Here is a 1117176-nt window from a genome sequence, read left to right on the forward strand (position 1 = left end):
AGCGTAAAAGTGTTACTACTGCGGGGAGAATCCTCATGATCTGTCGGTGTGCCCTACTGAAAAAAGCCCCTTCTTGCAGCGATTGTATCTTTTGATGTATAATTCACCAATGAGAATCGAAGGTATGATCATTGTGCTTCAGTGGAATTGCAGAAGTATCATCCCAAAACTTGATTCTTTCGTACATCTAATACATACTCGTAACTGCGATGTATTCTCCTTGAGTGAAACTTGGCTACCTTCAATCATCAACCTCAACTTCTATAATTTCAACATAATCCGCCTGGATCGAGAAGACTCTTATGGAGGGGTACTTTTAGGGATCAAACAGTGCTATTCATTCTATTGTATTAACCTCCCCTCGACACCGGGAATTGATATTGTTGCTTGTCAAATTAGTATTAAAGGCAAAGATCTATGTATAGCTTCCATCTACATTCCTCCCAGAGTCTCGATAGGGCATCGTCGCCTTGCAGACATCATAGAACTTCTTCTTTCATCGCGGTTGGTTTTAGGAGACTTTAACTCGCATGGTACAAGATGGGGCTGCCTATATGATGATAACCGTTCTTCGTTAATCCAAGATCTGTATGAAAACTTCAATTTGACGGGAGAAATGACACGGAACCCTAGACCGCCAGCACAGCGAAGTGCGCTGGATTTATAACTTTGCTTGACTTCGCTACAGTTAAATTGCAAGTGGAAAGTAATCTGTGATCCTCACGGTAGCGATCACTAGCCGATCATGGTTTCTATCGCCAATCGTGTAAGACCATAGGAAACAATCAATGTTTCGTACGATTTCATGCTCAGAGTTGAAAATGAAAAAAGCTTCAGAATTCATCTCGTTCAGAAGGTACGGAACCCCAGATAATTATCGGAAATACGCGGCGTTAGAATTTCAAATGAAAAGTCTGATTAAAACTAAGAAACGCGGTTACTGGCGAAGGTTTGTTGACGGATTAACGAGAGAAACAGCAATGAGCACTCTTTGGAATACGGCCCGTCGCATGCGCAATCGAAATCACGCGAACGAAAGCGAGGAATATTCTAACCGCTGGATATTCGATTTCGCTAAAAAAGTGTGTCCTGATTCTGTTCCGGAACAGAAGATATCCCGCGTCGCGACTAACAAACGAAACACCTTTTTCGATGCTAGAGTTCTCACTTGCGCTCTTGTCGTGTAACAATAGAACCCCGGGGTTAGACAGAATTAAATTCAACTTGTTGAAAAATCTACCTGACTCTGCCCAAAGGCGCTTGTTGAATTTATTCAACAAGTTCCTCGAGGGTAATATTGTCCCACACGACTGGAGACAAGTAAGAGTTATCGCCATTCACAAACCAAGGAAACCAGTCTCCGATCACAATTCGTTTCGGCCGATTGCTATGCTTTCCTGTATCCGCAAGTTGTTCGAAAAAATGATTCTTTTCCGTCTAGACAATTGGGTCGAAACTAATGGCTTACTTTTGTGATACACAATTTGGGTTCTGCAGGGGCAAAGGAACGAACGATTGTCTAGCGCTGCTCTCAACAGAAATTCAAATGGCATTTGCTCGTACAGAACGAATGGCATCAGTTTTCCTCGACACCAAGGGGGCATTCGATTCAGTTTTCATTAACGTTCTATCTGAGAAGTTGCATCAGCATGATCTTTGACCAGTTTTGAACAACTTTTTATATAATCTATTGACTGAGAAACACATGTATTTCGCACATGGTGATTTGTCGACAAAACGATTCAGCTACATGAATCTTCCTCAGGCCTCATGCTTAAGCCCCCTTTTATACAATTTTTTTCGTCAACAATATTGATGAATGCATCAACGCACGCTAAGACAACTTGCCGACGACAGTGTTGTGTCTATTATAGGACCCAAAGCTGCCGATCTCCAAGGACCACTGCAAGATACCCTCGACAACTTGTCGACATGGGCTCTTCAAAAGGGTATCGAGTTCTCTACGGAGAAAACTGAGCTGGTTGTATTTTCAAGGAAGCGAGAACCAGCACATCTATAGCTTCAACTAAGGGGTGAAACCATAGCTCAGGCCTTCACATTTAAATATCTCGGAATCTGGTTCGACTCCAAAGGTACCTGGGGATGTCACATTACAGACCACAAAAATATGAATTTTACAGGTGACTTAATCCCTCATACCATGTAATTCATCAAGACCTAATTTGTCAAATGACGGAAAATCTCATTTGTAATGACTTAATGTTAGATGAGCTTGAATTTTACTGGTTTCGTCTGTAACTTGCATTCTGCTAGCTAGTCGATTAACAGACGTACTTGCGATCCAATGATTCTCGGTTCAAGTCGCGACGGTCGCTCTCAGTATTCTTTTTTTTTTATTTCAATGAATTTCATGTATGGAGTTTTAGACACAATATTAAATGTTCTTCCACGTAAATTTGCGTGAGCTGCGACGCTCCATTTATATGCATTTTATAAGATGTAAAATCACAGGGTTCTTTTCAAGTGTGTAGGTATCTGAAACGAAAATGCCTACAGAGAATCAACTTCCTTCGTACAATAACCGGAACTTGGTGGGGCTCTCACCCAGGAGACCTGATCAGGTTGTACAAAACGACGATATTGTCAGTAATGGAATATGGATGTTTCTGTTTCCGCTCCGCTGCGAATATTCATTTCATTAAGCTGGAAAGAATTCAGTATCGTTGTTTGCGTATTGCCTTGGGTTACATGCAATCAACTCATACGATGAGCCTTGAAGTGCTGCCGGGCGTCTTACCGTTGAAAAAAAGATTCTGGGATCTCTCATATCGATTGCTTATCCGATGCGACATTTTGAATCCGATGGTGATTGAAAACTTTGAAAAGCTTGTCGATCTTAATTCACAGACCCGTTTTATGTCCTTGTATTTTGACTACATGGCCCAGAATATAAATCCTTCTTCGTTTGTTACCAACCGTGTTAATTTTGAGAATACTTCTTATTCTACTGTGTTTTTCGACACATCCATGAGAGAAGAAATTCGTGGAATCCCGGATCCTGTACGCCCTCAAGAAATCCCAAAATTTTTTTATAAAAAATTTAAAGAAGTAGACTGTAATAAAATGTTTTACACTGACCGATCATATCTCTACGGGTCCACTGGCTTCGGTATATTCAATGTAAATTTCACCGCTTTCTATAAACTCAGTGATCCAGCTTCAGTTTACGTCGCAGAACTAGCTGCAATTCAGTATACCCTTGAGATCATTGACACTCTGCCCACAGATCACTACTTCATTGTATCGGACAGTCACCGTATTTTCTGGGGAAAATACGGGAACAATTGAGTGCTTTATCTGCAAAATCATACCAGATTACCTTGGCTTGGGTCCCCTCACATTGTTCCATACGGGGCAATGAGAGGGCGGACTCGTTAGCCAAGGTGGGCGCACTAGAAGGTGATATCTATGAAAGACCAATCTGATTCAATGAATTTTTCAGTTGCTGTCGTCAGAAAACTCTAGCCAGCTGGCAAAATACATGCAATAGTGGAACTCTGGGACGATGGTTACACTCAATAATTCCACAGGTATCGACGAAAGCTTGGTTCCGTGGGTTAGACGTGCACCGAGACTTTATTCGTGTAATGTCAAGGCTTATGTCTAATCATTATACGTTCAGCGCGCATCTCCGTCGTGTGGTGCTCGCCGAGAGTGGTGTCTGCGTTTGCGGTGAGAGTTACCATGACATCGAGCATGTTGTTTGGATGTGTGTCGAGTATTGTTATGCCAGGTCTCAACTCTTCCTTATATGACTCTCATCTATAATTTCTTGAAAACTGTCAATGTCCAAATTTTGTGCTCTCCCTATCTCTCTCTCGTCTACAGCTCTATCGCACTCTTCTCTACGCTGCTGAAAGTATGACCTGTATAAACGATGCTTCGGAGCGTGCACCTGCCTTGAACTGACTGAGTTGCTGAAAACTACTCAAAAACGCCACATCAACGTCAGAGCACACCAACAAAGCATCCCAGCCAAAGATAATCTCTCTCGTTACAATCTGAAGAACGTGAAGAACCAGAAAACTCTAAAAAATTTGTGCCACAAACGAATGATTTATTTTAATTCAAAATCAATATTTTGTAAATCCCACCCTCCTCACATTGCTTTACTAACTCTAGGGGAGTATGCCGCCCCCTTAATACGGCGTCCCTTCTTCTCCTATAACAACAAGACAATCGGTCACGTTAAGCTAGTGATAGTTCCCTATTTATTTAAAAAAGTATGAAATTTTTTTCTCCCTATTTATTTATCAAGTATGAAATTTAATTTTTCAAGCGAATATACCAATTATTTGCGTATTTTGAAATGGTTTTTAGGAATATGGTGAAGGCTGAAATGTTTAATTCACAGTGTAAACTCAAATTATGTGCATAACTCGTAATTACAACAAGGCATAAATTCACCAACTTTGAAAAAATACACAAAATTGAGAGTGCATAATACACGCAAAAAGTTACTGTAATTACTATTACTGCATTTGCATATAACGTAATGGTTTTAATTTTTATCTTCGCATAAACATATAACATTTTCGAAGATCGAATGAACGTTTCAGAAGAACTCGTTCTTTCGATAGAACTATCAAGTTCTGAGCGATTCTTTTAAATGAAAGGTTTTGTGCAGTGTGGTTTGAAAGGCTTAGTGTGTAGTTTTCATTGAATACATCCTTCACGACATATTCGAAAACTAAATCTACTAATCATATGAAATGAGTTTTTTTAGCTCATTTAATCTACTACAAATCTACTTCACGTTTGCTCATAATCATCGTCCACTTTTTAGAATATCTCATACCGTAGCGTCAATTCTTTCAACTCCTCTGCATAGAAGCTCACCACCTTAAAACCGGGGTTATATAAAGACGTTTTTAAGTTCCTTATCATTTTCAAAGCGCAGTCCACCGAGGCCAGTTTTTGAAATGCAAATAAGAAAAGTAATCTCTGGGTGCAAGGTCGGGACGGGATGCATACCACATTGCCGGTTTTAAATATCTATGTAGGGTAAGGGCTCCCTATTTCATCTCATTTGTAAGGACGTTACCTTAAAAACCTGATTCAGCCACCAAAATCACTACGATTTTTTCATATTTCTGCTAAATTCGCCTTGCTCAACATTGGGAATTGATTCACATGCCTTGGAAATTAAAAGAATAATTAAAAAATCCGCTAAAAACACTTCTGATATGTTCATCACTCTGCTCCTAATTTCATCTCAAAGGTTTTATATTCATCCTATCGTTGGTCCTTTAGTCATCCCACAAATTAGCAACGGCGACAGCAATCAAAACGAAAATATTGCACTATTACACTCTCAGGTTCAAAATGTCAGAATTTCCGTTAAAAAGGGCCTAATGCCGACTGTGACACAACACACGATATTAAAAAAAACTGTTAGGAATCATTTCGACGTTTAAAATTTTTTGGATCGTTTTCATTACCTTTCGTTTCAAATTTAAAATTTTACTCGGCAGTTAATTTGGAGAACTTAAAAAAAAACAAAAAAAGAATTGTTACTATTTAGGCATTAGCCTTCTTAAAACAAAATGCAGAATCAGAGGTGCCATTCATACAGATTTATCTGTATTGTATAGCTTTTTGCGTTCGCGTTCGTTTAATCAGATTACAGATTTTCTAAATTTAATACAGATTTGTAAAGGTTCATAAAAAGTGAGAAGTAAAACGTTACACTTTTCTCTCTGAGTATCTATTAGTATTTGATTGCAGTACTTCTTTAAAAGTTTATTAATCAACGGACAAATCACATGTTAAAATGGAAATCTTTTGTGCAAATGTTTGATGATGAACACTGATAAACATTTCTATTAAAATTTAAAACCAATTTGAATTTGATTTGAATTTGAGTTCGATTCATTTTATTAGTGAAAACAGATAGAGCAGATACATATTTACTATGAAAATATCTGGCATCTCTGTGCACAGCCGATCCCGGGTAGGTGTAAATAGCAAACAAAGGTCAAAATAATAACAAATTTTACCATCATATCTTGGCTTGATGTCTCTGTGTTGTCAGAGCGATACTTGATATTTTCGTGATATTTCATCAAGGGATCAAGACATTGTACAATATCTATTCAACATCAAAATTAGTTATAATATTTTATTTCGTTATTGATGAGCTATTTCAATTTCATTAAGTAAATTGACCCAGTAGTTTTATTTTCAAATAAAATACCACTGAATAAACTGCATCAGAATCAGATAAGAGAAATACTTAAGATATTACTCTATTCTAAATGCTAGATTATAAAATAATTATCAAATTCATCTTCTATAAATATTTTGTTCTTGGTTTGATATTACAATGACAGAATTTTTTATTTTGTTGCTATTTTCTCATGCAAGCTTTGATATGATTTTTGATATTTTTACTCTTATTTCAAACTTAATAATGTTAATTTCTACCATTGAGATGTTTGACTTTAATGACAGAATTTGGTATTGGTTTGCAAATCACTTCTACCCGGGATGAAACACACACATTTAACAGTGTTATGGTGACGTATAGAGGGAAGAAACCAGTGCTACTAAATTTGCCACAATGGTTATTTGATTAGTATTTAACACGCTCTACAGGGTCCGGCACTCGAAGTGTAACCAACTTCAGACCTTCGAGCCTGGCGTCAAGGTAAATGCGACATATTATCGGGAAAGTATTCTGGAGGTTGCTTTGAAGCCGCGGGCAGACAAACATTTCGGTGGCAGACCATGGACGTTTCAGCAGGACTCGGCACCGTCTCACAAAGCTCGAGTGAACCAAGAATGGCTGAAAAACAACGTTCCGAACTTCATCACGTCCACACAATGGCTCTCGAATTCACCAGATGCGAATCCAATGGATTATTCTCTTTGGGCCATTTTGGAGAGCAAAGTCCGAACTAAAAGATACACCAGTCTCGAGGCGCTGAAAAAAGTTATTGTCCGCGAGTGGGCCAAAATACCTGCAAGTCACATTCGGGCAGCTTGCGATTCGTTTTTTGACCGTCTCAAGGTCATAGTCAAGGCAAAAGGTGGTCATATCGAGCAAAAGTGAATTGATTCTGAATTTTGTATTATTTTTACACATTTTGTACTTTGAATTGAGTAAAAGTAATTTTCCAAACTGAATTTATGGCCTGTTTAATTGGTTACACTTCGAGTGCCGGACCCTGTATTAGAATCCGAAACAGTTTTATTTATATATAAATATCAATGATATAATTGAACTAATGTCACGGATACCAAAAATAATTGTTGATGATAATTTAAAGAAGAAAAAATATTTTTTTTATTTAACATAATGAGAAAACTTGGCAACCTTGCGATACGAAATGAGATGAAAACAAATCGCAATCAAGCGAATTAAGTGCAAATTTTCATCTCATATTTTTCATTGCTTCTATTGCTTATCAGGTAATTTCAGAAGTCTTTAATCGTTAAATAAACAAGTGGAAAGTAAACACTACTAACTATAAAGTCATCCAACATTAAATAGTGGTGTAATTATGTGAAATAGTGATCATGTTTTGAGACGAATCGATTAGTAAATATACAGAAACACGATGAATTGTAAAACTTCAGACGAAAGTGGTTCCTAAATCAAAAAGTGAGTTCAATTTAAAAGAAAAAAGCGAACGTTGAAGGTTATTTAACTATTTTTTCAATTGGAAAGTGTGGCCAAACCTAGAATAAATGCTTTAAAACGTTCTACAGTTTTGTTCAGGTACGTTTAAAAATATGATTAATGTTCAAAGTTATGAGGTGAAGGAATGAGATGGAAATTGAAGCTGAGATGAAATAGGGAGCCCTTACCCTATTTAATTACTTGAAAATGCTTGAGTTATAAAGTCGATTGTCGAAAGTTATTCATTTTATTATAGACCTAAATATGTAAAGTGAAGAGTATTCATAATAATGGGTGATTTTTTGCTGGTATGTTTTTGCAAACCTGTTTTCAACAGATCACGCGTGAATCGTGTCTTGTGTCATTGTCAAACTTGTTCAGTTTGGTGTATAATTTAATCATGAAACAATATTTGGTGAATAGGCACTGACAAAATTGGAGGAAGACACTTTTTTATCGAAAAACTGTGTTCGGTGACGAAGCTCATTTCTGGTTGAGTGGATACGTCAACATGCAAAATTGCCGCATCTTGAGTGAACACCGGTCAGAAGTATTGCAAGAGCTACCAATGCATCCCAAAAATGCATCACTATTTGGTGTGGATTATGGGCCAGTGCAATGTTCGGGCCGTACTTCTTCAAGGGCGACGATAGGCGGGACGTTACTGTGAATGGCGAGCGCTACCGTGTGATGATTGACGATTTTTTTTTGCAAAAAATGTGGATTTAACAAGACGGTGCCACATGCTACACGGCACGCGAAACAATGACAAAATTGAGTGCCGCCTTCGGTGAACAGTTTATCTCACGTTTTGGTCCCGTATTGAAAATGACTTGTTGATCTTGGAATATAAGGAAACGGAATTCACTTTTCAAAAATGTCTCCCAGCAACAAAATACCTACGAACTTTGTAGGTTGTAATATAAATTCTACAGCGATCCAATTCGAAGCCTAATGTACACTTCACCATTAAAAAATAATAAATTTTCTTGATTTACCCACATAAATTGGTCCGATTTTTAGGGCTAATATGCTTTAAATCAGGGGTTTTGAAAGTATTTTGGGTCATGGACCCCTCTACTAAAATTAATTTAGGCCTCATGTCACCATCAACAAATTCCTTTGAAAATTCAATTTCTTGATTTTCTAATATTGATGTAAAATATTTACTAATTTCTGTCAAATAAAGACCGCTTTTTAGCGTAAATATTTCAAATAACATCCCTTCTCATGTTCTACCATCAATATTTTTCTACACAAACTAGTCAAATGAATGATGCAATTGTAGTACAATCATTCTTAATCAGGACCATCAAATGAATCACCACACCACAGCGGTCTCTGCACAATCACATTTGTTTGTTTTTCTTTTTTTTTTTTTTAATTTTGCTCCTCTTTTGAAAACTCACAGTGAGTCCAATGTAGTTTAACGTTATAAAATTCCGAAATATAAGAATAATCTGTATAGTTAATTGAATTGTAAAAAAGTTATTTAGTGAACCACTTAGGGTTTCGGTCTTACCCCCACTTCCCCTAAACAAAGAGAAAAACTGAAATTCCTTTGTGGTTGACGGTAAAAACCCGAGTGCTTCTATTTATGGATGATGTAAGCTAAGCTCAAAGCTCAATATGAGAAACACAACAAATTGAGTTCTTCTTCATTAGAGAGGGCTTGAGCCTTCCTGGTCCAGTCACTAGGCAAATCCGTGCCAGTGGTAGTGAGGTCAAATCAACCTATGTTTGCTCGGATGTTATATGTACTGAAATTTCATGTTGCTGAAAACATGATCCGAACACCGATGCATTCCGTACGAATGAGCAATGCCATTATTTTAAGCCGCAAGTTCGTTGGTTTAGTTCTTTGGAATGGAGTACATTTTTGCTAATGACCTTGTCCATTATACGAGCTTGTTCTATCAAAATGTGATATTTAATCCTCTGAAGCGAAATCAGCTAAACATGTATTATGGCGACTGAGGAATCCAAGAGAAGGTACACAGCATGTAGTTATTTGCATATTGTAGTCAAAATTTTGTAGCTGTGAAACCTCCCCAAAGTAACTAAAAAGAAATACGTTTGGGTCGTATATTTCATGTGTAGAAAAAGTGTGAAAAATTTGAAAAAAAAATGGTGAAATAGTTTTCGAGTTACGATGGAGACGGACTTTCAAAACCTTTCGAGAAAAACGTATTTAAAATTCATTGTCTACAAAATCGAAAGAAACAACATATTTTTCTAAGGAGCACGTTGGGTCTAACACTTTCGAAAAATCATATTTTTTCTTTGTATTTTGTCATAATAAAACATTTAAAGGATGTTTTGACAAGTTTTCAAGTCAATCGAAGCCAAATTCTCTCCTCTTCGCTGTATGATAAAAGAGGAAGTGATCGGAAGCGATCTGTGAGAACGCCCAGGTTGATACAATCTATTAAGATGAAAGTAGAAGTTCGTGCTCGCATCTCATCCCACACAGTCGAAAATTGCCTACGGTCGAGACGACAGAAACAAAGACAATACAGTACAGTAAACAATAGGGCGTACGAAATGGGCAAATACGATTTAACATAGCCTGAAACTTGGCCTACAAGACCAAATTCAATTTGTATATATTTTAATCGTTGCAATGTTGGTCCAAGAGCAAATGAAATTGTTTATTGTTTATCGTCTTCGATTAAAAAAATATCGCACAGACTATATCTAATTCTAAATTAACTCTGCTCCTATTCGTCTTTTGAATCAGTGAATCAGTGGTTATTTATAATTCAGGCCGAAGAGAATTTTGGTTATCGTGTTGATTTTCATGCCTATTCATTCGAACTTGCTCACTATCAACAGCGAAGACAATGAAACAGGTGAACTACTTGGCACTTGAAACTGAGCAAGCACAGCTTCAAATGACTAGGTACGATAATTCAATTGACGGTGAATTCTAGGAGCTTCATTTGAGTATGACAGACAAAGTCAAATGAATGAGAAGGGATATGCTGTCAGTCAATGGCCATAAATTTCATTTCCATATAATAATATTCGAATGAAAATGCTCGGCTGAATCAATTCACGCGACTCGCAGAATAAGGGCCAACGTTTGGCAAATGCCTTTTAATTGGTTTAGCAGTAACTTCTGAATTTTAAAAAGACACTAATCATATTAACGACAAATGTTGGACTTGATGACAAGTTTAAAACGGTAATATGGTAAAAAAGAAGAATCAGAACAAATTGGCTCAAATGGCACGTTCCCCTGTTGTTGTCAATGATTTGCGTTTGCAATTAAAAGTATTCGATCAATTCTTTTCAAACATGTCAGAACATCGTCAAATCAGAAACGGTTTTGTCGCTATGTAGGAAAACAAAAAATAATGTTAAATTCAAAGAATTTAGAGAAGTAGAATTTTAAAAAAGAAAGATTATTGGGATATATCCTTACTGAACCATTCTACCAGAGACGATCATCCAAAGAGTACATAATCAAATTATTATATTGAATTTCATTTTTCAATTTATTGTTTATTGAACAATTCTATGACAAAAAAACAAATGCATTTAATGACATTGATATATGATAAAACTAGACACCAGACACCAAAGTGATTAAGATATATGAAGTTGCTACAATTATTTTTCCATACCCACACACACGCACTCCGACATTATGCTATTATTCATAGCAAGGAAATGGAGTGAAAATTTTGCTCCAGTTCAAGTGGAACTGAATCAAGATAGAAATCGGTACAAATAGCGAACTGAATAAAAATCAATCCAATATCATCAATCACGCGAGACAACAAACGAAAAGTAATTCTATTTTTCTGTGCTGATCTTTCTCGTCTGTAATTATTTATAATGATATCATTGATTTCAGAGCATTTGCGTTTTTTTTCAATGGAACAAATCCGTCTGGTGTTATGACTTCTCTTATTAGGAAAAAGCTAATAAGCCAGAACATCACGCATCCAACTTTGTTGATAAGTTGTGTCCCTGACGCAATCATCCCGGACCACCCACCACCCACGGTATTCGATTCCAAATACGACACAATAAGACGCAGTTGAATCGATTCTCAGTTAAATCAACCAACCGAAAAACGTCAGTCCTAATCCTGCCATAGACGAATAAATAACATGAAAGCTTATCTCTGCATCGGACAATCGCCAGAGCTAGACACTAGAATAAGGAGAAAAAAATGTCCACTACAAATGCACTCCATATATCATTTTAATGGCCTCATTAAAGTTTTTAAACGAGCGATTCAAATAACGATTTTGAACAATGTTAAATCGCTTTCAATAGAAATGGGTTGAAGATGAACTGGTAGATAGTTTCGAAATAATCCTCATCGATGTCAGCGACGGACCAGGGAGCAATGATTCATGTTGAAATATAGTGCCAACATTAGTATCCAACAATTAGAAAATGCTCCTATAGTTTCCGATTGTATGAAGGAGAAAAGTTCGATAAATGAGTGTGGTAAGAACGGAAACCGACATTGTTTCTAGAGTTCTGTACCTGAAATGTCCATTTTCTATCACGACGGCAAGCTAGGTAATTGTCCTGTACTTGTTAAGTAACATTTGTGACAATATTATACTAGTTTTCCATGTATTGCTAATTTTCACATAACAACAATTTTGGCAATAATTCAATAATTCGACTTGTCATAAGAAACTCGAATGAGCAATTGTCATATGCAAACATGCGTGAAGCTCTTGCGGATAGAGCAAACACAGTTCTAAAATTCTTTAAAGAAATCAATCTATATGAAAAAATTTCAAATGTGCATAACAGAAATGAATTGTATCGATACCTTCAACGGACCTGAATGACGAAGTTTAAAAGGGTTCTTAAGTAAAGAAAAAATAATTAAAATGCCTGATTCACTGAGATGGAAAATATTTATGTAGTGGTATATTGGGGTATGTGAGTGAATGTGTCAAATGACAGTACTTTTTATCTCCAACATGGCGTGACCATTTTGCTTTTCTCTCTAGAAAGGATATATAATTGCTGGAAAATCGGAGCCTCTGAGAACTCTAATGTTTTACACTATTCGACTCAGCACGATAAGATCGGAAGTTGTACAAATGGCAGACTCTTCCGGTTCCAGATCGTAAAAATGACGTAACCGACAAACCGTTTGTTTGTTTTATTCATTCAATTTTTTTTATTAGAGATGACTAAACCGAAATGGAATTCTTAGACTCGTTTGAAAGCTATTATAAGGTCAATAATCAAGTTAGGAGTTCCTCGTAGATGGCCCAACCGACTTCGAAATAGTTGAGCTCATTTGAAAGTTGGAATAAGGTAAAGATATATAATTGCTGGTACTCTCGGTTCCGGACATGTTACCGAATAAGCGACGTAAGCGTCAAGGCACCCTTCCATGAGTTATGAAGTTGTTGGATTTATCTAAAGTTGTTTCAAATATTGGGTAAATGAAGAAGTTTTTTTAATGACAAGAAAAGTCATTGTAACATCATTAGGGAGCGGTTTTTGAGATGTTCGAAACATTGTTTAAAAAATCAAACTAAATATTCAAAGAATCGTTCTATTAGACGCATTCGCATTCAAATCGTATTTGGAGAACTTTGCCCCACATTCCCCTATACTACAGGGTGTCCCACGAAAAATTTAAAAATGCAATAATAAAAAGGCGGGTGGGTAATGTCACAGACATAACTGGAGGACGTGAATACGAATAAAACTGGCATGTTTCTTTCTCACTTCTGGATAAAGATCATCATTCATATTAGATTGTGTATATTTTTCAATTTTCATTGCTTCGCTTCCAGAATTTTAACGATGCATCTATACTACAGTACGACTAATTGACGGCAAACTTATTCTACCATACAATTAAATAACACGTAACAGATACCGTTTTGTAGATTTAGATACTAGTAGAAATAAACTTCTTAAAATCCTTTGGAAAAAATTTAGTGGTTCGCTTTGCGTAATTTGTTAAATGGTTATAACTGTTAAAATTAAAGAACTAATACGCACGCTCCGATTTCAGCTGCAAATATTCAAAAACTCAGGTCATAAATTTAGTTCTAGAAGTAAGGAACTGAAGTTATTTTTAGCAATTTTCAATTCAGTTTTTAAATCAAGGTTCTGTGTTCAGACCTAATATTTAGTTTCAGAATCCAGATCTAAAATTCATATCCTGAATTTTGTTCATGAATTCTGAAAAATCCTAAATCATATCTCTGGATTCGAGTCCCTGAATAAGGAACTAAATTTGAAACCATTTTCCAAATCCAGAAATAGGATTCAGTTTTAGAGTAATAGTTTTAAATTCTGAACCTGTAATCTGGAACTAAAATTTTAAATAGAAGTATGAACTTAAAATTAACTTCAGAATTCAGGTGGACCAGAATCTAGTTTCTGAGATTAGTTCTTGAATTTAACTAAAAATTCAGTTCTCTGCAACTGCTGGTTTACTGCAAGCCACGACGTCCGAATGCGAAGAAGAGCTACATTGATTCCCACCTGAGTATTTGAGGTTTTTACCACCTCATTATTACTGATGTTGGTGAAAGAACCTCAGCACGATATCCAGTTCCATCTAACATACTAGAAAAAATGAACAATTCGCGGTTAAGATTAACCTATTACACTCGGCCAGTAGAACGAAACTGATATGGCCTGACTACCTCAAAACCGTCGTCCTGGTGCGAAAAAGGCAAGCAAACGTGATGAGTTTTCCTCGTTGTTTCCAAAAGTTTGAGAAAACATAGATTTTGAGTCATGTATGGTTATTTTACACTGTTGACAATTTAATCACAAATTCCTGATTATATTTCTGATAGCGTGGAGGAAAAATTATGTTGTTGCGTTAAGTATAGCAAGAGATATTCACGATCAAAAACTTATCACTCTCCCAGAGGTTAAATTTTGAAAAGGCGCCCCATAGTAAAGTAAGTCGTATTCACGACAAAAAAACGGTTTGATAGATTTCAATGATTATACATTTATTTGAAAGGTTGATTCATGAATGATTTTTTATGGAAAATAATTTCGTTCAAATGGTCCCCACGGCTGGCTTGGCAGTAACCTGTGCTTGAGGTCTTCAATTGTTTCTGGATGGTTGGCGTAACATTTATCTTTATGCACATTTTTAAATTCGAAATTTGTCGTGGGACACCCTGTACATATACTTTTTGACAAAAATATTGAGAAATATTCAAGTTGTGTTTTACACAAAATGAATTGATTTGCATTGCAGAGTCGGCACTAGTTTTAAAAAAATACCGACCAAAAACTTTATTTTGTCCTAGCTATATTTTTTCGGTCCCTTTTTTCGTCCCTCCTCTAACTGTGATGGTCATAATTTCCTCAATGAAACTCAATTCACAAGAATTATTCAGTAACTAAGTAAACTTTAATGATGGACAATTCCATTTACAAATAACGGGTGTTTTTTAGGAGACTGGTTTTTTAAATAGGGATTACTCTTTTGTCTGAAAGTTGTTTTGAAAGTCTAAAGTGACGTCTCTACTCAGTATTGTTTGGTAAATCATCATGAATAGGTCAACTCCAGAACAACGCTAAACGCCAAATCGTGAAAAATTATTTTCAAAATCAGTGTTCAAATAGAACTGTTTATACAGCACTTCGTCAATTTTAAAGTGCACATAATCGTCCGTCTGAGACCACCATAAAGAACGTAATTACCAAATTTCGGCCTTTATAAATTTTTAAACATCGCGTTATTTTAAATTTTTCGCGTAAAAAAGGGATTTTTCAATTCCATTCGATTTTAGTGTAAATAATACAATAAATCCAAATACGTTTGAATGCAAAAGCATTTAGGATTTGTGCCACAGCAAGAACTACAACAGGTAATATCTATTCTTTGTCACCCAAAGAATATCAGTAGAAACAGATCTTTAGCTCTTCACAGGCAATCAGCAGTTTATGAATAACTTTCCAATGCTGTTCAAAGCCATGGAGCTACATATTGCTTACTTGTTTATTTTGATCTGTTTTTTTACGCGATCATCGGTCACGTGAATTAGGTTCGCGTAAATTAAAGTTTTCGTGTATCATTTTTTATATCGTTTATTCATACCCGGATTTAACCTAATTTTGGTCGTTCGCCGGAGTTTTTGTGATTCATTAAATTGCTTGCTATTTTAATGAATGCAATTATTCAATAATTCCAATCAAGGTGAATATTTTTAAGTCATTTTCTGAATTAGAATATCTATTGGCCTCTACTTTGACACCAAACATCGATTTTTAGACGTCTTTCAATATTTTTTTCAAAAATTGTACTTAAATAATTCTTCGCAGTAATTCAGTCACTCTACAACATTTTTAGGATATGTAACTTTTCGAATACATACGTTTGAATAAAACCGGTTTAAGAAACTCGACTCTTTTTCAAGATACTATCTAGATTAAATTTGAAACAACAAGATAAGTGTTTTTTTTTTACAAAGTCTACATGTACAAAAAGTTTGACCCAAACCAGTAGTATGAAATAAGCACAAATAGCTCAACATTCAAATTCAGCAAAATGTTTGATATCAGATAGCATCATCTAAGAAAACTCAGGAATTAAGGTGAAATGTAGCGGAATGCTAAAATCGCGTTTTTGATCAATTATTCAAAAACTAGACCGATTTTCGAAAAACCAAAAACACTTAAGTTTTCGAAATCAAATTTATCATAACTGCTTTGCCGAGCCGTAATTGGTTTTTGAAATGTATAAACGGTAACTGTTCCGTTCCAGGGGGATGATTTTAGAACTGAAAAGTAGTATTTGTAGCAGAATTTCACAAAATATCTGAAAATGCAACTCAAAATTATAAAACATTAGCTAAAACAACCGAAATATGAAAAAGTTTACATAAACTTTTCCGCATTTTTTTCATTGCTTGCGCGCTGCTGTTTCGCATTGAGGTGGTGTGAGAAATGCACGGTGGGCACGGTGGCATTATATCGTGAACAAAAATTACATATAAAATAATGACGCGAATTTATGCAGCATTGGGTTTTGTGTTGAAATAAAAACGAGTTGAATACAATAAGATGGGTATTGTAAGAAATTGTTTATTTTCTAAGTAACTGTCATTTATAATGCTAATAATGTCCCATTCTGTTAAGTTCAATGCATTGATGTGGCTGAAGCAATAAAGCCTGGCTGTGTGATATCGTATAACAGGTATTATTTTAGATTGTAGCAATTTTTATAGCAAAACTATAACTTCATCATTGACAAGCTACTGAATGAAATACAAACCAAGTATTATCGTGATAAAAAAACAATGTGATAAACAATGAAAAACAACAGGCATATACATGGTTAGTAAGTTGGTTAATACATATACATATAACATCATGTTAGTCATCCATAATTACTCATGATTTATAGCTCTAGTGTAAGAGTAATCACTTATAATAACGATTGAATTAGCATATATTTAAAGTGTGAAGGATTCAAAAATCAATTACGTCCAGTCTTTTTTACAAACCAATATAACGAGAGGTAAGCCCACTGCGCTCAATCATTGAAAAAAGTTCTTGTTTCTATGTGTCCGTTTTTCTTGGTATGCTTTGTGTGACGGTTCGTTCAACTGAAGCGGATAAAATTTTGCGCGTATTTTAAGACGCTACATTTCACCTTAAGAATTCAGTTTTAGATCCTGAATACTAAAATCCAGGTCCATAATCCAGCTCCAGAATATAGAGATGCGCATTAAAGTGGATTTTCACCAATGTTGTAAAAAATCAAAAAGACCTTAATTAATCGGTTCTATTTAAAAAAAAACCTGTTTTAATCCACCTGGTGGTGTAATGATGCCTTTCTCATGTATAATATTGTGGAATTCTATTCAAAAAATTTTTCTTCGATTTTTGAAAGAAACCAAGAGATTGTTTGTACAATAACTAGTATAACAGACAGAATAAAACAGTGCTTTGATTGCGTAGGTCATCCTTAAGAAAGCAAAGTGGGTTCACTATTATATGCACTTTCGGCATCGGAACCCGAGAACCGGTATAATCAAAGTCGGTTTGTACGGCCACCAACTAACATGACATACAAACTCTACTAGTACGTACTCTTAATTACGATTTAAATGTTTGTTGCATCCGAAAATATGCAGTAATTTATGGTAGGACCATAAGTCCTTTCAATTGACCCTAAGATTGGGAATAACGGTTCCGCCAGTTTAAGTGACGGTGTACAATATTGAACATACTTTACCCTATAACTCCGGAACCGGAAGTCGGATCCAGATGAAATTCAGGAATTCCGTATGGGACATTTATACCTTTCATTTGAATCTAAGTTTGTGGAAATCGGTCAAACCATCGCTGAGAAAAGTGAGTGAGATCCATTTTGGTATCTATGCCCACTATTTCCGGTACTTCCGGAACCGGATACCGGGAACCAGGATAGCCGGAATCGGTTTGTTTAGTTGCCTACTGAAAATGACTATCGATTTGTGTAGTTTTGAGACCGGTTTAGAAAATTTTTTACGTATTTTGTTTCGCCGGTTTAAGTGACGATGTACAATATTGAACACACTTTACCCTATAACTCCGGAACCGGAAGTCGGATCCGGATGAAATTCAAGAATTCCGTATGGGACCACGAGACCTTTCATTTGAATCTAAGTCAAAATCGGTTTAGCCATCTCCTAGAAAACTTAGTGAGATTACTTGACACACACACACACACACACACACACACACACACAGACATTGCTCAGCTCGATGAACTGAGTCACTAGTCGGTTTTTCAAGTGATTGCATAACCTTTCTATATGAGAAAGGCAAAAACAAACTAACTGCGATATTTTTAGTACCGTGTTCAGTTACGCAATAGGAAATGTAATTGTATTAACTTGCGCGCCCTCTGAGATGATTAGTTTGAAGATCGAACCAAAGGCATTTCCAGTCTTTTACATAAGAGCGTGGTCACTGTTGTGAGAAAATGAAAAGCCTCAACACGAAAACGCTTTTTGAATATTGTTTTATTAGATCAAAAACTGATATGCAAATACATTAATAGCAAGTCTAATCACCTTCAGCGTTAATAATGGCTTGACACCTTCGAGCCATACTTTGAGCGAGATTCTGCGCGTATTATTCTGAAAACTACCTCCAAATTTTGTAAATTCGACGAACAAGCTGCTTAAAATTGTGCGGTCAGTTCTTTCCAAGCTTCATCTTCATTTGAGCTCAAACGTTCTAAATTGAATTGGCATCGGGCGACTGAGAGGACCAATCCAAGGTCACGACACCATGGCCCATTCAATACTTTTTTGCACATATTTTTCACTCAACATCGGTTTTTGCAAAGTACTTTGAAATTTCAAATTATTTGAAACAAAGGTCTGCGAACAGTTCCGTACAATATATTTAAACCTTTTTTGGTCAACTTTGAGCACAGGTGATGTCGGATTCTTCAAAAACGGATCACAAATCACTTTTTCGTCTTTTTCTAATAATACACCGACAGAACTGCGATTTGGAAAGTCGTCGACATTGTTCACCTTTTTAAAACGATTAACTCACTTACTCACAAACTGTTTCGACTTTTGCATGTATTTCGCCGCGGCAGCTTTGGTGATTTTGAGACCTTTCAGGTGCGAGCACAAAAAAACTGCTTCGAAGAGCGAAGCGTACGCGGTACTCATTTTGGAAAAATGTTGAGTTCGAAATCTAAACAATAGTCAGCTGATTCATCCTCGTATGGCATGAAGGACACTACTGCGCTCTGTGTTAAAAAAAATATTCACACCATTCCACTTTACAGATCGCGAGTAATCGAGACCACGCTATTATGTAACAGACTGTATTTTAAAGAATATTCATCAATAGGAGTTCTGGTTTCAAGGTCAACGCATTCGAATTTGTTGAATAAGATAAAATCCAACAACTCTGTTCTTGTCAGAATTCGATATTCAATCCTAAAGACCTATTTAATACTTTATTTTATTGAAATATCAGTGGTAGTAGATCATTTTGTTTTGTTTCGCCTTATTTAATTTGTGCTGTATGTCGTAAGTAAGCCATACTTTAGTATAGATGAATCGTTGGAAATCTAAAAGTAAATAAGCAAAGATTGCTTAATTCACTCAATCATCAACTAACAAAAACGATAACTGATAGTGACTATTGGTGTGTGTTAGTTGTCAACAAAGAGGTCGAGATCTCAGAGATGCCTGGACCGATTTTGATCGAACTAGTCGCAAATGAACGGTCCCCCGTCATCCTGAACGCTATTGAAAAGGTTTTGAGATCGGATGTTTCATTTTTGAGTTATGCGAAGTTTTTTGTCAATATTTTCAGTTTTTTGACAATATCTGCCACAATTGACCTTGAAAACAGAATATGTTTATAGACTTTGATTCCGCACGTTAATAGCTTTCCAACAAGCCATATATTACTCAAATACCATCCCATCCCATTTTTAACGGAAATATCGATATATTTGCAAAGTGAAACACGATTTTCAGTACTATTTCATGCAATTGTTCCCTAGCACCCAAAAGACTATGCACAGCACCGTTTTTCATGAAGTTTTAATTTTAGCACGGTTCGTTTTTGGCAACATAGTCGTTCGAACATAACATATGTATTAGATGTATCTCCAACCCATTAGGTGAATTTAGCTGTCTACGGCTAAACCAATTTCCGAATTCCGTTTCCGAAAGTATCGAACGAATTTAACAAACAGAAATTCACATTAAAATAAATTTATGCCACTAAATTTCTGTTTGACAATGGTTACCAAGCCAAGTGAGCCCAATAGGTTTATTAAGTTAAGAAAGAAAATTGTGGGATATCGAGAGACATTGCATTTCTGAAAAAATGCAAAAAATTTTGAAATTTGGATTAACTCCCACATGCTGCAAGGTAAAGGGTGGGAGATCTTTTTCTAAAAATATTCAAAATAAAATTCAACACGAAATTCTGAAAGAGAAAACTAAAAAATTGTTTAGCATTCTGAACGTGAAAACTTTGGAATGTTATAATCTTCATTTGAAATTAGCGAAACAATATCCTCAAGGTTTCGAAATTTTCCTAAGCAAAGTTAAATTTGCAGAACATTGCGAATCTGAGCGTAAACGAATTCTTCTTCACAAGAAATTCGAAAATTTACGTTTCAAAAATTCCACACGCCGCCCCCCAAAACCTCCAATACAGTTTTCAGAAGACTTCCTAATAAATCGTTCATCTCAGAATTTTACCAACGAACAAACAAAACTTTTCAATCTTGGATTAAATTATACAATTTCTTCTAAAGTAAACCTCGAACAAGTTATTATAGACGTAGAAACAGGACTTAATAACTGTAATCTTTCTTTTTCTCAAATTAATGATGTCAGAACTATTGTAGCTGATATCATTAAAAATACTTAACTGAAAAATCAACAAAATATGGGTGATAAAGAACTAGTGAAACAATTGCGGGAAAAGCCTTTATTTTATGTTAAGGCTGATAAGGGAAACAAAGTGGTAATTATGGACAAAGAAGATTATGACAATCTGATAACCCAAAAAAATCAATGACGGCCCTTATAGGAAACAAAGAGCCGACCCCCTTCCAGATATTATTAAAAAAATAGATAAAACTCTTCATGAATGCAACCCAAACTTCGATATCAATCTCAGTAGTCTCAAAGTTTCCAACCCCTCTTTATCCAAAATAAAGGGACTACCAAAGGTTCATAAACCTGGTAACGAAATAAGGGAAATCATTTCTTCAGCAGAGGCCCCAACTCAAAAAATCTCCAAATGGCTAGTAAAAGAATTCCAATCTATGCCAAAAAAATTCTTCAGTAAATCAGTTCCTAACACACAGGTATTCGCTACTCAACTTCAGAATTCAGGCGAAATCGAAGATGACGAAATGATGGTATCTTTCGATGTAACCGCCTTATTCCCAAGTGTTCCAGTGAAGGACTCAATCAATCTGTTGGAAGATTGGTTACTTCAACAAAATAGTAGTAGTTTGTGGAAATGCAAAGTACGGTCTTATCTTACTCTAACCCGGCTTTGCATGGATGTAAATTATTTCAAATTCAGAGGGGAAATTTATAAACAATTACAAGGGGCACCAATGGGAAATCCACTCTCCCCGTTTTTATGTGAATTATTTATGGCAAACCTTGAAGAATTTTTAAATAAGCAGAGATTGTTACCTAATCGCTGGTGGAGATACGTAGATGATATATTTTGCATTTATCACACTTCTTAGAAATAATTAATAATTTACATAAAAATATTAAATTCACCCATGAGGAAGAGAAAGACAACAATTTACCTTTCTTGGATATTCTTATTGTCCGGGAGGCAAAATCCTTAACTTTCGAAATATATAGGAAGCCAACCAATATGGACCGTGTCATACCAAATACTTCTAATCATTTCCATCAACACAAAATGGCAGCTTTCCACCATATGATTTGATTCACAGAATGCTATCCTTGCCCCTTAGAAAAGATGCTGCGATAAAAGAGAAAAACTTTATTTTTGAAATTGGAAAGTTCAATGGATATCCAGAGCATACAATTTAAACCATCTTCGATAAAAAATTAAGACTGTTGAAAAAACAATCACTTACAACTTTGACCCCCCCCTTCTAAAAATTTTAAAAGAATATCGGTGGACTTCAATCGAAACATTTCACACCCACTAAAATCAAAACTAAAAAAATTTGGTTTAGATTTAGTGTTCAGCAGTATGAGCTACCAATTGAAAACTCTACTAGGTTCTACAAAAGATCCTACAGAGAATTTGAAAAAGTCTGGGGTATACAAAATCTCCTGTCCTCATTGCGATAAAATACACATCGGACAAACAAAGAGAACACTAGACATTCGTTTCAATAAACATATTTCAGAAATAGCGAAAGCATACAAAGAATTGGAAAAGGGACTACCACATCACTTCAAGTCAAAAGTAGCAAAACATGTCTTTTTGGAAGATCATGAACTCACTACTAATGACATAAAAATCTTAAGACAAATTTCCAATCTATGTTTGTGGTTGTTTGTCAAAAGTCGTTTGTAATCAAATGGTGCTTTTTTAAATGTACAAAGTCATACGGATGGTCACTGTTTGGGTTGAAATGTGCAATCTAACTTTTTTATACGAACTTAAAATTAATTACACTTTGCTGCAAAGTTGTAGGAAATTTTATTTTTAGCAACTTTACTAAGGAAACCACTATCTTAGCTTTTCATTTGGCCGAGTTACTTAAAATTTTAGAAGTAAAAGTAGGGTGTCTCTTTGAAAATAACTTTCTGTTTTCCAACAATTTCAGTAGTAGGTAAAACAAAGCGTCCGACTATTCCGGTTTCCGCGTTCAGAAGCGTCAGTGGATCAACACACTTTTGTAGTTTGACTTTTTTCAAAAGATAATGAAAATTAATTTGAAAAAACAAAGTATGCTAAGTGGTGTTTGGTGGCAAAGTTTACATGTCCAAAAAGTTGCATTTGAAATGGTGCTGCCAACTTTTGCTCGAGTTGGCGAGTAATACATACAAATACAAATAATAATACCCCTAAGTCTCATACAAACGCCATTTGTTTGGTTCACCAAACGAACAAGTTTGGCATGGCTCATACCTCTGTTTCATTGTGACAGTTGTGGATTATTGAAAAAATGACTTTTCTGGCAACGATGCAAGTTGGTTGCCACAACCATGCTTATAATATGATCTGTATCTAACGGGGAAACAGGTTGGAAAACTGACATATGAACACAATGATGTAATGAAAACTGCGAAAATGTTACCGCAGAGGCGGGACTCGAGCCCGTAGCTAACTCCTAACCGGGGAAATTGTTTTACCAATTAAACTACCCTGCATATGAAAACACATGAAGAGAAAGTCCAATTGATTGGACGAAACTAAGCATGCTTCGCTGTACTTAGCCACCGCGGTATTCACTTACAGTCCCGTATCGACGGAAACAAATTCATCAGAAGCACATACAAAGATCACGATTCTATTTCTACCCATCTATTTTTGCCGCACGATACTGATACATATTCGCGGTTTTTCATTACATCATTGTGTTCATATGTCAGTTTTTCAACCAGTTTCTCCGTTAGATACTGATCATATTAAAACTAGCTCAAGACGGCTCTACGTCTTAACAAAAACTAAAACAAATCGTTGAACCTTGCTTATGTTTACCGTTGCTGTTAAACATTTCAATTGCTGTTCGTTTCATAATGACACAGACTTTGGTAAATAAGTTAAATGTGAGATTATCGACTGGAATGATTACTCATCTCCCGATATATTGATCCGTAATCCAATCGGCAATGAATCTAGACATAAAATATGTATTTGATACATCTAACACATGGATCAATAAGTCCCGAGACTAAAGCAGAGATGGCGCTCGTAGTAAACCAGTAACCACGTCTTTCTAGATTACTAACCTTTGCTTGAAACGGGTCAAAATTTTAAGTCGATCCGACCAGAAACAGCTGAGTTATCGAGGTTGGAGTAAATTCGTTTTGTAGTTTGTTTAAAAAATGGAAAAGACCGAATTTCGTGTTTTGATAAAACATTGTTTTTTTAATGGGTAAATACACCGTGCAAGCGAAACAATGGATTGAAAAATGTTATCCGGACTCTTGTCCATCAAAAGCAACGATTTGTCGGTGATTCGCCGAGTTTAAACGTGGTCGTACCGACACAAATGACGCGGAACGCTCGGGTAGACCTGTGGAAGCCGTTTCACCGGAAAATGTGAGTGAAGTGACAAAAATTATAATGACAGATCGTAAACTGAAGCTCCGTGAGATTGCTGAGATGACACAGATATCATATGGAAGTGTATTTACTATCCTTCATGAAAAATTGAGCATGAAAAAGGTTTTTTCCAAGTGGGTGCCGCGATTGCTTTCGATGGAACAAAAACAGCAACGAGTCGATGATTCAGAAAGCAGTTTATCGCTATTTACTCGCAACTTGCGTCGTTACGTGACCATGGACGAAACATGGATACATCACTACACTCCAGAGTCGAAGCGGCAGTCATCTGAGTGGCGCACAGCTGGCGAAAGCCGTCCGAAGCGTCCGAAAACGCAGCAGTCAACTGGCAAAGTCATGGCGTCAGTTTTTTGGGATACGCATGGCGTGATTTTCATAGACTACCTCGAAAAAAGTGAATCGATCAACAGTGATTATTATATTGACTTACTGGTGCGTTTGAAGGAGGAAATCGCAAAAAAACGACCGCACATGCAGAGAAAAAAAAATCCTTTTTCATCAAGACAATGCACCCTGCCACAAGTCGATGAAAACAATAGCGAAATTGAACGAATTGATTTGATCTGCTTCCCCACCCCCCCCATACTCGTCAGATTTAGCCCCCACACGGAAAAGCCAGCGATCGCAAAACAACTAAAATATTAGTTGTTTTTCTGATTTTGATTGGTTAAAATTTGGTATAACTAATTGACTGTTGTTTTAACTAATCTGACATTTTTGATTTATCGTGCTGGCAGCTTAGCAACGACACAATCCCAGCAAAGTAACTTGTATGCATGAAAGCAAAAGAATGTCTCAGTTGTTTCAACCAATTATTCAGTTATTTGAACTTAAAACGCCAATTGCAATAAATATTTTTTACTGTTAGCCTCTTCGGGGGCAGCTAATCGTTCACTGCTTGAACAACGAAATTTCACCTAATTAACTGCTTATATGTTTATCACTAAACTCACAAAGGATATGGAAATGAACCAAAACATTACAATTTTCAAAAGAAACTCACCAAAAAAATGGTCACAGGGAATTAGGAAATTTTTCCGTCACTTGCAGAATGGCTCGCTGGTAAACCTAATGCTACAGATACACTTTCAAGAAAATACAAATAGTACCACTTCACTTTAGCAGCAAATTTTTAAGCGTTAAGCGGTTTTAATAACATTGACATGAACTGTCCTAGAATACATTACTCTCAGATGAAATTAAAACATTTATACTGTAGGAATATCTATTTAACACATGAAAACTTGTTTTACAATTAACTGTTATATTCTTCTGCATACTTTCACTTACATAAAACGACCACTACGTAACTAACATAAATGACGTTCATTTACCATTGAAAATTTTCAATATGAAACGCTTCTGGTGAAATGAAGAGGTTTTTTGTTCTGCGTTTTGCTGTCTTCGTTATCCGCCAAGTGACAGCATTTGAATACAACAATTTCGGTTACCTGAACGGTTATGTCAAAATCAACAGAAATGTTAGTTAAATCAACAACATTTTAGTTGAAACAACCAGGGCGTGAAACAACAATTGCAATATTGTAATTTTGTGATCTGCGGGTTCTCCGTGCAGTGACTACTGGCTCTTTGCTGATCTTAAAAAAATGCTCCAGGGAAAAAGATTTGGCTCAAATGAGGAGGTCATCGCTGAAGCTTATTTTGAAGCGAAAGCTAATTTTTTTATAAACATGGTATTGAAAAATTGGAAAAACTTTGGAACCATTGTATCACCCTAAAAGGTGATTATGTTAATGAAAATATAAAATTTGCAAAAAAAATGTTGTTTCCATTGTTAGTCTCGGGACTTATTGATCCATGTGTTATAGATAGTTTTAGTAGAACTATTCCTAGTGTAATTGATAATTCGTGATTTTTACACGATCTGAACCGAGACGAGCCAAAACTTGTAATAACATTGACATGATCATGAACATGAACATTTATTCCCTTTGTTGATCCGTTGATTTCTGAAGAGAATTTCGGATTCCGTTAGGCTGGTATTGCTTTTTTCAACTCATTATTTTTGAAGTCGAAAACGTTTAACCCCTCTTCATACATTCATCTCTAATTCTAACTATAGAATAATGCGAATATTTACAGCAATGTAAAAATCTTTCACGAACTTTCAGTTAACAATGTCACTAATATTGGACTTATGTGTTAGTTCACTTACTTTCGAATAAACATTTCAAAACATATTCCACAATATCGTATCAAACACATTTATTTAATGAAACATGTAATAAAGTGAATTAGAATTGCACTTGAAGTTTTCATTGAAAAGTGGTTAGTTTTGTTTATTACAAGAAAGTTAGCGTTACTAGCTTGATCATTAATCATTGAACCAATATTAATAAACTACTTCGTATTCGTATAACGTATAAAGTGGATGATAATAAAATAATCATAAATTACTTTGGAACCTTTTTTGTTTGAAACAATCCGTCTTCCAAAATTCGTTTTTAATCAGTCTTTAACTCGAATACATATGACTGCTCTCATAAAGGCATACGAGAATCAAAAGACACTGACTAAACACATTTTGATGCACGACAAAAGAAGTAAATCTTAAGCCCGTTATTTTCAGACAAACTGCATACGATTTCCTAATGTTCGATTTCGACCTCCACCAGGCACGGAAGAGAAATAGACGCAACAAAAGCTAATTAAAATATCTACCTTCATCCGAATGCGTCATTGGAAACATTTTGTCGAAAGTAATCACCACCCGGAGCCGGTGTCATTTCTAGCTCAAGAGTTAAAGAAGCGCAGCGCCCTGATTCATAAATTTTGAACCCTCGTCACGACACATCGTTGCTCTCCTTTGACCAACGTTCGACGGAAAAGTCACTCACCCGTTTAACTGCTTATCCCGTCACCCTCGGCCCGGACACGACACGAAGACACTTTGATGCATTCTGCTTTATTCCGACTGCTGATGCATTGACGCTTAGAGCTTATTCCGGTAGATTGGAACCAAGCTGCAGATCAACGGCGGAACCCATAGATAAAAAGGGGGGTGTGCATCTCGCTGCAACTACACCGAATACGTGTGGCCACTGGAGCTGCGGTGATATATGCTTTGTTATTTTTAAAATTCCGATTTCTGTCATAAAATATCGGTCGTAAATTGGGATGGTGTTTTTGTTTGTTCGCTCATTCTCCTTTCGGTGTCAATGAGCAAGACACGACTGCACGCGGAGATATCTTAATCCGATAGTGCAGTCAAGTGCATCGTCATGATTCATCACCATCACGATGCGATGCGCGTGCCATAATACGAAGGGAGATAAGCGTTGCCATGTCGATTGCAGTTGTTGAACAAATTACAAGCCATTTGAATAAAAAAAATTTTGCACTACGACATTAACTAAGCTTGTTGCAGGGTATTTTTAGGTATTGTAGCAAAGCTTAAGATTACCAAGTATCAATTTACGTTCAATTCTAGCAACACTGATTCTTACGAGGTTGACGAAATTCGTGCATGTTTTAGTGTTCCAACGGATATAGATTCTCTTTTGCTTAAGAGGTTCAGAGATTGTCAATTGATGCATAAACTTGCGTATCCGGATTTTCCATTCCGATGGCTCCCCTTGTCTTCTTTGGCTCTAAGAGTTCCGAGCGTCGGCCGTGTGTCGATTTCATCCGTTCACTCTAATCCGATTTAAAAAAGTGTCAAATTTGATTTATAACATAACCAAGTAAAAGTGATACGAACCGTCTAGTGCTGTCGTTGACGGGATCGTATTTTCTACTATGATTCACGAATTCAAATGATACCTCGCGCAAGTTCCGTTATGCACTGAGGAGAGAGAGAGAGAGATGTAATGAGAATCGAGCGGTAATAAGAATGTTCTCGGCATCGCCTATCCATCTTCCTGTCACTTAAGCGTTAACCTTGGAACCCCAATCAGAGCTATTCTGGACCGAATGCATGAAACTCACCTGTCCAAGAATATTGGGCCACAATCGAGATCTAGCAGATGAAAACTGTTGCTGCCCCGAATGTGTAAATAACCAAAAACTGTCAGCTATTATTCAATGTAGCTCAATCACAAATATACAAACTATTGACAGCATGTAAGCTGCAGAATTAATCCTGCAAGATTACTTATTCCAAGAAGATATTTTTTTTAAACCTAAAGTAAATAAACCCTCTGTGTCATAATTCGTAGTCCCGTGAACTGTAGTTGGGAGGAAAAGCGACCAAATTCAAAAAGGTCAATTATTTTCAATTTGTTTGATCTCTTGATCCCATGGCTTGCTACTGAATTTTATACACAGATAAAAATATTTTGTGAATTTACATTTATTTTCATGCACATATTTGGAGCAGGTAATTGAATGGAAAGTTACATTACAAAACTAAGCGATTTGTAAATATACAGTCTTGTTCAATGAAAAAGTAAATGCATTTCAATGTAATTTTACATCAATCATGGTTTTGAATCAGATTTTCGTTTCAACTGATGTCTGTTTAATAGTACTATTGGTTTACATGTCGTGTAAGTTTCATCTTTTCTTTCTGTGTACGGATCAAAATTTCGGTTCGGGATTAACGGGGTAAATTGAACAAAAACTGATTTTCTTCAACTTTAATTCAAATAAATTCCCATAGCCTGCTATTGAATTTCATCTGGATCTGACTTTTGGTTTTGGAGTTTAGGGCTGAAATGTGCAAAAAAAATTCAAAAAAAAAGTGCACTCGATTTTCTCAGAGACCGCCGTATAATTTTTCATATAGGCAGGTTTTAACTCATATTAAAATAAAGAATACATTTACAAAACGTATTTGGTCATCGACTAACAAAATACGTTTTTCAATGTATTATTTATTTTAATAAATTGATTTAAAACTTTATCCAGATCCGGCTTCCGGTTCCGCAAATACAAGGTAGTGTGTATGAAATTGCAATTTGTTATTTAGAGCTAAAATGCAAAAAACGTAATTCTAGATTTAGCTCAAAATTGTTTCAATTTACAGGTTATGGTAGTTGTTGGCCAAACAAACTGATTTCAGTAAGACCGGTTCCCAGCTCCCGCTTCCGGAAGCTGTGACTAAAAACTCACAAACGGAACTCTCTTCATTTTCTCAGAGAGAAAGAGAGCTGAGTCGATTTTCACAAATTTAGACTCAAATAAAAATATATACGGCTATGAAAATAGACTGCTTTTGACTTTTATTGGGATCTGACTTCCTGTTTCGGAACAACAGGGTGAGAAGTGTTTGAAATTTTAATCCGTCATTTAGAGCGAAAATGAAAGAAATAATAAACGAAGAACTATTTAATAGACTTCAAGACTATTAAAATTACTGCTAGTGTATGCCCAAAAAATTTGTTTGTTCATAAAAAATGTAATTTACACTCGACTAACAAGTGCCGCTGTATGGAATTACATGTATCAATTATTCATCAAGCAGATATGGGCTTCTTTGGTTCAGTCGATTAACTGACGTACACTGTGATCTAATGTTGCTCGGATCAATTCGCGTTGTTGCTAGCAATCTTTTGATTTCAAACCATGTAATTTTGAAATTACACAATTTCACATGTTTTTTGAATATTAATTTGTGTGAAAAACGACACTCCATTTATGTGCATCTTATTAGATGAAAAATCGTAAGATTTCTTCGAAATGCGTTTTCATTCAATATTCCAAGAAAAGGTTTTTCAAGAATCCCATATAAGTCATCATAACACCACTAGATGGATTAAAACAGGTTTTTCTCGGACCTATAAGGTCATTTTTCGTGATTTTTGCATTCAAAAATCTACCAACGCTATGCAATATTTGCTAATGATTGTTTTTTTCTTTTTCAAGATATTCGTTGAAGATTATAGGTTGTATATCCCAAAATGCTGAAGTCAGAAGTTTCCAGCTGATTGTTGTGCATTTGAAAGCAGTTCACCAGCTGCAGTCCACTCTGATGATGATCGTTTTGATTCCGGAATAAAGTGATGGATCCATGTTTCACCCATTGTCACGTATAGACACAAAAATCTGATTTATTACTTGTAAACGTGGCCAAATACCACTCTAAATCATCTACACGTTGTTGTTTTTGAACGGTGAACTGTAGGTAAACGCGGCACCCACTTTGGAAAGAGCTTTCTTATGGTCAAATGTTCTTTCATAATCAGGGTTTTGATGAACGATAATGGAATAAAGCGAGAAATGTTCACCCATACCACTATTTTTACTTCTCTTGGTAACAGACTAGACTGGATAATGCTGAATATTATATATTCAGTTTTTGCCAACAGACTGATGATTGTCACTTAACTGTCGAATGTTTCTCTGTGGTCCGATCGCGCCTCACATTCGTTTATACAGCATTCATTTTATGTGTGCTGTCACCGCTAGCGCATTTATTTGAACAAAGGTTTTGCTGTAATGAGGACCTGGGTTTTTAACAGCTCTCAACAAGTCATAGTAATACACAACTAAAACTCAATGCAGAAATATTCCATGCTGATTATTGATTACATATTTATATTTTATCCAGCTCTCATGCACTATTTCGATTAAACCCAATTAAACGCTATTTAGCAGGAATTTTATTTATACACGGAAAGACCGAAATTAGCATTTTGGCGAAAAAATTAGTTGATTTTCTGATTTTAGTTAGTTATTTTTTGAGACAACTAAAAAAATCTTACTTTTGCTAATTTAGATTTTTTAATTCAAATTTTCTTAATAATAATAAAATATTTGTTGAAATGGCTATTTTTTTAGTTGAATTCACCAATTAAACGTGCTGTCATTTCTTAGCTAAGGCACGCTTCATATCCATTCAACTAATTTTTTAGTTGAGTTAGAGAAATAAAACGTTGTTTTCAACCAACATAAATGGTTGAATTGGTTTCTGCAATTAGCAGCTATATGGCGCTCGTTAACACCGTAATGACTACTAGCCACTAGATGGCACACTACTACCGAAAAAAATTTCAGTCGCGGTTATCTTTTCTATATTTGCAGGTATAAATACGATGTTGTATTGGAGAAAAAGACATAAGCGAAACATAAACTTCTTTTTGAAAATTTTACTTCTAAATCGCTGTTTTCTTCATTCGACTTCGCGAAATCGACTCTCTCACTGAAAACTTTGAGCACTCGGCAAACAAAAACCGAATACAAGTAGTACACCGGACGGCGTAGCCCGGAATGAGAAGATACAAAAAAAACATCATTTGACGTGTACAATTAGAGTGCAACATTCGAAACTCACTTCACTGTTTCGCGTTAAAACATTATTACCCACAATCGCTTTAACTGCGCACAAATTCTGAATAAATACACTTTCCACTAACAGTTTACGTCATTTTTACATATCGGTTTAGAAAATTATATAGGGATATATCGTAACACATCAGTCCGCTCCTCTATAATTTTTACGTGAATGACATTGACAGCTGTCTAGTAACCCCATGTACACTAAGACAATTGGCAGATGATGGCGTGGTTTCAGTTACTGGATCCAAAGCTATTGATCTGCAAAAACCATTGCAAGATACCTTAGATAAATTGTCCGTTTGGGCTGTTCATCTTGGTATCGAATTCTCTGCGGAGAAAACAGAGCTGGTCGTCTTTTCAAAAAAGCATGATCCCGCGCAACTTCAGCTTCATATGATGGGAAGAATAATCGAACAGGTTTTGACTTTCAAATACCTCGGGGTGTGGTTTGATTCCAAATGCACGTGGGGAGGACACATTAGGTATCTGATAACGAAATGCCAACAAAGAGTAAATTTTCTTCGAACAATAACAGGGTCTTGGTGGGGTGCTCATCCGCAAGATCTAATAAAATTGTATCAGACAACGATACTTTCAGTGATGGAATATGGATGCGTTTGTTTTCGTTCCGCTGCAAATTCTCATATTATCAAACTTGAGCGAATTCAGTACCGTTGTTTGCGAATTGCCTTAGGCTGCATGCATTCGACACATACAATGAGTCTTGAAGTTCTGGCGGGAGTTCTTCCATTAAAAGATCGATTTTGGGAGCTTTCATCACGCCTGCTAATAAGATGTGATGTGCTGAATCCCATGGTAATTAATAATTTCGAACGACTAGTCGAGCTTCGATCTCAAACAAAATTCATGACAGTATATTTTAACCATATGTCACAGGAAATCAACCCTTCAAGATATATTCCTATCCGTGTCAGCCTCCTAAATGTACCTGACTCAACTTTATTTTTCGACACATCCATGCAGCGCGAAGTGCATGGAATCCCGGACCACCTACGCTCTATGGAAATCCCAAAAATATTTTCAAGTAAGTTCAGGCATATTAACTCTGAGAAAATGTTTTACATGGACGGATCGCGAATGGAAGAAGCGACAGGGTTTGGTATGTTCAACAATAATGTTTCGGCCTCATTCAAGCTTCAAGAACCTGCATCTGTTTATATAGCAGAGTTAGCAGCAGTTCATTATAGCTTGAATGTAATCGTCACATTATCTCCAAACCATTATTTCCTCTTCACAGATAGTCTAAGTGCAATTGAAGCCATTCGCTCAAACGCTGCTGGCAAAAATGAACCGTTTTTCTTGGGTAAAATAAAACAGTGTCTGAACGACATATTGAATAATAATTATCTAATCACAATAGTTTGGGTTCCGGCTCATTGCTCCATTCCAGGCAATGAAAGAGCCGATATTTTAGCCAAACGTGGTGCTATTGAGGGTGAAATTTATGAGAGACCGATTGCTTTCAACGAATTCTATAGCGCGTCTCGCCAAAGAACACTTGCCAGCTGGCAAGCTTCTTGGGATAAAGATGATCTGGGTCGGTGGATGCACTCAATTATTCCTAAAATATCGACAAAGGCATGGTTCAGGGGACTGGATGTGAGTAGAGATTTCATTCGTGTGATGTCCAGACTCATGTCCAATCACTACACGTTAGATGCACATCTCCTTCGAATTGGACTTTCCGAGACTAATCATTGTGCTTGCGGCGAAGGTTACCGCGATATTGACCATGTTGTTTGGACATGCGTGGAGTTTCGTGATGTCAGATCTCAACTAATAAATTCCTTGCGTACCCAAGGTAGACTATCCAATGTCCCAGTTCGCGACATTCTTGCTTGTCGTGACCTTCCATACATGAAACTTCTTTATCATTTCATTAAATCCATTGGAGTTCCAATTTAAATTTTATTTTATGTTAAACTGTTTTCTCTTCCATGAGTTCAACCAATAGCCAACTATAGGATATTGAATATAAGTGGTGAACTGATACAAACAATCCTGAAATAGTTATAAGATCATGTACAAAATAAATGTATTTTATTTAATGTAATTAAAATAGCAACTCGCTTGATAAAAACAGTGTTTAGATTAACTAATGAGTACCAACATACTAATATGATATTCGAAATGTATTAGGTTTAAACTACTATGTATTGTGGATGCCACGGCGAAGAAAAACTTATGTATATTGCCTATGAAATAAACGTATTTATGAAAAAAAAAAAAATATCGTAACACATGCGAAAAACATCTAAACAATTTGCGAGCAGTTTCAACAAGACGGTCCCTTTTAGCTTTTTAATGGTTTGTTTTGCTTTGACACTGCTGTCCTTCAGTAATGACGGTGATAGATAAATAGAATCAAAGTTTCTGATTTTAATAACGAAATTAGTTGTCAATGAGAATTTCGTGTTGGATTGAAATATTGCTGGTTTGTGTCCAGAATATTCGCCAACTAAACACTTTCTCTAAAAATAAGAGTTTTTTTCAGCACAGTAAATTCTAAATTTTAACTAATTTTATAGTTATTTTGGAAATTTTGTTGTTAAAATCAACTAATTCAAAAACAGTAATACGAATTAGGCGCAGAGCTAATTTCGGTCGTTCCGTGTAGCAATAACGAGAGGAATTAGTTTCTCTAGAGCAGCCAACAAACGAAGCGTTTGTTTGTTCGTAGTTTATGCTGAGATCGCCAGATCGTCATCGCTAATCCTGCGCTCCGGCTATTTATGTTTATAACATTCAAGTGTAGCTAAGAACGCTCACCCTCTATTAACTTGACACGAATTAAATAATCATTACCAGCAGTTCGCGTTCGGAGCCCGCAGAAACTTTCGACATTTAAGACTGGCTCTCAGTCTGTTAGCGAAAACTGAATATATAATCTTCAGCACTATCCTGCCTCGTGAACATAGTTGCTTGCTATGAATTTTGTGAGAGGAACGACGCTCAGACCACGAGAGAGGAGATTATATTCTCGGCTTCTGTGCATCACAAGTACTCAAATACTAGCATACTGCACCATCTGTATATATGTGGACTATAATTGCTTCCACTAGCGTTTTGTTTGTGTGGTTCTTTTTCGCTGGCAAAGCATCCTTTTTGTGAGCGGTGGAATTGTTCACTCAATACGTAATGGAAACTACATGTTAACTCACGGGTCATGAATATTCCAAACCCTGTGTAATATAGTAAATGCCATGCCCTCTGATATATTTACGGACTCAGTTTCTCATGCAATTTCAATTTACGATTAAATATAACCAATTTGTGCACTTTTCTATGTTTTCTCGAACAACCAGCTCATTTAGACGACCAAAACGGTCACCATCATCGGTCCTATATACCTATACGACCACGTTTGAATTCAGAAATCCAATAACAATAAATTCTTTTCGAAGGTGCGGTGTCACTCGGATAGCACTTTTGAAGCAATTGATTGACTTGTACAGCATTGTATTTTTTTTTCATCAAGAAGCGATGGAGGCATGATCTTACTTAGTATTAAGCCCTTAGTATTAAGCAACAATTATATCTGTTTCCGTTTTTATAATTTGTTGAAGAGGTTTTATGCCTGCTGTAGAAAGAGAGATTGTAGATTTCAGCTTCAGCGAGCTTTTCCCTGCTCCAAAATAAATAAATAAACAAATAAATAAATCTGTGTGTCAGTCACACGACTTATTGGGTGATGTTTCGTTGAAGATAATTTTTAAATAAAAACGTGCTTGATCCACCTAGCAGTGAGATGATACCTTTTTTATCAATCCGTATGTGTTTTTGTCGTGAATACGATTTACTTTACTATGGGGTGCCTTTTCAAAATTTACCCTCTGAGAGAGTGATAAGTTTTTGATCGTGAATATATCTTGTTGTATCTAACGAATCAACATAATTTTTGCTACATGCCATCGGAAATATGATCACAATTTTATGATAAAATTTTCAGTTGTGTGACATAATCTCAAATAGTTCAAAATTAAACTTTTCTGAAATGTTTGGTATAAACGAGTATCAAAGAGGATAATTCATAAGGCGCGTTTGCCTTTCTCGTATTTTGAAAGCTCATAGCTCAGTGATCTGTGGAAAGATTTATATAATCTAAATTTTTCAACTTAAACGTGTATAGCAAAAGCATTGAAGTATTTCAATAGTACACTATTGAAAAACCTATCTCATTTGACCCATGTCAACACCAGCCAATCAGAACGCGTTCTGAGGAAGAGAACAAAATATCTGCTGCTGTACAACAAATCGTTCGAGAAAAATGTTCCGAAAAGTGGTGAATATCGTAGTGAGTTCCTCAATTTGGTCCTTCTGAATGCTAGAAACGAATCCCTACAGCATATTGATAGTTTCTTTCAATAAATTATTCAAATCCGAAATGAAATATTCGATATTAAAATTCTGTATGCGGCTATTTATATAGCCGTTACGACCACCCATTAGTGAAAAAGCTACAAACGAAATCACGTAAAAGAAAGCTCCTAACAAAAATTGAATCAGTTTGGATTCTATCGCCAATGCGAGCAGATGTATTTTGTGCCGTTTGCAAAGCTAGTTTCGCTTCCGACAAGAGCGATTACGTCACAGCTGCCAGTCATTTGCATGGATGAAAATACAACGGTGGAGAGCATTATACCAAATCAGCCGTTTTAATGGCTCTAAAAGTTTTCTGAAGAACTATTAGGATTTGTTGTTCGCAAATCTAAAGGAAATATCCCCAGTTTAGTGCAAATCTAGAACAGTTTGGTTAGATTCTTGCACTTTTCGCTGTGTGAAATTCACAGTAATCGAGAACAAGTAAAGCCTTTTTTGTTTTTGCGAAAAATGTCGAAAAGGGGAATGCTTGCATAATTCATACAATTGATCAACTAATTGATATTCGGAAGTGTTAAGGAACATGTCAGTTGTTTTCGTATTTACAACATCCAGTTATGTCTCTGACATTACCCACCCGCCTTTTTTTTTGCATGAATATTCTTCGGTGTGTTATTTCTCATGACATTATTTCAATGACCGTCGTTTCAAGCTGCGGTTTGGGATTTTATTCTCTCATTACCCTGTAATGTCGTAACTGCAAATCGAATCGAGTTTGAATCTAAACGTGTGACAATCGATTTAACATTCCATGCGATGTCGAAGCAAGTTCCACTTTAGAGTTACCGGTAATTTAAGGTACTTCCAGAGCCGGTATTTAGAAACCAGCATAACCGAAAACTTTCGAATCGAAAACTGAATACCACTAAAACTGAAATAAGTTTATTTGGTTATCGACTATCTAAATCTGCAAATCCGTTAAATATGATTAATTTATGTCAAATTGACATTTTTATTCTAATCACGCTGTATCTTCTAAAGTCGGATCTGACTAAAAATCAAGATGTGTTATAGGTTTCTTTCATTTAAATCTTAGCCAACTTCAGCCATCTATGAGAAAAATGAGTTACACAATTTAAATTTCGTTTCACATATCATTTTGTAGTTCCGGAACTAGAAGTCGGATCAAATTGAAATTCAGGAACCTTGTTTGGGAGTATACGACTTTTCATATGAATCTGAGTGTGTAGAAAACGGTTGAGCCATCTTCGAGAAAAAGTATTTGTCACATACGCATTTGCTGATCTCGACGAACTGATTCGAATGGTATATGGGTGTTATATTCTTCCAGCATGTATTGCTGTAAGAAGTTTAAATCGATATAATTATGAAATTGCTTTCAACTGCCATCAGCTAGTTTACATAAGTCATATTTGAACGATCATGTTGCCAAAAATGAACCATGCTAAAATCGGTCCGAGGCATAAGATCATGAGAAAAGATGTTGTACACAGCCTTTTTGGTTCTTAGAAACAATTGTATGTAACAGTATAAAAAAATCCTGTTTCACGTAGCTCCCAAGGATTGCTTTGTCATACAGCGCTCAAAACTTCTACTGCTGGAATAAGGCGGAAAGTCGCTTACACAAAAATATCGATATCTCCATTAAAAATTAACCGGTTTTAAACAATCTATGGATTATTGGATTGCTATTACCGTGCGAAATTCAAGTTCAAAAACAAATTCCGTTTTCAAGGTCAATTATGACAGATATTGACAAAAAACTGAAAATTTTGATATAAAACTTCGTATAACTCAAAAAGTAAACATCCGATCTCAAAACCATTCAATAGCGTTCAGAGTGACTGGTAGACCTTTCATTTGCGACTAGTTTGATCAAAATCGGTCCAGCCATCTCTGAGCTCTCGACCTCACAACACACATCCACACACGGACATTTGCTCAGTTCGTCGAGCTGAATCGATTGGTATATGACACTCGGCTCTCCGGGCCTTGGAAAATTTCTCATATAGAAAGGTTAAGCAATCACTTGAAAAACCGACCAGTGAAAATTGGCCCGGAGGGCCAAGTGTCATATACCATTCGACTCAGTTCATCGAGCTGAGCAATGTCTGTGTATGTATGTATGTGTGTGTGTGTGTATGTGTCAAATAATCTCACTAGGTTTTCTCGGAGATGGCTTAACCGATTTTGACAAACTAGGATTCAAATGAAAGGTCTCGTGGTCACATACGGATCCGACTTCCGGTTCCGGAATTATAGGGTAAAGTGTGTTCAATATTGTACACCGTCACAAAACACGTAAAAAAATTTCTAAACCGGTCTAAAAACTACACAAATCGATAGTCATTATCAGTAGGGAACTAAACAAACCTATTCCGGCTATCCTGGTTCCCGGTATCCGGTTCCGGAAGTACCGGAAATAATGGTCATATATACCAAAATGGATCTCACTCACTTTTCTCAGCGATGGTTTGACCGATTTCCACAAACTTAGATTCAAATGAAAGGTCTTCCGGTCCCATGAAGAATTCCTAAATTTTATCCGGATCCGACTTCCGGTTCCGGAATTATAGGATGCGTACTAGAAGAGTTTGTGTGTCATGTTAGTTGGTGGCCGTACGAACCGACTTCGATTATACCGGTTCTCGGGTTCCGGTGCCGGAAGTGCATATAAGAGTGAATCCATTTCGTTCTCTTGAGGATGGCTTACGCAATCAAAGCACTGTTTTATTCTGTATGTTATGCCTAAACAATCACTTGGTTTCTTTCAAAAATCGAAGAGAAAATTTGAATATTATACCGCACTGTTATATGTACATGAGAAAGGCATCATTACACCACTAGGTGGATTAAAACAGGTTTTTATATTTATAAAAAAGGTAAAAATGGTGGATATATATTACATCCTTCACGACTGGTCTTCAATAAACCGTTTTCCCGTTCACATAATGTTGTCCGAAGCTAAGGACTGATATATCCAAAGAAAACTGATCTGCATACTTTTCTCATGTGCACGAACCTCATATACTATTTATATTTAGCAACAAATAAACATAAAAACACATGCACAAGAAAATCACAGCTTTTTTCGTTCATATTTAAAATAAATTTTTTTTAATCTTTGCGCTCGAATAATATGTTAATAGTTGCTTTCAAATGAACCTAAGTTGAGCGGAGAGAAAAATAGTGCGTTTTGTCGGTTACGTTACTTATACCAATATATCTCCGGAACTCGAAGTGACCGCTTTCAAACGAGCCTTGATTTGTTGAAATCGGTTGAGGCATATCCGAGAAAATTGAGCAGAAAGATAAATCTTTGAAAGGAACACACATACAGACATTTTCTATTTCTGTTGAGCTGAGCCGAATTGTATATAGCACTAGTGAGAGGCTCGGAGGCCCCTATAAAAAGTCGAATTTCCCAGCAATTCCATATCCTTTGAAAAACGAAAGATGAAAATTTTTGACCAACCGAGGACAGTGTTGGTTAAATAGGACGGTGTTCAATTGAACGCTTCGAGGTGTTGCTTCCTTCAATTTCAAGAGCAGTTCCACAATATGAAAAAGCTTATAGGTCAACTAGGTTGACTGAAGCTGAAATAATTATTAAAATTTCAAAAGTCAACTGTTTCTAAGCCCGAAAATTTTCAAGTTTGTAGAAATTACCGACAATTTGGATAAACTTGACCCAAAATTGAAAAATATTTAGCTATCGATTGATTTGTTCTTATCAATTAATCTTCTCGATTAGTGTTGTTAAATTCCAAGTACTGTCAATTGATCGAATAATTTGATTGATCGAGTAAACAATATTGGTACAACTGTTCCTTATCTATTACACTAGAAACAAAAATTAGTTAAACTTATACTCTTTTCACTATACAACATAGTTCATAACAATATATAACATTAAGAAAGAAATATAATTCAAAGTTCAAAATCCAAAAAAGGTCCTTGGTGCAGAGCGAACCCAAAGTTATTAATATAATTACATTAAACAAAGCACACTTGGTAAACTGGATCGGTTTTGACTACTACCAAAGGATCAACATACGGATGCTAGCGCATCCAAAAAATCAAAACAGTAGGAGAATCATTTAGGCAAAGTTTCTGATCTATTGTAATTATCTTCGTGTAACAAATCCACATACGACGTTCAAAAACTACAACTACAGACCTTGTCGCTATCGGGACCATCATCATGTTCTTAGGTTCAGGTTTCGGCACCAAAAAAAAAAAAAGACTCATTCATTAGTCGAATCGAATTTGTCATTTTAGCGAATCAGAACAGTCCGAAATTGATCTGTCATCAAGACTAACGTGTTTTTTCCAGGATTTTTTTTCTGGTCAGTAGCAAATTTTCTTCCATTGCTCGTCACTGCACACAAAAAAAAAGCCGTGGCCCACCTTGAAAGACCTAATCAGAGAAATGTCAGTGCAATTTTTCATTTCGCGTGTTTCCTAGCCAACCATCCAACTGTGCTTCTGGAGGGTTTCGCTTTTTTTCCGGCACTGTTTGTTCTCCGTTTGGAATGTGACGAAGTTTCGTTTCACGGTAGCATCATGGGCACAAATTTTACGCTTCGAACGGTTCGAATGTACCCTTCGCCAGCCGCTCTAATTCAAATGAGCTACCGCGGCGTAAAATTGATGACATTTTTTCTGTGACAGATTCCTTTCCGTCAGGCGGCGTGAAGAAATACTCTCTAAACTTTGATTTCCGGTGGATATTTGAGACCGAACAAAAAGTCATCATCGCTTGTCATAGCTCTCCCGAGACAGCACAAAAAAAGTGTTGTACAGAAAACTTTTCTTTTCCAACAACTGATAGAAAGGTGAATAACAGATAATACCGAGAAAATGACACTCGAACAGGCTGCAGTTCTGTCCGCGCTTGGCGATACAATCTTCGAGGGGGCGAATTACGTTAGGGTGATCAGAATGATCCACCACATGAAAGCAACGTGGTTGAGTTATAAAATTCAAACACGGGAAAATGGTCGTAAAGACGGCTGGAGGCACTGCAATATCTATAAAATAGAATCATAAAACTTATATGGAAATGACTTTCAGCAGTTAATTAAACACACAAAACGACGGCGGATGACAGATGGGCGATCGTATTCTTGGTAATTATTATAGCGTAAGAAACCGCCATCGGAGAAGGTGCTGTGATTAAATCCCAATAATCGGTACTTAGGGAAATTCATTTCATTCCAACAGCGGGTTGGTCTTTTGTTTAGTAATGAATCATAAGCAGTGTGGTTTCGTGGGTAAATTTTTTACGACCATTGCTCTGATTGATGTGCACACACGTGGCTTCATCGTAGGACGGAGCATTCCGTAGGGAGAGAAGTGTGTCAATTTTGAACAACACTCCAAAGCAAAAAGCACCATGCTCGGACTGCTGATCAATAAACCTTTCATCTTTATTTCGGAATCTTTGTCAATCTGGGCTGAAAAGAAACACCATGATCGGAAATCCATCGAATTACTACCGGCTTATGAATTTTTAGAGTTGATCTGATTAATTACGTAATTACGAGTGGTACGGTTTGTGAATGACAATTGTAAAATTATTAGTGTGGACATTTGTCATAAGTATGATAAATTTTTAGGTTAATAACATGGCTGATACACTTGGTAATGGCAGATATACTCAAACCTCCACTTACGGACTGAAGCAGAGGCTCGTAAACTAAATCAGTTCATAAAAATTTTAAGGTATTTGAATATTGCTTTGTGAAACAATTGCTGTACAGTGAATATAGTAAAACTCAATCAAATGGATATTTTTTCGAAGTAGGTGAATATGAGAGTAGGTACCGGAACATGTTGTTTGAAGTCGATCTAAAATCTAGAATTGCGGAAAGGAATTTTCGGAACGAATTTAATGAGTAGATGTCACAAGACACTGTTTGGGGTCATTTAAAAATTTACGCTTTTTAACGCGAATTTACGAAGTTACACGGTTGTCGAGATCTGGTTTTATCACGAAATTTTTGCCTTTCTCATATAGAAAGGCTTTGCAATCACTGTGAAGACCGTCTTTTTAACCGAAGCCAGGAAAGCAGAGTGACATATACCATTCGACTCAGTTCGACGAACTGAACAAATATCTGTGTGTGTGGGCGTGCGTGTGTGTGTGCGTGTATGTATGTAACAAAAATATGCACTAACTTTTCTCGGAGATGACTGAACCATTTTCACAAACTAAGATTCAAATGAAAGGTCTTATGGTCTCATAGTCTGCTATAGAATTTCATCCCGATCCGACTTTCGGTTCCGGAGATATAGGATGATATGCACCAAAAAAATGAAAAAAATATGCACTCACTTTTTTTAGAGATGGCTGAACCGATTTTTATAAACTAAGAATCAAATAAAAGGTATTATAGTCCCCATAGCCTGCTATTGAATTGTATTTGGATCCGACTTCCGGTTCCGGAGTTGTATGGTAATATGTGAAAATTTGAGAAAAAGTTTGCACTCAATTATTTGTGGAACAGCTCAACCGATTTTGGCAAACTAAGATTCAAATAAAAGGTCTTATAGTTTCCTAAAAATGTGTGAAAAATTTTATCTGGATCCGACTTCCGGTTCTGGAACTAAAGCGCGATAAGTGGAAAGTTCGGCACTACTGTTCCTCTTTTTTGCAGTTCCGGAAGCACCGAAAGTGGTGATAAAAAACTTAAAAAATAGAATTCACTTCGATTTCTCTGCGATGCTTGAACCGATTTTCACAAATATTGATTTGAATTAAGGTTCATATTATCTTTAAAGCTATTGTGAAATTTCATCCGGATCCAACTACCGGTTCCGCAGTAACAGGGCGATGAGTGTCGCAGCTTTCAAACTGACATATAGAATGACAATATACTACCGTGTAACGTGGAAGAAGAAAACACAAAACAAACGATACGTGCTTTGTTCCATTTCGTACAAGCTAAAAAAAAGAAACGGCTACGGATGTCTGCTACTCATGATGATTCATGCTGTTTAGCTAGACTTACAAATGCAGAAGTAACAGGAACGTAGGTTCGTTTAAATTGTTAAATTTCGTGTAATTGGTTTAATCGAAATAGAGCATGAGATAGAAATCTAGGTTCAAAATAGTTCCAATTTTTAGGTCATATTGGTTGCTGGCAAACGAATCAACTTCGGCTATTCCGGTCATCTGAATCCGGTTTCGAAAGAATTTGAAAATGTGAATGAAAACTGCAAATCACCAAGCTTACTTCAAGATGGCCAAATCGATGTTATTATTATTATTATTATATCGTTTATTTATCCCCGGTTTTAACCTAATTCTGGTCGTTCACCGGGTTTGTAACAGTTTGGGGTCGGGATTTGGGGGTGGTTGGGAAGTATAAGGTGAGGGATTTATAGGGAAGGAGGAGTTTTTACATCGAGTCAGTAAATTACATGTTATACATTTCATAGATTTGCTAAGCTTAAGGCAAAATATCTATTTTTATCTGTGTTGGTCTGGGTTTGATGTAACAGCTTCGGGCTGCGGGTAACATCCCCGGGGGCAGCACCAAATCGATGTTCACAAACTTATATGTTCAAAGGAAAAATCTTACAGTTTTGTACCGATTTTCAAAATTTGTTGTGGATACTATTTCCGGAGTTTGTTTGTAGAGTTTGTGAGATTAGGTCCGAACAAATTTGCCTTTTTATATTCAATGAACAGTTGTTTTTGCGAATCTCACGGTTATATTTATGATGTAATGAATAATATGAGAAAGGCATCATTACACCACTAGGTGAATTAAAACAGGTTTTTTAAGTTAACTCTAATAGAAAATTTTCGATATTAAAAATATTTTTTTTTGGATTACAACAGATCGACGTTTCATGCGTTTCTACGACATTTAGAATCAAAAAAAAATCCCAGTCGATTTTAAAAAGAAATACTTTTTTTTGAGGTTACACCAGATCTGGATGTTTCATGCATTTCATTTGGAATAAAAAAAATTCTTCAAATTTGTGTTTTTTTTTCTGCGCGGATTTCCGCAGCTACGCGGTCGTTTTTTCAAAAAAAATCTTCGAGATTACAACATATTTCAACGTTTCATGCATTTTTAAGATTGGTATGAAAAAAAATTAGATCTCGAAAATCTCAATTTTTTTTAAAGATCCCAAGTCAATATTTTTCAAATTTTTTTTTATTTTGAGATTACACCAGATCTGGACGCTTCATGCATTTCTAACATATTTGGCATAAAAATATCTTTGGTTTTGCTTTTTTACGCGAATTTCCGAAGTCAGTGTGAAGCAAAAATATTTAAAAAAATTTAGAAGTGTGCTTATTTTTTTTTTGATTAGTTTTCTAATCCTGCAAAAAAGGCATCGTCCATTTAATTTTGCTGTGTCCATTTATTTTGTTTCAGCGTTTATTTATTTTAGATTGTCCAACCAAGTTTCTACAAGTTCTTCTTGGATACTATTTTTACCTTCCTGTATAGAAAGGTAATAGAATTGCTAGAAAACCGGATTTTCGAACGAAGCCTCGGAGTCCCATAGTATTATACCCTTCAACTCAGCTCGACGATTTCGGAAAATGTGTGTGTGTGTGTGTGTGTGTGTGTGTGTGTGTGTGTGTGTGTGTGTGTGTGTGTGTGTTGTGTGTTTGTGTGTTTGTGTGTGTGTGTATGTGTGTGTGTATGTGTGTGTATGCGTGTATGTGTTTGTGCACTTTTCGAAGATATTTATAGGCTACTGTCGGGCCATTAATCAAGTTCAAGGATTAAATGGCTGTGACTTCCGGTTCCGGAGATATGATGGTATAAGTGACGTAACCGACGATGGTGGTTTTTGTGCCCGTTTGAGAATGTAATATATTATGTTCAACTCAAATGGGTTTTTCTCCACCCATATCCATGTAGATTTCGTATCCGATGGATATTACAATAATAAATAAATAAATAAATAAAACGCACTTTATTTTTTACCGCTCAATCTTCTCGTGTTGACGAAACAAGCTTGGACTCGTTTTCTTGCTACTGTGTTCATTGAACAGGTTTGGAGTTCAAATGGTTGTCATTTACGCTCAGGTGATAAAATGGTATAAGTGACACAAACGTTAGAACTCATCACCGCTCAATTTTCTCCGATATGGTTTAACTGATATCAATAGTTTTGGGCTCGTTCGAGACTAAAATTGGGCTGTTGGTCGATTTCGAATGGCATATGTCTTACACGTCAAGTTACGGAGATATAATCGAACAAGTATCGTAATCGTCAAATTAATTTTTTTATCCGCATAATTATTCCAGATAGCAATGTATGATCACGTTGATATGCATTATTACTGATACGATTGGTTTGAAAAATGTTACCGAATATGTGACACAAATGCCTATGCATGCTTTTGTGAACTACCCGCATCAATCCTAATGAATTTGTAACAAAAATGATCCCAAATTAGTATCAGAAATATTAAGATAATTTCAAAAGGTAAAAAATATTTTAATGAGACTGAGTCGTAAGAGAAAGGGGCCATTATCACACGAATAGGCGGATTGAGAATAAGTTTTTTCTAGTTATTTTTTGTTATAGAGTGTCCAATTAATTTGCTAAAACTTCTTCTTGAACACCGTTTTTTGAACAGTTAACTGTTTTCGAATTACATTGTTTTGAAGCAAGTGTCGTCATGTTATTTTGTCGATTACTCGATTTTTGATCAACGAAATCGGATACAATATCTTTAATTTGGCTCTAAAAAGCAATACTGTAGAAAAAATTGTTCGAAAATGTGGAATCACTGCTGTTAGACCATTTTAACCTTACTGTAAAGCTACCGAACAGAGACGGCGAGAGACAGAGAGAGAGAGTCAGATCATCTAATAGTTTTCGCATATGAGATGGCTACTAGAGCTGAGACGAATGGAGGAACCGTTAGCCGGAACGGGTTGGTATTCTCGAAACGGGTTCGATAAGTAGATGTCACTAAACGATATTTAAGATCGTTTCAGTACGAACTAAACGGGGGTAAATCGAGGCAATTCGTAGTATAAGCATAAATAAAATAAACTTTACTTAATTTATGGAATAAGTTTACGTTATTTGGAATATTTTCTCATATATTTAATAAATTTTAATATTGAAAAAACCCTTAATATATAACGAATACTAGCTTTAACTTAGCAATTTATTTACTGCTTCAAGAAAATTTACTTCTATGTCAACAAAATTCAGGGATCATCAAAAATCCTTACAAAAATAAAAATTACCCGAACTCTTTTATTCGAACCGCTGTATCTCGAGAACGGTAGCATATAGCAAAACTTTTTTCACCATCTTTTTTTAAATAAAATTTAGCGTGTGTATGTGTGTTGTCAACTAAGAGGTCGAGATCTCAGAGATAGCTGGACCTATTTTAATCAAACTAGTCGCGAATAAAAGGTTTTATGTCAAATTTTTTTTAATTTTTATGTCAATGTTTTTTACAGTATCTGTCACAATTGACCTTGAAAACAGAATATATTTTCAGACTTCAGAAATTTTATAGATTGTTGAGATCCGTTCAATTTTAACGGAGATATCGAAATTTTTGTGTAAGCGACTTTTTCCCCTATTCCAGCAGTAGAAGTTTTGAGCGCTGTCTGGCAAAGAAATGCTTGGGAGCAACGTAAAACACGATTTTTTATACTGTTACATACATTTGTTTCTAAGTACCCAGAAGACCCTGTAAAGCATGATATTTTGCTTCGGACCGATTTTAGCACGGGTCGTTTATGAAATATAATCGTTCGAATATGACATATGTAAACCAGATGATGACAGAATTTTCGAGTTAAAAGCAATTCCATAATTATATTGATTTAAACTACTTACAGCAATAAATGCAGGAAGAACATCACAGCCATATACCATTCGAATCAGTTCGTCGAGATCAGCAAATGCGTGTGTGACAAATAATTTCACTCAATTTTTTTCGGAGATGACTCAACCGTTTTCTACAAACTCAGATTCATATGAAAAGTCATGTGCTCCCAAACAAGGTTCCTGAATTATGTTTGGTTCCGACCTCTGGTTCCGGAACTACAGGATGATATGTGAAACGAAATTAAAACTGTGTAACTCATTTTTATCGTAGATGGCTGAACCGATCCAAGATTTAAATTAAATCTAAGAATCATCTAAGATTCAAATGAAAAGTTTTAAGATTCTATAAAGCATTTTGTTTTTCAGTCAAATTCAACTTCCGGTTTCGGAGATATAGGGTGATTAGTTTGAAAATTTCTATCGCACATAGGTGAATCAGGTTTATCGGTTTAGCAGATTTGGATAGTCGATTACCAAATAAACTTATTTCATTTATGGTTGTATTTAGTCTTCGTTTCGGAAGGCACCCAAAAAATTAATTCGCACTACGATTCCTCAAAGACATTAATTTTCAAACATTTTGAAACAAATGTAAACTATAAAGCTCCTCAGGTTATTTTAACTGACTTCGGCTACCCGATTTTCGAGTTCTGGTTCTAGTATCGAATCGTTTCTCAAAGCTCAATTATGTTCTCAAAAAGCCAAATCGAATTTCAGAAACAAAAGTTCAAATTAAAATAAATCCAAATTTATCTATTTCTGACTTCCTATTCTGGAATTGTAGGATGATGATTTTTTGAAATTCAAAGCGATATAGAAGATGACAATCCAGAAAAGTTTTAAAGTTGGACTCAAAAATATTGCAATTTATTCATCATATAGCCGTACGAATCGGTTTGGGATATGCTGGTTCCTGAATACCGGCTCTGGAAGTACTTTATATTACTTTAAACTCTAAAGTGAAAATTACTTCGACATATCATGGCATCTTTAATCGATTGTTACACTTTTAGGTTCAAATTCAATCCGATTTGCAGTTTCGACATTACAGAGTAATGAGTGATTAAAATCTCAAATTGCCACTTAAAACGACGGACATTAGAATTATGTCATGAAAAATGAAACAGCGAAGAATATTCATACAAAAAACATATGCGGATTTTTAATTTAAATTCAGCGTTATTTCATAACATTTGGTGAAAAAAAGATTTCATGATTTTAAAAAAAATTACATTATTTTGGAAATATGTTACTGTTCCAAATATTATTTCTCAATTCGAAAAATGTGACATTTTTTTATTTTGGACTTCCACAAAGTGAAGTTCCGTAAGTTAGCTGACATCGTAAAGATATCAAAAGAAAGTGGGTGCCACGTTTGCTCACTGTGGACCCACATCCACCGTAGTCGCCAGATTCGGCCCCCAGCAACTACTGGCTGTTCGCAGACCTGAAATAAATGCTCGCCGGTAAGAAGAAAAGATTATCGCTGAAACTGAGGCCTTTTTTTTGCGATGTTTAAATTTAGAGTGTTATTTTCAAGATAAAAAATTCACAACGAAATTTTTCAACAGCACTAATTTTTTTTTGCAGTTCTTCTAATTACCTTAAACATTGCACAAGATACCTAATCGATCGAACCAACTATATTATGGAAAATGTTCAAGGGATTTTTGCTTCGTACCTTCTCAAAAGTAAGACTAGAGTGAAAATGGCAAATCTATGGTGCTAATTGTCTCTTTTGATCATTAGGAATACATATGTCAATTAAAATATACAAAAAATCGACCTTCGATTTCGTTTTGAATGCTCTATTGCAATTGTTTCCAAAAAATTTCCGTTAATCGGAAACGAACTAGTGGTGTAATGATGGCTTTCTCTTATTAACTATATTTTCGAAAACATCAATAGAAACTTGAATAAAATCGACAATTTCTCTGGTATATTTACCATCACCTTTTCAATTTGAAAACAGTTATGTCAAGTTTTTTTTAAATAACTATTTATTGGAATATGAGTTAAAATTAAATTCTTAAGATTTAAATTGGGTGTTCAGCCACAGCTGGTGACTTTTCAGCCCTATTGTATACATGATTTGATGTTTACCATCCTTTGAAGCGTTATCTTCCTGGTGGAACAACTGTTATGTCAAGTTAATATAGATTAAAGTGTGACAACCCTGCACGTTATACAAAATTGAACTAAGCAAGCTGTGTGCTAAGCGGTGATGTTTTTTTTTTCTTACCAGCACCTACCAATACGTACCGATATTGCATCATTTTGTATGACAGTTTGAAAGTTTCGATACTTATCGCCCTATAATTTCGGAACCGTAAGTTAGATCTGGAAGAAATTGCACAGTATCTTTTAAGAAACTAAGAGCGTTAATTTGAATCATGATTTGTGAAAATCGATCGAACCGATTTGCTGAGAAATCGAAGTGAGTTCCGCTTTTCTTCACTGTTATCGGTGCTTCCGGAAGCGGAAACCGAGAATCAGTAGTCCCAAAGTAGATTTATATATCCACTAACTAACAAATCTGCCAACTAGATGAATTTTGTAGTAAGTTTTATAAAAATGTGCACCTCGTTTCGCCATTGCTTATGAAAAAATATTCATGAAATTGAAAATTTTCACTAATCGCTCTGTAATACCGGAACCGGAAGTCGGATCTGGATCAACTTTTAGAGGATTTTTTAAAGAATTTCAAGACCTTTTATTTACATCTAAGTTTGTAAAAAATCGGTTGAGAAATTTCCGAGAAAATTGAGTGCTGTAAATCAGGAAAGTTTCGAGCCAAATTCAGAATTTTACCCACTTTTGTACCGCCACATCGAAAAAAGGCTTGAAATTTAATATACTTTTCATCCTGTAAATCCTGAAGTGAAAGTCGGATCCGTATTAAATTCCGTATCAGACTCTATCTTTTAAATCTAAGGTAGATACAATCGGTTGAGCTGTCGCGGAGAATAGTGACTTAGTCCCAGTTTGAAGCTTTTGACATCTCTTTTCGGTACATCCGGAACCGGATCCCGGGGACTGGTACAACCGATGTGAGTTTGTGGAATCATCAACTTACAAAGTAGGTTAACAGGAGGAATTTATTACTATTTTTTTGTGATTAGCTCTTTTTGATCTCTTCTTCTATAAAAGCAAACTATTGAATTTGAACATTTTTCCATTCATTTCCTTGTCTCTTAGGAGCCGTAGGTAAGATCCATATGAAATCTATAAACTTCGATGGGTCTATAGTACCTTTCATTTGAGACTAAGTTTGTGAAAATCGTTTCAGCCATCTCGAAGGAAATTGTGGGCATATTCATATACAAATACACCCGTACCTCTGTTTCCGAACACTTTTTTTTTACTTTACCTTTTTACGAACCAAATCAGCGACTCACAGTTTATTGATATTCCTTGAAAACTCTTACAACACGAGTATTTTCAGAACGGATTTTAAGAATAGGTGCCGGAAAATGATGTTTGACGTCGTTTCGAAATCCAAGATGGCGACATCGGGTTCATGGATATGCCTTGAATATGGGTTTTTTCGGAAAGGATTGGATATTTTCGGAACTCATGTAATGAATAGATGTCAGGATAACAATATTTGAGTTCCTGCCAAAATCCAATATCACGACTTCCGGTATGTCGACATTTCTTGAAAACTCTTACTCGTATTGTAAGGGTTCTCAAAGAATATCAATAAACCAGAAGGAACGACTCCAGACATTGTTTTCCGGCACGTATTCATCAAATCTGTTCCAAAAATACTCATATTGTAAGGGTTTTCAAGGAAAATCAATAAACCGGTTATTGCCATCTAGAAATTTGAAATGACATCAAACATCGTTTTCCGAGATCTGTTCATTAAACCCCATCCGACAATACCCATAGTTACAGGAACAAAACAGCACAAATAGTTCGAATCTTAAAACGGCTACATACTAAATAAGTAACATAAAAAAGAAATATTGAGAACGTTGTCAAAACATAATGGCACACCGTTTAATTTTACATGCAAAGCGACTAAATGATTCACCAAACTCGAAGTACTCTTCGACTGCAGGGAACGTTCGACTACAAGCGGCTATCGGGACATTATATTCGAAAAGAGTTCTGTGGAATCTGTTTGAACTATCAGCTTGAAACCACCACCTAAAACGAAACGTCCAATGAAACATCATTAAAAACAATGTGAACAGCAGTGGTTCTAAATTACTACCTTGTGGAGCTCCAGAACTATTCGAAAACAGCGATGACACGCTATTATCGAATTTCACTCGTAAAATCTTACCAGAAAAATACGAGTTTAAGCAGGACACAAGCTGAGCAGAAAACCCGAGATGAGATAATTTACACAACAGTATTTTATGGACAATTTTGTCAAAAGCAGCTTTTAGATCCATGTAGATGACATCCATTTGTGCTTTAGTCTCCATGCAAGTAATGCACTTTGACGTAAACGTTATTAAATTAGTTGTAACTAATCGTCCTGGCATGAAACCATGTTGGTCGAATGAGAAGTAGTTCTTTGCACGATCCATGATAGCCTCACTGACGATAATTTCTAAAAGTTTTGAAGAACCAAATAGACTGGTTATCCCGCGATAATTTACCACATTTCGGTGATCCCCATTCTTGAATACGGGGCTCATAAATGATTGCTTCCATGCAAGTGGAAATTTTGCTAGTTCAAACGATCGTTTGAAAATAGTGCTATTCGGTCCAGTGAGTTAACTTACTACAGTGTCCGGCACTCGAAGTGTAACCAATTAAACAGGCCATAAATTCAGTTTGGAAAATTACTTTTACTTAATTCAAAGTACAAAATGTGTAAAAATAATACAAAATTCAGAATCGATTCACTTTTGCTCGATATGACCACCTTTTGCCTTGACTTGATGACTTGAGAGAGCGAAGGAGTTGCTTCGTTTGGCCGAATGTGACTTGCAGGTATTTTGGCCCACTCGCGGACAATAACTTTTTTCAGCGCCTCGAGACTGGTGTATATTTTAGTTCGGACTTTGCTCTCCAAAATGGCCCAAAGAGAATAATCCATTGGATTCGCATCTGGTGAACTCGAGAGCCATTGTGTGGACGTGATGAAGTTCGGAACGTTGTTTTTCAGCCATTCTTGGTTCACTCGAGCTTTGTGAGACGGTGCCGAGTCCTGCTGAAACGTCCATGGTCTGCCACCGAAATGTTTGTCTGCCCACGGCTTCAAAGCAACCTCCAGAATACTTTCCCGATAATATGTCGCATTTACCTTGACGCCAGGCTCGACTAAAACGATTGGAGAGCGCCCATCTGCGGTTACAGCGGCCCAAACCATTATCTGTTGCGGGTGCTGCCTCCTGGTGGCCAATCGATGACTCAAATTCTCGTATGAACGGTCGGTCAAGTAAACCCTATCGTTTTGAGAGTTTACGAATTGCTCAATTGGAAAAATTTTCTCGTCAGAAAATACAATGTTCGGAAATTGACCGGCCAAACGAAGCAACTCCTTCGCTCTCTCAAGTCATCAAGCCAAGGCAAAAGGTGGTCATATCGAGCAAAAGTGAATTGGTTCTGAATTTTGTATTATTTTTACACATTTTGTACTTTGAATTAAGTAAAAGTAATTTTCCAAACTGAATTTATGGCCTTTTTAATTGGTTACACTTCGAGTGCCGGACCCTGTAAGCCACTTGAGTGTTGAAAACTGCTGGCATCTACTGTCGTGAAATGAATCTGGAGCTATCTCATTTACTAGATGGACACTGTACTATGTTTCAAGTAGATATATACCCGATTCTGTGTGGGGTACAACTGGCACTTCAGCAGAAAATCTGTGGTAAGCGATTATATTTTTGTGCTGATAGTCAGGGTGCAGATAGTCGGCTATGCTGATATTACCGAAAATTATTTAACTGATGAATTGGCTAGAACTGGTGAAACGAATGATATCATTTTCGGCCCTGTGTAAAAATAAAACGAAAACGCTAAAAATTTTATCATCTATTGAACAAGCTGGTTCGCGAGTAGCACTTACTGTCCTCCGTGCTATGTGAACTCATCAATTAAAACTTTCAAAACAGTTTAAACGTCAGCGGCCCTTAATATTGCGATTCCAAAAATAAAAAAAAAGCGAAACAAAGCAATGGGTACTTTTCGATACTGAGGAACGAACCGAACCCCCCAAATCCTGGATTACACATCCAAAGACCGGACTTTGAAAAGAACAATTGAACCAATTGACGTACTAGGCATGTATATGCCATCCGACACAGGGAAAAGTTTTCACTTAGCGTCCTCGCCTTGCGTCAGCACCTTTCCGTGAAGTGCATATGGTGCCAACCTCAGACATAACAAAAAAGTTGCAGCGCATCCGCTGCAGATCTATGAAGGAAAGCAATAGGTTATATTGATTGTCAACGGAAAGTTTGTAATTTATCGACAAAGTTTGTAGGTTGTAGTAGTTTTTTCGAGCAGTGTTCAAACTCGATATTATTACTGTGTCTGTGTGTATGAGAGAGCTATTGCGGCCGCAGTACGACTTCACTGCAAGAGTTATGTTTCGACAAATTGGTGCTCTTTCGAATTGTCTGTGCTGGTTAGGAAATTTTGAGCTCAAATCGATCATCATCAAGACTGATTTTTTTCACTTGAAATTTTATTGCTGTTGGTATTTAATTTCTTTTGTGGAATTTGAATCTTCTGTTTCGCAGCCGGTTCATAGCGTACAGAATCATGGCATGGATTGTGCTACGATCCTACTGACACTAATGGTGTTTTTCTTGTTGAATTTTCATTGAAATAATTAGTCTGCTCGTTTATTCCACACAAAAGTTTTTCAGTCTTTAATTTCGATTGCCACAATGAGGCACGAACGCAGAAAAAAAATTCTGGAAGAGACACTTTTTGGAAATTTATAAAAACAGAGCCGTAGTGAGCAAACTCTAAAACACTCGCCCCCATCATATTTTACCAAACACCAAGAAGACGAACACACATTATTTCTTTTTTTCTGTAAGGCTATCTCAAGAAACATTTTGAATTACAGTAAATACTTGTAGCTCTTTTGAGTGTTACATCATAAATCTCGCATTGAAACTGTAAACTCTGCAAGAGTCTTCTGAAAACCATTATAAGATAATTTTGCAGCCAAGTAAACAGTTCTTCATAAGGTTTATAAATCAAAATGAAGAACTAGTCCGTTGACCCAAACGGACCGAAGAATGCGACCAACATAGATATTTAACAACATCATCTGGAAGATTCTCATGGTATATCCATTTCACCAGCCACTGACGATCGCCAGCTGAAGGTTGGATCTGTCAAAGTAGACCACTGCTACCCCAATACGGCATTACTTAATGATACTATCCTAGTTTTAAGTTAGTCGTTAATAAAAATTAGGAAATACCCTTTTCATCTTAGAGCATAAGCAGTGTGCTTTAAAAATTATATTACTGAATAAAAAAATGAAGAACCAGCATACCAGCTTAAAACCTGCTTCGAAATCATTCAAAATTCAAGAAAGTTTTTAAACCTGCTTCACAATTAACATTACAATTACTCTGATGAATTCCATAGTAAAAATATATTAGATTTAATTAGCGACTTCGAAGTTTTAGCAGAAGTAAAACCTGCGCTTTCATTTTTATAGTGAATGCATAGATAAAAATAAGAATTATAAATAATAAAAAAAAATTTATAACCCGGCAAAGTATAAATAAATGAAAAAATAATAAAAAAAATTTGATATAAATCAGCTACGTTGCGACAAAACTAGTGCAAACGACTCTGAAAGTGAAATACAAAAGTCAATTGTATTTTCTCCTTTTGTTTGTATTCTGAAATTTATTTGATATAAATAAATGAAATGGTTGATCATCAAAATGGCTGATTTCATTAATGCAAATTACCCTTAACCTAAAAAGTAAAAAATCCTACAGATCACTACAAATATATCATAAATATACTTTAAACACACATTGACACGAAAGTAGTTTTGTGAGAGAATTGAATTAACAATGTTAAACTGTTTGATTGAACTGTTTGGCGTTTCGCCTCATTCCGTGATCATTAGATACCAGTACATCTCCATCACAGCAAACGTTTGCGACGTTTGACATCTTCATCACTATCATTATTGGACTCAGTCGAGAAAGAACATTTTCGTGTAGGACTTTCCAGAAATCACACAAATGTTGGAGATTCCAGGAACGCGGAAATCACACAAAAGCTTCAAACGAGGAATTGATTATAGCTGTCATGAAACCATAGGAGGGGATGCATGAAGTTTCCGAAATCGAAATAAAATTAATGCCAAATTTCTTAGAATTGTGCAATCTGAATCTTCTAGATTTGAAATTAAAAAAAAAATTAAATCGACCCTAGAACGTGGAAAAAATTTGTGACATCAGAAAAGGACGTTTTCTTTTTGATACCAAATGTCTTAGAATTCAAAACTACGAGATCTAAAATTAAAAAAAAACTCCGATATCGATATTCAAAATATCATTTTTTTTAAACTCTAGAATGTTTCCTTAAACTAGAATGCCTAACGTAATAGAGTTGCATGAAACATTAATATCTAGTGTCATCTTGGCGATAATTGAAAAAATCGAACTTTCTTTTTTTGATTCCAAATGTCTTAGAATTGCATCAAATATCGAGATCTAGTGTTATCTCAAAGTTTAAGGCAATTTTGAGATATTTGGCATTTTTCATTTTAAGATATTTGACAGTTATTTTTCAAGATCGAGAATTTTCAAACTTTAACCGCCGGGCACATACGATTTAGCTCAAGTTTTGCATAGGGATTTTTTTAGGTGCTTTAACTTTTGAGCACTACCGCTTAACGAAACTAGAAATGACCCCAAAATATTGGCACCCTGATGTACATCGCATGAAACACTACAAGAAATAGTCCTTTGCGTTGTTCGAACTACTCAACTACTGTCAAAATCACTGTAGCTTTCTTTTTTGAAAATTTAGGAAGCAGGTATCTTTTGTGCTTCGATATTTTTTTCAGAATTTTGAATTTCCTGAAAAGTACCGGTAGTTTGTTTATGTTGGTAATGAGAGGTGTTATGTCAATATAATTCAATTAAATACGAAACATTTTTTGTACGAGTCCTTGTACGACAAGGGGTTGACGGTTCTTCGCATAGGGCACTGGTCTTACAAGCCAGTTGTCGTATGTTTGAGCCCCGACCTGGAAGGATTCTTATGGCGTTTTTCATTGAAAAACACTGGTGGCGGGGATTGCACTGGCTTTGCACTTTCGAACAGAAATGGCAATGAAACACCGTCAGAATGTTGAATTTCTGCTCGAAAGTGCAAAACCAGAGCATTCCACGCCACCAGGGTTTTTCAATGAAAAAGAGCGTTAGTGTCAGTAATATCGTAGTACTAGTCATGCAATGGTTCTGAACATGTAAAATTATACATTGTTCGTTATTTATTAAAGTTTCGACCACCAACTATCTCAAGAATATTGCTTTATCTATTCGAATCGATGCAACCTGACCACTGTTTATACGTTTTTTTTTTCGTATTTTGAATTCGCATTCCTATATAGAATTCAAAGAGTAGTCCTACGTACAAATATCCTACGTACAAATAACACTTGTACATTTGAATAAATTTGGATCTCCCAATAACCAATTTTCGGGAATGGTAGTCCGTTTCAGGGAAGAAGGGAAACCGGGCCCTTACTCAGGAATTCATTTCGGGAGGGGCCCAAAAATTAAAAAAAAAATAATGTTACTGACGATTGCTTATGTACCTAATTCTCGGTGTGCCTTTTACGGGCATACACTTCAAACTTTTCCACCTAAACTGGTATTGAATTTCGTTTACTGTCTTGTTATTTCTGTAACACATGTCTGTGGCCTTCTAAATAATTATATGTTTTTGATTTCGGGATGGGCCAGGGCCCCTTGGGCCCCCGCTCTGGGTACCTGGCTAAAGGAAACCTTCCAAATGGCTTTTGGAAAATTTAATTTTTACCTTTTAAGAGATTCGCAGGTTTGCTCTCTGAGAATTAGATCTTTGGTAGGTTCAAGTGTACATCCACAATCGAGAAAAGAACGTCTCTTGCTCATGAAAAATAATTGTTACGGTCGTCGCTGAACCGTCGTATTCAAAATGACTGTAGAATTGCATTTTCATGCATGTCAATAATATGGATTATGACGGCATTTAATCGGATTTTTGTAACAGTATAATACTAATCTGAAACTTATTCTAATTTAAATAGTTTTCCCGGAAAAAAACGCAAGAAATTAATGTTTCCATAAACTGATTGTACAACAAATTTTTACCAATTCCATCATTTTTGGCGCCCCTTAAATGGTGGCGCCCGAGGCGGTCGCCTCACTCGCCTCACGCTCACTACAGCACTGAATAAAAACAACTACGTTTTTACCTAAGCTATCGCTACCGTTGTGTAGATTCAACCTTCGGCTACAATTCCCAATTTGTGGTTTGGAAAAATATACATTACTTTTCGTAACAAGTCGCGCAGAAGTGACCAACCCTAAACCCAATATTTCTGAAACCGAAGAGCTAAACCGGACTCGTTATTTATTTATTCATTAATTTATTTAGGAGTAAGGGAAAAGCCTGAGCTGGAGCTGAGATTTTTGTTCTCCTTCTCCAGTAGGAGTAAAACCTTCTCATCTTTTTTATCAACAGATATAATTTGTCCAAATGATACATAGCCAAATCTTAGATTACCCTTATATAAACTACAAAGCTAACTAACATCTATTCATATCGACTAATTATCTTAAAAAACTAGTGGGAAAAAATTGTCATATGGATATACGGTGTTTGAATTGTGGTAAATCGCATTTGAAAGACGTTTGTCCAATGAATGAAACCACTGATAAATTTTCATGTTCAAATTGCAATGGAAATCATAAATCCAATTATTTGAAATGTCCTGTCAGGGAAAAAATTTTAAACGCTCGTTCGCTTAGACAACAAGTCAAATCAACGACCTTAAATTTACAGAACATACCTGAAAATCAAAAAACCGTTACAAATGCACGCCTAATTCTTCCAAGGCACTGATTTCTTCGAATTTAAAACAAAAAACAGGTACGCCTGCCAATTCGTCTTCTAACGAAAACAATTTATTGACAGGTAGATCGACCTCGTCATCATCTTCTTCTAATGTCAGTTATGCTGGTATAGTAGGTAGAAATTCACCACCTATTTCTTCTAATGTAAATAATTCTAACGAAAACAATTTATTAATAGGTAGACCGGCCAAATCATCTTCTTCTAATGGCAGTCTACCTACAAATATTCCTTCAAAGCCATTCGCTTCTTTAAATGAAGTCGATTTAGGCGATATAACTGAGAATAAAATGATCTACCTACAAGATCAACTTTTTCAAATGATCATCCAAATGAATATGACTTCATCACTTTTTGAAGCATTTCAAATCGGATGGCAATTTGCAAATAATATTATAATGAATTTAAAATTTAACAGTGATGTTAAATAATTGTTTGAATATTTTAAATTGGAATGCTGGATCTTTGAAATCGAGTGAAGATGAATTTTATAATTTTCTTAAAGTTCACAAAATCCATATTGCCATTGTGACAGAAACTTTTCTTAAACCAAATGTCAAATTGAAAAGTAATCTACATTATGTGGTTCATCGATTTGACAGGTTTACTGGAATGGGTGGTGGAGTTGCCATTTTTGTCCAATGGCAAATAAAACATCGAATTTTACCTTCTTTCAATACTAAAGTTATTGAAAGCTTGGGTATTGAAGTTGAAACCATTCATGGAATTTATTTCATCGCTGGAGCATATTTGCCATTCCAATGCACCGGCGAACAATTGAATTTTTTTAAAGGCGATTTGCAAAAACTTACAAGGTATCGATCGAAATTTTTCGTAATAGGGGACTTAAATGCTAAGCATGTCCAGTGGAATTGTAGGCAAAATAACAGTAATGGTAAAATACTTCATAATCAACTCTCAGCTCTTTACTTCACAGTTCTTCATCCCAGTATTCCGACTTGTTTCTCTTCCGTGAAAAACCCGTCTACAATTGATCTGGTTCTAACGAATCAAAGTCACATTTGTAGTGAACCGATTACACATGCTGACTTTGACTCAGATCATCTTCCTGTAACATTCAGACTTTCCAACGAAGCTATAATTAATCCAATTAGTTCTATATTCAACTATCATAGAGCTAATTGGTTGGATTACAGATTTCACATTGAAAGTCATGTGGATCATGAAACTATTTTAGAAAGTTCTGCGGACATCGACACAGCAATTGATAATTTGAATCATTATATTATCGAAGCTAGAAATTTTTCAGTTCCCAAAGCTCAAACTAAATTGGATTCTCCTATCATCGATGACAATCTTCAACTGCTCATTCGGTTGAAGAATGTTCGTCGACGACAATATCAACGTTCTCGTGATCCTGCTATGAAAATCATAGTTAAGGATTTACAAAAAGGAATTAAACATATATTTACTCTTTTGCGAAATTAAAATTTCGCTAAAGAAGTTGAACAAATTAAACCATATTCTAAACCTTTCTGGAAACTTTCTAAGGTTCTTAAGAAACCTCAGAAACCAATTTCTGCTCTCAAGGAAGGAAATCAAATACTTCTTACAAATGGAAATCAAATACTTCTTACAAAAGCTCAAAAACTTGCTCAGCAGTTCGAGAGTGTACACAATTTTAATTTGAACGTTGTGAGTCCTATTGAAAATGAAGTCTCACTGAAATATGAGCATATTTCAACCCAAGTGTTATCACAAGATGACATTATTGAGACGAATTTTGATGAAATTAAATCAATTATTAGGAAACTCAAAAACATGAAGGCTCCTGGTAATGATGGAATTTTTAATATTCTTATTAAAAATCTTCCCGATGTTGCCTTGAGACTCCTGGTTAAAATTTTCAACAAGTGTTTTTCATTAGCTTACTTCCCAAAAAGATGGAAAAACGCTAAAGTAATTCCTATCCTCAAACCTGATAAAAACCCAGCAGAAACATCAAGTTATCGACCAATTAGCTTACTTTCTTCTATCAGTAAACTTTTTGATAAAATTATCTTGTTGAGAATGATGTCTCATATAAATGAGAAATCAATTTTTTTACCAGAACAGTTTGGATTTCGTCATGAACATTCAACTACTCATCAACTTGTCAGAGTAACGAACATGATAAAATCAAATAAATCTTCTGGGTTATCCACTGGAGTTGCTCTTCTAGACATAGAAAAAGCATTCGACAGTGTTTGGCACAAAGGTTTAATAGCAAAAATGTCTGATTTCCAGTTTCCTATTTATTTGATCAAAATGATTCAAAATTATTTAACTGATCGTACTCTTCAGGTTAGCTATCAGAATTGTAAATCTGAATTGCTACCCGTACGAGCCGGTGTTCCGCAGGGTTCGAGTGTAGCTCCAATCTTGTATAATATTTTCACTTCTGATCTTCCAAATCTACCCGTTGGTTGTCAGAAATCGCTATTCTGTGACGACACAAGTCTGTTAGCCACAGTCGCCTACAAAGAAGTTTAAATATTTTCAGTGATTATCTGTCAAAATGGAAAATTAAACCAAATGCAGCAAAAACGCAATTAATTGTCTTTCCTCATAAGCCAAGAGCTTCTTTTCTTAAACCAAACAATAATCACATTCTCAAATTGAATGGCTTGGAATTGACATGGTCTGATCAAGCTAAATACTGAGGTTTAACGTATGACAAAAAACTCACTTTCAAGGATCACATTGAAGGAATCCAGGCAAAGTGTAATAAATATATTAAATGTTTATATCCTCTTATAAACAGAAATTCTAAGCTTTGTCTAAAAAACAAATTGTTAATTTATAAACAAATTTTCAGACCAGCCATGCTTTATGCAGTACCAATTTGGTCAAGTTGTTGTTCCACCAGGAAGAAAACGTTTTAAAGGATTTAGAATGAAATTCTGAAAATGATTTTGAAGCGTCCTCCCTGGTTTAGTACAAATGAGTTACACAGACTCACAAATATAGAACCATTAGATGTAATGTCTCATAATATTATAAGCAAATTCTGACAAAAATCGATGCAATCTTCAATTGAATCGATTCGCTCTCTGTATTAGTTAGTAAGTTAGTATATAAGTTCCTTTTTCCCCATTACACAATACAAGTAGGTTTAGAATTTTCCTTACACAAAAATCTCAGAATTGCGGAAGCAAATAATGTCCTCATGGTAATAACCAAATCATATATATAATAGGGCTGAAAAGTCACCACTTGTGGCTGAACACCCAATTTAAATCTTAATAATTTAATTTTAACTCATGTTCCAATAAATAGTTATTAAAAAAACTAGTGGGAAAAAAATTCGGAGAAAACGGGGTTTAATGGAGTTACGAGATAAATTCATCAGTGCAAGTAATGAATACGAGGCACATACTTGAAAACGGTTCATTAAAGCCATAGTAAGTTCTTTCACGTATTATGGGGCTAATTAGACTATAGATTAGTCTCAAAAAAAATCTCAAGATACATTAATTTCAACCTTTCACGAGACCGACGCCTAACCTCCAGCTAACTGATTTTTATCTATCACCAATGTTGCTCGAATATCCAAAATGCAACGAACGCCAATGATCATCGTTCGTTACTCGCATGAAGATCGATTCCTTACAATTGTTATTCGCATTGAACATACCCCCGACTGACTTAACGCGAATGTGGAACGAATATTCATGCAGCAATCATCGTCAAAACCGAATTCGCGATGATCGCTTGTGCTGTCTTTGAAACAAGCAAATTAAGACGTTTCCCTCTGTATTAGTACCATTGTCTTGTGTGTGTGTGTGTGTGTGTGTGTGTGTGTGTGTGTGTGTGTGTGTGTGTGTGTGTGTGTGTGTGTGTGTGTGTGTGTGTGTGTGTGTGTGTATGTGTGTGTATGTGTATGTGTGGGATGAACCAGATCCCAGCACTCTCGCATTGCTGCTACCTTACGAGATATGATGATTTTATTAGATGAAGAATACTTCGCGAAGAATGGAAAACAACGATCATCGCAGTGACGCTATTCGAAAGAATTCGAGGAGTAAAGTAAATGAACGTATAAAACGAACATGTACGATGTATACCAGCAGTGAAGAATGTATTAGTATATTAGGGGTTTCTACGATTATTGCTTTCTCTCTTTCGTACAGTGAATAGTTCAGCGTTGTTCGAGACTGGCATATTCGGAAACAGTATATTCGCACCTAGGATGCGTGAATCGATTAGTTACGCGAAGAATATGTGCAACGTAGTCTATCACATGAAACCGCTTTTACTCTTTTATTCGCTTTTATTCGTCAAACAAATTTAGTCTACAGACAAAAAATTACAATGGTTTCTTATATGCTATACATTATTTCTACGATTTGCTTATAATTTTTCTTTTATTTGTTTCCTGGACATACATAGTAAAATCGATTTTTTGGCAGTTTTCGTTATAAAAGCGCATCATTTGATTAATAGGATTATTTTTGGCGTAATTTGTTTTATATTATTTTTCCGAGAATATTTGACGACTTCTGAGATGGCGACTAGGAGCATAAAATTTTAGTTTTGAAAGCAATTATTCAGATTGTACTCGTTGAGAAATAATGTCGTTGATAAAATAAAGCATTGTAGCTTTGCGGCCTTTTTCGAGTGTTTGTAAGTTTATGAGCATACAACGCTCTTTATATGATAGAAGAGGAAATGTAGTCCAGTTTAGTCTACGAAGCGCATACAGAAGAAATTGTTTTTGGACAGATTCGATGCGTTCTACGTGTATGAAGGTACATGGGTTCCATACTATGCTGCAGTATTCCAAAATTGGCCTGACGTAAGTTGTATATAATAATTTTATTGTGTAAAGATCCTGAAAATTACGACTGAAACGTTTAATGAAGCCTAACATACTATTTACTTTATTGACAATTGTATTATAATGCTCTACGAAAGTAAGTTTTGAGTCCAAAAATTAAGCCTAGGTTTCTACATTTTTCTACTGGTTGGTTTCCTAAATATATGTTAATAGAAGGAGATATGATTATTCTACTAAACGTTATTGAACTACATTTCTTAACGTTTAGTTTTAGTAAGCTTTTGTTGCACCATTAATTTCATATTGGAATACTTCAGCATCTACATCATTTTTTATTTCCATAAAGAGCTTCATGTCGTCTGCATATACAAGTACTTTTAGATGTTTGAGTATGAAGGAAATGTTGTTTACGTACAAGATAAAAAGAAGAGGGCCTAAATGTGAACCTCGGGGAACACCTGAAGTGACATTTATTGATTTGAGTATGTGTTTTGATAGCGTACAATTTGTTTACGTTTTGTGAGATATGATTCAAGCCATTCCGAAAGTTTTTGTTCAATGCCATATTTTTTAATTTTGAATAGTAATAATGGTATGTCAATTCTTTCAAAAGCTTTGCTGAAGTCAGTATAGAGAGTTTCTACATAATTTCCATCGTCCATAGCTTCCAATGTGAATGTAATGAATTCCAAGAGATTTTCTTCACGTAGAAAAAGCAATATTGTTTTTAAGTTATGTAATTTTTTACTTGTTGAAAATTTTTCCATCGAAAATTTTTTTAAATAATTTTGGAATGGACGAGATAATGGCAATTCCTCGATAATTACATATGTCTGATTTTGAGCCTGATTTAAAGACCGGCACTAAGAAGTAGGATTTCCGTGTTTCTGGAAATATTCCAGTTCTTAGAGATAAGCTGAAGAGATGGTGTAATGGTGTTGTGAGTTCAGTAGCTAATTGTTTCAAAAAATATTGGACGGAAGGCCAAGGCCCCTTTGCTGTATTGAGGTTTTCAAGTGCAGTGAATATTTCTTGCTTTGATAATTGATTGACACTGATGTCATTAGAAAGCTCCGGTATGAAGGAAAAGTAGTCACGTTCACGATCTGTCTCGGCATAAGATGTATATATTTCTTGGAAAAAATTACAAATAAATTGCAAATTCCAGTGCTATTATTTCCAGTAGTTCCGTCTAGGTTTATCTGGGAAGGAAGGTTGGTATTCTTCAGTTATGTTTTAACATAGCTAAAGAAATTTTTAGGATGCTCTTTGATTTCGCTTTCAATGTTCTCATTACATTATTTTAATGATCGTCGTTTTAAGCGGCTATTTGTGATTTCAATCACCCATTACCCTGTAATGTTGTAGCTGAAAATCAGATCGAATTTGAATTTAAACGTGTGACAATCGATTGAACATTCCGTGAGATGTCGAACTAAGTTCCACTTTAGAGTTTACGGTAATTTAAGGTACTTCTAGAGCCGGTATTCAGGAACCAGCATAACCGATTCGTATGGTCATAAGACGAATAAATTGCAATAGTTTTCAGTCCAACTTTGAAGCTTTTTGTAATTGTCATCTTCTATATCGGTTTGAATTTTAAAAATTCCTCATCCTTTAATTCCAGAATCGGAGGTCAGAATTTGATAAAATTAATTAATTTTGTCTTTGTCGATTCAAATTTTTTCGAGAAAACGATTGAGCTATTAGAAACGATTCGATACTGGAACCGGAATCCGAAAATCGTGTAGCCGAAGTCAGACAAATTCACCTGAGTAGCTGTATAGTTTATATATGTTTCAAAATGTTTGAAAATCAGTGTAGACATCTTTTAAAAATCATAGTGCGAATTAAATCCGAATCGAAAACTGAATACCGCTAAAACTGAGATAAGTTTGTTTGGCTATCGACTATCCAAATCTGCAAACCCGATAAACCTGATTAATTTATGTGAAATAGACATTTTTATACTAATCACCCTGTATCTCTTAAACCGGAAGTTGGATCTAACTGAAAAGCAAGATGTTTCATAGCATCTTAAAAAAATTTCATTTGAATCTTAGATCGGTTCAGCCACGAGAAAAATGAGTTATACAATTTTAATTTCGTTTCACATATCATCCTGTAGTTCCGGAACCAGAAGTCGGATCCAAACATAATTCACGGACCTTGTTTGGGAGCATACGACTTTCCATATGAATCTGAGTTTGTAGAAAACGGTTGAGTCATCTCCGATAGAATTGAGTGAAATTATTTATCACACACGTATTTGCTGATCTCGACGAACTGATTCGAATGGTACATGGGTGTAATGTTGTTCCAGCATTTATTGCTGTAAGTAGTTTAAATCAATATAACTATGGAATTGCTTTCAACTCGAAAATTCTGCCATCATCTGGTTTACATATGGCATATTCGAACGATTATGTTGCCAAAAACGAACCGTGATAAATCGGTCCGAGGCAAAACATCATGCTGTACACAATCTTTTGGGTACTTAGAAACAAATGTATGTAACAGTATAAAAAATCGTGTTTTATGTTACTCCCAAGCCTTTCTTTGCCAGACAGCGCTCAAACTTCTACTGCTGGAATAGGGGGAAAAGTCGCTTACACAAAAATTTCAATATCTCTGTTAAAAATGGACGTATTTAACAATCTATGGCTTGTTGGATAGGTACTACCGTGTGGAATCTTAGTCCGAAAATATATACAGATTTCAAGGTCAATTGTGACAGATATAGTCAAAAAACAGAAAATTTTGACATAAAACTTCGAATAACTCATAAAGTGAACATTCGATCTCAAAACCATTCAATAGCGTTCAGGGTGACGGGAAGACCTTTCACTTGCGACTAGTTTGTTCAAAATCGGTCAGCCATCTCTGAGATCTCGACCTTTTAGTTGACAACACACATACAGACACACACATACACACACACACGGACATTTGCTCAGTTCGTCGAGCTGAATCGATTGGTATATGACATTCGGCCTTCCGGGCCTCGGAAAATTTTTCTAAAGTTTGAGCGAATTCTATACCTATTTTATAAAAAAAGGTTAAAATATATGCTCTCAGGCATCACCCAAGAATTCCATACAAATCGCTCGTCACTAACGAGAATCAGCTGACTACAAGTCAATACTGTCACAAATCTGATAACTACGGAAAGCCTTACGAGAAATAACCAAAGACAAAAAAAAAGATATTTATACCAAGAAAAAGGATTTTCTGTTCTCCCAGACCAAAACAACCCCTGACATTATTTACATTTACATTATTTACAAATTAGCGACAGAACTAAACAACATGCTCACTTTGAGGACGGGTATTTCGTGATGGCCAAAAAAACATCCTCACTAACGAATTCATTATTTGCAACCAAGAAACGCCCGCTGCTATTTGATTCTGAAGCATTGTATGTGCATTAACTTTTAATAGTGTACTTTTATGAAATGTTTACCATTGATTCGTGTGGTGAGGCGATGGTTGTGTGCTGTGAAGTCTTTAGTTTTTCTTAAAATCTAAAATTGATAATATTCTCCAAATACCTTACAATTTGATTGATATTTGATGTAATATTAGAATCAAATATGCGGTCTCCAGTTTTTCTATATTTTTTAAATATCTTACCAAATGGAATTCAATTTTCCTCAGTAGTTTTCGAAAACAGATGCGCTAGGTCATTTTAAAGCCAAAGAAGGCGGGTTTAACCCAGACGGGCTGTCACATTTGGATTAGCATTTCAAATCTTCACGTCGTTCGCAGAGTTATTTAAAAATCCTACATGGTAATCATCTGAGCCAATTTGTTTTGATAGGTTTCTACAAAAAACAGTTAATTTGTTATATATCACACCGTTTGTTTGATTAAACCTTTGAACTATTTCCAAATTTTATAGTACAATCTCATTTGTTTGCTATCCACGTCCAATCTTGTAGTAAGTTAATCACAAACAAAATAGAAATCAAAACAAATCCCCAATCCTTCCAGAAAAATAAAAATTAAAAATTCACTGCAATTATTCAAGCCCCCCCCTTGTGTTCTCCGAACGCTAGGGAAATTTCCAACAAAGGTGATCGATGAAAAGTCTGAGCAAAGTTTCCATCATATATCGAAATAGCTAAATTCAACAGCGGCTTCCCGGTTGGTTCGGGAACAGGATCAAAATGATAAATGACAAAATATATATTGCACTACTGCACCGGAACACGGGCATTGAGACAGCATTACTGTGTGACAAGTTCGCCCGGGGAGCTTGAGAAATGAGCCAAACCGAACACGGCTTATAGTGTGTGGCCGGAAAATCCAATCGCCCACCGCGACGACTTTTAGGCAGTTGGACCGTCGGGGTTCAACAGTAAAAATAGTTTCCTCAGCAGGACTACAAACACAGCAGCATCCCAGTAGCTTGGCAACTCTGTTCGAGTGACTAGTGCCGAAAAATTGAGGTCAAATTCGTCCGGCAAAGAATAAATAGAAAACTTTTCCTTCTCAAAGTTCCTTCTTCTTCTTGCTGTGTTTGTTCTTCTTCACTTCCCGAGCCAACTATCGGCCCCTAAAAGTTCCACCTTCACTGGAGCTAATGTTGCTGATCGGCTGCTTCTGATTGCGACTGATGCCAGTTTTGTTCCATTACTGGATGTGAGTGTGTGTGTGTATGGCGAAGCAATTGTAGGTCATCAGTACCGAAAGAAATATAGCGACTGCAGTCCGCACCGCAGTATTCGAAAAATGATTGTTTTCTTTAAATAGAATCCGTAGAAGTAACAATTTTTATTATGGAACAACTATATCCCTCGTTTTGTAAAAGATTCAAGATTTCGTTCAAAATTTGGTCCGGCGTTTTAAAAAATAGTCCTTCGACGTTTTTCTCAGATCATGTAGAACAAACAAACCAGAGAAAAGAAAATATTGAATTCGTTTATTACATTTATTCTTGGAAATTAAAGCTTCTTGAATGATAAGTTTCGTAGGAAAACCACTGCAGTTTCCTCTTGAGAATAAACGTCAATGTTACCAAGGAGAGAAGCTCCGAGCAGCCGTAGAAAAATTCGCAGGAACACTCATCGTTCGATGGATTGCCTTATCCGCACTGTCCTGTCTGGTTCATACCGTCGCCGTTTACACATTTAGGAAAGTAAATGTAGCGAGACGGGAAAAACAAATAAAATGATTTAGCCAAGGTCTGGAATGGTTCATCTGACGTAGTAAGATTCGTGCAGTGGTGGCCGAGGAAGGAGCAACGTATTTGATAGGTTGACTGGATGTATCGATTAGGTGACAAGTTCTGTCCACAGATTTATCACTCATTATATAAACAAACAATGTAACATTTTTATTTTGCAGAAGAAAACACTGTTGTACAATTTCATCTCAGTCCTCACATTTTTTGTTCCGATGAATATAACTTACTTTACTATGGGGCGCCTTTTCAAAATCTAACCTGTACAAGAATGGGTATGACTTAAACATGAATATCTATCGATGTATTTAACACAGTAACAAAATTTGGTATGAACGAGCATATTAAGGTGAAATTCAATACCAAAATAAGTCGCGCAATATTAAATATTATCAGTCATTGAGTGCTGTTGGACTAATATGAGGGAGACACATTTATGCATGTGGCAGAGTTGTTGCTCGCGAAGCAGTTTATGTTTTATACCAAGAAACTAGAACTTGATTGTTTAGAACAACAGTTTTGTTTCAAGAATGCATTGGCTGAATTAAACCTGATTTGTTTTTGTCAATTGTATCATCCAAAAATAGCTTTGGAATTGCCCAGAATTTATGGATTTTTGCAATATTTTTGCTGCTTGTTCTGCTTAGTTTTGACCGGTGTTCACACGGTGCTACCAAACAGGAGTAATTGGAAAAGGTTTAGTTCATAGTTGACGAAAATTGGGGTGCAAAATATTATTGATTTGTTTCATTTCGATTTAATCATGTTTACAAAGTCTTAGTTATAAGTGAATAATATCTTACTATTTCTCATTAGTTTTAATCTATATGTATGAAAATGCAGAGATCATTCTTTGTAATCGCATCACGTAAAAACGGATGGACGGATTGAGATGATTTTTTTTGTTTGATCAGTTTTTACCCCAAACGATTCGATACTGGAGCCGGAATTCGAATATCGGTGTAGCCGAAGTCAGACAACTTCACCTGATTAATTTACATTTGTTTCAATATGTTTAAAAATCAGTATAGACATCTTTGAGAAATCGTAGTACGAGTTAAATTGTTGGGTGCCTTCCGAATCGAAAACTGAATACCACTAAAACTGAAATAAGTTTATTTGGTTGTCGACTATTCAAATCAGCAAATCAGTTCGTGCTCGCATCGCATCCGACGCAGTCCAAAATTTCTTACGGTCGCGACGACAGAAACAAAGACATTACAGTGCAGTGAACAATAGAGTATACGAAATGGGCAAATACGATTTAACAAAGCCTGAAACTTGGCCTACAAGGCCAAATTCAATTTGTATTGATTTCAAGCGCTGCAAAGTTAGACCTGCAGCAACCGAAATCGAAATCTTGCTTAAGGAACGAATGCATCTAAACGTTAATGATGTAAGTGAGATTCAATTCAACAAGGCGTCGAACTGTGTGTACATTATGTTTAAACGTGAAAAAGATGCAATTGCATTTGCTTCGGTTAACAACGAGGTGCACAGCGTTGAGTGTGACAACATTGAATACAAAATCCCTGTGCACATGGTGGACAATGCCATAGAAGTACGCGTGCATGACCTTCCCCCGCAGACCAGCGAGGGGTATGTTCGGGAATGTATGTCGCAGTACGGTGAAGTTCTTTCCATCGAAAAGGAAGTATGGCGGAATTTTTTCCCGGGTATCCGGAATGGCGTGCGAGTGGTACGTATGCAACTACGTAAAGCAATTCCATCTTACATCATTTGTGGTCAAGACGGGATACATCCGTGTAAAACGTTGATTACGTATGAAAATCAATTGGTTACATGTCAGTTTTGTGAACAACCTGCACACTACGGCAAACCTTGCACTGAAACTGCGAAAACAAACAAAACAAACAAAAACAAGGACAACCGCTCAACAACGGAAACTAGTGAATGCAGTGCTTCTGTTTCAAAAACACCTTCACCATCTAACCAACTATCAACTGCAATCAATGTACAAAGCGCATCTACGGCAACTGCAAATGAACCCAAGACGGCGATCAACAACGAAAACAAGGAAACGGAAACCGCTCACAACTCCAACGATATAGCAATGGATGATACGAGCAACGGACAAAATGACCTCCAATCTTCGCTAGAAGGAAATGGAAGCTCCTCTCCCCCTAGAAGAAGGGTGACAACGAGATCCAACAATAAAAAAATAATTTTATGTAACAAAAACATGGGAAAATCGGCCACGTAAAGCTATACGCAAATTGGCCTGAATAAAAATTGTTAAAAAAAAAAATCAGCAAATCTTAGATGATTCTTAGACATCATTTGAATCTTAGATCGGTTCAGCCATCTACGAGGAAAATAAGTTACACAATTTTAATTTCGTTTCACATATCATCCTGTAGTTCCGGAACCAGAAGTCGGATCCAAACATAATTCAGGAACCTTGTTTAGTAGCATACGAATTTTCATATGAATCTGAGTTTTTAGAAAACGGTTGAGTCATCTTCGAAAATAAGGTAAAAAATTGAGTGAAATTATTTGTCACATACGCATTTGCTGATCTCGACGAACTGATTCAAATGGTATATGGGTGTTTTGTTCTTCCAGCATTTATTGCTGTAAGCAGTTTAAATCAATATAATTATGAAATTGTTCAGAATTCGGAAGTACTGCCATCTTTCCAATATGTCATATTCGAACGATTATGTTGCCAAAAACGAACCGTGCTAAAATTGGTCCGAGGCAAAATGTCATGAAAAATAATGCTGTTCAGTCTTTTTGGTACTTAGAAACTATTGTATGTAACAGTATAAAAAATCGTGTTTTACGTTGCTCCCAAGCCTTTCTTTGCCATACAGCGCTCAGAACTTTTACTGCTGGAATATGGAGGAAAAGTCGCTTACACAAAAAATTCGATATCTCCGTTAAAAATGGACGGATTTTAACAATCTATGGCTTGTTGGATAGGTATTACCGAGCGAAATCTAAGTCTGGAAACATATTCTATTTTCAAGGTCAAATGTGACAGATACTGTCAAAAAACTCAAAATTTTGACACAAAACTTTGTATAACTCAAAAAGTAAACATCCGATCTCAAAACCATTCAATAGCGTTCTGGGTGACGGGGAACCTTTCATTTGCGACTAGTTTGATCAAAATCGGTCCAGCCATCTCTGAGATCTCGACCTCTTAGTTGACAACACACATACAGACACACACACATACACACACACAGACATTTGCTCAGTTCGTCGAGCTGAATCGATTGGTATATGACATTCGGCCCTCCGGGCCTCGGAAAAATTTTCTAAAGTTTGAGCGAATTCTATACCTATTTTTACCTTTTTACCTTTTTTTATATATATAAAAAATAGGTATAGAATTCGCTCAAACTTTCGAAAAATTTTCCGAGGCCCGGAGGGCCGAATGTCATATACCAATCGATTCAGCTCGACGAACTGAGCAAATGTCTGTGTGTGTGTGTGTATGTGTGTGTGTCTGTATGTGTGTTGTTAACTAAGAGGTCGAGATCTCAGAGATGGCTTTACCGATTTTGATCAAACTAGTCGCAAATGAAAGGTCTCCCCGTCACCCAGAACGCTATTGAATGGTTTTGAGATCGGATGTTTACTTTTTGAGTTATACGAAGTTTTATGTCAAAATTTTTAGTTTTTTGACAGTATCTGTCACATTTGACCTTGAAAACAGAATATGTTTCCAGGCTTAGATTTCGCTCGGTAATACCTATCCAACAAGCCATAGATTGTTAAAATCCGTCCATTTTTAACGGAGATATCGATATTTTTGTGTAAGCCTTATTCCAGTAGAAGGAATTTTGAGCGCTGTATGAAAAAGCAATGCTTGGGAGCAACATGAAACACGATTTTTTATACTGTTACATATAATTGTTTCTAAGTACCAAAAAGACTGTGTACAGCATCCTTTTTTATGACAATTTGCCTCGGACCAATTTTAGCACGGCTCATTTTTGGCAACATAATCTTTCGAATATGGCATATGTAAACCAGATGATACCAGCATTATCGAGTTGGAAGTAATTCCATAATTATATTGATTTAAACTATTTACAGCAATAAATGCTGGAAGAACATAACTTCCATATACCATACGACTCAGTTCGTCGAGATCAGCAAATGCGTGTGTGACAAATAATTTCACTCAATTTTCTCGGAGATGACTCAACCGTTTTCTACAAACTCAGATTCATATGAAAAGTCGTATACTCCCAAACAAGGTTCCTGAATTACGTTTGGATCCGACTTCTGATTGCGGAACCACTGGATGATATGTGAAACGAAATTGAAATAATGCAATTAATTTTTCTTGTAGATGGCTGAACCGATCTAAGATTCAAATGAAATCTAAAAATCATCTATGATTCAAATGAGAGGTCTTAAAATCCTATAAAACCTCTTACTTTTTAGTCACATCCGACTTCTGGTTTAGAAAATGCAGGGTGATTAGTATAAAAATGTCCATTTCACATAAATTAATCAGGTTTATCGGGTTTGCAGATTTGGATAGTCGATTACCAAATAAATTTATTTCAGTTTGAGCGGTATTCGTTTTTGGATTCGGAATGTACCCCCAAATTTTAATTCGCACTACAATTTCTCAAAGATGTCTAAACACTGCTCAGGTGAATTTAACTGATTTCGGCTACACCGATTTTAGAATTCCGGTTCCAGTATCGAATCGATTCTCAAAGCTCAATCATTTTCTCAAAAAAGACCAAATCGAACTTCAAAAACAAATATTACAGGACTTAAGGTCCCATACAAAATTAGTGAATTTTGTCCGATTCTGGAATTACAGATGATGAGTTTATAAATTTCATGTAAATTGTTTGGCGTATTAATTTATGGCATTCGAATCATTTTGGGTTATGCTAGTTCCTGAATACCAGCTCTGGAAGTACCATAAATAATGAAGAAAAACTCTAAAGTGGAACTTACTTCGACATCTCATGGAATGTTCAATCGATTGTCACACGTTAAAATTTAAATTCGATACGATTTGCAGTTTCGAAATTACAGGGTAATGAGTGATTAAAATCTCAATTTGCCGTTTAAAACGACGATAGTTAAAATAATGTCATGAGAACTAAAACACCTAAGAATATCCATGCAAAAACACATGCGTATTGGTAAAAAAAGGTATCATCTCACTGCTAGGTGGATTAATCACGTTTTTATATATATAAAAAAAGGTAAAAAAATAGAAAAATTCACCGGAAAAGTGGGAAAAATCCATAAAGTTGTTTTGTATGGACAATGGAATTTTCCGTTGAAAAAGTCATCAATGATTTGCTAGATCATCGATAGGTGTTTGGCGCATAACTAGTTGCATAAGTGTTTGACCGTCGAAGAAAGGAATACTAGATTGTTGAAAAAATTGTTTGGCGCGCAACGAGTTGTTTTTTGTGAAGATTTGACATGCATATTTGACCGATGTGATTCGTCATTTCGAACCACGTGCTTAATTGGGTATCAAAATTATTGCTTACTAATATGCCTTTTTCGCTTGAGGAAACTGAAACTGACCCAGGGTAGTTTCACGAAACTGTGTTGATTTAGCACTTAGCAACGGGGGTTTGAGCAAACCTGAGATAAAAACCAGGTTCGAAACTGACTCGATTTTCAGTTCAACAACGTTAAAACTAGGTTCGAAACTAGGTTTGACAGCAGTTAGGGTGAAACTGGGTTAGGTTTGGTATCAAGCAAAAACGATATAAAAGACTCAATGATTGTTCTAGAAAACCGTTGTAGGCAGAAGAAGAAGTTTTGATATCATTTACCAGTTGATGAATTGAGGTCCATGGAGTCAGATGAATAGTATTGGTCATCGCGGGGGCAAGATAAACAAATCAGAAATTTGTTTAATGAATCAATGAAAAGATTGTGCTGTAGAAGCGCTAAGGTCGAACTAAGAGATTTTTCTTGCATTTTTCTTTCTAATGACTTAGATTAGAGTAAGCGCTCATAATAAGTAGCAATTAGATATCAATGTTCAAGATGATTACCATAATGGATTGAGACTGGTATTTTTTGATAACTTGAACGTACAGAACAGATTCTGAGAAAACTTTCTCGCTGCTTAAAAGTTGTACACACCGAATTATTTTTACGGATGTCGGTACAGTTTTACTGATTTTCAAGCAGCTGAACATTCGGTAATCCGTTCAGCAAAAGTTTTATTTGTTGAATGATCGGTGTAGTTCCACTGAACTTCGGTCTTATGACATACTGACTTCTTCATCATTCAATACCGACGTTCGGCGAAATTTACAAAACAATCCTAAAACTGTAAACGTCTTCGCTGTTTTTTGGTAAATTTTATTGGAGATTTGTGAAAGGAAGGAACAATTTTGTTTTCAAAACATATTTCCATCCGAATAATTAATTTATTTACGTGTGATGAATGAATTGAATTACATTTGCTCTCCAGAAATTATTTATACAAATAAAATGATCGAATATCTTTCGGATGCAATTCAGTAGAATATGAGATCACCCATAATATTTTTAGAGTGCTAATATAAAATCTAGAAGTTTCACAAATCTAGAAATTTTCACATTTTCTTTACGTCCGAAAATGATGTTATTTAACAGATCTGTATTTCTGCTGAATGTATAGTGATGATTACCGAAATTCTTCATTATTTTTTATTAATTTTTCGAATATTGGTAAAACTTTCAATGAGTTCGTGAAGAGAAATGACATTTCAGAGTTCACAGACCGTGTCAGTAAATGTATCGTAACTTTTACATAGGATTTTCCGATATTTAGTAGTTCTTTGACAGATGACCGTCAGTTGGATAAATTTTACGTATCTTTCAGTAAAAATAATATTTTACATATCGTTGCCGCAGAAATGACAATTTTTTGTGTATAAGAAACTGCTTCAAAGTTTGTTCAGTCGGGTGAACATTCACGTGTGAGTAATTCCTTAAAACGGACTGTTCAGAATAGAAATCTGTGCATTTGTTCAATTTTCGCTCAACAGAAGTATTTCATATTTTCACATTAACCTTTGGTAATATTTCTTCTTTTTGAGCTCAAGCGAGTGGGTGTCGAACTCCGTTGATTGTAGGTTAAGTAATCAGAAAAGTAATGTAGAGAAACGTTGACCACTTAGTCTTTTGACAACGAGACGAAGTTCGACGGGTCAGCTAGTTAAATTATAAAAACTTTTTGTCAACGTTTGGTGAGTGTATATCAATTATTTATAGATGTATAATCCTTAAAATCTAAGATGGAGATGGAGACTTTCGGTTTGGAGATATTTTTTTTCAAATCGCTATAAAATTTGTATCTTCAAGGTTGGTTTGACAAGTAAGTTATTGAAATTATTGTCATATTCCGAACCCGCGAAAAATAAACAATAAATTTATTCCTAGCATAAATTTAAAAATCCTAGATAGCCACAAACGATTTGATGTGGATTTTTATATTTAAAATTAATTTGAACATTGTATTTTAATTGCATTGTACCTTATACTTAAACCGTTACAATTCCGCAAGTGAAGCATTGAAAGTTTGCAAAATTCACACAATCCACCGACTAGTTCGTGAGATTATCGATATTCGAAAGTGTGGAAAAAGCATGCCAGTTTTATTTGTATTCACGTAACCCAGTTAAGTCTCTGACATCACCCACCCCTTTTTATCTTTTTTATAAATATAAAAAATAGGTATAGAATTCGCTCAAAATTTAGAAAAAATTTCCGAGGCCCAGAGGGCCGAGTATTATATACCAATCGATTCAGCTCGACGAATTGAGCAAATGTCCGTGTGTGTGTGTGTGTTTTTTTTTTACAAGGTGAAATACCTTATGTACTTTCCCAGCTCACGCGCTCAGTAGTTGTCAAGCTACCGCTATTGTGAACCAGCGAGTGGGACTGGCTGAACCTTACCCACTAAAACACCTTGGACATCTTGCCTTGATCCTCCCGGAACTAAGCTAAGCTCAATACTTCGGGGGGGCTGTACTCATGCACTTCTTCGTTTGAGATAAAATGTGCTCCTGCGTTTCTCTCTTTATCCATCTCGATCCACCTTTGGCGCCTCGACGACCCAATGTTTCCCCTTTTACGCCACGCGGGACACCCAAAGGAGTGCCGAGGTCGGCTCCGCGATTCCGGTTTGGAGCATGGCTTCCGGTTCGCTGATGCCCCGACGACTCGAATCGATGTTGTGGCGGCTACTCGACTAGTCCCCGGTGATGGATCTAGTCTACACCGACAGAGAGTTCCCCGACGATGGAAGTTCTCCCGAAACCGACGTTTTCGATACCCGTCCACGGCCCGACCGTAAGGATGCCTGGGTCGATCCAATGATGTCGGTTGGAGGATGGCTTCCGGTTCACTGGTGCCCTGACTATCTTAACGGTGCTACGCCACGATCTACTCGTCTAATCCCCGATGAAAGATCTAGACTACACCGACGGAGAGTTCCCCGCCGAAAAAGGCTCTCCCGACACCGAGTCCCCTGTTACACCACACGGGACACACGAGAGAGTGCCGAGGTCGGTGTGTGTGTGTGTGTGTGTGTGTGTTGTCAACTAAGAGGTCGAGATCTCAGTGATGGCTGGACTGACTTTATTGACATATTTATTAGGAGATATTGCTTTAGCCTTAATATACCAGGAGATGTTCATTTTTTGTAGTATTCATAATCTATTTAGGTACTATTGAAGAGTCAAATACACGCTAATAGCACGAGATTGTGATGCTTTTGACATATTCTAAATACTTTTAAGGTGTTTTGACAAATTTTTCAATTTATTTGAGTTAGATATATGGATAAAACCATTATTCGCTCATTGTTATCAAGCAAACAAGCTTTTTCCCACAATCCGTTTGAGCGACGTTTTCCGTCTACAGGACCCAGAAATTTGATTACAAACTACAGTTACTGGGCATAGGTTAGTTTCGACTTACTTTTGTTATTTTAAATAAATACCACGCAGCTTTCATTCAATATGCTTTTTAAACAGTTCGACTTGCACATAATATGCCAAACACACAAAATATATAATGATATACAAAACAATGCATTAGAAGAAAGATTATCAATACTAATATGTTTATGAAAACCTAAGATGTTATCGATAACTACTTTTAAATAAAAAGTACGGGTGTGTAATGTCAGAGACATAACTGGATGTCGGGAATACGAATAAAACTGACACGATTTCTTTACACTTTCGAATTCGAATTGATAGTTTCAATTGTGTGAAGATATGTGCCTGACTATCTCAAAATCGTCGTCCTTGCGCGAAAAACCCAAGCAAAAGTAAAGAGTTTTCCGCGTTGTTTTAAAATTTTCAGAAAACTTAATTTTTGATTTGTTTATGTTTATCTCACACTGTTCAAAACATTATCCTAAATCCCTGATCATATTTTTGATGAAATAGTGAAAGAATTATGTTGCTGCCATTAATACAAGTCGAGATATTCACGATTAAGTTCTGCCCATTCTTCCATATGGCTAATTTTCAAAAGGCGCCCCATAGTAAAGTAAGTCGTATTCACGACAAAAAGAACTTATTTGGAGAATTCTGGAATTAGGAAGTGGACCTGAGTTCAAGAACGGAATTCAGACTCAGAATTCAGTTGGATTTTAGTTTTAGAACTATAATTTCGAAACTGGAATCAGTTCCGGAATCTTTTTCCAGAATCCAGTTCAGCACACAGGCTCTGAATTCTAAACTCATATTCCAGAACTAAGTTCTGAAACTTGAAGACGATTTTTCGCCACGACCATCCAAAGGGTTGTATAGAGTAACGCAAAATTTCGCATAATTCTTTGAGAGTTTTATTATGGTTCTAAAAAGAACCGAATAGAAGAATTCTAGAATAAGGAACTGGACCTGAGTTCAAGAACTAAATTTAGAACCAAGAACAGACTCAGAGATCAGTTGCAATTCTAAAGCTATAATTTCGAAACTGTAATCAGTTCCGGAATACAGTTCCAGAATCCAGTTTCAGCACGCAGGCTCTGAATTCTAAACCTATATTCCGGAACTAAAATGTAAAACTTGAAGACGACTTCTCGCTACGGATACCGAAAAGCAAATGAGAACTCCACCTGACGACTGAAGTATAAATGAGAGCACGACCTGAGCGTTTGAGGTTTGGCACCACGCAAAAGATCTGCTCTCATTGTTGACGACTATTATGCTCCCGACGGTTGAAGTCCAAATGAATGCACGACCTAAGCGTTTGAGGCTTTATACCACGCAAAAGGACTGCTTTCATTGCCGACTGCTCCACCTGACGACTGAAGTCCAAATGAGTAGCGGTCGTAAACTCCGAAATGAAACACACATCGATTTTTAGATATTTTGGAACAAATAAGCGCAAGGAGATCGGGATAGTTCGAGGAAATTGATGGTGGTAGAGATGGTCTTATGTACCGTCGCATTGTCGATTTTGTCGGTATTCAATCGCTCCAATAATGCACAGTGATACTTACTGTCGATGGTTTAATACTCGGTTTCCAAGGTAGTACATGAAAATGTATAGTAAGGCTGTTCACACGACGTTTCACTTAAATACTTATTCATGTTTCTCCTCCTACTCAATTAATTGCCATTTTTTATCGTTCTCCCCCATCAAAACAATTAACGAACAACGAAATCTAATCTTTGAGTGTATTGTCTGCTTAAGTAAGATGTTTTGATTATTATGATGCCAAACAAGAAAGATCACATCCAATGAATTGAAATTCCTTTCCGTATGTTATTCGTCTCCAAGTGATCCCGCAAATCAATCTTCCGGTTGAGTTCACTTTACCGCATAATTGATGGCATTCATGTACAAACAAAACATGCAGCAAATGTTTCCCCACTTTCAAGTTCTGTGCCGTAGGGAATGTGGGTCAGCAGCATAGTAGCGCGCCACTGACTCCCCCATGACGAAGTCGCCGTCCGTCGCAGGCTGGCTTTTCCGTGGCGACTGATTTGGTATTCATTGCCATTCGCCGTCGTGACGTACGATGTCGCGACGCGGAACAGATGAAGTCGTCATATTTTTCACTCCCCGGTGACGGCCGGGTTGACTCTGGGCCATATGGGATGTGCAGAGAAAATCTGCTTCATTCGACTGGGCGGAAGAGCGGAAGGGCAACGTGTGGGGCACTGGATGACAGAACACTTTTCGGAGGACACATGGCACGCACTATTATTTTTACGCTTATTTGTCTTCTCTAATGTGCTTTATTAGGATTAATTAACTCATCGTAGCGCTTATATTGCCGCCTGTGGCGTTCGAGATTTCGGCTGGTGATTTCTCATCGTCAACGAGGAAGCCAACTGCACTAATGAACGAAGTAGTGATTTTGGCCAGCGCCGCCATAGAAATTATTAATGAGAGTTATAATTTGACGACCAACCACCGACAGAACGAGGGTATGACCGTAGAGTGAACACTGGGATCAATAAACGGTTTGTTAACTGATTACGAGGGACATTAGACTTTTTCGAAGCACCAGGTGTACTCCTGTTTAATATATGGTTTTTCGTCAATAAAACATAGTTTGAACGGGAATCGTTATAGTTATTCATTTCAAAGAATTTTTCATCGTTTCCTACACTATTATTGTCATCTTCCTGGTAATTTTTGAATTCTGATTATTTGCAGAATTGACTGACTGTGGGGTTGAAACGCCATGTGAATCTTTTCCGCAAATTTTCAAAGGAATAGAAACGCTACTCTGAAAATGCATTGCCCAACGAGGCAAAGGGTTGGCAGTCGAATGGGACCCGCCTGTCGTGAACGTCTTTCGCCACTTGAGAAATGTTATATTGTCGCGGAGTAAAACCTCCTTTTTTTAAATTTTATCAGTATGACCAACTCCACGCCAAATCGTCCATAAATTGCAGAATTCTGGCCCGAGCCCCTTGGATATGCATGAGACTTTATATGTGTGATCGGTATAGCAAGTGAAGTATTTTTCACTGGTCTAGAGATTTTTTCACTCAGAACACATTTTTGAAAAGGCGTATGTGTTTTTAGCCACATTATTTCCAAACAATAATAACTAGATATCTATAGCTTCTTCAAAAAATATGTCTAAAAAAAGTTGTAAGTAATTAATTGAGCTAACTGAGAATTTTTGTAAAACAAATTTTATTTTTTATTTCACGAGAAATTGGAAATTGGATTTTTTTTATCAGTGTATATTTTTTAATACACTGATAAAAAAAATCCAATTTCCAATTTCTCGTGAAATAAAAAATAAAATTTGTTTTTAAAAATTCTCAGTTAGCTCAATTTTATTTTAAATTTTATATCACAACAAGAAAATAATGCATGTTTTATAAAGTTGGAGAGATGATAAATAAAAAAGTTTCTCGAGGAAATCTTTTTAACAATTTTCGAAAAATTATGTTTTCATAGTAATAAATGTATCCGAATAATTCAAGCTACGTTCAATCCAAAAGTCCATAGTAAGCTACTTCCTAAATGCAGTCGTTTTCGAGATATACGAGAAACTAAATCGAGAAAAAGGATATTTCATGAGAATACGTCCCCCGTCTTTCTGGGTTCTCCATCGCCAAATTTATTATATTTGTAATACCCATAATATTTTGAATAAATTTTTATTTAAAATCAAGACGATGCAACCCGCTGTTTTCGAGATATTTGGAAAAAAAAATTTCTTTTTTTTTATAAATTGGGTGCGGTTTTCCATAAACCATACAAGGGCGGGCTGTATTCAAGTTGCAAAGTTCAACATTGAGGATATAATTTGCGAAAAATTATAAGATTATGCGTCCGTTGAAAATAATTTCGTAGTACTGGAATGAAGCAATGACTTTTTTGTGTACCTTGAATCATTTTTGTTTGTAGATAAATATCTTTCCATTCTACAGAACCATCGTCATATTCCTCTTGTGACATATAACAAAACGAGATTGCTGTGAAATTATCTTGATTCCTTTGAGAAGCCCAATCGTATAAAGCTTTCGCTATTTGTTATTGGATATTCATGTTCTCTTGCAAGTTAGCTCTTGTTGCCATTCGTTTCAATGTTCCACCGATTGCATCACATGGTCCCTCACCGTGCGAGGTTGCGAAGAAAAGCCACTCCGAATCAACGTTGTATTTTGTTTCAAATTTACGGAGGCTCGCGAATTATTGTCTATTTTTATAGTCAGAAGTTGCCCTGTCCGATACAAACATTGCCTTTTTTATATTCATTCGTTGTTTTAGAAAGTTTATTAAAATGAATTCGTTGTTTTAGAAACTTTATTCAAATTAGAATGAACGCAATGAACACATAAACAAACCACTGATAGCTGTCAAAAGTGATTCATTTCGTTCATTTTTGTGAGGTTATGTTATGTTCGTGCAAAACCTAATTCTAGACTTTTGAAAGTATAACGAAACTCAAACTTTCAATCGTGTCTGATTCTTTATAATACATAACAAATGGATGAATTGTTGCTTGATTATTGTTCCAATGATGACTTTGAACAGCATCTTGAAGAACGAATAAATAATTCTCTGAAATATCATAAATTACAACTACTTCTCGTTCAGGTTATGGAAATTTTGTGTCTTCCAAAAATTGAGATTGTATTTGACTTTCTCATATAGAAAGGTTGAACCGAGGCACGGAGGGCCGAATGTCATATACCATTTGATCCAGCTCGACGAACTGAGAAAATGTCTGTGTGTGTATGTATGCATGTATGTGTGTATGTGATAAATAATGTCACTCGATTTTTTCAGAGATGGCTGAACGCAGATTCAAATGAAAGGTCTTACGGTCCCATAGATCGCTATTGAATTGTATCCCGTTCCGACATCTGGTTCCGGAACAACAGAGAGATATGCATAAAAAAATGAAAAATTGTCACTCACTTTTCTCAGACCGATTTTTACAAACGTAGATTCAAACGGAAGACTGTATGGTCCCATAGATCGATATTGAATTATATCTTTATCCGACCTCCGGTTCCGGAATCAGAAGGCAAAACGTTAAGCCAATTTTGACAAATCATGATTCAAATTAATGCTCTCAGTGTCTTAAAAGATACTGTGCAATTTCATTCAGATCTGACTTCCGATTCCGAAATTATAGGGCAATGAGTATCAAAACTTTCAAACTGTCACAAAAAATGATGCAAAATCGGTACGTGCTGGTAAGGAAAAAGAAAACACCACCATCTAGCACACAGCGTGCTCAGTTCAATTTTGTATAACGTGCAATGTCTTGACAGCATCTTCTAGTGATGTTTTCGAAAATATAGGTAATATTAGAAAGGCATCAATACGCCACTAGGTGGATTAAAAAAGGTTTTTTATATAGTCATGAGTTATAAGTTTTTTCTAGTTTTTCTGTTAAATATACTATAAAATTATCAAGTGGTTTTGTTCAGATTTCTAGATTGCATCTATCAGTAGTTATCCATTGTTCAAAAGAGATCTCATTTACAATCTTCTGCTCAAGTTCCTCTAACAAGCTTTCCTCAAGAATTTAAGAGAATGGGCATTTCTTGCATTCGCGGAGATAACAATCCTATGTTCTTACCGGTGAATTACACAGTAATTTTCCTGAGGCGCTTCACAATCAATTTGAAATGAATATTTTTTGATGTTGTGAAGCATCAAGTCAACATTTTCATGAATTGTACAAACACATACAATATGACAACCTGAAATATTGAGAAGTTTACAATGGTTTGGTCGTAATGCCGCAAAGGTACTGAATGAAATTTGGTGTTTACTGATCTATTCAAATCGTTGAAAAGTTTCTCTTAGGCATGAAAGCAAAAGCCATTCTGAACTGGTTCACGCCCATTATTAGTTCTGATGGAAACGTAATCTCGTTGTCTGGCATGATTCTGCGTATATCATCGTTGTTGAAGAACTGCTGTATTAGAACAGCCAATACTCTTTGCACTTTAAACAATTCTTTTACCAGTGAGACCGTGTATTTATTCACATTAAATTTTTCTATTGTCATTCTAGTTGGGTAAAATTGAGAGTATCTGTATTTTATCATCATCATCTTGAGCAATCTGGTTCGGTAAATTTCGACTTTAATATATCAATGATTTCGTCGATTGTTACAGCCTTAGCTTTCACTGTCTGAAATTCTTCAGATTCATTTTGTGGTGGATGGTCGAATAATTGTTTCCTGATGCCTTTAACGATTTTGGAATACCTTTCTTGGCGATAGTTGTTAGATCTGAGGTTTCCAACTGCTCTAGGAGATACCTTAATTCCAGAAATATCTTAACCTTTTTAATTCCTCAAATCATGGGCTAGATCACTGTGTTGGGAGAGGATGCTGAGATGAGTGAAGCTGCTGATGGTATTTTCTCTAAATCATAACTCAATGTAGCTAGCAGTATTTCTTCTAAATTATTTCCCGATGTTACTGGGGAAGTAGTCGTATAATCTGGCATCTCGTTGTCGCTGGAAGCTAGTTGCTGTGTACAGACCCTATTCGATATAAATACAATCGACATGAGTCGCAAATATGCATTGTAGTATTCACAGTAATTGCGCACTGCTTGAAATCAAACTGTTCAATCATACCATCAGTTACTTTATGACATAGTCAACAACAATTATAATTTCCCATAATTAAATTAAAGACTCACTGAATATTATAGTTTGTTGATGCTACTTTTCTCACTGATGCTTATTCCAAAAAGTAGGTATTTCTTTCAATATGGCGGTTACTCCCTTGTTGTGATTTTTATAAACCAGCGATTTTTCTTCGATTTTGTTTTCAAAATATCTCGAAAACAGCTGCTCGCATCGCGTTGATGTCAAAAAATAATTTATTCCAAATTTTATGAGAATTACAAAACTAATATATTTGGCGACGGAGAAACCCTATTTGAACCCACCTACTGGTGTAATGATGCCTTTCTCATATCAATCATACTATCATATATAATTTCTTAGATTCTTGAAAGAATAACCGAAATCGGTTTGTTTGGCCGTCTACTGACAAAAACTATCAACTGAAGAAGATTTGAGATCGATTTAGATATTTTTTTTACATTATTTTGCCCTTCTCAATGATGGTATAAAATTTTTCACAGACTTTACCCTATATTTCCGGATTTGGAGGTCAGGACGAAATTCAAGAATTTAGTATGGGACCTAAGGACCTTTCTTTTGAATCTAAGTTTGTGAAAATCGATCGCGCCATCTATGAGAAAAGTTAGCACACATATTTTCGTTTTTTGCTCATTACCCCATAACTCCGGAAGCGACAGTCAGATCCAAATATAATTCAGGAATTTAGTATGGGACCTAATTGAGTTTGTGAAAAACGGTATAGCCTTCTGCAAAAAAAGCTTGTGCACTTTTTTTCGCAATTTTTGCACATTTTATCCCATAATTCCGGAACCGGAAGTCGGATCCAAATAATATTCTGGAATTTTGTATGGGACCACAAGACCTTTCATTTCAATCTAAGTTTGAGAAAATCGGTTCAGCCATTTCCGAGAAAAGTAAGTGCAAAAAAAAACGTTACATACACATATACGCACATACACACTATCTCGTCTCTTTCTGCTTCTGATTATGACGTGATTGTACTCACAGAAACTTGGCTTAATGGTAATATACTTGATACAGAACTTACCGACCAGTACATTATTTATCGATGTGATCGTAATAATTTGACTAGCCAGTATCTGCATGGTGGCGGCGTTTTGATTGGAATAAAAAAGGGCATTAAGAGTAGCACAGTGTACGTTCATGGAGCTGACCGTCTTGAGCAGATAGCAGTCCGTGTCACATGCGAGAGCACTACTTTTGTCATTTGTGCTATTTATTTACCGCCGAATACTGATCTTTCTCTATATGAGCAACATGTCTTTTGTGTGAATGAGCTTTACAATAAATTTGGAGACCGTGATAGGGTTGTAGTCTTAGGCGACTATAATTTATCTTTGTTACGCTGGAGCTTGGATGAGGAAGTTGGGTGTTTACTGCCGAACAATGCGTCTTCAGAGCATGAACATTTATTAGTGGCAACTATGATTGCCTCCGGTTTACAACAGATTAACTTTTTAACGAACCTGCATGGAAAACTGCTAGACTTAGCATTTGTTAGCGAAATTCTAGCACCACCATTGCCACTAATGAAACTAGATCACCACCATTTTCCTTTCATTTTAAAAATTGAAGTTCCTCAATGCGTGCACATGATTGACGATGCAGAAATATTCTACGATTTCAATCGGTGCAATTTTCGTGAGTTAAGTGCTGAAATTATACGAATTAACTGGGTTGAGATACTGGCGCTTGGCACTTTGGATGAAGCAATAGAGAAATTCTATTATGAATTAGATGCAATTTTTCGATATCTCGTGCCTAGAAGAAAACGCAGATGTCAATCTAATAACAATCAACCTTGGTGGAATGGAGAGCTGCGTAACCTCAGGAATCGTCTAAGGAAAGCTCGCAAACGATTTTTCCGGACAAAAAATCTAGATGATAAATTGCTCGTTCGTGATTTGGAACACCAATTTGAATTATTGAACGCATCGTGTTTTCGGCTGTACGTTTCACGGATGGAGATCAATTTGAAGGCTGACCCGAAACAATTTTGGTCTCATCCTGTCAGTGTCCACTATCGTCACCAATCTTCGTCGACATTTTCGGATTCAGCCAACCTATTCTCGTCATTCATTCAAAGCGTGCTAAGTAATAACTCACCGCCTTTGTCAGAATCGTACCTGAGTAGTTTGCCGACGTATTCTTTGAGTATACCTGCTACTGCTTTTACTGAACGCGAGGTGTACAACAATCTACGACAAGTCGATGGATAGAAAGCGCCAGGATTTGACGGGTTACCTCCTTCGTTCGTGAAGGAATGTTCTTCTGCTTTGGCTTTACCTGCATCTCTGCTTTTCAACCGCTCGCTTGCTAGTTCCTGTTCACAAAACTGGAAACGTGCACGATGTCACCAATTATAGAGGAATTTCTATCCTAAGCTGTTTACCAAAAGTATTCGAACGCATGGTGTTGGATGTTCTTTACCCTTCAGTAAAGCACATTATCGCCACTGATCAGCATGGGTTTGTCAAAAAGCGGTCTACTACCACCAATTTAATGAGCTACGTTTCTTTATTGATAGACAAACTAGAAAAACGACAACAAATCGATGCGGTGTATTTTGATTTTTCAAAAGCATTCGACCGTGTTCCTCATCAGTTCGCTGTGGAAAAATTGAGGCGTAGTGGATTCCCTGTTTGGTTAACCAATTGGATTCTATCATATCTCACGGATCGTAATGCTTCCGTACGAATCGGATCTGCACTCTCGGATTCGTTTCACGCTACTTCGGGTGTACCGCAAGGGAGCCATCTCGGACCACTTCTTTTCGTGTTATTCGTGAACGATCTTTACAGTGAATTGTCGTCATTTAAAGTAATGTATGCTGACGATCTCAAAATTTATCGCATCATTACAAGCCTTGTGGATTGCTGTGCGCTACAATTGGATATTGACCGAATCCTGGATTGGTGTGACAGAAACGGCATGACAGTAAACGTTAAGAAATGTAATGTGATCACTTTCTCACGGGCACAGTCTCCAATTATTTTCGAATACTCCATGATGATGGCTTCAGTTGAACGAGTTTTGTCGTTTCGAACAGTTTTCATTCGTAACTGCGAAGGCCTACGCAGTTTTGGGACTAATCAAACGAAACACTCAAAACTTCAACGACGTGTACTGCCTCAAGACAGTTTACATCGCACTAGTACGCAGTATTCTGGAGTATGGAGTTACAATTTGGGCTCCGTATCACGGTGTTCACATCGATCGGATCGAAAGGGTGCAGAAGTGCTTCATCCGATTCGCACTCCGAAGACTACCTTGGATAAATCGTCCTCAACTACCACGTTACGAAAATCGTTGTGCTCTCATCAACCTACCTACTTTACAAAACAGACGAATACTCCTTCAACAACTCTTCGTGTTCGACCTACTGAATGACAACATTGATTGCCCCATACTACTGGAAAGAATTAATTTTAACGTTCCGGGAAGATCATTGCGAAGAACGGATTTTCTTCGTCGCTCACTTCACCGCACACAGTATGGCCAAAACAACCCAATGGATGTCTGTTGTCATCGTTTCAATAGCGTGTATCATTTATTTGATTTTAATATGAGCAAAGACACATTCAAATCGAAAATAATATTTTTAAGTTAACATAAGTGTGTAGCTATAAAGTAAAAGTCTGTGCGATAGGTCACCTCTAATCGAAGACAATAAAGAAATAAACACTAAACACTAAACACATGCACACACATACACATATATTTTGCGTACTTGAAGAACTGAATCGAATGGTATATGACTCTCGGCCCCTCTGGGCCTCGGTTCGAAGATCGGTTTTCACAGTGATTGCATAACCTTTCTATATGGGAAAGGCAAAAATGGTGTATTCCTATGAAATATCAATTTTCTCGATTTAGTTCCTCATTTATCTCGAAAATGACTGCATTCAGAAAGTAACTTCTCGTGAACTTTTTCATTGAACGTAGTTCGTAGAATAATGTTTCATTGCTCAGATACATTTATTTCTACACAACATTTTTTTTCAAAAATTGTTAAGAAAATTTTCTCGGGAAAGTTTTTTATTTATCATCTCTTCAACTTTTTAAAACATTCATTAGTTCCCTTGTAACTTTCCCGAAAACCATACATGAAATCGTATTAAGTTTTGTTGGATTTGAAAATTTTTCCAATTTTCCATTACTTTACTAAACACAGATACGGTTGAAATTGGACACTAATTACAATGATCATAAGGATATCCAGTTTTAAATACTGGTGCAAAACGAGCTACATTCATCCATTCATGGAAAGATCCTGAGTTTTATTGACAGCTTGATAAATGATCAATGTCAACAAGCAGACATAGTGTTATTGATAACAAATTAATAACAAATTAACAAATAACTTTTCGTCTTCTTCTTTCCCGTTTCTTCACCATCTTCACAGTCTACTAATAAGATCTTTTCGTCGACTCTAGCATCCTTCACTCTTCTTCTACCTGTTAAATCCATTTTCTCCAACATTTACTTCTCTCCGTTTCTTTCTCTCTCGCCTGCGGAATTACCAACTATGGCTCACCGAGGACTGCCCTTGACGATGACCAGTATGCGGTCCACTTGTCGGACCCCGGGGTGTTTCCTGCGGACACGGACAGAAGGATGCGGCCACCACTGACCCACCAACCATTGCCGACTACCATCTGGTGGCAGGATCCTCAAACGAACATCACCACTATACTACTAGTTTTAAGTAAATAACTATTTAAGATTAGAAAATACCCTCGACATCTTAGAGCTTAAGCAGTGTGCCTTTAAACCTAATTAATAAAAATTAAAAAAACAAGTATCTTCGCCTCTCCAATGAAATGATGAGTTGTTTCACAACCTATCACAACACAACATGATGCAACGGCAATTAAAATTATGAATGAGATGACGGCTCGTGTTTGACGTGCCTGCTTTCGACATTTTCCCATGCGTCGAGCTCGACAAATGCTACTTTTCGGCATTCTTTCCAACTGATTCGAAGAGCATTTGTTGTCTTGTATCTCGTGAAAGAAACATCGCCATATCCAATCGCACAATGCTTCATCCTAATCGGGGTTTTCAACAATTTTTCATTCTAATCAAAACAAATCAGGCCGAAAGTTTTATTCAGTTGACATATCGAACAACTGTGAGATTGAATCTGTCTAAAAAATCTAAATGGATCAGATGCAGTCAGATCATCTTATTTCATATCAGTAGAATGACAGCTCCCTGTAGATAGCCTAGCAATAAGGAACTTCAAATGAATCAAATGATCATGTTAAGAATGGTGGTCGTTTACATACAAATTAAACATTAATATGTTAGAGAAGTGTCAATTATATTGTGTTAATTATTTATGGATGTAAACAAACGGAAAATTGTGAACGAAGAAGAGAACTTTCAGTGAACTCATCGTTTCATGTCCGGTAAGGTGAATTATCAAGTTTTTTTTTTCAAGAAAAAAAGAATATTCATCCGTACTGAGGTGATTCGATACTACGCCACCGCGAGGCTGTCGTTAGTAGTTAGTGAAAGTGAAGTCTATTGGACTTCGAACGCTAATTAGCTGACAATAGTAGTAGTTGTGACATCAACCGGTTGTGCATTCCAAAAAGAAGAAACGAAGAAGAAAAAAAAACAAGATTTAATTAGGGTTTCCACCTTCGGCAGTGTCGGGCAGATTGAGATTATGAGAATTACTTCCAAAATATTTCTTGGCTTGGAATCCTAAGAGCAAATTCAGCAGCTGGAAGTTTTAAATGGGCGATCTATAATAGAACTAACAATTTTATACCCAGCCAGCCGTTATAGTTATAGAACAGTTCTACTGTCAAATTTAAAACCGATATGTGTTGCCGGTCTATTTTTTTTCTATATTTAAAACACGAGTAAAACGTTGCTGGGACTGCTAGTTTCTTTTGTTATAATTTCCGGATTTAAATTTTAAAACTGACATAAATTATGCATCTTGAATTAAAACACTCCTAAACATGTCCTAAGGATGCTCTCAGTCACTTGCCCTCATAGTTATAGCTTCTTATTTGTGAATACCGAATTAGGTTGTGTCATGTCAGTGCGAGATTATTATTATTATTATTATTATTATTATTATTATTATTATTATTATTATTATTATTATTATTATTATTATTATTATTATTATTATTATTATTATTATTATTATTATTATTATTATTATTATTATTATTATTATTATTATTATTATTATTATTATTATTATTATTATTATTATTATTATTATTATTATTATTATTATTATTATTATTATTATTATTATTATTATTATTATTATTATTATTATTATTATTATTATTATTATTATTATTATTATTATTATTATTATTATTATTATTATTATTATTATTATTATTATTATTATTATTATTATTATTATTATTATTATTATTATTATTATTATTATTATTATTATTATTATTATTATTATTATTATTATTATTATTATTATTATTATTATTATTATTATTATTATTATTATTATTATTATTATTATTATTATTATTATTATTATTATTATTATTATTATTATTATTATTATTATTATTATTATTATTATTATTATTATTATTATTATTATTATTATTATTATTATTATTATTATTATTATATTACATAATATTTTGAGTGAATTCTTTCTTATCTGTTTCAAACCTTTTAGGAAACACTGCAAACATTCTTCTTCTTTTATCATATGATTTCTCATCTTTCATCGGTTCCACGTGGTGAACGAGTATTGAAGACGAATTACTAGTCAGTCATGGGTACAAGATGACCCATTAAGGCGGTTAGTGTTTTATCAAAAATGAAGAAGATATAACTTCATCAATTTGCTGACACTTGTAAAACGTCAAGTTCTGGATAAAGCAAAATTTAATCAAACACCAGAATAAGATTTTCCAAATAAATTAGCTCATGGTTGCTTATTATTCATAAAAAAAACACGTCATATTTAGTCAGATATTTAAATCTACACCTAGCAAATATTCTTTTGGAAACAAGCGAAATAAATATCACATCTTGTGAAGCACGAAGATCATAGTATTTTTGCGTGTTGGAATGTCATCGGGATTATCCAATCCGCAGAATAGCCCAGAAGTCAATTCGCACATGATTGAGAGTTACCGGGCATAAATCCAATCCACTAGCGAAGCCATTCGAAGAGCGACATTCCATGGATTCCAGTCAGGAGAGAGTGAGTGACGATTTGTTTTGATTTTGATTCCTCTTTGAAGGCACACATTTTGACTGAGCGCAGCGCTCTCACCATGCTTCTCTCTCTCTCAGATTGACGATGTTTTGGTTAGCGCAATTGCTCAAATCTCACTTTCCGATTTTCGATCCATGCTTTCATGGGCTACAATTGTGCTGCAATTCGGAAGAACACTGGCTTGAAGTAGCAGCAAACTGGCGTCATGAGTCAATTCAGATGTTCGGGAAAATCCGACCAGCTCTTTTTGCTTTCGGTGAAAATTTACCACCACTCTGTGGGATTCCGCGAAACGGGGCCCTCGGAGCTTTTACTTGGATTTTTCAGATCGAACGGCATGGAAATCTCCGTTGCTTGTTTCGTACATCGTTGCCAAAGAAGATCACTGCACCAGAAAGAGCTAAGACGTTGAGTGATTGTCGGGCAAAGGTGTTAATTTGCGATACCTGTGATATTACAGGACATGTATTAAATACTTTCATTTATTAGCATTACTTAGAAATGTTGGATCATTTTTAGAAATTGGGAGTTTATCATACTGATTCATATTTCAGCTGTACTCACCTCATTATTTATAACATATTCTCATATTATCTAATAGCTCACGAAAAATCACGGAAATTTGTTAGGTAACTTTTGAATGCAAATTTCTGAAGGAAGCAAGCGGCACTGAGAACCTTTCTTCGTTTATTCCTCTTACCAATTTCTCTTATTAACAGTTCGTTTCTTTTTCACATACTACTCTTAAAAACTGTTCAGGATAATTTTGCCACAAAACAATTTCACCGACAAGTTGATTTTGCCGAACGCCAATTCACCGAGTTATACAAATGGTGCAGTAATGCATTGAAATTGATTTCAAATGAAGGACAATGAAAGACGGTAGTGTTCACACCGATTTTATTGATTTTAAGTCGAAAAACTAAAACACTGCCTATTTTTTATTACGAATAAAACTGTTTTCTGATCTACAGCTTTTCTAAAACGGATAATGGACTGACCTAAAAGAACATAAAATCCATTTATTTCCACTATATTAAAAATGTCTGTACTAATTCTCAACTGTTGCCACGAAATAGTAATAGAAACAAATACTAGTATTTCGGTATGCTTTTTCAACCTTCATCAGTGCACAGACTGTGTATAGTCTCAGAACTGATATACTAATTAAGGTTGTAAATAGCATACCGAAATACTAGTATTTGAACCTGTTACTATTTCGTGACATTAATGGCGAAATAGAAAAAAAAATAATATAGTGGAATCAAATAAAATTAATTAAGCTAACGCCACCACTACGAAGGAATACAATTATTGTTGAGGCAGTGCAAAATTCGACCTTCGATACGAGAACTTGAAGGTTTATTTCAGGACCAAATGCATTTTGATCCTAAAAAAGTTCATTTACTTCTATGCAACAAGACACATATTATTCTTTACATACAGTTTCATAAAAAGTGAGAAGCAACTCAATTCGCTTAAGATCATAGCAGTACATATGGAAGATAGTGCTATCGAAGTGCGTGTGCATGATCTTCAAGCCTCACCGACCCTTATATTCGCAAAACTATGTGCCAGTACGGACAGATTCCTTCCACCGAAATTTTTCCCCAATATTCTATTTGAATTTCGGCCAAGATACAAGGATTCCTTGCAAATAACTTGTTACCTATGACAATCAGATGGCTACATGTCCATATTGCAAACACCTGTTTATTATGTTAAGCCACGTGATACACTGGACAAAAAGACATCTACACAAATGGAAAACGGCGTTTCCTTCACACCAACCCAGTGGCGTCTCGTGACAAAATTAACTAGTTGTGCACTGCTTATGTGGTATGATAGCAGATGTAACAGTTCGTTGTAAGTGAAAACTAAAGATTGGGGAATGGAGATTCACTTGTGTTTTTCAATACAATGAGATAACGATTTACTTTCGGATGGGATTTATTATCAAACAAACAAATCTCAGATCTGAGTTGAGTAATTCTTTCCCTTCTTGAATCTGTGCAGTAACTCATGTGCACGGAAAAGACACTAACACAGCGACAACAGATACTTGAAATTTTATGTCGGATGTATGTGAGATGCGTGTAATTACATGCAATTTCGGTGCGATCCAACCTGCTTTCATCAAATAATTAAAGATTCCAAAAAATAATTGAATTTAGATGGAGTTGGGGACGCAGTTTATTTCTTCAATTCGACCGGTTGTGCAGTGCACGAGGTGCACATGAGGACGAGACGCCACTGCACCAAACCCAGACTACCCCAGTACATCTGTGGCAGCCATCATCTGCAAAAAACTTCCTCAACGAAACCAAGTGTATCCTATGTAAAAGAAGGTACGCCAAAGACAGCTAATAACACACCTAACGCAGGGGCAAATGAAAGCAATAACGATGATTCCGTCAACAACAGTGACACCAATAGTACATAAAATACATAAAATACATAAAATACATAAAATACATAAAATACATAAAATACATAAAATACATAAAATACATAAAATACATAAAATACATAAAATACATAAAATACATAAAATACATAAAATACATAAAATACATAAAATACATAAAATACATAAAATACATAAAATACATAAAATACATAAAATACATAAAATACATAAAATACATATAATACATAAAATACATAAAATACATAAAATACATAAAATACATAAAATACATAAAATACATAAAATACATAAAATACATAAAATACATAAAATACATAAAATACATAAAATACATAAAATACATAAAATACATAAAATACATAAAATACATAAAATACATAAAATACATAAAATACATAAAATACATAAAATACATAAAATACATAAAATACATAAAATACATAAAATACATAAAATACATAAAATACATAAAATACATAAAATACATAAAATACATAAAATACATAAAATACATAAAATACATAAAATACATAAAATACATAAAATACATAAAATACATAAAATACATAAAATACATAAAATACATAAAATACATAAAATACATAAAATACATAAAATACATAAAATACATAAAATACATAAAATACATAAAATACATAAAATACATAAAATACATAAAATACATAAAATACATAAAATACATAAAATACATAAAATACATAAAATACATAAAATACATAAAATACATAAAATACATATAATAGTAGTTTAGTTTTTGAAGCTATATACTATTTTTTTAGGTCTATCTGAGTCAACGGCTAAGTAAAGGTACTATGAAATTTTTTAATCCGGTTATACAGGTTATTCGCCTCTTTGGGCTAGAAAAACTTACTGACCCTATGTGCGGGCTTGGGAATCGAATCCAGGCGGGTTGCAAGAAACGCATCGACTTGCTCATCACGCTATACCAGCCCCCAATATGGAAAAATGTTCCATTTGACGAAGCGACTATAACGATATTATCGTGAGATGGGAAGCGCTACGTTAAATTGAAGAATCGGCCATCCATGGAAGTTGACCATCAATGTCAATTTCCCTCTCTGAGCAGCCTAGATAGCCGTGTAGTGTCGGTAGCGGTTTCCCAACTGGCTAAGAATAACGCTACGGTCCACCTGTACCGGTGGTATAAGTCCACCAAACAGGTAAGCCGTGTGGCATCCGGCGGAATTATTTTTTACCAAGAATTGATCCACTGGTTTCCTGTTCCATGTCGTAAAAGGCCACAAAAATAGGTGTATTTCCGTGCCGATGGCTGAATGGCTGCAGGAGGTTAAACAATGCAGTCGTGAACGGAATATCTTGGGATTTTCCCTTACTGTGTTAAGCGAAGCTCTGGCACAGTGGACGACTTCTTTCTTCGCAACTCGTGGGATTTAAATGATTAAAACATTTAAAAAAATCCTTACATGGTTCGCTATAGGCGATTATAAGCCAATATATTTGGTTTCTTGTAGTTGTTGTACGGTAAGTGCTGGAGGTGGAGTGTTCGTTACTTTAATTGATAATGGTTAGAGTAGCACAAATCAATCTCCAGCATAAACGTACAGCAACTATGAATCTATCCAGACTTCTGCAAGAAGGTAAAGCTTCTTTAGCTTTGGTTCAAGAACCATATTTCCAAAAGGGAAACTTCTACGTTGGAAAATTGTTAAAACCAGTCTTTGTTGCCTTTAACAAGACCGGAATGACTAATCCACGTGAAATGCCTCGAGCATGCATACTTGCAAATAGTGCTCTCGATGTCTCTCTCATATCGGAGCTCACAACTCGGGATATTTGTGCTGTCACAGTTGGTATGACTACTGATGGCATAGACAGGAAATATGTCTATTGTTCGGCATATTTGCCGCATAACCAACCTTCGCCAAGCGATGACTTCAAAAAGGTTGTATCATACTGCTGCAAAAGTGATTTACCGCTTGTAATCGGCAGTGACATAAATGCTCACCATATCATTTGGGGCAGCACAGATATAAATTCGAGAGGCTCTGATATGATGGAATTTGTGAGCAGTACAAACCTGCACATAGTTAATGCAGGAAACCGTCCAACTTTTGCGAGATCTGGCAGAGAGGAGGTTTTGGACGTAACTCTCTGCTCTGATAGAATTGCGCATGAGTTGGTGAATTGGCTCGTCTCCGATGAGCTCGAACCTTCGTTGTCTGATCATAAGTACATATTCTTTGATCATTCAAACGTTAAATTTGATATTATCACATATCGTAATCCCAAATCTACAAACTGGGACCTCTATGAAGAGGGCTTGGCGACTAGATTTTACGGGTACCAACCAACAATTGAAACCCCAATTGATTTGGAAAATGTTGTCGACGAGACAAACTCACTCATAGTTGCAGCATATGAAGAGGCTTGTCCACTTCGGATTGTGCGAGCTACTAGAGGAACTCCTTGGTGGAATGCTGAACTTGCTAGACTAAGGAAACTATGCAGAAGAGCTTGGAACCACCGTCGCAGAAATGGGTCGGAGGCATTCGTGTTGGCTCGAAGGGCTTACAAAAATGCTCTTCGATCGTCTGAGCGAAGTGGTTGGAAAAGCCTCTGCACAAATGTCTCTAGTCTCAACGAGGCTAGCAGATTAAATAAGTTACTTTCGAAGTCTAAGGACTTTAATGTCAGTTTCTTAAGAACTTCAGATGGTGAACATTTGTCTGATGAAGGTGATGTACTTCACTATCTTTTTAACACTCACTTTCCAGGATGTATGGATCCATCACCGACAGCTCTTCCCGAGACTTTTTCAGGTAGTTACGATTCTTGGGCCCTTGCTCGAAGCGTTGTGACGATTGAATCGGTCAAATGGGCAGTTGAGAGTTTTGCTCCGTACAAGTCTCCTGGAAAGGATGGAGTTTTCCCAGTGTTACTGCAGAAAGGGTATGAACATTTCAAACATGTTTTGAAGAAAATACTTATTTTTAGTCTTGCGACAGGATATATTCCAAGAGCCTGGCAGGAAATAATTGTCAAATTTATTCCCAAAGGCGTTCGCGACACTTATGAGGAAGCGAAGAGTTTCAGGCCTATCAGTCTAAGCTCATTTCTTCTTAAAACAGTGGAACGCATAGTCGATCACTATATCAGAAATGTTAGTTTGGGCCTGCATCCGCTACATGGAATGCAACATGCTTACCAGCGTGGAAAGTCCACTACAACCCTGTTACATGATGTTGTGTACAACATTGAAAAAGCTTTCTCCCAAAAGCAATCTTGCTTGGGAGTTTTCCTAGATATTGAAGGTGCCTTTGATAACGTGTCTTTCAATTCAATTCTGGAAGCAGCCCGTGGTCATGGCATACCTTCAAGTATCACAAATTGGATACACGCAATGCTTAGCAATCGACTTCTTTGTTCATCGCTTCGGCAAGCAGAGATTAGAAAGCTAAGTGTCTGTGGGTGTCCTCAAGGTGGTGTACTATCCCCACTTTTATGGAACCTTGTCGCTGATGGTTTGTTAAGGAAACTTAATAACCTTGGATTTCCGACTTATGGTTTTGCCGACGATTATCATATATTGATGACCGGTATAAGCATTAACACTCTCTTTGATTTAATGCAGCAAGCCCTGCGATCTGTTGAACAATGGTGTTGTCAGGTTGGATTATCTGTAAATCCGGGCAAAACATCAATGGTGCTTTTCACTCATCGTAGGATAATCACAGGAGCTCGTCCGTTGCAGTTCTTTGGTTCAGAGGTCACTGTGGTCGAACAAGTTAAATACGTCGGGGTTATTCTTGACTCAAAACTGAATTGGTCTGCTCACATTGACTTCAGAATTAAAAGAGCTTGCATGGCTTTCGGCCAATGTAGACGAGCTTTTGGAAAATCATGGGGACTCAAACCCAGATATATTCATTGGATCTACACAACTATTGTTGGACCAATTTTAGCATATGGATGTCTTGTATGGTGGCAGAAAGGAGAAGTCGCGACAGTTCAGTCAAAGCTAAATCATCTCCAAAGGATGGTCCTAATGGCGATGACAGGAGCATTCACGACAACTCCTAATGCTGCTCTAGAGGCGCTACTGTGCATTAAACCACTACATGTGTTCCTAAAACAAGAAGCATTATCTTGTGCATATCGTCTTAAGGTTACAGGGCTTTGGAACAGTAACCCATTAGATTATGCTACCAGCCACACTCGCTTGTGGTCTCAAATGGTTACGTGGGATGAGTATTCACTCGCTCCTAGTGACTTAACTCTCACATGCAGTTTTCCTTTCAAAACATTCAATGTGAGCTATCCTCTTCGTGAGGAATGGTTGTCTGGTTGTCTGGAACGACAACTTGATGAACACATAGTTTGTTATACGGACGGTTCTCTGTTGAATGGTCGTGCTGGTGCTGGTGTCTACTGTCGTGAAATGAGGCTGGAGCAGTCTCATTCACTTGGTAGATACTGTACTGTGTTTCAAGCAGAAATCTACGCGATTCTGTGTGGAGTACAATCGGCACTTCAGCAGAGGATCTGTGGTAAGCGAATTTATTTTTGTTCCGACAGTCAGGCAGCCTTAAAAGCACTCAGTTCGAATGACTCACGGTCGAATCTAGTGATCGCATGTCGAACTCAAATTGAAGACCTCAGCATTTCAAATGCTGTTTACTTCTTATGGGTACCCGGCCATTCTGGTATTACTGGAAATGAATGGGCTGATGAGTTGGCTAGAGCTGGTGCAACGAATGATTTCGTTGGTCCTGAACCAGCTTTACCACTTTCAACTAGTTGGATAAAGCACAAGATTCGTTCTTGGGCTGTATCCAAACATGCCAGCTACTGGCGCAGCTTGCAAACTTGCGCTCAGACAAAAGCATTTCTACCAGATTTAAATCTGACAATGTCAAAGTGTCTACTGCATTTCTCCAAGCATCATTGCAGTATTCTGGTCAGAGCTCTGACTGGACATTGCAAACTAAATTATCACATGGCTACTATTCAACGTGCTGAGTATTATTCGTGTGATTTGTGTGAATGCGATTATGGTACTTCATATCATCTGATATGTAACTGTCCCGCATTGACGCAGCTACGTATCCGGGTTTTTGGTTCTCCATACATGGTTGAGTCTGTGTATGCGGAGCTAAAATTGAAGGATATTCTCTCGTTTCTTACCCAATGTGGTAAGGAGCTATAGTCAGAAGGGTTCATCGTTCTTCCTGGAGTGAATGAATCCCTTCTGTATTTACCTTAAATAGGGTTTAGCAGATTGTTTGGCATCTTTTAGGGGGTGCCGAATTTACTTCTGCTCGTACATACTGCGAATCGTTCTGCATTCTTCCGGGAGTGCAGAATGGTGTCGCTTTTGTAAGATCTTCAAATCCTCTCGGGGGTTGGAGGTTTTATTAACAGCGGACTGTTCGGGACCTCGTAGAGGTTCAGAATTTACTTCTGCTTCCACTAAATGTGATCCTCAGCAGATTGTTCGGCATCCCTTAGGGGTGCAGAATTTACTTCTGCTTTTATGTGTTTTTGTGTCGTCAATTTTTCCCATCCTCCTAGTCCAACCCTTACCATTTCCTTTCAATCCTTCCCTCTTATATATCGGGAAAATGATGCTAAAAACAAATTGATGGCAAGGCACAAATCTCCAAATATCAAGGGGAACGTGCCATTTGAGCCAATTTGTTCTGATTCCTGATGTGCGGGCTTGGGAATCGAATCCAGGCGGGTTGCAAGAAACGCATCGACTTGCTCATCACGCTATACCAGCCCCCAATATGGAAAAATGTTCCATTTGACGAAGCGACTATAACGATATTATCGTGAGATGGGAAGCGTTACGTTAAATTGAAGAAGCTAGAAAGCGTTGCATACGATAGTTTTCTTAAGTTGAAGCTTACAAATCATATTAATTATTTTGTAGAATGTTATAAACCGTTATAAGGATTAGATTCTTCCGGTAAACGAGTTACGAAGCGTTACTTTTTAGTGATTTATGACGGTACGAAGCGTTATATGCGTTATTTTTTAGTAACTTATAAGAGTGTCAAATTTCACCGGGGCCTCGAGCTTTTCACTGCCCTTCAAAATAAACAAAACAAAAAGGAGTTACGAAGCGTTACACGCGTTACTTTTCTGTAAGTAAGCGTTACGAAGCGTTACATGCGGTACTTTTTTTTGTAAGCTATAGGCGTTACGAAGCATTACATGCGTTACTTTTTTGTATGCTATAGTCGTTACGAAGCGTTACATGCTTAACTTTTTGTAAGTTATAATCCTTACGAAGCGTTAAATGCGTTACTTATTTGTAAGTTACAGGTGTTACGAAGCGTTATGACGTTACGATCCATTTCATGCCTTTTTTTAAGTTTTAGGAGTTACGGAGCGTTACAAAGCGTTAATTTTTTCTAAGTTAAAGGCATTACGAATCGTTACATTTTTAAGTTTTAGACGTTACAAAGTGTCACATGCGTTACTTTTTTTTTAAATTTTCGGAGTTACGAAACGTTACATGCGTTACTTTTTTGTAAGTTATGAGCTTTACGAAGCGTTACTTTCTTGTGGGTTATGACATTATGAAGCGTTACATGCGATTCATTTTAGTAAATTACATGCGTTACATTTCTGTAAGTTAAAGGCGTTACGAAGCGTTACATGCTTTACTTTTTGAAACCTATAGGCATTATAAAGCGTTAAATTGCGTTCATTTATTAAAGTTATTGACGTTTCGAAAATTTTTTTCCATTAATACGTTTATTACATAGGCAATATAGATAAGCATCCACCATACACACCTAGAAAAAATCGTGTAAATTTACGTCTTCAGGGACCGACATGTATGAGCGTCAAAAATGACTCAATTTTACAGCCAATCTAACTTATATTTAATGCATTCGGACATATTTTTAAGTGCTAAAACATGTTAATTTACACGTTTGCTTGATAAGCGAGGTATGTTTGATGTATATTTATATTATTCTTGTAAAATAAGTCGTTTCACGGATTACGTTCTTATGAATTGTATCATATGTGCATTTGCGTCAACCGTAAATTTAATAATTAATAAGCTAATATATTTCGAATATCATAATGATGGTATTCATTAGTTTATCTAAACACTGTTTTTATCAAGCGATTTACTATTATAAATTACATTAAATAAAATACATTTATTTTGTACGTGATCTTATAACTATTTCAGGTTTGTTTGTATCAGTTCACCACTTTTATTAATATAATATAGGCGGCTTTTGGTTAAACTCATGGAAGAGAAAGGGGTCTAACATAGAATAAAATTTAAATTGGAACTCCAATGGAGTTAATGAAATGATACTTTAGAATTTATTGGTTGAGATCTGACAGACGTTACGAAGTGTTACATGCATTTTTTGTTAGTTATAGGCATTACGAAGCGTTGCAAGCGTTACTTTTTGTAAGTTATAATCGTTACGAAGTGCTACATACGTTCGTTTTCGTGCGTCATAGGCGTTACGAAGCGTTACATGCGTTACTTTTTGAGAGTCATAGACGGCACGAGGCGTTAAATGCGTTATATTTCAGTAAGTTATAGGCGTTACGGCGTACGGATAGATGCCAACTAATTGGAATCGAATTGCCGGAACTTCGCCGCAAAATACAACAGGCAGTAGTTATTGCAAAACTGATCAACGGAGAAAGTGCACCGAAATTGCGATCCGAAATTAATTTTCGAAAACCAAACAGATCTCTGCGGAATGGTAAAGATTTAATAGAATTAGTTTTGGATGTAATGAACCGATAGCCGCCACCATTCAAACATTCACTGCTGAAGAAGATCTTTTTGAATTTGGAGAACCATTCATATTTTTAATAATGTTATGTGACTATTAATTTTAAGATGTATTGTGATAATTTATGTTATATTCTTTTTTATGTCAACATTTTATTGTGATAATTATTTTTCATTTAAAAGATGGTGGTTTTTGCGTCCGTTTGAGATTGACATATACAGTGTTCAACTCAAAGGGGGGTTTCTCCACCCATATCCATCCATATAAAAAGATAATAAATTGTATCAATCTCAATGAATTTGTTAGAAGCAGTCATTTAACGAATAATGGTTAGAATGAGAAACCACGTATGAGTTCGTGATTTTTCCTAACGAAAACGCTCAATATGGCAATTCTCCTACACCCACGTGATGATAGAATCCAGAGCGTCACTACCTAACTACCATTTATTTCGATCGATGTAGGACGAAAAAAACACTAATATTCTGTTGAGATCGTAGAGGGTCCCGTATGCAAAAGTAAGACACTCAGTGCTTCAAGCCTCGATTAAAATGTATTTTTTCATACCATTAATAAATAGTTCAATATGATTCGATCGGTAAAATGTCTTATTAATGATTGAGATATTGAAATTCGTTATACGTTTGTTTCATGCAACTACTTGGTCGCGTAGCACCACGGATTGAATGTTTTCAAAACTATTAAATCACAATTCTCCCGCCCTAACAGTTTTCCACGTTTCGCACGAGAGAGCTGCCAGCATAGTTTTTGTGCTTCAACATATCTGCTGCCTAGCTATGCCGCTATGTTGTAGCTCAGTTCTCCCACGGACTGATGTTGACTGATGTTGTTCGTTTGCTTTAACCCAAAATCTCGCAGCATAACGAACCGCCTCGGCACCGACGGGTTCGTGGTGTCATCGGTCCGGTCCAGTCGGCGCCACGAACCGAAGCTTGCGGAGCTTTTCCAGCTTGGCAGAAGGTATGCTGCGAAGACGGGGATCGTCCTGTTCTTTCGGTGCGCTCGAATGTCATTCGCATGCGGGACTTGGTGCTGTCGGTATCTCGAAGCTTGCGTCCAACGGTTGTCGCGCTCTGCTGCCACTTGCCAGCCTTCAGACCTAGTGCAGACAGTAGATAGATACAGCTATACCGTGAGTGTGAGTGTGCGTGTTGAGAACGGGTTGATGTGGTCCGACGGAGTGGTCCTTTCTGGACAATCTAATTCAATCCAATCATCATCGTCAGCTATCAAGGAAGAAGCATCGGTCGGGTTCGGCAGTGCATAGCGAAAGGGGTGAGCAGCAAAAGTGAGTTGTGGCTTCCCATGCTTTGTTTTTTATTCTGGGAGAGTGTTTCCGACGATATTAGCTTTCTGATGTGATGAAGAGTCGCCAGCGGAATACGTAACATAAATTGATAGTTCTTAATTAAATATTAATCGAAGGATTTGTGTGCTCGGTCTCGAAACGGAGCATAACTTAATTTGTTGGAAGGCTGGAAGAATAGAGTGATTTCTAGGAGCGTTAAGTGGTTCGCAAGCCGGAACAAATCTTCTACTGTAAACGACTGCTGGTTTGGGTGAACCTGAAACCGAGCAGCTCGTTCTCTGGTGATTGTGTAAAACCGTTTAGCCATAAGTGACGTCGTCGGTTCGGTGCTAATTTGATACAATGTTCTGGATGTTCGCGCCGTCCCACGCTGTGCGATAATTATCCCATTGCAGCCGAAAATTTGGAAGTGTAGTTTGCGCTTAATAGCGGATGATTGCTTAGCCATATGAAATAATCTGCTTCGTTGGATTTGTCGCTTGCTCTTTCTGCTACGTTGATTGTTGATTGTGTTACTGGGTTGAGAAACAAGTTAATCGCATTACTTATCCCGACAACGGTGATTAATCGGTGCTGTGCTAACAGAACGGATGAAGTTTGATAATTGAAGTTTGTGATAAGTGATTTTATTAAAGAAACTACAGATTTCATCATCTGCAATAAAAATACTGCGTTAGAGGTGAATACAGTGTTTTTGGAAGTTAAGTGAAATGCAAATGGATTAGTTAAATTTAGTGCTATTATATAAAGTTAAATATCTATCGAACTCTTAATACAGAAAGGATTACATTTTGTACTGAAGCAGAACTCTTACAGAGGCAGAGTACAGTACAGGACTTCACATAAGCCAGTAACGAAAACGCAAAACAACGTTTGTGCAAAACAATTGGAGGGATAACAGCATTAACAACAATCGTGGAAGGCCAAGGCCGTTATCATGTTTCTGTGAGTACATTTTGTTTATTCTGTTGTAAAGAGGGAAACTTTCCTGTACATACAAACAAACACTGAACGTGAACTTAAAATTTGAATTACATGTTTAACTGAGAGTAATAAACTTGAATATTTGATAATTATCATCTGGCATCTTTTACTCACCTGCACGAACCATTTCAGCATATCAGTCCCACATGAAATGTCAGTACAATTTCTTTTATCAAAATTTTGACTTTTTGCCTTTCTCATGTAGAAAGACTATAAAATCACTGTGAAAACCGACTTTTGAACGGAGGCCCAGAGAGCTCGCCGAGATCACAAAATGCCTGTGTGTATGGGTGTATGTATGTGTGTATGTATGCATGTATGTGTGCATGTGAAAAATAATGTCACTCGATTTTCTCAGACATTATTTGTGGCTGATCCGATTTCCAAACAAACAGATTTTTCCAGATTCAAATGAAAGGTCTTATGGTCCCATAAATCGTTATTGAATTTTATTCCGACCCGACTTCCGGTTCCGGAATTACATGGAAATTTGTTCTACTTTAGTAGTAAATGCGCACTCAGTTTTCTTGGAAATTTCTTAACCGATTTTTACAAACTTAGAAGCAGATAAAAGGTCTTGAGATTTTTTCAAAAATCTCTGAAAAGATTATCCAGTTCCGACATCCTGGTCCATATTTTAACAAGCGATGGCGATACGAGGTGCACATTTTTATAAATCTTGCTGCCAAATTCATCTAGTTGGCAGATCTTGTTAGTGAGTGAATATATAAAAATACTTAGGGACTACTAGTGCCCGGTTTCCGCTTCTGAAAACACCGATAATAGTGAAGAAAAGCTCAAAAAGCGGAAATCACTTCAATTTCTCAGCAACGGTTAAACCGTTTTTCACTAATCATGATTCAAATTGAAGCTCTCAGAGTCTTTGAAAACACTGTGAAATTTCATCCAGATCCGACTTCCGGTTCCGAAATTATAGGACGATGAGTGTCAAAACATTCAAATCGTCATTCAAAATGACGATGCAAAACTGGTATGCGTCGGTACATGCGGTACGAAAGACAAAAACACCACCGACTTTGGTCTGTTCGCATCATACTTTTTTCAATTTCGTATAGCGTGCAGAGTTAGCACATTTAGATCTATATTTTTCAGGTTAAAAAGTATGTAAATTTCTAAATTTTTTACTCAATTACCCAAGTAGTATGTACCTGTCCTGTATGTTACTGTCCTGTATATTCTACTGATTGTGAAATTTATCAAGTTAGCTTATATTACTATTATAGTAACTGTGTTGTTATGGAAAAAGCGCAATTTTTCTGTGTTTGTGCACCATATCTTTAAGTTCTTCCGTTATTTACGTTATTACGTTATTCATAACGATTGTGCAACTGATACAAAACTCATGCGTCGATTCCATCTCAAAAGCAGTGACAAAATCAGCGAAAAAACAGTTGTGAAAACTACCACGTAATGTAAACAAAAACATAACACACGTAATTTCTATTGAATAAGTTTTACATTTAATTTTCAATATTTACTGCTCGTAACACAAACATGGCTCTTGTAAAATAATCTGCACATGAAAAATGATAAAGCTACATATTGTAGAATTGATATTTTGTGTTTTTGTAAATGAAAAACCGACAAAAAACGGCATTTTTATGGTGAAACATGTATTCCTACGCCCGAAATTTTCAAGCGCCTATGAATTAATGCGTTTTGATGATTGTGCACCAATATCTGTGAAAATGACAGTCTATTATTTTTAATGATAATCATCGGAATGATGTTTAAAATACGCGTATTCAAACATTCCCAAAAAATTTCAGACGATTTTTATCAAACTAATGTTTTATTAAACCTAAAAAATATCGAAATGAATTTTTCTTGAATATTTCCAATATGGCATCGATGGTAACAGTCAGCTGAACAGAAAATGGTTCACGCAACGTAATAACTTATAAGATCTAATTAACAGGAAATATTAAAATGTTCATATTTCGGATAGAAATGCTCTACGGTTTGTTTATTTTATCTGTTTAAATCTTCTTGTTGAATCAAACAACAATACAGTATGGTCATTCATCTTAGCGGCCCGACTTTTGTGATGCGCACTGTAGTTATTTTTTTGGTAAGCCCATGTGCTGTAGTTGTAAAAACAAGTTGCTCAAGCGGTAATATATAACTATGAGAGTAACTATGATGAACCTAAACTTTCGTTCAATATCTTCAAAAGTTTTTTTTCGCGAGATAAAAACCGAATACAAATTATCTGATTGATTTGAATGCTGTATTTCTGCAACTTTTTTGATAACATTCTCTAGTCTGCAAGTTTTGCGTTTCTTCCAAACAGATAAATCAGTCAGTCAGTCGTCACTCGTTTTCGTTCTAGCCATCAGAAAGGATATAGCATCTCGGTGTAATATCCAAAAAGTCGTTACATAAATAGTGTAAACTTTGCGTCTGCATAGCGGTTCAAATTAGACTGTTAGGCGGAGATGGCAGTTCAATTTGAACTGCTTTAAGCGCTGATGAGCCGAAGGCGAAACGTGAAGAAAGCTGAGATAAATCTTGAACAATTTTTTGCAAGTTTTGAATTTTAAAACAATGTTTTTCTAAAACTGAAGAAAACTAAAAATTCATGAGGCAACCAAAACTGTGCGGATTTAGCAGCAAAATATTTTTTACAGCAAGGTTCTCAATTCGGCTTATCATAAACGAACCGACTTCGGCTATACTGGTTTCAAGTTCCCGGTGCCAGAAGTATCGAAAATAGTGGTCAAAAACTCTAAAACGAGACTCACTCAATTCTCTTAGAGATGATTGGATGGATTTCCACAAACTTAGGCTCAAATAAACGTTCATATAGTCTCATAGGTTGCTGAATCCGATTTTCGGTTACAGAACTATAGGGTAAAATGTGTTTAATCATTTAGTGCGACATTGTAGAATAAAGACAAATTCTTATCAACTTGACATAACTGTTTACAAATTGGAAAAGTTATGTTAGTTCATACCCAAAGAAAGTTTCTTATTTTATTTATGATTGAAAAAAAAAACTTGTTCACAGAATCTTCTAGTGATATTTTTGAATTTAAAAGTGATATGAAAAGGTATCATTACACTACTAGGTGGATTAAAAAGGTTTTTTTTAAATGAAAAACGTTCGTATTAGCTGACTGTGTGAATTTCGCAACTTTTACTACCTCGCTTCCAGAATTGTAACGGTGCATTTATTCTAAAGATTACCTTATTGGTGACATATATTTTCTACCACACAATAAATGAGAGCAATTTACATAATTTTTCTGTCGATTATTTCATTTCGAGTTTGCTTATTTCAGTGAAAAACAAACTATCGAAATACGGGATACGGGATTCATTTTTGACATTCCGAATTGGAAATCTCTACGAAATTAAACACTGGAGCATATTTCTAGAACGCGAAGCAGTCAAATGCTGACATTATTCGCACTCGTTTGGTACGAATTTCGCGAAATGTGCACAAAGTTAATCAAAATGTACTGGGTTTGCACTAAACTGATGATTTTTATCTCCGATTTGTGAAGAATTAATCTTAATTGTATTTGGCACCCCATCGGTGTCCACTTAGCGTTGTATTTTGCTCCAATGCAAACGACCAGCAGCAGGATGAAGCAATCGATCTTCTTTGAAGGGAAGCCGCAAATGTCCCGCAGTTGATTCAATATTGAACTGAATTCATCATACTGGAACTGGTACTAAGCTCTGGACCGACGGGATGATGCACTTGCTTTACTTCTCAGTATAGAATGAACGAAATATAGCATGTGTTAACCAGGTACAAGGAAGGTGTCAAGAGTTTTCTTCGTTGGTATTTGTTGACACCAAACATTTCAGAAAACTTTAACTTTGAATGATTTGTGATTATGTCATACAACTGAATATCTTACCATAAATTGATGATCCGATGGCATGTAGTAAAAATTTTGTTGATACGTTAGATACAACAAGAAAACAAGAAATATTCACTATCAAAAACTTATCATTTTCTCAGAGGGAACATATCAATAATAGCATAATATGATTTGTATCGAATGGGACCGATATGCGAGTACCCTTATATGAGACAAATAAGACATTTTGTTTTTTGTTTCACATTTGGCGGAATAAACTAGCAATTATTAATGCAATTTCTGAAGTTATAGTCAAACGATAGACTTTATTCGTCAAGCTCAACTCAATTCAACTCAAATAAGGTGAAAATTCATATGGAAATGGCAGGAGAGTATAGGCTAGGCTGCACCTAAAAAGTGAATAACAAATTAATATTACGTCTTCTGAGCTCAGCTGAAGTAGACCGGCGTAGCTGCTTTTCGTGATTGACTGAATAAATGTAAATTCACAATGAAATAGCGAAAATATGTATTGAAGAAGCTAAACATTTTCGCTGTGCCTGATGGCTCATTCAAAACTGTTTACCGGTTACGACCAAAAGCCTTGCTACTAAAGAAGTGAAGTGTTCAAAGCATTTCGAAAAGTATTCGGGAGAGAAGTTGCATCAGTTGGAATTGGAGAAAATTTTGATATATCTTGGTAAATAACACGATGATAATAGCATTAGCATTACCATTAGGAACCGCCCCCCTGCATTGCTACTCCGTTATTGATCACAACCAATTGAGGTGACAAAATGCCAACAAACTTGAGAATAGCACGTTGTTCCACATTATGCAAACTGCATTGCTCCCTGCATGCTAATCAATCGCAACGCTGGCCATGTATGAATGCAGATCTACTTGCACGGACAGAATTCCCGATTGTATGAGTGAGTAAAAAAAGTCATGATTTCGGAAAAAGAGTGCATTTTCATGTCAGGATAATGCACCATAATTTCACGCCAATTGATTTGATTTGGCTGAAATTTACGCGTAACGCACCACGCGTACATTAATGGTGTATTGCTGATGTGATGGATTTCTATGTAATATAATTTCAGGCGTTATGTCTTATAAACAGTATAATTTGAGAGTTCAAAATTTGATTAAAATGATATGCCTTTGGATAGTGAAATAGTGCATAGCAAACGGCAAAATTGTTTTAGAATCATTTCAAGCATATTATTCATTTTTTAAGGAAGACGTTTAAAATACCGTGTTCGTTGATTGCTCCGAGTATATTTTCGTACTATTTTTACACAGATATTTGATAATCCACTCAAACGAACTACGCGGAAAAACATGTTAATCGAGCTTCATAAAAACTGTTTTTTTTTTAGTTTTTCAAATATTTTGGTTATATGCCGTCTTTGTTATACATGAATAATGTATAGATTTCATATAATCCATATAATTTGGATGTGTGCATAAAACTGTTCAGTTGAATCAAACAATCGTGTAATGAAACAAATAAAACGACATGGATTCGCAAGGTTTTTTTATATCATTTATACCCGGCTTTAACCTACTAACGACCGTTCACCGGGTACATTAGTTAGTGCACTGAGTAATATTCGAATTCATTCTTCGGTTTTCTTTTGCTCCCTCAGAATGATCTTTTTTTGTTCGGATTACAGAGGCTTTAACTTTAAGGCAGAGTACGTAGTTTTTCAATATTTTTTCTGCTTCAAATCAAATTTTCTTTGAAACGATGATTATCAAAAACTACACCTGACACTGTCATCGAAATTTAGTTGAGAATATTCTTTGAAATTTTCAGAACGTTCTAAATTTTCATGCATTATAAAAATCGCCACACGAAAATATTTCAACTTCTTTATATAGATGTCAAACAAAAACTAATCTTACGATATGCGTCAAAATTTGACAGAATATGTATAAAAGTGTTGCCAACGTTGAGAGAATAAAAGTTTACCAATTGGACAAGCGCGGGAATTTCAAAATGAAAATTCCGGTTCTTTTTTGATCATAAGGTATATCGTTTATTTAGGTCTGGCCTTAACTATTATGGTCGTTCGTAGAGGTAAAGTATTGCCAAAACATCACACCGTCGTTTAGAGCGACGATGCAAAAAAGGAAAATTGTCTTTTAGATTTGGTTCAACTTATTTTAATCTGTAGACTATATTAGTTATTTACTAAACGAACCGAACTTCGGTTATACCAGTTTCGAAAATACCGGGAATTGTGGGCAAAAATTCAAAAGCGAAAATCGGTCTCTTTTTTTTAGAAATGGCTTGATCGAACATCACGAACTTTGGCTCAAATTAAAGGTCTATAGGTTGCTGATGAATTACATTCCAGGTCCGACTTCCAGTTCCGGTACTGTGTGTTTAAAATTTTAAACCGTCGATTTCGCAGCCGATTCATAGCGTACAGAAGCATTGCATGGCTAATGCCACGATTCTATTGACAATAAGAATCCTTTCAGGTCGGGGCTCAAACATTCTACAACTGGCTTGTAAAGCATTGAATCGCCAACCCGGGTGAAAAGTTGCCCAACAATCGAAAAAAATCAACCTTCATGTCTCACTTTTTATAACCTTTCGGGACGAGAGCTGGAACACAAAATTCCACAAAAAAACGTATTTATAATCAACGATTGGGGAACCAAGTTAATGACAGAATACTAACACGTCGGTCAATAAGTCCTCTGCCTGACAGGTAGACACAGTTTTCATATGAAAAAAGTGGGTGGGTAATATCAGAGGCATAACTGGATGAAGCGAATACGCATAAAACTGACATGCTTTTTCCACATTTCTTAATATCGATAATCGTACGTACTAGTTGATTGATTGTGTGAATTTTGTAAACTTTTAATGCTTCACTAGAGGAATTTTAACTGTGCAAATATTAGATAGAATACACGAGAGCAAAATGTTACAGGGGACAAGACCGATTACGATGATATTAAAAATGCAATGTTCAAATTCATTCACATATTCAGTTAAATTTGAAAAATTCACCACAAATTGTCAACATCTTGGATTTCTAATGGCGTTTTCGTTTTTAAATTGCACTATACCGGTGTAGCGGAAATTGCACTGAAATCGTTCGTTTTCGCCAATATATTGATACCACTCATCAAGGATGGCTTTTATTGTACCAAAGAACGTTCACTGGCAACTCTTCAACGATTGAATCAGTGCCATCAAAGAGAGTTGGAAATCATCGCAACAACAAAAACCCGGCATGGCTCATTTAACATAGAATCGACACCAGTACGAGAGCGAATTTCTCTCGATGACATTTCTGAGAATCAAAGGTTAGCACGCTGCTGTGGGGATCCTCTCTAAAGCAACAAACGGTCGCTTATTCTCGTTTCGCGATCCGATTCTATACAGGCAGTTGATAATTGCGATAGAATCATTTTACTATTGCCGCTTATTCTAACTATGTGCATATAACCTTTGTGTAAGTTGTGTCTATGAAAATGTCTGTGAATGCTCCACACAAAGGTTTTGAAATATTGCAACCTAGTATGAGAATCATCGAGTTGAATCATCGATTCGATTTTCTGCGATAATTGTCAACTTGCGATTCTCTCTTGGGAAATTCCACACAGCAACGATTATTATCAGACTTTAAATTTTTTGAAGGGCGTGAAATACTCAGAGTATGAAATGAAGCGATGAAATGTAGGAAAATTCTTTCACGGTTCATGCATTGAGAGACTCGAGTTCTTGTAGCATCTTCTACCGGATTGAAAATGTTGTATACAATATAGATAGCAATATAGCAGCTTCTGTCAAATTTTCGGCAATCACCAACACTGCCACTCATCAAAAGTTTAGTGTAGCTTTGTGCAATGAAATCGTTTATTGTAGTTAAGTGTTACTTTTTATGTATTCATCATTTTCGTTCGTTCATTAATGCCTTGACCTACTGTACTGGTGTAGTGCAATTTGAAAGCGAAAACGCCATAAATTAGAAGTTATGAATTGATATGACATCAATTTCAATAAATTACCTGTTGAATCCGTCTTGAAAATACAAATTAAATAGCGATTCAAAAGAATATCCACAAACCAAAAGCGGCCATCACTGAAAATATTTTACATTTCTATGTGTCGGTTTTGCTTGATATGCTTTGTGCGATGATTCGTTTCATTCAAGCGGTTGAAATTTTGCGCGCTGTTTTTGGCACTACATATCAACTAAATGCTCTTTTAAATCAAGCATTTTAGATAACTTCAATTTTGAGTTATTAGTAGTTATTTCATGCTACTGAAATTTTTATCATAAAATACTGATCAAAGTTACGATAGCATGAAGAAAAAGTTATGTTGTTGGGTATAGTACAAGACGAGATATTCACGATTAAGTTCTACCCATCCAAACCACCCACCGTATCACAGTCGATCGTTACGATAGCTAAATTCTTTGAATAGTAATTCGAATTACTACTGCGTCCATCATATTTGCCAGGAGACTATATTCTGTTCGCAGATTTAAAAACTATTTTCAGCTAATGAGAAGATCATCGCTGGGATAGAAACGTTTCTTGTGGAAAAGAAAAAAATCGCGATAAAAAAGTCGAGTGAGTAATACCACAGTTATAACTGGAAGACGTGAACAAAACTGCCATGCTCCTAATAAAACATGTTTTTTAAACAATTAAATAACGCAGAACAAATAGAAGTACTCAGTGGAGGAAAACTGCATAGTTTTTTTTTTGGGTATGTATTAATGGTTCGAAGAAGAACCGATTTGTGGAATTTATCCGTTGTTTACAACTATTGAGTAAATATTTTCATATTTATTCATCTACACCAGAACCTAAATTGTGAATTGGATTTAGGAACTTGATTCGTAACCTAGAACAAGACCAGAATTCGGTTCTGAATTTAGCCATTTAGTTGTAGAATTCTGGAGCTGAGTTCATTTTCAGAATTTAGATTCGGAATTTAGTTTTAGAAGTGAATTCTAAACTTGAGTTCTGAACCTGAATTAGGTTCCAGCATGCAGATTCTGAAATCTGAACCTAAAGTTGAATGTTGTAATTGAATTTAGCAGTTAAATTCTTAGACTAAGACTAAGTCTTAGACTATGTCCAGGAATTAATTCATTTAACGGAGTTTAGATCTAAAATTTCGTTCCAGAATCCAAATCAAAAATCCATATACTGAAGTTTGTTGCAGAATTTTGAAATTTAATTTCTTATTAAAAAATCTGGACTCTAATAAATTAGGGATTAAATTCAGTTCCAAAATCTGGTTCCAGAATTACAATTTAGTCCCTAAGAATTCCGACACTGAAGTCTAAACCAGAAATGAAGTTATGAGTTCAGGCGAACCAGAATCCAGGCGCTGAATTAAGTTTCCAAATTCAGATTTAGTATTCATAAACCGAATCCGAATCCTGAGAATCTGAAAAGTGCATAAGAGCATGACCTTAACGTTGCTGTTGTTGTCTCACAATGTATTAAAAAAATACTGAGCATGAAGTATTTTTTGTCTCTGATCTCCATACTTTCTCATTGCCGTCACTGTTTGAAATGATTATCTTTGAAGAAAGTGAAAAGAAACTGAATGACTCATAAACCAACGAACGATGTTTGGAAGAGAATATGCTACGTATTTGGAGCTGATGACTAATTCAATGAACTATGCGAATCTTTTCCCTTCATAGAAAAGTTGGAAAATTCGTGAATTCGTTCCCACGCTCCGTACATGTTTGGTAGTGAACCGAAATTCAAAATATGAATTCCACCAACTGAAATCCAATAAATAATCTATCGTATCTATTTTGCTAGAATAGTTTTTTTTTCTTCAAATAATCCGAACATGCTAAATTACACCTTCCATTTCAATTGAGGCAACAACCTCCGCTATCAAAATATCAAGCATGCCAGCAAATGCCAAACAATAACAGTCAGAAATTCCTCCGCCTTCCACCCGAAATCATAAGCCGCATGCTGAAAGGGGTAGCAGGTGCTCCGCTCGCCACAAACAACCTAACAATAGTAACATCGGTTGCACGGGAGCTTCCAGTCCATCCCGGTAAGCAACTCCCTGCTGCACTATGATAAGCTACGAGGGTGAATAAGCCGTTCATAGAAAATTTATGAAATGAGCTGCACTGTTCAAATTGTGCCAGCTGCAGGGTTGCCTCCGTGGAACATGAGCACCGAACATAATAAATATTTGAAAAAAAAGAAAGACTAGTGCAAATAACAAGTTCATACAGTGGAGGAGAGATGTCAGGGCTTCTTCCGAAAAGAATGAATCCTTGGAGAAAACTTCTGATCATTCTCGCCGTCCCGAATGTTGACGTATTTTTTTTTCTGTGGCAGAGGCCTGCTGAACGAGTTTGTGTTCAGTATTAGGACAAGCGGAGAAGTGAATGGTAATTTATCAGTTCATTATGTGCGCCGGCTGGGAACTAACAGAACGAGCAATTACAGGGACTCGCAGAAATGATCGGATACTAGGAAACTTGTTCTAGTAGTTCCAAACACTGAAGCAAATTGTTCTAAATTTTTTGTAAGGTTTCAGTGGGCATCTCAAATTTACGTTGGTTGTTATTCAAAATAATTTTACATTGATACTTTAGCTGAGTAGCCCGGAATACTTAAATTTACGTCAAGCGAAAGCAAATATTTGCGAGTCACTGTATATTCAAATTCATTGCTGCTGCATTATTGAGCACTTCGCTAGTGTATTGTTATTAGTCATGTGCTTATCGGTAGGCGGCGTGTGTGCCAGAGCGGCTGTCAACCTAGTGAAAAATGATTGGAGAGATGGTGTTAGCAAAATTGGTACGTCACACTTCTGAGTTTGAAAGATTTAGTTAGAAACATAAATAACTACTTCCTATGCAGCTATTATAATGAAAGCGTGCAGGGTAGAAAAAATATTATATGTATTTACGCAGAATGTAATCCACATGCACCGAACGTGACGAATGACGACCATTAGAGTGATAATTTGGTTCTTTTGAGTAATTATAAAAATTTTCTGATTGAATATTCCACACTACACTACCGGAGAGATCTTTTCCGTCGATTGTAAAACTGATTGAACTTGTGAAAAAAAATTATGTCCAATCTCTTGCACAAATATGTAAATCGAAATAGGTGCAAAACTACTCAAACCTGGCAATCATCATTCCATTAGTTTATCATCAATAGGTTGAATTCGAATTCTTCGAGTTTCTCCTTCGACTCATCAGTGCTGGAAGCAGCCTAGCAGTTCAATTCAAACCGCACGTTATTGGTTTACACTCGAGATAAGTTATTGCACCTTGGCGCAATAATTTACATATAATGTTACATAAACAGTGTGAGCTTTGCATCGGCTAAGAGGTTTAAATTGAGCTCCTAGGCGAAGATGATAGTTCAATTTGAAATTCTTTAAGTGATGGTGAGCCGAAGACGAAACATAATGAAATCGAAATAGAAAATGTGATTTTTGTACAATCCAAAAATCCCCTAAATGTTCATATTCACTTGTTTAGATGACTATTTTCTATTAAAATATTGAAGCATTGAAAATGCCTGTGAATTAGCTCAGATGTAGCCTTTTCATATTTTCAAAAACACTAGTCGCATTAACGTCAAGTGTTCGTGTATGCTTCAAATTAAAAAAAAGTGAGGAAAAATTTTGTTGTCGATTAAATTTTTTTAATAATTATGTTGTTTGTTAAACCACATTTTTGCGCAATTTTTTTTTAAGTTTCCGAGTAACAACTATATCAGAAAAGGCGATCAAAAATACGATCATTTTGTTTTGAACTGCATGGAACAGCCCTGCGAGGTCGTTTGGACTTTTGACGTAGGACTACACAACTGTTGTCAAAATCACTATGTTTCAAAATTTTCGGGAGCATTTTTTGTATTCTGCAATACTTATTTGTATCACTTTAAAATTTACCTCTCGAATATAAATCTATGATTGCCATGTTTTTGCCTTTCTCATATAGAAATGCTATGCAATCACTTAGAAAACCGACTTTACAACCGAGGTGTGTGTGTGTGTGTGTGTGTGTGTGTGTGTGTGTGTGTGTGTGTGTGTGTGTGTGTGTGTGTGTGTGTGGATGTGTGGATGTGTGGATGTGACAAATAATGTCACTCAATTTTCTCAGAGATATTCCTGAGTTTCATTTTCATTTACAGGGTGATATGCTCCAAAAATAGGAAAAAAATAGTCGCACACGTTTTTCAGAGATGGCTGAACCGGTTTTCACAAACTTAGATTCAAATTAAAAGTGTTTTGGCCTCAAACAATTTTCTTGAATTTCATTTGGATCCAACTTCCGGTTCCGGAATTACAAGGAAATATGTGCAAATGTATTAAAATATGCGCACTCAATTTTCTCGGAAATTTCTCAGCCAATTTTTACTAACTAAGAAACAAATAAAAGGTGTTAAAATTTCTTTAAAAAGTCCCCGAAAAGTTGATCCGACTTTCAGTTCCGGTATTATAGTGAGATTAGTGAAAATTCTTAATTTCATGAGTATTTTTTCACAAGCGATGGCTAAATGAGGTGCACATTTTTATAAAACTTACTGCTCAATTCATCTAGTTGGCAGACCCTGTAAGTTAGAAAATTTATATTTATATATTTTAGGTGAAAAATATGTAAGTTTCTAAATCTTTTATTTAATTTGTACTTACTTGTTAGTGTTATTACAAAATCATGATAACGATGCTTTTCTATAAAAGTACACTTACTGCCTTTTTCATATAGAAAGTTTATGCAATCACTTGAAAAATTGACACAGTTAATCGAGCTGAGCAATGTATGTGTCTGTGAGTGTATGTGTGTGAGTATGTGTCAAATAATGTCACTCATAAAATAAATAATCTCGTAGTGCCATAGCTTGCTATTAAATTTCATCATGCTTTCATAGGGTAAAGTGTGCTTAAAATTGCACACCGTCGTTTAGAGCGATGATACAAAAATAGGGTGAAATTCTTCTAGATTTCTCTTAAAACTGATTCAATTTGTAGGCTTTATTGTATGTATGTATGTAAGTATGTATGTATGTATGTATGTATGTATGTATGTGTGAAGCCACCATCAGTTCAAGGCATTACTACAGACTTACAGTAGATCCGAATTTGATTATCAGATAGCTTTCATATAACTGCTGTTAAGAAGACAGAAATGGGGTTTGAGGACACGGCGCCTTCCAGCAAGAACATCCAGCCATATAACAAAGAATTTCGCTATACCAGCTTATACCCGCCTGATGGTTTGTTTTTTAGAAGGGTACGTCTTACTCATTTCAAACCTTCAGGGAGAAACACAAAGCTTCCCCCACGTGACGCAGGTTGGCAATCCACTCCATCATCCAGTCATTCACTTGTAAGATACCCTGATGCACTCCCTGCCCCTCCCCGTTGTCGATATAATTGAGCATAATACAATATAATACAATATAAAATAATATAATATAATATAATATAATATAATATAATATAATATAATATAATATAATATAATATAATATAATATAATATAATATAATATAATATAATATAATATAATATAATATAATAAAATATAATATAATATAATATAATATAATATAATATAATATAATATAACATAACAAAATATAGTATAAGACAATAATACATGAAATAATATGCTATGATACAATATTAAGCAAATAATGCAACAAACAACAGAACCACATGTTGCAATATACTATGATAAATATTGCACTTTAGGATAGGCTTCAACCTGCAAGCCATTTCGCACCCTCTCATTCTGCTGCTAACGCAGAATAGCGATAGCACTCAATCGACCCCGTTCTATTGACCAAATGTCTTCATAGACGCTCGGGAAGGCATGAGATAGGAACTGGTGAAGACTTAGTTATCTTACCATTTGACGACCTAATTCAATTTGCAGGATATATTAGTAACTTATTGAACAAACCGACTCGGCTATACTGGTTCCAAGTTCCAGGTTCCAGAAGTACCGAAAATATTGGTCAAAAAGTCTAAAACGAGATTCACTCAATTTTCTCAGAGATGAATGGAACGATTTCCACAAACAGGCTCAAATAAAAGTTCCTATAGTCTCATAGGTTGCTGGTTATTTTCATCCGGTTCCGACTTCCGGTTCTAGAACTATAGGATAAAATGTATTTAATCATTCAGTGCGACAATGCAAAATGAAGAAAAAGTCTTATTAACTTGATATAACTGTTTACAAATTGAAAGGCTTAGTTATTTTATTCTAGATTGAAAACAAAATCTTTGCAGAATCTTCTAGTAAGATATTTAAAAATATAAGTAACATGAGAAAGGCATCATCATACCACTAGGTGGATAAAAGGTTTTATAATAAAAATTTAATAACGTCGTATTCATTTGCCGGTTCTTTGTGACTAGTTCACAACAAGAAATTTTAGTGAAGATATCTTTAAGATTTTTTAATGACTTGAAGAGGGCCGTTTAGTTTATTGGTATCCTAAGTAACAATTTTTGCTACGGTAGTTTATTTGTGACTAGTTTGCAACAAGAAATTTGAGTTATTGCTACTAACCTCTAATTACATGCTTGATTAAAAAATGCGCAATTTGTAAAATTTTTTCCTAAGCAACATAGTATTGGTAATTACAAACTTGACACAATGTACAAATTATACAACGACTTTTAAACAGTCAAGATAAATTCAATTTTAATTAGGTGATTTTTGATGCGCCTTCAATCGAAATCTGTTCATGAAGAACAAAACTTTGAAACTACCGTCCGTCTCAAATATACAAAATTATTCAATGTATACTAGATTCTAATTTGTTATTATTTGAAATTCACAAAGAGAATCATAATTTTCTCGGGAACAATGTTCAATCCGCATATTGTTTTCTTTTTTTGTATGGTAGTGCATGAGGACTGCAAAACTCATAGCTTCGAGATACACTGAGGTCTTTTGTTATGCGGTCTTTTTTATGCGGTTTTTTATACGACTTTTTTATACGAATTTTCAGAGTTATGCGGTTTTTTATGCAAAATTTCATAGGTATGCGGTTTTTTTATGCGAATTTCCAGAGTTATGCGGTTTTTTACGCGAAGTTTCAGAGTTATGCGGTTTTTTTATGCGAAGTTTCAGAGTTATGCGAATTTTCAGAGTTATGCGTTTTTCTGCGGTACGTAAACTCGCATAAAAAAATACTTCAGTGTATTTTTGAATTAAAGAACGATAACTAATAAATGAAAGTTATTTTAACATGGCAAAAAGATGTGGTGATTAGTAAACTCATGTTATGAAGAAGCGTAGCTGTCACCGCGTTTCAACTGGTGTAACATAGAAACCCGTATTAATCCACCTATTGGTGCAATGATGCCTGTGGTATTCTCCAACATAATTGCAATTGATTTTTGAACGAACACAAAGATATTTGTGTGTGCATTAACTAGTATAAAGTAGAGAGAGAAACAGTTTTTAGACCGGTTTGGTCAATTTTAATTTGGTTTTGATTCAAATTTGAAAGATTTTCTACGTTTTTGGCATCACATTTTAAATGACGGTGTAAACTTTTGCTGCATTCGAAAAAAATACTTTTTTATCGGAAGACCACAAGATTTTTCATATAAACCTAAGTTTATCAAAATCGGTCAAGCCATCGCTGAGAAAAGAAAGTGAGATCTGTTTTGAAATTTTATTAAAAACCTGTTTTAATCCACCTAGGGGTGTAATGATGCCTTTCTCATATCAATCAAACTATCATATATAATACTGTGGTATTTTTTAAAATTATTTTTCTTCGATTCTTAAAAGAATAATCGAAATAGATTTTTTTGACCGTCTACTGATAAAAACTATCAATTGGAAAAGATTAGAGGTCGATTTAGAAAACTTTTTACGGTTTTTCGCTCTTTTCAGTGATGGTATAAAATTTTTAACACACTTTACCCTATATTTCCGGATCCGGAAGTCGGATCCTGATGAAATTCAGGAATTACGTATGGGACCACAGGACCTTTCATTTGAACCTAAGTTTGTGAAAATCGGTCGCGCCATCTATGAGAAAAGTTAGAACACATATTTTAATTTTTTTGCGCATTTTACCCCATAAAGTTAGTGCAAAAAACGTTACATACACACATACGCACATACACACACAGACATTTTGCGTACTCGACGAACTGAGTCGAATGGTATATGACACTCGGCCCTCCGGGCCTCGGTTCAAACGTCGGTTTTCACAGTGATTGCATAACCTTTCCATAAGAGAAAGGCAAAAAAAAAATTTTTCTTCGATTCTTAAAAGAATAACCGAAATCGGTTTGTTTGACCGTCTACTGATAAAAACCATCAAATTGGAAAAGATTTGAGGTCGATTTAGAATTTTTTTTAAGGTTTTTCCCCATTTTCAGTGATGGTGTACAATTTTTAATACACTTTACCCTATATTTCCGGATCCGGAAGTCGGATCCGTATGAAATTCAGGAATAACGCATGGGACCACAGGACCTTTCATTTGAACTTAAGTTTGTGAAAATCGGTCGCGCCATCTATGAGAAAAGTTAAAACACATATTTTCTTTTTTTTTGCACATTTTACCCCATAGCTCTCGAACCGGAAGTCGGATCCAAATAATATTCAGGAATTTTGTATGGGACCTCAAGACCTTTCATTTGAATCTAAGTTTGTGAAAATCGATTCAGCCATCTCTGAGAAAAGTTAGTGCACTTATTTTCACAATTTTTTGCACATTTTACCCCATAATTCCGGAACCGGAAGTCGGATCCAAATAATATTCAGGAATTTTGTATGGGACCACAAGACCTTTCATTTGAATCTAAGTTTGTGGAAATCGGTTCAGCCATCTCCGAGAAAAGTTAGTGCAAAAAACGTGACATACACACATACGCACATACACACACACACACACACATACACACACACACACACAGACATTTTGCGTACTCGACGAACTGAGTCGAATGGTATATGACACTCGGCTCTCCGGGCCTTGGTTCAAAAGTCGGTTTTCACAGTGATTGCATAACCTTTCTATATGAGAAAGGCAAAAACGCAAAATTTCAATTTTTAATAAATTTGTTTATTATCGCCTTCAAAGTACTCTCCTCCTGCGGCAACACATGCATGCCAACGCTGGATCCAATTTTCCATACAAGTTTTATAGGCCGCCGAAGGTATGGCCTTTAGTTCACGCAGCGAATTCTCTTTTATGGTCTCTATGGTCTCAAAACGCGTTCCCTACAATGGCAATTTGAGTCTGGGGAAGAGGAAAAAGTCACATGGGGCCATATCTGGAGAGTACGGTGCTTGGTTGTTGATATTGGTTGAGGTTTTGGCCAAAAACTCCGACACAACCGACGCTGTTTTTAAACGAAATTCAGCTTTTTTGGCACAAGCCGAGAAGCGACGCGTTTCAAACTCAAAACATCAGTTAAAATGTGTTCGGCTGATCCATAAGAGATGCCCAACAACACAGCAATCTCTCTAATCGGTACAGAACGATTTTGCAACACGATTTGCTTCGTCGATTCAATGTTTTCTTCAGTAACAGATGTTGTTGGGCGGCCTGGGATCTCATCATGATCCAAGCTTGTACGACCACCTTTGAAGCGTTTATACCACTCGTATGCCTGTGTTTTTCCTAGACACGATTCACCGAAGGCCTTTTCTAACATTTTCAACGTTTCGGAACACTTAAATCCATTTGCAACACAAAATTTGATGCACGCACGTTGTTCTAAATTTTCATCCATTATAAAAATCGCCACACGAAAATTTTTCAACTTCTTTGTATAGACGCCAAACAAAAACTAATCGTACGATATGCGTCAAATTTGATAGAATGTGTATAAAAGTGTTGCCAACGTTGAGAGAATAAAAGTTTACCGATTGGACAAGCGCGGGAATTTTAAAATGAAAATTTCGGTTCTTTTTTGATCATAAGGTATTCATTTTAAACTACGCGAAGTCACGGTTATCTGAACATAGAAGCAGGATGATCTTAAACAATGGGTGAACATCCACAGCTCGGTTACCAAGTGCCGCTGTATGGATTTATATTTATCAATTATTCAATGATCTGCCTGATTTACACGGTAGCGATCATTTACCAATCATCATCTCAATTAGCAGTAGCAATTGCATTGCTACTTCCGCTAGTATTCCATATGATTTGACAAAAAATATCGACTGGATTAAATACCAAAGTAGTATCTCTAGTATTTTGAATTCAATGGAAGAGCTCCCTCCACTTGAAGAATATGACTTCCTCATTTGTTCGATTCTGGAGGCAGCAGAACAATCCCAAACTAAACGCTTTCCTGGGCCAACGACTAACAGAAGGCCTCCCAACCCCTGGTGGGACAAAGAGTACTCAGAGGCTAAACTCGCAAAACAAAATGCTTGCAAGACGTTTCTAAAACGGGGAGGAGGAACTCCTCAGAATTTTGAAAAACTTATGGTTTTAGAAACCAAGTGCAAGAGCATACTTCGAGCCAAAAAATGTAGCTATTGGAAACATTTTGTCGAAGGTTTGTCAAGAGATACCTCAATGAGCACTCTTTGGAACACGGCCAGACGAATGAGGAATCGTACCGTGGGCAATGAGAGTGATGAATACTCGAACCGATGGATATTTGACTTTGCTAGGAAAGTTTGCCCAGATTCTGTTCCTACGCAGAGCATTATACGGGAATCTCCTCCAAATAATGGTTTTATTAATAACCCATTTTCAATGATGGAATTTTCTATAGCACTCTTGTCTTGTAACAATAACGCTCCAGGGTTGGACAGAATTAAATTCAACTTGGTGAAGAATCTGCCCAACCTCGCAAAAAGACGTTTGTTGGAATTGTTCAACAAGTTTCTTGAGCAAAATATTGTTCCACCTGACTGGAGACAAGTGAAAGTTATCGCCATTCAAAAACCGGGGAAACCAGCTTCCAATCACAACTCATATAGACCCATTGCGATGTTGTCCTGCATCAGAAAATTGTTCGAAAAAATTATTCTACGACGTCTCGACACTTGGGTCGAGACGAACGGTTTGTTGTCAGATACTCAGTTTGGCTTCCGTAGAAATAAAGGGACGAATGATTGCCTTGCATTACTTTCGTCTGACATCCAAATTGCCTTCGCTCAAAAGCAACAAATGGCATCTGTATTTTTAGACATTAAAGGAGCATTTGATTCAGTTTCCATTGATGTTCTTTCAGACAAGCTTCACCAAAATGGACTCCCAGCGGTTATAAATAATTATTTGCACAACCTTTTGTCAGAGAAACACATGCATTTTTCACATGGCGATTTGGCAACACTCAGAAATAGTTACATGGGTCTCCCGCAAGGCTCATGCCTCAGTCCGCTCCTCTATAATTTTTACGTAAATGACATTGACAGCTGTCTAGTAACCCCATGTACACTAAGACAATTGGCAGATGATGGCGTGGTTTCAGTTACTGGACCCAAAGCTATTGATCTGCATAAACCATTGCAAGATACCTTAGATAACTTGTCCGATTGGGCTGTTCATCTTGGTATCGAATTCTCTGCGGAGAAAACAGAGTTAGTCGTCTTTTCAAGAAAGCATGATCCCGCGCAGCTTCAGCTCCATATGATGGGAAGAATGATCCAACAGGTTTTAACTTTTAAATACCTCGGGGTGTGGTTCGATTCCAAATGCACGTGGGGAGGACACATTAGGTTTCTGATAACAAAATGCCAACAAAGAGTAAATTTTCTTCGAACAATAACAGGATCTTGGTGGGGTGCTCATCCGGAAGATCTAATAAAATTGTATCAGACAACGATACTTTCAGTGATGGAATATGGATGCGTTTGCTTTCGTTCCGCTGCAAACTCTCATATTATCAAACTGGAGCGAATTCAGTATCGTTGTTTGCGAATTGCTTTAGGGTGCATGCATTCGACACATACAATGAGTCTTGAAGTTCTGGCGGGAGTTCTTCCATTAAAAGATCGATTTTGGGAGCTTTCATCACGCCTGCTAATAAGATGTGAGGTGCTGAATCCCATGGTAATTAATAATTTCGAACGACTAGTCGAGCTTCGATCTCAAACAAAATTCATGACAGTATATTTTAACCATATGTCACAGGAAATCAACCCTTCAAGATATATTCCTATCCGTGTCAGCCTCCTAAATGTCCCTGACTCAACTTTATTTTTCGATACATCCATGCAGCGCGAAGTGCGTGGAATCCCGGATCATCTACGTTCGACGGAAATCCCAAAAATATTTTCAAGTAAGTTCAGGCATATTGACTCTGAGAAAATGTTTTACACGGACGGATCGCGAATTGAAGAAGCGACAGGGTTTGGTATGTTCAACAATAATGTTTCGGCCTCATTTAGGCTTCAAGAACCTGCATCTGTTTATATAGCAGAGCTAGCAGCAGTTCATTATAGTTTGAGTGTAATCGTCACATTAATTCCAAACCATTATTTCCTCTTCACAGATAGTCTGAGTGCAATTGAAGCCATTCGCTCAAACATGACTGGCAAGACTGAACCGTTTTTCCTGGGCAAAATAAAACAGTGCCTGAACGACATGTTGAACAATAATTATCTAATCACTATAGTCTGGGTCCCGGCTCATTGCTCCATTCCTGGCAATGAAAGAGCCGATATTTTAGCCAAACGTGGTGCTATTGAGGGTGAAATTTATGAGAGACCAATTGCTTTCAACGAATTCTATAGCTCGTCTCGCCAAAGAACACTTGCCAGCTGGCAAGCTTCTTGGGATAAAGATGATCTGGGTCGGTGGATGCACTCAATTATTCCTAAAATATCGACAAAGGCATGGTTCAGGGGATTGGATGTGAGTAGAGATTTCATTCGTGTGATGTCCAGACTCATGTCCAATCACTACACGTTAGATGCACATCTCCTTCGAATTGGGCTCTCCGAGACTAATCATTGTGCTTGTGGCGAAGGTTATCGAGATATTGATCATGTCGTTTGGACATGCGTGGAGTATCGTGATGTCAGATCTCAACTAATAAATTCTTTGCGTACCCAAGGTAGACTATCCAATATCCCAGTTCGAGACATTCTTGCTTGTCGTGACCTTTCATACATGAAACTTATTTATCATTTCATAAAGAAAACTGGAGTTTCAATTTAATAAAGGCCCCTTTCAAGACTTAGTTCTGATCCCAGCTGCGTCCATGAGTTCAACCAATAGCTAAATTAGAATAAAAATAATGTAATGATACAAACAAACTCGAAACAGTTTATGAAATTATTAACAAAATGTCTGAAAATAACAGCTTATTTTATAATTTATAGAAGTTAATCGTTTGGTTCAAATAATATTTCCGAGTAGATTTCATAATTAATGACGAGTTACCTAAGATGATATTTAAGTAATAAGAGAATATGTTTTAATAAATGCAAAACGTTGTGACTATGTTAGAATTAAATTAGGATAAGAATATTATGTAAAAGTGATGCTACGGCGAAGAAAAACTTATGTAAACTGCCTTAAGAAATAAACGTATTTATGAAAAAAAAAAAATTATTCAATGAACAGATATGAGCCTGTGGTTCAGTCGAGTAATCGATGTGCTTGTGATCTAATGTTTCTCGGTTCAAGTCGCGCTGCTGCTATCGATCTTTTGTTTTTTATTTCAATCGAATTACAGACATGTAATTTTCAAATCACACAATTTTACATGTTCTTGAATATAAATTTGTATGAAATACGACGCTACATTTATGTGCATGTTTTAAGATGTAGAATCACAATATTTTTTCGATCTGTGTTCATCAAAACAACATAACATTACTCATGACAACAACAGAACAAAGGACACCATCATAAAACTTCTTATTTGTATATATAGAAAGTTTTAGCCTTTTCGTGGACGAAAAATTTAAAATATATTATTCATCAAATTGAAACTATAAACATAATTCTTATAGGGGAATTCTTAAACATTTTGCCCCACACAATTCGGGTCATTTTCCCCTAGAAACATGGGACGATAACTTTAAAGATTTTGCCATATAGTTGCAAATTCATCGTCTGTATTAGAACTAGATTTAGAAAAACGAAGCAAAGATGTTTACTGGTTACTTAAATAAAATCATCTTCCTCACTCTAGAAAATTATTGGAACGAACATCAAAAATTGCATATAACAGAGAAATAATTGGGTTTTGGATATTTTTCTAGATATGATTGAACTAACACAACCAAAATTTTTTAGAAAATCTTTTGCCATGACAAAGTTTATTAAAAATTTCAGTGGAAAAACTGGTAACTTCTTAAAAAAGCAAGAGGTACATTTTGCTTTGGTAGTGCGTTCCTTTTTCCCTTCTTCCCCTATATGTCACTTGACTTTCCAGGCCAATTTTTACCAGTCGATTTTTCAAGTGATTGCATAACCTTTCGATATAAGAAAGGCAGAACATGTTCGTGCTCTTGCTGCAACATAGTTTGGACTCAGTCGTATCGGAACTAGTTACGTATTGCTAATTAGGATTGAATCAGCAAAATTTTTATGAAAATCATTGCCTCTTGTGTAGAGTGAACGACGCACAAAACAAACCGCACAGATTATCGTGCGTTCTATGGGATCTAAGGACCTTTCATCGGAATCGAAAATAGCAAAAATCGATTCAGACATCTTCTAGAAAGGCTTTGCAATCACTGTGAAAATTGATTTTTTACTGACACGACCGGAGAACCGAAGAAAAACTTATAAAAAAGTATATTCGAAAACCGATCAAAATGTTCTGTTTGCAAAAAATCCGATATTCGAATATTGGTTGAAACTTCTGAAAGGTAACTCAGTTTAGTTTTGCGATGACTGAGTGGAAACATATATTTTTAGAGTGACTAAAACAAGATTCAGAGTGGCGAAATGGTAGCGCGTATGCACGGAATGCATAAGAACGCAGGTTCGAGTCCTGTCTCTGAGCGTATCTTTTTCCAATAAATCATCTTTTCTGTTAGTTTTTCATTCATTCGGCTTCTCAAATATATGTTTCCGCTCAGTCATTGCAAAACCTGAACTAAGTTATGGCGGCTTTACGTCAAACCAACAAAAATTAATTATTCGTATATTGAAGAAGCCAAATTAATGAGAAACTCACAGAAAAAAAATGATTTTTTGGTTAAAAGAACGCTCAGAGGCAGGACTCCAACCTGCGTGTGTTGTTTTCAGATTAACAGAGCAGATGTTTGGATACAGGGTAGCGGTCGTAAGGCGGCTAGGATTTAGATCATTGTTCGATGCACTCTTACCAACTCGGTACTACTGTAGAACTGTTTTTACCACAGCTCAGCGTAGCGGAAATGGTAAACGCTTATGCACGGATTGCGTAAGAACGCAGGTTCGAGTCCTGCCTCTGAGCGTACTTCTGTTCAAAAAATCATTTTTTCTGTGAGTTTCTCATTAATTTGGCTTCTTAAATAAATGTTTTCACTCAGTCATTGCAAAACTGAACTTAGTTATGACGATATCGATGTGATTATCCATGATATTCACTTATTAAAGATATAATAATCTGCAGTCCATGAGACTATAAGACCTTCTATTAGAATAAATTTTTGAGAAAATCGGTCCAGTCGTTTCCGAGAAAATCAAGTGCACACTTTTGTCATATACACGCAGTTATTTTGCATCAATTATCATACACTTAATTGAAAACTACATTTTCATGTACGGCCGGTTGTTTTCATCAAAATCATTGTTAGGATCAAATGCAATGTTTGTGAATAATCCTTTGATACCACTCTTAAATAAATAAGTGCGTAAATTACATTGAAATCACAGACCTGGTCTTGATCAAAATTTCCACTTGTGCCTTTTAAGGTGAAATGTAGCGGAATGCAAGCGTCGTGTTTATGGTTAATTATTCAATAACTAGACCGATTTTCGAAAAACTAAAAACACTTAAGTTTACGAAACTAAATTTATCACAACTAAGTATTCTTAGAATTTTGAAATGTTTCTTTGCCGAGCCGTAATTAGTTTTTGAAATGTATGAAACGTTACTGTTTCGTTCCACGGGGATGGTTTTAGAACTGAAAAGTAGCGTTTGTAGTAGAATTTCACAAAGAATCTGAAAATGCCATGCAAAATTATAAAACTTTAGCCAAAACATTCAAAATTTGAAAAGGTTAACATAAACTTTTCCGCATATATTTTATTGCTTGTGCGCTGCTGTTTTGTATTAAGATGATGTGAGAAATGCACGGTTAAAATTATATATCAAATAACGACACGAAGTTATGCAGTATTGGGCTTTGTGTTGAAATAAAGACGAGTTAAATACAATAAAATTTGTATTGTAATAATAAACATCGTCAAGCAAAACAAAGTCTTGGTATTACGTTTATTGTGGAATTTGACCGATTCATAGCATAGCTTCGGTTACATAGCTAGTGCTACGATCCTATTGACACAAAAAATAGTATAACCACTTTCTACTTATTCGAAGATGATAATGAAAGTCAATTAGAATGGAATATATTGGCAGTAATTTCAGTTCAGTAATTTATTTTAACAGTGTTTTATTTGACAAGGAAATAAGGACCGCGCTCTATCATGCGTGTCAAGTGAATACTTTTACATAAATTTCATCTAATCGGTGTGAAGGGTTTGGTGAACCTACTGTCAAAGATATCGACAATATTTGAATGTTTTCTTGTCTTCGATCGTTCTTATGAGGGAGAATCCATGCTTGCTACACCCAAACCTCCGTTTACGAACACTTTTTTTACGTTACCTCTTTTTACGTAACTCTTTTTACGAACCAAATCCCAAATAACGTAATCTTTTTTTACGAACCAAATCTCAAATAACGTAATCTTTTTTTACGAACCAAATCCCAAATTACGTAAACTTTTTTTACGAACCAACTTCGTAAAAAGAGGTTTTTGCATCCAATGTAAAAAATTTCCAGCTCCATGGAAATTACTACAATATGGGTATTTTCGGAACGGGATTGATGAGTAGATGACGGAAAACGATGTTTAAAGTGGTTCGGAAATCCAAGATTGCATCTTCCGGTTCTTTGATATTGCTTAAAAGCATTTACAATATGAGTATTTTCGGGACGGGTTTGATGAGTATATACCATGAATTATGTTTGAAAGAGCTTCAAAAATCAAAATGGTAAGTTCAGTTGTATCGATATTCTTTGACGATCATTACGATATGATTATATATCGTTTAAAAAAAGTTATGCTTCTGACAAAGGTGTTTCCTGCTAATCATTATTGTTTGAATATTGCACTATATTTTCGAAATGACCATAACAAGTAGACGTCTAAACAGCTAAAAAAATTTTATATTGTTTTTGTTATATTGTATGCTTTCAATATTTTATTGAACAACTGGAAGTCTCAATCTAATATTTGGAAGCAACCACAAACATTAAAATTTGGTTTCAAATCAATGACCGTGTTCTCCAATTTTTTTTATTTTCAGTGTTACAATTATAATTTCAGTTGTTTTAGTGTACGTGATAAAGTCGAAAAAAGTACTGTTACTCTCATCACGACACTTTTGTTTTTTATATAAACTTGTCAAAATCTCATGTCAACTGGCCCGTCGGAATATGATTTAACATTTTGTAAGCCATTGAGAAAAAGGGATATTATTTGGCTCAAGTGGTAAGAGTCAGTTAGACAACCACATGACACTGAATTTCTAACATTTATGAGTAATTCCAGAAATAAATAGCAGATAAACTAGCATGATCGACTTTCTCCGAATCGCATGAAACAATGTTCACCTCTTCAGTATGGCAATCTCTTCTTCCTGATAAAGGAACCTTTTCGACTCAACATTAATTTTAAGAATGTCGAAAATTACAACCGTAAATAACCATTTCAAACATCGTTTTCCGTTACTCATCAATCCTTTTCCGAAAATACACACATTGTAAGGGTTTTGAAGGGTTATCGACGCACCGAAAGTCGCCATCTTGGATTTCCGAACCATTTCAAACATCGTTTTCCGTCAACTACTCATCAATCCCGTTCCGAAAATGCCCACATTGTAAAGGTTTTCAAGGAATATCGACAAACCGGAAGTCGCCATCTTCGATTTACAAACTACTTCAAACATCGTTTTCCCTCAACTACTCATCAATTCTTATTCGAAAATACCCACATTGTAAGGGTTTTTAGGAATATTGATAAACCGGAAGTCGCCATATTGGATTTCCGAACCACTTCAAACATCGTTTTCCGTCAACTACTCATCAGTCCCGTTCCGAAAATACCCACATTGTAAGGATGTTTAAAGAATATCGATAAACCGGAAGTCGCCATCTTGGATTTTGAACCGACCTCAAACATCATTTTCCTTCACCCACTTATCACATCCGTTCCGAAAATGGCCATGTGATTGGGGGTTTCCACATTCATTACACAAAACTTTTTTTACGAAGTAAATTCCAAATAACGTAAACTTTATTTACGATTCAAATCCCAAATAGCGTAACCTTTTTTTACGAACTACCTCCATTTACGAACCCTCGTTTAGTTCGTAAATGGAGGTTTCGGTGTACTTAACTCAGGCATATACATGGTAAGCACGTTAGTCCACACACATGCATATAACCTCATGTTAGTCAATCATAATTACTCATGATTCATAGTTTTAGTGTAATAGTAATCACTAACAATAACTATTTAATTTTGATATATTCAAAATGTGAAGGATTCAAAAATCCATTTCGAATCAATGAGTCTTTTTTACAAGCCAACAAAACGAGTGGTAAGCCCACTGCGCTCAATCACTGAAAATATTCCTGGTTTCTATGTGTCGGTTTTTCTTGTTATGCTTTGTGCGACGATTCGGTTAACTCAAGCGAATAAATTTTTGAGACTACATTTCACTTTAAGATCTAATTTAGTCGCTTATTTAAAACCATTCAAGTTTAATCAATATATTAATGCTCTTTTAGAGAGTTAGATAGAGAGTGCCATAGAAATAATATATGAAATGTAATGTTATGAACTCCTGAAATCAGTTTCCTCGTATAAAAGCACATTTTTACAGACAGCACAGCTTTCTATTACAGAAAGTTGAAAGAACTTTGTGGTGGTTCGCTAACAACAAAAATAAACAAACGGTGATTGATCACTCCTAGTGCATAAATCGACTTTCCGGTTACTGCAACATACATACTCCTGTGCAAAGCCAATCACCAGCATCGTCAACAGAAGGAACAGGAACTCGCAAACAAGCTTTCCGCAAAAGACCACTGGCTTTTTATTCCGAACCACTTAATTGCACACATACTGTATCAATAACACTCCACACATCTAAATGCTCTCCGGACCAACAATCGGAAACGGTTTCCTGCACAACTCGATTGCATTGATAGCGGACCGAATAAGTGTCGAACCATGTTCGCCTTACCGACGGAGGAGACGACAGTAGAAAGTAGCAATACAGCAGTTCTGTGTTTTCTCTGTTCTCATGTTTCAATCGTTTTTCACCGCATAGTGCATGTCGTTCCTGACGGTCCTACGCTAATCCTGTGCACTTTCATGAAGGTTGGATTTCCACCGAGTTGTTCACAGATCGCACCGGAAAGCTGAAAGATTCTCGGTTCGGTTGCATTTCTAAAGTGCTCCATAATCAGCTGCTGCATTCGAGGTATTCCATTCCGAAGCATTTGTGAAAAGTTTTAGTACATTGATTAATCATTTTATTAACATTTGACAATTGTTCAGATGTATCGGAAACATCCAATCCGTCTACAATCGCAATAATTTTCGAGCCAACCTCAGCTGAATCAAGTAATGTAATTCATTCACAAGTGCAGTTGAGACTGTCAAAGGACATTCATGTTATATCACACAAACATTCCAACATTCAAGCGCCGTGTTGGCCATTGCAACCGAATGAAACTTCACACCTCTTGACGTGGCACGTGAGTCTGATGTACCTAGAGGGTCTCATTGTATTCCATCTGAATGCAACTGGCAAGTCCTGTTTACCTGGGGCTCAGGTTGCACTGGAGAACCTCGATGATACTGAACCGAACAGAGCGAACTTCTTCATTTAATAGCACAGCAGTGGTCGGACGGGTGGGGATTGGTTTGCTTTCTTCTAATTCTCAATGGGCACTGAAGAAGGAAGCACTTGAAGTTAGAAGAACCCGCCCCCGGAGTCCTGCTCGGCATGCAGTGGCACAAAGTGCTGCGTGCAATGAATGCAAACGAAACTCTAGACGAAGCTGTCGAATCAAGGTACAAATTGAATTCGGATAGTTTCTGGCATAGGAACTTTTAATCGAGTACTCTACCACAATAATGTGCTGGCCAATTTATTGCTAGTAATTGATACTTCCTGACCGGCAATTTAGTAGTGCTGCCAGTCGTTCCAGGAACGCAAGCAACGCGCAAATCATTTTGGGGTTTCGCCGGAGTCTGTGAGCGTATCCCATTTCAAAGCTGAACTCATCCGATGGCTATTCTATTTCTTGCCGATAATGGACGGTTGAGAACGAAGCCAGTTGTCCGCAAATGATCATTAACCTAGCCAATCTACCCAGCAGACACGGTGGCGGCGTGTGGTCTGGTACGGCCTTGTCCCGCCCGGAAACCATTACTAGTAATTTAGGAAAATTGATAACCTCGATAATGGAAAATCGAAATCAACAATGCGCCAGATGTGCCACCGGTGAAATATTCAAGACTGGATATGCTAATGAACAATGTGTGAATTGTTTATCATTAGTTTCATGTTTGTTCTCAGTAAATGGGTATCCTGTGGGGTCCCGCAGTGGGAGAAATTATTGTGTTCTTGTCACTATGAATTTTGTATCATAATATTTACATTTGTTTGCATCACAGGCTTTTTTCTGATCAAATCTTTCTTCGATTGGTATGCAACTGTGTACTCTTTGATATGGGAAAGCAAAGCTTTGGTTTTACATTCCTTTTATGAACATTAACCTACTATTTCACAGCTAATTTTCAGTGTAAAAAATTATTACATGGCTACCCGAGTAAAGTCAAACATCAAAACGAGAGCAAACCGAAATCTAATTATGATAGCAACATCACATTGAAATCTTAACTGTAATAAATAGTGTAACGATTCGAATCTTTCCAGATCGAAGCTCAAAAGAACGATAACTGGTTTGTAAGACCTGTATCCTTTCGTATTTTTCACAGGCAGCGTTATCTTAATTCTAGACTTCGTGTTAAAAAAACCTGTTTTAATCCACCTAGTGGTGTCATGATGCATTTCTCATATATAATACTGTGGTATTCTATTCAAAATGTTTCTCTTCAATTTATCAACGAAACCAATAGATTGTTTGTTCATTATCTAGTATAACATACAGAATGAAACCGTGCTTTTCGTTTCGTCTTTGAATCATCAGTGCAAAGCAGTTCAAATTGAACTGACTGATGAGTCAAAGATGAAAGGTAAAAAGGCGGGTGGGTAATGTCAGAGATATAACTGGATGTCGTGAATACGAAAAAACTGGCACGCTCCCATCACTTTTCCGAATATCAGTTAGTTGATTGATTGTGTGAATTGCGCAAGCTTTTCCCTTTTTCACTACTAGAGATTGAAGCAATGCACCTACATTAAAGTACAGATTAGTTACATTAAACAGATACTATTCTACAACTATATATTGCAAACTTGAAACAATTTCTTTTTAATTTGCTAATATAGGAGGCTAGGTGCGACAAATTTGTAGTTTATTTTTATTGAAGCTATGAAGTTCGAAGATATCTGATTCTTCTCAAAATTTCAGTACGAATCAGTTGCAAAGGCCCGGTCTGAAATGTATCGACGATCTTCGGTATGCAAGAGTAATTTTAATAAAAATAATGATAAAAATAATAATAATATTTTCACCCGACCCCATACTAGTATAAAGATGTGTTCAACATCATCACTTCCTCTTTCGCATTGCCGTTCGTAATTGAATGTGTTAGTGACGGTGCAAATTATTTTAGCTTCCATCTTGATGAATCTTTTGGTAGGAAATATTGAAAGTTTAATTAACTTTTAATGATTATCTGTAATTGTAATTGTAATTTATCAGCCCACAACCTGGCAGACCGTGTCCGCCCATCTGCTTGAGTGAGGTTCACTTCAAGCTGGCTGTGAGCCTACTAAAGCCTGACCGTTGATATGCACTAGACCGTATAGCACACCGGCTTCCTCCACCAGCAGGCGCTGCTCTGAGTCCCACTGGTTTCAGATACATTAGGTTAGGGATAGTGGAGATAAATAGGGAAATATAGCATTTAGAAGTTTACTAACTACTACTAACTACTGTCTTTGTGGCTGAAAATAAAACGTACGGAACAATAATAATAATTACAATAATAACAATAATAATAATAATGGTAATAATAATAAAGTGACATTAAAAACAATAGTGCACTTACCCCTCTCTCCCCACCTTACCTCAGCTTAACAAAGGTCAAGTTATCACTCAGTTACCATCTTTTCGTCGTTCTCTGGAGACGCCCCAGGGTTCTTCTTCCTAAAATTTCCTTGCTCTTAGGCCTTCGATGACAGTTCCTTATTTCAACATTCTCGTTTCATTGCGCCCCCACCATGAAATGAAATAAGATAAAATAAAGTCAGGTGTTAGTAAGTCTGTTGGATCATATGATGCAAGGTAAGGATGCGCATTCAACACCAGATTGTCCAGGGAAGCCACAGTATGTACACAATGGCACGATTGCTTAAAATGTCTTCACACCTGCCCTGATCAGTTTCGCCGTCAATGCAACCTGTATAACATCAGTACCGATATCGAACCGGATCGGAAGGTTTGAAACTTCCCCAACGGTTCATAAGATGTCAATCCGCTCCTATTCCTGATCAGAGATGCCAGAACCGCAGATATGTCTGTAAATCTGCAAATTTTACAGACTTTTGAAATTGTCGCGACCTTTTTTCTAAGTTCGTTTAGTAATACATCAGAGAGAAATTTCTGCAATATTTGCTCACAGCAGATTTGTTTTCAGATATACAGACTTTTGCAACGCTGTCTGAAGATATTTGAAATTTTTTTCTGGCATCTCTGATAATAATAAGTCCACTTTTTGAATTTAATTCACCTGTTCCGGACGAATGTGATATATTAATCACCCCCATTCTGCATCCCGATCGAGTCGGACCCCGTCAAACGAATGTAAAAACCTGAACTCGATCGAGCTACAGAACGCAAAACTTCACACCCGATCGAAACAATCCGACTCGAACAGAACACAGAGCCGGGGTGAATAAGCATCCCAATTGCATCAGTAATGCCTGAAACAACCCAATGGCCCATTGTCAATTTCAAGCAGTATCAGTCATGTCAACTCTGTGATAAATACAGATGATATAATAAATTCGTTTTACCGTTTTAAGCGAACGATCGATCTCGGTATGATCCGACTTGGTCAACACGAAGTGTAAATTGACTCCCACCCTCATCCGCCAAGCAGGGTACGCGCCCTGTAGTTTATCATCCTAAGCTCAGGGCAATAGGATAGTTACTATTAATAATATAAAATTTATAATTTTGTTAATAAAAGTTTACATGTTGCACACTTCCCACGTTAAGAATATTAGCAACAGTCACAAAGTGGGTTGATAATCGAGACATCTATAGTAAGATGTTAGTTCCTTATCAACAGTTGCACTCTGTCCCACCGCTTGCTAATACTCCGCACCTCCTCATTCTGCTAAAAACAGGAGTCACCAGTCATCATTTGACACCGTGTAGGCATGAGGTCGGGGCTTGTGACGACCAGAGCTAAGTCAATCAAACTGCCGATACAAACAGTAAGATATGATATTTGTCGCTCCTTCCAGGATGTCGTGCACCTTTGACCCCCAACTTTTAATGATTATCTGTGGCACTAAAAAGTGCCTTGAATTGTCACAATCAACAAGATCTGAGATGGGTCTCGTGTGTGTCTTGTTTCGGCAACAGTTGCTCAGAAAATGGACTTTTCGGCTGCCTTTCTACCGGTTTTCGGTTCCATCGTACTGACGGTGTCTCGTGCGTTCAGAGTAGCTCCTTAAACTCAAATGACGCTATTTCTCACATCACATTTCATTTTATACCTGTTTCTGGCAGCGGTGTACGGACAGCCCCTTTGCCAAAATTCCTTTTCCTGTTCGCAGAACGGGAAACAGTGAGACGACAGGTCCTCGATGTTGCTCTCGTGTGTCTTGTTTCGGGAACAGTTGCTGAGCAAATGGTAGGAAAAATGAACCACTCAACTTTTATATGGATGCTCTTTTATAGATGCAGACATCTCGCGTTCTGATTGGCTGGTGCTGTCATGGGTTAAATCAAACATTTTTACTATCATCAGAAAAGTTTAGTTTTGAACTATTTGAGATTATGTTACACAACTGATAATTTTATCATAAAATTGTGATCATATTTCCGATGGCATGTAGCAAGAATTATGTTGATTAATTAGATACAACAGGAGATATTCACGAGGGTAAAGCTCTCTCAGAGGGTAAATTTCGAAAAGGCGCCTCATAGTAAAGTAAGTCGTATTCACAACAAAATAATATTGAAAATTGCTGTTGTTATGAAGGATTGAAGGTGTCCTTGTGCGAATCACACCTTCTCGTTGTTGGTAGGTTAGGTTTACGTTCGTTTGGGTAATCTTAACCTAGCAACAGCTCACATTTTACTCAGAAGAGAAGCCGTTCTAAGAAGAATTACGCTCATCAATATTTAATCAATCGTTGAAAAATTTCAAGTTTTTTTTTAATTCCTACTTTTACATTTTTTTAATGTAACTCAAACACAAATTCGCTTGTTAAACTTTTCCAAAGCCCCAAGATCCAAGTGTTATGTATCAATCGGTTCAGCTCGACGGTCTGAGAAAATGTGAGAAAGGCGTGAATCTCTGAAACGACTGGGCCGATTTTGACGAAGCTAGTAGTAAATGAAAGGCCTTCCTGAAAGTTTGTACATTTGCTTGACGAAATAAATAAATAAATTTTGATTTTGGATCTGATGATTACTTTCCAAGTTATGCTAACTTTTCAGTCAAGCTGAAGTCCACTAGGAGATTGGCAGTATCTAATGTTTTTCTCCGGACAGGACTAGCCCAGATGCCGTATGGAATTCAACGAAAAAAAAAACGAAACAAGAATAGATCCACTGGGTTCCATGTCGTAAAAGGCGACAAATGCAGAAGTTTCTTTTCCTTCAGTTATAAGATTTTTTCCAACGTTTCTCATCGGATTGCTCTATTTTACAATATACCTTATGATCAAAAAAGAACCGGAATTTTCATTTTAAAATTCCAGCGCTTGTCCAATCGGTAAACTTTTATTCTCTCAACGTTGGCAACACTTTTATACACATTCTGTCAAATTTTGACGCATATCGCACGATTAGTTTTTGTTTGACGTCTATACAAAGAAATTGAAAAATTTTCGTGTGGCGATTTTTATAATGGATGAAAATTTAGAACAACGTGCGTGCATCAAATTTTGTGTTGCAAATGGATTTAAGTGTTCCGAAACGTTGAAAATTCTGTCAAAATTTGACAGAATGTGTATAAAAGTGTTGCCAACGTTGAGAGAATAAAAGTTTACCGATTGGACAAGCGCGGGAATTTTAAAATGAAAATTCCGGTTCTTTTTTGATCATAAGGTAGGACCTTTTGTTTGAAACTAAGTCTATGAAAATCGGTTCACCCATCTCTGATAAAAGTGAGTGACAATTTTTTCGATTTTTTTGTGCATATCGCCCTGTAATTCCAAAACCGGAGGCCGAATTGGCTTAAACTTCGATAGCGATCTATGAGACCATGAGACCTTTCATTTAAATTTGAGTTTGAGTAAATCTGTTCAGCCATCTCAGAGAAAATTGAGTGACATTACTTGTCACATACGTACACACATGTTAAAATACGACTAATTAACATATTCTACGACTAAATATGTAAATAAGCCGTAACAAAAGATAGAAAAAAATTACCGATTGGTTGCAATCTTCAAATCCATTCACAAAATCATTCAAATTTAAAAATCTTATTTATTTCATGCTACTGAAAATTCGATCATAAATTGGTGAATATGTTTCCGTTGATATGTCGCTGCGTTTTTGTACAGAGTGAATGTTAAAAAGGCGCCCCATAGTAAAGTAAGACGCATTCACGTCAAAAACCGAAATGAGTTTAATGTTTCTGTTTTAGACTATTATTTTCTGTACTTCCGGAACCAGTACTCGTAGATTTCGGTTCGTTTTACCGTCAACTAAGAAGACATACAACGCGGAAAAAGTTTGAAGAACAATTTAGAAGATTTTTTAAATTGTTTTGGTTGCCTCAAAGCTATTTCAGTTCGTAGGTCGTTGATGGTATGCAATTTTGATCACTCATTACCCGGTGAAAAGAGATTTTGCATTGCACTATAAGACCTTTCATTTCAATCGAGATTAGTAAAAATCGTTTCACCAATTTCGGGGAATATTGAGTGATACCATTTGTCACGAACCCACAAAGAGAGAGAAAGAGATTGCCCAACTCAACGAACTGAATCAAGCAGTATATCGCACACAAAATTCACTCGTCGAATGCTCAAGTGATTACCTTTGTACATGAGAAAGGCAAAGAGTGTGAAAGCTCTATTTGCCATCCTGTGTTTCCGTGAATTCTCCTCCTGAAATCCAATCTCCGCAAAGACAAATATACAACAGGATAATATTTTCTCCGATTTGACATCCATTGTCGATACAAATTATCGCCATTCAGATAACTCTGCGTGAGCCAAAACCCGGGGAAATTTATTGGGTTTTATGACAAATAGACTCACCTTTCTTCGGCCTGGTTTGTTTACATCTCGGTGTTATTCCTCCCCCTCCTGATGCCAAACCAAGATGGGCGCATTTTGTTCGCTCAATTTATCGGTGCTATTTCGAATGAGTAAATGTTCTTCTAACTGCTGCCGAATGTACGCAAGTTCAATGGTGCGTAGAAAATAAAATCAACCGCGTCGTAAAATAAGCTGAAGTGACCACAAAACAGCTCATAAAAACTTTCAATCCCTCTGCCTTTTTACCTGGTGCAAGAAATAGCTCCGTAACGACCAGCTGCGTCCTCCCGTTAGTATCTCCTAAACCAGTGACAAGTGGGATGATGCTGGAGTCTGGATTCAGCCACCGGTTCAGCTGTTGATGTTGCTATTACTGCTTGAACCATTCTCGCGCGTTACGTATGATTTCTGGGATGGAATGAATGTGGGTCGATGGAAACGGTAGCCGGGAAGCGGTGCCGGTCCCACTCTTTTCCTTCCGCCAGCGACAGTTCAAGCTTAGATGGGTTAGGCGGGACGAGAGAACATGAAAATGCAATTTACACCTCTGTCAACCTTTGTTTACAGCAACACGTTTACGTGCTAATATGGTGAGGGTATAACTGGCCTTCCGGTCCCTTCTCACCATCAACCGAGATACGAGCGGGATAATATCGGACGTAAAATGCGGTACCGAATCCAATCAAGCCGGGAAATTCGAAACATTTATTTGGATTTCGAGAAGAGACAGAATTGTTCGGAAGTCGAAATTAGGTTTCTTGTGTCGGATCTGGCCTGCTAGGATCAGAAGTATATTCATCAATCATATTATTTCGTAACGAGTAGTTACTGGGAAAATTTTACTTCTTGCAGGGTAAACCGTCGTAAATTTAATTATATATGAATGGCTAGTTCTGGCGTATGAAAGTAACAATTGAAGAGACGTTTCACTTCAAGGCTATGAGATTCTGTTCATCATGAACAAAATGTTTATTTAGAAGACTACTTGTATTAATATTTGAGTCCGTATTTATACATAAGGTAACGGCTTCCTATTTCATCGGAGCCTCATCCCATAATTTAATAACTTTGAACATGAATCATATCTTATAAAGTACTGGAACTAAAATTGTGAAATGTTTTAAAATGTTAATTAATGTTTTTGTCACACTTTCCAATTAAAAAAATGTTGTTAATCCTTCAGCAAACGTATTTCCCCTACAAAATGAATTCACTTCTCAACTTTGGAAGTATCTTCGTTCCAAGTTTTACAGTTCGGCAAGTTTCAGAATATTTACTAATTGATTCGTCTTAAAACATGATCACTATTTCACATAATTTCATAATTAGTAATGTTTGCTTTTCACTTGTTTAATCAACGCAAAATTGTCCCAAGGATTTTTTTAAATACACGAAAACTAAACTAAAAAGCAACAATTTTCCATCTTAAATGCATCTCGACGGACGTGTAGGAAAAAATAGTACGGAAATCTTCAAAAAAATGACCGTGAATACTTCTCTTTCATACCTGCATTTTCCAACTCCATCTCTGTAAACTATCTATCAGAACATGACATTTCGACAGCACTGAAAAACTTAGACGCCTCAAAAGGACCTGGACCTGACAGTATACCATCAATATTCTTAAAAAATCTTGCTGAAGAACTCACAATACCACTACAACTACTTTTTAACCTATCACTTAATAAATGTACTTTTCCTAAAGCGTGGAAATCTTCTTTTCTTGTACCAATATTTAAATCTGGTTCAAAATCCAACATTCGGAACTACCGTAGAATAACCGCTATCTCTTGCATTCCAAAACTATTTCAAATAATTGTAAATGAACAACTTTTTCACCAACTGAATAATGTAATACCTTACAAACTATGGCTTTTTCAAAGACCGCTCAACTACAACACATCTCCTTTGAACGCAATGGACGCTGGCAACCACGTAGAAACTCTTCACACCGACTCTAGTAAAGCCTTCGACCGTACTGACACACCATTACTTCTATACAAACTACAAAAATATGACATAGAACATAGCCTTCTGGATTGGCTTGAATCATACTTAACGAATTGTGTACAAGTAGTTAGCTTCCAAAACATAAACTCTAAACCAATTAATGTAACATCTGGCGTACCTTAAGGCTCTCACCTAGGGCCTCTTCTTTTCATTTTACATACGAACGACATTTCCTTCATACTCAAAAATCTAAAAGTGCTTATATATGCAGACGACATGAAACTTTTCTTAGAAATTAAAAATATCAACGACGCTGTAATATTCCAGAACGAAATCATTTGGTGCTGCGAAAGTCTACTTCAACTCAATGTAAAAAATGCAACTTAATAACACAATAACTCCATGAAATTGCCGAAATCGAAAAAAAAATTTAATGCCAAAAGTCTTAGAATAGCACGTCAAGAAAGTCGATTTTTTCAAAAAAAATTTTTTTTGAGATAACACTTAAGATTTTTGGCATCGAAAAAAATTTCCGATTTCGGAAATCTCAATTGATAATTTTTTAAGATTGAAAATTTTCAAACCTTAACCGCTGGGTAGCACCCCTAACCTATGTCCGATTTACCGTAAATTTTGCATGAGGACTTTTTTCGAGGTGCTTAAACTTTTGAACAAAAGCGCTTAACGAAATTAGAGGTGGTCCCAAATTGTTGGCACCCTTATATACATTAGAGCGATGAAAAACAACATGTTTTGTCGGTTACGTCACTTATACCATCATATCTCCGGAACCAAATGTCACAGCCATTTAATTTCAGTCATCTCCTAGAAACTTGCGCGGTAAAAAAAAACAACGCGTTTTGTCGGTTATGTCACTTATAACATCATATTTCCGGAACCAAAAGTCACAGTCATTTGTTAATAATACTTGATCAATGGCCTAACAATAGCTTTCAAACGACTTGTTAAAATCGGTTCAGCCATCTCTGAGAGAATTGAGCGGTAAAAATATCTTCGAAAAGTGCACACACATACACACACAGATACATTTTCCGATCTCGTCTATCTGAGTCGAATGATCTATAAAACTATGGGTCTACGAGGCTCCGTTTAAAAGTCGGTTTCTCCAGCAATTTTAATACCTTTCTATGTAGAAAGGCAAAAAGTTTGAAAACTTCTATAATTGCCCGCTAAGCAATAAAAATCTAAAAATATGAGACGAAAATGTGCACTTGATTCACTTGATTGCGCCTTGTTTTCATTTCATTCCGTATCGCAAGGTTGCCAAATTTTCTCAAAAAATTATGAAAAAAAAAATCTCGTTTAAAATATTATAAACAAGTATTTCTTGGTATCCATGACATTCGTTTAGTTATAGTATATTTATGTTTTGGCTGTTTTGGCTTCGAATATTACTAGAAAGTACGTGTTAATACCAGTGGTGGTAAAGCATCGATTCCGAACACGCAAAACGTGTTCGTTCCGAACCAAAAAGCGAACCACCATCGCGAGTATGAATTTGCCAATACCATCGTTCGAGCGAGCATCGCCGAACCAAGAAGCGATGCTGATGGTGAAAGAACCGATGCTTTAGTTTGTGAGCCTATTGTTACTAGGATGTTCATGAACATCCGATTCGAGTACTATAGGCTGTTGCTTCGGATGAACCGAACTTTGTCAGCTGCGGCTGGACGTTTCAGTTTTTGGGTAGCTTAGCAGAGTATGGTAATTTTGTACATTTCCAGCGAGCGTAGGGTGGCTCAATATGATAAATTGAAAATGTTTTAACATTTGCAAATTCGATATTGAATAAATTGGTGAGTCAATAGCAATTAAAATTGAGTAATTTTGGGCATTTACAATGAGCGTAGGGTGCCTGTAAATGGAAAATAGAAAATATTTTGACTAATCTCATTTCGATGCTCTATTGATTAGTGAATAAATAGCAGTACGAATTGGATAACTTTTTACATTCTCAGCGAGCGGGGGTGGCGCAATATGAAAATTTGTACATTTTTTTATTTTTATCAATTTGATGTTTTATTAAATATTGATTCAAAAGCAATTAAAATTTAACAATTTTGGACATTTTCAGCGACCGTAGGGTGGTTCTATTTGAAAAATCGACAAAAATTGTATCTTAGACTAATTCGATGGTCTGTTGATTCTGGAACAATTTTTTACATTTTGATCGAGCATAGCATGCAATATGAAAATTTGCATATATTTTAATTTTTGCTGATTTCATGTTCCATTTAATAGTGAATCAAGAGCAATGTAAATTTGATAATTTTGGACATTTTCGACGAGCGTAGGGTGGTGCTATTTGGAAAATTTTAAAATTTTTGACTAATGTCGATTCAATGTCCTATTAATTGGTGAATCAATAGCAGTTCCAATAGGATTTCCAATTTACAGCGAGCGTAGTGTGGTCCTATTTGAAAAATGTTAGTATTTAAATTTGCAGATCCTATGCTTTATTGATTGATGAATGAATTACATTCGAATAGAATCATTTTATAGTATATTGTGGGCGTGGAATGGCTTAATATAAAAATTTGGGAATACTTTACCTTTTGCTAATTCAATGTTTAATAGATAGCAATTGGAATATTAGAAATTTAAGCATTTTATTCGGTGGTAAGGCAGCTTTATATGAGAAATTGTGAACTATTTTCCTAAATCGGATGCTGCATTGATTAATATATAAATAGTAGTGGTGGTGAACCATCAGATTTAAACGTGCAAATCGTCGAAGTGCCTGTGATTTTGATTGTAATTTTTTACGCGCTATTGCTTTGCTCATCAACTGAAATAGAATATAGTTTTGATGCTGTAGGTAGGCATTTCATCGAACCATAAATAATAAAACTACGCATCGAATAGAGCTCAATTGACCTTTGCCGATGGTCTGCCAACTGAATGGTTTGGTACATATTGCTCCGCCGAACACCAAGCGAATATTACCATAAACCGAATAAACAGCTTTTGCATATTTTTGCTAGGAAAACATTTCTAAACAAATATGTATTAAGTATTAGTGCTCGGTTCCCGCTTTACCGCTGGCATGAAATTGTAAATAGTTTAAAAATTACAATTTCTACATTAAGCCATCCAGCGCTCGCTGAGAATATTCAAAATTAACAAACGTCGCTCGCTAGAAACGTCCAAAATCATCAAATTCTACCTGCTACTGATTCGCTCATATATTGAACATTAAAATACCAAAAATCAAAATATTTTCAAATTTTTATATTAAACCCTCCTACGATCGCTGAAAATGTTCTTATCATCATCATGAAAATCATCTTATTTGAACTGCTATTAATTCCTCAATCAATAGAGCATCGAATTGACATTAGTCAAAAACATTACCATTATACAGATAGAACCATCCTATGGGCCCTTAAAATCTCAAAAATGAGCAATTTGTAATTGTTATTAATTCACTATTAAATGAAACATTTTATCAGCAAAAGTCAAAATACTTACAAGTTTTCATATTGTGCCATTATACACTCACCGAAAATGTCCAAAATTATTCAATTCGAACTGCTATTGATCCAACAATCAACAAACCATCGAATTGGTATTAGTCAAAAATTTTACAATTTTTCAAATAGAAAAACCCTACGGTGGCAGATTATTTCCAAAGATTTTTTACTATTTAATAAATCATCGAATTAGTAAAAAAACATCTAAATTTTCAAATTTCGCCACTCTACGCTCTCTGAAAATGTCTAAAATTATCCAAGTTGAACTGCTATTGATTCAACAATCAATAGAACATCAAATTTAAATACGCTCGTTGAAAATACCTGAAATTACTTAATTTTCTTTACTATTGGCTCACCAGTTTATTAAACATCGAATTTGCAAGAGTAAAAAAATCCCTTTTCATATTAAGCCACTCTATGATTGCTGAAATGTTTCGAAATATTCAATTCTTATTGTTATAGATTCTATAACCAAAACCATAAAATTTTCAAAAGATCCAAAACTTACTATTTTCCATATCGAGACACCCTACACTGATAATGTCCAAAATAATACCATTTGAATTGCTTTTGATCGATTTATCAATCGAACAAAACAATTTTTTTTATGCTGATCACGTGTGCATTGATAATTTCAAAACCAGGATGAGAGAATTGAAATCAACCATCGTATCGAACGCAGTTTACTCGGCCCTCGTCGATGGTCCGCCGACCGAACGGTTCGAATCAGATTGCTTCGCCAAACACCGAGCACAGAACACCTTCGCATTAACCGAAGGAATAGTTTTCGAACCTATCGCATGCTTACGCTCGGTGAACATTTTTGAGTAAATTTGCAGAAGCATCGGCGTTCGGTTCGCAATTTACCACCACTGAAGTTAATACCAATGAAATAACTATTATGGCAAAACTAGTAGCACTGATTTCATTCCGATATAGCAATTTTAAACTGATTTTTTTAATATTGGTTGAATTGCCAAAAAATGTGAATCAGTTTAAAATGTGGAGCTAGTTGAATTACGCAGAACTATGAAATAATTATAGCGTTTTCGTGGCAAAATCATTCTAAATATTTCAGATATTATTACAAAAGGTATAAACATGATATTACGATTTTTTGGAGGTTGTAGTTGAAGACACTGGCAATCGATTTAGTTTTTAATATGTATGGTTTAGCACATTCAAAGATGATCGTCAAATGGTGAGATAACTAAGTCCTCACAAGTTCCTATCTCATGCCTCCCCGAGCGTCTATGATGCCATTTGGTCAATAGAACGGCGTCGACTGGGTGCTATCGCCTTCTGCGTTAGTAGCAGAATGAGAGGGTGCGAAATGGATTGTAGTTTGAAGCCCATCCTAAAGTGCTATATCATAGTATATTGCAACATGCTGTTAGTTGCATTATTTGTTATACATTGAATTGAATTATATTACATTGTATTATATATTGTTGTTGTTGTTGTTATTATTATTATTATTATTATTATTATTATTATTATTATTATTATTATTATTATTATTATTATTATTATTATTATTATTATTATTATTATTATTATTATTATTATTATTATTATTATTATTATTATTATTATTATTATTATTATTATTATTATTATTATTATTATTATTATTATTATTATTATTATTATTATTATTATTATTATTATTATTATTATTACTATTATTATTATTATTAAAAAAGAAATATTATATTTCCTGCAAAACTGCGACGAAAGAAGAGCATAACTTACACTGCAAAAGCAACTGTTATAGATTGTATCATAGCATATTATTTCATATATTATCTTATTATATTATATTTTGTTATGTTGTATGGTATTATACTGCATTGCATTATATCATATTATATTGTATTATATTATATTATATTATATTATAAGTATAGGTATTGTGTTATATTGTATTATGTTATGTTATATTGTGCTAAATTTTATTTGATTATGCTGTGTTATATCATCTTATATAATATTATAATATTTTTTATTATGTTATATCACAGAGAACAGATATCCAACAGACATTCATACGTGTAAAGTCGTGTGCAACGGTGATTTTTCATGGATTTTCACTTGTATGCTTTTTAAAAAAGTTTGTACTAGCTTGGATGTGATATATTATATTGTATTTCAATATATTATATTATTTTATATTATATTATATTATAATATATTATATTATATTATATTATATTATATTATATTATATTATATTATATTATATTATAATAATATTATATTATATTATATTTATATATTATATTATATTAATTATATTATATTGTATTATGCTCAAGTATATCGACAACGGGGAGGGGCAGGGAGTGCATCAGGGTATCTTACAAGTGAATGACTGGATGATGGAGTGGATTGCCAACCTGAGTCACGTGGGGGAAGATTTATGTTTCTCCCTGAAGGTCTGAAATGAGTAAGACGCACCCTTCTAACAAACAAACCATCAGGTGGGTTTAAGCTGGTACAGCGAAATTCTTTATTATATGGTCGGATGTTCTTGCTGGAAGACGCCGGGTCCTCAAAATCCATTTTGGCCTTCTTAACAGCAAATATAAGAAAGCTATCTGATAATCAAATTCGGATCTACTGTAAGTCTACCCGCGTACATTGGTAATGCCTTGAACGGATGGTGGCTTCACACATACATACATACATACATACATACATGTATGGTTTAGCACATTCAAAGATTTTCCCGAATTTCGAAAATACCTCAAGCAATTATGTTGCCAAAAGGGAACCGTGCTAAAAGTAAATGGAGCAAAAATACTATACTGCAGAGTACTGTATTCAATCATCCAATCACACAGAAACGATAATATTGAAAATTGTGAAAATTTTGAAACGTCATTTTAACACCATAACTCCGGAATCAGAAATCGGACACAGATGAACTTCAATAACAGGCTATGAAACTATAAGGACTTTAATTTGAATCTAGGTTGAAGATAATCGGTTGAGCCGTATCTGAGAAAATCGAGTGCACTTTTTCTCATTTGATTTACACATTTTAAATTCAATAGTAAGCTATGGGGCAAAAAACCTTTCGTTTGAATCTTAGCTGGTGAAAATCGGTCCAGCCATCTCAGAAGGAAATAGAGTGTAAATTTTTGGACGACTCTTCTATAGGTGTTTGGGATTTGGGTGGGTATGAGGTCTAGGAATCGCTCTTAGCTTGGAATACGACCACGGTATAACAGGAAATCTAGAATAAATAGTTGGTTTTGATCATGAGGTCAAGAAAAAAAACTAGAACAATCTCATCGAATACACCACTCTTGTCAAATCAAGAGTCCAATCTCCAAGATCTCTAGTACCATATAATCACAATTTAACACACAGAAAATATGTAATGATGAAGAAACTTCCTGAGCCAGTTTATATTAATTTAACATAGGTTTGGTTATTTTTCCTACGAATCACGTTGATAAAAAAATGTATCATCTCAACGCTAGGTGAATTAAGCATGTTTTTTTTTTTAGACAGTTTCGTTTGTTTAGTACGTTGTACCTCAGAACATACATTTACTTTATAAAACTAGAAAGCTCGAAGGCAATTTATTAAACGATTTTTCAAATCAAAATTTAAAATTGAAAGCTGAATCTGCTCCTTCGATATATGTGTTTTGTTTATCAATAAGTATGAGCCATACTGAACTTAGTTTTACCGTTATTAGCATCCAATAAGAGAACAAACTGGAAAATAGTTTCTGCATGAAATAGTAGAAAGCAAGTGTGCGGATTTTTTTTTTGTTTTTACGGGTTCATCATGTAAAACGTTAATCAATAAGCCCCGGGACTAACTATGGAAACTTCTTCTTTATCCACGTAGTTGTGTAATAATGTCTTTCTCTTGCCATTTATACTATCTCATCAAAACATTAGTAAGATTGTATCCTCATATCTTTAGTATTGTGATTTTATCAAATAACCTAACAGTAGCTTTCAAACAAGTCTACATCTATCGAAATCGATTTTTTCATATCCAAGAAATTGTAGTACATTGAAAACAACTGGAATTGGTCGGTAAGTCACAAATAAGATTATATCTCTCGAACCGGATATGTCTGTCAAAATCCTTCCAAGATTTAAATAACGTTGTTAGCTTTCAATGAAGCCTAAGTTAACCGAAATTCGTTCACACATCTTCGGTTAACTTAGTAACATTAACAGTAACATTAACATTAACCGATTTTACCAATACTCCAGTTTGCATTCAATGTCCTATTTCGAACCAATCTTATCCAAAATTTCAGACTTTTGAACCAACTAATTACACCTTTAGAGCATAGTATTATATTGCACACTTCTGAATATTTTCCCATAGACGCTTCTACATAAAACGCTAACAATAAGAATAGAATGAATGTTTATACCCTAACATTTTCTCTTATTCATTAGATGTATTTAGCTTTATACGTAAAATTCTTGAAGGATGAGATGAAATATGTTAATCTATGAATACTGAAACGAATGTTCAGAATCAGAAATCAGAACTAATTGGCTCAAGTGGCTACTAATTGGCTCAATATTCGAATTTCAAAAGAGTTCTTACATACAAATCAATTTGCACCCTCTCATTCTGCTACTAACGCAGAAGGCGGTAGCACCCACTCGATGTTCTACTGACCAAATATCATCATAGATATACGGGGAGTCATGATATAGAAACTTGTGCCCGATCAGATGGTAATAACAGAATTGTAACAACTGGAATAATTTATTTCAGAAATATTTTGTAGCAAATTTTGAAACATTTTTGGCTGGTAAGCTGTTAAAATAACAAAAATCATAACAAAAACGATTTTGAAACGTTTGTATAACAATTATTATTAAATTTGATATAACTACAGAAGTTCGAAAGCAGAAATTTATGAAAATAGTTGTAATAAATCAGTTAGCAAAATTTAACACCGAAACACAATATCACAATCAACTTTAAGCATCGTTTCAATCCAAAATTGTTGAATGATTTTTTTATTAAATGAATAATTTATTTTGTAATCTGGTTTCTTGCTTTAGTTTTTCTAAATTCTGATCATTATATTTCGATATAAAGCAACAGACGAACTCATTTTTCCAATCAATGAACGTTATGATAAATCTTGCAAACGAAAATAAAACATCATAACTGATTTTGTTATTATATTGTTATCACTTTCAACTGTTTTCATTTGTTAAATATCTCAAAATAATACAAATTGTTATACATACCAACTGTTGATATACTTGTGTTATGATTTTGTTTTGTGCATCTGATCGGGTGAGCACTTAGTTATCTCACCTTTTGACGACCGACCTAGGATTTGGTGTTGAAACAAGAATTGCAATCTGTCAATCACGTTGAATGACCTTGACAGACTGACTAAAATCATCGTCTACTGTAATCTGTACTTCGTAACTGGCTGTCGAGTTAGATACTCGATAGTTCTATGACCAAGTAGGAATATACTCAAAATCAAATACAGCACGGAACGACCGAAATTAGCTCTGCGCCTAATTCGTATTACTGTTTTTGAATTAGTTGATTTTAACAACAAAATTTCCAAAATAACTATAAAATTAGTTAAAATCGAAAATTCACTTTGCTGAAAAAATTCTTATTTTTAGAGAATGTGTTAGTTGGCGAATATCCTGGACACAAACCAGCAATATTTCAATCCAACGCGAAATTCTCATTGACAACTAATTTTGTTATTAAAATCAGAAAATTTGTTTCTATTTATCTACCACCATCATTACTGCAGGGCAGCACAAAGAAACCAAAAATGAAATGGGTTTTATTAACAAGTTTATTAGCCAAAAACTCATGAGAAGTGTCAAAGCAAAACAATCCATTAAAAAGCTAAAAAGGACAGTCTTGTTGAAACTGCTTGCAAATTGTTTAGACGTTTTTCGCATGTGTTACGCTATATCCGTATATAAATTTCTAAACCGATTTGTAAAAATGACGTAAGCTCTTAGTGGAAAGTGTATTTATCCAGAATTTGTGCGCATTTGCGTAATAATGTTTTTACGCAGAACAGTGAAGTGAGTTTCGAATGTTGCACTCTAATTGTATGAGTCAAATGATGTTTTTTTTATCTTCCAACCTTCCGGGCTACGAAATCCTATGTGCTACTTGTATTCGGTTTTTGTTTTCCGAGTGCTCAAAGTTTTCAGTGAGAGAGTCGAAGTCGAATGAAGAAAACAGCGATTTAGGAGAAAAATTTTCAAAAAAAAGTTTATTTTTCGTTTATGTTTTTTTCTTCAATACAACATCATATTTGTACCTGCCAATATAGAAAAGACAACCGCGACTGATATTTTTTCGGTATTAGTGTTAGTGGCTAGTAGTCATTACGGTGTTAACATTTTCTGGGTGACAGAGTGCCATATATCTGCAAATTGCAGAAGCCAATTCAACCATTCTTGTTGGTTGAAAACAACGTTTTATTTCTCTAATTCAACTAAAAAATTAGTTGAATGAAAATGAAGTGTGCCTTAGCTAAGAAATGACAGCAAGTTTAATTGGTGAATTCAACTAAAAAAAAAGCCATTTCAACAAATATTTTATTATTATTAAGAGAATTAGAATTAAAAAATCTGAATTAGCAAACGTAAGATTTTTTTAGTTGTCTCAAAAAATAACTAACTAAAATCAGAAAATCAACTAATTTTTTCGCCAAAATGCTGATTTCGGTCTTTCCGTGAGGTGACTCTTTTTGTTTTCTCTCTCATTTTTCTATTGCCTGTTGAAGTAAAAAAAACAAAACAAAGAAAGTTCTAACGTAAACATGAATCGAGAAAGTTTATTATTACTTCCAAAAAGTCGCCGGACTTTAAGTTCATTGGAGTAAATGAATATATTTCAATATTTTTGCTGTTCGAGCAGTGACACGAGAAATGAAGATAATTGCATCGGCAATCAATGAGCGTCTTCTTCTTCTTCTTTTCTGGTTGGCATCACCTCACTTGATATGACGTCGAATTGATGGCACAGCAACTAAGGCTATATTGCCAGTTAATTTTCGTTTATAGTCCAATGGACTACAAGCGAAAATCTCGCTGTGTGGCTCGTCGAATCGTCAAAGTACGGCTGAAAATCCTTTCTTTCTTGCGAAATACTCGAATTTTCTCCGAACTAACACGATGCAACGTGCTCACCCGTTGAGAGTTTCACCGGAAGTGAATGAGCGTCTTGACGAGTGAAATATCTAGAGGATTTTGAGTTTGACATATCGGTTCTCAGACACTCAATACATGGTTATTTGTAGAGTCTGATTGGCTGCTGTACAGTGACATAATCAATCTACACTGATGAAAATTGACACGTTGGACGAAAGTGTTTTACACTTAATTTTGCCGCATTTGATTTGACACTTAAATTGCATATGTAAATTACTTCAAATCTTATTCAAACATATAGATAATACACATCCATTCCATCTACCAAACAGTAGATTAATTCTAATTGTATGGCACTTAACATTCGATTGACTTGACACTTACTGCATCATTATAAGACAAGTGCATATAAACTGACTGAAATACTTAAATTTTAGCTGAATTTACACTTAATTCTCATGTAGAATACTTTTTCATATAAAATGCATGAAAACTTTTTTAATAAAATATCATCATTCGAATACAAATGTGAAAATAAATTTAAAAAAATTAATTTGACTATCACCATCATTGTCAGACACAAATCAACTGAATGAATTGAGCGATTTTCTCGGGCCATTCACAATTCCGTTACCTTAAAACACAAACATTATTTGAATTATGCAAATTAGAATAAAAAAGTATCTCGCGGTTTTTTCAAAAGACTGATTTGGCAAGTCACAGTTTTTCTATGTTTATTTATAAGATATTTGATGGAAAATTTGATTAAATTAGTTCAGGTAGTTCATGAAGTTTCTTGCAAATATTTTGTTCAAAATTTAGTTTTTATATGTTTGACAGTAATATTGTTTGACAGTAATATTGTCGCAATTGCCGGAGGAAATAAAATTTATTGATATGACATATACATCACTATGGTGACACTTCAAACTAACATGTCATGACAATGACTTATGTCATAAAGTTACACACTTTAGTCATATGTTCGAATCTAATGTCATGACGACACACTTTAAATTGATGCAATAAATTTTTAAAGCACAAATGAAACGTAATTGATTTCTTAGTGCGCCTGGAAACATGGAACGTATTTATAGAAACACATATAAAAAATTGTTGATTTTTAGCAGTGTAATCTTTCTCGTATAAAGTTGCTAGTTGATAGTGACAGATATCAGCTCAGGTTCATGCACTAAAACTCAACAGCTCTTTAATATTCTCAACGTGTTTTTAAAACATTACATAACTACACACACTCAATCAAATATATTCTATCTATTAACTATCTAGCATCTCTAGTGATTTCCAACGACCTACCAACAATAATGCTTTGATTCGATTGTCGAGTCATTTTAAAGCGAAAACAAATTTTTCCTCCTTTTTCTTATACAAAGCCTCAATCCTTCGTAAGCTCTTCCAACCGTCAAGTCTTAAACCGACAAATTAATCTTGCTTGATTGTATCGCTACAAAATTCATCCGGTTTTTTTTTCTCGGGATTTATGTGAACCACGACAAACCGCGAGCTTGGGTGCGATGAAGAAATGCAAATCACTTTGTACATCCTTAAGACGGGTTTGAAAAGAGAAACCCAAACTCCGCTCTGACATCGGCAGTAATTGCAAGATGTCGGTGGAACTGGTAATGACGGCAATGACAAAATAGTAACTCGTGTTTTAGGCCCCGGAAGGCGGTTCCTGGGATGACATTCATGATGAAGATGATGTTGGTATTTTTATACACCGCTAGATCCCCATGATATGTACTACAACCAAAGATTCTTTGCCTAGTGGCTATTTGTCGATCGTCTCAAGTGACTCAAACATGAGGAAGAGAAAACAAAGTGTCTTCTCTCGCATCTTTTTTTTTTCAATCAAACCCGCTCTTGTTCGGTGCCTCCCACATGGCTGAGGATGGGCCGGATTTAATGGCCTGAAATACCCCGAGGGCAGCTCGTTGAACGAGCTTTTCCCAGTGAAAGGGATCATGTAGAGTGTGGTGAAATTTCATCTTTTTCATTTTCCTACCACCTAAGTCTAGACCATTTTTCTACGGCATGAAAAACAGTCCCTCCTGGGTACGGCAATGCATTCGTACAACTCGGAAAGGATGCTGAAGAATGTTCGCATGGTTTTATTCGGCTTTGTGAGCGTCTTGCTGCTGGCTTTTGTGCTCGGTAATGAAAGTGTTTTGTTGGTCCTTGTGAAACAAGCAGAAATAAAACGCACGAAAAACTGCTCTTCCTTCCGCGCATTCCGTTCAGATGTTTTTCCATTCTGTTGCATTTTTCTTCTGCTTGAGTTAGTCTCCTTGTATTCGGAGATTTTTATGCGCTTCTGCTCGGGCCAGAAAACGGCGAGTACTTACCGCAGTAATTCTATGAATGATTCAGCTCGGTTCCGAAAAAAAAAATCGAACGTGATTGGAGCCGAGTCCTAGTTTTTAAAGTGTAACCTTTCAAAATAGCACACTCATTCTATGATTTGAGTTTAGAGTTATTCAGACTTTGATTTTCTTGAAATAATATTATTTCTCTCTATATGAATTTTCATGTTAATCTTTAATCTTGCAATTTTGCTGATGACAGCATTTAAAGATGAAGAGGTACTGGGAGGAAATCCGAGTGCTGTGATAAATGTATTATTTATATTTAAATAGGACCGTGTCGTCTTACAGTTGCACATGAGTCTAAGGCATGGGAAACCACACCAAATCAGAGTGTCTCGAATTGAAACGTTGGGCTTGTAAGGAAACCACCAGCTGACGTCTGACATCTCAATATTTAGTGCATTTCCTAACAACATGATCAGCACTTCGGTACCCATTTCCCCAAGCACAAAGTTTAGCATCTACAGGCCCAATGCTGGATGGATGTGCTCCCAACGGACATTTACCTGGACATCACAAGAAAAACATCCCGATTTACATCGAAACCCTCGAACCATGCTTATGTCGAAACTTTTGAAATTATTGAGTGCAAAAACCGATTCAAAGACCATTGATCCTCTGCGAAAATAACATTTCCCACTTTAAGCAATCATATCTCTGGAATGACTCGAATCCTTTACACAAAATTAACACTGTAGCTGTAGTCTCCAATAAAGAATAATAACTACATTTAGTTTTCCAACAGCGGTTTCTTTGTATCAGAACGCGAAATATCACACCGAAATATCACTGAGACTCATCTAGGCATGATCAAACTTATTAATTTGTAAATCCGTTTGATCGTCAAAAAATAGGAAAAATGTGATAATATAAGGAGCTATCCACAAATTTTTCTTTCAAATTATGATAAAAAACGATATTTTATTCAAACTTAAAATTGATCCTTTATTGTGCAAGGTTAAACTTGAGCATAATGAAAACCGGATAGAATTTATGTTATTCACGAATTCTCGAACTTTTGATCGAATACTCGCATTTTTGGACGCTTGAGCCCAATTTTTTTTGAACTCCTGCATGTTCCCAGCTGTCTTACCAGTCTTCTTGAAGACCCTCTTCACGATTGCCCAGTAACGTTCGATGGGTCGAAGTTGAGGGCAATTTGGTGGACTGATATTTTTCTCAACGAAATTTATACTCTTTTCCGTAAGCCAATTGAGAGTGGTTTTGGCATAGTGAGCCGACGCTAAATCCGGCCAAAACAGTGCAGGTGTACTATGTTTCTTATATAAAGGCAGCAATCTCTTCTGGAGACTCTCAGATCGACAGATTTCTGCATTTATAGTTCCGGGTGTTTAAAAAATGGTTGACTTCAAACCACAGGAACATATTGATTGTCATACCAGTACCTTTCGATCGAGTTTCTCCACTTGAATCGACCTGTTCGCATCGCTCACATCCTCCCCAACGACGACAGTAAAGTATTGTGGACCTGGAAGGGTTTTTGAGTCCTCCTTTACACAAGTCTCATCGTCCATTAAAACGCATGCATCCGGACATTGCAAAATACGCTAATACAATCTCCGGGCCCTTGTTGCTGCTCGCTTCTTCTATTTTACCCTTTTTTCGAGATTTTCTGCTTCTTGTAGGTCTTCAGGTGATTTCACCTCTTAACATGCTGCATCATTCCGACACTCGTTCCTGCTTTTTTGGCCAAATAAGATACCACTTTCTGGGCCAGTTTCGAGTTGGAAGAACCGGGTTTTCTGCCTCTTCCTGTAGCTCATCCAAAGAATAGTGTTCCCCAAACTTATTATTGATGTTTTTAACAATGGCATTATGAATTCTAAACCGATTCGTCAATTTTCGCATAGTAATACCCTTCTCACTTAGCCATGTGTCCAGAACCTTAATTTTCACTTCCTTCTCAATACGCGACATTTTGAAAACGCAGAATTTCAACCGCACAAACAAGGAAACAAACGAAAGCTGACAGTCAAACGCACAGCATGCTGATCTTTTTGAAACGGATGTCTAGAGTTCTCTTTGTTTGTCCAATATATATTTTATCACAATGAGAACACGAGTTTTGAATACCCCAGATTTTTTCAAATTATCCGTAGGATCTTTTGTAGAACCTAGTAAATTTTTCAATTGACAGTTCATGCTGCTAAATACTAAATCTAAACCAAATTTATTTAGTTTTGATTTCAAACGATGTGCAATGTTTGGATTGAAGTCCACTGATATTCTTTTTAAATTTTCCGATGGGGGAGGCAGAGTTGTAAGTGATTGTTTTTTCAACAATCTTAATTTTTTGTCGAGGATTGTTTGGATTGAACGCTCCGGATATCCATTGAGCTTTCCAATTTCGAAAATAAAGTTTTTCTCTTTTATTGCAGCATCTCTCTTAAGGGGTAAGGTCAGCATTCTGTGAATCATATGGTGGAAAGCTGCCATTTTGTGTTGGTGGGAATGATTAGAAGTATTTGGTATGACCCGATCTGTGTTGGTTGGCTTCCTGTATATCTCAAAATTTAAGGTTTTTGCTTCTCTGACAATGAGGATATCTAAGAAAGGTAATCTGTTGTCTTTCTCCTCCTCATAGGTGATTTTAATGTTTTTATGTAAGTTATTAATCATTTGTAAGAAAGTTGATAAATCATTGCGTTTGATGATACAGAATATATCATCAACGTATCTCCACCAGCGATTAGGTAATAACCTCTGGTTTTTCAAAAGTTCTTCAAGATTTGCCATAAACAATTCGCATAAAAACAGGGAGAGCGGATTACCCATTGGTGCCCCTTGTAACTGTTTATAAAATCCGCCTCTGAATTTGAAGTAATTTACATCCATACAAAGCCGAGTTAGGTTCAGATATGACCTTACTTTGCTTTTCCATAAACTGTTAGTATGTTGTTGAAGTAACCAATCTTCCAATAGATTGATTGAGTCCTTCACCGGGACACTTGGGAATAAGGCGGTTACATCGAATGACACCATTATTTCGTCTTCTTCGATTTCACCAGAGTTTTGAAGTTTAGTCGTAAATTCTTGTGTGTTAGGGACTGATCTACTGGAAATTTTTTTTAGCATAGAATGGAATTCTTTTACTAGCCATTTGGCGATTTTTTGGGTAGGGGCTCCCACTGAAGAAACAATTTCCCTTATTTCGTTACCAGGTTTGTGAACCTTTGGTAGTCCTTTGATTTTGGGTAAAGAAGGGATAGGAACTTTGAGGTAATTGAGGTTGATATCGAAGTTTGGATTACATTCAAGAAGAGTTTTATTCACTTTTTTGATAATTTCAGGAAGGGGGTCGGTTCTTTGTTTCCTATAAGGAGCATCGTTAATTTTTTGGGTTATCAAGTTGTCATAATCTTGTTTCTCCATAATAACTACTTTAATTCCCTTGTCAGCCTTTACAAAAAAAACAGGCTTTTCTCGCAATTGTTTCACTAGTTCTTTTTCATCTATGGTTTGCTGATTATTCAAAGAAGTACTTTTAATGACGTCAACTACGATAGTTCTGGCGTCATTAATTTGAGGAAAGGAAAGATCACAGTTATTTAAACCTGTTTCTATGTCTATAATAACTTGTTCGAGATTCACTTTTGAAGAAATTGCATAATTTCAACCAAGATTTAGAAGATTAGTTTGTCCATTGGTAAAATTTTGAGATGAACGATTTACAAGAAAATCTTCCAAAAATTGTACTGGAGGCTTTGGGGGACGGTCTGAAAGATTTTTGGAACGTAAATTTTCGAATTTCTTATGAAGAAGAATTCGTTTGCTTTCGGATTCGCAATGCTCTGCAATTTTTACTTTGTTTAGAAAAGTTTCGAAGCCTTGGGGATATTGTTTCGCTAGTTTCAAGTGAATGTTATAGCATTCCAAAGTTTTTACGCTCTGAATGCTATGCAATTTTTTAACCTTCTCTTTCAAAATTTCGTGTTGAATTTTAATTATAATTTTTCTAGAAAAGATCTCCCACCATTTACCTTACAGAATGTGGGAATTAATTCAAATCTACTGCATTTTTTCAAAAACGCAATATCTTTGGATATTCCCACAATTTTCTTTCTTAACTTAATAAACCTGTTTGGCTCACTTGGCTTGGTAACCATTGTCACTATTTTGCACTTGGAGCTGTTAGCGGAATATATTCTGGGGTATACAAAATCTTGTGTTCTCATTGTGATAAAATATATATTGGACGAATAAAGAGAACTCTAGACATCCGTTTCAAAGAGCACGTCGCTGAAATAGCGAAAGCATCTAAAGAATTAGAGAAAGGACTACCACATCATTTCAAGTCAAAAGTAGCTGAACATGCCTTTTCTGAAGATCATGAACTCACTACCAACGACATAAAAATCATAAGACAAATTTCCAACCCATGGAAATTAGACACAGCCAAAAGTTTAGAAATCTTCAAAAATAACTCCATTTCTTTATTGAATCGCGACCAAGGAAATAAGCTCTTCTGGCTATTCAAGTTATTACCGACACATAAGATACAAATAGATCTAGGAATTACTTCATCTCTTAATATCCCACTTCTTCAGTTTGTTACCCTCCGCTGACAATCAAACTACTGTCCTACCCGTTTGATACTACCTGTTTCTTTCCGTTTTTACCCGTTGACAATAAGACATTTCGTATAAAAGGAGCAGCCTTACAGCATTCTTTCAAACAAACTTATAAAACCGATACTCTGAAGAAGGATGTAAGTAACATTCCGAAATACGCGTATCTGTATTGTAACGTTTGTTATGCTTCATTAAAGTATAGTGACTTTGTGAAAGTGTAATAACGTGACAGTGAAATAGTGGAATTAAATGGCACATAAATAGTGACACTATTGAAAGTCTTACTATTTTTTTGTACACAGTAGTATATATGTGAATCACTGGTAACCTACGAGAATCAGCTAACCATATGACAACTTGCTCAGTCGGGTGTACTGAAACTTCAACAAAGACGTCAATAATCAAACACTTGAATATCCGTTCTGCACCGGTCTAATGTACTAATTGTGAAACAAGACAAAGCCGCTACAATCACCATTGATGCCATCATAGCCAACAGCATTAAATGAATGAAAAAGACACATACGAGAACTTGAAAAATAACAACAATAACAAAAACCATGCCAAAAAAATTGAGTGATAATTGTGAGCCAACGACCTTTCAATCGTAGCTGGATGGCAATGAAAACACTTCTCCCCCAAGAAAAAGGGATTATTTACTTGATTGGTTTCATTCTCAAACCTTTTGTACATAAAATCATGACAAACCGGCTATAATTAGCCTTGTTGAGTTGTGCGATATAAATATGAATGGAAGAATAACATAATAAATTTTAAAAGCCAAATGTTTCTCCGAATTTAAAAAAAATAAATCATGCGTTTATTGAAAGAGTAATTCGAGATTCATTGGTTTCGGTTGCGGTAGCCCGTTATTCCATTGAAAATTTTATGCACTTTTCTGCGAAAAACGTTTTCAATATCTATAGAATTATTTACAAATTATCGAAGCTTTAATATACGGATAAATAAAAAAAACAGCTCATTCAGTCATTCAGGATAACTTTGACGGTCCGGTAGTTAGAAGTCCGTGATTCATGGTTCTAAAAATGCCACTAATGAGTCTATGCAGGCTAAACGTTTCAGGTGCACGTTTCATGGCAATACTTCAAACTCCTGCTAGAAAAGCACCGGCCGGTCAGCGGCAATTAGGGAAGCTTTCCCGTTAACTTTTTCTTTAAATTCCTTCTTAAACTTTACAATTTGTTATCGAATTAAGCGTATTTTTAAATAATGACTGGTACAACTTTATCTTGTCCTCGTTTCGCGGTGCTACGCCAGTTTCGCGCTAGTTCTCCTCGGGCCAGTAGACGAAGATAGGAGGAGAAGATCGGCAAATTAAACCCACCAGCAGCTCTACCTGCACGTGGCTCAACGGAGACCGCAATCCCCAAAGAATGACCTCAACCGCTGGAATAACAGAACTTTGAAGCTATGTGAAAATGGTGACATAGTTGGTTCACAGTTTTTTTTCCCACTCTCAACCTCACTTTTCTCGATTTTCCGCTTGGCAATTTCGTTACGGTCTGTACTGTATATCCACTGCCAGTTAGCTAGCTGCGAAGTGATCGTTCCAGTCACAGGCGAAAAACTTTTGAGCTCAACTCCGCCACTTGGCAACATGATTTTTTTGTTGTCTTACGCCAACCAAGGTCCGGAATGATGTTGTTTTTTTTGTCTCCCTTCAGCATTCCGCACCTCGCTGCTACTTTTCACCCCTCCGATCGATCCGGGTCCGAATTATGGCTGAGCCGAAATCTAGATCCGCTGTCATGCTAGAGCTTTCTTTGGCATGACTCCAATCGAGAGCTTTTTTAATCATCTTTGAATTCTATCAACTTTTGCTCGTTCTCTGCTCCGTAGGGTGGGGGACCGGAATAGCATGAATTGAAAGGGTGAATGTGTACAGTGATGGCTGAATGCTGCAAACAGCACACACACTTTTTGTGATATATTGTTAAACGGTCGAAACAATGTTCGAGCTTTCGGTGGCAATTTATTTGAGTGCTTTAACGCAAACAAATGTGTGAAAAAAAACGAAATACATTTTCTAAGCAAGCGATAGGGTGCAATGAATCGTGTATCATCGATATCAATATAATATAATTCTTTTTTTTTTTCTAAACTCTATAACATCGCCACGAAAACGCTTTTATCTTTTCACCATAAAAGACGGGTTTTCGACTTGATTTTTCCGAGTAAAAAAAACGCTAGATACTGCCAGTTTTTTTTAATGAAATATTTTAATTCGTACATTAAAATTTTTAAATTTACATTTTTTGTACAATTAAAAAGAAATAATTTTATTTCTGAATCTCGTTATTGGCATTTTTCGAAAAAAGACACGCTCATTTCTGTCAACTAATAGGGGAGGGGGGTTAAATGGTCCACTATTCACGTACTCGTCTATTGCTGGCGTTGGGGTTTGTTTATAGCTGAAGCAGACGTACCTTCAAAAGTTACTTTTTCGGAGCGGTTAGGGGAGTAAACTTAACGCTTTTAAAGAAGATAACTTCCAATATAGTGGAATCAAATGGAATTTATTTTCATTAAAAGTGCCTTGTTATATATGATGGTTTCGTCAATGAGAGTGTTTCTTTGTTATTGATACTTGTTTCAGGAGTACTGGAGTTATTTGGGGCCGATATGCCAAAAGTACTGTTGTCTTTGGGTGTAGATGTCCAGTTTCTAGCAGGACTTACCGTATTGAGTAGTATTGACATATTGCCAACAGAAAGTCATAGTTTACAAATGATTTTCATGGAATTTTTGACCGAAAGTCACACAATGAGGTATTGACTTTTCTCAATCTTCTTTTTTTTTAAACATGTCGTCCGCTATTGAGGATACTAAATAAAAGAATCGTCGTTTTGTTCGAACTCTGCATTGTTTTTTGTTGTTACTATCGTCCCCGTGGTCAGCGATTTATTTTATCAACTGATTTGGAAGTGGTAAGAAAGCAAACTGACTTGATGTGTTGATACCTAAAAACGTTCAATCTTTTTATACGACTACCGTTTAAATCAATGGAGTGGAATAAAGCTCCAATTAAATTCTGGCAGGCTGCATAAGAGTATAAATTCGAAGCTCTTTGAAGCCATTGAAATGGTGCGTCGTTGAGAGAAGTATTTTCATTTTTAAACAGAAACATTAATGGAAGACAAAAAGTGATTATAAATGTAGTTTATATTATCAAGTGTATGAATTAGTTTCGAGACATTTGCATCAGTAGTAATTACTGATTTGATCTATCGGACAATCTTTTAACTACATTATGTCTGAGCGTTATCCTTTTCTTACACCGAGCGTGCTGGTCTGCCTGTCGACATCAAATGTTCTATGCGACTAGTTCGGGTTAAGGATTCGTAATTAAAACGAGCACCACAAATTTAATCACTCCATGGCTCTAAAGACGTGTAATTCTGATCCACCTTGTCGTGTTATATTACCCTTTTCTTGTCTCTCAAATAGCATTTTCTTCATCTTGCTAATATTCGAAACAAATTTTCTAGGTTACACCACCGATTTGTCGGTTAAGCCACTTATCGGATCTGCGGTTTGTCGCTTGTCTGCCAGTTGTTATTTAGATTATTATGAGATGCACATTACGGAATTGTTTGGTATTATAGAATCTGAGTAGGATCTTGAGAATCCAAGAATTCGCTGGAAAAAACAAAGCTGTATAAAAACGCGTGACTGGTCACTTTTGCACTACTTATGAGTGCGATTTGTGCTCATACTGCCCATATTCAGCAAATTGACATACACTCTTATTAGCCGCTACCTAATTTTGAGTCGAAACCTACCTAAAATCAACTAAAGTTCATCTCCGCATTTTTAGGCAACGAGTGTTGATCTCAATATTTAGGTAAATGTAAAATCGCCCAAAGTTTTGTTATGGCAACTTTGGCTACCTAATTTTGGGTAACTCATAGAAGAGTTTGACAATGAGCGATTTTATCTAATAAAATAAGTGAACTAGACTTATTGTGTACTGCGAAAATGTCTGTGGAAGTGCTTGTTTATCCAGAACCTTTTTGAAATACACATACATTTATTTGCACTACATCACATTTAAGATAACACATAATCAACAATAGTTCACCAACAATCCCGCCGCTCTCCATTTTCGATCACGCACCATGCTCGTCAGATCCCGTTCTACCTGGTCCACCCATCTTGCCCGCTGCACTCCCCGCCTTCTTATTCCAAAAGGATTTGTGAGAAACACCAGTTTAGCAGGGGTGCTATCCGGCATTCTTGCAAAATACCATGCCTACCGTATTCTTCCGGCTTTGGCCACCTTTTGAATGCTGGGTTCGCCGTAGAGTACAGCGAGCTCGTGGAAATTTCACTCCTGCACACTGCCGAAGATCGTCCTTAGCACGCGTCGCTCGAAAACTCCAAGTGCTTGCAGGTCCTCCTCGAGCATAATCCAGGCTTCGTGTCCGTAGAGGATCACCGGTCTTATAAGCGTTTTGTATTTCGTGCGAGGGTGAAACTTTTTTGACCGCAGATTCTTTTGGAGCCCGTAGTAGGCACGACTTTCACTGATGATGCGTCTTCGTAACTCACAGCTCACATTGTTGTCAGCCGTTAGTAAGGATCCGAGGTAAACAAATTCATCCACATTACTTCCTAGATGAATCCTCCCATGCATTGCTTTATCATGCAACGCTCATAGCTCCTACTGCTGGAATAGAGGGAAAAGCCGCTTACACAAAAATATCAATATCTCCGTTATAAATGGGCGGATTTTAACAATGTATGACTTGTTGAATAGCTATTGTCGTGCGGAACCAGAGTCTCAAAACATATCTTGTTTACAAAGTCAATTGTGACAGATATTGTCAAAAAACTGAAAAGTTTGACATAAAACTTCGTACAACTCGAAAAGTACACATCCGTTAACAAAAAAAAAACATTCAATAGCGATCTAACTGTCGAGGACTGTCATTTGCGACTAGTTTGATCAAAATCAGTTCAGTCATCTCTGAGATCTAGACCTCCCATTACACACATTACACACAGACACACACACACACATGTAGTCATTTGCTCAGTTCGTCGAGCTGAATCGATTGAAGGCTGAACCGATTTTACCAAACAGCAAAATGGAGATCGATGTGGTGTCTTTCGGAATATATACGAACAGTACACATGAACTATACAACAAGTTGTATGGTTGGTACGCTTTGTCACCAACTGTACACAAATTACTCGTGCATGGAGTCGCTATTGTACAATATGCAATTCTTCCAATTGGAATGTTCTCAGAAGAAGCAGCAGAAACGAGAAACAAATGCATTCGAAGATTTAGGGAAAATAATACAAGAAAATTCAACAGGCAGGTCAATTTAGAAGATCTGTTCTTAAGGCTTCTAATGACTTTCGATCCCATCATTTCTCTGAAAAACAAAACAAACAAAAATACTAACAAAGTTTTCCTTCCAGAAAATACACGGCATCTAATATATATGATACTCGTTAATATACATATTGTTCAAATTAATTTTACTAAGTAGTTTTGGAAAATCCCCTTCCTTTCCATGGCCACTTATAAGAAACACTTGGAAATTGATTTCTTTGCGCTTTTCACCATGTAATTGCATATAAATGAAATGAAATTTAGGAGATTTCTCTGAGATCCCCATTGAAACTGAGTGTGACAAACACAAACACTTTTGATTGGTGTATGATATTCGGCTCTATGGACCTCTGTTCAAAAATCAGTTTTCACAGTGATTGTAAAACTTTTCTTTATGAGAAAGATAAAAAGTTTAAAAGTTACATCTTATTATACGTACGACAAATGTCCAAAGACTAGATTGTAAATATTTGTCATGAAATATCATTTTTCTAACACTCCTTAGTATATTACTAAGCTAGATGTTATATGATAAAGTACAAAAATACTTGCACGGAATTTTGATTTAAATGAGATAGAAAAAACACTGTTTTCCAAATTTTCTCATATTATATAAAAATGTATAAGCTATCACATGCAATCAAAAATTTTTTGTTCGGATTGCGCCATTTTTGGAAACCGTTATTTAAAAAAGGCGTATATTTTGTTAAAATCTTTCATAACTATTGAACCAGGTAGTATAAAAAAAATCTTCTTCCACCAAAAGTTGGGCCTTTTTAGGCTCCTGAATTTCTTAGAACATTACTTTATTGAGAAAATTCAAATGAAAAAGATATTGAATAAAAACTGTTTTTTTAAGAAGCACCCTAACTTAGGATATGTAAACCGTTCTAATGTAAAAACGGTTAAAGATACACAACCAATATCTTCGACAAAGTTGCCTTAAAATGATTATTCTAAATTATTGTGGAAGGATGCATTGTTCTATCTCATCCAGATTTTGAAATAATTTCTTAATTCATAGTTTGCTTTAGAACCACCCTAAACCACTATGGCCGAAAAACGCAGTTTATTAATTGCAACTAATGTGCCGAAGACTTCAAATCTCTAAGCCCAATAATAAAAGCGTAAACAAATGTTTCCTGCTACTTTTGCTTCCTGGACCACTGTGCAGTGTCAAAAATATTATCGAGAAGTTCGATAAGACCCTTTCCATGAAGGATTTTCCCCGATCCGGTAGGAAAACGGATCCCAGCCAGCCCAGACTTAAAAGTGGTTGAGTACATCAGGAAAAACCCATCGGCGTCGACGCGGGATTTGGTCAAGCAGTTCAACACCAGCATCGGGATGATTCAACGGATCAAAGTTCGGAACTCCCTGAAAACGTACAAGAAACAGAAGGTGCCGAAAAAGTCATCGGTACAGCAAGTTCAAGCCAAAACAAGATCGCGAAAACTGTATAACCGGATTTTACAAAATAAAAACGGATGCATCCTGATCGACGACAAAATCTACGCAAAGGAAGACTCTCGAGCGCTGCTCGGACCGCAATATTATACGAAATCGGTGTACCAGGACCTGGACGACGCTGACACCACGGTGACGATGGAAATGTTTGGGCAGAAGGTGTTGGTCTGGCAAGCAATTTGTACCTGTGGTTTGCGGTCGTCGATTTTCTTCACGAAGGGCACAATTAACGCCAAGGTGTACGAGGAAGAATGTTTGAAGAAGAGAATGCTGCCACTGTACAGAAAGCATAAGGCTCCTCCTCTCTTCTGGCCGGATTTGGCTTCAGCGCACTACGCCAACTCCGTTCTACAGTGGTTGTCAAAAAACATGGTGCAATTCGTGGAAAAGAACATCAACCCACCGAACTGCCCGGATCGTCGGCCAATTGAAAGGTATTGGGCAATTGTCAAGCGGAACTTTCGGAAGGAAGGTGTAGTGTCCCAAAACATGCAAGAGTTCAATAAAATCTGAACAGCTGCCACCAGGAAAGTCACAAAAGTAACTGTGCAGAATTTAATGAAGAATGTCAAGTCCAAAGTGCGATACACTCCTTATAAGTGATATAACCGACAAAACCCATTTGTTTCTCTTCACTCAGTTTTCTCGGAGATGGCTGAAATAATGTCTACAAGCTTAGGCCCATTTGAAAGTTACTATTGGGTTATGATTCAGTTCGAAGATTAAGTGACTGTCACTTTCGGCTTCGGAAAAATAATGGTTTAAATGACATAACCGACAAAACGCGCTTTTTTCTATCTGAACTTTTTGTTCTCAGAAAGTAACGAATGATTAAGTATTATTGCTGCTGGGTTTGAGAATTCTGTCAAATGTGCGACGTAAACGCTGCGTCACGCTTTTGTGAGCTAACCAAAACAATCTTAATGAATTTCTGTTAAAAATCGGTCAAAAATTTGTGTCAGTAATTTTCCTAACGAACAAAATATGCTCTAATTAGATTGTTTCAATGACAAGACACAGGCATTATCACACCATTAGGTAGATAATGAAGATTTTTCTTCTCCATAAATACGTTTATTTCACAGGCAATATACATAAGTATTTCTTCGTCGTGGCATCCACAATACATAGTACTTTAAACCTAATACATTTCGAATATCATATTAGTATGTTGGTATTCATAAGTTAATCTAAAAACTGTTTTCATTAAGTGATTTGCTGTTATAAATTACATTAAATAAAATACATTTATTTTGTACATGATCTTATAACTATTTAGGTTTGTTTGTATCAGTTCATCTCTTTTATTAATATAGCTAGCTATTGGTTGAACTCATGAAAGAGAAAGGAATCTAACATAATATAAAATTTAAATTAGAACTCCAATGGACCTAATGAAATGATAGAGAAGTTTCATGTAAGGAAGGTCACGACAAGCAAGAATGTCGCGAACTGGGACATTGGACAGTCTACCTTGGGTACGTAAGGAATTTATTAGTTGAGATCTGACATCACGATACTCCACGCATGTCCAAACGACATGATCAATATCGCGATAGCCTGATGATTAGTATCGGAAAGTTCAATTCGAAGGAGATGTGCATCTAACGTGTAGTGATTGGACATGAGTCTGGATATCACACGAATGAAGTCCCTACTCACATCCAATCCCGTGAACCATGCCTTTGTCGATATTTTAGGAATAATTGAGTGCATCCACCGACCCAGATCATCTTTATCCCAAGAAGCTTGTCAGCTGGCAAGTGTTCTTTGGCGAGACGCACTGTAGAATTCGTTAAAAGCAATCGGTCTCTCATAAATTCCTCAATAGCACCACGTCAACGACCATCAAGTTCTCAACAGCACCACGTTTGACTAAAATATCGGCGCTTTCGTTGCCTGGAATGGAGCAATGAGCCGGTACCCAAACTATTGTGATTTGATAATTTTTATTCAATATGTCGTTCAGGCACTGTTTCATTTTGCCCAAGAAAAACGGTTCATTTTCGCCAGCAGCGATTGAGCGAATGGCTTCAATTGCACTCTAGGTTATGAAGATGTTTTTTTTATAAAAAAGGTAACAAAACCCTAGTTGGTCAACCCCCTTTGCGCGTACTTTTAAGCAGCAAGAAAGTGGACGTTTTCAGTAATGATGGAAATTTTGGTTGCTTGGGTCACATCGGATGTACCGGTTCTAATATTTCCTCATAGCAATTATCGAAAATTGTGATCAGAAACTACCAAATGAACTTTGATTCAAAACAAAAGTCTCATGACAAAATCCTACGCAAAATCCAGTTCTAAAATTACCGCGTGTTGAGTGTTAAAAATTTCTACCCGTCGTTGAGAGATGATGCAAAAAAACTTAAAAACGTTTTTGTAAATTGGACTCAAAACTATTCCAATTTGTAGGTCATGTTTTTTTTTTTATTCAATAATATATTATAATATTAAGGCACACTGCTTAAGCTCTAAGATGCCAAGGGTATTTACTAATCTTAATTACGACTAATTTAAAACTAGAATAGTATCATTATGTAATGTAGTATCGGGGTAGCGGATTCTCGACAATTCAGCTTTCAGCAGGCGAGGTGAATTGAATATTGGGTGAGGGTCTTCCAAATGGCGAATATCCATGTTGGCCGCATCCTTCGGTCCGTGTGGGTCCGCTGGAAACACCCCCAGGCTACGAAGGCCCGGCGGGTGGCCCGCATGCTGGTCATTGACTGGAGCGGTCTTCCGGTGATGGTGATGTTACGGAAGAGAATGAAAAAAAAAAGAAGTAAATATTGTGGGAAACGGGGTAAAAAAGGGGTGTGGGAACAAAATGTTTGAAAACGACAGAGATCTAATTAGTTGCCATCGAGATGGTGAAAAAACAGGGAATGGGGAACGAAAAAGTTAGTGACAAAAAAAAGATCTTGTTAGTTCCAATGAAGATGGTGGACAGGGACGGGGATCGAGAGAATCGGGCGGATGTTAGTGTCGAACCTGTAGGTGGAGATTATACTTTCTGAGCGAGGAATAACACATTACACTTGTATATCAATGTGTTTAAGGTACTGGTATATGAGAAGCATATATGAACTATCCCGACTCGCCAACACATCCCGAACCGGCACCTCAGGCGGTCTACCTCGGGCCCTGAGGGATTCCAGTAGCTTCGACCTGGCGTCACGATACTCTACGCACGACCACACGACATGCTCGATGTCCTGATAACCGTCGCCACAGGTGCAGAGCCCGTTCTCCACGATCCCGATACGCCGGAGATGTGCGTTGAATGTATAGTGATTTGACATGAGCCGTGACATAACGCGAATGAAATCACGACTCATGTTCATCCCCTTGAACCAAGGTTTCGTCGATACCTTAGGGATAATGGAGTGTAGCCATCGTCCCAGTTCGTCATTCGCCCATGAAGTTTGCCAACTTTCGAGAGTTTTCTGACGAGAAATACTGAAAAATTCATTGAAGCAGATTGGTCTTTCATAAATATCACCTTCCAGTGCGCCCACTTTAGCCAATAAGTCTGCCTTTTCATTGCCCGAAATGGAACAATGCGAAGGGACCCAGACTAACGATATTAAATAAGACCGTTCAGATAAAGTTCTCAAATGTTCCCGTATTTTCCCCAGGAAATATGGGGGATACTTTCCTGGCTTCATTGCCCGGAGAGCTTCTATTGAACTTAGACTGTCCGTGACAATGAAGTAATGGTCTTTGGGCATGGTTTCAATGATCTCGAGGGTGTACTGAATAGCAGCTAATTCTGCGACGTAAACTGAAGCCGGATCACTGAGTTTGTAAGAAGCGGTGATGTTTTGATTGAAGATGCCGAAGCCTGTGGACTCGTTGATGTTTGATCCGTCAGTGTAAAACACCTTTTCACAGTTGACTGTTCTAAATTTATTATAAAAAATATTTGGGGCCACTTGAGGGCGCACGTGATCCGGAATTCCACGAATTTCTTCTCTCATGGATGTGTCGAAAAACACAGTAGAATCAGAAGTATCCAAGAAATGAGCACGGTTGGAAACAAACGAAGAAGGATTAATATTCTGAGCCATGTAATCAAAATACAAGGACATAAAACGGGTTTGAGAGTTAAGCTCAACTAACCTTTCGAAGTTTTCAATCACCAGAGGATTCAGAATGTCGCATCGAATGAGCAAACGATATGAGAGATCCCAGAACCGGTTTTTCAGTGGAAGAACGCCCGCCAGCACTTCGAGGCTCATCGTATGAGTCGATTGCATGCAACCCAAGGAAATACGCAAACAACGATACTGAATTCTTTCCAGCTTGATGAAATGAGTGTTCGCCACTGATCGGAAGCAGAAGCATCCGTATTCCACCACGGACAATATCGTTGTTTGATACAACCTGATCAGGTCTCCTGGGTGGGCACCCCACCATGATCCGGTTATTGTACGAAGAAAGTTGATTCTCTGCTGGCATTTTTGTTTCAGATACCTAATGTGACATCCCCAGGTGCCTTTGGAGTCGAACCAGACCCCGAGATATTTAAATGTGAAGGCCTGAGCTATGGTTTCACCCCCTAGTTGAAGCTGTAATTGTGCTGGTTCTCGCTTCCTCGAAAATACAACCAGCTCAGTTTTCTCCGTAGAGAACTCGATACCCATTTGAAGAGCCCATGATGATAAGTTGTCGAGAGTATCTTGTAATGGTCCTTGGAGATCGGCAGCTTTGGGTCCTATAATAGACACAACGCTGTCGTCGGCAAGTTGTCTTAGCGTGCAAGATGTGTTGATACATTCATCGATATTACTTACGTAAAAATTGTATAAAAGGGGGCTTAAGCATGAGCCCTGAGGAAGACCCATGTAGCTGAATCGTATTGTCGACAAATCACCATGCGCAAAGTACATGTGTTTCTCAGACAATAGATTATGTAAAAAGTTGTTCAAAACTGGCGAAAGACCATGCTGATGCAACTTCTCAGATAGGATATTTATAGAAACTGAGTCAAAAGCCCCCTTAATGTCTAGGAAAACTGACGCCATTTGTTCTTTACGAGCAAATGCCATTTGAATTTCTGTTGAGAGCAACGCAAGACAATCGTTCGTTCCTTTGCCCCTGCGGAAACCAAATTGTGTATCTGAAAGTAAACCATTAGTTTCGACCCAATTGTCTAGACGAAACAGAATCATTTTTTCGAACAATTTCCGGATACAGGAAAGCATAGCAATCGGCCGATACGAATTGTGATCGGAGGCTGGTTTCCCTGGTTTTTGAATGGCGATAACTCTGACTTGTCTCCAGTCGTGTAGGACAATATTACCCGTGAGGAACTTGTTGAATAAATTCAGCAAGCGCCTTTTGGCGGGGTCAGGCAGATTTTTCAACAAGTTGAATTTTATTCTGTCTAATCCCGGGGCTTTATTGTTACATGACAAAAGTGCAAGTGAGAGCTCTACCATCGAAAACGGTGATTCGTTTGTATTTGGTGTCGCGGCGCGGGTGATCTTCTGTTCCGGAACAGAGTCTGGGCATACTTTTTTAGCGAAATCGAATATCCAGCGGTTGGAGTATTCCTCGCTTTCATTCGTGGTGTTATGATTGCGCATTCGTCGGGCTGTGTTCCAAAGAGTGCTCATAGATGTTTCTTTCGTTAAGCCGTCTATAAACCGACGCCAGTAACCGCGTTTCTTGGCTCTAATCAAGTTCTTAGTTTTAACGTCTAACGCCGCGTAATTCCGGTAATTATCAGGTGTTCCATTTTTTCTGAATTTTTTATACGCGGAGGCTCTCTCCGCGTTTAAATTTGTGCACTCTTTGTCCCACCACGGGTTGGGAGGACGGATGTTAGTTTTTGCGCCGGGTACACGTTTCGTCTGAGCTTGAATCGCAGTATCGAGAATCAAGCCAGCCAAAAACGTGTACTCTTCCTCCGGAGGAAGTTGTTGAGTTCTTTCAAGTTTCTCAGATATCGAGGTCGCATAGCTATTCCAATCAATATTTCGTGTGAGGTCATACGAAACATTGATTGTCTTCGATGGTTTTAAGCCGCTGGTGATTGATATTACGATCGGTAGATGATCACTACCGTGGGGATCAGGAATTACCTCCCACGTGCAATCCAACCGTAGCGATGTCGAGCAAAGGGATAAATCCAGCGCACTTGGTCTTGCTGGTGGTGCAGGAATCCGTGTCATTTCTCCCGTATTCAAGATTGTCATATTGAAGTTGTCGCAAATATCATGGATCATAGCTGATCTGTTATCGTCGTGAAGACAGCCCCATCCCGTACCGTGTGAGTTAAAGTCTCCTAAAACCAACGTCGGTGCGGGAAGGAGCTCTATGATATTACTGAGCCGCCGATGCCCAACCAAGGCTCTAGGGGGAATGTAGATGGAAGCAATACAAAGGTCCTTACCTTTGATTGTAACATGACATGCGACAACTTCAATACCTGGTATCGAGGGGAGGTTAATTCGATAAAAAGAATAGCACTTTTTGATCCCTAAAAGTACTCCTCCATAGGGATCATCTCGATCCAGGCGAATAATGTTAAAATCGTGGAAGTTTAAGGATATTTCAGAAGTTAGCCAAGTTTCGCACAATGCAAATGCGTCACATTTCAGATTATTCACTAGAAATTTAAAAGAATCTATTTTTGGGATGATACTTCTGCAATTCCACTGTAAAACAGTGATTAGATCCGTGACCTCGGTGGATGATTTAGCCATCGAAGGATACAATCGCTGAGAGAAGGGGCCAATTTGCAGTCAACTGCTTCAAATATGTTTTTACTGTTGGCATGAAAGCAATTAAAATGCTTCTAAGAGGGTCTGAAATATTGAAAGTTGTAAAAATCCAGTCCACAACATCAGAGAACTTGATAAGTCCAGCACCTAGTTGGTTCTCTGGTAGATTTTCTGGGACGCTTGGGGATTTTGTAGTCCCGGGAAGTCGTGGGAATTCCATCTCGGAATTGAGTTTTCCGAGACCAGGAGCTTTTTGCTTCGGTGTTGTGTCCCGATTCCCGTTAGCTGTAACTTTTCGAAGCCCTTCGGAAGACACTTTCGAACCCTTACTAGGTAGCTTATGAGAGGATTTATTTATTCTTTTCCTATTGCTATGAGGGACCGCCGAAGATGGACCTTCCAAAGGGTCGTCAGAATCGCTCTCGTCAGTTGACAAGCAGGCATATGGGTTCGTTGTCTGTTTAGGAGGGGTGGCACTTTTAAGCATCTCTGCGAAAGAACGCTTGGAGTGCTCCTTTAGGGAACGCTTCATTCGATCACCTCGCAGTTTGTAAGCGGGACAATCAGAGAGGTCATGCGGACCCTCCTTACAGTAGAGACACTTTTCAGCATCCTTACCGCAAGAGCCGTCCGCATGAGCTTCCCCACAGTTAGCACAACGTGGCTTATTGCTGCAATGGGTAGCTGTATGCCCCAGTTGTTTGCAATTAGTACAGTTCATTGCTCGGGGTACGAATAGGCGAACAGGCAAACGAACCCGGTCCAAGAGGATGTAGTTGGGCAAAGCAGAACCGGCGAAGGTCACACGATAAGAGTCTGATTGGGGATAGGACTTTGTTCCATCCCCGGCGATCGATACTGAATGCAATCGCTTGCAATCCAGTATCTTGACATTCTTAAGTGAGGGGTCTTTAAAACAACCCGCCCCGTACTTAAGAACGTCCTCGCAAGTCAAACTCGAATCGGTGACCGCACCGTCGATTTCTACTTCGCGAGCTGGCACGTAGACGCGGTACTCCCGCGTAAAAGGATCATTTTGAACGAGCTCATTAGCCTGTTTTGAACTGGTAAACAGGACCCTGAGCTTGTCTGGACGTATCTTATCAAAACTTTTTATAGTATTGTATCGCGAGGACAGGTCCCGCGATATTTTTAAAATATTTAATTTTTTTTCTTTCGATTTGGTCCGGAAATAGACCGCATAAGGACCGGCCGGTAGTGCGAGCCCATCCGGATAGCTCTTTATGCGAGACTTTTTACAATCAAGGGAAGTCTCCATTTGATCATCGGGAACGGGGGGGTCAGCATTTAAATTAGGCATAGCGGAACTACTTCCGCGCAGAAATAAATGAATCGGGGAGAAATAGAACAATCGAATGCAGGAAGGAAAAAAACTAAATAATATTACTTAACTTAAATCCAACGGGGGCCACCAAGGCCTAGCCCTCGTCGATCGGCGTATCGCCGCTGCGATGGTGTGCAAAAAACCTCCGAGAGGAAAAAGCACACTCTTTTGTAATCCGCACAGTGATATCACGTACACCGCTGGGCCTGTTTTGATCGATCGAACAATCACCGGCTAACGGTACTGTTTCGATCGTCCGCTCACAACAATACACTGCTTCAGTATATAATGTGCATAAAACCTCTCACAGGAAAAAGCACTATTGTCTATTACACAATAGCGATCTAGTTTTGATCGTCCGGTCACTTTATCACACACGGCACTGGTTTTCAACGCTTTCGCAGTAAACACAAAGCACGTCCGTTCACTCGGAAGGTTGAAACGGCAATGATGTAGGTCATGTTAGATGCTGGTCATGCAAACCGATTTTTGAAATACTGGTCAAAAGATTCCGGTTCCGGAAGTAAATCGATTGTAATTTCGTGCTTCTGTTGCAAATCTCAACTCCAGATATAGCGCATTTAACTTTTAAAACGTGAGAATTCGTAGCCAAAAACAGAAAATTTAAAAAAATGCATATGTACAGTCTAAAGCATAGTTTCTACTAAGCAGAGGAGTTGTTTCCTATAGAGCATTTTTTTCGTTTCAACCAAATTGAGCACGTGGCAAATTTTCTTGGCCCGCACTGCTCAGCTAGGGCAATTGCTACTTGAAAATCGGCATCCAAACAGATACACACGGACAGAAAGAGTGAGAGCACGAGAGAAAGGGAAAGAGATACAGAGGAATCGAGGAAAATCGTGAAACGGAGCCACCCAACCAGTCAAACAGCCCAAAAGCCACCAACCACCGTTTTCTGCCAGCTAGCCGGCCAGCATCAAACCGAGGCGATAGAATCATATAGAAGGGCGCCACGGCGTCCCGGAGACATAAAGTAGATCGTAACAGTCGCTAGTGCGCGCCTCTTCCGGTCCGTGTCCGTGTGAGTGAACCCTGGTGCTCGTCGTCATAGTCGTCGTCGCCAGCGTCTCTGGCCAAAGGCTCTTGGTGGGATGCCGTTTCGGACTGACAACGTAAACGAATCTATTACCGAGAGAACACAGTCGTTTGCTGCGAGAAGGCAGGGCACAGTTAGAAAGTGTACGGAGCAGCAGCCACCGATCCCGTTCTATGCATGTAGCAGCAAAGAACACTTTTCATGACATTCATATACATTGGATCTATGCTAATGAATTGTAGAGAATTCTGCACTCGAAGGGGTTTTACTGCCGGCGATGAAGGCGCATGGTTGCTTGTTAATTGAATTACCTACTCTGATTGTAGCAAACACCAGAAACGACATTTTGATGCAAATATCCTAAGTAATCTTACTGGAGATGATGATTTGCCTCCAATGCCATCCAAATTGCTAGTGTTATTATCTCACCCTCCAAGCTGTCGGTTGCACTGGTTGTATTGGCATATTTTACTAGAACTTTTGCAAACTCCTATGCAGACATCCCCGATGCTAAAATGCAAATATGGTGCGAGCTCAGTGCCAATTCACTGCAGTGTATCGAATTTAGGACTTTAGGCGATTGGAATAGGATAAGGTCAGCAACATCCAGCAATCCAGTCTGACGCCAAGTTCTTTTGATAGCTCGAATCAACAGTCGTTTCTGGCATCATTTTCCAATACCTTAGGCGGGTTTCCCTAAATTGATGCATGCGGCATCCACTTGACGTGTTAGTTGTCTGCGTTTGTAGAAAAAATGGGATATAATGGTTTTAGTAATTATCATATAAAAACGACACCAATAATGTATAGCATTACTGGTTTATGGATCTTTAAAGCAATAAATAAATAATTATTTTACTTGATTCAGACAAAGTTTGTGTTTGAGCATGTTTGCTCTCATGATCAAAAACAGAATACTTTTACCACGTGTTTTAATACTTTAAGTGCTGAGATAGGTGTACAAGAATATTATTTCATGACATTTAGGAGCTAATTATTATGATTCATTTAAACTACGAGCCTAAACATCGATCATCACACAACAACAGATCACCGCATTGCGAAAGCAAAAGCAAAAACGAAAATAAACAAACTAAAGCTTGCTCGCGACAAAATCGGGACAGAATAAACTTGTAATAAAACAATCAATTAGTTAGTTCAATTCAAGATGCATTTTTTATTTATTCAATTGTGAATTCTTACTCATCTTAACACATGGATCAATAAGTCGAGACTAACAATGGAAACAACATTTTTTTGCAAAATTTTTTTTTATTCATCAACATAATCACCTTTTAGGGTGATACAATGGTTCCAACGTTTTTCCAATTTTTCAATACCATGTTTATAAAAAAAATTATCTTTCGCTTCAAAATAAGCTTCAGTTTCAGCGATGACCTCCTCATTTGAGCCAAATCTTTTTCCCTGGAGCATTTTTTAAGATCATCAAAGAGCCAGTAGTCACTGGGGGCTAAATCTGGCGAGTATGGGGGTGGGGAAGCAGATCAAAGCCCAATTCGTTCAATTTCGCCATTGTTTTCATCGACTTGTGGCAGGGTGCATTGTCTTGATGAAAACGCAATCGCGGCACCCACTTGGAAAAAACCTTTTTCATGCTCAATTTTTCATGAAGGGTAGTAAATACACTTCCATATGATATCTGTCTCATCTCAGCAATCTCACGGACGATCTTTCATTATAATTTTTGTCACTTCATTCACATTTTCCGGTGTAACGGCTTCCACATGTCTACCCGAGCGTTCCGCGTCATTTGTGTCGGTACGACCACGTTTAAACTCGGCGAACCACCGACAAATCGTTGCTTTTGATGGACAAGAGTCCGGATAATATTTCTCAATCCATTGTTTCGCTTGCACGGTGCTTTTTCCCATTAAAAACAATGTTTTATCAAAACACGAAACTCGGTTTTTTCCATTTTTTAAACAAACTACAAAACGACTTTACTCCAACCTCGATAACTCAGCTGTTTCTGGTCGGATCGACTTAAAATTTTGACCCGTTTCAAGCAAAGGCTAGTACTCTAGAAAGACGTGATTACTGGTTTAATACGAGCGACATCTCTGCTTCAGTCTCGGGACTTATTGATCCATGTGTTAAATCTAATTACAGTTACTTAATAAACTTGCATAAAGAAACTACGAACTTTTAGCCATTAGGGGCTGTGCCGACTTCTCTGCAACCGATTTAGTAGCTTTTGTCCAAGATTTCCGAAATTTTTATATAGTTGTAGCTTGTTGTTAATATTAAGAAAGTTCTCTCTTCACGAGAGCCCAATACCGCTCGATAGGTTTCAACTCCGGGCGGTTAGGATGATTTGCTCTTCCGGTACGACAAGGGCTCTATGCGATTTACACCATTTCAAAACATCTTTGGCGTAGTGAAAAGTTTCCAAATCAAGCCAGATTAGCTGCATAGGAACGGTAACAATCGCTGCTTCAGGCATTCTTCACGTTATGTTTCCTTGTTTACCGTTCCGGTAGTGATGAATCTTTGGCTTGCTCGACCACAGCTGCATATTGCCTGCCAAACCAAATATTTATTGAGAAAACTAGGCCTTTTTCTTTATCCTGAAATGCACCTTACCTCCGTTCCGTTTTATGGCAGAATTGAAAAAAAAAAACATTCCGGAAAGCCGTCCATTATCACGTAGGAAAACTGCGTCAAATATTTGCGATACAACTTGCAAAGCGTTTTGCAGTTTTACAGCCGGTGTTTGGAAGTATGCATGAAATTTGGAGACATATTAATATTTCTAGACACAGCTCGTACCGAAATATCCGGCCTCTTTTGCAATATTTACTTCACCTTCACATCCTTCTTGAGGTTCCTGGACCGATGAAACATGTTAAGCCCAGGTGGATAATTTTTCATTTTGAAATATTCCTTAATGGAAATGTTATTTATCCCTTAAAGGCGCAAGGTCGATTTTTTATTATATTTTGTTTCAATATAACTTTGCTAGATTTAAATCTACTACTACTTTATTTTAAAACAAAATTGTGCATTCAAAGGTTAAATACTACATGGTGTTGTTGTTGACGTAGGACTACCCAACTAGTGTCCAAATTACTTGTTTTAATATTAAGGCAGCAGAATTTATTTATTCCGTATAACCTTAGTTGTGTCTCCGATTATTCGAAATGGAATCTTTGAGAATTTTGGTTACCCTGATCGTTTAGTTTGTTGGGGTTGTTAATGGAAGGTGTTAAACTCGTTCATCAAGAGCCTCATGATCAAGGTCGTCCTGCATTTCCTCGAATACGAAGAAATAGCCGAATTTCGATCAAAATGTCTCTCGCACAAATTGAACGGGACACAAAACTAATCCATAAATGGTCCAGGGAAACCCGCCTAAGGTATTGTTCAAAAAGTCCCGGGAATGACCCATTGTTCGTAAGTAAGTAACCTTCAGATGACATGTGTCAAATTTTCACTTCCATCGGACCAAAATCTATTACCAAAAATGAAGTAGTCCGTGAAATGTGCTTCCGAAGTGTATGACTGTTTTATTTTTAATTGTAAGCCAAAACACTCAAAATACGCCAGATTCAGGATACAGAAATGAATAATATCATTGGCTTAACCCTAAATTTTAATTCTACAGACACTTTAAGGTTATTTTAGTTGAATGTGGTCTAACTTCGAGGGATGTCGGCATTACCCACAGTGCTTTGGATAGTAGGCTTATCCCCACTTCCCCTACTCATTTATCGTTGTGAAGTTTCAAATGAAAATCAACATCGAATGTTTTCAATAAGTTTCGATGAATCGAAGTTGCACTTTGACCTGTCCAGAACATAAATGCTGAAACAGCATGCGGCAAATCGAGAGTAAGTCCTTGTTTGTTAATTTTTTTCCTCAAGTCGTTAACCTATTTTTACAAGGATAACTAGTACTGCAATCTCCGCTCAAGTCGTGATTGTATTACAATTGCATAATTCATTAGACTAGTTTTTGTAGAAAAATGTTGATGGTAGAACATGTAGTGTCTTCAAAGTCTGGTCCTTTATTGACTTCATATGAAGCCTTGATTTAAAGCAGGGTTTCCCAAAGTGGTCGATTTAGACCCCTTGGGATCGATATTCTTTTTTAGGGGGTCGACGTAAACGAGAACTGACTATGGGGTCGACGAGGTCTAGAAATCGACCCCCTATTGTTTGATATAAGTTGTTATTTGAAATATTTACGCTAAGAAGTTGTGGTTATTTTACCATCCGCAGAAATTGGTAAGTATTTTACATGATGGGGGTCTGAGGCCTAAATCAATTATAGTAAAGAGGTCCATGACCCAAATAGTTTGTAAAACTCTGATTTAAAGCATATTAGCTTTAAAAATCGGACCAATTTATGTGGGTAAATCTAGAAAATTTATTATTTTTTAATGGTGAAGTGTACATTAGGCTTCGAATTGGATCGCAGAAGAATTTATATTACAACCTCTAAAGCTCGTAAGTATTTTGTTGCTAGGAGACATATTTGAAAAGAGAATTCCGTTTCCTTATATTCCAATATCAACAAGTCATTTGCCAATACGTGCTTGTTAAGGGTGATTTTTTAGGAGGTATAGAATTTGATTTTCAACAAAAAAAATTAACACCAAAAATTTGAGAAAATTGATGGAATTGTTATTGGAATCGAAAAAATTGGAATCAATCAACATAATTTAATGTTTGTAGATGATTTTATGCATCGCGGCTCCGCTTTAGATGGCCCATGCGCAAGGTCAAATTTTGGTACACTCTCTCCAACATATCGGCCGGTATTTCACGAATAAATGCTTCAATACTGGCTTCCAGTGCGTTCTTCGTTGCTGGTTTATTCTTGTAGACATGAGCCTTAACATAGCCTCACAGAAAATAGTCACAATTCACGGGGCCAAAACGTGAGATAAACTGTTCTCCGAAGGCGGCACTCAATTTTGTCATTGTTTCGCGTGCCGTGTAGCATGTGGCACCGTCTTGTTGAATCCACATGTTAGTCATGTCCAATTCTTCCATTTTTGGCATAAAATCGTCAATCATCACATGGTAGCGCTCGCCATTCACGTTCCGCCTATCGTCGCTTTTTAAACCCCCCCCCTGCGCACGGGCCTGAATGCGGCGATATTGCATGTTGACTTTTCTCTCAACCAGAAATGAGCTTCGTCACCGAACACAGTTTTCCGATAAAAAAGTGGACCTTACTCCAACTTTGTCAGTGCCCATTCACCAAATATTAATTCATGATTAAATTATACATCAAACTGAACAAGTTTGAAAGTGACACAACACACGATTCACGCGTGATCTTTTAAAAACGGTGTTGACAAAAACATACCAGCAAAAATCACCCTTTATTATGAATACTCTTCACTTTATATATTTAAGTTTAATATATTATATATTTAAGTCGAGTTTATAACTTAAGCATTTTCAAATAACTATATGCATAGACGTAGTAAATCATCCGATGGAATCCTCCTTCATGACAATGCGTCCCGCCCCGATTTTGCACCCAGAGAATACTTCTCTTACTTATATTTGAAAAAAACTGGTTCGGTTGTCAGCGCTTTAAAAATGACAAGTATCGTAAAAACGTTTTTTTTGTCGTGAATACGACTTACTTTACTATGGGGTGCTTTTTCAAAATTTACCCTCTGAGAGAGTGATAAGTTTTTTATCGTGAATATCTCTTGTTTTATCTAAGGAATCAACATATTTTTTGCTACACGCCATCGGAAATATGATCACAATTTTATGATAAAATTATCAGTTGTGTGACATAATTTCAAATAATTCAAAATTAAACTTTTCTGAAATGTTTGGTATAAACGAGTATCAAAGAGGATAATTCATAAGGCGCGTTTGCCTTTCTCGTAATTTTAAAGCTCATAGCTCAGTGATCTGTGAAAGGATTTATATAATCTAACTACCAATAGAATCGAAACTTTTCAAGTTAAACGTGTATAGCAACAGCGTTGAAGTATTTCAATAGTACACTATTGAAAAACCTGTCTCATTTGAGCCATGTCAACACCAGCCAATCAGAACGCGTTCTGAGGGAGAGAACAAAATAACTGCTGCTGTACAACAAATCGTTCGAGAAGAATGTTCCGAAAAGTGTTTAATATCGCAGTGAGTTCCACAATATGGTCCTTCTGAAAGGCAGGAATGAATCCCGTACAGCATCCGGATAGTTTCTTTCAATGAAATGCAAATCCGAAATGAAATATCGAAATTAAAATTCTATATGCTGCTATTTTTATAGCCGATAGGACCGCCAATTAGTGAAAGAGGTACAAACGAAATCAGGTAAAAACAAAGCTCTCAACAAAAATTGGATCAGTTTGGATTCTATCGCCACTGCGAGCAGATGTATTTTGTGTCGTTTGAAAAGCTAGTTCTCGCCGACAAGAGCGATTACGTCGCAGCTGCCAGTCATTTGCATTGGTGAAAAAGCAACGGTGGAGAGCATTACACAAAATCAGCCGTTCTAATGGCTCTAAAAGTTTTCTAAAGACCTATTAGGATTTGTTGTTCGCAAATCCAAAAGAAATATCCTCAGTTTAGTGCAAATCTAGAACTGTTTAGTTAGATTTTTGCACTTTTCGCTGTGTGAAATTCACAGTAATCGAGATCAAGTGAAGCCTTGTTTTGCGAAAAATGTTGAAAAGGGGAATGCTTGCATAATTCATACAATTGATCATCTAATTGATATTCGGAAGTGTTAAGGAACATGTCAGTTGTTTTCGTATTCACGACATCCAGTTATGTCTCTGACATTACTTATTCGCCTTTTTTTCCTGCTTCGGCTATGGCTGAGCTCGGATAGACCTTTAGGCTTAGCCGTTAAAAAAGAAAAGAAGTAAAAAGAGCATTATGGGTTCCTATCAGGTAGCGGACAGTGGATCGCTACTGAACACCGCTTACAACCTAGGCTAAACAGCCAAAAGGCTGTGAGTTTGGACACATAAGAAACAGTTTGAACAAACCTTTCATTCCGATGTTCAAACAGCTAAAGATTGTGAAAAACATTTACATAATGAAGAACATATTGGGTATGACAATGCTGTCGCAAGCAGAGAGTGACAACTTCTGTCAACTTTCCTTGCACTTGTTCGGATCGTAAATTGTAAGAGACCTTTATCGGTGCTTTCCGGCATTCCAAAGACTCGAGTGATTTGCATTGATGAGATTCTTAAACTGGACTCCTCTGGCAGAAGATAAAAGTTAGGTTACTAAAAGATTTCTACTTACTCAAATGACCCTTGTCATAACTTACCTTTCCGTTGTATATCTATACATTCTTGCTCTACGTTGAGTACTAGTTTATAATTTAACTTTTATTTATTATTCCGATTTACAATAAAGATATTCTAATTATTGTAATTACACACTTTTGGAATATTCACCGGCCCTGTCCACATATCCTTTTTGGTTCTGCTTTCAACCTTCCTGGAAAAGATATATGAACATTATGGACAGTACTTGAAGCATTTTGGCAAGTTTACCTATGGGTAGATTTCATTGCGACCGCACACAATTGCTTTTCACACTTGCTCTTCTGTCGATGCCATCTTCGATCTGAAAGCTTGTAGTAGTATTACCGAAAATTAATTTTACACGATTCACAGATATACTTTCATCAGTTTGCAAAATATTTCACGAGTAGAGATGAACCAGTCTCCGGCTGAAAGTCTCCTAAATAAAGAAAACAAGACTAAACTATATTTCACGCGTTGATAAGGTATTTCCATAGATAAACGTATTTAGGGGTGTCCATCTTTTGACGCGAACAAGCCTTAATACCATGCAGGAATTTAAACAATATACCTTATAAATCTTTATAAAGCTATCTAATTAGAGATTATTTATATTCGAATGTCTAAGAATATATAAGCTTGTATAACAAGATGATATTCATTCCGTGAAAGATCCGACTGTTCCAAATACAAACTTAAGGAACAAAGTTTATCGAGTCCCAAGAAAGCGCTCCAAGAATTTATTTTCCTAACCAAATATTTTCAATCTCTCCTGTCTCTGAGCAAACCTACCGCTTCTGGCAAGTTTGTCTTCAGGAGCTCTCCTTGAAATACAAGCAGTGCACTAAACGTCCTGTTAAACAAAATGCAGCATAGCATAAATCTCGGCAGGACGACGCGCACTCAAGTGTTCTCATGTGGCGGATGGATATGGCGACTGTACTTGTTCCTGCAGATTTGTGCTTGTGTTTGTACGTCTAGAATCCCGTGCACACCGAGCACCAGGCAATAACCACAACAATAAAAAGCACCGCGCCAACTGGAATCCTTGCGAGATCTGCGTTAGTGCAGTATTTTTTTTTCGCTTCCAGGAAAAACACTGCACCCATAGCGAGGGAAAACTTTCTGCCCAATCGACAGCGTTGATGTATCAGATAAGGAACTTGAACATCACACCCGTTGATCTGTTTTGGAAAGCGGCGCGTTCCTATAGCTGCAAGCCATGGAAACGGGAAACCATCCGCCAGGAGCAAAGGAAACGTGGCGGTAGATGCACACTTTATTTGGCTCCGTTCCATGCCGCTTCGAAATGTACAATTGTTGTCTGAGGAGAAGAGTAAGTTGTTCGGGGAGATGCAATGATTTTTTGCTCTTCGGTTTTATGGTTGTGTAGAAGGATACTGCATTTTTATAACTCTATTCCGGTAGCTCTTTTTTTTTTGTTTCTACTCGACATCAGCGTTCAAATCGTAAACATAAAATATATATGCGGGATTATCAGGTTTTATTGCACGCTAGTGCGATAAATTCCGTTTTCCGTATACTCTCAAATAGGCGCATCGTATTCGTTAAACATAACGAATTTTAGAAGAAATTTCAGGGAAACTGTAAAGAATTCGATAACTAATTAGTATTGCTTGGCTGGGTGTTTCAACTGCATTCAAAAGGCGAACCACGTCGTTTGTGGATGCAACTGTGCTTTCTCTCCAGTTTGTGGTGCAAACAACAATTGCAGTGAGAGCGAGTTCAAAACTCAAAGTAGTTTTTGTATAGTAAACAAAAGCTAGCGTAATTTCTGAGTATGTCAACCAGCTTGAATTACATGGTGCCGTTGTAAGTGATTACTCAGGTTATTTGGTATTCATAGGGGTTATTTGAAAAAAAAAAAAAAAACATTGATAACATGAAACTTAGGTATTACTTTGGTATATTTTAGCGAAACTAGACATTTTGTTTCAACATATTTCACAGCCGATTCAAAGCATACAGAACCTTTGCTTGGTTAGAGTGCTGCAATTCTACGAACACTTAGAATCCTTCCAATTGTGGGTTCAAACTTACGACATCTGGCTTGTGAGACTAGTGCTCTGTGCATTAGTGCGCCGACCCGGGACATCTACAACATACTAAATTTCTTTGCTATTACAATATTGTTATGCAGAAAACACTGTTGATTATTACTCTAATTAGTGATTAAAATTCAAAGGAAAAATAATAATTAAATTTCTGATTGTTTTTTTTATATAGGGTGTAGTGTTGGTCTTTACACTATGATCGATTACTAGAAATTAACAACAGAAGTCGTAGAAAAAATAAGAACTATTTGCTGTGATTTGGTAGAAGCTGCGCACACATCTTTGGTATAGCAAACCATTTGTTTTGCACCAATTGATACACCTTTTCGAAATAACCGTGTTGAGTCTAATGAGAGTATTTTTGCTTACATTTGATTCAAATCGTTGTAATTTGGGAACTTTTGTTTTAAAATGGTATCTAAGTAGCAATTACAGGATTTGAATCGGGCATAAAAAATATACATTCCATTCAGCTCGACCGACCGAGTACGGATAGGTCTTCAGGTGCAAGTTTTGATGTGTAGAAAGTAGAGTAGAGTTTTGATGTGGGAAATACACAGAGGGTTTATTTTCATGGATAGGGGCCCATAATATTGCAATCCTCTCGGGTCCGTATTTTCTCTCGGTGTTTTGGGTCTAATTTCGGAACCGCAAGTATGTACCATGATATTTTTGTGCTTGATTTATTTTTCACATTATAGTTCTCAAATGATAAAACTATCTAAATCAGTTGAGCTGTGCAATTAAACGATTATTTATTTATTTATTTATTTATTTATTTAAAACGAACCAGTTTTTTTTTATAACAATTTTTATTCAGGCCAATTTGCGTATAGCTTTACGTGGCCGATTTACCCATGTTTTTGTTACATAATATAATTTTTTTTATTGCTGGATCTCGTTGTCACCCTTCTTCTAGGGGAAGAGGAGCTTCCATTTCCTTCTAGCGAAGATTGGAGGTCATTTTGTCCGTTGCTCATATCATCCATTGCTACATCGTTTGAGTTGTGAGTGGTTTCCGTTTTCTTGTTTTCATTGTAGATCGCAGTCTTGGGTTCATGCGCAGTTGCAGTTGATGTAGATTCGGCTTTTGGTGAAGGAGCACTGCATTCGCTAGTTTCCGTTGTTGGGCGGTTGTCCTTGTTTTTGTTTGTTTTCGCAGTTTCAGTGCAAGGTTTGCCGAAGTGTGCAGGTTGTTCACAAAACTGACATGTAACCAATTGATTTTCATACGTAATCAACGTTTTACACGGATGTATCCCGTCTTGACCACAAATGATGTAAGATGGAGTTGCTTTACGTAGTTGCATACGTACCACTCGCACGCCATTCCGGATACCCGGGAAAAAATTCCGCCATACTTCCTTTTCGATGGAAAGAACTTCGCCGTACTGCGACATACATTTCCCAACATACCCCTCGCTGGTCTGCGGGGGAAGGTCATGCACGCGTACTTCTATGGCATTGTCCACCATGTAGGGTAACAGAGGTATTTTGGCCACTTCATATATTTTGGCCCACCTAACAAACTTTATCGATTTTATCGGATTTAATTGATGTGAAGTAACTCATGTCACATAAATTTGAAGGTAATCACATTAAATTACCTATTGCGGAAGGGTTTTTCAAAGATATTACAACATTTGGTGGATATTTATTCAAAGTGGGCCAAAATAAAATCAATCCTAAAGTGGGCCAAAATACCTCTGTTACCCTACACAGGTATTTTATAATTAACATTGTCATGGTCAATACTGTACGCCCCGTTATTAACCGAAGCAAATGCAATTGCATCTTTTTCACGTTTGAACATAATGTACACACAGTTAGACGCCTTGTTGAATTGAATCTCACTTACATGATTAACGTTTAGATGCATTCGTTCCTTGAGCAAAATTTCAATTTCGGTTGCTGCAGGTCTAACATTGCAGCGCTTGAAATCAATACAAATTGAATTTGGCCTTGTAGGGCAAGTTCCAGGCTTTGTTAAATCGTATTTGCCCATTTCGTACACTCTATTGTTCACTGTACTGTATTGTCTTTGATTCTGTCGTCGCGACCGTAAGAAATTTTCGACTGTGTCGTTTGCGATGCGAGCACGAACTGCGAAACGAACCAGTTAAACATAATCTATAGTCATATCATAGCTATAAAACAAGGTCAAATTTGTTGAAATCGGTGAATCATTTCTGATCAAATTTACGAAATTGTTACGTTTATTGGCAAAGTCACAGGGTACGATTATGAAACCAAAATTGAAAGTGTTTACCTTAATTTATTTGATTTTTTTTTTTGTTATTGACAATGGGTAATCGCTGCTATCGAGAATTTATTGTAGGTTATCGACGTTTTTTGGCGAAGAATAAATAAAAAACAAACACTAATGCCAGTTTGTCCGGACGTTTCAAGCTATTTCTGGTTTTCACTCATCTTCTGCGGACACTAAAATTTATACATTTTAATTATTTTATCATCAAATGTTAAAGCTTATTTGCTATTTTACAATCTTCGGTCGACTTCCCCATACACTTACTTCTTTTGTTTATCGTTTGATTCTCTGTCTGTCATTTCAGTTTCCTAATAATTGAGTTGTATGCTGATATAAAGTTTATAGTCACGCTGTATGTTTGTTACATTTTCGTCTCCTCTTGCTTTGCTATTAGTCTCGTGTTACTATTTGCGATTTTTTTTATGATTTTTGTTTTATCGAAATTAAAAATATTACCAATTGCAACACTGTTTTTGGTTAAACCAGTTCCAGCAATATTTTTTGTTCTAATATTATACTTAAGTTGTTCGATTCGTTTATATAAAAGTTGACTGCTCTTTTGTTTTGTTCCGATTATAGAGGTTTTAACCTTAAAATCATTCGCTTCTTTGGGTCAGAAAAATTATCTGACCCTATGGGCGGGGTTGGGAATCGAATCCAGGTGGACTGCGTGGTATCGTCTTACACATCACGCTATATCCGTCCCCCCCTAGACTGGTCTCTCCTACATATGATTTATGGCATTGCCCAAATGGTATCTCATAAACCAAATAAACATTTGTGTTTTTGTCCTTCATGATTTTACCTTTTGTTTTAGTAAAAATATCATCTCTTAATTTGTTTATCGGTCGAAAAGGAACATTTATATCAAAATGTTTCAACTATGTTGCCAGCTTTTCTCCTAAACCAGTAAAGTAAGGGACTTATTCTTTGTCTTATTCTTGTCTCCTTCCAAACCAGAGTACATTTTATGAGTTCTCTCTGTTCTGGTGTTGTCATTAGAATGAATTTTTTTTTCATAAAAATTTCAAGAATCTACCTTTCAAATAAATGTATAATCATTGAAATCTACCGAACAGGTTTGTTTTATTATTACATTTTTAAATTCGAAATTTTTCGTGGTACACCCTGTTTTTCCCTTTTTTGCTGAAAAAACGTTGATTCTAAAATAATCGGCAACATCTCAAAGAAGCTTGTTTCATCTATCTTCCTGTACTCCTTTAGTTTTCCCAAACACAGTTTCACAGATTCTAGAGCATAAACTACTTGTAATTTATTCATTTATTTGAAGGGAATCTGTAACCATAACGAAGCGTGAGAATGAGCCCATGTTTGTGTAAATCGGCTCAGCTATCTCTGAAAACACTGTTAGAAGCTGCACAGAAAAAATCAGTTTGTCGGTTACGTCACTCATAAGATCATATTTTCGGAGTTTGTTCACCATGAGTCAAAAAGAAGGTTTCAGGGCGAGATGTGACAAAGTTGACACTTCGAAGCCAAATGTTCTTCGTGCTAAAGAATCTTTGAGCCTATACCTAAGAAGCAGAAGCTGCCAAAATGCAGCGAAGGAAACAGGAGCAGAGTTCGAAAGTTGCTTGCTGGATATTCCCTATCGGGGCCACAATATTATACGACATATCTAATCAGTTCGTGACATTGCAATCAAATCGAAAATGCTACGGTCTGGCAAGCTATTTGTGACTGCAGTAAGCTTTCACAACTCTTCATCACAACTGCTTCGATGAACAACGAAACTTACATCAGCGAATGATGTTATCAAAATCGACTTCTACCTTTAATTCGAAGCCACGAGGATCGTATCGTCTTCTTGTTAGATCTTTCGTCTTGCCATTACGCGAAATCAATGTTACTTCCGTTCCAAAAGACATGAACCAACTGAATTGCCCATAAATTCGACTAATTGAAGAATGTTAGGCATTGATGAAGGAACATCTTAGGAAACATGTATCGGCTGCCGCAACAGCATTTCAAAATTGTGAAAAAAGCGTCAACACTTGTTTCCACGAAATCTGTACTGAATCTATCGAATAACGTTGGAAAAAGATGTGTCAGTCTGCTAACCTACAATCGCTAAATATAAAATGTTGATTTGCTAGTCTTTGCTATTAACAGTATTTTCAGGGAAATATTAAACATCCAACACTTTTTTCTTTATTTCTTCTGAAAACTAGGTTCGTTCGTACTTTCCGGAACAGTCTTTTGAAATTTGAATGTGTTTAAAAAAATTTAATCGTTGCGTGATCACATATAACAGACATCCAAGCTCATACAAACTTTTTTTAAGAACCTGTAACAGTTCAGCTGAAAAGTTCGTATCGTTTAATAGAAACACAACTTTTTTAACCAAAATTCGTTTTTATTATTCAACATAATTGCCATCAGAGGCGATACAGCGATTATAGCGATCTTCCAACTTTTCGATACCATTTTTGTAGTACGATTTGTCCTTTGCCTCAAAATAGGCCTTAGTTTCAGCGATTACCTCTTCATTGCTTCTAAATTTTTTACCAGCGAGCATTCTCTTGAGGTCTAAGAACAGGAAAAAGTCACTGAGGACCAAATCTGGAGAATACGGTGGATGAGGGAGCAATTCGAAGCCCAATTCGTTTAATTTCAGCATGGTTTTCATCGACTTGTGACACGGTGCATTGTCTTGATGAAACAAAACATTTTCTTCTTCAAATGTCCTTCAAACGTTCTAATAACGCTATATAATAGTCACTGTTGATGGTTTTTCCCTTCTCAAGGTAGTCGATGAAAATTATACCATGCGAATCCCAAAATACAGACGCCATAACCTTACCGGCCGATTGTTGAGTCTTTCCACGCTTTGGGTTCGGTTCATCGCGTGCAGTCCACTCAGCTGACTGTCGATTGGACTCCGGAGTGAAGTGATGGAGCCATGTTTCGTCCATTGTTATATATCGACGAAAAAAATCGGTTTTATTTCGATAAAACAGCTCCAAACACTGCTCAGAATCATCCATTCCTTGTTGTTTTTGATCGATTGTGAGCTCACGCGGCACCCATTTTGCACAAAGCTTTCTCATATTCAAATATTCGTGAATAATATGTCCAACACGTTCCTTTGATATCTTTAGGGTGTCAGCTATCTCGATCAACTTCACTTTACGGTCATTGAAAATCATTTTGTGGATTTTTTCACGTTTTCATCGGTAACAGCCTCTTTTGGACGTCCACTGCGTTCATCGTCTTCGGTGCTCATATGACCAGTACGAAATTTTGCAAACCACTTACGAATTGTTGCTTCGCCCGATGCAGAGTCTGGATAACACTCATAAAGCCATTTTTTGGTATCGGCGGCACTTTTTTTCATCAAAAAGTAGTGTTTCATCAACACACAAAATTCCTTTTTTTCCATTTTTTTCACAATAACAAAAGTAGCTTCACTCAATATTACATTTTGAGTGAAGCTACTTTTGTTATTGTGAAAAAATGGAAAAAAAGTAATTTTGTGTGTTGATGAAACACTACTTTTTGATGAAAAAAAGTGCCGCCGATACCAAAAAATGGCTTTATGAGTGTTATCCAGACTAAACACAAACTAATAATCAGACAGCTGTCAAATTTATACACGTATCTTTTGAAGGTTGGTACTAACTGAAAATGGTATGGATTTAATTCTAGTGGCGCCCTCTCATAGAAACGATACGAACTTTTCAGCCGATCTGTTATAAAACTGGTAAACCCAGGCGAACTGCTACTGGGTCAGGTTCATCTCGCCGAAAGCCATTTCGACGAAAGGGTCATTTTTCCGAATGGGTAATTTCGCCGATTTCTTCAATTGTCTTAATATCATAATTGGAGCTGATTCAAGATAGTGGCAAATGAAAAATGATACTGTTTACGCCCGTTTTGTTGACCTAGAACCGCACTTCTCAAATATATTATATTCAAACTAACGGATAAATTCATCTTCCTGTGTTTAATCCAAAAATTTTTTTTTTAATATTTTAAAAAAATTGGTTCATGGTTCTCAGAATGGATTTCTCAAAAAAACTTATTGATTTTATTGATAACTAAGCATCACCGCATTTTCCTTGCACATTTCAAACTGCGCCACATCGAATGTCCAGGAGATATAAAAACAAATAAATATTTTGGATTGGGTTATTAATTGTGATGTTCTTATTAATAATGTGATGTATTCGAAATTACCCTTTCGGCAAATTCTCCTATTCGACGAAATGACCCTTCCGGTAAACCGACTTTCAGCGAAATGACCCGTTCCCAATTGCTACTTGGTGATCACTGGATTCTTGAGTAATAAACGTATTTCTATGGTAATAGCGTGGACGAACTCAGCCCCCCAACATCGAGCTTCCCAGTCAGCAAATAACCAAATTCATTGAAACAACATACAAACGCATACACGTCAAAATCCGAAGATGTAACACACAACTGAATATGTCATGTGACTGACACACAGATGGTGCTAACATTGTCAAATCTATATGACGTTTATAAAGTACCAACTTTCGAAATATTATGTTTGAAATTACATGACATTTCGATAAGTCAGGAAAAAGTAAAGCCATCTAAGTAAAGCTCCTTTTGTCATTTTCATATCAATAGGTTTAAAACACTGTGACTGTAAAGATATCAGAAGTCATTGTGTTTACAATTATGGATGAACATTCAACCACAAGAAAGCACTTTTCATAGTGCCGCTGTATGGATTAAGGTTCTGTCCATAAAAAACGCCACGCTTTTTTGCAATTTTTAACTTCTCACCCCCCTTTGACACAAATTGTCACAACAGCAAAGACCCCCTATGTCACATATCGCGAATTCAAAATAAATAAAATTCATCTCAATACTCAATATGTATGACAAACCATACAAGAAAATATTGATTTATTACATGCTGTCATTAGATAAAAATATACCTAAAACTAAGAAAGCATCGAAATTATTTTTGAATAAAAATATTGGATCATCTCACGCGTTTTTTTAGAACGGCCAATAAGCCACCTGTCAACTTCCACTTTTGAAAGAAATTGCAAGCAAGCTATGAAAGATAGAGTATTAAATTTAACACCAGACGAAAGAGAAACTTTTCTCTGCCGTATACCTTTATGACTTACTCTCAGCGAGTGCCGAGTCATTCGAAATTACTCTTCAAAGTGAATGTTGATGGATGGCTTATTGGTCGTTCTAAAAAGAAAAAAAAACTCTGTTTCTGATCTGTTTTAATCCTCCTAGGGGTACCCAGATATATAATTCCTTAGCTAAGAAATAATAATTCCTTAGTGTAGCATACAGAGCTGAGAAGCTAAGATCTAAAACTCATCAAATCGAGATCACTGCCGAAGAAGATCGCTAGTGATCTTTTCCAATAAAGATCACTACTGCTCTGATTTTTCTGGAGGAAAATCACATATGATCAAGATCAGACATGAGTGCCGATTGATCTACGTCTGAGATCGTTGATCCCCCTTTGAGGGGTGTGAAAATTAGTGACAACAACAATCCTACAGGAAGTTATAACTGAGGATAACGCGTGTCAATGAGATATTTTAAAAATCATGGAAAATTGTCAATTTTGTATCTTCGGGAAATGCTCCTTTAACACTCCTTATCACCAGAGTTGGGGAAAATATCGGTTTTTTTACGGCACGGTTCACGTAGTTTCAACATAAATTCTCGTTTGATGCATTCCGTGTTCGATTTTTCAACCGGTTGTTTGATTCGCAAGGAAATGAAAACTAGATTAAGAGATATAAATGCTAGATGAAGGTTAGAGCGACAAAAGACTTTGTTTTACTTCCAGCTGGTTGATGCTGATGATGATGTTCATGTACTTTTTTTTATCTTTGACATGAATTTAATTTATAGAAGTCTGTTACTTCACACCGTGTTCGAACACACAACAAGCGCTGCGTTTGAATGGCGCGTTTGAATTGCCGTAGCAAAACCTGCACTCCTGTTACTTCTATGTATGACATTCAAGCTAAACAGGATAAATTAATCAGCTGCATGACATGCTATAAGATTGAATAGTTTCTCTAATCATTATAATTATTGTGAATCACAGCATATATTTTGATATTATTTGCTGGTTTTATTGATATTACTCCGCCTCTATTCATTACCTATCATTAGATTCCCGATAGTTAGGAAATCCATAATTCCTAGCGATTGGTGCACCAAAGCTCGTATAAATTGACTAAAATTATCAGTACATAATTTAAGTTCAACCGTTTGAAGGCATCATCTTTAAATACTCATAGAGGCCAAATTTATTATTTTCTCTAATTTACTCGCCCCTCCGTGCACTTTTGGTGATCACATCAGAAATGATTTCCTACATCAATCATTTCCGATTGAATCAGTAGTGATTTTTTTATGTGCGATATCAGTGATCTTAGATCACCAATAAATGGGTTTAATAAGCTTTTACATTAACAAATACACGTTTAAACGTAAACGTTTATTATTATAGTGATATTTGAATTGGGAAATAGGGCCAAACAGTTATATAATTAGCTATCTCTAAAATGCGCTCTTTGAAAATATTCGACGGCATATTCCAAAAACCATCCCCCTGTCACAAAAAGGTCACATTTTGTGAAAAACCCTACTTCTCCGGTGTGACGTCTTTCATGAACAGTTCCTAATATATATCAATCATTAATCTAGTAGTTTGTTTCTCGGTTGAAGTCTCGCTGTTGTTATCGATCTTTTGTTGTTTTTTTACTTCATTCGGTTTTATGTCATGTAATTTTCAAATTACAAAATTGTACATGTTCTTGAATATAAATTTGTGTACAATACGACGCCTCATTTATGTGCATATTATAAGATGAAAAATCACAAGATTTTTCCGATATGTGTACTGCCAATCTTGAAGATATGTTCTTCGGTAAGAAACTCAACTCAAATGAAAAAACAATAGAAGAATGTGAATCATTCGAATGGTTGTATTTCTTTTGAAGGAGATTTCATTGATGAATAAAATATATTTTTGACAAAATAAAGTGAATTTATCATACAAAACGATTCGTATTTGGGCTACCTAGACCAGGAATATAACTGAAGGGTGATCGTAGACACCATGATTGTATTTAAACGTGTTTTTGTAAGTTATAAATCGTTCAGAAAAAAAATTTAGTTTCACTGAACATTTACTGCTATTTGACTTTTTTGAACATATTTTCTGACAGACTAGGAGAATCGATATAAGTAATTATTGCAATAAAATTTGATTCTAAATAAGTTTCTATTTTTTTCTCAATTCTTTTCAGGTAAGTTTTTGAGATCTCTGGAAAAACGCTAGAAGTAAGTTTTATTTTTCACACTGTGTGGCGTGTAACAAATTTGTTCTTCCTCCAACGTTCGAAGCGCTTCATAAATCCAAATGTTGTTGATCTAGGTAAGTGTAAAAAGTAGACTACGATACTTTTCGATGAAAAATGATAAACATATTTTGGATGCAATCAACATTAATGGTTTCATCATCGAGATAAATTGTGCAGCTATTTTCAATCTCTGTATTTCAAAATTCGCCAGAAAAATGTTTGAACAGTGTGATTTTTTCCGCGATATTATCATAAACAAATTCCAACGAATGTATAGGCCTTCTTTGTTCGCTTATTACTAATTAGGTACAATTGTACATATGAAACGCTATTTCAGCACAGTTTTTACGCGAATCAGTCCAATCAAGCAGAATTTACTTGGTAAACAATCGAGAATTCAAAATAAAGGGTACATGAGTGTTTTGATAGCATCACGACACGCACACGGGATTTCGCAGGAAATACGAAAATCTATCAATTTGAAATAATTGTTTCTGTACACCGAATGGCCAATCATAATGCGAGGGAAACCACTACACATGCGGTCTGATTAATTAATTCACTAATTACCAGTTCTGATTGATGGAATTCAATAAATAAACACTATTCCGGTACACAATGGCAACTGTCTAGTTTCATTTGTTTTTTTTTCCACCGAGCATTGGATATTCAACAGTAGACCAATAAATTTAACACAAACAACGAATATTGATTTTACCACTGCCGTAAATGTATGACCACGCGTTGACCCGGTCCATACCGAAGAAGGTAGGTGGCAGACGCCGGGGTTGTGTTGAGGAATTTATCGGCAAGGATTTTCCGTCTGGTGTGTGATGGTGTGCTACCACTTTCAACAACTGAACAAGGAGTGTGATTACATGAGGTTATGGTAATTTAACTCTGTGTGTAGGAGGGGGGGGGGGCTAAGCTCCACAGCAGAATTACTCCACCAGCCATGCTGCATCGTGCTACCAACTCACTAAGCCTGAGACCTAGTAATAGTCCTCTTACACTCCTTAGCAGTTTAATAATGTAAGGAGCAAGGCAAATGGCAGCTCAAATTTGCTTGATTCGATGTCATTATTGCGGTTTTGCTCGATGCGGTCATTTCGGTCGAGAACAAGAAGAAAAAGCACCCACTATTGGAATAATCAAAACATATCGGAATAATGCGCGGTACGCCAATTGGTTCGGCTATTCGTTGAACCTCCGCTCTAAGCTCAGAGAGTTCTGTGAGGTATAGTCGAGTAATGCACTTCTAGCTTTAAGGGTTTAATTGAAGGCAAACGATGTAATTAAGAACAGCGGTATATGTTGATAGTATACGTGAAATTAGACGGCATTATGAACAATTATAATAATGCAATATTTAATTACAGTTGAATGGAAGACCACCCGCTGTTACCACTCCGTTATTGATTATAGTTATTTGATGCAATATATGTCAAAATGGACAGCAGTACACGGGTTGAGGAATCTGCATTAATCTCTGTCTGGTAAACTAGAATGAGGCTTACCACGTTCCAGTGCTAACATGTTTAGGGATAAGAGTAATATAATACCGATACACTTACTTACCATACATACCCTTGACTTTACCAGTTCTGGAAGTACCGAAAAAAGCGATTTCCGACCTGGAAAGATACTTGCAATGACTATGTACGCTATGAATCGGCTGCGATGTCTATTGAAACAGGAAGTCCAAATTCCACAAAAAGAAAAGTAACGCCAGGACTTTACTTTACAATTCGTGAGGTCATTGAAACCATCTTTTATCTACTTAGTGAACAGCATTCACACTACTTTCGGAATGCAGACAACAATTTAACCAAAGATTATGAAGAGAATTGGGGTAAAAAATGAGCAAAATGGCGTATCGTGCGCTCCTTCTTATTACGTGGAACCAATTATCAATTTCATGCCTTCGAAGTTGTCCCCAAGATGTCTGAAGCAAGTTGATTACTTGAAACTTAGAGTTTTATATCCAGATGAAAGCATCCATATTTGGCATCTAAACTATGTCTTAGCAACCTTTTTTCATGGGAACTAAACGATGAAGACAAAAAAAAAAGATCTGATATCGTTTTATAAAATCACAGGATGCATTTATTCCTGGCTGATCTTTCTCCACTTTAAAAAGAGTCAACTCATCACTTTTTTCCCAAGATATTTGTGTTTTGCGTTTGTTTGATTTCGACATTTGGCAAGAGGTTGGCCAAATCGTGTCCAGAAACTGAAAAACCCGAAGAAGCCTGGAAAATTCCCTTCGGTAGTTGTACGTTTGAGAATAATATATGGAGCATCTCCCGAGACATCCCGTCCACATGATTACATTTCTATCGTGTGATTCAAAGTTTATGTGCTTTAAAGGAATGGCATGGCATGGAGTAAATTGAAGAAATATTGAGTGCCTCCCTTAACTGTCACTAATATAATAGAAGTGTTCTGAGAACGTTTGTCGACAGCCAGGAAGACTGGATTGCAAGAAAATCTTAAACCTCCAATCGTAAAACATCGAAAAGAGTGACCAGCTGTTCCACCTCTCCATCCAAGACGAAGTTTGATTACGTGTCATCCTACATCATCAGACATAGGCAGTTTCCTAGATGGACTGGTTATTAGACGACGTCTAGACACGTTCAAACACATTTGTGCAACAGTGCCTTGAAAAAAACGTCAGTAACCTTCACTCAAGCAACGCAACTATTCATTCTGATATGGCCGAATTTAGCACTTAGTCATTACGAAAAAAGGTTTTGGAGTAGTGAACCACAAATAATTTCCCAACATTCCAAGGAAGCGCCCAATAAATGAATTGATCAAGTAGCCTCTGAAAAACTTGGAAAACAGACCCGGAAATTAGCTATTTTTTTTCTCAATATGTTTGAAATCAGCTTGGATATAAAACGTGATTTGATTTTTGAATAAAACAATTTGAATATAAATTTATCGCATTCTTGTCAGACCAATTTTGATCGTAACATCCTTTACTATACTATGATATTATGAGGTGACTCCTCAGAACCCCTTTTTGATGACTAGTTCTAAGTCGATGCTTAAAATATTTGTTCAAATGTCTGAAAGAGTTTTCGTCGTCAAAATATATGTGTCGACATGTTTTTTGGACGAAATTGAACTAATCCAACAGAAAATTAATCACAAACGACTCTCTCTTTTTCTACCCTTCAAACGATGACCCGAAGAGTTTCAGTGAATACTGTTTACAACATGAAACCAAGTAACAGGCAAGTTCAACGGTTTCGAAACTTATTTTTTTGTAGTTTTTCTTTTGAAAATTATTGTGTATTTTTTGCGTAAAAAGCTGAGCAGTTTGCAATTAAGCTATGACATATCAAATAATATACTGAACAATAAAACTGTCTACAATTAGAAAAGTGAATTATGGTTTTATTTCAAATTTATTACGTTTGTTACTTCAAGTCGTTATACCAATTTTAAACCTTAATATCAATACATTACGTTTCATTTTTATCACTCGGGTTTCTTCTCATCTCCATCCATTTTCTAAGTGTAATTTTCATTACTTTTTTTAGATCATCGTTTGTCCCGACAGAATTTTGCTAGGGCCGGCAGCCCGGCAAGTAGTTCTAGGCTCGTGAAGTTGGTAACCCTATGGTGAATCAATGATTCTTTTTTTGTTGCAAAATGAAACTATTCTCAACATTTGCTACTTAGCCATTGTAGACTAGCTGGCGCACCTTCTTGCGAACGTTCCTCATCAAATTCCGTACAGACTTCTTGGCGACAAGTTTTGACACTTTTTTCCAATCTTTTTCAAACTGTTGAATGGTTTCGGCTGTAGAGACATGTTTCCTAAGATGTGCCTCCGTTAATGCCAAAAATTCCTCAATTGGTCGAAGTTGTGGGCACTTTGGTGGATTCATGTCCTTTGGGACGAAAGTGATATTTTTGGTAGTATACCATTCTACCGTCGAGTAGTGGCAAGAAGCAAGATCTGGCCAGAAGACAACAAAATCCTTGTGGCTTCGTATCATGGGTAGAAGTCATTTTTGTAAACAATTCCTTAATGAAGGGTTTCGAAATCTTACCGCAGCTACAAATTGCTTGCCAGACCATAGCTTTCTTACCAAATTTTTCGACTTCAATCGATGTCTCGGACTGGTTTAACACTTGCCCTTCTCGCACCGTATAATGTTGTGGTCCCGGCAAGGATTTATAATCGAGTTTCACGTAACGATTTCGTCGCCCATGATTATGCAGTTCAAATTTCCAGCAAGAATCGTATTGTACAGCTTTCGAGCCCTCGGTCTGATCGATGCTTCTTGTTTCGGACTACGTTTTGGTTGTTTCTGCTTCTTATAGGTTCGAAGATTCAAACGTTCTTTAGCACGAAGAACATTCGACTTCGAAGTACCCACTTTTTAGGCCACATCCCGAACTGAAACCTCCTTCTTTTGCCCTTCAGTATACGTTTATCCAACTGAGGGTTAGCAGGAACTTTTTTTCGACCCGTTTTCGGTTTATACTCAAAGGTGTTATCCTCACCGATTTTCCTGATTGCATTTCGCACGGCTTTTTCCCTTACTCCTTCCATTTTTGCTATATTTCTCAGTGACAGTTCGCGTTCTGTGCACCATTTGTACACAATTTTTCGACGTTGTTCTGAAAGTCCACGCGTTTCGAAACAAACTAATGAAAACGAATAAACAACTGCACTAGTGGTTAGAGAAGAGTGTAAACAACAGTACGCAGCCATAAAAATTGACAGATTCTGAACCATTGCGAAATGGCAGCGGATTTTATTTGCGTCCATACTTTCTGGAACAGTCTTTATCCTACTAACTCTGTCCATGGTGTTCCTCACATAACACTCAAGGTACGAATACTTCGTAGGTCTCCCTCAATTTGATCGCTACACTCTCCTTCTTCTAGTTCTAATCGAATCAGATTCTAGAATCATTTACACTGAGCTACTGTTCGGCATCATAGGGACATTCCCAGCCTATAGTAATCAAAAAGATCAATCAGTCTTATGAGCGAATGGAGACCGTCAATTTTGTACGGGTGGACTGCAACGAGTCCAAATATTTCATCAACAGCCTCCATATTGTCTTCTTCTGTCAAAATTACTGATGTAAGGTGTTGTATTTATTCACTTAAGCCTCTTTGTCTCGTTCATTTTGTCTTCGAAGCATTTATAGCTAGCCTGATGTGCCAAGCTTTGGCTATCAGTCCGATGCATGTTCCCATCGTCATCTTAAAGTTGCGTGTCATAATACGAACGACATCAGCGAAACAAATCTAAGAGTCACATATGCCCAAACAATATTAAACAAGAAATACGAGAGTCCATCACCATGTCGCAGTGTGACCCGAGACATGAAGAGACTTGACAGTCGTTGCTATGTTATGGTCTCATATAATCTCGTACTCCATCGACCAATTCATACCCAAAAAAAATCTACAAGTATCGGTCCATCCTCCATGGTCTAATATGACGTTGAAACGCTATAAGCGGTCTGTGTTAAGAAAATTAACTAAGCGTCCTCGTCCCTCGATCCAATTACGATCCCGCTCTAAACGACTGAACAAAATATTACATCAAAACCATCTTCTTCGTGTTCAAAATAATCTAAGAATAAACCCAAAACGCTTCTGGAATCACGTGAACAGAGAAAGGAATCAACACTACGAAACTAGATGTTTCTTCGCGATGTAGAATCATCGGCTTTAATTGATATTAGCAACCTATTTCAACGACATTTTAGCAGAGTATTTTTGCATGGAACCTTATCCAATGATCAAATATCCAACCCGGGTAGAGGTGAATAGCAAACAAAGAACAAAATAATGTAAAAATTCACCATCATATCTTGTCCTGATGTTTCTGTGTTGTCAGAGCGATACTAGATATTTTCTTGATATTTCATCAAAGGAATCAAGGAATAGTACAATATATGTTAAGAATCAAAATAAGTTATTATATCTTATTTAGTAATTAATGAGATATTTCAATATCATTAAATGCAATTGATCCCGTAGTTCTATCTTCAAATAAAATACAATAAATAAACTATAATCAGAATCATATTATTGTTTATTTATTGTATTTTATTTGAAGATAGAACTAATAAATAATAAACTGGATCAGAATCAGATAAGACGAAAGTTTATGATATTATTCTTTTCCGAGTACTAGAATATCCGATAACTGAAACATTCGTCCTCTATAAATGTTTTGTTCTGGTTTTGATATTACAATAACAGAATTTGATATTTTGTTACTATTATCTCATAAAGACTTTGTTATGGTTTTTGATATTTTTACTCTTGTTTCAAACTAAATAATGTTAATTTCTACTATTAAAACCGAACATTAATAATAAAATTTGCTATTGGTTTGGTTCTACCCGGGAAAGTTATTCTCAATGTTCTTTGTCGTTCTCCAATTGGTCCACACCCTTTAATTACTCATATTATGATTGCAGAGGCATGTTCTAAATTCAAATCATCCTCTAATACTGGTCCGGATGGAATTCTCTCTATAGTATTAAAAACTACAAGGATCAGCCCCATAGGGTTGTTCGAGCCATTGATGTGGAACAAGGCAACCAACATTTCTAATGATCGACATTTTTAATCAATCGTCATACTTCTGAATCCGCGATTGCACAAGAGTCTGCTTAGATTCCGAACACGTGAACTCAGAATATAGAATCTGTTTGTTTAGATTTGTATTTGTTTTGTAGCCGACGAAATAACTTCAACATCCCAAATGTATGCAATTATGTCTTGGTACATACTTGCGATACGGATTTCGATATTTAAGCTTCTCTTCGCCAAGCTTGTGTTCAAGTTTTTTATGTAAGCTGTTATGTTTATAGCGTTAAGTTTCTCTACCATTCTGTGATTTCGGTTGAAGCGATAAACTTTTTCTCATTATCAATCGACTTCATCTTATAGAACTTAGAAATTAATATTAGGCAATCAAAATTTACCTTGGGGTAGTTGTCAGTTTCTCAGGCGAAACGACATAACATGGAATTTCATCCGAGCTTGCATGAAATAAAATCAGAGCATACTAATTAATTCTTCAAATCGTTTTATGGCACCTTTTGTCTTGCTGTCTAGCAACAACCTACCTCTAGCATGCTACGCGTAGGACTGAAACGTTAGCTATAATTTCGCTTCTATTTATAAATTCGCGTGTTTCCAACAGCTTCGCTTTTGCATCAGTTGACCCTTTGATATATCGCTTTCTCCTTCAAAATCGTCGTCTATGGCAGGGAAGCCGGTATGCCGGAGATATTTAGCAGACAAAATAGGACACTGCTTGCTACTAATCAAAATTTCAATCATTTATAATTGAAAATACGTGGCTTGATACATTCAAATCGAATCTTAGAAATATTTCCAATCAAATAATAAAATAATACTATTAATTGATAGAAAATAAACTGAGCTGTAAGTGTTTGAAACCTGACCACATTTCTACGTGTGTTTTTCCTTGAGTTTCTGATTTGCACCCCTATATAGAATTGAAAGATGTGTTCCACATTAAAAATATCCCATCAAATAACAATTGCAAAACTCAATACACTTGGATTCGGCGGATCACTACTTGAGCTTGAGCTTGAGCGACCACCCCTGGTTGCTATTCCGTTACTGATCGGAATTAGCTGAAATTGCACAGGGAGTTTTTAGATGATCCGACCTGGGACTGCTAAGTCATCCTTCAATGTACATCTTCTGGTAATCCCAGAATTCATTGATCAGTACCGGCGCCGGCAAGGCTCGAACGTAGATCGTCTAAGGAATGGGAAGGGATGTTAGTCCAACACTTGTTGTTACTAGGGGCCGTATATACTACTACGCACTCCACAAGTGTCACGGGAGAAGGATATTTGTTATTAAAAATTTCAGTACTTGTATTATTCGCGCGCGACTCAAGATATTCCGGTTTCAAGATTCTCGGATGCACCACTAAACTCACTGACTTCCCGAGTGAACGTTTCAACAATATCCTATATTGAAGTCCCGGGAAGTCTTGATTCACAGCTCTTATTCGAGGAAACTGAAGAAAAAAATGCAATACTATCGCTAATGAATAAAAACTTCCCTATTTTTATAAATGAAACTAGGCTCAACTGGATATGTTGGTTGATCCGGACTACCGAGAAAAATATTAATTTACTGTTTGAAATTTTAATATCAAGTGTTTTGCCTTTCTCATATAGAAAGGTTATGCAATCACTGTGAAAACCGACTTTTGAACCGAGGCCCGGAGGGCCGAGTGTCATATACCATTCGACTCAGTTCGTCGAGTACCCAAAATGTCTGTGTGTGTGTATGTGTGTGTGTATGTGCGTATGTGTGTATGTAACGTTTTTTTGCACTAACTTTTCTCGGAGATGGCTGAACCGATTTTCCCAAACTTAGATTCAAATGAAAGGTCTTGTGGTCCCATACAAAATTCCTGAAGATTATTTGAATCCGACTTCCGGTTCGGGAATTATGGGGTAAAATGTGCAAAATATTGTGAAAATAAGTGCACTAATTTTTCTCAGAGATGGCTGAACCGATTTTCACAAACTTGGGTTCAAATGAAAGGTCTTGATGTCCCATACAAAATTCCTGAATATTGTTTGGATCCGACTTCCGGTTCCGGAGTTATGGGGTAAAATGTGCAAAAAAATGAAAATATGTTTTCTAGCTTTTCTCATAGATGGCGCGACCGATTTTCATGAACTTAGGTTCAAATGAAAGGTCCTGTGGTCCCATACGTAATTCCTGAATTTCATCTGGATCCGACTTCCGGATCCGGAAATATAGGGTAAAGTGTGTTAAAAATTGTATACCATCATTGAAAAGGACGAAAAACCGTAAAAAGTTTTCTAAATCGACCTCAAATCTTCTCCACTTAATAGTTTTTTATCAGCAGACGGTCAAACAAACCGATTTCGGTTATTGTTTTTAGAAAACGAAAAAAATTAGTTTTGAAGAATATAACAGTATTATATATGATAGTATGATTGATATGAGAAAGGCATCATTACACCACTAGGTGGATTAAAACAGGTTTTTTACTGTGTATTCAATATACCGATATATGTTATCTCTGTTATTAACTTTGTAATATAAACGGATTTGAGCAATTGTTGATTTTTATCATTCATTTTATAATCCTGAAAGGCAATCAGAAACATGGAAGAAGAAATCATTACTAAGAAAACTTTTCTCCGAAGCTAGACGGAAATTGATAGGTTGAATAATGAGATAATTTAGTAAAATAGAGTAATCAGAAGTGAAACATTGGAAATATCTGATAACTGAAAGGAAAAAGAAACTCCTGCAATTGTCACCTTTTTCGACATGGAAGCAGAAACCCAGTGGATCTATTCTTGGTTCATTTTTTTCCGCCGGATTCCACACGGCATCTAGGCTGGTACTGTCCGGAGAGAGCTAATAGGTACTATCAATCTCCTAGTGGACCCCAGCCCCTGGCGGATCACTACTTGAACGGCTAAAGTGAAATGTCAGTAAAAATCGACAGAACTAGATTACAACGTCTTTCGCAGTCTGCTCTGGAGTCCCTCAAGGCAGTAACTTAAGACCGTTTATATTTTTACTCTACCTTAACGAACTCAACTTTTTATTAAAATATCACAAACAATATTTCGCGGATGATTTCAAATTATGTTATCCAGTGAGATAATTGGAAGACATTATATTTTTGCAGTATAAACTGGACTTAATCGCGAACTAATGCCATGCATCAAAGTTTTCCGTCTTTTCGTTTACTCACAAACACTCGCTAATTAAGTACGATTAAAACAGCTCACGTGAACTCCTCAAACGTGAGTCTTCCGTGAAGGATTAGGGATTACACTGATTACACTGGCTTTATATTGTGCTTTAGTCCGCTCGACGCTTGAATATGCAGCTGTTGTTTGGTCACCTCACTATTAAATTGACTTCGAGAGCATCGAAACCATTCAGCACAAATTCATCAGATTCTCTTTGCGTAATCTACCTTGGAGGAATCCAGCTAATCTTAATAGTTACAAAGCTCGCTGTAAACCATTAGACTTGGATCTGCTATCTATTCGCAGGAATGTCTCTAAAGCTGTTTTCATTATATTCACGCATCGACTGTCCCGAGATTCTCAAGATGATTAATCTCGACATTCATCGACAGCTATTTACGCTCTCATCTCTTCTTGAGATTACCTATTACAAGAACAAACTACGGTTATAATTAACCCTTTTCTAGCATGCCGAACATTCAATAACTGCCCCAATGCCTTCGATTTCCATCTATCTCGTAATGCAATTAAACGATTATTTCCAATTTACTTGTTTGAATAGCCTTAGAATTAGTGTTAGCTTGTAAATGAAAATGGATTACTTGATGTTTTATTTAAGTTTATGATATATGTATCATTTGGATGCGAACAATCTGTTGGTACAAAAGATGAGGAAGTTTTGTGCCTTTTAAAGAAAGTGATCAGATGAGTTTTATCTCCAGTGTACAAAATAAAACAATAAATATATGCCAAAAAATAAATATACAAATGTATTCCCAAAAGAAATACTATCAGAGTAAGAACAAAAGTTTACCACCAATGTCACGCAATAATGACTAACTTGTATCTAGCCCGAATTTTCAAAGCTGAAAACAACATAAAACAGTTACGGGTGACCTTTAAGCTCTAATTTCCGTTGAGCTTCTAAGTCTCAAATAATTATTATCATGATCATGACTAAAAACAAGCGCACCATTCTTAGCATTCCAGAAAGGGTGCTCTCATTGCAAAATGACAAAATGTCCCACTGAAGTATCGCTCTGCTGCCCATTTTGTCCCCTCTTCGAAATCAGGCATCTTTCAGACGTCTAATCACCCAACTATGTTGACTCGTTATTATTTCATAACAGTAAAGTGTGGGTTTTCATTTACATACGTTCTGTTTACACACCAAGCAACCGGTTTTGCTACTGGCAATGACGAAGCTCCGACTGGCTCCGATTCGCTCCAGAGCAGTGATGTCACTTTCCCCCGAGGCCAAATCCGTAGATTCGGTTCAAGTGTACTTATACTCGTACATTGACATACAATTAACAGCTTGCATGATTACTTTTCTAACTGGACAGGTCAAAAACATTATGGAACTGATGTAACAATATTCAATTATTTCCCGTTGATATCCAGAGAAATAATGCGGAATCTGTAAATTTCAGTAAAAATAATGCCATATCCGTAGATCCGTGTAAAATACACATATCCGTAGATCTACGGATTAATCCGTAGGGATGGCAACACTGCTCTGAAATCCCTATAGGGATTCAGCAAGCGCAAACATTTGCGACATTCAAATAGAGAAAATTGATTGAAACCAAACGTTAGGGGATGAATCCAACGAAAAGTACATTCAGTTTATCCATGTTAAAACCGAAAGGAATCAAATGAATTAATTTTTTTCTGTATATATTGACACAAGAAATCATCCTTCAAAGTATCAGATTTCGACTATCGTTTCGAAAGGCTTGGTAACTCATGACTCAAACCGATCATATCATTTGTATAATTGTACACATTATTCATTTTCAACTTATCTCTATTTTCCAGAGCTACCGTGTGTGTATTAAACATACATAAAAATGTAAATGCCCTGCCATATTCAGCCTGGCTCAATTTTTATTGTTACATATAGCCTCATATCGCAAATGAGCATCCACAAATCTGATTTACTATCTCCTTACCATAGAGTTATTTAAGTTAATGAGAACTCCTCGTTCTATTTAAACTAATTTATATTCTAATTCATTAGCAGATAAATTGAAACTTGACCAATCTTACAATTTATTGTTGTTAGTTTTACCTCAGCAATGCTGGAGCTGTTTGGGGATGGTTTACCTGAAGAACCATTGTCCTTGGGTGTAGATATTTGCTCTTCGCAGAGTTTACCGTAATAAACCGTTACCGTTAGTATCAGCAGATTTGTTTCAATACAATATTTTAAACCTGAATCCGTGACATATTTCTTTTATCCGAGAATCAAATACTGTCTGTTCCACAAAAAAATCATCGATCGAAAAAAATTTTGTGTTTTTACATCTTATAACAGATCGGCTGAAAAGTTCGTATCGTTTCTATGAGAGGGCGCCACTTGAATTAAATCCATACCATTTCCAGCTAGTACCAACCTTCAAAAGATACGTGTATAAATTTGACAGCTGTCTGATTATTAATTTGTGAGATATTGCATTTTGAGTGAAGCTACTTTTGTTATTGTGAAAAAATTAGAGGGTTGTATTCAAGACACGACCGAGCACAATAACATTTAAAATGGAACGTTTCTACACGGAACCACCCACGATCCCATTTCAACCAGAATATTAGTTGATTTTCTGAATTCGATTGGTTAAAATTTGGTACAACTAATCGATTGTTGTTTCAACTAAACTGTCATTTTTGTTTTTCGATTAGCAGAAAGGATGGTTGAAACAACTAATTTAACTGTTTGGAGAAAAAATGCTGTCAATTAGTGAGGACACATACCTTTCAATTTCAACTAATATTTTAGTTGAAATAACTGGTGTTGTTATTGAAACACAATTCTGTTAGTTGAAAAATAAATCGGTTTTATTTGTTTTAGACGTTGCAAAAAGTTGAATCAATTCGAACAATGTTAATGATTTGCGAAAATTTTAGTCAATTTATATGAGCTTGGGTGCATCAACCGCTGGGAATTGGAATTTTGCGACGGCAATTCAAACGCGCCATTCAATCGCAGCGCGTTCTGTGTGTTTGAAACCCTTCGCTCCTGTTACTTTCATAAATTAAATTCATGTCAAAAAGCGTTTTATTGCTAATGCCTGAACATCATCATCGATATCAAACAGCTGGAAGTAAAACAGTCTGCTGGAAGTAAATCAATGATCGAATTTGAAGTATAAAATTTTTGCGCATACCTGAAAGATTACGAGATGATCATTCATTAACATTTTCTAATTTGTCACAAAATCTTTTTCATCCTTACCAAGGTTAACTTTATCACAATACCGCTGTTAGATAAACACTTGTTATCATAAATTTCTCAAATCGAATGGACACAATTTCACCAAACGCTTTAACCATCGATGTTGTTTTCATTGACATTTTGAAGCGACGCGAACAGATTTCAACTAAAAAAGTTGTTGATTTTGCATTGCAATTATTGTTTTGCTTTCAACTGTCTCCGGCATTTGACAGGATTCAAAACAACATATTTTTCAACTACTTGAATATATGCAAATCAAAAACCGTATTGGTTGAATCAAAAATAAATTAGTTCAATCAACTATCGCAAAAATCAAAAACTGCGATATCGCAATTTTATGATCGAAGGGTTCTCCGTGTAGGGTCTTCATAACATATACAAAAATAAAGAGATGATGATACACTAAACTAAAAACTTTTTCAATTGAGTAATTACAAACTTGCTCTAGTTTAAGCGCTTAGATTGTTGGCGAATGATAAAATTGACAATTAGATTCTTTCTTGATAATTAATTATATTCAATTTTGATCCCTTTCCACAATTTTTTACATTGTTAAGATTTTGAATAACGTCCTTTAACTAGAATGCAAAGTTACTTGAAAGCTCAATTTTAGATACAAACAACCTAAAGATTTAATCCTGAACAAATGGAACTGTTTTATTTTATGACAATAATCTTCGAGAAACGTACAAACTTATTAATTTTATAAACAGTTAATCCATCCAAGAGAAGATTTTATTTATTTTAACGAAAAATGTTGTACCAGTAAGCTCAGTAATAGTGTAATTTTATTAATCCTTCTTCAAAATCGTCGATAATCTTCGGAAAGTGTCGGTAAATAATATGGCAACAATACGAGGAAGAAAAATGTGAAACAGCCCGCATAAAATATTTAGTTACATTGATTTTCGCTTTGGCATATTGGGAATATACGAAATGGATACGCAACAAAATTCAGAAATTTTGTTCATATTGTAACTTGATGTTATTAATACATGAATGAACATTGTCATAGTTACAACACGTGTTTTGAAGCGAATAATAATTGAACTGAAACTGGCGGTTAACCAAATTCTACGAGGGTTGCTATTCAAACGATACATGTAAAATCGCAAGTAAACTTACCTTTAGTTTATCTTTGATACTATATGATATTGCATCTAATTGTACTGTATATGTGAGCCTGTGGAACTCATTTATACTACCAAACCAAGGAGGCCGCTTTTAGATAAGTTTCAGAATTTAATTTTGAATCTTTTGAAGCGTTTAATTCCTGGTGGGACAACAACTTGTTCAGTCACATTGTCACGTTTTGTTCGTATGGGAATGGAGATTTAAGTATGCAAACCGATCCGTTGACAAATTAAAACATTTTTAAGCTTACAATATTGAAGCTTTGGAATCATTTAAATGAGAAAAATCCATTAACAAATTATCGAAGAACAAGCGCTGCAAATTAGATCCGAATTAGATCTATTGCCGATAATACTAAATTAGCCTGATAGTTACCAGAGAACCAACATAAAATACTCAATTCAAATAAATTTTTCAATGGAATGCAATTTAAATATTCAAATGACGTTTTCTCATAAGTTTAAGTTAAATGTTTCCGAATCGATTGGTTGTTGAATTTTATTAATCCATCAACAAATGACTGAGGTATGAGCGTTCTAAATTATGGCAGAAAAATGTTACGCGATCAGTTTTGCATGTTTTAATTTGACACCCAGCCTCGTGAAGCGAAGTGTAAGGCATTTTTAATGGCAAAATCGACCAAAAATTTGCTAAATACATGAGATATTTCAAAAGAACCGATAACCACGCTGATTCGGTTCTTCAATAGCTAGATGATATATAATATCTTCAAGCGAACACGGTGTTGCGCAGACAATAGGATAATTTACCAATACATAATGCAAAAGCGACAATCCAGCAAGTGAACGCATATACAATCCAGTCATCAGCTCACCGGAAGAGCTACTTGTTTCATTCGCAGTCAAACATCAACTAGGCAAAGAAATATTGTGCAGCCTATATTTATAGATTTCTCTTCATACTACGCAGAACGATGCGGTGTTTTTTATGCATGACGCAAAGCCTCCTATGCCGAACAAGAAGTTGACGTCATTTTGTAAAGCAGGGATTGGTGGATGAAAACATAGGTCGATTCCAACAATTTTTTCAATAGTATGCTATTGAAATACTGAAACGACGTCGTCATACATGTTTAAGTTAAAAGTTTCCGAATCGATTGGTTGTTAAATTATAACAATCCATCAACAAATGACCGAGTTATTAACGTTCAAAATTATGACACAAAAAGGTTACGCGGCTATTTTTGAAACTTTTAATTGACACCCGGCCCCGTATAGTGAAGAGTAAGGCATTTTTAATGCCAAAATGGAAAAAAAGGAATTTCGTGTGTTGATGAAACACTACTTTTTGATGAAAAAAAGTGCCGCCGATACCAAAAAATGGCTTGATGATTGTTATCCAGACTCTGCACCGGGCGAAGCAACAACTCCTAAGTGGTTTGCAAAATTTCGTACTGGTCATATGAGCACCAAAGACGATGAACGCAGTGGACGTCCAAAAGAGGCTGTTACCGATGAAAACGCGAAAAAAATCCACAAAATGATTTCAATGACCGTAAAGTGAAGTTGATCGAGATAGCTGACACCCTAAAGATATCAAAGGAACGTGTTGGACATATTGTTCACGAATATTTGGATACGAGAAAGCTTTGTGCTAAATGGGTGCCGCGTGAGCTCACAATCGATCAAAAACAACAACGAATTGATGATTCTGAGCAGTGTTTGGAGCTGTTATATCGAAATAAAACCGATTTTTTTTCGTCGATATATAACAATGGACGAAACATGGCTCCATCACTTCACTCCGGAGTACAATCGACAGTCAGCTGAGTGGACTGCACGCGATAAACCGAACCCAAAGCGTGGAAAGACTCAACAATCGGCCGGTAAGGTTATGGCGTCTGCATTTTGGGATTCGCATGGTATAATTTTCATCGACTACCTTGAAAAGGGAAAAACCATCAACAGTGATTATTATATAGCGTTATTAGAGCGTTTAAAGGACGAAATTTCAGAAAAAACGGCCTCGTTTGAAGAAGATAAAAGTTTTGTTTCATCAAGACAATGCACCGTGTCACAAGTCGATGAAAACCATGCTGAAATTGAACGAATTGGGCTTCGAATTGCTCCCTCATCCACCGTATTCTCCAGATTTGCCCCCCAGTGACTTTTTCCTGTTCTCAGACCTCAAGAGAATGCTCGCTGGTAAAAAATTTAGAAGCAATGAAGAGGTAATCGCTGAAACTGAGGCCTATTTTGAAGCAAAGGACAAATCGTACTACAAAAATGGTATCGAAAAGTTAGAAGATCGCTATAATCGCTATAATTGCCTCTGATGGCAATTATGTTGAATAATAAAAATGTGTGTTTCTATTAAACGATACGAACTTTTCAGCCGAATGTTAAGATGCACATAAATGGAGCTTCGTATCATACTATCATATATAATACTGTGGTATTCTTCAAAATAATTTATTCGACTCTTGAAAGAATAATCGAAATCGGTTTGTTCGACGTTTTCAGTCATGGTTCAAAATTTTTAACACTTTTTACCCCATATTTCCGAATCCGGAAGTCGCATCTGGATGAAACTCAGGAATTTGATTTCAATTTTGAACGCTATCTGTGTATGATATTCAAGTTAAATAGGGTGATATTCATCAACTCCATAGCACACTTTGTGATTGGACATGTTGTTCTTATCGTTATAATTATTATTCATCGCAGCATCTATGTTAATAATATTAGCTGTTTCTATTGATGATATTACTCCACCACGACGGTATTACAGAACAAATTTCAAATACATCACGAAACATGGAATTTCGATGCGACCGACGAAATAAACTTACTTAACTAGGTTAAAGTTATTGATATCTGATAATCCATATCCGAGAAAATTGAGCGGTAATCAGTTTTGACGTTAATGTCACTTATACCATTACATCGCCGGAACTATAAGTGACAGCCATTTGAACTTCAAACCTGTTTGATGAACACATAGTAGCATTAAAACGAACCGAACTTTGTTGAAATATTGATTCCGAATCAGACAGTAATACTGATGACGATGAAGACATTTCATAAATTCTAAGTAAAATCGAAATTTATCTTACCAAAAATCATTCGTTGCAGAATTCAATATAATATCTAGAATAAAGATAGATAATACTAACTATTTTTATTTACTGTGAATCAAAAACTTTGCTTATTTCCACCCCTGGTCCAAATGTATCTGTTGGATCATTGTAATCTGTTGATACAAATGATGAGGAGGTTTTATACTTGCTGGAGAGAGAGATTGCCAAATTTCATCTCCATCGGATTTTTCTTGTAAATAAATAAATAAAAAATAAATAAATAACTAAATAAACAAATAAATAAATAAATAAATAAATAAATAAATAAATAAATAAATAAATAAATAAATAAATAAATAAATAAATAAATGAATAAATAAAGACTGTAGATATTTTGAATTTCACTTATATTTATCTGTAACTATACGAATTATGCTTTCAAGAAAAAATTCTTTAAGAATTTTTGATGCCCTGAAAATAACCATTTAGTTTGATGGTGTTGAGAGATGCTGTTCAAAATCATCCCGATCTTGATTTTTTTTATTTAAAATATATTTTTATTCAGGCCTATTTGCGTACAAGCTTTACGTGGCCGATTGAGCCGATTTTTTAAATAATTTTTTTTTGAGTTGGATCTCGTTGTCACCCTTTTTCTAGGGGGAGAGGAGCTTCCATTTCCCTCCTGCGAGGATTGAGGGGCACTTCGTTCGTGGTTCGTCTCGTCATCCATTGCCGCATCGATGGTATTGTTGTCGATTTCCGTCTTCTTTTCGTTGCTAGTTGCTGTAGATGCACCTTGGTTGTAGGATAAGATGTTAACTGCAGCTAAGGAACTTTGTTCTATAGCGGATACTGATGGATTCGTTGAAGGGGATGCTTCATTGTTGTTGGTTGCTGTCACAGGTGTACTGGGGTTGCTTGGGGTTGGTGTGAAGGAAGTACCGTTGTCCTTTGGTGTAGTTGTCTCCTTATCCAGTTTATCGCATGGCTTTCCGTAGTGATCAACTTTTTGGCAATATTGACATGTGGCCATCTGATTGTCATAGGTAACAAGTGATTTGCACGGAATTCTTGTATCCTGACCGAATGTCACATAAGAAGGTATAGACCTCTTCAAGCGCATTCGTAACAAACGTACGCCATTTAGAATACCGGGGAAAAAGTACTTTCACTTTTCTTTTTCGATAGAGAGAATCTCTCCGTATTGGGACATAGTTTTGCTAATATAAGAATCGTTGACGCTTGAGGGAGGATCATGCACACGCACTTCTATAGCACTATCGTCCATATATACTGGAATGTTGTACTTAATGTTCTCGTGCTCCACAAAGTGCACATTGTTATTGTCTTTTGTGAATTGAATTGCATCCAACTCTTTATAAAACTGAATGTAAACAACATTATTGGTCTTATTGCATTGAAGTAAATGCACACGTTCAATGTTAAGATGCATTTGCTCCTTAAGCAAACCTTCAAGTTCTCGTATCGAAGGTCGAATTTTGCACAACCTGAAATCAACAATTGTATTCCTTCGTGTCGGCGGTAGCTTTTGTTCGTTTCGTTCACTCATTTCTAGGTCGTTCTATTGTTCACTACACAAAACTGTACTTGGTTTCTTCTGTCTCGAACGTAAGCGGTTTTGTTTTATCGACTGACTTGAATGAGATGTGAAAGCGAACTGATCCCGATCTTGATGATGAAGGTCATCCAGAATTTTTATCGAATACGAATAATCCGTAGAATTTCGATGAAAATCAAATGAAAATGCCTTTTGCTCGAGACAAATGGCACACAAAATAAATCCACAGACGGTCAACTTGCTGTTGTACACAGTAGCCACGGCGTTAACGAACAGCACAGAATTAAAAAATCGTTAAACATATTTTTTATCTGCTTGAATCAATACGTAGAAATATTTCCAAGCAGCAGATTTAAAGTAGACTGTGTAAAATTGATCGAGCTGTAGATGCTCAAAATCTGGCCACTGATTTATTTTCCGAATTTTGAATTATCATCCTTATAAAGGAAAAAACGCAGTCCTACGTCAAATACGAACCGAAATGTCCTGAGGGTGAAAGTAGAAATTTAGAATTTTAACCGAATTATTTAAGCGGAAATAAATGCACTCCACTACAGTGAAAATTTCTTTATGAAAACTATACCGAGCTTATAGAATATGTCGCAATAATTATCGACTCACCCTTTTTTTGGTGATTAAAATAATCGTTCGTTTTACGTATAATTAGTCGAAAACAAACGTTCATATGAGAAAAGAATCGTTTGAATCAGTTAAATAACGGATATTTGATCAACAGATCAAACAAAAAAAAAGCGATTAAATTAATCAAGCTCGTAACGCCTGATTTAATTCACAACAAATTGATTTCGATTGCGGCAACAACGTAATGTAGAAGCAAACAAATCAATGCTGTTTTCATGCCTGTATTGATAAACCAATTTATTTATTCTTGTTATTGAACCTCCTTTTGGCACGAGTTTCCTGAACCGAACCCAGTAGCTTCACTGGCAAGGCCATCCTTTTATATATATTTTCTTTTCCCAGGCTCCTTCTTTTGTTCCTGCATGCTCTACTTGTATTCCCGTGTGGGTGGTAACGTGCCTGCCAGGATACGCAGAAAAAGGGTCAACCTGTGCCAATCGAACGACTTTATAAAATACAGTTCGTACAGATTCTGTTGAAGATTTATCCGACTCCGAGGTAGGCGACTTTCGGCCTGCTAGCCGGAAAAAATTATGTTAGCTTTATGGCTGGATCCGTTCGCTGACCAACACGCGCCATCGGAAAATCAAATTTCCTTATGCCAGGTCAGTCCTTGCACTGAGGATTTGCTGGTAGGTCAATCGTTTCAAGAATTTGTTTGGTTAAGCGAAAAATTATTTTCTTCTCATTTCCGAAAATTATCATCAATGTGTAATTCGAAAAGCAAAGCCAGCTTATTGAGATCACCGGGAAATTTGCCTATACCTTTGCCTCTCTGTTTAATCTAGCTATCGAACCGTTTGCTTACTGCTGTATGTGTGTGACTAATGAACCTTCGGTCGTTAACATTTAAATCAGTTTACCGTTCTTATCACCGGGTGGCTTTGTACATGTCCGCCTACCCGAATTCATTGCCAGTCGGGTGTACGATTGCTGTTTACCTCGCAAATAGACGCAAGCAGAGTAAGACCATCCTTGTCAGTTTTTATGCAGCATCCTTCAGTGCAAAGCGAAATCAATTTACCTTCGACTTCGATTAGTATTAGGTACGGTTCGATTTCATGGCTGCTAAACTTGGGTCGAGGGAAATCTTCGAATAATGTTACGAATCAAATGGAAATAGGTATCTGATTTTTCCCCTTACGGTATACACAATCTGCCTGATTTTCATACGCTCCGAGGCAAGCCCGGGTGGACCAGTTCATGGATAATTTATTGCCTGCAAATGATGCCGGTCGGAAACATTCCTCAGTGCAAAATGTATTGGTATCGTAATCAGAAAGCACACTGGAATCGGGCATGTAAACTCTTGACTTCACACCAAGGACCAGAGGTTTGACTAGGGTAAGGCGTCGTTTGTTAAAGGTAGAGAAGTGACATTGGAATAACTAGTAAAGGTTTGCTATAAAATTCAAAGGATGCATAGCAAACTGTAGTATGGTTATCTTCAGGGATAAATTAATAATACAAATGGATTGCTTTTGCAATTCAGTAGTATGATAACAACGAAATGTACAAAAAAACTAACTTGATCTGATTGATAGCCGTATCACAGAATCCAATTTATCATGCGATTCGTAAATTGGTCGAAAAAAAGCTGTTCACAAGCATCGAGTCGAATTTTTCCAATATCCCGTAAAAATATCTGATACAAGCAGATAACAAATCCATTCAAATTGGTACTTTAACGCTACATACACGAGAATCCCATTTACCAGACATGTCATCCTTGAGTATATATCGTACGTAAAAACATAGCAAACTGTGCGGGGAAGCACATAGAACCGAAAGGTACTATCAGTGCACTAACATCAATAAATGAAGAGTTTATGTAGCGAAACGTTCAATACTGGAATCAGCGTTTCTTCATTAGGTTTAATTTTATTTGAAAGAGTAATGATTAACGCCGCTTGACATTTATTTTGCTGAATTGCGAATAAACTTTGCAAACGCACATGGAATATTCAATTCTGTTGAGCTCTCACTGGTTTAAATCGTTTGAAAACTGTTTATTTTGCTATTTGGTCCGATTTTTAACATGACAGGGTATATTTACAAATATTTATAACCAGGGTTATTTCTCTTACAGTTCAACAAAACAGGGCGTCAGTTCGAGGAACGAGGTACTGTTCTCATAAGCTAAATGATGTATGTTCGAGTCCTGATCTGGAATCGTTTAAAAAATCTTGATTGTATTTCGTATCGGGTAATCATTATTGGCAAATATTGACAAAATAAATTTAAAATACCTTTTTTAATCCACCTAGTGGTGAAATGATGCCTTTCTCATATTACTTATGTTTTCAAAAACATCACCAGAAAATTCTGTCAAGTTTCTTTTTTTGAAACTTGAATAAAATCAAAATCATTCCTCGGTATGAACTACCATCACCTTTTCAATGTGTAAACAGTTATGTAATGTTAATAAAGAAGAATTAGAAGTGAGTTTTACTGTTGAAGTTTTTCTTCACTACCTTTGCTGCTTCCGGAATAGGAAATGGGAAACTATTAGTGCCAAATCTAGTTTTTAAGTCCACGAATGAAGAAGTTCTACCAACTAGAAGAATTTATCAGTCAGTTCTATGGGATGTGTACTTGTGTTTGCCATCGTTTATGAGAAAAAAGTACAGGTGTGTAATATCAAAGACATAACTGGATGTCGCGAATACGAATAAAACTGACACCCTTTCTTTATACTCCCGAATATCAATTAGTTGATCGATTGTGTGAATGGTGCAAGTTTTGCCCTTTTACACTACTAGAATTAGAAACGATACACCTGAACTACAGTACAGATTAGTTACATTAAACATTTCGACACACAAATATTACGAAATAACCAGTGAGTTCAAAATCCGATGGATACCATTGACTTCCGAAGGATACTGCTGAATTCCGTCATCTATTTCCAGGCTGACCTGTTGTCCTTGGGTGCGATGCTGATGTGTGTTCTGTTGCAGTCTCCTGCTTCTTCCGCTTGCGGTAACAAGTTTTGCATTTCGCTTGGAGATTCCTCGATCGAACCATAATCAACACGATGACAACAACAGCCAAATTCGAAATGAATGGCTTCTGAGTCGGTGCTATGCATTTTAAATGGCAAATCAGCATTAAGTTCTACAAACTGCAACTGTTTAAAAATAGGCCGTATAGAGTAAAGTGTAGTGAAATTTCGCATAATTTTTGGGAGTGTTATTATGATTCTAAAAAGGACCGATTTGAAGAATTCTGGAATTAGGAACTGGACCTGAGCCCAAGAACTAAATTCAGAGCTTAGAACAGACTCAGAATTCAGTTGGAAGCCGCACTCTCCGTCGCTGCTGGTTGATTAAATCATTCCCACGACGTCTTCTCCCATCCAACGCACAAGAAGAAATGATCGATTTTCGACCACAATTCCCCTTTTATACACATTCAGATGGAGATATGTGCCTGACTACCTCAAAATCGTCGCCCTTGCGCGAAAAAGTCAAGCAAAAGTAGAGTTTTCCGCGTTGTTTTCAAAGTTTTAGAAAACTTAATTTTTGAGTTGTTTGTGGTTATCTCACACTGTTCAAAATATTATCCTAAATTCCTGATCGTATTTTTGATGAAATCGTGAAAGAATTATGTTGCTGCCGTTATTACAAGTCGAGATATTCACGATTAAGTTCTGTCCATTCATCCATATGGCTAATTTTGAAAAGGCACCCCATAGTAAAGTAAGTCGTATTCACGACAAAAAAAAAAAAAAACAACCAAAACGTAGTCCGAAACAAGAAGCATCGATCAGGCCGAGGGTTCGAAAGCTGTATAATACGATTCTTGCTGGAAATTTGAACTGCATAATCATGGACGACGAAACCTACGAGGAACGAGGTACTGTTCTCATAAGCTAAATGCTGTATGTTCGAGTTCTGATCTGAAAACATTTTTAGTGTCATTAGAATCCTATAAAAAATCATATAAAAAATCTTGAGTGTATTTTTTATTGGTTGATAAATATTTGCAAATATTTACAAAACGAATTTAAAAAACCTATTTGAATCCACCTAATGGAGCAATGATGCCATTCTTATATTAGTCATTACTCATATTACCATCATAAATATTACTATAATATTAAAAAAAACTGTTCATTGAATAGAAACAGGAAAGTTTGCTTGAACGTAATCTAGAAAAATCAACGAATCAAAACACCCTGTATTTCCGGAACTAGTATTATCCACAACGAATTCAAGCATTCTGTATGAAAGCGTAGGCCTTTTTCTTTGAATATATAAGTTTGTGAAAATCGATTCGGTTTTCTAGAAGAATAGTATGGCAGATCGTTTTAGCATTTTTTGATCACTATTTCCAATACTTTCGAAACTTAGTTTCGAGGACCAGAATGGCCGAAGGTGGTTCACCAGCAACAAATATGACCTACAAATTGGAACAGTTTTGAACCTTTTTGAAAAGAAATTTTCCCTCTTTTGATTCGTCGCCTTAGGTTAATGCCTAACCCAGTAGTTCTGGAACCGGAAATCAGATCCAGATGAAAATCAGATTTTTTTGGGAATATAACACCTTCTACTTGAACCATTGACAATCGGTCAAACCATCGCTGAGATAATAGTCTGAGTTTCATTTTGGAGTATTTAAACTCTATGCTTCCGAAATCGGGAACCAGGATAACCGAAATTAGTTTGATAGGCCGTCTATTAACAATAACTAACGGTTGGAATAGTTTCAAGCCCAGTTTAGAATTCTTCCACGTTTTTGGCTTCGCTGCTTAAAGTGTCGCTATCCATCTTTTAAAACTCTTTACCCCGTAATTCCGGAACCGAAAGTTTTATTCGGATGAAATTCTAAAGTTTTGTATGGGATCATAAGACCTTTAATTAGAATCTGAGTTTGTGAAAATCGGTCACACTCTATCTGAGGAAAGTGAGTAAGTAATCAGCTTAGATGTGGGTTTTCGTTTTCTTCATAGCGCGTACGAAATTGAGCACAGTTCGCTGAGTGCATTGTTTGTACAGGCGAATTGTGTTTTCTTCTTCCGTTCCAGCTCGTACCGATGCGTGCTGGTTTTGTATCCTCATTTTATATGGCGGTTTAAAAGCTTTGTCACTCATCGCCCTGTAATTGCAAAACCAGAAGTCAGATTCAGATGAAATTTCAGAGTGATTTTTAAAATAATACGAGCTTCAATTTATATTAAGATTAGTGAAAATCGATTCAAGCATCACTGAGCATTAGAAGTGAGTTTTAGTGAGTCGGATCCACATCCAGATTTGAAAATTTTAAGGTCATTCGTTTGAATCGCAATTTGTGAAAATCGGTCAAGGCATTTTCGAAAAAATCGAGTGTTTGTTATATATAAAATTTTTACTTATTACCCTATAACTCCGTAACCGGAAGTCGGATCCAAATGAAATTCAATAGCAGGATATTGGACTATAAGACCTTTTATTTGAATTTAAGGTTGTAAAAATCGGTTTGATAATCTCCGAAAAAAGTGAATGCATATTTTTCCAAATTTTTGGTGCATACCACCTTGTATCTTCGGAACCGGAAGTCAGATCGGGATGAAACTCAATTGCAGGCTATTGGACCACACGACTTTTCAATTGAATCTAATTTTGTGAAAATCGGCTCAGCCATCTCCGAGAAAAGTGTGAACATATATTTGTTACATACATATACATACACTCCAGTTCGCTTTCTCATCTCATCCAAGTCAGTCGACAAAAGAAAACCGCTTACGTTCGGGACAGAAAAAACCAAGTACTGTATTTCGTAGTGAACAATAGAACGACCTCGAAATGAATGAACCAAACGAACAAAAGCTACCGCCGACACGAAAGAATACAATTGTTGTTGACTTCAGACAATACAAAATTCGACCTTCGATACGAGAACTTGAAGGTTTGCTTAAGGAGCAAATGCAGCTTAACATTAAACGTGTTTATTTACTTCAATGCAATAAGACCAATAATGTTGTTTATATCCAGTTCTATAAAGTTCTATAAAGACAATAATAATGTGCACTATGTGGAAAATAAAACATCAAGTACAACATTCCAGTATATATGGAAGATAGTGCTATAGAAGTGCGTCCCTCAAGCGTCATCGATCCTTATATTCGCAAAACTATATCCCAATACGAAGAGATTCTCTCTATCGAAAAAGAAAAGTGGAAGAATTTTTTCCCCGGTATTCTAAATGGCGTACGTTTGTTACGCATGCGCTTGAAGTGGCCTATACCTTCTTATGTGACAGTCGGTCAGAATACAAGAATCTCGTGCAAATCACTTGTTACCTATGACAATCAGATGGCCACATGTCAATATTGCCAAAAAGCTGTTCACTACGGTAAGCCATGTGATAAACTGGACAAGGAGACAACCACACCAAAGGATAACGATGCTTCCTTCACACCAATCCCAAGCAACCCCAGTACACCTGTGACAGTCACCAACAACAGTGAAGTATCCCCTTCAACGAAACCATCCAACGTATCCCCTATAGAATAAAGTACACCAGCTGCAGTTAACAACTTACCATCCAACCAACCAGTTTCAACTAATTTAAAGCCATATAAAATTTTCACTAAGCCATTAAAAAAATATTTTTATACATAGGCAAACATCAAACCTATGTACATTCCGTTTCACATCTATATAACACGCACAACAATTGTGTTTAAAAAATTGAGCGAATTGATAAAATATGCACGAACATGTTATTAGTGGTATCAGTGGAATGTAATCTACCCTGTAAGAAACAATGGCAATTACATTTCATTTAATCTCTTCCGTCGCTAAAAGATCCTCCTCCAGTTTTGAACTGCCACTTTTATATTTAGTAGAGTAAATGTCATCTTTATCGTAAGGGACTGTATAATTACTTTCACTGCTACGAATACAAAGAAGAACAAAAATTGGAATGAATTTTAGGTTCTAGGAATAGCTTGTAAGAAATATTCAGCCCTCAATTTAGACAAAGTAGCTGTTTTGGGCAATCTGCGATCATGCTTTATCGCGGATGCCATTATTTACAGGAATACACAGTTTAAAAAGGCGGGCGGGTAATGTCAGAGACATAACTGGATGTCGTGAATACGAAAACAACTGACATGTTCCTTAACACTTCCGAATATCAATTAGTTGATCAATTGTATGAATTATGCAAGCATTCCCCTTTTCCACATTTTTCTCAAAAACAAAGAAGGCTCCACTTGATCTCGATTACTGTGAATTTCACACAGCGAAAAGTGCACAAATCTAACCAAACTATTCTAGATTTGCACTAAACTGAGGATATTTCCTTTCGATTTGCGAACAACAAATCCTAATAGTTCTTCAGAAAACTTTTAGAGCCATTAGAACGGCTGATTTTTAGTAATGCTCTCCACCGTTGCTTTTTTATCCATGCAAATGACTGGCAGCTGTGACGTAATCGCTCTTGTCGGAAGCGAAACTAGCTTTGCAAACGGCACAAAATACATCTGCTCGCATTGGCGATAGAATCCAAACTGATTCAATTTTTGTTAGGAGCTTTCTTTTATGTGATTTCGTTTGTAGCTTTTTCATTAATGGGCGGTCCTGACGGCTATAAAAATAGCCGCATATAGAATTTTAATGTCGATTATTTCATTTCGGATTTGCATGATTTATTGAAAGAAACTATCAATATGCTATAGGGATTCGCTTCCTAGCATTCAGAAAGACCAAATTGAGGAACTCACTACGATTTTCACCACTTTTTGGAACATTTTTCTCGAACGATTTGTTGTACAGCAGCAGATATTTTGTTCTCTTCCTCAGAACGCGTTCTGATTGGCTGGTGTTGACATGGGTCAAATGAGATAGGTTTTTCAATAGTGTACTATTGAAATACTTCAATGCTTTTGCTATACACGCTTAAGTTGGAAAATTTCGATTCTAATGGTAGTTAGATTATATAAATCCTTCCACAGATCACTGAGCAATGAGCTTTCAAAATACGAGAAAGGCAAACGCGCCTTATGAATTATCCTCTTTGATACTCGTTTATACCAAACATTTCAGAAAAGTTTAATTTTGAATTATTTGAGATTATGTCACACAACTGAAAATTTTATCATAAAATTGTGATCATATTTCCGATGGGGTGTAGCAAAAATTATGTTGATTCGTTAGATACAACAAGAGATATTCACGATCAAAAACTTATCACTCTCTCAGAGGGTAAATTTTGAAAAGGCACCCCATAGTAAAGTAAGTCGTATTCACTACAAAAAGACAAACCAACTTTCAATCTGTAGCGTATAACCATTTAAACATTTCAGGTTTACGTACCCCACGCAAAAACCCGCTTACATGATCACTCACTGATTAAAAAAAAGCGACGCAAGAAGTGTGCGACGATGGAAACCATCTACATTCGGTTTTATTATTAAACACCGCTTATCATGTATTGCTGATATTTCCATCCACTCATATGTAACCTTCACAGTCTCGTGTATTCGAAGTGTGTGTTGGCAATCTTCCCGGTTGAAATCCGGTTCCGATTGTCGGATGCTATTTTTTTATTTCAAGCAAAATCGCCTAAAGGTATGCAATTGTATGGCACATGAAAATCTATTTGTAGAATTGCACGGTGTAATTTTACGCACCATAAAATTGGTAATAATAATTGAAAAACCTACAGAGCTCATAACAAATTTGGATATAATATTTATATTAACATATTAAGTTTTGTTACAATTTAGTTGTCATCTGAGCCAATTTTAGATATAATTTTTGTCATTTTAACAGCTAACCAGCCAAATATAAAAACAATTTTGTTATGTGAAATAAATATCCCAATTTGTTATAAACTTGTTTCGACCATCTGATCGGGGTGGCTGCGCCACATCAATTAAGTTAAATTAAATAATTATGTTATGTATTCAAAATTACCCTTTCGTAAAAAATTATTCTTCGGCGAAATGGCCCTTTCAGTGGAATGACCCTTTCGGCTAAATCACCCTTCCGGCGAAACGACTTTCGGCGAAATGACCCTTTCGGCTAAATAACCCTTCCGGCGAAACGACTTTCGGCGAAATGACCCGCTCCCATCGTATGGAACCTAATCGCGGTTATAGTACAAAAAGTTTATTTACATTTACATTTACAAAATGAAGGATTATCATCTTAAGCATCTGTTTTCAGTGTACATATAACTTTATTATTCTGAAATAAATAACCGGTTTAGTTGAATTATGACTAACATTTTGTTTCTACTATTATTTTGGTGTCCGAAATTTATCGTGGACAGGTACATTTTGAAAAGGAGCCCTTTCAAAAACTAAGACGCATTCCATTAAAACAGGCTAGTAAATGAAAGTAGAGTAACACTAGAACAATAATTGAAAGGAAACATGAAAACATCAATACCATTGGGTTCGGTTGTGACACAGTGGCACATTCACACTAACATTCGAGTATTGCCACCTGATCCGGGTTCATTTACCAAGTGCCGCTCACGTATCACATTCAAGATTTTCTAAATACTACACGAAGCTTCGACCCATTCCATATCTTTTTTTTTGTCGAGGACGAACACGTACTCTCCATCGCGAGAGGTACTCGAACGAAATCATCGCTTTCCCGGTATTTATTTTTCATTTACATAATGGATAATAGCGTCACGTTAAACGGATGTACTTGTACTGTGTCTGCGGCGCCCATCACCATCAAGTTGAGGAAATATTTTATACATTGAGGGGATGGAAAACCTGGCGCCTGACGTATAAGCTTCATTTTCCTCCCATTTGTCGACTCTCACTTTTTTCCTTTTTTTTTCTTCCCATACGTAAGTGTTGTACACGTTTTCCTCCCCTTTCCATGATGGATGTACAATCGACATTTTCCGGGACGAGTTTATCTTGTGGCAGAGTGTGCGTCGGTTGCTGTATCGTTTTTCACTTAAATCCACTGCTTGCCCAATTCCTACAACACCAAAACCGAAGGAACTTTCCCTTCTAGTCAAAACTGTTCAGTTTTCCCACAAGACGCGCAACGGCATCCCGACGAACGGTGTCTCACCCGATCACGGAGCGCACAACCGAAAGCGCAGTGCGTAAGTCAAATTTGTGTTTGTGTAACAAGCGACTATTTTTTTTTTCATGCGGCACCGTTGTTACCAATTGTGGGGCGTTTTTTTCCTTCGTTTCATTTTCTCTTGGTTCAACGGGAACCAGCGGGAAGGTTTTCCAGAGACAAATTTGCATAAAAATAAAATCGATGTGTCACATACACCCCGCAATCAAGGTGATTTTACGCCCTGCAGGCTCCATCGACGGAGGCCGCCATGCGGTGTTTGGTGTGGTTTATTGCGAGGTAATGCTTTTGATTGGAATTTGAATGGAAACCCGTCGGTAATCGACGGTGGGTGGATTGGTGGTGGCAATATAACAACACGGACAGGTGTAATACTTATTGTTTGTGTGTACAGGGGTAGGCTGCAAGCGACTGGGTGTAAAAAGAGAAATTTGTGTGGTATTTGTTTTCGGATCGTAATACTTTTGTACGGTCGATTGGTGGGAATTTCTCGAGTAATCGAGCCTGTTTTTTTTTTTGCTGATATGCTGGATGATGTGCAATGCTGTCATCCGGGAACAGTGAGATGTAATCTCGGGATCAAACTCTACATGTTGTACGGAGATGCTTTTTGCTTTATGCATCGAGTAATGTTAGCTAGCTTACCCACAACGATTATTTCGTACCTTTACTGTTTGATATCTCGGATACTCGGAGGTGACTGAAAATTGAATTCGATTTGGAATCATAACTCAATTCCACCGTGCAGTTTTCTAATCATTTTTTGCTCAATTAACCTGGCTCAGAACAGCTATTCTCAATTGAAATATATTTAGTGGAAACAATTTTTTGTGTATATCTAGATATAGATTGTTCAGACAAACTGTTTTTGCAGCTTGTCAAATCTAGCCAGAATTTCTTTACACCTTTGAAAGTCTTAATAAATGGCTGCATAAATTTATCCAGACTACTTTGTTCATACACAAAACTAAAAATATGAAAGTTACAAAAGGCGTAAATCCACGTTTGATTCAATTTATGAAAACGTAATTTTTTTTTTATTTTTTATGCTCGAATATGTCGAGATTAGTAGGCGTTAATTTACTCGCTTTTTAATAAGTGTGTAAAGTCTATCACTTTTTGGTGGTAGCAAGCTTGGGATTTTGTACGCAACTACTAATTCCTTGTTAGATCATCAGTTTTCAGGAGGATTTCAGGAGGAGGATCGTTGAATATGAATCGCTTGTATGTAAAATAACTTGTTCGCACATCTATCCCGTTTTACGTGTCGGGACGATATCAAACAAAATGCTTTCGTAACTTTCCAAATCGAATCGCTAGAGTAAATAAAGAGATTGGATTTTTTGTACATAAGACTTTTTACACAGAGAAAAAAACTTTGACAGAAACTATCATATGTTAGGTGGCTTCAATCGTATTTCTACGTTGAAATTTGCACAAACATATTTTAGGATCGCCTTATCTGACTGTACTTTGTACTTTGAAATAAACTGAATATTAAATTGTTATTAGTCCTAGTTTGAATATATTTTCCACTAATATATGTTGGGATTAACTAACTAACATTGATTGTTTCAATTTGACGGTCGAAAATTCTTAGGTAAACTAATACCGTTTTCGTTTATTGATCAAAGCAGCCATAGAGCTGGCCCACAGTCGCCCAAACAACTTTTGAGGTGTTCGCTTTAGCAACCTGGAGTCGCTCTAGATCGGACTCCAATCGCGTAGTTTCGGTCTGAAAATTTTCTCGGGTCGCACCACGAGATTTATGCGTGTTTGCTTATATTTTCTTTTTTCTATGAGTTGTTGTTTTGGGCGCGTACCACGTGTTCGTTTTACTCGGAGTCAGAGTCGCTCGCGTTTAGGTTCAAAAACGAAAACAGTACACCCAAACCTCCGTTTACGTAAACTTTTTTTACGTTACCTCTTTTTACGAACAAAATCCCAAATAACGTAAACATTTTTACGAACCTACTTCGTAAAATGAGGTTTTTGCATAGGGGCTGTCCATAAAAGACGTCACTCCGCAAGGGGGAGGGGGGTGTTTCATAAAACGTGACCTTTTGTGACAGGGGAAAGGGGGGGGGAGGTTTTTGGAATGTGACGTCCAATATTTTCAATGTGCGCATTTTTTAAATACCTAATTATATTACTGTTTTGCCCTATTTCCTGTAAAAATCTCCAAAATAAACGTTTACATTCTATAGGAAAACGTGTATTTGTTGATGTAAAAGCTTCTTCTTGTAAATTCGGAAATGAGTGATGCAGGAAATCATTTCTGTTGTGATCAGCAAAAGTGCACGAAGGAGCGAGTAAATTAGCGAAATTAATAAATTTTGCCTAATATGAGTAAAAAAGATGCCTTCAAACGGTTTAACTTAAGTTATGCACTGACAATTTTTTCAGTAATTTGATTTTCTAGCATTGATAATAGTATATCATAAGAATTTCTCTTATCTGATTCTGATGCAGTTTATTCAATTGTACTCCATTTGAAAAAGAGCGGGAGATCAACTATTTCAGACGTAGATCATGTCATGTCTTATCTTGATCATATGTGATTTTCCTCCACCAACATCAAAGCTTATCGAATCATCCAATGATTGATCTTACATAAATCAAGAATCATTTTAGCTCAAAATCACTACCCATTGTGTGACGGAATATCAGTACCGATATTGATCGATGTGATTTAAATTTCGCTGATCAACTGATAATGAAGAGATTCTCCGGCAGTGATCTCGTTTTGACGAGGTTTTGGTCTTTATTTTCTTAGCCCTGTATGCTACACTAAGGAAATATTATTCTCTACCTAAAACAATAATATATCTATGTACCCCTAGGTGGAATAAAACAGATGATTTAAATGTTTCATCAATTCCAACCAAATACTTTTGTTAATTTATATAATTGATATTAATAAAATAATTCCTATGATTTTGTAGTTTTAGGGATATTTTTAATCTAATGACAGCATGTAATAAATCGATTTTCCCTCATATTTGTATGGTTTGTCATACATATTGAGAATGTATTGAGATGAATTTTATTTATTTTGAATTCGTGACATGTGACATAGGGGGGGGTGGGGGTTCTTTGCTTCTGTGACAATTTGTGACAAAGGGGGGATGGGGAGTCAAAAATCGTCAAAAAAAGCGTGACGTCTTTTATGGACAAGCCCATACAATGAAAATCATTTCCCGTTCATTTATATTCCATGGAAATTACTACAACATGGGTATCCTCGGAATGGGTTTGATGAGTAGATGTCGGAAAACGTTGTTCGAGGTGGTTCTGAATTCCAAGATGGCGACTTCCGGTTTTTTGATATTCCTTGAAAACACCTATAATATGGGTGTTTTTGGAATAGATTTGATGAGTATATATCAGAAAACAATGTTTGAGGAAGTTCTGAATTCCAAGATGGCGACCTCCGGATTATTGATATTCCTAGAAAACCCTTACAATATGGGTATTTTTGGAATGGGTTTGATGAGTAGATGTCGGAAAACGATGTTTGAGGTGGTTCTGAATTCCAAAATAGCATAGCCATCTGCTCCAGTTTTCTATCTCCAGAGTTTTACTTTATTATAGTACTTGTTCAGCAGTTTCAATAGTCTTGATAATCTGAAACTGATTTGTCTGGTATTTTAATCTTTTTTCTACTCATTCGGCTATAATTTAGATCTCCTGCAGATATTAGGCTACTGATTCAAAAATGAAAGCTCTTAAAAATGAAAGCCGTTAAGAAAATATGCCCCGGGTTGGCGGTTCAATGCATAGGGCACTGGTCTTATAAACCAGTCGTCATATGTTCGAGCCCCGACCTGGAAGAATTCGTAATGTCAGTAGAATCGTAGCACCAGCCATGCAATGGTTCTGTACACTCTGAATCGGCTGCGAAGTCTGTTGAAACAGAAGGTTAAATTCCACTACAGGAATGTAATACCAAGGCTTTGCTTAAGAAAATATGCATATTGTGAAAGTATTCAAGCAATTCGATAAATATCGACACAAATTGTAAGGGTTATCAAGGAATAACCGGAAGCCGCCATTTTGGATTTCAGAACGACCTCAAACATCGTCTTCCTACATCTACTTATCAAACCCGTCTTTAAAATACCCATATGGTAAGGGTTTTTAAGGAACATCAATAAACCGGAAGTCGCCATCTTGGAATTCAGAACCACCTCAAATATCGTTTGCTGACATGTACTCATAAAACCTATTCCAAAAATACCCATATTCTGATGGTTTGTCACGAATATCGATGAAGCGGAAGTCGCCATCTTGAAAATTTATGCGACCTTTTCCTGCAATTACTAAAAATACTAATAATAGTTATCCATAATATTATACATATCCAATAATATACATACATAAGAAAAACTTTTTTTGCGGTGAAAATTCCAAACAACGTAAATTTTTTTACGTCATAATTCGATTTACGACGCTCCATATATTACGTGAATGGAGGTTTGGGTGTATAAGTCAAAGCATACTTTAAACAAAATTTGGTCAACACCAACTGAGATTGTCTTTAAAAATAGTGAAAGCAGCCATCACTTTTCTTTAATTAAAAAACAAATTTTGAAATGTTAAACGTAAAATCCTTCCATCTGTTTGATACGTTCCGGGGTAATTGACTTGGAATCTGAATGACACCCAATTAAAATTCTGTTTTATTCCATCTAGTGGTGTTATGATGCCTTTCTTATATCAACCATACTCTCATATATAATACTGGGGTATACTTCAAAGTAATTTTCTTCGATTCTTGAAAAAAAAACAAAAAGATTGTCTGTGCATAATTTAATATAACCTGCAGAATGAAACAGCTCTCAAATCGGTTAGGCCATCCGTGCGAAAACGAAATCAGTTGCACTATTACAGCACAGAGAAAAAACTATGAATTTAAGGGGTGACGTAATTCAATACAATTCATAACTACTTAACGTGTCAAATGACGGAAAGTTCCATTCGTACAGAGTTTTACAGGTTTCGAGTGTAATTTGCATTCGGCTACCAATTGCCGCCGTATGGACTTATATCAATTATTTATCAAGCGGATATATGCTTCTGTGACTCAGTCCATTAACTGATGTGCTATGAGATCTAATGTGTCTCGGTTCAAGTCGCACTGTTGCTATACATTTTTGTTTTTTATTTCATTCGATTCCATGTAATTTTCAAATCATACAATTTCACATATTCTTGAATATAAATTTGAATGAAATGTGACGATCCATCTATCTTATAAGATGTAAAATCACAAGATTTTTTCGCACTGTGAGGTACTTCCGAAACCAGAAACGAACTCTACTAGCTTTGATTCTAATTTTTTAACGATTTTATACGTTTTGCCTTTCTCATATAGAAAGGTTATGCAATCAATTGAAAAAGCGACCAGTGAAAATTGGCCCGGAGGGCCAAGTGTCATATACCATTCGACTCAGTTCATCGAGCTGAGCAATGTCTGTGTGTGTATGTGTGTGTGTGTCAAATAATCTCACTAGGTTTTCTCAGTGATGGTTTGACCGATTTCCACAAACCTAGATTCAAATGAAAGGTCTTCCGATTCTATACGAAATTCCTGAATTTCATCCGGATCCGACTTCCCATTCCGGAGTTATAGGGTGCGTACTAGAAAAATCGAAGAGAAAATTTTTGAATAGAATACCACAATATTATATGTACATGAGAAAGGCATCATTACACCACTAGGTGGATTAAAACAGGTTTTTACATCGTATTTTCACCGACTGTGTTCATTATTGTTGAAACTGAAAAAGTACTGTATTGTTTGTAATACCATAATACCTTTTATTTGAACCTAATATTAGGAATGTCGGTTTTGCATCTCTAAGATGAGCGAGATCCATTTCTATGTATATGACTATTATCTCCTGTCATTAATCGAAAACAAATCAGGATAGCCGGAGTCGGTTTGTTCGGCCGTCTAGTGATAATGACTACCGATTGGAGTAGTTATATGGTCGGTCTAGAATTTTATTTTACATTTTTTGTTTCGCCGTACCGGTCAAACGACAAATATGTCGAAAAATAGACATATCTGCTATCTATGTCTTCAATTAGTCAGTCTAACTGCGAACTCCACAAGGGCAAAACCCACAAATGTTCCTTTTTAGGCTCCTGCAGTCATTCAGTCATCGGCACGGAAATACACCTGGACTCGCGAGCTCCCGTTTTAGGGGCCTTTTACGACATGGAACAGAAAACCAGTTGATCAATTCTTGGTTGAAATTTTATCTCCGGATACCACACGGCTTACCTGTTTGGTGGAAACCATCGGGATAGGTGTACCGTAGTGTTATTTTTAGCAAGTCCCAGTCCCAGTCCCAGTCCCAGTCCCAGTCCCAGTCCCAGTCCCAGTCCCAGTCCCAGTCCCAGTCCCAGTCCCAGTCCCAGTCCCAGTCCCAGTCCCAGTCCCAGTCCCAGTCCCAGTCCCAGTCCCAGTCCCAGTCCCAGTCCCAGTCCCAGTCCCAGTCCCAGTCCCAGTCCCAGTCCCAGTCCCAGTCCCAGTCCCAGTCCCAGTCCCAGTCCCAGTCCCAGTCCCAGTCCCAGTCCCAGTCCCAGTCCCAGTCCCAGTCCCAGTCCCAGTCCCAGTCCCAGTCCCAGTCCCAGTCCCAGTCCCAGTCCCAGTCCCAGTCCCAGTCCCAGTCCCAGTCCCAGTCCCAGTCCCAGTCCCAGTCCCAGTCCCAGTCCCAGTCCCAGTCCCAGTCCCAGTCCCAGTCCCAGTCCCAGTCCCAGTCCCAGTCCCAGTCCCAGTCCCAGTCCCAGTCCCAGTCCCAGTCCCAGTCCCAGTCCCAGTCCCAGTCCCAGTCCCAGTCCCAGTCCCAGTCCCAGTCCCAGTCCCAGTCCCAGTCCCAGTCCCAGTCCCAGTCCCAGTCCCAGTCCCAGTCCCAGTCCCAGTCCCAGTCCCAGTCCCAGTCCCAGTCCCAGTCCCAGTCCCAGTCCCAGTCCCAGTCCCAGTCCCAGTCCCAGTCCCAGTCCCAGTCCCAGTCCCAGTCCCAGTCCCAGTCCCAGTCCCAGTCCCAGTCCCAGTCCCAGTCCCAGTCCCAGTCCCAGTCCCAGTCCCAGTCCCAGTCCCAGTCCCAGTCCCAGTCCCAGTCCCAGTCCCAGTCCCAGTCCCAGTCCCAGTCCCAGTCCCAGTCCCAGTCCCAGTCCCAGTCCCAGTCCCAGTCCCAGTCCCAGTCCCAGTCCCAGTCCCAGTCCCAGTCCCAGTCCCAGTCCCAGTCCCAGTCCCAGTCCCAGTCCCAGTCCCAGTCCCAGTCCCAGTCCCAGTCCCAGTCCCAGTCCCAGTCCCAGTCCCAGTCCCAGTCCCAGTCCCAGTCCCAGTCCCAGTCCCAGTCCCAGTCCCAGTCCCAGTCCCAGTCCCAGTCCCAGTCCCAGTCCCAGTCCCAGTCCCAGTCCCAGTCCCAGTCCCAGTCCCAGTCCCAGTCCCAGTCCCAGTCCCAGTCCCAGATAAGTCATATTATTAACTTAGTTAATTTAGCTGAAGTTTAAATCGATACAGACACAAAATTTATTTTTACAGGTTAATAGATGTAATATTATGTCATCATCAAAGAAATTATGGAATGCTTAAATTTACGTCAAGTGTAAATTCCATTTTTTTAGAGTGTATATTTTGAGCCACAGTATCCAAACGATGCCAACTTTCATAAGTAAATACCATCCATCGCATACGGACTCGAAATAAATTTTCAACTGACGGGTCCGAAGTCCAGTCTCGTTAGCTTCACAAACGCAACTCTCATCAATTACTTGAAGATGACGTATGTTCGACTCTCAACTTGGAAGAATTTTTAGTATCAGTAGAACCGCTTACAATTGTCCTGTAAACTGATGAAACAGAGGGCTCAGTTCCGCTTCGGAATGGGGTTTATTTTGATACCTCCAGCTCTTCAAAAATTACCAACAAGAACATCAATCCACCCTAAATTTATATAACAAGCTTCTGTTTCATGTGTACATTTTCCAATTAAAACGAAAAACTACTTAACACATCTGAGCTAACCACAATCCGACGTATCCGGATTAGGAGGGAGAACGGTTGGAAGGTTCTCCCACTGTAACACATTACAAACATCCTTCAACCCGAACTTGATTTCCCATCCCACCATCCTATCCGGTAACCCATCCACGTAAGCCACCATGTCGAGCTGTCAATAGCGAGTGAAAATAGGGAGTGAATGAACTTTTCGGCCCTTTGTCGATGTAAACCGTAAACCGCTTTGCCTGGGTTTACATTTTTCTGCTCCTTGAGAAAGTGGCATTGTTACATCCTTTTCGAGCCCGATTTCCACCACACCTATACGAGAAGAGATAGAGAGCTCCGTTAGAGAGGAGCGAAGCATGAGTTATACGTAAAAATCACTGTCATGATTTGTTATCGAATTTTCCTGTTGTGCCAAGTTTCTCACGTCTTGTCGGTATCCCATTGCGACATGGCAGAGCACAGCAGCTCCAGAAAAAAGAATTGGATGTTTGTCTGATTTGTACGAGGTATGCGCGGATTGGGTAGTGGTAGACAGGCTGCCAGCGGCCAGGGTCAGACGGTTCAAGTGCAGCGAAAGGGGGAAGCGTTCGATTTGTGACGTGAAATTGCCACCAAATTGGTGTAACGGGTAAATTGGGTTTTTGTAGAAGTAGGAAACAGTCATTTCCTATTTGCGTCGTCAAAGTGTACTGGCAGCTACATCTCACTGTCAAGGGACGCGTAATTTTCACCGGAAATGGATGTTCGATTTGTCGGTTTTCCGGTTAGGGAACCAGGTTTGCGTTCTTGTTAGCTGCTGTGGTTACACGCTGGTATGAATTGTAGTATTATAGAACGTTTTGTTCATTTTGTTGAATTACTTCGATTGTTCCGCTTTGGTGTCATATAAAACAATATTTATAGTTCACTTTAATTAAGATTGTACAGTACTATGAATGTTTCATATCATGAACTACATATTAATAATGGTTTTGTTTTCATTTCAGGTGAGTTCGATACAAAATCACTAAACTAAATCATCATTATGGTATGTACTCAATTTAACGAGAACAACATTTACGTTTCCAGAATCTTCATGTATATAGTTCAATTGAGGGATGTATATTAGGTTTTGTTCTACATATCCTTTTTTCTTTTTTTTTCATACAAACCTTATCCTTGTTCACCTCGGTCTCCCTTGTATCGATTTAACAGAACATCATCACAGTCAATTCATGCAGTAATCTTTGTATCTTCTGTACCCTTGCAGTGATGCCTTTGACGGGTTTCCTTCTCCCCCGAAAGCCTTTAGCTTTTGCACTCAAAACGAAATAGAAGTACACTATAGGTGGTGTTCGAAACCTTTTGTGGGCCCTTAAAAAAGGTATCATAGCCTAGAACAAGGCCTACATATTCTACATACCGATGCCGTTGGTTGGTTGGTTGGTCGAATGGCACTCAGTCGCCTATCTTTGTAAGCTTTTTTTTTTCTTTCTTGCCTTCCTTTTCGTAAAACGGTTCAGCTTTATGGCCTGTGTGCTTCAATAAACTCTTGAATAGCCCCAAGAAAATGGAAAGGCTATCCAAACATGGGAAACCATGCCACGAAGGGACGATAAGACTGTGATGGAGCTTTGTTTTCCGATGGCCGACCATGTGCAGGGTTCCATAATAAATTAGAAGAAACGAGATCATAATTTATGCAGGACACTCCGAGCAAGCTTTCGCAGATAGAATTGAGAGTGCGTAGCATTTTGAGTATATTTTCCCGTAACCTAAGGGTGCTAATTTTAAAAAAAATCCTTCTTGGCGAGTACCGATATTGTAACTGGCGGAAAGAATCGCGTCCCATGAAGGAAGTTAAACAAGTTAAAAAAAATTATTGTCCTTCGCAAAACTGAAAAGCAAAAGAGAAAAAAAACGAAAGGTCTAATCTGATGCATTATCTTCGGTACCTTTAATTGAGAGATAATTAGTTTCCGCTTTGTTTGTCCCCCCGCAGAAAGGAGTGACTTTGCCGTGTCCATACAAACAGCAACATAAACCTCAGCGCACGTTCGTATCAAACCGCCAACAATGCAACGAAAGCGACGGAACACCGGATGAGGGAAAATTGTTATGAAACAAACATCATGGCTCCCCACTCTCCCCGTGGTCTTGCTTTCTTGCTGTCCATGGGCGCATAACAAGCATAAACTATGCGATTCTGTTGTTTGCCCTGAGCTACTGCAATGTCGACCCCGGAGCACATTTGTGCACTTTCCTACCGAAGCCACATACCGGGGAAAAAATGGATTTCCGCCAAGTGCAACTTTCAGTTTTTTTTTCTTATTTTGTAGAAAAATAATTCGTATTTTGTTCGATATTTTTCTGGTGTACCCTAAAGAATATGAAGTACACATTTTCAATGCATCGTCATGTAATCAGCAAAAGAATTTTTGATGAAACATTTCCTCTTTGTCAAACGCGTTGATAACGAGTTCCCAGAGTGGATGTCTTATTTAAGTGTCGAAAGTGATGCCGTTGGTTTTCATGTTCAAATGCGGATGGTACACTGGAACCACGCAGAGTCTGGAGCGTAAATTAAATTGCACGTAAATTGAATAAAACATCGCATTATTTCATTTTTTTTGCGTAGAAAAGGGTTTTTCAGTTCCATTGTATTTCAGTATAAATTACATGAAACCCTTAACTAAGTTCAGCATCATCTGAGTATATTCGGAGACTATGGAAATCCGTAAGTGATGTTACAAGATCCAAGAACTACTTGGAATATTGTTTTTAAGGACTCCTTTGTGCTACAGCTTGAACTATAACTGCTTACTTATCTACTTTGATCAGTTCCATGCTGGTAAATCTTTAGACCTAAACTCGAGGTAGTTTTTTAGTGACCTTGAACATTTACAACAAGAATATGAATTATCTATTTATTGATTTGAATCAACAAACATAATTTAGTCCAAGTGAGTGACCTATATACTTTTACACATCATTCGATTGTTAGTGATACCAGCTACAATTTTCATTCATTCCTGCACAATCAAAAGAAAACATTGAAAAATCGAAAAATTTATAAACATGTATGAATTTTTCATTTTTTTTCACATGTTTGTATATAACTAAAAAATTAAAGCGATGACATGTACATTTTTTTAATTAAAAATTTTGGAATCATTACTAGAAACAATGTATTGATGATATTATATATCCGTTCAAAGAATCTCAAGAAATTTGGTACAAATACAGAAAATTTCTATTATTTCGAAAATTTTGCAAACAAAATCAAATCAAAACTTTTAAATTTTATGACATATATTTTTTTAGTTTTATTTTAGTTAGAAATTTATTATGAACAAAATTTACAAAAAAAAACTGAAACTGGATTTCACTGAAAATTTTAAAAATTTTAGTAAATAACCTAAAACTCTAAAAATAGTTATGTTTTTGTACTTAACAAAAAATCTAAACAGTTTTTATGCACAAACCGAACACAATTGATAACTACTAAAATTCTGATTTTGTTTTAGCTTTGCCGTAGATTCTCAAAAAATCGGTAGAAGATCGAAAATTTCAAAATTTATGATATATATTGCGTACCAACGTTTCTGCAAATCATAGTGAAAATATTGGAATCCGTGTTGAATTCATCTGTTTCAAAGAGACGTAGAATTTGTTTTTTATAAAAAAAATAAATTTTGTGACAACACAAAAATTTTAAATTATTTCAATGACTTTCTACAATAAGAAACAGAACGTAAAATTATATGAATTCCATATACTAACCCATGGCAAAAGGAGCCAACTACAATTTAAAAAAAAAATTGCTTGATTTTTGTTTTACAAGGATTTAAAAACAAAAACATATATCTTAAATTTTTCGCTATTCTAAACGACATCAATTATAATCGATAGAATATTAAAATATAAATATCGCAAACTTAGAATTATTTCGGAATGTATAGAATTCGAAAATTATTTGAATTTTCTATTAGTAAACAATTCAGAAAAAGTAGAATTCCGAATTTAGCACAAAAAACTACACGAAATTAAGTAAAACTTGTTTTTATCCACCTAGTTGTGTTATCATGCCTTTCTCATATCTTTCTTTTTCTCATATACACACTGTATTCTTCAAACAGTTTTGTTTGATTTTTGAAAAACATGAAAGCTAGTGCATGAACTAGTGTAAGCTACAAACTGAAACAGTTCTCAAATCGGTTAGGCCATCTTTGTCAGTGAAGTGAGTTCCACTATTTCAGGTACTTATGAAACTGAAATCGCCCCGAATATTGGCTTTGCAGAAACCTTTGCGATTAGCACCAACCAACCAATCTATTTGCAGCTTACAGTTGCCTTCGTCTCGAAAAACAACCTCTTCGTTTCAATGCTTTTTACTGAATGAAACCCTACACCTATGATATCAGAACTAAGTGGCATGTTCCATGAACTCAAGTGGCAGGGAAGGATAAAAGGAACATGGAAGGGAAATGGGAATTGGGTGTGGTGGGAAAACAGCACAAAACATACAGAAATAAATCGTCCTGCATCCCGAAAGGATGCTGAAAGATCGTAGGTGCCAAAATGCACGCTTGATAAAACCTCCAATCACCGAGATGCCTTAGAGATTATACAAAAGCGACACCATTCTGCATTTCCAGAAGAATGCAGAACGAGTTCTTTCCGAATATGCACTTGAATTAATTTAACACTTTAAAAGACACCTTACCTTATTTTCACATATAGCTAATAAATGACTTACATGATACGAATATTTTTCAATGAAAAAACCCAATGTTTGAACATAATTTAAAAAAAAAATAAAAAATATCTCCTCCGACTTTTTTCATGAACATGCTCGATAATATTTTCTGTCAAATACAAAAAACGGATTTTTTTTCGTTTGCCAAAATGTTAGATATAGCAGTTTACAAATAACCTGTTTTTGAACTAGTTTTGCTCATAACTTCGGTTCAGAAAACGCTACCTGAATGCGCCAGTCATTAAAAAATTCGTTTTAACAAACTCTAAAAGATGTTCAAAGATACCTGTTATAAAAGAGAAAAATATAAATGCTATAGCAAAATATAAATGCTAGAGCAAAAAATCTGATTTTTTGAGGAACACCCTAAGTTAAGCTTCTTAAAAATAGTGTTACACACTAAAACCGTTGCAGATACTACTATGGTGTCCTCAGTAAAGCTGCTCGATATAAGATTATCTACAATTTTGCCGAAGAATGCAGTCCTCTATCTCAATACATCCGGAAAATAAGTTTTGGATCACCTTAATAATAAGAGCCACCCTAATACCATGTACATCGACATATGGCTTATCTTTACTGATCATTTGTTTTGAAGACATCATGTTTTCTTTTGATTGTGCAGGAATGGTAGTTGAGCGAAAATTGTAGCTGGTATTACTAGCAATCGAATGATGTGTAAAAATATATAGGTCATCGCTTTGAATTTCGAGATATTTACGATCATTGTAAAAAGTCTCATCTTTTCTTAGGTCATCTATCTACAGTTTTCATTATTACTTTTGGGTAGACAACCCTATTTTTAGTGTTTTTCAGTGCATTTTATTTGTGGAAGTAGTACCTTTCCAATGGTGAACAAATTTTGAAGATCGGTTGACTAACAACAAAGTTATGACTCGGTAAAGTTGAAGTTCTCAATGTCCGATTCGCGATGTAGATGCGGCATGAATGCAGATAGGACACATTTTGAGCTTGAAAAAAAACTTGGAACGGGTAAATCTGATTTTCATTAGTTTTTCCTAAACGATCGTCAATAATGATATACTTAAAATAATCTACAAACTTCACAAAATTCGAGGGTGTAAAATTTATCGAAATTGGTCAAGTAACAACTGAGCTATGATAGCTCAAAGTTACCGTTCCAACTTTTTTTGAGGCTTGGTGCTTCGCGTAACTCTTTTAGGCTTGGTATTAGGAGTGTTAAAGATCCACTGCGGGCCTGTAATATTTGCACCGTTAGTTCCATAATTAGTGCTACGAAATGGCAAGCGGTGATCGAACGTTTAAGTTGATTTCGCTAAGAAGTGTGGGGTAATCGATTTTATCAGTTGAAATATCAGAAATTGTTATTCTCTTTACTTGTGTGTCCTATGCACCGGCAATGGTGCAAAGGGCCAACGAGAAAGATTTCCACCCTGGGCGATTGTTTGCCTTCGCCTTGACCCAGGGCCCAGGTCAAATTCTGATCGACTCGCATAAATTCCTTTTTCAGACTCCGCCGTCATGAGCCCCTAGGTCTACCTCTGCTGCGATGTGCGGCTGGATTCCAGTCCAGCGCTTGCTCTTTCCGCTCTTTCAAAGTTCTTTCCGGGTCGGACACTCCACTTACGTTGGGTCACCTCCACTTATGTTCCCGAATTTCAGTCAATATCGGCTTCTGATGACAACGACGATGAAGCTCGGCATTCGAAATCCAATTGTCAGGTCACCAGACACGAATTATATACCGCAGACATCGGTCGATAAACACCTGCAGCTTTTGCGTGCTTTCAGGTGGTACACTCCAGGTTTCGCTGCCGTACAACAGTACAGATTTCACGTTTGGGTTGAAAACTCGGATCTTAGTGCGTAGACGCATTGCAAAGGCAGACCTTGACTTCTTAATCCGCGCGCCTATGTCGCTCTTGGTCCCACCGTCTGACGCTGTCTGGCTGCCAAGATATTGAAACCTTTCAACTTTATCCTCTACTTGATCAGCTACCGTAAAGTTGGATGGATTGGCCGGATTGACATCCAACGATTTAGTCTTGCTGACGTTGATGTTGAGACCCGCCGCTGAGGAGCGTTCGACGAGATCGCTTACGAGCTTACTCTGCATGTCAGAGCGCCGTTGCGATACTAGAACAGCGTCATCTGCCAAATCGAGGTCGGTGAGATGCTCCATAGTGATAGGCTGCCAAAGCAGCCCACGGTTTGGTACACGGCCAATGGCACCAACCATCATCTCGTCTATCACGATGAGGAACAGTAGCGGTGATAAAATACATCCTTGCCTCACTCCAGCGACTACCCGCATAGGGTCAGACACGGCTCCATTATGCAGTACTTTACACGTGAGAGCCTCATACTACGCTTCGATGAGGTTAACGATTTAATCTAGGACTCTTTTGCGCCTTTGAGCGCCTCACAGGTTTTCGTGATTAAGTCGGTCGAAGGCTTTTTCATAGTCAATGAAGACCAAGTAAAGGGACTCTAGGAATTCATTGACCTGCTCCAGAATAATATGGAGCGTGACAAAACGGTCCACACAGGATTTTCAGGCACGGAATCCTGCCTGCTGTAGTCGGAGAGTCACATCGATCTTCTCCTGTATCGGGTTGGGGATAATTTCACACAGAGCTTTTCAATTGTCGCATACAGTTGAGTCCCCCTTCTTTGGGACCTTCACTAAGACGTCCTGAATCCAATCTACCGGGAATGTCGCGGTGTCCCAGATATTCCGAAATAGTTGATGCTACATTTGAGCAAATAACGTGGGGTCAGCTTTGAGCATCTCCGCTGATATGCGATCGACCCCAGGAGCCTTGTTGGATTTCATGCTATGGATGGCGGCTTTGATCTCCGGTAAAGATGGTGCCTCGGAGCTGACACGAGAGATTGGCGGCTCATGCCGAGATGTTGATGGCTGGTTGACCGTCGAAACTTGAAGAAGTTATTCGAAGTGTTCAAACCAACGATTTAACTGGTCAGTGGGTCGGTTAGTAGCTGACCAGTCGCGTCCTTCACTAGCACCCTTGTATTAATTCTTGCTCCACTAAGGCGTCGTGAAATATCATAGAGGAGACGGATATCGCCCGTTGTTGCGGCTTTCTCACCTTCATCGGTCAGGGAGTCCACCCACGCTCGCTTATCCTACACGAGCGCTTTACTTCCTTTGAGAGGGCCGAATACTGTTGGCGGACTTGGCGCTTCGCTTCTCTGGTTCTCCCTTGCTCTATCGCGGCTTTTGCGTCTCTCCGTTCCTCGATTTTCCACCAGGTATCATTCGTGATCTACTCCTTCCTCCGGGCGCGTAGTTCACCCAGGTTGTTTTGGCAGGGTCTGTAAAGGCATTCTTGAACGCCGTCCACTGTTCCTCCACGCTGCCACATTCAGGAATACCCGCAGCTCTGGTCTCCAGTTCTTCCACGAATGACCTCTTGACTGCTGGGTCTTCTAATCGGCGTGTGTTGAATCGTCGCCCGAGCCTCTCCTCCTGTCGCATGACCCGCGCAATACGTAGGCGAACCTCTTCGATGAGAAGGTGGTGGTCAGACGCTATGTCGGCACTGCGTTTATTTCGGACGTCAAGAAGGCTCCGTCTCCATTTCCGGCTGATGCAGATGTGGTCGATTTGATTTTCAGCATGTCCATCGCGGGAAACCCACGTGACTTTATGCGCTGGAGCCCACGATCACCATGTCGCTATTGCCACAAAACTTTGCAAACAGGTCACCGTTGTCGCTCATATCTCCAAGACCATGGCGCCCCATGACACGCTCATAGTCTACGTTGTCGGAGCCGATCTTCGCATTGAAGTCGCCGGTGTACACAGCTAAAAATAATGAAATCAATAGTACTATGAAGTAGACATCAGTTGAATCAAGAAATCGATGGAACAGCTGTTCCGTGCTAATGACACAAGGAAGTTCTACGAGAAGGTGAACAGTTCGCGCAGAGGCCATGTGCCACAGGCCGATATGTGCAAGGACACCAACGGGGATCTTCTCACGAACGACTGTGAGGTGATCGAGAGGTGGCGGCAGTATTTCAACGAGCACCTCAATGGCGATGTGGCGGAATACGAAAGTGGCGGCGCGGTAACGAACTTGGGAACGCGTGCGGAGGACGATAGACTGCCGGTCCCAGACCTCCAATAAGTCGAGGAGGTGCTAAGCCGGCTGAAAAATAATAAGGCCGCTATCGTTGACCAACTACCAAGCGAGCTACTAAAACACGGTGGTAATGCACTAGTGAAAGCACTGCACTGGGTCGTTACCAAGATCTGGGAGGACGAGATTTTACCGGAGGAATGGATGGAAGGAATCGTGTGTCCCACCTACAAAAAGGGCGATAAGCTGGATTGCTGCAATTACCGCGCGATCACTCTGCTGAACGCCGCCTACAAGGTACTCTCCCAAATGCCGTCGACTTTCACCGATTGCAAACGAATTCGTGGGACAATATCAGGCAGGATTTATGGGCGAACGCGCTACCACGGACCAAGTGTTCGCCATCCGCCAGGTGTTGCAAAAGTGCCGCGAATACAAGGTGCCCACACATCACTTATTCATCGATTTCAAATCAGCCTATGACACAATCGATCGAGAACCGCTATGGAAAATCATGCACGACTACGGATTCCCGGACAAACTGATACGATTGGTCAAGGCTACAATGGATCGAGTGATGTGCGTTGTTCGAGTATCGGGGATAAACTCGAGTCCCTTCGAAACTCAAAAGGGATATTTGAAAAGAACATATCTCGCCTGCAGACGATCGCAGACGAGTAATTCAACCACGGTATGAAAGCTATTTTGAAGTAGTTCAATATGTAAGTAGTCTCATCTGCACCTTTCTGCGCCTTTTGATGATAGGCAAGTTGGAATTTTGTAAAAAAACATGAAAAATGTTTATATTTCATTAAACTGAAATGATAGCAGCATAGTATGTTTGAGAAAGTTGTGTAGTTTTTAATGATAAAAAACTTGATAAAGCATGAGAAACTCATATAAATTGAAAATATATGTGTTTTCGTACAAAAACTGATTTAGGACATCCTTTCCAGAAAATACATTATATCATGAATTACACTTAAGTTACGAGAATAGTACCTTCAGTAAATTTGTTTGAAATAACTTTCTGAACAACTTTGTCGAAGTAACTTAGCCCCTATGTTTGCTCTGAACTAAAATAATATTTTTATCTCACTTTTAGGGGGATTAATCACATAAATAAAATTTGCAAAAGATGACGTCCATCATTCTGAGCAACTTTTTTGAAGATACAGTTCCTCAAAAACCACGTTCCTATGAATTATCAATTAGGAGCGTGAAATTGCGCTTTTGAAAGACTGTGCGATAGGTGAATCGATTTTTCACAAACTAAGGTTTAAATGGAAAGTCGTATGGTCCCATAGACTGTTGTTAAATTGTATCCCGATCCGACTTCTGGTTCCAGAATTACAGGGTGATGTGCACCAAAAATAAGAAAAAAATAGTCACACACGTTTCTCAGAAATGGCTGAACCGATTTTCACAAACTTAGATTCTAATAACAGGTCTTATGGCTTTGTCGAATCGTCATTTAAAATGACGATGCAAAACTGGTAGGCGTTGGTACATGCGGCTTTGCTCCGTTCGCTGCGTTCTTCGTTCAATTTCGTATAGCGTGCAAGGTTGCCACATTTAAATCTATATTTTCAGGTGAAAACTATGTAAATTTATAAATATTTTATTCAATTTGTACTAGTAGGTGGTACAAGTGTTATTACAATTAGGCCCGAAGGGCTAAGTGTTCTATATCATTCGATGGGTGTATGTATGTGTGTGAGTAGAGTAGAGTAGAGTTTCTATTGAATTTCATCATTTCATTCATTGAGTAAAGAGTGTTTAAAATTGCTCACCGTCGTTTAGAGCGACGATGCAAAAAAGGGTATAGTTCTTCTACATTTGGCTCAACACTGTTTTAATTTGTAGGCTATATTAGTTACTTACTAAACAAACCGACTTCGGGTAAACTGGATCCAAGTTCCCGGTTCCAGAAGTACCAGAAATAGTGGTCAAAAACTCTAAAAACGATACTCGCTCAATTTTCTCAGAGATGATTTGATCAGTTTGAACACACTTAGGCACAAATAAAAGTTTCTGTAGTCTCATAGGTTGCTGTTTAATTCCATCCGAGTCTGACTTCCGGTTCCACATCTAAAGGGAAAAGTGTGTTCAATCACTTAGTACGGCGATGCAAAATAAAGAAAAATTCTTATTATTTTGACATAACTGTTAACAAATGGAAAAGGTTATGTTAGTTCATACCCAAAGAAAGTTTCTTATTTTAATCAAGTTCGAAAAAAAATTCTTGACAGAATCTTCTAGTGATATTTTTGGAAATATAAATAATATGAGAAAGGCATCACTACTCCACTAGGTGGATTAAAAACGGTTTTTATGTAGTTTTTATAATTACCTGAAACCTTGCAAAAGATACCAAATTGATCGGACCCACCGTGTCAAGGATACATATAATTGAAAATTTTCAAGGGACTCTCAATTTGGCCATAAATAACGCTTATGCATTATTTGAGCCAAATCAAAAATACAAAAATAAAAAAATACAAAATTAAAAAAAAAAATCTGTTATTTGCGGTGGAATTCTTCTTTGGATAAACCGAACAAAACGAATGGTTGCTCGGTTAACGTAACCTCGACGGATTTTCTCCACAGGGATTTCTTTATACTCGTTATGAAATCAAATTTTCGATACGAATAAAGCAGCATCTCTGCAACGGCTGTTCAGGGTAAATAACGGCAAAAAAAACTAGCTTTGAGCGCGACAAACAAATTAATTGCAGATTAGCTTGCAAGAGGTCACCGCTTCAGACGGAGGCCAACTCAGTCAGAGTCGTCTCAGCTGCCTTGGGCCGTCTAACCTTCTTGGCTTCGCTTATGTGGCTGCGCTAATTAAAATTTTCCTCAAATATCAATATATCGCCCAAATTCGAATCAAATGCTGAACTTTTCAATAGCTGAAATGTAGTTATGAATGTCAAATTTATTTTAAATCAATTTGAATCATGCTGGGATCGTTGGAAATTTAGAATCTAAAAGATTAGTGCGCCTTGAGTTTCAATAGAAGGTATGATTATAAAAGTGGTATAAATTAAATCGAAGAATTTCTCAGCTTCACGATTTATAATTGTTATAACTAAAATTCGTTGCAATTTTTAAGAAATCCACTAATTACAGTCCTTATGTTACAGTCTGCAAATGTTTGACTTCTTCCTTAAATTTTTTTTTTTATTTTTACCGAAACTCTGAATGACGTTCGACTTTACCAAGCAGATCAACCCCATAAAGAAGTAAAAGTGTTTCAAGAAAATGAATTTTGAGAGGGAGACATTGGGAAACACTACCCTGGAATCATCTTGACGAAACTAATTTAACAATTTTGAACAATGCTGCTCCATTTCAATGAAAAAAATATCCCTGAGCGAGATGCTGGCCTAAAATTGTACTTTGAATGTCGAAAAAACAACGATTCTCCTGCTCCAGCGGGTCGTTACGAGCTAATAAATACGTACCCCACCCCCGCACTCAAGCTTCGTGACCTCGGTCCTCATTGTCTAACCGACCACACGGAATTCACCCGAGCATGACCGCTTTTCCAATGTTGGCAGTCTTGTTTTCGAGCTGGCTGGCTGAAACTGTGGCCACCACTTGCGGCGGTGCAACATAGCTCTCTGGTTTTCCACCCCGTGGTTCGCTCTTTGCGTATATCCGCCGTCGATTTGTGAAAGCGAAAAATGGACCCATCAACACTAGATTGGTCAGATGGAGTGTGTTTTTGCCAGAGTTTCATATTGGACCCCATTTTTTTCCACCCCGTCCCTCTGGGTGATTTTTATTTATTTCAACAAAGAAATCCTTCTTCCAGCTCAGTGATTGCAGCGACTGCATTCGGTCCCGATGAAATTGTACAGCTGGTAATATGATAATAAAATTAATTAATTGAATTCATTAGTTTTCTGCGGGGGAGCGGGCGATGCTCGACTAAGCGAGGATTCAGCTCTGCGTGATAATGCGGATGATTCCGTATTGAATTTGCACAACATAAATGATTTCAGTTTGTGTTTGTATTTATTATGGTAATGAATGGGCGTATTACCAGAGTACACTGCTAGTTTCCCGGGAGAAAACGACCATTAAATGCTTACTACGAAGCCGATGCGATCAGTTGATCAGTGAATAATTAACAGGATTGGCAGATGAATCAATAATTTTGAATTTCAATGCAGTTTAATTAAGTCAATGCAGCGAATCTGAGCCTATCAATAGGCCGGGTGAAATTTTAAAATATTTATTCCGTTGTATAAGCAAAGAGGTTACTAATTTTGAAGTTACTTTGTGCATTTGAAAGTGTTGTCACAATTGCATTTTTTCTATAATCAAATCGTTTACTTACACAGAAATGCATCTCAAAAAAAATGTAAGGATTCGCAGTTCTAGTGATAAAAAAACGACGCACCACCAAATGAGATACAGTTGACCGAAAATGCAAAGTTGGCATGAATAATAAATGAAAATATTTTTCTCCGAGTTTCGCGGGTGCACTTCTTTAAGCACTGTTCCTAAATATTTCAAATTGTTTATGTACAGTGCAAAGTGACTTTTGAGTAAAACTTTTGTAAATTGTTTCATCAATTGCTGCGAGCAGTTGAACGTGAATGGCTGTGCAAAAACTTAAAGGAAATGGATATTCCATTACCTTGGTTGTCGTAGACTGTACGGAAGAATGTTCCACACCTCGATGTCAGTACCTCCGAGTAAACCAAACTGCCGTTGACGAAAATCGAAAGTTCACATAATGAATCAATTTTTCATCGCATAGGGGAAGGTGTTCGGTTACCGGCACCCCATCGTAACTTTTGACAGAAAGCAGATAGCGTCATTCCGACAAATGTCATGTGTGTGTGTGTGTAATAGCAGCACGATCTGTTTGTGCCAAATTGCGAAGCAATCAGTCGCTTGTACTTTTTGCTGCTTTCAAAATAAATTTTAATTGCGTGAAAATCAACACAAAAGTTTTTCTGACTTTTTTTATAGTATCATGAATTGAAGAGCATCAATCGGAAAGGTAAGTTAATTGAATATTCATGAGCTGAAATCGATCTATTTCGTGATTTAATACCAAATGCTATCAAAATTTTCGCAACCAAAGATTTTTTTTTGTCATTTTCAAAATGTCTACCGATTTCGGTTACTGGCACCCCATTTTTTTCGACAAATCATGAAAAATTGTCAGTGATATGCAGGCTGCTTTCGAGACAAACATCTAGCTGCTCATACAGCAGATGCTCCGACTAAGAAAACACGTGGAAAACCGGTCAAATTAACACCATCCAAATATTCGACCAAGAGAGCCAAGGCGAAGTCACCATCAGACAATGAAGACTTTTGTCAAAAATGCTCCCAAAACGAATAAATTCTGTTTTGCTTTCTCATATAGAAAGGTTATGCAATCACTGTGAAAACCAACTTTTGAACGGAGGCCCGGAGGGCCGAGTGTCATATACCATTCGACTCAGTTCGTCGAGATCACAAAATGTCTGTGCGTGTATGTGTGTGTGTATGTATGTATTTATGTATGTGTGTGTGTGATAAATAATATCACTCAATATTCTCAGAGATGGCTGAACCGATTTTCACAAACTTAGATTCCGATAAAAGGTTTTCTGATCTTATATAATTTTCCTGAGTTTCATTTGGATCCGACTTCCGGTTCCGGAATTAGAAGGAAATATGTGAAAATTTATGAAAAAATATGTAATCAATTTTCTCGGAAATTTCTTGACCAATTTTCACAAACTAAGAAGCAAATAAAAGGTCTTGAAATTCTTTGAAAAGTCCCCGAAAAGTTGATCCAGATCCGACTTCCGGTTCCGGTATTACAGTGCGATTAGTGAAAATTTTTAATTTCATGAGTATTTTTTCTCTAGCGATGGCGAAACGAGGTGCACATTTTTATAAAACTTACTGCTAAATTGATCTAGTTGACGAATCTTATTAGTTAGTGAATTTATAAAACTATTTTATAAACCGGTTTCCACTTCCGCAAGCACCGATAATAGTGAAGAAAATCTCCAAAAACGGAAAACCCGTCGATTTCTCAGCAATGGTTAAGCCGTTTTTCACAATTCATTATTCAATTTATGGTTCTCATTGTCTTTAAACATCCTGGGCAATTTCATCCTGTCCGTCTTCCGGTTCCGAAGTTATAGAGCGAGAAGTGTCATAACATTCAAATTCAAAATGACGATGCAGGGGATAGTATAGGTATAGCGTTATGGGTAATTCGATGCCTTTCACGCTGCCCACCTGGGTTCGATTCCCAACCCCGCGCACATAGGGTCAGAAAACTTTTCTGGTCCGAAGAGGTAAATGACAACAATGTTAAAACCTCTATAATCGAAAAAATGACGATGCAAAACTGGTACGCGGCGGTACGTGCGGCTTTGCCCCATTCACAGCGTGCTTTGTTCAACTTTGTATAGCGTGCAGGGTTGCCACATTAAAAGTTTTTTTTTACAGGAGAAAAATATGTAAATTCAATTTGTACCTACTTGTTAATGTTATTACAAGATCATGATAACGATGCTTTTCAATCAAAGTGCACTTATTGGCTTTCTCACATCGAAAGTTTATACAATATGTTCTATATAATTTGACACAGTTCATCGAGCTGAGCAATGTATGTGTCTGTTTGTGAGTATGTGTCAAATAATGTCACTCATAAAAAAAATCTCGTAGTCCTGTAGGTTAATATTGAATTTCACACCGTCATTTAGAGCGACGAAGGGTAAAATTGTTCTAGATTTGGCTTAAAACTGATTCAATTCGTAGGCTATATTAGTTACTTACTAAACGAACCGACTTTGGCTATACTGGTTCCAAGTTCCTGGTTCCAAAAGTACCAGAAGTAGTGATGTGATGTGATGTGAAGTGAAGCCACCATCAGTTCAAGGACTTGCCAGTGGATGCGGGTAGACTTACAGTAGCCCCGATATGACTCATCCATTCACCTTCTTACTATAGCTGTTACCGAAAAGCGAACAAAAAGGGTTGGGCGGATACGTAAGTAGAGTCACTTTCTCGTATTCCGCGGGAATAAAAGATGCTCTTCCAACCATAATATCCAGTGCATGGATGAAGCATTTCGCTATACATGCTTGAACCCGCCTGATGGTTTGTTTGAGAAGGGCGCGTCAGACTCATTTCAAACCTTCAGAAGGAAACAAGTTTCCTTCAAGTGACTTGGGCTGGCTATCCACAATCCCTCGTCCAGTCATCAATTCGTCCGATGCCCTGATGCTCCCTCCCCTTTACGCCCCCGTGCAAAATGTTTTATATTGATAAATACAATGAAACATAGTGTAATGAAATTAATATAACATAAAATGATATAATAGATTACAAAATAATATAATATAACATAATATAATATAATATAATATATTTTAATTTAATATAATATAATACAATGATATAAAATAACAGTTAATGTAGTGTCAGTTATGCTCTTCTATCTTCGCAATACTGCACGAAGTAGAATATTTCTCTTCTAATAATAAAAATAATATCCACATCTATAAAAATAATATATGTTAATATTATTGTTGACAAATTAATAATAATAACAATAAATATAATAATGAAAATAATAATAAAAAACAACATAATATAGTACAATGAATTATATAATAAATAATAGAATGAATAAAATGATATGTTGCGATATGCTATGATATTATATTACTTGAATTTATATGTCATTTCTCATCCTCTCATTCTGCCATCAACGCATTCCATCGACCATTTGTCACCACAGACACACGTGTAGGCATGAAACAGGAACCAGTGAGGACCAAGCTCACCTTGTGACTACCTTGATATTTAGTTAAAAGATTACTTTAAAAATGATAACTTACAAGGAAAACAAATTCATATTTTGCGCAGAGGTACGTAGTACTACTCATAATAAACCCTATAATATAATATAATATAATACAACATAATGCAATACAATATAACATAATACAATAGAATACAATATAATATAATATTATATAATATAATACAATATAATACAATATAATATGATATAATGCGGTGCAGTATAATACCATACAACATAGTATATAATAACATAAAATAGTGTAAGACGATAATATATGAAATACTATGATAAACACTGCACTTTAGGATGGGCTTCAACCTACAAGCCATTTCGCACCCTCTCATTCTGCTACTAACGCAGAAGGCGATAGCACCCAGTCGACGCCGTTCTATTGACCAAATGTCATCATAGACGCTCGGGGAGGCATGAGATAGGGACTTGTGAGGACTTAGTTATCTCACCATTTGACGACCTGGTTCCAAAAGTACCAGAAGTAGTGGTCAAAAAGTTGAATACGAGGCTCACTCTATTTTCTTAGATCGATTAGAGATTTGATCGATTTCCACAAAAGAGACTCAAATAAAAGTTCATACAGTCTCAAAGGTTGCTGTTTAATTTCATCCGGGTCCGATTTCCGGTTCCAGAACCATAGGGTAAAGAATGTTTAATCATTTAGTGCGACGATGCAAAATAAAGAAAAATTCTTATCAACTTGACATAACTGCTTACAATTTGAAAAGGTTATGTTAGTTCATACCCAAAGAAAGTTTCTTATTTTATTCAAGATTGAAAAAAAGTTCTTCACAAAATCTTCTGGTGACATTTTTGAAAATATAAGTAATATGAGAAAGGCATCATTACACCACTAGATGGATTAAAACAGGTTTTTTTCTTTGAATAACTGCAGTCTTTAGGGTGCCGGTAACCGAACACCTTTTTTTAAAATAGCCAAAATTTATCGGTTTACTATATTGTTAACATTTTTTTTTTCAATCAGATGAATCAACTTAGTTTCTTAATCAGTTGTTAGGCAGGAACTTTAGCTTTCCATTAATGTATAGATGTCCGCATAATGTGCACTAAGTCAGAAGTTATGAGCTTAAAATAAAAGGGTGCCGGTAACCGAACACTCTCCCTTACTTTTCATCACAGCTTCGATCATACTCCCACCTTTTCTCCTTTTACCATTTTACTTCAATCTTCACACCTGCTCTTTTCTCCCGTTCAGAATTATTACTTAATACACTTAATAAACACAATGCTATTATTCCTAAATTTATGAATGACATTATTATTGCACAGCTATTCATTTTTCATACAAATAAATACCGAATTTCGCTTTTGGTTTTGGCTAAAGGTGGTCGTGGGATCTAAAATGGACCATGGTCACAGTCCTAGTCCCAATGTAGGACAGAGGTAGTGCATGATGTAATACAAATACAATTTTGTGATAGATACAAACTTTTGAAAAATTTACTTGGCAACCTTGCTTTGGAGTAACAGTGTGTTAAGAAAAAAATAAGCCCAAATGAAAATCAGAATTTAATAGAAGACTCTTTAGACACTCCACTCCACTCAGAGCAGAAAGATAGTTAATATTCATATATCAGCAGTAGAGTCTGAAAAATATTGTATAAGTTCGAAACATAAAAACATAGAAAAAATTACAGGTTTGTGCATGAGACACGACCGATCATGATGACATTAAAAATGTAATTTTCAAACTTTCGCATCAACAGATTTAAAAAATAGGCAAATAATTGTGAAATACTATCTAGGATTCTTAAGGTTATGTTAAGTTTTTGGGAAGTCAGTTAGTAACATCATCGTCAAGTGCATGATAGAAGTATTTGTTTTAATATTCATAAATCACAACTAAAACTAATTTAGTTTAGCAATTTGTTTACTGTGTTTGATGCATGTTATTGGGTAACGTTGAATATTGGTCGTACGTGAAATCAACTACAACAGATTGGTATTTCCGATAAGCCTATATGAAAATTTTCATACGCTGACGCATATCTACGGATTTCTGCTTTTTCTACGGATCATAGGATTCATGTTAAATATAACTTTCTTTAGAAAATTAGAAAGAATGCATAAGAACGCAGGTTCGAGTCCTGTCTCTGAGCGTATCTTTTTCCAAAAATTCATCTTTTCTGTTAGTTTTTCATTCATTTGGCTTCTCCAATGTATGTTTCCGCTCAGTCATTGCAAAAATAAACAATATCTAATTTTTGATAAACTACACTTATCCCTTAGAAATAAGTAGTACAAGACGATCCATTTTATTATTCACACGGAACCACCCGCGATCCCATTTCAACCAGAATATTAGTTGATTTTCTGAATTCGATTGGTTAAAATTTGGTACAACTAATCGATTGTTGTTTTAACTAAACTGTCACTTTTGTTTTTCGATTAGCAGAAACGACGGTTGAAACAACTAATTTAAATGCTTGAAAAAAAGCTGTCAATTAGTGAGGACACATACCTTTCAATTTCAACAAATATTTTAGTTGAAATAACTGATGTTGTTATTGAAACAAAATTCGGTTAGTTGACAAATAAATCGGTTTTATTTGTTTTAGTTAAAGTTATGCACTGATAATTATAGTCAATTTATAAGAGCTTGGGTGCATCAACCGCTGGGAATTGAAATTTTGCGACGGCAATTCAAACGCTCCATTCAAACGCAGCGCGTTCTGTGTGTTTGAAATCCTTCGCTCCTGTTACTTTTATAAATTAAATTCATGTCAAAAAGCGTTTTATTGCTAATGCATGAACATCATCATCGGTATCAAACAGCTGGAAGTAAAACAGTCTGCTGGAAGTAAATAATGATCGAATTTGAAGCATAAAATTTTGCGCATACCTGAAAGATTACGAGATGATTATTCATAAACATTTTCTAATTTGTCACCTAATCTTTTTCATCTTAAACAAGGTTAACTTTATCACAACACCGCTGTTAGATAAACACTTGTTATCATAAAATTCTCAAATCGAATGAACACAATTTCACCAAACGCTTTAACCATCGATATTGACATTTTGAAGCGACGCAAACAGAGTTCAACTAAAAAGTTGTTGATTTTGCATTGCGATTATTGTTTTGCTTTCAACTGTCTCCGACATTTGACAGCATTCAAAACAACATATTTTTCAACTACTTGAATATATGCAAATCAAAAACCATATTGGTTGAATCAAAAAGAAATTAGTTAAATCAACTATCGCAAAAATCAAAAACTGCGATATCGCAATTTTATGATCGAAGGGTTCTCCGTGCAGTTTTTTGTGGGTATATTTCGATTCAATACAGATTGTCATCAAGAAAAAATGGAATCACTGATGCTGTAGGATGTTCGAAACACAATAATAATCATTGACTCCACTCCACCCATCAAACTGTTTGACGTGCTTTAATTGACACAATTCAATCCAATTCATTATGATACATTTACTATGCTTGCTTGAGCTACCTACTGTTTGTTAAATCTTAATGATCAAGCACAGAGTTATCATTATTTTAAACATTTCTAACTAGATGATTTGAAGATGGATTCATATTATTTCCCGATGATCATTAGATTAGGTCCTAAGTGCAAATGACAGTTTTTCTTTGTTTACTTTTCCTTTCATTTATTTCGAAATCTTTCCGTATTTTTCGATAGTTTTTTTTAGTGCAGATTAGAGGATGATAGTATAAGTTATTGTTGTCTGCAAACCGTCAGAGGTAGATTACTAGGAGCAGTGTTGGTGATTGCCGGTAATTTGACAGTAGCTGCTCGATATTTCTCTATATTGTATACAACATTTTCAATCTGGTAGAAGATGCTACAAGAACTCGTGTCTCTCAATGCATGAAACATGGGAGAATTAATGTAGAATTATTCGATCCACTTATACTCTGAGTACTTCACGGCCCTTAAAAAAATTACTGTCTGGTAATGATCGGTGCTGTGTGGAATTTACCAAGAGAGATTCGCAAGTTGACAATTATCGCAGAAAATCGAATCGATGATTCGACTTGATGATTCTCATACTAGATTGCAATAATTCAAAACCCTTGTGTGGAGCATACACATACTTTATCATAGACACAACTTATACGAAGGTTATATGCACATAGTTAGAATAAGCGGCAATAGTAAAATGATTCTATCACGATTATCAACTGCCAATATAGAATCGGATCGCGAAACGAGAATAAGCGACCGTTTAACACAAAAGCGAGTATCCAGCGAGCGAATGGACGTAACTCAATTTTGTCATCTACTCACTACAAAAGCTTTCACATGCAACCAGCAGCCACTGAAGTGAAATATATAAAACGGCATATATTTTTAGATTCCTCTTTGTGCCAAACTTTATACTACGTAGAATGGTGCAGTATTATTTATGCATAACGCAAAACCTTCTTTAATTCGAGGTGTAGACAAACGAACGGGTTGGCGGTTCAATGCATACGGCGCTGGTCTTACAAGCCAGTAGTCATAAGTTCAAGCCCCAATCTGGAAGGATTCTTAATGTCAATAGAATCCATAGTACTAGCCATGCAATGATTCTGTACGCTGAGAATTGGCTGCAAAGTCTGTTGGAACAGAAAAGCCAAATTCCACAAAAGGAATGTTATGCCAATTACAAAAGACCAACGATCGAAGCCGTGGACGAGGAATCAGGAAGATGATGTCATTATGGCCTGCTGTGATTGGTTCGTTAACACATAGGTGGATTTCTAACCAATTTTACAATAGTGCATACAATAGTACATCGCATTGAATCGCTTCGCTTCGGACCGCGTTCCGCGCTCACTCTGACATCAACCTAACGCATTTTTGATGCCAATAGGGTCAACGGGTCAAGCACATGCATCGAAGTAGGCATTTTTTGTTCATTCGCTCGAATAACGGACTTTGTAAAGAAATTGAACCAATTAGAGAGAAGGGCATAACGATGAGTTTGGTTCAATAATTTTTGGATGTTAATGGAGAAATGGGATGCAACATGTCTATCAAAATTCGTTGTTTTACATTCTAATCTAGAATTTTGCCCAGGTCAATTCAGCGACGAACAAGGTGAACAATTTCACCAAGAAATGTCAACGATTGAAAAACGGGTTATAGGTAGGAACAGTGTTACAATGATAACTGACTCGTCTTATAAACGCAGATCAAGTAAACATATTCAACTGATATCTGTTTTGAACATACACCGAATCCTCCATTTACAAACTAAATGGCGATTCGTAAATCGAGGTAGTTTAAAACAAAGTTTACGTTATTTGGAATCTACTCCTTAAAAAAGGTTTGTGCACTGAATGTGAAACCTTCCTATCATATGGCTATTTTCGGAACGGATTTTATAAGTAGTAACCGGAACATTACGTTTTGAGTCGTTTCGAAATCCAAGATGGCGACTTCCGATTTAGAGATATTCATTGAAAACTCTTCTAAATTGGATACTTTTATAACGGATTAAATGATTAGACGCAAGAAAACAATGTTTGAGTTTGTTTCGAAATCTAAGTTAACGACTTTCGGTTTATCGATATTTTTTGTAAAACCTTACACAATAGTGGTGTTTTTGGAAGGGGGTGGATGAACAGATGTCGGAAAACGATGTTTGATGTCATTTCAAATTCCAAGATGGCGACATTCAGGTTTATTGATTTCCCTTGAAAACCCCTTACGGCGACCTCCGGGTTATTGATATTCTTTGAAAACCCTCACAATGTGAGTAAGTGTTTTCAAGAATCCTTGATATACCGGAAGTCACCATATTGCATTTCAAAACGAGCTTAAACATCGTTTATTGATATCCAATCTGTTCCGAAAATAACAAACATCAAACATCGTTTTCCGGCATCTGTTCTTTGAACCCCTTCCGAAAATATCCATATTGTGTAGGGTTTTCGAGAAATATCGATAAACCAAAAGTTGCCATACTGGATTTCGGCTAAAATTATCGTTTTCTGATATCTATTCGTTATATACACTTTGAAAATGCCCAATCCGTTCCGAAAATACCCATATTCAAGGAATATTAATAAACCTAAAGTCACCATCTCGAATATTGACACAAACCTAAACATTGTTTTCCGGCACCTATTCTTAAAATCTGTTCCGTAAATACCCATATTGTAAGGGTTTTCAAGAAATATCAATAAACCGGAAGTCACTTTTTTAGATTTCCAAAATACCTCTACAATCATTTTCCTGAATCTATTCTTTAAACGCGTTCCAACAATACCCATATTGTCGTAGTTACTATCAAGAATGGCTTTTATCGTATCAAAGAACGCTCACTAGCAACTCTTCACACGATTCAATCAGTGCCATCAAAGAGAGATGGATATCTTCGCAGCAACCAAAAAAGCGGCATGGTTAATTTAACATAGAATAGACACAAGTGCGAGAACGATTTTCTCTCGATGACCTGTCTGAGAATCAAAGATTAGCTCGCTGCTGTGGGGATTCTCTCTGAAGTAACAAACGGTCGCATATTCTCGTCTCGCGATCCGGTTCTGTATGAGCAGTGGATAATTGCGATTCTACTATTGCCGCCTATTCTGACTATGTGCATATAACCTTTGTATAAGTTGTCTCTACGAAAATATATGTGAATGCTCCACACAAGGGTTTTGAAATATTACAACCTGGTATGAGAATCATCAATTCGATTTCCTGCGATAATTGTCAACTTGCGATTCTCTATTGGTAAATTCCACACAGCACCAATCATTATAAGACTGTAAATTGTTTTTAAGGGCCGTGAAATACTCAAGTTGTGAAGTGGAGCGAAGATATGTAGAAAAATTCTCTCACGGTTCATGCATTGAGAGACACGAGTTCGGGTAGCATCTTCTACCGGAATGAAAATGTTGCACTGGTTACAATGGAAAATAAAAGAGCTGGAAATCGTTTTCATTGTATGAAAAAGGTTCGTGAAAAAAGTTTACGTTATTTGGGATTTTATTCGTAGAAAGAGATACGTAAAAAAGGTATCGTAAAAAAAGTGTTCGTAAGCAGAGGTTTTGGTGTATAGTTTTCTTTCTAAAATTCTCCGTTGATATCCGAATATCCTCCTGCTTTGAAGGCGAATTTTGAAAAGACGAAATTGAAAAGTTAGTAATAAATATACATCCCCCCGTGAAGGACTAAAAGTAGGTTAAAGCTAGGTATAAACAAACGATATAAAAATATATATATACTGCAGAATGCTCCTTTTTCGATTCGATTTTTTTTAAACACTATTATTCCGGAACGGCCTCAATCTTTTTTTTTGTTTTTTTCAGAAAGCGCCGTAACTTTGATAAATCTCATTATTTTTAGGTGAAGTTTCTCTAGTTCAATTTTAATCTAGTTTGATTTTATTAATTCTCTAGTTTTTTAATAACTGATTGAACAGATCTTCGCTCATATCTTTGCTCATATTAAAATATCTCTAAGGAACGATCTCACCAATATCCTGCTTCTCCTATTCGCATTGCTGTAAACAATGACACACCACTACTGAAAAAACAAAATAAAATAAACACTCGCGGAAAAATTTTGGATTTTCAGTGTGAATCACACGATTTACACGTAAATCTAATTTTGATAACATTAATCTGATAACACCGACAATGATATGCAGATGGCGCTTCGATCGGTTGACGTCGTTTAATTTTGGGTGGTAAATTCGCGGTTTCCGTCGCTTGAACATTTTTTTGTTTGTTTCGCGAATCAACAATATTCAAAAAATAATATTTTTCATTTATCAACACACACTTGTCACAGCTGCACTATCACTTAAAATAACAGTTTCGATCAATCACTTCATTATAAGTTGTTTGATACACATTGTAATTAGACTTTTTCGAGGGCAACAGTTAGTCACCGCATCGTACTTCCAGTGATCCGTCGAGCTTTTCACTTCTCTACTATGTCACTTTAGAAGTATATAAACATTGATTTATTCATTCTGTTATAATAGTTGTGTGAAAAAACGAGATCATTATTTTTAACACTGTATATGGTTAGCAAAAAATTAAAGATATTCTGTAATTTCTTACACTTCCGAGAATGATTGAATTGCTGTATTTATTAAAAAAATTTTAAGCAGAGTGTGAATTTATTTCTGCTCGAATATCTATCGTAAATCATTCCGCACCCTTGTAAAGTCTTTTGGGTGCTTAAGGCTTTATTTGAGGTACATTCTGGCAACTGCAAATCATTTAGTATCTTTTCTGTAAAACAATTTGATTTATGCTGTCTTCTTACCTCACCTACTACTCAAGCCCTTTCCATGGCCATTTTATCCTTCTCTTTCCATCAGAAAATGACGAGAAGACATGGCAAGGTACGAATCTTCAAAAAAACAGGGAACGTGACATATGAGAAAATTTATTCTAATACCTGTTTACTAAACAGATATAATTTACAATTATTCACCGATTATTCTGATATTTCCAGACTGAACTCTCGTGACCAAATTCTACCACACTGAATTGTAGTTCCGGAATAGATTTTGCTATAACATTCAAATGTCAAATGTTTCTCTAGATTATGTAATTTGATTTTATCCAACAATTCTCAATTGCCCCCATCACAAGTCAGAACTTTCAAGTCATCTCGCAATATTCTACACACATATCAGCGCTTAAGCTAATTTTCTCTGACAACCGGTAAACCTGTCGGCTTGGGTGAACTTATATCTCGGATAAAATTGTGCAATCTTACACCTGCATCCATTATTCATACCTTTCGGTGCATCATCACACTCATAGCTCCAACGAATTTCCTCCTTTCATCCACTTGCATCTGGGTTCTCTTCGATCGTTAGTCGACTTCTATTCGACAGTCCGCAATTCTAACCAGCAGAACGAAGGGAAGATCCTACCGAAAAAAAAATGTCGCGCGTTGGCCCCACCACGTCATTATTATGTGTGGCGGGAATTGATGATGAACGTTAAATTGTATGCCATTCATGATACGTGCTTGGAATTATACGCGGCTCTTAGTCAGAGTTGCAGCAGGGCGGCCGACAAGTTCACCGCAGTGGAGCATCAAGGATCAACTGGGCCAAACCACGTTTTCCTCACCCTCTCGCTCGTTCCAATAAATGTTACGAGCCTGCGGTGCTGTCGGATGGACATACTGCGGGTGCACTGCGAAAAGGTGTAGTTTGCATTTACAAAGAGATAGAGGGAGAAAGGAAGATGGGAGAAAGAGCCAGTAGCGATGGGCTTTTGCTGCATTTTCCAGCGTGCAAATGCATACACACATACACATTTTCCGCCGACAAGATTCAAGATTGCAGCATAATTGACTGTGAAAGAATGTCAACATGTAATTTTTACACGTGCTTTTCTCGTGGCTTCTGGGATTAGCTGGATTCGGTAATTCTTGAAAATGTTGATCTAATGTTTCTCGGTTCAAGTCGAGCTGTTACTCTCGATCTTTTGTTTATTTCATTCGATTTCAAGCCATGTAATTTTCAAATCACGCAAATTTACATGTACACTTTATGAGCAAACATTTTTACTTTCACTTCAAATTTTCAGACCAAAGTTCTATAAGAACGTTACGAGTGAAATATGGTAGATCTTTGTGTATTAGTGTTTCATAGCGAACCAAACCCAACCGTAAGTTGAACAACGTCTAGTTAGTGTCAAGTTTTGTGATCGTTTGAAATAAACCTTAGAACTGTGGCGATTAGACTAATCGTTCGTAAATTACATTTTAGACAAATTATGACCACTATGCACGTGGTCCCAACCATTTCAAAACACGCGTTTTTTTATTTGTGATTTTGGGGTTGATTTTGGATCTTTCAATTCAGAATTTCTGTTTGATATAGTCCGGTTCTATTAGTATAATCAAAGTTGACGTTAATCCACCTACATGTGAGTTAAAAAAATTATTATGCATACAATACTAGATAGAGAATTGACTCCTTTAAAAAAGTTGTAGATGATGTTTAAACAGGAAAACATGTTCAAGTTTCAATATCTCGAAAATGTGGAAATAGGTGAAACCAATTTAAAAAAAAATGAAAGTTATTGGTCACAACTTAAAATCGCTTAAATTTATATGAAACACACTTTAAATAAAAGCATGTTCTAACATTCTCCAATATATATTTAGCACCCTGACATACAATATTCTTTAACCTTGCACCCTAAATTCAATATTGATCAATGTAAGCGAGAAATAGGAGAAGACGAAAACAAAATAAACATTTTTACACAAAGTACTGAAACAAAAAAAACGGAGAGTTCTCATAATACAGTGATAAACCGAAAACGGGTCGAGAAAAAGGTCCTGCTAACCCTCAGTTGGATAAACGTATACTGAAGGCGTTCGAGCAAAAGGAGATTTCAGTTCGGGATGTGGCCAAAAAAGTGGGCACTTTGAAGTCAAACGTTACTCGTACTAAAGAACGTTTGAATCTTCGAACCTATAAGAAGCAGAAACAACCAAAACGTAGTCCGAAATAAAAAGCATCGATCAGGCCGAGGGTTCGAAAGCTGTACAATACGATTCTTGCTGGAAATTTGAACTGCATAATCATGGACGACGAAACCTACGAGAAACTCGATTACAAATCCTTGCCCGGACCATAATATTATACGGTGCGAGAAGGGCAAGTGTTAAACTAGTCCGAGACATCGATTGATGTCGAAAAATTTGATAAGAAAGCTATGGTCTGGCAAGCAATTTGTAGCTGCGGTATGATTTCGAAGCCCTTCATCACCACTGCTTCAATGAACAGCGAAATATACATCAAGGAATGTTTACAAAAACGACTTCTATCCATGATTCGAAGCCACAAGGATCCTATTGTCTTCTGGCCAGATCTTGCTTCTCGCCACTACTCGAAATCAACGGTAGAATGGTATACTACCAAAAATGTCACTTTCGTCCCAAAAGACATGAATCCACCCAATTGCTCACAACTTCGACCAATTGAGGAATTTCGGGCATTAACGAAGGCACATCTTAGGAAACACGTCTCGGCAGCCGAAACCATTCAACAGTTCGAAAAAGTGTAAAAACTTGTCGCCAAGAAGTCTGTACGGAATTTAATGAGGAACGTTCGCAAGAAGGTGCGCCATCTAGTCTACAATGGCTAAGTAGCAAATGTTGAGAATAATATTCTGTTGTTGTAGTCTAATATTATCAGTATATCGAATAAAATTTGAATATCTAACACTTGTGAATTATTTACAGTGAAATCAAAGTGAGTCCATACTTTCTGGGACAGTCTTTAGAAGAAAAAACGCTGCATTAAAATACATATTTCTTATGAATTAGGTGCGATTTTCCATAAGCAATACCAACTTTATTATTTCCCATTGGCACCAATACTCATCACAGATTTTATGATCTTAATATCTTAATAATAATAGACCTTAACTTTAACTAACCATTAAGCTTTGTTTTTTTGTAGATTTATATATAATATGAAAGCTCATTTCTGTGTGTGTTGAAAAAAAATTTAGCAGCAATCTTATTTTCTGTTAGTGGAGTGAAGCAAAGATATTTTTGTGTACCTTAAATCATTTTTGTTTGTTGATAAATACCATTGCATTCAACAACATCATCGACATATTCTTTTTATAAATAAATTATTTATTGGAATATGACTTAAAATTAAATTACTAAGATTCAAATTGGGTGTTCAGCCACAAGTGATGACTTTTCAGCCCTATTATATACATGATTTGGTTATTACCATGAAGACATCATTTGCTTCCGTAATTCTGTGATTTTTGTGTAGGGAAAATTGTAAACCTACTTGCATTGTGTAATGGGGAGAAGGAACTTATATACTAACTTACTAACTAATACAGAAAGCAAATCGATTCAATTGAAGGTTGCATCAATTTTTGTCGGCATTTGCTTATAATAATATGTGGCATCACATCTAATGGTTATATATTTGTCTGTGTAACTCATTTGTACTAAACCAGAGACGACGCTTCAAAACCATTTACAGAATTTTATTCTGAATCCTTTGAAGCGTTTGAAGCGACATATTCTTCTCGTGGCATATAACAAAACGAGATTGCTGTGGAATTATTTTGATTCCTTTCAAGAAGCCCAATCGTTTATAGCTTTGGGCTGTCCATAAAAGACGTCACGCCGCAAGAGGAAGGGAGGTGTTTCATAAAACGTGACCTTTTGTGACAGGGGGAAGGGGGGGAGGTTTCTGGAATGTTACGTCCAATATTTTCAATGAGCGCATTGTTGAAATACCTAATTAACAGATCGGCTGAAAAGTTCGTATCGTTTCTATGAGAGGGCGCCACTAGAATTAAATCCATACCATTTTCAGTTAGTACCAACCTTGAAAAGATACGTGTATAAATTTGACAGCTGTCTGATTATTAGTTTGTGAGATATTGCATTTTGAGTGAAGCTGAGAATATTTTGTTATTGTGAAAAAAATGGAAAAAAAGGAATTTCGTGTGTTGATGAAACACTACTTTTTGATGAAAAAAAGTGCCGCCGATACCAAAAAATGGCTTGATGAGTGTTATCCAGACTCTGCTCCGGGCGAAGCAACAATTCGTAAGTGGTTTGCAAAATTTCGTACTGGTCATATGAGCACCGAAGACGATGAACGCAGTGGACGTCCAAAAGAGGCTATTACCGATGAAAACGTGAAAAAAAATCCACAATTTGGATATGAGAAAGCTTTGTGCAAAATGGGTGCCGCGTGAGCTCACAATCGATCAAAAACAACAACGAATTGATGATTCTGAGCAGTGTTTGGAGCTGTTATATCGAAATAAAACCGATTTTTTGTCGATATATAACTATGGACGAAACATGGCTCCATCCCCAAGTAACAATTTTTGTTACGCTAGCTTGTTTGTGACTAGTTTGCAACCAGATATTTGAGTGATTGTTACTAACATCTAACCACTTGCATGACTCAAAAAGCGCAGTTTCTACTAGTTGTCAAGTCGGCTAAAAATATGTTGTCCTTACGTTGTAATGCCATACTTAAATAACTTATCTTTTCATAACTTGAAAATAACTTGTTTCCAAGTAAACTAGTTGAAACTTGGTCACCATCGACATTATAAACATTGAATGAATCCAGAATACTTTTCTATCATCAATAAAAAAGCAGAAGAGTACTTTAAGTCACAAACTTGATACAAGGTACAAATTTCACAACGATCCAAAAATTGTCGAGCGGAATTCAATTTTACTTAACTGTTTTTTATGCGCCTTCCATCAAAATCTGTTTATGAAGATATAAAAAACAAACAACAAAATAACCCTATGTTCAGAATGCTTAAATTTATTCCAAGTAGAGTGATTTCTCATCATTTTAAATTCATATATCATGAGAACTATAATATTATCATATTCGATGTTCAATCCCTATATTATTTTCTTTGTGTTTATGACAGTGCATAGAACAAAAATGACTATTCTGCCTTTCACTATTTTCGGCAAAAAGTAGTTTTGAAGAAAGTAATATCCTGGTTTTATTTACGTTTCATACACTTCTTTACACTCCATATTGTGTTCGCCATATTCAAGCCAACAAAGGCTGTTTTGTTTGCATTTTAGTTATCATAACGTTGGGAAAACTTAACGATAACTACCTGAATTAATGAAGAAATTATATGTTATAATCCTCTAATATCTAAGTTATTGCTATATCAATTCACAGTAACGATTCACTTATACGTTAACGTATTAATAATGGTTTCGCAACGGAAAATAAACCTTTTTTCAACTAGTAGCTAAAAACATAGCTGTGATTAAAGATATGTTAGAATCAAGTAACGATAACTTACAAATGATAGTTAGTTTAATGTTTACGTTATAAAGAAACGCTGCTGTCACCTTGTTTTAACCAGTATAACATAAAAAAACATGTTCGTGCTCTTGTTGCAACACAGTTGGGTTAAGTGGTATCAAAACTAGTTATGGGTTGCTACTATTGAAGTCAAATAAACTTATTTTCAACTAGTGGGTAGAAGCATTGTTGTGATTAAAAATATGTTTGGATTAAGTAACGATAGCTTATAAATTATATTTAATTCAATATGACACAAAGATGTTATGATTGGAAACCTAAATAACTATTTCGTAACTAGTTATGTTATGATGAAACATTGCTGTCACCATGTTTTAACCAGTATAACATAAAACACATATTCGTGCTCTTGTTGCAACATAGTTTGGACTTTGTCGTATCAGAACTAGTTGCAGATTGCTACTTGGGTCACTTCACTCCGGAGTCCAATTGACAGTCAGCTGAGTGGACTGCACGCGATGAACCGAACCCAAAGCGTGGAAAGACTCAACAATCGGCCGGTAAGGTTATGGCGTCTGCTTTTGGGATTCGCATGGTATAATTTTCATCGACTACCTTGAAAAGGGAAAACCATCAACAGTGACTATTATATAGCGTTATTAGAGCGTTTGAAGGATGAAATTTCAAAAAAACGGCCTCATTTGAAGAAGAAAAAAGTTTTGTTTCATCAAGACAATGCACCGTGTCACAAGTCGATGAAAACCATGCTGAAATTGAACGAATTGGGCTTCGAATTGCTCCCTCATCCACCAAATTCTCCAGATTTGGCCCCCAGTGACTTTTTTTTGTTCTCAGACCTCAAGAGAATGCTCGCTGGTGAAAAATTTAGAAGCAATGAAGAGGTAATCGCTGAAACTGAGGCCTATTTTGAGGCAAAGGACAAATCGTACTACAAAAATGGTATCGAAAAGTTGGAAGATCGCTATAATCGCTGTATCGCCTCGAATGGCAATTATGTTGAATGATAAAAACGAATTTTGGCAAAAAAATGTGTGTTTCTACTAAACGATACGAACTTTTCAGCCGAACTGTTATATTACTGCTTTGCCCTATTTCCTGAAAAAATCTCCACAATAAACGTTTACATTCTAAAGGAAAACGTGTATTTGTTGATGTAAAAGCTTCTTCTTGTAAATTCGGAAATGAATGATGCAGGAAATCATTTTTGTTGTGATCAGCAAAAGTGCACGGAGGTGTGAGTAAATTAGCGAAATTAATAAATGTTCAATAGTGTCACTATTTATGTACCATTTAATTCCACTATTTCACAGTCACGTTATTACATTTTCACAAAGTCACTATACTTTAATGAAGCATAACAAACGTTACAATACAGATACGCGTATTTTGGAATGTTATTTACATCGTTCTTCAGTGTATCGGTTTTATAAGTTTGTTTGAAAGAATGCTGTAATGCTGCTCCTTTTATACGAAATGTCTTAACACAACGGGTAAAAACGGAAAGAAACAGGTAGTAATAACCGGGTAGAACGGTAATTTGATTGTCAGCGGAGGGTAACAAACTGAAGAAGTGGGATATTAAGAGATTAAGTATTTCCTAAATCTCTTTGTATCTTGTGTCGGTAATAACTTGAATAGCCAGGAGGGCTTATTTCCTTGGTCACGATTCAATACAGAAATGGAGTTATTTTTAAAGATTTCTAAACTTTCGGCTGTATCTAATTTCCATGGGTTGGAAATTTGTCTTATGATTTTTATGTCTTTGGTAGTGAGTTCATGATCTTTAGAAAAGGCATGTTCAGCTACTTTTGACTTGAAATGATGTGGTAGTCCTTTCTCTTATTCTTTAGATGCTTTCGCTATTTCAGCGACGTGCTCTTTGAAACGGATGTCTAGAGTTCTCTTTGTTTGTCCAATATATATTTTATCACAATGAGAACACGAGATTTTGTATACCCCAGATTTTTTCAAATTATCCGTAGGATCTTTTGTAGAACCTAGTAAATTTTTCAATTGACAGTTCATGCTGCTAAATACTAAATCTAAACCAAATTTATTTAGTTTTGATTTCAAAGGATGTAATAAATCGATTTTCCCCTCATATTTGTATGGTTTGTCATACATATTGAGAATGTATTGAGATGAATTTTATTTATTATAAATTCATATATTATAAACATAGGAAGAGTGGGGGGTCTTTGCTTCTGTGACATTTTTTGACAAAGAGGGGATGGGGAATCAAAAATCGTCAAAAAAGCGTGACGTCTTTTATGGACAGCCCCTTTCCTATTTGTTATTGGATGTTCATGTTCTGATGATTGTTGATGAGAGAGTTTGAAAATTGCATTTTAATGGCATGGTATGATCGGTCGTGTCTTGTAAGCAATCCTGTAATTTTATTTTTAGTTTTAAAGAATGTTTCAGTCGAACGATTGGTTCGTCTCTGAAAGCAATATTATTATCAACACTTACGATAACAATGTTTTACAACAGCGAACATGAAAATGGAAATTATGTACTGCGTTCAAATAAAACTTACCATGTTTTAGCAGCCCGTAAATCATATGTTAAAAAAAAAAAGAATTACAATAGAATAAAAAAAGCTAGAATTTTCAATCAACACACACACAAGATAAATGTGTCATTTGAAATCCCCCTGCCAATAAAACAGCCTTCGGCTTGCGCATTTCATGCTTTTTGGAAACTCAATTACAACAGATGTTCAGCTCGTCACCTCTGTGCCATAAACTTGCTACAATTCACTTTCACATGTCGCCCCACTGAACTGAAATTTTGCCACCGAAGGCAGACGCAATCAACACGAACGGAGGGGACAAGCTCGATTCCTTTCGACAAAACATCAGAGAAATCAGCACAGAAACTTTGCACTGCCATTTGAGAGGGAAATCAAATTAATATTTCACCACTTTGATAAAAGCTAAACATCCCCCGAAAGTGCTAGTCTTGTTGGATGCTGCTGTGACCTGTTTTTCCGAGCCAGTGCTGGTTCATAGCCAGTGGTGGAACCCATGCGGACGACTGCAGTATTTTATTTCGATATTTGTACTGAATTACACCCATGATAGTGATAGATTGGTTGGAGTTACTTTTTTCCTCTGTGAAACTCATTGAATCTCCGGTGGTCATGTCCTCCGATGTTGGTGCGTGGCGTGATGAGTTTCTGCCCGGAACTTGGCCAAATATAGTCTCGCAATGTATATTTGATAGTCAGCTGGGACTTGGTACCGGATGACTCCCCGGTCGGATAGCGTCAACCCCCGGCTAGCAGTTAGCAGTCACTGACGATTGGTTGGTGTTTCGACCGGTTGGCTTGTGATTCATTTGCTAAATGGATCTGGGATTGACAGCCGTCATCCCGAGCTCAATCCGAATTGGTTTAACCACTTTCCGCCCCTTCCACTCACCTGGGGTTCTGGGAGTACAGGAAAAACACTGCTAGTCAATGAGCACGATAACGGGTACAAGTAGGTGTTTTCCCTCACCGAGATACGATTGCCGGTTCCAGTCTTGTTTCATGGCTCACCGAAGGTGGAAAATTACGACAGAACAGAAGCCCAATCGGCCGGTAAGAAATCATGAGAGCCATAGACAAAGCGATCTCTTAACCGATTGACCGAATGTTTTCCGTATTCTATCATGTACGAAATTCGAATTTTCTGATGATGTTATTTAAGCTTTGCCTGAAGGTGTCTGGCTTTATCGCTCATTCCCCCCACTATTGGAACAAAGTACCACAGGAACGACGACACGATGTGCGTGGGTTTCTGTAAGCCGGTTTGGTCCCCAGCTACGAACCCAGCTGTGAAATAGGAAAAGAATCGACTTGATCAGGTTGGAAGGATTTCAATTACATTATCTTCTGATATTGATTAGATTTAGTACGAAGTACGGCACGATACGAAGGAAGGCCTACCGAGACTGCTCGCATTATTCACTCTGTGGCTTAGCTTTGACTGTTGGTTAGTCAAAAGCAGATTCTGACTGCAAGCAAAATTGAGTCATGTGTGTAATCAACGTTATTGAATATTCACCGAATTTAAAATAAATTTGCTCAGTGTATGCCCATAGCAAATCAGATGCTATTACGTATGTTTGCAGTTAGTTATAAAAAAAGGCTACATCTGAACAAGAAATATCGATTATGGAAACGGTGATATCAGGAGGTCTTTATCAAATCTGCTCACTCTCAAGTATGAATGGACGAACTCTGGATTTATCATTTGTTTATAACACGGATTTCGTAGCATTGTTTGAGGCTCCGACATTCCTACTGAAAGTCGACCCCCACCATAAATATTTTGTTTTGAGGTATGAAAAGCATCTGAACGAGAAAATGGTTTTCTCCGAAACTTTCGACGATCTTGACTTTGATTTTAATCGTTGCAATATGGATGATATATCAGCGGATATCGAAGCTGACAATTGGCACGCCATGCTTAGTGGTAGTGATTTGGACCATGCGGTTTCATTGTTTTATGTGACTATACATAGAATTTTAGGTCGGGAAAGTCTTTTTTCTGAAGCAAGAATTCCATAGCTGAAAACGCCGTCTTTCAACTTGTTCATTAAATATCTCGCCTTCAAAAGCATGAATCAAAAATATATCCTGACAATATCTAGATAATTTAATTTAGATGCGATTAGTGCATAAAAACATGTATGTTGTCGCGATAAAATTGAAGTGAATGTTATTTTTGTGAAGGTAAGCCGATTACTATAGACGCGCCATTTTTTCTGCTCTTGTTTCCTGGTAACGTAGCGAAACATGAGAGAGAAATAAAATCGGCTCAGCAAGGCTGCCAAACAAGCGATAGCTTTATTGGATTTCATGTGATGTAGTCAAACTTGTAACCGAAAATATCAAAACTTTCTTGGCTACCCGGCCACAGCGAGAGTCATTTTGCACATTTGCGAGAGAGCATGAAGAAAAGGTAATACGCAGAGCGAACCACGTGGTTATATGCGGCCTCACCCCTTAACTGTACCAGTTACGGGAGAGGTATGGTCTAAACTATGAAAAAAATCATCTTTTTTGTGATTTTTTTTTCAGAATTATCGTTCAACAAAATAAATTCAAATGTGTTGCATGATAAATAGCATCATTCGAACAACATTTTGTTATTTTTTCTTGGAAAATAAGCCGGAATTGAGAAATAAGTCGGTGAAGAGGTATTTTTGTGGACGCTTCCTAAAAATTATGATTTGCGGTGTCCACTGTATCTCAGCGCAGACTAATCAGAAGTGAACAAATCGAAGCAGCATAATTAGAGTAGAAGTTTTTGTAGACCCCAAAGTTTCTGTTTTATTTTTTTTTATTTTTTTTTTTTTGGTAGTTGTTCAAAGTGAAAACTACGATTTTTCACCATTAAATCCGCCATTTCATAGCTGTAACACCTTCTCAAAGTAACAAACAACGAAAAGGAAAACGTTGGGGTCTGATTCTTATATGTAGAAAGTGTGTGCAAAATTTTAACAAAATTGGCGCAGTAGTTTTTGAATGACGATGGACACGGACTTTTAAGACATGCTTTCGAGAAAAACGCATTTAAAGTTTTTCTTCTATAAAATCAATGGAAACAATTTATTACTCCAGAGAGCCCGTAGGGTCTAACATTTTCGAAAAATCATATTTTTTTCTTTTACAATTTATTATAATGAAATATTTCAAGAATGTTTTGTCAAGTTTTTAAGTGAATCAAAGCAGAAATCTTAGACCTGTGCGTCGAGCTCTTACTTCTTCGCAGTATGAGATAAATAAAGATAAAGGCCCATAACTTGCTGAGTTTTATTCCCATAGGCTTGAAAATCTCATAGAATATTCTTGAATTTTTTTGCTATAAAAAATACAAAGAAAAAAATGATTTTTAAAAAGTGTCAGACCCTACACGCCCCTTAATATGATTTTCAACCGATCAATAATCGAACATACTTTTTTTAGTGCTTGGAAACTCGCTTCTATAGTTCCAATACATAAGAATGGAAACACTCATAATATTGTAAATTACAGAGAGATGTCGATTTTAACCTACTGGAAATTTTTTTTTACGACGCGATGTCCTCTAAAGCGTCTCAAATCATTGCTGATTGTCAACACGGGTTTGTGAAAAAAAACGACAAACAACGTCGAATTTATTATCATACACAAACAGCTTGATTCTCACCATCGAGAAGCGCCTTCAAATTGATACGATATATTTTGACTTTTCTAAAGCATTCGATAAAGTATCACATAATGTTGTCATCCTAAAGTTGCAACGACTTGGATTCCCCCCATGGTTAACTAGATGGCTGGAATCATATCTTTCTGGTCGATCCGCTTTCGTCAAGATATTGAGCTATACTTTCAAATAAGCTCGAAATGCCTACCGGTGTTCTTCAAGAAAGTCGCTTGGGATCGCTAATATTTATTTTATTCATCAACGATCTTTGTAATCGCATAAAGTCTGGAAAACTGTTTTATGCTGACGATCTGAAGATCTTTCGCCCAATCGCCTCGAATCTCGACTCTGTAGTACTTCAAGCAGACAAAGCAAGTATTGAACAATGGTATTTGTTGAATGGTATGCTACCTAACACTAGTAAATGTAAGATGATAAGCTTCAGGCGTTCGCTAGTTTTGCGCTGCTTCGAATATACTCTTCGAGGGCATATCATCGAAAGAGTAGACTCTATTCGTGATTTAGGCGTAATATTCGACAGCAAACTTAGCTTCACGACCCATATTGCATCAACTACGGCTAAAGCATTCGTGCAACCGCTGAAATACCGCTGATTTTAATGATTTCCACACACTAAAAGTTCTCTACTGCGCCCTAATTCGAAGTATTTTAGAATATACTGTACACGTGTGGGCGCCGTATCACAACGTGCAAAGCTACCGATTGGAACGCGTCCAAAAATGCTTTGTTCGTTTCGCACTGAGAGAACTACAATGGAACGACCCATTCAATTTGCCACCGTACATCGATAGATGCAAACTAGTAGTCCCACCAACATTGGAATCCCGTCGTACTTTTTTTTTACAAAGAATGTTTATCTATGACATGCTATCGGATAATATTGACTGTTCTGATATCTTAGCCAGCATCAATGTATATGTTCCTGCTCGTGTTACAAGAACCCGTCATTTTTTTATGATACCTAGACATCGTACAGTATATGGACATAACAACCCGGTGGATAGATGTTGTAGAGAATTTAACGAGACTTTTCATCTTTTTGATTTTAATTTAACTAAATCTAGTTATAAGTTAGCGATAACACACTTTTAACCAGTTTAGACAAACATTTATACATTACGTTAAAAATATCTGTACGGTACTTTCCGAAGATTCCAAAATGTGGGAATCTTCAAAGACTTGACTCAATTAAAGTTATTTATTGCATGAACTTATTTGCACGACAATGCTACACGGAACGACCGAAACTAGCTCTGCGTCTAATTCGATTTTTTTAACAACAAAATCGTCAAAATAACTAATAAATTAGTTAAAATTCAAAATTCACTTTGCTGAAAAAAGAGCATGTGATTTGTTGGCAAATATTCTAGACACAAACCACCAAACTTTCAATCCAATACGAAATTTTCATTACCAACTTATTTTGTAACTGAAATCATGAAAATTGACGCTGTCTGTCACCATAACTGCTTAAAGACAGAACAAAGAAAGCAAAAATGAAATTTATTCTATTAACAAATTTATTAGTCAAAAACTCATGAGAAGTGTCAAAGTAACACAATCCATTAAAAAGCTAAAAAGGATAGTCTAACATAGTTCAATGTTGCAAATATTCTTCGTGTAACTAATTCATTCACCGATCCTGCATGCGAATATCCTGTCTTCGAATATGCCTGTCTCGAACAACGTTGAACTTACATTACATTCTTCGCTGCTGGTATACATCGTGCATGTTCGTTTTACACATTCGTTTGTTATTCGTTCATTTACTTAACTCTTCGAATTGGTTCACGGAACGACCGAAATTAGCTCTACGCCTAATTAGTATTACTGTTTCTGAATAAGTTGATTTTAACAACAAAATTTCCAAAATAACTATGGAATTAGTTAAAATTTAGAACTTACTTTGTTGAAAAAAACTTTTATTTTTAGAGGATGTGTTTAGTTGCAAATATCCTGGACACAAACCAGCAATATTTCAATCCAAAACGAAATTTTATTGACAACTAATTTTGCTAAATAAACGGACAAGTCCGATTATCAGAGCGATTATCGAACAAAGGCGAAGGAAAGCGAACGATGATCATTGACGTTCGTTGCATTTTTGATATTCTAGCAACATTTTTCTAGTTGAAACTGCTTGCAAAATGTGTTGATGTTTTTGCCTTTCTCATATAGAAAGGTTATGCAATCACTTGAAAAACTGACTAGTAAAAATTATCCAAGTTTATAAAAAAAAATGTATATATATATATATATATATATATATATATATATATATATATATATATATATATATATATATATATATATATATATATATATATATATATATATATATGTGTGTGTGGGTGTTTGTGTGTGTGTCAAATAATCTCACTAGGTGGCTGAACCGATTTTGACAAACTTATGGCGTTTTCGTTTTTAATTTGCACTACACCGGTGCAGTGCTACACTGAGGCATGAATAAACGAACAAAAATGACGAAAACATAAACAGTAACCATTGACTACAATAAACGATTCCATTGCGCAGGGCTACACCAAACTTTTGATGAGTGCTACACCAGTGGTATCGGTGCAGAAAAAGTGTAGCACTGGTGTAGTGCAATTGGTAAAAACGAACGGTTTCAGTGCAGCTTTCGCTACACCAGTGTAGTGCAATTTAAAAACGAAAACGACATTAGATTCAAATGAAAGGTCTCATGGTCCCCCATTCCAGAATTTCATACGGACCCGACTTCCGGTTCCGGAATTATAGGGTAAAGTAAAGTATCAATATTGTACACCGGCACTTAAACCGGCGAAACAAAATACGTAAAAAAAATTCTAAACTGGTCTCAAAACTACACAAATCGATAGCCGTTATCAGTAGACAACTACTAAACAAACCGACTCCGGCTATCCTGGTTCCCGGTATGCGGTTCCGGAATCGGAAATAGAGGTCCTATATACCAAAATGTATCTTCCTTACTTACTTTTCTCAGCGATAATTCGACCACTTTCCACAAACTTAGATTTAAATGAAAGGTCTTCCGGTCCCATATGGAATTCCTGAATTTCATACGGATCCGACTTCCGGTTCCGGAGTTATAGGGTAAAGCTTAAACTGGCGGAACGAACACCGTAAAAAATGTTGTAAAATGGGCTCAAAACCGTTATTCCCAATCTTAGGGTCAAATGAAAGGTCTTATAGTTCTACTAAAAATAGCTGCATATTTTCGCATACAACAAACATTTAAATCGATGTTTAGAGTGCAATGGCAAAATTGTATAAAAACTTCAAAGTTTGAATAAAAACTAGCACAGAGTTTGTACGTCGTGTTAGTTGGTGGCCGTACGAACCGACTTCGATTATACCGGTTCTCAGGTTCCGGTGCTAGAAGTACATATAATAGTGAATCCACTTCGTTTTCTAATAGATGGCCTAACCGATCAGAGAACTGTTTCATTCTTCATGTCGTGTATCGTCGACTATTCTGATATTTAAATATATTATATTTCATTATATTGGCTATGGATAAGAGCGTTCATTTAAAAATAGATTTTATGTATTCGGAAATACATACTAAGAAATTTTTTCAGCATTGTTAGAAATTATAATTGATTTCTAATACCTATTTGAAATAGAGCAAAATTACACGAATTATTAAATGTGGTGTTTCAGATCAATATTTTAATTTAGCTAATACCAGAAGAAATATTATATTTTATACATTATTTTCAACTAAAATTTACTTCACTAACTGTTATTTTTACTAACTGCCGACATAAGTTGAAATAAGAAAAAGTTGCTGATATCGATAACGACTTTAGTTACATTCAACATTTTTAACAACATCCCTAAAACTAATACCTACATCGACAAATATTATTGCTAAAATCAACTAATAATATCAGTTGAAATCAACCTATGGAACACCTTCTGTTGAATTCAACCATTCATATTTGTTGAAATCAATATTTTATTTTGCTAAGTCAATTAAAAAATTAGTTGAATGAAAATGGAGTGCGTCTCAGCTAAGAAATGACAGCACATTGAATTGGTGAATTTAACTATAAAATATGCCATTTCAACTATGGCTCTGACATTTATAAAGGAATAAGAGTTACCAAATACAAATTAGCAATATAAGGAATTTTTCAGTTGTTCTTTCAGTTATTTTTTCGCTAAAATGCTGATTTTGGTCTTTGCGTGTAATGTTCCTTTAGTGTGCACAATATGCAACAACTTTGCGTTAAATTATTTAATCCTTCTGGTGATATTCCACGGCTTCGAACCGCTATGTTTCTCTAAATAAAGTTCCTAACCACAAATTAATATAACCCACAGATATGGGTAACGCTTCTGGTGTTTCGTTTTGTGGTTTTCCTCGAATCTCGCTCAATGCTCCCGAAAACCCCATAGTAAACCCTCGCATCATACGGGAAATAAAAATAAAACGAGTCATCATAGCGCCAGGACAGCCACCCGGCCAAGCAGCAGCGTAATCCATGCCGTCCTTAACGAATAAAATTGTATCACCACATATTTGCCATAAAATTTCGATTTGAGTGCGAACGGACGCAGGTTTCAGCTTCGGGGACAAAAAAGAACGGATTAGCCGGATGTTTGGGATCGATGCCACCTAATCGGATAAAACATCGTCAAGCCGTTGCTTTGGCTAGCATCTTCGTACGTGGCGATTAAGCGATACTATGAAATTTGTCGAATGATTTGGAAGCTACTTATCGATCTACTGATTCCTAAATTCATTTGATTTTCAGCGTTTTCGGACGGTTGAACGAAGTTGGACCTACCACAATCCGGAACGTGAAATCAGACGTTTAAACAAACTGATCAGTACGTAAGCGGATAGTCATGTTCGTGATTGGAAAACAGATTGGAATCATCAACGGTGACGGATGATAAGCTTTTGCTCTGAACGGGATTCCATTCATCAAAGTGCACTGTTTTGTGACCAGTCAATTGAAATATTCATATTCATGCATTGTGTTGTCGCACATTCCAGACACGTTGGTTAGACATGGTGACAAAAATAAATATATCTTCACGATTATTACACGTTCTGTTCTGTTCATAGTATTATTGGTTTTCATACTTTGCATAGCCAATTCTATAAATTATTGATTTGACATTCGAACAACTTGAAATGAGTTTAAAAACTTCGTCAGATTTTTCGTTAATCATTCCGTTTGCTGTTTCGATAAGTACTGATAAAAATTTGAATTCATGATGACTCATACATAAAAACGAACAAATTTTGATTAAATCAGAAAATAATGATATCAGTATATGCAAAAAAAATCGAGCTCATTGATTGGGTCATGGTAGTTGAAATATCAGCTCAATTGTCGCTGATGTAAAATAAGAGTTTCATGCAAAGTTTGTAAACGGTAGCTAATACGTTAATATTGGAACTTATTTCGAAGAAATATCGCAGCAGATCCTGAAGCTACCATCGCGGACGGTGGCAAAAGTCAGGATTGATTGGTTTCGATTTGAATGGAGCTTTGCACACATCTTCAGCATGATAAACCATTTCGGCTAGTTGATTCTATCTTCACCGACCTTTCTGCCGCTTTCGACAAGATTAACCATCAAATTTTGATTTCATAACTTGAAAGACTCAGATTTACTGGCTCTATCCTTGATTGGTTACACTCGTACTTGATTTTTCGTACTTTCACCGTCAGCTCCGATGTCACTCAGGATAGTCATCTAGAACCGTTCTTCTTCCTAATTTATCTCAATGATTTAAATTTTTCGATAAAATGCATAATGAATACGGATGACTTTAAGCTGTTCAACTTTATTCCAAAATATTTTTTATCTTTGTATTAAATAATTCGTGACACTAATTTGGGTTCATTTTTTGACACCAAGTGATTCAGATTGAATCGAGAAGTGTTTATGTCACATAACAGATCGGCTGAAAAGTTCGTATCGTTTCTATGAGAGGGCGCCACTAGAATTAAATCCATACCATTTTCAGTTAGTACCAACCTTCAAAAGATACGTGCATAAATTTGACAGCTGTCTGATTATTAGTTTGTGAGATATTGCATTTTGAGTGAAGCTACTTTTGTTATTGTGAAAAAAATGGAAAAAAAGGAATTTCGTGTGTTGATGAAACACTACTTTTTGATGAAAAAAAGTGCCGCCGATACCAAAAAATGGCTTGGGCTTCGAATTGCTCCCTCATCCACCGTATTCTCCAGATTTGGCCCCCAGTGACTTTTTCCTGTTCTCAGACCTCAAGAGAATGCTCGCTGGTAAAAAATTTAGAAGCAATGAAGAGGTAATCGCTGAAACTGAGGCCTATTTTAAGGCAAAGGACAAATCGTACTACAAAAATGGTATCGAAAAGTTGGAAGATCGCTATAATCGCTGTATCGCCTCTGATGGCAATTATGTTGAATAATAGAAACGAATTTTGGCAAAAAAATGTGTGTTTCTATTAAACGATACGAACTTTTCAGCCGAACTGTTAGTTGGCATCCATTCCAACCAAGCGCTTGATATTTGCGTTGCCTATTTGTATGAGAAGAGTGATCGCAAGAATCGCGTTTACAAAAGATCAGTAGTGATCTTTTCTTCAGTGAGTTTTCTGATCAGTGATTGAGTTGGTTACTCCAAAAAACATAATAAGTTGAATATATATAATCGTAGGTTAAAATTACGTAAGATAGCTGAGGCCGTAAAGATATTAGAAGGCAGTGTGTTCTTAATTAAGCACGAACATTTGTTCACGTGAAAGCACTTTTCTAAGTTGGTACCGCGTTTACTCACATTCGATCAAAACCATCAACGTGTTGATGATTTGGAGGGATCAGGGTCATTTCACCGAAAAACCATTTCGCCGAAAGCCGTTTCGCCGAAAAGATCATTTCGCGAATGACATTTCGCCGAATGTCATTGAATATTATAATTGGAATTGATTTAACATAAACACAAATGAATGATAATAAGTTAACGCCCGTTTTGTTGACCTACAATTGTACTCCTTGAATAAAGATTGATTCTTGTACTTTTGAATAAAGCTTGATTCATGAACCTCAGAACCCAAGGAAACTTGTTGACTATTAGCCACTAAGCATCAAAGCAATCTTCTCTAAATCTTGGCTTCTGTTATGTTATACAGGAAGCATAATGGCACAAAAAAATTATATGATGTATTCGAGATTACCCTTTCGGCAAAAAGTCCCTTTCGGCGAAATGACCCTTTCGGCGAAACGACTTTTGGCGAAATGACCTATTCGGCGAAACGACTTTCGGCGAAATGACCAACTCCCGATTTGGAGCAGTGTTTGGCCATGTTTACAAGTAATAAATCAGATTTTTGCGTCGATATGTGACAATAAATCCATCACATCACTTCCACAATCCACAAGTCGACTTGCTTCCACACAGACATTTTTCAATCTATAGAGGCTGGGTCAAACGGTATAAGTCTCCGGAGCTCAGATCAAAGATTGGTTTTTCTAGCAATTCTGTAGATTCACTTTATAGGTATGTGAAATCTTTTCGGAAGACAAATTGATAGCAAAAGATTACCAATTTTCGAATAACTTTCAAACGTGAACGTACCACAATAAATATTAAGGCGTAAAGCATCAAAAACGTGGTATATGTATATTACAAAAAACTTTCAACTCCAACTAGGGCATAACTAGTCCTATAGTCGATGTCACGTGAGGTGATTGGGAAACTACCGTGTCCGGATTCGACCTAGTTGCGGATTATTTTCGATTGTCCTATTCAAAGACCGTACGATTTTGATCGGCGATTCCCCGTCAATGCAACCGGTCGGAACGAGGATACTTTTGCCGTTCTCTATATTTACTCCTCTGTGCAGATATTCCCATCCGGACGGTTTATCTTTGATGTGAATTTGACCATGATGGAAAATTGGGTACTCGTTCGAAATAGGCTGTATGATAAGGTTAATGATTCGGGATGAATTGAGGGAAATAACGATCGGACCAGGAATTAAAAATGAGGTTGACGGTAGGTGTTAGAATTCGAACGGAAATTTTTTTCAGTGTGTGTTGAGGAAAAAGCTTGCATTAATATAAAACTTCGATCGCAATGAAACTGATTAGGATTCCATACGATTGCTCATGTTATAGGAAACTGCCCCCGCCGTGAAACAAAATCCGATCCAAAATTCATGTGGAATTCTGACAAAAGAAAAATGCCTTCAGTATGAAATCAGATCCCGGCGGTCAGCGGGCTTTCTCTCGGCATAACCGCGCGAACAGCAAACACGGATACACTCCCTCCGTTCGGTCATGATTAAAATAATAAACTCCCCACACGTGATGCGGAAACAGCTGTGGCTTTTCATATCTATCTTCGGTTGCTTTCCACTGCAACCAAGAAGAATGGGGATGATTGAACGTGATGTATGATAATTGGCTTGAATATCCGCCCGAACTAGCCTGCCCGGTGATGGAGTACGGCCGGAAAGAATGGCGTATTCCACAAGAGCCTGATCCTTACGAGTTTTGTTGGTCTCTCCGTTGGCTGGTGTACTCCGGAACCGGTTTGCTTCCTGATTCTTTCTCGCTAATTGTATAATTGTTGCCATGTTGAGCAAGTTAATTATGAATATTTAGTCCGAGCATCCAACGCGACATCAGAAAACGGGTGGAAGAAATGAACAGAATCTTGTGCTGCGAGGCTCTATAATTAAGTAGCTTCGACCTTTTAGACATGATATTATCGTGGATAGTAAATGTTTGACAGCAGTTTGTTATGATGTTACGTGATAATTAGAGTCGCTGCCGTGTCACGATAGCAGCTGTTAGGTGGGATGTGATTTTCTGTTGCTCGTACATCCATTATAAATGCGGTAACAGTGCAAACATACCGCAAAGGAATTTTTGACCGGGATACGGCTCACTTTACTATGGAGTGCCTTTTCAAAATTCGCCCTATGAAAAAATGGTTAGAACATAATTGTGTATATCTCTGGTATGCCATCAGAAATATGATCAGCAATTTATGATTAAATTTTTAAGTTTTTCAGTGTGAGATAACCATAAAAAGCTCAAAAATTAGATTTTCTCAAACTTTCGAATATCACGCTTGGTTTACCTTTTTCAAACTCGGATGACGGTTATAGAAACTTAATTTCAGGACTAGAGTAAAGTTCAAGAATTCAATTTCAGAGCTTATTTCTATAATACAGGTCCAGAAATTAAAGCTAAGACTCTGGAATTGGTTTCTTAAATGTATTTTGGAATTGAATTTAGTTCAGTAATTTATGTTTGGACCTCGAGCCCAGTTTCAGAATTCTGGAACAAAATTCATAATATGACTGTCCGATCTGGATTTTGGTTCTAAATTTAAGATCTGAACTCGGAACCTGAATATTGGAAGTGACTTTTGAACCGGAATTTAATTCCTGAGTTCTGTTTTAGAACCAGCAAACTTACTTACCTTACCGAACAGCTATAGTCCTGGGGTGTCCTTTGCTGTATCAAGCATACATAGCATAGCATCCGGAATGGAACAATGCGAAGGGACCCAGACTAACGATATTGAATAAGACCGTCCAGATAAAGCTATCAAACGTTCCCGTATTTTTCCCTGGAAATAGTACTGGAATGGTTGACGTAGGTATAGCGTTCACACCCGACTATAATAATAGTAGCTTGTGAAGGAGCAGATTTTAAAACCAACTTCATATACTTGCTTATGGAATCAATGAATTTGAATATTGAAATCCCCCACAACCACCATCGGCGTATTTTTAGTAGAATATAAAAAGGGACGCATTTGATTTCTTAATCCGCATAGAAATATGAAATATATTTAGATTAAACAAATGTGGATTTTCAGTCATGTTTAGAAATTTGTTCTTTTCGCTACATTTAAATTTGTTTTTTTCAGGAAAAATAAAATTCAGATTAATCTTTATATGTGGCAACCCTGTTTCGCACGGCATATTTCGAAACGACACCCATACTCGAATAAAACCGTGTCATTACTTTCATTTTCGCATTGCGTGAGTGCGTTGCCCGTCGTAATTGAATGTGTTAGTGACGGCGCAAACTTTTTCCACTTCCGTTTTGATGAATTCGATGCTTTTGGTATGAAATGGAGAAAACCAACAGGATCGGCATTTACACAGAACTGGGATGGCTCTTGGCGTGGACACTCGGTAAACTCGTCCAAAATTTGACTCGGAATTCATTGATTTCCATTTTTATCCCAAAGAAGATAAAACAAACTTTCGGAACTCACAATGAATTCGGGACAACTTAACCCTTTCACAACCATTAGATGTCCAGAACGAAACATGTCAGTACAAAACAATATTTTAGCTATTGTGGGTGTAAAGTAATAGAATATCACCAGAATAACATAGCAAGGTGCATAAGTTTCCTATAATTTCATGGGAAATATTTTTCCCTATGATCCTCAGAAATAAATAAACGAAGAGTTGGGTTTATTACATCGTAATTTAATTTATTGCTTTAATTATCAGAAGAGTAAAATAAATAGTTAGTTATGGTACTCTACGAAACGATTTCGTGTACTTGTTTTGCACAAATGAACGTTGTACATTTATTATGTATTCTATTTAAAAAAGTGGAATGTTCATCTTTTATATCGATGCGACGCGTTCTGATTGGCGGGTGCTGCCATATGTCAAATCAGACAAGTTTTTCAACAGTGTACTATAGAAACTGTGGTTGCAATACACGTTCAAGTTGAAAAATTTAGAATCTATTGGTATTTAGATTATATTAGGCATATTTGGGATTTATTTCGTTAAAAAAAGAGCTACGTAAAAAGAGGTAATGAAAAACAAAAGTTCACATAAACGGAGGAGTGAGTGTATTGCTTCCATAAGTACGCTTATTTATTAAAGCAGTTTACATAAGTTTTTCACCGCAGTAGCATCGCTTTTACTTAGAATTCTTATCCTAATATAATTCTAATACACAACGATTTGAATTTGATAAAACATATTGCTTCTAATTTTTAAATATGATATTAGGTATTTCGTCATTTATTATTGAATTTTCTCAAAAATATTATTTGAACCAAATGATTAACTGCTACAAATTATAAAATAAGCTGTTATTTTTATACATTTTGTTGATAATTTCATAAACTACATCATTTCTATTCAAATTTAGCTATAGGATGAACTAATGGACGCAGTAGGAGTCAGAACTAAGTCTCAAAAAGGTCAATTATCAAATTGAAACTAAAATTGTCTTTATGAAATGATAAAGAAGACATTGGATAGTCTACCCTGGTTACGCAAAGAATTTATTAGTTGAGATCTGACATCACGATATTCCACGCATGTCCCAACGACATGAGCTATATCGCGATAGCCTTCGCCACAAGCACAATGATTAGTCTCGGAAATTTGCATCTAACGTGTAGTGATTAGACATGAATCAGGACATCACACGAATGAAGTCCCTACTCACATCCAGTTCCCTGAGCCATGCCTTTGTCGATATTTTAGGAATAATTGAGTGAATCATCTTTATCCCAAAAAACTTGCCAGTTGGCATGTGTTCTTTGGCGAAACGCGCTATAGAATTAGTTGAAAGCAATCGGTCGCTCATAAATGTTACCCTCAATAGAATCACATTTGGCTAAAATATCAGCGTGTTCACTGCCTGGAATGGAGCAATGAGCCGGGACCCAAACTATTGTGATTTGATAATTATTATTCAATATGTCGTTCAGGCACTGTTTTATTTTGCCCAAGAAAAACGGTTCTTTTTTTGCCAGCAGCGTTAGAGCGAATGGGTTCAATTGCGCTCAGACTATCTGTGAAGAGGAAATAATGGTTTGGAGATAATGTGACGATTACACTCAAGCAGATGCAGGTTCTTGAAGCCTAAGTGAGACCGAAACATTATTGTTGAACATATCAAACCCAGTAGTCTCTTCAATTCGTGATCCGTCCGCGTAAAACATTTTCTCAGAGTCAATATGCCTGAACTTACTTGAAAATATTTTTGGGATTTCCATCGAGCGTATATGATCCGGGAAAGTAATATATCTTGAAGAGTTGATTTCATGTGACATATGGTTAAAATATACTGTAATGAATCTTGTTTGAGATTGGAGCTCGACTAGTAGATTAAGTTATTAATAACGAGAGGATTCAGTACCTCACATCTTATCAGCAGGCGTGATGAAAGCTTCCAAAGCGATCTTTCAATGGAAGAACTCCCGCCAGAACTTCAAGACTCATTGTATGTATTGAATGCATGCAGCCTAAGTCGATTCGCAAACAACGATACTGAATCAGTTCGGTTTCACATCTCATCCAAGTCAGTCGATAAAACAAAACCGCTTACGTTCGGGACAGAATATACCAAGTACAATATTGTGTAGTGAACAATAGAACGACCTCGAAATGAGTGAACCAAACGAACAAAAGCTACCGCCGACACGAAAGAATACAATTGTTGTTGACTTCAGGCAGTGCAAAATTCGACCTTCGATACGAGAACTTGAAGGTTTGTTTAAGGAACAAATGCATCTTGACATTAAACGTGTGCATTTACTTCAATGCAAAAAGACGAATAATGTTGTTTACATCCAGTTTTATAAAGAGTTGAATGCAATTCAATTCGCAAAAGACAATAACAATGTGCACTATGTAGAGCACGAGAACATTAAGTACAACATTCCAGTATATATGGAAGATAGTGCTAGAGAAGTGCGTGTGTATGATCTTCCCTCAAGCGTCACCGATTATTATATTCGCAAATCTATGTCCCAATACGGAGAGATTCTCTCTATCGAAAAAGAAAAGTGGAAGAATTTTTTCCCCGGAATTTATTTATTTATTTAAAAAATTTATTTAAAAAATCGGCTCATTCGGTTTTTGTTGGAAGAAAATTTACTCTTTGTTGGCATTTCGTTATCAGATACCTATACCGTTATAGATACCTTCCCTCGTGCATTTGGAATCAAACCACACTCCGAGGTATTTGAAATTCAAAACCTGCGCGATCATTCTTCCCATCATATGAAGCTAAAGCTGCGCGGGATCATGCTTTCTTGAAAATACGGCCAGCTCTGTTTTCTCCGCAGAGAATTCGATACCCAGATGAACAGCCCAAACGGACAAGTTATCTACGGTATCATGCAATGGATTTCGCAGGTTAATAGCTTTTGGTCCAGTAAATGAAACCAGGCCATCATCTGCCAATTGTTTTAGTGCGCATGGGGTTACTAAACAGCTGTCAATGTCATTCACGTGAAAGATATAGAGGAGAGGAATGTGAATGTATTGGTGAAGACTGTCCCAGAAAGTATGGACGCAACCAAAAACCGCAGCCATTTTGCAATGGTTCAGAATCTGTCAATTTTTATGGCTGCGTCCTGTTGTTTACACTCTTTTTTAACCACTTGTGCAGTTGTTTATTCGTTTTCATTAGTTTGTTCCGAAATGCGTGGACTTTCAGCAGAACAACGTCGAAAAATTGTGTACAAATGGTGCACAGAACGCGGACTGTCACTGAAAAAGATAGCAAAAAAGGAAGGAGTCAGTGAAAAAGCCGTGCGAAATGCAATCAGGAAGTTCGGTGAGGATAATACCTTTGAGGATAAACCGAAAACGGGTCGAAAAAAAAGGTCCTGCTAACCCTTAGTTGGATAAACGTATACTGAAGGCGTTCGAGCAAAAGAAGGAGGTTTCAGTTCGGGATGTGGCTGAAAAAGTGGGCACTTCGAAGTCAAATGTTCTTCGTGCTAAAGAACGTTTGAATCTTCAAAGTTATAAGAAGCAGAAACATCCAAAACGTAGTCCAAAACAAGAAGCATCGATCAGGCAAAGGGTTCGAAATCTGTGCAATACGATTCTTGCTGGAAATTTGAACTGCATAATCATGGACGACGAAACCTACCTGAAACTTGATTACAAATCCTTGCCGGGACCACAATATTATACGGTGCGAGAAGGGCAAGTTTTAAACCAGTGAAGTTGAAAAATTTGGTAAGAAAGCTATGGTCTGGCAAGCAATTTGTAGCTGCGGTAAGATTTCGATACCCTTCATCACCACTGCTTCAATGAACAGCGAAATATACATCAAGAAATGTTTACAAAAACGACTTCTATCCATGATTCGAAGCCACAAGGATCCTGTTGTCTTCTGGCTAGATCTTGCTTCTTGCCACTACTCGAAATCAACGGTAGAATGGTATACTACCAAAAATGTCACTTTCGTCCCAAAAGACATGAATCCACCAAATTGCCCACAACTTCGACCAATTGAGTTATTTTGGGCATTAACGAAGGCACATCTTAGGAAACATGTCTCGGTAGCCGAAACTATTCATCAGTTCGAAAAAGATTGGAAAAAAGTGTCAAAACTTGTCGCCAAGAAGTCTGTACGGAATTTAATGAGGAACGTTCGCAAGAAGGTGCGTCAGCAAGTCGACAATGGCTAAGTAGCAAACGTTGAGAATAATATTCTGTTGCTGTAGTCTAATATTATCAGTATATCGAATAAAATTTGAATATCTAACACTTGTGAATTATTTACAGCGAAATCAAAGTGCGTCCATACAATCTTTACAACTGATATTATGCTGAGGATGCTCAAATTAATCACATTTTCTCGAAGATGAGCCAATGCCGCTCTTATAAAAGTTATAATCGATGGAAACATATAAGAACCAGGAAATGGTATGCAATGTGCTTGAAGCTAGATAAATACTCAAAATAGTAGCCTGACAATATTTCATGTTCAGAATGGTGACAATCCAATAATTTATTTGTTTTCTGGATTTAACAATTGTTTAGACTACGTACATTTCTGGCAATGTTCCTTCTGTAGACGTTGTAACGCAAATGAAATGCTCCGTAAAAAAGACTTACCAAGGGAACTAAGCAGAAAAAATTTGGGACTTTTTAAAATGTTTTCCAATGCTTAACAATTACATAACTCTATGAAAATGTACCTTGAGCTACTAATACTGCTTCTATATTTCAAACTAACTTTAAAATTACAAAATCTATCATAGGAAAAACTCTCACTTTCGAACGCCCAAGGGCATTCCCAGGATCTCTTGACTATCACAAGAATACAACGGTTTATTTTGCTTATTCAAATTCCGACTAAAACAATAATATATAATCTTTTCCCACGGCTCCATGGTATGCCACAATACAAAACAATATATTCTTGAAAGTCTATTCTCAGCCAAACACTCCTACGGCGAAACCGCGGTAATCCCTTCTGCCCCCAGATCAGGTTCCATTACGCGCAACCTTCTCCATCGCGATACGGCAAGGTTAATGGGTTGGTTTTCCACCGAAAAACATCCAATACCTTCCAGTCGTGAAGTTTATCTACCTTTGCGAGATCAGACATTGATTAGCACGGCGGCAGCCTCGACCGACACCGTCGATTTGCCGTTGATTATCCTTCCCTACCAACAACTAGTTGAAACACAATAAATGTAAATAAGATAAGTCTCATAAAATGAAATTAAATTGCTTTATATACGTTATTGTTAAATTGACTTCATTATACCGAAGAACAGTATCGCAGTTTGCCGCGGAAGACTCTTGTTGACTCTGCTGTCTGTTGCATCTCCACCATGTTGAAGGAGGAAACAACTGCCGCTCAAGGATCTTTCGCCAGAATAGATGCTGATGCCGGTTTGCCTCGGGTATTTCCGTGTGCTGTACGGTTTCATCTTTGATGTTTTAGACACGGAAAATCAACTTCTCAGTTGTTTCCATGTCTATCAAAATTGCGCGAATGGAAGCTAGGAAATAAAACTTTCCGAGTACATAGCGAATAACAACAAAATTGTTCCCGTAATAGCAAATTCATCGTTATATTTTCCTAAATGATTGAACGTACAGCATCAGTAATTGTCCAGGTTTCGAAGTCTGACATTTTTCGTAGCTTTTATGATGGCTCTTGAGGGGGCCGGAAGTGTTCTGAAAGGGCAGGAAACCAGTGGAAAGATAATTGAAAGAAGCGGTGATGTAGATAATGAGGGCCAAGTAGCTGGAAGAGATCTATTACCGGTAAAATATAGGTAAGCGACAACGAGATCTAGATTAGGCAGCCTCAGGACACCACCATCCGGTCGTATCGTGTTTTTTTTTGGAGGTTAGATATTTTTATGTCATCCTACGCTTTCTACAGCATGACAGGATTTAAAACCCTGTCAGTGGAAAGTCACGGCACTAACAGCAGAAAAGATCGATCGACTTATGAAATCAACATCCGTCGAAAGAATGCCAAAAAGTAAAGGTTGTTCAGTAATCTCGATTCTTGAAGCTTTATAAATTTCCGTAATGAAGCGAAACATAAATTTCAAACCATGTGAACTAAAAAAATGGAAGCCATTACATCACATTTTTGTTCAATTCCTAGCATTGCCCGTGTCCTTCGGTATATTTCATTGTCCTATTATCCGTGTTTTACCTTGCGAAAACTTTCCAACATTGTTTAAGTTTACTGAAAATAACACCGCATGCTTTCCATTGTCCCACTAACAAATTGCGACACATCGAATTCACATCAAACTGACGGTTCCAGTTCAAGAGCACCACAATGCCAACTTCTACGCATTCATCGAGTGTGGATTGAGGACGAGAGCGAGCAAGTGGCGGTGGGTGTGAGGGGAAACCCACCAAATCCCTGTACAATAGCCATTGCATGAGTGCAAAAACTTTAGCTTTCAGACAAGCAGGAGTGCTTTCTCCACCGTGCCCGAAAAAAATACAAAGGAATTTTCTCCCGCTCCGGTTCCACCGGCCAAACAGCACAGGTGTTCTTTTTCGGGTGTACAATTGTAGAGGCCAAGTGCCGTGTAACTCGAAACCTTTCCACTGACCTGGTTTGTAGTTTGTACCTCAACATATCGTACCGGTTCCACCCACCCACTCAACCGACAACCGACGCGTGGAAGCAACTTCTAGAATCCAGGCGAAATATCAGCTTCGCATGAACGCCTCAGACATCAAGCCTGCGGCAGCAAATAGACTATGGATTGGGGAAATGACTGTCAGTGTGTCGTTCAGGAAAAGTAAAGAGAAATACGTTTCGTTGGGGGTGCTTCATCGATCCGAGACATAACGATAGCAAGTCGATTTATGGCTCGAGGCTTTGGAAACGAATCGGAATGGGGAGGATAAGTTCATTTTTTGATCGGTGTATCCGATGCGGCAATAGTAAACAAACTAAACTGAAACTATCTACTAAGTGTTAAGCTAGAATTTCAAAAATGAAATGACTATTGAGACTATCAAGAGAGTCGGAGCCGAACGCATACTGCTGAAATCAACACGGTAACATTTCTCGTTCAATTTTAAATGATCATTGAAAACCAATAGCTAGGGGAGACCGGGGCTAGTTGACCGAACTTTACTTCTGTAATCATTCTGGTTAGCCTTTTCGATAAACGGTTTGATATATCATGAAGATACAACTTTTGAGCATACAAGTGATTTTATCAGTTTGAAAATTAGGAAAAAAGTTATTAACAATCGAATACGTAGAACAATATTAATCTACCAAACCCCAGGACTGGAGTAGATAAGCCAAGTTTGATAAAAGGCGGGTGGGTAATGTCAGAGACATAACTGGATGTCGTGAATACGAAAACAACTGAAATGTTCCTTAACACTTCCGAATATCAATTAGTTGATCAATTGTATGAGTTATGCAAGCATTCCCCACATTTTTCGCAAAAACAAAGAACAAAAATAAAGGCTTCACTTGATCTCGATTACTGTGAATTTCACACAGCGAAAAGTGCACAAATCTAATCAAACTGTTCTAAATTTTCACTATATTGAGGATTTTTACCTTCGATTAGCGAAGAAGAAATCCTAATAGTTCTTTAGAAAAAATTTTGAGCCATTAGAAAGACTGATTTTGTGTGATGCTCCCCACCGTTGTCCTTTTTTCGTTGGTTTTTTCACCAATGCAAACGACTAGCAGCTGTGACGTAGTCGCTCTTGTTGAAAGCGAACTACACACAATACATCTGCTCGCAGTGGTGATAGAATCCAAACTGATCCAATTTTTGTTAAGAGGTTTTTTTTTTACATGATTTCGTTTGTAGGTTTTTCACGGTCCTAACGACTATAAAAATAGCAACATATAGAATTTTAATGTTGATTATTTCATTTCGAATTTGCATAATTCATTGAAAGAAATTATCAAAACGCTGTAGGAATCCCTTTCTTGCATTCAGAAGGGTCAAATCGACGACACGACCAGGCACTATGAATAAAAATCGGAATAAAAAAGTGTCTGTGAGTGATTTTCCGTCAGTTATCGCAAATATAGCGACCCCTTGATAACAATTAATCTTTTTAGGCAACACTGATCTGGTTGCTATGCGTTATCTGTCACGGAACCGCAATTATAGAAATAAACAAACAAATTGGAAAAGTTTTCCGATCCGTTGTCAGTTGCCACGAAAATGCAAGAAAAACAGAATTAAGTTCGAAAGAAAGCGATATATTCTCTTGTGTGAAGTCATGTATTTCCAAATCTGTTCCAATAAAACGGACACAAGACGAAACTGAATCTATTATGTATTTGATAATAATCAAGTTGAATTACTGTTGAGCTTGAAAAAACGTGGAGCAGGATATTTATTTCGTCTATTATGCATTCAATTGAGACCAAAAACATTATTTCGTAACACTAGAAGAGCCCTCAAAGTAGTTTAAATCAATGGGAAAAGAACGATAATGAAATTGCTGCGTTCTGTGAAAGATCCTTTATACATTGAGTCACTAACAAAAAATGCATTTATTTATGTCATTTCTCTGCTAAATCATGCTAAAAAACTGATGTTACGATCTACTTACAAGAAATTCTTAGTCGCATAATTTGAATTTTTTATGAAAACTATGCAATAGTTTCAATTCATTATTGATTTTTTATTTGATTATCGACATAAACATGCCTTTGAATAACAGTATCTGTTATTCGAAATCAATAATTTAACAAATCAAGTTGCCAGCTTTAACAAATTTTCAATCAATTTCGTTTTGACATTTCGAGTTACTGAGGGGTAGTCAGATTTGCGATACAGTTTTAATAAACGAGTGGCAGGTCGTGTCGTCGGTCAAATTGCTTAATTCTCTACGATATTAAATTCTGAAACATTTTTCGCAAAAACAAAGAAGGCTCCACTTGATCTCGATTACTGTGAATTTCACAGTGAAAAGTGCACAAATCTAATCAAACTGTTCTAGATTTGCACTAAACTCGATTTGCGAGCAAGAAATCCTAATAGTTCTTTAGAAAACTTTTAGAGCATAAGGAATTTTAATGTCGATTTCATTGAAAGAAACTATCAGGATACTGTACGGGTTTCATTCTTGCCTTTCAGAAGGACCAAATTGTGGAACTCACTACGATATTAAGCACTTTAAGTTCGGAACATTTTTCTCGAACGATTTGTTGTACAGCAGCAGATATTTTGTTCTCTTCCTCAGAACGCGTTCTGATTGGCTGGTGTTGACATGACTCAAAGGAGACGGGTTTTTCAATAGCGAACTAATGAAATACATCAATGCTGTTGCTATACACGTTTATGTTGAAAAATTTCGATTCTATTGGTAGTAAGATATATAAATCCTTTCACAGATCACGGAGCTATAAGCTTTCAAAATACGAGAAAGGCAAACGCGCCTTATGAACTATCCTCTTCGATACTCGTTTATACCAAGCATTTCAGAAAAGTTAAATTCGATCAAAAACTTATCACTCTCTCAGAGGGCCGTCTGGGTTCGATTCCCAGCCGCGCACATAAGGTCAGAAAGCTTTTTCTGGCATGAAGAGGCAAATGACATGAAAACTCTATAATCGAAACAAAATAAAAAGGACGTTTTCAGTGAACAAAAAGCTAACGTTCACCATTTTGTATAATGTTCATTCCCAGGGCAAATTATTAGACTAAAAAATAATAGTACTATGATATACTGTTCATACTTCCAACGATGGAAAAGTGTTTTAAAAATCGTGGTGCACCATGCCGGGAGCGGGTCATTTCACCGAAAGGGTCATTTCACCGAATGTCAGTTCACCGAATATCAGTTCACCGAATGTCAGTTCACCGAAAGAGTCATTTCCCCGAAAGGGTCATTTCACCGAATGTCAGTTTACCGAAAGAGTTATTTCCCCGGAAGGGTCATTTCGCCGAAAGGGTACTTTCGTTTACATCGCATGACTAATTAGTTTTTTACTTTTTTTATTTATGACTTCTGGTCAGTCAGTAATTTTTACTGTTTTTTCGGTTTTTAACGATATCAAACTAACTAGAGATTATGAGAGGGTAAAGAATATGAAATTATAGAGCCATAGTACTCAAGGAAGAGCAAAGATGTGAATATAATGTGCGGAAAAGTGAGACGTGACAAGGGTCATTTAAGTAAGCAAAAGGCTCCTCGTATCTAAACTTTTACCTTCCACCAGAGGAGTCAATCTTCACCTCCTTGCTTTTCCGCACTTTATCTTCACATCCTTGCTCTTCCTTAAGTACTATGGCTCTATAATTTCATATTCTTTCTCTTATCATAATCTCTAGTTAGTTTGATATCGTTAAAACCGAAAAAAATAACTACTTAGAACACTGCAAATTTTGGTTATTCATAAAAGTTTTCTATTCGTTTTTATGTCTCCTGGATAATTGATGTGGCGCAGCCACATAACCGAAGCCAAGATGGCTTGGTATCGCAAAGCCGCCGAGGCGACGCCGTCGGAAGCGGCGGCCTCTTGCATACAAACCTGTAGCCGCCTCGTTTGCTCGGTCCATTCAAAGCTAGGTTTCTTTACTTCGGTTAGGTCCTAACGAGCGAGGTCGGACAGCACACGATCAAAACGATGTGGCGAAGTTGCATTCGATTTTTTTTCATTTGCTTTCAGTTCTCGGGTAAATCCGCAAACAATTGCCTGGTAGATACTCCAATAAAGTCAAAGAGTTTTCTTGGGAAATCCGTTCCGAAGATTATGAAATAAGAATAATATAATAAAACCTGTTTTAATCCACCTAGTGGTGTAATGATGCCTTTCTCATTTTCATTTTCACCTTTATATTACAGCAGAAATTCCCCGAAATACTAAATTTTAAAAAAATTAGAAAATAGTTTCGAAAATTTCTGTTGCATAACACTACATTTTATTACAATTATTTAGTATTGTTGGTACTTCCGCAACCAAAAGCTGCATAGTGACATTCGGTTCATTCGATCATACATATTTGAATATTGAAAAAAAAAATTACCGGTAGTCGGACTTGATTAAAATTCAGCAGATCTTTTATGGGATTATCAATGGTTTATTTGGATACAGGCTCTCATGGTCTGCAAACTAGAGAAATTAACTAGCAAATATTAAGTAGCTTAAGAAAAACAAATTCTTGAAACTGACTTTTTTACATCAAGCACCCTACCTCCGGCAGCAGGGGTTTATGCCGAATGAAAATTGAAATATTCTTATGGTGCCTTAAGACCTTTCATTCGAATCTAAAAGAAGTGAGTAACATAATTTCATATTTTTGGTGCATGTCACCCTGTAATTTCGGAACCGGAAGTCGGATTCAATTGAAATTCAGAAACTTTGTATGAGACCGTAAAGCCTTTCATTTGAATTTAAGTTTAAGTTCGAGAAAAGTGAGTGACATTATTTTCACCTATTTGATGCATATCACTCTGTAATTCAGGAACTGGTAGTCGGATCCAAATGGAATGCAGGAACTTTGTATGGGACTAATAGATCTTTCATTTGAATCAAAGTTAGTGAAAATTAGTTCAGCCACCTCCGAGAATAGTGAGTGGTAATATTTGTCACACACACACACACACACACACACACACACACACACACACACACACACACACACACACACACACACACACACAAACACACACACACACACACACAGACATTATCATTTTTCATTTGACTATACTTCAAATCAATTCCAATAACGATATGAAGACTATTGAAGAATTCGGCGAAATTGCGTTCGGAGAATTGACATTCGGCGAAATGACAAGCAAAGTCAAGCAAAGTCTTGGCATTATATTCCTTTTGTGGAATTTGGCCTTTCTGTTTCAACAGACTTCGCAGCCGATTCAGAGTGTACAGAACCATTGCATGGCTAGTGCTACGATTCTACTGACACTAAGAATCCTTCCAGGTCGGGGCTCGAACATACGACAACTGGCTTGTAAGACCATCGTCCTATGCATTGAACCGCCAACCCGGGACGAAATGACATTCGGTGAAATAACCCCTTCGGCGAAACAGCTTTCGGCGAATTGGCTTCTGGCGAAATGACCCTGATCCCACCATGCCACCATCTCGAATGTTTGTCGATGTATTTAGAGAAGAAGTAACCGTTCTTGACTGGATGAGAGATTCTGCAGACATGAATCTTGCTGTACATTGAGGTCTCTTTTTACGCGGAAGGCATGTACCACGTAAAAAACCGCGTAACTTCGGAAATCCGCGTAAAAAAACTTCAAAACTAAAGAAAAAAAATTGTTGATGCCAAATATCTTAGAAATGCATGAAACGTGTAGTCTGTTGTAATATCAAAAAACAATTTTTTTTAAGAAATCGACTTTTTGACCTAAAGAATTTTAATTTGGGGAACTTCGGAAATCCGCGTAGAAAAAAACCGCAAAATGGAAGAAAATTGTTTGATGCCAAACGTTCAGATTTGTAAGATTGTGTAATATAAAAAAAATATTTTTTTGTGAAAATCGACTTTGGAACTTTGAGATTTTCTTTTCTTAGAAATGAATGAAACGTCGAAATCTGATCCCGATCAACAAGGGATAACAAACTTGTATCTGGGGTTGTTTCGTTTTTTCTATCTAAATTAGTCATAATCTTGGCCTCGTTAATAGTTAAAATAACAAAAATTATAACTCAATTTAACCTAGGTGATAACAAAATTGCTACAAATTGTTATCAATATTATATCTAAATTTGTTACAAATTTAGTAGGACTTTTCAGCTGTTATTACCCATTTTTTGGGGGGATAGATTTTACCGTGCGCGATTTCGCGAAACAAGATGAAATTGCATACCTTTAGGCGATTTGATTTGCGATAAAAAAACATGAACAGTTAAGCGACTGGTTTCGAACCGGGAAGTTTTGAGTTGCCAACGTACGCTACGATTGCATCGGAGCATGAGAACCAACTGAGGTTGGGAGGATATATTGGCATCATATAATAACTAGTGTAAATCCATTTTGCTACAAAAATAATCTATCGCTCTCCACCTCTTTCGTCGTTTCCTTTCAACCGGCATAGGAATGACAAAGGGGCTATTTTCGAACTATGAGCAAGCGACTTACTTTACTATGGGGCGCCTTTTCAAAATTTACCCTCTGAGAGAGTGATAAGTTTTTGATCGTGAATATCTCTTGTTATATCTAACGAATCAACATAATTTTTGCTACATGCCATCGGAAATATGATCACAAATTTATGATAAAATGTTCAGTTGTGTGACATAATCTCAAACAATTAAAAATTTAACTTTTCTGAAATGTTTGGTATAAACGAGTATCAAAGAGGATAATTCATAAGGCGCGTTTGCCTTTCTCGTATTTTGAAAGCTCATAGCTCAGTGATCTGTGAAAAGATTTATATAATCTAACAACCAATAGAATCGAAATTTTTCAACCTAAACGTGTATAGCAACATCATTGAAGTATTACAAAAGTACACTATTGAAACCCATGTCAACACCAGCCAATTAGAACGCGTTCTGAGGAAGAGAACTAAATATCTGCTGCTGTACAACAAATCGTTCGAGAAAAATGTTCCGAACAGTGCTTAATATCGTAGTGAGTTCCACAATTTGGTCCTTCTGAAAGGCAGGAATGAATCCCGTACAGCATCCTGATAGTTTCTTTCAATGAAATGCAAATCCAAAATGAAAAAATCGACATTAAAATTCTATATACTGCTATTTTTATAGTCGTTAGGACCGACCATTAGTGAAAAAACTACTATCGAAATTACGTAAAATGAAACCTCTTAACAAAAATTGGATAAGTTTGGATTCGATCGCCACTGCGAGCAGATGTATTGTGTAGCTAGTTTCGCTTACGACAAGAGTGATTACGTCACAACTGCCAGTTGTTTGCATTGGTGAAAAAACATCGAAAAGAGGACAACGGTGGGGAGCATCACACAAAATCAGTCGTTTTAATGGCTCTAAAAGTTTCCTAAAGAATTATTAGGATTTCGTCTTAGCGAATCTAAGGTAAAAAACCTCAGTTTAGTACAAATCTGGAACTGTTTGATTAGATTTGTGCACTTTTCGTTGTGTGAAATTCACAGTAATCGAGATCAAGTGAAGCCTTCTTTGTTTTTGCGAAAAATGCGAAAAAAGGGAATGCTTGCATAATTCATACAATTGATCAACTAATTGTAGTCGGAAGTGTTAAGAAACATGTCAGTTGTTTTCGTATTCACGACATTCAGTTATGTCTCTGATATTACCCACCCTCCTTTTTTGGTTACTGAAGAATAGTTGTAAATGAACGGAAATGATTAAATTCAGTGAAACAAAACTACCATAAAGAATCTGAGGAAATTACCTAATGAATGATATTATTTTTACGTTTCGTCTTTGACTCATCAATGCAGAGCAGTTCAAATTGAACTGCTTAGTGCTAAACTCGGCAGTTCAATTTGAACCGCTAAGCAGACGTAAAGTTTCTGCTACTTACAGAACACTTTTTGTTTTGCAACGAAGTGCAATGTCTTTTCTGACGTGCCGAACGAAAACGTGTTTTCGACTATTTCTGGCCGATACAGGTTTGGTAATTTAGGGGTTAGCCAAATTTTGTGCTAGGGCACATAACCGTTTTTATAATAATAATAAAAACGGCTATGTGCCCTAGCACGAAATTTGGCTAACCCCTAAATTGATGAATGATAGTTTTTCAGTTTTTTCTTCTTTGTGCCCTCTTGCCGACTTTCAATTCGAATCAGATCGCTCGTTCAATTTAAGTAGTGAATTGTCTGTACGTGTACGTATGTCGATTGGCACGTATATTTGATTAAAATGTGCACTTAATTTTCTCGGAGATGGCTGAATCGATTTTCGTAAATTTAGATCAGAATAAAAATTCGTTTGAAAGACAGTGAAAAATCAGAAGAGGTGTATATAATATCGATTCAAATAGCAAGTTTTTATGATTGATGATCAACCATTTGCATATTAGTCACATTACTTTGCGATATTCGCAGCCAGAAGCCCCGCAAGTATTGTTCAAAATCCATCAAAATTGAACTTTCATTCCGGTTTGATTGTTTGATATCTACCTAGATTGGCTCACAGAAAAAATGATTCAAATGGAAAGTCGCATACTGCGGGTCGGTTGCTTTAAACTCAACATTGCAAATTTCGAATTCCAGCTGATGGTTCCGGATTGGAAGTAATCAAAATACTACGAAATGCGACTATCATAAATTTATCAGATATGGATAGATTGAACTTTTCAAATCGAAGGTATTATGGTGCAATAAATCGTTTTTGTCTGATTCATGAATGTAAAAATGTTCATGCAATGATATAGATGAGAACGGGAAAAATTCGATATCTGCAATTCGTAGATCTTATTAATTGATGACCTAACCAACTCATTTCGATTTTACTGATTTTTGATCCAAAAATTGTGAAAGTGAACATTTTTCAATGTAATATTAACAACATTTTTTATTTTGAACTACGTAAAAAATTATCAGATCAACATAATATAAAGTACAGCAAGAACTAAACATAAATCGGTACGAATTTTTTAAGACTTTTTTCTCTCTATTTTCAGTACATCCGGGGTCCGTTAAACTAAAGTCGCTATTTTCAATCTGCAACTAAAAGACATATAAATCGAGAAAGTATTGAGCTGAGTTTAGCTTTTGTTTTTGAGCCCAGCCCAGATTTTATTTTCCGTTTATTGCAGCGTCACTTTTGAAGACGTTTTGAAAGTTTCAACACTTATTACTCTGTGTTTTCGGGAACAAAAATCGGCCACCGATAAAATTGAAGAATTTAAGCATTCATTTTACTCCAAACTTCTGAAAATCATCTCTTAGGAAACATTGCGGATTCAATGAACTGAGTCGAATGCTATATCACTATTTCCAATATTTATTGGTCGAGCTTTAAAGCTTTTACCTTTCTTTGTTCATAAAAGAAAAAGCGCAAAATCATCTTGAAATTTTTTATTTCAATTTGAAATTAATATTTGAATAAAAACTTTACACAATTTAAGTAGGAATTACTTAGGAACGTTCTCAAATTTAAAATTTAGGCTGTCATTTCAAAATCAAATATCAAATTATTGTTTTCAAAAACATCTTCAGGTATGTGGAATTGGAAAAAGTATTTTTACTGCTCTTTATTGAAGCATAGCATTTTTCGGGTTGAAAGTCAAAAACCTGATCGACAAAAGTGAACTCTTTTTTCAATTATCTAGTAAAGCTTTACCTGAAATGTAACGGCCCTTAATATAATATCTGGACTTGCTATAATCTTAATAAAATGTGAATGTTTGATTCTGATTTGGAATCATATATATAACATAATGAGATATAAATATTAAGATCACATATAATTTTGATAGAATCCTGTCATGCTCTGTTGATCGGGATGTAATCTAAACTTTTATTTTTTGAAAAAGTTCGAAAATTTTTAAGTGTCAAAGAGTTGCCTTAAAAAAGTTTCGGGATAATTTTTCGGCATAACAAATCGCGTAAAAAAGACCTCAGTGTAATCTAATTCAGCACGCAAACACTGATCAAGCTCCCAATCAATCCCTATCAGTCGAATCTTTCTTTGATTCTTCGGTTGGGGAATGATGCGAGATTGTTTTTAACCGTTCAGCATAATATACAACCAATCACTAATTGATTCACGTTTTCCCGCTATTTGGAAGCAATGGTCCCCGTTAACAAAAAAGGAGATAAGCGTAATGTGGCAAACTTCATAGGAATTTCTTATTTATCCACTGTTTCAAAATTTTTTGAAATTGTCGTACTCCTCGAAGCCATTAAATGCTATATATCGAAAGATCAACATGGATTCATGCCTAAGCGTTCAGGGACAACGAATCTTTTAAGTTTCACTTCTACTTTTTTTGAAAATTTGGAATTCGGGTCCCAGATCGACACTAACAGATCGGCTGAAAAGTTCGTATCGTTTCTATGAGAGGGCGCCACTAGAATTAAATCCATACCATTTTCAGTTAGTACCAACCTTCAAAAGATACGTGCATAAATTTGACAGCTGTCTGATTATTAGTTTGTGAGATATTGCATTTTGAGTGAAGCTACTTTTGTTATTGTGAAAAAAATGGAAAAAAAGGAATTTCGTGTGTTGATGAAACACTACTTTTTGATGAAAAAAAGTGCCGCCGATACCAAAAAATGGCTTGATGAGTGTTATCCAGACTCTGCACCGGGCGAAGCAACAATTCGTAAGTGGTTTGCAAAATTTCGTACTGGTCATATGAGCACCGAAGACGATGAACGCAGTGGACGCCCAAAAGAGGCTGTTACCGATGAAAACGCGAAAAAAATCCACAAAATTATTTTCAATGACCGTGACGATAGCTGACACCCTAAAGATATCAAAGGAACGTGTTGAACATATTATTCACGAATATTTGGATATGAGAAAGCTTTGTGCAAAATGGGTGCCGCGTGAGCTCACAATCGATCAAAAACAACAACGAATTGATGATTCTGAGCAGTGTTTGGAGCTGTTATATCGAAATAAAACCGATTTTTTTCGTCGATATATAACAATGGACGAAACATGGCTCCATCACTTCACTCCGGAGTCAAATCGACAGTGAGCTGAGTGGACTGCACGCGATGAACCGAACCCAAAGCGTGGAAAGACTCAACAATCGACCGGTAAGGTTATGGCGTCTGTATTTTGGGATTCGCATGGTATAGTTTTCATCGACTACCTTGAAAAGGGAAAAATCATCAACAGTGACTATTGTATAGCGTTATTAGAGCGTTTGAAGGACGAAATTAAAAAAAAACGGCCTCATTTGAAGGAGAAAAAAGTTTTGTTTCATCAAGACAATGCACCGTGTCACAAGTCGATTAAAACCTTGCTGAAATTGAACGAATTGGGCTTTGAATTGCTCCCTCATCCACCGTATTCTCCAGATTTGGCCCCCAGTGACTTTTTCCTGTTCTCAGACCTCAAGAGAATGCTCGCTAGTAAAAAAATTTAGAAGCAATGAAGAGGTAATCGCTGAAACTGATGCCTATTTTAAGGCAAAGGACAAATCGTACTACAAAAATAATATCGAAAAGTTGGAAGATCGCTATAATCGCTGTATCGCCTCTGATGGCAATTATGTTGAATAATAAAAACTAATTCTGGCAAAAAAATGTGTGTTTCTATTAAACGATACGAACTTTTCAGCCGAGCTGTTATATATACTGATCTAAAAACAGCTTTTGATACGATCAACCATGACATTTTCTTAGCCAAGCTATTCAAGCTTGGGGTATCTAGACGATTTACCAATTGGTTGCAATCTCACTTGACGGACCCTCCGTGTTAAGCTCGACTCGACAACGTCTTCGAATTTCACAAATTCATCTGGTGTGGCACAAGGTAGCAACCTAGGCCCATTGTTATTCATCTTGTATTTCAACGATGTGATGCTACTACTTCAGTCTGGTTGTAGGATTGCATACGCCGAAGATTTCATACGTCTTCAGTCTACTTTGGACGTATTTGTCGATTGGTATCATCGGAATAAGCTTTTATTTTTCTTTACTCATTGTTGCTCGATACGATGCTAAGTTAACATTTATTATTATTTATTTTAACATGGTTGGATTGGAAACATAACTACTCCACATTTTAAACTAAAGTCATCTGTAAACATTTTAAACCAATTGACATAGGATTTGAAAAAAAAATAACTTTGTTGGCAGCAGAAAGAATAATATATCCATAATGGGCATTCGACTAAAAAAGTTTGGAAACCAATGATTTAGAGCATCTACAGCGCACTAGAAAACTTCTGCCTATTCAAAGCAAAATTCTATTCATAATTTCAAATAAACATAATCTTTCGGGTTCCATAAACTCAGTCATATAACATATAAGTCTTAGCCTGTCTAAGTATAGGTTAAAACCGTGGCTTTTGTCTTCATTTTATTCCAACTCTGCACCAGTGAAGCCGTATTAGTCTGTAAGAAACCTAAATGATCCGTAGTTTGCAATAAATTGAGGAGAATGTAATTCAAGTAGATTTCTCAAGGGAGCTAGGATTAAACTGCAACTACGATCCCATCTTAGACCATTTTAGCTGTTATACACATTACAATTTATGAATTCAGTTTATTTTCCTAGAGCTCAACCAGCACAATTTCATACAAATTGAAAAATGCGCGCCACCAAAAACCACAACTGTGTTATAATTCTATTTAAAAGCAGCAAAAAAATATCTTGAAACGATCCCAGAGCTGACAGATTGAACGATTCCGAGGAAATAAATTCACGCATAGCACTCTACTCCACCGAATGCATCACCAAACTCCACGAATGTTTCCGCAGGCTCCGTTGGCATTTTCAATTCGCATTCTCACATACTTTACCGAGCTAACTAAATCCGAGGATAAATGTGGTGTTTAGCAATGCATCTTGCGGAAGCTTGGATCGGTTCGAGAGCGGTTCCGGATTCCTTTGCGGATCACTCCAGTGCATTGAGATATCGCAATAGAAGCAAAATTCTTTCCAGAGGGGCTTCCAGCGGGATATTTGCAAAGCTGCACTGGGTAGGGCTGAGTTATTTCTACCGGTGCGGTGCCTCCGGAGTGTCTTTTCTACTCAGTAATGGTAATATCGGTGTGGGATTGAGAAGATTTCCGCGAATAAAGTTAACTGATTCGACCTTCAATCGTTTTGTATACCACTGAAATAGTTGTACGTTCAATTCGTTCTCTAGTTTTTCCATAGAATTTCGGGATCTCAGAAGATGAACCGAACGAGACCGAATAGTAGTATGTAGTCTTAGAACCAATCCGCCAAATCACGCTTCGGAACAAATCCTAACTTCAAAACCGTGAACCCTCAGCTCAACAAATACACACACACACATGCACCTAGCAAAGATAGCTATCCTTCCGTACACGATTCAGTCTACTGATGCTCACAAGTCGATCGGATTGAAGGATATATGTTTCTTCAAATATTTTCCTCTTCTTTTTTCTATTAGAAAGAATAGTTTATCTCGAAGTTTACCGTCTTAACTCCACTTGCTTTTACATATTTTTTTCTATTCAATTTGAATAAGCCGCTGCCTCCCGTTGACTGAGGTTCTAAAGTAGCAAAAGTGTTTTATTTATATTTTAAATTGAGCGAAGATGTCGGAAGAAAATGCCAATTTAGATTGGCATGCACCTTTCGTTGCTCCATAGAAATACGGTTGCATGTACCGTTTGATCTGCGAAACGAAGAAAAATACGAAGCGAAACGCGAAGAAATGCAAAGCATCGAAGGCTTTTAGACGAAGAGCTTTCTCTTGTACCCGGCGGTACGTACTCTGCATTAATTCGGAGATTATTTTTATTCCATTCAGCCGGGTGCGTTCGGAGTGTACCGACCGACCCAGTCCGGAAACTTGCACGATTCTATTTCGGGTCAAGTGCATCGGCGGCAGACGACCGGGGCGGACTTTTGCTGTTGATGCCGGCACGGATTTTGCATTTCGTAATTTATTTTAGTTCGTTCTACTTACAGCTTGAGATGTCGATTCAATGAACATGTTTTTCAATTGATCCAATCTAATAAAGAAAAATCACCGAAAACCATTGAAGTCACGAACGAATTTTTTTTTGTGGTGAAAGGAAAACAGGCCCGCAAGCCTAGTAATAAAAAATGTTTAGAAACTATTAATTCCAAATACACAGCATTGAATTCACAGGTGACCTAATGCCACATATGATGCAACTCATTAAGACCTAATTTATCAAACGACGGAAAATTCCATTTAGAATGACATGCAACATTTAGTTGGATGAGACTGAGTTCTACTGGTTCCGACTGTAATTTTTGTTCCATTGATTCTCTGTTCAAGTTGCTGCTCTCGCTACCAGTAATTTTGATTATTTCAATATAAATTTGCGTGAACTGCGCGGATCAATTAATGTACATCGTTTCAGATTCAGAATCACAGGACTTTTTCGAAGTGTATCCCAAGTAGCAAATGTAACTTATTGAAATTTCAAGAGGTTCTACAATTGTTTTACAATTGTTTTTTTATGTTAGATATGTTCAAAAAGATTTTCAAATACATGTAAGTCGGTTGTGCAACAATTGTGCAGCAAATCACCAACTTGCCCACGTTGCATTAGTAGTTATAGAAGCTCTGCCAAAATTTTCACATCGTCATGTAAAAACGAAGTAACTGAAACAATTGTTCAACTTATCAGAAATTTTCCAAATGGCTGTCAAAATTGTATCGGGCACAATATATGCCGAAATGGCTGTATATCTCTTGCGATAGTGATATTATGCTTTCCGCAAGGCAAAAACTGATAAGCCGAATTGAAAACCTCGCAGTAAAAACTATTTTGCTACCGAGTCCGCATTGTCTTGACTGCCGCATGAAATTTTAGGTCAGTGTGAGCAGTTTTCTTCATTTTTAGAAAAAACAATTCGAAACTTGCAAATAAGTTGTACCAGGTTTATCTGCTTGAAATGGACGTAAAACTTGCCGACATGAGAATATTATCATAAAAGTTTCAGAAATTCATCATTACATACGCAATGAAAACAAAAATCAAATCAGATAATTTGTATTCGGTATTCATCTCGCGAAAAAATGAACAGACCTGATATCATTTTCAAAGATATTGAGCGAAAAGTTAAGTTCATCATAGTTACTCTCATAGTTATACATTACCACTTGAGCAACTTGTTTTTGCAACTAAAGCACATGGGCTCACCAAAATAATACCTACAGTGCATATCAGAAATGTCGGGTTCACTAAGATGAATGACTAAACTGTATTGTTGTTTAAGTCAACTAATTTGATAAAACTAAAAACAAAAATTTCTCTTTTCAATACTTACATGTTTATATTTCTATTTATTTAGGTAAAATAAATTATTACGTTGGGTGAACCATTTTCTTTTCAACACACTGTTACCCTCGATGCCATATTGGAAAATATTGAAGAACAATTCATTTCAAGATTTTTCAGATTAATTGAATCGTCAATATGATTAAAATCGTCTGAAAAAGTGTGTTAATGTTTGATAGCTTTCTTATACATATTTTGAACACAATTCCGATCATATTCATTGAAAAGAATAGATTGTTATTTGCCTAGAAATTGATGTGCAATCTTCAAAACACGTACATTCAAAGGCGGTTGAAAATTTCAGGCGTACGAAGACATGTTTCACCATAAAAATGCAGTTCGTTGTCGATTTTCTATTAACTAAAACATAAAAGATCAATTCTACAATGTGTAGTATTACCATTTATTTATGTGCCGAAATTTTTAAAGTTCCATGTTTGTCTTACGAGCAGTTGTTTTGAAAATCAAATGTGAAACTTATTCATTAGAAATTATGTTTGCTATGTTTTTCTAAACATCAATTCAATTCTTGTTTACATTACGTAGTAGTTTCACAATTGTTTTTTCGCTGATTTAATTGCTGCATTTGCAATGAGGTCGATGCATGAGTTTTTGTATTAGTTGCACAATAATTGTGAATAAATGTTCATGACTACGGAAGAACATAAAGATATGTTGCACAACACAGAAAAAATGCGCTTTTTCCATAACACAACAGTTACTACAATAGTAACATGAACTAATTTGATAAACTGCACAATCTGTAGAAAAATACAGGACAGCAACTTAACGTTCTACTTGGGATATACGCCAATGCACAGAAAAAAATCATGAATTTTACAGTTGACATAATTCCATATACGATATAATTCATAAAATATATCTTGTCAAATGACACAATATTCCATTCGTACAGAATTCAATATGCTCCAACAGGCCCGTACCCAGGTACTTAATCCGTTTTTAAGTGATCTGTGGCTAAACTGTGAGCTTGAAAAAACATAAGTTTATACAAATCGGTTATGACATCTCTAAGAAAATTAGAAAAATAAATAAATGTGCTTAATCCATCTAGCAGTGAGACGATACCTTTTATGGTCAATCCGCATGTGTTTCTTCGGTGTTTTAGTTCTCCTGACAATGTTCAAGGGAGGGGTAGGGTCTAAACGATGAAAAAAATAATCGTTTTTGTGAACTTTTTTCAGAATTGTCGTTCCACAAAATAAATTCAAATGTGTTGCGTGATAAAGAGCATCATTCGAACAACGTTTTGTAATTTTTTCGTGGAAAATTATTGAGAAATAAGTCGATAACTACGATTTTTCACGAAAAAATCCGCCATTTTATAGCTGTAACACCTTCCCAAAGCAACAAACAACGAAAAGGAAAACGTTAGGGTCTGGTTGTTTATATGTAAAAAGTGTGTGCAAAATTTTGAAAAAAAAAATTGGTGCATCAGATTTGGAATGACGATGGACACGGACTTTTAAAACCTGCTTTCGAGAAAAACGCATTTAAAGTTTTTTGTCTATAAAATCAATTGCAACAATTTATTACTCCAGAGAGCCCGTAGGGTCTAACATTTTCGAAAAAACATATTTTTTCTTTTATAATTTATTATAATGAAATATCTCAAGAATGTTTTGTCAAGTTTTTAGGTCAATCAAAGCAGAAATTTTAGGCCTGTGTGCCGAGCTCTTACTTCTTAGTAATATGAGATAAATAAAGATAAAGGCCCATTACTAGCTAAATTTTGTTCCCATAGGCTTGAAAATCTCACAAAATATTCTTGAAATGTTTTGCTATAAAAAATACAAAGAAAAAAAAAATATTTTTCAAAAGTGTCAGACCCTACCCGCCCCTTAATGGCCGTCGTTTTAAGCGGCAGTTTGAGATGTAATGTCGAAACTGCCAATCGGATCGAATTTGAATCTAAGCGTGTGACAATCGATTGAATAATCCACGAGATGTCGAAGTAAGTTCCACTTTAAAGTTTTTTGACATTACTTACGGTACTTCCAGAGCCGGTATTCAAGAACCAGCCTAACCCTAAATGATTTTTTTAGCCATAAATTAATATGACGAATAAATTGCAAAAGTTTTGCTGATTTGTCATTGATATTGTCATCTTCTATATCGGTTTGAATTACAAAAACTCATCACCCTTTAATTCCAGAATTGGAAGTCGAAATTGGATAAAACTCGCCAATTCTGTATGTCTTTAAGTCTTTTAAATTGAATTTTTGTTTATGAAATTCGCCATTCTTGAGAAAACGATTGAGCTTTAAGAAACGATTCGATACCGAAACTGCAATTCGGAAATCGGTGTAGCCGAAGTCAGTTAAATTCACCTTAGGAACTGTATAGGTTACATTTTTGTAACCTATACAGTTACATAGGTTACATATTTGAAAATCCGTGTAAACATCTTTGAGAAATCGTAGTGCGAAATAAATTTTTGGATACCGTCCCGAGTAGCTGTAAACAAGGATCGAAAAAATAACAAATATTACCATCATATCTTGTCTTGATGTTTTTGTGCTGTCATAGCGATACTTGATATTTTCATGATATTTCATCGAAGGAATCAAGAAATTGCACAATAGCAGTTCAGTATCAAAATTAGTTATTATATATTATTTCGTTATTGATGAGTCATTCTAATTTCATTAAGTTAAACTGATCCATTAACTCTAACTCCAAATAAAACACTATTGAATAAACTACATTAGAAAATTTTTGTTATGACTTAAAGACTGTCCCAGAAAGTATGGACGCAACCAAAAACCGCTGCCATTTCGCAATGGTTCAGAATCTATCCATTTTTATGGCTGCGTACTGTTCTTTACACTCTTCTCTAACCACTTGTGTAGTTGTTTATTCGTTTTCATTAGTTTGTTTAAAAATGCGTGTATTTTCAGCCGAACAACGTCGAAAAATTGTGTACAAATGGTGCACAGAACGCGGACTGTCACTGAGAAAGATAGCAAAAATGGAAGGAGTAAGTGAAAAAGCCGTGCGAAATGCAATCTCGAAGTTCGGAGAGGATAACACCTTTGAGGATAAAAAAAGGTCGGAAAAAAAGTCCTGCTAACCCTCAGTTGGTTTCAGTTCGGGATGTGGCCGAAAAAGTGAGTACTTCGAAGTCAAATGTTCTTCGTGCTAAAGAACGTTTGAATCTTCGAACCTAAAAGAAGCAAAACGTAGTCCGAAACAAGAAGCATCGATCACGCCGAGGGATCGAAAGCTGTACAATACGATTCTTGCTGGAAATTTGAACTTCATAATCATGGACGACGAAACCTACGTGAAACTCGATTACAAATCCTTGCCGGGACCACAATATTATACGGTGCAAGAAGGGCAAGTGTTAAACCAGTCCGAGACATCGAATGAAGTCGAAAAATTTGGTAAGAAAGCTATGGTCTGGCAAGCAATTTGTAGCTGCGGTAAGATTTCGAAACCCTTCATCACCACTGCTTCAATGAACAGCGAAATATACATCAAGGAAGGTTTACAAAAACGCACGAAGGCATATCTTAGGAAACATGTCTCGGCAGCCGAAACCATTCAACAGTTCGAAAAAGATAAGAAAAAAGTGTTAACACTTGTCGCCAAGAAGTCTGTACGGAATTTAACGAGGAACGTTCGCAAGAAGGTGCGCCAGCTAGTATACAATAGCTAAGTAGCAAATGTTGAGAATAATATTCTGTTGTTGTAGTCTAATATTATCAGTATATCGAATAAAGTTTGAATATCTAACACATGTGAATTATTTACAGCGAAATCAAAGTGCGTCCATACTTTCTGGGACAGTCTTTAATTTTAGATTAGCATGGATTTTGCTGGTTTCAACTGTAACTTGCATTCCACTAGCAGGAGCGATCATATGCATTTGAATGTTCCTTATACCAACCTATCAGGCGTGTGCGTCTGTAGCTCAGTCAATTAACAGACGTGCTTTGTGATCCAATTCTCAGTTCAAGTCGCGGCGGTCGGTCATTTTTTTTCAATGAATTTCATGTTATGGGATTCAAGACACAATATAAAATGTTCTTCTACGTAAATTTGAGTGAACTGTGACACTCCATTTATGTGCATCTAATAAGATGATAAATCACAGGGTTTTTTCGAAGTGTGTAGTTTTTAAAAAAGATTATCTCAAACTGCTTTCCCTTTTCGGGAGCGAATGCAAAAGAAAAGCGGTTTGTCGGTTATGTCAATTACGTCAGAATAGCTCCGAAAAGTGAAATTATAAGATATTTTTCCGTCAAACTTGAACAATGACTTATTAATAGTTTTCAAACGGGTGTAAGTTTGATCAAATTGGTTTAGTTATTTCCGAGAAAATTGAGTAGATGGAAAGAAGTGTGGTTTGTCGGTTACGTCACTTAAACGGTTATATATCCGGAACCGAATGAGTGTACCATTTGATCTATAGCCTAAGATAGTTGAAATTGGTGAATCCATCTCCGAAAAAAATAGGTGGATAAAAACCAAGTGCAGTTTGTCGGTGTTTCCGGAAGTGTCAGTCATTCAATCTCCGAGCATTACCCGAACTTTATCAATGACTTGAACGAGCCTAAGGATATTGAAAACGGCTTCTTTATCCAACATTCAAAAGCAAATTTTTTGATCGATTCGTCAAAAAACTCAAATCCAATGTTGCATCAATTGGTTTGATTAATTTACGTGTAATTTTTGCTCACCGTTTAATGCGACTATCCCGTACTTTTCACAAGAAGGTTGATGTCAGAGTGAGCGCGGAACGCGGACCAAAGCGAAGCATTCACTCTGACAGGTTTGCTTTGATCAAATGCAAATAGCTCACACATGCTTCCAGACGCTTCGCGTGACGCTTTCACTCTGACACCAACCTAAGGTTCCTGTCAGAGTGAAAGAGTCACGCGAAGCGTTTAGGCGCGCGTGCGAGCTAGTTTCATTTGATCAAAGCAAACCTGTCAGAGTGAATGCGATGCGAAAACAGTACATCGCATTGAATCGCTTCGCTTCGATCCGCGTTCCGCGCTCACTCTGACATCAACCTAAGGCTGCTATCAGAGAGAACGCGATTTGCGAGGCGGTGCGAAACGTGTTGACTTTTGCCGCATCGCATTCACTCTGACAGGTTTGCTTTGATCAAATGTAACTACATAGAAATAAAATATGAATTTGACAAGTGACATATTTCTACAAACGATACAATTCAGAACTACTTAGCTTCTCAAATGACGCAATATTCCATTCGTACAGAGATTTACTGGTTCCGAGAGTAATTTGCACTCGACTAACAAGTGAGACTGTATGAATTTATATGCACGATTTTCCAGCCAAGCAGATATGTGCTTCTGTGGCTCAGTCGACTAAATGGTGTGCTTTGTGATCTAATGTTTTTCGGTTCAAGTCGCGTTGTTGCTGTCGATCTTTAGATTTTTATTCCATTCGTTTTAATGCCATGTAATTTTCAAATCACACAATTTTTCATGTTCTTGAATTTAAATTTGTGTAAAATATGACGATGTAAAACCACAAGAATTTTTCGAACTGTGTAGCTCACACGCGCGTCCGGACACTTCGCGTGACGCTTTCTGACAGCAACCTAAGGTTACTTCCAGAGCGTCACGTGAAGCGTCAAGACGCGCATGCTGAAGATGCTAGGTGAACAGATAATACCGCTATATTCGTGTTTAGCACTCCTCAACTTAACTCAGAAACTTACTGTTAGTGAAATTCGTTTGCGAAATGAGGTGAAACAAAAACTACAAGGATCAGCCCCATGGGGTTGTTCGAGTCATTGATGTGGAACAAGGCAACCAAAATTTCGAATGATCTACAATCAAACAGTTCAATCAATCGTGACACTTTTGAATCCGCAGTCTGCTTAGATTGATCTTGATTAGGGACCAACACCGAACATTGTTTGTTTTATACCGACGAAATTACACCAATATCCCAAATGTATGCAATTATATCTTTTGTACAAATATCAATATTTGAGGCTGTCCATAAAAGATGTCACGCCGCAAGCGGGAGGGGGGTGTTTCATAAAACGTGACCTTTTGTGAAAGGGGGAGGGGGGGAGGTTTTTGGAATGTGACGTCCAATATTTTCAATGAGCGCATTTTTGAAATACTTAATTATATTACTGCTTTGCCCTATTTCCTGAAAAAATCTCCACAATAAACGTTTACATTCTATAGGAAAACGTGTATTTGTTGATGTAAAAGCTTCTTCTTGTAAATTCGGAAATGAGTGATGCAGGAAATCATTTCTGTTGTGATCAGGAAATGTGAACGGAGGAGTGAGTAAATTAGCGAAATTAATAAATTTTTCCTAATATGAGTAAAAAAGAAAAAGATGCCTTCAAACGGTTTATTTTAAGTTATGCACTGACAATTTTTGCAGTAATTTGTAATTACAGCATTGATAATAGTATATCATACGAATTTCTCTTATTTGATTCTGATGCAGTTTATTTAATTGTACTCCATTTGAAAAAGAGCGGGAGATCAACGATTTCAGACGTAGATCATGTCATGTCTTATCTTGATCATATGTGATTTTCCTCCACCAACATCAAAGCTTATCGAATCATCCAATGATTGAACTTACATAAATCAAGAATCATTTTAGCTCAAAATCACTACCCATTGTGTGACGGAAGATCAGTACCGATATTGATCGATGTGATTTAAAATTCACTGATCAACTGATCATGAAAAGATTCTCCGGCAGTGATCTCGTTTTGATGAGGTTTTGGTCTATATTTTCTCAGCCCTGTATGCTACACTAAGGAAATATGATTCTTTACCTAAAACAATAATATATCTGTGTACTCCTAGGAGGAATAAAACAGATGATTTAAATGTTTCATCAATTCCAACCAAATACTTTTGTTAATTTATATAATTGATATTAATAAAATAATTCCGATGATTTTGTAGTTTTAGGGATATTTTTTAATCTAATGACATTATGTAATAAATAGATTTTTCCCTCATATTTGTATGGTTTGTCATACATATTGAGAATGTATTGAATTCGTGACACGTGACATAGAGTGGGTGGGGGGTCTTTGCTTCTGTGACAATTTGTGACAAAGGGGGGATGGGGAGTCAAAAATCGTCAAAAAAAGCGTGACGTCTTTTATGGACAGCCCCTTTAGGCTTCTCTTCGCCATTTCAATATTTGAGCTTCTCTTCGTGAAACTTGTGTTCAAGTTTTGTATGCAAGCAGTTATTTGTATAGCGTTAAGTTTCTCTACCATTCAGCTATTTCGGTTGAAGCGATAAACGTTTTCTCATTATCAATCGAGTTCATCTTATACAAATTAAAAATTAATCTTAAGCACTCAAAATTAGGTAGCTGTCATTTTCTCAGGCGAAACTACATAACATGGAATTTCATCCAAGCTTGCATGACACAAGATTAGAACATACCAATTAAAGCTTTCAATCGTTTTATGGCACTTTTTGTCTTGCTGTCTAGCAACAACCTACCTCTAGCATACTACGCGTAAGACTGAAACGTCAGCTATAATTTCGCTTCTATTTATAGATTCACGTGCATCCAACAGCTTGGCTTTAGCATCGATTGACCAATCAGAGCGATGCTTTCCCATTGATATATCGCTTACTCCTTCAAAATCGTCGTCTAGGGCAGGGAAATCCGATATGCCGGAGATTTTTAGCAGACAAAATAGGACACTGCTCGCTACTAATAAAAATTTCAATCATTTATAATTAAAAATACGTGGCTTGATACACTCGAATCGAATCTTAGAAATATTTCCAATCAAACAATGAAATAATATTAATAATTGATACAAAATATTCTGAGCTGTAAGTGTTTAAAACCTGACCACTTTTCTACGTGTATTTTTCCTTGAGTTTCTGATTTGCACCCCTATATAGAAAATAAAGATGTCTTCCACATCAAAACAAACAAGAGAACGATTCATAACTTTCAAAAGCCATCCACACTAGAGATAATGCAAGTTTTTGATTTCGACAATTTACCATTTGGCCCTACTTGGAGCGAAAAGCTCACGAAAATTATTTATTTCACATGGGATTTACACGCGAATTTTTCACAGACCTATTTTGGCGAAAACCATAGATTGTAGGCAAAATTACCTGGCATCCCTGGCCCGTGCAAACTAGTTAAGTTTGATCAAAGCGAACCAGTCAGAGTGAAGGTGAAACGCTACCAGCACGTCGTATTAAATCGCTCCAAGATTCACGCTCACTCTGGTGGCACTCTGCTGTTTGATTACAAGGTCTGAAAGAATGATGTAAATTTGACCAGACTACATTTTTGAATAGCGTTACATAATTTGAGTTGCATATTCAGTTTCTTTGAGAAAGTTTACTTCAAACACTACTTCTGATTTTTTGATGCCTGACTAAAAGTAAATTGGTACGCATTGGTTTGACAGTAGTTCGTTTATACTTCTATAGAAAACAACTGGTGCAAGTTTGATCAAAGTCAGTGGCGTATTTTAGAGTGTAAGGGGAAATGTTTGATTGGGACCTTTTATTTTATTCGCCGATCCCTCCAGAGATGGAATTAATAAATTTTTCTGCTCAGTGAACGTACGATGGGCATAAATTTTCCTAGGAACACCACCTAAAATCAAAAATGTGTGCACAATAAGTTGGACAATCCGGAGTGGCTCAGCTCCTACATGGCTAAATTACAGTTTCACACGTGTTCTAAACCTACAAGGAAAACCCTTAGTGTGGAAAGCAATCAGCGGGCCTGTGAAAATACTTGAACCAGGATATCGTGAATTGAACAGCAAGGTGTTAAGGTGCGTTCAAGCCAACCCCGATCTTTAAATCCGAGATGCGACAATACACGTACAATGCCTACTCTAAACGACGCGGAACTTTTTCGCAAACGAAGAATACAAGTCGCCCATAGCCAGAAAACATCCGTTCCGGCATATGAAGTAGCATTTCTTAGCTAAAAAGCGTGTAAGAATTCTGTACGATGACGTGTTTTGACGATGCACAAGTGCTGCACTTTGATTAATCGAAACATACGTTAAACTCGATTTTAAACCGATTTCCGATTCAAAGTTTTACACCGCGACTGGACGTGGCAAAAAGGCAATGATTTGGCAAGCGATTTGCAGTTATGGCCAGGAAACTGACCCTTTCATCGCATCCTCGACGATGACTATTTTCCATCGGAGAATGCCTGAAAAAGCATAGGGGAAAAGCCATCGTTTGGCTCATTTTCACCAGCTGCCGATACTCCAAAGTAGTTCTAGAGTGGTATGCTGCCAGCAAGATTGAGTTTGTTCCCAAGCTAATGAATCCTCCAAATTGCCCAGAATTTCGACTTATCGAAAAATAACAAGCAATTTCATAGTAACGACTTCGACGAAGCGACTGAGCAGTCAATGACATCCAGCAAATTCGGACAAAATGAAAGATGCCGAGTCCATTAACAGTGTGCCGGCACTGATGGGCTCTATCAAGAGGAAGGTTTGATATTTCGCTCGAACTGTGGAATTGTAACCATCTAATGCTGTAACTTGGAAGGTTTAACGAAAGAACTACTATGCAACTACTAGTGAACTTTTCGAACGTATTGAATCTCAAATTACTTTTGATGATCCTTCAAAACCATTCCCGTGGAGTATAACGACATATTTTTCAAAAATCGATACCATCAGCCAAAAAAAATCTAAATTCTCTGCGTACTTAGTGGTGATAAATTCAATTACAAAAAGTTCAATGCATGAAATATTTCCGAAAAAGGTATAGTTTTTGAATAATTGAACAAAAACGCGAATTACACCTTGAAATGAAGACTATTGTCAAAACGGCCAACCGAGAAAACAATATCGTCTTGCAAAATAATTGATTTGCACTGAAATACTTACGTTCTGAATGAAAATATAGCATACGCTGAACCGCAAGATGGCATTAGTGGTTTACCATAAACTAATAATGCACTGATGGGTTGAAGATGAAACGTAAAAACAAAGGAAAATAGTCAAACTGGTAACCAATTAAGTACAAAAACTAAGAAAGCATTACAAATTCTCCTAGTTTGCAATGTAATTCATTAACTCTTTTTTATAACTTTCGATTAACTATTAATCAATTGATTCGATTAGTGCTACTAAATGCAATAAAATATGATGAGTTTCTCTAATTCTACCACCGCTCCGGGAACACTTTCCATTTGGTAGTTCGCTTACATCAAGCCACTAATCCCAAGTTATGTCGTACTAACCTAAATTAATCTCGCTTTGTTAGCCCCGGTTGACAATTGTAATTTCATCCGCAACCACACGAACTGAGTTAATGTGGTGGCTGAGGTGACGCAAAAGTCAAATAAAATGAAACTTTCTTACATTACCGCAAAAAAAAAGAATCGTTAATATGATTGCCAGTGGCAGCTCGCGACATGACCGATCCTGCCATTCGCACCAAATGCCGACCATTATTGCGACGACGATGATGACGCGCCCGGCGGTGGCTCTGAAAGCTTGGTAAACAAAATTAATGCGGGCCATAAAGTTGGAAAGACATTCCGAAGAAGATTAATTGATATTTTATTTCCTTTCCGACTGTCTGCTGCCGCCATGCCGAACCATGGCAGCGTTTCGTAGCAGAGGTTTTTCTCCCCTACTGGGAGACGTGCGCACGGTGGACAGGCGGAAATGGATTCGACTTGAATTTCCTCTGATTTTGTTGCAGTGCTCCCGGATACCCAGTTCCCGGTGATTTCCAGCTCCCGGTAATAACGGGAGAATAGGCGAACGGGGAGGCACTTTTGGGACAAAAAAGATAAATAGCGAAAATTGTACAGTCTTCAAATTTTGCAAGAAATGGTCAATTATAAGCAGCTGTTCCGAACTGAGCCCGCACTAACGGTGGCATCAGTCGCTGCAAGTTTGATTTATTGCAACCACCATTAACATTTTGGCTGATTGCCTTATGTACCGTACTTTGCGGAATTGATTGTTTGGAACGGAACACTGATTGCTGGGCATAAATTTTACGCAAACTCTTTTTATTTCCTAACGAAGAAGCACGGCACTCGCGACTGAGTATCCTTCTCCGAAATTTTAGTGCTGTAAAACAAAATCAACTGCTAATCGTTGGTATGACAGAGAGTATCATAAACTTGATTATGTCAGTCTAGCTTTCTCCAAGCCGTGGTCATTATTCATCGATAATTACATGTTTTTTCTCAATATTTGTGTCAAGCTATTATATATAAACCAACTCTCACCCTAGACTGTATTACTAACCAAAATTATAGACAATACCGCGTCATTACATGAAACTAAATAAATTTTTGAAGTAAATTAAGCCATCAATGGCTAATGTTGATGATGGCCCTAACATCTAGAGAATAGAGTAAATCGATCCATATACTCTTTTTATACCAAAGGAATGTTGACATATTTAAACATTGTTTAAATTATTATTGTCAAAAGTTCTTACGTTTATACTTTGCTGAATTACTCGACGTTGTACACTATTGTGCACTATTGATCATCTTAAAACTAAATACGCTCAACTTACTTACTTAATTAGGCTGCATGAAGAAACTGCTTCTAGGTTAACTTCCGCCATTAGGATCTGTGCAGACTTCTCTGCAGCCGATTTTGTTGCATTTATGCAAGATTTTCGAAATTTTTCTGTAGCTTGATGTTTATATTGAGAGAGCTCTTTGGTAACGAGATCCCAATAGCGAAAAACAGGTCGCAACTCCAGACAGTTAAGTGGACTCGCCGCTTTCTGTACAACATGTACTCGATTCGCTTTATACTATTTCAAAACATCTTTGGCATGGTGACAAGATGCTAAATAAAACAAGAAGGAACGCCAAGGCTGTGTAGGAATGGTAAAAATCGCTTCTTTAGGTATTTTCACGTGTTTTCTTGTTTTCCGTTCCGGTAGTGATGAAACTTTGCATATTGCCTGCCAAACCAAATATGTTCTGGGAAAGGGGCTGTCCATAAAAGACGTCACGCAATTTTGACGATTTTTGACTCCCCATCCCCCCTTTGTCACAAATTGTCACAGAAGCAAAGACCCCCCACTCCCCCTATGTCACATGTCATGAATTTAAAATAAATAAAATTCATCTCAATACACTCTCAATATGTATGACAAACCATACAAATATGAGGGGAAAATCGATTTATTACATCCTTTGAAATCAAAACTAAATAAATTTGGTTGAGATTTAGTATTTAGCAGCATGAACTGTCAATTGAAAAATTTACTAGGTTCTACAAAAGATCCTACGGATAATTTGAAAAAATCTGGGGTATACAAAATCTCGTGTTCTCATTGTGATAAAATATATATTGGACAAACAAAGAGAACTCTAGACATCCGTTTCAAAGAGCACGTCGCTGAAATAGCGAAAGCATATTAAGAAATAGAGAAAGGACTACCACATCATTTCAAGTCAAAAGTAGCTGAACATGCCTTTTCTAAAGATCATGAACTCACTACCAAAGACATAAAAATCATAAGACAAATTTCCAACCCATGGAAATTAGACACAGCCGAAAGTTTAGAAATCTTTAAAAATAACTCCATTTCTGTATTGAATCGTGACCAAGGAAATAAGCCCTCCTGGCTATTCAAGTTATTACCGACACAAGATACAAATAGATTTAGGAAATACTTAATCTCTTAATATCCCACTTCTTCAGTTTGTTACCCTCCGCTGACAATCAAATTACCGTTCTAGTCGGTTATTACTACCTGTTTCTTTCCGTTTTTAGCCGTTGTGTTAAGACATTTCGTATAAAAGGAGCAGCATTACAGCATTCTTTCTAACAAACTTATAAAACCGATACACTGAAGAAGGATGTAAATAACATTCCGAAATACGCGTATCTGTATTGTAACGTTTGTTATGCTTCATTAAAGTATAGTGACTTTGTGAAAATGTAATAACGTGACAGTAAAATAGTGGAATTAAATGGTACATAAATAGTGACACTATTGAACATTTATTAATTTCGCTAATTTACTCACACCTCCGTGCACTTTTGCTGATCACAACAAAAATGATTTCCTGCATCATTCATTTCTGAATTTACAAGAAGAAGCTTTTACATCAACAAATACACGTTTTCCTTTAGAATGTAAACGTTTATTGTGGAGATTTTTTCAGGAAATAGGGCAAAGCAGTAATATAACAGTTCGGCTGAAAAGTTCGTATCGTTTAATAGAAACACACATTTTTTTGCCAAAATTCGTTTTTATTATTCAACATAATTGCCATCAGAGGCGATACAGCGATTATAGCGATCTTCAAACTTTTCGATACCATTTTTGTAGTACGATTTGTCCTTTGCCTCAAAATAGGCCTCAGTTACAGCGATTACCTCTTCATTGCTTCTAAATTTTTTACCAGCGAGCATTCTCTTGAGGCCTAAGAACAGGAAAAAGTCACTGGGGGGCAAATCTGGACAATACGGTGGATGAGGGAGCAATTCGAAGCCCAATTCGTTCAATTTCAGCATGGTTTTCATCGACTTGTGACACGGTGCATTGTCTTGATGAAACAAAACTTTTTTCTTCTTCAAATGAGGCCGTTTTTTTTTTTTAAATTTCGTCCTTCAAACGCTCTGATAACGCTATATAATAATCACTGTTGATGGTTTTCCCTTTTCAAGGTAGTCGATGAAAATTATACCATGCGAATCCCAAAAGCAGACGCCATAACCTTACCGGCCGATTGTTGAGTCTTTCCACGCTTTGGGTTCGGTTCATCGCGTGCAGTCCACTCAGCTGACTGTCGATTGGACTCCGGAGTGAAGTGATGGAGCCATGTTTCGTCCATAGTTATATATCGACGAAAAAATCGGTTTTATTTCGATATAACAGCTCCAAACACTGCTCAGAATCATGAATTCGTTGTTGCCATTGCCATTGCCATTTTTTTTATTATAGAGGTTTTAACATTATGGTCATTCACCTCTTCGGGCTAGAAAAGTTTTCTGACCCTATGTGCGGGGTTGGGAATCGAACCCAGGTGGGCAGCGTGAAAGGCATCGACTTACCCATCACGCTATACCCGTTCCCCTACAATTCGTTGTTGTTTTTGATCGATTGTGAGCTCACGCGGCACCTATTTTGCACAAAGCTTTCTCATATCCAAATATTCGTGAATAATATGTCCAACACGTTCCTTTGATATCTTTAGGGTGTCAGCTATCTCGATCAACTTCACTTTACGGTCATTGAAAATCATTTTGTGGATTTTTTTCACGTTTTCATCGGTAACAGCCTCTTTTGGGCGTCCACTGCGTTCATCGTCTTCGGTGCTCATATGACCAGTACGAAATTTTGCAAACCACTTACGAATTGTTGCTTCGCCCGGTGCAGAGTCTGGATATCACTCATCAAGCCATTTTTTGGTATCGGCGGCACTTTTTTTCATCAAAAAGTAGTGTTTCATCAACACACGAAATTCCTTTTTTCCATTTTTTCTCACAATAACAAAAGTAGCTTCACTCAAAATGCAATATCTCACAAACTAATAATCAGACAGCTGTCAAATTTATACACGTATCTTTTAAAGATTGGTACTAACTGAAAATGGTATTGATGTAATTCTAGTGGCGCCCTCTCATAGAAACGATACGAACTTTTCAGCCGATCTGTTAATTCGGTATTTCAACAATGCGCTCATTAAAAATATTGGACGTCACATTCCAAAAACCTCCCCCCCCCTTCTCCCTGTCACAAAAGGTCACGTTTTATGAAACACCCCCCTCCCTCTTGCGGCGTGACGTCTTTTATGGACAGCCCCAAACTTAAATTGTGATAAAATCGAATTCGTACATCAGGCTGTATTATTTTCAAATTGCTTAAAATGTGGACGAGTATTATATCAGACTTTTAAAAAACTTAATCAATCGAAAAACCATGCGTCTCCATCAAATTATCATCAGATGGAGACGCTTGGTATTTAGTTCTGAAATCATACACCACTCACCTTCAGAACTAAATACGATGCGTTTTCATCTACAACTTGAGTTCAGGTCTTGGGTATTGAAGTAATTAATAATGATAAAAAACATTCATTTATAATGTTATTTACACACGCCCGCACGCCTGACACAATTTACCTAGCAATAATGTAGGGAATACACTCGTGAACAAGTGTGCCAGTGGACGGTAGTAATTCATAAAGATGGATCAGTGAGGGAGGACATGAATCAGAACTAATGAACTGACAAATATTTAGTTTTTAGTATACTGAACTGAGTAGTATTATTTTTAAAATATTGTATTCAAATCAATGTAAGTAACTTTATTCACTTAGTTTTGCTAAATTTATATAAGTGTTTTTGCTATATTAAAAGTGTAGTTCTTTTGCAGAAAAAAGTATTCACCAGACCCCATGACCACGTGTAAAGTCAACAAGAATCGTAAACCAAACAAAACCCAAAAAAAAATCTTCAACTAGCAGTTCTGAGGCAAACTGTTCGTCGACGTTATGTATCACATGGTATGAATAGTCAAGTTGCCTGAAATCGCTCTTCAAGACAATTAAAATCAAACGGCTTAAGCCACTAAGCACGCACAGTGAAATATGAGGGAGGAAATTGTATGGTCTGGTGCAGTTCTTCATGAGGTGGTTTAGGAAACCTCGTAAAAATCGGCAGGAAAATTATGAAAATTTCTAACTTCAACATTTTGGGGGATAATCTGAAGGTTTCGTTGATCCAGGCGAGACATTAAGATAAGTTCGGCTTTCAGCAGGACAGTGAGAATTCCGGAACGATTTTAGAACGAACAGGCTTTACCAATGAAGATTAGTAGCTATTAGCAGTCCTGAGAAATACTATAAAACTAAATAGAAATCAAGTCGAAACGCATGCAGCTAGTCACGAAGACCCAAAAAGAACATAGTAATTCTCATCGTCAATTTTTTATGCATCAATATCCTCTTTTAAACATAAAATTTTCAGTTTCTTGCAATTTCCTCAAGAGGACCCTTCTATTAAACATTTTAAGAAAATCGTATTGTTTTATTGCTATAATCGAAGTATGTATTAGGTAAGAATATTATTGGTATGTATAAAAATCGACAACTTCTGAATGCTTTTTCTGGTGTTGCATGGAGTGCTCATGTATCAGCCCAAGCCCGTGTTTTTCTTTGCTGCATCTGGAAATCGTCTTCATACAGCTTAGACTATAGCCATTCAAGACTCGGATACCGCGTGCTTCACCATCCATTCTATCGATCTGCCTTTGAAGATGTTTTTCTCTTTTTCTTGAGCCTACCGGATCACATTCAAGAACCATTTTCACATGGTTGCGCCCGTTATCTTGAAGGCATGCCCAGCCAATCTTGTCTGTTCAATTTCAGCTGTACGTATGATAGGTGGATCTCCAAGCAGCTGTTGAAAACCGTGGTTCATACGCCGTTGGTTAATTTCTTGTGGTGACGTATTACTTTTCTTGTATTCTTATTCGCGGTCATAAGTGAATGAATACACGAATTCATCAAGCACTACGCCACGCGCCATTATTCAAGTAAGTAGGTGTCATATTTATTTACAGTCAGTCCAATCCCAGTTTGATTTATTCGTCTTTATAGGCTCAAGCCATTTGGTTTCGAATTGTTCTTTATTTTGCGCTTGGTGCCTGAGAATACTTTTTTTCTGCAAAAGAACTATATTTTACTGTTCTTTAGAGTTTTACTCAATATATAAAAATTGATTTATTGAATATTTGTCAATTCATGTCCTCACTAAATCCTTATGAATTACAAATATCAGCTGGCACACATGTTCACTAGTTTCCATCATTATTGCTAGGTAAATCGTGTCAGGCGTGCGGGGTTGTGTAAATAACATTAGATATGAATTTGTTTTATCATTATTAATTAATTTAATACCCGAGACCAGAACTCAAGTTATAGATGAAAACGCATGGTATTTAGTTGTAATGGCATGTGATATATGATTTTAGAACTAAATACCATGCGTCTCCATCTGATGATAATTTGATGGAAACGCATGGTTTTTCGGTTGATTATTTTTTTTTAAAGTGCGACATAATACCCATCCGCATAATATTCCTGATTTTTTCATTTTTTTCGCAAAAGAGGTTTTTGTAAAATTTAAATAAAATGAAAATCAGAAGAATCGCCCTAACTTCACAAATATGGCAGTTAAGGGGCGGGTGAGGTCTAACACATTTGAAAAATCATTTACTTTTTTCTTTGCATTTTCTTAAAGTAAAACATTTCAAGAAAATTCTGTGAAATGTTCAAGCCTATCGGAATAAAACTCAGCAAGTTATGGGCCTTTATTTTTGCATATCTCATACTGCGAAGAAGTAAGAGCTCGACTCACAGGCCAAAGATCTCTGATTCGGTCGACTTTAAAACTTGACAAAACAATAACAAATTATAAAAGAAAATATATGATTTTTGAAAAGGTTAGACCCTACGGGAGGCCCGTTTTTCTCGAAAGCAGGTTTGGAAAGTCCGTGTCCATCGTCATTCAAAAACTACCGCACCAATTTTGTTCAAATTTTGCACACATTTTCTACATATGAAAAACCGGACCACAACGTTTTCCTTTTCGTTGTTAGTTACTTTGGGGAGGTTTTACAGCTTCAAAATGGCAAATTTTTTTTGTGAAAAATCGAAGTTTGCACTTTGAACACGCACCAAAAATTCAAAAAAAAATTAAAAAATCAAACAGAAACGTTGGGGTCTAGAAAAACTTTTACTCTAACTATGCTGATTTGATTTGTCCACTTCTGATTAGATTTCAAGAAGCGTCCTCAAAAATTCCGCGAAAAAATTGCAAAATGTTTTTCGAATGATGCTTTTTATCATGCAATACATTCGAATTTAGTTTGTTGAACGATAATTCTGAAAAAATCGCAAAATCTCACCTTAAAATATTAAAATTTTGGCAAAATCACTAATCCTATCAAAAAAAAAATTCTGTTTGAGAGCAGTTTTTATATGAAAGTCTGGTTACACCCTTTGGAGACATGTTTATTTTTCTAGCCACATTGCGTACCGAAAGATTTTTCTTGGTCTTTTCTGCAATATTTGGTTCACTTTCGTGTCCTTCTGGTAGTTCCGGAGATCCGGTTTTGTTCCGCTTCCAGTTTTGCTTTCAGGAAAACCTAGCTTTTTTTGCAAGTTTTCTGACAGATCTGGAATTCATTGCGACCGCACTTGCTTTGCTTTCGACACCATCTTCGAGCTAAAAGCTTGTATTATCACCAAAAATTGATTTTATTCAATGAACAAACAAACGTTCATCAGTCTACGAAATATTTCATGCAAAGATTAAGTATCTCCAAAGATATACGTATTTATGGGTGTCCAAATTTTATCGGTATCGATGTACCTGACAAAACTCTCTTGTTAGACTGATTTAGACAATCTTAGGCACGATGAGGCACTTCCAGTTCAGGAGATATACCATTACTTAATTAGTTACGTAACAACCAATCCGCACAATTCATTTAGGCTTAGCTTCAAAGCTAATCAAATTGATGATGAAGTTATAATGTACGGAGGTGGAAGTATCTCCGGAAACTTGACCGATTAACCCTTAAATGTATGATTTTAATATTTCCATTACAATAAAGAACTGAACACGAGCTTCCAAAATGCCAATTAAAAGACTACATAAAACAAATTGTTTGGATAATAAAATCGCATGTAGGCATAACATGTTTTGTTTCGATATCATTACATTATTTTATTCAATATTCTGACAATCTGGTTTCATCATACGATACAACATTAAACTTGAAACAACATTTGCTCGAACATGCAAACTAATAAACAAGGTTATCCACTGGAGTTGCTCTTCTAGACATAGAAAAAGCATTCGACAGTGTTTGGCACAAAGGTTTAATAGCAAAAATGGCTGATTTCCAGTTTCCTATTTATTTGATCAAAATGATTCAAAACTATTTAATTGATCGTACGCTTCAGGTTAGCTATCAGAATTGTAAATCTGAATTGCTACCCGTACGAGCCGGTGTTCCGCAGGGTTCGAGCGTAGCTTCAATCTTGTATAATATTTTCACTTCTGATCTTCCAAATCTACGCTATTCTGTGACGACACGAGTCTGTTAGTCACAGGTAGAAATCTAAGAGTGATCTGCAGTCGCCTACAAAGAAGTTTAAATATTTTCAGTGATTATCTGTCAAAATGGAAAATTAAATCAAATGCAGCAAAAACGCAATTAATTATCTTTCCTCACAAGCCAAGAGCTTCTTTTCTTAAACCAAACAATAATCACATTCTCAAATTGAATGGCTTGGAATTGAGATGGTCTGATCAAGCTAAATACTTAGGTTTAACGTATGACAAAAAACTCACTTTAAAGGATCACATTGGAGGAATCCAGGCAAAGTGTAATAAATATATTAAATGTTTATATCCTCTTATAAACCAATTTGGTGAAGTTTTTGTTCCACCAGGAAGAAAACGCTTCAAAGGATTCAGAATAAAATTCTGAAAATGATTTTGAAGCAACCTCCCTGGTTTAGTACAAATGAGTTGCACAGACTCACAAATATAGAACCATTAGATGTAATTTCACATAATATTTTAACCAAATTCCGACAAAAATCGATGCAATCTTCAATTGAATCGATTCGCTCTCTGTATTAGTTAGTAAGTTAGTATATAAGTTCCTTCTCCCCATTACACAATACAAGTAGGTTTAGAATTTTCCCTACACAAAAATCTCAGAATTGCGGAAGCAAACGATGTCCTTATGGTATCAACGAAATCATATATATAATAGGGCTGAAAAGTCACCACTTGTGGCTGAACACCCAATTTAAATCTTAATAATTTAATTTTAAACTCATATTCCAATAAATAGTTATATAAAAAAAACTATTAAACAAAAGTCTGTTCTATGACTTAATTATTTATAATCCACACATCGACCAAACTGGTTACAGTACCAAGAAATCAAATGTTGTTAGAATATTTTATCTGGTGAAGTTTATTTTGCGAAAACTGGTATGTTATCGAAATGTATCAGTATACATAACGCTCCTAAACTCAAGAAATTATTTAGGATGGGGCTAAGCCGGACACGGGGTTAAGCTGGACAGCTTGAGTATCTTATGAACTTGCAATTATTTCGATACAAAAAAGCGCTTTCGCAGACGTCAGTTAGCTGAACGTTGAGACGTTAGGATTTGACACCCCATTGTATTCGTTCTTCATTTTTATGCGAAGCTTTATAGTCTGGTTTTGCCCCATAATGAGTCTGATTTAGCTCCGCGGTTCCAGAAATATTGGATTTTGGGTTGGTCTTTTCTGCGCGACTTGCTAAAAGAGACTGGTGCATAGTTTTCCAAATCAAAAATTGGGAGCTGTAGCCGAAGGTTAACTCTCCACAATGGTAAAGGTAACTTGTGTAAAAACCTTGTTGTAATGAATGTTTTTTCAATTTCCAAAAAATGTCCGACTTAGCCTCGGTTTCCCCAACTTAGATTCAGATGATCCCATGAAAACTCACTGATTGTTTATTAGATCCGCCTTCTAACTCCGGAGATACAGAGTGATTGGTGTAAAGATGACAATTTCAAGATGTTTTTATTTTTCATAAGTGGCTCGGCTTCGGCTCCGCAGATTTTGAAAATTGATGACCTAATAATTTTAGTTGTATCGGTATTAGGTTTGCGATTTTGGAAGTGTTATAAAAATTATCAACTTAGAACACCCTTCGATTTCACAACGACAGCTACATTATTTCCTAACATTTCGAAATAAATGAATTGGCTTACAATCCTTTACGTCACTATCCAATTTCTTCCGACCGGCAACACCGGTTTCTGAATTCCGGTTCCAAAAATATTAAAAGTGGAGAGGCTCAATCGTTTTCTCAAAGAAGGAAAAACTGAATTTAATAAACAAGAACTTAAATAAAACAGCTTGTACACTGAGATTCAGCAATTTTGTAATCATACCAAATTGCTGAATTTCATCCGATTCCGACTTCCGAAACCCGTCCAAAACCTTCGATATTAGGCTGAAAACCACTCAATTTTCAATGTTTTTTAATTAATTTGACTGGATTGAAAAAGTAAAATTAATGAAAAACTCACAGAAAAGATGATATTTTGGTCCGGCCTCTGAGCGTATCATTTCCAGAAAGATCATCTTTTTTGTGAGTTTTTTTTTCAGGTCGCCATCTTGAATTTCAGAACCACCTCAAACATTGTTTTCCAACATCTACTCATCAATTCCGTTCCGAAGAAACCCATATTGATAGGGGTTTTAAGCAATCTCAAGAAACCGGAAGCCGCCATCTTGGATTTTGAAACGAGCCCAAACATCGTTTTCTTGCACTTACTCTTCATACCCATTCCGAAAATAGCCATAAGATGCGCGGTTTCCACATTCATTACACAAAACTTTTTTTACGAAATAAATTAAAAATAACGTAAACTTTTCACGAGCCCCCGTTTAGTTCGTAAATGGAGGTTTCGGTGTATATCGGTTATTAAATTCCGATTCCAGAAGTACCGAGAATAGTGGTCAAAAACCTTCGTCTTGCAGAGCGACGAAACAAGAAGAAGAACATTTCTTCTTGATTTGTTTAAAAACTGTTACTATTTGAAAGTTATGTCAAACAACCCCAGTTTCCGGTTACAGAAGCGCTAGTTAAAAAACTTCGAAACGGAGCTCATTCCATGTTTATGTCATGATTAAATGAAATTTAAAATGTTTGGCTCTCTCTATACTACTGTTGAATTTCATTCGGATTCTACTTCCCGTTCCGGAACTATAGGGTGAAGTGTGTTCAAAAACCATCATTTTAGGTGACGACAAAGAAATCTTCTGAATTAGGTAGTTTAAAAGTGTTTTGTTCACAAACAAACTTTCTTGTTTTTATTCATGTTTCAATGGAAAGTTTTTAGAAAAATGCTATGGTAATATTTATGAGAACACTATATGAGTAACATGAGAAAGGCACCAGCACACCACTAGGTGGATTAAAACAGGTTTTTCATAAAGAGCTTAACATGTGGTTGTGGAGAATGAAAGTTTAAAGTTAATCATCATCTGCAGTCTCGGCTATGAAATACTCGTTGCGATTATACAAAAATTTTGACATTTCGACCATTCAAAAGCCGCTATCTTGAATTGAAAAATACTTCAAACAAATAATAATCGTTTGAGTACGTTCCAAGAGAATCCATGTAGTAAACTTGCTAACGTAAAAGTCAGCGAGTAAAAGCCACTTAAGACAAGAACAGAATTATCCCTCTTGATCGAACATTCACCCCATCTCGTAGGATAGAACAAACTCGGTAAAGTTTCAGTATAAATTCAGTTCCTAGAATTATTGCCCATTACGTGCAGGTCATGTCATGTCAAGTGTAAATGCCACAGCTTATAAACCACCCAAATCTTCTTAGGTCAATAAGGTCTGCAACCCCGCCGGACAATCCTATTAGGGAACTTACATCTTCCCGTCCGGAACCGGCGGGAACCGGAGATCGCCGTTCCAGCAAACAGCTTTACTCGTAGTCTGCCATGTCAGACTGCGATTGAATTTCTTCGAACTAAAGTATCCACTGATTGACGTTTCCAGTTAAATGCAAGACAATAATCGTTCGAAAATGTTTGTCTGCAATTACGGAAGCCAGACCTGAGGTGCGATTCTTCCGGGTAGAATGTCCCAGCAGACAGCGAAGAGTGCACTAGACACTCAAACAAGCAGAAAATTGGCACCGGCAAATTGGATTTCTTGACTGCATCGATGGAGAACTGATATTTAACTGACGAATAGGATAATATAACTGTAAAGGAAGCTAAGAAGTATGCAAAAAATTGGATACCCACACTGCACATTCTAGTTTTCTTTGCTCGTACGTATTTGCTGTCGCAGCAAACGGTTTTTTTTCTGTCGCTATTACCAGCTATTGCAGTATTTCCATCGTTGGGTTTCTTTGAACATGCACCTGATGCTTGTTGAACCGGAAGAATAGGATTGACCTTTCAAAACGGACGGCAGAAATGGAAACCAACTCCGACCACCAAAGCAAAACTGTGACTAAATCAATTAAATAAACATCGCTACAATTATAAAGGTGCTTCGGAAAGTTTTCAGACGAAATAATTCTGAACTGGTATTTCTATTCCTATGTTGAAAAAAAAACCAGTCCGACCTAGACCCGGTCGTTCGCTACTGATTCCAATTTTCCATTTTTATTGCAATCCGCGTTGTAAGTGGTTTGATCTGAATTGGAAAACAAAATCTTATTACCCTTCGAAACTATTATAACGAAATGACAATGCTCGAAAGAGCACTGGCTAGAGGATAGTGGAAGGTGAGGTGTGCAGTCACGATAGCTAGCAAGGATTCGCTCGCTCGTTACTGAGACCACTTCGAACCGGGCAATTGGAAGCGAGCGCTCAAATTGATACTGAGTCGGAAAATTGCCAATTATTAGAGCCTGAAGTGCTGTCGCACGGGGTGAAAAGAACGATCCTGACACAGCCAGACGAGACATAATGTGAGAATGACTAAATAGGAAATCTAGCGGGTATTCTCTGGAAATTTAATACCTTCCATTGTTTGGTGATTATACCAGCCATACAATGATGTTTTGGTTCATTTTTAAATAGATGAAGTTGGGAAATATTCTCTATCGCTTGAAACGTCCAGGAACTAGGAGTTTTAAGGTGAATAGATTTAACACTGATTGAACACTCTGAATGCATGAACAGAACTTAATAAATTGTGAAAAACTCATGTTACTTACACTCTTATATATAATATTGTGATATTCTTTAAAATATTTTTTTTTTTTCGATTATTGAAAGAATAGCTGGAATCGGTTTGTTTCTTAGTTTCGAGTTTTTACGTTATTTTTCGCCGCCGGTTTATCATTTTTAACACACTTTACAGTAAAGACTGTCCCAGAAAGTATGGACGCACCTTGATTTCGCTGTAAATAATTCACAAGTGTTAGATATTGAAATTTTATTCGATATACTGATAATATTAGACAACAAACAACAGAATATTATTCTCAACATTTGCTACTTAGCCATTATAGACCAGCTGGCGCACCTTCTTGCGAACGTTCCTCATTAAACTCCGTACAGAGTTCTTGGCGACAAGTTTTGACACTTTTTTCCAATCTTATTCGAACTGTTGAATGGTTTTGGATGCCGAGACATGTTTCCTAAGATGTGCCTTCGTTAATGCCCAAAATAACTCAATTGGTCGAAGTTGTGGGCAATTTGGTGGATTCATGTCTTTTGGGACGAAAGTGACATTTTCGGTAGTAAACCATTCTGCCGTTGATTTCGAGTAGTGGCAAGAAGCAAGAACTGGCCAGAAGACAACAGGATCCTTTTGGCTTCGAATCATGGGTAGAAGTCGTTTTTGTAAACATTCCTTGATGTATATTTCGCTGTTCATTGAAGCAGTGGTGATGAAGGGTTTCGAAATCTTACCGCAGCTACAAATTACTTGCCAGACCATAGCTTTCTTACCAAATTTTTCGACTTCAATCGATGTCTCGGACTGGTTTAACACTTGCCCTTCTCGCACCGTATAATATTGAGGTCCCGGCAAGGATTTGTAATCGAGTTTCACGTAGGTTTCGTCGTCCATGCTTATGCAGTTCAAATTCCTAGCAAGAATCGTATTGAACAGCTTTCGATCCCTCGGCGTGATCGATGCTTCTTGTTTCGGACTACGTTCTGGTTGTTTCTGCTTCTTATAGGTTCAAAGATTCAAACGTTCTTGAGCACGAAGAACATTTGACTTCGAAGTGCTCACTTTTTTGGCCACATCCCGAATTGAAACCTCCTTCTTTTGCTCGAACGCCTTCAGTATACGTTTATCCAACTGAGGGTTAGCAGGACCATGTTTTCGACCCGTTTTCGGTTTATACTCAAAGGTGTTATCCTCACCGATCTTCCTGATTGCATTTTACACGGCTTTTTCACTTTACCCTTCCATTTTTGCTATCTTTCTCAGTGACAGTCCGCGTTCTGTGCACCATTTGTACACAATTTTTCGACGTTGTTCTGCTGAAAGTCCACGCATTTCGAAACAAACTAATGAAAACGAATAAACAACTGCACAAGTGGTTAGAGAAGAGTGTAAACAACAGGACACAGCCATAAAAATTGACAGATTCTGAACCATTGCGAAATGCCAGCGTTTCTTGGTTGCATCCATACTTTCTGGGACAGTCTTTATAATGCCGAAGCCGGAAATCGGATCCGGATGAATTTCAGGCATTCCGTGTGAGAACACAAGACCTTTCAGTTGAACCTAAATTTTTGTGCTCTGCACGGAACTGAACTTCATTTCATGGTTGGAGAAGTGTTAAGTAATATAACAGTATTACCATTTTCTTTTAAGCTTATAACTTCTGACTAAGACTGTTTTAAGCGCAGCAAAAAGTACAAGCGTCTGTTTGCTTTGGTATTCGGCACAAAAAGAACGAACTGTTATTACACACACACATGACATTTGTCGGAATGACGCTATCTGCTTTCTGTCAAAAGTTACGATGGGGTGTCGGAAACCGAACATCTTCACCTAAATTTTACTTTCGTTCACACATTCACTGTTCCATCTATTCAAGTGTTCGCTCAAAATATAAAAAAATCAATTATTTTTTCTTTATATTTTCTTATAGTAAAACATTTCAAGCATATTTTGTCAAATTTTCAAGCCTTTCGGAACAAAACTCTAGAAGTTATGGGCCTCTTTTCTTATCTCATACTGTGAAGAAGCAAGAGCTAGGCGCACAGGTCCAAGAGTTGTGCTTCGATTGACTGGAAAAGTTGGCAAAATATTCTTGAAAAATTTTATTATTTTTTGGAATCGATTTGATGGTCCTGAAAAGGACCAATGATTTGTGTTGAATTCCCAACCGCGCTCATAGGGTCTGAAAGTTTTTTTGTCCGAGTTGTAAATAGCCCTCAAAAGACTCAAAGTCCTGTGAACGAAATAAAAAAAAACTTCCTAGTCCATCTAGTGGTACGATAACGCATTTCTGTTGTCATTCAAACAATCTTATTGTAACATATTTTTAATTAAGGTCTGAGGACAGAGGGCCACGTGTTGAGTTTTAAATCGACCACGTGGCTCGCTCAATTCCCTTTGACCATCGTTTTTCTCTTGTACTCTCTCGTATATGAGCAAACTGTACCGGGTTGCCAGCATACATTTTATTATTTTGATGAGAAGTTTTATCACATAAATCTATCGTATGGGTTGGACATTACATGAATTCCAATGAACAATGAAAAAATATTCAACTTTCATAAAGATTGAATGTCTGTGTGTTTGGCAGCCTTGTCGAGAAAATTTTATTTCTCTCTCCTTTTTCAGAATACTATCAGGAAACCAAAGCGAAAAAAATGGCGGATGCATTGAAACTGACTTTGTTTCACAGAAAAACACAAGAATTTATTTTTATCACGATAACGTATATGTTTTTATGTACTAATCGCATCTAAACTAAATTATCTCGACTTTGTCACGGTAGATTTATGATACAAGCCTTCAAAGCCGAGATATTCGATGAACAAGTAGAGGTATGCATTTCCGAGCGTTCCAATTTTCAGCAGTTCTTCAGTCAGAAAAAAATACAACACGACCGCTAAACTCAATGAATCATTCTGAAAATTTCACAGAATATTCTTAACAAAATATCGAAGACATTGTCAAGTGGGTTTTTCAATATTCTGCACCGTTTCCAAGAAAATTCAATTTGAAACGGGAAAATAGCAAAAAACTTACCACTTTACGGTACTGTCCTCAGCCCTTAAATTAACTTTCCAATCGACTTTGAACTGAAAACTTCTATCAAAAATGATTCAGACTGATTCGATTAGTTAACAAAAAATAGCTTCATCGCTTATGCCGCATATGCGACAACATTCTCGAAACCAAAAGTACAGGGTATATGTTATTTGGTTTTAATTTCCGCATAATGTCTACTATATCGATTTTGATTGGTTCTTTTCGGCAAGCATTAACTGAGAGAGACGAAAGATAGGAAATGAAAAGACGGATAGGTATTCTAGATTGAATCAGTTATAAATTTAGAACGGAAAAGCTAGACTAGGCAGGCTCATATAAGCATGATCAGTAGCATAGTGTGGTGAAGAACTACACTTGTTACACGACCATACTTGGGGACTCGAATTTAGTGTTCGACCCCCTCAAGTAGAAGGTAAAATAGAATTCACTTCTTTCTTCTGATCATGCTTATATGAGCCTGCTAGTCTAGCTTCTTCGTTCTTAATTTATAACTGATTCAATCTAGAATACCTATCCGTCTTTTCATTTTCTATCTTTCGTCTCTCTCAGTTAATGCTTGCCGAAACGAACCAATCAAAATCAATATAGTAAAAGTACAGGGTGTCTCACGAAAAATTTCGAATTTCTAAATGCAATAATAAAAACGTAATTAATCCACCTAGCAGTGAGCAGTGATTTAATCACTCATTACTCTGTAATGTCGAAACTGCAAATCGAATCGAATTTCAATCTTAACGTGTGACAGTCGATTGGACATTCCATAAGATGTCGAAGTAAGTTCCACTTTAGAGTTTTTCGTCATTGTTTATGGTCTAGAGCCAGTATTCAAGAACCAGCAAAATGATTCGGATGGCCATAAATTAATACGCCGAAAAACTTACATCTTCTATATCGGTATGAATTTTAAAAACTCATCATCCTGTAATTCCAGAATCGGATAAAATTCACCAATTTTGTATGGAACCATAAGTCCTTTAGTTTGAATTTTTGTTTGTGATGTTCGATTTGGCCTTTTTGAGAAAATGATTGAGCTTTGAGAAACGATTCGATACTGGAACCGAAATTCTAAAATCGGTGTAGCCGAAATCAGCTAAATTCACCTGAGGAGTGTGTAGACATCTTTGAGAAATTGTAGTGCGAATTAAATTTTTGGGTACCTTCCGAATCGAAAACTGAATACCGCTAAAACTAAAATAAATTTACTTGGTAATCGACTATCCAAATCTGCCAACCCGATAAACCTGATTAATTTATGTGAAATGTACATTTTTATTGTAACCACCTAAACCGAAAGTCGGATCTGACTAAAAAGTAAGATGTTTTATAAGATTTCAAGACCTCTCATTTGAATCATAAATGGTTCTTAGATTTCATTTGAATCTTAGATCGGTTCAGCCATCTACGAGAAAAATGACGAGAAAAATTCACATTTCATCGGTGGTTCCGCAATCAGAAGTCTGATTCAAACGTAATTCAGGAACCTTGTTTCCTGACTTTTCATATTAATTTGAGTTTGTAGAAAACGGTTTAACCATCTCCGAGAAAATTGAGTGAAATTATTTGTCACACACACATTTACTGATCTCGACGAACTGAATCGAATGGTATATGGGAGTTATATTCTTCCAGCATTTATTACTGTAAGTAGTTTAAATCAAAATGATTATGGAATCACTTTCAACTTGATAATGCTGCCATCATCTAGTTTACGTGTCATACTCGAACGATTATGTTGCGAAAAACGAACCGTGCTAAAATAGGTCCGAGGCAAAATGCCATGAAAAAAGATGCTGTACACAGTCTTTTTAGTACTTAGAAACAATTGTATGTAACAGTATAAAAAATCGTTTTTCATTTGGCTCCGAAACAGCGCTTTATCATCAAACGCGAAAGACTTCTACTGCTGGAATAGAAGGAAAAGTCGTTTACACAAAAATGTCGATATCTCCGTTAAAAATAGACGGATTTCGACAATCTATTACTTGTTGGACAGCTATTACCGTACGAAATCTAAGTCTAAAACATATTCTGTTTTCAAGTTCTGTTGTGATATGTTAGATATTGTCAAAAAACTGCAAATTTTGACATAAAACTTTGTATAACTCAAAAAGTAAACATCCGATCTCAAAACCATTCAATAGCGTTCAAGGTGATGGGAACCTTTTATTTGCGACTAGTTTGATCAAAATCGGTCCAGCCATCTCTGAGATCTAGACCTCTTAGTTGACATGAATCGATTGGTATATGACACTCGGCTTTTCTAAAGTTTGAGCGAATTCTATACCTATTTATATATATATATATATATATATATATATATATATATATATATATATATATATATATATATATATATATATATATATATATATATATATATATATATATATATATATATATATATATATATATATATATATATATATATATATATATATATATATATATATATATATATATATATATATATATATATATATATATATATAAGTAAAAACCTTTTCTACTCCACCTAGTGATGTTAAGATGTCTTTCTCATATTACTATCATAAATCATCATAAAATATCATTAGAAGATTCTGTCAAGAAAAATTTTAATTTTCAATCTTGAATGAAAAAGGAAACTTTCTTTAGGTATGAACTAATATAACTTTTTCAGTTTGTAAACAGTTATGTCAAGTTGATAAGAATTTTTCTTTATTTTGCATCGTCGCACTAAATGATTTAACACACTTTACCCTATAGTTCTGGAACCGGAAGTCGGACCCGGATGAAATTGCTCAGCTCGATGAACTGTGTCGAATTATATATGACACTTAGCCTACCGGACCAACTTTCACCAGTCAATTTTTCAAGTGATTGTATAAACTTTCTATATGAGAAAGGCAGTTAGTGGACTTTTATAGAAAAGTATCGTTATCATGATTTTGTAATGACAATAACAAGCAGTAACAAATTGAATAAAAGATTTACAACTTTACATTATTTTTCATATGAAAAATACAGATTTAAATGTGGCAACCCTGCACGTTAGACGAAATTTTGCAAAGCACGCTGCGAACGGAGCAAAGTCGCACGTACCAGCTTTGCATCGTCATTTTGTATGACGATTCGAATGTTTTGACACTCATCGCCCTATAATTTCGGAACCGGAGACAGGATTCATGACAATCGGTTTAACCGATGCTGAGAAATCGAAGTGAGTTCCGGTTTTGAAGCTTTTCTTCACTATTATCGGTGCTTTCGGAAGTGAAAACTGGGGACTAGTGGTACCAAAGTACTGTTATATATTCAATAACTAACAAGATCGGCCAACTAGATGAATTTAGCAATAAGTTTTATAAAAATGTGCACCTCGTTTCGTCACCGTTTGTGAAAAAATAATTATGAAATTGAAAATTTTCACTAATACCGAATACTATAATACCGAAACCGGAAGTAGGATTTGAATCAACTTCTCGGGGACATTTTAAAAGATTTCAATACCTTTTATTTGCTTCTCAGTTTGTGAAAATCGATTAAGAATTTTCCGAGAATATTGCGCATTTTTTTCATAAATTTGCACATATTTCCTTGTAATTCCGAAACCAGGAATCGGATCCATATAAAATTCAAGAAATTTGTATGAGGCCATAAGATCTTTCATTTGAATCTAAGTTTGTGAAAATCGGTTCAGTAATCTCTGAGAAAATTGAGTGATATTATTTGTCAAATGCACATATACACACACAGACATTTTGTGATTTCGACGAAATAAATCATATGCATATTGCACTCGGCCCTCTGGGCCTCGGTTTTAAATTCGGTTTTCACAGCGATTGCATAGCCTTTTCATAAGAGAAAGACAAAAACACTTGAAAAGAGATTTGAGTGTATTTATTCCTATCATGCACAAAATATAATTACTGAGAATATTTCTAGATCTTGTTCTTATTTTCATTATAGCCATTTGCGATCAAGTCCATTACATTCTTGGAGGGTGTGAACCTTGGAAATGTGCTCCATAATAAGATAAGACGTACTCACGTCAAAAATGCAGTTTATCGGTTGCGTCACTCATTCGGTTACAAATACAAAACTAGTAGTATTCGACATAATCTATTCATATCTGATACAGATTGTAGTTTTCTAACTAGCCTAAGATATTCGGTTACTTCGTCCATCATCGAGAAAATTATACAGATTTAGAGAAATGCGCTTCGTCGGTTACGCCACTTACTCGGACATTTTTCTGTAGCGGCAAGTGACCGCAATGAATCATTAGAAGAAGATCATCACCGATAAAAATAAGTGGATAGAAAAAGGTGCAGTCTGTCGGTTACGTAACTTATACCATTATATCTGGGGAACTGAAATTTACCACCATTTTTCCTTTGAAATTGATCAAAAAATCTATGGTGAGTTGAGCTAATATAAAAAGCGTAGCAGGGTGTAGATACACATTCTTCGATCTCGTCGAGTTGAGTCGAATGGTACTACAAATTCATGCAGTTACGTTGAAATATAAGTCCACATTTATCATTTTGAGTCCACATTTATCATTTTGAGATGCACTGAAAGTTGAAAATAAAATCCAAAAATTTAAATTCCATACACACCTAAATTTTATTGCTAAATCTCGAGGAAAAATTACCACGGTAAACGTCTCGTCAAAACTTATAATTATTGAAAATCTCGGCAACTCTTAATTAGACAACTGTAAATTATTACCAAACTTGTCAGCAACAATTTTGCTGTTAGCATGGTGAAAGAGATCGAGATTGAATCATAAATTGCCGAATCATAAGTAATTGAGCGTAGAAAGGGTTTTGCTTAATTGTATCAAACAATAGTCACAAATTATCTAAGATTAAGGAAAAAGCGGTTTTAATAATGCTAATTTTAAATTTCTTAAAAAAATGAAACGCAAACGCAAAAAAAAACTTCTCGACTTCAGTAACATATTAGGAAAAACTTCGGAAAAAATACGTTTTTACTAAATAACAGACTGTTAATTTAACAAAGTTCGGAAAGAGTATGTGGATTACTGATTAATCAATCAAATTTCGTATTGTCGATCTAATTTGACATTTTACTATGCCGATCTCGAGAATGGATTGTAGATGTGTTAAACACATCTGAAGAGCGTTTAAATTTTTATTTGTTAAGAAATTTGATGCATCTAAACATGTTCATTGAACAACGTGGTTGAAATTATGATGTTTAGTTGGATTTTTGAAGCACCTTCGTAAATACATAAAAATATATGAAAAACATACAACAGACAAAAATTATCATCAGAAGTTAATTTTAAGTCGTACATTCTTGAAACTCTCAGGGAATATACTAAACACATATTGACTATGTTTTTACAAAACTTGTTTGTTCAACCTCACCTCCGGGGCTGAATGCCCTAGCTTTGGATTATTTCCTGAAGGCACAATCGGCAACGAAAAAAACCTTGACTTCACTGATTGTCCTCATCAAGTGCATCCAGCACCGAACCACGGAATCAATTAAATTAACTCATTTTCAATTTTCAATTCAACTCCGTCGTATAGCACTGATCCCTCCCATGCCTCCCGTCGATGCTCCGGCAAACAACAGTAATGCCACCCACTTCGGCTTCCACTTGCATCCTCTCGACCAGCGTAACCACCGCCCGTTCCGGGGTTTCATTCATCACAACAAACTACAAATAACCTTTCAGCAATAGCTGAAGTACTTGCTACCATTGACGTTTGTACTCACTCTTCCTTACTTATTCGTCTGATACACTTGTACCCGATTGAGTGCAGTTGCATCGGTTGCATCGGCGTGTTCGGTTCTAGCCAAGTTGAGCTGTGCTGGGATTGAGTTTTCGCTACAGCGGACACAGAACGAGGAAGTATGAAAAAAAAACCATGCCGTAAACCACCGTGCTTTTGTTCCATTCCACACCCGTTCGGTTAGAAGCAACAATCAATTTTATTGATTTTCCAGTCCCCGATACACTTCTGATATCGTGGCTCTCCACTGACAGGTCCGATGTATGCCAGTATTTGGCAGAATATACATTTTTCATTGCACTAGTGCTACACAATCCATACTATGGGTTCGAGAGCCAACGAGATAAATCAGGGTCCTTCAAAGCATGTGAAAATCATTTCCATCGGAGTCGGATCCGGAAAGGTAGAAGTAGGATGAGCTCCCCGAATTTAGCTGGAACTCCCAACGAACAGAATTGTTTTTCCGCTGGCCAGCAGACGGAAGTAACTGTTCCGAAAAGTTTGCAGACAGTGATGAGTTTGTACTTCTTTTGCCGAAAAGCATCCCAAAAGACACGGGGACATGTTTTCGCAGATGGAACATGTCCCGGGAAGTAACGGACAGCTGACCAGGGGAATCAATTTTGTTGGTTTATTTATCAAATTGAATCACGAAACTCAGTCGTGCGACACGGCGCTCCCGGTTTATCGAATCTCGGTAATTTCGATCCGACAGAAAAACATTCGAATTCGAGATGAACTGATTTGATCTCATTAGAGCCCGTAGGAAAGGGTGTTACTTGTATGGTATTGCGAGTTTCAGAATAACTACTATCGGAGAGTTAGCGTGTGTGAGCCTCGAAAACTGGGGAGTTGATCAGAGCATAATACCTTAAAGTCATGATTTTTTTTAGTCTTGTTATGACGTAGATTTAAGATTATTTTTTAATTTGATCGGTATTCCACAAGGAAAACAAATTGAAAAACCCTGTTTTAATCCACCTAGTGGTGTAATGATGCCTTTCTCATATAAATCATACTATCATATATAATACTGTGGTATTCTTCAAAATAATTTGCATTGATTCTTAAAAGAATAATCGAAATCAGTTTGTTTGACCGTCTACTGATAAAAACTATCAATTGGAGAAGATTTGAGGTCGATTTAGAAAACTTTTTACGGGTTTTCGCCCCTTTCGGTGATGGTTAAAATTTTTTAACACACTTCACCCTATATTTCCGGATCCGAAAGTCGAATCCGGATGAAATTCAGGAATTACGGATAGGACCACAGGACCTTTAATTTGAACCTAAGTTTGTGAAAATCGGTCGCGCCAACTATGAGAAAAGTTAGAAAACATATTTTCATTTTTTTTTTGCACATTTTACCCCATAACTTCAGCCATCTCCGAGAAAAATTAGTGCAAAAAAACGTTACATACACACATACGCACACACATACACACACATATATTTTGCGTACTCGACGAACTGAGTCGAATGGTATATGACACTCGGTCTTCCGGGCCTCGGTTCAAAAGTCGGTCTTCACAGTGATTGCATAACCTTTCTATACGAGAAAGGCAAAAATGTCATGCGAATACATTTATGTAATGAAAACCGCGAATAAGCTACCGGAGAGACGGGACTCGAACCCGTACCTCTAGCTCCTATATGGGGAAATTGGGGATACTGATCGAAATTTAAAACTAGGTCAAGGCGGCTCTGCGTCTTGACAAATCATTGAAAGTCAACGGAGATTTTAAATGTCCTCCAATATATTGTGTTCGATATCATAATCGTCACTGCTGCGACCACACATTAGCTGAGATCATCAAATAGATGAACATTCGTAACCGAATGTTCGAAGTGAGCACACGCGTTTTTTTAACAATCGACATCGGTAAGACGAAGGTGCCTATCACAGCAGAGGCTGTAGTATAGGCATTAAATAAAAGTGATAAAAAGTAGTATCCCCGCAAGTGAGTTCTGTCTGTGCACCGGTTTTGTATCGGTATCAACAGTAGACGCTATTGTGCTATCCTCGGGCAGCAGTTATTTCTATTGTTTGCTACCCGCATCGCAGCAGCCAAATCCTGAGTCAAGGTCACGCTGAAGCACAACGAAGGAGTGAAGGAGCAACTCACCTAACAGCTTACCGTGACATACTGTTAAGTATTTTCTCAAACTTTTTCTTTCAACTTTTACTATTCATATATTTTCTTTTCATTTTATTTCTTTCTTTCTCATTTCAAGTGCGGGAGACTTCTTTACTCCCGCACTTTAAATATGAATATTGATGACAGTGGGGGTGTCTCGGAGGAGGGCGAAGCTGAACGAATGAACGAAGAACATTTAGAGGCTGAGTTTGCTTCCGAGATGCCATCTACCCCTCCTATACCATCTCCCCCTCCGATACCATCTCCCTCTCCGATGCCATCTCCCTCTCCGATGCCTCCATCTCCCTCTAAGATATTGCCTGCCCGCCAAAAAGTTTACCAAGACGATGGCTCGGGGGGTCCGTGGGTGGTATACTTCCGGCCCAAATTAAAGTCTCTCAGAGTTTTAAATATTGCTCGGGACCTGGAAAAACATTACTCGGCAATAAAAACAATAGATAAGGTTTCGCCAAACAAGTTACGCGTTGTTGTGTCCGACCTGAAGCAAGCAAACGCGATTGCTACCAGCGAGTTATTCACGAAGGAGTACCGCGTGTACGTCCCGTCTCATGTGGTGGAGATCGACGGTGTGGTCCGTGACGAGAGTCTGACAATCGAAGATCTGATGAAGGACGGGGTAGGCCGTTTCAAAAACCCCGACCTTCATCCAGTGAAAATTTTGGAGTGCAAGCAATTGCACTCCAAATCGATAGATGGTAAATTTTACCAATCGGACTCATTTCGCGTGACTTTTGCCGGATCTGCACTTCCAAATTACTTGGTAGTGAGTGGAGTTCGTCTACCTGTTCGGCTGTATGTACCGCGGGTAATGCATTGTACAAGCTGCAAACAGTTAGGTCATACGGCAACCTATTGTTGCAACAAACTGCGATGCGGCAAATGCGGAGAGGCCCATGAGGACGATCTCTGCAGAAGAGCAGTGGAAAAGTGTTGCTACTGCGGGGAGAATCCTCATGATCTTTCGGTGTGCCCTACGTACATACAGCGTGCGGAGAAATTGAAGCGATCCGTGAAAGAACGTTCCAAACGTTCTTATGCGGAAATCTTAAAAAGAACCACTCCATCGACCCCTGAGAACCCGTTTGCAATCTTGCCAGTTGAAGAGGATACCTCTGACGACCCAGGCGAAGGACCTTCCTACACACAGGTTGAAGGAAGCAGGAAAAGACAAAATCTGGCTTCTCCCAAGCTTCCTCGTAAAGGCCTCAGACTGTCCTCTTCGTCACAAAAGAACCAAACGGAAACAAAAAGTGCTGACTCAAAACCGAAGCAAACACCTCCTGGGTTCAAAAAACTTAGGGATGATAAGGAGTACCCAGCACTTCCTGGGGCATCAAAAAACCCGAATGACCCCAAAGCACAACCAGAAAATCCAACAAACGCTGGATTATTGAAATTTTCTGATATCGTGGACTGGATATTAACCCTTATGCACTCGAATGGGTACCCGGGTACCTTTTCGAATTTCAAAATAAGAAATTTCTGAGTTAGGTTTAAACTAAGATTCTGCAATTCGGTCAATTCCAAGAACTAGTTGGACCATAACTTCTCATGCTTTGACTTTTCATTTTACAGTAAGGGGGGTCGAATGGGGGGGCTCAAATTTTTTTTATTACGTAAACACCCGAATGGGTACCCGGGTACCCACAAATAAAAATGCTTGTAACTAAGGCAAATTCCATCCGATTTGAATTTTTTCAGTACGGGTAAATTCAGAAATTTATCCACTTTTCGATGGCCGTGTATATTGCTGTAGTAGGTTCTTCTGGTTCCCGTTAATCCGGATTTCCGTAGAATGTTCCGACACTTGTGTTTTCCACCATAAATGTCATTTACTAATTTGAAACTTTTCCAAACCAGCTATTTGAGAAAGGCCGTACCAAAATGAACCTTTTGTAGAAAAATGACGTCATCTAAAGGGTAGTTGGCCTATTCTGGACTTACTCTCATAGAACGAAAAAAAGGAAATATAAATGAGAACGAAACTGTTTGGGAAGTAACTTCGTGATGTTTCGAAATGTTTGTTGCCAGAATTAAAAATTTTATGTTACGTACATAACGGATGCCCCCTGAAATATATAAACATAACAACTCAGCATAGCACTTGATTTCATATAGCAATTCTTAGATAAGATTACAAAAATACGTGAAATCCGTGTATAAATGCCTCGATGTCGGAACTCATTTAGGATATCCGGGTTCCTGGGAACCAGGAGCACCATGTCCATCTTTATGGGTACCAATCCCAAAGAGCTTAAGTTCCTGAATCCAACAGTGCTAAAATTACTTCAATCGGTTGAAAAATGCTCAACTTACAGCGATTTAAAAAAATGGGTACCCGGGTACCCATTCGGGTGGTTAAAGGTGTTTTTTTTTTCGAGTGCACAACGGTTAACAGCCTTCAATATTACTGACCCTCTGAAAAGCTTCCTAACTGCTCTACTGCCAACAGTAAGGACATTTTTAAAACAGTTGACTGAACAATGGCCCCTCCTTGCAGCGATCGTATCTTTTGATGGATAATTTACCACTGAGAATCGAAGATATGATCATTGTGCTTCAGTGGAATTGCAGAAGTATCATCCCAAAACTTGATTCTTTCAAACACTTAATACATACTCATAATTGCGATGTATTCTCCTTGAGTGAAACTTGGCTTACTTCTAACATCAACCTCGACTTCCATAATTTTAACATAATCCGCCTGGACCGAGAAGACTCTTATGGAGGGGTACTTTTAGGGATTAAAAAGTGCTATTCATTTTATCGTATTAACCTCCCCTCGACACCGGGAATTGAAGTTGTTGCTTGCCAAATTAATATTAAAGGCAAAGATCTATGTATAGCTTCTATCTACATTCCTCCCAGAGTCTCGATAGGGCATCGTCGGCTTGCAGACATCATAGAACTTCTTCCTTCACCGCGGCTGGTTTTAGGGGACTTTAACTCGCATGGTACAGGATGGGGCTGCTTATATGATGATAATCGTTCTTCGTTAATCCAAGATCTGTGTGACAACTTCAATTTGACAATTCTAAACACGGGAGAAATGACACGGAACCCTAGACCGCCAGCACAACCAAGTGCGCTGGATTTATCCCTTTGCTCGACTTCGCTACAGTTAGATTGCAAGTGGAAGGTAATCTGTGATCCTCACGGTAGCGATCACTTGCCGATCATAGTTTCTATCACCAACCGTGGAAGACCATCGGAAACAATCAATGTTTCGTACGATTTCACACGAAACATTGATTGGAAACGTTACGCGAGCTCGATGTCTGAGAAACTAGAAACATCACAGGAGCTTCCTCCGGAGGAAGAGTATACATTTTTGGCTGGCTTGATTCTTGACACCGCAATTCAAGCTCAGACGAAACGAGTACCTAGCGCGCAAACTAGTATGCGTTCTCCCAACCCATGGTGGGACAAAGAGTGCTCAGAGCTGAAAACGAAAAAAGCTTCAGCCTTCATCTCGTTTAGAAAGAACGGAACTCCAGATAATTATCGGAAATACGCGGCGTTAGAATTTCAAATGAAAAGTCTTATTAAAGCTAAGAAACGCGGTTACTGGCGAAGGTTTGTTGACGGATTAACGAGAGAAACAGCAATGAGCACTCTTTGGAATACGGCCCGTCGCATGCGCAATCGAAATCACGCGAACGAAAGCGAGGAATATTCTAACCGCTGGATATTTGATTTCGCTAAGAAAGTATGTCCTGATTCTGTTCCGGAACAGAAGATATCCCGCGTCGCGACATTGAATACAAACGAAACACCGTTTTCGATGGTAGAGTTCTCACTTGCGCTCTTGTCGTGTAACAATAGAGCCCCGGGGTTAGACAGAATTAAATTCAACTTGTTGAAAAATCTGCCCGACTCTGCCAAAAGGCGCTTGCTGAATTTATTCAACAAGTTCCTCGAGGGTAATATTGTCCCACACGAATGGAGAGAGGTGAGAGTTATTACTATTCAAAAACCTGGAAAACCAGCCCCCGATCACAATTCGTATCGGCCGATTGCTATGCTTTCCTGTATCCGGAAATTGTTGGAGAAAATGATTCTCTTCCGTCTAGACAATTGGGTCGAAACAAATGGATTGCTTTCAGGTACACAATTTGGGTTCCGCAGGGGCAAAGGAACGAACGATTGTCTAGCGTTGCTCTCAACAGAAATTCAAATGGCATTTGCTCGTAAAGAACAAATGGCATCAGTTTTCCTCGACATCAAGGGGGCATTCGATTCAGTTTCCATTAACGTTCTATCTGAGAAGTTGCATCAGCATGGTCTTTCACCAGTTTTGAACAACTTTTTATATAATCTATTGTCCGAGAAACACATGCATTTTGAGCATGGTGATTTGACGACAAAGCGATTCAGTTACATGGGTCTTCCTCAGGGCTCATGCTTAAGCCCCCTTTTATACAACTTTTACGTAAATAACATTGATGAATGTATCAACACATCTTGCACGCTAAGACAACTTGCCGACGACAGTGTTGTGTCTATTATAGGACCCAAAGCTGCCGATCTCCAAGGACCATTGCAAGATACCCTCGACAACTTGTCGACATGGGCTTTTCAAATGGGTATCGAGTTCTCTACGGAGAAAACTGAGCTGGTTGTATTTTCAAGGAAGCGAGAACCTGCGCAATTACAGCTTCAACTAGGGGGTGAAACCATAGCTCAGGTTTTCACATTTAAATATCTCGGGGTCTGGTTCGATTCCAAAGGTACCTGGGGATGTCACATTAGGTATTTGAAACGAAAATGCCTACAGAGAATCAATTTCCTTCGTACAATAACCGGAACTTGGTGGGGCTCTCACCCAGGAGACCTGATCAGGTTGTACAAAACGACGATATTGTCAGTAATGGAATATGGATGTTTCTGTTTCCGCTCCGCTACGAATATTCATTTCATTAAACTGGAAAGAATTCAGTATCGTTGTTTACGTATTGCCTTGGGTTGCATGCAATCAACCCATACGATGAGTCTTGAAGTGCTGGCGGGCGTCTTACCGTTGAAAAACAGGTTCTGGGATCTCTCATATCGACTGCTAATCCGATGCGACATTTTGAATCCGATGGTGATAGAAAACTTTGAAAAGCTCGTCGAGCTTAATTCACAAACCCGTTTTATGTCCTTGTATTTTGACTACATGGCTCAGAATATAAATCCTTCTTCGTTTGTTCCCAATCGTGTTCATTTTGTGGATACTTCTAATTCTACTGTGTTTTTCGACACATCCATGAAAGAGGAAATTCGTGGAATCCCGGATCCTGTACGCCCTCAAGAGATCCCAAAAATTTTTAATAATAAATTTAAAGAAGTCGACTGTAATAAAATGTTTTACACTGACGGATCATATCTAGACGGGTCCACTGGCTTCGGTATATTCAATGTAAATTTCACCGCTTCCTATAAACTCAGTGATCCAGCTTCAGTTTACGTCGCAGAACTAGCTGCAATTCAGTATACCCTTGAGATCATTGACACTCTGCCCACAGATCACTACTTCATTGTATCGGACAGTCTCAGTTCCATTGAGGCTCTCCGTTCAGTGAAGCCTGGAAAGCACTCACCGTATTTCCTGGGGAAAATACGGGAACAATTGAGTGCTTTATCTGCAAAATCATACCAGATTACCTTGGTTTGGGTCCCCTCACATTGTTCCATACGGGGCAATGAGAGGGCGGACTCGTTAGCCAAGGTGGGCGCACTAGAAGGTGATATCTATGAAAGACCAATCTGCTTCAATGAATTTTTCAGTTGCTGTCGTCAGAAAACTCTAGCCAGCTGGCAGAATACATGGAATAGTGGAACTCTGGGACGATGGTTACACTCAATAGTCCCACAGGTATCGACGAAAGCTTGGTTCCGGGGGTTAGACGTGAGCCGAGACTTTATTCGTGTAATGTCAAGGCTCATGTCTAATCATTATATGTTCAGCGCGCATCTCCGTCGTGTGGGGCTCGCTGAGAGTGGTATCTGCGTTTGCGGTGAGGGTTATCATGACATCGAACATGTTGTTTGGACATGTGTCGAGTATTGTGATGCCAGGTCCCAACTCATGGGTTCCCTTCGGGCCCGAGGTATACCACCCTTCGTACCAGTCCGCGACGTCTTGGCAACTCGAAATCTTCCTTATATGACTCTCATCTATAACTTCTTGAAAACTATCAATGCTCAAATTTAGTGCTCTCCCTATCTCTTTCTCGTCTACAGCTCTACCGCACTCTTCTTTACGTTGCTGGAAGTATGGCCTGTGTAAACGATGCTTCGGAGCATGCACCTGCCTTGAACTGACTGAGTTGCTGGAAGCTACCCAAAAACGTCACATCAACGTCAGAACACACCAACGAAGCATCCCAATCCAGAATAATCTCTTCATTGCTACAAGCTGAAAAACATGAAGATTCATCGAACGCAAAATGTGTCTAAAAGATGTATGCCACAAACCAATGATGTATTCAAATTTCAATTCAATACTGTGTAGGTCCCACCCTCCCTATGTCCCCTTACTAACTGGGGAGTATGCCGCCCCGTAATACGGCATCCCTTTCTCTCCCCCTAACAACAAGACAATCGGCCACGTTAAGCTAAAGCAAATGAGCCTAATAAAAATCTTATTTGAAAAAAAAAAAAAAAAAATAGATGATGACGCTTATATACCCCCATAGGCAGCACAAAACAAAATCACTAAATTTCTGTTTCAGCTGTTAGTAGAATATTCTCACCGAAATAATAGTACTGTAGTTGTATCGTTGAATTCCACTATATCACGTCATTACACTCTCACAAAGTCACTATATTCACAGTCACTATTTTTCCGAAAGTGTATCAAACGTTATAATACAGATACGTATTTCGGAATGCTATTTGCATCCTCAAAATCTCAAATCAGCGTATGACAGCAAAGCAGAGTGTGAAGGTAGATATTACAATAGAGATGATTGGATGCTGTTGCGTCCGAGTAAGTATGCTTGTTTTTTTCTAGTCAATTAGGCTGTTTCCTCATGTGTTTCTACATGCAGGATAGTTTAATTGGAAATATGTGATGTGACGTTTATTATACATGATTTATAGTGTTGTGAGAAACATAGTTAATTTGTATAGTGACGTGATATACTTATAACAGAATTAAATGGTAATATTAAAAAAATTATCCTTGAAAAAAATATGAAATTTACTGGTGACGTTGAATTGACACAATTCATAGAACGTAATCCGTGAAACGACTGAATTGTACAAGAATGATTTAAATATATAGCCGCATTTCAAGCAAACGTGTCAATTTACATATTTTAGCACTTAAAAAGTATGTCAGAATAAATTGAATATAAGTTATATTTACTGTAAAATTGATTTTTTTACGCTCATACGTCATACGTCGGTTATATCTGGTCTGTGTCCCAGCTCCAAAAGTACCGGAAATAGTGATCAAAAAATCGAAAACATTATTAAATATCGCTTATCAAGGCTAGATTAGAGGCTAGAGGCACAGTGGGAAAAAATGGCCCAAAAACGCGACGATTTTTTTGTCAGTAAAATCGATTCCATGTATTTAGGACCGCACGAAATGCTATCATGTTCATTTTACTCCAGGTTCTCCTGCATTGTATTCAAGCTTAACTATATAACATAAAACCGAACGAATAGAGTATTTCCGATGTAAAAAAGTTTAACAAATCGATTGCATATAGTTTTATTGACAACAGAAAACTCGTTGTACCGTTTTACCCCATTTCTTTTCCAGTTATAATATTCAGTTGAAATATAATCTACAATCCAGAAGCAGATCCAATACGATCTATCAATACTGGTTCATATTACGTACAAAACAACAGTGATCCTATTAAACACAATGACAATGACAGTACTAGCCTGTTTTACCCGTTTTACCCAAATTTATATCAAAAGTCGTATTTCTGGTAATACTTTCTTTCGCATACCGAAAGCAGGCTGATTACGGTTAATGAAAATCGATTGATATTACGAAGAAAGACCTGAAAATAGGATTACAAATCAATTAGATTTGCATCAACCGCAATCAGCCTACTTTCGGTATGCGAAAGTAAGTTTAACCAGAAATAGGACTTTATTTTATATGTCGCATTGGGGTAAAACGGTATAACAAGATACGTGCGGTCTTTGAATTCATTTGTAATCTTATTTCTAGGTCTTTCTTCGTAATATCAATCGATTTTCATCAACCGATGTCATTCCCATTGTGTTCAATTGAATTACAGATGTTTCCCAAGTAGCACGTTAAGTTGCTGTCCTGTATTTTTCAACTGATTGTGCCATTTATCAAATTAATTTATATTACTATTCTAGTAACTGTTGTGTTATGGAAAAAGCGCAATTTTTTGTTGATGTGTAACCTATCTTTAAGTTCTTCCGTTGTTACGAACATTTATTCACAATTGTTGTGCAACTGATACAAAAACTCATGCGTTGATTCCATTACAAATGCTGCAATTAAATCAGCGAAAAAACGATTGTGAAACTCATGGAAACTACTACGTAATGTAAACAAGAATTGAATTGATGTTTACAAAAAATAGCAAACATAATCTGTAATGAATAAGTTTCACATTTGATTTTCAAAACAACTGCTCGTTACACAAACATGGAACTTTAAAAATATTCTGCACATGAATAAATGGTAATACTACATATTGTAGAATTGATCTTTCATGTTTTAGTAGACAGAAAATCGACAACGAACTGCATTTTAATGGTGAAACATGTCTTCGTACGCCTGAAATTTTCAAGCGCCTTTGAATGTACGTGTTTTGATGATTGCACATCAATTTCTATGAAAATAACAATCTATTCTTTTAAATGAATATGATCGGAATAGTGTTCAAAATATGTATAAGAAAGCTATCAAACATTCATACACCTTTTCAGGCGATTTTAATCATATTGATGTATCAATTAATCTGAATAATCTTGAAATGAATTTTTCTTCAATATTTTTCAATATGGCATCGAGGAACAGTGTGTTGAAAAGAAAATGGTTCACCCAACTTAATGATTTATTTCACCTAAATAAAAGAAAATACAAACGTGTAAGTATTAAAAAGAGAAATTTTTGTTTATATTTTTATCAAAATAGTTGTTTTTATATTTATCAAACTAGTTGACTTAAACAACAATATAATGAAGTCATTCATCTTAGTGAACCCCACTTTTGTGATACGCACTGTAGGTTTGCTTTAGTTGCAAAAACAAGTTGCTCAAGCGGTGATATATAACTAGGAGAGTAACTATGATGAACTTAACTTTTCTTTCAATATCTTTAAAAAGTGATGTCGGGTCTGTTCATTTTTTTCGCGAGATAAAAACCGGATACAAATTACCTCATTGTTTTTTGGTTTTTATTGCATATATAATGCTATATTTCTGGAACTTTTATGATAATATTCTCGTGTCGGCAAGTTTTGCGTTCATTTCAAGCATATAAATCTGGTACAACTTATTTGCAAGTTTCGAATTGTGTTTCAAAAATAGAAGAAATCTGCACACACTGACCTAATATTTCATGAGGCAACCAAGACTATGCGGACTCGGCTGCAAATTTGTTTTTACTGCGAGGTTTTCAATTCGGTTTACCATTCTTTGCCTTGCGGAGAGCATAATTTCACTATTTTTTTCTTCACAAAAGATAAACAGCCATTCGGCATTGAATCTGATACAATTATGACAGTCATTTTAAATTTTTTTGATAAGTTGAACAATTGTTTTAGTTGCTTCGTTTTTACATGACGATGTGAAAATTTTTGCTGAGCTTCTATCTCTGCTAGTGCAACGTGGATAAGTTGGTGATGTACTGCACAATTGTTTCAGATGTACCTTAAATTGTTCTATAGTGATTTTTGGGTAGTATTGTAAAACTTAACAGTGATAAATTGCACAACCGATTTTAATATATTTGAAAATCATTGAAAATATCTAACATAAAAAACAATTGTAGAGCCTCTTGGAATTTCAATAAGGTTCATTTGCTACTTGGGATAACTACTAGTGCAACGTAGGCAAGTTGGTGATTTGCTGCACAATTGTTTTAGATATACTTAAAATTGTTCTATAGTGATTTTTTTTCGGTATTATCGTAAAACTTAACAGGTATAAGTTGCACAACCGATTTTAATATATTTAAAAATTTTTCTGAACTTATCTAACATAAAAAACAATTGTAAGACATTTGTAGAACCTCTTAAAGTTTCAATAAGTTACATTTGCTACTTGGGTTTGTAAGTAATATGAACCAATTTTGGTAGGTCATATTGGATCTGCTTCGGGATTGTAAATCTGAATTCAACATAAAATTATATTTTTGGGAAAATTGGGGTAAAACGATGTAGCACGAAGCATGCGATCATGGAGACTGTCTGTTAATTATTATTTGAGGTTATATGCGAAACATAGAACTGTCGTGTTTAACCAAAGTTGGTCCAAACACCGAACTTTTTTTTCTGTAAATTCATGGAAGAAGATGTCTGGGGGTAAAACAGAATACAGTTATTTGCGGTCAATCTTATTAAAAGCAATCCATTTATTTAACTTAAAAGCATGTCAGGAATATTTTCCGATTGGTCGAATTGAATTTTTTTCCAGAGTTTCACAGTTAGTTTTCGAAGTCAAGTCAGAAAAAAGAGGAATTAGCTCAAAACGGGCATGATAGTTAATTTTGTGGATTTTCTAACTGTCATAAATCAATTATATGGAAAAATTTGCATGAGAAATATTTGCTTAGGTTTTTATAAAATTATTGAATTATTATAATGCCATTAATTTTACCATTACGTTTCGTCTTCGATTCATCAGAGCCTATCAGTACAGATTGAATTTCTGTTGCAACATAGTAACAGTTCAAGTCAAATCCGGTCAAGGCCGGTAAAAATTTTACCAAATTTGAGAACTTCTAGAAGAAAACAGAAGCTTAGTTTCAACTGTTTTTCAGTAACATGAAGCTATTATACTGATTTTAATCAGTAAACTAAAATCAAGCATAATGATGCTGTTGTTTCACAACGTTTGTTAACATATGAATGAAAATTAGGTAGATTCTGTGTAAATTAAATGATCCAATAGCTTCGACAAAACTAAAACTCAGGGTAGTTTAATTAGCAAAAAAAAATTCCCCGGATAGGAACTAGCTACGGGTTCAAGTCCCGTCTCTGCGGAAACCTTTTCTAGACTTTCATTAAACAGTTGTATTCGCGTGCAAAGTTGGTAATTGCCGATAATTTAGCAGAAAGTGGCTCGATATTTCTCTACATTGTATACAACATTTTCAATCTGGTAGAAGATGCTACAAGAGCTCGCTGCCTCTCAATGCATGAACCGTTGCAGAACTTTTCTACATTTCTTCGCTTCACTTCATACTCTGAGTATTTCACGGCCCTTACCAAAATAGATACAGTCTGGCAATGATCGGCGCTGTGTGGAACTTACCAAGAGAGAATCGCAAATTGTCAATTATCGAACTGATGATTCGACTTGATTATTCTCATACTAGGTTACAATATTTCAAAACCCTGGATTTCACAGACAATTTCATAGACACAACTTATACAAAAGTTATATACAAATAGTTGGAATAAGCGGCAATAATAAAATGATCCTTTCACAATTATCCATTGTCCGTATAGAATCGGATCGCGAAACGAGAATAAACGACCGTATGTTGTTAAATAGAGAACCCCCACAGAAAATTCGCTCTCGCACTGGTGTTCATTCTATGTTGAACGAACCTACCGGTACCGGTTTTTCGTTGCTGAAATCATTCTTTGCTGGAACTGATTGAATCGTGTGAAGAGTTGGTAGAGAGCGTCTTTTGATACGATAAATACCATCCTAGTTTACAAGGATAAATTTTTTAAATATTACCATTTAATTCTGTTATAAGTATATCACGTCACTATACAAATTCACTATGTATCTCACGACACTATAAATCTTGTATAATAAACTTCACATCACATATGCACATTTCGAATACAATTTATATTCATCTTCAGTGTGATAGTTTTGTTTAGTTATTGAAAGAATGCTGCAATGTTGTTTCTTTTATATGAAACGGAAGTAGGTAGATTCCTACAACAGGTATAAACACCTCGAAAAAATTATCTAATTTGTTTAGGGTAGGGAGAGATTAAGTGTTTTCTATGTTTGTCTGTCCCCTGTGTGTAGGTAGTAACTTAAAGAGCCAGGAAGACCTATTTCCTTGGTCTCTGTTTAGTAAAGAAGTGGAGAATTATGTTTGAAAATTTCCAGACTTTCTGCCGAATCTAATTTCCATGGGTTGGAAATTTGTCTTAAAATTTTTATGTCATTTGTAGTGAAATCGTGGTTTTCGGAAAAGGCATGCTCAGCTACTTTCGACTTGAAATGGTGTGATAAACCCCGTTCCAGATCCTTGGATGCTTTCCCTATTTCCGCTATGTGTTCCTTGAAACGGATATCTAATGATCTCTTTGTTTGTCCAATGTATAATTTATCACAATGAGAACATGAAATTTTGTATACCCCCGATTTTTTCAATTTGTCAGTAGGATCTTTAGTAGATCCTAGTAAAGTTTTCAACTGGTTGCTAGTACTACTGAACACTAAACCCAAGCCAAAGGGGTTTAATTTTGATTTAAGTGGATATGCCATGTTAGAGTTGAAGTCTACCGATATTCTTTTCAAGGTTTCTGATAGGGGGGTCAAAGTTGTAAGTGATAATTTTTTCAATGATCTTAATTTCTTATCGAGGATTGTTTGGATTGAGCGCTCCGGATATCCATTGAGCTTTCCAATTTCGAAGATAAAATTTTTCTCTTTCACTACCGCATCATCTCTGAGGGGTAATGTTAGCATTCTGTGAAACATATGGTGAAATGCTGCCATTTTGTGTTGGTGAGAATGGTTAGAAATATTAGGTATAACTCGCTCTGTATTGGTTGGCTTCCTATATATTTCGAAAGATAAAGTTTTCGCCTCCCGTATAATAAGAACATCTAAGAAAGGTAAACTGTTGTTTGTCTCCCTCTCGCAGGTGAATTTTATGTTCCTATGTAAATTGTTGATTGTATCCAAAAATTTTCCAAATCGTTACGTTTGATGATGCAAAATATATCATCAACGTATCTCCACCAGCGATCAGGTAGTAATCCTTGTTTATTTAAAAGTTCTTCGAGGTTTGCCATAAATAATTCGCATAAAAATGGGGAGAGCGGATTACCCATTGGGGCCCCTTGTAATTGTTTATAAAATTCCCCTCTGAATTTGAAATAATTTACATCCATGCAAAGCCGGGTTAGAGTAAGGTAGGACCTTACTTTGCATTTCCATAAATTACTACTCTTTTGTTTAACTAACCAATCTTCCAACAGATTGATTGAGTCCTTCACCGGGACACTTGGGAATAAGGAGGCTACATCGAAAGATACCATTATTTCGTCATCTTCGATTTCACCTGAGTTCAGAAGTTGAGTAGCGAATTCTTGTGTATTGGGAATGGATCTACTAAAAAACTTTTTCGGCATATTTTTTAATTCTTCCACTAGCCATTTGGAGATTTTTTGGGTAGGGGCTCCTACTGAAGAGATGATTTCCCTTATTTCATTCCCAGGTTTATGGACTTTAGGTAATCCTTTGATTTTTGGTAATGAAGGGTTAGGAACTTTGAGGCGGCTGAGATTGATATTGAAGTTAGGGTTACATTCTATGAGAGTTTTATCTATTTTTTTGATAATTTCTGGAAGGGGGTCGGATCTTTGTTTCCTATATGGTCCGTCATTATTTTTTTGGATGATTATATTGTCATAATCATCCTTATCTATAATAACAACTTTGTTCCCTTTGTCAGCTTTAACATAAAAAACTGGCTTTTCCCGCAATCGTTTAACTAGCTCTCTTTCATTTTTAGTTTGTTCATTTCTTAATGGAGTATTTTTAATGACTTCAGCTACAATAGTCCTGGCGTCATTTATTTTCGAAAAAGGAAGGTTACAGCTATCTAGACCTGTTTCAACGTCTATAATAACCTGTTCGAGATTAACTTTGGAAGAAATGGCATAATTTAACCCCAAGTTGAGAAGATTTGTTTGTTCGTGTGTGAAATTTTGTGATGAACGATTAACTAGGAAGTTTTCTGAAAACTGTACCGAAGGTTTTGGAGGATGGACCATACGGTTTCGGGAAAGTAAATTTACAAATTTTTTGTTGAGTAGAGTTCGTTTGCGTTCTGATTCACAGTGCTCAGCGAACTTTACTTTGGCTAGAAAAAGTAATGTTTTCAATCTGTTTTCCTCATTAGATACTGATCAAAATGAAAATCATCATGTAATATTTAATTTTTACTGGAAGCAAACAAACAGAATATTTCATGATGAAATAATGCATTCAGAATCTTTTACAGCCACGTTAGGGTGCAAATCTTATAAATCTTTCCAACTTCCTCACATTTATTCTACAATAAACCAGTTCAATTAAAACGAATGCTTTCCACCCCGCTTTTGCAAAGCATTTCTGTGGAAAATTATTATTCGTCATACGACAAATTGCTAACCAGATAAAAATTATTACCCTGAAGATTGGAGGTTCTTAATTTGACTTTTGAAAGAGTCTACGCACAAAAAGTGCCATTATTGGTTCGGTTCCTGGCCCATAAAAACATTTTCTGCTGTCAGGGAGAATCACTTCAGCTCGTTAAGTACAAGTAGAAGGCGGCCTAAACTCAACCAGCAGAAGATCAACAGTTTGGGATGGGCGAAAGGGGATCACAACCACAGCAGAGGGTGGCCATGAAAATGATGGTGATGATGGTGATAAGGACACAACTAGACGAAGATGCCAAGTGAAAACAGACTACCACCATTTGCTGCTATCGTTTTCGTAGTCACCAAAAAAGTGAACTCTTCCTGACGTTTGGATCGAGTTTCTTGGGACAGTTTGTAGTGCTGATGTTTCTTTTTTTTTTCAACGTTTCCCGTACATACCAAGTCGCTCTATTATCGACCGAGGCTTCTTAAAATTTACATTTCAAGCATTCGATTATCCTTCCCGAAAAAGCACCTCCCTCCTCAACCGCCCCGGACAACAAAGACTTCAATCAAACCCGAAACAAATCGCTCGGAATTGCGTGCTTTCCACTTCTGTTTTCTAGGCATCTTTATCTGCAATTTTCCGCGTGGAATAACAAATCATGCTACGTGAAGCGGCGTGGGTTCTCCCTCGGCACGGTAAAAGTATGTCACTAGAACACTTGAAGCGTTCTCGTGCGATTTTTTCCCTTATTTTCAAGTATGCACGCAATACGACTGGCTGAGAGGTGGGGAGATTGGGAATTAATGATGACCGTCTATTCTGCTTTTTATGGGTTTAGTCATTGCTGTTGTACTTTAAGGTAGGAAGTTACTATGTTTAGCTCTGATTCTGAGTACCTCAATTTAGGCTCATTATGAGCTTAGCTAATGTATCTGAGCAATAAAGTGATTATTAAGTTTCATAAGCTGCACAATATGTGTACTTGCTTTAATTTCATGTCGATGCTCAAGTTCAATACACCAAGGCGTTTTGTTTTGTAACTGGTCACTCAGGAGTTTGTTTGCAAATAATGTCTTGTACAAAGGGCAATCTAGCATCAGCAAGCCAACAGAACTCTATACAATTCCCTTTCATTTTCTTTTTTGTACACTACATACAGCTCGATAGTCTGCGACAAACACCATTTTATAGCTTCCCCTAGAGTATTGTGCACATAAAGAAACAACATTATCATTAACTGCAATCGACTGAAATAGAAAATGTAATGATTTAATTTAAATACTAATGCTGTCAAAATAAATTAAATGTTCTTCTTTCTTTTTCGTTCCAGGTAAGTAGTGAAACAACCAGGGCCGGTGAAAGAGGTGGGTACGGTGGGTAGCATTACCAAGCCGAAAATTCCAAAGGTGGGTAATTACCCACCTGAAATTTCAAACAAAAAACAATTGAAATATTAGCATTATTCATAATAATAAGAATATATTTATTGTAATTCGGTATAATAAAAAAAAATCAAAATTATAGAATGCTAGTTCTCAATGTAGAGCAAGGATGTGCTGATATACCGCAAAAAGGTGAGACGTGACAAGGGTCATTTGAGCAAACAGAAATCATTTAATATCATAACTTTTCTCTTCCAGCAAAGGAGCCAAGCTTAATCATCTCATCAATGCGAATCACTCGGGTCTCTGAGATACCGGAAAATACCGATAAAGGTCTTTTACTCTTTACATTCCGAACCGATGAAAGAAGAATGCAGTAGCAAGTAGAAAGTAATAACTTTTGGTAGCTTTGCCGGAATAGTAAAGAGTAGAAGACCTTCATCGGAATGTTCCGGCAGATGTTTAAGGTCGACTCCTCTTGTAAAAAGTGAAAGTTAAGTTACTAAAAGATTTCTGCATGATTAAATGAACCTTGTCACTTCTCATCTTCTATATCTTCACATGAAGAAAATCACTCAAAATCATTTGACGTAGGACTACGTTTTTTTAAATTCAATAATATAATATAATTTTAAGGCACACTGCTTAAGCTCTAAGATGCAAAGGGTATTTTCTAATCGTAATTAACCACTGACTTGAAACTAGAATAGTATCATTAGGAAATGTCACATCGGGGTCGCGGATTCTCGAAAATTCAACTTTCAGGTGGCGATCAGCAGTGGCCGGTGAATTGAATATAGCATGAGATTCTTCCAGGTGGCGTTGGTAAATATCTATGTTAGCCGCATAATTCGGTCCATGTGGGTCCGCGGGAAACATGGCCCGCAGCCTGGTCATCGACTGGAGCGGTTCTCCGTTGTCGGTGATGGTGATGTTACTGGAGAGAATGAAAGAGAAGTAAATATTGTGAAAACCAAGGTAAAAAGGGGAGGTGGGAACAGCATGTCTAAATACGACAGAGATCTAATTAGTTGCCATCGAAATGGTGAAGAGACAGAGGAAAAGAGAACGAAAAAGTTAGTGACAAAAAAAATTTTTGTTACTTCCAATAAAGATGGTGGACAGGGACGGGGATCGAGAGAATCGAGCGGATGACTATGTTTTTGTTTTCTATACCGGTGTGCAAACTCAAAATACTGAGAACCGTACAAACAGTGTTCAGGTTTTGAATATCTATATCTCAATCATTTTTAATTAATTTTCCATATCATGACATGAACTGCGCTAAAATTATTTCTACACTTCGGTTAGAGTAGATTAATCTATATCTATAAAATCATATTTCAGATAATTGGAGATCGAAACTTTAGTTAGTAACGAAAATCTTTGTCATGGTTTCTTTTAACAAATACGACAGTTTCGTATACATACAAGTTCACGGTTTCCATTGAATTTCTGCTTTTCAATGAGTGTGTTCGCTTTTACGAAAACCACTCATACAAACCAAGAGTCTGGTGGTTCAGAAAAGAAGTAAAAGTTGCTAACACATCGTTCAAACAGTCCAGGAACTAACTACAAAAACATAATTTCATGTGCAGGCATATTTTTTATTCATCAATATTATCATCTTCAAATGACATACAATCGTTCTAGCACTTTAATAATTTTTCAATACCATCCTTATAGAATGATTTGTCACTGGTCTTAACATCGGCTTCCTTTGCGGCGATGACTGTCTTATTCGAGCAAAATTTTTTCTCCCGGCGTGTCTTTTTCTGATCCGCAAAGGACAAGCAATCGCTGGGGACTAGGTAATTGTAAACAAGGTGGATGAAGAAAAAGACCGTAGCCCAATTCGTTTAATTTTTTTCATTGTTTTCATTGACTTATGGCACGGTGCATTGTTTTGGTTAACGGTGAATCACTTTAGATGGTACTTTCCTGTTCAAGATAGTCGATGTTAATTATACCTCGAACATCCAAAAAATTTATGCCATGATTGTTCCAGCTACCTGTTACGTTTTCAAATGGCTTTCCCAGTCTGAATGCTGGTATGACTCCGGATAAAAATAGTGGATCCATGTTTCGTCCACTGTTTCATACCAACGCATTCCATTTTATTGCGGCAGACTTTTGTTGATTATGAGCGGCCGTGTTCGAGATCCATTTGGAGATGATTTTTTTTATGCGCAGATTTTCTTAAAAGAACTTCCAGTTCATGTGCTAACGATCTCAGCATGTCTAATCTCACGAACTTTGATTTTGCGTTCATACATCACGTTTATCAAAACTTGCCTAATTTTTTTCCGGTTGACTGCTTCATTTAGCCACGTTCAAAATCAAAATACCACAAACCTTCATTTTTAATGGATCCTAGTGGGGAAAACACTTATCAAGCTATAGCTGGACTTGCGCGTTTTTCCCTTTAAAAAGTAATGTTTTAGCAACACACGGAATTCATTATTTTCATTTTTCATAAATGAATTAGTAACGTCACTTATATGTCGATAGATTCAGTGTTCGTGGTGCTATTGATGTTAAATGTTCTTTGAAGGTTGGTACTTTGAATTGAAAACAAAAATTGGTAGCGATTTTGAAATGCGAAATTTTGTTTTAAAACTTAGTACCGAAAATTTTTCAAACTTCTAATTCACGCGATTCATGAAAAGTTTTATAGAATCAATATTTTATTTTTTAAAACGACTAAAGTGCAGAGTGATAAATATAGGGATAAATATAATTTCCATTAGAATCGAAAAATACTTCAAAATAGTAGGTCGTTCTCCGCAGTATGAAAAATTACCCACCTGAGTTTAACATGTTTCACCGGCCCTGGAAACAACTACATCCAATCGAAATCAACGATGCAAAAATACACGTACGTTTTCACAAATTACATTTATAGTATGAACTCGCTCGTGAGGATATTAAACTAAACTGGTCCACTCAAAAGCAATTTCTATGCTGATTGTGATTTTAAAATTTTCTTAATATATTCAACCGACAGTGCCAATATCCGTAAAAATTTGTATAGAAAGACTATGCAATCACTGGAAAAACCGAATTTTTAATCGATACATACCATTATATAACATTCAATTCAGCTCGACGAACTGAGCAAATGTCTCTGTGTGTGTATATATGTAACAAAAATATGCACTCACTTTTCTCGGAGATGGCTAAACCGATTTTCACAAACTTAGGTTCAAATGAAAGGTCCTGTGGTCCCATAGCCTAATTCTATTAGATTCAAATGATTTTTATGGTCCAATAGTCTACTATTAAATTTCATCTCGATTCGACTTCCGGTTCCGGAGATACAGAATGATATGTACCAAAAATATGAAAATAATATGCACTCACTTTTTTCAGAGATAATTAAACAAATTTTCACAAACTTAGATTTAAAAAAATGTCATATAGTCCCATAGCCTGTAATTGAATTTCATTTGAATCCGAGTTCCGATTCCGGAGTTATAGGGTAATATGGAAAAATTAAGTAAAAAATATGCACTCGATTTTCTCGGAAATGGCTTGACCGATTTTCACATATTGAGATTCAAATAAAAGGTCTTAAAATTTAAAAATTTTTCTAGAATTTTCATTCGGATCCGACTTTTTGGTTTTGAAACTAGGTAATGACAAATGGAAAATTTTCAATTTCATATGTTTTGCCTTTCTCGTATAGAAAGGCTATACAATCATTGTGAAAACCGATTTTTGAATCAAGACTTGGAGGGCCGAATGTCATATACCTTTCGACTCAGCTCGACGAACTGAGAAAATGTATGTGTGTATGTGACAAATAATGCCACTCAATTTTCTCAGAGATGGCTAAACCGATTTTACAAACTCAGATTCAGGTTTTATGGTCCCTTAGCTCGCTATGAAATTTTATGTTTATCCTATTTTCGGTTTCGGAATTCCTTTTCAATATGTGCTAATCTATGAGAAAATGCGCACACAATGTTCTCGGAAATTACTCAACCTATTTTTACAAAATAAGATGCAATTGAAAGGTTTTGAAATTCTTTAACAATTCCCTAAAAAGTTGATCCAGATTCGACTTTTATTTCCGGTATTACAGCGCGATAAGTGAAAAATTATCAATTTCATGAGGATTTTTTTCGAAAGGTAAGGCGAAACGAGGTGCAATTTACTTGTTAGTTAGTGGATATATAAATCTACTTTGGGATTACTAGTTCCCGGTTTCCGCTTCCGAATGCCCCGATAATAGTAAAAAATGCTCCAAAAACGGAACTCACTTCGTATTCTCAGCAACGATTAAATCATGATTCAAATTGAAGCCCTCAGTTTCTTAAAAGATAGTGTGCAATTCCATCTAAATCCGACTTCCAGGTCCGAAATTATAGGGTAATGAGTATCAAAACTTTAAAACTATCATACAAAATAATGCTAAATCGGTACGCACTGGTACGGATCTGGTACGGAAGAAGGAAACGCTACCGCCTAGCACACAGCGTGTTTTGTTCAATTTTGTGTAGCATGCAGGGTTGCGACATTTAAATGTAGGAGGAAGATGGTGTAAAACGTACCCCCGAGGCATAATGCACCTTTTGCTTTTTTCAAAAGTTACCAATTTTTTCCACTGAAATTTTAATGAAACTGAAAGTCCGCCATAACAACAGATTACTATAAAATTTTGGTAGCGATGGTTCAATCATTTCTGGAAAACTTAAAAAAAAAAACAATTATGTCTCTGTTATAAGTAATTTTTGATGTTCATTCCATAGTAATTTTCTAGAGTGAGGAAGACGATTTTAATTTTGCAACCAGTGAACTTTGCCAATCATTCAGTTTTCTAAAATTAGTTCTAATACAGACGATGTATTTGCAATTTCATACAAAAATCGTCAAATTTTTCGTCTCATATTTTTGGGAGAAAAACAATCCGAATTGTGTGTGGCAAAATGATCAAGAATTTGCTTACAACAATTATCCATAAGTTAACAATTTAATGAATAATAGTGAACAAACTTCCACCTGGCAAATATTTCGTCAACTAAAAGTCTAAAGCTTTCTTTAAATAAGAAGAAAAAGCTTAATGAGGGTGCATATTGCCCGTGGTTGTCATGAGCTTTAATCCGTTGTTTTGGTGGATGTTTGCCCGGAAGATTTAAGATCATCCTGCCTCTATGTTCAGATAATCGTCACTTCGCGTAATTTAGAATGTATATTTTTCATGTTTTCCACGATCGGGCGTCATGCCCCGCATATATTTCAATAGAAAATTTTTAAGGGTTTTAGAAAATAAGATATTTCATGTAATTTTCAATGTATTCAGCGAGTATTTGTACATGATTTTGAGAAATAATGATTACGGAAGATAGTCATGCATGAAACTCTTCCGTGTTATTCTCTATAGTTAAGATGTATCTACATTTCCTTAGGGGGCGCATTTTACCCCATCTACCCCTATATTAATTTGGGATAACTGTTTACAAATTGAAAAGGTGATGGTAGTTTATACTAAAGAAAGTTCCTGATTTTATTCAAGTTTAAAAAAAATCTTGACAGAATCTTCTAGTGATGTTTAGGAAAATATGAGTAATACGAGAAAGGCGTCATTACACCACTAAGTGGAATAAAAAAGGTTTTTTTTCATAAACGATGGCAAACATAAGTACAAATCCCATGAAACTGATTGATAAATTCTCCTAGTTTGCAGAACTTTTTCATTTGTGGACATATAAATATGATTTGGCAATAAAGTTTTTCATTTCCTATTCCGGAAGCACCGAAGGTAGTGAAGCAAAACTCCAGAAGTAGAACTCACTGGGATTTCTGAGCGATGCTTGAACCGATTTTCAAAAACTACTGTGAAATTTCATCTGGATCTGAATTCCGGTTCCGCGATGACAAAGCTTTCAAACCGCCATATAAAAAGGACGATACAGTACCAGTACGCATCGACGAGCTGGCATGGAAGAAGAAAAATTAATTCAATGCTAGTTTCATCTGTTTTACCTATTTTTATATATATAAAAAATAGGTATAGAATTCGCTCAAACTTTCGAAAATTTTTCCGAGGCCCGGAGGGCCGAATGACATATACCAATCGATTCAGCTCTACGAACTGAGCAAATGTCTGTGTGTGTGTGTGTGTGTGTGTGTATGTGTGTGTGTCCGTATGTGTGTTGTCAACTAAGAGGTCGAGATCTCAGAGATGGCTGGACCGATTTTCATCAAACTAGTCGCAAATGAAAGGTCTCCCCGTCACCCAAAACGCTATTGAATGGTGTTGAGATCGGATGTTTACTTTTTGAGTTATACAAAGTTTTATGTCAAAAAGTATCTGTCACAATTGACCTTGAAAACAGAATATGTTTTCAGACTTAGATTCCGCACGGTAATACCTATCCAACAAGCCATAGATTGTTAAAATCCGTCCATTTTTAACGGAGATATCGAAATTTTTCTGTAAGCGACTTTTCCCCCTATTCCAGCAGTAGGAGTTTTGAGCGCTGTATGACAAAGAAATGCTTGGGAGCAACGGAAAACACGATTTTTTATACTGTTACATACAATTGTTTCTAAGAACCAAAAGGATTGTGTACAGCATTCTTTTTCATGACATTTAGCCTCGGACCGATTTTGGCACGGCTCGTTTTTGGCAACATAATCGTTCGAATATGACATATATAAACCAGATGATGGCAGAATTTTTTTAAATTATTTTGTTTTAAACTACTTACAGCAATAAATGCTGGAACAACATAACATCCATATACCATTCGAATCAGTTCGTCGAGATCAGCAAATGCGTGTGTGACAAATAACTTCAATTAATTTTCTCGGAAAATTTCTTTTCTACAAATTCAGATTCATACGAAAAGTCGTATGCTCCCAAACAAAGTTCCTGCATTATGTTTGGTTCCGACCTCTGGTTTCGGAACTACAGGATGATATGTGAAACGAAATCAAAATTGTGTAACTCATTTTTCTTGAAGATGGCTGAACCGATCTAAGATGCAAATGAAATCAAAGAATCATCTAAGATTCAAATGAAAAGTTTCAAAGTTCTATAAAACATCTTGCTTTTCAGTCAGATCCAACTTCCGGTTTCGGGGATTGTATAAAAATGTCTATTCCACATAATTTAATCAGGTTTATCGGGTTAGCAGATTTGGATAGTCGATAAAAAAATTAACTTTTTTCAGTTTTAGTGGTATTCAGTTGTCGATCAGAAGGCACCTAAAAATTTAATTCGTGCTATGATCTCTCAAAGATGTCTTAACTGATTTTCAAATGTTTTGAAACAAATGTAAAGTGTACAGCTACTCAGGTGAATTTATCTGACTTCGGCCATACCGCTTTTAGAATTCCGGTTCCAGTATAAAATCGTTTCTCAAAGCTCAATCGTTTTCTCAAAAAAAGCCTAATCAAATTTCAGAAACAAAAATTTTAATTAAAACAAACTTATATACAAAAATTAATTATTTTATCCAATTATGACTTCCGGTTCTCGAATTACATGATGATGAATTTTTAAAATTCAAACCGATATAGAAGATGACAATCCCGAAAAGCTTCAAAGTTGAACTCAAAACTGTTGTAATTTATTCGTCATATGGCCATACGAATCGGTTTGGGTTATGCTGGTTCCTGAATACCGGCTCTGGAAGTACCTTAAATTACCGTAAACTCTAGAGTGGAACTTACATATCATGGCATGTTTAATCGATTATCACACTTCTAGATTCAAATTCGATCCGATTTGCAGTTTCGACATTACAGAGTAATGAGTGATTAAAATCTCAAATTGTCGCTTAAAACGAGGGTCATTAAAATAATGTCATGAAAACTTAAACACCGAAGAATATTCATGCAAAAAACACATGCGGATTGATAAAAATAGCTATCATCTCACTGCTAGGTGCATTAAACACGTTTTTTTTGTCATTTGAAAAAACTTTCTGACAAATCTTGAAAAGTGTATTGCTTTTTAGGTCAAGCGAATAAAATTTATTAATCTTTCCAGGTAAACACTGTCTTAACTACCGCATCATTTCTACTATATCGATTTTCATTGGTTCTTTTCGACAAGCGTTAGTTAGAAGAAACGAAAGATATGAGATGAAAAAACGGATAGGTATTCCAGATTGAATCATTTATAAATTTAGAACCGAAAGCTAAACTAGGCAAGCTTATATATGCACCATCAGAAGAAAGAGTTGAATTCTACTTTTACCTTCTACGTGGGGGTTATGTACTTATTTCTTCCAGTTATTGCTTGCCGAAAAGAACCAATTAGAATCGATATAGTACGATACGATATATTACCGATTTCGAAAGAATATCGCAATCGTGGTTTGTCGGTTGGTTTCTAAAAAGACGTCATCTCTGTACTCTCCGATTCCGATTGCTCTTTACCTTCTCTCTCACAGTTTGCCATAAATACTGCACTGCTCACTGAACAATCAACATAATTGGCGCGATATCCTCGAAAATACAAAATGTTATCGATGTGAAGCAAAACCCCAACCTCCTAGTAAATTTCTGCTTTCCTTGAGTGAAAGCTTGCTCACCCTCCTCCGCCGTCGAGTCGAGATCAAATAAAGTTTCATTGTCCAACCGTTTGTGATTAATCGCTCTGTTGAACTTATAACTTTACTGTTTTTACGAGCCAGTATAAAATAAACTGATCGTTTTAATGTGCTACTTTTACGCTGTCTCTAATTTGTCGCCCGATTGATGACGGACTTTGAACTGTTGCTGCCATCACTTGGATTTGGAATTACTTCATTCCGGTTCAGTGAAGGACAAATAACTATTGACAGCATTTCGATAGAATTTTCTTGTGTTAATACGAGCGTACTAAGGAAACAACCAATTTCGGTTCAATTTAATTTTCGGTACATGTAAGTTAATTATTATTAACGTCCATGTAACATTTAAATATACCCTATAGTCACACATTTCAAATTAGTTTCTACCTCAGCAACATTTTTTTCATTCCTCAAAACTTACATTCAGTGTTTCAACAGTGGAACTTGTAATGATGAGTCTGTTATGCATATTTTGAAAGCAATTTCTGTGCGGTCGATTCACAGCCCAGTTGAGTCCAGTTACTGGAGGAAATGGTCGAGCATTCTCTTTCCTAGTCTGCCAACGTCGTTCGTTAGCAGCCTGTCGAAAATTATGTAATTTACATAAATAGAACTGTTCTGCTATTGGCAGAGAAAACATTTCAATGTTTGTGTTTTGGTTGTATAGGCGGATTTTTTTTCTTCTGCCATCTGGACCATGTCGCCAGTTGTGCATGGAGATTTTTGGTTCTTTCGAACAACAATCACGTTCCATGCTGCAAGGTCCGAACTCCGGCAGAGCGATGTTAATTAGTTGACAACTGTTATTGTGTTTACTTTCCTGCCACATGGGATTTATGGCCTTTATCATCTGTCAATACAACAAGTCACCGGAGAACCTTATAAGAATTCGTGGAATTCAAAACACAAAAGTGTGCTTTGTTGAAGCTTCGGTTAGGGAAACTGCTACTGTATTCATCTCAGCTTCAATGTTCAACCTGCTCGTTTCAATAGATTGATTAAAGTTATGGTTTTTTTTACAATAACTATTTATTGGAATATGAGTTAAAATTAAATTATTAAGATCTTAATTGGCTGTTCAGCCACAAGTGGTGACTTTTCAGCCCTATTGTATATATGATTTGGTTATTACCATGAGGACATTATTTGCTTCCGCAATTCTGAGATTTTTGTGTAGGGAAAATTCTAAACCTACTTGTATTGTGTAATGGGGAAAAGGAACTTATATACTAACTTACTAACTAATACAGAGAGCGAATCGATTCAATTGAAGATTGCATCGATTTTTGTCGGAATTTGCTTATAATATTATGTGACATTACATCTAATGGTTCTATATTTGTGAGTCTGTGTAACTCAACTGTGTAACTTAACCAGGGAGGACGCTTCAAAATCATTTTCAGAATTTTATTCTGAATCCTTTGAAGCGTTTTTTTCCTGGTGGAACAACAACTTGACCAAATTGGTACTGCATAAAGCATGGCTGGTCTGGAAGTTTGTTTATAAATTAACAATTTGTTTTTTAGACAGAGCTTAGAATTTTTGTTTATAAGAGGATATAAGCATTTAATATATTTATTACACCTTTCCTGGATTCCTTCAATGTGATCCTTGAAAATGAGTTTTTTGTCATACGTTAAACCTAAGTATTTAGCTTGATCAGACCATGTCAATTCCAAGCCATTCAATTTGAGAATGTGGTTATTGTTTGATTTAAGAAAAGAAGCTCTTGGCTTATGAGGAAAAATAATTAATTGCGTTTTTGCTGCATTTGGTTTAATTTTCCATTTTGACAGATAATCACTGAAAATATTTAAACTTCTTTGTAGGCGACTGCAGATCACTCTTAGATTTCTACCCGAGGTTAACAGACTTGTGTCGTCACAGGATAGCGATTTCTGACAACCAACGGGTAAATTTGGAAGATCAGAAGTGAAAATATTATACAAGATTGAAGCTACGCTCGAACCCTGCGAAACACCGGTTCGTACGGGTAGCAATTCAGATTTACAATTCTGATAGCTAACCTGAAGAGTACGATCAGTTAAATAATTTTGAATCATTTTGATCAAATAAATAGGAAACTGGAAATCAGACATTTTTGCTATTAAACCTTTGTGCCAAACACTGTCGAATGCTTTTTCTATGTCTAGAAGAGCAACTCCAGTGGATAACCCAGAAGATTTATTAGCTTTTATCATGTTCGTCACTCTGACAAGTTGATGAGTAGTTGAATGTTCATGACGAAATCCAAACTGCTCTGGTAAAAAAAATTGAATTCTCATTTATATGAGTCATCATTATCAACAAGATCATTTTTTCGAAAAGTTTACTGATAGAAGAAAGTAAGCTAATTGGTCGATAACTTGATGGTTTTGCTGGATTTTTATCAGGTTTCAGGATAGGAATTACTTTAGCGTTTTTCCATCTGTTTAAGAAGTAAGCTAATGAAAAACACTTGTTGAAAATTTTAACCAGAAGTCTCAAGGCAACATCGGGAAGATTTTTAATAAGAATATTAAAAATTCCATCATTACCAGGAGCCTTCATGTTTTTGAGTTTCCTAATAATTGATTTAATTTCATTAAAATTCGTCTCATTAATGTCATCGTGTGATAACACTTGGGTTGAAATATGATCATATTTCAGTGAGACTTCATTTTCAATAGGACTCACAACGTTCAAATTAAAATTGTGGACACTCTCGAACTGCTGAGCAAGTTTTGGAGCTTTTTCGCCATTAGTAAGAATTATTTGATTTCCTTCCTTGAGAGCAGGAATTGGTTTCTGAGGTTTCTTAAGAACCTTAGAAAGTTTCCAGAAAGGTTTAGAATATGGTTTAATTTGTTCAACTTCTTTAGCGAAATTTTCATTTCGCAAAAGAGTAAATCTATGTTTAATTTCTTTTTGTAAATCCTTAACTATGTTTTTCATAGCAGGATCACGAGAACGTTGATATTAAAGTTATGTTCTATTCAATTCACCGATTCTAGTGGTGAGATGAAAATTTAGATGCTCAGTATGAAATTTCGCTTCATATGAACAAAATTATTGTACACTTAGATCAGTTCTAATGAACACAATATACGGTAACAGTTCAATTGAAATAGATCCTGCTATTGTTCCTGTCTATAAAATCAATTATATAATCTTATTTCTCGGTTCCTTGTCTTTTGAGTATGAACATTTCGTAACCCTTTGAGTTTTGAATATAGACAGCTCACATGAAAATCGATCCTCTCAATCACCACACCGCAAAAAATAATACGCGAAATCAGAGTACTGCAATCCTAAACGAAGCTTCACTGTCTTCTTCCATAGACTTCGTAACCGATTTATACGTGTACAACACAAATGCGTAGTTGAACCCCAAAATTTGATTTTTTTTTCCAGTTACGAAGAACAATTTTCTGGCTATCTACTAAATAAGTGGGTGATGATAAAGGAAACCAACACAATTTGGATATTTTTGAAACAGGTTTGAAGAATGAATGTTCGGGGTTGTTCCAAAATCCAAGATGGCGACTCCCGGTTGATTGATTCTCGTTGAAAACCCTTACAACATAGGTATTCTCGGAACGGATTTGATTAGACGGAGTCGGAAAATAATGACTTTTATTACTTGTCGGGTAAATTTTGAAGTTTTTAATAGTTAACTAAACAAGTGGCAAGTGAACATGAATAATTATGAAGTCATCCAGCATTCAATGGTAGTGTAATTGTGCGAAATAGTGATCATGTTTTGAGACGAATCGATTAGTAGATGTTCAGAAACATTACGAACTGTAAATCTTGAGACGAAAATGTGTCCTAAATTGAAAAGTGAGTTTATTTTATATGAAAAAAAACGATCACCGAAGAATTTAAAACCATTTCTTTCAATAGGAAAGTGTGACAATAGCCTTTCAAATCATTTTAAAACATTTCACAGTTTGCTTCCGGTAGGTTGTAAAATTTTATTCATGTTCAAAGTTATGAGGTGAAGGGATGAGATGGATATAGGAGCTCAGATGAAATAGGGAGCCGTTGCCCTATCTTCTCAAAAACATAGTCCACAGAGTAAAACACGTTTGGTTTGGTTTTATTTTTCTACTTCATTTCATCAGCAAACACACGAGTAGCAACCTCTGGAGCTACCTACCGAAAAATTGTAGTAAATACTACAGGTTCGAACGTTGTTGTGTAGTAAAGTCTCTGCTTTTGACAGGAACGTGATCCACATGTAGCATTTACTACACGGAACGACCGAAATTAGCTCTGCGCCTAATTCGTATTACTGTTTTTGAATTAGTTGATTTTAACAACAAAATTTCCAAAATAACTATAAAATTAGTTAAAATTGAGAATTTATTTCCTGAAAAAAACTCTTATTTTTAGAGAATGTGTTTAGTTGGCGAATATTCTGGACACAAACCAGCAATATCTCAATCCAACACGAAATTCTCATTGACAACTAATTTTGTTTTTAAAATCAGAAAATTTGTTTCTATTTATCTATCACCAGTTTGTTAGCCACAAAATTCATGAGAAGTGTCAAAACAAAACAATCCAATAAAAAGCTAAAAGGGACAGTCTTGTTGAAACTGCTTGCAAATTGTTCAGATGTTTTACGCATGTGTTACAATATATCCATATATAAATTTCTAAACCGGTATGTAAAAATGACGTAAACTGTTAGTGGAAAGTGTATTTATTCAGAATTGGTGCGCATTTGAAGCGATTGTGCGTAATAATGTTTTTACGCGGAACAGTGAATTGAGTTTCGAATGTTGCACTCTAATTGTACATGTCAAATGATGTTTTTTGTATCTTCCAACCTTCCGGGCCACGCCGTTCGATGTACTACTTGTATTCGGTTTTTATTTTCCGAGTGCTCAAAGTTTTCAGTGAGAGAGTCGATTTCGCGAAGTCGAATGAAGAAAACAGCGATTTAGAAGAAAAATGTTCAAAAAGAAGTTTCGCTTATGTCTTTTTCTCCAATACAACATTGTATTTATACCTGCCAATATAGAAAAGACAACTGCGACTGAAAGTTTTTTCGGTTGTAGTGTGCCATCTAGTGGCTAGTAGTCATTACGGTGCGTTATTTCGGCGACAGAGCGCCATATAGCTGCAAATTGCAGAAACCAATTCAACCATTTATGTTGGTTGAAAACAACGTTTTATTTCTCTAATTCAACTAAAAAATTAGTTGAATGGATATGAAGTGTGCCTTAGCTAAGAAATGACAATTGGTGAATTCAACTAAAAAAATAGCCATTTCAATAAATATTTTATTATTATCAAGGAAATTAGAATTAAAAAATCTAAATTAGCAAAAGTAAGATTTTTTTAGTTGTCTCAAAAAATAACTAACTAAAATCAGAAAATCAACTAATTTTTTCGCCAAAATGCTGATATCGGTCTTTCCGTGTACCGAAATTCAAGCATGTTACGTTTTATTCATACGGCCCATTGTGTTAATGTGTGATTGGCACATTGTTCTAAGCGTCCTCCCCTTGGTTTGGGCTCATTTCGGAATCCAAGGTGGCGTCTTCCAGTTTAAAGACATTCATTGAAAGCTATTGTACCTAATCGGGATACTGTAGAATTGATGATAAAATGCAGAAGAAGAAAACAATATTCCAAGTAGTTCCGAAAACCATAATGGGTATTTTTGGAACGGGTTTGAAGAGCAGATGCCGGAAAACGATGTTTGAACCCTTTTCCAAATTCAATATGGCGACTTCCGGTTTATCGATATTTCTTGGAAACCCTTACAATATGAGTATTTCCGGAACTAGTTTAATAAACAGATGCAAAGGCATATCAATGAACCGGAAGTCACTATCTTCGATTTCAGAACGACCTCAAACATTGTTCATCAAACCCATTCCGAAAATATCCATATGATTGAGTTTTGAAACATTAACTGCACAAATATTTTTACAAAGTAAAAAATTAACTAATTAACTGAATTTACGAGCCTCCGTTGAGATAATAAATAGAGGTTCCGGTATAAGGACTTTACTGAGTAATTTCAAAAATGCCAAGGAACAAGTCATGAAATTTCACACAGTTTGATTTATATGATACAATGCTCATGTCTTCAGTATGATAAACCATTTGTTTCGCACGGATTGGAAAGTAACCATGATATGAACGACTGAATACAAAAGTCAGATAAGTGCAACTTAGTTTGGAAAACCAGTTTAAGTATTTTTGAATGCAAAACCGGATTAGAACATTGAGAGCAAAAACCGGACATGGACTTTGCAATGCAAGAATCGTTTAAAAACATTTTTTTTGCAAGAAAACTTTTGAATGCAAAAACCGGACAAAAACTGACTTATTTCGTCCTGCACATCTTATGATCGTGAAAGGGTTAATTGGTAAAACAATTTCCCCGGTTAGCTACGAGCATCTTCGCGGTTTTCATTACATAATTGCATTTGCATGTCAATTTTCCAATCTGCTCCCCAGTTAGATACTGATCATATTTAAAACTAGCTCAAGACGGCTTTACGTCTTAACAAAGACTAAAACACAAATCGCAGTTTCAAGTGTGAGTTCTGCCTGTGCACCGACTTCGCGTCGGTATCGACAGTGGACGCTATTGTGTTATACTCGAGCAGCAGCGGACAGTACCATACATTCATTGTCTGCTACCCGCATCGCAGCCGTACAATCCTGAGTCAAGGTCACACTGTGCCACAACGGAGGAGTGAAGGATCAACTCACCTAACAGATTGCCGGCTCATACTGTTAAGTACTTTTTCCAACGTTTTCTATATATTTTTACAATTTATATATTTTATTTTTCACTTTTATTTTTCTATCTTATTTCAAGTGCGGGAGACTTTTGTACTCCCGTACTATAAAATATGAATATAGGGACCGTGCACGATAACAAGTAGCGCCATTAGTGGCGAATAGGCGAAAAAGCTCTACCATAGCTTTACACTGTTACCATATGTTCCCGCTGAATAAAATAGTCTAAAACCCGTTTTAATACAACATAGTGGGGTAATGATCCTTTTTTCACATCAATCATATTCTCATATATAATACTGTGGTATACTATTAGAATATTTCTCTCCGATTCTTAAAATAAACCAAAGAGATTGTTTGTGCATTAAATAGTATAACCTACAGAATGAATCAGTTCTCTGACATCGATGAAAAAACGAAGTGAGTTCCACTATTGTAGGTATTTCGGGCACTAGAACCCGAGAACGTATAATCGAAGTTGGTTCGTATGGCCATCAACTAACATGATTTTAATTGCAACCGAAAATATGCTTAATTTTTGGTAGGAGCATAAGATCATTCATTTGAACCTAAGATTAGTAATACCGGACTAAGTGTAAAAGTAAGTGAGATCCTTTCTTGAGTGTATGACTATTATCTGCCGTCGATATTCGAGACCCGGGCATACTTTCGAGATCAATTTAGAAAACTTTTTACTTTTTTCGTTTCGACTCTTCAAGTGACGTTACATAATTTTTAACACACTTTACCCTATCATTCCGGAACCGAAAGTCGGATCCGGATGAAATTCAAGAATTCCGTGTACAACCATGAGACCTTTCATTTGGATCTAAGTTGGTCAATATCGATGAAGTCATTTTTAAGAAACACACACACACAGATAGATTGCTCAGCTCGACGAACTGAGTGGAAAGGCATATGACACTTGGCCAATTTTTACTAGCCGATTTTCAAGTGATTGTATAACCTTTCTATATGAGAAAGGCAAAACAGTTCAGCGTTTCAATAAAATGATTATTTGTTGTTAGCTTCGTGACTCGTATTTTCAATATACGTCAAACTGGCTACTCATGAGATTGCTAGCATTTTCACGATCACAATTTATTTTCTTCCTCCATTCTAAGAGTATGGACCATCCTGCGAATTATTTGAACTTTTAGTTAAAATTTGACAGTCGGACAGTTATTTTGTATCGAGTAGTTAAATTTATCTAAAACTGTAGCCTATTTCAAAGTTTGACGGATGGAAAGTTATTTGGGCCTATTTTGCTCTGAAAATAAAGTAGTAGCAAGTGGTGTAATAATTGCAATTCAGCGAAAGTAAGAATAATTTTGAGATATACTTCATTTAAAAAATATTTAAACTTTTTATTGGGGTATTTTCTTTGAGTGAAAGTATAAAAAGAAATTACACAGAAGCAATTTTTACAAAAGGTCTGAAATTTGAATGATTTAGCAAGATATTTTTCAGTGTTTCCGGTCAAGTCGATTGAAAAATCATTTAATGTGCTGAGAATATCGTTTGAGTGTTTGAGTTTGAGTTAATATAACAAATATTATACACAAATCCAACTGCAATGACAGAAAATGACGTGGCCGTATTTAGATACAGAATGAATAATTCGATTCAAAATTTAATAGCCAGTCGATGTTGAACAATCGTTCGCACCACACGCGAATAGTTCCATAGGGTTCGGAAAAAAATCCGCAGAGAAAATACGCTAGAAAGAATTTTCAAACTCAGTTTACAAGTTTTGCTATGGTAGCATTATTTTTTCCACTCGCCGCCTCGTGCGCTGTCGTCGCCGGGCACTAAACCACGCCCTCGTGCACGGTCCCTATAGATGACAATGGGGGTGTCTCGGAAGAAGGCGAGGCTTCAATGAACGAAGAACATTTAGAAACTGAATCTGAATCCGAGATACCGTCATCTCCCGTGGGTGGTATACTTCTGGCCCAAATCCAAGTTCAAGTCTCTCAGAGTCCTGAATATTGCACGGGACCTGACAAAACATTACTCGACAATAAAATCAATTGACAAGGTTTCGCCAAACAAGTTACGCGTTGTTGTGTCCGATCTGAAGCAAGCAAACGAGATTGCTACCAGCGAGTTGTTCACGAGGGAGTACCGCGTGTACGTCCCGTCTCATGTGGTGGAGATCGACGGTGTGGTCCGTGACGAAAGTCTGACGATCGAAGATTTGATGAAGGACGGGGTAGGCGAAGCAATTGCACTCCAAATCTATAGATGGTAAATTTTACCAAGACTCGTTTCGCGTGACTTTTGCCGGATCTGCACTTCCAGACTATTTGGTAGTGAGTGGAGTTTGTCCACCTGTTCGACTGTATGTACAACGAGTAATGCACTGTACAAGCTGCAAACAGCTAGGGCATACGGCAACCTATTGTTGCAACAAACTGCGATGCGGCAAATGTGGAGAGTCCCATCAGGACGATCTCTGCTGAAGAGCAGCGGAAAATTGTTGCTACTACGGGGAGAATCCTCATGATCTGTCGGTGTGCCCTACGTACATACAGCGTGCGGAGAAATTGAAGCGATCCGTGAAAGAACGCTCTAAACGTTCTTACGCGGAAATCCTAAAAAAACACTCCATCGAACCCGTTTGCACTCTTGCCAGTTGAAGAGGATACCTCTGACGACCCAGGTGAAGGACCTTCCTACATGCAGGTTGAAGGAAGCAGGAAAAGACAAAATCTGGCTTCACCTAAGTTTCCTCGTAAAGGCCTTAGAATGTCCTCTTCGTCACAAAATGATCAAACAAAAACGAAAAGTGCTGACTCAAAACCGAAGCAAACACCTAATGGTTTCAAAAAACTTAGAGATGATAAGGAGTACCCAGCACTTCCAGGGGCATCAAAAAACCCGAATGACCCAAAATCACAACCAGAGAATCAAACAAACGTTGGATTATTGAAATTTTCTGATATCGTGGACTGGATATTACGGGCTTCAATATTACTGATCCTCTAAAAATCCTCTGCTAACTGCTCTACTGCCAACAGTAAGGACATTTTTAAAACAGTTGACTGAACAATGGCCCCTCCTTGCAGCAATTGTATCTTTTGATGGATAATTTACCAATGAGAATCTAAGATATTATCATTGTGCTTCAGTGGAATTGCAGAAGTATCATCCCAAAACTTGATTCTTTCAAACACTTAATACGAACTCGTAACTGGGATGTATTCCCCTTGAGTGAAACTTGACTGACTTCTAACATTAACCTCGACTTCCATAATTTCAACATAATCCGTTTGGATCGAGAAGACTCTTATGGAAGGGTACTTTTAGAGATCAAAAAGTGCTATTCATTTTATCGTATTAACCTCCCCTCGACACCGGGAATTGAAGTTGTTGCTTGCCAAATTAATATTAAAGGCAAAGATCTATGTATAGCTTTCATCTACATTCCTCCCAGAGTCTCGATAGGGCATCGTCGGCTTACAGACATCATAGAACTTCTTCCTTCACCGCGGTTGGTTTTAGGGGACTTTAACTCGCATGGTACAGGATGGGGCTGCTTATATGATGATAGCCGTGCTTCGTTAATCCAAGATCTGTGTGACAACTTCAATTTGACAATTCTAAACACGGGAGAAATGACACGGAACCCTAGACCGCCAGCACAATCAAGTGCGCTGGATTTATCCCTTTGCTCGACTTCGCTACAGTTAGATTGCAAGTGGAAGGTAATCTGTGATCCTCACGGTAGCGATCACTTGCCGATCATAGTTTCTATCACCAACCGTTTGAGACCATCGGAAACAATCAATGTTTTGTACGATTTCACACGAAACATTGATTGGAAAAGTTACGCGAGCTCGATATCTGAGAAACTAGAAACATCACAGGAGCTTCCTCCGGAGGAAGAGTATACATTTTTGGCTAGCTTGATTCTTGACACCGCAATTCAAGCTCAGACGAAACGAGTACCCAGTGCGCAAACTAGTATGCGTTCTCCCAACCCATGGTGGGACAAAGAGTGCTCAGAGCTGAAAACAAAAAAAGCTTCAGCCTTCATCTCGTTTAGAAGGAACGGAACCCCAGATAATTATCGGAAATACGCGGCGTTAGAATTTCAAATGAAAAGTGTGATTAAAGCTAAGAAACGCGGTTACTGGCGAAGGTTTGTTGACGGATTAACGAGAGAAACAGCAATGAACACTCTTTGGAATACGGCCCGTCGCATGCGCAATCGAAATCACGTGAACGAAAGCAAGGAATATTCTAACCGCTGGATATTCGATTTCGCTAAAAAAGTATGTCCTGATTCTGTTCCGCAACAGAAGATATCCCGCGTCGCGACTTCGAATACAAACGAAACACCGTTTTCAATGGTAGAGTTCTCACTTGCGCTCTTGTCGTGTAACAATAGAGCCCCGGAGTTAGACAGAATTAAATTAAACTTGTTGATAAATCTGCCTGACTGTGCCAAAAGGCACTTGTTGAATTTATTCAACAAATTCCTCGAGGGTAATATTGTTCCACACGAATGGAGAGAAGTGATAGTTATCACCATTCAAAAAGCTGGGAAACCAGCCTCCGATCACAATTCGTATCAACCGATTGCTATGCTTTCCTGTATTCGGAAATTGTTGGAGAAAATGATTCTCTTCCGTCTAGACAATTGGGTCGAGACTAATGGATTGCTTTCAGGTACACAATTTGGGTTCCGCAGGGGCAAAGGAACGAACGATTGTCTTGCGTTGCTCTCAACAGAAATTCAAATGGCATTTGTTCGTAAAAAACAAATGGCATCAGTTTTCTTCGACATCAAGGGGGCATTCGATTCAGTTTCCATTAACGTTCTATCTGAGAAGTTGCATCTTTCACCAGATTTGAACAACTTTTTATATAATCTATTGTCCGAGAAATACATGTATTTCGCACATGGTGATTTGTCGACAAAACGATTCAGCTACATGAGTCTTCCTCAGGGTTCATGCTTAAGCCTTCTTTTATACAATTTTCACGTAAACAATATTGATAAATGTATCAACACATCCTGCACGCTAAAACAACTTGCCGACGACAGCGTTGTGTCTATTATAGGACTAAAAACTGCCGATCTCCAAGGACCATTACAAGATACCATCGACAACTTGTCAACATGGGCTCTTCAAATGGGTATCGAGTTCTCTACGGTGAAAACTGAGCTGGTTGTATTTTCAAGGAAGCAAGAACCAACACAACTACAGCCTCAACTAAGGGGTGAAACCGTAGCTCAGGCCTTCACATTTAAATATCTCGGGGTCTGGTTCGACTCCAAAGGTACCTGCGGATGTCACATTAGGTATCTGAAACAAAAATGCCTACAGAGAATCAATTTCCTTCGTACAATAACCGGAACTTGGTGGAGCTCTCACCCAGGAGACCTGATCAGGTTGTACAAAACGACGATATTGTCAGTAATGGAATATGGATGTTTATGTTTCCGCTCCGCTGCGAATATTCATTTCACTAAGCTGGATAGAATTCAGTATCGTTGTTTGCGTATTGCCTTGGGTAGCATGCAATCAACTCATACGATGAGCCTTGAAGTGCTGCCGGGCGTCTTACCGTTGAAAAAAAGATTCTGGGATCTCTCATATCGATTGCTTATCCGATGCGAAATCTTGAATCCGATGGTGATTGAAAACTTTGAAAAGCTTGTCGAGCTTAATTCACAGACCCGTTTTATGTCCTTGTATTTTGATTACATGGCTCAGAATATTAATCCTTCTTCGTTTGTTCCTAATCGTTCATTTTGTGAATACTTCTAATTCTACTGTGTTTTTCGACACACTTTCCATGATAAAAGAAATTCGTGGAATTCCGGATCCTGTACACCCTCAAGATTTTTAATAATAAATTTAAAGAAGTCGACTGTAATAAAATGTTTTACACTGACGGATCATATCTCGACGGGTCCACTGGCTTCGGTATATTCAATGTAAATTCCACCGCTTCCTATAAACTCAGTGATCCAGCTTCAGTGTACCTCGCAGAACTAGCTGCAATTCAGTATACCACTACTTCATTGTATCGGACAGTCTCAGTTCCATTGAGGCTCTCCGTTCAGTGAATCCTAGAAAGCACTTCCTGGGGAAAATACGGGAACAATTGAGTGCTTTATCTACAAAATCATACCAGATTACCTTGGCTTGGGTCCCCTCACATTGTTCCATACGGGGCAATGAGAGGGCGTACTCATTAGCCAAGGTGGGCGCACTAGAAGGTGAAAGACCAATCTGCTTCAATGAATTCTTCAGTTGCTGTCGTCAGAAAACTCTAGCCAGCTGGCAGAATACATGGAATAGTGGGACGATGGTTACACTCAATAATTCCGCAGGTATCGACGAAACCTTGATTCCGGTGGTTAGACGTGCGCCGAGACTTTATTCGTGTAATGTCAAGGCTTATGTCTAATCATTATACGTTCAGCGCGCATCTCCGTCGTGTGGGGCTCGCCGAGAGTGGTGTCTGCGTTTGCGGTGAGGGTTATCATGACATCGAGCATGTTGTTTGGATGTGTGTCGAGTATTGTGATGCCAGGCCCAACTCATAGGTTCCCTTCGGGCCTGAGGTATACCACCCTTCGTACCAGTCCGCGACATCTTGGCAACTCGAAATCTTTCTTATATGACTCTTATCTATAACTTCTTGAAAACTATCAATGCCCAAATTTAGTGCTCTCCGTATCTCTCTCTCTCGTCTACAGCTCTATCGCACTCTTCTTTACGCTGCTGAAAGTATGACCTGTATAAACCTGTATAAAACGCCACATCAACGTCAGAGCACACCAACAAAGCACCCCAGCCAAGAATAATCTCTCTCGTTACAATCTGAAGAACGTGAAGATCCAGAAAAAGGCGGGTGGGTAATGTCAGAGACATAACTGGATGTCGTGAATACGAAAACAACTGACATGTTCCTTAACACTTCCGAATATCAATTTGTTTATTTGTTTATTTGTTTATTTGGAGCAGGGAAAAGTTCAGTGAAGTTAGCTTCTGTCAAACTTGCTCTCCAACAGGCATAAAACCTCCTCATCTTTAGCATCAACAGATTTCAATCATCCAAATGATACATATCATTTAAACATAGCATTTCTAAACTAACTAAAACTAAAACTAATTAGATAGTAACCCTAGGAACAATTTCTTGATAACATTTCGTGATAAATTGAAGAGTCGAATGAATTGAAACAGTGGTTGAATGTTCGGCACATGCTGGCAAAAGGCTCGTTATACCCATAATTAGTTCTAGCATAGGGGGTCCTAAGAAAAGAGTAGTTTCTAAGATTACGGCGATGGATATCAATTTGTAAATGCTGTAAGAGCTCGGAGCAGTCTATTCTTGATTGGAGGAGATCAGCCACAAAAGTAGTCTTGCTGACATCGCGACGGACAGATAACAAATCGAGGTCAATCAGTTTGCATCTGGCATGGTAACTTGGAAGGATCCAAGGGTTTCTCCAAGGAAGCCGACGCAGAGCAAATCGAACAAATTTCCGTTCAATGCGTTGGATATCGTTTTGGTAGTACGGGGACCAGACAATCGAGGCGTATTCGAGCGTAGAGCGAACTAAGGCATAATATAATGCTTTCAAGCAATGTACATCATCGAATTCTTTAGTAACGCGGAAAATGAATCCTAGCAGCTTGGAGGCTTTGGAGATAGTGAACTCAATGTGTTCCTTGAAATTCAACTTAGAGTCCAGCAGGACACATAGGTCCTTCACAGACGATGTACGTTCCAGAACAATTTGTGAAATGTCAGCTGTGGATTTGATGACATGAAATAATTTGAAATTATCGGCGAACGATAGTTTCATGCACTTGATCGAAAAATTTAGATCGTTGAGATAAAGTAAAAATATAAACGGTCCAAAGTGACTTCCTTGAGGAACTCCAGAGGTAACGCCGAATGGTAAGGTTGTACAGTCTCCTATTTTCACTATCATTTCACGACCAGTAAGATATGAGTGAAGCCAATTCAGAAATGACCCGTTAAATCCTAGTCTATTTAACTTTGAGATTGTTATTTGATTATTAATCTTGTCGAGCGCAGCGGAGAAATCGGTTTAGATGGAATCTACCAGTAGTCGTAATTGTAACGAACGTATGATAAAGGAAGTACAGGACACTAAATTTGTAGACGTCGAACGAATCGGCTTGAAACCATGTTAGAGCAATTATGTGTTACAAAATCCAGAGATCGGTAATCCTGATTCTTTCCTCTGTTCGTTCACGTAGTTTCAAAAGTGTTTAGGGTTGAGTTGAGGATTTTTTTGGATGCGACGTTGAAACGCGCAATAAAGCGATTTGTTTAGGCGTTTGTAGTGATTATTGATATGAAAATAATGTGATCTAAGAAGTAATGAAGGTCGTTTAGCGAATTTTTTTAGCGCTGATTAGTTTATTAATTGTATGAATTATGCAAGCATTTCCCTTTTTCACATTTTTCGAAAAAAAGAAGGCTTCACTTGATCCCGATTACTGTCAATTTAACACAGCAAAAAGTGCACGAATATAATCAAACTGTGCACTAAACTGAGGTTTTTTCCTTCGATTTGCGAAGAAGAAATCCTAATAGTTCTTTAGAAAACTTTTAGAGCCATTAGAACGGCTAATTTTGTGTGATGCTTCCCACCGTTGTCCTCTTTTCGTTGTTTTTTCGCCAATGCAAACGACTGGCAGCTGTGACGTAATCGCTCTTGTCGGAAGCGAAACTAGCTTTGCAAACGACACACAATACATCTGCTCGTAGTGGCGATAGAATCCAAACTGATCCAATTTTTGTTAGGAGGTTTCTTTTTACGTGATTTTGTTTGTTGATTTTTCACTAATGGGCGTTGCTAACGGCTGTAAAAATAGCACCATACAGAATTTTAATGTCGATTATTTTTATTTTGGATTTGTATTTCATTGAAAGAAACTATCAGGATGCTGTACGGGACAATCACGTACCCACAGGGGGGGGCCCTGGTCCCTCCCGAAATCAAAAACAGATATATAATTATTTAGAAGATCTCAGACATGTGTTACAGAAATAACAATACAGTAGTCGTGAAGAAATGTAATACAGTAACAGTTCCAGTGAAAAAGTTTAAAGTGTCTGTTTAAAACACCCGTAAAAGGCACATTAGGTACACAAGCAATCTTCAGCAGCATTATTTTTTTTATCTTTGGGCCTCTCCCGAAACGAAATCCTGGGTACGGGCCTGGTACGGGATTCGTCCCTGCCTTTCAGAAGGACCAAATTGTGGAACTCATTACGATATTAAACACTGTTCGGAACATTTTTCTCGAACGATTTGTTGTACAGCAGCAGATATTTTGTTCTCTTCCTCAGAACGCGTTCTGATTGGCTGGTGTTGACATGGGTCAAATCAGACAGGGTCCTTTCATAGATCACTGAGCTATGAGCTTTCAAAATACGAGAAAGGCAAACGCGCCTTATGAACTATTCTCTTTGATACTCGTTTATACCAAACATTTCAGAAAAGTTTAATTTTGAATTATTTGAGATAATGTCACACAACTGAAAATTTTATCATAAAATTGTGATCATATTTCCGATGGCATGTAGCAAAAATTATGTTGATTCGTTAGATACAACAAGAGATATTCACGATCAAAAACTTATCACTCTTTCAGAAGGTTAATTTTGAAAAGGCGCCCCATAGTAAAGTAAGTCGTATTCAAGACAAAATCTAAAAAATTTGTGCCACAAACGAATTATGTATTTTAATTCAAAATCAATATTTTATAAGTCACACCCTCCTCACATTCCCGCCCCTTAATGCGGTGTCCCTTCTTCTCCTATAACAACAAGACAATCGGTCACGTTAAGCTAAAGCAAATGAGCCAAATAAAAATTTTATTATAAAAAAATAGACACTAAAAATAATGACAATTTTTGTTGCCTTTTCAAAAAATTATTTGGCTTATTTGTGTAACAATTACTACACCTACCTTTGTTCTATTCTTCTTCCCGTAAATATTTTTGCTAGAAAACACCTGGCTGGAAAGAAGTCCCGAGTCGCATTGTTTCGACCATACGAATAGAATAGAAGAACTGTACTCTCTTGCTTTGCGGGCTCCACCAATCCTCTCCCGAACAGTCTCGTTACCCAGGTCGAAAACTACACAATGTTCAGCTAATTTGTTCCGGCAGTTGGTCGTAATTTTTATTATGGTTGACTCGTTTCCACACTGCTTTTTATTTTCTTTGCTGCAATGGGAATGTGTGTGTGTGTGCGTGTGTCCATCAACCAGATTCCACCCACCCGGGGCAACGGATCGTATCCGGGGGGGATACCAGCAGTACTCTTATTTTCGTCATTTCAGACAGTTCACCACCCCGGAGACTAGGCGGGGGAAAATTTCCAGATACAAAGCGAAAGCAACAATACAATTTGAACATATTTTAGTAGAAGGATTGGAAGTTATGGCACCACATGCAAGATCATCATAAACTGTAACCTGGGTGGTTGTGTTGGGACGTGCTATATGCTATCGTTTCTAGACAAGGGATGGGTTCGGATTAGCGATGGTAGTAGAAGTTGTCAGTTGGTAATGTGGCAGGAATGTTTAGTTTTCTGAGGAAATATGGAGCAATAATAAAAGCATATCAAGACTATAGGTTTATACTTTTCCTTGTCATTTAAGTATTGCTTTAAATATGAACGTAATCGAATCTCTAGAAACGTCCAAAAGCATGATATAACAGTCATAAAAAAACCTAAAGTCTGTTCACTTTATTTTCGAACGAAAAAGCTGACAATGCTAGTGTCGTCGGTGTTCGCAATTTTCTGTGTGACACAATGTTGTTACGGTATGAAAAAAAGGACTACATGCTGATGATAATGGCCAGCGATGATGATGATGATGATACCATCAACCCTTCTCCAGCGCAAAGGTGTTACAAATGCATTTTGCTATTTTCCGGGTTCACAATTTTCGGGACGCGAAACAACAGAGCACATACGTTGGTATGGGGAATCAGTTTTTCGGAACGACTTACAGCTGCTTGCCATGTGAGGATCAACTTTTAAATATGAGCTGGCTTAGGCTCGAAACTCTTTACGAGATAAGACGTGATGTATGACTGTATGGGGTTTGGGGAGGATTTGGTTGTTCTCTCATTTCACATTCCGGGCGGACGACAAACCGAGCAACGTTCCATCGGATGTTGGTCGTACCAGTAGGCCAGTTCAGAAGCTGGGCGTAGGCACGGCAAGATAGTCCAACGATGCGGTGCCTAACGAATCGCCGTGACAGTTGAAGCCGTGCCATCCGTCGGCCACGGATTTCCATGTGGGTTGGCCTGGGTGATGCGACGCGTACATGTGTGAATTAAATTTATCTTTGCCCCATACGGACACCGAGAGGTTCCAAAGGATGAACACAATGAAACCGAAACCAGGCACACTCTGTATCAATCACACAGGTGCTTTTGAATGGTTAGATTGTAAAACAGTATGCTTGTAATAAACTAGGATTTGTCTGTGGAAGAAGCCAACGTGCACGAGCGCTTCTTCACATACCAAATCAATGTTGCATGGGACTTACGGGTAACTAACTCGAAGCAGGCATGGATGTGGCTCTCAGTATTTTGTTTGTAATCCACCACAACTCTTTTCAGTGGTATTTTTTACCTTTTTGCCTTTCTCATATAGAAAGGTTATGCAATCATTGTGAAAACCGACTTTTGAACCGAAGCCCGGAGGGCCGAGTGTCATATAGTATTCGACTCAGTTCTTCGAGTACGCATAATGTATGTGTGTGTATGTACACTATTTTTTCCCAAAGATGCCATTTTCCACAAACTTAGATTCAAATGAATTGTCTCATGGTCCTTCACAAAAATTCCGAATTTCATCTGTATCCGTTTTCCAGTTCCGGAATTATAAGGTGATTAGTGTAAAAATTCAAATTTGAAAATTACTTACTCGATTTTCTCAGAGATGGCGTGACCGATTTCAATAAACTTTGATTCAAATGAATGGTCAAAACTTCTGAATTTCATTTGGATCCGACTTCCGGTTTCGGAATTATAGGGTAAAGTGTATTAAAAATTGTATTGCATCACGCGGGCGAAAACGTGAAAACCCGAAACAATTCTAAATCGGCCAAAAAACTACTCCCATTGGTAGTCATTATCAGTAAAAACGGTCAACTGACCTGATTCCGGTTAATCTTTCAAGAATCGAAGAAAACTATTTCGAAGTATAACACAGTATTATACACTGGAACCTCAATTTACTCGCAGAGCCGGAGGTGCGTAAATTGAATTTCGCGTAAATTAAATAAAACATCGCGTAGAAAAAGGTTTTTAAAATTTCAGCTTTAGCGCCTGACGATCTTCTGAGTATGTTCTGAGACTATGAAAATGCTTAAGAGATATTCCACGATCCAAAAACTACTTTCAGTATTGCCTACAGGGACTACAGTGTGTCACAGCAAAAACTAAAACGGCTAATACATTTTTTGTTTGTGGTTCATACTTTTAGATCAACACATTACTTACTTGTCTTTTTATAGCTGTTCCAGGTAGGTTCCCAGTCGTTCAAGAAATTCATTGAATACAGGTCTTAAGATCTATACGAGCATTCAGTAGTTTATGTATAGTTTTCCAACGCTGTTCATAATCGTAGAGCTACATATTGCTCATTTGTCTATTTTCGACTGTTCTTCGAACATTCCCACGCGTTCAAGAACTTCAGTGAAAACAGGTCTTATGATCTACACGAGCATTCAGCAGTTTATGTACAGTTTTTCAATTCTGTTCATAGTCAGGGGCTGGGGTCCACTAGGAGATTGATAGTACCTATTAGCTCTCTCCGGACTGTACCAGCCTAGATGCCGTGTGGAATCCGGCGGAAAAAAACGAACCAAGAATAGATCCACTGGGTTCCTGATTCCATGTCGTAAAAGGCGACAATTGCAGGAGCTTCTTTTTCCTTTCAGTTATCAGATATTTTCAATGTTTTACTTCTGATTACTCTATTTTACTAAATCATCTCTTTATTCAATATATCAATTTCCGTCTAGCTTCGGAGAAAAGTTTCATTAGGAATGATTTCTTCTTTCATGTTATTGATTGTCTTTCAGGATTATAAAATGAATGATAAAAATCAACCATTGCGCAAATCCGTTTATATTACAAAGTTAATAACAGAGTTAACATATATCGGTATATTGAATACATAGTAAAAAACACTTGATATTAATATTTCAAACAGTAAATTCATATTATTCTCGGTAGCGGGCTGCCCAGATCAACTAATATAACCAATTAATAATTTTAATAAATAATTAAAATAATAAAGCGGAAATAATAAAGAATCAAGACGCGTGTGAAATCTGTTGACCTTTGTTTGGTGATTTAAAATGATTTTATAATAACTGTTTAGAATATTTCAATGCAATGAATCAACTTTTTCGTCTAAATCCTATTCGCTCGTTTATTTTGTATCACGTAGTTTCATTTATAAAAACGTGCTTAATCCACCTAGCAGTGAGATGATACCTTTTTTTATCAATCCGCATGTGTTTTTTTGCATGACTAAAAAAACGCGAAAGGTAGATGCATAAACGAGTGACTGCATACTCGACAGCCGGCTGTCCGGAGTTTTGTCAATTTCGGAGATTGACTGTTTCGTGCATTATATTGCCAGCACAAAGTAACACATAAAACGATAATACTTTAAAACATTCTTGGTAGCCGGCTACCCAGAGCAATAAACACATGATAACATTATTAAAACATTTACTAACAAAGTATCCTCTCCTGTGATGCATGTGGGAATGCAGAGGATTCCTCGGTTCCTAGTAGCAACATGCATCGAACTAACAATCCTTTCCCTCCCAAGTAGATCTGCATTCGGACGTGGCCGGCGTCGGTATTGATCAGCATGCATGGTTCAATACAGTTTGCACAGTGTGAAACAATGTGTTATTCCCAAACATGTTACTTCAAAAAATCATTTTGCAATCTCAATTGGTCCAGATTAATAACGGAGTAGCAACACACGGGCGGTCTCTAATGCTAATGCTAATGCTAATGCTAAAGTTTTTCAATTCTGTTCATAGTCGTAGAGCTATGTACTGCTTACTTGGGTATTTTTATCTTTTCTCGCTTGTGGTAACACGAAAATGGACCGAGAACGATAAGTTCGTTACTGCACCGTTGTACGCAGGTAGATCTTAAGGCCCGAACCCCAAGTGATATTTGGATTAACCAGCACTTCCCAATAATTTGTCGCAACGATTCCATAAATTGATTGAAACACAAAAAGTATAAATCACAATCAATAAACTCACTAAAGTTATCGGTTACATTGGTAGACTTCAAGGCTTGTTCCGAGGAGGTTTTGGAAGAGCGAGTTCTTCTACAGATCTTATCACAGTATGTCAATTTTCTGTAATTTGTCCTACAAGTACATACTACACTCAATAGTCATACAAAAGTAACCCGTTAAGTGATTATATACAATATATGTTTTCATGAGAATTCTTGGATTGGGCATCCAAGAATTTTCTTGAAAACAGATATTGTTTATAATCACTTAACGGGTGACTTTTGTATGACTAGATCTTATTTAGATTCTTCGAAACTAAACAATCTAGTACTATACTATTCACATACTATTCACAACATTCAATTCCCTAATGGCAGATTGTTTGCATATGCATATAAATTGAAATTTTCACCATTATGCAAATACCTTTTTTCACGCGATCATCGCGTAAATTAAATAAAAAATCGCGATATTTCAAATAAAGCGCGTAAATTAAATTCGCGTAAAAAAAGTTCACGTAAATTGAGGTTTTAGTGCCATAACGGGGTACAACGCATTGAACCTGTGGAGCATAAATTCACCAGTTTTGCCTTACGTCGGTTGCCTTGGAGAGACCTTCATAACCTTCCCAGATACGAACTTAGATGTAATCTAATTGGACTTGAGTTGCTTAGTGATCTACGCAATGTTTCGAAAGCAATGTTTGTTTCCGATTTAATTCTGGGTATCATCGACTGCTCCAGCCTTCTCGGATAACTCGATATAAATATCAGACGCAGAACTCTCCGAAATAACCCTTTTCTTGTCCCCCAGTTTGCTAGAACGAATTATGCGAAGAACGAACCTGTATCGAGCATGATTCGTATATTTATTCGTTGTTATACTATATTTAATTTTTTTTTTGTCTCTCACTACTCTCAGATGCTCATTTTTAGTATTTTTGAAGAACTAAGAATGAAATTACTGATAATTCGTATGTTTGTATTTCAGTTTGTGAGTGCTAAGTATATTATGTTAGTTTGTAAGGGAAACCTTGTATTTAATTATAATTAACTATTTTATCGTTTGGATGTGATTATCTGTGGGTACATAACAGTTCGGCTGAAAAGTTCGTATCGTTTCTATGAGAAGGCGCCACTAGAATTAAATCCATACCATTTTCAGTTAGTACCAACCTTCAAACCTTTGTATAAATTTGACAGCTGTCTGATTATTAGTTTGTGAGATATTGCATTTTGAGTGAAGCTACTTTTGTTATTGTGAAAAAAATGGAAAAAAAAGGAATTTCGTGTGTTGATGAAACACTACTTTTTGATGAAAAAAAGTGCCGTCGATGCCAAAAAATGGCTTGATGAATGTTATCCAGACTCTGCACCGGGCGAAGCAACAATTCGTAAGTGGTTTGCAAATTTTCGTACTGGTCATATGAGCACCGAAGACGATGAACGCAGTGGACGTCCAAAAGAGGCTGTTACCGATGAAAACGTGAAAAAAATCCACAAAATGATTTTCAATGACCGTAAAGTAAAGTGAAGGTTTTATGCCTACTTGAGAGAGAGACTTAATAAGTATCCACTCCAGTGGGCTTTTCCCTGTTCCGAATAAATAAATAAATTGAATAAAATAATTCAAACTAGTAAAATAAATAAAAGAAATAAAGTAAATAAAATAAATAATATCAATAAATAGATATTTATATAAAATCCTGTTTTAATCCACCTAGGAATGTAATGATCCCATTCTCATATCAATCATACTATCATATATAATACTGTGGTATTCTTCAAAATATTTTTCTTTGATTTTTGAAGGAATAACCGGAATCGCTTTGTTCGACCGTCTACTTATAATGACTACCGATTGGAGAAGTTTGGATGTTGATTTGAAATTTTTTTCATCTTTTGTTTCGCCCTTTTAATTTTTTTAAACCCTATAATTCTGGAATCAGAAGTAGGATCCGGATAAAATTCAAGAATTCCGAACGGAACCCCAGGACCATTCATTTGAATCTAAGTTTGTGGAAATCGGTCAAACCATCGCTGAGAAAAGGAGTGAGATTCATTTGGGAAAATATGATCACTATTTCCGGTGCCTTCGGAATTGGAAACCGGGAACCATGATAGCCGGAATCAGTTTCTTTTTGCCGTTTACTGATAATGACTATCGAATGGAGTAGTTTTGAGGCCAGTTTAGAAAAATGTTCAACTGTTTGTTTCGCGGCATTTAAGCGATAGTATAAAAATTTTAAAACACTTTATCTTATAATTACGAAACCAGAAGTCGGATCCAGATGAAATTCGGAAGTTTGGTATATAATCATGAACCCTTAAATTTTAATCTAAGAATTTGAAAACCGGTTCAGCCGTTTCTAAGAAATTGGAGCGATTTCCGGCTTGAAGTACACGATCACTTTTTTTTTTCGATACTTCCGGAATGTGGATTGGAGATCCGGTATACCCAAAATCAATGTATTTGGTCATCAACTAATCAAATCTGTCCAATTCAGGAATTATACGGCTATTTGAATGTATTTGATTGAATTTTCCGTGTCATGTGTAAAAACACGTCCCTGTAAATGTAATTTTTTTATATATTAATTTGTAATTCCGGAACCGGAAGTCGTATCCGAATGAAATTGATTAGGATTATATGGGGTTATAAGACCTTTTGCATATTTTACACCGAAAGTCGGATCCAAACGAAATTTAATATCAACCTATGAGACTACAAGTCCATTAATTTAAATATAAGTTGAAGAAATTCGGTTTAGCGGTCTCTGAGAAAATCGAGTGAACTTTTTCTTCACTTTTTGAACATTTTTTTAGCAACACAATCGGTCGAAAATGGCACATGCGTTAGAAAGATGGTTGTATTTCCGAATTCCAAATAATTCTGGTTCAGGAGATACAGGGTGTCTAGTGTAAAAATTTCACATATATTTATCTGGTTTATCGGGTTCACAAAATTTTAAACTGATTTTGTAATTACAGGGTGATGAGTTTTTAAAATTCAAATCGTCATAGAAGATGACAATATCAAAAAATCTTCAAAGGTGGGGCTCAAAACTATTTCAATTCGTCATACTAATTCATGGACATACGAACTATTTTGGTTATGCTGCTCTCTGAATACCGTTTTTGGAAGTACCATAAATAATTAAAAAAACTGTAACTCACTTTTAGACTGAAAGGAATAATTTTTAGGTTTCAAATTATTTCTGTATTCGATTTGTCTTGCAGTTCCAAAATTTTAATTACAACTCATTCCAAACGACGGTCTGTAAAATAATTTCATGAAAACTAAACACAACGAAGAATATTCACGCGAAAAACACAAGCTGATTGATAAAAAAAAGGTGTCATCTCACTGCTGGGTGGATGAGGTTCGTTTTTTCAGGCAAAAAGAGTGAAAAGGGTTAGTACTGCTATTCCCATTGTAAGTACTTGGATTGTTGAAGTTTTCGACGTAATGTGGACCAATGCTTCTGGACTGTAGATTGAATTTCAACTGAATTTTACAAGACGAAAAAAGTGAGGTGAAACGGTACAACGAGTTTCCTGCTGCCAGCAAAACCACATGCAAACGGCTTTTTAGACTTTTGTCGTGAATACGACTTACTTTACTATGGGGTGCCTTTTCAAAATTTACCCTCTGAGAGAGTGATAAGTTTTTGATCGTGAATATCTCTTGTTGTATCTATCAAATCGAGATAATTTTTGCTACACGCCATCGGAAATATGATCACAATTTATAATAAAATTATCAGCTGTGTGACATAATCTCAAATAATTCAAAATTAAACTTTTCTGAAATGTTTGGTATAAACGAGTATCAAAGGGGATAATCCATAAGGCGCGTTTGCCTTGCCCGTATTTGTAAAGCTCATAGCTCAGTGATCTGTGAAAGGATTCATATAATCTAACTACCAATAGAATCGAAATTTTTCAACTTAAACGTGTATTGCAAAAGCATTGAAGTATTTCAATAGTACACTATTGAAAAACATGTCTCATTTGACCCATGTCAACACCAGCCAATCAGAACGCGTTCTTAGGAAGAGAACAAAATATTTGCTGCTGTACGTTCGAGAAAAATGTTCCGAAAAGTGGTGAATATCGCAGTGAGTTCCTAAATTTGGTCCTTTTGAATGCTAGAAACGAATCCCTACAGCATATTGATAGTTTCTTTCAATAAATTATGCAAATCCGAAATTAAATATTCGACATTAAAATTCTGTATGCGGCTATTTTTATAGCCGTTAGGACCGCCCATTAGTGAAAAAGCTACAAACGAAATCACGTAAAAAGAAAGCTCCTAACAAAAATTGGATCAGTTTGGATTCTATCGCCAAAGCGAGCAGATGTATTTTGTGTCGTTTTCAAAGCTAGTTTCGCTTCCGACAAGAGCGATTACGTCACAGCTGCCAGTCATTTACATTAGTGAAAAAACAACGGTGGAGAGCATTACACAAAATCAGCCCTTCTAATGGCTCTAAAAGTTTTCTAAAGAACTATTAGGATTTCTTGCTCACAAATCGAAGGTAAATATCCTCAGTTTAGTGCAAATCTAGATCTGTTTCATTTGATTTTTGCACTTTTCGCTGTGTGAAATTCACAGTAATCTAGATCAAGTGAAGCCGTCTTTGTTTTAGCGTAAAATGTGGAAAAGAGGAATGCTTGCATAATTCATACAATTGATCAACTAATTGATATTCGGAAGTGTTAAGGAACATGTCAGTTGTTTTCGTATTCACGACATCCAGTTATGTCTCTGACATTACCCACCCGCATTTTTTACATCAAAATCATTCTATCCGGTATTTTGTAAGTATTTTGGTTTTATATTAAATAGTTAAACTTGAACACAATCCAGTACAAAAGGGAACTTGGGGTAAAATGTACACGATAGAGTTTCGTGCAATCCTTCTAAATACGTGAAATCGATTTTACTGGCCATTCTACATCAAAAAAGTACAGGTGTGTAATGTCAGAGACATAACTGGATGTCGTGAATACGAATAAAACTGACACGCTTTCTTTATACTTCCGAATTCGAACTGGTAGTTGATCGATTGTGTGAATTGTGCAACTTTCCCCTTTTTCACTACTAGAATTTTAAACGATGTGTCTAGACTAAATTACAGATTAGTTACATAAAACATTCTGAAACGCAATTAAATCTAATGAAATAACTAGATAGTGTTCTTTATAATAAAAATGGGCCGTATAGAGAACAGCGAAGTAAAATTTCGCATAATTCTTTAGGAGTATTATTATGGTTCTAAAGAGAACCGATTTGAAGAATTCTGGAATTAGGAACTGGACCTGAGTTCAAGAACTAAATTCAGAACTTAGAACAGACTCAGAATTCAGTTGGATTTTAGTTCTAGAACTACAATTTCGAAACTGAAATCTTTTTCCAGAATCCAGTTCAGCACACAGGCTCTGAATTCTAAACCCGGAACTAAGCTCTGAAACTTGAAGAAGATTTTTCGCCTCGACCATCAAAATGGGTTGTATAAAGTACAGTAAAGCAAAATTTCGCATAATTCTTTGAGAGTATTATTATGGTTCTAAAAAGAACCGAATAGAATTCTAGAATAAGGAACTGGACCTGAGTTCAAGAACTAAATTTAGAACCAAGAACAGAAGTTCTGCTTTCATTGACGACTGCTCCACCTGACGACTGAAGTCCAAATGAGAGATGCGACCTGAGCGTTTGAATTTTTGTCGTGAATACGACTTACTTTAATATGGGGCGCCTTTTCAAAATTTACCCTCTGGGAGAGTGATAAGTTTTTGATCGTGAATATCTCTGTTTATACTTAACGCAACAACATATTTTTTCCTCCATGCTATCAGAAATAAAATCAGGAATTTGTGATTAAATTTTCAACAGTGTAAAAAAACCATAAATAATTCAAAATCTATGTTTTCTCAAACTTTTGGAAACAACGAAGAAAACTCATCACGTTTGCTTGCCTTTTTTGCACCAGGACGACGGTTTTGAGGTAGTCAGGCACATATCAGTTCCGATGTTATACTGGTCGAGTGTAATAGGTAAATCTTGACCGAGGATTGTTCATTTTTTCTAGTACGTTAGATGGAACTGGATATCGTGCTGAGGTTCTTCCACCAACATCAGTAATAATGAGGTGGTGAAAATCTCAAATGCTCAGGTGGAATCAATGTAGTTTTTTTTCGCATTCGGAGGTCGTGGCTAGCAGTAAATTAGCCTGCTACTGAATTTTTAGTTAAATTCAAGAATTAATCTCAAACTAGATTCTGGTCCACCTGAATTCTGAAGTTAATTTTCTGAATTTAGTTTCCTTCTATTTAAAAATTTAGTTCCAGATTACAGGTTCAGAATTTAAAACTATGAATCTAGAACTGAATCTAAATTGAAACTATTTCTGAATTTTGAAAATGGTTTCAAATTTAGTTCCTTATTCAAGGACTCGAATTCAGAGATATGATTTAGGATTTTTCAGAATTCATGAACAAAATTCAGGATATGAATTTTAAATCTGGATTCTGAAACTAAATATTAGGTCTGAACACCGCACCTTGATTTGAAAACTGAATTGAAAACCAGAGTTTAATTCCTGAATTTAGTTTCAGAATTTAATTCATCAATTCAGTTTCGGCATTCATTTCCAGAATTCAGAACCTACATGTTGGAACTAAATTGTGAACATGATTTCTGGAACTAGATGCTGGAACTGAATTCATTTCCTATATCAAGACTTGGAATTTAAGTTCAGAATTTTGTTCTATAACGCTATTTGAAAATTCTAAAAATAACGTCAGTTCCTTACTTCTAGAACTAAATTTATGACCTGAGTTTTTGATCTAGATTCCGAAAATTTGCAGCTGAATTTGGAGATTTAGTTCTTTAATTTTAACAGTTATAACCATTTAACAAATTACGCAAAGTGGTTTTTTAGAACCACTAACATATTTCCAAAGGATTTTGAGAAGTTTATTTCTACTAGTATCTAAATCTACAAAACTGTATTTGTTCCGTGTTATTTAATTGTATGGTAGAATATGTTTGCCGTCAATTAGTCGTACTGTAGTATAGATGCATCGTTAAAATTTTGGAAGCGAAGCAATGAAAGTTGAAAATATACACAATCTAATACGAATGATGATCTTTATGCAGAAGTGAGAGAGAAACATGTCAGTTTTATTCGTATTCACGTCCTCCAGTTATGTCTGTGACATTACCCACCCGCCTTTTTTAACCACGCAGAAGGTGCACTCTCCGAAGCTGCTGGTCCCACGACGTCTGCTTTTTCCAACGCACAAGAAGAAATGATCGAATTTCGACCACGGTTCCCCTTTTATAAACAGTCAGTTGAAGATATGTGCCTGACTACCTCAAAATCGTCGTCCTTGCGCGAAAAAGCCAAGCAAAAGTAAAGAGTTTTCCGCGTTGTTTTCAAAGTTTCAGAAAACTTCATTTTTGAGTTGTTTGTGGTTATCTCACACTGTTCAAAATATTATCCTAAATTCCCGATCATATTTTTGATGAAATGGTGAAAGAATTATGTTGCTGCCTTAATTACAAGTCGAGATATTCACGATTAAGTTCTGCTCATTCTTCCAAATGGCTAATTTTGAAAAGGCACCCCATAGTAAAGTAAGTCGTATTCACGACAAAATGTTTTGTTGTCAGCTGTATCCTGTCTCCAAAAAAGTTGTCGCGGTTTTCGATAAATTTTCCCCACTGTGCAATGCCGCGAACATCTTTCCTATTGATGAACTATGTATTTTGTCCTCGAACCTGACATTCAATTTTGGAAGCTAACCGTTTATCGTACACAATTCTACAGTCCTGACACTGTCTGCCATAACTTAAGGATAGTCTACTATAGCAACAACACTAATCCCCAGTTGAATAACAAGCGAAATGACATTCTTGATAGAGACGATTCCATTTGTTATGCCAGGCAGTTGTGCAATCCGTACCATCGCTGCAAACATTTGACTTGACACTACTTGAAACACGTGGAAGGGCTTCACCTCACTTTACTAGAGCAGATAAGCACTCACCTGTGACTATGTTGCATGGTGATTAGATCACATTTTATTTTGGAATTACATCATCTAGAAAACGAAAGCACTGGGTCTGTTCTCAACTGAACTGAACAACGCCGGCCGGTTAGAAAGTACACGAATGTTCTGTGTTCTCTTCTAACGATGTCTTGAGGTCGGCAGAAATCTTACTAGCGGTACTAAATGCATCGTCTTGGCTGTTACCGTTAAGGTACTACTTACACTATCGTGAAAACAGAAACATGTTGGAGCAATCTTCATAGAAACTTGCAATTTTATTTACTGTGGAGGTTCTGGACAAATGTTAATTATAGGTCCTGTTTCACCTAACCATAACGGGAAATCTGCTTGATCATTTTCCTTCAAACGCTAGTTTTCCATTGGTTGGAACTGCACATAGATGCTTGAGGCTAATTAAGTGCGCAGTTGGCGATCACTTTTATGTACTCGAGCTCAGCATTGTAGCAATGGAACGATTATTTTTTTCCATTAATTATATTATTAGACTGCACTCGTCTCTGCATTTTTTAGAATATAGCATTAAAAATAGTTCCTATTCAATTAGTTGGAACAACAAGAGATAGCTTTGTGTTCACAATTCATTACTTTCCAGTGCTCGAGATGCTGCTCAACCCGTGGAGTGGACTAGAAGGATTACAAAGAATAATTTCGTGGAAAAACACTAACCTCGTGTTGTCGCTTCTCTTTGTTATCAGTCTACTTGGCCGTTGGTGTATTTCCCAGGATATGGAAACCTTGCTTATTATTTCCAAGAAACTTTCTTTTTAATTTTTTCTGTTGATTCAAAAGTGCTTTGTTTACAATTGTATAAGTACGGTCGAAACACCACATTGATTCATTCTCAAAGATTTGATATACTGTAGTTCAGAAAATGAATGATACCGGAATTCATGTTCGACTTATAGCCCTAGTAACAATTTTTGTTACGACAGCTTATTTGTGACTAGTTTGTAACAAGAAATTTGAATGATTGTTACTAACAGTTAACCACTTGTGTGACTCAAAAAGCGCAGTTTTAACTAGTGACTAGCGACTTATTGAAGATTGGTTAAAAATAAGTTGTCGTTAAGTTGCAATGCTATGCTGTACTCTACTCATCTTTTCATAAGGTGAAAACAACTTTATTTTAAGTAAACTAGTTAAAAAATTGTCACCAAGAACATTGTGAAAATTGAATGAATCCAAAACAGTCAACAAAGAAATACTTGAAATTACAAGCTTTATAAAATGTACAATGTCATCATTAATGTCATTCATTTATACCCGGTTTCAACCTTTTGTGTCGTTCACCGGATAAAATGTACAACGAGTTTTAAGCTGTTGAGCGGAATTTTATTTCAACGAAGTCTTTTTTGATGCGCCTTCAATCAAAATCAGTTTAAAAAGGTCTGAAAAATCAAACTATGAACTTACTCCACGTTCCAAGTGCTCAAAATTATTCCATGTACATTAGATTCTTATTAGTAATTCTAAACTTATCTATAGGGGAAAGGGGGGCAAAGCGGGATTCTCTTGATATTTCCTCTGGTTTATGGTGCCAGCTACCGAAAAAAAATTCGTCGTCGAAATCGCGTTTTTAAAACAACCTCGAACTTTACCATGCGTTTTCGTCCGTTTTCTTGTAGTAGTATTATATTTATGACACTAGTCTTTTATTTCGGTACGTCGATATAATCGTTCGAAATTTGCAATCGAACGTAAGGTATCTCAATCCATATTGAAAAACAAAAGTTTCGTAGTATTTAATAGTGCTCTATTTTGCGCTTGATATGCATTATAATTTTCGTTTCCGTGCATTATTGCGTTTGCTACGATTCGGAAAAAAATTTTTCCCAAGGGCCATTAAGGGGTAGGGCAAAGCCCAAGTGAGTGCAAACTTTGGTAAAACATACTGATAAAATTTCGATGCGCAAAAAAGCAATCAACTTACTTTATTATCATTGTAATCGTTTTTTTCATTATTTATTTTTCGACAGAATGGTGTGCAAAAGTTAATTTTTTACTCGTTGTAATTTTTGGACATTTTTTGTAAAATTGAAATAAATAATCTTCTAACCATCAATTGTCGAGGGAACATTGGTTTTTCAAATATTCATAAATATTTGTTAATGTAAACGGCCTTGTCGTGAGGTTTTGTAAAGTACCCCAAAAAAAATGGATTTCATGTCATGGAATTTTCAATTTATTTATTTATTTATTTGGAGCAGGGAAATATCCGGTGAGGATGAAATTCAGCAATCTCTCTCTTCAGCAGGCATAAAACCTCCTCATCATTTGTATCAACAGATTAAAATGATCCAACAGATACATTTAGGCCTTACACTACAATTAAAACTATCAGTTAAAACTAAATTTATAACACTATAACTAGTTGATGACACCAAGAATAACATAATTAGTACTCTTACTTAGAAGGTGAGAGAGAGGAGAAAAGTGGTTAGGTAAATTGAAAACAAGGGTTGGTGGAATGGGTGCTAAACGAGCGAAAACGAACGACGGGGTTGGAATCAGCATGTAGATCTAATTAGTTATCAAAAAGATGGTGGAAGGCAGAAAAAAACGACGAGGTTAGAATCGGCATGTAGATTTAATTAGTGATAAATATGGATGGTGGAAGACAGAACAAAAGAGGAAATAACGACCAGGTTAATTTAGGCGAGTGAATCTGATTAGTTTCAAATGAAGATGATGGGGAGACGGAATGGGGGCTGAATGAAAATAAAATATTAACGGTTCCAGACGAATCCTAATCTGACAGGCGACTATGAAACAATCGTTTAACCATGTTTCGAGATAAATGAAAGTCGAAGACATTGGAACAGTTGTTGAATGTTCGGCACATACTGGAGAACGGCTCATTGTAACCATAATTTGTTCTTGCAACAGGTAATCTCAAAAAGGGGCAAAGCACAATATAATGCTTTGAGACAATGTACATTGACAAAGCTCTTAGCTTAAAGCTGCGAAAGACGAAACCTAAAAGCTTGGAGGCCTTAGAGATCACATAATCGATATGACTTTTGAAATTGAACTTGGTATCAAGAACGATACCTAAATCTTTAACGGTAGACACTCGTTTCAATACAATCTGCGAAACGTTATAGTTATAGCGAGTAAACGACGTAACGGAACATTTCGAGGCATTTAAGACCATTCTATTGTCGTTACACCAGTTCACGAATGATTCAAGCTGTGACTGTAAGAATATAGTGTCGTCGGGCGATCTTACTAGATGATATAGCTTAAAATCATCTGCGAAAGATAGTTTGTGACATTTCAATAGAAAGTTGAGATCATTGAGGTAGAGCAAGAATAAGAATGGTCCCAAGTGACTGCCTTGAGGGACTCCAGAACCTACAGAAAACGGTGTTGTAGTGCATTCACCGATTTTCATTAACATTTCCCGACCAATAAGATATGATTGAAGCCAGTCGAGTAAATAGCGAGTAGATAGCGTCAACTTGAAGGCGCGCTGGTAGGGATCGAATTATAAGAGATGTATAAGACAATAAGTTCGTTGTAGTTGATCGTTTTGGCATAAAACCGTGTTGTGTTTCCGAGATGTAGTTATTGCAGTTATACTTGATGAAGTTCAGAATTATATTTTCAAGTAACTTAGACACAGCGCATAGTGCGGCTATCCCACGATAATTAGATACATCAGCTTTATTTCCCTTCTTGAAAACCGGAAAAATATATGATGTTTTACAAATATCCGGAAAAGTTCCTGAATTGAGTGAGATATTAAACAGCATCGACAGTGGAATCTGAAGGCTGTTCGAGCACTTTTTCAATACCAGAGAGGGAATACCATCGGGCCCAGCGTTAGAAGATAGTTTCATTTTAGAACACGCTTTATCAATCATAGCTGTCGTTATGATTGGATGGGGGCCAATCGGGGAACGGCGAGGAACATTAATGATAGCCTTGGAGATCTAATCATTCGATAAGGTTTCATCAGAGAATACATTGCTGAATTGTGATTTAAATAAGTTAGAAATGTCAGGCAACACGGATGATTCAAAGTCACCAAGAAACATCTGGTTGGGTAGTCCTGATTCCTTCCTCTGTTCGTTCACGTAGTTCCAGAAGCTTTTAGGGTTGATTTTTAAATTGTTTTGTACACGAAGGTGGAAATGAAATATCATTTTGTTCAGTCGCTTATAACGATTGTTGAGGAACATATAATAAGATCTCAAATGGAGCGAAGGATGCTTCGATAGTTTTCTTAGAGCAGAACGTTTAGCACGCTTATAACGTTTTAGGGTCAGATTAGACCATGGGGGATGGAAAGATTCAAGTCGAATGTTTTTGGGTACAAATTGATCGATAGCATACGAAACTATATGGGACCATAACATAGCAATGGAATTGCAATCGCCATTAGTAGACAGGCTTCTTCAGTCTAGCGACAGCAAAAACTGATTCATTGCCTCGAAATTTCCTCTCTTGAAATCGTAATACGTGCCTTCAGAAACGTTATTAAAAACGGTTGGCGTGTATGCAGGTATAGTGATTTGGAGAGGAGGGTGATGACGACACATTTTAACCAGTGGCGAAGGAGCGATGGATATGGAACAAGTACTCGACAATTCATAACTGGCGAAGCAATGAAAATATTACATGTCTTTGCGCATATTTACGTGAACTGCGACGCTCCTTTCATGTGCATCTTATGAAATGTATAATCACAATGGTTTTGCCTTTCCCATACAGAAAGGCTATGCAATCACTGTGAAAACTGACTTTTTAACCGAGGGCTGATGGGCCAAATGTCGTAAACCAGCTCGGCGCACTGAGCAAATGTCTGTGTGAGTCCGTATATTTGTGTATGTGTGTATGTATGTAGCAAAATATGCGATCACCTTTTTCGGAAATGGCTGAACCGATTTTCCCAAAGGTTGCTTTTCATCGCGATCCGACTTTCGGTTCCGGAGATACAGGGAGATATGCACCGAAAAAAATGAAAAAAAATGCAAGTTTCCTTCAAGTGACTTGGGCTGGCTATCCACAATCCCTCGTCCAGTCATCAATTCGTCCGATGCCCTGATGCTCCCTCCCCTTTACGCCCCCGTGCAAAATGTTTTATATTGATACAATGAAACATAGTGTAATGAAATTATATAACATAAAATGATATAATAGATAACAAAATAATATAATATAACATAATATAATATAATATATTTTAATTTAATATAATATAGTACAATGTCATACAATATAATATATTATAAAAAAATATATAAAATAACAGTTAATGTAGAGTGTCAGTTATGCTCTTCTATCTTCGAAGTACGGCAGAAAGTAGAATATTTCTCTTCTAACAATAATAATATCCACATCTATAAAAATAATATATGTTATTATTATTGATGACAAATTAATGATAATAACAATAAATATAATAAAAAACAACATAATAAAGTACAATGAATTATATAATAAATAATAGAATGAATAAAATGATATGCTGCGATATGCTATGATATTATATTACTTGAATTTATATGTTATTTCTCATCCTCTCATTCTGCCATCAACGCATTCCATCGACCAATTGTCACCACAGACACACGTGTAGGCATGAAACAGGAACCAGTGAGGACCAAGCTCACCAAAAAAAACAAAATTATATTTAGCGCAGAGGTACGTAGTACTACTCATAATAAACCCTATAATATGATATAAAATAATATAATACAACATAATGCAATACAATATAACATAATATAATAGAATACAATATAATATAATATAATATAATACAACATAATATGATATAATGCAATGCAGTATAATACCATACAACATAGTATATAATAACATAAAATAGTGTAAGACGATAATATGTGAAATAATATGCTATGATACAATATAACATCGGCTGAAAAGTTCGTATCGTTTCTATGAGAGGGCGCCACTAGAATTAAATCCATACCATTTTCAGTTAGTACCATACTTCAAAAGATACGTGTATAAATTTAACAGCTGTCTGATTATTAGTTTGTGAGATATTGCATTTTGAGTGAAGCTACTTTCGTTATTGTGAAAAAAATGGAAAAAAAGGAATTTCGTGTGTTGATGAAACACTACTTTTTGATGAAAAAAAGTGCCGCCGATACCAAAAAATGGCTTGATGAGTGTTATCGAGACTCTGCACCGGGCGAAGCAACAATTCGTAAGTGGTTTGCAAAATTTCGTACTGGTCATATGAGCACCGAAGACGATGAACGCAGTGGACGTCCAAAAGAGGCTGTTACCGATGAAAACGTGAAAAAAATCCACAAAATTATTTTCAATGACCGTAAAGTGAAGTTGATCGAGATAGCTGACACCCTAAAGATATCAAATGAACGTGTTGACATGTTATTCACGAATATTTGAATATGAGAAAGCTTTGTGCAAAATGGGTGCCGCGTGAGCTCACAATCGATCGAATTGATGATTCTGAGCAGTGTTTGGAGCTGTTATATCGAAATAAAACCAATTTTTTTCGTCGATATATAACATAGGACGAAACATGGCTCCATCACTTCACTCCGGAGTCCAATCGACAGTCAGCTGAGTGGACTGCACGCGATGAACCGAACCCAAAGCGTGGAAAGACTCAACAATCGGCCGGTAAGGTTATGGCGTCTGTATTTTGGGATTCGCATGGTATAATTTTCATCGACTACCTTGAAAAGGGAAAAACCATCAACAGTGACTATTATATAGCGTTATTAGAGCGTTTGAAGGACAAAATTTAAAAAAAACGGCCTCATTTGAAGAAGAAAAAAGTTTTGTTTCATCAAGACAATGCACCGTGTCACAAGTCGATGAAAACCATGCTGAAATTGAACGAATTGGGCTTCGAATTGCTTCCTCATCCACCGTATTCTCCAGATTTGGCCCTCATTGACTTTTTCTGTTCTCAGACCTCAAGAGAATGCTCGCTGGTAAAAAATTTAGAAGCAATCAAAAGGTAATCGCTCAAACTGAGGCCTATTTTGAGGCAAAGGACAAATCGTACTACAAAAATGGTATCGAAAAGTTGGAAGATCGCTATAATCGCTGTATCGCCTCTGATGGCAATTATGTTGAATAATAAAAACGAATTTTGGCAAAAAATGTGTGTTTCTATGAAATGATACGAACTTTTCAGCCGAACTGTTAACAGTTGATGTCGCAGTGTAAGCTACGCTCTTCTAATAATAATAATATTAATAATAATAATAATAATAATAATAATAATAATAATAATAATAATAATAATAATAATAATAATAATAAAATAATAATACATGATGAAATAAACCACAGAATTATATGTTGTAATATACTATGATAAACACTGCACTTTAGGATGGGCTTCAACCTACAAGCCATTGCGCACCCTCTCATTCTGCTACTAACGCAGAAGGCGATAGCACCCAGTCGACGCCGTTCTATTGACCAAATGGCATCATAGACGCTCGGGGAGGCATGAGATAGGGACTTGTGAGGACTTAGTTATCTCACCATTTGACGACCTGTTTCGAAAGCACCGAAAGTAGTGTAGAAAAACTCCAAAAATAGAACTCAATTCGATTTCTCAGTGATGCTTGAGCCGATTTTTACAAATCTTGGTTTAAATTGAAGCCCACTTTGTCTCAAAAGCTACTGGCCCTTATTACCGGTCTCACTTCCACTTTCACATTTACTTCACTTACATGTCTTTTCACTTGATTTTCTCTATTACCAGCATAGTGAAGTGCTCATTGTAGTGGAAAAAATTCATTTTTTCAACGAAATGTTGATGGCGTGATGTTTATAATGACATCAAGTTCATCAAAATAATTACTTTTGTCTTTGAAGCGACTTCCGTACTAAGGACCTAAATTCACTTCACTCGATTTTCACCGTGAAGTGATACCGGTAATAAGGGCCACTGTGAAATTCCATCCGGATCCGATTTCCGTTTCCGCAATTATATGGTACAGTTGTCAAAGTTTTCAAACCACCATATAGAATGACAATATGTACAACACCGGGAAATGCAACGTAGAAGAAGAACATACAACACAAACGATGCGTGCTTTGTTCTATTTCGTACACGCTATAAAGAAAATAGAACGGTTACGGATGCCTGCTACTGTATTATACAGAATTCCTATATTTATTGTGGATACTACTTCCAGATCCGGAACTACAGGCTAAAAAGTATTGATAAATTTTGTTAGATCAAGTCCGAACAAACTTTCTTATTTCTTTTCAATGAACAGTTGTTTTTGCGAATTCCACAGAATTATCTATGATATTATGAGTAACATCAGTAGGCATCAGTACACAACTAGGTGTATTAAAATTGTGTACGGTCCTCAGATACGCCCGCGATTACGATTCTCTGGCTTCCCTTGAAATCATCCGTTTTATAAAAAAAACATGCGTTCTTCTTTCGCTATCCCTTTCAGTCAATTTCGGTTTTTAGTGTAAATTGTATACTGTGCAGTATCGATAACCAACCGAAGCTTCGATAATCGATAATGACACGAAACGATATATGATGATGATGTTTACCTGGTGATGTTCGTATCCGCAGTAGTGTTAGTTTGCAACGAGGTCTAAATACTTTGATTTATCATATGTTAGTCATTCTTTAGTATCAAACTTTATAGATTTTCAGTATATCTTCCTGCGGACGCAATCTCGGTTTCGTCTTGTCCTAGGAGACCGAGTGACGTTGGCATTGATACTCTCTTTTGTTTAAGTGAGATACGCAAACGGTTCCACTCTCTTCGTTTGTTTGGATTGTATTATTCCATTGGAAATACGTGAAAATTTTAAGTTCTGGTGACAATAACACATGGGCTGAAAAGTCCCGGGCCTAACAAAGAGAACACAATTTTTTGGATCAAAACTAACTTCATTCATCAAAATAATCTCCCTCAAGAACAACGTAATCATTCTAGCGTCGCTCTAACTTTTCAATACCACTTTGGTAGAACGATTTATCTTTTGTCTCAAAATAGGACTCAAAATAAGCAATAACCTCTTCATTCGTGCGAAATTTCCTTCCTGGGGAGGATTTTTTTCAGGTCTGTGAATAGCCAGTAGTCACTGGGAGCCAAATCTGGTGAATACGGTGGATGTGGGAGCAATTCGAAATTCTATTCATGTAGTTTTGCATTGTTTTGATTGATTTGTGAACAAATTCTTTGCCATCTATGGTCGTTTCTTTGCAATTTCAGATAGTCGACATATAATACACCACACACACCCCAAAATACCGAGGAAAAACCTTAACCTTTCCACCCGATTGTAGTGTTTTTGGGCGCTTTGGACGAGGTTCACCAGTTGCTGTTCACTCAGATGAAGATCGTTTTGATTCAGGAGTGAAGTGATGAATCCATGTTTCATCCATTGTCACATATCGACGCAAAAATGCCGTTTAAACATGGCTACACACTGCTCAAAATGATCAACACGTTCTCGTTTTTGGTCAACAATGAGCAATTGCGGCACCCATTTTGAACAGAGCTTTATCATAAACAAATGCTCATGCAATATGAGGCCAACACATTCTTTTGATGTCTCTACGATGTCAGTTAATCAACGCAAGTTCACTTTTCGATCATTGAAAACGACCCCGTTTGAAGTCAGCAAACCAACGTTTTATGGTTGTTTCTGATGGAACGGATTCTCAATTACACTTTTCCAGTTATAGTTTCGCTTGAACGGTATTTTTTCCCATCAAGAAGCAGTGTAAAATTAAACACGAAATTGTGTTTGATCTATTGTTCTGAAAACAACAAAAGTAGCGTCACTCTTAGCACCACACCTCACAAACTAATGAATAGAATATCATGAAATTTTAACAGCTGTCTTTTAAAGGTTAGTATTAACTGAAAAAAGGTGATTGCGAAAAACTAGCGTCATCTATGTGTTGGGCCCGAGACTTTTCAGCCCATGTGTTAGATGAAATCAAGGATGTAGACCATGTTCGATGTACGTTCTACCATATCTGACTGGCATTTTAGAGTGACTACAATAAGATTCAGAGTGGCGAAACGGTAGCGCGTATGCACGGAATGCATATGAACGCAGGTTCGAGTCCTGTCTCTGGGCGTATCTTCTTCCAATAAATCATCTTTTCTGTTCTTTCATTGATTTGGCTTCTCCAGTTTATTGCAAAAACTTAACTTAATTATTGCGGCTTGTTGTCAAACCAACTAAAATTAAGAAATCGTAGATGAAATCAAGCCAAACCTAAGCTGGTAAGTTGTGGATTCTAATATATAATAGCAACCAAGACCACAACTACATAAGCCTGTCAAATTAAATACTTCTTCGGAAATTTGGATTGCGGTTTAAAAACCTTACTCGGCAGCCTTCGAGTGTTCAAGTAGTTATGTCTCGTATATTATGGCACATACCAATTTTTGCTTGAAATTAGTGTAAAGCTTCTTAGCATGACGTTTTGCAGTGAAATGTTCAGTCCTTGCCTCTGCTTCACTTTTAGTAAGTATGATTTCGATTTCCCAACTTTGAGAGACGTGAAAAGTGTCAGATCTGGATTTTTCTCAATAATGGCTACCAGATTTTTGTCCATTTGTCAGAAAAAAACTTTTTCTTCCACTTCCTACCTTCCGATCGACAAGCAAGTCAAGCACTAGTAAAATGACTTGCAAACACAAAACGCGGTGCTCTTCGATAGTTTTAGTTTCTTGACGAGATCGCGTACCGATAAATTCGGATTTTACTGTCGTTCGTACAAAATGTGTTTGCGCACTTCAACTTGAATCGACGTTTTTTATCAAATGTAACAAGAATGTAAACATTATGTACCACGAAATAAAGTGAAAAGTTTCAGCTGTCATGTAAACGAATCGTTTCAAAAATCCATGAAAGAATTCAAAATCTAAACTCAAAAAAGAATAGTGTCCGATTAAATGTCATTCAGTTAAGAATCGCCACATATCAAAAAAAAATTTTGATTATTCAATCACTAGGAATATCTATATCGGTATCATTTTAATAGGTTTTAATCCTACTTGTTGGAACATATTTGTGGTGAATCACATGCCATAATGGGACACCGGAAAGCAACGTATATATTGTATGATTGTGGCTTCAAATTGCTATCAAAATGTTACATGACAAAACAAAACAACTGTGCCGAATCGCTTCAAACGAATATGACCACCGGAGTGCCTTTTAAACAGATAAAAGATAATGCAAAACTCTAAAGCTCCCTACTCTATGCGGTATTCGTATTTATCAAAGCACCAGAGCACAACAATCATCACCCTGAAGTATTTCATTCTACCCCACACAGTTCCTTTAATTCTGCTCTAATCCCACTATTTTAACGAACCATTATCCTGCGGTTGCTTACAATTGATCCGTTTTCAGCCCCTCCCCGTCAGGCATTGTATCATTGAGCATTTTGCTTAATCACTGCCATCACTGCCAGGTAGGACGAATACTTTACCACCCGCCGGCTCTGTTTTCCGACGGCGTATGACAGAAACTTAGCTAGTTTTACGTAATAGCACTTACTCATCCGGAAGGTAAAATTTCAGATAATAACATAACATTAGTCTTTCCCAGTTTCCACCGTCAACGTGTATGACTCGTCGTACGGCCAGAAGTGGAAAAGTTTTCCATGCGACAAGCACCAACTTGGCGCTGATTGTCGACACGCTTCCCATCTAGCTAGGGTGGTTCAAAGCTTTTGCGGGGTAGCTTATTTGCAACGGACTGAATTTGATGCTCGAATTATTCCAAATTTTTTTTCATGTTTTAAATTGTCCACACAAGTTGGCATAAGACATTGGCGAGGAGCTTCAAAAAACAATTCACACAAGTAAATCTTAGGCAATCATTTGAAAACCTGTCACAGATCCATGGTTGAACCTCTCCAATTTGAATGCAACACTGTTCTACAAAGAATAGGACTTGGCTAAGGAAAAAAAAAACTGGAAAACAGTAACATCGGATTCGTTCTAAATACTTTCGACAGGTAAAAAAACGGTATGTGGAAAGCAAATAAGCCACGACAATAGAATCGAGATGAGTACGCTCGAGCTCTGTACTGTTCGTGATGGCTCGTGTGGCTTCAGTAGCTGACAGCAATGAAAAATTTCTTCCAAAGGTCCTTCCAAAGGTCTGGTAGCGAAATCGGGTGCGAATAAGTTACGATAGTGTTAGCATGGGATGAATATCGGTAGATACAAACTTGCACGGAGGGTGCAGAAATTGATAAAAAAAAGTTGTAGTAATTTTCTCATCGGTTGCAGCATTGGTTAATTGGAACAGTGCATTGGAGATTAGCAGGGTGACTGAGTACAAATTGTTGTCGTCTAAGTTCAAGGGACTTCAAATTGTTCAGAGAAATAATTATTGATGGGTGTCTTCCTGGAGGGTTTGCAATAAATTTCATGCACATTAGAGCTCACCATCACATCGTACACATATCGAGCACATTATCGAGTTGCATTTGTACACAAACGAAACCCTGTCACGGTAGTTTGTTATTTTGAATCGTTGTGCAGTGGGTGCTTTTATTCTGCGCTTCTCTCTTCCTTGTTCCGTACGGATAACACTGGAGGATACGATTTGGTGGAACCGTATTCTGCTTAATCGTTCAAGCATAACACGGACGCTTTGAACTTGGAAAGCGACGTCACAGTTGTTTATTTGTTTGTCTGATTCAATCCGTCTGTGCCACGGTTCACAAGGACTTGTTCTGTTTAAAGTGTGGGTAGAAATACGTTTTTGCCTTTCTCTATGGAAAGGTATTAGAATTGCTGGAAAACCAACTTTCGAACGGAGCCACGGAGACCCATAGTGTTATGTACCAATTGACTCAGCTCGACGAGATCGGAAAATGTCTGTGTGTGTGTGTTTTAATATAAAGTGAAATAGCCGGATCATCAAGCTACTTGCACATAAGTGAACTTGGTATGTGGAAATCGAACCCGAACTGAAACACCCCCTAAGCTTCGTTCCCCTTTTCCGGTCGGGACTACCATAAGATATTACTTCGGCAGGGGGCTATGCTGAAGCACCACCTTTCTCGGTTCGCTGGCGCCTCGACTACTCAGGACTGGTCTACGTCGCGAACTACTCGGCTAATCCCCGATGATGGATCTAGCCTACACCGACGGAAAAGTCCCCCGACGATGGAAGTTTCACCGGACCGACGTTCCCGAAGCCCGCGAACGGTTCGAACGGCAGGGTGCCTGGGTCGGTCCAGTGATTCCGTTTGGAAGAAGACTTCCGATTCGCTGGTGTCCCGACGATCCATACCAGAGCTGCGTCGCAATCTGCTCATCTAATCCCCATCGAAGGATCTAAACTACGCCGACGGAGAGCTCCCCGGCGAAAGAGTTCCTCCCGACACCGAATCTTGTGTATCGCCAGTGCCGAGGTCGGTCCTGTAATTCCGGTTGGAGCATGGCTTCCGGTTTACTGGCGCCCCGGCGACTAGACTTTGGTGCTGTGGCTTCTACTCGGCTAGTCCCCGACGAAAAATTCACCGACGATGGAAGTTCTGCCGTAACCGTCGTTCCCGATACCCGTGAACGATATCTCCAGTCGCTCCAGTGATTCCGGTTGGAGGAAGGCTTCCGGTTCATGCTTCCGGTGTAATATGTATATAGAGCCCAGTGATGGTGTCACTTAATTTGAGTAACTCATAATAAATAGCGCCCAGTTGATTCCACCACATGCGCTTTTTCTGTTGTCCGAAACTTTCTTGCAGTCCATATAAAAAATTCCCAAATTTGAACCACGAAAACCACTTTATGCATGTTTGCTCAGCGTCATTTTTCATTTTGCATAGTTTAATAAGACACTTTGACGTAATAAAAATCCACTATTATTAATAAAACGGTAGTATTTTGTACTTGTGTTTGTGTTGTTTTATAAAGTCGAGAGACTTAAAAAATGCAAAATGCAGAGCATTTTCCAAAAATTAATATTTTTGTGAAAAAAAAAACAAAAACACTTTTTAGATTTTTACTCTTCCATCTTTACTCATAGTGCAATAAACTTCATCAGTTGTAAGTTTCAACGTATCAGAGAATAAAAATAATACGATAAGGAGAAAATTTATGGAAATAAATAAAAATACACAAGTTAATTTATTAAAAAAGTCGTCATTTTCCGGTCCGTAGAGAACTTGTCACTTTTAGTGGATCGAATATTTTTTTCTTACATTATCAAGATGGAAATATATTCAGAGACCTCAAATTATTAACAAAACTACAAGGATCAGCCCCATGGGGTTGTTCGAGCCATTGATGTGGAACAAGGCAACCAAAATGTCTAATGATCTACAATCAAACAGTTCAATCAATAGTCACACTTTTGAAAAACCGCAATTGCACGAGAGTCTGATTAGATTGATCTTGATTAGGAACCAACACCGAACATTGTTTGTCTTGATTTGTATTTGTTTTATAGCCGACGAAACTACACCAATATCCCAAATGTATGCAATTATATCTTTGTACATACTTGCGATACAGATTTTAATATTTAAGCTTCTCTTTGTCAAGCTTGTGTTCAAGTTTAGTATGCAAGCAGTTATTTTCAGGGCTTGTATTGTGAATCCTCAAACGAACGAAGCAACAATAAACATCTGCTGTGAACAATTTGCTTGACATAGCTGAATGAGAGACCTATATTAGAGAGAAACTGGATGCGTGAGAGTACATGCTACTGAGCAGATCAATTCCCCTTGCCAAGTAAATTGTCTGTGCTCTCAGTCTCAGTTAACACATGAACTAAGCAATCCATGACAATGTAATGAAATGAAGGGTCATATAGGCAATGTTTACGGTTTATTTTTAAAGTGTAGGTTTACAGAAATCATTTTTAACCTGGTGTTCGCATTCCAAGACAAAATTTGATCACATTTCAAACATACCTTAAACATTTTATAGCAGAAATTTTGCATTTGAGCCCATTTTCAAAACAATCAATTTGTTTCTTGGCAGTTTACACTGTGTATATATCCTAGAAACAATAAAGGCAATGTTCTTAGATTAATATTCATCGGAACTAAAAGTTATGAATCCAGTTTCCTCATAGGCATCTACAATATGAGAGCCATTCATCAAATGCTAACCTCATGAAGCATAGGTCTCAGCAAGCGGGCATATTCATGAACTAATGAACGAACGAAGCAGCTCTCCTTGCTTGGGTTGCGCTGTGAATTCTACCTGACATACGAATGTGTGTGAATAGCACAGATGGTGAAACCTTTTTGTTCATATTCGTTGCTTCAATTTGCAAGCCTTGGTTATTTTTATAGCATCAAGTTTCTACCATTCTGCGATTGCGGTTGAAGCGATAAACTTTTTATCATTATCAATCGAGTTCATCTTATATAAATTAAAAAATAATCTTAGGCACTCAAAATTTAACCTGGGAAAGTTACACATTTCACAGGAGAAACGACATAACATGGAATTTCATCCGAGCTTGCATGACACAAGATCAGAGCATACCAAAAAGCTTCAAATCGTTTTATGGCACTTTTTGTCTTGTTGTCTAGCAACAATCTACCTCTAGCATGCTACGCATACGACTGAAACGTTATCTATAATTTCGCTTCTATTTATAGATACGTGTGCTTCGTTTTTGCAATGATTGACCAATCAGAGCGATCCTTTCTCTTTGATATATCGCTTACTCCTTCAAAGCCGTCGTCTATGGCAGGGAAATCCGATATGCTGGAGATTTTTAGCAGACAAAATAGGACACTGCTCGCTACTAATCAAAATTTCAATCATTTATGATTGAAAATAAGGGGCTTGATACATTCAAATCGAATCTTAGAAAAATTTCCAATCAAATAATGAAAAAATATTAATTATTGATACAAAATATACTGAGCTGTAAGTGTTTCAAAAATAACCACATTTCTACGTGTATTTTTCCTTGCGTTTATGATTTGCACTCCTATTTAGAAAATGAAGATGTGTTCCACATCAAAAAATCATCCAGCTGACGTTTATCGACGTATTTATGGTTTTTGCCAACTTTTATATGGAGAGGCATCACTGTGCGACGCTTGTTCGCTGGTCCTTTAGCGGCCGGTGGTCGCGGCTGCCTGTTGCTCTGCGCTCCAGTATGTGTTGTTACGACCGACTCAGTCATGTCCTCGGCGGTGGATCATTCCTACCCGGATCACTGTCCGGCGCTCTCTGGTTTTCGCGCCACTTCCTCTGCAGCGCGCACATCATCCCCGACAAAGCTGAAAGTTTATCTCTCCATGCTTCCTGTTCACCCACGCCGACACGTTCGGGATCAGTCGGTGGGTTCACCTTCCGTTCACCGCATTGTCCCACTCTTGTTGCCACTTCGCCAGCGAGTCCGTTTTAGCAGCTGCTATCGCATTCCTAGCGTTCCTCAGCCGGTAGCATTCGACGTCTTCCTCTAGGGTGATGCAGATGGGCATCATCCCAGCGATAACGCATACAGCCTCCGACTAGATTGTTCTGTAGGCACTCGCGACTCTCATAGTCATGAGCCGGAACACACTGTTCAGCTTTCCACGGTTTCTCTTCGTGTATTATGTATTCAAATGTGTGTGCGTATGTGCACCTTCTAACGAATTTTTTCAACGCGCAATTTTCTCAGAGATGGCATAACTGATTTCAACAAGCTTAGGCTCGTTTGAAAGCTAGTATTGGGCTATTGATCAAGTTCGAAGATTAAGTGGCTACGACTTCTGGTTCCGGAGAGATGATGGTATAAGCGACGTAAACGACAAAACACGTTGTTTTTTACCGCTTTAATATACATAAGGGTGTGAATATTTTAAGATCTCCTTTAATTTCGTAAGGCGGTGGTGCTCAAATCTTTGAGCACTTCGAAAAAAGTCTCCATACAGAATTTGAGCTGAATCGAAGTGCTGCCCGGCGGTTAAGATTTGGAAATTTTCGATCCTGAAAAAGCACCATTGGGTATAATACATCCAATTTCCGAAATCGGTTTTTTTTTCAAAATTGTAAAATTTCAGTGTATGTGTATGAAACATTTTTGTTTAAAAGGTCTTCTGGTAGCACACAAAATTCCTGATTTTTGATCTATATCCGACTTACGAATGCGAAGCTGATATGGGCAATAAAAATGAGTGAAATGCACAAAAGAGGTAAAAATTCTACTAAATTTTATTCAAAATTGCTTCAATTTGTAGATCTTTTGGTTTCCATTCAAGACTCAATGAACAGTGTTTTCGAAGAATAAATACCACTGTAATATTCTGAGAATATGAATAATATGAGAAAGCTATCATCGCACCACTAGATGGATTCAAACAGGTGACCATGTCTAGAATTAGTGAATTAGTTGATGATCATACTAATCAGCCTATATTATATCCGTCCCATATTTTCGGTTACACAAGTGTCGTAAATAGGGCTCTCCAATATTCTAAAACGAAACTCACTTCGATTTTTTAGAGATGACAGGGTCGATTTTTACAAACTCTATTTCATAGGTTTTCACAAATGAGCCTCAAACAAAAAATCCTATAATTTCAAAAAGCACTTTTTAACCCATTATAACCCGGGGGTTATAAAATCTGAATCAAATGAGCTGATATCGTCAGTACCATCGTTAGAATTCTTTTCTTAACAAAATTATCACCCATATATTAACAAAGAAATGTTAGAATCAAAGGCTATAGCAGGATAAGCATGTGAAATCTGCCCCCAAAGGGAATTCATATTGTTATACCACATTCGAAAGGTCATAGACTGGAAACAATTTTCTCAAAGTTTCAACCCTTTAACTGCCATATTGACGGAGCTAGGGTGGTTCTATTGATTTTTATTTTATTTGATTTTTGAAGAAACTGCTTCTCCGAAAAATTTGAAAAAAATCAGGCATGTTTAAGGCATTATGGGGATGCTTCACAATTTTTTTCAAAATTTTTGAAGATGTATTTCTTTTATTAAAAAATACTAGAAAATTTTGAAACATATTTTTCCCCTCTTCCAATTTTTGCACCACCCTGGATTTTTTAGTGATAAATAAAGAATTTTTGGACATGTTAAAATGGTATGTTTTCATATTTTTTTAAAATGTGGACGACCAAAATATTTATTTTTTTCTAAAAAATCAATAACAGTCGACCATGCGTTCCCATCAAATTCTGAGAGAAGGAAACGCATGGTGCTTTTCTTAGCAGTTTCTAGTAGTAGTCGACCATGCGTTCCCATAAAGTTCTTTTAAAAGGGAAACGCATGGTGCTTTGTTCTAGTAGTTTATGATGCAACTCAAGCGCAGGGCTTAGAAATCAAAGTAACGAAAAGAAGGAAATGAGTATCAACCTTTGCATAATACATACACGATCATACTTCGGGTACAACCTAGAAAGCTACAAAGCGAGAACTTACTGGTATGTGGTTTATATATGAATGGTAGTAATATATGAACGTTGCGAGTATCACACATATGCAGTTCGGTTACGGCAGTCAAGAACTAGAGCGAGTGACTGTATATAATTCGATGATTCGATAGTGTTTCATGAAATGGTCAAATCGTTTTGCACTGTTGGGTCTCGTACAACGCGGTTTTCTTTTTGCCAGCTCTGTACATTTCTCTAAATACATAGCGAGTTGAAACAGCAGTGAATTTAATTTTTTCTTTTTTATATTGGTGTCAAACAAAAGTGGCCACTGATGAAGGTTGGAATCGCTTTCTTAGAATTGTTTTTCCATAAATACGTTTATTTCTTAAGGCAATTTACATAAGTTGTTCTTCGCCGTAGCATCACTTTTACATAGAATTCTTATCCTAATATAATACTAATATAGTCACATCAATTTGAGTTTAATGAAGCATATTCCTCTTATTTTTTAAATATCATATTATTTAAACCAAACGATGAACCATTATAAATTTTAAAATAAGCTGAAATTTTTATACATTTTGTGGTTGATTTCATAACCCACTTGGAGTTTTTTTTATCAGCACATCATTTTTAATAAAATTTTGCTATTGGGTGAACTAATGGACGCAGTAGGAGTCAGAACTAAGACTCAAAAGGGTCAATTATTAAATTGAAACTTCAATTGTCTTTATGAAATGATTAAGAAGTTTCATGTAAGAAAGGTCACGAAAAAATTTCTGAAAATTATTGACTGTATTTTTCATTTAAATAGGAAATGGGATAAAAATGTTATAAAAATACATTGCTGTTTTCAATGCACACATTTTCTCTCTGATTCTTTTCGTTTATTCTATAGAATTATCATCGTCACTTGGTAGCTGTTCTGATTTAAGCATTTCTGACAATATTTTCGCCGGTCTCACAATTCTGGATAAAAACCGAGCATAAGGAAAGGTAGTGAATAATGGCGGTCTCGTGTGAACAGCAACCAACAGTTCTATTGTCAATAACGCATTCACAGCAACGGCGCTGGATTCCCAAATATCCAGTCGAATTTGTAGTGTACTCGATATAGTACTTGTAAGCTTTTAAAAATGATACTTATTACCGGCCCGAATAGCTTTTTTGTGATCTGTGTGTCTCAATTGGGTCATCTCGTGATAAAGCTTTAAATCCAAAATTACTTGGCAGAACATCCTTTTCAAAAGCTTCTGTTCCAGAGCTACTATATTCCGATACTTGTTGCACTCGTTCCAATCCAAGGATTGATAATATTATCTTATTAAAACTTCCCGTTCGCAATTTGAACAAAAATACGAATAAATCTTTCTCATTTACACCAGCATATCACGAAGCTCAATGATATTTGACCATATTAAACCTGTAAAAACCTGGAAGCGTTCCTCTGAGAGTGAAAATCACTTACTGAGTTAATTATGTATTCTCAGATATTTTCTGGAAAATATGGAGCTTTCTACACAATATACCCAAAAATTAAATAGATCGATTCAGCGAATCAAGTTTTTTAATAGACATGGTCGATAAATGCTTGATTTGAAATTATGCAAAGGTTATAACTCAAAAATGAAAAATAACGCATCACTATTTTTTTATATCTGTTGTTGTTTCAAATTTTAGAATAAATAAAAAAATATACAGCGCTCTCAGTCTACAAACCATGAAAACCATCATAAAGATATTCGATTGAAGTTTTCAAACACAAAACTCCAACTTTATCTTTATTATACATTTTTCCAGAAAACTGTACACATCCCTCGATAACATATCTTTATGATAACTTTTGACACTGTAAGAAATTTTCATTCTTTCTTTCATTATTCTTTCTTTACATCCATCAGCAACACGTAAAAAACTGACACTCGCTCTAGTTCTTGACTGCCGTAACCGAACTGCATATGTGTGATACTCGCAACGTTCATATATTACTACCATTCATATATAAACCACATACCAGTAAGTTCTCGCTTTGTAGCTTTCTAGGTTGTACCCGAAGTATGATCGTGTATGTATTATGCAAAGGTTGATACTCATTTCCTTCTTTTCGTTACTTTGATTTCTAAGCCCTGCGCTTGAGTTGCATCATAAACTACTAGAGCAAAGCACCATGCGTTTCCCTTTTAAAAGAACTTTATGGGAACGCATGGTCGACTACTACTAGAAACTGCTAAGATAAAGCACCATGCGTTTCCTTCTCTCAGAATTCGATGGGGACGCATGGTCGACTGTTATTAATTTTTTAGAAAAAATCAAATATTTTGGTCGTCCACATTTTTAAAAAATATGGAAACATACCACTTTAACATGTCCAAAAATTCTTTATTTATCACTAAAAAATCCAGGGTGGTGCAAAAATTTGAAGAGGGAAAAAATATGTTTCAAAATTTTCTAGTATTTTTTAATAAAAGAAATACATCTTCAAAAATTTAGAAAAAAAATTGTGAAGCATCCCCATAATGCCTTAAACATGCCTGATTTTTTTTTCAAATTTTTCGGAGAAGCAGTTTCTTCAAAAATCAAATAAAATAAAAATCAATAGAACCACCCTAGTTCCGTCAATATGGGAGTTAAAGGGTTGAAACTTTGAGCAAATAGTTTACAGTCTATGACCTTTCGAATGTGGTATAACATAATGAATTCCTTTTGGGGGCAGATTTTACATGCTTATCCTGCTATAGCCTTTTAAATTGTTTTACACATTATTTCGGATTTTGTATACATATAACTTTTTCAAAATCTCATCAAATGTTTTGTCACAAGATATAAGTATTCGCACATAATTCGACCAAAAAATACAAAGCAATATATGACTTACATATTGCACTGCCATTTCTAGCAGTTAGTAGGTCAAGGTTCAAGGATTAATACACAATCAAATGTAAAAAAAAGACTTGGTTTAACACATAAAGAATGGGTATTGAAGTTCCACAGTAAACATGATTTGAAAACCAGATATTTTTGTGTTGTGTTGGTGATTGCCGATAATTTGACAGAAACTACTCGATATTTCTCTATATTGTATGCAACATTTTCAAGCCAGTAGAGGATGGTACAAGAACTCGTGTTTCTCAATGCATGAACCGTGAGAGAATTTTTCTGCATTTCTTCGCTCTACTTAACAACTTGAGTATTTCATGACCCTTAAAAAAATTTACAGTCTTATAACGATTGGTGCTGTGTGGAATTTACCAAGAGAGAATCGCAAATTGACAATCATCGCAGAAAATTGAATCGATGATTCTCATACTAGGTTGCAATATTTCAAAACCCTTGTGTGGAGCATTCACATACATTTCCATAGACACAACTTATACAATAATTTAATGCACATGATTAGAATAAGCAGCAATAGTAAAATGATTCTATTGCAATTATCAACTGCCCATATAGAATCGAATCGCGAAACGAGAATAAGTGACCGTTTGTTGCTTCAGAGAGAATTCCCACAGCAGCGTGCTAACTCGTGATGTTCAGACAGGTCATCGAGAGAAATTCGATCTCGCACTGGTGTCTATTCTATGTTAAATGAACCATACTGATTTTTTGTTGCTGAGATGATATTCGTCTCTCTTTGATGGCATTGATTGAATCGTGTGAAGAGTTGGTAGAGAGCGTTATTTGATGCGATAAAAGCCATCCTTGTTTTAATGTATGAACTTCTTAATTGGCCTAGTGGTGTGATGATGCCTTTCTCTTGCCATTTAAACAGTCATATTGAAACATTTGTAAGATTCCATTCTCGGCTCATCAAATAACATAACGGTAACTTTCAAACAAGTCTAAGTCGTTCGAAATCGATTCTTTTATCTGCGAAAAATTGTGATACATTCTCAGAAAGACCGAAATCTTCATTTTGATTTTCTGATTTTAGATAGTTATTTTTTTAGAAAACTGCAAAAAATCTACTTTTGCTAATTAAGATTTTTTTATTCTCATTCCCTTAATAGTAATAAAATGTTAGTTGAAATGGCTGTTTTTTTAGTCGAATTCACCAACTAAACATGCTGTCATTTCTTACCTAATGCACACTCCATTTCTTTTCAAATAACTCTTTTGTTGAATTAAAAAAATGTTGTTTTCAACCAACAAGAATGGTTGAATTGGCTTCTGCAATCTGCAGCTATATGGCACACTGTAACCGAAAAAACGGTAAAACTGTGTAATGAAATTAGACACTAGATGGCACACTACTACCAAAAAGGAATTCTAAACAATTTGCAACCGGTTTCAACAAGACTATCCTTTTTAGCTTCTTAATGGATTGTTTTGCTTTGGTACTTCGAATAAGATTTTGGCAAATATACTTGTTAATGATCAAATTTATTTATGTGTTCTTTGTGCTGTCTTTCGGCAGTGATTGTGACAAATAGATAGAGCCAAATTTTCTGATTTTAATCACAAATTTAGTTGCCAATGAGAATTTCGTGTTGAATTGAAATTTTACTGGTTTATATCCAATACATATATTCGCCAACTAAACACATTCTCTAAAAACAAGAGTTTTCTGAATGTCAACTAATTTAGTGTTCAAATTACTTTGATCAATAACAATAACAATACAAATTAGAATCAGAGCTAATTTCGGTCGTTCCGCGTTGAAAAACACTGATAGTTTTCAAATAAGTACAAGTTTATAAAAATTCGAGAAAATTCCATCGTATGCAAATGAACGGTTAGTTGGTTACGTCACTTATACTGTTATATCTTCGGAACCGGAAGTTCAACAGTAGCTTTGAAATAAGTCTAGACGTGTTAAAACTGGCTCAGCCATCTTTAAGAAGATTGAGCGATAAAAAACAACGATCATTATACCAGAAATCACAGTCATTTTATCTTTGAATTTGATCAACAATTCAATAGTAGCTATCAAACAAGCCTAAGCTGGCTGAAATCGGTTCAGCCGTTTCCAAGAAAATTGAGCGGAGAATTTTTGTTGAGTGAACACACATACACACACTGCAGTGTGTGCCTATTAAACTCGTGTGTTGTGCTTTTCAAACCAGACTCATGAACGTGTGCTATTTGTGTAGTCCACCTACTGACAAGAGACAATACAAGAGCGGACACTGTGTGCTTAAAAATTATATTATATTATTAAATAAAAAAAACGGACACTCAACTCAGCTCGTGAGCTAGCACATGAGTCAGCTCACGAGCTAGCTCCCCATTCCAGCTCATGAGCCAGCAGATGAGCCAGCATAGCGAGCTGGTTCTTCGAAGCATACGACTCTCGATCTAGTAGCAACACGGCACACGAGCGTGTGCTTCAGACTTCGTTTGCGTGTTTTTGAAAAGGTACAGCACACGAACTGTATGAGAGCTGGCTCGTGTGCTGGGCCATCACTGCTTTCTACAGAGAAAGATAAAAGAGTAAAAAATCTTTTGGATTGAGAAACAAACTAATCCAATTTTTAAGGTCATGTTAGTAGCTGGCCGAATGTCATATACCATTCGATTCAGTTCGTCGAGATCACAAAATTGCTATGTGTATGTGTGTATTTTGTATGTGTGTATATGTGCATGTGTGTGTATGTAGGTATGTGTGTCTATGCAAATAATGTCACTTAATTTGCTCAGAGATCGCTAAACGATTTTTACAAACTTAGATTCAAATGAAAGGTCTGATGGTCCCATAGGCTGTAATTGAAATTCACAAGGTAATATGTGCAAATCTATGAGAAAATGCGCACCTAAATTTGCTCGAAAATTTCTTAACCGATTTTCTCAAACTAGGATGCAAATAAAAGGTCTTAATATTTTTCAGAAAGTTGATCCGGATCCGATCCCGGTATAACAGCACGATAAGTATTTTTCACAAGTAATGGTAAAACGAAGTGCAAATTTGTGTAAAACTTAATGGTAAATCCATCTAGTTGGTTGATATAAAAACCTAGTAGTAATTGTCCCCGGTTTGAGGTTACGAGAGCACCGATTATAGTGAAGAAAAGCTCCGAAATCGGAACTCACTTCGATTTCTCAGCAACGGTTGAACTGATTTTCACAAATCTTGATTCAAATTAAAGCTCTCATTATCTTAAAAAATACTGACCCTTATTACCGTTCTCACTTCCACTTTCACATTCACTTCACTTACATGTCACTTCATTTGATTTTATTTAATAACGGTATCACGCATAGTGAAGTGATCACTGTGGTGGAAAAAACTATTTTTTTCAACAAAATGTTGGTGGCGTGATGTTCATAATCTAGTTCATTCAAGTAATTACTTTTGTCTCTGAAGCGAATTCCTTAATAAGGACCTACATTCACTTCACTTGGTTTTCACCGTGTAGTGACACCGGTAATAAGGGCTACTGTGCAATTTCATCCAGATCCGACCTCCGGTTACGAAACTATTTGGCGATGAGTGTCAAAACTTTCAAACCATCATACAAAATGACGATGCAAAACCGGTACGCATCGGTACGTGCTGGTACGAAAGAAGGAAGCACTACCGCCTTTGCGAAGAAAACACACATCGTGCTTTATTTAATTCCGTATAGCGTGGAGGTAGCAAAATTCTGTATTCAAAATCTATATATGAAAATGATAAATTAAAGCGCATGTAATGAAACTTCATTAAATCGAATCTGAACAGCTAATTTTTGTTTGACTCTTACTGTAATGTAATTGACAATCATCTCTTTCTACTATCACATATTATGGCCAAGGTCTACTATCTTTCCATCTTATCAAAGGAAAATTTAGGAAACATAAAGAATTACGCTAAAATAATTGCAAGAAAAGTTAATATAGATAAACCACCATTAGCAGATGGGACCATTAGTAGTGTTTACAATCCTTGATATTCTCTTTCATTTCGTTTGTACCTACTTGTTAGTATTATCACAAAATCATGATAACGATTCTATTCTATAAAAGTATACTTTTTGTCTTTCTCATAGAGAAAGCTTATGTAATCACTTGAAAAATTGATTAGTGAAATAGACCCGCGGTGAGGGGGGGGGAGAACTGTCCTATACCAATCGACACAGTTCATCGAGCTGAGCACTGTGTGAGTTTTATGTTTATGATCACAAAGTTAGGCTAAAATAGAATGTCTCATAGTCCCATAGGTTGCTATTGAATTTCATCCGGGTCCGACTTCCGGTTCCGAAATTATAGGGTAAAGTGTGTTTAAAATTGCTTATTGATTCGTTATAACTGTTTACAAATTGAAAAGGTTATGTTAGTTTATACTCAAAAAAAGATTATAATTTTGTTTTTTCGACTTTTCGTTCAAATAAAACATCCAGACATCAAAGCTTTTATTGATTGCGCACAAGCTCGCAAAATACTAAATATTTTTATAGTTTCAGCTATGGCCAGATTGAACATTTCATATCAAATCGCTCAAAGGATCACACGATGTATGCTCAATAATGAATCCCAATAACACCAACTATTGAATAATTTCCACAACCTGCCACGAGGCATCAATCGCACTAAGCCCATCACTTCGTGCGTGTCACGTTAGCCGACACTCTAATGCATAATGAAACGATTATTGCACTGCGGATGCATACTGCGACCGAGCCTCTTGTTGTGGTGGTGCAGGTGGTGGAGGCAGCCACAGAACAGTACGCATAATGTTAACCCACAAATCAGTATAGGTAGGGAATCACAGACTTCAAGTGTTTCCTTTCCACTCAGTTAACCGCTAATCTTCTGTCAGCCGTCTTTCACCCGTGCAAACCAGCCTTCCTGTGACATCAGTGTCCCTGGGCTCGTTACACTACACTGCCTTCCGCGTCCGTACACAGGGCTTTTTGCGGCATAAGCTTGAGTAAATAAGGATGCCATTATGCGGACCATGGCAATGTTTTGGAGCTGTTCACGATGACAGTGAGGGACCGTCTTTCGCCCACTATTGCAATATACTAATCCGCTTATAGTCACCGCTATTTCACCTCTCTACCGCAGTCAACCACCAACATCAACAGAATTGCTCTTTGTTATACCACTTCGGTATCTTTGTCCAAACTATTCCCAAAAAGCCTTATTCAGGTTTTGTGTCCTCGAGCGGCACTGGCGTTGACTCCGTTATGAGATAACTAATTCAACCAAAATCTATCCTAATTTCATTCACGGCACAGGTGCTGACCGATATGTCAAAAATGTTTTTTTTTTGTGTCTGTGCATATTCATTAACACTGGGGCACTTCTAATATCATCCGATTTTAGCCAGAAAATGAATAACGAGCTGACAGTGACGCAATGTTGTGAGCGTTGTGAGTGTAATATTGATTGTCTAAAAACACCACTGTCTGCACTGACGAGTCTGAGACTAAACCCAAAGAAAAGTAATTACAGTTACTTAATTAGACTGTATGAAGACATTACGAACTTTTGAGTTTACTTCAGCCATTAGGGTCTGTGCAGACTTCTTTGCAATTTATTTAGCTGCTTTTAGTAACAATCGCTTCTTTAGACATTCTTCATGGTATATTTCCTTGTTTACCACTTCGACAGTGATGAAAATTCGGCTTGCTCAATCATAGTTGCATTTTGCCTACCATAAAAAAAATTGTTTTTTTGAAAATTTTGTCTTTTTCGTTGTCTTCGAATGCTCCTCTACACCGTTCCGATGCATCGCAATATAAAAAAACATTCCGGGAAGCTGCTTGAAGTTTTCCAGCACATAATTTCATTCGTCAGTTATTATGCAGGTACACTTCATCATATATTTCCGATACAACTTACCTAGCTTTAAGCCATCACAGGCACGTACCCCGGGCCCCTCCCGAAATCGAAGTAAAGTAATTTCCATTTTGGGATTTTTAACTTTTATTTCCGGAATCAGGAACAGAAATGAATTTTTTGGTTATCAACTAACAAGATGTGCTAATTAGAAAATAACCCGCTTCTTTTTGCAATCGAATTTATTTTCGAGGCTCAAAAGTCGGTTTTCACAGTGATTACAATCAATGTCAAACTTAAAGGAAATGGTACTGGATGATCAGAAAGTGCCATAAAGATTAGTACTGAGCAAACATATCATAGTTTTAGCAAGATTCTGCGAATGAAAAAGATGTCCTGCCGCTGGATGTTGCACTTGCATACTCAGGATAAAAAAGATGAACGCGAGCACACTTCAGAAGCATGTTCGCCTATGCTGATGATGATGGTGTCGGTTGGTTACTGTTGACTTACTCCATTATTATACGCCAGAGAACAGGACATTACCGATTTCGGTAATATAAGGATAAGTGTGAATTATTGGAGCGATTGAGCGGTGTGAGCTCTGAGGAATTTATGTGAGTTACGTTTTGAAGTTTTTGAATGCTACTAAGAAAAATTGTCTTTTGTTACATCATCACTCCCAATTAAGAATTTTAATTTTATACTCATCACCCTGTAAAATTTCAAATATATTCATGAATATATTCCCCTGAAAATCTCAAATATATTGAAAAATTTAAACTCGAAAAAAAGTCCGCAAACTCCAAATTTTCTTCAAAGAATGAAGCACGGAATTGGTATAGCGAACAAAAAAAAAAGTCGCGGTAATTTAAAAATTTTTTACAAACGTCTACTAAAAACGTGATTTTCAAAAGTCTACAAAAAAGTCTGCAACTGAAACATGTCTACAGCTTATTTTATAAATCTGCTGATTTACAAACAAATCTGCAGGCATCTCTGATCCAGATACGGAAGTTGACTCGATGAAATTAAATAGGATCACGTGGTATTATAAGGCACTTCATTTGAATATAAATTTGTTGAAATCGGCTTGACCATCTGTTCGACAAATAACCAACAAATTTTGCAAAACTAGAAGAGCTTACTGAATAGTTCCGAAATATTTGTTCCTTCTTACATCGTGGCTTATAAGAACACTCCATTGAAATTGAAGGTTTTAATACTCATCACTCAGCTTTTCCAGTACTAGAAGTCGAATTCGAACTATGGGACTAGGACTAGAAGAAATGTAAAAATCGATCCCTTCCCTTTGACACATAGAAATTTTTGCTTAAATCTCTCATTGTCCAATCCGAAATATGTGAGTACATATTCACTTAAAATGCTACATACTTGCACTCATTCTTCAATAAAAAATAAAACAAAAAATAATAAATGCACAAGAATCATCACTTAGACGCATTATTTCTTATTTGTGGGCCCCTCCCGAAACGAAATCCTGAGTACGGGCCTGAGCCATCACAATCTGTTTATCATTATGATTCGGTATTGTTTTCACCGTGAACTACCTCACAACTTGCCGGTTCTTGGAAGTATGCACAAAAGTTGTAAACATTTATATTTTTCTAACCACAATGCAATGCATATCTGTTGTTGTTACACTTTTCAAAGATTTGAAAACATTATGATCATTATCGGATTTTCATTCCGACAGCATTCAACTGCTTTTTGCACTTGCTTTTTTTTCGACGCCATGTTCGATTTAAAAGCTTTTGGTATCACCAATGTTACACAATGAACAGACATACGTTCACCAGTCTGCAAAATATTTCACGCGCTGATGAAGTATTTCCAGAAATAAACGTGTGTAGATATCCTGATTCTGTCACGAACAAGCCTTAAGGTCTGAGGACAGAGGGTCGCGTGTTGAGTTTTAAATCGACCATGTGGCTCGCTCGCGACCATTCCCTTTGCGCATCGTATTTCTCTTGTACTCTCTCGTATATGAGCGCACTGTACCGGGTTGCCAGCATACATTTTATTATTTTGATGAGAAGTTTTATCACATTAATCTATCGTATGGGTTGGACATTTCATGGATTCCAATGAACAATGAAAAAATATTCAACTTTCACAAAGATTGGATGTCTGTGTGTTTGGCAGCCTTGTCGAACCAATTTTATTTCTCTCTCCTTTTTCAGAATGCTATCAGGAAACCAAAGCGAAAAAAATGGCGGATGCATTGAAACTGACTGTGTTTCACAGAAAAACACAAGACTTTATTTTTATCGCGATAACATATATGTTTTTATGTACTAATCGCATCTAAACTAAATTATCTAGACTTTGTCACGGTAGATTTATGATACAAACCTTCAAAGCCGAGATATTCTATGAACAAGTAGAGGTATGCATTTCCGAGCGTTCCAATTTTCAGCAGTTCTTCAGTCAGAAAAAAATACAACACGACCGCTAAATTCAATGAATCATTCTGAAAATTGCACAGAATATTCTCAACTAAATTTCGAAGACATTGTCAGGTGGGTTTTTCTATATTCTGCACCGTTTCCAAGAAAATTTAATTTGAAACCGGAAAATAACAAAAAAAAAACTACCACTTTACGGTACTGTCTCCATCCCTTAAGGTGAAATGTAGCGTCATAAAATGAGCGCAAAATTTTATCCACTTCAGTTGAACGAACCGTCGCACAAAGCATACCAAGAAAAACGGACACATAGAAACAAGAACTTTTTTCAATGATTGAGAGCAGTGGGTTTACCTCTCGTTATATTGGCTTGTAAAAAAAGACTGGACGTAATGGATTTTTGAATCCTTCACACTTTGAATATATGCTAATTCAATCGTTATTGTTAGTGATTACTCTTACACTAGAGCTATAAATCATGAGTAATTATGAATGACTAACATGAGGTTATATGTATACGTATTGAATAACTTGCTAACCATGCATATGCCTGAGCTTAGTAGCAAGTATGAATTCTTCTTCAAAAGAACGATTGAAGACAAGAGAACATTCAAGTATTTTCGATATCTTTGCAGTAGTCCACCAGGCCCTTCCCGGGGATGAGATATAATTTACGTAAAAGTATTTACTTGACTCGCATGAGTTCATCTTACCATGCAGTTAAAATTATTTAGTGAATCTTTTCTCTAGCACATATTTGGGGCACGAAATTAAATATAAAGTTATTTCGTAGTCCATTATTATTCAATCGATTTTGAATGGAAAATCAAGCGTTGATTCATTGTATTTATAATAATTGAAAAACCAATTAATTCCAATAAGTTTTCCATGCTGACTGGCTCGAAGCTGACTCTCAATTTTTATCACATTGTTTGTATCAAAGGTTAATGAACGATAATACTTGGCTTGTATTCATTTCATTCAGTAGCTTGTCAATGATGAAGTTATAGTTTTGCTATAAAAATTGCTACAATCCAAAATAATACCTGTTATACGATATTACACAGCCAAGCAGCATTATTGCTTAAGCAACATCAATGCATTGAACTCAACAGAATTTTACATTATTAGCATTATAAATGACAGTTACTTACAAAACAAACGATTTCTTACAATACCCATTTTATTGTATTCAACTCGTTTTTATTTCAACACAAAACCCAATGCTGCATAAATTCGCGTCATTATTTTATAAGTAATTTTTGCTCACGATATAATGCCACCGTGCCCACCGTGCATTTCTCACACAACCTCAACACGAAACAACAGCGCGCAAGCAATAAAAAAAATGCGGAAAAGTTTATGTAAACTTTTTCATATTTCGTTTGTTTTAGCTAATATTTTATAATTTTGAGTTGCATTTTCAGATTCTTTGCAAAATTCTGCTACAAACACTACTTTTCAGTTCTAAAATCATCCCCGTGGAACGGAACAGTAACCGTTTATACATTTCAAAAACCAATTACGGCTCGGCAAAGCAACATTTCAAAATTCAATGAATACTTAGTTATAATAAATTTGATTTCGAAAACTTAAGTGTTTTTGGTTTTTCGAAAATCAGTCTAGTTTTTGAATAATTGATCAAAAACGCGATTTCCGCATTCCGCTACATTTCACCTTAAGGTCTATCTTGTAAATCACATCAATCTATAATTTTTAGACTTTTGCTCGGTGCAATAAGACGTGAAAATACTAGATTTGTCTCAACCGATCGACCGGGAAAGAATCCATACCGGCAAATGCTTTTGAGGCGATTGGTAAATATTTAAAAACATGACAAACTATAAAACTTGAGACGAAACGTTTCCTAAATTGGAAAGTGAATTTATTTTTAAATGGAAAAAAGTGATTAGTGAAGGATTTAGGACCATTTTTAAGGCGAAAGTGTGACAAATTGACCTCAATAAACATTTTAAAAGATTTTACAGCTTGGTTCAGGTATGTTGAAAGATATGATTCATGTTCAAGGCTTAGCTATGAGATGAAGGGATGATATGGAATTAGGAGCTCAGATGAAATAGGGAGCCTTTACCCTAATTGATAGTCTTCGATCCACTTTCGCCATCACAATACACACTACTCACTATTCTATGTTCATAGAATTGAGGTAAATAATAAACCAATATAATCAAAGTTGAAAACATCAAAACGTTCTCTTGACATGAAAGTAACACATAATTGAATAAATGTGGAATTGTTACTTGAAATGAATATGAATCAATATGTTTTGATTTTCATCGATCATAGTTTTAACAAAGAACCAAACGGAGATCAAGGTCGATGATAGTGAGAAAAAGGGACTCGTAACACGATCACCACACCGTAACAAGTTTATAACAAAAAGTTTGTTCAGTAACAAGTGCTGATACATGTTTAGTCTCTTAGTTAAAATTTCTAATATGTATCAGTAAGAGAAATAGTTTAGATATGATATGCATGATCGGGTGAAATTAAATGAAAATTTATTAACATTGGAATTCTTCGGACTATTTTGATTTGTTTTCGGTTCATCTTCAATTGTAAATCATCGAAATGCTCTCTAAGCGGATGCATGCTCATTAAAAATGATAATCTCCATTGTCATTTATTTACCGGTAAAATTGACATTGCTGCATATCTGATGAAAAATATGTTCCCTTGTCGAACAAAAAACGTAAATACAGCTATGGAAACATTTAAAATTGACATACACGAGCAGTGCATTTATCTTACTCGCCAACACAGTAGAAAATCGTTTATCCAGCCGTACTCCAGATCCTACATAAATTATTAGTTTCTGATTCATGCAATAAAAAGTTCCGTCGGTGCCGTTCGTTTATCAATCTGTAGTAGCTCACACCAAAGTAGGCCTTGGGGATCACTTGGGAGGTAATTTGTTGTACATTGACATAACAATCGGACGACAGTCGTTTCCTTAGAATTCGAATATGTAATGTGTAACAAAGAGGACACGACAGCACAAATTGCGTTCCGCCAGCAACGGTTAACCGGTGATTCATTGTGATCGTAAATAAGTGAGGTTCCCCAATCCAGGATGAAAGCACCAATCTGGCAAACGGGAAACAGTATGTACCTAAGTGTGTAATGCGAGCAGCAGTTCTCTAATGTCCTACCGACGACCTTGTGGCTGTGGCAGGCGGCGCGGTGCGGTGCGAAATAGGTAATTAAACATTGCGGTCTTACCATAAATCATTTGGTCTACCAGTTCAGAGCCAACCCGTGCCAGGCCGTGTATGCATGGGTGTCTGTGTGTGAATGTGGGTAAGTCGGGAGCCTGGGGGGTGATTTGCCACGTCTGAATCGATTATCGGGCACGGATGAATTAATCACCTTCCTTTGCAAGGGAAAAGAATGTATTCAAACTTTTCTAATGCAAGTGCCAATAAAGCAGGTGACGGATGTGATGATAATGCATCAGTAAATTTTTTTCTTTTCGAATGAGTTTGGTTTGATGAACATTAAAAAAAAAACAGTAGTTAGTATAGATGACAAATGGCATTCTTTTTATGTACTGTTCCATAGATTTGTGAAATTTGAACTATTCAAAAAAATATTTATATGTCAGTACGTGAACTCAACACTAACAATGTAACTTTGTTTCTTTCCAAGTTCGAGTTTCTAGTCAATTAGCAAGAATAAAATCAGAAAATTAAGGTAATATAATTTATCTACTACGGTTAATAAAGGTAATTGTAGCGAACGCATGGTAATAAATAATAATAACGTGGAAAACCAGCAATAAATATATCTCTAGAAGACAGGATATGATTTCCATTGTACTCAAATGTTTACCAGTTTTAAGTTCAACAATACCAAAAGTAAAAACTTGTAGAGGTCAAATATATTTAAATGATTAGCCATGCTGTTCGATCGGAGTAGAGCATCGGAAAGATTATGCGCTCCTGTTTTTTGTCAGCACTTCAAATGACACATACGAATATAATCAATCAAAGCAATCTGGTTTCGTCTGATAAATCAAGGTCCCTCATTAAACTGTCAATAGATGATTCGACTTCAATCGGATCCCATCAGGCCGATCTCAACCAAACAATCAACCTATTCTCCGTAAACATGCTTAAGACGGCAACCAGAGTCCCAGCGCTTCCAGACCGATCTTAACAATTCAGGACCCAATTAAAACATTCTCTACCGCTACCAACAGCACTTGACGAATCGACACAATCGAGTTCCTCAAACAGTGCGATAGGAGCTATGCAATTAATTACACATCACTTGTCCTCTGCGCTCCACGTAACGATCTTTCCGGTGCGGCAGGGAAGCACAACACGTCTCTCCCGGCAATTCGGAGCGTCAACGACTCACTGCAGCATACCGACTGCATCAACGGTGAACAAGTTTTAGTGCGGCGAGTTTGGAATATTTTATTCAACGAATTAATTTAAAACTTACTTCCCGACGCTGCATCTCAAATTGAATTCCGAGATGAGAAGGATGAACTGGGAGCTTCAACCCGGACTGGCATCCCGAACAGAGATTCTCGCCTAGCACTCGGCCCGTCCTGTTCCGTCGAAAATAGTTCCCACTGCAGGCATTCCAGGTGTAACATTTCATCTCTCATTTGGTATTCATCGTACACAGTTGCATTTACGAGTGTCTTAAGTGTCATCAACCAGCGCAAGCTCGAGTGTGTACTTTCGGCTCACTTCATGGCCTGGGCTGTGTTCTTCTCTATCCTTTTTTCCGAGTATTCTCTTTTCACGTTCCCATACAGCATCCTCTGTTCGATGTTTTCCGAGTAGGTGAGGGTATATTTTTTTTCTCTCTAGATGCACTCTTGAAATCCGTTTTGCCTTTTGATACCTACCTGTTTTCTTCTCTGTCTATCTCTGTGATGAATGGATTTTATGAATCGTAATTTGGTAAATGACGTGATGCCGCATTCACACTTTCCGTGTTTTCGTTTTGTTTGAAATTCCATGGAAGCTACCACGAATAGATGTTGTATTGTCTATAATTGAAGCACTTGGTTGTACGCCTTGGTGGTACGCCTGTATGAGATAGAAGTTTTCAGAATTAAATTACCTTCACCGGGATAAGATCGATGTAACTCGTTTGTCACGTTTCCTGACAGTAATTATTACTTTCCTTCAGAACCAAGCCGAATAAACTTTGCTTTCTCAATGCAGGTCAACTGGACCCAATTTGAATCTTTTGTCTCTTGAGTATCATCTTCGTAATATAACTTCAAACAAAATCCCAATATTTAGATGACCAGAGCCAAGTTGTTCAAAAATGCTATCCAAGCCGTCGAATTCCTCACCAGCTCAACTCAAAATACAATCCGTCCGACCATGCTTCGCGAACTTCGGTGAACAAGCCTATTACAAATCCAAACAAGAGTTTCGTGAAAATCCAAACTCATCCTCTTCAGAAACCACCAACAGTTTCGCTCGAGTGGGGGATCCCAACAAACTCCGCTCCTTTGCCGTTGCCTGCCTGGCTGGCTGGCTGCGATTACTAGCGAACGAGCTGACGATGATGATGGCAGTAATTAATTTCGAGTGCTGAAACAAACATCCCTTCGCCGGGATGCTGGCAGATGGTTCTGGCAGTTCAAAGCGCGTTACTTGCGGGAAAATGTCGAAAGGTTGCGCATGGGGTCTTTAAATTCAAATCAACTGATGCTTGATGAATTTCATATGAGCAACTTTTGCTAACTATTCCTCGGTAATCGACGATTGCCTTGCTGCGAATCAGTCAACTTTGGCGCTTCTTATCACCCACAAGCCGGTCGGGTGTTCGATTGGTAGACAAACTTGCGGTGTTTGATGATGGAACTAGGGCGAGTTAGTTTGTATTACTATGATTTTTTGGGTAAATAATTTTAAAATGTATGATGTATGAATGCATTTGGATATCTGTTAAAATGTTTCATCTCATCTGATGTGATCCCTTTTGAAAAATTTCTATTATTTCGTTTAATTTTCAATTTCCTACCAAAACGTATATGAAAAACGACGGGACGGTAATGCTATAGCAGGATGACGTGAATACGAATAAAACTTTTTTCCACACAACCGAATATCGATAATCGCACGTACTACTTAATCAACTGTGTGTGAATTTTGCAAACTATACTTTACTTGAAAAATTGTAACGGTACAATTATAAAGCGGAACACACGAGAGCAAAAAATTACGGAAATGTGTAGGAGACAAACCCGGTTGAATAAAAAATGACATGTTCAAATTATGCCATAAATTGAAAAAATTCACAACAAATCGTTTTTAGCCATCTAGAATTTATAAATTTATAATATGATATTAATTTCAATAACTTGCTTGACAAACCCGTCATGAAAATACAAATTGTACACTCTTACCCGCCGCTACCTAATTTTGAGTAGAAACCTACCCAAAACCAACTAACGTGCATCTCCACATTTTTAGGTAACATCATTTTTGCAAAATCGCAAACCCATGTAAGTCTGCGTTCGGAGGTTTTTCTCCGTCTGTAATTACTTCCAAATACATCACACCCAGTACACGGACTTCTTTTTGCGAGATCTGATCAGCATAGAATTACGCCTCCAAATTGTGAGAATTTATTTCGAGAACAACACTTCAATTCATGAAACGCACAGAAAATTGCGTAATGTTTTCGGCGCACATGGACGGTCCACTGAACGTATCATTGGTCTAGTTATGGATAAATTTCGCATGGATTACACTTGATTGCATTTTAAACTCGTGCTGAAACTATGCATAATCGTCGAAGTTCACGATCAAACCTCTATCCATTAACCACATGGAAAATTTTGCGAAAAGACCTTGGTCTACATCCATACAAGATCCAGTCGGTTTAGGAATTAGAGCCACTTTACCGTGGTACAAACTCGAACACTCTCTCGGTGGGCACGGATATGTGTGTTGACCGAAGATCCGTTTTTTTTCTGCAAAATTGTGTTCACTGACGAGGTGCATTTTTGGCTCAGTGGGTTTGTGAACATACGAAATTGCCATTTTTAGAGCAAAAGCAATCGTCACGAAGTTCTCGGACACCCAGAAAACGTCACTGTTTAGTGCTGAATCTACGTTGTTTGCAACATCGGTCCATATTTCTTTAAAAATTAGGATGGCGTCAACGTCACGGTGAATGGGCTCCGTCATATTCAAAAACTAATTCTCATGAGCTGATCTTTCAAAGACAATAGAATTTCGGGTCAAAATTTACATGCTACTCACTTGAATCGAGAGCCCAAGCTGATGTTAGCTGAATCGAATTTCTATGACTTTTTTGCGTTCGATCCCTTGCAAAAGCCAAACAATCGACGCGTATTTAGTTTATGTTTTATACATGCAATTAACATTTTCCGATCTCACACAGAATCTAGTTAACATCTAATATCCTACTTCTTCCCAATTGTGCCCAAATATACAGTCTTCGTAGCCAGCCAATTATACTCTTGGAGCATAGTATGATATTGCACATATCTGAATATTTTACCTATAGACGCTCCTACATGAACATTGATCATAAGAATATAATGATTCTCAATACCGTAAAAGTTACTCTCACTCATGAAACGTATTTTGCTTGATACGTCGAATTATTGAAGAATTAGATGAAAATGATAAGCTATTAACAATGCAAGGAATGTTACAGACGATTTTCATCAAAACAAGTGGCCTAGCGCAGAAGGTAAAAGCACCCTATTGACCAAATATCATCATACCAACACGGGGAGGCATGATATGGGAGCTTGTGAGCACTTAGTATTCTCATTTTTTAACGACCACTAATCGCATTCAAATCTATGGGCATTATATAGCTCATGACTGATGTATTTATTTGTTACAAAAAAACACTTTGTTTTCAAATCGTATTAGATAATATCATCAGATATTAAGTATGCTTATATAAAAAAATGCTTATTGAAACCTGTGCGTGTCATTTGAGCCAATTTGTTCTGATCCCTGATACAAGCGGAGTGAACTAAAACACCACAAATAAAAAAAATAATACGACGGCCTATTTGAAAAGCAAGTATTACATTTATTTAGTGAATTTTGTTTGCACAGACTTTGCTGCCCAATTTCAGCGTACAGAATCATTTCATGGCTACTGCTACGATGCTGTTGATACTAAAAATCCATCCAGGACGAGGCATGAACATACGACAACTGGTTTGCCACACCGACGACCTTAGCATTAAATCGGCCACCTGTATTATTTGGAGGTTTTTCATTAATTGCCTAACCCCGTATGGGATCTTGCTACTAAAGCAGAATTAAGATATCAGGTGTACAACTTTCAGCCGTTTTCCGATAGGTGACTGTACCGGCTGAGGCTGGTTAAAATACATAGATGATAATGCCTTTAAAGTGAGTGTGTACATTTCCTAACGAATTGTCATCGCCGTTTCAGTGACAGTTGTTCTTGTTTTCGTATTATTCACGCTCGAAAATGTCTGTTTATGTGTCCAATTCTCGCCATTTGCGGGAAGTTTTACTTTTCTGTTACAAATCGAAAAAAAATGCAACTGAAGCGCATCGAATGCTTTCAGAAACTTACGGTGATGCTGCTCTGAGTAAAAGAACGTGTCGGGAGTGGTTTCAATGTTTTAAAATTGGTGATTTCGATGTCGAAGACAAACATGATGGTGGAAGAGAAAAAACCTTCAAAGATGAATAACAATTTACTACGAGCTCTTAAAACCGGGTGAAACCATCACAGGAGATCGCTACCGAACGCAACTGATGTGCCTTAGTCGCGCGCTTAAAGAAAAGCGGCCACAGTATCAAGAGCGACATGGCAAAGTCATCCTCCAACACGACAATGCTCGGCCTCACGTCGCAAAAGTGGTCAAAAAGTACCTGCAAACGCTGAAATGGTAAGTCTTGCCCACCCGCCGAATCCCCAGATGTCGCCCCTTCTGACTTCCACTTATTCCGTTCGATGGCACACGGCCTCGCAGATCAACATTTTCAATCCTTCGAAGAGTTGGAAAAATGGATTGCTTCATGGATACACAGATAAAAATATTTTGTGATTTTACATTTATTTTCATGCACATATTTGGAGCAGGCAATTAAATGGAAATTTACATTACAAAACGAAGCGGTTTGTAAATATACAGTCTTGTTAAATGTAAAACTAAATGAATTTTAATGTTATTTTACATCAATCATTGTTTTAAATCAGATTTTCGTTTCAACTGATGTCTATTTCATAGTACTATCGGTTTACATGTCGTGTAAGTTTCATCTTTTCTTTCTGTGTAGCGTCAAAAAAGGAGTCCTTGTTTCGAGCCGGGATCCGAAAGTTTCCGGAAAGATGGGAGAAAGTTGTCACTAGCGACGGACAATACTTTGAATAATACATCTGTGAGCACTTTTTCGCAATAAAGCTTTAAATTTTAGAAAAAAAAAACGTGATTAATCCACCTAGCAGTGAGATGATACCTTCTTTTATCAATACGCATGTGTTTTTGCATGGATATTCTTAGGTGTTTTAGTTCTCATGACATTATTTTAATTATCGTCGTTTAAAACGGCAAATTGAGATTTTAATCACTCATTACCCTGTAATGCCGAAACTGCAAAACATATCGAATTTCAATCTTAGCGTGTGACAATCGATTGAACATTCCATGAGATGTCGAAGTAACTTCTACTTTAGAGTTTTTCGTCATTATTTATGGTACTTCCAGAGCCGGTATTCAGGAATTAGCATAGCCCAAAATGATTCGAATGGCCATAAATTATTACGCCAAACAATTTACATGAAATTTATAAACTCATCATCTGTAATTCCAGAATCGAATAAAATTCACCAATTTTGTATGGGACCTTAAGTCCTGTAATATTTGTTTTTGAAGTTCAATTTGGTCTTTTTTGAGAAAATGATTGAGCTTTGAGAATCGATTCGATACTGGAACCGGAATTTTAAAATCGGTGTAGCCGAAATCAGTTAAATTCACCTGAGCAGTGTGTAGGCATCTTTGAGAAATTGTAGTGCGAATTAAAATTTGGGGGTACGTTCCGAATCCAAAAACGAATACCGCTCAAACTGAAATAAATTTATTTGGTAATCGACTATCCAAATCTGCAAACCCGATAAACCTGATTAATTTATGTGAAATGGACATTTTTATACTAATCACCCTGCATTTTCTAAACCAGAAGTCGGATCTGACTAAAAAGTAAGAGGTTTTATAGGATTTTAAGACCTCTCATTTGAATCATAGATGATTTTTAGATTTCATTTGAATCTTAGATCGGTTCAGCCATCTACGAGAATAATTAATTGCATTATTTTAATTTCGTTTCACATATCATCCTGTGGTTCCGCAATCAGAAGTCGAATCCAAACGTAATTCAGGAACCTTGTTTGGGAGTATACGACTTTTCATATGAATCTGAGTTTGTAGAAAACGGTTTAACCATCTCCGAGAAAATTGAGTGAAATTATTTGTCACACACGCATTTGCTGATCTCGACGAACTGAGTCGTATGGTATATGGAAGTCATGTTCTTCCAGCATTTATTGCTGTAAATAGTTTAAATCAATATAATTATGGGATTACTTCCAACTCGATAATGCTGGTATCATCTGGTTTACATATGCCATATTCGAAAGATTATGTTGCCAAAAATGAACCGTGCTAAAATTGGTCCGAGGCAAATTGTCATAAAAAAGGATGCTGTATACAGTCTTTTTGGTACTTAGAAACAATTATATGTAACAGTATAAAAAATCGTGTTTCATGTTGCTCCCAAGCATTGCTTTTTCATACAGCGCTCAAAATTCCTTCAACTGGAATAAGGCTTACACAAAAATATCGATATCTCCGTTAAAAATGGACGGATTTTAACAATCTATGGCTTGTTGGATAGGTATTACCGAGCGAAATCTAAGTCTGGAAACATATTCTGTTTTCAAGGTCAAATGTGACAGATACTGTCAAAAAACTGAAAATTTTTACATAAAACTTCGTATAACTCAAAAAGTAAACATCTGATCTCAAAACCATTCAATAGCGTTCTGGGTGACGGGTAGACCTTTCATTTCCGACTAGTTTGATCAAAATCGGTCCAGCCATCTCTGAGATCTCGACCTCTTAGTTGACAACACACATACAGACACACACACACACAGACATTTGCTCAGTTCGTCGAGCTGAATCGATTGGTATATGACATTCGGCCCTCCGGGCCTCGGAAAATTTTTCGAAAGTTTGAGCGAATTCTATACCTATTTTTTATATATATAAAAAAAGATAAAACACATGCGGATGATAAAAAAGGTATCATCTCACTGCAAGGTGGATTAAGCACGTTTCTTTACTACATCCACCCCTCATATATATCATATGTAAAGTATGGAAAATGTTTGCATGGTCTTCAAAATTTATCGATTCTTGTCAAATTTTGTAAATTTTTTCATGTTCTCCCCTGTTAATGATACTTGATACGCTTCATCCCTTATAAAAATACTTTTATGAATATTTCTGAAGAGCAAGAAGTACCTAATACCTGTGCCAAGTTTTATAGCAATTCGTGCAGTAGTTCCGGAGTTATGCCGTTGCATACATTACACCCCCTTTTTTAGAGGCACTTACTAAACCCTCCCCCACCGAATATCCTTATAATCATATCTAAGTTGTGCAAAAAGTGTCTATAGACATCAAAAAGTAACGATTCTCGTCAAATTAGATAATTTTTTAATGACCCCCTTTGTTAAGAACACTTGCTACGCTACCTCCCCCCATAAAAATTTCTTATAACCTAAAGAACAAGAAGTACCTGTGCCAAGTTTGATAGCAATCCGTTCACTACTTCCGGAGTTATGCCATTTCAAACATTACACCCCCCCCCTTTTTCAAAGCACTTGTTACATCCACCTCCCATATAATAATATCTAATATATGCAAAATGTTTCTAGGGTCTTTTTTTTCATGACCTTTTCTGCCCATACTCGCATATCAGTCCCATATCGATTTTTGCCAATATTGAGTTAGCTTGAGGAATTGAATCTATCCTCAATATACTGTCAGAAATTGCAATAAAAGTTGAGGGTTAGTTCAGTAAAATGTGAAAAAAATATCAACTCATGTCTGTGCCATATGCAAAATGCCTGCATATCAGTCCCATTCAGTGCAAATTCCAATAATTTTATTTGCTGGAATGTTGGAATAGTATAGGTGTATTACCGATATTTCATGTAATAATACCATGGTTTAGCATTAGGTAGCACAATATATCAAAAAATTCGGAAATAAAATTTGAATCGTATTTTTCTCGAATTGCCGATTTTCCATATGGGACTGATATGCAAGTATGGGCAGTTTTGTTTCAACAAACTTCGCAGCCGATTCAGAACCATTGCATGGCTGGTGCTATTATTCTACTGACACTACGAATCCTTCCAAGTCGGGGCCAAAGCTGCTAAATGTCACTTTCAACGAGCAACTTTGCACGAGGAAGATTGGAACGTTTATGTCACTGGACTGCTGCCAACCAGGCTCTACCAATCATCATATATTGAGTGTCTGAGAGCCGATCTGTCATAACTTAAATTCTCTTGATTTTATACTCACCAGGACGCTCATTGATTGCCGATGCGATTGATATTATCTTCATTTCTCCTGTCACTGCTTGATTACGATGTGACTTAATATTAATGAAGCAGCATAAACATTGAATTAAATTCATGTACACCAATAAACTCCGAAATCCAATGACTTTTTACAAAGAACAATGAACTTTATCAATTTATGTTTATGTTAGTCCTCTCATGGATTTTTTTTACTTCAACAGGGAATAGGAGAATGAGAGAGAGAGAGAACAAAATGCGTCACCTGTCTTTGACTGAGTATACTTCTACTTGGTCATTGAACTATCGAGTATCTCATTTGACAGACACTTTGATCGTACCGATTACAGTTGACGATGATTTTAGTCAGTCTGTCAAGGTCATTTGACATGACTGACAATTTGCAGCTCTAGTCGGGGCTCGAACATATGACAACTGGTTTGTAAGATCAGTGCCCTATGTAACACATCAATAAGTCCCGAAACTAACAAACAACATTTTTTTTGCAAATTTTTTTTTCATTCATCAAAATAATCACCTATTAGGGTGATACAATGGTTCCAACGTTTTTCCATTTTTTCAATACCATGTTTATAAAAAAATTATCTTTCGCTTCAAAATAAGCTTCAGTTTCAGCGATGAGCTCCTCATTTGAGCCAAATCTTTTTCCCTGGAGCATTTTTTTAATATCAGCAAAGAGCCAGTAGTCACTGGGGGCTAAATCTGGCGAGTATGGGGGGTGGGGAAGCAGAGCAAAGCCCAATTCGTTCAATTTCGCCATTGTTTCTATTGTTTTCATCGACTTGTGGCAGCGTGCATTTTGTTCCATAGAAAGCAATTGTGTCACCCACTTGGAAAAAACCTTTTTCATGCTCAATTTTTCATGAAGGATAGTAAATACACTTCCATATGATATCTGTGTCATCTCAGCAATCTCACGGAGCTTCACTTTACGATTTTTCATTATAAGTTTTGTCACTTCACTCACATTTTCCGGTGTAACGGCTTCTACAGGTCTACCCGAGCGTTCCGCGTCATTTGTGTCGGTACGACCACGTTTAAACTCGGCGAACCACCGACAAATCATTGCTTTTGATGGACAAGAGTCCGGATAACATTTTTGCACGGTGTTTTTAAAACACGAAACTCGGTTTTTTTCCATTTTTTAAACAAACTACAAAACGATTTTACTCCAACCTCGATAACTCAGCTGTTTCTGGTCGGATCGACTTAAAATTTTGACCCGTTTCAAGCAAAGGTTGGTACTCTAGAAAGACGTGGTTACTGGTTTACTACAAGCGCCATCTCTGTTTTAGTCTCGGGACTTTTTGATCCGTGTGTTATTGAACCGCCAACCCGGGACTTGACTTCTACTGGTTCTGATTTTCTACTATTGACGAACTTCGTGCCAAACCGTATTCGGAGTTGGCAGCGTCCTCTCAGATTTCAATGAAACTTTGTGCACATGTAGACTTTGTCATAAAAACCACTTTTCATACAATTTTGTCAATATTTAACCTAAACTATCTCCTAAAATCGGTCAAATTTGTTTTACCTTTTTTATAGTCGAAAAATGAATAATATTACAAAATAAATTTTGATTTTCACAAAATTTGTCCAATAGAAATAGAAAAAGTCTCTTTCGGGCAGAGCTGCTAGGTAAAAATTACCAATATCTTCATCTTATGAAACAAAAATCTGGTTTGGCGAGCAAAAAAAAAGGGGCGGCCATTACAAATATCTGTAAATTTTTAAGACAGTCTGCGAAAAACTCGATTTTCAAAAGTCTGCTGCAAAAAAATTCGGCAGTACTATTTTTGTGCTTTGGACCAATATTTCCAGTAAAAACCAATATTTCCAGTGGAAATCTGCAGATTTGCAGACAAATAATTATGTGCGTTTTGATCGATCCAGTTACATGCGTAACTGTAGCTGTTCCACCAATTATTGCTATAATGATACCTCGTTGCTTGTATATTTCATGTAAGGGAAAGTGGGAAAATTTGAGCCACACTTTGATTTAAACCGATAACTCATCCGAAAACCGTAATTTTTCAAAATCAGAGACGATAGAGAGGCGCACAGTAGAGAAGGCTGCAAGCGATTATAAATATACTCTGCTACTCGGTGCCCGAGCGTGAAATATGTATAGAGCGAGAAGACTAGTGCTTGTTGTCCGATGAACAGATAGGATGTTTGGATATGGGATACCGGTCGTGAGGCGGCTAGGATTTAGATCATTGTTCGATGTACACTTACCAACTCGGTGCTGTTTTAAAACTGTGTCTACCACAGCTCAGGGTGGCGGAAATGGTAAACGCGTATGAACAGATTGCCTAAGAACGCAGGTTCGAGTCCTACCTCTGAGCGTATGTTTTTCTAAAAAAATCATCTATTCTGTGAGTTTCTCATTCATTTGGCTTCTTCAATATATGTTTCCATTAAATCATTGCCAAACTGACACCGATTTTTTATTTTCAGAAGAGTAGTTCCTGATCAATCATGTTTTCCAATGTGACCCGGCAAATTTGTGATAAATTATATAGTTTTTCGACATTCCCCACAAGCTATGTTCTACAAAATAGCCACCCAAGAGACAGAAGACCAAAAGTCATGTAACCAATTTTTCTAGAGAGTATACAATATTCACACGCAATCATCTTAAAGAAATTTACATGCCTGGTTTCACCCAAAAATATTTGAAAACTATCAAAAAAATGGACGCAGAGATCCAAAAATCTTCTGAGTCGATGTGACTGTAAATGAAAAATAGAGGTGTGATAATGCCTTTCTCTTGTCATTTATATAGTCTCATAACATTTATGATATTGTATCAAATAGCCTAATAGTAGCTTTCAAACGTATCTAAGACTTTCGAGTTCGATTCAGGCATCAACAAGAAATTTTGGCGCACTAACGCCACTACATTTTGTCGGTTAAATCGTATATAGAAGGATATATCTAGTTATTTTTCGAAGTTCGATGAGATTCTCTAAAAAAGCTAAAATATTTATAATAAATATAGCACAGAAAACGCCAATAAAAACATTCCTTTTGAAAAGAGGTAAGCTATCAACTTATTTTCCTAATCAGGTGTTTAGCCAGAAATATTAGCTTTCCATTGTTGTATATATGTCAGCATAATGTGCACTTAGTCAGGACCTATAAGCTTAAAATAAAAGGGTGCTGGTACTAAATTCCCTTGAACCGGAACGCTGGCAATGATCGTAGAATGTATATAATTCGTAGGTTTTTTTAGTATAACTCATTACTGGACAGTACCTTCCGGAATTTATTAATACATATTTTTATCTGACGAAAATTAGTTGATTTTTGTGTAATATTTTACAGCTTATGACAGTAACATATTTACGAAATCGAATTGAATTATCGGTATTGAATGATAATAATAAATGTTATTTTTACGGAAATAATTACCGAAGCTTCAGCTATTTGAAAGTCAGTAACCGTTTTATAGACATCCACAAAAGTTAATTGGTGAATCCAGATGAAAAAATAATACATGGTTTTCGTGCGGTTTCATTCATCCATTGATAATTATTCACAAAACCCGTGACCCCTCGCACCGCTCGCAAATTGAGATACTTCCCCCGTTATGACCATCAACGCAAATGTGAAAACAATTTTCTCACATCCTTTATTTACCCTAGTACTGAATGAATGAAACGTTTGCTACTCAATTTTCATGGGATGATGAAGAATCAAGCTCGTCTAATTCCAACACAAACATTTCCAAAGATGCTTTTCACCGTTTTCATTTTCTTGCCGAGTTATAAAAATAAAAAGCAATCATTCCCCTATAAAAAGCTACGCCACAACTCATTCTATAGTATTAATATTTCATGAGTCGCATGACACAAAATCGCTACACTTTCAATCTAGCCAATGTGTGTCTCGACTGCAAACGCACCTCCGAGCTAATCCGTCCGTTTTGATAAAAGTCATTTAAAAATAAATAACACGACGAGAAGTTTTTTCGCACACAACACAGTGATTCCGATTTGAAAAATATCCAATATTTGGGTACAAAAAAAAAGACACGAACTCATCGTTGACTCTCAGTGTATTAATTTATGCGTAGTCCAAGCGTAGTGCATTTATCCGTAAAATTAACTGTTTAGCCTAAAATGCTACCAATGTTTCGCATCTGCCATAGCCATCTGGAAACGGTCCAGCCGAAAGGTGAAATTCATGCTAAATTCGCGTTTCCGACAACTGTGCGCTTCAGTCAACCGTTCGCCATTTCTCTCCGCTTCATCAGCGGAACCTCGACCGTCGCACGTCAAACTTTAATCGTCCGAATGGTCCTGGGGGGGTAGGATGCGGACAAAAAATCAATAAAACAATTGAACTTTCGGCAACATAATATTGTGTCAAATCAGCAACGTCTGATGTTGGTTTTCGGGATGAGCTCCGGTCCCTCCTCGGATCTGGTCAACCGTCACGATTTTTGCCGGGAACGAAATCTGTTGGAGTGAACCTAAACTCAATGATACCGCGCTGGGACCGGGACTGGGAAATCAAGTGGCCAGAACGATGGCCGGGGGATTTTCAGGATGACAACAACAACAAAAAAAAGCCCTACTTTTGCACTCGACCAGAAGGGTCGATCAACAGATGCCACCCGTCACTGTCAGGAGCAAAAATCGTGACGAGTTTTATAACATTTATAATCGGGTTTTTGACATTATGAGAAGTGATGTTCCATCATAAATATATTTATGGTGATGGGTTATCAAACATCGAAAAAAAGTTGCTCTCAGCTATCTAAACATGCTGGAAGTGAGATCTAAGTTTTAACCGATGGAGTTAGAGAATAGATTGTTGTTGAAAATTTCTTGAAAGGACAGCAATTTAAAACTATTTCTAATCACAACAATAAGAGTGGTCTCAATAATTTATCAATTGAGGATAAAACACAGGATTCTTCAGGATGTCAATTTGATATTATTCAAGATACACTGGAACCTCAATTTACGCGTAGAGCCGGGGGTGCGTAAATTAAATTTCGCGTAAATTAAATAAAACATCGCGTTATTTCAAGTTTTTCGCGTAACAAAAGGTTTTTCAAATTTCGTTTGATTTTAGTGTAAATAACACGAACAATCCTACTACGTCCGATGCGCCTGATGACCTTTTGAGTATGTTCTGAGATTATGGGAATGCTCAAGAGATGTTCCACGATCCAAGAACTACTTGGAGTATTGTCCTTAGGGACTACACTGTGCAGGGTGGCAAGTGACCGGGAAAATCGGTAAAACCGGGAAAAAGTCGGGAATTTCGTTTAACCGGGAAAAACCGGGAAAAAGTCGAGAATTTTAGTGCAAATCCGGGAAAAAATTTACTTGCCCTAATCGTAGTAAATCATGATTTTCCTGATTAAACAAATGAAAAGTTGGAGGCAATACTCCATTTTGTGTTTAAGTGAGAAGTTCAGTAAAACTTTTGAAATATCGTATTGTCCCACATTCAGTAATAGCCGTTCAACCGAGAAGGTTGTGTATAGAAGCGTACAGTTTAATAACGCTGGTTAGTTTACACGCGTTAAATACGACAACGGTTGAACTACAGGTAGAGACCTGTTGGCAGCAGCCGTTAAAACGTAAAATCGTGCTGCATAAGAGAGCCCTAGTGCTGGGCCAAGCTGGTGAAGGAAACAACAAAGGGCGTTTCCCAAGCTCTACCCAGGCCACAATACACAGCCACAAGTGCTGAGCAAGAGAGTTCAAAGGCACATTGAAGAAGAAGAGTGCAAAGGCACACAGAAGCAGGAGAGTGCAAAAGCACACCGGTGCGAAGGCACTTCGGTGCAGAAGCATATCGGTGCGGAGCACAAGGAAGAAGGAGACAAGACAACTCGGTCTTTCCACTGCCATACAACACGCAGGTATACACCGGTGACCTGCGCTGGTTACAGCTGGCGAAGACAAAAGTAAATCGGAGATCGAGTGGTGCTGGATGTCAGGTAGCAGTAGCATCACATCCAACAATCAGCAACCAACAAGAACATCTAGAGCAACGAGGATCTACACGGCAGTGCAACGGAGATAGACAACAATTTCAAGGTAGAAGTTTTTTCTTTTCCTTTTAATTGAGTACTGTGTAGTGTTGGTTTCATTTTTTATTTTAAAGTTTGATTAAAAATTTTAATGTGATGGATGAATCCATGGACGTAAATCCTAGCATGAATCCTATACCCCCACGAACGAAAAAATATCAGGAGAGCTCTTCTGGGCCTTGGATAGTCTTTTTTAGACGTATATCAAAGCCATTAAACATTTACCAAATTTCTAAAGGTTTGACATCACGATACTCTTCAATCAAAGAGATCATAAAAGTAAATAACGATAAAATTCGTGTTGTGGTAAATAATTTGAAACACGCGAATGATATTGTCTCTTCGGAACATTTCAATAAAGAGTATAAAGTTTACATACCCTCCAAAGATGTCGAAATTGACAGTGTTGTTACCGAAGCGAGTCTTTCGGTAGATGATTTACTCAAGCATGGTGTTGGTCGTTTCAAGAACTCTATGCTTGAGGGTGTGAAAATACTGGAGTGCAAACAACTGTACTCAGTAGTTTATGAAGAGGGAAAAAAAGTTTATCGCCCATCAGACTCGTTTCGAGTGACATTTGCCGGATCTGCGTTGCCGTCCCATGTCTATGTCGATAAAATTCGCATCCCTGTTCGGCTTTTTGTTCCAAATGTAATGAATTGTACGAACTGCAAAAAATTCGGACACACAGCTACTTACTGTAGCAATAAACCAAAATGTATTAAGTGTGAAGGACCTCATAAAGATAATGATTGCAACAAGGAAATTGAAAAATGTATTTATTGTGGGGAAAGTCCTCATGAGGATATTTCAGTATGCACTGCATTTAAAGTGCACAAAGACAAAATTAAGCTTTCTTTAAAAGCACGGTCTAAGCGCACATATGCAGAAATGCTTAAAACGGTCATTGATGTCCCCCCTTTGGAAACCGAAAACGGGTTTTCAAATCTAGAGGAAACAGAGGACTCTGACTCTGACGAAAATAGTGAAGGTAATTCGTTTATCACTACCCAAGGGTCAGTTAAGAGAAAGAAGTCTTCTTCCAAATTACCAAAAAAGACACCTAAAGTTTCATCTTCAAAAAAAGATCCCCGTGTTAAACAAAAAAAGTCAAAACCAAAGACTGTGCCTCCTGGTTTGTCAAATTCATAAACCAATCCAGGATCTAGCACAGAAAAAGGTAATAATCCTGTGGGCTCCATTTCACAGCCACCAACAGGATTACTGAAGTTTTCGGAAATTGTTGAATGGATTTTCTCAGTATTCAATATATCTGAACCCTTAAAGACCCTCATAATGGCATTCCTTCCAATAGCTAGAATTTTTTTGAAGCAGTTATCAGCTCAATGGCCAATTGTCTCAGGTTTTGTATCTTTTGATGGATAATTTATCACCCGCCGCAAATGATACAATCACTGTCCTGCAGTGGAATTGTCGAAGCATCATGCCAAAACTTGATTCATTTAAAATTTTATTGCATAGTCAAAAATGTGATGTATTTGCTTTATGCGAAACATGGCTTACTTCAAACATAGCTTTAAATTTTAATGATTTTAACATTATACGTCTCGATAGAGACTCTCCGTATGGTGGAGTGCTTTTGGGAATTAAGAAATGCTGTTCCTTTTATAGATTAAACATCCCTTCAACTTCTAGTATAGAAGTTGTTGCTTGCCAAATAAACATTAAAGGCAAAGATATTTGCATAGCTTCGGTTTATATTCCTCCAAAAGCACAAGTTGGACAGCGACAGCTTAATGAAATGGTTGAAGCCCTTCCTGCTCCACGATTGATTCTGGGGGATTTAAATTCGCACGGAATGATGTGGGGTTCCGTTTACAATGATAGCAGATCATCTTTAATACAAAACATTTGTGACAATTTTAGCATGACGGTATTAAATATGGGTAGCATGACACGGATCCCAAGACCTCCTGCACGCCCAAGTGCATTAGATCTATCTCTTTGCTCAACATCAATTCGACTAGATTGCACCTGGAAAATATTGCCTGATTTACACGGTAGCGATCATTTACCAATCATCATCTCAATTAGCTGTAACAAATGTATTGCTAATTCAGCTAGTATTCCATATGATTTGACAAAAAATATCGACTGGATTAAATACCAAAGTAGAATCTCTAGTATTTTGAATTCAATGGAAGAGCTCCCTCCACTTGAAGAATATGACTTCCTCGTTTGTTCGATTCTGGAGGCCGCAGAACAATCCCAAACTAAACGCTTTCCTGGGCCAACGACTAACAGAAGGCCTCCCAACCCCTGGTGGGACAAAGAGTGCTCAGAGGCTAAACTCGCAAAACAAAATGCTTGCAAGACGTTTCTAAAACGGGGAGGAGGAACTCCTCAGAATTTTGAAAAACTTATGGTTTTAGAAACCAAGTACAAGAGCATACTTCGAGCCAAAAAATGTAGCTATTGGAGACATTTTGTCGAAGGTTTGTCAAGAGAAACCTCAATGAGCACTCTTTGGAATACGGCCAGACGAATGAGGAATCGTAACGTGGGCAATGAGAGTGATGAATACTCGAACCGATGGATATTTGACTTTGCTAGGAAAGTTTGCCCAGATTCTGTTCCTACGCAGAGCATTATACGGGAATCTCCTCCAAATAATGGTTTTATTAATAACCCATTTTCAATGATGGAATTTTCTATAGCACTCTTGTCTTGTAACAATAACGCCCCTGGGTTGGACAGAATTAAATTCAACTTGGTGAAGAATCTGCCCGACCTCGCAAAAAGACGTTTGTTGGAATTGTTCAACAAGTTTCTTGAGCAAAATATTGTTCCACCTGACTGGAGACAAGTGAAAGTTATCGCCATTCAAAAGCCGGGGAAACCAGCTTCCAATCACAACTCATATAGACCCATTGCGATGTTGTCCTGCATCAGAAAATTGTTCGAAAAAATTATTCTACGACGTCTCGACACTTGGGTCGAGACGAACGGTTTGTTGTCAGATACTCAGTTTGGCTTCCGTAGAAATAAAGGGACGAATGATTGCCTTGCATTACTTTCGTCTGACATCCAAATTGCCTTCGCTCAAAAGCAACAAATGGCATCTGTATTTTTAGACATTAAAGGAGCATTTGATTCAGTTTCCATTGATGTTCTTTCAGACAAGCTCCACCAACATGGACTTCCAGCGGTTATAAATAATTATTTGCACAACCTTTTGTCAGAGAAGTGCATGTATTTTTCACATGGCGATTTGGCAACATTCAGAATTAGCTACATGGGTCTCCCGCAAGGCTCATGCCTCAGTCCGCTCCTCTATAATTTTTACGTGAATGACATTGACAGCTGTCTAGTAACCCCATGTACACTAAGACAATTGGCAGATGATGGCGTGGTTTCAGTTACTGGGCCCAAAGCTATTGATCTGCATAAACCATTGCAAGATACCTTAGATAACTTGTCCGTTTGGGCTGTTCATCTTGGTATCGAATTCTCTGCGGAGAAAACAGAGTTAGTCGTCTTTTCAAGAAAGCATGATCCCGCGCAGCTTCAGCTCCATATGATGGGAAGAATGATCCAACAGGTTTTAACTTTTAAATACCTCGGGGTGTGGTTCGATTCCAAATGCACGTGGGGAGGACACATTAGGTATCTGATAACGAAATGCCAACAAAGAGTAAATTTTCTTCGAACAATAACAGGATCTTGGTGGGGTGCTCATCCGGAAGATATAATAAAATTGTATCAGACAACGATACTTTCAGTGATGGAATATGGATGCGTTTGCTTTCGTTCCGCTGCAAACTCTCATATTATCAAACTGGAGCGAATTCAGTATCGTTGTTTGCGAATTGCTTTAGGGTGCATGCATTCGACACATACAATGAGTCTTGAAGTTCTGGCGGGAGTTCTTCCATTAAAAGATCGATTTTGGGAGCTTTCATCACGCCTGCTAATAAGATGTGAGGTGCTGAATCCCATGGTAATTAATAATTTCGAACGACTAGTCGAGCTTCGATCTCAAACAAAATTTATGACAGTATATTTTAACCATATGTCACAGGAAATCAACCCTTCAAGATATATTCCTATCCGTGTCAGCATCCTAAGTGCCCCTGACTCAACTTTATTTTTCGATACATCCATGCAGCGTGAAGTGCGTGGAATCCCGGATCATCTACGCTCGACGGAAATCCCAAAAATATTTTCAAGTAAGTTCAGGCATATTGACTCTGAGAAAATGTTTTATACGGACGGATCGCGAATTGAAGAAGCGACAGGGTTTGGTATGTTCAACAATAATGTTTCGGCCTCATTTAGGCTTCAAGAACCTGCATCTGTTTATATAGCAGAGCTAGCAGCAGTTCATTATAGTTTGAGTGTAATCGTCACATTATCTCCAAACCATTATTTCCTCTTCACAGATAGTCTGAGTGCAATTGAAGCCATTCGCTCAAACGCTGCTGGCAAAAATGAACCGTTTTTCCTGGGCAAAATAAAACAGTGCCTGAACGACATATTGAACAATAATTATCTAATCACTATAGTCTGGGTCCCGGCTCATTGCTCCATTCCTGGCAATGAAAGAGCCGATATTTTAGCCAAACGTGGTGCTATTGAGGGTGAAATTTATGAGCGACCGATTGCTTTCAACGAATTCTATAGCTCGTCTCGCCAAAGAACACTTGCCAGCTGGCAAGCATCTTGGGATAGAGATGATCTGGGTCGGTGGATGCACTCAATTATTCCGAAAATATCGACAAAGGCATGGTTCAGGGGACTGGATGTGAGTAGGGATTTCATTCGTGTGATGTCCAGACTCATGTCCAATCACTACACGTTAGATGCACATCTCCTTCGAATTGGGCTCTCCGAGACTAATCATTGTGCTTGCGGAGAAGGTTATCGGGATATTGATCATGTCGTTTGGACATGCGTGGAGTATCGTGATGTCAGATCTCAACTAATAAATTCTTTGCGTACCCAAGGTAGACTATCCAATATCCCAGTTCGAGACATTCTTGCTTGTCGTGACCTTTCATACATGAAACTTATTTATCATTTCATAAAGAAAATTGGAGTTTCAATTTAATAAAGGCCCCTTTTAAGACTTAGTTCTGATCCCAGCTGCGTCCATGAGTTCAACCAATAGCTAAATTAGAATAAAAATTATGTAATGATACAAACAAACTCGAAACAGTTTATGAAATTATCAACAAAATGTCTGAAAATAACAGCTTATTTTATAATTTATAGAAGTTAATCGTTTGGTTCAAATAATATTTCCGAGTAGATTTCATAATTAATGACGAGTTACCTAAGATGATATTTAAGCTATAAGAGAATATGTTTTAATAAATTCAAAACGTTGTGACTATGTTAGAATTAAATTAGGATAAGAATATTATGTAAAAGTGATGCTACGGCGAAGAAAAACTTATGTAAACTGCCTTAAGAAATAAACGTATTTATGGAAAAAAAAAAATCGTATTGTCCCACACAGGTTTTATGGTACACAATCCATTGGAGATGGGGCCAACATCCCATGTTTCGTTCAACAATTGTAAGGATTTGGCAGCAATTTTTAATGGATAAGAAAGTATTTCTTAGTTGTTATCAACAACAGCACTTCGAACGAATGCTTTTGCTGGATTTCTGTTGAATTTCAGAATAAGTTTGCATAATATGATTGCAAAGGAAATATCAGAAAAATGTTTAATAAAGTTATGAAAAATTCTTAGGAGCCTTCATGTTTTTGAGTGGGCTATTGATTGTCCTAATTTTATCATAATTTGTCTCAGTAATGTCATCTTGAGACAATACTTGTGTTGTAATCTTGGTATTGATTTCAATAGGATTCACAAAATTTAAAAAGCTGTCGACTTTGACCTTGTCCACCGTTTGCAATGAGTATTTGATTTCCTTCTTTGAGAGCTGAAATTGGTTTCTGAGATTTCGTGAAAAACCTTAGAAAGGTTTCAAAGATGGTTTGATTTGTTCAGTGAATGTTTAATGTTTAATTTATATTAAACATCATTACCTATGGATTTCATAGTAGGATTCACAAGAATGCGGGTGTTGATGTCGACAAAGAATCAAACTTAGATCATTGCAGTCACTAGAGGCATAGATTGTTGTTGTTTTTCCAGAGTGACAAGAGTCCAAGAAGAAGAATTTTAGAAGGATTTTGTTCTGTTTCGCCTAAATTCAATTTTGAAAGAATATCGTATATGTTGTTAGATGGAATCGGGAGGAGAATTTTTTTTTTTTTTGTTTCAATTATAGAGGCTTTAACATCTTAGGTCATTCGCCTCTTCGGACCAGAAAATCTTTCTGACCCTATGTGCGGGGTTGGGAATCGAACCCAAGTGGGCTGCGTGAAAGGCATCGACTATCCCATCACGCTATACCCGTCCCCCTTCCCGGGGAGGAGAATTGTTTCTTGTTCATTTTCAACCTTAGGTATACTTTTTTTAGACTATACTAGGCTAATATAGTATTGGAACACACTAGAGATGGGCAATCAGTTCACGAACAGTTCAACGAGTTATTTCTCCTCAAAGAGTGAGTGAATTTTAGTTCTTTATTTAAAAATGATAGTTCTCTAGCTCTAAATAAAAATGAAAAAAAAATCGAGTTTATAGAGGATGTATACAAGTTAGTTGCGTTTTTCGGAATATTTGCTGGTTTGAGGAATCTGGTAGAAGTTACACATATTCGTGACCTTTGATAACTCACTATTATTGAATCTGTAAAAACAACTGTTTATTGAATAGAAATAAAAAAAATTGCTCGGACCTAATCTCACAAACTCTATAAATCCACAACAAATTAAGGAATTCCGCATGAAACTGTAAGAACCTATAAGTTTGTAAAAATCGATTTGGCCATCTCCAAGAAAAGTGAGTGAGATCCTTTTTGCAGTTTTTGATCACTATTCCCAATTCTTCCGAAACCGGATTCAGATAAACGGAATAGCCGAAGTTGGTTCGTTTACAAATATGACCTACAAATTGAAACAGTTTTTAACGTAGTTAAACCTATACTTACTATCTCATGCTCTATTTCGATTAAACCTATTAAACGAAATCTAACAAACGAAACGAACCTTAGTTTCTGTTACTTCTGCATATGTAAGTCAAGCTAAACAGCATAAAACATGTAATAGGATTATTATTTTTATAAATATTTTTATAATTATTTTTATTATTATTATTATTATTATTATTATTATTATTATTCTTATTCTTATTATTATTATTATTATCATTATTATTATTATTATTATAATTATTTTTATTATTATTATTATTATTATTATTATTATTATTATTATTATTATTATTATTATTATTATTATTATTATTATTATTATTATTATTATTATTATTATTATTATTATTATTATTATTATTATTATTATTATTATTATTATTATTATTATTATTATTATTATTATTATTCCCTTGGCTTTGGATGATGAGCTACAGGGTGCGTACCCCCTCGTGGTGGATGGGGGTGGGAGTCAATTTACACTTCGCGTATTGACAAAGTCGGACCATACCGAGATCGATCGTTTGCTTATAAAAGTAAAAAGATGAAAATTATTATATTGTCTGGATCGATCACGGAGTGGACAGGACTAATAATGCTTGAAATTGACAATAGGCCATTAGGTGGTTTCGAGCATTCTTATGCCTGAAATTGGTCAACAATTTGAATTATTTTGATCCAGTTGGGATGAATATTAATATATCATATTCGTCCTGAACTTGGTGAATTTAATTCTAAAAGGAGGACTATTGTTATCAGGAATAGGAGTAAATTGATATCTTATGAACCGTTTAGGAACTTTCAAACCTTTCCGATCCGGTTCGGTATCGGTAATGTTTACAAATTGCAATGACGGCGAAACTGATTGATCAGGTGTAAATACACTTTCAAATCGGGAAAGGTTTGAATGTACTTAGATTTCTCCAACTTGGACGCAGATGTCACCCTCTAACTAAGAGTGTGAGATGTGTGTTTCTGGAAGAGAACGGTTTACGTGGACCATTTCATCTAATCACACCTAGTATTTCTTCACGAAATACATGTAGTTCTTGTTTCCTGGATGCGTGCTCAACACTAGAAGGCCCAAAACTTAGTTTAGACCTAAATAGCTCAAAAGCAGTCAAAATGATGGAAAGAAAGAAAGTCAAAATAAAAAAAATTCTGACAGAATAACTAAAAGCTGGTGCAGAGTACCTTAGTTCTTATAGCGTTAAATTAAGAGTTAAATAAAGATAACATAATTATAAGCAATCAATCCATTGTGTACATAGTGTGACTTTCCTGGCAAGCTAGTGTTAAATGCGCATCCTTACATTATATAATTTAACGAAATCTCTAACATCTGATTTTATTTTATTTTATGTTCATCACGACAAACTAAATTAAATGAGACTGCTAAAGCAGAGGATTGTCATCGAAGATTCAAGGCCAAGAAGTTGTGAGAAAGAAGTCCCCTAGAATGTACCATGATAGTGACGAAGGATGAATATCTTATGTAATAACCTAACTTTTGGTAAGTGGTGATATGCTGGAAGAAAAAGGTGAGTGCAATATTATTTCGACAAAGATAGAAACAATCAGAATAGATTAGATTGGATAGTGTTAGTAGACCAAACGTATCTACATTGATTTAGGATCTTTAAAGTAATAATCGTAAGTACCGCTTCGGACATAAAAGACTATATAGGAAAGCAGGGCCAAGACCGAAGCGGATACAAAGCGAAATTTTCCAAAGTCTCATCAACGAGGACATTTAAGACACAGAAGCAGCTGGTAGGATGACAAAATACCAATACGATACAGACGCACGACTCAATGATTGACTGGTTACAGGGTGAAGCACACACTTCCTGCCCAAGTGACAAACTCTCTGGTGAACTTGCAATAGAAGATATTCGTATCTTTCGTTGCAAATTGATAACCGTAAAGGAATCTGTCGCTTGGGTTACATGCTGGAGGGAACCTATCAATGATAGGCCGGTTTCCTCCTTCGTTACTAGTGTTCATTTGGGCACCATAGTTCGTCCGGTATGGAAAGTGCGGATCGTTGTAACCACCCCCCTCGGCCAGAGCAGCCTATGAAGGGAAAAAAAAGATACACTTCTCAAAAATCAAGTGATCAGTTTTTAATCATTATTCACTCATTCATTTCTTAATGCCTTGTGGAACTCCACTCCAGGAAACCACCGGACATAGAAGCCCAGAAAAAAAATACATCGAATGTCTTACAGAAAACTTCAAATTCACGTTTTCATTATACACTGAAGTCTTTTTTTATGCGAATTTACGTACCGCATAAAAAAAAGCGCATAACTCTGAAAATTCGCATAAAAAAAAACCGCATAACTCTGAAAATTCGCATAAAAAAAACCGCATAACTCTGAAACTTCGCATAAAAAAAGACCGCAGAAGGGCAAACCGCATAACTCTGAAAATTCGCATAAAAAAAAACGCATAACTCTGAAACTTCGCATAAAAAAAACCGCATAACTCTGAAAATTCGCATAAAACAAGTCGCGTAAAAAAAAACCGCATAAAAAAGGACCGCATAAAAAAAGACCTCAGTGTACTTGATATTTATTATTTTAATTTTAGTGTAACTTGGTTTTGAAATAGTTAATCAAAAAACATTTAAAATAAACAAACAAGCAAACCTTGCCTCGTTCGCAGCCGCAGTGGGCAAAAAGCGTTGAATGCGGGAAGTGAATAAAAACATTTCTTTTGGAAGAGCCGGAAAAGTTTTTATCCGGTTTTTGCAATTAAAATTGTTGTTGACCGATTCTTGCGGAAAAGGTTTTTTTAATCGATCCCGAAATCCGTGTCGGATGTTTTTATGCGGTTTTTTGCATTAAAAAAAAAACTTAAACGGGTTTCCCAAACTAAGTTGCACTTATCCGATGTTTTCATTCAGCCGTTCATATGCCCAAAAGAGAGAATCTTCTGACAGAGGCCAAAGTAGTCACTGTATACCGATAATGACTAATTGAAATTCATCGCGTCCTATAAAATACTCCTCTTGAAAAGAAAGCAAAGTGCACAAGGTTTATTGATATTACAGTCATTCCTCCGATAGTAGGGACGAAAATTCTTCACGGAGCCTTCCTTAGTCCCCCTGCTACAGTGCTGTACTATGCAAACCAACAACTGTTCACAGATGCACGAACTCAAAATTTTCATTGAACCTTTCTGGGATGCAAATAATACCGCACCCCGCTCGGTGTCTGTGGTGATCAATGGGGGAGACTCCGGATTGTTTAATCGCTTAATAATATTCGAACAATGATGATGACGATAAAAATGCTAAATGGAAGAATGAGGCACAAGTTGGTACCAGCGAAGGGTGTGCCACATTTCATGTGCAAAACGACCCGCACGGAGGATCCAGAAACCTGCCGCACATCCGTGGTGGAGCAGGCATTTGATCAGTTAATTCCGACCGAGCTTGAGTCAATCAAGCGAAAAAATTTTATCATCGTGTTCCACGGTTGGAATCCATTGCCGAGCACATTTTCCGTGAGCTTCGCGCCAGCTGGCTGATGTACGGTTGTGAAGTACGGAGGGTAGGACAATAACATTTGCATTTTCCAGTTTGATGAAATTTGGAAGGCGTGCAGTTGTTTGTTTGTTTGAATTATAGATATTTGATCTGACATTGAGTTTACGAAGTATATGTTATCAGTGAATCAATAGAGCTTTTTGATAATTTTGTCACAAGCCAAAACATTAAATCATCCATCTTTACTTTGTTTAACCTTGTTTTACTTGAATGACCTCCGACAGAAATTGATAGTTTGCGTCACAGTTCAACTTATTCAAATCCAAATGATCCGTTTAGTCCATGTCAAACGACCTCGTCGTTCACAATCGAACAATCGAACGTCACTACCGCATAACGAGGACTTCATTCGTAGAGAAGCTCGTGCTGGAAACTTACGCCGGGTTGGGAAATTAGCTACGACCCAAAGAACAACAGCCGCAGACGACGATACTGACATGTGGCATTGACTTCTGCTGGCTTTAGATAATCCCAGCTGAAACGGAGCTTATGTTCGCATTTACTTCTCTGTTCCGAACAGTGCAAGATAGGCCGCAAGCAGCTTGATTGATAATGCCAATCCTCGATCAATCACACTTCACTATGGAGGATACAGGAAAAGCATATTAGGCACAACTAGTTATTTTGACTTTTGCCCGTACGGGGAATAGCAAAACATTTGGCATACCGATGTTGTATTTGTGTGCCGCCACCCGGGTCAAACCCGGCGAACGGGAATCCGATATCGGAAGGAAGGAAGCCTGTCACAATCGAATTGGCAAATCAGTTGAAATAGCGAAACAGGTGGGCCAACAGCACACAAATAACATTTATTGTGAAGGTATCTTCAGAAACCATGATTAGGAAGTGTTGCTAGACATCACCCAATAATCTGAAACTAACATATTTTTTTTATTCATTCGATTTGTTTGACAATCGAAAAAGTAGGACTATTATTATCAGGAACTAGCTGAATGACCCGGCGTTGCTAGGAAATGTTTTGGGAATAAAAGGCCCAAAAAAATTCCCGAAGTTGTCCTACTTAGTGTAATACTCTGAGCAGTTTTATGTTGTTATTCAATCAATTTTACCTTACACTTCCCATGTTTGGGGCACTTGCTGTACTCCCTCTCTTTTGAAATAGCCTTTAAATCTACATTGACATAAAAGTAGTATTTGTCAAGATGCATCGTTTCTCGATGAATAAATTTTATTTTGAACTCCCCTTTTTTTAAGTGAACTTACGACAGTTCTCCTCCATGATAACACTTATGACCACCTCAAAAATGGAACCGTAGTACTTAATTCAAATTAACAATAGCAATACTATCAAGCACGATCTTGACATTCTTTCCCCTCTCTTATTTTATAAAAAAAAATCAAGATGAGACCCTTCTCCTAGTCTGAATCCTTCCCCCTATCTTGTTTGACGACGAATAAGAAAATGTTACAATAAACCTTTGTAATGAATATCTATCTGAATAGTAAAAAGTACCTGTGCTAAGTATGGTGATAATTTTCTGAGTTGTTTTGGAACTCCCCCCCCCCTCCATCCGCACCTTAAAATATCCAACCTAATTAGGTGTGGTGAGTTTGAGTTGTTTTGGAGTTACGTTCGATAATATTAACAATTTCACCTTTAACCCCCCCTCCCCTTGAATGAGACCCTTACTATATCTACCCCTTCTCACTTCCTTTTAAAAAATGCTCTTAGGATCATCTGAAGCGCAAATAATATCTGTACACAGCTAGAAGTATCGTTTTATTGCAAATTCTATAAACTTCACATCAACTTCCTTTTTTAGAGGCACTCATTATATCCACATCCCACAGTATCCTTAAAACCATATTTGAGTTTCACAACATATATGTATGGTTTTAAAAAGTATCAATTCTCTTCAAATTAGATCAATTTCGACATGGCCTCTTCAAATTAAGAACGCTTGCTACACACTCTCTCCCCTGAAAATGTCCCAATGATGATCTCTGAAGAGCAAGAAGTACCTGTGCCAAGTATGATAGCAATACGTTCAGTAGTTTTGGAGTTATGCCATTAAAAACATTACACCTCTCTTTTTAAAAGTACATCCAACCCCCATATAATCATACCTACGGAATGCAATATGTTTCTTTGGTTTTCAAAAAGTTTCGATTCTGGTCAAATTAGAAAAATTTGTTCATAGACCCCCCCTGTGAAAGACCCTTGCTACGCTCCCGCGATGAATGACCGATAAGTTAAAACCGAGCTAAAATAAACAACTAACTAACTAACCCTTGCTACGCTCCCTCTCTCATAAAAATACACATGACCATTCCTACAGAGCAATAAGTATCTGTACCAAGTTTGATAGCAATCCGTTAAGTAGTTCCGAAGTTATGCCATTACAAACATTACACCCCCTTTTTAAAGGCACTTGCTACATCCACCACCCATATAATCATATCTAATATATGATACTGCTACTAGTATCGATTCTCGTCAAATTAGACAAATTTATTCATGAACCCCCCCCCCCCCCCCCCGTTTAGGACACTTACTACGCTTCCTTAATTATTAAAATTCCCTAAAAAATAGTAGCTGTGCCAAGTTAGGTTGCAATCCGCTAAGTAGTTCCGAATTTATGGAGTTACAAACATACAAACTTACATCCATTTATATATATATATATATATATATATATATATATATATATATATATATATATATATATATATATATATATATATATATATATATATATATATATATATATATATATATATATATATATATATATATATATATATAATTAAGAGTAGATTGACATCTTATGGACCGCTAAGGAACTCTCAAACCTTTCCGATCCGGTTCGGTACCAACACTGATATTATGCACATTGCAATGACAACGAAACTGATTCGGTCAGGTGTAAATACACTCTAAGATCAGGGAAGGTTTGAATGTACCAGTCATTCTTCAACTTTGACACAGATGTCATCTTCTAACTTAAAATGTTAAATGTGTGTTTCTGGAATAGCATGGTTCGATGAATATTCTTGGAAGCGCGATTACGAAAATATGAATAATGAATACTCATTAAATTTGTTATTCTACGACCGTAACATTTTTATCACCATTTTATTGTGGAAATTTCATTTTATCATAGAATACAGATAAATACAGATTTTCTGCAAACAGTACTGTACAGATTTGCTATGAAAATATCTGGCATCTCTGCTTGATGTACATGAGAAGGAAGAAAAGCTCAATCACTCGTGTAAGCTTGGACGATACAGCCTTACAGATGCGCGATCCTCGGAATATAAATAAAAAATGGAGACCGATTCAGAAAATGATTACGACACTTTGTTAACCCCTTAACGCTCAAGGGAAATATGTTCCCCTTATATAAAAATCGTTATAGATTCTGCAATTACTATTAAATCGATGTTTTTTACTGAATGTTAACGAAAACTTATTTTCAAGGCGACAAATGTGTTTCTGAACGAATAAGTATAGAAAATAGAGCACATAATAAATGTGTTATGTGCAACGTCCACAAGTACATGAAATGGTTTGGTAGAATGCCATAACTAACTATTTATTTTACTATTCTGATAATCAAAGCAATTAAAGCAACAAATTGAATTACGATATAATAAACTAAAATTTACTTTTATTTATTTCTTAAGATCCTAGGGAAAAATATTTCCCATGAAATTATAGGAAACTTATGCACACTGCTAAGTTTTTCCGGTGATATTCTCTTAATTTGCACCCCTATAGCTAAAATATTGTCTTGTACTGACATTATTCATCCAGCACATCTTATGGTCGTGAAGGGGTTAATCGAAAAATCCTACCCAAAAATTCGCCCTGATGTATCAATGCGTAATGTTTTTTTCTTGCCGATTAATGATTTTGACGTAGGACTACGTCTTTGTTTATTTATATAGGAGTGCAAGTTCTTAATTCGAAAAAGAAAACCATAAACAAGTTTTGACCACTAGTTATCTGAAACATATAGTTTTATATATGTTATACAGTAGGTGTAGCTATATCGAAAATCAGTTCAAAATTGGTCGAGATAAAAATGTTTAAAAGCTGACTACTTAGGTTTTAAACATTTTTATCTCGACCAATTTTGAACAGATTTTCAATAGAGCTACACGTACTATGTGACATATATAAAACTTTACATTTCAGATAGTTAGTGGTCAAAACTTCTATTCATAAAAAAACAGAGTCTAATTTTTGTTGTTTTTCAATCCATTATCATACCTACTTACCTTACCAACTATTTAAAGAGAGCTCCTTTGATCCCAGGCTTGCGGTTTAATGCATAGGACAATGGACTTACAAACCAGTTGTCGTATGTATAACCCGGGTAGATGTAAATAGCAAACAAAGATAAAAATAATAACAATTTTTATCATCATATCTTGTCTTGATGTTTCTTTGCTACCATAGTGATATTTTATTTATTAGTTTATTCATTTATTTGAGGAGCAGGGAAAAGCTCGATGGAGATATGAAATATAGCAATCTCTCTCTCCAACAGGCATAAAACCTCCTCATCTTTTGTATCAACAGATTACAATGATCCAACAGATATATTTACGTTTAAAACTAACAATTAACAATTAATTACAGCACTACAGTGCAGCTTCATTGAAAGGCGAATATAATTTTACAATATCTGTTCAGTATCAAAATTACTTATAGGACCATATTTAGTTATTGATAAGGTATTCCATTCTCATTAAGTACAATTGATCGAGTATTTTCTCAAGGAGACTTTGTTATGATTTTTGATATTTTAGCTCTTATTTCTAACTAAATAATGATAATTCCTACCATTGAGTTGTTTGGTTTTAATGATAATATTTATTGTTGGTTTGCAAATCACTTCTAAGGAATGTACGTAATTCCAAGATTCCTTATCACAACCAGAATCAGTACTAAATCAATCTGCACACTGTTTTGCGGGTTGTTTACGCCGTGGAGAAGATTGCAGTTAAGGGAAAGAAATGAACCATTTGCGCCTCATTCGCCCCGGCAAAGAGACAATAATTTTCATCGAAATTTTGCTGATACTCGACCTTAATCATCAAGTGCTGGATGATCTTGATCTTCACCCTCAATCATCACCTCTAACAAAATAATACGTTTTTTTATCAAGACATCTCAAATGTTCAAAGCATTACTATCTAAAGTATACAAAGTAGTCCTACGTCATCAGTTTAAACAGCCCATAGGAATGTCCCTTGTAGTTTTATTCGTTGTTTTAAACTGGGAGAGTTTCCAGTGTCAAAATGTCCCATTTTTCGTAAGTTAACATGTTTGCAAGATGATGATACGAATTCGATAATGAGCTCGACGAAATGGATGTCGGTGAAATGATACTGATTCGCTCTGAATTGAACACTATCGAATATTTGTTTCATTGACAAAAACTCAAATACGCATACAGGACTATAAGAGGTTTGTGGTTTTGCGATGGCTGATAATCTTATGATCTTACAATACAACTCGGATATATGATGAAGTAGTTTATTGTCGACGCCACCTGCTTGTTTTGGCAAAATGGTGTGAGAGTATTCAAATATATTTATATCCTAAACTCAATGAACGCTAGTTGTGTCACGACTTACAAAATTTTACAAAACAAAGTTCAGAGAAAGAAACAACAAAATTAATATGTCTACTCTGAACTTGACATTTATTGTCCATGATTAAGGCTCGTACATTTTTTTTACGAAAAACAGTACATTTTGAGTGAAAAAAAAACAGTACATCGATTTCGAAAAAACAATACATTTTGCAATATGCTTTTTATCTAACAATAGTTGATAAAAAGCAAATAATTATCAGATGATTTATTTGCATAATATCAATAAACTCGCATGGATGCGTAGTGCGACCCGAGAAAATTTTCAGAGCGAAACTACGCGATTGGAGTCCGATCTGGAGCGACACCAGGTTGCTAAAACAAACATCTCAAAAGTTGTTTGGGCGACTCTGGGTCAGGTCTCGGGCTGCTCTGATCAATAAACGAGAACGGTATTATTCATCAACGATGTTCCCAAAATGATCTTGAAAACCTTCAATGTGCGAATAATACCAGGATGCAATCCTATGAATATGACATGAAACACAAAGATATGATTTCTCTATTTGCTGCCACCCAGAACAGACATCGACGTAGCCCCTCGAGAAGGTAAAACATGATAGAGAATATAACTATTCTTGACAAAAATCCAGATTCTGGAAGTGTACTTACTATAATCTATCTCACTACATCACATCAAACCTTCCTAAAAAACAACTTTCAATAAAATCTACATCGATTCTAAAGAACAGAGAGTTGACAGAGTTTTAAGAACAGAGGCTAAACAGTCTTAACATATAAGGTGTTACGATAAAAAATTAGACAACTTCAACCGCACCTCTTCATATCTACTGTTCGATTTTGATATTTGCTGTTTAATTGTGAATACGACATCGACCCAAGAATGACAACGGCGTTAACAATTTTGCTCGTGCATTGCGAAAATCCGAACTACGCACATGCAAAGTTGGCGAGATTATTTCATGTGTCCAAATCAACTCTCATTACCGAGCGTTTATCAACAACCAGGAATAACGAATCTCACAGTCGGTGTTGAACAGTCGTTCGCACCGCACGCGTATAGCTCTTGGCTCCTGGAATTTTTTTTTCTGGCTACCTAGAGTTTCATTGATTCAAGGCTTCAGTCTTTTTCAAGGCTACCTGAATCACTAACTAAGTGACTAAGTGATACAAAGAGTGATATTAGAGTGACTAAGTGATACAAAGAGTGATATTAGAGTGACTAAGAAATTAATCAGCCTTTTTTAAGGCTAGCTAGGAGTCTAATCGAAGACTAATTTAGCCTAGTTAATTTAATTTAAAATTTCATTAATTTCAAAAATGCCTGCGTCCAACCGGAAAGGCAACAAGCCTAAGGCTAAAAATAATTCAATACGGAATAAATCACAATCCGTTATTCAACATTTTTCTAATAACATTCACGATCTTATAGAATCTGAATGTAAAAATAAAAGACAACGGACGGATTTCCCTTCCGTTGATCCTATGCCGTCTAACAATATTTACGAGATTCTACCTGAATCCGATTGTAGCGACATAGAAGAAAATTCTTCAAAAATTCCCAAAATGGACGCTTGTCGTTCTGGGAAGAAACATCAATCTATGCCACCAGTGACGGTGATGATTTCCGACTTCAAAGCATTCCGTACTGAGCTTTCTACTTTTCTCCCGGAAGTAAAAGTCTCATTTCAAATCGGACGAAGAGGAGAATGTCGAGTCTTGGTGGATGGATTGGAAGATTACGAACGTCTTATTCGATATTTGTCCGAAAAACTTCATAAATTTTATTCATATGATATAAAATCAGACAGACCCTTCAAGGCTGTCTTGAAAGGATTATCAAATGATCAAAGTATTGATGAAATTAAAAATGAACTAAAAGAATTGCTTGGTTTTGCCCCTTCCCAAGTAATACTTATGAAAAAAAGAGCGAATGGTACTTCTAAACCACGCTCTGGAATTTCCCATGAACTTTACCTAATACACTTCAATCGAAGTGATGTAAACAATTTGAAAACTTTAGAAAAAGTACGTTTCATTTCCCACATTAAAATTCATTGGGAACATTATAAACGGCATAATCGTATTGCTAACTTAACGCAATGTCGTCGTTGCCAAGGCTTCGGTCATGGAACCAAAAATTGTCATATGGATATACGGTGTTTGAATTGTGGTAAATCGCATTCGAAAGACGTTTGTCCAATGAATGAAACCACTGATAAATTTTCATGTTCAAATTGCAATGGAAATCATAAATCCAATTATTTGAAATGTCCTGTCAGGGAAAAAATTTTAAACGCTCGTTCGCTTAGACAACAAGTCAAATCAACGACCTTAAATTTACAGAACATACCTGAAAATTCTTCTAAGGCACCTGCCAATTCGTCTTCTAACGAAAACAATTTATTGACAGGTAGATCGACCTCGTCATCATCTTCTTCTAATGTCAGTTATGCTGGTATATTAGGTAGAAATCTATCTCCTATTTCTTCTAATGTAAATAATCAAAACACAGGACCGCCTTGCAGTTCTTCTTCTAACGAAAACAATTTATTAATAGGTAGACCGGCCAAATCATCTTCTTCTAATGGCAGTCTACCTACAAATATTCCTTCAATGCCATTCGCTTCTTTAAATGAAGTCGATTTAGGCGATATAACTGAAAATAAAATGATCTACCTACAAGATCAACTTTTTCAAATGATCATCCAAATGAATTCGACTTCATCACTTTTTGAAGCATTTCAAATCGGATGGAAATTTGCAAATAATATTATAATGAATTTAAAATTTAACAGTGATGTTAAATAATTATTTGAATATTTTAAATTGGAATGCTCGATCTTTGAAATCGAGTGAAGATGAATTTTATAATTTTCTCAAAGTTCACAAAATTCATATTGCCATTGTGACAGAAACTTTTCTTAAACCAAATGTAAAATTGAAAAGTAATCCACATTATGTGGTTCATCGATTTGACAGGTTTACTGGAATTGGTGGTGGAGTTGCCATTTTTGTCCAACGGCAAATTAAACATCGAATTTTACCTTCTTTCAATACTAAAGTTATTGAAAGCTTGGGAATCGAAGTTGAAACCATTCATGGAATTTATTTCATCGCTGGAGCATATTTGCCATTCCAATGCACCGGCGAACAATTAAATTTCTTTAAAGGCGATTTGCAAAAACTTACAAGATATCGATCGAAATTTTTCGTAATAGGGGACTTAAATGCTAAACATGTCCAGTGGAATTGTAGGCAAAATAACAGTAATGGTAAAATACTTCATAATCAACTCTCAGCTGGTTACTTTACAGTTCTTCATCCCAGTAATCCTACTTGTTTCTCTTCCGTGAAAAACCCGTCTACAATTGATCTGGTTCTAACAGATCAAAGTCACATTTGTAGTGAACCGATTACTCATGCTGATTTTGACTCAGATCATCTTCCTGTAACATTCAGACTTTCCAACGAAGCTATAATTAATCCAATTAGTTCTATTTTCAACTATCATAGAGCTAATTGGTTGGATTACAGATCTCACATTGAAAATCATGTGGATCATGAAACTATTTTAGAAAATTCTGCGGACATCGACACAGCAATTGATAATTTGAATCATTATATTATCGAAGCTAGAAATCTTTCAGTTCCCAAAGCTCAAACTAAATTAAATTCTCCTATCATCGATGACAATCTTCAACTGCTCATTCGGTTGAAGAATGTTCGTCGACGACAATATCAACGTTCTCGTGATCCTGCTATGAAAAACATAGTTAAGGATTTACAAAAAGAAATTAAACATAGATTTACTCTTTTGCGAAATGAAAATTTCGCTAATGAAGTTGAACAAATTAAACCATATTCTAAACCTTTCTGGAAACTTTCTAAGGTTCTTAAGAAACCTCAGAAACCAATTCCTGCTCTCAAGGAAGGAAATCAAATACTTCTTACAAATGGTAAAAAGGTCAAAAACTTGCTCAGCAGTTCGAGAGTGTCCACAATTTTAATTTAAACGTTGTGAGTCCTATTGAAAATGAAGTCTCACTGAAGTATGATCATATTTCAACCCAAGTGTTATTACCAAATGACATTCTTGAGACCAATTTTGATGAAATTAAATCAATTATTAGGAAACTCAAAAACATGAAGGCTCCTGGTAATGATGGAATTTTTAATATTCTTATTAAAAATCTTCCCGATGTTGCCTTGAGACTCCTGGTTAAAATTTTCAACAAGTGTTTTTCATTAGCTTACTTCCCAAAAAGATGGAAAAACGCTAAAGTAATTCCTATCCTAAAACCTGATAAAAACCCAGCAGAAACATCAAGTTATCGCCCAATTAGTTTACTTTCTTCTATCAGTAAACTTTTTGAAAAAATTATCTTGTTAAGAATGATGACTTATATAAATGAGAATTCAATTTTTTTACCAGAGCAGTTTGGATTTCGTCATGAACATTCAACTACTCATCAACTTGTCAGAGTAACGAACATGATAAAATCAAATAAATCTTCTGGGTTATCCACTGGAGTTGCTTTTCTAGACATAGAAAAAGCATTCGACAGTGTTTGGCACAAAGGTTTAATAGCAAAAATGTCTGATTTCCAGTTTCCTATTTATTTGATCAAAATGATTCAAAATTATTTAACTGATCGTACTCTTCAGGTTAGCTATCAGAATTGTAAATCTGAATTGCTACCCGTACGAGCCGGTGTTCCGCAGGGTTCGAGTGTAGCTCCAATCTTGTATAATATTTTCACTTCTGATCTTCCAAATCTACCCGTTGGTTGTCAGAAATCGCTATTCTGTGACGACACAAGTCTGTTAGCCACAGGTAGAAATCTAAGAGTGATCTGCAGTCGCCTACAAAGAAGTTTAAATATTTTCAGTGATTATCTGTCAAAATGGAAAATTAAACCAAATGCAGCAAAAACGCAATTAATTATCTTTCCTCACAAGCCAAGAGCTTCTTTTCTAAAACCAAACAATAATCACATTCTCAAATTGAATGGCTTGGAATTGACATGGTCTGATCAAGCTAAATACTTAGGTTTAACGTATGACAAAAAACTCACTTTCAAGGATCACATTGAAGGAATCCAGGCAAAGTGTAATAAATATATTAAATGTTTATATCCTCTTATAAACAGAAATTCTAAGCTCTGTCTAAAAAACAAATTGTTAATTTATAAACAAATTTTCAGACCAGCCATGCTTTATGCGGTACCAATTTGGTCAAGCTGTTGTTCCACCAGGAAGAAAACGCTTCAAAGGATTCAGAATAAAATTCTGAAAATGATTCTGAAGCGTCCTCCCTGGTTTAGTACAAATGAGTTACACAGACTCACAAATATAGAACCATTAGATGTAATGTCACATAATATTATAAGCAAATTCCGACAAAAATCGATGCAATCTTCAATTGAATCGATTCGCTCTCTGTATTAGTTAGTAAGTTAGTATATAAGTTCCTTTTCCCCATTACACAATACAAGTAGGTTTAGAATTTTCCCTACACAAAAATCTCAGAATTGCGGAAGCAAATGATGTCTTCATGGTAATAACCAAATCATATATATATATAACAGGGCTGAAAAGTCACCACTTGTGGCTGAACACCCAATTTAAATCTTAATAATTTAATTTTAACTCATATTCCAATAAATAGTTATTAAAAAAAAAAAAAAAAAAAAAAAGGAATAACGAATCGAAGAGAAAGCGAATGTCGCTTAAAATGAACCCGAATTTCGTATCTGTGTAAGAAAGATGTACCCCAATTCGTCACGATGAGCAAAATATGTCGACTGGAAGCTGCTGACGATTGCGTGGTGAAGAATGAAGAAACCTATACCAATCCAGACGAGAAAAGTGTGGTATTTTCTCTTACCTGCTCGTTGCTTAAAAAATGACATTTACTTGTCCACTGAGACCATTAATCAAGAAATTTATGTGTCGGGGTTCCTGGAAAAAACGTCTTCTGCCTTTCCTCAAGCAAAACTATTGATCCGTTCTGTTTTGGCCGTGTTTGGTAGCTTGCCATTACAGGAAAAGACCATGGAGTATTTCGTCTCGAAAAAACGGCCAGAGCTCAAGACTGCAGGAAAATATTTGGCCATAGTCAAGTATAAATTTACCAAGAAGGCAATGCAAAATTGGTTCGAATGATTAAACGGAAGATACAGTAATCCGTATTCGATAAGAAGGAAACTTGAGTGTATATTTTTTATTTATTCTGAAAGAATTGAATTCACAATTCAATTTTTATTCAAAAGTTTGATCGATGTACAGGTATTCTTGTTTGATCTATTTTTGATCGCAACAAATTCTAAACAAAACACATTGAGAAAGAATTAAAACACTTACCATAAATATGCTTTCTAGAGAAATCAAAAATTTTCGAACAGCAGTTGTAAACAATCTCCATCCCTATAATGAATCTTTTTTTAGTTAATTTTTAGTACCTAACCAAAATACATACTAAAACTATGGATGAAGAGACAAGAGCGCAACGATATTCGGTCTCGCTATCTTTTCCTATTCATTCTTTTTCTTTATTTAATAATGAATTAAAGTAAAATTTCAATATTGTTCAATGTTTTTATTTTGTATGTACCGAAAATCACTCCTGCACTGTTCCTTTCAGACTACGGAACATAATGCATACATAGATACCGCAAGTGTAAATCACCGGCAACCCTGGCCAATTTTCCAAAACTCATGACATTTTATGGATGTTGAGCCGAAAATGCGAACCAACACAGTTTTTGTGTCGCTACAACAGAACTGGAGTAGGTCAATTCTAATCGAGCACAGCCAAACCATCGTACGTACACAACATTGTTGGGCCCGTACCGAAAGGTTCCCGAGCCCACCGTTCAAAAGGGTGGGGATTGTTTTTACGATATGCATCCAACCCATTGTACGTATGCCATAAACAGGCGTTCTTCCCGCATGGATGTGATTGAAGCCATTTTGGACACGGAAAGCATGTGTGCACCGATTGTAGAGTGTTGGGCTTATTTTAACCATATTGCGGTTGCCAAACGTAAAACTTAACCACTTTGAGTAGTAAATTGTACTTGATTTACCCGATAAGTGCACTAACTACCAACATTACTTATTTTATTTTCTGCAATTCTGTAGTTTGAACAGATGAATTACACTATCCACATATCGGTAAACAATTCCTACACAAATTTATTCGTCATGAGTCTATGATCTCATGCGATATTCTCTAAACATGCGAGTTTGCGAGTACCTTTATCGTCTATGAATAGCTTCAGTATTTCGGTTGATTGTTACTGCATTCCGAAAATATATCAAAAATCAATTTAAAGTATTTTTCTTTCTCGGAATCAGTTGAAATAGTTCTTCAACTTCCACATCTAAGTGTCGGCTGAATGATTCGAGGTGAAATCAAATGACGTTTATCATTATTACGTATTTTATACCGTAGTCTATAATTGTCCAATGGTAGAAATTATATCCAGTTTTTTCTTTGCATTGTGTTACTGTTTGATTCATGTTCATGTATAGATACAGGATACTGCTGCCATTCACGTTGCCAGCTGCCACGTTTTATGAAATTGCAGAAAATTGCACTTGTCCAAAATCACTTCTGAGCCTCCATGGGTCATTTGCAATTCGCGTCAGATCGGCAGTTTCCGCAGAGGAAACTTTTCCTTCTCAGTCATCACGTCCATCAGCATCCTCGCTTAAACTGTGGGCAAGGTAGAACCGAAGAGCAGGAAGGAGAGGAATTGCTGGGACATTGTTTTACTTATTTAAATATCAATTCGTACATCCAACCATTATGCAATCTTAGCGTTGCAGACCATCAGGATGGCGTGCTATTTAGTTTGGAAAATTCAGCATCTATTTTGTGTAGACAGAATGTAATATAAAAAAAAGAGCAAAAGATTGTTCACCAGGACATGACACAAAGCATTATTTATAAACATAATGTTTCATTTTCGTGATCAATTGGAAATTGGAGCTTTCGGAGCTGTTCAAGGAAGAAATTTTTTGACATTTCAGTAAAAAAAAATATTTCGAAATTCAGTAAACGCAGCAAGAAAATATTTTCATTTGTTTCTGTTATGACGTGAAGACGTCATCAGCTTAGTTCTACCCAACCAAAATTACAGAGTTTTATACAAGACACGACCGATCATGATGACATTGAAAATGCAATTTTCAAAATCTCTCATCAACAAATTTAAATTTGAAAAATAGGCGAATAATTGTGAAACACTATGTAGGAGTCCTAAGCTAATGTTGGTATTATCGGAAGTTAGAACCTTCAGTTACTAATACATACACTTCGAAAATAGTATGCGATTTTACATCGTATAAGATGTACATAAAAGGAGCGACGCAGTTCACGCAAATTTACGTACAAGAACATGTAATCTTGTGGGTGATTGGAAAATTCAATGGTATGAAATTCATTGAAATAGAAAAAGGACGGGTGTGTTGTCATTTTTTACTACAGATTAGTTACATTGGTTCTGAAATGAACCTATTATAAAGACGTTCGTGATAGAGAATGACGAGTTAAGTTCGAATTCAGATGAATACCGCTAACTTCCGTCATCTATTTCCAGCCTGACCTGTTGTCCGTGTGTGCGATACTGATATGTGTTCCGTTGGAGTCTCCTGCTTCTTCCGCTTGCCATAATCACTATCATAATGACTTCTGAGTCGGTGCTATGCATTTTATATAGCAAATCTGCAGAAGATCTACTACAAACTAGTGAAGTAAAATTTCTTATAATTCTTTGGGTATACATAATTATGGTTCTAAATATGTCGATTATTTCATTTCGGATTTGAATATTTCAGTGAAAGAAACTATCACAATGCTGTACGGGTTTAATTTCTGGCATTCAGAAGGGCCAAGTTGTGTAATTCACTGAGATATTAAAAATACTGTTTGGATGTAAACGATTATAAACACTGTTGCGAAGTTTGCCCTGTGAAAATTGAAAAAAATACTGAAAGCGACGTGGCGCCTCGACCCGAGAATCATTGGATAACAAAGTACGTCCGTTAATCGACTGAGCCACAGATGCACCCATCTGCTTGGCTGGTAAATGGTGCATATAAGTTCATACAGTCGCATTTGCTAGTGGAATGTAAATTACAGTCAGAACCAGTAAAATTCATTCTAATCAAACATTAAGTTTGAGGAACTAGGTCATCTGTAAAATTCAATTTTTTGTTGTGTACATCATTGTCAAGTGCGCTTAAGTAGTATTGTTAATAATGTATAATTATTGTAATGACTGAAAGATGAGTTTTTTTTTAAGTATTGACGACTTTCTCAGTCACAAATCACTAGGCAAATGGTTTAATTCTTAAATTGCCCAATTTAAGAATAAAGTCGTTTGCCTAGTGATTTGTGACTGGGAAAGCCGTCAATACTTATAAAAACTGTTAGTAATATTCATAAAAAAGTTTTTTTTGCGAACTTTCGTTTTCATCCGTAAATACACATTTCTATTCATGACAATCCCCACCGGTGATTTGTTTGCTGTGTTTGATGCATGTTATTGGGTAACTTTACATGATTATTGTTTGGTTCAATATAGTGTTCAGCCATATTCAATGAAAAAGAAGTATCTATGATTACCTCCATAACACAACTTTGAACTGAATCCATTTGCAAGTCACCGTTTTACTCGTAAATGTGAATTCCAGTATGCACACGACCCCGTCGACAAATCAATCCATTTTTATACGTGCAATATTGAAGTAATACTTTCGAATCAAGCTAAATGTAGCTGAATACATCAACAAATACCAAGATACAAGCGCTTCAAGTTAGGTATCGCCGAACGTCCTAAATTGTCTGCTAGCTACCGGAGAATCAAAATCAACAGCTAATTGATACTCAATATATTCAAGCGAACACGGCGTAAAGTAGAGTTGGTTGGGTTTCAGGTATTTGTACCCGAAACCCGACTCCAACTCGAACCCAACGAGTATTGGTCAGGTTCGGATACAGAAAAAATATATATTCCGGGTCGAATACGGGTGCGATTTTCATCGGTTACTGGTCGGGTTACAATGAAAAAGTTTGGTCAAGTTTCGGTTTCCGGAAATTTTTTCGGGTTCGGGTAGGGTACGGATAAAGATTTTCATTTTTTTTCCGAGTATAGATCGGATTCAGGTTTGGAAAAATTAATTCGGATTCAGGTTTGGAATTAATCTCGGGTTCGGGTAGAAGTTTTTTTTTATTTTCGATCGGGTAAGGGTCGGGTTCGGGTTTGGCAAAATTCTTTCCTTGACGTCCTTTACTTTTTCAATTGTGTATCAATAGATAAATTACTATAATTCTTCACCCCCAGTTAGACCTCCTAAGGAAACGTTGTTACATGTCATCTAATTAAAACAAAACGACATGACTGCATTCAATCACCACTATTTCACATAATAATAAACATAGCATTATTTAAAACTCTTTTCCAGTGAAATATGTGCGGGCAAAATCCATTCTCCAATCAAAATATATGCGCGATCGGAAAAAACATGAAAAACATACATTTTTTATTACGCGCAGTTATGGGTTATGGGTATCTGAAAATTGAGGCAGGACCATGGATAAAAATAATCAAAACAACGGAGTAAAACGCATGACCACAACGGGACACCTCAAGAAGCTTTTTACTCAAGTTCAAATGGATTGATGGTATTGCAAACATCATCAGATACGATCAGGCACATACCCAGAGAAGGGGCCCAAAGGAATATAGCTACTATAGCAACACAAGAACAACGCTATTCCCTTATTTGCCTTATTCACCCAATTTGGCATCCTCGAACTATCATGATCTCTTTGCACTTATTTATTCCAAAATATCAAGAAATCGATTTGAGTTTCATTTTGAAGGTTTCAACCGCTTTTCAAGGTTTCAACGGGCTTTCCCCTGCTCCCAAATAAATAAATAAATAAATAAATAAACCGCTATTTCCGGAACCTGAAATCGGGAACCGCCGAAATAAGTTTGTATGGCAATCAACTGATATGACATACAAATTGGATTAAGTAGTTCATAAGACCTTCTGTTTCTCACGATTCCAAACAAGGGTGCCACCTAGGACTACTCATTGTCATGCTACTCATGAATGATCTTTGCAGTGAATTTTAAAAATACACCGCATCCTCGCAAATCCTTGTGGATTGTGGTTGTTTTCAAATGGAGAGGGTCTTATACATGTGTAACTGAAACGGCATACAGATTGCTGCATACAGTTTATGCAGTTTTAGTACTGATCACACGCAACACTCCAGACTTTAATGATATGTACTTTATCTATAATTTGTATGTTACATTGGGCCTTGTATTACATTATTCACATCGATCGAATCGAAAGGCTACGAAAGTCAAAACTGTATCGTCCTAGTTGATCTTCGAAAACTACTTCGGCTGAATCACTACGGTACGAGAATCGCTATAATATTTTTCCAGCGGTTCTTTGCTTTCGATTCACTCGGGATGTCGCATCGCATAATAATACATGGATCAATAAGTCCCGAGACTAAAGCAGAGATGGCGCTCGTAGTAAACCAGTAACCACGTCTTTCTAGAGTACTAACCTTTGCTTGAAACGGTTCAAAATTTTAAGTCGATCCGACCAGAAACAGCTGAGTTATCGAGGTTGGAGTAAAGTCGTTTTGTAGTTTGTTTAAAAAATGGAAAAAACCGATTTTCGTATTTTGATAAAACATTGTTTTTAATGGGTAAAAACTCCGTGCAAGCGAAACAATGGATTGAAAAATGTTATCCGGACTCTTGTCCATCAAAAGCAACGATTTGTCGGTGGTTCGCCGAGTTTAAACGTGGTCGTACCGACACAAATGACGCGGAACGCTCGGGTAGACCTGTGGAAGCCGTTACACCGGAAAATGTGAGTGAAGTGACAAAAATTACAATGAAAGATCGTAAAGTGAAGCTCCGTAAGATTGCTGAGATGACACAGATATCATACGGAATTGTATTTACTATTCTTCATGAAAAATTGAGCATGAAAAAGGTTTTTTCCAAGTGGGTGCCGCGATTGCTTTCGATGGAACAAAAACAGCAATGAACAAAACAATGAAAACAATGGCGAAATTGAACGAATTGGGCTTTGATCTGCTTCCCCACCCCCATACTCGCCATATTTAGCCCCCAGTGACTGCTGGCTCTTTGCTGATCTTAAAAAATGCTCCAGGGAAAAAGATTTGGCTCAAATGAGGAGGTCATCGCTGAAACTGAAGCTTATTTTCAAGCGAAAGATAATTTTTTTTATAAACATGGTATTAAAAAATTGGAAAAACGTTGGAACCATTGTATCACCCTAAAAGTTGATTATGTTGATGAATAAAAAAAAATTTTGCAAAAAAAAATGTTGTTTCCATTGTTAGTCTCGGGACATATTGATCCATGTGTTATATGATAATTTATTTAAACTGTTAATTGTTTCTATTCGGAAATTCGGAAATTCTTTTTAGCTCATTAATTACTTTCAAGACCGCACTTACGCTTCTAAGAAACAAGAGGTACTAAATACGCACCTAGAACTAGATACGTAAAGAATACATACATAAAGAAGTTAGATGTTTCATATTCGATCAGGGCCCCTCCCGAAACGAAATCCTGGGTACGGGCCTGGATACGACTGATAAGCGTTACACTGTAATATAAATATGTGTTACAACTTTTAACTTCATTATTGAATTAAATTAATGAGATATGGACGACTTGATTGCAATACACTCCAACGTCCGGGGTTGGAAAGTTCGGTAGAACTTAACTGAGCTCCTTTTACCAGTATGAACGTATCCCATTTGGGTTTTACACGATGACAACAGATGAACGGTGAATGAAGTTCATCTTTGACGTTTATTGGTGGTTTGTGTACCATGGAATACTGTGGCATGAGATGGAATATTATGGAAGAGAATGAAACGATATAAAACGAACATGTGAGCAAACCACTGATGATGTTCAACCAGTTTGTTTTGTGAGGCTGAGTCGTTTTCGTGTTTTCACTTAGAATGCAATAACGATAATAAAGACCACCGTTTCTGCTCAGGACTAACGATCGACCAATAGTAGAGATAGAAGTAGTTAGAATCTATTAGAATAGAAATGGTAACTAAAAGTTACGATGTATGTTCATGAAATACATGTGTGTATATGTATGTATGCATGTATGTATGTATGCATGTATGTATGTATGTTTCTTTGTATATACCTTATGATAAAAAAAGAACCGGAATTTTATTAAAAACCTGTTTTAATCCACCTAGTGGTGTAATGATGCCTTTCTCATATCAATCATACTTTCATATATAATACTGCGATTCTTGAAAGAATAACCGAAATCGGTTTGATTGACCGTCTACTGATGAAAACTATCAATTGGAATAGATTTGAGGTCGATTAAGAAAATTTTCAAGTTTTTCCCCATTTTCAGTGATGGTATACAATTAATAACCCACTTTACCCTATATTTCCGGATCCGGAAGTCGGATCCGCATTAAATTCAGAAATTTTGTATAAGACCACAAGACTTTTCATTTGAATCTAAGTTTGTGAAAATCGGTTCACCCATCTCCGAGAAAAGTTAGTGCACTTATTTTCACAATTTTTTGCACATTTTACCCCATAATTCCGGAACCGGAAGTCGGATCCAAATAATATTCAGGAATTTTGTATGGGACCATGAGAACTTTCATTAGAATCTAAGTTTGTGAAAATCGGTTCAGCCATCTCCGAGAAAAGTTAGTGCAAAAAAATGTTACATACACACATACGCACATACACACACACATACACACACACACACATACACACACAGACATTTTTCGTACTCGACGAACTGAGTCGAATGGTATATGACACTCCCCCCTCCGGGCCTCGGTTCAAAAGTCGGTTTTCACAGTGATTGCATAACCTTTCTATATGAAAAAGGCAAAACGCAAAATTTCATATTTTAATAAATTTATTATCGCCTTCAAAGTATTCTCCTCTTGCGGCAATACATGCATGCCAACGCTTGATCCAATTTTCCATACAAGATTTATAGGCCGCCGAAGGTATGGCCTTTAGTTAACGCAGCGAATTCACTTTTATGGTCTCTATGGTCTCAAAACGCGTTCACCGCAATTGCAATTTGAGCCTGGGGAAGAGGAAAAAGTCACACGGGGCCATATCTGGAGAGTACGGTGCTTGGTTGATGATATTGGTTGAGTTTTTGGCCAAAAACTGCGACACAACCAATGCTGTGTTTTTGAATGAAATTCAGCTTTTTTGGCACAAGGCCAAGAAGCGAGGCGTTTCAAACCCAAAACATCAGTTAAAATGTGTTCGGCTGATCCATAAGAGATGCCCAACAACACAGTAATCTCTCTAATCGGTACAGAACGATTTTGCAACACGATTTTGCAACACGATTTGCTTCGCCGATTCAATGTTTTCTTCAATAACAGATGTTGTTGGGCGGCCAGGGATCTCATCATGATTCAAGCTTGTACGACCACCTTTGCAGCGTTTATACCACTCGTATGCTTGTGTTCTTCTAACATTTTCAACGTTTCGGAACACTTAAATCCATTTGCAACTCAACATTTGATGCCCGCACGTTGTTCTAAATTTTCATCCATTATAAAAATCGCCATACGAAAATTTTTCAACTTCTTTGTATAGACGCCAAACAAAACCCAATCGTACGATATGCGTCAAAATTTGACAAAATGTGTATAAAAGTGTTGCCAACGTTGAGAGGATAAAAGTTTACCGATTAGACAAGCGCGGGAATTTTAAAATGAAAATTCCGGTTCTTTTTTGATCATAAGGTACATAAAAAAACATAAAATTAATGTTCAAAGCTGTATTGTGTAAAATCACGAAAAATAATTGTTCTGTTCATGTTTCATCGTCACACTGCAATGCAATGGAACAGTTTTGTCTTACATAGACCGGATTGATATAGGACGATGATTATTAATTGGAATTAAACACAGGAATAACTATTGTTCTATTATCGCTGACAGCTATATTGTAATGGGGTGTTTTTTTTTGTGAATAATCCAAATGCTTACTTGAATCAATAGAATAACATCGTAAAAAAAGGGGATTTGTTTGCTATTACTTGCAAAGACACCATTAGAATTATAATGATTTAAATGCTGAACATTTTTGCAGAACTATTCTAGAACAAAATTTAAATCAAATCTACTCTTACAAACAAATACAGAATAGATCCAGCGATTACAATCTCTTTATGGCGTTTTTTTTTAAAGAGTTAGTCCTGCCCTAACATACTTGATATGGCAATATTTTTAAAAGTTAGTGGATTGAGAATTGCCATTCTCTCTTTGTGATGTGATTAAAAAGATAATCTTTGATTTCACTACTCTGTTTGAAAGTCGAAAATTTCGGGTATCATTTTATGCAAAGAGTTGAGTGATAAAAGTGGAAGCCGCTTGGTAATTAATAGAAGAGAAAGTGAACAAAGAGAAACTGGCACTTGCTTATACGCCCTAATGAAAAATCAACAGAGAATTGTGTAAGCCTCGTTCGACGCAGAGTTGAAAGTTGCTTAATTTACGCTAATATGGTACTTCTCACGAAATATCATGCAAGCAATGGACTAATAAACGTTTATCATAATATCACGAGAAGGATAATTTCATATGCATGATTTGTTATTAATAAGTATGGTAACGAATTTTATATACTTCCTGCTTGGTATCACATCTTTTGAAAACAATGCTCGGGTCACCGCAAAACGTTGACATTTTTTTCCGAAACACACTGTGCTTCTATTAGTCCCACTTCCCGGGCGAAAGGTTGCATGTTTAGTCGGCACCTGCACGCCATTTTAGTTACAAACGACTCTTATCGACCAGGTTGTGTTTTGCTGTCGACAGTGGTTATCATTATTGATTCGATGCCGTGCACCCGACGGTGCACACACAATGATTAGTTTCCAATATATTTCCGTTAATGTCGCCCCGGGGTGCTCGCTATAGTGTTAACCCAATGCTTGGCAGTCGTTTACAGTGTACGGAAGGTCACCATGGTCAAGAGGTATTTTGTCATGCTTTCTCCAGGCGGGAACGATTCGTTGCTGGCGTCCCGGCCATGCCGCGACGTACAGACTTTCGCGTGCGTCCGGTCATTTGTGTTAAATAATTCCCAGGAAATTAATTCCAGATCATGATAACGGGATCAAATTGAGGGATTTATCGGGAACAACACGTACTGCCTGAATTAATGTGAAAACGGATTCATGAACGAATTTAATAGCCAAGTGAACGAAATGATGTTGGAGATGCTTCAAATGACACAATTGATCGAATGAATAATCGATGCGACCATCCAAAGCTTTGGAGAACAAAATCATTACATATCACTCGTTACTTACCTATCATGTCGAATGAATAATTAATTGACGAACCAAACTGTGATTTCCTTCTGGCCTATTCCAACCAAGATCTTACAAGGATTTCAAAATCAATTTTCAACAGCTTCTAGAAGGACGACTTCGTGGCCAACATGATGAATCATTCACTGTGTAAGAAAGTAGCTGCCTCGCAACGTATCAAGCCCTCAATGTCACACAGAAAATCCTGTTCGTATATCAACGTCATGTTCCTTCCGACAGGTGTGCGACATTAGGCAGCAGAACGTTACACATATGCTTGTTCATTTGGGTTTGAATAACGGAACTAAGGTGCAATACTGAATGCTAGTGTTCTGAGCCGATGTTCCACATTTCTTATTGTCTCTTTAGACTCATATCTTATGTTCGAGTTCCGACTATAACTGTAATAACTGTACATGAAATTAAAATTGAAATTGAGGATTACTGTGCCTTACAAATGGACATTGTAAAAGATATTGAGTGTCGACGATACCCCTCTTCGAGATGATTAACGAACCACCCTGCCCTATTTCTCGCATAAAAGTTACGACAGGGAATAAAAAGCTTGCGCCTTAACAAATGTCATTAGTGCAAGAGTAAGAGTAAACAGTACAATCATTGCTAGTGAGTTGTAGTAAAATTTATAATGTACGAATTAAATTTATATTCTGTTTGGAATAGTTATTTCGTAATCTAAGTTGATTCATCCACGCAGTAAGTGAAATTGTTAGTAGAATTGAGATACGTCTAGAATAAAAAAAAATTACATATATTACTAACCAAAAGTTAAATACTTACCAGAAATGTGTGTATTAAAACATAACCGAAAACTTACCGTTGTTATTATAGGTTACGATTAGTCATCCTTCCGCGGTGATACCTTAAAAGAAAGAAGAAGATGAGACTCAAAATGTAAGAAACAATTATACTTACCCTTTATATAATATCTACTAAAGAATTGAATAAATTACAGCCTTTTAGCTGCATAGTAAGTGCTTACTTTCGGGAACATTGAGTATAAAGTATAATACTCAGTTGAAACATAGTTAATGTAAATTGCTCGGTTGAGACATGGTAAACTTAGATTTAAATGAAAAGCATTGTTTTCCAACCAGTTGGTGTAAGATTTTGTCCGGGTGCTTCCGAAAATACAGGATTAAGTGTGTACGAAATTGCAGCCCGTCATTTAAAGCGATAATGCAAAAAAACGGTTTTTTTTTCAAAATGTTGCTCAAAACTTTTTAAATTTATAGGTTATGTTAGGGCCAAACGAACCGATTTCAGATATACCTCAAAAACGGAACTCTCTTCATTTTCTTAGAGACAGCTGAACAGATTTTTACAAATTTAGACTCAAATGAAAGGTTTCACGGTCTCATAGACTGCTATTGACTTTAGTTCGAATACAATTTTTGGTTTCAGAACAACAGGGAAAGGTATGTTTAAAATTTCAAACTGTCATTTAGAACGACAAAGCAAAAAACCTAAGAATTCCTCTCCCGGGTAGAAGTGATTTGCAAACCAATAACAAATTCTGTTATTAAAACCAAACATATAAAGGGTAGAAATTATCATTGTTTAATTTGGTTAAAATATAAATTTGATTGAATTTGGAATTGAGTAATATAAGTAATAGTAATAAGTATCTCTCTTATTCGATTCTGAGGCAGTTTATTCAATAGTATTGAGTTTTGACGTCACTTATGCCATTATACAACCGGAATCGTCAGTGACAGTCAATTGAAGTTCAAACCTGTTCAATGAACCAACAGTAGTTCCCAAACGAGTCTAACTTGTTGTAATCGGCGCAGCCAGTATGAGAAAATTGTGCGGTAAGAAATAAAGGGCGTTTTGTCGGTTACGTCACTTATACCATTAAATCTCCGAAATCCGAAGTGACAGTCGTTTGATCTCAACACATCAATAACTCAAAGGTATATTTCAAACGAGCCTAAATTTGCAATCTCTGAGAAAATTGGACGGTAAGAAAACAACGCGTTTTGTCGGTTACGTCACTTATACTATTATATTATCTGGAACCAAAAGTGACAATCGTTTGACCTTCAAACTTCAGCCATCTTCGAAAAAATCTACTACACAAATAACGCTGAACAAATGATAGTCAAACAATATAACAAACAATTTTATAGTTGTTCATATTTTGTATACTTCGATTAATTCTTTGGGAATACTTTAATGGTTCTAAAAAGACCCCAGGTTTGTGAAATTGATCCAATGTTTACAACTGTTGAGTACATTTTGCCACCATTTATTCATCTACACCAGAACCTGAGTTATGGGTATTCAGGAACTGGAACAGGATTAGAGTTCAGTGAATCTGGGTTCTGAATTCAGGTGCAAAATTCAAGTCCGGAATCCAGTTCTCTAGAATTGAGTTCATGAATTTACTTCTATAATTACGAAACTGAACATATTTTCAGTTTCCAGCTTCAGAATTTAATGCGGAAATGAATTCAGGAAATAAATTATGGTTCAGAATTTGAATTCTTGATACGAATTCCAAACTTAAATTAAGTTTGGAATTCGTATTAAATTGTTTCACAAAGTTGTATGCAGGTAGTTTCTGTCAATGCACACTCGTTGCGTCGCTTCCATCCCGCATCCACCATGAAAAGCAGTGTGGCTATTTGAGCACAGTATGAAAATGTTCTCTTTGTCCTTCCCATATCCAAAACTGTAGCATTCGAACATTGAGTTATCTACTTGATCTCACACAACTCGCACATGTAATCACTTTGAAATACGAATTTGAAGGCTCTGAAGACCGAGCGCTTTACAGTGAAGCCTTCTACAACACAGGGAACGTGAATTAGGAATCCGGAAAAAAGATATCCCAGATCATTTGTTTTTTCGACTAATTGGGACAATGAACGATTATCTCACTTCTGACCACAGATAGAACCAGAATCTCTTCAGTAAATTTAGTCCTGTGACTCAAAATTATGCTGATTTGGTTAGACGGTTTCTTTGGAAAAGTGTATTAAAGTTTCAAGATATATTAGATGATTGATAAAATACTTCTCATTGTATCTAGCGTTAGTGAGTATATGAGTTTTTAAGCATTTATAACTAGACATGAGAATTCTTTTGAAGAGTGAGTTTGTGGACTTTTTAGAAATATACAAATTAAACATTTATATTCTTGGTGGCTCCTATATGCTACTAAAGTATTATTAAGAATTACCTCTAGGTTCTGAAATCTGAGACATTCAATGTTCGATGTTCGAACTTCGTAAACAATGATTTTTTTCCATACAGTAGGATATAAAATTATGGGTATTTTCAGAACGGGTTTGGCGAGTAGATTATATTCGCCATCCAGGTCCCCGATTTCTGGATGCACTGAGAATAATGGTTTAAAAACTTTGGAATGAACTTCGCGACGTCGTATGATTACAAATATCGAAACATTTTTTTTTAAACTGAACGCAAAAATTGTTACAGGATCGGATACTTAAGGTATCTAGAAGGAAATCGATGACGGTAAATATTTTCTCATATCAAATTCTGAAATAAGCTCCTTCTACGGCAGATGATCAGCGAAATGGGAATGCCAAAGCCACTGTTCAGATTGACCTGCTTCAGACAAACGTGGTACCGATGATCGCCACTAATTTGACACTAATATTCGTTAAAATAAAAAAAAAATGAAAAAAAAAATAAAAAAAAATAAGGAGCATTATTTGCGTAAAAGTTGAAAAAATGATGAAAAAATCGTGTCTTCGCGGTTATGGTTGCGGTCAACTGCAGGATCTCGGCAGAATGTCAAAGCATTTTTGTAAAAGGCAACATAGGATTGAAGGAATAATTCTTCCATTGAAATTTAACTCTGTATTTTTGTGTTGCCATTTGAAATTTGCTCAATTTCAATGGATTCACTAAGTTGTTGATTTTAATATTTTCATTTTTTGCTTTTCTCATATAGAAAGGTTCACAGAAAGAAATCATGAATTTTACAGGTGACATAATTTTTCAAACGATACAGTTCATAACTACTCAACTTCTCAAATGACGCAATATTCCATTCGTACAAAAATTTGTTGGTTCCGAGTGTAATTTGCACTCGGCTAGCAAGTGAGACTGTATGAATTTATATGCACGATTTAACAGCCAAGCAGATATGCGCCTCTGTGGCTCAGTCGACTAACAGGTGTGCTTTGTGATCTAATGTTTTTCGGTTCGAGTCGCGTTGTTGCTGTCAATCTTTTGATTTTTATTCCTTTCGTTTTAAAGCCATGTAATTTTCAAATCACACAATTTTACATGTTCTTAAATATAAATTTGTGTGAAATATGACGCTCCATTTATGTGCATCTGATAAGATGTAAAATCACAAGAATTTTTCGAACTGTGTTTTGCAATCACTTTGAAAACCGACTTTTGAACCGAGGCCCGGAGAGCCGAGTGTTATATACCATTCGACTCAGTTCGTCGAGTACGCAAAATGTCTGTGTGTGTATGTGTGTGTGCGTGTGTGTGTATGTAACGTTTTTTTGCACTAACTTTTCTCGGAGATGGCTGAGCCGATTTTCCCAAACTTAGATTCAAATGAAAGGTCTTGAGGTCCCATAAAAATTCCTGAATATTATTTGGATCAGACTTCCGGTTCGGGAGTTATGGGGTAAAATGTGCAAAAAAAAAAGAAAATATGTGTTCTAACTTTTCTCATAGATGGCGCGACCGATTTTCACAATCTTAGGTTCAAATGGACCTTGGTCACATACATAATTCCTGAACTTCATACGGATCCGACTTCCGGATCCGGAAATATAGGGTAAAGTGGGTTAAAAATTGTATACCATCACTGAAAATGGGGAAAAACCTACCTCAAATCTTTTCCAATTGATAGTTTTTATCAGTAGACGTTCAAACAAACCGATTTCGGTTATTCTTTTAAGAATCGAAGAAAATTATTTTGAATAATACCACAGTATATGAGATGATTGATATGAGAAAGGCATCATTACACCACTATGTGGATTAAAACTGGTTTTGGAATTTCACAAAACGTTTGCCTTTAAACAGCAAAATGATAACATAATGTGATATTAATTAAAAATTTGAAGAGTGAGTATGTTATCATATTAGGATTTCAATCCGATGTTGCTATCATAATCAGATTTCAATTTGTTCTCATTTTTATGTTAGACTTTACTCGGGTTATCTCTCAAAGCATTTTAAGCAATATGTACTAAACTGTGTCATATCTGTTGAAAAATAACTGAATCATTAATTTTCAAAGCATTTATTTAAGGTACTTCTATTTATTGCATTAATAAAAAGCACTGAAACGAAAGAGGTGTTCTACTTCAAAAAATAAATATTAGCATGTTGACACTACATCAAGGGATGGTATTTATACTCATCTCACCATTCGATTGATAATCGAAACTACTGAAATATTTAAGTTTGGATATAGCTAAAAATGTGTGAATCATTGCTCATACTACTCCCCTTTAAATCAAACTTTCATAAGATACAGCACATCTCACTCCAGTCAATAAGCTGATTTTATAGAAATAATGGACTAGCTCCGACGAGTATGGATACGATTGCGTTATAAAATATTACTGGGCACTCTGACGTCATGGTTCCTCCGAAGCTCAGCCTCCATTCCAATTCAATTGTTAATAATCAAGTTCTATAAATCAGCATGGTTATGGCTCAAAGTCAATTATGTTTCGAATCGAACCAGTAAATCGGTCCACTAACGAAATTACGGAACAGATTGTCTGTTGGAATCGTGAAAATACGCGGACAGCTGGCCGCCGCACACCTGCCCGCAATCGATACCAGGCAAACTGCAAATGCTGCAAAGCCTGTTTCCGATTGCAAACAAGACGAGTAAATACTTTCGAAGTACTACACAAACGCCAATTGCCGAGCGATTGGCAAGGAGACCGTTATCACGGGAAAGAGAACGAAAATCAATCTGAGCTGGCATAGAAAGTTATTTACTTTTTATTGTTTATACTATTTTCACTCCCCCGCCGTAGAAACATCGTAATTGCCTTGAAACCTAGCAGCGGACGATGGTTGGGTAGATGGATGATGGTTGACAAAGCGAAAGGTTTGGCCGCGGAAATTGTTACACAAAGCCAACAACCATTTCACCAAGTGCCGACGGACTCAAAACGGTCTCCTGCAGTCTGGCTAAACGGTCTGATTCTGGCGTGCAAAAGGAACACCATCATCGGTAATGGCTTTGGTGAAATATCGCAGCTGTTTGCAGGTGAATGTCTCCCATCGGGAATTTCCTTAGATATGGCTGGTCGCCGTGTCGACTGCTTTGGGACGAAACTGAAAATAATAATGCAACTGAATGTGGGAGCAAAGTGGAGCGATTTAGCGCAGTATTTTATTGCCCCGAAAACAATTGAAGCGAGCTCGTGCTGAAAATAAGCAGAACCGAAAGTAAAATATGAAAATATGTTTCAATTTGAATGCAACGAACCCTAAACAGTTAGTAAATCATGGTGTGTAACACTGCCGAAGTAATCATCCCTCCGAACATTATCCGTTCAGATAGTTTTGACTGAATCGAAATTATAATTTATAAATTATAAAGTGTTACACCCCGCCATAAAGCAATATTTGCATGAAATGTATTCAAACATTGCAGAGATAGTTTCGATTTCTTCATATTTTCAATGTAATGAAGGGTGATTTTTTGCTGGTATCTTTTTGGCAACACTGTTTTTGACAGATCACGCGTGAATCGTGTTGTGTGTCATTGTGAAACTTGTTCAGTTTGGTCTTTAATTTAATCATAAATTGTCGTTTGGTCTATAATTTAATCTTGAATGAGCGCTGGTACGATTGGAGGAAGATCCACTTTTTTGATCGAAAAATTATGTTCAGGGGCGAATCTCATTTCTGGTTGACAAGCAAAATTGCCGCATCTAGAGTGAAGACAAGCATTGCAATAGCTACCAACGCATCCCAAAAAGTCACTGTTGTTTTAGTCCTACCCTAAGTAACTGTTTTTTTTTCGTTAACAAAGATCAAAACGTACACTTTGAAAAAAATAATTCACTGGAATTGAGTAAAGTATACATTAACATTCTTCCATCGTCTTAAACACCAATGACTTGTTACCAGGAACTTAAAGTCTGAGACGCCTAGTTCTGGAGTATCATTTTTAGTGCAAAAATTTTCTGTTTACGATATGGTATTGTATAGCTTTTGAAAACAAATTGATGAGTAAGAGCCTTAATTTCAAGCATGTGTTACTTCAATATTTATCATGTGTGCGAATTCAAGTAATTTACGCGCAAATTTGTATAAAATGAACGTTAAACAAGAATAATGGAATTTTTGTGACATTGATCAGTTGAGACCAGATCAATTTTAGAAGGGTTTCTCATAATTTAGGAAATTTGGAAACAACACCAGCAAAGAGTTGATTATGAAGTGGGTGGTTACTTTACCGATTATTCCACTCAAAATGCTAAGTATATTCATCAGTGCACACACAAAATCCTTTTTACGGTATCGGTAAAATTTCGCTAACTTTAAAACAGCTGAACATTCAGTAATCAGTTAAGTGAAAGTTTCATTTACTGAACGATAGGTGGAGTTACTCGGAAAATCTTCCTGTCATACCGAAGCTTGATAAATTTACAAAAAAAAAATCGTGAACGTCGTGAACTGTAAAGTATTACCATTTTTCGGTCAATTTTTTGATAAACCGTGAAATTAAGAAAGCACGTAAAAATCTTATAAAATATAAGCAAGTTCATTTATTTATGATTAGTTACTTACTGCTCAACAATGAATAAAACTAGTATACAACAATGAATAAAACTAGTATACAGTCGTTCGCACCGCACGCGTATAGCTCTTGGCTCCTGGAAATTTTGTTTGGCTACCTAGAGTTTAATTGATTCAAGACTTCAGTCTTTTTCAAGGCTACCTGTATCACTAACAGTCTTTTTAAAGACTAACAATTAGTCAGCCTTTCTCAAGGCTATACATAGAGTGATATTAGAGTGACTAAGTGGTACAAGAAGTGATATTAGAGTGACTAAGAAATTAATCAGCCTTTTTTAAGGCTAGCTATTCAAAGAACTATTCTTCGAACTAATCAGTCTTTATTAAGACTACCACAAAATCAGTCTTTATCAAGACTTTTCCAAACTAGGAGTCTAATCGAAGACTAATTTAGCCTAGTTAATTTAATTCAAAATTTCATTCATTTCAAAAATGCCTGCGTCCAACCAGAAAGGCAACAAGTCTAAGGCTAAAAATAATTCAATACGGAATAAATCACAATCCGTTATTCAACATTTTTCTAATAACATTCACGATCTTATAGAATCTGAATGTAAAAATAAAAGACAACGGACGGATTTCCCTTCCGTTGATCCTATGCCGTCTAACAATATTTACGAGATTCTTCCTGAATCCGATTGTAGCGACATAGAAGAAAATTCTTCTAAAATTCCCAACCAGTGACGGTGATGATTTCCGACTTCAAAGCATTCCGGATTGAGCTTTCCACTTTTCTCCCGGAAGTAAAAGTCTCATTTCTAATCGGACGAAGAGGAGAATGTCGAGTCTTGGTTGATGGATTGGAAGATTACGAACGTCTTATCCGATATTTGTCCGAGAAACTTCATAAATTTTATTCATATGATATAAAATCAGATAGACCCTTCAAGGCTGTCTTGACAGGCTTATCAAATGATCAAAGTACTGATGAAATTTAAAATGAACTAATAGAATTGCTTGGTTTTGCCCCTTCCCAAGTAATACTCATGAAAAAAAAGAGCGAATGGTACTTTTAAACCACGCTCTGGAATTTCCCATGAACGTTTCCTAATACACTTCAATCGAAGTGATGTAAACAATTTGAAAACTTTAGAAAAAGTACGTTTCATTTCCCACATTAAAATTCATTGGGAACATTATAAACGGCATAATCGTATTGCAAACTCAACGCAATGTCGTCGTTGCCAAGGCTTCGGCCATGGAACCAAAAATTGTCATATGGATATACGGTGCTTGAATTGTGGTAAATCGCATTCGAAAGACGTTTGTCCAACGAATGAAACCACTGATGAATTTTCATGTTCAAATTGCGATGGAAATCATAAATCCAATTATTTGAAATGTCCTGTCAGGGAAAAAATTCTAAACGCTCGTTCGCTTGGACAACAAGTCAAATCAACGACCTTAAATTTACAGAACATACCTGAAAATCAAAAAACCGTTGCAAATGCCACACCTAATTCTTCTAAGGCACTGATTTCTTCGAATTTAAAACAAAAAACAGGTACGCCTTCCAATTCGTCTTCTAACGAAAACAATTTATTGACAGGGAGATCGACCTCGTCATTATCTTCTTCTAATGTCAGTTATGCCAGTATAACAGGTAGATTTCTACCTGTTATACTTAACCTTAATTCTTCTAATGTAAATAACCAAAACACAGGACCGCCTTGCAGCTCATCTTCTAATGAAAACAATTTATTAATTGGTAGATCGGCCATATCATCTTCTTCTAATAGCAGTCTACCTACAAATATTCCTTCAATGCCATTCGCTTCTTTAAATGGAGTTGATTTAGGCGATATAACTGAAAATAAAATGATCTACCTACAAGATCAACTTTTTCAAATGATCATCCGAATGAATTTGACTTCATCACTTTTTGAAGCATTTTAAATCGGATGGCAATTTGCAAATAATATTATAATGAATTTAAAATTTAACAGTGATGTTAAATAATTATTTGAATATTTTAAATTGGAATGCTCGATCTTTAAAATCGAGTGAGGATGAATTTTATAATTTTCTCAAAGTTCACAAAATTCATATTGCCATTGTGACAGAAACTTTTCTTAAACCAAATGTCAAATTAAAAAGTAATCCACATTATGTGGTTCATCGATTTGACAGGTTTACTGGAATGGGTGGTGGAGTTGCCATTTTTGTCCAACGGCTAATTAAACATCGAATTTTACCTTCTTTCAATACTAAAGTTATTAAAAACTTGGGAATCGAAGTTGAAACCATTCATGGAATTTATTTCATCGTTGGAGCATATTCGCCATTCCAATGCACCGGCGAACAATTAAATTTCTTTAAAGGCGATTTGCAAAAACTCACAAGATATCGACCGAAATTTTTAGTAATAGGAGACTTAAATGCTAAGCATGTCCAGTGGAATTGTAGGCGAAATAACAGTAATGGTAAAATACTTCATAATCAACTCTCAGCTGGATACTTCACAGTTCTTCATCCCAGTAATCCGACTTGTTTCTTTTCCGTTAAAAACCCCTCTACAATTGATTTATTTCTAACAGATCAAAGTCACATTTGTAGTGAACCGATTACACATGCTGACTTTGACTCAGATCATCTTCCTGTAACATTCAGACTTTCCAACGAAGCTATAATTAATCCAATTAGTTCTATATTCAACTATCATAGAGCTAATTGGTTGGATTACAGATCTCACATTGAAAATCATGTGGATCATGAAACTATTTTAGAAAATTCTGCGGACATCGACACAGCAATTGATAATTTGAATTATTACATTATCGAAGCTAGAAATCTTTCAGTTTCCAAAGCTCAAACTAAATTAAATTCTCCTATCATCGATGACAATCTTCAACTGCTCATTCGGTTGAAGAATGTTCGTCGACGACAATATCAACGTTCTCGTGATTCTGCTATGAAAAACATAGTTAAGGATTTAAAAAAAGAAATTAAACATAGATTTACTCTTTTGCGAAATGAAAATTTCGCTAATGAAGTTGAACAAATTAAACCATATTCTAAACCTTTCTGGAAACTTTCTAAGGTTCTTAAGAAACCTCAGAAACCAATTCCTGCTCTCAAAGAAGGAAATCAAATACTTCTGACAAATGGCGAAAAAGCTCAAAAACTTGCTCAGCAGTTCGAGAGTGTCCACAATTTAATTTGAACGTTGTTAGTCCTATTGAAAATGAAGTCTCACTGAAATATGATCATAGTGTTATCACAAGTTGACATTATTGAGATGAATTTTGATGAAATTAAATCAATTATTAGGAAACTTAAAAACATGAAGGCTCCTGGTAATGATGGATTTTTTAATATTCTTATTAAAAATCCACCCGATGTTGCCTTGAGACTCTTGGTTAAAATTTTTAACAAGTGTTTTTCATTAGCTTATTTCCCTACGAGATGGAAAAACGCTAAAGTAATTCCCATCCTCAAACCTGATAACAAGTCAGCAGAAGCATCAAGCTATCATCGACCAATTAGTTTACTTTCTTCTATCAGTAAAGTTTTTGAAAAAAATATCTTGTTGAGAATGATGTCTCATATAAACGAGAATTCAATTTTTTTATCAGAGTAATTTAGGTTTCGTCATGAACATTCAACTACTCATCAACTTGTAAGAGTTTACATATCTTCTGGGTTATCCAAGGGGGGTTATTTCAAGGATCATATTGAAGGAATCCAGCAAAGTGTTATAAATATATTAAATGTTTATATTCTCTTATAAATAGAAATTCCAAGCTCTGTCTAAAAAACAAATTGTTAATTTATAAACAAATTTTCAGACCAACCATGCTTTTTTCAGTACCGATTTAGTCAAGTTGTTGTTCCACCAGGAAGAACACGCTACAAAGGACTCAAAATAAAACTCTGAAAATGTTTTTGAAGCGTCCTCCCTAGTTTAGTACAAATGAGTTACACAGACTCACAAATATAGAACCATTAGATTTATTGTCACATAATATTATAAGCAAATTCCGACAAAAATCGATGCAATCTTCAATTGAATCGATTTGCTCTCTGTATTAGTTAGTAAGTTAGTATATAAGTTCCTTTTCCCCATTACACAATACAAGTAGGTTTAGAATTTTCCCTACACAAAACTCTCAGAATTGCGGAAGCAAATGATGTCCTCATGGTAACAACCAAATCATATATACATATATAATAGGGCTGAAAAGTCACCACTTGTGGCTGAACACCCAATTTAAATCTTAATAACTTAATTTTAACTCATATTGCAATAAATAGTTATTGAAAAAAAATACTATCAAGTAAATACAAATGAAATGAAAGAATTAGAAATTCTCAGTTTTGTCACCTGAAAAATATAAATTTTAATGTGGTAACCCTGCACGCTATACAATATTGAACAAAATACGCTGCGAACGGAGCAAAGCCGCACGTACCGTCGTGTACTAGTTTTGCATCGTCATTTTGAATGACGATTTGAATCGTATTATCGGTCCTTTCGGAAGCCAAAACCGAGGACTAGTAGCACCAAAGAAGTTTTATATATTCACTAACTAACAAGATCTGACAACTAGATGCATTTAGCAGTAAGTTTTATAAATATGTGCACTTCGTTTCGCCATCGCTTGTGAAAAAATACGTGAAAATTAAAAATTTGCACTAACCGCATTATAATACCAGAACCGGAAGTCAAATCAGGATCATTTATTCGGGGACTTTTTAAAGAAATTGAAGACCTTTTATTTGTTTCTTAGTGTGTGAAAATCGGTTAAGAAATTTCCGATAAAACTCAGTGCGCATTTTTTAACAAGTTTGCACATATTTCCTCGTAATTCCGGAACCGGAAGTCGGATCCAAATGAAATTCTAGAAAATTGTATGAGTCTATAAGACCTTTCATATTTCTTCAAAATTAGTGAAAATCGATTCAACCATCTCTTCGAAACGTGTGTGACTATTTTCTCCCCCTTTTTTGATGCATATCATACTGTAATTCCGGAACCGGAAGTTAGATCGGGATAAAATTTAATAGGATTTAATTGGGACCATGACATCTTTCTTTTGAATCTGAGTTTGTGAACATCGGCTCAGTAATCTCTGAGAAAATTAAGTGACATTATTTGTCACATACACACACACAAACATTTTGTGATCTCGACACGATTCATAAAAAAAAAGTTTTTTTTACTTTGAAAAATTAATCGTATTCAGTTTTGTTTTTGCACGCATGAATTTTTTGGGCATATTGGGTTTCCTACAACTTCTTCTTAGACACCATTTATGTACAGTCAATATGTTAGTTTCCGAATTACAACAGTCAAATGATGACTTGCTACCCATTTCTGGAATAGCTCAATTCTAAGCTCAATCTAAGAAAATTAATAATTATTCTCAGAGTAATTATAAATGGGAAATAAAGTTCAACAATGAGTTCGAATGTACGTGTAATTACACTTCAAGTACATTGAACAAAAATCAATTTCATCGCTTGTACTCTGTACGTGCACTAAATTCTGCTAATAATAATTATGAAACAGATTGCAATTTCAACACAAAACATTAAATCTGATCAAGCACATTCCGCAACCGGACAGAGGGCAAACATCTGATTCGAAGAATAAATAACAGCACTTTTCACTCTGTTGGTTACTTTTTACACCGATGGGAAAACTCAACGATGGTAGAATCCATTCGAACACAGCTATGGTAGATTTCGAATCAGATCGATGAACCTGCCAGGGACTATCAGTGGTCATAAAATATAGAACTAGGAAGAAAAGCAACATATTCAATATCCACTTTGTGTACCTCAATAATGTGTGGAAATACATATTTATTCGTTTACCCCCCCGGTTCGGCCAGGTCACATCACCCGTCGATACAACGTTACAAGGCAGCTTCCTTCCTGGGAGGGATGGGAGGTCATATTTTTGTTGTAAGTTTAGATAAAAAAGGATGCAATAATTTATAAAAAGGATAACCTTGCAGCATCCCACAGGAATCGGACAAATGTTTTTCATCCAAGCCGAGGCAATAAATGATAACTGGCTGTGTCTGTGTTTTCAGTGTTAGACCATTTTGTTTATGTTGTTCTACGATGAGGTTGTGCGGAAAGGTTCGGGTTATTTGTCGAGTACTAAACTTACGGCTCAGAGCATTATAAAGGATGTGGAAATGGGTGAACTGTGAACGAGTAAAGTTCAGTGCAAACATTTGAATACAATGTTTAAAATGTGTTGACTCGTACAATCTATCAAGAGAATATTTCCCCACTGTTTGTGCCCTAATAAATGCAACCATCATACTTAGAAATGTAATAATTGCATTCGACATGAACGGCATTGGTTTAATGATTGAGACTGTGGCCTTGCGCATTTCTGCCTGTAAATCATGAAAAAACTGATTTTCATTGAATTCAAAATTGGGTTAGTTATGTAATGATGCAGATAGAACAATATTAAATGTCAGTGAGAAGTTTCCAAACTAAACAACCTAACTAATGTTCAACACATGAATTGAGTTCACTGAAGCTCAAATTTTGTGTTGAGTTGCTCCCCAATGTAGCAAATTCGGTGATCTGTATCGAATGTATGGAAAGACTGTATGAATTAACCGATCGGAATAATCCCCTATTTGCAAACAAGTGAACGGCGGAGAATATTAGTAATTATGTGTTGACTTCCCAGTCTTTGTGTACTCACTCGAAAACACAAACGTACCACATGTCGACAAACCGTTTAATGTTGCCCGAAACACAAGCTATGACCACGAGTTAACTTCCGGAGAAACATCAGCCACCGATCGGTGGGCACATTGTCGGAGATTGCATGCTCAACCACTATTAGACGCTTCGGCAGGGACCAGCACCGGGTCCGTTGCGGTGATTCGCCGACCCAAGCGCGATACCGAGCTCCAACCCGTCGACATGTTGCTGTCCAGTGCAGTCATGCTGCGAATAAAGGCTTATTAGTACACGTTTTGATATTTTCACAAAATGGTTCTACAATTCCCCGCTTTGCCGGCCTGTCGATGGTAAACCGAGAACGGACACTCTTATAATAATCCATAATGTGCATGTAACCAGATTAGTGTGTTTATGTCGAGTTTTCTCTTGTTCGGATATCCTTTTCACTAGCAGCAGCAGCAGCAGAAGCCACCCACAAGATGTAAGCAACAACGTGGCAACCACGGAAAACATCAACGCGTGGCTTCACCTTTTTTCCACTGGTACAAAACAAAACAAAAGTGTGGAAAATGGGAAGGCTTGCTGTAGGCCCACAACGTGTGACAGGTGGTGGTGGTGGAAAACCGCCCTTTCAGTTGTTGTGACCTTGAGCACAGCTGCTGCTATCGTTCGGTGGAATGTGAGCTGACTTTTCAAACGGATTATACTAACTTGGCAAGAGAAACAGAACAAAAGGGTAAAATAAAATTGTGTGTGTGTGTGGTTGAAGAATGACACTGAGAAATAATATTAACTGAAAAGTGTGCGATCTTTGAAACAAACGTAAAGTTGACACTTGACGGACGCCCGCACTTACATAATACCCCTTTTCGTGGAATGAATTAATGAATCAGAAGGAAAAGTACTGAGCAGACGGTGGAAGCAAATGAAGCATTTCATCTTGAACTCATTCAAGTCAAATTTCAATTAAGTTGTTTCGAACTATCGTAAAAAAATTTGTTATATTGGGTCTATGAAACGTTTTTGAAGTTATCATTTTTGGAATAATCGAACGAATTTCAATCAATTAGTAAAGATGTGCTAAAGACACTCGCTAACGTGGGGGCTTACTACTAATCAAACAGTTTTGCAGAATGTTGGGCTATTAACCAGCGTAAATTCAGTTTTTGCAAAGACAATGACCAACCAGCGACTGGTACGATAGAGAAGGCAGCAAGTGATTACAACTATACTCTCCTATCCAGTAATTGAGCGGAAGAATAGGTATAGAGCGAGGAGACTAGTGTTTGTTGTCTGATAAACAGCAAAGATGATATATGATACCGGTCGTGAGGCGGTTGGGATTTATACCATGTTCGATGTACGCTTGACCAGACCCGTTCGTGTTGTAGAGCCATGTCTATTGCCGGCTTAGGGTGGCGAAATGGTAACGCGTACGCACGGATTGTATAATAACGCAGGTTCTAGTCCTGTCTCCGAGCGTATCTTTTTCCAAAAACCTGTTTCAATCCACCTAGTGGTGCAATGATGCCTTTCTCATGTACATATAATATTGTGGAATTCTATTCAAAATGTTTCTCTTCGGTTTTTGAAAGAAACCAAGAGATTGTTTGTGCATTAACTAGTATAACATACAGAATAAAACAGTGCTTTGATTGCGTAGGTCATCCTTAAGAAAACGAAGTGGGTTCACTATTATATATACTTCCGGCACCGGAACCCGATAACAAACTCTACTAGTACGCACTCTTAATTACGATTTAAATGTTTTTTGAATTCAAAAATATGCAGTAATTTTTGGTAAGACCATAAGACCTTTCAATTGACCCTAAGATTGGGAATAACGGTTAAGAGTTTTTTGTACGTTTTTTGTTTCGCCGGTTTAAGTGACGGTGTACATTATTGAACACACTTTACCCTATAACCCCGAAACCGGAAGTCGGATCCGGATGAAATTTAGGAATTCCATTTGGGACCGGAAGTCAAAATCGGTTCAGCCATCTCCGAGAAAACCTAGTGAGATTATTTGACACATACATACATACACACACACACACAGACAGACACACACACACACAGACAGACACACACACACACAGACAGACAGACACACACACACACACACACACACACACACACACACACACACACACACACACACACACACACACACACTCACACACACACACACACACACACACACACACACACACACACACACACACACACACACACACACACACACACACACACACACACACACACACACACACACACACACACACACACACACATACATACATACATACACACACACACATACATACACAGACACACACATTACTCAGCTCGACGAACTTAGTCGAATGGTATATGACAATTTTTAAGTGATTGCATAACCTTTCTATATGAGAAAGCCAAAAATCATCTTTTCTGTGAGTTTCTCATTCATTTGCTTCCTCCAATATATATTTCCACTCTGTCGTTGCAAAAGCTAAACTTAGTCATGGCGACCTTACGTCAAACCAACCAAAATAATAAATCAGCGTAAATTGAAATATGTGAAAAATACAATCAAAAACACCGGTTGGAAAATAGATAGCTAATAAGGATGCCGCACACTTATCAATATTTTTTGTAATTTTCCTTTCAAGCGATCAGCAAAAACAAAAAATTGAAAAACCGCGGGGCCAAACCGGGCTATAGAGTTTCACAAAAAAATGAAGAACGAGTACAGTAGGGCACCACATTTTGAGGTACCTTAATAAGCGCGAAGGAAATGAAACCATCTGAAAATATACATAGATACTGTCTCGAAACTTGACGCCCTGCGGTAACAAATAATTCACGCAGAAACTGACTTTGGAGTCTTTATCGGAAACTATTTAATTGTTTGAGTAATAAGAAATCTAGACTAAATGGTGAATAGAAGAAAAAGATGTTTATATTAATGATTCAAGAATTTTTGATCGAAAATTATGTGTCCGATTTAGCCTCATTTTTTGTCCGGTTTGGTCCCACAAACACAATCCATTTTCGAGACGAGATATTAATTTCTTTCCCATCAAATCAACACCACTCAATAATTACGTGTATCCCAATATTTCCAAAATATTACAAAATTTAAAAAAATATTACCGTGCACGTTTTGACATGAACATGATTGATGCCACACTGAATTGACTCAGCGTTATCCAGCTAACTGACGTCTGTCTGTCACATAGAAGCGCTTTTAAAAATTTATGGAGCAAAACAATTGTCAGTTTCTAAGATATTTCAGCTGTCCGGTTTAGCCCCGGTCTCCTCTATCATATACCATTCGATTCAGTTCGTCGAGATCGCAAAATGTCGCATGTGCACTCGATTTTCCTGGATGCCTGGCCCCTACCAAAATCAGAAACAAGTATAATAAAAAGTTTGGACAGTGGTTTTAAGAGTTTCGTGATGGCCGAGACTCCACTGCCACTGACAGTGTCAAAACTACATAAAATGGTGATTAAAACCGGGGCAAAATAAACGACAGTAATAATAAAAATGCATAAAATTGTACTGGATGACCGGAAAAAGAAGGTGCACTAGTATGCCATAATTGGGCAAGATTCTGCAGATAAGAAAAATATCCTTACGCTGGATCCCGTACACAGAGATGGCATTTCACAAAGAGGAAAGCGCACTTCTTCTCAGTGTGGAATAGACAGCATTTGAGTGTGTGCTTGTGGTTAAAGCAGCTGGCGCGAGTGAAACACATTCTCTTCGCATGAATCGCTCACACGCGCTCTCGTCTAAATACACCCAAGTGACCACTGCCGCGTGATGGTGAGCGAACACTTCTGTGAAGTTCCATTAATAGAGAGTAGATCTGGCCTTGCTATGAAAATTTGCAAGGAAAACTGAAAATTTTACGATAAATTGTTTTATTTTGCTGATTTTACGTGTCCACGCTTCTTCTACGAAAACCATACAGCAGAGTGCTCACCAGCGTGTACACCCCTGTGAAAGTATCTGCAACCACCTCAGAGAATTTATTAGCTAATGCTCTAGCACTTTGGTGCGATTCAGTGGAAGAGGTAAAAGGAAATAAACAAACGCACTCATGATGCGTGCACACTTTATACAACAGTGGTGTATAAATGTGAAAGAGAAGAGCTCTCGTTGAAGTTGTCAGTGCGAGGGGAGAAATTTTGCTTGCTCTTCGTCACACAGAGGAGATAGACATCTCTGCCCGTACATACTTATTTTGGACAAAAAATACGAACGCAAGCGCACTTTGAACACATGTTTGGTTGAATCATTTATTATACGCCAGAGCAGAATGATTACCCGTCAATGGACTAAAATTAGCCCTAGTGCCTCAAAGGAAGCTAAAAAATAAAAGATCGGAAAGATCATGATGTCGGTTTTCTAGGATTGTCATAGTAAGCTTTTGGAGAACCACCTCAAAACAGAAATGTAAGTCAATTAGGCTGTCTCTTCATGTGTTTTCATAACCAAGGTAGTTAAATTGGCAAAATCATTTCCCCGATTAGGAGCTAGCTACGGGTTCGAGTCTCGTCTCTGCAGTAACGCATTCTCAGTTTTCACTACATAGTTACATTCGCATGTCTTATTTTCAATCTGTTTGTTAGATACTGATCAAATTTAAAACTAGCTCATGATAGCTCCCATGTCTCAACAAGACTGAAACAAATCATTAAGAAATTAGGGTACATTGACGTTTGTATAGCCATCAACTAATATGACCTACAAATTTAGAAGATCTCGGACCACCTCTCAAAATCTATCATCACAAGTCACTTGTGGAGTGTTGTGCTCTATAAATGTTCATTTTGAAGGTCTTAGACATGTGTGACAGAAATTGCATGACAATAAAAGTTAAGAAATGGAATTTTTGACCACTACTTCCAGAACCGAAAACCAGAATCCGGTGAAACCAATTTAGTGGAAAACTAACTAAAAAGATTTTGAAATTGAAACAGTTTTGAAGATTTTCCTATTTTTATTGTATCGTTACTTTTAGTTTTGAAATTTTCAACACTCATCACCCTGTATTTTGGAAACAGAAATAGATATAATTGGATGTGTAACGTAACCGTCAGAACGCGTTTTTTTTCAATCCGCACTTTTTTAGAAAGTAACCAATGATCAAGTTCATATGTATTATTGCAGAATTTGTGTTAAAAATCTGCCCAAATTCGTGTCGAAAATTATCCAGATAAAAAAAATACGTCTTAATGATACTGTTTGAATGCAAAGAGAAAGACATTAGCAGCGGAAAATCCCTACGATGTGTTAAAACTACATAAAATGATACTGTATAACCGGAAAGCAAAGGTTCGAAACAGATCCCACAAGGATTATTACTGAGCCGTAGCTTAGGGAAGATTCTGCAGATTGAATAAATATCCTGCTTCTGGGTGCCAAACAAATATTTCCAGGACTTAAAACATGAACTCGGGCACACTTCGGTAGCATATTTGGTTGAGCTGATACAGATTCTGTTAGACTTTTGGTGTTGGTTAGCTACTCTTCATCAAACCTTGATCCATTATCATGCATCAAAGAAAAGGATGATTACCCGACAATGAACCAAAGTCGGAACGAGTGCTCTGAAGCGACCTAGGGAGGGTGGGGTTCGGATCATGACGTCGGTTTTTTGGAAATTGTCGTGGTATACATTTGGTAGACTACTTCGAAAATGGAGAAACTACCGACTGCAACTAGAGTGTGATTTTTTGGAGCGATAAAAGGACATGAAGCTAAAATAGTTTCCGAGACAATACGGCAGTCTACCAGAGTTACCATATTCACAGATTTTTTTGTAAAACCACAGAATTTTTGTCTATTTTGCCACACAGGTTCTGTGTCACAGAACACAGATTTTATCAAAATTCACAGATTTCTACGAATTTTTAAAAATATTTTATAAAAATGGCAGATTTTGAAAATGTTTTTCACAGATTTTCACAGATTATGATCAAAAGTTGATACACAGATTACACAGACTTTTCAAGTTGAAACACAAATATTATGTTAAAATGGCAACTCTGGTCCGTCAGAAAACGTTAGGAAATGTAATACAATAATCTTCTCTCGGACACAGTCATCGATTTTATTTAAATACTCTAAGATGGCACTGCTAAAAACGTGGGAATCGTTCTCGATCGCGAGCTCTGAATCATCGAAGTGTTTGCTTTTGTTACGGCTAAGACCTATATATTTTTGGGACTCGTCAAACGATAAAATCATGATTCATAATCTTGCATGTCTAGAACCAGAAGCCGAATTCGGATGAAACTGAAGAGGGATCAGCTAAACCTTTAATTGGAATCCATTTCATCATCTGTGAAAATCGGTCTAGCCCTATATGAGTAATCTAAGTATCCTCCGTTGTTGGAGTTTTTGGCGGTTACTTCCGGAACCGGAAAGCGGTAAAGACAAAAGAGTTGTTACGAAAACCAACTAATAATACCTTAAAATTGAAAAAGAAATTAGTATAGAAGATTCTTAACCCTCATCTTCCTGTATTTCTAGACCTAGAAGTAGGGTCTCGATGAAATTGATAATCGTATTAAACTATAAGATATTTGAATGCCTCCGGAACAGGTATAGTCGAAGTTGATTTGTTCGTCAAATAAATACCTAATAGCAGTCACGTACCCAGAGGGGGTGCCCGAGGGGCCCTGGCCCCTCCCGAAATTAAAAACAAATATATAATTATTTAGAAGGTCTCAGACATGTGTTACAGAAATAACAAGACAGTAAACGTAAAGAAATGTAATTCAATAAAAGTTCATGTAGAAAAGTTTGAAATTCCTGTTAAAAACACCCGTAAAAGGCACACCGAGAATTAGGTACATCAGCAATCTTCAGTTACATTATTTTTTTATCTTTGGCCCCCTCCCGAAACGAAATCCTGGGTACGGGTCTGCCTAATAGAATAGTTTTAATGTTCCTCACACTTTTGAAATTATTGGATTTAACACTCATCTCGAAATCAGAAGTCGAATCCAATTAAAATTTAATGGCTATATATTGAACTAAATTAAATGAGATGGATTAAAATCGATCTCATCCCTTTTAACACTGTGACTCTTTATTTACATGGCTAATTATTTGCAATGCGAGTTAGGCAATTATTATTAATTGTTATGTTCATTTGAATGTGCGCTCACGCTTCCAATATAACAAAAGGTATTGAAGGTATACCGAGAATTAGATTCATAAGCAATTATCAGTAAGATTGTTTTATCTGAGGGCCCCTCCCGAAACAAAATCCTTGGTACGGACCTAATTAAGTGAACTCGATTGTCTCAAAAACGGCTTAACCGTTTTCCATAATCTTAGGTTGAAATGTCAAAGAGCTTACGATCTTTGAAATACTATTGACCTCTATCCAGATCCAGATCTCCGGTTCCGGAATAACAGGCTAATAAGTATAATAAACTAAATTTCAAGAGCGTGTGCAACATCCCTTAAAAAGCCGTACAATTCTTGAATTGAAAAGCTCTAGTAAGTTGATATTTAAAAAAATAATTTTTTTTTCTATAATAAAATTTTTATTCTGGTCTTTTTGCGTAAAAGCTTTGCGTGGCCGATTGGCTTACATTTTTGTTACTTAAATTTTTTTTTGCTATTGGATCTCGTTGTCACCCTTTTTCTAGGGGGAGATGAGTTTCCATTTCCATCCAACGAGGATCGGGGGTCACTTCGTCCGCGGCTTATCTCATCATCCATTGCTTCATCGACTGTGTTGTGTGTGATTTCCGTTTTATTTTCGTTGTCCTTGTTGATCGTAGTCTTGGGCTCGTTGAGAGTTGCTGTAGATGCGCCTTGTTGTACATTGGTTGCAGTTGCTGGTTGGTTGGAGGGTAAGTTGTTAACTGCAGCTGGTGTACTTTGTTCTATAGGGGATACGTTGGATGGTTTCGTTGATGGGGATGCTTCATTGTTTTTGGTGGTTGTTACAGGTGTACTGGGGTTGGTGTAAAGCAAACACCGTTGTCCTTTGGTGTAGTTGTCTCCTTGTTCAGTTTATCACATGACTTACCGTAGTGACCAGCTTTTTGGCAATATTGACATGTGGCCATCTGATTGTCATAGGTAACAAGTGATTTGCATGGAATTCGTGTATCTTGACCGAAAATCACATAAGAATGTATAGGCTTCTTCAAGTGTATGCGTAATAAACGTACGCCATTTAGAATACCGGGAAAAAAATTCTTCCACTTTTCTTTTTCCATAGAGAGAATCTCTCCGTATTGGGACATAGTTTTGCGAATATATGAATTGGTGACGCTTGAGGGAAGATCATGCACACGCACTTCTATAGCACTAACATATCCATATATACTGGAATGTTGTACTTAATGTTCTCGTGCTCCACATAGTACACATTGTTATTGTCTTTTGCGAATTGGATTGCATCCAACTCTTTATAAAACTGGACGTAAACAACATTATTCGTTTTATTACATTGAAGTAAATGCACACGTTTAATGTTAAGATGCATTTGTTCAGGATTTGGATCTCAGTTCTCGGCTCTGAATGTGCGGAAATAGTGGTCAAAAATTCTATTAAAGGAACGCACTTCTTTTTCTTAAAGAAGGCCGAACCGATTTTCACAAACTTAAGTTCAAATGAACGGTCTTATCCTGATCTGATTCTCGACTTCGGAGCTCAGGTTGAAATGTTTTAAAAGTTTCAGACTGTAATTTCTAATAACGGTGCAAGAAAAAGCGTAGTTTGGAGTGCAATATTTACATGTACGAAATATTGTCACATTCTGTCAATTGTGTATCGAGATGGCTTTCAAGTAAGAAGTCCTTCGACGGGAAATCTAGACCAGTAGCACAGAAGGATTTCGATAGAGTAAGAACTTGACAATGTGGTAGAATCGTTCAACGAGATCCAGGGAACACAAGAAAAATCTCTCAAGCTCAAGATTGAAACGCAATCCCAACCTTTTGATTCCGGAAGTGGTCAGCAGAAAATGAAGTGGGCCATACTTTATGTCTTCAAGGTAAGGAAGGCACATAACCAAGCCAAGAAACGGAATTCGATTTTTGAAACTCGCACTAGCTGCAGAGTTACCATGTTGACAGATTTTTCTGTAAAACCACAGATTTTTTTGCCCATTTTGCCACACAGATTCTGTATCAAAGATTTTATCAAAATTCAAAGATTTCTACAGATTTTTATGAATATTCCATAAAAATGACAGATTTTAAAAATGTTTTTCACAGATTATGATTGAAAATATGCCACACAGGTGGTACACAAATTTTTCAAGTTGAAACACAGGTTTAAAAATGGCAACCTTGAGGTCGACAAATTTGCCAAGAAGAATTATATGGTGTGGCAGGCGATTTGCGGTTGTGGCCAATTCAGCAAGCCGTACATAACAATCGGCAGCTACAACGGTCGAATATATGAAAAAGCGTCTGCTTTCGTTATTCCAACCTCACGTAGACGACACTCAATTTTGGTGGTTCTGGTGTCGTGCCATCACAAGAAAAAGGTGATGGAATGGTACGAAGTAAACGATAGTTGTTATGATACCGAAGAACAAATCTATCCAACTCGTCACAACTTCATTTAATTGCAATTTTGCACGATTATGGAGAGCAAGCTCTGCAAAACTAGGGCGATCTTCAAAAACGACAAGCATTTGAAAAAAGAGTGGACGGAAATGTGTAAGGAAAATGAAGCGAGTGTGGAGATGTGTTGGATGATTTTGCAATGACAGAGCGGAAACATATATTGGAAAAGCCAAATGAATGAAAAACTAACAGAAAAGTAAATTTATTAAAAAAAGATACGCTTAGTGACAGGACTCGAACCTGCGAGCCTTGTTATAGATACTCTAAAATGCAGTCAGACATGGTAGAACGTACATCGAACATGGTCTACATCCTGGCCGTCATCCGACCGGTACCATACATCCTAACATCTTCTCTGTCCATCAAACACTTGTTTTCTCGCTTTATACCTATTTTCCGCTCAAGCACTGAGTAGGAGAGTGTATTCATAATCGCTTGTCACCTTTTTTGATGGTGCCAGTCACTGACGATGTTGAGTCAGCTGATTTTTTTTTCAATTTTTTTTGCTAAAGAGGTTTTTGAAAAATTTAAATTAAATTGAAAATCAGAAAAATCACTATTTCGGCCAATATGGCAGTTAAATGATTAAAATTTTCAGAAAATCATCTCTAATACAAACCCTTTCAAACAGCTTATATCAATTTTATTTCTGTTTGGGGCAGTTTTTATATGCAAACACGACTACAAACTTTCCTGACATTTTAAATGGACTCATCAATTCCACAATTTCAGAAACACCGAAAGCGATAGGCACGTGTGAGCACTCTGTGAGATATCTCTCCGTTTGACCTTCCTACTGCTATTTTGTACAAATCATAGATTGAGTATTTTCATTAATTGTATTCACATAAATATTGCGTTTTTGTTTCAATTATGCAAGCTTCATTTTTGTACAATATTTTTGAAACTACGAGTTTGATTGAACTAATATATTATATACATAACCTTGTTCTGTCCATATGATGAATGCATATCACATTACAATGTGCAGTCGACTGTGGGAATGTGTTTTTAATTGCCACAATAAACCTTACGGGTCAGCGAAATTATGTGGTTGTTGTTGATCATTAAATCAGCCACGGCATGATAAGTCAAATCACACTTCTCACACAAAGGTAGAGCCTCAAGGACAATAACACTGTTATTCGCATGGAAAAATATTACCTTGATTGTATATGTGTCATAAAAATCTATATAACAAACACTGTGTGAACAATTTTTTCCAATTTTTTAATATGTATACGTGGCAGTATGTGAAATATTTGCATTATAACCTTGAATAGAAAGTATATTGTCATATTTTGCTGATATATAAATAACGAGAATTTTATTGCTGATTTGGCTCTGATTCCGCTGATTCGTTTCACATAGTAGCCATAACCACACTAAAATCCATCAAGTATTGTGAAACTACAACTGGAACAAAATGAACTGTGTAGTCGTAAACATAAATCATCGCCAGTGAATTGTATTCCACATTTTAATCGAGCAAATCATTTTGTATGCAAATTAAAAGAATTTATTTGCGTTCTGAGTGACGGTGTGGAATTAGCTGGCAGCTGTTTTTTGAATTTATCGACTTTGTTAATCAGTGACACAATTACAAAGCAAAGGTGTGCATGTGAGATAATGGTTTGTAGTTGGCCTTCACCCCATCTAAGGCTGCTGTCAGAGTGAATAAATCAGATTGGCCAAGAGATTCGATACGATGTAATATTATCACACAATCTTGTTGTTGCAACCCAAATCGTGTCGGAATTCATACCAGAGACTTGGGCGATTCCCATTGTTCCGATGCCTAAGCCCGACTCCTCTGGTGAAGGTAGAAGTTAAGTTACTAAAAGATTTCTGCTTACTTAAATGACCCTCTGTCACGTCTCTCCTTTTCCGTTCTATATATTCACATCCTTGCTCTCTCTTGAGTACTATCATTCTATAATTTTCATTTTCTGTTTCTACAAAAATGGTCTCTGGTTAGGTGAATATCGCATAAAAAGAAAAAAGTAATTCTATAAATCAAAAGCAATACATTCGATTATATTGACCTTTCTTGTAGAATTTACCGTTTTCGATATATTTCAACATGAAATGCGTTGTGTTATAATGCCTTTTTTTCTCATTCAAAACTTCCCATTATAACATTTCCGACAGACTTGATGAAGGTTGACGAGAATCTACCAGGATAGCAATATAATACGACGAGTGGGAGAGAAAAGATGTGAAGTTCACAAAGAAAAATCTCGTGTGGCAGGCTATCTGTTCCTGTGGTTTAAAGACAAGCATTTACAATGTAACCGAGACCATCTACAAATTAATTTATGATCAGGACTTTAGAGTTGTATTATTAAATAAAAAATATTTTCACTATTGAATATCAATCAAAAAAGTTAGAATAGAAACAGTGAGAACCTTTTTTCATATACATAAAAAAATAGGTATAGATTTCGCTCAAGCTTTGGAAAAAATTTCCGAGGCCAATCCATTCAGCTCGACAAACTGAGCAAATGTATGAGGACTAGTTGCAAACGAAAGGTCTTTTCATCAGCCAGAACTCTATTGTTTCCGTTATTTGATTCGTTGTCTACTTTTAGTGATATACCAAGTTTTAAGGAGTGTATCGAAAATAAGCAGTCCACAAAATTTTCTTTCAAATTATGATAAAAAACGATATTTTATTCAAATAAAAATCGATCCTTTGCTGTACGAGGTTAAACTTGAGCATAATGAAAACCGGATGAAATTTAAGTTATTCCTTCACGAGTTTTCGAACTTTTGATCGAACGCTCTTCATCAAGTTCCGGTCTAGTATTGTATCGCATTTTTTGGACGCTTGAGACCACATTTTTTTGAACTCCTGCATGTTCCCAGCTGCCTTACCAGTCTTCTTGAAACCCTCTTCACGATTGCCCATTAACGTAAGATGGGTCGAAACTGAGGGTAATTTGGTTGATTGATATTTTTCTCAACGAAATGTATACCCTTTTTCCGCAAGTCAATTAAGAGTGGTTCTGGCATAGTGAGCCGACGCTAAGGCCGGCCAAAACAGTGGAGGTGTACTATGCTTCTAATATAAAGACAGCAATCTCTTCTGGAGACACTCAGATCGTTAGATTTCTGCATTTATAGTTCCGGTAGTGTAAAAACTAGTTGACTACAAACCACAGGAACATATTGCTTGCCATACCAATACCTTTTGACCAAGTTTCACCACTTAAATCGACCTGTCCGCATCGCTCACATCCTCCCCAATGACGACAGTAAAGTATTGTAGACCTGGAAGGGTTTTTGAGTCCTCCTTTACATAAGTCTCATCGTCCATCAAAACGCATGCATCCAGACACTGCAAAAGAAGCGAATACAATTTCCAGGCCCTTGTTGCTGCTCGATTCTTCTGTTCTATACTTTTTTCGAGATTTTCTGCTTTTTGTAGGTCTTCAGGTGATTTCGCCTCTTGATACGCTAGATCATTCCGACACTCGTTCCTGCTTTTTTGGCCAAATCACGTATTGCCATTGATTTGTTCTTTATGATTAGAGATACATCTTTCTGGTCCAGTTTCGGGTTGGAAGAACCGGATTTTCTGGCTCTTCCTAGTAGCTCATCCTAAGGATAGTGTTCCCCATACTTATTAATTTTCACTTCCTTTTCAATACGCGACATTTTGAAAACGCAGAATTTCAACCGCACAAACAAGTAAACAAACGATAGCTGACAGCCAAACGCACAGCATTCTGTGATCTGAGCATAAAAAACCATCACAAATACATGCGTACAACACAAATGTATGTGGATAGCTTATTTTCGATACACTCCTTATGTGAAAATTAGTTATTTTTTGACAATAATTGTCACAATTGACCTCAAATACAAACACAAGATTCCAAAATGTGGGAATCTCGTTGTAATACCTTTCCAACAAGACATAGTTTGTTGCTATCCGTCCATTTTAAAGGAGATATGGGCATTTTTGTGAAAATGACTTTTCCTCTCTATCCCACTGAAAGAAGTTTTGAGCGTTTCTTCTTAAATCGGTGTTTGGAAGCAAAGTGAAACACGATTTTAATATGCACTTGAAAAACTGTATACAGCACCTGAAAGACAGTGTACGGCATCCTTTTCATGACATTTTGTGCAGGGATATGAAACCTGTTTGCCTTTCTTAAATATAAAGGCTATGCAATCACTGAGAAAAGATCCTTCCGAAACGATCATCATATACCATTCGAATCAGTCCTCCGAGATTAGCTAATGTCAGTTTGTTGGTGTGTGTACAAAATACGTAGTCGCTTTTCTCGGAATTAGTTATACGAATTTTCCCAACCTTAGATTCAAATGAAAGATATCTCAATTCTAGAGTCTACTATTGAATTTTATGTTCATGAAACTTCTCAATTTTCTCAGAGACTACTTACCCGATTAAATTCAAATGATACTCCAATGCCTTCCTATCGAATTTTATCCGGATCCGACTTGAGGTTCTGAGTTAAAGGGGTAAAAAGCGCAAAAAAAAAAACTTTCAACAAAGAGGTCGAGATCTCAGAGATGGCTGGACCATTTTTAACCAAGCTAGTCGCTAATAGAAGATCTTCACGGCAACCTGAACGCTATTGAATATTTTTGATATCGGATGTTTACTTTTTGAGTTATACAAAGTTTCATCTAAAAAATTTCAGTTTGTTGGCAATATCTGTCATAATAGTCCTTGTAATCAAAATATAGTTTGAGACTTAGATTTCACTCGATTATAGCTATTCAACAAACCATCGATTGTTAAAATAATTCCATTTTTAACCGTGATATCGATATTTTTGCTCAAGTGAAATTTCTTCCTACACCAGCAGTATGATAATTTTCATTTCTTTCAATAGGAAAGTGTGACAATAGCTTTTATAATCATTTTAAAACATTTCACAGTTTGGTTCAGGTAGGTTTTAAAATATTATTCATGTTCAAAGTAATGAGGTGAAGGGATGAGATGGAAATAGGAGCTCAGATGAAATAGGGAGCCGTTACCCTAGTTCTTTAGAAAACTTTTAGAGCCATTAGAACGGTTGATTTTGTGTAATGCTCTCCACCGTTGTTTTTTCACCAATGCAAATAACTGGCAGCTGTGACGTAATCGCTCTTGTCGAAAGCGAAACTAGCTGTGCAGACGACACAAAACACATCTGCTCGTAGTGGCGATAGAATCCAAACTGATTCAATTTTTGTTAAGAGGTTTCTTTTTATGTGGTTTCGTTTGTAGCTTTTTCACTAATGGGCGGTCCTAACGGCTATAAAAATAACCACATACAGAATTTTAATGTCGATTATTTCATTTCGGATTTGCATTTCATTGAAAGAAACTATCAGGATGCTGTACGGGATTCATTCCTGCCTTTCAGAGAGACCAAATTGTGGAACTCACTACGATATTAAGCACTGTTCGGAACATTTTCTTTGAACGATTTGTTGTACAGCAGCAGATATTTTGTTCTCTTCCTCAGAGCGCGTTCTGATTGGCTGGTGTTGACATGGGTCAAATGAGACAGGTTTTTCAATAGTGTGCTATTGAAATACTTCAATGCTTTTTCTTTACACGTTTAAGTTGAAACATTTCGATTCTATTGGTAGTTAGATTATATAAAATTTTGAATTATTTGAGATTATGTCACAAAACTGAAAATGTTTTCATAAAATTGTAATCATATTTCCGATGGCATGTAGCAAAAATTATGTTTGTTCGTTAGATACAACAATATTCACGATCAAAAACTTATCACTCTCTCAGAGGGTAAATTTTGAAAAGGCACCCCATAGTAAAGTAAGTAGTATTCACGACAAAAGAGTTACGTAAAAAGAGGTAAATTAAAAAAAGAACAAAACGGAACGCAGAACGAAAATTGCACATTCGATCGGAATATTTCGAATCGATCAACGTACAGAATAGGGGTGAAAGTAAGTATTTTCGATTTTTGATCGTTAGGTGGTGTTATGTTGGTATTAATGACCCTTACTTATGAGGATAGTTCCGACCATTTGAATGTTCAGTGAGTTTTTGACAGCTATTGTGCGTGGGCGTTTTAACTTGGTTTCGATTTTCGTCTATCCCAAAAAATGGATCAAAGAATTTGTAATCAATTTTGTGTGAAGAATAACTTAAGATGCGCGGTTGCATTTAGAATGTTGAGCGTTGCTTATGGCGAAGCTACTTTGGGCAAATGCAATATTTATTGGTAGTACTCAGAGAGCCAAGAAGATGTGGACGATGAAGAGTGTTCCGGACGCCGGAGCACTTAAACAGCCGATGAAAACATTGATGAAGTAAGGAAGTATTGTCCCATCGTTGAATCACTGTCAAAGAAGTTACTGTGGACCTAAATATATCGATTGGCTCATGCCATTCGATTATTACCAATAGTTTGGGCGTGAGATGGGCTGCCGCAAAATTCGTAACAAAATTACTCAATTTCGACCAAAAACAGCATCGCACTAACATTGCTCGGTAGCTTTTGGATTCTTTGAACGATCTAAATTTGCTCCAGAGAATTATAACTGGTGATTAATTATGGGTTTTTGGTTATGACGTAGAAACCAAAAGCTCAATCATTCCAATGGAAACTGACATCCCATCCATTTTTTGGGATAGACAAAAATCGAAGACAAGTTAAAACACGTCCACGCATAACAGCTGTCAAAAATTGACTAGACATTCAAATTGGCAGGCATTGTCAACATAAGTGACGGTCATAAATACCAACATAACGCAACAAAAAGATCCAATCGATAATTTTCAATAATCCGCATATGTTTCATACATATTAGAATAATTCTTGTAAAATTAAATCATATTACGAAATACGTTCTTCATTTTTCTATAATAAGTTAAATATCTCTATCAGTCAATACAAGATTGACAACGTTCGATTGTAACATTGCCATCGGACATTTTGCGTAGCTTTCACGTTTGCTGACAACCAACGCACGAGGATTAACTTCGTCAATTAAACAAAATCATGCATGCCGCTCGCCTCGTGCTTCTCGGCTGAACGTGACACGTGACCTGTTTACTCCTGCGGAAGTTTATTCTATTCTTCCGCACCGTCAGCCGTGATAAAGTGTGATGTTTGATTTTCAATTGAATCCTTCTTTGACTTGACACTGCGCACATACCGACAAGTGTGGATTACCATTGCAAATAGAAACAGACACCGTGTAAAATCCGGTGTTTGTCGTGTATGTCAACACCGATTAAACATCTCGGGAAAGTCGTTCATTATTTCTGTTTTCCCGTGATAAATGCATCAGGCAAAACAAGGACAACTTCAGTCAACGCGTCAAGGCAACTGGGTCTCTTTCGACATAGCAATCGTTGCCATTGACGGGATTGCATCATGCTTCTTCCAGTCGTTCCAGTCAAAGTAAGTCCTGCCGACAATTCATGGTGTATGAGTGTGTCTTTATGTGTGTTTGTCGTGTGTGGACAAACAACGAACAGCTAAATGATGGCCTTTCACTAGGTGGCAATGGTCACCCGTGCCGCAGAAACCACCCACTTTCTCGGTTGTGATATTTTACAGTCATCACAAATTGTACACACTACAAAATACGATACATTTTCTATGGTTGAAGTATACGTGTTATACATTTTTAATACATTTTCAATAAAGAGCTCTAAGAAAAATTAAACTTATTCGAGTAAAACCGATTTGGAAAAAGGTTTCCCTCAATTTCATTGAGTGCGAAATTAATGCTTTTTTTACTGTGTAACCTAACCGAACAAGCTTGGAGAGATCTATTACCTTTATGTTTGTACACTTTTTATACTGCTACATTTGTGTTGAATTTATTATGTGCGATGTTCTGCGTTTGAAATAATTACTAATTGAATTTCCCTACAGTAATCCAGTTTCGAGATTGCATGCAAATATAGTGAAGCAGCTAGCTAGCTGTGGTTCTTAGGAAGTGGTTTAATCTGTATCATCAGGTACGATCTTTGATGTGTTGTTTCAATGTATCCGGGTCAGGAAATGATGCGTCGCTTTAAATGCATTGTTTTTTGATGCAGCAGAAAACGATGAAAGCAAAATTGTTATGGATTTCTTGATAGTAGTATACAGGTAGGGATTCGATACTGCACTAAAAATAAAACAAATGTTCTTTTTTGAGATGCAGTAGAAAACGTTGAAAGCAAAATTGTTATGGATTTCTTGATAGTAGTACAGTACGAATTTTCTGATAGTAGTATACAGGTAGGGATTCGATACTGCACTAAAAATAAAAAAAAATGTTCTTTTTTGAGAGACAAAGAAAGAAAAAAAAGTGTTTACAGCTGAAATTCGTAGTAAATATATAAGTGCAGTGCTGAAAACAAAAACGACATTGATATGTTCTTTATAAGATGCCATGTCAATTGATTGCATAACAAACAGCGTAGCTTCGAAAATCCGTATAAAAACTGCATAGCTTGAGAAGTTCGCATAAAAAACACTTTCATAATTTTAATATCTTTTGTGAATTTATCTAGTGTGATAATGTTTTGCTTCTGTCTGTATAAAACTTATTTTGCCATTGAGATTCATTCAGGTTCGGGTTGTGAAATAGTTATAAGATCACGTACTATTGCCTTATGTACATACAAAAATATATTTTTAAAGCAGCTATTCGTTTAATAACAACAGTGTTTTTGAGTAGAATAACTAATTATTAACGAAATGCTACTATGATATTTAAGGAAACTAGTAGTAATATAATTTATTAAATTGTAACCATTGTGACGATATTCGAAGCTTATGCTAAAATAGCTGCGTAAAAAAGAATTCCGTGTATTTAATTTCGCAACATCAGATGGGCCATAACAAACCAATTCATATTCTGCTCCTGACGTAGACGGCATTCGCTGCCAGTTGACCCCATTCGATTGATCAAATAGCATTCCAGACGCACTAGGAGGCATCAGTTAGGAGCTTGTGAGCACTTTATTATTTCATCTCTGACGACCTCGTATGAAGTTGAGCTCTGATGCATACATAAAATAGGGTAACGGTACCATTATTCATCTCAGCTCCAGTAATCATCTCATATACGACAACCATTAGTTAGAATGAGATCAGTTGTTTCTGTTCGGGAGCTTTACTTTCAGTGTAAGATGAAAATAGGTACATTCGCTTCGAGTTTTCGCGTCACTATAACAGCAGGAATGTACATTTTTCGAACCATTTTTTTTTTCTAAGGTATTTATTCTTAGAAAGGAAAAAAATGGAATTGAAATCAATACTATCAGGTGTACAACTTTGCTTCCGCCGTTTTCCGATAGGTAGCTGTACCGGCTGAGGCTGGTTAAAATACATAGATGATAATGCCTTTAAAGTGAGTGTGTACAGTGCCTAACGAATTGTCATCGCCGTTTCAGTGACCGTTGTTCTTTCACGCTCGAAAATGTCTGTTTATGTGCCCAATTCTCGCCATTTGCGGGAAGTTTTACTTTTCTGTTACAATTCGAAAAAAAATGCAACTGAAGCGCATCGGAAGCTTTCAGAAACTTACGGTGATGCTGCTCTGAGTAAAAGAACGTGTCGGGAGTGGTGGCAAACATGATGGTGGAAAAGAAAAAACCTTCAAAGATGAATAACAATTTACTACGAGCTCTTAAAACCGAGTGAAACCATCACAGTCGCGCACTAAAAGAAAAGCGGCCACAGTATCAAGAGCGACATGGCAAAGTCATCCTCCAACACGACAATGTTCGGCCTCACGTCGCAAAAGTGGTCAAAAAGTACCTGGAAACGCTGAAATGGGAAGTCTAGCCCCACCCGCCGTATTCCCCAGATGTCGCCCCTTCTGACTTCCACCTATTTCGTTCGATGGCACACGGCCTGGCAGATCAACAATTTCAATCCTTCGAAGAGTTGGAAAAATGGATTGCTTCATGGATAGCGTCGAAAAAGTCCTTTTTTCGAGCCGGGATCCGAAAATTCCCGAAAGATGGGAGAAAGTTGTCGCTAGCGACGGACAATACTTTGAATAATACATATGTAAGCACTTTTTCGCAATAAAGCTTTGAATTTTGGAAAAAACGGCGGAAGCAAAGTTGTACACCTAATAATATTTATTTATTTATTTATTTATTTATTATTAAATTTATTCATCTGACAATAAAATGGTCTTAATGAATTGGTTTAGTCAAGTCATAAAATTGTAGATCGCTGTACTTTCTGCACGAATTTGTGTGATGGTTCATCAAATTCAAAAAGGTGTTCAACGGTGCCAAATGTCCTCAAGCATGATGTTATCGGTTCGTAATACCCGAACGTCGTTCGATGAAATCTCGGCTGAAATAAACTGGAAGAGCGCAGTGATCGTTGTGAAGCACGAAAATCGAGTTGAGACAAAATCTTCGGTGAGTCGATATCCCCGTTGATCAGTTTTGCCACGAAAGTAGTTTGCTGAATTTTCCTGCGTCGTTCCAATGAGTCGAGTCCGATCAGTCGACAGCGATCGTGGTATGGTGGAAGATCAAGCGGGTTCTGCCAGGGAAGGTTTCTTAGAGCAAGACGAACAAATCGTTTCTGAACGCGCTCAATCCGTAAGTTCCATGTAAGTTGATAAGGACTCCAAATTACGCTAGCATTTTCCAGTATTGGACGAACCAAAGAACAATATAACGCCTTCAAACAATACGGATCTTTGAAGTCCCGCCCGATCTTTGCAATAAAACCTAGTTGCCTGGTCGCTTTTGAAATTACAGATGAACGATGCAGATTGAAGGTAAGTTTGGCATCTAACAAAACACCAAGGTCATTAACATGGTCAACTCTCTGGAGCGTTTGTCCATCAATTGCATAGTCGAATCGAATTGGGTTCAGTATTCGGTGAAACGTTATGACCTGGCATTTTGAAATGCTGACAATCAACCAGTTTCTACGACACCAGGCGACAAATGTATCTAGAAGTTTTTGAAGCCGGATGCAGTCGTCAATAGAGCGAACTTCAAGATATAATTTCAAATCATCGGCATATACTAATCTGCAGCCAACTCCGAGCACCGAAACAGCATCGTTGAAGAACAGCAAAAACAAAAGTGGACCCATATTGCTGCCTTGAGGAACTCCTGATAAATTTGAGAACGAAGATGATACACAAGAGCCGAGCTTAATTCGCAGGACTCTACCACATAAGTAAGAGCGTAGCCAGTCAGTAAACTTTTGTGTGGCGCCCAGCCGCAACATCTTGCACAAGAGTATTCGGTGGTCAATTCGGTCGAAAGCTGCTTTCAGATCAGTGTATACTGCATCAATTTGTACTTTATTCTCCAAACTAGAAAAACAACTGGAAGTGAAATCTAAGAGATTCGTGCTGACTGAACGACCTGGCATAAATCCATGCTGATCAGTAGAGATGTAATTTTTAGTACGAAAAAGTACCTCAGTGCTCACAATTATTTCGAACAGTTTAGATGCAGCTGATAAATTGGTTATGCCTCGATAATTTCTAACATTTGTACGATCACCGCTCTTGTATACAGGAAACATGAAAGACTGCTTCCAAGTCATCGGAAAAATACCTTGCTCAAATGAACAATTTGGTATTTAACTGATGTATATTAAATATACATCAGTTAAATACCAATTTGAAGGGTCATTGCAGAGCGGGGAGCATATCCCGGATATATGTCTGGTCTAAATCAACTTTTTTCAGTGTTACAAATCATTTTCTCGGTAGTTTTTGACCGATTAACAAAAATTTCAATATCGAACGCTTTCCAATCGGTTCAATTCCCGAAATGATCACCGAACGATCTAATATTGAAAATTCGGTACAAAATGACACTTTATTATGTTCTACCTGTTTAAAAGCTATAACACAAATGGATGTAATGAAATCGAACTAATAACTACTTTTAATTGTTGGATATTTTTGGGAAAGAAGCACTTGGTTTAGTAAAATAAGAGGGTGTCAGTTGGCTTACTATTCTCGCTCTTATTCATGGATTCGTCGTCTCTATTGTTGTTGGAAACATTGTTATGGAGCTAGCCTGTAGGGGCGCGTCCTTGATTGCCAAAACGCTTCATTCATTTTTTAAGCATTTTAGGACATTTCTAAACAAAAGTTGTCGTTTGCTGGAAAATATAGAAAACTGAAAATATGATCGGGCAGCTTTTCGATGTATAATTTCGCTTCGACTAAATAAGCATTTTATCCGCATAAAACGTCTAACAGTCGCTAGCTACACAGAAAGAAATTATGAATTTCTCAGATGACATAATTCTTCAAACGATACAATTCATAACTACTTAACTTCTCAAATGACACGATATTCCATTCGTACAGAAATTTACTGGCTCCGAGTGTAATTTGCACTTGGAGCAAGTGAGACTGTATTAATTTATTTGCACGATTTACCAGCCAAGCAGATATGTGCTTCTGTGGCTCAGTCGACTAACTGGTGTGCTTTGTGATCTAATGTTTTTCGGTTCAAGTAGCGTTGTTGATGTCGGTTCTTTTGATTTTTATTCCTTTCGTTTTAAAGTCAACAATTTTACATGTTCTTTAATATTTCCAAATCACACAATTTTACATGTTCTTGAATATAAATTTGTGTGAAATATGAGACTCCATTTATGTGCATCTGATAAGATGTTAAATCACAAAAAAATTTCGAACTGTGTAGGGAAAACTTTTTTTACGTTATAAATTCCAAATAACGTAAACTTTTTTTACGTCATAACTCGATTTACGAAGTCCCGATTATTACGTAAAAAAGACTTGCGTACGTATTACTTCTGTTCGGCTTAGAATCGTTCTAATTTGTTCATACAAGTGTGACGGTTTCGTTTACTAAGAAATGAATAATATAAATAATATAGAACGTGTAAGTAGCTGTCAAAGCTGTCCATTTGAAAGTTAGTGTTCGAAATTTCAAGTGTTCCCGAACGAGAGTCGATCAAATCATACAAGTCGAACGGAATAGAGAATTCAAAATTCGAGCTCGAACGAAAGTGTAGATTCGTTCGTATCACAAATCCGTCGGATTGCAGAAGCGGGGTGTTTGATTTTACGTTTCATCTTTGACCAATCAGTGCGTACCAGCTTATGTTAAACTGCTAGCGCGACCGGACGGCTCAACATGAACCGCTAGGCATACGTAAAGCTAATGCTACTTGCAAAACACTTGTTTAATGTCTAAACTGAAGTCTCGGACGAAACATGTTTCGGCTTGCCAGCCGTACCGAACATACGTAGCAAAAATTTAAAAAAATCGGGATACGTTTTCTACAAACCTCGTACGACGGATTCTTGTCAAGTATTAGACGAATTCTTCTTCAACAAGGGGAAAACTTAACAAGTAATAAAAATATAATCATAATTCAATTGGATCATGGTGTTTCCTGATTCCCGTGGATGTCATAGGTGTCTCTGCCTACGGGTCCCGTCCAATTCCCTTTCCTAGCTAGGATAGTAATATTTTATTTCTATACGTTTAAGAATAAATTGAGCATATGCTTAGGTACAAGTAAGCTAAATATTTTTGTATTTCACAAGTATTTGTTCTACGGTAAGATTTCAATATCATTTAGACCAGTAACAGATACAACTGATTGCACGTCCATTTATTTCCATTTCTACTTTACCTCCGGCATTCATTCGAGTCATTTGGGGGTTTGGTAAATCGTGGGTAACCAGTTTGTGCAAAGTTCACATGACTTAATTTTAAGTTTCGAGTTTGCATAAGCAGTTCAACGTAATCTGCTGATGTACTGATAAGCCGAAGACGAAACGTAAAAACATGAAAAAAATGATTCGAGATTTTTGTTTTTTTTTCAGTTGTAGCATGTGTGTTTTTTTGAATTTGTTTCCGTCGATATTGGACTATAATATGAATGCCGTAGTGACCAACTACAGCGAAGCATGCTTGTGTTGCGTCTAGCCAATTGGGTTTTCTCTTCATGTATTTTCATATCCAGGATAGTTTAATTGGGAAAACAATTTTTCCAGTTAGGAGTTAGCTACGGGTTCGAGTCCCGTCACTGCGGTAACATTTTCGCGGTTTTTGTTACATAATTACATTCGCATGTCAATTTTTCAATCTGTTTTCCCCGTTAGATACTGATGATATTTGAAACTAGCTCAAATCTTTGTGAACTGATGGTTTTTGTCGTGAATACGACTTACTTTGCTATGTGACGCCTTCAAAAAATTCAATGAATAGACAGAACTTTATTGCGAATATCTCTTGATTTATTTAATCCAACAACATAATTTTTTCTACAAACTATCGGAAATATGATTAGAAATTTTTGATTAAATTTTCAACAGCGTGAGATAAACATAAATAACTGAAAAACAAAGTTTCCTAAAACTTTTTGGAAATAATGAGGAAAATTCATCACACTTGCTTGCTTTTTTCGCACCCGGACGACAGTTTTGAGGCAGTCAGGCAGTTCCAATTATCTACTGGACGAGTATAAAAGATAAACTTTGATTGAAAATCGTTCATTTCTTCTAACCCTTCCACCAACATCAGTAAGAACAAACCAAGTATAAAGCATAAAACGCTCAGGTCGTGCTCCAATTTGGACTTCGGTCGTCAAGAGGAGCAGTCGGCAATGAAAGCAGACCTTTAGCGTGGTACAAAACCTCAAACGCTCAGGTCCCAGAGCCAGTGCCCCTTCAAAGAAAATCGATTCCATCATCCTGCTGCTGTGGTTGTTTGCATTGGAGCGAAATACAACGAAAAATGGACGACAATGAGGAACATTATGCAAAATCAGCCCTTCGAATGGTTCCAAATGTTATCTAAAGAAATATAAAGATTGCTTCTTTACAAATCGGAAAAAAAATTCGTAACAGTATTTCAAATAGTTTATATCCAAACAGTGTTCAATATCTTAGAGAATTACACAATTTGGACCTTCTGAAATTTACTCCGTACAGCATTTTGATAGTTTCTTTCACTGAAATATTCAAATCCGAAATGAGATAATTGACATCAAATTTTTGAAAGTTGCTATTTAGAACCATAATTTTATGTCCAAAGATTTATGTAAAGTATTACTTCACTGTACAGTATACGACCCATTTTTCTGTAGTTTGTAGTAGAACTTTCTGCTGATTTGCAATATAAAATGCATACACGGTTGAAAATCCATCACCGGTACCATGAACAAGAAATTATGAAAATCATGAAACATTTCTTCTTATCGGATCATGCCTGTTACTAATGATTCCTTTAGCATAATGATTCATATCATCAGTAATAGGCATGGTCTCATAAGAAGACACGTTTCATGATTTTCATAATTTCTTGATCTTGGTACCGGAAATGGAGTTGGATCCCAGTGTAGCACCGACTCAGAAACCGTTCATTTCGAATTTGACTGTCGTTGTGAACGTGCAGATTATGGCGCGATCGAGGCATCTTCAAGCGACAATACAAGGTTGCTACTGCAAGCGAAAAAAGTATGAGAATCCAACGGAACACATCATTATCAGAACCATTGGGCAACAGTAAGTCAGCGGTATCCATCGGAAGTCGAACTCAACTTGTCACTCTCCATCACGAACGCTTTCATTATGAGTTCTTTTCAGAACCACCATTATTTTATCATAAAGAACTATACTGATTATTTCTATTATTCTCAAATTCTAGTAGTGACAACAAAGGAAAACTTGCACATTTCACACAATCTAATTGATATTCAGAAGTATAAAGAAAGAGTATAGGCTACCTGCGCAGCTCCGGAAGCGCCACCATGTGGAGCATAGCGTCTCCAGCGCGGTGCGCTGCATCGATCGCATGAAATGTTCAACAAAGTGTGATAGCTTACAAAGTTTACAATGGTCTCTATTTTCTTCATTTACATAAACGCAACTGGAATTTTGAACACTTCTGTCTGCATTATCTGCAAAACCCAGATTTTTTTGGTGAGGTTCCACAAACTTTTTGTAAATATAAAAAATTAGGTGTAGGATTCGCTCGAATTTTGGGAAATTAACCGATGCAAGGAGGGCCATCCGATTCAGCTCGACAAACTGTTGTGTGTTGTTCACAAAGAGGTCAAAGGAAAGGTCTTCTCGTCAGCTAGTACACAACTGATTGGTTCTGCGATTTGATATTTACTTTTTAAGTTTTTTTTGTAATTGCAATAATAAGATTGCATAGTTTCAAGCCATAGATTGTAAAAATCTATTCACTTTTAACAGAGTGCTCAGTGGTCCCAACCACATCAAAATACGTTTTCTGTTTGAGTTTCAGAAGTTGATTTTGGGTCTTCATTGCATTCAGAAAAACTTTTGTTTGGAACTGTCTTCTTCTTTGAATAAAATCAAAGTTGCCATTAATCCACTTAGAAGTGAGTTATAAGTTTTAATTTGCATACATTGCGTGGTAGTAAATTCTAAAATAAAACAATTACTGGTAGATAAAAACTGACTTGTCGTTTACGTCACTTATATCATCATATCTCTGGAACTGGTAAGGATAGCCACTTGATCTTCAAACTTCACCAATAACTCAATAGTAGCTTTCAAACGAATCTAAGATTGTTTTAATTGGTTCAGCTTTCAACACACACAAACACACATACGCACACAGAGAAACATTTTCCTATCTCGTCGAGCTGGTCGTCTGATCGAGCTCGATCAAAAGTGGTTTTTTTCTATAATTCTATTACCCTTTATAGAAGAAGGTAGAATCATTGGTGTAAGAGTATTCAAATGTATGTAGTGAGGATAATACACATTTTCGCGCTTTAGCGAGCTATTTGTGCGCAAAACAGTTCCTTGGAGAAACCCATTGTCATTTCGCTCTTCCTTATTTTATTCCCTTCCTCAACGATTTACTAAGGAATTTAACGGTTTGAAAGAGATTTTCAATAACCGTGCTATACTTCATCTGATTATGCAAATAATATTAATTATAATAGTTGAGTTTAACTTGTAAAACCATGGTTAAGAATATTACAGAGTACCACGCTGACGACGCCAGCCATCACAAGGTGTCGCTTTAATCGCTATTTCGAGATATGCAGTTAGCCTATAAGTTTTATTCGTATTCATGACATTCAGTTATGTCTCCCGTACTTTTTTCTCTATATCCTCGGATGTATGGTCAACAATTTATGATAATATTTTCTGCCGCATAAATTAAACGAATCATCGCACAAAGCGTATCGTGCAAAACCGACACATAGCAATACGGAATATTGTCAATGATTGAGTGCATTTGTGCATAAATTTAGTCATTCGATTTAATGCTCTCCTGATTGATTTTCTCGCCTATTGCGAAATTGTTCATTGTTTGTTATAGATTTGAACCTTTGGTGTGATGACAACACTTCATATAACTGATTCCAACTATGTACAATTTTATAAAAGAACCGAATAATAGATCTTTTTTAAATGGAATAACAACTGGCTTGCAAGATGTTCACTAAAAATATCTAATTTGTGGAGTGCATGTCATGTCACTATATAAGTAAATTATATTTTACTGATGAATTTATGAAAGAATTATAGATACTTTTTGTCCACGCTTGGCGAGGACCACCACAAAGGTTATTCTTTTAAATCGCTGTACAATTTGTATTTTCGAGACGGGTTTGACAGGTAATTGAAATTAACGTCATATCAATTACCAACTTAAATTCTAGAAATCCTAGATGGCTAAAAATAATTTCTTGTGTATTCTTCAATTTATGAATGATTAGGCATTGAATGTCAGGAAAATTCACACAATCAATGAACTAGTACGTGCGATTATTGATATTCGGATGTGTGGAATGAGCATGTCAGTTTTATTAGTATTCACGTTATCCAGTTATGTCTCTGACATTATCCTATTGCTTTATTAATAATGTTTTTAATTCAGGCTCATTCGCGTTCGACTCTGTTCGATAAACATACATTTTAATTGGATCTAGTTTTCATTTTCACACACCGAAGATTGAGTTGTGCTTTGTTCGCGGCTCGTCTTAAAATCCATTGCTTCATCGTCGTTGTTCTTTATGTTTATCGATAGCTTCCTGGCCGTTTCAAACAAGATTTATCGCGGTAAGTAGGTTGATCAGGGGGAAGCGAACGGCTGATAATGACTGATTTCCAAATTGTATTTTCAATTAAGTCAAAGTGCATTTGTCTTTTAAGTAGCACTTAATTTTCGTTTCTTACTCAATAGCGCTTAAATTTCATGCTTCGAATGAGTTTGATCGCGGTCTTCGTTTCTTTGTTTATAAGCGATTGATTACTGAATCAAATAAGATATGAATGCGTACTCGGTCATACTTATTGAATTCTTAAAATTAGAAAATTTTGGAACTCTAATGACAAAAATCTTTAAACACAACCAATGATATGGAAATGAAAGCACTATTCTTAATTCCTATTGGATTGTAATTATATTATCCTCACTGCAATTATGAATAACTGCCATCAAACAACCGTAAACAAGTTTTAGCGCCATGCATCAAGGAAACTTCCAGTCACCGAAACGAATTCCTCCGTTCACTATGCAAACTTAATTAAAATCAGCAAACTACTAAGCGTGGAACTTTTCCGCTTTCAACACCCTTGTGGGAACATAACTTTTCCGAGGGCTTTTATTTTTATTTTTTTTTGTTGTTTTCCACAGCACAGTCAAACGCATCCCGACTCGCAGGAACCACTTCCGGCCGCACAACAACAAATATGTTTGTACATTCCGGATGAGGCTACTGCCGCCGCCGCCTTACTGTGGCCGCTGGCACCGGTACCGGTATTTCCGCCAGCGCCTGAATAAAAGTATCTGAAGCATGAAAAGTGGCAGTAACAGCACGAATATCGCGAGCGAACGAGTTCCACCATTTCCGCCGACAGTGGGAAATCTCGCGAGTCGGTTTCAGAAGAGCGTGTTGACTTGAAGAACTTTTCTCGGTTCATATTCGAAGCTGGTTTGCTGGTTGAACATGTATCTTCTCGAACGGCGAAACATATTCTGTTCCGGTTTGGCTGATTCAAGATGGAACCACATTGGCAGACGAGAACGACACAAGTTTCCGAAAAACTTTTGCACGAAAACTAGGTAGCTCCAATCGTACCCAGTAAATAAACAATGAAGTACCATTTCGTTTTGAATGCGAAGGCGCGATATACTGCAGAAGGCAAAATTGTCGAAGTTTTCATAAGCTTCCAAATAATGGTCGGTATCATATTCTTGCAAAATCACCTAATTGATCATTGTCGACATTTGACTGCAGTCCATCTTCTCGGCGAGTTCTGACGTTTGTGATAACAGTTTTCTGTTGTAAATAATGAACAAAACACTTAGAGATCTAGAACAAAATTTCTCAGAAAAACTGTTCAAAGCAACCAAATGAAACTTTGGTTCTGATCATTTTTTGCGTACGACTTTGTACTTAAGAAGCACTGTGTTATGCAAGCTCGAATGCAAGTGTTCATTGGCGTTTGCTGAGTTGCTTGCAACACCTCTATAGGCTAATTGCTACTTAGTGATCACTTTCCAAAAGGTCAATTATATTTCTTACACAAATTGGAAACTGAACTGGTACGAGTGTTTTCTGTGAAGACATAAATACTACTTAGATACGAATTAGTTTTATCAAAATTATTTTGAATTCATTTGCAACGATATTTTTTCGAACAAAGAAATAATGATTTTTGAAAGGCAAAACAATTACGGCTCTAATGATCCGTTCAATCATTCCTAAACCGAACCATTCATAGTTCAAAATCCTTACTTTTCAATTAGCAAAGCTAAAATTATTCATACCTACACAGAAACGCAAAGCCAATCCCTTCCAGTGGCTAGTAGGACCCACTCGATCCCGAAAGCACCAACTTCGAACAATTAGCATAATCGTGGAGAGGGAAAACTTCTCAACTGTACGTCGCAAATCGTTTCAAACTTTTCGTGAAACTCACAGCATGACACAGACAAAAAACGGTAGTAGATTTAGATACTGAATTCGTTTCTGGTCACAGTCATTCCTTCTCACTCCACCCATGATACCAGCGAAGCATTCAGTTTTAATTGAAAACTCGCTGAGTAATGGTAACGATTTGTTAACAAACTTGTTAATTTTAAATTAAATTATCACTTGCCCAAAATGGTGCTTTTCATAGAAAATTATAACTTTTCAATGGAAAGCTACCAAAATCAACAAAAATCGAGAAAAGTTTTCCAACAGGAGTACGAATTTCTCCTTCTATTTTCTTTTCATTATTACCTTGTTCATGCAGTACCGCTTCAAGGTAAATCAATTATTTATCCTTGGCGGATCAATCTATTCTCGGAATGAAAAATAGGCTTCATGCATTACCCGCAGAATCGAATTCTTGTTATACAAATTGGATATTTTGCTTAAAGTTGTTACGAAAACCTTATACATATTCAAGTTACATAAAACCTACCCGGTTTCTTGGTCGTTCGATGATTAAAGGTCTATTCTCAGCTTTCAGATCAGTTTCTGTACGGCACAATACACTTTTCAATGTATTTGTTTACACATATCCGGCTCAATACCGCCTCGAAACGGTGTCGGACAAGAGTGAATACACACTTTCTCTGAACTGTGCTGGCACTGAACCGTATCAGAAATGTGTGAATAGACCTTAACAAAGTTTCTGTTCAAATTAGTGAAGTATTTTTTTTTTCTTCAACGTATCATTTTGGATTTTAATGTATTTAAACAGATGTTCTTTTTAAGCACAGACTGAACGAGATATTTAGCTAATGTAGTTTTTTGTTTTATAATGTAATGTATTTATCGTCAACAGTATTTCATATTAATTTTCTAATATATCAGGTGTACAACTTTACTTCCGCGTTTTTTTTCCAAAATTAAAAGCTTTATTGCGAAAAAGTGCTTACAGATGTATTATTCAAAGTATTGTCCGTCGCTAGCGACAACTATCTCCCATCTTTCCAGCAATTTTCGGATCCCGGCTCGAAAAAAAGAGTCCTCTTTTTGACAATCCATTTTTTCAACTCTTCGAAGGATTGAAAATGTTTATCTGCCCGGCCGTGTCCCATCGAACGGAATAGGTGAAGGGGCGACATTTCAGCGTTTCCAGGTACATTTTGACCACTTTTGCGACGTGAGGCCGAGCATTGTCGTGTTGGAGGATGACTTTGTCATGACGCTCTTGAGTTTCCTTCTTTCTGAATCATGCCCAGGGCCTTGAGACGTTTTGAAATGGCTTACTGACTCACTCCCAACGATTCGGCAAGCGCTTCTTGGGTTTGGCACGAATCTTCATCAAGCAATGCTTCTAGTTGTTCATCTTTGAAGGGTTTTTCTCTTCCACCACCATGTTTGTCTTCGACATCGAAATAACCATTTTTAAAACGTTGAAACCACTCCCGACACGTTCTTTTATTCAGAGCAGCATCACCGTAAGTTTCTGAGAGCATTCGATGCGCTTCAGCTGCATTGTTTTTCGAATTGTAACAAAAAAGTAAAACTTCCCGCAAATGGCGAGAATTGGGCACATAAACAGACATTTTCGAGCGTGAATAATACGAAAACAAGAACAACTGTCACTGAAACGGCGATAATAATTCGTTAGGCACTGTACACACTAACTTTAAAGGCATTATCATCTATGTATTTTAACCAGCCTCAGCCGGTACAGCCACCTATCGGAAAACGGCGGAAGCAAAAGTTTTACACCTGATATTTGTACTTTCTTTCCAACATAGCGTAGTAATTAAATTGTGGATCCCTTAAAAGAAAATCTTTTCCACTGGAACTCCACTTTATGTTAATAATAAATTGCACATCAAACCATGAATACATAGAATCTCAGCGGACTGTATCAAAATTAAATTTATATTTCTAGTATTATTATTGCCAGTGTTTATTTGTTTCTTGTTTTCCGCTGAGACTAGTTGCGACCACTACCAGGGGGCTCCAAATTGAAGCTTTTTGGTGTGGGGGAGTGTGGCGGGCAAAAAAATGAAAAAAACGCTTCATCGAAACATGACAATTTAATTTAAAAAAAGGCAGTGAAATCCATTGTTTGAACTACGAAGTTTTGTCTAAGTTTTGTCTCACTGCACGGCGGAGAAATTCCTTTTATGGATTTTATTGACAACATGATCAATGCATCGAGCAATATTTAATGCACTCTCAAAATGGCTCACATAAAGAGCGCTCAAGCTCAAGTTCTCAAAATGGCTCACATAAACAGCATTTTCAATTCCATTTTCAGTATGGTGCTGATGAGCCTAGGACAATGGTTGCACTTTCAAGAAAATAAAAATTCTATTACATCAATCAATAGCAATTTTTTCGTTTACATGGCATTGAACTATTCGAAAATACACAATTTGCAGTATGAATTTAAATCAGTTATATTTCAGTAATATCGAGGTAGTTTGAAAAATAAAAACATCGTTTTTCGAAAAAAAAAAACAACGTTTTTTTTGTAATAAAATTTTTATTCTGGCCTTTTTGCGTTTAAGCTTTACGTGGCCGGTTGGCTTACATTTTTGTTACGTAAAAAAATTTCTTTTTTTGCTATTGGATCTCGTTGTCACCCTTTTTCTAGGGGGAGATGAGTTTCCATTTCCATCCAACGAGGATCGGGGGTCACTTCGTCCGCGGCTTATCTCATCATCCATTGCTTCATCGTCGGTGTTGTGTGTGATTTCCTTTTTCTTTTCGTTGTCCTTGTTGATCGTAGTCTTGGGCTCGTTGAGAGTTGCTGTAGATGGGCCTTGTTGTACATTGGTTGCAGTTGCTGGTTGGTTGCAGGGTAAGTTGTTAACTGCAGCTGGTGTACTTTGTTCTATAGGGGTTACTGATGGTTTCGTTGAAAGGGATGCTTCACTGTTGTTCGTGGCTGTCACAGGTGTACTGGGGTTAGTTGGGGTTGGTGTGAAGGAAGCACCGTTGTCCTTTGGTATAGTTGTCACCTTGTCCAGTTTATCACATGGCTCACCTTAGTGAACAGCTTTTTGGCAATATTGACATATGGCCATTGAATTGCATCCAACTCTTTATAAAACTGGAAGTGAACAACATTATTCGTCTTATTGCATTGAAGTAAATGAACACGTTTAATATCAAGATGCATCTGCTCCTTAAGCAAACCTTCAAGTTCTCGTATCGAAGGTCGAATTTTGCACCGCCTGAAGTCAACAACAATTGTATACTTTCGTGTTGGCGGTAGCTTTTGTTCGTTTGTTTCACTCATTTCGAGGTCGTTCAATTGTTCACTACACAATACTGTACTTGGATTCTTCCGTCCCGAACGTAAGCGGTTTTGTTATATCGACTGACTTGCATGAGATGTGAAAGCGAACTCAAAAACTGAAGTTGTTTAATATATGAAAAGTATGACAACTAGATCGAAAAATTCATTCAGATATGATAAATGTTTTAAACATCATCAATGTTTCTTCAACAGAAACAGCCAGGCATAAAATAATAATTACCATATTGCCATTTTGTGATCTGAGGGCTCTCCGTGCACATTTTTAAACTTGCACTAAAATGTATTTCGATGATTTTTATATAATTTTTTAAACTATGTCTCTTGATCGGTCGCTGTCCCAGGAAAGTTCCGATACTCGTCCAGAAGCACTTCCTAGCCCGAATTAAATTTTCAAAGAACCATCTGGAAAGGATTGGTTCTAAAAATGAGAATAAATTGCGAAATATTCAGTACATTAGTGGAGCAAAAGTTAATTTTATTAGATTTAACGAAAAACCTTTGAGTACGGCGATCTTCAAATTGTGTATTCCAACCAAAACATTGGATACAATTTTAAAGCGCCTATCCAAACATTTCTCCTATTAACGGTTACCTACGGAGTCTAGTAAACTCCGTTTCACTGTCCCCTTCCCCGTAGTCGGTTCCCTCGAGCGAAAATGAAATTCTAATATATTCTTTCCTTGCGATAATGCTAATATAAGATTGCATGGTCTGAGACGGGGCGATAGTGTTTTGTAGGTGGAGATCTTGTCATTCAAGTCAACCTTTTTTGAACGCATATCCTTAATCTTGATCGCAAACATGTGTACGCTAATACGTTAATGGTAAACCATAGAACATACTTTAAATTTTTCCCTACCGTACAAAAGTAAATCGGTTACCCTCGGCATCTTAGAACTTGAGCAGTGTGCCTTTAAACTTATATTATTAAATAAAAATAAAAAAAACCCTTCTCAATCCACCTAGTGGTGTGATAATGCCTTTCTATCTCTTCGAAACAGTCTTATAAAAATATTTATTATCTTTTTATTGAATAATTTCTGACACTAATTTGGGGTCATTTTTGATAACAAATAATTATAGTATGATTGATTCGAGTAGTTCACAAAAGCATGCTTCCGCGTTTATTCGGCATCATTTCTCAAACCAAGCGCTTGACATTTGCGTTGCTTTTATATGAGCAGAGTGATGCTAATCTAAAAAAAACCGTTAAAATATGCACATACATACACACGCATTTTCCGATCTTGTCATACTGAGTCGATTGGTATATATCATTTTTATTTTTATTTTTTGAGATGATACTAAATCTCTATCTTTAATATAATTCTAAGACATTCGGCATCAAAACTCAAATAGGCTAACTGTCTTCTTTTTTATCATTATTGTAGCACTCCAGTTTAGAATCAAAATAACTCAATATTTCTCTTTCGGGAATCGGCTGCCTAGAGTTTGAGACAAAAAAGTTATAGGATTGAAAACCATCATTTCGTTAGAAATTAACCAATGCATTTCAACAATTTCAAGGGGCGGGTAGGGTCTAACACTTTTGAAAAATCATTTAATATTTTCTTCATATAGGAAAACATTTCAAAAATAGTCTGTGAAATTTTCAAGCCTATTGGAACGAAACTCTGGAATTTATGGACCTTTATCTGTGGTTATCTCATTCTGCGAAGAAGCAAGAGCTCGAAGCACAGGCCCAAGATTTCTACTTCGATTGACTTAAAAACATGACGAACCATTCTTGAAATATTACATTATAATAAATTATAAAAGACAAAGTATGATTTTTTGAAAATGTTAGACCCTACGGGCTCCCTGGAGTAATAAATTGTTTCCATTGATTTCATAGACAAAAAAAACTCTAAACGCGTTTTTCTCGAAAGCAGGTTTTGAAAGTCCGTGTCCATCGTCATTCAAAATCCACAGCACCATTTTTTTCAAATTTTGCACGTACTTTCTACATAAAAAAAATCAGACCCCAACGTTTTCCTTTTCGTTGTTTGTTACTTCGGGGAGGTTTAACAGCTACAAAATGGTGGATTTTTTCGTAGAAAAATGAAACTACCAAAAATTTTAAAAATTAGTAAAAAATCAAACAGAAACGTTGGAGTCTAGAAAAACTTCTACTCTAACTATGCTGCGTTCATTTGTTCACTTCTGATTAGTTTGTTTGGACACCGAAAATCATGATTTTTAAGAAGTGTCCTCAAAAATACCTCTTCAACGACTTATTTCTCAATACTTTTTAACAAAAAAACTATAAAATGTTGTTCGAATGATGCTTTTCATCATGCAAAACATTGGAATTTATATTGTTGAAGGATAGTTCTGGAAAAAAAAGCAAAAATGACGAAAAGAACCCACAGCGATACTAGTGTTCATTTGGGCACCATATCCTTAGTTCGTCCGGTACGGAAAGTGTGGAGCCTTGTAACCCCCACCCTGACCCAAAGTATCCCATGAAGGAAAAAAATAAAATTAAACGCTCGCTAAATAAAAAAAAATTGCCATCGAAGATGTTAGAACAAACGAATTTACATCTTTTGAGAACATTTCCTCGAGTGGCGACCACAAACTTTTTTTTTCTCGGAACCTTAATCCACATTTACATTCGTTTGGTATTAGTATTCTCTCTGGGAGAACTACGTGAGAATATCGTTATATTACACCAGAACTCGTGTTTTGAGTCCAATTCGGCTACTTGCTTGGTGATAAGAAAAATCCTCTGGCTAATGCTTACATTTCTGGGCCATCAGTATAGTTCTAGGTTTGTTCTATATTTTAATCTGATCATGAGCTTGGATATTCAACGTGGGTGTCCAAATCCAATTTCCTACTTCCGCTATCCACGTGACAAAACTTTATTAGTTACAGGACTTTTACTACTGTCAAAGCACTATCAAAAACGATAACAAAGAGCACTGGGAAATGTAGGCAATGTGTTCAGATGTTCAGTGAATGTAACGTCAATCACAGTCTATTAAAAAACCAAATATTCTGAAATTTGAATCGGAGTGCTATTCCATGCTTCCGGAATATCAAATTCTGTTTTTCCGTGTTTTTTTTTTGCTGCGACAGGTACCAAGATTATTTTGAACAACGCAAATGCTAATCATTGCAGGTTGATACAGCACACCTGTAAAAAACAATTATGCCATGTAATTTGATAGCAATTTTCAGTTATCGTATCTCTTCCCTGTTGCAACCCGAATAGAGAAGAACCTACGCAGTAAGCGCCAAGCGCAGTGCAAAGCCAAATTTATATACATACAACGTTGACACTAGAAGCTGCTGGCAAGCACCCCAGGAGCCCGTTTTATATCCACTGAAAACTCCATAAAAAGAAAATTGTCCTTCCGGGATTCAATTTATCTAGTTGGTGGTATTTTTTCACCACGAAAAAAAAATGCACCGACTTTCACAATCTCCGTATGCGAGGTTGGGGCAGGGATAAAGTTCGATCACCAGTCAGATTCGGTTTTTTTTAATAGCGCTCAGTTTGCTTTCTGGCGTGAAGAAACCGGAAATGGGTTGATCCAAGCTTTGCTGCTGCAATTGACAATCGAATGGAAATCGAAGTGGAAAATCCTGCCTTTCGTCCCTTTGCCGACATCCTTTTCCACGTTGCACGCAGATGAATTGGGTGCATTAATGGTGCATGTTTTCTTTTTTTTTCATTCGCAATCCAGTTACATTCAATAACGTAATTTTTTTTTCTTTTCAGATAATAAATAAAAAATGGTAGAAACCCTGAGTTGATATAAAATGGATTTCAAGGAATTAATACTGCTGCTAGTAAGTACATACAACTTATAACCTATTCAAGTCAATCCATAAAGTGGAATTTCATACAACATTCATCGGAAATGAGAGCGGACGTTCTGGGTTGCATAAAAATCATTTGCGCTGCGAATTGAGATCTTCTAACAGGATCTACTGCGGTGGTTGGGAAATTTACTTCTTGTGAAATACGACATCAGAAAGTCAACAGCACTGTCGGTTCAAAGTCATCATTGAAACGCTATTTAAAATTTAAAACCTTCTAAAATTAGCTAAGCAAAGCGTATCACGTGCAAACCCGTTCTCCGTGTCCTGACCGGAATAGTTTCATAGTTTTCCAATGAATAAAATTAAACACATACACGTGCAACAAAACCCGCTAGCAGACCTTGTACATGTCATGGCGAAAGGCCGGAAGCATTGAAGAACCAAGTGTGTCCTCATCTGTTCTTTTCCCGACAGACAGCACTCGAAGAAACTGGCAAAAATGATAAAGGGTTCCTGCAGGATAAGCTCCGGGTGAAGACACCTACCGGCTGCCGTAGCATTACATGGACCTTTTTGCCCTTCGTCGGGACTGGTTGGGTTGGGTTGCTTGCACTGAGCCAAGGTATCACACTGAGAAGAGCCACAAAGCATAAGGACCGTTTTCAGGGACATTCCGGGATGGTGTCGACAAGTGAACCGGCAAGTGTATCTCCATTCGAATATGTACTCCAAGCCACTGAAGTTGGGTAGGTGGGCTGTGTGGTTCACCAGGTGCTGAATGTAGTTCAAAAAGTTTTACAACAAAGCTTGCGGTCCTCCTCGGCCAGATAGCTATCCTTTTAGAAAGAAGCAGCAAGTCGCCCGGGTGTGCTAAAACCAAGCTTGACGGCAAAGTTTGCACCCTAATCAGATTACAGAATGTTTGTCCATAAAATGATTTTGCTCTCGTTGCGAACGCTCACTACTGTTGCGAGCAGGTGTTAATTCTAAGCAACTGTGTGTAAGTGTGTGTGTATGGTGATTGGGTTGTTAAAATTAGAACAACCCTTGTCTTTACGTTTTGGGCAAACAGCCACGATACAGATAAGTGAAATATGGTGACTGTGGTCAATTTCGTTGTAGTTTAGTAGTTATCCTGTTAACTCGACTCGTGTAAATTTTTTCTTATTGCAATTCATTACTAAATAAAAGAAAATGATACTTGAACAAAAGATATTATTCTCACTAAGCGTGACGAAGGACTGAAATCAACATTCTAACAAAACGAGAAATCCGAAGTAGTCTTTATGTTTACATGGTTGTGGTTTGTCTGAAGTGCTCTGCTAGTCTCATAAAGGAACCATCATATCGTCAAGCTCTAATTATGAAAGACTTATAGCGTCTGTGAGCGCTGAGATGTACAGTTGTTCTATGCAATAAAAATAGACTGGAAATTCTGTTTAAATAGAAGGTCAAATGCTACAAACGAGTAATATGCAGTACAAATGCATTTCTTTTCCGTAGAGCTCCAGCTCATGTGAGTTATGTCGAGCAGTTATAAAGCATACAAGTGAGATATAATATAACTATAAATCACATTTCTTCTCCGGATAAGCTGAACAAATTGATATGCTATACAAGAATGCAACAATTCCACGTTTTCTCATAGTTTTTACTTCTGCAGCATGGTTAATAGACTGCTTCCACGTTTCTAATAGGATTATTTGTCACTCGTCAAAATAAAACAACACATAACACAACAATACAATAAGTAATCATCTATGGTTCAAGCTCTATCATTTTTAAATTAACCTCGTGCAATCTGTGCATGGAAAACTGGGAAAGACGAGCTCATGTCTCAAAATCTTGGATTTTCATTTTTAAAACAGTTCATGTTAACTTGGAAATAACGTAACAAATCAAACTGTTTGAGAAACGAATGATAACTGATTAAAGCTCGATTCACTTTTTATTTGCACACAACAAAAGAATTCCATCTAAGCATTGTTTAATTAAATAAATCATTTAAGCAATCAAGCTCAAAGTTTTTTATTACACTGTCAACAAAAATATAACTAACTTATTTTCGTATTTGCATTCGACGGATTTATTCTTAAAGGTCTTGCAAAAGCTTTTGCACTTGAAGAGCTATTCAAACGCAACATCATGTCTGGTGCATTGCATTTTCCAGCATTTTCATGCATTCCCAATACTGCTGTATTGAGCGAAATTGAATGGGATGGAAAGAGGTTCTTTTCCGATAAAATTTACTCGTTTATCATGGTGCAACTCGAACGTCTCTCGACAGCAATGGCAGCTCAATTTGACAAAATTTAACAAAACTTTCGTATGATTTTATGAATTGTTGCATGTGTTTTTCTCAGCCTTTAGTTCATGCAGACAAATCATGTAACGAAACCAAGAGCTTTTTTCCCGCAGCTGCAAATCGTTTGCTACATCAGAAATTTTCATGAAAAAAAGCGAAATATTTATGATATACAAAAAATATATAAATATAAAATAAAGGCAAATTTTACGATTTTGTAAATTTGTTTACATTTTCGGCCCCGAAAGAAAGTTGGTTCAGAAAATGATAACATGTTGATTCACAGTCCTCGGTTGTCGCATAAAACATTCAAACATAAAGCATCTCTGCTTTTAGCGTGCGTACTCTATTGCTCCATTTTCTACTCCTGATGAAGTGTCTCGCTCACAGTAAGCATAGAGATTCAACAAACACTGCTGTTATTCAGTGAATACACTGAAAGACCGAAATCAACATTTTGGCAAAAAAATAAGTTGATTTTCTCATTTTAGTTAGTTATTTTTTGAGACAACTAAAAAAATCTTATTTTTGCAAATTTAGATTTTTTCAATCTAAATTCCCTTAATAATAATAAAATATTTATTGAAATGGCTATTTTTTAGTTGAATTCACCAATTAAACGTGCTGTCATTTCTTAGCTAAGGCACACTTTATTTCCATTCAACTTATTTTTTAGTTGAATTAGAGAAATAAATCCTTGTTTTCAACCAACATAAATGGTTGAATCGGCATCTGCAATTTGCAGCTATATGGCGCACTGTCACCGAAAAAAACGTTAACACCGTAATGCCCACTACCCACTAGATGGCACACTACTACCGAAAAGAATTTTTCAGTCGCGGATGTCTTTTCTATATTGGCAGGTATAAATACGATGTTGTATTGGAGAAAAAGACATGAACGAAACGTAAACTTCTTCATGAAATTTTTTTCTTCTAAATCGCTGTTTTCGATGTACGTGTGCTACCGTGTCTGACTGGCGTTTTAGAGTGACTAAAACAAAATTCAGAGTGGCGAAATGGTAGCGCGTATGCACGGAATGCATAAGAACGCAGGTTTGAGTCCTGTCTCTGAGCGTATCTTTTTCCAAAAATTCATCTTTTCTGTTGTTTTTCATTCATTTGGCTTCTCCAATATATGTTTCCGCTCAGTGATTGCAAAAACTGAACTTAGTTATGGCGGCTTTATGTCAAACAACTAAAAATTAATAAATCAAAAATTTTAAAACTACTAACAGTTTTGTTATTTTAAACATGCTTCATTTCTCTGCGTGTACATAGAAGTAGAGCAGAGAAATGTCAAATTCGTGTACGCCAAAATAGCAGCACTGTGCGCCCATACAATTGACATGATATGTACAATGTAATAGCGTGCAATAGCGTAGCTGAACTGAAGTCGATTTCTCCTTAAGCTGACACGGTCTGTTGAAAGGAATCTCTCGTACCAACTGCTGGTATTTATCGTCAAGACAGTCATTTCAGGGTGTTGAGGGGTTTTTTGAAAGAAACAGCTCATGAAAAGTAGTCTATCAATTAAAAAAATTGCATCACATTTGTTCCCTTGCTACAATTCAGTAGTAGAGGTTTTTTGTCGACATGCTGCATCAATGCGTCTAACACTGAATTCAGATTCTTGGAATAAATCCATTTTGCTTTAGTCTGTACTTGGTTTGTGATATAGATGCCAACAAACGCATCTTCACACGCAAAGACCGAAATTAGCATTTTGGCGAAAAAATTAGTTGATTTTCTGATTTTAGTTAGTTATTTTTTGAGACAACTAAAAAAATCTTACTTTTGCTAATTTAGATTTTTGCCTTTCTCTATAGAAAGGTATTAGAATTGCTGGAAAAACCGACTTTCGAACGGAGCCTCGGAGACCCATAGTGTTATATACCATTCGACTCAGCTCGACGAGATCGGAAAATGTCTGTGTGTGTGTGTGTGTGTATGTGTGTGTGTGTGTGTGTGTGTGTGTGTGTGTGTGTGTGTGTGTGTATGTGTGTATGTGTGTGCACTTTTCGAAGATATTTGAACGCGCTCAATTTTCTCAGAGATGGCTCTACCGATTTTAACAAACTTGGGCTCGTTTGAAAGCTACTATCGGGGCATTGATCAAGTTCGAAGATAAAATGGCTGTGACTTTTGGTTCCGGAGATATGATTGTATAAGTGACGTAACCGACAAAAAGCGTTGTATTTGAACGCGCTCAATTTTCTCAGAGATGGCTGAACCGATTTTAACAAACTTGGGCTCGTTTGAAAGTTACTATCGGGCCATTGATCAAGTTCGCAGATCAAATGGCTGTGACTTTTGGTTCCGGAGATATGATTGTATAAGTGACGTAACCGACAAAAAGCGTTGTATTTGAACGCGCTCAATTTTCTCAGAGATGGCTGAACCGATTTTAACAAACTTGGGCTCGTTTGAAAGCTACTATCGGGCCATTGATCAAGTTCGAAGATCAAATGGCTGTGACTTCTGGTTCCGGAGATATGATTGTATAAGTGACGTAACCGACAAAAAGCGTTGTATTTGAACGCGCTCAATTTTCTCAGAGATAACTGATCCGATTTTAACAAACTTGGGCTCGTTTGAAAGCTACTGTCGGGCCATTGATCAAGTTCGAAGATCAAATGGTTGTGACTTTTGGTTCCAGATATATGATGGAATAAGTGACGTAACCGACAAAACACATTGATTTTTACCGCTCTTATATATATATATATATATATATATATATATATATATATATATATATATATATATATATATATATATATATATATATATATATATATATATATATATATATATATATATGGGTGCCAAAATTTTAGGATCACCTCTATTTTCGTTAAGTTCTAGTGCTCAAAAGTTTAAGCACCTCGAAAAAAGCCTTCATGCAAAATTTGACCTAAATTGGACATGCGTAAGGGGTGCTGCCCGGTGGTAAAGGTTTGACAATTTTCGACCTTGAAAAAGTACCATAGGGGGGAGTACATGAAATTTCCAAAATCGAAATTTTTTTTGATGCCGAAACTCTTAAAACTGCATGAAACATCGAAATTTAGTGTTATCTCGAAAAAAATTTTTTTTGAAAAAATCAACTTTCTGGGACTTGAAAAATTTTCATATTTTTTCTATGTCCCAAAAAGTCGACTTTTTCAAAAAAAATTTTTTTCGAGATGACACTAAATCTCGACGTTTCATGCAATTCTTAGCCTTTTGGCATCAAAAATTTTTTTTCGATTTCGAAAATTTCATGTACTCCCCCCTATGGTGATTTTTCAAGATATATGATAATTCCACTAAGTGGACTAAGAAGGATTTTTGCCTTTCTCTATAGAAAGGTATTAGAATTGCTGGAAAAACCGACTTTCGAACGGAGCCTCGGAGACCCATAGTGTTATATACCATTCGACTCAGCTCGACGAGATCGGAAAATGTCTGTGTGTGTGTGTATGTGTGTGTGTGTATGTGTGTATGTGTGTGCACTTTTCGAAGATATTTGAACGCGCTCAATTTTCTCAGAGATGACTCTACCGATTTTAACAAACTTGGGCTCGTTTGAAAGCTACTATCGGGGCATTGATCAAGTTCGAAGATAAAATGGCTGTGACTTCTGGTTCCGGAGATATGATTGTATAAGTGACGTAACCGACAAAAAGCGTTGTATTTGAACGCGCTCAATTTTCTCAGAGATGGCTGAACCGATTTGAACAAACTTGGACTCGTTTGAAAGCTACTGGCGGGCCATTGATCAAGTTCGAAGATCAAATGGCTGTGACTTTTGGTTCCGGAGATATGATTGTATAAGTGACGTAACCGACAAAAAGCGTTGTATTTGAACGCGCTCAATTTTCTCAGAGATGGCTGAACCGATTTGAACAAACTTGGACTCGTTTGAAAGCTACTGGCGGGCCATTGATCAAGTTCGAAGATCAAATGGCTGTGACTTTTGGTTCCGGAGATATGATTGTATAAGTGACGTAACCGACAAAAAGCGTTGTATTTGAACGCGCTCAATTTTCTCAGAGATGGCTGATCCGATTTTAACAAACTTGGGCTCATTTGAAAGCTACTGTCGGGCCGTTGATCAAGTTCGAAGATCAAATGGTTGTGACTTTTGGTTCCAGATATATGATGGTATAAGTGACGTAACCGACAAAACACGTTGATTTTTACCGCTCTTGTATATATATATATATATATATATATATATATATATATATATATATATATATATATATATATATATATATATATATATATATATATATATATATATATATATATATATATATATATATATATATATATATATATATATATATATATATATATATATGGGTGCCAAAATTTTAGGATCACCTCTATTTTCGTTAAGTTCTAGTGCTCAAAAGTTTAAGCACCTCGAAAAAAGCCTTCATGCAAAATTTGACCTAAATTGGACATGCGTAAGGGGTGCTGCCCGGTGGTAAAGGTTTGACAATTTTCGACCTTGAAAAAGTACCATAGGGGGGAGTACATGAAATTTCCAAAATCGAAATTTTTTTTGATGCCGAAACTCTTAAAACTGCATGAAACATCGAAATTTAGTGTTATCTCGAAAAAAAATTTTTTTGAAAAAATCAACTTTCTGGGACTTGAAAAATTTTCATATTTTTTCTATGTCCCAAAAAGTCGACTTTTTCAAAAAATTTTTTTTTCGAGATGACACTGAATCTCGACGTTTCATGCAATTCTTAGCCTTTTGGCATCAAAAATTTTTTTTCGATTTCGAAAATTTCATGTACTCCCCCCTATGGGGATTTTTCAAGATATATGAAAATTCCACTAAGTGGACTAAGAAGGATTTTTTTAGATTAGCACCACTGATTACAAATAGGCAACGCAAATGTCAAGCACTAAGTTGGAAAAATGATGCTGACTGTGTGACATAAACACTGAAGCATGCTTTTGTGAACTACTCGAATCAATCTGAATGAATTAGTTTCGAAATTAGTATCCGAAATTATTTAATAAAATTATGAAATACATTTTCATGAGACTGTTATGAAAGAAGAGAAAGGCATTATCACACCACTAGGTGGATTAAGAAGGGTTTTAATTCTAATTCTCTTAATAATAATAAAATATTTGTTGAAATGGCTATTTTTTTTAGTTGAATTCACCAATTAAACGTGCTGTCATTTCTTAACTAAGGCACGCTTTATATCCATTCAACTAATTTTTTAGTTGAATTAGAGAAATGAAACGTTGTTTTCAACCAACATAAATGGTTGAATTGGTTTCTGCAATTAGCAGCTATATGGCGCTCGTTAACACCGTAATGACTACTAGCCACTAGATGGCACACTACTACCGAAAAAAATTTCAGTCGCGGTTATCTTTTCTATATTTGCAGGTATAAATACGATGTTGTATTGGAGAAAAAGACATAAGCGAAACATAAACTTCTTTTTGAAAAATTTTACTTCTAAATCGCTGTTTTCTTCATTCGACTTCGCGAAATCGACTCTCTCACTGAAAACTTTGAGCACTCGGAAAACAAAAACCGAATACAAGTAGTACACCGGAAGGCGTAGCCCGGAATGAGAAGATACAAAAAAACATCATTTGACGTGTACAATTAGAGTGCAACATTCGAAACTCACTTCACTGATTCGCGTAAAAACATTATTACCCACAATCGCTTCAACTGCGCACAAATTCTGAATAAATACACTTTCCACTAACAGTTTACGTCATTTTTACATATCGGTTTAGAAATTTATGTAGGGATATATCGTAACACATGCGAAAAACATCTAAACAATTTGCGAGCAGTTTCAACAAGACTGTCCCTTTTAGCTTTTTAACGGATTGTTTTGCTTTGACACTGCTGTCCTTCAGTAATGACGGTGATAGATAAATAGAATCAAAGTTTCTGATTTTAATAACGAAATTAGTTGTCAATGAGAATTTCATGTTGGATTGAAATATTACTGGTTTGTGTCCAGAATATTCGCCAACTAAACACATTCTCTAAAAATAAGAGTTTTTTTCAGCACAGTAAATTCTAAATTTTAACTAATTTTATAGTTATTTTGGAAATTTTGTTGTTAAAATCAACTAATTCAAAAACAGTAATACGAATTAGGCGCAGAGCTAATTTCGGTCGTTCCGTGCAATTATTATATATCTCATTTACTCGTGCTTCTTTAAGTATTTGATGCACCTCGAGTTCTAGAAACATGAAATGATGAGCGCAATTGGCAGGCTAAGATAGGTAAATCAGAAATGTATTCAATTGATGAATTTTACAAAACACACACCGTATGAAGAAAATTTGGAGCCCGATTTTACAGGTTGGAAGTAACCCACCGTGACATGACGACTACAATTAGATCAATTCCGAGTTGTTTAATCATGCGAACAAGGTCACAGTAGATCTCGAAAGAGCTCTAAGTAAATTGCAGCTCGAAACAGCATCTGCTTTTGTGAGCAATAATTAGGTCATTGCATAACCAACCAAACTATCCGAACTGAATTAGGCCACACAAATCCAGCCATTAGCTGTTTTAATGTCTAGTAATTCAGGAGCGAAAAAAGCTAATTAACTTAACCCACTGCTCTGACGCCTTTTCAGAAAAAGCAACCTCAGGATATTTGCTCTCGAATTAAACAGGTTCTACGTACGACACAACGATTGTGCACTATTTCCCGTTGCATGTGACATCATCCGCAATAACAATGTGACAAGCTAAGCACCGCGGGGATTGCTAGCAGTCCGTGTACGATTGCATGACATTTTACCGGTACAGGCATTTTGAGCTTAAATATTTAATAGAATTTGAAAGCGTATCTCGAAAAAACTGCCCATTCCAAACAGGAAACCACGTCAAGGTGGAATAAATAAAGGCCTTCTGAGCCGAAATTTCTGATTGCAGCCTGAGGCTGAGCTGTTTGTATGTATGTGTGTGTGTTCCCGTACAGTACTCACACGCAGAGTACGGCAAACTGTTCTCATAGCAACGCAAATATTACTTCCGTTAAAAAGCAACAAAGGTTTGTTATCTTCAAAAGTAGAACGTGTGTGGCTTTGCTCTTCAAATTAATTTGCTCGTTTCTTTCGGCACATCAACAAAGACAACACGTTTCGATGGAATCCACAGTGACCAGTGAAGTAGAATTTGAGCTTTACGTCTGCTTAGCAGTTTATGCTAGGTGGCATAACAGTTCAACATAAACTGTTATGCACTGACGATTAAGTGCCAGTAACAACCACTCGATATCACCACTTTGACTATGAATGAACTTGAAGTTCGACCGATAAGCGGTTAATAATTCGAGTAAAAACCAAAAGTTTATTTTTAAAATATTAATATCTAATGAAATACGTTACCAACACTGCAGTAATACACTAAATCTAGTGAAATACATAACTGAGGAGAGCATCGAAACAGAGCGTTTGACCGCAAACTTGCTTTTGCAGTGACTTAGATGTGCCATTCGCCGGCTAATTGACTGACACAGGTTGACTCGTGTGATACATAATTTATCGATCTCTGGTGATTGTAGATTACACCATCGCAGCTTTTCTATTTTGGGAATTTGGGAACAGATGATGATGTGGGTATTGCTCATGTTCATCCCCGTTAAAGTTTATCTAGTCTGTTGGATTTTTTAAAGGAAATTAAACATTGAACAAAGCCTTGAGGTATAACATTCCTTTTGTGGAATTTGACCTTCTGTTTCAACACACTTCGTAGCTGATTTAGAGTATACAGAACCCATTGCATGGCTGATGCTACGATTCTACTGACACTAAAAATTCTTCTAGGTTGGTGTTCGAACATACGACCACTGGCTTGTAAGATCAGCACCCTCTGCAATGACCCACCAACCCGGCAAATTAAAACATGCGCAGTTTAAATTGATTACTGGAGAATCTCATTGTCTCAACGTGAAATCACAACTTTCAAACATTACAGATTAATGAGCAGCATTTCTTAATCAATTTATATTTACTTGAAGAAATAGCAAATTCCTTATTCGTCTAAGCTTCTTCATTCATATTATCAATACGTGCAACTCAAAAGCACTCTAAATAAATATCATTTCGTTCATGTTTAATAACGCAAGAAGTTAAGAAAGTAATTTATTCAGTGACGGCGATGCGTACGTGGTATTAGTTTTGAAGATAGAGCGAATTGAAAACAATAGTCAGCGGATTTCAGTTCGATGAATTATTAAAGACAATACTACTCTTTGGGTGCGACAAAAAAATCAGCTTTGCCGATCTCGACTAATCGTGACCATGCTCTCATGCAACGGACTGTTGAAGTAAAAATTTAGAGCAGCCGGACGGAATGTTTTCCAATGGCTAAGAAGACGATAAAATTTATAATATCAGTATCCAGTTTGAGATGAAACCAAATTGCATTGGTGAATACGAGTGGATTTTTTTATGGTGTAAAGATAGCACAAAGACAAGACATAAACAAATGAATCTCACATCGGCCGTGCAAAGTAGAATACGTACGAAGGCGATACGGGATTGAGCTGCTCTCTGAGTTGTGTTTGATCATATTCAAACTAGTTTAATTGCATTCGTTTTCCGGGATTAAAAAAAGTTGTGGGATTGAACCCCGTGAATAATATTCATCAATCTTCCTCAAGTCTTCTTTTTTGGGGCCTTATTTTGATCCACTTATAATTTTACTCATATTATAAAATACATTGCGGTGGAAAATTCATAATACATTTCTTTGAGTCTTCAATTAAAAGAAAAGAAAGTATGTTTGGACATAAAACTACCCGTCCTAAAAATTGAAACAGTTCAAAGATCAGTGTTTAAGATTTTGAACGTTTTATGCGTCTTCATTTCATTGTAATCCAAATTTTTCAAAATCGGCCGATCTTAAGGAAGTTCGAGTTCAACCACAGATAACAGATATACAGACTCGAACAAAATTTTTCTAAATCCTGTGTAAATTTCAAATTTGCTATCTGTTGGAAACACTACTGCCACCTACTCGACTATTCACCGCGATCTTCCAAAACGGCCCAGTACGTTCCGGAACGATAACAAAATCCTCCTGCCTGCTATATAAATATTTCAATTAAAACAATTTCAACACTTATCAAGCGATTTCCCTAAGTGTTAAAGACAACTTTATTTCCTTGTCGCATAAATCACATGAGAATTCGATCGGAATAAAAGAAAAATATATTTGTCATTTTAACCAACAGCAAAACGAAAATCTAGCGTAAAGTGAATGTTGCTCTCAAAATTGTGGCTCATGTGAAAGTGACACCCTAATCGTGGTGGCACCTCGTATCGATCGTGATGACATCAGCAAATGTTCGCCACGCTGATTAAGCAAATTTTACACACAGTTCATAGGTGAGCCTGTATCTGTGGTTCAACTTTTGTGCTTTGGACCAATATTTCCAGTACTTCCACAGCCAATAGTTTAGTACCGGTAAAACCGAAATCCATTCCAGACATCAAAGTTGATACGAACTTCTATCAAAACAAGTGTCAAGCTTACAAGTAAAAGTTTGTTTAAAATCACCGTTGTGTACGATCAATTACCATTGTATGCAAGTTCGAACGCAAGAGCCCATAAACGATAGCTGCGTTGTTCGAAGCGCCTCTACAGGCGAATTGCTACTTGATGATCACTTTCCCAAACAACCGTTCAATTTCTTACAAACAATGAAACTCGGATTTCTGTTCTCTGTGGTTCAACTCAGAAGATTTTTTATGATTTTAGCCTTGTCACATTAAATTCCGCTATAATTCCGGAATTGAAACCATCGAAAGCTTCATCAACAAAATTTGAAGCGAGTTAATCGGCGACCACTTAAAATATATCACAGATTTAGGTAATTTTTAAACGAAATTTCAACAGCTAAGTATAAGTTGGGTAATTATTTCGGTAAATAGATTGAAATCCAAAACTAAGAAAGATGTCAAGATTACCGAACACTTTAAGAAAAGTAAATGTCACAATGAACGTCATATGTACCGATGGGTCCTGTAGAATATTACGGTTATGTATGTAATTCGAGGAATCGCTATGTAAAATAGTGCGGTAGTTTTGTGAATATACAATATACCATTCTCATACTAATAAAAAAGTATTGAAATTTATGCCTGGTCTTGTGGTCCCATACAAAATTCCTGAATATTATTTAGATTTGACTTCCGGTTCTGGAGTTATGGGGTAAAATGTGCAAAAAAATGAAAATATGTTTTCAAGCTTTTCTCATAGATGGAGCGACCGATTTTCACAAACTTAGGTTCAAATGAAAGATCCTGTGGTCCCATATAGAATTCTTAAATTTCATCCCCTTACTTCGAAACGACAGAAACAAAGCCAATACAGTGTAGTGAACAATAGAGTACACCCAAACCTCCATTTACGAACACTTCTTTTACGTTACCACTTTTTACGTAACTCTTTTTACGAACCAAATCCCAAATAACGTAATCTTTTTTAACGAGCCAAATCCCAAATAACGTAAATTTTTTTTACGAACCAACTCCGTAAAGAGAGGTTTTTGCATCCAATGAAAACAATTTCCGGCTCCACGGAAATTACTACAATATGAGTATTTTCGGAACGGATTGGATGAGTAGATGACAGAAAACGATGTCACCTTAAACATCGTTTTCTGTCATCTACTCATCCAATCCGTTCCGAAAATACTCATCGGAAATCCAAGATGGCGGCTTCCGGTTTATCGATATTCATTAACAACCCTTACAATGTAGGTATTTTCAGAATGGGGTTGATGAGTAGATGATGGAAAACGATGTTTGAATTAGTTCGGAAATCCAAGATGGCGACTTCCGGTTTATCGATATTCATTAAAAACACTTGCAATGTGGGTATTCTCCGAACGAATTGGATGAGTAGTTGATGGAAAACGATGTTTGAGGTCGTTCGGAAATCCAAGATGGCGACTTCCGTTCATTGATATTGCTTAAAAACATTTACAATATTGGTATTTCCGGAACGAGTTTGATGAGTATATACTGGGAAATTATGTTTAAAAACGCTTCAAAAACCAAAATGGTGAGTTTAGTTGTATCGGTATTCTTTGACGATCATTACTCTATGATTATATATCGTTTAAAAAGATGTTATGCTTCTGACAACGGTGTTTCCTGCTAATCATTATTGTTTTAATATTGTACTATATTTTCGAAATGACCATAACAAGTAGACGTCTGAACAGCTATAATAATTTCATATTGGTATAGTTATATTGTATGCTTTCAATATTTTATTGAACAACTGGATGTCTCAATCTAATATTTGAAAGCAACCATAAACATTAAAATTTGGTTTCTAATTTTTTTTGTTTTCAGTGTTATATTTATAATTTTAGTGGTTTTAGTGTACGTGATAAAGTCGAAAAAAGTACTGTTACTCTCATCACGACACATTTGTTTTTATTTAAACTTGTCAAAATCTTATGTCAACTGGCCCGCCGGAATATGATTTAAATTTTAAGACCATTGAGAAAAATGGATATTAATTGGCTCAAGTGGTACGAGTCAGTTAGACAACCACATGACACTGAATTTCTAACATTTATGAGCAAATTCAGAAATGAATAGCTGATAAACTGTCAGGATCGACTTTCTCCGAATCGGATGAAACAATGTACACCTTTTCAATACGGCAATCTCTTCTTCATGATAAAGGAACCTTTTCGACTCAATATTAATTTTTAGAATGTCGAAATTAAAAACCGTAACTTGTCAAAAACAGTACCCAAAAATATGTTGTTAGAAATCAGTGAAGTAATCTAAAAAATATACACTGGAAAAAAGTTGAATACTTCTTTAATATCTTTTTTAACGCTACAACAATCAACTCGCATTTATAAAGCTTACTTCAGAAAATTTATACTTAATTTGAATGAACACATTATGATTCTTCAGTTTTAATGACATGACGAATGTCTATTTTGAGTTTTAATGACATGACGAATGTCGAGTCTGCGATTTTTTTTTCGTTTGTTGTCTCTATCTTTTCCTATCTTATTCTATTCTGCTTTCCAATCTCTTATGTATAGTACTATATTCACTCAATCCATACATATAGTAATAAATTTGCTCATGGTGACTTTTCTCAAAGCAGAAACGTTCTTGAAATATTGGAATCTTTCGTAATATACCATGTAAAATAAACCGGAAATAATATGCCATATGATAAACCGGAAGTCGCCATCTTGAATTTCCGTCATCTACTCATCAATCCCGTTCCGAAAATACCCATATTGTAAGGGGTTTAAGAAATATCGATGAACCGGAAGTAGTCATTTTGGGTTTAATGAATATCGATAAACCGGAAGTCGCCATCTTGGATTTTGAACCGACCCCAAACATCATTTTCTTGCATCCACTTATCACATCCGTTCCGAAATAGGCCATGTGATTGAGGGTTTCCACATTCATTACATAAAACTTTTTTTACGAAGTAAATTCCAAATAACGTAAACTTTTTTTACGAACTACCTCCATTTACGAACCCCCGTTTAGTTCGTAAATGGAGGTTTCGGTGTACACGGATTGACCAATGTTACAATGTACAAAAGCCAGAAACTTGGCCTTCAAGACCACATTCAAATTGTATTGATTTCAAACGCTGCAAACGTAGACCAGCAGCAAACGAAATTGAAATCTTGCTAAGAGAACGAATGCATCTAGACGTTAATGATGTTTCTGAAGTACAACTCAACATGGCTTGTAACTCAGTGAATATCATGCTTAGACGTTAACACGAGATGCATTTGCACTCACTTCGGTTAACAACGCGATGCAGGATGTCGAGCATGAGAACGTTAAGTACAAAATCCCTGTGTACATGGTAAACGGAGCCGTAGAAGTGCGTGTACATGACCTTCCCCGCGGGTCAGTGATCACTACGTTCGAGAAAATATAGCGCAGTACGGAGAAATTCTGACCCTTTTCACGATTTCCCAGTAACGTTCGATGGGTCGAAACTGAGGGCAATTTGGTGAATTGATATTTTTCTCTACGAAATTTATACTCTTTATCCGCAAGCCAATCGATTGGCATAGTGAGCCAACGCTAAATCCGACCAAAACAGTGGAGGTGTACTATGCTTCTTATATAAAGGCAGCAATCTCTTCTGGAGACACTAAGATCGACAGATTGCTGCATTTATAGTTCCGGTAGTGTAAAAATGGTTGACTTCAAACCACCGGAACATATTGCGTGCCATACCAGTACCTTTCGATCGAATTTCTCCACTTGAATCGACCTGTCCGCATCGCTCACATCCTCCCCAACGACGACAGTAAAGTATTGTGGACCTGGAAGGGTTTTTGAGTCCTTCTTTTACATAAATCTTATTGCTGCTCGCTTCTTCTGTTCTACACTTTGTTTCGAGATTTTCTGCTTCTTGTAGGTCTTCAATGATTTCGCCTCTTCATACGCTGGATCATTCCGACACTCGTTCCTGCTTTTTTGGCCAAATCACGTATCGAATTCTTCGCCAGAATTCACCGTCAATTGAATAACCGTACCTAATCACTTGAAGTTTTGCTGGCTCAGTTTGTAGTGCTAAGTAGTCTACCTGTTTCATTGTCTTTCTTGTCTTCACTGTGGGTTGTGAGCAAGTGCGAATGACTAGTCATAAATATCAACTCGATAACACAAAACTCTCTCCGACCATAATGATAACTAGAGGGTGGCGGTTCTAGTTCGAGTTTTCAATTATCACCAGCAAGTTAAAATCGATAATTTCAACTATTTGAAATGCATTGAGATGTATTTTGATATATTAAAAATGAAAACTGAAATAGGGAACAATTATTTTATGTTTATTTTGCAATATTACAGTAATCATAACTGGTTTACCTTTCATCCATTATCTTGAAGCAATTCGATTGTTAACTTGAAGGCCGCTCTCTCATTCAGTTGTAAGAGATATTTTGTCACTTCAAAAAATAAACTGACGGAAGTTAAACTGAGCTTCGATAGAAAGAGAAACGAATGAAGGACGGGATGATGCGCATTCGGTGCGACTGCCTTTTGGGTGTGTGTTAGAATGTAAAGTTTACTGTAGTAGAGTACTCGCCAGTGTGTGCACAAATTCGATTTCAATTGAATTGGATGAAGTTTTACAGCACTGGCTGTGACTTTTAGGTCGATCTACTTTAAACGCCGTTTGAACTGAAGAAGAGACAATTATTTTCCACAATACTCAGTGGCTGAAGTTTCGCATTCGAGGAAAATGCCTCAAGCTTCAATGGATGTTTAATATGGAAGCAATACCACAATTTGGTTCTTCTAAGAACAAAAAATCGATTACGAAGAACTATTTTAGTTTTACTTCCATACAAATTCCTGTGTCGGTATTACTGAAACAGTTATGTGTCCGACATTACCCACCCACAGGCGCGTAGCCAGAGAAAATTTTCGGGGGGGGGGGGGGGAGGGGGGTGGGGGGGCTGGGTTTTAGAACATGGTGATAAATCAACACATGTACAATTTATATCACAATGTTTCCCATGGGTTATAATTTTTTGTTTCGGGGGGGGGGGGGGGTTTGAACCCCTAAAACCCCCCCCTGTGTACGCGTCTGCCCACTCAACTGTTTATTTCCAATATCATTTCCGGAAATATTAATTTTATTGTTTGCTGTTATTTACATAACATAAACATTCTATGTACCCATTTAATTCTATTATTAAGCCACGGTTTTATTTGAAAAGAGTCGTCCGCCGAGGAGTGCACCTTTTTATTGATCACACTGTTACTCTCAATGCCAGTTGGAATATACAAAACCATTTTTTTTTCATGTTCATTTCATCATTAATCCCGCTAAAATGGATCTGAAAATTGATTATAATGCTTGAAAATAACATATTTTGTATATTTTCAACAATATTCTGATGTTGCTCTTTCCAATTATTTTTACAGAAACAACAGCTAACATTTATTCGAAGGTGCTTCTTATGGCGTTTTCGTTTTTAATTTGCACTACACCGGTGCAGTGCTACACTGAGGCATGAATAAACGAACAAAAATGACGAAAACATAAACAGTAACCATTGACTACAATACACGATTCCATTGCACAGAGCTACACCAAACTTTTGATGAGTGCTACACCAGTGGTATCGGTGCAGAAAAAGTGTAGCACTGGTGTAGTGCAATTGGTAAAAACGAACGGTTTCAGTGCAGCTTTCGCTACACCAGTGTAGCGCAATTTAAAAACGAAAACGACATTAGTTTCAGACCCACAAATGTAATGTTTCACGATACAAGAGCCGTTCGTTGCCGATTTTCTATTGACAAATAAAGACTGTCCCAGAAAGTATGGATGCAACCAAAAACCGCTGCCATTTCGCAATGGTTCAGAATCTGTCAATTTTTATGGCTGCGTCCTGTTGTTTACACTCTTCTCTAACAACTTGTGCAGTTGTTTAGTCGTTTTCATTAGTTTGTTTCGAAATGCGTGAACTTTCAGCAGAACAACGTCGAAAAATTGTGTACAAATGGTGCACAGTACGCGGACTGTCACTAAGAAAGATATTAAAAATGGAAGGAGTAGGTGAAAAAGCCGTGCGAAATGCAATCAGGAAGTTCGGTGAGGATAACACCTTTGAGGTTGACTCCAAAACGGGTCGAAAAAAAGGTCCTGCTAACCCTCAGTTGGATAAACGTATACTGAAGGCGTTCGAGCAAAAGAAAGAGGTTTCAGTTTGGGTTGTGGCCAAAAAAGTGGGCACTTAGAAGTCAAACGTTCCTCGTGCTAAAGAACGTTTGAATCTTCGAACCTATAAGAAGGAGAAACAACCAAAACGTAGTCCGAAACAAGAAACATCGATCAGGCTGAGGGTTAGAAAGCTGTACAATACGATTTTTGCTGGAAATTTGAACAGCATAATCATAGACGACGAAACCTACGTGAAACTCGATTACAAATCCTTGCCGGGACCACAATATTATACGGTGCGAGAAGGGCAAGTGTTAAACCACTCCGAGACATCGATTGAAGTCGAAAAATTTGGTAAGAAAGCTATGGTCTGGCAAGCAATTTGTAGCTGCGATAAGATTTCGAAACCCTTCATCACCACTGCTTCAATGAACAGCGAAATATACATCAAGGAATGTTTACAAAAACGACTTCTACCCATGATTCGAAGCCACAAGGATCCTGTTGTCCTGTGGCTAGATCTTGCTTCTTGCCACTACTCGAAATCAACGGTAGAATGGTTTTCTACCAAAAATGTCACTTTCGTCCCAAAAGACATGAATCCACCAAATTGCCCACAACTTTGACTAATTGAAGAATTTTGGGCATTAACGAAGGCACATCTTAGGAAACATATCTCGACAGCCAAAAGCATTCAACAGTTCGAAAAAGATTGGAAAAAAGTGTCAAAACTTGTCGCCAAGAAGTCTGTACGGAATTTAATGAGGAACGTTCGCAAGAAAGTGCGCGAGCTAGTCTACAATGGCTAAGTAGCAAATGTTGAGAATAATATTTTGTTGTTGTAGTCTAATATTATCAGTATATCGGATAAAATTTGAATATCTAACACTTTTGAATTATTTACAGCGAAAGTGCGTCCTTTCTGGGACAGTCTTTACACGAATTTTCATTATCATTCTTTCATATAGAGAATGATTTCATAAATCCAACTTTTTGATATCAGCAGTTGTTTTGAAAATCAAATATTTAAACTTGTTTATTATAAATTATGTTAGTTACGTTTGTAAGAGTGACACAATCGCTTTTCGAAAAGCAGGTGCAACTGCTTAAGACTTTTTTCAAATCCTTTTCACATCATTTTTCGGATCTCTATACGCTTATATAACTATAAACATAAAAAGCATTTTGTAGTTGTTTTGTAAAGTTTCACAATCGATTTTACAAGTACAAAAGAACGTTTGGGAAACATGTATATTTTAAAGTAACTCTTCCTCTCAAGCAAAAGTCAGTGATTGTCGAAAATGTGATAGTTACATAAATTATTGAACAGCAAGTTTGTAATACGAGTACTTCATCGGAAGCGTTTGAAAAATAGTCATTTGCTTCGTTCATATAATAGATTTAGTGTTTGTTGACTAATCCATGCTGTGTTTGACCCAACACATGTTATTCCGAAAGATACATGATATAATAGATTTCTCTTAGTGTCGTTATCTCGAATATTGTTCTCTGCGTTCCAAAGTGGCTCAATAGTAGAACGGTTCAACGAATTGGAGAAAGTTGTATTTTCTTAACGTAACGCTGGGGGGATATTAACACATTTATTTTGAAACAATTTTATCGTCAAAGTGAAACAAAGTGCAGAGCGCATAACTTAACTAAATGTGTTCACAACGTGAGCTTGCAATTAGAAAATTGATAAATCCGTTTTAGTATACGTTTAGCTAGGTACATTGCATATTTAAATTAGCCTAAACTAACAAGCTTTCTATTCAAAATTCAAAGTTTTTGCTGATTGTACCTATTTTCTTGTTACGAGAAAAACGAAAAGTAATATTAATTTCGAGCAACTATCATCGTTCTCGGGAAGATCTGATCAACTCGATGTGGTGTATTGGCCCATGTCCTTAACTACACTAGTTTTCTAATCTCGAAAATTAAAATGACGAAAAATATCTTGATCATGCAAAACATCTCTAAAAAGCGACTCCGGCTAGGCGACCGCTGTGAAGAGCACTCGACATTCGGGTGATGATTGCCGTCTCAAATGAAGTGGATAAAGTTGTTTTCCGTTTTCCCCGATTCCGTCAGACAGGCACCGGGTGCGTTGCTCCACAAGTACCCAAGAGGGTGATATATTCTCGCATTGGTGTGCCGAGAGAGCGACGCTGCTTAATAATTTCCACCAGCCAGCAAGGTCCCAGTTTTCCATGACTTAAGCGTGAAATCTACATCAAAATCTGCATGTCACAACACTTCGGCTAGACAGCAGCGCTAGCTGGTTTTAATTTGATTTCGCCCTATTTGCGTTTAAATTTGAGTACCTAATCCGGAGGGAAATTGCTTTTCTTCCAGACATGCGGAAATTGCGGGCTTGCTCTCGCTTGGGAGTTGGATGAGCGGAAAGCACGTGCTCGAGAATGTAGCTTTGCTACATGGTTTTGATAGAAGAAATCCGGTGAATAAATTATAAATTGATTGTATAGAATATAAAGCTTCAGAAACTTGAAAACATCAGAAGCTCTTAGAACCAACGATAAGAAGTTGTGTATCATTTATTTTGTTTATCAACGACATAATTAGTGAAGATCTTTAAACAGACTAGTGACCTCTTTTCTACGTCCAACCAGCATCCGTGAAAAAAAAACTTCATTAAAAATCTGTCTTAGGGCAAACTGGTGTCCTGCTGCAAAGTCCCCTTAACCCTTTACTGATTGGAGTGGTCTGTTAGCTGACACAAATATTTAACCAGCATGACCAGAACAGAGTGTTAAGCAATTAGGTACTGTTTTTCAAATTTTGCATCCGCTTTTAAGAAATGTTTTCTACTCCGCTGTTTTAATGAGATCCTTTTCAAGTTTTGTTTTTACGATTTCCCATGAATTGATTAAAACTGCATTTAAATTTTCAAAAGCATTTAAATAATATGGTTTCCGTTTATTGATTAGACTAAATGTTAAGAAATCATTAAATTCCTCGAAGGACTTTTTGAGTTTCGAAGATATGAATAAACTTCTATTCAAATATGTGATATTCTGATGCAGCAAGAATGTGTACTTCATGAATCTTGGAATTCAAATAAAATTGAACCCTTTCCCACCGAAAACAAATGATGTATCGAAGCAATCGGTTCCTTCCCCCGCCTTTGCTCATTAAAATGAAAATTGCTTTCCTCCGGCGTTTCACGACTTCTTTTACAGTAACTTTCTCATGTTTCATTTTGTATTCCATTTTTGTCAGTAACCGTTAATTTTTCCCCGAACTGAAAATGAAATTTATTCAGAGGGAAGCTCATCCCTACTTTTCGCGAGCGACGAAGTCATTTTATGAGCCATACGCGAATTTCTTTCGCATTTTTTCGATTTGCCGGAAAGCAAACTCGCATCGTAAACAGCAATGAGTGGTGTAATAAACTTGAATGGGTATTAAAATTTATCGACTGAATAGAACAACCCTATTCGATCCCCCTAACGGAAGCATGAAAGCTTTCCAATATCTTCGAACGCACTTTGGTAAATCGTGCAATCCAGATCCGAATCTCATAGGAGAATTAGAACTAAACTGAATCTCCCGGTCAAACATGTTCGAAATTTTGTGGTTGGTAAAGTTTTTCACGACATCAGAATCCGTTACTAAAAATGATTTTAGGTATAATTATGCTACTCTCTGACAGGGCCTCTTTTTAAACTATAGTTTTGATATAACATGCATTCTGAAATTCTGAATGATGATTGAAATATTTGATAAGGTCTTTGAAATATTTTTCTCCCAAAAAAGTCTCAAAACCGAGGGGCAGAGATAAAAGTTCGGTTTATAGTTGTTAGTGAATAAGTTATAATTATGCACATTTCCGTGTTTAGCTTCTCAGATAACAGATTAATTAGAAACACGAGTTTCAATTTCGGATGTGTAAGAGAATCTAGTTTCCAAAGAATTCCAAAAAACGCTTAGTGAAATGAATTAACGTAACACCACAGATAACAGACATGCAGGCTCACCTATGAACTGCGTGTAAAATTTGCTCAATCAGTGTGGCGAACACTTGCAAATGTCATCACGATCGATCGACACGAGATTTCACCACGATTTGGGTGGCGCTTTCACATGAGCCACAATTTTGGGTGCAACATTCACTTTACGCTAGCATTTTTGTTTTGCTGTTGGTTAAAATGACAAGTTCATTTTTCTTTTATTCCGATCGAATTCTTGTGTGATTTATGCGACATGTAAATAAATTTGTCTCCAACACTTAGGGAAATCGTGTGATAAGTGTGAAAATTGTTGTAGTTGAAATATTTATATAACAGGCAGGAGGATTTTGTTATCGTTCCGAAACGTAGTAGAACGTTTTGAAAGATCGCGGCGAATAGTCGAGTAGGTGGCAGTAGTGTTTCCAACGTATAGAAAATTTGAAATTTACGCAGGATTTTGAAAAATTTTGTTCGAGCCTGTATATCTGTTATCTGTGGTAACAACCTTTATAAAAAAATTACAATAACAGCAACTTACAAGCTTCCGGATTATTAAAAAAATTTTCTAAGTTTATCACCCCAACTGACCGCAGATCAAACCATTAATTTATTATTGAACTGAATTTCTATTATCCTGAATGGCTTTGAAAATCTTCGAACACCAAAGAGTATAATTGTTTAGGGGAATATTTTACCGTCAGCAAAGTTGAATAATTTGCATGTGCTAAATTTTAATTTGGGCCAAGGTTACTTCAAGTTTATTCACATGGCAAAAATTCAGTTGTGAAAAGTTCACTATCGAACATTCTACTCGATGATATTTGACAAAAAAAAGTTCGCACATTGAATATATCGGATTTGATTCTCGAACAGAAGATTTTTAGAAAATGAATTTTCATAGTCATTAAATCTCAACCTTTTTTCAGAATACATGATGATTAAATTCACCGATGAACCAAAACTGAATCTTTCTGAAAATGTTCAGTGTGCGTAGGGTGGTTAATAAGTGGATGATTAGTGGTGATGTATTCGAGATTCACTCAGCAATACCGTGGTGGTGAAGAAATGTCAAAAATAAGAGCAGCAAGTGCTGTAATTAATAATAATTATAATGATTGCAAAAACAATCACAAAGCATCTTATGCTACTGATTAAAAATATTACCCAATTTAACTTTAATAACGTACGTAGAAGTAACGCTGGCGCTGGCGCAGTGTTTGAGTGTTTCAGACTTGCTGACAATGTTTCGCTATTGTTTTTTCTCTGAATCAAATTCATGCTAAATAACGTTTTATTGGGTATTGGCCTTATCTAAGTTTAACGCGCTTGAAATAAGTCTCCTGAACATTTTGATACATTAGTTCGATGTACCAGAGTTCAATGTCGGAAGATATCGTGTAAAGTAGGGGTGTCGACATATTTAAAACAAGTTTCAGGGTGATGTTAGATATGTTTGCTATTTTGAATAGTTTTAATATAAAAACTTGTTTTTCTTATCTTCAAATGAACATCTACAAATGCTTCAAAAAAGAATTTTTCTACCTTCCCCAGTTTCTGTATGGTAAAATAATGAAATATGATCATGTTTTCTTCCTTAAGGGATTACACACTACCCGATCAGATTAACATAACAAAATCATAACACAAGTATATCAACAGTTGATATGTATAACAATTTGTGTTATTTTGAGATATTTAACAAATGAAAACAGTTGAAAGTTAAAACTTATGATAACAATATAATAACAATATCAGTTACGATTGTCATTTGCAAGACTTATGATAAAGTTCATTAATTGAAAAAATGAGTTTTTCCGTTCCTTTATATCGAAATATAATGGACAGAATTTCAAAAAACTAAGAGAAAAAATCATCACTAAATAAATTATTCATTTAATAAAAAACATCATTCAACAATTTTGGATTGAAACGATGCTTAAAGTTTACTGTGATAAAGTTTTTCTGTGTTAAATTTGCTATTTAATTTATTACAACTATTGTTATAAATTACTGCTTTCGGACTTCTGTAGTTATATCAAATTCAATAATAAATGTGATACAAACGTTTCAAAATCTGTTACGATTTTGTTCCCACCAGAGTCTCTTTTTTACACAACATTTCTGAAATAAATTACTCCAGTTGTTATAATTCTGCTATTACCATCTGATCGGGAGATGCAAAAATTATTCTATTGCGATGAATTAACACTCCAAATACCAAGCCTCAAAAAAAGTTGGAACGGTAACTTTGAGCTGTCATAGCTCAGCTGTTTTTCAACGAATCTCAATAAATTTTACACACTCGAATTTCGTGAAGTTCGTAGATTGATTCCAAAACTTTGTAGCAGACGATTGGTAAAGGAAAACCAATGAAAATTTGATTTTTCCCGTTCCAAGTTTTTTTAACGCGCCCAATATGCCCTATCTGCTTTCCTATTTTTTTCCTTTGGCATAAACGTCGCATAGAAAATATTGAATACTTCAACTTTACCGAGTCATAACTTTGTTGTTAGTCAACCGATCTTCAAAATTTGTTCACCATTGGAAAGGTAATACTTCCAGAAATAAAATGGAATGAAAAAAACGAAAAATAGGGTTGTCTACCCAAAGTTATAATGAAAACTGTAGATAGATGACCTAAGAAACGATGAGGCTTTTTACAATGATCGTAAATATCTTCAAATTCAAAGCGATGACCTATATATTTTTAAACATCATTCGATTGCTAGTGATACCAGCTACAATTTTAGCTCAACTACTATTCCTGCACAATCAAAAGAAAACATTAAACAATCGATGAATTTATAAATATATATGAATTTTTCATTTTCTTTGACATGTTTGTATATAACTCAAAAATTAAAGCGATGACATTGATTCAAAATATTGGAATCATTACCAGAAACAATGTATTGATGATCAAAATTATATATCCGTTGAAAGAATCTCAAGAAATTTGGTACATATACAGAAAATTTCTATTATTGGGAAAATTTTGCAAAAAAAAACAAATCAAAACTTTGAAATTTTATGACATATATTTTTTTTTATTATTTTAGTTGGAAATTTATTATGAACAAAATTTACAAAAAAACTGAAACTTGGATTTCACTGAAAATCTTAAAAATTTTGGTAAATATACCTAAACTCTAAAAATAATTATGTTTTTGTATTGCACAAAAGATTTAAAAAAATTTTATGCACAACCCAAACGGAATTGATAACTACTAAAATTAGGTTTTTTTGTTTTATGTTTTCCGTAGATTCTCAAAAAAATCGGTAGAAGATCGAAAATTTCAAAATTTCTGATATATATTGCGTTCCAACGTTTTTGCAAATCAAAGTGAAAATATTGGAATCTGTTTCAAAGAGACGTAGAATTTGTTTCTATTAATAAAATAAATTTTGTGACAACACGAAAATTTTAAATTTTTTCAATGGCTTTGTACAATAAGAAATAGAACGTAAAATTATATGAACTTCATATACTAACCCATGGCAAAAGAAACCAACTACAATTCTAAAAAAAATTATTGCTTGATTTTTGTTTCACAATCTATTAAGAACAAATACATACATCTTAAATTTTCCGCTATCCTAAACAACATCGCTATCCTTATAATCTATAGAATATTCAAATTTAAATATCACAAACTTAGAATTATTTCGAAATGTATAGAATTCGAAAATTATTTGAATTTTCTATTAGTAAACAATTCAGAAAAAGTAGAATTCTGAATTTAGCACAAAAAATCACACGAAATTAAGTAAAACCTGTTTTTATCCACCTAGTTGTGTAATGATGCCTTTCTCATATCTCTCTTATTCTCATATAAAAAATGTATTCTTCAAACAGTTTTGTTTGATTTTTGAAAAACATTAAAGCTTAGGCCATCTTTCTCAGTGAAGTGAGTTCCACTATTTCAAGTACTTATGAAACTGTAATCGCCCCGAATATTGGCTCTGCAGCAGCCTTTGCGATTAACACCAACCAACCAATCTATTTGCAGCTTACAGTTGCCATCGTCTCGAAAAACAACCTCTTCGTTTGAATGCTTTTTACTGAATGAAAGCCTGCACCTATGTTATCAGAACTAATTGGCTCAAGTGTTATGTTCCCGTAGTTATTTGGAGATTCATGCCTTGCCGTAGCTTCTCATCAACTTTCTGATGGGAAGGAAAGGATAAAAGGAACATGGAAGGGAATTGGGAATTGGGTGAGGTAGGAAAACAGCACAAAACATAAAGAAATAAATCATCCTGCATCCCCGAGAGGATGCTGAACGATCTGCAGGTGCCAAAATGCACGGTTGATAAAACCTCCAACCACCGAGAGGCCTTAGAGATTTTACAAAAGCGACACCATTCTGCATTCCCCGAAGAATGCATAACGATTTCTTCCCGAATATGCACTTGAATTAATTGGACACTCTAGAAGACAAAAAACCTTATTTTCATATATAGCTAATAAATGACTTACATGATACGAATATTTTTCAATGAAAAAAATACGAATATTTTTCACTGAAAAAACCCAAAACATAATTTAAAAAATTTTTGAAAAAATATCTTCTCCGCCTTTTTTTATAAACATGCTCGAAAATATTTTCTGTCAAATACAAGAAACGGATTTTTTTCGTTTTCCTCAATGTTAGATATAGCAGTTTCAAAATAACCTGTTTTTGAACTAGTTTTGCTCATAACTTCGGTTCAGAAAACGCTACCTGTATACACCAGTCATTAAAAAATTGGTTTTAACAAACTCTAAAAGATGTTCAAAGATACCTATACGGAAAAAGAAAAATATAAATGCTAGAGCAAAAAATCTGATTTTTTGAGGAACACCCTAAGTTAAGCTTCTTAAAAATAGCTGTAACACTAAAACCGTTGCAGATACTACTATGGTGTCCTCAGCAAAGCTGCTCGATATAAGTTTATCTACAATTTTGCCGAAGAATGCTGTCCTCTACCTCAATACATCCGGAAAATAAGTTTTGGATCACCTTAATAATAAGAGCCACCCTAATACCATGTACATCGACATATGGCTTATCTTCACTGATTGTTTTGAAGACATCATAGCTCTATAGTATAAGGTTAAGCCACAAATGTTTTTGTCTCCCTAAATTGTGAATCCGGACCACTGTGCAATGCAATTTATCTCGGAAAATTTAAAATTTCTGATCTTTTACCTATTTTTTGAGATTCTACGGCAAACCTACAACAAAAACAGAATTTTAGTAGTTATCAATTGCGTTTGGATTGTGCATAAAAATTTGTGTAGATCGTTTGTCCAATACAAAAAATATAACTATTTTTAGAGTTTTAGGTTATTTACTAAAATTTTTAAAATTTTCAGTGAAATCCAAGTTTCAATTTGTTTTTGTTAATTTTGTTCATAATAAACTTCCATCTAAAATAATAAAAAAATATATGTCATAAAATTTCAAAGTTTTGATTTCATGTTGTTTGGCAAAATTTTCCCAATAATACAAATTCTCTGTATTTGCACCAAATTTCTTGAAATTCTTTGAACGGATATATAATTTTGGTCATCAATACATTGTTTTGCCTTTCTCATATAGAAAGGTTATGCAATCACTGTGAAAACCGACTTTTGAACCGAGGCCCGGAGGGCCGAGTGTCATATACCATTCGACTCAGTTCGTCGAGTACGCAAAATGTCTGTGTGTGTGTATGTGTGTGTGTGTGTGTGTGTGTGTGTGTGTGTGTGTGTGTGTATGTGCGTATGTGTGTATGTAACATTTTTTTGCACTAACTTTTCTCGGAGATGGCTGAACCGATTTTCACAAACTTAGATTCAAATGAAAGGTCTTTTGGTCCCATACAAAATTCCTGAATATTATTTGGATCCGACTTCCGGTTCCGGAATTATGGGGTAAAATGTGCAAAAAATTGTGAAAATAAGTGCACTAACTTTTCTCAGAGATGGCTGAATCGATTTTCACAAACTTAGATTCAAATGAAAGGTCTTGAGGTCCCATACGAAATTCCTGAATATTATTTGGATCCGACTTCCGGTTCCGGAATTATGGGGTAAAATGTGCAAAAAATTGTGAAAATAAGTGCACTAACTTTTCTCAGAGATGGCTGAATCGATTTTCACAAACTTAGATTCAAATGAAAGGTCTTGAGGTCCCATACGAAATTCCTGAATATTATTTGGATCCGACTTCCGGTTCCGGAATTATGGGGTAAAATGTGCAAAAAATTGTGAAAATAAGTGCACTAACTTTTCTCAGAGATGGCTGAATCGATTTTCACAAACTTAGATTCAAATGAAAGGTCCTGTGGTTCCATACGAAATTCCTGATTTTCATCCGGATCCGACTTCCGGATCCGGAAATATAGGGTAAAGTGTGTTAAAAATTTTATACCATCACTGAAAAGAGCGAAAAACCGTAAAAAGTTTTCTAAATCGACCTCAAATCTTTTCCAATTGATAGTTTTTATCAGTAGACGGTCAAACAAATCTATTTCGATTATTCTTTTAAGAATCGAAGAAAAATGATTTTGAAGAGTACCACAGTATTATATAGGTATGATAGTATGATTGATATGAGAAAGGCATCATTACACCACTAGGTGGATTAAAACAGGTTTTGGTAATGATTCCAATGTTTTGAATCAAAAAAATGTACATGTCATCGTTTTAGTTTTTGAGTTATATACAAACATGTGAAAAAAAAATGAAGAATTCATATATATTTATAAATTCATCGATTTTTTAAAGTTTTCTTTTGATTGTGCAGGAATGGTAGTTGAGCGAAAATTGCAGCTGGTATCACTAGCAATCGAATGATGTGTAAAAATATATAAGTCATCGCTTTGAATTTCGAGATATTTACGATCATTGTAAAAAGTCTTACCTTTTCTTAGGTCATCTATCTACAGTTTTCATTATAACTTTGGGTAGACAACCCTATTTTTCGTTTTTTTCAATGCATTTTTTTTCTGGAAGTATTACCTTTCCAATGGTGAACAAATTTTGAAGATCGGTTGACTAACAACAAAGTTATGACTCGGTAAAGTTGAAGTTCTCAATATCCGATTCGCGATGCAGGTGCCGCTTGAATGCAGATAGGGCACATTTTGAGCTTGAAAAAAAAACTTGGAACGGGAAAAATCAGATTTTCATTAGTTTTTTCTGAAAGATCATCAATAATGATATACATACTTGAAATAATCTACAAACTTCACAAAATTCGAGGGTGAAATATTTATCGAAATTGGTCAAGTAACAACTGAGCTATGATAGCTCAATGTTACCGTTCCAACTTTTTTTAGGCTTGGTGCTTCGCGTAACTTTTTTAGGCTTGGTATTAGGAGTGAAAACCATCATGTAGTACATACTTTGTAGTGTTCGTAATATATCGTCATATGTGCAAAATTGTAGATTGTTCAACCACTCCCCCAAAACCTTTTTTTCCTGTGGCCATTTGCGGTGAACACGATATATAAAAAAAAAACAATGAACCGGTTAATTCAATATTTTAAAATGAGAATCATAATTGATACAGCTAGTTCGTAAGTGAAGGATATTGCAGAACAAATTCTTTTAATTTTATTGTAAAGTAGCTCCAATAAGTGATGAGAAGAATTGTGAACAATAGAGAGTTGGCAACTCTATTCTCTCTATTAAAATCCCAACACAAATACTACAGCCGAAATTACTACACACTGTGTTCGATATTCCTCATCCTATGTTTTGGACAAAGAATGGTATCAATTTGGTTAGTATCACACTTTTTTTCTAAACAATGTGACACCCTAAATTTATTCTTACTCCTCAAGATGCAAACAGAATCAAACATTGCAAAAATTATTATACTACTTTGATTTTGTAGCCTGTAGCCTTATCGAAGACTGCACACCAAAAAAAATTGAATTTTACAGGCGACTTAATACCTTATACGATGTAATTCGTAAAGACCTAATTTTTTAAATGACAGAAAATTTCATTTGTAATGACTTAATGTTAGATTAGTTTGAATTTTACTGGTTTCGACTGTAATATGCATTCAACTAGCGGATGAGACTGTAAGAATTTAAATGTGCCTTTTATCAACCAAGCAGATGTGTGCTTCTGTGGCTCAGTCGATTAACATACGTAATTTGTGATCCAATGATTCTCGGTTCAAGTCGCTATCAGTATCTATATTTTTTTATTTCAATGAATTCCATCAGACACACTATTAAATGTTCCTCCACGTAAATTTACGTGAACTGCGACGCACCATTAATGTGCTTATTATAAAATAAAAAATCTCAATGTTTATTCGAAATGTGTAGCATACGAAAACATGATTTGACTACTACGTCGTTTTATATTTGTAAAACAAGACAAGACATTCTTTTAATTATTACCGTTTCTAAGAGACACTTTAAAAATATATTAGGAGTATAAATAAACTCAATCCGCACTTGATTACTTTGTCTTGTCTATCGGCCGTTTATCTTACAATGCTCGGCTCAAACACAATAATTGTCGTTGGTAAACCACTCCCGCAATTCTTTCACTTTGTTGCAGTAGCTCATAATACACCGCACTCAGTTAATTCGACCATATACCGAGCATATATTCTAAAACGGCCGTCGATGAAGCGTAGCCGGGGTATCCATAAGTGCCCGACATTTAGAATGGTCGTAATTTTCCCAATTTTCTTTTCGATCCAAAAAAAACCTTTTCTTTTGTGCCGTTGGGGCAGTTGTTCGTACGTGAAGACAGAGATGTCTATCTCCTCTGTGTGACGAAGAGCAAGCAAAATTTCTCCCCTCGCACTGACAACTTCAACGAGAGCTCTTCTCTTTCACATTTATACACCACTGTTGTGTAAAGTGTGCACGCATCATGAGTGCGTTGGTTTATTTCCTTTTACCTCTTCCACTGAATCGCACCAAAGTGCTAGAGCATTAGCTAATAAATTCTCTGAGGTGGATGCAGATACTTTCACAGAGGTGTACACGCCGGTGAGCACTCTGCTGTATGGTTTTCGTAGATGAAGCGTGGACACGCAAAATCAGCAAAATAAAACAATTTATCGTAAAAATTTCGGTTTTCCTTGCAAATTTTTCATAGCAAGGCCAGATCTACTCTCTATTAATTGAAGTTCACAGAAGTGTTCGCTCACCATCACGCGCCAGTGGTCACTTGGGTGCATTTAGACGAGAGCGCGTGTGAGCGATTCATGCGAAGAGAATGTGTTTCACTCGCGCCAGCTGCTTTAACCACAAGCACACACTCAAATGCTGTCTATTCGATGCGTGCTTCGTTTCTTGCATCCTCGGTGTGGCAAAAATCTGACTCTAGCGTGTATCACTCTGGTGAAATGCCATCTCTGCGCGAAGAAGCGGAGTTCGACGACCCTTGGCTTCTATTCATACGGCACTCAATTGCCTACCTTTCGGACCATTCTCATTGCTTTTAAACGTTGGCGTGTGGTGAGTTACTTCGAGTTATATTACAAGTTCTTCTTGTGTTCGGGATGGATCTAGATCAAGCAATTTCTCAAATTCTTCATCTTCAAACTTTGATGGAGCTCCGTCCCGTTCGTTGTTTCCCAAATCAAGATTGTCACTTCTAAATCGTTCAAATCATGTCCGACACGTTCGCCCAGCTAGAACATGCTTACCATACGCATCTACCGAAATACTATGGCATTCAACAGCTGGTTTCTTCATACTGAAATAACTACCCGCAAAAACACTTTGTTCGTCACAAAAATCGAAATGTTTACAGGGAAAAAAGTATTATTGTTTACGCTTCGGTTAAATGATTTATCCTGATTCGGAGACTGCATAGCTATAGTTTTCCAATGCATATTAGGAAAGGTAAACTACTGGAATGAAAATCTGTAAGAAAACGGTACGAACTTATTTATACACCTATTGAACAGATCTTTAGGAGACCAACAAAATATAGCGACACTAGTTTTTAAATGTGATACGAAGAACAGTAAAATATCCACGCAAGTTAAGAGAAATAAGAGACCAATGGTTTTGTCTCCTTTTACGACATAGAAACATGATACCAGTGTAAACCAATTCATGACCAATTTTACCCGCCGGATATTACACAGCTTGTTGGACTCCAGCCATAGACGGTGATGAAATTAAATGAATTGAAAACTACGAGGGAGACATCCCACCTATGTTTACTCGGAACAAAATTATTTTCGCGTTCAGAGCTGTGAATTACTTTATTTTCGAATTCGGAATCAATATTGCTATAAAAACAGTGCAACTGTTGACAAAATTTTTTCCAGCTCATTGGAAAAGTTTAAGATGTATTCGCTAAAACAGTTCAGAAATTCAAAGCCAACGAAAACATTCTAGAATTCAAAGTAATCCTCTCAAAACAAGTAGTAATGAGGTCTATATACAGTCATTTTAAGTTGATTAGTTTTTCATTAGTAAAATTTATTCAAACACTATTTAGGATTGAGCAATTGTGCTTTGCTATTGCTTCTTAGAGCTGGTGCAAAGATATGCCAACAATTAAATCGTTGAAAAGTACTTTCAGCAAAACTGCTCAAAAAACTTTATTTTTACAAGCATGATTTTATTAAGATCAACGATCTTTGAAAAGAGCATAACTCTCCTGTAGACAATCGCAGACGAGTAACTCGACCACAGTTTGAAAGCTCTTAACAAGTAGTTGTATAGGTAACTGATAGAATTTGCATCTTTTTGTTACTTTTTACAATATACAAGTCAGATTATTGTTAAAACATGTATGCAAAATTACTCCGTTTCATTGAATTATAATGATAAAGGCATAGTATGTTTAGAAAAGTTGTGAAATTTTGAAAAAAAAACAACTTGAAAGAACCACATAAATTGTAAAAATATAAGTTTCTATCAAAAACTGGTTTCAAGAAACCCATTTAAAAATACCTTAAATTATAGATTTTGCTCGAGATACAGTTATGGTGTCTTTAGTAAATTTTATTGTAATTACTTTATACATAATTTTGTTGAAACTGATTGACCCTTGTACTGACCCTGGGTCGAAATTATATTTGTATCTCACTTTGAAGAGGATTGATTACTTATACCGAATTTTTAAAAATATGGAGCCCATCATTCTGAACAACTTAGCTGAAGGTACATTAGCTCGAAAATCGCGCTTTTGCAGCGTATAGATAAAAAATCGGCAGGCGCTTTCCATCTAATATACAACGAATCCATTACTCATCTTCATATTTGCAAAAACCTTTCATAAGTGACACGCTGCGAAAATAAGATTAGTGGTTTCATCTCGATAGACGGATTAGTTAAGATGTTTATTGCTGTCAGCGTAATAATCGATTATACTGTTATCGTCGTTAACGAATCTTTCTTGATACTTTCCTGAGGCTATCCTTCATAGCAGCACAGCACTCTTGTCTCACAATAGTTTAATACAGTGACATAAAACTATTACGAGTATGAAAATATTCTTATACAAGACAAATTATTCTCAGAAAGTCAAATTCGATTCAGCCTTTATGATTCTAGCCCAATTCCAGATTCGGACCAATCTTCAATTCATCACACTTTCACCACTGCTTCTGAATATTTATGTACGGTCCTTGTTTACGGGTCAACAGCGGTTTAATTTATGGCCTCCAAAGTTTTGATTTAATTCGGTTTGATTTGATTACGTTTCTTTGGCACTGTTGCGTCATCAGATTGTCTTTGATCTCACGGTGACCCGATAATCTGAATTGACCAGAATACCCGAGTAAGCAAAGAATAATGAATCATGACTAAAATTTCAGTACTCACTTCTAATTCGTTTGACAGTACTAAAGTGAATCAATTATAAAATGGATAGATCTTTACTTCACCTCTAATTACGAGTTGATCAATTTCCATTCACTGAACATAAACTGAACAATTTCAACCTGACGCGTGCAAAACAAAACTTATACACCTTGCTCCTGGCATCTTTGCTTCAAGGAGCATAGCGTCGAAACTTTATCCACAGCTTCCCACACTGAATTTTTATACAAAGACGGAGAGATGGTTGAGATTTTCTTTCACATTAAGATGGATAGTATTATGGGTTCATTGCTCTGGGTAGCCTGCTACCAAGAATGCGTTGATAATTAGTCGTGTATTGTATTGTACTTTCTACTATCCATTTTTAAATTTAATCCGTCGCCCTCTGTTTCTTAGTAGATAACCGTAATACGGACAAATAGTCAATGCAACCATAAATAGAATAAAAACGTATTAGGCGATATATTTATTAAGTTATTTCGGTATGTATACATTAGAAAATATGGTAAATGTTCTGTAGACTTCCCGTGCGCTTCTTCAATATGTAAACTTTGCGATTAACCAAAAAACACATTTTAAAACCGACGTTGTTAAACGCTCCCCAGATGTTTATTACATTTTGATTTTATTATTACCAAACAGCGGCATTGTGTATTATTTCAACAATTACCCAGTATTTTCCACTCGCAGTTCATCGGAATGCGAGGTTATTAGTGTAGAACAACAGCGAACGAACATAGATTCAGCAATCGGTTGTGAACAACGAGCCGCGAGATGACGCAGCACTGGATTTTCTGCCACCGCCTTCAGGAATGAACAAAAAATTTCATATTCACTTCTTGTTAGCAAAACCCTAACATTCAATGAAATCATCTTCAGATTTGACTGTCGTGGCACAACAATCAGAAGCGATTTTAATAATAGTTGAATCTTATAACGCCAATATTGCCATGCAGATGGCGGTTTGATCGGTTGAACGCATTTACTTTTGTGTGGAAAATGATCAACAACTGAAAAAGTTTGAAATCTCGCGATACATAACATAACGATAATGTACGCGTTTAGCACTTTTCGGTAATTAACAAAATATTAATGATAATTTTTTTTATTTTGCACCAAAAACGAAGATTTTCTAAAACTTTACTATTGCTTGTGAAACTTCTTCGTTTTTAAAATGATACTAATCTAATTGGCACATTGCCGCGAAACTGAATAGACGGTAGAGACACCTGCAATGAAAAATGGAACCATAAAAAGGAGGATTCTTTCGAAAATTTTCATATCGGCAGTAGTGATTATCGTTTATTCAATAGTACAAATAGATATCAGCAATAAAAGTACACTCGGAGTAAAAGAAAATCGATTTCAAAGTGATTACTACACGGATAAAAATCCAATACCGGTACCGTGATTAAGAAATTATGAAAATCATGAAACGTGTCTTCTTATGAGATCATTCCTATTGGTAATGATATTATGAGCAAAATGATTTAAATCATGAAATTTTTTATGATATTTGCTAACAAAATCATCAGTAATAGGCATGGTCTCATGAGAAGACACGTTTCATGATTTTCGTAATTTCCTAATCATGGTACCGGCAATGGATTTTTATCCGTGTATTACTTTTTTTAGTGTAAACTACGATAAAACATGGAAAATCTTCAGAAATGTGTGGAATTGGGTAAGGTCAGGTTTTTTCGGATCAAATTTTTTTAACAGAAACCAGTGTAATGTTGATTACATTATAACAGATTATTTTAGATACTTTATCTGTTATTTTCAGCCATTTGAAAAATGGTATTAAACCAAGTTGAATGCTCCATTCTAAATAAACGTTAGTTTTCGCACAATAAATTAAGATCAACATTACCACCACAGATTAAAAACTTTTTCTTCAACTTCCACTACGATTCTTCAAATGAATTTGCTCGTTTTTATAAGAAATCATTGAAAAGGTGGAGTTTGAAATTTTGCTACCGATTTGACAGTATCTGAAAGTATCATCTCTAAACAAGCAGCGCCTCTACATTTCAGTTTTGCGACAATATGCCAATAAGGTTAATTACTTCAAACTGTAATACTGCAAAAATAGAGAAACGTTTTTTTTAATAACATTAATAACATAAATACACTTTTGGTGTATAATTTTTTACATTGACCGATAGATTCCCAACAATTTTTATTTCAGAAGTTTCTTTGTACAAATAACAGTTTCCGAATTACAACGATTTTAAACGAATGCAGACAAAAAACAAATTGTATTGCCTTTTCTGCTGTCAATTTCTGGAATTGAGCTTCAGTAGAATTTATTCACAATTACTATTAATTTACTTTGCTTTGTTTAGTCTATCTCAAGAGAAATATAATAGCTGGAAAGTCCGACTTCCAAACGGAGCCTCAGAGTATTAAACACCATTCGACCCAGCTCGACGAGATCGGAAAATATCAGTGTGTTTGCACCTTTAAGAGATTTTAAACCGCTCATGTTTTTTCGTAGATGGCTGAGTCGATTTCGACAAGCTTAGACTCGTTTGAAAGCTACTATTGGAACCATTGATCAAGTTCGAAAATCAAATGGCTGTCACATATGGTTCCGGAAAATAAAATGGTATAATTGACGTAACCGACAGAACGCGTTGTTTTTTCCGCTGAACTGATTTTAACAAGTCTAGGCTCGTTTGGAAGCTACTATTGGGTCATTGATCAAGTTCAAAAGTCACTTCCGGCTCCGAATGGTATAACTGACCTAACCAACTAAACGCTCTTTTTCATGGGCTAATTTTTCTCGAAGATGATTCAAAGAATTTTGATAAATTTCGGTTTATTCATTTGAAAGCTACAACGGAAAATATTTTGGGTTTCGGATATGTAATCTCATATGTGACGTAACCGACTAATCCTACAGTTTTTGATACATCAAAATTTCTAGGAGATGCCTGAATCGATTTTGAACGAATTAGGCAGGATTAAAAGCTACTATTAGGATATTTTATAAGCTCACAGTACCAATGGCTATGAGACTATTTAAATGTCAAGAGAAAAGTATTATCATACAACTACACAAACTGACATCTCTAAAATTTGTATAGATACGAAAATTCTGTACACAATATGTTCCAATCTACAAACAGCGGCTATTCCAGATCAGAAGTAAGAGAGAAGTATACCAATGTAATCTCGACCAGAGCAAAAAAAATGTCATTTTGATTGACTTATAGATGAAAATGACGAAAAAAACGTCTCTTTTACACACTCAAATTGAATTACCGATTTCAGCTGGTCTAACAAACATTTCATCACAGTGGTACCTTAAGATATTGCTGTCAACAAATGTTTATTTGTGCTGATATATCAGTAAAATGTTCGGCTGTTTTAAACTCGTCAAAAGATGAAAACAGTACTGAATGAAGTTTAGTGTGTAGATCTACTTACAAATTGTACAAATCAGAATTGTTTTCTTCCTTTCGTTCTGTTTTCGGTTTCCATTCATTTTCGGTTTTCTCGTAAACGGGTGCAGTATTGATAATCAACCGAAGCTTCGAGATTCGATATTGATATAAAACGATTCACTACGATTTTTACTAATTGATGCTCGTTAATCTATAGTAGTTTGGGTTTCCAATGAGTTCAGAATCCCTTAATAACTTTCAATTAGGGACGCGATAAAAATTGTTCTGTCAAGTTTTTCTGTGAAATTTCACGACAGAAAAAAATCAAGAACCGTGGAACAGCCTGTGTTTGGATATCGGCACAGTATCAACTTGGACGTGTTGCTGAAGCAGCAAGCAGAGCAGAGACGTCTAGCATTGATTTTTCCGGATTCGATTGGATCGTTACCTCTTCGGAACATTGCTGTTATCGTTCCTGATCATTTGGATGAGAGTTAACAAAGCTAACTCACCGTGACTGGAAGACGTATCAAATTCAATTTAGTGTATCTTTAATTAAGTATTCTTTGTTTCCTTATTTTTGTGTTATCTTTAAGTTTAGTATTTGTTCTTTACTTTCATTTTATTAATTTCACGTGAATTACTTTCATTTTTTTTTTTGCGTGAATCCATCTAAATCCATGCTGAAATCATTATAATGGATTTAGATTCAATGGAACCGATGGATACTAGCAAAAAACCTAGACTTAAAATTTATCCCTCTATATCAACCGGACCATGGGTGGTGTATTTCCGGACCAAAGGAAAACCATTGAACATTTTGAAAATTTCACAAGATCTTACGAAACGATTTTCGGCCGTGACCAAAATTGAAAAAATCAGACCAGATAAATTGAAAGTCGTTGTTTCCAATGTACAACAGGCAAACGATATTGTTAGATGCGAGCTGTTTGTTCCACTGTACCGCGTATACGTGCCCGCTCATGAAGTGGAAATAGACGGGGTGGTTACGGATTCGACGCTGACATGCGAGGATTTGTTGAATTATGGAACTGGTGGCTTCAGAGATTCTTTACTTCAGAAAGTGAAGATACTCGATTGCAAGCAATTGAGCTCAGTATCAATCACTGAAGACGGAACCAAGTCTTATCTCCCGTCAGCGTCGTTTCGAGTAACTTTCGCCGGGTCCGCTTTACCTAACTTCGTCCTCTTGGACAGGGTTCGTCTTCCTGTTCGTCTATTTGTGCCACGTGTTATGAACTGCATAAAATGCAAACAATTAGGTCACACCGCTTCTCACTGTGGTAATAAAGATAGGTGTGGTAAATGTGGAGAAAATCATGAGGACGAATCGTGCAGTAGAAATTCTGAAAAATGTGTCTACTGTGGGAATACTCCTCATGATATCTCTTCATGTCCAACATATAAATCACGCGCAGATAAACTGAAAAAGTCTCTTAAAGAGCGTTCCAAGCGTTCATATGCTGAAATGCTAGAGAAAGCTACACCACCGACCAATACTAATCTCTTTACTTGCTTGTCAGCTGACGAATGTGAGTCTGACGATCCCCAAGAAGGTACATCTTCTACTGTGCCTAGAAGTTTTAGGAAGCGAAAAAATATTTCGTCCAACAAACTTCCTTGTAAAGGCCCGAAGATATCTTCTCAGGGACCATCAAATACAACATCTAAACTTAGTGCTCCAAAAAAATCAAAGCAAATTGCTCCAGGTCTAGGAAATCTTAGATCCGACAAGGAGTATCCAGCACTTCCTGGAACATCAAAACCCCTCAGTGTTCCACGAGATCAGTCAGAGAATCAGACCAGTGCTGGGTTTATAAAATTTTCCGACATCGTGGAGTGGATCCTATCTACTTTCAACATGCCTGATCCTTTTAAAAGCTTTGTGATAGCTATTATACCCACAGTTGAATCATTTTTGAAGCAGTTGACTGCAAAATGGCCCCTCCTTTCAGCGATCATATCCTTCAATGGCTAAATCATTGAAAGAGATTAAGGATTTGATCACTGTTCTACAGTGGAATTGCAGAAGTATCATTCCTAAAATAGATTCTTTTAAATTCTTAATAAACAACTTACAATGTGACGCATTTGCTTTATGTGAATCATGGTTAACTTCTGAAATACCCCTCAACTTCCACGATTTTAACATTATTCGCTGGGATCGAGAAACCCCGTACGGAGGAGTACTTTTAGGGATCAAAAAGTGCTATTCCTTCCATCGTATTAACCTCCCCTCGATACCAGATATTGAAGTTGTCGCATGTCAAGTCACAATGAAAGGCAAAGACCTTTGCATTGCTTCCGTCTACATTCCCCCAAGAGCCTCGATTGGGCACCGACGGTTTTGCGATCTCATAACTCTCCTTCCTGCACCAACGTTAGTTTTAGGAGACTTTAACTCTCATGGTACGGGATGGGGCTGTCTTCATGATGATAACAGATCAACTTTGATCTATGATCTTTGCGATAACTTCAATATGACCATTTTGAATACGGGAGAAATGACACGGATTCCTGCACCACCAGCGAGACCAAGTGCACTGGATCTTTCCATTTGTTCGACATCGCTAAGGTTGGATTGCAAGTGGAAGGTAATCCCTGATCCCCACGGTAGCGATCATTTGCCGATCGTAATTTCAATCACTAGCGGATTGAGATCATTGGAGACAATCAATGTTTCGTATGACCTCACACGAAATATTGATTGGAAATACTACGCAAATTCGATATCTGAGAAACTAGCTACAACACAAGAACTTCCTCCGGAGGAAGAGTACACATTTCTGGCTGACTTGATTCTCGATACCGCGATTCAATCTCAGACCAAACGTGCACCCGGCGCGAAAACTTACATCCATCCTCCCAACCCGTGGTGGGACAAAGAGTGCTCAGAGCTGAAAGTAGAAAAAACTTCAGCTTTCATCGCGTTTAGAAAAAATGGAACACCAGATAACTATCGAAAATACGCGTCGTTAGATTTTAAAATGAAAAGCATAATTAAAGCTAAGAAACGCGGTTATTGGCGTCGGTTCGTAGAGGGATTGTCGAGAGAAACATCAATGAGCACTCTTTGGAATACGGCCCGACGAATGCGCAACCATAATACCACGAACGAAAATGAGGAATATTCTCACCGCTGGATATTCGATTTCGCTAAAAAAGTATGTCCTGACTCTGTTCCGGAGCTGAAGATCACCCACGTCACGTCATCAAACAGGAACGACACATCGTTTTCAATGGTAGAGTTCTCACTTGCGCTCCTGTCATGTAACAATAAAGCTCCGGGGCTAGACAGAATCAAATTCAACTTGTTGAAGAATCTGCCTGACACCGCCAAAAGACGCTTGCTGAATTTATTCAACGAGTTCCTAGAGGGTAATATTGTACCACACGACTGGAGACAAGTGAGAGTGATCGCCATTCAAAAACCAGGGAAACCAGCCTCCGATCACAATTCGTATAGGCCGATTGCTATGCTTTCCTGTATCCGAAAATTGTTCGAAAAAATGATTCTATTTCGCCTAGACAATTGGGCCGAGACTAATGGTTTGCTTTCAGATACACAATTTGGCTTCCGCAAGGGGAAAGGAACGAACGATTGTCTTGCATTGCTCTCAACAGAAATTCAAATGGCATTTACTCGTAAAGAACAAATGGCATCAGTTTTCCTAGATATCAAGGGGGCTTTCGACTCAGTTTCTATAAATATCCTGTCTGAGAAGTTGCATCAGCATGGTCTTTCGCCAGTTTTGAATAACTTTTTGTATAATCTATTGTCCGAGAAACACATGTATTTCGCGCATGGTGATTTGTCGACAATACGATTCAGTTACATGGGTCTTCCTCAGGGCTCATGCTTAAGCCCCCTTTTATACAATTTTTACGTAAACAACATTGATGAATGTATCAATACATCTTGCACGCTAAGACAACTTGCCGACGACAGCGTTGTGTCTATTATAGGACCCAAAGCTGCCGATCTTCAAGGACCATTACAAGATACTCTCGACAACTTGTCATCATGGGCTCTTCAGATGGGTATCGAGTTCTCTACGGAGAAAACTGAGTTGGTTGTATTTTCAAGGAAGCGAGAACCAGCACAATTACAGCTTCAACTAAGGGGTGAAACCATAGCTCAGGTCTTCACATTTAAATATCTCGGGGTCTGGTTCGACTCCAAGGGAACCTGGGGATGTCACATTAGGTATCTGAAACAAAAATGCCAGCAGAGAATAAATTTTCTTCGTACAATAACTGGAACTTGGTGGGGAGCTCACCCAGGAGACTTAATAAGGCTGTACAAAACAACGGTACTGTCTGTAATGGAATATGGATGCTTCTGCTTCCGATCCGCCGCGAACACCCATTTCATTAAACTGGAAAGAATTCAGTATCGTTGTTTGCGTATTGCCTTAGGTTGCATGCAGTCGACTCACACGATGAGTCTCGAAGTGCTCGCGGGCGTCTTACCGTTGAAAAATCGATTCTGGGATCTCTCATATCGATTGCTAATCCGATGCGACATCTTGAATCCGATGGTGATTGAAAACTTCGAAAGGCTTATCGAGCTCAATTCTCAGACCCGTTTCATGTCCTTGTACTTTAATTTCATGGCTCAAAATATCAATCATTCTTCATATATTCCAAACCGTGCTCATTTCTTGGATACTTCTAATTCTACTGTGTTTTTCGATACATCCATGAAAGAAGAAATTCGTGGAATCCCGGATCACGTACGCCCTCAAGTGGCCCCAAATATTTTTAATAACAAATTCAGAACAGTCAACTGTGAAAAGATGTTTTACACTGACGGATCAAACATCAACAGGTCCACTGGCTTTGGAATCTTCAATCAGAACATCACCGCTTCTTACAAACTCAGTGATCCGGCTTCAGTTTACGTCGCAGAATTAGCTGCTATTCAGTACACCCTCGAGATCATTGAAACCTTGCCCAAAGACCATTACTTCATCGTCACGGACAGTCTAAGCTCAATAGAAGCTCTCCGGGCGATGAAACTAGGAAAGTATCCCCCATATTTCCTGGGGAAAATAAGGGAACATTTAAGAGCTTTATCTGAGCGGTCTTATTTAATATCGTTAGTCTGGGTCCCTTCGCATTGCCCTATTCCGGGCAATGAAAAGGCAGACTCATTGGCTAAAGTGGGCGCATTGGAAGGTGATATTTACGAAAGACCAATCTGCTTCAACGAATTTTTCAGCATTTCTCGTCAGAAGACACTCGAAAGTTGGCAAGCTTCATGGAGCAATGGGCACCTAGGACGTTGGCTATACTCTATAATTCCAAAGGTATCGACGAAGCCTTGGTTCGAGGGGATGAAAGTGGGTCGCGATTTCATTCGTGTGATGTCCCGACTTATGTCTAATCACTCCGAGTTGGGTACGCATCTCTGGCGAATTGGCCTCGCTGAAAATGGTATCTGCGCTTGTGGCAATGGTTACCACGACATCGAGCATATTGTGTGGTCATGTGCCCTGAATCGTGTCGCAAGATTACAGTTAAGAGACTCCCTTTGGGCCCGAGGTAGGCCACCAAATGTGCCGGTGCGAGATGTACTAGCAAGTCGCGATTGCACTTATATGTACTCGATTTACATCTTTCTGAAAAATATTGGTTTATCAATCTAGTTACTGCTTTTCTTTATTTACATCCTTTACAGTTCACCTTTCCCCAAAATGCCATATGGTGACGTACTGATTGGTTTTTGGTAATCACACATCGGAAATTTTGAGCCAAAATGAAACGAAGATTACACGAAGACTTTGAAGTTATTACATTATTATTATCTGTTTTTTGTTGTTGTATATTGTTTGAGTGTGTATGTAACTATTTGTTTTTTCCATACTAACCTGGAGTAACCGCCAGTAATTCGGCTCCCTTTTTCAACACTAACCTTAAATTTTCTATAGTTTAACCATAAATGTATTCCCCACTCTTTAACTCTCCCACCAACCTTGTATGTGTATGTATATATGTTAAAAAATAATTGTAATTATATTGTACGAAAAAATACAATACAGACTTTGGCACCTCTGAGCTAAAGTTATGTGCCATATCAAATAAACGATCTGAAGAAAAAACTTTCAATTATCATATTTTAGACACTCTTCATAGCCAAACTACAATGAATTTTATTATATTGAAGAAATAATTAGAATTAAAATTCGACTGAAGTTACCTCCATACGATATTTTGTTTCGTCTTGTCGTAGGGAAACGAGTGTTGTCGGCATTAATAACCTCTTTGGTTGAGCAAGAGACGAAAATGCTTTCTCTTTTCGTTTGTTTCGTTTGTGATCTTTTGAGAATGAGACAGAAAGCAATTGAAAATGAAGCTATTTGGTTGTACTCTTTCGTTAAAATTACGCGACAATTTTTGGCTTTGATGTCGACCAGAAATGCCAGTTAAAATTTATAATATCTTCAGGCAGGATTGCAAAAGTCAGTGAATCAAAAAAAAAATCTGCGGGCTTTTATTTCTCTATAAACTATGACACATAAAACTGGTTTGGCGAACAAAAAAAAAACAACTCAGTCAATTGAAAAGTCTGTAAATTTTGACGAAAGTCTGTGAAAAGCTCGATTTTCAAAAGTGTGCAAAAAAGTCCGCAACAAATAGTGTCTGCATCACTTCATAAGGAATCTGCAGATTTGCAAACAAAGCCGCAGACCTGGCATCTCTGATCTCGACACTAAGGTTATGTCTCATACATTACTCACCCACCTTTTTCTTGTAAGGAAAGTGTAGCACAGAACATTCACTATATACGAAAGTGAATCTTTTTAGCTTCACGTTGCTACATACTTTGTATGAATCAAATCAGCCCATATCTTTTTTGGCACCTCTTGAAGTGACTTTGTGCATCAACACCTCACGAATCACAACTTAATATATTCCACGTCCAAGACAGGCAGAACCGAAAATATGCTCAACTACAAAACGGTCAAGCCATTTAAAACTGTTTTATGCAGGCACTCGCTGGGTGTGTGTGTGTGCACAATGTAAACAATTATGTTAAACAATTCATGCCCGGGGCAGTGGAATGTTTCTTTCGTTCGCAATGAATATAAATAAAGTTGATTGTTCGTATGATCGTACAAGCCGTCGGTGTTGTCAACTTCGAATATTCATAAAACTGTCGCCTCCTTCAGAGTTTAATTTCGATTAATTGTCGTGGTTTATCCGTCCGTACAACCTGCGTCAACATGCTTTTTGAATATCTCATGTACCCAGAATGATCATGCAGTCAACTCTTTATTATACGAATTTAGTTGATTAGAAATTCGCTGAAACAGTTTAAATATAGACTAAGTTAAAGTTCTACATTTTCGCGATTTCGATGCTCAAATATGACTTTTTGGCCAAATCTTAAGATCAAGCTCACTAAATTTAGAAATCTTTTGATGAAAATAATAATAACTAATTAAGGGAAGATTGGCCAAACGTAAAACCGGGGAAAAACCAATACCATGCTTCTCTAAGAAGTTACCAAATTTTTTGTGAAGAAATGTTATTAACGCTGGAAGTCCATCATGACAAGATATAACTACGTTTCGGAAGCTATAAATTACTCAAATCTCGCCAAATAAACAAAAACTTGTTATATGTAATTTTAATGTAGGCTTCTAAAGTTATGAAGACGATTCTAATTAAGTCTGTGCAAATTCCTCGTTTCTATAAATTCAGTTCTAATACAGATAATGCATTTTCAAATCAATTGAATAATTGTCAATGATATCGTCTCATGTTATAAGGGTAAAATGTTCTAATTTTCTAGGACAATATGATTAGTAATTTGCTTACAAAAATATTCATAAATTATCAATTTAATAAATTACAGTAAACCATTTCTTCCGCGAAAAGGCCAAAACTTTTTTTCCAAATTTAAAGAAGAAGCCTTATGGGGGTGCATTTTACCCCGTTGTTGTCGTGCGTTTTGTTCAGTTAGGTTGCTGCTCTGCGTTGTTTGATTATCCTGAATCTGTGTTCCGCTTCTTACGTCGTCGTGAAGCTTAAAATGTATTTTATTCTTGTGTTTCTCGATCGAGCGTTTTGCCCCACACATATTTTAAAGGACAACTTCAAAGTATTTTTGAAAATAATATATTTCATGTACTTTAAAAATGACATATTTCATGTATAGTATTTGTTCGTAATTATGAGAAAGGATTCTGACAGAAGATAGTCATGCAGGAAACTTACAATTTTTGTATTCTATTAAGATAACACATGGATCAATAAGTCCCGAGACTAACAATGGAAACAACATTTTTTTTGCAAATTTTTTTTAATTCATCAACATAATCACCTTTTAGGGTGATAAAATGGTTCCAACGTTTTTCCAATTTTTCAATACCATGTTTATGAAAAAATTTATCTTTCGCTTCAAAATAAGCTTCAGTTTCAGCGATGGCCTCCTCATTTGAGCCAAATCTTTTTCCCTGGAGCATTTTTTTAAGATCAGCAAAGAGCCAGTAGTCACTGGGGGCTGAATCTGGCGAGTATGGGGGGTGGGGAAGCAGATCAAAGCCCAATTCGTTCAATTTCGCCATTGTTTTCATCGACTTGTGGCAGGGTGCATTGTCTTTATGAAAAAGCAACCGCGGCACCCACTTGGAAAAAACCTTTTTCATGCTAAATTTTTCATAAAGGATAGTAAATACACTTCCATATGATATCTGTGTCATCTCAGCAATCTCACGGAGCTTGACTTTACGATCTTTCATTATAATTTTTGTCACTTCACTCACATTTTCCGGTGTAACGGCTTCCACAGGTCTACCCGAGCGTTCCGCGTCATTTGTGTCGGTACGACCACCTTTAAACTCGGCGAACCACCAACAAATCGTTGCTTTTGATGGACAAGAGTCCGGATAACATTTTTCAATCCATTGTTTCGCTTGCACGGTGTTTTTACCCATTAAAAAACAATGTTTTATCAAAACACGAAACTCGGTTTTTTCCATTTTTCAAACAAACTACAAAACGACTTTACTCCAACCTCGATAACTCAGCTGTTTCTGGTCGGATCGACTTAAAATTTTGACCCTTTTCAAGCAAAGGTTAGTACTCTAGAAAGACGTGGTTACTGGTTTACTACGAGCGCCATCTCTGATTTAGTCTCGGGACTTATTGATCCATGTGTTATATACAGTATGCGTCAGAAAATTTTGAGAATTTCACGAATACTACGTTACCGCTCAAGTTACTCATTCTAGTTTTACAAAGTTTTGCTCCAGGTGACAGTTATTGTTTACAAACAGACAAACAATGAAAATGTGACACACAAAATCAATATTTATTGAAAAATGTGTTAAATTTAAATTATTAAGATTTAAATTGGGTGTTCAGCCATAAGTAGTAACTTTTGTATTCCTTGATTATAATGGCTGCCATTGGCATAACTTTTTGCAACGATACACTGCACCATAGCCTGCGTGTTTGACCGACCAGCGCCTTATACTCATCAACCCAAGCTTTTCTTAAAAATGTCAATTTACTCAGTGAAGCCAACACATTGATTCAAAATGGCGACTAGTGTTTAGGTATGTACATAATGCACACGGTTAAATTAAAATACCCATTTAAGAGTACCATAAATACCCGTTTTCGAATTCAATTCGAGCTGTCAAAAGTAGATTACTTTTTGATATATAAAACTGAGTGAAATTCAGTGTGGATCAACGAAATAAGTGGGTTAAATAATATGGATAATTAATATTTATCCATTCTTGTGGAAAAGATATATACCCGTTTGTTGAGTTTTTCGAAAATAAGTCGAATAATCCACAAAAATGGATACTTTAATTTAACCGTGCATTTCATAGCGTACCTCCGAAGCTTTTGAACGTAATTAAAAGATTCCACTGGATATATACCAAAGAAAAAAGTGGTATAGCAACTGCGTACCTAACAAATGGTTGGTTTTAAACGTACCAACATTTGCTTTGGAAAGTTATGAAACTTCACCCAAGAACATTATGTGTTAAGTTAAGTCGAATCAGGAGATTCGTGAGTAAATTCTACGTCGAAGGTATATAAAAAATGTTATACTTAAGGAAAGATTATAACAGATTTTCTAATTACAAATCTTATAAATTACAATTTGGAACGCGTCTCCATTACAAACTAAAATTATATTTACTAAAACCGAATGCCAAACAAAGGTGATGCTGACAGTGCGAAAAACATTCTAGAAACATTTCGACTATAGTTCTTTTGTTCACGTTTCACATTCAGATGAACATTATAGACCCTTTGATGTACGTCCAAAAGCCGCGGTGGTATACTTGCTTAAACAATGGTCACCATCTTCATTCGATTTGTTGAACTTACTGGATAGATTGACATTACCTCTACTGGTAATTTTCAATACGAAACTAGCACTAAATAATAATTTTCAACACGAAACCACACAGTTCGAAAAAATCTTGTAATTTTACATCTTATAAGATGCACATAAATTTCAGCCAAATTTATATTCAAAACCTGTTTTAATCCACCTAGTGGTGTAATGATTAGTTTCAGTTTCAGCAATTACCTCTTCATTGCTTCTAAATTTTTTACCAGCGAGCATTCTCTTGAGGTCTAAGAACAGGAAAAACTCACTGGGGGCCAAATCTGGAGAATACGGTGGATGAGGGAGCAATTCGAAGCCCAATTCGTTCAATTTCAGCATGGTTTTCATCGACTTGTGACACGGTGCATTGTCTTGATGAAACAAAACTTTTTTCTTCTTCAAATGAGGCCGTTTTTTTGAAATTTCGTCCTTCACACGCTCTAATAACGCTATATAATAGTCACTGTTGATGGTTTTTCCCTTTTCAAGGTAGTCGATGAAAATTATACCATGCGAATCCCAAAATACAGACGCCATAACCTTACCGGTCGATTGTTGAGTCTTTCCACGCTTTGGGTTCGGTTCATCGCGTGCAGTCCACTCAGCTAACTCCGGAGTGAAGTGATGGAGCCATGTTTCGTCCATTGTTATATATCGACGAAAAAAATCGGTTTTATTTCGATATAACTGCTCCAAACACTGCTCAAAATCACCAATTCGTTGTTGTTTTTGATCGATTATGAACTCACGCGGCACCCATTTTGCACAAAGCTTTCTCATATCCAAATATTCGTGAATAATATGTCCAACATGTTCCTTTGATATCTTTAGGGTGTCAGCTATTTCGATCAACTTCACTTTACGGTCATTGAAAATCATTTTGTGGATTTTTTTTCACGTTTTCATCGGTAACAGCCTCTTTTGGACGTCCACTGCGATCATCGTCTTCGGTGCTCATATGACCAGTACGAAATTTTGCAAACCACTTATGCAATTGTTGCTTCGCCCGGTGCAGAGTCTGGATAACACTCATCAAGCCATTTTTTGGTATCGGCGGCATTTTTTTTCATCAAAAAGTAGTGTTTCATCAACACACGAAATTCCTTTTTTGCCTTTCTCATATAGAAAGGTTATGCAATCACTGTGAAAACCGACTTTTGAACCGAGGCCCGGAGGGCCGAGTGTCATATACCATTCGACTCAGTTCGTCGAGTACGCAAAATGTCTGTGTGTGTATGTGTGTGTGTATGTGTGTGTGTGTGTGTGTGTGTGTGTGTGTGTGTGTGTGTGTGTGTGTGTGTGTATGTGTGTGTGTGTGTGTATGTGCGTATGTGTGTATGTAACGTTTTTTTGCACTAACTTTTCTCGGAGATGGCTGAACCGATTTTCATAAACTTAGTCTTAGTCTTGTGATCCCATACAAAATTCCTGAATATTATTTGGATCCGACTTCCGGTTCCGGAATTATAAGGTAAAATGTGCAAAAAATTGTGAAAATAAGTGCACTAACTTTTCTCAGAGATGGCTGAATCGATTTTCACAAACTTAGATTCAAATGAAAGGTCTTGAGGTCCCATACAAAATTCCAGAATATTATTTGGATCCGACTTCCGGTTCGAGAATAAAATGGGGTAAAATGTGCAAAAATAAGAAAATATGTATTTTAACTTTTCTCATAGATGGCGTGACCGATTTTCACAAACTTAGGTTCAAATGAAAGGTCCTGTGGTCCCATGCGTTATTCCTGAATTTCATGCGGATCCGACTTCCGGATCCGGAAATATAGGGTAAAGTGTGTTAAAAATTGTACACCAACACTGAAAATGGGGAAAAACCTTAAAAAATTTTCTAAATCGACCTCAAATCTTTTCCAATTTGATGGTTTTTATTAGTAGACGGTCAAGCAAACCGATTTCGGTTATTCTTTTAAAAATCGAAGAAAATTTTTTTTTGCCTTTCTCATATAGAAAGGTTATGCAATCACTGAGAAAACCGACGATTGAACCGAGGCCCGGAGGGCCGAGTGTCATATACCATTCGACTCAGTTCGTCGAGTACGCAAAATGTCTGTGTGTGTGTGTGTGTGTGTGTGTGTGTGCGTATGTGTGTATGTAACGTTTTTTGCACTATCTTTATGGGGTAAAATGTGCAAAAAAATGAAAATATGTGTTCTAACTTTTCTCATAGATGGCGCGGCCGATTTTCACCAGCTTAGGTTCAAATGAAAGGTCCTGTGGTCCCATACGTAATTCCTGAATTTCATCCGGATCCGACTTCCGGATCCGGAATTATAGGGTAAAGTGTGTTAAACATTTTATACCATCACTGAAAAGAGCGAAAAACCGTAAAAAGTTTTCTAAATCGACCTCAAATCTTTTCCAATTGATAGTTTTTATCAGTAGACGATCAAACAAATCTATTTCGATTATTCTTTTAAGAATCGAAGAAAAATAATTTTGAAGAATACCACAGTATTATATATGATAGTTTGATTGATATGAGAAAGGCATCATTACACCACTAGGTGGATTAAAACAGGTTTTCCCTTTTAATCACAATAACAAAAGTAGCTTCACTCAAAATGCAATATCTCAAAAACTAATAATCGGACAGCTGTCAAATTTATACACGTATCTTTTGAAGGTTAGTACTAACTGAAAATGGTATGGATTTAATTCTAGTGGCGCCCTCTCATAGAAACGATACGAACTTTTCAGCCGATCTGTTAATACTGTGGTATTCTTTAAAAAAAATTTTCTTCGATTCCTAAAAAGAATAACCGAAATCGGTTTGTTTGACCGTCTACTGATAAAAACTATTAATTGGAGAATATTTGAGGTCGATTTAGAAAATTTTTTACGGTTTTCGCCCTTTTCAGTGATGGTACACAATTTTTAACACACTTTACCTTATATTTCCGGATCCGAAAGTCGGATCCTGATGAAATTCAGGAATTACGTATGGGCCCACAGGACCTTTCATTTGAACCTAAGTTTATGAAAATCGGTCGCGCCATCTATGAGAAAAGCTAGAAAACATATTTTCATTTATTTGCACATTTTACCCCATAACTACGGAACCGGAAGTCGGATCCAAACAATATTCAGGAATTTTGCATGGGACCATAAGACCTTTCATTTGAATCTAAGCTTGTGAAAATCGGTTCAGCCATTTCCGAGAAAAGTTAGTGCAAAAAAATGTTACATTCACACATACGCACATTCACACACATACACACACAGACATTTTGCGTACTCAACGAACTGAGTCGAATGGTATATGACACTCGGCCCTCCGGGCCTCGGTTCAAAAGTCGGTTTTCACAGTGATTGCATAACCTTCCTATATGAGAAGGCAAAACATGTACAATTGAGTGATTTGAAAATTACAATGCTTGAAATCGAATGAAATAAAAACATAAGATCAATAGCAACAGCACGACTTGAACCGAGAAACATTAGATCACGGAGCACTTCACTTAAACGACTGAACCACAGAATCCCATATCTGCTTGATAAATAATTGATACATATAAACACATTTAGTGGCACTTGGTAGCCGAGTGTAAGTTATCCTCGTTGCTTGTAAAACTCAGTACGAGTGGAATATTGCGTCTTTTGAAAAGTTAAGTAGTTATGAATTGTATCGTTTGTAGAATTACGTCACCTTTAAAAATCATAATTTTTTTCTGTGTATAGCTAAAACAGGGTAACAAAATTTTCGTAAGTATCGTTCTGTTCGAAAACACAAAATTCATTTACTTACATATTTCCAACAATAGTCACAAAAAAGTAGTAATGAAATTTACACGACGTATAAATCAATAGTAACATGGAATAGACATGGGTTGAATCGAAAGTTTGATTGAAAACCTCCATCGATGCAAAACCAAACTGGATTAAATTTAAAAAAAAAAAGAGCTGTATCTTTCATTTAACGCTTAGTTTTTCGATTAAATTTTAATGCAATGTAAAGAATTGTAAAGTAACTATACATTTAATTGTCTGCTCCAAAAATGTGCATGAAAATATATGTCAGTTCACAAAATATTTTTATCTGTGCTGTTTGAAAATTTCTCGAAAAATGGAATTGGAATGCTTCATAATTACGAAACGGAAGTACTTTTAGTAGAAAATCGCTAACCAAATATTACATACATACATGCATGCATTCGGTAACTGTTCCGCTTCGTTAACGCAGGATTCTTTAAGATTTACTGTTTCCTGTCATGTTCATTTGGAATAAAGCTCCGAAGTTTACCGAAGATTACACTCTCCCTTCACTGTGCCATGCGTTTAGATCGATTCCGAACGAGAAGGGAAACTTTTACTGCTGTATCTTCCAATTTTCAGAAGTAATCTAGTTTAAGACAAGATCGGAAGCCAAGGTTCCATTCTTTGCATACATATTCGTTCATAGCCTGGATCATTATTCAAACCCCGTCTGCTGTACGTACGGTCGGTACGGAAAATCGCATCGTTGTGAGGCGAACAAGTCAGAGTCCTGTGAACATAACTTTAAAATTGGGGTGGATTTTTCGGCCGGTTCCGAAAGTTTAATCTTCTGCTTAACCGTCCTTGATAGTCGACAATTTATCTATGCACTGAGCAAGCCAGTTTCTTTTTTTCCTTGTTTATATTCTTCGTCGCATCGGTTTCGTGTTTCGTGAGGTGTGGATTCAAGTTTTTTACTGTGCAGCAGGAACACAAGAGGGAGGGAACGATTGTGATATTATCGGTTTGAGTTTCATTGTGATGTCTCCAAGGACTTATCGAGAGTTTGTTATTGAACAGTTAGCTGTGAAGGGAGGATGGAGGAAATGCCTTCGTTTTAAGATGTCCTTGTCGATTGGTTCTGAGGGATGTTTTATTTCGGCGCAACAATAGGGAAAGGCGTTCTTAGATAAAGGATAATTGTGATGACATCATCTTATCATATAATTTAACAAATCGAACGCACATTTATCGTGATAATCCCGTTCTGAATGACTGACCCAAATTACATGTTTTGTCCCTTCGAAATACCAGTACCGATCCTGTAGAACTACTATTAGGCTGAATTTCAATTTGCTTTCCTCGTATACTCAAGTCTGAGCGAAACGTTACCTCTATCAATAATGAAAGACTCATTTTAATCTGAAGATTCCCATTGGGTAAGAAAACACCGAATCAAATTCAACATTGTCGAAGTTGTATCTGCCGGTTATGCCTACACAAAAGGGGGAGGACTTCATTACAAAATAATTTTCCCAATCAGAGCTTACCTCTCAAATGCAAATAAAATGCTTCGCTGAGGGATTTTGGATTATAGAAGCCCCCCGAGCAGCATTATTTATTCAATGCCACATTGTGAAGAAATAAGGAAAAATAGAAATAAATTCTATCTGCTGAAACTCATATGTCAATTCAAGGTAATAAGGAGAGAGGTAGATTTTTCAAGACCTATCATTCCTTATGTTTTATAATTTACCAAGCGTGCCGCAGGAATTGAATTCGAACACAAAACACCCGTACAATATAAACTTCAATCTGTTGAACAAAGCACTGGTTTCATGATGGTTCAATATTTTTCCAGCGCAATTGTAGGATTTCCGTACTCTGGCACAAAATGAAACTTGGCTTCGTAACAGTTCTACACGTGCTCGGTATAGTGGCGTAATACAAAGTTAACCGAAAACGTTCGCATCATACTAACCGAACGAAACCATCTAATTGTTTGTTTATTTTTGTCCTCTCTGAGATCTTTTAGCTGGCACTATTCTTGAACACGTTTTTTAACCTTGTTTAGGTCAATTTCTCTTGCTTTTATCTTACTATCGAATTAAAAAAAGTTAGTTTAACAGTTTAGTTTATCGATTAATTTTTGTTCCATTAATCCATTACCGGTACCATGATTAAGAAATTATGAAAATCGTGAAACGTGTCTTCTCTGTGTATCAAGACTGTGTATCAAGACTTCCCGGGACTTGAGTATCAGATATTGTTGAAACGTTCAGTCGGGAATTCAGGAACATACCAAGTCGCGGGCGAACAGTAACGACAAGTGTTGGACTAACATCCCTTCCCATTCCTTAGTCGACCTACGTTCGTGTCTGGCCAAGGCCGGTACTGATCAAGGAACTCTGGGAATACCAGAAGAAAGTCTGATGATCTAGAATTTCTTTGTACATTTTCAGCTAATCCCGATCAGTAACCAGGGGTTGTCGCTCAAGCTCAAGCTAAAGTTCAATTTTGTTCAATAAGGCATAAAGCCGCCTTTAACTCAGTTTGAATTTTTATTAGTTTTATTTATTGTAGTCGTTGAACAATAAATATATGAGAAAGGCATTTATTCTCATTGTTATCTTCCTCCTTGCAGGATAAGTTCTCTCATTACCATCCTGCGAATAAAGGAAGGCAGTGGTTCGCTATTCATGCTTCCGTCCATTGTTTCGGTGTCACTTTTGTTGGTGAAACCATCGTTATTACTTGCATTTGTCCAGGCATTGGGTGCGTTGTTTTTTTTTCATAAATACGTTTATTTCTTAAGGCAGTTTACATAAGTTTTTCTTCGCCGTAGCATCACTTTTACATAATATTCTTATCCTAATTTAATTCTAACATAGTCACAACGTTTTGAATTTATTAAAACATATTCTCTTATTACTTAAATATCATCTTAGGTAACCTTTCATTAATTATGAAATCTACTCGGAAATATTATTTGAACCAAACGATTAACTTCTATAAATTATAAAATAAGCTGTTATTTTCAGACATTTTGTTGATAATTTCATAAACTGTTTCGAGTTGGTTTGTATCATTACATAATTTTTATTCTAATTTAGCTATTGGTTGAACTCATGGACGCATCTGGAATCAGAACTAAGTCTTAAAAGGGGCCTTTATTAAATTGAAACTCCAATTTTCTTTATGAAATGATAAGAAAGTTTCATGTATGGAAGGTCACGACAAGCAAGAATGTCTCGAACTGGGACATTCAATAGTCTACCTTGGGCACGCAAAGAATTTATTAGTTGAGATCTGACATCACGATCCTCCACGCATGTCCAAACGACATGGTCAATATCGCGGTAACCTTCGCCACAAGCACAATGATTAGTCTCGGAAAGTCCAATTCGAAGGAGATGTGCATCTAACGTGTAGTGATTGGACATGAGTCTGGACATCACACGAATTAAATCCCTACTCACATCCAGTCCCTTGAACCATGCCTTTGTCGATATTTTCGGAATAATTGAGTGCATCCACCGACCCAGATCATCTTTATCCCAAGAAGCTTGCCAGCTGGCAAGTGTTCTTTGGCGAAAAATTCTGGCTATAGAATTCGTTGAAAGCAATCGGTCTCTCATAAATTTCACCCTCAATAGCACCGCGTTTGGCTAAAATATCGGCTCTTTCATTGCCAGGAATGGAGCAATGAGCCGGGACCCAGACTATAGTGATTAGATAATTATTGTTCAATATGTCGTTCAGGAACTGTTTTATTTTGCCCAGGAAAAACGGTTCAGTCTTGCCAGTCATGTTTGAGCGAATGGCTTCAATTGCACTCAGACTATCTGTGAAGAGGAAATAACGGTTTGGAGATAATGTGACGATTACACCCAAACTATAATGAACTGCTGCTAGCTCTGCTATATAAACAGATGCAGGTTCTTGAAGACTAAATGAGGCCGAAACATTATTGTTGAACATACCAAACCCTGTCGCTTCTTCAATTCGCGATCCGTCCGTGTAAAACATTCTCTCAGAGTCAATATGCCTGAACTTACTTGAAAATATTTTTGGGATTTCCATCGAGCGTAGATGATCCGGGATTCCACGCACTTCGCGCTGCATGGATGTATCGAAAAATAAAGTTGAGTCAGGGGCACATGGGTGCGTTGTTGGCTGCAAATGTATCTTGTTCTACATGGGATACAGATGATGGATTCGTTGAGGAGAGTGGTTCTTTGTTGTTGATGGCAGGCACGAATTATTAGGATTATATGCAGAAAATACCGTTGTCCTTAGCTGTAGATTCTGTAGATCTTCTAGTCCAGTTTATCTCAAGACTTACCGTTATGAGCAGTGTTTTGACAAAAATTCACATGTAGCCATCTGATTGCCGTAGGGTACAAGTGATTTACTCGGAATCCTCGTGTCCTGACTAAAAGTCGCATAAGAAGATATAGCGTTCTTTAAACGCATGCATAACAAACGTACGCCACTCAGAATACTGGGTAAAAGTTTCTCATTTTACGATTTCGATAGAGAGAACCTCTCCGTACTGGAACATGGTTTTTCGAAGAGTGTCATTCTTAATTTGTCATTGAGTTTTTTTTAATAATATTTATTGGAATATTCGTTAAAATTAAATTATTAGGATTTAAATTAGGTGTTCAGCCACAAGTGATGACTTTTCAGCTCTATTTTTCATATTAATTTTTGACACAAATGGGCATACCATGCACAAGCACAAATCGAAAAAGTCTTGGGATTTTACATCTTATAGGTGGCACATAAAGCTTGTTTCAGATAGAATTGGAACAAAGACAATTGCCTATATTTCAGTTATTTATTATTGAATTCAAGATCTTTTTTATACAAATGTAGCGTTTTATTCACACTTTTAAGAAAAAATACGGATAAAATTATTTGTCACGGTTTCGAAGGAATTCTCGAATTTTTCCCTTCGTCCATCGTTCTAGCTATCTTATTCCACCAGGTCGGCATCTGATTGATGTCTTTGACAACCTTTCCCTTTTGCCTTGGGTCTCCTCTTCATGATTAGAATTTCTCAATAGGGCGGAACTGGGTGCAGTTGGATGGGTTAAGGTTTTTCGGAACAAACTGAACCCCTTTCTCTGCATACCATTCTTGAACGACTTTGCTGTAATGACAGCTTGCCAAATCTGGTCAAAACATTACGGGATGGTTGTGGAATCGAATGAACGGCAAAATTCGTTTTTGGAGACACTCTTTTTGGTATAGTTCCGATGTCATTGTCTTATTGATAACGAAAACTTTCGTTTTTTGCCACAGCTGCAAATGCTCTGCCAAATCATCAATTTTCTTACAAATTTGTCGGCAAAAACAAATTTAAATTTGGCTGGAACATCCCCCCGAGCCGTTGCCAAGTAAAATGTTTGACCTGGGATTTGCCCGAAGTCAGCCTTGACATAGGTTTCATCGTCCTTCAGAAGACACCCGTCGAACTTGGTCAGCACATGGTCATATAGTTTCCGAGCACGAATTTTGACCACACTATTCTGTTTTATGGTCCGATTTGGCTGTTTGTTAGCTCGATTTCTTCCCGGAGTCGAGTTCTCCTCACGGTACTATGGGCAGCACCGAATTTTCTGGCCAAATCACGGTCCGACAGATTAGGATTCCTCTTAATCGTCTTCAAAATCTTACCACGCAGTTTCCGGTCGACAGTTCCACTCCGACGATTGGCTTTAGGCTTCCGAATGTTTCCTTATACCGTTTGATAACGCGCCAGACGGTATTTCTGGGCAATTTCAGCTGTTTAGCTAGCCTAGATGCAGACCACAATGGATTTTCTAAATAACTGTGCACAATTTTTTCCCTTCTTTCTGCTTCCATATTGATTGTTTACAAAGTACAGTCGATTTGCGGAATGTCAAAAATCATACGTGAAGCAGGTAAAATTCCCGACACGTGGGCGCCAAGAACTTCCAAATCCGTCCACCAGGAGCGCTACAATATGAACAAAAGTTTGTCCCACTTCTAAATGAAGCAAGCTTTAAATGGAGCGTCGTATTTCACACAAATTTAAGTTCAAGAACATGTGAAATGGCGAGATTTGAAAATTACATGCACACTTAAAAAAAACCCTGTGATTTTACATCTTATTAGATGCACATAAATGGAGCGTCGCAGTTCACGCAAATTTACGTCGTGAAACATTTAATATTGTGTCTAAAACTCCATGCATGAAATTCGTTGAAATAAAAAAAGAATACTGATAGCACCCGCCGCGACTTGAACCGAGGATCATTGGATCGCAAGTACGTCTGCTAATCGACTGAACCACAGAAGCATACATCTGCTTCGTTGGTAAAAGGTGCATTTAAATTCATACAGTCGCATCTGCTAGCAGAATGCAAGTTACAGTCGAAACCAGTAAAATTCAAGCTATTCTAACATTAAGTCATTATAAATAAAATTTTCCCTCATTTGACAAATTAGGTCTTTATGAATTACATCGTATGAGGAATTAAGTCACCTGTAAAATTCAAAATTTTTTAGAGTGTGGTTTGAAATCGAATGAAATAAAAAAACAAAAGACCGTTAAGAACAGCGCGACTTGAACCGAGTAACATTAGATCACAAAGCACGTCAGTTAATTGACTAAGCCACAGAAGCACATATTTGTATTATGAATAATTGATACAGCGGCAATTGCACATAACACTCGCCATAAGACTTAGCCAGATTAACACCAAACTCCTCCAAAAAACTTGTTTTATTATTACAAAAATCTATTTATTGTTTAAACAATGTTTCAAAATTATACTTTTCACGGAAAAAAAGGACATATATTAAACGTCATAAAAAAATCTTTTTATTATATCAATACGACAGCTCTGAAAACAGCTGCTCAAAATCAACGGAAAGCAAAAAGCAAAGCAGCTTCATATTTCTGTATCGAATTTATATGTTCAGAACTAGAATGAAAATTTTCTACCGAAAAAAAAACAACATGAACCTTTTTCGATTTTCGACCCTTTTTATGCGCTTTTAATTGCTTAAAACATTTTTAAATAACAATGAGTATTTTTGGTACATCTAATGAGTAGAATGCCGTTTGGTTCAAGCTGCTACGTGAAATAGTTTAGGAATACGAGTGACACTCAGTTGAAAAATATGGGGTTTCGAGTACAAGCCGAACGAAATTTTTATTCGCGACTAATTGTGCCTGCACGAAAAGAAATCTGTTACTGCTGTCATGATTAGAATATCATGAAACCAACCATTTTGACTTATTATGAAACCATGAGCTCTAAGCCTTCTTCCATTAAAACTAATCATGGTCCGGAAATGCGTTATTTGAGGATACTCCGATTTCTTACGCGGATATCAACGTTCACTGGCAACTCTTCAACGATTGAATCAATGCCATCAAAGAGAAACGGAAATCGTCGCAACAACAAAAACCTGGCATGGCTCATTTAACATAGAATCGACACCAGTGCGAGAGCGAATTTCTCTCGATGACATTTCTTAGAATCAAAGGTTAGCATGCTGCTGTGGGGATCCTCTCTGAAGCAACAAACGGTCGCTTATTCTCGATCCGATTCTATACAGGCAGTTGATAATTGCGATAGAATCATTTTACTATTGCCGCTTATTCTAACTATGTGCATATAACCTTTGTGTAAGTTGTGTCTATGAAAATGTCTGTGAATGTTTGTGCTCCACACAAAGGTTTTGAAATATTGCAACCTAGTATGAGAATCATCAAGTTGAATCATCGACTCGATTTTCTGCGATAATTGTCAACTTGCGATTCTCTCTTGGGAAATTCCACACAGCAACGATCATTTTCAGACTGTAAATTTTTTAAGGGCGTGAAATACTCTGAGTATGAAATGGAGCGAAGAAATGTAGCAAAATAGAGAGTAGAGACTCGAGTTCTTGTAGCATCTTCTACCGAATTGAAAATGTTGTATACAATATAGATAACAATATAGCAGATTCACACGTGTTTTTTCAAGCAGTTCGTTCAAGTGTTTAAATTCTGAAACACAAAATCAAAACTGAAGCAATGAACGCAAGTAAACATGTTATTTTAGGCGTCGTCGTTATTCAAAATCATAATACTTCAATTGTTAATGACTCCGACTAGAAGAAATTCGTCATGCTTTTCACTGTTGTGCTATTCAAATGTACATCATTTGAGAGATTAGTTAAAATCGCGTAAAAATACGTTCATCACACCATTCCATTTAATTCATATTTGAAATCTTCATATTTTAGAACATAACGCATGAATTTATTTTGCAAAGATTACCATCGTAGCAGAAACACGCCCGAAGTTATACCCATCAACGTTAAGTGGATTACTTTCAAATTTCAGCGAAATCAGTCCAAATGGATCCTGATCCGAGAACTTTTAATTATGATGTATTATCATAATATGAAAATTCACTATTTTCCCAAATCATGACTTGTTTTGTTCATTTCTAGAGTTGGAATTTGGCCCGTGTGGTCGCGCACCCTTTTATATACCAACTTCTCGGTTGCGTGTACCCTCGGGAGTAACTCTATATCATTTCAGTTTTGTAGAAATTTACGGATTTGTTTAAATAACTTTTTTTATCACCGGAGAAACAGTATCATTTTTTGCTGCATTAAGCTGTTGAATACAAAAAACCAATTTACTCCTGGTACCAAAAAATGTTTGGTTTGTTTGCATGTCCGTATTGTTAATGTAGAGATAAAACGCAACCTGCTCCTTCTAAAGGGTGATTTTTTAAGAGCTTGAGAACTTTTTTAAACAATAAAACGCATAAAATTTGCAAAATCTCATCGGTTCTTTATTTTAAACGTTAGATTGGTACATGACATTTACTTTTTGAAGATAATTTCATTTAAATGTTGACCGCGGCTGCGTCTTAGGTGGTCCATTCGGAAAGTCCAATTTTGGGCAACTTTTTCGAGCATTTCGGCCGGAATAGCCCGAATTTCTTCGGAAATGTTGTCTTCCAAAGCTGGAATAGTTACTGGCTTATTTCTGTAGACTTTAGACTTGACGTAGCACCACAAAAAATAGTCTAAAGGCGTCAAATCGCATGATCTTGGTGGCCAACTTACCGGTCCATTTCTTGAGATGAATTGTTCTCCGAAGTTTTCCCTCAAAATGGCCATAGAATCGCGAGCTGTGTGGCATGTAGCGCCATCTTGTTGAAACCACATGTCAACCAAGTTCAGTTCTTCCATTTTTGGCAACAAAAAGTTTGTTAGCATCGAACGATAGCGATCGCCATTCACTGTAACGTTGCGTCCAACAGCATCTTTGAAAAAATACGGTCCAATGATTCCACCAGCGTACAAACCACACCAAACAGTGCATTTTTCGGGATGCATGGGCAGTTCTTGAACGGCTTCTGGTTGCTCTTCACTCCAAATGCGGCAATTTTGCTTATTTACGTAGCCATTCAACCAGAAATGAGCCTCATCGCTGAACAAAATTTGTCGATAAAAAAGCGGATTTTCCGAATGGACCACCTAAGACGCAGCCGCGGTCAACATTTAAATGAAATTATCTTCAAAAAGTAAATGTCATGTACCAATCTAACGTTTAAAATAAAGAACCGATGAGATTTTGCAAATTTTATGCGTTTTATTGTTTAAAAAAGTTCTCAAGCTCTTAAAAAATCAACCTTTACACGTTGTCCATCTGCTACAATTTCTCTTCTATTTCCCGAAATTATGTTTCACACTTCTATGTAACTAGTTTTATTCCGTGCCTATAAACCGATGATCATAAACCATTTGAAGCACATGTTGACAATTATTTTCAAGAATCTCTAATTTTTTTACATAATAAATTACTGTTCTATCGTAATACCCATTGTTTAAAATGACTCTAAAAAGGTTTAATGAAATGATTGGTTATTATGTCAATTTTCGTAAGCATGAACGAAGTTTTTTTTTCCTCCACAAATTTGTCAACACCAGGACCTGGTTCAAATGTCCATTGAACCGCAAAGCATTCCATTAACATAGTTTCTCGTTTGTTAGCTGTCATTTTCCATTCGCCTGCAGCCACGAACCAAACTCGCGTTAGTCTGCCAATGCAAGATCGAAAATGTATTTTTCGATCTACCAGCAAACCATTTTCGTCCAATCCCTGCTCAGCTCGCCTTCGGGTGCACAGTTGCAGCATTCAATATGGTTCCACGGAAAGTTGATTGATTTACTTCAATCCCCATCGTCAGTACTTTATCGAATGGTGGCTACATGGTCGCTGCACAGAAGTTGCACGCAAAACAGTCGTTCAAATAGTTCCGATTTGGTTCCAGTTCATCGTCCGCTCTCAGAATCGATATCGCTACTGTAGGACACGATACCGAACGGGATTGTAGAGTACAGCGTCAATGTTGGTGGCAGGGACAATAGACAAACAGAACGGGGATTGCTTTCGTAAGAGCCTGATATAATCGTATGTCATTTATCAAAATATTTTTGATTGATGGCAACGCGAAACAGCATCATCCTTGCGCGCGACATCGATGATGGTGGTTTAGCGAAGGACGAACAGAGACTCTCTTTGTGCTTCGATTTGGGATTGTATGTGGAAAAGTTTTTGAAAATTTATGTCAATGACGTGATTATTTGGTAAATCGTTCGATGGGACTTTAGATTCGATCGTGTTATTGGCTGAAAATATCAAATGACGCTTGTGAGAAAACCAATCCTATAGCTATTGCTGTGAAGCAGTGAAATTGAATAATTAGTATATCAACAAATTATTTGGCACGCACAACATTTCATTCCTAAATAAAAATGGAAGAGTACTATCATCTAATGTGTTCCAAAATAATTTGCAGAAAAGCAAAACAAATAAATTATTCGGCAGGTTAATAGCCGTATCAGAAGTAATCAACATGTCTTCTTCGAGGCTCGCTCTGCAGCGTTAAATCTACTAGAACTGTGAACGTTTGCTTCAACATCAGATGGTGATGATAGCCACATTATACAATAATTTCAGTGAAACTCGACAGTTGACCATTTAATCTTCATTTGTTTTATTAAGACCAATAGTGTCAGATGAATCGCTAAAAACAAACAAATAAATTAACAGAACTTTTAACCATATTGTAACACCATTGATACTGTTCAAACTATTAAAAATCAAACGCAAATTATAGTTAAACTTATCAAATCTCGAAAAAAAAATTTTAGCTTTCGAACTACATTTTCGGTACCAATTCATATTACTTCTTGTGTTTCGCAAGGCTTCCTATTGGCAATCTAACGCAGAACTAATTTTACCTAACCCGGCATATAAGTTTCATTATTTGAACCTCTCTCACGATGACGATTGAATTCTACGTAAGCTGCTATGGAGAACTCGTATAATTTTAATTATTTTGTATAATTTTAGGATCAATTACAAGAACTGTTCATTTTAAAATGTAACAAAAATTTATTTTCTTTTGTTTGATGTAATCAGTTTTGAATTTGCTGACCAATATCGAGATCCAGAAATTGCTTCGACTCAATTGAGGTTATTTTAAACGTCAAAAGCCGCTAAAAAACTATTTCTCATGACAGGCGCGTATACAAGGGGGAGTTTTACGGGATCAAATGCCTCCCGAAACTTGAAAATATAATCATGTTATGGAATCCCTTCTCTATAAATATGACGAATTTCGCGCCAACTCTAACAAACGTTGGCAGCACTCACTTCGCATACTTTGGTTTTCCTAAATTGATTCAGACTGTCTTTTGAAAAGGGCTAAACATTTTTAACCATTTTTTTTCAAAGAGCTGTTGTCGAAAATGATAAATCCTACAAAAAAGTGTGATAATATTGATTTTCACAAAATCAGTCAAATTTTTCAATCAAAATACTGAAAAAACCTCTTTGAGTCCTGCACTAAAAAAAAATTATTTCAGATAATTGAAATCGATTTTCAAAACAAAAGCATTATTGATTCGGATAAAATTTGTCCCCTACCCACACCCCCCACCCCAAACGATAATACAATCATCAAGATGGACACATGCAAGGAAAAAAAGTTTCTCAAAGAAAAACTATTTCTTTTCCAAACTGAGTTTTTTATCCAATGTCTTTTTATTCAAAACTAAATTAAACTGAATGTCTCAAACATCCCAGATTCCAATGAATATCAATTTGAGAGAAAATTCCATACTTTGTTTCTAATTGTCCGATATTTGCGGTAAAATATCAGTGCTGGATAAGCAAAAGTTTTTGTTAGAAAAAAACTACAAGGATCAGCCCCATCGAACAACCGAACCATTTATGTGGAACAAGGCAACCAAAATTTCTAATGATCTACAATCAAATAGATCAATCAATCGTCACACTTTTGAACTCGCAAATGCACGAGAGTCTGCATAGATTGATCTTTATTAGGAACCAAAACCGAACACGCGATCCCGAATATAGACTCTATTTGTCGTGATTTGTATTTGTTTTGTAGCCGACGAAATTACATCAATAGCCCAAATGTATGCATTTATATGTTTGTAAACGATACGGATATCGATATTTAAGCTTGCGATACGGATATTGATATTTAAGCTTCTCTTAGCCAATCTTGTGTTCAAGTTTTGTATGCAAGCAGTTATTTTTATAGCGTTTCTCTACCATTACAACCATTCTGCAATTTCGATTGAAGCGATAAACTTTTTCTTATTATCAATCTTATATAAATTGGAAATTAATCTTATGCACTCCAAATTTACCCTGGGGTAGTTGTCAATTTCTCAGGCGAAACGACATAACATGGAATTTCAACCGAACTTACATGACACAAGATCAGAGCATACCAATTAAAGCTTCAAATCGTTTTATGGCACTTGTTGTCTTGCTGTCTATCAACAACCTACCTCTAGCATGCTACTCGTAGGACTGAAACGTTAGCTATAATTTTGCTTATATTTATAGATTCGCGTGCTTCCAACAGCTTCGCTTTAGCATCGATTGACCAATCAGAACAATTTTTTTCGGTAATTTCATTCCAAAATTAGACTTGTTTTAAGAACATCACCAGCACAACAATTTTTTGTAGGGCTTGTCATTTTTCTACTCTTAATAATTGCAAAAAAAAAAATGGTAAAAGTGTGTAGTCCTTCCCAGAAGGTAGTCTAGATCAATTTTGGAAAAATTAAGTGAGCAAAGTGACTTTTCATGACAAAGTTCGATGCCAACTCCAAATTTTAAAGTCAATTTACAATCCAGATCCGACCTCAGGCTCCAGATTTACAGGGTTATATGACACTAAAAACTCCTTTTAGTCCACCTAGTGGTGTAATGATCGCTTTCTGATATCACTCATATTCTATTGTATATCACTGTGATATTCTTCGAAATACTTTCCTTTAACTCTTGGAAAATAACGAAAAAGTTTGTTTGAGCGTCAACTAGCATGACCAATAAATTGAAATGTTTTTAAATTTCAAACACAATTCCTCCTGTGACTTTGCATCCGAAACTCATATGCTGATAACATTCAATAATAGCCTTTAAAACCATAAGACCTACCAATCCACCCTTGGGCTGTGAAAATCGTTCAAACCATCTCAGAGAATATGAGTGAGCTAGATTTTCGTGATTTCAACAACTATTCCGGTACTTCTGGAAAGAATCCGAGAATTCGTATGAACAGCTTGCAAAAATCGATTGATTATTTTCGTAAAGGAATTATCATATTTTTGTCACATATACACAAACACACTATCATTTTCCGATTCAGACGAACTGATTTAAATGGTATATGACACTCGGCCCTTCGTTGATTTCTCACCTTGCTTGACTGGTCTTGACTGGACTTGACTGGACTTGACTGGACTTGACTGGACTTGACTGGATTTGACTGGACTTGACTGGACTTGACTGGACTTGACTGGACTTGACTGGACTTGACTGGACTTGACTGGACTTGACTGGACTTGACTGGACTTGACTGGACTTGACTGGACTTGACTGGACTTGACTGGACTTGACTGGACTTGACTGGACTTGACTGGACTTGACTGGACTTGACTGGACTTGACTGGACTTGACTGGACTTGACTGGACTTGACTGGACTTGACTGGACTTGACTGGACTTGACTGGACTTGACTGGACTTGACTGGACTTGACTGGACTTGACTGGACTTGACTGGACTTGACTGGACTTGACTGGACTTGACTGGACTTGACTGGACTTGACTGGACTTGACTGGACTTGACTGGACTTGACTGGACTTGACTGGACTTGACTGGACTTGACTGGACTTGACTGGACTTGACTGGACTTGACTGGACTTGACTGGACTTGACTGGACTTGACTGGACTTGACTGGACTTGACTGGACTTGACTGGACTTGACTGGACTTGACTGGACTTGACTGGACTTGACTGGACTTGACTGGACTTGACTGGACTTGACTGGACTTGACTGGACTTGACTGGACTTGACTGGACTTGACTGGACTTGACTGGACTTGACTGGACTTGACTGGACTTGACTGGACTTGACTGGACTTGACTGGACTTGACTGGACTTGACCTACTTCACCAGAGATGCCAGGTAAAATTTTCAAATATCTTCAGACAGGGTTGCAAAAATCTGTAAATCCGAAAAAATATTTGCGGGCTTTAATTTCTCTATAAACTTTATAGAGAAATGATTTATAATATAAAGAATAACAAACTGACTTGGCGAAGAAATAAAAAACATCGCAGTAATTTTAAAAGTCTGTAAATTTTAGCAAAAGTTAGCAAGACACGTGATTTTTGAAAGTCTACAAACAAGTCGGCAACATACAATGTCTGCAGCACTATATAAAAAATCTGCAGATTTGCAGACAAATCTGCAGACCTGGCATCTCTTTACTTCACTAGTTCCATACACGGAAAATAAAAACTACCTATTGTTTGACTTCTTTTTACTTCATTTTGAGTTCTTTTAAATTTTTACTTTCATTCGCTCCTTTCATTATTGTCAAGATACAAAGGACAAAACCACCCAACAGCGAAAGTTTAGTTCAAGAAGCTAAAATTAAGTAATCCGTATCAACCTGAAATTGAGTCAATACGACTCAACTGTAGAATAAATATAACTAAAGAGTAGATATAACTCATCTTTAATTATTTTTTGCACGAGCCACTTTACCTAAAATTAGGTTATTGAACGGAACCCCCAATTTGGGTGGAGTGTAGGTTGCTTCGCGGTTCCGTGTAGATATTTTTGTTTCGCGTTTTGCTGTATTCATTGGGAGACCAAATACAAACAGAAGAGTTTTCGTTACTCTCTAACCTAGGGTCCGTGTGATACCATGTGTTCGATTGATACGGTTTATGTCTTTTAGGTTTTTTTTATTTTGTCAATGGTTGTTATGATTCAATAATCTAACTTTACGGAACCTAGCGGCACCAAGTATTAATGCATGAAGTATCTAAAAATTAGAATACGTTCACGTAGTTAATTTCAAATCTTATTTCATGGTCGCATCGGTTGCTTAAACTCACTCCGAAAACAATTATTTTACATCTTATAAGCTGCACATAAATAGTCGCTGTTCTCGCAAATTTATGTGCAAAAACGTGTAATATTGCCTGATCGAAAAATTCCATGACATTGGATCACAAAGTACCTCCGCTAATCGGTTGAACCACAGAAGCTCAAATCTGCCTGACTAATAAATGGTGCATATACATTCATACAGTCGTACTTGCTAGTGGAATGCGAATTATAGTCAGAGGCTGTAAAATCCATTATAATTCAACATTAAGCCATTACAAATGGAATTCACCATTTTTTGAAAAAGGGTGTAGCCGAGTTTTCATATAAAAACTGCCCCCAAACAGAAAAAAAAATATATGCGCTGTTTGAAAGGGTTTATATATGAGATGAGTTTCCCAAAAATTAGACCCTTTAACTGTCATATTGGTGGAGTTAGGGTGGTTCTTCTGATTCTCATTTTATTTAAATTTTTCAAAAACCTCCTTAGCATCAAAATTGACAAAAATCAGGAATATTTTAGGAATTATGGCAAACCTTTTTGATTTTTTTCAGAATATTTCAAAATGTTTTCATGTGAAAAAAAATGTTCAAAATTTTCAAAGTTTTTTAAATCGTACTTACAATTTTGGTACCACTCTAGATTTTACATAAAAAATAAATCATTTATGAGTACATTATGCTGTATTTTTTTCAGATTTTTCAGATCAGGGTATAATATCAGATTTAACAAAAAAAATCACCCGGAAAACCATGCGTCTCCATCAAATTGTCATCATCCGATGGAGACGCATGTTATTTAGTTCTAGAATCATATATCACATGTCCTGTGTACTAAATCCAATGCGTTTCCATCTACAACATGAGCTCAGTATTGACGTAATTGATAATGATAAAAGAATGTTATTTACACACGCCCGCACGCCTGGGTCGATTTACTATCAATGATGTAGGGTATGCATTAGTGAAATGTGTGCCAGCGGACGGTTGTAATTCGTTTCTACATTTTGCGGGACGCGGGACAGGTTTCGAGGTTAGCTATTGACAGTCCTAAGAAATACTTTAATCCAGATAGAAAGCAAGTCGAAGCGCCTGCAGCAAGTCCCGAAGACCCAAAAAGAACGTATTAATTCGCATGGTCGATTTTCTATACAAACAACATGCTATTTTAAACTTGATATTTTCAGTTTTTTGCTATTTCCTGAAGAGGACCCCTTTAAAAAACAGTTTCGGAAAATCGTATTGTTTTATTGCTTTGATCGAAATGTGTATTAACTAAGAATATAAATGATAAAAATAAAAATTTAATTTCAAACGTTTTCGCAAATATAGTTCATCGAATTTATTTGCACTTAGTGGTTATTACTGGTGTTTCGTGGAGTATTTTTCTCACGTATTAGCTCAAGCCGTCAATTATGTATCTAGAAGCAGCTGTTGAAATCCGTGGTTTATACGCCGTTGATTAATTTCTTATGGTGTCGTATTACTTTTCTTGTATCCTTATCCGCGGTCATAAATGAATGAATACACGAATTCATGAACCACCACGATATCATCGCCACGCACCATTATTCGAGTGGGAAGGTGTTATATTTTAAAGCTTTTCCCTCTCATACATTTTGTTTCGACGGATTTACTGTTAGTCCGATCCCAATTTGATTAATCCGTCTTTATGAGCTTAAGCCGTTTGACTTTAGCTGACTTGCTGAGCAATTTCAGGCATCTTGGCTATTCATACCATGTGATACAGAACGTCGACGAACAGTCCTAAAACATATAAGTTTTTAGATTTTGCTTGGTTTCGAATTTATCATGATTTTGCGCCTGGTATCTAGGAATACTTTTTCCTGCAAAAGAACTATAATATAATAGTCCTTTAGAATTTTCACAAAATATAGTTATAATTTGATTTGAACACAATAAATGTAAAATGACTTATCAGTTCATAAATAAAAACTTTAAACCATATATTAAAACTTTAATTATTGTCAATTCATTAGTTTTGATTCATGTTTCTCTCACTGGCCCTTTCTTATGAAAATTCTTTCTTAAGCCCTGAACTCAAATTGTATATGGAAATGCATGGTATTTAGTTCTAAGGGCAAGTGATAGGGTAAGGGCTCCCTATTTCATCTCATTTGTAAGGACGTCGCCTTCAAACCCCGATTTAGCCACTAAAATCACTATAACTATTTCATATTACTGCTTCATTCGCCTTGCTCCACGTTGAGAATTGATTCACATTTCTTGAAAATTTAACTAATATTCATAAAACAGCTAAAAACACTTATGATGTGGCGACAGCAATCAAAACAAAATATTCCACTAATACACTCTCAGGTTCAAAATGTCAGAATTCTTCTTAAAAACGGTCTAATGCAAACTACGAGACGACAACACACGATATTTTTAGAACCAGTTTGAATTCATTTCAACGTTTAAATATTTTTCGGTCGTTTCCGTTACCTTTCGCTTTGAATTTAAAACTTTACTGTAAAGTTAATTTGGTGAACTTTAAATAAAAACCAAAATGTAATTGTTACTATTTATTCATTAGCCCTTCTTAAAACAAAGTGTAGAGCCAGAGATGCCATTTATTCAGATTTCTTTGTATTGTATAGATTTTTGTGTTTGCATACTGATTTAAATCAAAGTGCAGATTTTATACAGATGTCCTAAATTTAATACAGATTTGTACTGGTTCATAGAAAGGAGAAGTAAAAAATTAGACTTTTCTCTCTGAGTACCTATTAGTATTTGATAGCAGTGTTTCTTTAAAAGCTTATTAATCAACGGACAAATCACATGTTAAAGTGGAAATCTTTTATGTAGATAATTGATTATGAAAACTGACAAACATTTATATTAAAATTTTGAACCAATTTGAACAGATATATATATATATATATATATATATATATATATATATATATATATATATATATATATATATATATATATATATATATATATATATATATATATATATATATATATATATATATATATATATATATATATATATATATATATATATATATATATATATTGTTATTGTCTATATTAACTCGTTGAATATTCTCGTGAGCGGGGCAATGACTTACGGAGATATAAAGAACTATCTGTTAACATCATTTCATTAGTGAAAACAGATAGAGCAGATATCGACTTTCTATGCAACGGAATACATATTTTCTATGAAAATATCTGGCATCTCTGTGCACAGCCGATGAAACACACACACTTCACAGCGTTATGTTGACGTATAGCGGAATTAAACCAGTGCTACTAGATTTGCCATAATGGTTATTTCATTACTATTTAACACGCTCTTTCTGGTAATATTCGAAGCAAAAACAGGTTTTTTGAAGTATTAATATCAATAATATAATTAAACTAATGTCACGGATACCAAAACATACTTTTTGATAATAATTTGAAGAAGAAAAACAATTTATTTTCAGTAACATTATGAGCAAACTTGGCAACTTTGCGAAACCAAATGAGATGAAAACAAAGCGCAATCAAGTGAACTAAGTGAAAAACTTTCATCTCATATTTTTAAAGACTTTTATTGTTTGTCGGGTGGTTTTTGAAGTTTTAAATCGTTAATTAAACAAGTGGCAAGTGAACATTACTAATTATGAAGTCAGCCAGCATTCAATGGTAGTGTAATTGTGCGAAAAAGTGATCATGTTTTGAGACGAATCGATTAGTAGATAATCAAAAACATGACGAACTGTAAATCTTGAGACGAAAATGTGTCCTAAATTAAAAAGTGAGTTTATTTGAAATGAAAAAAAAACGATAAACGAAGAACTTAAATCCATTTCTGTCATTAGGAAAGTGTGACAATAGCTTTTATAATCATTTTAAAACATTTCACAGTTTGGTTCAGGTAGGTTGTAAGATATTATTCATGTTCAAAGTAATATGGTGAAGGGATGAGATGGAAATAGGAGCTCAGATGAAATAGGGAGCCGTTGCCCTATATGATTTTAGAACTAAATACCATGCGTCTCCAGCGGATGATGACAATTTGATAGAGATGCATGGTTTTCCCAATGATTTATTTTTTAAAAGTCTTATATCAAACATGACGAACTGTAAATCTTGAGACGAAAATGTGTCCTAAATTAAAAAGTGAGTTTATTTGAAATGAAAAAAAAACGATAAACGAAGAACTTAAATCCATTTCTGTCATTAGGAAAGTGTGACAATAGCTTTTATAATCATTTTAAAACATTTCACAGTTTGGTTCAGGTAGGTTGTAAGATATTATTCATGTTCAAAGTAATATGGTGAAGGGATGAGATGGAAATAGGAGCTCAGATGAAATAGGGAGCCGTTGCCCTATATGATTTTAGAACTAAATACCATGCGTCTCCAGCGGATGATGACAATTTGATAGAGATGCATGGTTTTCCCAATGATTTATTTTTTAAAAGTCTTATATCATACCCTTCCATATTTTTTTTTAAATCTGAAAAAAATACAGCGTCATGAACTCATAAATAATTTATTTCTGATGTAAAATTTAGAGTGGTACCAAAATTGTAAGTGCGAATAACAAAATTTTGAAAATTTTGAACACTTTTTTGCACACGAAAAACATTTAGCAAAATTCTGAAAAAATCAGAAAGGTTTCCCATAACTACTAAAATATTCCTGTTTTCTTCTTGCTAAAAAGGTTTTTAAAAAAATGAGTATCAGAAGAACCACCCTAACTCCACCAATATGGCAGTCAAAGGGTTAAAATTTTGGAAAAATCATCTCCAATATAAACTCTTTCAAACAGCGTATATAATTTTTGTTTCTGTTCGAGGGGATTTTTTTATATGCAAACCTAGCTACACCCTTTGGTTTTAATGAATTACATCGTATGTGATATAAGGTCTTCTACAGAATTCAATTTTTAATGAGTGTCATAGTCCTCTTTCCCATCTAAATCACCATCTCTTTGTCGCATATCGAAAAGCCTGATGAGTCGTCGTTCTTTCTTAAAGCTGACGAAACGTCAGTATTCCTCTCTTCGGTATCTTGAGTCCACCCCTCTGAGCGATAGATGTGGAGGGGGTAGTCAATAATGGCTACCATACTATTAATCAATTCAATCTGAGTTGGTATGACTTATTTACTCACTTACTTTCAATAGCATTTCCTGAGTAACTCTTATACAATTGTGTCATATGTGGTTTTGTGTCACCTGTATATTTCAATTTAATGTAATTTATTTATGCACAGAAGAAAAAGTATGCAAAAAACTATGAAATATACAGGTGACACAAATCCACATATGACACAATTCATAAGAACGTAACTCATGAAATGACTGAGTTTTACAAGAATGACTTGAATATGTGTCAAATATACTCCACCTTTCTAGTAGACGGGTAAATTTACATATTATAAACCTTAAAATTATGTCAAAATGCAATAAATATATGTTAGATTTTCTGTAGAAATGAATCATTTTTGACGCTCGTATATGTCGGTCTCAGAAGACGTAAATTTACACGATTTTTATAGGTGTGTACCGGTGTTTAGATTTATGCTTATTATTTCCGTAATTGCTTCGGTGATGACACAATATTACGTCTAAAAATTAAAAACACATGAAAAAATAAATTTTGTGCCTGTATCGATGTAAGCTTCAGCTAAATTAACTGTGAAGTTAATTATATGACTTATCTTTGCATGTTTTAAATACTGAATGTAAGTAAATCACGACGCTCCTTTTATGTGCATCTATTAGGATGTAAATTTTTTCTAAGTGTGTAGGAAAACTGTGACCGTGGAAAAGGTTTAAATTTCACTCACTTAGTAGAACACGAATCGCATCGCTCAATTTTGATCTTTATTCAAATGTCGAATGCATCACTGAAAAGTCCTAAACCCATCTCAGCATTGTTATGAGTGCTGACAGTAAACCATACAACCATCCCAACTTAATACAGGGTGGGCCATTTCAACTCTAAGCATCGGACAATTTTACCATGGAACAGTACACACCAAAATAATGCGCTGAAATTCTTCAGTTTTACATTCATAATAGCTTCTCAATTGTGAAATCCGAACGTACGGCACACTTCACGTTAATAAGCAAAATTGTCGGTTCTATACCTCTGAAAACCCTGAAATAATTGAGAAACAGCCTCCATATAACCAAAAAGATACAGTTTGGTGTGATATTAGTGCGGATTGGTCTTTATTTTTTCCAAGACGATGCTAAAGCAACGGAAATTATTGGTGGCGATCGTTGTCGAGATTACGTGATGCCCATTGTTCGTGGAAAAGGTTTAAATGGCTACTGGTTTCAATAGGACGGTGCAACATACCATATAGCTCGACTAACAATCGATTTGTTACGAACAGTAATATCGACGAGTCAAATCGAAAAAATAGTCCGGACGAGTCATATTGAATAACGGCCATATCGACCGATATACTGGCCAAAAACGATGGAAAACGCCGAAAACAGGGCACATTTTTTACTCAAGACCAAAGGCGCGACATTATTTTCAAATAATAGCTGTAACATATCTCCTTGAACCAAAATAAATTATAATCGAAGTGAAAATAAATAATAATGTTTTTTCCATATATTTTGTTCAGAAACAAATGCTACCACTTTAAATGGCCCACCCTGTAGGTAAGCTATTCCGAGACTCTGCGGCCATCAATTTAGTCTTGTGGGAAAATAAGTTTTATATTTGCTGTCGTCTAGAAAATAACACCACCATTGTCCAGCCCCCCATTTTCTCCCACGAGCCGATACTCAGCTAACTCACACACTATATCGTGTACCACACAAATGCCGATATGCGCAGCTACGACAGACATGAAACACAGTGTCACTGTGTGATATCCGCAGTTTGTATAGCAGTCTGCCGGCACACATAACGAAATTTAGTTTTGTTTTCTTAAGAACCAGTGACACCAGTACCTCTCCTTCCAAACAAATCCCCTCCGAAACACTAAAATCTACCGAACCCAAATGAAAAGCTCTAAAGACGGAGCAAAGGCAGCTCTGAAAACTTCCACAAACAAATGCAGAAGGACACAAGAAAAACTTGCTTACATAAATTCATAATAAAACATTAAAGACGCCACTATGTCTGTACTACGACATCTTTTTACTCCACACACACGCAAATCCTACCACGAACAGCCTCGTCCTGGTCGTATTTTCTGATCGATCCCATCGTACTCGTTGTAGTTATCGTTTTCGTCTGCAGTGTCCTGTGGCGTCTCGGTCCCGTCTGGAAGCGTGGCGGTAACCTTCGACGGTTGCTTCGATGACGGGATTTCCAGTTGACCGGTTTCGCGGTGGGCCCACGACTCTACGGAGCTCAGACAGTCATAATTAGGTCGAGCCGTGCTTCTCCGCCACTTCGCGCCTTCCATTCCTGGCCACGGTACTGCTTTGGTCGTTGCTATGGTTTGTGAGTAGTTATGAAAATATGCTATATTTGAGGGATGAAACCGACGGTTCACGGTGTCTACTGTTCCGGTGATCCGGTGAAGCAGAAAGAGGGTTGAGAATGGATTTTTACGAAGATTTAATCGTTTTCGTAAATGAATCTCAGTAGTATCTTTACGTTAACATAATCGGAATAGTGTGTTCCTATTTATATAATAACATTTCTCTACACGTATACTACCCTAGGCTTTGGACGATTTATACTTCGCGTATTGACAAAGTCGGGCCATACCGAGATCGATCGTTCGCTTATAAATGTAAAAGATGAAAATTATTATGTTGTCTGGATCGATCACGGAGTGGACAGGACTAATAATGCTTGAAATTGACAATAGGTCATTAGGTGGTTTCGAGCATTCTTATGCCTGGAATTGGTCACCAATTTGAATTATCTTGATCCAGTTGGGGTGAATATTAATATATCATATTCGTCCTGAGCTTGGTGAAATTAATGCAAAAAGGAGGACTAGTGTTATCAGGTATTAACAGGAACCGTTAAGGAACTCTCAAACCTTTCCGATCCGGTTCGGTATCGGTACTAGTGTTTACAAATTGCAATGACGGCGAAGCTGTTTGATCAGGTGTAAATACACGCTCAAATCGGGAAAGGTTTGAATGTACCTAAATTTACCCAATTTTGACACAGATATCACCTTTTAACTGAAAGTGTGAGATATGTGTTTCTGGAAGAGAACGGTTCACGTGGACCATTTCATACAACAACACCTAGTATTTCTTTATGAAATACATGTAGTTCTTGTTTCTCAACACTAGAAGGCCCAAAACTTAGTATAGACCTAAATTGCTCAAAAGCAGTCAACATAACTGAAAGAAAGAAAGTCAAAAAAACTGTGACAGAATAACTAAAAGCTATTGCAGTGTGCCTTAGTGCATATTAAATAAAGAGTTAAAAAGGATCACAGAATTTTAAGCAATCCATCCATTGTGTACAGAGTGTGACTTTCCTGGGCAATCTAGTGTTAAATGCGCATCTTTACATTATATAATTTAACAAGATCACTAACATCTGATTTTATTTATTTATTTATTTTTTAAATAAATAAACCTAACTTTTGGTAAGTTGGGATATGGTGGAAGAAAAAGGTGAGTGCACTACTATTTTTACTGTCACTTTCATTATTATTTTTATTATTATTATTGTTATTATTATTATTATTATTATTATTATTATTATTATTATTATTATTATTATTATTATTATTATTATTATTATTATTATTATTATTATTATTATTATTATTATTATTATTATTATTATTATTATTATTATTATTATTATTATTATTATTATTATTATTATTATTATTATTATTATTATTATATTATTATAAAGGTAATGTAACGAAACACCGACGAAGGTAGAAACAATCAGAGCTGATTAGAATGGATAGTGTTAGTAGACCAAACATATCTACATTGTTTTAAGGGGGGGAGGGTAGGGTCAAAACGAATCGTTCAACAAAATAAATTCAAATGTTTTGCATGATAAAAAGCATCATTCGAACAATTTGTAATTTTTTCGTGAAAAAATATTGAGTGAACAAACGATCGCAGCATAGTTAGAGTAGAAGTTTTTCTAAACCTCAACGTTTCTGTTTGATTTTTTTTAATTTTTTTAATTTTTGGTGGTTGTTCAAAGTGAAAACTACGATTTTTCACGGAAAAATCCGCCATTTTATAGCTGTTAAACCTCCCCAAAGTAACAAACAACGAAAAGGAAAACGTTGGGGTCTGGTTTTTTATATGTAGAAAGTGAGTGCAAAATTTGAAAAAAGTTAGTGCAGTAGTTTTTGAATGACGATGGACACGGACTTTCAAAACCTGCTTTCGAGGAAAACGCGTTTAAAGGTTTTTGTCTATAAAATCAATGGAAACAATTAATTACTCCAGGGAGCTCGTAGGGTCTAACATTTTCAAAAAAATCATATTTTTTTCTTTTATAATTTATCATAACGATACATCTCAAGAATGTTTTGTCAAGTTTTGAAATGAGTCGAAGTAGAAATCTTGGGCCTGTGCACCGAGCTCTTGCTTCTTCGTAGAATGAGATAGCCATAGATAAAAGTTCATAACTTCCAGAGTTTCGTTCCAATAGTCTTGAAAATTTCGCCGAAAAGTCTTCAAATGTTTTACTAGAAAATATAACGAAAATAATAAATGATTTTTCAAAAGTGTTAGACCCTAACCACAACCCCCCCCCCCCCCTTAAGAACTTTAAATTAATAATCGTAAGTACCGCTTCAGACATAAAAGACTATATAGGAAAGTAGGGCCAAGACCGAAGCGGATACAATGCGAAATTTTCCAAAGTCTCATCGACGAGGACATTTATGACACAGAAACAGTTGGTAGGATGACAAAATACCAATACGACAGAGACGCAAGACTTAATGATTGACTGGTTACAGGGTGAAGCACACACTTCCTGCCCAAGTGACAAACTCTCTGGCAAACTTGCAATAGAAGATATTCGTATCTTTCGTTGCAAATTGATAACCGTAAAGGAATCTGTCGCTTGGGTTACATGCTGGAGGGAACCTATCAATGATAGGCCGGTTTCCTCCTTCGTTACTAGTGTTAATTTTGGCACCATAGCCTAGTTCGTCCAGTATGGAAAGTGCGGATCGTTTTAGCCAGAGTAGCCCATAAAGGGAAAAAACATTTCTCTACACGTAAACTTTTTATCACTAATTATTTTACACAGTTTAATGTACACACTTAGGAAATTTCGCAGAGTTCGGTAATTTTTTACTAAATTTTCAATCGCTGAACATTCGGTAGTGGAATGGATTGATTACCAATCGTTCGGTAATTGCTGATCTGTCAAACAACTACCGAAAACTGTAAACCAAATAGATCTTCGGTAATTTTTTCTGTGTTTGTTTACTTTTGGTTAAAATTCTAGATTGTTGGATTTCTAAAGCAACATAAATTTTCAACTTACGTTTAGGATGTATAAAATTCGCTCAAACTTTGGAAAAATTTCCCAAAGCTTGGAGGGCCGAGTGTTATATACCAATCGATTCAGCTCGACGAACTCAGCAAATGTCCGTGTGAGTGTGTTGTTAACAAAGAGGCGAGATTTTAAAGATGACTAGGCCGATTTTGATCAAACTAGTCGCAAATGAAAGTCACCCTGAACGCTATTGAATGGTTTTATGTCAAAAGGGTATAGCCGGGTTTTCATACGAAATCTGCCCCCAAACAGAACAAAAATTAATGTAAGCCCTGAGCTCAAGGTGTAGATGGAAACGCATGGTATTTAGTTCTAAAGGCATATGATATATGATTTTAGAATTAAATATCATGCGTCTCCATCGGTTATTTTTGATGTAAAATCTAGAGTGGTACCAAAATTGTAAGTGCGATTAAAAAAAATTCGAAAATTTTGAACATTTTTTTTCACATTTTGAAAAATTCTGAAAAAAATCAGAGAAGTTTCCCATAATTTATAAAATATTCCTGATTTTTTCAATTTTTCTGCTAAAGAGGTTTTTGAATAAAAAGGCGGGTGGGTAATGTCAGAGACATAACTGGATGTCGTGAATACGAAAACAACTGACATGTTCCTTAACACTTCCGAATACCAATTAGTTGATCAATTGTATGAATTATGCAAGCATTCCCCTTTTCCACATTTTTCGCAAAAACAAAAAAGGCTCTTGTTGGAAACGAAACTAGCTTTGAAAACGACACAAAATACATTTGCTCGCAGTTGCGATAGAATCCAAACTGATCCTATTTTTGTTGAGAGATTTGTTTTTATCTGATTTCGTTTGTAGCGGTCCTAACGGCTATAAAAATAACAGCATATAGAATTTTAATTTCAATATTTCATTTCGGATTTGCATTTCATTGGAAGAAACTATCCGGATGCTGTACGGGATTCATTCCTGCCTTTCAGAAGGACCAAATTGTGGAATTCTCTACGATATTTAGCACAGTTCGGAACATTTTTCTCAAACGATTTTCGCACAGCGAAAATTGCACGAAGCAAATCAAATTATTTTGGATTTTCACTAAACTGATGATTTTTACCTTCGATTTGCAAAGAAGTGATCTTAATAGTTCTTTAGATAATATTTAGAGCCATTAGAACGGTTGATTTTATATAATGTTGTACACTTTTCGTTTTTCGTTTTCTTACTCTCCAATGCAAACGACCAGAAGCTCTGTTGTATGATGCAATCGCTCTTGCCAAATGATGCCAAACTGGTTTAATGCGTCTTTTCGCCTTGACGACCGGAAGGCAAATGAGAACTACGACCTGAGCGTTTGAGGTTTTCAACCACGCAGAAGGTGCGCTCTCCCGTGCCGCTGTTTGAATGCGTCTTCTCGCCCTGACGTCTGCTTCCATCCAACGTACAAGAAGAAATGATCGATTTTCGACCACGGTTCCCCTTATATAACGTTCAGTTGAAAATATGTGCCTGGCTACCTCAAAATCGTTGTCCTTGCGCGAAAACCCCAATCGAAAGTAAAAAGTTTTCCGCGTTGTTTTCAAATTTTGAGAAAACTTGATTTTTGTTTGTTTTTTATTGTTTGTGGTTATCTCTCACTGTTCAAAATATTATCCTAAATTCCGGATAATATTTTTGATGATATAGTGAAAGAATTATGTTGCTGCCATTAATACAAGTCGAGATAATCACGACTAAGCTCTGCCCATTCTTCCATATGGCTAATTTTGAAAATGAAAGTAAGTCGTATTCACGACAAAAGTTTGCCGGCGTGCTTTAGTATTGGTAATACCACCCTTTTTATATTGGCAGTGGTGCCATACATAATTTGAGAAAAAAAATCTTGCAATGCACTAAAAATGGTATTATTTTCTATTAGTCGTACATTGATATATTTAAAATTACGGATCAAAACCACATCACCATCTAAATTTTCAATAATATTTTAAACAACTTATTTCCCTTCCCTTATTTCCATTGCTTACCCTCAAAGTTATCCGCAAGCCTGTTGTCTAATTTACCGTCGCAATTGAATGCAAAAAATAAACAAACAGATCAAGTATTGCAATCTTTTCAAAACTCCCTGTCCATCTAAGAAAAGAAAAGCAGCGCTAATTCGCGAAAATCAGCAGAAAAATATATGGAAAACGTTGATATAGTGTGTTTCGGGTAGTGAGTATGTGCGGGACTCATCAGTTCAAACAGTGGAAGAACTGCCAGAAGTGCCGGTTCAAAACAATACCACAGAATTTAGAAACTGTGCTGGATCCAATAATTTGGTATCAATTGATATTTCAAATGATATGAATTATCAGACTCTAGTGATGAAAAGATTGACAAGAACTTTTTGCTCACACACTAATAATAGTACAAATGCCATATGCCGTGCACGTCAGGGATGCCAGGTTGAATTTTTAGGCAGGTTTTGTCCATTTAACATTTGATAATAAGTACACTTCTCGAATATCTGCGGCGTTAATCAGAAATCTATAAATTGAGTTATAAATCTGCACAAGTGGCATCGCTAGTTTTCATACACTGGATTTATGTGTTTGTGTGCATTGTGGGAAACGGACTGTGAAAATATTTTAATCGCAGGAGTCTAATCAAGTATAAAGTTCTAAAATATTTTCGTCAATATATGAATTTATAGCTTCAAAATTGACTCATAAATCTTTTTAGAGCAAATAACCGATTTGTCATCAAGCCCTCTTGTGCAACCGGAAGTGTCACTTGACTGGTCAGATCCGACTATCGGTTCAGGAGATACAGAATGATTGATGTAAAAATTGTTCATGAATTTATCGGCTTTATCGTGTTCACAGATTTTGAGAATCGATGACCAAATATACTTATTTCAGTTTTATCGGTATTCGGTTTTCGATCCCAGATGGTTTCTGTAAGATGGTTAAACTGATTTTCAAAAATTTCAATCCATTAGGCGAATTTAACCGACTTCGGCAACACCGATTTCCGAATTCCGTTTCCAAAAGTATCGGGAATTTAATCAATGAAAATAAAAATAAACTTATGGTCCCATATCAAGTTGATTAATTTTATCCGATTCCGACTTTCTATTTTGAAATTACTGTGTGATGAGTTTTTAAATTCAAAGCGTCATAGAAGATACCAAAAAATGTTCAAAGCTGGGCTCAAAACTATTTCAATTTCTGGAAGTATCATAAATAATAACAAAAACTGTTAAAGAGGAACTCACTTCTACATCTCATAGAATGTTTAATCGATTGTCGAACGTTTAAATTGAAAGGAATAATTATAAGTTTTCATACAATTTCTATCTTCGATTCGTCTTGCAGTTCCAAAATTTTAACTACAATTCATTTAAAGCGACTGTCATTAAAATAATTTCATGAAAACTAAACACAGCGAAAAATTTTCACGCGACAAACACATGCTATTTGATAAAAAAAAAGTATCATTTCACTGCTAGGTGGACTAAGCAAGTTTTTTTTTCACAGGAACGAATGAAAAAAAATCCAACCTGTTGTGGCTATGGTTTTATTCCACGGAAAATTAGAAAGTGTCAAATGTCCCTTTTAATCGGTATCATGAGCATCTTCCAAAACACTGCACAATCCGTCGAGTTCACGAGAAATAACCCTCGAACGATTTTTGTTGGCAGCAGGTGGACAAGTGATACGAAATTATTTTCTGTCTATTAGAAAACTAAAAGGTTTGAGTGGCTCCAATGTGTTAAAAAATTTAGCACCTATACCTCAAAGCATTCGACGAACCCTTCAATTTTTTTTTCGTTCGGTTTATAAGTAGACACTTACTGATAATTTTAATAACTTTTAGACAGTTAGTTTCATGACAATCATTTTTCGCAGAAGCTCGGTTAATTTATTTACCGTATGAATTGTATATCTATTTACAGAATTCTGCAATAAAAAATTACGTTAAACCGATCGTTCGGTAAAAATTTGCTTAATTATTGTAAAATAAAACTCATATACCGAAAGTTCTGGGTAAAAATATTACCGAACAAAAACATTAAATTTTAGCGTGTATCAACGCGAATTTTTGGTATGGTTTTGATAAAACAATATAAATTGATTCACTTCTGACTCGTCACGCTACATCATCCATGAAGTCCTTAATGTTATTGCTATGTCGAATTTGTGTTGAAATGCATTTGTCAAATCAGCAACTAATTATAGCATCAAAATTGAATCATTAAATATTTGCACAAATCAATTCCATAGTCATCTAGAAATGTACAGAATTTAAAAGCATATATCCAAATCATATTTCGAATTGATGAACTCTACTCCTACGCATAATACTGTCACGGTGGGGCACAAAAATCATTCACTCAACAGCATTCGGTGAGGCAGATTAGAAGCATTATGCTTATTGATCCGCCGATTTGACCCGCTTGTACGGGCTATAAATTGCTAATTCATTTCCCATTCGACTCGAATAATAACTGTTCCGTCGATGGTTATTCCGTCCAATATAAATAGTGCCCCTAAACGATACAGCACTCTGATAAAATCGGCATCTGCTCCGTTTGCACTTTGCTGTTTGTCGTTAATTAATTCGACAAACATCAGCAATTACATCAAACGATCGCGTTCTATGTGGGGTAAATCAACGGGTAAATCTGAAAATTAGGATAAAGGCTCTGCTACCGGCAAACCGTGCACCTCCGCTCACCCGGTCGGAGCTCGCATGCTCCGCCTCCGCTAGTGGGGCGATCAGATAAAACCGTCAAATATTTACATAAGTTTGATTAATCCACCCCTCGTTTCCACCCGGCCTGCTAGCGGCGTTATCACAGTTACGAGAAATAGCTTTTGCTCCGCCAGCCAGCTGCGACAAAATAGTCACGTTTTGTTATCCTTGCACGAGACAGAGAGAAAGAGAGTCCTGATTTACGAATTGTTTGCATCATACACTTTTGACAAGTGATGCCTAAGTAGCGCCAGTAAAATTTCGCAGTGATATTCCAAAAATTTGCATCTATATTGAAGCAAGTACATTGTACTATATTTAAACTTAGGTCGAGAGTCTGGCTACTCTTCATACCTATTTTCACACAAAATTATTTGAACTGACGTTTTTCATACTGACCTCACAGTATAATTCTACAGTTTCTCTAGTTTTATTTTGTAAGAGAATGCAATGAATAAAAACTTCCGGTTCTAAAGTAGCGAAAAAAAATGTGCAAAAAATAACATTCAATACGTGCATTCGATTATCACAAGGACCGCACATCAGATTTTAATAAACGTAGCCGTAGGCCTAAATAAGTCTAAAAAAGAAGTTTTCAATGATTTCCGAAAAAGAGGTCTTCCTCAATTCAGCGTGCAAAACGCAGACAAATAGCGAAACAAGGAAAGTTATTCTAATCAAATAAAGTTCGGTTTTGGTTAAAGTCCAATCGGTAGACTAAACGAACTGACTCTGGCTATACCGGTCTCCGGATTTTGGTTCCGGTTCCGGAAGCGCCGAACACATTAATCATAAACTCCACACTATCCAAACTTACTAACATTTCTCGGAAACAGCTAAATGCAGGTTAATAAAAACGGAAACAATTCGATCAAATATTCATGTAAAATTTGTAAACGTTTATAGTTTCACTATGAAAAACCATAAAATTTTTATTCAAAATATAGATAATAAATTGATGATGTTGTTTCGGAGCCGCTATTTCCGATTTATCATGTATTCCAACGTAACGCGGCATGCTGGCGATAAATTACCAAACAAATCATTTAAAAATGCTTGAAACTAGGTAACTGAAATTAATAATTTATTGCTATTTCGCAAGCCAAATAATTTAGACGGATTTAAAATACATCGAGGACCATACGATACGCAGTGGTTCGTCGTTCCCCACAAACTATGTTTTACAAAATAGCCGCCCATGAATCATATAACCGAATATTATGCAAACAATTTTCGTCCGGAAACTTGACCTGCTTCGTATTACGGTAAAGTGATGGAAAATCTATGTAGTAGTCAAAACGAAAAAAAAACTATTTTAATTCGCCTAGTTGTGTAATGATGCCTTTCTCATATCAATTATACTATCATAAGAAGTGTATCGATTAGTAGTTAGAAACATTCAAACAGTTATTACTCTGAAATAGCTAAATTTTTTGCAGCGTGTTTCGCGGTGAATTTTTTGCAGCGTGATTGCGGTGCAATCGATTGGTTTCGGTACAGTTTATCGTTTCAATGATGAGTCGAATTGATCCGGAAACGCGAAAGAAAATTCTGCACACTTAGTGCTCAGAAAGTGGTGTCACTTACAACGAAATTGCAAAACGAGTGAAAGTACACCACACCAGTGTCAAAAATATTATCGAGAAGTTCGGTAAGACCCTTTCCATGAAGGATCCGGTAGGAAAACGGGTCCAGCCAGTCCGGACGGGGACTTAAAAGTGGTTGAGTGCATCTGGAAAAACCCATCGGCGTCGACGCGGGATTTGGCCAAGCAGTTCAACACCAGCATCGGGATGATTCAACGGATCAAAGCTCGGAACTCCCTGAAAACGTACAAGAAACAGAAGGTGCCGAAAAAGTCCCTGATACAGCAAGTTCAGGCCAAAACAATAGCGCGAAAACTGTATAACCGAATTCTACAGAATGAAGACGGATGCATCCTGATCGACGACGAAACTTACGCCAAGGAAGACTCTCGAGCGCTGCCCGGACCGCAATATTATACGAAATCGGTGTACCAGGACCTGGACGACGCTGACACCACATTGGCGATGGAAAAGTTTGGGCAGAAGGTGTTGGTCTGGCAAGCAATTTGTACCTGTGGATCGCGGTCGTCGATTTTCTTCACGAAGGGCACAATTAAGGTGTACGAGGAAGAATGTTTGAAGAAGAGAATGCTGCCACTATACAGAAAGCATAAGGCTCCTCCTCTCTTCTTTCCGGATTTTTCTTCAGCCCACTACGCCAACTCCGTTCTACAGTGGTTGTCAAAAAATAATGTACAATTCGTGGAAAATGACATCAACCCACCGAACTGCCCGGATCTTCGGCCAATTGAAAGGTATTGGGCAATTGTCAAGCGGCACAAAACATGCAGGAGTTCAAAAAAACTGGACAGCTGCCACCAGGAAAGTCACAAATGTAACTGTGCAGAATTTAATGAAGAATGTCAAGTCCAAAGTGCGAGCGTTTCACAGAAACTAGGATTTTCTTCAATATTTCTACAATATATCGAAAACTGATGCCAAAATATGTTTTTTTCGCTTTTTTATTCAATAATCAATGTTGCTAACTACTTTTCGATACACTCCTTATATAATACTGTGGTATTCTTTAAAATAATTTTCTTTGATTCTTGAAAGAATAACCGGTATCACATTGTTTAACCGTCTACTAATAATGACTACAGGTTGGAGTAGTTTTGATGTTCTATTAGATTTTTTTACATATTTACATACGGGATGGTAAAAAATTTTTAATACACTTTACCCTATAATTCTATCCCCTATAAGTCGGATTCAGGTGAAATTCACAAGACCTTGAAAAATCACAAGACCTTTCATTTGAATCGAAGTTTGTGAAAATCGGTCCAGCCATCTCTGAGAAAACAATACACGCATGTATATATATATATATATATATATATATATATATATATATATATATATATATATATATATATATATATATATATATATATATATATATATATATATATATATATATATATATATATATATATATATATATATATATATATATATATCTGTGTACATTTTATTCCATAGCTCCGGAACCGGAAATCAAATCGAGACAAAATTCAAGATTTTTGTATGCGATCATAAGACCATACGTTTGAACCTTAACTTGTGAAAATCGTTTAAGCCATCTCCGAGAAAAGTTGGTACACTTCTTTTAACAATTTTTTGCTCATTTCAACCTATATTGCCGGAACCGGAAATAGGATCCAAATAAAATATAGGAATTTTGTGTGGAATCACAAGACCTTTCATTTAAACCTAATTTAGTGAAACCTTTCTATATGGGACAAGTAAAAAATACTTTTGAAATCCCAAAAATCACTTGATTATCGCCGAAAGCACGAAATATGTCTGATCGACTCGATTGCTAATGCAAAAATGAGATGAAGCTGAAATAATATGATGACAAAAGTTTCGTATAGATCGATGTTGGATAAAGACAGTTAAGCCTAATTGTTCGGAACTTCCTACTTTCCCCTACTTTTACCAATTAGACTCGTATACTGGAGATCTATAAAATCATTGCGAACTATCAGTGATACAGGAAGAAATTACATACGTCCCGTCACCCAGAATAGAATTTAGATAATCATTGGCATAAGTATAAGATATCGTCCGTGTGTTGCTACTCCGTTATGATCAGTACTGATTGATCAATACCAACGCAAGCCACATTCAAATGCACATCTAATTGGGAAGAAAAGAATTGATTGGTGTATATTGCTACTAGAAACCTCTGAGTTACCATATTCATCAGGGTTAGGTCCGAATAATATTATCATGTGTCTCATGTGTAGCCGACTACCGAGAATGCTCGAACGTTTTATTGTGTTATGTGTTAAGATGTACTTTAAGGCTTTGAGGCTGGCGCACAAATTTCCAAAATTTGAAAACGGCGGACAGCCGAGAGTTCTGTCGCGTATTATTATTATTCGACATTGCCTAAATGAGTCTTACTCACTCACAACCTAACAGAAATATTTCTGTTCAGCTGCTCATTGTTCTTTTCGACTTTTGCGCCTTCCGTTAAGGTGAAATGTAGCGGAATGCGAAAATCGCGTTTTTGATCAATTATTCAAAAACTAGACCGATTTTCGAAAAACCAAAAACACTTAAGTTTTCGAAATCAAATTTATCATAACTAAGTATTCTTAGAATTTTGAAATTTTGCTTTGCCGATCCGTAATTGGTTTTTGAAATATATAAACGGTAACTGTTCCGTTCCACGGGGATGATTTTAGAACTGAAAGATAGTGTTTGTAGCAGAATTTCACAAAGAATCTGAAAATGCAACTCAAAATTATAAAATTTTAGCTAAAACAACCGAAATTTGAAAAAGTTTACATAAAATTTTCCGCTTTTTTTTATTGCTTGCGCGCTGCTGTTTCGTATTGAGGTGGTGTGAGAAATGCACGGTGGGCACGGTAGCATTATATCGTGAGCAAAAATTACATATAAAAGTATGACGCGAATTTATGCAGCATTGGTTTTTGTGTTGAAATAAAAACGAATACAATACAATAGAATACAATAAAATAAGTATTGTAAGAAATCGTTTATTTTCTAAGTAACTGTTATTTATAATGCTAATAATGTCCAATTCTGTTGAGTTCAATGCATTAATGCTGCTGAAGCAATAAAGCCTGGCTGTGTAATATTGTATAACAGGTATTATTTCAGATTGTAGCAATTTTTATAGCAAAACTATAACTTCATCATTGACAAGCTACTGTATGAAATACAAACCAAGTATTATCGTGATACAAACAATGTGATAAACATTGATAAACAACCGGCATATACATATATCAATACATATACACATAACCTCATGTTAGTCATTCATAATTACTCATGATTTATAGCTCTAGTGTAAGAGTAATCACTAACAAAAACGATTGAATTAGCATATATTCAAAGTGTGAATGATTCAAAAATCCATTACGTCCAGTCTTTTTTACAAGCCAATATAACGAGAGGTAAGCCCACTGCGCGCAATCATTGAGAAAAGTTTTTGTTTCTATGTGTCCGTTTTTCTTGGTATGCTTTGTGCGACGGTTCGTTCAGCTGAAGCGGATAAAATTTTGCGCGAATTTTATGACGCTACATTTCACCTTAATGAATGAAACATCCAAGGAATAAAAATTTACTAAAACGCAATAACACGCGGATCGAAAGATGTAGGATTAACTAAGAAACATTATTTTTTTGGGAAAAACTCATCTCAATTTATCAACATAGTATCCTACAAAAGCAACAGAATCAGTCTAACGCATTTCATTACATATCTTGTAGAACGATTTACTTTTTACCTCGAAATGAGCGTTTATTCCAACGACAACTGCCTCATTGGAGCAGAATCTTCTTTCTTGATGCAATGTTTTGAGCCTACAAACAGGTAACAGTCGCAGGGAGCCATATTAGGTGAATAAGGTGAATGTAGATGCAATTTAAAGCCGAATTCATGCAGTTTCATCATGTTCGCGGGCGACTTGTGACACAGTGCATTGCTTTGGTGGCAGAGCATTTTGTCCTATTTTTGGAGTCCTTTCGCAACGTTCTTTAAGCGCATCAATTAGCCAATGTAACGTTCGCTATTCATAGTCTAACATTTTTCGAGGTACGCGATAAACGAAGTACCATTGGCATCCCAAAATACTGAGGACATAGTCTACTCAGCTGACTAACTCTACTCTGTTTACCCAAATCATCTTCTTAAATAAATTTTCAGAAAATAATAATTCTGGATTTTGAGACCGATAATAGTTAACCAGAATTGTTGCAAAGTAGGCATGAACAACTCCATGCATGCATCTATATTTTTTTAAAGTTAGTCAATATCTGAGCCGAACAGGATTTACTTCAATGTGTTATATCCAGATCTACTCAGACTAAATAATTCCACAATATGAAAAAAACCATGGAGTTATATTCATTTTCCCTTTTATCTTACCAACTGATTTGTCGCTTACACCCTCGTCTACATTATGGAAGCCAGTATGATGTCTTGCATTTTTAGCAGACAAAATATGACACAGCTCGCCATTAATCAAATTTTCAGTTTATATAACTATAGCCTTATCCATTCAAATCGATGTTTTATCCATTCAAATCGATGCCTACAATTATTTACAATCACCAGGTGAGATACTATGACTGATTGAAACATAATTGACTGAGCTCGAAGTGTTCAAAATCTGATCACTTTTTATGTCGTTTTCGCTTGAGAAAACTGAAACTGCCCCAGGGTAGTTTCATCAAACAAACACTTTTCACGAAACTTTGTTCACTTCGCACTTAGCAACGGGAGTTTGAGCAAACCTGATATAAAAACCAGGTTCGAAACTGACTCGATTTTCAGCTCAACAACGTTAAAACTAGGTTCGAAACTAGCTTCAAATAAACGGTTTGACAGTAGTTAGGGTGAAAACTGGGTTAGGTTTGGTATCAAGCGAATACGACATTGATATATGTTTTTCTTGAATTTGTGATCTGCATCCCTATATAGAAAACGAAGATGTTTTCTGCATTAAAACTTTAACCGATTTACACGTAATTGATTGGCCCATCTTTGATTGTAAGACTGTTTAGCTTAAAAGATAATAACAGATAATTATAATATAAAAATTTCATTTTAATAATCACCTGAATTTAAGAGAGACTGGAGCTAAACCGCAGAGCACAGGTTAAACCGGACAGCTCAAATATCTTCTAAACCACCAATTATTTCAGGCCTCGGATTGAATTTGTAAGCGTGCTTTTATGTAACAAACAGACGTTAGTTAGCAGGATGACGCTGAGTCAATTCCATATGGCGTCAATCGTGTTCATGTCAAGACGTGTACGGTTTTGACTGAAATATTTTTTTTTCTGAAATTTTATGACTTTTTGGGTATATTTGAAACCATAAAATCCTAGAACAAAAATTAACTTTCCTACCATCAAAACAATGACCATGAAAATTATACACGTCCTCGAGCACAGTAACTCAGATCCCAAACCTCTCAAAAAACATTTTAACCATAAATATCAACTCAACGAAACCACGACTCGAACCTGAAAAGGATCCGATTTCAAAAGTTATGTAATAACAATGCTTGTAAGCAAAATACTTCGACCCATAAGTACTTTACGATTTTTTCACATTTGATACAGAATAGCAGTAAAATGCTTCAACACACTCTAAGTGAGAACCCTACGATATTTAACCAGTCACTCACACTCTCACTCTCCTCTTACATTTCTACTCACACTTCTCGTAGAAAGGCAACGCCATTGACTCTCCCGTTCTATCCACCACTGCTATCACATCCCGAATAAAAAATATTGTAGAAAAACAATACGATTTGCTGTTACAAAACCTGCCACAATTTTGCTTTGACTATTGAAAAATATTTTAATGTATTGTTATACACTATTCAATCAATTGTGAAAATGCTTTTTACAATAGAATGTATAGGTTGTTAAGTATCGTAACAATTCAAACCATAAAGTTTTCTCATACGTGTTTTCTTGGAAAACAATAAAATGTACAGTTTGCATATTGTTTGAAACACCACGTGTACAATAAATTCAATTGTAGAATCGTAAGAAACAATATATTGAATCGTTGGAAATGAAAAAAATCTTGTCAGGATACAATAAAATGTATTGTAACTCATATATCTAATTGTGAATCAATTGTTTATGCTGTAAAATCAATTGTTAATTTTTTTACGGGATATCCTGCTTCCACCACGAAAGCATCGCGTACAGAGCAACGCGATTGGCTCATACTAATTACATAGAACTCGAAAGCTCCGTACTAGGATACATCCCAAAAAATACTCTGAGAACTTTAGAATTAAGCTAGCCACCCGTAAAAAAATCATTGATTTTACTGCACAAACAATTGATTCTCAATTAGATTTATGGGTTACTATACATTTTATTGTATCTTGACAAGATATATTTCATTTTCAACGAAGCAATATATTGTTTCTACGATTCACAATTGAATTTATTGTACACGTGGTGTTTCAAACAACATGCAAACTGTAAATTTGATTGTTTTCCAAGAAAACATTGAAAAACTGAAAAAATGAACTAATGCATAATTGTTACGATACTTAACAACCTATACATTCTATTGTAAAAAGCATGTTCACAATTAATTGAATAGTGTATAACAATACATTAAAATATTTTCCAATGGTCAAAGCTAAATTGTGGAAGGTTTTGTAACAACAAATCGTATTGTTTTTCTATAATATTTTTTATTCTGGCAGTGATACTCAGAATTAGTTCGATATATAATATAGATTTACGAAAGAAATGTCAGATTGTTTAATTGGCGACCGTGACAGGACACGACATGGCGTCAAATTTCGAGACAGTATCTATATTTTCGGCGACCTCTCACGGAGTCTCACGGAAACTTGAAACCATCAGAGAATCCATTCGAACATGGTTTAATTTTCTTCGCACTCATTAGGGTATCTTGCGACTTGGCACCCTACTGAATCCGTTCTTTATTTTTGTGTCGAGCTTTCGCTATAGCCCCGCGTTCCCTGAAATATTGAATTTTTGGTTGGTTATTTCATCACGACGTGGTACGAAAACTAATGCATATTTTTCCATATCACAAACTTGACGTTTTAGCTGTAGGTTGAAATTACACAATTGTAGAGATAAATTAAGTGAACACCTAGTTATAATAAATGTTAATTTCCAAAACATGTCTGGTTTTGCTCCGGTCTCCCCTGCTTAAATTGGTACGAATATAAACTTTACAACCACCTATGATGCCTAAATTCCTATTTATAAAACCAACAACCATGACTTCCAGAACTAGTCAAAAGGACTACTACATTCTAAGTGACTAAAAATAAGTGAGATAAATTAAGATTGAGTGTTATTTACACTAAAATTGACTGGATTTTTTCACGCGCAAAATTTTGAACAACGCGATGTTTCTTTTAGTTTACGCAAAATTTAATTTACACACCTCCGACTTTAGGCGTAAATTGAGAGTCCAGTGTACTAGCAGTGTATGGTTTTCGTGTGAAACGTTTGAAACAAATACTTATTAGAAACAAAAATCCCACAACCACTCTATTTTTTTTCCATAAATACGTTTATTTCTTAAGGCAGTTTACATAAGTTTTTCTTCGCCGTAGCATCACTTTTACATAATATTCTTATCCTAAATTAATTCTAACATAGTCACAACGTTTTGCATTTATTAAAACATATTCTCTTATTACTTAAATATCATCCTAGGTAACTCGTCATTAATTATGAAATCTACTCGGAAATATTATTTGAACCAAACGATTAACTTCTATAAATTATAAAATAAGCTGTTATTTTCAGACATTTTGTTAATAATTTCATAAACTGTTTCGAGTTTGTTTGTATCATTACATTATTTTTATTCTAATTTAGCTATTGGTTGAACTCATGGACGCAGCTGGGATCAGAACTAAGTCTTGAAAGGGGCCTTTATTAAATTGAAACTCCAGTTTTCTTTATGAAATGATAAATAAGTTTCATGTATGAAAGGTCACGACAAGCAAGAATGTCTCGAACTGGGATATTGGATAGTCTACCTTGGGTACGCAAAGAATTTATTAGTTGAGATCTGACATCACGATACTCCACGCATGTCCAAACGACATGATCAATATCTCGATAACCTTCGCCACAAGCACAATGATTAGTCTCGGAGAGCCCAATTCGAAGGAGATGTGCATCTAACGTGTAGTGATTGGACATGAGTCTGGACATCACACGAATGAAATCTCTACTCACATCCAGTCCCCTGAACCATGCCTTTGTCGATATTTTCGGAATAATTGAGTGCATCCACCGACCCAGATCATCTTTATCCCAAGAAGCTTGCCAGCTGGCAAGTGTTCTTTGGCGAGACGAGCTATAGAATTCGTTGAAAGCAATTGGTCTCTCATAAATTTCACCCTCAATAGCACCACGTTTGGCTAAAATATCGGCTCTTTCATTGCCAGGAATGGAGCAATGAGCCGGGACCCAGACTATAGTGATTAGATAATTATTGTTCAATATGTCGTTCAGGCACTGTTTTATTTTGCCCAGGAAAAACGGTTCAGTCTTGCCAGACATGTTTGAGCGAATGGCTTCAATTGCACTCAGACTATCTGTGAAGAGGAAATAATGGTTTGGAATTAATGTGACGATTACACTCAAACTATAATGAACTGCTGCTAGCTCTGCTATATAAACAGATGCAGGTTCTTGAAGCCTAAATGAGGCCGAAACATTATTGTTGAACATACCAAACCCTGTCGCTTCTTCAATTCGCGATCCGTCCGTGTAAAACATTTTCTCAGAGTCAATATGCCTGAACTTACTTGAAAATATTTTTGGGATTTCCGTCGAACGTAGATGATCCGGGATTCCACGCACTTCGCGCTGCATGGATGTATCGAAAAATAAAGTTGAGTCAGGGACATTTAGGAGGCTGACACGGATAGGAATATATCTTGAAGGGTTGATTTCCTGTGACATATGGTTAAAATATACTGTCATGAATTTTGTTTGAGATTGAAGCTCGACTAGTCGTTCGAAATTATTAATTACCATGGGATTCAGCACCTCACATCTTATTAGCAGGCGTGATGAAAGCTCCCAAAATCGATCTTTTAATGGAAAAACTCCCGCCAGAACTTCAAGACTCATTGTATGTGTCGAATGCATGCACCCTAAAGCAATTCGCAAACAACGATACTGAATTCGCTCCAGTTTGATAATATGAGAGTTTGCAGCGGAACGAAAGCAAACGCATCCATATTCCATCACTGAAAGTATCGTTGTCTGATACAATTTTATTAGATCTTCCGGATTAGCACCCCACCAAGATCCTGTTATTGTTCGAAGAAAATTTACTCTTTGTTGGCACTTTGTTATCAGAAACCTAATGTGTCCTCCCCACGTGCATTTGGAATCAAACCACACCCCAAGGTATTTGAAAGTCAAAACCTGTTGGATCATTCTTCCCATCATATGAAGCTGAAGCTGCGCGGGATCATGCTTTCTTGAAAAGACGACCAGCTCTGTTTTTTCCGCAGAGAATTCGATACCAAGATGAACAGCCCAATCGGACAAGTTATCTAAGGTATCTTGCAATGGTTTATGCAGATCAATAGCTTTGGGTCCAGTAACTGAAACCACGCCATCATCTGCCAATTGTCTTAGTGTACATGGGGTTACTAGACAGCTGTCAATGTCATTTACGTAAAAATTATAGAGGAGCGGACTGAGGCATGAGCCTTGCGGGAGACCCATGTAACTATTTCTGAGTGTTGCCAAATCGCCATGTGAAAAATGCATGTGTTTCTCTGACAAAAGGTTGTGCAAATAATTATTTATAACCGCTGGGAGTCCATTTTGGTGAAGCTTGTCTGAAAGAACATCAATGGAAACTGAATCAAATGCTCCTTTAATGTCTAAAAATACAGATGCCATTTGTTGCTTTTGAGCGAAGGCAATTTGGATGTCAGACGAAAGTAATGCAAGGCAATCATTCGTCCCTTTATTTCTACGGAAGCCAAACTGAGTATCTGACAACAAACCGTTCGTCTCGACCCAAGTGTCGAGACGTCGTAGAATAATTTTTTCGAACAATTTTCTGATGCAGGACAACATCGCAATGGGTCTATATGAGTTGTGATTGGAAGCTGGTTTCCCCGGTTTTTGAATGGCGATAACTTTCACTTGTCTCCAGTCAGGTGGAACAATATTTTGCTCAAGAAACTTGTTGAACAATTCCAACAAACGTCTTTTTGCGAGGTTGGGCAGATTCTTCACCAAGTTGAATTTAATTCTGTCCAACCCTGGAGCGTTATTGTTACAAGACAAGAGTGCTATAGAAAATTCCATCATTGAAAATGGGTTATTAATAAAACCATTATTTGGAGGAGATTCCCGTATAATGCTCTGCGTAGGAACAGAATCTGGGCAAACTTTCCTAGCAAAGTCAAATATCCATCGGTTCGAGTATTCATCACTCTCATTGCCCACGTTACGATTCCTCATTCGTCTGGCCGTGTTCCAAAGAGTGCTCATTGAGGTATCTCTTGACAAACCTTCGACAAAATGTCTCCAATAGCTACATTTTTTGGCTCGAAGTATGCTCTTGTACTTGGTTTCTAAAACCATAAGTTTTTCAAAATTCTGAGGAGTTCCTCCTCCCCGTTTTAGAAACGTCTTGCAAGCATTTTGTTTTGCGAGTTTAGCCTCTGAGCACTCTTTGTCCCACCAGGGGTTGGGAGGCCTTCTGTTAGTCGTTTGCCCAGGAAAGCGTTTAGTTTGGGATTGTTCTGATGCCTCCAGAATCGAACAAATGAGGAAGTCATATTCTTCAAGTGGAGGGAGCTCTTCCATTGAATTCAAAATACTAGAGATACTACTTTGGTATTTAATCCAGTCGATATTTTTTGTCAAATCATATGGAATACTAGCGGAAGTAGCAATGCAATTGCTACTGCTAATTGAGATGATGATTGGTAAATGATCGCTACCGTGTAAATCAGGCAGTATTTTCCAGGTGCAATCTAGTCGAATTGATGTTGAGCAAAGAGATAGATCTAATGCACTTGGGCGTGCCGGAGGTCTTGGGATCCGTGTCATGCTACCCATATTTAATACCGTCATGCTAAAATTGTCACAAATGTTTTGTATTATAGATGATCTGCTATCATTGTAAACGGAACCCCACATAATACCGTGCGAATTTAAATCCCCCAGAATCAATCGTGGTGCAGGAAGGGCTTCAACCATTTCATTAAGCTGTTGCTGTCCAACTTGTGCTTTTGGAGGAATATAAACCGAAGCTATGCAAATATCTTTGCCTTTAATGTTTATTTGGCAAGCAACAACTTCTATACTAGAAGTTGAAGGGATATTTAATCTATAAAAGGAATAGCATTTCTTAATTCCCAAAAGCACTCCACCATACGGAGAGTCTCTATCGAGACGTATAATGTTAAAATCATTAAAATTTAAAGCTATGTTTGAAGTAAGCCATGTTTCGCAAAAAGCAAATACATCACATTTTTAACTATGCAATAATATTTTAAATGAATCAAGTTTTGGCATGATGCTTCGACAATTCCACTGCAGGACAGTGATTGTATCATTTGCGACGGGTGATAAATTATCCATCAAAAGATACAAAACCTGAGACAATTGGCCATTGAGCTGATAACTGCTTCAAAAAGGTTCTAGCTATTGGAAGGAATGCCATTATGAGGGTCTTTAAGGGTTCAGATATATTGAATGCTGAGAAAATCCATTCAACAATTTCCGAAAACTTCAGTAATCCTGTTGGTGGCTGTGAAATGGAGCCCACTGGATTATTATCTTTTTCTGTACTAGATCCTGGATTGGTTTGTGAATTTGACAAACCAGGAGGCACAGTCTTTGGTTTTGACTTTTTTTGTTTAACACGGGGATCTTTTTTTGAAGATGAAATTTTAGGTGTCTTTTTTGGTAATTTGGAGGAAGACTTCTTTCTCTTAACTGACCCTTGGGTAGTGATAAACGAATTACCTTCACTATTTTCGTCAGAGTCAGAGTCCTCTGGTTCCTCTAGATTTGAAAACCCGTTTTCGGTTTCCAAAGGGGGGACATCAATGACCGTTTTAAGCATTTCTGCATATGTGCGCTTAGACCGTGCTTTTAAAGAAAGCTTAATTTTGTCTTTGTGCACTTTAAATGCAGTGCATACTGAAATATCATCATGAGGACTATTCCCACAATAAATACATTTTTCAATTTCCTTGTTGCAATCATTATCTTTATGAGGCCCTTCACACTTAATACATTTTGGTTTATTACTACAGTAAGTAGCTGTGTGGCCGAATTTTTTGCAGTTCGTACAATTCATTACATTTGGAACAAAAAGCCGAACAGGGAGGCGAATTTTATCGACATAGACATGGGACGGCAACGCAGACCCGGCAAATGTCACTCGAAACTAGTCTGATGGGCGATAAACTTTTTTTTCCTCTTCATGAACTACTGAGTACAGTTGTTTGCACTCCAGTATTTTCACACCCTCAAGCATAGAGTTCTTGAAACGACCAACACCATGCTTGAGTAAATCATCTACCGAAAGACTCGCTTCGGTAACAACACCGTCAATTTCGACATCTTTGGAGGGTATGTAAACTTTATACTCTTTATTGAAATGTTCCGAAGAGACAATATCATTCGCGTGTTTCAAATTATTTACCACAACACGAATTTTATCGTTATTTACTTTTATGATCTCTTTGATTGAAGAGTATCGTGATGTCAAACCTTTATTAATTTGAAAAATGTTTAATGGCTTTGATATACGTCTAAAAAAGACTATCCAAGGCCCAGAAGAGCTCTCCTGATATTTTTTCGTTCGTGGGGGTATCGGATTCATGCTAGGATTTACGTCCATGGATTCATCCATTACATTAAAATTTTTAACTAAACTTTAAAATAAAATTTGAAACCAACACTACACAGTACTCAATCAAAAGGAAAAGAAAAAACTTCTACCTTGAAATTGTTGTCTATCTCCGTTGCACTGCCGTGTAGATCCTCGTTGCTCTAGATGTTCTTGTTGGATGTATCTGGACGTTGATACAATGCTGAAGCTCACTGTAGCGATAGAATATGATGTGATGCTACTGCTACCTGACATCCAGCACCACTCGAATTCCGATTTGCTTTCGTCTTCGCCAGCTGTAACCAGCGCAGGTCACCGGTGTATACCTGCGTGTTGTATGGCAGTGGAAAGACCGAGTTGTCTTGTCTCCTTCTTCCTAGTGCTCCGCACCGATATGCTTCTGCACCGAAGTGCCTTCGCACCGGTGTGCCTTTGCACTCTCCTGCTTCTATGTGCCTTTGCACTCTTCCTCTTCGATGTGCCTTTGCACTCTCCTGCTCAGCACTTGTGGCTGTATATTGCGGCCTGGGTAGAGTTTGGGAAACGCCCTTTGTTGTTTCCTTCACCAGCTTGGCCCAGCACTAGGGCTCTCTTATGCAGCACGACTATACGTTTTAACGGCTGCTGCCAACAGGTCTCTACCTGTAGTTCAACCGTTGTCGTATTTAACGCGTGTAAACCAACCAGCGTTATTAAACTGTACGCTTCTATACACAACCTTCTCGGTTGAACGGCTATTACTGAATGACGCCACAACCACTCTAGTAAAGTATAATCCTACTTACAAAAATAAGTTGATTCATCGAAACTTTCGTCAACAATCGCACGCTTTCGGAAATCATCAGCGGGAAGTGTCGGAGTCTTGAAACTACCGTAATTGAATTGTGTTTTTCAACCGCTGGCTCACTCATCCTCCGGTTAATCCTATCCACTCATTTGCATAACAAAAAAAACGTGCTCGTTTCGGTGAACCGGAACTGATTGGTGTGGCGCTAGAAAAGATACTATCGCTTTTTGCCTCCAGATTTGACAAATTTTCATTATTTTTTTCCATACAAGAAGCACCCTACCGACATGACACTGTAGGATCTTGTTTGATAGCTATCCGCATCAGCCCTGAACACGACAATGATGATGAAACTATCAGGCTCACGACAATGCAGTGACAGGGAGCGATCCGTGTGACGTTTCGGAACCCGGAAGGTAGCAGAAGGCAATATTGTTGTTTCAATTGTTTGGATTGAATTTTCAACACCCTTTTGTCATTCATTCTGCTTGCCGGGGTTTTTTTGTAGGAAAACTGCATCCTTGTGATTTGTTTGGGCAATGATTGTGAAAGGGATGGTCTGATTTCACCGTAGTATTTATGTGAACAATTTGGAAGTGGAACAATTAAAATTTCTACCGATGAGCATTCCGTTTAGCTACGCACATTCGGTTTACGGGATCTTTTGTAATGTTATTATTTTTTTTTAGTTTGGATTTTGACAAGTGAAAACAAAACAGTCTTTTTTCATATGTCCTATAATTTTGAGATGTTTAGAAAAAATCGAAAAATCATTAAAATTATTAGATTAATGAAACTGAAATTGAACAGCAAGACAAAGACAACACATGAGTGCACATCACACCAACAAAAAAATATTGATAAGCCTTCGCTGCGTTTATGAATATGAAGCAACCAATGCCCAAAGGCGACCGAATCATGCTACCTACAAGAGCCACACAATTCGGTAGGGCGGCAGAATTGGGGAAATGAGAAAAATCCTGTATGTATGCAAATTATCACTTTCATTCTTCTGTTGCTGCAGGCAATGCCTATGATGTGGTAACGCTGGAATTTTTGAATAATCTCGTGGATACAACAGCCGTAGTCAGGAATGGGTTGGAGGGATTCTCTCGTTTTCCCTACGAGCTATGAAATGGAATCACATCAAAACTCGATCCGGTGATCAGGACTAAAACGTGACAGAATACCCCTAATGCATGACACCGAATCAATTTTTAGTCACAGCAGAAGTTCTCATCTGACCCCACTCTTGCTACGCCGAAGTCAACCAATGTTCATCAACTAAGATAAAATCCTGACCATCTGTACAGTGACAAAGATATGTGGATTCGACTCGAAGCTTGGTTTGTCCGAAAACTAGAACCAACTGCCACATAGCACAGGCAAATTAATGCAGTTGCGTATTCGGAGGAAAACACAACAAGGTTAGGTTCGAGAGGACCTGGGCAGATTTTCATTTTTTGATACACACGCAATATGGGATTATGACACGAGTCTGTAGGCAGGTTTTGGAACAGAACAGTATCTCTGACTGAAAACCATGGAAGGAGATATCAAGTTACGTTACAGTGGTCGAAGTATTTTTGAATTTCGATGGTTCCATAGTGGTGGAATGAGTTCTGGAAAATTCATGTAACGGATCGATGAGTTTCAAATTGACATCCGGATTAAAACTCAACAACGTAAGAAATCTTTGTAAGGAATCATGAAATTATTCTGGTTTTCCGAGCCGATAAATCTATACTGATAGCAATCTCTGTAGCTATAGTATTTACTCAATCTCAGTCCTTAGATCCCCGGAAACTGTTGTCAGAAGGATTTAGTATCATTTTATCCGAACTTTTTTTTATCCTACCCTCAAACCTTTTACGAACTACAGAGTGGGTTCATACCTCGAATCAGTTCGAATAAAAAGTATGATTTTTTTTGGAATTTATTTCATAAAAATGTTATTTGGGATTTTGCAAACAACAAGTATTGGAAAATTATGTTTGAGATCGTTTTAAAATCCAAGGTGGAGGCTCCCGGTTGTAAATATTACTTGAAAACCCTTACAACATAAGAATTTCCGGAAAGGATTTTATGTTTACATGCCAAAAACCATATTCTTAATTCACATAGTGGTGTGATAATGTATTTCTCTTTCATCGACATAGTCTCTTTAAAATGTTTTTTGCCTGACATAAATAGACTTATTTCTGACACCAATTTATTCAGAATGATTCAAATAGTTCATCAAAGCATGCTTCAACGTTTATGTCGCATATTCAGCAACATTTCTTAGTCCAAGCGTATCAGCACGTGATCGTAAGTCACTATATGAAATAATTGGACGTATAGAAAAAATTAATATGTCGATATCGCCACTTGTACGATTATATCTCTGATACGTGAAGTGTCAGCCATATAATCTAAAATATTGACCCACAGCCCAATTTTAGTCTAGAACAAGCCTAAAATTATTGATATCGGTTAATTCACATACAAGAAAATCGAGTGGTAATCAGTATTGACGTTTACGTCACTTACGCCGTAAGCTTGAACTTCAAACCTGTTCAATGAATTAAAAGTAGTTTCCAAACGAGTCAAGCTCTGTTAAAACCGGCTCAATTTTGAGAAAACTGAGCGGAAAAAACAAAGCGTTTTGTCGATTATATCACTTATACCATTATATCTCCGGAATAAAAAGTGACAGCCATGTGATCTTTGAACTTTATCAATGGGCCAATAGTAGCTCTCAAATGAGCCTGAATTTGTTGAAATCGGTTCAACCAGCTCTGAGAAAGCTTAGCGGTAGGAAACAACACATTTTGTCGGTTACGTTACTTATACCACCATATCTCTGGAACCAAAAAAAAGGCAGTAATAAAACCACGTGTTTTGTGGTTAAGTCACTCATACCATTACATCTCCGGTCCCAAAAATGACATCCATTTGATCTTCGAATTTTATCAATGGCTTAGTAGAAGCTTTCAAACATGCCAAAGCTTGTTAAAATCAGTTCAGCCATCTCTGAGATAATAGAACATTATGCACAAGCCTCTTTTTACGAAGTAGTTTACGTTTAGTTTAGTTCATGTACCAATCGATTGAGCTCGACAAAATGGGCAAATGTCCGTGTTCGTGTGTGTGTGTGTGTGTGTGTGTGTGTGTGTGTGTGTGTGTGTGTGTGTGTGTGTGTGTGTGTGTGTGTGTGTGTGTGTGTGTGTGTGTGTGTGTGTGTGTGTGTGTGTGTGTGTGTGTGTGTGTGTGTGTGTGTGTGTGTGTGTGTGTGTGTGTGTGTGTGTGTGTGTGTGTGTGTGTGTGTGTGTGTGTGTGTGTGTGTGTGTGTGTGTGTGTGTGTGTGTGTGTGTGTGTGTGTGTGTGTGTGTGTGTGTGTGTGTGTGTGTGTGTGTGTGTGTGTGTGTGTGTGTGTGAGAGTGTCTACAAAAAGGTCGAGATCTCAGAGATGACTGGACCGATTTTGATCAAATTGGTTGCAAATGAAAGGTCTCTCCGTCACCCTGAACGCTATTGAATGGTTTTGAGATCGGATGTTTACTTTTGGAGTTATACGAAGTTTTATGTCGAAATGTTCAGTTTTTTGACACCATCTGCCACATGTTTTTAGACATAGATTCCGCACAAAATAGCTATCCAACAAGCCGAAGATTGTTAAAATCTGTCCTTTTTAAACGGAGATATCGATATTTTTGTGTAAGCGACTTTGCATCTTATTCCAGTAGTAGGAGTTTTACGCGCTTGATGATAAAGCGACGTTTCGGAGCAAAGTGAAACAACGATTTTCAATACTGTTTTGTGCATTGTTTCTTAGTTCCTAAATGGTTAAGCACAATACACTTTTTAATGACATTTCGTCTATCTAACATCTAAATAAAAGGTCTTAAGGTTCCATAAAAACTGCTCGTTTTTTAATCAGATCCGACACCCGGTTCAGGATATACAAGGTGATTAGTGTAAAAATTTCACATCATTTTATCGGGTTTATTGGATTCACAGATTTTGAACTTCGACGACCAAATATTCTTATTTCTGTTTTACCAATATTCGGTTTTCGATCCCGGAAGGTACCCAATTTCTTAACACTGATTTTCAAAAATTTCAAATCTAATGATTAAAGAATTTAACTGACTTCGGTTACACCGATTGTCGAATTCCGTATCCGAAAGTATCGGGAATAGAGACGCTAAACGAAAACCAAAACGAGATTTATAAGAAGTGTATCGAAAAGTAGTTAGCAACATTGATTATTGAATAAAAAAGCGAAAAAAAACATATTTTGACATCAGTTTTCGATATATTGTAAGAAAAAAACATTTTAATGCATTGCACTGATTATATTGTAGAAAATCGTAGTTTCTGTGAAACGCTCGCACTTTGAACTTGACATTCTTCATTAAATTCTGCACAGTTACAATTGTGACTTTCCTGGTGGCAGCTGTCCAGTTTTTTTGGAACGCCTGCATGTTTTAGGACAATGTACCTTCCTTCCGAAAGTGCCGCTTGACAATTGCCAATACCTTTCAATTGGCCGAAGATCCGGGCAGTTCGATGGGTTAATGTCCTTTTCCACAAATTGTACATTATTTTTTGACAACCACTGTAAAACGGAGTTGGCGTAGTGGGCTGAAGCCAAAGCCGGCCAGAAAAGAGAAGGAGCCAGTGGCAGCATTCTCTTCTTCAAACATTTTTCCTCGTACACCTTGGCGTTAATTGTGCCCTTCGTGAAGAAAATCGACGACCGAAAACCACAGGTACAAATTGCTTGCCAGACCAACACCTTCTGCCCAAACTTTTCCATCGCCACCGTGGTATCAGCGTCCTCCACGTCCTGGTACACCGATTTCGTATAATATTGCGGTCCGGGCAGCGCTCGAGAGTCTTCCTTGGCGTAGGTTTCGTCGTCGATCAGGATGCATCCGTCTTTATTCTGTAGAATCCGGTTATACAGTTTTCGCGCTCTTGTTTTGGCCTGAACTTGCTGTACCAGAGACTTTTTCGGCACCTTCTGTTTCTTGTACATTTTCAGGGAGTTCCGAACTTTGATCCGTTGAATCATCACGATGCTGGTGTTGAACTGCTTGGCCAAATCCCGCGTCGACGCCGATGGGTTTTTCCAGATGCACTCAACCACTTTTAAGTCCCCGTCCGGACTGGCTGGACCCGTTTTCCTACCGGATCGGGGCAAATCCTTCATGGAAAGGATCTTGCCGAATTTCTCGATAATATTTTTGACACTGGTGTGGTGCACTTTCACCCGTTTTGCAATTTCGTTGTACGTGACACCACTTTCTGAGCACCAAGTGTGCAAAATTTTCTTTCGCGTTTCCGGATCAATTCGACTCATCATTGAAACGATAAACCGTACCGAAACCAATCGATTGCGCAGCTGTTATTGACATGTAAACAAACATGTCACCGCAAAACACGCTGCAAAAAATTAAGCCATTTCAGAATTATAACTGTTTGAATGTTGCTAACTACTTATCGATACACTCCTTAAACAAGAAGGCGAGTGAGTAATGTCACAGACATAACTGGAGGACGTGAATACGAATTAAAATGATAATTTTTCGTATTAGTTGACTGTGTGAATTTCACAACTGTTTCCAGAATTGAAACGATTCATTTATACTAAAGATTGACTTATTGGCTACAAATATTATCTATCACACAAATAATTAACACCGAACAAATGAGAGTCTAAAAGTGCTGTGCGGGATTAATTCTGGCATTCAGAAGGATGAATTGAGTAATTCTGTACGATATTAAACACTATTTGGATATAAACGATATTGAATATTGTTGCGAATTTTGTACTGCAAAAATTGCACAAAGCTAATCAAATTATTGTAGATTTGCACTACACTGATAGTTTTATTCTCCGATTTGCAAGGAAGCAATCTTTATAGTTCTTTAGATACCATTTGGAGCCATTAGAATGTTCCCCATTGTTGTCCAATTTTTCGTTGTTTTTTGCTCCAATGCAAATGACCAGCAGTAGGATGACGCAATCGATCTTCTTTGAATCTGAGCAAACGTACAGCAAATGATTCAATACTGAACTGAATCATTGGTACTGAGCTGAGGTAACTGAGCTCAGAACCTGAACCAACCAAATGATAGATTTACATAGTGCTTTCATTGCCGACGAAGCGTTTGAGGTAGGCACGCAAGCGTGATGAATTTTCCTCATTATTTCCAAAAGTGTTAGAAAAGTTTTTTTTCAGTTATTTATAGTTATCTCACACTGTTGAAAATTTAATAAAAAATCCTGATCATATTTCCGATAGCTTGTAGAAAAAAATATGTTGTTGGGTTAAGTACATCAAGAGATATTCGCGATTAAATTCTGCCCATTCTTGTACAGGGTAACTTTTGAAAAGGCGACCCATAATAAAGTAAGTCGTAATTCATGACAAAACTCAAATTAAAATAAACTTATGTTGAATTTTATCCGATTCCGACTTCCAATTTTGAAATTTCAGGCTGATGAGTTTTTTAAATTCAATCTGTCATAGAAAATGCCAAAATACTTCAAAGTTGGGCTCAGAACAATTACAATTTATTCGTCATACTAATTTATGAGTATACGAACTATTTTTGGTTATGCTGGTCTTTGAATACCGTTTCTAGTAGTACCACAAATAATGACAAAAAATGTTAAAGAGGAATGGAATGCTTAACCGATTGTCACACGTTCAAATTGAGAGGAACAAGTTTAAGGTTTTATATAATTTCTATCTTCGATTCGTCTAGCAGTTCCAAAATTTTAATTACAATTCATTTAAAACGACTGTCATTAAAATAATTTCATAAAAACTAAACACAACGAAGAATATTCACGCGAAAAACACATACTGATTGATAAAAAAAGGTATCATCTCATTATTAGGTGGATTAGACACGTTTTTTTATTTCCTAACAGTGTCCTGCTTAGCCCGGTTTCCCCTACTTTATATTTGTTTCTCCCAATGAAAAAAATATCGCGAATAATTCTTTGGGTTCGATTCGAAGATCCTAAAAAGTACTAAAGCATTGAACTTTTTTGGTGTTAAACAATTCAGAGTACTTTTCTCTCGAAAGCGTAGATTCTTCTGGTAAAAATCGATAGAATAATTGTCACTTGTTCGGAGCGAATGTCGCACAAAATAAACCGACCAATTACACCTCTTGCAGAATACATGTGACCGTAAGTATAATTTCTATTTTTAGAAAGGCAGTAAAATTACCACAGACGGCACACAATGCGAATTACATTATTGCTCTTACTAGCTGTGTGAAAGTTCCGATTAAATATTCGCGTCATTACACGTTTACACCCAAGCAGGCGAAGCTATCCAGGTCAAATACACCACATTTGTTTTCATTCTGTTTATTATTGTATTGTATATCAGGTTATTTCAATTGTATAAAATATTCATGACAGTTCTTCAGGAAATCATTTGTACCTAAAAAGAACCAAATAATTAAATTTCTCAAATGTTAAAGTTGATGGCATTATTTCTCGAATACGAAATACGCTGGATACAGTTTTCACTCAGTTGGCGTGGAAAGCTATTTTCTGCAGTACCATGATCGCAGAGGTTTCGAATCGAGGTTTCCCCTCACCAGTGTGACTAACAGAACAAACTGCTATCTGAATAGAGTTTTATCCAAACAATTTCATCATTTTGCCCTAACTTTCGTAGGTAAATACTTTCATATGCACGATAACATCATATAAGTATGAAATTTTACAATTACAATTACCATGGAAGAAGTTTTTTTCTAGGTATATACTACATCATACATACGAAAAACGCTTTACCATCAACCGAATTTTTGCAGTCATTTACTATCGAACAATTAAACTTATCAACTTAATGACGATAGAATCGAATGGTGAACAACTCGATTAGAGACATCACCGTGTCAATATTTCATCGGAAGAAAAATTCATAGCTTGTAACGTCATTACCGCCAGAAAATTGCCACAGATCCCCTCTTGATGCGGTCATGCTGTTAACCGAGGACCGCAATCGCTTCTCATTTTCCGAATATCCCCCTGCAAGTGGCGAAGCAATAGCTCTCTCACCGCAGCCTAACGAGAATGATGATAGTTGATGGTTGGCTCATCATGGCATGCTTAAAAAAATATCTTCTGCAAATCCTGCCAACCAACCGAAAAGACACTCACCTCCGTGGCCCTACTGGCATATCGCTTCCGTCTCTGTCGGACAAACATCCTTTACCGTTGACTATCCGCATAGCTGTGGCAAACCTTTTGACTGATCCACCCCCCATCTTACCACTGCTGCTAGCTGGCTCTTGTTTGATGCTACCGGTTGGCAGCGTACACAAAAGAGGAACGAGAATTTGCAGGAAATTCAGGGATCAATTTTCAACAGGACCTAGGTAGGAAGCACTGGGAGATTCTCTTGACTTTTAGGATATGTTGAACGGATTTCAAACGAAGTCTCTATCCACAATTAATTTTAAATTAAAATCACTGGAAATATGTCGATACTAGAAAAGCACGAAATGTTATCAAGAAATCTCCCTCAAATTTTGACTGTTTTAATTATTTTACGTTTCGCCTTCGGCTCATCAATGCATTAGCAGATTATGTTGGACTTCTAATGCCACCTTGCAGATCAACATAATCCGACTGATTCTCTCAAATCGGTGTAGAAACAATAGATTAAATAGTCGTTTAGCAATGCATTGGTGTCTTTGAACAACATTTCACATGACATTAACTACCCTGTGAACACAAACAGACCAAGTAACCAAACAGAAACGACCTATTGCAAATTTATTCCAGAATTATATCCATACAGAAACTTCTACCGTTTGCATACTGAATTCTATTCAACCTACCGAAGAAGCGCTCCTTCGAGAACATTGACTAACTCGCACTCGAAAAAGCACTTATCTACCTTTTGGTCGGATTTATTTCCCATTAAGGCTTCGTCCTTCCCCACGAATGCTGCTGCTGCTGCTGATGCCGATGCTGAACGATTGGACTCGAATTATGCTGGTCGGTGGTAATGGACGGGGGAAGTGGGGTGAGTAAATGATTCCATGAGATATTTGAAAATCGGCTAAACGTGCTTATTTACATATAAGTGCTAGGTACATAAATGATAACGTTCCACCCTCATCAAATCATGCACGGCTCTCACTTGGAATTTGTGAGCATCGTTCTCCGGATGAAAAGGGATTGAACCGTCGACAAGTGAAATGAACTGATAATGACTATCAACTACCACTTATAGGATTTCATTGATGTCGATGTTCTTACCTGATTCGAAAAACTACCACAATTGAACCATCAAAACCAATGCCCACATTTGCTAATTGAAAAATCTTTGTCATACACGAAACTATAAATCCTTTTGTTTAAGATTAGATAGGTAAGGTTAATTCACGCGACAACAGTGAATATTCCTAAACAAGACATTCCCGCAACGTTAGATCAGTGGTACTCCAACGATTAATATTCTCAAATAGTTTACTAAGCTTCTTGAAACTGTTAGCAATCCTTTGTTTCGCACTTGAGTTTCCACCGAGAATACTGAAGCAGTTATAAAACGAAGGTGTAAAAAAGTTTCTGTACAAACAATTACCGTCCGAGCAGAACTTTATTTTCATGAAGTGTCTCAAAGCGAACCAATTGCTTTCTGTAGCATTGTATGTGCCACTTTTATGCCACGGTAGGTTTCAGTAAGCCTTGCTACAACTTTCTCTAGCCCGTGGCCATCGAAGTGGAAAATTAGCGAAAGTTTTCCTTTGAATACAATTGAAAGGGTGAATGAGGCAGACGAACGTTCTTCCACTGCCATTGCCGATTGCCTGCGTTACTCTCCTGTACGGAACACACATACTCCTGAAATACTTTTCGCAACGGAGGCGAAGGGATCACCCTAAAACCCGAAGATAAAAGTTTCCAATTCTTTGCTAGAAGCTAACGAAGTATATTTTATTATTCTGCTGGGACGGTCAAATCTATACACACACATACCTAGCTTGTTTCGTTTCGAACTCGAACTCAACCTATCCCATTGGAAGTTTTATTAATTAGCTGTTTGAGTTTGTAATATTTGATCCGAAAGCTCAACTGTTCAATATCTTATATGTATCGCAATAGTCCCTGGATAAAGTCCCGTCAGAAATTCCGTCTGTTCCCTGAGATTCTGTTCGACTATGCGCCACCTTCATTATCTTGATACTGGAAAGTTTATGACTTGGTTTTACAACAAAAAGCATTCTTTCCCCCCCCTGGTCGCGCGGTCGACCCACTTTCAGAAGATCAGACAGTGATAAACGCGGCACCAATCGCTACCTATTCCAGCGTTTTTCCACTTTCACCCCGGATGCTATCCGCCTCCGAGAGAATGTAGATGAGATAAGTCTCATAAAATTAAATGAAATTTATTGTACGTTATTGTTTAATTGACTTCATTATTACGAGGAACCGTACCGCAGTTTGTCACGGAAGAGTCTTGTTAATTCTGCTGTCTTTTACATTCACCGTGTAGAAGAAGGAAACAGCTTCCGCTCAGGGATGATCTTCCGGGCCGATGTTGATACCAATTTGTTTTGTGAGCTATCTCACGCTGGAGGGACCATCTTTAAAACGTTTGCCGGCACGAGCTGAGATAATGTTATCTTCGGTTGGCCATTTTCATTATCATCACAATTTTGCAGTAGTGGATTTACGAGTAGATTTATTTTTTCGAAAAAGAAGGATTTAGAATTTCCAACACGGAGCGGACTCCAAACTTACATAGTGTGAGTGTTCCGAGTGTTTTTTTTTTTCAAAAATGCAATGTTTCACATACCGTATCAATACAGCTTCTGAAAATAAGGACGTATCGGTACATAAATTAATCATCATGATGACCGTGAAATCGACAATATAAAGGTAATTGAGAGAAATGAAGATAATTAGAGCTAAAAAGCAAAACGAGATACGTTACTGGATAATTAAGGTGAACGACCGAACCACAGAACGGTAATATTTTCCTGCATATTAAGATTGCAGGAACATTTAAAATTTTATCACTTATCGTTAAGCGGCTAATCTTGAGATCAATCCAAAGAACAAAGTTAAACCAATTGTTTAGCGAATAATAAAACATTATCGTGAACAGTTCAAACTGCACCAATGTACTATGGAAATATTGATCCAATTAGGTTAACGGTACTCCTATTTATCTCAGCCTCATCAGTCATTTAAAATATTGTATTCGATTTCATCACAACACATTGATTGGAAGTCGAGTAATCGGTAAAGTAACATGGTGACTACTAATTTATTAGTGAGATGACTACTAGTACAATAACCCTACTTTTCTCGAGTTCAAAGCCAAACTTTGATCATTTACTCACGCTGAAATAGAAAATTTAAGCAATATTTTAAAATTCAATTTTCCCGAATACTTATTCATACTTTAATAATTATTATTGAAACTTTCTGATTTCTTCTCCATCACTATCAATCGATTCTACAAGAAATGACGTGATTTCGACCCCACAAGCACTGCAATATTACGAGCCCCTAACATGAGAAGTTTTAATGTGGAACACATTTTTGTTTTCTATATAGGGGTGCAAATTAGAAACTCAAGAAAAATACACGTAGAAATGTGGTCAGGTTTTGAACAATTACAGCTCAGTCAATTTTGTATCAGTAATTAATATTATGTCACCATTTGATTGGAAATATTTCTACGTATTGATTTGAATGTTCATAGCCATGTATTTTTAATTGAATATCATTGAAATATTGATTAATAGCTAACAGTGTCCTATTTTGTCTGCAAAAAATCTCCGGCATACCGGATTTTCCTGCCTTAGTCGACGGTTTTGAAGGAGTAAGCGATATATCAAAGGGAAAGCATCGCTATGATTGGTCAATCGATGCTTAAGCGAAACTGTTGGAAGAACGCGAATCTATAAATATAAGCAAAATTATAGCTAACGTTTCAGTCCTACGAGTAGAATGCTAGAGGTAGGTTGTTGCTAGACAGCAAGATAAAATGTGCCATAAAACGATTTGAAGCTTTAACTGGTATGCTCTGATCTTGTGCCATGCAAATTCGGATGAAATTCCAAGTTATGTCGTTTCGCCTAAGAAATTGATAACTACCCACGGTAAATTTGGAGTGCATAAGATTAATTTCCAATTTATATAAGATGAACTCGATTGATAATGAGAAAAAGTTTATCGCTTCAACCGAAATCGCAGACTGGTAGTAATGCTAGAGAAACGCTATAAAAATAACTGCTTGCATTCAAAACTTGAACACAAGCTTGGCGAAGAGAAGCTTAAATATCGATATCCGTATCGCAAGTGTGTACAAACACATAATTGCATACATTTGGGCTATTGATGTAATTTCGTCGGCTACAAAACAAATACAAATCACGACAAATAGAGTCTATATTCTGGGTTCGTGTGTTCGGTTTTGGTTCCTAATAAAGATCAATCTAAGCAGTCTCTCGTGCATTTGCGAATTCAAGTGTGACGATTGATTGAACTGTTTGATTGTAGATCACTAGAAATTTTGGTTTCCTTGTTCCACATCAATGGTTCGAACAACCCTATGGGGCCGATCCTTGTAGTTTTTTAAAAAATTGTGGGCATGAAAATATCGCCGAATTAAGAGATTTTTAAATACATTAACATACATTTATATTTGTTTATTGTGAAGATTAAAAACATTTTTGAATCTTCGAATTTTCGGGTCATCTTTCCACAAATATAGCATTTTCACGAAAAGCTTACAATTTTTTTCAGTCGCTTTCAGATGTTTGGATTTTCCTGAATTAGTAATATTTAAAATTTTTGCCCATTTTTGTTTCGAAATACTTACAATCATAGTTCAAAAATTGCCTAACTTCTACTGAAAATCCAATCAGCGTGTTTACTAGAGATCCCAAGTATTCACAAACTCACTTGAGGTTGAACGAATACAAATGGTAAAACCATACAAGGATGGGTAAAAAAATGATTACCCACGTGTTGTCAATATATACTTCAGAATCTCGGGAGAAATTTACAATTATCATTTCACATACAAATTTGATTTAGGTGATAAAATATGAGCAAATAGATGAATAGGGGACACCGGGGATAAGCCGAACACATTTTAGAAATTAAAACCTGTTTTAATCCACCTAGTGGTGTAATGATGCGTTTTTCATATTACTTAAAACATCATAAATATTACTGTGGAATTCGCTAAAACAACTGTTCATTGAATATAAATAGGAATGTTTGTTCGGACCTAATCTAACAAACTACAAATCCTGTTTACCCTGTAGTTCCGAAACTGGAAGTACACAGAAAGAAATTATGAATTTTTTAGCTGACATAATTCTACAAACGATATAAGTCATAACTAATTAACTTCTCAAATGACGTACAGAAATTTACTGGTTCCGAGTGTAATTTGCCCTCGACTAGCAACTGAGACTGTATGAATTTATATGCACGATTTACCAGCCAAGCAGATATGTGCTTCTGTGGCACAGTCGATTAACTGGTGTGCTTTGTGATCTGATGTTTTTCGGTTCAGGTCGCGTTGTTGCTGTCGATCGTTTGACTTTTATTCAATTCGTTTTAAAGCCCTGTAAATTTCAAATCACACAATTTTTCATCTTCTTGAATATAAAGTTGTGTAAAATATGACTCTCCATTTGTGTGCATCTGATAAGATGTAAAATCACAAGAATTTTTCGAACTGTGGAGTATCCTCAAGAAATTAAGGAATTCCGTATGAAACTGTAAGACATTTCCTTTGAACCTATAAGCTTGCGAAAATCGATTTGGCCATCTTGAAGAAAAGCGAGTGAGATCCTTTTTGCAGTTTGCAATCACCATTTCCAATTCTTTCGAAACCGGAACTGGAAGGGTATTACTGCACTACCGGCTGTAAAAATTACATATTTATGCAAATGATTTATCAAATTCAATGACATTCGCACTTATCAGAGAATAGCTAAAATTTTTATCAACCGCAGCACCATCTTTTACCAATCACACACCAGTAGCAGACATCCGTAACCGTTTCTTCACAGTCTGCACAAAATAGAACATCGTTCGTTTTGTGTTTTCTTCTTCTTTCGGTGTTGTACATATTTTCAATCTATATGGTGATTTAAAAACTTTCACACTCATCGCCCTGTAACTGCGGAACCGGAAGTCGGATCCGGATGAAATTTCACAGTAGCTTTAGAGATAATATGAGCTTTAATTCAAATCAAAATTTGTGAAAATCAGCTCAAGCATCGCAGAGAAATCAAAGTGAGTTCTATTTTTGGAGTTTTTCTTCACCACTTTCGGTACTTCCGGAACAGGAAAAGGAGGGACCAGTAGTGCCGAATTAGGTTTTTATGCCCAAAAACTGATCTAGCTCTGCAAACTAGAAGAATTGTTCAAATAGTTTTATAGGATTTGTACCCATTTTTGACCATCGTTCGTGAAAAAATACTTATGAAATTATTAATTTTCCACTTATCACGCTTTAGTTCCGGAACCGAAAGTCAGATCCAGATAAAACATTCTTAAAATTTTTAGAAAACTTTTAGTTAGTTCGGTTGAGCTGTTTTAAAGAAAATTGAGTGTACATTTTTTCTCTAATTTTCACATATTACCATGTAACTCCGGAGCCAGAAGTCGGATCTAAAAGAAATTCAATAGCAGGCTATGGCACCATTTGGCCTTTCATTTGAATCTAAGTTTGTGAAAATCGGTTCAGCCATTTCTGAAAAAAGTGATTGCATATTTCTTCCATTTTTTTGGTGCATATTATCCGATCTGGATAAAATTCAAAAGCAGGCCATTGGACCATGGGACCTTTCATTTGAATCTTAGTTTGTAAAAATCGGTTCCGTCATCTCCGCGAAAAGTAAGTGCATATGTGTTACATACATGCACACATACACACAAACATTTGCTCAGTTCGTCGAGCTGATTCAAATGGTATATGTCATTTGGCCCTCCGGGCCCCGGTTAACAAGTCTGTTTTCACAATGATTGCATAGCCTTTCTATATGAGAAAGGCAAAAAGCATTCACAGCTACGATTCCCCATTTGAGATTTGGTAAAAAATATGCATTAGTTTCCGTAAAACGTCACGATGAAGTGACCAACCCAAAATCCAAAATTTCAGAAACTGCGAGGCTAAACCGGACTTGGTATTTGAAAAAAAAACACCCACTGAGCCCAGATTTTAAGGCGTGTATCGTAAATAAGCTATCCACAGATTTTTCTTTCAAATTATGATAAAAAACGATATTTTATTCAAACTAAAATTTGATCCTTTATTGTACCAGGTTAGACTTGAACATAATGAAAACCGAATGAAATTTAAGTTATTCTTTCACGAATTTTCGAACTTTTGATCAAACGTTCTTCATCTAGTTTCGGACAAGTGTTGCATCGCATATTTTGGACGCTTGAGCCCAAATTTTTTTTTGAATTCCTGCATGTTACCAGCTGCCTCACCAGTCTTCTTGAAGACCCCCTTCACTTTTGACCAGTAACGTTCGATGCTTCGAAGCTGAGGGCAACATTTTTCTCAACGAAATTTATACTCTTTTCCGCAAGCCAATTGAGAGCATAGTGAGCTGACGCTAAATCCAGCCAAAGTGCAAGTGTACTATGCTTCTTATATAAAGGCAGCAATCTCTTCTGGAGACACTCAGATCAGTAGATTTCTGCATTTATAGTTCCGGTAGTGTAAAAAATGGTTGACTTCAAACCACAGGAACATATTGCTTGCCATACCAGTACCTTCCGACCGAATTTCTTCACTTGAATCGACCTGTACGCATCGCTCACATCCTCCCCAACGACGACAGTAAAATATTGTAGACCTGGAGGGGTTTTTGAGTCCTTCTTTTACATAAGTTCTACACTTTGTTTCGAGATTTTCTGCTTCTTGTAGGCCTTCAGGTGATTTTACCTCTTGATACGCTGGATCATTCCGACACTCGTTCCTGCTTTTTTGGCCAAATCACGTATTGACATTGATTTGTTCTTCATGATTAGAGATACCACTTTCTGGTCCAGTTTCGGGTTGGAAGAACCGGGTTTTCTGCCTCTTCCTGGTAGCTCATCCAAAGAATAGTGTTCCCCAAACTTAATGATGACTTCCTTTTCAAAACGCGACATTTTGAAAATGCAGAATTTCAACTGCACAAACAAGTAAACAAGCGAAAGCTGACGGCCAAACGCACAGCATGCTGTGATCTGAACATAAAAAAACCATCACAAATACATGCGTACAATACAAATGTATGTTGATAGCTTATTTTCGATACACTCCTTAGGCATTTTATCTATACAGTTATGTAGCTACAACTTTTAGCTGCAATTCCCAAATCATGACTTGGGAAAAAATGCACTTAAACTGGCGGAACAAAAACCGTAAAAAATGTTGTAAACTGGACTCAAAATCGTTATTCCCAATCTTCGGGTCGAATGAAAGGTCTTTTGGTCCTACCACAAATTACTGCATGTTTTCGGATACAACAAACATTTAAATCGTAATTTAGAGTACGATGGCAAAATTGTATAAAATCTTCAAAATTTGAATAAAAACTAGTAGATTTTGTACGTCATGTTAGTTTTTTTCCGTACGAACCGACTTCGATTATACCGGTTCTCGGGTTCCGGTGCCGGAAGTGCATATAATAGAGAACCCACTTCGTTTTCTTAAAGATGACCTACGCGAGCTAAGCACTGTTTCATTCTATATGTTATACTTGTTAATGCGTAAACAATTCCTTGGTTTCTTTCAAAAATCGAAGAGAAAATTTTTGAATGGAATACCAAAATATTATACATGAGAAAGGCAGGTTTTTTTTCTTATTAAATAGTCCCAGTTCTATTCACGGTGGTTGTGGGATGAATGCGACGAAATGTGTGTACACCGTCAGAAACTACCTGCATACAGTTTTGAAATGACTGTGCGGAAACATATATTGGAGAAGCCAAATGAATGAAAACTTAACAGAAAAGATGATTTATTGGTAAAAGATACGCTCAGAGACAGGACTCGAACCTGCGTTCTTATGCATTCCGTGCATACGCGCTACCATTTCGCCACTCTGAATCTTGTTTTAGTCACTCTAAAACGCCAGTCAGACACAGTAGCACGTACATCGAACATGGTCTACTTCCTGGCCGTCACCCGACCGATACCTTATATCCAACCATCTTCTCTGTCCATCAAACACTAGTCTTCTCGCTTTACCTGCATACAGCTTTGTGAATCAACAGTGCTTGCCAATTTCCCAATGACTTACAGCTAGTTGCTACAGTCCTTAGCATTTCACATTTTCGAAAGTTCGGATCCAAATGACCTAGGTTCGAAACTAGCCCCTTCGTGGTGGTGGTTACTAGAGATGGTCGGGAGAGCAATTTCTTGAACCCGAACTCGACCCGTACCCGATCGAACGGAAAAGACTTTGACTACATCGAAGCGCTTCTTTTGTTGTCAATAATATCGCCTAAATGTATACCCGGGTCTTTTTTGGCTCATTCTATTTTTATGCTATGCTCACAACATGTTTGTTTTCACTAATATCTTTTTAAAGCAAATCAACAACTGATTATGCATTCGAATTTGGTTTTCGTTGTTTGGTATTAACATCAAACTGACAATAAGTTTGAATACCAACCCGAGAAATTCTACAGGGTGATTTTTTAAGAGCTTGAGAACTTTTTTAAACAATAAAACGCATAAAATTTGCAAAATCTCATCGGTTCTTTATTTTAAACGTTAGATTGGTACATGACATTTACTTTTTGAAGATAATTTCATTTAAATGTTGACCGCGGCTGCGTCTTAGGTGGTCCATTCGGAAAGTCCAATTTTGGGCAACTTTTTCGAGCATTTCGGCCGGAATAGCCCGAATTTCTTCGGAAATGTTGTCTTCCAAAGCTGGAATAGTTACTGGCTTATTTCTGTAGACTTTAGACTTGACGTAGCTCCACAAAAAATAGTCTAAAGGCGTCAAATCGCATGATCTTGGTGGCCAACTTACCGGTCCATTTCTTGAGATGAATTGTTCTCCGAAGTTTTCCCTCAAAATGGCCATAGAATCGCGAGCTGTGTGGCATGTAGCGCCATCTTGTTGAAACCACATGTCAACCAAGTTCAGTTCTTCCATTTTTGGCAACAAAAAGTTTGTTAGCATCGAACGATAGCGATCGCCATTCACTGTAACGTTGCGTCCAACAGCATCTTTGAAAAAATACGGTCCAATGATTCCACCAGCGTACAAACCACACCAAACAGTGCATTTTTCGGGATGCATGGGCAGTTCTTGAACGGCTTCTGGTTGCTCTTCACTCCAAATGCGGCAATTTTGCTTATTTACGTAGCCATTCAACCAGAAATGAGCCTCATCGCTGAACAAAATTTGTCGATAAAAAAGCGGATTTTCCGAATGGACCACCTAAGACGCAGCCGCGGTCAACATTTAAATGAAATTATCTTCAAAAAGTAAATGTCATGTACCAATCTAACGTTTAAAATAAAGAACCGATGAGATTTTGCAAATTTTATGCGTTTTATTGTTTAAAAAAGTTCTCAAGCTCTTAAAAAATCACCCTGTATATTTTGTTTTTATTTCAATGTGATTACGCTGATAGCGGCAATAGTTTTCTGTTTGATGTCAAAAGCAGTGGCGTCTCGTGACCAAATTGACTAGTTGTGCACTGATTATGTGGTATGATAGCAGATGTAACAGTTCGTTGTAAGTGAAAACTAAGAATTGAGGAATGGAGATTCGCTTGTGTTTTTCAATAGAATGAGATATGGGATGGGGTATTTTATTAAACAAACAAATTTTATAGCTGAGCTGAGTAATTCTTTCTCTTCTTGAATCTGTGCAGTAACTCATGTGCACGGAAAAAACAGTAATACAGCGACAACAGATACTTGAAACTTTATGTCTGATGTATAAAAGATGCGTGTAAATACACGCAATTTCGGTGCGATTCAACCTGCTTTCATCGAAAAAATAAATATTGCTAAAGAATAATTGAATTTGGTTGGGGTTGAGGACGCAGTTTATTACTTCAATTCGACCGGTTGTGCAGTGCACGAGGTACACATGAGGACGAGACGCCACTGGTCAAGAGACAGATTTTTTGACATCGATCTCGATTTATTAACTGTCGAAACGACCAAAACAATAGCAAATCGAGTAATCAAATGCGAACATCATAACACAAAATTGTGTTTTCTATTTAATCTCACACTCTACAACCTCTGTCTCGTCCAACAAAGTTCCTGCAGTGCTACGACATCAACTTAGCGAGTTTGTAGTGCAGTATTTTAGTAAACATATTAGTGACAGTATATTAGTAAACATTAACACTTACTTCAGATCTTATGTCTACGTTTCGTCGTGTTTAATCTCTGTTTAATGGAATAAGTGAGCAAAGCATCTTTAAAATCAATTTATTAAACATTAGCCAACCAAAATTCAACCCATCATTTGGAAAGCTTCTGCGTTGAATAAAAATGACATTATGAACCTGCAAAGCGGTGCATTAGTATTTATTTTTCAACTAAAAACTAAAATGTTTGGCAAGTAACAATAATATCTCGTAGCTGTTTCCGTGCCAGCCATTTCTCGAGTACCATAAATCAATGAATCCATTCAATTATTCACGTTGCGCAAGCTCTTTCTACCATGTTTACTTTCATCTCTTATGAACGGAGCAAATAAACCAACTGATGTCAGTCAATTTCAGTTCGAATATCGTGAAGATTTCGACGCGACCTTACCTGCTCTTACAACGGTGAATTCACACATACAGTAGAAAACGGGAAACAGCGGGAATTTTCTTTTCTTTTTTCTCATTCCAACGCACACTGCGTCAAATGCGGAAAATTTGTTTCAATCTAGAGAATCATTTTTGTACCAGTGTTTTCGATAACATGGTTGTATATATTATGCTGCGATTCCCAAAATTAATTGTTCATGAACTTCTACTAATATATCAGGAATGTGTTGCCTTGACATGAGAAAAGTTTGTGTATAAAAGCAAACTTCAACAACTTTAAGGAAAAAAGATTCCCAAACCATGACCAAACTGAATCAAAAAAATACATGAAGACCGTTACTGGAAAATTGCATTAAATTAAAGTAATTATAGAACGAATCCGAAGGTTGAATATAACTCTCCGTTTTAATTTACCTCTCTGGCCCAATGTGCACTGTTCATACGCGTACGGAGAAATCATTTTAGTTAATTGAAATTTTTTGCCTTCAAATTACGTGCTCTATGAACGGAGCTCTTTTTTCCAGATTGATGGACATTTTGCCTCGAAGAGAAGGATTTTGAGCGGAAGTCAAAAGTCTTTCATTTACTGGGACCCATGTTCACATGGTAGATCTTTGGCACAGGTCAGCAAAGTATCGTACTTACAAGGCCTTCAATCAAGAATCACTGGAGCGTACCACGACTCCTGATGGAGGCCCAGGCTGTGAGATTTTGACAGCGTAACGGTTTGGATGTTGCGCACGGTCGGGAAGGATATCGATTGGGAGAGATAGATTAAAATCAAATTAAATCTTACCTGCTTCAGTATTGACAGAACCGTTGGCTTTCCGGGTTATACGTCAGGATGTGAACCTTAATCTAGACCATTTGTATCTGAATTTCAGCAATTCCATTTAATTTGCCAGCAAGCAAACGACGCCAGTTGGTTGGTAAAAATATTCAACAAAACTGAGCAAAACAATTCGATAACTCAGTAAAGAACGCAACTTGACATTGGTGATAGTCCTGAATGTTCAGCCGATTTCACACAAACAATTTAACGGCAGTTAGACTCGAAACTAGGTTAACTGCAGCTTCAAGTGAAAATAGCATACGTGAGATTGATTGTTTGGTATCCAGCTGCATAACGGATAAACACTTCATTTGGGTACTTCATTGCATTTACACCGCTCTCGGTACGATATCACAATACACTAAGACAAATATTTCCCATCCACTTGCAATCAAGCCCTCTCAAGCAGCGAGAGAGTACTCGAGTCGAGGAATGAATTCCAACCATGACATTAATATTGACAACTATTTCCAGCTGCACTGGTGGAATTCGAACTGAAGCAGCTTTCTGACAGAATGCAATGCAATTCACGTCAAATCCATCCGCATTCAAGCCGTTTGCATTCAATGCGGAATCATTAGTCGTAAATTAACTCGCATCAGAGAATCTCACTCCAGAGTTTGATTATGTTTACCACGAGTGGTTTCTGATTGATTATTCGAAGTATGAATCGATTTTCCACTTGAAAATATAGTTAAATGGACAGTTTAGTTTTATGTTCAAGACACTTCTTCCCTTTCGTTGCTTGTTTGTCTCTTAAAAAGTGTGAGAAGTTAGTTCTGTAAGAAGAGCTGTCAGCTGCTGTTTTTATGAACATCTGACACACACTCTACACTAAATAGTTAGTTAATATTCTTTCATAATCAAAAGAGCTATACTTTCACGGACTATCGATAGGAACATCTTGGTGTCGCTAATCCGAACCGTCACAACAGTTTTAAGGACGCGTTAGGGGATATCGTTTTTTTTGTCTTGCCCTAGAAATCCAATTTACCCATCATTGCTCTTTTCACTATTTCCGCACGATGACTCATGGTTTGACCGAGCAGTATTTCATTCAATATTTTTGAACCAAACGACTAAAATTAAAACTGAATTTTATGTAGATGTAGATTTTTTGGAAAAAACATTGTCACTTACGCTAAAAAAAATTTATCCGTATACTACGAAAAATATTAAATTTACACGACATATAAATCAATAGTACTATGAAATAGACATCAGTTGAATCGAAAATCTGATTTAAAACTATGATAGATGTAAAATTAAATTGAATTGCATTAATTTTTTCTATGAACAAGACTGTATATTCCAGAAAACGCTTATTTTGCTCTTTCAAAGTATATTGAAAAATGAAGAACTATAGAGTAACTTTCCGTTCAATTGCCTGTTCCATATATGTGCATGAAAATTGATGTTAGTTCACAGAATATTTTTATCTGTGTAGGAAAACAATTTACAAGATACAGTTTTTTGTTAAACAATTGTTTCATACTTTTATATGTTCTTTCTACGTGTATTTTTATATTCGATATTCTCCTAAAGACGAAAAAAGTTCCGAAGAAGAATGCATGAAGTCGGGATCGACCGGCTGTGCGTAACATTGTACAACGGGATCGGAATGATCTGTACAGAAAAAAATGAAATTTACGCGACATGTAGATCGATGGTACTATGAAACAGACATCAGTTGAATTGATGTAAAACTAAATTATAATGAATTCATTTTTCAAAGAATAAGGCTGCAAATTTAAATCCATGCTCAATTCTACTTTCAAAATATATTGAAATATTAAAAACAGAAAAGTAACTTTCAATTTAATTTCTTACTCCAAATGAAATATAAATTCACAAAATGTTTTTATCTGTGTGATTACGGTATGTTGTGTGTCTGATTTTTCAGAATTCAATTCAGAATGTTTAGTATACGTATGTCTTTCTGAAGTATTAAAAGTGCAATCGGCGACTTTCACAGTTTTTTACCCTCCCGTGGTTGATGGGCTTGACGGTATTGCAAACATCATCAGATACGATAAATTACTGTTAAAATTTAATATAAATATGTGTTATAACTTTTAGTTTAATTATTGAGTTTATTGAGTGAGGCATGAAACGATTTGAAAAAGATGTTGATTGCAATACGCTCCAACAGCCGGGGTTGGAGAGGCCGGTAGGGCTTAACTGAGCTCTTTTTTATGTTTCATTTTCATACTACCGGCCCTTATTACCGGTGTGAAGTGGAAATTAAGTGAAATGAACGTACCCCAGTCAGGTTTCACACGATAACGGAATAGTTGAACGGTGAATTAAGTTCATCTTTGACGTTTATTCTGTGAGGTTGTGTTGTGCTCGTGTGGGATCTGATGGATGAGGTGATATGTAAGTGAAGTGTAAGTGAAGTGGAATGCAAGAACGGTAATAAAGGCCACCGTTTCAGCTCAGGACCAACGATCTACCAATAGAAGAGATAGAAACTGGGTGACGGCACCTCCATTCATCTCAAATCCATTAGTCCAGTCACGTACCCAGAGGGGGGCCCGAGGGGCCCGGGCCCCTCCCGAAATCAAAAACAGATATATAATTATTTAGAATGTCTAAGACATGTGTTGCAGAAATAACAAGACAGTGAACGTAAAGAAATGTAACCCAATAACAGTTTCAGTGGAAAAGTTTAAAGTGTCTGTTAAAAACACCCGTAAAAAGCACACCGAGAATTAGGTACATAAGCAATCTTCATTAACATTATTTTTTATCTTTGGGCCCCTCCCGAAACGAAATCCTGGGTACGGGCCTGCATTAGTCATTTCATATATGAAAACCATTGGTTAGAGCGAGATCTGTTGTGTTTGTTCGATAGATTGACTTCGAGAATAAGATGAAATTAGGAGTATTTCGCGTCGCTATAACAGCAATATCGTACATATTCTGAACTTCTTTTATGCGGTATTGCTTATCAGAGATGAAGCAAAGATTTTGTATTTGATTTCATCACAATTCATTTATTATGCTAAGCAGGAAGTTTGCTGTTTGAAAAGGGAAATTACCTCGTTGAAGGGTGAAATCCGTCGATCGTCGAGTGAGATTGCGCTGGAACTGGCTGCTGGATTTGAACAGTTGAAAGAGGACGAAGAGTGTAAGTCACTGTCACAGCTGAATAGAACACTGGAATTAAGGTAAAACAGAATACAAACTATGATCAAAGGTAAGACAACCAACATGAATAAATAATAGAAACTGTTGGGTAATAATATAATTTCCTCATATTGAAAGAGGCGTTTATATGGCGCGCATGCGCTAATTCGGCCTGATACAAATTAACGGGGAGGGCAATACATTTTGGACAGGGCTGTAAAAAGCTGATTGGAACCCTTCCCCCACCAAAATGTAATATAAGGAAACTATAAGGATTTCATCACAATTCATTTATTGAAAGTCGAGTAATCGGAAGAATAATATGGTGACTCTATTAATGAAATGACTATTGGCACAATGAATTTAATTAAAATCTATTAGAATAGCAATAGTAAATCAATGTTACAATGTTTGCGTGTGAAATACATATTTGTATATATGTATATGTATGTACACATGTGTGTGTATGTATGTATGTATGTGTGTATGTCAGTATGCCTTGGTGCCTGTATATATTTATACATGTATGTATGTATGCGTTGTATCAAACCGTATATGGTGATTTCGATTGTGAGTGAATAAGATGTTGATTGCATTACGCTCCAACATGCGGGGTTGGAGAGGCCGGTAGGGCTTAACTGAGCTCTTTTTATGTTTTATTTTCATACTACCGGTCCCTATTGCCAGTGTGAAGTGGAAGTTAAGTGGAGTGAACGTATCCCAATTGGGTTTCACACGATGACAACAGGTGAACGGTGAATCGAGTCCATATTTGATGTTTATTGGTGGTTTGTGTACAATGGATTACTGTGAAATGAGATAGAATATTGTAGAATAGAACGAAATAATAATAACTTTACTAATGGACAAACCACTGATCCAGTTTGTATTGTAAGGATGTATCGTTTGGGACCTGATGGGTTCGATGATGTGTGAGTGAAGTGTAAGAATAACTGCATGCAAGAATGGTAATAAAGGTCACCGTTTCAGCTCAAGATTAGCGATCGACCATTAGAAGAGATAGAAATTGGGTAACGGTTCCCCCATTCATCTCAAATCCATTAGTCATTTCATATACGATAATCATTTGTTATAGTGACATGTGTTATCTCTGTTTGATAGATTAACTTCAGAAGTAACATGAAATTTGGAACATTTTGCTTTGCTAAAACAGCAGTATTGAACCATTTCCGAGCTACTACTATGCGTTATTGCTTCTTAGAGAAGAGGCAAAGACTTTGTATTCGGTTTTATCACAATTCATTTATTAAAAGTCGAGTGATCGCTAAAATAACATGATGACATTACTAATGAGATGACTATTGGCACACTAGTTTTAGTTAGGATCTATTAGATTAGAAATAGTAACTCAATGTTGTAATGTGTGGAATACATGTGGGTATGTATGCATGTGTGAATGTGTGTAACTATGTGTGTATGTATGTGTTTTTGTGTGTATGTACAATATACATTTTACCGTGCCTTTGAGTGCGTTGTATCAAATTGGTAGTGATACATTTCGATTGGGAGTCTAGGTTTACTTGCTGCTCAAAAAGCCTGAGTTTATGGTAAACACAGATAATGAACAATCGAAGATAATAAAATGGAAACATGTTCTAGGGGTGATAGCTAAATAATTAAAGAGTAAAATTATATTTCGTAATAGTCAAATATCACTGAGCGTTAGCGTCATGTTTTCATTTCCTTATCCGTTGAACCATTCTGAGTGGCAAAACACACATAATGTATATACATTACACTAACCCTTGATTTCTCTATCTTGCTTGCATGACACGCCGACAATGAGAGAAAGAATCAGATGAAGCAGAAGCGCTTCTACAACTGAACAGAACAAGAGGAGAGAACAAAATGGAATGAAGAAGAAAGAAAGGAATAAAAAAAAGAAGGAAGGAAGAAGACAGGAGAAAAAATACCAACTCGTTCAGAGCAGCGCATCAAAAAAAGAAGGAAAAGGAAAAAAGAAAGAAGGAAGAGAAAAAGAAGAAGAGATATCGAAATACAACGAAACTAAGTTGAATTGAACAATGGAAGATAAGGTAACACAAAACTAAAGGTAAGGAAATCAACATTATTAAAAAAATGCTGGGTAACAATGTAATTTCCTCATATTGAAAGAGGCGTTTGGCGCGCATGCGCTAATTCGGCCTGATACAAATTAACGGGGAGGGCAATACGTTTTGGACAGGGCTGTAAAAAGCTGATTGGAACCCTTTCCCCACCAAAATGTAATATAAGGAAACTATAAGGAAAATCGGCGACTTTCACAGTTTTTTTAGTGGTGTAATGATACCTTTCTCATATCAATCATACTATCATATAGAATACTGTGGTATTCTTCAAAATAATTTTCTTCGATTCTTAAAAGAATAACCGAAATCGGTTTGTTTGACCGTCTACTGATAAAAACTATGAACTGGAAAAGATTTGAGGTCGATTTAGAAATTTTTTTAAGGTTTTCCCCATTTTCAGTGATGGTATGCAATTTTTAACCCACTTTACCCTATTTTTCCAGATCTGGAAGTCGGATCCGCATGAAATTCAGGAATTACGCATGGGACCACAGGACCTTTCATTTGAACCTAAGTTTGTGAAAATCGGTCGCGCCATCTATGAGAAAAGTTAGAACACATATTTTCTTTTTTTTTTGCAAATTTTACCCCATAACTCCCGAACCGGAAGTCAGATCCAAATAATATTCAGGAATTTTTTATGGGACCTCAAGTCCTTTCATTAGAATCTAAGTTTCGGTTTCGAAAATCGGTTCAGCCATCTCTGAGAAAAGTTAGTGCAAAAAAATGTTACACACACACACATACATTTTGCGTACTCGACGAACTGAGTCGAATGGTATATGACACTCGGCCCTCCGGGTCTCGGTTCAAAAGTCGGTTTTCACAGTGATTGCATAACCTTTCTATATGAGAAAGGCAAAAAGCACCATTAAACGTTGATAATGTTGCAAAAGCCCTTCGGTGATAATTGTATGCCGCGAGCAAGCGTTTTTGATTAGTACTATTCTTATTATTTTTTTACCCACAGTAGTATATTCATTGAGTATATAATCACTCATGTTTTCAGTAATTTGCGTTATTCACATAAAAATTAGACGCTTGTATATTCATGTTTTAGTTGTTGTTTGATAATAAAGGGTGATTTTTCAAGAGGTACAGGATTTGATTTTCAAAAAAAATTGATAAAATATCAATTGGAATCGATAGAATAATACATATAATTTAATGTTTGAAGAAGATTTCCTGGAACTGTTGGCAGCGGTTCCACTTTAGATGGCCCATGCGCAAGATCCAATTTTGCCACACTCTGTCCAATATATCGGACGGTATTTCATGAATATTGTCACCGGTAAAAAATCCACATAATACTGTGACTTTTTTGGGATGCATTGGTAGCTATTGCAATGCTTCTGACTGCTTCAGTCTCGGTAGTTGCGAAGGGTCCGCAGGTCGTCCTCAATTTGATCGATCCATCTTACCCGCTGCGCGCCTCTTCTTCGGATCAATATCGAGGATCCTTTTAACCGGGTTGTACTACGACACTCTAACAACATGCCCAAGCCCACTGTATCCGCTCGACCTTGGCCGTTTGAACGTGGGTTGGTCCTCCCAGCAACTGGTGCAGTTCATGGTTCATTCGCCTTCTCCACGTACCGTCTTCCATCCGCACTCCGCCGAAGATGGTTCGCAACACCTTCCGTTCAAAAACACCTAGTGTGCCTTGATCCTCCGCAAACATTGTCCAGGATTCGTGCCCGTAGAGGATAACCGGTACCAATATCATCAGCCAAACCAAGTAGTTGGACGGACTTTCTGAAAATCGTGCCACTCGTGTCTATCCTCGCTCTTCTTATCACACCCTCCAAAGCAATGTTAAATAGCAGACACGAAAGGCCATCACCTTGTCGTAGCCCTCTGCGAGTTTCGAAGGGATTCGAGTTTATCCCCGATACTCGAACAAAGCACATCACTCAATCCATCGTAGGCTTGACCAATCTATCAGTTTGTCCGGGAATTCGTAGTCGTGCATGATTTTCCATAGCTGTTCTCGATCGATTGTGTCGTAGGCTGATTTGAAATCGATGAATAAGTGATGAGTGGGCACATTGTATTTGCGGCACTTTTGCAACACCTGGCGGATGGCGAACACTTGGTCCGTGGTAGCGCGTTCGTCCATAAATCCTGTCTGATATTGTCCCACGAATTCGTTTACAATCGGTGAAAGTCGACGGCATAAGATTTGGGAGAGTGGCGTTCGGCAGAGTGATCGCGCGGTAATTGCAGCAATCCAGCTTGTCATTTTTTTTGTAGATGGAACACACGATTCCTTCCATCCATTCCTCCGGTAAAATCCCGTCCTCACAGATCTTGGCAACGACACAGTGCAGTGCTTTCACTAGTGCATTACCACCGTGTTTTAGTAGCTCGCTTGGTAGTTGATCAACGCCCGCGGCCTTATTATTTTTCAACCGGCGATTATTTTACCACCTCCTCGACTTCTTGGAGGTCTGGAACCGGCAGTCTATCGTCCTCCGCACGCGTTCCCAAGTTCGTTACCGCGCCGCCAATTTCGTATTCCGCCACATCGCCATTGAGGTGCTCGTCGAAATACTGCCGCCACCTCTCGATCACCTCACAGTCGTTCGTGGGAAGATCCCCGTTGGTGTCCTTGCACATATCGGCCTGTGGCACATGGACTCTGCGCGAACGGTTCACCTTCTCGTAGAACTTCCTTGTGTCATTAGCACGGATCTTGGTGATCCTGTTGGTGTTTTTTTCTACGGGATACCGAGTTTAGTCTGTTCCGCGCCTGTCTCTATCGCTCCTCGTTTGCTCTCGTCTGGTGTTGCAGCTTGCTCGCCCAAGCTGCATTCTTCTCGGCCACTAACTATTCACATTCGTCGTCGAACCAGTCGTTCCTTACGTTCGGAGCCGCCGTACCTAGCGTTGCTGATGCAGTGCTACCTATGGCAGACCGGATGTCTCTCCAGCCATCTTCAAGAGTAGCTGCACCAAGCTGCTCTTCCGTTGGTAGTGCCACTGCCAACTGATACGCGTAATCTTGAGCTACTCCAGCATCCCGGAGCCGCGCGATGTTAAACCGCGACGTTCGGTTTCGACGTTTGGTAGCCACCGTCGAAAGCTTTGAGCGCATGCATACAGCAACCAAGTAGTGGTCCAAATCTATATTCGCACTGCGGTAGGTGAGAACATTGTTGATGTCCGAGTCGGTCTGTTGGTCAGGTGATCTCCAGGTAGCTTTGTGGATATCCATTCTTCTTCTTTTGGATTTTTCCAAGGCTTTTGACACAATTCCACACAACTTACTGCTGGAAAAACTGAAGGCACAGTTCAATTTCTCATCGGCTGTTGTAAACATGATTGAATCGTACCTGTGTCGTAGTAAGCAAACCGTTTTTTGTGGTAATCGTTACTCAAACAGTGCTGATGTTATGTCTGGTGTTCTGCAAGGCTCAGTTCTTGGTCCCCTACTGTTCTGCTGCCATATAAATGATCTCCCAACGGTATTGAAGTACTGTTCGATTCAGATTTATGCTGACGATGTGCAACTCTATGTTGGTCGGGTTGGACCGTGCGTGCGTGAACTGATAACCATGATAAATAGTGATCTTGAGCAAGTCGAAATCTGGTCTCGACGAAACAACTTATACGTGAATCCAAATAAAAGCAAAGCATTGCTTATAACAAACCGGCGACGTAGAACCAACGGTTTTACTCTACCAGTACCCTCGATTGTCTTGAACGGGCAACAAATCGATTGGTCCGAAAACGCAAATAAACTTGGGTTCATTTTTCAAACTTTGGGTTCATTCTTTCAGTTTCCGGCTGTCTAGACAATGAGGCAAAATTATAGGTTTAACATTTCGTTTTAAATTTAACAATTCATGTCGGCTTCTGGGAATAAGTTCCATTTTTGAAGATTATTCTTATAAATCATATGTCATTGATATCTGTTACGAGTTTATATTGGCGGTTCGGTTGGTTTTAAATTGATTGACAGCCGTCCTAGGAATTTAAACTGTACATGATTCATTCCACTTCTAGATGAAAATATAGCATTATTGAAATATTGCGGACTAACGCGTCGTTGGGAATCGGTAATTTGATAATGAATTTATATTATTTGTTCATTTCAAGATCGGTAACAAATAAAAAAAAATTTACATGAAGATGTTGTCGAATAATTCCAATTAGTAGAAAATAAAATGTTAATCAATTATTAATTCTATTCATAACGCCCTCGAACATAGTTATCACGCAAGTAATACTAAGACAATTAAAGGCAAGAGAAATGTTTCAATAAATGTTTTCAATTTTCCCCTTAAGAAGAAACGCTCCAGATCCAGTAAGGTGCAAATTTTCTATTTTTTTTACACTATACTTCATGAAAATTCCAGAAATGCAAAATTGTTTGGTAGATTCTGATGAATGTGAAAATGCATTAGGAAGACGGGAAGATTTGTTTGAAATTAGGATTAATTTGATTTTTGTACGAATGAAACTTTACAGCTTTTGGTTTTTATACTTTGGGGGTTCATATCCTGTATGGCAAAAACCAATCCAAACGAATCTTCAAACTTCAAATAATTTGATTCCGAGTCAAAACAAAACAGAAACAAATAACCGATGAGTGGAATGGGCTCTACTAGAGCCGTCCAAATTGAATCTGAAAAACGACATAGAATTACATCGAAACTAAACCCATATATTTTCGACCTCTCCCATAGGCAGGATAATCAATATCTTTATCTTCGAGCAGATTCTATTTCCGAAATCAATTTGTACGCTGGTAGTTCAGTAGTCACCTACGTCAATAAATTCTACTAAACAACGTCTGCTCTCCTTCGATGACTGTTATTGCTCTAGTAAAACAAACAATTCATGATATTCAATTTGTAACATTGATGAGCCGTGCCCTTTCTCTTTCCAGTGTTTGGTTCTAACGTTAGCCCGAGCAACGCACAGAGATAATAAAAGTCTGAATGAGACTTTGAGCAGCTGGACCCCATCCGACACGGATCCGGAGGATGAGGACGACGAGGAGGTACAGGTGGGTGTTTCTGTTCTTACGTATTATCAACTCATTCGGTCTGAACATCAAATTTCTGTCGGATTTAAATTTTCCAGACAATCCCGCTTTCGACGATAACGCATTAGGTTCACTTGAAGGCGCAATGTTAATTTAATATTTCTAATGAACATGAAACGATAGAAGATATTTGTTTGGTTTCAGAAAGTAAATTGAGGCAAATCAAATTTCACCTGTCGTAGCACAGCGACGTTTCAGATTCAATATGAACTATTTAAATGAAAAGTGAAATTATTACATTATCCAAGATAACTCGATGTAATGAAATGGGATTTTCACCAGTGAAAAAATATGATAAAAATTAAAATGAGATAATGTCAAGCACATTACATAATTACACACATTTCGACACAAATGGAAACCTTTAAGAATAACAGGATTCAATGGTATACTTAAAGGATAGAAGTAACCGATTGTTGTATCGACTACTAATCTCGAGCGAAAGATACTCATTTAAGGGGCGGGTAGGGTCTAACACTTTTGAAAAATCATTTATTATTTTCTTTATATTTTCTTATAGTAAAACATTTTAAGAGTTTTCTTTGAAATTTTCAACCCTATTGGAATGAAACTCTGGAAGTCATGGACCTTTGTCCATGGCTATCTCATTCTACGAAGAAGCAAGAGCTCGGAGCACAGGCCCAAGATTTCTACTTCGATTGGCTACAAAGCTTGACAAAACATTCTTGAAATGTTTCATTATAATAGATTATAAAGGAAAAAATATGATTTTTTGAAAATATTAGACCCTACGGGCTCCCTGGAGTAATTAATTGTTTCCATTAATTTTATAGACAAAAACCTTTAAACGCGTTTTTTTTCGAAAGCAGGTTTTGAAAGTCCGTGTCCATCGTCATTCAAAAACTACTGCACAAATTTTTTTTAAATTTTGTACACACTTTCTACATATAAAAACCAGACCCCAACGTTTTCCTTTTCCTTGTTTGTTACTTGGAGGAGGTTTAACAGCTACAAAACGGCGGAATTTTTCGTGAAAAAATCGTAGTTTTCACTTTGAACAACAAAAATTTAAAAAAATAAAAAAAATTAAACAACATCATTCTTCTCTAATTATGCTGCGTTCATTTGTTCAGTTCTGATTAGTCTGCGCTGAGATACAGTGGACACCGCGAATCATGATGTTTAAGAAGCGTCCTCAAAAATACATCTTCACCAATTTATTTTAAAATATATTTCCACGAAAAAATTACAAAATGTTGTTCGAATGATGCTTTTTATCATGCAAAACATTGAAATTTATTTTGTTGAACGATAAGTCTGGAAATAAATCGTAAAAATGATGATTTTTTTCATCGTTTAGAAACCTATCAACACCCCCCCCCCCCTTAATGCATCAGATAATTAAATGGGTATTCTATATAAAATAAACACTATAACAATCTCATGCTTGTTGAAGTATTAGAAAATTGACCAATATTTTCAGCAAAGGGTGTAGCCGGGTTATCAGATAAAAACTGCCCCCAAACTGAAAAAATTGATATACGCTATTAAAAAGGGTTTACATTGGAGATGATTTTCCAAAAATTTTAACCCTTTAACTGCCATATTGGTGGAGTTAGGGGGGTTCTTCTGATTTTCATTTTATTTAAATTTTTCAAAAACCTCTTCAGCAAATCAGGAATTATGGGAAACCTTTCTGATTTTTTTCAGAATTTATCAAAATGTATTTCATGTGGAAAAAAATGTTCAAAATTTTCGATTTTTTTTAATCGCACTTACAATTTTGGTACCACTCTAGATTTTACATAAAAAATAAATCATTTACATTACGTTGTATTTTTTCAGATTGTTATAAAATGTGAATGGGTATAATATCAGACTTTAAAAAAATAATTCATTCGGGAAGCCATGCGTATTCATCAAATTGTCATCATCCGATGGAGATGCATGGTATTTAGTTCTAAAATCATATATCACATGCCCTTAGAACTAAATACCATGCGTTTCCATCTACATCTTGAGTTCATGGCTTAAGAAAGAATTTTCATAAGGAAGGACCAGTGAGAGAAACATTAATCAGAACTAATGAATTGACAAATATTTAGGTTTTAATATACGGTTTAAAGTTATTTACATTTTTATTTAAATCAAATAATAACTATATTTATTACTTTTCTTTACGTTTCGCCTTAGACTCGTCAGTGCAGAGCAGTTCAAACTGAACTGCTTAGTGCAAACTTAAACAGTTCAATTTGAACCTTTAAGCAGACGTAAAGTTAATGCTACTTGCAAAACACTTTTTCAATTGGCACCGAAGTGCCATGTCTTTTTTGACGTGCCTAACGAAAACGTCTTTTTCGACTAATACTGGCCGATTCAGGTATAAAAAGTAAAGTCTTGGCATTACATTCCTTTTGTGGAATTTGGCCTTTCTGTTTCTACAGACTTCGCAGCCGATTCTTAGTGTACAGAATCATTGCATGGCTAGTACTATGGATCCTACTGACACTAAGAACCCTTCCAGATCGGGGTTCGAACATACGACAACTGGCTTTTGAGACCAGCGTCCTATGCATCCATTTATTTATTATTATTAAAATTATGAAAAATTATTAAAAAATTAAATATTAATTTATAAAAAGTCTGATATTACACTCGTCCACATTTTTTAAAAATCTGAAAAAAATACAGCGTAATGTACTTATAAATGATTTATTTTTGATGTAAAATCTAGAGTGGTACCAGAATTGTATATGCGATTGGAAAAATTCGAAAATTTTGAACATTTTTTTTCACATGAAATACATTTTGAAAAATTCTGGAAAAAATCCTAAAATATTCCTGATTTTTTTCATTTTTTTTTGCTAAAGAGATTTTTGAAAAATTTAAATAAAACGAAAATCAGAAGAACCACCCTAACTCCACCAATATGGCAGTTAAAGGGCTAAATTTTTTTGAATATCATCTCCAATATAAACCCTTTCAAACAGCGTATATCATTTTTTTCCGTTTTGGTAACAGTTTTCATATGCAAACCCGGCTACACCCTTTCTTTCAAACTTTTTATTGAAACCTGCATACTAGCTTAATGGAGCGTTTAATCACTATTTTTCTACAACTTGAAGTATTGCCAGTATCTGGAAATTCTTTTAGTTGAAACTTTTTTATTTTCAAATGGCAATAATAGCATAACCGTTTTTTTGTCATTCGGCTTTAATTCGGATTTTATTCCGAACTTAATATGTAGGAATGATTGGAATACTACTATCTACAGTAAATATCATCCGATTTTTCACAACAGCATACAATTAGTTTTGTTTAGAGACTGGGAATTACTAGTAGATTGATATTGCCTATTATCTTTCTCCGGACCAGCCTTATGGATTTCGGAAGGAGAAACATTAACTAAGAATAGATTCACTGTATTCCTACTGTCATGTCGTAAAATGCGAGAGTTGCAGGAATTTCTTTTTTCCTTCAGCTATCAAATTTTTTCAACGTTTCACATCTGGCCGCTCAATCTTACTATATTATATTTTCATCCCATAAACAGTTTATGCAAATATATTTTCTCATAGTTTTACGAAACAAATATCTAGCTATTTCTATCTTGCTTCTGAGAAAAGTTTTACTCAAAAATTTTTACTTTTTCCATATTAATTCTTGTCTTTCAACATTTAAATTGCATGATAAAAATCAACTATCTAGAAATTTAGTCAATATTATAATGTTTATAAAAAAGATATTATAGACCGATATGTTGAATAAATAGTAAGAAATTACTTGATTTGTTTGAACACCTTTAGAGGAGCATTTAAAATTTTCCTTCAGTACAAACTGTGAGTCAAGACTTTCCGGGACTGCGGTATCGGATATTATTGAAACGTTCTCTCGAGAAATCCATGAGCTTTGTGGTGCATCCGAGCATCTTGAAACCGGTACCTACTCAATGGCGCTCAAAAAATACTACCATTACTGAGATTTATGCTATATAATATCCTTCTCGCGTGACACTTGTGGAGTGCGGAGTAGTACATACGGCCTCTAGTAACAAGACGTGTCGGACCAATATCCTTTCCCATTCTTTAGTCGATCTACGTTCGGGTCGGTTCAATGAATTCTAGGATTACCAGATGTACATTGAAAGATGATTTACCATTTCCAGAAATTTTCTGTACAATTTCAGCTAATCCCGATCATTTGGAATAGCAACCAGAGATGGTCACTTAAGCTCGGAATACAATTAGTTGTGTTCATAATTTTTCTGTTGAAAGATATAAAAATTCAAAGGAACGGTTCAGAAATTTTTTGTTGTTGTTAAAACTATCAAACTTTGAGCGGCTCTTTGAAATGAACTGTTTGGTCCACCACTTCTATTCACTGAAAATTTTGAATGGCTGGGATGGAAAATTTCGATAGTTTTGATTTAGTTGGACTGCTGATTTCGGGAAAATATACAATTTAAGAGCTTTAGTTCACACACTCTGACAAAATCATGTAAATTTGTGTTTTAGTACTTGAAAGAAGCGTCAGCACTTGGAATAAGCGTCGCAATTTACTTAAATTCTCAAGAAAAAATGAATTTGATGAAGGGCTACGTCTTTGTTCTGCAAATTCAAAATTGGAAATATTTCTGCACATCGATTCGAATAACTGAAACTGCATATTTTAAATAATTGATTATCGAAATTTCAACATATAACGAGCAATGTCTAATTTTCCCTATTTATGATTTTCGATACATAAGTTCACGGTTTTTATAGGAATTCCGCTACTCAATATGACTGTTCGCATTTAGGAAAAAATCACTTCACAAAAAAACAATCAATATAAAGCCGACTTGCTCATTTTTCAGTTCGAAAATGCCGCAGAGAATGTTCCTGTGCACACACACATTTATTTTATACCGCCTCGCACAGGCAGAGATGCCAAGTACTAAAAATTAAAATCTACGGAAAAAAAGTCCGACAAAATCTAGAAGTATCGATGTGAACAGAACAGACTAATTAGTACTAGTGCAGAGCATCTTGTAGCCCTACACAGCCGTAAAGGTTAACTTTACTTGAGCTTAACTTAATAGTTACTCTGTGCCGCGATCCCTTCACTGACACATTTTTCGATTTTTTGATTTACTTGATGACTCTAAACAATCTATTTAAATTATATAAACAACACATAAAACTGCTGCCTAGTCCAACATCAACAATTCGAACATCCCCATAGGGCTGTTCCTTAGTAGTTTTATGATATTTATTTTGACTCTCGCTGAAATAATAAAACACATTCATCGGGAAAGCGAAGAAACTTCAAAAAATACCATACGAAATTATTTATCAAAGCCCAAAGGTTTCGATTGTTTTCAACAGTAAATCAAAGTGTCGTAAGTCTACGTGAAGTAATATGACTTTACAGATCGAAAGCAATAAACGCTATAACCCCCAAGAGAATTCATATTCTCATACCACATTTAAGAGAGCTTGGACTGGCGGAATATGTTTAAATGTTTACCAGTTATCTTGACGGAGTTAGGTTAGTTTTATCAATTTTTTAAGCAACTTCTTTACCGGAAATTAAAAAAACAGAAATGTTTCAGGAATTGTCGGGAAGGTTTAAATTTTTTCAATTATTTTGAAAATGTATTGCTTGCATTAAGAATTGCCTAAAAATTTTGAAACATGTTTCTTCACAACTCCGATTATGGAACCATTCAGAATTTTTTAGAAATAACAAAAATGTTTACAAACACGTGGACCATAATGCTTTATTTTTTTCACAAAAGGCGATAAAGATATAATTGGATTGACGTGAATATTATTTGTTTTCCTCCTTTTCAATGCAAATGTAATGAACAGTAAATATCTGACATCACCAAAATGCAATCAAACCTATAACTATCATAATGCTACACACCTAGATTTTTTTCCCGAATCTCGACAAAACTTTGCCGAGCTTTGAACAGCAGAGTACTCGGCAATCATCTCGGCAAACATTAAAACAACTGAAATTCTCGGTATTTAACTTTTACCGAGATTTTCGGTTTCGAGAAAACTATAAATTACCGAGATCTTCGTCGCTTCTGGAAACAAATTACCGAAATTATAGGTGTTCAAGCATGTGAGCTGATTTTAAACAATTAATTAAAATAAAATTTTAAATATAAAAAAAACATGCCAGTTAAAACTCGTTATCATTGATTTTTTATTTCAACATTATGTTGGCTGTTGAACTGATGGGCTAGAAAATGTAAAATTAGAAAAAAATATGTTCCATGAAGAAAATATTGCCAAACATATACGCCTCAGAATGGATGCACTTCACTCAGAAAAATTCTCACTTCAATGCTACGTGAAAATGTATATGATTTTTATCCATAGAACTTTTCTTGTAATACTCATATGAAGTATAGATAGCACAGAATGAACTCATGAACTCTTAGTCCACATTTGTATCACGTAACTTTTTTCGTAGATTCTATAGAATACTTTTGTGAAATTTATACAAAGTTCATTTAAATTGTTCTGTAAAATTTATTTCATCTGAACTTACTTTTTACCAGAATTTTACTTAATAATCACATTATTTTCATGTAATTGTTACTATAAAGTTCTATATTGAATCTTAATAATGTATATTGGTACTAAAAACTAATAGATTAAATAGTCTGTTGGACATAACATTGCGATAAATTTTGTTCCCACGCAGATATTCTGAAAATTTTACTTTTATATTCGTTTCTGTTGAATCACTGGTGAAAAATATCAAAAATACAAAATGCATTGTTCTAAATCCTTTCTCCGAAGCAGCTAAACTGAAGCAAACATTGTTCCCTTCAAGGAATGCATTCAGCTGGAACTAGTAGTTCAAGATGTGATTGATGTGCTGGAAAAGATTTTACCTTTTGAACTCCGCTTTAGAAAAAAACAGAATTGAATTGTGTTTCAGTTTCGCATTTTTGGAGCAGTTTTTTTTGTTTCAGTTTCGTATTTTATTTACCCTAAAATCACTGTGATAAATACCTTAGAAGGGTCAAAAGGGATTTGGCCTATGTTGTTTGCTCTAGGTTTTTCAACTGACGCCATATTGCGAGAACAAAATGAACATGACAAAATGAATTCAAGTAAGTGCGTGACACATAAAATATATGTGACAACAGCAATAATTAACCCAAGACCTCCTGCACGCCCAAGTGCATTAGATCTATCTCTTTGCTCAACATCAATTCGACTAGATTGCACCTGGAAAATATTGCCTGATTTACACGGTAGCGATCATTTACCAATCATCATCTCAATTAGCAGTAACAAAGGCATTGCTAATTCAGTTAATATTCCATATGATTTGACAAAAAATATCGACTGGATTAAATACCAAAGTAGAATCTCTAGTATTTTGAATTCAATGGAAGAGCTCCCTCCACTTGAAGAATATGACTTCCTCGTTTGTTCGATTCTGGAAGCCGCAGAACAATCCCAAACTAAACGCTTTCCTGGGCCAACGACTAACAGAAGGCCTCCCAACCACTGGTGGGACAAAGAGTGCTCAGAGGCTAAACTCGCAAAACAAAATGCTTGCAAGACGTTTCTAAAACGGGGAGGAGGAACTCCTCAGAATTTTGAAAAACTTATGGTTTTAGAAACCAAGTACAAGAGCATACTTCGAACCAAAAAATGTAGCTATTGGAGACATTTTGTCGAAGGTTTGTCAAGAGAAACCTCAATGAGCACTCTTTGGAATACGGCCAGACGAATGAGGAATCGTAACGTGGGCAATGAGAGTGATGAATACTCGAACCGATGGATATTTGACTTTGCTAGGAAAGTTTGCCCAGATTCTGTTCCTACGCATAGCATTATACGGGAATCTCCTCCAAATAATGGTTTTATTAATAACCCATTTTCAACGATGGAATTTTCTATAGCACTCTTGTCTTGTAACAATAACGCCCCTGGGTTGGACAGAATTAAATTCAACTTGGTGAAGAATCTGCCCGACCTCGCAAAAAGACGATTGTTGGAATTGTTCAACAAGTTTCTTGAGCAAAATATTGTTCCACCTGACTGGAGACAAGTGAAAGTTATCGCCATTCAAAAGCCGGGGAAACCAGCTTCCAATCACAACTCATATAGACCCATTGCGATGTTGTCCTGCATCAGAAAATTGTTCGAAAAAATTATTCTACGACGTCTCGACACTTGGGTCGAGACGAACGGTTTGTTGTCAGATACTCAGTTTGGCTTCCGTAGAAATAAAGGGACGAATGATTGCCTTGCATTACTTTCGTCTGACATCCAAATTGCCTTCGCTCAAAAGCAACAAATGGCATCTGTATTTTTAGACATTAAAGGAGCATTTGATTCAGTTTCCATTGATGTTCTTTCAGACAAGCTCCACCAACATGGACTTCCAGCGGTTATAAATAATTATTTGCACAACCTTTTGTCAGAGAAGTGCATGTATTTTTCACATGGCGATTTGGCAACATTCAGAATTAGCTACATGGGTCTCCCGCAAGGCTCATGCCTCAGTCCGCTCCTCTATAATTTTTACGTGAATGACATTGACAGCTGTCTAGTAACCCCATGTACACTAAGACAATTGGCAGATGATGGCGTGGTTTCAGTTACTGGGCCCAAAGCTATTGATCTGCATAAACCATTGCAAGATACCTTAGATAACTTGTCCGTTTGGGCTGTTCATCTTGGTATCGAATTCTCTGCGGAGAAAACAGAGTTAGTCGTCTTTTCAAGAAAGCATGATCCCGCGCAGCTTCAGCTCCATATGATGGGAAGAATGATCCAACAGGTTTTAACTTTTAAATACCTCGGGGTGTGGTTCGATTCCAAATGCACGTGGGGAGGACACATTAGGTATCTGATAACGAAATGCCAACAAAGAGTAAATTTTCTTCGAACAATAACAGGATCTTGGTGGGGTTCTCATCCGCAAGATCTAATAAAATTGTATCAAACAACGATACTTTCAGTGATGGAATATGGATGCGTTTGTTTTCGTTCCGCTGCAAACTCTCATATTATCAAACTTGAGCGAATTCAGTACCGTTGTTTGCGAATTGCCTTAGGCTGCATGCATTCGACACATACAATGAGTCTTGAAGTTCTGGCGGGAGTTCTTCCATTAAAAGATCGATTTTGGGAGCTTTCATCACGCCTGCTAATAAGATGTGAGGTGCTGAATCCCATGGTAATTAATAATTTCGAACGACTAGTCGAGCTTCGATCTCAAACAAAATTTATGACAGTATATTTTAACCATATGTCACAGGAAATCAACCCTTCAAGATATATTCCTATCCGTGTCAGCATCCTAAGTGCCCCTGACTCAACTTTATTTTTCGATACATCCATGCAGCGTGAAGTGCGTGGAATCCCGGATCATCTACGCTCGACGGAAATCCCAAAAATATTTTCAAGTAAGTTCAGGCATATTGACTCTGAGAAAATGTTTTATACGGACGGATCGCGAATTGAAGAAGCGACAGGGTTTGGTATGTTCAACAATAATGTTTCGGCCTCATTTAGGCTTCAAGAACCTGCATCTGTTTATATAGCAGAGCTAGCAGCAGTTCATTATTGTTTGAGTGTAATCGTCACATTATCTCCAAACCATTATTTCCTCTTCACAGATAGTCTGAGTGCAATTGAAGCCATTCGTTAAAACGCTGCTGGCAAAAATGAACCGTTTTTCCTGGGCAAAATAAAACAGTGCCTGAACGACATATTGAACAATAATTATCTAATCACTATAGTCTGGGTCCCGACTCATTGCTCCATTCCTGGCAATGAAAGAGCCGATATTTTAGCCAAACGTGGTGCTATTGAGGGTGAAATTTATGAGCGACCGATTGCTTTCAACGAATTCTATAGCTCGTCTCGCCAAAGAACACTTGCCAGCTGGCAAGCATCTTGGGATAGAGATGATCTGGGTCGGTGGATGCACTCAATTATTCCGAAAATATCGACAAAGGCATGGTTCAGGGGACTGGATGTGAGTAGGGATTTCATTCGTGTGATGTCCAGACTCATGTCCAATCACTACACGTTAGATGCACATCTCCTTTGAATTGGGCTCTCCGAGACTAATCATTGTGCTTGCGGAGAAGGTTATCGGGATATTGATCATGTCGTTTGGACATGCGTGGAGTATCGTGATGCCAGATCTCAACTAATAAATTCTTTGCGTACCCAAGGTAGACTATCCAATATCCCAGTTCGAGACATTCTTGCTTGTCGTGACCTTTCATACATGAAACTTATTTATCATTTCATAAAGAAAATTGGAGTTTCAATTTAATAAAGGCCCCTTTTAAGACTTAGTTCTGATCCCAGCTGCGTCCATGAGTTCAACCAATAGCTAAATTAGAATAAAAATTATGTAATGATACAAACAAACTCGAAACAGTTTATGAAATTATCAACAAAATGTCTGAAAATAACAGCTTATTTTATAATTTATAGAAGTTAATCGTTTGGTTCAAATAATATTTCCGAGTAGATTTCATAATTAATGACGAGTTACCTAAGATGATATTTAAGCTATAAGAGAATATGTTTTAATAAATTCAAAACGTTGTGACTATGTTAGAATTAAATTAGGATAAGAATATTATGTAAAAGTGATGCTACGGCGAAGAAAAACTTATGTAAACTGCCTTAAGAAATAAACGTATTTATGGAAAAAAAAAACAGCAATAATTCTGACATATATCTCATTTCATGTTCAATCATGATCCGCTGGTTGTTAAGAAGATCACGTAAACTCCGATGACAAAGCCACTTTTGGAATCTACGTGTTTTTTCACATAAGGTTAACGTCTGGATTTTTTTAGTGTTCCATACTATTTACAGTAGAGAGCACAATTCGACTTTCCGACTACAACGAAAGTTATGGCTCAATAAAACATTGAATATTTAAAGAAATATATCACACCGGAGTACGATCAATTTCATGCAGTAGATTATCGTTGCGAGGATCTTTATCCCGTAAAAATGCTCTGGGGGATTTATTGTCACGAATAATCGTCGAACATTGACGAAATTTGTTCTTAATATCACAAAACATACTTTAGTGAATCACCGAATTTCGGTTATCTAAAAGTTGTTTACCGAAATTTCGGTAAGTTGATATCATTAACTTGCTGATTTCGGCAAAACGACCAATTGCTGGTAAAAACGGTAATTTACAAAACCGAATATCAGTAAGTGATATTTTAAGCGGAAAAGGGGCCATTATTACTGTTCTCGCTCCACTTTCACATTCACTTTACTTACATGTCACTTCACTTGATTTTACCTATTACCGATATCACGTATCCCGGGTAGAAGTGATTTGCAAACCAATACCAAATTCTGTTATTAAAATCAAACATCTCAATGGTAGAAATTAACATTATTTAGTTTGAAATAAGAGTTAAAATATGAAAAATTATAACAAAGCCTGCAAGAGAAAATAGCAACAAAATGAAGAATTCTGTCATTGTAATATCAAACCAAGAACAAAATATTTATAGAAGATGAATTTGTTAATTATTTTATATTCTAGTATTTAGAATAGAGTATTTCTTAAGTATTTCTCTTATCTGATTCTGATGCAGTTTATTCAATGATATTTTATTTGAAGATAAAACTACTGGATCAATTTACTTAATGAAATTGAAATAGCTCCTCAATAACGAAATAAGATATTATAACTAATTTTGATGTTGAACAGATATTGTACAATGTCTTGATCCCTTGATGAAATATCACGAAAATATCAAGTATCGCTATGACAACACAGAAACATCAAGCCAAGATATGATGCTAAAATTTGTTATTATTTTGACCTTTGTTTGCTATTTACCCGGGATAGTGAAGTGATCACTGTGGTGGAAAAAAACTAATTTTTTCAACAAAATGTTAGTGGCGTGATGTTCATAATGACATCAAGTTCATTCAAGTAATTACTTTTGTCTCAGAAGCGACTTCCGTAATAAGGACCTACATTCACTTCACTTGATTTCCACCGTGAAGTGACACCGGTAATAAAGGCCAGGATTTGATTTTCAAAAACCACAACAAATTTGACAAAATTGATGAAATCTTTATTGGAATCGATAGAGCGGTAAATATATTATATGTTTGAAGATGATTTCATGCAAATGTTGGCCGCGGCTCCGCTTTAGATGGCCCATGTGCAAGGACCAATTTTGGCACACACTCTCCAACATATCGGTCGGTATTTCACGAAAAATGCCACCGGCTCATAATCCACACCAACCAGTGACTTTTCTGGGATGCATTGGTAGCTCTTGCAATGTTCCTGGCTGGTCTTCACTCCAGATGTGGCAATTTTGCATGTTGACGTAACCATTCAACCAGAGATAAGCTTCGTCACTGAAAACAATTTTGCCTTAAAAAAGTGGATCTTCCTTCAACTTTGCCAGTGCCCATTCACGATTAAATTATATACCAAACGACGATTCATGATTAACTTATAGACCAAACTGAACATGTTTGACTATGTGGGATCTATCAAAAAAAATGTTGCCAAAAAGATACCAGCAAAAACACCTTTTTGTTCACTAGAACACCCCCGTTCCCCTCGCAGATTTTCGTAAGGAGCTATTAACATACATTTGTGTTGTACGCATATATTTGGAATGGATTTTATGCTCAGATCACAGCATGCTGTGCGTTTGCATGTCAGTTTTCGTTTAAAAACTCGCGTATTGAGAATGAAGTGAAAATAAAGTTTCTGGACACATGGTTAAGTGAGAAGAGTATTACTATGCGAAAATTGGCGAAGCGGTTTGGAATTCATCATGCCAGTGTAAAAACCATCACTAATAAGTTTAAGAAACACTATTCTTTGGATGAGCTACCAGTAAGAGGCAGAAATCCCGGTTCTTCCAACCCGAAACTGGACCAGAAAGTGGTATCTCTAATCATGAAGAACTAATCAATGTCAATACGTGATTTGGCAAAAAAGCAAGAATGAGTGTCGGAATGATCCAGCGTATCAAGAGGCGAAATCACCTGAAGACCTACAAGAAGCAGAAAATCTCCAAATAAAGAGTAGAACAGAAGAAGCGAGCAGCAACTAGGGCCCGAAAATTGTATTCGCGTCTTTTGCAGTGTCCGGATGCATGCGTTTTGATGGACGGCGAGGCTTATGTAAAGGAGAACTCAAAAACCCTTCCAGGTCCAAAATACTTTACTGTCGTCTTTGGGGAGGATGTGAGCGATGCGGACAGGTCGATTCAATTAGAGAAATTCGGTCAAAAGGCAAGCAGTGTGGTTTGGAGTTGACCATTTTTTACACTACCGAAACTATAAATGCAGAAATCTATCGAACTGAGTGTCTCCAGAAGAGATTGCTGCCCTTATATGAGAAACATAGTACACCTCCACTGTTTTGGCCGGATTTAGCGTCGGCTCACTATGCCAAAACCACTTTGAATTGACTTGCGGAAAAGGGTATAAATTTCGTTGAGAAAAATATCAATCCACCAAATTGCCCTCAGCTTCGACCCATCCAACGTTACTGGGCAATCGTGAAGAAGGTCTTCATGACAGGAGTTCAAAAAAAATTTGGGCTCAAGCGTCCAAAAAATGCGATGCAACACTTGTCCGGAACTTGATTAGGAGCGTTCGATGAAAAGTTCAAAAATGCGCGAAGGAATAACTTAAATTACATCCGGTTTTCATTATGCTCAAGTTTAACCTCGTACAATAAAGGATCAATTTTTAGTTTGAAAAAATATCGTTTTTTATCATAATTTGTTGAAAAAAACTTTTGTGGATAGCTTATTTTCGATACATTCCTTAGACTTTTCCAAATATTGGGGGTGAGAGTGGTCAAAAAGTGCCTTGCGTAAACATTTTTCGAATGTCATTTTCGAATCTCATAGCTTTGGTTGAATACCGACACTGCATACTATGGGATTTTCACAGAAAACAACAAATGACTGAAAGGGCAAATGAAAGAAAGAACACAATTTACTGTTCCGCTTATGTCGTTGACTGGACATGGATTTTGTTCTCATAGTTTGCAACCGAAGCTGAGAGTGACATCAATTTCTCTTCATTTTCGTCTATTTTTAATCAATGAAAATTACTTTTATTAGCCTCTGACTGTGAGTATAAAGGAGTAATTTTTAATTAAGATCTAAACTTATAATTACTTGGCAAGTTTTTTTTTAATGTCGGGAAATAACTATCTAACTACCAAAAATAATCATGGTCTCGAGCAGGGTTTTTTTAAAAAAGCAAAATGCTAACTGTTTGACTGTCAAATTTTAACTGAAAGTTGAAATAATTCACGAGATGGTCTACATTCTTATTGTTACTAGAAATACTTAATAAGTAGTCGAGATAAATTTTGTTTTTTCAACAAGATAATACTACAAAGCGAATGTTAGTTTAGTTATATCGTTAACTTTGCGAGTCGTTCACAGGGAGGTATCATCAATTCTCAGTTATTATAGATACACAAGCGGGAATGAGGTACAACGATTCTCAAACGTCTTTAAGGTATAACCGAGAGGAAAGATATTTTTACCACAAATTCGCACTTCAGCAGTACTATACATTTTCTTTGTTACGAATCTGACTTGCTACAGGTAAAGTTAAGCTGGTGAAACATCATTCTGGATGGATTGGTTGGCTGATTTCCGAATTTTTTTGTGAATAAAAAAATGAGACTACGTAGACTTTGCAGAAAACCCCCCTTCCCCACTCGTAGACAAACGTAGACTTTCATGAAAACCCTCCATCCCCCAGAGAGTTTACGTGATTTATACATGGCCCCTTATGGTGAATAACAGCTAAGCTCTTTGATAGCGTGATGTTCTTCGAAAATTGATATGAAAAATAATTGCTCTTATGCTGTTCCACATTGAAAAAGAATTAACCGATGAATTATATACCAAATGAATTACACGTATGGTCGCCATTACTGGCTATTACAGGTATTGTTAATGTTCAAACGGAAAGAAGTTTCGAAACACAAATGTGTTAGATACATACTTTTGAAGGGAAAATAGTACTAAGACAGGCATATGCGCTTCCATTTCGGACTGTTTTCCTGCCGTTTTGTTAGTAAGAATCATTGATTGCTTTTTACAGAACTTAATATTCACTATTGATAACCGAACCTACCAAAGTGCTAGAATAATGTTTTAACACCATTTAATTTTATTATATTTACGTCACTATACACAACAACGCTTTGAAAATATATAATGAACTTTACATCACAAAGGGCTTTTGTGTATCATGACGTGAATATAATGTAATTAAATGGTGTTAAAAAAAGTACTCTAGTGAAATTATTCTACTAAACGCTCAAGTGACAAATTAGTTCCAAAGTGTCTAATAAAAATATCATAGTCATATATCTAAATTTGTTTTACTCATTTCACATCCATTCCACATTCTGTAACATACTCTAATTTGTATATTTAAAACCGCCCCGAAAAAAAACGATGTAACTGAAACGATGCAACGTAAAAATGCTTTTTACGTATCTCTTAACAAATCTGATAAACCCGAACACATTCACCCGCAGCCTAATTTGCAAACACATTCCCCTTTCCAGAAACGTGCGAAGGCTCAGGGTTGGTCATCGTGGACCGAATGGTCAACCTGTTCCCGATCTTGCGACGGTGGAGTGGCATATCAGTTGCGCCGGTGTCACGCACCCCACGGCTGCAAAGGAGACGCCGTTCGGTACAAAATCTGCAACATGCAGGTAAGTTTCCAAACCACACCAGCAAAAGCGCTCCAAATCCTTTTCGCACTGTGAATTTTCCGGAAGTGTTGATAAAAGGGTACCTACGTACTACAAAGCTTATGTTCGGTCTCGTTTGCAGCCGTGTCCAGAGCAGCAGGACTTTCGTGCTCACCAGTGTGCAGCGTATGATGACGTGCCCTACGATGGGGCTCTGCTCAAGTGGACCCCACACTACGACTACTCGGAGCCATGTGCACTAACATGCAGGTAAGATCCATTCTGGGAGTTATAGGTCTTCACATGGGTGCACCTTTGCTCCTTTCCCGCCAATCAAACGATAGCAAAATCCAGTGTGATGCTTTTTTTCCTTTGACTAGCTTAGAACAGCTCGGTATCATCGTTGGAAATGAAAACAGCTACGCGTTTTCCTGTAGGCAGCGTCGAAAGATTACTAACGCGTACTTCCGCGCGAACATCAGGCAAAATTCAACAGTTAGCTCATAACTTTTAATACTGATATAATACTTTCGCTGCCACTGGCAAATACTCTTCCAACCAGTGGCAATGGTGAGTGGGCGTTACACACTAAACAAGACTCCCGGGAGCGGTCCGCTCACTTCGTTCGTCTTCATTTGCCACAAAGGCTTTTAAGACGGTGAACGTCTAGTTTACTGCTCGTTTCATTTCTGGTGTGATGAAATTCAAGGACGGAGAAGCATTCCTGAAGGAAATTGTTTTTTTTTATGTTGACTTATGACGGATCTTTAGAGCAAATTAATTTTAGCGCATTCCAAAAAACTTTGTCTGCGAAATTAATTTTAACCGCCCAGAATACATTTGTTTACTATGAACGTGTTATGATCAATATGATGTTTTAACATTTTCTACTTACGGAGCTATGTTTTCATACACTGTTTGTTTCCATGATATTTCAAAATAATCACATAGTAACAGTAAACGTGCCACATACAAAAAAAAACTTATCATGTATGCCTTACAAAAAGTTCCACGTAAAACTTTACACTAAAGTACACGAAACTATGTGCTGGGGGCCAAAGAAGAAATTTTCTGTTCATTCAACTTCCGTAGCGTAAAATAAAGAAATCCCGAAAAGCAGTAAAAAGCTCGCCAACCAACTTTGCCGTTTCCCGGTCGAAGTTTGAAATTTAAGACCTGAAGAGTACAAGAATAAAGCGTTCAGTCGTAAGGGGCTGATTTCATGAGCCACACTGCTGCTAGGACGATATAAGAAACGTGAATACAAGTTTCGCCAGTGATGGGCTTTGAACAAAGTTTACGATTCTTTGAAATAAACTGAAAAGCTGTGCCATATCAGAGAAGATTCGCTCCCGAGCAAAAAAAAAAAACAACCTTCGAAATAGCAAATTTATTCTCCTGTTCCTGTTCCTGTTCCCGCAACCGAAAGTCCTGTGGAGTAATTTGATTTCCTTTTTAAAATATTAACAAGCATCACATCCTCGCATCGACAATCTGCTTCTTTTCATTGACTCAAGCCGGTGATGCGACTGCATTGGAAAAAGTTCGCTCCCTGCCCTAAACCGTACCCTGCCGTATCGATTATTCCATTCGAAATATTTAAAATTTTCAACTGTCCACGCCTTATTCTTTCAGGGGTCGACCACAGCATTTGCTTGAGGATATGCCCGATTCGGCAGCTGCCAGTGAATCCTTTCCGCCCGTGGTTGGGGACGACGAGCCAAGTGTGATAGTGCAACTCTCGAATCGGGTTCAGGACGGGACCCGGTGTCGACCGGGTAGTTTAGATATGTGCATCCAGGGCAAGTGTCAGGTAAGTTTCCGGAGCTGTTCTATTTTTCATGGTGATGACATGAGACAAAGCTTGCCGGCGTATGGGATGTGTTATGTAACGTTTATATTATTGTTCGACTCATGGTAAATATGGAAGTGCGCATTTTTCAGTTGAATATAGATCGACCGTGAAAAGTATGCTATATAGCGTGTGTTCTAGAAAGGAACGTTAGCAGCTCGGTGACAGTCAGAACTATACGTTAATATACATGAAGTTAAAAAAATGGATTTATTTTGTAGCATCTACAGAAGATTTTAAGAGTAGAAATTATGTTTGTGCCTTGCACTATTGTTCGAAAAAAGTATTACTCATAAACACCATAGAGCGAAATTTGGATTTTTCAAATACCTCTGATGATATTTGAGGACCTACGGCACCGCACAGGCGAGAATGAGAACCGAAAAAATTATATAGATTAATAATGTTAAAGTTGTGCTACAAAACATTCATTCGATCGATTGTTCGCTACACGGAGTCCAAAATTTCCATAAATGCACATTGTATTTCTTGGCTTAGCTGTTTCAACTGCAGGTTATTGATTCAATAAACATTTTCTGTAAATTTTATGGTATACGAATAGCTTAGCTAGCTTAGTTAACCGCTCAAGAGTTTCCCGTGATTAATCAAAAACCAACTGAAATTGCATATTGAACCAAATGCATGACACTTGGGGAGTCGTAGATCGTGCGATCAATAACGTAAATGGCCACGCCCATGCAGGTCAATATGGGAAAAGAAGGAATGTTAGTTCAACACTTGTTGCTACTATTGACCGAGGAATTATCTGCATCACCACAAGTGTCACAGGAAAGGAGTAGGATTTATCTTGGTAGATAATGTGATCTACGTATTCAGGAGAAATATAGGAAAGAGCTCTACACACTTAGAAAAATTTACATCTCTATAGATGCACATAAAAGGAGCGTCGCGATTCACTAAAGTTCACAATTCAAAGCATGTAAAGATAGGTCATATCTTTAACTACACAGTTAATTCAGCTGAAGCTTACATCGATACAGAGGCTAAATTAATTTTTACATGTTAGTAGATGTAATATTATGGCATCACCAAAGAAATTACGGCATATTTGGATTCACGGCAAGCGTAAATTTCATTATTTCTAAGAGTGTAGCATTAGAGACCGCCCGTTGCCACTCCGTTATTGATCAGAATCAATTAAGCTTACAAAATGTTTTTCTGAAACAATTTGATTGCAAATAGCACGTAGTTTCACATTGTGTAAACTGCATTGATTCCTGCATGCTTATCAAAACCGATGCCGGCCACGTCCAAATATCTTCAATGTTATAAACTTCACGCGCGCGTCCTAAACATAGCGTTCGAAAATAGATCCATCGATCAAACGTTCCCCGAATAATCGACAGAGTTTAGTCTAGCCCGATCTATAAAAAATATACTAAAATATTGAATGAGAAAAATGTGAAATATCTCTAAGGAAAGATTTCACCAGTATTCTGCTTCTCCTATTCGCATTACTGTAAACAACGCGAGATGACACACCACTACTGAGAAAATAAAATAAACACTCGCGGAAGTGGTTACTACAAACCAATTTTAGATTTTCAGCTTGAATCATTTCGATTTCGATGTCGAAGACAAACATGGTTGTGGAAGAGAAAAAACCTACAAAGATGAACAACTAGAAGCATTGCTTGATGATGATTCGTGCCAAACCCAAGAGCTTGCTGAATCTTTGGGAGTGAGTCAGCGAGCCATTTCAAAACGTCTCAATGCCCTGGGCATGATTCAGAAAGAAGGAAACTGGGTGCCGTACGAGTTGAAACCGAGGGACATCGAGCGCCGTCTATTTGTATGTGAGCAACTGCTTCAAAGACAAAATCGTAAGAGGTTTTTCCTAGAATCATAACCGGTGATGAAAAGTGGATTCGATACGATAATCCTGAAGGCAGAAAATCATGGGGAAAGCCCGGGCATGCTACTTCGTCGAAGGCAAAACCGAATGTTCACGGCGCCAAGGTTATGATTTGTATTTGGTAGGTTTTGCTCGGTGTGATTTACTACGAGCTCTTAAAACCGGGTGAAACCATCACAGGAGATCGCTACCGAACGCAACTGATGCGTCTTAGTCGCGCGCTAAAAGAAAAGCGGCCACAATATCAAGAACGACATGGCAAAGTCATCCTCCAACACGACAATGCTCGGCCTCGTGTCGCAAAAGTGGTCAAAAAGTACCTGAAAACGCTGAAATGGGAAGTCTTGCCCCACACGCCGTATTCCCCAGATGTCACCTCTTCTAACTTTCATGTATTTGGTCATCAACTAGCCAAACCTGTTCAGCTGAAGAATTATACGACTAGTTGAAAGTATTTTGCTCGATTTTTCAGTGTCATGGATGAAAACACACATAAGAAAACTTTGAGAAAATCGAGTGCACTTTTTTTTTACATGTTACCCAATGACTCCGGAACCGCAAGTCGGAGCAGGATGAAATTCAGTACCAGGTTGTGGAACTCGGTTATGCGATCTCGGAGCAAATCGAGATCTTTTTTCGTGTTTTTGCATACTTTACCTCGTTACCCTCGAGCCGGAAGATCGACCCGTATAAAATTCAATAGCAGGCTATAAAATCGAGAGACCCTTCATTTGAATCTAATGTCGTTTTCGCTTGATGCCAAACCTAACCCAGTTTCTACCCTAACTGCTGTCAAACCGTTTGTTTGCAGCTGGTTTCGAACCTAGTTTCAACGTTATTGAACTGAAAATCGAGTCAGTTTTGAACCTGGTTTTTATAACAGGTTTGCTCAAATCCCCATTGCTAAGTGCGAAACCAACACAGTTTCGTGGAAAGTGTTTGTTTGATGAAACTACGCTAGGTCAGTTAAGGTTTTCTCAAGCGAAAACGACATAAGATTGTGAAAATCGTACCTGCCAAACCGAGTTCAACATATTTGTTACATACGAACACAAACATTTTTCATACTCGACGAATTGAGTCGAATAGTATAGTTGGTTTTCACGGCGATTGCAAAACTGACACCCTCAATTAACTCTACACCGATTATTGAAATATGGCACATGGTTGGCACTTCCGGTTTCAGAGATATAATGGTTTAAAGGACGGAAGCAACAAAACGCGTTTCCGCTCAGTTTTCTCCGCTATGGCTGAACCTAATTCAACAAGTTAAGGTTCGTTTGAAAGCTACTATTGGACCGTCACGCTTTAAGATCAAATAACTGGCACTTGTTCCGAAAATATAGTATTATAAGTGACGTAACCGACATAACGCGTTGTGTTTTCACCACTCAATTTTTCAGAGATAGCTTAACCGATTTCTACAAATCTTGGTTCGTTGGAAAGCTACTATTAAATTTTGAATGAAGTTCGAAGATCAAACGACTGTCACTTCTGGTTCCGATGATATAACGGTATAAACGGCTAACCGCACACTTTTCATCGGCTGAATTTTCTCGAAGATGACTAAAGGAGTTTTATAATCTAATTTGAAAACTAACAATGTCAATTAAATTTAGTAGAGTTATGGCGAACATTTCCGGTTCGAGCGGTGTAATGAAAGTGATGAAAGAATCTATTTCGAAAGACTAAGGATGAAGCCAGAGTAGGCGCGACACGCGACGCGATGCGATGCGATCATTAAATGATGTGAATTTCGTTCGTTTGTTTCCAGCAAAAAGTTAACATGTGTTCCAGAGTAAACACGAGGCGTTGCATAGTGACAAGCGATTTTCGGTGCAACAAACAACGAAGCAGTGCGTGCTTAGTTTTTCATGCGACTAACGAGCGAATAAAGGTTTCCTAATTTATTTTTCGCAATGGCGGAAGAAGATAATTTGATTGATATCGAAGCAGTTTTTCAACAGAAGACGCTTTGAGATCAATAATCTCGCGACTATGGAATTTGGTTCTTGTGAATAAGTGTTGGAAAGAGGTTTTGAAAACATTAGAAATTACTGGAAAGTGAATCAATGAAAGTACATTAAATGCATTTTGAGAATATTTCGAGTTATCTCGATGAAAAAAGTCTATACTTGTTTTATAAATTTTCTAGATGAAAAGTGCTAAGATAAAATGGAATCATCTACGCGATACATTTGGTCGGAAGCGATGAGAACTACTAAAATTTAGATCCATGGTTTCAGGTACACTGAAGTCTTTTTTTATGCGAGTTAACGTACCGCATAAAAAACCGCATAACTCTGAAACTTCGTATAAAAAAACCGCATAACATAAAACCGCATAACTCTGAAAATTCGCATAAAAAAGTCGCATAAAAAAGACCTTAGTCTACTGATGTAATCTTCTCGAGTTGGTTTTATTTCAACAGGCATTTTTCAAGTAAAAATCTTCGAGGAATCTAATACCTTCTGAACATTACAACGGCAACGAAGAAGGGTAATTTGAAATTACACCTAGTCAGATTGAAACATTCGAGCTAGCCAAAACATCCAGAGTACAATCAGTTGCTATTCTATTCGGCGTCTCAGCAAGAAGTTGAAGCGAATTCCGAAAAGATTATCCAATCGGCACTACTTCTGGAAATAAAGCTTCGAAAGTTAGAACTACTGGCGAAAAAAACATCGCCGCGTGATAAAGATTTACCTTCTGGCAAAAGGTAGGATTTCGGATAGAGCTGCAGCAATTGACATTACAGCATGTACATGGCTTAAATAAAAGATTTCGTTTGATTTTGATCAGAATTTTCTTTTCATTAAATATGAACATAAATAAATTATATTGTTTTGGTACTGCTGTACAAATTACTTTGATTCTGGCTACTATCTCTCATTGGGAATCTTTCGTGTTACGCATCGCGTTGCGTGTCGCTCCCACTATGGCTTCACCCTAAGACTCGTTTGAAAGCTACTATTAGGTTGTTTGATAAGCTCACAATACTAATGGCCGAGGATTAAATGTTACAAATGTTTCAATGAGACTATTTAATTGGCAAGAGAAAGATAGTATCACATCACTACGTGGACTAAGAAGAATTTTTTTCATTAGTTTTATTTTTCACCTTTTATTACATTTATATGATTCGTACACAGTTCGAAAAAATCTTGCGATTCTTCATCTTATAGGATGCGCATAAATGGAGCGTATTATTTCACACAAACTTATATTCAAGAACATGTAAAATTGTGTGAATTGAAAATTACATGGTTTCTAATAGAATAAACGAAAAAAAGGAACAAATGATCGATAGCTAACAGTGCGGCTTGTACCGAGAACCATTAGATCACAAAGCACGTCACTTATCATCTAAACCACAAAAGCACATATCCGCTCGTTGAATAATGGATACATATAAATCCATACAGCGGCACTTGGTGGCCGAATGAAAATTGCACTCGGAATCAGTAAAATTCTATACGAAAGAAGTATTGCGTCACTTTACAAGTTAACACTCTAAATACCAAGCCCGAAAAAAAGTTGGAACGGAAACTTTGAGTATGACAGCTCAGCTCAGCTGTCAAATCTCAATAAATTTTACACCCTCGAATTTTGTACAGTTCGTAGATTATTTTAAGTATATCATTATTGACAATCGGTTAGGAAAAATCAATGAAAATGAAATGAAATTTTGTCAGGCGCAAAAAATGCCCTATCTGCTATCTAATTTTGTTTCCTTTGGCATCAACGTCGCGACTGAATATTGAGAGCTCCAACTTTATCGAGTCATAACTTTGTTAATAGTCAACCGATTTTCAAAATTTGTTCATCATTGAAATGGTACTAGTTTCAGAAATAAAATGCACTAAAACATACGTAAAATAGAGTTGTCTACCTAAAGTTATAGAGAAAACTGTAAACAGAAGACCACAAAAAAGATGGGATTTTTTACAATGGTCGTAAATATCTCTGAATTCAAAGCGATGACCTATATGTTTTTATACATCATTAGATTGCTAATAAAACCAGTTACAAATAGGGCTAAACTAGCAGTCTTTTTATATTCAAAAACATCTAAAAATAAATAACAAACACTAAAAAATTTCAAATTTTTGTTATTTTATCAAAATGCTTAGAAATTAAAGCGGTGACACACTTTTTATACTCTTAATTATTGTTATTAATACTCACGATTATTTATAACAAATTTAACTCAATGTTCTTAAGGAGAATCTAAAAGCAAACGGCATAAATACAGAAATTTTCAAAACTTTTTACTTTTCTCATATGGAAAGGTTATGCAATCACTGTGAAAATCGACTTTTGAACCAAGACCCGGAGGGCCTAGTGTCATATTCCATTCGACTCAGTTCCTCGAGTACGCAAAATGTCTATATGTGTGTGTATGTGTGTGTATGTATGTATGTATGTATGTAACCTTTTTTTGAACTCACTTTTCTCAGAGATGGCTGAACCGATTTTCAAAAATTAGATTCAAATGGAAGGTCCTGTAACACCGTATAAAGTTCCTGAATTTTATTCGAATCCGACTTGCGGTTCCGGAATTACAGGATGATATGTACAAAAAAATGAAAATAAGTGCACTAACTTTTCTCAGAGATAGCTGAACCAATTCTCACAAACTTAGATTCAAATGAAAGGTATAAATGTTTTGTACAAAGTTCCTGAATTTCATTTCGATTCAACTTCCGGTTCCGGAATTACTAGGTGATTAGTATAAAAAATTTTTTCATCACTTTGCTCAGAGATGGCGTGGCAGATTTAACCAAAATTAGGTTCAAATGAAAGATCGCATAGTCCTATATAAAACTCCAAAGTTCCATCAGAATTCGACTTCCGGTTCCGGAATTATAGGGTGAAGTCTGTTGAAAATTAATACAGCCACTTAAAGTGGCAAAACAAAAAACATAAATAAAATTCTAGACTAACCGCGTGACTATTCCAATCGGTAGTAATTATCAGTGGTCAAATAAAATAAACTGGTTCTGGCTATCCTGATCCCCGGTTTCCGATTCCGAAAGCAATGGAAAAAATGTTAAAAAAAACTCACTTTCCTCAGCTATGGATTGACAAATTTTCACAAATGAATATAAGTTCAAATGAAAAGTCTCGTGGTCCCATGTTGAATTCCTGAATTCCAGCCGACACCAATTCCGGACAACCGGTTGCGGAATTACAGGGTGAAGATTCTTAAAATATTTACACCGTTACTAAAAGCGCTAAGTAAAACACGTTAACTAATTTCTAAACTACCTACAAAACTAGTCCAATCGATAGTCATTGTCAGTAGACGGCCAAACAAATTTATGTCGGCTTTTCTGATTCCCGGTTTTCGATTAACAACCGGATATCGTGACTATAGACTCGGAAATGGTTCCCAGTCACTTTTCTCGAACCGACTTCGATTGTACCGGTTCCCGGACTCCTGTTTCGGAAGTACCTGCAATAGTGGAACTCACTTCGTTTTCTCAGAAATGGTCTTATCGATCTGAGAACTGCTTTACTCTGTAGGTTATACTAGTTGATGATGAGAAAGGCATCATTACACCACAAGTTCAAGTTCTACTTTCGTATTGTACAAAGCCATTGCAAAAATTATGAATTTCTGTTATATCTAAAAACTAAAAATGTGTTGGTGAAATTCAAATTATGAGTCTCTAAGAATTATAGTTTCTATTGATTGCAAACGATAGAAGTATGAAAACATATTTTGAGACAATAAAATCTCAATTTACGCGAAATTTAATTTACGCACCCATAACTTTGCGCGTAAATTGAGGTTAGAGTGTATACTGAAACGTTGAAGGCATAACAGAAATTTTAAAATTTCCGATCCTGCACCGATTTTTTGGATTCTACGGAAATGTTGGACAAGTTCAAAATTGTAGTAGATATCAATTGAGATTGTTTTACATGCACATAAAAATTATTTGGATCTATTGTTTATTCTTTAGTACAGCACAAAAATGTACAAGTCATCGCTTTCATTTTTGATTTATGTGTTAAAAATATTTTTTTTTGTAATATTTATCAATATTTACATTTACACTGTATATTTTCAGGTTGTTTTTGATGGTGCAAAAACGTCAGCTTAGCATAAATTGTAGCTGGGTTGACTAGCAATCGAATAATGTATAAAAACATATAGGTCATCGCTTTGAATTCAAAGATATTTACGACCATTGTAAAAAATCCCATCTTTTTTGTGGTCTTCTGTTTACAGTTTTCTCTATAACTTTAGGTAGACAACTCTATTTTACGTATGTTTTAGTGCATTTTATTTCTGAAACTAGTACCATTCCAATGGTGAACATATTTCGAAGATCGGTTGACTAACAACAAAGTTATGACGCGAGAAAGTTGAAATTCTCAAAATTCTATTCCCAATGCTGGGGCCGCATAAATGCATGTAGGGCATATTTCGTGCGTGAAAAAAAACTTGGAACGGGAAAAAATTACATTTTCATTGATTTTTCCTAACCCATTGTCAATAATGACATACTTAAAATAATCTGCGATCTGTACAAAATTCGAGGGTGTAAAATTTCTTGAGATCCATTGAAAAACAGCTGAGCTATGACAGCTCAAAGTTACCGTTCCAACTTTTTTTGAGGCTTGGTGCTTCGCGTAACTTTTTGAGGCTTGGTATTAGGAGTGTTAAGTAGTTATGATTTGTATCGTTTGTGGAATTATGTTACCTGTTAAATTCATAATTTTTTTCTGTGTATCTTTTGAAAAATAGAATAGTTACAGCTGGAACAATTTGCAGTTATTTTCAGAAATTTAAGCTCCTAATTAAAAATGGCCAATTAACCATTCTAACGTTTAAAATCGTCAAAAGCCAAAAATTTACGCCTATCAACGTCCTCCTAGAAGTAATCGTTCTCGAAATCATTTATTTTACAAATTCAAAACTTTCGAGTTTATCACTGTAGTACATACAAAAAATCATTCACCATTTTAAAAAGTCACTCTTAAGTCGAAATGGTCTCTATATCCGTGTAAGATCAAAGGTTGGTCATATTGAAGACGGGTGCAAAGTTTCACAGCACTTATTTAGCCCTTGAGTCCTCTGTGTAGAAAGTATGTACCTCTATAATCAAACAATTGTCTCATTCATTGCAAAGGCTAGGTTATCTAAACAGAAGTAATTAACTTACAAGCTTGGAAATTTATGCATCCAGAAACCTACTCGAATGTATGAAGTAAATTAATTTCCTCTGAGAAAGAATAGAATCGGTCTGTTACAAAGATAAGAATGCTACCCATTTGTTCTAATAATCATCACATTTCTCATACGTGCACAATCAACACATTATGAAAGCTCCGAAGAGTCTCTCCGAAAACATTCTTTCGTCTAATTAGCTTCCATTCGTATGGCTAGTGAGTTGAAAACTTATCACCAGTCGACAGACCAACCCATATGCTAGGAATGTTTCCTCGTCTTGCTCCCAGAAGCCCAGAACCCAGATAATATATTACCCATATGCGGACAAGTTGTGCTTACCAACCCATTCCCTGTTTTGGATCTACGAGAGTATGCCAAACGAGTCTTCTACGTAATGAACTAAGTCCCCGGCCGGTACGAATGTGTACATACACCATCACCGGCTTCCTAATCGTCTAATGCATCACCCTACGGCAAGGAAAAGTAGTTTAGCACTGGTAAAAAGGACAACAAAATAATCAAATTCGTATTCAAATGAGCCGAAAAAAAAACAACCCAGCTCTTCCTTGTGGGCGCCAGCGGAGGACAGCAATCGGTAGAAAATCTATGGTGAATCTCGAGGCATGTATTCCTGATTGCTGATCCTTGATAAAACAAGTAAGTGGTTAGTCTTATGTATTGAGTTTCCGATGAGTAATATATTACTACCTAATTTAATTTGCTCAAAATTATCACTCCACGATTATCTTCCCTCCGGTGTTATTCCTATCAAAACTATAGAGATTTTCTGTACCACATAGCCGTCTGTTCTCAAAATAGGCAAAATGTATGCATGAGCAAAATACGCCAGGGAAAAGTTTTGCTTCAATAACAGAGTTGAGTATCTGATGCTACATCTTTTGCCATACCAGAATGCCATACCAGAATGCCCCTAAAGTGAAACAGGAATGTTCACCATGTTGGGGTGGGAACTCAAAAAATGATCGGTATGAATCGTTTTCGTCAGTACCAGGGAAGCAGTTGTAGAGCCGTTAACGATGAAGTATGTTTATTTTTTGCATACCATGTCAGGGAATAATTCTTCATTTCAGTATAGCATAGCTTCATTTCAAATTTTGACAAATTTGTGACGGATAATTGTTGAATTATCACTGAAATACATACTCGAAGTATGAGATATTGAAGACGAAAAAGTTGAAACTGGTTTTCGCATTCAGCCCTGGTTCAAATTCAAAACCTATGTTTTATCCGAAAGCTTCGGCTTGTAATATGAACATGATGTCTGGTTTTCTCGATGCAGTGAAGAAACTACAAAAAGGAAAAAAAATCTTACGCTTCTTAGTAGTGGTAGTTTAAGAATTCTCCCTTCTAATCCGTCTTCTTTTTATTAGCCAACTTCTTCAAGAAGTTGTGGGAAAACGAGGTCAAACGTTTAATGTTTCTATGTATGTGAGCTACAAACCCGTACACTTACGAAGCATCGTAGCAACTACAAAAGCCATGAGGAAACGGTTCAACATCGCCAAGTTCCATTCATATTTTATACGGTTATTTGCATCACATATTCAACGAAATTGTCCACATATCCTTCTTCGACCAGAAACCTCCAGAAAGCACCATAACCAGACATATTTCGATTACAAAGCGAAAGAAACACATCGATTTCTATGAATAGGGCGTTTGGTGGTTTTGAGCTTATCGCCACCTTGTTAGCGACCTCACTATTTTTCACCATTCCGCTCGACACGTAATGCGTAGCAGAGAGTGAGAGAGAGAGAGAGAGAGAGAAACGATTTTTCAGTAGCCAACCTTGAGGGGAGTGACAAAGTGGAATTTTCATGCTGCATAGTTTGCTTTTATGTGGTTCGTTTCCTGCCTGCGTTTGCTGATGAAATCCTGATGCATGAGAATTTCTGAGTAGAATGCAGTTACGACGAAGTTGGCTTTTTTGCGTTCAAAACTATGCGTTGTCGTTGCGCTTCAAGGGTGTCATACTTGTTGAGTGATATTTTTTAGATAAGTAATACAACCAGATGAGCTGATAACTATGAGAATATGAGAACAATCAGAACAAAGACATACTAGAACCGTTGTATAATATTGGGTCTACCAGTAACGTTTCTGAGCTAGACAAAAGATGGCGTCATCAGCTGGTATGTCAAATTTGAGGCGTTTCTTTCGATATTTTATAGGGCTATTATACCAATCTCATATCCGAAGTCATCTCATTAGTAGAGTCGCCAAGTCGACTTTCAATCAACGAGTTATGATAAAATCAGATACAATATCTTTGCTTGGAAGAATAAGAATCAATACCGTAGGAAAAATAGTTCAAAAATTGTACATTTCTGTTTTTTTTATTCTATATTATAATATAATTTCAAGGCGCACTGCTTAAGCTCTACGATGCCAAGGGTATTTACTAATCTTAATTACGACTAACTTAAAACTAGAATAGTATCATTATGTAATGTAGTATCGGGGTAGCGGATTCTCGAGAATTCAGCTTTCAACTGGCGATCGCAGTGGCCGGTGAATTGAATATTGCATGAGGGTCTTGCATATGGCGTTAGTGAATATCCATGTTGGCCGCATCCTTTGGTCCGTGTGGGTCCGAGGGAAACACCCCCTGGCTACGAAGGCCCGGCGGGTGGCCCGCATGCTGGTCATCGACTGGAGCGGTCTTCCGTGGGCGGTGATGATGATATTGTCGAAGAGAATGAAAGAGAAGTAAATATTGTGGAAAACGTGGTAAAAAGGGGTTGTGGGAACAAAATGTCTGAAAACGACAGAGATCTGATTAGTTGCCATCGAGATGGTGAAGAGACAGGGAAGGGGGAACGAAAAAGTTAGTGACAAAAAAAAATCTTGTTAGTTCCAATGGAGATGGTGGACAGGGACGGGGATCGTGAGAATCGGGCGGATGTTAGTGTCGAACCTGTAGGTGGAGTACATTTCTGTTGTCATAGTGATGCGAAAGCTCGAAGTGGATGTACCTGTTTTTATCTTACCCTTCAAATGAATCTATCGAACAGAGACAGAAGATCTCGCTCTAGCTAGTGCTGACACGATGGTCCTCCGGCGAGACAGGAGGTTGATGCAGGCCTAACAAGCCGCCCGGAAAACACTTGTTACGAATAATCAGGATATAAATACGACTCGGAATAATCTGCAAAGACCTACGCGACGAAATAGGGACTACGATTGGAAGCTTGGCACATGGAACTGCAAATCGCTTGGCTTCCCAGGGTACGACCGAATGCTGCATGATGAGCTTGAAATCCGCGGCTTCGATGTCGTAGCATTGCATTGCGGGAAATTTGTTGGACGGGACAGAAAGTGTGGAAAAGTGGGCATCGAGCAGCTACCATCTACCAGAGCTGTGGTACAACCAGCGTTCTAGGAACGGGATTTGTAGTGTTGGGCAAGATGCGCCAGCGCGTGATTGGGTGGCAGCCAATCAGTGATAGGATGTACGTATTAATGATCAAGGGTTGTTTCTTCAATTACAGCATCATCAATGTGCACTGCCCACATGAGACAAGACCCGATGACGAGAAGAAAGCATTTTACGCGCAGCTGGAACGAACCTACGACAGCTGTCCACGGCGGGATGTAAAACTTGTCATCGACGACATGAATGTTCAGGTAGGCCGGGAGGCAATGTACAGGCCTGTGATCGGGCTGGAGAGCCTGCACGAGATATCCACAAAGCCACCTGGAGATCACCTGATCAACATACGGAAAATCAAATCGACCACGTTCGGGCGATTCTTCTCCGACGTCATCAATGTCCGCACCTATCGCAGTGCCAACATTGATTCTGACCACTACCTTGTTGTAGTTTGTATGCGCTCAAAACTATCGACGGTGCACAACACTCGTCGCACAGGAACGCCGGGATTCAATCTCGAGCAGCTATGTAGCGTTCGTACTGCAGAGGAATACGCGCAACAACTGGAGCTAGTGCTACCAACGGAAGAGCAGCTTGGAGCGGCGACTCTTGAAGACGGCAGGAGGAACATAAGGTCCGCCATGAGTAGCACTGCTTCAACTGTACTAGGTACGAGGTAATCAAATCGAGGAAATGACTGGTTTGATGGCGAATGTCAGCAGTTGGTCGAAGAGAAGAATACAGGGAGGGCGAGGATGCAGCAAAACCGCACTAGAGCGAACGAGGAACGATACAGACAGGCACGGAACAGACAGAACACGGTTTTCCGGAGGAAAAAGCGCCACCAAGAAGACCAAGATCGCGAAGCGATGGAACAGCTCTACCGCGCAAATGATACACTGAAATTCTATGAGAAGGTGAACCGCTCACGTAGAGGCTTCACGCCACAGGCCGAAATATGCAGAGATACCAGTGGTAACCTTCTCACGAACGAACGTGAGGTGATCGACAGGTGGAAGCAGTACTATGACGAGCATCTGAATGGCGAAGCACAGGATACAGAGAACGACACAGGAATCAATCTGTGTGCACGCTCAGACGACAACAGATTCCCAGCACCTGATCTGACGGAGATAAGTTAGGAGATCGGCAAGCTGAGGAACAACAAAGCGGCGGGCAATGACCAGTTACCAGACGAGCGGCTCAAACATGGAGGAGAGGCGCTGGCTAGAGCGCTGCACTGGATGATTTCTAAGATTTGGGAGGAGGAGATTCTACCGCAGAAATGGATGGATGGAGTGGTATGTCCCGTCTACAAAAAGGGCGATAAGCTAGATTGTTGCAATTACCGCGCAATCACATTGCTCAACGCCGCCTACAAGATACTCTCGCAAATCCTTTGCCGTCGTCTATCACCAATAGCTAAGGAATTCGAAGGGCCGTACCAAGCGGGATTTACTGGAGCCCGCGCTACTATGGATCACATATTCGCGATAAAACAAGTACTCCAGAAGTGTCGTGAATATAACGTACCCACGCATCACTTATTTATAGACTTCAAAGCGGCATACGACACAATCGATCGAGAACAGCTATGACAGATAATGCACGAATACGGTTTCCCGGATGAACAGACGCAATTGCACTATGGTTCGAAACGGGAAATTAGCGTGACAAATATATTTTCACTTTTAAATATTAGTTTTTTGTAGTTGGTGTCTTCACAAAAGTTGTTTGTAATCAAATGGCGCTCCTTTTAAGGAAAAAAGTTACTAGAGTGGTTCTCATTTAGATTGAAATCTGAAATCTAACTTTCTTAATTGAACTCAAAAATTATTTTGTTATAAAATGAAGTTGTAGGAAATTTTATTTTGAGCAACTTTGCTGAAAAAAGCACTTCTTTAGCTTTTCATTTGATCGAGTTACATCAATTTTCCCAAGTAAAAGTAGGGTGGCTTCTGAAAAATCACTTCTTTTGTTCTAACTTTTTTGTGAAATGTTCTACAGAAAAGTTGATTTCAGAAGAGTTGTTGAACTAATCATTGCGCATAATTTTGCTAAACCAAGCTTTTTTATATGAGCTAGCAGTAAAAAGTTATAATTGTTTTTTCAACGAAAACTAGTCAAGCTTCAAATATCAATATTCATTAGATGCCAAATCGATAAAAATGTATCTTATGCGGTTCCTGAAAGGTCATAACATAAGTAAAAATTTAAGAGAAAATTGTATGGGTGTTATTTTTTAACTTATTTAAATTAGTTTTAAAAACTCAAAAACATTGCATAACTCTCAAACGCCTTAACGTATCAACATACTTCCTTCAGCAAAATAATAGTATTAAATTAGTTCTACAAGTGTTCCATACATTGTCCATCCGAGAAATGAGACACACAAAAACTACAGCCGAAAATAGATTTGTTGTAAGTCAAAGTACTTTCTGAAACCCAAGAAAATCTTTAGTTTGTTGAAATAAGTAGAATGTGTTTATCAATTGCCGAATCTGCAGAATTAGAATCCATGCCAGAAGCAAACGGAACTTGCTGCACCATTAACCCGTGCATCGAAAAGCTTTGGAATTCATCAAAAAGGTTTAGATCGAGCGAGAATAAAAAATTGTTTTTGCATCGAACAAAAAAATTTTTTCGCATCGAACATCGGACAAAATGTTAGTTTATCAATAGATTTTTTTTTACTCAAAAATGCATAAAGCATCTCAAACTCAAAATTGACGCCAAAGCGAAACATTCGGGTTACGCACATGAAGGAATAACAAGGGTGTTTCCGAGTAATCAATCCATAAAAAGATCAATGTATAGAATCCAACTAAGACCAGTCAGATGTTGAGATTGCATTTAAAAAAATCTTATAATAGTGCATAGAACATTTTACCTCACTCTATCAAGTATACGTCTCCATCTAACTCGATCCATGGCTGCTCATCGCCAGCCACTCAAGGTCTGGACACTTTGTAGATCGTCCTCCATTTTGTCTATTCATCTTGATCGCAACACCCCTCTTTTTCTTGTTCCAACTGGATCAGACTCAAGAACCATTTTCACTAGACGTCATCCGGCATCCTAATGGTATGCCCAGTAGGGTGGGACAAAATATTGATTTCAGCTCCACCAAACTTTTCCTGTTTCTTTTGGGACCCATAAGCACCATGCAAAATTTTAGTTCGATCGGAGAAACTATATTTTCGCGCCCGAGGTTTGAAGTTTGTATGGGATTTAGTATGGAGAAATTCACTTCTAACAAAAAAATCGGCTGGAGATCAACGTTTGAACTTTATAAATCAGTGCATGTGTTATTTTCGTAGGAAATTTAGCGAGGAAGAAAACTTTAGAAGACCGCAAAACAATCCGACGTTTGTAGAAAATGTTATTAAAGGAAAACCGGCACAAGGTCTGAACAATATCTCATTCCTTAATATATCTAGCACCATTGCTGCTAGTGGTGGTAATATGATTTTGCTTTCTTTTATTATTCCATAACGGTTGATTTGAGCTGTTTGATGTCTTCACAAAAAATTCTCAGCTGAGTATGAGGATTATTTTTAAGTGACAAACCATGCTCCAAACCTTACTGTAAAGACACAAAAAGTCATGTAAATTGTGTTTTTGTTTTCATAAAATAGTACCATCTATATCTTCTAAACTATAATAGATAGAGAGTTTATATATTCGGCAAAGTTATTGGATTTGAGTTTATCTAAAATATTGTAGAAGACTCCGAAAACCTTTTTCTTCAAATTAAAAAGTTAGACTTTTTTGTGTCTTTACAGTGAGTTTTAAAACATGGCCTGTCACTTAAAAATAATCCTCATACTCAGCTGAGAAACTTTTGTGAAGACATCAAACAGCTCAAATCAACCATTATGGAATAATACAAGAAAGCAAAATCATATTACCACCACTAGCAGCAGTGGTGCTAGATATATTAAGGAATGAGATATTGTTCAGACCTTGTGCCGGTTTTCCTTTAATTACTTTTTCTACAAACGTCGGATTGTTTTGCGGTCTTCTAAAGTTTTCTTCCTTGTTAAATTTCCTAAGAAAATAACACATGCACTGATTTTTAAAGTTCAAACGATGATCTCCAGCCGATTTTTTTGTAAAAAGTGAATTTCTCCATACTAAATGCCATACAAACTTTATACACATTTATGAGATGGACATCGTTACATCAGTAGGTAGAATATAAAAATGTTTTATTTTTGGCAAAGCTGATTAAACTACGTGTCAGCAATAGTGATGTTGATCTATTGAAAAATAATCGTTTAACATTTCAAAAATATTACTGTATGATAGCTTCAGAGAATAGATAGACAATGTTACTGTTGGTCAAGCATCGAGTAATAATTTTTCACTTGAAATAGATCTACGTCTTAACTCAGCTTGTTTCACTACCAACAAGATCCATTCGTACCGTAACCCACTCAAGTACTGGTAAATCAAAACAGCTGCCCAAGCGAACGGAAAAGTTATTTCGCCGGCAAGTATTTGACTTGATAATTTTGCTCACTAGCAGTATTTGATCATTGTGCTAAATGCGAAAAGTTGCTTTCGCAATGTAAGAGAGTTACAGTTTTTGGCTAACAGTTATTTCAGATGGAGAATTCCTCTGGCTACAATTAGTAGCAGTGATAATATTTGAAGCAAACAAACTTCCACAAACAGCTTCGAAAACCATCAAAACAACTATAACTGGAACGAGCGATGCAACATTGGATAGTTTCTGTGCTTTCGTATTTTTCGGAACCGACCACGTCGTAATGAAAATCTAACATTAAGTTTTGTGGATGCCATTTTTATCGTATGTAGAGCACATTATAATAGTTAAACATGCGAAACTTTCAGAGAATGTCAAATGAACCGCACTAAAGTGATAATTTTTGCCTCACAGCATTTGCGAAATGACTGCAATACTTGCAAAAAAAACAATCCTCATTTAAAGTTAGAACTCGTTGATGCTTCAACAGGTGCCACATCATCTATGAAAAACGATGGTTCGTAACTATTCATTCAAATCACTCGAATCAAAGAAATCATGATATCGGAAAAGCAATCAGTTGACACATTCGTTGTTGGTGGATGAAGATGATGATGAGAGAGGTGTTTTCATCCAGCCGTGAGATGATAATTTCCACACCATGCAACACCGGTTCAGCTAGGAAACGATTGCGGGATACCACACTCAGCACTACTCACAAAGCCAACAGCTGTGAAAGCTTATGGAATTTCCGGGAATATCGCATTTAATCAAAATCAGTGCTTTAATTCAATTTACTGCCATGAAACAGCGTTCCAAGACCAACGGAGGAAATGAAAAGATTCTCTCAAATATTCATTGCTGTAAAGGCACGTCCCATCTTCTGCTACAAAAGACCATCGAATCAAACGCACTCCGCCATACCGTCAGGCCTTAGTATTTGAGTTTTTTTTTCGCGTTTATTCACGTCGGGAGCGGAACATCAGTAGCCTGTGCTGGATGGAAAGGTGGAACAGTGGCTCTAAAGTGTTTCTTCTTCCGTGCCTGGAAGACTTTGCCGGTAATCGAATTAAATTCATAACGCAACGAAACGGGGAAAAGTTTATCACTAAATTACAGAGCTTTATTACAGCGAATCGGAAGAAGTGTAGGCGGAACGGAAGAAAGAACTCAGTACGCACTTCTTTTTGCTGGCTCGGCCGTTACGGCGGTGTTTTCCCTCCCATTGAAGAGTCTTCTTCGCCTGCGGTGATGCAAATAACTTGTCGGAAATTTTTCCCAGCACCAGATGCGCAACGCTTGATTGTTTTGATTTATAAACAACCCGGAGTGTTTTGTTTGATTGACTTTGCAACGATGGGATGTTGACATGAAGGTTGAAACACTTTCCGGAATTAATCTGATCTGATTGTTTTCGACAGGATTGAGAATCTGAGCAGAAATGTCGTCCCCGTGTCCAAATTTTAAAATTATTAAATTTCTATAATTCCAGGATTCTAATAATCGGCATTAGGGAAGGAAGGAATAATACCATACATTTTCAGTTCTTTTTTGTGACCCACACGATACAGTCAAAAGTCGCCTATAGCACAATTCATATCGTAGGGGGCTAATGTATGACGTTGTATGGAAAAGTCTCAATTGCAAATTTGAATTAAATCGAACTTAGTTTCAGGTGACGTTGCCGTTAGAATACTAAATCCAAGCCAAAGGATTTTAATTTTGATTCAAGTAGGTATGCCATGTTTGAGTTGAAGTCCACCGTTATTCTTTTCAAATTTTCTAATAGTGGGGTCAAAATTGTGAATGATAGTTTTTTCAACGATCTCGATTTTTTACCAAGGATTGTTTAGATTGAACACTTCGGATATCCATTGAGCTATCCAATTTCGAAAATAAAATTTTTCTCTTTTATTATCGCATCTTCTCTGAGAGGTAAGGTCAGCATTCTATGAAACATATGATGGAATGCTATCTCCACGAGCGATTAGGTAATAATCCCTGTTTATTTAATAGTTCTTCGAGGTTTGCCGTAAATAAATTTGAAATAATTTACATCCATGCAAAGTCGAGTTAGGTAAAGATAAGACCTTACTTTGCATTTCCATAATCTACTACTCTTTTGTTGAAGTAACCCATTTTCCAACAGATTGATTGAGTCCGTCATCGGGACACTTGGGAATAAGGCGGTTACATCGAAAGATACCATTATTTCGTCATCTTCAATTTCTCCTGAGTTCAGAACTTGAGTAGCGAACTCTTGCGTAAAGCTTGCTTCATTTAGAATTGTAACAAACTTTTGCTCATATTGTGGCGCTTCTGGTGAACGGATTTGGAAGTTCGTGGCGCTCACGGGTCGGGAATTTTGTCAGCTTCACGTATGATTTTTGACATTCCGCAAATCAACTGTACTTTGTAAACAATCAACATGGAAGCCGAAAGAAGGGAAAAAATTGTGCACATTTATTTGGAAAATCCATTGCGGTCTGCATCTAGGCTAGCTAAACAGCTGAAATTGCCCAGAAATACCGTATCGCGCATTATCAAACGGTATAAGGAAACATTGACGACGATTCGGAAGCCTCAAGCCAATAGTCGGAGTGGAACTGTCGACCGGAAACTGCGTGGTAAGATTTTGAAGACGATTAAGAGGAATCCTAATCTGTCGGACCGTGATTTGGCCAGAAAATTCGGTGCTGCCCATAGTACCATGAGGAGAACTCGACTCCGGGAAGGAATCAAGTCGTGTCGAGCTAGCAAATAGCCAAATCGGACCATAAAACAGAATGGTGTGGTCAAAATTCGTGCTCGGAAACTATATGACCAGGTGCTGACCAAGTTCGACGAGTGTCTTCTGATGGATGATGAAACCTGTGTCACAGCTGACTTCGGGCAAATCCCAGGTCAAAAATTTTACTTGGCAACGGCTCGGGGGATGTTCCAGCAAAATTTAAATTTGTTTTTGCCGACAAATTTGCAGCTGTGGTAAAATATCGAATGTTTTCGTTACAAATAAGACGATGACATCGGAACTATACCAAAAAGAGTATCTCCAAAAACGAATTTTGCCGCTCATTCGAATCCCACGACCATCCCGTAATGTTTTGGCCAGATTTGGCAAGCTGTCATTACAGCAAAGTCGTTCAAGAATGGTATGCAGAGAAAGGGGTCCGGTTTGTTCCGAAAAACCTTAACCCACCCAACTACCCCCAGTTCCGCCCTACTGAGAAATACTGGGCAATTATGAAGAGGAGACTCAAGGCAAAGGAAAAGGTTGTCAAAGACATCAATCAGATGACGACCTGGTGGAATAAGATAGCTAAAACGATGGACGAAGACGATGTGCGCCGCCTAATGAGCCGTGTTACGGGAAAAATTCGAGAATTCCTTCGAAGCGTATTTTTTCTTAAAAGTATGAAGAAAATGCTAAATTTGTATAAAAAAAGATCTTGAATTCAATAATAAATAACTGAAACACAGGCAATTGTCTTTGTTCCAATTCTATCTGAAGTAAGCTTTAGTGGGAATAGATCTAATGAAAAGCTTTTTCGGTATAGTTTTGAATTCTTCCACTAGCCATTTGGAGATTTTTTGGGTAGGGCTCCTACTGAAGAAATAATTTCACTTATTTCATTCCCAGGTTTATGTACTTTAGGTAATCCTTTGATTTTTGGTAATGAAGGGTTAGGTACTTTGTGGCGGCTGAGGTTGCTATCGAAGTTAGGATTACATTCAAGGAGAGTTTTATCTACTCTTTCAATAATTTAGTTTTTAAGCTCTAGTTGGTGATGTTTTTCTTGCAATGAAAAAGACTTGAAAGTTTTGAAAAACATTTTCGCTTACTTCCGATTTTTTAATAATGAAAAAGTAATTCTAAAAATATTACAACCAACCAAACGATACCATTGAAGCTCTATTAGAAGAAACGCATGGTACTTAGTTCTAGTAGTAAAACACCATGCGTTTCCTTCTAATACAACTTTAATGGACACGCATGGTTAATTGTTAAACTTTTTAGGAAAAACTCAAATTTTATTTTTTCTTATTTTTTATTTCTGGAGCAGGGAAAAGCCCACTGGAGATAAGTTATTATCAATGTAACACTATGTCTCCAGTAGGCATAAAACCTCCTCATCCTTTGTACCAACAGATTACAGAATATCCAAATGATACATTTCATATTAATAACTATTATAACATATTGCATATCATTAACTATTATAACTACATAGCTAAGTACTTAGAACAAACGATAAACTTCTAAAGAGATAGTGTTCGGCTAAACAATTTCCTAATAGTATCACGAGTTAGATGAAAGTCGAACTGACTTGAACAGCTATTGAACACTCGGCACATACTGACAAATGACTCGTTGTGGCCATAGTTGGTTCTGGCGGCAGGAATGCGTAGGAAAGGATGAGTTCGAAGACAACGACAACGAATATCAAAATCTAGCAAACGTAACAGCTTAAATATTGAGCTTTTATAAATTTTAAATATATATAAGACCGAACCACTTTAACATTCATTTGTTACTAAAAACTCTAGAGTGGTATTAAAATTGATAGATTGAATACCTGAAAAAGAACGACCGCAACTAGGTCAAAGCCAGGTATAAAAAATACCTGAACAAAATTGCTCAAAACATCCCTGATTTTTTTTAATTTTTCTATGTAGCGATTGCTTTAAAAATCAAATTAAAATAAAATGAATATCAATATAATAACCATAGCTCCGTAAAAACGGTAGTCCAAGCTCTTGCAAATATGATATAACGTTATGAATTTCTTTTGGGGTAAGATATAATATGCTTATCTTACTATAACCTTTGAAAAGCGTTAATTTTATGAGAACCGGTTGAAAAGAGTTTACTGTCAAAAGAATATTCCAGGAATGTGTTTGTATTTCATTTACAATTTTTATCATTTCACATATATTTTGATTGAAAATTTTTGCACAGAAGTATAGAAAGTGAGAAGGCATTTATGGAAAAAAAAATCGAACACTCTTTGAATTTTCGATTAAAATAATGGACATTAAATTCACCAAAGCATTTGCTAGAGTTTAAAACGTTCACAGAACTGCTTGGAAGATTTTGACTGATCGACGAATAGTTTATCGCCAAACGCTTTATAATCAATTTAAATTTTTAAACTTATGAACTATCGGCAAGATGTTGAAAATTCGGTAAATGGTTGCCGAGTTTTGTGCAATTTTTCAAGTAAAAAATGTTTTGACAGCCATTTGTCATTCTCTAATTCAGAGTTGTTAACAATTTATTCATTAAAAAATGTATTTATTTCATTCAGTCACAAAGTAAAACGTTCAAAGATCATAATTTTGGAATTACATTGCAATTTATTGTGAAAGATAGTCTTCATTATTTCGACCGGAAATGACGACATTGACGACGCGGTTCGGTGAAAAACGTGAACACATGGTAGAAAGATAGATTAGATTTTTATGTGCTTTTTAAAAAATAAACAATATTTGCGTAAAAGCCGCTGCTTCACATCCAAATAGCCGACTTCCGGTTCCAGAACTAAATCGTGATAAGTGGAAAATTACTAATTTCATGAGTATTTTTTTTACGAACGATGATCAAAAACAGGTACAAATCCCATAAAACTTTCTCATACATTCTTCTTGCAGAACTTGTTAGTTTGTGGGCATAAAAACGTAATTCGGAACTACTGCTTCCCCTTTTTCCTGTTTCGGAAGCACCGAAAGTAGTGTAGAAAAATTCCAAAAATAAAACTCACTTCGATTTCTCAGCGATGCTTGAACCGTTTTTCAATAATCTTGATTCGAATTAGAGCTCATATTGTCTTTAAAACTACTGTGAAATTTCATCCGGATCCGACTTCCGGTTCCGCAGTTACAGGGCGATGAGTGTCAAAATTTTCAAGTCGCCATATAGAAAGACGATATGTACAACACCGAAAGAAAAGAAAACACAAAACTAACGATGCGTGCTTTGTTCAATTTTGTAAACGCTATGAAGAAATCGGAACGGTTACGGATGTCTGCTACTGGCGTGTGATATTGGTAAAAAACGGTGCTGCGGTTGATAAAAAACTTTAGCTATTTTATGATAAGTGCGACAGAAAGAATAAAAAACGTCAGTGAATTGCAATTTATTTGGAAAAAAAGTTCAGTTTTCACAGCCGGTAGTGCACTAATACCGTGCTGGAGGTAGTGATGTCAATAATAATAATAATAATAATAATAATAATAATAATAATAATAATAATAATAATAATAATAATAATAATAATAATAATAATAATAATAATAATAATAATAATAATAATAATAATAATAATAATAATAATAATAATAATAATAATAATAATAATAGTAATAATAATAATAATCCTACTACGTGTTTTATGTTGCGGATTCATGCTGTTTGTCTTGACTTACATACGCAAAGTAAAAGAAACGCTGGTTCGCTTCGTTTGTTAGATTTCGTTTAATAGAGCATTAGATAGTAAGTCTAGATTCAAAACTGTTCCAATTTGTAGGACTTCGGCTAGTCCGGTCATCTCAATCTGTTACTGTTTCATACGGAATTCCTAAATTTGTTGTGGATACTAATTCCGGTTCCGGAACTACAGGGTAAACAAAATTTGTAGAGTTTGTTAGACTAAGTTCGAACAAACTTTTCTATTCAATGAAAAGTTGTTTTTGCGAATTCTACAGTAACATTTATGATGTTATGAGTAATATGAGATAGGCATCATTACACCACTAGGTGGAATAAAACAGGTTTTTACCTTTTTTTATATATATAAAAAATAGGTATAGAATTCGCTCAAACTTTAGAAAAAATTTCCGAGGCCCGGAGGGCCGAATGACATATACCAATCGATTCAGCTCGACGAACTGAGCAAATGTCTGTGTGTGTGTATGTGTGTGTCTGTATGTGTGTTGTCAACTAAGAGGTCGAGATCTCAGAGATGGCTGGACCGATTTCTATCAAACTAGTCGCAAATGAAAGGTCTCCCCGTCACCCAAAACGCTATTGAATGGTATTGAGATCGGATGATTACTTTTTGAGTTATACGAAGTTTTATGTCAAAATTTTCAGTTTTTTGACAGTATCTGTCACAATTGACCTTGAAAACAGAATATGTTTTCAGACTAAGATTCCGCACGGTAATACCTATCCAACAAGCCATAGATTGTTGAAATCCGTCCATTTTCAACGGAGATATCGAAATTTTTGTGTAAACGACTTTTCCCCCTATTCCAGCAGTAGGAGTTTTGAGCGCTGTTTGACAAAGCGATGCTTGGGAGCAACGTATAACACGATTTTTTTTATACTGTTACATACAATTGTTTCTAAGTACCAAAAAGACTGTGTACAGCATCCTTTTTCATGACATTTAGCCTCGGACCGATTTTACCACGGCTAGTTTTTGGCAGCATAATCGTTCAAATATGGCATATATAAACCAGATGATGGCAGAATTTTTTTAAATTATATTGTTTTAAACTACTTACAGCAATAAATGCTGGAAGAACATAACATCCATATACCATTCGAATCAGTTCGTCGAAACCAGCAAATGCGTGTGTGACAAATAGTTTCACTCAATTTTCTCGGAAAATTTCATACGGAAAGATTCATACGAAAAGTCGTATGCTCCCAAACAAAGTTCCTGAATTATTTTTGGTTCCGACCTCTGGTTCCGGAACTACAGGATGATATGTGAAACGAAATCAAAATTGTGCAACTCATTCTTCTCGTAGATGGCTGAACCGATCTAAGATTCAAATGAAATCTAAGAATCATCTAAGATTCAAATGAAAAGTTTCAAGATTCTATAAAATATCTTGCTTTTCAGTCAGATCCAACTTCCGGTTTCAGAGATATTTTATTTTATTTTATTTTAATTAGGTTTATCGGGTTAGCAGATTTGGATAATCGATAACCAAATAAACTTATTTCATTTTTTATTGCATTCAGTTTTCGTTTCGTAAGGCACCCAAAAATTTTATTCGCACTACGATTCCTCAAAGATGTCTACATTGATTTTCAAACATTTTGAAACAATTGTAAACTATACAGCTACTCAGGTGAATTTATCTGACTTCGGCCATACCGATTTTAGAATTCCGGTTCGAGTATAAAATCGTTTCTCAAAGCTCAATCGTTTTCTCAAAGCCTAATCAATTTTCAGAAACAAAAATTCAAATTAAAATAAACTTATATACAAAATCAATTAATTTTATACATACACACAAAAATTAATTAATTTTATCCAATTATGACTTCCGGTTCTCGAATTACATGATGATGAATTTTTAAAATTCAAACCGATATAGAAGATGACAATCCCGAAAAGCTTCAAAGTTGGACTCAAAACTGTTGTAATTTATTTGTCATATGGCCATACGAATCGGTTTGGGTTATGCTGGTTTCTGAATCGGCTGTGGAAGTACCTTAAATTACCGTAAACTCTAAAGTGGAACTTACATATCATGGCATCTTTAATCGATTAACATACTTCTAGATTTAAATTCGATCCGATTTGCAGTTTCGACATTACAGAGTAATGAGTGATTAAAATCTCAAATTGTCGCTTAAAACGACAGTCATAAAAATAATGTCATGAAAACTTAAACACCGAAGAATATTCATGCAAAAAACACATGCGGATTGATAAAAAAAGGTATCATCTCACTGCTAGGTGGATTAAACACGTTTTTTACAGTGAATTATCTTTTGAAAATGTACAATCGGTTTACTACAACTTCTTGTCGGACATCATTATTTTTAACTAACAATTTTATGAAAGTGCATGCAAAAAAATGCCCCTGCCTTTTAAAAAATTTGTCTTTATTTGCCATATTTAGGACGTGTACAAAGTTCCAACCGAAAATACATTAAATTTTGCGAATTGATAAAAATCATATATTCCCAAAACCTTATGTTTGCTCCAAAATTATTCGCTGATTATGATAGTTTATAATAATGGCAACATTATATTATCCGAACGAAACAAATATCGCAAAAGAAGATGCTTTAAATTCAGTTTGGGCAAAAGATGTTTATAAAAAATAAGGGAAAATTTAATATTTAATAAATATATCTTTATTTTGTGACAAAAAAGGTTTTCATTTTGCATAGTTTCGTACAATTCGTATAAAAACTTTAGTATCAGGATGAATTACAATTAAAAGTTTTATAAATGTTTATGTAACTAAATTAAATATTAAAAACTATTTTTAATCCATCTAGTTGCGTAATGATGCCTTTCTCATATTACTTTTACTTTTAAAAATATCGCTAGAAGATTCAGTGAAGAAATTTTTGTTTAATCTTGAATAAAATAAGTAACTTTCTTTGGGTATAAACTAGCATAACCTTTTCAATTTGTAAACAGTTATGTCAAGTTAACCTATAGTTCTGGAAACGGAAGTCAGACCAGGATGAAACTACACAGCAACCAATAAGACTATAGAAACATCGATCAAACCATGTCTGAGAAATTTGAGTGAGTCTCGTTTTAAACTTTTTGACCACTATTTCTGGTACTTCTGGAACCGGGAACTTGGAACCAGTATAGCCGAAAGTTTAGTAAGTAACTAATAAAGCCTACAAATTAAATCGGTTTTAGGCCAAATCTAGAAAAATTTTACCCTTTTTTTCATCGTCGTTGTAAATGACGGTGTGAAATTCAATAGCAACCTGTAAGACTAAGAGATTTTTTAATTTATGAGTGACAATATTTGACACATACTCACACACATACACACATACATTGCTCAGCGCGATGAACTGTGTCGAATGATATAGAACACTTAGCCCTCTGAGATAATTTTCACTAGTAAATTTTTCAAGTGATTGCATAAACTTTCTATATGGGAAAGATAATAAGTGTACTTTTATAGAAAAGCATCGTTATCATGATCTTGTAATAACACTAACAAGTAGATACAAAATTGAATAAAACAATTAGAAATTTACTTTTTTTCACATAAAAAATATCATTTTTTATGTGGCAACACAGCACGTTGTACGAAATTGAACAAAAAACTCTTCGAACGGAGCAAAGCTGCACGCAACGTTGCGTACTAGTTTTGCATCGTCATTTAGAATTACGATTTGAATGTTTTGACATTCATCGCCCTATAACTTCGGAAGAGCTTTAATTTGAATTATAATTCGTGAAAATCGGCTTAACCGTTGCTGAGAAATAGTTGTGAGTTCCGTTTTGGAAATTTTCTTCACTATTATCGGTGCTTTCGGAAACGAGAACCGGGCAATAGAAGTTTCAAAGTAGTTTTATATATTCACTAACTAACAAGTTCTGCCAACTAGATGAATTTAGCAATAAGTTTTATAAAAAGGTGCACCTCGTTTCGCAATAGATTGTGAAAAAATACTCATGAAATTGAAAATTTTCACTAATCGCACTGTAATACCGGAACCGAAAGTCGGATCTGAATCAACTTCTCAGGGACTTTTTGAAAATCGCATTTTTTAAATAAATTTGCACATATTTCCTTGTAATTCCACAACCGGAAGTCGGATTAAAATAAAATTCAAGGAAATTGTATGAGGTCATAAGACCTTTCATTTGAATCTAAGTTTGTTGAAATCGGTTCAGCCATCTCTGAGAAGCTTGTGTGACTATTTTTTTCCTTTTTTTGGTGCATATCACACACACACACAAATGCAAATTAACGTTTACAACAGTTTATTATGCAAACTAACTTCATGTGATGAAATTTGAACAGTATGAAATATGTAGAGAAGCGAGATTAAAAAAAAATATGGAGATTTATAATTTGGAACGAAAAAAAAAACAAGCTCTTGGGGAAAAAATCCGGGTGAAGAGAAGACAAAACGATGTAATTGAATTTTTTTATCTCTAATAGCGGAATTTATTTCTATGTGTCCAAAGAGTCAGAGCTGTCTAGGTGTTGGATTGATCGATTTTTTAAAAATGTGGCCAACCAATTCTAGGTAAAATATCGGTTTCGACAATTCTGATCCGCTCGAATTAAGCACATTTGAACGCCACGGCTGACATGGGAAACCGAGTGAGTTTTTCTATTGTCACTTCTATGCCCAACGCTTACCAGTTGAAATGTGGTGTTCAATTTTCACCACAACGCTCACAGCTAATTAAATCATCCCATGATGGATTCTAATGGAATTAAGATTGGTTTTAACTTATCACAAACGGTTTCATGAAACGGAAAATCGCTTGTAGCAAAGTGTGCTTGTAAATCGATTGTCACCTTCGAAAAACCGTACTTATACAAATATAACCATCATATTTTACAAGAAGACCAAACCATCAAGATTTTGTAATGTATTGAAGGATACGTGCGATTAAATTGAAATTAACAGTCAAACGATAGTTGTCCAAAAAGATTTAAAAGGCACATATTGCGAGGTTACCAGACTAAGTTTGCTTCATCAACTGTGTATGTCAAACATGAGCCTTCATATCTCTACTGAGAATCCATAACAATACTCAAATAGAGTTTGTTTACTAAAAGTAACGAAGTTGATTTCCCCGAAATTTACCATTTTCATTTCCATTTTTGCCTTCCTACTACCTCAGCAGTCATCAATTGTCGGGACAATAAATAAAACGTTCGAAACATCATATTCTGCCGGCAAAGACAACAACAGCCAATGAACAGTGGAAAGCAATTTTACAAAATTCATTATTTATGATCCTTTCCAAACAGCGCGTCGGCTGCGACCTCAAAATCGGTTCCACCAAGAAGATCGACGTGTGTGGGGTTTGCGGCGGGGACGGAACATCCTGCAGCCAGCCGCTCTATCAGTGGGAGATAGCACCGATGTCACACTGCTCAGTCACCTGCGGAGGCGGTAAGTGAATTTCGATTCCTGCTGTGGCAGTGCGGCCGCAAAATTCCACGAACAGCACACACACTCGAACCGAACCGTATGTCTCACTCAGATATGTCAATGACATCGTGGTTTCGAGGATGTACTTTTTAAAGACGATCAAACAAATTGTATTCTCAACCACTTTCCGAATGTTGATTTCTAAAAGGACCAGCGAAGTATTTGTAACTTTCATTTTTTTGATAGGATACAAAATGGCCATGCCCACCTGCCGGAATCGCGTCACTGGTGTTGATGTAGAAGAGTCACTATGCAATGCATCCTCCCGACCGGAACCGACTGTAGTTCAGTGCAATACTCATCTGTGCCCTCCTAAGTAAGTGTATTAACAAGATTTGGCAAAATTCCAAATTGAAATTCCAATCGCATTACTGTATGTTTGCATTTCATTTCCAACAGGTGGGTCACCGACGAATGGCGGCCATGCTCAAAATCTTGCGGCGGTGGAATCAGGGAACGGGTCGTGGTTTGCGCTGAAGAGAGCAACGGGGCTAAGAACAAAGTACCGGACGAGGCATGCCGGGGAGTCCGGCCGAAAAGTCAGGAGGCTTGCAATGCCCAAGAGTGCCCAAAATGGATCAGTGGCGAGTGGAGTGGGGTAAGTGTATTTGATTCGGCTGGTAGATTCTGTTTTATAGCGCTTCCATATTGATATAGCATGACCTAGGGCTGTGACAGGTATGATAATACAACCTGGGCTTGGATTGTTTGAATTAGGGCAAATATTGCCTCAATTCAATGGAAATGTTCGATTCGATTCAAATGATATTACAAAGTAATAAGTATACTTTTGAATAAGTGGGTTGAATAAGTATACTTGTTTTGATTTTTATTCACAAAAAAACGTCAACTAAAAACTTGAAATTAATTAATTCATTGGCTTTAGTGAAATCACAGTCTCCTTGAATAGGAAAACTGTTTTAAGACAAGGACCGTATAATTTACAATTTTCTACATATTCCATATTCATTGAAATAAAATCATTTCTAAATTACTTACAACCGCTGGAGTCGAACGAATCGTCGCACAAAACATAACAAGCAAAACCGACACATTGAAACCAGGAATATTTTCAGCGTTTGAGTGCAGTGGGCTTATCACATGATTTGTTGACTTGTAAAAAAAGACTCTTATTGATACGTAAAAGCTTGTGAAAGAGACTCTGATTGGCGCCAGGTTATATGAATGTTACATTTTTAAATGTTTTAAACGAACGATAATACTTGTCTTGTATTAAGTTCATTCAGTAACCTGTCTAGGTTAAATTTTTAGTTTTGCTATAATACATTGCTGCTCGTCCCGGGTTGGCGGTTCAATGCATAGGACGCTGGTCTTATGAACCAGTTGTCGTATGTTCGAGACCCGACCTGGAAAGATTCGTAGTGTCAGTAGAATCGTAGCATCAGCCATGCTGGGGTTAAATTGGGTGTTCAGCCACAAGTGGTGACTTTTCAGCCCTATTATATATATGATTTGGTTATTACCATGAAGACATAATTTGCTTCCGCAATTCTGAGATTTTTGTGTAGGGAAAATCCTAAACCTACTTGTATTGTGTAATGGGGAAAAGGAACTTATAAACTAACTTACTAACTAATATTGAACGATTCAATTGAAGATTCCATCGATTTTTGTCGGAATTTGCTTATAATATTATGTGACATTACATCTAATGATTCTATATTTGTGAGTCTGTGTAACTCATTTGTACTAAACCAGGGAGGGCGCTTCAAAATCATTTCCAGAATTTTATTCTGAATCCTTTGAAGCGTTTTCTTCCTGGTGGAACAACAACTTGACCAAATTGGTACTGCATAAAGCATGGCTGGTCTGAAAATGTGTTTATAAATTAACAATTTGTTTTTTAGACAGAGCTTAGAATTTCTGTTTATAAGAGGATGTAAACATTTCATATATTTATTACACTTCGCCTGGATTCCTTCAATGTGATCCATGAAAGTGAGTTTTTTGTCATATGTTAAACCTAAGTATTTAGCTTGATCAGACCATGTCAATTCCAAGCCATTCAATTTAAGAATGTGATTATTATTTGGTTTAAGAAAAGAAGCTCTTGGCTTATGAGGAAAGATAATTAATTGCGTTTTTGCTGCATTTGGTTTAATTTTCCATTTTGACAGATAATCACTGAAAATATTTAAACTTCTTTGTATGCGACTGCAGATCACTCTTAGATTTCTACCTGTGGCTAACAGACTTGTGTCGTCACAGAATAGCGATTTCTGAAAACCAACGGGTAGATTTGGAAGATCAGAAGTGAAAATATTATACAAGATTGGAGCTACGCTCGAACCCTGCGGAACACCGGCTCGTACGGGTAGCAATTCAGATTTACAATTCTGATAGCTAACCTGAAGAGTACGATCAGTTAAATAATTTTGAATCATTTTGATCAAATAAATAGGAAACTGGAAATCAGACATTTTTACTATTAAACCTTTGTGCTAAACACTGTCGAATGCTTTTTCTATGTCTAGAAGAGCAACTCCAGTGGATAACCCAGAAGATTTATTTGCTTTTATCATGTTCGTTACTCTGACAAGTTGATGAGTAGTTGAATGTTCATGACGAAATCCAAACTGTTCTGGTAAAAAGATTGATTTCTCATTTATATGAGCCATCATTCTCAACAAGATAAATTTTTCAAAAAGTTTACTGATAGAAGAAAGTAAGCTAATTGGTCGATAACTTGATGTTTCTGCTGGATTTTTATCAGGTTTCAGGAAAGAAATTACTTTAACGTTTTTCCATCTTTTTGGGAAGTAAGCTAATGAAAAACACTTGTTGAAAATTTTAACCAGGAGTCTCAAGGCAACATCGGGAAGATTTTTAATAAGAATATTAAAAATTCCTTCATTACCAGGAGCCTTCATGTTTTTGAGTTTCCTAATAATTGATTTGATTTCGTCAAAATTCGTCTCTATAATGTCATCTTGTGATAACACTTGAGTTGAAATACGATCATATTTCAGTGAGACTTCATTTTCAATAGGACTCACAACGTTCAAATTAAAATTGTGTACATTCTCGAACTGCTGAGCAAGTTTTTGAGCTTTTTCGTCATTTGTAAGAAGTATTTGATTTTCTTCCTTGAGAGCAGGAATTGGTTTCTGAGGTTTCTTAAGAACCTTAGAAAGTTTCCAGAAAGGTTTAGAGTATGGTTTAATTTGTTCAACTTCATTAGCGAAATTTTCATTTCGCAAAAGAGTAAATCTATGTTTAATTTCTTTTTGTAAATCCTTAACTATGATTTTCATAGCAGGATCACGAGAACGTTGATATTGTCGTCGACGAACATCCTTCAGCCGAATGAGCAGTTGAAGATTGTCATCGATGATAGGAGAATTTAATTTAGTTTGAGCTTTGGGAACTGAAAGATTTCTAGCTTCGATAATGTAATGATTCAAATTATCTATTGCTGTGTCGATGTCCGCAGAATTTTCTAAAATAGTTTCATGATCCACATGATTTTCAATGTGAGATCTGTAATCCAACCAATTAGCTCTATGATAGTTGAATATAGAACTAATAGGATTAATTATAGCTTCGTTGGAAAGTCTGAATGTTACAGGAAGATGATCTGAGTCAAAGTCAGCATGTGTAATCGGTTCACTACAAATGTGACTTTGATCTGTTAGAACCAGATCAATTGTAGACGGGTTTTTCACGGAAGAGAAACAAGTCGGATTACTGGGATGAAGAACTGTGAAGTAACCAGCTGAGAGTTGATTATGAAGTATTTTACCATTACTGTAATTTTGTCTACAATTCAACTGGACATGCTTAACATTTAAGTCCCCTATTACGAAAAATTTCGGTCGATATCTTGTGAGTTTTTGCAAATCGCCTTTAAAGAAATTTAATTGTACGCCGGTGCATTGGAATGGCAAATATGCTCCAGCGATGAAATAAATTCCATGAATGGTTTCAACTTCGATTCCCAAGCTTTCAATAACTTTAGTATTGAAAGAAGGTAAAATTCGATGTTTAATTTGCCGTTGGACAAAAATGGTAACTCCACCACCCATTCCAGTAAACCTGTCAAATCGATGAACCACATAATGTGGATTACTTTTCAATTTGACATTTGGTTTAAGAAAAGTTTCTGTCACAATGGCAATATGGATTTTGTGAACTTCGAGAAAATTATAAAATTCATCTTCACTCGATTTCAAAGATCGAGCATTCCAATTTAAAATATTCAAATAATTATTTAACATCACTGTTAAATTTTAAATTCATTATAATATAATCTGCAAATTTCCATCCGATTTGAAATGCTTCAAAAAGTGATGAAGTCGAAATCATTTGGATGATCATTTGAAAAAGTTGATCTTGTAGGTAGATCATTTTATTTTCAGTTATATCGCTTAAATCGACTTCATTTAAAGAAGCGAATGGCATTGAAGGAATATTTGTAGGTAGACTGCCATTAGAAGAAGATGATGTGGCCGGTCTACCTATTAATAAATTATTTTCGTTAGAAGATGAACTGCAAGGCGGTCCTGTGTTTTGATTATTTACATTAGAAGAAATAGGTGGTAGATTTCTACCTAATATACCAGCATAACTGACATTAGAAGAAGTTGATGACGAGGTCGATCTACCTGTCAATAAATTGTTTTCGTTAGAAGACGAATTGGCAGGCGTACCTGTTTTTTTTTTTAAATTCGAAGAAATCAGTGCCTTAGAAGAATTAGCCGTGGCATTTGTAACGGTTTTTTGATTTTCAGGTATGTTCTGTAAATTTAAGGTCGTTGATTTGACTTGTTGTCTAAGCGAACGAGCGTTTAAAATTTTTTCTCTGACAGGACATTTCAAATAATTGGATTTATGATTTCCATTGCAATTTGAACATGAAAATTTATCAGTGGTTTCATTCATTGGACAAACGTCTTTCGAATGCGATTTACCACAATTCAAACACCGTATATCCATATGACAATTTTTGGTTCCATGGCCGAAGCCTTGGCAACGACGACATTGCGTTAAGTTTGCAATACGATTATGCCGTTTATAATGTTCCCAATGAATTTTAATGTGGGAAATGAATCGTACTTTTTCTAAAGTTTTCAAATTGTTTACATCACTTCGATTGAAGTGTATTAGGTAAAGTTCATGGGAAATTCCAGAGCGTGGTTTAGAAGTACCATTCGCTCTTTTTTTCATAAGTATTACTTGGGAAGAGGCAAAACCAAGCAATTCTTTTAGTTCATTTTTAATTTCATCAATACTTTGATTATTTGATAAGCCTTTCAAGACAGCCTGTCTGTCTGATTTTATATCATATGAATAAAATTTATGAAGTTTCTCGGACAAATATCGAATAAGACGTTCGTAATCTTCCAATCCATCAACCAAGACTCGACATTCTCCTCTTCGTCCGATTTGAAATGAGACTTTTACTTCCGGGAGAAAAGTAGAAAGCTCAGTACGGAATGCTTTGAAGTCGGAGATCATCACCGTCACTGGTGGCATAGATTGATGTTTCTTCCCAGAACGACAAGCGTCCATTTTGGGAATTTTTGAAGAATTTTCTTCTATGTCGCTATAATCGGATTCAGGAAGAATCTCGTAAATATTGTTAGACGGCATAGGATCAACGGAAGGGAAATCCGTCCGTTGTCTTTTATTTTTACATTCAGATTCTATAAGATCGTGAATGTTATTAGAAAAATGTTGAATAACGGATTGTGATTTATTCCGTATTGAATTATTTTTAGCCTTAGGCTTGTTGCCTTTCCGGTTGGACGCAAGCATTTTTTGAAATGAAGGGAATTTTGAATTTTGAAGTTTGAATAATAGTTCTTTGAATAGCTAGCTTTAAAAAAGGCTGATTAATTTCTTAGTCACTCTAATATCACTCTTTGTATCACTTAGTCACTCTAATATCACTCTTTGTATAGCCTTGCGAAAGGCTGACTAATTGTTAGTCTTTAAAAAGACTGTTAGTGATTCAGGTAGCCTTGAGAAAGACTGAAGCCTTGAATCAATGAAACTCTAGGTAGCCAGAAAAAATTTCCAGGAGCCAAGAGCTATATGCGTGCGGTGCGAACGACTGTTCAACACCGACTGAAATATTACCTATTACATGATATTACACAACAAAGCATTATTGCGTAAGCAACATCAACACATTGAGCTCAACAGAGTTGGTCAATACTAGCATTATAAACCACAGTCACTTTGAAAATGAACGAATTCCAATTTCATTGTATTCTACTCATTGTTATATCAACACAAAACCCAATGTTTCATAAATTCGTGTAATTGTTTGATATGCAATTTTTGCTCACGATAAAATGCCAGCGAACCCATCGGAGTATTTCTCACACTGCCACACAAAGAAACAGCAGCGCGCAAGCAATACAGAGCATGATGAAAAGTTTATGTAAACTTTTTCAAATTTCATTTTGTTTGGACAATGTTTTAAAATTTTAAGTTGCATTTTCAGTTTTTTTTGTGAAATTTTGCAACGAACTCTATTTTTCAGTTCTAAAATCATCCCCGTGGAATGGAACAATAACTGTTTTTAAATTTCCAAAACTATTTACGGTTCGCCAAAGCAAAATTTCAAAATTCTAAGAATACTTATTTGTGATAAATTTAATTGCGAAAAACTTACGTGTTTTCGGTTTTTCGAGAAACGGCCTAGTTTTTTGATAATTGTTTAAAAACACGACACGCGCATTCCGCTACATTTCACCTTCTGCTCAGTCATAGCTAAACTGCATAAAATAATTGTTTCAATTGTTCTGTGTATTTTCAAACCAGATTCATGTGCTAGCAAGAAAAGAGATCCGAATCGATAGAGCTGGTGGCTCGTTTAAATACGAAACACGCGAGCTAGCAGAAAATACGCACACGAAGTCTGAAACACACTCTCGTTTGCCTATTTGCTACTAGATCGAGAGTCGTGTGCTTCGTAGAACCAGCTCGCGATTCAACTGGTGTGCTGGATCATCTGCTGGCTCATGAGCTGGATTGGGTTCTAGCTCGTGAGCTGACTCATGTGCTGACTTGAGTGTCCGTTTTTTTTTGTAAAATCATTTTTAGGCTCACAGTATCCGCTCCTACCTTGCCTTGACTTGAATACTGAAATACCGTTTTACTCCAATTTATCCTCTCAATGTTGGGGTAAAACGGTATCACATGATTCAAACTGTCATTGAATCTAATTGTAATATACTTTTTAAATCTTCCTACGTAATATCAATCGAAATTCATAAACCGCAATCTGCCTCCTTTCAAAACGCGACGGAAAGTTTAACCAATTATAAGATTTATGAAATAAATTGGGGTAAAACGGGTTAAAAGGGCTAGTACTGTGCCATTCCTATTGTATGTGTTTGGATTGCTGAAGTTTTTGATGTAATATGGACCAATATCGATAGATCGTATTGGATCTGCTTCTGTAGATTGAATTTCAACTGAATATTATAACAAGAAATCAAAATGGGGTAAAACGACAAAACGAGTTTCCTGCCGTTATTGAGACTATATGCAAATGATTCATTCAAGATTACACCAGATCTCAACGTTTCGTGCATTTCTAAGACATTCAGCATAAAAAAAATGTTCTTCAATTTGGCGGTTTTTTGTACGTGGAAGTCCCAAAGTCGATTTCTACAAAAAAAAATTTTTTTTGAGATTACACCAGATCTGGACGTTTCATGCCTTTTCAAGATATTTGGTATAAAAAAATTGTTGTCGTGTGAGATGTTGTAATCGTCGTTAACTAGCGAGTGTTTGCTAGTGAAAATCACTCAAACCCATCCTATTGTCATTGTACCAGTTCTTAAATAAGTCCAGCTGTAATTGCAAAAATATAGTATTTTATGATTTTTTCACTACATAATATAATTTAAAATCGTCCGCGAAAGACAGCTTGGGGCTTCTAAAAGAAAAAGCTGAGATCGTTAAAGTAGAGTAAAAATATTAATGGTCCTAAGTGACTGCCTTAGGGAACCGGTTCAGTTGTTCTCGATGAACTGATTCGAACAGTTCGTTCTGATACTCAGATATTTTAAAAAGCTTATCTCCGACACCCCAGTACAATGTAGAGTTTGGTTTGACATACTTCACATACTAGTACATACTTAGTGTACAAATCAATTGCATAGCCAATACCAAATTTCTACCAACTCGAAAAATGCCTCCAGGTCGTAGTTTGAACATACCACTTTGCTATTAATTAGTTTCAATGACAACTCTCGCCGGTCAGCATTCGTGAACATTTACTATTATGTACTGTAAATATTAAACAGCACCCCCAATTGTCGACTGGTGTTAGAAGCGAACATATTTCAGCCCATTTAGCACCCGCGCCAGACCAATTAATTCGTCCCATTTCTAACTTTCTCGCGCGAAATTTCCATTAGCGATTTTAATTCGATCGCATTTCTCATCACCCAGCCGGTTCGACGTCAGCCGTTGTTGATTTTACGTTCTCCATCCCCCATCCAGTGTTAATAGAAGTTCTCCGTGTGACCGACAAACTTTTTCCGTAGCCAGACGTTCTCATGCATATTCCATAAATCAATGAATTTTCACATTCACACCAAATTATTCAGATTGAACAAAACGATAGCATATCACAGTTTGCGGAAGAGTGAGTGGTGCAAGCGTCCTCCTTTCCCTGAATTTTTCGCTCACCACCCCCCAGGAGCAGCATTTCATCTTGCCCCGGGGAGATGAACGACCACTGAGCTATAAATTTATTGCCCAAAATTTAAATAAAGCTATAAAGATTTTTTATGAATGTCATTACAGCTATGTGCCCGGGAGGCAGGCCCCAGTTTTAGGAACGCGGCCTACTATTTAGGATCCCGGACCGGTTGCCTATTTACAAGTCGAATATGAACCGTACGATCATTTAGTGCGTGGATGCACTCTGTCCAACTTGTTTACAGCATTCCAGAAGCACACTGCACTCCACAGTAAAGTAGAAACAAGGCCTACAACAACGTAAACAATCCAGATGACGAACACCGTGCTGATTTGTTGTTAGTTATGCAGTGTCTGTTCCACCGATGGAGAGAAGTTGATTCTGTATGCAATAGCGTGTTGACTTAACGTTCGCTCGCGATAACACGATTCCACTCCTGGTGGAGAGGTTTGGGTGATGAAAACTTCTAAAAACTAAAACAACAGCGGTGACTGCAGCAAACTTGTTCTATACCTACTGGCTACATGAATATTTCGGTTTTGTTTTGTTGGTTGGGAATGCAATAGTACAGCCGATGCTGCTATGGATTCGAAGCAGCGCTAGCAGATCGACCGTTACTGGATTTTCGATTTTGACACGAATCTAATCCTAATTGCATTTGGTTTTTGTAAACTGTTCCAAAGCGTTGAAATTGATTGCTTCGAAAATATTTGTTTTGAAATCGTTATTTGGTGTTGAAAGCTCAATCGATTGGGACAATTTTTTAACCCATGGACTGCGCTGCGTTTTATAATCTTGATTGTATCGGTAGACACCCGCATCCTGTTTTCTGCGAGTTTACTAACAAGAGTAGCCTACGACAAGGGTCCGCACTTTACTTTGGAATTAAACCATTCCAGCTCAAATTGCATATTTTACCAACATTTAAGGACGTCCTCATCTCCAGGTCAAGTTTCTTCATCTTTCTTTTTCAACAGACTTCACAGCCGATTCTTATCGTACCAAATCATTGCATGGCTGGTGCTACGATCCTATTGACACAAAGAATCTTTCCAGGTCGGGACTCGAACATAGAAACTGGCTTGTAAAAGACCAGCGGCCTGTGCATTGAACTGTCAACCTGGGGTAAGGAAAAGGTTGCAGCATCATTGGAAGTTCCACAAAATTTCCCTGCAATCCAAAATCAGAAAAATCCTTTAAATTAGAATAGATTCAAAGAGTTCGATACTGGGGGCCGTTCGAGTTGAAAACAAAAGATTTTGAACGGCGATAATGCATATCTGTAATGTATTGCTGGAGTTACAGAATAATATAACCGTTCCATGAGAAAACCTTTATCATAATACTCATATTATCATAAATATTACTATGACAATCTTCAAAAAACTGTTCATTGAATAGATACAGGAATGTTTATTCGGGCAAGAACTAATATAACCAACGAATCTAATATCGTTTTCGTTTATTGATCAGAGCATCCCGAGAGCTGACCCAGAGTCGCCCAAACAACTTTTGAGATGTTTGTTGTAGCAACCTAGGGTTACTCTAGATCGAACTCCAATCGCGTAGTTTCGCTCTGAAAATTTTCTCGGGTCGCACCACGACATCCATGCGAATTTGTTTATTTTTTCCTTTTTCTGAGTTGTTGTTTAGGGCGCGTATCACGTGTTCATTGTATTCGGAGTCATAGTCGCCCGCGTGTAGGTTCAAAAACGAAAACGGTATGAATAGTTTTGAGTCAAAATCAGAAGAAAATTTCCCGATTTTACTTCTGCAATGTCGCCCTAAGCGACGGCTTGAAATTTCAAACAATCTGTAACTCCAAAACCGAAAGTCAGATTCAGACAAAATTTAGGAGTTCTGTATAGAATTGTAGGACCTTTAATTTGAATCCAAGCCGTTGCAGGGAGAAGAGAGTTAGTTCCAGATCACTATTTTTTAGAAACCGGATTCCGCAGATATTTCCGAAATGAGTTTGTGTGGTCATCAACTTACAATAAAGACTGTCCCAGAAAGTATGGACACAACCAAAAATCGCTGCAATTTCGCAATGGTTCAGAATCTGTCAATTTTTATGGCTGGGTCCTGTTGTTTACACTCTTCTCTAACCACTTGTGCAGTTGTTTATTCGTGTTCATTAGTTTGTTTCGAAATGCGTGGACTTTCAGCAGAACAACGTAGAAAAATTGTGTAGAAATGGTGCACATAACGCGCCGTGCGAAAAGCAATCAGGAAGTTCGGTGAGGATAACCATTGAGGATAAACCGAAAACGGGTTGAAAAAAAGGTCCTGATAACCCTCAGTTGGATAAACCTACACGGAAGACGTTCGAGCAAAAAAGGAGGTTTCAGTTCGGGATGTGGCCAAAAAAGTGGGCACTTCGAAGTCAAATGTTCTTCGTTTGAATCTTCGAACCTATAAGAAGCAGAAACAACCAAAACGTAGTCCGAAACAAGAAGCATCGATCAGACCGAGGATTCGAAAGCTGTACAATACGATTCTTGCTGGAAATTTGAACTGCATAATCATGGACGACGAAACCTACGTGAAACTCGATTACAAGTCCTTGCCGGGACCACAATATTATACGATGCGGGCAAAGGGCAAGTGTTAAACCAGTCCGAGACATCTATCGAAGTCGAAAAGTTTGATAAGAAAGCTATGGTCTGGCAAGCAATTTGCAGCTGCGGTAAGATTTCGAAACCCTTCATCACCACTGCTTCAATGAACAGCTAAATATACATCAAGGAATGTTTACAAAACCGACTTCTACCCATGATTCGAAGCCACAAGGATCCTGTTGTCTTCTGGCCAGATCTTACATCTTGCCACTACTCGAAATCAACGGTAGAATGGTATACTACCAAAAATGTCACTTTCGTCCCAAAAGACATGAATCCACCAAATTGCCCACAACTTCGACCAATTGAGGAATTTTGGGCATTAAAGTAAAAGATTGGAAAAAAGTGTCAAAACTTATCGCCAAGAAGTCTGTACGGAATTTAATGAGGAACGTTCGCAAGAAGGTGCGCCAGCTAGTCTACAATGGCTAAGTAGCAAATGTTGAGAATAATATTCTGTTGTTGTAGTCTAATATTATAAGTATATCGAATAAAATTTGAACATCTAACACTTGTGAATTATGTACAGTGAACTCAAAGTGCGTCCATACCCGTAGGATCCATAGTACTAGCCATGTGATGATTCTGTCCGCTAAGAATCGGCTGCGAAGTCTGTTGAAACAGAAAGGCCAAATTCCACGGAAGGAATGTAATCCCAAGACTTTGCTTTGCCATACTTTTTGGGACAGTATTTACCTGTGAATTAGAAAAATTCATTTCCTAATTCAAGAAATTAGCTAATGCTAACATCTTCATCAAAAAAATCACTGTTTTCGTTATTTGACTCTCTCACTCAAAATTTTGAGCACTCGGAAAGCAAAAACCGCATACAAGTAGCACTCCGAACGGCGTAGCCCGAGTGAAACATACCATGAAATAACAAGAAGCCACAGAGAAGAGCAACCAATTACGAGTATTCTACACAAACTGTGAAGGATCTTATTTTCTTGATCCAAAGCTATATTTTTAAAACATAGAAATCTACTTTTTTTGTTTCGTTGTAGACTTCAACTAAAAAAAGTACAACCAGTTGCAATATAGGTAGGATACAAAGAACTTCGTTTGACATATACAATTGGACTGCAAAATTTGAAACTCACTTCACTGTTTCACGTAAAAACATTATCACGCACAATCGCATGAAATGCGCACAAATTCTGAATAAATACAATTTCCACTAGAAGTTTACGGCATTTTACATATCGTTTTAAAAATTAAAATAAAGATATATCGTAACACATACAAAAAACATCAAAAAAGGGTGTAGCCGGGTTTGCATATAAAAACTGCCCCCAGACAGAAAAAAAATGATATAAGCTGTTTGAAAGGGTTTATATTGGAGAAGATTTTCCCAAAATTTCAATCCTTTAACTGCCGTATTGATGGTGGTTCTTCTGATTGACGTTTTATTTAAATTTTTCAAAAATTTTAAAAAGTCAGGAATATTTTAGGAATTATGGGAAACCTTTCTGATTTTTTCAGAATTTATTCGCTCTTACAACTTTAGCACCACTCTAGATTTTACATAAAAAATAAATCATTTCTGAGTACATTACGCTGCATTTTTCTCAGATTTTTAAAAAATGTGGATGGATATAATACCAGACATTAAAAAAATAAATCATTCCAAGAACCATGCGTCTCCATCCAATTGTCATCAGATGGAGACGCATGGTAACAGATCGGCTGAAAAGTTCGTATCGTTTCTATGAGAGGGCGCCACTAGAATTAAATCTATACCATTTTCAGTTAGTGCCAACCTTCAAAAGATACGTATATAAATTTGACAGCTGTCTGATTATTAGTTTGTGAGATATTGCATTTTGAGTGAAGGTACTTTTGTTATTGTGAAAAAATGGAAAAAAAGGAATTTTGTGTGTTGATGAAACACTACATTTTGATGGAAAAAAGTGCCGCCGATACCAAAAAATGGCTTGATGAGTGTTATCCAGACTCTGCACCGGGCGAAGCAACAATTCGTAGGTGGTTTGCAAAATTTCGTACTAGTCATATGAGCACCGAAGACGATGAATGCAGTGGACGTCCAAAAGAGGCTGTTACCGATGAAAACGCGAAAAAAATCCACAAAATGATTTTTAATGACCGTAAAGTGAAGTTGATCGAGATAGCTGACACCCTAAAGATATCAAAGGAACGTGTTGGACATATTATTCACGAATGTTTGGATATGAGAAAGCTTTGTGCAAAATGGGTGCCGCGTGAGCTCACAATCGATCAAAAACAACAACGAATTGATGATTCTGAGCAGTGTTTGGAGCTGTTATATCGAAATAAAACCGATTTTTTTCGTCGATATATAACAATGGACGAAACATGGCTCCATCACTTCACTCCGGAGTCCAATCGACAGTCAGCTGAGTGGACTGCACGCGATGAACCGAATCCAAAGCGTGGAAAGACTCAACAATCGGCCGGTAAGGTTATGGCGTCTGTATTTTGGGATTCGCATGGTATAATTTTCATCGACTACCTTGAAAAGGGAAAAACCATCAACAGTGACTATTATATAGCGTTATTAGAGCGTTTGAAGGACGAAATTTAAAAAAAACTCATTTGAAGAAGAAAAAGTTTTGTTTCATCAAGACAATGCACCGTGTCACAAGTCGATGAAAACCATGCTGAAATTGAACGAATTGGGCTGCGAATTGCTCCCTCATCCACCGTATTCTCCAGATTTGGCCCCCAGTGACTTTTTCCTGTTCTTAGACCTCAAGAGAATGCTCGCTGGTAAAAAATTTAGAAGCAATGAAGAGGTAATCGCTGAAACTGAGGCCTATTTTGAGGCAAAGGACAAATCGTACTACAAAAATGGTATCGAAAAGTTGGAAGATCGCTATAATCGCTGTATCGCCTCTGATGGCAATTATGTTGAATAATAAAAACGAATTTTGGCAAAAAAATGTGTGTTTCTATTAATCGATACGAACTTTTCAGCCGAACATTCAGTTCTAAAATCATATATCACATGCCCTTAGAACTAAATACCATGCGTTTCCATCTACAGCTTGAGTTCAGGGCTTCAGTGTTGACGTAATTAATAATGATAAAAGAATTTTATTTCTTATGTTATTTACACACGCCCGCACGCCTGGCTCGATTTACCAAGCAATGATGTAGGGAATGCATTAGTGAACATGTGTGAAAGCGGACGGTTGTAATTCGTTTCTAACTTCAACATCTTGCGGAATAGTCTGGAGGTTTCGAGGTTAGCTATTAGCAGTCCTAAGAAATACTATAAACCAGATTGTAATCATGTCGAAGCGCCTGCAGCAAGTCCCGAAGACCCAAAAAGAACGTATTAATTCGCATCGTCGATTTTAAACTTAATATTTTCAGTGTTTTGCTATTTCCTGAAGAGGACCCCTTTATTAAACAATTTCGGAAAATCGGATTTTTTGTTGCTTTAATCGAAATATGTATTAACTAAGAATGAATGAAAAACTAAGCTATGTATAAACATCGAACTTCATAGGCTTTCGCAAATATAGTTCATCGTATTTGCTTGCACTTAGTGGTCTTTTTCTGGTGTCTATTCTGTAACTTCTAGATACGTCTCCATATAGCTCAGACTATGACCACTCTTTGCAGGCCATTCAAGACTCAGATACTGCGTGCGTCACCCTCTATTTGATCGATCCACCTTCCTCGCTATGCTTCTCTTTTTCTTGAGTTTGCCGAATCACATTCAAGAACCATTGTCGAATGTTTGCCATCCGTTATCCTGATCCGTTATCCGACCGTAACTGTCCGATTTCAGCTTGACGTAGCTGAATCTCCAAGCAGCTGTTAAAAACTGTGGTTTATACACCGTTAGTTAATTTCTTATGGTGACGGGAAGATTTACTTTACTGCAAATCAACATTTTCAATCCTTCGAAGAGTTTGAAAAATGGATAGCGTCAAAAGAGGACTCCTTTTTTCGAGCCGGGATTCGAAAACTGCCGGAAAGATGGGAGAAGGTTGTCGCTAGCGACGGACAATACTTTGAATAATACATCTGTAAGCACTTTTTCGCAATAAAGTTTTTAATTTTGGAAAAAAAACGGCGGAAGCAAAGTTGCACACCTGATATATTTTAAAGCATTTCCCTCTCATACATTTTGTTTCGACGGATTTACTGTCAGTCCGATCCCAGTTTGATTAATCCGTCTTTATGAGCTTAAGCCGTTTGACTTTAGCTGTCTTGTTGAACAATTTCAGGCAACTTGGCTATTCATACCATGTGATACAGAACGTTGATGAACAGTTTACCCTAACTAGTTTTTTAGATTTCGCAAGGTTTCATTTTTTTTTTTTTTTTTTTTGATTTTGCGCTTGGTCTCTGAGAATACTTTTTTCTAAAAAGAACTATAATTTACTGTCCTTTAGAATTTTTATTCAATATAGCAAAAATGTGAGATTAAAATTGACTACAGTGTATTTGCTGATTTATGAGATTTGAATACAATAAATGTGAAATGACTTATCAGTTCATAAATAAAAACTGTAAACCGTATATTTAAACCTAAATATTTATCAATTCGTTAGTTCTGATTCATGTTTCTCTCACTAGTCTTTCCTTATCATTACTAGCTAAATCGAGACAGACGTACGGGCGTGTGTAAATAATTTTAAGAATGAAATTCTTTCTTAAGCCCTGAACTCAAGTTATAGATGGAAACGCATGGTATTTAGTTCTAAGGGCATTCTACCATGCGTCTCCATCGGATGATAATAATTTGAATTTTTCGAATTATTTATTTTTTTAATGTCTGATATTATACCCGTCCACATTTTTTTAATCTGAAAAAATACAGCGTAATGTACTTATAAATGTAAAATCTAGAGTGGTGCCAAAATTGTAAGTGCAAATGAAAAAAGTTCGAAAATTTTGAACATATTTTTTTCACATGAAAAAATCTGAAAAAAATCAGAAAGGTTTCCCATAATTCTTAAAACATTCCTAATTTTTTTCTATTGTTTTGCTAAAGAGGTTTTAAAAAAATTTAAATAAAATGAAAGAACCACCCTAACTCCACCAATATGGCAGTTCAAGGGTTAAAATTTTGGGGAAATCATCTCCAATATAAACCATTTCAAACAGCGTATATCATTTTTTTTCTGTTTGAGGGCAGTTTTTATATGCAAACCCGGCTACACCCTTTGCCAGCAGTTTGAACAATACTATCCTTTTTAGCTTTCTAATGGATTGTTTTGTTTTGACACTTCCCATGAGTTTTTGGCTAATAAACTTGTTAATAAAAATTCCTTTTTTCCTTTGAGCTGTCTTTCAGCAGCGATGGTGACAGATAGATAGAGTCCATTTTTTTTTGTTTTAATCACAAAATTAGTTGCCAATTAGAATTTTGTTTTGAATTGAAATTTTGCTGGTATATTCGCCAACTAAACACATTGTCTAAAAACAAGAGTGTTTTTCAACAAAGTAAATTCTGAATTTCAACTAATTAAATAGTTAACGACCGATTTTCGCATGTTTAGATCCAAATTGTACTATCGTTTGTTATTCTATATCACGATGCAAAATATGAACGAAATATTCAAACTGGTCTCAAGATAAATGATATTTGGAAGTTTTCTGAGCCGGAATATTATTATTACACACAATCGCTTCAAATGCGCACAAATTCTGAACTACTGCTTAGAACTTTCCACTACGTCATTTTTACATATCGGTTTAGAAATTTATATATGGATATATCGTAACACATGCGAAACACATCAAAACAATTCGCAAGCAGTTTCAACAAGACTGTCCTTTTCAGCTTTTTAATGGATTGTTTTGCTTTGACACTTCTCATGAGTTTTTGACTCATAAACTTGTTAATAAAATCAATTTAATTTTTGTTTTCTTTGTGCTGTACTTCAGCAATGATTGTGATAGATAAATAGAACCAAATTTTCTGATTTTAATAACAAAATTAGTTGTCAATAAGAATTTCGTACTGAATTGAAATATTGCTGGTTTGTGTCCATGATATTCGCCAACTAAACACATTCTCTAAAAATAAGAGTTTTTTTCAGCACAGTAAATTCTCTATTTTAACTAATTTCATAGTTAATCTGGAAATTTTGTTGTTAAAATCAACTAATTCAAAAACAGTAATACGAATTAGGCGCAAAGCTGATTTCGGTCGTTTCGTGTAGAGAATTTCTGAATTATATATGATTAGTGTAAAATTGTAAAATTTTCAATTTCTAGTGTGCTTCTTCGAATCATTGCTGATCAGTTCAATTCAGCATTATTTAAAGTTAAATACCAAATATGTTTACTTCGGCTATACCGTTCCTTGGATTTCGCTCCCGGAAATGTCGGAAACAGTGATTAAAAACACCCAAATGGATCTCACTTCAATATTTCTGGGATGGCATAACCGATTTAAATAACATTGGGCTCAAATTGAAAGTCTAATGGTTCCTTAGGTGGCTATTAAATCCGAATTCCGGTACCGGTATTAAAAGGTGATGAGTGTTTTTTTTGTAATAAAATTTTTATTCTGGCCTTTTTGCGTAAAAGCTTTACGTGGCCGATTGGCTTACATTTTTGTTACTTAAATTTTTTTTTTTTTGCTATTGGATCTCGTTGTCACCCTTTTTCTAGGGGGAGATGAGTTTCCATTTCCATCCAACGTGGACCGGGGGTCACTTCGTCCGCGGCTTATCTCATCATCCATTGCTTCATCGTCGGTGTTGTGTGTGATTTCTGTTTTATTTTCGTTGTCCTTGTTGATCGTAGTCTTGGGCTCGTTGAGAGTTGCTGTAGATGCGCCTTGTTGTACATTGGTTGCAGTTGCTGGTTGGTTGGAGGGTAAGTTGTTAACTGCAGCGGGTGTACTTTGTTCTATAGGGGATACTGATGGTTTCGTTGAAGGGGATGCTTCATTGTTGTTGGTGGCTGTCACAGGAGTACTGGGTTTGCTTGGGGTTGGTGTGAAGGAAGCACCGTTGTCCTTTGGTGTGATTGTCTCCTTGTCCGGTTTATCACATGACTTACCGTGGTGAACAGCTTTTTGGCAATATTGACATGTGGCCATCTGATTGTCATAGATAACAAGTGATTTGCACGGAATTCTTGTATCTTGACCGAAAATCACATAAGAAGGTATAGGCCTCTTCAAGTGTATACGCAACAAACGTACGCCATTTAGAATACCGGGGAAAAAGTACTTTCACTTTTCTTTTTCGATAGAGAGTATCTCTCCGTATTGGGACATAGTTTTGCGAATATAAGAATCGTTGACGCTTGAGGGAGGATCATGCACACGCACTTCTATAGCACTATCTTCCATATATACTGGAATGTTGTACTTAATGTTCTCGTCCTCCACATAGTGCACATTGTTATTGTCTTTTGCGAATTGAATTGCATCCAACTCTTTATAAAACTGGATGTAAATAACATTATTTGTCTTATTGCATTGAAGTAAATGCACACGTTTAATGTCAAGATGAATTTGCTCTTTAAGTTCTCGTATCGAAGATTGAATTTTGCACTGCCTGAAGTCAACAACAATTGTATTCTTTCGTGTTGGCGGTAGCTTTTGTTCGTTTGGTTCACTCATTTCGAGGTCGTTCTATTGTTCACTACACAATACTGTACTTGGATTCTTCCGTCCCGAACGTAAGCGGTTTTGTTATATCGACTGACTTGGATGCGATGTGAATGCGAACTGAGGTGATGAGTGTTGAAAATCTCTTATTGTCATTGAAATTGACGATGCAAATAAAATATTTCAAAACTTCTTCAATATACAGGTCTTGTTAATTGCTTAGTTCCGGAAATTCCGGAAGTAGTGGTCAAAAATGTTTCTTATTAACAATAATAAACAAATACATAAATATTGCGAAAAGCATCATTTCTCTACTAGGATGATTAAAATAAGTAATATGTGTTTACGGATCTTTTCTGTTGAACTTACGATTTTTCTCATAATTTTTTTTATTGTAGAAAAATAGTTTCTTGACCTAACCATTCATTAGGATTATAATTTGAACCAATATGCTGAGTTATATTCCGGTGTTACATTTCATACGACGCAATGCGGAATGTTTCTTCCTGTACTGAGGAATACTAAATTCTAAGTATCACAATTTTGCTACAAAATTGGTTCGTATTATCAATCTGGCAACAGTTTCGAATAGCCCTAATATTCCTGCTGCACAACAGTAGAACGCACCCTTAAAATATGTGAATTTGTAATTCACTGCATTGAATATTGTTTTCAAACTAGTTGCGAAGCGTTGGAAAACGTTAGCCAACAATCTAGTCGAAGGGTGAAGTGTAGAGTGTATGAGCAGTACACGGGTTCTGAATTCAAGTGTTTGCTAGAAAAAATAAATCTGTGAAACGTGAAAATGTTCATCAGCTGGTTCCAGTTTCAACCGTCTGGCTTGATTACAATTCAGTTGTGTTTTACCACAAGCTGACATACCAGTAATAATCATAATTCTAACTATTGATGCCTCCGATAGCTTTCATCTTTCAGTAACTATCGTATTATTGAATAACTTTTCTCTCTTCACTCAACAGTGTTCCGTATCATGCGGAAGTGGTATCCAGGTTCGCAGTGTGGAATGTTTGGACTCGAGTGGGCACTACAGCAATCAATGCGATCCAAAATCAAAACCGTCCGCGGGCCAACAGTGTACGACGGGCATTGGGTGCAGTGGTGATTCGTCCTCGACTGTCATCGCATCGTCATCTTCGGGAGCCACGGGTGAGGCAGCGGAAGACAGCAATGGTAGTGAAACCAATCATGCCAGCGGGATGTCATCCTCTGCTGACGAAAAGAACATCCATGTGGAACGAGATCCCACCCTAATGACGTACAATGATGAACCGTACTACGCACAGCCACTACGCCAGGACCGGTTACCAAAAGCGGAGAAAATTGTGTCCCAGCGGGTTCCTAGCGAAGCAACGTAAGTATAGTTCTTGTTCTTCCCATTTTTTTCTCTACTCTCAAACGATGCACATTTTCCATGGCAAGTAAACCCCCCACCCAACCCAACCGTCTTGTTCGGATATGATTAAATCTGCAATCACTTCGCGGCCAAAATCTCATTTGCCATGCCGGGCGCGAACCCGATAACCGGAGTACCAAACTACTACTGCGGAGATGTTCCACTTAATGAGATCGAAATTCGCATCGTGTGCCGCTTTACCTTCTGCTGACTTTCGAGCCTTAACTGTGTGAGTGGATAAATTCAATATTGGCCAATCACTTCACGATTTACGAGCAAAAAGTCGATGGCGGTAGGATTCGCTAGCAGAGAAAAAAATCGATGTTTGTTGTTACGGAAAGCGGCACATGAAAGCGCACGGCAAAGAAAATATTTGAACAACGAATATGACTAGTTGCTGACGATGACGGTGATGATGATGATGATGATGATGATGATGATAAAGATCGATATTTTTTTACTAGCAGTATCAATTTTTTTTTTTCTAACAGAAACTGTACCATTTTCAATCAACTAACAAGCCAGCATGAAAGCAGAATCACTGATGCATAACATGAGAAGGGCGTCATATTTCAGTCAAGTTTCAATCAGTTTCACGTAAAGTTTCGGAAGTATAATTTGATTCAAATTGACGTTGATGTACCTAACTAATCTTATTGATATTCACGATCATTGACCGCAAGTCAGTCTCATGCGCCTTTCTGCCGAAAATTCGTAGGCATTCCATTTGAGCTGTGTTATTAAATGTTTTTGATGGATTGAATATATTTCCACATTGACTTGTTTCATAGTTGAATGAAACCTCTAATAATATTATATTACGATTATTCCATAAATTGGTTTTCAAAACGATACACCTGGTATATTTTCTCAACAAAATAACTCTGATAACTTTTAGAATATTGGCACTGTTTGCTTCATGATTTTTTGAGTGTCTTACCTTTTTTATAGAAAATTTTTCCGAGGCCCAGAGAGCCAAGTATCATGCACCAATCGATTAAGTTCGATGAACTGAGCAAACGTTAGTGTGTGTGTCTGTATGTGTGTACAGAACAGAGAGGCCGATTTTGATCGGGCTAGTTGCAAATGAAAGGTCTTCGTTCCTTGGTCCGTTGTTTACTATTTAAATTACACAAAGTTTGATGTTATAATTTGATCATAATTAATTTGATCCAAAACAAAATCATAATTAATTTAATCCAAAACAAAATACATACAAACATTTATTTGCACATAACACATAATCAACAATAGTTCGCCACGATACTCGGTTTGTGGCTGCCTCTCTCTATCCTCAATCACGTCCAATACTCGCCAGATCACGTTCTAAATGGTTCACCCATCTTGCCCGCTGCGCTCCCCGCCTTCTTGTTCCAAACGGATTCAAGGAAAACACTAGTTTAGCAGAGTTGTTGTCCGGCATTCTTGCAACATGCCCTGCCCATCGCATTCTTTCGGCTTTGGCCACCTTCTGGATGCTGGGTTCGCCGTAGAGTGAAGCGAGTTCGTGGTTCATTCTTCGCCGCCACACGCCGTTCTCCTGCACACCGCCGAAGATCGTCCTTAGCACGCGTCGCTCGAAAACTCCAAGTGCTTGCAGGTCCTCCTCGAGCATGATCCAGGCTTCGTGTCCGTAGAGGATCACCGGTCATATAAGCGTTTTGTACATGGTACATTTCGTGTGGGGGTGAATCTTTTTTGACCGCAGATTCTTTTGGAGCCCGTAGTAGGCACGACTTCCAGTGATGATGCGTCTTCGTATTTCACGACTCACATTGTTGTCAGCCCTTAGTAAGGGTCCGAGATTAACAAATTCTTCCACTACCTCGAAGGTATCCCCGTCTATCGTGACATTACTTCCTAGACGAACCCTGTCGTGCTCGGTTCCGCCTACTAGCATGTACTTTGTTTTCGACGCATTCACCACCAGTCCAACCTTTGGTGCTTCGCGTTTTAGGCGTGTGTACAACTCTGCCACCGTTCCAAAGTTTCTCGCGATAATGTCCATGTCATCCGCAAAGCACACAAATTGACTGGATTTCGTGAAAATCGTACCCCGGCTGTTAAGCCCGGCTCTTCGCATTACTCCTTCCAAGGCGATGTTGAATAGTAGGCATAAGAATCCGTCACCTTGTCGCAGTCCTCGGCGAGATCCGAATGAACTGGATAGTTCACCCGAGATCCTTACGCAGTTTTGCACACCGTCCAACGTCGCTTTGATCATTCTAGTCAACTTCCCAGGAAAGCTGTTCTCGTCCATAATTTTCCATAGCTCTATGCGGTCGATGCTATCGTATGCTGCCTTGAAGTCGATGAACAGGTGAAGCGTTGGGACCTGGTATTCACGGCATTTTTGTAGGATTTGCCGCACGGTGAAGATCTGGTCCGTTGTCGATCGGTCATCGACAAAGCCGGCTTGATAACTTCCCACAAATTCATTCGTTTTAGGTGATAGACGACGGAAAATGATCTGGGATAACACTTTGTAGGTGGCATTCAGAATTGTGATCGTTCGGAAGTTCTCGCATTCCGAATGGTCGCCTTTCTTGTGAATGGGACAAATTACCCCTTCCTTCCACTCCTCCGGTAGCTGTTCGGTTTCCCAGTTCCTGACTATCAATCGGTGCAAACACGTGGCCAACTTTTCAGGACCCATCTTGATGAGTTCAGCTGCGATGCCATCCTTACCAGTTGCTTTGCTGGTTTTGATCTGGTGCATGGCATCCTTAACTTCCCTCAATGTGAGAGCTGGATCAATTCCGTCTTCTGCTACACTGATGTAGTCGTTTCGCCCGTCATCTTGAACCCTCATGCCTACGTTCTCCGCGTCGTTCAGGTGCTCATCGAAGTGATGCTTCCACCTTTTAATCACCTCACGTTCATCCGTTAAGAGGCTCCCGTCCTTATCTCTGCACATTTCGGCTCGCGGCACAGGGCCGTTGCGGGATTTGTCGAGCTTCTTGTAGAATTTCCGTGTTTCTTGAGAGCGGTACAGCAGTTTCATTTCCTCACACTCCGCTTCTTCCAGGTGGCGTTTTTTTCTCCCGAAAGATGCGGGTCTGCTCTTTCCGCTTCTGTTTGTATCGTTCCACGTTCTGCCTGGTTCCATGCTGCAGCATCACTTGCCCGCGCTGCGTTTTTCTCCTCCAAATCACTCTGCACTCTTCGTCGAACCATTCGTTCCGTCGACTCCGTTCCACGTACCCGACGGTGCACTCGGCTGCGTTGTTTATGGCTGTTTTTACTATACTCCAGCAGTCTTCTAGGGGAGCCACATCGAGCTCGCCCTCGTCTGGCAACGCTGCCTCGAGATTCTGCGTGTATGCTGAGGCGACATCCGGTTGCTTCAATCGCTCTATGTTGTACCGTGGCGGTAGTTGGTACCGTGCATTGTTGATGACGGAGAGTTTTGGATGCAGTTTCACCATTACCAGATAGTGGTCAGAGTCGACGTTAGCGCCACGATAGACCCTGACGTCGATAATGTCGGAGAAGTGCCTTCCATCAATCAGAACGTGGTCGATTTGCGATTCCGTCTGCTGTGGTGATCTCCAGGTGTAACGATAAGGGAGGCTATGTTGGAAGAAGGTGCTACGAATGGCCATGTTCTTGTAGACGGCAAAATCGATGAGTAGTAAGCCGTTTTCGTTTGTCAGCTGGTGGGCGCTGAACCTTCCAATCGTCGGTCTGAACTCCTCCTCCTGGCCTACCTGAGCGTTTAGATCTCCTATGATGATCTTGACGTCGTGGCTTGAGCAACAGTCGTACTCACGTTCGAGCTGCGCGTAAAATGCGTCCTTGTCATCATCAGTGCTTCCGGAGTGAGGGCTGTGCACGTTGATTATGTTAAAGTTGAAGAAACGGCCCTTGATCCTCAACCTGCACATTCTTTCGTCAATCGGCCACCAACCGATCACGCGCCTCTGCATATCACCCATCACGATGAAAGCTGTTCCCAGCTCGCGTGTTATGCCGCAGCTCTGGTAGATGGTATGATCACCTCTAAACGTTCGCACCATAGATCCTGTCCAACACACCTCCTGCAGCGCTACGATGCCGAACCCGCGGTCCTTCAGTAGATCGGCGAGTATGCGGGTGCTCCCGATGAAGTTGAGAGATCGGCAGTTCCACGTACCGAGCTTCCAATCGCAAGTTCTTTTTAGTCGCAGGGGTCGTTGCCATTGGTCTCGATTCGTATTACTCTCTTGCTGATTTTCCGTTGCAATAGTTTTTTTACGGCTGGCTCGCAGCGCCTTTACCAACCAACAAAATGGATTCCTAAATAGAGATACTTCGTTGTAATACCTACACACTCAGAAAAATGTACATCCTAATAGATGCACATAGAAGTAGCGTCGCGATTTACTTATATTCCTAATTCAAAGCAGGGGTGGAAATAAGCAAATTTTCGATTCACAGAAATAAAAATAGTCAGTATTATCCTTTCATATCACATATTTATTGTGAATATTATAATGAATTTTGAGACGAACAATTTTTGATAAGATAAATTTTGGTTTTACTTAGAAATTCAAAAGGTCTTCAATTTCATTTCCCACAATTTAAAACATAATCGCAATTTTAGGTTTGTTACTCAATTCAATTAATTCACAATCGGAAATCTTGATTCACATTTTCGTGCTCAAAATGGGCTTATTTCCATCTCTGATTCAAAGCATGTAAAGATAAGTCGTATCATTACCTTCACTGTTAATTGAATGAAGCTTACCTCGATGCAGATGAAAAATTTATTTTTACATGTTAGTAGATGTAATATTGTGTCATCACCGAAGAAATTACGGCATGTTTGGATTTACGTCAAGCGTAAAATTTATTTTTTCAAAGCACACTTCGAAAAAAGCCTGTGATTTTACATCTTATCAGATGCACATCAATGGAGCATCGAAGTTTACGCGAATTTACATGCAAAAACAATTAATATTGTGTCTAAAATTCCATGACATATAATGATAGCGACCGTCGTGACTTGAACCGAGAATCATTGGATCACAAAGTACGATCGTTAATCGACTGAGTCACAGAAGCACACATCTGCCTGGCTGGTAAAAAGGTTCATTTAAATTCATACAGTTGCATTCGCTTGCCGAATGGACATTACAGTCGAAGCCAGTAAAATTCATGCTGATCCAAGATCATTACAAATGAAATTTACTGTCGTTTGACAAACTAGGTCTTTATGAATTACATTGTATGAGGGATTAAGTCACCTGTAAAATTCAAATTTTTTTGGTGTGTATCTTTTATAACTGAGAATTGATGACACCAACCGGTGAACGACTTTCAATGTTAAGAATAATATAACAAAACTAATTTTCTACACAAATAGTACATTACTGCGCTCGCCTTGGGTCTTTTAGTATCATCTTGTTGAAAAACTAAACTTATTTAGACACCTTATTAAGTATTTCTAGTAACACTAAGGCTGTGGACCATGTTGCGATTTTTTTTTTAACTTTTAGTTAAAATTTGACAGTCGAGCAGCTAACAGTTTGTCGTTATAAAAAATAACCCTGCTGACATGAAAAAAAAAATCTTGCAAATATTACTGTTGATTTTGAGTCAAAATTACTTCTGTGTAATATCTTTTATACCTGAAGTAAAAGAAAATAGTGCAGTAAGAAGTTTCAATACATTGTAAAACGAAGTAAGTTTTTCTCAAATTTCTTCTTACGTTCTCTGTATTGCAATCAATACAGTGCCAAATAAATCCAAATAACTTTCAATGCGCCAAACTATGAATTGGGCCGTAGTTATAGTTAAACTTGACTACTCGATAAATAATAATTCGATAGTTATTATGTCAAATTTTAATCAGAATTTAAGTGCACGAACATTAAATGTTCTCGATCATCTTTGATTGTCATTTTTTTTAAACATGCTGTAAGTCCCATATCATGCTATTGAATTTTATTCGGATGCGATTCTGAAGTAAAGGGGTAAAATGACCAACAAAATTTAAAAAAGTAAACTCAATTTTCTCAAGCACTGCTGATCAATTTTCATAAGCTCAGATTCAAATGAAAGATAAAATTTAAAAAAAATCCGATCGAATTTTATCTGGAAACATCTCCTGGAAAAAAAATGAATTACAACAACATGTTCTACCGTTTTTTAATAAATATTAAAAAATAGATAGGGGAATGTCGTCTAGGTTGGACCACTATTTGAATTTGCCCTGTATCTTTTGTTTACATATACTCAATATTGATGTCTTATTTAAAAGTTTGGTCCACCATAAGAAACTTCTAATTCGGGTGAATTGCTACGCATTATATGAAAAACAGATCGGCTGAAAAGTTCGTATCGTTTCTATGAGAGGGCGCCACTAGAATTAAATCCATACCATTTTCAGTTAGTACCAACCTTCAAAAGATACGTGTATAAATTTGACAGCTGTCTGATTATTAGTTTGTGAGATATTGCATTTTGAGTGAAGCTACTTTTGTTATTGTGAAAAAAATGGAAAAAAGGAATTTCGTGTGTTGATGAAACACTACTTTTTGATGAAAAAGACTCTGCACCGGGCGAAGCAACAATTCGTAAGTGGTTTGCATAATTTCGTACTGGTCATATAAGCACTGAAGACAATGAACGCAGTGGACGTCCAAAAGAGGCTGTTACCGATGAAAACGTGAAAAAAAATCCACAAAATGATTTTCAATAACCGTAAAGTGAAGTTGATCGAGATAGCTGACACCCTAAAGATATCAAAGAACCTGTTGGACATATTATTCACGAATATTTGGACATGAGAAAGCTTTGTGCAAAATGGGTGCCGCGTGAGTTCACAATCGATCAAAAACAACAACGAATTGATGATTCTGAGCAGTGTTTGGAGCTGTTATATCGAAATAAAACCGATTTTTTTCGTCGATATATAACAATGGACGAAACATGGCTCCATCACTTCACTCCGGAGTCCAATCGACAGGCAGCTGAGTGGACTGCACGCGATGAACCGAACCCACAACGTGGAAAGACTCAACAATCGGCCGGTAAGGTTATGGCGTCTGTATTTTGGGATTCGCAAGGTATAATTTTCATCGACTACCTTGAAAAGGGAAAAACCATCAACAGTGACTATTATATAGCGTTATTAGAGCGTTTGAAAGACGAAATTTCAAAAAACGGCCTCATTTGAAGAAGAAAAACGTTTTGTTTCATCAAGACAATGCACCGTGTCACAAGTCGATGAAAACCATGCTGAAATTGAACGAATTGAGCTTCGAATTGCTCCCTCATCCACCGTGTTCTACAGATTTGGCCCCCAGTGACTTTTTCCTGTTCTCAGACCTCAAGAGAATGCTCGCTGGTAAAAAAATTTAGAAGCAATGAAGAGGTAATCGCTGAAACTGAGGCCTATTTTGAGGCAAAGGACAAATCGTACTACAAAAATGGTATCGAAAAGTTGGAAGATCGCTATAATCGCTGTATCGCCTCTGATGGCAATTATGTTGAATAATAAAAACGAATTTTGGCAAAAAAAATGTGTGTTTCTATTAAACGATACGAACTTTTCAGCCGAACTGTTATTGCTATTTGAATGGATCATCAGTTTTAATAGACTATCAATAAGAATTTTAAGGTCACTGAAGAAAAAAAGCAACCGCCCTGCTGCAGCTCTTATGGATTCGTTTTCCAACATTACAGACTTGATAGCCCGAGAAACGTCGTTCACATGAAATTTACCCTTTTCAGATGTACTGTTATACTGAAAACAAGCGAAAAACGGTCTCAAGACAAGTGAAAACGGTCTCAAGGCACTAAACGAAAAAAAGTTATGTGACCCAACCCTGACTACATGAGTGGCCCAACCTAGACAACAAGCGTTTTACTTCTTCTAATCGCGAAACACAACATGCGAACAGGTTAAAGAAATAATATTTTCTCTTGAAAAACTTGTTAATGGTTAACTACATAATGGAAATATATACTTACTTTGGAGCTGTCATCATTTTTGTCCAAGATTTGAGCTGTTTTCACGGCTATTCAGAAACTTTTAGGACTGCCAAAAACAAGACAAATGCACAAAACTTTCACCAAACATTCTTCGTGACAAACAATACATTGGAAAGTTTGCTATCATTGAGAATAATACTTTCATGATATAACATCGATGGCAGCACCTGTCATTTAAAAGAAAAAGCAATGGCCCAACCCTGACGACATTCCCCTATATAATTCGCTCAAACTTTTAAAAAAAATTCCTCGACGGCCGAGTATCATATATCAATCGGCTCAGCTCGACGACCTGCGCAAATGTCAGCAGACACTGACCTGATTTTAATCAAATTAATTGCAAATCAAAGGCCTCCTCGTCGGTCAGAACGCTATTGAATATGTTTGAAATTGGACGTTTAGTTTTTAAGTTACGTAAAGTTTCATGTCAAGAGTTTTAGTTTTTTTGACTATATCTGTCACGTTTGACATCGTACACAGAATATGTTTTGAGATTCAAATTGTACACAATAATAACTATACAACAAGCCGGACCGATTTAGGCAATTTTGACTAGTTGCAAATAAATGGTCTTTCTGGAAGTATGTACGCTATTGTTTTTGTTTTTAGATCTGACGTTTTGTTGTTAGATCTGATGTTTATTTACCTTGAATGCTAGATATGTTTTCAAATTTAGATACTTTATTGTAATACCAATCAAACAAGGCATAAATTGTAAGAATCCGTTAATTATTAGCGGAAATATTGATGTTTTGTGTTGGCGATTTTTTCGTCATATCCCAATGGTAGGGGTTTTGGACGAAGCACGTCGAAATGACGCATGTGTGTGTGTTTGACCTATCCCAAACACCACTGTCTGGCAGCGGTTTACAGAGAAAAGATTTTTCCATGTGTTTTGTGTATACATGTAAATAACTTTAGTCCTGGACTCAGGGAGGTGTTGACTCAATCGAATTCCCATTCTTACCCATTTCGTATACAGAACAAATCATGTTTCGAGGTGACCACTCCATCGACCAGCCCCGCCTGAATGAAATGTTTGCATCAAATGGATTCAAACATTACAATGAGATCATCGATTCTTTGCAGCTGGCAAGCAATCGACACCGATTTAATTTATGTTCTTCAGTTTTGTGTGAATAATTAACTTTTTCTCATCTGTCCAATACTCGAGTTTGTATTGAATGGTTCTTTTCTTACCGTTTCGAAACCTTCCATACCTTCAGTCTTCTGAACCAGCCAATTACACCCATCGAACATAGTATGAGATTGCACACTTCTGAATAATTTGCCTTTTTCATATAGAGGCTATGCAATCACTTTTTTTCACACGACTTTTCAACCGAGGCCCGGAGAGCCGAATGTCATATACCATTTGACTCAGCTCGACGAACTGACCGAATGTCTGTGTGTGTCCGTGTGTGTGTATGTTTGTATATATGTAACAAAAATATGCCCTCACTTTTCTCAGAGATTTTCACAAACTTGGATTCAAATGAAAGATCCTATGGTCCCATAGCCTACTATTGCATTTCATTTGGATCCTACTTTTGGAGTTACGTGGTAAAATGTGAAAATTAGAGAAAACGTGTGCACTCAATTTTCTCTGAAACGGCTCAACGGATTTTAACAAACTAAGATTCAAATCAAATTCTCATTGTTTTCTAAAAATTTGTAGAGCATTTTGTTAGGATCAAACTTCCAGTTCCGGAACTAAAGCGTGATAAGTGGAAAATTACAAATTTCATTCGTATTTTTTCACGAACGATGGTCAAAAACAGGTACAAATCCCATAAATCCCATAAATCTTCTAGTTTGCAGAACTTGTTATTTTGTGGGCATAAAACACAACTGGTCCCCCCTTTTCCTTTTCCGGAAGCACCGAAAATTGTGAAGAAAAACTCTAAAAATAGAATTCACTTCGATTTCTCTGCGATGCTTGAACCGATTTTCACAAATCTTGATTTGAATCAAAGCTTATATTATCTTTAAATCTACTGTGAAATTTCATCCGGATCCGACCTCCGGATCCACAGTTACAGGACGATGAGTGTTAACGTTTTCGAATGACAATATTTATAAATATGTATGGGTGCTTCGTTCTATTTCGTACATGTTATGAAGAAAACGAAACGGTTACGGATGTCTGCTACTAATGTGTGATATTGGTAAAAGACGGTGCTGCGGTTGATTAAAAATTTTAGCAATTTGATGATAAGTGCGACCGAAAGAATAAAAGAATGTAAAGCCGAGGTAAAATAAATTATATGAAAAATGTCAATGAATTAAAGTTTTTTTTGAAAAAAATATGAAATTTTCACATCCGGTAGTGCAATAATACCCTGCCGGTGGTGTAGTGATGTCAATAATAATAATAATAATAATAATAATAATAATAATAATAATAACCCTCCTGCATGTTTTATGCTGCTGATTCATGCTGTTTAGCTTGACTTACATGTGCAGAAGTGACAGAAACGCAGGCTCGCTTCGTTTATTAGATTTCGTTTGATTAATTTAATCGAAATAGAACATTAGATAGTAAGTCTAGGTTTAACTAGATTCAAGACTGTTCTAATTTTTAGGCCATATTTGTTGCTGTAAAACAAACCAACTTCGGCTATACCGGTCATCTGAATCCGGTTCCGGAAGAATTGGAAATGGGGGTTAAAAACTGCTAAAGGGTGTCACTCACTTTCCTTCAAGATGGCCAAATCGATTTTCACAAACTTATAGGGCCAAAGGAAAAGTCTTACAATTTCATACGGAATTCCCATTTTTTTTATGGATACTACTTCCTATTTCTATAATTACAAAGTAAACAGGATTTGTAGAGTTTGTTAGATGAAGTCCGAACAAACCTTCCTATTTTTATTCAATGAATAGTGGTTTTCACGAATTCCACAGTAATATTTATGATGTTATGAGTAATATGAAAGAGGCAATTAACCAAATGTTATCATAGACACACGAGGTGCCATGAGACAGGAACCTGTGAGCACTTAATTATCTCACCATTTTGACAACCAGCACGATGAAATGACACATGTAATCAAAATTAGACAGAATTTCCAATACAATCGTACCAGTGTAATAGAAAAATTGAAAACAGTACTCTTTAACATAGTATTTTGTTAATATTTCAAAAATTCAGAAAAATTTTTGAATTTAAAGTGATAACCTATACATATATAAAATCTCAATCTCATTGTACTTTTGTTGTTAAAATATGTCTCTTTTCAAACGAATTAACCTATTATTATGAGTTCTCCTTTAAGCGTGTGAATCACTCGATAAACAGAATAACTTCGCGATGAAGATTCGCGAGACTTAATCACTGAGCCACAAAAGTCACCCCTTGAAAAATTCTTACAAACGGGACTCAAAATCAATGGGAATGAAATTACACATATGATACGAAATTCCGTCATCCTAATTTCAATCGTATATACAGTTTAATTCTGACTAATTTTCATATATTTTTACTAAGTGTGTATAAAAATCAATACCTCAAGAAAGCACTTGAGAACCGAGTAACTCCCACTATAGAAAAAAATGCTCTGCTCGTTAAACAACCTTTCGCTTCTTCCGTTTACACAGCATATTACCTATCCAGTGTTCTATTATATTTCGATAACATGCATCTCATTAGACACGAGCAGAAAAAAACGATAACGAGACAACGATGACAATGAACGCCCCTTCCGAGTTACTTTTTGCTTAACGTTATCGTGAAACCGCATCACCGTCACAGGATCTGGCGCTGGATTGATTGCTTTTCAAATACGCTTTTTTCCGACCTGACCTGGCTTGACCTGACATAACGAACGTAACCAATGACCATCAAGTTATGCATATGTTTTCACCAATCTCGTTATCGATGATGCTAGTTTTTGTTCCTTTTTCAACCTGTTGAAACTTATGAATAATATGAAAATGCAAACCGACCATGCTTTCAATGCTGAAGATGTTTTCGTTCAATCTATGGCTGGCGCTTGAAGTGCATCGTGGGATTATTAATCAATCAAAGCAATGATTCTTAGCTTTGCGATTGAATGTTGTATGGTTTCCATGCTTGTCGACATGGATGTTCAATTTAATTTCAATGGTTTTGCAAGGTAAATTGAAAAACGATAAAAAATAATTATTCAATCTATACGAGTAACGATTGGTATTTTATTATCAGGTGTTGAAATCTGCGGTGTTACTCAACTATCAGATTGCATGCAATAGAAAAAAATTCAATTACTTCTAAAGATTTATATCATTTCATACTTTATAAAGTTAAGTTATCGTTAACTGTGCCTGATAAGTACTTAAAACCTAATGAAAGACAAATTGCAAAATGCTAGATGATGAGATGAAATTGCGGAAATGAAAAAAAAAAATTGGAGACAGGGCTCGAACTTGCTAGCCTTCACAAATGCGAAGAGCTGTCCTACCAATTGAAATACTCAATGCTGTCACTAAACACGTCTCTAAAGGTTACCCAATTGATCTGATCTTGTTCTATGTACAGTTGATCAGCGATCTTTTAATCACATCGATCAATTTCGATACTGATTTTCCGTCACACAAAATCGGTGGTGATTTTGAGCTACAATTATTCCTGATTCCAGTGAGACCAATCAATGGATGATTGGATCTGTTTTGAGCATTTTGGGAAAAAATTACATATGTGGAATTTAGTGACAGCCAAAATCGAAGAGATGTTCAACAGTACCAAATTTTCTTAGGCGAACTGTTATCGATTCATAGAATCCAAACGTCGTTCGGTAAAATCTCGGATGAAGTAAACCAGTAGCGATCGTTGTAATGCACGGAAGTCAAAACCAGTTAAAAGCTTCGGAGAACTTACACGAACAACACGGAGAACTTTAACTAAGGGCAACACGTGTTAATGAGAGTTTTGTAATCATCGTAAATTGTCAATTTTGAATCTTTGGGAAATCTAGTAAAAGGTAATAATGAATATTAAAGGAGCATGTACATCAATGATTTTAGTCAATTTTTATGGAAATTGAAGAAAATTGCGAATTTGTCAAATCAGTGAAAATTGTCTATTTTTAACTTCCCTATCACCATAGTTGGAAAAAAATAGCGCTCTTGTACAGCACGGTTTAAGTATTGTTTAATTCGCAATGAAATGAATGCAGGATGAAGGTTTTAGGAAATCAGTTTGGATCAAAATCACATTGATAATGTAACTTTTGCATCTGTCACTACGCAATAGTAATGCTCAATGCATAGTTCATAAAAAAACAACGGGAGGGTTATGTCAGAGACATAACTCGATGACGTGAATACGAATAAAACTGATATGCCTTTTCCACACATCCGAATATCGATAATCGCACGTACTAACTGTATGAGTTTTGCCAAATTCAATTGCGTCACCCTCGGGAGCAAAAAATTACGGTGTTGTGTAAGGGACAAGACCAATTAAATCAAAAATGCAATGTTCAAATTCATTCATAGGTTGAAAATTGCACAACAAATTGTTTTTAGCCATCTAGCTTCCCTAGATGTCTGTTGAGAATGACATTAACTACAATAACTTACTTGTCAATCCCGTCTCGAAAATACAAATTTCATAAAGATTTGAAAAAATATGCTCAGCCCAAACTTAGGAATTCTAAACTATAAATTATTGATATCCACTCACCAAGCGTGGACAAAAAAGTATCTATAATATTTTCAAAAGTTATAAGAAATGGGAAAATATTATTCGCTTATGTACTGATATGATATGAACTTCACAAACTAGATATTTTTAGTGAACAACTTACCAACCAGTTGAATAATATATCAATATTCGTTTATAAAATGATGCATAGTTGGAATCAGTTAGGTGCAGTATTGTCATCAAAATGAACAATTTCGTAATAATCGAGAAAATCAATTATAAGAGCATTTTAGTTACAAATTGAACTAACTTTGTCTGTTTTACTAGCGAACAAAAAAATAAGCCCAGTACACTCAACTACTGAAAATATTCCGCTTTGTGCGATGATATCTTCAATTCATGCTGTTGAAATTTTGCGCGCCTTACTTTGGCACTGAATTTCACCTTAATGCTTGATCATACCGAACATTTTAAAAAATTTCGATTTCAATTAAAACTACTGAAAATATTATCAGTAATTGCTGACCATATTTCCGATAAAAATGTTATGTTCCTGAGTTAAATACAACAGGAGATATTCGCGACTAAGTCCTGCCCATTCTTGAACTGGGTAAATTCTGAAAAGGCGCTTCATACTAAAGTAAAAGTGATTATAGCGACAAAAGACTTTGTTTAGTTTTAGAATTTAATTTATAGAAATAATAGGAGCGCAGGATTCTGCATGTCTCAAACACACTGCAGACGAAGCGTTTGAATGGTGCATTTGCTTTGTGTTTGGACTTATTAATGTTTTTATCATTACAACTATTAATAATCACAGCCTGTATGTTGATGCTTTTAAAAACAAGCTTCGGTATCGGGTTTCGTTTTCTTTACCGCACAAACGAAATCCAACTTCGCCTATTGTGAGCGTCGTTCGTAATTACGGTGTTATTCTTTCTTCGTGCTTACCGGCACATGTATGTACCGGTGGGGTTTACAGTCCACCTCTGCTTACCACCTATCATTAGATTCCCAAAAGAAAATTCATAACTTCCAACGATTTGTGCTCCCAAGCTTGTATAAGTTGATCGAAAGTATCACTGTATAACTTCACGGTAGGGTTACCACCTCGGAGGCATCCCTCGCCCGGCAGCAACTTTATTTGAGAAAAAAGATCCTGCATTTGGCTTTCCGGAATTTTAAATCATACGGAAATTGTACTGTAATGTTTGGTGGTAGAGATGTTTCTAAGTAGTTGTTTTACCTTATTTGCTCACATTGTTTGTATCTAACTATGGATTTGATTACAGAAAACTCAACGATGCGAGAGATATGCGCATTTCTTTGTCTAGGTGGTCTGGTTCTTTGGTTAACAACAATGTTTCAGTCAATAAGTACTTATTAGTGGACTTGTGGTTCTACCACTAGGTAGAGTTTTCATCTTAAACTCTTTCACTTTTATGGTTGGTGAAAATATAGAAGCTCATGAACGAAGGCTAATGGAAATTCTTTCATTACTGACTTGTACCAGTGTAAGAAGAGCTTCAGCGTAACAACACACAATATTGACATGACATAAACGACGAATTTATTTTGCTTTTTTAGATAAAATGGTAGACGAAAAAATATATGCAAATGAACTGCATCCACTATGCAAAGTTCAAATGTACAATCTGTTCAATCTAGTGTCTCTTGAGATGTATTTCATAACATCCCAGAATAATTAAATTCGAGAAACAATTCTGAGGTAATCCAAAGGTGACCAAGTTTAAATCCTATCACTGACAAAAACTTTTTAATTTTTCGCTATCCCAATTCATCATCTAGCTTATTCCAATCTTTCTCTGGTTTGATATTGATTAATAGTTATGCTGAGTTGATGACAACTTAATGACAACAACCATAACATAATGGATAACCAGTTTAAAACAGTCATCGGTCGTACTGCGGCCCGGTAGATTTTTTATAAGTCCGGCAGCCTGACAGCTACTTCTAGGCCCGACACTGCCGGATAAAGCTCATGCAGGTGGCAGCTCTAGTAGACGGTAATTCGGACTACCATTCTTCAAGAGACAGCACAATTCACGCATCGTTTATCGATGCGAATTGTTGTCGTGTGCAAACGGTCAAGTCAGATCTGTATATCATCATCTTGCGCTGCAATTGTAAGGAGTGTATCGAAAAGCTGTTAGCAACATTGATTACTGAATAAAAAAGCGAAAAAAAACATATTTTGACATCAGTTTTCGATATAAGGAGTGTATCGAAAATAAGCTATCCACAAATTTTTCATTTAAATTATGATAAAAAACAATATTTTATTCAAACTAAAAATTTATCCTTTATTGTACGACGTCAAACTTGAGCATAATGAAAACCGGAAGAAATTTGAGTTATTCCTTCACGAATTTTCGAACTTTTGATCGAACGCTCTTCATCAAGTTCCGGACAAGTGTTGCATCGCATTTTTTGGACGCTTGACCCCAAATCAACTAATGCATGTTCCCAGCTGCCTTACCAGTCTTCTTGAGACGACGCTAAATCCGACCAAAACAGTGGAGATGTACTATGCTACTTATATAAAGGCAGCAATCTCTTCTGGAGACACTCAAATCGATAGATTTCTGCATTTATAGTTCCGGTAGTGTAAAAAATGGTTGACTTCAAACCACAGGGACATGTTGCTTGACATACAAGTACCTTTCGACCGAATTTCTTCACTTGAATCGACATGTCGGCATCGCTCACATCCTCCCCAATGAGGACAGTAAAGTATTGCGGATCTGGAAGGGTTTTTGAGTCCTCCTTTACATAAGTCTCATCGTCCATCAAAACGCATGCATGCGGAGACTGCAAAAGACGCGAATACAATTTCCGGGCCCTTGTCGCTGCTCGCTTCTTCTGTTCTACACTTTTTTTGGAGTTTTCCTGCTTCTTGTAGGTCTTCAGGTGATTTCGCCTCTTGATACGCTGGATCATTCCAACACTCGTTCCTGCTTTTTTGACCAAATCACGTATTGGCATTGATTTGTTCTTCATGATTAGAGATACCACTTTCTTGTCCAGTTTCGGGTTAGAAGAACCGAGTTTTCTGCCTCTTCCTGGTAGCTCATCCAAAGAATAGTGTTCCCTAAACTAATTTTTGATAGTTTTAACACTGGAATGATGAATTCCAAACCGATTCACCAATTTTCGCATAGTAATGCCCTTCTCACTTAGTCATGTATCCAGAACCTTAATTTTAACTTCCTTTTCAATAAGCGACAATTTGAAAACGCAGAATTTCATCTGCACAAACAAGTAAACAAACAAAAACTGACAGCCAAACGCACAGCATCCTGTGATCTGAGTATAGAAAACCATCACAAATACATGCGTACAACACGAATGTATGTGGATAGCTTATTTTCGATACACTCCTTATTGTAGAAAAATTACATTTTTATGCATTTCACTGATTATATTGAAGAAAATCCTAGTTTCTGTGAAACGCTCGCACTTTGGACTTGACATTCTTCATTAAATTCTGCACAGTTACTTTGGTAACTTTCCTGGTGGCAGCTATCCAGTTTTTTTAACTCCTGCATGTTTTAGGACACTGTACCTTCCTTCCGAAAGTGCCGCTTGACGATTGCCCAATACCTTTCAATTGGCCGAAAATACGGGCAGTTCGGTGGGTTGATGTCCTTTTCCACGAATTGTGCATTATTTTTTGACAACCACTGCAATACGGAGTTGGCGTAGTGAGCTGAAGCCAAATCCAACCAGAAGAGAGGAGGAGCCTTATGCTTTCTGTACAGTGGCAGCATTCTCTTCTTCAAACATTCTTCCTCGTACACCTTAGCATTAATTGTGCCCTTCGTGAAGAAAATTGACGACCGCAAACCACAGGTACAAATTGCTTGCCAGACAAACACCTTCTGCCCAAACTTTTCCATCGCCACCGTGGTGTCAGCGTCGTCCAGGTCCTGGTACACCGATTTCGTATAATATTGCGGTCCGGAAAGCGCTCGAGAATCTTCCTTGGCGTAGGTTTCGTCGTCGATCAGGATGCATCCGTCTTTATTCTGTAGAATCCGGTTATACAGTTTTCGCGCTCTTGTTTTGGCCTGAACTTGCTGTACCAGGGACTTTTTCGGCACCTTCTGTTTCTTGTCCGTTTTCAGGGAGTTCCGAACTTTGATCCGTTGAATCATCCCGATGCTGGTGTTGAACTGCTTGGCCAAATCCCGCGTCGACGCCGATGGGTTTTTCCTGATGTACTCAACCACTTTTATGTTCCGGCCAGGCTGGCTGGGACCCGTTTTCCTAGTTTGCAATTTCGTTGTATGTGACACATCTTTCTGAGTACCAAGTGTGCAGAATTTTCTTTCGCATTTCCGGATCAATTCGACTCATCATTGTAACGATAAACCGTACCGAAACCAATCGATTGCGCAGCTGTTATTGACATGTAAACAAACATGTCACCGCAAAACACGCTGCAAAAAATTAAGTCATTCCAGAGTAATAACTGTTTGAATGTTGCTAATTACTTATCGATACACTCCTTATTGGGAATACAAATTAATTATGAATATTGAACAGTAACAGCTGATGTCGATAGTAACAGGAGCTTAGACATCTGTCATTAATATTCAGTTCATATTACTTCGATTTTTTTTAGCCCTGTTTTTCACTGTGTTAATTATGAGCAACTGAGTGTTGATTAAGCAGCGTTGGCGGGAAGTTTTAGTTTTCTGTTTTAATTGGAAGAAAAGTGCAGCTGAAGCACATCAAATGCTTGTGGATGTTTATAATGATAATGCGTCAACTGATAGGGGAGAGGTGGCATGAAAGGGACATTTTCGATTTTAAGATCCTAGTAGGAAATTGATAATATATTCACATTAGGTTAGAGTCGAATAGAAAGCATTTATCAATAGAATTTTGAAGTGAAATGCAATAAATGCCAATAGTCAAACCTTAGTTATCCAATTTCGCATTTTTAAAATATGATTATTTTGTCCCTTTCATATATTGACCGTATTGAAAGGGACACAATAATTTATAAAAGGGAAAGTACGTTATTCGATGGAATATGTTGAAATAATTACAAAAAAATCAAACTTAAAAGTGACTGGAGCTAATTGTTATGCCATTTTTATCTTAAAGATTGATATCATTAAACACTTTTTCATAAACTTAAACAGAAATCAACTTTATTAAACTATTTTTCTCAGAAATAACGAAAAAAAGTTCTCCTTACTGGATATTCAAAATATTCAAAATAAAAGACTAATCAACAGTTTCATACTTTTCTTGTTAGACTTGGAATGCACTTTTTGTCCTTTTTGTTACTTCTGGGTTTGTTTGATTCCTGATCGGTTATATAGCTTTGAAAAATTTGTATCACATGTTTTAAGGTTATGTTATGTTATGTTTCTCAGTCTTGAATGTTTTTTCTCTAAGATATCCCATGTTTTCTAAAAGCAATCTATCTCTTTCAGGAGTTTCAATTATAATTGTGGTTTTATCTTTACGTTGCTTTTTGGTGGTTTTTCGAGGAGAAGTTTTAGGAAACGGTTGACAGGCTCCGGAGATATAAGAACTTCAGTATCGTAATATCCAGCTTGTGACTCATTCAGAGTTTAGGGTCGTGGTTCATTAAAAGCGGAAGATCCAAGTCCTGTCCCTTTTACGGTAGATGTTTCAGGTTGCGGCTCATTCGAAGTTAAAGATTTGATCGCGAAAAGGTCTTTTTGTAACACTTCATTAACTGCCTCTTCAATTTTGTGTGCATCATCCCGAGTTCTCTTTGTAGGTTGCATTTTTAATCTCAAAGGATGCAAAAACTTTATTAGAAACCATGTGTAAAATAGCAGTTTTGAAAGGGACAGTTATGAGGGGACGTCCCATTCATAGCCGTTTGTTGTGTCCCTTTCATAAATATCATACTAAATTTGAAAACTCAACCACAAAATCTACAATATTAAATCAAAGTTTATATACCTTACGTTTTCGTATCTGTAGATGTTCAGCCTATCTTAAACAGTAATTCACAGGTGAATAATGAACTTGCAGCACTCGATCAAACGTTTATCAATAATTACAGTATAATTACTTTTAATATTCTTTATCAACACTCGCAGGAATTCGCCATGTTTGAAATGACAGAAATATATAGTTTACCGCGAACGATCCTGTGTCAAGGTTGCCATAGGATAGAAATAGTGTTGTCTTGAAACTGTTTTCATTTTACGGGTTACTCGAATTGTCCTTTTCAATACGTGTCCCTTTCATGCGACCTCTCCCCTAAATCACACACCTAGAAAAAATCGCTTAAATTTACGTCTTCTGACACCGATATTTACGATCGTCAAACATGACTCATTTTCACAATAAATCCAATACATGTTCAATGCATTCTGCCTTTTCTTTAAGTGCTGAAGCATATAAGTTTACACGTCTGCTTTTAAAGTAGTGTATGTTCGAGACATATGTAAATCATTCTTGTAAAATTCAGTCATTTTACAAATTACGCTCTTATGATTTGAGTCATATGCGGATTTACGTCACCTCAAATTTCATAATTTTTTGCTGTGCATGTAGGTTTCGACGTTTCAAGAATGGAGATTTCAGAGTTGAAGACAAGCCTCGCTCTGAACAACCAACAAAATTCGACAATTGGACACATTACAAGACATGATGTAGTTATTCTCCTGCATGACAACGTTCGGCCTCATGTCGTAAAAATTGTGGAAAATTATTTGGAAACGCTCAAGAGGGACATGGTTGTTGCAACGGATTCAGCACGATCTGGCAGTAATTGGGAATTAGCTTGAAACTTGGATCACCTCACGAGACATTTTTCCGAGATGGAGTTCAAAAATTTCCAGATAGGTGGAAAAAAGTAGTAACTAGCGATGAACGATACTTTTATTAATCTTGAAATTCTGATTATTTTGAAATAATTACATTTTTGATCCCGAAAAACGGACCGAATTAATTTTTATTCTCAATATATCCGGTCCAAAATAGGGAATATTGATTCCTTTTCATCATCACATTAGGTCCCAAGTGGACAGTTCAAAGTAGTTGTAGTATATCGATCAAAGAATGTGCGACTGATGAAAAACTTGAACGGTAACATGATATCACGACTCAACCTACCGACGTGAGAATCAATACATTAACCGAACCAAATGAATTCATATGTTGGTTGATGTTGAATTTCATCTGAATTTATTTTCATTCACAGGTTCATCCAAGACACCGAGTGGTCTCCGTGCAGTGTCACATGTGGAGAAGGGATACGGCGGAAGCCGTTCCGGTGTAAGATCTTCCTGGAGTTTTCGAAGCGAGTTGCCATTTTGAACGATTCTCTGTGTCACGCCTACAAACCGTTGGATGAGGTTGAACGTTGCGTGATGGAACCGTGCTCATATTCGCACAATTTTGAGGAGTCCTATCTGAAGTAGACATTTCGACAGTTTGCCAACCCAACAGTGAAATTGATAAGTTTTTGAATTATTTCAGGGATGGTAACCGACAAAATCTAGATGGAATAAAAGTTCAAGCTGCCGTGCCAGGGAAAACTTATTCCTGGCGCGAAGAAGGCTACACCAGCTGTAGTGCCTCTTGTTTGGGTGGAGTCGAAGAACTAATCATCAACTGCATTCGGGATGATACCGGAAAGATTGTGTCTCCTTTTCTCTGTTCACCAGAAACCAAACCGGAAGCTAGGATACGAACCTGTAACGATATTCCATGTCCACCGCGGTGGAACTATTCGGAGTTTACACCATGCTCTAAGTCCTGCGGGTTCGGGATTCAAACACGTGAGGTCACTTGCATACACGAGGTAACGCGAGGTGGTGAGAATACGATGATCGTGCCGAACAGTATGTGCACAACGAAACCTCAACCGGATCGACAGTACTGCAACATTATCGATTGTCCGGTTCGATGGGAAGTTTCCGATTGGAGCAAATGTTCAAAGTAAGGTCTTTGAGCTTTAGTCCACGAGATCGAATAATACTACTTTTATATTGCAGACCGTGTGGTGGAGGAATTAAAGAACGTCGCGTGGAATGCAAGCAGATCATGGCCCAAGAACATAAAGTGGAGCGACCTGCGTCGATGTGCCCCAGCAGTAAGCCACCGGATAAGAAACCTTGCAATAGCAAGGCTTGTGCGCCGGAAGATCAGCGTCCACCAATTGCTGGAACAAATTCTACTTTCATACAGCATGACTCCAAGAAGAACAAAATTACACTGAAAATTGGTGGTGCCGCTACAGTGTTCTTTGGAACACAAATTAAAATCAAATGTCCAGTCAAGCGATTCAATCGGACCAAAATAAAATGGAGCAAAGACCAAACACCGTTGATCAAATCCAAGAAAATCAAAATTTCGAAAAAGGGTGCTCTCCGAATTTTAGATGTGACGTTCCGCGAAGCTGGTGTATACACGTGTCATGCCGGACTAAGTCACGCCGATCTTCGGCTGTCGGTAAAGCCGAAACCTGGTGGTGTCGACAACAACAACGAAGATAATGAAAGCCATCGAGATGGAGCGGATTTGAATGCCCTACGAGATCATTCATACGTGATGTCACAAAACGGGGCCGATGAAAAAGGGTAAGCTCGGGACTTACAACCAATCAGAAACATATCATATCACTAAGATTATTCATTTGTACCAACAGTGGTAGAAGAAACCGCGAACGAACACGAGGGAAAAACCGACAACGACAACCGACTGATCCCGTTCAGAATGCCGAAAGTAGTGTAATGGAGGATGAGGTAAGTGCCTGAAAATTGAGAACGATTTAACCTTCGCGTCAGTAATTAATCACCCTAACTGCTTTCAAAGTTTACAATCGCTAACAGTAACTAATCATGTACCTCTTTCAACAACAAATCTATCTCTTCTTGGTAAACACTACCCACGTTGACTGTCCCGTAAATGCTACTTCACCCGACTTTGCAACCTAAACCTTGTCCTGGAACGAACTCAAAATCGCACTGTGCCACCCATCGAAATCCTTAAATCTCGCTAAACCTCACAGGAGCTTATGAGATCACATTCGCAAATGACTGCTTCGGACAGTACGGTGGCTTCCGACGTGGCGGCTTCCAGCTCCGGCACCCGGACGATGCCGATGCCACACTTTCAGCATCTCCTGGCAAGCCTGCAGGTGAGATGGCCAGGTTGCCCCAAAAGAAGTCGATTTCGATCATGTTTCAATCATGTCTGTTTTTTTTTGTTTTGTGGTAGAACCGATCTCCACCGCGGGAATCGGTTTTTAAGGTTTTAAGTTGGTTATGCAATTCAGTATCAATGTTGACTGTTTTGGTTTTCCACTGCATGCAAATTGTTCACCGTAACTTGTTACCAGTTGGCGTGGGCGTTGTTCGATTTCCAATATTAATTAGTGATGCTTAGTTGAACGAGTAACGAGTGCCATTGCATCGTGATCAATAAAATAGCGAGTGCGAGTATTTTCGATTGGTTGGAGAACAATGCTCACATCAACTATGTGTTACTTTTAAAACTATGCATGCATGATATACTAACTCCATGGGCATAAACCTATAGAACCTATAAACCTCATTATTTCATAGTTATAGTCATTGAAACCCTTGATTTTACCTAAATTATTAACATTGATATAGAAATAAGTTTCTACTGTTTAAGAAAAGATGACACCACCAGCAGACTTCAGGTAGATTTGTCAAACCTTTCGTAACGGATTGAAAGGCTAAACATCTACCAACGACAATGCATCATTATATTTCTGTATAAAATGTTCAAAACGACGAATGTAATAATGAGAGATTCTCTTTGTTCACTTTCTCTTACGATTACTGCAAAACATTCCGGCTTTATTCGGTAATTTCTTCAGTGCAGATTCAAAGATGATTGCTTTAGTTATTAGTTATTTCATACAGATTTGTTTATGGCCAACGACGTCATATATTGCTTCAAATAAAATAAGATAAAATGTGGTTTCCAAGCTGATCTTCTCTCCTTAAATTTTAATACACTCTGAGTTGTACTTTTGAATGAAAATGTTGTACACAGATAAAAATCTATTACCGGTACCACGATTTTCTAATCATGAAATCATGAACCATGCCTTCTCATGAAATTTCATAATCAAAATGATTGATATCATGAAAATTTTCGTGAAAGATGTGTTGTTGTTCATGTTACCAATCGTTTTGCTCATGAAATCGTGACTTATTATTCATGATAAACCTGTTTCATGATTTCATGATTTTTAATCATGGTACCGGCATTAAATTTTTACCCGTGGATCGATTCACCCAGTTCTCAACACTGAGTACTATAACAGTGGTATTGGTGTAGGAAAAGTGTAGCAATAGGCAAAAATGAACGGTTTCAGTGCAAGAATGAACACAATATTTGTTAGTGGTGATGATTTTTATTTCGCTGTTCAGCACATTAACCTATTAATCTCTACTGAATTTGCGAACTTGTTTCTTCGCACCAGTCCGAGATGTTTGGGTCCACTTTTATTTATTTCACAATCTTTGCAAAGCTTCTATATTTTAAGTTTGTTTTTAAATCAGAACCAGATAAAAATATTTCTGATGGAATCATACCGTAATAGAACATCTCAAGCGTACTGGCGTTATGCCAAATCTACACGGATAAAAATCTATTCCCGGAACCATGATTTAACATCATGAAATCATGAATAATGTCTATCGTGAATAATAAGTCATGCCTTCATGATCAAAACGATTGATATCATGAACAATAACACATCTTTCATGAAAATTTTCATGATATCAATCATTTTGCTCATGAAATTTCATGAGAAGACATGGTTTATGATTTCATGTTTGAAAAACTATGGTACCGGTAATAGATTTTTACCCGTGTACTCAAAACAATGAAAACAAATCGAAAGACTTTAGACATGGAAAAATGCACTACTTTAAACACTGTTCGATGTGCAAGTTTGAAATATCGCTTTACTGTCTACAGGCTACATTATGCAGGGTATTTGGGTATATTCCACACCTAAGGTGCTATTTTGTTGGATGGACCCCAGAGCTACAATCATTATTGGAATGATAAAACATGGGCGGAAAAGTCCCGGGCCTAACAAAGAGAACCCGATTTTTTGGTTCAAACTTAACTTCATTCATCAACGTAATCTCCATCAAAAGCAACGCAATCATTCCAGCGCCGCTCTAACATTTCAATACAACTTTTGTAGAACGATTTATCTTTTGCCTCAGAATAGGCCTCAGTTTCAGCGATAATCTCTTCATTCGTGCAAAATTCCTTACCGGCGAGCACTTTTTTAAGGTGTGCGAACAACCAGGAGCCAAATCTGGCGAATACGGTGGATGTGGCAGTTCAATTCTTTTAGTTTTACGATTGTTTTGATTGACTTGTCACATGAAACATGAAACAAAAAATTTCAGCCTTCAAACGCTCCAATAATGCTCTATAATATTCACTGTTGATGGTATTTTCTTTCTCAAGATAATCGATAAATATTACACCACGCACATCTAAAAATACCGAGGCCATAACCTTTTCACCCGATTGTTGAGCTCTCGAACGCTTTCGACGAGGTTCACCAGTTGCTGTTCACTCAGATGACGATCGTTTTGATTCCGAAGTCCACGTTTCATCCATTGTTACATATCTACGCAAAAATTCCGGTTTGTTACGTTTAAACATGGCCAAACACTGCCCAGAAACGTCAACACGTTCTCGTTTTTGGTCAAAAGTGAGCAAACGCGTTACCCATTTTGAACAGAGCTTTCTCATAGTCAAATGCCCATGAAAAATAAAAACGACATGTTCTATTGATATCTTTACTATTTCAGATAACTCACGCAACTTCACCTTTCGGTCATTCAAAATGATGTTGTGGATTTTTTTATGTTTTCTGATGTTACCGCCTCATTGGGACGTCCACTGCGTTCTGCATCATCAGTGTCTTTGCGTATGAGTAAGCAAATCAATGTTTTATTGTTGTTTCTAATGGAACGGAGTCTTCATAACACTTTTCAAGCCATTGCTTTGATTGAACGGTATTTTTCCCATCAAGAAACAGTACAAACTTTAAACACGGAATTGTTTTTGATCCATTCTTCTGAAAATAACAAAAGTAGCGTCACTTTTAGCACAATAACTCACAAACTAATGAATAGAATATCATGAAAATTTAACAGTTGAAAAAAATGTAACTGCATTCAAACTAGCGCCATATATGTGTTAGGTCCGGGACTGCAAGCCATTTCCGATCGTCTGAGGTCCATGGGAAAAAATCAAATGCTTTGCTAAAGGGTTCCACACGAACTGCTCGAACGACAGATTGAAATGCGAAAAATCCAGTACAAATGCCCCATTTACGATACGAATAAATTTCATTTCCATTTTCATCGGATTGTAACAAGCGACGAAAAATATTTCGAAAATCCAAAGCTCATAAAATCGGAAAACGTCAAAAATGGGCTTGAAGGCACGCTCGGTTTGAGACCGGACTAACTACCATCGAGTGTCATGAGTGACGTCGAAGCACTTTATGGATAAGATCATATGTCTTTTCTGTTTATAACAAGGAAGCAAAAACCATGTATCTTATCGCAGGGTACAAAGTTGAATTTCATCGCTGAATTTCGGTGAAATAATTGCCGAGATTTGCGTAGCCGAGTGTTCGGTAACCTTCTCGGCCAAATTGTATAATTTCTGAGAATCTGAATTTGGTAACTGTCAATTATTGCCGAGCTTTTGCTGTTACTTCGGCAAAAGTGATCGGGATTCAATCATGGATTGGTGAGTTACCAGTAATCGAGCATGGAAAGGATTTTGCGTTATTATTGCATGAAACACAAAAGGCAAATTTGGGGTATTAGTGTATTTTATTGATGCTCACTTTATTTCAAAAGAGAAAATGCAAATCGTGAAAAGAAATATCACAGATAAAAACATTTGTTTCTGGTGTCCCTCTTACCTGGAAATGAACAAATATTCAAAAGAATATATAAAAGGAACATTTTTATTCCACTTAGCTTTGCACGCAATACTGAAATCTCAATTCGTATTTATCTTCAGCTCCATAAGAAATGGCGACGTCCGATGCTATACAAAATCGGTAGGTGACATCAGATGACAAATGTCTTACCGAATTTCAATAAAATCTAACACACTGTTCGAAATCTCGGCAAACGGATTTGCTGATTTCGGTATATATGTTGTTTACGGAGAAATTAGGCAGCATAGGGAAAGAGAGATATTTTGGCCTACTTGTGGATTGGTTTTATTTTTACCAACTTTGTAAAAATATCCACCAAATGTCTTAGCATCTTTGAAAACCCCTTCCTCAATAGGTAATTTAATGTGATTAGCTTCGAATTGATGCAACATGGGTTACTTAACATCGATTAAATCCATAAAGATTGTTAGGTGGGCCGAAATATATATAGTGGCCAAAATACCTCTGTTACCCTATTATGCCAAACTTCGATAGTAAAATGCGCTTTACCGATATGTCAGAACTTTACATTAACGAATTTCGGTAATGGGCATGCGAATTACTGAACAATCGGTAAAATTTTGTATTGACGAGCTCAAAAATCGATTTTAAGTGTGCTAAGCAGCTGTAAGTTGTTTGAAATAATTGTTCTCGATTTCTTCACTCCGAATTGTTTGGCGATCCACAATGGCTTCCTTCCTAAACGCCTAAACGATCAACAGATCTTCGTCGCTTTTGGAAAGAAATTACCGAAATTATCAGTGTTCATGTTATTGCCGAGATGTTGGGCAATTAATTAAAATGAATTCTATTTTTTTTCTTTTTTTTAAACATAAAATAAACATTTCAGTTGAAATTCATTATCATAGATTTATAGATTTCAACATTAAGTTGGCGGTTGAAATGACAGTCCCAAAAATGTAAAAATATATAGGGCAGTTATACCTATAGTCAACTCATTAGAAGAGTCGCAATATTATTTTTCCGATTAGTTTGCTTTCAAACAATAAATGATAAAATCGGATACAATATATTTGGTTCGGCACTAAGTAGCAATTCTGCAAAAAAATAGCGACGCGAAAACTCGAAGCGAATGCATTTATTTTCATCTTAATCTTAAGATCAATCTATCGAACAGAGACAGTAAATCTCTTTCTAACTATATAAGATGACGGCTGGAGCTGAGGTGAATATTGGAACCTTAACCCTATCAGATGAAGTAAATACTGCAAAGCATTTACATAGTAAGATGAATGCTCTTTCATATCATTTCTAGTAGGAACCACAATTTTAATAATCTCCGAATTTCGGTTGTCTAAAAGCTGTTTACCGAGATTACGGTACACAGCAAAAAAATATAAAATTTACAAGTGACACAAATCTACATATGACACAATTCATAAGAACGTAATTCGTGGAACGACAGAAGTTTCCAAGAATGATATAAATATACGCCCGTATTTCAAGCAAACGTGTAAGTTTACATGTTTTAGCACTTGAAAGTATGTCAGAATGAATTAAATATAGGCTATATTTACTGTAAAATTGAGTTATTTTTAACGCTCATATATGTCGGTCTCAGAAGACGTAAATTTACACGATTTTCCTAGGTGTTAGTAGCATTAAATTTCTGATTACGGTTAAACCAAATGCTAATAAACACAGTGATTTACAAAACCGAACATCAAAACGACATTTTGGATTGCCGTGAAATCGGAAATAATGAACCAAGTATTTTGGAAAAGCTATCTTTGAAAGAATTTCAGTAAAATATCGCCATTCATTTTCTGCATCTTTTTTCGCCGAGATTAAAATTAACTTCCAAGTGTGTAGAAAGGAGGTGGCGATTGGTGAGCACCTAAGCTTTTTCAAGTATTACAAATAAAATATTACTTTTTTCAAGATCATAAACATGTCTACGGAAAGTTAAAACCTTGCTTTCGTGTTTTGTTCCCAATAGTGCACAGGGGAAGGCAATAAAGGATGATTTTATTGCTGGTATCTTTTCGGTAACACTGTTTTTGACAGATCCCATATGAATCGTGGCTTGTGTCATTGTCAAACTTATTTAGTTTGGTCTATAATTTAATCATGAATCGTCGTTTGGTCTATAATTCAATCATGAATGGGCACTGGCAAAGTTTGAGGAAGATCCTCTTTTTTATCGAGAAATTGTGTTCTGCGACGAAGCTCATTTCTGGTTGGATGGATACATCAACAAGCAAAATTGCCCCTTCTGAAGTGAAGACCAGTCAGAAGCATTGCAAGAGCTACCAATGCATCCCAAAAAAGTCACTGTTTGGTGTGGATTATGGGCCGGTGGTATTAATCGTGAAAAACCAAAATTGTGTCAAAATTGGACCTTGCGCATGGGCCTTCTAAAACGGAGCCGCTGGAAACATTTGCATTATATTGATCATTCTATCGATTCCAATGAAGATTTCATAAATTTTCTCACAATGAATTTTCCGTAATACTCGGTATACTCGATGATAACTTCGTTTGGCTCGAAAAACTATTACTAAACTACTAAAAGATTCTTTTCTTTTATATTTACATCTGTCTTATTGATATGAAATTAGCAGGGAAGGTGAACTGCATTGTTATTAGGGCCAATCTCAATATTTATTGCCAATAGATAGTGCACACTTAAAAAAATCCCTGTGATTTTAAATCTTATAAGATGCACATAAATTGAGCATCACAGTTCACACAAATTCACGTGCAAGAACATTTAATATTGTGTCTAAAATTCCATGACATGAAATTCGTTGAAATAAAGGAAATACCGATAGCAACCGCCGCGACTTGAACCGAGAATCATTGGATCGCAAGTACGTCTGTTGATCGACTGAGCCACAGAAGCATACATCTGCTTGGTTGGTAAAAGGTACATTTAAATTCATACAGTCGCACCTGCTAGCAGAATGCAAGTTACAGTCGAAACCAGTAAAATTCAAGCTAATCTAACATTGAGTCATTACAAATGAAATTTTCCGTCATATGACAAATTATTTCTTTATGAATTATATCGTATGAGGAATTAAGTCGCCTGTATTATTCAAAATTTGTTGGTGTGTGGTAAACATTAACAGGAGCTCAGAAATATGAAAAGCCATCAGTTGAATAAAAAATTTGATTGAAAACCATTATGGATGTAAAAGTAAATTGGAATGCCATGATTTTTCAATGAATATCATAGCATAATTCAATTTACGTTTAGTTTTGCTTTTACAGTATATTGAAAAAAAACCTGAGAAGTAATTTTACATTCAATTCCGTTACCCTATTCCGAAAGGAACGGGAAATCACTGAAAAAACATTCAATTCCCTGCTCCAAATATGTGCATGAAAATAGATGTAAATACATGTGTACACAGACAAATATAATGAATTTCACACGACATGTGATTCCACTTTGAAATAGATATCAATTGAGTCAAAAATTTGGTTGAAAACCATCATCGATGTAAAAGTAAATTATATTTCCTTGATTTTTCAATTAATTATACAACATATTTTAATTTACGCTTAGTTTTGCTTTTAAAGTAAATTGAAAAATAGAGACTTGAGGAGTCACTTTATATTCAATTTCCTGCTCCAAATGTGTGCATGAAATTAGCGGCCCTTACACGACAATTATTTTTGTCATTTTTAATGATGACTAAGTAGTGATGTATTTCAAATTTGCATAGAAAACTCGATCGAAAATTTGATGGAATACCATCATCGATGCAAAACTAAATTGGATTGCATTGAACTTTCAATGAATAAAATATGTGTGAGGCAAAACGGCTGATTGTGAAAAACATGAAAATGTGCATTTTAAACTACGCGAAGTCATAGATATCTGAGCATAGAAGCAGGATGATCTTAAACAACGGGTCAACATTAATCAAAATAACCAGACAAAACGCGCGGAAACAACGGAATAAAATGCACCCTCATAAAGTTTCTTCTTTAAATTTGGAAAAAAAAGTTTTAGTCTTCTCGCGAACGAAATACTTTCCGGATGTATGTTTGTTTACTATTATTAATTAAATTGATAATTTATGAATAATTTTTGTAAGCGAATTCCTAAGCATACTTGACGATTATTCAATTTAATTCAAATACTTCATCTGTATTAGAACTGAATTAAAAAAAAAAATGAGTGATTGGCACAGAAGTTCACTGGTTACATAATTAAAATCGTCTTCAAAACTTTAGAAAACTACTTAATTTTCTCATGGCTCCTTAGATATTTTTCTCTATTTACAAAAAAAACTGCGATTATAGGATAACGGTACCCGCATTCACCTCAACTTCAGTAGTCATCTCATATACGAAAACCATTAGCTAGAGTGAGATCTGCTGTCTCTGTTTGGTAGATTGAATTTAAAAGTAAGATGAAATTCGGTGCATTCGCTTTGAGTTTTTGAATCGCTGTAACAGCAGTATTGCACAATTTTCGAACAATTTTCTCTGTGATATTGCTTCTTAGAGCTGAAGCAAAGATATTGTATTCGATTTTATCACAATTCGTATTTCCGTGGGTCGTCAACCAAACAGTTTTAATACATTATATTTCCTCGATTTTGTTTTTTTTTCAAATCTTTACGTATATTAGTGAGACATTGCGGATTGCCAAGAATCTATACGTTAAAATCACACAAAAGCAAACGGAGAAGTTGAAACAAATAAAGACATTGGGTGTAACGTAATTAGTGTCAATATTTATAATCAGATGCGTCAATATTTATAATCAGATGGGGTGACGCAGGGGGGGGGGGGGGGGGGGGAAGACGGAGGGCGCACTCGCTCCGGGCGCAACGGATTTGAAGGGCGGCAATCCAATCCATGGTTTTTTTTTTGCTCGCTCAAGTAATCGTTCCGGAGATGGAGTCCATTTTTTGCACACGGGCGCAAAATTTCCTCGGCACGCCACTGCTTATAATCTACTAATTCATGACAACTAAAAGATAGTATCTGACATCACTAAATTGAACTAGTTAATCTCTCGCGAATGAAGAATTAAATTATTAAAACTACAAAAACAGTGCGATTAGAAATTACCATTATTAATATCATTCCGGAGCATTGCAAACATTGTCAATTATTAATACATCTGACAATAAATATTCTATCAATATATCGATTTGCACAGTTCCTTTCGATTGCACGAAACCGAATTATTCCAGATAAAATTGGCGCCATAATGTAATCCTCGAGTTTGTGCTCAATTTCGCAACAATGGTATAATAACCATGGAAAATAAAACAAACGAAGTCATTTACCGAGGCCGAGTTTTGAGTTAATAATATATCGTCCCGTAGAGCACCGTAGGCTAGGGGTTATGTTAAACACCTGCTAATTTATTTATTCTGAGTTACATGAACATACTCGGAGCAAGCTTCTATTTATGTGTCCCAAGAGTTATACATGTACCATTAAAAATTCCAAACAATTTCCAGTTTTCATGAACAGCAATTAATTTCACAAAACAATTACCAAAGTCCGTCATAAATATTAGAATGAATCTCTCGCAACATCGCGACATTATTATTTTTTCCCATATCGAAATTTCGAGTCCTAGTTATAAACGGAAAGTGATCATAGATCCGCATCAAGGTAAACCTTTACTGGTTATGCACCTTTTGAAAACTACATTCTTAATATGCCAATTAATCCATACGCTAAAAACGGTTGTGACCGATTAAAAAAAGACGGTCAACTTCCACACTGGAGTGTAGCACTTTACTCTGCCTTTTTATCGTTAGAAAATAATTATGTTGATACTCAAGTACTACACTTTAATGTTCGGAAACGTCATGCTCAAGAACGCTAGCTGGTTCTAATTAATCTAAATCTAATTTATTAGAACTTTCTGCAGAGAAATAAATGATTCCGAATTAAATAGCACTAAACTCCACTAATGACGCATTTCACCGTGTTTCCTAAAATAGATTAAGTTTCTTCATGACTGGAATCAGTCAGTATTAAGGCACAACCGATTGTGAGCGAAATTGAATGTTGCATTTGAGCTTAAATTAATTCTCTGCACAACTAGTTTCAGTCTGAATTGCAGTTGAATTCAACTATCCGATTGCAATTGGGTTTCATTCAGCATCGTTCAACTGAAACTTGTACTCGATATATCTGTTAGGAAACTGATTCGATTGTTTATGCCTAAGCCTGCTGCTGTCATTCATTGACAAATGCAAAAAAAAAACAATATACAATTGTCCATTTTCTCATAGAACTAACCATAGTTAACAGCTTACTGACAAAATTGGCATTTTTCCAGTTGTTGGTCGCAGGTGACAATTAATATACATCGAATTCGTGTGTCCTGACCGAAGATCACATTAGAAGGCCTTATTGAAGCACATTTAAAACCAACGTACGCCATTGACAATACCGGCAAAAATGCCTCCGCTTTTCTTCATAAACATAAATATTCAGTAGTCAGTTCGGTTTGCTGAATGATCGGCAAAGTTGAACTGAACTCCAATCTGTCATGATTTTACTGACTTGTTCATCACTCAGTACCGACGTTCGGCGAAATTTACAAAATAATCATTAAATATACTGAATTTTTAAATAAATTTTTTTGAAAATCTGGGAAAGGAAGGAACAATTTTTTTTAAATCAAAACATGTTTTCTTCTAGCATAGCAAAGTCCTGGCATTACATTCCTTTTGTGAAATTTGGCCTTTCTGTTTCAACAAACTTCGCAGCCGATTCTTAGTGTACAGAATCATTGCATGGCTAGTACTATGGATCCTACTGACACTAAGAATCATTCGACTCCTTTTTGGGTTTAATGAGCCGATTACTGCTTCCATTCGAACTTTCATCGCTGATGAGGATTTTTTCGAGTTTGGAGAATCATCTAGTCATTTCGAGAAAAAACTAAAACGATTGAGATTTAAATTTTTAAAATATTTATTTTATTAGCGGTATTTGTGATACTAGCTTTAAATTTCATTGTGATCATTATTTTCGGTAACGTTTTTGAAACGATAGCGGTTTTTGCTCCAGTTTGAGTATGACAAACATACTGTTCAACTCAAATGAGGTTTTTCTCACTATAATTGTGCATTTACATTTTGTATCCGATGGACACAATAATAGTAAATAAATAAATAAATAAATAAATATAGATCTGAATGTAAATTACGTTGTTCGTTTTATTGAGTTGCAGTAAATGCACCTTTTTCAATCCGAAGTGAATTTGTTCCTTAATCAAGGTTTCACTTTCTTGTGCAGAGGGTCAAAGATGAACCCGTTTAAAGTCAACAACTACTGCATTTCCTCAATTTGGCGGCGTTCCCTTTTGTTCGTTTTGTTAGTTAACTTGTTTCGAAATCGACTGTATTGTTTTTTGTTTTTTTTTCATTGTCCCGGCCGTAAGCGGTTTATTTTGTCGACTATTGTGGACGCGGTAACGCCAAATGTCATGACAATTATTTATGATTTTATGATCAAATTTATCCATATCAAAAGCAATAACTCTTCTTCGATTAAAAATAATCATGGTAGATATATCCGTTACTTACGGAATGCATTTCATTTGAAGCTCATAACTCCAATTTCCTTCTCGGATATCTCTTCGAACTTTATAACTCGGGTGATAGTGTAGTATATTATGTGATAAATTATTGTGAAGGCCAAACAGCAGACATTAGAATACTGGTAGTACGCAAATTGGTTCCTTAGTTTTGAGAAATATTCATTCAATAATTTGAATTTAATTGCGTTTATGCATTTACCGGTTGATAAAGAATTGACACCATACAAGATCATGAACGATTGTCCACGTTTATCCCTTTCATTTAAAAAAAACGCCAAAGAATTGTAAGATATTGGTGTTGGATGATCACAATTATTAGTTATAATTGAAAAAATACCAAATAACCAAAATAGGTTAAGATACAGCTTCAATTTAAAATTAATAGGTTTCCTGACCATGAAAAAGAAAATAATTAATATTGACAGTATCGAAACTTCCGAACTCCGATCTTTGAGATTATTTTAAATTCAGAGTGCAAGAGAAAATATCCTGCTTGAGTGAGTAAGTAAATGGAAATGGAAATAACGTATAAATATATCTGAATGCTTTCTTATTTATTTGATTTTTGCCTTTCTTATATAGAAAGGCTATGCAATCGCTGTGGAAACCAACTTTACAACCGAAGCCCGGAGGGCCGAGTGTCATATACCATTCGACTCAGTTCGTCGAGATCACAAAATGTATGTGTGTATGTGTAATGTCACTCAATGACTGAATCGATTATTACAAACTCAGATTCAAATTAAAAGTCTTATGGTCACATAGACTGCTAATGAATTTCATCTTTATTTGGCTTCCGGTTCCGGAATCACTAGGTAATATGCGCAAATCTATGAGAAATAACGCACTCAATTTTCTCAGAAATTTCTCAACCGATTTCCACAAACTAAGATGCAAATAAAAGGTCTTAAAAATTCAAAATCCTAAAAAAGTCCCCAAAAAATTGTTCCAGATCCGACGTCCGGTTCCGGTATTACAGCGCGATAAGTGTTAAAACATTTCATTTTCATGAGTATTCTTTCACAAGTGATGGTAAAACGAGGTGCGAAAATTTATAAAACTTACTGACAAATTCATCTAGTCGGCAGACTTTGTTAGTAAGCGTATATATAAAACTACTATGAGACTACTAGTCCTCGGTTTCCGCTTTCGAAAGCACCGACAATAGTGAAGAAAAGCTCCAATTTCCGGTTCCGAAATTATCCTACAATGAGTGTCAAAACATTCAAATCGTCATTCAAAATGACTATGCAAAACCGGCATGCGTCGATACGCGCTGGTACGGAAGAAGAAAAAACCACAGGCTTTGATCCGTTCGCAGCGTGCTTTCTTCAATTTCGTATAACGTACATGGTTGCAACATTTAAACCTATATTTGTCAGATCAATTTGTATCTAATTGTTAGTATTATCACAAAATCATGATAATTATGCTTCTCAATAAAAGTACACTTATTGCCTTTCTCGTATAGAAAGTTTATGCAATCACTTGAAAAATTGACTAGTGAAAATTGGCCCTCACAAGGGCTAAGTGTTCTATATCATTCCATTCGACACAGTTCATCGAACTGAGTAATGTATGTGTATCTCATCCGGGTCCGACTTCCGGTTCTGGAACTAAGGAGAAAAGTGTATTTAATCATTTAGTAGAACGCACAGTGGTTCGAATCAATTAAAACGTGGACATAAATTAGTAGCTGCCAAACCGTTTATTTAATGCAGATAGTTGCTTTTAAGAAATTATTTACAAATATATACCGCGTAATTTGCTTCTATCCCTAATTATTCATGGCCTACTTTGACAAGAAATATAACCATAACTTTTTTTCCGAAGAGATAGAAATTTTTTTCTTCTACAAAGTTTTAGAATAATTGAAAATAATTTACTTTGTCAAATATAACGAAAGTCTAGAAAGTCGCACCATTTCAGATATACAAAGCGTTTTTATGGCAACCCCCTTTATTCATAATTTATTTCGAGTTATTTTTTTATGCATACTTTGTTTGGAATAATTATAGAAAATAAAAAAATCTCATATTTTTGTTGAAGGTAGTGCATAGGTTTGTTGTTTCCTGGCAAAGTTAGACAAAATTTTATCTTACACCGAAGCGGAATATGCAACTTCATGCAGCTGATTTTTCCAAAATTTATAGGAAAAGATATGCCCAATACTATAATAAATCTAAGTGGAACTCGATGGAACTTTTTGTTTATCCCTTTTCAAAGTCAGTTTTAGTTATTGAATTATGGCAACCCCTTTAAAACTAGTTTTCTAATCATAACTTGTATCAAGTTATTTTTTATACATGCTTTTTTTAAAATAATTATAGAAAATATAAAATTCAATAAATTTGTAGAAGGTAACGCATAGGTTTATTCTTTTCTGGAAAAGTTATACATCATTTTACCTATCTTTACCTAGGAAACCTTGTACCGAAGCGAAATATGCAACTTAATGCAGCAAACTTTTACAATACTTATAGGAAAATATATTCCTAATCCAATTTATGACCATGCTGAAGCGATTAATGGTTAAGAAACAGAGGGCTTCACGCGTCTGCTATTTCTGTAACTTACTTTTGCAGTTAGCGTAGAGATGGTCAATTCGCTCCTGAGCTATTCCAGTGAATCGAATCTTTAAAGTGAGCTGATAGCTAACAGGTCTTTTTAAAAGAACCGCAGCTCACCAGTTCACCGCACTGGTAAGCAGGGATGCCAGGTTCACAGATTAATCTATATTTCACAGATTGTCAACATTTTGCACAGATTTAAAAAATGGCACAGATTTTCACATGTTTCTGAAAATGGTCACAGATTTACACAGACTCTAAAATTGATCACAGATTTTTGAAATTGATCACAGTTTAGCAAAAAAATTGCAGAGCGGTAGGAAAAAGTGAGACCTTTTTTTTGCTTACCAAAATGATTCCGATCAGCTATTATGGAAACGGGGAAACGTGCACAGATTTTGCACAGACAGGTTTTTGGCTTGATCACAGATTTTTGACTCTCAGTAGGCTAAAGTACATTCAGGTATGCCACTTTTGCAGAAATTCTCAAATGTGACATAAAAATAATACGCAGACAAGTTAGTTCGCATAGCATTGTTCTTTGTGCATCAATGATTTCGATCATGCATATGATAGAAAAACGGAGTAAGAAAAACGTCTCAAAAAAGTTCAATCTAAACGAGCTGATGAGCTGATATTGAATCGATTCCCTTTAGTGAGCTAATCGGTTCGGAGCTGCTCACTGGTGTGAGCTGTTTCGCACGCACAAGTCTAAGTGAGCTTCGCACGATCAACATATCGTCTTAAAAAACGTGTTGCTTCGCGATAACTCAATTTATTTACACGTCTAAAAATTAAATCTCTTCCTAAAGGTTTGTACTTTTACAATACTTTTTCATATTTTGTTTGAAAAACATTTTTCCATTTTTTTAATGTGTGTCGAACTTTCGATAATTTCTTGGATTTAACACATTTAAAATTAATTTTGAAAGGCCTTAAAATTTGTATCGAGTTTCACTTAGATTTTTTCTAATATTGTTAATTTTCAAAAGGCAAACAAAATTAAAATCACAACAATTTGCTTAAGTTGCACGTGCAAGCATGAGCTTGTTTATGCGTGTTTACGCGCACTTTGTAGTAGATACTTTGGTAATAAAGGTAGATTCGACGCACATAAATCCAAAAAAACTGTTTTTAAAATAAAGTGAATATATCTGAAAAAATAATTTTTTTACATTATTTATATCTTCAGCAAAAATACTTCAAATATTTTTTTCTACAATATGAGATAGAAAAAAAATATTTTTATTCAAAATTCTTACTATTCCCTTAACAAATATTAAGGTGCCACTCTCAAAAGAAGCGTAATATAATCTTGTAAAACTTCTTCGAAGACACGTTAGCTCTTAAAATTCGGTCAGTACAGACTTTTGACCGTCTTTTTCCAGTTTTGGGCCACTATGCGACGATGCAAAATAAAGAAAAATTTGACATAACTAACAAATTGAAAACATTATGTTAGTTAATACCAAAAAAAATTTATTATTTTTCTTGGCAGAATCTTCTAGTGATATTTTTGAAAATATAAGTATATCTTCTATATATGTAAATCATCATGAGTGCGCGTGTTTATTTTCTGAATCACACCAAAGTGCTAGTGCAGACTTCCTAAATTATCTGAGGTAGACGCAGATATTTTCACAGAAGCAGAAACCGGTGAGCACTCTGGTGTATGGCTTGCGTAGAAGAATCGTGGGACATGCAAAATCAGCAGAAAAAAAACAATTTATCGTTAAATTTTCGTTTTTCCTTGCAAGATTTTCATAACACGGCCAGATCTACTCTCTATTATTTGATGTTCACAGGAGTGTTCGCTCAATATCACGCGCCAGTGATCACTTGGGTGTATTTCGGTGAGAGCACGAGAGAACGATTCATGCGAAGAGAATGTGGTTTTCTCGCACCAGCTTCTTTCAACACAAGAAAACACTCAAAGTCTGTCTAATGGACACTAAGAAAAAGTGCGCTTTCGTTTATGTATGGTGCTCACCGAATGCATCCGCAGTGTCGGAATGAAACTTACACACTGGTGTATAACTCTAGTGAAATGCCATCACTGCATACAAACAATTACGATACTGTAGTTTAACGTACCGAATTTCATTCTCATATTACTTTATTAACTCTATACTGGATAGTACATTTTCCATGGAATATAGCAGAAAAAAAAATTTAGACTGTCTTCAAACAATAACAGAACTAGATTGTATTTCATTGTTTCCGCATTACAGGATTTGAGTGGAGCCGCATGGTTACCAGTTTCCATATGCTACAAAGAAGAATCAATTCAATTTATCAAGGCTCCAAAAAGCGCTTATCAAAAGCAATAAACACCTTTTGCTTACTTATTTAAACGCATTATCGTCTAGTTGTTGCCTGTTCGCTATTGTTTGATTCCCGCATTGTATATTTTTGTACGCGGATAGCGCGAAAAAACACAAACACGATATTATACCTCAAATTTTTTTTACCCCATTCTTTGATACATTACCACTACCCTCATCGAAATAAATACACATGGACACAAATAGGTAATTTCCTTTAATTAAGTTTCCCTATTGTTTTCGTCCCCCAAATCACCTCCATTATTCTACGTATTGTTTGTAACCTTCGGGGCCAGTTCGCGTCACAACACGATGATTCGCGAAAACAAATAATTGGCAAACCGTAAATATGAAAACCGATTTCCACCATCCATTCACCATTCACACAGAGGATTTAGCTACAGCTCACTCCACATTCGTTCGATTCATTGTAATGTTCGTATGGTGATAGCTATTGATTTTGACAAACGAAGCACAACAGTTGAGAACAAAATGAAAAAAATAAAATAATTGGCACTTGAAATTGAACCCCCCCACATAGCAATAAACATTTGGAAATGCATACAGCCTATGATTGAGTAATTTGATGTGTTCGTCCGTTCGGCCCAATAATAAATATTCATTCAATTTCACGGTGGCCTAGCGCGGTTTGCAGGCGAGCGAAAAAAACGCCAATCGAGGTTTGCATTTCCATATGCGAAAACATTGAATCACGTGCATCTGAATAAGCACCCAGCACACAGTTTTTACGATGCACCGTTGGCATTTTTGTATAATGTTGTTTTCCCATTGCCATACCCACCACCACCACCACCACCCAAACAGCCGGCGAAGTCGAATCTGCCCGATTTCAAGTTTGCTTGATTCGCCGACAGATTTTGCCAATTCACAACAAACTTAATTAATAGCATCAATCTGATATTCACTCTTTCCACCTTCTCCACTCGTCGGGCTATGGCTGTCGAACGACGCAGTTTCTATGGCCATTTCAGACTTTCACCAACTCGAAGGGTCACCAGCTGCTGATGGAGCACGAGTACAGCCACCTCGACATGGACGGGGCAGAAAAGGACGAACCGGTTAAACCATTCAACGTGTATGAGCTATTGAACGCTCGCGATAGATACGGAATTGGTTCCAACGAGAAGAATGATTTAGAAGCGGGCGCAGAATCACCTGCACTACCGGAGAGCATCGAGTTCGAGTGGATGACCACCCCTTGGTCGGAATGTTCACAGACCTGTGGAGCCAACGGCAGCGGATATCGGGTAAGTCACTAGGGGAGCATTATATGAGGGTGTAAAGTTAGAGAGTTATGGGATAGCAGTACGATTTCTTTCCCATCTAGAAACCATCGATACACATTTTCGTATGCAGTATTTCGCAGTCATTTTATCAAATAATTTTTATCAACGATGCGATACAAATAATAATAGCCGCTGAAAATTCTTTGAACGGTTGTAGGCTTGCACAGAAATCTACCATCATAATATAGGGGTTTTTTATAGTGTCACAACTCATTTTAAAAATAAAACGCACAAATATGTACAATTTGACCCAAAATTTGAATATTATTTCGAGAATGTGGTTACCTCGGCTCTTCTCTACGAATACCAATTGACAGGGCCAAAACGTGAGATAATCACCGAAGGAAGACAGTCCTCAATAAATCAATCGATACTCCCGTAACGTTTGCATTGAAAAATTGACTTTTCTCGGGTGGTAATTTATCAATTCCTCTTCAGTTTTCGCGACAAAACTGTTGGAGTAGATCTTAGGCTTCATATTAGCCCAGAAATTCTCGTTGGAACGCAGCTTGGAGACGTTGGACTTGGATACCATATCGATATTCAGCCAACGATCGCTTCGAGTAGTGGGCCGACACCAGATTTGGCCAGAACACCGTATCGTCGAACTTATGGTATTTCTTGATGAACGACGCAACTTCCGTCAGGCATTTCGTTGTACCAATTTCCTCGTTCACGGCTAGTCCAGAGCAAAAGATGAGCGGCCTTGACATCCCCTTCTCGCTGATTGTCAGCCACAGCAGCCCCTTCTTGGGGAAATTGGTGTGTGAAATGAATTTCACCTCGGAGCTCATTTCCTTCGTGGGGAAAGTAAAATACGAAGTGCGCTGCGTAGTTTCACTGTTAGTACCAACATGGTTAGAGTTGAACTGATAGAGCAGTCAAATTTTGTCTACTGACTCATCACGCAGAGAAATGAAGCATGTTTAAAATAACAAAACTGTTTGTAGATTTTTAAATTTGATTTATGATGAATTCTAACTAGAATATGATTCTTTTGAACTGATTCCTCCCTTCAGCATCAACAATGTTCTCTGTTTGATTTGAATCCAAACCAAAATTTTAAGGCTGATTCTATTGTTGAAATAAGCCAAATATTTATTACATGTCAACCAAAGTAGAATTGATACTGTCGGCAATGTTGATTCAATCCTGCTACACCCAAACCTCGATTTACGTGATAATCGGATATTTTTGGAATGGTTCACATTTTCGAGGCAGTAGTATGATATCTGCGGTAGATCTAAATTATAGCCGAATTTAGTAAAAATATATACTAAAATACCAGTCAAATCAGATTATAGAGACTGTTGAAACTGCTGAACGAGTGCCTTTAATAAAGCAAAATTCTACATATAAGGAACTAAACCAGAATTCAGAACCACCTCAAACATCGGTTTCGACATCTACTCATCATTCTCGCTATTGTAGGGGTTTTAAGAAATATTGGAAGGGGTTTTGAGGAATACTAATAAACCGGAAGTCGCCAACTTGGAATTCAGAACCAGCTCAAACCTCGTTTTCTAACATCTACTCATCAAACCCGTTCCGAAAATACCCATATTGTAGTATTTTCCTTGGCATGTAAATGAGCCGGAAATGAACGTTAACCCATTATAACCCAGGGGTTTCCAAATTTGAACCAAATGAGCAGATATCATCAATACCATCATATTTTGTGTTGAAGATATTGAGAAATGCCAAATCACTATTAAAAATCTTTTCCAAACCAAATTATCCTATGTATGATATATCATACGCTGGGACAATACAGTAACAACAAAATTATGAGATATGCCTATATTTTGACAGTGGTATAAATATACCTTCGTTCCAGTTTTAAGCGGATGGTTATTGATGATATAATTATTGTATATATTGTATTGTAAGCTTGAGCTTCAACTTCAGCTTCAGCGACCACCCCTGCTTGCTACTCCGTTACTGAACGGGATTAGCTGAAATTGTACAGGGAATTTCTAGATGATCCGACCTGGGACTGGTAAATCATCCTTCAATGTACATCTTCTGATAACCCCAGAATTCATTGATCAGTACCGGCGCCGGCCAGGCCCGAACGTAGATCGTCTAAGGAATGTAAATGAAGGGATGTTAGTCCAACACTTGTTGTTACTAGAGGCCGTATATACTACTGCGCACTCCACAAGTGTCACGGGAGAAGGATATTTGTTGATAAAAATTTCAGTATTGGTAGTATTCGCGCTCGACTCAGTATGTTCCGGTTTCAAGATGCGCGGATGCACCACTAAACTCACTAACTTCCCGAGTGAACGTTTCAACAATATCCTATATGGAAGTCCCGGGAAGTCTTGATTCACAGCTCTTTTTCGAGGAAACCGAAGAAAAATTTGCAATACTATAGCGTAAAGAATAAAAACTTCCCTACTTTTCGTAAATGAAATTACGTGATACAAAATAAACGAGTGAATAGGATTTAGACAAAATAGTTAATTCATTGCATTGACATATTCTAAACAGTTGTTATACAAACATTTTAAATCACCAATTAAAGATCAACAGATTTTTCACGCGCGTCTCGATTCTTTATTATTTGTATTTTATTTATTTATTCAAATTAATAATTGGTTATATTGGTTGATCTGGGCAGCCGGCTACCGAGAAAATATTAATTTATTGTTTGAAATATTAATATCAAGTATTTTTTACTATGTATTCAATATACCGATATATGTTATCTCTGTTATAAACTTTGTAATATCAACGGATTTGCGCACGCTAGACGGAAATAGATAGGTTGAATGAAGAGATAATTGAGTTGAGTTAATTTACTCAATTTTAGGTTGAATACGGTTTACTTAATTTTTGTTTACCGAACAAAACCTCTCTGTTGACTGGTTTTGCTCTTTGGGATATGACAACAATGGAGATTGAAAATGAAATAAAAGATTCAAACCAACTCAATATTAAGTAAAAAGAAGTCAAATATAAGGAAGGTTTTATTTTCTGTGTATGTTTTACCAAACAAAACACAGAATGCCATCTATTGAAAGAAACCAGGAATAGATTAGGTGCACTCTAGGACAGGACCAGACAACTGTCGTTTTTTCAAGTAGAATAGCATCTAATTTTTGTAGATCTCTGTTGAAAATTTGAAAAGACTCTCGGCCAATGCAGCCAGCGCAGAACGAACGATGATAAATATTTAATGAAATTTCAAATACAATTCATATGAAAGTTATAATCTATAAAACTTCAGTTTTGGATTTTTTAAACCGTTTCGGTAGAAAATCTATGATTCGCACTATATATTTACTTCATTTGCAGATTATAGCAAACCGTAATCAACTAGAAACACGGAAATTCTCCCACATTGAAAACGGTGATGCTGGCAACCCTTTTTATTTCACCCCGCAGTAACATCAATTTCAAGGTCGAATACTTGCTTATGCAAATACCAATCATAAGCTGGTCCCAAACTGGCGGATACATGGTTGCTTGGTCCTGTCCTATGGTACACCAGTAGTCGTTTTGTGTCTGTTGATTCGGTAATAAAAGAAATTAAAACTACATCGCAAGCAAAGAATCAACAAACCACTCCCTGCTACTACTATGTATTTCTTTGAAGTAAAGGAAATATAAAAATATCTTATATAGAAAGGATGTGCTGTCACTGTGGAAACCGACCCCTGAAACGAGACCCGGAAGGCCGAATGTTATATACTGTATGCACAGAGAACCCTTCGATCATAAAATTGCGATATCGCAGTTTTTGATTTTTGCGATAGTTGATTTAACTAATTTCTTTTTGATTCAACCAATATGGTTTTTGATTTGCATATATTCAAGTAGTTGAAAAATATGTTGTCTTGAATGCTGTCAAATGCCGGAGACAGTTTAAAGCAAAACAATAATCGCAATGCAAAATCAACAACTTTTTTAGTTGAAATCTGTTCGCGTCGCTTCAAAATGTCAATAAAAACAACATCAATGGTTAAAGCGTATAGTGAAATTGTGTTCATTCGATTTGAGAAATTTATGATAACAAGTGTTTATCTAACAGCGGTGTTGTGATAAAGTTAACCTTGTTTAAGATGAAAAAGATTCGGTGACAAATTAGAAAATGTTAATGAATGATCATCTCGTAATCTATCAGGTATGCGCAAAAATTTTATGCTTCAAATTCGATCATTGATTTACTTCCAGCAGACTGTTTTACTTCCAGCTGTTTGATACCGATGATGATGTTCATGCATTAGCAATAAAACGCTTTTTGACATGAATTTAATTTATGAAAGTAACAGGAGCGAAGGGTTTCAAACACACAGAACGCGCTGCGATTGAATGGCGCGTTTGAATTGCCGCCGCAAAATTCCAATTCCCAGCGGTTGATGCACCCAAGCTCATATAAATTGACTAAAATTATCAGTGCATAACTTTAGTTCAACCGTTTGAAGGCATCATCTTTCAATACTCATTTTAGGTAAATTTAATAATTTCGCACTCGCCCCTCCGGGTACTTTTGCTGATTAAAAACGTTTTTCTACATCAGTCATTTCCGATCGAATCAGAAGTATTTTTTTTAATTTAGATCTTTACTGATCTCGACTTGACATGATCATGATCATATAAAAATCAAAATCACTTAGAGATCAGATCAGTTCTGATTTCGTAATGATAATTTATTCCAACTATTTGCAATGTCTAAAACAAATAAAACCGATTTATTTTTCAACTAACAGAATTTTGTTTCAATAAAAACACCAGTTATTCCAACTAAAATATTTGTTGAAATTGAAAGGTATGTGTCCTCACTAATTGACAGCATTTTTTTTTTTTCAAACAGTTAAATTAGTTGTTTCAACCATCGTTTCTGCTAATCGAAAAACAAAAATGACAGTTTAGTTAAAACAACAATCGATTAGTTGTACCAAATTTTAACCAATCGAATTCAGAAAATCAACTAATATTCTGGTTGAAATGGGATCGCGGGTGGTTCCGTGTGTATGTGACTAAAATATGCGCTTGATTTCCTCAGAGATGTCTAAAAATATTTTCACAAACCCAGACTAAAACGAAAGGTCTTACGATCCCATACGTTGCTATTGGATTTCCTCCGAATCCGACCCCCGGTTCCGGAACTACAGTGTAAAGAGCGTTGAATTCATTCAAATTTGACTAATAACCATTTTACAAATTGAAAAGGCTATGTCAATTTATCCCCAAATAAGCTGTCTAGTTTCTATTTGAGTTTCAAATTTTTTTCGAAGAATCCTGTAGCGATATTTATAAAAACATGAGGAATACGAGAAAGGCATCGTTACACCACCAGGAGGACTAAAACAGATTTTTTACCTTTATATATGGGAAGGTAATAGAATTGCTGGAGGTTTAGGAAATTAGGTTGAACTCGCTACAATCCAGTTTAATTAAATTTTTTCATTGGTGCTAAACGTAGGAGCTTTCAAAACATTCCCTAATTGAAAAGTTCTACACTAGAAACGGGTGAATATGAGTTATATGATACTGCAAACGGAATTTCCCGGCATTTTGTACATCACAAATGGCTTTGATATCCACATCGACGAAAATGTCAAGTAAAGCTGACTGTTAGGTTCCGGATAAAATTGTTCATCACGAACAGTGCAAAACTTGTACCATACCAAGTCTTTTGAATTTCAAACCAAATATTTCTTTTCTGTTTGACACAAAAAGCCTTGCACTTCATACTAGAACTTTCCATTCCTCCGGGATCTTGCACGTTTAAAGTTTATCTTGACTAATTCAGTTTTAGTCATTTTCACTACATAATTTAGACTCTACATAATTACACAGTTTTCACTTCTATCCTAATAATTGCTGCAATTCATTAAAATAATTTTATTTCGAGAAAACTGAACACGAAAAAAAATTAACGTCCGGCTTAATCGTCGCCTACTCTGAGTCTCCTCCATTGTATATATTGTATTGTAAGCTGCAATAAACAGCTTCATTAGTCGATGCCTTTCTTTCAGCCTACCTGGATTCGATTCCCAACCCCGCACACATGATCAAAAGGTTTTTCTGGCTCGAAGTGGTGAAGGACTTTAAAGGAATCTTGAAGATAAAAAATAACTTCATTTGTTTCCATTTCTTCGTTTTTAAGAAAATGGATTACCTGTTTGTATTTGTATGATATTTGAGATATTTGTACGATTTGTTGAGAGTATCGTAAGCTCATTTGATAGTGTTTTCAATGCTAATAAGTTTTGGAGGTGTTTATACTTACTTTTCTAAGTTAGCGTTCTACTTCATATTCACGTGTTCGTCAAATCTTAAAGGATCCATATCCTTATCACTATTTTTTGCAGCCATGTTTTTGAATATTCCACATTTCAAAGATATAACAAAATGACTTTGATTTGCTAATGGCAAGAAATTTTCGAAAGACCTCAATTTTTTTATGCTCGAGTTTATCGGTTAAATATGCTTTGGAAAAATACTACTGTATTATCCCATCGTATGATATATCATACGTTCAAATGTTAACAACAATTTTTCTACTGTTTAACATATATTGTTGGAATTTCACTTCTGAAACAACTAATTTGAATCTTTAGCAATGATTTGTCCAAAGATGGAAGTATTATCTATGGTTTCGAACATAAGATTCACACGAATATGTTGCTTACTTTTCTTTGGTGATTTGTGTGAACTTTGCAAGGTTATAATACAAATAAAACGTTGACACTTGAAAACAATTTTAATATACAAAGAAATTAGCAGTGCAAAACTACCAACTAGTGCTCTAGTAAAGCTGTTAGGTATTAAAGTTCTAAAGTAAACATGCATTAAAATATAGGAAGTTTTTCGTAAGATATATCATACGCTAGGACATAATGGGTTAAAACCGTAATGACTAATAGCCACTATAGCACATGGCACATACCACCAAAAAAAAATTTTCCGTCGCGGTTGTGTTTTCTATATTGGCAAGTATAAATACGATGTTGCATTGGAGAAAAAGACACAAACGAAGCATAAACTTCTTTAAAAAATTTTTTTTCTTAATCGCTATTTTCTTCATTCTCTCTGACTGAAGACTTTGAGCACTTGGAAAACAAAAACCGAATACAAGTATTACACCGGAAGGTTGAGGGATACAAAAAATTTCATTTGACATATACAATTAGAGTGCAACATTCGAAACTCACTTCCCTGTGCTACATGTGGATCACGTTCCTGTCAAAAGCAGAGACTTTACTACACAACAACGTTCGAACATGTAGTATTTACTACAATTTTTCGGTAGGTAGCTCCAGAGATTGCTACTCGTGTGTTTGCTTATAAAGTGAAATAGAATAATTAAAACCAAACCAAACGTGTTTTACTCTGTGGACTATGTTTTTGAGAAGAAACTACAAACAACAGACTTTACTGCATTTTATTCATAAATGTAGTAAAGTAGTATGTAGTATAATGTAGTAAAGTCTGTTGTTTGTAGTATCTTCTCAAAAACAAAGTCCAAAGTATTGGTAATAAATGAATTAAAATTGTATTGCAATCTATTTTCGGCTGTAGGTTTTGTGTATTTCATTTCTCGAAAGGACTATGTATGGAACATTTGTGGAACTAATTTGATACTATTATTTTGCTGAAGAAAGTATGTTGATACGTTAAGGCGTTTAAGAGTTATGCCATGTTTTTGAGTTTTTTAAGGTATTTTTAAAACAAATTTAAATAAGTTAAAAGAATAACACCTTTCCAATTTTCTCTTAAATTTCCACATATATTATGACATTTCAGGAACCGCATAGGATACATTTTTATCGATCTGGCATCTAATGTATATTGATATTTAAAGCATGACTAGTTTTTGATGAAAAAACAATCATAAATTTTTACTGGTCGCTCATATGAAAAAGCTTGGTTGAGCAAAATTGTGCGCAATGATAAGTTCCACAACTCTTCTAATGACAACTTTTCGGTGGAACGTTTCACAAAAAAGTTAGAACAAAAATGTGATTATTCAGGAGCCACCCTACTTTTACTCGGGAAAATTGATGTAACTCGATCAAATGAAGAGCTAGAGAGGTGCTTTTTTCAGCAAAGTTGCGCGCAATAAAATTTTCTACAACTTTATTGTACAACAAAATCATTTTTGAGTACAATTAAGAAAGTTAAATTTCAGATTTTAATCTAAATAAGGAATACCTTGTAACTTTTTTCATCAAAAGAAATATATCACAACACATACGAAAAACATCAAAACAATTCCAACACGACTGTCCTTTTTAGCTTTTTAATGGATTGTTTTGCTTTGAGATTTTTTTCTGAGTTTTTAGCTAATAAACTTGTTAATAAAACCTATTAAATTTTTGTTTTTTTTATGCTGTCTTTCAGTAATGATGGTGATAGATGAAACAAATTTTCTGATTTTAATAACTAAATTAGTTGACAATGAGAATTTCGTGTTGGATTGAAATATTGCTGGTTTTTGTCCAGGATATTCGCCAACTAAACACATTCTCTAAAATTAAGAGTTTTTTTCAGCAAAGTAAATTCTCAATTTTAACTAATTTCGTAGATATTTTGGAAATTTAGTTGTTAAAATCAACTAATTCAAAAACAGTAATACGAATTAGTCGCAGAGCTAATTTCGGTCATTCCGTGGCGTGATTGTGGCATGTGAATAATTTGGTTTTTGAGAATTTGAAAACTAGCATAAACCGAAATAACAGTAGTATCAGAAATTATCTCGCAAATTAATTTAAAAGAAATCTTTTCATTCTTAAAAACAAACAAAATTATGTGATTCTAACAAACAAAAACGTTAGTTGAAATAACTAAATTTAAGTTCACTTATTTCAGCTAAAAAGTTAATTTAAAGCGCTAAAAGTAATAACCTTAAACTAGAGTTCATTCATTTGAAACTAATTTTTCAAATTGAATTTACTGTGAAATTGTTTGTCAAGGAATCGACAAGAAAGCACAAATAAAATATTTGTTATTTTTATCAAAACATTGATTGAAACAAACTAATCCACTAAAAAAAAATAATCCTCATGTTTTTTAGTTTCAAGTTTTTTTCATGAATTTAATTTAGACTCCACTTCTGGTTCTGGAACTACATGATGATATGTGAAACGAAATTAAAATAATGTGAATCATTTTTCAGATGGCTGAACCGATCTTTAAAGATTCAAATGAAAGGTCTTAAGATCCCATAAAACATCTTCCTTTTTAATCAGATCCGACTTCCGGTTTAGGAGATACAGGGTGATTAGTATAAAAATTTCAATTGCACATAAATTAATCAGGTATATCGAGTTTGCAGATTTGGATACGATTCCGACCTCTGATTCTGGAATTACAGGGTGATGCATTTTTTAAATTCAAACCGATATATCAGATGACAATACCAAGAAGCTTCAAAGTTGGACTCAAACCTATGGCAATTTATTCGTTATATTAATTTATGGCACTACGAACCATTTTTTGTTATGCTGGTTCCTGAACACCTGCTCTGAAAGTACCTTAAATATTCACGAAAAACTCTAAAGTGGATCATACTTCGTCATCTCAGGGTCAATATTCGATCCATTGTCACACGTTTAGATTCAAACTTGATCCGATTTGCATTTCCGACATAACGTGGGTAATGAATGATTAAAATCTCAAACTGCCGCTTAAATCGACGGCCATAAAAATAATATTCATGCAAAAAACACATGCGGATTGTTAAAAAACAGGTATTATCTTACTGCTAGGTGGATTAAGTACGTTTTTTATCACTAAAACCTATTCTTAATTCACCTAGTGGAGTTATAATGCTCTTCTGTTGTCATTCACACAGTCTTATCAAAACATTTTTTGTTCATTAAGTTAAATTATAACACGAATTTGAGCTCATTTTTGATACAAATATATTGAGATTGATTCCGGTAGATAACTAAAATATGCTTCAGCACTTGTCACATATTCGGCAACAGTCCTCGAACCAAATGTATTGAAAATAACACATTTCAACTAGAGGCTCCGGAAATACCATTAGTCAAATCTAGAAAAATTGGGCGGATAGAAAATAGTGCTAATTGTCGGTTGCGTCACATATACGATTATATCTACAGAACCGGAAGAGTTAGCCATATAATCATCGAACTTGATCAATAATCTAATAGTAGCTTCGAAATGAGTCTAAGCTTGTTGAAATGTAATCGTCTAGCCATCTCCGAAAAAGCTAAGCGTATAGAAAAATGTGCGGTTTGTCGGTTACGTCACTTCAACGATCTTATCTCCAGAACCGGAAGTTTCAACCACTTGGTCTTTTAACTGAATCCACAATTTAAAGGTAACTTTCAAATGAGCCTAATTTTGTTGAAATCGGTTCAGTAGTCTTCATGAAAATTGAGCGCATGTAATAAATCTTCGAAAGATACACACGTACACATAAACAGGCCCGGCAGATAATAAGGGAAGCAGGGTAGTTGTACCCACTCGGAAATTTCCGAGTGAGTACAATACCATTTCGGTATCCTAAAAAAGTTTTCCAATTGTGAGCGCGTTTTATATTTTTTGTATATTGGGCATATTTTTAATGAAAAATAATGCAATACCTAAAGTAATGTTAAGGATATTATAAATCTGTTTTTGTTTTGCTTTTCCACACAAAAATATAAATAGATAAGAGGGCTTGTTCCAGAGTTGGTGCGTTTCGTTCGTCTGTCTGTTACAGTGCCAAGATCATATTGTTCAAATGAACGAAGTTTTTCGATTCTTCGCAGGCCAAAAACGTATTTAAGATCAACAATGTTTCAAGAGCAGCCTAATAACTTTGCTAGTTTACATGTCTATCGCGGCATAACCGACAAACTCGAATGAGAAAAATTGTTAGACGACTTTATTTTGCGAAATACTAAGCGCAACTCTGTGTTTGCATTGCGCAAATGATTTTTTTCATATCCTGATGATATTACACGCTGTAGTAAATCGATCACAAAACTGCTTGTATATTCCTTTCCATTCATGAACAATAGAAATTCTATAACAATTCTATAGATGAAGGAAAAAGCAACGATATATCATTAACAAAATATGTTCAATAAATTTCATAACTAACTTAGGCTTCAAGTATGCAATTAAGCTCTCCCTCCGATAATTTTCTTTTGGCAAATTTCATTCGCCTAAATGTTGGTTATCAATACATTAAGTTCGTGATTCAATTTTTAGATCAGCACGACTAAATCATAGTAATCAGAAATGGGTACAAATAGACATCAAGAAATAAATTGGGTATAAACTAATATTCTTGTGGTATTATTTTGGTATCTTAAATAGCGTCATTTGAATCATTGTTACTCATCGACCAAACATCGGAATGTATAATACGGAAATGTTGATGGTAACGCCATTTATGCATCAGTCCCGGGACCGGGATTGGATCAAAATATCCAACACATCACATTATAATTAAAACGTTTACTGCGAGTACTGAATGGAAATCAGGTTTTCTTGAATCAAGATTATATGAACATGAACTAAAATCGAAAAACCGCCGGAGTTTATAACCTTTATAACCTCAGTTTATTATTTCTGTTAAATTTCAGCTTCGCTCTGCTCACTGCATGGTAAAACTGGTAAACGCCACTCACACTGTCGACAACGGGCTGTGCGAGGACGCCGGTCTGTCAATACCGGAGACAGTGGAAAAATGCGGTAACATTGAGTGCCCTCGCTGGGTTACCACCGAGTGGTCCCTCTGTCTACAGTCTAAATGTTTCACATGGCATACGGCCCTCCAGAAGCGAGATGTTTTCTGCAAATTTGCCAACATTACCAACAGTGACAAGTGCGACACTTTGGAGAAGCCCGTCACCAAGCAGGAGTGCTACAACGAAATGTGCAAGGGCGTATGGCGTGTGGAGCCCTGGTCAGAGGTACTGCGAAATTTCCCTTCCAGTGTTGAATAGTCGAATGAATAAAGCATGAACTTTTTTTAATTTCAGTGCAACTCAGCTTGTGCCGGCCAGGGCATAAAGTACAGAATACTGCAGTGTGTTTGGTACGGTACCAAGAAGCCGGCTGGAAATGCTTGTAAGGATCAGCCGAGACCCGCTGTTATGAAAGTTTGTAAAGGACCACCTTGTATTTCTAATCGTAAGTAGTAAACGTCATTCTCATTCTACTTTTCTAATTGAATCTTTCTGTTTCTAGTATCAGAGTGCAAAGACTTATCAAGGTACTGTAAAAATGTAAAAACAATGGGCCTGTGTAGACTTCATCGTTACCAGCAACAATGTTGCAAAACCTGTAGGTTTAACATTTATCAATAAAGTATTCTCAACCGCACTAAGGAGCAATAGAGTTGACATGAGGAACCAAAAAAATAATACAGCAGTGCTGCTGCAGAGGCGGTTCGCACTGAAAATACCTACCTTATAGTTGAAATCGAAATCCTACCAAATCGACTAGTACCGAACGCGGAAAAACAAACGGTGGTCTCAACTATTCAGAGAAAAAAAAACTATACTCCGGAGAAAATGAAAATTTCACTACAGGACAATTGTATATTATATTATGACATTGTATTGAAAATAAGTTAGGGGAATGCAATTAGCTGAAAGAGAAATGCCAATGTATGAAACCGATTATGTTGGAATAATCTGTCATTTACTGTGCTTTAACAGAAACAAGTTTATTTATTAGTGAGAGTAATTAGGCAAAACAGGTGTAAATAGTTACTTTAATATAATAAATGAGAATTAAAAATTCGAGAATACCGATATTAAGGTTAGCCAGAGTATATCGATAGGAAAATTAAAGCAAATGAAAAGTTGAAAGTTTAGGTTCCAACAGTTTTGCTTTTCCATACATTCAAAAAATCAGTAAATTGCCAAACAAAGTAAACGGGGTTGAGATAACATGAAACGACACAACTTTGCAATGTATTTCCATCTCTTTAAAACTACGAATTGTTCCTCCGAATTGTATTACAAAAAATCACTCACACACACACACACAAAATGACATTCGTTGGAATGATCGCATAGTTCGAAAGCTATTCAAATCCTACGCCTAAGTTACCCTACCCTACTCATGTCATACGGTCAAGATTTTTATTAATTATCTAAAGTGCATTTTAAATACCAGTTTGAACAACAAAATCGCACATTTTTTAAAGCGTAACAAAATCATGAAATTATGCAACCCAGATCAGCCTAAACGAAATAATCACCAAGTTAAGCACTTTCGAATTACGAATATCATACCTTACAATAATTCCAAGAATCGAGGCAAAATGTGATCCGTACTTTGATACCCGTAAACTTGTGGCGGAAAAAAAATGCAACTGCTTCCAGTACCAACCGGAATGACAGACTCTTGTTGAGCAATATTGGAACAAATGGCACTAATAAGAAGGCGAAAAACAAATTAAAAACGAATAATCGATCAATTGTTGAAAACAGAACACGATACGTCCGATCCAACTCAATCATGGAGTAAAACCTGAAATTGTTTTGAATTTGTGTACAGAATGTTTGTGGTGTGCAAATAGGATGAACATTTCCTGGTTGATAAGCGACAGGAGTAAAAAAAATTATAGAATACCTTTTCCGAAGGGTACACGATGCTGTAAAAGAGAGGGAAATGAGCTAAGATTACTCCATAACATGGTTCTAAAGAAGGACAGATTTCGTCCAGCTAATATTCCACAGTTTAACTTCACTAGCATGTCTGCCGGGAACCGAATTCACTGGAGAAATTAGACGCGTTAGAACTCGAACCCTCGAAGAACGAGGGACTAGCGTGTTTTCGAGTGTTGCCCTTGTAACACGTTCATTTGTACTATCGTATCTTTATTGTATTGTATCTTTGTTGCGCAATTCCCATCAATAAAGAAATCACACCTTACTTATTAGCAAAGTAACGAATCACTATCGAGCCTCATTCTTACGATTTATGATGTATACTTCGCATACAAAGCAATACCTAAAATATCATTTGCATCACTATTAACAACAAAACATAATTTCCACTTGTTTCATTTTTCAAAACAATAAATAACCGGTATTTGATGCAAAAATAATGTGGGGTTTTCTATAATATCTAGACTAGACTAACTAAAAGTGTGTAGGAATATTGTGTCGACCAAATCGTCAATTTTGGTGTGATTCTGCATTAAAGCCAAATTCCAGCAATTTAAATTAGATTTTACAAGAACTTGAGTGAACCTCATTGGATGCACATCGTATGACAGGTACGAGTGGTATGTTCACATGTTCATTCCAATTAGGTTTTGCACGATGACCACTCGATCGAACTACCAATGAACTGCCGATGAATCAAGTTCACCTTTTGACAGCTATCAGTGGTTTGTTTACATATCTATTCACATGTATTCAAATTAGAATGAACGCAATGAACACATAAACAAACCACTGATAGCTGTCAAAATCGATTCATGTTGTGAGGTTATGTTATGTTCGTGCAAAACCTAATTCAAATATGTGTGTAATTAGGTTTAGCAAGATGACATCACAAATGAACTCGTGATGAATAAAGTTCGTGTTTGATATATACTGGTGCTTTGTTAAACATTTCTAATTAGGTTTTGCACGATGATGACATGAATGAACTGCCGATATATCAAGCTCATCTTTGGACAGCTATCAGTAGTTTGTTTACATATCTATGACAACGTATTCAAATTAGAATGAACACATAAACAAACCACTAATAACTGTCAAAATTAATCATTTTGTTCATTTTTGTGAGGTTATGTAATGTTCGTGTAAAACCTAATAACACTTCTAATTAGAATGAACAATATAATAAATCATAATTAGCTGTCAAATAATGTTAATTCAGTGAGTTTTGTGATGTTATGTCATGTTCGTGTAAAACCTAATTGTTAATTTAAACAAATCGTCGATAGATTTCAAACTTTAATTTAAATCATAAAGAGTTCATTTTTGGCGTTATTTTGTAAATACTAATTGACAGTGATGACGACAAATTTTCGAAAACATCTGGGACTATTGCACCAATAGTAAATTCATTAGTAGAGAGGCCATATTATTTCGCCGGATACTCCACCGACTTTCAATCAACGAGTTGTGATAAAATCGGATTCCATATCTTTACTTCGGCTCACAGAAGCAGAAAAAATAATTCGAAAATTGCTCAATACTGCTGTTATAGCGACGTGAAAACTCGAAGCGAATGTTTCTATTCTCATCTGGCTTAAAGTCAATCTATCGAACGAAGATAGCAGATCTTAATCTAATTAATGGTTGTCGTATATTAGATGACTAATGGAGCTGGGATAAATGGGGGTACCTTTGCCCTACACTGCGAAATTTCTATCAAAACCAAGTGAACGAAATTAGGTATTGAACGATTACGACACAAATGAACTGTCGATGAATCGAATTCATCTTTGACAGCTATGGGAGGTTAGTTATCATTTCAACTAATACGTATTCAAATTAGAATGAACACATAAACAAACCACTGATAATTGTCAAACGGTGTGCATCCAGCTCATTTGGTGAGGTTATGTCATATTCGTGCAAAACCTAATAGAGAAATAACAGAATGAATTCTAGTTCTTCGAACTTCTCCGAAATCGAAAATCTACGGATTACTATTTTTTCTACTACTCTTGAGATCTACAGATTCCACATTATCACTCCAGAAATCAACAGAAAAATTATACAAAATTTATCAAACTCGTTTCTATGCAATAAAAAAATGTGGCATTATTCATACATCTAATCGAAACCAATCACTCAGTTTTGAGAGCCTGCAACAAGAAATACAACTCTGAACAACTTTCAACTGACAGCTAAAATGGAACAAAAGGCGCCCTTTGAAGCTATATTTAAATCGTGTTTATTGAACTTTAAACTTCCATCATAACGATTTTTTTTTCTTGTTTCACTTGTACTTCTTCTATCTCACACATTCTGTCTTTGTTTAATACAATAGCAGGATTTTATCCTTCCTGTGGCATTAATTAGTTATTAATTAATTATCTATAAAATACTCCGGTGATTATAGAGTTGTTGGTAATTCTAGCGTTTTGAAATCTTTTTGCATTTTTAGGAATCACATTGCATCCTTACTTTCATATACTCAAAAATTTGAGTTCATTCAGTTTTTTCGAGTCTTGTCTTGTTTAAAATCAACGCTTCGTTCTCTATTAAGGTGTGAAATCTCATTTAATAATCTATTAAAAGGTGAGATAAAGTCTCTCGACGGGTGAACTTATGATGGAACAAGTAGGATGAACAAATGACGAGAATTCAAGTGGTGTTCCCCTTGTATCATCGCCCATCAACAATTCTGGAAGCGCTTTACTAATGAATTCCAATGAGAAACTTCCTTATAGAAAGCAAAAAGTACCTCTTATTAGACTACTTTTGACGTAGGATTACGTCTTCGTTTTCTATACAGGGATGCAAATTCGAAGTACGGAAAATCAAATCATTCAAACTCTGATCATGTTTTGAACATCTACAAAAGTTTCAAAGATTAATTATCGAAATTATATTTCCCATAGATACAAATAAGTATATGTGGAGCACAGAAAATCTGTTGCCTAAATATTCTAAACATAAAATTACAGTGATCTTGACAACAGTTTTGTAGTTTCTTGTTTTACTTATTTTAGAACTGTTTTGAATCTTCTCTTCTATTCTGTTGTTGTATATTATATAGTTTTCGAAATACAAACAGCAAAAGCACTCAACAGCGATAGTTCCACTCAAATTAATGTCGTTTTCGCTTGATGCCAAACCTAACCCAGTTTTCACCCTAACTGCTGTCAAACCGTTTTTTTAAGCTAGTTTCGAACCTAGTTTCAACGTTGTTGAGCTGAAAATCGAGTCAGTTTTTATATCAAGTTTGCTCAAATCCCCTTCGCTAAGTGCGAAACCAACACAGTTCCTTGAAAAGTGTTTGTTTGATGAAACTACCCTGGGTCAGTTTCAGTTTTGCACTCAAACAAATAATCATATTTTAATTACGTGAAAAGTTATGTGAATATTTTCACCCTCATTTTCACGTAGTTTTTAATTTTTTTTAGAAGCTATTTAATGCATAATCTAGAAGATTTCACCTACTAGATATATAATTGTAAATAATGTTAATTAATGTTGGTGAAAGCTACATGTAATTAAAATACTTTTCACTTAATATTGCGAAAACATTTAAGTCATGTTATCTTCTATGATAACTTGAAGAAATTGGCGTGGAGGCCTGTCTCCAAGCACATATATGCAGATTTTCTCACATTTTCGGTAAAATAAATAGTTTTCTTACCAAGAAAAAAAATATTTAAGAAAAATTGAAATTAAAACATGAAAGTTTAATGGCGTGTTTAATTAAATTGGCACGAAAACTTGTCTCCAAACATCTTTTGGAGTAATTAAGATTTTATCATTTAATAAAAATAAATTTTAACACCTGAAAGTTCAATGGTGACTTCAAAATGTAACGTGCCTCGCTCTGTCTCAAATGTCGAATCCTGATAAAATTCAATTGCTGTCGACAAGATCGTGGGAGTAGATTAGTTAGGCTACCAACTGCAATTGAAAAATTTAGTTAAATGAAAATCTCAATGCTTTTCGCTTTCTAGCCATTGAATGAGTTTTTTGCAAATTTTCAAACAACTCACAACATAAGGGCAAGGATGATGATGTGAGGATTCTATTCATTCTAGGGGATGTTTGCATAACATTCATTACCGTCACGTAAAATTCACTTTGACATTTGAAATCATTTCACATGATTTCTAAAGGAATTCTAACGTGAGTTTTTATTTGAGTATACTATTAAGTAGATCAGAAGCGGATTTCCAATTTGTTTAGCGAGCAAAAATAAATTTCAAATCAGTAAATTTTGACGAATGGCTGCGAAAAAGTGATTTTCAAATGTCTGCGACCAAAACATACCTGCCACTTATTTAAGGAATCTTCAGATTGACAGACAAGTCTGCAGACCTGGCATCTAAGCGCGGGCCATTTCGCCGAAAACCGTTTCGCCGATAGCTTTCAATACGATATTAACTGTATTAATAGATTTGATGATAGATTTCAATACGATTTTAACTGTATTAATCGTATTAACTGTATGATTCGCCGATATAATTCTTTTGGCGAAATGACATTTTCGGCTAAACGGCTTTCGGCGAAATGGAACTGACCCGGTGTAACTTACCTTTCATGTTTTGTTTGCATAGACCTTCTAAAACCCAATTCAAATTACTTTTTCCAAAATTAGGTTGCAGAACGGAAACCAGAAATAGGATGGAAAGTCCTCAAAATTAGCTATATCATCTTCTGTTAGAATCGAGACGAGCGACTAACAGTTCTGCCCTCCACCATCAAATGATTCAACAAACAACTTCGTTAGTGCAGTGCTTCCAGACTTGCTAGGGCTATTCACAACGCGGTAATGGATATCTGTTCTAAAACGACAGACTGTCGTATATTTAAAAAATTGTCAAAAATAAGTCTCGAGCTTGTTGATCTCAACGCGAAGCTTTAATATATATTCTATATATTTCTGTAAATGAATTGGTGTTGTGTCTATTCACTATGATGTTTTCAATCAGAACCAAACAAACTAATTTAATGATATGAATTTTTTACAGGAACTTCTATAATTTCTTGATCATAGCGAGCTAGAGTACACAGCAAGAAATAATGAAATTTACACGACATGTAAATCAGTATTAGCATGGAATAGACATTGGTTGAATCGAATATTCCATTGAAACCATCATCGATGCAAAAATAAATTGAATTGCATTGAATTTTAAATGAATAGAACTGTATCTTTCAATTTACACATAGTTTTGTGATTAAATTGTATTGTGAAGTAATTTTATGTTTAATTGTCTGCTCCAATTATGTGTATGAAAATAAATGTAAATTCACAAAATATTTTTATCTGTGTACTTCTAAATGAAACTGTATTATTCAGTGCAAAACATTTAAAGCGTATATTGATAATTTCTGAAATGTTATTCAACGCTTTGACATCTCGTCTGTCAGATTCCGTTACAGACACTCACGCACAAAAAATTAAAACAGTGTTCTGTTCGTGTTTCAAATATTCATTAATTTAAAACAATTTCGTCGAGCAGCTTTTAAATTTGTTTCAAATTTTTACTCGAAAAATAGAACTAGATCTCAGCTTGACATGTTTTAGTTGTAGATCCTAAAGTAGAGATCAGTCCATATGAAATAAAACAGCTTTGCAAATAACCTAACAGCTATTAATGCAGGAGAAAGGATGCTGGTATTCTCAAGTCATTTGTACATACCACGGAACAATTCATTGCAATTAGTCCAAATTCTATCATTCGATATTTAAAAAGGTTGTATTACAAGGGGCGCTATTTTCATGTTCTCGGAAGAGTTCTGTTCCATGTATGCATGCTGGAAGAGAGCAGTTCTAAGAGCATGTTCAAAAGTATTCTAGTTCAAGATAAATAATTAAAAAAATGGAATTTGGAATTCTTAACGACAAAAAATTGGCACCCCAGCAGCATTTTGCTCGTGTTTCATATAAATAAAATAGAACGCCAACCAGATTTCATTTTCACATCGGAACTTTTCCAAAAACTGCTGGGAAAAACACTAGATTCAATATTTCAGTTCAATTAAAAATTAGTCACTGAACATGCTATTAGAGTAAATACATCTTCCGGAAAATCTAAATCATAAAATAATAGCGGTCAAAGTTTTCTTAAGAATCATGTAATGGTTACGTATTGGAGTCTGGAAGTCTTTTTGGAGCATACTATGGTCTTTAGATGATCTTTTGTGGTGTTTCGAACCAAGCGACTATGCTTTATTCCAAGATTAAATGTTCCGTCTTTATCTAAGTTTGATAATTCTTGGAATTTCCCACCCCAATGATACATTAAATTTTGAAATTCATTATTACAATAGAAATTATGTTTTCATGTCGAACTCAAATTGTTTCGTGAACATTTCACAATTCTTCGGAAATTCACCACCTAAGAATTTCGGTATTATTAAAAATTTCTATATGTTTACACCGCAATCCAATCCAAAGTGTTGTCCCGTCAAAGGCATATTGCATTCCTCAGAACTCACAAAAGCTCATTTATCGACCAATTGATCAATGAAAATAAAATCCTAACAACAATCACTGTCCGGCAGTCGATCGCTATCAATTTACGAAATCAGTTATCGATCCGAAGCTATATTTTAGGATCGGTCTCATTCACGAAACTCGAACTAATTTCCCTCCTGATAAAGCGAGCAAAATAAATCGCACCTAGGAACTAGCGATTTTATATTAAGAAGAACAAAAAAAAAAGAACATGTTAGTTAGAAAATAAATTAATTAAATTGGAAGAGTATAAAATACGAGTAAACCACTAAAGTTAAATGAAATTACGATGAAGCAAATTAAAAACAGAATCTAGTTCAAAACAATTGTCAAACGCAAGAAGAGAAGAGTCATGTAAATTAAATTTAAAAACAGATCAAATGAATCGAACTCGTAATATAAGGTAGGAAAACACATCTAGGATAGTAAGAGAGTCACACACACACTAGAAAAAATATGTTGTAGCCTCATCAGTTTAAGTTAACCAACCGATGATTTGGAGGTGAAACCTCGGCCAGTGTTGCAACTGAAGCAATTCCCTATATATTCAAGCAAGATCTCTCGCAAACAAACCTGAACAAGAACCAAACTACCAACTTTCCTCACTCAGTATAGCTTTCATATTAGATTAACTACATAAACATACATTGGAGCATTTCATGCGCTCATCTAAATCAGCTTTCGATGAAACTTTCTACTCAGACAGAATGCGAGATGATTACACTATACTCAGAGTGCATATACAATTGTTGAAATATGTGATAACTCGTCCTATTGTAAGAAAATATGAGCCTGAATCAAGCAGTATGTCAGCGGCAGTTGATAAAACTGGTGCACAGATGTATCGATTATAATTTTCAGGAACCAATGTATAGAAAAAGCTTGTTTCCAATAATCTGTTTATCACTAACTACCGACTGGGAAAGTTTGGGTGCTGTTCCATACTTTAAGAATAATAATGAATCGTTTATAGAGGATCAACGAATGATGATAACTGATAAAGTGCTTGATTGTTCATATAAAAAGAAAAACAACCACGTGCAAATTCAATTGAATGTGCAACAACAACAAAACAAACCCTGCATAGTATTTTGTGGTTATAATACAAACCATTCATAAAAGTCGATCCACTGTAAGTTTCGGTTTTTCGACGAATAAGTTAGTTTTTGTGGTAATAAAAAACAATCGACGTAAACTAAAAATGATGGAGCGAAAATCCAACTATTTATGATTACTATACATTTCACCGTATTATTATTATTATAATTATTATTATTATTATTATTACAATTACAATATTATATACATAATAGGAAGGTTATTAGTTAAAGAAGCAAAAAAAGCTTATATTAATTATTGAATCGAAAAGGAAACTGAATAAAATATTTTTTATTTAAAAATATATTGACCTGTTTTTATTAGTAATGTAATTATTTAGCTACGCTTCAGGTTTCGTAGAATTCGATATTTTTTTATCGAGTTTTTAATGGCTATACGTTTCGTAATATTTTCGGTAATAGAACTGAAATTTTTGATAGCATGTGAAAAACTTCCGAACTCATCGGTAAGCTCGATGATAAAAATCAACGGGTGGAACAGTATACTTGCAATTTATTGTAAATCAACCAGTGCAGTAAAACTTCATTCAATTCGATTGAAACTGAATGTGGAACACATTGACGATCACCCTACTGCAGTATACCTCACATTCTAACACACAATCTGCGCTGTCGCACCGAATGGGCATCATCCCGTCCTTCATTCGTTTCTCTTTCTACTGAAACTCAGTTAAATCACCATCAGTTTATCTGTTGAAGTTACAAAATATCTCTTACAATTGAATGAGATAGCGGCCTTCAAATGAGGTTCATGTGAACATTCGAATTTTTTCAAGATAATAGATGAGCTGAGCTGAAGTAGATCGCCCTTAGTTGCACTTCGTGATTGACCGAATAAGTGGAAATGTACAATGAACCACGAAAATGAAGCTTGGGAGAAGCAAATCATTTCCACTGTACATACCCACTCACTCCTAACTTTTTATTAAATGATAAATAACGACGCTGGCTACGACCAAAGGCTGTGCTACTGAGGGAAAGGAAGGAATGTTAGTCTGATACTCGTTGTTTCTAGAGACCGCGGGTACCACTGTATCTCCACGAGCATCACGGGATAGGAGATTTGTTAGTAGGTAGGGAAAAAGATCCGGATATGTTTTGGTAAACAATATGATCTCAACAAAACCTGATTTACGATACTCAGGAGCAATGTAATAAGTAAGAAAAATACAAAATATCTCCAAGGAACGATCTCACCAGTATCCATTTTCTCCTGCTCGTTCTGCTGTCAGCAACGCGATATGAAACACGACCACTGAAAGAATAAAATAAAAACACTCGCGAATAGGTCCGCTGCAGACCAACCCTAGACCCTCAGTCCGAATGACACGATCGACCCACACATTCCACAGAAATCCGACAACGACATGCGGCGCTTCGATCGGTTAACAGGTTAACATCGTTGAATTTTGGGGCGCAAACTCACAGTATCCGCCGCTTGAGCATTTTCAGTTTTTACGAATCAACACCATAAAATAAATAGCACTCTCACCAATAAACACACACTTGTCACACCTGTACTATCACTCAAAATAACTATTTCAACCAAATTCCCAACTATACGTGTCAAACAACACATTAAAAGTATATTTTTTTGTGAGCAGCACCAGGACACTGCATCGCACTCCCAGTGATGCCAGCTCTCCCCTCGAATTGGTTCAAGATAATAAATGAAAGACAAACTAGGTAGCTGAAATATCAATTACAGAATATACATAAATTAATAGTTCCCTCGTTCAGTTTCAATTTTTAATACTTTACATTCATTTATAATTCTATTCATTTGAACTTGCTCACTACCAAGAGCGAAGACAATGAAGCAGCTAGACTACTTGGTACTTGAACCTGAGCAAGCAAAACTTCTAATGACTGGGTACGATTATTCAACTGACGATTCAAAATTTCACAGTAAAATTGAGCAAACTCAAATATTATTACAAAATCTTCTTTATCTCGGGTTGACGATTGGAGCTCTGATCTCACAAGCCAGTTAGCATATATTAAAGCCCCAACCTGGAAGAATTCTTAGTATCAGTAGGATCATAGCATCAGTCATGCAGTAGTCAAAGGTTAAATTCCTCAAAAGGAATGTAATCCCAAGCCTTTGGCTTTCTTTGGCATTGGTTTTGGAATGGAATTGTGCCGGTTATTGGTAAATACATTGAAATTTAATAATTTTAGAGAGATTTCAATTCTGAAGTACAAGTATACCCCACAAAAGCGTTTACGTATAAAATAGTCACGAGAAAAATTTATCCGCAGATTTGAACAAATCAATATTTTATGCATTCAGATCTAAACAATATGTAACACTGGTAATTGTGTCAATGTTATCCTAATATGTATCCAGGACATGCTCCCGGCAAACAAATCATTTTATTACTACTAACAGACAATCGGAGAGATTAACCTTTCTCCTGAAGCTGTGTGATTGTCTGTTCCACATTAAATTCGTTTAACCAGCTTTAAAAGCTCCCCGTTGAAACACGTTTCAAAATGATCGCCGTTCGATATCAAATTTTCATTGGTAAATCGAAGTTAAGTAATTTTACACATTCTGCGGTGTTTCTTACCATACTCAGTAACAGGGGCGTATACAGAGGGAGTTTAAGGAGTTCAAACCACACCCGAATACCTCACCACCCACAAACTCAAAAAAAAAATATTACAAGAGACCGGGGCTAGACTGGACACGGGGCTAAACTTTGACGAAGCGTTCCACTCGATATTATACATGCGTAATCCCTCTCAGCAGGCGGTTCTATTTTGTTGCTCGTTGAGCGCTTATTGAACGACAAACTGCACGAAATATTTGTTCAGTTTGCTGGAACGGTTTGTTGCTCTTTCTCTTGCAAAAATAGTATAAAAATTAGGTGTTATCTCCATGTTGAAAGAAGATTTGTTGATATTCTACGTGAAGTAGAAGTATTGTACAGGTGTAAAATGTTGGTTTAAAAAATAAGTGGAAAAAACTTCGGAAATTGTCCAGTAAAACTAGTCCAACGGAGCTCCAACTCCTCATATTAAAAATGGTTCAACAATGGACCTCTGTCTACCGGGTTTGTTGAACAAAAAAAATGGCAATCGGTTCAACGGTCTGTTTCAAAATCGGCAAACGCAGGTCCCGTGTTGGCCTCCCGTTGAAGTTGAAGTTACAGGCGTTACGAAGCGTTACATGTGTTACTTTGTTGATTATAGAGTTTACGAAGCGTTACAAGCGTTGCTCGTTTATAAGTTACAAGCGTTACGATGCGTTACATGCGTTACTTTTACGTAGGTTTGAAGCGTTACGAAGCGTAACCTTTTGTAAGTTACAAGTGTTACGAAGCATTATATTATAATGAATTTAAAATTTAACAGTGATAACAAATAATTATTTGAATATTTTAAATTGTAATGCTCTATCTTTAAAATCGAATGAAGATGAATTTTATAATTTTCTCAAAGTTCACAAAATTCATATTGCCATTATGACAGAAACTTGGGAATCGAAGTTAAACCATTTATGGAATTTATTTCATCGCTGGAGCATATTTGCCATTCCAATGCACCGGCGAACAATTAAATTTCATTATAGGCGATTTGCAAAAACTCACAAGATATCGACCGAAATTTTTCGTAATAGGGGACTTAAATGCTAAGCATGTCCAGTGGAATTGTAGGCAAAATAACAGTAATGGTAAAATACTTCATAATCAACTCTCAGCTGGTTACTTCACAGTTCTTCATCTCAGTAATCCGACTTGTTTCTCTTCCGTGAAAAACCCGTCTACAATTGATCTGGTTCTAACGGATCAAAGTCAGATTTGTAGTGAGCCGATTACACATGCTGACTTTGACTCAGATCATCTTCCTGTTAATGTGTCTCATATAAACGTGTTAACTTTAAGGATTATTCGGAAGTTTTACTTTTTAAAATAAACGTCTGGTAGGTTCAGAGTTCAAGCAAAGAAAAAGACCTGCTCTCTGTGTTCTGTATTCAGTTCACTTTTTGTTATTGTTATAGTGTTACACACTAAGTTTAATCTAAACTTATTTTGATAGTTCTACACTGAACCAAAACAGGACGCTGATACAACAGCTTTTCCTTCTTAACTTTTTACATAACCAATCGAATTGACAGTAATCAATTTATATTTTTTTTATAATTCTTGCAATTTTCTACCCTTACTATTATGTTTAACAAAAATAACCATATGAAATTTGTTCCCTTTGGAACCAATCGATCACTTTGAATATACAAAGTCTTCAAAAATCAAATTCTTCTTTACACGTTTCGAACGCCTGATAGGCGGCATCTGAGAATTATTCCCTGCTTCATAGTGCTTCCGCTTTCTTCCTCGCCGCTGCTCATTAATCGTGAATCCACGAAACTCCTCATCACATTCTTCTCTACTCTTCCTAGTTTTCAAATCCTGAGCAAACGTAGAAATGACCACGTTTGGCCGAACACTGGCGTTCCTTGGGTTAGCGACTCGAAGTTGGCCTCGATGAGCCATGATTTCCACGCTTACAACACGTATCTGGAAAATATTTTGAGTTAACTTTTTAGTAAAAAGCTATGTTTGTCTAACTCTATGTCTAACGTTTGGCGTGATTGTGAGGGTTATGGTTTTTATACCATACTTCTTCCCCCTCAATCAGACCATCCAAAGGGTCAATCAACACCTTCGGAAAACAAACGACATCAGCCTATTTGTTTTTATCGTCATTAGTTTCACCTGTGTCTTTAGTATCTGGAAATATTATTTGTTTTTTATATTGTTTCTTGGGATTCAATACATCAAGCAGTGTCTTTGGAGTGTATGAAAAAATTCTTTCAGAAGGAAAATGACCATCTGATTTTGAACAATAATTCCTATAATTAATTAAAAATAAATTTATCTGGTCCTCCAAATCTAATTCATAGAAGTCCTGTTCCAATAAGAACTTTTTTAACACCTCTTTGGTTGTTCTAACTAATCTCTCTGCCTGGCCATTACTAGCTGGGTTGTATGGTGGACTTTTGAATACCTTGATTCCTTGCAGTGCTGGAAACGGTCCCTTCACGTGACAGTTTTAAGTGAAATTCCTATGTTGGTACCTAAAACTGTAGATGTTTACTTTGAATGTCGTGTGCTGGAAACTTTCATGTTGCCTACTATTCGGGCTGTCACACATGAATGTCGCACGAACCATACAGATGAAAGTCGCATGTGACAGTCATGAGCGAGCGCTTCATGAATGTAGTGGCGGCAGTCTTACTCGTGTTGGACGATGAATGTAACGAAAGAATGATAGTCCTCAATAGAATCGGCTGTCTGTCTTTTGTCTTCGGTACGAATTTCATTTCTGGCAATAAACATTCATGAAGAAATTCAGAACGGCGTCATTAGTGATAGTTTTCATCTCGATACTGTTCCATGAAATGGTCAAATTTCATACCATTATTGCAAAAGGAGAACGGGTTAGGGTTGTCAATCAACGAAAATTCTCAATTTAAAAAAAAAAAAAAACATGAATTAAATTGAAAAAGAAGTGAATATTAATCGAAAATCACAACATTTAAACATTTACTAGATGCATAGGGTTGTCAACTAGCGCCAATTTTCAATTTTTGAAAAAAAAAATGTAAAATAGCAATAAATAAAAAGTAAGTCTTTAGAGTACAAAATTTACTATATTCATGTACTTTAAAAGGGCATAGAGTTGTCAACCAGCAAAAATTTACTACTTTTAAACAGTTTCTAGTTTTATTTCAATAAAAAGTAAAGTCAATAGTTGAAGAAATTTACCAAGAAAAAATTCAAATTACTTTCGTAATAATCGAGGATGTCAACAAAATCAAGAAACAAAAAAAGTTTATGTAATTTAAAATTCATTACGTAGAATAAGTTGACGATATTTCAGATTTTCCACATAATTTTTATCTTATGTACATTATTCGACATAATATAATGGATATTCATATCGACATTTGTAACAAACCATAGCAATATGAGTATTTTTCGAAAGAATTTGATAAGTGGATGTAAGAAAACGACGTTAGAAGCCGTTTCAAAATCCAAGATAGCGGCTTCCGGCATATCGATGTTCGTTACAAACCATCACAATATGAATATTTTTCGAACGGATTTGATGAATGGATGTTAGAAAACGACTTTAGAAGCCATTTCAAAATACAAGATGGCGGCATCCGGCGTATTGATATTCGTTACAAACCATCACAATATGAATATTTTTCGAACGGATTTGATGAATGGATGTTAGAAAACGACTTTAGAAGCCATTTCAAAATACAAGATGGCGGCTTCCGGCATATCGATGTTCGTTACAAACCATCACAATATGAATATTTTTCGAACGGATTTGATGAATGGATGTTAGAAAACGACGTTAGAAGCCGTTTCAAAATCCTAGATGGCGGCTTCCGGCATATCGATGTTCGTTACAAACTATCACAATATGAATATTTTTCGAACGGATTTGATGAATGGATGTTAGAAAACGACGTTAGAAGCCGTTTCTAAATACAAGATGGCGGCTTCCGGCGTATTGATATTCGTTACAAACCATCACAATATGAATATTTTTCGAACGGATTTGATGAATGGATGTTAGAAAACGACTTTAGAAGCCATTTCAAAATACAAGATGGCGGCTTCCGGCATATCGATGTTCGTTACAAACCATCACAATATGAATATTTTTCGAACGGATTTGATGAATGGATGTTAGAAAACGACTTTAGAAGCCATTTCAAAATACAAGATGGCGGCATCCGGCGTATTGATATTCGTTACAAACCATCACAATATGAATATTTTTCGAACGGATTTGATGAATGGATGTTAGAAAACGACTTTAGAAGCCATTTCAAAATACAAGATGGCGGCTTCCGGCATATCGATGTTCGTTACAAACCATCACAATATGAATATTTTTCGAACGGATTTGATGAATGGATGTTAGAAAACGACTTTAGAAGCCATTTCAAAATACAAGATGGCGGCTTCCGGCATATCGATGTTCGTTACAAACCATCACAATATGAATATTTTTCGAACGGATTTGATGAATGGATGTTAGAAAACGACGTTAGAAGCCATTTCAAAATACAAGATGGCGGCTTCCGGCATATCGATGTTCGTTACAAACCATCACAATATGAAAATTTTTCGAACGGATTTGATGAATGGATGTTAGAAAACGACTTTAGAAGCCATTTCAAAATACAAGATGGCGGCTTCCGGCATATCGATGTTCGTTACAAACCATCACAATATGGGTATTTTTCGAATGGGTTTGATGAATGGATGTTAGAAAACGACGTTAGAAGCCGTTTCTAAATACAAGATGGCGGCTTCCGGCGTATTGATATTCGTTACAAACCATCACAATATGAATATTTTTCGAACGGATTTGATGAATGGATGTTAGAAAACGACTTTAGAAGCCATTTCAAAATACAAGATGGCGGCTTCCGGCATATCGATGTTCGTTACAAACCATCACAATATGAATATTTTTCGAACGGATTTGATGAATGGATGTTAGAAAACGACTTTAGAAGCCATTTCAAAATACAAGATGGCGGCTTCCGGCATATCGATGTTCGTTACAAACCATCACAATATGAAAATTTTTCGAACGGATTTGATGAATGGATGTTAGAAAACGACTTTAGAAGCCATTTCAAAATACAAGATGGCGGCTTCCGGCATATCGATGTTCGCTACAAACCATCACAATATGAATATTTTTCGAACGGATTTGATGAATGGATGTTAGAAAACGACGTTAGAAGCCATTTCAAAATACAAGATGGCGGCTTCCGGCATATCGATGTTCGTTACAAACCATCACAATATGAATATTTTTCGAACGGATTTGATGAATGGATGTTAGAAAACGACGTTAGAAGCCATTTCAAAATACAAGATGGCGGCTTCCGGCATATCGATGTTCGTTACAAACCATCACAATATGGGTATTTTACGAATGGGTTTGATGAATGGATGTTAGAAAACGACGTTAGAAGCCGTTTCTAAATACAAGATGGCGGCTTCCGGCGTATTGATATTCGTTACAAACCATCACAATATGAATATTTTTCGAACGGATTTGATGAATGGATAATAGAAAACGACTTTAGAAGCCATTTCAAAATACAAAATGGCGGCTTCCGGCATATCGATGTTCGTTACAAACCATCACAATATGAATATTTTTCGAACGGATTTGATGAATGGATGTTAGAAAACGACTTTAGAAGCCATTTCAAAATACAAGATGGCGGCTTCCGGCATATCGATGTTCGTTACAAACCATCACAATATGAATATTTTTCGAACGGATTTGATGAATGGATGTTAGAAAATGACGTTAGAAGCCATTTCAAAATACAAGATGGCGGCTTCCGGCATATCGATGTTCGTTACAAACCATCACAATATGAATATTTTTCGAACGGATTTGATGAATGGATAATAGAAAACGACTTTAGAAGCCATTTCAAAATACAAGATGGCGGCTTCCGGCATATCGATGTTCGTTACAAACCATCACAATATGAATATTTTTCGAACGGATTTGATGAATGGATGTTAGAAAACGACTTTAGAAGCCATTTCAAAATACAAGATGGCGGCTTCCGGCATATCGATGTTCGTTACAAACCATCACAATATGAATATTTTTCGAACGGATTTGATGAATGGATGTTAGAAAACGACTTTAGAAGCCATTTCAAAATACAAGATGGCGGCTTCCGGCATATCGATGTTCGTTACAAACCATCACAATATGAATATTTTTCGAACGGATTTGATGAATGGATGTTAGAAAACGACTTTAGAAGCCATTTCAAAATACAAGATGGCGGCTTCCGGCATATCGATGTTCGTTACAAACCATCACAATATGAATATTTTTCGAACGGATTTGATGAATGGATAATAGAAAACGACTTTAGAAGCCATTTCAAAATACAAGATGGCGGCTTCCGGCATATCGATGTTCGTTACAAACCATCACAATATGAATATTTTTCGAACGGATTTGATGAATGGATGTTAGAAAACGACGTTAGAAGCCATTTCAAAATACAAGATGGCGGCTTCCGGCATATCGATGTTCGTTACAAACCATCACAATATGAATATTTTTCGAACGGATTTGATGAATGGATGTTAGAAAACGACGTTAGAAGCCATTTCAAAATACAAGATGGCGGCTTCCGGCATATCGATGTTCGTTACAAACCATCACAATATGGGTATTTTACGAATGGGTTTGATGAATGGATGTTAGAAAACGACGTTAGAAGCCGTTTCTAAATACAAGATGGCGGCTTCCGGCGTATTGATATTCGTTACAAACCATCACAATATGAATATTTTTCGAACGGATTTGATGAATGGATAATAGAAAACGACTTTAGAAGCCATTTCAAAATACAAGATGGCGGCTTCCGGCATATCGATGTTCGTTACAAACCATCACAATATGAATATTTTTCGAACGGATTTGATGAATGGATGTTAGAAAACGACTTTAGAAGCCATTTCAAAATACAAGATGGCGGCTTCCGGCATATCGATGTTCGTTACAAACCATCACAATATGAATATTTTTCGAACGGATTTGATGAATGGATAATAGAAAACGACTTTAGAAGCCATTTCAAAATACAAGATGGCGGCTTCCGGCATATCGATGTTCGTTACAAACCATCACAATATGAATATTTTTCGAACGGATTTGATGAATGGATGTTAGAAAACGACTTTAGAAGCCATTTCAAAATACAAGATGGCGGCTTCCGGCATATCGATGTTCGTTACAAGCCATCACAATATGAATATTTTTCGAACGGATTTGATGAATGGATGTTAGAAAACGACTTTAGAAGCCATTTCAAAATACAAGATGGCGGCTTCCGGCATATCGATGTTCGTTACAAACCATCACAATATGAATATTTTTCGAACGGATTTGATGAATGGATGTTAGAAAACGACGTTAGAAGCCGTTTCTAAATACAAGATGGCGGCTTCCGGCGTATTGATATTCGTTACAAACCATCACAATATGAATATTTTTCGAACGGATTTGATGAATGGATGTTAGAAAACGACTTTAGAAGCCATTTCAAAATACAAGATGGCGGCTTCCGGCATATCGATGTTCGTTACAAACTATCACAATATGAATATTTTTCGAACGGATTTGATGAATGGATGTTAGAAAACGACGTTAGAAGCCGTTTCTAAATACAAGATGGCGGCTTCCGGCGTATTGATATTCGTTACAAACCATCACAATATGAATATTTTTCGAACGGATTTGATGAATGGATGTTAGAAAACGACTTTAGAAGCCATTTCAAAATACAAGATGGCGGCTTCCGGCATATCGATGTTCGTTACAAACCATCACAATATGAATATTTTTCGAACGGATTTGATGAATGGATGTTAGAAAACGACGTTAGAAGCCATTTCAAAATACAAGATGGCGGCTTCCGGCATATCGATGTTCGTTACAAACGATCACAATATGAGTATTTTTCGAATGGATTTGATAAATGGATGTTAGAAAACGACGTTAGAAGCCGTTTCAAAATTCAAGATGGCGGTTTCCGGTATATAGATGTTCGTTACAAACCATCACAATATGAGTATTTTTCGAACGGATTTAATGAGTGGATGTTAGAAAACGACGTTAGAAGCCGTTTCAAAATCCAAGATGTCGGCTTCCGGCATATCGATGTTCGTTACAAACGATCACAATATGAGTATTTTTCGAATGGATTTGATAAATGGATGTTAGAAAACGACGTTAGAAGCCGTTTCAAAATTCAAGATGGCGGTTTCCGGTATATAGATGTTCGTTACAAACCATCACAATATGAGTATTTTTCGAACGGATTTAATGAGTGGATGTTAGAAAACGACGTTAGAAGCCGTTTCAAAATCCAAGATGTCGGCTTCCGGCATATCGATGTTCGTTACAAACGATCACAATATGAGTATTTTTCGAACGAATTTGATGAATGGATGTTAGAAAATGACGTTAGAAGCCGTTTCAAAATCCTAGATGGCGGCTTCCGGCATATCGATGTTCGTTACAAACTATCACAATATGAATATTTTTCGAACGGATTTGATGAATGGATGTTAGAAAACGACGTTAGAAGCCGTTTCTAAATACAAGATGGCGGCTTCCGGCGTATTGATATTCGTTACAAACCATCACAATATGAATATTTTTCGAACGGATTTGATGAATGGATGTTAGAAAACGACTTTAGAAGCCATTTCAAAATCCTAGATGGCGGCTTCCGGCATATCGATGTTCGTTACAAACTATCACAATATGAATATTTTTCGAACGGATTTGATGAATGGATGTTAGAAAACGACGTTAGAAGCCGTTTCTAAATACAAGATGGCGGCTTCCGGCGTATTGATATTCGTTACAAACCATCACAATATGAATATTTTTCGAACGGATTTGATGAATGGATGTTAGAAAACGACGTTAGAAGCCGTTTCAAAATCCTAGATGGCGGCTTCCGGCATATCGATGTTCGTTACAAACTATCACAATATGAATATTTTTCGAACGGATTTGATGAATGGATGTTAGAAAACGACGTTAGAAGCCGTTTCTAAATACAAGATGGCGGCTTCCGGCGTATTGATATTCGTTACAAACCATCACAATATGAATATTTTTCGAACGGATTTGATGAATGGATGTTAGAAAACGACTTTAGAAGCCATTTCAAAATCCTAGATGGCGGCTTCCGGCATATCGATGTTCGTTACAAACTATCACAATATGAATATTTTTCGAACGGATTTGATGAATGGATGTTAGAAAACGACGTTAGAAGCCGTTTCTAAATACAAGATGGCGGCTTCCGGCGTATTGATATTCGTTACAAACCATCACAATATGAATATTTTTCGAACGGATTTGATGAATGGATGTTAGAAAACGACGTTAGAAGCCGTTTCAAAATCCTAGATGGCGGCTTCCTGCATATCGATGTTCGTTACAAACTATCACAATATGAATATTTTTCGAACGGATTTGATGAATGGATGTTAGAAAACGACGTTAGAAGCCGTTTCAAAATCCTAGATGGCGGCTTCCGGCATATCGATGTTCGTTACAAACTATCACAATATGAATATTTTTCGAACGGATTTGATGAATGGATGTTAGAAAACGACGTTAGAAGCCGTTTCAAAATCCTAGATGGCGGCTTCCTGCATATCGATGTTCGTTACAAACTATCACAATATGAATATTTTTCGAACGGATTTGATGAATGGATGTTAGAAAACGACGTTAGAAGCCGTTTCAAAATCCTAGATGGCGGCTTCCGGCATATCGATGTTCGTTACAAACTATCACAATATGAATATTTTTCGAACGGATTTGATGAATGGATGTTAGAAAACGACGTTAGAAGCCGTTTCTAAATACAAGATGGCGGCTTCCGGCATATCGATGTTCGTTACAAACTATCACAATATGAATATTTTTCGAACGGATTTGATGAATGGATGTTAGAAAACGACGTTAGAAGCCGTTTCTAAATACAAGATGGCGGCTTCCGGCGTATTGATATTCGTTACAAACCATCACAATATGAATATTTTTCGAACGGATTTGATGAATGGATGTTAGAAAACGACGTTAGAAGCCGTTTCAAAATCCTAGATGGCGGCTTCCGGCATATCGATGTTCGTTACAAACTATCACAATATGAATATTTTTCGAACGGATTTGATGAATGGATGTTAGAAAACGACGTTAGAAGCCGTTTCTAAATACAAGATGGCGGCTTCCGGCGTATTGATATTCGTTACAAACCATCACAATATGAATATTTTTCGAACGGATTTGATGAATGGATGTTAGAAAACGACATTAGAAGCCGTTTCAAAATCCAAGATGTCGGCTTCCGGCATATCGATGTTCGTTACAAACGATCACAATATGAGTATTTTTCGAATGGATTTGATAAATGGATGTTAGAAAACGACGTTAGAAGCCGTTTCAAAATTCAAGATGTCGGCTTCCGGCATATCGATGTTCGTTACAAACGATCACAATATGAGTATTTTTCGAATGGATTTGATAAATGGATGTTAGAAAACGACGTTAGAAGCCGTTTCAAAATTCAAGATGTCGGCTTCCGGCATATCGATGTTCGTTACAAACGATCACAATATGAGTATTTTTCGAATGGATTTGATAAATGGATGTTAGAAAACGACGTTAGAAGCCGTTTCAAAATCCAAGATGTCGGCTTCCGGCATATCGATGTTCGTTACAAACCATCACAATATGAATATTTTTCGAACGGATTTGATGAATGGATGTTAGAAAACGACGTTAGAAGCCGTTTCAAAATCCTAGATGGCGGCTTCCGGCATATCGATGTTCGTTACAAACTATCACAATATGAATATTTTTCGAACGGATTTGATGAATGGATGTTAGAAAACGACGTTAGAAGCCGTTTCTAAATACAAGATGGCGGCTTCCGGCGTATTGATATTCGTTACAAACCATCACAATATGAATATTTTTCGAACGGATTTGATGAATGGAAGTTAGAAAACGACTTTAGAAGCCATTTCAAAATACAAGATGGCGGCTTCCGGCATATCGATGTTCGTTACAAACCATCACAATATGAATATTTTTCGAACGGATTTGATGAATGGATGTTAGAAAACGACTTTAGAAGCCATTTCAAAATACAAGATGGCGGCTTCCGGCATATCGATGTTCGTTACAAACCATCACAATATGAATATTTTTCGAACGGATTTGATGAATGGATGTTAGAAAACGACGTTAGAAGCCGTTTCAAAATCCAAGATGTCGGCTTCCGGCATATCGATGTTCGTTACAAACGATCACAATATGAGTATTTTTCGAATGGATTTGATAAATGGATGTTAGAAAACGACGTTAGAAGCCGTTTCAAAATTCAAGATGTCGGCTTCCGGCATATCGATGTTCGTTACAAACGATCACAATATGAGTATTTTTCGAACGAATTCGATGAATGGATGTTAGAAAATGACGTTAGAAGCCGTTTCAAAATCCTAGATGGCGGCTTCCGGCATATCGATGTTCGTTACAAACGATCACAATATGAGTATTTTTCGAATGGATTTGATAAATGGATGTTAGAAAACGACGTTAGAAGCCGTTTCAAAATTCAAGATGTCGGCTTCCGGCATATCGATGTTCGTTACAAACGATCACAATATGAGTATTTTTCGAACGAATTTGATGAATGGATGTTAGAAAATGACGTTAGAAGCCGTTTCAAAATCCTAGATGGCGGCTTCCGGCATATCGATGTTCGTTACAAACGATCACAATATGAGTATTTTTCGAACGAATTCGATGAATGGATGTTAGAAAATGACGTTAGAAGCCGTTTCAAAATCCTAGATGGCGGCTTCCGGCATATCGAAGTTCGTTACAAACGATCACAATATGAGTATTTTTCGAACGAATTCGATGAATGGATGTTAGAAAATGACGTTAGAAGCCGTTTCAAAATCCTAGATGGCGGCTTCCGGCATATCGATGTTCGTTACAAACGATCACAATATGAGTATTTTTCGAATGGATTTGAAAAATGGATGTTAGAAAACGACGTTAGAAGCCGTTTCAAAATTCAAGATGTCGGCTTCCGGCATATCGATGTTCGTTACAAACGATCACAATATGAGTATTTTTCGAACGAATTTGATGAATGGATGTTAGAAAATGACGTTAGAAGCCGTTTCAAAATCCTAGATGGCGGCTTCCGGCATATCGATGTTCGTTACAAACGATCACAATATGAGTATTTTTCGAATGGATTTGATAAATGGATGTTAGAAAACGACGTTAGAAGCCGTTTCAAAATTCAAGATGTCGGCTTCCGGCATATCGATGTTCGTTACAAACGATCACAATATGAGTATTTTTCGAACGAATTTGATGAATGGATGTTAGAAAATGACGTTAGAAGCCGTTTCAAAATCCTAGATGGCGGCTTCCGGCATATCGATGTTCGTTACAAACGATCACAATATGAGTATTTTTCGAATGGATTTGATAAATGGATGTTAGAAAACGACGTTAGAAGCCGTTTCAAAATCCAAGATGTCGGCTTCCGGCATATCGATGTTCGTTACAAACGATCACAATATGAGTATTTTTCGAATGGATTTGATAAATGGATGTTAGAAAACGACGTTAGAAGCCGTTTCAAAATTCAAGATGTCGGCTTCCGGCATATCGATGTTCGTTACAAACGATCACAATATGAGTATTTTTCGAACGAATTTGATGAATGGATGTTAGAAAATGACGTTAGAAGCCGTTTCAAAATCCTAGATGGCGGCTTCCGGCATATCGATGTTCGTTACAAACGATCACAATATGAGTATTTTTCGAATGGATTTGATAAATGGATGTTAGAAAACGACGTTAGAAGCCGTTTCAAAATTCAAGATGTCGGCTTCCGGCATATCGATGTTCGTTACAAACGATCACAATATGAATATTTTTCGAACGGATTTGATGAATGGATGTTAGAAAACGACGTTAGAAGCCGTTTCAAAATTCAAGATGTCGGCTTCCGGCATATCGATGTTCGTTACAAACGATCACAATATGAGTATTTATCGAATGGATTTGATAAATGGATGTTAGAAAACGACGTTAGAAGCCGTTTCAAAATCCAAGATGTCGGCTTCCGGCATATCGATGTTCGTTACAAACCATCACAATATGAATATTTTTCGAACGGATTTGATGAATGGATGTTAGAAAACGACGTTAGAAGCCGTTTCAAAATCCTAGATGGCGGCTTCCGGCATATCGATGTTCGTTACAAACGATCACAATATGAGTATTTATCGAATGGATTTGATAAATGGATGTTAGAAAACGACGTTAGAAGCCGTTTCAAAATCCAAGATGTCGGCTTCCGGCATATCGATGTTCGTTACAAACCATCACAATATGAATATTTTTCGAACGGATTTGATGAATGGATGTTAGAAAACGACGTTAGAAGCCGTTTCTAAATCCTAGATGTCGGCTTCCGGCATATCGATGTTCGTTACAAACTATCACAATATGAATATTTTTCGAACGGATTTGATGAATGGATGTTAGAAAACGACGTTAGAAGCCGTTTCTAAATACAAGATGGCGGCTTCCGGCGTATTGATATTCGTTACAAACCATCACAATATGAATATTTTTCGAACGGATTTGATGAATGGATGTTAGAAAACGACTTTAGAAGCCATTTCAAAATCCTAGATGGCGGCTTCCGGCATATCGATGTTCGTTACAAACTATCACAATATGAATATTTTTCGAACGGATTTGATGAATGGATGTTAGAAAACGACGTTAGAAGCCGTTTCAAAATCCTAGATGGCGGCTTCCGGCATATCGATGTTCGTTACAAACGATCACAATATGAGTATTTATCGAATGGATTTGATAAATGGATGTTAGAAAACGACGTTAGAAGCCGTTTCAAAATCCAAGATGTCGGCTTCCGGCATATCGATGTTCGTTACAAACCATCACAATATGAATATTTTTCGAACGGATTTGATGAATGGATGTTAGAAAACGACGTTAGAAGCCGTTTCTAAATCCTAGATGTCGGCTTCCGGCATATCGATGTTCGTTACAAACTATCACAATATGAATATTTTTCGAACGGATTTGATGAATGGATGTTAGAAAACGACGTTAGAAGCCGTTTCTAAATACAAGATGGCGGCTTCCGGCGTATTGATATTCGTTACAAACCATCACAATATGAATATTTTTCGAACGGATTTGATGAATGGATGTTAGAAAACGACGTTAGAAGCCGTTTCAAAATTCAAGATGTCGGCTTCCGGCATATCGATGTTCGTTACAAACGATCACAATATGAGTATTTATCGAATGGATTTGATAAATGGATGTTAGAAAACGACGTTAGAAGCCGTTTCAAAATCCAAGATGTCGGCTTCCGGCATATCGATGTTCGTTACAAACCATCACAATATGAATATTTTTCGAACGGATTTGATGAATGGATGTTAGAAAACGACGTTAGAAGCCGTTTCTAAATCCTAGATGTCGGCTTCCGGCATATCGATGTTCGTTACAAACCATCACAATATGAATATTTTTCGAACGGATTTGATGAATGGATGTTAGAAAACGACGTTAGAAGCCGTTTCAAAATCCAAGATGTCGGCTTCCGGCATATCGATGTTCGTTACAAACCATCACAATATGAATATTTTTCGAACGGATTTGATGAATGGATGTTAGAAAACGACGTTAGAAGCCGTTTCAAAATCCTAGATGGCGGCTTCCGGCATATCGATGTTCGTTACAAACGATCACAATATGAGTATTTATCGAATGGATTTGATAAATGGATGTTAGAAAACGACGTTAGAAGCCGTTTCAAAATCCAAGATGTCGGCTTCCGGCATATCGATGTTCGTTACAAACCATCACAATATGAATATTTTTCGAACGGATTTGATGAATGGATGTTAGAAAACGACGTTAGAAGCCGTTTCTAAATCCTAGATGTCGGCTTCCGGCATATCGATGTTCGTTACAAACTATCACAATATGAATATTTTTCGAACGGATTTGATGAATGGATGTTAGAAAACGACGTTAGAAGCCGTTTCTAAATACAAGATGGCGGCTTCCGGCGTATTGATATTCGTTACAAACCATCACAATATGAATATTTTTCGAACGGATTTGATGAATGGATGTTAGAAAACGACTTTAGAAGCCATTTCAAAATCCTAGATGGCGGCTTCCGGCATATCGATGTTCGTTACAAACTATCACAATATGAATATTTTTCGAACGGATTTGATGAATGGATGTTAGAAAACGACGTTAGAAGCCGTTTCAAAATCCTAGATGGCGGCTTCCGGCATATCGATGTTCGTTACAAACGATCACAATATGAGTATTTATCGAATGGATTTGATAAATGGATGTTAGAAAACGACGTTAGAAGCCGTTTCAAAATCCAAGATGTCGGCTTCCGGCATATCGATGTTCGTTACAAACCATCACAATATGAATATTTTTCGAACGGATTTGATGAATGGATGTTAGAAAACGACGTTAGAAGCCGTTTCTTAATCCTAGATGTCGGCTTCCGGCATATCGATGTTCGTTACAAACTATCACAATATGAATATTTTTCGAACGGATTTGATGAATGGATGTTAGAAAACGACGTTAGAAGCCGTTTCTAAATACAAGATGGCGGCTTCCGGCGTATTGATATTCGTTACAAACCATCACAATATGAATATTTTTCGAACGGATTTGATGAATGGATGTTAGAAAACGACGTTAGAAGCCGTTTCAAAATTCAAGATGTCGGCTTCCGGCATATCGATGTTCGTTACAAACGATCACAATATGAGTATTTATCGAATGGATTTGATAAATGGATGTTAGAAAACGACGTTAGAAGCCGTTTCAAAATCCAAGATGTCGGCTTCCGGCATATCGATGTTCGTTACAAACCATCACAATATGAATATTTTTCGAACGGATTTGATGAATGGATGTTAGAAAACGACGTTAGAAGCCGTTTCTAAATCCTAGATGTCGGCTTCCGGCATATCGATGTTCGTTACAAACCATCACAATATGAATATTTTTCGAACGGATTTGATGAATGGATGTTAGAAAACGACGTTAGAAGCCGTTTCAAAATCCAAGATGTCGGCTTCCGGCATATCGATGTTCGTTACAAACCATCACAATATGAATATTTTTCGAACGGATTTGATGAATGGATGTTAGAAAACGACGTTAGAAGCCGTTTCTAAATCCTAGATGTCGGCTTCCGGCATATCGATGTTCGTTACAAACCATCACAATATGAATATTTTTCGAACGGATTTGATGAATGGATGTTAGAAAACGACGTTAGAAGCCGTTTCAAAATTCAAGATGTCGGCTTCCGGCATATCGATGTTCGTTACAAACGATCACAATATGAGTATTTATCGAATGGATTTGATAAATGGATGTTAGAAAACGACGTTAGAAGCCGTTTCAAAATCCAAGATGTCGGCTTCCGGCATATCGATGTTCGTTACAAACCATCACAATATGAATATTTTTCGAACGGATTTGATGAATGGATGTTAGAAAACGACGTTAGAAGCCGTTTCTAAATCCTAGATGTCGGCTTCCGGCATATCGATGTTCGTTACAAACCATCACAATATGAATATTTTTCGAACGGATTTGATGAATGGATGTTAGAAAACGACGTTAGAAGCCGTTTCAAAATCCTAGATGGCGGCTTCCGGCATATCGATGTTCGTTACAAACTATCACAATATGAATATTTTTCGAACGGATTTGATGAATGGATGTTAGAAAACGACGTTAGAAGCCGTTTCTAAATACAAGATGGCGGCTTCCGGCGTATTGATATTCGTTACAAACCATCACAATATGAATATTTTTCGAACGGATTTGATGAATGGATGTTAGAAAACGACTTTAGAAGCCATTTCAAAATACAAGATGGCGGCTTCCGGCATATCGATGTTCGTTACAAACCATCACAATATGAATATTTTTCGAACGGATTTGATGAATGGATGTTAGAAAACGACGTTAGAAGCCGTTTCAAAATCCAAGATGTCGGCTTCCGGCATATCGATGTTCGTTACAAACGATCACAATATGAGTATTTTTCGAACGAATTTGATGAATGGATGTTAGAAAATGACGTTAGAAGCCGTTTCAAAATTCAAGATGTCGGCTTCCGGCATATCGATGTTCGTTACAAACGATCACAATATGAGTATTTTTCGAACGAATTTGATGAATGGATGTTAGAAAATGACGTTAGAAGCCGTTTCAAAATTCAAGATGTCGGCTTCCGGCATATCGATGTTCGTTACAAACGATCACAATATGAGTATTTTTCGAATGGATTTGATAAATGGATGTTAGAAAACGACGTTAGAAGCCGTTTCAAAATTCAAGATGTCGGCTTCCGGCATATCGATGTTCGTTACAAACGATCACAATATGAGTATTTTTCGAACGAATTTGATGAATGGATGTTAGAAAATGACGTTAGAAGCCGTTTCAAAATTCAAGATGTCGGCTTCCGGCATATCGATGTTCGTTACAAACGATCACAATATGAGTATTTTTCGAACGAATTTGATGAATGGATGTTAGAAAATGACGTTAGAAGCCGTTTCAAAATTCAAGATGTCGGCTTCCGGCATATCGATGTTCGTTACAAACGATCACAATATGAGTATTTTTCGAATGGATTTGATAAATGGATGTTAGAAAACGACGTTAGAAGCCGTTTCAAAATTCAAGATGTCGGCTTCCGGCATATCGATGTTCGTTACAAACGATCACAATATGAGTATTTTTCGAACGGATTTGATGAATGGATGTTAGAAAACGACTTTAGAAGCCATTTCAAAATACAAGATGGCGGCTTCCGGCATATCGATGTTCGTTACAAACCATCACAATATGAATATTTTTCGAACGGATTTGATGAATGGATGTTAGAAAACGACGTTAGAAGCCGTTTCAAAATCCAAGATGTCGGCTTCCGGCATATCGATGTTCGTTACAAACGATCACAATATGAGTATTTTTCGAACGAATTTGATGAATGGATGTTAGAAAACGACGTTAGAAGCCGTTTCAAAATTCAAGATGTCGGCTTCCGGCATATCGATGTTCGTTACAAACGATCACAATATGAGTATTTTTCGAACGAATTTGATGAATGGATGTTAGAAAATGACGTTAGAAGCCGTTTCAAAATTCAAGATGTCGGCTTCCGGCATATCGATGTTCGTTACAAACGATCACAATATGAGTATTTTTCGAATGGATTTGATAAATGGATGTTAGAAAACGACGTTAGAAGCCGTTTCAAAATTCAAGATGTCGGCTTCCGGCATATCGATGTTCGTTACAAACGATCACAATATGAGTATTTTTCGAACGAATTTGATGAATGGATGTTAGAAAATGACGTTAGAAGCCGTTTCAAAATCCTAGATGGCGGCTTCCGGCATATCGATGTTCGTTACAAACGATCACAATATGAGTATTTTTCGAATGGATTTGATAAATGGATGTTAGAAAACGACGTTAGAAGCCGTTTCAAAATTCAAGATGTCGGCTTCCGGCATATCGATGTTCGTTACAAACGATCACAATATGAATATTTTTCGAACGGATTTGATGAATGGATGTTAGAAAACGACGTTGGAAGCCGTTTCAAAATTCAAGATGTCGGCTTCCGGCATATCGATGTTCGTTACAAACGATCACAATATGAGTATTTTTCGAACGAATTTGATGAATGGATGTTAGAAAATGACGTTAGAAGCCGTTTCAAAATTCAAGATGTCGGCTTCCGGCATATCGATGTTCGTTACAAACGATCACAATATGAATATTTTTCGAACGGATTTGATGAATGGATGTTAGAAAACGACGTTGGAAGCCGTTTCTAAATACAAGATGGCGGCTTCCGGCGTATTGATATTCGTTACAAACCATCACAATATGAATATTTTTCGAACGGATTTGATGAATGGATGTTAGAAAACGACTTTAGAAGCCATTTCAAAATACAAGATGGCGGCTTCCGGCATATCGATGTTCGTTACAAACCATCACAATATGAGTATTTTTCGAACGGATCTAATGAGTGGATGTTAGAAAACGACGTTAGAAGCCGTTTATAAATCCAAGATGGCGATTTCCGGCATATTGATATTCGTTACAAACTATCACAATATGAGTATTATTCGAAAGGATTCGATGAGTAGAAGTTGAAAACGGTACTTACAGTCGTTTCAACATCCAAGATAGCGGGAATGATAATAAGTTGCATTATCTTTTTGTGCAAATTTAATTTTCGTTATAAACTGTCATTAAGAAATTAATAACGACGTATTCGTGATTGTTTTCATTTCGATACTCATATAAATCTTATATTCTTGCTGTGGAGGCGATCAAAAACCGCAGTTTTGTGGTTTTTCAAAAAGATGTTTTTTGGCACAAGCACACCAGCATGATGTAATCGCTTGCCTACTGCTGGTTGTCACTAGTATCAAAATTTTCGATCGTTCTGAATTAAATGCTAACGAGTGATGCTGGTGAAGAAATTCAAGATATCAACAGAATGAAAATCTTGCACTTTTTAACGGAATTCATGATTTGTTCCGATAAATGGAGACAATATAAAAAATTAGGAATACAGATAGTAGTATTATACAGCAATATTAGTATATATTAATACAACAATAAATTTCACAACAAATGCACATCCTGTTTAGAACGATTCAAGTAGGATTTCTTATTGTTTGTAATATGACAAATGCTGATTCAAAGATATTTTTAAGAAGTAATAAGTTTGGAATGATATGTTATTGCGTGCAACGACTCTGTTTTTGAAATCCAAAGATAAATTTTAAGCAATGTCGAAGTTTGCTGGGACAGATAGAAGAGTATACATTTAAAAACCCGAAAAAAAGAAATTTTTTTTATTGGTATGACTGTTGACAAGTGTCTTCTTATTAGACTTTATCAAAATATGCGACAATTTTCTTATTTCGCTCTTAAATCGAAATTAGATTATAGCAATAAAAAGTCCATTTGAAAAAGTATGATGTTTTTCTACTACAAATCAAATCAAAAATAAATTCAATCGTATCGTGCAACATTACCTGGAGCGTTGCGATGTATTCTTAATATTACCAATTGAAATCAATTTACTTTCCGATTAGCGTGTACGTGTTTTATAACAGCAATAGAAGACATCATATAATCAAGATATTCAGCTCTCATATTTTCCGAACAAATCATTAGCGACATACTTTTTTGATAGCATGGTGCTGCCAGTCGTGTCCGCATCGTAACTCGTACATACAAGTAGATGAGAAAATGTAAAATTCGCGCGTGAAAATAACAGCACTGCATACAGGGCTTGTATTGTGAATCCTCAAACAAACGAAGCAACAAAAAAACACCCGCTGAGAATACTTTGCTTGACATAACTGAATGAGAGTCCTATATTAGAGAGAAACTGGATGCGTGAGAATATATGCTACTGAGCAGACCAGTTCCCTTGTTTGGTAAATTGCCTGTGCTCTCAGTCTCAATTAACACATGAACTAAGCAATCCATGGCAATGCAATGAAATGAAGGCTTCGCTCTCGTCAGTACTGTACGAGAATGAAGAATTTTGCTTCACGGCGTGCTACAAGATGCGAAGCAAGGTCATACAGGCAATATTTACGGTGTCTTTTTAGTGTAGGTTTGCATAAATCATTTTTGAACATAACGTTTGTACTCCAAGACCAAATTTGATCACATTTCAAAAATATTTCAGACATGTTATAGCATAAATTTTGCATTTGAGTCCGTTTTCAAACGATCCATTTTTTTCTTGGAAGATTATACTGTGTATATATCCTACAAACACAAGAAGCAATGTTTTTTCAATTAATATTCATTGGAACTAAAAGTTATCAATCTAGTTTTCTCATAGGCATCTTCAATATGCGAACCATTCATCAAAGGCTAACCTCATGAAGCATACTCATCAGCTGGCAGACATGTTCAGGAACTAATGAACGTACGAAGCAGCTCTCCTTGCTTGGGTTGCGCTGTGAGTTCTACATAACATACGAATGTATGACATACACTTGACATGATATGTCAGCTGTTTTTCAAAGAAGGGCGAATCTTACATAAGTAAACAAATCGAGTTGGCAAGCGTTTGAATTATGCTGGTGTGCTTGTGCCAAAATACTGGCAGCCAACAGAAATGCAAACTGGCCATATCGTAGTCATAGATCAATATTGGCGTTCTTTTCCATTCAATTCATGTTTAAATTTTTTTTGGAAGGTTGTGAATATTCGTTGGTATGAGCAAAATCTAATGATTTTCGATCCCTTAATTCCGTTGTAGTTCAAATATTATTACAATGTTATTTCTTCAAAAATTGTTTGCTTTCGAAAAAGTACAAAACTACGATTTTCGATCGCCTTCATGATGAGATATCGAGATGATAACAATTTATGAATTTCTTTATGACAGTTTATAACCAAAAACTAAATTCGCTCATTCTGTCCACCATCTAGGATGTTGGAATTACTGTAAGCATCATTTTCAAGCTCTACTCATCAAATCCGCTAGAAAAATACTCATATTGGAATGGTTTCTAACGAATATCGATATGCCGGAAGTCGCCATCTTGTATTTAGAAACGGCTACTAATATTGTGATCGTTTGTAACGAACATCGATATGCCGGAAGCCGCCATCTTGGATTTTGAAACGGCTTCTAACGTCGTTTTCTAACATCCATTCATCAAATCCATTCGAAAAACACTCATATTGTGATCGTTTGTAACAAACATCGGTATGCCGGAAGCCGCCATCTTGAATTTTGAAACGGCTTCTAACGTCATTTTCTAACATCCACTCATTAAATCCGTTCGAAAAATACTCATATTGTGATGGTTTATAACGAACATCGATATGCCGAAAGCCGCCATCTTGGATTTTGAAACGGCTTCTAACGTCGTTTTCTAACATCCATTCATCAAATCCATTCGAAAAATACTCATATTGTGATGGTTTCCAACGAATATCGATATGCCAGAAGTCGCCATCTTGTATTTAGAAACGGCTTTTAACGTCGTTTTCTAACATCCATTCATCAAATCCATTCGAAAAATACTTATATTGTGATCGTTTGTAACAAACATCGATATGCCGGAAGCCGCCATCTTGGATTTTGAAACGGCTTCGAATGTCGTTTTCTAACATCCATTCATCAAATCCGTTCGAAAAATACCCATATTATGATCAATTGTAACGAACATCGATATGCCGGAAGCCGCCATCTTGTATTTAGAAACGGCTACTAATGTCGTTTTCTAACATCCATTTATCAAATCCATTCGAAAAATACTCATATTGTGATCGTTTGTAACGAACATCGATATGCCGGAAGCCGCCATCTTGGATTTTGAAACGGCTTCTAACGTCATTTTCTAACATTCATTCATCAAATCCATTCGAAAAATACCCATATTGTGATCAATTGTAACATCGATATGCCGGAAGCCGCCATCTTGGATTTTTAAACGGCTTCTATCGTCGTTTTCTAACATCCATTCATCAAATCCATTCGAAAAATACCCATATTGTGATGGTTTGTAACGAACATCGATATGCCGGAAGCCGCCATCTTGGATTTTGAAACGGCTTCTAACGTCGTTTTCTAACATTCATTCATCAAATCCATTCGAAAAATACCCATATTGTGATCAATTGTAACATCGATATGCCGGAAGCCGCCATCTTGTATTTAGAAACGGGTTCTAACGTCGTTTTCTAACATCCATTCATCGAATCCGTTCGAAAAATATTCATATTGTGATGGTTTGTAACGAACATCGATATGCCGGAAGCCGCCATCTTGGATTTTGAAACGGCTTCTAACGTCGTTTTCTAACATTCATTCATCAAATCCATTCGAAAAATACCCATATTGTGATCAATTGTAACATCGATATGCCGGAAGCCGCCATCTTGTATTTAGAAACGGGTTCTAACGTCGTTTTCTAACATCCATTCATCAAATCCATTCGAAAAATACCCATATTGTGATGGTTTGTAACGAACATCGATATGCCGGAAGCCGCCATTTTGGATTTTGAAACGACTTCTAACGTCGTTTTCTAACATTCATTCATCAAATCCATTCGAAAAATACCCATATTGTGATCAATTGTAACATCGATATGCCGGAAGCCGCCATCTTGTATTTAGAAACGGGTTCTAACGTCGTTTTCTAACATCCATTCATCAAATCCATTCGAAAAATACCCATATTGTGATGGTTTGTAACGAACATCGATATGCCGGAAGCCGCCATCTTGGATTTTGAAACGGCTTCTAACGTCGTTTTCTAACATTCATTCATCAAATCCATTCGAAAAATACCCATATTGTGATCAATTGTAACATCGATATGCCGGAAGCCGCCATCTTGGATTTTGAAACGGCTTCTAACGTCGTTTTCTAACATCCATTCATCAAATCCATTCGAAAAATACCCATATTGTGATGGTTTCTAACGAATATCGATATGCCGGAAGTCGCCATCTTGTATTAAGAAACGGCTTCTAACGTCGTTTTCTAACATCCATTCATCGAATCCGTTCGAAAAATATTCATATTGTGATGGTTTGTAACGAATATCAATACGCCGGAAGCCGCCATCTTGTATTTAGAAACGGCTTCAAACATTGTTTGCTGACATCCACTCATCAAAACTTTTCATTTTATTATTCAATTATTATTTGATTTTTTTTTTCAAAAATTCCCTTTTTGCATTCGTTGACGCACCTTGACAAAGTTAAAAGCTACGGTCATTGATCCCCTCCCCAGCAGCAATTTGAAATTCAACCATTCCATGGAACGGTATGGATATGAAACCCGTCACTAATGACGCCGTTCTGAATTTCTTCATGAATGTTTATTGCCAGAAATGAAATTCGTACCGAAGACAAAATGCAGCCGATTCTATTGAGGACTATCATTCTTTCGTTACATTCATCGTCCAACACGAGTAAGACTGCCGCCACTACATTCATGAAGCGCTCGCTCATGACTGTCACATGCGACTTTCATCTGTATGGTTCGTGCGACATTCATGTGTGACAGCCCGAATAGTAGGCAACATGAAAGTTTCCAGCACACGACATTCAAAAAAAATGTCAGCAGTTTCCAGCACTGATTCCTTGCCTCTCTAAAAAATTTGAGAAGGAAAATGAATTAAATGGTGGACCTCCGTCAGATACCAAGACATCGGGCAATCCGAACCGAGCAAAAAATGCTACTAATTTCTTTAATACTCTATTACAATCAGTACACTTACTCATCCATTCAACTTCTATCCATTTGGAAAAACTGTCCACAATCAACAAAAATGTGTGATGTGAAAAATGGAAAAAAAAATCGATGTGTACTCTACCGAACGGTCTCGTAGTTGGCATCCATTTAGATGTAGTTTTAACCTTAGGGACAACCATCATACTATTACAAGTGCTACAACGAGTTACAAAGTTTTCTATATCAGAATTAATTCCGAACCAATAAACCGATCATCTAGCCAACTGCTTCATCTTTACCATACCTGCATGGATGGCATGTAAAAGTTTCAATATTTCGCCTTGTACATTCTGCGGTACTATTACCCTGTCTTTATATAACAAACACTCGTCAACAATTTCTAATTCGTGTTGATTTGAAAAAACATCAACAAAGCGTTTTTTAATACGTTTTGGCCAACCATTCCTCATGAATTCAATAATATTTTGCAGAAATTTATCATTCTTTGTCTCAAAAGCAATTTTAGCACTATCGATCGGAAAATTTTTACTGAAATTAATACTTTTAATCAACTCAGCGTCCAAATTTCTTGGAACTTGTTGTTCTAGAGGAAAACGCGAACAAAAATCCGCGTTACCAATTTTCTTAGAAGGTCTATAGCAAATTTCAAATTCATAGATTCATCATATATATATATATATATATATATATATATATATATATATATATATATATATATATATATATATATATATATATATATATATATATATATATATATATATATATATATATATATATATATATATATATATATATATATATATATATATATATATATAAAGGGTGATTTTTTAAGAGCTTGAGAACTTTTTTAAACAATAAAACGCATAAAATTTGCAAAATCTCATCGGTTCTTTATTTTAAACGTTAGATTGGTACATGACATTTACTTTTTGAAGATAATTTCATTTAAATGTTGACCGCGGCTGCGTCTTAGGTGGTCCATTCGGAAAATCCGCTTTTTTATCGACAAATTTTGTTCAGCGATGAGGCTCATTTCTGGTTGAATGGCTACGTAAATAAGCAAAATTGCCGCATTTGGAGTGAAGAGCAACCAGAAGCCGTTCAAGAACTGCCCATGCATCCCGAAAAATGCACTGTTTGGTGTGGTTTGTACGCTGGTGGAATCATTGGACCGTATTTTTTCAAAGATGGTGTTGGACGCAACGTTACAGTGAATGGCGATCGCTATCGTTCGATGCTAACAAACTTTTTGTTGCCAAAAATGGAAGAACTGAACTTGGTTGACATGTGGTTTCAACAAGATGGCGCTACATGCCACACAGCTCGCGATTCTATGGCCATTTTGAGGGAAAACTTCGGAGAACAATTCATCTCAAGAAATGGACCGGTAAGTTGGCCACCAAGATCATGCGATTTGACGCCTTTAGACTATTTTTTGTGGGGCTACGTCAAGTCTAAAGTCTACAGAAATAAGCCAGTAACTATTCCAGCTTTGGAAGACAACATTTCCGAAGAAATTCGGGCTATTCCGGCCGAAATGCTCGAAAAAGTTGCCCAAAATTGGACTTTCCGAATGGACCACCTAAGACGCAGCCGCGGTCAACATTTAAATGAAATTATCTTCAAAAAGTAAATGTCATGTACCAATCTAACGTTTAAAATAAAGAACCGATGAGATTTTGCAAATTTTATGCGTTTTATTGTTTAAAAAAGTTCTCAAGCTCTTAAAAAATCACCCTTTATATATATATATATATATATATATATATATATATATATATATATATATATATATATATATATATATATATATATATATATATATATATATATAAATATATATATATGCTATTTTAAAGTATTTTTAAAACTATAGTTACTAAAATTTTAAGCTAAAAGTTTATTATATGTAAGAAAATGAAACTTTGGATTTTGGGTTGATCACTTCAGCGCTATTTCGAACTAAAACTAATGCGTTTTTTTTTTAATCACAAGTTGGGATGTTGTAGTGGATTTCCAAAATGTGATTCAGATTTACCCCTTAAATTAATTTCTTAATTCTTTGAAACAGAATGAAACAGACTGTCTGGTAATCGGGAAAATTGATACGCATTCTCTCTGATTCATTTCACGACATAAAAATATTTGTAAAAAATTGGCGAGTTCGTTGTTAATTTAAATATACCGGACACAATTGTTGAATAAAACAATATATTCTAATGAAAAACAGATAAGTTTTTTTCTTCGATCCGAAGTTTGGGTCTGAAGAATGTGCTTCACATCAAAAACAAAATATTCTTCCCTAATTTTAACATAATCGTAGTAACGATTCCACTGTAATGTATATAAGGTACGCAATACAGGTAAAAAACCTAGGTCTTCTAAATATCTTAAGCAAAGGCAGGACATGCTTCGTGATAGTACTGTACTAAAGAATTTTATCTATATTTCTATTGATGAACTTCGAGTGACAAGCGACAGGTTCTCAAACGATGTCAGATTTAAAACTACTGGCCTCAAAACCATTCAACAACAAAATCGAGTTGGGTTCTTTGTTTCTAATTCACTCCACACCATCATGTTATCATCATAATCCGTATTCAGCACTTTACAAAGCTGATTATAAATTGTTCGTTTTGTTTAATCAAATCAATACCGAAAATTAGTGTTGATTTTACAACACCAATAATAATCCAGGCTAGTGCCATCTACAGCTGAGTGTTCAAACTATTCAAAAGCTTCTTGCATGCAACAAATCATCTTGAAAGTGAACTACGAAAAGCTTCTATGGCTACTAGAATTCGTTTGAAATCAGACTGTTGTTTTACATTTTGATCGTATTTTGTTCATGACTGTACACTAGAAAAGATGCATTAAAAGAAGTAGAAGGCTTTTTCGGTATGCATTCATGAACAAATTACGACACACTAAATTTCAATAAACTCACCCCCCCTATCGAAATGCATGCTCCGCTATGTATTATGTATATGTATGGAATTTTTTACACTCTAATGCAGTATAATCGTGCCGCTGGTGTTGTAATATTGGCGGTTGAGATTAACATTTCTTTCAAATTTTCATTTCATTTTCAAATATAAAAAACCCTTCCGAACTGAAGCTTCCGTGACGCATCGTTTTGCAAAATTCCCTAATTCACAAAAAAGACCAGAATCCTACACCGAAAAAAGGTAACAAAAACGATTTTCAAAATTTAAAATCGATTTACAAAAAAACACCATTTTCCAATGCAATGAATGTCATCCTTCCATATGTTTGAAACAATAAACATAGTCCCGGATCAAAGTCTAGATAAAGCAGGCATTCGCCTACCATAGCCAATATTCTCACACGGACTATCTCTAAGGTTAAGTCCTTTGCAAATGTGAAAATTTCACTAGAAAAACTTCCAAGCAAGTAATTCTTTGTGTTCTTCTCATATACATGTACACATTTCTCCAAATCCGGGGATATTTTCCTCAGTCCAACACATCAGTTAACCAGCCAAACCTTGGCAGAGGGTGGAAGGACAATCAACCGAGAGCCATTCGCCGGTGGGTTCACCGGAGATGTTTCCCGCGGCTCCAATTTACCTAAGACTGCACTCGAGTACAGGAATCTGTTCCCAACGCGTCATCACGGGGAGTGGTCTACCACAACACGTCAGCCGGCCTGAGATAGATCTCATAGTATAAAATATTGCGGAAACGCATCAATGTTAAATGTTAACGGTTCTTCCCTATTAGCCTGTTTTGAGATAATCAAACCTGCTATGTTCTCAAAGCATGTGGAGAATTGCGTACGAAGGAAAATAATGAATTCAAATGGTACAATTATTCAATCTACCCATGGAAAATGTGAGAATGAGCAAAACAGCCCACTAAAAATTCCACATTCCCCACATTTGGGCAATAAAACATGTCAGCCATTATACTTCTTCTGAAGTGGCGCTTTCTTGATGGCCCTTTTCCTTACATTTTCATAACTAACGCTGCGGAAGAGAGAATACGATTTAGGTCAAGCTTCACCTGGAAGGATCGCAATAAAACAAGAAACGTGTTTGAGTCATTTTGTTGAAGATCTGTTTATACTCCGTGATTCCAGAACAATTTGAACTTTTCTTACCATCAATGCTGGTAATACTGTTTTTGAAAATACCGATATAGTTTTGGTCGTGCCTAACAGAAATTCAGAATGACCTACTATGTAAAAAAACTCAGATTATCAACAAAAATAACGTTGAGCACTGATCTACCGAGTTGAGATATTTCACGATAAATCATATCCAAAAATTCAATGTCTCAATTAGGGCAATAGTATCGCGAAGCCAGTCGCTGTTCAACTTTCTTCGTAGGCGAAACGGATATCATCAGTTGAATAAAACAGAATATAAAGTACTTTCATTGCATATGAGCTCATTGCCATCGTCGTTGGACATTTGAGAGCATCCTGTTTCATATAGCAACATCAATAGCATCAACAAATGCGTTCACGTTGTGACGCGTGTTCAAGTTCTAAGCAGCGCCGCATATACAGTATGTTCGATTAAAAAAAATATTTTGCTTTGGCTAGCTTTTGATTATCTGGAATAAAATTCAGACGCTTTTCAATATACATAATGAGAACAGTAGTTCAGAATGGTGTGTCGAAAACAAGCATCCTTATTAGCAACAACGAAACAAACAATAACATAATTCGAATCGCGAGCAATACAGAAGTGGTATGTTGTGGACATTAAATCCTAAGAACAGATTACCAACTTGAAAAGTATATAGGGAGAGATATTCGTCTGTCTCGAGCTTCAATATCCGAAGCAAAAAAATATATTTATTTCGATATAAGTAAATGGCTTATAATCAAGAAAACGGATTATTTTTGATGCAACATGATTTAATCGAATTGAATACGAAATGACAATTCGTTGTTTACATTCCGTCTTTATCAAAATCACGTGATATTGATAACGACTGAATGTAAACTATAACTATGGCAGTTGAACTTTCATTTCATGTTCAACAATCGATTTAACCATGTTGCATCATAAATATTTCGTTGTCTTGATTATAAGCCACGTACTTATATCGAAATAAATATATTTTTTTACTTTGGCTATTGGAGCTCGAGACAAACGAATATTTCTCCTTACATACTTTTGTTTTCAGACTTCGCAACTGATTTTTTGCATACCGCACCATTGCATGATTAGTGTTACAGGTCGAGACTCGAGCATACGACCACTTCCACAGCGTTCTGGCATACAACTTTTAATTATTTCTTTTAAATTTCTGAAGACTTTAAGCTGACAAACCTCCATATCAAACACAAAAAAAAAACACCAAATCTCCCTCATTTGAATTAGCTTAATAAGAATTCAACGCATCCGTTCCGCGAATATTGTTTCACGTTTGTACATTTTTATAACGCAAACGGTACTCACGTGAACACAATCAAAGTGTCATCGGCGTGCTCCAGTACTGTCTAGCCTCGCTGAGTTTTCGTTCTGAATTTATGACTGATAGTGTTTAATGCGATAATATTCACGAAAACCATGCCGAACGTAACTTTTAGTGGAACAATCATACGAAACGGTATTGGGTATTCAGTGAAGAACAATCAATAACAAGGTAAATAGAGATCTTAATTTATTTTTTAGCAAAACGGTTTTTCAACAATTGTGAATTTCTGAATTTCTTGACCGCCGAAATCCGTTTGAATAAATTTTTTGTAGTACTCATTCACCAAAGTGAGAGCAAAACAGGATGTTTAATTATAGCATTATGTATACAAATTCGTCTAAAATACAAAGATCATATTCACCATTGTTGACTCTTCGAGATGGCTGAACCGATTTCAACAAGCTTAGGCTTTTTTAAAAGCTACTATTGAGTTACTGATCATGTTCAAAGATCAAATGGCTGTCACTTCCGGTTCGGGAGATATAATGATATTAGTGACATAATCGATTAACTGTACTTTCCTCATTTGCTCAAACTTCTCGAAGATAATCAACGAATTTCGATGAACTTAACCTTATTTATTTATTTATTTTTTTCGTCAAGCAAATGTAGACTACATATAAATTGTTTCCAATGTTCACTTACATACTACACATTATTTCTACGACAAAGCTGAGATTTTATTTGATTTTTTAACATAGTAAGGTCAAGATGTTCGCAGTATTGATTGTAATGTCGCATTATTCGATTGACTGGACTCTATTTTGCATAATTTGTTCTAGTATGTCTTTCTAAAAATAATTTCCTGGAACGTAGTTGACGGCTAGGTATATAAAAATTTAATTGCGATAATATTGGAGCTGATTGTATGCGTTGAGAAATAATGTCGCTGATCAAATAAAGCATTGCAAAGTCGCGGCGTTCTTTAAGTGATTGTTTATTGATGAGCAAGCAGCGTGCTTCATATGATGGTAAAGGAACTGCTGTCCAGTTTAATTTACGAAGTGCATATAAAAGAAATTGTTTTTGTTCCAATTCAATGCGTTCTTCGTGAATAATGTTATATGGACTCCATACCAGGCTGCAATATTCCAAAATGGGTCGAAACCTTAACTAAAGTCGGTGTCAAGAGTTTCTACGTGGTTGCCAGCGTCCATTGCGTTCAGAGTGAATGTCACAAATTCAAGGAGATTTGTTGTAGTTGAGCGGCCTCTGAAAAAGCCATGCTGCTTGTTAGTTATTACGTTCTTCAGTTGTTGAAAAAGTTTTTCGAAAACATTTTTTTTTTAACCAGATTTAAATATTGGTACAAGAAAAGAAGATTTCCATGCTTTAGGAAAAGCACATTTATTAATTGATAAGTTAAAAAGTAGTTGTAGTGGTAGTGTGAGTTCTTCAGCAAGATTTTTGAAGAATATTGATGGTATACTGTCAGGTCCAGGCCCAGTGGAGTTAGTTTCTGTCAAACTTGCTCTCCAACAGGCATAAAACCTCCTAATCTTTAGCATCAACAGATTACAATCATCCCAATGATAACATAGCATTCATAAACTAACTAAAACTAATTGGATAGTAACCAAACTTAAACATAGCATTTATAAACTAACTAAAACTAATTAGATAGTAACCCTAGGAACAATTTTTTGACAACGTTTCGTGATAGATTAAAGTTGAATGAATTGGAACAGTGGTTGAATGTTCGGCACATGCTGGCAAAAGGCTCGTTATACCAATAATTAGTTCTAGCATAGGGGGTCCTAAGACAAGAGTAGTTTCTAAGATTACGGCGATGGATATCAATTTGTAAATGCTGTAAGAGCTCTGAGTAGTCTATTCTTGTTTGGAGGAGATCAGCCACAAAAGTAGCCTTGCTGACATCGCGACGGACAGATAACAAATCGAGGTCAATCAGTTTGCATCTGGCATGGTAACTTGGAAGGTTCCAAGGGTTTCTCCAAGGAAGCCGACGCAGAGAAAATCGAACAAATTTCCGTTGAATTGCTTCAATGCGTTGGATATCGTTTTGGTAGTACGGTGACCAGACAACCGAGGCGTATTCGAACGTAGAGGGAATTAAGGCACAATATAATGCTTTTAAGCAATGTACATCATCGAATTCTTTAGTAACGCGGAAAATGAATCCTAGCAGCTTGGAGGATTTGGAGATAGTAAACACAATGTGTTCCTTGAAAATTAACTTAGAGTCCAGCAGGACACCAAGGTCCTTCACAGACGATGTACGTTCCAGAACAATTTGTGAAATATTATAGTCGAAACTGACTATAGACTGTTTGCGATTAAAAGAGATGACGGAGCATTTGGAGGCGTTCAAAACCATTCTGTTGATATTACACCAGTAAGTCAAGTTATTCAACTGCTCATGTAGGAACTCTGTGTCAGCTGTGGATTTGATGACATGAAATAATTTGAAGTCATCGGCGAACGATAGTTTCATGCACTTGATCGAAAAATTTAGATCGTTGAGATAAAGAAAAAATATAAACGGTCCAAGGTGACTTTCTTGAGGAACTCCAGAGGTTACGGCGAATGGTAAGGTTGTACAGTCTCCTATTTTCACTATCATTGCGCGACCAGTAAGACATGAGTGAAGCCAGAAATGACCCGTTAAATCCTAGTCTATTTAATTTTGAGATTGTTATTTGATGATTAATCTTGTCGAACGCAGTGGAGAAATCGGTGTAGATAGAATCTACCTGTAGTCGTGATTGTAACGAACGTATGATAAAGGAAGTATAGGATACTATATTTGTAGACGTCTAACGATTCGGCATGAAACTATGTTGAGGATTTCTTCCATATTTCAGGAAAAGTTCCTGGACGTAAGGAGCAGTTGAATATAATGGATAGTGGAACTAATAGGCTGCCAGAGCAGTTTTTTATTACCACAGATGAGATTCCATCGGGTTCAGCACTAGATGACCGTTTTAATTTGGCACATGCTGAGCTCACAGTAGCAGTTGAGATAATATGATTACATCCAATTGGAGAACGAAGAGGGACATTATTCGCCGGAAGAGATATTCCTTGATCAGTTAGATGTTCTTCAGAGAAAACACTACTAAAATGTTTGCGAAACAAATCGCAAATTCCAAGCGTGGAGTCTCATTGAGGTCGGTAATCCTGATTCCAAAAGTGTTTAGGGTTGAGTTTAGGATTTTTTTGGATGCGACGTTGAAACGCGCAATAAAGTGATTTGTTCAGGCGTTTGTGGCGATTATTGAAATGAACATAATCACTCTCACAAATATTGATTATAAGGGGAGGGTGATGGCGACTAGTTTTTAATAGCGAGACGAGCGCAGTTGAACCATACAGGTAATTTGCTATTTTGATTTTTTCTTGTTCTTTTCTTCGGTAAAGTTTCTGCTAATATATTGTTTACAATTTGAAAAAATTTGTCTTGTCTCTAATTTTTACATATTGCCCTGTAACTCCGGAACCCGAAGTCGGATCCAAATGAAATTCAATAGCAGGCTATGGGACCATAAGACCTTTCATTTGAATCTAAGTTTGTAAAAATTGGTAAAGCCATCTTTGAAATGAGTGCTCATTTTTTCCATTTTTTTGGTGCATATCTCCCTGTATCTCCGTAACCAGAAATCGGATCGGTATGAAATTCAATAGCAGGTTAAGGGACCATGAGACCTTTCATTTGAATCTAAGTTTGTGGAAATCGATTCAGCCATCTCTGAGAAAAGTGATGGGTGCATATCTTTATACACACATACAGACAGACACACACAGGCATTCGCTCATTTCATCGAGCAGAGTCGAATAGTATATGACATTCGCCCCTCCGGGCCTTGGTGGAAAAGTCATTGTATAGCCTTTCTGAGAACGGAAAAAGTAAGCGAATGCAAAACACTAGTTGAAGACTAAGGATAGCATTGGAAAGATCTTCAAAAATAATGTAATTGTCAGCCCGGGTTGGCGGCTCAGTGCATATGTCGCTGGTCTTACAAGCCAGTTGTCATATGTTCGATCCCCTACCAGGAAGGGCTTCATAGCGTAATTCTTGAGTATCCTTCTTTGAGAACTGGAATTGGTTTTTGATGTTTCTTAATATCCTTAAAAGTGTCCATAAAAGAAAAGAAAATGGTATGATTTATTCAACTTCAATTCGCATGGCCTCGGCATCTTAGATGTAAAGCAGTATGCCTTGTTATATGAAAAATATAATGATTGAATAAAAATAACTTCATATCGCAAAATAGTGAATCTATGTCCATTTCCTTTTTTTTGGTTCTTAGCTACGGATTTCGTAACAGGATCGCGAGACGTCTACGAACTGAGCGGTTGAAAATTATTTACGAATGAAAATTAACTTAAACTTTTGGAACAGATAGAACCCTAGCTTTTATATACTCTTTACTTATTTATTTTATTGTTTGATTCCATCTTACTGTAGTCTACATGAAATATAACCTTAAATCATATCGATAAACTATTACTAATCCGTGTTATGAATGGGTATGTTAAGATGGTTCTCGAATTGAAAAAAAAAACTTTTCGAAAGGTGTAAAAGTGCGGATCATTGATGTAAAAGGTAATAGCTGCAATAGCTTCAATTATGTAATGATATAAACTGATTGAAGAACTGATTGGATAAATTGCTGCTTTATTCGAGAATTTGACTGTTATGGTGAGATAATCAGAATCAAAGTCTGCACGAGAAATCAGCTCACAACAAATTTGACTTTGATCTTATAGAACCAAATCGGTTGTTTTTTTCCAAAATAAAAGCCCATTGGAAAATTTGTGAATAAATCTGACTAGTAACCGGCAAAGTGCTCATCCATTCAGATTACTTTACTGATTATTCAAGGCAATATGCTCAGTATTAAGATCCTCATTTTCGAAAAATATTGAAAGTTGTTGCAAATCACGTTTAATGAAATTGGTTTGTTAACCAGAACATAAAAATAGAAAATATGCTGCATCAAAAAAACGAATTCCAAGAAAGGTTTATCACTATATTAGCTTCCCAAACTTTCAGGTCGTCAAATGGCGAGATAACTAAGTCCTCACAAGTTCCTATCTCATGCCTCCCCGAGCGTCTATGATGACATTTGGTCAATAGAACGGCGTCGACTGGGTGCTTTCGCCTTCTGCGTTAGTAGCAGAATGAGAGGGTGCGGAATGGCTTGAAGTTTGAAGCCCATCATAAAGTGCAATGTTTATCATAGTATATTGCAACATGTGGCTCTGTTGTTTGTTGCATTATTTGTTATATATTGAATTGAATTATGTTACATCGTATTATATAATATTGTTATTATTATTATTAATAATATTATTATTATTATTATTATTATTATTATTATTATTATTATTATTATTATTATTATTATTACTATTATTATTATTACTATTATTATTATTACTATTATTATTATTATTATTAATAATAATATTATTATTATTATTATTGTTATTATTACTATTATTATAATTATTCTTCTCCCTGAAGTCTGAAATGAGTAAGACGCACCCTTCTAACAAACAAACCATCAGGCGGGTTTAAGCTGGTACAGCGAAATTCTTTATTATATGGCCGGATGTTCTTGCTGGAAGGCGCCGGGTCCTCAAAACCCATTTTGGCCTTCTTAACAGCAATTATATGAAAGCTATCTGATAATCAAATTCGGATCTACTGTAAGTCTACCCGCATACACTGGTAATGCCTTTAACTGATGGTGGCTTCACACATACACACATACATACAAATTAGATTCCCAAACTTTCAATGACTTTGAAAGAAGGTAAAATTCTATGTTTGATGATTATTAATATTATTATTATCATTATTCGATTCGACGTTGCACAAACAAGGCTACCGCATGATCCATTCCAGTCGCTTCTCAATTTCAACTTAAATCTCTTTCGGTCACATTAGCAATATGGATTTTGTGAACTTTGAGAAAGTTACGAAATTTATTTGTGTCCTATTGAAAAATAAACGAGCATTCTAAAATTGGAATGCTCGATCAAACAAATATTAAAAATTGTTCCTAACATTTTATTCATTGTAATATTGATAGTAAATTGCCACCCAATTTACAATGCTTCAAATAGGAAGTTGAAAAAATGTTCTTGTACTCCTCATTTTCCCTTTATATGTTGCTCAAACCAACGTAGTAAGATGAAGTGAATGACATTTAAAATGTGTTAGTTTTATTACTGTCATTTGTTGACTGACAGATACATTAGTTGAATTTGGTGTCTTGAAAGAGCAATACTTTTTAAGTACTTCAAAAACCGAAAATGTTGGACCAAATTAAAGATCTAAATATTTCGAGAACGGTTACTTCCAGGAAAAAGGTTACTTTGTGAAAATTTATTGCTCTGATTCATACAATCATATCTTATTGTTTAAATGAATTGAAGCTTAGCAAATGTGTGGCAAAAACTAGTTACTTTGTAACCAAAAACCCCTAAATGTTCATTTCCTCCATTTCGCGGCGATCAGTCATTCGTCGCTTGCTTACGTCATAGACATCAGACGCCATAGTGTAATCCTACTTAGCGACTACTTAGCGGTTTACATTGAGCTACTAGGTGACAATGGCAGTTCAATTTGAACCTCCTAAAGCACTGATAAGCCGAAGGTTGTTGTTGAGTTACAACAATTCGAAGAAAGCATAGGAAAAATACATCCACCCTTTTTGAAAATCAGTCTATACATTCGTGCAAAACAAATGGTTTGTCAGCCACCTGGGGATGTCACATTAGGTATCTGAAACAAAAATGCCAGCAGAGAATCAACTTTCTTCGTACAATAACCGGATCATGGTGGGGTGCCCACCCAGGAGACCTGATCAGGTTGTATCAAACAACGATATTGTCCGTGATGGAATACGGATGCTTCTGCTTCCGATCAGTGGCGAACACTCATTTCATCAAGCTGGAAAGAATTCAGTATCGTTGTTTGCGTATTGCCTTGGGTTGCATGCAATCGACTCATACGATGAGCCTCGAAGTGCTGGCGGGCGTTCTTCCACTGAAAAACCGGTTCTGGGATCTCTCATATCATTTGCTCATTCGATGCGACATTTTGAATCCTCTGGTGATTGAAAACTTCGAAAGGTTAGTTGAGCTTAACTCTCAAACCCGTTTTATGTCCTTGTATTTTGATTACATGGCTCAGAATATTAATCCTTCTTCGTTTGTTTCCAACCGTGCTCATTTCTTGGATACTTCTGATTCTACTGTGTTTTTCGACACATCCATGAGAGAAGAAATTCGTGGAATTCCGGATCACGTGCGCCCTCAAGTGGCCCCAAATATTTTTTATAATAAATTTAGAACAGTCAACTGTGAAAAGGTGTTTTACACTGACGGATCAAACATCAACGAGTCCACAGGCTTCGGCATCTTCAATCAAAACATCACCGCTTCTTACAAACTCAGTGATCCGGCTTCAGTTTACGTCGCAGAATTAGCGGCTATTCAGTACACCCTCGAGATCATTGAAACCATGCCCAAAGACCATTACTTCATTGTCACGGACAGTCTAAGTTCAATAGAAGCTCTCCGGGCAATGAAGCCAGGAAAGTATCCCCCATATTTCCTGGGGAAAATACGGGAACATTTGAGAACTTTATCTGAACGGTCTTATTTAATATCGTTAGTCTGGGTCCCTTCGCATTGTTCCATTCCGGGCAATGAAAAGGCAGACTTATTGGCTAAAGTGGGCGCATTGGAAGGTGATATTTATGAAAGACCAATCTGCTTCAATGAATTTTTCAGTATTTCTCGTCAGAAAACTCTCGAAAATTGGCAAACTTCATGGACGAATGACGAACTGGGACGATGGCTACACTCCATTATCCCTAAGGTATCGACGAAACCTTGGTTCAAGGGGATGAACATGAGTCGTGATTTCATTCGCGTTATGTCACGGCTCATGTCAAATCACTATACATTCAACGCACATCTCCGCACGGGCTCTGCACCTGTGGCGACGGTTATCAGGACATCGAGCATGTCGTGTGGTCGTGCGTAGAGTATCGTGACGCCAGGTCGAAGCTACTGGAATCCCTCAGGGCCCGAGGTAGACCGCCTGAGGTGCCGGTTCGGGATGTGTTGGCGAGTCGGGATAGTTCATATATGCTTCTCATATACCAGTACCTTAAACACATTGATATACAAGTGTAATGTGTTATTCCTCGCTCAGAAAATATAATCTCCACCTACAGGTTCGACACTAACATCCGCCCGATTCTCTCGATCCCCGTCCCTGTTCACCATCTTCATTGGAATTAACAAGATCTTTTTTTTTTGTCACTAACTTTTTCGTTCCCCTTTCCCAGTTTTTTCACCATCTCGATGGCAACTAATTAGATCTCTGTCGTTTTCAAACATTTTGTTCCCACACCCCTTTTTCACCCCGTTTCCCACAATATTTACTTCTTTTTTTCATTCTCTTCCGTAACATCACCATCACCGGAAGACCGCTCCAGTCAATGACCAGCATGCGGGCCACCCGCCGGGTCTTCGTAGCCTGGGGGTGTTTCCCGCGGACCCTCACGGACCGAAGAATGCGGCCAACATAGAAAATTACCATCGCCATCTGGAATCATCTCATCCTAAATTCAATTCACCGGCCACTACCGATTACCAGATACTATATTACATAATGATACTACTCTAGTTTTAAGTTAGACGATAATTAAGATTAGTAAATACCCTTGGCATCTTAGAGCTTAAGCAGTGTGCCTTAATATTATATTATATTATTGAATAAAAAAAAAAAATGGTTTGTCATACTGAAAACGTTTAGAAAGTTTCATCCAGATCGGAGTATTTAAAGTTTAGTATCAATCCATTTCTGAAACTGTTTCACTTCAATATTCAAGTCTGGTTTTATTTGAAAATGATCAAAACAATTTAATCATAAAAGATTCTAATCAAACTATCGGCTTTAACTCACCAGATGTGTCAGGATTCAACCGGTTGACCGTCAACAATCAATTTCGTAATATATGCAGTCAATTTGCTTCTCTACCTACGAAATCTGCTTCAGACAATATGTTCTATCACACTCCAGTTTTCCCCATTAACAGCGATCTGCACACTCCCTTCTACACGGCGAGGAAAGCATAGCATTGCATTGTGTTGAATTACGTTCGTTTAAGCTCATCATACTCTAGATTTTCTCAATTGGAAGATTACCCTCAGCCATGTATGATGAAAGTGACACATGGTTCGCTAGTACCGCGGTGATCATCTCGAGGCTAATACGTGGTCAGATTTGTGCTCCTGCAAGCCTGCGGCCGTCGTCGTCGTCGTCATCGTCGTCACGAATGTCGCGAAGATCGTCCATCTGATCCGTCTTAGTCTGCTGCTGACCGTGCGCGGAGTTAAACGGAATTCGGCTAGTGTTACTTTGTTACGGTGTGTCGCGAGTGCACTTTAACTTGCAGGTAAAAGAAATTTACTATGTCCTGATCAAGAATACTGGAAATACCCGCTGGAGACTGGTGCTGGATAATGTATGACGATAAAGTTTAGCACGTGGAGTTGCTAGAGTTTTAGGAAAAGAAATTGTGATTGGTGTAATCGATTGTAAATGACTGCAGAATGTTACATAGTTTGAAATACGTGAAATCTTGAATCGCGGGAAAGTTCCATAGAACGTGTTTGATTTACTCATCCATATTTTAGAATGAATATAAATGCTAAATGCGTAATCATAATATAACAACCAGGTAGTCTGCAATAGATAATTGATTTGTTAACAGTTAAATGATACTTTCATAAAACTCCCAGCAATCTGTAAAAATGCGTGAAAACTGCGAAGTTTCGACATTTACTCAACGCTTAGTTTTTAGTTATCACAGAGATATTCACATATTTTTTTTATTATCAACCATCAAACATTTTCTGGACAGTTTTAACGATATATGTTATGTGCTAAGGCGTGAGGGGTCTTCAGTTTTTGTCAGTACCCAACGAGAAAACAGATTGGCAATAAGTGAAAAAAAGTACCACAGAGACGGGAATTGCAGACCAGCAACTTGTCATATTCGGAGCGACTTTGATTGGTGATTACGTTTTGTGAGAGTTTTTCACAATCATGATTGATATAACTGAACTGCGTGGAATCTAAGTGCAGCTGGACATGTACGGAGATTCTGTTGCGTTATGGAGATATCTGAGAATTGTTGCACATTCACAGATTACTTGTAAAAATGATTTCACTTGAGAGGAAGTCGAGTTCGAGTTTTGTATTCGAGTTCTGTCTCCGAGGTGTTTTTCGTAAATCTTTTTACCTGCTATTCCCATCGTCAATTGTTTTCCAATCTGATTTCTTGTGGGTGCTGAGAAAATTTTAAGATCCTAGTAAATTTATGATAGCATTCTCAACAATTAGTTGAAAAGTTGGAGGATGTTTCCTTATCAATATGTCGCCCTAAACTGTTCAAGTGAACAATCAGAAAAAGTACTGTTAAGACATGGTGCAGCATGACAAGCTCAACATTAGAGGATTCATATATATTTTTATTTAGCAATTGATATAGAAAAGGCTAAATTTAAAAAAAAAAAAAAGGAATTACATTGGGCGCGATTTCACTCGCAAAGTTGACGTAGGATTTTTATTCGCGTTTTTCTAAAGCTGGACATAAAAAACACGCAGATCTGATCACGATGCGAAAGTCCTTTTGGCCAGTGTTTTAACACAGTTTACAAAACATTTCGTTTATTCGAAATAAAGAAACATTTTATTTTAAATTCAAAGACGGATTTTGGTCAATTGCTTTCTCGCCAAAACCTATATTATTCGTTAACGGCCAACGCTTCGAAGAATATACCTTCATTTATCTTTAGCGAAACTAAAAAATTATACATTATTCAGTTAAAAAAATTTCAACAATGATTCTACAAAATGATCTCACAACGTTTACAGATCTTTTATTTAGTCGGGTATAATATAAATTTCAATATAATTGATATGGAAACGGCTACTCTACGCTAAAAGCCCTGCCCAGAAAGCTAAACTCATCACCATAATTCAGAATCGTGATACGAATTTACCGCACCTAACACAGTGAAATAATAGAAATAGTTCACCATTTGTGCACGATCTCCTTGTACTTTTCCGAGGAAGTGCTCCACATTTTGGTAAAAACTAAATGCGCTGGCATTGGAGACTCACAGATTTACAGTGTGAAATGTCATCAATGAAACACACTAAACATCAGCTGTTGAAAAGTCATCTAACACCAACAAAGGCACGTTAAAATCGTGCTTGACTTTCTGAGACACACTATGTATAATAGAATTGATCTTTGCACGTTCGATAACAGTCGAAGGCAGAAATTTTTTTCTATAGTATTTTCAATAGAATTTTTTGAAAGTTCTATTCAAAGATTCCAACAAAGTTCATCCGATTTCCAGACCAGTGAAGAACTTTCTAGCTTCCAGGATACTAGCGAGTAATAAGATCGATGATGCAATGTGGGTTGATAACAGTGCCGTAGTGAGGGTGAGGCGAGTGAGGCGATCGCCTCGGGTGCCTACATTCAGGGCGCCAAAACATTATGGAATTGATAATAATTTGTTGCACGATAAGTTTATTAAAAAATTATTTCTTACGAATTTTTCTAGGAAAACTATTTAAATAAGATTAAGTTTGAGATTACTATTGTACTGTTACATAAATTCGATGAGATTCCACCGATATTTATAATCATAATTAATACAGAGCCACAATTAAGCAACGACCGCAACAATTATCTTTCATGGCAGTTCTCTGTTGGAGAACTCTGCATTTCAAATACTATTTACTTCTTATGGGTACTCAGCCATTCTTGAATTACTGAAAATGAATGAGCTTGCTAACTTGTGCTCAGACAAATCATTTTTACCAGATTTGAATAAGAAAATATTAAAATGTCTACTGCATTTTTCCAAACATCATTGTAGTACTCTAATCAGAGCGTGCTTAATATTATTCGTGTGATTTGTGTGATTGCGATTACGGTACTTTATAGCATCTGATATGTCTCTGTCCCGCATTGACGCAATTACGTATTCGAGTTTTCGGTACTCCGTGTATGGAGATCTTTAATTGAAGGAAATTGTATCGCTTCTCATTCAATGTGGTAAGAAGCTAATGTCAGAGAAGGTTTATCATTCTTCCTGGAATGAATGAATCCTTTCAGTATTGACCCTAAATGGCTTTGTTCCTGTAACATATACCCAAGTAACAATTCGAATGCCTCTATGTTTTATTTGAAATTCATAAAGATGACGCGATCGTCCAGTTTAGTATGTTAGTCAGTCATCTCCGTCAAATTTGAGTTTGTGTTAGTCAGTTCAGTTCGAGTTTTCACTGCATCGTGATAATCAGTGATACGTAGTGAGAACTCGAACGAGTTCTCGTGAATACTATTCAACACTAACTGGGACGGCCACTACAAAAACTTGAACTGACTAACACAAACTTAATTTTGACGGAGATGTTTGACTAACATACTAAACACTGTAACATTTTGAACACTGTCTGACAAAACCTAAGCCGTTGAATGTGGACAAAGTATTTTTATAACACATGTGTTGTGAGCTATAGGACTTATTACTTTTCGGGTCAAATGAAACTTGAAATAAGGAAAATTTCATGTCCGTCATTCTGATGTTCGACTGTAGCAATTATTGATATCAAATGAATTGTCCAAATACTAAAAGGAGGAAACGCGATTAACTTTTATGTTTCATTTTCAGAGCCCCGATGAGCGATGAATCACTAAAAATATTGTTTTATAAATCATGAAAACTTTTTCAAGAAGCGCTTTTAATTCAGTGTCAGCAATTAGTTATAATCAGCGTTGCTGATTGCCGATAATTTGACAGAAGCTGCTCGATATTAATCTACATTGTATACAACATTTTCAATCCGGTAGAAGATGCTACAAGAACTCGAATCTCTCAATGCAACCGTGAGAGAATTTTTCTACAATCCTTCGCTCCACTTTATACTCTGAGTATTTCACGGCCCTTGAAAAATACAGTCTGGTAATGATCGGTGCTGTGTGAAATTTACCAAGAGAGAATCGCAAGTTGACTATTATTGCAGAAAATCGAATCGATGATTATCATACTAGGTTGCAATATTTCAAAACCCTTGTGTGAAGCATTCACATACATTTTCATAGACACAATTTATACAAAGGTTATATGCACATAGTTAGAATAAGCGGCAATATCGCAAAACGATAATGAGCGACCGTTTATTGCTTCAGAGAGAACCCCCACAGCAGCGTGCTAACTTGTGATGCTCAGATGGGTCATCAATAGAAATTCGCTCTCGCACTGGTGTCCATTCCATGTTAAATGAACCATGCCGGTTGTTTGTTGCTGAGATAATATTGTCTCTCTTTGATGGCACTGATTGAATCGTGTGAAGAGTTGCTGGAATGAAAATAAAATAAAATTTAAATATGTTACTTGGGATAGCCATACAGAAAAACAAAATAATGTCAGTTCATTTTCATGATGTTGGTTGACAAATTGGGGGGGAATATTTTTGAGTTCGCCTAGGGCGCCAGCAACGCTCACTATGGCTCTGGTTGATAAAATAATTGGAACTTTTGGGCTTGAGCAAATAGCGACACAAGTGATCTTAGCCAAGAAATGAATCGTCGTTGCATTTCTTCAAGTGATTTTGATTTTTGTATGATCATCATCATGCCAAGTCGAGAACAGTAAAGACGTAAATTCTAAAATAATCACTACTGATTCGATCGGAAATGATTGATGTAGGAAATCATTTCTGATGTGATCAGCAAAAGTGCAAAACGATAACCGATACTGAAGCTTAGCTTTGAATAATGGCTGTTATCAGTTATTAGTATTAACTAGAAGTTTGACAGAAAGAATGAAAAAAATTCAATTAGTTTGTTTGGTCGGTCGCATAGGAATTCCATGCTTTTTGATGTATTTGAATTCAAACCAGCAAATAACATTAACATATATACTATGATTAATAATAATTGTAAAATTTAGTAACTTTTAACCGATCCCGAAAACTTATCGAATTCGCGGACCGACCTTCGACGTGGAGTGTGGACTGTATATTTTCAGTTAGGTTGGATTTCGGATCTCAACCGAAAGAGGTTACTCGTCGTGCTTGGAAAATTATAAAATACTGACTTTATTGACGTGCTGTCTGTCCTTTTTATTGGAGTTGTAATCGTTTGTGATAGTGTAGTGTAAGACTGTAGTTTTTAGTACAGTTCGTATGATAACAGTTTGTGGTATATAATGTACAGGGTATATAATTCAATATCAAATGATCTATGATGTATTGTTTTAGGGTTGCCCTAAATTCGTATCTTAAGCGTTAAATTCAATTTAAGTTTAATTTTAATATGCAAATTCAAATTCATTTTGTTCTTAATTATTTAGGTATTTAACAATAATTATAATGATAAGCAAAAAATGTTCAATCGCAATGCAGCTGATTAATTTACCCGATTTAGCTTAAATAACATATACTAAAGTAACAGGAGTGCAGGTTTTGTTACGGCAATTCGAACGCGCCATTCAAACGCAGCGAATGCTGTGTGCTCAAATCATGCGGTTCAGTTATTTCTGTAAATTAAATTCGTGTCAAAAAGCGTTTTATAATGTTTAAACAAAATAGTGCATGAGGATCATCAGCTGGAAGTAAAACAAAGTCTTTTGTCGCTCTAATCACTAATCTAATATGGTGTGAATTTTTTTTAACTAATTTTACATTGCGCTATTGCGTAGTGAATACTGTCAAATAAATAATATCTTTGTGATCATGATCCACACTTATTATTTTAATGAAACCCTCATCTAGCATTTATTCCTCTAAGTCTAGTATTTATTGAATGACGAATAAAACAACCAGCTGCCAAATCGAACACGGGGAGCATCAAACGAGAATACATATTGAACTACGTAAACCGTGCCGTCGAATAGTGATAAGGAGTGTTGAAGGAGCATTCCCCAAAGATACACAATTGACAATTTTCCCTGATTTTGGAAGTCTCATTGACACGCGTTATCTTTAGCTATAAATTCCTCTGGGATTGCTGTTGTCACTAATTTTCACACCCCTCAGGATGGGGGATCAACGATTTCAGATGTAGATCAATCGGTACTCATGTCTGATCTTGTTTTTTTTATTTAAAAGATATTTTATTCAGGCCTATTTGCGTACAAGCTTTACGTGGCCGATTTAGCTGAGTTTTTAGATAAAATTTTGTTTTAATTGGATCTCGTTGTCACCCTTTTTCTAGGGGGAGAGGAGCTTCCATTTTCCTCCTGCGAGGATTGAGAGGCAGTTAGTTCGCGGTTCGTCTCGTCATTCATTGCCGCATCGGTGGTATTGTTGTTGATATCGTTGCTAGTTGCTGTAGATGCGTCTTGTTGTACATTGTTTGCAGTTGCTGGTTGGTTGGATGGTAAGTTGTTAACTGCAGCTGGTGTACTTTGTTCTATAGGGGATACCTTTGATGGTTTCGTTGAAGAAGATGCTTCACTGTTGTTGGTGACTGTCACAGGTGTATTGGGGTTGCTTGGGGTTGGTGTGAGGGAAGCACCGTTGTCCTGTGGTGTAGTTGTCTCCTTGTCCAGTTTATCACATGGCTTACCGTAGTGTGCAGCTTTTTGGCAATATTGACATGTGGCCATCTGATTGTCATAGGTAATAAGTGATTTGCACGGGATTCTTGTATCCTGACCGAATGTCACATAAGAAGGTATAGGCCTTCTCAAGCACATGCGTAACAAACGTACGCCATTTAGAATACCGGGTAAAAATTCTTCCACTTTTCTTTTTCGATAGAGAGAATCTCTCCGTATTGGGACATAGTTTTGCGAATATAAGCATCGATGACGCTTGAGGGAAGATCATGCACACGCAATTCTGTAGCAGTATCTTCCATATATACTGGAATGTTGTACTTCATATTTTCATGCTCCACATAGTGCACATTATTATTGTCTTTAACGAATTGAATTGCATCCAACTCTTTATAGAACTGGATATAAACAACATTATTGGTCTTATTGCATTGAAGTAAATGCACACGTTTAATGTCAAGATGCATTTGCTCCTTAAGCAAACCTTCAAGTTCTCGTATCGAAGGTCGAATTTGGCACTCTCTGAAGTCAACAACAATTGTATTCTTTCGTGTCGGCGGGAGCTTTTGTTCGTTTGGTTCACTCATTTCGAGGTCGTTCTATTGTTCACTACACAATACTGTACTTGGTTTCTTCTGTCCCGAACGTAAGCGGTTTTGTTTTATCGACTGACTTGGATGAGATGAGAAAGCGAACTGGATATCTGATCTTGATCATATGTGAGTTTCCTCCACCAAGATCAAAGCTGATCGAATCATCCAATCATTGATCTTACATGAATCAAAAATCGGAAGATCAGTACCGATTTTGATCGATGTGATTTAAAGAGCACTGATCAGCTGATCCTGAAAAGATCAGATCAGTAGTGATGTTTATTGGGAAAGATCACAAGCGATCTTCTTCGACAGTGATCTCAATTTGACGTTTTTTTTATCTTGTTTTTTTTCCCAACTCTGAGTTAGAATTGCACAGAGAGTCACCAGATGATCAATCCTGGAATTGGCAAATCAGTCTTCAACGTACATTTTCTAGTAAACCTAAAAATTTTCGGAAAAGAATCGGCACTGGCCAGACCCGAAGGAAGATCGATTGGTAAAGTGAGGAGAATATTAGTCCGACAACTATCGTTACTAGATGCTCCTAATATACTACGCACCACACAGTTTTCATGCGGAAGCATAGTTTTTCTTGTGGAGTTGAATAATTGAACTAAAATTTAGTTCTAGAATACTTAGATAAGATGGCACTTGGATTATCGAAAGTTTAAAAATATCAGTGAAAATTCCTGAAAAAATCCGCACATCCGTTTGTTGCTTCAGAGATGATCTCCACAGCAGCGTGCTAACCTTTGATTCTCAGAAATGTCATCGAGAGAAATTCGCTCTCGCCCTGGTGTCGATTCTATGTTAAATGAGCCATTACGGGTTTTTGTTGTTGCGATGATTTCCGTTTCTCTTTGATGGCACTGATTCAATCGTGTGAAGAGTTGCCAGTGAACGTTCTTTGATACGATAAAAGCCATTCTTGTTTATTTTTTTTTTTATAAATACGTTTATTTCTTAAGGCAGTTTACATAAGTTTTTCTTCGCCGTAGCATCACTTTTACATAATATTCTTATCCTAGTTTAATTCTAACATAGTCACAACGTTTTGAATTTATTAAAACATATTCTCTTATAGCTTAAATATCATCTTAGGTAACTCGTCATTAATTATGAAATCTACTCGGAAATATTATTTGAACCAAACGATTAACTTCTATAAATTATAAAATAAGCTGTTATTTTCAGACATTTTGTTGATAATTTCATAAACTGTTTCGAGTTTGTTTGTATCATTACATAATTTTTATTCTAATTTAGCTATTGGTTGAACTCATGGACGCAGCTGGGATCAGAACTAAGTCTTAAAAGGGGCCTTTATTAAATTGAAACTCCAATTTTCTTTATGAAATGATAAATAAGTTTCATGTATGAAAGGTCACGACAAGCAAGAATGTCTCGAACTGGGATATTGGATAGTCTACCTTGGGTACGCAAAGAATTTATTAGTTGAGATCTGACATCACGATACTCCACGCATGTCCAAACGACATGATCAATATCCCGATAACCTTCTCCGCAAGCACAATGATTAGTCTCGGAGAGCCCAATTCGAAGGAGATGTGCATCTAACGTGTAGTGATTGAACATGAGTCTGGACATCACACGAATGAAATCCCTACTCACATCCAGTCCCCTGAACCATGCCTTTGTCGATATTTTCGGAATAATTGAGTGCATCCACCGACCCAGATCATCTCTATCCCAAGATGCTTGCCAGCTGGCAAGTGTTCTTTGGCGAGACGAGCTATAGAATTCGTTGAAAGCAATTGGTCGCTCATAAATTTCACCCTCAATAGCACCACGTTTGGCTAAAATATCGGCTCTTTCATTGCCAGGAATGGAGCAATGAGCCGGGAGCCAGACTATAGTGATTAGATAATTATTGTTCAATATGTCGTTCAGGCACTGTTTTATTTTGCCCAGGAAAAACGGTTCATTTTTGCCAGCAGCGTTTGAGCGAATGGCTTCAATTGCACTCAGACTATCTGTGAAGAGGAAATAAAGGTTTGGAGATAATGTGACGATTACACTCAAACTATAATGAACTGCTGCTAGCTCTGCTATATAAACAGATGCAGGTTCTTGAAGCCTAAATGAGGCCGAAACATTATTGTTGAACATACCAAACCCTGTCGCTTCTTCAATTCGCGATCCGTCCGTGTAAAACATTTTCTCAGAGTCAATATGCCTGAACTTACTTGAAAATATTTTTGGGATTTCCGTCGAGCGTAGATGATCCGGGATTCCACGCACTTCGCGCTGCATGGATGTATCAAAAAATAAAGTTGAGTCAGGGGCACTTAGGATGCTGACACGGATAGGAATATATCTTGAAGGGTTGATTTCCTGTGACATATGGTTAAAATATACTGTCATAAATTTTGTTTGAGATCGAAGCTCGACTAGTCGTTCGAAATTATTAATTACCATGGGATTCAGCACCTCACATCTTATTAGCAGGCGTGATGAAAGCTCCCAAAATCGATCTTTTAATGGAAGAACTCCCGCCAGAACTTCAAGACTCATTGTATGTGTCGAGTGCATGCAGCCTAAGGCAATTCGCAAACAACGGTACTGAATTCGCTCAAGTTTGATAAAATGAGAGTTTGCAGCGGAACGAAAACAAACGCATCCATATTCCATCACTGAAAGTATCGTTGTTTGATACAATTTTATTAGATCTTGCGGATGAGAACCCCACCAAGATCCTGTTATTGTTCGAAGAAAATTTACTCTTTGTTGGCATTTCGTTATCAGATACCTAATGTGTCCTCCCCACGTGCATTTGGAATCGAACCACACCCCGAGGTATTTAAAAGTTAAAACCTGTTGGATCATTCTTCCCATCATATGGAGCTGAAGCTGCGCGGGGTCATGCTTTCTTGAAAAGACGACTAACTCTGTTTTCTCCGCAGAGAATTCGATACCAAGATGAACAGCCCAAACGGACAAGTTATCTAAGGTATCTTGCAATGGTTTATGCAGATCAATAGCTTTGGGCCCAGTAACTGAAACCACGCCATCATCTGCCAATTGTCTTAGTGTACATGGGGTTACTAGACAGCTGTCAATGTCATTCACGTAAAAATTATAGAGGAGCGGACTGAGACATGAGCCTTGCGGGAGACCCATGTAGCTAATTCTGAATGTTGCCAAATCGCCATGTGAAAAATACATGCACTTCTCTGACAAAAGGTTGTGCAAATAATTATTTATAACCGCTGGAAGTCCATGTTGGTGGAGCTTGTCTGAAAGAACATCAATGGAAACTGAATCAAATGCTCCTTTAATGTCTAAAAATACAGATGCCATTTGTTGCTTTTGAGCGAAGGCAATTTGGATGTCAGACGAAAGTAATGCAAGGCAATCATTCGTCCCTTTATTTCTACGGAAGCCAAACTGAGTATCTGACAACAAACCGTTCGTCTCGACCCAAGTGTCGAGACGTCGCAGAATAATTTTTTCGAACAATTTTCTGATGCAGGACAACATCGCAATGGGTCTATATGAGTTGTGATTGGAAGCTGGTTTCCCCGGCTTTTGAATGGCGATAACTTTCACTTGTCTCCAGTCAGGTGGAACAATATTTTGTTCAAGAAACTTGTTGAACAATTCCAACAAACGTCTTTTTGCGAGGTCGGGCAGATTCTTCACCAAGTTGAATTTAATTCTGTCCAACCCAGGGGCGTTATTGTTACAAGACAAGAGTGCTATAGAAAATTCCATCATTGAAAATGGGTTATTAATAAAACCATTATTTGGAGGAGATTCACGTATAATGCTCTGCGTAGGAACAGAATCTGGGCAAACTTTCCTAGCAAAGTCAAATATCCATCGGTTCGAGTATTCATCACTCTCATTGCCCACGTTACGATTCCTCATTCGTCTGGCCGTATTCCAAAGAGTGCTCATTGAGGTTTCTCTTGACAAACCTTCGACAAAATGTCTCCAATAGCTACATTTTTTGGCTCGAAGTATGCTCTTGTACTTGGTTTCTAAAACCATAAGTTTTTCAAAATTCTGAGGAGTTCCTTCTCCCCGTTTTAGAAACGTCTTGCAAGCATTTTGTTTTGCGAGTTTAGCCTCTGAGCACTCTTTGTCCCACCAGGGGTTGGGAGGCCTTCTGTTAGTCGTTGGCCCAGGAAAGCGTTTAGTTTGGGATTGTTCTGCGGCCTCCAGAATCGAACAAACGAGGAAGTCATATTCTTCAAGTGGAGGGAGCTCTTCCATTGAATTCAAAATACTAGAGATTCTACTTTGGTATTTAATCCAGTCGATATTTTTTGTCAAATCATATGGAATACTAGCTGAATTAGCAATACATTTGTTACAGCTAATTGAGATGATGATTGGTAAATGATCGCTACCGTGTAAATCAGGCAATATTTTCCAGGTGCAATCTAGTCGAATTGATGTTGAGCAAAGAGATAGATCTAATGCACTTGGGCGTGCAGGAGGTCTTGGGATCCGTGTCATGCTACCCATATTTAATACCGTCATGCTAAAATTGTCACAAATGTTTTGTATTAAAGATGATCTGCTATCATTGTAAACTGAACCCCACATCATTCCGTGCGAATTTAAATCCCCCAGAATCAATCGTGGAGCAGGAAGGGCTTCAACCATTTCATTAAGCTGTCGCTGTCCAACTTGTGCTTTTGGAGGAATATAAACCGAAGCTATGCAAATATCTTTGCCTTTAATGTTTATTTGGCAAGCAACAACTTCTATACTAGAAGTTGAAGGGATGTTTAATCTATAAAAGGAACAGCATTTCTTAATTCCCAAAAGCACTCCACCATACGGAGAATCTCTATCGAGACGTATAATGTTAAAATCATTAAAATTTAAGGCTATGTTTGAAGTAAGCCATGTTTCGCATAAAGCAAATACATCACATTTTTGACTATGCAATAAAATTTTAAATGAATCAAGTTTTGGCATGATGCTTCGACAATTCCACTGCAGGACAGTGATTGTATCATTTGCGGCGGGTGATAAATTATCCATCAAAAGATACAAAACCTGAGACAATTGGCCATTGAGCTGATAACTGCTTCAAAAAATTTCTAGCTATTGGAAGGAATGCCATTATGAGGGTCTTTAAGGGTTCAGATATATTGAATGCTGAGAAAATCCATTCAACAATTTCCGAAAACTTCAGTAATCCTGTTGGTGGGTGTGAAATAGAGCCCACAGGATTATTACCTTTTTCTGTGCTAGATCCTGGATTGGTTTGTGAATTTGACAAACCAGGAGGCACAGTCTTTGGTTTTGACTTTTTTTGTTTAACACGGGGATCTTTTTTTGAAGATGAAACTTTAGGTGTCTTTTTTGGTAATTTGGAAGAAGACTTCTTTCTCTTAACTGACCCTTGGGTAGTGATAAACGAATTATCTTCACTATTTTCGTCAGAGTCAGAGTCCTCTGGTTCCTCTAGATTTAAAAACCCGTTTTCGGTTTCCAAAGGGGGGACATCAATGACCGTTTTAAGCATTTCTGCATATGTGCGCTTAGACCGTGCTTTTAAAGAAAGCTTAATTTTGTCTTTGTGCACTTTAAATGCAGTGCATACTGAAATATCCTCATGAGGACTTGCCCCACAATAAATACATTTTTCAATTTCCTTGTTGCAATCATTATCTTTATGAGGTCCTTCACACTTAATACATTTTGGTTTATTACTACAGTAAGTAGCTGTGTGTCCGAATTTTTTGCAGTTCGTACAATTCATTACATTTGGAACAAAAAGCCGAACAGGGAGGCGAATTTTATCGACATAGACATAGGACGGCAACGCAGATCCGGCAAATGTCACTCGAAACGAGTCTGATGGGCGATAAACTTTTTTTCCCTCTTCATAAACTACTGAGTACAGTTGTTTGCACTCCAGTATTTTCACACCCTCAAGCATAGAGTTCTTGAAACGACCAACACCATGCTTGAGTAAATCATCTACCGAAAGACTCGCTTCGGTAACAACACCGTCAATTTCGACATCTTTGGAGGGTATGTAAACTTTATACTCTTTATTGAAATGTTCCGAAGAGACAATATCATTCGCGTGTTTCAAATTATTTACCACAACACGAATTTTATCGTTATTTACTTTTATGATCTCTTTGATTGAAGAGAATCGTGATGTCAAACCTTTAGAAATTTGGTAAATGTTTAATGGCTTTGATATACGTCTAAAAAAGACTATCCAAGGCCCAGAAGAGCTCTCCTGATATTTTTTCGTTCGTGGGGGTATAGGATTCATGCTAGGATTTACGTCCATGGATTCATCCATCACATTAAAATTTTTAATCAAACTTTAAAATAAAAAATGAAACCAACACTATACAGTACTCAATCAAAAGGAAAAGAAAAAACTTCTACCTTGAAATTGTTGTCTATCTCCGTTGCACTGCCGTGTAGATCCTCGTTGCTCTAGATGTTCTTGTTGGATGCTGATTGTTGGATGTGATGCTACTGCTACCTGACATCCAGCACCACTCGATTTCCGATATACATTCTTGTTTATGGTTACTAAAATATTATTTTATCACCTATTGAATTGTGATATAAAAATATGAATTTTCTAGTACCGTTGAACTGAAGAAATTTCTTTATGCCAAATGTCTTGAAAAACACGTACAACGTACAGATAACACTGATCTTAACTTTTCATGCAATTCTTGGACAAAAGAAGATAATTTTTAAAATTCGTGTTGAAAAACTTCAAAAATTTGCGTTGTTCAACTTATTAAACATTTTCCAAATGGCTGTCATAATTGTATTGGACTCATTATATGCCGAAATGGCTGTATATCTCTTGTGAAGAAAAAAATAGTGAAATTATGCTCTCCGCAAGGCAAAAACTGATAAGCCGAATTGAAAACCTCGCAGTAAAAACTATTTACATTCTCTTGACTGCTTCATGAAATATTAGGCTAGTGTGTGCAGTTTTCTTCATTTTTAAGAAAACAATTCGAAACTTGCAAATGAGTTGTACCAGATCTATCTGCTTGAAATGAACGTAAAACATGCCGACATGAGAATATCATCGTAAAAGTCTCAGAAATACAGCATTACATACACGGAAAGACCGAAACCAGCATTTTAGCGAAAAAATTAGTTGATTTTCTGATTTTAGTTAGTTATTTTTTGAGACAACTAAAAAAATCTTACTTTTGCTAATTTAGATTTTTTATTTCTGATTCCCTCAATAATAATAAAATATTTGTTGAAATAGCTATTTTTTTAGTTGAATTCACCAATTCAACGTGCTGTCATTTCTTAGCTAAGGCACATTTGATTTCCATTCAACTAATTTTTTAGTTGAATTAGAGAAATAAAACGTTGTTTTCAACCAACATAAATGGTTGAATTGGCTTCGGCAATTTGCAGCTATGTGGCGCACTGTCACCGAAAAAAACGTTAACATCGTAATGACTACTAGCCACTAGATGGCACTCTACTACCGAAAAATATTTCAGTCGCGGTAGTCTTTTCTATATAGGCAGGTATAAATACGATGTTGTATTGGAGAAAAAGACATAAGCGAAACATAAACTGCATTTTGAAAATTTTTCTTCTAAATCGCTGCTTTCTTCATTCGACTTCGCAAAATCGACTCTCTCACTGAAAACTTTGAGCACTCGGAAAACAAAAACCGAATACAAGTAATACACCGGACGGCGTAGCCCGGAAGGTTGGAAGATACAAAAAACATCATTTGACATATACAATTAGAGTGCAACATTCGAAACTCACTTCACTGTTCCGCATAAAAACATTATTTCGCACAATCGCTTCAAATGCGCACAAATTCTGAATAAATACACTTTCCACTAAGTGTTTACGTCATTTTTACAAATTGTATCAGAAATTTATATATGGATATATCGTAACACATGCGGAAAACATCAAAACAATTTGCAAGCAATTTCAACAAGACTGTCCTTTTTAGCCTTTTAATAGATTGTTTTGGCTTGACACTTCTCATGGGTTTTTGACTAATAAACTTGTTAATTAAACCAATTTCATTTTTGTGTTCTTTGTGCTGTCCTTCAGTACTGATGGTGATAGAAAATAGAAACAAATTTTCTGATTTTAATAACAAATTAGTTGCTAATGAGAATTTCGTGTTGGATTGAAATATTGCTGGTTTTTGTCCAGGATATTCGCAAACTAAACAAATTCTCTAAAAATAAGAGTTTTTTCCAGTAAAGTAAATTCTAAATTTTAACTAATTTCATAGTTATTTTGGAAATTTTGTTGTTAAAATCAACTAATTCAAAAACAGTAATACGAATTAGGCACAGAGCTAATTTCGGTCGTTCCGTGTACGTAATGAAAACAATAATTAAATACGACAATTTGAATTCGGTTTTCATCTCGTGAAAAAATTAATAGACCTGACATCACTTTTCAAAGATATTGAACGAAAAGTTAAGTTCATCATAGTTACTCTCATAGTTACATATTACCGCTTTAGCAACTTGTTTTTGCAACTCCAGCACATGGGCTTCCAAAATAATACATACAGTGCTTAACACAAAAGTCGGGCCCGCTAAGATGAATGACTATACTGAATTGTTGTTTAATTCAACTAGAAGATTTAAACTCATAAAAAAAACAACGTATTTCCGAAATATTACCATGTTAATTTTTCCTGTTATTTAGAAAATATAAGTCGTTACGTTGCGTGAACCATTTTCTATTCAACTCACTGTTACCATTGATGCCATATTGGAAAATATACAAGAAAAATTCATTTCGAAATTTTTCAAGTTCAATAAAACATTAGTGTGCTCAAAATCGTCTGAAAATTTTAAGAATGTTTGAATATACGTATTTAAAACACCATTCCGATGATTCTTATTGAAATAATAGACTATTATTTTCACAGAAAATGGTGTACAATCATCAAAACTCGTTAATTCAAAGGCGCTTGAAAATTTCGGGCGTACGAATACAGGTTTCATTCACAAAAACACAAAAGATCAACTCTACAATATGTGCATGAAATAAAATGTAAATTTACAGAATATTTTCATCTGTGTACGACGTGTTTCTCGAAACGAATATCTAATATTCTCTTCACAGATATAAAGTTTTGGTGAATTTACATAAATTTTCTTGCACATATTTGGAGCAGGCAATTGAAAGCAAATACTTTACTGCTAGTCTTTTTTCAATTTACTTTAAAAGTACACAGAAAAAAATGAAATTTACACGACATGTAATTCTATGATTCTTTGAAATAGACTTCAAATGAATCAAAAATTTGATTGAAAACAATTATCAATGTAAAAGTAAATTATAATACCTTGATTTTTAAATGCAATATACAACATATTTTAATTTACGCTTAAAGTATATTGGCAAATAAAGATCTGAGGAGTACCTTTACCGCAGATACCCCAGACTGTTTCGAATTATCTATTAGAACCTTTGTGGAACCCAGCATTGTTTTCAAGTGATCATTTATACTGCTGACTACCAAATCCAGACCGAATTTTTTTTTTGTTCTCATTTTAAAGGACGTGTGATGGTTGGATTGAAATTCACCGATATATTGCTGATGGGAGGGTCAACGTCGTAGGTATTATTTGGATTGAGCACTCCGGATATCAATTAAGCTTTTCGATTGTAAAAATAAAGTTTTTCTATATATTTGCAGTAGTAACCAACTTCATTTGTTGAAACAAATAATCTTTCAATAGGTTGATTGAATCATTCACTAGGACACTTGGAAACAAGGCGGTTACGTCGAAATATACCTCAATTTTGTCATTCTAAATTTCTCCTGAGTTCTTAAAGTTCAATGACGAATTCTTGTGGGTTAGAAACCGATCTGCTAAAGAATTTCTTTGGCAAAGATTGGTGTTTGGAGAATTTTCGGGTAGCGGCTCCCAATGGGTATAAACTAATTTTCCTTCTATTTCTTCGCGTTTCGCCTTCGGCTCATCAGTGCTTAAAGCAGTTCCAAATTGAACTGCCATTTCGATCCTAGCAGTTCAATTTAAACCGCTAGGCAGACGCACAGTTTGCTCTATTTGTGCGTCAGCTTAGCGGTTTAAATCCAACTGCTAGACGCGAGATGGCAGTTCAATTTGAACGGCTTTAAGCACTGATGAGCCGAAGGCGAAACACTAAAAAATAGAAACAGAATATGTGCTTTTGGCACAAACCAACAAAGCCCCTAAATGTTCTAACTTCCCTTATTTCGTTACCAAATTTGTGAACTTTCTACAATCCTTTGATCTTGGGTAGGGAAGGGCTAGGAACTTTGAGGTGGCAGAGATTGATATCGTCAACTATCATAATTGAATTTATATCAAAAAGAAAAGAATGGAAAGAACTCACAAGTTCATTTTTTTACTAGAAGTAATATCGGAAGTTATGATGCATGATATCATGTAAGTAAACATGAAAAAAAACTTATTTGAAGCGAAATTTATTTTAATACTTAATGCTATACACATACTATTTATTGAATTCCAAAAAAAAGTGAAGCGAATCTTTATAACCCATTAATATCTTTAGGGTAACTAATTTTATGTTCTGTATAATTAACTTCCAACACAAAAGATGCAAGACATTGAACTTGGTTGGAAAATTGGAAAATCGTAAACAACTTTACGCCTTCTAGGCGCCTGCTTCATATTGCCACTCGCCAGTAAACGTCGCACTAACAGAATTATACAGCAGTCAGTATTATCAAGAGGGAAGCATACGTGCCCCAGTTCGCTGAATTACTACGAAACGAACAGAGCCCCAGCTCTTCTCCGCATATTAACGAACAACAAAAATATTTCGCATTTTCGTCATACATTATCCAGCCTAGTAATACTGGGCAATAGGAGCCAAACCCAGACGCGAAAATGATGTTAATGCGTCCCATTTCTTCACCCATTGCCTATCGGGTATTCTTCAGATATCAACTCACGACATCCAGCGGAACACCATTAAAACCCTCCGAAGGAAGTGAAGCGAAAAAAACCCTCAACACAAAATGCCGAAGAAAGTGGAGGAACCCTTCGACCAGTTTCAGCAGTACTACCGCACCCCCAGTAACCGGACGGCACTGGATAACTGCAAGTTATTCCTATGGAACCCGGCAGAGGGTGAAATTTTTGGCAGAACTCCCGCCAGTTGGTGTAAGTACAAGAATCATGATTCGACAATTTCGTTGATTGAAAGTTTTATTTCAAGCTAACCATGGGAATTTAACAGGTGTTCTACTCCCTCATCTTACTTCTCACTTATTATTTATACTCTATTCTTCTTCCTTCTCCCTTCTTCCTTCTTCCTTCTTCCTTCTTCCTTCTTCCTTCTTCCTTCTTCCTTCTTCCTTCTTCCTTCTTCCTTCTTCCTTCTTCCTTCTTCCTTCTTCCTTCTTCCTTCTTCCTTCTTCCTTCTTCCTTCTTCCTTCTTCCTTCTTCCTTCTTCCTTCTTCCTTCTTCCTTCTTCCTTCTTCCTTCTTCCTTCTTCCTTCTTCCTTCTTCCTTCTTCCTTCTTCCTTCTTCCTTCTTCCTTCTTCCTTCTTCCTTCTTCCTTCTTCCTTCTTCCTTCTTCCTTCTTCCTTCTTCCTTCTTCCTTCTTCCTTCTTCCTTCTTCCTTCTTCCTTCTTCCTTCTTCCTTCTTCCTTCTTCCTTCTTCCTTCTTCCTTCTTCCTTCTTCCTTCTTCCTTCTTCCTTCTTCCTTCTTCCTTCTTCCTTCTTCCTTCTTCCTTCTTCCTTCTTCCTTCTTCCTTCTTCCTTCTTCCTTCTTCCTTCTTCCTTCTTCCTTCTTCCTTCTTCCTTCTTCCTTCTTCCTTCTTCCTTCTTCCTTCTTCCTTCTTCCTTCTTCCTTCTTCCTTCTTCCTTCTTCCTTCTTCCTTCTTCCTTCTTCCTTCTTCCTTCTTCCTTCTTCCTTCTTCCTTCTTCCTTCTTCCTTCTTCCTTCTTCCTTCTTCCTTCTTCCTTCTTCCTTCTTCCTTCTTCCTTCTTCCTTCTTCCTTCTTCCTTCTTCCTTCTTCCTTCTTCCTTCTTCCTTCTTCCTTCTTCCTTCTTCCTTCTTCCTTCTTCCTTCTTCCTTCTTCCTTCTTCCTTCTTCCTTCTTCCTTCTTCCTTCTTCCTTCTTCCTTCTTCCTTCTTCCTTCTTCCTTCTTCCTTCTTCCTTCTTCCTTCTTCCTTCTTCCTTCTTCCTTCTTCCTTCTTCCTTCTTCCTTCTTCCTTCTTCCTTCTTCCTTCTTCCTTCTTCCTTCTTCCTTCTTCCTTCTTCCTTCTTCCTTCTTCCTTCTTCCTTCTTCCTTCTTCCTTCTTCCTTCTTCCTTCTTCCTTCTTCCTTCTTCCTTCTTCCTTCTTCCTTCTTCCTTCTTCCTTCTTCCTTCTTCCTTCTTCCTTCTTCCTTCTTCCTTCTTCCTTCTTCCTTCTTCCTTCTTCCTTCTTCCTTCTTCCTTCTTCCTTCTTCCTTCTTCCTTCTTCCTTCTTCCTTCTTCCTTCTTCCTTCTTCCTTCTTCCTTCTTCCTTCTTCCTTCTTCCTTCTTCCTTCTTCCTTCTTCCTTCTTCCTTCTTCCTTTAACCCCAAGAAGTAATATCGCAACTAAATTGGTTATTTTCATTGGATTTACCGAAATCCGGTAGTTCAATGACAGATTGCTATGGATTGTATCAATTGATAACCGTAAAAATACTATGCGATGAATAGAACAAAAATAGATAATCTCTCCCCGATCAGATGGTAATAACAAAATTATAACAACTGGAGTGATTTAATTCAGAAATAATTTTGAAATATTTTTAACTGGTAAGCTGTTAAAATAACAAAATCGTAACAGATTTGAAACGTTTGCATGACAATTATTATTCAATTTAATATAACTACAGAAGTCCGAAAGCAGAAATTTATAACAATAGTTGTAATAAATCAGTTAGCAAATTTAACACAGAAACACTATATCACAGTCAACTTTAAGCATCGTTTCAATCCAGTAATTTGATTTCTTGCTTTAGTTTTTTGAAATTCTGATCATTATATTTCGATATAAAGCACCAGAAGAACTCATTTTTCCAATTAATGAACGTTATCATAAGTCTTGCAAACGAAAATAAAACATCATAACTGATTTTGTTATTATATTGTTATCATAAGTTTTAACTTTCCACTGTTTTCATTTGTTACATATCTCAAAATAACACAAATTGTTATACATATCAACTGTTGATATACTTGTGTTATCATTTTATTATGTGCATTTGATGAGGTCCCCAACTTATGCTAATACTAAAAAATATATCGACAATTCTAAATTACACCCGATTAAACCAAGCTAACGACACCTAAACTTAATTCGCATCGATTAGTTTTCACTATCAAATGCAGAGGTCTGCGACTCACGTAGAACAAAGATTCACTCGGGACTCATCACGTTGCTACGAGTAGAGCTTAACCGCACGGTTGTTCATTTGGTTCGGTTCATTCGCATTCGTTAGGAAAACGTGCTAGTATGCGCCTTACGCATTTTGGGTGGAGCACCACCAACAGCTACCTGTGCTAGAACTTTATGCCGTTTTATGATACTTCTATCTTCCCTTGGCTGTATATTATGCGTTTGGTCACCACACATGCGTAGGATAGCGTCGCAGAGAAAAACTTTCATATCTACTGTCAGAGTTCTGCTATGAATAAAAAGGGGTTTCCACCGTCCGAAGTATTTGTTTTAATGAACTTCGTAACCCACGAGTGTATGCAGGAATAGAAAGCGTTATGCGAAGATGCGATTGTGTAGGAAACAGGTTTTCCAATCCGTATTTGTAGCTGATAGTGAATTCATTTAGGGTTACCAGTTAGGAACAACAGGTAACTTATGAGGAGTTTATGCTACCTTAAGCCAGCATAAACAATTCACGAGAATGATAATGATTTTCAAATACCGAGAGGGTAACCCTATGCGTAATTGCAAGCTGTATTGGTGTGACCCACGACGGTGTGGTGACGAAGAAGAAAAGTTGCTTACTGGCAGAACGATCGTTGAAGCATCAACAACGCATACAGTTTCTTCACGATCGGGGATCTGTTTGGACGGTTTCGCGAATAGGGAACTCCTTTCGAAACAGAATCTATCTTTAGTTGAACTTTAGTTTTGCCTTATTATAAATAAGAGTTCCCACCCTTTTCGGTAGTTATATTTTGTCATTTCTCGTTTTTCGCGCGTGACACAGAATACCAAGAGGCATTTCGAATACTGTAGTGATATATTAATGTGAGAATCTCCCGTAACTCGTGTGTTTGGTCTCGGAGATCTAAATTTGGCCCAGTATTACTTAAATTTTATTTACGTGCAAACCCGTCAACCGTTGAGGCGACCGTGTCATTTTGCTCTACAAAATCCGCGCCCCATCCGAGACCAGATAAAGTCATTCGTTCGTGGCCTTGAAGTGTGTGCTGTGGTGTAGCGTGAATAGAACCCAATCTCTTCGGAGGCTTAGAACTATTCTACTCGTGAAAGTTGGTTGTTGGTAGAGATTTTCAATTTCATTCAATCGTTTAATCACTAGCTAAGAAGACACCCGCGTCCAAGAAATGTCCAAGCACGCTTCTCCCATCCACGCAGCTGAGGAAGAACAGAAAGCTATCTTCGCACGGGAAAAGCCTCCACCAATTCCCTTCAAGAAGTTCCTTTACAACTCCCACGAGGGCACCGTACTCGGACGTACTGCTGGATCATGGGGTAAGTGCGGCAATAGTGGTTTGACCCCGGCTGGGGTACACAAATAACGGTAACGACAATCTAATAGATTTCTGTTGCCTGCCTTGAAGCGATATGTCAAAATTGCGAATACCAATGCTGGCAAAAAATGGCTCCGTTGTGCGAAGCAAAATATTTGACCCACCGTTTGTGTAGTGGTGAATGGTGTGGAACAAATATATTTATATTTTGTGACGTGTAAAATTTTGGCATAAGTTTTACCTTTGAATATGAAACCGCGAGAAGAGGCTCCTGTAGACCCAGCGGGACATCAGCACGAGATCACTGCAGGTGACGGTTCGAAAGATGCCAATTTCGCGGAGCTTGAATCTCAACCTGGTCTGGTTTCTATCGAATTTATGTGTTCCAAGCGGAAAACTAAAACGATTAGTGTTATCATGTTTCCTATATCGACTGGTGTTTTTGTTTTAACTACTACCTTATTTCAAGGTTGGTTGTAAACATTCTTGTTTTATACAGAATACAAAAGTGTAAAAAGTTTCAATTATTTTGGTTGAAAGTGAAATTTCATCGTCCGTTTCGCAATGAGTCATGTTGATGTAAATTATTTCACAATGCTGGTAATAGTCGAGTAACGAACGGCATACTAAAAATGCAGAACAGTTCATGGAATACACTTAAAATAATTTGCTTTAAATACATTGCCCATGCTATTTACGTACGGTAATGATAAATGTTCCAACATTTCAACATTCGAAGGTATACTGCAGATGCTTTAAACTGTGTGGAAAATAATTACATTATTAACCAACAACATTAACAGGTGTGTGAACAAAGTAATTTATGTTGGTAAATCCGTAATAGTATTTACCTTTTTCCAGTCGTGTGATCCACTTCATTCACCAAACTAATTTTCATAGTCAGTCCAATGATTACCACGTTGATTGTCACAAAAAATTAGAATTCGACGCGCATCAATCAAGTACCTATCACATCTATAGTTATTTCTGCGAACACGTTTATTCTATTATTTTATGCTCAGCTGAAAATATCAGATGAGAAATTATTTCCCAACAATTTTATCAATCAAAACGTTTCTGAGCTTGCCGCTAGCTTTTCTACCTATCATTACAAAACTCTTGTTTTAGAAACCCATTCCTTTGTATATCTTTCCATAGGCAGCTCGATAGGAATATTAATTCTCCAACTTTTTTTCCAAGTGATAACACATTCCGAGAGGTTTCAGTTTACCCTTATTCATTTCATTTTTTTTGTCGAACGCAGCTGCCAATCACATGGCGTTACAAAACATATCCTTACAATACCCATTAAAAATAAAATATTAAAGGCGACTCGAACGAAAGTTATGCTCATTCCCATGCGACGCAGTTCGGAAGGGAAGCTATTTTTATGCGAAAATTGACGCTTTTTCCTGTAAAATCAGTATTTCGACATAGGAAACAAAAAAAACTCTTAGCACAAAATCTTTGCCGTATGTATGACGATTTTCAATTCATGATTTAGATGCCATCGTAAGAGAGCATAAAATAGACGCCTTGAGATCAGAACATATTAAACGAAATAAAGACAAAACTTTTCTTCAACGAATGGATAACAAAACCATTTGTGTACGTTTTTCCTTTGAAATCTAGGATGTGCTGTAAAACATCAAATTTACTAGCTTTGGAGATTTTTTGTTTTATGTCATCAAATTTCAGCTTGTTGAATTGATCATTTCCTTCCTTTGGATCCAAATGTCAAAAATCCAATTTGATAGCTAAAATAGTTTGCATTGTGAATCGACCTTTGCCTTGTGAATCTACATTTTTGTAAATCCTGCAATTTTGATGCGAATATGAAGAATCGTTTCTATTGGCATCGTAGGTTATATGAAAGCATCCCATCTGATCTCACTTATTTGCCGATGACTCCGAAATACCTATATAGCGAAACAATACAATGGTAGCAACCTATGTACTACTCGTACCAAAAAATAACGTTTTGAAAACCAATTCAATTTTTGTTCTGTTTTTAATAATCGGAAAATGGTTCGATTTCCAATTGTTAATTTTTGAAATCACAAAACAATTAAACTCGAATTATTCTAAAAATAACCGGATCCGAACTAAAATTATGCTAAGTTCATTTAATCTAATCACTGAATTGAAATAAGGCATAAATTTCTTAACCCAAACTAATAAGCTTATTTAGATTGAATTTGGATCTCCTACAAATTAAATGCCTTTTCTACATATTAGCTGTGACCTATCTCAGAGTAGTGTTGTTGGACCTTTTATATTCTTAATCTTCCTCAGTTGCCATAATTTCTCTGAGTAAGCTCAGAAGCAGTATTCGTTAGCGACTTCAAACTATATCATAAGTTCCATTTTACATTCCATTTGAATTTGAAGATCGAATTTTTCCGTATGATTTTATTCAGCTCACATTTTGCATTAGCGTTGTCCACAATCAAAAATTACAATGTGGCCAAATTTACTAAAACATGTATACCAGAAACGATTGGTCCAATTGATTTGGTCTCTTCGGTAATGATCAAGGTAAATAACGAGAAATAGTGTACACTATAAAACAAATGATATTAACAATCCCTGCAATCTAACACCATGTCTCTTGTCGGTTTCAATACATTGCCGGGCACTCATTTCGTTCTCTTGAGGATATAGAGGGTCCTGGTTTGATCAACAGTTACTAAGCGATATCAAAAGCCCATACGATTTTGCAACAACATGGGAAAACACGCTTCCAAAGTGCACTCGCGAACGAGTTTTTGTTCCGGAGTCAACATGTGCGATCCCCAGCGAAAAAATAGTTGATTTCATCTGCAGAATCTCAAACAAAACATGGCGTGTTGTTTTTCTACGTCCCAAAGTCGATTTTTATAAAAAAAAATTTTTTTGAGGTTGCACCAGATCTGAACTTTTTATGCATTTTGAAGATATTTGGCATCAAAATTTTTTTTTGTTTAGTTTGGAGGTTTTTTACGCGGATTTCCGAAGCTACGCGGTTTTGTTTGAGCGGTACGTATCCTCCGCGTAAAAAGAAGCCTCAGTGTACACGTATTTCACGCTGTAATCTGACGGAGCGCTAATTCGATAATGTGCTCTTTGGCTCCTTTCGCCATTTTGTTATCAGAAAATAATGCCTTATGAAAGAACGAAGAAAAAAGTTATTTCCATACTCAACGTGATGTCAAACACGTAAACGAAAATCTGCTTTCAAAACAAACAAATGGTTGTACCGCTCATTAAAATTAAATCGTTAATAGAGCCAGAGCACGATAGAATAACAAACTGGATAGAAAAACATCTTATTTCGTTGCATGAAATAGAATACGAACTAGTTTTAGTTCCAATCACTGAAAAAAAAAACAAATTTGATATCCACCTGTTATTAAAAATCAGAGTGGTAAATTACAAATCTTATCTTGAAATAGTTTGTAATTGCTGAGTAGATATGTTAAGCTTCTCGTGAAAGAACTCTGGTCACAGAGATTTTACAGATCTACCTGTAACTGACATCGCATGTAATAACCTATCAGTTCGAATTTTATTGTCTATCGAAGTCTTTGGAAGAGCGAAGTCTCCGGAAGAGAACCACTCGAGAAAGAAAAGGTCAATTATGTTACTGGTTGTCGTTTTTAATACTTTACGTCTGTATGGAAAAAGCTTTTAAGTGAAAAAGATCCAAGGACTGCTGCACAACGATTCGCCAGAAAACGTGGAAAGCATATGGCATAAACGATTACATAGTATGCCAAAACGGAACAATCTAAAATATAAATTAAATTAGAAATGATATGCGTTGAAATACCCTGGGTTGGCAGTTCAGTGCATAGGGCACTGGTCTTACAAACCAGTTGTCGTATGTTCGAGCCCCGACCTGGAAAGATTCGTAGTGTCAGTAGAATCGTAGCACCAGCCATGCAATGGTTCTGAACACTCTGAATCGACTGCGAAGTCTGTTGAAACAGAAGGTCAAATTCCACTACAGGAATACTGTAATACCAAGGCTTTGCTTTTTATGCATTGAAATATTATTTCAACGAACATTATATGTAGCTTAAACGATAAATTTTATTTTTGTTTATTTTTCTGTTTCTGGTGATAGCATAACTCAACAAGTTGATAGCATAATAAGTTATCATACGCAAATCTTAAACTGTTCTTATTTTATTTTAGAATTATCTACATTCGTTATTTTTATAAGATTCATACCATTTAATTTGCCAAATTTTGTTATTTAAGCAAATAAAAGATCATCAATACTGTAAAAAAAACTAAAATAATATTTTCTTACTAGTTCATTTTGCTCGGGAAACAACAGAATTACAAAAAAATGAATCGAATCAACGTATCCATTACTCGCTGGTCCGATAAAATCACAAAACCACACGCCAGGGGATACTTTTAATGGAAGCAACGTAATCAAGCTGCAAGTCAAGCAGTCGCAGCGAATAGTTGGTTGAAGGGTGACCATTGTTAAAGGTAATTTCGCACAGGTAGAACGAGCAGGTGTGTGCGTTGTTGTCATGACAGCAAAGTAGTAAAAACTAGGAAAGTCTAAATCAAGGAAAATTTCTTACGATGTCAACAGGTTTATTTCCAATGACGCCGGGTAGCTTAGACATACCTAGAAAAATGTCAACCCCGATTGATAATGACGTAGTTTAGGAATCTTGTTATCGAAACTGTGCTTCGAATGAAGCATGGACAATGAATACTTATTTAGGAAATCACTGTTCATTATTCATTTACAGTTCATTTTTATTAATATGCTGGTGGATTTAAGAAAGCTTTCGTTGTGGTTCAGCTCTGTGTCTTATATATGAGGGCACAACTTGAAAATTCGATCATAATTCGTAAAAGAGAATATTGATAAATTCTGGTCTTTTCTTATTTAAAAAAATAATGGTCAATAATTGTTTTTTTTAATAATAATCAAGTAAGTTATATATATTTTTGTACATTGAATTACCACATACGAGATAATATTAACTATTGTTTTGGAAAGCGAAAAGAAAGTGCGTATAGTACAACATGTTTGTTTTACTGTGAGGGTATAAAAGTCGGAAAGAGTTCCGCAGAACCGAGCCAAAAATATTCGAACGTATGCATGCAAACGGAAGTCGGATTGCTGCCTTATTTTTGCATGCAATCCAGTCGAGTGAACGTGAATCAAATGTAGGTTCCGGAGTTCTTTAAATTGCGATTTATTGAAGATTGATTAATATTACTTTTTTTTTATTTTCAGTTTATTTCGATAGTTTTTGTAAACTATCGAAATAAACTGAAAATAAAAAAAAGGTAAAATTAATCAATCTTCAATAAATCGTAATTTAAAGAACTCCGGAACCTACATTACTACTCAATTTGTGAGATCATTCATCATTAGCTTCAGTTCATCTTAAAGTTAAACAATTCTAATCGCTTATGTATGAAACTTAAATTCCTTCGAAATCACCTACCTAAACGATGGAAAACTACAGCAATTGCAAACGTTTAAGCACATTGCAGTTCAAGTTTGAATACAAATAAAAAACAAGCAATAATTGGGCTCACAAAAAATAAAACAATAATACTGATTAACTGCCTTTTACTCAAATTTGAGTGGTTTTGATTAATTTTCTTTCATATGCTCGTTGTATTGTTGTCAAAACACAAATAGTAAACGAAACTTTCATTCAACAGTTTAAAATTTAGTTCACCAAAAATCTGAGTAAATTTAGCTAAATTTAACTAACCTATTTTTGCATCGCCTCCAGAACACTACTTGTTTACGTTTCGCCTCCGGCTCATCAGTGCATAACAGTTTATGTTGCACTGTTATGCCACCTAGCAGCCCAACATAAACCGCTAAGCAGACGTTAAGCGCTGATGGATCTGAGACAACACGTAGACAATATTAAAAACTGTTAGATGCCCTAACCACAAACTTAGGCTAACCCCGAGTTGGCGGTTCAATGCATAGGACGCTGGTCTTACAAGCCAGTTGTCGTATGTTCGAGCCCCGACCTGGAAGGATTCTTAGTGTTAGTAGGATCCATAGTACTAGCCATGCAATGATTCTGTACACTAAGAATCGGCTGCGAAGTCTGTTGAATCAGAAAGGCCAAATTCCACAAAAGGAATGTAATGCCAGGACTTTGCTTTGAATGACCATACCTGAATCAGCCAGTTAAAGTCGAAAAATCGTTTTCGTTCAGCACGTCAGTTTACACTTTGCACTTCGGTGCAAAATAAAAGTGTTCTGTAAATAGCAGAAACTTTACGTCTGCTTAGTGGTTTATGTTGGACTACTAGGTGACATAACAGTTCAACATAAACTGTTCGGCATTGATTAGTCTAAGACGAAACGTGAACAAAATTACTTATAGCTCCTTTTTCTAATTAGACTACTTTAAGGATTCCCGAAATTGAATGAAAAGTTTTCTAAATAAGGTAGTTTTCGGGCTCCGATGTGGTTCTCGTGTTAGGATTTCGTCAATTATCATCATGGAAATTTAACGCTTGTCCACCTCAGTAATATTTTATTTATTATCAGGTGTACAACTTTGCTTCCGCCGTTTTTTTTTTTCCAAAATTAAAAGCTTTATTGCGAAAAAGTGCTTACAGATGTATTATTCAAAGTATTGTCCATCGCTAGCGACAACTTTCTCCCATCTTTCCGGCAATTTTCGGATCCCGGCTCGAAAAAAAGGAGTCCTCTTTTGACGCTATCGATGAAGCAATCCATTTTTCCAACTCTTCGAAAGATTGAAAATGTTGATCTGTCAGGCCGTGTGCCATCGAACGGAATAAGTGGAAGTCAGCAGGGGCGACATCTGGGGAATACGGCGTGTGGGGCAAGACTTCCCATTTCAGCGTTTCCAGGTACTTTTTGACCACTTTTGCGATGTGAGGCCGAGCATTGTCATGTTGGAGGATGACTTTGTCATATCGCTGTTGATATTGTGGCCGCTTTTCTTTCAGCGCGCGACTAAGGCGCATCAGTTGTGTTCGGAAGCGATCTCCTGTGATGGTTTCACTCAGTTTTAAGAGTTCTTCATCAAGCAATGCTTCTAGTTGTTCATTTTTGAAGGTTTCTTCTCTTCCAACACAATGTTTGTCTTCCACATCGAAATCACCATTTTTAAAACGTTGAAATCACTCCCGACACGTTCTTTTACTCAGAGCAGCATTACCGTAAGTTTCTGAGAGCATTCGATGTGCTTCAGCTGCATTTTTTCGCGAATTGTAACAGAAAAGTTAAACTTCCCGCAAATGGCGAGAATTGGGCACATAATCAGACATTTTTGAGTGTGAATAATACGAAAACAAGAACAACTGTCACTGAAACGGCGATGACAATTCGTTAGGCACTGTACACACTCACTTTAAAGGCATTATCATATATGTATTTTGACCAGCCTCAGCCGGTATAGTCACCTATCGGGAAACAGCGGAAGCAAAGTTGTACACCTAATATTATATTTATAACAAAATAAAAGAGACGTATTTTTGACAATTTTGTTTTGTTACGTTCCAATCTTTGAGGAAGGTTAAAATCTTTTTTTGCCTTTCTCATATAGAAAGGTTATGCAATCACTGTGAAAACCGACTTTTGAACCGCGGCCCGGAGGGCCTAATGTCAAATACCATTCGACTCAGCTCGACGAACTGAGCAAATGTCTGTGTGTGTGTGTGTGTGTGTGTGACAAATAATGACACTCGATTTTCTCAGAGATGGCTGAACCGATTTTCACAAACTTAGATTCAAGTTAAAGGTCTTACGGTCCCATAGATCGCTATTGAATTTTATTCCGATCCGACTTTTGGTTTCGGAATTACAAGGCAATATGTGCAAATCTATGAGAAAATGCACATTCAATTTTCTCGGAAATTTCATAACCGATTATTACAAACTAAGATGCAAATGAAAGGTCTATAAATTGTTTAAGAAGTCCTCTAAAAGATGATCCAGATTCGATTTCCGGTTAAGAATTACAGTGCGATTATTAGGAATTTTCAATTTTATGTGTATTTTTTCACAAGCAAAACGCGAAACGAGGTGCACATTTTTATGAAATTTACTGGTAAGTTCATCTAGTTGGCAGACCTTGTTAATTGGTGGATATATAGATCTACTTTGGGACTATTAGTGCCTTCTGCCTCCAAACACACCGGTAATAGTGAAGAAAAGCTCCAAAACTCACTTCGATTTCTCAGGAACGATTAAACCGATTTTCACAAATCATGATTCAAAATAAAGCTCTCAGTGTCTTAAAAAACACTGTGCAGTTTCATCCAGATTCGACTTCCGGTTCCGAAATTATAGTGCAATAAAGATCAAAACTTTCAAACTGTCATACAAAATTATGCAAAATCGGTACGCGCTGGTACGGAAGAAGAAAAAAAAGAAACCGCCTAGCACACAGTGTGCTTGTCGGAACATAAGTGATATGAGAAAGGCATTATTACACCACTAGGTGGATTAAAACAGTTTTTTCAGTGTGTAATGTTCTATCGATTTCCTACTACTTCCTTGGAAACATCATTTTTGTGAAAATTAATAATTTCCGAGTTTCAAAGATTAAAATAAAACCGGTACAACTAAGGGGCTGTCCATAAAAGACGTCACGCTTTTTTTGACGATTTTTGACTCCCCATCCCCCCTTTGTCACAAATTGTCACAGAAGCAAAGACCCCCCACTCCCCCTATGTCACATGTCACGAATTCAAAATAAATAAAATTCATCTCAATACATTCTCAAAATGTATGACAAACCATACAAATATAAGGGAAAAATCGATTTATTACAAGCTGTCATTAGATTAAAAAATATCCCTAAAACTATAAAATCATCGGAATTATTTTATTAATATCAATTATATAAATTAACAAAAGTATTTGGTTGGAATTGATGAAACATTTAAATCATCTGTTTTATTCCTCCTAGGTTTACACAGATATATTATTGTTTTAGGTAAAGAATAATATTTCATTAGTGTAGCATACAGGGCTGAGAAAATAAAGACCAAAACCTCATCAAAACGAGATCACTGTCGGAGAATCTTTTCATGATCAGTTGATCAGTGAATTTTAAATCACATCGATCAATATCGGTACTGATCTTCCGTCACACAATGGGTAGTGATTTTGAGCTAAAATGATTCTTGATTTATGTAAGTTCAATCATTGGATGATTCGATAAGCTTTGATGTTGGTGGAGGAAAATCACATATGATCAAGATAAGACATGACATGATCTACGTCTGAAATCGTTGATCTCCCGCTCTTTTTCAAATGGAGTACAATTAAATAAACTGCATCAGAATCAAATAAGAGAAATTCGTATGATATACTAATATCAATGCTAGAAAATCAAATTACTGACAAAATTGTCGGTGCATAACTTAAGTTAAACCGTTTGAAGGCATCTTTTTCTTTTAGAATGTAAACGTTTATTGTGTAGATTTTTTTCAGGAAATAGGGCAAAGCAGTAATATAATTAGGTATTTCAAAAATGCGCTCATTGAAAATATTGGACGTCACACCACAGCGCAATTAAATATATGCACAAATTAATTTTTGCGCACTAAATTAGATTAGGTTATCAAACGTACAAGCTGAAACGACTGTACAATTAATAACTTTAACCGTAAAAAGTCGTTCACTTTGGAAACATGATCAAGTGGAAAAAGTTGAAAAATCAAATATCTGAAAACAATAATTACAACAATAAACAATGCCATGGTTTTATTTATTAAATACTTCGACTGAATTAAAAACCCTTTTTTAATCCACCTAGAGGAGTAATGATGCCTTACTCATAGTATTTATATTTTCAAAAATATCACTAGAAGATTCTCTCAAGATTCAACTTTTCAATTTGTAAACAGTTATGTCTAGTTAATATAGATTCGAATGTGACAACCCTGCACGCTAAACAAAATTGAACAATGCACGCTGTGTGCTAGGCGGTGGTGTTTTCTTCTTCCGTACCAGCACGTACCGATGCGTACCGGTTTTGCATCATTTTGTATGCAGTTTGAAAGTTTTCACACTCATCGCCATCTTATTTCGGAATCGGAAGTCGGATCGGGATGAAATTGCACAGTATCTTCTAAGGGACGGGTAGGGTCCAAACACATTGGAAAAATCATTTATTTTTTCTTTGTAAAACATTTGAAGAATATTCTGTCAAATTTTCAAGCCCACCGGAACCAAATTCAGCAAGTTATGGGCCTTTATCTTTATCAAACTGTAAAGAAGTAAGTGCTCGGCCCACAAGCCCAATATTTATGCTTCGATTGACTGAAAAGCTTGACAAAACATTCTTGAAATGTTTCATTATAACGAATTATAAAAGAGAAATATGATTTTTTGAAAAAGTTAGACCCTAGGAGCTCCCTTGATTAAAAAATTGATGAAATTGATTTCTACATATAAAAAACCAGACCCCAACGTTTTCCTTTTCGTTGTTATTTTGGTGAGGTTTTACAGATACAAAATACAATTACGGATTTTTTCGTAAAAACTCGAAGTTTGGACTTTAAACAACCACCAAAAATTCAAAAAATTTAATTAAAATCAAACAGAAACGTTGGGGTCTAGAAAAACTTCTGTTCTGTCCATGCTTCTTTGATTCGTTGACTTCGGATTAGTCTGCGCTGAGATACAGTGGACACCGCAAATCATGATGCTTCGTATTATGCAAAACGTTTGAATTTCTTTGTTGAACGATAGTTCTGGAAAAAATCGCTGATGATGATGTTTTTTTTTATCATTTAGACCCTACAAATTGTAGCAGTTTTGAGCCAAATTTAGAAGATTTTTTCCTTTTTTGGCATCGTCGCTCTCGTTTGATATTTTTAATACACTTCACTCTGTATCTCCAGAATCGGAAGTCGGATCCGGATAAAATTCAATAGCAACCCATTTGACCATAAAACATAAGTTTGTTAAAATTGGTGCAAATAATGCAATCATAAAATTGAAGCAGTAAAACTATTCAATTAGTTGATTCTGGGACCGTCACGGAAAGTCCCTGCGGGAATTTTATTCCCGTTAATAACAGTTTAATGTGGAAATTCTAAATAAACCGGCACTTCGAACCAAAGGCCAGTTGAAAGGGTCACCATATTTCATGCAAATACAATTAGCCTCTATGGAATTATTATTGAGAAATTAAAACACCGGCAAATTAGCATCAACATTATCGAGAGTCATTTGAAACTATCCGCCCTACGTCAGAATTTCGCAATTACTCATCCAGTACTAGCCCTGATGGCTCGCACCCGTAGGTGCAACAAATTGTTATGAAATTGGTTGACTTTACTCTATTCATAGCCCATCCAAGTGGTGGCATAATGCCACATTAACCAATACATACAATACATTGAATGAACGGTCACCGATCACCTTCTTTTGTTCTATTATATTGGACTGTGGGCGTGGTTGGGTGACCACGTTATCACCGGCTAAACGGCCAAGAGTTCAAGGCACCCATCCGTTGTGGCAGAAAAGGGAAAAAAAAACCTCTAAACTGCTGACCTGACCGGCGAGATTGCGATTTCATTGATTATAATATACCGGCATTCGGTAGACCTCGGCGAAGGACGTCCATTGGCTGGGCTCAATTGTGCATTTATTGAATCTCGATCCGGTTTCAGCACCGTCGAGTCGAGTGAACTGCTTCATAGCCAGAGTTCGTGCATTCCGCCTGTACCTTGACTTGGTACGGTTCGATCGTTATGCATAGCGAACGTTGTGGATGGATTGTCGAGGTGTTCGTTTGTTCACTTGTTACAGTCTGGGTAGTAGATCCGATGTCTGCAGCGATCGTGTCATAACGATCGTGACTCACACTGACGACAGTGCGGCCAAACTATCAACCGTTTGTCCATCAGAAGTATAATGATTGTTTGTAAACAATAGTGCTAGTCCTTGTTTGGTCTGCAATTGGAACCGATCCAAGCAAATTAGTATGTACTTCGATAGTTTTGTTGAAAAGCTATTATTTTCATGCGGGTGCCAGTAAATACGTACAAGTCGAAGTGCGCAAATGAGTCAATTATAGTTAATTATCTATTTTTTGCCTTCATTAATGTAACCATTCTTCACTGCAAATAGAGTATTGTATTATGGAGATAGTTTCATTTTCATATTGTGTTAAGAAAATCCACAATAATCATAGGATAATTTTGAATAAATATGACGGATTTATTTATCGTGTCTAATAATTCACAATATTATTATGTTGATAACAGAAAAAGTTCATCAAATACTGAACAGATGACATCATCTTCTGAACTACTTGGAATTGTAGTTTGAGACATTGATCTACTTTTGATCCTTTTGATCTGTATTACGATTTCCCGTCGAAATAGTAAAAATGAAGAACAACTGCAAGACTACTACCATGAGTTCCAATTTTATATTTTCATTTAAACACAACAATAGTCCAAGATCCAGGTCAAATGGAGCCCGATCAAAGTTACCCCTTTATAGAACAAAAAAAATTCCTAAATACTCAACACTAGAAAGTACCATGCAGTTCGACAACACTGTCCTGATAACCCACTTATCGCACGCACACTTTGTTCCTGCATCGTTCTCCTAAATCAACAATTCAATCGAGCCGCTCTCGTTCTAAATTAATTAATTCAATTGCCATTGGACCTACCGGTCAAAGTGTACACACTCGTAAAACATGCGTGTTCATTATCGATATCGGAATTGATCTCCAGGCTAGGCCATGCACAATCTACACGCGATTTCTTCCATAACAATACGAAACCCAAACAATCGACGGAGGGTGCGGTTTTGTACCAACATCGGTTTGAACCCGTGAAGATCGTCTTTCGATCCGATACATTCGTAAAGTTGCTGTTGGCGGTAGAAAAAAAAACAACCATCCAACAACTACAATCGCACCGTCACCGAGATAGTTAGACATTGAATGACCCAAGCAACAGGCAGAATAGTTAGGTACAAGACTAGTGCCAAGCTCACGCGGTCTTCCAAAACACACAAAACTACAACACCAATCCATGGAAATGGGTAAACGATATGTTTGCATGGAAACAGAGTTTACAAACAGATCTGTTGGTAGAAGTTGATTTCCCCTTCGAAGCTTCACTTGTATCAACTGGGGCATCGGGTTTCAAAGTTGTATTGAATTTGTTCTGGATGGCATATGACAGGTAGGGACGCTAACTTGGGTTCATTTGTGACGAGGCGATTTTTTTTTTTTTTTTTTCATAAATACGTTTATTTCATAGGCAATATACATAAGTTTTTCTTCGCCGTGGCATCCACAATACATAGTAGTTTAAACCTAATACATTTCGAATATCATATTAGTATGTTGGTACTCATTAGTTAATCTAAACACTGTTTTTATCAAGCGAGTTGCTATTTTAAATTACATTAAATAAAATACATTTATTTTGTACATGATCTTATAACTATTTCAAGATTGTTTGTATCAGTTCACCACTTATATTCAATATCCTATAGTTGGCTATTGGTTGAACTCATGGAAGAGAAAACAGTTTAACATAAAATAAAATTTAAATTGGAACTCCAATGGATTTAATGAAATGATAAAGAAGTTTCATGTATGGAAGGTCACGACAAGCAAGAATGTCGCGAACTGGGACATTGGATAGTCTACCTTGGGTACGCAAGGAATTTATTAGTTGAGATCTGACATCACGAAACTCCACGCATGTCCAAACAACATGGTCAATATCGCGGTAACCTTCGCCGCAAGCACAATGATTAGTCTCGGAAAGTCCAATTCGAAGGAGATGTGCATCTAACGTGTAGTGATTGGACATGAGTCTGGACATCACACGAATGAAATCTCTACTCACATCCAGTCCCCTGAACCATGCCTTTGTCGATATTTTAGGAATAATTGAGTGCATCCACCGACCCAGATCATCTTTATCCCAAGAAGCTTGCCAGCTGGCAAGTGTTCTTTGGCGAGACGCGCTATAGAATTCGTTGAAAGCAATCGGTCTCTCATAAATTTCACCCTCAATAGCACCACGTTTGGCTAAAATATCGGCTCTTTCATTGCCTGGAATGGAGCAATGAGCCGGAACCCAAACTATTGTGATTAGATAATTATTATTCAATATGTCGTTCAGACACTGTTTTATTTTACCCAAGAAAAACGGTTCATTTTTGCCAGCAGCGTTTGAGCGAATGGCTTCAATTGCACTCAGACTATCTGTGAAGAGGAAATAATGGTTTGGAGATAATGTGACGATTACATTCAAGCTATAATGAACTGCTGCTAACTCTGCTATATAAACAGATGCAGGTTCTTGAAGCTTGAATGAGGCCGAAACATTATTGTTGAACATATCAAACCCTGTCGCTTCTTCCATTCGCGATCCGTCCGTGTAAAACATTTTCTCAGAGTTAATATGCCTGGACTTACTTGAAAATATTTTTGGGATTTCCATAGAGCGTAGGTGGTCCGGGATTCCACGCACTTCGCGCTGCATGGATGTGTCGAAAAATAAAGTTGAGTCAGGTACATTTAGGAGGCTGACACGGATAGGAATATATCTTGAAGGGTTGATTTCCTGTGACATATGGTTAAAATATACTGTCATGAATTTTGTTTGAGATCGAAGCTCGACTAGTCGTTCGAAATTATTAATTACCATGGGATTCAGCACATCACATCTTATTAGCAGGCGTGATGAAAGCTCCCAAAATCGATCTTTTAATGGAAGAACTCCCGCCAGAACTTCAAGACTCATTGTATGTGTCGAATGCATGCAGCCTAAAGCAATTCGCAAACAACGGTACTGAATTCGCTCAAGTTTGATAATATGAGAATTTGCAGCGGAACGAAAACAAACGCATCCATATTCCATCACTGAAAGTATCGTTGTCTGATACAATTTTATTAGATCTTGCGGATGAGCACCCCACCAAGACCCTGTTATTGTTCGAAGAAAATTTACTCTTTGTTGGCATTTCGTTATCAGATACCTAATGTGTCCTCCCCACGTGCATTTGGAATCAAACCACACCCCGAGGTATTTGAAAGTCAAAACCTGTTCGATTATTCTTCCCATCATATGAAGCTGAAGTTGCGCGGGATCATGCTTTTTTGAAAAGACGACCAGCTCTGTTTTCTCCGCAGAGAATTCGATACCAAGATGAACAGCCCAAACGGACAATTTATCTAAGGTATCTTGCAATGGTTTTTGCAGATCAATAGCTTTGGATCCAGTAACTGAAACCACGCCATCATCTGCCAATTGTCTTAGTGTACATGGGGTTACTAGACAGCTGTCAATGTCATTCACGTAAAAATTATAGAGGAGCGGACTGAGGCATGAGCCTTGCGGGAGACCCATGTAGCTAATTCTGATTGTTGCCAAATCGCCATGTGAAAAATGCATGCGTTTCTCTGACAAAAGGTTGTGCAAATAATTATTTATAACCGCTGGGAGTCCATGTTGGTGGAGCTTGTCTGAAAGAACATCAATGGAAACTGAATCAAATGCTCCTTTAATGTCTAAAAATACAGATGCCATTTGTTGCTTTTGAGCGAAGGCAATTTGGATGTCAGACGAAAGTAATGCAAGGCAATCATTCGTCCCTTTATTTCTACGGAAGCCAAACTGAGTATCTGACAACAAACCGTTCGTCTCGACCCAAGTGTCGAGACGTCGTAGAATAATTTTTTCGAACAATTTTCTGATGCAGGACAACATCGCAATGGGTCTATATGAGTTGTGATTGGAAGCTGGTTTCCCCGGCTTTTGAATGGCGATAACTTTCACTTGTCTCCAGTCAGGTGGAACAATATTTTGCTCAAGAAACTTGTTGAACAATTCCAACAAACGTCTTTTTGCGAGGTCGGGCAGATTCTTCACCAAGTTGAATTTAATTCTGTCCAATCCAGGAGCGTTATTGTTACAAGACATGAGTGCTATGGAAAATTCCATCATTGAAAAGGGGCTATCAATGGAATCATCATTTGAAGAAGACTCCCTAACAATGCTATGCGTAGGAACGGAATCTGGACAAACTTTCCTCGCAAAATCAAATATCCATCGATTCGAGTACTCCTCACTCTCATTTCCTACGTTACGATTCCTCATTCGTCTGGCCGTATTCCAAAGAGTGCTCATTGAGGTTTCTCTTGACAAACCTTCCACAAAATGTCTCCAATAGCTGCATTTCTTAACCCGAAGTATGTTCTTGTACTTGGTTTCTAAAACCAAGAATTTTTCAAAATTCTGAGGAGTTCCTCCTCCTCGTTTTAAAAACGTCTTGAAAGCATTTTGTTTCGCGTGTTTAGCATCTGAGCACTCTTTGTCCCACCAAGGATTTGGAGGTCTTCTGTTAGACGATGGACCAAGAAATCGTTTGGTTTGGGCTTGTTCTGCGGCCTCCAGAATCGAACAAACGAGGAAGTCATATTCTTCAAGTGGGGGAAGCTCTTCCATTGAAGTTAAGACACTTGAAATATTACTTTGGTATTTAATCCAGTCAATATTTTTTGTCAAATCATATGGAATATTAACTGAATTAGCAATGCCTTTGTTACTGCTAATTGAGATGATGATTGGTAAATGATCGCTACCGTGTAAATCAGGAAATACTTTCCAGGTGCAATCTAGTCGAATTGAAGTCGAACAAAGAGATAAATCTAATGCACTTGGACGTGCAGGAGGTCTTGGGATCCGTGTCATGCTACCCATATTTAGTACCGTCATGCTAAAATTGTCGCAAATATTATATATTAGAGATGATCTGCTATCATTGTAAACGGAACCCCACATCATTCCGTGCGAATTGAAATCTCCTAAAATCAAACGTGGAGCAGGAAGGGCTTCGACAATTTCATTAAGCTGTCGTTGTCCAACTTGAGCTCTTGGAGGAATATATACCGAAGCAATGCAAATGTCCTTTCCTTTAATGTTTATTTGACAAGCAACAACTTCTATACTAGAAGTCGAAGGAATGTTTAATCTATAAAAGGAATAACATTTCTTAATTCCTAAAAGCACTCCACCATACGGGGAGTCTCTGTCGAGACGTATAATGTTAAAGTCATTAAAATTTAAGGCTATGTTTGATGTAAGCCATGTTTCGCACAAAGCAAATACATCACATTTTTGACTATGCAACAAAACTTTAAATGAATCAAGTTTTGGCATGATGCTTCGACAATTCCACTGCAGGACAGTGATTGAATCATTTGCGGCGGATGATAAATTATCCATCAAATGATACAAAACCTGTAAGAGCTGGCCATTGAGCTGATAACTGTTTCAAAGAAGTTCTAGCTATTGGAAGGAATGCTGTTATGATGGTCTTTAGAGGTTCAGAAATATTGAATGCAGCGAAAATCCATTCTACAATTTCCGAAAATTTCAGTAATCCTGTTGGTGAATGTGAAATGGAGCCCACTGGATTATTGTCTTTTCTTGAGCTAGTTCCTGGATTGGTTTGTGAATTTGACAAACCAGGAGGCACAGTTTTTGGTTTTAAATTTGGCTTTTTAGCTTTAACACGGGGATCTTTTTTTGAAGGTATAATTTTAGGTGTCTTTTTTGGTATTTTGTGGTTTGTTAATCTCCTCTTAACAGACCCTTGAGGAGTGACAAACGAGGTATCTTCACTATTTCCGTCAGAGTCAGATTCCTCTGGCTCCGCAAGATTTGAAAAACCGTTTTCGGTTTCCAAAGGGGAGACATGTATGACCGTTTTGAGCATTTCTGCATATGTGCGCTTAGACCGTGCTTTTAAAGAAAGCTTCATTTTGTCTTTACGCAGCTTAAATGCAGCGCACACTGAAAGATCATCATGAGGGCTTTCCCCACAATAAACACATTTTTCAACATCTTTATCGCAAAGATTATCCTTATGAGGCCCTTGACATTTGATACATTTGGACTTATTACTACAGTAAGTAGCTGTATGTCCGAATTTTTTACAGTTCGTGCAATTCATAACATGCGGTACGAAAAGCCGAACAGGAAGACGAATTTTATCGATATAGACATGGCTAGGCAATGCAGATCCGGCAAATGTTACGCGAAACGAATCTGAGGGACGATAAGACTTTTTTCCATCGACAATAGATGCTGAGTACAATTGTTTGCACTCGAGTATCTTAACTCCCTCAAGCATGGAGTTTTTAAAACGGCCAACTCCATTTTTAAGTAAATCATCTGCTGTCAGACTTGCTTCAGTCACAACACCGTCAATTTCTACCTCCTTCGATGGAATGTAAACTCGATATTCAATAGCAAATAATTTACAGGTTACAATATCGTTTGCCTGGTTCAAGTCGTTAACTACAACTCGAATTTTATCTCTATTAACCTTACAGATTTCTTTAACTTCAGAGAAATGTGATGTCAAATCCTTTGTAATTTGCATCAAGTTTAAAATCTTTTCTTTTTTTCGAAGATAGACTATCCATGGCCCAGTGGTACCCTGTGGATAATGTTTAGCCCTCGGAGTATTTAAACTTTTACTAGTATCCGGAATCGGATTCGGATGATCTTCCATGAGATCATCCATTACATTAAATTTTTTTTGTAAATTAATAATACCAAAATAAAAACTTATGTTTAGTAAAATTTCAGATATAAGAAATAAAAAATAAATTAAATTAAATCTACCTTGTAGCTGATGTCTCTGTTCCTTTATCGTGAAGAACGACGTGAAGCTCTTCCAACGATTTCCAATTGGCAGTCTTTTGCTGTTTCCAATTGGCAGTCTTTTGCTGTTTCCAATTGGCAGTCTTCTGTCGTTTACTGCTATCTCAGTTGCTCTGCCGTCGTTGTGAACACCACTGCACTTGCTGTACCTGACCCCAGGTACAGTGCTTTTGCTCTTGGTGGCGATCAAATGCGATGCTTGCAGTGTAGCACCTCGCGATATATGCCGTCTCTTTTGATCCTACGCAGCGTACAAATTCTGGTACCTGGTAGATCAGCACTGGGTTGCTTTAGCACCTCTGTGCCTTTGCACCCCTTCGTCTTCGCACCTTTATGCGATGGCACCTCTGTGACTCGTCACTTCTATGCTCTCGCACCTCTGTGTCTCTACACCTCTGTGCGTATGAACGGGATGGCCTTCGTTGCTAGCTTTCCAGTCGGGAAACGCCCCGAATATTGCGTTTGCTATGGGCAGTTTAACTACCTGAAGCTTAGAATTGTCTCGGTAGCAGCCGTTAACTCACGAGCCAGTACAATCGAAACACAACCTCTTCGCTTGAATGGTTTTTACTGAATGATGGAGGCGATTTTTTAATGTGATGAATTTAATATCTCGGGTGAATCCATGTATAGTACATTGTCGAATATAGAAGAAGTCAGGCCGTTCTTGTAACACGAGTGGAGTGCGAGTTTAATTATCATTTACTCCATCTTAACCGGGTTTGAATAATTAAAATTTATAAAAATATATACAATATTAAATACATCCCAGTAGAAAATGAGCCATTCCAGCACGGAACGACCGAAATTAGCTCTGCGTCTAATTCGTATTACTGTTTTTGAATTAGTTGATTTTAACAACAAAATTTCCAAAATAACTATGAAATTAGTTAAAATTGAGAATTTACTTCGCTGAAAAAAACTCTAATTTTTAGAGAATGTGTTTAGTTGGCGAATATCATGGACACAAACCAACAATCTTTCAATCCAACACGAAATTCTCATTGACAACTAATTTTGTTATTAAAATCAGAAAATTTGTTTCTATTTATCTATCACCATCTTTGCTGGAGGACAGCACGAAGAAAACAAAAATGAAATTGGTTTTATTTACATGTTTATTAGCCAAAAACTCATGAGAAGTGTCAAAGCAAAACAATCAATTAAAAAGCTAAAAAGGACAGTCTTGTTAAAACTGCTTGCGAATTGTTTTGATGTTTTTCGCATGTGTTACGATATATCCACATTTAAATTTCAAAGCCGATTTGTAAAAATGACGTAAACTCTTAGTGGAAAGTGGATTTATTCAGAATTGGTGCGCATTTGGAGCGATTGTTTTTACGTTGAACAGTGAAGTGAGTTTCGAATGTTTCACTTTAATTGTATATGTCAAATGATTTTTTTTGTATCTTCCAACTATCCGGGCTACGCCGTCCGGTGTACTTCGGTTTTTGTTTTTCGAGTGCTCAAAGTTTTCAGTGAAAGAGTCGATCTCGCGAAGTCGAATGAAGAAAACAGCGATTTAGAAGAAACATTTTCAAAAGAAGTTTATGTTTCGTTTTTGTCTTTTTCTCCAATACAACATCGTATTTATACCTGCCAATATAGAAAAGACAACCGCGACTGATTTTTTTTTTTCGGTGGTAGTGTGCCATCTAGTGGCTAGTAGTCATTACGGTGTTAACGTTTTTTCGGTGACAACGCGCCATATAGCTGCAAAATGCAGAAGCCAATTCTACCCTTTTATGTTGGTTGAAAACAACGATTTATTTCTCTAATTCAACTAAAAAATTAGTTGAATGGAAATAAAGTGTGCCTCAGCTAAGACATGACAGCACGTTTAATTGGTGAATTCAACTAAAAAAATAGTCGTTTCAACATATATTTTATTATTATTGAGGGAATGAGAATTAAAAAATCTAAATTAGCAAAAGTAAGATATTTTTAGTTGTCTCCAATAATAACTAACTAAAATCAGAAAATCAACTATTTTTTTCGCCAAAATGCTGATTTCAGTCTTTCCGTGAGTTTATAACCGATTGGAAGATTTCCGAATTTCAAGAAAAAGCGTTCAGTGGCTACCATATTTTTAAAATAGATAGTTATCTTAAATACCTATTTGTTTATTTATTTATTTATTTATTTATTACCATCGGACATTACAGTCTAAATGATTTGAGTGGAAAAACAGTCCGTTTGAGTGTACTAACACATTCCAATGGCACTATTCTCAAAGAGGCATAAACCACTACCTTTTCCAATACGCTGAAATTGATACAAAATATAATAATAGTGTATCATTTGTGTTGATCCGTTTAAAAAAAAAATGAAAGTGCCCTTGAATTCCACTATGAAGAATTTTTAACTAACACATGGATCAATAAGTCCCGAGACTAACAATGGAAACAACATTTTTTTGCCAAATTTTTTTTTATTCATCAACATAATCACCTTTTAGGGTGACACAATGGTTCCAACGTTTTTTTTTCGATAAACTGCTTTTTGAATCATTGACTCGTTGCTGTTTTTGTTCCATCGAAAGCAATCGCGGCACCCACTTGGAAAAAAACCTTTTTCATGCTCAATTTTTCATGAAGGACAGTAAATACACTTCCATATGATATCTGAATCATCTCAGCAATCTCACGGAGCTTCACTTTACGATCTTTCATTATCATTTCTGTCACTTCACTCACATTTTCCGGTGTAACGGCTTCCACAGGTCTACCCGAGCGTTCCGCGTCATTTGTGTCGGTACGACCACGTTTAAACTCGGCGAACCACCGACAAATCGTTGCTTTTGATGGACAAGAGTCCGGATAACATTTTTCAATCCATTGTTTCGCTTGCACGGTGTTTTTACCCATTAAAAAACAAGGTTTTATCAAAACACGAAACTCGGTTTTTTCCATTTTTTAAACAAACTACAAAACGACTTTACTCCAACCTCGATAACTCAGCTGTTTCTGGTCGGATCGACTTAAAATTTTGACCCGTTTCAGGCAAAGGTTAGTACTCTAGAAAGACGTGGTTACTGGTTTACTACGAGCGCCATCTCTGCTTTAGTTTCGGGACTTATTGATCCATGTGTTATTTCGTTATAATACTAACGTAATAGTGAAGGGAACGTTCATTTTTACCTTTCTCATATAGAAAGGTTATGCAATCACTGTGAAATCCGATTTTCGAATTGAGGGCCGAGTGTCATATACCATTCGACTAAGTTTGCCGAGATCACAAAATGTCTGTGAGCGTATGTGTGTATGTATGTATGTGACAAATAATGTCACTCAATTTTCTCAGAGAATGCTGTGTCGATTTTCTAAAACTCAGATTCAAATGAAAGGTCTTATGGTCCATAGACTGTTATTAAAATTTACCCCGATCCTACTCCCGGTTCCGGTATTACAGTACGATTAGTGAAAATTACCTGGTGATATGCACCAAAAAAGGAAAAAAAATAGTCACACACGTTTCTCAGAGATGGGAGAACCGATTTCCACAAACTTGAATTCAAATGAAAGGCCATATGGCCCCACACAATCTTACTGAGTTTCATTTGAATCCGACTCCCGGTTCTGGAATTACAAGGAAACATGAGAAAATTTATGAAAAAAATGCGCACACAATTTTCTCGGAAATTTCTTACCCGATTTTCTCAAACTTAGAAGCAAATAAAAGGTCTTAAAATTCTTAAAAAAGTTTCCGAAAAGTTGATCCAGATCCAACTTCCGGTTTCGGTATTACAGTACGATTAGTGAAAATTTCAATTTCATGAGTATTTTTTCACAAGCGACGGCGAAACGAGGTGCACATTTTCATAAAACTTGCTGCTAAATTCGTCTAGTTGGCAGGTCTTGTTAGTTAGTGAATATATAAAACTACTTTCGGACTACTAGTCCCCGGTTTCCGCTTCCGGAAGTACCGATAATTGTGAAGAAAAGCTTCAAAAGCAGAACTCACTTGAACTTCTCAGCTACAGGTAAACCGTAGCTTTCACAAGTCATGATTCAAATGAGATCTGTCATTGTCTTAAAAGATACTGAGCAATTTCATCCAGATCCGACTTCCGGTTCCGAAATTATAGAACGATGAGTGTCAAAACATTCAAACCGTCATTCAAAATGATGCAAAACTGATACGCGTCGGTACGTGCGGTATTGCTTCGTTCGCAACGGGCTTTGTTCAATTATGTATAGCGTGCAGGCTTGCCACTTTTCAATCTATATTTTTCAGGTGAAAAATATGTAAATTCGTATATCTTTTATTGAATTTGTACCTACTTGTTAGTATCATCACAAAATCATCATAACGATGTTTTTCTATAAAAGTACACTTATTGTGTATGTATGTGTGTGTATGTGTCAATTAATAAAAAAAAATCTCATAGTCCCTTAGGTTACTATTGAATTTCATCATGCTTTCATAGGGTAAAGTGTGTTACTGCATACTTTGCATATTATTTATCCAAAATTGATCCAGACTGTCTTCCAAAAAGTAATTGTCGAAAATGAAAAGTCCTATAAGAAAGTATTGTACTAGTGATTTTTATAAAATCAGTCAAATTATTCAATAAAAAATCCTTATACTGAAATCATCCTTATCGAGCCCTACACTGAAAAAATTGATTTTGAAATTTTAAAATCGATTTATAAAACAAAACCATTATTGATTTTGATAAAATTTTGTCTCGAGATAGGTGATTAAGTTCCCTACCAACCGAATATATTGCAAATTTTTTCAAACATAAACTATATTACATCAAATTTTTTAGATCGTTTTTGTTTTCAGTGTAAAATTCGTCTAGTAATTTGTTCACTATTTTCATTCGAAAATTATACCTGTTTTGACAACTCAACGAAACTTTGTCCCGAAGTAGGTTGTTATGTTCTTTTCCAACCGTCGATGTATTGTAAGACGGGCAGTTTTATTAAAAAAGTGTTTTTAACTAAAACTTTTTCTTGTCCATTACTGATACTATTTGCAAATATCGGGCAACCAATATTCTGTGAAAACTGAGTTTCATTGAATTCTTGGAAAATGAATTGGTAAAATTGAGATTCATTGAATTCTTGGATAATAACTTTCTGATAAGTTTAGTTTCCGAAAAAAAGATACTGTAAATTTTTTTTATTAAAACAAAAAATGTTTTATTTTTTAAGAAACTAAACTTTGAATTTCAAAGTCAGTTCCATTTGGAAGTTTTTCAGTATTTTTATTGAAAATTTGACTGATTTTGTAGGCATAGAATTTGATTGACTGATTTTGTAGGCATGAATAGTTTTTCGTCAAGTAGGGTAACGGCTCCCTATTTCATCTGAGCTCCTATTTCCATCTCATCCTGTTACCTCAATACTTTGAACATGAATAATATTTTACAACCTACCTGAAACAAACTGTGAAATGTATTACAATGATTATAAAAGCTATTGTCACACTTTCCCATTGAAAGAAATGGTTTTAAATTCTTCGGTGATCGTTTTTTTTTTTTCATTTAAAATAAAGTCACTTTTCAATTTAGGACACATTTTCGTCTCAAGATTTACAGTTCGTCATGTTTCTGATTATCTACTAATCGATTCGTCTAAAAACATGATCACTATTTCGCACAATTACACTACCATTGAATGCTGGATGACTTCATAATTAGTAATGTTCACTTGCCATTTGTTCAGTTAACGATTAAAAACTTCAAAAATTACCCGACAAGCTATAAAAGTCTTCAAAAATATGAGATGAAAGTTTTTCACTTGGACCACTTGATTGCGCTTTGTTTTCATCTCATTTGGTTTCGCAAAGTTGCCAAGTTATCTCATAATGTTACAAAACAAAAATTGTTTTTCTTCTTCAAATTATCATCAAAAAGTATGTTTTTGGTATCCTCGACATTAGTTTAATTATATTATTGATATTAATATTTCAATAAAACAGTTTCGGCTTGGAATATTACCAGAAAGAGCGTGTTAAATACTATTGAAATAACCATTGTGGCTAATCTAGTAGCACTTATTTCATTCCGCTATACGTCGACAATCGACATAACGCTGTGAAGTGTGTGTGTTTCATCGGCTGTGTACAGAGATGCCAGATATTTTCATAGAAAATATGTATTACTTTGCATAGAAAGTGTATATCTGCTCTATCTGTTTTCACTAATAAAATGGTATCTCTGACGCTGCATTTTGTTTTAAGGATGGCTAATGCCTAAATAGTAACAATTCCGTTTTTGATTTTATTTAAAGTTCACCAAATTAACTATGCAATAAAATTTTAAATTTAAAGCGAAAGGTAACGGAAACGACCAAAAATTTTTTAAACGTAGAAATGATTTTAAACTGGTTCTAAAAATATCGTGTGTTGTCTCATAGTTGGCATTAGGCCGTTTTTAAAAAGCATTCTGACTTTTTGAACCTGAGAGTGTAATAGTGGAATATTTTGTTTCGATTGCTGTCGCCATTACTAATTTATAGGATGAATAAAGGACCACCGATAGGATGGATAAAAATCCATTGAGATGCAATTAGGAGCAGAATAGTGAACACATCATAAGTGTTTTAGCTGTTTCATGAATATTAGTTAAATTTTCAAGAAATGTGAATCAATTCTCAACGTGGAGCAAGGCGAATGAAGTAGTAATATGAAAAAGTTATAGTGATTTTAGTGGCTAAATCAGGATTTTGAGGCGAGGTTCTTACAAATGAGATGAAATAGGGAGCCCTTACCCTATTTGAAAAAAATGGTTAAAAAAGTTTATCCACAGTCAGATCAATATTGGAAAAAAACAAAGTTTGCATTTTAGGACAAAACCAACATGTCCGGAAAGTTTCATTCAAAACAGAGAATATTCTACCAACTGCGAATATGATTTAGCGCGAAGTTCGTCATGTTTAAGTCAATTATGAAATGAATCATTTTCCACCATCCAAAACCATTTTCAAGTAATTATATATATATATTTCCACGTGTTTGAAGATTAATCATCATATTCTGAAACCCCCTCCGCAAAAATTTTCTGGTTACGCGGCTGTCATAAATAAATAAAACCTGTTTTAGTCCACCTAGTGGTGTAATAATGCCTTTCTCATTCTCATTTTCTCCTTTATATTACTGCAGAAATTTCCCGAAATACTACAATTTAAAAAAAGTATAGAAAATAGTTTTGAAGATTTCTGTTTCAAAATACTGCTACATTGATATACTACATTTGAATTTAAGTTAGTGAAAATCTATTCAATCATATGTGAGAAAGTGAAGTGAGCTACATTTTAGAGTAACAGAGGTATTTTGGTCCCCTTTAGGATTGATTTTATTTTGGCCCACTTTGTAAAAATATCCATCAAATGTTGTAATATCTTCGAAAAACCCTTCCGAAATAGGTAATTTAATGTGATTAGCTTCAAATTGATGCAACATTTGTTACTTAATATCAATTAAATCCATAAAGTTTTTAAGGTGGGCCAAAATATATGAAGTAGCCAAAATACTTGTTACTTGATTACTATTGTTGATGCTTCCGCAACCAAAAGCTGGATATCGGCATAGTGACATTCGGTTCATTCAATCATACACTAACATGAACTACAAATTTATTCACGATTCTCTATGAAGATTTGAATTTTGGAAAAATTTTGATAGTGGGACTTGGATAAAATTCAGCAAATCTTTCATGGGATTATCAATGGTTTATCTGGTTACAGACTCTCATGGTCTGCAAACTAGAGAAATTAACTAGCAAATATAAAAAGGGAGCCTATGAAAAAGGACGGGTATGTAATGTCGGAGACATAACTGGATGTCGTGAATACGAATAAAACTATCACGTTTTCTTCATACTTCCGAATATCAATTAGTTGATCAATTGTGTGAATTGTGGATGCTTTTCCCTTTTTCACTACTAGAATTTGAAACGATGTACCTACACTAAAGTACGGATTAGTTGCATCAATCATTCTGACACAAAATACAATATTACCAAATAATCAGTATAGTTCTTTATTATGGTTCTGAAAAGAATCACCATTATTTTATCATAAAGTAGTGATCGATTTTCGACTGCAGTTCACCTTTTATACACATTCAGTTCAAAATCGGGACTGATGTGTGCCTGACTACCTAAAAAACCGTCGACCGTGCACGAAAAATGCAAGCAAAAGTAAACAGTTTTACGCATTTTTTCAAAGTTTGTGAAAACATAATATTTGAGTTGTTTTTTGTTATCTCACACTGTTGAAAATATAATCCGAAATTCCTGATCATATTTTTGAAGAAATGGAGAAAGAATTATTCATTCACGAGATATTCACGATTGACTTCTGCCCATTCTTCCGCGTGGCGGTTTTTGAAAAGGCGCCCCATAGTAAAGTTAATCGTATTCACGACAAAAAAAATTCTTCAAACTAACCCTGAGCACCCTACATCCAGAAGCAGGGGTTTGAGCCGAATGAAAATCAGAATATTCTTATGGTATCTTAAGACTTTTCATTTAAATCTAAGTTTGTGAAAATCGGTTAAGCCATCTCCGGGAAAAGTGAGTGACATTATTTTCACATTTTTATTGGTGTGCAAAACGAATTGATTTTCTGTAATAATAAACATCTTTGCTTCTCCGGCTTCTTCGGTTTAGACCCTATCAACGTCATTTTGGCATTGCAACACTTTTACTGAGTTACCGCACATCGCAAGTAGCAATTACAACCACAGACGACTCAGTCCTATACGATACTTTTAAGGGAAACTATTTCTAGCTGGTAATGTTGGTACCTGTTTGTTGTTGAAGTTAGTATGATATGACAGTTAATGAATCGTACCCATTCAACCGGAAGACTAGTTGAAATGAGTGTGAAATCCATCATAATACATATTTTAATCATTCCGGTTATTTATTTGTATCACTAGTGGGACCAGATATGCCTCATTATAACTAAAGTCGAATTCAACCGGTTGTCATGGTACTTTGTTTGCACTCTGTCCCTGACTTCTATAAATTAGTATGGCTATCAGTGAATAAGCATATCACTTCTGACAGCAGAATACCAAGCCATGGATTTCAATTTCTCCGTTTGCTGACAGAATCGTAAGCTTGTTTATTGTTTCTTAAATACGACAAATACCTACTAAGTACGGCTCATCAACCTTCGCCACTTGCTTTGCATCAATCTAATTGCTATTTGCTTGCTGATACAATTTTGCACCGATTATTCGCTTATCGGAGTCACACTCGAAGGTGATACCACAAACAGGTGAACTGGTAGCTGCATTATGCGGTTTATTAATTTGACACGTCTAGAAGCCGGTTTATCGATAATACAATGAAGTGGATGTACGGATCGACCTCATTGTCATCTAAGGGCTCTTGAGAAGTCATTGAAAAACTAATCTATCATTCAATTCTCTGGTAGCATTTACCTAATCATTTTTTGCTCGTTTCTAGGAAAAAATTAGACCAAGCGAGGAACATATTATTTACGTCATAGTATGACGTTAGAAACCTAGCGAAGGACATCATTAACCGAAGTATCCGACGGTGGCTGGTTGAATGTATATTCAAGGTGGAAAGTTTGAACAAATCGAATGAAATATCTGAAAACAAACATCGACTTGAACCGTCGGTCGGCTGCTATTTATAGTGAATACGTCACACGGCGCGTTACAATTTTAACCTATCATCACGGGAGATGTCTGTCTACCAGTTGAACGGATGCTCTACTGGGACTAAAAAACAACGGTTTGAAAAATTCATGTCACTAGCTGCAGCTTGTTCGCTATTCTGTGAAAAATCCCACATGAACACCATTCATTGCGCTGGTGCTATTATTGGATGCACCCTTGGGTTTGGCGCGAAAATTGTATACCATCTATCAACTCAAACATTACATGCTCTCTGTCTATCGAGAGAGACTGTCCAAAACCGCTAGCAGCCGTCACACTTTATCCAATTAGTCCGCTGTGGTGGTATAACATGTGAAACACAGTTCGGCTACTGTTATTCAATCTGACTTTCGATAAATCAGTCTGAATTTTTGAATTATTTAAATATTCATAACATCTCGGTGGTAATTGGCAGGTGATATCTATTCGCTATTTTTATTAGGCATAGTCTCAAGTGAACCTATAATCACCAATCATTTCCTGACACTGAAAGCGTCACTACTTTCCGCATTAATATTCAACGTTCTGACGAAATGGATATATTTTGATCGAGAAAGGTTAAAACATCAATGTTTGATTTGCATTGCGAACACGTGGTCTTCTCCTACTGTGTTTGATTAAGGTTACCACGGTTGATGTTTAGAAATATTCTTTTGTAGTCGCACTTCGTTGACATCGAGCCTAATTCAGACTTCCTAAGCATTTACATTATCCATCATGTTGACACATATAGACAGAATGTGACATATCCTCACAGAACACATTTTCTTGGTGTTTTTTTCGAAACCAATGAATTGATTGAATCTACCAACGTACAAGGTACATCTTTATCATATCGAATCATATAGTCGACAGAATGCCATTTGACTTTAAATATGTGTCGGTATTATACAACTCAGTAACGAGATCGCGATTAATTCTCATGGTTGGTTTGCTATAGCAGAAGTGATCAAATGATTACGTAAAACAAGGAGAGAGTTAATGTCTCGCAAAATGGGTTAAATGTAAAGGCACGCTATGTTCAATGTTAACCCATTCATCTTTTAAAAATAATTTCAATCAACGATTGATCTAATATGGAATAGAAAATCAATTTAAAAAAATGTGCTCGCGTTAGATATATTGGGTTATATATTACTGGCTCTTATTATCGGTATCACTTCACGGTGAAAGTCGCTTCAGAGAAAAAAGTAGTTACATAGATGAGCTTGTTGTAATTATGAAAATCAAATCACTAAATTTTGGTGAAAAAAATATTCACTGAGCCTGCAATACTGCTAATAGGTAAAGTCAAGTGAAGTGATATGTGATTGAAGTGGAACTGTAAGTGGAGTGAGAACGGTAATAAGGGCCACTGACATATTTTCTAATCCAATCATATTAAAGTCGAAATTCAATCAATAAAAACCTCTTCTTAATCCACCTAAATTATAATGCCTTTCATTCATTCTAATTAAATCGGTTATTCTCTCGAAACTAAAAGCAATAATACATTAAAACTTGATCATAGGTTCGGATCGGATAGAAGCAGATGTGTTTGGTCCAGACCCGTTCGCAGAAATCGTTCAAAATGTGGGATGGTGGGCGAATTCAAGGGAAGGGTTCAAGAGAAGGGTTCAAGGGAGGGAGGGGGTTTCAAACGGCGGAGAATGCGCAAAAATGTGAAAGAAATTTCAAGTTTTTTGCACTTTTATATAATAAGTACTCTAGTGTTCATGGAACAGAATATTGAAAAATCTTCTCTGCGCCCGGGCCTGGTTTGGTCGGTTTGAAACTTCAACGATTATATCTCCCGAGCCTTCCGGTTTCAATCATATGATCTTCGAACTTGATCTACAACACAAAAGTAGCTAAGTTTGTTGAAATCTATACTGTCATCTCCGAGAAATTGAGCGGAAAGAAAAAAATGCGTTTTGTAAGTTACGTCACTTATACCATCATATCTCCCGAACAATAAGTGACAGCCAATTGATCTTCGAATTTCATTTACAGCTCTAGAGTAGTTTTCAAATGAGCCTAAGCTTGTAGAAATAGGTTCATTCATTTCCAAAGAAATTGAGGAGAGAGAAACACACACATGCACAATTTCTCTGCTTCCATCGAATAGATCAATCTTCACATAACAATATCAGGTATGGTTTAAGGTAGTGAGAGCCGTCAGAGCAAACCCTGGGCTATCAGATAATGAAATCACTCAAATATACATTACTGTTTACAGTGCTGTTCGAAGAATCCGTTTGCGAACAGGATATCGTTTTTATCGAGCCAGCAAGCAACCAAACAGAACGTTGAAGCAAAATGTTCATCGACGATGAAACCTACGTCAAAATGGATTTCGAACAGCTTCCTGTCCAAAAAATTCATATGGCGACGGCACGAGGAGATGTTCCTGCGAATTTTAGGTTTGCTTTTAATAACAAATTTTTCAAAAAAAAAACTGAAGATTTGGCAAGGGATATGCAGCTGCGGAGCAAAGACTGTGACGAATAAGGCGATGGACTCGAAGCTGTACAAGGAAGAATGCCTCAAGCACCACGGACTACCTTTCATTAAAACCCATAACGGTCCCGTGAAGATTTGGTGAGTTACCACTATAGCCGTGAAGTCATCCAGTGGTTTCGCGATAATAACGTAGATTTCATCGATAAAAACATAAATCCACCCAACTGCCGCAGTTCCAACCCATCGAGAGATTCTGGGCAAAAATAAGGCGGAAGCTTAAGGAGCAAGACTCTTTGCAAGCGTATGAAAAATGTCAACAATGTGTGCGTAAAAACAAATTCCGGCGCTTCTTTTCCTGATTTTAATCAATAAATCTTCCATATGGCTGAAAAATAAATCAATCAGTTTATTCTGCTTAAAATAGCAATTCAAGAAAAACGAAAATCTTAGTCTAAAACTCCTTAAAACTGCTCGAGATAAATTATCAGTTTCAGCTTACTTCCACTGACTCATTTGATTAGCAACAAACACATTCCTATATGGATTTTCTCTTGCAGAAATTATTGCGATATAAAAATTTACGTACCTTTTATAAGTAAACCCGCAAAATAAGAACATTTAATTTAATACGCGAAATGAAATGGATATGGAATGTTGTCGTAAAACTATTTATTTTTTCCGGAAAACTGCTTTTGTAACAGAAAATATTTTGCTCTGTTTATTTTCTGTAGCGCAATCTATTACAAATGTATTGAAGCAGTGTTGCTAACTTTTTTATTAGGGAATTAAAATCTACATTCATAAAATTTAAGCAATTTTCCATCAAACGTTGGTGAGCAATTGATCAAAACTGACATTTCATCCAGAAAGTCAGGCTTAACATTCATTTGAGAATAAGTTATTGTTAAAAAAGATTTGAAACTCAATCGTGCAAGCCAATTTGATAAAGTGGTTGCACTGCATATATGAATACATAGATCTATTGAGGTTTCTATGCACGGTGAAAAACGAACGGCGGCCCTAGTGAAAAATTGGTGGCCAATACGTTTCCTGATGAAAACAAAACAATATGTAAAAGCGATTCACACGGAGCATCATGCGACTATCACCGGCATGGAACGGTTACGGAACATAAACATTAATTGTAAGCAATTCATATGAAGAAACACTATGTCAAGTTCACGGAACATTTTAACGTCGGGTACGTGAGCAATATTCGGCTAAAAATATCAATAAATTAATCTTGGCGTCAACCGAAGTTGATTGATCGTCTGAATCGTGTTTAATGCATGCGTTTCCTGATGAAAACAAACCAATCTCATTTGCATTTGTGGTTGTAAGTGAGCTGTCAGAATACTCAATGACATGTTAGCAAATAAAATGTACGTAATACACAAATTACCAACACAAGTTAACTTGGTTTACTCTAGATCCTTGAGAAAAGTGCAAAAACGGCTGGGGACGCGAGTCAGATGACCAAAATGTGAAACAAGTGTACCAAGGAAGTTGACTCCGGAGGTGTGCAGCGTTTGATGGGAGGAATCAAAAAGAAAGGGCAACTTTTCATTAGAAACGAAGAGAAATGATTTGTACAGTGAACTACATTTGTTTTGATATATTAACCTATTTTGTACTTCAAGTCGTTACCGAAATACAGATGATTTTCTTGTTTCGGAATCTAAGTGGACATAGCCTTATCAACAGAATGGTTTGTTAATGCCTCGTATGTTCCGTCCTCACTTTCAGTAGCAAACTCAAGTATAGTTTGAATATAATATTGCATAAACTGTTTGCGACTGCTCATCGTCTGTGAAAGACCTGGTTGGATTCTAAGTAAAATTTTAAGTAGCATTTTGAGTTTGTGCAATAGTATATACAGCCACTAGTAATAACAAGTATCAGTCAAACAACCCTTCCTATCTTCTATCCGATCTACATTCGGAACTGACCGGCGACGGTACTGATGATTCAATTCCATAAGATAGTCACCATAATATGTACATTGGAGGATCATCTATACAATATTAGCTGATCTCTATTAATATGTTAGGGGGTGGTAACCAGGGGTAATCGGTCAAGCCCAAACTTTGAAGCAAAGCCTCTAAGCAATTAGAATTCATTTCTCACGTTACCAAAAAGAATTCACTGTCGTACATTGGTTAAATGCGCGCTATGTTCGAATATGCTGCTGTTGACTAGTCTCATTATCACCAAAACAATATGTATCGCTTCACGTTCCATGACGATTATGACCACAATGAGCCCTTTTCCAGCAGTACATTCGACTTTCATTTATCACTTCTCAGGGAATTGTCTATGTTAGTTCTGGGTACTGTAGAAGTGCTAGATTTGAGAGAAAGGTGTCATTTGGATGTTTGTAATCTGCTGATGCTAAAAATGCGGTGGTTTCATGCCTGTTGGAAAATAGTTTTCATAGAAACTAACTTCAGAGACCCTACTCCAAAATAAAATGAACCACAAGAATCGACACTAACAAGTAATAAGAACCATATATATATAGCAACAAGTTACTCCCATCTTTCAGACAATTGGAAGAAATATTTTCTTTTTGAGCCATTGTTTTATTCTCTCCACCGGAGTCAGTAAGAGTCGATTGAAACAACCCAATAGAAAATTCTTCCGATTATCCCTCAGACTAAATCAGGTTTGGGCGGTTGAAACGACTGGTTTCAAAACAGACGAATTTATAAATTGTTACACGTACTCTTTTCGGAATTCAAGTCAGACAACTATCGACGCGACAACCGATGAAATAGATCGCCGAAATGTTTTTCAATTAATCGATGCAACAAGATTTTATTATTTAATCTTTCGGATAATTAAATCTGTTCCTCGTTTCGAACATTTTGGAATCAATGAATTAATACGTCAACAAAAACGTAGCATTATTTACTTAACAGTTCGAACCATACGATTGGGAAGTGAAAGTTACTCCATGTGACCGAGTCTTGTCATGGTGAAATATTGCGGATTCGTGTCCGGTCTGTGGTTCGAAATATTTTTCCTACAATTTCCGCCCCAAGTGAATTAGTTGAGTTTGATATAATGGTGCTTTGATGGATTCATCCTTCGTTTAGATGCTCATAGTAAATTGGTAATACATTTCTTTTGTGAAATTTGTAACAATTTTTTTTATTGGCAGACTTCTCAACCGAATCGATTCTTAGCATACAGAACCATTGTAGTGCTACAATTTTATTGAAGCAAAGAATTCTTCCAGGTTGGGTTCGAACGTACAAACCTACTTTAAAACGCCATAATCGTAGTTTAACAAACAAAGTAAAGTCTCGGTAATACATTATTACTTTGCGGGATTTGACCATTCTGCGTCAACAGACTTCACAGTCGATTCTTAGCGTGCGGAACCCAGATCGGGGCTCAAACATACGACAAATGACTTGTAAAAATAGTACCATATGCGTTGAACCACCAACAGGGATACATTCACTATTAACATCCTGTGTAATGGTAAACATATCCTTATCCACGACAATATTTAGCTTCGGCCTGCTAAATTCCTTGCATTTTTTTGCGCTTAATTCTACTACGGTGCAAAAACGATGTCTTTTTTAAGGTGCCTCAGAACCATTTCGCCCAAAACAGCTCTCGACTTAAACTTTTGGATATTTCTGGGCGCAAGAAAACGAGTTTCCGTTGTTATTGCCTAATGATGCAACAAGCTTTTCATGTGTCTGATCTTCCTGCAGCAAAACCGCTGATTCCTTGTTCTAACAATTTTCGGCATACCGGAATGCTTCTTATCTTCAGAATTAAACTCAGCTCTTTCGAACTCAGTGTCATACTTTGCCCGACCTGGATCGATTCAGAGCTATTCCAAAAATTTTACAAAATGTTGAAATGTATGAAACATAATTTTACAAATGCTTTTATCGAGTACGCCAATTTTGGTCATATCATTTAGGTCGATGAACTATGAGCTAAGATAGAAAACGCTTTTCGATCTGCATCAATGGCATACTAAGATGAAGAATAATTAAATAAATCAAAAACAACTCCAATTAACCACTTCCATTTTCTCTATTCCAGCTAAAATCGGTACTTTCTACTTCCTGTTCTACTGCGTATTGGCCGCTCTGGTCGCTGTCTGCATGTGGGTATTCTTCCAAACATTAGATCCTAGGACACCAAAGTGGCAACTGGATCAGTCGCTCATCGGAACAAACCCAGGTAAGATGTCCTTCAAATGAAATGGAAAAGTTAGAACGTAGTTCCTATTAAATTTATCATTACTCGGCTTTGTTCCGTACGGAACAGTTGTACAACCACGAAGAGTTGGTGGTTGGTTGTCAAATTAAGCATCAAATCTAACCAGCTTGAACGAATAATAACCAAGAATAATATATTTTCGATAAAGTCCACCAATTAGACTTTTATGTAGAAGATTATTATTGGTTATACTACAACTTACCTTATTAATTCGAGTTTCGTTCTATTGACCATTCGCCGGGGATTGAAAGTTCTTATTATTGCTTTAACTGTAAATGTTCTACCAAATACAAATATTTGTACACTGAATTCTTTTTTATGCGAGTTTACGTAGCGCATAAAAAAAACCGCATAACTCTGAAAATTCGCATAAAAAAAACCGCATAACTTTGAAACTTCGCATTAAAAAAACCGCATAACTCTGAAACTTCGCATAAAAAAAACCGCATAACTCTGAAAATTCGCATAAAAAAAGTCGAAAAAAAAACTGAATAAAAAATACCGCATAAAAAAAGACCTTAGTGTATATGGTTCTACCGCACTAACGATGAAATCCAAGATAGTTAGTGATTCGTTTATTGCCAGCGTTCTCCCCAACTGACCTATTTTTGCATTAGCTTTTCTTCGCCGAAACATCTATGTTACATAAGTTTGTAGAGTTATTGTATCAACAGTCATCTCATTAGTTGTGTCAGTTGGATGACTCGACTTCCAATCAACGAATTGTGATCAAATAGGATGCCACATTTTCGCTTCGGCTTCAATATGCAATGCATACTTCCATAAGTGTGCAAATACAACAAAGCGAATGCACCAGCTTTCGTCCTGCCCTTCGAGCCAATGCACTGAACAGATATAGCAGATCTTACTCTAATTAATAGTTTTAGTATATGAGACGAATGATGAAGCAGAGATGAACGGGATGGATTTACCTTATTATTAAATCTTATATTGATTCATAGCAGTCATCAAAAATTTGTATTTTGTAGTATATAATTCATATAAGATATTCTTGAAGAACATATAAATATTTTTGGTGTGTATTATTTAACCTATTCAGACCAAAAGTTAATAGCAAAATCCTGCTTTGTTCGAACAATCAGCTGCAGAGAAAAAATATGAACTGTTACATAATCTAGCTAGTAGTACACAGTTCGAAAAAATCTTGTGATTTTACATCTTATTAGATGCCCATAAATGTAGCATCGTATTTGACACAAATCTATATTCAAGAAAATGTAAAATTGTATGATTTGAAAATTGCTCATCCAATCAAACCAAAAACTACCTGAAGTTCAGGTCTTAAGATCTACTAGTGTAACAAAGTTCATTAACGACCTCACCGTTCTCGGTCAATATTCGTGATGCCACATGCGATCAATAGGTCAATTGTGTTTGCTCTAGGCCATCCAAAACTACCTGGAGTTGTAACTCTTCGACTATGAGCAGCATTGGAAAACTATACATAGACTGCTGAATGCTCGAGTAGATCTTAAGACCTGTTTTCAACAAAGTTCTTGAATGACTGGGAAGCTTCAAAAATAATAACACAAGTATTTTTAAAAGTATTCTATATTCGAATATGTGCTATTAATTTGTAAGGTTTGTCAGATTTCAATTATGTGTATTATTATTGTATTAAAATAACCATTCGAAGTAATGCTTCACTACTGTCGTCCCGGATAGGGAGTTCTTATAAGCTAGCACATCTATTATAGGGGAGGGGGTGTTGTTGGAGACGAATCTAGGCAGGTTGCGTGAAAGCGATCGACTTACCCATCACGCTATACCCGTCCCCTGACATCATCATATTAGATTTATAAATTCAAATAAAAACAAAGTTTTATTGTCATGTATCCACACATCAAATCATGTATCCGCCTAAATCAGGACTCGAGCCTACAAACCTTCTATGATTCCGTAGAACTGTTTTGCCAATTAAGTCCATCTGGGTATGGGCAAAAGCACATTTCAACAGCAACCCGAATGAACAAAGCCCCATATGCGAGCGTGTGGCATGGTTTCTATCAAAGCTCACAATTTGGGAAATTGTGAAATCGAACATGGTTCTCCATAGAATAGCCATCGTTAGAAGATTTTCTCTCTGAAATTTTCGAATTGAGTTGACACTAGAGTTTTGAATAAAATAAAATAAAAATACAAATCAAATTTAAATCATTGACCTAAGAGACGTTTGAATACTGTTGGGATCAACTTTCCAGCAATTTCAAAAAGTCGCAAAGAGCTCTTTTTTTTCAATTTCAATTTCAAACACTACGTCTCAATTTTTTGTGCATTTCTAACACATTCGACTTAACAATAATCGAGTTGGTAATTTTTTTGTCGTTACCACGATTTATAACAATGTTTGAAAGATTTCGGTACAACATTTTTTTTCCATGAGTTTCGATTAATTCGGTTTTTTACGAAGTACGTTTGAGTGCATTTTCAAATGCAAAATCAAACCCGGCACAACGGAACGCAAAATTGTTTGAAATCACGTTAATTTGTTATTTTATCACTCTAAAACACAATATTTTAATCATAATTTTATATATTTCAGAATAAATAAATTAAAATTGATCTTTTAAATTTCAAAAATAAAGGAATCATACGTCATCTTTTCATACTTTCAGATAGAATTTCTGAGTTTATGCTAAAAAAAGCCAGAAGTTGCCAGAATACACCTAAAGTTATACCCATCAAAGCAAGCTGCATTACGATTAAATTTCAGCGAAAGAATTCTAAATGCTTCATGATCCGAGAACTTTAATTCATGGTGTATTATCAAATATAAACATGTACCTTCTGAAATGACCGCACTCACCGCTTGATGGATCGCAAGATTAATTGCATTGTTATCATTTCAACATGATAACATGAAAATACACTCTTTTCCTCGAATCATGACTCATTTTGCCCATTTGTAGAATCGGAATTCTGCACGTGCAGATGTCAGATTTATCTCAAATTTAGCTTAGGGATTTTTTTGAGGGGCAGAAGCATCTATGGAAGAACGTTTTAAATTAAAGATGGCAATTTTTATATAACGGAAGGTAACTCTGGCAAGATAGACCTCTATAGATCCAAGGCTTGTGAAGTTTCTCACGTACCAAATTTTCCTTCTTTTACATCATTTAATCATTCATAAAATTACAATTATTACACAAAATAACTAGTAATGAAGCAGGAAATGCGTGCGTAAAGAAATTAGAAAAATAAATTCACTTCAAACCAACATGTCGTACAAATTTATATTCCGTCGAGGATGTTTAAGGATGTTTAAGATGTTTAAGTGAGAGTTAAAATGCTTCGGGCCTCAGTCCCATGCTGTATGAATCCACTCCCGATCTGCGAGCTTATGTATCCCTTATTTACTAGGTTAACACGATCAGGGCGGCAACATCCTCCACAGGCGCCCTATACAAGACACGCAATCATCAGCTAGCATCAGTTGAAATCACAGCAGTGCCACAAACTTAAATAGTTACTATTTACTGAAGGGACAATAAGCAGTGATTTAACTATAGCATGGACAGCATGGATATATGTATCAATATCCTTATGTGGCGCCCTGGAAATGATTAACAAGAGCCTGAAGCTAGACACATAGTTTTATTTTTAGGAATCTTGGTATTATCGTTTATTTAATGCAGAGCCATGCCAGCGTTCGAATAAACGAGCCGCCACATTGTTTTGCCGTATCCAAAAGGTCAGGCAATGACTCGTTAGGTATATTATTTATATGAGTCTCTAGTTGGATGTGATGTTCCATTCGATTAGGGAAAGTTTTCGGCAATTAGAAAGTAACCGAAAGCTAGTCAATGATTGTGATTAAATTAAGAACATCCTGGATACCCGATTGGAAATGATAATTAAATTCGCAATTTTCGAAATGTCAGTTTCATCTGATTAATTGCTGCAATGACGAACAAATTTCAACAAGTATCATCGTATTATAGTCTTCCGATGTTATGTGTACGGCGATGAAATTCCCCGTTTCTCCGTTTCCGTGAAGTAATTCTCCTTCAAATTAATCAATCGTTTGAGTACCATAGATGTGCAAGCCAGATTCACCACTATGTACCACTTACAGTTACAATTCAAGGATAGGCAAGAAGATAGTAATTTTTTCAAAACGTTAGAAAAAAAGACGGATGGGTAATGTTAGAGATATAACTACATGATGGGAGTACGAATAAAACTGAAATGCTTTTCCAAAATTCGGAATTTTTTTTCTTGATTTCGAGTGAATTCTACACCTATTCGTTATGAAATAATGAATATTCAACGTGTAACGAAAAACATTCGTATGTTTGTACTTTCAGGGATACATTTTGGGAAATGTAAAAACATGTTTGGTAAATTGATGGATCTGAAACATATAGCAATGAATAAGTCATAAATGAAAACTAAGGGAAATTTCTAAGTATCTTCACGGTTTTGGCTGTTTGAATAAAGTCATAAAGTTTTAGTGTATTTTTATGAATAGCCAAATTCTTACAACTCGTATAGCCTGTGGGAACTACCATGTATCTGAGTATTAAAGAGTTTTTAAGGAATTACACAGATGTATAGATTATCAGTCTCCCTCATATATGTCAATAAAAATACTCATGGTTTATAACCATCCGTGTTCGAACCCCGACTTGGAAGGATTCTTAGTGTCAGTAGGATCGTAGTATTATCCATACAATGGTTCTGTACGCTATGAATCGGCTGCGAAGTCTGTGAAACAAAATGGCCAATTCGACAAAAGGAATGAAATGCCAGGACTTTGCTTTTTATTACCATCCATAGTTAGTGTCTATTTTATTAGCGAACAAAACATTTACTAAGCCCACAATACTCAATCACTGGAAATATTCCGTTACTCTATGTGTCGGTTTTGAACGATATGCTTTGTGTGATGATTCGTTCAGTTTATGTGTTTGGAATTCTGCGAGCCTTATTTGGACACTAAATTTTCACCTTAATGCTATTTCATACCAAACATTTTAGAAAATTTCAACTTTGATTTTTTCTTATATATCTCATACTCTCATATCTCATTATCTGAAAATTTTATCATAAATTTCTTAACATATTTTTGCTGGTATGAAGAAGAAATTATGGAATTGCCTTAAATACAACAAAAGATATTCACGATCAGAGCAAACTCAGCAGCTGCAAGATTCACATGGGAGGTCTATAATATAACTGAAACGTATCCCCAGCAAGCCGTTTTAGTTTTATTTATTCGAACAGTTCTACTGTCAAATTTAAAACTTGTATACGCTGCCGTTCTATTTTTTCTATTATTGATAAAACGCTTCTGGGGGTGGCAGTTTTATTTTGTTATAAATTGTAGATTTAAATTTAAAAACTGACATAAATTATGCTTCTAGAACTAGAACACTCCTGAACATGCCCTTACGCTCTACCCATTCGCCCCATAGTAAAGTAAGTCGTATTTACGACAAAATGTTATGTCCAAATGTTTGCAATTTCAATGAATTCCAGATAAATTCGACACTCATTAGACCTGACGCAAAATTGATACCGAGTAGTAGTTTTGCACTTTTAATCAACGAAATGTTATGACAAACTGTCTAATTATGTGAATGTAGGAGCATTACCTTAAAACTATACAAACAAACGTTTTGCACGTTTCTCTAAGCAATTATTCATGGCTTTTAAGATCAACCGTATGCGCCATACAAAACTAACGGAAAATAAACAACATTAACTAATGTTTCCATTGCTGATATTTTTCACTAACTTTCAATGTAAATCAAACACGATTCATTTAGTAGAGGAGACACATTTTTATGTCAGCACTTTTGAAGTACGGTCGGAATAGCTTAGGTAGAAACCAAAGATTAACCATTGACTCGATCTAGAATGCCCATACATGTGATCTTTACTTATAATTCCCTTCTCTCAGTCAATATTTGTCAAAATATTGAATGAAATCGATATAGCATTTAGTTATGATGGCACGATAGATGATCTTGATAGCAAGACAGACCAAATTTATCACATAAAATTTCGATAATCGTTACTAATCGCTTTTTCGTATTTTGATTTATCGTCACTGTTGTTGCCAAAAACGTCGTTTTGAGGTTTTCTGTCAAAATTTTCAAAATGTAATTGAATTTTACAGAAATTATATTTCATTTGTTACAGTTGATAGTTTAATCGATGAAAACATACAATTTCGTTGTATACTTTTGTTCGCTTTCTTGACAAACTATAATGAGCGAGTTACCGATATTATTGACGTATGGATTGCTGATTCTCGTAGGTGACCATGGATTTCGACTGAAAACCACATAAGAAGAAACCATAATAAGAAAAACTCTGCATTGCGGCATACCTTTTCGAACGTAATTATCGTTAGCATCCGCAAGAGGATTACAATGCACCGCATCCTCTACGTACACTGATTATATGTTGTACTTGACATTTTTATATTCAAAATAATGCATATTAATGTTATCGGCAGGGAATTGAATTGCTTCACGCTCAGAGAAAATGTGAATCTATATTCCTTGATATTAGGGTGTAAAAACTTCAAGTTACTTTTACGAATGTTTGTTTTTGCCTTTCTCATATAGAAAGGTTATGCAATCACTTGAAACCCCGACTAGTGTCATATACCATTCGACTCAGTCCATCGAGCTGAGCAATGTCTGTGTGTGTGTGAGTGTATGTCAAATAATCTCACTAGGTTTCCTCGGAGATGGCTGAACCGATTTTGACAAACTTAGATTCAAATGAAAGGTCTTCCGGTCCCATATGGAATTCCTGAATTTCATCTGGATCCGCCTTTCGGTTCCGGAGTTATAGGGTAAAGTGTGTTCAATATTGTACACCGCCACTTAAACTGGCGGAACAAAAACCGTAAAAAATGTTATAAACTGGACTCTAAACCGTTATTCCCAATCTTAGGGTCAATTGAAAGGTCTTATGGTTCTACCAAAAATTACTGTATATTTTCGGATGCAACAATCATTTAAATCGTAATTTAGAGTGCGTACTAGTAGAGTTTGTATGTCATGTTAGTACGAACCTACTTCGATTACACCGGTTTTCGGGTTCCGGTGCCGCAAGTGCATATAATAGTGAACCCACTTCGTTTTCTTAAGAATAACCTACGCGAGCAATGTATTGTTTCATTCTGTATGTTATACTAGTTCATGCACAAGCAATCTCTTGGTTTTTTCAAAAATCGAACAGAAAAATTTTGAATAGAATACCACAATATTATATGTACATGAGAAAGGCATCATTACACCACTAGGTGGATTAAAACAGGATTTTTTCATAAATACGTTTATTTCATAGGCAATATACTTAAGTTTTTCTTCGCCGTAGCATCCACAATACATAGTACTTTTAACCTAATACATTTCGAATATTATATTAATACATCGGTATTCATTAGTTAATCTAGACACTGTTTATCCAGTGATTTGCTATCATAAATTACAATTAATAAAACAACATTTATTTTGTACATGAACTTATAACTATTTTAGGTTTACTTGTATCAGTTCATCACTTTTATTCAATATAAGATAGCTGGCTATTGGTTGAACTCATGGAAGAGGAAGGAGTCTAACATAAAATAAAAATTATATTGGAACTCCATTGGTCTCAATGAAATGAGAGTTTCATGTAAGAATGTCACGAACTGGAACTTTTGATAGTCTACCTTGGGTACGGAAGGAATTTATTAATTGAGAGCTTACATTACGATACTCCACGCATGTCCAAACGACATGATCAATATCGCGATAACCTTCACCATATGCACAATGAATAGTCTTGGAAAGTCCAATTCAGAGGAGATGTGCATCTAACGTATAGTGATTGGACATGAGTCTGGACATCACACGAATGAAGTCCCTACTCACATCGAACCCCCTAAACCATGTCTTTGTCAATATTTTAGAAATATTTGGGTGCATCCACCGACCCAGATAATCTCTATCCCAAAAAGCTTGCCAGTTGGCAAGTGTTCTTTGACGAGACGCGCTATAGAATTCGTTGAAAGCAATCGGTCGCTCATAAATTTCACCCTCAATAGCACCACTTGTGGCTAAAATATCGGCTCTCTTATTGCCTGGAATGGAGCAATGAGCCGGGACTATTGTGATTTGATAATCATTATTCAATATGTTGTTCAGGCACTGTAAAAAAACAATTTTATGAATGGTGTATACTGCATAACTTTAAATCAATGCAGCTATACCTTGATCTCGGAAGCGCCTGTACCGGAACATTTTGTCTTTTAGATATACTCATCTCTATACCGTCTCGTTGTAAGAGTAACTTTATTATTTTTTCTCGAACGTATACGATTTACGACTGTATCGAAAATAGACGAGAAAATGAACTGCGAACAACAAACGTGTCTTCGGAAAATTTCAACATTCACCGGGTACACAAACAATTCCATCGGTATCTTTAGCCGTAATAAATGGCTAGAATACGCGTTCTCAAGTTATACAATAACCATGTGCCGACAAAACCATTTCAAAATGATTAACAACTTAATGAAATTATTAGGTCATGAATTATGACTAACTAGACGACGACGTCTCAGGGAAATCCACGATTTGACTAGACATTCGCAATAAGGGATTGGGAACCAAAAGTTCAGATGTCCATGAAATAGCAAACAGTGTTTGACTGAAAGCAGCTGGAGGCGTACAATATTTAAAGCGTTTGGAAGTCTGCTTATTTACATTACATTACATTTGATGTAATTTTCAAAAACCATCACACGTTTCTAAAACTGATTGGAGATTTGTAAGTTCTCCCACATAGAGGATCCATAACTTTGTTTGAGAATAAAAGGACTTTTCCAGGATGGAGTATAATATCGAAGCGTTGATGAAACAATGAACTCGTGTGTTGTAAATATTAGTCACCTTGAAAAGTAAATTTCAATCGAAAGTAAATTACAATCATTTGGTTGATGCTTTTTTGGGTCTTCGATTGTTCCCTTAGGGGAAGTTTCTCTTGTGAATGGGTCAAAAAATTAATGTTTCATAATCATTCTTCGGTTATTCGAATGTTGAATGCTATATGAACCAAAAATAGCAGAATTGTGTCTTCAAATAAGTAAATCGACGAAAACGTGCTGTTTTTGTAAATCAAAACTTGAAGCGCGTTTTTTTTTTCTCGAAACCAAACTGGCTGGTACGATAAATATAGAACAGCTTGACAACTTAAATAAAAATGTAAAAATAAATTTGAAATTTGCAGACCATTCCTGATCGCTCTTTGCCTAGCTTTGTCACATACTATACTGCTTCCATTTTTGCTATCTTTCTCAGTAACGGCACGGTAACTGCATATCATTTGTGCGAAATATTTCGATGTTGCTCTGCTGAAACTCCACTCATTTTGTAACAAAATGATGGGATCAAATAAGCGGCTATACAAATGGTGAGAGAATAATGAAAACAACAGGACGCAGTCATAAAAATCGAAAATAAGTCATGTTTAATTTCTGAATCTTTTAAAACGTGGGTTTTTTCTTCACTACCTTCGGTTTGTTCATTTATGTAAAACTTTGTAATAAACCATCATATTTATTGATAAAAGGATATTTACCCAACGAGTATTTCTAGTTTTGTCGGAAATGGGTTTAATAATACACACAATTGATGACTGACCCAGATAATGCAAATAACAAACTAAACGCAAAGTATGTAACATTCAAATCACACTATTCAACGAAATTGTACGTGTAATGAAATGATGAATTTATCAATCAAATAACAAATAGGTGACATAAGACAGAACTACTTTTTTTTTCAATTGTACTACTAATACTTTGTGAACAATTATCTCATAGCTTGGAAGATTTTCTTTTTTCTTCTGGCACATACAGTAACTGCTATTGAAGTATTTACATTTGCACACTGCAAATCATGCAGCGAACACTAGGACGTGATAAATTATCGCTAGCACACTTTAACTATGGATGCAAAACTTAACGCTCGAAACACGATCCGGCCCGCGCCTTGCCTACGATCTTACCGACCTTGCCTTGCCTAGGTACAGTACAATTAGTTTTCAAGGACGAATGCGGAGTGCATTCTTCTTATTTTTTATTTGAAATGTTTTATTCAGAAAATGAAATGAATATCCGATCTATTAGATATTCACTTTTCTATCCAAAATCAATCCAGACTTCGGCCAGAGACATATTAACATGCTGTCTGACATTGAGTACATGGTGCTCATAAACTTTAACGCCTTTTATGTCCGCCCGGCCGTTCATGAGCTGTTACTGGGCCAGTCTCAATGTACGTTGCTAAATTGGGTCGTATAATACTACTCATTCGGTCCGGTAATGGCACATGGATCTCGTTTCACATCTCGGTCTCATCCGTCCAGCACACGGTAGAATCTCGTTATTGGCTTGCTTACTGGTCTGCTAGTTCATTCATAGATTGCATAATGACAGGAAGTTGATGATTAAATTACGTTCTGCGGCTCCGTAGGTAATAGATTCCAATGAACTTGAACAAACGAGCAGCTTGGATTTCATCTAATCTGGATCTGGATGCGGATCAACGATCAACGATTTCGAATGTTCTAGAATTCCCAGAATGCTTATTTTGCTTTTTTTTGTTATTACGTCTTACGTCTGACCTAAACACATAACATTTCGCATTCTACTAAATTAGTTAGCCGCCAGTAATAAACAGTTTATTCAATCTGTTCTAGGACCACATCGAACCAGTTTTGACGATATCACGAATCTTATCTCACATTAGTTGAACATAAAAATCCACACTGAATAGTGTTTCCCACACATCATGCATGTCTCATAAAATCAACGCCTTATCACGAAATTACCAAATCATGCAGAAAAACGTATAAAGCAACCTTTCGGGTAGCCCTCAGAATGCCTGAAAGGACCAGAAATACTTTTCTTTCACTTAATTCATGCGTAGGGTCGGGTTAGCAAATTCCATTCATCTTGAACATCTCAAGCCTCAAGACTGGTTGGGCGGTTGGATACTAAAAAGTTCATCTTGTGATAGCTAAATTTACGGATTGAATTGTAGGTTTGAGTTCGTTTACAGACCGAGTACGGCTACCGACTACAAACTAGCGAATTTATATTATAGTCTTATTATTGTAGAAACGTATTCCAGTGAAACGCAGTGAAAATGTGATTCAAGTTTTCCAAATATGCCTGGTCGCTCATACTGATTAGGATAAGGGATGGAAAATAGATTTGGTTGATTGATTGGAACCGAAACGTTGTCGAAGGGCTTTACTTATGTTTCGATTCAAGCTCGGCCGTAGACTTCTTCGCACAACCGAGTTTGCCGCTCCCATCTGAGAAGGGTAGATGGGCTAAAATTCTGAGTGACAATCAATATTTTTCTCAATCAGAAGCTTTTATCCGATATATGGGGTGTGAACGTTTCGTTCTGTCCTAAGAGAAAGGGTGACCTACATTACAGTTCATTTAATCCGAACCATCTACGAAACATGAAGCTTTAGTTTTAGATACACCCATTCAAATTTGATTTGTGGACAAATCGAGACCTCTCGAAATCGTTAGCAATCGTTTTTCGAAATAGCTATACAAGTACAAGAAATATCTATGAGTTCGTCACAAGCTTCGTAAGTGTCTAAAATTCAAGTTCAACACTACAAGTCATTTTTAGCGTACACAGACCCGACAAGTATAAATATAAGAAAAAGCATCCGTAGCAAAGTTTTACACGATAAGTTCCAATTTGAATCACAAATGGAATAGAACTACCATGTTAAAGATTTGATATATCGTACAGTGATCGTCAATTCACAGTAAATAGAATCTTAATTGGAACTGAAAAATCTTTTGTTTGATTAATGACCAAATTCAATCTGAATTAAGGGGCGGGTAGGGTCTAACACTTTTTAAAAATCATTTATTATTTTCTTCATATTTCCTTATAGTAAAACATTTCAAGAATATTCTGTGAAATTTTCAAGTCTATTGGAACGAAACTCTGGAAGTTATGGACCTTTATCTATGGCTATCTCATTCAGCGAAGAAACAAGAGCTCGGCGCACAGGCCCAAGATTTCTACTTCGATTGACTTCAAAACTTGACAAAAAATTCTTGAAATGTTTCATTATAATATATTATAAAAGAAAAAATATGATTTTTTGAAAGTTTTAGGTCCTACGGGCTCCCTGGAGTAATAAATTGTTTCCATTGATTTTATAGACAAAAAACTTTAAACGCGTTTTTCTAAAAAGCAGGTTTTAAAAGTGCGTGTCCATCGTCATTCAAAAACTACTGCACCAATTTTGTTCAAATTTTGCACACACTTTCTACATATATAAAACCAGACCCCAACGTTTAGCTTTTCGTTGATTTGTTGACTTCTGATTAGTCTGCGCGGAGATAAATTGGACACCGCAAATTATGATTTTCAAGAAGCGTTCTCAAAAATACCTCTTCACCGACTTATTTCTCAATATTTTTCCACGAAAAAATTACAAAATGTTGTTCGAATGATGCTTTGTGCTATGCAAAATGTTTGAGTTTATTTTGTTGAACGAAAGTTCTGAAAAAAACTCGCAAAAATGGTGAATTTTCATCATCGCAAAAGTGGTGATTATTTTTATCATAAATTCGCGCTCCCCCCCCCTTAAGAGCTGTGTAGGGTCTGTGAAAACCGACTTTTGAACTGAGGCCCGTAGGGCCGAGTGTCATCATTCGACTCAGTTCGTCGAGTAGGTGAAATGTCTGTGTGTGTATGTAATGTTTGTTTGCAATAACTTTCCTCGGATATGGCTAAAGCGATTTTCACAAACTTAGATTCAAATGAAAGTTCTTGTGGTCCCATACAAAATTCCTAAATTTTGTTCGGATCCGACTTCCGGTTCCGGAGTTATGGGGTAAAATGTGCAAAAAAAAATGAAAATATGTGTTCTAACCTTCCTCATAGATGGCGCGACCAATTTTCACAAACTTAGGTTCAAATGAAAGGTCCTGTGGTCCCATACGGAATTCCTGAATTTCATCCGTCACTTTATACCATCACTAAAAAGGGCGAAAACCCGTAAAAAAAATCTAAATCGACCACAAATCTTCTCCAATTGCTAGATTTTATCAGTAGACGGTCAAACAAACCGATTTCGGTTATTCTTTCAAATATCGAACAAAATTATTTTGAAGAATACCACAATATTATCTTTTTTGTTTCTTTATATTTTCTTATAGTAAAACATTTTAAGAATATTCTGCTAAATTTTCAAGCCTATCGGAACAAAACTCAGCAAGTTTTGGGCCTTTATCTTTGCTCGGAACACAGTTTCATTATAACAAATTTTTTAAAGGAAAAAAATTGATTTATCGAAAATGTTAGATCCTACGGGCTCCCTTGAGAAATAAATTGTTTCCATTGATTTTATACTTAAAAAAACAAACAAACTTTAAACGCGTTTTCCTCGAAAGCAGGTTTTGAAAGTCCGAGTCCATCGTCATTCAGAAACTACTGCATCATTTTTTTTTCAAATTTTGCACACACACATATAGAAAACCAGACCCCAACGTTTTCCTTTTTGTGGATTGTTACTTTGGTGAGGTTTTACAGCTACAAAATAGCGGATTTTTTCGTAAAAAATCGAAGTTTTCTCTTTGAACAACCACCAAAAATTCAAAAAATTCAAATAAAAATCAAACTGAAACGTTAGGGTCTAGAAAATCTACTACTTTAACTATGCTGCTATGATTTGTTCACTTCTGATTAGTCTGCGCTGAGATACAGTGGACACCGCAAATCATGATTTTTAAGAAGCGTCTTCAAAAATACCTTTTCACCGACTTATGCCTTAATATTTTTCCACGACAAAATTACAAACTGTTGTTCGAATGATGCTTTTTATCATGTTGAATTTATTTTGAATATATTTTGTTGAACGATAACTCTGAGGAAAAATCTCAAAAATAATGATTTTTTTTTTCATAATTTAGACAGAAAAATTGGCCGAAATATATTTAACTACATGAAATGAAAAGTCCAGGGCCTCTCACAGAAAAGACGTGAATAGTTTGGAACCGTGTATATTTTTGTTGAGAACAAGCCTCTAGATGGCCCAATACCAAATTTCATGACTATCTATCCACTAGTGTTTGAAACAACGGTGGAATTGACTGATTTGCAGTGCGGATTGGTCCACCATCCCCCGTATTCTCCATTATTAACTTTGCACAAAAAGATTGTTTTTTTCCCAACCAGAAACGATTCGTTGGAAACCCACGCCCCAAAATTTGATTCATCCAAAAAATCATTTTTAATCAATCGCGGTCCTAACTGTTCTCCGTCCAGCCCCGGGTGTATTTCCAGTAAACGTTTTTTAGCTTCGAGCTTGGGAGTTTTGAGTATTTTGATAAGAATTTGATTGTGGGCGTTTTTTGCGCTACCAAAACTATAATAATGTAAAGACATTCCAAATGTTTTGGTGCTGTATATAACGGCAGAGTTTTACGTTACCTCGAATAAATAGGACAAATTCCAAAACTACAGCCATTATTCTTTTTGCCTTTCTCATATGGAAAGGTTATGCAATCACTGTGAAACCCGACTTTTGAACCGAGGCCCGGAGGGCCGAATGTCATATACCAATCGATTCAGCTCGATTCTTTTTGACTTATACGAAGTTTTATGTCAAAATTTTCAGTTCTTTGATAATATCTGCACAACTAACCTTGAAAACAGATTATGTTTTCAGACTTAGATTCCGATTCTGATTTCCGATTCTGGAATTACAGGGTGATGAGTTTTTAAAATTTAAATCGATATAGGAGATGATAATACCTAAAAGCTTCAAAATTTTACTGGAAACTATTAAAATTTATTCGTCATATTTTTTTCCATACGAATCAGTTTGGGTTATGTTGGGTATACCGGCTCTGGAAGTACCTCAAACAAACGTAAACTCTAAAGTGAAAGCTACTTCGACGTTTCATGGAATGTTCAATCGATTGTCACACTTTTAGATTCAAATTCGATCCGATTTGCAGTTTCGACATAACAGAGCAATAAGTGATTAAAATATCAAATTACCGCTTAAAAATATATTCATGTAAAAAACACATGCGGATTGATAAAAAAAGGTATCATCTCACTGCTAGGTGGATTAAGCACGTATTTGGCTCTAACTTTTCTCGGAGATGGCTGAACCGATTTTCACAAACTTAGATTCAAATGAAAGGTCTTGCGTTCCCCTACGAAATTTCTGAATTTCATCCGGATCCGGAAATATAGGGTAAAATGTATTAAAAATTTTATACGAAAAACCGTGAAAAATTTTCTAAATCGACCTCAAATCTTTTCCAATTGATAATTTTTATCAGTAGACGGTCAAACAATCCGATTTCAGTTATTCTTTCAAAAATCGAAGAAAATTATTTTGAAGAACACCACAGTACTATATATGATAGTATGATTGATATGAGAAAGGCATCATTACACCAATAGGTGGATTAAAACGGATTTCGATTCTGTAACTCATAATTATTGATATAAAAGCTGACAAAGTTTTGAGCTAAATTTAGAAGATTTTTTCGTCATTTACGTTGTCTCTCTAAATGACGGTATGAGATTTTAAACTCACTTCACCGTGTAGTTCCGAAGCCAGATGAAATTTAACAGCAATTAATGAGACCATAATAGCTTTCATTATACCCTAAGTTTGCGAAAACCTATTGTTGCATCTTTGAGAAAATGAAACCAATTCCGTTTTGGAGTTTTGGATCACTGTTTCCGGTACTCCCGGATCCTGGAACTGGGAACTGATATATCGGAAATCAAATTTTTTGATCATTAAACAATCAAAGCATACACAATAAAAAATATATAACTAGCTGAAAGCGTCACCATATATACAAAAGTACTCGTAATTTTAAAATTAAAATGTACACTCCTCACCCAGTGATTCCGGAAAGAGATAAAATTCAATAGGGTTCTATGGGAAAGTAATACTTGTAATTTAATGCTAAGTTTGTAAAAATCGGTTCAGCCAGCTCGTGATAAACCGAGTGCATATTTTTGCACATACACACACAAACATCTTGTGATCTCGACGCCTTGGTTTTCACAGTGATGAATATAAACAACAATGAAACCAGTTCCGTTGTTGGAGCTTTGAAACCTAGGAACCGATATAGCAGAAATACATTTGTTTGACCAGCAACTACAATTTGAAACAGTTTTGAGCCAAAATTTAGAAAAAAGTCGTCCCTAGATTTCCGTTTGAGCTGTTAGTAGAATATTGTCACTAATAGTACTGTTGTTGTACCGTTTAATTCTACTATGTCTCAAGACTTTACACTCTCAAAAAGTCACTATTTTCACAGTCACTATTTTCACAAAAGTGTATCAAACGTTATAATACGTATTTCGGAATGCTATTTACATCCTTGCTCAATGTATCGGTTTTATAAGTTTATAAACTTAAAATTATAAAATCGGTACACTGCGGAAGGATGTAAATAAACTAAAATTTATAAACTTAAACTTATAAAACGGATACACTACCGATGTAAATAACATTCCGAAATCAGTCACGTACCCAGAGGGGGGCCCAAAGGGTCCTGACCCCTCCCGAAATCAAAAACATATAATTATTTAGAATGTCTCAGACATGTGTTACAGAAATAACAAGGCAGTAAACGTAATGAAATGTTATACAATATCAGCTCCAGTGGAAAAGTTTGAATTGTATATTAAAAACAGCCGTAAAAGGCACGCCGAGAATTAGGTACATAAGTAATCTTCAGAAACATTATGTTTCAATTTTTGGGCCCCTCCCGAAATTAAATCCTAGGTACGGGCCTGTCCGAAACACGTATCAGTATTATAACGTTTGATGCACTTTTGTGAAAATAGTGCCTGTGAAAATAGTGACTTTGTGAGAGTGCAATGACGTAACATAGTAGAATTAAACGGTACAACAACAGTACTATTAGGGAAAAGTCTTCCGTTTTTTGCATCATCGATCTAAATAATGATTTGGGTTTTAAACATACTCCACCCTGCAATTCTGGAACCGGAAGTCGGATCCGTCTATGCCACATTTTAACAAAGCGAAATCACTCGAAGCCCCTTGTTCAACGATAAGTAACGTTTTGAAACGCTCCTAGGATCGGGTTACTCTCGATCAAAACCCAGAATGTTACGGAACAACCACTTCAAATCAGCGAAATACAAAATGATTGAACGAAACCCGGAAAATTAATCTGGAATTTTATACCACATTAGAATGTGGAAAGGTCGACGATTATTTAAATGCCAAAAAGTTGTCAATGCTCTTTCGATTGAACGTGCTTTGGCAGACCGTTTATAGTTGAGGTTTGAAAAGCAATATTTGTATAACTACAGATTCAATTAACCACCAATTTTACTTCAACGAGTGTCTGCAAAACCGGCTACTATCATTCATCCAAAAGCACAAGAGTTCCGTGCATTTTGGTTGATTTGGCAAGCTGCTATTATGGTAAAGCCACTCAGGAGTGCTAGATAAGAAACAACATGAACATTGTACCAAAGGACTACAATTCTCCGAACACTGCAGAAGTTGGTGCAGTAGGAAGATATTGGTTCATCGTGGAGCAATACCTTGAGAAATCGAAAGAGTATGTAAATAATGGGAAAGATTATGCTGAAAAGTGACAAAGGCTTCCAAAAGGATGGCTGAGAACACTGTACAGAACTTAATAGGCGGAATGAAACGTAAACTCAAAATATGCGGGTATAACCAAATACGAATAAAACTATTTTCAAGTAAATGAATAATCAATCAATTCTTTGTTGCGATGATTTTGCTTCAATTCAGTAATAAATAGAAGTTAATTTTTTCTGTGAACATACCTTACGATAGTCGAAATAGGTTCAACTTTCTCTGAGAAAAAGTCGAAAATTTTATTCTGACGATTTATGACGATGATCTTTACTTTCGGTGCACCTGTAAACGGAAATTGGAGACAGACACTGCCGAAATGAGTTGGTTTACTTATACACTAAAGAGACAAGAAAAATTCACTGATGGGACTTTTTTACATTCTAACTTATGAAAATACATTCTTCATCTCGAAATTTTCCTCAACTATCACCCGGTAATTCGGGAAACGATAGATGTCTACCGATAAAATTCGAGGATTATTTATGGAGTTGAGAGTGTTCCTTCGAATTTAGTTTTGTTAAACTTGGTTCAGCCTTCGTCCAATTTCTGAGAAAAATTAATGACATTATTTACATTTTAACAAATTTTTATGGCTGTAACACAATTCATATAAATTTAAGTTTGTGAACATTGGGTCAGGCATCATTGAGAAAATCAAGGATAAATATAGTATATGACACCCTCCTGTCATTATTTCGATTTTGAGAGTGATTGCGTAACCTTTCCACATGAGAAAGACAAACATTCACAATATTAAACTGTTTTCGTTTCTTTTTTCTTTTTCAGGTCTAGGCTTTCGGCCCCTTCCCTCCGAAGACAACGTGGAAAGTACACTGATTTGGTACAAAGGTACTGAAGAAAAGAACTACAAACAGTGGACTGATGCACTGGACGACTTCCTGAAAGGTGAGTTCAACTGACATCACAGTCAACACGTGACAGACAAAATTTCCAGTAAATTGAAACAAAATGCTGTTCAAACAAACAAAAATCAGTACATTAAGCGCGATTCCTTACTGCCAATTAATTCCGAATTTTCGTTTGATGGAACCAAGCCAGGTGTGATGCTATTTTTGTATTGTTTACGATACTTACATTTCGGTGTCCCACCAGCGTAGTCTCGTGATGTTTTGCGATATTCATGCAGTAACGAATATTATTCTTATGTCAAGAGAAATAACGATCCCAAAGATTAGATGCCGAGCCAACCGAGAGCGGTTGTACGTAGTTGAAGAAAATTGGATTAGTATCTATTTTTAATAGTGGTGTGTTCTAAACAGCTCAAACACAGAAAAAAAACAAGAGAATAACGATCCTTCACGGTATTTCTTTTCTCATTGTGCTCGTTTCTGATTTTTTTTTTTGTTTTCTCATTGAATGCAGACTACAGGACACCCGGTCAGATTTCGGGTCGAGGTCAAAACATTTACAACTGTGATTACACTCAACCGCCCCCACCAAGAACCGTTTGCGATGTCGATATCAAACAGTATGGACCGTGCACCCTGGAAAATCACTACAACTATCACAAAAGCGCCCCGTGTGTGTTCCTGAAGCTCAACAAAATTTACGGTTGGGTACCTGCTTTCTACAATAATTCCAACAGCCTGCCGCACAACATGCCAAGTGAACTTTCAGAGTACATCAAGACTGTCGAAGCTACATCGAAGCATACGGTAAAATTTTCAATCCATGACACTATCCGAAATGAGGGCTCGCAGGTCACTAATCACTCACTAATCTGTTTTAGATGAACACGGTGTGGGTATCGTGCGAAGGAGAAAATCCGGCTGACATTGAAAACGTTGGTCCAATCAAGTACTATCCGCGACGTGGTTTCCCGGGTTATTACTACCCGTTCGAAAACTCGGAAGGTTACCTGAGTCCACTCGTGGCGGTGCATTTCGAAAGACCAATCCGTAAGTGTTATATTTCTTTATTGAATTTTTTCCTTCAGGAGTGAGCGAAATCCTGAGCATATAGTACTTTATACTTTTGTAATGGAGGCATTTTTTTTGCTTTTGTCTAAACATTCGTCCATACGGAGTAATCGAGGTGTTCAATTCTGGACTGTTAGGAGGTCAAACACCTTTTTTCCTAAAATCCATATTATCCATGAATTCTTTAAGAAGTTTAGCAGCGCTCCTTGTTAAAAAATGACCTGATGATGCTCATCGAAGTTCTCTTCTTCAGAGCACCCAAATAAATATCGATATTCATCTCAAAGCCCGCATTGATGAAACCGGAGGCATTAGAAGCAACTGCTCCGAAAACCATGACTCCGGTGTGAAATTTAGCGGTAAACTTAAACATTGCCATCTCTGGAACATTCTTCAGTTTCATCAGGCGAATTAAACCTGTCGGTGCACAAATTTAATGCAGGATCGATGGTGAAAAGTTTCTCACCAGAAAGCACGACGAACGGAGCACGTTCAACAAAATCTTCGATCATTCCAGCCATAGTGCTTTGATCCGGCTCGTTATAAGGTGGCATTTTACTTGTGCCTTGGGCTTTGAATTTAAAGTCATCTTTGACCAATCGACTGCCCGGGTTGGTGGTTAAATGCATAGGGCGCTGGTCTTACAAGCCAGTTGTCGTATGTTCGAGCCCCGACCATGTACTAGCCATGCAATGATTCTGTTGAAACAGAAAGGCCAAATTCCACAAAAGGAATGTAATGCCAGGACTTTCCTTTGCTTTGACCAATCGTTGCATTGAAATTTAGGAGATATTGGCATCTTTATCCAATTTTCAGATGAATCGTACTAGATTTCGCTTTAATTTTTCTTTCAAGAATCTTACCAGCCTTAAAGTGCGAGCCTACCGTGGACATTCACTTCCTGGTTTCCTGACACGTTGATCCTCGAAGAGGATACGTCTAATGCGGTATACAGTGGTCAGATGGCACATCACAGTCTCCAATAATCAAAAACTGAACCTTTCTGAAAATGTTCAGTGCGCGTAGTGGATAAGTGAATCAATAGTGGTGATTCAAAATTCATTTGGCAATATCGTGGTGGTGGAGTAGTATCATTAATAGTTGGAGCAAGTGCTGTGATAATAAAAACACAAAACATGAATTAATAAATGAAAGAGTTTATTTATACTCGGTTTTACCCGTTTGGTCTTTCGCCGAGATGTATCTTGTAACCACAAAATATGTAGTTGATTAAAAAATATTTGCAAACTTAGCTGAAATATTTTATGCAGAATCGGAGAACCGGAGCGCAGGCTATCATTACGCCAATTCATACGCTGCGCCTGCTGTGTGTTTGAAGCAAGCACAAAGCTGCACTTCTTTTACTTCTATAAATCAAATTCATGCTAACTAGCGTTTTATTGGTTTTAATCTAGTGTAATCAACCAGCTGGAATTAAAACAGCCTTTCCTCACTATAATCACCATATAATGTGGAAAAAATATTGTTGTTCATATTAACCACCATTCCTGCATCGAAAATATTGTAATTATTTTTCAGTTGCGAATTTCTTCTGCAGAGATTTTTTATGGATGAAAAAATAATAATCAAATCTTGCACGAAAATAGTGTTGTGGATGCTTGTATCATGAATGAAAATCTCTTAAGTGATTTTTTCAGTCACTGAGTTTTTTTTGAAAAGCTCTTTAACTGATTTTTCCACGAGTGATAATGAAATGAACTTTTTCTGATTATGATTTTTCCAACACGAAATATAACTTTGTGCTCTCGTACGGTTTTCGCAAAAACACTTGAAATTTCTGAAGAACGAATGAACGGTTCAGGAGAACTAGTTCTTCCAGTGGAAATATTATTCTTTGAAATGAACTGTTTTGTCCATCTCTAGTTTGAACCCATTAATCCTCATGGGTTCTGACATAATAAGACGTTTAAATGTTGTAAAATGATAGTAATCTTGTGTCAAAACAGTACTTTCAACAGATTTTCACTTATTCGGAAACATTTCACTTCATCGAGGATTACTTCACTGTAGCCTGTTATGGTACCGTCTCTACAGACTCAGTCGAAAAATATGATATCTCGATTTCATTGTAAAGCTATTTTTCCTAACCATAATGGACTGTATTCGTCGCGATTACCAAAAAGTTCTTACACGGATAATGCTCATGACAATGGTATACAAAAATTATCTAATTTCTGCGAACTGCGTTTGAGATTTACCACTTACACATTCAACATTTTTACAACCAATTCATACTAACTTGTGTCACTCTAACGATCAAATAAATTGAAATAATGTCTATTTGTTAAAGATTGCTTTGTGAACAATAGGGCTGAAAAATCGCCAACTAGACTGAACATCCCACTTAAATTTTGAGAGTATCAAATCAAATGATATTTCAAATATAGGGGAGACCGCGGGGCGAAAATGTCAACTTTTGGTCTTGTGCAAAAAATAGTGCGGAAAGTAACATTTTCACTCGGAATGTTCGAAACGTACAACCTTCAGTTCAGGTGCGGCAACTATGGGGGGACAAGGCACTTTTTGCCCCACCAAAAATTTTATTTGAGTGCCACGCTCCCCCCAATATTTTGGCTACTGGAATATTTGAAAATATTTTGTATAAATTTTTGTTGTATATTTTGTAATTCTTGTGTAGAAATCATCAAATTCGAAAGTAACGTTTACTACAAGTTTGAATTTGTTTTTTAGCAAAATGTGCTTTGTGGACTTTGTTCTTGAGAAGATACTACAAACATCAGACTTTACTACATTTTATTTATACGGCCAATTGTTGTCTCCAACTTTTAATAATCACTCTACTCTGTATAGATAATGATAATAAGTTTTTAGACCCTACAGATTTTCTACAATTCAAAAATTCTGAAACTAGACAATTTCACTTCTGACGAAAAAAAAACCGTCTCTTTCGCACTCATCGATTACTAAGGCTGAACTAAAAGGACGGCATGTCTAATGAATAAAAGCCAATTATAGCTAATGCTAGGACCCACATATAGAGGGCTTAGCCGATGGTATGTGACTTTTAGTGATCGAATTATTGCGAGTGGCATTTTCTCCCCGGTCTCCCCTACTTTGTAAAATCATGGTTACATATTTACCATTCAGAATAATAGTCATTACTAGCTACTAGTTTGAAAAGAGCCAATAAAAGTTATTTTCATTGCCCCGAAATAGACGAAAATGACGGAAAATGAATGACACTTTCAGCTTCGATTTCAACTTATGAGAACGAAATCCATGTCCAGTCAACAACTAGAGCAGAACAATAATTTCAAAATTGTGTTCTTTCTTTCGTTTACTCTTTGATTAATTCTCGTTTTACTGAGAAAATCGTATACTACGCAGTATCGATATAGAGGAAAGTATTATAAAGTACCCCTGCTGGCCAAAATGCCTTCCTTCCTTTTTAAGCATTTAAGACTGTTCTTAACAAAAGTTTTATCCCTAACACTATCTTTTCGTAGCTTCACAGAGAACAGACATCCAAGCTAGTACAAACTTTTTCTAAAAAGCTATGTAAAGCATACATGTAAGAATTCGTTAGAAATCACCGTTGCGAACGATTTTGCACGCATGAATTACCGCATTATATGAAAGCTCGAACGCACGAGCCCGTAAGGGATTACTGGGCTGTTCGAAGCGCCTCTACAGGAGGATTACTACTTGGTGATTACTTTTTCAAATAACCGTTAAATTTCTTACACAAATTGGAATCGCTACTTGAATGTCTGCTCTCTGTGGTAGGATCTTTCTGCTATGCAAGTTTGGCGGTTGTCGTTGGCTGGGAAATAAAAAAAAAGGTGAAAATATCATTAGGCAGCTTTTCGAAGTAATGTTTTACTTCGATTAAATAAACATTTTATCCGTGTAAAACGTCTAATGGTCGGTTACTACTTATGTCGTTTTCGCTTGAGAAAACTGAAACTAACCCAGGGTAGTTTCAACAAACAAACACTTTTCACGAAACTGTGTTGATTTCGCACTTAGCAACGGGGGTTTGAGCAAACCTGATATAACAACCAGGTTCGAAACTGACTCGATTTTCAGTTCAACAAGGTTAAAACTAGGTTCGAAACTAGCTTCAAACAAACGGTTTGACAGCAGTTAGGGTGGAAACTGGGTTAGGTTTGGCATCAAGCGAAAACGACATTAGTAACTAACTTTTAGCAGTTCTAATGTACGGTATAAACATGCCACCAAACAAAGTCAATTATTTGATATACTAACGTCGTTTTCACTTGAGAAAACTGAAACTGACGCAGGGTAGTTTCATCAAACAAACACTTTTCACAAAACTGTGTTGATTTCGCACTTAGCAACGGGGGCTTGAGCAAACCTGATATAAAATCCTGGCTCGATTTTCAGTTCAAAACTAGCTTCAAACAAACGGTTTGACAGTAGTTAGGGTAGAAACTGGGTTAGGTTTGGCATCAAGCGAAAACGACATCATTTTCTCATAACAGTCACTCTACGAACATTAAGCCCCATCCTTGATTCATCAAAAATATTGTTTTAAAGAGTATAACAAAATGTATTGTTGGGAGGATCGAAAATGTGGCTTCTCAATTGCTGTTAGTTGATTACACTAATAATTTCCGATGCAACAAATTTTTTTTCTGCTTTTTATCTATTTAGACAGAGGCATAATGATTTTCGTCTGTTAGTTCTCGTATCTACAGTTGCTTGTGTTTCCAAAAAGCCCTGGAGCGTATAAACTTTGATTTGTCTAAACACTTTTTAAAGCCGAACTTCAAAGATTTTCATCAAATTCTAGGAAGAATAAGAATTGAAATTCGACTGAATTTATCTTCAGACGATTTTTGCCTTTCTCATATAGAAAGGTTACGCAATCACTTGAAAAACCGTCTAGTGAAAATTGTCATGTCGAATCAGTTCATCGAACTGAGCAATGTCTCTCCCTCTCTCTCTCTCTCTCTCTCTCTCTCTCTCTCTCTCTCTCTCTCTCTCTCTCTCTCTCTCTCTCTCTCTCTCTCTCTCTCTCTCTCTCTCTCTCTCTCTCTCTCTCTCTCTCTCTCTCTCTCTCTCTCTCTCTCTCTCTCTCTCTCTCTCTCTCTCTCTCTCTCTCTCTCTCTCTCTGTGTGTGTGTATGTGTATGTGTCTATGTGTGTGTGTGTGTATGTTTGTGTGTGTATGTGTCAAATAATCTCACTAGGTTTTCTCGGAGATGGCAGAACCGATTTTGACAAACTTAGATTCAAATGAAAGGTCTCGTGATCCCATACGGAATTCCTGAATTTTATCCGGATCCGACTGCCGGTTCCGGAATTATAGGGTAAAGTGTGTTCAATATTGTACACCGTCACTTAAAATATTTTTGGATGCAACAAACATTTAAATCGTAATTTAGAGTGCGTACTAATAGAGTTTGTATGTCATGTTAGTTGGTGGCCGTACGAACCGACTTTGATTATACCGGTTCTCGGGTTCCGGTGCCGGAAGTGCATATAATAGTGAACCCATTTCGTTTTCTTAAGGATGACTTACGCAAACGAAGCACTGTTTTATTCTGTATGTTATGCATAAACAATCTCTTGGTTTCTTTCAAAAATCGAAGAGAAAATTTTTGAATAGAATACCACAATATTATATGTACATGAGAAAGGCATCATTACTCCACTAGGTGGATTAAAACAGGTTTTTTGTTTTGGTTTGATACTCTCTTTTGTTGAGGGAAGTGACGAAAATGCTTCGACTTTGTCTGCGTTTATTTTGAATGTGATAATTCATGACTGAGACAGTAAATAAAATGCGGCTGTTGGTTTGGATTTTTTCATTGAAAATGTGTGACAATTTTCGGTTCTGAGTCCAAGTGTCGACAAATTTTCTAGTTCTTGATAAAAACAGAAGTCCACAAAAAACAGACGGTAAGCCATGGATCGGAATAAGTGATAGTCAGATAGCGCACCGTGTAGAGAGTACGGTGTGTGGGATAAAATTTCAGTAGATTTATTGACAACTTTTTCGACTCATTGTCAGGTTGGACCATGGCTTTGTTGTGTCATACATTTCATACGTGTATTCATGTCTAAGCATTCCCCATGACTATCTGCGCTTAGGATTTTTTCTTATTGACCCATTTTTGGACCCTAATTTTAATGAAAACATTTTTTTTTATTTTTGATTTCATTGACTATTGAGCTACACAGAAAATAAGTATGAAAGCTATATCTATTTTTAATATTACTAGGAAAAAAGTAAAAAGCGGGAGGGTAATATCAGAGACATAACTGAATGACGTGAATACGAATAAAATTAACAGGTATCTGCACACTTCTGGATATCATTAATCGTTCTCTCAAGTTGATATATTGTGTGAATTTTGCAAGGTATCACTTTTATACTTCCAAGATAGTAACAATGCACCTATGCTAAAGTGAGACAAATTTAATAATCAATTTATTGATATTAAAAGTCAGTTGCGAAGGCTAGAATGGATGAAACGTGTCAATTTTTACATTTCCTCTGTTACCCTACTGGTAACATGAGAATGCAATGCATCTGCATCAGAACCGTCGTCTGATCATGAGAGAGAGAGAGACAAACAAGCATCATAAGATTTTCTCTTTAATACTAGTTGATACCAAACATTTTAGGAAACTATAATTTTGGGTTATTTGTGTTTATTTCATACTACTGAAAATGTTATCATAAATTGCTGATTATGTTTCCGATAGCATAGAGGAAAAATTATGCTGTTGGGCTAGGTATAACACGAAATTCTTACAATTGAATTCTACCCATTCTTGTTCAGGGTAATTTTTGAAAAGGCGCCCCATAGTAAAGTAAGTCATATTCTTGACAAAAATGAGATGTAAATCAATAGTAATATGAAATAGACACTAGTGGATTCGAAAACTTAATTGAAAACCGCAATCGATGAAAAACTAAATTGAAATGTATCGAAATTAGCTTAGTTTAGTTTAGTTGGTATGCTTTCATACTTTTTGCAATTATCAATTGGAGGCTTTCAAACGGTGCCTCGGAGACCCATAGTATTATATACCATTCGACTCAGCTCAATGAGATCTGGAAACGTCTCTGTGTGGCTGAATCATTTTCATCAAGATTAGGCCAGCTTAAAACCGACTTGATGTAACCGACAAAACGCACGCTCTTCTCTGTGTTCAAATTTCTCGGTGATGATTGAACCAATTTCAATATCCTTAGGCTCTTTTAAAAGCTACTACTAGTTCGAATATTACATTTCTGGAATCTCGATTTGTGATATTTAATAGTATAAGTGATGTTACCGCTAAAACGCTGGGGTTAGAAAAAAGTGCGGTATGTTGGTTGTATCACTTATATCACATCATTGATCAATGTTTCGTAGTTTTCGAACAAATCTGAGATTGTTGAAATCGGTTGGCATCACTGGAGAAGAAAACACAGTGCTTCTGTGTTGCTCTAATAAAAAGTGTTTTTTTCAGTGATTTTAGAAAGTTCTAGTTAAATAAGTAGTTTAATTATTGATTTTCAGTGATGGTGAAGTCGTACTGAATAAAGGTTTGGTTGAGGGTGCGACTGGCGTGGTTGGAAGGATATATTTTACCACACAGGAATGACTGTCGCCATACAAGGGAGTATTTTTTTTCTAATAATATATTTCTAAAGGGCTACGAAATGTATCCCTAAAGGGCTGTCATGCCAGATCTCTCTCAAACAGCGCTGCCAGTAATATCAATTTTTTTTTATATAAAAGATATTTTATTCAGGCCTATTTGCGTACAAGCTTTACGTGGCCGATTTAGCTGAGTTTTTAAATAAAAGATTTTTTTTTGTATTGGATCTCGTTGTCACCCTTTTTCCAGGGGGAGAGGAGCTATTGTTCACTATTCGAGGTCTATTGTTCACTACACAATACTGTACTTGGTTTCTTCTGTCCCCAACGTAAGCGGTTTTGTTTGTCGGCTGACTTGGATGAGATGTAAACCCGAACTGAGTAATATCAATTTGTCTTTGTGCTATTTCCAGTAGTTTTTTTTGTGGAATTATTTTTTATTTGTAGCAAATATTTTCCACTTGCTATAGCTTAGATTAAAACGACATTTATTCTGCCGTGTGTTGTCCAATCATGCATATTCCGGACAACAAGCACGTAGTCGGGATGGACGCAAACGTGTTGATACTCGAAGGGGATGAGAACTAATGCGTTGTCGGATATGCCCCCATCACCTCATTTGGTATTTTCTAATCTTCTTTGTTACTCTCCCTTTTTTTTTTAGCTTTGTTATTCTACGGTTCGCGTTTTTAGCGAATTTACTGACTTAGGCAAGCAAGAAGATAATTTTTCGGTAAAAGATACAAAGTCTACCGAAACAGTTAGAAAATTAAAAAAAATCAAAAATTCATAAAAAAAATTCATAAAACAAGTTCTACAGATTGAATCTTTCATATGAGTTGTAATTCAAATTGCGTTGAATATTTTAATCCTCCCTTTCATTCCTGAAACATTGGCCGATTCTTCAAATTCATCACAGGTAAAAAGTAGGAAGATGCATTTGTTTCTGGACAGGCCAGTTTTCAGGCTCTGTCCTAGGGATTCATAACCTAACATAAAGCACGTGAATTATGTTCGAACAATAGGTAATATTTAGCGTTTGAAATATTCGTTTGGGAAAGCAGACTCGACGTGGTTCAGCATCGCGTTTGGAATAGGCGCTCGTCTAAATGTGCGATGTCTACATGTTACACTTATTTCTAAAAAATTCGCGAAAGGTAGATCCATAAACGAGTGACTGCATACTCGACAGCCGTCTGTCCGGAGTTTTGTCAATTTCGGAGATTGACTGTTTCGGGCATTATATTGCCAGCACAAAGTAACACTTAAAATGATAACACTTTAAAACATTCTTGGTAGCCGGCTACCCAGAGCAATAAACACATGATAACATTATTAAAACATTTACTAACAAAGTATCCTCTCCTGTGATGCATGTGGGAACGCAGAGGATTCCTCGGTTCCTAGTAGCAACATGCATCGAACTAAAAATCCTTCCCCTCCCAAGTAGATCTGCATTCGGACGTGGCCGGCGTCGGTATTGATCAGCATGCATGCATCAATATAGTTTGCACAGTGTGAAACAATGTGTTATTCCCAAACATGTTGCTTCAAAAAATCATTTTGCAATCTCAATTGGTCCAGATCAATAACGGAGTAGCAACACACCGGCGGTCTCTAATGCTAATGCTAATGCTAAGTAAATTTGCGTGAATGTAAAATTACAGGGTTTTTCGAAGAATGTTTACATCCACTCAATAGCAACGTAAAAATCAGCATTTGAATTTTTCAGTAATGGCTAATTTTCAGTCTGTAAATTTTACGATAAGATAGGTTTCGTTGGCAAGAGTCTTTGTTCAGTGCACGGCATATGAAGACGGGAATTTTAAACATAGCCTAGTTTCTCACGTTGATGAGTAGTGGTTTCAAAAGTGAACTTATTAACTTTCTGTTATACTCATACTTGAAAGGGCCTCGATACGATATTTTCTAATTTCTTGAAACTTGTTTACAAATTGATATACTCTAAATAAGCTAATTGTTATTATACAATTACTAGCAAGCAAATTATTAACTTCTTACTTTTTTACAGGTGGCATCATCATCAACATCGAATGCAAGGCGTGGGCCCACAACATTATCCACGATAGACACGAACGTCTAGGATCTGTGCATTTTGAGCTGCTGATCGACTAAACAGCACCCCAAGGAGCCATTTACTGTTTAGGCTAGCTTCCTTTTCACAACACTACTTTCCTACCCGTTTTCGACCAGACCATCAGATAGGTAAAACACAATTTTAATGTTAAACTTTCTGTTTGCCTTCTATCACAGTGCTATCAAAAAATGACTATTGCAAGAGGCAAGCCATCTTTTACAAATTATACACTCGTGTCAATGTTTGAGAGTTAGAATCTTCTACAACGTAAAATATAGCATGAATTTCGTTGAATCTTTTAAATTAGGCGATCTCACGTAAACTTTTTAAAGCTAATGCATAAAAAAAAAACAAGCAAAAAGACGATAGAAAGCACCACGCGTGGTATGATATAAGATTGTTCTGATTGTTTTTCAACTATTGTAAATAGTAATGAGAAGTTGTGAGTATCCGGTCGGTAGCAATGAAGGATCGCAATATCGCGCAAATACAGATTGAGTCGAACAGCTAGAAAACAAAATACATGCTCGTTTCTACACTTCTTGTATAACTGCCAATTTACTGATTCACCTCTAAAAATAAACCATAATGGCCAACAACACTAGAAGCAGGACAGCGAGGTAAACTGTAGTGTTTTGCATTAGAATTCAGATTTTCGTGCCACAATGGCGACGAGAATTAGTATGTTCGGATTGCATTAATGGCTCTTATTTTGACAATAGTTGTTCACGCTAGTTGCACTGCAGAGAAAATAAAACCGTTTCACGACTAGTTTATCAAACAATTAGAAATATTGCGAACTGGTGTAGCAAGCTATTGTCAAAATGAAGGCTCCTGCAATATTATTGGCGTACGGTCGCCCTTATGACACGTAACAAGCTGAAAAGGGGCCATATGAGTGGCACATTCTAAACATCCTTAGCAGAAAAAACAGCATACGAGTTGCGTTAAAAGGAATTTCACTACTGTAACTCTCACGCAAACTAGAAGCTCAATCATAGTTCGAACGCAAAAACAATAGTTAACACTAGTTCATCAAAACAAAACTTCTACTAAACATACACACAAGTCAAACATCCTATAGAATCAGACATGATAGCAACGGTAGATAGCTTAATTTAACAATGGTAGAAGAGTATTATAGTATTACGCACCGTGGCAATAACGAGTATATGATTGACCAATTCTGACCACTGTTCAAAGTATCAAAAGTGCCAACACAGTAAACTCAAACACCTCCCTGTACCCGTTTTGAAGTTCTTTTTTATGGCGAATAACCACAACAAATAGGTAGTGTCGAGGCAACCACCGCAGTATCGATGATAAGACGTTTGTATAAGACGAAGTAGCAATTCACTATAAATTTTACTATATATCAGCACGAGCTAAACTTTCAAATTTCGCATTTCAAATCTCGATGTTGTACATTTGTTTTTCATTTTCGATTGTTTCAAACAAACATAAAAGATTTATTGCGTCCTTGGAATCTAAATTCCACGTTTTATGTATTTTTAAGGCAATAAGTTTCAGAGTTAATATCCTCTATATTTAATCGGTGTGCTTCGAAATTTTGATAAACTCTTATCAGTAGCAATCGAGGAGTTTTTTCTCAGACACAATCGGATATACATCCCTACTCAGTATGCAGCTCTGTACATGATTATTAGATAAATAAATTAGGTCTAGAACACATTTTCTATTCAAAAAATAAATTGATAGAGCAAAAGAAATTTCCTGTTTGTTAGCCCCCCTCTGTGTGAAACTATTAAACTTTCACCGTTTCCTAATCATGATGCGATTGGAATCTTAGAAACGCTACCGTTTAATGCATAATTCATATTTAAATAGTTAAAATTTATTGCAACTTTAACGATATACTACTGGCTTCTTATTCGTTTCACTTAATCTTGCAGAATCAATTTTTTACAGTTGTTCTAGTTGAAATTTTACACAGATCTTGAGAGTCGAATACAAGAAAGGAGGAGGAAAAGAAATCTATAAATGGCGGCCCGTCAACAGCCACTGGTCTTACTGATGGAAGTTGCCATGGAATGGCTCTACACTATCAGAACTAATTGGTTCAGGGAGAACGCTGCTCTAATTATCTGGAGATTTGTGCCTTGCTTGTGGATGCTGTGGATCTGTAGGTGAAAAAAGTGAACATTTAAAAAAACCTCCAACCCCCGAAGGATTTAGAGATTGTACAAAATCATCACCATTCTGCGCTTCTGGACGAGTTCAGAACGATTAGCAATATTTATGAGCAGCACAGATGCCAAGCAATCTGCTAAAACCTTTTAAGTTCAATACAGAAAGGATTCATTCATTCTAGGAAACCCCTCCGACTAATGCTTCTTACCACATTGGGTTAGAAACGATAGAATATGCTTTAATTTTAGCTCCACTCACATACAGATTCAACCATGTACGAAGTACCAAAAAACCCGGATAGTCAATTGCAAACGATACGAGAAATTGAGAGTACCTATTATCTTTCTCCAGTTAGGTTTATTCTAGAGCCAAGAAGAATATATAAACTAAAATAGATCCACATCCGTAAATCTATGTCACAAAAGACAACAATTGCAGCAGTTACTCTTTTCCTACTTTCAGTCGCCCTGTTCTATTCTACTAAAAGCGTGGCTTCGTTAACCAGTTTCTTCGAGCTAGTAGTATTTTTTGAAAACATTGTATCCAAAACTATGAATAAAATCAACACCCAAAACATCAATTTTTCAAATGCACAAAGTTTGGAAATCGATATTTGTAAACAAATAGTGTTCAAGAAAAAACATAGAAAAATGAGAATTCTAAACAAATCATGCACTGGAAATTATTAGTTTATTATCTTTTCAAAAAATAAGGAAACAAACCGAAAAAAATTAATTTGAACAAAACGCATCTCATAACGTTTGCATTTATAAAATATGGACTAAAATTGCCGATTTTTCTTGGGATTATCTTCACCTGCACTGACAAAACCGCCCATGCAGAATCAATCATAGTAACCCAACCCGATTTTCACAAACTAATGGCGTTTTTCATTGAAAAACACCGGTGGCGTGGATTGCTCTGATTTTGCACTTTCGAGCAGAAATACAATATTTTGACGGTTTTTCATTGCCTTTTCTACTCGAGAGCAATCCACGCCACCAGTGTTTCTCAATGAAAAACGCCATAAGATGTAAATGGAAGGTCTTATAATTCTTCAAAAAGCTCCCAAATTCGATCCGGATCTAACTTCCGGTTCCGGAATTACAGCGCGAAAAAATTAGATGAGCCTTTTTTTGTTAGTTAAACTTTCCATCCAGTAAGGATTGAGGGGTACTTTGTTCGCGGCTTGTCTTTTCGTCCATTGATTCATCATCAGTATTGTTGTTGTTGTCAAACATACTTTTGTGGATGGTATCCGTTTTCTTTTTCATTGTTGCTCGCAGTCTCGAATTCATTGTGGTTCTAGTTTATGTAACGGCTTTTCTGTCTTAGGAAAGTTAATCAATAAGATAAAGTAAAAGGAATGCTAAATTTTTTCCCTATTGAAGAGCCGTTCCATTACCCAATAATTATCACATCTGTAATTTTTATAATATTTTGTTTAACTTGATACTAGAGGCAGCATTTAGTGTGTCTAAATACTTCTAGTGTGCTGATACTAGAAGCAGCATTCTTAGTGTCAATAATACCGTAGCACTAGCCATGCAATGGTTCTGCCTTGTAAGAATAAACGCTTTCTCAGTGATCAAAATCGCATGGGCGTTTAAATATTAACTTGTCCTACTGAAGGATATCGATTAATCTTGAGAATTATTAATGACTCTTATCGCAGACACAGCATTGAAAAGATCTTGTCATGATACTCGATCATGCAATAACATACAAGTTTTATTATAAAATATATGTGAAAAAATCCGATAATTTAAAACATGTGTACTTCATCTTGTCTCTAAATTTCGCAATCGTTCGAGTTTAAATTCTTTGTATTCTTCGCTGACACGGCATTGTTAGGATATAATGCGATTGTGTAATACCCATTCCATTCAAAATGGAGGCACACATTAATATCGCGATAGAAAGGGAAATCGATAGGAGAGCAAAATGGCCTACTTAGAAAACAGTGTGGCCAAAAAGTTGGACGATTGGAAAAGTTTCTTGATTTTGAATAATCAGCAAAATAGACTCATTCGGAGTCGGATGGAAATCCCAGACAAAAAAGAAAAGTTATTTCAAATACTGATGATGAGCCACTTGATAAGAATATTGATAATGAAAGTAATAACGAAGTATTTGATAGTAATCCAGTCGAGTCTTCGCAAACGAGTGATGACACGGGAAAGATTTTAAAGGGTAAGTTAGATCCAAGAACACAAAAAATTAGTAATTTCAAAAATGGTAAAGATGACTCGATTATTGTTGAGTGCGCAGCAGGAGAGGGCATTCAATCAGTGAAAGAAAACATTGAAAGCAATTTAGGAACTGAATACAATGCTGTTATACCAAAGCCCGGAAAACCAAAACTGAAAATGAGTGATCGATATTCCTCTGATGTATTTATAGACCTTTTGGAAAGTCAGAATCAGGAAATTTTGATTGAAGATGTAAAAATTGTTGCTGACTTTGAGAATCCACGCCTCAAATATAACAAATATAGTGTTATAATTGAAGTTGATAAGAATACTTATTCCAGCTTGATGGCAGCCGGCAAGGCTGCAATTTACAACCAGAGAATCAATTAAATTCAGCATTCAATCAAACGAAGCAGTTGGAAATAATTGGTTCTTGTGTATATCAGTTGAGAGAGGCATGCAGATGGGAAATTATGGAGTTGTTCACCACTCTCCAAGTTCAAGCGACCGCCAGTTTCTGGAAATTCTAGAAAACTGATGGGAGGATTTTGTCAATTTAGGTAAACTAAATATTATTACTGGAGAATTCAACATTGATTAGCTCAGTGATCAAAGCTCGAATCAATTGAAACAGTTAGTAGAATTCTTCAATTTGAAGCAAACTGTGAATGAATTTACAAGAATTTCGAGGTATATAGAACATTGCTAGATCACGTATTTTCCAATTTCGACAATGTTTATTCAAATGTGGATTCCAGTTGACTGGAAATTTGGATCGCAGGGTATCTATTCTGACCGCCCTGTACAAATAAATTAATAACGGAAAAATACGTTTGTTGGAACAGCTCAAAAAGTTGGTACTCAATAGACCTCTTACGGTTAAAACGGGAGAGGGATAAACAGTACAAGAGGTTCTGTAAAACTAACAAGGATAGTCACTGGAGTGGAAATATTTATTCACGGGCCCTGAAGAAGACCAGATATGAATAAATACAGAGGCAGGTCGATCAAAATCAACAAAACAGCAGAGAGTTATGGAAAATCCTCAAGCAGCTTATCAAGCCTACACATAGTACATCGAAAACCATAACTTTTAACGATATATAAGAGCATACAGAACAAATCATATCAGAAAAGTTCAACAGTTATTTCATAAATAGTGTTCAGCAGATCAATCAAAGTATTGAATTGGTAAGTGAACCTGTTGAAATAACACTGCCGATGAATAACTATTGTAGACTTGATGAATTTCAACCAATCACTTATGAGCAATTGAAAAATATTTGTTTTAATTTGGGAGAATCGACTGGTATTGACAATGTAAACTTAAAAGTGATATAGGATTGCTTTCATGTTATCGGACACGATCTGGTGGTTCATATTCCCAAAGTTACTGGGACGGATAAAGCCGAGGAGTACCGTCCCATTAACATGTTGCACACACTGGAAAAAATTCTGGAACTTGTTATTAAAGAACCGGAACAATCGGGATATAGAAAGGCAGCATGAGATAACTTGCGAAACCGCTTTGAACCTAGTATTAGAAAAATGGAAGGAGAAAATCGAAGCTGAAAAAAGTATTTTTACTGTGTTCTTGGATTTGATGCGAGCCTTTGAAACAATTTCTAGGCCTTTATTGTTGCAGATATTACGGCGTTTTGGCATCGGGGGAATGGTACATTAATGGTTTGAAAACTATTTATGTGGTAGATCTCAACAGACTGTTTTTAACGATGTAGTGTCTAGTTCCCTCAGTAACTCACTTGGTGTGCCTCAGGGAAGTGTGTTAGGTCCCACCCTATTTATTATGTATATTAATGATATGAAGCGAATCTTACGTTTCTATGATATAAATTCGTTTGCCGACGGTACTGTCCTGTTCATTACAGCTAAAGATTTCAATGAAGCTGTTGCACATTTAAACGAGAATCTACGTTCGCTGGTTTGATGGTTGAAATTTAAGCAACTGAAATTAAATGTCGCGAGAACTAAATATATGGTTATTTCTTCTGTTAGCACCGGTTATAACGCCAATGTAGAAATTGATAGTGAAACTATTGATCGCGTTAGAGAAATGAAATATCTTGGAGTCATAATTGATGAAAAGTTAACACTCAAATCTCATATTTATTAATCAAGAAGATTGCCAAAAAGTACGGTGTATTGTATCGTTTGAGAAATGACCTTACGATTCATAGTAAGATTGTACTGTATAAAACAGTCATTTCTCCACATATTGACTTATTGGTCTCGTACCAGCTTTTTGTTAGCCAGATCGCAAAACTCCTTATTGTATAAGGGAATAAGTTTTTTTAATTCGATGCCAAGACAGATCAAGCGCGCAACGACATTGGTGGAGTTCAAAAGGTTATGTAACGGGTGGCAACTAAAATTTTGGAATTTCTTTCTCAAGCTGTCAAAAAAGACAAACATACTTGGAGAAGATCTGATTTATTGAAATTAAAGATACATTGTTCATTGTTGGAAAAAAAAATTAGTGAACATTTGAAAACGGTCCGTAATCGGATGTTTGGCGAAGCTTCCGTTTGATGTCGGAACAGAAGCGTTGTACGGCCTTCATGTCAACTTTGCAAATGCATTTCTTGATTCTACCAATCAACTGTTAGCAATTCATTGCTCTCCAGTTATTTTTGTACACCAAGAAGCTCAAAACCCTGAAGAAATCTTCGATTGGGTGACACTGAGGTAGATTTATCGGGTTGTAGTTTTTGGGTACAAATGGGATCGAATGGGTATTCAGGAACGATTGTGTTTTTTGGCGCAATGCGATGACGCTTTATCCGGCCAAAACACGTATTGTCCATCACCATGATGTTTTTGAAAAAATGGGATCAAAACTTTCTACAAATATTCGTTCTGGTACACATCTTGATTGATTGCCAACCCAGATGACTTGAACCATGGCTTAGAAATGCCTTTCTCGGAAATGACAATGTACAGCATCACTTTCTGTTCCAACTTATGTTTAAACTAATATTTTATGCTCGGATGTATAGTAGAACTATCCGTTGAATAGTATCGATCGTTTGCGGGAATCTGCGTCTTCGGAAGAGGGAAGTAATTTTCGTCGTCCAAAACAAAACCTTTTCCGGAAAAGTTTTAATCAACCAGCGGCATTGGGAATTCAGCGTTGAAATCTGTGCGTCAGTATATCCCGGGGCTCGTGTCTTCTTTCGGTACTTTATTCCGAGTCTTTTCAATGTTTTGCAGATGTACTGGTGAGAACAGTTGAACTTTTTAGAGGCATCCCTTTGACTCAGTGAATCCTTGTTGTTGAAGGCACGGGAAAGAGAACGACGTCCTTTGCGTCCATAATTTTGGCTGGTCTTCCACTACCTTCCTTACGAGCAGTTGTGTTAGGATATTGTAAACTGTCGAAGCCGCAACATTTTTGCTTTTAAAATGTTGTACCGTATACTATTTGCCGAGATTTCTGTGCAGTTCGTAGAACTGTACAATGCGCTCGCGAAATACTTCTTGTTTCGACGGCATTTTGAGCAAAACTGAGCAAGCATGAACAAAACAGAAAATACTAGCAGAAAGAGGAGAAAGAGAGATAACGCATACAAAATCTTAGTTCTTTCTGAGTTCGTTTGTTGTTGAGCATACAGGCCTCGAAAAAATTCCAAAATTTTAGTTGCCACCCGTTATATCACACATAAAATTTCTTTTATAAGTAGATGTCTAGTTATTTAGTACAATTTGATTTTTATTTTTTCCAGATGAAGATTGTATTTTCTTTTTGTTTTCATATATTATTGTGAGACGTATTAAGTTACTGTGTTCGGTACGATAATGATGGATTTAAAATTTGGTTGAAAGTTAAAAAAAAAAGAGCTGTCTACAAACGTTCGAGCCTCGCGCGCGAAGCAGGTAGAGACTCTTTGGACAGTGAACAGGACTGGAATGCAAGGTTCGATTAGTAATTTGTGGAATAGATTCAGGAAACTATTTGGGATCGACAGTTGTTGATGGAATTGGGCTTGGCTCTGCTCATCCGCAGTCTCCTTACTCCATCATAGCTGATGTGCGTAGCGATGAACTGGTCCGGCTGGAGAGGCCAAGTGAATGACCGTCTGATACTGGTAAAGATATCGGGTTCGATTCCTGATGTGATCTAGGATCTTCCCGGAACCGTTTTTTTGGGCAAAATAAAACAGTGCCTGAACGTCATATTGAATCATAATTATAAATTCTCAATTGTTTGGGTTGTAGTTTAGCCAAACATGATGCTATTGAGGGTGAAATTTATGAGACACCGATTGCTTTTAACAAATTCTATAACGCGTCCCGCCAAAGAACACTTGACAGCTGGCAAGCTTCTTGGGATAAAGATGATCATCATCATCATCACTAGGGTTGAAACAGTTCAACGGAAAATCATAAGCATCACTGCCTTTACCATGAAGTAACGCTTGTATGAGTAATCGTCTTTTGAATATCAAATCTTTTGAACTAAGAAGGACATTCACACAAGCCACATTCGCAGAAAAACTGACGCGACATCGTACAACTAAGCCGAATTGACATTTTCGAACTAGCGTTTGTATAAAAACAACTTCTGTTCTGCTCTATTTGAATTTTTATTCACTAAAAAGATTTCTTCGAATGTGCGATCATCCGTTGATATTGACACAGAACAATATACGAACCGCATAAGCAATTTCGATCCAACCCCAGTCGTCTAATGTTTTAACAAAAGACTACTCGACCACTTCATATTTATTTCAATATAATTTAATTCATTTAGGAAGATTTTAGTTTTAGTCACTACTACACATATTGTTCGACGAAATATGAATCTTAAATCTAAATTACGTATAAAGCCCATTCAACTTCCTACATCAGAACTAATTGTTCAGGCCTTGAAAAACTGTGACAAATTATAGAACATTTCATTGACGATTAATAGCATAATGCCCTGGCACGTTGTGATTCCTCAGACTGAATATTCTAACAATGCGTCTACCGTACAAAGCCATCGATGAAAAATTAACACTTCAAAGAGCAGTCACTCCATGGCTGCCAAGGTTGGTCGATAACCATTAAACATCAGCGAAGAGTTGGATCAATTTGGTCTCGTACCAGTTATCACCAAACTATGATGCAGTATTGCCCGGCTCAGCTGTGATAATTATCAAATCACCATCGAAAAGTCACCCTAGAGCACTTTTACCAAAAAGCGTCCAGTTTCCGATTATCTTCCTTTGTGAATAAAGCATTCTTTTTTTGCGGTAGAATCTTTGAACGATGTGCTGATAGACATAGAAGATAGAACCATTGTAACGAATTGCAGTACCCGAAGTGTTGAAGAGCTCATCAGCCATCAGTTTGCGACATGGTTGGACGACATTCAAAGGAGAAACAAGTTGGAAAACTTTCCGAGTACACGTTCGTGTTTCCTCAAAAACCGGAACCGAAAACTTGGAAACAGATTGTTTGGGACGGAAGAGATTCCAAATTCTTCGGAAGAACTAAGCAGAGTTGGTGTAAGTTATAGTATTTTTCGGTCGATCTAAGTCCTGCCAATCGAATACTGATACATCTTTTATAACGCACTGAAACGTTTTTTGTACAATTTATTTCAACAATTAGATGTTAGCCACATAATTAGATGCTGCGAAAGCTTTTTTCATACTTCTAACTAATATAAGTCATACGAGGTTATGAAGTCAAACATATTACAATTTTCATATTCAACCAGATGTATACCGTTGAATGTTTAAAGGAAAGCAAATCTTCTTTCTGAGAAAGATATGATTACGGGAGTTGTATGATAATTGTGATCTCAGTCATCTCATGAATGTGGATGATAGGCTTTGAACTAAATACGGAAACTCCCATTGTTTTTTTTATGAAATGATAAAGAAATTCCATATTGAATATTTCTTTCTTGGCCACGCAAGGAAATCATCAGTAGACGTGACTTCACGATACTCGACGTATGTCCAAACGACATAATCGGAACATCGCAATAAGCACAATGATTTTTCCCAGAAAGACCACCACAGTGGAAATGTGGGTATAACATGTAATAATTAGACATCACACGGATAAAACTCCAATTCACATCCAATCCAATGAACCATGGCTTTGTCGACATTCTAGGAATAATTAAGTGCATCCACCGGCCCGATCTCATTCCTAGAGGTTTACCAGTAGAATGATTCTTAATAATCCTGTTTTAACGGAAAGCTTCAATTATACTCTGACTATCTGTGATGATCAAATAATAACATTATAATTTGACAATTGAAACAACACAATTTGAAAATTTCTGTTATTTTACATTTTATAAGATGCACATAAATGAAGCGTCGTATTTCACGCAAACTTATATTCAAGAACATGTAAAATTGTACGATTTGAAAAATACATGACTTGAAATCATATGAAATAAATGACAAAATATAGGGGAAAGTATTATAAAGCGCCACTAGTGGCCAAAACGCCCCCTTCCTTTTTTAAGTATTCAAGACTTCTCTAAACACTCTCTCTCTTTTGTAAGATCTTTCTGACATGCAAGTATGACAATTGTCGTTTGCTGGAAAATATGAAAATACTAAAAATATTATTAGGCAGCTTTTCGATGTAAGATTTTGCTTCGACTAAACAAGCATTTTAACCGTATAAAACGTCTAATGGTCAGTTGCTACTTAGTAATTAACTTTTAGCAGTGCTAATGTCTCTATTTACAGCATAAAAATCCAAAGAAACAAAGCCATTTCGTTGATATACGAATTTTATCATAACAGTCACTCAATTGACATTATGCCCCTCCTTCGATCCAACAGTATGCTTTGAGTTAAAATATTGTTTTAAAGATTTATCACGGTTATTGAAACAAAAATGTTGGTTTCTAATTGTAATTAATTGATTATGTAATTGATTTTTGATGCAAAAAATATCTTCTTTATCTGCTGTTCTTCTATATCGACATTTCAAGGGGCATATTGCATCATTGATGTGGGGCATACCACTGATTTGTTGTGAGGAATATTATACGGTTGCTAGGGCATTATACAGTCTAATCCATGAAAAAAATCATCATTTTTACGATTTTTTTTTTCAGAATTATCGTTCAACAAAATAAATTCAAATGTTTTGCATGATAAAAAGCATCATTCGAACACTGTTTCTCAGCGCAGACTAATCAGAAGTGAACAAATGAATGCAGCATAGTTAGAGAAGAAGTATTTCTAGACCCCAACGTTTCTGTTTGATTTTTTTAATTTTTTTATTTTTGATGGTTGTTCAAAGTCGAAAAAATCCGTCATTTTGTAGCTGTTAAACTTCCCCAAAGTAACAAACAACGAGAAGGAAAACGTTGAGGTCTGGTTTTTTGTATGTATAAAGTGTGTGCAAAATTTAAAAAAAAATGGTGCAGTAGTTTTTGAATGACGATGGACACGGACTTTCAAAACTTGCTTTCGAGAAAAACGCGTTTTAAGTTTTTAGTCTATAAAATCAATGGAAACAATTAATTACTCCAGGGAGCCCGTAGGGTCTACCTTTTGAAGTTTTGAAGTCAATCGAAGTAGAAATCTTGGGCCTGTGCGCCGAGCTCTTGCTTCTTCGTTGAATGAGATAGCCATAGATAAAGGTCCATAACTTCCAGAGTTTCGTTCCAATAGGCTTGAAAATTTCACAAAAAATTCTTGAAATGTTTTACTAAAATAATAAATGATATTTCAAACGTGTTAGACTCTACCCGCCCCTTAAACAAAGGATAAAACTTGCTTCATTTAGAATTGGAATAAACTTTTACTCATATTGTGGCGCTCCTGGTTGACGGATTTGAAAGTTCTTGGCGCCCACGTGTCGGGAATTTTGTCAGCTTCACGTATGATTTTTGACATTCCGCAAATCGACTGTACTTTGTAAACAATCAACATGGAAGCCGAAAGAAGGGATAAAATTGTGCACAGTAATTTGGACAATCCATTGTAGTCTGCATCTAGGCTAGCTAAACAGCTGAAATTGCCCAGAAATACTGTATGGTGCGTTATCAAACGGTATAAGGAAACATTGACGACGATGCGGAAGCCTCAAGCCAATCGTCGGAGTGGAACTGTCGACCGGAAACTGCGTGGTAAGATTTTGAAAACGAGTAAGAGGAATCCTAATCTGTCGGACCGTGATTTGGTCAGAAAATTCGGTGCTGCTCATAGTAACGTGAGGAGAACTCGAGTCCGGGAAGGAATGAAGTCGTATCGAGCTAGCAAACAGCCAAATCGGACCATAAAACAGAATAGTGTGGTCAAAATTCGTGCTCGGAAACTATATGACCAGGTTCTGACCTAGTTCGACGGGTGTCTTCTGATGGACTATGAAACCTATGATAAGGCTGACTTCGGGCAAATCCCAGGTCAAAAATTTTACTTGGAAACGGCTCGGAGGGATGTTCCAGCCAAATTCAAATTTGTTTTTGCCTACAAATTTGCAAAAAAAAATTATGATTTGGCAAGGGCATTTGCAGCTGTGGCAAAAAACGAAAGTTTTCGTTACAAATAAGGCAATGACATCGGAACTATAACAAAAAGAGTGTCAACAAAAACGAATTTTGCCGTTTATTCGATCCCACGACCATCCCGTAATGTTTTGGCCAGATTTGGCAAGTTGTCATTACAGCAAAGCCGTTCAAGAATGGTCTGCAGCGAAAGGGGCTTGTTCCGAAAAAACCTTAACCCACCCAACTGCCCCCAGTTCCCTATTGAGAAATACTGGGCAATCATGAAGAGGAGACTCAAAGCAAAGGGAAAGGTTGTCAAAGACATCAATCAGATGACGACCTGGTGGAATAAGATAGCTAAAACGATGGACGAAGAAGGTGTCCGCCGCCTCATGTATTTTTCTTAAAAATATGAAAAAAAAACGCTACATTTGTACAAAAAAAGATCTTGAATTCAATAATAAATAACTGAAATACAGGCAATTGTCTTTGTTCCAATTTTATCTGAAGCAAGCTTTATGTCATCACTGCGAAACTCGACATTTGAGCTAAGACCCGAAGAGCCGAGTGTCATATACCATCCGAACCAGTTCTTCTGGATCGCAAAACGTCCGTGTGTGTCATATGTCATATGCAGAAAAAATGTGCACTTGGTAATCTCGAATATGGCCAAACCTATTTTCACCAAATTCGAATCATATGAAATGAAGACAAACACGAGAAAAGGTCCTAAGTGCAAATGACAGTTTCTCTTTGTTTACTTTCTTTTTTCGAGTATTACGGTCCAATCAGCAATCTTTCCGTCTAACACTTCACATAGGATAATAGCAAAACCACACGGAACGACCGAAATTAGCTCTGCGCCTAATTCGTATTACTGTTTTTGAATTAGTTGATTTTAACAACAAAATTTCCAAAATAACTATAAAATTAGTTAAAATTTAGAGTTTACTGTGCTGAAAAAAACTCTTATTTTTAGAGAATGTGTTTAGTTGGCGAATATTCTGGACACAACCCAGCAATATTTCAATCCAACACGAACTTCTTATTGACAACTAATTTCGTTATTAAAATCAGAAACTTTGATTCTATTTATCTATCACCGTCATTACTGAAGGACAGCAGTGTCAAAGCAAAACAATCCATTAAAAAGCTAAAAGGGACAGTCTTGTTGAAACTGCTCGCAAATTGTTTAGATGTTTTTCGCATGTGTTACGATATATCCCTATATAAATTTCTAAACCGATATGTAAAAATGACGTAAACTGTTAGTGGAAAGTGTATTTATTCAGAATTTGTTCGCACTCGAAGCGATTGTGCGTAATAATGTTTTTACGCGGAACAGTGATGTGAATTTCGAATGTTTCACTCTAATTGTGATGAAGGTTTTTTGTATCTTCAAACCTTCCGAGCTGCGCCGTCCGGTGTACTATTTGTATTCGGTTTTTGTTTTCCGAGTGCTCAAAGTTTTCAGTGAGAATGAAGAAACAGTGATTTAGAAGAAAAAAAATTCAAAAAGATGTTTACGTTTCGTTTATGTCTTTTTCTCCAACACAACATCGTATTTATACCTGCCAATATAGAAAAGACAACCGCGTCTGAATTTTTTTCGGCAGTAGTGTGCCATCTAGTGGCTAGTAGTCATTAAGGTGTTACCGTTTCGGTGACAGGGCGCCATATAGCTGCAGATTGCAGAAGCCAATTCAACCATTCATATTGGTTGAAAACAACATTATATTTCTTTAATTCAACTAAAAAATTAGTTGACTGGATATGAAGTGTGCCTTAGCTAAGAAATGACAGTACGTTTAATTTGTGAATTCAACTAAAAAAAATAGTCATTTCAACAAATATTTTATTATTATTAAGGGAATGAGAATAAAAAATCTAAATCAGCAAAAGTAAGATTTTTTTAGTTGTCTCAAAAAATAACTAACTAAAATCAGCAAATCAACTAATTTTTTCGCGAAAATGCTGATTTCGGTCGTTCCGTGCATCAACTTTCGATATACACTGTAGAATTTGTTGGAAATTACTGGAATTTGCCATAATAATTGAAAGAGAAAGTAAACCAAGAGAAACTGTCATTTGCACTTGGGACCTTTTCTAATGTTCATCGAGAAATATCTTTTTTGTATTTGCAAAACTAGCTTCAAATGAAAGTTCCCGTTGACCCATAGAACGCTTTTGAATTTTATTTGAGTTAGACTTCCAGTTCCTGAGCTACAGCATAGTAAGTAAAGAAATATATTTCAAGAACGTGTGTTTATGTGATATAAAAATCAGGGCGAATCTTTTGAACTAGTCATATAATTATCATAAAGTGAACGTCTTATAGTTAAATTGATTTCAGATACATCGCTGACCAAAACTCCGATTTATCAGATATGGCTGAACCAATTTAAACAAATTTAGAATCAAATGAAACGTATTACGGTCTCATAGAATACTATCAAATTCGATTTGGATCTGACTTCCGACTCCAGAATCACAAAGTGAAGTGTGTTTGAAATTTGAAACCGTCAATTAAAGTGACGTTGCAAAACAGGGAGACACAGTACTAAATTGGAATCGAGACTGTTTCAGTTCATGCTCGAACAAAGTTTACTGTTTTTATCCTAGATTCAATGATAAGTATTTTGAAGAATGTCGTAATAATATTTGTTATAATATGTGCCTAATCAACACAATTCCATTCAATAATTCAAGACTTTTGTGAGCCAAAGTTTTATCACTAACACTATCTTTTCGTAAGATCTTTCTGCTATGCAAGTTTGGTAGTTGTCGTTTGCTGGAAAGTATGAAAAAAACTAAAAATTTCATTAGGCAGCATTTCGATACAAGGTTTTGCTTCGACTAAATAAGAATTTTATCCGTCATTTCTTTGACATACTGATTATCTCAAAACAGTCACTTTATGGACATTTCAAGAAGCATAATGAATCATTGTTGTGGGGTACATTTGTAAGAGACATATTTTGCGGCTGCTGGGTCATTATGTCTGAGGCAAGCGAAAAAACTAAGAATGTGGTCGTTTTGGAAAATGTGTTTATATCAATCAATTCTCATCTTTTCTATTGCAGTCATTTATCAGGTGTACAACTTTGCTTCAGCCGTTTTCCGATTGGTGGTTGTACCGGCTGAGGCTGGTTAAAATACATAGATGATAATGCCTTTAAAGTGAGTGTGTACAGTGCCTAACGAATTGTCATCGCCGTTTCAGTGACAGTTGTTCTTGTTTTCGTATTATTCAAGCTCGAAAATGTCTGTTTTTGTGCCCAACTCTCGCCATTTGCGGGAAGTTTTACTTTTCTGTTACAATTCGAAAAAAATACAACTGAAGCGCATCGAATGCTTTCAGAAACTTACGGTGATGCTGCTCTGAGTAAAAGAACGTGTCCGGAGTGGTTTCAACGTTTTAAAAATGGTGATTTCGATGTCGAAGACAAACATGGTGGTGGAAGAAAAAAAAAACCTTCGAAGATGAATAACAATTTACTACGAGCTCTTAAAACCGGGTGAAACCATTCCAAAAGATCGCTACCGAACGCAACTGATGCGCCTTAGTCGCGCGCTAGAAGAAAAGCGGCCACAGTATCAAGAGCGACATGACAAAGTCATCCTCCAACACGACAATGCTCGGCCTCACGTCGCAAAAGTGGTCAAAAAGTACCTGGAAACGCTGAAATCTTGCCCCACTCGCCGTAAAAAAACGGCGGAAAAAACGGCGGAAGCGAAGTTGTACACCTAATAAAATTATGTTCCTCAGCCGTATTGCAATGAAATACTCACATTCTCAAGGAAAATATTTTAATAAACATGGAAATATCTCAATGTTTTCTTAATGGGGGCCTATTGTAACACTTTACCCTATCTATGATCTACCAATTGAGTCAATCCTGACGCATGTTTCATCAGGAAACCCGGATCAATTTCCCTTATTTTTCACTTTAATCTTCACTATTAACGGACATTCAGGCGTACTTGCTGTGGCCAAATAACCGTGTGAAGATGCATTGTCAAATCTACACGGAACCACAAAACCATCTAATTTTAAGTACATTCCATCCAATTTAGGTAAAGTGGTTCTAGGTAGTTTCTGTAAGGCACGTGTAAAAAAATACTTAAAAATGAGTTATATTTACTCTACAGCATTGACTCAATTTCAGGTTGATACGGTTTAATTAATTTTAGCTTATTGAACGAAACTCTCGCTGTTGGGTGGTTTTGCTCTTTGTATTTTGACAACAATGAAAGGAGCGAATGAAAGAAAAGATTCAAAAGAACTCAAAATTAAGTAAAAAGAAGTCCAATCAAAGGTAGTTTTTATTTTCCGTGTAATGCCGTTGGAATACAAGCGGATTGCAAAGCGATACGATATTAAGTGTTTTTGCACTTTCGATGCATGCACCTATATTAAAGTAAACGCGATGGGATGCAATGCACGACGCTAAATACTGGTCTTTCAAAACATTGCATACTCCGAAGTTTTCGATCGAACACAAATGATTCGGATCCGCTAATCCACTTTATAATGGTCTACCATAGTTCCTTAAAAGTTTTCTACCAAATAAGTAAAAATGACCTCAAGGTTAAAACCGGTTATATTTTTTTCTTCAGGGTACCTTTTCCTCTTCTATGGAATCTACTTCATTGTACTGTTCAGTCTATTTTGGGCATGTATGGAGTGCCTTTTTCTCACATTGAGCGACCGATACCCAAAGTATCAATGTGAAGACTCCCTAATAGGGGTAAACCCCGGACTCGGATATCGCCCAATGCCGGATAACGTAAAGGCGGCTGCAATGGTTCACTTCAAGCAGCACAACGAAACCGAAATGGATTACTGGACCTCCCGACTGGATAGCTTCCTGGAACGTAAGTGCAAGAAGCTAGTGAATATGGAATAGGGTTTTATTCTTTACCTTCATTTCAGCATACCAGCATAGCTTGAATTCACATTCGGACGAAGGAAGCAACATGATGCAGTGTAAGTTTGGCGAACAAGTACCTGAAGGAAAGGCTTGTATCTTTGACATTGACAAACTCGGTCCGTGCTCACCGTTAAATAGATATGGTTATAACGACTCACAGCCCTGTATAGTTTTGAAATTGAATCGGGTAAAAATCAACATCAATTTTTGTGTTGAACACTAAAAACACGTGAAATCTAATCCACAGATATACGGCTGGGTTCCTGATTACTACGATAACGTGGATGAGCTACCGGAAAATATGCCGCAAGACTTGGTTGAATACATCAAAAGTGTTCCGAAGGTAGAACGCCGGCAGGTTTGGATTTCCTGCAATGGAATTTATCCGGCCGATAATGAAGCAACTGGACCATTTGGTTACTACCCCAGCCGAGGGATTGCATCCTACTTCTATCCTTACACAAACGTCAAAGGGTATCTGAGCCCGCTGGTGGGAATTCAATTTGTCAACCCAAAACGTAAGAAACTTCCATGTTTCAGATTTCCAACGAATTTACGAACCGCAGATTACTACTTGCAGGAAAACGAAATATTTTCGTGGAATGTCGCGCATGGGCCAAGAACATCGCCTACAAAGGAGGCTCTCGACTTCGCATGGGATCGGTGATGTTTTCGATGATGCTCGACTGATACCGATACTTTTAACAACGATTCTTTACACGTAGTTACAGAAAATACAAAATTTCCAAAAGGATGGAGTATTTTTTATGTTCATCATGAATAAACAGGTGAGCTTCACCATCTCTGGCATTAAAGAAGTTAAATGTTTTGAATCTGATAATGATCAATTTTACGGGTCTCTGAAATCAAACAACGCATGTTTGCAGTATTTCAGAGAAGACAAATGTAATTCATGTTGCTGAGCATTTAAACAGATTTCATGAAGCAATTAATACAAATTAGGGTTATTGTACCAATAGTCATCTCATTAGTAGAGTCGTCATGTTAATTTTCCGAATACTAGTCGTTCAGTCAACGAATTGTGATAAAATAAATATCTTTGCATCGGCTCTAAGAAGTAATACCGCAGAAAAAATAGTTCGACAATTGTGCAATACTACTGTTATAGCAACAAGAAAGCTTAGAGCTGACACCTATTTTCATTGTACCATTGCAGTTAATCTACCGAACAGAGACAGTAGATCATACTCTAACTAATGGTTTTCGCACATGAGATGACTACTGGAGATGGGATGAATAGGGGTACTGTTACCCTATATCATCTCTTACAGAAATTATATTGGTCAATCTGTTGACTAATGATGCACGTGGAACCATTATTATGTTTCGCCACTGCTCAACCCTATACTGTTCCGATAATTTCAAGCTTACATTCGTGTGACACGCTAAATAAATTTTGATTAACACTACAGTGATAATTTTTTACTCGCATGCCTTATGAAGGTTTTCTTCTCGTGCTATTAATTTGTTTCGGGTTTCAGAAAGCCACAGCAAAAACGAATAAATTTACAGATGACACAATTTCTCATACGATACAATTCGTAATATCGCACATCGTCTAATGACTGAATTTTCATACAATTACTTAAAACTGTGGCTAACAGAGTTATAAAGTTTCTTGTGTCAGTACATAAAATACTTCAGATTGGATGAGCCCATTTAGAAATGAAATGGTAAAAAATGGTATTTTAATTCTATCTCAGGACGATCTTTGAAATCAACACACTCAAGTGTTTTTTTGTCGGCGGATATACAACATATTAAAAAAATTATTTGAAACACTGCATAGTTTCGAAAATTCGATTTAAATCACTGCATTACATGAAAAATTTACTTAGAAAATCCGCGGAGCTTCGAAAATTTACAGAAAAAACCTGTTTCAATCCACCTACTGTACTATAGCGGTGTAATGATGTCTTTTTCATATCAATCACATTCTTATATATAATACTGTGGTATTCTATTCAAAATGTTTCTCCTCGATTCTTGGAAAAAGCCAAAGAGATTGTTTGTGCATATGCAGTTGTCGTTTGGTCACCTCATTATAAAATTGACATTGATCGTGTCAAAGCTGTTGAACACAAAATTATTAGATTTGCACTCCGCAAGCTACTATGGAGGGACTCATTCAACCTTCCTAGTTACAAAGATCGCTGTCGGCTCATTAAGCTAGATCCGCTGTCTGTTCGAAGGAACGTTTGTAAGGCTGTTTTCATTGCTGATCTGACTCAATCACGTGTTGACAGTCGTGATTTTCTACAATTCATCGTCGCAGTCCTCGTTCTCATCCATTTATACGAATTTCGCATGCTAGAACCAATTACAGATATAATGAACCTTTTCCCAGTATGTGCCGTTAATTCAATACTTGCTCATAGGACTTTGATTTTCATCTTTCTCGAAATGCGATACAACGAATATTCTCTGATTTTTTTATATTTTCAGTTATATTTTCAGTACTAATGTTAATTCTTTCCGATCGAGTACCCCTTTCGTCTCTCCAGCCATCTGAAAACTAATAAATTCCCTCGTTGAAACTAATCCTTTTGTATCTCCTCTTTTCCTTTCTTCTTCGTTCTTCTACCATCTTTTTCGGCCACTAATTAAATCTATATGCCGGATCTAACCCCGGTTCGTTCGCCTGCTCTCATTTACAACTTCCTTTTTCATGCCCTTTCCAGCAGTACAATGTTTTTGGAATTCGGATGATAATTGGTTTGTGTTACGCATATTACTGTACAAAAACTTAAATTTACTCAAAAGTGCCGAGAAAAGAATAAACGGGTTCCTGCACAAACGACAACACAAAAACACCTGAAATTATGTCGGTACATGGGTAGCCTAATACTCCACCAAAATAACAATAGATGTCGCCTTTGCGCATAATAGCCTTTCATAAAAACCACTTGACCAACCTGCCCCGGTCACCCCTACTGTGGTATTCTTCAAAGAAAATTTCTTCGATTCTTGAAGGAACGACCGGAATCGCTCTGTTTGGCGATACTAATAATGACTTGGAACCGATTAGAACAATTTTGATGTCGATTTAGATTTTTTTAAGTAATTTGTTCGCTCCTTAAAGTGACGTTATAAACACACTTTACCCTATAATTCCGAAACCGAAAGTTGGATCCAGATGAAATTCAGATGTTTTGTATAAAATCATTAGACCTTTCATTTGAATTTTAGTTGGTAAAAATCGGTCTAACCATCTTTGAGAAAAATCAATACACTTATTTCCTTTTTTGCACATTTTACCCCATAACTCCGGAACCGGATGTCGGTTCCAAATAATATTCTAGAATGTGGTATGGGACTACAAGACCTTTCATTTGAATCTGAATTTGTGAAAATCGGTTCATCAGCTTCTAAGAAATTGGAGTGATCTCTGACCTTTTATTTGACCTTTTATTTGAACCTACGCTTGGAAAAATTGGATGAGCGGTCTCTAAAAAAATCAAGACGTTTTCAGTTCATTTTGCACTTTTTACCTCGTAACTCCCGAGCCGAACGTCGGATCCAGATGAAATTCAATAGAAATCTATGGAACAATAAGGCCTTTAAATTGAATCTTTGTTGAATCGGTTGAGCGGTCTCTGAGAAAATCGAGTGCACTTCTTCTTCATATTTTTGAACATTTTACCTTGTTGCTCCCGAACCGGAAGTTCGAACCGGATGAAATTCAATAGCAGCCTATGGGACCAAGAGACCTTTCATTCGAATCTAGGTTTGTGGAAATTGGTCAAACCATCGGTCAAATAGGGTAACGGAGATATTTTTTTTCAAACTCTAATATATTTTTAAGGTCCTATGAACCCAAACATTTAAGGTCCTATGCACCCAAACAAAATTTCTTAATACTTTTCAGATTTAACTTCCGAAATCACGCGGCGGCTATGCAGAAAAAGTAAAATATCATCAAAATTCATCTTTAAACAAATCCAATTTGTAGATCATGTGACCACTTTCAGTTTGTAGGTTATGTTAGTTGGTGCATAAAAGAAACCTTTATTTTTTTTCAAGATGCGAAGAGAAGTATTTGGAAGAATATGAGTGATATGAGAAAAGCATAATTGCCTCACTAGATGAATTAAAACAGGTTTTGTGATATCATCATCACCATCATCATTATTACTTTAATAAGAAAGCTGTCACACGAAACTATCTACCGGTTTCAATTTATAGAAATAGTTTTGATACTCTACAGACGTATTCAAGTATTGAATGCTGAAAAGCTATGGAGCAGCAAATTTTTTAAAAGCAAGTTTCGTACTTCAAATCTTGATATGTTGAATAACGTGAACCTGAGTAAAACTTTCCACGCTTTTTTTGGTTTCTTGAATCACTGATCAAATGATTGAAAAACTGCTTCATTGAATCAACTCTAAAAATATTAATACGGAGAAATCAAATACCTTGATGACACTAGCATTGTTATTATTCCGTGTTTTACTTAATATTTTTTTCATTACGGGTAACACTATTGAAGATTTGAAAAGACAATTTAAGGACAAAGTTTTCAGAATAGTTTCATGACGCGACACAAGAGCTGTAAGTTAGGTTTTAATCCAACTTAGCTTAGAGCATGCGACTTACCGGATCTCATCTCACGGGCTACCTACACTTATGATTTTTTTCCTTTTCCCAGTTCGTGACCGTTTTTGTTTTTACCGTGCGTATTGGAACTTCCTTCGCTACCAAGTACGAATGCGATCTTCTTGTTTGGTAACCCTCGGTGCGCCGATCGGGAAATTTAATTTGAAGTTATATAAACCAATAATCTAACTCCTACATGCAAAATAATATTAACCATATTTTTGGTAGAATAATTTATAACAATAAATTTTATTTCTTATGTGACAATATCTTATAAACCAGCAATTATTAAGATAAATGGATTGACTTTGTAAACGCGCTTCCATGTGACAGACATACATCAGTTAGCTAGATAACGCTGAGTCAATTCAGTTTGGCGTCAATCGTGTTTATGTCAAAACGTGTACGATTTTTACTGATTTTTTTTAATTTTCTGACTTTTTAGGAATGTTTGATTTCTGTGCATCGTGACGACGGTCTGATTATTGTTTTTGAAACTTTATTTCGTGCTTAATCCAGTGATTTTCTGTGCGGGGCTAATTCGGACAAACAAGTGGGGTTCATTCGGATACATAATTTTCTACATGAAATTCTTAACGAATTCTTGGAACATACCTGAATATTGATATTGGTTAATGTGAATTGTAGAGGAAGGTTGAAGCTACACAACGGAGATAACTTAGGTAAAAATTTAACAGAAGCTGCTCGATATTTATCTATATTGTATACAAGATACAATATAATATGGAATTTCACAAGAGAGAATCGCAAGTTGACAATTATCGCAGAAAATCTAATCGTTGATTCGACTTGATGATTCTCATACTAACTTTGCTAACCTTTGATTCTCAGAAATGTCATCGAGAGAAATTCGCTCTCGCACTGGTGTCTATTCTATGTTAAATGAGCCATGTCGGGTTTTTGTTGCTGCGATGATATCCGTCTCTCTTTGATGGCACTGATTGAATCGTGTGCTAGTCAGCGTTCTTTGATACGATAAAAGTCGTCCTTGGTCCCAGTATATGTTTGGTCATATTTTCATACGTTTATGTATGTGCATATTCTCTTTCAACTATTGCGGAGCCATTATGGAATTTTTTTCAAAGTGTCCAATACTAATCGAAAGCTTGTGGCTCACACTTGGAAGCTATACGAAGAGTTACGCGTCAAGTATAAAATCCATCTGGTGATTCGCGACAGGATAATTCCTGGATAATAATTCAATCAACCTTTCAGGAAAGTGCCCTGGCCCTAGATAGCATACTTTACGGTAGTTGTTATTATTGTATGCAACATTCGAACGTTGGCGTGAATCATGCAAGGAAACATACATAATAACACAGTTTCATAGTCGCAGTGATTTGCAACTTTCCGGAGGGAACCGGTTCCGGTAATGGTGAGGTTAAACCCAAAATAAAAAAAATAAAAACAGACGTCGCAGAGCAACTCGAACAAAACAAAAATGTGACAATCGCCCTACAAAGTCACACACAGTAAAGTATTCCAATCGGAATACTTGCTGCTGATTGAAAATGCTAATGCTTTCGTTATTCTTAAAACGAACGAACTTAAATTTGTGAAATTAATTTTTCACAACTCCACGGACAAGATCAGAACATTTTTCTGACCCGAAAGACGAATTACCTCCCATGTAAAAAGGTTTACCGTCTGCAAACAAATGTTCATAATTTGCGTTTTGCAACTGAGCATTGTTTCAATAACCAAACACAGCTTGCATCAGTACTCAACTTCTCAATAATAATTTCGTTATTATGTTGCGACCAATTCCGGTAGGAAGAAAACGTGTTTATATGAATCAACTAAATTCCTTTTTATGTGAAACAAATTTGTCTTAGACAGCTATGTATGCAAGCGTGCAGCATAGACAGTTTTATTTCATAAATAAAATGCGTATCTAAGATCCAAAGATATATATTTTTCATTCATCAACCGTCAGTCAAACCGCAGATTATCATTACTTGCCATTCGATAATAGGAGGTGAAGATTCTGCTTAGTACATTCTGGAATCGATCTAACTAATTGATTGATCATACTAAAAATCCGATATTGCTCGGACGTTGTCGTAAATATTTTTTCAACTAATTATCGTAACCCTCTATCATAGTAGTCGATGAACACTAAATTTGTTGCGCCAACGAACCAAAAATTAGCATACCGTGAAATATACACATGCCTATGTCTTATACTAGCTACAAAACTTTATTGGTGTGGTGGCCTTATCCGACTTTCTTTGATACAGTGATAATGGTCAAATACTGCAGGCAAACACTGCTGCAATATTCCACCCAAAGGCAAATAAATTACTAATGAAATGATAGGAACTGTCTGGTTATCGCACCACAGTAGCAAAATTTATCTTATCATTATCCGACCTTAGCCAGAGCCAGGCACGACCTGCAATGGAGGATAGAAATGTATTCGAATCATGCAGCTTTTGAACCTCACTGTGCTGCAGTAATGCCGTCATACTTTATCGATCGACGGAGTTAGATTAACAGAACCTTCCGCATTTATGTGAAACACGCGTTCGACAGTCTTCTTCTGTCAGCTGTAGATAAGAGTTATCGGTAATGAAACATACCATAACACTATAACGATCCTTTTCATTGGTTACATTAGTGATTTAGTATTTTCAACTTGGCTTTTTTAACATTTTGGAGCACTTGATATAACATTCGGTAAAAATAACCACGATTATTTGAATTTTTCTTTCACGTTTTAAGGTAAATATATCAGATAATACTAAGTAGGACATGTTGAACATCACACATTTGTTTACCACTTTTGACATTGTCGTACTGGGAAATGACTTTCTTAAGTTTAGTGGCGCATTCTGATCGCTTTTCGGGCAATGCTGGATTCAATTTTATTATTTGCCCTCAGTACCGTTTAGCTTCTACAGTCTCCTCTGGTTTGAGAAGGATGTAGAAGGATTGCAAAGTTATTCAATGTTGAAGTAGAATATATCTAGCTGGTGCACCATGGGATAAGTATAATTTTGCACACCGCATTTCACTTTTGCTGCCCTCTTGCTTTCAGATCATGAGGAACCCATTTTTCCATTTTGTGAAACTTTCTAATGATGTGTAGATGGTTTATCCTCTTAGCCATTTGTTTTTCATCCACTCAATTATTTGATTTTTATCCTTGCAATTCAATATCCTCAATTGTTTTGAGATTATCTGTGCGCTCTTAGATCTTCCACACTGAATTCTCTAGTTCTAAATCATTCAAATCAACGTTCACAAGTCGCGACCTATCGGAGCATATTCTACGTAAGCTACAACAATTGATTTCAGCAGCTCTATTATCAAAACAAAGTAATGAATCAACACTTCCCGCAAGAAAGCTTTTTACTAGGCAGGAATTTTGACAAAATCACTTTAGCAATGGTTTCTTAAACATGACATACATACAGCAAAAATGACGCCATAGTTTCGACACTGAACTCATCTCTGTTTGCAGAGACATCTCTTGAAAAAATCTAGCATTATGAAACAGGTACTTGATTCGTGCGTCTGCACTATCCTTCATTCGCTAATTCACCGCTGAATATTGAGCTCTACGGCCAACTACTTTTTGGACGTATAGAGCATCTGAAGATGTATAAGGATTGCTTATAGAAAGTTTTATACTTATCTGCAAAGAGATTGTACCCATAATGTCAGTGTCGTCAGTGAAGCCATTGATTCATGTTGATCGTAGAGTGGAGGACAAGGGTTCTGTTCTACACTCTTAGAAAACACGAAATTTAGGTTTGACGTAAATTCAAGCATACCGTAATTTCTTCGGTGATGACACAATATTACATCTATTAACATGTAAAAATAAGTTTTGCGTCTGTATCGATGTAAGTTTCAGCTAAATGAACTGTGGAGGTAATGACATGACTTACTTATTACATGCTTTGAATTGTGAATGTAAGTGAATCACGACGCACCTTTTATGTGCATCTGTAAAGATGTAAATTTTTCTAAGTGTATATTTAGGCACACCCCGAAAAAATCATTTGAATTTGCGTCTTCTGAGACCATTCACACATACTTTTGCGAACTCTTAAACTGTGGGACAGTGTACCGTGCAGATAGAAGACGGAACGCGGAGACGGTGTACGAATTGCAACAGCTACTTGAAGAACCACCCAAAAAACGCACAGCAAAACTTTGGCGACTGCTTTAAGCTGGACATGTTATCACGATGCCAGGCGGCAACGCCGTGAAAATTGCTCTTCAATGGCTGATCCGGTAGACACAAGAAAAAGACAAGCACAGCGAGCGAGTTGGATCGATCAAGAGCAGGGTGATTTTCGAAGCATCCTTGGCTGACGAAGGACCGAGCTTGGGGATGTTTGCTGGATGCAGCAAAGAACGCCACAGAACACAAGGCTGATAGGTACGGTAAGGAAGGTGCTATGCTTAGGAAGTGATTTCTGGTAGGTATTAATGTTAAATATTTCATTGTCCGATGACGAAAAATGTTTTAGCTTAGCTTTGTTATATACACACTTAAAAAATGTTACATCTTTATAGATGCACATAAAAGGAGCGTCGCGATTTACTCACATTCACAATACAAAGCATTTAAAGATAAGTCATATCATTAACTTCACAGTTGTTTTAGCTGAAACTCACATCGACACAGACGAAAAATATATGTTTACATGTTAGTAGATGTAAAATTGTGCCATCACCGAAGAAATTACGACATACTTGAATTTACGTCAAGCGTAAATTTCATTTTTTCTAAGAGTGTAGTTTTCGCAATTCGTTGTTTCGGGTTAGGCACTCTTTAGACGCTCTATGGAATCTTAAGTTCTTAAATTATCCGGATTGTAGAACAGACATTGACCAGCCTCAGCAGCTTTTTGTCAATGGTTATATTTCACAGAGTTTTTTAGCCCTTTTTTATTATTACATGGACAGAACTTATTATTTTCGGGTACAACATTATTTTTTGGTAACATTTGCTAACCAACTTTCAATTCCTGTAATGCACGTGGGAATGCTTATTATTCTTTTTTTTTCATTTAGATGTTAAACAATGTATCGTTAGAAAGCATGTGTCTTATTTTTTTTTTTTGTTTTATCCATTAACAATTTTGTAAAACAGTTTCAAACATATACTGATATCCTTTTCATATTCATTATTTGCATCTTGACTTCATTATCAGTTGACTATGCTTTGTGATAATTATTTGCGTCCCATAAAGCAATAGTTTTATTGCTTCATTGCTAATTACGATGTGTATTTACGAACGGTCTGCTTTAGTTCATTGTAAGGCTAGAGTTGGATGTCTGGTATCTGTGGGAGTGTACCCAATGTGAACTAGTCCGAATTTTATCGATTAATGACACGACGAACGCAGTGTGGATGACGCCAACTGTATTTAAGCTTTACCCCACTAATTTCCATAAAACAAATATTGTATTTGTCCATACCAATTCATGTACCAAACGTATACCAAGAATTCCGAAATTTCTGATGAACGATGAATAATTAACAGCAGACCAAACGATTATTACAAAGAGTGCTGATTATATCGTAAGCGAGCAATTTGTCGATCTATTATTCAGCAATTGTCTGAATCGAACATAAACGAACAAACTAAGTAACATTTTTAATTTTAGTAAATACTTGTACAAGTCTCGAGTGTTATATCATAGATCTCGCATTTAAACTGTAAAATAAAAAAACATTGAAACTGTAAAATAATAAACTGTAAAATCAAATAAAAGTTCCTATAGTCTCATAGGTTGCTGTTTAATTTTCATCCGAGTCCGACTTTCGGTTCCAGATTTATAGAGTAAAATGCGTTTAATCATTTAGTGCGACGATGCAAAATAAAGAAAATCCTTATTAACTTGACACAACTATTTGCAAATTGAAAAGGTTGTTTTAGTTCATACCTAAACAAAGTTTCCTATTTGATTCCAGAATGAAAAATTAAATTCTTGACATAATCATTACACCACTAGGTGGATTAATGAAGGTTTTTACCCAACGAGTTTTGGTCGGGTGCGAATAAAATTCTTACTCCGGGTAATTTTTTAAAATTTTATATCGGGTGCGAGTAAAAATTTTTACTGCTCACTCGGGTACGGGTTGGGTTCAGGTATAAGAATCTCTTTACCCGACCATCTCTAATGTGCACCTCGTGCACTGCCCAACCGGTCAAATTAAAGGAACTAATTACATCCCCATCCGCAATCAATTATTTTTTAGAATCTTATACCTTATGATCAAAAGAGAACCGGAATTTTCATTATAAAATTCCCGCGCTTGTCCAATCGGTAAACTTTTATTATCTCAAAGTTGGCGACACTTTTATACACATTCTGTCAAATTTTGACGCATATCGTAAGATTAGTTTTTGTTTGGCGTCTATACAAAGAAGTTGAAAAATTTTCGTGTGGCGATTTTTATAATGGATGAAAATTTAGAACAACGTGCGTGCATCAAATTTTGTGTTGCAAATGGATTTAAGTTTTCCGAAACGTTGAAAATGTTAGAAAAGGCCTTTGGTGAATCGTGTCTAGGAAAAACACAAGCATACGAGTGGTATAAACGCTTCAAAGGTGGTCGTACAAGCTTGGATCATGATGAGATCCCTGGCCGCCCAACAACATCTGTTACTGAAGAAAACATTGAATCGGCGAAGCAAATCGTGTTGCAAAATCGTTCTGTACCGATTAGAGAGAATGCTGTGTTGTTGGGCATCTCTTATGGCTCAGCCGAACACATTTTAACTGATGTTTGGGGTTTGAAACGCATCGCTTCTCGGCTGGTGCCAAAAAAGCTGAATTTCATCAAAAACAGCGTCGTGTTGATGTGGCCAAAGAGATGATTTCCAACGCAGATAGTGGCCCCACATTTATCGAATGCATCATAACTGGTGATGAGGTGTGGATCTATGAATATGACGTCGAAACCCCACAACAATCAACCGAATGGCGCTTCGAAGGCGAGCAGTTGTTCTAAATTTTCATCCATTATAAAAATCGCCACACGAAAATTTGTCAACTTCTTTATACAGACGTCAAACAAAAACTAATCTTACGATATGCATCAAAATTTGACAGAATGTGTATAAAAGTGTTGCCAACGTTGAGAGAATAAAAGTTTATCGATTGGACAAGCGTGGGAATTTTAAAATGAAAATTCCGGTTCTTTTTTTTATCATAAGGTATATTCGATGGAAGCAGGTCAAATGGTACCGAATATTAAACAATGAGCGATTTTGTCCACAGCATAATATGCACAAATTCATCCTTAGCTGCTTGCACTTGCTGGTCAATGGCAGCCAATCGATACATCCATATCATATACATCCAACTTAAAACTTCAAGTATCTTTTGTCGCTGTTTTCCGTGCACATGAATTTCTGCACAGATTCAAGAAAAGAAGTAATTACTCAGCTCTGAGATTTGTTGTTCTCTTAGTCACGTTTGGCTCTGTAAGAACTTGTATGCACACCTTCAGGAGAGGCTCCAGTGGCTTATGCTTATGGCAGTTGAAAATAAATTGCTGTCTCAGTTTCTACGTAAAAGCGGTTTTATTAATGAAGTTTTTTTTTTAAATAACTTTTTATTGGAATATGAGTTAAAATTAAATTATTAAGATTTAAATTGGGTGTTCAGCCACAAGTGGTGGCTTTTTAGCCCTATTATATATATGATTTGGTTATTACCATAAGGACATTATTTGCTTCCGCAATTCTGAGATTTTTGTGTAAGGAAAATTCTAAACCTACTTGTATTGTGTAATGGGGAAAAGGAACTTATATACTAACTTACTAACTAATACAGAGAGCGAATCGATTCAATTGAAGATTGCAACGATTTTTGTCGGAATTTGCTTATAATATTATGTGACATAACATCTAATGGTTCTATATTTGTGAGTCTGTGTAACTCATTTGTACTAAACCAGGGAGGACGCTTCAAAATCATTTTCAGAATTTTATTCTGAATCCTTTGTAGCGTTTTCTTCCTGGTGGAATAACAACTTGACCAAATTGGTACTGCATAAAGCATGACTGGTCTGAAAATTTGTTCATAAATTAACAATTTGTTTTTTAGACAGAGCTTAGAATTTCTGTTTATAAGAGGATATAAACATTCAATATATTTATTACACTTTGCCTGGATTGATGAAGTTTTTGACAAATTTGTGCAGAGCTTCAAACTCAACTATTGTATCTTTGATACGAAATAAGTTTAATAACAAATTCCCATCCAAAATTGTATCGTTATTTTATTGTATTGGACAACACAAGCGAACATCCATTCCTCAATGTTTAGTTTTCATTTACATGAATTGTTAATTGATGTCATGCCACATAAGCAGTGCACAACCCGTGGAACTTGTAAGCATACCTTCAGGAGAGGCTTCAATGGCTTATGCTTATGGCAGTTGAAAATAAATTGCTATCTCAGCTGCAACATACAAGCGGTTTTATTGACAAATTTACTCTACGTGCAGAGCTCTGAACTCAACCCGTAAATGTTGTGACGATACGCCACTGGTCATATGAGTACTAGCATTGCTTACAAATCACCATATGGAAAGAGAGGATAAGGGACGCGGATAAGTTGAGCTCACAACCTCCATTTGATACCATGTTTGTACATTAAAGGAAAGGAAAACGTAGTTTTGTAACATTTTATCTGATGGGACTTTAGAATGGATAGGCGCTGATCTCGCAAACCGGTTAGAATAGATTCTAGCCTCGACATTGAAAGATTCTTAGTGTCAGTATGATCGGAGTACTAGCCAAGAAATTGTTTCATATACTGTTGATACAGAGGTTAAATTCCGATTCAAAGTGTAGCATCCTGGCGGTGATATTATTTACATTACTTACAACTTCAGAAATAGCCGAAAAAATAAAGACTATTCGGAATTGGACTCTTATTCTGAAACAATCAACAACTTTCCTGACACTAAACACGTAACCCGATCATCAAGCCGTAACAAGTTTTTAACAAAAAAGTAGTTTTCGTAACAAGCGCTGCTGTAGATCTGTTCTCGTTAGTAATTAAAATAACAAAGTTTTCTGATAAGTAACAACACCGGAAATTGTGTAGATATGATTTTTTGATCGGGAAGCGTTATGATTAAATTGATCATAAAATCGGCATGTTTCTTAGGAAATCGATTGGAAGTAAGTCTAAGTGTACCAACTGTAACAACGAAATTTGAAACAAAAAAGTTCTCAATATTCGTTCTTCGAAGCCAGTTCATATTCACAAAATCTTGATAAGCTCTATTTAAAATCAACAACAATCATTCATTCCCGGACGGTTTCGTGACATAAACTGTGAACTGTCCCACATATGAAAAAGCACGTTTTTGTCTCACTTCTATAGTGCTTTTGATATTTTGTGTTTCAAATTCATTTCGGAACCAAACTTGTTTTGTAACCATCGCATTCGATAGTCACCATTCGGAAACATGGGCGACTCAAGCAGCAGCCGATGTAAATAACTTTACCGGTTAATACCGGTCCAATCTTCGTATGACACGCTATTCATTCAAGTCGTTTCAAACCAGCCTTGCGTTTTATTTAGAACGCACCCAGTGTCCTCGTCACCGGCGGAGCGCCGCTACGCTAAGAGCAGGTTGTTTTGTTTTTCTTATACCCACAAAACCGAATCTGCGCAATCGATTGATATCGAACACGCAAGGCAAGAGTTATACATGCGTATAGCTGTTGTTGAGGTGTGAGATTTCCTCTCGGAGCCTCGGTTGGGGTACACGACCACAGAGCAGTTAGGGCAATGGGCATATATTTGATAACCTGACGGCGCTTAATACACTAACAGATAATAATGAAATTGAATATTATAAAAGCAGCAATAAACAAAACCTTTTTAGTTTTACTTACAAAGCAATGTTTTCTGATTTTTTTCTTTTGGTATTCTGTTAAACTCTGCTTCCGGATTGCTTCCATTTTCGACACAAAAATATGATTATTTTGCTAATTACGCTATAAACTGATAACCCTTTAGTTGAAAATACGACGGCCGGGAATCGCACAAATATTTTACAACAAATTTCTCTGTTGCGCCAATACGTAATGTTTAAAGCTAATCTTGCCGTAACCTGCCGTATCGTCTGCATCGTACTTCATGAACACTATCTTCAATCATAGAACATGAGTTCTTTTTTCTATGTTTTCAGACGTTCAGAAAAAGACAACGTTAAAGGAATACTTTACATTACGATAAATCATTCAAAGTAAAACATTTCCGTTTAGTAAGAGTAATTTTCTGAAGTGAAAATATTTTGCTTCCTTCTCCAAACAACTCCGATACAACTTGTACACGTGTTCATGATCCAGTAAATTTCCGTTGGCTGCTAAAGTAGTAGTGCAACATCTGTTTTGATGATAAAAAATAGATGTTCAAAATAAAAAAAGAATTCGCTATTCAGATTGTTTTATAAAATCATACGGTAAAGTTTTATGATCTTTTAAATTATTTAGGTGTTGCACTCAAACTGAATCTTTAAGAAACATTGCAGAATGATTTTCCATAGCTGTCCGAAATATCCCTGTTACCCTAACACACGCATGCTACAACACCATCGTAGAACGCACGCCAACGACACTACGTGGGCTTGGTGGTGTGTCCGAGCGGCCGACCCGAACACCTCAGGTAGGTTACCGTGACAACGCCAATACATTATAGCAGCGTCAGCCGCCGTCGCCTCCAAGAGGGGTTATACTATTCATAACAAGCTAAAACTAACCATAACCGGCCAAAACAGCTGTTATCCGTCCGGGACTTGATTCCGTTTTCCGCGTCATTATTTTTATCCCCGACTTTCGCCTTGCAACGTCAGTAGAATAAAGCATTGGAGGGGAGTCGTCCATTCATTATGGAAATAATCACATGACGAACCGGGCCAAAATCCACTGATCCAGAACAGCACGGATCGCGACCGAGATTCATGCAATCATTGTGTTTCTTGTCAACCATGGGGCCTTACCGAGTATCGTCTAGAAATGAAATGAAATCGAATAACTCCAGTCGTTTAGTTAGTGGATGGAAAGTTGTAATAAAACTCAAGCATTCGCAAATATTGGCCAATCAACACATCGACAGCGGAGATAAGAGTTGGCTTCAAATGGCGCTTTCGTGTCTCTCATTGAAATTATCTTAGTGATATCATTTTCTGAGCCTGACTTTTGAGGCTTGTCTAAGAAAAAGTTACTTTGAGAACCAACAAGACTCAATGCTTATAGAATATTGGTATGGTAATTGCTCTTCGATACATCTGTATTTTGTACTCATTTCATCTATCTATAAGCTCGATTCATCTAATATCTGGACATAAGAAATCAACTCAATGTCGGCACTAATTTGATGAAATGTAAACAGCTGAGCAATCAAAATAACGGTTCTTTGTTACACTTTCCGAAAAACCGCTTCTAAATCCACTTAGTGGTGTGATAATGTCTTTCTCATGCTTTTAAAATAGCCTAATTATAACACCTTCTTTACTGAGCTTATCCACAAAAGTATGCTCTAACGTTCACTTCGCTTATTCTGCAACATTTGCGAAACCGAAAATATCAGGAATAATTCATCTGAATTTGGAACAGTGTGATTTGTCGGATACGTCATTTTTACGACTATTTTGTCGTGCAACTTTCAAATGAATCGAAGTTTATCCAAATCGGTCTAGTCATTTTCAAGAAAACTGAGCAAATAGAAAAATTTGCAATTAGTCAGTATAGACTGATTGAAATTTTTTCTATACCTCAGTCATTAGTCAATTTCAGACCAATGATTTAATAAGTAGCAATGAAGATAAACATGAAACGATGAAGAAAAACATGGAAAGGTGCACATATACACACAATCATTTGAATGGTATATTTTAAAAGAAGGGTCTTCGGGGCTCCGATCAAAAGTTGGTTCTTCCCGCAATTCTATGTATTTTCTATAGTCTCTTGAAATTATGCACACTATCTTTTGAACATGCTGTTTCTCAACAGTTCACTGATTTGATTCGAGGATCACTTTATCTCTGAAAAACTCCAAATCAAATTCCAGTTTTCTCTTATCGGTCGATTAGAATTAAGGACAATGGGGGGAATCGTCTTTTTCGATTATGTCCACTTGACTGTGGTGGCAACATGCCAAATCTACTCATAACTTTACATCAGTGATGGCATTTCACTAGAGTAATACACCAGTGTATAAGTTTCATTCCCACACTGCAGATGCATTCGGTGACTTTGAATGTGTGCTTGTATTAAAAGAAGCTGGTGCGAGAAAACCACATTCTCTTCGCTTGAATCGCTCTCACGTGCTCTCGCCTAAATACACCCAAGTGATCACTGGCACGTGATGGTGAGCGAACACTTCTGTAAACTTCAATAAATAAAAAGTAGATCTGGCCTTGTTATGAAAATCTTAAAAGGAATACACAAGAGTGCTCACCGGCGTGTACACCTATGTGAAAATATTTGCGTTCACCTCATAGAATTTGAGAGCTCTGCTCTAGTACTTTGGTGCGTTTCAGTGCTAGATGTGGAAAAAAATAAACACGCGCACTCGTGATGCGTGCACACTTTATACAACAGTGGTGCATATATGTAAAAGAGAAGAGATCTCGTTGAAGTTGTCAGTGCGAGGGGAGAAATTTCGCTTGCTCTTCGTCACACAGAGGAGATGGACATCTCTGCTTTACACCACCCGCAGTTGCAGTTAGAGATTGCACAATAAATAACGAAAATGCCAATAAGAAGCAGCTAATCATTTTTACTGTGCATATTTACTTACTCAAAAAATTTAATCAAATGGTCAATAACGAAGCCAGCCATACCCAAAGGCTTTGGTACTGAAGAAGCGGAAGAATGTTAGTCCGATAGTCGTTATTTGTAGAGACCGCGGGTACTACTGCACCTCCAGGAGAAGAGTTGCATTAGTGGGGGCGGTAGAAGAACCCATTGACATTGAACCCCATTGACAAAACGACCAATTTTCGAGACTCGTGAAACTCTAGACAGCCGACCGTCAGATCTTCCGAAAAATTCATTTATTCAGCTTACTCTTGGTGTTTTCACGAGAAAATTTCACCGTTCATTGAACCGTTAGCAACATAAAGAAAAGAACATCTAGCGCGAACTATAATTGTCTCGACATTCACGCTTAATGCGATAAATACTATCCGAAAACCGAAAAAAAATCGAATTTAACCCCATAATTGTCCCGAGATGTAGAGTCACAAGTTCACAAACTGATTCGTAACAAAAACTTGAGTTATTTGTTTGCAGCTGCTAATATCTTGCCTTTTCAGAAATTTGTTTGTAATCTTATCCGCAAAATCGAACTTATACTTATTGAGTCCAAACAAAATATTTACACGGGAAGATACCAAAGTCCATTCTTACATACGTTTCATCGCTCATTGATGTGAATCCAAATGCATTCTGTATTATAATTTGTATTTGGTGACTCCTAGGTACCTCATGGATTTTTACGTAACTTCCGAGGTTGCATTTTCGCCATTCGGTTTTGTTTCAGTATTCGTCTTCGATACCGTCCAATGCAATTTACGTTCGTAAACTATTCGCAATTTTTATCCTTAACAATCATGAAGCACGTGTCCAAAATATATTTCCTACTTCCAGTTTTCAGTTACTACTCCTTTAAATCGTAACCAAACACTTATCATTGAACGAGGAGAGCTTAGTTTCAAAAAACCAATTGACCCGAGAGTTTTTAAAAGAGCTTTTCGTCTCAAAGCTAATGATATGATATTTGTGTTTCATTTTGTTCCTAAATCCTGTTTGTGACACCCAATGATTTAGTTTTGGCTTCAATCATAGTGTAAAAATGTTGTCGCACTCTTGAACTCAGTCGTGCGAAGGAAACGACCCAGTTGAGCTAAGATGGAACTATTTTACTGTGAAGTAAATGGAATAGTACCAAAGCCACGATAGAAACTTCTTCGAACGGTTAAACCCACTGCCTTCGCACAGACGCCACTAAGGAGAGCGTATGGAACAGAAGTTTGGTAAAACTCAGGAGCGATAGGATCAACGAGAATGAATAATTAATGAACTCCGTGCGCAAATCAATTGATTATTACAACGAACATTAGAAACCTTCAAAACTGAAAAACTATCGTCAGATTGCCAACAACGGATTGCCAAGATTTTCGGACCATTGACTACAAAGACACTCTTCCAAGGAATGCTTAATTCTATTAAGGAATTTTATTTCCAAGGAATGCTTAATTTTATCAATTCTTGTTATTGTTCTGTTGTTTATTTAGGTTATCCTATTCTAGCTTGCGGTTTAATATTACCGTTTCCGTTTCCTACACATAGTACATGTTATATGATTTTTGGAAAATTGTAATATTCTAGAAAAATTGACGAAATAACAATCCACTTCTTCCAATTTGGATAATACATTCAACACGTGTAGAAGTAGTTCTTCCAAATCATATTCTGTGAAGTTTGATGAAAACTTTTTTCATATATTGCTCGTGTTTGTTTGGATGCACTTGAGAATTCGTATTTGATTATTTAGGAAAATTATTTGGAGCAGAATGAAGCGTACATTACATACTATGCAATAAATATCCATTTGCTTCAGACAACTTTACAAGCTCAAAGTGTGACAAAAACGCTTTCAAAAAAAATATCTCTCCTTGTCGTTTTTGAAGACCATCCCTGTTTTCCGAAGCTTTCCCCTAATATTTTTTCTATTGAGCGAAGTTCTGGCGAGTTTGCCGAATTTACCTCATTCGGTACAAAAACAACATCGCTGACTTCATACCACTCCATCGTCGGTTTAACGCAATGGTACGATGCCAGATCTCACCAAAATAGAATGTGAGACCTGAGGAAAGACTTACGGAGGCATACTTCTTTATATATTTAACGCACTCAGAGATCACCTGCCACACCAAATACTACTTGGAAAATTATTAGTCCTTCTTGCTTCCAGAACATGTCGACGAAAAACTTCAGGCCTGGGATCGGCTTGGGGCCGCTTTGATGTACTTATCGTCGTTCATTACTACGCATTTCGGAGGATGCAACAACCACTTGCGGTACAGCTTCCTGGCGCGGGATTTGGTCATCGTATTCGGTTTATTGGTTCGATTAGACCTACTCCACCACCGATTTCGTGCAATGGCCAGACTCCTCCAAAATAGAGTGTCACCTTCGTGAGACAAGAGGAAGGACAATAGGCACTTATGGAGGCATACTTCTTTATATATTTGGTCGTTGATGGTGCGGATGGCTAGGTACGGTTTGTTGAATTTAACGGACCCACAGGTCACACCAAGTACTTCTTGCCAAATTATTAGCCGTTCTTGCTTCCAGAACATGTCGACGAAAATAACGAAACTTGATGTACTTCTCGTCGTCCATTGCAACGCATTAGGACGCATTTGGAATGGTTCCTCATTTTCCTTGCGTTCACTGGGGTTTGTTCCGCTACCAACTCTCCGTGGGGTCATCTGAGTTACACCACTGTAGAAAAAAAAAAGAGAAGGACTTTTTTTGGGAATTATTTTAGGATCCAAAAAATGGAGTAATCCGATCTTTTTATAAAGCACTTTTTAATATGTATATTTAAGTCAAAAAAAAAATGATGTTTTAAAAATTGAAAAACAAAATGGCGGCTTAGTCAAGTAAATATTGACCAATCGATTCAAAAATTTTACAGAATGCTCTTGATAGTTATCTCCAAAGAGGTAATCTTATGTTTCCGGCCGCCAAAAATTCGAATTACTCCATTTTTTGGATCCCAAAATAATTCCCCAAAAAAGTTCTTCTCTTTTTTTTCTCCAGTGGTGTAACCCCTTAATATTTCGTCTACCTCCAGGCATACACTTGCATCCGGTGAAGCGCACGCGCGATGGAGCAACTTCGTTGTGCACTACGTCAATCAGTTGATTAGTCCGCAAAGTCCAAATAGTCATGCTCGGTAAACTTACTTGCGCAGTATGTTAACTAATGCCAAATTTTACGCGCCAGTTTCACTGCAACACCGTAACGTTGTAATGAAACCTGTCGGTACTGTTGATGAAAGAAACAGTTTTGATTCCTGCTGAATTATTATTACATCCGCTATCATTTCTCAGTTGAAGCTTGGTATGCATGAAGGCGAGTAAACAATGCTTTCCTGGAGAATAAAATCTGATAGAGAATAAACAGTTTCAAATATCTTGCTTAAAATTTGAACGGAACGAATTTAAATTCAGCTGGCAGTTCTTGTCACATACAGTAGCCGATCGGTAGACAGAAAAAAACGAGGCCATGTTGAATTTGTGTGCTTTTTTTTTCTTCGTAATGCATATTTTCATCAAGCATGAAAATTCTTGGGGCCGCAAACGGTATAAACTAACACTTATTCGTACTTTCTAGTAGAAGGAAGTTTCAATAATTATTTCATTAGAAAATAAGGTGGATAGTTCATTCAAATGCAAATAAAAATTGTTTCCCAGCCAGAACAGTACATTTCTTCCACAACAGCTGTCTCTGTTCGAGGGTTTTGTTATTTGCGTTTTGACAACAATGAAAAGAACGACTGAAACAAAAGATTCTATGCTACTTGAATTAGAGTGAATAATAGTCAGATAACAATGAAATTTGTAACTTTACAGAACCGACTTACATGTCAATTAGAATTGTCGCCATATTGATCTCTATAGTTCTCTGAAATATTGTTAGTACTTTCAATGATGAAAAAGTGATTTGATAATCGTGCTCAATAAGTCGTGTTACTGACACAGAGATTGCTCTATTAATGACAAATCCATGTGACGTTCATGAAGCAATCAAACATTCAAAGATCTGTGTGAAATTTGATGAAATTTCATTTAGTGTAAAAAAAAAAGTAACAACAATTCAAATGAAGCAAGCAAGTGACACTGTTACATCGAAAAGAACCATTTGTAATAAGATTTCTGAATTTAAACAATGTATGGTCATATAGACACCTATGATGATGAATACTCTGGTCGTCCAGGTGAGATGGTTACTCTAAAAACATTTAAAAAATCCTCAGATTTATTATATCTAATCATAAATTGAAATTGCTTGTTATAGCTGAGGTCGCATTAGTATCAGATATCAAGCAATGTGTTTACGATTATGCCTTAACATTTGACCAGGTGTAAGATCTTTTCAAAGTAGTAGTTTACTCACACTTGATCAAAAATGCACAACATATTAATGATCCAGAACAGTGTTTGGTTATGTTTACAAGAAATAAATCAGATTTTTTACGTCGCTATGTGCCAATGGATGAAACATGGATCCATTACTTCACCACGGAATCAAAACGATCATCATCTGAGTAAACTGCAGCTCGTGAACCACGTGCGAAGCCTCCAAAATAACAACAGTCAGCTGGGAATGTTACATACACATGATATAATATTCATCATTGTCAAAAAGTCAAGGAAAAACGATTTCATATGTCGAAGAAAAAACCACTGTTTCACCAAGACAATCCACCGATTCACAAGTCAATTGCAACAAAGGTTGAATTGAATAAATTACACTTCGACTTTCTTCTTCATCCACCGTATAGTCCAAATCGGGCCCCCAGTGACTACTCTCTATTCGCTGATCTCAGAAAAAAATTCTCGCCGGTAAGAAATTCAGCTTAAATGAAGAATCAATTGCGGAACGTGAAGCCTATTTTAAGGCAAAAGACAGAGAGAAGTGTTGGAATGATTGTGTTGGTTTTGAAGGAGATTACATTGATGAATAAATCAATTTTAGCAAAAAAATATGTTTTCTTAGTTACTCACACGACTTATTGAGTGATGTGTTATGTCAAATATAATCTCATTCCGATTAGCGAACGTGATTCGCTAGTGCAGTCATACTCCAACTAACAAATTTCATCTGTGGATGTTAAGTGTCATACGTTTAGAATTATTCGGCTGTTTGTTTAATGAATTCCAGCCTGTATAATTCATAGTTTTCAATACTACTTCATTTGAACGAGGTTGTGATTTACATTTGCATTGAAAGTAATACATTGAAAGTAATACAATAGTATCAGTAAAAGTTGAAAATATCGCTACAATCATATAAACAATGAAAAAATAAATATGTTACGTTAGTAATATGCAAACTGCTTGCCCACTAAATGTGGAAAAATATTGAATCTCATTATAATTTAATTATTCTTTGAAATCATCATATAAATTGAATAGTAGTATTGTATGTACCTAAAAATGACGACAATGATGTTCCATTAAATTAAAATCAACAAAATCATGTGTTTGTATCTGTGATGCAGAAACACCAGTATTAAAGTAATCCGTATAAAAATTGTTTACTTCGAAATCCGAAAATCCTTACACTGATATGTTCTATAAATAACAACGACATGAATTAGTTCCGATTGTATCCGATAAATTTGGGATTTCGAAAACAACTTCCTTTCGTCAATCTTCACTAACGAAACACACAAGGAGTATCAAACTGTTACTAATATTTGAATATAAACCACCGATTGAGTTTACAGCTGGACGGTAAGTAGTTCTGCGAACAGAAATTTTTTTTCTCACATCGCTTAGTGAAAGCATTCGAAGGAACTCGTAGTAATCCGGTTGCACCATAAACTCGCATACCGCCTAACAACGGCACTAAAGATACAAGGTTGTGGTATTCGTAGTGCCGCCTCCGCCCGCTACCCGAGACAGGCAGAAGCTTAATGTACTGATAGTAAATATACTTGTAATTACTCACACTAAGTGTGGCCACTATCAGAATGTTCGTACATGGTTGCCAGATTTATGATCGAATGATTACATACAAAAATGTTAAGCAAGGTAAAAGGACTTGGCTAAAATATTTACGAAAAAAAATCTATTCACAATCCATCTAGAGGGTGTGATAATGCCTTTCTTTTTCAACAAAGTGACTAAAACATTTTTTGCCTTTTTTATGAAAGTAATCTCGAACTCTAATTTGGGCTAATATTTGACACCTATTTTTTTTTTTGTTTAAAAGATGTTTTTATTCAGGCCTATTTGCGTACAAGCTTTACGTGGCCGAATTAGCCGATTTTTTAAATAAACAATTTTTCGAAGTGGATCTCGTCGTCACTCTTTTTCTAGGAGGAGAAGAGCTTCCATTTCCCTCCTGCGAAGGTTGAGGGGCACTTCGTTCGTGGCTCGTCTCGTCCTCCATTGCCGCATCGGTGGTTTTGTTGTTGATTTCCGTCTTCTTTTCGTTTTCCTTGTTGTTCGCAGTCTTGAGCTCGTTGCTAGTTGCTGTAGGAGCGCCTTGTTGTACATTGGTTGCAGTTGTTGGTTGGTTTGATGGTGAAACAGGAGTACTACGCTCACTAGTTTTCGTTGTTGAACGGTTGACCTTGTCTTTTGTTGAAGATGTTCTTTTCGCAGTTTCAGTGCAGTGGTTAACCGTAGTGTGCAGGTTGTTCACAAAACTGACATGTAACCAGTTGATTTTCATACGTAATCAGCGTTTTACACGGATGTTTCCCGTCTTGATTACAAATGATGTAAGATGGAATTGCTTTACGTAGTTGCATACGTACCACTCGCACGCCATTCCGGATACCCGGAAAAAAATTCCGCCATACTTCCCTTTCGATGGAAAGAACTTCACCGTACTGCGACATACTTTCCCGAACATACTCATCGCTGGACTGCGGGGGAAGGTCATGCACGCGTACTTGTATGGCATTGTCCACCATGTGCACAGGAATTTTGTATTTAACGTTGTCACACTCAACGCTGTGCACCTCGTTGTTAACCGAAGCGAATGCAATTGCATCGCTTTCACGTTTAAACATAATGTACACACAGTTAGACGCCTTGTTGAATTGAATCTCAGTTACATTATTAGCGTCTAGATGCATTCGTTCTTTAAGTAAGATTTCAATTTCATTTGCTGCTGGTCTAACTTTGCAACGCTTGAAATCTATACAAATTGAATTTGGCCTTGTTGGCCAAGTTTCAGGCTTTGTTAAATTGTATTTGACCTTTCCGTACACTCTATTGTTCACTGCACTGTATTGTCTTTGTTTCTTTTGCTTCGACCGCAAACGATTTTCGACTGTGTTGGCTGAGATGCGAGCTCGAACTGGCCTTGACACCTATTTGTTCATATTGATTCGGGTAGTTCACAAAAGTGTGCTTCAGTCAATTTATGTCACATATTCGACAACATTTCCTAAACCTAACGTATCAGAAATAATACATTTTAACGTGAGCATAGGTCACTATCTGAAATAATTATGCAGATGGACAAAAATTAATTTGTCGATTACGTCATTTGTGCGATTATATTTCCGAAATTTGAAGAGTCAGCCATATGATCTTCGAAATCGAACCACAGTCTTATTTTAGTTTCGAAAGAGCTTAAAATTAGTTACTTCAAGTAAATCAGTTACTTCACATCCGAAAATTGAGCAGTACTGAGTTTTGATGTATATGTCACTTATATCGTTATACCTCCGGAACCATTTGATGTTCGCACTTCATCAACAGCCCAACAATAGCTTTCAAACGAGTTTAAGTTTGTTGAAATAGCCATCTTTGAGTAAATTGGACGGCGCAAAAATCATTAAAAGATGCATAGGTACACACATATATACGGGCAAAATTCAGATTCTAGAAATGAGCAAAACGAGTCATGATTTGGGGAAAATTATATATTTTCATGTTATGATAATACACCATGATTAAAATTTCTCGGATCATTTCGGATGATTTCGATGAAATTGAAACGTAACGCACTTGACGTTGTTGGGTATGAATTCAGGCGTGTTTCTGCTACGTTGGTAATTTTTGCAACATAAATTTAGGCGTTATGTGTGATTCTTGCAACGATGGTCATGTTTGCAATATAATTTCAGTGATAAGCACGACGAACTTCTTTTAAAATGAAAATATTCTGTTTTTGGAAAACGACGACGCAAGAGATAACGTGTTTACTTGCGTCCATTACTTCAGCTTCGATTTTGTGTTTCAGAATTTAAACACTTAAACGAACTGCATGAAAAAACACGAGTGAATCAAACCTCTTAAAATCAAACTCTATGTCGAATTCTTACAAAAAAAATCGTCTTATTCATAATATTTAGGTGCATCAATACAGCTTGTGTTGTTATATCTATTAAATAAATTAATCAAAGTGGTTGAACAAAATATTTTTCTGATTTTCGTTAAATGGTGTTCCAAATTCACAATAGAATTAAACGCTAACTCTCGGAATATTATTCTAGCAACAACGATCACATTAAATATGTAAGAATATATTCGAACAAAATGTAACATTGATGTTTGTCAAATAAAAAGCGTAGCCGTGCTTAGTCTCTTATGATGTCAATTTTCGGTTCATTATCTTTATTTTTATGTTATGTTGGTAAAATAACACGATTATTAAATAACATGCTTCAGGATAAAGTAAACATTTTCAGTAGGTCTTGCTTTTCAATGTTTGCCTTTTCCTTTACCATTAATCTATTAATCTATCACATCACTTGAGGCAGAGGGTTCCAAGTGATATCCGGGTAGAAAATTAGAGTTACGAGCTTTGACAGAAATGCATTCTTCAAATAACGCATTTTCGAACCATGATTAATTTTCATGGGAGAAGAATTATTGCTCGTGATTTCATGATAAGTCAAAATGATTGGTTCATGATTTTCTAACCATAACAGCAGTAATGGTCTTTCCGTGTACAAAAAATTTCTCATCGAGCTGCGTCGAATCGTATATAACACTATGGGTCTCCGAGGCCGAAAATCGGGTTTCCAGCAATTGTATTGCTTTCTATAGAGAAAGGAATACAATTAAAAGTCTGCGTCAAATTACTACATCACGAGTCTCAATCGACAATGAATCCGAGGAATTTAAAACCATCAACTGAAATCAGGTTTGAAATCCATAAAGTCCCTGATTCAAAACATTAATAAATGTGTTGAAGTATTTAGCGAAGAGCCTGTAGACTTTTATAGGTAAACAGTCTTGTGCGTTTTATCGCATATCTGGATTTCTCCTTTGATTTAACAATTAGCAGAATTATTAGTCACTTTGTTCAATCAATATTCATCAATAATATTGATGATCCTTACGATCATTCTTACCTTTTTTCTCAACCAGCTAGTCTGATGATTTATATAAGACTGTACATTTTTTTTATCACAATTCGAATACATACTAAACGATACAAAAAGACATCACGTACTCTGATGAATCAATATCGGAACGTGAAGCATGTGGTGATTAACTAAAAATTATAACCTAATCAAAATCCAATTTCGGGCCAGTATTTGAAATATAAATAACAAGCATGACAATAACATGCTTATTGATATCCCACACAACAACAAATTTTTGTACGCAATGCTTTTCCTCTGAAGTGGGAATGTGACTTCCCCGTTCTGTAAATATGAATGATAACACAGAATAGACGCTGTATCGTCATTAGGGGTTAGCAATATTTTGTGCTTTTCTTTACGTTTCGTCTTAGACTCATTAGTGCACAGCAGTTCAAATTGAACTACTTAGTGCAAACTGTAAATGCTACATTCAAAACATTTATTTATTATGTGCACCAAGCATAAACATAGTATAACCCCTAAATTAATATTTTGTTCTTAGAGCACATAACAGTGTTTCATTTTTTAACGTTTCGCCTCATACACTTCAGTGCATAAACTGTTATGCCACCTAGCAGTTAAACACCTACAGTAAGGACAAACATACAACCAGGAAAGTGAACTACTAAGCAAATAAAGTGAACTTCAGCTAAATTATCCAACTCCAATTGTGAAACACGACCGATCATGATGACATTAAAAATGCACAAACAACCTTCTCTACGACATTACCGAACCGCACCAAGGGCAAGTCGGTTCGGTTCTGATTCTAAATTCTATGTGAGCGATTTTCGTATAGGTAAACGCACACATTGAAAATCAAACAGCTCTTGCGAGGCGAATGGCAAATAAGATAAACCCCCAGAAGGTCCACTCATTGATGTGCACTAGCAACCTTCTCTACGGCATCATCAAACCGCACCGATTGTAAGTCGGCCCCATACTGGTCAGGGATGGCAGATAGTTGAATTGGCATTTTTCCGGAAACTCGGTGTCAATCAGAGTTTAAGAGACCCGTAGACCCATAGAAAATCTTCGAATACGTAGATCTATGGAGATTTCCGTAGATCTGACAACACTGTTACTCAACAAAACAATCAGTTGACCGAGCGAATGACAAATTGAATATTTCGCCCTGTATGAAGGCAGGCATTGACTGAGCAGTAGAATGTGATAGAGTTTATTTTTATAGATTCCGTTTTGTACTAAAGTTCATATTGTGCACAAAGCACAGTGGTCCAAATCATGTCAAAACAAGTCCACTTCTTTTAATATAATCAAAGTGAGTTAAAAAAATTATTTTGCATACAATACGAGATAGAGCATGTATGTCTTTAGAAAAACTGTAGATCATGTTGAAACAAGAAAACATGCCAAAGAGATGAACACTTTAAAATACGTTCGTGTCGAGATATGATGCATTGTTTATTAGAGACCCTCAAATTCAAGTTTTTTCATCATTACTTTTTTCAATTAATTTTTAGAGTTTTCGGATGTTCTACAATTGTATTTTAATTTTAAAAATACATCTTTTTTTCAAAGGTTGCATATTTTTAAGTTCACACACTAAAAAGTTTTTGAGCAGTTTAATTAAAAAATACTACATATTCAAGTATCAATACCTCGAAAATATGTGGAATTAAGTTTTAACAAAATTTGAAAGTATGATCAAAACACTATTAGAAAAATTAGTAGTCACAACTTAAAGTCACTTAAATTTATATGAAAGCACACTTTTGAAATAGCATGTCCTGACATTTTCCAATATTAGATGGATTAATGACAACTTTGATTATATTAAAAGAAGTGGACTATTTCAAACAGAAATTCTCCTGAAGACATGAAAGCTCCAAAATCAACCCCTGACTACATGACTACATAGAAGTGTTTAGAATTATTATCAAAAAATAAACGCGATTAGTTTTGATTTTTTTAATTGACACCCGGCCCCGAATAGTGGAGAAAAAGGCATCCTTTCTGAAATCTATATTAAAATTGCAAAACTTCAGAGATTCACATAAAGATTAAGATTGGAAAACCTGGTTAAAATAATAACGTCATAACTTTTAGAAATATCCATATTAAAATTGTTTTTAACCTTTCGACTACTACACAAACACTGAAAAGTGTTGTATGGATCAGAGCTTTAAGAATTTGTTTATTCATGATCAATAATTCAATAGTTAAAAGTCGTTTAAATAAGATCCGTTATTCCGTTGGTTATTATGATTATATGAGAATTAAACCAATTCAATTGCAAACCAACAAAGCATTCGAACAAACTATCTACTTATAGATGCACAGCATGGATCCAGACCAGATAATGTTATCTTTCCCTCGGTTATTTTCCATTCCAAATTATTGACTCACTTCTGGCAACTCTGAGCAGCTGCATCGTTAGTATACGTATGGTAAGCGCTACAAGTGAGGGTAGTAGTATCGAAACGACCCGCCTTGAAGCGGTACGACAAGGCTGACACAGTGGACCTCAGCACAGTAGAATCTACCATCGGATAGGCAAAACAAAACCGCCAAAGATTGTAGCTCAGCACCGCGATGGACTCTTGCTCCGGTTCAGTTCTCGAAGACCCACGCGTGTGAGCGGTAACAAACCATCGTTTGCTCTTCGATCAGTTGCAACGACGACGACGAGAACGTGGGAAACTTTATTTATTAGTTTGACAGCTCAGCGTAAACCGGACCTCAGATTACAGAGACCCTGCTTTTGTAACAGGAGCGTAGTTTTGTTAAAGATGAGTTGAACAAATAAAACACAATATTTCCCTAGTGTCGAATAAACATAGTGTGCTTGATAAGCAGTTTCAAAACATAAGTGAGATTAATCTCAACATTCAACCAGTGAATCGCCGTTTACAAATCAAATTTGACACCGCGTATTTATTACTTAGTATTATTTAATCTGAAAGTAATTTTGTTGTTGAGATTTTTGTTTGGATTGTTGAGAAGTGAGTCTGCAACCATGGAGATGAAAACAAAGACCAAAGATGGTCGCGTCGTGACAACCTACCAGTTCCCGGTTAAACCTGAAAAGAAACCCTTCTCTCAGATCTTGTACGACAAAGAAACCGGTCAAATTTTAGGAAGAACCACTGAAAATTGGGGTAAGGAGACTTATGATAATTACTTAGTAGCACAGTTTTTCCTATACGTGTTTTTTTTACCGTGGGAACCAGTATCTCATACGAAAGGATAATTCCCAATAACAATTGTTCAATGTGTGTTTGATTAGTGTTGATAGTGTGATATAAAAAAAATTAGTACCGTGTAAGATTAATTGATTTATTCTACGGAATATGCGTTTTATTCACTCAATGATTCTACTAGATGTGTGGGAGGAATTATTTGTACCGATCGCGATGTGCGCAGATCAGTCGTTACTGTAAGGCAAAGTGTGTAGCTTCGTTATGTTTTAAAGCGATTATCTTGTTTGGTTTACAGATTGTTTATTCTACCATCTTTATTGTTTGAACCATTCCATCGTGTAGCGATGGAATGGTTCAAACAATAACAAAATGTTTATCAATTGAATTACTACGTTTATTTATTGGTGATCCTTTCTCGTGTTTTAATCGTCAATTTCAGGTGTACTGTCGGAAATAACAATAATATCGATCTCATCTTGAAAAACATACAAAATTTTGAAATAAATGTTGTAAATGTCAGCAGCAATACGTTGAACATCGGTTAGGCATAGCCTACGTTGGTGTGGTCATTTTAAATTGATACTTCACCGTATCATATTTTCAAATATTAATTTGATTGTTTAGTAATAAACTGAAAGACGAGTTTAAAACGCTATTGGAAAACCGAAACCCCATCGCTGAATCGATCATGTAAAGCTACACTGATAGAAACCATTTGGTTTCAACATTTTCAACCGATTTTTAGGGTATAAACCAATGCAGGACTAGTGCTACGATCCTGCACTGAGCCGCCAACCCAGCTTCAACTTCGTCCTTGCTGAGTTCTTTAAATAGGATAATTTTATTTTCTATTACTTTGATCATACAAAAGTATTTGCTATAAAGTTTATTCTTGTACTTCAATTATACAGGGTGATTTTTTAAGAGCTTGAGAACTTTTTTAAACAATAAAACGCATAAAATTTGCAAAATCTCATCGGTTCTTTATTTTAAACGTTAGATTGGTACATGACATTTACTTTTTGAAGATAATTTCATTTAAATGTTGACCGCGGCTGCGTCTTAGGTGGTCCATTCGGAAAATCCGCTTTTTTATCGACAAATTTTGTTCAGCGATGAGGCTCATTTCTGGTTGAATGGCTACGTAAATAAGCAAAATTGCCGCATTTGGAGTGAAGAGCAACAAGAAGCCGTTCAAGAACTGCCCATGCATCCCGAAAAATGCACTGTTTGGTGTGGTTTGTACGCTGGTGGAATCATTGGACCGTATTTTTTCAAAGATGCTGTTGGACGCAACGTTACAGTGAATGGCGATCGCTATCGTTCGATGCTAACAAACTTTTTGTTGCCAAAAATGGAAGAACTGAACTTGGTTGACATGTGGTTTCAACAAGATGGCGCTACATGCCACACAGCTCGCGATTCTATGGCCATTTTGAGGGAAAACTTCGGAGAACAATTCATCTCAAGAAATGGACCGGTAAGTTGGCCACCAAGATCATGCGATTTGACGCCTTTAGACTATTTTTTGTGGGGCTACGTCAAGTCTAAAGTCTACAGAAATAAGCCAGTAACTATTCCAGCTTTGGAAGACAACATTTCCGAAGAAATTCGGGCTATTCCGGCCGAAATGCTCGAAAAAGTTGCCCAAAATTGGACTTTCCGAATGGACCACCTAAGACGCAGCCGCGGTCAACATTTAAATGAAATTATCTTCAAAAAGTAAATGTCATGTACCAATCTAACGTTTAAAATAAAGAACCGATGAGATTTTGCAAATTTTATGCGTTTTATTGTTTAAAAAAGTTCTCAAGCTCTTAAAAAATCACCCTTTATAAATGTGTTAGATTAACACTAATATATAAAATAAATCATACCAATTCCAATTATTCAAATAATAAAAATGTGAATAAAACTTAGCTTGAGAAAACGTGAAAAAGTTTTGAAGCCGAACAATAGTTTTAAAATGTCAAAAACTGTCAATGCTGTATTCATTAAGCCCTTGACAAAGATGCTTCGACACCCATCCGGGTGGCCTTGTAACAGTCTACCGGACCCTTAGTCATGGCTGATGCAAAGATATTTGTCAGCATGTTCATAAGCTGTTTCGTAGCTTAGACGACCTTCTGTTCCTTCGGCTACGAGTTTATTAGTGTAGATTCTCCCGGGTCGGTGACTCAGAGTTCAGTACTGATTTTTTGACAACGCGTTTCTCACGAAACTGGTTTCGCATGGCAAAATATCAGTTGTGATTAGTTCACTAGTGAAAATATTGTTCGATGATATTCAAGAAAAAAGTTCGCATATTGAATATATCTGATATGATTCTCGAACAGAAGATTTTTGGAAAATGAATTTTCATAGTCGTTGTATTTCAACCCTTTGCAGAATTCATGATGAATAAATTCGTCGATGCACAAAAACTGAACCTTCCTGAAAATGGTCAATGTGCCTAGGGTGGTTGGTAAGTGGATCGATAGTGGTGATGTATTTGAAATTTATTCGGCACTACATTATTTATAAAAGCAGCAAGTGCTGTGATAAATAATAGTTGTAATGATAATAAAAATAATCTCTGTGGAATAAAAATATTAGCCATGTCATGCCATTTAAAGCTTGCTTCATTTAGAATTGGAACAAACTTTTTCTTATATTGTGGTGCTCCTGGTGGACGGATTTGGAAGTTCTTGGCGCCCACGTGTCGGGAATTTTGTCAGCTTCACGTATGATTTTTGACATTCCGAAAATCGACTGTACTTTGTAAACTGATTGTTTGAAGAAGAAGAAAACTTGTGCACAGTTATTTGGAAAATCCATTGTGGTCTGCATCTAGGCTAGCTAAACATCTGAAATTGCCCAGAAATACCGTATGGCGTGTTATCAAACGGTATAAGGAAACATTGACAACGATTCGGAAGCCTCAAGCCAATCGTCGGAGTGCAACTGTCGACCGGAAACTGCGTGGTAAGATTTTGAAGACGATTAAGAGGAATCCTAATCTGTCGGACCGTGATTTGGCCAGAAAATTCGGTGCAGCCCATAGTACCGTGAGGAGAACTCAACTCCGGGAAGGAATCAATTCGTATCGAGCTAGCAAATAGCCAAATCGGACCATAAAACAGAATAGTGTGGTCAAAATTCGTGCTTGGAAACTATATGACCAGGTGCTGACCAAGTTCGACGAGTATCTTCTGATGGACGATGAATCCTGTGTCACAGCTGACTTCGGGCAAATCCCAGGTCAAAAATATTACTTGGCAACGGCTCGGGGGGATGTCCCAGCCACATTTAAATTTGTTTTTGCCGAAAAATTTGCAAGAAAATTTATGATTTGGCAGGACATTTGCAGCTGTGGTAAAATATTGAAAGTTTTCGTTACAAATAAGACAATGACATCGGAACTATACCAAAAAGAGTGTCTCCAAAAACGAATTTTGCCATTCATTCGATCCCACGACCATCCCGTAATATTTTGGGCAGATTTGGCAAGCTGTCATTACAGCAAAGTCGTTCAAGAATGGTATGCAGAGAAAGGGGTCCAGTTTGTTCCGAAAAACCTTAACCCACCCAACTGCCCCCAGTTCCGCCCTATTGAGAAATACTGGGCAATCATGAACAGGGGACTCAAGGCAAAGGGAAAGGTTGTCAAAGTCATCATTCAGATGACGACCTAGTGGAATAAGATAGCTAAAACGATGGACGAAGAAGGTGTGCGCCGCCTAATGAGCCGTGTTACAGGAAAAATTCGAAAATTCCTTCGAAACCGTGACCAATAATTTTATCCGTACTTTTTTCTTAAAAGTATGAAGAAAACGCTACATTTGTATAGAAAAAGATCTTGAATTCAATAATAAATAACTGAAATACAGGCAATTGTCTTTGTTCCAATTCTATCTAAAGCAAGCTTTAGCTTGAATAATGTACGCAGAAGTAACAGGAGCGCAGACCACCGCTATGCCAATTCAAACACTGCGCCTACTGTGTGTTCGAAACTTGCTGACAATGCTGCGCTCCTGTTATTTATTTGAAACAAATTGATGTAAATAGCGTTTTATTGGGTTTAATCTAAATAGTGCAGTGTAATCAGCCAGCTGGAATTAAAACAGTTTTTCGTCGCTATGATCACTATTTGAAATGTGGCAAAAATATGTTTGTTCATATTAAGGCCATCATCCAAGTTCCATGCGCGCGGGTAGTTCTAGGAAAGTTCCGATGGAAAAAAATTGCAAATTTAAAAAAAACCTTTAACTATCTGCAGGGTGAAAATGATTGGAAAATTCCGATTTTCCGAGTGTTATCGAAACTAGCTTTGAAAAATAAGTGTTTTTGTGGTATTTTCCAATTATTTGGTTTGTATTTTGACAATTTTCTGTAGAACACTAAGAAAACCTCACAAATAAACATTATTCCGTTTATAAATTGAATCAGCATTGTTGTAAAATAATATGTATTTCATTTAGTACTTCCAAATCATCAAAATACAACGAAATCGGTTATATGAAATTTGTTGATTTTACATGAAAAGTGTGGAAAGCTTTTCCAAAAATTTGTATGAATGTAATCCTTGTAGCCAGCATAAGGAAGCACTTAATAATATCGCATTAATTATCCAAATAATTGCGAAAGATCACAAAAATACTCATTTTTTAGAGCTATTTTTGATAAAACTTGGAAAATCCTCCGAGTTTTCCAGTCATTTTCAGCCTGCAGATAGATAAAAGCTTTACAAAGGTCTGTATGTTTTTGGTTTTGGCAAATTTTTCAAATTTTCAATTGAAAATTTCCTAAAACCACCCGCGCGCATGGTACTTGGACGATGACCTTAAGCACCCTTCGTGCATCGAAAATATTGCAGTCATTATTTCTTAGTTCAGTTGCGAATTTATTCTGTAGAGATTTTTTTATTGATGAAAATATAATAATTAAATCTTGCATGAATCACTTCGGTGTCGAACTGAAGCGCAATGGAAGTTTAGCATCGAAGTATCATCGAAGACTCTTCTCCCTTTCGATTATCTCTTTAGTGATATTTCTTTGGGTGGGATTCGTCATCAACTTTCGCTGCCACAAATAATCACTTGTGAACGTCGTGTTTCTGAGTTTTGTGGATGCTTGTTGCATGAATGACAATATCGGAAGTGATTTTTTCAGTCACTGAGTCTTTTTTAGAAAAACTTTCTTGAACTGATTTTTTTACGAGTGAGAGTAAAATGAACTTGTTCTGATCATGATTTTCCCAACACTGTGTGAGATACTTGCATTCAACAGAAAAATACCTTCTCTTCTATCCATTACCAAGCGGTTTCCATGTTTTCCAATCATCTCTTTGTATCGAAAAATATCCGAAATCTTTGACTTTTGATCGGTGATGGATAATCCATGAAAATCTTAATAATGGCGAAAGTTAAAGTAAACAAAGATAAACTGTCACTTGCTTATACGACCATTCGAAAAATCAACCGAGACTATAAATTGTGATTCATACTTCATACCATAAATCAAATAAACAGAGATTTCCCACTGTACGGTGACACTAACAGCACCTCTAGTGAGAAACGGGTGTACTTTTTCCATTAGCTACTGTGTTTGTGTTAAATGCACAGGCAACTTTATGCATGCATTTTAGGAGCATTTACGCACCCATTCTCCACCAGACGGCGCTTTTTGTGTCACGGGTTGCTCACCTACATTACTATTACACTGGGAAATCTATGTTTGATTGATTTATGTTCATACCCAGAGTGTGAAGAATTTGACACTATGTCGCAGAGTTTTTTTTTTTGTAATAAGTCCATTGACGTATTGTTTACCACATAACACAGTATTCTGTTGACCCATTGCTTAAATGGAATATCAATTCAGGCGGACGCGTAACTCTTGCTTCACGCACACTCATTTTCGTTGGAACTGAAGACCGACTCTTGTATTTTCGGCATTTTAACTATATCTTCAACAAGTTGGTATGCGTCATCAGTCACCAGACTTCACATACTCCCGTTAGACCGAAACTTTGCACACAACTTTGGTATGGAAATTTTTGTTTTTGGCACGGATGGAGAGACCAATTCCACTCAAGTCTAATATTTAGAAAGGGTGTAAGTATTACTTTTTTCTAATCGATGTAGCTCGAAAGTTGTAAATTGTACAAAAATGGTGGCCAAAAACAAAGGAAATCTATTGCGTTCTCAACGTTGCAATGAAATGTACATTAGATGGAACAGTTTTGATTTCCTCAAAATTTTAAAGTGTGAACCCAACTTTGAAGGAATGAAATTATTTCTATTACACACATCGACATACACGCTAAGATTACTGTTGGCTGTGAAAATTGTGTGCTTTCAAAACAACTGAACAATCTGTATTTAAATCATGAACAGTTAAATATACTTTCACTTTATTTCAAAGTTGTGAGCAGCACAAAACTCTCAGAACTCAACGCCTGATTTTTCACTTCAATTCAAACTTCATAAGTTGAAATGTTGTCAAATATTACAGTTTTGCAAATTGCTGCTTTAAAAACTGGAATTTGCAGAACAAATCATTGAACAAAACTTGTGAATTTCTTTCATAAAGACTGAGACCAAATTTTACTCATAAAGAGAATCGTAGCAACCCATTGGTTTTTTTAGTGACCATTTCATGGTGTCCAAGAACAAAGAGTAGGAAATCGATTGCGTTCTCAACGTTGCAATGAAAAATACATTTAAATGCATTTTCAAGAATTGAAAAATAAGAATTAGATGGAACAGTTTTGAGTTCCTCACAATTATAAAGTGTGAACCCAGCTTTGAAGGAATGCAATTATTTCTATTACTCACACCGACATACACTCTAAGATAGATTCATTAATTCAAACTTTATAAGTTGATATGTTGTCAAATATTACAGTTTTACAAATTGCTGTTGAAAAAACCGGAATTTTCAGACTTATAAGACACTGATGATGATCGCAAATAGCGTTCGAAATACTGGTACATATATGTTTGTTTACTATTATGTTAGTATAATAAAGAAATAGTTTTTTTTCATAGTGGAATCCAAAAGAAAACTATTATTATTTTTCAGGCGGTTTTTTTTTTTGCAGAACAAATTATTGAACGATACTTGTGAACTTCTCTCATATAGACTGAGATAAAATTTTCCTTATAAAGAAAATCGTAGCAACCCACTAGTCTTTTCAGTGAATTGTGGATGACATATTCGAAAATTTGAAAAAAATCCTCACTTTCACTATTTCATATCGTCATTGTGAATTACTTGTACTTTTTCCCTTCTCATTTATTAAAATAATCTGATTCTCTTTGATACTGGAATAAGTATGATTGTACTGATACCGAACTAAATAACTATGATATAACTACAAAGAAAAGTAACCCCAAGAGATTTCATCGAGATGACCTCCGAATACCCCGTAAAACCAGCGCAAAAATCGTTTGCTCAAATAATGTATGACAAGGAAAGTGGAAAAATTTTAGGAAAAACTGCCGAAAACTGGGGTAAGGCACATATTTTTCTGTATCTAAATAGAATCTGCAAATCGTTAGGGCGTTTGTTTATTTCAATTAAGAAAACCATTCATTTTTTATGCCAAAAGTCCTAGAAATGCATGAAAAGTCGAGATATGGTTTAATATAAAAAAAAATGTTTGAAGAAAATCGAAAATTTTCTAAGTGTCACTTATAAAAAAATTCGGGATAACACCAGATCTCGACATTTCATGCATTTCTAAAACAAAACAAGAAAACTTCGGAAATCCGCGTGAAAAACCGCGCCTCTTCGGAAATCCGCGTGAAAAAAAATCAGTGTACACTTTTCCCATCTTGTGAATGCCTGGCCATGTAAATTCTGTCTCTTATGATTTAAAGAAAGAATGGACCCATTTTTCACTTCTACGAAGCTAGTGGTACATAACGAGTGCGTGTCCCCTCGACACAAATATACAGTTAAATTGGTTTACCGATCTCAGATCAGGTAAAAACGTTTCATAATAAAACGGAACCCTGAGGTACTGCTGTCAACAGTAGATTGAGCTCAACTGTTCAAAACCAAACCTCAGCTCAGCTGTTCAAACCAAACCGAATTACCGAATGAAGTTTAACTCGTAGGCGATAATCTGATGGGGCGAGGTGTTGTGGGTAAGACGCGTGCGATAGCACTTCCCATACGAACTGTTCTATCGGCTCCCGGATCTATTTAGTCTTGTCTGGTGCTACAATCTGGACGAACAAATTGAATTGCTCAGTTCCAATCGATCAATTGTTGTTGTTGCGTCCTCGCCCGAACTAATACAGGATTTTTGCGCTAAGGATTCTCGGAATAGAAACCGAAACAATCCGATGCGAAAATGATTTGCTTTCGTGTATTTTCAGTAACATTTCACAAATCATCCGACAGTTTTCCTTTTGTCACTCGTTCAATTCATTTGGCACCCGTTTTCCGGTTTTATGCCCGGTTTCCATTGCTCTGAAATTATCGGATATTACTCCTTGGGGCACATTCAATCTTTTAGTCAATTGTTTTTGAGTTTGCGTGCCATCTTCGTCCAAAAATACTTGCGATTCGGTGTCTTAAAGTTTTAAAGCATTGTAGCCTTCTCTTGCGTCCCCGGTGAACGACCAAAAGGTTAAAGCCGGGTAAAATAAATGATATTAATAATAATAAATTCTCTTGCGTGTTTCATCTGATGCAGCGTAAGGGCCTCAAAGCATTCGATGGAATTCGTCAGCGTTCGTCTGTTCAAATGTAAACACAAAATCAACATTATCTGTGATTGGTTGATATTTGGCACAAAATTAGACATATTTAAATTCAAAGAAAAGTACGACATGAAAAAAAACGTGACCTGTTATTTACTGAATATTGTTGGAAGAAGTCAAAAACATTATAAAACTACTGTTTAGTGCAGTCTAGCTAACATTCAATTCATGCTTATATATCTGGTAATAAGCCATAAACCGCTTCAGGTGGGCCAGCAAACGCTTATAGGGCTTGCATGCTATACTATATAATGCGTACAAAGTTGAACGCAACGACCAAATTTTTACTTGCACCTTTTTTTAAGTTCAGTAAAAGTATTAAGTTAAAGTAAAAATCTTCTTGTATCCGTTTCACAACCTATGTTTGATAGATAATATATTATTAACATAATGTTTTTAATGAATAAATACAATAATATAAATAAATTTGTTTACCTTCACAATTTTCATGGGACATACTATTCTAATGAGAACCCACGTTAGTTTACATATTTCGTTTGTGACAGAACAACTTTAGCATTACCGCACAAGAACAAGTTTGACTACCCTTTGTGTTTCATCAAAAACGACAAGAATCTGGTTTGTGGACCTTCGATACACGAGTGTGCGTGGTCGGTGTGTATATTTTTACTGTGCAATTGAAATTATCGTACAAAATAAGCGTAATCGAATCCGTCACGTTACAGTACATTCCCATGGCTGATATCCAAATATTTTGACTTGACGAAAAATCGCAATTTTATTTTAGGAATCTTGCATTTGATGTTGTTATCGGTATATGCGAGGGTGTACACTCGATACTGAGATGCGAAATTCATCAAAAAAATTTAATACTCATTTGCACCAAATACTGATACATTCAAATATGATCAATCCGGTAGAACATATTTTTATGTGTCATCTCTGGACAAATTGCAGTTGTCATATTATAAGTAAACTTATAGTTTAGAATTGTAGATTAATACACCTTGACTACTAATCAAAATGAAATTTTTATGAGGTAATATAAAAATACTTGAATATGCAAACACTAGTTGAAGCCCAACTTCTTCATTTTTATGCCAAGAATCGGAATATGTAGCGGAAAAGCCGATGGAGTGTGGATTAGTTTAACCAACATTATCGTTGAAGGTGCTAAAGGAATTACTGAGTGTGGGAATGAAAATCAAACAAGATCGTTTCGTTTTTCCAACAGCCACTCAGCAAAATGATTAATGATACTTCGAGTTGTTCTTACAGAAATCAGAAATTCTACGATTTGTTCCTAGTTTCTGCAATAGCAACCACAGCTTATGGAGATTGTATCACTGTAATTATTGTTTTTATTGGACAGTCTTTCTGTACCATCTATTACGAAACCATAGAAATAGAAGCGTTTAGCAGTATAGTATAATATTTTTAACAGTTGAACGCTCGATTATGTTAACAATTGAGTTGACTTCATTAAACCGGTTCAACGCCATCCACACTTTCTAGAATCTGAGTATAATCAGAGTCTTCCTTTTATCGGTCGGTGGTATCTAACAGTACTAAAATAAGGAAAATGCGATTAGATATACATATCTGGAAGTATGTGCCCGTCAGTAAAATCATATCACTTGGAACGGTAAACATGTGCGCACTCCTAAAATATGTTACATCAGATGTTAGACAGCAATGAATCAGCGAAATCATTTCTAAGTCAGAAAGTAAGTGTGTACATGTACAGTTTATTCAAATATATTTTAATATTGATAAACTAGTAATTTTGTCAAACGAAACATTGTTATTTATGGAAACATAGATTCTTTAATTTCAATAATTTTGATGATGAAATTTGTTCGCACATCTGCATCCAAACGTGTTCGTTCGATGACACTCTTAGTGATAATAATAAACAAAACAATATATGTGCTGTAAATAGTTAATCCATACCAATCTAATCACGGAATACATAACAAGCACCGGCTGTTTCTGTGAGTGCTGCGGAACATCGATGAGCATAAATACTACCAAAAACAGACGGATAATGAAACTGTTACAAGGTCAATTGCTGGCCGCTGTTTGTGCTTCGGACGCCTGGAAATCCGTTCACCACTACCACTGCTGACACCACCCGATCCAGCAAACGCATACGCAGGGGGCAATGAACGACATGTTTATAAAAAGATTCAAGAAATGCTTGTTACTGCCTCATAGCTGATCGCACGTGCCAAGGGCACCGCTTATGTTGAGAGTTTTTATTCCATTTACCAGCGAATCGGTAATCCAAAACAAAACACTGCGTAGTTATTGGACTGATTTGATCGTATATGGAGTGAATTGTATCATGTTATACAAACTATCCATCAAAGTTTGCTTCCTGAACCGCAAAAAGATTGGTGACCACAGACTGTGTCTGCAAGCGAATTAAATTCTACAATTTAACAGAATATTGTTGTTATACGACCATAAAACAGTAGAATAAACTTATCCTCCGCGGAGAACCCATCATTCACAAAATTGCAATTGCTGTTTTTCGCCTTGGCTGTTTCAACTAAAAGTCATTGATACAATTAACATTTCTGTTGATTTTTTCATAATCAGAACAATTGTCTCACAATGAAAACAGCAAAACGGAAAACAAAATACCTCCTGGTGAAATCAACAACGTGTCTAGCCTATTTTTAAACATAAAATAAACGTTACTTTGTTTAGTCGGTAAATAAAATGGGTTTCGAATTGAATTCTACCCAACTTTCGATCGTACCTCCGGAGAACTCATTTGACTCAGCTTGATAAAGTGATAAATGACTGTTGGAGTGTGTATGTGCACTTTCATATTCACTCAATTTCCTTGTAGATGACTTAACTAATTTCAACAATCTTAGGCTCCATCGAAAGCATTGAGTCAATAATTAGGTTTGATGGACCAATAATGAATACTTCCGGTTTCGGAAACATCATCGTATAAGCGACATAAACAACAAACTTTTTACCGTCCGTAAAATTTTTCGGACGGTTTAGAAGGCCCTTAGGCTACTACATGGAATAAGAAGGCCCGGGCCTAACAAAGAAAAAGTTGATTTTTACCAAGAAATCCTTTTTATTATTCAGTATAAGTATACACTTGACCCATCGGCTTCCAACAGTTTGATTCCTTTTGAAAAAATAGATTTATCAAGGCCTTCAAAATAGGCTTTCCTGACCTCTGCATTCGACGAAAATTTCTTTCCTTGGGAAAACCTGTTCAGGTTTGGGAATAGATAATAGTCGCTGGGAGCCAGGAATCCTTTCCATAGCTTGATGAAAACTAGAACTCGTCTGACACGATCAGCTGTTATTCAAACACTAGTGGATAGATTGTCGTGAAATTTGGTATTGGGACATCTAGAGGCTTGTTCTTGACAAAAATATAGACGATTCTAAACTATTCACATCTTCTCTGTGAGAGGCCCGGGACTTTTCATTCCGATCATTGATCAAGTTTGGAATACAAATGATGAATACTTCCGGTTCCGGAAATATAATCGTAGGAGTAACGTAAACGACAAAACGCATACTCTTCCTACTCAATTTTACTGGAGATGACTGTTCAGTTTTCGACAACCTTAGATTTCTTTGAAAGCCACTAAGAGGCACCGGACCACGTTCAGACGGCTCATGACGAACATGTCGGTTTCTGGCAATATAGCCGTAGCCAAAAAACCGTAGTTTTTTCTATCTATACAATTTTGACTGAATTGTAAAGGGCGAGTGTGGTAACAGCTGTAGCTCCAATAGATTATGGCGATCACTTTCGTTTTTAATCGCATAAGTGACGTAACTAACATTCCGTACTATATCCTCAGAGATAACTTAACCGATTTCGACAAACTTAGGTTACATATGGTTATAGGTTACGATTACAGAAATAATTGTGTAATTGACCTAACCGATAAAACGTGTTGCTCAATTATAGCTAAAACGATTTTGACAATCTTATGGTTTCCAGGAAACACAAATTTAGCGGTTCCGGGGAAACAACCAAATAAAGGACCACAAAATTTGTTTTCTTTGAACAAAACTTTGTATACATTTACCGTAAGACAACTACAGAAAAGCTCAGTGATCGGCCCTCGGGTCACTTTAGCATCGGTACCGGTGTCTTTTGATCGGTAGATCACAAAAACGTCTTTTAGTTGTTCATTGATTATATCGTCCCCTGATAGTTTAGTGATAGTAGCTTAGAATTCATTACGTTTTCGGAGAAATGGCATATTTAGTTATGTTTAAGGTTAGTTGGATGGAATAATTAGATGCTAAACCCTTCCAAAACATCATCCGTCTTTTGAGAGACCTCTGGACGATAAGTAGTCGCTTCTAGAAGCGTTCTCTATAAATTTTTCAGAAATTAGTTCTTCAAATTATACCATTAATTGTGTGATGAGGATCTAACTCAATTTCCACCACATTCATAGATTGCTGGCCAGACAAGAAACTTCTTGGTGGTTTAGGACAGTTTTTTCTTCCGGATCAATGTTTAAACAATCAACAGGGATGTCGGAGTTGGTGATGTAAACTCTAACCCGTGCAAAACGGAAACCAAAACGGCTTTAATATAAAACTCATCAACCGTAACCAGAGTTGCAATTTGTCAGTCAAGTCGAAATACCTTGACAGACTGACTAAAATCGTCGTCAACTGTAATCTATACTGTGAAAGTGACTGTCAAATGAGATACACGATAGTTTTATATCCAAGAAGGAGTATGCTCAGTCAAAGATAGGCGACTCTTTTTGTTTTCTCTTTCATTCTCCTATTACCTTTAAACGTAAAAAAGAGAGTAATCACATAAACATAAATCGATAAAGTTCATTATTCTTTCCAAAAAGTAATCAGATTTGAAGTTTATTGGAATAAATATGGATATATTGCACTTTTTATGCTGTTCGCTGGTTATTTAGTCACATCTTCATCAAGCAGTGACAGGACAAATGAAAATAATATCAGCTGCTTTTACAACCAATGAGCGTCCTGATGAGTGAAATATCTATAGAATCTTGGGTTTGACAAACCTGCTCTCAGACACTCAATATTACTCAATACATCGGTACTACGGTATTATTCAAAAGATTGAGCTGACGTTCAAAAAATTCAGTCAAAATCGATATTCAAGTTCCGCATCGAGATGTTGTATCTTGCTTTACATATGCTATAATTGAAACCACACATCTAAAAAGTCGTATGACTACCGACTTCTGGTTCTGGAGTGACACGGTAATATGTGAAAATTGAGGAAAAATGTGCACTCAATTTTCTCAAAAATGGCTTAACGGATTTTCACAAATCATAATTCAAACGGAAGGTCTTAAATTATTTAAAATATTTTTGAGCACATCATCTACATTTTTTCACAAAACAGGTAAAAATCCCAAAAAATGACTAACAAATTCTTCCAGTTTGCAGAAATTGTTAGTTTGTAGGAATATAAATTTAATTCAGCACTACTGGTCCCCTGTTTCCTGTTCCAGAAGCACGGAAAGTAGTGAAGAACAACTCCAAAAGTAGAACTTCGATTTCTCAGCGATGCTTGAACCGATTTTCAGAAATCTTGATTAAAATTAAAGCTCATATTATTCCAAAAGCTGCTGTGAAATTTCATCTGGAACCGACTTCCGGTTCCGCGATTAAAGATCGATGAACGTCAAAGCTTTCAAAACCGTCATATAAAATGACGATACAAAGCCGGTACGCACCGGCATGTGCTGGTACGGAAGAAAAAACCACAACACGCCTTTACAAACGATGCACACAGCGTGCTTTGTTCAATTTCGTACACGCCATAAAGAAAACGAAAACCAACACCGAAGCTGATTACTTACTCACTTTCCCCATATATAGTGTGACCGATTTTTACAAACATAGGTAAAAATTAACGGTCTTAAGATGTCAGTAGAATCGTATCACCAGCCATGCAATGGTTCTGTACATTCTGAATTGGCTGCGAAGTCTGTTGAAACAGAAAGTCAAATTTCACTACAGGAATGTAATACCAAGGCTTTGCTATTTTTGGTTCCACACAAAGCTTTAGAATTTCATCCGGATACGACTTTCGGCTCCGGAATTAAAGGGTGAAGAATGTGAAACAATTTGTATCATCACTTTAGGCGACGAAGCAAAAAACGTAAAAAGATTTCTAAACTGGACTCGAAACTATTCCAACCGTTTGCTATTGTTAGTAGACGGCCTATCAAGTTAATTCCGGCTATCCTGGTTCCCGATTTCCGAAAATAGTGTTGAAATACTCCAAAATGAAACTCAGACTGTTTTCTCAGCGATGGTGTGGTCGATTTTCACTAACTTAAGTTCAAGTGGAAAGTCTTGTAATCCCATATAAATTTCCTTAATTTCATATGGATACTCCGACGAAATTTTATACCGCCACCTAAAGCGACGATTTTTTTTCTGACACCCGTTGAAGAAGAATGAAATGAATAAAAATAACAATTTTTCTTTTTAAAACTGCAATAAATCTAAACGTGAAGGTTAGCATGGTGCAATGTGAAAATTAAACCGTCGATGCCATCCAGGTTCCGAACTGAAATGACACTGTACCGACTTCTGATACGTTAATTAAACGCTTTCTTTCACAGCATGATTTGATGAGTTCCACATTGATACATGCTAGACATCCCACGTCCGTTACCGTTGTTGCTTCCATGGCACATATCAATAACAGCCCGTCACACAACTGGCCCTTTCCGGTGCAGAAAGATGCAAAAGTCTTGATCTTATCTCAAGAGGTTAGAGCGTTGGCTTTTAATTAGTGAAGATATAGTGCGGTTTATTTGTTCTGGAGTGATAAAATTTAATGTCTTGCTTTCCGCGCACGGCGCAAATTTTATTGCATCATTCGACAAGGGTACCTAACACTATTCACGAGAGAACTAGTGACGGGTTACTACGTATTTTTTTTTTTTTCATAAATACGTTTATTTCTTAAGGCAGTTTACATAAGTTTTTCTTCGCCGTAGCATCACTTTTACATAATATTCTTATCCTAATTTAATTCTAACATAGTCACAACGTTTTGCATTTATTAAAACATATTCTCTTATTACTTAAATATCATCTTAGGTAACTCGTCATTAATTATGAAATCTACTCGGAAATATTATTTGAACCAAACGATTAACTTCTATAAATTATAAAATAAGCTGTTATTTTCAGACATTTTGTTAATAATTTCATAAACTGTTTCGAGTTTGTTTGTATCATTACATTATTTTTATTCTAATTTAGCTATTGGTTGAACTCATGGACGCAGCTGGGATCAGAACTAAGTCTTGAAAGGGGCCTTTATTAAATTGAAACTCCAGTTTTCTTTATGAAATGATAAATAAGTTTCATGTATGAAAGGTCACGACAAGCAAGAATGTCTCGAACTGGGATATTGGATAGTCTACCTTGGGTACGCAAAGAATTTATTAGTTGAGATCTGACATCACGATACTCCACGCATGTCCAAACGACATGATCAATATCTCGATAACCTTCGCCACAAGCACAATGATTAGTCTCGGAGAGCCCAATTCGAAGGAGATGTGCATCTAACGTGTAGTGATTGGACATGAGTCTGGACATCACACGAATGAAATCTCTACTCACATCCAGTCCCCTGAACCATGCCTTTGTCGATATTTTCGGAATAATTGAGTGCATCCACCGACCCAGATCATCTTTATCCCAAGAAGCTTGCCAGCTGGCAAGTGTTCTTTGGCGAGACGAGCTATAGAATTCGTTGAAAGCAATTGGTCTCTCATAAATTTCACCCTCAATAGCACCACGTTTGGCTAAAATATCGGCTCTTTCATTGCCAGGAATGGAGCAATGAGCCGGGACCCAGACTATAGTGATTAGATAATTATTGTTCAATATGTCGTTCAGGCACTGTTTTATTTTGCCCAGGAAAAACGGTTCAGTCTTGCCAGTCATGTTTGAGCGAATGGCTTCAATTGCACTCAGACTATCTGTGAAGAGGAAATAATGGTTTGGAGATAATGTGACGATTACACTCAAACTATAATGAACTGCTGCTAACTCTGCTATATAAACAGATGCAGGTTCTTGAAGCCTAAATGAGGCCGAAACATTATTGTTGAACATACCAAACCCTGTCGCTTCTTCAATTCGCGATCCGTCCGTGTAAAACATTTTCTCAGAGTCAATATGCCTGAACTTACTTGAAAATATTTTTGGGATTTCCGTCGAACGTAGATGATCCGGGATTCCACGCACTTCGCGCTGCATGGATGTATCGAAAAATAAAGTTGAGTCAGGGACATTTAGGAGGCTGACACGGATAGGAATATATCTTGAAGGGTTGATTTCCTGTGACATATGGTTAAAATATACTGTCATGAATTTTGTTTGAGATCGAAGCTCGACTAGTCGTTCGAAATTATTAATTACCATGGGATTCAGCACCTCACATCTTATTAGCAGGCGTGATGAAAGCTCCCAAAATCGATCTTTTAATGGAAGAACTCCCGCCAGAACTTCAAGACTCATTGTATGTGTCGAATGCATGCACCCTAAAGCAATTCGCAAACAACGATACTGAATTCGCTCCAGTTTGATAATATGAGAGTTTGCAGCGGAACGAAAGCAAACGCATCCATATTCCATCACTGAAAGTATCGTTGTCTGATACAATTTTATTAGATCTTCCGGATGAGCACCCCACCAAGATCCTGTTATTGTTCGAAGAAAATTTACTCTTTGTTGGCATTTTGTTATCAGAAACCTAATGCGTCCTCCCCACGTGCATTTGGAATCGAACCACACCCCGAGGTATTTAAAAGTTAAAACCTGTTGGATCATTCTTCCCATCATATGGAGCTGAAGCTGCGCGGGATCATGCTTTCTTGAAAAGACGACTAACTCTGTTTTCTCCGCAGAGAATTCGATACCAAGATGAACAGCCCAATCGGACAAGTTATCTAAGGTATCTTGCAATGGTTTATGCAGATCAATAGCTTCGGGTCCAGTAACTGAAACCACGCCATCATCTGCCAATTGTCTTAGTGTACATGGGGTTACTAGACAGCTGTCAATGTCATTTACGTAAAAATTATAGAGGAGCGGACTGAGGCATGAGCCTTGCGGGAGACCCATGTAACTATTTCTGAGTGTTGCCAAATCGCCATGTGAAAAATGCATGTGTTTCTCTGACAAAAGGTTGTGCAAATAATTATTTATAACCGCTGGGAGTCCATTTTGGTGAAGCTTGTCTGAAAGAACATCAATGGAAACTGAATCAAATGCTCCTTTAATGTCTAAAAATACAGATGCCATTTGTTGCTTTTGAGCGAAGGCAATTTGGATGTCAGACGAAAGTAATGCGAGGCAATCATTCGTCCCTTTATTTCTACGGAAGCCAAACTGAGTATCTGACAACAAACCGTTCGTCTCGACTCAAGTGTCGAGACGTCGTAGAATAATTTTTTCGAACAATTTTCTGATGCAGGACAACATCGCAATGGGTCTATATGAGTTGTGATTGGAAGCTGGTATCCCCGGTTTTTGAATGGCGATAACTTTCACTTGTCTCCAGTCAGGTGGAACAATATTTTGCTCAAGAAACTTGTTGAACAATTCCAACAAACGTCTTTTTGCGAGGTTGGGCAGATTCTTCACCAAGTTGAATTTAATTCTGTCCAACCCTGGAGCGTTATTGTTACAAGACAAGAGTGCTATAGAAAATTCCATCATTGAAAATGGGTTATTAATAAAACCATTATTTGGAGGAGATTCCCGTATAATGCTCTGCGTAGGAACAGAATCTGGGCAAACTTTCCTAGCAAAGTCAAATATCCATCGGTTCGAGTATTCATCACTCTCATTGCCCACGTTACGATTCCTCATTCGTCTGGCCGTGTTCCAAAGAGTGCTCATTGAGGTATCTCTTGACAAACCTTCGACAAAATGTCTCCAATAGCTACATTTTTTGGCTCGAAGTATGCTCTTGTACTTGGTTTCTAAAACCATAAGTTTTTCAAAATTCTGAGGAGTTCCTCCTCCCCGTTTTAGAAACGTCTTGCAAGCATTTTGTTTTGCGAGTTTAGCCTCTGAGCACTCTTTGTCCCACCAGGGGTTGGGAGGCCTTCTGTTAGTCGTTGGCCCAGGAAAGCGTTTAGTTTGGGATTGTTCTGCTGCCTCCAGAATCGAACAAATGAGGAAGTCATATTCTTCAAGTGGAGGGAGCTCTTCCATTGAATTCAAAATACTAGAGATACTACTTTGGTATTTAATCCAGTCGATATTTTTTGTCAAATCATATGGAATACTAGCGGAAGTAGCAATGCAATTGCTACTGCTAATTGAGATGATGATTGGTAAATGATCGCTACCGTGTAAATCAGGCAGTATTTTCCAGGTGCAATCTAGTCGAATTGATGTTGAGCAAAGAGATAGATCTAATGCATTTGGGCGTGCCGGAGGTCTTGGGATCCGTGTCATGCTACCCATATTTAATACCGTCATGCTAAAATTGTCACAAATGTTTTGTATTAAAGATGATCTGCTATCATTGTAAACGGAACCCCACATAATACCGTGCGAATTTAAATCCCCCAGAATCAATCGTGGTGCAGGAAGGGCTTCAACCATTTCATTAAGCTGTTGCTGTCCAACTTGTGCTTTTGGAGGAATATAAACCGAAGCTATGCAAATATCTTTGCCTTTGATGTTTATTTGGCAAGCAACAACTTCTATACTAGAAGTTGAAGGGATGTTTAATCTATAAAAGGAATAGCATTTCTTGATTCCCAAAAGCACTCCACCATACGGAGAGTCTCTATCGAGACGTATAATGTTAAAATCATTAAAATTTAAATCTATGTTTGAAGTAAGCCATGTTTCGCATAAAGCAAATACATCACATTTTTGACTATGCAATAATATTTTAAATGAATCAAGTTTTGGCATGATGCTTCGACAATTCCACTGCAGGACAGTGATTGTATCATTTGCGACGGGTGATAAATTATCCATCAAAAGATACAAAACCTGAGACAATTAGCCATTGAGCTGACAACTGCTTCAAAAAGGTTCTAGCTATTGGAAGGAATGCCATTATGAGGGTCTTTAAGGGTTCAGATATATTGAATGCTGAGAAAATCCATTCAACAATCTCCGAAAACTTCAGTAATCCTGTTGGTGGCTGTGAAATGGAGCCCACTGGATTATTATCTTTTTCTGTACTAGATCCTGGATTGGTTTGTGAATTTGACAAACCAGGAGGCACAGTCTTTGGTTTTGACTTTTTTTGTTTAACACGGGGATCTTTTTTTGAAGATGAAATTTTAGGTGTCTTTTTTGGTAATTTGGAGGAAGACTTCTTTCTCTTAACTGACCCTTGGGTAGTGATAAACGAATTACCTTCACTATTTTCGTCAGAGTCAGAGTCCTCTGGTTCCTCTAGATTTGAAAACCCGTTTTCGGTTTCCAAAGGAGGGACATCAATGACCGTTTTAAGCATTTCTGCATATGTGCGCTTAGACCGTGCTTTTAAAGAAAGCTTAATTTTGTCTTTGTGCACTTTAAATGCAGTGCATACTGAAATATCATCATGAGGACTATTCCCACAATAAATACATTTTTCAATTTCCTTGTTGCAATCATTATCTTTATGAGGCCCTTCACACTTAATACATTTTGGTTTATTACTACAGTAAGTAGCTGTGTGGCCGAATTTTTTGCAGATCGTACAATTCATTACATTTGGAACAAAAAGCCGAACAGGGAGGCGAATTTTATCGACATAGACATGGGACGGCAACGCAGACCCGGCAAATGTCACTCGAAACGAGTCTGATGGGCGATAAACTTTTTTTTCCTCTTCATGAACTACTGAGTACAGTTGTTTGCACTCCAGTATTTTCACACCCTCAAGCATAGAGTTCTTGAAACGACCAACACCATGCTTGAGTAAATCATCTACCGAAAGACTCGCTTCGGTAACAACACCGTCAATTTCGACATCTTTGGAGGGTATGTAAACTTTATACTCTTTATTGAAATGTTCCGGAGAGACAATATCATTCGCGTGTTTCAAATTATTTACCACAACACGAATTTTATCGTTATTTACTTTTATGATCTCTTTGATTGAAGAGTATCGTGATGTCAAACCTTTATTAATTTGAAAAATGTTTAATGGCTTTGATATACGTCTAAAAAAGACTATCCAAGGCCCAGAAGAGCTCTCCGGATATTTTTTCGTTCGTGGGGGTATCGGATTCATGCTAGGATTTACGTCCATGGATTCATCCATTACATTAAAATTTTTAACTAAACTTTAAAATAAAATTTGAAACCAACACTACACAGTACTCAATCAAAAGGAAAAGAAAAAACTTCTACCTTGAAATTGTTGTCTATCTCCGTTGCACTGCCGTGTAGATCCTCGTTGCTCTAGATGTTCTTGTTGGATGTATCTGGACGTTGATACAATGCTGAAGCTCACTGTAGCGATAGAATATGATGTGATGCTACTGCTACCTGACATCCAGCACCACTCGAATTCCGATTTGCTTTCGTCTTCGCCAGCTGTAACCAGCGCAGGTCACCGGTGTATACCTGCGTGTTGTATGGCAGTGGAAAGACCGAGTTGTCTTGTCTCCTTCTTCCTTGTGCTCCGCACCGATATGCTTCTGCACCGAAGTGCCTTCGCACCGGTGTGCCTTTGCACTCTCCTGCTTCTATGTGCCTTTGCACTCTTCCTCTTCGATGTGCCTTTGCACTCTCCTGCTCAGCACTTGTGGCTGTATATTGCGGCCTGGGTAGAGTTTGGGAAACGCCCTTTGTTGTTTCCTTCACCAGCTTGGCCCAGCACTAGGGCTCTCTTATGCAGCACGACTATACGTTTTAACGGCTGCTGCCAACAGGTCTCTACCTGTAGTTCAACCGTTGTCGTATTTAACGCGTGTAAACCAACCAGCGTTATTAAACTGTACGCTTCTATACACAACCTTCTCGGTTGAACGGCTATTACTGAATGATTACTACGTATTGTAACTTTAACGTGTTATCTATTATTATAATTCGTACTAGCTAATTAAAATTTACATAGTAAACTATTCCTACGCTAACAACTCTAGAAAAGGTACTCGGATATTGATGAAAAATTCTTTTTCAGTCTTTAAAGCTGCCATATTATGATATGATTTAAATTATTCATTCATCTACAAATCCTGTATTAGAACTTCTTTGAAGTGTTCAAAATAAAATTATCTATTTTAGTTTTTGTATAAGACGCCTCTTAAAAGACGTTACTTATAATAGATTGTATTGCCTTCATTGTATGAGTGTCGCAAAATATCTTAGTCGTGAATAACATAACCAACCTTTGAATTTCTTCACAATATGAAAAAAAAATCTAGTGAAAACCGGTTTCACAGACATGAAGACCACAGACGACACTCATTTGACCCACATTTGTACACGATTTATATTTTAGGTTGCTGCCAGAGTACAAGCGTCACGCGAAGTATGAAGACGCGCGTGCTAACTAGTCTCATTTGATCAAAACAGACCTGTCACAACAACCATGGATCAACATTATCGAAATATTCCCTACTGAGATTTTTCAATCTACCAAAGAATAATTTAAAACACTACTAACATACGATCAAAACCAAAAGTTTCTTGGAACCCGTTTATTCGATTTTCTGTCTGTCAACTATGGCGGTTTGAAACAACTTTGACAGCATTACAACAAAATAAAAAATAATCAATCAAAGCTGGTTCATATAGAGAATGATAAACGCAATGATGTCGTCATTACAACTGGTCGTAGCATGCTCTGATAAGAATATAACTTGCGCATACGTGCATGATTAGACAAAACAATGTACGTTGGCATTGACTGTGTTGTCTTTTGTGTTAAGTATTCTATACTGCAATGTACGCCATCAGCTCATTCAAACAAATGAAACGTAAAATCATGATAATTGTGGAGAATATGGAATGAGTTATTTTGGGAATGGGTGTAAAACCAGATTATACTTTTATTGGTCAGTCGTTTGGCAAGCCATTGTGAAATTCCTTTTTTCGATTCATGCGATAGTCTTCGTATGACGAGACCACGTTTTTTTCGTCTTGGACTTTACTGCCCATACCCGCACATCCCATATCGATTTTCGTCAATTTTGAGTTAGCTTGAGGAATGAAATCTATCCGCAATATACTCTCAGAAATTGCAATAAAAGTTGAGGGTTTGATCAGTAAAATGGTAAAAAAATATCAACTCATGTCTGTCCCATATGAAAAGTACCCGCATATCAGTCCCATTCAGTGCAAATTTCAATAATTTCATTTGTTGCAATATTGGAATAGCAAAGGTTTATTACCGATATTTCATGTAATAATACCATGACTTAGCATTAGGTAGTACAACAAATAAAAAAAATCGGAAATAAAATTTTGATCGTCGTTTTCTCGACATGCCGATTTTCCATATGGGACTAATATGCAAGTATGGGCAGTTTAGGTATCCTTAAGACGTGGTGTTTCTGATAAAAAACCTATTTTAATCTACCTTGTGGTATAATGATGCCTTTCTCATATAACTTATGTTTTCATGTATAAGGGATACCACAAAAAAAAATATTTGAATCTTGAATAAGAACAAAAAAGTTTGTTTAAGCATACATTAGCATAACTTTTCAAATTTATAAAAAGTTTTGAGCCAAGTTTATATAAATTCTTCGTTTTGTTTTGCATTTTTGCTCTAAATGACGATCAGTGTTGATCAGAAAAAGTTCATATCATTATAACTCGTGAAAAAATCGGGTCAAAAGATTTTTTTTTAAATATTCAGTAACTGAAATAATCACTTCAGAGATTCCATTCATGAAACAAGCATACACAAAACTTTGAATCTCAAAGTTCACAAGTGACTGTTCGTGTCAGTTAAACTTAAATGACGAATTTTCACCCGCAGAAATAGAGCTAAAGATGTAATCGAATGGTATTTTCATGCTGAATTTCCCCTAGGCTTCAGTTGACAATAATCTATGCACGTAAAGCAAAGTCTTGGCATTCCATTCCTTTCGTGGAATTTTACCTTTCTGTGTCAACAGACTTCGCAGCCGATTCATAGCGTACAGAATCATTGCATGGCTAGTACTACGATCCTACTGACACTAAGAATCCTTCCACATTGGGGCTCGAATATACGACAACTGGCCTGAAAAAAACAGCGCTCTATTCATTGAACCACAAACCCAGGATTATGCGCGTATTGGTCCATAATAATCAACAATACTTTTTCCACATTTCAAATAGTTCCGAATGGCTGTTTTGATTCAAAATGGTTCAGATTAAATCCAATACAACGCTATTTAGCATGAATTTGATTTTTAGAAGTAACAGGAGCGCAGCATTTTGCAAGTCTCTAGCACGCAGTGCTTGAATGGCGCGATTGAATTGACGTAGCAATAACCTGCGCTGCGGTTACTTGTGCGTATGGTATTCAAGCATTCGGTAATATTTTTGCTTTGGTTATGATTTTGTTTTTTTTTTATTTATGTTTTTATATTTATATTATCATTATAACCATTATTAATCACAGTACTTGCTGCTTCTGTTGCTAAAAATTTTATTTCAACCAGGGTGGACATTTAAGAAAGTTTTAGTTTTTTTTCATCGGCGAATTTATTCATCACGTCTTCTGCAGAGAGTTAAGATATAACGGCTATGAAAATTCATCTACCGAAAATCTTCTGTTCGAAAATCATAACATATGTATTAAATGTGCGTACTTTTTTCTTAAATATCATCGAGGATCAATGATGACCAGTGACGTGAGACCAGTTTCAGTAAGAAACGCTTTTGCAAAAAATCAGTAATTTATTTTTTTCTTCAATAAGTTTTCTGATCAATGATTTTTTTGTCTGAAAATCGCATGTGAAAAATCTTAGACACGATTTTCGAAATTTTGATTTTTTCCCAACACTGATGACGGTATAAATTTTAAACATACTTCACCCTGATGTTCGGAACCGAAAGTCGCATCCGAACAATAGCAGTGCACAGTGGGGAAAAATGGACCAAAAACGCGACGATTTTTTTGGAGGCACTTTTTTTGGTCAGTAAAATCGATTCCATGTATTTAGAAGGACCGCACGAAACGCTATCATGATCATTTTACCCCAAGCTCCCTTTTTGTACTGCTTTGTATTCAAGCTTAACTATATAACATAAAACCGAACTTGCGAACTTGAACTTGCAGAAGAGCCAATAGAGTTTTTCTGATGTAAAAAAGTCTAACAAATCAATTGCATATAGTTTTAATGACAGCAGCAAACTTGTTTTACCGTTTTACCAGATTTCTTTTCTAGTTATAATATTCAGTTGAAATATGATCTACAACCCAAAAGCAGATCCAATACGATCTATAAATATTGTTCATATTACGTACAAAACATCTGTGATCCAATCAAACACAAAGCGAATGACAGTACTAGCCTGTTTAACCCGTTTTACCCCAATTTATATCAAAAGTCGTATTTCTGGTTAAACTTTCTTTCGCATACCGAAAGCAGGCTGATTGCGGTTGATGAAAATCAATTGATATTACGAAGAATAGCGAAAAAATAAGATTACAAATGAATTCAAGGCCCGAACGAACGTTTACCCCAATTTATTTCATAAGTCGTATCAATCTGTCGTAGACGAATCACTGTCAGCAGAAGACACTGACGATACTGATGAGTGGTGATGAGAAAATAGAGAAATAATTATCTGTGCAAAAAAACGAAAGAATGAAAACAATCTGTTTTATCAATAATCGATTGGACCAGACTCCTTTCAGAATTCAGGAACATTTTACCTCAAAACTGTTATAAAACCTTCAATGACATTTATAATCACAGTTTGCATCTGCTTCCGAATGGGAGATCATTGAATCCATTTGTAATCTAATTTTTAGGCCTTTCTCCGTAATATCAATTGATTTTCATCAACCGTAATCTGCCTACTTTCGGTATGCCAAGGAAAGTTTAACCAGGAATAAGACTTATGAAATAAATTGGGGTAAAACGGTATAACAAGATTCGCGCGGTCATTGAATTCATTTGTAATCTTATTTTTAGGTTTTTCTTCGTAATAACAATCGATTTTTATCAACCAAAATAAGCCTGCTTTCGAAATACGAAAGCAAGTTCACCCATACAACTTATGACATACATTGGGGTAAAGAGGGTTAAACGGACTAGTACTGTCATTCCACTTATGTGTACTTGGATCACCGAAGTTTTCTACGTAATATGAACCAATATTGGTAGATCATATTGGATCTGCTTCGGAATAGTAAATCTCAATTCAACATAAAATTATATTTAATTCTATTATGGTTGTTTGTTGATTTTTTTTTCGGTGAGAACTGTTCTTAACGTTTTTTGTTAAGCATAACGTTTCGGCTTACTACTCTTCAGCCATCATCGGACGCCTACAACATATATTTTTCATCATTAAGTACATACATTTTACAATTCAAATACAAATTTACATCAACAGTCTCAAGAAAAGCAAACAATCGACTTACATTCAACAAAACTTTTACAATATTCAATCACTCCATTCTATCATTCGTTCACTCACTGCCGACGGCTGGGTTATCGTATGCTTCTGACCGCCTATCATCCTTACTATTCCAATACTGTCGGAACTTAGCCACCAGACCATTGTACGTAGTGCATAAAGTTCCACACTCTCTCTCTGGAGATTGACTGTTCTCTCCTCGCCGAGTATTTTTATGTGAAACATTTCTGCTGTAACTCTGCTCTCCTGGTTTTCGATTCGTTCCAGTATTCGGGTGCTGGCAATGTCGAAGATGTGTCCTTCTCATCTTCGACTTTGCCAACACCCGAGGAAGACAGGGGGTAAACTCCGTAAAAAATCAACAAAATGCATATTTAGACCTTCTTTTCACAAATTGCACAGAAGACTTTTGTGTGAACGCATCAAACCTGCCATTATGGAAAAATGAAGCATTTCACACCGCAATCGAATATTCATTATTTACACACAATGCATCCCTTCCCTACGACTTGGAATATGAGGAAGTGCCGGAATACAATAAAATTGACTTTGAAGAAGTCAAGTGTAGACTAAGTATAATAAACTGGCGGAACATACTGAGCACAGAAGGAAATGTCGACGTCGAAGTAAACAAATTCTATCACATTATAAACAAAATATTATCCGAAACTTTGCCCATGAAAAGAAGAAGAAAAAATCATAACAGCAAATTACCCGTATGGTTCAATTCACAACTAAAACATTTGAAAAATAGGAAACAAAAAGCACACAAAACTTACAAACAAGAAAAAAGTGACGCTCATCTTCAAAATTACTTAAATCTATGCAATCAACTCAAAATAGCCATTAACACAGCACACGAAGAATACAACCGCAAAATTGAAAACGAAATAAAGACTTGCCCTAAGAACTTTTTTAACTACACAAAAACTAAACTAAAAAGCAACAATTTTCCATCTCAAATGCACCTCGACGAACATGTAGGGAAAAATAGTACAGAAATCTGCAATCAATTTGCAAATTTTTTCCAGGAAGTATATACATCTTATTCAGAAACTGACCGTGACCGTGAATACTTCTCTTTCATACCTGCATTTTCTAGCTCCATCTCTGTAAACTATCTATCAGAACATGACATTTCGACAGCACTGAAAAACTTAGACGCCTCAAAAGGGCCTGGACCTGACAGTATACCACCAATATTTTTAAAAAATCTTGCTGAAGAACTTACACTACCACTACAACTAATTTTTAACTTACCACTTAATAAATGTACTTTTCCTAAAGCATGGAAATCTTCCTTTCTTGTACCAATATTTAAATCTGGTGCAAAATCTAACATTCGGAACTACCGTGGAATAGCCATTATCTCATGCATTCCAAAATTATTTGAAAAAATTGTAAACGAAAAACTTTTTCATCAACTTAAAAATGTAATAACAAACAAACAACATGGCTTTTTTAAAGGCCGCTCAACTACAACAAATCTTTTAGAATTTATGACATTCACTCTGAATGCAATGGACGCCGGCAACTACGTAGAAACTCTTTACACTGACTTTAGCAAAGCCTTCGACCGTATTGACATACCTTTACTTCTACACAAACTACAAAAATATGGCATAAAACATACTCTTCTGGAATGGCTCAAATCATACTTAACGAATCGTGTACAGGTAGTCCGCTTCCAAAACATTCTGTCTGAACCAATTAATGTAACATCTGGCGTACCTCAGGGTTCTCACTTAGACCTCTCCTTTTCATTTTACATATAAACGACATCTCCTTCATACTCAAAAATCTGAAAGTGCTTATATATGCAGACGACATGAAACTCTTCATGGAAATTAAAAATATCAACGACGCTGTAATATTCCAGAACGAAATCAATCTATTCCACATTTGGTGCTGCAAAAGTCTACTCCAACTCAATGTAAAAAAATGTAACTCAATAACTTTCAGTAGGAAAAATGAAACTATACCCACAAACATACATCTAGGAAATCAGCTTGTAGAAAAATGTAAAATTGTAAGAGATTTAGGCGTAATCTTAGACTCCAAGCTCACTTTTGTGGAACACTACAATACCATAATCAATAAAGCAAATAGCATGCTGGGCTTTATTAAACGCTTCAGTCATAACTTTCAGGACCCATACACAATAAAATTATTATACACTACATATGTCAGACCTATTTTGGAATATTGCAGCCTAGTATGGAATCCATATAATATTATTCACGAAGAACGCATCGAATCTATTCAAAAACAATTTCTTTTATATGCACTTCGTAAATTAAACTGGACAGCATTTCCTCTACCATCATATGAAGCACGCTGCATGCTCATCAATATACAAACACTTAAAGAACGCCGCGACCTTGCAATGCTTTATTTTATCAGCGACATTATTTCTCAACGCATTCAATCACCTTCTTTATTATCGCAACTAAATTTTTATACACCTAGCCGTCAATTACGAACCAGGAAATTATTTTTAGAAAGAAACACTAGAACAAATTATGCAAAATACAGTCCAGTCAATCGAATAATGCGCCATTACAATCAATACTGCGAACATCTTGACCTTACTATGTCAAAAAATCAAATCAAATCTCAGCTTTGTCGTAGAAATAATGCGTAGTATGTAAGTGAACATTGTAAACAATTTATATGTAGTCTACATTTGCTTGACGAAATGATTAAATAAATAAAACAGAATACAGTTATTTGCGATCAATCTTATTAAAAACAATCCATTTATATTACTTTTTCCAGAGTTTCACAGTTAGTTTTCAAAGGAAAGTCAGAAAAAAGAGGAATTGGACCAAAACGGGCATGATAGTGAATTTTGCGGATCTTCTAACTACCATAAATCGATTCCACGGAAAAATTTGCATAAGAAATACTAACTTTGAAAATATTTGCTTAGGTTTTTAAAAAATTATTGAACAAAGTGGCGTTTTTAATCGTTTTTTCCCCACTGTGCAGTGTATGAGACCATAAACTTTCTATTTGAGTCTAAATTCTTCAAAATCTACTCAGCCGTCTCTGAGAAAATAAAGAGAGGTCCGTTATGAAACCGGGATCCGGGACTAGCATAGCTAAAATTGGTTCGTATTACCAGCCACTAACACAACTTACAATTATACATTTAATTATACAATTAATTATTGGAACCTAATACCTTTCATTTGAATCTTGTGAAAATCGGTTCAGACATCTCCGAGAAAATTAAAGGCATATTGTTACATACACACACACACACTTAAATTGGATTACCGACCTCAGCTGTTCAAATCTCGGTAGGTGATTTTATCGGTAAAATTCACGTTTTATCACTGCGGTACCTTGAGGTACTGTTGTCAACAAATGTTCATTTGTGCTGATATATCAGTAGAATGGAAATATTCGGTAGTTCGGCTGTTCAAAACTCGTCAAAAGAAACAAGAATTACCGAACGAAATTAAGTGTGCAGACATTGCTCAGCTCGACGAACTGAGTTGAATGGTATATGTCACTCCGGACCCCGGTTCAAAAGTGATTAAATAGCTTTTCTATATGGGAAAAGCAAAAAAAATCTTTTTCATTAATCATTCCTAAAACATGTTGAAAGACGTGGGTGTAAGGATTTTTTGCGATTTGAAGTGATTGGAAAGTCTAAGTATACTCGCTAATATACGCGCTTTTGCTATGTTTTTTTTATTCCAGACAATCAGAACTGCAGGATTCATGATAGTTATGAAGCTACTCTTATTTCATATCTTCTTCTGTTGATCGGTGTACCTCCAAAAATATTCTGTGTCAACACTTTTCCAAAGATTGTTCAAATGATGGAGTTTCACTTTTCTCCAGATTCTTCAGCCTCGAGTCCGTTATTTCATTGTTAAAAATTAGGCTTTCCTGCGTTTGTTCAACAATGAAATGCTGGACGTTGAGCGATTTTTTTCCAGTATTGTTCAAATATCTATACAAGCGTTTTTAGGGAAACTTTTTTCCTCTTTTCCAAAATAACCGGGTGTCCAACGAATGAATTGAGCAGGACATGATTTATATATCTTGAATTCGTCTCGTAGAAACAGATAGTGAAGCAAACTGCCCCATGCTAACAATAAACACTCTACACACTCAGGAAACAACAAACATTTTCCGATTGCTAATCTAATCAATATGTACTTAAATCTGACATTCCTTAACAAAGTTAATTAACAAAGCAAACGAAGCGACATAACGGATTTAAGGCGTTCTCTCCCGGAGAAGTTCTGCTGAATCTCGACCGTTTGTTTGTTTCCGTTTTCTCGACCAAGGCAATGAAGTAATAAGTATGATTAATCACTGACACTCGTATAGCTGTGTATCAATATACTAGTGAATTTGTACACACAATGCATTTATTATCAGCACACATGGTTCGAGATTATAAGTCGGATGAAAATAATTATTAGAGAATCTGATTACACGCGTGAAAAAAAAAGTTTATTTTAAACATCGATGATTGACGATTGAAATCATGTTAAGATCGAACCAATTACCAATACCAATGACAAATTTCATGCTCGCAAATTATCGACCGCGATTTACACCCTATGTTTCTATTTTCGGTAGCTCAAACTTGCGTTAATGTAGTAAAAATAAATGTCTACCAGGTTCATGACCACTTCAAATCAAAACAGACCGGCCAAATCCAGCTACAACTTGTTGGAGACAGCTGGGAATGTTCAAGGTCTAGCAATGCAGTGTAAATTTGCATATGTTCTTGATTAATTCAAAAAAAAAACATTTTGGATACAGTTCAGGTGTGAAAATTATTGGCTCGATGATGGATCCAAAAATGTCCTTTATTAATGAAAATCCTTGTTGGAGTTGTAGGTTAGCAAGCAGCTGTGTTGATTAGAGCGTGAAACGGAGTATCCGGTTCTAGCTCAAGGGAATACAAAAATTAATTGAAGCACAAAAACTATGCTGGCAGCTCTCTCGTGCCAAACGTGGAAAACTGTTCAAATTCAAAAATTTGTCCAAGTCTAGGTTTTGTGCTTAGCATTTTTTCTGGTTTTGCAATCAAACGAGATTTTCTAAACTAAGCTAAATTTATTCGATGTAAAAGCATTATTCATTTGAATCAGTTCGTCGAGATCAGAAATTATGCACGAAATTTTCAATAAATATATACTTCGATTCAAAATAGTCGTCCTTCTGCAATTTTGGCTGATATCAAAGACATCATATTTACAAGATATCCAGCTCTCACATTTTACGGACAAATCGTAAGTGACACCCTTTTTCGCGAGCATGACGCTCTTAGACAAGTCCGCATCATATCTCGTAAATGCAAGAAGGTGAGCGAAGTGTAGAATTCGCGCGTGCTAAAATAGCAGCACTATAACAGGAACTTGATAACTGGCTTCTTTTTCCAGAAAAATATTTATCTTCTTATTCGGGTTGCTCCCAGTTACAAATTATGCAACCCTCGCGACCACTGTTGCCAAAAGAGATAATTTTTTTTTATCAATTTATCAATTGAAAACACTGAACTGAAGACTAACATCTCTCTGAGCTGACAGAGTCTACTGAAATTAATTATGAGTTTGGTTGGTGCCGAAAATTCTGAACAGAGAGACAGAGAGAGAATCTGAGTGACCAACTTTTGATACATATGCGCAGCTAATACCGGTATGTTCCGGAAAATATTCATATGATTGAACTGAACGATGTGAAGTGTGTGATTATTTTAGTATTTACAGTAAAAAGTTAGGATAATATTCGGATAATATGTGATAAATGTAAAAAAAAACATGTAGTCCTTTGAACGCAATTGTTTAAAATCAATCTCTGAGTTCGAGGATTCACTAGTATAAACCATAAAAAATCATAGTACGTTGCTACTATGTCTGTGAGTTTTAGTGTGGCTAAAGCAAGATCAGAGTGGCGAAATGGTAGCGCGTATGCACGGAATGCATAAGAACGCAGGTTCGAGTCCTGTCTCTGAGCGTATCATTTTCCAAAAATTCATCTTTTCTGTTAGTTTTTCTTTCACTTGGCTTCTCCAATATATATTTCCGCTCAGTCATTGCAAAAACTGAACTTAGTCATGGCGGCTTTACGTCAAACTAAAATTAATAAATCGTTAAAAACAATTGCGGTTTGATTTTCCGTAACAATCTGCTTCTGGTAGGAAAGGGCAGACAATCAATACAACCTTCATAGGGGTCTGTCGCTGACGATGTCCAGCCAGCGACTGGCACCATTAAAGAAGGTGACAAGCGATTATAAATACACTCTCCTACTCAATGTTTGATCGGAGAAATAGGTATAAAGCGAGAGGACTAGTGTTTGATGGACAGAGAAGATGTTTGGATATAGGGTATCGGTCGGGTGACGGCCAGGATGTAGACCATGTTCGATGTACGTTGCTACTATGTCTGTGAGTTTTAGTGTGGCTAAAGCAAGATCAGAGTGGCGAAATGGTAGCGCGTATGCACGGAATGCATAAGAACGCAGGTTCGAGTCCTGTCTCTGAGCGTATCTTTTTCCAAAAATTCATCTTTTCTGTTAGTTTTTCTTTCACTTGGCTTCTCCAATATATATTTCCGCTCAGTCATTGCAAAAACTGAACTTAGTCATGGCGGCTTTACGTCGAACTAAAATTAATAAATCGTTAATACAATTATTGTTGACTTCAGCCAGTGCAAAATTCGACCTTCGATACGAGAACTTGAAGGTTTGCTTAGGGAGCAAATGAATCTTGACATTAAACGTGTGCATTTACTTCAATGCAATAAGACCAATAATGTTGTTTATATCCCAGTTCTATAAAGAGTTGGATGCAATTCAATTTGCTAAAGACAATAATAATGTGCACTATGTGGAGCATGAAAATATCAAGTACAACATTCCAGTATATATGGAAGATAGTGCTATAGAAGTGCGTGTGCATGATCTTCCTTCAAGCGTCATCGATCCTTATCTTCGAAAAACTATGTCCCAATACGGAGAGATTCTCTCTATCGAAAAGGAAAAGCGGAACAATTTTTACCCCGGTATTCTAAATGACGTACGTTTGTTACGCATGCGCTTGAGGAGGCCTATACCTTCTTATGTGACATTCGGTCAGGATACAAGAATCCCGTGCAAATCACTTGTTACCTATGACATGTCAATATTGCCAAAAAGCTGTTCACTACGGTAAGCCATGTGATAAAGCGGACAAGGAGACAACTACACCAAAGGAGACAACTACACGGTGCCTCCTTCACACCAACTCCAAGCAACCCCAGTACACCTGTGACAGTCACCAACAACAGTGAAGCATCCCCTTCAACGAAACGTTTCGTCATTTTCACACCTGAAGAGCAAATGTCAAAATCAAATGCTAGACATGAAGTCAAATTCAGTCCTCTTTTAAATTAAGTGTGTGAAATTTTCTTTTATTCAATAATATAATATATTTTAGGCACACTGCTTAAGCTCTAAGATGCCAAGGGTATTTTCTAATCTTAATTAACGACTAACCTCAAACCATAATAGATTATGTCGTCTCGGATTTTCGAAAATCCAGCTTTCATCTGGTGATCGGCAGTGGTCGGTGAATTGAATATTGCATGAGTTTCCCAGATGGCGTTGTTGAATATCTATGGCCGCTTCCTTCGGTTCGTGTGGGTCCGCGGGAAACACCCCCAGGCTACGAAGGCCCGGCGGGTGGCCCGCATTCTGGTCATCGACTGGAGCAGTCTTCCGTGGGCGGTGATGGTGATGTTACGGAAGAGAATGAAAAAAAGTAAAATAAATATTGTAAATATTGTGAAAAGCGAGGTTAAAAGGGGGTCTGGAAACAAAATGTCTGAAAACTACAGATATCTAATTAGTTGCCATCGAGATGGTGAAGAGACGGGGGAAGGGGGAACGAAAAAGTTAGTGTCAAAAAAAAAAAGATCTTGTTAGTTCCAATGAAGATGGTGGACAGGGACGGGGATCGAGAGAATCAAGCGGATGTTAGTGTCGAACCTGTAGGTGGAGATTATACTTTCTGAGCGAGGAATAACACTTTACACTTGGATAGTAATGTGTTTGAGGAAAATATATATTATAAGCATATATGAACTATCCCCACTCGCCAACACATCCCGAACCGAAACCTCAGGCGGTCTATCTCGGGCCCTGAGGGATTCCAGTAGCTCCGACCTGGCGTCGAGATACTCTACGCACGACCACACGACATGCTCGATGTCCAGATAACCATCGCCATTGGTGCAGAGCCCGTTCTTCACGATCCCGATACGCCGGAGATGTGCGTTGAATTGAATTTATTGTGATTTGACATGAGCCGTGACATAACGCGAATGAAATCACGACTCACGTTTATCCCCAAGGGAACCAAGGTTTCGTCGATACCTTAAGGATAATGGAGTGTAGCCATCGTCCCAGTTCGCCATTCGTCCATGAAGTTTGCCAACTTTCGAGAGTTTTCTGACGAGAAATACTGTGAAGCTTTTTTGAATAATGTTGAAATATACCAATTTTTTATCGTTACACCCTTTACTTCTGTGAAACGTTTGACATTGCATTCTTGTAAACAACCTAACAAGCTGCTGCTGCTGTTTGGAATACATGCTCGTGTGCGTGGATGTGTTTGAGTGTCGTGCAAGGTACAAGTGAAGAGCACTGTGTTGTTCCTGGCGATGGCAATGCACACCGGATATGGTGTTACACATGTGCAAAATAAATCTCTGTTTGATAACGCAATCCAGTTATAATTTTCGAAGAAGAGATTTTATTTCTTGCATACAACTCTGAAAACGGTACAATCAGGTCACATTCTAACAAAACAGATTACTCATGTTGATGCTGTCGTGTGAAAACAAGATGCGAATGCTGCACAAACACAGTATCTGATTTATGGATTTATAATTGCATTATTTCCAAGGAGAGATAACCTTCGCAACAGTTTGAGTTAGGCTAATAACTTTAAATTTCAAACTATTTACATCCCAACAACATTATGATAGAGATCAGTTTATTATTAATCGTGGGGCCAAATTAAAGACTGGCTGTAATTACTGTACACGGCATTTCACGCCAATCAATTAGTATACCGTAACAGACACGACGCTGATTCTGTTTGCCATTAAATGCAAATTGCATTTTTAAAATGGCACGTTTTACTGAGAGGCGTTACGCGAATGATAAACTAATCTACATCGATTCAAATTGACTGAATGTAATTGTCCACCTACAGTATTAATCACTTCCACCCTCAACCATTGCTTTACAGGTCGCCTGTTTCTGTTTTACATTATCTTCTACGCGTTGCTGGCAACGTTGATAGCAGTTTGTATGCAGGGACTACTTGCTACGTTGAATCATGACTACCCCAAATGGCAGCTGGATGAGTCGCTGATAGGAACCAGTCCAGGTCTTAGTTATCGTCCAATGCACTCCGACTATAACTCGGACCCTACTCTGAATTATGCAGCTGCCAACCGAACGGACGTAAAAATTTGGGTTGATCAACTAAACGAATTTTTGCTGCGTAAGTATAAACCAAAAATTTAGCTACTGAACATTATTTACGTTAAATGCATCACGACCGCAGCATACCGGGAACAAGATGCACTCCCAGGTGGGGGTAAGAATCAAGTCATCTGTGATTTCAACAATCCACCAACTGGTGGAAACGTATGTGCATTCGACGTCAGCAAACTTGGACCATGCATCGCCGAAGAGGGATACAATTACAACAAATCCGCTCCATGCATATTTGTTAAGCTTAATAAAGTAAGCACCAATTACGGTAACAACGTTCGTTCTTTTTATTGATTCTATTCGATGTACAATTCCAGATCTATGGTTGGCTCCCGGAGACATACGATGACGTTAATGATCTTCCAACCGATATGCCAACTGACCTGGTTGACTACATCAAATCGCTTCCCGAGAGTGATCGTAAACAAGTTTGGATATCCTGCAAGGGATTAAACAACGACGACAGTGAAGCATTAGGACCTCTAGAATACTTCCCTAGTCGTGGTTTTCCTTCGTACTACTACCCATATATGAACAAAGTCGGCTACCTTAATCCTTTGATAGCGGTGCATTTTGCCCGGCCCACAGGTACTAGAAGGCCCTTGAAATGCAATCAACTGTGCACAATAATATAATTGAAATTTGATTTTCCTTTTGCAGTGAAACGTAGCATCAATATCGAGTGCCGCACATGGGGCAAGAATGTTATTTACCGTGGAGGACAGCGTGACCGACAAGGATCGCTACAGTTTTCAATGACGATCCAGTAGATTAATTTAGAATAATCAATTATTCTAAAACTTGCTGGAATGGGCAAAGTGATAAAAAACGAAACGATACTGTTCGAGAACACCTCCCTCGAGATGCTGAAGGTGTTCGATTCATTCATTGTTTTCTAGCTCCGTTGCATTTGTTATTGATTCTTTACTACGAAATCACACATTTGGTTAGAATTATGAGAGCTTATTCCAAATTCATTGCGGCATCAAACCACATTTTAAAGTCATACAAGTGAACAGGCTATTCACCGAAATTAGATAATATCGCAGGATTTCAATCAATTTGTTTACTTAATTGAATTGTGATTCACGGTCATTAAACTTACATAACGCGGTTAGATTTCTTTAAATTTATAGCCCTATCGGTACTATAAATAACATCTCTCCCATAGAGAATGAACTCACACCAGTTGAAAATTGCATTTGAATTTACCTAGAATTTGAAGAATCAGTTGGGATGTCTCCCATGCCTTTGTTCTTACCGTTTATATGAGACCTGTCATTACCGTATGTATTTCGAAGTTTTTGACCACTAAACTGGGAAGCGTTATAATCGAAGTAAGTTTGTTTGTCCATTAACTAACATAACCTTCAATTTGGTAAGTTTTAAGACTAGTTTTGAACATTTCCTACCCCTCATGAGACATCACTTTACAGTCGGTTCTACAAGCAATAATACAAATCATTTTCTTTGCGAGATCGACGTTTCTTATTCACCTCCGAGTTATTGTTGGTATCGCTTCACGGTGAAAAACAAATAAAGTGAAGGAGCAAGACACTTGGCAGTGTATTAGTATTGTCAACAATGTGTGCGTAAAAACGAATTCCTGCGCTTCTAAATCAATAAATCTTCCATATGGTTGAAAAAAAAAACAAATCCGTTTATTTTGCTTGAAATTGCAATTCAAGAAAAGCGAAATCTTAGTCATAAACTCTTCCGGTTTTCTGAAAACTGCTCTAGAAAAATAATTTCAGTTTCAGCTTACTTAACCAATACATTTGATTAGCAACAAACACATTCCTATATGGATTTTCTCTTGCAGAAATTATTGCGATATAAAGATTAACGTACCTTCTATAAGTAAACCCGCAAAATGGAAACCTTTAATTTAACACGTGAAAGGCAGTGGATATGGAATGTTGTCGTAAAACTATTTAATTTCCAGGAAAACTGCTTTTGTAACAGAAAATATTTAGTTTTGTTTATTTTGTGTAACGCAATCTAATACAAATGCATTAAAGCAATGTTGCTAACCTTTTTATTAGGGAATTAAAATCTACATTCATAAAATGTAAGCAATTTTCCATCAAACGTTGGTGAAAAATTGATCAAAACTGATATTTCGTCCAAAAAGTCAGGCTTAACTTAAATTTGAGAATAAATTACTGCAAAAAAAATGTTCGAAACTCAATCGCTCAAGCCCCTTTGATGAACTGGTTGCACTGCATATACCCAGTAAATTCGAACATCGGACGCATCGTGCACGAAAGCTTTTGATTGCGTTTCGAGCTTACATAGTGTATCGGTAGAACAAAAGAGTGACGAAATACCAAAGCAGAGAGCGGATGCCTGATACTCAGGGGATGTGATATTTGGGGTTGGATTTTCAACCCCGAACATAGGGCCAGAGTTTTTCTGGCCCTAAGAGGCGAATGACCATAAGGTCAAAGCCTCTATGATCGAAACAAAAGAATTTATTTCACACCCTATCGGGGAGACGTCGGCTCGAAAATGTCTTGTTTGATGTTCCCTCGCTCCGTTTCTACAGCGATACATAATGTAAACATAAAGCTTTTTCAGTTCGACGCGGTTGATGCTAATGGTGCAGAATTGTCCGATGGCGGACCGATCGAAGCGCTACGATCGGCCCCATATCGTGCTCAATCGGTCCGATAATCGGACCGATGATCGGACTTATGCGGGTCGACAAATTTCACTGGGTATGAATACATGCAACTATGACATACACGCAGAAAAATGGAGCTTGTTTGAAAGAACAAAACAGTTAGTACCAGATCGGCTGAAAAGTTCGTATCGTTTCTATGAGAGAGCGCCACTAAAATTAAATCCATACCATTTTCAGTTAGTACCAACCTTCAAAAGATACGTGTATAAATTTGACAGCTGTCTGATTATTAGTTTGTGAGATATTGCATTTTGAGTGTAGCTACTTTTGTTATTGTGAAAAATGGAAAAAAAGGAATTTCGTGTGTTGATGAAACACTACTTTTTGATGAAAAAAAGTGCCGCCGATACCAAAAAATTGATGAGTGTTATCCAGACTCTGCACCGGGCGAAGCAACAATTCGTAAGTGGTTTGCAAAATTTCGTACTGGTCATATGAGCACCGAAGACGATGAACGGAGTGGACGTCCAAAAGAGGCTGTTACCGATGAAAAAGTGAAAAAATCCACAAATTGATTTTCAATGACCGTAAAGTGAAGTTGATCGAGATAGCTGACACCCTAAAGATATCAAAGAAACGTGTTGGACATATTATTCACGAATATTTGGATATGAGAAAGCTTTGTGCAAAATGGGTGCCGCGTGAGCTCACAATCGATCAAAAACAACAACGAATTGATGATTCTGAGTAGTGTTTGGAGCTGTTATATCGAAATAAAACCGATTTATTTCGTCGATATATAACAATGGACGAAACATGGCTCCATCACTTCACTCCGGAGTCCAATCGACAGTCAGATGAGTGGACTGCACGCGATGAACCGAACCCAAAGCGTGGAAAGACTCAACAATCGGCCGGTAAGGTTATGGCGTCTGTATTTTGGGATTCGCATGGTATAATTTTCATCGACTACCTTGAAAAGGTAGTCAACAGTCAACAGTGACTATTATATAGCGTTATTAGAGCGTTTGAAGGACGAAATTTCAAAACAACGGCCTCATTTTAAGAAGAAAAAAGTTTTGTTTCATTAAGACAATGCACCGTGTCACAAGTCGATGAAAACCATGCTGAAATTGAACGAATTGGGCTTCGAATTGCTCCCTCATCCACCGCATTCTCCAGATTTGGCCCCCAGTGACTTTTTCCTGTTTTCAGACCTCAAGAGAATGCTCGCTGGTAAAAAATTTAGAAGCAATGAAGAGCTAATCGCTGAAACTGAGGCCTATTTTGAGGCAAAGGACAAATCATACTACAAAAATAGTATCGAAAAGTTGGAAGATCGCTATAATCGCTGTATCGCCTCTGATGGCAATTATGTTGAATAATAAAAACGAATTTTGGCAAAAAAATGTGTGTTTCTATTAAACGATACGAACTTTTCAGCCGAACTGTTAGATTTTTAAATTTGATTTTTGATAACTGCTATCTAGAAAATGATTGTTTCAAACCAATTTCCCTATTCAACATCAACAATGATCTCTGTTTGATGTGAATCAACATTTTGGTCTAACTCAATGGAAAATATTACTGTTCCAGCTGATTTTTTTGTTGAAATAAACTACCAATTTTTTGCTTATCAACAAAAGTTGAGTTGATTTTATTGGCAAAATCTTTGTTGATTAAATTCCAATTTATCTTTATGTTCATGAAAAATTTGATTACTTTCATCTATTTGATTTTGAAAGAAATCATTTTACTCTTAACAACAACAAAAAAAAGGATTTTGAAAAACAAAACACGTAAGTAGAAATAATAATCATTTTAGTTTATATTTTATCATTTATTTCAACTGACAAGTTTATAAATTCAAAGCACTATAAAGATTCGTCCTTATTCTGAATAACGACGTATTGAATTTTCGATCGAATGTGGTTCGATCGAATCATAGCTACCTTTGATTTTGCTAGCGTTATTAGAAATACAAATGAAATACGATCACAAAATCGATACGACGTTATTCAGAATAAGGGCGATTATGAACATGACGTCACCAACATTTTGTTGGAAAAAAAAATTCACTACAGTGATCGCTTAACTAATGTATTTAAGAGACGCATCCATTCAACTCGATTCATGACTGCTTGACGTCAGCCTCGGTAGCTGCGAAGATCGTCCTCAATTTGATCGATTCTTCTTGCCCGCTGCGCACCTCTTCTTCTTATACCGGTCGAATCACTGTCGAGAATCATTTGATCTGAGTTGTTCTCCGGCTTTCTAGCAACATGCCTGACCCACCATAACCGCCCGACCTTATGAATTTGGCATCTACGCTGGTGAGTACAGAGCTGCCAACACAACCAAGATTTTCGGTTTTGTTTTTGCTGGTACTCAAAACAAGCACGAGCATTGATGAACTAAAACAAAAGCAGAATCTTACATCCTCATTCAACATAACTCAAAATTGAGTGACACACCACTCATATTCATAAAAAAGTTCACGTACTCTAAACTTGAGTTACCACCTATCTACTAATTTTTGAGTTAAGAGATGAAGTTCTCAAAATTTGAGTATTTTTTACCCAAAATATGGAAAAATATAGTTTTCAAAATTTGAGTGAGTTTAACTCAAAACTTGAGTTCCTTGCACTCAAAATTAAAACGTTCTTTTTCGTAAATGTTTGTATACAAAGTCATTCTAATTTCTTTTAAATGAAAAGCCCAGAAAAGTGGTCCAAACCCGTTTCCTTTTGACCGGTTTGGAGCCGAAATTGATCGATGTTCGTATCCTTATTTTGTACTTCTCACTTAGCATTATTGAAACCACAAAATTTCTATTGAAATCATCTATGTATGATGATTTATGGTTCCAAAAACCAGATCTAGAAACGGCAATGAAAAACGACGTATTCTTGCATCCTTAAATTCGATAAGAATGTTCCGATAAAGAAAACGCACTGAACTGCTAGAAGTATTTTTTTCACTCAAATTTTTGAAAACTAAATGCGAGAGATCTCATGGTCTGAGCAAATTTTACTCAAATTTTGACATATTGTACCATTTAATGAATTTGAGTGATCGCAACTCAAACCATGAGTTATGTTCCAAGAGCGTATAGTGTGATGTATACGGCCAGAGTTTGAAATTGTCACGCATTCTCAATGAAAGAAACCATTCTAACAGTCTCATTTTCAATGTTTTACTGTCTCATTCGTAAATGACCGACACCAGAACAATCGAAGAGAGACGAACCTTTTTCCTTTCTCATCGAAAAAATGAGAGAGTATAATTGCCGTCATGTCACTCTTTTCTCTATGACAAGACGAAACCAAACTAACGTCTTCAGGGAGCAACAGCAGAATTTCAATTCTCATTCTGCGACGCTTGGCTATAATAAGTGACTAAAACATGGCAAATCAAAGTAATTACATCCCAGAACCTCTTTGGAAACCAAAACTACTACAAATTCAAGCACCAACAGGTAAAAGTTATTGTGAAACCAATTCTCACAACTTCGGTTGAATATCGACTCTGCATACTATGGGATTTTCACTGAAAACTGCAAATGACTGGAAAAATGGAAGAAAAAACACTATTTTGAAACTACTGTCCTGCTTATGTCATTGACTGGACATGGATTTCGTTCTCATATTTTGCAAACGAAGCTGAGAGTGACAGTAATTTCTTGTCATTTTCATCCATTTTCGATCAATGAAAATGACTTATTAGCGTTGTATACGGCACAAGACTGATCTGTTGATTGTTTGACTCTACGATGTTGAGGCGATGTTTTATCTATCCAAATGGTTGCCCAGTTACTCAATTCACTCAGTGAGGCTACTGAAACCGATTAGCAGGTGAACTGAACTCAGTGATGATGAAGTACAAAAATGATGATTGCCAGCCTTGGTCACCAGTGAGCACAGGTACACGAACTCATAGACCATTTCAATTTCTTCGCCGCCAATCAGAACTCGTGACAATATCTTCTCTCAAACCCCAGCCTCCCGTGTACTTCATCTTTGGCACATTAATGTCAAACCCGATCCGCCTGGCTTTAGCTTTTAGTCCGATGTACGTTCCTTCCATCTTCTCAAAGTTACGTGCAATAATGTCGATATCATTAACGAAACCGAGTAGCTGGACGGACTGTTTGAAAACCGTGCCACTCGTGTCAACCCTCGCTCTTCTTATTACACCCTCCAAAGCAATGTTGAATACCAGACACGAATGACCATCACCTTGCCGTAACCTTCTGCGAATTTAGAAGGGACTCGAGTTTATCCCCGAAATCCTCGAACAACACACGTCACTCGATCCATCGTATCCTTAACCAACCCACTATGGTCCGAAACGGGAAATTAGCATGACAAAAATATTTTCACTATTAAATATTAGTTTTTTGTAGTTGGTGGCCCTTATTACCGGTGTCACTACACGGTGAAAACCAAGTGAAGTGAGTGTTACCCTTATTATGGGTATCACTTCACGGTGGAAATCAAGTGAAGTGAATGTAGGTCCTTATTACGAAAGTCGCTTCTGTGACAAAAGTAATTATTTGAATGAACTGGATGTCATTATGAACATCACGCCACCAACATTTTGTTGAAAAAAAAATAGTTTTTTCCACCACAGTGATCACTTCACTATGCGTGATACTGGTAATAGGTAAAATCAAGTGAAGTGACATGTAAGTGAAGTGAATGTGAAAGTGGAGTGAGAACGGTAATAAGGGCCGGTGTCTTCACAAAAGTTGGTTGTAATCAAATGGCGCTCCTTTTGATGAAAAATGTTACGGTGGTAGGTGGTCCTCATTTAGATTGAAATCTGAAATCTAACTTTCTTAATTGAACTCAAAAATGATTTTGTTGTACAATAAAGTTGTAGAAAATTTTATTTTCAGCAACTTTGCTGAAAAAAGCACCTCTCTAGCTTTTCATTTGATCGAGTTACATGAATTTTTCCGAATAAAAGTAGGGTGGCTCCTGAAAATTGACTTTTTTGTTCTAACTTTTTTGTGAAACGTTCTACGGAAAAGTTGTTTTCAGAAGAGTTGTTGTACTAATCGTTCAGTTCCTGAAACCCAAAAAAATCATTAGTTTGTTAAAATGAGTAGAATGTATTTATTCGAACCAAAACTCATTGTGCGTCGTTTTCCAGTTTTTACAGGCTATTCGGTACACAAGTGGATGAAAAAGAAGGGCCAGTGTCATAGGCGTTTCGGCACGATGTGAATAAAAATATTTGCATTTTACTAACTTGCACCAACTTGTTAGAATGGTTGTCGAGATCATGAAAATTTCTGTTCATAGATTTATCATGGCCAACTAGTTCGAAATAACCATATTACAGAGTATCTCTAATCCTCAGTTTCTCAAACTCAATTGAAGTGGTTATTTTGGTAATAAATAATTAAAATTGTTCCCGCAATCTATTATCGGCTGTAGTTTTTGTGTGTCTCATTTCTCAAATGGACAATGTATGGAACACTTATAGAACTAATTTGATACTATCATTTTGCCGAAGGAAGTATGTTAATACGTTAAGGCGTTTAAGAGTTATGCAATGTTTTTAAGTTTTTTGAAGGTGTTTCTAAAACTAATTCAAATAAGTTAAAAAAATAACACCCTTCCAATTTTCTCTTAAATTTTTACTTATATTATGACCTTTTAGGAACCGCATAGGATACATTTTTATCGATCTCTCATCTAATGAATATTGATATTTGAAGCTTGACTAGTTTTGGTAGCTCATATGAGTTCAATTAAGAAAGTTAGATTTCATATTTCAATCTAAATGAGGACCACCCTAGTAACATTTTTCATCAAAAGGAGCGCCATTTGATTACAAACAACTTTTGTCAAGACACCAACTACAAAAAACTAATATTTAATAGTGAAAATATTTTTGTCACGCTAATTTCCCGTTTCGGACTACTGTGCAACCATAAGTTCTAGTATCACCGCAAAAACCCGGCGGAATTCACCACAGGTTTTCTGTTCGTAAGGTCAATTATGTTCTCATTTTAACGAAAAACCGGTCCGAATTATAAAATTATCTTAAAATTTTATTACAACTGTCTTCATAATAACAAAATGAAATCGACACATATCAACCGAACGATTTTTTGCGGTATTTTTCCTTAAGCCGAGCGCAATTGAAAAATTTACTTATGTGGCTTTTATCGAAAAAAATTAACTGTTCAGCCTTCAAAGATCCAATGTTCCACCTCTCAGTGATCAACACTACCGACAACGGGTCACCATGGCAGTTGCGGCCCTGAATCATACATAAAGAACCACAAATAAACACATTCGACCAATAAAAAAGGGTCTCTTTAATTACGCTCCTTATCTACGAAATAGCTTTCGGCGAAATAACCCGCTCTTATTTGCACCATTTGGATCATAAATATTCTTTTAGAACAAGCAATTCTTTAGATCAAGTAAGATTTATTTATGAAGGCTCCGTATGTACTACATCTACAATAAGTACATCTTTTGAGCACAAGTTTAGGATTAGAAATTAGAGAATGCATCGCCCTGATTCATTTCCTTAAATATAACGAATAAATCGTATCAATGACAGATAGTCGTCTTATTCTCAATTCCGGCGTATTGCTTGCTCGATCTTATTTTATTTTTATGCGGAAAAAAACACTAGCAAAATCGAAGGTAGCTAGAATTCGATCGAATAATCAATACGTCGTTATTCAGCATGAGAATTAATGAATCCAAATATCATATTTCTCAACTTCTATAATACTGTGAATCGAATAAAATTGCTGATTAACACTCTAAAACTCTACATCCAACTTTTCCGTAAATGCAATTGGACGCTGATTGTGAATTGAAAAAAAACACATTTGCTAAAAACACAAAGAAATGATAGGCCAGATTGTTAATTATTTGGTCAAGTTCCAATTTTTATTTCTCTGAATTATCTCAGAATCTCAATCTGGATGATAACAAATGGTAAAAATGTAATAATTTTCTTCTGGTGATGTTTCCGTTACAGTTTAAACTAGTATCACCCATCATGATCCACTTATCTACTAACGCGTCTTACCGCTGTCCTCATACTTTCATCTTGCCGCAGTCCATTAGGGCCTGTTCTACGTATCAAAACTCTAGCTAATGTTCAAAAAGCGGTAAAACATTTTGGGACATCTGATCCTAGCAGTACCTGCTGGTTCGGATTTGTTTAAAGCTAACCTTACGAACCATACAAATGCTTTATTGTCACTTCATACCAATCTCATTTAGTTTATCATTTCAAAACCACCGATTAACCCACTCTAAGAATGATTCGATATTGCATCAGATTTGTATGATCTTACGTTCTAATATCTAAATTGGAATGTGTAGAAAATACTTATCGTTTTACACTTCATCATTTCCTCTAAATCTATCGACAATTGTGGCCATAACTGTTACTAAGAAACCCGATTCTATCTTTGTTAGTTTTGCTTTTCTGTTACATAAAACAACTCAGTGTTATTATCAAGAGACATTTCTTTGCTAATGATCACAAAAATATATCACAAATATCTGTTAACCCTTTCCCTCTTACATGTTAATGCATGATTCTGGAACTATTCAGAGCATAAACCTACGCTACAATTTGTTGCAATCTAGAGAAACATAAAACTGTAATCCTGTGAACGACCAGTACTTGAAGTAGTAGTTTAGATTTCACATAAGGTATCGCGCAAAAATGTTTGTTAGTTACTGGTCATAAGTTAGTTCTCACGCCATGGATCGGTCTCACGATACATTCGATCAACGTTATCCTTAAGAAGCTTTTGTTGCTCTGAAATTTGATAACAGTACAGATAGCTGATTGAAAACTAAAATATTACACATACCAGCATTCAAATTTGCAATCACACTCTGCTTGTGAAGAAATTCGTAGCACAAATCTCGGCCAAGACCAAATGCGTGCATGTTGCACGTGAAGCTCCTGAAACAAAATAAGAACATTTCATCGAATTCAAGCTACTTATAAAATACACTATTCGGCTTACCCCAACTGTCCAAAGCTTAAATTCTGATGGTACTGTTTATCTTCTTGCAGTTCGAAAGGGTCAGTTCGATCGCAGGCACTAGTCGAAGAGGATCGTTCGTTTTCTGGAACTGCAAGTACATGTCCATTGTTCGCATCATCTGATTTTCCTTGCTGATTTGTCGACTTTGTCGGTAGCACGGGTCGGTGCTTCCGTTCGGTTTGTAGAGCATCGAAAAATGCGGCATTCCAAAAACGAAGCGAATGCCAAATTGGTTGATCTCTCAAATAAGTGTACAGATATTCTCGGTACGGTTCACAGCCAGGAACGTCAACTAAAATCGATAAACAAATCAGTCTACAGATAGCTTCTCGCTAAACGGTTCTTGATCTTACTGTCATGATAGAAAGTAAAGCACATATTCATAAGGGTCTTAGCCGGAGAGAAATCCTCGCTTTCGGCACACTCGAACAAAACTATAGCAAAATACTGGACAAGTGAATAAAACGTCGATTCGTCCACTCGCTTGGATTTTGCACGTTGTGCGTTGACTAAGCGGGAAAACCACAAACGACCAGTCTCCATCTGCAAAGTAAAATATATGTTAATGTTAATGATCGATGCCATTTTATTTCACCATAATCGGAATATAAACTCAACAGTTGAAGGAAAGACCCAATATCGCCAGGCCAGACTTATTCCGAGACATTAGTAATCATCAATTTTGTAAAAAAACAAAGCGTAGTACCCAACAATGTTACATACATTGCACGGTGATAATGGCTAACTACTGACACTTCAACTTGAAAACCCAAAGTTTTGAACCCGTCATGCAATTGATAGAATTAATCCCGGTATGGCCTCTAACCAATAATTCGTATCACAGTATCAACTATTCCATCAGCATGCAACATCGCCTACAAGGGCTTCTTCTAATTCCTTTAAAGTCGTCTATCACCAGTAGCTATAGCTAAGAAGGCCGTATCAAGTGAGATTCACTGGCTACGGTGCCACTAAGGATTACATATTCGCGATAAGACAGGTACTTCGTGGATACATCGTACCAACGCATCACCGAGTATCCGGGATGCTCTCGAATCCCTTCGAATTTCGGGAAGGCAAGGTGATGGACTCTATTGCTTTGAAATGTGTGAATCGAAGAGCGCGGATCAATACGAGTGGTACGATCTTCCGAAAGTCCGTACAGGCTTCGCTGACGACGTTTTCATTTTGACACGTAACTTTGAGAAGATGATGGAAACATACATCAGAATTAAAGCTAGACGTATAGGATTAACTATAAATGTGTCGAAAACGAAATACATGAGAGGAAGAGGCTCTAGTGAAGAAACTCCATATTGATAGGTGTCAATATCGAGGTGGTTGACGAGTTCGTGTATTTGGGCTAGCTAATGACCGCCGATAATGATACCAGCTGAGAAATTCAGAGGCATATTTTAGCAGGAAATCGTGCGTACTTTGGACTCACAAAAATTCTTCAGTCGAGTAATATGTATGCCACCGCACGAAATTTATCATCTGTAAAACGCACATTAGACCGGTTGTTCCCTATGGCCACAAGACTTGGACTATGTTGGCAGAGTACCAACACGCACTTAGTGTTTTCGAAAGGATAGTGCTGCTGACCATCTATGGCGGAGTGCAGATGGAAGACGAAACGTGGAGACGGTGTATAAACCATAAATTGCAACAGTTGCTAGGAGAACCACGGACAGCTAAAATCGGACGGCTGCGATAGGCTGAGAATGTCATTAGGATGCGGACGATAGTTCAGTGAAAATTGTTCTTGAATCTGGGACAAGAAGAAAAGGAACGCTGCGAACATGGAGAATTGATGAAGTGGAGGGCGATCTACAAAGTCTCCGTGCCTAAAATGGCTGGCGAAGAGCGGCCATGGACCGAGATACATGGAGACGTTTGCTGTATACAGCAAAAAACACCTCAGGACTAGGTTGATAGGTAAGATAAGGTAAGTACGCATCAACTACTTATTGTCTTCAAAACAACACACGACACAATCGATCGATAACAGCTATCGCAGATTATGCGCGCCTCTTGATCTATTGAGTAACTTGTTCAATATTTCTTTGAAAGGCGTGATTCGAAGAGGGATCTCCCGAAAGTTTCTTCCGCTATTCAACTTCAATGGTGACGTTGATATTGTGACACGTAACTATGAGATTATAATGGATACACATACTGACTATAAATGCTTTGGAAACAAAATACGTACATTAGAAGAAGAAGATCTAGAAAAATAATACAACGCCTTCTATCACGGATATTGATAAATAGCAACGATCAGGCCCGTACCCAGGATTTCGTTTCGAGAGGCGCCCTTAGATAAAAAAATTATGTTAGTGAGGATTACTAATGTACCTAATCCTCAGTGTGCCTTTCGCCGGCGTTTTCAGCGGACACTTTAAACTTTTCCACTGGAACTGCCATTATGAAGTATTGAAATAAAATTTGTGACTGTTCCCAAGAGAAGGTTTTTGTATTACATTTCTTTACGTTTACTGTCAAATATTTATGTAGCACATCCAGTGTCGGAAAAAAATCTAAATTTAGAAAATCGCGACTAAACTTTTTCACAAATGATATTTAGACACAAAAATCATCGATCAGAAAACTAATTGCAGAGAAGTTCAGTACTGATTTTTTAACAAAGCAAAACATTAATAAAAACAATCACAACGCATTTTATGCAGCTGATTAAAAAAACACTAGCCATGCCATTGCATTTAGCTTAAATAACGTACGTAGAAATAACAAAAGCGCAGACTACCGCTATCCCATTTCAAACGCGCCATCCAAACACTGCTTCTACTGTGTGTTCGGTAGTTGCTGACAATGCTGCGCTCCTCCAGAGATGTCCATCTCCTCTGTGTGACGAAGAGCAAGAAAAATTTCTCCCCTCGCACTGACAACTTCAACGAGAGCTCTTCTCTTTCACATATATACACCACTGTTGTATAAAGTGTGCACGCATCATGAGTGCGTTTGTTTATTTCCTTTTACCTCCTTCACTGAATCGCACGAAAGTGCTAGAGCATTAGCTAATAAATTCTCTGAGGTGGATGCAGATACTTTCACAGAGGTGTACACGCCGGTGAGCACTCTTGTGTATGGTTTGCGTAGAAGAAGCGTGGGCACACAAAATCAGCAAAATTAAACAATTTATCGTTAAATTTTCGGTTTTCATTGCAAATTTTTCATAGCAAGGCCAGATCCACTCTCTATTAATTGAAGTTCACAGAAGTGTTCGCTCACCATCACACGCCAGTGAACACTTGGGTGTATTTAGGCGAGAGCGCGTGAGAGCGATTCGTGCGAAAAGAATGTTATTCCCTCGCACCAGCTTCTTTCAACACAAGCACGCACTCAAAGTCTGTCTGTCTGGACACTGATAAGAAGTGCGCTTTCCTCTTTGTGTGAAGGCAGAGCAAATGTATCCGCAGTGTATAATTGAAACCTACGCCCTGGTGTATCACTCTAGTGAAATGCCATCCTGTTACTTTTATGAATCCAATTCATGCTAAATAGCGTTTTATTGGGTTTAATCTAAATAGTACACGCAGTGTAATCAGCCAGCTGGAATTAAATAGCCTTTCGCTTTAATCACTATTTGAAATGTGGCAAAAATATGTTTGTTCATATTAACCACCCTACGCCCATCAAAAATATAGCAGTTGTGGTTCAGTTAAGAATTCATTCAGTAGAGATTTGTTTATTGATGAAAATATAATAATTACATCTTGCACGAGTCCCTTCGATGTCAAACTGAAGCGTAGTTAAAATTTAGCATCGAAGTATCACCGAAGACTCTTCTCCCTTTCGATGATCTGTCTAGCGATATTTGTTTTGGTGAAAATTCGTCATCAAGTTTCGCTGACACAAAAAATCACTTGTGAACTTCGAGATTCAGAATGTTGTGTATGCTTGTTTCATGAATGAAAATATCGGAAGTGATTTTTTCAGTTACTGAGTTTTTTTATAAAATCTTTTGATAATTTACATTCCTAGAATACCGACATTGTGAACGTTCCGTCCAATTGAGACGCCCTTCGAAGCACTCGTGCCGCTTCGAAACACTCGTGCTAACTTCAGTCTATTGTCTAATAATGGATTCAGCCAAACATGTGCTCCAAGTGCGCTTGCGTTCATATTTCTAACCCTAAATAAGTATGTGCGGGATCCAGCGGCAGGATATCTTTCTCATCTGCAGAATCTTACTTAACTAAGACATACTGGCACACTTCCTCTTTTCGATCGTTATTATTATTATTATTATTATTATTATTATTATTATTATTATTATTATTATTATTATGATAATTATTGTTATTATTATTATTATTATTATTATATTATTATTATTATTATTGTCATTTATTTTACCCCGATTTCATCCTCCATTTTATGTGGTTTTGACTCTGACAGCTCACAAAAAGTAGCGCATGTACCGCTTGTAATTTACAAACGAGAAACGCTTGTAACGATTCATAACGTCATATTTCACAAAAAAGGAATGCATGTAACGCTTCGTAACACCTATAACTTACTAAGAAGAAACGCGTGTAACGCTTTGTACCGTCTTTAACTTATAAAAAATAAAGCTTTGTAACGCGTCTAACTTACTAAAATGTAACGCATCTAACGCCTCGTAACGTCTATAATCTGCAAAAACATTCATAATTTCCTCAAAACAACTCACGTTTCGTTAAATTGAACATTTTTCCATATTGGGGAGGGGTATAGCGGGATGGGCCAGTCGATGCCTTCTACGCAACCCGCCTGGGTTCGATTCTCAACCCCGCACATAGGGTCAAAAAGTTTTTCTAGCCCGAAGAAGCGAATGACCTCTATAATCGGAACAAAAAAAGTGTCATAGTACCTCTACTCGGACGTTGACTCAGATACGCCTCACAGAACTTCGTAACGTATATAGCTTCAAAAACTAAACTAATATTTTATGTATTATTATTATTATTGTACTTTATATTACCCCGGTTTCATCCTCCATTTTATGTGGTTTTGACTCTGTTCTGCTTTGTAGGGTCTGCCGCTGGGTGCTTTATCGGCAGTGGAGTTTTGACCATCACGTAACTCTCAAAACCTCTATCTCACGGTGTAGTCTACAGGATCAACAGCCCTATAATATTTCTTAAACATTTTTTTCGTATCTGTTTCTGATTTCAGAAGGGTAGGCATGTAACTGATAGGACTAACAAGTTTGGTTTAGTTGGCCTCACTGGTGACTGCCGAACGGCAGAGAAATACAGAGCCGTATTGTAATAGAGAATTATGCGCACCTTGGATTCAGAAAAATTCTTCGAAGGAGAAAAATACCCCACTGCACTAAATTATCCAACTACTAAACGCTCATTTGACCAGTTGTTCTCGATGACCACGGGACCTGAGGTGGCATTATGCAACAGTTTTCCAAACCTAATGAACCTAGTTGAGTATCATTTGTTTAGATTTTCTAGATTTTAATTTCATATCATTTTTTCTTAAACATATAAAGAAAGCCACACACACTATCCTCAAAACTGACAAAGGGTCCGAAATTTTACTGACTTAGAAGAAAATAACTCTTTACAGCAAGATTCTGAGCCAGGCTAATCTTTTTTTTTGTCTTGTGGAGAGCATAATTCCACTTATATATTTCACAAGAGAAAACTTTTCAGTATATATACATCGAATATTAATCGATAACTTAATAACAATTAAGAGAAACACTTACAGCAAATTCAGCAACTGGAAGTTTTATATGTGCGATCTATAATAGAACTAAAACTGAAACAAACGTATCTCCAGCCAGTCGTTCTAGTTTTCTCCATTCGAACAGTTCTACTGTCGAATTAAAAACTGGAATACGTTGCCGTTCTATTTTTTCTATATTTGAAACACGAGTAAAACACTGCTGGGGCTGTCAGCTTCTTTTGTTATAATTTCCGGATTGAAATTTTAAAACTGACATAAATTATGCATCTAGAACTAGAACACTCCTGAACATGCCATAAACTGAAACTAAAAGACAACAAGATTTTTCATAAGCTGCACGATTGTTGTAATTACTTCAATTTAACCTTATGATGTAAAATTTTTGAAAAACAGTTTAGTGATAAGTTGCATAATCTATTTTAAAATGATTGAAAAATCCTTCTTAACATATCCAATATAAATAATAATTCTGCAACAATTGTACAACATCTTAAAGTCTCCAAAAATTTCAATTGCTACTTGCGAATCAAACACAACTATTGTAATCTTAGTTATAAATCCATTTTGCTATGACGTCTGTTCCGAGACAGGCTTAACAGAATACCGATAACTGTCGTACAGTGAAATAAGCAAAACTAACAAACAAAAGGTAGTGGTGACTCCGCGACCAAGGTCAATCGTTAATGACTCCGACCGGTGTGGTTAGTAGTAGTACGAAATTTTCTTAATTCGACCATAAGAAAATTAAAAAGATTTTTTCCATGAACGAAGAGTCAAAAACCTATGCGTAATTCCTGGGTGAAATTCGTCATTTACTTACCCGCGCATACTGCCCGAAATCCGACTTCAACTCCAAGGTGATTGAGCCACTCTCGCGGAAGAGTATCTTTACAAAACGCTTCATGAAATCCAGTATCGCTTCCTCCGATTGGCTGTCCAAACTGATCGATGACGCCCAGGATGGTACCGAGTTTTCCGATTCCGAACGAATCCACATTTTCAGCTCAGAAGATTCTAGTGTGGCACTAAGCACGCAGGACTCATTGTCACTAGTTGAGGCACTGCTGGGAATACCTAAAAGGAATGGTGAAAATATTCGTATTGACTCCGAACACACACACATACTAACCAATTTTATTTTCTCTAACGTGGTCTTTGCCGGACGGAACGGCTTCCACTACTGGCACGGATTGTGAGGCCACTTCAACTGCAAGGTCACTTTCTCCATCAGAAGTCGGTTGAGGCGATTTCGATTCAATGGAACAGGAATTATTGCTATAGTTACTATGGCTAAACTCAGTGCTAATACTGTTTGCTGGCTGTCGATCAACGACTGGAAACGGCTGAACACTACTTACTCCATTAGAAAAGGCTGCGAAAGAAAGCAGGAAGTTTAAATTTCATTCCGCTTGGAATTGCATTGTTTAGAAATTCGCTTACGATGACTAAATGCAGGATTTCTGTATCGCCCCGAAAGCACCTCCTCATGCGCCCTTCGCTCTTTGGCCCGGCGAAGCTCGAAGTCGACCTCATGACTCACAGCATGATCATCTGCTGAAAAACAGACAAAGTGACATGATGATGAAATTTATCCTCCATGAAGCACCGGCATCGGTAATGACAAAAAAAAAGTTCGATATTCAATTCATACACACCTGGGTGCTTCCAGTGCGATGCCTCGTACTTTTGCCGCAGCATTGTGTCTACCTTTGCCTGATTTCGGTTCTCTGTCGTCTCGGTGTCCTCAGAGGACGACAGACTAAGTGCCGCGTCAATCTATAATATTCGCAAATTGATGGATGTTATAATAAATGGCATTTATGTTATCTACTAATTTGTAAAATTTTCAAGTGACAATCAAACTGAAAATCAGTTTGATTTTAGAAAAACACGTACAGTGCTGACATTTAACAGACTAATTTTAGCAACTATATTCGCTAAACTATATGATCAATGTGAATTGAATATGTTATCCTCATACGAGCGCACGCCGCAGCCAACATATTGGCCGGAAGCTACCACAAGATTTTCCATCTACCGCATATTTACGCGTACCTAATCTACATGAGCGAGCCGAATACATAAATGCATATGGTATGTATTGCGGAATATTGTTTCTGAAAGAACAGTATGAGAGTATGAGTCCTATTTAACGTGACATGAATTCGGAATTTCGAATCTAGTGGATCAGGTAGAGGTTAGATTTTCCATTTAAAAGATAGTTAAGCGGCAGCATTGTCTGTGAACGGCTTTTGTTATTGACTTTATAAATTTATTTCAATAGCATCGTGTAAGCCAAATTTAATTTATTTTCACTGCATAGCATTAATTTTGAATACAATAGCATAGACAAGAAGAAGAGAAGCTAAAGTCATCATTAAAGAAAGCTATTTGAGCTTTTACTGTGACAACCTGACTGACTGTAAAACGGAGTGACACGGCCACGCTTAATTGTCTCAAACTAGCTATGCCTAGTTGTCTCAGCTTCCGAAATGTTAAGCTGCTTCTTATTCTTTATTGATGCAACGACAATGACAATTTAAGATCTGCAGATGTGTCTCATATGAAAATGCTCAGATCAGAGAAGTGAAACTATAAAAATAAATCATGCATGAAATGCGAATGAATCTTAATGCGCTTGCAGTTGAACTGAACAGCATTTTTCTCGAAGGGGCAAGGTCAAATCAATTTTTTTTTTCAATCCACTGAGTGGAGAAACGATTTCTTCCTCGATTTCATCATTATGAGAAATTGATGCAAGTTTATTTTTTGATTATAGAAATTTACCCTTAAAGTCATTCGCCTCTTCGGGCCAGAAAAAACTATCTGACCTTATGTGCGGTGTTGGGAATCGAACTCAGGGTGGCTGAGTGAAAGACATCGACTTACTCATCACGCTATACCCGTCCTCTATAGATACAAGATAAATTTTAAAATTGGCGGTCACCCGGGTAGGCGGTTCAATGCATTGGGCACTGGGTTGACATTATGCATCCCGAAACGAGTTTCTCGAAACGATTATTTTTTGAGGCGATTCAACTAAACTGTGACATTACACATCGCTTTCGAGAAGGTGTCAAATAAAAATAAACGAACACATACGTATTACAATTGCAAGAAACTTAAACTTTTTGAATTATTTTTTAGATATATTTGATTGACTTAATTCGCATTTTCATAGAAGGTTTCAAGTATAACCAACTTTACGTCGTTGGTATAGGTAGTTAAAAATATAGACTTCTTCGCATTTCATTGTGATATTGACACTATGGAACCATATAGATAATATTGAAGAATCCAATCCGCAAGACGGTTTCAATCAGCATGTTTATCACATGATGGTGATGCTTTTGACATGTCCCATATAACATTAACGTTCGAGTGACAAATTAGTGAGATCTATACTATGAAATCTTTGGAGAAGTTTTTCAATTTATTTGATTTAACAAAAGCAACACCACTCTGCACTTTCGGAAGAATGCAGAACTATTCGCAATATGTATGAACAGAAGTTAATTCGGTACCCCATAAAGCAAGTCAAACAGTCTGTCAAAACCGAAGTACCGAAATCGCACTAACAAAAATAAATGCAGTAGACATTTTGACATATTTAGACTTTAATCTGGTAAAAATGCTTCTATCTGAGCTTCAACAGTAGCTGGCAAGTTTGGATGCAGCCCTGGAACGAATTATGTGCTTTACCAAACTAGTTGACAGTGGTAAAGCTTTATATAATTAGAAGAAAATGAAGTCATTGCTCGATGAAGACCGGTTATGCGGAAAATATATCAAACAATAGACATACTTTCTGGTTTAGCCTTCAATTTGTCAGTCTAATTGTGACAGGGAGTTGAGAACACCGCAAAGACAAAGCCCAAAAATGTTCCGTTTACGACTGCATTGTTTTTACGCTCCTGCAACCATTGAGTCATCGGCAAGAAAATACACCTTGACTTGCGAGCTCCTGTTTTAGTGGCCTTTTACGACATAGAACAGGAAACCAATGGATCGATCCTCGGTTGAAACAAGGGGGCAAGGGGTCCTAGACCCTCCCAATTCAGAAACGGGAACTAAAAAAATTCGATGAATAGTATGGCTGATGATCCTACATATTACACCGTGAGATAGTGGTTTTAAGAGTTTAGTGATTTTCGAAACTCCACTACAACTAACAGTGTCAAAACTACTTAAAATGTAGTTTAAAACCAGGACAAAACAAATCTCAATAATAATAATACACAAAATTATACTAGATGACCGGAAAGATTCTGCAAATGATAAAGATATCCTGCCTCTGTATCTGTATCTCTGCTTATTGAGAACTAAAAAGACGAACGCAAGCGCACTTCGAATGCATGTTTGGCTGGATCTATTATCATACACCAGGAAAAACATTATTACCCGACCATGGACTGAAGTCGCCACGAGTGCTTCCAAGCGGCACGACCACTTTTAGACCATATGTTACTATATGTATGTTTTCCGTTCGCCTTGAATCGGAGTAAGGGAGCTATCTCGGACCACCACTGAAAATCTATCGCACCATCATCAAGTCTTGTGGATTGTTGTGCTCTATAAACGTACATCAAAATGTATTCCATTAACCTGATCTCGGGAACAGTCACCAATTTTATTTCAATACTCAATAATGAAAGAAACTTTCAGTTGAAAAAGTTCTGTCTGTTAAAACGTGAGCATCATTCTAGATTACGAGCACTAGCAGTGTTCTTGAAGGACTTCAAAGACTACTTCTCCAACTCTACCAGAAGTTATTGAAGAAACGTATATTACTGTTTGATATTTTGAGCACTCGAAACTTTGTATTTCTGGAACCAGAAACCGGATTCGCATTAAATTGAAATTTCGTTTGAATCTTCATCTCAAATAAATCTATGTAAGATCTGTTTTGATAGATTTGGCGCTACTTTCGGAACCGAAAACCGGTAGCGCCAAATTTGTATAAGACCCAACTAACAAGACCTTGAAGTTGGAACAGTTTTGAACCAAGTGGAAAAGATTTTTTTCGATGCAATAATCGTTACTTCTAATGACGATTTAAAATTTTCAACACTCATGACGGACCTGCAAGTTAGATATCGAATAAATTAAATGCCATACAGGATAATAACACCTATCATTTGAATATAAGTTCGTGAAATAGGGCAATAAATATCTGGAAAATCGGCGTGAGTGCCATTTCGATGTTTTTGATAGCTTTTTCTGGTGCCTTCGAAACTGGTGAAGTCAACTGGCCCCTCCCGAAACGAAATACTGGGTACGAGCCTGCAGAGAAGCGGTGGAAGTCATTGTTAACAAAACTGATCATATGACAATGTGGTCGTTTAAAAGTGTCACATTTTATGGTGAAATCGTGAAAGCTCGAAAGCAATCCAATAAAAAATCGGTTCGGAACAGGACGAGAGGTATAATAATGCTATCAAATATAAATCATCAGCCAATATTCTATCTAAATCCTATGTCAGACTATATTTAGTATCGGTAACTAGAACCATCACGGATACCGGTCTACTTATTACGACTAACTGACGAATGATTTCGCAATGATTTCGAACTTACATATTCTGATAGCAATAACGACAATAACGATGGTCATTTTCATTCTACCACTTCATCGATAGTAGGTCACTTGTTTCAAGATATGTTATGTACCGAAATAATTTGAAATGCGAGAAAATGGATACAATCATCCTAGAACAATACAACAAATTTTATTGATTTTGAAACCAATCGCTCCTTGTTTTAATTGCATTTACTTCACGGTCCAACAGACACAGCATTCACATTATCTCATTTTGGATTAATTTGATAGCGGGTACATATTATTTCGCAGTCAAGCGGAAATCGCCACTCAATATCGCATATCGAACCGCATCAATTGAAATAGATACACAGCAAGTTTTTATCATTTATTCATTTTCTATCACTTATTTACAAGGTTTAATATAGTACCGAAGCTAAAGGAAATAATAATCGCGCGTTTTTCAATTTCATTTCAGTCGATATATTATACATTAAAACATTGAAACAGTCAGTATCTCCTAATCATTTAATTATAATGAAATAGTCGATTTTCGTATACTTAGACTAGGATGGTGAATAAAAGCTACATCGTATCGGAAAATTAAGCTTATAATACAGAATATTCCAAAGCACACCTAGAAACTCAATCGAATCGAGTTCGGATGCTTTACAAATCGGCCAAGTCTGACAGACGACCGGATTCATCTTAGATACGAGAGTGAGAGTCACATGTCCTTCGTTGGCACACAACAAATCATGACAAAAAATCCCATGCACCGGAAGTGTCTCATGGACACTTGTGTACAAAGCGATCAATAGGTACAGTTACATGTATCACGCGTCTTCGCTTATAATAATCATTCATTTTTCAGAACGCTCTGTAAGTCACCTGTCAACATACACTTTAAAAAAAATATTACCAATACAGAAAAAATTTTAATTCCAGGCGGCTTTTAGTTTACTGTCCTCATTAACTCTCAACGAGCTCTGCATCCTTCGGTATTGCTCTTCAACGTAAATAGATGACAGATAACTTATTGGCCGTTACCTCCAAAACCGCAAGATTTCTCTCACAATGCAGAATTTTGTAAAATGTCGAAAGGTAAGGTAACGACACAAGCCTCACAGTCTATTGTTTATTGCAGGGGTAGAAATAGGCAAATTTTTTGATTCACAGTAAATAAAAATAGTTTGTATTGTCTTTTCATATCACATATTTATTGTAGATATTATAATGAGTTTTGAAACGAATGATTTTTGATAAGATAAATTTTGGTTTTACTTAGAATTTGAAATCGTCTTCATTTCAACAGTTCCCACAATTTAAAACATAATCGCAATTTTAGTTTTGTTCACGGTGTTCGGTGTTCTGATTCACAATCGGAAATCTTGATTCACATTTTCGTGCGTAAAATGAGCTTATTTCCACTGTGGTTTTTTGTTTATTGTGGAGCAGGAAAAAGCTCAATGGAGCTAGTTTAGTTAAAACTTTCTCTCCAACATAAAACCTCCTCTTCTTTTGCATCAACAGATTACAAAGATCCAAATGATACATAATACATAAAAACTTAAAAATAATACTCTAAGTATTAGTTATTATACAATGATAAGAGAAAACTAATACTAAATATATAATTCTAGTTACTAGAACCTATCGAGACAGATAACTGAGAAACATCTTTTTTTTAACATTTCGAGAATGTTGAAGGTCAAATACATTGGAGCAATCATTAAATATGCGGCACATACTAGTCAAAGGTTCGTTATAACCGTAGTTATTTCTAGACGAAGGTAAGGAGTGTATCAAAAATAAGCTATCCACAAACTTTTCTTTCAAATTATGCTAAAAAACGATATTTTCTATAATCTAAAAATTAAAATTCCTTTATTGTACGAGGTTAAACTTGAGCATAATGAAAACCGGATGAAATTTAAGTTATTCCTTCACGAATTTTCGAGCTTCTGATCGAACGCTCTTCATCAAGTTCCGGATAAGTGTTGCATCGCATTTTTTGGACGCTTAAGCCCAATTTTGTTGAGTTCCTGCATGTTCCCAGCTTCCTTACCAGTCTTCTTGAAGACCCTCTTCACGATTGCCCAGTAATGTTCGATGGGTCGAAGCTGAGGGCTATTTAGTGGATTGAAATTTTTCTCAACGAAATTTATACCCTTTTCCGCAAGCCAATTAAGAGTGGTGCCGACGCTAAATCCAGCCAAAACAGTGAAGGTGTCCTATGCTTCTTATATAAAGGCAGCAATCTCTTCTGGAGACACTCAGATCTATAGATTTCTGCATTTATAGTTCCGGTAATATAAAAAATGGTTGACTTCAAACCACAGGAACATATTGCTTGCCATACCAGTACTTTTCGACCAAATTTCTCCACTTGAATCGATCTATCCGCATCACTCACATTCTCCCCAACGACGACAGTAAAGTATCGTGGACCTGGAAGGGTTGTTGAGTTCTCCTTAACATAAGTCTTATCGTCCATCAATACGCATGCATCCGGACACTGCAAAAGACGCGAATACAATTTCCGGGCCCTTGTTGCTGCTCGCTTCTTCTGTTCTACAATTTGTTTCGAGATTTTCTGCTTCTTGTAGTTCCTCCGGTCATTTTGCCTCTTGATACGCTGGATCACTCCGACATTCGTTCCTCCTTTTTTGGCCAAATCGCGTATTGACATTGATTAGTTCTACATGATTAGAGATACCACTTTCTGGTCCAGTTTCGGGTTGAAAGAACCGGGTTTTCTGCCTCTTCCTGGTAGCTCATCCAAAGAATAGTGTTCCCCAAACTTATTAATGATGGTTTTAACACTGGCATGATGAATTCCAAACCGTTTCGCCAATTTTCGCATAATAATACCCTTCTCACTTAGCCATGTGTCCAGAACCTTAATTTTCACTTCCTTTTCAATACGCGACATTTTGAAAACGCAGAATTTCAACCGCACAAACAAGTAAACAAACGAAAGCTGACAGCCAAACGCACAACATGCTGTGATCTGCGTATAAAAAACCACATACAGAAATGTATGTGGATAACTTATTTCGATACACTCCTAATGTAATAATTGTAGAAAATTAGAACAGTCTATACGAGCTAGTAGTAAATCAGATTCAAAAATGACCTTACAGACGTCACGTCGACCAGATAGCAAATCTAGGTCAATCAGACCTGTGCTGTCAATTACAATTGTCAATTGAAAGTCAATTTGGAATCTAATAAAACTCCTAGATCCATGACTGACGATCTTCGATCTAAAACTGTATTTGAGATATAATAATCGAAGTTCACAATCAAGCGTTTGCGACTGAAGGAGATAACGGAGCACTTTGAAGGGATTAGTATCATCTTGTTGACTTCACACCAGTTTGAAAGATTGACCAATTTCATTTGCAAAAATTTGCTGTCGTCAGTGTTTTCAATAATGTTGACTTCACGCCAGTTTGAAAGATTGATCAATTTCATTTGCAAAAATTTGCTGTCGTCAATGTTTTCAATAATGTTGAACAGCTTAAAATGATCCGCAAAAGATAACCTCATGCATTCTATCGAGAAATTTAAATCATTTAGATAAATTAGGAAGAGGAACGGTCGTAGATGACTACCCTGAGGAACACCAGAGCTGATGGTGAAAGGTGAAATCGTGCAGTCTCCAATCATCACTATCATTTCACGGCCGGTCAAGTACGAGTGTAACCAGTCAAGGATAGAGCCAGCAAATCCGAATCTTTCAAATTTGGAAATCAAAATTTGGTGGTTAATCTTGTCGAAAGCGGCAGATAAGTCGGTGTAGATGGAATTAACATGCCGACGAGCTTGAGTCTAAGTGACATTTCATGACACATAGACACTTGTGTTTCGAAAAGGGAAAACTTTTTTAGAGATTTTCTTCAAACAAATATAATCCTACAAAAAAGAGTTGCATGAGAATTTTTCTCAAAATTTGTCTAACTTTCGAGTGAAACTATTGAAATAATACTCAAATGTTTTGCATGATGAAAAGCATCATTCGAACAGCATTTTGTAATTTTTTCGTGGAAAAATATTGAGAAATAAGTCGCTGAAGAGGTATTCTTTAGGACGCTTCTTAAAAATCATGATTTGCGGTGTCCACTGTATCTCAGCGCAGACTAATCAGAAGTGATCAAATCAAAGCGTAGTTATAGTAGAAGTTTTCCTAGACCCCAACGTTTCTGTTTCATATATTTTTTATTTTTTTTTTTTATTTTTGGTGGTTGTTCAAAGTGAAAACTACGTTTTTTCACGAAACAATGCGCCATTTTCGTAGCTGTGAAACTTCCCCAAAGTAACAAACAACGAAAAGGAAAACTTTGGGGTCTGGTTTATTATATGTAGAAAGTGTGTGCGAAATTTGAATAAAATTGGTGCAGTAGTTTTTGAATAATGATGGACACGGACTTTTAAAACCTATTTTCGAGAAAAACGCGTTTGAAGTTTTTGGTCTATAAAATCAATAGAAACAATTTATTACTCAAGGGAGCCCGTAGGGTCTAACATTTTCAAAAAGTCATATTTTTCTTTTATAACTATTATTTGAAATATTTCAGGAATGTTTTGTCAAGTTTTTAAGTCAATCGAAGCAGAAGTCTTGGGCCTGTGTGCCGAGCTATTACTTCTTCGAAGTATGAAATAAGCAAATAAAGGCCCATAACTTGTTGAGTTTTGTTCAATACCTGCAAAAAGTTTCAGTAAGGGACAGCAAAAATGTTGTAGCAAGAAGGTTTTTTTTCTCTAAATATGCCCCTGCAATGCACGCATGTTTGGTAGAGAGAATAATTACCTAGCTTGGGGCATTATTCTTTCAAAATTTATAATTGTTTTTTCTTATAAAGCAAAGGAAATTACAGTACTAAATTTGCCCGCTTCAAAAGACAGTTACCGATAATTTAGGGAAAAATGAGATATGCAAAGTGGCTTTTTGTAGTAAACTCTACACATCCAGAAAGTTATTATAACAGTATAATATTATTGGTTGCAAAAAAATCAATGTTTCAATAAATTTCTACTCGGTAATTCGTAATTCAATTTCCACCAGTTCATTGACATTTATTTAATCAATTTCAAAGAAATTTAGCATGGCTTAGTGTGATTAAGTGAAAACTGTTTTCTAACTATTTCTCATAAATGTTCTTTTTTAATTACACTAAACTGTTTCCAAAACATCACAACAAGTTTCACACTGCTAGATTTCCATGGTACGCTTTACATTAACAGTAAACATACACAATACATTTTCATTCGACAGCGCAGTTCCCGCAATACCTACCTTATTCGAGATGCCATTGATAATTTCCGTGCTATTGCCAAGCACGGACAGAAACTTGGACTTGATGGCGCTTGGTGTTTTACCCATAAATGATTTCAGTTTGTTAGCCCTGACATCCGATGGAGTCGCCCCGTTAAACGAACCGGACGTTTCTCCACTGGTCAGATCATTCGGTTGACTAGCATGATCTGTGGGAGCCGTTTTGGGGCTCATGGTGGAAGCGAATGCTGCAATATCCATACTGGTGCTGCTATTCCTACGTTGCTGATTGATTGTAAATACTTTCCGTTTAGCTTCCGGCTGCTCCAGGATTGAAGGTGTGCGGATGCCACTTGGATTTAATAATAGAATCGACTATCTCTTCTTCGATATTGCTTTGTGGGTTTTCCAATTATGCCGAGGTATCAATTTTCAAGTGCAGAAAGGAACAATACTATAGAATACATTCCACTCGAGCTTTCCTGTTTCACTTTATCTTCTTCCGTGCCGTTTCTTGCTTTGCCACCACAAGAAAAACTAAATTTATGTAATCCACTCAAGGCATAGCATTGAGTTTTTCATGTTGCCTTCTTCACACCTCAGCACATTTTTCGCAATCCTTGCACTTGTCACGTTGAGTTTTGTAGTAATATTGACTTTTCCCCGCGGATAATGGTTCAAATAGGACCTTTTTACCAGTAAGGGAATACCTACTTTAGGAACATTGTAATTTCACGACCATTAAAACGAAATTGATAAATCAAGCTAAAACATCAAAAATTTTCTCTTCTCGTTGCCTACACTAAACCACAATAAAATTATCCATCTAACCTACAATAGAGCTACAGGAAAACTGATTCACTGCGACGATTTTCCTCGCTTTGCAACCGATTCAGGGCTGTGCATGACCAAATATGAAAAATTAAGAGTTGGCATTTGCAATTGTAATCAATTTTATCGCACATAAAATTGCAACAAGTAAATTTAAATATTAAACAACTATCGTTAGTGCTACCGTTCTACTGATTCTATTCAATCTGCCTATGTGATACATTTTGTTTCTCAAATCAAGTTACACTAGAAAATTTGCGGCTCGAAACTCTGCCAATCCCGAAACAACCCGAGCAAGAACCGCTAAAAATTGACGCAAACATTTGAAAGCACACACACAGGTTCTTCAAGTGTTACTAATACATGCAGCTTTTGTTGCCAACAAATTCTCTTTTCAAACTGTCAACTTGCCTACCATAAACCGGTGGGTGGTGTGGGAGGAAAACTGCTCCTTAGCGAATGTCTGGTCAGCTGTTTGTGTTTGAACTTATCCTCATTCTACTAGTAGAAAAACGTAGGATGTAAAGCAGAAACAAAAACATTAATTTGAAAACACGCTGGTAATAAATACTAGACTGATAGGAAAACTCGAGTCATCGGTAATGCGTTTGCGCTGTAGAGGTCGTACCACGATAGAACAAACTGATTGGTAAACATCAACACTGAGCCACGTGGTAGAATTACTTGCAATCGTAACATGTGCGCTACGAACTGGTCCTCGTCAAACAAATTCGATATGTATGTAGCAGGTGGTACGATGTGTGCTCTTGTCTGTTCTTTCGTTGACTAACACTCGTACAAGTTCAATTCGCTAATTTTGCACTAATTACACTAGTTTTATCAGTTCATTTAATTAATGTACTGTGGGTCAATATCAATTTCAACTTCTTCTTAAAGTCTGAAGTGCAAAAGTTTTAATCTAGCCAGTTGCATTCTTATATTAATCATATTTTTATGAATATTTCTAAGGGATTTTTGAAAATTTTTAACTGAATCTTGAATAAAATCAAGAAAGTTTGGTCAGGCATGAACTAGCCAAATTTGGAATAATGTTTCCCTTTCATGAATCGTCACTTTAAAAGACGGCTTGAAACTTCAAACAAACTTTACCTTGTAGTTCCGCAACCGGAAGTCGGATCCACATAAAATTCAATAGCGTTCTATGAGACCATAAGACATTTCATTTGAGTCTATGTTTGTGAAAATCGTTTCAGCTGTTTATGAAAAAATTAAATGAGTTCCATTTTTGAGTTTTATACCACTATTACCGGTACTTCCGGAATCCGGAACTCGAAATTCGGTATCGACAAAATCGGTGTTTGTTTAGCATGCACCTAGTATATGTTACAAATTCCAAACAAAATATGAAAAAGTATTGTAAAAGTACAAACCTTTACGAAGAGACTTTATTTCAAAACGTGTAAATAAATTGAGTTATAGCGAAGCAACACGTTTTTTAAGACGATATGTTGATCGTGCGACGCTCACTTAGAGATGTGCGAAACAGCTCATACCGGTAAGTAGCTCCGAAATCGATCAGCTCACTAAAGAGAATCGATTCAATGTATCAGCTCATCAGCTCATTTAGATTGAACTGAAAGTTTGTTTTGAGCGCCGTTTTTCTTACTCCGTTTTTCTTTCATTTGCATGATCGAAATCAGCTCGAAAGCTATAATTGGGCCATCAAGTTCGAACATCAAATGGCTTTTACTTCTGGTTCCGGAGATATAATGGTATAAGTGAAGTAACAAACAAAACATTTATGTGCACTAGCACAAAATTTGGCTAACCCCTAAATGAAAAAACACACGTTGTTTTTATTCGCGCTCAATTTTCTCAGAGATAGCATAACCGATTTTTACAAACTTAGTCTTGTTTCAAAGCTACTGTTAGTTCATTGATTAAGTTCGAAGATCAAATGACTATCATTTTTGGTTTCGGAGATATAATGGTATAAGTGACGTAACCGATAAAAAGTATGTTTTTTCACCCAATTTTCTCAGAGATATCTGAACCGATTTTAACAAACTTAGGCTCTTGAAACTACTATTGAGCCATTGATCAAGTTCGAGGATCAAGTGACTGTAACTTCTGTTTCCAACAAAACGTGCGGTTTTTTACCGCCCAATTTTCTCAAAGATAGTTGAATCGATTTTTTGATTCGATATCTAATTCATCTAATTTTAACGGTGTATAATATTTTTAAAGTGTTTCCTACAACTTTGTCTTTAACATCATTTTCGAACAATTTACAGTTTCCGAGTTTGATGAAATTGCATGTTTTGATTTAAATTGGTCTCTCTATCAGGGCAAAACAACTGATTTGCCATTCCGAAAACGTGTGCGAAGTTTCATTGGAATTAGAAAAAATCAATCCTGATTTCGCCACCTTTCCTGCTGCTAATTTTTGAAGCTGCTCACCTTGTAGAATGAGCGAAGTGGTGCCGTCATTTTCGAGAAAAGTGAGAGAGTTACGTTTAGGTTTACCACTATTTCTGGTACTTCCGGAATCGGAATCCGGGGACCTTGCATCCGCAGTTAATTTGTAGGACCATAAACTAATGTAACCAGACAATTGGAGCAGTTTTGAGCCCAATTAAGATGATTTCTTATGTCTTTGTCCCATCGCCTCTAGCGACTATTTGATTTTTTATATTCATCACCCTGTAATTCTGGAACCGGAAGCCAGATCCGGATCAAATTCATGAATTTCGTATGGGAACAAAAAACCTCTGAGACATCTCGGAGAAAATGGATATAGTTCCATTTCTCGGATATTTTTTTCAAAAGGGCGTATAAGCAAGTGACAGTTTCTCTTTGTTTACTTTCTCTTCTATTAATTACCAAGCGGTTTCCACGTTTATCACTCAACTTTTTGCATGAAATGATACCCGAAACTTTAGACTTTCAAACAGAATAGTGATATCAAAGGAAATCTTTTCAATCACATCACAATAATCAAAAGAGAGAGTGATTAAAGAGAAACTGTCACTTGCTTATACGCCCTAATGAAAAATCAACCGAGATTTTTGAGTTTTTTTACCATTATTTCTAGTAATTCCGGTGGTAGAATCCGGAACCTGTATTCGATTGAGTTAGTCATCAACTTACAAGACCTGAGAACTAGAGAAATTTATAAACTGGCTTTGGGAAATTGGCTTATTTTTAAATTTTCTTTTTTAAAAGCAAACTATTGAATTTTCATTTTTTCAAACATCACCTTGCAATTCCAGAACCGAAAGTTAGATCGAAATTAACTTTAAAAGCCTGTTTTGTCTAATGCCTTTCTCATATTATTTTTTTTAACATCGCGAGTTGAATAAACAAACCTAACCATACTAATTTGGAAACAGTTATGAGTCCAATTTAGAAGAACCTTTCCCTTTTTTGTGTCGTCACTCTAAATGACCGCTTGCAATTTTAAACACACATCATCCTATAGCTCCGTAACCTCAATTCGCATACCCGATTTCCGGTTCCAGACATACAGGGCGATTAGTGTTATGATGTAAATTTGATATGAATTTATCAGGATCAGGATCGGATTTATCAGGTTTGTAAATTCGATGACCAAATAAACTTATTTCAGTTATTATTCAGTTTTCGATCCCGGAAGTTACTCAAAAATTTTGTTTACCTCACACTACGATTTTTTCAAATATGGTTACACTGATCCAAAATCTCCGCATCATATAAAATCCCTGAGTCGAATTGAACTTCTAAAAACCGATTTTTATAAACAAGAATTGAAAGACTCATGGTCCCATTCAAAATTGCTGAATATTATCCGATTCCGACCAAAATCATAAAACATCTTAAAGTTGGGCTCAAAACAGTTCCAATTTGTTCGTCATGTTAATTCATGGTCATACGAACAGTTGTGGGTTATGCTAGTCCCTGAATCCCGGTGCAGAAAGTGCCGTAAATAATTCTCAAAAACTGTAAAGTGGATCTATCAGGAATCAGAACAAATTGGCTCAAATTGCGCGTTTCCCTTGATATTTGGAGATTTGTGCCTTGCCATCAAATTGTTTATAGCATCATTTTCCCGATATATAAGAAGGAAGGATTGAAAGGAAATGGTAAGGGTTGGACTAGGAGGATGGGAAAAATTGACGACACAAAAACACATAAAAGCAGAAGTAAATTCTGCACCCCTAAGGGATGCTGAACAATCTGCTGGGGATCACATTTAGTGGAAGCAGAAGTAAATTCTGAACCTCTACGAGGTCCCGAACCTGTAAAACATATTCAGGTTTGTTACTATGTGCGTTCTTTCTGATGAACGATGCACAGTTAATAAAACCTCCACCCCGAGAGGATTTAGAGATCTTAAAAAAGCGACACAACTCTGCACTCCCGGAAAAATGCAGAACGATTCGCAGTATGTACGAGCAGAAGTAAATTCGGTACCCCCTAAAGAATGCCAAACAATCTGCTAAACCCTATTTAAGGTGAATACAGAAAAGATTCATTCACTCCAGGAAGAACGATTAACCTTTCTGACTATAGCTCCTTACCACATTGGGTGAGAAACGAGAGAATATCCTTTAATTTTAGCTCCGCATACAAAGACTCAACCATGTATGGAGAACCAAAAACCCGGATACGTAGTTGCGTCAATGCGGGACAGTTACATATCAGATGATATGAAGTACCGTAATCGCATTCACACAAATCACACGAATAATATTCAGCACGTTGAATAGTAGCCATGTGATAATTGAGTTTGCAATGTCCAGTCAGAGCTCTGACAAGAATACTGCAATGATGCTTGGAGAAATGCAGTAGACACTTTGACATTGTCAGATTTAAATCTGGTAGAAATGCTCTTGTCCGAATGCAAGTTTGCAAGCTGCGCCAGTAGCTGGCATGTTTGGATGCAGCCCAAGAACGAATCTTGTGCTTTATTCAACTAGTTGAAAGTGGTAAAGCTGGTTCAGGACAAACGAAATCATTCGTTGCACCAGCTCTAGCCAACTCATCAGCCCATTCATTTCCAGTAATACCAGAATGGCCGGGTACCCATAAGAAGTAAACAGCATTTGAAATGCTGAGGTCTTCAGTTTGAGTTCAACATGCGATCACTAGGTTCGACCGTGAATCATTCGAACTGAGTGCTTTTAAAGTTGCCTGACTGTCGGAACAAAAATAAATTCGTTTACCACAGATTCTCTGCTGAAGTGCTGGTTGTATTCAACACAGAATCGCGTAGATTTCTGCTTGGAACACAGTACAGTATTTACCAAGTGAATGAGACTGCTCTAGTCTCATTTCACGACAGTAGACACCAGCACCAGCACGACCATTCAACAGAGAACCGTCCGTATAACAAACTATGTGTTCATCAAGTTGTCGTTCCAGACAACCAGACAACCATTCCTCACGAAGAGGATAGCTCACATTGAATGTTTTGAAAGGAAAACTGCATGTGAGAGTTAGGTCACTAGGAGCGAGTAAATACTCATCCCACGTAACCACAAGCGAGTGTGGCTGGTAGCATAATCTAATGGGTTACTGTTCCAAAATCCTGTAACCTTAAGACGGTATGCACAAGATAATGCTTCTTGTTTTAGGAACACATGTAGTGGTTTAATGCACAGTAGCGCCTCTAGAGCAGCAGTAGGAGTTGTCGTGAATGCTCCTGTCATCGCCATCCTTTGGAGATGATTTAGCTTTGACTGAACTGTCGCTACTTCTCCTTTCTGCCACCATACAAGACATCCATATGCTAAAATTGGTCTAACAATAGTTGTGTAGATCCAATGAATGTATCTGGGTTTGAGTCCCCATGATTTTCCAAAATCTCGTCTGCATTGGCCGAAAGCCATGCAAGCTCTTTTAATCCTGAAATCAATGTGAGCAGACCAATTCAGTTTTGAGTCAAGAATAACCCCGACGTATTTAACTTGATCGACCACAGTGACCTCTGAACCAAAGAACTGCAACGGACGAGCTCCTGTGATTATCCTACGATGAGTGAAAAGCACCATTGATGTTTTGCCCGGATTTACAGATAGTCCAACCTGACAACACCATTGTTCAACAGATCGCAGGGCTTGCTGCATTAAATCAAAGAGAGTGTTAATGCTTATACCAGTCATCAATATATGATAATCGTCGGCAAAACCATAAGTCGGAAATCCAAGGTTATTTATGTCGTTTTTCATTGAGAACACTCGTGGAGTGTTTTGCTCGATTCGTGCACTTTTCGTGCAGTCGGGCAATCAAAACAGGTGCACTGTGTTTCATTGATTTGCACCGCACGAAAAAAAATGCACTTTCGGGGCAATTCGCGGGCAACTATTTTGCACCCGTTTTCTTTTCCGAGCAGCATGCGTGCAAACCAAACTTTACAAAACCGTTTCATTGATCGGCTGTCAAGGCAAAACACTGGCACCGAGCGAATGGAATCAATGAAAAACGACATTAGTTTCCTTAACAAACCATCAGCGACTAGCTTGAGCTTGAGCTTGAGCGACCACCCCTGGTTGCTACTCCGTTACTGATCGGGATTAGCTGAAATTGTACAGGGAGTTTCTAGATGATCCGACCTGGGACTGGTAAATCATCCTTCAATGTACATCTTCTGATAATCCCAGAATTCATTGATCAGTACCGGCGCCGGCCAGGCCCGAACGTAGATCGTCTAAGGAATGGGAAGGGATGTTAGTCCAATACTTGTTGTTACTAGAGGCCGTATATACTACTGCGCACTCCACGTGTCACGGGAGAAGGATATTTGTTAGTAAAAAAATCAGTATTGGTTTCGCGCGCGACTCAACATGTTCCGGTTTCAAGATGCTCGGATGCACCACTAAACTCACTGACTTCCCGAGTGAACGTTTCAACAATATCCTATATTGAAGTTCCGGGAAGTCTTGATTCACAGCTTTTTTTCGAGGAAACTGAAGAAAAATTTGCAATACTATCGCGTAAAGTATAAAAACTTCCCTATTTTTTATAAATGAAATTACGTGATACAAAATAAACGAGTGAATAGGATTTAGACAAAATAGTTGATTCATTGCATTGACATATTCTAAACAGTTGTTATAAAATCATTTTAAATCACCAAATAAAGGTCAACAGATTTTACGCGCGTCTTGATTCTGTATTATTTCCGCTTTATTATTTTAATTATTTATTAAAATTATTAAATGGTTATATTGGTTGATCTGGGCAGTCGGCTACCGAGAATAATATTAATTTATTGTTTGAAATATTAATATCAAGTGTTTTTTACTATGTATTCAATATACCGATATATGTTATCTCTGCTATTAAGTTTGTAATATCAACGGATTTGTGCAATAGTTGATTTTTATCATTCATTTTATAATCCTGAAAGACAATCAATAACATGGAAAAAGAAAACATTCTAAATAAAACTTTTCTCCGTAGCTAGACGGAAATTTATAGGTTGAATGAAGAGATAATTTAGTAAAATAGAGTCATCAGAAGTGAAATATTGAAAATATCTGACAACTGAAAGGAAAAAGAAACTCCTGCAATTGTCGCCTTTTACGACATGGAAGCAGAAACCCAGTGGATCTATTCTTGGTTCATTTTTTTCCGCCGGATTCCACACGGCATCTAGGCTGGTACTGTCCGGAGAGAGCTAATAGGTACTATCAATCTCCTAGTGGACCCCAGCCCCTTAACAAACCATCAGCGACTAGGTTCCATAAAAGTGGGGATAGTACACCACCTTGAGGACACCCACAGACACTCAGCTTTCTAATCTCTGCTTGCCGAAGCGATGAACATGTTAATTCACGGTCATTCGAACAGTTGTGGGTTATGCTAGTCCCTGAATGCCGGTTTAGAAAGTGCCGTAAATAATTCTCCAAAAATGTAAAGTGGATCTTACTTCGACACCTCGTTTAAATTCAATGGTATAATTTTATGGTTTCATACAGTCAAGTTACAGCCAAATTCTTCTTCTTCTTCACTTTTGGGTGGCGTCATCACACTTAAGATGACACCGATTGATCGCACAGCAACTTAGGCTATTTTGCCAGTGAATTTTCGTTTATAGTCCAATGGATTTTCTTTTCACTGAACTACAAGTGAAAACCTCGCTGCGTGACAACGTGAAGTCGTCAAAGTACAGACGAAAAAACCTTTCTTTCCCACGAAATACTCAAATTTTCACCGTACTAACACGATACAAAGTTACCTTCAACAATTCCGATTCGAATGATATGTTCAGCAGCTCAAAATGTAGGTAACTGTTACCTTCAAAGTATAGTTTTAAACAAAGTCCCTCAGGAGGGTCGATGGTATTCTACTCTTTTTATAGTGCCATGTCTGTTTGTTTGTGGTTACCAACTATTCCTGAAAAATTACACACAGTAGAGTTCCTGGGCTCTGTCGGAATTTGAGCGTCGAGTCGAGGAGAGTATCTCGTAAATTAAAAAAACTGACAAAAGATTCTTGTATAAAAATTGTCTTTAAATCATTAACTGGTAACGTAGACAAGCTAGCAACATATTTATTTCTGTATTAGGGGAGACCGAGGTTGGTTGGCCGAGTTTCGCTTTCGGAATTTCTTTACTCTTTCTGGTTAGACAATTTGATAAACGGTTTACTTTGTCATGAATACTATACACTTTCCGAGCACATGTGTGATTTTTTTCATTCTTGAATAAAAATCAGGAAAATAGTTATGAACAATCAAATGCGGAGAAAAAAATTAGTCAACCAACTCCAGAGCCGGGGTAGGTTGGGCGAGATTTAAAAAAACGTGAAACACATCAAATGTATTAATAAGCATTTTCAATAGTTAAAATAGTTAGCATGCATAATTTTTTATTAGGTTGGTACGTGAAAAAACTCTCCTTCTTGGTATTTGAGTCTTTTTAACTATTTTGGACTTAGTTTCGGCAGCATTAGTGAACTTTTTCAGCTTCACTTCTACCTTTTCCTTTACCAGCGTTCGCGCTTACGCTTGGTTTCATTACTTTACTCCTCCAATCTAGTGCCTTCTGTAATTTAATCATAACCATGAGATACGCCAATATGCGAAACTCTTGAGAACATTACCTCTTTATCCTAGATCATAATACTTTTAAAATTGTTGAATGACATATCCCTAACCAAGCTACAAAATAGTAACATCCATTTGAATTTCACCGCTTTCTAGCTCCTTCAGTCATTCAAACCTTGACAAAAAGCTACACCGTGACTAGAAAGCTCTTATTTATGTCCAAAACAAGAAAATAGTATCCAGATGAAATACTCGTCTGGTATGTGGAGTTGAATGCGATATGAGGTTTTTTTACAATATTTCTTGCTTCTTTTTAGTAATTGTAAAAAATGGCAGACCAGCACATTGAAATGTAACTCAAATTCAATGGAGTCGCGTGGTACTACCAATCTGGTGGAGCCATGTCACAAGTATTGTCAAACTGCAACTAGCGAACAGATAAAGAAAAACAAAGATTTTCCCAGCTTTGAAAATCAAATACACCCCGATTGAAACTGAACGAAACAGTTCGGTCCCATTTTCCGTACCAGAACAGAGCGCTGACCGATCGCAACTTGACGACCGGCCACGATCAGTCAGTTTTGAGACGTCTGGGCGTGCAAACCTCTCTCGATTACGGTCTCGCGGGGTTATATAAAATTTCCCAGGGAACTGTTGGAAGATTCACTGTCCAACCGGTACCGTTCGATAGTGCACTGTTCGACAATTGATACTGCGATCGATTTCCTGCTTATTTGGCGGAGGATAATTCTTGAAATCTGAAAGGAAAATTGATTCGATCGACCGAAAGCAGAAAAAAGTTATTTTTATTAATATAGTGCTCCCGGGAATGTACTACGGGTTCAAAAGATGAGTGTAAGTGTGTAGTTTATATAAATAGAAATGCGATTTTCACCATTAGAAGACATCGGTTTCGCGAGATACAACAGTTGAAAACGCAGACGAAAAGTGTACGTTTTTACGCAAATCAAGCGGTTTCTGGAAGTGAAGTCCTAACCGCTGTTGTATGGTGTCGTCGTCCGGCATATTTTAAACTAGAAATTCAACGGTGTTCGTTTATAGAGAATGCGGAAAAGTTATTCTTTGAGACAAAAGTCGTTGCCAATTAGGTTGGATGAATTAATCAATGCGGTATACGTAGATTTAGTCATGCAACATTACAGCAGATGAACTAGTGCATTTTTTCAGTAGAACCAAAATTGCATAATATTGGATACTCTGTTGATCGGTTTCCCACAAAAAAAGCTGTGAGTAAAAAAAACACTACCAAGAAGATTCAGTAATGTCACTTTCACGATCGACGGCGGCGACTGCTCATTCGTGAAAACCGCCGCAATGTAATCGATGTAAGAAGGAGAAAGTAGAATAGTTTAATCGGTACTGCTATCTATAAAGAAGGTGACGGATCTTGCAATCGGACTATGAACTTTCAAAAGTACAAGGTTTAGTTCAAATGCAAGATTGAGATGAAGTTATGCGAATCGTGCGCGTAGAATGTGCAGCAGAGATACTGCTAGTGCTAAATATAGGTAAAGTGCTCAGTGAGTGAAAGACCACGTGGATTTGTAATTTGAGTGGGCTCTACATTAGCTTGTAGCACGTGACATTTAAGCATATTCGGAGGTGCATGCTTCGCTGGCGTATTGTCCAAAATGGAGCAGAAAAGTTCACTTTCCGGACTCCAAAGATTAAAATAATATCAACAATTTGTTCACAATAGTGTTAAAATTATAAAAAAAGAATTATTTAAAATCTATATTATAATTATATAAAAGGACGTCGTCCTCATTTTCTATCGCCATTATATTTAGTGGATATCTGTCACATTTCACTACAAATAGTTACGTATAACTTCACAGCCTATTCTCAAAATTGTCTATTGAAAAAAACTTTTTTGTTCAATAATATAAGTTCAAAGGCACATTGCTTGAGCTATAAGATGCCGAGAGCATTTTCTAATTCTAAACATCTATTTACTTAAAACTAGTATTATTTAAATTGATCTGATCTACTCTGGGAAATCCTGCCTCCAGATGGTAGTCGGCAATGGTTGGTGGGTTGGAACTTATCTCGGTGACGCTGGTACATATCGATGGTGGCCGCATCCGCGGGGAACACCCTTGGGTCACGAAGACCCGGCGAGTGGCCCGCATGCTGGTCATTGTCAAGGGAGGCCCTCGGTAAGCCACGGTTGGAAATTTTGTAGACTACAAAAAGAGAAACAGAGAGAAGTAATGATGCATAACATGATTTTAAAAGAGGGAGGGGGGAATTTATTCACGTTTTTATTAAAACGGTTTGAAATAATGTTGAATCCGAAATGTTCCGGCACCGCATAGGCACGATAATTCTGATTCCTCTAACGATCGTCACTCATAGTTTCTGCCCAAGTAACACGTTAAGTTGCTGTCCTGCATTTTTCTACTGATTGTGCAATTTATCAAATTAGTTTATATTATTATTCTAGTAACTGTTGTGTTATGGAAAAAGCGCAATTTTTCTTTGTTGTGCAACATATCTTTAAGTACTTACGTTGATACGAACAATTATTCACAATTATTGTGCAACTGATACAAAAACTCATGCATCGATCCCATTACAAATGCTGCTATTAAATCAACGAAAAAACGATTGTGAAACTCATGGAAACTACTACGTAATGTAAACAAGAATTGAATTGATGTTTACAAAAAATAGCAAACATAATCTCTAATGAATAAGTTTCACATTTGATTTTCAGAACAACTGCTCGTAACACAAACATGAAACTTTAAAAATATTCTGCACATAAATAAATGGTAATACTACATATTGTAGAATTGATCTTTTATGTGTTAGTAAATAGAAAATCGTCAACGAACTGCATTTTTGTGGTGAAACATGTTTTCGTACGCCTGAAATTTTCAAGCGCCTTTGAATGTACGTGTTTTGATGATTGCACATCAATTTCTATGAAAAAAAAACAATCTATTCTTTTCAATTAATATTATCGGAATAGTGTTCAAAATATGTATAAGAAAGCCATCAAACATTCATACATCTTTTCAGACGATTTTAATCATATTGATGTTACAATTAATCTGAAAAATCTTGAAAAAAAATTTCTTCAATTTTTTTTTCAATATGGCATCGAGGATAACAGTGTGTTGAAAAGAAAATGGTTCACCCAACGTAATGATTTATTTCACCTAAATAAAAGAAAATATAAACGTGTAAATATTAAAAAGAGAAATTTTTGTTTTTATTTTTATCAAAATAGTTGATTTTATATTTATCAAACTAGTTGACATAAACAACACTACAGTTTAGTCATTCATCTTAGTGAACCCGACATTTGTGATACGCACTGTAGGTATTATTTTGGTGAGCCCATGTGCTTTAGTTGCAAAAACAAGTTGCTCAAGCGGTAATATATAACTAGGAGAGTAACTATGATGAACTTAACTTTTCTTTCAATATCTTTAAAAAGTGTTGTCAGGTCTGTTCATTTTTTTCGTGAGATAAAAACCGGATACAAATTACCTCATTGTTTTTTGTTTTCATTGCATATGTAATGCTGTATTTCTGGAACTTTTATGATAATATTCTCATGTTGGCAAAACTAAGTACCGCTCATTTTAAGCAGATAAATCTGGTACAACTTATTTGCAAGTTTCGAATTGTGTTTCTAAAAATGAAGAAATCTGCACACACCGACCTAATATTTCATGAGACAACCAAGACTGTAAAATTGTTTTTACTACGAGGTTTTCAATTCGGCTTACCATTTTTTGCCTTACGGAGAGCATAATTTCACTATTTTTTTCTTCACAAGAGATAAACAACCATTTCGGCATATATTGAGTCGGATACAATCATGACAGTCATTTGGAAAATTTTTGATAAGTTGAACAATTGTTTTAGGTACTTAGTTTTTACATGACGATGTGAAAATTTTTGCTGAGCTTCTACAACTGCTAGTGCAACGTGGGCAAGTTGGTGATTTGCTGCACAATTGTTTCAGATGTACCTTAAATTATTCTACAGTGATTTTTTGGGTAGTATTGTAAAACTTAACAGTGATAAGTTGCACAACCGATTTTAATATATTTGAAAATCTTTCTGATCTTATCTAACATAAAAAAAACATTTCTAAAACAATTGTAGAACCTCTTGAAATTTCAATAAGTTTCATTTGCTACTTTGGTGACCAATTTTGAAGCATTCCAAAATTATTGTGCTCGTTTCTCCTGATCACTTTGAATAGTTTCACGTCTAGCACGTTACAACTTAAATAGCTTTTGAAAGTGAGTTGTCATTTGCATCGAAACACTGGCAACTAGAAAGTACAGAACAAGTTCAGTATGAACTTTCTCGTTGCATAGAAGCTGAACAATGTATTCGAAAAGCTGCAAAAAGATCGTTCGGTTGTGTCGCGCGAAGTGTAGATAATTACTTGAAAACGGGCTGCTTAGAATGACATTCATGAACCTCGTAAGGAACTTAAGCCAAATCAGTTCCTTTTATCCGAACTTTTTGTTAGGTGGGTATGAAAAAGTATGTTGCTCTTAAGCATTAAAACGTAAAAACAATAAAAACGGTTATGTGCCCTAGCACAAAATTTGGCTAACCCCTAAACCTGCATCGGCCAGAAATAGTCGAAAACACGTTTTCGTTCGGCACGTCAGAAAAGACATTGCACTTCGTTGCAAAACGAAAAGTGTTCTGTAAGTAGCAGAAACTTTACGTCTGCTTAGCGATTCAAATTGAACTGCCGAGTTTAACACTAAGCAGTTCAATTTGAACTGCTCTGCACTGATGAATCAAAGACGAAACGTAAAAATAATAAAAACGGCTTTATGTCTTGGCACAAAATTTGGCTAACCCCTAAATGATTAAAATCATATTCTAGTGGGTAAATGACAAATTTACATGAAAAAACTTTAAATTTTGTAAATTACTACAAATTGTTTTAGTTGTAATTTCTTCTTTTTGAATTTACGTTAATCGTTTTTTAACGTTTAACGTGAGTTTACATTAGACGTTCTCATAACTAGTTCAAAGTAAAAATATTGCAAATAAAAATAAACCAAGGATGTGGAAAAGTTTCATCCAAATCGGAGTACTTAAAATCTGTTGCCTTGTTATTATTGATGTTATTTTATTTCACCCTGGTTTTAACCATTAATGGTCATTCGCCGGGGGGAACGTGATACCTTGTTACTTCTATATTGTGAACAAGAAAATATGGTCAAATGCTGATTGGCACATATTTATACAACCGAAACTATCAGGGGATTTTACACGAGGACCATTAATGTCATTGTTTATAATCGACTAGTTAATGCATTCCAACAAAAGATTTCGTCATTACTGTCCTTACACGTTCATTAAAAATGTCATTACTTTTTAATAATTACATTACCGGTTCTCGTGTAAGGGTGCTTATCAATATATGGGTCAATTTGCGATTAGAATGCTGGAAACATTCGTTGTTGTGAGAAGGTTTTATGATTTGTCTCAATAACGACACTTTACATGAATTCATGTGGATAATGTTCATATATCTGTGAGACCAATTCTTGGTTGAAACTATTCTACCGGAGATCAGAATAATAACAAACTCTACCATCATATTTTGTATTGATGTTTAGCGATACTTGATATATTCTTCATATTTCATTGAAGGAATCAAGAAATAGTATAATATCTGTTCAGCATCAATATTAGTTATTTCAGTTTTGATGAATTATTTCTATTTCTTTGAGTACAATAGATCCAATAGTTCAAATCCAGTAGAATCAAATAAGAGAAATGTTCAATATAATATTATTCAATTATGAATGCTGGAATATCAAATGATTGAAAAATTCGTCTTTAGTTTTGATATTTTTACTCTTCTTTCAAACGAAATAATGTTAACTTGCGTATATAAATTGAGAATTCCTTCATTATGCAAAAACCTTTTTTACACGATCGCGTAAATTTAATAAAAATTAAATTCGCATAAATTAAGTTAGCGTAAATTGAGGTTTTAGTGTACTTTACTTTAGAAAAATTGAAGATTACAAATGACGTAAATCAAAGCATGCCGTATTTTTGGTAGTGATGACTTAATATCACATCACATACTTACATGGCCTATTCTGACATTTTTTGGGTTGTTAGATTAGATCTTTTATGACGCTCCTTTTATGTTTTAATGAAAATCTATGTTTGTTTACGAGGGGGAAGGGGGAATTTGTGCAAAGTCTTCGTAGTCTCAAGTTTTTTTATTCTCAGAAATAAAATTTAGAAAATCAGTCAACCAAGCCAGAATAATGTTTCATCAGTTTAGGCAAGACAGAGTCGAAAAAAGTAAAGTGTCTAATTGCGGAAAAGCAAATTTGCGAAAAATACATCTCAGAGGTAGAACTAGGGTCTTTCTAGTAAATTGTTTCTTTGAATCTCTTCACGAAGAAAACTTATTTTGTTTGCTATTGTTCATCTCTTAAATACGTTTGAAAATCATTGTATCTGATTGCCGCTTGTGTATCTGTATTAACTGAAAATTGATGACACTCCCGATGAACGATATTAAAAACGATAAAACAAAACTAACTTTCAACACAAATGGTCAGGAATCACAACAAATTGGCTCAAAAGGCACGTTCCCCTTGATATTTGGAGATTTGTGCATTGATTCCGGAGATATGATGTTACAAGTGACGTAACCGACAAAACACGTTGTTTTTTATCGCTAAAGGGTGTAGCCGGGTTTGCATACAAAAACTGCCCCCAAACAGAAAAAAAAATTGATATACGCTGTTTGAAAGGGTTTATATTGGAGACGATTTTCCCAAAATGTTAACCCTTCAACTGCCATATTGGTGGAGCTAGGATGGTTCTTCTGATTTTCATTTTATTTAAATTTTTCAAAAACCTCTTTAGCAAAAAAAATTAAAAATTAGGAATATTTTAGGAATTATGGGAAACCTTTCTAATTTTTTCTGAATTTTTCATAATGTATTTCTTGTGAAAAAAATGTACAAAATTAGGATGCTTCTTCTGATTTTCCTTTTCTTTAAATTTTTCAAAAACAAAAATTGGGAATATTTTAGGAATTATGGGAAACCTTTCTGATTTTTTCAGAATTTTTCAATGTATTTCTTGTGAAAAAAATGTTCAGAATTTTCGATTTTTTTTTAATTACTCGTACAATTTTTGTACCACTCTAGATTTTACATCAAAAATAAATCATTTATGAATACATTACGCTGTATTTTTTAGCTTAAAATAGGTTCTCATTCATACTTAGTTAATACATATTTCGATTAAAGCAATAAAACAATACAATTTTCCAAAACCGTTTAATAAAAGGGTTCTCTTCAGGCAAGAGCAAAAAACTGAAAATATTAACATTTAGGGGTTAGCCAAATTTTGTGCTAGGGCACATAACCGTTTTTATTATTTTTACGTTTCGTCTTTGACTCATCAGTGCCCTAGCACAAAATTTGGCTAACCCCTGAATGACCAAACCTGCATCGGCCAGAAATAGTCGAAAACACGGTTTCATTCGGCACGTCAGAAAAGACATTGCACTCCGTTGCAAAACAAAAAGTGTTCTGTAAGTAGCAGAAACTTTACGTCTGCTTAGCGGTTCAAATTGAACTGCCGAGTTTAGCACTAAGCAGTTCAATTTGAACTGCTCTGCACTGATGAGTCAAAGACGAAACGTAAAAATAATGAAAACGGTTATGTGCCCTAGCACAAAATTTGGCTAACCCCTAAATGACCATACCTGCATCGGCCAGAAATAGTCGAAAACACGTTTTCGTTCGGCACGTCAGAAAAGACATTGCATTTCGTTGCAAAACAAAAAGTGTTCTGTAAATAGCAGAAACTTTACGTCTGCTTAGCGGTTCAAATTGAACTACCGAGTTTAGCACTAAGCAGTTCAATTTGAACTGCTCTGCACTGATGAGTCAAAGACGAAACGTAAAAATAATGAAAACGGTTATGTGCCCTAGCACAAAATTTGGCTAACCCCTAAATGACCATACCTGCATCGGCCAGAAATAGTCGAAAACACGTTTTCGTTCGGCACGTCAGAAAAGACATTGCACTTCGTTGCAAAACAAAAAGTGTTCTGTAAATAGCAGAAACTTTACGTCTGCTTAGCGGTTCAAATTGAACTGCCGAGTTTAGCACTAAGCAGTTCAATTTGAACTGCTCTGCACTGATGAGTCAAAGACGAAACGTAAAAATAATGAAAACGGTTATGTGCCCTAGCACAAAATTTGGCTAACCACTAAATGACCATACCTGCATCGGCCAGAAATAGTCGAAAACACGTTTTCGTTCGGCACGTCAGAAAAGACATTGCACTTCGTTGCAAAACAAAAAGTGTTCTGTAAATAGCAGAAACTTTACGTCTGCTTAGCGGTTCAAATTGAACTGCCGAGTTTAGCACTAAGCAGTTCAATTTGAACTGCTCTGCACTGATGAGTCAAAGACGAAACGTAAAAATAATGAAAATATTAAGTTTAAAAGAGCATGTTGTTTGTATAGAAAATCGACGGTGCGAATTAATACGTTCTTTTTGAATCTTCGGGACTTGCTGCAGGCGCTTCGACTTGATTTCTATCTGGTTTATAGTATTTCTTAGGACTGCTAATAGCTAACCTCGAAACCTCCAGACCATCCCGCAAGATGTTGAAGTCAGAAACGAACCCTCCGCTGGCACACATGTTCACCAATGCATTCCCTACATCATTGCTTGGTAAATCGACCCAGGCGTTTGGGCGTGTGTAAATAACTTAAGGAATAAAACTCTTTTATCATTATTATTTACGTCAATACTCAAACCCTGAGCTCAAGCTGTAGATGGAAACGCATGGTATTTATTTCTAAGGACATGTGATATATGATTTTAGAACTAAATTCCATGCGTCTCCATCGGATGATGGCAATTTAATGGAGACGCACGGTTTTCCGAATGATATATTTTTTAATAGTCTGATATTATACCCGTAAACATTTTTTAAACATCTGCAAAAAAACATACAGCGTAATGTACTCATAATTGATTTATTTTTGATGTAAAATCTAGGGTGGTACCAAAATTGTAAGCGCAATTAAAAAAATTTCCAAAATTTCGAACATTTTTTTTCACAAGAAATATATTTTGAAAAATTTTGAAAAAAAATCAGAATGGTTTCCCATAATTCCTAAAATATTCCTGATTTTTTAAAAAATTTTTGCTAAAGAGGTTTTTGAAAAATTTAAATAAAATGAAAATCAGAAGAACCACCCTAACTCCACAATTATGGCAGTCTCACAAAACGTATATTTGCACGATTTTTTCTAAGTACATAATATTTATGGCTTTCGGCCAATACAGACGAGCTTTAGGTAAATCTGAAGCAATCGAACATTGTACTTTCATTCATTCCATCATCGACAGTCAGGCTGCTTTGAAGGCACTTAGTTCGAATAATTCACAGTCTAATCGAGTGATCGCATGTCTAACAAAAACTCGGAGACCTCAGAGAAAAATGTTTACAGCCGATTTGAATCTGAAAATGTCAATATGTTTACTTGCCTTTTCCAAACATCATTGCAGTATTATGTTCAGAGTCGTCACTCTGATATTGCAGGTACTCTACGGTACATATTATCTGATAACTGTCCCACATTGACGAAACAATGTATCCGGGTTTTTGGTTCCCCATACATGATTAATTTTATGTATGGGGAGCTAAAATTGGAGTGAATGCTATCGTTTCTCACCCAATATGTTAATGACCTATGATCGTAGGAGTTTACCATTCTTCTTTGAGTCAATGGATCTTTGATGCTTTCACCTTCGAAGGATACCCATGAGGCACCAAAAGCTCTAAATGACTATTTTAACTTGCCTATTGTCTCTGCATGTTTAATCTCTAACAAACCTTCAAAGACAACTGTGATAGTGGTCAATACAATGGTTTTCAACGTTGATGTTTAGGTCCATTCTCCTCAAATGAAGTATAAAATGATAGTGACGGTTCTTTCTCGAAGGAATCGAAGATCGCATTGACCAGAATTACACCCATAGTTTCCAACAAATAAAATTTCAATTATTTTAAACACAAAAGCATATAGCCAACAGTCGAGCATTCTATATTTTCCTTACGATCCCCGACCCGTACTCCTGACCAGTTTAATGTTCTTCTATTATAGTCTACAAACAGATGCACATTGTAAACTTGGAAACTTGGCCACGTTATTTTTAATCTAGCCTACTTTAGTCGTCAATGAATAGAACGTTCACAAATAGACTGATCAGGAAAATAAACATATCGAGGCAAGATCGATGCCTATGTGTCTGTTGCTCTTTTTGATGCCATGTATTTTGAGTAAAATGCTTCGTTCTGTTTTCCGGCGTGCAATTTGCGATTGTCGCTACCGTCGCACAGTGGCGAAATTAATCGGCCAAACTATTAATCTTTGCCTAAACATGACAAGTATCTATCAAACGATCAATTCATTTGTATTCCTTTTGAATAGTTTCAACTGAAAATGTTTTTTTTTTATATAATTTTGGTCATAATCAGTACGTTTAATTATGCTGTTTTCCGGAATGGGGTGGATACTGTAAACAAATACAAAATAACCCACACATTTGCGTTGGGCGGAAAATCAACAAGGTGGTATCAAACAACATCCGCCTGACCGACACAGCTGCCAAAAAATCTGTACGCAACAGTTGCTCTCGTGATGTTCTTCGTTAGCAAATAGGCAGATAGCTACCAAAGTGACTAGATAATATGTTTGATGCTTTGTTTATATCTACATTTCAAGTTGTAGCGCCTGCGCTTTCCCCCGGTGTACTCAAGTCATACGATAATTTTTATTATCAGAAATCTGTTACATGCGATAATCTCACATCACTTTTCACAGGGTAACGTGCCGTTGCGATCGCCTACACCCCCTGCGATGGCCCACCATCCTGCATCAAAATTCAAAGTATCGAGAACGATGCCAACGTGGGTGGTAATTAGCATTTTTCATCACTTGAGAAATTGGTAGTTGTTATATTTGCACTTTTTTATTCTCTTTTTCAGACGGACAGTAGCGATCGAGTTGGGCCCCCGCCTCCTGAACCACCAAAAAATATGGATCCGGAATATGAGGTTATCGATATTGCTAATCAGCAGTATTCCAATGCTCCACCACCGATTCCTTTGAAATCGCCAGGTATTGTTTAAGTTTTAATTGAGATTTAGCTTAACATGTATTCTTTGATTTTTAATGTATTCTTTGTTATCAATACCAAGGCTTATTTTACAAAAAAAAACGTTAAATTTTAATTCATGCCAAAGTGGTCTGGTTTTGAAAATTAATATCTCTTTTTTTTTTTTTTATTCAATAATATAATATAATATTAAGGCACACTGCTTAAGCTCTAAGATGCCAAGGGTATTTACTAATCTTAATTATCGTCTAACTTAAAACTAGAGTAGTATCATTATGTAATATAGTATCTGGCGATCGGTAGTGGCCGGTGAATTGAATTTAGGATGAGATGATTCCAGATGGCGATGGTAATTTTCTATGTTGGCCGCATTCTTCGGTCCGTGAGGGTCCGCGGGAAACACCCCCAGGCTACGAAGGCCCGGCGGGTGGCCCATCTCTTTTTCTAAATGTACTTTCGTTCCTGTCACATTCAGCTTTGCAATGACTGAGTGGAAACATATATTGAAAAAGCCAAATGAATGAGAATATTACAGAAAAGATGATTTTTTCGAAAAAGATATGCTCAGAGGGGTAAGGTGCTGCCTTATGGAAGTTACTATCAGTCCACAACAACGAAATGCTTACCAAACAACGAAATTTCTCGGTTACTTCGATCACGTTTTAGTTCGAATATCATCCGAAATTAATTGTTCATTGTTTATTGTTCCGTTTTACAATTTATATGACTATATATGAAACAAAACTTTACCTCTTGAAGTGAATTGTCACTATACACAACACCAAATAGTTCAAGTAATCAACGAGTTAAAATACGAGTTTCCAGTAGCAGAAAAGACCAATGCAGAACCCATAAGCAGTTTCACTGTAGTACACTGAAAAAAAATGAAATTTACACGTCATGTAATCCAATGATACATTGAAACAGCCATCAATTGAATCAAAATTTGATTGAAAACCATCATCGATGTAAAAGTACATTTGAATACCCTGATTTTTCAATACAACATATTTCAATTTAAGCTTAATTTTGCTTTTAAAGTATATTGAAAAATAAAGACCTGAGGAATAACTTTATATTCAATTTCCTGCTCCAAATATGTGCATGAAAATAAATGTAAATATTTTCATCTGTGTAGACGGCAACGATCCCCATATGAGGGTAACTGCGTCGGATCGGTTCAAGGCACAAACCGAAAAGCGCATCTCACGAATTTCCGTTGAGTTGCCACAATCCTCATAATCCAATTCAAATTCAATAAGCAACTTTCAGAACAGATTGTTTAGCTTGTAGGCCGCGAGAAAGCTCACGCGGAACTTGTACTGTACTTCCCAGCTGTCAAAAATAACCACGTACATACTTTCTTATGCAGCAAAAAATTTGATCCAAATGGGAGGTTATCAGTAATTGTGGAGCTTTTAGTTGCTTCGGAATGACCGAACCAGCGAGCAATATAAAGAAAAGGGGTTGGGTCTAAATCAGGGGTTCCCAAACTATTTTGAGTCATGGGCCATTTTACTAAAACTAACTTAGGCCTCAGACCCCCATCAACAAATTTCTTTGAAAATTCAATTTCTTGCTTTTTTAATTTTGATGTAAAATACTTACCAAATTCTGCGGATGGCCAAATAATAACAACTGTTTTAGCGTAAATATTTCAAATAACAATTTATGTCAAACAATAGGGGGTCGATTTCTATACCTAGTCGACCCCCCGTTTACGTTGATCCCCGCAAAAAGGATATCGACCCCAAGGGGTCTATATCGACCACATTGGGAACCCAAAACGATGAAAAAATTATCATTTTTGCGATTTTTCCTAGAATTATCGTTCATCAAAATAAATTCAAATGTTCTGCATGATGAAAAGCATCCTTCAAACAACATTATGTATTTTTTTCATGGAAGTATATTGAGGAAAAAATCGGTGAAGAAGTATTTCTGAAGACAAATATTCTAAAAAATCATGATTTGCGGTGTCCACTGCATCTCAGCGCAGACTAATCAGATGTAAACAAATGAACGCGGCATAGCTAGAGTAGAAATTTTTCTAGACCCCAATTTTATAAATTTTTTGTGGTTGTTCAAAGTGAAAACTACGATTTTTCACGAAAATATCCGTCATTTTGTAGCTGTTAAACCTCCCCAAAGTAACAAACAACGAAAAAGAAAACGTTGGGTTCTGGTTTTTTCTGTGTATAAAGTGTGTGAAAAATTTGAAAAAAAAATTGGTGCAGTAGTTTTTGAATGACGATGGACACGGACTTTCAAAACCTGCTTTCGAGAAAAACGCGTTTAAAGTTTTTTGTCTATAAAATCAATGGAAACAATTTATTACTCAAGGGAGCCCGTAGGGTCTAACATTTTCAAACAATCATATTTTTTCTTTTATAATTCATTATAATGAAACATTTCAATTTGTTTTGTCGATTTTTGAAGTCAATCGAAGTAGAAATTTTGAGCCTGTGCGCCGAGCTCTAGCTTCTTCTCAGGATGAGATATCCATAGATAAAGGTCTATAGCTTCCAGAGTTTCGTTCCAATAGGCTTGAAAATTTCACAGAATATTCTTGAAATGTTTTACTATAAGAATATATAAAGAAAATAATAAATTATTTTTCAAAAGTGCTAGACCCTACCCGCCCCTTAAACATCCAGGACTATAGAACTCGGAAGAGATTTGAAATATGAAGCCCAATTATCTGTCTGTCCGTAATCCGTTCATGTTTGGTAATAAATGCTGATGCATTCTGATGCAGAAGCTCTCGGGCTCACAAATACCAAAGTACTCGCCTGTAAGAGCCAACTTCAAGTCCCTTCAACATCCAACGATTGTTGGACCAGGACGATGGCGATGGTGGATTTCAGAGGCAAACACGACTGGGTCAGAAGAATCAAGGACTTCCATAAGGCTAGATTCAAGGTGCCCAGAATGCACAAAAGGTGATTTAGAGCAGGGTTAATGACTAAAATGCAATTGAATACCAGGAACCGGAAGTTCTGAACAAATATATTCGCCAGGAGTAGCATTTAGTAAGTCCTCCGAAAGACAATCACCGAGAACAGAACCGGGACGAGCGACGAGCACATCCAAGCAACCAAAACAACTACTTTCTTGCTATTTAATGCCGTTTTTCATTGAAAAACACTGGTGGCGTGGATTGCTCTGATTTTGCACTTTCGAGCAGAAATGCAACATTTTGACGATGTTTCATTGCCATTTCTGCTCGAAAGTGCAAAACCAGTGCAATCCACGCCACCAGTGTTTTTCAATGAAAAACGCCATAAATGTACACGCGGATCTTTTGAGACCTTGGAAGTGCACGAAAGTTCCACGAGAACTTTCTCGCTGCCTAGAAGCTCTAGGTGTTGCTTAGAAGTTCGTTCGGTTGCGTCGAGCGAACTTTCAAGTGTAGATAATTACTTTAAGAAACGGGTGTCCCATCTAGTGCGGTAAAATTTCATTTTCTATCGAATGATATCAGATGAAAATGAAATTTATGGCCACTGACCGTCAGCATATCGATACAAATTCATATGACTTTTGCTGCCATTTTCAAGTGAAGCTCCCAGAATTCATCGTCGGTTGAATAATCGTACCTAGTCATTTGAAATTTTGCTTGCTCAGTTTCAAGTGCCAAGTAATCTAGCTCCTTCATTGTCTTCACTGTTGGTAGTGAGCAAGTTCGAATGAATAGAATTATAAATGTAGTAAAATATTGAAAACAAAAACTGAAGGAGGAAACTATTAATATATGTGTATTCTGTAATTGATATTTCAGATACCTGGTTTGTCATTCATCTATTATCTTGAACCAATTCGAATAAACATTCATCTATTATCTTGAACCAATTCACATAAACCTCATATGAAGGCCGCTCTCACACTTTGAAAGAGATATTTTGTTACATTAAGAGATCAACTGACGGTGGTTAAACTGAACTTTGATTTGAAGAGCATCGATTGAAGAACTAAATGCTGCCGGTTCGGTACGTCAGCGAACGTTGTGTGTGTCAATGTTTAAAGTTTATTGCAATAGAGAGATCGTTAGTGTGTTTCACATTCGATTTCAATTGAATTGAATGAAATTTTACTGCACTGGTGCCATCTCTGTATGGTTAGCTAAATGGATACTTGGTGTTACTCGTTCAGAGATACGAATTCTTCCATAAATGACGAATTCGTAGAACAAGAGTTCACTGAGCCAAGTAGATGCATCAAGTGATAATTCATTCAAGCCTAATTTTTAATGATAAAAACGAACTTTTAGATATATCGGCTTCTTCTGAAACCAACCGTACCACGACAACACGTCCAGGTAGCGAATAACCATTTTTTCACCATCGGCAGTGGTTACAATCCCGATAGGTAAAGCTAAATGTTCTGCCAATTTTTCAAGCGAAGTATGAAATTCTTGTCTAGAAATTCAACTCCGCGTTTCGTTTAATCTGCCGTTAGGAAACTCTAGTTAAAGTACTTTGACATAAATTAAGATATCACAATCTGATTCTAACTTCATACGATTTTTTAGTTCAATGGCGAAAAAAATTTCTAACAAGAATGTAAAAATCCTTCTTAATCCACCTAGTGGTGTGATAATGCCTTTCTCTTTCTTCGAAACAGTATCCTAAAAAAAATTTTATCTTTTTATTAAATAGTTTGTGACACTAATTTGGGCTCATTTTTGACACCAAATGATTAAGATTGAATCGAGTAGTTCACAAAAGCATGCTTCAGTGTTTATGTCACATAGTAGGCATCATTTTTTCAACCAAGCGCTTGATATTTGAGTTGCCTATTTGTATGAGAAAAGTGATGCTAAAAAACCCTTCTTAGTCCACTTAATGGAAATCACCATAGGGGGGTTCGTTTTGACGGTAACGTCACTTATACAATCATATCTCCGGAACGGCCATTTGATCTTTGAACTTGACCAATGACCCGACAGTAGTTTTCAAACGAGTCTGTTAAAATCGGCATGAGAAAATTGAGCGCGTATAAAGATCTTCGAAAAGTGCACACATACACACACACAGACTTTTTTGCATCTCGTCGAACTGAGTCGGATGGTATATACCACTATGGGTCTCCGAGGATCCGTTCGAAAGCCGGGTTTTCCAGCAATTCTAATACCTTTCTATAGAGAAAGGCAAAAAGAGATTGAAAGAAGTTGTAGCAGCATTTCATTTATTTTGAAGAATTCAAGATCATGATTGTCACATGGTTAGTTACTGCCATACATTATACGTATCGATGTTTATAATTTTCAACGAAATAATGAAGACGATCTTGACTATACATTGATATGATATACAGGGAGCACCTTTTCTTATGTTGGTATGTATCAAAAAACTGTGAAAAAATACTGATTTCTGTGTATTAGTTATTTTTATTTCATTTGGTCTTTTGTAATTCATTTAAACTACAAACAATTAAGTGACTGTCAAAACCAAATGTACCCTTTTTCTCGCATTTTCCATAACCCTCCTTCCGAGTGTTTCAATGGTCTGAGACTTGCTGGCGTACATTTTGCTTCACTATTTCAGCGCGATCTTTCGGTGTGAAGCTATTCTTAGTGGAATTTGTCCTGGATTGACGTTTCCACAACAGCTAAAGTCAAGTCAATCGATTGCCAAATGTCAAATGTTAGAATGTTACAATTCCGACATAAGAAATTGCGCACCCTGTACATTGCAATTCCTCTCGAAAAGGATGTTATAAAATGAATCAAAATTATTCACACACTAAGAAAGTACTGTAGAAACATAAAATACAATTTTTCTCGCAGATATCAAGCGCATTACCGTCATGAAGTGCGACCTGTGCGGATCGGTTACGCCTGCAGTTCGCTGTGCACAATGCGACCAGAACTTGTTCTGCGCATCCTGTGACGATCGCTACCACCGTCATCCGAAACGCCAAACACATACCAGAACGGTAAGTTTTGAACTCAGAACTAACGCGTGTACATGATTCACAGCTCTCTAAAGCATGTCCTTTCTGCAATCACCACCAGTTGTGAATTTCCTAAGATCTGTTCCCCAACCTATTAAGTGATGAACAATTTGGCAAATCGTAATGCATCTGTCATATAATTGGCTGATCATTCATAAGTAGGCAATGTGCTATGTACATTATTTCTGGAGGCAGTAAAACTCCCCATATACATCCTTCATGCCAATTTATTTCGAAGAACATTCCGCATCTGTCGACCTTCCGATTTCGCACACTTATCAACTCAACGTTAACCACTGAAACTGTTTCTTTCTTTCGCTCAATTCACAGCCCGTAGAATTGCAAGCCACCATGGTGAAACCCCCGCTACCACCGAAAGGTGAGGCTAGCACGGGTGGTCCTCTGCCACCACCCAGAAGAAACAAACGTCCCGGCAGTTTCCTATTCCCCAGTCCCATGCTGGGGCGCAAGCAGGACCCGGAACAGGTACGCTGCTGTAGCATATCTTGAGAGCTGTACGCAAGATATTTACTGGCCTGCAAACTCATTGTGAAATTAGTCATCATTCAAGCATATTATTTGCCAAATTAATAACGCTGATTTAACGCACAAATAATGTTTTATCCATGAATATAGTTGTTATGTAACTGAGTGTTGTTTAACAACTTAGTAACTGTTACTAGAGGCTGTTCGTTTTTATCCTGGACTTTAGTTAAACATATCGTGAAACAGTCTTCAATCGATAAAAAAATGTGCTTATATATTTTCTATCTAGGTCACGACGAAAACACTCGATAATCGAAATTGAAGGTGTTGCTATACAAATAATTAAAGATTAAATATGAATTTATGATAGCGGAGCATTTAATACGACCTGGTACGCAGCCTGCCTACGTCCGATTCCCAACATCCCGCATATAACAAAGTTTTGCTAGTACATTGAAATAGACTCTAGTTATACATTCTATACTCGGAGCGAAAATACTTTTATACTTTATTTACCATTTTGTTTAAATACTATAACCAAATGGATCACTCTTGCGATCCACGTCATGTCAGTAAAGTGCGGTGGCAAAAAAGGTTACTAATACACTACAAGTTTTTCAATGCACATATAACAGTTTTCCCAATCAGTACACTGAATTAAACAACTTCAAATATATGGAATATTTCTCGATGTACACTGCACGAAAAAATAAGCTGTAAATATGGTTTAGAACCGCAATCTTATACTAACTCAGATGAGAACATTTTGTTTTAAAAAAAATCCCGATTTATATAAATATGTGTGAAATGTGAACGCAGAACTGAATAATAACTTGTTCTTTTGCTTACTGTATTGCACTTATCATACAATTTATACACATTTTTTCAGTGCTAAACAAACTTTCTATTTGTCGAATTTTGGAATGGTTAGTCTGTTGAATAAAATTCAATTACTTTTTTCATAACTCTTGAAAGTGAAGACGATTCATCAAAAACAACACATTTAAATATGAAAATGTTCACACCTCTATGTGGGCATCATGCTCAATTAGTTTTGACATTTCACTTCTGGGTGCATGCTGAACGCAAACTATTAAACATGACTGAACTAATAGCCTTTTTCGTCACGAGATGGTGTTACTGTGGTGTCTTTTTCGATCTGTATTGAATTCGTTAAAATGATCCATATTGATATATAGTATATTTGTTATAACCGTAATTCAGAAGAACGCCAAATTTTCTCAAGACAACTTAGCCGACGACATGACCTGCCACTCGCGGGTTTTTTACAAAAGATTCGCGAAGTGAAGACCTCAGTCTAGGATCTAATCAAATCACTCCGATTTGAAGCGGGAAAGTGTTGCAGACGACAAGATGTTCTACTGAATTTTAAACAATGCAATTGAATTCCTAATGAGAGTTGAACTTGTTTTCTTCTTACCTTCTTACCCAACAGCTATAGGCCTGGGGTGTCCTTTGCTGTATCAAGCATACGTCTCCACATAACTCGGTCCATGGCTGCTCGTCGCCATGTTTTCACTAGCTTCAATTCACGCAGATCGTTGGAAATCTTACGAAAACCAAACCTCATACTTGGCGTTCGAACCAATCCACTATGGTTTCTAACGGGAAATTAGCGTGACAAAAATATTTTCACTATCAAATATTAGTATTTTGTAGTTAGTGTCTTCACAAAAGTTGTTTGATATCAAATGGCGCTCCTTTTGATGTAAAATATTACTAGGGTGGTCCTTATTTAGATTGAAATATGAAACCTAACTTTTTTAATTGAGCTCAAAAATGATTTTATTGTACAATAAAGTTGTACGAAATTTTATGTTGAGCAACTTTGCTGAAAAAAGCACCTCTCTAGCTTTTCATTTGACCGAGTTACATCAATTGTCCCGGGTAAGAGTAGGGTGGCTCCCGAAAAATCGATTTTTTTGTTCTAACTTTTTCGTGAAACGTTCTATGGAAAAGTTGTCTTCAGAAGAGTTGTTGAAATAAATATTGCGCATAATTTTGCTGAGTGAAGCTTTTTCATATGAGCTACCAGTAAAAAGTTATGATGGTTTTTTCATCAAAAACTAGTCAACCTTCAAATATCAAAATTCATTAGATGCCAGATCGATAAAAATGTATCCTATGCGGCTACTGAAAATTCATAATATAAGTAAACATTCAAGAGAAAATTGGGAGGGTGTTTTTCTTTTAACTCATTTAAATTATTCTTAAAAATACCTTGAAAAAACTCAAAAACATTGCATAACTCTTAAACGCCTTAACGTATCAACATACTTCCTTCAGTAAAATAATAGTATCAAGTTAGCCCTACAAGTGTTCCATACATTGTCCATTCGAGAAATGAGACACACAAAAACTACAGCCGAAAATAGATTTTTTGCTGAACAATTTTAATTAATTTATTACCAAAATAACTGATTCAGTTGAGCTTAAGCAACCGAGACACTGTGTAATATGGTTATTCCGAAGTAGAGGCCATGATAAATATATCAACAGAAATTTTCAATATATTGACAACCAAAGCTCAAACAAGGTGGTGCAAGTTAGTGAAACGCAAATATTTTTATCCAAATCGTACCGAGACGCCTTTTCTCTCACCCACTTGTGTACCGAATAGCCTGTGACAACCGGAAAACGACGCACAATGAGTTTTGGTTAGAATAAATACAATCTACTCATTTTAACAAACTAATGATTTACTTGGGTTTCAGGAAGTGCTTTGTCTTACAAAAAGCTATCGGATTTAATGATTGCTGGTAGAAGTAATAAGCACATTTTACAGTATATCATTCAAGAATTGCGTATGAAAACCCCCACCTGGCGTGTTAGCAAACTGAACAAGACCGTGAAGGGAAGGGATACAAATATAAAAACTGCGTTTAGAGAACATTTGGGCCTACGTATCGGTGAGCCATTGCCATCAGGAGGTAATTCCAACGACGGAAACACGGCCCGGAAATTTTTCAAGAAGTGGAAAGAAACAGCAGATATAACAGGCCTTGATGAAACACTGTTGGAAGGATTTCACGTTGTTCTCAGTGTAATCAATAGCCGATAAGATAAACGTCGACGAATTCCAAAGTTACACTGAGAAAATACGAGCGTTGTATGTATCGTTGTATGGCTGGTATCCACTATCACCAACTGTTCATAAATTGTTGATACATGGAGCCATGATAATTAGACACGCAATTTTATCTATTGGTATGCTTAGTGAAGAAGCTCAGGAGACTCGAAATAAAAGTATCCGGAACTTCAGAGATGCTAACCATGCTAAAAAATTCAGCAGAATCGCGAACATTCAAGATGTTTTTAAAATGCTGCTGTTATCTTCAGACCCTATCTTGGCATTGTCGAACAAACAAAATAAGAGAAGTTTAGAAGACTTACCCGAACAAGCAAAATGTTTAGTTTTAGATAATAATTAGAATAATTCATTGCTTAATTTATTCAATACATACCAAACCGTAATCAACTGTTGTCTTATGTTTTATTTTGAATGTTAGCGATACGATCATTACGATGACGGAATCGAAATCAATTGAATCAGTTATTTTGGTAATAAATTAATTAAAATTGTTCAGCAAAAAATCTATTTTCGGCTGTAGTTTTTGTGTGTCTCATTTCTCGACTGGACAATGTATGGAACACTTGTAGGGCTAACTTGATACTATTATTTTACTGAAGGAAGTATGTTGATACGTTGAGGCGTTTAAGAGCAATGCAATGTTTTTGAGTTTTTTCAAGGTATTTTTAAGACTAATTTAAATGAGTTAAAAGAAAAATACCCTCCCAATTTTCTCTTGAATGTTTACTTATATTATGAATTTTCAGTAGCCGCATAGGATACATTTTTATCGATCTGGCATCTAATGAATTTTGATATTTGAAGGTTGACTAGTTTTTGATTAAAAAACCATCATAACTTTTTACTGGTAGCTCATATGAAAAAGCTTCACTCATCAAAATTATGCGCAATATTTATTTCAACAACTCTTCTGAAGACAACTTTTCCATAGAACGTTTCACAAAAAAGTTAGAACAAAAAAATCGATTTTTCGGGAGCCACCCTACTCTTACCCGGGACAATTGATGTAACTCGGTCAAATGAAAAGCTAGAGAGGTGCTTTTTTCAGCAAAGTTGCTCAACATAAAATTTCCTACAACTTTATTGTACAATAAAATCATTTTTGAGCTCAATTAAAAAAGTTAGGTTTCATATTTCAATCTAAATAAGGACCACCCTAGTAATATTTAACATCAAAAGGAGCGCCATTTGATATCAAACAACTTTTGTGAAGACACCAACTACAAAAAGCTAATATTTAATAGTGAAAATATTTTTATCACGCTAATTTCCCGTTTCAAAACATAGTGCAATCGAAGTTTTTGCAAGAATATCACTTGATTTTTCCTCAATTCTACTTGTTAGGTTTTGTTGGGTAGGGTTCAATGCGTAGTACTATTTCTTCTAAAGTTTGGAGATGCAGTATGTTTTTAGCTATAAAATTTCCTTATTTTTAGGGAGGCCATGTGACTCTGACCCTCAATTAGTATTAGTGAAATAGATGTTATACACTGAAGTCTTTTTTTATGCGAATTTACGTACCGCATAAAAAAACCGCATAACTCTGAAAAGTTGCATAAAAAAACGTTTAATAGAAACACACATTTTTTTGCCAAAATTCGTTTTTATTATTCAACATAATTGCCATCAGAGGCGATACAGCGATTATAGCGATCTTCCAACTTTTCGATACCATTTTTGTAGTACGATTTGTCCTTTGCTAAATAGGCCTCAGTTTCAGCGATTACCTCTTTATTGCTTCTAAATTTTTTACCAGCGAGCATTCTCTTGAGGTCTGAGAACAGGAAAAAGTCACTGGGGGCCAAATCTGGAGAATACGGTGGATGAGGGAGCAATTCGAAGCCCAATTCGTTCAATTTCAGCATGGTTTTCATCGACTTGTGACACGGTGCATTGTCTTGATGCAGCAAAACTTTTTTCTTCTTCAAATGAGGCCGTTTTTTTAAATTTCGTCCTTCAAACGCTCTAATAACGCTATATAATAGTCAATTTTTTTTTATAAATACGTTTATTTCTTAAGGCAGTTTACATAAGTTTTTCTTCGCCGTAGCATCACTTTTACATAATATTCTTATCCTAATTTAATTCTAACATAGTCACAACGTTTTGAATTCATTAAAACATATTCTCTTATTACTTAAATATCATCTTAGGTAACTCGTCATTAATTATGAAATCTACTCGGAAATATTATTTGAACCAAATGATTAACTTCTATAAATTATAAAATAAGCTGTTATTTTCAGACCTTTTGTCGATATTTTCGGAATAATTGAGTGCATCCACCGACCCAGATCATCTTTATCCCAAGAAGCTTGCCAGCTGGCAAGTGTTCTTTGGCGAGACGAGCTATAGAATTCGTTGAAAGCAATTGGTCTCTCATAAATTTCACCCTCAATAGCACCACGTTTGGCTAAAATATCGGCTCTTTCATTGCCAGGAATGAAGCAATGAGCCGGGACCCAGACTATAGTGATTAGATAATTATTGTTCAATATGTCGTTCAGGCACTGTTTTATTTTGCCCAGGAAAAACGGTTCAGTCTTGCCAGTCATGTTTGAGCGAATGGCTTCAATTGCACTCAGACTATCTGTGAAGAGGAAATAATGGTTTGGAATTAATGTGACGATTACACTCAAACTATAATGAACTGCTGCTAGCTCTGCTATATAAACAGATGCAGGTTCTTGAAGTCTAAATGAGGCCGAAACATTATTGTTGAACATACCAAACCCTGTCGCTTCTTCAATTCGCGATCCGTCCGTGTAAAACATTTTCTCAGAGTCAATATGCCTGAACTTACTTGAAAATATTTTTGGGATTTCCGTCGAACGTAGATGATCCGGGATTCCACGCACTTCGCGCTGCACGGATGTATCGAAAAATAAAGTTGAGTCAGGGGCACTTAGGATGCTGACACGGATAGGAATATATCTTGAAGGGTTGATTTCGTGTGACATATGGTTAAAATACACTGTCATGAATTTTGTTTGAGATCGAAGCTCGACTAGTCGTTCGAAATTATTAATTACCATGGGATTCAGCTCCTCACATCTTATTAGCAGGCGTGATGAAAGCTCCCAAAATCGATCTTTTAATGGAAGAACTCCCGCCAGAACTTCAAGACTCATTGTATGTGTCGAATGCATGCATCCTAAGGCAATTCGCAAACAACGGTACTGAATTCGCTCAAGTTTGATAATATGAGAGTTTGCAGCGGAACGAAAACAAACGCATCCATATTCCATCACTGAAAGTATCGTTGTTTGATACAATTTTATTAGATCTTGCGGATGAGCACCCCACCAAGATCCTGTTATTGTTCGAAGAAATTTTACTCTTTGTTGGCATTTCGTTATCAGATACCTAATGTGTCCTCCCCACGTGCATTTGGAATCGAACCACACCCCGAGGTATTTAAAAGTTAAAACCTGTTGGATCATTCTTCCCATCATATGGAGCTGAAGCTGCGCGGGATCATGCTTTCTTGAAAAGACGACTAACTCTGTTTTCTCCACAGAGAATTCGATACCAAGATGAACAGCCCAATCGGACAAGTTATTATGGTTTATGCAGATCAATAGCTTTGGGTCCAGTAACTGAAACCACGCCATCATCTGCCAATTGTCTTAGTGTACATGGGGTTACTAGACAGCTGTCAATGTCATTCACGTAAAAATTATAGAGGAGTGGACTGAGGCATGAGCCTTGCGGGAGACCCATGTAACTAATTCTGAGTGTTGCTAAATCGCCATGTGAAAAATGCATGCGTTTCTCTGACAAAAGATTGTGCAAATAATTATTTATAACCGCTGGGAGTCCATGTTGGTGGAGCTTGTCTGAAAGAACATCAATGGAAACTGAATCAAATGCTCCTTTAATGTCTAAAAATACAGATGCCATTTGTTGTTTTTGAGCGAAGGCAATTTGGATGTCAGACGAAAGTAATGCAAGGCAATCATTCGTCCCTTTATTTCTACGGAAGCCAAACTGAGTATCTGACAACAAACCGTTCGTCTCGACCCAAGTGTCGAGACGTCGTAGAATAATTTTTTCGAACAATTTTCTGATGCAGGACAACATCGCAATGGGTCTATATGAGTTGTGATTGGAAGCTGGTTTCCCCGGCTTTTGAATGGCGATAACTTTCACTAGTCTCCAGTCAGGTGGAACAATATTTTGCTCAAGAAACTTGTTGAACAATTCCAACAAACGTCTTTTTGCGAGGTCGGGCAGATTCTTCACCAAGTTGAATTTAATTCTGTCCAACCCAGGAGCGTTATTGTTACAAGACAAGAGTGCTATAGAAAATTCCATCATTGAAAATGGGTTATTAATAAAACCATTATTTGGAGGAGATTCCCGTATAATGCTCTGCGTAGGAACAGAATCTGGGCAAACTTTCCTAGCAAAGTCAAATATCCATCGATTCGAGTATTCATCACTCTCATTGCCCACGTTACGATTCCTCATTCGTCTGGCCGTGTTCCAAAGAGTGCTCATTGAGGTTTCTCTTGACAAACCTTCGACAAAATGTCTCCATATATAATAGTCACTGTTTATGGTTTTTCCCTTTTCAAGGTAGTCGATGAAAATTATACCATGCGAATCCCAAAATACAGACGCCATAACCTTACCGGCCGATTGTTGAGTCTTTCCACGCTTTGGGTTCGGTACATCGCGTGCAGTCCACTCAGCTGACTATCGATTGGAGTCCGGAGTGAAGTGATGAAGCCATGTTTCGTCCATGGTTATATATCGACGAAAAAAATCGGTTTGATTTCGATATAACAGCTCCAAAGACTGCTCAGAATCATCAATTCGTTGTTGTTTTTGATCGATTGTGAGCTCACGAGGCACCCATTTTGCCCAAAGCTTTCTCATATCCAAATATTCGTGAATAATATGTCCAACACGTTCCTTTGATATCTTTAGGGTGTCAGCTATCTCGATCAACTTCACTTTACGGTCATTGAAAATCATTTTGTGGATTTTTTTCACGTTTTCATCGGTAACAGCCTCTTTTGGACGTCCACTGCGTTCATCGTCTTCGGTGCTCATATGACCAGTACAAAATTTTGCAAACCACTTACGAATTGTTGCTTCGCCCGGTGCAGAGTCTGGATAACACTCATCAAGCCATTTTTTGGTATCGGCGGCACTTTTTTTCATCAAAAAGTAGTGTTTCATCAACACAAGAAATTCCTTTTTTTCCATTTTTTTCACAATAACAAAAGTAACTTCACTCAAAATGCAATATATCACAAACTAATAATCAGACAGCTGTCAAATTTATACACGTATCTTTTGAAGGTTGGTACTAACTGAAAATGATATGGATTTAATTCTAGTGGCGCCCTCTCATAGAAACGATACGAACTTTTCAGCCGATCTGTTAAATTCCACATAATAAGGCAATCGTGCATAGAACGGCAGTAATTGTCTACGATAATTCATTTCAGAATGCATCACTTTGAACATTGCAACAATACACATGTAAGGTATACTTTACCGATATAAAGTAAATTTACTTTGATAAAATAATGTCCTGAACCAGATGACACCTTACCCCATCTTCGACTGCAAATGTTGGCAGAGGATGCAAAGATTCGTGGGATTTGTTTGAAGATAATATAAACGCTTATCATCACTTTTCATAAAAATATATGTGCGAGTTATAATAAATCGCAGTAAAATCTATATCTGTGCACTTTCTTCTTCTTCGATGATCCGGAGTGGAATACATCACTATAACCAAATCATCGATCCCTTTGACAAGTTTTTGAACTAGCGAAAATGTCCATTTAAAGCACCTAAACTGATTCGATTGGAATTAGAAAATATATTTAAATTTCTTTGAAACTGCAAATACTAATTGATTTGAGTTGGGTGATTATTCGACAACGAAAAACCTGTATGTTTATTAGTATTGTTGGTTCCATGATAACTGTTTTGCAGCAACCGGAACAGTGTTGCTCGAGAACGTTTTATTTTAAGTTTCCAAGGGGTAGTTCAATATTCTGGTAACTTGTGGTAAATCGCTCACAGACACTTTTTATTTCGACTTTTCTTCGGAGTGACTGGTCGTGTCGTCGACTTAGCCTTTTGGGAACAATTAAGTACTGTCAAAACTATCCCACCATTATTATTTTTTCTATTGTATTTTTGACGTAAGTATCGACTTGGAACTTTTTCGCTCAATTTCAATTACTCAATGATGATATTCCAGTATACTCAAGTCAAGCTTCAATACTGCATCTATTTATTTCATTCCTCTTACTAATTCAACGCCTTAAATTAATGTTCAAGAACTGGGACCATCGGTAGAGTAAAAATCAAGCAGTCTTTTATATGCAAGATAGGCGCAACGCACCGCACTTTTTTCTGCTTTATTACTTGCTATGATTTGTGTGAAAGTTATGCAAAGAAGAAAAAAAGACCTCAAGTCGACCTAAATATGAATATCTTTGAACTGAAATCGAATGTGTTTTATTTTTTTATGTTATGCTTCCAATTTCTCTTTGCTTTACGAATTTCCTTCAAACAAGCCCCCGTTATTAAAACAGCAATATATTACTAAATTTAAAAAGCTGTTATCTGATAAACATACTAACTATAAAAATGATGCTATCAGCAAATAAACTACAACCACTACACTGAGATAGAGTCAAACAAATCAAGAAAACACTTCTTTATTTAGACTGTAATTACTACACCTCAAGTAAAAATTGGGGCTCCTCCAAGCTCATAACTCCTAAGTTTTACAACGGATCATACAAAGCCTCCGACAATAATTTACACGCTAAATAATTTACTATCCTGATCAGTTTTCGAATTCCAATCCTCTATTGAATTTCGCAGACCATACCTACAACGGTTCCCCAAGGCCAACCAGCAAGCCAACCTCAAAAACCTCCACAGCCTCCGCCAAGTCCGGCGCTCTCTCTTCGCGATAAAATGAACTCTCTCAAGCGCTTCATTCATCCATCAAATAGGCCACTCCCAGATCCACCGGGGACGAAACCTCACTGTAAGAATACAATGTACCCTTGTGCTCGATCTAGAACTCAGTCCGACGTTTTTCTTGTAGCGTCCAATACATCACTCAATTCCACTGGTACTAGCCCCTTCCGATCTGTTTCCAGTACGATGGAAAAAATACAGAATAACACAGCCGCCACGCTGGATCGCATGACCGTGCTACAGCAACGCTACCGGCAGCACCAAGAAACTATGAAAGCGGACAGTGACCGGAGCCGCCGCGCAAGTGTTGCATCGAACATTGATGTCCAGGTATGGATTCCACTGCCACAAAATACAGTTTACGCAATCTGTAGCCTTTTCCAAATCTCTTTATCTAACATGAATTGGTTTGTAGTTACCATGTTTTGTTTGGGTTTACTATTAAACGTGTTCTAAAATATCCACGATGCTTTCCAGTCATCAGGTCCCAATATTCGTACAAAACCACCGTTTGTTCCAACAACACTCCATCACCAACAACAACAATTTCACCAGCAACATCATGCGCAACAATCACGATGGATCGAGCCTCCGACACCCAGAATAAGATCTGGCAGTGTCGCTTCGGGTATAAATTTGCTACCCGGCGCTTCTTCAACAGTGTCTAACGAAAGTAATCCTCCTTGCAATAATACTCCGTTTATGTCCCCCACACAGCGTTCAGACTTTGGAGCAGCTCAGGGTTCCGGTCTGCCGAATCCTCGTAGCACCTCTGTGTTTAATCTAACCCAAATGCAGCCACCGCAGCAAAACTTGTGGGGATTCACTCCTCTACAGCAGGTACTTACAATCAATCAATCAATTAATTTAGATTATGCTGAGAAAATGATAATACGGTTTTGATTTCCGTGTAGGCTCAATCAATGGCCCATTTCAATCAGATGCACTGGAACCAGATGAATCCTTGGATGTCGGGACAGTCGCAAAACGGTTCCAACATGAGTCTTAACCTACCACCCGCCCAAACAGGTCACTATCCACATGACCAACAAGGTTATCCGTCCAACTGGAACAATGCCTGGGGTGGAATGTACCCGTACCCAATGGGTATGATGCCAATGATGCCCGGTAAGGTTGCAGTAAGAAAATCAATTCCTTCCCACCGAACTAAAAAAATTCTTTTTTTCAAAAGGAATGGCGATGCCTCCACCAAGATCTAGAGCCCTTTCTCGATCGCGTGCGGCCTCCCCAGCACTCAGTATCAAATCCAGAAAGTCAACAATGTCAATGCGAAATTTACAACGCAGCAGCTATATCAATGATCTAACCGACGATGAGGACTCGGACGAAGAGTTCATTAAACCTCGAGGTCGACGGGATCGCCGACAGCGTGTAGATTCTAACAGTAGTCTAGATTTTGATGAACCAGAGCCAAACACGTTCGTTCGAGCTTCAAGCGTTAAGCACTCACGCTTTAATCGGGATCGTCGCGGTGGATCTGCGGCAAGATCTCTGATTGATTATCCAATATCCCACACAAGAGACTCCCATCGTTCTCGATATGATCGCGATGAAGTAGTTCGTGATCGATTCGACAAAATGTCTCTTACGTCACCCAGAAGAATGACAAATACCTCATTAACGAATGATTCAGATAAAGAACTCAATCGCAAAGTATCAAGTACGACGAAACCGAACAAAGAAAGCATTGCCACGCCACGCAAAATCGCATCTGACTCTATGACAAATGATTCAGACGTAGACGTTGAAAGACGTAATGCCGTCAAACAGAGAACCCCTAGTAGTGTTTCTTCGCCCCGAAGGATTGCTTCCGATTCATTCACAAACGACTCTGATGCGGACTCTCTACGACGTAAGCAATTGCAGAAAACTAATGATCATACAATTCCTTCTCCAAAACGTTTGGAATCAGATTCTGTGACCAATGATTCAGACTCCATTCGTGGAAAACCAAAAGCTAATGGCAGCAGAAAGCTGTCGGATGCTGAACAGAAAAAACAAACGAAATCCACCAAATCTTCCCGAATAACTCCCAAAAAAATTCCATCGGATTCTCAGGCTCAAGACACTGATGGCGAACAAAAACGACGGTTCTTTAGCAAAAAACCTCTGAAGAAACATTCAAGCACAGAGTTCATAGCTAACGATTCGGACACCGAATTCGAACGCCGAAAGCAGGAAAACCTTAAAAAATCAAGTGTGCAGGAGCCACCGGTAGAAAAATCTCCTAAAATATCTGACGATGAAGAGCAAGAGGTACACATGAAAACTGTAGAACTAAAGAACCAACTGAACGAAACCCAACCTGAGCCGAACGAATTTTCAACTAACACTTCATCCCTACCGATCGTTGTGCCTGATTCTGAATGGGAATGCGAATTCTGCACCTACGTGAACGAAGGAGGAGTGAAGATCTGTGCGATTTGCTGTAAAACCATTTCCATTGCAATTGTACCGTCGAAAGATGATACGGAAATGCCTCGGTCTCCACCACCAGATGTCGTGCAAGAGCCTCCATTCGAGAAGCGAACCATTTCTAGGCAGCTCGATGATGTACAGAAACCACAGAAGATATTGCCTCCGTCTGCCACTGAGAGCGATTCGAAAAAGAAAGGTAGGATTCGAAAAATATCCTTTTGGCCCGGCACTAAAGCGAAATAGTTTTGTATGTTGCACGACCATACGAAAATCTTCTTGTTAGAACCCTTGAACATCCAACTCACGCTGTATCCGCATAACCATTAGTACGAACACACCGACTTTTGTACACAAAATGTTCCAATCGACCTTTTCCGAGAGTTTGTTTAGATCCTAGGGCGTGTTTGTGTTCTATGAAATAACACATGCATTTGTTTTTATTTTATACTTATTTCATGTACATACAAAAAAAAATGTTTTGTAAATAAAGTGTGTTTAACATCGATCAATCAAGAGTTTTAATGTGTGATGTTTTTCTATGTTCTCATTATAGACGATGATGATGAAATGGAAAATGGTGATGAAGGTGGTACAAATAGTGTTTATGAGAAAATTTGTGAGGAAAACCAGTACGAAAATCAATGTTTTCCAACGAGAACTGAATGTCTAAAAGATAGTGGTGAGATTAAACAAAACTTAGACAGTGAAGAAGTTAAGATAGTGAACAAATTAGTGAAAGAAAAAGTATCCACTGGCTGTGGTCCGTCTCCACCACGGGAAACTGAGGGTGAATTACTTAAGCTTCAAGACAATAGACAGCTGGGTACCCCCCGAGCTTCGATAGGTACGTCACCGCCACCTCAGGATATGTCCACACAGGTAAGCAAATTTGTTTCCGCCATTGGACAGTGACTTAAGTCACTGATGTGTTTTTCATCCAGACTTACGATACGCTCGAGAAAGTTCGCGAAGATATTTCAGCAAGTCAAGTCATGGCACATGACAAACCAACCAACATCCTGACCCAACCACCACCAACCGGTAGCATCTTCAAACGATCATATTCACTCGTCACTGCACCACAATTGCTACAAGTGGGCAGTCCTCGTTCCGGCAGCCGACTAAGCTTCTCGAGTGATACACAGGTTCGAAAAAGACGCACAACTTGTTATTACAACTACATTTGCATGTTATTTTTATTACGGCCACCTCCTTCATCTACTACTTTTTCGTTTCTTCCACTTTTCCCATTTAACCTTTTTCGGGCTTTATCATTTAAACGATCTTGTTTGTTGCTTATTGAAATCCTGCATTGCATAAATTGTGTGGTTCGACTAATTATAACACCGTTGACAGCATCTTTCAACAAATCCCCGATCTTCTCCCAACTAATGCTGTGTTATCTCTAGCACTAGTGAACTAATGACGTCTATCGTGAGGAACCGCGCATTCGGTTACACGGTTACTTACATCGAACCGATCGCGAGCGATAAATTATAATGATGATGCCGATGACTGCCAGACATGAAAAGTTATCGTTAATGTTTCGTGCAAAGTCGAGCTACGTATCGATTACACGAGCAGTTTTGAACTAATCAATTACATAATTTACGCTTATAAATAGGTGATGCAGTTTATATAGAAACTCTTAGTGTAGTGCAAGAAGCGGAATCAGTCGTACTAATATTGATAATATTTGATAAGATTAAACGGTAACAGTGATATCAACCATAACAATTCCTTGATTACTACATGAACTTGCTATCAAATTGATAGTTTAGAGAAAAATACTTATTGTTTATGTGTTGAGTGCTTCAAACTGTCAACAACGGAGAGGACCATCTCGGCAGTGTAATTGAGCAAAAAGTAACGCCTTGGTACTACATTCCAGGTGGAACTTGATCAGTTGTTAAAATAGTCTTCGCAGTGTACAAGATTGTACTGATGTTAAAAACCGCTAAGGTCTTAGTTCAAACAAACGACATGTTACAGAAAAAATGTTTTTCAATTTCTAAATCATCGATCCAACCCCTAGAGAACTTTTTTTCTAATAGATAATAATCTACTGATCTAGGCTAGTCCAAATTATGGACTAATTAGCTAAACGTATGTCATAGTTTCGATTTTCTACTTTTTCGGCTAGCATTATGTTATAAGAAGCTATTGAACATTATTTCTTCTTTCTTCCTTCTTCCTTCTTCCTTCTTCCTTCTTCTCTTCCTTCTTCCTTCTTCCTTCTCCTTCTTCTTCTTCCTTCTTCCTTCTTCCTTCTTCCTTCTTCCTTCTTCCTTCTTCCTTCTTCCTTCTTCCTTCTTCCTTCTTCCTTCTTCCTTCTTCCTTCTACCTTCTTCCTTCTTCCTTCTTCCTTCTTCCTTCTTCCTTCTTCTTCTTCCTTCTTCCTTCTTCCTTCTTCCTTCTTCCTTCTTCTTCTTCCTGCTTCCTTCTTCTTCTTCCTTCTTCCTTCTTCCTTCTTCCTTCTTCCTTCTTCTTCTTCCTTCTTCCTTCTTCCTTCTTCCTTCTTCCTTCTTCCTTCTTCCTTCTTCCTTCCTTCCTTCTTCCTTCTTCCTTCTTCCTTCTTCCTTCTTCCTTCTTCCTTCTTCCTTCTTCCTTCTTCCTTCTTCCTTCTTCCTTCTTCCTTCTTCCTTCTTCCATCTCTTCTTCCTTCTTCCTTCTTCCTTCTTCCTTCTTCCTTCTTCCTTCTTCCTTCTTCCTTCTTCCTTCTTCCTTCTTCCTTCTTCCTTCTTCCTTCTTCCTTCTTCCTTCTTCCTTCTTCCTTCTTCCTTCTTCCTTCTTCCTTCTTCCTTCTTCCTTCTTCCTTCTTCCTTCTTCCTTCTTCCTTCTTTCCTTCTTCCTTCTTCCTTCTTCTTCTTCCTTCTTCCTTCTTCCTTCTTCCTTCTTCCTTCTTCCTTCTTCCTTCTTCCTTCTTCCTTCTTCCTTCTTCCTTCTTCCTTCTTCCTTCTTCCTTCTTCCTTCTTCCTTCTTCCTTCTTCCTTCTTCCTTCTTCCTTCTTCCTTCTTCCTTCTTCCTTCTTCTTCTTCCTTCTTCCTTCTTTCCTTCTTCCTTCTTCCTTCTTCCTTCTTCCTTCTTCCTTCTTCCTTCTTCCTTCTTCCTTCTTCCTTCTTCCTTCTTCCTTCTTCCTTCTTCCTTCTTCCTTCTTCCTTCTTCCTTCTTCCTTCTTCCTTCTTCCTTTCTTCCTTCTTCCTTCTTCCTTCTTCCTTCTTTTCCTTCTTCCTTCTTCCTTCTTCCTTCTTCCTTCTTCCTTCTTCCTTCTTCCTTCTTCCTTCTTCCTTCTTCCTTCTTCTTCTTCCTTCTTCCTTCTTCCTTCTTCCTTCTTCCTTCTTCCTTCTTCCTTCTTCCTTCTTCCTTCTTCCTTCTTCTTCTTCCTTCTTCCTTCTTCTTCCTTCTTCCTTCTTCCTTCTTCCTTCTTCCTTCTTCCTTCTTCCTTCTTCCTTCTTCTTCTTCCTTCTTCCTTCTCCTTCTTCCTTCTTCCTTCTTCCTTCTTCCTTCTTCCTTCTTCCTTCTTCCTTCTTCCTTCTTCCTTCTTCCTTCTTCCTTCTTCCTTCTTCCTTCTTCCTTCTTCCTTCTTCCTTCTTCCTTCTTCCTTCTTCTTCTCTTCTTCCTTCTTCCTTCTTCCTTCTTCCTTCTTCCTTCTTCCTTCTTCCTTCTTCCTTCTTCCTTCTTCCTTCTTCCTTCTTCCTTCTTCCTTTTTCCTTCTTCCTTCTTCCTTCTTCCTTCTTCCGTCTTCAAAATATGTGTACTAATTTTGGTCCTTCACAAAATTTTTGAATGTCGTTTGGATCCGACTTACGGTTCTGGAATTATAAAATGAATAGTGTAAAAATACAAATTTCAAAATACTTACTCGCTTTTCGCAGAGATAGCATAACCGATTTTAACAAACTTAGATTCTAATGAATGGTCTTATGGTTCTTTACAATACTTCTGAATGTTATTTGGATCTGACTTCCGGCTCGGAATTCGGCAATGTTTTAAAACTTTTATACCATCACTTAGAGGGGCGACTAAACTGACCTCAAAACTACTCCATTTGACAGTCATTATCAGCAAACAGCCAAACAAACTGATTTCTGCTATCCTGATTCCCAGTTTCTGATTCCGGAAGAGAACCACAGTACACACTTAGAAAGTTTGCAGAATTCGATCATTTTTTACAGAATTTTCAACAGATGAACGTTCTGAAATTAAATTGATTACCGATCGTTCGGTAATTGCTGAACTGTCAAACAACTACCGTAAACTGTAAAACAAATGGATCTAACGGATTGTTCGGTAATTTTTTGTTTGTTTGATTTTCTTTGGTTATTATTCTGGATTTTCACATTTCAAAAAATAACACAAATTCAAAAAAACGAAGAAGAAAATTCCAACCTATTGTGGGTATGGTTTTATTCCACGAAAAAATTAAAAAGGGTCAAATATACCGGCTGACCCGAATTAGGAGCGCCTTCCAAAACACTGCACAATCCGTCGAGTCCACCAGAACCCTCGAACGATTTATGTTGGCAGCAAGTTGACAAGTGATACAAAATTAATTTCTTCCTATAAGTAAACAAAAAGCTTTTAGTGGCTCTAATGTTTTAAAAACTTTAGCTCCTGTACCTCAATCCATTCGATGAACTCTTCAAAAAAATTTTCGTTTGGTTAATAAAAAGACACTGACTGAAAATTTTAATATCTGTTTGTTTCACGACAATCAGTTTTCACAGAAGTTCGGTTATTGGAAGATAATTTTACCATACGGACAGTATGGTTTTTTACCGTATTCGGCGACTATTCCGATTAACCGTGAAGTGAATTTAAAATTTGTTAAAATAATCTTATTTAACACGAATTATCCGAATTAACAAAACGTTTTCTTTTTCTAACAATTTTCAACAAAAACATGGAATCGGAATTCATAGTTTATCTTCATGCATAATACACCTCAGTCGCTAAAAATGTCATGAGAGAAATTAACTAACATCAGATATATGTTCAAGTCTCAGCACATTGATTACAATCACTTACAGAGCTTACCACCGTCTCCACACGAACAGAGTCCACAGCCTCTGCAGGCGCAACGTCATGACCTACCTCAAGCCATGCCAAATCATTCAGACGAAAGCATATCCTATCTGGATCGCGCAATTCATCAAATCATTCAAACGGCAGCCAAGACAAATTTCAGTGCATCTCGTCCACTTGAACAGAACAAATACCGAGCGATGAACGACCTGAGACACATCGATGCCATACAACCGAATCATTCTACCACGAAAGACCTGTTGACGAAACGGCAAATGGTGAATCAAATTATCCTATTGCATAGAGAGATAATGTAGAAATGAGAGTCCTTATATTGAATTCTGAACTTTCAGGCGAATCCAGCCACCATGTGTGAACACTCTGAAGATGCATCTCGGTTGATGGAAACACTGACGCTAACAGGACCAAACAGTTTAACGGGTGCAGAATTAGTGTACCTTCTGAAGGTAAGTGAAAACAATGTACAAGTATTATCGATTGCAAACTAACAAAGCCACCTCGATAGGAAGCAGAGCAGAACAAATTCTCTGCTGAGGAGCTGCAGGCAGCTCTCAGCCATTGTAGAGACAAACACCCAATTCAGTGGCTCCGCGATAACTGGTCGAAGCTTATCGAGACAGTTCAAACACTTGCCACTAAGTATGGTCATGAAAAACGAGAAAATATCATCGGAACAATCTCTTCCATAGAAGCGCGTGAAGCACTTCAATTGCACAAGGGAAACATTTGGCATGCCATCACGGAATGCATTGAACAGCGACAAAGAAAGTACTACGAAATCGCCTCGAAGGGAAATTTCACCAGGGAAGACATTGTTACCAGTCTTACAGCGCATCATGGAAATTTGGAGTTGGCAATGGTGGAGCTCAGCAAAACTCAACTAAAGCCATTTCTAATGCGCATTTGGGGTCCTCCGAATGGAGCCGATAACGATTCTGGTAACTCACTTCTGCACCAGGCGCTGAAAGAGGATCGGAGTGGAATTAGTAAGAGAACTCGCAGACACTAACATAAATTATCCATATTAATTCGAAAATCTTTTCTTTCCCTTTTGGCCTATCGGGAATCCTAACACTGTTCTCCTTTTAAACTACTGTCCCACATCCTTCCAGGTAATGAAATTCAAGAATTTATCAGTACACATGTCGAGAGTCAAATACTCTCGAATGGATCTTCTAACGGAGTGCACACCGTACATGACTCTGCGGACACTGTCAATGAGTCCACAGAAATTACAACCAATGGGAAAGTAGGCAAATATACGGAAACTAACGGTAGTACTGCAGTAGATGATGAAGGCATTCCATCGAATACGGTAATTTTGAGGGACATTGAAAAACTAATCGACCAAATGGAAAAGAATCAAGCAAATCAAAATGAAGATGTGTTGAAGAACATACAGCAGCTACTAACCAAACTGGTTGATCGCAATGAATCTCGTCCAGCTTCGCAAGTTTCGGTACGTTCAGAGTCATGTGAAAGAATCATTGTGAAAAGTCCAATTCCACAAAGACGATCAACCGAAGCATCGTTAGACGAAACAGTACCCATCTACGAAGACATCAGAAAGTTCATGACAGAAAACATTCAGGAAATTCTTCCGTGTTTCGTCGGACAAGTTCAACACGAGCTCGACAACATTCCATTCATACCCAGGAGAACTTTAAAAGAAGACATCAAAGAGACCTTGATGAACGCCGAATACTCCGAGGACGATTACGCGACCATCCATTGTTTCCCGTTTAAACAAGACACTAAGACTATTGATGATTTTCCAAATTTGACAAAAAGAACTTCCACTAGCTTCAATGCCACAGAAGAACAAAACAACGAATACGCAAACATACAGAACTTTTTGAAGAGGGCAATTCGAAACGAAAAACTCACATGTGATTTCGAACATTACAGGACTCAGAACTTTGGGTTTGACAGCAGCTCCGATGAAGCAAGGATGACAGCGGAAAGTACAGACTACTACGACTTAGTCACTGTGAGTAAAAAAATACAGGAAGCTCTGAACCGCCGCAGAACAAGTGTGGAATCTAAGACGGAGTCCATCAAATCCGAAACGGAATCGTTAGATGGAGATGCAGTAGCAGAACCAATCTCAATTGAAGAAGCAATTTACGTCAATATACCAAAAATTGATCCAACAGTGTCGGCTTTGGAATCAAATGACAATAAACCTACGTTGATGATCGATGAAAGCAAAGAGGATTTACACCAACATAAAAAAAATTTACCTCGAACGGATACCAAAGAAACCATGATAAGTACACCAGTACCAACCATACATATTGATCACGTTGATGAACTGAAACACATTGTCGAAAATCTTGAAAAAATCGACCATGTTTTGGAAATATCATATGCTAAGCCTGTGGCACACATTGATCATGTGGAAGAGTTGAGACATGTTGTCGACACTATCGAAGAAATTCAACATGATCTTGAAATATCTACGGATGAACAAGACACACCCCAATTAGAAGAGGATCAACCAATTTTCGACAATTCAACAATAACAGTAGAAGAGACTGCAATAGAAAGGATGCCAAGTCAACCATTTATGGCTACTTCAACACCATTAACTACTACAAATCCTTCCCAAGATGATCTAGAGGTTTCTGAGTATACTAAATTTGAACCACAAAAACCTCATGCACAAGATAGTATTAGCAATGTCAATGATCCCAGTGATTCCAATATCAACGTAGATGTAGAATCTCCTGGTGTAGCCGGGCCGGTCTCTTCCATTGTCCCCGAACCAATGATTACCAATCATATCCAAGATCCTTCGCTTCCAATTAATTCAGATAATGCATTAGAATCAAATAGGATCGTGTCGTCTCAAGAATTTCTTACAACCAGTTCAAATAATGAATCCTCTGCTCAATCAACTCCAAAAATCGGTTTGCTTACCACTTCCGTACAATCCAATGTCATTCATTCCGATGCCCAAATAGTCAGTTCCTCCTCGTCCACTCAAGAGGAAAAACCACCACCTAAACCATTGACTGATTATGAGCCTAAAACACAGCAGATAGTTTCGCGAGATGTTTTAAATCAAGCCGAGACTGCCGTCTCTGGTCCCTCTGAACTGTCTACGATAACAGCAGAACAACAACTAAACCAAATCAATCCCGATGACTCCCAAGGAAACATCCCGACATCACCATCCAAACCTTCGAATAACCTCTCCGATTTAGTACTGGATACCAAAAGACTCATTCAGCAAATGAAAGACGAAATCGCCTCTGATATGGCTACCATGCAAGATGAAAATGAAATATACGATAACGAGTACTATGAAGAAGATGAGTACGAGGAATGGAGCGATGAAAACTTCGACGAATGGGAGTCAAACGAGGAGTACGATATTGACGAACATGGAAACTACTACGAGTATGAAGATGAAGACGAAGATGGTTCAGTGATGTTTAGTGAAATTGCGCCTGAAGATGTTCGACATCCACTGACACAGGTCAGCGAACCAGTCAATCAAGATATAGTAGAAGAGACGGTTGTAAATAAAATTGATCTACCAAAAATAAGCGCAGCATTGGTGAGAGAACTGGAACGAAATAGTGCGTCAGAAGTCAGTGACCTGCCGCTAGATAGTGATTTTAGTGATGCACTGAGTGTAATCGAGCTATCAGTAGGAGATGTTGACGATATTCTGAGCTCGGCGGTAGATAATTTGAGGGGGAATACTTTTTCGTATGGTAGGGAAATTCCGGAAGTAAATACCCTTCAAAATAGCCCTGAAACCAGCGAAATTAGTGAAATAACACTTGTCGCTGATACAAGCGAATCGACCGATGCTACATTAGTGGCTGAGGAAAATATCAAATTCACAATGAGAGACGTACAGTCTGTACTTAATGCCAGGGCTGTTATAGGACAGTTCATTAAGTCAGCACAACTGGTTGGAGACTCAGATAAACCGAACGGTAATCTATCTAAAGAACAAAGTTTCATTATTTCGAATAAAAATAATCAATCTACAACACCCTCTGAACCGGGTAGTCAAGAAAATCTTCAAACAGAACGTTCTGAATATCATGAAAACCAGACTGATACAGTTGAAAGGCTAAGTGAACATAACGATGAAAAATTCAATAAAGGCTTTTCTGTCGATCACCAAACATTAAGAAATACCACAGAATTAGAAGCAGATCACGAAATAGCAGCAGCTACGCATGAACTTGATGCTACCATAGAAATGTTGCATTCTGTCGCTCGAGACCTCAGTGATCAACTTCGTCAAGTTTCCCCGGGCCAAGATATTACACGATCTAACCTCGATACAGGAAGCTCGACGGTTCCCAAAACTTCATTTCAGCAGAACATTCCAGAGAATGGCACAATAACTGAAAACGAATTGACGGGTGATTTGAATACTGCTGATGCTAATTTCATTGAATCTCAACCAACGTTACAAAACTCAGATGGTTCAGACTTTATTAACGTTAGCAGTGCCAGGGTACTAATAGAAAATTCGACAAGAATCGATGTCACGGAACATAACGATACTAGAACTCTCTCTGGCAATAAGCTCGAAGATGTGTTACCAGTCAATTCAATTCCGGAATACGCCACCGTTGTTAAAGTGAACAATAGACTGCAAATTATTGATACTCCAGCTGCTACATCAGAACTTGAAAGTAATGTTGGTAGCTTTGAAAATGATCAAAGTAATGCAAGTGGGAAAACAGTGAACGCAACAGTGGAAGTCAAGAATCTAGACTCTTCTCTTACCAATAAACTTAATTTAGTTCAAACGGAGATTTCAAACACTGAGCCTACTCAAGTTGATGAAACGGAACTAATTCAAACTATATCTTCAACCGGTCATGATGATAAGATGCAAATGTCTCAAAGAGTCCATGCCGAAGAAACGAAAATAAACATACACCAAATTTCAAACTCAGATCCTGTTCATGTTGATGAAACGAAATCAGTTTCGATTGCCGTTAATAACTCGAAAAAGATTGAACTAACAATTAGAAGTGAAGAGACTCATCGTACTGATGAACCAGAATTAGAGTCCTTGAGCCCCATCAGTCTAGTTCAACCAATGTCAGAAATTAATGACTTAACGTTGCCTAATGGTTTTATTACAGAACAAAATAAAGAGATCAGAACGGAACAACTAGCGGATAACAGTGCAGTATCAACTAGCGATTATATGCAAACAAAAATCAATGTTGAACAAAACACATCTCATCAAAACCAATCAAAATTAGACCCGTCTGATATTAAAGATGTAATAACGAACTATAGTAACAACAACTCCGAAAAACAGCCAGCAAACAATTCTGTGGAAGCTGACAACAGTATAACAACAAATAACGGCCAATTTAATGCAACAATAGATGAAGACAAACAACAAACAAACACTACAACTGTTGTTGAACAACTAACTGCAGACCAGAATGAACAATCATATTCCGCAGTAAATGGAGAGTTACATCATACCATTCCTCAATCATCTGAATCTCGAGAACAATCTGAAGAGCCGTCAAGTTTCACCGAAGTGCAACCATCACAAGTAATCATTCATAGTCCATCTTTAGAAAGACAAGTTCAACAGTCTATACCAGAACCACCTCAGCAATCATCTAACATTTCTACTAACCTAGAAAATTCTGAGGGATCTGAAAAACCAGGAAAGCTATCCTTAAAGATCCCGAAAACTGTTGTAAAATCCGGGAACAGTGCAACCAAAAAAACATTATCCCCGCCAACTCCACCATCCCCAACCAGTTCCAAAGCCACTAAGTCCGTCAAAACCAAAACCAAAACCACCACAGACACAAAAAAGAAATCATCCACCGCATCCGATTCCTCTAGCCGCAGAAACTCTCTTCGAAAGAGCTCCATCGGTGGTCCGTTTGGTCCCGTACAAACCAACACCGTCAAGAACATGCAGAAAGAGTTTCTCAGTAAGACTCATAAAGACACATCCAAAACAATCATCAGCAATGCACCGAAACCAAAGCCATCCAAACTGGTGCAACCGAAGGCATTTACTAATAAGCTCACTAAACCCGTTACACCCAACCAGCCGATAAATGGGACAAATGGCTTCAGCAAAGCGTCCACCCCGTCCACGGAACCAGGATCATCTCGTTCAACTCCTGGGCCAAGTTCGACGAAAGACACCCCAATCGGATCGCGCGAAGGATCAGTCACATCAGAGCAGAGACGAAAGCTCCGTAAAAAATACTTGGAGACCTGTTTCAGTGATGACTACATCACGTCGGAAGACGACGACGATATCACGACTGTCACTGACAGCGAAAGTAGGACTATCATCCGTTCCTTGGTAACACCGTATGAACCCAGCGAAGAACCATTGGAAGTAAGTATCAAAGTAATGTGATCAGATATATATTGAATTACTAGTATTCGAACGCAAGTGTACATGAACGATTGCTGAGCCGAGCTCGAACATCTCTTTGGGTTAAAGATTATTTGGTGATGATTTTTAAAAAGACAGTTAAATTACTGCATACATTAAAAATTATATTTTTCTTATTCACACGTTCCGATAAAAACCGGTAGATTTACGTCACATTTGAACGCCCAAAATAACATATTTGTACAGTTTATTTAACCCAGAATTCATACATTTCTTTGAAACATATAATTTCTCGTACCTGCATGAAAGGCTGGGTGAGTTTGCCAACGATTAAAAGCATTTTTGTAAATTCCAGTCATTTAACAAATTACAATTTAATCAAATGAGTCAAATGTGGATTTACGACATCTATCGTATTTTATCTACCTATCAATAAATGATAAATTGTTTTATCGTTCCGCATGCTTTCTGCATCAATATTTGTTGTCACTCGAAAATTGTGGCTGGAAAGAATGGTAATCGATTACAGTATTAAATATTAATCAAAATATTTATAAATATACGTATTTTCTCGAATATATTGGATTAATATGATATTGAGATTCTACGGTGGTTATGGGGGAAGATGGGGTAAAACGTACCCCCGAGGCATAATGCACCTTTTGCTTTTCTCAAAAGTTACCAATTTTTTTCACTGAAATTTTAATGAAACTGAAAGTCCGCCATAACAACAGATTACTATAAAATTTTGGTAGCGATGGTTCAATCATATGTGAAATTTTTTTAAAAAACCAATTATGTTTCTGTTATAAGTAATTTTTGATGTTCGTTCCATAGTAATTTTCTAGGGCGATGAAGATGATTTTAATTACGTAACCAGTGAACTTCTTTGCCAATCATTCGGATTTCTAAAATTAGTTCTAATACAGACGATGTATTTGCAATTTTATAGAAAAATCGTCAAATATATCGTCTCATATTTCTGAGGGCAAAACGATCCGAATTGTGTGAGGCAAAATGCTCAAGAATTCGCTTACAAAAATTATCCATAAGTTATCAATTTAATGAATAATAGTGAACAATCTTACTGGGTGCGTTTTACTCCAAAAGCAAAGTCTTGGCATTACATTCCTGTGGTGGAATTTGGCCTTTCTGTTTCAACAGACTTCGCAGCCGATTCTTAGTGTACAGAATCATTGCATGGCTAGTACTATGGATCCTACTGACACTAAGAATCCATCTACCCCTAACTGAAGGCAGTTACAATCGATTTAGTAAAAAAATGTATTTACATTAAATTCAAAAAATTTTCTAGATTTGAAAAAAAATTATGTTGCCAAAACGGAACCGTGCTAAAAACAAGCAAAATACTATGCTGAAGAGTACTGTATTCAATTTTTCAGGGAACGATGGGATTGGCAGTTCTGTCTAATTTTGATTCTCAGCATAATTTCATCGTGCTTTGTCCAAAACCCCTACTATTGGGATAAATCGCCTCTCAAAAATATCGACATCTCCATTTGATTAGTATTACGAGAAGGTATATAAATTTGAAAACATATTTAGTCTCCGAGATCGATTGGAAAAAATATTATCAAAAAACTGCAATTTTTGACATGTAATTTGTATAACTCGAAAAGTCTGATCTCAAAACAAAAACAATAGCGTACATACATTCAAGGAGATCTTTTATTTGAAACTAGTTTGGTCAAAATCTTAGCTCGGGTTGGTGAATACTTAGTAGAATCGTTGTACTAGCCATACAATGATTCTGTACACTAAGGAAAAAGGAAAAAACGGGAAGGTAATCTGACAGACATAACCGGATGACGTGAATACGAATAAAACTGAGATGCTTATTCCACACATTACAATATCGATGATCACATGTACTAGTTGATTGATTGTGTGAATTTTGCAAACTTTCAATGCGTTACTTGCTTAATTATAACGTTACAATTATAAGGCGGAACAGGCGAGAGAACAGAATAACAGAGTTGTGAAGGGAACAAAACCGATTAAATAAGAAATACTTCAAACATTGCATTCATTCATAAATTGAAAAATCAACATTATTTTTAGTAATTTACGATTTTTACATTTAAGTTGGAAATTAATATGACAATAATTTCAATACCCTACTTGTCAAACCCGTCTCAAAAATACAAATTGGCGATTGGATAGCAATTTGAAAGAATATTTCCAAACCTTATTAAACAATTCTTACATATAAATTTTTGATATCCACTAACCAAAAAGTGTCTATAATTTACTCTATATTATTCATATGATATGAACTTCACAAGCTAGACATTTTCAATGAACACCTTACAATTGAATGACTAAGCTGACCGTCAAAAACAACATACATTAATGTGTTTCCCTCATATTAGTTAATTAAAAATACTCATGGTTAATACGCATTCATAGTTAGTGTCTGTTTTACCACAGATAACAGATATACAGGCTCACATATGAACTGTGTGTAAAATTTGCTCAATCAGCGTGGCGAACACTTGCAGATGTCACCATGATCGACACGAGGTGTCACCACGATTTGGGAGGCGCTTTCACATGGGCCACAATTTTGGGTGCAACATTCACTTCACGCTAGATTATTGTTTTGCTGTTGGTTAAACTTTATTATTGTTTTATTCGGATCAAATTCTTTTGTGATTTCTGCGACATGGAAATAAATTTGTCTCTAACACTAACATTATAACTGTTAAAATTGAGAGGATTTTGTTATCGTTCCGGAACGTAGTGGATCGTTTTGGAAGATCGCGGCGGATAGTCGAGTAGGTGGCAGTAGTGTTTCCAACGTATAGCAAATTTGAAATTTACACAGGATTTTGAAAAAAAATTTCGAGCCTGTATATCTGTTATCTGTGGTTTTACTAGCGAACAAAACATGTCGTAAGCCCACTGCACTATGTTAAACCACTGAAAATATTCCATATTTCTATGTGTAAGTTTTGTACGCTACGCTTTGTGCGTACTTTATTTTAGCACTGAATTTCACCGTAATGCTGATTCATACCAAACATTTTAGAAACCTTCAATTTTTAGTTATTTGTGATTATCTCATAGTACTGAAAATTCTATCATAAATTTCTGACCATATTTTAAATGATATGGAGAATAATTATGTTGCTGTTTTAATTACAACAAGAGATATTATAATTATATTAGACGTGAAAAATTATAAATTTTCTTTAACGGTGACAGAATATTATATCTATAAATATGTAAAATTAAGTGTTGCGTCTTTTTCAGTAAAAGATGCAGATAAATAAATTATTGACAGTGCAAACTGATCTATAATAATCAATGCATAGTTAGCCATGACTATTGACATGCTAGGTCAATTAAATCAAAATAACTTCTTTCATCAATATACCAGGAATAGCTGTACAGGAAAGAAGGCACTCTGTGTGATTCCTTTTCCGTTGGGAGGTCAACTATTCACACCTTCAAACGTTTACATACGAAAAAATATAATCGATCTTTTCTTTCTCCAGGTGCAAGCTCGCAAAATGTTAGACGAAGGACACGTTCAGACTTACCAACAAGCCGAGCTGGCGGTCCAACTGATCGACATGAGATATGCTCGCGACAATGCTATTTGGGCAGCAACCCAATGTCACACAATTGACGAGGCTAAGGATCTCCTCCAGAAAGAGTGCGAACTGTGCCTTGGTACCTATCCTATGAATGAAATAATTTCCATGTTAAAGTGCACCCATGCGTGCTGTCTGGATTGTGCCAAAGTCTATTTCACTGAAGAAATCATGCACCGCTCAATCACCAACTGTAATTGCCCGTACTGTAAGGAACCAGACCTTAACAACGCTAGCGTTACAGAAGACGACGTGCTGGAATATTTTTCTAACCTAGATATTTTACTCAAAACCATCGTAGAGGAGGATGTGCATGATCTTTTTCAGCGGAAACTTCGTGATCGCACACTGATGCAAGATCCCAACTTCAAATGGTGCGTAGACTGTTCATCTGGGTTCTTCTCCCGCCCACGTCAAAAGCGTCTCATATGTCCAGACTGTGGTTCCATCACCTGTGCCTCGTGTCGTAAACCGGTAAGTTGATTGGGCTCTCCCCGAACGCAAGCCATTACTTTTGTGAAATATTACAGTGGGAACCACAGCATGAAGGTATCTCATGCGAAAAATTTGCTGCCTGGAAGGAGGCCAACGATCCGGAATTTCAAGCTCAAGGTGTTGCTCGTCACCTACAAGCCCATGGTATTAGCTGCCCCAATTGCAACTTCAAGTATTCTCTATCCCGCGGCGGATGCATGCATTTCACCTGTATACAATGCAAATTCGAGTTTTGCTTTGGATGCAACAAGCCCTTCATGATGGGAGCGAAGTGTACCGTCTCTCCGTACTGTGCGAAACTGGGACTCCATGCCCATCATCCCAGAAACTGTCTGTTCTACTTGAGAGATAAAGATCCGAAAGACTTACAAACGTTACTAACGGTATGTTGTCAATTTTAGATAGAAGTCGTTCCTACATGATAGATATCATTCTCACAGATGCATAACGTGACGTACGATACCGAGCCTTCCGAGCTGATCAAACGCGAGTTCATGCAAAACGAATCGAATGTCATGAAGTGTCCAATCCCATTACAAAAAGAAACGCCTGCCGGACTGATGGATACCGTTTGCAACAATGACGTACCGGAAGCACACGCGGGTTTATGCAGGTAACGTATTTTCATGTATCCTTGGTTCGATGTCCTGACAATCCTATAGATTCCGCCAACGATGTCTGGTAGTGGCCTACAGAAAAAAAAAGAATGGCTTTTAATGACAAGTAAAATATTGAGTACTAGCTTTTAAATCCATTAGGTATCTCACATTATTTAGTATTAATGATTATGTTATTTAGTAGGAGCTGCTTATTGATTTTAAACAACATATCTGAACGTAAACCTTTAGTAGACATTCATAGGACATGCGTCACATAAAAACCTATATTCCTTTAACACTAATTTCACTGACATGTCACACTAGCTAAACTTTGAAAGGTAAAAATATTTCTACTGTATCGATTTTAATCGGTTCTTTCCGGCAAGCATTATCTTAGAGAGGCGAAATATATGAAAATAAAAAAACGGATAGGTATTCTAGATTGAATCAGTTATAAATTTAGAACGGAAAAGCTAGCCTAGCAGGCTCATATAAGCATGGTCAGAAGAAAGAACCGTATTCTATTTTACCTTCTACTTCTACTACATATCCGTCTTTTCATTTTCATATCTTTCGTCTCTCTCAGTTAATGCTTGCCGAAAAGAACCAATCAAAATCGATATAGTAGACATTAAGCAGCAATTAAGAAACACAAAAATATTTCTTTAAAAATGTCCTACGATAAAGAAGATAAATAATCAAAGCCTGAATGGTCGAACATTCTATTAAAAAACGAAATCAATTTCCTTTTTCAAGCACAATTCATACAGAATAAAGGAAGATATTCACTCAAGCTCCGGATTAGCGATTAAGAATTACTTATGTCGTTTTCGCTTGAGAATACTGAAACTGACCCAAGGTAGTTTCATCAAACACACATTTTTCACCAAACTGTGTTGGGTTTGCTCTTAGCAACGGGGGTGTGAGCATAACCGTTATAAGAATGACACATGGTGCAAACGTAATCCTGCGAGATTGTAACGGAACAATTGTGGAAAATGTGGAGGAAAGATAACATGCGATTTTCCAAGTCAATAGTCCCTGTCTCGAAATTAATGACGCCACAGGAACAGATGGCCTGCCACACAGAACATTTCTTTGCGAACTTCGACAGCTTATTATGTTTGCCCGCTTTCCTTTCTCAGATGCCGTATTACCCAAGTAGCATGTTAAATTGCTGACCATTATTTTTCTACTGATTGTGCAATTTATCAAGTTAGTTCATATCACTATTCTAGCAACTGTTGTGTTATGGAAAAAGCGCAATTTTTCTGTGTTGTGCAACATATTTTTAAGTCCATCCGTTATTACGAACATTTATTCACAACGATTGTGCAACTGATACAAAAACTCATGCGTCGATCCCATCACAAAGGCAGTAATAAAATCAGCGAAAAAACAATTGTGAAACTCGTGAGAACTACTACGTAATGCAAACAAGAAATGGAATGACGTTTACAAAAACATGCAAACTTAATTTCTAGTGAATAAGTTTCACATTTGATTTTCAATACAACGGCTCTTAACACAAACATGGATCTTATTAAATAATCTGTTAATGAAAAATTATAATGCAACATATTGTAGAATTGATTTTCTGTGTTTTTGTGAATGAAAAATCGACAACGAACTGCATTTTTATGGTGAAACATGTATTCGTACGCCCGACATTTCCAAGCGCCTTTGAATGATCGTGTTTTGATGATTCTAAACCAATTTCGGTGAAAATAACAGACTATTATTTTCAATGAAAATCGTCGGAATGATGTTTAAAATACGTGTATTCAAACATTCTTTAAAATTCTCCGACGATTTTGATCAAACTAATGTGTAATTAAATCTGAAATATCTCGAAATGAATTTTGCTTGAATATTTCAAGTTAATATTTCGGAAAGAAGTGCTCAACGTTTTGTTTTTTATCTTCTAGATGAATTAAACAACAATACTGTATAGTGATTCATCTTAGCGGGCCCGACTTTTGCGATACGCACTGTAGGTATTATTTTAGTAATGTCCATGTGCTGGAGTTGCAAAAACAAGTTGCACAAGCGGTAATATATAACTATGCGAGTAACTATGATGAAATTATATTTTTTGAAATTATATTATAACTTTTCGTTCAATATCTTTAAAAAGTGATGTCAGGTCTGCTTTTTTTTCGCGAGATGAAAACCGAATAAAAATTATCTGATTGATTTTTGTTTTCATTGCGTGTATAACGCTGTATTCCTGAAACTTTTATGATAATAATCTCATGTCTGCAAGTTTTGCGTTCAATTCAAACCGATAAATCTTGCATAACTTTTTTGCAAGTTTCGAATTTTATGTCAATGTTTTTCTAAAACTGAAGAAAACTGCACACACTGATCTAAAAATTCATGAGGCAGCAAAAACAACGCGGACTCTACATAAATATATATTTTTTAAAGCAACGTTATCAATTCGGCTAAACCTTTTTTGCCTTGCGGAGAGCATCAATCATTTCACTAATTTTCCTTCCACAAGAGATTTATAGCAATTTCGACATATATTGTGTCCGGTACAATTATGACAGCCGTGTGGAAAGTTTTTGATAAGTTGCACAATTATTATAGTTACTTCCGTTTTACATGACAATGTGAAATTTTTTGCAGAACTTCTAGTGAAACATTAACAAGTTGGTGATTTACTGCACAATTGTTCAAGATGTTCTATAGTCATTTTTTCGGTAGTATTGTGAAACTTAACAGTGATAAGTTGCACAACCAATTTTAATATATATTTCTAAGCATATCTAATATAAATAACATTTCCAAATCAATTGTAAAACATCTTGACAGTTTTATAAGTTACATTTGCTACTTGGGATATATTCCTATCAAAGGAACTGTCCTGTACCATGTAATCGAATTTCTTCAGCATCTTCATGTACAGCTTTCTCGATTGTACTGTGACTGACTTGTAAGTCGATAACCTAGCTCGATGCTGCAATTGTAGACGACATTTCAAGTTGGCTTGCGGCATCTCGAACGGAAAGTTTGCGGTTCCGCTTCAAACAGCTGGCTACTATTATCGGCGGTTTAGCGATCTACGTATTGCATAGAGTTCCGATCTGGAAGGATTCTTAGTGTCAATAGGATCCAGTAGCGTACCTAAGGGGGGAAGGGGGCATTCGCCATTGATAGGATCGTAGCTGTCTAAGCTGCCAATTTTTTTACTCTATTGTATTTGTTTTCGTCCCCCGAATTCTCTCTCGAATACCGTCGTGCAGTAGATTTGTCCGCATTTAAACAGCGCGAGCGAGCAAAATTTTGAAGCTTTGCTCTTCTTCCTTCGATGCCATATTTACAACTGAAGAAATGCTACACACACATTTTTTTCCAGTCTTTTCCAGTCTTTTTCTCCATTTTGACTTAAATGATAGATAAGTTTCATGGCATTGAGACTTATTTTTTACAAGTATCTTTTTAGCGATTTTATTGGTTTACCATCATTATCGTGCAACTATGAAAAGATATTAAAGAATGAATGTGTTTATCTGGTTAAAAAAATGTTTTGAAAATCGACAGACGTTTGCCAGGTGATCGTTTCTGAGAAAATGTAAAAAATTAAATCTAATTCCTCTGCACAAAGGATGAAAAATGAAACCATTCCAAAATTCTCTTCCCTCAGTGGATGCCAACTTTTGAGAAATTTTTCTCATAAATTCGCTTATTTCTTAAGGCAATTTACATAAGTTCTTCATCGCCGTAGCATCACTTTTACATAGAATTCTTATCCTAATAAAATTCTGATATAGTCACAACGATTTGAATTTAATAAAACATATTCCTCTTATTTTTTTATATCATATTATTTGAACCAAACGATTAACTGCTATACATTATAAAATAAGCTGAAATTTTTATGCATTTTGTTGATAATTTCATAAACTATTTCGAGTTTGTTTGTATCAGCACATCATTTCTATTCAAATTTGGCTATTAGATGAACCAATGGACGCAGTAGGAGTCAGAACTAAGTCTTAAAAAGGTCAATTACTAAATTGAAACTCCAATTGTCTTTATGGAATGATAAAAACGTTTCATGTATGACAGGTCACGACAAGCGAAAATGTCTCGAACTAGGACTGTGGATAGTCAACATTGGGTACGCAAAGAATTTATTAGTTGAGATCTGACATCACGATACACCACGCATGTCTAAACGACATGATTAATATCCCGATAAGCTTCGCCACAAGCACAATGATTAGTCTCGGAGAGTCCAATTCGAAGGAGATGTGCGTCTAACGTGTAATGATTGGACATGAGTCTGGACATCACACGAATGAAATCCCTACTCACATCCAGTTTCCTGAACCATGCCTTTGTCGATATTTTAGGGATAATTGAGCTTGCCAGCTGGTAAGTGTTCTTTGGCGAGATGCACTATAGAATTCGTTGAAAGCAATCGGTCACTCATAAATTTCACCCTCAATAGCATCACGTTTGGCTAAACTATCGGCTCTTTCATTGCCTGGAATGGAGCAATGAGCAGGGACCCAATCTATTGTGATTTGATAATTATGATTCACTATGTCGTTCAAGCAGTGTTTAATTTTGCCGAAGAAAAACGGTTCATTCTTGCCAGCAATTTTTGTGCGAATGGCTTCAATTGCACTCAGACTATCTGTGAAGAGGAAATAATGGTTTGGAGATAATGTGAGGATTACACTCAAGTTATAATGAATTGCTGCTAACTCATTATTGTTGTTTTGAGATTTTTGTTCAGCTTCTTTCCACTATGAGCGAAACTGAAAAAAGGAAAAGCCATGCAATGGCCGAACAAAGTTGAGCATATACGGAGATTCTACCCAATTAGGTTACTTTCTAAGTTGTGTCCCGTCACATTCAGAGAAGTTTAATTGTTAAAAAATTTCACCGGATAGGATGAAGTTGTGGGTTCGAGTCCCATTTCAGAGTTGATCTTATTCGCAAATTTTAATGCATCAGTCATTTCTCCATCTTTCGTTCATCAGTTTTCGGATAATTGAAGCCATTTCTACAGGAAAGCCATGATTCATTGACTTTATTAGTAGTCGGGAAAGTCTTTTTTCTGAAGGAAGATTTGCATAGCTGAAAACGCCGTCTTTCAACTTGTTCATTGAATATCTCGCCTTCAAAAGCATGGATCAATAATCTATCTTGACAATGTCTAGATAATTTAATTTAGATGCGATTAGTGCATAAAAACATATATGTTGTCGCGATAAAAATGAAGTGAATGTTATTTTTGTGAAGGTAAGTCGATTTCCATGCAAGCGTCATTTTTTCTGCTGTAGTTTCCTGGTAAAGTAAGCGTTGTAGGATGTCGATAGATAAACGATTTTATTTAAAATAAAAAGGTAAAAAAGTTTTGTTCGATGGATACGACATTGAGCAATAAGGCAAAATAAAGAAACAGATAAAAAAATCTATCAAATTGATAAAACTTGAGTCTTTGAAAGTGTCATGGTATATGCCCTTATACGCAGTCAAGGATATCTTCATTTGTAGATTAGGACGATCACACGGCTCGCTGTGATTGGTCTACTGCAATTGTATAAGGAGAATGCAAGTGTTGGCGAATGTGTGTATGAATGCTCCTAGAAGAATGTCGGTGCTCCTAGAACACACGACAACGCGCGTTTCTGGACGCGTGAAGATTATCTTGAATGTTCAATATTACGCGTCTAGTCCTTCCGTTGGTGACCATATCTGATTATTATGTTTTATTACGCGTATGTTTTCTAGTGCACACTACATAGAATATTTAAGCTTGTTGACGATGCTAAACCGAATTGACCCCATTGACGTGCTGAGTGTGGACGATCTCGAATCGATCGTGCGTCGAGCCAACAAACGTATGCCACCAAGACCGTTCGGAGTCGTGGACGGAATCTATCGCGATTTTCTAGCACAGGTGAGGGTGGGCACCTGCTCAGACGCTACTAAGAGTGCGTTTTTCTTTTCTTTTCTTACTTACCTCTTCCAGAACACATTACGTTGAGTATTTAGTAGGTGCGGTATCCAAGGCACAAATCGATCCTCTGCCAATCCTGGACCTAACCGATTGTGTCCAGGAGTTGCGCAGACGGGGATTACCACTACCAGAACGCGGTCCCTGGGATACCGACGAAATTTACCGCGAAATGTGCCAGAAGGTGAGAACCGGTTACCAAACTAACACACTACATCCCAACCTCCTTGCAATCGATTTGTACTTCCTAACATAACAGACGGAATCGCATAGGGTGACTTTGCGACGTAGGTTTGTTTTAGTTAGAGTTGAAATGACTAGTTATCGATATTTTTTTCGAAAGGCCGTGCTCTGCATACTAAAATTGATCGGTACTTAAATTGACACGGTCAATGAAAGCCTTGATGATAAGGTCTTTCGAAGAATAGAAAACTGCGAGAGTTTACATGACATTATTTTTTCTAATAGAGTGGACTTTTAATAACACAAATAACAGAACTTATAACTCCTTTTCTAGACATGAAGCTGACAGCCCGACAAGTAAGTCGAATGCTAACTTTCATTTACTCATGGAAACTTGAACTTTCACAATTTGAACATAGCCTAATCGTTTTGTACTTTTATTGTCGTTATCTTTTCAGATTGTCAAAGAACAGATTCCCTTGAACTAGAACCACTCGTTGACTTACTGAAATTGTCACATGCACGATTCAAGAGTAAAAGTCATCATGAAGAAGTTCAATCAACTTTACAAACATTGTGCGGCACGAGCACTATTTATTGTTACCACACACAGTGTGCCTTTTTGACCTTCTGATATAAATAGTTGAGACTATCTTTCCTGGTTTCGCAGTACTCACTAACGAATTTCAAGAACACTTTGAAATTCACATTTTTTTACAATGCGTGTATCACAATAAATCAATCTATGATTTACTTCAACAACAGTTTCAATCGATCTTGGGATGACATTTCAACAGATTTATTTTTTAATATATTCGACAATGCCTGAAGCTTATTTGAATTGTTAGAATTAAATGTGGACGCTGGTTTCTTTTTATTCATTGCCATTGTTCTCTTTTGTGACTTGCTTTTATTAGTCTTGAGGACAGCTTTTTTAGTAACCTTCACATTCATCTTCTTGTTTGATCGACTACTTTGGACTATCGCAACTCTCGTTTTGTAAGAACAAATATGGCATGTGTATTTCTACAAAAAAAAAAGAAACATTATTTCACACATGTATACACATTAGAGCATTCTCGTTACTTCGATATGATAAAAAAATACATTGAAAAGCTACTTACAATGCTAGCGTTTTTTCTACTCTGCATATACTTCAGATAAGTCTGTTGTTTTCTAGATAGACTCGATTTGATCTCATATTTCGGCACCAATTTATCGAACTTATTTGTACGTTGAATTTCGTCTACATGGAAATAACCATGCATCCAGAGAGTTTTACATTTTCGGCACATCCATTTGTCGTTGGTTTTTCCCAAGTCCGACCGCTTTGCAGCAATTGTGCTAAATTGTTAATGAAAAACATTTTATCGGTAAATTAAACATTTTCATGTTTTGTTCCAATCGAAGCTAGACTAATGTTTAAAAAAACAGCGTGTATAACTACCTCCAAGCCACCAACTAACCAACCTTAATCAAGATGGGTAATAAAATTGAAAAAAACATCAAAAGATGAGAGGTGGTAGTCAAATTCTATGAGAATGAAAATATATTTTACATTTTTTTTGTAAATTTCATTAAATTTGTTTGGAGATGGGTATCAGAGTCGGTCGATGTAAGGTTATTTAGGATATAGGCCGTTTGGTATAATCAAATGTCACACTTAAATTCAATTTTCCGTCGTCGCAACAATGCATTATTTTATTAAATTTTTGGTAATGTTATTTCCTTTCCTCAGTAGCACAGTCTTTAGTCGTGGTCGTCGTCGTTATTGACCATTTATTGAAAGCTTTAAGAGGATATGTATGCACAGAAAAATGATTTGCTTTTTTCAAGCTTTATTTTCAGCTTCGGCTCAGCTCCTACCATTCGATCAGATAAACACAGATTCATAGTAAATAAAACAGTTGTTTTTTGAAACATTTGAAATATTGCGTTTTACGATGCAAAGCACATCCGTTTTGAGTATGGTATTCAAGTAAAATACCGGATTGTTGAAGTATTTAAAATGATATAGATTCACGCAAAGCCGATGTTATTGATAGATATTTATAGAATATTATTCTTTTGCATTAAATCATGAAGCACCAAAACTTACGAAAGGGCCGATTTCAGGACTATTTGGAAGCGATTTTCGCTTGGTAGTTTCTGCGCAAATTCCCACAAATATTCATTCATTATACAAACTATTTGTTGAGTTAATACATAATTATATACTTTTAAAAATATTATTATGTTCAACCCGAATCGACCACAAAATCGCTCCGTCAAATAACTACACACTGCCAAAAAACAACCTAATGTTAAGTAGTTTCAGCTTAAGGTAGTGTCTGTGTGCAGGAACGTCAGCTATTTTCAAATAAGGGCGAATCTTACAAAAGTAAACATATCGAGTTTCTCTTTCCCATGAATATGTGCTTCAACATCCTACAAGTTTTGTATGAAAATTCGGATTCTACAAAAATCTTTATCCTAGAAAAACAATTAACTATAAAAAGAGAAACTGGTATTTCATTCGTTTGCGAAGGAAGAGCAAAATAAGTACGACACGGAGTGTGACAAAATGATGCAATTTTGGTTGGGTAATTTTTACATCAGCCGGAATGGTACTAAACTTTTGCCGGTTGCCAGAATTCTTCACAAGCGGAGGGCATAGAAGTAAACAAATCGAAAAAGGGCGAGCCAGCTCAATGGATACAAAAAATGAAAAAATGGAAAACTAATTTCGGTCGATGGTGACTAATACCGTTTTCGTTTATTGATCAGAGCAGCCCGAAAGCTGACCCAGAGTCGCCCAAACAAAGTTTGATATGTTTGTTTTAGCAATCTGATGTCGCTCTAGATCGGACTCCAATCGCGTAGTTTCGCTCTGAAAATTTTCTCGGATCGCACCACGCATCCATGCAAGTTGGTTTATTTTTTATTTTTTTCATGAGTTGTTGTTTAGGGCGCGTACCACGTGTTCGTTTTACTCGGAGTCAGAGTCACCCGCGTCTAGGTTCAAAACCGAAAAAGGGTATAAGTTTCAACTAGTTTACTTGAAAACAAATTATTTTCAAATAATGGAAAAATAAGCTATTTTGTATGGCATTACAACGTAACGACAACTCATTTTTAGCCGACTTAGCAACTAGTAGAAACTGCGCTTTTTAAGTCACGCAAGTGGATAGATATTAGTTGCAATCACTCAAATTTCTAGTTGCAAACTAGTCATAAATAAGCTAGCGTAACAAAAACTGTTACTTGGGAGTGACGGTGTACAATATTGAACACACTTTACCCTATAACTCCGGAACCGGAAGTTGGATCCGGATGAAATTAAGGAATTCCGTATGGGACCGGAAGAACTTTCATTAGAATCTAAGTTTGTGGAAATCGGTCAAACCATCGTTAAGAAAAGTGAGTGAGATCCATTTTGGTATATATGACCACTATTTCCGGTGCTTCCGGAAACGGATACCGAGAACTAGCATAGCCGGAATCGGTTTGGTTAGTTGCCTACTGATAATGACTATCGATTTGTGTAGTTTTGAGAACAGTTTAGAAATTTTTTTACGTTTTTTGTTTCGCCGGTTTAAGGCCTATAACTTTATAACCCTATAACTCCGGAACCGGATGTCGGATCTGGATGAAATTCAGGAATTCCGTATGGGACCATAAGACCTTTCATTTGAATCTAAGTTTGTCAAAATCGGTTCGCCATCGCGGAGAAAACCTAGTGAGATTATTTGACACATACACCCACACACAGAAATTGCTCAGCTCGATGAACTGAGTCTAATGGTATATGACACTTGGCCCTCCGTGCCAGTTTTCACTAGTCAGTTTTTCAAGTGATTGCATAACCTTTCTATATGAGAAAGGCAAAAATAAAAATATGGAAAACTAATCTGAGAATATATGATATTTTCTAAATAGCAATTAAACCAAAGTCGAAACATTCATCGATGTTTTCCACCATTTCTTGACAATGTTAGTTTCGCCCTTTGAAAAACAGTAAAAGTAAAATAGGTCAAAGTTGTTTAGTTAAGTAAAATAGGTTGTATTATTTCCTTTTGGTGAGCATTCAGCACAAGTTCGTTATAATTATTTTAAACACCTGCCATTTTTCCTAACTACAGCATATTATACAATAATATAAACCATATTAAAACAACAAACCATACCAAATGCAGTAAACACAACACAAAAGTTATATATATATATATATATATATATATATATATATATATATATATATATATATATATATATATATATATATATATATATATATATATATATATATATATATATGTATATATATATATATATATATATATATATATATATATATATATATATATATATATATATATATATATATATATATATATATATATATGTATATATATATATATATATATATATATATATATATATATATATATATATATATATATATATATATATATATATATATATATATATATATATATATATATATATATATATATATATATATATATATGTGTGTGTGTGTGTGTAATTCGAACTGGCCAGGTAACCATATGCATTATGCACATTTACACATTTACAATAATAATAATAATCACCCTTTTTAGCTTTATAAAAGCATTGTAAAAACATGTGTAACTTCGCTGCATTTAATAAAATTTTACACGAGCTTTTAAAGCTGAAATAATGTAAAGTTATAATGCGTCCTGGTTACTTGGGTGCACCAGTAAACATTTTTTATCGAGAGGGACGACAGATCCGGTTTATTCCAGTAAAATACAAAAAGTCACTAGTAACTGATCAAACTGTATTTATCCTTATTATTATATCTAACCGTTCAAAATAACAAAAATCTGCTGAGAGTCGCTTCCATAGATTTACGAATATAAATTGAAAATGTTGATTTCGTATCATCGCAACCGTTGTAACTGTAGTGTGGGACTTCGTATTCGGATTATAATAATCTTCAGACACGTCGACAATCTCGTTTTATTACGCGGCTTTATTTCGCGTCCATTCAGCGTCCTGCTCTTTTTCCTTTTTCCTCCCTCACGCCCTTCCTGGACGATGTGTTGCTAAATCAACCATTTGTCCATATCAGTGCTTCCAGACCCTACAACCCCACCTAAACTTTTTTTTCAATCTAATACGGAATGTAATCTTTAAATTTCGATGGCTGTTGTCGTCCGCGTTGACAACGAATCGGTTCCTCTTCAACGATTTCGTGAGGATTTAATTTAGCGTCGATTGTACCGTTATGCATCGAATGATCGTTTTCTTTGTTCGGAGTTGACTGTTTATCGTCTTGGGCGACAGGAACTTTCTTCAAGTGCGAAACATTTCGACGTAACTCTTTTCCCGATTTCAGGCATTGCACGGTGACATCAGATCCATTTTTACTTATAACTTTATATTCTTCAGGAGAAAAATCCGATTGTAATTTATGATTTTTCTTCGCACGTTTTAAGAAAACGCTATCGCCTTCCTTTATTTCGCTATACGCAGCGCGTCGTTTTCTATCGCCATAACTCTTCCCCTTTTCTTTCTGCAGACCATCGAAGTCTCTCACAGCTTCATCATCGAAATGACGTGGAACATGAGGAAGTCTACTCTTAATTCGTCGTCCGAACATTAGTTTTGATGGAGCTTCGCCCGTAGTTGGGTGGTTAGTTACGTGGTATACAAGCAGGTATTCGTGCAACTCTTTTCGCCAGTCTTTACCGAGCTCCTGTGCAATACGCAACCGTTTTAAAATTGAACGATTTTGGCGTTCCACCTGACCATTCATTTGCGGCCAATAAGGAATTGTGTTTACTATCCGTATTCCGTATTCCTTCCCAAACGCTCTAAACTCCTCACTAGTGAACTGTGGACCATTATCCGCTTTGATCAACGATGGTATACCGAATCGCGCAAACATTTGTATCAAACAACCAATTGTCTCCGTAGAATCAATACAGCTCATTTCACGAATTTCTAAATATCTACTATAGCAGACTACAACTACTAGCAAATGTTGGCCATCAGGAAGAGGACCAAGAAAATCTATAGCAATATCTTCCCAAGGTCCAGAAGGAAGTGATTTCCGAAACATTGGTTCAGGAACGTCAGGTGTAGACACCAAGGCACATCCACGACAGCTTTTTACATAATTTTCTACTTCCGCATCCATCTTTGGCCACCAAACGACGGATCGAAGATACGATTTCATCATTCGCACTCCAGGATGTCCATCGTGTGCTATGTTCAAAACTCGTTGTCGTAAAGTAGCAGGTACAATTATACGGTCTCCTCGCAAAAGCACTCCACCAACATCACAAACCTCTGTTGAAATAATACGATATGCAGTTGGTAGTGATTCAACTCTATTTTCCTTAAGGCATTTAAATATACTTATAATTTCCGCATCATTTTGAGATTCTTGAATCAACTCTTCCCAAGAAACAGCAACCGATTCAGTAATTACGGCTGTGAAATGACGAACAATAAGCTCTTCCGTCGTATCAAAGAGCTCAACGATAGGGCAAGAAAGTCGTGAAAGGGCATCAGCGAAATTTTGATCCCCTCGAATATGAACAATCGAGTAGTTGAAACACTGCAATCTAAGTACCCACCGTTCAATTCTAGAACACGGGCGAGAACGAGGTGTAAATAAATACATCAGAGCTTTGCAGTCCGTAAATAAGTCAAAATTTCGACCTATGAGATAGAATTGAAATTTTTCAACGGCCCACACCAATCCTAAAGCCTCCTTTTCCGTTTGGCAGTATCTCCTCTCCGTTTCTGTGAGCGCCTTGGATGCGAAACTTATTACGTTGTTATTCCCTTTATCGTCGGTCTGTACCAGCATTGCCCCTAGACCTGTAGGGCTAGCATCAGTAATCACAGACGTTCTATACGAAGAATCATAAAAACCGAGTATACGCACGTCAGACATTGCTTGCTTAATTGCTAGAAAAGCTTTTTCATGGCGAGGCTCCCAAGAAAACTTTATCCCCTTTCTAGTCAATTCTCTGAGGGGCTCATCTAAGGTAGCTAGGTGAGCAATGTACTTATTGAGATAATTCGCCAAACCCAAAAAACTGCGGACCTCACTTTCGGTTGAAGGTCGACGAAAAGTTGTTATCGCTGTCACTTTCGTATCCGATGGTGCTATGCCAGACTCGGTAATTTTATGGCCAAGAAATTCCAATTCGGCCACTCTGAACTGACACTTTTCTAGATTCAATTGAACCCCTCGCTTCGCAAGTCTCACTAAGACTTTTTCAAGTCTCGAATCATGTTCTTCTAAAGTACTACCCTCTATGAGAATATCATCAAGATACCAGTGTGTCCCATCACAACCACAAAGGATTTCGTCAACAACTCTTTGAAAGATTTCTGGAGCCGTCACTAGACCGAAAGGTAGTCTTTTAAACCTGTATAACCCTTTTTCAGTTATGAATGTGAGAATGTCTCGAGATTCTGGGGCAATCATAATTTGAAGAAATGAGTCTTTTATATCCAACTTACTTCTTACAGTACCTTTTCCGATTCGTGCTAGTATTTGTTCAATCATAGGCATAGGATGATGCTCCCGCAAAATGGCTTGGTTCACTCTCCGAAGATCTACACGCAACCGCAGTTCTCCATTTGCTTTAGCGACGACAACTAACGGGGAAACCCATGAGGTAGGACCCGTTTTACGTTCAATTATATCCTTGCTTAACATCTCACTTAGTTTCCGATTAACTTCTGCCTCCAAAGGGATAGGTAGTCTCCTTACGGGTTGTACGATAGGCTTTGAATCAGGTTTGATATGAATGTGGATTTCAATATTACTGATACAAGGAAATGGCTTCGACTTCTCTACGCAATTTAAACTGATACCGACTTGTAGAACATTCAACAGCTTTGCGGTGGCATCACCTAACAAACATGTTTGTCCATTCTCTACGACATAGAACTGAGCAACTGCGACACGGTCAAGAATCTTGATGTCAGCTTTAAACATTCCACGAACAGTAAGCGGATTAGTACTACCATAAGCAATAAAGGGACGATCTGAGCCTTTTGAAGAACTTGTAACGCGTATGCCAGCTGATTTTAAATTTTCCCATGCTTCGGATGTCACCAAATTAGCATCAGCCCCGGAATCAACTAACATCTTCAAAGGCACGCCGCCGACTTCAAATGTTAACATATTACTACGGTTACCGCTAAAAAAAGCGTAGTAAACTTTTTTCTCATCTGAACTAGGATTTCTTTGCTCTTCAACCACACGAATTTTTTTACTGAGTGTTTCCGAAACACTTGCACGAGGAGATTTACAAGTAGAATCGAAGTGTCCTATACGATTACAGTTTCGGCAATGTTTCCCTTTTGCTGGGCAAAGTTCCGATGTAGATATATGCCCTGCTTTCCCACAATTGAAACATACAATGCTTTTAGCATGTTGCATAGAATGATGACCCCGAAATCGAGCTGTGCCTGGTTTGTGAATAGACATTGATGTGCGCTTCGGTCCATGTACTGCACGGTTCTCGATGTTGAACACCTTTTCAGTAACAATACCATCAGTTGATTTCTCAGACAGATCCTGAATCTGAGAGTCAACGCCTTCCAGTCCAGTTGCAATCTCTTCAATTTCTTCTAACGTCCGATCTTTTAACAACATTCGTCTCCGGAGTTCGATCGAAAGACAACCTTCAACGATTACATCCGTTATAATCATTTCCGTTAAAATTTGTTTCGTCACTTTTGGATACTTGTCGAAGCCGCACAACGCTACTTGCTGCCTCAAACGTACCATATAGTGTGAAAATTTTTCGTTTGGTAGTTGCTTCATCTGTCGCAAACGGCGGCGTTCGAGAATATCTTGCTTCACGGGGTGGAAATAATTATCCAAGGCAGCTATTGCCACGTCATAATATTTTTTCTCTGTAGCAACTAACGGGAATTTGTTTCCATCCGGAAGGTTAGTAAACACTTTGTCTAATTGGGGTCCTCCCAAATATAACAACTTTGCCCGTTTTTTGTATTGATCAGTGATGTCATGAGCATCAAAATATCTCTCCAAACCACTCTTCCAATCATTCCACTCATGGTTGAGACGCGATTTAGCAATGTCCTCGCATTTGAATGGTGGCATTGGTCTAGCGTCGCTCATCTGTAACGTAATTATTCATTACTATAGAATAGAGAAAGAATGACAATTAAAAACAAATAATGGGATTACAATTCTATGTCACAAACAGTTCCGGGACTGAAAAAGTCTTCACAACACGCAACATTTCTGTTTTAACATCGGCTACCCTTTTTTTATTGTGTATCGACCCTCACGAGACCTCAATATTTCAAAACTGATCATCCCTCATGATTCTCAACAAAGACTCCGAATCAATTCATCCCTGCAGAAAAAAATCAACCCTCATGATTTTTCTTCTACTTGAATTTGATTTTTTTTTTTTTTTAAGTCGTCCCTTACGACCAGTTCTAACCAATTTTTTTAACTCATTTTATTCGCCCCTTGCGAACATTGATCAACCCTTATGATCCCCATTGCATCATCGACGCTGAAGTTCGAGTATCGCCCTAGATTATTGTTTGATTCGCAATTGCAAATTCCAATGCACATTACTACGAATGAAACCAATAACGGAGAAAATAAACGCTATTGTTCTAAGAAGACACCATCTTCTTGGGCAAATCCACTATAGAATTTATTAAGCACGATTCCTACCGTTCAATCCAATCGGTTTTCCTTCATACATACCCTGAATTTTCCTGCGTCGCCAAATTGTAGTGTGGGACTTCGTATTCGGATTATAATAATCTTCAGACACGTCGACAATCTCGTTTTATTACGCGGCTTTATTTCGCGTCCATTCAGCGTCCTGCTCTTTTTCCTTTTTCCTCCCTCACGCCCTTCCTGGACGATGTGTTGCTAAATCAACCATTTGTCCATATCAGTGCTTCCAGACCCTACAGTAACCTTAAGTTTTTGACGCAGAATTTTCGGAGAGTTTCACTCTAAACTCTAGACAATCTCATACTAATAAACTCATTTCATTCCAAAATAATCTTCTCTAATCCCATTTAATCCCGACTAGAATAGATAAGTGTATAGGTAATTTTAAACTTATCCAACCTAGTTTTGCCTTACCCTGTTTGAAATGTATCTGTCATTCGACCTCGCAAAAAAGTTTATGACAAGTAAACAAAGAGTTCACCTGCGTCAGACTCTGTCAGCTTGGAGCGAAATCAATATTCAGTTCAGCAACGCCACCGCACGGCTTCACATTCAAAATATGTCAATTGTATTGGTGCGCAGTGCTGCTATTTTGGCGCGAACGACTTTGACATTGCTCTCACCTTCTTCTATGTACAAAGTTGGATGCGGACTCGCCTGAGGGCGCCATTTTCGCAAAGAATGATGTTGCCAATGATTTGTTCGAGAAATGTGAGAGCTGGATATCTTGTTAATATGATGTCTTTGCCTGCGTTGAACAATTGCAAAAAAAAACAGAATAGAAACAAATACTACGTTGACAGCTTCATATGTCGAAATAATGCTTTTCCAGATCTCGGCTGAACTTTTCTAATCCCATTATAATCCAGCGAGATCCCTGCTAAACTTTTTTCTCCCGGTAAAACTTGTTTGAGTTCAGACAAAGTTTAGAGTGATTTGCCCATTGTTAGCGTCCGTGCATGCAACTGTGCCGGAACTAAACCGGATAGAAAAATTTTTTATTAGACCTTAGAAATGGCCACATCGATTTTCAGAACACTATTCAAAACACCTTGTATTACTTATAGTAAGAAATGTGTACCCAATGCAAAAAGCGGAATACAGGATACCAGATCCAACATTACACGCTTAAATACACTGAGATATAAATAATGAGTACTACGCGGACTAAAATACAGAAATATATTTGCAGATTGATGATTGGTACTAGGGTAACAGAGGGTTTAGAGTTATTTCATGTATTTTGGCCCACCTATCAGGAATCAGGAAGCAGAACAAATTGGCTCAAATGGCACGTTCCCCTTGATATTTGGAGATTTGTGCCTAAGGAATAAAACCAATTACAAAAGCAAAATTGCATGATATATTTGAGTTTTCTAATATCTCATTTTTTATGATGTAGGATGTATATGAGATATACAATTACTACAATATCGTATTGCAGTATTTTGTTCAAAACCAATCTGTTTGTCGTTAAAAAACAAAATTATATATATATTTTTTCAATTGGAAATGTCGTTCAAAAATCAAGCCTGTGTTAATTCAATCTAATTGAATTAATCGTCTCCAGGTTTATAAAACTTTTCAGATATTTTGCTTTGTATTGCTATATCTGAAAGATTATTCCCGAAAGAAACACAAAGCTGTGGTTGGAATTTGCGTTGATTGTTCTCACGTCATGTTTCGTATTTGGTAACGGTCCGAAAAACTGGTCGCTTATATGGAGTACTCGGTTTCTGTGGTTTCCAGGCCCTAGGGTTTCAACGGCATATGAAAGGCGAGAACACAGTGAGTGATTTTAGAACAGTTTCCGGAGAAGATATCTCGTAAAATTGAGATAATTTACAAAGGATGTGAGAGAGTCGTTACTATAGTTCTAAATACTGTGTCCTCTGTGCCACTTGGGTGAATCAGAGAGCACTAATGAATAGGGATCAACCAATTGCTTCAGTCATTATAACTGCAAGCTATAATAAAGAACAATAATGAATTACATATTTTCCTTTTTTAATATACTTAGTTCTTTATTTTTAACTAACCGAATCAACCCCAGCTTCAACGAGGTTGTCCAGCGAGTGAATAAATCATAGTTAGTAACCACAAACGAGTTCCACATCCACCAATAAGTTCCCATAACTTCTCTTTAGAGTGCCGAGTGACCAATCGATCTACTGTTCAGAAACCTAATGATCTTGGAGCACTTTTGCAACTTATCGCGAGAATACGAACCAATTTAAATTTTCTGCGATTTGCGAAACGATTCGGAATTCATTTTGTTTACTATCATTTGGTCTTTGATACACAGTAACCAAGGTTATAGTAACTATTATTCAAAATCAATAATTTATCAACTTGTGTTGCCAGTTTTCGAACATTTTCAGGCAATTTCGTTTTGACATTACCAGTTACTGAGGGGTAGTTAAATTTGCGATACCGTTTTGAATGGCGAGTGGCAGGTCGTGTCGTCGGTTTCCTGTTGCAAGATGCAGTTTGAATTGCAAGATGCAGGCTGCTATGGGAAGCTCATATAATATTAATTGATCTGTAAAATTTCAGAATCTGTTTCAAGAACTGTTCATATGAAAATGTCGGAAAACTTTTTTTTTGTTTCATATAATCATGTTTGATTATATAAGATGATATGTTGACCGAATCTAGATACGAAATATGTTTCGATTCAGTTGAGGTTATTTTAAACGCTAGAATAATAAATAAACTTCAACAGATACAAAGGTGCATTTCATCAGAATTTCACATATTTTGTTGAGTGTGCGCCACTGCACGGTTCTGCGAATCGTATTTCATAATGTACATGACGAATAGTACTATATTTTCATTGTTTGAAACATAATCTCGGGTGCTGCGAAATTACAGAGGTAGATAATAATTTTACTCATACGAAAATTAACTTTTGGCATGAACAAATGATGCTGTAAATAATTTCTAAATGATTTTACAAGTTGAATTTTGTTTTCCCTTGCATTTTGAAAGATAAACTTGCAATCATCAATTATCTAGTACTTTTTGCAATATCATGGTCGTTTCTGCTATTCAGGCGTATAGTTGAAACGATCACGGAAAACAGGTTACGGTTAGTATACCGTTTCTCTCAGTGAATTTTTTTATAATATTGAGTGACAAGTTACTCACTTTTGAGTTATGTTCAATGAGCGTGTGCATAATAAGACAAAACGTCAACTTGCGAAGAAGCGATTTAATATAGAAAACGTCATATTCACAGAAACAGAACTACTGTAGAATACTTTCAGATCATTCGACCAGTGGCGGAAATTTGTTCAAAATTTCCAATATCATTATTGGATAGATATACCGATTCATTTTCGTTCAACCTGTTAGTTCTACAACGGAAAACATGTCGCTTATCGCACGCAACGTCGCCAGAAGTCTGGTTCAAGTATGTTGCAAAATTCCAATGAAAACGTTTATATAACCACTTGTCTTGCTAGTATTCTCTGTCCTTGACGGTGGCAGGTGGTAATTAAAATATTTTGATAATATAAATATTTTTCTATTTTCCTCAAGGTTTCCTGTCGGGGAATTCATTCTACTGGAGCCGTTCATTCCAGTCCGGCCGTGAGTAACCATTTTTGATATTGAAATAATGTTAGTGTTTTTTTAATGTGGCATGGATTCATTTCAGTGGTCGAAAACGGAAGGACGTATTACCTGCACAATGATTCCAGGTGATGGTGTTGGACCAGAGCTGATGTATTCTGTACAAGAAGTCTTTAAAGCAGCCGATGTTCCTGTTGATTTCGAGACGTTTTTTCTTTCGGAAGTTAACCCCGTGTTGAGCTCACCGTTGGAGGATGTTGTTCGTTCTATCAACAAGAACAAAGTTTGCCTCAAGGGAATCCTGGCTACTCCGGATTATAGTCGTACCGGTGAGTTGGAAACTCTAAACATGAAGCTTCGCAACGAACTGGATCTTTACGCCAACGTCGTTCATGTGGTTAGTCTTGATGGTGTAAATACCCGCCACAAAGGTATAGATACTGTGGTTATTCGTGAACAAACCGAAGGGGAATATTCTGCTTTAGAGCATGAAAGCGTCCCCGGTGTCATTGAATGTTTGAAAGTTATCACGGCCCAGAAATCGGCGCGCATTGCTAAGTTCGCGTTCGACTACGCCACCAAGCACAATCGCAAGAAGGTCACCTGCGTGCATAAGGCCAATATTATGAAACTCGGCGATGGTTTGTTCCTGAGAAAGTGCGAAGAGGTAACTGCTAACCGTGAAAATTGTGCTCATTGAATTAAATTTACTTGTTTATTGTGTAGATTGGAAAGCTTTATCCTCGAGTGCAGTTCGAGAAAATGATTGTGGATAACACCACAATGCAGCTGGTAAGCAATCCTAACCAGTTCGACGTGATGGTGGCACCGAATCTTTACGGAAATATTATCGATAATCTTTGCTCGGGATTAGTAGGTGGCGCTGGAGTGGTCGCTGGTGCTTCTTATTCGGCCGAGCACGCGGTATTTGAACCGGTAGGTTGGAAAACATAGTATTTTGGTATTTAATTTATATCATTACCATTATCATAATTTATTTTTCAAAGGGTGCACGTCATACTTTCGCTATGGGCGTCGGCAGGAACATTGCCAATCCAACCGCAATACTGTTGTGTTCATCCAAAATGTTGCGCCACGTCAACTTAATGCATTATAGTCAGATGATCTTTCAAGCGGTACAAGACGTTCTCAAGTCTGGAAAAGTTCGTACAAAGGACCTGGGAGGTCAATCTACTACTCATGATTTTACTAATGCTGTTATTCACAACCTCCGATAAATGAATGGGTAACTGTATCGTCATCATTAAAAGGCGAAGATATCTTTTGTATTAGAAACAACCCGCAGAATTAGACAATATTACTTAAATTTTTGTTCGGATAGTTCTGAATAATCTCAATATGACCGCGATCGTTCGTTTATTTATTTGACCATATTTATAAGTACAGTCAAATACGACAAAATAAGAAAACTAATGCCAACTCCAAGTTAAACCGCATTGACTGTTCGAATGCTACAGTATAGTCCAAACCGCTGCGTCCTTTCGTTAATTTAAATGAAAATATTTATTAATACCGTTAAATGATGACGAAATAAAGTATTTCATGCCAGATTCGAAAAAAAAAACACCAAACATGTACGAGTAACAGTTTTCATTTTTGAATTTCCACTATTTCAAAAGTTTGCTACCTTTTCTTTACTTTTTTAGGTTTCGCCAATTCTAATACACGTTCGCTAGGTTTTGCCTTGAGAGCACGTGGAGCAACAGTGAAAGGATTTTCTCGGTATTCATTCTTAACGTTTTTATAAACTTTTGGTTTAGACAGCTCCACTACTCTTTCGGATGCTTGAATGTTTAAAAATGATATGTGTTAGCTATCTCACATTGAGGTAATGTACCTACCAACAGCTTTTAAAACTTCTTCTGGAATGACAGTGTCTTCTTTAATTGGTCCTTTAGTCCGTCGTTGTCTCTCCCTGGGAACGCAAAGTTTCATCACTCTATCGGTGGCAACCGCACTGAGGGCTTTTGGTTTGACAGGTTGAAACTTAGCAGGGCCGGTAAATTTTTTTCTCTCCCAACGAGGCGCCGATAGGCTTATGATGCGTTCTAAAAGATTCGAATAATTCATTCTTTTACGAGGTTTCAATTTTATTGGTTTGGCCATCCTATGAAGTGCGTTAACTTTGAGCCATTGTTGATGTTTGCTCCATTGTTCCGGTGTCATTTTTGAAGATTTAGGTCTGAATATGAACATTAGAAAAATAAAGAGTTGTCACAAGTCTAACAATGAATAGGGTATTCTGATTTAAATATCCGAAACTCGATCAAATTGTTGAACCCAAACCAGACCCGTTGATAATAAGTCAATCGTAACCAGCACCCGACCAGAACCCGGCAAACAGCGCCCTCTTCAAATATTCGGCCACATTTCTCAAAGTGTATAAGCAATAATACATTTGATCATGATCATAAGTCACTCTCTAGAATAATTGTGCGGATAACAAAATGGATTTGTCGATTATATCTCCGAAACTTGAAGTGTCATATATATGATCTTCGAACTTGATCCACAACCCAATTTGAGTCTCGAACGAGCATTACTGGTTTTCAAACGAGCCAAGCCTTGTTGAAATCGATTCAACCATCTACGAGAAAATTCAACAGAGAAAGAAAGCGCATTTTTATATCTCCGGATCTAGAAGTGACCGCAGTTTGGTTTTTGCATTTGATAAAAAAAATCCAATAAAAGTTATCAAACGAGTGTGAGTTTGTTAATATCGGTTCAGCCATCTCTGAGAAAATTGGGCGGTAAAAAACTACACGTTTTATCGGTTACGTCAATTATTCCATTATATCTCCGGAACCAGAAGAGACAGCCATTTGATCTACAAGCTAGATCAAATGGCTCGATAGTAGCTTTCAAACAAGCCTAAGTTTGGATAAGTCGGTTCACTCAGAGTCAGAGAAGATCGAGTGTTAAAAAATTTCGTTGAAAGATGCTCATACATACATACGCACATGAACACACAGGCTTTTTCCGATCTCGTTGAGCTGAGTCGAATACTATATAACACTGTGGTTCTCCGAAAACCTGTTCGAAAGTCGGGTTTTTCCAACAATTCTATTACCTTTCTATAGGGAAAGGTAAAACGAAATCTGGTCGGCTTAGTGCGGGTTTTTTTTTTTTATTCAATAATATAATTATTTTTAAGGCACACTGCTTTAGGGCTTAGTGCGGGTTGACGTTTATGTTTTGAATTGAATACCATTTAATTTATATTTCCTTTCACTTATTGGTGGACTTGCAAACGGCTGAAATAGCTATAAATTTTATATTTGTTATATTAAAATACCTTCGGAATCAATTCAACTTGATTCATTTCACTGAAGAACATCGGACTTTTTTTCAATTACAAAATAAAAATCGTCCAATTTCCATACACGCTTAGTTGGAAGGACCCAAAGGGTGTTACGATCAAAAATTGGTCATTTGTCATAATGTCATTTTTAATGAGCGTGTAAGGGTAAGTAATGATGAATTCTCCATACAAATTTGAAATGTCATTACTTTAGTTATCATTAAAAATGACAATAATAATTCTCGTAAGGGCCGCTAATTTCAACGCATTTTTATCATGAATTTATAAAAAAACAACTTTTGCACACCTCATTTTTAAGCTTCGTGTAGCAAGACTGGATACACCAAGAAATAAAAGCTGATAGTACTCAGAAAATTAGTAGCAAAATAATACAAAATGTACTGTAAAATAAAATCATATTATCGTGTTGATATCCAACAATTGGTTAAAAACTGTTTAATAATTGACCTAGATTCTGATTTTGTGCAAGTAGAGGTATGTCATTCCAAGCGTTGCAGTTTTCAGTAGTTCTCCAATCTGAAAAATACAACTCGAGCTGTAAACTCAATGAATCATTCTAAATTTCAAAAACTGTCAGGTGGCGTTTTCTATATTCATTAGCGTTTCTAGGAAAATATGATTTGAAGCGGTAGGGTATTGAAAAACTTACGTCTTAAACGTACTGTCCTCAGCCCTCAAGAAGACAAATGAAAGGTCTAACAATTCGCATTCTCTAGAAAGAAACCTTGGATGATTTTTTTTTATTGTGTATGAATTGAACTTTAAAAATTGGTTCGATTTTTAAGTCTTGCGTAACAAATTTTTTGTCGTAACGCCCTTTATGTGAAATTTATGTCATTGTAGTTCTACTCGACAACAAATTGACAAAATAGAAGAATAGTAGTGGAAGGCAGTTTAAGTGTGTTGCTTTGTGTGGCTGACAACAAACAATATTGCATCGAGTTTTTTGGAGACTTATACTTGAGAAAATCTGATTGCTGTTAATAAGTATGACATGGTCCAATATATTTTCTCTTGTTTGAAAAAAAAGGTTAAATTACAGTATCAAAAATTTAAAATTTGGACATTGCTATGTTTTATGTGTCAATTTATCTATTCTACGTCATCCATAATGAAATGTTTGATTAGAGTAAAGTGGAGTGATTACAATTAAATCCTCCTATAAAAAACGTTGAATCAAACTTACTTAATCTGGGGCAGTTGTACATTCGCCAATCGACTGTAGACGGTAAACATGCTCCGCTTGATTCTTTTACTGAAACGATCATACCAGCATCGATTTATGAACCTCTTGTACTCTTCCTGAGCTGCTATTAGCTTGCGTACCTTCGGAACTGCTAGATGCTGGATTCGAGTGGATGCGTAAGGTTCGCGGTAAGATCGAACCACTTGAATAGTGCGCTCGTATTGTCTTACCGGACGCCGATAGAATTTTTCCATCACGTACTTTGGCCTGGCTAATCTACGTGTTCGCCGTGATGATTTGTACTTTCGTTCGGTCGATGGTTTTTCTTGGCCGGAGAAATCGCAATTCACAACCGGACAATTACATGGTGTGTACAAAAACGATTTCTTATAACTGAAATTTGGAATCTTGGTAGCTTTTTCTTCACTAAAACAGTTATCCATTTTTGCAAAAACAAACTCTTGTCTGAGAATGTCTCGTATTTTGTCGACTCGTTGGAGTTTTAGCCTAATAGAAAATTATATGACATCTAATTTAGTCAATGCTTGCTCTGTTTTATTTTAGAACTCCATCATTTGGCATATTTCAGAATGTTTCTAAAAAATCTTTTTTTTTAAAGGTTGTCAGAAGATGAGATAACCAATCCCGGTGGATGTTGTCGACCCGCATCGGTCCGATCATCGGGCCAATTATCGGACCGATTGAGCACGATATAGGGCCGATTGTAGCGCTTCGATCGGTCATCGGACAATTCTGCACCATTTGCATCAACCGCGCTGACCTAAAAAAGCTTTATGTTTACATTATGTATCGCTAGAGAAACAGAGCGAAGGAATATCAAACAAGACATTTTCGAGCCGACGTCTTCCCGATAGGGTGAGAAAGATTGTTAAACATTTGTATCGATCATAGAGGCTTTAACCTTTAGGTCATTCGCCTCTTAGGGCTAGAAAAACTCTGACCCTATGTTCGAGGTTGGAAATCCAACCCCGATATATCTCATCACCTGAGTAATCAGACATCCGCTCTCTGCTTTGGTATATCTTCACTCTTTTCTTCTACCGATACACTATGTAAGCTTGAAACGCAATCAAAAGCTTTCTTGCACGATGCGTCCGATGTTCGGATTTACTGGAATGGTGCTTTCACTTGAAGCTAAGCCCAACCCCAGTGGCGTACCGAGGAAATTAGACGCCTGGGGTAAAATAAAAGATTTGCCGCCCCCATCGTTGGTTAGTGAGCAAAAAAAACACTTCATCTGAACTCCATCTCCGGAAAGATGACTTTGCCACCCACCTAAAAAAGTTGCGCCAGGGGCGAGTGCCCCTGAAGCGACGACCGAAAGTAGGATCCAGATTAAATTCAGCAGCAAAGTATAGAATCGAACATTTGAAATTCCATTTTTTCATCACTATGAAAACGAAATGAGCTTCGTCTTTGCTTTCGGAAACGGGAACTGGGGTTGTTTAGACAGCAACTGATATAAGTTCAAATAGGAACAGTTTTGAGACAATTTCAGAAGAAATTTTCTCCGTTTTACTTCGTTTACTGAATGACAAAGATTTTTTACTACTATTTCCGGTACTTCCGGAACAGGGAACCAATAACCGATATCTCCTAATGAATTTTTATGACCAATAACTAACAAAGCGTAGTATCGAAATCAGCATTATTTTACGAATATGTTAGACCTTTCATTTGAGTCTAAGTTTCTAAAAATAGGCTCAACCATCTACAAGAACATTGAGTGCTTATTTTTTACAATTTTTGGCGCAGATCACCCTGTAACTCTGAATCAGAAGTCGGATCTGGATAAACATTAAAAGCATTCTATGGGAAAGTATAGCCTTTCATACAAATCTTAGACTGTGAAAATTGGTTCTGACATCACCGAAAATTAAGTGCATATTTTGATGCTATTTTTCACATGTATCACCATGTAATTCCGTAACAGTAAGTCCGACCAAGATAAAACTCAATAGCGTTCTATGGCACCATAACACGTTTCATATGAATCTAAGTTTGTGAAAGCCACCTCGAATAAAATCAAGTGCATATTTTTGCACACAGACGTTTTGCGATCTTGACGAGCTGAGTCGAATGTTACATGACACTCGGTCGGTCGGTCTATATAAGCAAAGCATAGAAGTAAAAATAGAACATTGGATGCAAATTTATTAACAAGATTCAAAAATATTATTTATATGTATTAAACGAATGCTGAGCTGAGCTGAAGTAGACCGCCCGTACCCACATTATCGAAATGACGGAATTGTTACTAGACTACTCGATTTTTCAGTGCTCGATCGGTTAAGTGCTAGAATTTTCGCCTTAGTTGGGTGCTCGATCAACCCGATTGACAGTGACAGTAGGGATGGTACTCGGAAGGCAAAGTATCGATACCTAGGTAATCGGAATACCGAAATTTTGGGTTTCGGTACAAGGTATCAAAAGGCAATAAAGTATCGATACCTGTAAGCAAAGTTTATCTTTGCCTGTAAGTATCAATTGATACACGAGCAGCAGTCATTTCAAAATAAAATAAAATTGTCGACTGTATGTATGCGTTATTGTATGATGTACAGAAAGGTATTTCTACAAAGCAAAAAAGAATTGTTTCAAACAATCGATATGATAAAAATTAGATGTACTGAACAACAAATGCAATAATTTTCTGTTTTCAAGAAATATTGCAGATAAATCACACGTTATTACATCGATACAACGTATTGAGTAGGTTACATAAGCTTGACTGAATTCTTAGACGATTCTGAAAGGAAAATAGGCATCTTTTCGTGTAATATTACAACCTTTATAATGATGCATAATTTCATATAAAAACCATATACAGTCAGTGTTGGTGATTGCCGAAAATTTGACAGAAGCTGCTATATTACTATCTATATTGTATACAACATTTTCAATCCGGTAGAAGATGCTACAAGAAATCGTGTCTCTCAATGCATGAACCGTGAGAGAATTTTTCTACATTTCTTCGCTCCACTTCATACTCTGAGTATTTCACGTCCTTAGAAAAAATTACAGTCTGATAATGATCGTTGCTGTGTGGAATTTCCTAGGAGAGAATCGCAAGTTGACAATTAACGCAGAAAATCGAATCGATGATTCGACTTGATGATTCTCATACTAGGTTGCAATATTTCAAAACCCTTGTGTGGAGCATTCACATACATTTTCATATACACAACTTATACAAAGGTTATATGCACATAGTTAAAATAAGCGGCAATAGTAAAATGAGTCTATCCAGTGCCCATACAGAATCGGATCGCGAAACGAGAATAAGCGACCGTTTGTTGCTTCAGAGAGGTTCCCAACAGCAGCGTGCTACCCTTTGATTCTCAGAAATGTCATCGAGAGAAATTCGCTCTCACACTAGTGTCTATTCTATGTTAAATGAGCCATGTCGGGTTTTTGTTGCTGCGATGATATCCGTCTCTCTTTGATGGCACCAAGGGTGGCAAAAACTCGCTCATAAGATTTGATTTTTTCTATTCATCAACTCACCACATGATTTACGATGTAATCCGAAAAATGATGGTAAAGATGAAAATCATCGCTGATTTAAACAAACACACTCACCTATACAGAGCACCGCTGACATCAAATTATGATGGTATTGATGGTTCTCAGTTTTGATTTCATAGCATTTAACTCTCATTCCTAGTTTTAAAAAGTGAGTACTGAGTTTGGCATCACTGTACCGAGCTACACCGGTGAGTGTATTCTTAAACCACAGAGCTGCCAACACAACCCAGATTTTCGGTTTTGTTTTTGCTGGTACTCAAAACGAACACGAGCATTAATGTACGAAAACAAATGTCGAACCGTAGTGTGATGTATACCATAAACGATTGAATTTCATGCCTCGAGCTAAACACAACTGGCTACTGAAACGAATGCGTTCTCCAGCATGCGAGAACATGTATTGAGAAAAGAATTGAAATGGCATCGATTCGAACATTGGCCGCCCATGGCAACTCTGGTGGGTGGGGAATACAAGCGAGACAGTTTCATAAGAATCTGATTCAATGTGTTGATGTACAAACACATCAAATCACAACTCACAAATCGTCTCTCAGTGGGTTCTAATATTTGATGAGCACTCAGCGCTCATCTGCTGATTGCTTGACACTACGATGTTGAGACGATGTTTTCTCATACAAATGGTTACCCAGTTATTCAACTCGTTCAGTGATGCTTTTGAAACCGATTTGCAGGTGAGCTGTAGAGATGTGCGAAACAGCTCATACCGGTTGTGAAGATGCAATAACTAGGTAGGCGACGGTTATTAGAATGACATTAAAAGGAGAATATAATTTCATCTCATGCCGAACAGTTGTGTTTTATTAAGCTCTACAAGAATATCACAAATGGCGACGAGGATGGGATCTCAAAAGAATTTATTTTAACAAGATACATTAAATGTAAGTCTGAAGGAATTATCGAAGGTAAGTGTGAGGAAAATCTTGTACTAGTATAAAAAAAATGATGGAAAAAAAATTGCAGAAAGAAAAAAAAACTGATTGAGAGAAACAAGTGAAGTTGCTATCGCGACGTGAAAGCGATTGGAAAAGTATAATATGAGATACTCGACTTGAAAGAGGTTGAAAAAAAAACTAATATAATTGGTTGCAAGGCAACAAGTAATTTACTCGACAAGAAGAGGTTTCGAATCATACAGGAAATTATCTATTCTACTTTGCGAAACGGAAGAAAGAAAAGCTTAAAACCTAATTTGAACAAATTTAGACGAATTTAATCACATTTCTAGAGTATATATATCGAAAAAAAAAGTTATATGTGCTTACATAATAATTATTCCAATTTTGAATTTTAAGGATGGACGGCAGTAAATTATTTATAAACCTTTAATCGTTTTCGTTCATAAATGTACCGTTTGCTGAAAGAAGAACTAAATGGTATGCATGGAAACGGGGATTTGAAATTTGTTTACGCGCAGCAAAAGTTACTGAATCTGGAGCTACAAGAAATATTTTTCAACATTCCTGGAGCCGACGTAGAAGATAACGAAGACGAAAACATAGATTCTTATAAAACAGCTATTGAAAAATTGGACAATTATTTCGCGCCACAGCGTCACGATGCGCATGAACGATATATCTTCTGGGCAATGAAACCGGAACAGGATGAAAATTTGGAAAAATTTGTCATGCGTCATGACAAAACGCTACAGTTCGTACCAATTGCTTTGCGGGAAAGATTGTTACATGAAAGAGAATTGACAGTAGACGATTTGATTAAACAAGTTAACGCATATGAAACAACACGTTCAGCTAGCAATCAAATCAGTGGTCAAGCTATTTTACAAAGTAACACAACTGTTTCTGAAACTGTTCAAAGGATTATCAAAACATGTAAATTTTGCGGGAAAACTCATGGAATAGGTCAATTGTGTCCTGCATGGAATAAAACTTGTTCCAACTGTGGAAAACGAGGTCATTTTCGGGTAGTATGTCTTTCTCGAAATTTCAATTCAGAAAATCAAACCTCAAGCGAGAATACACAGTTCTTTGGAAAAAGGAATCATTTACAAGCATTTAAATCAAACATTTCAAAAGATCAATCCCAACATTCCCGGAATAAACAATTTCGTCCTACGCGCCGATTGCATGCGATAGATGATGACATATTAGAAGAAGAATGTTTCGAACTGGTGGAAATGGTATCATGTGTTAACGATTCGGATGAGTTGGTTTGGGTTAAAGTAGGCGGAGTTTTGATTGAAATGCAGATCGATTCTGGTGTGCAATCTAATATAATTGATAACAAAACATGGGAAACAATGATACAGAGTGGTATAAAGACAATCGGAGGAAACCAGAAACCAGATCGCTAATTCAAAGCTTATGCTCAAAAGGATTGTTTAGTTGTAACAGTTATGTTCGATGCGGAGATTGTGATTCATGATGAGGATCGGAAATTAAAAACAACAGGAAGATTTTATGTTGTGGAAAATGGCCCGCAGCCTCTTTTGGGTAAAAAATCAGCTAAACAACTTGGAGTTCTTATTGTTGGTCTTCCAAGTCAACAAGAACTCGTTAGACACGTCGCTGCAGTAAGACCTTTTCCAAGCATTCGAGGATATAAAATTCACATTCCAGTAGATAAATCGATAGCGCCAGTAGTGCAACGTCTTCGAAGATTGCCGTTTGCCACTTTAGAGCGTGTGGAACATAAGTTGAATGAGTTATTAGCCAAAAATATCATTGAGCGAGTTTCAGAGCCCAGTCGATGGGTATCTCCAATTGTGGTTGTTGTAAAGGATACAGGTGATATTAGATTATGTGTAGATATGAGGCAAGTAAATCGAGCAATATTACGAGAAACACATCCGCTTCCTACAATTGAAGATATCCGTTGGAAGCTTAATGGAGCGACATATTTTTCCAGATTGGATATTAAAGACGCATTTTATCAGCTAGAGTTAGACGATGAAAGTAAACCTTTAACAACATTTATCACACATAAAGGCTTGTTCAGGTACGTTTATCTAAATAAACTGCTCATTTAATCTGAAACTGGATTTATTGCTTTCAAATTCAGATATAAGAGATTAGTGTTTGGAATTTCGTGTGCTCCAGAAATGTTCCAAAAGGTAATAGAGCAGATCCTGGCCGATTGTAATAATTCAATTAATTTTATCGACGATATAATCGTGGTGGGTAAAACAGAGCAAGAACATGATGAAGCACTTAACAAGGTTCTGAAGAAATTTAAAGATTATGAAATTCTTTTGAATCAAGAAAAATGTAAATTTAAATTGATCGAGATCGATTTCTTAGGACACCGATTTGATAAGCATGGAATGTCTGCATCTATAGAAAAAATTGAAGCTATACAAAAATTTAGATCTCCGGTCAACGCAGAAGAAATGCGTAGCTTTCTTGGTTTAGTGAACTATATTGGTTCATTTATACCTAATTTGGCAACTATATCGTTCCCACTTCGAGAATTGACAAAGAAACAGAATTCGTTCACATGGGGCCTAGAAGAACAAAAGGCATTCGCTCATCTTATCTCATCGATTAGCCAAGTTAGTACATTATCTCACTTTGATCCTAAACTTCAAACTCGGGTGGTAGCTGATGCGTCACCTGTAGGTCTGGGAGCAATTTTGTTACAGTTTTTGGAAGGTGAGCCTAAAGTGATTATGTACGCTAGCAAAAGCCTTACCGATACCGAACGCAGATACGCCCAAACTGAAAAGGAAGCTTTAGCTCTGGTATGGGCAGTCGAAAGATTTCAAATTTATTTGTTAGGAATTCATTTCGAGTTGGAAACGGATCATAAGCCATTAGAGGCAATTTTCTCTCCGAATTCTTCCCCGTGTCTACGGATTGAGCGCTGGGTTCTAAGACTCCAATCGTTCAGCTATGATGTTGTCTATCGAAAAGGAAAATCTAATATAGCTGATCCATTGTCACGATTGTCGCAACCATCCGAGACAAAGGCATTCGATCCAGATTCAGATGTATATGTAAGAAGAGTACTTGAATTGACAGCATTAGATATTGATGAACTTGAAAAAGAGTCTGCTTGTGATCAAGAACTCAATGAGTTGCGAGAATGTTTGAATCGTGGAATTTGGAATTACACTTATGAGGCAATAAAACCATATCATGCCTTTAAAAATGAACTCGGTAAAGTTGGAGATTTAGTGGTGAGAGGCTCTAGATTGATCATTCTCAAAAGTTTAAGACAAAGAATGTTAAATCTTGGGCATGAAGGTCATCCTGGAATGATAAAAATGCAACAGCGTCTGAGACAATCGTGTTGGTGGCCAGGAATGGATGACTCAGTAGTTCGATTAGTTAACAACTGTGAAGGATGTCGTTTGGTAAGCCAACCTGAAAGGCCAGAACCAATGGAAAGGAGAAAATTACCGGATGCTCCTTGGATAGATATCGCCATTGATTTTCTTGGTCCATTACCCTCGGGTGATTATTTACTTGTTGTAATTGACTACTTTAGTCGATACAAGGAAGTTGAGATCATGCAGAAAATTACGGCTACTGAAACAGCAAATCGATTGGAAAAGATTTTCATAAGGCTTGGGTATCCTCGGACGATCACATTGGACAACGGTCGGCAGTTTGTAAGTACAGAATTTGAATCTTTCTGTAAGACAAGAGGAATCATATTAAATAAAACAACACCGTATTGGCCTCAAGAAAATGGATTGGTAGAAAGACAAAACAGATCTTTAATCAAACGATTGAAAATAAGTCAAGCGTTAAAGCGTGACTGGAAAAATGACTTACTTTCATATCTAATTATGTACTATTCAACTCCACACAGTACAACAGGTAAAACACCAAGTGAACTGCTTTATGGAAGAAACATAAGAAGTAAAATACCATCTTTAAGAGATGTAAGCACTGCTGTGCCATACTCAGATTATAGAGATCAAGATTGTCGCATGAAGGAAAAAGGAAAATTTCATGAAGATATACGCCGTAATGCTAAACCTTCAGATATAACAGTTGGAGATAAAGTATTGATGAAACATGTTCTACAACGGAATAAACTAACTCCAAACTTTGATCCAATGGTTATGGAGGTTACAGGAAAAAACGGTCCGTGCGTTACAATTCGGAACGATGAAACCGGGCAGATATTCAAAAGAAATTCGAGTCACTTGAAAAAAATCACTACCGATGATATAAATCTAACAAAAGGTAGGTATAATGCTTCGTTTATATTAATTTTCAATTAAAATATTTTACAGAACCTATGAAGTTAAACTATCAGAATGATCAAAGAGAAAAACCTCAAACAACTCCGGAAACAACTACTTCCGAAGAAATTTCTACGGAAATTTCAAATAAACAATCAAGACCAATTCGAGTAATCAAGAAACCAATGCGGTACAATGAATAATAAAAAAAAGGAGATGTGAAGATGCAATAACTAGGTAGGCGACGGTTATTAGAATGACATTAAAAGGAGAATATAATTTCATCTCATGCCGAACAGTTGTGTTTAATTAAGCTCTACAAGAATATCACACCGGTGAGCAGCTCCGATCCGATCAGCTCACTAAAGTGAATCGATTCAATGCATCAGCTCATCAGCTCATTTAGATTAAACTGAAGGTTCGTTTTGAGCGCACCGTTTTTCTTGTGCCGTTTCTCTTACTCCGTTTTTCTTTCATATGCATGATCGAAATCATTAATGCACAAAGAACAATGCTATGCGAACTAATTTGTGTGCGAATCATTATTATGTCACATTTGTTGGCATCCCTAAATGTACCTTAGCCTACTGAGTGAGAGGTAAGATTTCTTATTGACAATGGCACATTCAATCTGTTAAAGGATAGATGCACATTTGGTAGAACAAATGAAAGCACACATTTCTTCTCATTTAGAACTCGCTATTCAAGAGCTGAAGATCCGTTCAGCTCATAACTTGTTTCCACCTTACCAGTGCGGTGAACTGGTGAGCTGCGGTTCTTTTAAAAAGAGCTGTGAGCTGTCAGCTCACTTTAAAGATTCGATTCACTGGAACAGCTCAGGAGCGAATTGCCCATCTCTAGTGAGCTGAACTCGGTGATGATGAAGTACTGAGTTGATTTTTGCCAGCCCTGGATGGCACTGATTCAATCGTGTGAAGAGTAGCTAGTGAGCGTTCTTTGATACGATAAAAGCCATCCTTGTATACAGTATTCAGTTAGGGTGGTGTAATGTACTCAATAGGGTGTTTCTATGTAATAACGTGAGATTTATTTGCAACATTTCTTGAAAACAGACAATTATTGCGTTAGATGTTCAGTACGTCTATTTTTTTTTTTTTTGACATCAATTCATAATCACATCAAGATTGTTACATTTTTTTTGCTGTGTAGAAACATGTATCCATTTTTATTTATTTCAATGAATTTCATGTCATGGAATTTAAGACACAATATAAAATTTTCTTCCGTCCAATGAGATGTAGAATCACAGGGTTATTATATTACATCCATTAACATGTAAAATTTAGGTTTTGTGTCTATTTTGTTGTTAAATTCTGTTGAATAAGCTGAAAATGATTTTTATTTACATACTTTCGGATGTAAATGCAAGTGAATTCCGACGCTCCTTTTACGTGCATCTATTGAGACGCAAATTTACAAGAATTTTTCGTTGTGTGTGTATAACATGTATAACCCGGGTTGGCGATTCAATGCATACGGCGCTGATCTTACAAAGCCATTTGTCATATGTTCGCGCCTCGACCTGGAAGGATTCATAGTGTCAGTAGGATCGTAGTACTAGCCATGCGATGATAGTCTGTACGCTAAAAATCGGCTGCGAAGTCTTTTGAAACAGAAAGGCTAAATTCCACCAAAGGAATGAAAGGCTTTGCACTGTATAACATGTTAGTTGCATTCATAATGCTGAAATTAAAGTATATAATAAAATTCTTCTTTATCGATTTAATCATTGCATCACAAATAACAATCAAATCAATCATCGAACATTGTACATTTTGTTAGTACACTTTGAACATTTTCGTTAGTAAACACTCATTTTATGGAATTGATTCTTGGATGACGGTGACACTCTGCTCTGTAGATAAATGAAGACAAACACGAGAAAATGCCCTAAGTGCAACTGAGAGTTTCTCTTTGTTTACTTTCTCTTTCGAGTATTACGGTTTAATCAGCAATTCTTCCATCTAACACTTCACATAGGATAATAGTAAAAACCGTCAACTTTCGAAAGGTACTGTAGAATTTTTTGGAAATTACTGGAATTTACCGTTATAATTGAAAGAGTTCAACGGTGGTCCTTCGTTGGTGCAATACGTTGGATCATTAATCCAATGAACGTCCAATCAATCGTTCAACGGGAGACCAACACGGGACCTTCGTTTGCCAATTTTGAAACAGACCGTTGAACCGAATGCCATTTTTTCGTTCAACAAACCCGGCAGACAGAGGTACATTGTTGAACCATTTTAAATATGAGGAGTTGGAGCCCCTAGCTTTACTGGACAATTTCCGAAGCTTTCACCACTTCATTTTTTAAACTAACACTACATACTTGCACAATACTTCTACTTTACTTAGAATAACAACAAATTCTCTTTCTATATGAAGGTAACACCTAATTTTCACACTATTGTTGCAAGAGAAAAAACAACAACAAATCGTTCCAGCAAACTACACGAATATTTCGTTCAGTATATCGTTCAACAAGCGCTCAACGACCAACAAAATAGAACCGACTGCTGAGAGGGTTGTGCTATGTAAGTGAATGTCGGTAATCCATTTTTCTTCTGTATTACCGACAACTATTATATTGGTAAACAAAGTTAATTTTAGACTAGCTTTAAACTGAACAAACTTTCTTCTTTTTTTTCAACCTTAATACATTTATTTAATATAGCAATTCTATGCTCTGTTATCGCTGATGTTTGATTGCATTAAAATATAGCAATAAATGTATAGCATGACAAAAAGCTGTTGTAAGATAATGCTTCATATGATTTTGAATGCAAATATAATTAAGGCATGCTGAATTAATGTGATTCTACATTAACGATGTTATATACAAAATGTTATGGTATAATGCATATGGTTACTTGGGTAATCGACATTCTATATTTTTGAGAGCAAATTCAGCTGGAAGATTTATAAAAAAAAAACTTAAACTGGAACAAACGTATCCCCAGCAAGCCGTTTTAGTTTTATTTGTTCGAGCAATTCTGTCATATTTGAAAATTTTCTATATTGAAACACGAGTACAAAACCAAATACAAATTATAATACGGAATACTTCGACAAATTTTCAAGGACACATTTTGCATCGTGCGGTACACTGTCATGATACACTGTCAGAGTGACAATGTACTTTAACGAGTTTTCTATAAAACTAGCAACTCTGATGACTGAAAAATGATTCACCATAAAGACTGTTTATTATGCTCATAAACAAAGATTTTAATTTCGATCGTGGAAAATCCGAAGATTTCCAGATTCCGAAGATCCGAGATTTTCTTTTTCAACTTTTCTAAGCTGTCATGACGAAACAGTAAAACAGGCTAGGCTAAATTGATCATTCTGTGAACCAAACATTGAGGCTGCGAATGTATGGGACCTAGGGGTATTATTATTTGTATTTGACAAAACTGCTGGGGCTCCCGATTTTTTTGGTTATAATATTCAAATTTAAATTTTAAAACAGCTTAACAACAAAATTTCTCGAAATATAAGGAAATTTTTTTTTTGTAAAAAAACAAAACATGGACAAATTCTGTTAATCAAAATTAGGAAGAGAAAAAACCCCAAGACCCCAATTGCACCTTTTTCGAACCCAGCAGTTCTTGATTAAGCTTTTTTCCTGCCGGATTCCACTAGCCCTGTCCGATGAAAGATAAACACTATCAATCTACTAGTGCACCTGATTTTATTTGTATGCATGAAACTAAAAAATATGAACTAAATTTGCTTAGTTACGCTTACTATCCTCAAGAATCGAAAGTCTCTTTGTAATGTTTGAATCCATTTGATATAAACATTACATTGAGGCGGGGTTGGGCGATGAAGTGATGGCCTCGGAAAACGATTTGCTCTGTATACGAAACGGATCATCGGAATTCGATAGAACCAGCACCAACCTGAGTCCAGGATTTCGGTTATTTTTCATGTAGACAAAATACATGAAAACATCTTTGTTTTTTTTTCTGTAAGCCGTGCCAGACAGTGGAAATTGAGATAGGTTAAACAAACAATTTTTGTATCTTATCTTTCTTTTAAATTACCAAAATCGATTTTTTAACCATAGTCATTGTTCAGTCGTCAAAGAATCTGGCAACACGTCTGTCAAAAAATAATTTTTATTGAATATTACTAATACACATTCATACATTTCCGTTTCCTTTCTTATACAGAAAAAGTTAGTTGAATAAAGAACGTTGAATACAGTCCACGCGTTTTTGTTATGTCGCTACATTTTTTGGTCCGTCAAAGCCGGATTATTCGAAGTATCGCGATCGAAACGTGTATTTTGGAAAGTTTTTTCAAAATGACATTGTAAATGAGTTCTACGCCAAAGAGTACCCACGAGAACGAGCTGGCTGATCAATTTAGTACTCCGGTTGGAATTGGCGATCAGAAGCGGTCGTATGCTGAAAAACAAAAGAGAAAAAAGATGGCGGAAGAGTTTCAAGTGATTGTACAACAACGCGGAGCCGTGAGAGGAAAATTTACACGTATCAAGAATGCGCTGCTACGAATTGAGCAGGAGAACACGGTTCCAGATGAATTTTTACTACGTACTTATTTGAAGACTGTTGACGCTGCTTACGACGAGTTTAATATTTTTCAGAACAAAATGTACGCTATCATACCAGGAGGTAGCGAAGAGCAAGAGCAGAAATATATTGAATTCGAAGAACTATACAATGAGGTTAGGTCCCGCGTGTGTAAATTGATCGATATCGTAGAGCGAGAGGAATTACCGCTGGGTGCCAGTGAAAATACATTCGGTCTGCCAAATCCCGCAACACAGCCTATTCGAGCACCGTCATCTTCGTTTTTACATACGCCTCTTCCAGTGTTTGATGGGAAACCAGAGAACTGGTTTAAGTTCAAAGCAATTTTTATGGATATTATTGCCAAGTATCCAGGAGAATCGGATGCAACGAAACTATACCATCTAGACAAATGTCTGGTGAACGAAGCCGCGTGAGTAATAAATCAGCAAACAATCAACGACAACAATTTTGCGGCAGCATGGGACTTTTTGATACATCGCTATGAAGACAAAAAGAGAATTGTTGACATCCACATAAACGGTTTGCTGAAGCTACAACCAATGACAAGTGAAAATGGAAAACAACTGCGCGATCTTGTCGACGAATGTAATCGTCATGTTGAGGCCCTTAAGTTTCACAATTACGAACTAGTGGGAATGTCTGACATTCTAGTGGTAAACATTCTAGCATCCCGATTGGATTTAGAGACGCGTAAACTGTGGGAGAGTAGCATAAAACATGGAGATATTCCTACATACGCAGAAACTATCCAGTTTTTGATAACTCGTAGTCAAGTTTTGGAACGAGTAAATCCGTCGTTAATTTCATCGAAACAAAAGAAAGTGTCAAGTGTTGGTTGTAAAATTCCTCCATTGAAAACTTCATCGTTGGTGGTATCGACTCAGGTTCGATGTGATTTCTGCGAGCAAACACACCCAAACCACCAGTGTGCAGAATTTCTTAAACTGACACCGAAGGAACGTTATGAAAAAGCCAAAGAAACTGGTGTTTGTTTTAACTGTTTGAGGAAGGGGCATATCACGTCGAAATGCTCCTCTACAATGTCATGTAAAACGTGCAAGCGACGGCATCATACTACGCTTCACTTGAACCCCATTCAGACTCCAGTGAAAACTGATGTTGCATCAACGGTTACACCACAGACATCACCATTACAGAATGTTTCCAATACTAATACTACTACATCAAAGCCAGCAATCACCCGCATACGCATGGCTGCCAGATGGCTGACTAAACGCTGCCAGCTGGAAAAATATGGCTGGCAGACATTCTGGTGACCGGCTGCCTCACCGCTGCCAGGAATACAACTCAAACGATACAACCGTATCCACCAGGATTTTTCCACATTGAAATCTTTGACATTTTCAGCGAAGGTGAGAAGATGAAAACGCTCGGCTAACTTGGATACAGGCGACTTTGTTTTGTCAAATTGGATTTGACAACCGTAACTGAATCAATTTTGGTAGCCTTCTGGTGGCCATGGCTGCCCAGGTAGCCAAAACGCTATGCGGGCAGTGCTTCCTGTTCAACCGCACAACAGCGGTCTTTACTTAGCACCGTGCTTGTAAATGTTATCAACGATTTTGGAAATCCGCAGCTTTGTCGTGCTTTGCTGGACTGCGGTTCACAAGTGAATCTTCTCACTGAAAAAATGGCATCTCTGTTACGAGTAAAACGGAAATCTATCGATATGAAAGTTATGGGTGTCGACGGTACCGAGACTAGAGTAACCAGTTCGGTAAACGTGCAGGTGCATTCTCGAAGCAATCAATCTTTAATCAATATGGAATGTCTTGTTATGAAGAAAATTACGGGAACTGTTCCTTCAAACTACATAAACATATCGAATTGGCCGATACCAACGGATCTAGATTTGGCGGATCCAGAATTCAATCGCCCACATGGAGTGGACTTGTTGATCGGAATAGGACATTTCTTTGGTTTACTGAAAACAGGTAAAGTCAAACTTGCTAATGAACTGCCATATTTACAAGAAACCGTATATGGATGGGTCGTTGGTGGTCTCATAAACCCAACTGGTTGGCAGTATACTATTGGACATTGTAACGTAGCAGTGCAACAAGCTGAGCTCAGTGAACTGATTGAAAGATTCTGGGAATCCGAAGAATTACCATCCTTTTCAAAGTTGTCGTCAGAAGAGGCAGAATGTGAAGAAATCTTTCAACGAACGCACTCCAGAGACTCTACTGGAAAATACATCGTCAGGTTACCGTTTCGTGCAAACGTAGACCATCTTGGTGATTCCAAACAACATGCTATACAAAGATTTTCATACTTGGAAAAGAAATTTCAACGTCAACCTGATCTCAAAGCGGCTTATTGCGCTTTTATAGACGAGTATGTCAAGCTAGGTCACTGCCGAGTGATCGGTACGTCTGAGAAGGAAGATGATGGATTCTATTTGCCACACCACGCCATTCTGAAGCCCACTTCGTCCACTACAAAACTACGAACCGTTTTTGACGCTTCAGCGAAATCCACATCGGGATTGTCGTTGAATGATACACTCATGGTGGGAGCAACTATACAACCCGCACTATTTGACATCATTCTGAGATTTCGCATACATCTCTTTGTGCTCACAGGAGACATCTCAAAGATGTATAGAATGGTAAATGTCCATCCCGAACATACAAGGTTTCAGCGTATTCTGTGGAGGACAGACCCGAAGGATTCATTACAAACACTGGAGCTCACAACAGTTACGTACGGGACGGCCGCGGCGCCTTTTTTAGCGACTCGCTCATTAATACAATTAGTACTGGATGAAAGCCATGCTCATCCTCTGGCAGCAGGGATAGTGAAGAACGATTTTTACATCGATGATGTGCTTACGGGAGCTGAAACGTTGGAGGAACTAGTAGCGGTTCGTAAAGATCTTGATGTACTTCTCAGTAAAGGTGGTCACACTGCATAAGTGGTGTTCGAACTCTGCTCAATTTCTAGACGACATTCCAGAGCATCAACAAGAGAAGCAGGTGTTATTTGAACAAAATGGTATGAACCGTGTTATTAGAACGCTCGGTTTATTGTGGAACCCTACCAGTGACTTATTTTTATTCCATATCACTCCAACTGATTCTAACCAACTAATAACAAAGCGCTACGTTCTGTCGGAAATTGCTAAGATCTTTGACCCTTTGGGTTTACTTGCACCAGTTGTTATGGTTGCAAAATTAATTATGCGTCAATTGTGGGCTATGAAATTGTCATGGGATGAGGAGTTGTTACCAGAACAAAAAAGCACCTGGAATAAGTTTCGTGAAACTTTACACGTTTTGGATCAGCTTAGAATCAGCCGATATGTTCTCTCGGCAAGCAGAATTGCAATTGAGTTGCATGCATTTTCGGATGCATCCCTGGAAGCCTATGGCACGTGTATCTATTTACGCAGCATCAGTGACGATAATAGAATCGAAGTACATCTGCTAACTAGCAAGACTCGTTTGGCATCCAAAGTGACAATACCAAAATTAGAATTGTGTGCATTTCTCTTGATGGCAAAACTGGTGAGGCAAGTTCAGACTGCGCTCAAACTGAATTTTCAACGCAAAGTAATGTGGACAGATTCTCAAATTGTTTTATGGTGGATGAAAAAGGATACTAATCTTCTCAAACCTTATGTTAGAGTATGTACATCTAAAAGCAATACCTTTAGTTTTATCATATTGATTTACACTTTGTCTACCCATATGTTTTACATCATGACCAAGAGAAATAAATCAGTTTTTTCCATAACACGCACTCGATTAGCTCTTCTTTCAACATGGTGTCAGAAAAAATTTCAAAAGAAGCGCCTGTAGTACGATTTTAAATACTTTATCACGTAAAATAAACAGAAAAACTCGAAATGGATCCTCAGCCTGCGGTAGCTGCAGAAAATACGATTGTCATCAACAGCAGCATACCTTTTCCAGAGCCTCTCAAATTAGATGGAAATTTGCGAGAAAACGTGGAGCTGTGGAAGGATTCCTTTGAAACATATGCAATAGCATCGGGAGTGGAACAGTTATCGGAACGCGTAAAAATTGCTACATTCAAGTCAGCACTAGGCCCCGATGCACGAAAGATTTTTAACTTGTGGCCTCTAGAGGAAGAGGAAAACAACACGGTCGCGGCATGTTTGCAATCGTTATCGACGTACATGATCCCGCAGAAAAACGTTAAGCTTGCGAGATACGAATTCAATCAGTGTCATCAGGAACAGGAAGACAATGGCAACGGAGAAACCATGACGAGTTTCATCAACAGAGCCAGAGCATTGGTGAAAGAATGCAACTATGGGAATTTGGAGGACGAAATGCTCCGTGACAAAATCATAACGGGCATCCGTGATATGCATCTGAAAAAGAAACTGATCGAAACAGACAATTTGACGTCAGCACGAGTAATTGAAATGTGTCGAGCAGATGAAGCAACGAGATTGGAAATGGAACGAAATCAGTGGTTGACCACCGTGCAGCCTCATTCTGTAAACAGCATTCCAGACCAACAGAAGATCAACAAACAATGTTCCTTTTGTGGAAGGGCATACCATAAAAGAATAATCGATTGTCCAGCTCGCGGCGCCAATTGCAACTATTGTGGGTTGAAGAATCATTTCGAAGCCGTCTGTAGAAAAAAACGGGATAACAAGCAACGCAGTTCAACCCGCACTGAGAGACGCAACCGGAAAATAAACACTATCGAAGAAAATGAATTACATAGCGAGTCACAGAAGTGTGAAAGCGACCAGGAATCAGTAGCATTGTGCCAGTATCTTTACAGTTTAAAGCAGAAGGATGATGCATTACTGAAAACCAACTTAACTTTTTTAGATGCAAACAAGTGTAAGCGTCAAGTACAATGCATTCTCGATTCGGGTGCTACGTGTAACGTCGTTGGAGTTGATAATGCCAGGAGGATTATCGGTCGTGAGCGTTTATGTTTGGATGATCAGCGTGCAATCCTGAAGGTATTCGGTGGAGGAAAAATTCGTTCCATGGGTAGAACAACAATTGACTGTGTGCATAACGGAAATTGTTACAAGGCTATCTTTCATGTAGTTGATTTCGAGCAAATGCCTTTGCTATCTATGAAAACTTGTCTACAACTTAACCTTATTCAGTTGTGTTTCTCGGTCGTTGAACATCAAAAATCAGCAGCAAAGCAAATTTTGAACAAGTATACAGAAGTTTTCGATGGACTTGGAAAATTGGAAGGACGACTACATTTGGATGTGAATAGAACAATCAAACCGGTGATTCAGCATCCACGACGCATCGCAGTGACATTGAGAGAAGAATTGCGTCGAGAATTAGAAAATCTGGAGAAGTTGGGAGTAATCGCTGAGGAAAAGCGTCACACTGACTGGGTAAGTAACCTAGTTCTGGTGAAACGAAACAATAAGCTACGTGTTTGTATCGATCCTGTGATGCTAAATAAAGCCTTAGAGAGACCGCATTATCAGATGCCTACTCTAGACGAGCTATTACCTGAGCTAACAAACGCAAAAGTGTTTACTACGGTTGACGCAAAGTCAGGTTTTTGGCAGATTGAGCTCGACGAAGAAAGTTCTAAGTTAACCACATGTTGGACGCCTTTTGGACGTTATCGTTGGCTTCGGCTGCCAATGGGTATATCTCCGGCCCCAGAAGCATTCCAACTCAGAGCAAATGAAACAATCCAAGGACTTCGAAACGTTAAAGTGCTGATGGATGATGTTATGATTTATGGTTGCGGGGATACTGTAGCTGAAGCTATGATTGATCATAACAAAAACTTAGAAGCCTTTCTCAAGAGAATGAATGAAAAGAACATGAAGCTAAACCCAGAAAAAATAAAACTTTGTCAAGAAACTGTCAAATTTTTCGGACACATACTCACTGCAAATGGTGTTCAGCCAGATCCAGACAAAATCAGTAGCATCTTAGATATGCATCAACCGAAAGATGTCGCAGCAGTTCAACGTTTTCTAGGCATGGTAACCTATCTGGCGCACTACCTTCCGAGCCTTTCAACCGTCGCGGAGCCTTTACGACGATTAACAATGAAGGATCAGAAATGGATTTGGTCTACCGAACAAAATACTGCGTTTGAACGTCTTAAACAAATGGTAACTACCGTACCAGTTTTGCGATACTTTAATGCAACTAAAGATACGGTCATCCAGTGCGACAGCAGCAGCATTGGTCTAGGAGCTGTTCTGCTCCAAGAAGGGCAGCCCGTCGTATATACATCTAAAACGTTAACCGCAACCGAACGTCGCTATGCACAAATCGAAAAAGAGACATTGGCTATCCTTTTCGCTTGTCGGAAATTCGAAATGTATATACTTGGTCGACCAGTTACAATACAAACTGATCATAAACCGTTAGTCAAAATATTTCAGAAGCCGCTAGTAGAAGCACCTTTGCGAATCCAGAGAATGCTTCTTGGTCTTCAGCGTTACAACATAACTCTACGTTTTATGCCAGGTAAACATGTAGTAATTGCGGATATGCTTTCACGTGCAGCATCGAATGAAAACGATAATACCAGTCGAGAAATCTATGACGTATATTCCACTGAGCTAGAACAAATTTGTGTGTTGGATTATCTCCCCATATCGGATGAGTTGGTTGAAAACATCAGAATGGCATCAAAAGAAGACCCCGAAACCCAAATGATTGAACGCTACATCATCGACAAATGGCCTGCAAAGTACGAAACAGTCCCGACCGTTATTCAAGTCTATTGGAAATACAGACACGAGCTAAGCACCCACAACGGGTTGGTGCTACGAAACGACCGTATTTTGATACCTTGCAGTCTGCGAAAACAAATTATAGAAAAGCTTCATAAAAGTCACTCCGGAATCGAAGCAACTACCAAACTGGCTAGAGATACGGTGTTTTGGCCAGGTCTCACCGATCAAATCCGGCAGCGAATCCAACATTGCAACATTTGCACACAGTTTTCAGCAAATCCACAAGCTCAACCGATGCAGACGCACCAAATCCCATTATATCCGTTTCAGAAGATCTCTATGGACATTTTTGAATGTGAATTAAAAGGTCAAAAGTTTGTATACCTGATCACCGTCGATCATTATTCAGACTATTTTGAAATTGACGAATTACGTACTCAAAGTGCGGCAACTGTAGTGAAAATATGTAAACGAAACTTTGCAACGCATGGGAAGCCTCAAGAAATTAGTACTGATGGAGGTCCGCAGTTTATGAGCGAAGATTTCAACGCTTTCGCAAAACAATGGAGTTTTAGACACAGTGTTTCGGCACCTTACCACCAACAAGCTAATGGGAAGGCAGAATCAGCTGTGAAAATTGCTAAGCTGTTACTAAAAAAAGCGAACGAATCGAAACAGGATTTCTGGGAGCTACTTCTACAGTGGCGTAACACTCCGAACAAAATAGGAAGCTCGCCAGCACAGCGTCTCTTCAATCGGCGAACACGTTGTGGATTGCCTATGGCCGAAAAGAAGTACGCACCAAAAATAGAAGAAAATGTACCCGAAAAAATATATCGAAATCGTCAGCAAACAAAACTCCATTATGATCGAAAGACTCGAGCACTTCCAGACCTGGAAATTGGACAGCCAGTTTATGTGAAACTTAATCCAGGAAACAAACAATGGGCTAGAGGAACTGTAACCAATCCGGTGACTGATCGATCTACCGTCGTATCCATCGGCGATCGTGAATATCGTCGAGACAATATGATGATTAAGCCGGCCAATCTGGAAGCACCAGTCTATGCAGAATCGATTCCATTTAACGCGGAATCAACCTCTCCGGGTCGAATTAGACAACAACCAATGCAAACGAGTAATGCTGTTCCGGAGGTTTCCCGTCCAAAACGTGTCACACACGCTCCCGTTAAATTCAATGATTATGATTTGTATTGATTGAACTGACTCGAAACTTACGATATAACTTTTTGTAAGAAGAAGGAGATGTTAGAGTATGTACATCTAAAAGCAATACCTTTAGTTTTATCATATTGATTTACACTTTGTCTACCCATATGTTTTACATCATGACCAAGAGAAATAAATCAGTTTTTTCCATAACACGCACTCGATTAGCTCTTCTTTCAACACCTTATGTGGCTAATCGAGTGTCGGAAATCAAGGAACTCACCTCAGGATACGATTACAAATATGTGCGCTCAAATCGTAATCCAGCAGACCTCGTAACTCGCGGCATTCTGCCAAACGTGCTGGTAGGAAACCAGTTTTGGTGGCATGGTCCACAATACTTGAAGCAGAATCCATACGAAGAAGAAAGGTTACCAGATATTGTGGAGCTTCCTGAATCCAATCCGTCTACTTTTATTATCACTACAACGGAAGAATTGCCATTGCTGTTCAAATTTAGTTCGTTTCGAAAAATCCAACGTGTGATCGCATACGTTATACGGTTCATTAATAAAGCAAAGAAAAGAGTTCTCCCCGGCAACGATTCAAAATATCCTTCTGTTAACGAGATGCGATTGTCATTGGATGCAATCATACGACTTCTTCAACAATCTCACCTTAAAGATGAAATTCTGAAGATTCAAAGTGCGTCAATGGAAAATCGGTATACTGGTAAATTGCGGTCCCTCAATCCATGGATAGATAGTAGTGGAATTCTACGAGTAAATGGGCGAATAAAATTTGCTAACGTTGCTTACGAACAGCGCTGTCCAGCAATACTTCCATCGAAGCATCCAATTACAAGACTTTTGGCAGAGACCATTCATCAAGAGAATCTCCACGTCGGTCCAAGTGGAACTCTATCGATTTTGCGACAAAGGTTCTGGATACTCAACGGACGAAATGTAATTCGTTCTCAGCTAAGAAAGTGTATAAGATGCTTCAGAGTGAATCCCACAGATACACAGAACTACATGGGAGATTTGCCCATTTATAGAGTTACACAAGCACATTTGTTTGACCGTACGGGTGTTGATTTCGCCGGCCCGGTATACGTAAGAAAAGGGTATCCTCGTAAACCGCTTTACACAAAGGGGTATATAGCCATATTCGTTTGTATGGTTTCCAAATGTATTCACATTGAACTGGTCTCAAGCTTGACCACAGATGCATTCATTGGGGCTTTGCATAGATTTGTTGGACGACGGGGAATTCCATCTGATATCTATAGTGACAACGCTACAAATTTTACTGGTGCTTGTTCAGAGCTTCATGAGCTGTTTGTCCTCTTCAAGCAACAATACACAACCGATGCTGTTGAGAAGTTTTGCATGTCAAAGGAAATTCGGTGGCATCACATACCTCCCCGTTCGCCACACGTTGGTGGCCTTTGGGAGGCTGGCGTTAAATCAGCAAAGTACTTCATCAGGCGTACAGCAGGAGAAACGAAGCTTATCGAAGAAGAGTGGCACACACTATTGGTACAAATCGAGGGGATGCTAAATTCTCGTCCTCTTATTGCACAGTCTGCCGATCCAAGTGATTTCAATGTTATCACTCCTGGTCATTTGTTGATAGGTCGTGCTATTAACGCCATCCCCGAACCGGTTTACGATAACATCAAACCTGGAACACTTTCTCGGTGGCAGCATATTCAAAAGATGCGCTCTGACTTTTGGAAGCGGTGGTCGGTTGACTACTTAATTGCAACAACGTACGAAATGGAACAAGCAACATACCAACATTAAGATCGATGACCTAGTATTGATGAGTGAAGAAAATCTTCCACCACTTCAATGGAAAATGGGACGGGTAATAGCTGTTCATCCGTACGAGGGATTGTGGATAGCCAGCCCAAGTCACTTGAAGGAAACTTGTTTCCTTCTGAAGGTTTGACATGAGTCTGACGCGCCCTTCTCAAACAAACCATCAGGCGGGTTCAAGCATGTATAGCGATATGCTTCATCCATGCACTGGATATTATGGTTGGAAGAGCATCTTTTATTCCCGCGGAATACGAGTAAGTGACTCTACTTACGTATCCGCCCAACCCTTTTTGTTCGCTTTTCGGTAACAACTATAGTAAGAAGGTGAATGGATGAGTCATATCGGGGCTACTGTAAGTCTACCCGCATCCACTGGCAAGTCCTTGAACTGATGGTGGCTTCACTTCACATCACATCACGGGTAATAGCT

At 36.6% G+C, this 1117176-nt stretch overlaps 12 protein-coding genes and 1 long non-coding RNA gene across 25 annotated transcripts; 9 read left to right on the top strand and 4 right to left on the bottom strand.

Annotated features, from left to right (window-relative positions):
• Nucleotides 1–27931: 27931 nt before the first annotated feature.
• On the bottom strand, nucleotides 27932–28460 carry LOC131431447 (uncharacterized). Its single transcript, XR_009229676.1, has 3 exons — nucleotides 28346–28460; nucleotides 28119–28202; nucleotides 27932–28054 (listed from the first exon to the last, which is right to left on the bottom strand). It is a non-coding gene; the product is annotated as an uncharacterized LOC131431447 (long non-coding RNA).
• A 50741-nt stretch (nucleotides 28461–79201) lies between these two features.
• LOC131429124 (uncharacterized) lies at nucleotides 79202–85688 on the top strand. Its single transcript, XM_058593171.1, has 2 exons — nucleotides 79202–79289; nucleotides 84457–85688. The coding sequence occupies exons 1-2, from the start codon at nucleotides 79202–79204 to the stop codon at nucleotides 85686–85688; spliced, it is 1320 nt and encodes a 439-aa protein (XP_058449154.1).
• Nucleotides 85689–101963: 16275 nt separating this feature from the next.
• LOC131427532 (protein madd-4) lies at nucleotides 101964–773798 on the top strand. Of its 2 annotated transcripts, XM_058590802.1 has the most exons (19): nucleotides 101964–103193; nucleotides 518765–518835; nucleotides 646734–646853; nucleotides 662451–662603; nucleotides 662725–662852; nucleotides 664218–664395; nucleotides 693101–693245; nucleotides 693471–693600; nucleotides 693684–693882; nucleotides 713139–713530; nucleotides 734401–734616; nucleotides 734679–735140; nucleotides 735197–735781; nucleotides 735850–735946; nucleotides 736213–736341; nucleotides 753593–753886; nucleotides 765487–765816; nucleotides 765886–766036; nucleotides 766094–773798. In XM_058590802.1, exons 2-19 carry the CDS (start codon nucleotides 518806–518808, stop codon nucleotides 766210–766212), a joined length of 3858 nt encoding a protein of 1285 aa, XP_058446785.1. In that variant the 5' UTR covers nucleotides 101964–103193; nucleotides 518765–518805; the 3' UTR covers nucleotides 766213–773798. The 2 variants fall into 2 exon arrangements, with proteins under 2 accessions (XP_058446785.1, XP_058446786.1); XM_058590803.1 differs by lacking the exon at nucleotides 736213–736341.
• A 43070-nt stretch (nucleotides 773799–816868) lies between these two features.
• On the top strand, nucleotides 816869–904642 carry LOC131427535 (sodium/potassium-transporting ATPase subunit beta-2-like). 3 transcript variants are annotated; one of them, XM_058590809.1, is made up of 7 exons: nucleotides 816869–817078; nucleotides 834804–835026; nucleotides 873430–873570; nucleotides 892096–892215; nucleotides 892693–892985; nucleotides 893060–893228; nucleotides 902885–904642. In XM_058590809.1, the coding sequence occupies exons 2-7, from the start codon at nucleotides 834882–834884 to the stop codon at nucleotides 902986–902988; spliced, it is 972 nt and encodes a 323-aa protein (XP_058446792.1). In that variant the 5' UTR covers nucleotides 816869–817078; nucleotides 834804–834881; the 3' UTR covers nucleotides 902989–904642. The 3 variants fall into 3 exon arrangements, with proteins under 3 accessions (XP_058446792.1, XP_058446791.1, XP_058446790.1); XM_058590808.1 differs by lacking the exons at nucleotides 816869–817078; nucleotides 834804–835026 and adding exons at nucleotides 837879–838027; nucleotides 838407–838579; XM_058590807.1 differs by lacking the exons at nucleotides 816869–817078; nucleotides 834804–835026 and adding exons at nucleotides 837887–838111; nucleotides 838407–838579.
• An 8010-nt stretch (nucleotides 904643–912652) lies between these two features.
• On the top strand, nucleotides 912653–921419 carry LOC131429125 (sodium/potassium-transporting ATPase subunit beta-1-like). Its single transcript, XM_058593172.1, has 5 exons — nucleotides 912653–912803; nucleotides 920387–920644; nucleotides 920703–920887; nucleotides 920948–921218; nucleotides 921281–921419. The coding sequence occupies exons 1-5, from the start codon at nucleotides 912653–912655 to the stop codon at nucleotides 921388–921390; spliced, it is 975 nt and encodes a 324-aa protein (XP_058449155.1). The 3' UTR covers nucleotides 921391–921419.
• Nucleotides 921420–949913: 28494 nt separating this feature from the next.
• Nucleotides 949914–987643, top strand: LOC131427536 (sodium/potassium-transporting ATPase subunit beta-2-like). The gene is made up of 5 exons (XM_058590810.1): nucleotides 949914–950591; nucleotides 986205–986462; nucleotides 986526–986707; nucleotides 986773–987043; nucleotides 987116–987643. Exons 1-5 carry the CDS (start codon nucleotides 950450–950452, stop codon nucleotides 987223–987225), a joined length of 963 nt encoding a protein of 320 aa, XP_058446793.1. The 5' UTR covers nucleotides 949914–950449; the 3' UTR covers nucleotides 987226–987643.
• An 8332-nt stretch (nucleotides 987644–995975) lies between these two features.
• On the bottom strand, nucleotides 995976–1014514 carry LOC131427534 (uncharacterized protein KIAA0513). Of its 2 annotated transcripts, none has more exons than XM_058590805.1 (9): nucleotides 1013676–1014514; nucleotides 1004490–1004610; nucleotides 1004275–1004385; nucleotides 1003964–1004206; nucleotides 1003655–1003908; nucleotides 997479–997668; nucleotides 997105–997417; nucleotides 996946–997040; nucleotides 995976–996890 (listed from the first exon to the last, which is right to left on the bottom strand). In XM_058590805.1, the coding sequence occupies exons 1-9, from the start codon at nucleotides 1013913–1013915 to the stop codon at nucleotides 996820–996822; spliced, it is 1638 nt and encodes a 545-aa protein (XP_058446788.1). In that variant the 5' UTR covers nucleotides 1013916–1014514; the 3' UTR covers nucleotides 995976–996819. The 2 variants fall into 2 exon arrangements, with proteins under 2 accessions (XP_058446788.1, XP_058446787.1); XM_058590804.1 differs by having other exon boundaries at nucleotides 1004275–1004388.
• A 9551-nt stretch (nucleotides 1014515–1024065) lies between these two features.
• On the top strand, nucleotides 1024066–1076681 carry LOC131427537 (E3 ubiquitin-protein ligase lubel). 9 transcript variants are annotated; one of them, XM_058590819.1, is made up of 23 exons: nucleotides 1024066–1024332; nucleotides 1034380–1034472; nucleotides 1034544–1034676; nucleotides 1040463–1040611; nucleotides 1040960–1041115; nucleotides 1051089–1051257; nucleotides 1051318–1051520; nucleotides 1051668–1052030; nucleotides 1052105–1052318; nucleotides 1052383–1053825; nucleotides 1054183–1054508; nucleotides 1054571–1054774; nucleotides 1058660–1058932; nucleotides 1059008–1059121; nucleotides 1059181–1059661; nucleotides 1059788–1060969; nucleotides 1061063–1061347; nucleotides 1061531–1065042; nucleotides 1068564–1069136; nucleotides 1069193–1069540; nucleotides 1069598–1069770; nucleotides 1075752–1075920; nucleotides 1076378–1076681. In XM_058590819.1, exons 1-23 carry the CDS (start codon nucleotides 1024327–1024329, stop codon nucleotides 1076405–1076407), a joined length of 10599 nt encoding a protein of 3532 aa, XP_058446802.1. In that variant the 5' UTR covers nucleotides 1024066–1024326; the 3' UTR covers nucleotides 1076408–1076681. The 9 variants fall into 9 exon arrangements, with proteins under 9 accessions (XP_058446802.1, XP_058446795.1, XP_058446794.1 ...); XM_058590812.1 differs by lacking the exons at nucleotides 1061063–1061347; nucleotides 1075752–1075920 and adding an exon at nucleotides 1075511–1075679 and having other exon boundaries at nucleotides 1059788–1060134; nucleotides 1064746–1065042; XM_058590811.1 differs by lacking the exon at nucleotides 1061063–1061347 and having other exon boundaries at nucleotides 1059788–1060134; nucleotides 1064746–1065042.
• Nucleotides 1076484–1078189, bottom strand: LOC131427539 (uncharacterized). The gene is made up of 3 exons (XM_058590820.1): nucleotides 1078018–1078189; nucleotides 1077044–1077263; nucleotides 1076484–1076945 (listed from the first exon to the last, which is right to left on the bottom strand). The coding sequence occupies exons 1-3, from the start codon at nucleotides 1078095–1078097 to the stop codon at nucleotides 1076670–1076672; spliced, it is 576 nt and encodes a 191-aa protein (XP_058446803.1). The 5' UTR covers nucleotides 1078098–1078189; the 3' UTR covers nucleotides 1076484–1076669.
• A 10662-nt stretch (nucleotides 1078190–1088851) lies between these two features.
• Nucleotides 1088852–1090820, top strand: LOC131427540 (isocitrate dehydrogenase [NAD] subunit beta, mitochondrial). The gene is made up of 5 exons (XM_058590822.1): nucleotides 1088852–1089061; nucleotides 1089190–1089240; nucleotides 1089308–1089889; nucleotides 1089949–1090158; nucleotides 1090230–1090820. The coding sequence occupies exons 1-5, from the start codon at nucleotides 1089020–1089022 to the stop codon at nucleotides 1090458–1090460; spliced, it is 1116 nt and encodes a 371-aa protein (XP_058446805.1). The 5' UTR covers nucleotides 1088852–1089019; the 3' UTR covers nucleotides 1090461–1090820.
• Nucleotides 1090821–1090861: 41 nt separating this feature from the next.
• On the bottom strand, nucleotides 1090862–1094289 carry LOC131427541 (testicular haploid expressed gene protein). The gene is made up of 3 exons (XM_058590823.1): nucleotides 1093752–1094289; nucleotides 1091085–1091425; nucleotides 1090862–1091027 (listed from the first exon to the last, which is right to left on the bottom strand). Exons 1-3 carry the CDS (start codon nucleotides 1094192–1094194, stop codon nucleotides 1090867–1090869), a joined length of 945 nt encoding a protein of 314 aa, XP_058446806.1. The 5' UTR covers nucleotides 1094195–1094289; the 3' UTR covers nucleotides 1090862–1090866.
• A 14424-nt stretch (nucleotides 1094290–1108713) lies between these two features.
• Nucleotides 1108714–1110000, top strand: LOC131429126 (uncharacterized). The gene has a single exon (XM_058593173.1). It carries the CDS (start codon nucleotides 1108714–1108716, stop codon nucleotides 1109998–1110000), a length of 1287 nt encoding a protein of 428 aa, XP_058449156.1.
• Nucleotides 1110001–1110933: 933 nt separating this feature from the next.
• LOC131429127 (uncharacterized protein K02A2.6-like) lies at nucleotides 1110934–1114968 on the top strand. Its single transcript, XM_058593174.1, has one exon. It carries the CDS (start codon nucleotides 1110934–1110936, stop codon nucleotides 1114966–1114968), a length of 4035 nt encoding a protein of 1344 aa, XP_058449157.1.
• The last annotated feature ends 2208 nt before the right edge of the window (nucleotides 1114969–1117176 follow it).

The sequence above is a fragment of the Malaya genurostris genome, chromosome 2 (assembly GCF_030247185.1).
Source record: "Malaya genurostris strain Urasoe2022 chromosome 2, Malgen_1.1, whole genome shotgun sequence".
In the NCBI taxonomy this organism is placed as follows: domain Eukaryota; kingdom Metazoa; phylum Arthropoda; class Insecta; order Diptera; family Culicidae; genus Malaya; species Malaya genurostris.

Excerpts from the sequence above, each read along its gene's own strand:
- LOC131427541 (XM_058590823.1), bottom strand. The coding sequence starts at position 1,094,194 with ATGGATAACTGTTTTAGTGAAGAAAAAGCTACCAAGATTCCAAATTTC. Across the intron at positions 1,091,426-1,093,751 it reads GTACAACTGCCCCAGATTAA|ACCTAAATCTTCAAAAATGA; the intron begins GTAAGTTTGATT and ends GTTCATATTCAG. Across the intron at positions 1,091,028-1,091,084 it reads AGAAGTTTTAAAAGCTGTTG|CATCCGAAAGAGTAGTGGAG; the intron begins GTAGGTACATTA and ends TAAACATTCAAG.
- LOC131429125 (XM_058593172.1), top strand. The coding sequence starts at position 912,653 with ATGGTTGGACGACATTCAAAGGAGAAACAAGTTGGAAAACTTTCCGAG. Across the intron at positions 920,888-920,947 it reads TAGTTTTGAAATTGAATCGG|ATATACGGCTGGGTTCCTGA; the intron begins GTAAAAATCAAC and ends TCTAATCCACAG. Across the intron at positions 921,219-921,280 it reads TCAATTTGTCAACCCAAAAC|GAAAACGAAATATTTTCGTG; the intron begins GTAAGAAACTTC and ends TACTACTTGCAG.
- LOC131429126 (XM_058593173.1), top strand. The coding sequence starts at position 1,108,714 with ATGGCATCTCTGTTACGAGTAAAACGGAAATCTATCGATATGAAAGTT.
- LOC131427535 (XM_058590808.1), top strand. The coding sequence starts at position 838,432 with ATGTCCAAGCACGCTTCTCCCATCCACGCAGCTGAGGAAGAACAGAAA. Across the intron at positions 838,580-873,429 it reads ACGTACTGCTGGATCATGGG|CTAAAATCGGTACTTTCTAC; the intron begins GTAAGTGCGGCA and ends TCTCTATTCCAG. Across the intron at positions 893,229-902,884 it reads GCATTTCGAAAGACCAATCC|GTGGCATCATCATCAACATC; the intron begins GTAAGTGTTATA and ends ACTTTTTTACAG.
- LOC131427534 (XM_058590804.1), bottom strand. The coding sequence starts at position 1,013,915 with ATGGATATTGCAGCATTCGCTTCCACCATGAGCCCCAAAACGGCTCCC. Across the intron at positions 1,004,389-1,004,489 it reads ATCGCACTGGAAGCACCCAG|CAGATGATCATGCTGTGAGT; the intron begins GTGTGTATGAAT and ends TCTGTTTTTCAG. Across the intron at positions 1,003,909-1,003,963 it reads CGTTAGAGAAAATAAAATTG|GTATTCCCAGCAGTGCCTCA; the intron begins GTTAGTATGTGT and ends CATTCCTTTTAG.
- LOC131429124 (XM_058593171.1), top strand. The coding sequence starts at position 79,202 with ATGAACGAAGTAGTGATTTTGGCCAGCGCCGCCATAGAAATTATTAAT. Across the intron at positions 79,290-84,456 it reads CAACCACCGACAGAACGAGG|AAACTTGGCTTAATGGTAAT; the intron begins GTATGACCGTAG and ends TTGTACTCACAG.
- LOC131427532 (XM_058590802.1), top strand. The coding sequence starts at position 518,806 with ATGGATTTCAAGGAATTAATACTGCTGCTA. Across the intron at positions 518,836-646,733 it reads AGGAATTAATACTGCTGCTA|TGTTTGGTTCTAACGTTAGC; the intron begins GTAAGTACATAC and ends TTCTCTTTCCAG. Across the intron at positions 713,531-734,400 it reads CGGGTTCCTAGCGAAGCAAC|GTTCATCCAAGACACCGAGT; the intron begins GTAAGTATAGTT and ends TTTCATTCACAG.
- LOC131427539 (XM_058590820.1), bottom strand. The coding sequence starts at position 1,078,097 with ATGAATGAATATTTGTGGGAATTTGCGCAGAAACTACCAAGCGAAAAT. Across the intron at positions 1,077,264-1,078,017 it reads GTCCTGAAATCGGCCCTTTC|CACAATTGCTGCAAAGCGGT; the intron begins GTAAGTTTTGGT and ends TTAACAATTTAG. Across the intron at positions 1,076,946-1,077,043 it reads GTAGAAAAAACGCTAGCATT|AAATACACATGCCATATTTG; the intron begins GTAAGTAGCTTT and ends TTTTTTTTGTAG.
- LOC131427540 (XM_058590822.1), top strand. The coding sequence starts at position 1,089,020 with ATGTCGCTTATCGCACGCAACGTCGCCAGAAGTCTGGTTCAA. Across the intron at positions 1,089,241-1,089,307 it reads CCGTTCATTCCAGTCCGGCC|TGGTCGAAAACGGAAGGACG; the intron begins GTGAGTAACCAT and ends GATTCATTTCAG. Across the intron at positions 1,090,159-1,090,229 it reads AGCACGCGGTATTTGAACCG|GGTGCACGTCATACTTTCGC; the intron begins GTAGGTTGGAAA and ends TATTTTTCAAAG.
- LOC131429127 (XM_058593174.1), top strand. The coding sequence starts at position 1,110,934 with ATGGATCCTCAGCCTGCGGTAGCTGCAGAAAATACGATTGTCATCAAC.
- LOC131427537 (XM_058590819.1), top strand. Across the intron at positions 1,052,031-1,052,104 it reads GATTCACTCCTCTACAGCAG|GCTCAATCAATGGCCCATTT; the intron begins GTACTTACAATC and ends ATTTCCGTGTAG. Across the intron at positions 1,054,509-1,054,570 it reads CTCAGGATATGTCCACACAG|ACTTACGATACGCTCGAGAA; the intron begins GTAAGCAAATTT and ends TTTTTCATCCAG.
- LOC131427536 (XM_058590810.1), top strand. The coding sequence starts at position 950,450 with ATGGAGATGAAAACAAAGACCAAAGATGGTCGCGTCGTGACAACCTAC. Across the intron at positions 950,592-986,204 it reads AAGAACCACTGAAAATTGGG|GTCGCCTGTTTCTGTTTTAC; the intron begins GTAAGGAGACTT and ends ATTGCTTTACAG. Across the intron at positions 986,463-986,525 it reads ACTAAACGAATTTTTGCTGC|CATACCGGGAACAAGATGCA; the intron begins GTAAGTATAAAC and ends TCACGACCGCAG.